Source organism: Phocoena phocoena, chromosome 20 (assembly GCF_963924675.1).
Source record: "Phocoena phocoena chromosome 20, mPhoPho1.1, whole genome shotgun sequence".
NCBI lineage: Eukaryota > Metazoa > Chordata > Mammalia > Artiodactyla > Phocoenidae > Phocoena > Phocoena phocoena.
In genome coordinates this window covers 3355703-4492653 of record NC_089238.1, presented here as the reverse complement: position 1 = coordinate 4492653, position 1136951 = coordinate 3355703, and the positions used below count along the sequence as shown (strand labels likewise).

At 47.6% G+C, this 1136951-nt stretch overlaps 45 protein-coding genes, 3 non-coding genes and 7 pseudogenes across 70 annotated transcripts; 24 read left to right on the top strand and 31 right to left on the bottom strand.

Annotated features, from left to right (window-relative positions):
* The first annotated feature begins 1840 nt into the window (after nucleotides 1-1840).
* Nucleotides 1841-3136, top strand: LOC136140936 (zinc finger protein 677-like). The gene has a single exon (XM_065899077.1). The coding sequence runs from the start codon at nucleotides 1841-1843 to the stop codon at nucleotides 3134-3136; it is 1296 nt and encodes a 431-aa protein (XP_065755149.1).
* A 10475-nt stretch (nucleotides 3137-13611) lies between these two features.
* LOC136140935 (vomeronasal type-1 receptor 4-like) lies at nucleotides 13612-14525 on the top strand. The gene is given in 2 exon segments (XM_065899076.1): nucleotides 13612-13633; nucleotides 13636-14525. Coding segments are annotated over 2 exon segments (912 nt in total).
* A 23898-nt stretch (nucleotides 14526-38423) lies between these two features.
* LOC136140933 (zinc finger protein 677-like) lies at nucleotides 38424-39905 on the top strand. Its single transcript, XM_065899075.1, is given in 4 exon segments — nucleotides 38424-38458; nucleotides 38571-38628; nucleotides 38630-38819; nucleotides 38911-39905. Coding segments are annotated over 4 exon segments (1278 nt in total).
* Nucleotides 39906-70074: 30169 nt separating this feature from the next.
* LOC136141588 (U6 spliceosomal RNA) lies at nucleotides 70075-70180 on the bottom strand. The gene has a single exon (XR_010657761.1). It is a non-coding gene; the product is annotated as a U6 spliceosomal RNA (small nuclear RNA).
* An 85465-nt stretch (nucleotides 70181-155645) lies between these two features.
* LOC136140932 (anaphase-promoting complex subunit 13 pseudogene) lies at nucleotides 155646-156323 on the top strand (annotated as a pseudogene).
* Nucleotides 156324-171864: 15541 nt separating this feature from the next.
* On the top strand, nucleotides 171865-177959 carry ZNF331 (zinc finger protein 331). Its single transcript, XM_065899643.1, has 3 exons — nucleotides 171865-171873; nucleotides 173662-173788; nucleotides 176629-177959. The coding sequence occupies exons 1-3, from the start codon at nucleotides 171865-171867 to the stop codon at nucleotides 177957-177959; spliced, it is 1467 nt and encodes a 488-aa protein (XP_065755715.1).
* A 7869-nt stretch (nucleotides 177960-185828) lies between these two features.
* Nucleotides 185829-191043, bottom strand: LOC136140931 (cationic amino acid transporter 3-like). The gene is made up of 11 exons (XM_065899074.1): nucleotides 190671-191043; nucleotides 189919-190077; nucleotides 188788-188965; nucleotides 188469-188581; nucleotides 187768-187990; nucleotides 187458-187597; nucleotides 187253-187355; nucleotides 186863-187062; nucleotides 186497-186663; nucleotides 186116-186224; nucleotides 185829-185947 (listed from the first exon to the last, which is right to left on the bottom strand). Exons 1-11 carry the CDS (start codon nucleotides 191041-191043, stop codon nucleotides 185829-185831), a joined length of 1884 nt encoding a protein of 627 aa, XP_065755146.1.
* A 31872-nt stretch (nucleotides 191044-222915) lies between these two features.
* LOC136141607 (U6 spliceosomal RNA) lies at nucleotides 222916-223023 on the top strand. Its single transcript, XR_010657777.1, has one exon. It is a non-coding gene; the product is annotated as a U6 spliceosomal RNA (small nuclear RNA).
* A 10548-nt stretch (nucleotides 223024-233571) lies between these two features.
* On the bottom strand, nucleotides 233572-960466 carry NLRP12 (NLR family pyrin domain containing 12). Its single transcript, XM_065899072.1, is given in 13 exon segments — nucleotides 233572-233659; nucleotides 234279-234313; nucleotides 234315-234450; nucleotides 237697-237796; nucleotides 237799-237866; nucleotides 937162-937332; nucleotides 941425-941592; nucleotides 942862-943032; nucleotides 943340-943510; nucleotides 945708-945878; nucleotides 957317-957514; nucleotides 958628-960210; nucleotides 960455-960466. Coding segments are annotated over 13 exon segments (3072 nt in total).
* On the bottom strand, nucleotides 288005-288894 carry LOC136141502 (large ribosomal subunit protein uL18 pseudogene; annotated as a pseudogene).
* MYADM (myeloid associated differentiation marker) lies at nucleotides 321100-322062 on the top strand. The gene has a single exon (XM_065899658.1). It carries the CDS (start codon nucleotides 321100-321102, stop codon nucleotides 322060-322062), a length of 963 nt encoding a protein of 320 aa, XP_065755730.1.
* On the top strand, nucleotides 326335-345163 carry PRKCG (protein kinase C gamma). Its single transcript, XM_065899639.1, has 18 exons — nucleotides 326335-326750; nucleotides 327161-327192; nucleotides 328216-328298; nucleotides 332495-332606; nucleotides 332756-332887; nucleotides 333464-333620; nucleotides 334282-334416; nucleotides 334700-334787; nucleotides 335060-335089; nucleotides 337273-337425; nucleotides 337760-337948; nucleotides 339267-339358; nucleotides 339450-339512; nucleotides 339617-339755; nucleotides 341443-341523; nucleotides 342613-342720; nucleotides 343991-344131; nucleotides 344227-345163. Exons 1-18 carry the CDS (start codon nucleotides 326581-326583, stop codon nucleotides 344413-344415), a joined length of 2094 nt encoding a protein of 697 aa, XP_065755711.1. The 5' UTR covers nucleotides 326335-326580; the 3' UTR covers nucleotides 344416-345163.
* CACNG7 (calcium voltage-gated channel auxiliary subunit gamma 7) lies at nucleotides 349279-365132 on the top strand. The gene is made up of 5 exons (XM_065899661.1): nucleotides 349279-349474; nucleotides 350154-350240; nucleotides 350647-350787; nucleotides 364375-364520; nucleotides 364875-365132. The coding sequence occupies exons 1-5, from the start codon at nucleotides 349279-349281 to the stop codon at nucleotides 365130-365132; spliced, it is 828 nt and encodes a 275-aa protein (XP_065755733.1).
* CACNG8 (calcium voltage-gated channel auxiliary subunit gamma 8) lies at nucleotides 381398-394493 on the top strand. Its single transcript, XM_065899681.1, has 4 exons — nucleotides 381398-381671; nucleotides 390870-390953; nucleotides 392114-392254; nucleotides 393739-394493. The coding sequence occupies exons 1-4, from the start codon at nucleotides 381494-381496 to the stop codon at nucleotides 394491-394493; spliced, it is 1158 nt and encodes a 385-aa protein (XP_065755753.1). The 5' UTR covers nucleotides 381398-381493.
* Nucleotides 401791-416585, top strand: CACNG6 (calcium voltage-gated channel auxiliary subunit gamma 6). 3 transcript variants are annotated; one of them, XM_065899671.1, is made up of 4 exons: nucleotides 401791-402103; nucleotides 407135-407209; nucleotides 408937-409074; nucleotides 416338-416585. In XM_065899671.1, exons 1-4 carry the CDS (start codon nucleotides 401791-401793, stop codon nucleotides 416574-416576), a joined length of 765 nt encoding a protein of 254 aa, XP_065755743.1. In that variant the 3' UTR covers nucleotides 416577-416585. The 3 variants fall into 3 exon arrangements, with proteins under 3 accessions (XP_065755743.1, XP_065755745.1, XP_065755746.1); XM_065899673.1 differs by lacking the exon at nucleotides 408937-409074 and having other exon boundaries at nucleotides 416338-416576; XM_065899674.1 differs by lacking the exons at nucleotides 407135-407209; nucleotides 408937-409074 and having other exon boundaries at nucleotides 416338-416576.
* Nucleotides 456835-473626, bottom strand: VSTM1 (V-set and transmembrane domain containing 1). Its single transcript, XM_065898968.1, has 9 exons — nucleotides 473593-473626; nucleotides 468538-468573; nucleotides 468147-468403; nucleotides 466401-466494; nucleotides 458359-458451; nucleotides 458233-458260; nucleotides 458047-458084; nucleotides 457910-457941; nucleotides 456835-456954 (listed from the first exon to the last, which is right to left on the bottom strand). Exons 1-9 carry the CDS (start codon nucleotides 473624-473626, stop codon nucleotides 456835-456837), a joined length of 732 nt encoding a protein of 243 aa, XP_065755040.1.
* On the top strand, nucleotides 503925-506808 carry NDUFA3 (NADH:ubiquinone oxidoreductase subunit A3). The gene is made up of 4 exons (XM_065898967.1): nucleotides 503925-504042; nucleotides 504262-504336; nucleotides 506113-506190; nucleotides 506717-506808. Exons 1-4 carry the CDS (start codon nucleotides 503925-503927, stop codon nucleotides 506806-506808), a joined length of 363 nt encoding a protein of 120 aa, XP_065755039.1.
* On the bottom strand, nucleotides 506926-513288 carry TFPT (TCF3 fusion partner). 2 transcript variants are annotated; one of them, XM_065899675.1, is made up of 6 exons: nucleotides 513011-513288; nucleotides 512240-512498; nucleotides 509298-509368; nucleotides 507777-507846; nucleotides 507474-507692; nucleotides 506926-507083 (listed from the first exon to the last, which is right to left on the bottom strand). In XM_065899675.1, exons 1-6 carry the CDS (start codon nucleotides 513031-513033, stop codon nucleotides 506964-506966), a joined length of 762 nt encoding a protein of 253 aa, XP_065755747.1. In that variant the 5' UTR covers nucleotides 513034-513288; the 3' UTR covers nucleotides 506926-506963. The 2 variants fall into 2 exon arrangements, with proteins under 2 accessions (XP_065755747.1, XP_065755748.1); XM_065899676.1 differs by having other exon boundaries at nucleotides 507480-507692; nucleotides 513011-513087.
* PRPF31 (pre-mRNA processing factor 31) lies at nucleotides 513048-529905 on the top strand. 2 transcript variants are annotated; one of them, XM_065899641.1, is made up of 14 exons: nucleotides 513048-513588; nucleotides 516518-516702; nucleotides 516791-516851; nucleotides 519675-519758; nucleotides 520340-520437; nucleotides 521032-521138; nucleotides 521853-522022; nucleotides 524218-524375; nucleotides 525440-525529; nucleotides 527131-527258; nucleotides 527347-527419; nucleotides 528021-528149; nucleotides 528248-528346; nucleotides 529497-529905. In XM_065899641.1, the coding sequence occupies exons 2-14, from the start codon at nucleotides 516526-516528 to the stop codon at nucleotides 529620-529622; spliced, it is 1500 nt and encodes a 499-aa protein (XP_065755713.1). In that variant the 5' UTR covers nucleotides 513048-513588; nucleotides 516518-516525; the 3' UTR covers nucleotides 529623-529905. The 2 variants fall into 2 exon arrangements, with proteins under 2 accessions (XP_065755713.1, XP_065755714.1); XM_065899642.1 differs by lacking the exon at nucleotides 513048-513588 and having other exon boundaries at nucleotides 516517-516702.
* On the top strand, nucleotides 538805-550105 carry CNOT3 (CCR4-NOT transcription complex subunit 3). The gene is made up of 17 exons (XM_065899637.1): nucleotides 538805-538829; nucleotides 538946-539013; nucleotides 539278-539352; nucleotides 539467-539556; nucleotides 539781-539909; nucleotides 540006-540101; nucleotides 541292-541511; nucleotides 541603-541736; nucleotides 542211-542267; nucleotides 543635-543965; nucleotides 544043-544166; nucleotides 545053-545251; nucleotides 547105-547204; nucleotides 547295-547493; nucleotides 547694-547826; nucleotides 548504-548629; nucleotides 550007-550105. The coding sequence occupies exons 1-17, from the start codon at nucleotides 538805-538807 to the stop codon at nucleotides 550103-550105; spliced, it is 2205 nt and encodes a 734-aa protein (XP_065755709.1).
* LENG1 (leukocyte receptor cluster member 1) lies at nucleotides 550359-553517 on the bottom strand. The gene is made up of 4 exons (XM_065899670.1): nucleotides 553370-553517; nucleotides 552231-552413; nucleotides 551308-551567; nucleotides 550359-550633 (listed from the first exon to the last, which is right to left on the bottom strand). The coding sequence occupies exons 1-4, from the start codon at nucleotides 553499-553501 to the stop codon at nucleotides 550420-550422; spliced, it is 789 nt and encodes a 262-aa protein (XP_065755742.1). The 5' UTR covers nucleotides 553502-553517; the 3' UTR covers nucleotides 550359-550419.
* TMC4 (transmembrane channel like 4) lies at nucleotides 554099-568570 on the bottom strand. The gene is made up of 15 exons (XM_065898966.1): nucleotides 568270-568570; nucleotides 567287-567497; nucleotides 565185-565330; nucleotides 564405-564637; nucleotides 564145-564266; nucleotides 557690-557837; nucleotides 556993-557160; nucleotides 556604-556767; nucleotides 556215-556341; nucleotides 555840-555937; nucleotides 555354-555537; nucleotides 554850-554980; nucleotides 554591-554746; nucleotides 554274-554352; nucleotides 554099-554167 (listed from the first exon to the last, which is right to left on the bottom strand). Exons 1-15 carry the CDS (start codon nucleotides 568568-568570, stop codon nucleotides 554099-554101), a joined length of 2337 nt encoding a protein of 778 aa, XP_065755038.1.
* MBOAT7 (membrane bound O-acyltransferase domain containing 7) lies at nucleotides 569157-581576 on the bottom strand. Of its 2 annotated transcripts, XM_065899646.1 has the most exons (8): nucleotides 581329-581576; nucleotides 580545-580623; nucleotides 580314-580443; nucleotides 579567-579693; nucleotides 577494-577653; nucleotides 575837-576197; nucleotides 573884-574060; nucleotides 569157-569575 (listed from the first exon to the last, which is right to left on the bottom strand). In XM_065899646.1, exons 2-8 carry the CDS (start codon nucleotides 580618-580620, stop codon nucleotides 569188-569190), a joined length of 1419 nt encoding a protein of 472 aa, XP_065755718.1. In that variant the 5' UTR covers nucleotides 580621-580623; nucleotides 581329-581576; the 3' UTR covers nucleotides 569157-569187. The 2 variants fall into 2 exon arrangements, with proteins under 2 accessions (XP_065755718.1, XP_065755719.1); XM_065899647.1 differs by lacking the exons at nucleotides 579567-579693; nucleotides 580545-580623; nucleotides 581329-581576 and having other exon boundaries at nucleotides 569188-569575; nucleotides 580314-580427.
* Nucleotides 583228-587798, top strand: TSEN34 (tRNA splicing endonuclease subunit 34). 2 transcript variants are annotated; one of them, XM_065899660.1, is made up of 4 exons: nucleotides 583228-583470; nucleotides 583695-583938; nucleotides 584097-584354; nucleotides 587611-587798. In XM_065899660.1, the coding sequence occupies exons 1-4, from the start codon at nucleotides 583228-583230 to the stop codon at nucleotides 587796-587798; spliced, it is 933 nt and encodes a 310-aa protein (XP_065755732.1). The 2 variants fall into 2 exon arrangements, with proteins under 2 accessions (XP_065755732.1, XP_065755731.1); XM_065899659.1 differs by having other exon boundaries at nucleotides 583695-583944.
* On the top strand, nucleotides 595399-602531 carry RPS9 (ribosomal protein S9). Of its 3 annotated transcripts, XM_065899684.1 has the most exons (4): nucleotides 595399-595518; nucleotides 595737-595859; nucleotides 601065-601251; nucleotides 602287-602531. In XM_065899684.1, exons 1-4 carry the CDS (start codon nucleotides 595422-595424, stop codon nucleotides 602462-602464), a joined length of 585 nt encoding a protein of 194 aa, XP_065755756.1. In that variant the 5' UTR covers nucleotides 595399-595421; the 3' UTR covers nucleotides 602465-602531. The 3 variants fall into 3 exon arrangements, with proteins under 3 accessions (XP_065755756.1, XP_065755757.1, XP_065755758.1); XM_065899685.1 differs by lacking the exon at nucleotides 595737-595859 and having other exon boundaries at nucleotides 595422-595518; XM_065899686.1 differs by lacking the exon at nucleotides 601065-601251 and having other exon boundaries at nucleotides 595422-595518; nucleotides 602287-602306.
* LOC136140797 (leukocyte immunoglobulin-like receptor subfamily B member 5) lies at nucleotides 603209-628067 on the bottom strand. The gene is made up of 22 exons (XM_065898965.1): nucleotides 628034-628067; nucleotides 627839-627874; nucleotides 627371-627655; nucleotides 626937-627239; nucleotides 626413-626709; nucleotides 625848-626150; nucleotides 625526-625570; nucleotides 623995-624108; nucleotides 623608-623683; nucleotides 623485-623522; nucleotides 623208-623260; nucleotides 621826-621960; nucleotides 607692-607812; nucleotides 607237-607308; nucleotides 606862-606923; nucleotides 606625-606768; nucleotides 606061-606109; nucleotides 605108-605215; nucleotides 604537-604620; nucleotides 604105-604211; nucleotides 603463-603557; nucleotides 603209-603332 (listed from the first exon to the last, which is right to left on the bottom strand). Exons 1-22 carry the CDS (start codon nucleotides 628065-628067, stop codon nucleotides 603209-603211), a joined length of 2685 nt encoding a protein of 894 aa, XP_065755037.1.
* Nucleotides 641373-643857, bottom strand: LOC136140796 (leukocyte immunoglobulin-like receptor subfamily A member 2; annotated as a pseudogene).
* LOC136141466 (leukocyte immunoglobulin-like receptor subfamily A member 6) lies at nucleotides 656660-659762 on the bottom strand. The gene is made up of 8 exons (XM_065899644.1): nucleotides 659729-659762; nucleotides 659534-659569; nucleotides 659066-659350; nucleotides 658632-658934; nucleotides 658108-658404; nucleotides 657543-657845; nucleotides 656958-656996; nucleotides 656660-656805 (listed from the first exon to the last, which is right to left on the bottom strand). Exons 1-8 carry the CDS (start codon nucleotides 659760-659762, stop codon nucleotides 656660-656662), a joined length of 1443 nt encoding a protein of 480 aa, XP_065755716.1.
* Nucleotides 673064-675545, bottom strand: LOC136140795 (leukocyte immunoglobulin-like receptor subfamily A member 6; annotated as a pseudogene).
* LOC136141473 (leukocyte immunoglobulin-like receptor subfamily A member 6) lies at nucleotides 688125-691227 on the bottom strand (annotated as a pseudogene).
* LOC136140794 (leukocyte immunoglobulin-like receptor subfamily A member 1) lies at nucleotides 704766-707250 on the bottom strand (annotated as a pseudogene).
* On the bottom strand, nucleotides 720051-723156 carry LOC136141472 (leukocyte immunoglobulin-like receptor subfamily A member 6; annotated as a pseudogene).
* LOC136140793 (leukocyte immunoglobulin-like receptor subfamily A member 6) lies at nucleotides 732564-734885 on the bottom strand. The gene is given in 7 exon segments (XM_065898964.1): nucleotides 732564-732880; nucleotides 733143-733439; nucleotides 733667-733717; nucleotides 733720-733968; nucleotides 734116-734400; nucleotides 734584-734619; nucleotides 734779-734885. Coding segments are annotated over 7 exon segments (1269 nt in total). The 5' UTR covers nucleotides 734813-734885.
* Nucleotides 736709-746500, bottom strand: LOC136141469 (leukocyte immunoglobulin-like receptor subfamily A member 6). 5 transcript variants are annotated; one of them, XM_065899651.1, is made up of 8 exons: nucleotides 746394-746500; nucleotides 746199-746234; nucleotides 745731-746015; nucleotides 745297-745599; nucleotides 744773-745069; nucleotides 744190-744510; nucleotides 742218-742246; nucleotides 736709-736852 (listed from the first exon to the last, which is right to left on the bottom strand). In XM_065899651.1, the coding sequence occupies exons 1-8, from the start codon at nucleotides 746425-746427 to the stop codon at nucleotides 736709-736711; spliced, it is 1449 nt and encodes a 482-aa protein (XP_065755723.1). In that variant the 5' UTR covers nucleotides 746428-746500. The 5 variants fall into 5 exon arrangements, with proteins under 5 accessions (XP_065755723.1, XP_065755720.1, XP_065755721.1 ...); XM_065899648.1 differs by lacking the exon at nucleotides 742218-742246 and adding an exon at nucleotides 743603-743604 and having other exon boundaries at nucleotides 744208-744510; nucleotides 746394-746427; XM_065899649.1 differs by lacking the exon at nucleotides 742218-742246 and having other exon boundaries at nucleotides 744215-744510; nucleotides 746394-746427.
* LOC136140791 (leukocyte immunoglobulin-like receptor subfamily B member 4) lies at nucleotides 740725-742152 on the bottom strand. Its single transcript, XM_065898963.1, has 4 exons — nucleotides 742119-742152; nucleotides 741890-741945; nucleotides 740946-741110; nucleotides 740725-740868 (listed from the first exon to the last, which is right to left on the bottom strand). The coding sequence occupies exons 1-4, from the start codon at nucleotides 742150-742152 to the stop codon at nucleotides 740725-740727; spliced, it is 399 nt and encodes a 132-aa protein (XP_065755035.1).
* Nucleotides 776995-782324, top strand: CDC42EP5 (CDC42 effector protein 5). Its single transcript, XM_065899689.1, has 3 exons — nucleotides 776995-777227; nucleotides 777810-777952; nucleotides 781795-782324. Exon 3 carries the CDS (start codon nucleotides 781795-781797, stop codon nucleotides 782254-782256), a length of 462 nt encoding a protein of 153 aa, XP_065755761.1. The 5' UTR covers nucleotides 776995-777227; nucleotides 777810-777952; the 3' UTR covers nucleotides 782257-782324.
* LENG9 (leukocyte receptor cluster member 9) lies at nucleotides 783384-785090 on the top strand. The gene has a single exon (XM_065898962.1). The coding sequence runs from the start codon at nucleotides 783384-783386 to the stop codon at nucleotides 785088-785090; it is 1707 nt and encodes a 568-aa protein (XP_065755034.1).
* Nucleotides 786256-794870, bottom strand: LENG8 (leukocyte receptor cluster member 8). Its single transcript, XM_065899632.1, has 15 exons — nucleotides 794833-794870; nucleotides 794045-794219; nucleotides 793606-793707; nucleotides 792745-792861; nucleotides 791701-791953; nucleotides 791332-791473; nucleotides 790914-791129; nucleotides 790255-790533; nucleotides 790035-790175; nucleotides 789607-789892; nucleotides 788908-789009; nucleotides 788760-788828; nucleotides 788551-788680; nucleotides 788263-788470; nucleotides 786256-786418 (listed from the first exon to the last, which is right to left on the bottom strand). Exons 1-15 carry the CDS (start codon nucleotides 794868-794870, stop codon nucleotides 786256-786258), a joined length of 2421 nt encoding a protein of 806 aa, XP_065755704.1.
* On the bottom strand, nucleotides 800456-814027 carry TTYH1 (tweety family member 1). Of its 2 annotated transcripts, XM_065899654.1 has the most exons (14): nucleotides 813824-814027; nucleotides 811362-811540; nucleotides 809374-809485; nucleotides 808340-808560; nucleotides 805819-805914; nucleotides 804474-804546; nucleotides 804071-804146; nucleotides 803508-803563; nucleotides 803272-803364; nucleotides 802932-803024; nucleotides 801518-801660; nucleotides 801345-801390; nucleotides 800921-801001; nucleotides 800456-800797 (listed from the first exon to the last, which is right to left on the bottom strand). In XM_065899654.1, exons 1-13 carry the CDS (start codon nucleotides 813947-813949, stop codon nucleotides 800963-800965), a joined length of 1353 nt encoding a protein of 450 aa, XP_065755726.1. In that variant the 5' UTR covers nucleotides 813950-814027; the 3' UTR covers nucleotides 800456-800797; nucleotides 800921-800962. The 2 variants fall into 2 exon arrangements, with proteins under 2 accessions (XP_065755726.1, XP_065755725.1); XM_065899653.1 differs by lacking the exon at nucleotides 801345-801390 and having other exon boundaries at nucleotides 800764-800797; nucleotides 813824-813949.
* LAIR1 (leukocyte associated immunoglobulin like receptor 1) lies at nucleotides 855054-861615 on the top strand. Its single transcript, XM_065898960.1, has 10 exons — nucleotides 855054-855087; nucleotides 855525-855560; nucleotides 855728-855874; nucleotides 857484-857807; nucleotides 858283-858393; nucleotides 860300-860410; nucleotides 860506-860548; nucleotides 860632-860669; nucleotides 860873-860925; nucleotides 861469-861615. The coding sequence occupies exons 1-10, from the start codon at nucleotides 855054-855056 to the stop codon at nucleotides 861613-861615; spliced, it is 1044 nt and encodes a 347-aa protein (XP_065755032.1).
* On the top strand, nucleotides 868974-874668 carry LOC136140787 (leukocyte immunoglobulin-like receptor subfamily B member 3). Its single transcript, XM_065898959.1, has 13 exons — nucleotides 868974-869049; nucleotides 869209-869244; nucleotides 869428-869712; nucleotides 869861-870163; nucleotides 870383-870679; nucleotides 870942-871244; nucleotides 871522-871566; nucleotides 872605-872718; nucleotides 873032-873107; nucleotides 873193-873230; nucleotides 873455-873507; nucleotides 874287-874451; nucleotides 874525-874668. Exons 1-13 carry the CDS (start codon nucleotides 869016-869018, stop codon nucleotides 874666-874668), a joined length of 1893 nt encoding a protein of 630 aa, XP_065755031.1. The 5' UTR covers nucleotides 868974-869015.
* LOC136141467 (leukocyte immunoglobulin-like receptor subfamily A member 6) lies at nucleotides 885242-888344 on the top strand. Its single transcript, XM_065899645.1, has 8 exons — nucleotides 885242-885275; nucleotides 885435-885470; nucleotides 885654-885938; nucleotides 886086-886388; nucleotides 886616-886912; nucleotides 887175-887477; nucleotides 888024-888068; nucleotides 888208-888344. Exons 1-8 carry the CDS (start codon nucleotides 885242-885244, stop codon nucleotides 888342-888344), a joined length of 1440 nt encoding a protein of 479 aa, XP_065755717.1.
* NCR1 (natural cytotoxicity triggering receptor 1) lies at nucleotides 902720-924912 on the top strand. Its single transcript, XM_065898958.1, has 13 exons — nucleotides 902720-902753; nucleotides 903353-903388; nucleotides 907476-907760; nucleotides 910041-910328; nucleotides 912616-912838; nucleotides 914093-914232; nucleotides 919360-919395; nucleotides 919478-919513; nucleotides 919690-919974; nucleotides 922328-922606; nucleotides 922872-922919; nucleotides 924526-924573; nucleotides 924701-924912. The coding sequence occupies exons 1-13, from the start codon at nucleotides 902720-902722 to the stop codon at nucleotides 924910-924912; spliced, it is 1950 nt and encodes a 649-aa protein (XP_065755030.1).
* On the top strand, nucleotides 947160-947266 carry LOC136141597 (U6 spliceosomal RNA). The gene has a single exon (XR_010657769.1). It is a non-coding gene; the product is annotated as a U6 spliceosomal RNA (small nuclear RNA).
* A 13134-nt stretch (nucleotides 960467-973600) lies between the features above and the next one.
* Nucleotides 973601-987919, bottom strand: GP6 (glycoprotein VI platelet). The gene is made up of 8 exons (XM_065899069.1): nucleotides 987886-987919; nucleotides 984180-984215; nucleotides 983807-984064; nucleotides 980085-980369; nucleotides 977083-977136; nucleotides 975902-975961; nucleotides 974681-974731; nucleotides 973601-973821 (listed from the first exon to the last, which is right to left on the bottom strand). The coding sequence occupies exons 1-8, from the start codon at nucleotides 987917-987919 to the stop codon at nucleotides 973601-973603; spliced, it is 999 nt and encodes a 332-aa protein (XP_065755141.1).
* Nucleotides 987920-1005688: 17769 nt separating this feature from the next.
* RDH13 (retinol dehydrogenase 13) lies at nucleotides 1005689-1018682 on the bottom strand. The gene is made up of 7 exons (XM_065899657.1): nucleotides 1018618-1018682; nucleotides 1015707-1015825; nucleotides 1012551-1012706; nucleotides 1009631-1009735; nucleotides 1008301-1008513; nucleotides 1007418-1007519; nucleotides 1005689-1006048 (listed from the first exon to the last, which is right to left on the bottom strand). The coding sequence occupies exons 1-7, from the start codon at nucleotides 1018680-1018682 to the stop codon at nucleotides 1005804-1005806; spliced, it is 1005 nt and encodes a 334-aa protein (XP_065755729.1). The 3' UTR covers nucleotides 1005689-1005803.
* Nucleotides 1018683-1030823: 12141 nt separating this feature from the next.
* Nucleotides 1030824-1041540, top strand: EPS8L1 (EPS8 signaling adaptor L1). Its single transcript, XM_065899636.1, has 20 exons — nucleotides 1030824-1030840; nucleotides 1032304-1032344; nucleotides 1032560-1032618; nucleotides 1033162-1033323; nucleotides 1033653-1033802; nucleotides 1034393-1034475; nucleotides 1034848-1035109; nucleotides 1035368-1035494; nucleotides 1035699-1035787; nucleotides 1035883-1035957; nucleotides 1036049-1036197; nucleotides 1037312-1037453; nucleotides 1037560-1037588; nucleotides 1039534-1039663; nucleotides 1039758-1039871; nucleotides 1040078-1040236; nucleotides 1040345-1040414; nucleotides 1040599-1040788; nucleotides 1041227-1041359; nucleotides 1041454-1041540. The coding sequence occupies exons 1-20, from the start codon at nucleotides 1030824-1030826 to the stop codon at nucleotides 1041538-1041540; spliced, it is 2268 nt and encodes a 755-aa protein (XP_065755708.1).
* Nucleotides 1041541-1044817: 3277 nt separating this feature from the next.
* Nucleotides 1044818-1064912, bottom strand: PPP1R12C (protein phosphatase 1 regulatory subunit 12C). 2 transcript variants are annotated; one of them, XM_065899633.1, is made up of 22 exons: nucleotides 1064592-1064912; nucleotides 1060616-1060746; nucleotides 1060421-1060539; nucleotides 1054168-1054327; nucleotides 1050393-1050537; nucleotides 1050222-1050296; nucleotides 1048839-1048912; nucleotides 1048631-1048758; nucleotides 1048459-1048532; nucleotides 1048038-1048196; nucleotides 1047894-1047961; nucleotides 1047140-1047277; nucleotides 1046863-1046953; nucleotides 1046658-1046741; nucleotides 1046519-1046579; nucleotides 1046280-1046365; nucleotides 1046135-1046181; nucleotides 1045960-1046053; nucleotides 1045638-1045742; nucleotides 1045238-1045288; nucleotides 1044997-1045047; nucleotides 1044818-1044904 (listed from the first exon to the last, which is right to left on the bottom strand). In XM_065899633.1, the coding sequence occupies exons 1-22, from the start codon at nucleotides 1064910-1064912 to the stop codon at nucleotides 1044818-1044820; spliced, it is 2349 nt and encodes a 782-aa protein (XP_065755705.1). The 2 variants fall into 2 exon arrangements, with proteins under 2 accessions (XP_065755705.1, XP_065755706.1); XM_065899634.1 differs by having other exon boundaries at nucleotides 1046280-1046362.
* Nucleotides 1064913-1067509: 2597 nt separating this feature from the next.
* Nucleotides 1067510-1079552, bottom strand: TNNT1 (troponin T1, slow skeletal type). Of its 8 annotated transcripts, none has more exons than XM_065899669.1 (13): nucleotides 1079451-1079552; nucleotides 1079004-1079044; nucleotides 1078881-1078894; nucleotides 1078562-1078588; nucleotides 1077466-1077487; nucleotides 1075090-1075153; nucleotides 1074308-1074424; nucleotides 1074017-1074094; nucleotides 1071655-1071768; nucleotides 1070651-1070760; nucleotides 1068684-1068774; nucleotides 1068514-1068554; nucleotides 1067510-1067653 (listed from the first exon to the last, which is right to left on the bottom strand). In XM_065899669.1, exons 2-13 carry the CDS (start codon nucleotides 1079033-1079035, stop codon nucleotides 1067608-1067610), a joined length of 756 nt encoding a protein of 251 aa, XP_065755741.1. In that variant the 5' UTR covers nucleotides 1079036-1079044; nucleotides 1079451-1079552; the 3' UTR covers nucleotides 1067510-1067607. The 8 variants fall into 8 exon arrangements, with proteins under 8 accessions (XP_065755741.1, XP_065755734.1, XP_065755736.1 ...); XM_065899662.1 differs by lacking the exon at nucleotides 1079451-1079552 and adding an exon at nucleotides 1078311-1078343 and having other exon boundaries at nucleotides 1078562-1078591; nucleotides 1079004-1079048; XM_065899664.1 differs by lacking the exon at nucleotides 1079451-1079552 and adding an exon at nucleotides 1078311-1078343 and having other exon boundaries at nucleotides 1077466-1077484; nucleotides 1078562-1078591; nucleotides 1079004-1079035.
* Nucleotides 1079553-1081837: 2285 nt separating this feature from the next.
* On the bottom strand, nucleotides 1081838-1085390 carry TNNI3 (troponin I3, cardiac type). The gene is made up of 8 exons (XM_065899682.1): nucleotides 1085233-1085390; nucleotides 1084914-1084926; nucleotides 1084676-1084762; nucleotides 1084183-1084224; nucleotides 1083794-1083925; nucleotides 1083305-1083394; nucleotides 1082598-1082774; nucleotides 1081838-1081994 (listed from the first exon to the last, which is right to left on the bottom strand). Exons 1-8 carry the CDS (start codon nucleotides 1085241-1085243, stop codon nucleotides 1081911-1081913), a joined length of 636 nt encoding a protein of 211 aa, XP_065755754.1. The 5' UTR covers nucleotides 1085244-1085390; the 3' UTR covers nucleotides 1081838-1081910.
* Nucleotides 1085391-1086352: 962 nt separating this feature from the next.
* Nucleotides 1086353-1091658, bottom strand: DNAAF3 (dynein axonemal assembly factor 3). The gene is made up of 11 exons (XM_065899068.1): nucleotides 1091574-1091658; nucleotides 1090908-1091050; nucleotides 1090459-1090552; nucleotides 1089234-1089391; nucleotides 1088755-1088937; nucleotides 1088418-1088543; nucleotides 1088191-1088313; nucleotides 1087837-1087966; nucleotides 1087090-1087204; nucleotides 1086846-1086920; nucleotides 1086353-1086761 (listed from the first exon to the last, which is right to left on the bottom strand). Exons 1-11 carry the CDS (start codon nucleotides 1091656-1091658, stop codon nucleotides 1086353-1086355), a joined length of 1641 nt encoding a protein of 546 aa, XP_065755140.1.
* Nucleotides 1091659-1095902: 4244 nt separating this feature from the next.
* Nucleotides 1095903-1102556, bottom strand: SYT5 (synaptotagmin 5). Its single transcript, XM_065899655.1, has 9 exons — nucleotides 1102346-1102556; nucleotides 1101129-1101231; nucleotides 1100390-1100562; nucleotides 1098627-1098746; nucleotides 1098344-1098511; nucleotides 1097852-1098019; nucleotides 1097437-1097554; nucleotides 1097025-1097158; nucleotides 1095903-1096485 (listed from the first exon to the last, which is right to left on the bottom strand). The coding sequence occupies exons 2-9, from the start codon at nucleotides 1101205-1101207 to the stop codon at nucleotides 1096285-1096287; spliced, it is 1161 nt and encodes a 386-aa protein (XP_065755727.1). The 5' UTR covers nucleotides 1101208-1101231; nucleotides 1102346-1102556; the 3' UTR covers nucleotides 1095903-1096284.
* A 1074-nt stretch (nucleotides 1102557-1103630) lies between these two features.
* Nucleotides 1103631-1118530, bottom strand: PTPRH (protein tyrosine phosphatase receptor type H). The gene is given in 15 exon segments (XM_065899067.1): nucleotides 1103631-1103756; nucleotides 1103864-1103999; nucleotides 1105047-1105207; nucleotides 1105413-1105523; nucleotides 1105889-1106023; nucleotides 1106121-1106197; nucleotides 1106463-1106553; nucleotides 1107221-1107308; nucleotides 1112786-1112833; nucleotides 1112935-1113013; nucleotides 1114500-1114646; nucleotides 1114649-1114718; nucleotides 1114720-1114772; nucleotides 1117809-1118002; nucleotides 1118466-1118530. Coding segments are annotated over 15 exon segments (1581 nt in total).
* A 1105-nt stretch (nucleotides 1118531-1119635) lies between these two features.
* Nucleotides 1119636-1121311, bottom strand: TMEM86B (transmembrane protein 86B). 2 transcript variants are annotated; one of them, XM_065899678.1, is made up of 3 exons: nucleotides 1121261-1121311; nucleotides 1120691-1120937; nucleotides 1119636-1120018 (listed from the first exon to the last, which is right to left on the bottom strand). In XM_065899678.1, the coding sequence occupies exons 1-3, from the start codon at nucleotides 1121309-1121311 to the stop codon at nucleotides 1119636-1119638; spliced, it is 681 nt and encodes a 226-aa protein (XP_065755750.1). The 2 variants fall into 2 exon arrangements, with proteins under 2 accessions (XP_065755750.1, XP_065755751.1); XM_065899679.1 differs by having other exon boundaries at nucleotides 1120691-1120934.
* Nucleotides 1121312-1123352: 2041 nt separating this feature from the next.
* PPP6R1 (protein phosphatase 6 regulatory subunit 1) lies at nucleotides 1123353-1136387 on the bottom strand. The gene is made up of 22 exons (XM_065899629.1): nucleotides 1136161-1136387; nucleotides 1134191-1134377; nucleotides 1133973-1134110; nucleotides 1133816-1133881; nucleotides 1132357-1132469; nucleotides 1132157-1132270; nucleotides 1131702-1131864; nucleotides 1131455-1131607; nucleotides 1131205-1131339; nucleotides 1130846-1130910; nucleotides 1130639-1130754; nucleotides 1130471-1130556; nucleotides 1130222-1130311; nucleotides 1130047-1130144; nucleotides 1127519-1127576; nucleotides 1127255-1127427; nucleotides 1124774-1124907; nucleotides 1124508-1124688; nucleotides 1124328-1124398; nucleotides 1124089-1124170; nucleotides 1123511-1123621; nucleotides 1123353-1123428 (listed from the first exon to the last, which is right to left on the bottom strand). Exons 1-22 carry the CDS (start codon nucleotides 1136385-1136387, stop codon nucleotides 1123353-1123355), a joined length of 2637 nt encoding a protein of 878 aa, XP_065755701.1.
* Between the last annotated feature and the right edge of the window lie 564 nt (nucleotides 1136388-1136951).

Here is a 1136951-nt window from a genome sequence, read left to right as displayed (position 1 = left end):
GACAGATTTCCTTAAACACCTGGAACCAAAACCAAAACAAAACCACCTTATATTCTTTGTAGATGAGCTCTTTCTGTTGGAGAGTTCCTTAAACACTCAGGCAAGGAGTTTAACTCTGCCTTAGCATTCACTTCTTGCAGAAAATCTGATGTTCAGCTGGACATAAGGGCTTAGGAGCTTCTCAGGTCTTTTCTTATATTGCCAGTCCTAGGCATGCCCAAATCTATCTAGATTCCCTGGAATATGTGGGAGATTTTCAAAGTCCTTAATTCCCAGTACAACTCACTCCCCACTTTTTTCTCAGGGTTTTCGATTTGTCCATTGTTTGCCCAAGTTGTTATCCCTTGCCCTAGGTGGCAGTGGCTAGTATATTTACCTTTAAATGTTTTTGACCAAGCCCTCGGGTTAGCAGTTCCACCTAGGTATAGTTTTGCAAGTACTTTGAGCCAGTCCTTTAGGTATCCATCAGGCAGATCAAAACAAGAAAAACAAAACCAAAAAACCAAAACCCAACCAGTTGAAATTCTTTATAAGGTCTGTTCTGTCACCTCTGGTTCTGGAAACCTGTACCAGCCTGTGGGCTCTCATCTTCAAGGCCACTGTCTAGCTGAGGAACAGGGATGGGTCAAGGTAAATAAAAACAGCTGCCTTTTTCTTGGTTAAGAGTGTTCCTGGTAGCTGGAATCCTTTGATTAATTTCCAGAGTTCTTATAAAGTTGATTCTGACAGTTTTTGTGAGTTCATTTCTTGTTTTGTACAGAGAAGTACATTTGGCGTTCCCTGCTTTGTCAGTTTTGTTGTCACATTTCCCCATTAATTTCTGTAATATTACATATTTACCTGGACCTTTTATTTCAAAATCAGTGATTTTTAACATATTTTCCAGTTCTCATATTGTGTGCTTCTTCTGAAATACGTTCTTTCTTTTAGTCTTATAGGTGAATTCTTTAGAATTCCACATACACTGTGTGTGTGTGTGTGTGTGTGTGTGTGTGTGTGTGTATTTAACAAATGCAAATGCTTATTATTTATGATTTATGGCTGGATTTGTCTCACATTACTAAAATGTTTGTTACTGTTTATTTTGATTAACAGATAATTAATATTTAGCATATGTTATGTAATATAAGCACAGTGAACTAATCGTTACGTTGCAGTATGCCTGTTTTTCATGGGTATAGTTGTATAACAAGTATTCAAAATAATGTTTTGCTGTTCTTACAGTGTTGTTTTAGTGTTGTATACAAGTATTCAGTAGTGTTTTTTCAATATTAATTTTCTTAAGAAACTTTTCCTCCCTCCCTTCCTTCCTCCCTTCCTTCCTCCCTCCCTTCCTTCCTTCCTTCCTTCCTTCCTTCCTCCCTTCCTCCCTCCCTCCCTCCCTTCCTCCCGCCATGCAACATGTGGGATCTTAGTTCCCCTACCAGGGATTGAACCTGTGCCCCCTGCATTGGGAGCGTGGAGTCTTAACCACTGGACCCCAGTGATTATTTTTAATATCTTTTATTTTTCAAATGTTAGACAGTTATATGCCTCCCATGAGTTGGTGTGTGCTTTGGGGTGCCTGTGGGGAAATTCCTTTTCTTTCAAGGTTATTGTAACTTTTGATAACAGAGCATTTGAAAATAGGCTTTCCTGAAAATAATTTGAATTGCGTGTAATCACCCTTTCTTTTTAGAGGAATCTTATTCATTTGTGTTCCTAAACATTTGCAGACCATGGTTGTAAAGCTTGATAAGTCTGTTAATTGTGAGTTTTACCTTTGGTGTAATATTATATTTTTCAGCATAAAATATCTATCTTCCAATCTGGTTAAAAGGAAGCCTTATATCTTACAGATATGTCTACCAGATGTGTGATCAAAGAATTATCACCAAAACAGGACATTAATAATGGAGACTTATTTCAGACATTGGCTTTTGAAAGACTTGTAAGTCATGATTTTGATTTCAGTGAAGTCCAGCAAAATATGCACAAGTTTGCGAATCAGAGGGAATATGAAGAAAAAAGTTACAAAGGAGTGACTACAACCCCTTGCAAAAATCTCACTGGTAGTAGAGATCAACAGCATCATAAATCCTGGAATAATTTTCCTTTAAAGCAGAATGTTTCTGTAAGAAGTATGTCTCAATATTACAAGTATTACAAGTCATATATGAGGAATAAGGAACTAAAAAGTAACGTAGGCTCTTCAGGAAACAAGTTTTTGAAATGTTTGGAAAACAGGCTTGGATTAAGCCTTCATTCACATGTGGCTGAACTGCAGATTTTTCAAGCCGAGGAGAAAATTTACGAATGTAATCACATTGAGAAGTCTATCAAAAACTGTTCCTCAGCTTCACCACTTCAAATAAGTCCTTCTAGTGTCAAAACCAACATCTGTAATAAAAATGGGAAGGTTTTAACACATCCTTCATTGCCTATACAACACCAGAAAACACATATTAGGGAAAAGCCCTACAAATGTAATGACTGTGGGAAGGCTTTTAGCCATTGCTCAGTCCTAGCTAATCATCAAAGAATTCATTCTGAACAGAGACCTTACAAATGTAGTGAGTGTGGCAAAACCTTTAACAGACTCTCAAACCTCACAAGGCATCAGAGAATTCATACTGGGGAGAAACCATATAAATGTAACGTATGTGGTAAGGACTTCATGATACGTTCACACCTTTGGGGTCATGAGCGAATCCATACTGGAGAGAAACCTTACAGATGTAATGAGTGTGGCAAAGCGTTTTCTGAGCATTCAAATCTTGCTCAACATAAGAGAATCCATACTGGAGAGAAACCTTATAAATGTAATGAGTGTGGTAAGGATTTCACCACACGTTCACACCTTTGGGGCCATGAGAGAATCCATACTGGAGAGAAACCTTACAAATGTCATGAGTGTGGCAAAGCCTTCACTGGGAGCTCAAACCTTACTCAACATAAGAAAGTTCATACTGGAGAGAAACCATATAAATGTCATGTATGTGGCAAGGCCTTCAGTCAGAATTCAAGCCTTACAGTTCATCAGAGAATTCATACTGGGGAGAAACCTTACAAGTGTCACGAGTGTGGCAAAGCCTTTAAGCAGTACTCAAGTCTCAACAGACACCAGAATATACATGGAGGGAAGATACAGATGTAAAGTGTGTGGTAAGGCTTTTATTAAATGTTCATATGTTTGGAGTGATGAGAGAATTTATACTGGAAAGAAACCTTACAGGAGAATATATTAAGGCCTTCAAGAAATGACCTGGCCTCAGGACCACCAAAGATTTCATAATGGAGAAAACCCTTACAAATATAATGAGTGAGGTGAATTGTTTAAGCAGGTTTCAGAATGTACCGTGCATCAGGGAATTATTAGTAGGGAGAACTAAGTCTAGTCCTTCTTGAAGATTAGTCAAATCATGTTACACTCTGCAGAGTAATTAAAAGTTAAAATCATTTAAAATTCATGAGATGGTGGCAGGGGGGGTCAAAGGATCAAGGATGTTTGAAAAGGCCCACTTACCAAGTTATGAAATGTTTTTATTCTTAGATTTCTTGATAAGGCTCCCTTTTTAGTGACTTTTAATCTGAGGTTCAGAATCTGTTAATGATGTCATATCTTCATCACAGACCTCTCATGTGCTGCCATGATGAAACACACCTGTAAAGGAACTTTACACCTGTAAAGGAACTTTTTAAAAATTTCGGTCCTAATGTAAAAAGTGATTTGTTTTAAATTTTCTTTCCTTTATTTTTGGTTTTTGTTTTTAATTTTCAATTGCACTTGTTCATTGGTGGTATATATACATTAACCTCGTATCCTGCAGCCCTACTGTAGTGTTTTATTGTACCACACTTTAGGGTATTATTGTATTGTAGGGTATTTATTGTATTGTAGTGTTTTATGTACCACACTTTAGGGTATCATGCAATTGTTCAATTCCAGTGATAGGTGCCACCCAGTTTTGTTCATGGCGTAAAGAGCCTCTCTGTTACCATACTAATGTTGACGCAGTCTTACAGTCATTAAATCCGAATTGGTCATGGGCCAGGTTCCTGTTATTCTGTGTTGCAGTCAGAGCATCTGCATTTTATTAAGATCTCAAAAGCTTGATGCATAATTGGTATTGGCATATAGAAAAATCTTTACTCAAATGGAAACTTGTCACGGCCAAAACTACAAAATAACATACCACTAATCTAAAACATGCTGACAAGTTACGAAAACAACTAAATATAGGTCTAGATTATTGGAAGAACGTAGCTAAACTTCTTCTTCAGTATATCATGATGGTTAAATACTATACTTTGTTACCGTCTCCGCGAAGTTGAAGTCCCCGTACCTGCTGCTCACCAGTGTGTGAATTTATTGAAATCACTGAACTCCCTGTGCTTAAGTTTTCTTCCTCTTTAGAATAAAAATAGTAGTTTCCATCTCCAAGATTTGTGAAGAATGAAGATGTCACTGAGCTTCCTAGCCGTGATTCTTACATGGTAAAGGTTTTTCAGAGTTACATGTTCAACTCTTAGAAGGCTCTTAATGGAAGTAAAACTTAAGTAAATATTTCTCAGTGAGAACTAATGGTAAGTGGAGAATATTGAATTTCAGTTGAAATCATAAATATAACCATTGCTTCAGGTTCTCCTGCAGCATCCCCCAGAAGAAATATGTCAGTCATTGGGAGCTAACAGATCCTCCAGGCTTTCTTGGCAATAGAAATGGTCTTCTTATCACAGACTATGAGTAGAAACCTGGAGAATTTCTCTCTTCTTTACCGTTATATCTTACTTTCCTTCTCTAGGTGAAGGTTAGGGTCCACAGATTTGATGGTCAGGTTGCCTGTAGCCAACTCCCTCGTCATCACCTTTACAGGAATCTCCAGGACAGTGATGGCTTTTGGGCAGAAACATTGTCTCAGCGATTTTGGTTGCAAATTTGTTTACTGTGTCCACAGAGTGATACTGTACTATATTCGTGTAAGATGTAACTATCGGAGGAAACTAGGTGAATGCCTCTACTATCTTTGTACCTTCATGTACATCTGTGATTATTTCAAAATAAAAAGTTAAAGGGAATGTGGTTTGCTGTGGCTTTTACAAGATTCAAATCCAGCTGTTTGTTGATATGAGAATAAAGGATATGATAAATGAGTCTAACAATAATTCTTACAACTGTCTACTCATCACCTCTTCCTGTTTCATGAGTATTGTAAATGTGGATGTGCCTACATCCCACATGATACAGATCTACTCTACTTCCAAGAACTCCTGAATCAGAAGCACAAGGGTAGAACTAGAGAATTCGGTATTTAATGTGTTTGCTGTATTATGGATTGGTGGATACTTCGTTTTGGAACCACCACCAGTCCTGCATGAAGTGAGCAGACCTTCTGAAGAAAGAGGAAGACCAGTCTAGAAGCACCACTGTGATTCTTTTCATTTCTGAATGAACAGAGCTTCAATCTTGTCCTTAAAAACAGGGATCAGAAGCTTGGTTGTTCAAGGCAGGGCTTCTCAAGAGCCTGACTGTGGAGAAAGATGCGCAAGCACAGGTCTTACCTTTTGGATGGAATGTGTCTTCTAATACGGTTCTCTAATGCCGTACGTCTCTGCACAAAAACTCTGAGTGGGGTCCAGACATTCCTAGTGCTTTTAAGAGAATTTTATGGGCATACTGGTGAATGTCATAGTTCCTGAAATAAAACACACACACTTCCAGTAGCGACAGTTGGGGAGATTCTTTTAATTTTAGACAGCATGAGACAAGAATAGGAGTATAAAGATAGTTCCGGTGTAGTATGAGGATTACTAGTTGAGTTTTGTGGCAGAACTTCTGGGTCCTGACAAGTTGTTTAACCTTTGTGAGTCTCAGATGGCTCCTTTGAGGTGGCACCTGCCCTGGTAATCTCAGTTGAGAAGTGTGAGGCTCACGGGGACCTTCCTGTGCAATCATTTGGTAAATAGAAGGCACTATGCTTGTGTGAGCCTTCCCATTATAGGGCACGTAACTGTATTCTAATTCATGGGATTCTCAATTTAAGAGCAATTTATGCTCTTGTAAGAGCATACCGCCTCCAAAGCCATTCTCTCAGCCTTCGTGTGAGTCTCTTTGGGTTCATCTTGCTTGGGACTCTCTGTGGTTCTTGTACCTGGATATCTGTTTCTTTCTTCAGGGTCAGGAATTTTTCAGCCATAATCTCATCAAATATATATTTTTTTAATTATTTTATTTTAGGGCTTCCCTGGTGGCACAGTGGTTGAGAGTCCGCCTGCTGATGCAGGGGACACGGTTTCGTGCCCTGGTCTGGGAAGATCCCACATGCCGCGGAGCGGCTGGGCCCGTGAGCCCTGGCCGCTGAGCCTGCGCATCCAGAGCCTGTGCTCCGCAACGGGAGAGGCCACAACAGTGAGAGGCCCACGTACCGCAAAAATAAATAAAAATTAAAAATTATTTATTTTATTTTATTTTTGGCTGCATTGGGTCTTCGTTGCTGCATGCAGGCTTCCTCTAGTTGTGGCAAGGTGGGAGGCTACTCTTCCTTGTGGTGCACAGGCTTCTTGTTGTGGTGGCTTCTCTTGTGGAAGCACAGGCTGTAGAAGTGCAGGCTTTGGTAGTTGTGGCTCGTGGGCTCTAGAGTGCAGGCTCAGTAGTTGTGGCGCATGGACTTAGTTGCTCCGCAGCACGTGGGATCTTCCTGGATCAGGGCTCGAACCCATGTCCCCTTCATAAGCAGGTGGATTCCCAACCACTGCACCACCAGGGAAGCCCCCATCAAATACATTTTTAACCCTTTTATCACTTCTCCTTCTGGGACCCCTATAGTGGGAATGTTAGTACACTTGATGTTGTCCCAGAGGTCTCTTAAACTGTCCTCATTTTTTTAAAAATTGTTTTTCTTTTTGATGTTATGATTAGATGATTACCATTATTCTGTCTTCCGGATTACTTATACTTCCTTCTGTATCACCTAGTCTGCTGTTAATTCCTTCTAGTGAGGTTTTCATTTCAGTTATTGTATTCTTCAACCCTGACTGATTTTTTATTATGTTTTTTGTTCCTTGTTAAAATTCTCACTGTGTTCATCTATTTTTCCCCTCAAGTTCCATTAGCATTCTTGTTACTAATGCTTTGAACTCTTTATCTGGTAAATTGTGTATCTCTCTTTTATAAGTTGTTTTTTCAGTTATTTTTTTTTCTTTTTCTTTCATTTGAAACAAATTCCTCTGTCTTCTCATTTTGGTTAACTTTCTCTGTCTCAATGAAATTAGGTGAGTCAGTAAGCCTCCCTTATGTGGGAGCATCTCTATGCGGTTGCGTGTGCCCAGTGGCTTTGGTGGGAGAGCTGCATCTGAAGTAAGCACAGGTCACGTCTTCCCCAGGGTTGCTATCAGCTGTCACCTTGGTGGGAGGTGTGGCTGGAGATGGAGGAGATAGAACCAGAGCCAGGTGCCAGCAGGAACTTTCCCTCCCCTCTGCTCAGAGACCATCACCACCCTGTTAGGGGTGGGGTTCGTCCCAAGGTGCTGGAGCAGAAGCCCTGAGGGTAGGGTCCAAGCTGGTTCTGTTTCCTCTGAGTGTGTGCCCTCCATCCTCCTGGCAACAGCACCTTCAACCCAAAAGGAGCGGTGCTGAAGCAAGAGGGGTCAGAGCAGGTGCCCGGTGTGGGCTGGAGTGTGTTGGGATGCTTCTGGCATGTCAGATTTCCAGACAACTCCTCATCTGCCGCTTCCATGAGCACCAGTAATGAGTGCTCTCCCCTCTCCCCCTGTTCAGATGCAGTGCCGGGTCTAGCCTGCTCTTCACCACCCCCCTGCTGCCCCAAGTGCACACTCCCCTGCAGCGGTAGTCTCTTCCCTGGTGGGGAGCTGTGCTGGAGCTAGAGGGGCTGGGGCCGGCACTTGGTGTGGGCCAGGGCACTCACTGGAGCAGTCGGGACACTGGCCAGAGCCCCGGGCAGTTTCAGTCTGCTTCCTTCACCACCTTGTTCCTGGGAGTAAGTGAGCATGCGTGTGGTCTTCACAAGCGGAATCTGTTTCTTACAGCCCTCCTTTAAGTCCCACTGGTTTTCAAACTAACCAAGGGGAATTGTCTTCCCGGGGTTGGATCCCAGGGCTAGGGTGCCCAGTATATGGTTTGAAGCCCTTACTCTCCAGGGAGGATCTCCAAGCTTGTGATATCCCTGTGGATACCACCCTGATTGCTTCACCTCCCTTCCTGCGTGACTCTGTGTATATCTTTCTTTACAGCCTTGGTTGTACAGGAGTCCTTTTACCAGTTTCCACTTAGTTTTGCAAGAGAATTTTTCCCCATGTAGATGTAAAAATATTTTTGGTACGTTCATAGGGGGAGATGAGCTCAGCACCCTCCTCCTCCACCATCCTCATCTCCTTCCTCCAGGTCTAACATGGTTTGACTCCAGTTGGATTTTTTTTTTCAAGAGATCTAGTTAAAACATTTGGATTAAAGTAAAATAAAGAAATATAGGGCTTCCCTGGTGGCGCAGTGGTTGAGAGTCCGCCTGCCGATGCAGGGGACATGGGTTCGTGCCATGGAGCGGCTGGACCCGTGAGCCTTGGCCGCTGACCCTGCGCGTCCGGAGCCTGTGCTCCGCAACGGGAGAGGCCACAACAGTGAGAGGCCCGAGTACAGCAAAAAAAAAAAAAAAAAAGAAAAATGTATGTCATGGCTTTTTAACCTATTAAAAACACAACATGACCATATAATAGACTTTACAGTAGGTCATCGGTATAATTAAATGGTACTATTACAACATTTATTAAGGTACAATTTCCCAGTACTATTACTTGATGAATAACAAACATAATCTAACATTATATGTGTGTGTGTGTGTGTGTGTGTGTGTGTGTGTGTGTATGTTTATGGTCTAATATTTGGTAAATATTTCAAAGTGCCTCTTCTCAGCTAAAAATTTGTATTTCTCTATTTCCAGGCCACAAGGTTCAACATATCAATATCCATTATTTCAAACTCATTCTTTGTTTTTCAATTGATTGTATCTTTAATACTTTACAGAGGTAGCTATATTAAAATATTTCCTATACTTGAGACAACTGTTTTGCTCCTGCAGAAATCCACCTGCCATCAACTCCACAGAAACGAAAAGGAATCGTGACTTTCTTCCCCAAATAACTATTCCTCCACTGTGTGTGTGTTTAGTAAAAACCTCCACTTAATTCCTCATGTAATTGACATGAGAGTACTCCTTCAAATCGCTTTCTTTCCAATACGGTCAGATGGCATCCTCACACTATACAGAAAAATCTATCTTCTACAGATGCCAAAACCCGTGCCATCTTATCCCAAACATCACGTCTTTTTAAATTTTCTCACTCACCTCATGGTTTTTTTTTGCTTTTTTTAAAATTGTCCAAAACATCTTTATACTCTCTTTTCCCCCACTCCATTTAATCTGGCCATTGCTACACGAAAAATAATTAAACATGCTGTCTTCCTATATATCATACTTCACATGAGCACCATCTTTATAACGATGTAACATACAAATTTCATAACTTGGCTTCTAATATACCTACTCTCTGAAACTGACTTCCATTCCATCTGCACCCCATGGTACCTCATTACTCCCTGAGAACATTTTTCTCTTCAGTTTCTTAATGACCATCCTGCATGCTATTCTTTTTTTTCATGGAACTTTTCCAGGAATTCCATGTTTAGTTAATTTCTGGATAAATTCATTATGTGAAATTGAAAGTTCCACACTCAAAGACATCCTCCGGATGTCCAGATTGTGTCAGGCTCTACTGTTTTTTTGTTTCGGTTTTTTAAAAATTTCATTGACTCTGAACTACTCCACTACAAACATTAATACAATTCAATTGTATAAGTAATTACATAATAATTACATAATGTTTCATTTACAGTTGCTACTACTTTTCATCGTTTATTATGGGGCAGAATTTTATGTCTTGTGCACCATTCCCTTGTGATGTGACTTCCATAATTTCACTTACAGCTCCGTGAGGATGAGGGAATACACAAGTGAACATGGTACAGAAACGTAACTTTATCTCTTTCTGATAAGATCAGGAGCTTTTGCATTCCTTACACAGGCAAAGCAGAGCCTGTATTACATTGACGTTATGTCTTGTGAGAAGAAAGGGACTGACAGTTGGGAAACACGCAGCAACGAATGCAGAGATGTTCACTGGTAACCAACTGGGATTATTAAAAAGAGCAACACAGACTTGGAAGATGGAGAAGAGAGTGTAAACCTACTAGTAGGTTACTAGTCAACCTACTAACCTTCCAAGCCTCCATCTCATGCTTATCCCTCTTCTTTTATCAGACCACAACAATCTTAGTCACTCTGATTTTATAGCAATAACAAATGAACGTAAATTCTCTGTGTGTGTGTGTATATAGATGTAGTAGTTACTGGGGAAGTCTAGCTTATTGCTCTTATTTCTGGCTTGGAAATTGGGAGGGTTTGAACAGTAAACCCAGAAAAAAAATGTAGACTTGTATGCAGAAAAAAGGATTAGTTGAACTCACGTTGTATATTTATTTATTTACAAAAGCAATCAATTCTGCTGAAAATGCAGGGAAGAAATGTTGTAGAGGATGGTAGCAACCATTCAACATTCTTGAACTGAGCAAGTAGCAATGACTTATATGACAGTTAAATAGTAGCATCTGTTAAAACTTACTATCGAGGTGCTTTTTGGGGGGAGAGGCTTATAGATTTATATATTTCTATGTGTATTTTTCTCTTTAGACTACTTGAGAATGGGTCCATATGTATTGGCAAAATACATTTTACTAGAAAGCATCTTTATCACCACTTAGACTTCCAAATTCATTAGCATTGAGTTGGACAAATATATGCAATAATTTATAATATAAATTGCTGTCATCATGGCCTTCCTTTTACTTATAGGGCTTGGAAATTCTCAGGCACTTTGGTTCTTTTTCTCTGCTCATACTTAACTCATGCTGGTGCTTGCGGGTCTGAAGATGAGGAAAGAACTCACTGTTGGGTAGAAAAATTTCTCAGGGGAGCAGAGAAGTCAGCAAGATACAAGAGCTTCATTGCCAGACTCTCACCAGTCAACTCAGTATTTCCTGCTCATTCCATATGAGAACCTGTCAGCCTCCCCAGATCATATAAAAGAAAAAGCTTCTCCCCCCCCCCAATAAAAGAAAAAGCTTCTCAAAGCACTACAATGGTCTCCTTGGGAATGACAAATTGATTGTAGTTTTAATGGTAATTAACAGCTTTTTAAAAGTTAATTAAGTTTTTCACACATATCCTCTTGAGCCTGCTTTGCACTGCAGCTAAAAGTGAAAAGATAAATGCGGTTCTGAGGGGAGGGGAGGTCACAGAAACGTAAACCCATATCTAGGGTCTGACTGCCCCCCATGTAACACAGGTGCTGGTTTTCAAACCATCACACTGCATTGCACGGCATCCTGGGAACTGAAAGAAGTCGTGTTACAATTTTCTATTTCAGTCTGAGAGGGAGAGTCTGCCAGTATCAGGAACAGGGGTAAGTGATTATCTCAGAAAGAGGAATTCTTCAGGGTTCAAATCTAGTCCAGCGCCAAAGCCACACAGAAAGATGGAATGATTCTGAGACTTGAGCTGGACTAGTAAAGAGAGATCAGGATTATAGATCCAACATCCATCCATAATGGTTCCTAACTTACGGAGTATGATTTAGTATAATCCACAATGACCTTGATTCCCAGCATTGATTCCAAGTGATAATGCAGCTTGACTTTTAATTTTCTGAAGAACCGTAGTTTTGAACGCAGTCTGAAGTTCAGCCTCGTTTACTGAAACCATATATTAAATTTTCAGGATTACTGAAGATGTGTGTACCCATAACACCTTCTGCTTGTCATAAAGAGTAAGATGAATCTACAAGTCATTTAGGCCTGTGCAGAAGTGGTGAATCGAAATTGCATTTCCTAGTATAAAACTGTTTGCTCTGGGTATACGAAGTACTTAATGGAGACCGTAATTGTTACCTCCTGAAAATGTCTTTGGTCTGTTTAATTTGATGAGTCTGTTTTCCCTATTGAAGAAAAGGAATCAGTACATAAGAAAAATGTAAATTTATGATGAGTCTCAGATAGCCGCAGTCAGACACAAATATATCGTGATACTTTCACTTATTTAAAAATGTTCTACTGTCGGTTAAAAATGTCTAATTCCAACTTAATAAAAAGCACAGTTTTACACATGAGAGGAGATTCCATTTTGCATACTTTCTTAAATGTTAAAATATAAGACAATCCACCTTTCTTGTTAATACTTTTACTCATGAATTAATATATTCGTGAATACATGATCAGAAATGATTAGAAATTGTTCTACACTAGCAATTATATTACACATTAGTGATTCATATCCACTACTTTATGGCACAGTATGATCGATAATTCCTGTGTTTGGTGGTATTACATTTCGTTCAGGCACAAAAGCGAGTGACACTTTCTATTGTGGTCCTGACACTGAGCCGCTCTTGTATTTATTAAATCCAACTTGGCCATGTGGCAGCTTTCTGTAGTATTTAAAAATCCCAGAATTTACATTTGGTTAAGATCTCTAAATCTTTATGAACAATTGTTATTTGTCTATGAAATACATTTTTACACATAATGGAAACTTGTTACAACTAAAATTATAAAATAAATGATGACTGACTTAAAATATTATGACACATTATCAAAGCAGCTAAATATATATTTAAACTATTAGGAGAACACAGCTACCTGGATTTGTCAGTATGTCATAGTGATTAAACGTGCTAGGTTTTTTATCAGACAAGTCAAGTTTAAGTCCTTTCCTGTCTATAACTATGGTATAAATTTAGTCCAACCACTTAATTTCTCTGTATCTAAGTTCTCCTCTTCTTGAGAATAAAAGTAATAGTAGTTCCTTCTCACAGGTTTGGGAAAAATAAAGAAGTTACCAAGTACATATATGACCTTCATAGCAGTGATTCACTCATCAGTAGAGCTTTTTTTTTTTTCAGATTTTCTCCGCTTTTATTTTATTTTATTTTCGTTTTAAATTAATTTTTTTATTTGAGTATAGTTGATTTACAATGTTGTGTTAGTTTATGCTGTACAGCAAAGTGAATCAGTTATACATATACATATATCCACTCTTTTTAAGATTCTTTGCCCATATAGGTCATTACAGAGTATTGAGTATAGTTCCCTGTGCTATACAGTAAGTTTTATTAGTTATCTGTTTTATATACAGTAACATGTATATGTCAATCCCAATCTCCCAATTTATCCTTCCCCCCTTTCCCCCTTGGTAACCATAAGTTTGTTTTCTACACGTGTGACTCAATTTCAGTTTTGTAAATAGGTTCATTTGTACCATTTTTTTTTTAGATTCCACATATAAGTGATATCAAAAGACATATAAAAGCTCTTTAAAATTTATATATTAAAATCTTGGAAACCTCTTATTAAAAGAAAAACATTAAGGTAATCTATCTCAGTGGAAACTAATAATAAGTTGAGAAGATTGGATTTCAGTTGATATGACACATGTAACACATGCCTCATCTTTCTGTTCAGGAAACTCTAGCTCAGAAGGGAAATATCATTCACAGAGAACTGACAGGATGGTTGCCAGAGATTTTGCAATAAAATGATCTTCCTATCCCAGAATATACTTGGAATCCTGGGAAATTTCTCTCTTCTTTACCATTATCTCTTCTGTCACTTCACTGGATACAGCCTAAGATTCACAGATCTGATTGTTGAGCGTCTGCTTATAGCCAACTCCTTGGTCATGCTCTCTGCAGGAATCCCAAGGACAATGGGAGCGTTTGGGTGGAAACATTTTCTCAATGATATTGAACGCAAAGTTGTTTACTGTATTCACAGAGAGTCCAGGTATGTGTCCATTGGCAACATCTGCCTCTTGAGTGTCCGCCAGACCATCAACATCAGTCCCAGGAACTCCAGGTGGGCACAGCTTAAAATGAAAGTTCCCAAATACATTGAATCCTCTATTTTCCTCCACTGGATTCTGCACATGTTGATAAATATTATATTTACTAGGTGTGTGACAGATGATGGGAGTAACAAAAACATCACAAAGCAAAAAGATTTGGGATTCTGTTCTGCTTTAATTCATAACAGAATCACAGTCTTACTGAATGTAGGATTATTGTTATTTCCTGATGTTTCATGTTTGGTGCTCATGATCTGGTCCAGTGGCTCCATGGTTTTCATCTTGCCTAGGCACAAGCAAAGGGTGCTATACATTCATACAACCAATATCTCTCCAAGATCCTCCCCTGAATCTAGAGCCACCCAAAGCATCCTTGTCCTGGTGAACACTTTTGTGTCTTTGTACACTCTCTCTTCACTCTTTCACATGTGTTTGGCTCTTTTTAACAATCCCAGCAGGTGGCTGGAGAACTCTGGTGCACTGATTACTGCATGTTTCCCAACTGTAAGCCCCTATATTCTCACGAGTCATGACCTCAGAGTATCCAGGCTCTTCTTTTCTTGTATAAAGATTAAATAATCACCTAGTCTTATGAGACATATGTAAATTGCTTGTATTTGCACTTTGTTCAGCTGTTTATTCATCCCTCTTTGAGTCCTAAGTACAATTATTAAACAGTCACTTACAAGGGTGGTAAACAAAACAGTTAAGTTTGTGCTCCTAAAGAAGCAATACATTGGGCTTCCCTGGTGGCGCAGTGGTTGAGAGTCCGCCTGCTGATGCAGGGGACGCGGGTTCGTGCCCCGGTCCGGGAAGATCCCACATGCCGCGGGGTGGCTGGGCCCGTGAGCCATGGCCGCTGAGCCTGCGCGTCCGGAGCCTGTGCTCCGCAACGGGAGAGGCCACAACAGTGAGAGGCTCACTTACCGAAAAAAAAAAAAAAAAGCAATACATCATAATACAATTTTAAATACACTATTATGCAATTATCATATAAATACTTATGTAAATGAAATTTTATTAATGCTTGTAAGAGAGCTTCAGAGTCTAGGCAGTATTAAGCAGGAGTTGAGATTTAAGGAGAAGTGTTTGTGTGTGTAACTATCAATCTGGAATAATAATTTTCCTAGAAATAAAGTATGCATGGAACTGTAGGAAAAGCTACATGACATAAACAGCATCCAAGATGGTCATTCAAGAAGAAAAATCCCAGAAAAGAGCGAACAGTGTGGTGTTAAGCTGAAGGGTATTTCAGATTCAGAGAGTAAAGATTTGGGGGGGCCTAAATATGAACTTCTTATATTTCATCTTTGAAGAGATTGCACTCATTTGAAATGTGATGTTATGAATGCACATTTAAACATTTTCATTTGGAAGTGGCCAGTAAGATCTAGAGTGGCTGAAAGAGAGCACAGAACATGCTTTTGCTAATTTTTTAAAGACATCAGGTGAGTGTTGAAAATTTTTAAATACATGATTTCTGGGGTGAAATTGCATGTAATTTGATGGGCTTCCCTGGTGGTGCAGTGGTTGAGAGTCTGCCTGCCGATGCGGTGGACATGGGTTCGTGCCCCGGTCCGGGAGGATCCCACATGCCGCGGAGCAGCTGGGCCCGTGAGCCATGGCTGCTGAGCCTGCGCGTCCGGAGCCTGTGCTCTGCAACAGGAGGAGCCACAGCGGTGAGAGGCCCATGTACGGCAAAGAAAAAAAAAAAAAAGAAGTAGAATTAAAAATTGGGGAAATAGCCAGGAATTTTAAACAACTACAATTGATATGCTAAGAGCTTTAATGGATAAAATAAACAGCATGAATGATTAGATGGCAATATAAGCAGAGAGATTAAAAAATTAATAAAAATCAAAAAGAAATGATATACATTAGGGGAAAAACTAACAGAAATAAAGAATGTGTTTGAGAGGCTTATTAGTAGACTGGACACAACTGAGGAAAAATATCTCTGTGCTTGAAGACATAGTAAAAACCTCCAAAACTGAAGCAAAAGAGAAAATGGGCTGGAAAAGAAAAACAGAACAGAATATGAAAAGATTGTGCAACAATTAAAACAGTGTGTCATATGTACAATGGGTATATGAGAAGGAGAATAAAGAGAGAAAGGAATACAAAGTATTTGAAATGGTAATGACTGAAAATTTCCCCAAATGTCTTACATCAAACCAGAATATCCAAATCCAGACAAAAACATTAATAATATAATAACAGACCAATATGTCTCAGGAACAAAGATGCAAAAATCCTCAATTAAATATTAGCGAGTTGAATCCAACAATGTTTTAAAAGAATTGTGCAATCGACCAAAAGGGATTTATCCCAATCAGGCAAGGCTGCTTCAATACTGCAAAATTAAGTACTTGTATCCATGTCATCAACACACTAATGATGAAAAAATATATGATAATATCAATATGCAGAAGAAAATTTTGACAAACTTCAACACCATTCTTGATAAAAGCTCTGTGTAAACTGGGGATAGAAAGAAGCTTCCTCATGTTAATAAGGAAAATCTACAAAAAACCTTACAGCTTACATCACCCTTGATAAGAAACAAGAAGCTTTCTCACTAAGTTCAGGTACGAAGCAAGGTTGTCTCCTTTCACTATTTCTTTTCAATATTGTATAAGAAGTCCATGTTAATGCAATTAGACAAGAATAGGAAGTAAAATGAATACAGATTGGATACAAGATAGATTGGAAGAAAAAAATAAGAAAACTAGCAACTGGATTAAAAATGGGCCAACAAACTTAACAGATACCTCACCAAAGAAGATAGACACTTGACATATAAGCATATGGAAAGATGAACCACATCACATGTCATCAGTGAAATACAAATTAAAAATTCAATGATATAACACTAAATACCCCTTAGAATGACCAAAATTTGAACAGGGTCAATAACAAAGCTGTGGTGGATGTGGAGCAATAGGAAATCTCATTCATTGTGAGTGGAAATGCAAAATTGTACAGCTACTTTGGAAGACAGATTGCCAGTTTCTACAATAATAAACATCCCCGTACCATGCAGTTCATCAGGCTTGCTCATTGGTATTTACTGAAAGGAATAGAATATTTACTTCCAAAGAAACCTGTACATGGATATTTATAGCACTTTTACTCAAAACTTGAAAGCAACCAAGGTGTCCTTCAGTGAGTGAATTGATAAATATACTTTGGTACATACTGGGAATGGAATGCTATTCAGTGCTAAAATGAGTAAGCATCAAGGCATGAAAATATATGGAAGATCCTTAAGCACATATTACTAAGTGAGAGAAGCCAATCTGAAAAGACTACATAATATATGATTTTAACAATATGATATTTGCTAAAGACACAGGTGTAAGACATTAAAAGTTTCAGTGTTTGTAAACTCAAAATGGATTAAAGACCTGAATGCAAGGCCAGACACTATAAAACTCTTAGAGGAAAACATAGGCAGAACACTCTTTGACATAAATCGCAGCAAGATTTTTTTCGACCCGCCTCCCAGAGTAATGGAAATAAAAACAAAAATAAACAACCGGGACCTAATTAAAAGCTTTTGCACAGCAAAGGAAACCACAAACAAGACGAAAAGACAACCCTCAGAATGGGAGAAAGTGTTTGCAAACAAAGCAACTGACAAAGGATTAATCTCCAAAATATACAAGCAGCTCATGCAGCTCAATATCAAAAAAAACAAACAACCCAATCCAAAAATGGGCAGAAGTCGTAAATAGACGCTTCCCCAAAGAAGACATAGAAGAAGCACATGAAAAGAAGCACATGAAAAGATGCTCAACATCACTAATTATTAGAGAAATGTAAATCAAAACTACAATGAGGTATCACCTCACACCAGTCAGAATGGCCATCATCAAAAAATCTAGAAACAATAAATGCTGGAGAGGGTGTAGAGAAAAGGGAACCCTCTTGCACTGCTGGTGGGAATGTGAATTGGTTCAGCCACTATGGATAACAGTATGGAGGTTCCTTAAAAAACTACAAATAGAACTACCATATGACCCAGCAATCCCACTACTGGGCATATACCCTGAGAAAACCATAATTCAAAAAGAGTCACGTACCAAGATGTTCATTGCAGCTCTATTTACAATAGCCCGGAGATGGAAACAACCTGGGTGTCCATCATCGGATGAATGGATAAAGAAGATGTGGTACATATATACAATGGAATATTACTCAGCCATAAAAAGAAATGAAATTGAGCTATCTGTAATGAGGTGGATAGACCTAGAGTCTGTCATACAGAGTGAAGTAAGTCAGAAAGAGAAAGACAAATACTGTATGCTAACACATATATATGGAATTTAAGGGAAAAAATGTCATGAAGAACCTAGGGATAAGACAGGAATAAAGACACAGACCTACTAGAGAATGGACTTGAGGATATGGGGAGGGGGAAGGGTAAGCTGTGACAAAGCGAGAGAGAGTCATGGACATATATACACTACCAAACGTAAGGTAGATAGCTAGTGGGAAGCAGCCGCATAGCACAGGGAGATCAGCTCTGTGCTTTGTGATTGCCTGGAGGGGTGGGGATAGGGAGGGTGGGAGGGAGGGAGACCCAAGAGGGAAGAGATATGGGAACATATGTATATGTATAACTGATTCACTTTGTTATAAGGCGGAAACTAACACACCATTGTAAAGCAATTATACTCCAATAAAGATGTAAAAAAAAAAAAAGCCCAAGAAATAAAATTACTCTTAAAAAAAACCCAAAACTCTTTAAACTTAAAAAAAAAACTACATTGGTATGGGTGCATACACACTTAATATGATATTTCAAAATATTTAATGCTCTCAAATAATATTTAGAAAATGGACATGTTTTCCTTTTTTTATTTTTATCTCAATTAATGCACTTTATAGATGTGATAAAATATAAGTATTATGTAAGGAGTGGGGAGAGAACAAGCTATAGCCATACAATTCTTAAAACATAGAAACACACATACAATAGGGCAAAAACACCAAAACAAATCATCTGTTAATTCAGTTATAATGTGCATTATTACTTAATATTGATCATTACTTCCTTTGTGTATCATCAAATACACATTTATGACATCATTTCCAAAGGCTTTTGTCCCTTTCCAACATACATTTTAATCTGTCCTCCATTGCTGCCTTTGGTTTATTTTCAAAGAAAGCTGTGATGTAAAAACCTTCATGCACCTCCTCTCTGAAGATGGAGGCTCTCTCGCCTACAGATAGGAGGTCGCTGCAAATCATTTTGTGAATGCATGTGGCCCCAGGGAGAGGAGGGGGTGAAAGGACCTAAGGACTCAGGGTAACTTTTGAGAGAATTCTGAGAGCAAAGTCTCACACAATCCCAATGTCATCATGTGATTCCTGTCAGTCACTCACCTCCCCTTCCCCAAGGGCATATGAACTAGGCTATGACAGGGCCATGCCCATAACAAAAAGAGCCCCGTCCCCAGGATATCAGGCTGACAGAGCCAGTGCTTCTAGAAGTTACAGCCCCAAATTGCTCACCCTACTCAGAGGTCTCAGGTGTGCTGTGTGTGATATCGCTATAGCTCAGTGCTATGGAAAACAGGTCTCGTAGGTAGTAACATCAGCACAACAGAGAACTTGTCAAACATGTCATTTCATGGGTTCACCTCAAACCTGCTGATTCATAACTTCTTAGATTGGGGAGCTGAGCCCCAAAGGATTTGTATTCACTTTAAAGCTTCAGAGAAAACGTTTAGCTAAGTGACTCTCATCTGGTTTCCCAGTGGGATCACATGACCAATATTAATAAATCACATCACCTGTGCCCTCCCCACAGCGTCTGGCTATTGGTGCTGTGGGAGCGTCAGTGTTGTTTGTATTACGTGCTCCAGGTGATTCTAAGGTGAGGCCTGGGTGAAATACGTCAGCTCACCGCTACATTTGTGAGAGTTCAGACAAAGCTTCAGTCCTGGCAGAGGCAGCGGGGTCGCCTGTACGGGGGGTTGGAAAGGGCATGTCAGTGCTGCCCACATATTCTGTGTTAGAAGAATTTTTGGTTGTCTGTATGAGGAGAGAACACGTGTAGACAACAAAGAAAAACCTCAGTTTGTTTTCCTTGTAGTAGCTGTTCCCCAGTCTCTCCTGAGACAAAGGACAGGAGAGGTCGGCTTTTTCAGCATTTCAAGGTCCTTCTGCCTGTGGCTGTGCTGGGAGCAGGTGAAGGAGCTGTGCTGACACCGTTGAAGGCATATTCTCAAGATGCTGGTGTGATTCCTCAACATAATATTGATGAGAAAAGGACCCAGCACAGGAGGAGAAAGAGGAGGAAACGGCAGTTTCTCAGGTAAATATCCAGTCCTGTATCAGAGGCTGTGTCTGCTTTTCCTCCTGAAATATCATGGGCTAAGAACTTACAAACCTTTAATTCTCTACTTCTGATGTTGCCTAGTGTGGTTATTTTCAACTACTTAATTTTTTTTCCTTTTATTATAGTCAAAATCAGTGCTTTAGAATACTTCTCCCTCATATCCCAGAGCGTTTTCTCAGGTGTCTGCATCAAGGCTCCCTGCAGAGCCTGAAGAATTCTCACCAAGAATTAATGACTTTCAGCTACTGAGAGCTCTTTGTGAGAGATCAACACGGGAAGGCATTGATAGCCAAGCTTCCCACTGGGGTGGGGCTGGATCTGGGGATCTTAGTGAAGAAGGGAAGAGTGAAGTGTTTAGTTGATATATGGATGCAACATCAGCTCTTTAAAACAGGATTAAGGAAATGCACGTATAAACAGGTTGACTTTAATGGTCCAGAATTCCTCAGAAAGTTCTGAAGAAAACATTAGACTATTTGTAAGAAAAACTTACTATTTAAATGCACTGTTAGGGATCCGGAACAAGGGAGGTATATATGGATTGGAATTTGCATAAAACTCATATTTTCCCCTGGTAGATTCTGATTTCCTTATTTTTGCCCAAAATACCTAAGCAGTGATAATGTGTCCTGCTGCGTGCTTCAATCACCTGATACCAATTTATCCCATTACACCTGAGGTTCACTGATTCAGGTACTTTCTGCCAATTTCCTGCACTATGAAGTTCAAACTTTTTTTAGCCTTAATAAGTCTTGGAAAGATTTAATGAGGGAAATGTATAACATTCCAGTTAATGTAGAAACTCCATTTCTTTTTAGTTTCTCTTTGTTTGCAGTTGGCTTTGAAATATAAAAATTCAACTTTACTTATTAGAGATACTGGGTTTTGTAAGTGAAGGTTTTTTTTTGTTGTTGTTTTTTTGCGATACACGGACCTCTCACTCTTGTGGCCTCTCCCGTTACGGAGCACAGGCTCCGGACGCGCAGGCTCAGCGGCCATGGCTCCCGGGCCCAGCCGCTCCGCGGCATGTGGGATCTTCCCGGACCGGGGCACAAACCCGTGTCCTCTGCATCGGCAGGCGGACTCAACCACTGTGCCAGCAGGGAAGCCCTTAAGAGAAGGTTTTCGTCAAGCCTTTTCATCAGTCAACGTTTTGACAGTTTCCATTATACTCCACACTCATATCGCCGACATACTCTTTTTTTTTTTTATCACTCCTTTGCATTCTCCAGAAAGTTTCCAAGCATCATATTACATTAATGGTGTCAAATTTCTAATATATAGCTCAGCACAAACTATAAAGATCTTAAAGGAACGAAAAGATTTAAACGAATAGCTCTAATTTATTTTATATCACTATGTATGTTTGCACCCTAGTGTATTTTAAAAATACAAAGATTATCCTCCACAGATTTATAAGATTTATCTAAGTAAAAATTTTGATTTTGTTGACATGTATATTTTCTTCTCTATCACTTTTATGTTTTTAAATTTTATTGAAGTATAGTTGATTTACAATATTGTGTTAATTTCTGCAGTATAGCAAACTGACTCATTTATAGATATATATATTCTTGTTCATATTCTTTTCCATTATGATTTATCACAGGATATTGAATGCAGTTCCCTGTGCTATACAGTAGGACCTTGTTGTTTATCCATCCTATATATACTGGTTTGCATCTGCTAATCCCAAACTCCCTCCCCCAAATCCCCTCCCCATTGGCAACCACAAGTCTGTTCTCTGTGTCTGTGAGTCTGTTTCTGTTGTGTAGACATATTCATTTGTGTTGTAGTTTGGAGTCCACATACTGTATCACTTTAAATATGTACAAAGTTGCTCTTTTTATGTATAACTGTGTGCACGATATGTTAACATTATCTGATCCATTTTTATTGTTTCTGTTGCTCTTCCCAGTTATGGAAACTGCTATAAACTTTGAGTAGGATTGTCTGTGTATTTGTCTGTGTTCTTTTTAGATGAATTCTAGTTCAAGTAAACTGGAGTGAAACCCAAGCTCTACCATTTTATGAATGTTTGACAAAATATTCTCAAAAAAAGGAAGAGTAACATTATGTTTCTTCAATTATTTATGTGGTGCATTCAATAATATGTTAAAAAAAGGTAGAAAGCTATATTATATATCATAAATATTGAAAAAGAATTGTTGCTGGTATGCTTACTATTCTATCAGACCTGCAAAATCCATTAAACACTTTAAGTTCAAAGTTAACCATAGATTGTTACCATGCTGTTCTACTGTTATGGTATCAAAATATGTGGTACATGGACCAGAGACACTGGCATTATTAGTTAAAAGTGAGCTTGTTAAAAATGTGGAACTCAGGCTCCACTCCAGAGCTCTTGAGTCAAAAATCTGCATTTTTACATTATCCCCAGTTTGCTTTCTTACATATTAAAATATGACAGTTTTACTTCTAACTCATTATGACTTTTCCACCTGAGAAATATATACAGTTTATCCTGTGTAATGAAAGTACAACATTCAAAAATGCATATGCCTGTGTTGATGCCATCACTTTACAATTTCTCTTCAAGATAATAATAGTCTCTACAGTGGTATCATGAATCATATGTCATCCTCTTTTCTTGGAGTTAGAAATATGGTACAGAATATTTCTGTGTTAAAAAAATTATTTTATTGCATAATTCAAGACACTGTCCTAAATCAAACCAGTTCTCTTAACTTGCTGTTTTCATCTTGGGTCAAATAATGAACTCTTCCCATTGCCACTTGGCAAATGTACTCTTTAATCTCAGGGGCTGTTGACATTCACAAATGTGGCCATAGAATTTTCTCAGGATGAGTGGGAATCCCTGATCAAGAATCCCATCACAAGAATGTGATGTTAGAGAACTATAGGAACCTGGTCTCCTTGGGTGTGGATAACTTCCTTCCAGAATTCCTTATCCATCCACAGGGTTTTGGTTCCTTCATTTGTAGGAAGTCTCCTGGAATCTTCTGTGTCCTACAATAGAGTTTCAGATCCCTGCTTTCAAGGAGAAAATGGGAGTTTGTGGGTATAGACAGAAAGGCTGCATGATGATTCATCATAATTCCAACCTTCTTCTTTCTTGAGGTAATCTTCATCCTTCACTAGATTAGTGGTAATTCTATAAGTTCAGTGCTATAAGGTAGTGCTGCCCGCATCTTAAAATCAGACTTTTACCCTTTATTCTTTACTTAATAGTTCTTGGTCAGAATCTCAGGATCTGATTTTTTAACTGTTGTTCTACTACAATAAAGGAGCTTTCAAAAGACCGGTAATTGGGGAAGTCAATTTCTAGAATATTTTAACATTCTACAATACCTTCTCTTCTCATCTAAACTCAATACTGGATTGGAAACTGTACGATCTCCAGGAAAACTTATGTTCATTTTTCTAATTAACAGGCCCCCTTTTTGGAGTAAAAGAAGAATCCCTGAGATGTGAAGGGAATGGAGACAGTAGCTGTATAACCAGGTACGTGCGAATGGATGAAGCAGATGACACAGGTGAGAGGTCCAAAGATCACAGAGGAAGTCATATCTTATAATATGGCTTGGGAAGACATGCTTCAATGGAAATGATTTTTGCGAAGCCTAAATTTGTTTCTGTTGCTGTCATAGAGGGACATCTCCTGCCCCCATCTTAGGCTCTTAAATCCTCTGTGTATTCGTCTTCAGCCCCAGTGATTATCCCTCACATTCACAGTGAGAGCCAAAATCCTCCTCTTGGCCTGTGATGACCCTTATGACCTGACTGCTCTTCTGTTGCTTTGGAGGTTCTAGGGAAAACTGTTTACATTTCTGAGTAACTCTATGTTAAGTTCTGTTTCTGTCTCAAGTCAGAAATGTGTGAGGAGAGTCATGGAGATACTGGGATTAGGTGACAAAATTCTTGGAATACCCAATCCAATGGAAACTTCAAACATGACCCTACAAAGTTCAGACTCAGTCATTTCATCATAACATCAAGCATCTCCCCAGAATTATAAAATGTAATCCTCCATTTTACTTCCAATGAACTAACATGAGACATTTTTACTTTCTATGAACTAACGTGAGACATTTTAAGTGTACTTGCCCAATCCATCAATGGTAGAATAACTTAATATGTTTATTTATCTCATAGAAGTCTTGAATATGTTCATTCCATAGCAGCGCTTGGAGCATTGACTACCATATTTTAAAGTCCCAATTGTTGTTTAATTTCCTAATAACTGTAATTTTATAAGTCTGCCTTATTTAATATGGCGTTATGGTTGCTGTGTCCTGTATTTTTTCACTTTCTCATTAGTTCTGTGTCAAAATCATACATGATTTTAGATTCAAAAGATCTAGTATAACATGCTCAGATGAAAACGTCTTTGGTAAGAAGTGCCTTAGATAATTAGAAGGCACCCTGTATTTGTGAAAATGTTTAATTCATTTCTCCAACCAAAAAGTAATCATTTTATTCATTTACTTTCCTCAGTGTGTATCTGAATCATGGCATAATGTAATCACAACTATTATTTTACATATCGATGATTCTCTGCAGATTTTACAACTTTCATGTTCTTTTATTTATAAATAAGGTTTTATTTTTCTTCTAAAATATGGGTTACAGCCTTGATAATTTGTGTATGTATAGCAGTAATATATTAATAACATGACAAATTTCTCTACTGTTACTTAAATAATTCATTCCAATTTTCCATTAGAGATTTTTAAATGATTCATTGTAATGCATTTTCTGGGAAATTCTCCTGCCTTGCAACACATGCCAGTGATTCAAAATGGTTGCTTTATGCGTGCATAAACCATTTCAAACTTATAGTATTTAGAAGGATTATATTTTAATAGTATATACACGATTTTTCAGAAATTGAGAGAATAAAATTTTCTCTTATTCTTGTTTAGCAATTACATAACTATTTGCTTTTCTTCTTTAATGATAGGTTCTCCCAAATTAGTTAATTGTATTTTTGTCTTTACCTATATTTCATGAATGTACATGGCAGTTTTCAACTCAGTACACTTAAGACAGTGTGGTGTTGCATTCAAATTTGAATGTCCCATATGTCTACTGCCAATAAAATTATGCATGTCTTTGCCTTTTAATTATTACCCCTACTGTGTTTGTGGCTTACCTACTTTATTTCTCTTCTTAGTTAATGATCAATGTTTGTTTTATTCTGTCTTGGTGAGTAGTTATAGAAATAGTCTTAATTTCACATCTATTTACTGATGAATCTATATTATTGTTGTGTGAGGGAAATTCTATTTTTAATTTTTTGAGAAACCTCCATATTGTGTTTATAGTGATTGTGACATTTTATATTTCCTTAGTGCATAAGGACACTTTTTTTTTTTTCCTTAGTGCATAAGGATTCCAATTCCTCCACATCCTTGCATATATATATATATATATATATATGCAAGTTGGGTGTAAGGTGACACCTCATTGTCGTTTTCTTTTTTATTTCTCAAATGATTACTGATTTTTAGTATCTTTCACATTTCTGTTGTCCATAAGTGTATCTTATTTGGGTTAATATCTATTTAATCCTTTGCCCATACATTGTGTTATTTGTTTTTTAATGTTGCTAGGAGTTGCAACATAAACATAATGTTTTATGTTGTAGGAGTTTTTTATGTATTCTGGATTGTAACTCCATATGAGTTACATGCTTTGCAAATTTTTTCTCTTATTCCACAGGACGCCTTTTCACCCCATTGCCTGTTTCCTCTAATGTGCATGAGTTTTTACATGTAATGTAATCCCATTGGCTTTTCCTTAAAAATATTTATTTTATTTTTGGCTTTGTTGGGTCTTAGCTGTGGCACATGGGATCTTTGTTGGGGCATGCAGGATCCTCCCCTGCAGCGCATGGACTTCTCTCTAGTTGTGGTACGCAGGCTCCAGAGCACATGGGCTCTGTAGTTGTGACAAATGAGCTCTGTAGTTGCAGCACACATGCCATCTAGTTGTGGCCTACGTGCTCAGTATTTGCAGTGTGCAGGCTTGGTCACCCTGCGGCATGTGGGATCTTAGTTCCCCAACCAGGGATTGAAACCGTGTTCCCTGCATTGGAAGACAGATTTGTAACCACTGGACCACCAGGGAATTCCCTGACTGTATTTGCTTTTGTTGCCTGAGTTTTTGGTTTCATATACAAGAAATCTTTGCCAAAGCAAATGTCTTAGGACATTGCCCCCCTGTTTTCTTCTAAGAGATACATAGATAGAGGTTTATGTTTAAATCTTCAGTCCCTTTTGAGATAGTATTTGTAAGTGATGTTAGGTAAGAGTTCAACTTCATTCTTCTTCATTCAAACATCCAACTTTCCCAGTGCCATTTGTTTAAGAGACTATCCTTTTCCCATTGGGTGGTATAGGCACTCTTGTTGAGGATTATTCGACCATGACCTTGAGACCTTATATTTGTGCTCTCTTTATTGTTCCGTTATTCTTTTTCTGTCTACATGTTTGTACTACCCTTTTTGATAACTATAGCATTGTAAAATGCTATAGTTTTTTATGTTTTAAAAATCAGGAAGTGTCATGCCTCCAACTTCACACTTTCTCTACTAGAATGTTTTGGATGTTTAGTGTTTTGTGATAGTCCACATACATTTTAGAATGAGCTTTTCTATTTGTGTCAAAAATTTGATTGGGATTTTTATAGAGATTGCTTTGCAACTCTAGATCACCTTGGGTACTATTGACAACTTAATGATATTAAGTATTCCAGTTCAGGAACATGGAATGTGTTTTTGTTTGTTTATATATTCTCTATTTGCCTCCAGCAATCTTTTATAATTTTTATCATACAAGTCTTTCACCCATTCATTAAGTTAACTCCTAAGTATTTTATTCTCTTTGATGCTACAGAATATAAATGTACATATATTCTTTTTTTAACATCTTTATTGGAGTATAATTGCATTACAATGGTGTGTTAGTTTCTGCTTTATAACAAAATAAATCAGCTATACATATACATATACATATATCCCCATATCTCCTCCCTCTTGCGTCTCCCTCTCACCCTCCCTATCGCACCCCTCTAGGTGGTCACAAAGCACTGAGCTGATCTCCCTGTGCTATGTGGCTGCTTCCCACTAGCTATCTATTTTACATTTGGTAGTATATATAAGTCCATGTCACTCTCTCACTGTACATATATTCTTAATATCTTTCTTGATTTGTTTCTGTTATAGAAACACAACTAATTTTTATGTTTGATTTTATATTTTGAATTCTGCTAAATTTGTTTATGAGTTCTGTATTTATTTATTCATGAGGATTCTTTAGGGTTTTCTACGTAAGATTTTATGATCTGTGAATAGAGATCGGTTTACTTCCCCCTTTCTGAATTGGATGCCCCCCTTTTTTTATTGGTCTGATAGTTTTATCTAGGCAATACAGTACTATGTTGAATTAAAGTCATGAAAGTGTACATTCTTGACTTTATTGATTGCAAAGGAAAGGCTTTCAGTGTTCCACTGTGGAGTATATTGATAACTCTGGGCGTTTTGATTTTTTTTTTTGTTTTCTTTTGTTTTTTTTTGGACCTGTTGGAAATGTTTGTCATTTCTCCTTGTTTATTAAAGTTTTTACTGAATACACAATCAAAAAAATTTTTCAATTTCCATCTTTGTTTAAATGCCATCTTTATCTAAATTCTTTTGATCTTCTCCAAAACCAACAACTCTTTTTTTTTTTAACATCTTTATTGGAGTATAATTGCTTTACAATGTTGTGTTAGTTTCTGCTTTATAACAAAGTGAATCAGTTATACATATACATATGTTCCCATATCTCTTCCCTCTTGGGTCTCCCTCCCTCCCACCCCCCATATCCCACCCCCTAGGTGGTCACAAAGCACCGAGCTGATCTACCTGTGCTATGCAGCTGCTTCCCACTAGCTATCTACCTTACGTTTGGTAGTGTATGTATCTCCATGCCACTCTCTCACTTTGTCACAGCTTACCCTTCCCCTTCACCATATCCTCAAGTCCATTCTCTAGTAGGTCTGTGTCTTTATTCCCATCTTACCCCTAAGTTCTTCATGACCTTTTTTTTTCTTAGATTCCATATATATATGTTAGCATATGGTATTTGTCTTTCCCTTTCTGACTTAATTCACGCTGTATGACAGACTCTAGGTCCATCCACCTCACTACAAATAACTCAATTTCGTTTCCTTTTACGGCTGAGTAATATTCCATTGTATATATGTGCCACATCTTCTTTATCCATTCATTCAATGATGGACACTTAGGTTGCTTCCACCTATTGGCTATTGTAAATAGAGCTGCAATGAACATTGTGGTACATGACTGTTTTTGAATTATGGTTTTCTCAGGGTATATGCCCAGTAGTGGGATTGCCGGGTCATATGGTAGTTCTATTTGTAGTTTTTTAAGGAACTTCCATACTGTTCTCCATAGTGGCTGTACCAATTCACATTCCCACCAGCAGTGCAAGAGTGTTCTCTTTTCTCCACACCATCTCCAGCATGTATTGTTTCTAGATTTTTTGATGATGGCCATTCTGACTGGTGTGAGAGGATATCTCATGGTAGTTTTGATTTGCATTTCTCTAATGATTAATGATGTTGAGCATCCTTTCATGTGTTTGTTGTCAATCTGTATATCTTCTTTGGAGAAATGTCTATTTAGGTCTTCTACCCAATTTTGGATTGGATTGTTTGTTTTTTTGTTATTGAGCTACATGAGTTGCTTGTAAATTTTGGAGATTAATCCTTTGTTAGTTGCTTCATTGGCAAATATTTTCTCCCATTCTGAGGGTTGTCTTTTGGTCTTGCTTATGGTTTCCTTTGCTGTGCAAAAGCTTTGAAGTTTCATTAGGTCCCATTTGTTTATTTTTGTTTTTATTTCCATTTCTCTAGGAGGTGGGTCAAAAAGGATCTTGCTGTGATTTATGTCATAGAGTGTTCTGCCTATGTTTTCCTCTAAGAGTTTGATAGTTTCTGGCCTTACATTTAGGTCTTTAATCCATTTTGAGCTTATTTTTGTGTATGGTGTCAGGGAGTGTTCTAAACTCATACTTTTTTTTTTTTTTTTTTTTTGCGGTACGCGGACCTCTCACTGTTGTGGCTTCTCCCGTTGCGGAGCACAGGCTCCGGACGCACAGGCCCAGCGGCCATGGCTCACGGGCCCAGCCGCTCCACGGCATATGGGATCTTCCCGGACCGGGGCACGAACCCGTGTCCCCTGCATTGGCAGGCGGACACTCAACCACTGTGCCACCAGGGAAGCCCCTAATCTCATACTTTTGCATGTAGCTGTCCAGTTTTCCCCGCACCACTTATTGAAGAGGCTGTCCTTTCTCCACTGTACATTCCTGCCTCCTTTATCAAAGATAAGGTGACCATATGTGCGTGGGTTTATCTCTGGGCTTTCTATCCTGTTCCATTGATCTATATTTCTGTTTTTGTGCCAGTACCATACTGTCTTGATTACTGTAGCTTTGTAGTATAATCTGAAGTCAGGGAGCTTGATTCCTCCAGCTCCGTTTTTCGTTCTCAAGATTGCTTTGGCTATTCGGGGTCTTTTGTGTTTCCATACAAATTGTGAAATTTTTTGTTCTACTTCTGTGAAAAATGCCAGTGGTAGTCGATAGGGATTGCATTGAATCTGTAGATTGCTTTGGGTAGTAGAGTCATTTTCACAATGTTGATTCTTCCCATCCAAGAACATGGTATATCTCTCCATCTGTTTGTATCATCTTTAATTTCTTTCATCAGTGTCTTATAATTTTCTGTATACAGGTCTTTTGTCTCCTTAGGTAGGTTTATTCCTAGATATTTTATTCTTTTTGTTGCAGTGGTAAATGGGAGTGTTTTCTTTTTTTTTTTTTTAATTTTTTTTTAAACATCTTTATTTGGGTATAATTGCTTTACAATGGTGTATTAGTTTCTGCTTTATAACAAAGTGAATCAGCTATACATATACATATGTTCCCATATATCTTCCCTCTTGCGTCTCCCTCCCTCCCACTCTCCACATCCCACCCCTCCAGGCTGTCACAAAGCACCAAGCTAATATCCCTGTGCCTTGCGGCTGCTTCCCCCTAGCTATCTACCTTACTACGTTTGTTAGTGTGTATATGTGCATGCCTCTCTCTCGCCCTGTCAAAACTCACCCTTCCCCCTCCCCATATCCTCAAGTCCGTTCTCCAGTAGGTCTGCGTCTTTATTCCTGTCTTACCCCTAGGTTCTTCATGACATTTTTTTTCCCTTAAATTCCATATATATGTGTTAGCATACGGTATTTGTCTTTTTCTTTCTGACTTACTTCACTCTGTATGACAGACTCTAGGTCTATCCATCTCATTACAAATAGCTCAATTTCATTTCTTTTTAAGGCTGAGTAATATTCCATTGTGTATATGTGCCACATCTTCTTTATCCATTCATCCGATGATGGGCGCTTAGGTTGTTTCCATCTCCAGGCTATTGTAAATAGAGCTGCAATGAACATTTTGGTACATGACTCTTTTTGAATTTTGGTTTTCTCAGGGTATATGCCCAGTAGTGGGATTGCTGGGTCATATGGTAATTCTATTTGTAGTTTTTTAAGGAACCTCCATACTGTTCTCCATAGTGGCTGAACCAATTCACATTCCCACCAGCAGTGCAAGAGTGTTCCCTTTTCTCCACACCCTCTCCAGCATTTATTGTTTCTAGATTTTTTGATGATGGCCATTCTGACTGGTGTGAGATGATATCTCATTGTAGTTTTGATTTGCATTTCTCTAATGATTAATGATGTTGAGCATTCTTTCATGTGTTTGTTGGCATTCTGTATACCTTCTTTGGAGAAATGTCTATTTAGGTCTTCTGCCCATTTTTGGATTGGGTTGTTTGTTTTTTTGTTATTGAGCTGCATGAGCTGCTTATAAATTTTGGAGATTAATCCTTTGTCAGTTGCTTCATTTGCAAATGTTTTCTCCCATTCTGAGGGTTGTCTTTTGGTCTTGATTGTGGTTTCCTTTGCTGTGCAAAAGCTTTGAAGTTTCATTAGGTCCCATTTGTTTATTTTTGTTTTTATTTCCATTACTCTAGGAGGTGGGTCAGAAAGGATCTTGCTGTGATTTATGTCATAGAGTGTTCTTCCTATGTTTTCCTCTAAGAGTTTGATAGTTTCTGGCTTTACATTTAGGTCTTTAATCCATTTTGAGCTTATTTTTGTGTATGGTGCTAGGGAGTGATCTAATCTCATACTTTTACATGTACCTGTCCAGTTTTCCCAGCACCATTTATTGAAGAGGCTGTCCTTTCTCCACTGTACATTCCTGCCTCCTTTATCAAAGATAAGGTGTCCATATGTGCGTGGGTTTATCTCTGGGCTTTCTATCCTGTTCCACTGATCTATCTTTCTGTTTTTGTGCCAGTACCATACTGTTGCTTTGTAGTATAGTCTGAAGTCAGGGAGCCTGATTCCTCCAGCTCCTTTTTTCGTTCTCATGATTGCTTTGGCTATTTGGGGTCTTTTGTGTTTCCATACAAATTGCGAAAATTTTTGTTCTAGTTCTGTGAAAAATGCCAGTGGTAGTTTGATAGGGATTGCATTGAATCTGTAGATTGCTTTGGGTACTAGAGTCATTTTCACAATGTTGATTCTTCCAATCCAAGAACATGGTATATCTCTCCATCTATTTGTATCATCTTTAATTTCTTTCATCAGTGTCTTATAATTTTCTGCATACAGGTCTTTCGTATCCTTAGGTAGGTTTATTCCTAGATATTTTATTCTTTTTGTTGCAATGGTAAATGGGAGTGTTTTCTTGATTTCACTTTCAGATTTTTCATCATTAGTATATAGGAATGCCAGAGATTTCTGTGCATTAATTTTGTATCCTGCTACTTTACCAAATTCATTGATTAGCTCTAATAGTTTTCTGGTAGCATCTTTAGGATTCTCTACGTATAGTATCATGTCATCTGCAAACAGTGACAGCTTTACTTCTTCTTTTCCGATTTGGATTCCTTTTATTTCCTTTTCTTCTCTGATTGCTGTGGCTAAAACTTCCAAAACTGTGTTGAATAAGAGTGGTGAGAGTGGGCATCCTTGTCTTGTTCCTGATATTAGTGGAAATGGTTTCAGTTTTTCACCATTGAGGATGATGTTGGCTGTGGTTTTGTCATATATGGCCTTTATTATGTTGAGGATAGTTCCCTCTATGCCTACTTTCTGCAGGGTTTTTATCATAAATGGGTGTAGAATTTTGTCGAAAGCTTTTTCTGCATCTTTTGAGATGATCATATGATTTTTCTCCTTCAGTTTGTTAATATGGTATATCAGGTTGATTGATTTGCATATACTGAAGAATCCTTGCATTCCTGGAATAAACCCCACTTGATCATGGTGTATGATCATCTTAATGTGCTGTTGGATTCTGTTTGCTAGTATTTTGGTGAGGATTTTTGCATCTATGTTCATCAGCGATATTGGCCTGTAGTTTTCTTTCTTTGTGACATCTTTGTCTGGTTTTGGTTTCAGGGTGATGGTGGTCTCATAGAATGAGTTTGGGAGTGTTCCTCCCTCTGCTATATTTTGGAAGAGTTTGAGAAGGATAGGTGTTAGCTCTTCCCTAAATGTTTGATAGAATTCACCTGTGAAGCCATCTGGTCCTGGGCTTTTGTTTGTTGGAAGATTTTTAATCACAGATTCTATTTCAGTGCTTGTGATTGGTCTGTTTATATTTTCTATGTCTTCCTGATTCAGTCTTGGCAGGTTGTGCATTTCTAAGAATTTGTCCATTTCTTCCAAGTTGTCCATTTTATTGGCATAGAGTTGCTTGTAGTAATCTCTCATGATTTTTTGTATTTCTGCAGTGTCAGTTGTTACTTCTCCTTTTTCATTTCTAATTCTGTTGATTTGAGTCTTCTCTCTTTTTTCCTTGATGGGTCTGGCTAATTGTTCATCAATTTGGTTTATCTTCTCAAAGAACCACCTTTTAGTTTTATTGATCTTTGCTATCATTTCCTTGATTTCTTTTTCATTTATTTCTGATCTGATCTTTATGATTTCTTTCCTTCTGCTAACTTTGGGGGGTTTTGTTCTTCTTTTTCTAATTGCTTTAGGTGCAAGGTTAGGTTGTTTATTCGAGATGTTTCCTGTTTCTTAAGGTAGGATTATATTGCTATAAAGTTCCCTCTTAGAACTGCTTTTGCTGCATCCCATAGGTTTTGGGTCATCGTGTCTCCATTGTCATTTGTTTCTAGGTATTTTTTGATTTCCTCTTTGATTTCTTCAGTGATCACTTCGTTATTAAGTAGTGTATTGTTTAGCCTCCATGTGTTTGTATTTTTTACAGATCTTTTCCTGTAATCGATATCTAGTCTCATAGCGTTGTGGTCGGAAAAGATACTTGATACAATTTCAATTTTCTTAAATTTACCAAGGCTTGATTTGTGACCCAAGATATGATCTATCCTGGAGAACGTTCCATGAGCACTTGAGAAAAATGTGTATTCTGTTGTTTTTGGATGGAATGTCCTATAAATATCAGTTAAGTCCATCTTGTTTAATGTATCATTTAAAGCTTGTGTTTCCTTATTTATTTTCATTTTGGATGATCTGTCCATTGGTGAAAGTGGGGTGTTAAAGTCTCCTGCTATGAATGTGTTACTGTTGATTTCCCCTTTTATGGCTGTTAGTATTTGCCTTATGTACTGAGGTGCTCCTATGTTGGGTGCATAAATATTTACAATTGTTATATCTTTTTCTTGGATTGATCCCTTGATCATTATGTAGTGTCCTTCTTTGTCTCTAGTAATAGTCTTTATTTTAAAGCCTGTTTTGTCTGATATGAGAATTGCTACTCCAGCTTTCTTTTGATATCCATTTGCATGGAATATCTTTTTCCATCCCCTCACTTTCAGTCTGTATGTGTCTCTAGGTCTGAAGTGGGTCTCTTGTAGACCGCATACATATGGGTCTTGTTTTTGTATCCATTCAGCCAATCTGTGTCTTTTTGTGGGAGCATTTAATCCATTTCCATGTAAGGTAGTTATCAATATGTATGTTCCTATTCCAATATTCTTAATTGTTTTGGGTTTGTTATTCTAGGTCTTTTCCTTCTCTTGTGTTTCTTGCCTAGAGAAGTTCCTTTAGCATTTGTTGTAAAGCTGGTTTGGTGGTGCTGAACTCTCTCAGCTTTTGCTTGTCTGTAAAGGTTTTAATTTTTCCATCAAATCTGAATGAGATCCTTGCTAGGTAGAGTAATCTTGGTTGTAGGTTTTTCTCCTTCATCACCTTAAATATGTCCTGCCACTCCCTTCTGGCCTGCAGAGTTTCTGCTGAAAGATCAGCTGTTAACTTTATGGGGATTCCTTTGTGTGTTATTTTTCCCTTGCTGCTTTTTTTTTTGTGTGTGTGTGTGTGTACACGGGCCTCTCACTGTTGTGGCCTCTCCCGTTGCGGAGCACAGGCTCCGGACGCGCAGGCCCAGCAGCCATGGCTCACGGGCCCAGCTGCTCTGCGGCATGTGGGATCTTCCCAGACTGGGGCACGAACCCACATTCCCTGCATCGGCAGGCGGACTCTCAACAATTGTGCCACCAGGGAAGACCCCTTGCTGCTTTTGATATGTTTTCTTTGTATTTAATTTTTGACCGTTTGATTAATATGTGTCTTGGCGTGTTTCTCCTTGGATTTATCCTGTATGGGACTCTCTGTGCTTCCTGGACTTGATTAACTATTTCCTCTCCCATATTAGGGAAGTTTTCAACTATAATCTCTTCAAATATTTTCTCAGTCCCTTTCTTTTTCTCTTCTTCTTCTGGGACCCCCTATAATTTGAATGTTGTTGCATTTAATGTTATCCCAGAGGTCTCTGAGACTGTCCTCAGCTCTTTTCATTCTTTTTTCTTTATTCTGTTCTGCAGTAGTTATTTCCACTATTTTATCTTCCAGGTCACTTATCCGTTCTTTTGCCTCAGTTATTCTGCTATTGATCCCTTCTAGAGTATTTTAAATTTCATTTATTGTGTTGTTCATCGTTGCTTGTTTCCTCTTTAGTTCTTCTAGGTCCTTGTTAAATGTTTCTTGCATTTTCTCTATTCTATTTCCAAGATTTGGGATCATCTTTACTATCATTATTCTGAATTCTTTTTCAGGTAGACTGCCTATTTCCTCTTCATTTGTTAGGTCTGGTGGGTTTTTTTCTTGCTCCTTCATCTGCTGTGTGTTTTTCTGTCTTCTCATTTTGCTTATTTTACTGTGTTTGGTGTCTCCTTTTTGCAGGCTGTACGTTCGTAGTTCCTATTGTTTTTGGTGTCTGCCCCCAGTGGCTAAAGTTGGTTCAGTGGATTGTGTAGGCTTCCTGGTGGAGGGGACTAGTGCCTGTGTTCTGGTGGATGAGGCTGGATCTTGTCTTTCTGGTGGGCAGGTCCACGTCTGGTGGTGTGTTTTGGGGTGTCTGTGACCTTATTATGATTTTAGGCAGCCTCTCTTCTAATGGGTGGGGTTGTGTTCCTGTCTTGCTAGTTGTTTGGCATAGGGTGTTTAGCACTGTAGCTTGCTGGTCGTTGAGTGAAGCTGGGTGTTGCTGTTGTGATGGAGATCTCTGGGAGATTTTCACCATTTGATATTACATGGAGCTGGGAGGTCTCTTGTGGACCAGTGTCCTGAAGTTGGCTCTCCCACCTCAGCGGCATAGCACTGACTCCTGGCTGCAGCACCAAGAGCCTTTCATCCACACGGCTTAGAATAAAAGGGAGAAAAAGTAGAGAGAGAGAAAGAAAGAGGATAAAATAAAATAAAATAAGGTAAAATAAAATAAAGTTATTGAAATAAAAAATAATTATTAAGAAAAAAAATTTTTTAAGTAAAAAAAAAAACAAAACGGACGGACAGAACCCTAGGACAAATGGTGAAAGCAAAGCTATACAGACAAAATCTCACACAGAAGCATACACATACACACTCACAAAAAGAGGAAAAGGGGAAAAAATAATAAATCTTGCTCTCAAAGTCCACCTCCTCAATTTGGGATGATTCGTTGTCTATTCAGGTATTCCACAGATGCAGGGTACATCAAGTTGATTGTGGAGATTTAATCCGCTGCTTCCAAGGCTGCTGGAAGAGATTTCCCTTTCTCTTCTTTGTTCGCACAGCTCCTGGGGTTCAGCTTTGGATTTGGCCCCGCCTCTGCGTGTAGGTCGCCGGAGGGCGTCTGCGCTCAGACAAGACAGGGTTAAAGGAGCAGCTGATTCGGGGGCTCTGGCTCACTCAGGCCGGGGGTAGGAAGGGGTACGGATGTGGGGCGAGCCTGCAGCGGCAGAGGCCGGCGGGACGTTGCACCAGCCTAAGGCACGCAGTGCATTCTCCCGGGGAAGTTGACCCTGGATCCCGTGACCCTGGCAGTGGCGGGCTGCACAGGCTCCCCAGAAGGGAGATGTGGATAGTGACCTGTGCTTGCACACAGGCTTTTTGGTGGCGGCAGCAGCAGCCTTAGCGTCTCCCGCCCGTCTCTGGGGTCCACGCTGTTAGCCACGGCTCGTGCCCGTCTCTGGAGCTCCTTTAAGCAGCGCTCTGAATTCCCTCTCCTCGCGCACCAGGAAACAAAGAGGGAAGAAAAAGTCTCTTGCCTCTTCGGCAGGTCCAGACATTTCCCCGGACTCCCTCCCGGTAGCCGTGGTGCACTAACCCCCTGCAGGCTGTGTTCACGCCGGCAACCCCAGTCCTTTCCCTGTGCTCCGACCGAAGCCCGAGCCTCAGCTCCCAGCCCCGGCCTGCCCCGGCGGGTGAGCAGACAAGCCTCTCAGGCTGGTGAGTGCCGGCCGGCACCGATGCTCTGTGCGGGAATCTCTCCGCTTTGCCCTCCGCACCCCTGTGGCTGCGCTCTCCTCCATGGCTCCGAAGCTCCCCGCCTCCGCCACCCGCAGTCTCCGCCCGCGAAGGGGCTCCTAGTGTGTGGAAACCTTTCGTCCTTCATGGCTCCCTCCCACTGGTGCAGGTCCCGTCCCTATTCTTTTGTCTCTGTTTATTCTTTTTTCTTCTGCCCTACGCAGGTACGTGGGGAGTTTCCTGCCTTTTGGGAGGTCTGAGGTCTTCTGCCAGCATTCAGTGGGTGTTCTGTAGGAGTTGTTCCATGTGTAGATGTATTTCTGATGTATTTGTGGGGAGGAAGGTGATCTCCGCGTCTTACTCTTCCGCCATCTTCCCCCTCTCTCCAACTCTGGGCTTTTTGTATACGTTTATTACATTTATGTATGTTCCATTGATTACTAGAATGAGTGTTTTCATGATGAAAGGGTACTGAATATTGCCAATTTATTTCTCTGCATCATTTGATAAGATTATATGGTATAAACTTCATTCTGTGTATGTGGTCTTTTTAACGTTTCTATTTGTTGAAACACCCTTGAATTCTACAAATAATTCTGAATTTTTCATGGCACATATATATATATATAGCTGTGCCCAGTCTTAGTTGTGGCACACCAGATCTTCGATCTTCATGGCGGCACGTGGGATCTTTTAGTTGCGGGGTGCGGGATCTTTTAGTTGTGGCATGCTAACTCTTAGTTGTGGCATGTGAGATCTAGTTCCCTGACCTGGGATTGAACCCGTACCCCCTGCACTGGGAGCGCAGAGTCTTAGCCACTGGACCACCAGGGAAGTCCCCATGGCATAGAATTATATTAATGTCCTTTATAATGTAGCTTGATAGTATTTTATTGAAGGCTCTGTAGCTGTATTCATCACAGATATTGGTTTGTAGGGTTTTTTTAAAAAAATAATTTGGACTGTCTTTGTTTGGCTTTGATATGTGGTAACCCTGGACTCACAGAAACTGTTTTGATAATTTCTCTTTAAACTTTGGAAACGTTTGTGGAGAATTGGTGTTACATTTTCTTGAAATGTTGCTGGAATCATCCAGGTAATTTATCTGCTTCACAGATTCTTAAAACTACTTTTTTCTCCTATTTACTAGTTGTACTTTTGTTGTGGGTTTTTAAAATCCCTTCGTGATAAAGTCTGAGTAGGTTGTATCTTTCTAGAAATTCAATCTCTCTTTTTCAAAATGTCCAATTTGTTGGTGTAATATTGTTCATAGCAGTGTCTTGTAATTACTTTTAGTTTTATGGTATTATTTATAATGTCTCTTTCTACTTCTGATTTTACTTACGTCTTCTCTCTTATATTCATCTAGGTAAGGGTTTGTCAAGTTTATTTAAAATTGTAAAGTATATTCACTCAAAGTAGTAAGTGGGATAATTTGCTATTTGATATCTTTCAGCTATACTTCTCATGACACTCAGGGTTTGTTGCCAAAGAAGCCATGCATAGAACATTTATTCCAAAAAAGTGCTGCTGGGAAAGTAAGAAAGCTGTCACCTTGGAAATTTATATTTAATAAAAGACTGGGAATGTAAGGGAGAATGTGAAGTGTTGAAAGGATATTATTATGGACATAAACAAATTTTGACATTTACCCATGTTGAAAATATTACTCTGAAAAGAAATCAAGGATGTAAGTCCAATTGGGGAAAAAGTCTATTTTACAATAATATTTGCAAAAAAATACATTTTTGAAAGCAAAGACCCACATTATTTTTTTTAAAAAAATCCATATTCTCTGAAAGGAAATTTGAAAACTATGGAAAGTCATCTACCCTATGCTGCAAATAATCATTCAGATCATTATGAATATAGGCTTGGACTAAACATTTATTCAAACATGTGTGAAAACCAGAGGTTTAAAAATGAAGAACGAATATCCCAATATGATCAATTTGAGAGGTCCCTTACCAAGGGTTCATTATTCTTTAACCAACAAACATTTTCTCCCTGTTCTGAACTCTGTAATGTTGATAATAATGGGAGAGTCTTTATCCAACCATCATCCTTCAGGAGGTATCATAGTAGAGATAATGTGGAACAACATTACATGTGTAATCAAATGAGTGACACCTTAAGCAAAAGCCCTATGTTCAATAATTATGAGAGTGTTTGTAATAGAACTGGAGGATATCCATGCATTGAAACTGGGAATGCCATTGACCAAGACTCAAATCTTATGAAACATCAGAGAACTCAATTTTCAGAGAACCATTATATAAGGAATGAATGTAGTAATGTCCTTTGTCAAAACTCAGGTCTTATTACCCATGAGACTATCCATATTGGAGAGAAGAATTACACATTTAGTGAATGTGGTAGAGTTCTTAACCAGTCTTCAAAACTTACTCAACATCAGGGTAGTTACACTAGGAAAGAACATTACAAGTGTAATAAATGTGGGAAAGTCTATAATCAATTATTAACTCTAAATAGACATAGGAAACTCCATACTGGAGGGAAGCATTACAAATGTAAAGAATGTGGCAAAGCCTTTACCCAATGCTCAGTTCTTAATCAACATCAGAGAATTCATACTGGGGAGGAACCATACACATGTAAAGTATGTTGTAAAACCTTTACCCATTGCTCAAATCTTACTCAACACCAGATAATTCATAAGCGGAGAAATGTGGCAAAGTTTTTTGCCAAATATGGCAAAACTTTTAACCAGAGCTGTCACCTCCCTCAACATCAGAGAGTGCATGCAGGAGAGAGACCCTACAAGTGTAGTAAGTGATGAAAGACATTAGTCCTAAATATACACATTTGAAAACACCAAAAAGTTCAAACTGGAAAGAAAGTTTAATGACATGAAAGACGTAAGAAAGATTTTAATAAAAAATCAAATGCAAATAAATACCACATAAGTCATAGTAGATAGCATTCAGTCAATAACTGTTTTCTGGTATTAGTCTAAATGAGAACATTATAGAAAATAATCCAAAATTAAAACACTTTGAAAAATTATTTGTTAGTATGGATCATCAAGGGAATGGATGATTGCTCAGGTATAATTATTAACATCGTGTCCTTATTTATAGTGACATTATTTGAGATTACTTGAAAACAAAAATTAACATAACTCAAATTATGACATGCGATGCTTTTATTTCTAGTATGTATGTGAACTCATGGTTTTGACTGTTGCTGCATTAAAAATAGAGAAGCCCTTCTATATTAGGTGTGAATCACTTATATCTACTTTTCCATGGAAGACTAAGAATCCTGAAATGTAAAATGTACAATGAAAATCTAAATGGAGTTACTGCTTGTCATTGATTTAAAACCATCGTAGATGTGACATTAGATAAATATTCAGGGAATCATCTTCATATTAAAGTATATGGAGGATCATTCTAAATTTTAAATAGTTGTGCCACTTGCTTTTTACGGATAAAAAACTGCAGTTTTTTAAAGTCTTAGTGTATTGTCATAATAGTAATAGAAGTCATGAACATTAGTTGACATGGTTGAAATAAAGACATCTTCACAGATATACAAGAAAAGTATAGGTAAGGCTTTAGTAAAAGGTCATAAAATTAATGTCCTTTCATGTTCACTAAATGATTAGTCTCAGTTTTGTAAACCACAGAAATCACAATTCTAAGATCATATCAGAAGAACAAGAATGCTTTTGAATTCTTGTAATCTGTATTTTGTTCCAGGATCATACAGTTGATTTTGAAAGGCTTTATTTAGACTATGTGTGAACTTCATATATGTTAATAAAACTGAATGGTTTTTAATGTGTGAAACTTGTTAATTAATGCAGTGTGACCCCACAACCAACATTAGCCTCTCCCACCTTATTTAAAGTTGTCAGTAAAAGACAGTAACAAACTATCTGGTAACACAGTGGGATGACGTCTCTAGTAATCCCTTTTCCTCTTGGATTTATATCTCATATAATTTGAGATTACGTTTTCCACAATTTGCTTCTTGTATTGCTCCCTCCCTTTTGTAACTGCAGGGACATTTTGATGGCTATAATGAGGATTATACAGAAGTATCATTGGTAGTTTACCAAAATTAAACCATGATATTGCTGCTAAAGGATAAGTTTTTAAAAATATTTTTAACATCTTTATTGGAATATAATTGCGTTACAATTGTGTTAGTTTCTGCTGTATAACAAAGTGAATCAGCTATAGATATACATATATCCCAATATCTCCTCCCTCTTGCATCTCCCTCCCACCCTCCCTATACCATCCCTCTAGGTGGACACAAAGCCCCGAGATGATCTCCCTGTGCTATGCAGCTGCTTCCCACTAGCTATCTATTTTACATTTGGTAGTGTATATAAGTCCATGCCATTCTCTCCCTTCATCCCAGCTTCCCCTTCCCCGTGTCCTCAAGTCCATTCTCTACATCTGCATCTTTATTCCCGTCCTGCCGCTAGGTTCTTCAGAACCATTCTTTTTTTCAGATTCCATATATATGTGTTAACATCCGGTATTTGTTTTTCTTTCTGACTTACTTCACTCTGTATGACAGTCTCTAGGTCCATCCACCTCATTACAAGTAACTCAATTTCGTTTCTTTTAATGGATGAGTAAAATTCCATTGTATATATGTGCCACATCTTTATCCATTCATCTGTCGATGGACACTTAGGTTGCTTCCATGTCCTGGCTATTGTAAATAGACTGCAATAAACATTGTGGTACATGCCTCTTTTTGAATTATGGTTTTCTCAGGGTATATGCCCAGTAGTGGGATTGCTGGGTCATATGGTAGTTCTCTTTTTAGTTTTTTGAGGAACCTCCATACTGTTCTCCATAGTGGCTATGTCAATTTACATTCCCACCAACAGTGCAAGAGGGCTCCCTTTTCTCCACACCCGCTCCAGCATTTGTTGTTTGTAGATTTTTTGATGATGGCCATTCTGACTGGTGTGAGGTGATACCTCATTGTAGTTTTGATTTGCATTTCTCTAATGATTAGTGATGTTGAGCATCCTTTCATGTATTTGTTGGCAATCTGTATATCTTCTTTGGAGAAATGTCTGTTTAGGTCTTCTACCCATTTTTGGATTGTGTTGTTTGTTTTTATGATACTGAGCTGCATGAGCTGCTTGTATATTTTGGAGATTAATCCTTTGTCAGCTGCTTTGTTTACAAATATTTTCTCCCATTCTGAGGGTTGTCTTTTGGTCTTGTTTATGGTTTCCTTTGCTGTGCAAAAGCTTTGAAGTTTCATTAGGTCCCATTTGTTTATTTTTGATTTTATTTCCATTTCTCTAGGAGGTGGGTCAAAAAGGATCTTGCTGTGATTTATGTCATAGAGTGTTCTGCCTATGTTTTTCCTCTAAGAGTTTTATAGTATCTTGCCTTACATTTAGATCTCTAATCTATTTTGAGTTTATTTTTGTGTATGGTGTAAGGGAGTGTTCTAATTTCATTCTTTTACACGTAGCTGTCCAGTTTTCCCAGCACCACTTATTGAAGAGGCTGTCTTTTCTCCATTGTATATTCTTGCCTTCTTTATCATAGATAAGGTGACCATATGTTCGTGGGTTTATCTCTGGGTTTTCTATCCTGTTCCATTGATCTATATTTCTGTTTATGTGCCAGTGCCATACTGGTTTTTTGTTGTTTTTTTCTGTAAAGTTAACTAATCTTGTGGTATTTTTTATATATATCTTTTTAAAAAATATATCTTTATTGGAGTGTAATTACTTTACAATGTTGTGTTAGTTTCTGCTGTATAAATCCTTTTTTTTTTTTTTGGTCTTTCTTTTTTCTGTAACATCTTTATTGAACTATAATTGCTTTACAATGGTATGTTATTTTCTGCTTTATAACACAGTGAATCAGTTATACATAAACATATGTCTCCATATCTCTTCCCTCTTGCAGTTCACCTGTACCATTTTTCTAGATTCCACATATATGCATTAACTTAAAATATTTGTTTTTCTCTTTCTGACTTACTTCACTCTGTATGACAGTTTCTAGATCCATCCACATCTCAACAAATGACTCAACTTCGTTCCTTTTTATGGCTAAGTAATATTCCATTGTATATATGTACCACATCTTCTTTATCCATTCGTCTTTTGATGGACATTTAGGTTGCTTCCATGACCCGGCTATTGTAAATAGTGCTGCAATGAACATTGGGGTGCATGTGTCTTTTGGAATTATGGTTTTCTCTGGGTATATGCCCAGGAGTGTGATTGCTGGATCATATGGTAATTCTATTTTTAGTCTTTTAAGGAACCTCCATACTGTTCTGTATAGTGGCTGTATCAGTTTACATTGCTACCAACAGTGCAAGAGGGTTCCCTTTTTTCCACACCCTCTCCAGCATTTGTTGTTTGTAGATTTTCTGATGATGCCCATTCTAACTGGTGTAAGGTGATACCTCATTGTAATTTTGATTTGCATTTCCCTAATAATCAGTGAAGTTGAGCAGCTTTTCATGTGCTTCTTGGCCATCTGTGTCTTCTTTGGAGAAATGTCTATTTAGGTCTTCTGCCCGTTTTTGGATTGGGTTGTTATTTTTTTAATATTGAGCTGCATGAGCTGTTTATATAATTTGGAGGTTAGTCCTTAGTCTGATGATTCATTTGCAAACATTTTCTCCCATTCTGAGGGTTGTCTTTTCATCTTGTTTATTGTTTCCTTTGCTGTGCAAAAGCTTTTAAGTTTCATTAGGTCCGATTTTTTTGTTTTTATTTCCATTACTCTGGGAGGTGGATCAAAATAGATCTTGCTGTCATTTATGTCAAAGAGTGTTCTTCCTATGCTTTCCTCTAAGAGTTTTATACTGCCCAGTTTTACATTTAGGTCTCTAATCCATTTTGAGTTTATTTTTGTGTATGGTGTTAGGGAGTGTTCTAATTTCATTCTTTTACAAGTAGCTGTCCAGTTTTCCCAGCACAACTTGCTGAAGAGACTGTCTTTTCTGCATTTTATATCCTTGCCTCCTTTGTCATAGATTAGTTGACCATAGGTGCATGGGTTTATCTCTGGGCTTTCTATCTTGTTCCATTGATCTATGTTTCTGTTTTTGTGCCAGTACCACATTGTCTTGATTACTGTAGCTTTGTAGTATAGTCTGACATTAGGGAGTGTGATTCCTCCAGCTCCATTTTTTTCCCCTCAAGACTGCTTTGGCTATTCGGGGTGTTTTGTGTCTCCATACCAATTTTAAGATTTTTTGTTCTAGTTCTGTAAAAAATGCCATTGGTAATTTGATAGGGATTGCATTGAATCTGTAGATTGCTTTGGGTTGTATAGTCATTTTCACAATATTGATTCTTCCAATCCAAGAACATGGTATATCTCGCCATCTGTTGGTATCATCTTTAATTGCTTTCATCAGTGTCATAGATTTCTGCATTCAGGTGTTTTGTCTCCCTAGTTGGGTTTATTCCTAGGTATTTTATTCTTTTTGTTGCAGTGGTAAATGGGAGTGTGTCCTTAATTTCTCTTTCAGATTTTTCATCATTAGTATATAGGAATGCAAGAGATTTCTGTGCATTAATTTTGTATCATGCAACTTTACCAAATTCATTGATTAGCTCTAGAAGTTTTCTGGTGGCATCTTTAGGATTCTCTATGTATAGTATCATGTCATCTGCAAATAGTGACAATTTTACTTCTTTTCCAATTTTTATTCCTTTTATTTCTTTTTCTTCTCTGATTGCCATGGCTAGGGCTTCCAAAACTATGTTGAATAATAGCAGTGAGAGTGGACATCCTTGTCTTGTTCCTGATCTTAGAGGAAATGCTTTCAGTTTTTCACCATTGAGAGTGATGTTTGCTATGGGTTTGTCATATATGGCCTTTACTATGTGGAGGTAGGTTCCCTCTATGCACACTTTCTGGAGAGTTTTTATCATAAGTGGGTGTTGAATTTTGTCAAAAGCTTTTTCTGCATCTACTGAGATGATCATATGGTTTTTCTTATTCAATTTGTTAAGATGGTGTATCACATTGATTGATTTGCTTATATTGAACAACCCTTGCATCTCTGGGGTAAATCCCACTTGATCATGGTGTATGATCCTTTTAATGTGGTGTTGGATTCTGTTTGCTAGTATTTTGTTGAGGATTTTTACATTTGTATTCATGAGTGATACTGGTTTGTAATTTTCTTTTTTTGTAGTATATTTGTCTGGTTTTGGTATCAGGGTGATGGTGGCCTCATAGAATGAGTTTGAGAGTGTTCCTTCCTCTGCAATTTTTTGGAAGATTTTGAGAAGTATCGTTAATTCTTCTCTAAATGTTTGATAGAATTCACCTGTGAAGCCATCTGGTCCTGGATTTTTTTTAATGGAAGATTTTTAATCACAGTTTCAATTTCATTACTTGTGATTGGTCTGTTCATATTTTCTGTTTCTTCCTGGTTCACTCTTGGAAGGTTATACCTTTCTAAGAATTTGTCCATTTCTTCCAGGTTGTCCATTTTATCGGAATAGAGTTGCTTGTAGTAGTCTCAGGATGCTTTGTATTTCTGCAGTGTCTGTTGTAACTTCTCCTTTTCATTTCTAATTTTATTGATTTGAGTCCTCTCCCTCTTTTTCTTGATGAGTCTGGCTAATGGTTTATCAATTTTGTTTATCTTCTCAAAGAACCAGCTTTTCGTTTTATTGATCTTTGCTATTGTTTTCTCTGTTTCTATTTCATTTATTTCTGCTCTGCTCTTTATGAGTTCTTTCCATCTAGTAACTTTGGGTTTTGTTTGTTCTTCTTTCTCTAGTTCCTATAGGTGTAAGGTTACATTGTTTATTTGAGATGTTTCTTGAGGAAGGATTGGATTGCTATAAACTTCCCTCTTAAAATTGCTTTTGCTGCATCCCATAGGTTTTGGATGGTAGTGTTTTCATTGTCATTTGTGTCTAGGTATTTTTTGGTTTCCTCTTTGATTTCTTCAGTGATCTCTTGGTTATTTAGTAACGTATTGTTTAGCCTCCATGTGTTTGTGTTTTTAACGTTTTTTCCCCTGTAATTGATTTCTTATCTCATAGCATTGTGGTCAGAAAAGATGCTTGATATGATTTCAATTTTCTTAAATTTACTGAGGCTTGATTTTTGACCCAAGATGTGATCTATCATGGAGAATGCTCTGTGCTCACTTGAGAAGAAAGTGTTATCTGCTGTTTTGGGATGGAATGTCCTATAAATATCGATTAAATCTATCTAGTCTGTTGTGTCATTTAAAGCTTGTTTGTCCTTATTAATTTTCTGTTTGGATGATCTGTCCATTGGTGTAAGTGAAGTGTTAAAGCCCCCCACTATCACTGTGTTACTGTCGATTTCCTCTTTTATAGCTTTTAGCAGTTGCCTTATGTATTGAGGTGCTCCTATGTTGGGTGCATATATATTTATAATTGTTATATCTTCTTCTTGGATTGATCCCTTGATCATTATGTAGTGTCCTTCCCTGTCTCTTGTAACATTCTTTATTTTAAAGTCTGTTTTATCTGAATATTGCTACACCAGCTTTCTTTTGATTTCCATTTGCATGGAGTATCTTTTTCCATCCCCTTACTTTCAGTCTGTATGTGTCCCTAGGTCTGAAGTGGGTCTCTTGTAGACAGTATATAGATGGGTCTTGTTCTTGTATCCAACAGCAAGCCTGTGTCTTTTGGTTGGAGCATTTAATCCATTCACGTTTAAGGTAATTATTGGTATGTATGTTCCTATGACCATTTTCTTAATTGTTTTGGGTTTGTTTTTGGAGGTCCTTTTCTTTTCTTGTGTTTCCCACTTAGCAAAGTTTCTTTAGCATTTGTTGTAGAGCTGGTTTGGTGGTGCTGAATTCTGTTAGCTTTTTCTTGTCTGTAAAGCTTTTGATTTCTCCATCGAATCTGAATGAGATCCTTGCCAGGTAGAGTAATCTTGGTTGTAGGTTCTTCCCTTTCATCACTTTAAGTACATCATGCCAGTCCCTTCTGGCTTGTAGAGCTTCTGCTGAGAAATCAGCTGTTAACCTTATCAGAGTTCTCTTGTATGTTATTTGTCATTTTTCCCTTGCTGCTTTCAATAATTTTTCTTTGTCTTTAATTTTGCCAATTTGATTACTATGTGTCTTGGCATGTTTCTCCTTGGGTTTATCCGGTATGGGACTCTCTGCACTTCCTGGACTTCGGTGGCTATTTCCTCTCCCATGTTAAGGAAGTTTTCGACTACAATCTTCTCACATGTTTTCTCTGGTCCTTTCTCTCTCTGTTCTCCTTCTGGGACCCCTATAATGCGAATGTTGTTGCGTTTAATGTTGTCCCAGAGGTCTCTTAGGCTGTCTTCAGCTCTTTTCATTCTTTTTTTTTTTATTCTGTTCTGCAGCAGTGAATTCCACCAATGTGTCTTCCAGGTCACTTATCCGTTCTTCTGCCTCAGTTATTCTGCTATTGATTCCTTCTAGTGTATTTTTCATTTCAGCTATTATATTGTTCATCTCTGTTTGTTTGTTTTTTAATTCTTCTAGATCTTTGTTAAATATTTCTTGCATCTTCTCAATCTTTGCCTCCATTCTTTCCCCAAGATCCTGGATCATCTTCACTATCATTATACTGAATTCTTTTTCTGGAAGATTCTCTACCTCCATTTCATTTAGTTGTTTTTCTGGGGTTTTATTTTGTTCCTTCATCTGGTACATAGCCCTCTGCCTTTTCATCTTGTCTGTCTTTTTGTGAATGTGGTTTTTTGTTCCCCAGGCTGCAGGATTGTAGTTCTTCTTCCTTCTGCTGTCTGCCCTCTCGTGGATGAGGCTATCTAAGAGGGTTGTGGAAGTTTCCTAATTGGAGGCACTCTTGGTGGGTAGAGCTGGCTGTTCCTCTGGTGAGCAGAGCTGGGTAAAACTTTAATCTGCTTGTCCGCTGATGGGTGGGGCTGGATTCCCTCCCTGTTGGTTGTTTGGCCTGAGGCGACCCAACACTGGAGCCTACCCGGGCTCTTTGGTGGAGCTAATGGCAGACTCTGGGAGGGCTCACGCCCAAGAAGTACTTCCCAGAACTTCTGTTGCCAGTGTCCTTGTCCTTTGGTGAACCACAGCTGCAGGAGACCCTCCAACACTAGCAGGTAGGTTGGTTCAGTCACCCCTGGGGTCACTGCTCCTTCCCCTGTGTCCCGATGTGCACACTACTTTGTGTGTGCCCTCCAAGTGTGGAGTCTCTGTTTCCCCCAGTGCTGCCAAAGTCCTGTAATCAAATCCTACTAGCCTTCAAAGTCTGATTCCCTAGGAATTCTTCCTCCTGTTGCCAGACCCCCAGGTTGGGAAGCCTGACGTGGGGCTCAGAATCTTCACTCCAGTGGGTGGACTTCTGTAGTATAAGTGTTCTCCAGTTTGTGAGTCACCCACCCAGCAGTTATGGGTTTTGATTTTATTGTGACAGCGCCTCGTGTACCATCTCATTGTGGCTTCTCCTTTGTCTTTGCCTGTGGGGTATCTTTTTTGGTGAGTTCCAGTGTCTTCCTGTCGATGATTGTTCAGCAGTTAGTTGTGATTCTGGTGTTCTTGATAGAGGGAGAGCATGTCCTTCTACTCCACCATTTTGAATCAATCTCCTGTATTTTATTCTTTTTGTTGCAATGGTAAATATGAGCATTTCCTTAATTTCTCTTTCAGATTTTTCATCATTAGTGTATGGGAATGCCAGAGATTTCTGTGCATTAATTTTGTATCCTGCTACTCTACCAAATTCATTGATTAGCTCTAGTAGTTTTCTCGTAGCTTCTTTAGGATTCTCTATATATAGTATAATGTCATCTGCAAACAGTGGCAGTTTTACTTCTTCTTTTCTGATTTGGATTCCTTTTATTTATTTTCTTTCTCTGATTGCTGTGGCTAAAACTTCCAGAACTGTGTTGAATAATAGTGTTGAGAGTGGGCAACCTTGTCTTGTTCCTGATCTTAATGGAAATGGTTTCAGTTTTTCACCATTGAGAACGATGTTGGCTGTGGGTGTGTCATATATGGCCTTTATTGTGTTGAGGTAAGTTCCCTCTCTGCCTACTTTCTGGAGGGTTTTTATCATAAATTGGTGTTGAATTTTGTCAAAAGCATTTTCGGCATCTATTGAGATGATCATATGGTTTTTATCCTTCAGTTTGTTAATATGGTGTATCATATTGATTGATTTGTGTATATTGAAGAATCTTTGCATTCCTGGGATAAATCCCTTTTGATCATGGTGTATGATCCTTTTAATGTGTTGTTGGATTCTGTTTGCTGGTATTTTGTTGAGGATTTCTGCATCTATCTTGATCAGTGATATTGGCCTGTAGTTTTTTTGTGGCATCTTAGTCTGGTTTTGGTATTGGGGTGATGGTGGTCTCATAGAATGAGGTTTGGAGTCTTTATCCCTCTGCTATATTTTGGAAGAGTTTGAGAAGGATAGGTGTTGGCTCTTCTCTAAATGTTTGATAGAATTTGCCTGTGAAGCCATCTCATCCTGGGCTTTTGTTTGTTGGAAGATTTTTAATCACAGTCTCAATTTCAGTGTTTGTGATTGGTCTGTTTATATTTTCTATTTCTTCCTGGTTCAGTCTCGGAAGGTTGTGGTTTCCTAATAATTTGTCCATTTCTTCCAGGTTGTACATTTTATTGACATATAGTTTCTGATAGTAATCTCTTTGTCCATTTCATTGGCATATAGTTGCTTGTAGTAATCTCTCATGATCCTATGTATTTCTGTAGTGTCAGTTGTTATTTCTCCTTTTCCATTTCTCATTCTATTGATTTGAGTCTTTTCCCTTTTTTCTTGATGAGTCTGGCTAATGGTTTATCAATTTTGTTTATCTTCTCAAAGAACCAGCTTTTAGTTTTATTGATCTTTGCTATTGTTTCCTTCATTTCTTTTTCATTTATTCCTGATCTGATCTTTATGATTTCTTCGCTAACTTTGGGGGATTTTTGTTCTTCTTCCTCTAATTGCTTTAGGTGTAAATTTAGGTTGTTTATTTGAGATGTTTCCTGCTTCTTAAGGTGGGCTTGTATTGCTGTAAACTTCCCTCTTAGAACTGCTTTTGCTGCATTCCATAGGTTTTGCATTGTCGGGTTTTCATTGTCATTTGTTTCTAGGTATTGTTTGATTTCTTCAGTGATCTCTTGGTTATTTAGTAGTGTAGTGTTTGGCCTCCATGTGTTTGTATTTTTTTACAGATTTTTTTCCCTGTAATTGATATCTAGTCTCATAGAATTGTGGTTGGAAAAGATACTTGATATGATTTCAATTTTCTTAAGTTTGCAAAGGCTTGATTTGTGACCCAAAATATGATCTATCCTGGAGAATGTTCCATGAGCACTTGAGAAGAAAGTGTAATCTGCTGTTTTGGGATGGAATGTCCTATATATATCAATTAAGTCCATCTTGTTTAATGTGTCATTTAAAGCTTCTGTTTCCTTGCTTATTTTCATTTTGGATGATCTGTCCATTGGTGAAAGTGGGATGTTAAAGTCCCTTACTATGATTGTGTTACCATCAGTTTCCCATTTTATGGCAGTGAGCATTTGCCTTATGTATGGAGATGCTTCTTTATTGAGTGCATAAATATTTACAATTATTCTGTCTTCCTCTTGGATTGATCCCTTGATCATTATGTAGTGTCCTTCTTTGTCTCCTGTAATAGTCTTTGTTTTAAAGTCTATTTTGTCTGATAGAAGAATTGCTACTCCAGCTTTCTTTAGATTTCCCTTTGCATGGAATATCTTTTTCCATCCCCTCACTTTCAGTCTGTATGTGTCCCTAGGTCTGAAATGGGTCTCTTGTAGACAGTACATATATAGCTCTTTTTTCTGTATCCATTCATCCAGTGTGTGTCTTTTGGTTGGAGCATTTAATCCATTTTCATTTAAGGTAGTTATCGATATGTATGTTCCTATTACCATTTTCTTAATTGTTTGGGGTTTATTATTATAAGTATTTTCCTTCTCTTGTGTTTCCTTCCTAGAGAAGTTCTTTTAGCATTTTTTGTAGAGGTGGTTTGAAGGTGCTGGATTCCCTTAGCTTTTGCTTGTCTGTAAAGGTTTTAATTTCTCTGTCCAATCTGAATGAGATCCTTGCTGGGTACAGTAATCTTGGTTGTAGGCTTTTCCCTTTCATCACTTTAAATATGTCCTGCCACTCCCTTCTGGCCTGCAGAGTTTCTGCTGAAAGATCAGCTGTTAACTTTATGGGGATTCCCTTGTATGGTAATTGTTGCTTTTCTCTTGTGATTTTAATATTTTTTCTTTGTATTTAATTTTGACCATTTGATTAATATGTGTTGTGACGTGTTTCTCCTTGGATTTATACTTATGGGACACTCTGGGCTTCCTGGACTTGACAATTTCCTTCCCTATATTAGGAAAGTTTTCAACTATAATCTCTTCAAATATTTTCTCAGTCCCTTTCTTTTTCTCTTCTTCTTCTGGGACCCCTATAATTCAAATATTGGTGTGTTCAGTGTTGTTCCTGAGGTCTCTGAGATTGTATTCAATTCTTTTCATTCTTTATTCTGCTCTGCAATTGTTATTTCCACTATTTTATCCTCCAGGTCACTTATCCATTCTTCTGCCTCAGTTATTCTGCGAGTGATTCTTTCTGGAGAATTTTAAATTTCATTTATTGTGTTGTTCATCATTGTTTGCTTGCTCTTCAGTTCTTCTAGGTCTTTGTTAAACGTTTCTTGTATTTTCTCCATTCTATTTCCAAGATTTTGGATCATCTTTAGTGTCATTACTCTGAATTGTTTTTCAGGTAGACTGCGTATTTCCTCTTCATTTGTTAGGTCTGGTGGGTTTTCACCTTGCTCTTTCATCTGCTGTGTGTTTTTCTGTCTTCTCATTTTGCTTATCTTACTGTGTTTGGGGTCTCCTTTTCTCAGGCTGCAGGTTCGTAGTTCCTTTTGTTTTTGGTGTCTGCCCCCAGTCCGTAAGGTTCATTCAGTGGGTTGTGTAGGCTTCCTGGTGGAGGGGACTGGTGCCTGTGTTCTGGTGGATGAGTCTAAATCTTGTCTTTCTGGTGGGCAGGACCACATCTGGTAGTGTGTTTTGGGGTGTCTGTGAACTTATTCTGATTTTAGGCAGCCTCTCTGCTAATGGGTGAGGTTGTGTTCCTGTCTTGCTAGTTGTTTGGCATAGGGTGTCCAGCACTGTAGCTTGCTGGTCATTGAGTGGAGCTGGGTCTTAGCATTGAGATGGGGATCTCTGGGAGAGCTTTTGCCATTTGATATTATGTGGGGCCGGAAGGTCTCTGGTGGACCAATGTCCTGAACCCAGCTCTCCCACCTCAGAAGCTCAGGCCTGACACCTGGCCAGAGCACCGAGACCCTGTCAGCCACACAGTCAGAAGAAAAGGGAGGGAGCAAGGGAGGGAGAGGAGGGGGGAGAGGGGGAGGGAGACGGAGAGGGAGAGGAAGAGAGAGGAATGAATGAAGGAAGAAAAAAAGAAAGAAACAAAGAAGATATTAAAGTAGAAAGAAATTATTGAAAATAAAAAAGTAATTAAAAAATGAAAGTGAGGGCTTCCCTGGTGGCGCAGTGGTTGAGAGTCCGCCTGCCGATGCAGGGGACACGGGTTCGTGCCCCGGTCTGGGAAGATCCCACGTGCCGCGGAGCGGGTGGGCCCGCGAGCCATGGCCGCTGAGCCTGCGCATCCGGAGCCTGTGCTCCGCAACGGGAGAGGCCACAACAGTGAGAGGCCCGCGTACAGCAAAAAAAAAAAAAAAAAAAAAAAAAAAAAAAAAATGAAAGTGAGAAAGAAGAGAGCAACCAAACCAAAGAAACTAATCCACCAATGATAACAAGCACTAAAATCTATACTTAAAAAGAAAAAAGGACAGTCAGAACCCTAGGACAAATGGCAAAAGCAAAGATATACAGACAAAATCACACAAAGAAGCATACACATATCATCTACCAATGATAATAAGCTCTAAATACTAAACTAAGATCAACATAAAACCAGAAAAAAATTACACACAGAAAGCAAACCCCAAGTCTACATTTGCTCCCAAAGTCCACCGCTTCAATTTTGGGATGATTCTTTGTCTATTCAGGTATTCCAGAGATGCAGGTACATCAAGTTGATGGTGGAGATTTAATCCATTGCTCCTGAGGCTGCTGGGAGAAATTTCCCTTTCTCTTCTTTGTTTGCACGGTTCCTGGGGTTCAGCTTTGTATTTGGCCTCGCCTTTGCATGTAGGTTGCCTGAGGGTGTCTATTCTTCACTCAGACAGGACGGGGTTAAAGGAGCCGCTGATTTGGGGGCTCTGGCTCACTCAGGCCGGGGGGAGGGAGGGGTACAGAATGTGGGGTAAGCCTGGGGCAGCAGAGGCCAGCGTTAAATTGCAGCAGCCTGAGGCACATCGTGTGTTCTCCTGGGGAAGTTGTCCCTAGCTCACGGGACCAGGGACAGTGGCATGCTGCACTGGCTCCCAGGAGGAGAGGTGTGGATAGTGACCTGTGCTCGCACACAGGCTTCTTGGTGGCCACAGCAGCAGCCTTAGCATCTCATGCCCGTCTCTGGGGTCCACATTGATAGCCGCAGCTCGCGCCCATCTCATTTAGGTGGTGCTCTGAATCCCCTCTCCTCATGCACCCCGAAACAATGGTCTCTTGCCTCCCCGGCAGGTCCAGAATTTTTCCCAGACTCCCTCCTGGCTAGCTGTGGCACACTAGCCCCCTTCAGGCTGTGTTCACGCAGCCAACCCCTGTCTGGTCCCTGGGGTCTGACCTCCGATGAAGCCAGAGTCTCAGGTCCCAGCCCCCACCTGTCCTGGCAGGTGAGCAGACAAGCCTCTCAGGCTGGTGGGTGTGGGTCGGCACCGATCCTCTGTGTGGGAATCTCTCTGATTTACCTTCTGCACACCTGTTGCTGTGCTCTCCTCTGTGGCTCCGAAGCTTCCCCCCACCACCTGTCTCCACCAGTGAAGGGGCTTCCTAGTGTGTGGAAACTTTTCCTCCTTCACAGCTCCCTCCCAGAATCACAGATCCCATCCCTATTCTTTTGTCTCTATTTCTTCTTTTTTCTTTTGCCCTATCCAGGTACGTGGGGAGTTTCTTGCCTTTTGGGACGTCTGAGGTCTTCTGCCAGATTTCAGTAGGTGTTCTGTAGGAGTTGTTCCACATGTAGATGTATTTCTGATGTATTTGTGGGGAGGAAGGTGATCTTCACGTCTTACTCCTCTGCCATCTCGAAGGTCTCCTCTAAAGTTCTCTACTATTATTGTGTTACTGTCAAATTCTCTCTTTTTGTCAGTTAATATTTGCTTTATGTATTGAGGTGCTCCTATGTTGGGTGCATATATATTTACAATTGTTATATCTTTTTCTTGCATTGACTTCTTGATCGTTATGTTATGTCCCTCTTTGTCTCTTTTAAGTATCTAAAATTTACTTGATATGAAACCAGTATTCCTACCCTAACTTTCTTCTGTTCCCATTTGTATGGACTACATTTGTCCATCCCCCCATTTTCAGTCAGTGTGTATTTAGGTCTGAAGTGTGTCTCTTGTAGACAGCATATATACAGGTCTTATTTTTGTATCCATTCAGCCACTCTCTCTTTTGACTGGAGCATTTACTCCATTTACATTTAAAGTAATTATTGATATGTATGTTCTTATTGCCATTTTGTTAATTGTTTGGGCGTTGCTTTGTAGGTCTTTTTAGTTCCTTCTTTTTGTTCTCTTGTAATCGATTTGATGACTATCTTTAGTGTTATGCTTGGATTCATTTTACTTTTTTTTTTTTTTTTTTTTTTTGCGGTACGCGGGCCTCTCACTGTTGTGGCCTCTCCCGTTGCGGAGCACAGGCTCCGGACGTGCAGGCTCAGTGGCCATGGCTCACGGGCCCAGCTGCTTCGCGGCATGTGGGGTCTTCCTGGACCGGGGCACGAACCCGTGTCCCCTGCATCGGCAGGCGGACTCTTAACCACTGCACCACCAGGGAAGCCCCTGGATTCATTTTACTTTTTTGTGTATATGTCTACTATAGATTTTTTGTTTATGGTTACCATCAGGTTCATATATAGCAATCTATATACCTACGTGATTATTTTAAGTTGCTATCTCTTAATTTAAAATGCAATGCATATTAACAACACTGCATTTGTACTCTCCTCCCCACATGATTACTGTTTTGATACCATATTTTACATGTAATTCTTTCGTGTATCCCTGAACAGCTTATCGTGGATATAGATGATTTTTACTACATTTGTCTTTTAACCTTCCTACTAAGTTTTATTTTTTAGCTCTTTTTTTAAAAAAAATTATTTAATTAATTTATTTTTGGCTGCATTGGGTCTTTGTTGCTGCACGTGGTCTTTCTCTAGTTGCCGCGAGCAGGGGCTACTCTTCGTTGTGGTGCACAGGTTTCTCATTGTGGTGGCTTCTCTTGTTGCGGAGCATAGGCTCTAGATGTGCGGGCTTCAGTATTTGTGACTTGCGGGCTCTAGAGGGCAGGCTCAGTAGTTGTGGTACACAGGCTTAGCTGTTCCATGGCATGTGAGATCTTCCCAGACCAGGGCTCGATCCCGTGACCCCTACATTGGCAGGCAGATTCTTAACCACTGTATCACTATGGAAGCCCCCTATTACATTTTTATGTGGATGATTTCCTACCCTAACTATATGTTTGCCTTTACCAATAAACAATTTTTTCATTTCATAATTTTCATGTTTCTAGTTGTGGCCTTTTTTGCTTACAGAATTTCATTTAACATTTCTTATAAAGGTGGTTTGGTGGTTCTGAACTCTTTCAGCTTCTGCTTGTCTGTGAAACTTTTGATTTCTCCAACAAATCTGAACAAGAACTTTGCTGGTTAGAGTATTCTTGGTTGTAGGTTTTTTCCCCTTTCATCACTTTGAATATATTGTGACACTCCCTCTGGACTGCAGAATTTATGCTGAAAAGTCAACTGATAGCCTTATGGGAGTTCCCTTGTAAGTAACGTGTTGCTTTCCCCTTGATACTGTGAATGTTCTCTCTTTAATTTTTGCCATTTTGATTACAGTGTGCCTTCAAGAGTTCCTCTGTGGGCAATCCTGTATGAGATGTTCTGCACTTCCTTAATTTGGATGTGTTTCCTACCCCAGGTTAGGGAAGTTTTTAGCTCTTGTGTCTTCAATTATGTTCTCAGCCCTTGGTCTCTCTCTTCTTCTTCTGGGTCCTTTATAATGGAAATATTAGTGTCCTTGATGTTGTTACAGAGAAGAAAGAATTGTCCTCATTTCTTTTCCTTCCTTTCTCTTTTCAGTATCAGTAGTTTCCACTATTCTGTTTTCCCGCTCACTAATCTATTCCTCTGTATCACTTAGTCTACTGTTGATTCCTTCTAGTGTGTTTTTCATTTCCGTTATTTTATTCTTCATTTCTGGTTCTTTATATTTTTAAGATGTTTATTATTTGCAGGTCAGGAATAGAGACGCAGACGTAGAGAATGGACTTGTGGACACAGGGGGGGAAGGGGAGGGTGGGACGAACTGGGAGAGTAGCATTGACCTATATATACTACCATGTGTAAAATATATAGCTAGGGGGAATCTTCTGTATAGCACAGGGAGCTCAGCTCAGTGTTCTGTGATGACCTAGAGGGATGGGATGGGGGAGTGGGAGGGAGGCTCAAGAGGGAGGGGATACATGTATACATAGAGCTGATTCACTCTGTTGTACAGCAAAAACTAACACAACATCATAAAGCAATTTATTCCCATAAAAAAAATGTCTCACTTCTCTGTGCATCCATTCTTCTCACGAGTTCTTTGACCATCCTATGATCACTACTCTGAACTCTTTCTTGGGTAGATTGCCTATCCCACTTCACTTAATTCTTATCTTGTTCCTTGGTTAAGAACATATTCTTCTGTCACCTCGTTTTGCCTAATTTGTTGTTCATATTTTTATGTATCTCATAGGTGGGTTATGTTTGTTTCCCGGTGTTAGAGAAGTGGCCTTTTGCAGGAGATGTCCTATGTGTCTGGCCACTGCACACCCCTCTTGTCACCAGAGCTGTATGCTCTAGAGGTTTCCCCTATAATGGCTGCATGGGTCTTTCTGTTGTGGTGGGCTAACTATGTGGGTGGTCTGGTAGGCTTCGTTGGTCCCTGGTCTGGTTGGTTGCTGGGTACCACCTGTGCAGAGGCTTCTGGCCGGGCACTGGTTGTTAGGACTGTGTCAGGAGGTGGCTCACTGCAGAACCCTGGGTGGGGCTAATGCTGCATTACTCGTGGGTGGAGTGAGGGTCCAGGAAACCCCAGGGCTGTTGCCCACCCACTGTGGGTAAAGTCAGGTCCTGGAGTCTGGTTGCATGGCCCAGAGGTCCAGAACTTGTGCTGGATCACTGGTGGTGGGGCTGCTTTCTGACACAGTTGGCTGCAGGGCCTAGGGTATCTTGAACCTTCTGTTGCACTGCTAGTGTTTGGGGCAAGGGCCTAGCTGATCCTAGGGATGGGTCTGGCCTGCTAGTGTGTAGGCTATGTCTGTAGGCTGTGTGGTTACAAGTTTCTTGCAGCTGGTGTCTGCCTGCCAGTGGGTGAAGCTGGGCATGGTCTGGCCTCCTGATGGGTGGATCAGATCCACAGACTGCAGGGCTGTGGTTTTGTTGTGGTTGGTGTCCATTCCCTAATGGAGAGGCTGGTCCTGAGGCTAGACAGGCTCCCTGCAGGGTGTGTCTCAGTTCCATGGGATTCTGGTGATGGCTCCTGCCTACTGTTGGTTGGAGCTTGGTCCCAGGTTCTCTGGCTGGAGGGCCCTGAGAGTCTTGGGTTTAGTGCCTGTGCACTAGAGAGTGGGGTCGGGTCCTGGGCCCTCTGATGGGCAGGGCCATGTCCAGGGGTGACTGTGGGCTCACAGGGTCTTAAGGCAGTGGGTGGGGCTGTGTCCATGCCACTTTAGTTTCTTGTTCTCAGGTGTCCCAGCACTGGGGCCTCTAAGTTGTTTGGTCAGGGCAGGGCTGGGAACTGAGGCTAGAGGGAGGATTCCAAAACAGCATTTTCCAGCACCAATGTCCACCGGGTAGAATGAGCTCCCCAAAATGGCTGCTGCCAGTATCTACGTCCCCAGGGTTAGATGCAGGGTTAGATGCAGCTGCATCCTGCCACTCCGGGAGACTCTCCAAGATTAGCGAGTAGGTGACCCAGGCTCTATCAAATTACTGCTTCTATCCTGGGTCCCAGAGCATGTCAGAATTTTGTGTGTGCCCATTGAGAGTGAAGTCTCTGTTTCCCCCAACGCTCTGGGACTCCTGAAATTAAGCCCACTGGCCTTCAAAGCCAAATTCTCTGGGGGGTCATCTTCTTGGTGCAGCATCCCCAGGCTGATGAGCCCATTGCGGGGCTTGGACTTTTCTCTCCTTTGAGAGAACCTTTGCAATTTAATTATCCTCCCATTTGTGAGTCGCCCACCCTGGGGCTATGGAAGTTGACTATATCGCAACTCCATCACTACCACACATCTTGTCATTCCTTCTTTATATCTAGTTGTAGAAGGTCTTTTCTGGTAGGTTTCAGTCTTTTCACTGATGTTTGTTCTGCAAGTAATTGTGCCTTTGTTGTGCCTGTGAGAGGAGGTGAGATCAGGGTTTACCTACTCCACCATTTTCTGCCAGATCTCCAGTATCTTGTAGTTTTGATTTTTTTTTTTTTGGCAGAGATTTAATCTTTGAACTTGTAAATTTCTCTGAAATGACCTAACAAATGGGAGTTTATAGTTAATTGTGTGGCATCATTATCTTGGCATGTTATAGAGGGGGTTTTTAATTAAAGTATAATTTATATACAAAATTATATCAATTTCTGGAATACAACACAATAATTCAACATTTGTATACACTGAAAAATGATTACCATAATTAGTCTAGTTACCACCTGTCACTATGTAAATTATGAAATTAATTTTTTTATTGAGAACTTTTAAGATTTACTTCTTAGCATCTTTTAAATTGGCAATAAAATAATTTTGACTACAGTCACCATACTGTACATGTACATCATTTTATAACTGGAAATTTGTAGCTGTTGACCCCATTCACCCAGTTTACCAACCCCCTACCACCCCTCCCATCTGACAGTCATCAGTCTATTCTATGTATCTCTAAATTTTGTTTTTTATTTTGTGTTTTAAGTTCCATATATTAGTGAAATCAGGAAGTACTTGTCTTTCTCTGCCTTACTTCACTTAAACTAATAACCCTAAGAACCATCTGTTGTTACAAATGGCAACATTTTATTCTTTTTTATGGCTGAATAGTATTCCATTGTGTGTATGTATATATGTGTATGTACATATTCACACACACATATAAATCTTATATATATCACATATATATTATATCACATCTATCAATTCATCTATCAGTGGATGCTTAGGTTGTTTCTATATCTCAGCTATTGTAAATAATGCTGTAGTGAAACTAGGGGTACCTATACATTTTCTTTTTTTTTTTTTTTTTAAGGTCTCACATCACACATTTTATTTTAAATCACTTACTATAAGCAATACCCTGGGAATTGAGAATATACTAAGGGAGTATAAAAAGCATGATTAACAGAAAGAGGCAAAGGATATAAAAGAAAAGCATTATCAGGTGGCTGCTAATTTAGTTAGTGGATTTAATTTTTTTCATACTCTATCTTCTCCATTCTTTTTTTTTTAACATCTTTATTGGGGTATAATTGCTTTACAATGGAGTGTTAGTTTCTGCTTTATAACAAAGTGAATCAGTTATACATATACATATGTTCCCACATCTCTTCCCTCTTGCATCTCCCTCCCTCCCACCCTCCCTATCCCACCCCTCCAGGCGGTCACAAAGCACCGAGCTGATCTCCCCGTGCCATGCGGCTGCTTCCCACTAGCTAGCTATCTTACGTTTGTTAGTGTGTATATGTCCATGCCTCTCTCTCGCCCTGTCACAGCTCACCCTTCCCCCTCCCCATATCCTCAAGTCCATTCTCCACTAGGTCTGTGTCTTTATTCTTATCTTACCCCTAGGTTCTTCATGACATTTTTTTTCTTAAATTCCATATATATGTGTTAGCATACGGTATTTGTCTTTTTCTTTCTGACTTACTTCACTCTGTATGACAGACTCTAGGTCTATCCACCTCATTACAAATAGCTCAATTTCGTTTCTTTTTATAGCTGAGTAATATTCCATTGTATATATGTGCCACATCTTCTTTATCCATTCATCTGATGATGGGCACTTAGGTTGTTTCCATCTCTGGGCTATTGTAAATAGGGCTGCAATGAACATTTTGGTACATGACTCTTTTTGAATTTTGGTTTTCTCAGGGTATATGCCCAGTAGTGGGACTGCCGGGTCATATGGTAGTTTTATTTGTAGTTTTCCAAGGAACCTCCATACTGTTCTCCATAGTGGCTGAACCAATTCACATTCCCACCAGTAGTGCAAGAGTGTTCCCTTTTCTCCACACCCTCTCCAGCATTTATGGTTTCTAGACTTTTTGATGATGGCCATTCTGACTGGTGTGAGATGACATCTCATTGTAGTTTTGATTTGCATTTCTCTAATGATTAATGATGTCGAGCATCCTTTCATGTGTTTGTTGGCAGTCAGTATATCTTCTTTGGAGAAATGTCTATTTAGGTCTTCTGCCCATTTTTGGATTGGGTTGTTTGTTTTATTTGTTATTGAGCTGCATGAGCTGCTTGTAAATTTTGGAGATTAATCCTTTGTCAGTTGCTTCATTTGCAAATATTTTCTACCCAAAAGTAGAATTGCAGGATTGTATGGTAATTCTATTTTTAATTTTTCAAGGGATTTCCATACTGTTTTCCATAGTAGCTGCACCAATATACATTCCCACCAGCAATGCACTAGGATTTCCTTTTATCCACATTCTCGTCAAGACTTGTGCTTTTGTTAATAGCCATTCTGACAGATATGAGGTGATATCATATATATATATATATATATATATATATATATATATAGATGTAGTGACATCCTTCCATCCCAGGCATGAATTCCACTTGATCATGGTGTATGATCTTCTTAATTTGCTGTTGGATTTGGTTAGACATTTGCTGAGAATTTTTGTATTTATATTCATTAGCTATATCAGCCTATAGATTTTCATGTAGTTTTCCTCATCTGGCTTTGGTGTCAGAGTAATGCTGTCCTCCTAAAACTTGCTTGGGCATGTTCCCTCATCCTCAGTTTATTTTTGTAAGAGATTCAGAATGATTGGTCTTAGTTATTTTTTTATTATTTTTTTTTTTTTTGCGGCACGTGGACCCCTCACTGCTGTGGCCTCTCCCGTCGTGGAGCACAGGCCCCAGACGTGCAGACCCAGCGGCCATGGCCCACGGGCCCAGCCGCTCCATGGCATGCGGGATTCCCCCCGGACCGGGGCACAAACCCACGTCCCCCGCATCAGCAGGCGGACCCCCAACCACCGTGCCACTAGGGAAGCCCTCTTAGTTATTTTTTTAATATTTGGTAGAATTCACTAGTGAAACCATCTGGTCTTGCGCTTTTCTTTGTTGGGAGGTTTGTGTTTATTATTTTAATGTCCTGATTTATTATTGGTCTGTCAGACTTTCTATTTATGATTCAGTCTTGGTAGGCTTCAAGCTTCTGGGAATTTATTATAATTTATCTAATTTGTTAATAATATACTCTTATGGCCCTTTGTATTTCTTTGATGTCTCATCTTTCATTTATCAGATTTTTTCACTTCTCTTTCTTTTTTCCTTGGTTAATCTAACTAAAGGTTTGTCAATTTGCTTTATTTTTTTAAAAACACCAACTCTTAGCTTGATTTATTTCTCTTTTTTTCTAGTCTCTTTATCCATCATTTATCCTCTCATCTTTGCTGTTTCCTTTCTTCTTCTAATTTTATGCATAATTTTTTCTACTTCCTTGATGTGTAAAGTTTGAAAACTTTGTTTCACTTTTTTTAATGTAAGGATAAGAACTACTTTTGATGTATCCCCTAAATTGTGGTATTCTGTATGGGGTGTTTTTTTCTGTTTTTCTCAAGATACTGTCTAATTTCTTTTAATTTCTACTTTGACCCATTGGTTATTCCAGAGTGTGTGTGTTTTTTTTTTTTTTTTTTTTTTTTTTTTTTTGCGGTACGCGGGCCTCTCACTGCTGTGGCCTCTCCCGCTGCGGAGCACAGGCTCCGGACGCGCAGGCTCAGCGGCCATGGCTCACGGGCCCAGCCGCTCCGCGGCATGTGGGATCCTCCCGGACCGGGACACGAACCCGTGTCCCCTGCATCGGCAGGCGGACTCTCAACCACTGCGCCACCAGGGAAGCCCAGTGTGTGTGTTTTTTGTTTGTTTGTTTTTGAGTGTGTTATTTCCATGTATTTGTAAATTTTTCCTGTTGATTTCTAGTTCCACATCATTGTGGTTGGAAAGTTATATGATTTTAATCTTAAATGCGTTAAGATTAGCTTTGTGGCCCAGGAATGATATACCCTGGAGAATGTTTTATGTGACCTTAAGAAGAATGTGTTTTCTGGTGTTCTTGGATGGAAAGTTCTGTATATATCTCTTAGGTTTACTTTTCTAAAGTGTTACACAGATCATGCTTCTCTCATTAAATTTCTGTCTGGATGATCTATCCATGTTTAAAAGTTGGGTATTGAAGTACCCTACTATTTCTCCCTATGCTTTTGTTAATATTTGCTTTAAATATTTACATGTTCCAGTGTTGGGTGCATATATATTTATACTTGTAATACTCTCTTGATTATTTGACCCCTTTTTCACTGTATAATAACATTCTTTGTCTCTTGTGACAGATTGATTGAAAATATATATTATCTGAAATAAGTATAGTTACTCCTGCTCTCTTTTGATTGCTGTTTGCATGGACTATCTTTTTCCATCCTCTCACTTTAACTTATATATGTCTTTAAAGTTAAAGTGAGTCTCTCTCTTATACAGCATATTTTAGGTTCTTTTTTAAAATTAATTCAACTACTTTGTGTCATTTAATTGGAGAATTTAGTCCATTAATGTTTAATTGTTGATAGGATTTATGATAACCCATTCATTTTTTTCTGTGTTGTTGTAGTTCCATTGTAAATTTATTTTTTGATGTAGCATGAAATCTTTATCTTTTGTGTAACCACAATAGGTTTTTTCCTTTGTAGTTTCCATGAAGCTAACATAAAATATCTTGTATGTAAAATATATTTAATAACTAATCTTTAATTTTACAAAATAACTCATTTTATTTATACTTTACATATATATTTTCTCATTTTATGTGAACAATAAATTACCCCCAGAAACATATTTATGTGTATACACACACACACATATATAGAAATATACACATATTTATATATATACATTTTAGACACATATGTGTATTGGTATATTTTTTCTCTCATGTGAGATTTATTATTCTATTTAAGGAAATAGTTTGATTTTCCTTTTCTTCAAATTTGTATCATCTATCTAAGGAGATCCTGATAATTTTATTCATATAGGATTTTCACATGTATGCTGTTAGATTTATTTTTATTTTATTTTATACTTTAAAATTGCAGCCTCCCTTTTAATATACTTAGTAACTGCTTGGAATGTGTATATATAAACTATGTACTATATGCTTATGTTACAGCCTTTACAATATTTTATTGTCTTATTTTCTGTAACAATTTTCCATTGATTCTTTGCACTTACTAGGTATATATCCATATGATCTGCAAATGCAGATAATTTTAATCCTTCCTTTCCAAGGGTAATCTTTTTACTAATACCTCAAACTGTTAGGTGTTCATGTCTCCTAGTGATCTTTCTGATGGTTAGAGGAAATTAATCTATTACTTCTCTATAGATGAACTAGTGTCAGGAGTATGTGACATTTCTTTGGGTACATATGCATTAATATCTTCTTTATTTTTATAATTATTACCTGTAGCATTCTTCCATGCTACGTTGTTTGCATCTATCAAATCGATCACATGCCTTTCCTAAATTTATAAACTGATTAGTTATATTTCCCAACAACCAAAACATTAGAGTCCTGGTATAGGATTCACTTAATCTTGCTATAAAGTATTTTCCTAAGTGAGTTTGACTAAGGTATTATTTATTTTTTCTTTAAGATTTATTGAGATATAATAGACTTCCAGCACTGTATACGTTTAAGATGTACAGCATGATGATTTGACTACCATACATTATGAAACAATTATCACAATCGGTGTAGTGAACATTCATCTCATAGAGATACAGAATTAAATAGCAAAGAAATTTTGTGATAACTCTTAGGATGTACTCTCTTAACAACTTTCATATGTAACAGAGCAATTTTCACATATAACATAAAGCAGTATTAATTATATTTATCATATTTTATATTAAATCCCTAGTACTTATTTATCCTATAACTGGAAATTTGTAGCTTGTGGCTGCCTTCATCCAATTCCCCCTGCTACCGCACCCCGACTCTGGTAACCACAAATTGGATCTCATTTTCTGTGAGTTTGTTTTTGAAGTATAATTGACCAACAACACTGGTAGTTCCAGTTGCCTGATGTAATGATTTGATATATCTATACATTTCAAAATGATCAGCACAGTAAGTCTATTTATGATATGTCCCATACAAATTCTAGCATAGTAACTGGGGACAATCACCAGTCAATTCTATTATAGTAAGTGACTACATATCCAAAATTGTACACCATCTCATACCGTGACTGGTTTCTTTTGCATCTGGAAGTATGTACCTCTTGATCTCCCTCACCTATTTCTTTCCTCCTCCCACTCTTCTCTGACAACCACCTGTTTTTTCTCTGTATTTACAAATCTGGTTGGTTTTGTTGTTGCCGTTGTTACATGTTCATTTGTTTTCATTTCAGATTACATAAATAATTGAAATGATACAGTACTTTTCTTTCTCAGTCTGACTTATTTCATTTAGCATAATACCCTCTAGGTCTATTCATCTTGTCTCAAATGGCAAGATTTCATTCTTTTCTATGGCTGAGTAATATTCCACTGTGTGTGTATATAGCATGTATGTATTATATATATAGTATATATTGTATATATTATATATATTATGTATATATGGTGTATGTATACGTGTGTGTGTATATATACACACACATATATATATACCACTTCTTCTTTACACATTAATTGATTAATGGACATTTGGGTTGCTTCCATATCTTGACTATTGTAAATAATGCTGCAGTGATTATATATATCTTTCCTAATTATTAATTATTTTTTTTTTCTTCAGATAAAAACCCCAAAGTGAAAGAGCTACTTTTAATTGTTTTGACAAATCCCCATACTTTTTCCATAGTGGCTGAACCAATTTACTTCCCTCCAAAGTGCAGTGGTTACCTTTTTCCCACATCATTGTCAACATATGGATTTCTTTTAGTTTTATTTCTTGTCTAATTTCTATGACTAGGACTTCCAATACTTGTTGATAAAAGTGGCAAGCATAGGTATCCTTCTCTTGTTCCTGATCTGAGAGAAAATGCCTTCAGCTTTTCACTGTTGAGTATAATATTAGTTGTGAATTTATCATATGTGGCCTTTATTAAGTTAATTTATGTTGCCTCTTTACCCATACTGTTGACAATTTTTATCATAAATCAGTGTTGAATTCTTTCAAAAGATTTTTCTGCATTTATTGATTTGATCATATGATTTTTATTTTTCAGTTCATTAATAGGGTAGATCATATAAGTTTGAACATATTTGCATCTATGTTCATCAGCGATATTGGCCTGTAGTTTACTTTTATGTGATATCTTTGTCGTTTTGGTATCAAGGTGATGGTGGCCTTGAATGATTTCAGAAGGATTCCTTCCTCTCCAATATTTTGAAATAGCTTGAGAAGTATAGGTTTAAAATGCTCTGTTTGGTAGAATTTACCTACAAAGTTGTTTGGACCTGGACTTTTGTTTGCTGGGCTTATTTAAATTATTATTACTTATTCAATTACATTACTGGTAATTGGTCTGTTCATATTTTCTACTCTTTCCTGATTCAGTCTTGGGAGATTTTATATTTATAGGAATTTGCCCATTTTTCCTAAGTTGTCCATTTTATTGGAGTATAAAATGTTCATGATAATCTCATAATCCTTCCTATTTCAATGGTATTATTTGAGACTTTTTCTTTTCCAATTTTTTGGAATTGATTCATCTCTTTTTTTCTTGATGAGTCTAGTTAAAGTTTATCAATTTTATCTTTTAAAAGAACCAGGTCTTTGTTCGTTGATCTTTCCTATTGTTCTCTTACTCCTTCCTTCCGACCTGATCTTTATGATTTCTTTTCTTCTACTAACGTTAGGTCTTGTTTGATCTTGTTTTCCTAGTAACTTAAAGTATAAGGTTAGGTTCACACTTCCTGACTTCAGATTATACACAATGCTACAGTAATCAAAAGAGAATTGTATTGCCACAAAAACAGAAACATAGACGAATGGAAGAGAATGGATAGTCCAGAAGGAACCCACACAATTATGGTCAATAAATCTACTACAAATGAGGTACAAATATACAATGGAGAAAAGACATTCTCTTCAATAAGTGGTGCTGGGAAACTGGAGACCTACAGGTAAAATAATGAGATTAGAACATTTCCTCATGCTGTACACAAAGACAAACTCAAAATGGATAAAGGACCTAAATGAAATACCCCAAAATCCAAAACTCATATAATATACTCTAGGTCCATCCATGTTGTTGCACATGGCTGAGTAATTTTTATATTTTATGGCTGAGTAATATCCCATTATATATATATGTGTGTGTGTATGATATATATACATATATATGTGTGTGTGATATATATATGTGTGTGTGATATATCACATCTTTTTTATCCATTCATCTGTTCATGGACATTTAGGTCTCTTCCATATCTTGGCAATTATAAATAATGCTGCTATAAATATTGGGGTGCATGTATCTTTTCAAATTGGTGTTTTCACTTTCTCTGAGTATATACCCAGTGGTGGAATTGTTTAATAGAGTAGTTCTCCTTTTAGTTTTCTGACGACCTCCATAATATTTTCATAGTGGTTGTACCAATTTACAATCCCACTAACAATGTACTAGGGTTCCTAACATTTGCTGTCTGTAGACTTTTTTTAAAATTAATTTTTTGACTGCTTTGGGTCTGCACTGTGTGAAGGCTTTCTCTAGTTGCAGCGAGTGAGGGCTACTCTTCATTGCGGTTCATGGGCTTCTTATTGCAGTGGCTTCTCTTGTTGCAGAGCACGGGCTGTAGGTGCATGGGCTTCAGTAGTTGTGGCATGCAGGCTCAGTAGTTGTGGCTCATGAGCTCTAGAGAGCAGTCTCAGTAGTTTGGCACACGAGCTTTGTTGCTCCATGGCATGTGGGATCTCCCTGGACCAGAGCTTGAATTCATGTCCCCTGCATTAGCAGACACATTCTTAACCACTGCACTATCAGGGAAGCCCTAGACTTTTTGATGAGAGCCATCTTGACAGATATGAGGTGATTTCTCATTCTGGTTTTGATTTGCATTTATCCAATGATTAGTGATGTTTAGCATTTTTTCACGTGCCTGTTGGCTCTCTGTATATCTTCTGTGGAAAAACGTCTATTAAGTGTTTCTCTCCATTTTTCATCCTTTTATGTTTGTTTTTTGATATTGAGTGGATGAGCTGTTTATATAATTTGGATATTAACCCCTTCTCCATCATATCCTTGGCATATATTTTTCTCCCATTCTGTAGGTTACCTTTTCATTGTGTCTAACATTTCCTTTGCAAAAGATTTTAAATTTAATTAGGTCCCATTTGTGTATTTTTGCTTTTATGTCTTTTTCCCTTAGGAGACAGGTCCAAAAAAGAAAGTGTTCCCATTTATGCCAAAGAGTTTTCAGCCTATGTTCTCTCCTAGGAGTTTTAGGGTTTGAAGTATTCCATTTAGGTCCTTAATCCATTTTGAGTTTGTCTTTGTGTACAGTGTGAGGAAATGTTCTATTCTGATTATTTTACTTGTAACTCTCCAGTTTTCCAAACACCACTTATTGAAGAGACTGTCTTTTCTCCATTGTATATTCTTTTGTAGATTTATTGACCATAGGTGTGCAGGTTCCTTTCTGAGCTCTTTATTCTATTCCATTGATTTCTGTGTCTGTTTTTGTGATTATTGTAGCTTTGTATTCAGGGAGTGTGGTATCTCCACCTTTGGTCATTTTTCTCAGGATTGCTTAAGCAATGTGGGTATTTTGTGGTTCTCTATTACTTTTAGGGTTATTTGCTCTGGTTCTGTGAAAAATGTCATGGATATTTTTAAATTTTATTTTATTTTATTTTGGACTGCATTGGGTCTTTGTTGCTGTGTGCGGGCTTTTCTCTAGTTGCAGTGAGTGGGGGCCACTCTTCATTGCGGTGCGTGGGCTTCTCATTTCAGCGGCTTCTTTTGTTGCAGAACACAGGTTCTAGGCACACGGGCTTCAGTAGTTGTGGCTCGCTGGCTTAGTTGCTCCACGGCATGTAGGATCTTCCCGGAACAGGGCTCGAACCCATGTCCCCTGCATTGGCAGGCGGATTCTTAACCACTGTGCCATCAGGGAAGCCCTAATTTTTTTTTTTTTTTGGCATGAATCATCATTCCCTTTACTAGATCTTTTTTCTAACATCTTTATTGGAGTATAATTGCTTTACAATGGTGTGTTAGTTTCTGCTTTATAACAAAGTGAATCAGTTATACATATACATATGTTCCCATATCCCTTCCCTCTTGCACCTCCCTCCCTCCCACCCTCCCTATCCCACCCCTCTAGGTGGTCACAAAGTCCCGAGCTGATCTCCCTGTGCTATGTGGCTGCTTCCCACTAGCTAGCTATTTTACATTTGGTAGTGTATATATGTCACTCTCTCACTTCATCCCCATGTCCTCAAGTCCATTCTCTACCTCTGCATCTTTATTCCTGTCCTGCGGCTAGGTTCTTGAGAACCATTTTTTTTAAAAGATTCCATATATTTGTGTTAGCACATGGTATTTGTTTTTCTCTTTCTGACTTATTCACTCTGTATGACAGACAGACTCTAGGTCCATCCACCTCACCACAAATAACTCAATTTCATTTCTTTTTATGGCTGAGTAATATTCCATTGTATATATGCGCCACATCTTCTTTATCCACTCATCTGTCAGTGGACATTTAGGTTGCTTCCATGTCTTGGCTATTGTAAATAGAGCTGCAATGGACATTGTGATACATGCCTCTTTTTGAATTATGGTTTTCTCAGGGTATATGCGCAGTAGTGGGATTGCTTGGTCGTATGGTAGTTCTATTTTTAGTTTTCTTGAGGAACCTCCATACTATTCTCCATAGTGACTGTATCAATTTACATTCCCACCAACAGTGCAAGAGGGTTCCCTTTTCTCCACACCCTCTCCAGCATTTATTGTTTGTAGACTTTTTGATGATGGCCATTCTGAGCAGTGTGAGGTGATACCTCATGGTAGTTTTGATTTGCATTTCTCTAATGATTAGTGATGTTGAGCATCCTTTCATGTGTTTGTTGGCCTGTATATCTTCTTTGGAGAAATGTCTGTGTAGGTCTTCTTTTCATTTTTGGATTGGGTTGTTTGGTTTTTTGATATTGAGCTGCATGAGCTGCTTGTATATTTTGGAGATTAATCCTTTGTCAGTTGCTTCATTTGCAAATATTTTCTCCCATTCTGAGGGTTGTCTTTTGGTCTTGTTTATGTTTTCCTTTGCTGTGCAAAAGCTTTGAAGTTTCATTAGGTCCCGTTTATTTTTGTTTTTATTTCCATTTCTCTAGGAGGTGGGTCAAAAAGGATCTTGCTGTGATTTATGTCATGGAGTGTTCTGCCTATGTTTTCCTCTAAGAGTTTTATAGTGTCTTGCCTTACATTTAGGTCTTTAATCCATTTTGAGTTTATTTTTGTGTATGGTGTTAGGGAGTGTTCTGATTTCATTCTTTTACATGTAGCTGTCCAAAAACTATGGAAAGCTTCACAAATTTGCATGTCATCCTGTGCAGGGGCCATGCTAATCTTCTCTGTATCTTTCCAATTTTAGTATATGTGCTGCCGAAGCGAGCACTCATGGGTATTTTGATAGGGAATGCTTTATATCTGTAGGTTGCTTGGAGTAGTATGGCTGTTTTAAAAATATTAATTCTTCCAATCCAAGAGCACAAGGTATCTTTTCATTTATTTGTGTCATCTTCCATTTGTTTCATCAGTGTCATAATTTTCAATGCATAAATCTTTCACATCTGTGGATAAATTTATTCTTAGATCTTTTATTATTTTAATACAATCATAATATTTTTTCCTTCATACCTTGGATAGTTTGTTATTGGTGCAGGAAAAAATAACAGATTTCTGTATATTAATTGTGTATACTTCAAATTTACTGAATTTATTCATGGTAATACTTTGTGGGTAAAATCTTTAGGGTTTTCTCTATGTGTCATGTTCAAACAGTGACACTTTTAGTTCCTTTACAAACTAGATCCCCTTTTTTATTTTTGTCTTTTTGCTGTGGCTAGGATTATTAATACTATGTTGAATAAAAGTGGTGAGAACAGTCATCCTTGTCTTGCTCCTGTTCTTAGGGGAAATGTTTTCAACTTTTCATCATTGAGTATGATGTTAGCTGTGGTTTTTGTCATATATGTCCTTTATTATATATAAAGGTATGTTGCCTCTATACCAACTTTGTTGAGAGCTTTATCAGATTTTGAAGTTTGTTGAATTTTTGTCAAATGCTTTTGCTGGAGCTATGAAGATGATCATTCGATTTTATACTTTGTTATACTAATCTGCTGTGTCCCTTAAATTGATTTGCATATATTGCATCATCCCTGCATTACTGAGATAAATCCCACATGATCACGGGGTATGGATTTTTTAATGTATTGTTGAATTCAGTTTGCTAATATTTTGCAGAGGATTTTTGCATATCTGTTCATCAGGAATAAGGCCTGTAACCTACTTTTTTTGGTAGTGTCTTTATCTGGTTTTCATCTATGGCTGATGCTGATCTCAGAAAATTAGTTTGGAAACACTCTTTCTTCAATTATTTGGAATAGTTTGAGAAGGATAGATGTTAACTTTCATTTAAATATTTGGTAGAATTTATCAGTGAAGGTACCTGGTCCTGGGATTTTATTTATTGGGAGTTTTCTGACTACCAAGTTCATTACTAGTATTTGATCTTTTAGGTTTTTTATTTATTCCTGATTCAGTCTTAGAAGATTTATAATTCTAGGAATTTATCCAATTCTTCTAGGTGTCCAACTCTGTAGTGTGTAATTGTTTGTAGAAATGTCTTATGCTACTTTGCGTTTCTATGGTGTCTCTCTTTCATTTCTAATTTGGGCCTTCTCTTTCTTCAAAAAATTACTACTTGTGTCTTTTATTCTTTACAGAAGCTTAATAAGTGTTCAATCTACTCCCCTTACAATATGTATACCTTTTTCCAGCGAGATTTTTACTTTTGTGTGTTTTCTTGTTGCTAATTAGTGATACTTCTTTTAAGCTTAAATAAATTCCTTCAACATTTCTTATAAGGATGCTTTCTTAGCGATGAACTCATTTAGTGTTTGCTAGCCTGGAAATGCTTGATCTCTCCTTTGATTCTGCATTATAATCTTGCTGGTACAGTATTCTTGCTGTGGCCTTTTTCCTTTTAGACCATTGATTATATTTTCATTCCTTTCTGGTATGCGAAGTCTGCTGAAAATTCAGCTGATGGTCTTATGAAAATACCTTGTACATAACCAGTTACTTTTTTTAACATTTTTTCGATGTGGACCATTTTTAAAGTCTTTCTTGAATTTATTAGAATATTGCTTCTATTCTGTGTTTTGGTTTTTCGCCTCAAGGCATGTGGGATCTTAGCTCTCTGACCAGGGATCGAACCCGCACCCTCTGCATTGGAAGGTGAAATCTTAACCACTGGACTGCCAGGGAAGTCCGTACCCAGTTACTTTTATTTCATTGCTTCTATGATCCCTCTTTGTCTTTAATTTTTGACGCTTTAATTATAATGTGTCTTGGTGTGGATCTGTTTGTCTTCATCTTCTTTGGGACTCTGTGTTTCCTGGGACTTGATGTCTGTTTCCTTTCCCAGGTTAGGAAAATTGTCAGTTGTTATATCCTCTCATAATATAAGTTATCTGCCCCCTTAGTCTCCTTCTTCTCTTTCTGGGACCCCTATAATGCTAGGGTTAGTATTCTTGATGTTTTCCAAGAGGTCTCTTTACCTATCATCTTAATTTTTTTTTCTTCTTGCTATTCAAATTTTGGTGATTTTCACTACCCTGTCCTCCAGATGGCTAATCTGTTCTTCTGTATCATATAATCTAATGTTGCTTCCCTGGTGTGTGTGTGTGTGTGTGTGTGTGTTAGTCTCAGTTATTGTATTTTTCAGTTCTTTGGTTCTTTTTTACATTTTTTTGCGCTTTGTTGAAGTTCTGTGTCCTGACGTGGGTGGGCATCTTGATAATCGTTACCTTGAACACATTTTTTCCAGGTAGGATGCTTATCCCTGTTCGGTCTAGTTCTTTTTCTGATACTGTGTCTAGTTACTTCATTTGTAATACATTCCTTATGTTTTCTAATTCTCTGTGCATTTGTATTTATTAGGTTCGCCTTGTGACATTTTCGGTCTTGGAGAAGTGACCTTATATAGGAGATGGCCTATAGGGCCCAGCAGCACATTCTCCTCTGGCCAGCACAGCCAGTTGCTGCAGGGATGTCCCCTATGTGGGCTGCATGCATCTTTCTGTTGTAGAAGGGCCAACTACTGTGGACAAGCCGGTAGGCTGTATTGGACCCTGGTCTAAATGTCTGTGAGGTCCTGCATTATGTGATTGCTGTGGGCATGCTCATAGGCAAGGCAGCCCTCCATTATGGGTCTGCTCCAGGTGCACAGATGGGTAGGGAAGGCCCCCAGTGTGTTTGCTTGTGAGGCCCTTTTGGACAGGAGCGCTGTAGACATGGTGGTAAATGGGGCAGGCCCCTGACACTAATCAGATGGAGGGAAGATTCTAAAATGTTGCCTGTGAGTGTCTCAGTCCCTAGCAAGAGTCCAAGCGGCCTTGTGCCTTCTGAGATTAGCAAATAGGTCTGATCCAGATGTCTTTCAAAATACTGGCTCTGCACTGAGATGAGAAGATGTGAGGTTTGGTATGTGCCCTGTAGGAGCGGAATCTCAGTTTCCTTTAGCCTCCAGCTCTCCTGAAAGTAAGCCCTGCAGGTTTTCAAAGCCAGACCTGCTGTGTTCTTTCCTTCCCAATACAGGAACTCTGGGTTGGGCAGCCTGATGCAGGGCTCAGACCCTTCCCTCCTTGGGGAGGACCTATGCAGTTGTGGTGTCTGTAAATCGTGGGGCACAGTGCTGAAGGTGTGGGTTCTAACTAGACTGTGTTTCTAATCCTCTTACGTGCCTTGTGGTTTCTCCTTCTTTATAGCTTGAGTTGTGGAAAATTTTCTCTGCTAGTCTTCAGAGCATTCTCAGAGATAACTTCTCTGTAAGTAGTTGTAATTTTGGTGTGCCCATGGGAGGAGGTAAGCTCAGGATCTCCCTTACTCCATCGTCTGGCTCCCCTCTCCCCTTTTTTAAAATATATGCAGGGCTTCCCTGGTGGTGCAGTGGTTAAAAATCTGCCTGCCAATGCAGGGGACAGGCAGTCGAGCCCTGGTCCAGGAAGATCCCACGTGCTGCAGAGCAACTAAACCCATGTGCCACAACTCCTGAGCCTGCACTCTAGAGCCCACAAGCCACAACTACTGAAGCCCGTGCACCTAGAGCCCATGCTCCACAACAAGAGAAGCCACTGCAACGAGAAGCCTGTGTATTGCAATGAAGAGTAGCCCCCACTCACCGCAACTAGAGAAAGGCCACGTACAGCAACAACGACCCAACGCAGCCAAAAAATATATATATGTATATATATATATACACACACACACACACACACATATAAATGCATTTCTCACTGTAAACACATCTCTCTGAATTGTATTCCATACGTTTAGGTACTTTGTGTTTCCACATTTGTTTGCTTTAAGATATTGTTTGGGGCTTCCTTGGTGGTGCAGTTGTTAAGAACCCATCTGCCAATTCAGGGGACATGGTTCGAGCCCTGGTCCGGGAAGATCCCACATGCCATGGAGTAACTAAGCCCGTGCACCACAACTACTGAGTCTGTGTGCCACAACTACTGAAGCCCGTGCACCTAGAGCCCATGCTCCGCAGCAGAAGAAGCCACCACAATGAGAAGCCCACACACCTCAACGAAGAGTAGCCCCCGCTCGCTACAACTAGAGAAAGCCCGCACGCAGCAATGAAGACCCAATGCAGCCAAAAATAAATAATTTACTTTAAAAAAAAAAAGATAATGTTTGATTTCCCTTTTGATTTATTCTTGTATGCATTGGTTGTTCAAGAGCTTGTTCAATTTCTAAGTGCTCTTGAATATTCAGTTATTCTTCCTAATGTTGAAATTCAGTTTCATACCATTGTGGTTGGAAAAGATAGTTGATATGAATTTAATCTTCTTGGATTTTTTTTTTCCTTTTTTGCGGTACGCGGGCCTCTCACTGTTGTGGCCTCTCCCGTTGCGGAGCACAGGCTCCGGACGCACAGGCTCAGCGGCCATGGCTCACGGGCCCAGCCGCTCCGCGGCATGTGGGATCTTCCCGGACCGGGGCACAAACCCGTGTCCCCTGCATCAGCAGGCGGACTCTCAACCACTGCGCCACCAGGGAAGCCCCCTCTTCTTGGATTTTTGAGGCCTTGTTTTGTGGCTTAAGATATGATCTATCCTAGGAAACGACCTATGTGCACTTAAGAAGAATGGACATTTTGCTGCTGTTGAATGGAAGGTACTATATATGTCTGTTAAGTTCACTCGATAATGCGTGTAAGGTGAAGTCCAAAGCTTCCTGATTGATATTCTGTCTGGATGATCTATACAGTGTTGAAAGTTGGGTATTGAAGTTTCTTACCCTTATTGTATTTCTGCACATTTCCCCTTCATATCTGTTAATATTTTCTTTCTATGTTTAAAGGCTCCAATGCTGGATACATACTTATTTATAATTGTCAGAATTTCCTGATGCATTCATCCCTTTATCATTATATAACAGCCTATGATTCTTTGAGAGAGGTTTGACTTAAAGTCCATTTTTCCTGATATTACACCAGTCAGGTAAATATCATCTGCATGGAATATCTTTTTTCCAATCTTTCAATGCTGTTCTATCTATGGCCTTAAAGTTAACACAGATCTCTTGCACACAGTATATAATTGATCTTGTTTTAAAAAAATCCATTCAGCCACTGAAGGGATTTTTTAAATTGAAGTATAGTTGATATATAATATTATGGTATAGTTGATATATATTTGTTTCATTGGTACAACGTAGTGGTTTAACATTTTTATTGATTACACTCCATTTGAAATTATTACAAAATAATGACTCTATTTCCCTATGCTGTACAATACATCCATTGTTTGTTTGTTTGTTTTTCATTTTAACATCTTTATTGGAGTATAATTGCTTTACAATGGTGTGTTAGTTTCTGCATTATAACAAAGTGAATCAGTTATACATATACATATGTTCCCATATCTCTTCCCCCTTGCATCTCCCTCCCTCCCACCCTCCCTATCCCACCCCTCCAGGCAGTCACAAAGCACCGAGCTGATCTCCCTGTGCTATGTGGCTGCTTCCCACTAGCTATCTACCTTACGTTTGGTAGTGTATATATGTCCATGCCTCTCTCTCGCTTTGTCACAGTTTACCCTTCCCCCTCCCCATAGCCTCAAGTCCATTCTCTAGTAAGTCTGTGTCTTTATTCCTGTTTCACCCCTAGGTTTTTCATGACATTTTTTTTTCTTAAATTCCATGTATATGTGTTAGCATACGGTATTTGTCTCTCTCTTTCTGACTTACTTCACTCTGTATGACGGACTCTAGGTCTATCCACCTCATTACAAATAGTTCAATTTCGTTTCTTTTTATAGCTGAGTAATATTCCATTGTATATATGTGCCACATCTTCTTTATCCATTCATCTGATGATGGACACTTAGGTTGTTTCCATCTCTGGGCTACTGTAAATAGAGCTGCAATGAACATTTTGGTACATGACTCTTTTTGAATTATGCTTTTCTCAGGGTATATGCCCAGTAGTGGGATTGCTGGGTCGTATGGTAGTTCTATTTTTAGTTTTTTGAGGAACCTCCATACTGTTCTCCACAGTGGCTGTATCAATTTACATTCCCACCAACAGTGTAAGAGGGTTCCCTTTTCTCCACATCCTCTCCAGCATTTATTCTTTCTAGATTTTTTTGATGATGGCCATTCTGACTGGTGTGAGATGATATCTCATTGTAGTTTTGATTTGCATTTCTCTAATGATTAGTGATGTTGAGCATTCTTTCATGTGTTTGTTGGCAGTCTGTGTATCTTCTTTGGAGAAATGTCTATTAGGTCTTCTGCCCATATTTGGATTGGGTTGTTTGGTTTTTTGTTATTAAGCTGCATGAGCTGCTTATAAATTTTGGAGATTAATCCTTTGTCAGTTGCTTCATTTGCAAATATTTTCTCCCATTCTGAGGGTTGTCTTTTCATCTTGTTTATGTTTTCCTTTGCTGTGCAAAAGCGTTTAAGTTTCATTAGGTCCCATTTGTTTATTTTTGTCTTTATTTCCATTTCTCTAGGAGGTGGGTCAAAAAGGATCTTGCTGTGATTTATGTCATAGAGTGTTCTGCCTATGCTTTCCTCTAAGAGTTTGATAGTTTCTGGCCTTACATTTAGGTCTTTAATCCATTTTGAGCTTATTTTTGTGTATGGTGTTAGGGAGTGATCTAATCTCATACTTTTACATGTAGCTGTCCAGTTTTCCCAGCACCACTTATTGAAGAGGCTGTCCTTTCTGCACTGTACATTCCTGCCTCCTTTATCAAAGATAAGGTGACCATATGTGCGTGGGTTTATCTCCGGGCTTTCTATCCTGTTCCATTGATCTATATTTCTGTTTTTGTGCCAGTACCATACTGTCTTTTTTTTTTTTTTTTAAACATCTTTATTGGGGTATAATTGCTTTACAATGGTGTGTTAGTTTCTGCTTTATAACAAAGTGAATCAGCTATACATATACATATGTTCCCATATGTCTTCCCTCTTGCGTCTCCCTCCCTCCCACTCTCCCCATCCCACCCTTCCAGGCTGTCACAAAGCACCGAGCTAATATCCCTGTGCCTTGCGGCTGCTTCCCCCCAGCTATCTACCTTACTACGTTTGTTAGTGTGTATATGTCCATGACTCTCTGTCGCCCTGTCAAAACTCACCCTTCCCCCTCCCCATATCCTCAAGTCCGTTCTCCAGTAGGTCTGCGTCTTTATTCCTGTCTTACCCCTAGGTTCTTCATGACATTTTTCCCCCTTAAATTCCATATATATGTGTTAGCATACGGTATTTGTCTTTTTCTTTCTGACTTACTTCACTCTGTATGACAGACTCTAGGTCTATCCATCTCATTACAAATAGCTCAATTTCATTTCTTTTTAAGGCTGAGTAATATTCCATTGTGTATATGTGCCACATCTTCTTTATCCATTCGTCCGATGATGGGCGCTTAGGTTGTTTCCATCTCCGGGCTATTGTAAATAGAGCTGCAATGAACATTTTGGTACATGACTCTTTTTGAATTTTGGTTTTCTCAGGGTATATGCCCAGTAGTGGGATAGCTGGGTCATATGGTAATTCTATTTGTAGTTTTTTAAGGAACCTCCATACTGTTCTCCATAGTGGCTGAACCATTTCACATTCCCACCAGCAGTGCAAGAGTGTCCCCTTTTCTCCACACCCTCTCCAGCATTTATTGTTTATAGATTTTTTGATGATGGCCATTCTGACTGGTGTGAGATGATATCTCATTGTAGTTTTGATTTGCATTTCTCTAATGATTAATGATGTTGAGCATTCTTTCATGTGTTTGTTGGCATTCTGTATATCTTCTTTGGAGAAATGTCTATTTAGGTCTTCTGCCCATTTTTGGATGGGGTTGTTTGTTTTTTTGTTATTGAGCTGCATGAGCTGCTTGTATATTTTGGAGATTAATCCTTTGTCAGTTGCTTCATTTGCAAATGTTTTCTCCCATTCTGAGGGTTGTCTTTTGGTCTTGGTTATGGTTTCCTTTGCTGTGCAAAAGCTTTGAAGTTTCATTAGGTCCCATTTGTTTATTTTTGTTTTTATTTCCATTACTCTAGGAGGTGGGTCAGAAAGGATCTTGCTGTGATTTATGTCATAGAGTGTTCTTCCTATGTTTTCTTCTAAGAGTTTGATAGTTTCTGGCCTTACATTTAGGTCTTTAATCCATTTTGAGCTTATTTTTGTGTATGGTGTTAGGGAGTGATCTAATCTCATACTTTTACATGTACCTGTCCAGTTTTCCCAGCACCATTTATTGAAGAGGCTGTCCTTTCTCCACTGTACATTCCTGCCTCCTTTATCAAAGATAAGGTGTCCATATGTGCGTGGGTTTATCTCTGGGCTTTCTATCCTGTTCCACTGATCTATCTTTCTGTTTTTGTGCCAGTACCATACTGTCTTGATTACTGTTGCTTTGTAATATAGTCTGAAGTCAGGGAGCCTGATTCCTCCAGCTCCTTTTTTCGTTCTCAAGATTGCTTTGGCTATTCAGGGTCTTTTGTGTTTCCATACAAATTGCGAAATTTTTTGTTCTAGTTCTGTGAAAAATGCCAGTGGTAGTTTGATAGGGATTGCATTGAATCTGTAGATTGCTTTGGGTAGTAGAGTCATTTTCACAATGTTGATTCTTCCCATCCAAGAACATGATATATCTCTCCATCTATTTGTATCATCTTTAATTTCTTTCATCAGTGTCATAATTTTCTGCATAGAGGTCTTTTGTCTCCTTAGGTAGGTTTATTCCTAGATATTTTATTCTTATTGTTGCAGTGGTAAATGGGAGTGTTTTCTTGATTTCACTTTCATATTTTTCAACCTTAGTGTATAGGAATGCCAGAGATTTCTGTGCATTAATTTTGTATCCTGCTACTTTACCAAATTCATTGATTAGCTCTAGTAGTTTTCTGGTAGCATCTTTAGGATTCTCTATGTTTAGTATCATGTCATCTGCAAAGAGTGACAGCTTTACTTCTTCTTTTCCAATTTGGATTCCTTTTATTTCCTTTTTTTCTCTGAGTGCTGTGGCTAAAACTCCCAAAACTATGTTGAATAAGAGTGGTGAGAGTGGGCAACCTTGTCTTGTTCCTGATCTTAGTGGAAATGCTTTCAGTTTTTCACCATTGAGGACGATGTTGGCTGTGGGTTTGTCATATATGGCCTTTATTATGTTGAGGAAAGTTCCCTCTATGCCTACTTTCTGCAGGGTTTTTATCATAAATGGGTGTTGAATTTTGTCAAAAGCTTTCTCTGCTTCTATTGAGATGATCATATGGTTTTTCTCCTTCAATTTGTTAATATGGTGTATTACGTTGATTGATTTGCTTATATTGAAGAATCCTTGCATTCCTGGAATAAACCCCACTTGATCATGGTGTATGATCCGTTTAATGTGCTGTTGGATTCTGTTTGCTAGTATTTTGTTGAGGATTTTTGCATCTATGTTCATCAGTGATATTGGCCTGTAGTTTTCTTTCTTTGTGACATCCTTGTCTGGTTTTGGTATCAGGGTGATGGTGGCCTCGTAGAATGAGTTTGGGAGTGTTCCTCCCTCTGCTATATTTTGGAAGAGTTTGAGAAGGATAGGTGATAGCTCTTCTCTAAATGTTTGATAGAATTCACCTGTGAAGCCATCTGGTCCTGGGCTTTTGCTTGTTGGAAGATTTTTAATCACAGTTTCAATTTCAGTGCTTGTGATTGGTCTGTTTATATTTTCTATTTCTTCCTGATTCAGTCTTGGCAGGTTGTGCCTGTCTAAGAATTTGTCCATTTCTTCCAGGTTGTCCATTTTATTGGCATAGAGTTGCTTGTAGTAATCTCTCATGATCTTTTGTATTTCTGCAGTGTCAGTTGTTACTTCTTTTTCATTTCTAATTCTATTGATTTCAGTCTTCTCCCTTTTTTTCTTGATGAGTCTAACTAATGGTTTATCAATTTTGTTTATCCTTTCAAAGACCCAGCTTTTAGTTTTATTGATCTTTGCTATTTCCTTCATTTCTTTTTCATTTATTTCTGATCTGATTTTTATGATTTCTTTCCTTCTGCTAACTTTGGGGGTTTTTTGTTCTTCTTTCTCTAATTGCTTTAGGTGCAAGGTTAGGTTGTTTATTCGAGATGTTTCCTATTTCTTAAGGTAGGATTGTATTGCTATAAACTTCCCTCTTAGAACTGCTTTTGCTGCATCCCATAGATTTTCAGTCATCGTGTCTCCATTGTCATTTGTTTCTAGGTATTTTTTGATCTCCTCTTTGATTTCTTCAGTGATCACTTCGTCATTAAGTAGTGTATTGTTTAGCCTCCATGTGTTTGTATTTTTTACAGATCTTTTCCTGTAATTGATATCTAGTCTCATAGCGTTGTGGTCAGAAAAGATACCTGATAAAATTTCAATTTTCTTAAATTTACCAAGGTTTGATTTGTGACCCAAGATAGGATCTATCCTGGAGAATGTTCCATGAGCACTTGAGAAAAATGTGTATTCTGTTGTTTTTGGATGGAATGTCCTATAAATATCAATTAAGTCCATTTTGTTTAATGTATCATTTAAAGCTTGTGTTTCCTTATTTATTTTCATTTTGGATGATCTGTCCATTGGTGAAAGTGGGGTGTTAAAGTCCCCTACTATGAATGTGTTAGTGTCAATTTCCCCTTTTATGGATGTTAGTATTTGCCTTATGTATTGAGGTGCTCCTATGTTGGGTGCATAAATATTTGCAATTGTTATATCTTCTTCTTGGATCGATCCCTTGATCATTATGTAGTGTCCTTCTTTGTCTCTTCTAATAGTCTTTATTTTAAAATCTATTTTGTCTGCTATGAGAATTGCTACTCCATCTTTCTGTTTCCATTTGCATGAAATACCTTTTTCCATCCCCTTACTTTCAGTCTGTATGTGTCTCTAGGTCTGAAGTGGGTCTTTTGTAGACAGCAAATACATGCGTCTTGTTTTTGTATCCATTCAGCCAATCTGTGTCTTTTGGTGGGAGCATTTAGTCCATTTACATTTAAGGTAATTATTGATATGTATGTTCCCATTCCCATTTTCTTAATTGTTTTGGGTTCGTTATTGCAGGTCTTTTCCTTCTTTTATGTTTCTTGCCTAGAGAAGTTCCTTTAGCATTTGTTGTAGAGCTGGTTTGGTGGTGCTGAACTCTCTCAGCTTTTGCTTGTCTGTAAAGGTTTTAATTTCTCCATCAAATCTGAATGAGATCCTTGCTGGGTAGAGTAATATTGGTTGCAGGTTTTTCTCCTTCATCACTTTCAATATGTCCTGCCACTCCCTTCTGGCTTGTAGAGTTTCTGCTGAAAGATCAGCTGTTAACCTTATGGAGATTCCCTTGTGTGTTATTTGTTGTTTTTCCCTTGCTGCTTTTAATATGCTTTCTTTGTATTTAATTTTTGACAGTTTGATTAATATGTGTCTTGGCGTATTTCTCCTTGGATTTATCCTGTATGGGACTCTGTGCTTCCTGGACTTGATTAACTATTTCCTTTCCCATATTAAGGAAGTTTTCAACTATAATCTCTTCAAATATTTTCTCAGTCCCTTTCTTTTTCTCTTCTTCTTCTGGAACCCCTATAATTCGAATGTTGGTGTGTTTAATGTTGTCCCAGAGACTGTCCTCAGTTCTTTTCATTCTTTTTTCTTTATTCTGCTCTGCAATAGTTATTTCCACTATTTTATCTTCCAGGTCACTTATCCGTTCTTCTGCCTCAGTTATTCTGCTATTAATCCCATCTAGAGTATTTTTCATTTCATTTATTGTGTTGTTCATCATTGTTTGTTTCATCTTTAGTTCTTCTAGGTCCTTGTTAAATGTTTCTTGCATTTTGTCTATTCGATTTCCAAGATTTTGGATCATCTTTACTATCATTATTCTGAAATCTTTTTCAAGTAGACTGCCTATTTCATCTTCATTTGTTAGGTCTGGTGGGTTTTTATCTTGCTCCTTCATCTGCTGTGTGTTTTTCTGTCTTTTCATTTTGCTTATCTTACTGTGTTTGGGGTCTCCTTTTTGCAGGCTGAAGGTTCGTAGTTCCTGTTGTTTTTAGTGTCTGTCCCCAGTGGCTAAGGTTGGTTTAGTGGGTTGTGTAGGCCTCCTGGTGGAGGGTACTAGTTCCTGTGTTCTGGTGGATGAGGCTGGATCTTGTCTTTCTGACAGGCAGGTCCACGTCTGGTGGTGTGTTTTGGGGTGTCTGTGGACCTATTATGATTTTGGGCAGCCTCTCTGCTAATGGGTGGGGGTGTGTTCCTGTCTTGCTAGTTGTTTGGCATAGGATGTCCGGCACTGTAGCTTGCTGGTCGTTGAGTGAAGCTGGGTGCTGGCGTTGAGATGGAGATCTCTGGGAGATTTTCGCCGTTTGATATTATGTGCAGTTGGGAGGCCTCTTGTGGACCAGTGTCCTGAAGTTGGCTCTCCCACCTCAGAGGCACAGCACTAACTCCTGGCTGCAGCACCAAGAGCCTTTCATCCACACGGCTCCTCAATTAGGGATGATTCGTTGTCTATTCATGTATTCCACAGATGCAGGGTACATCAAGTTGATTGTGGAGCTTTAATCTGCTGCTTCTGAGGCTGCTGGGAGAGATTTCCCTTTCTCTTCTTTGTTCTTACAGCTCCCAGGGGCTCAGCTTTGGATTTGGCCCCGCCTGTGCGTGTAGGTCGCCGGAGGGCGTCTGTTCTTTGCTCAGACAGGATGGGGTTAAAGGAGCCGCTGATTCGGAGGCTCTGGCTCACTCAGGCCGGGGGGTAGGGAGGGTCATGGAGTGCGGGGCGGGCCTGCGGCGGCAGAGGCCAGACGTTGCACCAGCCTGAGGCGCGCCGTGTGTTCTCCCGGGTAAGTTGTCCCTGGTTCACGGGACCCTGGCAGTGGCGGGCTGCACAGGCTCCCCGGAAGGGGGGTGTGGATAGTGACCTGTGTTCGCACACAGGCTTCTTGGTGGCAGCAGCAGTGGCCTTAGCGTCTCATGTCTGTCTCTGGGGTACGCACTTTTAGCCGCGGCTCGCGCCGTCTCTGGAGCTCCTTTAAGCAGCGCTCTTAATCCCCTCTCCTCGCGCACCAGGAAATAAAGAGGGAAGAAAAAGTCTCTTGCCTCTTCGGCAGGTCCAGACTTTTCCCCGGACTCCTTCCCGGCCAGCCGTGGTGCATTAACCCCCCAGTCCTCTCCATGCGCTCCGACCGAAGCCCGAGCCTCAGCTCGCAGCCCCGCCCGCCCCGGCGGGTGAGCAGACAAGCCTCTCGGCTGGTGAGTACCGGTCGGCCCTGATCCTCTGTGCTGGAATCTCTCCGCTTTGCCCTCCGCACCCCTGTTGCTGTGCTCTCCTCCGCGGCTCCGAAGCTCCCCCCTCTGCCTCCCGCAGTCTCCGCTCACGAAGGGGCTTCCTAGTGTGTGGAAACATCTCCTTCACAGCTCCCTCCCGCTGATGCAGGACCCATCCCTATCCTTTTGTCTCTGTTTATTTTTTTCTTTTGCCCTAACCAGGTACGTGGGGGGTTTCTTGCCTTTTGGGAGGTCTGAGGTCTTCTGCCAGCGTTCAGTAGGTGTTCTGTAGGAGTTGTTCCACGTGTAGATGTATTTCTGATGTATTCGTGGGGAGTAAGGTGGTCTCCGCGTCTTACTCTTCTGCCATCTTCCCGGAAGTCCCATGTTTGTTTATATATAGGCGTATTAGATTAAGACAAAGAAGCTACTATCTCTCCCTTCCCCTTTCACTCTCCCCACTAGTAACCACTAATTTGTTCCCTGTCAGTTTCTATTTTGTTATATACATTCCTTTAATTTTTTAGATTCCACATGTAGTCAGAACACAGAGTATTTGTCTTTGTCTGACTATTTCACTAATTTAATACACTCTACATCCATCCATGTTGTTACACGTGGCAGAATTTTTATTTTTTTAAGGCTGAGTAATATGTATATCTGTCTATCTATACACACACAAACCCCCCCATATATATATATATATATATATATATATATATCACAGCTTCTTTATCCATATCCATGTTGATGGACATTTATTTTGCTCCCATATCTAGCCATTGGAAATAATACTGCTATAAATATTAGGGTGCATACATATTTTCAGATTGGTATTTTCACTTTCTTTGCATAAATACCCAGCAGTGGAATGTTTCTTAATACAGTAGTTTTCCTTTTAGTTTTCTGATGACCTCCGTAATATTTTTTTTATTATTATTGATCACAATTTATTTTAAAGTCATGAAAAGTTCCATAATATTTTCATTGTGGTTGTAGCACTTTACAATCCCACCAACAGTGTACTGGGGTTCCCTTTTCTCACAATCCTCATTAACGTTTGTTATCTGTAGACTTTTTGATGAGAGCCATTTTGACAGATGTGAGGTGATGTCTCATTCTGGTTTTGATTTGCATTTATCTAGTGATTACTGATGTTTAGCTTTTTTTTCATGTGCCTGTTGCCTATCTGTATACCTTCTGTGGAAAAATGTCTAGTAGGCGTTTCTCCCCATGTTTTCATCCTTTGTTTTTTGATATTGAGGGGATGAGCTCTTTATGTAATTTGGATATTAACCCCTTCTCCATCATATACTTTGCATATATTTTTCACTCTCTATTTCATTTAGTCTAATGTTTCCTTTGCCCTGCAAAAGATTTTAAATTGATTTAGGTTTACTTTTGTTTTTATATCTTTTTTAAACATCTTTATTGGAGTATAATTGCTTTACAATGGTGTGTTAGTTTCTGCGGTATCACAAAGTGAATCAGCTCTACATATACATATATCCCCATAACCCCTCCCTCTAGGTGGTCATAAAACACTGCACTGATCTCCCTGTGCTATGTAGCTGCTTCCCACTAGCCATCTATTTTACATTTGGTAGTGTATATATGTCCATGCCACTCTCTCACTTCGTCCCAGCTTACCCTCCCCCATCCCCTTGTCCTCAAGTCCATTCTCTACATCTGCGTCTTTATTCCTAACCTGCCCCTAGGTTCTTCAGAACCATTTTTTTTTCTAGATTCCACATATATGTGTTAGCATATGGTATTTGTTTTTCTCTTTCTGACTTACTTCACTCTGTATGACTGACTCTAGGTCTAGGTCCAATATACAATGGAATATTTATGTCTTTTTCCATTAGGAGACAGATCCAAAAAAGAAAGTGTTCCCATTTATTGCAAAAGAGCGTTCTTCTTATGTTCTCTCTTAGGAGATTTGTTTGGGGTAATACAAATGGATTGTATATCTAAATGTGTTTGTTTTTGTGTGCAGTGTGAGAAAATGTTCTAATCTCATTTTTTAGCTATAGCTTTCCAGTTTGATCAGCTCAGTTATTGAAGGGACTGTCTTTTCTCCATTGCATATTCTCTCCTCCTTTGTAGTAGATTTATTGATCATAGGGATGTGGGTTCCTATCTAGGCTCTTTATTATATTTCATTGATCTATGTGTCTGTTTTTGTCACAGTAATCAAAATAATATCGTACTGCCACAAAAACAGACATTGATGAAAGTAATGGAAGATGTCACAAATAAACGATTCCATCCTCTTGGATTGGAATAACTAAGATTTTTCAGAGAACCACATAATATTCCAAGCAACCTATAGATTTAAATTAATTCTCTCAAAATACCCATGACATTTTTCACGGAACTAGAGCAAAAAACCCTAAAATAAATATAAAACCAAAAATGACCCACATTGCTAAAGCAATCCTGAGAAAAAACACCAAAGCTGGAGATATCACACTTCCTGGCTACAAAACTAAAATAATCACAAAAGAGACATCTAGATCAATGAAATAGTATAGTGAGCCCAGAAAGGAACCTGCACACCTATGGTCAACAAATCGACTACAAAGAAGCACAAATATACAGTGGAGAAAAATAGTCTCTTTAATAAGTGGTGCTGGAAATACTGGCCGATGCAGGGGACACAGGTTCGTGCCCCGGTCCGGGAAGATCCCACATGCTGCAGAGCGGCTGGACCCGTGAGCCATGGCCGCTGAGCCTGCGCGTCCAGAGCCTGTGCTCCGCAACGGGAGAGGCCACAACAGTGAGAGGCCCACGTACCGCAAAAAAAAATAAAAATAATGTGATTAGAACATTTCCTCACACCATACACAAAAGCAAACTCAAAATGATTAGGGACCTAAATGGAATACCTCAAACCCTAAAACTCCTAGGAGAGAACATAGGCTGAACGCTCTTTGTCACAAATGGGAACACTTTCTTTGGATTTGTCACCTAAGGGGAAAAGACATAAAAGGAAGAAGAAACAAATGAGACCTAATTAAAATATTTTGCAGAGCAAAGGAAATGTTAGACAAAATGAAAAGATAGCCTACAGAATGGGAGAAAAATATACACAAAGGATATGATGGAGAAGGGGTTAATATCCAAATTATATAAAGTCATCCACTCAGTATCAAAAAACAAAAAAGGATGAAAAATGGAGAGAAACCCATAATAGACTTTTTTCCACAAAAGATATACAGATAGCCAACAGGCAAATGAAAAAAATGCTAAATATCACTAATCACTGGATAAATGCAAATCAAAACCACAATGAGACATGACCTCACATCTATCAAAATGGCTCTCATCAAAAAGTCTAAAGATAACAAATGTTAGTGGGGATTGTGAGGAAAGGGAACCCTAGTACACTGTTGGTGAGATTGTAAATTGGTGCAACCACTATGAAAATATTACTGAGGTTGTCAAAACACTAAAATGAGACCTACTGTATTAAGAAAAAATTCCATATTGCTCAGCCGTAAATAGAAAGGAAATTGAGTTATTTGTAGTGAGGTGGATGGACATAGAGTCTGTCATACGGAGTGAAGTAAAGAGAAAAACAAATACCATATGCTAACACATATACATGGAATCTAAAAAAAAAAAAAAAAAAGGTTCTGATGAACCTAGGGGCAGAACAGGAATAAAGACACAGATGTAGGGAATGGACTTGAGGACACCGGGAGGGTGAAGGGGAAGGGTAAGCTGGGACGAAGTGAGAGTAGCAATGACATATATACACTACCAAATGTAAATTAGGTAGCCAGTGGGAAGCAGCCACATAGCACAGGGAGATCAGCTCAGTGCTTTGTGAACACCTAGAGGGGTGGGACAGGGAGAGTGGGAAGGAGATGCAAGAGGTAGGGGATATGAGGATATATGTATACATATAACTGATTCACTTTGTTATACAGCAGAAACTAACACAACTTTGTAAAGCAATTATACCCCAATAAAGATGTTTTAAAAAAAGAAAGAAACAATTCCACTGGTGGGTATATACCCAAAGAAAGTGAAAACACCAATTTGAAAAGATACATGCACCCCAATATTTATAGCAGCATTATTTCCAATGGCCAAGATATGGCAGCAAACTATCAACAGATGAATGGATAAAATATATTAAATATATATGTATATAATGGGACATTAATCAGCCATTAAATATAAAAATTCTGCCATGTACTACAACATGGATGGACCTAGAGTATATTATTCTTAGTGAAATCACTCAAATACTCTATTCAATTTTTTAGATTCCACATGTAAGTCAGAACAAAGGAACTTATATAACAAAACAGAAATCGGCTCACAGAGAACAAATTAGTGGTAACTAGTTGGGAGAGTGAAGGGGGAGAGAGAGATAGTAGCTTTTATCTCTTGATCCAATACCCCTATGTACAGAATAAACAAGGATGTATTGTACAACATAAGGAAATAGAGTCATTATTTTGTAATAACCTCAAATGGAGTATAATCTATAAAATGTTAAACCACTATGTTGTACCCCTGACACTAATATAATACTATATATCAACTATACTTCAATTTAAAATCTCCCTACTGTGTTTGAATGAATTTTTTTAACAAGATTAATTATATACTGTGTACAAGAAATCTGTGTTAACTTTAGGCCATAGATAGGATAAAATTGAAAAACTGGAAGATACTCCATGCAAATGATAATTACAGAATAATCCAGTATCAGGCAAAATAGACTTTAAGACAAACCTCTCAAAGAATCAAAGGTTATTATATAATGATATAGGGATTTATGCATTAAGAAATAATGAGTTATAAATAAGTATGGATCCAGCACTGGAGCCTCTAAATAGAGAAAGAAAATATTAACAGATATGAAGTGGAAAATGTGCAGAAATATAAGAATGGTAAGAAACTTCACTATCCAACTTTCAACATTAATATTCAGCCTAGATGGTCTATACAATCAGGAAACTTTGGGCTTAACATTACACTCGCTATCAAGTGAACCTAACAGACGTATATAGTACATTCCACTCAACAGCAGTGAAACGTCCATTCTTCTTAAGTGTACATAGAATATTTCCTAGGATAGATAATATGTTAAGCCACAAAACAAGGCTTCAAGAATCCAAGAAGATTAAAATCATATCAAGTATCTTTTCCAGCCACAATGCTATGAAACTGAAATTCAGTATTAGGAAGAATAATTGAATATTCAAGAGCACTTAGATACTGAACAGCAAGCTACTGAACAACCAATACATGCAAGAATAAAAAGGGATATCAAACAATATCTTAAAGCAAACAAATGTGGAAACACAAAGTACCTAAACATATGGAATATAGTAAATACAATTCAGAGAGATGTGTTTACAGTGAGAAATGCATATATTTTACAAAAGGGTAGAGGGGAGCCAGACGATGGAGTAAGGGAGATCCTGAGCTCACCTCCTCCCATGGGCACACCAAAATTACAACTACTTACAGAGAAGTTATCTCTGAGAATGCCCTGAAGACTAGCAGAGAAAATTTTCCACAACTCAAGCTATAAAGGATGAGAAACCACGAGGCACGTAAGTGGATTGGAAACACAGTCTAGTTAGAACCCACACCTTCAGCACTGTGCTCCACGATTTACAGATACCACAACTGGATAGGTCCTCCCCAAGGAGGGAAGGGTCTGAGCCCTGCATCAGGCTGCCCAACCCAGAGTTCCTGCATTGGGAAGGAAAGAACACAGCAGGTCTGGCTTTGAAAACCTGCAGGGCTTCCTTTCAGGAAAGCTGGAAGTTAAAGGAAATTGAGACTCCACTCTTAAAGGGCACACACCAAACCTCACGTGTTCTCAATCTCTGTGCAGAGCCAGTAGTTTGAAAGACATCTGGGTCAGACCCACATGCTAATCCGAGAAAGCAAGAGGCAGCTTGGACTCCTGCTAGGGACTGAGACACTCACAGGCAACATTTTAGAATCTTCCTTCTAACTGATTAGTATCAGGGGCCTGCCCCATCTACCACGGGGTCTACAGCACTCCTGCATCACAAGGCCTCACAAGCAAACACACTGGGGGCCTTCCCTACCCACCTGTGCACCTGGAGCAGACCCATAATGGAGGGCTACCTTGCCTATGAGCACACCCACAGCAACCACATAATGCAGGACCTCACAGATATTTAGACCAGGGTCCAACCCCACCTAACAGCTTGTGCACAACAGTTGACCCTTCTACAACAGAAAGGGACATGCAGGGCACATAGGGGACGTCCCTGCAGCATCTGGCTGTGCTGCCCAGAGGAGAATGTGCTGCTGGGCCCTGTAGGCCATCTCCTATATAAGGCCACTTCTCCAAGACTGAAAAATGTCATGAACTGAACCTAGTGAGTGGAAATGCACAAAGAATTAAGAAACATAAGGGTGATCTGGAAGTCAAAGTAGTGAAACTTACCCGAATTGAATAGCAAGAAGAAAAAAGAATTAAAATGATAGATAAAGGGACTTCTGGCACAATATCAAGAATACTAACTCTAGCATTATAGGGGTCCCAGAAAGAGGAGAAAGAGAGTAAGAGGCAGATAACTTATTAAAGGATATAATAACTGACAATTTTCCTGACCTGGTAAATGTAACAGACATCCAGTTCCAGAAAAACAGAGAGTGCCAAACAAGCTGAAGACAAACAGATCCATACCAAGACATATCATAGATAAAATGTCAAAAATTAAAGACAAAGAGGGATCATAGAAGCAGTGAGATGAAAGTAACTGGTTATGTGCAAGGTATTCTCATAATACTATCAGGTGACTTTTCAGCATATTTGCAGACAAGAAATGAATGACAGGATATATTCAATGGGCTTAAAGGAAAAAGGCTACGACAAGAATACTGTACCAACAAGATTATGATTCAGAATCGAAAGAGAGATCAAGTGTTTCCCAGACAAGCAAAAGCTAAATGAATTCACCACTAATAAAACATCCTTACAAGAAACGTTGAAGAAATGTATTTAAGTTTAAAATTAGTATCACTAATTAGTAACAAGAAAACAAACACACAAAAGTAAAAATCTCACTGGAAAATGTATACATACAGTAAGAGTAGGAGATTAAACACTTATTCTTTTCAAAAGCTTAATAAGACAAATGTATGTTTTTCAAAGAACAAGGCCCAAATACATCAGAAGTGATGAAGCTACCACAGACACCATAGTAAAACAAAGTATCATAAGAGATTACTACAAACAATTACACACTAACAAATTGGACAGCCTATAAGAAATGGGTAAATTCCTAGAATTATAATTCTTCCAAGATTGAATCAGGAATAAAAAAATCTAAACAGATCAATTGCTAGTAATGAAATTGAATCTGTAATCAAAAAATTTCCAATAAACAAAAGTCCAGGGTCAGGTGGCTTCACTGATAAAGCACAACTACCCTCTCAACTATTAAAATAAACAACTACCCTCTCAAACTATTCCAAACAGTTGAAGGAGTGTTTCCATACTAATTTTCTGAGATCAGCATCACCCGTATATGAAAACCAGATAAAGATATTACAAAAAAAAAAAAAAGTAGATTACAGGCCTATATTCCTGATGAACACAAATGCAAAAATCCTCAACAAAACATTAGCAAATTGAATTCAACAATACATTAAAAGAACCATACCCCATGATCATGTGAGATTTATCTCAGTGATGCAGGGATGATACAATATATGCAAATCAGTTAAATGACGCACCAGATTAGGGGCTTCTCTGGTGGTGCAGTGGTTGAGAATCCACCTGCCAATGCAGGGGACACAGGTTCGAGCCCTGGTCCGGGAAGATCCCACATGCCGTGGATCAACTAAACCCATTACCACCACTACTAAGCCTGTGCTCTAGACTCCATGAGCCACAACTACTGAGCCTGTGTGCCGCAACTCCTGAAGCCCGCACACCTAGAGCGCATGCTCCGCAATGAGAAGCCCATGCACTGCAACAAAGAGTGGCCCCCGCTCGCCGCAACTAGAGAAAGCCTGCATGCAGCAGCGAAGACCCAACACAGCCAAAAATAAATAAATAAAATTTATTTTTTAAAAAATGACGCACCAGATTAGCATAACAAATGATAAAATCAAATGATCATAGCTCCAGCAAAAGCAACTGACAAAAATTCAATGAACTTCAAAATCTGATTTATGAGAAAAGCTCTCAACAAAGTTGGTATAGAGGCAACATACCTTTATATAATAAAGGGCATATATGATAAAACCACAGCTAACGTCATACTCAATGATGAAAAGTTGAAAGCATTTCCTCTAAGAACAGGAGCATGACAAGGATAATCGTTCTCACCACTTTTATTCAACATAGTATTAATAATCCTAGCCACAGCAAAAAGACAAAATAAAAATTAAAAAGGGGATCTACTTTGTAAAGGAACTAAAACTGTCACTGTTTGAACATGACACATAGAGAAAACCCTAAAGATTTCACCCACAAAGTATTAGCATGAATAAATTCAGTAAATTTGAAGTATACACAATTAATATACACAATTAATATACAGAAATCTGTTATTTTTTCCTGCACCAATAACAAACTATCCAAGGTATGAAGAAAAAAATATTATGATTGTATTAAAATAATAAAAGATCTAAGAATAAATTTATCCACAGATGTGAAAGATTTATGCACTGAAAATTATGACATTGATGAAACAAATGGAAGATGACACAAATAAATGAAAAGATACCTGTGCTCTTGGATTGGAAGAATTAATATTTTTAAAACAGCCATACTACTCCAAGCAACCTACAGATATAAAGCATTCCCTATCAAAATACTCATGACATTTTTCACAGAACTAGAACAAATAATCCTAAAAAATACAGAACCACAAAATACCCTCATTGCTCTTTTTTCTCAGGATTGCTTTAGCAAAGATGGAGATATCATGCTCCCTAACTACAAAGCTACAATAATCACAAAAACAGACTCAGAGATCAATGGAATAGGATAGAGGCCTGAAAGGATCCCACACACTTACAGTCAATAAATCTACAAAGGAGTCAAGAATGGAGAAAAGACAGTGTCTTCAGTAAGTGGTGCTGGGAAAACTGGAACGCTACAGGTAAAATAATGAGATTAGAACATTTCCTCACACCATACACAAAAATACTCCAAGTGGATTAAGGACCTAAATGTAATACCCCAAACCCTAAAGCTCCTAGGAGAGAACATACACTGAACACTCTTTGGCACAGATTGTAGGAATATTTTTTTTGATTAGTCTTGTAAGGCAAAAGAAATAAAAGCAAAACTAAATGTGATCTAAATAACTTGAGTCTTTGTGCAGCAATGAAAACCATCAAGAAAATAAAAAGTCCAACTACAAAGTGGGAGAAAATATTTGCAAATGATATGACTGACAAAGGATTAATATCCAAAATATATAAATGGCTCATACAACTCAATATCAAAAAAGAACAAACAACACAATCAATAATGGGCAGAAGATATGAATAGGCATCTTTCCAAAGAAGCCATACAGATGGCTAATAGACACATGAAAAAATGCTCAACATCACTAATTATTAGAGCAGTTCCATTCAAAACGATGAGACATCAACTTTGCACCTGTCAAAACAGCTCTCATCAAAATGTCTACAAATAACAAACTTTGGAGATGTGGAGAAAAGTCAACCCTGTACACTGTTGGTAGGATTGTAAACTGTTCCAGCCATGATGGAAAATAGTATGGTGGTTCCTCGAAAGGCTAAAAATAGAACTACAATATGATCATCAGTAACTCTCCTGGGCACACATTCAAAAAAAGATGAAAACACCAATTCAAAAAGATACATAGGGCTTCCCTGGTGGCGCAGTGGTTGAGAGTCCGCCTGCCGATGCAGGGGACACGGGTTCGTGCCCCGGTCTGGGAAGATCCCACATGCCGCGGAGCGGCTGGGCCCGTGAGCCATGGCCGCTGAGCCTGCGCGTCCGGAGCCTGTCCTCCGCAACGGGAGAGGCCACAACAGTGAGAGGCCCACGTAACGCATAATAAAAAAAAAAAAAAAAAAAAAAAAAAAAAAAAAAAAAGATACATAAACCCCAAATGTTCAGAGCAGCACTACTGACAGTGGCCAAGATATGAAAGCAACCCAAATTCCCATGAACAGACAAATGGATAACAAAAATATGGGAGGGATGTATGTATGTGTGTGTGTGTGTATATATATATATATATATGGAATATTACACAGCCATAAACAAATGAAATTCTGCCATTTGCAGCAACATGGATGGACCTAGAGAGCACTGTGCTTAATGAAGTAAATCAGAGAAAGACAAATACTGTGTGATATGTGTAATCTAAAAATAATACAAACAAATGTATATGCAAAACAGAAACAGACTCACAGGTATATAAACAAACTAGTGATTACCAGTGGGGAGGGGTCGGGGGTGGAGCAAATTAGGCATATAGGATTAAGAGGTACAAACTACTATGTACAAAATAGATGAGCAACAAAGATATACTGTATAGGACAGAGAATTACAGCCATTATCTTATAATAACTTTTAATCAAGTATAATCTAAAAAATACTGGATCACTATGCTGTACACCTGAAGCTAATATTATATTGTAAATAAAATATAATTTTAAAAAATAAAATAATTACATAGAGGAGCTGAATATATATTTTGCTAAAAAAAAAAAAAATAGAGATGGCCAAAAGGCACATGGAAACATGGTCAGCATCACTAATCAACAGGGAAATGTAAATCAAAACCACAAAAAGATATAACCTTACAGTTCTCAGGATAGCTATCATGAAAATGACAATTAAGAAGTGTTGTGGAGGGCTTCCCTGGTGGCGCAGTGGTTGAGAATCTGCCTGCCGATGCAGGGGACACGGGTTCATGCCCTGGTCCAGGAAGATCCTACATGCCGCGGAGCGGCTGGCCCGTGAGCCATGGCCGCTGAGCCTGCGCATCCGGAGCCTGTGCTCCGCGACGGGAGAGGCCACAACAGTGAGAGGCCCGCGTACCGTTAAAAAAAAAAAAAAAAAAAAAAAAAAACGTGTTGTGGAGGATGTAGAGAAGAGAGAATTCACCTGCACTGCTCGTGGGAATGTAAATCAGTGCAGCCTCTATTGAAAACAGTGTGGAGGGTACTGAAAACATAAAAAATAAAACTGCTATATGATCTAGCAATTCCACTTTTGGTTATTTATCCAAAGAAAACAAAATGAAACACTAATTTAAAGAGATATATACACCCCTATGTTCACTGCGACATTATTTAAAATAGCCAATATATGGTAGCAACCTAAATGTTCAATATTAGATAAATGGATAAAAAGGTGAGCTACATAGAGACAGGAAAAGATGGTGGAAGAGTAGGATGCAGAGATCACCTTCCTCCCCACAGATACATCAGAAATACATCTACACATGGAACAACTCCTACAGAACACCTACTGAAAGCTGGCAGAAGACCTCAGACCTCCCAATAGGCAAGAAACTCTCCATGTACCTGGGTAAGGAAAAAGGAAAAACAGAGACAAAAGAATAGGGACGGGACCTGCACCAGTGGGAGGGAGCTGTGAAAGTGGAAAGGTTTCCACACACTAGGAAGCCCCTTCACGGGCAGAGACTGCAGGTGGTGGAGGGGGAAAGCTTCAGAGCCGCGGAGGAGAGCACAGCCACAGGGGTGCGGAGAGCAAAGCAGAGAGATTCCCGCACAGAGGATCAGTGCCAACCAGCACTCACCAGCCCGAGAGGCTCGTCTGCTCACCCACTGGGGCGGGCGGGGCTTGGAGCTGAGGTTTGGGCTTCGGTTGGATCCCAGGGAGAGGACTACGGTTGGCTGCGTGCACACAGCCTGAAGGGGTTAGTGCACCACGGCTAGCCGGGAGGGAGTCCGGGAAAAGTCTGGAACTGTGGAGAGACAAGAGACTTTTTCTTGCCTCTTTGTTTCCTGGTGCACGAGGAGAGGGGATTCAGAGCGCTGCTTAAAGGAGCTCCAGAGACGGGCGCGAGCCGCGGCTAAAAGCACGGACCCCAGAGACGGGCATGAGATTCTAAGGCTGCTGCTGCCACCACCAAGAAGCCTGTGTGCGAGCACAGGTCACTATCCACACCTCCCCTCCCGCGAGCCCACCACTGCCAGGGTCCCATGATCCAGGGACAACTTCCCCGGGAGAACGCACGGCACGCCCCAGGCTGGTGCCACATCACGCCGGCCTCTGCCACCACAGGTTCGCCCCGCACTCTGTGCCCGTCCCTCCCCCCCAGCCTGAGGGAGCCAGAACCCCCAAATCAGCTGCTCCTTTAACCCCGTCCTGTCTGAGCAAAGAACAGATGCCCTCAGGCGACCTAAATGCAGAGGCGGGGCCAAATCCAAAGCTGAACCCCGGGAGCTGTGTGAACAAAGAAGAGAAATGGAAATCTCTCCCAGCAGCCTCAGGAGCAGTGGATTAAATCCCCACAATCAACTTGATGTACCCTGTATCTGTGAAATACCTGAATAGACAACAAATCATCCCAAAATTGAGGCAGTGGACTGTGGGAGCAACTGTAGGCTTGGCGTTTTCTGTCTGTGACTGACTTGTTTCTGATTTTATGTTTATATTAGTATAGTTTTTAGCACTTGTTATCATTGGTGGATTTGTTTATTGGTTTGGTTGCTCTCTTCATTTTTTATTATTTTTAATTTTTTTACTTTAATTTTTTTTTAATTTTAATAATTCCTTTAATTTTTAAATTTTAATAATTCCTTTACTTTTTCTTTTATTATTATTTTTCTTTCTTTTTTTCTCCCTTTTCTTCTGAGCCATGTGGCTGACAGGGTCTTGGTGCTCCAGCCTGGTGTCAGCCCTGAGCCTCTGAGGTGGGAGAGCTGAATTCAGGACACTGGACCACCAGAGATCACCTGGCCCCACATAATATTAAATGGTGAAAGCTCTCCCGGAGATCTCTGTCTCAACGCTAAGACCCATCTGCACCCAGCAGCCAGCAAGCTCCAGTGCTGGATACCCCAAGCCAAACAACTAGCAAGACAGGAACACAAACCCACCCATTAGCAGAGAGGCTGCCTAAAATCATAATAAGTTCACAGACACCCCAAAACACACCACCAGACGTGGCCCTGCCCACGAGAACAGAGGCACCAGTCCCCTCCACCAGGAAGCCTACACAAGCCATTGAACCAACCTTACCCATTGGGGGCAGACACCAAAAACAACAGAAACTACAAACCTGCAGCCTGTGAAAAGGAGACCCCAAACACAGTAAGTTAAACAAAATAAGAAGACAGAGAAATACACAGCAGATGAAGGAGCAAGGTAAAAACCCACCAGACCAAACAAATGAAGAGGAAATAGGCAGTCTACCTGAAAAAGAATTCAGAGTAATGATAGTAAAGATGATCCAAAATCTTGGAAATAGAATGGAGAACATAGAAAAAACCTTTCAAAAGGACCTAGAAGAACTAAAGATGATGAACTAAAGAACTAAACAAACAATGATGAACAACACAATAAATGAAATTAAAAATTCTCTAGAAGGAATCAAAAGCAGAATAACTGAGGCAGAAGAATGGATAAGTGACCTGGAAGATAAAATACTGGAAATAACTACCACAGAGCAGAATAAAGAAAAAAGAATGAAAATAATTGAAGACAGTCTCACAGCCCTCTGGGACAACATTAAATGCACCACCATTCAAATTATAGGGGTCCCAGAAGAAGAAGAGAAAAAGAAAGGGTCTGAAAAAATATTTGAAGAGATTATAGTTGAAAACTTCCCTAATATGGGAAAGGAAATAGTCAAGTCCAAGAAGCACAGAGAGTCCCATACAGGATAAATCCAAGGAGAAACATGCCAAGACACATATTAATCAAACTATCAAAAATTAAATACAAAGAAAAATATTAAAAGCAGCAAGGGAAAAGCAACAAATAACATACAAGGGAACTCCCATAAAGTTAACAGCTGAACTTTCAACAGAAACTCTGCAGGCCAGAGGGAGTGGCAGGACATATTTAAAGTGATGAAAGGGAAAAACCTACAACCAAGATTACTCTACCCAGCAAGGATCTCATTCAGATTTGATGGAGAAATTAAAACCTTTACAAACAAGAAAAAGTTAAGAGAATTTAGCCCCACCAAACCAGCTTTACAACAAATGTTAAAGGAACTTCTCTAGACAGGAAACACAAGAGAAGGAAAAGACCTACAAAAACAATTAAGAAAATGGTAATAGTAACATACATATCAAAAATTACCTTAACTGTAAATGGATTAAATGCTCCAACCAAAAGACATAGACTAGCTGAATGGATACAAAAACAAGACCCATATATATGCTGTCTACAAAAACACCATAAGATAATCTCAATAGATGCAGAAAAAGCCTTTGACAAAATTCAACGCCCATTTATGATAAAAACTCTCCAGAGAGTAGGCATAGAGGGAATCTACCTCAACATAATAAAGGCCACATATGACAAACTCACAGCCAACATTGTTCTCAATGGTGAAAAACTGAAACCATTTCCTCTAAGATCAGGAACAAGACAAGGATGCCCACTCTCACTACTACAAAGCTACAGTAATCAGGACAGTATGGTACTGGCACAAAAACAGAAATATAGATCAATGGAACAGGACAGAAAGCCCAGAGATAAACCCACACACATATGGTCACCTTATCGTTCTTAAAGGAGGCAAGAATATACAATGGAGAAAAGACAGCCTCTTCAATAAGTGGTGCTGGAAAAACTGGACAACTACATGTAAAAGAATGAAATTAGAACACTCCCTAACACCATACACAAAAATAAACTCAAAATGGGTTAATGACCTAAATTTAAGACCAGACACTATAAAACTCTTAGAGGAAAACATAGGAAGAACACTCTTTGACATAAATCACAGCAAGATCCTTTTTGACCCACCTCCTAGAGAAATGGAAATGGAAATAAAAACGACCCACCTTCTAGACCTAATGAAACTTAAAAGCTTTTTGCCAGCAAAGGAAACCATAAACAAGATGAAAAGACAACCCTCAGAATGGGAGAAAATATTTGCAAACGAACCAGCTGACAAAGGATTAATCTCCAAAATATACAAGCAGCTCAATATCAAAAAAACAAACAACCTGGGCTTCCCTGGTGGCGTAGCGATTGAGAGTCCACCTGCTGATGCAGGGGACACGGGTTCGTGCCCCAGTCCAGGAAGATCCCACATGCCGTGGAGCGGCTGGGCCCGTGAGCCATGGCCACTGGGCCTGCGTGTCTGGAGCCTGTGCTCCACAACGGGAGAGGCCACAACAGTGAGAGGCCCACGTACTGCAAAAAAAACAATAAACAAAAAACCTAATCCAAAAATAAGCAGAAGACCTAAACAGACATTTCTCCAAAGAAGATATACAGATTGCCAACAAACTCATGAAAGGATGCTCAACATCACTAATCATTAGAGAAATGCAAATCAAAACTGCAGTGAGGGGCTTCCCTGGTGGTGCAGTGGTTGAGAGTCTGCCTGCCGATGCAGGGGACACGGGTTCATGCCCCGGTCCGGGAAGATCCCACATGTCACGGAGTGGTTGGGCCCGTGAGCCATGGCCGCTAAGCCTGTGCGTCCAGAGCCTGTGCTCCGCAACGGGAGAGGCCACGACAGTGAGAGGCCTGCATACCACATAAAAAACAACAACAACAAAAAAAAAACTGCAGTGAGGTATTACCTCACACCAGTCAGAATGGCCATCATCAAAAAATCTACAAACAATAAATAATGCTGGAGAGGGTGTGGAGAAAAGGGAACCCTCCTACACTGTTGGTGGGAATGTAAATTGATAGAGTCACTATGGAGAATAGTATGGAGGTTCCTTAAAAAACTACAGATAGAACTACCATACAACCCAGCAATCCCACTACTGGGCATATACCCTGAGAAAACCATAATTCAAAAAGAGTCATGTACCACAGTGTTCACTGCAACTCTTTACAATAGCCAGGACATGGAAGCAACCTAAGTGTCCACTGACAGATGAATGGATAAAGAAGATGTAGCACACATATACAATGGAATATTACTCAGCCATAAAAAGAAACGAAATTGAGTTATTTGTAGTGAGGTGGATGGACGTAGACAGTGTCATACAGAGTGAAGTCAGAAAGAGAAAAACAAATACCATATGCTAACACATATATATGGAATCTAAAAGAAGAAAAAAATGGTTATGAAGAACCTAGGTGGCAGGACAGGAATAAAGATGCAGACCTACTAGAGAATGGACTTGAGGACATGGGGAGGAGGAAGGGTAAACTGGGACAAAGTGAGAGAGTGGCATGGACATATATACACTACCAAATGTAGAATCAATAGCTAGTGGGAATCAGCTGCATAGCACAGGGAGATCAGCTCAGTGCTTTGTGACCACCTAGAGGGGTGGGGTAGGAAGAGTGGGAGGGAGGAAGACGCAAGAAGGAAGAGATATGGGGATATATGTATAGCTGATTCACTTTGTTATAAAGCAGAAACTAACACACCATTGTAAAGCCATTATACTCCGATAAAGATGTTAAAAAGAAAAAAGACACTGGTGAGCTGAGGGAGAAAGCCTCATCACATGGCTCACATGTGCATGGCAGGATCAAATTAAAAAGAAAGAAAAATAAATACAAAGAGAGGCTCAAATATAACCTTGAACATAATGCTTTGAAGGGTTGTAAGGATTTTCAAAATGCCTTCTATTTTCATCCTCTTAAATTTTTCAAAAGTTACTTAAGGTGTCATAGATAAATAATAATGCTTCCATTAAAAATGGAATTTAAAAAAGGTTCTGATGAACCTAGGGGCAGGACAGGAATAAAGACGCAAACATAGAGAATGGACTTGAGGACACAGGGAGGGGGTAGGGTAAGCTGAGATGAAGTGAGAGAGTAACATTGACATATATACACTACCAAATGTAAAATAGATAGCCAGTGAGAAGCAGCTGCATAGCACAGGGAGATCAGCTCCGTGCTTTGTGACCACCGGAGCGGTGGGATAGGGAGGGTGGCTGGGAGAAGCAAGAGGTAGGGGATATGGATGGATATATATATATCTCTGATTCACTTTGTTATACAGCAGAAACTAACACAACATTGTAAAGTAATTATACTCCAATAAAGATGTTTTTTTAAAAAGCCAATACTTTTCAAATACTTCCAAAAAATTAAAGAAGGAGGAACACTTTCAAACAATCTTATGAGGCATTACCCCAATATCAAAACCAGACAAGGGCACTATGAGAAAAGTACAGGTCAATATCCCTGAAAAACATAGAAGAAATAGACTCAAAATACTGGCAAACTAAATTCAATAGCACATTAAAAGGGTCATTCACCATGATCAAGTGGGATTTTTGCCTGTATGCAAGGATAGCTCAACATATGCAAATCAATAAATGTGATATATCACATTAAGAGAATAAAGAGAATATATGATCATATTAATAGATACAGAAAAGTCATTTGACAAAATCCAACTTCCTTTCATGATAAAGACTGTCAAGAATTAGTTATAGAAGGAGTATACCTCAACACATTAAAAGTCATATGACAAGCCCAAAGCTAAGAACATACTGAATTATGAATCCTGAAAGCTTTTCTTCTAAGATTTGGAGCACGACAAGTTTACCTATTCTTGCCACTTCTATTCAACATAGTACTGGAATTCCTAGCCAGAGCAAACAGGCAAGAGAAATAAAATAAACCCAAATCATAAAAGTAAGCTAAATTTCCTCCATTTGTAGATGACATATTCTTATATCTAGAAAACCCTAAAAATGCCACCCCAAAAAAACTTTTAAACTGGTAAAGTTGCAGGATATAAAATCAACATACAAGTCATTTGTGGGGCTTCCCTGGTGGTGCAGTGGTTGAGAGTCCGCCTGCCGATGCGGGGGACATGGGTTCGTGCCCTGGTCCGGGAGGATCCCACATGCCGCGCACGGGCCGCTGGGCCTGCGCATCCGGAGCCTGTGCTCCGCAGCGGGAGGGGCCACAACAGTGAGAGGTCCGTGTACCGCAAAAAAAAAAAAAAAAAAGTCATTTGTGGTTCTATACACTAACAACAGAAACTATCAGAAAAAGTTAACAAAAAAATTCCATTTACAATAGCATCAAAAAGAAGAAAATACTTAGGAATAGATTAAACCAAGAATGTGAACGATCTGTACACTGAGAACTATAAAATATTAATGAATGAGTTTGAAGAAGACACAAATAGAAAAGTAACCCATGTTAATGCATTGAATAAATTAATACTGTTAAAAATGTCCATATTACCCAAAGCAATCTACAGATTGAGTGCAATCCATGTCAATATTCCAAGGGCATTTTTCACAGAAAACAGAAGAAGAAATCTTAAAATTCATATGAAATCACAAAAGACCCAAAATATCCAAAACAATCTTGAGCACAAAGAGCAAAGCTGAAGGCATCACGCTTCCTAATTTCAAACTATACTACCAAGTATAGTAATCAAAGCAGTATGGTAGTAGCATAAAAATGAACAAATAGAACAACTGAATGAAATACCTCAAACAAATCTACACATTTACAGTCAACTTATCTTCGACAAAAGTGCCAGGAACATACATGAAGAAAGGATACCCTCTTCAATAAATTAGTGGGAAACTGAATATTCACAAGCATAAGGAAGAAATTAGACCTGTATCTCATACTATATACAAAAATTAATTCAATGTGGTTTAGAGAAATATAAGATCTGAAACTGTAAAATTAATGGAAGAACAAAAGAGAGGGGAGGGAAACTTCTTGACAGTGGTATGGGCAATGGATTTTTGGATATGACCCCAAAAGCACAAGCAAGAAAAGCAAAATTTTTCTAAAAAATAACCCCTTTAAACTATAAAGGTTTGAACAGCAAAGGAAACCATTTACAGGGAGAAGAGAGTACCTATAAAATAGGAAGAAATATTTAAAACCATATCTAATATGTATAATACACTCAAACAACTCAATAGAAACAAACACAACAAATAACTTGATCTTTAAAATGGACAAAAAACCTGAATAGACATTTCTCAAAAGAAGACATGGGGGGAAGGGTGGTCAAGATGGAGGAGGAGGAGGAGGACATGGAGTTCATATCTCCCCACAAATGCATCAAGAATACATCTACAGGGCTTCCCTGGTGGCGCAGTGGTTAAGAGTCCGCCTGCCAATGCAGGGGACACGGGTTCGTGCCCCGGTTTGGGAGGATCCCACATGCCGCGGAGCGGCTGGGCCCGTGAGCCATGGCTGCTGAGCCTGCGCGTCCAGAGCCTGTGCTCCGCAACGGGAGAGGCCACAACAGTGAGAGGCCCACATAACAAAAAAAAAAAAAAAAAAGAATACATATACAAATGGAACAATTCTCACAGAGCCCTGGCTGAACACTAGAAGAGGACCTTGGACACCTAAAGGGACAAGAAAGATCCCCATGTAACTGGGTAGGAAGAGAGAAAGAGGGGAAAAAGAGGAGGAGAAGAAGTGGGATGGGAGCGGCACCTCTGGAAAGAGGAGCTGAAGGAGAGGAGAGGTTTCCGCATCTGGGGAAGCCCCCTTACTGGCGAGGAGATCAGTTGAGACAGAAGGGAAGCTTCAGGAGCTCTCAGAGAGAGTGCAGCAACTGGTCTGTGGCAGGCAGGACAGAGTGAGACCTACATAGACAGTCCATGCCACGGCCCTATGCACCCCAACCTGAGACATGTGTCCCCGGTGCAGATGGGGACTGGGGGCTGGAACATGGGGTTTGGGGAGCAAGCCTGGGGAGAGGACTGCTGTTGGCTATAAGGAGACAGCCTGAGGGGATGGGAGTAAGGAAATCCACAACCAGAAATGCTTATGGAGGAAATCTGGACTGCCATGGAAGCAAAGCGCCATTGTTAAGTGACACACAGGGGCAGAGCTACCTTTGCAGCCTCTCTCCCCACGTGCCAGCCCCTCCCTCCCTGGCAACTAGGAAGGGCCCCTAGCAGGGCGGTTCTCTCACATCTGGGACTGGGTACTAGGAAGGACCCCCACCAGGGCCGGCTGTCTCATCCCCATGGCTGCCAGCTCCACCATACAACCGTTACCACCAGGGTTCCTGTGACCCCAGCCACCATGCTGCCTCCACACCCTCTCCTTACTGGGGTGGAATCTTGTGCTCCATGGTAGCTTTGGGAGCAGATGCCTGTGGGTGGCCCCCTTGCAGAGGCGGGGCTGGAACCACAGCTGAGCCCCAGGGGCTATGAAACTAAGGAAGAAAAGCTGAAATCGCTCCTTGCAGCTACACAAATCACGAATTGACACCCGCACAAATGGCCTTGTAAACTCAACACCTACAGAACATCTGAATGGACAAGGAGTGCTCCTGCAGCCAAGATGGGCCTAGCTTTAGCAGCTGTAGACTTTGTGGGCACACACATGGTGGTGGGGGGGGGGGGGGTTGGGCCAGGCTAGAGTCAGAACTGCCCCTATAGCACCCACAGTGGGTCCAGATCAATGATTACTGCAATCCTGGGACCTGAGTTCTGTGGATCTATGCTGGTGGCCTGGTGAAAACATCTGAGAGGCACCAGGGCCAACTACCAGTATACCCACAGTTAACTTGGGGCCAAAAGCAGTGCCAACAACAGTGTAACCTGAGAGCTCACACAATGGGTGAAAGGTGACATAGCAGAGCACACCCACAGGTGAACAGCTCCAGAGGAGGAATACTCAGTGGCTTCTCTCCCAGTGGGAGTGCTCCAATCCCACCTACCTTGCACTGCAGATCAGAAACACAGCTAATAAACAGATCTGGGGGGTTCTACTCCAACAACTAGGGAGAAGACCCCACCTCTGACAGGGCAGTGACAACCACAGAGCAAATGGGAGGCCCTGCTCAAGATCCAGTGCAGGCTCTCATCACCACAACATCAGTCACACCTCCTATAAAGGGGATAATGGTCAGCATACAATGAGGAAAGAGTTGGTAGACATCCATACTAAAAATAACTCTCACATCAAAAACTATTAAACCCACACTGGCTACCCACACAGGGAATTCCCACATAAAATAGTGCTCCAAGACAGTCTGTGTGTCTGGCATTGGGCAGAAGAACCCCCAGAGCATTTAGCCTTGAAGGCCATCAGTATTTAAGTGCAGGAGCTCCACAGGGTTAGGGAAAACAGAGACTCCACTCTTGGAGGGCACACACAAGGTCTCACAGACACTGGGACCCAGCACAAGGCAGTACCACCATAGGAATCTGCGTTACACATGCCTAGGGGTCTTGGTGGGTCTCCTGGGGAGGCTAATGTCAACTATTGCTCACTGTGAGGGCAATGACACTGGTAGTGCAAGTGCCAGGGAATATCGATCAGAGTGAGATCTCCCAAGGATCCACATTTCAGCACCAAGACCCAACACCACCCAACAACCTGCAGGCTCCAGAGCTGGAAATACTCAGGGCAAACAACCACCAAGAAAGAAACATAGCCCCAACCATCAGAAGAAAGGCTGCCCAAAGTCGTACTGAGCTCACAGCCACCTCAAGACACACACCTTGACACAACACTGCCCATCAGAGGGAAAAGACCCAGCTCCACTCACAAGAGGGAAGGCATCAGTCCCTCCCACCAGGAAGTTTGTACAAGCCCCTGGACCAACTTCACCTGCCAGGGGTCAGAGACCAGAAGCAAGAGGAACTATAATCCTGCAGCCTGTGGAAAGGAGACCACAAACACAGAAAGTTAGACAAAATGAGATGACAGAGAAACATGTTGCAAACAAAGGAACAAGACGAAAACCCTAAAGAACAACTAAATGAAGAGGATATAGGCAATCTACCTGAAAAAGTACTCAGAGTAATGAGAGTAAAGATGATCTAAAATCTCAGAAAAAGAGTGGATACACAGATTGAGAAGAAACAAGAAATGTTTTACAAGGAACTAGAAGATTTAAGAACAAACAGAGATGAACAATACAGTAACTGGACTGAAAAACAGACTAGAAGGAATCAATAGCAGAATAATTGAGGCAAAAGAATAAGTTATTTTTTAAAGATTTTTTATGTGGACATTTTTAAAGTCTTTATTGAATTTGTTACAATATTGCTTCTGTTTTATGTTTTGGTTTTTTGGCCCCAAGGCATGTGGGATCTTAGCTCCCCGACCAGGGATTGAACCTGCACCCCCTGCATTGGAAGGCAAAGTCTTAACCACTGGACCACCAGGGAATTCCCTGAAGAATGAGTAAGTTAGATGCAAGACAGATGGTGGAAATCACTGCCACAGAACAGAATAAAGAAAAAAGAATGAAAAGAAATTAGGGCAGTCTCAGAGATGTCTGGGACAACATTAAACACACCAACATTCACATTATAGGGGTACCAGAAGGAGAGGAGAAAGAGAAAAGGCCTGTGAAAATATTTGAAAATATTACAGCTGAAAGCTTCCCCAACATGAGAAAGGAAACACTCAGGTGCAGGAGTGCAGATAATTCCATACAGGATAAACCCAAGGAGGAGCTCACCAAGACACATATTAATCAAACTGACAAAAATTAAACACAAAGAAAAAATATTAAAAGCAAAAAGGGAAAAGCAACAGATAATATACAAATGAATCCCCATAAGGTTATCAGCTGATATTTCAGCAGAAACTCTGCAGGCCAGAAGGGAGTGGCACAATATATTTCAAGTGATAAAAGGGAAAAATGTACAACCAAGAATACGCTACCCAGCAAGGCGCTCATTCAGATTTGAAGGAGAAATCAAAAGGTTTATGGACAAGCAAAACCTAAGAGAATTCAACAGCACCAAATCAGTCTTACAACAAAGGCTAAAGGAACTTCTCTAGTCAGGAAAGAGACCAACAACTTAAAACACACTTGTACATATATGGACTACTCAATCAAAACTTCTCGGGAACAGCAAACCCAAAAAAGAAAAAGGAATTCAAACACAACACTAAAGACTGTCATCAAACCACAAGAGAAGAGAACAAAAGAGGAAGAGAAGAAAAAAGATCTACAAAAACAAACCCAAAACAATTAAGAAAATGGCAGTAGGAACATACATACTGATAATAACCTTAAATGAAAATAGATTAAATGCTCCAACCAAAAGTCATAGACTGGCTGAATGGATACAAAATAAGATCCATACAAATGCTGTCTAAAAGAGACCCACTTCAGACCTAGGGACACATACAGACTGAAAGTGAGGGGACAGAAAAAGACATTCCATGCAAATGGAAATCAAAAGAAAACTGGAATAACAATACTTATATCAGACAAAATAAACTTTAAACTAAAGACCGTTACAAGAAACAGGAAGGACACCACATAATGATCAAGGGATCAATCCAAGAAGAAGATATAACAATTGGAAATATATATGCACCCAACATAGGAGCACCTCAATATATAAGGCAAATACTAACAACCATAAAGGGAGAAACCAACAGTAACACAATAATAGTGGGGGACTTTAACACCCGACTTTCACCAATGGACAGATCACCCAGACAGAAAATCAATAAGAAAACACAGGCCTTAAATGACACATTAGACCAGATGGACTTAACTGATACTGACAGAGCATTCCATCCAAAAGCAACAGAATACACTTTCTTCTCAAGTGCACATGGTACAATTTCCAGGATAGATCACATCTTGGGTCACAAATCAAGCCTCAGTAAATGTAGGAAAAATGAAATCATATCAAGCATCTTTTCCGACCACAACACTATGAGATTAGAAATCAATTACAGGAAAAAAAAACTGTAAAGAAACCCACAAACACATGGAGGCTAAACAATATGTTACAAACAACCAGTGGATCACTGAAGAAATCAAAGAGGAAATCAAAAAATACCTAGAAACAAATAGCAATGAAAACACAACAATCCAAAACCTATGGGATACAGCAAAAGCAGTTCTAAGATGGAAGTTTATAGCAATACAATTTTACCTCAGGAAATAATTAAAATCTCAAGTAAACAACCTAACCTTACACCTGAAGCAACTAGAGAAAGAAGAACAAACAAAACCCAAAGTTAGTAGAAGGAAAGAAATCTTAAAGATCAGAGCAGAAATAAATGCAATAGAGATGTAGAAAACAACAGCAAAGATCAATGAAACCAAAAGCTGGTTCTTTGAGAAGATAAACAAAAATGATAAACCTTTGGCCAGATTCATCAAGAAAGAAAGGTGGGGTGGGGGACTTCCCTGGTGGCGCAGTGGTTAAGAATCTGCCTGTCAATACAGACACAGGTTCAAACTCTGGTCCAGGAAGATCCCACATGCTGCAGAGCAACTAAGCCCATGCACCACAACTACTGAGCCTGCACCCTAGAGCCTGTGAGCCACAACTACTGAGCCCCTGAGCACAACCACTGAAGCCCATGTGCCTAGAGCCCGTGTTCTGCAACAAGAGAAGCCACCACAATGAGAAGCCTGCACAGTGCAATGAAGAGTAGCCCCCACTTTCCGCAACTAGAGAAAACCCGCGCACAGCAACTAAGACCCAACACAGCTAAAAATAAAATTAAATTAAAAAGAAAAAAAGGGAGAGGACTCAAATCAATAAAATTAGAAATGAAAAAGGACAAGTTACAATTGACACCACAGAAACACAAAGGATCATAAGAGACTACTACAAGCAACTATATGCCAATAAAATGGACAACCTAGAAGAAATGGACAAATTATTAGAAAGCTACAACCTTCTAAGACTGAACCAGGAATAAATAGAAAACATGAACAGACCAATCACAACTACTGAAATTGAAAGTGTGATTTAAAAACTTCCAACAAAAGTCCAGGACCAGATGGCTTCACAGGTGAATTCTATCAAACGTTTAGAGACGAGTTAACATCAATCCTTCTAAAACTATTCCAAAAAATTACAGAGGAAAGCACACTCCCAAGCTCATTCTACAAGGACACCATCACCCTGATACCAAAACCAGACAAAAATATCACAAAAAAAGAAAATTACAGTCCAATATCTCAGATGAACATAGATGCAAAAATCCTCAACAAAATACTAGCAAACAGAATCCAACAACACATTAAAAGGATCATACACCATGATGAAGAGGGATTTCTCCCAGGGATGCAAGGATTCTTCAACATATGTAAATCAATCAATGTGATACACCACATTAACAAACTGAAGAATAAAAATCATATGATCATCTCAATAGATGGAGAAAACGCTTTTGACAAAATTCAACAAGTACTTATGATAAAAAAAAAAAACCTATCCAGAAAGTGGGCAACCTTAACAGAATAAAGACCATACACAACAAAGCCACAGCAAACATCATTCTCAACAGTGAAAAACTGAAAGCATTTCCTCTAAGATCAAGAAAAAGACAAGGATGTCCACTCTTGCCACTGTTATTCAACACAGGTTCGGAAGTCTTAGCTACAGCAATCAGAGAATTAAAAGAAATAAATGGAATCCAAATTGGAAAAGAAGAAGTAAAAGTTTCACTGTTTGCAGATGACATGATACTATACATTGAAAATCCTAAAGATGCTACCAGAAGACTAGTAGAGTTCATCAATGAACTTGGTAATGTTACAGGATACAAAATTAATACACAGAAATCTCTTGCATTCCTAAACACTAACAACGAAATATGAGAAAGAAAAATTAAGGAAACAATCCCATTTACCACTGCATCAAAAAGAATAAAATACCTAGGAATAAACCTACCTAAGGAGGCAAAAGACCTGTACTCAGAAAACTATAAGATACTGATGAAAGAAATCAAAGATGATGCAAACAGATTGAGACATTACCATGTTCTTGGATTGGAAGAATCAATATATTCAAAACCACTATACTACTCAAAGTAATCTACATATTCAATGCTATCCCTATCGAATTACCAATAGCATTTTTCACAAAATTAGAACAAAAATTTCTACTATTTGTGTGGAAACATCAAGGATCCTGAATAGCCAAGGCAATCATTAGAAAGAAAAATGGAGCTGGAGGAATCAGGCTCCCTGACCTCAGACTGCACTACAAAGCTACACTAATCAAAATAGTACGGTACTGGCACAAAAACAGAAATATAGATCAATGGAACAGGATAGAAAGCTCAGAGATAAATCTACACACTTATAGTCAAGTAATTTATGACAAAAGAGGCAAGATATACAATGGAGAAAAGACAGTCTCTTCAATGAGTGGTGCAGGGAAAACTGGACAGTTACATGTAAAAGAATGAAATTAGAACACTCCCTAACACCATACACAAAAATAAACTCAAAATTGATTAAAGACCTAATGTAAGGTTGGATACTATAAAACTCTTAAAGGAAAACATAGGCAAAACACTCTGACATAAATCACAGCAATATTTTTTATCACCTCCTAGAGTAATGAAAAGAAAAACAAAAATAAATAGGAGTGAAAAGCTTTTGCACAGCAAAGGAAACCATCAACAAAACAAAAAGACAACACACAGAATGGGAGAAAATATTTGCAATGAAGCAACTGACAAAGGATTAATCCCTAAAATATACGAACAGCTCATACAGCTCAATAAAAAAAATAAAAAACCTAATGAAAAACTGAGCAGAAGATCTAAATAGACATTTCTCCTAAGAAGACATACAGATGGCCAAGAGGCAAGTGAAAATACTCAACATCACTAATTATTAGAGAAATGCAAATCAAGACTACAATGAGGTATCACTTCATACTGGCTAGAATAGCCATCATAAAAAATCTATAAACAATAAATGCTGGAGAGGGTGTGGAGAAAGGGGAACCCTCCTATACTGTTGGTGGGAATGTAAATTGGTACAGCCACTCTGGAGAACAGTATGGAGGTTCCTCAAAAAACTAAAAATATAGTTACCATATGATCCAGCAATCCCACTTCTGGGCATATACCTGGAAAAAACCATAATTCAAAAGGATACGTGCATCCAGTGTTCATTGCAGCACTATTTACAATAACCATGACAGAGAAGCAACCTAAATGTCAATCGACAGATGAACGGATAAAGAAGATGCGGTACATATATACAATGGAATATTATTCAGCCATATAAAAGAATGAAAGAATGCCATTTGCAGTGACATGGAGGGACCTAGAGATTGTCATACTGAGTGAAGTAAGTCAGACAGAGAAAGACAAATATCATATGATATCACTTATATGTGGAATCTAAAAAAAGTGGTACAAGTGAATCTATTTACAAAACAGAAACTGAGTCACAGATGTAGAAAACAAACTTATGGTTACCAAAGGGGAAAGGGAGGGAGAGATAAATTGGGTTATTGGGATTGGCATATACACACTATTATATATAAAATAGATAACTATTAAGAACCTACTGTACAGCATAGGGAACTCTATTCAATACTCTGTAATGACCTACATGGGAATAAAATCTAAAAAAGAGTGGATATACGTATAACTGACTCACTTTGATGTACAGAAGAAACTAACACAACATTGTAGATCAACTTACTCCAATAAAAAAAATAAGACAGGGGCTTCCCTGGTCGTGCGGTGGTTGAGAGCCTGCCTGCCAGTGCAGGGGACACGGGTTCGAGCCCTGGTCCAGGAGGATCCCACATGCCGCGGAGCAACTGGGCCCGTGAGCCACAATTACTGAGCCTGCGCGTCTGGAGCCTGTGCTCCGCAACAGCAGAGGCCGCGATAGTGAGAGGCCCGTGCACTGCGATGAAGAGTGGCCCCCACTTGCCACTAGAGAAAGCCCACGCATAGAAACGAAGACCCAACACAGCCATAAATAAATTAATTAATTTTTTAAAAAGACATACAAATGTCAGACATATGAAAAGGTGCTCAACATCACTGATCAATAAGGAAATGCAAGTTAAAAATCACAATGAGATGTCACCTCACACTGGTTAGAAAGGCTATTATCAAAAACACAAAAGATAACTGTTGTCAGTGATGTGGAGGAAAAAAAGGTGCCCTTGTACACTGTTGGTGAGAATGTAAATTGGCACAGCCATTGTGGAAAACAGTATTTAACATTCTTCAAAATGTTAAAAATAGAATTACCATTTAATTCAGAAATCCCACTTCTGTATATATATGCAAAGAAAATAAAATCAGTATCTTTAAGAAATGTCTGTACTCTTGTGCTTATTGAAGAATTATTCATAATAGCAAAGATATGGAAACAATATGTGTCTGTGAACAGACGAATAGATAGAACTCATACAACTCAATAGAAAAAGAAAAAACAAACATTCCAATTTAAAAATGGGCAGAGGATCTGAATACACATTTTCCCCAAAGAAGACCTACAAATGGCCAACAGATACATGAAAAGGTCCTCTACATCAGTAATCACTAAAGGGAATGCAATTTAAAACCACAATGGGATCACCTCACACCTGTTAGAATGACTGTGATCAAGGAGACAAGAAATAATAAATTTTGGCAAGAATATGGAGAAAGGAAATTCTTGTGCACTGTTGGTGGGAATGTAAGTTGGTGCAGCCACTATGGAGAACAGTATGGAGGTTTCTCAGACATTTAACAATATAATTATCCTATGACCGAGCAATTCCACATCTGGGTGTTTATGCCAAAGTAGTAAAGTCACTATTTCAAAAATATATCTATACTCCTGTGTTTATTGCCGCCTTACTTACAATAGACAAGAACACAACCTAAGTACCCATCAATGGATGAATAATTAAAGAAAATCCTACACACACGCACACAGGAATATCATCTGGCCATAAAAAAAGAAGGAAATCTTGCCATTTGCAACAACATGGATGGAATTTGAGGATATTATGCTAAGTAAAATATGTTAGACAGAAAGACAAATATTATAACATCTCACTTATTATTGGAATCTTTAAAAAAAAAAAAAAGAAACCTGAAATCAGAGAGAGAACAGATTGGTGATTGCCAGAGGCAGGTTGTGAGTGGTGAGCAAAATGGGGAAAAGGGGACAAAATATATAAACGTTGTGGTAATCATTCATTTGAAATATACATATTTCAAACCTTTATATTTTATGCCTAAAACTAATACAACATTATATGTCAATAATCAATTTTTAAAGGTAAATACAGTTTGAAAATACTTCAAATATTTACACATAGAAATAAAAAAATACCTCTCCAGAAAAGACATATGTGGAATTGTTATACTATTATAGTGTAAAATTTATTAATGTAATAGTCATGTATTCATTTGAAGGGGAAAAATATGATTAAATTATTACAGGCAAAATTTAAATATTTGGTAGAGGTAAACACAATTATTGTGAACGGAAAAGAAAACAAACAGCTAGAATACTATGTATTCCCTGTAATCAAACCTTATTGAAGACATGAATCTTCATAGTGAAATTTAGTGCTTCTTAAACACAGATAAACATAAAAAAGAGCCCCAAATCATCATTTCTCATTAATATTGTTCTGGCAGACTCAGTCAGTGTTCTGTGGAATAAAAACAGTACAACATGTAATTTTGGAAGTCATAAGCAAGTGCTTTCATTATTGGCAGATGTGATGGTCTACATGGCAAATCTAAGGAAAAATGATACAAAACCTGTGAGAACAGGATATTTCAACAGAATTGTGGGGTGTAAGATCCATCCATGAAAAGTACATATATTTCCAACTCATTAAAATATTATTTAGCATCATATTTAAATGTTTTAAGAATAAACCTCAGAAGAGCTGTGCCAAGCATTATGAAGAAAATTATATTTCTGGAAGACATAAACATTAAAAAAATAGAGAGTGACCAAAATCCCTATTTAGGAAAAGTGGTAAATAATTCTCTCCAAACCAATGTGTGATTCAATCAGTTCCAATCAAACATACCTATGAACTTTTCTGAAAAATGGCCAGATTTTTTAAAAATTAACAAAAGCAGAGGGTCAAAAATAGGAAAGAAATATTTGAAGAAACAGTATAAAGAACTCACCCTACCATATACTGTGATCTGTTGTAACAAAATAGTAATGAAAAAAAGGTGATGATGGAATAACATTAACCCTAAGATTCATGAAATAGAATACATAGCCCTTAAGCAGGCATTCATATATAATAAATGCTGAAATATATAAAGTGGCTCTAATCAGTAAGAAAATAATAGATAGTAAATAATCATTAATGCAAAAAAACTTTAATATATTCCTACATTAAATTATTTATATAAATGAATGCTAGATGGATCAAATAATAAGAATGAAATTTGAAAAAATAAAACTATTCAATGAAAATTTTTAAATGAACACTATGATTTCAGAACAGGAGAAAATGTATTTAGGAAGATAAAAATACAAACTACATAGGAGTAGACTAATACTCTGACATATTAAAGATAGTAAATTCTCAACTCTATGCGAATAAAATGGACTACCTGGAAGAAATGGACAAATTCTTAGAAATGCACAACCTGCCAAGACTGAATCAGGAAGAAATAGAAAATATGAACAGACCAATCACAAGCACTGAAATTGAAACTGTGATTAAAAAATCTTCCAATAAACAAAATCCCAGGACCAGATGGCTTCACAGGCGAATTCTATCAAACATTTAGAGAAGAGTTAACACCTATCCTTCTCAAACTCTTCCAAAATATAGCAGAGGGAGGAACACTCCCAAACTCATTCTACGAGGCCACCATCACCTTGATACCAAAACGAGACAAGAATGTCACAAAGAAAGAAAACTACAGGCCAATATCACTGATGAACATAGATGCAAAAATCCTCAACAAAATACTAGCACACAGAATCCAACAGCACGTTAAGAGGATCATACACCATGATCAAGTGGGGTTTATTCCAGGAATGCAAGGATTCTTCAATATACGCAAATCAATCAACGTAATACACCATATTAACAAATTGAAGGAGAAAAACCATATGATCATCTCAAAAGATGCAGAGAAAGCTTTTGACAAAATTCTACACCCATTTATGATAAAAACCCTGCAGAAAGTAGGCATAGAGGGAACTTTCCCCAACATAATAAAGGCCATATATGACAAACCCACAGCCAACATCGTCCTCAATGGTGAAAAACTGAAACCATTTCCTCTAAGATCAGGAACAAGACAAGGTTGTCCACTCTCACCACTCTTATTCAATATAGTTTTGGAAGTTTTAGCCACAGCAATCAGAGAAGAAAAGGAATCCAAATTGGAAAAGAAGAAGTAAAGCTGTCACTGGTTGCAGATGACATGATACTATACATAGAGAATCCTAAAGATGCTACCAGAAAACTACTAGAGCTAATCAATGAATTTGGTAAAGTAGCAGGATACAAAATTAATGCACAGAAATCTCTGGCATTCCTATACACTAATGATGAAAAATCTGAAAGTGAAATCAAGAAAACACTTCCATTTACCATTGCAACAAAAAGAATAAAATATCTAGGAATAAACCTACATAAGGAGACAAAAGACCTCTATGCAGAAAATAAGACACTGATGAAAGAAATTAAAGATGATACAAATAGATGGAGAGATATACCATGTTCTTGGATTGGAAGAATCAACATTGTGAAAATGACTCTACTACCCAAAGCAATCTACAGATTCAATGCAATCCCTATCAAACTACCACTGGCATTTTTCACAGAAGTAGAACAAAAAATTTCACAATTTGTATGGAAACACAAAAGACTCCGAATAGCCAAAGCAATCTTGAGAACGAAAAACAGAGCTGGAGGAATCAGGCTCCCTGACTTCAGACTATACTATAAAGCTACAGTAATCAAGACAGTATGGTACTGGCACAAAAACAGAAATATAGCTCAATGGAACAGGATAGAAAGCCCAGAGATAAACCCACGCACATATGGTCACCTTATCTTTGATAAAGGAGGCAGGAATGTACAGTGGAGAAAGGACAGTCTCTTCAATAAGTGGTGCTGGGAAAACTGGACAGGTACATGTAAAAGTATGAGATTAGATCACTCCCTAACACCATACACAAAAATAAGCTCAAAATGGATTAAAGACCTAAATGTAAGGCCAGAAACTATCAAACTCTTAGAGGAAAGCATAGGCAGAACACTCTATGACATAAATCACAGCAAGATCCTTTTTGACCCACCTCCTAGAGAAATGGAAATAAAAACAAAAATAAATAAATGGGACCTAATGAAACTTCAAAGCTTTTGCACAGCAAAGGAAACCATAAACAAGACCAAAAGACAACCCTCAGAATGGGAGAAAATATTTGCAAATGAAGCAACTGACAAAGGATTAATCTCCAAAATTTATAAGCAGCTCATGCAGCTCAATAACAACAACACAATCCAAAAATGGGCAGAAGACCTACATAGGCATTTCTCCAAAGAAAATAAACAGATTGCCAACAAACACATGAAAGAATGCTCAACATCATTAATCATTAGAGAAATGCAAATCAAAACTACAATGAGATATCATCTCACACCAGTCAGAATGGCCATCATCAAAAAAATCTAGAAACAATAAATGCTGGAGAGGGTGTGGAGAAAAGGGAACACTCTTGCACTGCTGGTGGGAATGTGAATTGGTACAGCCACTATGGAGAACAGTATGGAGGTTCCTTAAAAAACTACAAATAGAACTACCATATGACCCAGCAATCCCACTACTGGGCATATACCCTGAGAAAACCATAATTCAAAACGAGTCATGTACCAAAATGTTCATGGCAGCTCTATTTACAATAGCCCAGAGATGGAAACAACCTAAGTGTCCATCATCGGATGAATGGATAAAGAAGATGTGGCACATATATACAATGGAATATTACTCAGCCATAAAAAGAAATGAAATTGAGCTATTTGTAATGAGGTGGATAGACCTAGAGTCTGTCATACAGAGTGAAGTAAGTCAGAAAGAGAAAGACAAATACCATACGCTAACATATATATATGGAATTTAAGGAAAAAATGTCATGAAGAACCTAGGGGTAAGACAGGAATAAAGACACAGACCTACTAGAGAATGGACTTGAGGATTTGGGGAGGGGGAAGGGTAAGCTGTGACAAAGTGCGAGAGAGTCATGGACATATATACACTACCAAACGTAAGGTAGATAACTAGTGGGAAGCAGCCGCATAGCACAGGGAGATCAGCTCAGTGCTTTGTGATCGCCTGGAGGGGTGGGATAGGGAGGGTGGGAGGGAGGGAGACGCAAGAGGGAAGAGATATGGGAACATATGTATATGTATAACTGATTAACTTTGTTATAAAGCAGAAACTAACACACCATTGTAAAGCAATTATACTCCAATAAAAAAAATCTAGAAACAATAAATGCTGGAGAGGACGTGGAGAAAAGGGAACACTCTTGCACTGCTGGCTGGAATGTGAATTGGTATAGCCACTATGGAGAACAGTATGGAGGTGCCTTAAAAAACTACAAATAGAGCTACCATATGACCCAACAACCCACTACTGGGCATATACCCTGAGAAAACCATAATTCAAAAAGAGTCATGTACCAAAATGTTCATTGCAGCTCTATTTACAGTAGCCCGGAGATGGAAACAACCTAAGTGTCCATCATTGGATGAATGGATAAAGAAGATGTGGCACATATATACAATGGAATATTACTCAGCTATAAAAAGAAACGAAATTGAGCTATTTGTAATGAGGTGGATAGACCTAGAGTCTGTCATACAGAGTGAAGTCAGAAAGAGAAAGACAAATACTGTATGCTAACACATATATATGGAACTTAAGGGAAAAAATGTCATGAAGAACCTAGGGGTAAGACAGGAATAAAGACACAGACCTACTAGAGAATGGACTTGAGGATATGGGGAGGGGGAAGGGTAAGCTGTGCCAAAGCGAGAGAGAGGCATGGACATATATACACTACCAAACGTAAGGTAGATAGCTAGTGGGAAGCAGCCACAAAGCACAGGGAGATCAGCTCGATGCTTTGTGACCGCCTGGAGGGGTGGGATAGGGAGGGTGGGAGGGAGGGAGACGCAAGAGGGAAGAGATATGGGAACATATGTATATGTATAACTGATTCACTTTGTTATAAAGCAGAAACTAACACACAATTTTAAAGCAATTATACTCCAATAAAGATGTAAAAAAAAATAGTAAATTCTGTCTCAAAACAGAAGTTTAATCTTTAAAACAGAAGGATATATTGTAAATGCCCATCACACAGAACAAAATAAGGTCCGGAATAAAATTTTTTAACAACATTTTATAAACAATTGAAAATTATTCACAAATAATAGAATTATGACTATGACCAGGCAATTTACAGAGAAGTAACTTCAGGTGGTGGGCAATATATTGCATTATAAACAGCACCATTAGTAATGAAAAATTGCAACTAAAATCAACAATAACATATCACATACATAAAATTCATAAAAATTTGGACATTAATCAGAGGGCTGTTGATGTGGGAAAATGGAGACTCTCCTCCAGGGTTAGTGGTCGTGGGATGGATTTAACCATTTTGGAAGACAGACAAATTGCTAAGATGGAGTAAACTTGAAGATTCACAGAAATGATGCAACAGAAATTCTACTCCTCACATTCTATTTATAATGACAAAGAGATATGCCCAAAATTATTCATAGCAGCATTACAAATGAAAGGGAAATATTCAGCATTGTATCTATGTAAATAAACAACGAGACCCAATGACCTAGAGATACATGTGTCAAGAGGGTAATTTTTCAGAAACAAATATTTGACTGAAAACGAAAAATGCAGAATTAGTGTATTGACATGTACACAAAATGAGCATTAATTGGGGGAAGGGCAGAAGATTGTGGGGTGTTATTTAGTGGTCAAGTAGTATTCTATCTCATCCCCACATGGAGAAATATGTATATGAAGAACTTTTTTCTCTGAGTCTATATGAAATTTTTGCCTTTTTTCTTCTACTTCAGGAAATCAAATGATCAATGCCTGAAGGAGACTGACCAGAGGCTCAAGGACACAGCAGATATCAAGGTCATCACAAAAATATCAGCCCCACGTAACCCCTAAAGCCCAGAACCTGAAGAAGCAACAGGACAATCTACCTTAAAAAGGACATTAGTCATGTACATCCCCTGCAAGAGTATATCAAAGGGCTTCTTCCCACTGATTTTAACAAGAGATACTACAAAGGCACTTTAAGTTTCCAATATAATGGGGGGGGGGGGGAATCTATTATATTGACATTGTAGTGTATTTTCCCCTGACCATCATTGAGGTTGGGTGCCTCTTCATATGTAAAATAAACATTTTTATTTAATTTCATGTGTTTCAAACATTTTTATTTGGTCACATCTATTTTTTTTTCTCTTGATTGAGAGGCAATTCAAATATATTTTTTATATGTGGTGTCTTCTCCCACAGCATTCTTCCAAGCCAATTACTGTCCACACGTTTTATAAAAAAATTTGTCAAGGAACTTGTTTTCACAGATCATCCACCACTCAACACACCTGATATGAGGCTTCCTGGCATAGCCTTACATCAAGAGATCTGTACTGATCTCTTTGCTCTCAACTTGTGGACCAGATAAAGGACAGGAGAAGGATATCATTATTACCTCACAACCTGCACCCAAGCACATTGGCCAATGCTCAAACATTATTGCCATGCTGGCAGACAACAGGCCTAGCATCTATGATGTTCCCCAGCTTCCTACCAAGACATTTGGTTTGGACCATGTCCTCAAGCACAAGGAACAACTCAAGTGTCCTGAAGTAGACTCAATGCCAAGACCAGAGCCTTTCAGACATAAATGTCGCCAGGACTCCAAACTGAGGCATGAGACAAAAGCTCTGCTTGAGTCTCCATCCAGACTTGTTAGAACCTCCCCCAACCCCCCCTCACAAGAAAAACTAAGACTCAGGTCATTTTTATCCTCTGAGGATACTCAGAGACCTGATCTGTGGAGTTGTCCATCATCTCCATTCTCTTCCCTGTACAACTGGACTTGGATACAAACAGACACACCAAATGACTATAAGGACACCTGCCCCAATGCTAAGCATTGACTACCAGCCTCTACTCAACTCACCTCACCTGAGGCCAATCCAGTCCTGCACTGTCCCAGAGCCCACACCATGTATGCATGTTCCAGACAAACCCTTCAAAATTGTCTTCATGAGATGGGACAAGGATGCAGGGAGGTGCTCCAGGATCAGAACAACTCTTTCATTTCATCCTCCTGAGAAGCCTACAAGTCAGATGTTTCACATCTTAGGGGAATCTGATTGACACTGATTCATGCCCCCATCCATGTTCTCCATGAGGACCTCTGGTCTCCTCCTCTGAGGAGGTACCCCCCACCATGGCAGGGAAGGCAGCCTTCAGTCTAACAGGTCAGCTTCCAGTAAGAGAAAGAAGCAAAGAGAAGAATTTGTCTCATGAATCAATAAATCAGCACTCCCATAGCTGTGGTTTATGCAAAAATTTCAGAACACCAAATAATATTGGAGGTTTCAAAGCCCATTTCATGTAATTTTATGAATTATGTACATTTAACTTATGTTTTAAATGGAGGTTACCAAACTGTCATATATACTAATTAGTAAATTAGAAAAATTTTTAATTGTTTGCTAATCCTTTCACAGTATGTCAAGTCATTATGCTGTATACCTCCAACTTCTACAGTACAGTGTCAACTATATCTCAATAAAACTTAAAGCAAATAAAGGAAAATATTATTAAATTAATAAGAAACTGAGTCAACACATTGGAAAATATTAAACTATAATGTCAGTAGGAAGTTATTAATTAAATTTTATTTGTATTCAGTGTGCAAGTGACTGGAATTTGGGAAACTCTGCATAAAATAGACACCTGTATTTTTTAAGCTGAGCCTTTTTTGAAACTAGAACTTTTGTGTCTGAGAGTTCTACTGAAAACCATAATGGAGGATATTGTCTTCATCTTACATATTTTGGTTATTAAAAAATCACTGGAAATGATATTTGGTTAGTTTCTTCATGATAATGAGATAGGCATAGAGGCCTAAATCCCACCTCTGGACCTTGTGGTCATCTGTTAACCAGCTCCATACCCTCTTGGCTACAGCACAGGTACACCTGGAAAATACTGTTTTAGACAACCATTCATGAACAAGAGAGCTTTTGTGTGGATATTCAGGTTTCTAGCAGAGAAGTACTAGCACACTGTTGGAGCAATATAAATATATATGAGTTTGGATGCATTGGACAAAGTAAAAGGAATAGTTTCCCTTTCCAACATCATGCCTCCCCCAAGAATGCACAACTTAAGGCCAAGAGAGACCTTCCTGGCCAATGATTTCTCCTGCAGGGGCAAGTGAGGATATGTGAGTTAGCATGTAGCTTCTCAAACTGTGCAAGATGCTGCCGAAAAGGCCCGTTGTTTTCTTGCCCCATCCAGAGTGCTGAATTATGAGTTTCATGAGTGGGGGGGTGGGAAAAGGTAGCAGATAGGATTCTTGGAAGGCATTAATGTTGTGCAGATTCTATTAGCTGTATCACAGACTCCATCTCCATCAAGAAGACCACCCATGAATCAATAGGAGTGCCTCAACCATGGATCCACCCAACTGACCATTGGGCACCCTCAGTGCTCTGCACACCTTACCAACACAAATCCCCAAGCTGTGGCCAGTTCGCTGTGTGTGCTCCCAACCAAGACAGTGAGCGCAAGCTTTGGCGGACAGCTTGGGAACACACACAGGAGGTTGGCTCACATCTGCAGGCCAGAGACAGACCATACATTTGTGTGTTAATACCACCCTTAGGAGAAGAAAAGGGGGACTGTCAACAACCAGCTTACTGTGTTGCAAGATCAAAAGAGGGCATATCATCTCAAGAATTCTACCAAAAGATGTAATAAGAAGCATGATACAGGTTTATCCATAGAAGGTCTGAGAAAGCCTCAGCATCTCTAATTCTAGAGGAATGAAGAAGGTGTTTCTCTCCTGACGACAATTAGTAAATGCTGGAGCAGGTGGCTGCTACTTCAAAAGTAAAGACAGCAGCACAAAGTTCCAGGAACATTTTTAAAAATCAAAGTAATGTAACACCAGTAAAAGATCACAAAAGTCTTGCAGTTATCAGTCCCAAAGACTTGGAAATCTGCAATCTACCTGATAAATAAAAATGCCATTATAAGAAACCTCAGTGAGAAATGGGATCGAGATGGCAAAAGATAGGAATTGGAGCTCACTTTCTCCCATAAAAACATTAAAAATACATCTACAAGTGGAATGATTCACACAGAACATCCACTGAACACCAGCAGAAGAACTCAGACTTCCAAAAGAGCAAGAAAGGAAAAAGAAAAAGAAAGGAATCAGGATGGGACCTAGCCTCAGGGAGAGAGCTGTAAAGGAGGAAAGTTTCCCACACTCTGGAAAGTCCCCTCACTGGCAGGAGATCAGCCTTGATGGAGGGGGAGCTTCAGAGCCTAGGAGGAGAGTGCAGCAACCAGTTTGAGGAATGCAAAATGAACAGTAGCCCTCACAGAGGGTCAGCACTGCTGCCCTGTACTCCGCAGCCTGAGATGCTCGTCTGTCAGTGTGGGTGGGGAATGGGTACTGAATCTCAGGCTTCAGAGGTCAGACCCAGGGAGAGGACCAGGGTTGGCTGTGTGAAGACAGCCTGAAGAGGCTGGACTGTGGCAACTGTGGGTGTACTTGGAAGAAGCCTGGGCCTGCCAGATAGGCAAGGCACCATTGCTGGGAGGCACATAAGCAGAGCCCTGTGAGTACTCCCAGGAAAAAGGACACAGCCTACAGGAGCTCCAGGGGCAGGCAAAAGTCACTGCCACCATCATGGGCTCCAGAGGCAGGCACAGGCTGCCACTATGAGACTTGAGTGCAGGCGCCAAGCCCTGCCCCCACTGTCCCAGGAGTGCATGGACCACAGCCTTCACTAAGTGACCTGTGAGCAGGGGCCAAGCTCTGCTCCCACTGTCCTGGGAGTGTGCAGACAGCAGCTGCTCCTACGAGATCTGCAAACAGGAAATAAGCACTGCCCCAGCCATCCCGGGAGTGCACAAGGGCCGCTGCACCTGCACACCCCATATCAAAGGGATAAAGGCCAGCACAGGTTGAGGAAAGAGGCAGCCAAACTAAAAGCAGCCCCTTGATTCCAGACAAGATGGTGGAGTAGAAGGACTAGAGCTCACCTCCTCTCATGAAAACACCAAAATCACAACTAACTGCTGAACAACCATCATCAAAAAAAGACTGAAACCTACAAAAAATGATATTTTACATTCAAAGACAAAGAAGAAGCCAAAATGAGATGGCAGGAGGGACGCTTCCACAACATAATCAAATCCCATATCCACCAGGTGGGCGACACACAAACTGGAAAATAATTATATTGCAGAGGTTCTTCCACAAGAGTGAGAGTCCTCAGCCCCACATCAGGCTCTGCAGACTAAGGACCTGGCAATGGGAAGAGGAACCCCCAGAGCATTTGGCTTTGAAGGCCAGTGGGGTGTGAGTGCAGGGGTTCCAGAAGACTGGGGGAAAGAGAGGCTCCATGCTTAGAGGGCGCACACAAGCTTTCACGTACACTGGGACACAGCACAAAGCAGTAACACCATAGGATCCTGGGCTGGACCTACATATGAGTCTTGGAGGGTCTCCTGGGGAGGCGAGGATTGGCTGTGGCTCACTGGGGCGTGGGGAACAAGGACACTGGTGGCAGAGGTCCCAGAGAATATTGATCAGTGTGAGTTCTCCCAGAGCTCACCATTTTGGCATCAAGATCTGGCCCTACCCAACGGCCTACAAGCTCCAGGGATGGAATGCCTCAGGCCAAACAACCAGCAGAATAGAAACACAGACCCACCCATCAGCAGACAGGCTGCCTAAAGCCATACTGAGCTCTCAGCCAGCTATAAACACATCCCTTGAGATGGCCTTACCACCACAGGGACAAGACCCACCACCACCCACCAGTGGGCAGGCAGCAGTCCCTCCCACAAGGAAGCCTGTGCAAGGCCCGCAACCAAAATCACCCACAAGGGGTCAGACACTAGAAACAAGAAGTGCTATGATCCTGCAGCCAGCAGAAAGGAGACCACAAACACAGGTTAGACAAAATGAGATGGCAGATAAATATGTTGCAGATGAAGGAAGAAGACCAAAACCCACAAGAACAACTAAATGAAGTGGGAATAGGCAAACTACCTGAAAAAGAATTTAGAGTAAAGATAGTAAAGATCTCAGAAAAAGAATGGAGGCATAGATCATGAAGATACAAGAGATGTGTAACAAACAGCTACAATATTTAAAGAACAAACAAACACAAATGAGCAATGTAACAACTGGACTGAAAAATACATTAGAAGGAATCAAGAGCAGAATATTTAGGCATAAGAACAAATAAGTGAGGTGGAAGACAGATGGTGGAAATCACTGCCACAAAACAGAATAAAGAAAAAAGAGTGAAAAGAAATGAGGACAGTCTCAAAGACCTCAGGGTCAACATTAAATGAAGCTGCATTCACATTACAGGGGTCCTAGAAGGAGAAGTGAAAAAGAGAAAGGGCCTGAGAAAATTTTTAAAGAGATAATAGCTGAAAATTTCCCTAACATGAGAAAGAAAGCACTCACTCAAGTCCAGGAAATGCAGAGTCCAATACAAGATAAACCCAAGGAAGAACACACCGAGAGACATAGTAATCAAACTGGCAAAAATTAAAGACAAAGAAAAAATATTAAAAGCAACAAGTAACATACAAGAGAATTCCCATGAGGTTATCAGCTAATTTTCAGCAGAAATTCTGCAGGCCAGAAGGGAGTGGCACAATATATTTAAAGGGATGAAAGGGGAAAATGCACAACCAAGAATTCTGTACTCAGCAAGGCTCTCAGTCATATTTGATGGAGAAATCAAAAGATTTACAGACAAGCAAAACTGAGAGAATTCAGCACCACCAAACCAGCATACAGCAAATTCTAAAGGAACTTCTCTAGGCAGAAAAAAATAAGGCCACAACTAGAATCAAAAAAAAAAAAATTACAAATGGGGGGCTTCCCTGGTGGCGCAGTGGTTGAGAGTCCGCCTGCCGATGCAGGGGGCATGGGTTCGTGCCCCAGTCCAGGAAGATCCCACATGCCGCGGAGCATCTGGGCCCGTGAGCCATGGCCGCTGAGCCTGCGCCTCCGGAGCCTGTGCTCCGCAACGGGAGAGGCCCCAACAGTGAGAAGCCCGCATACCGCAAAAAAAAAAAAAAAAAATTACAAATGGGGAAGCTCACAAGTAAAGGTAAATATAAAGTAAAGATAGGAAACTGTCCACATGCAAATATGATATCAAGACAAGCAATCATGAGAAGAGGAGAGTACAAATGCTGGATATTGGAAATGCATTGGAAATTAAGAGACCAGAAACTTAAAACAATCTTGTACATACATAGACTACTATATCAAAACCACATGGGAACAACAAACCAAAAATCTACAATAGATACACACACAAAAAAGAAAAAACAATCCAAACACAACTCGAAAGATGCACATCAAACCACAGAGAACAAGAGAGGAACAGAAGAAAAGAGACCTTTGAAAACAAATCAAAAACATAATGGCAATAAGAACACACATATCAATAATTACCTTAAAGGTAAATGGATTAAATTCTGCATTCAAAAGACATAGACTGGAAAAGTGGATACAAAAGCAAGACCCGTATATATGCTGTCTACAAGAGATCAACTTCAGATCTAGGAACATATACAGACTGAAAGTGAGGGGATGAAAAAGGTACTCCATGCAAATTTAAAACAAAAGAAAGCTGGAATAGCAATACACATACCAGACGAAACAGACTTTAAAATAAAGACTGTTACAAGAGACAAAAAACAACACTACATGATGATCAAGGGATCAATCCAAGAAGAAGATATAACAATTGTAAATATATATGCACCCAATGAAGGAGAACCTCAATACCTAAGGCAAATGATAACAGCCATAAAAGGGGAAATTGCCAGTAACACAATAATAGTGGGGGACTTTAACACCCCAATATCAAAAATGGACACATCATTCAGACAGAAAATCAATAAGGAAACACAGGCCTTAAATGACACATTAGACCAGATACCATTAATTTATATTTATAGGACATTTCATCCAAAAGCAGCAGAATACACATTCTCCTCAAGTGCGCACAGTATATTCTCCAGGATAGATCATATCTTGGGCCACAGATCAAGCTTCGGTAAAGTTAAGAAGACTGAAATCATATCAAATATGTTTTCTGAGCACAAGGCCTTGAGATTAGAAATAAATTATGGGAAAAACACTGTTTAAAAAAAAACCCAAAAAAAAAAAAACCCCACAAACACGTGGAGGCTAAGCATTATGTTATTAACAACCAATGAATCACTGAAGAAATCAAAAAGGAAATCAAAAACCCTAGAGGCAAATGACAATAAAAACACAGTGATCCAAAAGCTATGGGATGCAGCAAAATCAGTTCTAAGAGGGAAGTTTATAGTAATACAATCTTTCCTCAGGAAACAAGAAAAATCTCGAACAACTTAACTTTACACATAAGGCAACTAGAGAAAGAAGAACAAACAAAACCCAAAGTTAGTAGAATTAAAGAAATCATAAGGATTGGAGCAGAAATAAATGAAATAGAGATGAAGAAAACAATAGCAAAGATCAATGAAACTAAAAGCTAGTTCTTTAGGAAGATAAAATTGATACATCTTAGCCAGACTCATCAAGAAAAGAAGGGAGAGGACTCACATCAATAAAATTAGAAATGAAAAAAAGGTTACAAATAATACCACAGAAATACAAAGGACCATAAGAGCCTATTACAAGCAACTATACAGCAATAAAATGGATAACCTAGAAAAAAATGGACAAATTCTTAGAAAGGCACAACCTTCAAACTGAACCAGGAAGAGAGAGAAAATGTAAACAAACCAATGACAAGTACTCAAATTGAAACTGTGATTTAAAAACATCCAACAACAACAACAACTGTCCAACAAGAAACTTCACTGATGGTCCAGTGGTTAAGAATCCCCTATGCCGCAGCTGGGGGCAAAGGTTCAACCCCTGGTTGGGGAACTAGGATTCCGCATGCTGTGCAGTGTGGCAAAAACAAAAAAACTTACAACAAACAAAAGTCCAGGAACAGATGGATTCACTGGTGAAGTCTATCAAACATTCAGAGGAGTTAACACCTATCATTCTGGAATTATTCCAAAAAACTGCAGAAGAAGGAACACTCCCAAGCTCATTCTATGAGGCCACCATCACTGTGATACCAAAAACATAAAAAGATACCACAAAAAAAGAAAATTATAGGCCAATATGACTAATAAACGTAGACTCAAAAATCCTCAACAAAATACTAGCAAACCAAATCAAAAAACAAATTAAAAAGATCATACACCACAATCAAGTGGGATTTATCCCAAGGATGAAAGAATTTTTAACTATCTGCAAATCAATCAAGGTGATACACCACATTCACAACTGAAGAATAAACCCCATATGATCATCACAAAAAATGCAGTAAAAGCATTTGACAAAATTCAAAACAAGTTTATGATTTAAAAAAAAAAACACAACTCTCCAGAAACTGGACAGAGGGAACCTACCTCAACATACTATGGGCTGTATACAACAAAACCACAAAAAACATTATTTTCAACAGTGAAAAACTGAAAGCATTTCCTCTAACATCAGGAATAAGACAAGGATGTCCACTCTCTCAACTTTTATTCAACATAATTTTGGGAGTCATAGTCACGGCAATCAGAGAAGGAAAAGAAGTTAAAGGAATGCAAACTGGAGAAGAAGAGGGAAATCTGTCAATGTTTGCTGATGACATGACACAATACATAGAAAATCCTATACATGCTACCAGAAAACTACTAGAGCACATCACATCAATGAGTTCAGTTAAGTTGCAGGATACAAAATTAATACACAGAAATCACTTGCATTCCTATACATTAACAACAAAAGATCAGAAACACAAATTAAGAAAACAATCCTGTTTACCATCGTATCAAAAAGAATAGAAGAAGAACTACAATCCTGCAGCCTGTGGAACAAAAACCACATTCACAGAAAGACAGACAAGATGAAAAGGCAGAGGGTTATACAGCAGATGAAGGAACAAGATAAAACCCCAGAAAAACAACTAAATGAAGTGGATATAGGCAACCTTCCAGAAAAAGAATTCAGAATAATGATAGTGAAGATGATCCAGGACCTCAGAAAAAGAATGGAGGCAAAGATCGAGAAGATGCGAGAAATGTTTAACAAAGACCTAGAAGAACTAAAGAACAACAAAAAAGAGATGGACAATACGATAACTGAAATGAAAACTACACTAGAAGGAATCAATAGCAGAATAACTGAGGCAGAAGAACGAATACGTGATCTGGAAAACAGAATGGTGGAATTCACTGCTGCAGAACAGAATAAAGAAAAAGGAATGAAAAAAAATGAAGACAGCCTAAGAGACCTCTGGGACAACATTAAATGCAACAATATTCACATTATATGGGTCCCAGAAGGAGAAGACAGAGAGAATGGACCTGAGAAAATATTTGAACAGATTATAGCTGAAAACTTCCCTAACATGGAAAAGGAAATAGCCACCCAAGTCCAGGAAGCACAGCGAGTCCCATACAGGATAAATCCAAGGAGGAACACGCAGAGACAGAGTAATCAAATTGGCAAAAATTAAAGACAAAGAAAAATTATTGAAAGCAGCAAGGGGAAAATGACAAATAACATACAAGGGAACTCCCATAAGGTTAACAGCTAATTTCTCAGCAGAAACTCTACAAGCCAGAAGGGAGTGGCATGATATACTTAAAGTGATGAAAGGGAAGAACCTACAACCAAGATTACTCTACCTGGCAAGGATCTCATTCAGATTCGATGGAGAAATCAAAAGCTTTACAGACAAGCAAAAGCTAAGAGAATTCAGCACCACCAAACCAGCTCTACAACAAATGCTAAAGGAACTTCCCTAAGTGGGAAACATAAGAGAAGAAAAGGATCTACAAAAACAAACCCAAAACAATTAAGAAAATGGTAATAGGAACATACATATCAATAATTACCTTAAACATGAATGGATTAAATGCTCCAACCAAAAGACACAGGCTTGCTGAATGGATACAAAAACAAGACCCATCTATATACTGTCTACAAGAGACTCACTTCAGACCTAGGGACACGTACAGACTGAAAGTGAGGGGATGGAAAAAGATATTCAATCCAAATGGAAATCAAAAGAAAGCTGAAGTAGCTATACTCATATTAGATAAAATAGACATTAAAATAAAGAATGTTACAAGAGACAAGGAAGGACACTACATAATGATCAAGGGATCAAACCAAGAAGAAGATATAACAATTATAAATATATATGCACCCAACATAGGAGCACCTCAATACATAAGGCAACTGCTAACAGCTATAAAATAGGAAACTGACAGTAACACAATAATAGTGGGGGACTTTAACACCTCATTTACACCAATGGACAGATCATCCAAAATGAAAATAAATAAGGAAACAGAAGCTTTAAATGACACAATAGACCAGATAGATTTAATTGATATTTATAGGACATTCCATCCAAAAATAGCAGATTACACTTTCTTCTCAAGTGCACACGGAACACTCTCCAGTAGAGATCAAATCTTGCATCACAAATCAAGCCTCAGTAAAAAGAAAATTGAAATCATATCAAGCATCTTTTCTGACCACAACACTATGAGATTAGAAATGAATTACAGGGGAAAAAATGTAAAAAGCACAAACATATGGAGGCTAAACAGTACGTTACTAAATAATCAAGAGATCACTGAAGAAATCAAAGAGGAAATCAAAAAATACCTAGAGACAAATGACAATGAAAACACGATGATCCAAAACCTATGGGATGCAGCAAAAGCAGTTCTAAGAGGGAAGTTTATAGCTATATAAGCGTACCTCAAGAAACAAGAAAAATCTCAAGTAAACAATCGAAACTTAGACCGAAAAGAACTAGGGAAAGAAGAACAAACAAAACCCATAGTTAGCAGAAGGAAAGAAATCATAAAGATCAGAGAAGAAATAAATGAAATAGAAACAAAGAAAACAATAGCAAACATTGATAAAACTAAAAGCTGGTTCTTTGAGAAGATAAACAAAATTGATAAACCATTAGCCAGACTCATCAAGAAAAAGAGGGAGAGGACTCAAATCAATAAAATTAGAAATGAAAAAGGAGAAGTTACAACAGACACTGCAGAAATACAAAGCATCCTAAGAGACTAAGAGACAAGCAACTCTATGCCAATAAAATGGTCAACTGGAAAAAATGGACAAATTCTTAGAAACGTATAACCTTCCAAGAGTGAACCAGGAAGAAACAGAAAATATGAACAGACCACTCACAAGTAAGGAAATTGAAACTGTGATTAAAACTCTTCCAACAAACAAAAGTCCAGGACCAGATGGCTTCACAGGTGAATTCTATCAAATATTTAGAGAAGAGCTAACACCCATCCTTTTCAAACTCTTCCAAAAAATTTCAGAGGAAGGAACACTCCCAAACTCATTCTATGAGGCCACCATCACCCTGATACCAAAACCAGACAAAGATACTACAAAAAAAGAAAATTACAGTCCAATATCACTCATGAATATAGAATGCAAAAATTATCAACAGAATACTAGCAAACAGAATCCAACAACACATTAAAAGGATCATACACCATGGTCAAGTGGGATTTATTCCAGAGATGCAAGGATTCTTCAATATATGCAAATCAATCAGTGTGATACACCATATTAACAAATTGAAGAATAAAAACCATATGATCATCTCAATAGATGAAGAAAAAGCTTTTGACAAAATTCAACACCCATATATGATAAAAACTCTCCAGAAACTGGGCACAGAGGGAACCTACCTCAACATAATAAAGGCCATATATGACAAACTCACAGCAAACATCATTCTCAATGGTGAAAAACTGAAAGCATTTCCTCTAAGACCAGGAACAAGACAAGGATGTCCACTCTTGCCACTACTATTCAACATAGCTTTGGAATTCCTAGCCACAGCAATCAGAGAAGAAAAAGAAATAAAAGGAATAAAAATTGGAAAAGAAGAAGTAAAACTGTCACTGTTTGCAGATCACATGATACTATACATAGATAATCCTAAAGATGCCACCAGAAAACTACTAAAGTTAATCAATGAATTTGGTAAAGTTGCAGGATACAAATTAATGCACAGAAATCTCTTGCATTCCTATACACTAATGATGAAAAATCTGAAAGAGAAATTAAGGAAACACTCCCATTTACCACTGCAACAAAAAGAATAAAATACCTAGGAAAAAACCTACCTAGGGAGACAAAGACCTGTTTTCAGAAAACTATAACACACTGATGAAAGAAATTAAAGATGATACCAATAGATGGAGAAATATACCATGTTCTTTGATTGGAAGAATCAATATTGTGAAAATGGCTAAACTACCCAAAGCAATCTACAGATACAATGCAATCTCTATCAAATTACCAATGGCAGTTTTTACAGAACTAGAACCAATCATCTTAAAATCTGTATGGAGACAAAAAAGACCCCAAATAGCCAAAGCAGTCTTGAGGGAAAAAAGCGGAGCTGGAGGAATCAGGCTCCCTGACTTCAGAGTATACTACAAAGTTACAGTAATCAAGACAATATGGTACTGGCACAAAAACAAAAACATAGATCAATGGAATAAGATAGAAAGCCCAGAAATAAACCCATGCACCTATGGTCAACTAATCTATGACAAAGGAGGCAAAGATATACAATGGAGAAAAGAAAGTCTCTTCAATAAGTAGTGCTGGGAAAACTGGACAGCTACATGTAAAAGAATGAAATTAGAACACTCCCTAACACCATACACAAAAATAAACTCAAAACGTATTCGAGACTTAAATGTAAGACCAGACACTATAAAACTCTTAGAGGAAAACATAGGAAGAACACCCTTTGACATAAATCACAGCAAGATCTTTTTTGATCCACCTCCTAGAGTAATGGAAATAAAAAACAAAAATTAACAAATGGGACCTAATGAAACTTCAAAGCTTTTGCACAGCAAAGGAAACCATAAACAAGACGAAAAGACAAGCCTCAGAATGGGAGAAAATATTTGCAAACGAATCAATGGACAAAGGATTAATCTCCAAAATAGATAAACAACTCATGCAGCTCAATATTAAAGAAACAAACAACCCAATCCAAAAATGGACAGAAGACCTAAATAGACACTTCTCCAAAGTAGACATACTGATGGCCAAGCAGGACATGAAAAGCTGCTCAACATCACTAATTATTAGAGAAATGCAAATCAAAACTACAATGAGGTATCACCTCACACCAGTTAGAATGGGCATCATCAGAAAATCTATGAGCAACAAATGCTGGAGAGGGTGTGGAGAAAAGGGAACCCTCTTGCACTGTTGGTGGGAATGTAAATTGATACAGCCACTATGGAGAACAGTATGGAGGTTCCTTAAAAAACTAAAAATAGAATTACCATATGATCCAGCAATCCCACTACTGGGCATATACCCAGAGAAAACCATAATTCAAAAAGACACATGCACCCCAATGTTCACTGCAGCATTATTTACAATAGCCAGGTCATGGAAGAAACCTAAATGCCCATCGACAGATGAATGGATAAAGAAGATGTTGTACATATATAATGGAATATTACTCAGCCATAAAAAGGAATGAAATTGAGTCATTTGTTGAGATGTGGATGGATCTAGAGACTGTCATACAGAGCAAAGTAAGTCAGAAAGAGAAAATCAAATATCGTATATTAATGCATGTATGTAGAACCTTAGACAAATGGTATAAATGAACCAGTTTCCAGGGCAGAAGTTGAGACACAGTTGAAGAGAACAAACGTATGGACACCAAGGGGGGAAAACCACGGTGGGGTGGGGATGGTGGTGTGCTGAATTGGGAGATTGGGATTGACATGTATACACTGATGTGTATAAAACTGATGACTAATAAGAACCTGCAGTATAAAAAAAAAAAAAACAACTAATACTAAACTTTCTTTGGGTTATTTGTATGGAAATATGTTAATATAAATGTTTCAGATATTACATGAAATTTCTAAAAATTTTTTATGTTCTGGTATAATGTTATGTCATAATTCTAGTCATTACTTTAAAATGTATCTCAGAAATAACTAAATTTCCTTGTCAATTGCATTATTATGAGCTTTCATCAAATCTTTAACCATGGTCATTTTTAAGTCTTTTGTCATTTACAGACAGTTCTGTGTGTACTCTGAGGCTTTTGCAAAAAATGTTCCTATAAAAGGGTTTCATAGAAGAAAAAAAATACATAGGATGTACAAATAAACCTACCTGAGGAAGCAAAAACCTGTACTCAGAAAACTATAAGATACTGACAAAAGAAATCAGAGACAGCCCAAACAGATGGACAGATATACCATGTTATTAGATTGGAAAAATCAATATTGTAAAAATGACTATTCTACCCAATGTAATCTACAGATACAATGCAATCCCTATCAAATTACCAATAGCATTTTTCACAGAAGAACAAAAAAATGTAAAATTTCTGTGAAAATAAAAAAGATCTTAAATAGCCAAAACGATCCTGAAAAAGAAGAAAAGAGCTGGAGGAATCAGGCTCCCTGACTTCAGACTATATTACAGAGCTACAGTAATGAAAACAGTATGGTACTGGTGCAAAAACAGAAATGTAGATCAATGGCATGGGATAGAAATTCCAGAGATAAATCCACACACCTATGGTCAATTCATCTATGACACAAGTGGCAAGAATGTACAATGGAGAGAAGACAGTCTCTTCAATAAGTGGTGTTGGGAAAACTGGACAGCTACATGTAAAAGAATGAAATTAGAACACTCTCTAACACAATACACAAAAATAAACTCCAAACGGATTAAAGACCTAAATGTAAGGCTGGATACTATAAATCCTTAAAGGAAAACATAGGCAGAACACTCTGTGACATAAACTGCAGCAAAATCTTTTTTGATCCACCTCCTAGAGTAATGAAAATAAAAATAAACCAATGGGAACTAATTAAATTTCAAAGCTTTTGCACAGCAAAGGAAACCATCAACAAAATGAAAAGACAACCCACAAAGTGAGAGAAAATATTTGCAAATGAATCGAATGAGAAGAGATTAATCTCCAAAATATACAAAGAGCTCATGCAGCTCAATAGCAAAAAACAAACAACACAATCCAAAAAAAAATAAGCAGAAGACCTAAACAGCCATTTCTCCAAAGAAGACATACAGATGGCCAAAAAGCACATGAAAAGATGCTCAACATCGCTAGTTATCAGACAAATGCAAATCAAAACTACAATGATATATCACCTCACACTGGTTAGAATGTCCATCATCAAAAAACCTGCAAACAATAAATGCCGGAGCTGGTGTGGAGGAAAGAGAACCTTCCTACGCTGTTGGTGGGAATGTAAATTGTTTTTCACTATGGAGAACACTATGCAGATTCCTTAAAGAACTAAAAATATATCTACCATATAATCCAGCAATCCCACTCCTGGGCATATATCCAGAGAAAACCATAATTAGAAAGCATATATGCACCTCGATGTTCATTGCAGCACTACTTACAATAGTCATGACATGGCAGCAATGTAAATGTCCATCAATGGAGGAATGGATAAAGAAGATGTAGTATATATATATACAGTGGAATATTACTCAGACATAAGGAAGGACAAAAAAATGCCATTTGCAGCAACATGGAGGGACCTAGAGATTGTCATAATGAGTGAAGTAACTCAGAGAAAGGCAAATATATTATATCGCTTATATGTGGAATCTACAAAAATGGTACCAATTAATTGATTTACAAAACAGAAATTGAGTCACAGATGGAGAACACAATCTTATGATTATCAAGGGGCAAAGTGAGGAGAGTGATAAATTGGGAGATTGGGTTTGACATATACACTCTATTATATATGAAATAGATAAATATTAAGAACCTACTGTGTAGCACAGGGAACTCTACTCAATACTCTGTAATGACCTACATGGGAATACAATCTAAAAAATGTGGATATATGTATATGTATAACTGACTCACTTTTCTATACAGCAGAAACTAATACAACATTGTAAATCAAATATACTCCAGTTTTAAAAATTAATTTAAAAAAAAATACAATGAGGTATTACCTCACACCAATCAGAATGACCATCATCAAGCAATAAATGCTAAAGAGGGTGTGGAGAAAAGAGAACCCTTATACAGTGTTGTTCAAAATGTAAATGTAAATGTAAATTATGGAGAACAGTAGGGAGGTTGCTTAAAAAACTAAAAATAGAGCTACAATATGATCCAGCAATCTCACTCCTGGGCATATACCTGGAGAAAACTATAATTCAAAAAGATACATGCATGCCAGTGTTCAATGCAGCACTCTATACAATAGGCAGGACATGGAAGCAACCTAAATGTCCATTGACAGACAAATGTATAAAGATGTTTTACATATATACATTGGAATATTACTCAGCCATAAAAAAGAAAGAAATAATGCTAAGTGAAGCAACATGGATCCACCTAAAGATTCTCAGGCTGAGTGAAGTAAGTCAGACAGAGAATGACAAATACCTTATCATATTGATTATATGTTAAATCTAAAAAATTGCATAAATGAACTTATATAAAAAATAGAAAAAGAGTCACAGATGTAGAAAACAATCGTATGGTTACCAAGGGGTAAAGGAGGGGAGGAATAAATTGAAAGATTGGGATTGACATATACACACTACTATATATAAAGTAGATAGCTAATAAGGACCTACTGTACAGCACAAGGAACTGTATTCAATACTCTGTAATGACCTATATGGGAAAAGAATCTGAAGAGTGGATATCTATATATGTATAACTGATTCACTTTGCTGTATAGCAGAAAGTAACACAACACTGTAAATCAGCTATACTCCAATGAAAATTTTAAAATAAATAAAGGAAATAAAGACTGTTACAAGAGACAAAGAAGGACACTACGTAGTGATCAAGGGATCAATCCCAGAAAAAGACATAACAATTGTAAATATATATGCAACTAACAAAGGAGCACATCAAAATAAAAGGCAAATGTTAACAGTCATAAATGGATAAATCAACATTAACACAATAATAGCAGGGGACTTTAACACCCCACCTTCATCACTGGACAGACTATCCAGATGGAAAATCAAAAACAAACACACAAACAGAAAACCCCACAGTCCTTAAGTTACACATTACACGAATAGAACTTAACTGATATTTACAGAACACTCCATCTGAAAGCAGCAGAATACACTTTCTTCTCACATGCACATGAAACATTCTACAGGATAGATCACATCTTGGGCCACAGATCAACCCTTGGTAAATTTAAGAAAGTTGAAATCATATCAAGCATCTTTTCTCACCACAACACTATGATATTAGAAATCAATTACAGGAAAAAAGTTGTAAAAACCACAAACACATGGAGGCTGAAGAATGTTACTGAACAACCAATGGATCATTGAAGAAATCAAAAAGGAAATAAAAAAATACCTAGAGAAAAATGAAAATGAAAACAACGATCCAAAACCTATGGGATAAAGTAAAAGCAGTTCTAAGAGGGAAGTTTATAGCAACACAATCTTACCTCAAGAAACAAGAAAAAATCTCAAATAAACAACCTAACCTTACACCTAAAGCAACTAGAGAAAGAAGAACAAACAAAACCCAAAGTTAGTAGAAGGAAAGAAATCATAAAGACCAGAGCAGAAAAATGAAGAGAACAATAGAAAAGATCAATAAAACTAAAAGCTGGTTTTGGAGAAGATAAACAAAATTGATAAACCCTTAGCCAAACTCATCAAGAAAAAAAGAGAGAGGACTCAAATCAGTAAAGTTAGAAATGAAAAAGCAGAAGTTACAACTGACACTGCAGAAATACAAAGGATCATAAGAGAGTACTATAAGCAACTATATATCAATAAAATGGACAACCTGGATGAAATGAACAAATTCTTAAAAAGTACAACCTTCCAAGACTAAACCAAGAACAAATAGAAAATATGAACAGACCAACCACAAGTAATGAAATTGCAACTGTGACTAAAAAATCTTCCAACAAACAAAAGTCCAGAACCAGGTGAATTCTATCAAACATTTAGAGAAGAGCTAACGCCTATTCTTCTCAAACTCTTCCAAAAAATTGCAGAGGGTGGAACAGTTCCAAACGCATTCTACAAGGCTCCCATCCCCCTGATACCAAAACCAGACAAAGATATCACAAAAAAAGAAAATTACAGGCCAATATGACTGATGAGCTTAGACACAAAAATCCTCAACAAACTACTAGCAAACAGAATCCAACAACACATTAAAAAGATATGTTGGGACCACCACTCAATGCTTTGTGACCAACTAGAGGGGTAGGATAGGGAGGGTGGGAGGCTAAAGAGGGAGGGGATATGGAAATATATGTCTACATATAGCTGATTCACTCTGTTATACAGTAGAAACCAACAAAACATTGTAAAGCAATTATACTCCAATAAAGATGTAAAAATATAAAATGTTAATTATAAAAAAATAAAAGGGGATTCCTTGGTGGAGCAATGGTTGAGAGTACGCCTGCCGATGCAGGGGACACAGGTTCGTACCCCGGTCCAGGAAGATCCCACATGCCGCGGAGCAGCTAGGCTCGTGAGCTGTGGCCACTGAGATTACGTGTCCAGAGCCTGTGCTCTGCAACAGGAGAGGCCACAACAGTGAAAGGCCCACGTACCCTAAATAAATGAATAAATAAATAAAAAGGATTATACAATGTGATCAAGTGGGATTTATTCCAGTGATGCAACGATTCTTGAATATATGCAAATCAACGTGATACACCATATTAACAATTTGAAGAATAAAAATCAAATGATCATCTCAATAGATGCAGAAGAAGCTTCTGACAAAATTCAAAACACATTCATGATAAAAAAAAAAAAAACTCTCCAGAAAGTGGGCACAGAGGGAACCTACCTCAATATAATAAAGGCCATATATGACAAACACACAGCACACATTATTCTCAATGGTGAAAAGCTGACAACATTTCCGCTAAGATCAGGAACAAGACAAGGTGCCGAGCACTATGATTCAACATAGTTTTGGAAGTCCTAGCCATGGTGATCAGAGATAAAAAAGAAATGAAAAGAATCCAAATTGGAAAAGAACAACTAAAACTGTCACTGTTTGGAGATCACATGATACTATAAATAGAAAATCCTAAAAATGCCTCCAGAAAACTACTAAAGCTAATCAATGAATTTGGTAAAGTAGCAGGATACAAAATTAATGCACAGAAATCTCTGCAATTCCTATACACAAATGACAAAAAATCTGAAAGTGAAATCAAGAAAACACTCCCATTTACCACTGCAACAAAAAGAATAAAATATCTAGGAATAAACCTACATAAGGAGACAAAAGACCTCTATACAGAAAATTATAAGACACTGATGAAAGAAATTAAAGATGGTACAAAGAGATGGAGAGATATATCATGTTCTTGGATTGGAAGAATCAACATTGTGAAAATGACTCTACTACCCAGAGCAATCTACAGATTCAATGCAATCCCTATCAAACTACCACTGGCATTTTTCACAGAACTAGAACAAAAAATATCACAATTTATATGGAAACACAAAAGACCCCGAAGAGCCAAAGCAATCTTGAGAACAAAAAACGGAGCTGGAGGCATCAGGCTCCCTGACTTCAGACTATACTACAAAGCTACAGTAATCAAGACAGTATGGTACTGGCACAAAAACAGAAATATAGATAAATGGAACAGGATAGAAAGCCCAGAGATAAACCCATGCACATATGGTCACCTTATCTTTGATAAAGGAGGCAGGAATGTACAGTGGAGAAAGGACAGCCTCTTCAATAAGTGGTGCTGGGAAAACTGGACAGCTACATGTAAAAGTATGAGATTAGATCACTCCCTAACACCATACACAAAAATAAGCTCAAAATGGATTAAAGACCTAAATGTAAGGCCAGAAACTATCAAACTCTTAGAGGAAAACATAGGCAGAACACTCTATGACATAAATCACAGCAAGATCCTTTTTGACCCACCTCCTAGAGAAATGGAAATAAAAACAAAAATAAACAAATGGGACCTAATGAAACTTCAAAGCTTTTGTACAGCAAAGGAAACCATAAACAAGATGAAAAGACAACCCTCAGAATGGGAGAAAACATTTGCAAATGAAGCAACTGACAAAGGATTAATCTCCAAAATTTACAAGCAGCTCATGCAGCTCAATAACAAAAAACAAACAACCCAATCCAAAAATGGACAGAAGACCTACATAGACATTCCTCCAAAGAAGATATACAGACTGCCAACAAACACAAGAAAGGATGCTCAACATCATTAATCATTAGAGAAATGCAAATCAAAACTACAATGAGATATCATCTCACACCAGTCAGAATGGCCATCATCAAAAAACCTAGAAACAATAAATGCTGGAGAGGGTGTGGAGAAAAGGGAACCCTCTTGCACTGTTGGTGGGAATGTAAATTGATACAGCCACTATGGAGAACAGTATGGAGTTTCCTTAAAAAACTACAAATAGAACTACCATATGACCCAGCAATCCCACTACTGGGCATATACCCTGAGAAAACCATAATTCAAAAACAGTCATGTACCAAAACCTTCACTGCAGCTCTATTTACAATAACACGGAGATGGAAACAACCTAAGTGTCCATCATCAGATGAATGGATAAAGATGTGGCACATATATACAATGGAATATTACTCAGCCATAAAAAGAAACGAAATTGAGCTATTTGTAATGAGGTGGATAGACCTAGAGTCTGTCATACAGAGTGAAGTAAGTCAGAAAGAGAAAGACAAATACCATATGCTAACATATATATATATATATATGGAATTTAAGGAAAAAATGTCATGAAGAACCTAGGGGTAAGACAGGAATAAAGACACAAACCTACTAGAGAATGGACTTGAGGATATGGGGAGGGGGAAGGGTAAGCTGTGACAAAGCGAGAGAGAGGCACAGACATATATACACCACCAAACGTAAGGTAGATAGCTAGTGGGAAGCGGCCGCATAGCACAGGGAGATCAGCTCGATGCTTTGTGACCACCTGGAGGGGTGGGATAGGGAGGGTGGGAGCGAGGGAGACGCAAGAGGGAAGAGATATGGGAACATATACATATGTATAACTGATTCACTTTGTTATAAAGCAGAAACTAACACACCATTGTAAAGCAATTATACTCCAATAAAGATGTAAAAAAAAAATGGTGCTGGGTAAACTGGACAACTACATGTAAAAGAATAAAATTAGACCATTCTCTAACACCATACACAAAAGTATTCAAAATGGATTAAAGACCTAAATGTTAGGCGAGATATTATAAAACTCCTTTTTTTTTTTTAGCAGTACGCGGCCCTCTCACTGTTGTGGCCTCTCCCATTGCAGAGCCCAGGCTCTGGACGCGCAGGCTCAGCAGCCATGGCTCACGGGGCCAGCCACTCCACGGCATGTGGGATCCTCCCAGACCAGGACACGAACCCGTGTCCCCCGCATCGGCAGGTGGACTCTCAACCACTGCGCCACCAGGGAAGCCCACAGCAAGATCTTTTTTGATACACTTCCTAGAGTAAAAAAACAAAAATAAACAAAATGGGACCTAATTAAACTTAAAAGCTTCTGTACAGCAAAGGAAACCATCAAGAAAATGAAAAGACAACCTTCAGAATGGGAGAATATATTTGCAAACGAAGCAACAGACAAAGGATTAATCTCCAAACTATATAAGCAGCTCATACAGCTCAATACCAAAAAAACAAACAACCCAATCCAGAAATGGGCAGAAGACCTAAATAGACATTTCTCCAAAGAAGATATACAGATTGCCAACAAACACATGAAAGGATGCTCAATATCAATAATCATTAGAGAAATGCAAATCAAAACTACAATGAGATATCACCTCACACTGATAGAATGGCCATCAACGAAAAATCTAGAAACAATAAATGCTGGAGAGGGTGTGGAGAAAAAGGAACCCTCTTGCATTGTTGGTGGGAATGTAAATTGATACAGCCACTATGGAGAACATGATGGAGGTTCCTTAAAAAACTAAAAATAGAACTACCATATGACCTATCAATTCCACTACTGGGCGTATACCCTGAGAAAACCATAATTCAAAGAGAGACATGTACCAAAATATTCACTGCAGCACAATTTACAATAGCCAGGACATGGAAACAACCTAAGTGTCCATCAACAGATGAATGGATAAAGAAGATGTGGCATATATATACAATGGAATATTACTCAACCATAAAAAGAAACGAAATTGAGTTATTTTTAGTGAGGTGGATGGACCTAGAGTCTGTCATATAGAGTGAAGTGAGTCAGAAAGAGAAAAACAAATACCATATTTTAACACATATATATGGAATCTAAAAAAAAAAAAAAAGTTCTGATGAACCTAGGGGCAGAACAGGCATAAAGACGCAGATGTAGAGAATGGACTTGAGGACATGGGGAGGGGGAAGGGTAAGCTGGGACAAAGTGAGAGAGTAGCATTGACTTATAAACACTACCAAATGTAAAATAGATAGCTAGTGGGAAGCAGCTGCATAGCACAGGGAGATCAGCTCGTTGCTTTGTGACCACCTAGAGGGGTGGGATAGGGAGGGTGGGAGGGAGATGCAAGAGGGAAGGGATATGTGGATATATGTGTACATATTGCTAGTTCACTTTGCTATACAGCAGAAACTAACACAACACTGTAAAGCAATTATACTCCAATAAAGATGTTAAAATAAATAAATAAATAAAATAAAGCACTTGGGACTCCTAAAGTAAATAAATAAATATATATATATATATATATATATATATATATATATATATATATATATATAAATGCACACTAGAAGAATTATGCACCACAAAAAATTAGGAAGTATTAGTACAGTTAAAACCTGTTAAAAAATGTAAATTAAAAAGGTCACATCCACAGAATGAAATCCATACCACATAATTACATAATGATGCAGATAAACTGATAATATTTAATAATATTTCATGATAAAAAAACCCTCAAAATTGGAATTGATGGAATCTACTGGACTGTAATAAAGATCATAAATGCTAAGCCCAGGATTTCATTACACTCAACAGTGGAAGACTGAAGGCTTTTTTCTATATTCAAGAAAACTTAAGAACTTTGATTCAACATAGTATTGAATTTACTAGTCAAAACAGTCAAGCAAAGAATACAAAAATGCATTCACATCTAAGCCAGAAAGGAGTAAAGATCTCTCTTCACAGATGACAAAATCTTATGTAAAAAACCCTAAAACATCCACATTAAAATACAGATCTCATATATTTAGCAAAATTCAAAATCAAACATAAAAATTAGTTGTGTGTTATATACTAACAGAAAATAATTAAAGAAAGATATTAAGGATAAATTTACATTTATACTAGGATCAAAGACAAAAAAATTCTTAGAAGTTAATTTACAGATGGAGGTAAAAGTGTTTTATGATGGATATTATAAAATATCATTGGTAGAACCTAGAGAAGATATAAATAAATAAACACACATTCCATGTTCCCAGACTCAAATGCTTAATATCATTAATTGTCAATACTACCCAAGGTGATCCATAGATTTGAAGCAATCACTTTCATAATCCTAATGAAAACTTTGGCAAAATAGAAAAGTTGCTCCTAAAATATATGTGAAATATCACAAAACAGTGAATATCCAAAATAATTTGGTAAAGAAAGTGGAAAGTTACAGGCAAGACACTTCTATATTTTAAAACATATTACAAAGCTGTAGTTATCAGAAAAGAATAGTAGAAACATACAGAAAGACAACAGTGGATCAGCATACAGAACACAGACATAAGCTCTCACGTTTATGGTCAAAGAATCTTCACCAACAGTTCTATGCCACACAATGGGACAAGGATAATCTCTAAAACAAACGATGCTGGGAAAGTTGGCTGTTCACATGTGAAAGGATGAAGTTGGATCCTTACTTAACACCACAAACAAATATTAACTTAAAGGGACTGAAGATTTATATATAAACCTATAAATCAAAATCTCCTGGAAGAAAACATAGGGGGAAAGTTTTATGACATTTGATTTGGCAATAATTTCTTGGATATGAAACCAAAAGCTCAGTCAACAAAAGCAAATGGGATTATGTCAAATGTAAAAACTTGTGCACATTACAAGAAACAATCAGCGGGGTAAAAAGTCAACCTTTGGAATAAGAAAAAATTACTGCAAGGCATATATCTGATAAGGAGTTAAGGCCCAGAATATATAAAGAACTTGTACAACACAACAACATCATAAAACAAATAACATAATGTACGGGCAAAGGATTTAATAGACATCAATCCAAGTAAGACATACAAATGGACAACAAAAATGTAAATGATTCTCAAAGTCAGTAATCATTAGAGAAATAAAAAACAAAACCACAATGAGATACTACCTAGCACCCATTACGATAACCACTATCAAATTTTGTATATATAAGAACTTTATATATATAATTACATGAAATTTGGCAAAGATGTGGAGAAATCAGAATTATTACACACTGTTAAAGGAAATATAAAATGGTGTGACCACTATGGAGGTTTCTCAAAAATTAAAAATAGAATGAAATTATGATCCAGTCACCCTGCATCTGGATATATACACAAAAGACTTCAAAGGAGGATCTGCGGGCTTCCCTGGTGGTGCAGTGGTTGAGAGTCCGCCTGCTGATCCAGGGGACACGGGTTCGTGCCCCGGTCTGGGAAGATCCCACATGCCGTGGAGCAGCTGGGCTCGTGAGCCATGGCCGCTGAGCCTGTGCATCTGGAGTCTGTGCTCCACAATGGGAGAAGCCACAACAGTGAGAGGCCTGTGTACCACAAAAAAAAAAAAAGGAGGACCTGCAAGACCTATGTGCACATTCAGGTACATTGCAACATTATTCACAAAACCATTAATAAATGGAAGAACCTAACGTTCATGGATACATGAAGTGATTTTAAAAATGTCATATACATACATATACATACATTTAGCTTTGAAAAAGGCATGGATCTTGTCACATGGTACAACATGAATAGACCTTGAAGATACCATGTTGTGAGATACGAGAGTCACAAAGAAAAAGACACGATATGATTTCATTTATGTGAGTAATATAATGTACTCAACTTCATAGAAAAAAAACTGGAATGGTACTTGACACGGGCTTGTAGTAGAAGGAAATAACGTAGTTGTTTAAGAATTATGGAGTCACGGGACTTCCCTGGTGGCTCAGTGGTTAAGCATCAGCCTGCCAATGCAGAGGACACAGGTTCGAGCCCTGATCTGGGAAGATCCCACATGCCGTGGAGGAACTAAGCCCGTGCACCACAACTACTGAGCCTGTGCTCTAGAGCCCTCGAGCCACAACTCCTGAGCCAACATGCCACAACTACTGAAGCCGCATGCCTAGAGCCCATGCTCTGCAACAAGAGAAGCCACCGCAACGAGAAGCTTCCAGACCACAACGAAGAGTAGCCCCCGCTCACCACAACTAGAGAAGGCCCGCGTGCAGCAACGAAGACCCAACACAGCCAAAAATAAATTTTAAATAAATAAATAAATGAATTATGGAGTCAGTTTTCAAGATGAAAATTTCAGATGTCAATGGCAACAACGTGAATATACTTAAAACACTGGAGTATACAGTTAAACATGTTTAAAATGGTTAACTACCTGTGTTTTTTCTCAGAATTAAAAATGAAAATAATACCTAAAATAGAATTATAAACTTTTTCAAAGATTACTTTCAACTTAAAAATGTCTGTCTCACACAAAAAATTCATTAATAATTAGATATGAAATTAAGACAATTTCTATATCTACTGACCAAGACAGTATAAAACAAACATTGTTTATTAACTAAGAAGAGAAATAAAGTAGGTAAGTCATGAACACAGTAGGGGAAATAATTAAACAGACAAGCACATAATTCTGTTGGCTGTAGACACATTGGAGATTCAAATTTGAATTAAACAACAAACTTTCTTACGTACTGGGTTGCAAATTGTCATTTATATCCATGATATAAATAAAAACAAAAATGCAAACAAGTAATTTTTTGGAACCTATCATAAAAAAGGAAGCAAACTAGTATGCAGCAACAAAGACCCAATGCAGTCAAAAATAAATAAATTTATTTTAAAAATACAATAAATATTTGTGTGTAAATTATTATGATTCAGATAAACGTGAAAACTGGATGAAAAAACCTAATGATTACTTTTGAACTGAAATAATCTTATATTTATAAACCAAACAATTTACAGATATGTGATGCCTACTAATTAATTCAATTCTTACCAAACATCTGTTCATTTGAGCATGTTTTATTAGATTTTGGGGGGTTTTTTTTGTTTTGTTTTGCGGTATGTGGGCCTCTCACTGTTGTGGCCTCTCCCGTTGCGGAGCACAGGCTCCAGACGCGCAGGCTCAGTGGCCATGGCTCACGGGCCCAACATCTCCGTTGCATGTGGGATCTTCCCAGACCAGAGCATGAACCCGTGTCCCCTGCATCAGCAGGTGGACTCTCAACCACTGCGCTACCAGGGAAGCCCCTATTAGATCTTTTGAATCTAAAATCATAGATGATTCTGACATAGAGCTAATCAGAGAGTGAAAACATATAGGAAACAGTCCCTGCAAGCTTCATCTTAAATATGACAAACTTATGAAATGATAGTTATTAAAAAATTAAATTAGATTTGAGACTTTAAAATAAACTGTGCAAGGTTCTAAGCTCCCCTAGGTTATTAATCTTAAAATTCTATGAGTTAACTAAATAAATTATTTTAGCATTGATGAATTGGTGCAAAATACACCTAGAATATCTAATGTTAGTTTGTACAAGGAAAGGGAAATTTTGAAGTTAAATTGAGGATTACATGGTTACATTTTAGGAAGGTGCTTGACAGTCTGAAGGAATTACCAAGAATGAAATGTGTAGGGTGATGAAGTGTCCATAATGTTGGATACTATAAAGCAGAAAACATATAACATCTGTCCCCAGTATTCCTGGAATTTTGGTACCAAACCCCAGTATCTCCAGGACTCCTCTCATACTCTTCTGACTTGAAGTGGAAGTAGAGCTTAAAAAAATAAATGGCTTAGCATAGAGTTACTCAGAAATGTGCACAGTTTTTCATAGGTTCCGTTTAGCGGTGGAAGAACAGGCAGATCATGTAGTACCTCACAGACCAAGAGGAGGATTTTGGCTCTCAGTGAATCAGAGGGATAATCACTGGAGCTGAAAAGAATACATGGAGGATTTAAGACCACAAGATTAAGGTAGGAGGTATGCCTCTAAGACAACAGAAATAAACTAGGTTTATCAAAAATAATTTCTAGTGAAAAAGATCTCCCCAAACTTTATTATAAGATTTGACTTCCTCCATGATCTTTGGAGGTCTCACCTGTGTCATCTGCTTCATCTATTCACAAGAACCTGGGTGTATGGCTGTTGTCTCCTTTCCCTTCACATCCCCGGGATTCTTCTTTTGCTCCAAAAATGTGACTAGGTCCGGTTTAGAGACAATAAGACCTGTTCATTGGAAAAAGCAACATAAGTTTTGCTGGATATTCTACAATTTCCGATACAGTATTGTGCCCTTGTGAGAAGAGAAGACACTGTAGAATGTTAAAATGTTCTAGAAAATAATTTCAAAAAATACTATTTTTGAAAGCACATTTAATATCCCTAGGCAACAGGTAAAAATGAGTTCCTGAGATCCACATCTAATTACTACTGAGTCAAAAATAAGGGGTGGGGGCTTCCCTGGTGGCACAGTGGTTGAGAGTCCGCCTGCGATGCAGGGGACACGGGTTCATGCCCCGGTCTGGGAAGATCCCACATGCCGTGGAGCAGCTGGGCCTGTGAGCCGTGGCCGCTGAGCCTGAGCATCCAGAGCCTGTGCTCCACAATGGGAGAGGCCACAACGGTGAGAGGCCCGCGTACCACAAAAAAAATAATAATAATAAAAAAATAAGGGGTGGAAGTCTGATTTTAAGAGGAGGGAAGCGTGATTTTATATCACTGAACTTATACAATTACCACTAATCTGGAGTGAAGGATGGAGGTTACCTCAAAAAAGAGGAAGGTTAGAATCATGTTGAATCATCATGAAGGCTTTCTGTCTATACCCACAAACTCCCATTTTTCCCTTGAAAGTAGTGATCTGAAACTCTACTGTAGGAAGCAGAAGATTCCAGGAGATATTCTACAAATGAAGGAACCCAAACTCTGCAAGTAAGGAATTCTGGAAGTTATCCTCACCCGAGGAGACCACATTCCTATAGTTCCCTAACATCACATCCCTGTACAATTTCCACTCAGTGACATTCAGAAATTCCCACTCATCCTGAGAAAATTTTATGGCCACATCCTGGAATGTCAACTCTCTCTGAAATAAAAAGTACATTCACAGAGTGGCTAGGGAAGATTGGAACCAAGATGGCAGAGATGGTTCTCTCCCTCTTGCAAGAATACCAGAATCACAACTAGCTGCTAGACAATCATTGACAGGAAGACACTGGAACTCACCAAAAAGGTACCACACATCCAAAGACAAAGGATAAGCCACAATGAGACAGTAAGAGGGGCGCAATCACAGTAAAATCAAATCCCATAACTGCTGGGTGAGTGACTCACAGACTGCAGAACACTTATACCACAGAAGTCCACCCACTGGAGTAAAGGTTCTGAGCCCCACATCAGGCTTCCCAACCTGGGGGTCTGGCAATGGCAAGAGGAATTCCTAGAGAATCAGACTTTGAAGGCTACTGGGATTTGATTGCAGGCCTTCAACAAAACTGGGGGAAGCAGGGCTTCCCTGGTGGCGCAGTGGTTGAGAGTCCACCTGCCGATGCAGGGGACATGGGTTCATGCCCTGGTCCAAGAAGATCCCACATGCAGCGGAGGGGGGTGGGCCTGTGAGCCATGGCCGCTGAGCGTGCGCATCCGGAGCCTGTGCTCCGCAACAGGAGAGGCCACAACAGTGAGAGGCCTGTGTACCGCAAAAATAAATAAATAAATTTTAAAAATAAATTAAATTTAAAAAAAATAAAATAAACAGTGTTACAAGAGAAAAAGAAGTACACTATGTAATGATCAAAGGATCAATCCAAGAAGATATAACAATTGTAAATATGTATGCATCCAACACAACAGCACCTCAATATATAAGGCAAATGTTAACAGATATTAAAGGAGAAATTGAAAGTAACACAATAATAATGGGGGACTTTAACACCCCACTTACATCAATGGACAGATCATCCAGATAGAAAATCAGCAAGGAAACACAGGCCTTAAATGACACATTAGACCAGAAGGATTTAATTGATATTTATAGAACATTCCATTCAAAAGCAGCAGAATACATATTCTTCTCAAGTGCACATGGAACATTCTCTAGGATAGATCACATCTTGGGCCACAGAGCAAACCTCGGTAAATTTAAGAAAATTTAAATCACATCAAGCATCTTTTCTGACCACAGCACTATAAGATTAGAAATCAACTACAAGAAAAGAAACTGCAAAAAAAGAAAACACAAACACGTGGAGGCTAAACAATATGCTACTAAGCAACCAATGGATCACTGAAGAAATCAAAGAGGAATTCTAAAAATACCTAGAGACAAATGACAACAAAAACACGATGATCTAAAACCCATGTGATGCAGCAAAAGCAATTCTAAGAAGGAAGTTTATAGCAATACAATCTTACCTCAGGAAACAAGAAAAATCTCAAATAAACAACCTAACCTTACACATAAAGCAACTAAAGGAAGAACAAACAAAACCCAAATTTAGTAGAAGGAAAGAAATCATAAAGATCAAAGCAGAAATAAATGAAACAGACATGAAGAAAACAATAGAAAAGAACACAATAGAACACAATAGAAAAGATCAATGAAAGATCAATGAAACTAAAAGCTCATTCTTTGAAAAGATAAGCAAAATTGATAAACCTTTAATGAGACTCATTAAGAAAAAAAGGGAGATGCCCAAACAAAATTAGAAATGAAAAAGAAGTTACAATGACACCACAGGAATACAAACGACCATAAGAGACTACTAGAGGCAACTATATGCCACTAAATTGGACAACCTAGAAAAATGGACAAATTCTTAGAAAGGTACAATCTCCCAATACTGAACCAGGAAGAAAAAGAAAATATGAACAGACGAATTACAAGTAGCAAAATTGAAACTCTGATTTAAAAAATCCCAACAAACTACAGTCCAGAACCTGATTTTTCATCATTGGTGTATAGGAATGCCAGAGATTTCTGTGCATTAATTTTGTATCCTGCTACTTTACCAATTCATTGATTAGCTCTAGTAGTTTCTGGCAGCATCTTTAGGATTCTCTATGTATAGTATCAGGTCATCTGCAAACAGTGATAGCTTTACTTCTTTTCTGAGTTGGATTCCTTTTATTTCTTTTTCTTCTCTGACTGCTGTGGCTAAAACTTCCAAAACTATGTTGAATAATAGTGGTGAGAGTGGACATCCTTGTCTTTTTCCTGATCTTAGAGGAAATGGTTTCAGTTTTTCACCATTGAGAATGATGTTGGCTGTGGGTTTGTCATATATGGCCTTTATTATGTTGAGGTAAGTTCCCTCTATGCCTACTTTCTGGAGGGTTTTTATCAAAAATGGGTGTTGAATTTTGCCGAAAGCTTTTTCTGCATCTATTGAGATGATCACATGGTTTTTCTGCTTCAATGTTTTAATAGGGTTTATCACATTGATTGATTTGTGTATATTGAAGAATCCTTACATTCCTGGGATAAACCCCACTTGATCATGGTCATGTACCACAATTTTCATTGCAGCTCTATTTACAATAGCCGGGACATGGAAGCAACCTAAGTGTCCATCGACAGATGAATAGACAAAGAAGATGTGGCACATATATGCAATGGAATATTACTCAGCCATAAAAAGAAACGAAGTTGAGTTATTTGTAGTGAGGTGGATTGACCTAGAGTCTGTCATACAGAGTGAAGTAAGCCAGAAAAAAAAAAAGGTTCTGAAGAACTTAGGGTCAGTACAGGAATAAAGATGCAGATGTAGAGAATGGACCTGAGGACACACAGAGGGGGAAGGGTAAGCTGGGACAAAGTGAGAGAGTGGCATGGACATATATACACTACCAAACATAAAATAGATAGCTAGTGGGAAGCAGCTGCATAGCACAGGGAGATCAGCTTGGTGCTCTGTGACTGCCTAGACAGGTGGGATAGGGAGGGTGGGAGGGAGACACAAGAGGGAGGAGATATGGGGATATATGTATATGTATAGCTGATTCACTTTGTTATAAAGCAGAAACTAACACACCATTGTAAAGCAATTATACTCCAATAAAGATGTTAAATAAATAAATAAAATTTTTAAATAAAAATAAAAACCACATTGATCTCTAAAAAAAAGTCCAGAAAAAAAATAAAATAAAAAAAATAAAAAATAAAAAAAATAAAAAGTCCAGGACCTAATGGCTTCACAGGTGAATTCTACTAAATATTTAGAGAAGAGTTAACACCTATCCTTCTGAAACTATTCCAAAACATTGCAGAGGAAGAAACACTGCCAAACTCATTTTATGAGGCCACCATCACGCTAGTAACAAAACCAGACAAAAATACCACAAAAAAAAAAAAAAGAAAAAATTACAGGCCAATATCACTGATGAAAATAGATGCAAAATCCTCAACAAAATACTAGCAAACTATTCCAACAATACATTAAAAGGATCATACACCATGATCAAGTGAGATTTATCCCAGGGATGCAAGGATTCTTCAATATCTGCAAATCAATCAGCGTGATACACCACATTAACAAATTGAAGAATACAAGCCATACGATCATCTCAGTAGATGCAGAAAAAACTTTTGACAAAAATGCAATACCTATTTATGATTTTTAAAAAAAACTCTCCAGAAAGTGGGCATAGAAGGAACCTACCTCAATATAATAAAGATCATATATGACAAACGCACACCTAACATCATACTCAATGATGAAAAGCTGAAAGCATTACTGCTAAGATAAGGAACAAGACAAGGATGTCCACTCTTGCCACTCTTATTCAACATAGTTTTGGAAGTCCTGGCCACAGCAATCAGAGAAAGAAAAGAAATAAAAAGGATCCAAGTTGGAAAAAAAGAGTAAAACTGTCACTGTTTGTAGATTACATGATATTATACATAGAAAATTCTAAAGAAGCTACCAGAAAACTACTAGAGTTCATCAATGAATATGATGAAGTGGCAGGATACAAAATTAATATGCAGAAATATCTTGCATTCCTATACACTAACAACAAAAGATCAGAAAGAGATAATAAAGAAACAATCCCATTTACCATCACATCGAAAAGAATAAAATACCTAGGAATAAACCTACCTAAGGAGGCAAAAGACCTGTTCTCCAAAACCTATAAGACGCTGATGAAAGAAATCAAAGATGACACAAAGAGATGAAAAGATATACCATGTTCTTGGACTGGAAGAATCGATATTGTCAAAATGACTACACTGCCCAAGGCAATCTACAGATTCAATACAATCCCTATCAAATTGCCAATGGCATTTTTCACAAAACTAGAACCAAAAATTGTAAAATTTGTATGGAAACACAAAAGACCCTGAATAAACAAAGCAATCTTGAGAAAGAAAAACCAAGCTGGAGGAATCAGGCTCCTTGACTTCAGACTATACTACAAAGCTACAGTCATCAAAACAGTATGGTACCAGCCACCCCCTACCCCAAAAAAAGGAACATAGATCAATGGAACAGTACAGATAGAACAAAAATAAACCTACCCACCTATGGCCAATTAATCTACAACACAGGAGGGAAGAATATACAATGGAAAAAAAGACAGTCTTCAAAAAGTGGTGCTGTCATACAGAGTGAAGTAAGCCAGAAAGAGAAAAACAAATACTGTATGCTAACACATATATATGGAATCTAAAAAAAAAAAAAAAAAAAAAGGTCATGAAGAACGTAGGGGCAAGACAGAAATAAAGATGCAGACCTACTAGAGAATGGACTTGAGGATATGGGGAGGGGGAAGGGTAAGCTGTGACAAAGCGAGAGAGAGGCATGGACATATATACACTACCAAATGTAAAATAGATAGCTAGTGGGAAGCAGCCACATAGCACAGGAAGATCAGCTCAGTGCCTTGTGACCACCTAGAGGGGTGGGATAGGGAGGGTGGGAGGGAGGGAGATGCAAGAGGGAAAAGATATGAGGATATATGTATACTGATTCACTTTGTTATAAAGCAGAAACTAACAAACCACTGTAAAGCAATTATACTCCAATAAAAATGTTTCTTAAAAAGTGGTGCTGGGAAAACTGGACAGCTATATGTAAAAAAATGAAATTAGAACATTCTAACACCATACACAAAAATAAACTCAAAATGGATTAAAGAACTAAATGTAAGACCTAATATTATAAAACTCCTAGAGGAAAATATAGGGAGGACACTCTTTGACATAAATTGCAGCAATATCTTTCTGGATCCATCTCCTGGACTAATGAAAATAAAAGCAAAAATAAACAAATGGGACCTAATGAAACTTAAAAGCTTTTGCACAGCAAAGAAAACCATAAACAAAAAGACAACCTGTGGAATGGGAGAAAATATTTGCAAATGAAGCAACTGACAAGAAATTAATCTCTGAAATATACAAATAGTTCATATAACTCACTATCAAAACAAACAATCCAATCAAAAAACGGGCAAAAGATCTAAATAGACATTTCTCCAAAGAAGACATACAGATGGCCAAAAAGCACATGAAAAGATGCTCAACATTGCTAATTATTACAGAAATGCAAATCAAAACTATAATGAGGTATCACCTCACACCAATCAGAATGGTTGGACTTCCCTGGTGGCGCAGTGGTTGAGAGTCCCCCTGCCAATGCAGGGGACGCGGATTCGTGCCCCAGTCCAGGAAGACCCCACATGCCGTGGAGCGGCTGGGCCCGTGAGCCATGGCCGCTGAGCCTGCGCGTCTGGAGCCTGTGCTCCGCAACGAGAGAGGCCACAGCAGTGAGAGGCCCACGTACCAAAAAAAAAAAAAAAAAATCAGAATGGTCATCATCAAAAAGTCTACAAATAATAAACATTGGAGACGATGTGGAAAAAACAGAACCCTCCTACACTGTTTGGTGGGAATGTAAATTGGTGCAGCCACTGTGGAAAATAGTATGGAGACTCCTTGAAAAACCAAATATAGAACTACCATATGATCCAGCAATCCCATTCCTGGGCATATATCCAGAGAAAATCATAATTCGAAAAGATACATGCACCCCAATGCTCATTGCAGCCATTATTTACAATAGCCAAGATATGCAAGCAGCCTAAATGTCTATCAACAGATGAATGGATAAATAAGTGAATATATATATATATATATATATATGTATGTATGTAATGGAATACTACTCAGCCATGAAAGAGAATGAAATAATGCCATTTACAGCAACATTGTTGGACCTAGAAATTAACACACTATGTGAAGTAAGTCAGACAGAGAAAGACAAATATCATATGATATCACTTATCTGTGTAATCTAAAAAAATGATACAAACAGATTTCCCTGGCGGTCCAGTGGTTAAGACTCCTCACTCCCAATGCAGGGGGCACGGGTTCGATCCCTGGTGGGGGAAGATCCTGCATGATGCATGGCGTGGCAAAAAAATGGAATGGAATGAAAAGGAATGAAATCTTATTTACAAAACAGAAACAGACTCACAGACATAGAAAACAAACTTATGGTTACCAAAGGGGAAAGGCAGGGGGAAGGATAAATTAGGAATTTGGGAGTAACAAATACACACTATTATATATAAAATAGATAAACAACAAGGACTTACTGTATAGCACAGGGAACTATACTCAATATTTTATAATTACCTATATGGGAAAATCATCTGAAAAAGAACATACATATCTATCTCTGAATTACTTTGCTGTACACCTGAAACTAACACAACATTGTAAATTAACTATACCTCAATTTAAAAATTAAAATAAAAAATGAGGGCTTCCCTGGTGGCGCAGTGGTTGAGAGTCCGCCTGCCGATGCAGGGGACACGGGTTCGTGCCCCGGTCTGGGAAGATCCCACATGCCGCGGAGCGGCTGGGCCCGTGAGCCATGGCCGCTGAGCCTGGGCGTCCGGAGCCTGTCCTCCGCAAAGGGAGAGGCCACGACAGTGAGAGGCCCGCGTACCGCAAAAAAAATAAATAAATAAAAAAAAAATAATAAAAATAAAAAAAATAAAAAATGATAATATAAATTCAGCAATAAATAGATGTTAAATTAAGACTATTTCTATAACTGCTCACCAAGACAAAATAAAACAAATATTGCTCATTAACCAAGAAGAGAAATAAATTAAGTCATTAATGCAATAGAGGTAATAATTAAAAGACACAGACATAATTTTATTGGCAGGAGACACATGGGAGATTCAAATTTGAATTCAACACCACACTATCTTAAGAATACTGAATTAAAAATTATCATTTACATTCATGAAATATAGGTAAAAACAAAAATGCAATTTAACTTCAGGGAACCTATCATAGAAAAAAAAGAAAATTGTTATGAAATTGCTAAACAAGAATAAGACAAATTTTATCCCCCCAGTTCTGAATATAATATACATGTACTATTAAAAAACAATCCTTCTAAATAAGTATATTTTCAACTGTGACAGGGCACCCATTAAAGCAACCATTTTGAGTCACTGGTATGTGTTGCAAGGCAGGAGAATTTCATGGAAAATGCATTACAATCATTTATTAAAAGTCTTTAATGAAAAATTTGAATGAATTATTATTTAAATGACAGTAGAGAAATTTATATTATTAATATATTGTTGCTATACATACACAATATCAAGTCTGTAAACCATTCTTTAGAAAAAAATAAAACCTTATTTATAAATAAAAGAACATGAAAGTTGTAAAATATGCAAAGAATCACTGATACATAAAATAAACTGTTGTGATTAAATTATACCATGATTCTCACACATTGAGAAAAGCAAATGAAAAACCTGACTACTTTTTGCTTGAAGTGAACCAAACATTTTCATAAATATGGATACCTACTAATTATCTAACTCACTTCTTTCCAAACATGTTTTTATTTGAGCTTGTTATATTAGATCTTTTGAATGTAAAATCATATATGATTTTGACATAGAACTAATCAGAAAGTGAAAAAATAGGATACAGTACCCATAAGCTTCATACTAAATAAGAGAAACTTATTTAATTTCTTAATAACTATGATATTATAACAATTGAGACTTTAAAATATGGTGGGCAATGTTACAAGTGCCCCTATGGCATTAATATATTTAAGAATCCTATAAGTTAATAGGTATACTAAATTAAAGAATTGGGGCAAATACACTTAAAATGTCTAATGTTCGTTCAAAGTAAAAGAAAATTGGGAAGAGCTAGATCACGCAAGTCCTCACAGGCCAGGAGGAAGATTTTGGCTCTCATTGTGAATGTGAGGGAAAAATCACTGGAGCTGAAGAATACATGGAAGATTGTATAACTGATTCACTTTGTTATACAGCAGAAACTAACACACCATTGTAAAGCAATTATACTCCAATAAAGATGTTTAAAAAAAAAAAAAGAATGGGGCAGGACATGTCCCTCTTTTACAGAAACAGAAATAAACCTAGGGGCGGAAAAAGGCGTTCCAGCTTTGCTACTGTAACTACACGTTTATAGAGCTCCAAAACAGAGATGGATAAAACTACCCTGCCCCGGGGAACATACGCACTGCCTGTCTGGGAATACCCTGTGATGGGCAATATCTGGCAAGATCAAAGCTGCAGGAGAACGGACAATCAGGTACAGAGAGATGGAAGGATCTTGGATTTGATTGACGATGCTAGGTGAGAAGACAAGCTGCCTTATGAGGATGTTGCAATACCACTGAATGAGCTTCCTGAACCTGGACAGGACAACGGCGGCACCACAGAATCTGTTAAAGAACAAGAAACGAAGTGGACTGGGACTTCCCTGGTGGCACAGCGGTTAAAAATCTGCCTGCCAATGCAGGGGACACGGGTTCGATCCCTGGTCCAGGAAGATCCCACATGCCACGTAGCAACTAAGCCTGTGTGCCCCAACTACTGAGTCCGCATGCCACAAATACTGAAGCCCGTGTGCCACGAGCCCCAACTACTGAAACCCCCGTGCCACGAGCCCATGCTCCGCAACAAGAGAAGCCACCGCAATGAGAAGCCCGCGCACCACAACGAAGAGTAGCCTCTGCTCGCCGCAACTAGAGAAAGCCTGCGTGCAGCAATGAAGACCCAACGCAGACAAAAATAAATTAAAAAAATTTTTTAAAGAAATGAAGTGGACTGACTTGGCCTTACAGTACTCCATGAGAACGTTCCCCCCATAGGAAACTGACACCTGGTTCATTGTTCATCGACAGACTTTTTTTAAATACACAGATACAAAATGTTTCCTTTCAGTCTCTTAATTTGAATCTTTTAGTGGTAGATCAATGCGCAAAAATGTACAACTAATTTTGTGGCCGCAAAATGCAATGTGAAAATAACCAGAATGAGAAGCTGATTGTGATTTCTTGGGAATGCAGAATATCTGGCCCTTTAAACCTAAAGTTCTTCACTGACTAGCTTGTGTTTGAACATGATTCATTAAACATTTGCCTTTAACTCTGATTTTGCTTTACTGTCAGAGTTTAACACTTCCCAACTACTTATATGTGTCCTGTGACACAGGTGATTGAAGATATGAGAGGGAAAGGCAAAAAACGACGAAGCCAGACATGAGAATTAACTTCTCATATACCAGCATTCTGAGAGTCATCTGAGTGGGTGTGTGTGGAGTCTGTAGATGTAATGGACATACAGATAGCCCATTCACTGACTACTGGGATTCCTAAGATTCTCCGTGGTATTTTCAAACTTTGGATAAATTTACACATTAAAAGCTGTCTTGGGGCTTCCCTGGTGGCGCAGTGGTTGAGAGTCCGCCTGCCGATGTAGGGGACACGGGTTCGTGCCCTGGTCCGGGAAGATCCCACATGCCGCGGAGCGGCTGGGCCCATGGGCCATGGCCGCTGAGACTGCGCGGCCGGAGCCTGCGCATCCGGAGCCTGTGCTCCACAACGGGAGAGGCCACAACAGTGAGAGGCCCGCGTACCACACACACACAAAAAAAAAAGCTGTCTTGGCAGTTAACCTCTGCTCTCCCTACAACTTCCTTTGGTGCCACTGGAAAGGTGAGATGGACCACTAGTTTTACCCAGTAACAGGATTTCTTATTTTCTCAAAGCCCTTTCAGATATAACTGAAGCACCATGGAGTCAGTATTTAGTTACACATTTGTGAAAGAACTTGTATTTTGGAAAATGCATTGATGGACATTTATCTCCTAGAATTATTTGTCTCTTTTATGTGGTATCTCTCTTGTTCTCTCCCCAGATTATAAACTCTGCGGGAAGAGGCCCTGGCTTTTACTCCTGTATCCCTCATTGAAAAACTGGAGGGCTTCCCTGGTGGCGCAGTTGTTGAGAATATGCCTGCCAAGGCAGGGGACACGGGTTCGAGCCCTGGTCTGGGAAGATCCCACATGCCTCGGAGCAACTAGGCCCGTGAGCCACAACTACTGAGCCTGCGCGTCTGGAGCTTGTGCTCCACAACAAGAGAGGCCGCTACAGTGAGAGGCCCGCGCACCGCGATGAAGAGTGGCCCCCGCTCGCCACAACTAGAGAAAGCCCTTGCATGGAAACGAAGTCCCAACACAGCCAAAAATTAAAAAAGAAAAAGAAAAACTGGAAACATTGAATAATTGAAATCTCTAAAAAAAATAAATAAAATAAACAAGAAGAAAAGAAAAATGAAAAAAAAGAAATAAGCCTAGGCTTCTCAAAAATAATTCTAGTGAAGCAGATCTTTCCAAACCATATTTTTAAGTCTGGCTTCCTCTGTGATCTTTGGACCTCTCACCTGCATCATCTACTTCATTCAGTCACACCTAGCCCAGCGATTCTCCTTTTACTCCAAAAGGGGGCCATTAGGGCCATATGTTCATTAGAAAAATAAACATAATTAGGAGTTTGGGCTTAACATATACACACTACTTATATATAAAATAGATAATGGGGCTTCTCCAGTGGTGCAGTGGTTAAGAATCCACCTGCCAATGCAAGGGACTTGGGTTCGAGCCCTGCTCCAGGAAGATCTCACATGCCACGGAGCAACTAAGCCTGTGCACCACAACTACTGAGCCTGCGCTCTGCAGCCTGTAAGCCACAACTACAGAGCCCGCATGCCACAGCTACTGAAGCCCACGTGCCTACAGCCCACGCTCTGCAACAAGAGAAGCCACTGCAAAGAGAAGCCCGTGCACTGCAACGAAGAGTAGCCCTCGCTCGCCGCAGCTAGAGAAAAGCCTGTGTGCGGCAACGAAGACCCAATGCAGCCAATAAAATAAATCAAATAAATTTTTTTTTAAAAAAAGATAAAATAGGGGCTTCCCTGGTGGCGCAGTGGTTGACAGTCCGCCTGCCAATGCAGGGGACAGGGTTCGTGCCCCGGTCTGGGAAGATCCCACATGCCGCGGAGCGGCTGGGCCCGTGAGCCATGGCCGCTGAGCCTGCGCGTCCGGAGCCTGTGCTCCGCAACGGGAGAGGCCACAACAGTGAGAGGCCCGCGTACCGCAAAAAAAAATAAATAAATAAATAAATAAATAAATAAAATAGATAACCAACAAGGACCTACTGCATAGGACTGGAAACTATACTCAATATTTGTAATAACCTATAAGGGAAAACAATCTGAAAAATATATATATGTATGTAAAATTGAATCACTTTGGTGTACACCTGAAACAAACACAACATTGTAAATCAACTGTACCTCAATTAAAAGAAAAAGACATAAGTTTTGCTAGAGATCCTCCATATTCCAATCCAGTATTGTGCCCAGGTGAGAAGAGAAGGCATTGTAAAATGTTAAAATATTCTAGAGATTGATTCCCCAAATACTGTTTTTTGAAAGCACCTTTACTATACCAAGCAACAGTTAAAAATCATATACTGAGATTCTGTCCAAGTACAAATAAATCAAAAATAAGGGATGAAAATCTGTTTTTAAGATGCAGACAGGACTTCCCTGGTGGCGCGGTGGTTAAGAATCCACCTGCCAATGCAGGACACACGGGTTTGAGCCCTGGTCCAGGAAGATCCCGCATGCTGTGAAGCAACTAAGCCCGTGTGCCACAACTACTGAGTATGTTCTCTGGAGCCTGCGAGCCACAACTACTGAGCCTGTACGCCACAACTACTGAAGCCTGCATGCCTAGAGCCTGTGGTCCGCAACAAGAGAAGCCACTGCAATGAGAAGCCCGCACACCACAATGAAGAGTAGCCCCCACTCACCGCAACTAGAGAAAGCCCCTGCGCAGCAACGAAGACCCAACGCAGCCAAAAATCAATATAAAATAATAAATTTTTTTAAAAACGCAGACAGCAATATTTATCCATCTATTTATTTGCTGCACCGTGATGCATGTGGGGTCTTAGTTCCCCGAGCAGGGATTGAACCCGTGCCCCCTGCAGTGGAAGTGTGGCGTCTTAACCACTGGACTGCCAGGGAAGTCCCGGGCAGCACTATTTTATACCACTGAAAATTTATAGAATTACCATTAATCTAGAGCGAAAGATGCTGATTACCTCAAGAAAGAGGAAGGTTAGAATCATGATGAATCATCATGAAGGCTTTCTGTCTATACCCACAAACTCCCATTTTTTCCTTGAAAGCAGGGATCTGAAACTCTACTGTAGGAAGCAGAAGATTCCAGGAGACATTCTACAAATGAAGGAACCAAAACCCTGTGGGTGAATAAAGAATTCTGGAAGGAAGCTATCCTCACCCAAGGAGACCAGGTTCCTACAGTTCTCTAACATCACATCCCTGTACAACTCCGCTGGAGGGAGTACAGGCATTCCCACTCATCCTGAGAAAATTCTATGGTCACATCTCTGAATGTCAACAGGCCCTAAAATAAAAAGTGCATTTGTTGAGTCACAACAGGAAAGAGTTCATAATTTGGCCCAAGAGTATTAAAAGAAGCGGTTTGATTTAGGAGAGTATCTTGAATTATCCAATAAAATAATTTTCACACAGTAATATTCTCTATTGTATTTCTAACTCCAAGAAAAGATGACATATGATCCACAAAACCACTATAGGGACTATAACTATCTGGAAGAGAAATTATAAAATGATGGCATCAACACAGGCATATGCATTTCTGAGTGTTGTACTTTTATTATACAGGATAAATTCTGTATATTTCTCAGTAAATATACATGATGAGTCAGAAGTAAAACTTTCCAATTTTAATGTTTAAACAAGCAAACTGGAGATACTGTTAAAATGCAGAATCTGATCCAGGAATTCTGGGGTGGGGCCTGAGTTCCACATTTTTAACAAGTTCATTTTTCACTAGTGATGCCAGTGTCTCTGGTCCATGTACCACACATTTTGATAACAGAAAGGTAGAACAGCAAGGTAAGAATTTATAGTTAATCTTGAACTGAAAGTGTTTTATGGATTTTACAGGTCTAATAGAATAGTAAGCACACCAGCAACAACCCTTTGTGAATATTTACTATATACTTTCTAGTTTGTTTTTTTACGTAGCATTGAATGCACCACATAACTAGTTTAAGAAACATGCCATTACTGTTCCTCTTTGCTTCAGCAGATTTGTCAACCATTCAGTAAATGTTAGAGCCTGGGTTTTACTCCAGTTTACCTGAACTAGAAGTTATCTACAAAGAACACAAGTACACAGAGACAATCCTAATGAATGTTTATATCAGCGTCTGTAATTAGGAAGAATAATAGAAATAAGAAAAAAATGGATCAGATGTTAACACAATGTACACAGATATACATAAAAATGGCAACTTTGTACATATTAAAAGTTATATAGGAGAAAATATTCATAGCAATGAAATTAGTATTATTTTTTACTGAGTAAATCTTAAATCTATTTGTGGAAGATATCCTTTGTATTTTTAAAATACACTATGATACAAACGTGTACAATGATATAAAATAAATTAGAGCTATTGCCTTTCTTTACAGATCTTTATAATTTGTGCTGAGCTATATTTATGAATATTGACACAGTTGAACATATATTAGTAATACTATCCTCGGAAACTTTTTGGAGAACACAAAGAAATGATAAAGAAGAGTATGTCTGTAACGTGAGCATGGAGTATAATGGAAACTATCTAAACCTAGTCTTGACTGATGAAAACCTCCGCTTACAAAACTCAGTATCTCTACTAAACACAGTGGAGCGCTCACATTTCAAAGCAAACTAGAAGCAAAGAGAAACTAAGAAGAAATGGAGTTGCCACATTAACTGGGACATCCCTCACTAAATCTTTCCAAGACATTTATTAAAGAAAAAAGGGGAAAATAGGAACTTCATAGTGCAGGAGTCTGGCAGAAAACACCTGAATCAGTGATCGGGTATAATTGGGATAAATTGGTTTCAGGTGACGGAAACACTCAGGAGGACACATTGTCACTGCTTGGGTATTTTTGGCAAAAATAAGGAAATCTGAAACTATCTTGAAAAAAATGTCAGTTTTATGCAAGTTCAATCCATAAATACCTCCCTTGTTCTGTATTCATAATAGTGCATTTAAATAGTAAGTCTTTGTTACCAATGTAGAGAACAGTCTATAATTTTTTTCAGAACTTTCTAAGGAATTCTGGACCACTAAGATCATACTGTTTATACGTGCATTTTCTTAATCCTGTTCTAAAGAGATGATGTTGCATCCAGATGTAAGGTAACCACTCCACTTTCCCCAAATTCAGTAAGATACCAACACCCAACCCCATCCCAATGGGAATCTGGGGTACTAATGCTTTCCCATGTTCATCTCTCACAAAGGAAATATTTTCAATACTTGAAATTCATTAAATCATATTGAGACTTCTTCATGCTCTACAGGGAGCTTGGATGCAAACAATAGAGAAAAGGCTCTGGGACATAGGGGAGAAGTAGTCTAAAGACATGATCTTGACTATCATAAGAATAAATGTTTAAAAGTAAGTAGTTGAGGGGCTTCCCTGGTGGCGCAGTGGTTGAGAGTCCGCCTGCCGATGCAGGGGACGCGGGTTCGTGCTCCGCTCCGGGAGGATCCCACATGCCGCCGAGCGGCTGTGCCTGTGAGCCATGGCCGCTGGGCCTGCGCGTCCGGAGCCTGTGCTCCCCAATGGGAGAGGCCACAACAGTGAGAGGCCCGCGTACAGCAAAAAAAAAAAAAAAATCAAGAAAAATAAGTAGTTGAGGGGCTTCCCTGGTGGCGCAGTGGTTGAGAGTCCGCCTGCCGATGCAGTGGACACGGGTTCGTGCCCCGGTCCGGGAAGATCTCACGTGCCGCGGAGAGGCTGGGCCCGTGAGCCATGGCCGCTGAGCCTGCGCGTCCAGAGCCTGTGCTCCGCAACGGGAGAGGCCACAGCAGTGAGAGGCCCGCGTACCGAAAAGAAATAAAAATAAGTAGTTGAAAACAACCTCGCTAGGCAAGAACACCAAAAGTAGATAATTAAAGGTTTGCAGGTTCTCGATCCATGACATTTCAGGAGGAAAAGCAAACCCAGCCTCTGACCCAGGACAGGACACTTACCTGAGAAACTGCCATTTCCTCCTCTTTCTCCTCCTGCGCTGGGTCCTTTTCTCATCAATATTATGTTGAGGAATCACACCAGCATCTTGAGAATATGCCTTCAACGGTGTCAGCACAGCTCCTTCACCTGCTCCCAGCACAGCCACAGGCAGAAGGACCTTGAAATGCTGAAAAAGCCGACCTCTCCTGTCCTTCCTCTCAGGAGAGATTCAGGAACAATCAGCTCCTACATGGAGACCAATCAATGAGTTTTTCTTTGTTGTCTACATTTCTTCTCGCTTCATATAAACGTCCCAAAATTCTGCTAACATGGGGTATGTGGGCTTCACCGACTAGCCCCTTGAAAGCCGACGCAGAGCAAAACCTACTGCCTCTCCTTGGACCAAAGCTTGCTCTGAACTCTCACAAATATACCCAGAAGCCCACGTACTTAACCCTGGCCTCACCTTAGAATCACCTGGAGCACTTAATTAAAATAACACTGATGATCTCACAGGACTAATAGATGGACGCTGTGGGGAGGGCACAGGTGATGTTATTTCTTAATACCAGTCATCTGATCCTAATGGGAAACCAGATGGGAACCACTTAGCTAAACATTTTTTTCTGAACCTTGAAAATGAATACAAATCTCTTTGGGATCAGGACCCCATTCTAAGAAGTTGTGAATCTGCAAGTTTGAGGTGGTGCCCATGAAATGACACCTTTAACAAGTTTCCTGCTGGTAATGATGTCGCTCCCCCAAGACCCATTTTCAGTAGCACTGACCTAGAGATCTCACACAACACACCTGAGACCTCTGAGTAGTGTGAGGACTGGAGGCGGGAACTTCTAGAAGCACAAGGTCTGTCAGCCTGATTCTCTGAGAAGGTTTGAACATTGTAAGTTTGCTTAAATAGTCCCAATAAACCTTGATTGGTAAGCAGGACTCCCAATTTTGTTAAGTTTCATGAGCTACTCTTACTGGCAGACATAACACTTTTTCATAGCCATCTGAATTGCCAACAAACAGATCACGTATATGGTGAAAACTTGGGACGTGAAAGGACGGAGGTACTCAGGCTACATCCTATGCTATCACGCCCACTGCTGGCAGACAGTGAGGGAGTTGGTCTCACTAACACTCCTCTACCTGCACTTCTCCGTAATGAGGATACTCCCTCTAAAACTCATCAATCGGGGAAATACATCATGGTACACATCAATTCCTGCTATAAATTCTGAAGCAGCCAAAAATAACAGGATGTTGAATTCATCTAAAAAGTCTGTCTGCTTTGTTATGGTAGCTTCCTCCCCTGGTGTGAACCCTTTCCGAAAACAATAAGTTGAATATATTTTGGGTTTTTTTTTTTTTCTAAGTGGTCACCAAGGGATTTTAACATCTGAAAATGTCAGATGCTCTAGCAATATTACAATCACCAAGTGTGTAAAAGGATTCAAAGGGCTACTTATGGGAGGCTACCGTGAAGGGCTGCCTAAGGGAACAGGGAGATTTCATTTTCCTTGGGCTCTTCACCCTGAGATCTCTGTTGCCTATTTCTCTTTGTAGCTACCACCATCTAGAGAGTAACCAGGATAAGAGGCTTCACTCTATCTGCCCATGAGTGCAACCATGCTTAACCGCACGGTCCTTGGTGCTTCCAGACTCCCCTGTTCCTAGTATCCCCTCCATTCATGACATAGCATAAAATAGGATGGTGACATGTATAACTGTATAAAACAAGCTAAAGTATTTCAGTTTTCCCCTACCTCATAATTCCAATGAATAGATGTAGCTTTTTGATGAATACATCTGAAGTCGGTATATAAGTATAGTGAGGTATCAGAGTACACCAAGAAGACAGTTACTACACACAAATACCAGCAAGATGCATTTCTGTTTAGTTTCAAGCACTCTATTGGCTAATTGCAGCTCAGCCAATAAACTTGCAATATTTTTGAATCACCCAAAACTCTACATCAATGTTGGTAACTCATTGATCTTTACTCCTTCCACCAGTAAGAAAACAAACAAAAATTAAGGACATTTAGGCTGCTTGTTTCATCCTTACCTTTCATAATCAGCTGTATTAACATATAGAACAATAGAAGGCACATATTCCCGCCTCACACACTATTTGGACTAGAGAATTTGCTACTTTTTACTGGGACTATTCTCCTAGTCCTCAACCAGCTCTATGAAGAGGCCTTATTTACTCTGTTTAAGGAAGTCACGTCTCTAGCTCCCCACCTCCACCATAAACCCCCAGAGGGCAGAATTGTGTCTTCTATCCCCCACAGTCTGTGTGTCCATAAATATTCTTCACGTTGAACTGAACAAGGTGTGAGCAAACAGGAAGTGCCCTGGTGGCTATTGGAAGGGGAGTCTTCCACTGGTTCATTTAAAGGGGAAATATTACCTATTGCTGCAGGTGATAACTAGGGTTTATTAGAGTGAAGAGAAAAAGAGAAGAAACATTATCCCCTCTAATTTGCATTTTTTTTTAATCTTGGAGAAAATGGAAAAAAAGAAAGTCATGTCTCTTTGGGTATCCCATTATCACCAAAGAAAAGAAATTTGGAGAATCTGGAAAGAAATCTGAGGTGTCTTTGATTTTACCGTATTTGCAAAGACATGTTACCCTGATAATTTCATGGGTTTGGGCAAAAATAAATAAAATTTAAATGCCTTAATATGAGACAAAATACTTTATCTTTCATGACATAACAGGCAGCTAGAGTTTCATGATTATCTATGTTCACCTTGTCCACCCTGGTTTCCACAGGGTGATGTAAAGAGATCCAGGTGGATGCTGTGCATGGGAGAGGTTTGGATCACAGCTGAGGATTCCTTAGTTCAAGATACCCCAATCTCTTAAAATGAGTTGCAAGCAATCCTGCCCAATATTTGATCAGAGGGAGTCATTATCTTTATTATATTAGTTAGGTAATCATTCTGCCCTGTGCCCCAATGAGAGACACTACTTACATCTTCCAATTCAGTGTGGTAAAAAATTCTTGAACAGAGAATGTAAGCAGACATTGTTTCTGTCAAGGACCTGAAGCTTACTACAGATGAGGAAAAGTAAAGCCTGGTATTATCCCTCTGGACAGAATGTTTAATCCAAGTAATCTAGTGCCTTTGCTTCTTTTTTAATATGTAGATATAAAATAGTAGACACTTGATTCTGCAAAGATTTACATGCTAGGGAGCCCCTGTTGCTTTGAACCAAGGACATAATGAATGTAACTTTCCTTACCTGTGTATCTAATAACATGAGACCTACCTGTTACAGGTGACCAGTTGGCCATATGTACTAACAGAGGTACATAAAAGAAAGAACAGCAAATTACTAAATGTCCCAGAAGGTGACAAAAACCGTACTTCTTGACAAGTTTATTTAATCCAGTGTGGTAGAAAAGGCACAGCTCAATAAACGTATCATTTAAATTTAGAAAAAAAGAAAAGAAAATCAATAAGGCAACAATGGCCTTAAATGACACAAGATACCAGTTGGACTTAGTAGATACATTACAGGACATTACATCCAAAAACAGCAGAATATACATTATTTTCAAGTATATATGAAACATTCTCCAGAACAGATCACATGCTAAGCCACAGAAAATATAGGTCAATATCTGTGATGAATATAGACGCAAAAATCCTCAAAAAAATATTAGCAAACTGGAATCCAACAATATATTGAAAGGCTCATACACCATAACCCAGTTGAATTTCTTCTAGGGTCACGAGGATGGTTTAACTGTCACTATTTGCAGATGACATGATACTTTATATAGAAAACCCTAAAGTCTCTACCCACAACTATTAGAACTAATAAATAAATTCAGCAAGTTGCAGGATACAAGATTAATATACATAAATCTATTGCTTTTCTATACACTAATAATGAACTATCAGAAAGCTAAAGTAAAAAAAAAAAATCCCACTTAAAATCACAACAAAAAGAATAAAATATCTAGGAATAAACTTAACCAAGGAAGTAAAAGACCTATATTCTAAAAACTATAAAACACTAGTGAAGGAAATTGAAAATGATACAAAGAAATGGAAAGATATCCAGTATTCATGGATTGGAAGAATATTGTTAAAATAGCCATACAACCTAAAGCAATCTACAAATTTAAGGCAATTTCTTTTTTTTAAAATAAACTTATTTACTTATTTTATTTATTTTTGGCTGTGCTGGGTCTTCGTTGCTGCCCGCCAGCTTTCTCTAGTTGCAGAGAGCAGGGGCTACTCTTTGTTGCAGTGGGCATGCTTCTCATTGCGGTGGCTTCTCTTCTTCTGGAGCACAGGCTCTAGGCCTGCAGGCTTCAGGAGTTGTGGCACATGGGCTCAGTAGTTGTGGCTCATGGGCTCTAGAGCGCAGGCTCAGTAGTTGTGGCACACGGGCTTAGTTGCTCTGCGGCATGTGGGATCTTCCCGGACCAGGGCTTGAACCCGTGTCCCCTGCATTGGCAGGCAGATTCTTAACCACTGCGCCACCAGAGAAGTCCTTAAGGCAATTTCTATCAAAATACCCATTACATTTTTCACAGAACTAGAACAACTAATACTAAAATTTATGTGGAACCACAAAAGACCCTGAACAGCCAAAGCAATTCTGAGAAAATCGAACAAAGCTGGAGGTATCACACTACCTGACTTCAGACTATACTACAAAGCTGCAGTAATCAAAACAGTATGGTAGGGACTTCCCTACCATACAAACAAACGAGACCTAATTAAACTTAAAAGCTTTGCATAGCAAAGGAAAACATCAACAGAATGAAAAGACAACCTACTGAATGGGACAAAATATTTGCAAATGATATGTCTGAAAAGGGGTTAATATCCAAAATATATTAACAGCTCATACAACTCAATATCAAAAACAACAAGAACTCAATTAAAAAATGGGCAGAAGACCTGAATAGACATTTTTCCAAAAAAGACCTACAGATGGCCAAAAAGCACATGAAAAGATGTTCAACATTGCCAATCATCAGGGAAATGCAAATCAAAACTACAGTGAGATATCACCTTACACTTGTCAGAATGGTTATGGTCAAAAAGACCACAAATAACAAATGCTGCCAAGGTATGGAGAACAGGGAACTCTAGTACACTGCTGATGTGAATGTAAACTGGTGTATGTTGCCATTATGGAAAACAGTATGGAGGTTCCCCAGAAAACTAAAAATAGAACTACCCTATGATCCAGCAATTCCACTACTGGGTATATATCTAAAGAAAATAAAAACACTAATTCAAAAAGAAATATGCACCCCAATATTCACAGCAGCATGATTTACAACAGCCAAGATATGGAAGCAACTCTATGTGTCTATCCATGGATAAATGGATAAACAAGATGTGGTTTATATATACAGTGGAATATTACTCAGCCATAAAAAAGATGAAATTTTAGCTATTTGCAACAACATGGATAGACCTGGAGGGTATTATGCTTAGTGAAATAAGTCAAACAGAGAAAGACAAACACTGTATGCTATCACTTACATGTGGAATCTAAATAAGAAAACAAATGAATAAATATAACAAAATGGAAACAGACACATATAGAAAGAACTAACTAGCGGTTATCAGTGGGAGGAGTACTGGGGCAGGGGCAAGATAAGGGTTGTGGATTAAGAGGTACACATTACCATGTTTAAAACAAATAAGATACAAAGATATATTGTACAGCACAGGGAATATAGCCAATATTTTAATAAATTTAAATGGCATATAATCTATAAAAATATTATATCACTATGTTGTACATCTGAAATTAATATAATATGTAAATCAACTAGAATAAAAAATAAAGAAAAGATTAGAATAATCTAGGGAAATGCCATCCCTACACAAAAATGCATAAACAACTGAGAGTATTGGTTTATGTTAAATGCCTCTGTGTTTCACTTGGTCCCATTAGAAGATCGATAAAACCTGTTTGAAAAACAACAACAAAAACAACTTATGGGAGGCAGGTAAACCCCCAGTATAGAAACTGAGCTCTTTCATAGTAGAGGTGTTAATAAGATGGGATGAGATCTTAGCACAAAATTCGTAGGCACCTTAGAAAATAAATATGAGTATTACTGACTCACAGCAAATAGACCTAAATTAAACTAATACATAAACAGTATAAAACAACATGATATACAAAAAAAGAACACTTACTGAAAGATTTCTTGGCCTCCCTTATTGCAAGCAATGCCTGTATCATAATTGATGGAAACCAGGTATGTCAGCCTAAAATACGCCTCTTTGACATAAAAATTATTTTGAGCTGAAGGCAATTAAGAAGCGGTAAACATACAGAAAGATTCCCCTTCTCTGTCCAAAGGCAGGAACTAAATTCTTCTTTTAATGGAGATAGACTCTTACCAGTCCACAGATGGCACCAGAGGAATCTGCAAACAAACCTCATTAAATGAAGATAAGGATTACCGGGCCCTAAGTGGACTATCACTAGCCCATTGCACTGTCAGTACTTCACAAATTTATCCTTTCTTTGTCTAAAAGGTATAAAAGCTTCCTGCTCTGGTTACTTCTTCAGGGCTTCATTCTCTTCTGAAAGCTCTCGTGTACATGTAAAAATTTAATAAAATGTGCATGCTTTTCTCCCGTTAAAATAATAATAATAATTTTAAAAAGAAATCTGAACGGCTGGTAGGTCTCCCAGCATTTACAAATTCTGCGACTCTGAAATACGCTCCCTCCCAAGTCACAGCTCCTCTAGAGGCAGGGAGAGAAGTCTTCAGAAGGCCTGTGTATTACCTAAGGTGCGAACTACATTTCCCAGAAGTCTCTGAGGCACAGCTCTATTAGAACCGTTGTGGAGTTGCATGCTGGGAAAGAGAGGCCGTGCGTTTTCAGCCCCGCGGATTCCCGGGTTTAGGGACTACATTTCCCAGAGGGCTCTGGGGCATGGCTCCATTAGCAGCTCGGGGAGTTGCATGCTGGGAGATGCGCTTTCTGCCAGAAGGATTTTTATTCAAGCTTTGGTTTGCCGGTGACCCTGTCCGGAGGTAACCTCAACGCCGGCGCTCCCTCCCGACGCCGTCGGTTGTTGGGCCCCAAGCGGTGAGTAATTAGCATCCCATGAGGAAAACAGAGCGGAATACGGCGAGCGATGGCGATGAGGGAGAAGGAGAAGAGGCCCGAAACGGAGCCTCGGCCTCTGGCTTCGGGAGCGCTGCGGAGGAAGTGCGAGCGTGTGCGTGTGTGTATGTCTGTGTGTGTGATTGTGTGCGATCAGGGGCTCGGCCATGTCTGCAGACTGAGATGTGCGCGTGGGCGTCGGTGAGGGAGACAGGCCCGGTCCCTGTGTTTGTGACGCACTTGCGCGTGAGTGTGTGTAGCGGGGGGACGAGACGCGGCCCCTCCGGGTTTGTGTGCGTCCTGTGCGTGTGAGCATCTGTAGCGGTGACGCGGCCGGGCTGTGACTCCTCCACTGTGCTCTGTGTGAGTTACATGCGTGTGGGCTCTGCGGGGGTGGCGGGGCCCAGATGTGTCCCCGAGGCTATGAGATGTGCCGTTGCATTTCTGTGGGGTTGGCGCAGCCGTGTACCATGTCTCTGGCATGGGCGTCAGCCAGTGTGACAGAGCCTAGGTGTATGCGATTGTTCAGCTGTGACAGGTGCAGGACTGTCCTTGGGTGTGTGGCCCCGGATTGAGTGTGTAGCTCTGATGTCTCTGCTGCTTCCTCTCCCTTCACGTTCCAACCACGCGGGTACTTGTTTGGGCACAGTGGCCCCAAAGGAAAGTCAGAGCCTGAATGCTGTAGTGAAAATGACAAGAATGGCACAGACATGCTTATGAGATGGCAGCTTTGGAGCTAGAGGTGCTCTCCATCTAAAATTCAGGCTACCTGAATGACAGAATGGAAGGGCCTCCGGAATAAGATTCTTTTTTGGAAAGGAGAGGTCCCTGACCTAGGAGGTGGGGGTACCCCAATTACTAGAGTCTAGTTTCCACGAATCTCTGAAATACTCAGATGTGGGTGCCCTCTTATTTCTGATTGGTTTTAGATAAGACATGGGAGCAGGTGTGGCCTCAGAGGGCATTTTCGGATGTAATCTGTGCTCCAGAAAAGTCCTAATGTCTCATTCTGACCTCTCTTTCCTCCAGGCCAGCTGTCCTCCAGAAAAAGCATCCCAAGGAGAAAGAATCATCATCATCAGATCTTGAAATCAAGGTTCAGATGAGTTACCTTCTTGTTCAGTAAATGATTTGTGTTTATAGCACTTAAGAATATTTGCTTTCCTTGCCCCGAAATGTCCTCTTTAATAGTGACTTGACCCAGTAATTTCTTCCCAAAAGGTGTGACAAGAATCGTGAATGTGTATTCCCCATTGACCAACCGTCTCAATGAGTACTCACGTATTCAATAAGCAGACTGTTCACATCCTCCTGTGTGGTCTTCCAAGACTCCGCCAGGATCGAGGAATACTACTGGGAGGTTAACGTTAGCACTTTTAGTGTGTGATTTGGTAAGGAGGATATTAAATTTTTAGGTGGAATCCAAGGCTAGATGTCTTTGCTCTTTTCCACAGGGCTGACTTTCAGAGCACAGTAGGAAAGGAGAAGGTTTGATTGTTTTAGTCAGTTAATGACAAAGTTACCAGCTTTGTCAGGCTTTTTTTTTTTTTTTTTTTTTTTTTTTTTTTTTGCGGTACGCGGGCCTCTCACTGTTGTGGCCTCTCCCGTTGCGGAGCACAGGCTCCGGACGCGCAGGCTCAGCGGCCATGGCTCACGGGCCCAGCCGCTCCGTGGCATGTGGGATCTTCCCGGACCAGGGCACGAACCCACGTCCCCTGCATCAGCAGGCGGACTCTCAACCACTGCGCCACCAGGGAAGCCCCAAGGCCAAATTCTTAATCCATATTCCCCCAACAGGGAGCTGGCCAGGAATCCTCCCACTGAAATTTCTGGATCTGACTTCAAGACAAAAAATAAAAGTTCCTCTGTCCTGTCTGTGCAGCTGGGTTTCCTGGGGTTTCAGGGAAAACTTGTTTTGTTTTTTTCCAGAATCCTTTTAATCTTCAGATGTGCTGTGTTTATGTGGGGGGCCTTGTGGGGGAAGAAGATGAGCGTTCTTTGGAAGAAAAGATGGAGGAGTGAAAAGGTTGTATTAAGTCATTTGGGGACCAAGGTGCACTTATTTTAATGCCTCTTTTTCCTTGTCTAGATCTGGCTTCTCTGGTTGTTGTGTCTGCAGTAAAGGAGACCCCAAGAGGACCGATCAGTTCTTGAATTCTAAAACCATGGCCCACGTAAGTATGTTTTTCTCTTTCCTTCTTGAATTGTGATATTTAGGTCCTGTGGATACTTCTTTGAAATATCATGAAGGCTCCTGCCCAAGTGAGTCCCATCCAAGTACCTACTTCCCAGCTCTTCCTGTTCCAGTGAATAATAACGCCATATAGCCTATTGCCCACCTCTGTGACTAATGTTCACTTAACCCTTGAGCTAGTTACTCAGTATCTCTTATGTACTCACTTTTTTGTCAAGAGTAATTGGAACAATGGAAGCAGAAACTACCTTTGGAGAAATATTTGAGTCCAGTCTACGATTTGATGAGTTGGAGACATTGGTCCCATTTGACCACACGAGAAAACTAGAATTCCTCATTCATCTCCACTGATATTTTTCCCAGGCAGATAAGAGGGAACATTCGTATTCTTTGGTCTCAGTCTTAGTGTGTAGTGAAAGCTCACACTTTACGAAGCTTTCAGAATCGCGTAGAGCTGTGATTAGGGCCTGTGGACTCAGAGATCATGTTCCTGCCAGGGGACCCGGGAGATAAATTTTGTTTTGCACAGACCTGTCGGTCTGCTCCCGAATCATTTGATACCAGTTTCCTCTAAATCAGGAACAAAGAAAAGGCAAGGCTAGCGGATGGTAACAGGTAAGAAGGTCATTTCATACAAGAGTAATAAATGATCATTTACCCCTGGAATTGGGGAAACTTTAGACATTTTGCTCAACCTAAGTGTGTAACTATCATAATTAAATCTAATCCTTCTCTATGATGGAATAAAAAAATGCTTTTGTCATTACAAAGGTGGACTGCTTAAAAGATAACCTGGCAAAATGATGAACCCGAGACTTGAAAACATTCAAACATGCAAAACCGATATTCTAAGATAAAAGATCTTATATTACATTTGGGAAGTAAACCCCAGACATTTTTTTTCTTTCTCCTTAAAGAGAAAAGGATGCTGTAAGAATCCATGCTTGCTGAAAATTCATGAGACAGGCCCGTTAGCAGGCTCTGTGCTTGTGCAAGAGGAGAACTGGGATTGGCTTATCCATTTCCTGACAGGTTGGCATGATTAAGAATTCCCCAGGGGCTTCCCTCGTGGCGCAGTGGTTAAGAATCTGCCTGCCAAGGCAGGGGACACGGGTTCGAGCCCTGGTCCGGGAAGATCCCACATGCTGTGGAGCAACGAAGCCCGTGCGCCACAACTACTGAGCCCGTGCTCTGCAACAAGAGAAGCCACTGCAATGAGAAGCCCGCGCACCGCAACGAAGAGTAGCCCCCGCTCGCCGCAACCAGAGGAAAGCCTGCGCACAGCAACAAAGACCCAACACAGCCAAGAATAAAATAAATAAAGGGCTTCCCTGGTGGCGCAGTGGTTGAGAGTCCGCCTGCCGATGCAGGGGACACAGGTTCGTGCCCCGGTCCAGGAAGATCCCACGTGCTGTGGAGCAGCTGGGCCCGTGAGCCATGGCCGCTGAGCCTGTGCGTCCGGAGCCTGTACTCCGCAATGAGAGAGGCCACAACAGTGAGAGGCCGGTGTACTGCAAAAAATAATAATAATAATATAATAAATAAAAATTTAAAAAAATAAAGAATTCCCCAGGGTGTACGTGGTTTCCCCTGCAGCAGGAGGGGCTTCAGCCACAGTCGTGTCCTCACTGACCCCTCCCCGTATCACAGGCTTTTAATCTACTCGCTGTATCCACCCCTGCACAGAGCGTAGCCCTTCCTCCCCCCTCCTCCATCTGGAAACTCTGTGCTTTCGTTTCATCAGGGACGTGTGGGTTTGCGTTTCCAGGGTTTGGTGACATTCTCCGATGTAGCCATAGACTTCTCTCAGGAGGAGTGGGCATGTCTGGACTCTACGCAGAGAGACCTGTACTGGGATGTGATGTTGGAGAACTACAGTAACTTGGTCTCGCTGGGTAAGTTGCCTGCCTCAGATAATCTGGACTCTGCTCCCTGCACAGTCAGCTCTCTCCTTTCAGGACCACCTTTCAAGATACTAGTTGAATTTCTTTCTTCCTGCTCCCAAGGGATGTTTTGAGCTTTGTCCAGTTGGAAATGGGCGTTACACATGCACCTTCACCTCCTCATCCATCAGTGATCTTCCCATCTCTGTCTGGCCCCTCCTGTAATTACCTCTCTTCCTTACTGGCCAAAGGACTGATTGGAGTTATTTAATTTATTAGAATAAATGTATTTATTTTATTTCATGACCATCTTCAAAGAAACCAAGCTTCATGCTGTGAGCCTATGTTTACACCCAAATTGCTGTCAATGGTACTTTGGGGACCCACCTTTAGGGGAAATGGCTCTACACAGTGACTTGATTTTCTCTAGCAAACCAGACTCTATGTTTGATGTAGAGGTGGGATGAAGGAACAGAATCTGTGTAAAACCACACCGAGCATATTGCATGCCCTACACATTGTACCCGAAGTAAGGTTGAAAGTTATAACCTGTGAATTCTGAGTTAAATATTGGATGATAAATATGTAAGGAAATTTCTTGTTTTTCTATTAGCAAAATAACAGCCATAATATTAATGGCTAATAAATACTGTGCTTGCTCTGCACCAGAAAACATTCTGAGCCTGGTGTGTATGTATATGTACAAATACGTTTCATTCCGTTCTCAGAAGTTTATGAGCTAGGAAATTATTACGTCTAATTCGTAGATGAATGTACCGGGGCACAAAGTGACTTAATCAAGGAAGCAGAAGCAAACCTGGAACCTAAGAATTCTGGCCCCAGAATCCGTACTCTCAACTGCCAGGTTCTGCTTGCCTCCAGAAGTTTAAATAAAGACCTTTTCGGGAATTCCCTGGCGGTCCAGTGGTTAGGACTCGGCACTTTCACTGCTGTGGGCCTGGGTTCAATCCCTGGTCGGGGACCTAAGATCCTGCAAGCCTCGACACAAGACCAAAAAATAAAAATAAAATTTTTTAACTTTTTTAAAAAATGAAGTAAATGTAAAATAGAATAGAATAGAATAAAATAGCCCTTTTCCCTACCCATCTGGTTTCCTGTTTGTCCTTCAGGCCTTTCTCTTTTCCTGAAGTCAGTTTTAGGTTGTTACACAAATTTGACTAAAGCGCAATCAAAAACTCTTGAGCCAACAGTTTTCTCCCAAGTTCTACGTCATGTGGCATTTCTTTTTTTGAAAGCAAGACATCTCATTTCTAAGCCAGACACAATTGTCTTATGGAAGCAAGGGAGAGAGCTTCGACAGTTGAGAAAAGACACGAAAGTAGTGCAGAGGAGAGCGACAGCCAGCCCGGCTCGGGCAAGCCATCATTACCACAAGCGGCCCAGCTGGGCAGGGGGCAGCTGCACCCCTGAGGTGTTTGCAGAGCTCCCTACAAAGGTCTCAGGCCCAAGGCCTCTGAGGAAGAAGTCACCACCTTGAACTTTATCTTCACCCCATTCCCTTCTCAATTTGTCTTCCTTCTCATGTTTCACCCCTACTGAGTAGCAAGGGCATAGAAAACAGGACCCTGTGCCATTCGTAGTTTCTGGAAGTTGGTTGTTATCCTAGCTTCATGTGCTTTTTTCCTTTTTATCTATTTTTTGGTGATACTGCTTCCTGGGTTCTCTGTTCTTCCATCACGAAGCAATATCTGCTTATGTCTCTTTTGATGCTGTGTTAGCAGTCACTGACACTCAGTACCTAGATTCAGTATTTCATTGGGGGTTCAAAATGGTGGTATTCTATCATTGCCTCTTCATTTATTCACTATAAATCATTCTTTGAAGAGAAACTGACCCACCTGCTAATTGGTTGTGTAGTGGAACTGCTCATATTGGATAAGAAAGATGAAAACTTTGTTCTTTAAAGAAAAAAAACTCAGTTTTTAATAACAAAGGGCTGGTTTCCTAGCACGCTCCAAAGTTGGCCATTTAACATTTTTTAGTATCTGAATGAACTCATGAATTTAAACATGTTTTACAGTCCCTTGAGTTAGCATCCTTTTATTTTTTTTTGGCGGTACGCGGGCCTCTCACTGCTGTGGCCTCTCCCGTTGCGGAGCGCAGGCTCCGGACGCGCAGACTCAGCGGCCATGGCTCACGGGCCCAGCCGCTCCGCGGCATGTGGGATCTTCCCGGACCGGGGCACGAACCCGTGTCCCCTGCATCGGCAGGCGGACTCTCAACCACTGCGCCACCAGGGAAGCCCCTAGCATCCTTATTGATGCTCAGATTTTTCTAAACATTTCCTCCTAAGTGTTTCATAATTTTTATTATTAAATTAATTCTACACACATCTTTTGAATGTTGGATCTTTGTATCCAGAATTACTTTTAATGATATTACTTGTGTTTTTGTGTGTATACACAACTATCCAACTGTATCTTTTTATTTTCCTACAGTAGTTCTATATTTGATTTTCTTGGTTTTCCAGGTTTGTCATCACATCTATAAATTGTACTTTTTCATCTTCATTTTTGAGATTTGTCCCTCTAATTTTTTTTTTTTTGCTTAATTGTTTCAGCTGGTAGGAAATAGTAGAGCTAATAGTAAGTGCCTCTTTTGTTTGATTTTAGCAGGGATGTCTCCAGTGTTTCCTCATTAAGTATTGTGATGCTAGACGTGGAATCTAGATTTTAATAAGAGCCCTAGGTAATTCATATTTTTCCCACTGGAGGAGTTTTATTTCTGTTAGAGAAGGTTTTAGTTTATGATTAGGTTTGTTTTTGTTTTCTTAAAAAGAAACAAAATATGTTGGGGTTTTTGGGGTTTTTTGTTCGTTTTGTTTTTTTCAGATTTGGAATCACCATATGAGACCAAGAGTTTACCTACACAGAAGGGCACTTATGAGATAAATTTTTCCAAACAGAACTCAAACAGAAAAAGTAAATCCCTTGGCCTTGACTGGATGTGTGAAGGTGAGTTTGAAGGACCACAGGCCCCACAAGAGGGATATATCAATCAAATCAACTGTGGGAAAACACCCACTTGCAGAGAAAATACCTCTGTCCGACCACATCAGAGACTTCATAACAGGGAAAATTCCTATGAATGTAAGGAATGTGGGAAGGCCTTTAGCCGAGGCTATCAACTTACTCAACATCAGAAAATTCACACTGGTGAGAAACCCTACGAATGTAAAGAATGTAAAAAGGCCTTCCGTTGGGGTAATCAACTTACTCAACATCAAAAAATTCACACTGGTGAGAAACCTTATGAATGTAAGGACTGCGGGAAGGCGTTTCGGTGGGGTTCAAGCCTCGTTATTCATAAGAGAATTCATACGGGTGAGAAGCCCTATGAATGTAAAGACTGTGGGAAGGCCTTCAGACGCGGTGATGAGCTCACTCAGCATCAGAGATTTCACACCGGTGAGAAAGACTATGAATGCAAAGACTGTGGGAAGACCTTTAGCCGAGTGTATAAACTAATTCAGCATAAGAGAATCCACAGTGGTGAAAAACCCTACGAATGTAAAGACTGTGGGAAGGCCTTCATTTGTGGTTCCAGCCTCGTTCAACATAAGAGAATTCACACCGGTGAGAAGCCCTATGAGTGCCAAGAATGTGGGAAGGCCTTTACTCGCGTCAATTATCTCACTCAGCATCAGAAAATTCACACTGGCGAGAAACCTCACGAGTGTAAGGAATGTGGGAAGGCCTTCCGCTGGGGTTCGAGTCTCGTGAAACACGAGAGAATTCATACGGGTGAGAAGCCATATAAATGTACAGAATGTGGGAAGGCCTTTAACTGTGGCTATCACCTTACTCAGCATGAGAGAATCCACACTGGTGAAACGCCTTACAAATGTAAGGAATGTGGAAAGGCCTTTATTTATGGGTCAAGCCTTGTCAAACATGAGCGAATTCATACAGGGGAGAAACCCTACGAGTGTAAAGAATGTGGGAAGGCCTTCAGTCACGGCCATCAACTTACACAGCATCAGAAAATTCATACTGGTGAGAAACCCTCTGAGTGTAAGGAATGTGGAAAGGCATGTAAACGTGTAGACCATCCTCCAGAACATCAGAGAATTCATGCTGTTGAGAAACCTTTCGGGTACAAAGAGCATACAGAGGCCTCTATTCAACATTCATTTCTTCCACGACAAGAGGAAAATCCATGATAAGACTTAACGCAAGAAAGCCTTCACGGTCCCTCTTCTGCTTATAGAATATCAGAAGTCATATGAGAGGTGAATTTGGAGTATTGGAGAAATCACTTTTTCTTATCGATCACAACATACTCAGTTGTAGACTATTTTCTACTGGATAGGTTAGTTTCCTGAATGCATAGAAACCTTCCAATACCATTTCATCTCTGTCGTATTTCAGATGTGTTCTAAGGTAAAACTCTGCTAATGGAGCATATGTGGGAGAGCTTTTCTCGTGGTACATACCGCTGCCTGTTTCCATCACCATCCCACCTCTTTACTCCCTGTGAGGCACTGAGAAAATTAGCTGTTACTCTCTGTGCATTATCTGTGAAATGGCGATAATCACACCTACCTAATGCTGCTGTGGTGGTGATTAAATGAGTTTGGTACATGTAAGCTCCTTGAACGTGTATCTGAAATGTGTAAGCTCAATAAATATTAGCTGTTTTTGTTGTTCTCATCACCATTACCATTGCTATTAGTGAATTTTTACAAGAAGACCCCCTGCGGGTGCAGTGAGCTGAGAAAAGACTATCAAACTTCTAGAAGAAAATATGGGGAATTCCCTGGTGGTCCAGTGGTTAAGGCTCCGTGCTTCCACTGCAGGGGGGCACAGGTTCGATCGCTGGTTGGGGAACTGAGATCCCACAAGCCGTGCGGCGCGGCCAAAAAAAAAAAAAAAATAGAAAATTTAGGAGATTATTGTCACAGCATTGGGGTAGGCAGCATTTCTTAGTGTACAGAAGACATTAAACAAAAAATAAAAAGTTATTAAGTTGGACTTCATCAAAAGTACAAAGTTCTGATCATCAGATGACACCATGAAGGTGGTGAAAAAGCAAGAAGACTGGGAGAAGATATTTACATAAACCTGACAAAGGATTCACAAAGAAAGGATAAAAAGAATCCTTCAAGTCAATAATAAAACATCAATTAAAAGGTGGAGGGAGACTTACATAAGCACTTAAGATCACCAAATGGCAAATAAGTAAGTGCAGATGTGTTAAATGTCATCACTCCTCAAGGATATGCAAAGTAAAATCATCAAGTGATGTCACTAGACACGCACCAGAATGGCTGACGTTAAAATTGCTTATAAGCCAGTGTCTTTGTTGGATGTTCAAACATGGCCTGTTCAAGAAGGAACAGCAGCTTCCCTGGTGGCACAGTGATTAAGAATCCTCCTGCCAATGCAGGGGACATGGGTTCGAGCCCTGGTCCGGGAAGATCCCACATGCCGCGGAGCAACTAAGCCTGTGAGTGACAACTCCTGAAGCCCTCGTGCCACAACTACTGAAGCCCATGTGCCTACAGCCCATGTTCTGCAATAAGAGAAGCCACCGCAATGAGAAGCCCACGCATCACAATGAAGAGTAGCCCCTGCTTGTCACAACTAGAGAAAACCCACGCGCAGCAACGAAGACCCAACGCAGCCAAAAATAAATAAATTTATAAAAAAAAAAAAAAAAAAAAAAAAAAAGGAGGGAGAGAATCAGCACACTGGAACTCTCCAAATCCTGGAGGTCCCGCAACAGGGATGGGAAGGTGATACTCAAGGGAGGCAAGTGGATTTGCCCTGGGGAAGGCGCCAGGGCCCAGGATCAAGTCCTTGAGAGAGCTCAGGGAGCAGTTAGACTCTGGAGGGACCTGAGCTGTCTTAAGAGGGTCAGTCCTAGAGTGAAGAAAGTGGGTTGTCTTGGAGAAAGGACTTGAGCCCATGGTGGGGAATCTAAGAGTATGGGTGGGAGAGGACTAGAGCCCATGGGAGTGAGTTTGAAAAGCTAGGGGCGGGGCTGATGGCCATGGGAGGGCCTGGTGCATTAGGAGGGAGAGGCTTGAGCTCAGACAGGTCTTGGGAGACTGGAGAAAAGGAGAGAGTCCAGGAGGGGAGCCTCTGAGAGCTGGAGAACTTGAGTGCTATCCATGAATGTGGCCTGGGAGATCTAGGGTGGGTGCTACAGCCAGTGGGAGAACTGTGGCACAGGGGATGCCAGTGTGGTTAGAGCCCAGAGGAGTGCCTTATGAAGGCCGACAGAGGGTTCAGAATCAGGTTGACGTAGGCCTTATGTTTGGTTTATCTCAGGGTTGGGGTTACATTTCAATTCAAGTTACTCTGTCCTTGGGTTACGTATACCGTAGTGTTAGGGTTAGGTTAAGGATTTGGATCCTTGGCAGGGAGGGAATGAGGGAACATGGAACATATTTGGGGGGAGGGATGCCAGACATATACAGACCATTCCACCAACAACAGAACACATATAGAACAAACATTCTCCAGGATAGACCCTATGTTAGGCCACAAAATAATCTCAACAAATTGAAAAGATTAAAAGCAGATTGAAACCTGACCACAATGTAATGAAACTAGAAATCAACAGAAGGAAAACAAGAATACTATATGGAAATTAAACCACACACTCTTAAGCAACAGATGGTTGGAAGAAGAAATCATAAGGGGAATTAGAAAATACGTAGGAGTGAAAATCAAAACAAACTACAACTTACAGGATGCAGTGAAAGGCACGCTCAGAAGACAGTTTATGGCAGGAAATGCCTACATTGAAAAAGAAGAAAGACCTCAAATCAATAAACTAACTCTACATGGTAAGAAGCTAAAAAAAAGAACAAACAAAACCAAAAGCAACAGAAGGCAGAAAATAATAGGGATTAAAGTAAAGTGAAATAGAGAATTTTTTTAATGATACAAAGAATCAGCAGAACCAGAAGTTGGTTCTTTGAGAAGATGAACAAAATGAGCAAAGCTTTAGCTAGATTGACCAAGGGGGGGAAAAGCTATGCAAAGAGAAGTCAAAGGTCACTAGAGGTGCTTCCAGTCCCTTCTAGGTATGTGTGGCTAAAGTGAAACATCACAAAAGCAAAGAAACTTGAACGCATTGACATTGCAAATAAATAGAATAAACCTGAGTGCATTCGGTTACACCAGACCAGGCTTCGCCAGAGTTTTTCTGTTGAGGGCCAAATAATAAATATTTTAGGTTTTGCAGGCCACATATGCTCTGGACCACATGTTCCTCTTTATTTTTATTATTATTATTTGTTTACAACCTTTTAAGAATAAAAACCATTCAGCCTCTAAACCAAACAGAATCAGGGCCACAGTCAAGATTTGAGCTATGGACCAGAGTTTACCTGACTGCTGCACTAAACCAATAGGTAAGCTTGGGAAAAGATTCTAGGTCAGCATTATCCAGTTTGGTAACAAACAGCCACATACAACCTTGAGCACTTGAAGTGTGGCCAGGTGGTAAAGTGAGTGTAAAATACACACTGAGATTTGAAGACTGTTCAGAAGTTAAAAAGGTCAAATATCTCATTAGTGAGTTTTACATTATATGTTTAAATGATAACGTTTTGGATATTCTGAACTGAATAAAGTATATTATTAAAATTAACTGTATCTGTTTCTTTTTCCTTTTTTAATGTGATACTAGGAATATTTTAATTATCTGTGTGGATGTCATATTTGTTTCTTCTGAAATTTGGCAACATTTGTCGAAAATTTTAAACGTGCATGTCTTTGACTCAACATTCCCACTTAAAAGAATATACTATTTTATAGCATTAATTAAAATTTTTCAGGGCCTCTCTCGCCTGCTGAGACGGCCCACACTCTGTCTGTGGAGTGTGTTTCTCTCTAAATAAATCCACTTCTTACCTATCACTTTGTCTCTCACTGAATTCTTTCTGTGATGAGACATCAAGAACCTGAACTTCATTAGGTCCTGAGACCAGGTGTGTGATCTCAATTTAAAGACCTTGGGGGCTTCCCCTGGTGGCGCAGCGGTTGAGAGTCCGCCTGCCGATGCAGGGGACACGGGTTCGTGCCCCAGTCCGGGAGGATCCCACATGCCGCGGAGCGGCTGGGCCCGTGAGCCATGGCCGCTGAGCCTGCGCGTCCGGAGCCTGTGCTCCGCAACGGGAGAGGCCACAACAGTGAGAGGCCCGCGTACCCCAAAAAAAATAAATATATAAAGACCTTGGGTTCAAGTCCCAGTCTGGGTTTTGGCTGGGTTCAATTCCCGGTGCATGGGTTCAAGTCCCAAATCTGAGTTCCACGGTGTCAGCTGGCAAGCCACGAAGGGACAGTGATAAGCTAGACCAACTCCCTCTCATAGTCAACACCACTGGGGACACATTCTGTGCCGTTTCTTTGAGACAACTTTTTGGGCACTCTAACACCTGGTTGGGAGACTGCCTGGGAAGGGATAGCGTCTAAAATCTCTCGTCATTTATAGATAGATATTTTTGTACTCTAATGCTGCTAGAAAAAGTGCTTCATCATCAAGGAGATCATAGAAAGGCTATGGAAGCAGTTACAGCAGTTCCACATCAAGATGTATGGCTATGTGAGGATTCCAGCCCATACTGACTTAAAACAAGGAGCTGTCCTGCCCCTGGGCCCCTAGATCAGGCATCCAGAGATTTTTACTCCCTGACAGGAAGGGTCATTGTCCCTACTCAGCCTTGAAGCAGTTACAGATGACCATCACCCCTCTGCTTCCCATAAGAATACGGGAGTAAAATCTGAGAGGGGAATGAAATAGGAGGGGAAGGGGCAGGGCATAACCTTTGAAACAATGACATAGCCCGAGGACATGACATAAACTGACTAGAACCAAGTCGCTCCAAGATAGTAGACAAGTCAACTTCCACTAGACCTTGAGCCTCAGTATACAGTATACCCTCACTGTAACACATCAGCAAGCTAAATGATGTACCCACAGGCACGTGACAGCTCCAACACTGATAAGGATCAAAAAGTGGGCGGTGGCCCAATTCCTGGAAACCCCCACCCCTTCCCCAAAATAGCTGGAATACTCCTCCCACTCAGCCTATGAAATTACCCACCCCTGTAAAAACCGACAACCCCGTACCCCTGACGCCTCTCTCACCTTCCAAGATGACCCATAGTCTGTCTGGGAAGTGTGTTTCTCTCTAAATAAATCCACTTCTTACCTAAAAAAAAAAAAAAAAAAAATTGGAATTCCCTGGCAGTCCAGTGGTTAGGACTCTGCACTTTCACTGCCAAGGGCCCAGGTTCAATCCCTAGTCGGGAAACCATGATCCCACAAACCATGATCCCACAAGCCCCACAGCACGGCCCAAAAAAAAAAAAAATTTTTTTTAATCACTTAAAAGAAAATTTTCCATAGACACATATCACCTTTCCCAAAGAACCTCCTCTTATTCTCAGGAGCTCCTTAGCGAAAATTACATTGTTGACTTGCTGTGGAGTTGTTTTGTTTTTCGTTTTTCTTTTGGCAGGGTGTGGGGATTATTCCAGTATCCGTACGAAGCAAAACTCATGCACAAATCCATTGAAAACTTCCACATCTAGGTTATACGTGGTTATCCTGGAGCAACAGGCCATCTTTTGCTAGACAGAATTCATATTCTTTAAATTATTGTGTAGGGAATTCCCTGGTGGTCCAGTGGTTAAGAATCTACCTTCCAATCAGGGGCCTCGAGGATCAAACCCCTGGTCGGGGAATTAAGATCCCACATGCCACAAGGCGACTTAGCCTGCGTGCTGCAGCTACTGAGCCTGTGCACTCTAGAGCCCTTGCGCCACAACTAGAGAGCCTGCATGCCGCAACTACTGAGCCCGCACACTCTGGACCCCATGCGCCACAACGAGAGAGCCCACGCGCTGCAACAAAGAGCCCACCCACCACAACAAAAGATCCCACATGCCACAACTAAAACCCGATGCAGCCAAATAAATAAATTTTTTTTAAATTTTTTTAATTATTATGTAATGAGTGACCTAGCCAACTGTGAAATTTCAAATAAGGGGAAAAATTAAGAGTATTTAAATACTTTGACAGAAGTCTTAGCTGGAATTAACCAGACTGGCCCACAGGCAGGACCTCTGTGGACCTGGAAGACAAAGAGACTACACTTGTGCTTCAAGCCTGCAGGTAAACGGAAGAGATGAGGCACCGAAGATGGGAAGCGAATGTCTACTGAAGTTGGTGCAGCCGCTATGGAAAACAGTATGGAGGTTTCCCAAAAAAGTAAAAAGAGAACTACCATATGACCCAGCAATTCCACTCCTAGTTATATATCTGAAAAAAGCAAAAAACACTAACTCAAAAAGATATATTCACCCCAATGTTCACAGCATTAATGTTCGCAGCATGTCTATTTACAATAGACAAGATACAGAAGCAACCCAGGTGTCTGTCAACAGATGAATGGATAAAAAAGGTGTGGTATATAAATACAATAGAATACTACTCAGCCATAAAAAAAAGAATGACGTTCTCCATTTGCAACAGGATGGACCTGGCGGTTATTATACTTCGTGAAATAAGTCAGAGAAAAACAAATACTGCGTAGTATCACGTGTGGAATCTAAAAAATAAATGAATGTGTACAAAAGAGAAACAGATTCACAGATAAAGAGAACAAACTAGTGGTTTACCAGTGGGGAGAGAGAAGGGTTAGGGCAAATAGGGGTGAGGGAATAAGAGATACAAACTACTATGTATAAAATAAGCTACAGGATATATTGTACAGCACAGGAAAATAAAGCCATTATATATAATTACTTTAAATGGAATATAATCTATAAAATATTACATCACTGTGTGGTACACCTGAAACTAATATTGTAAATCAACTATAGCTCATTTTTTAAAAAACGAATAATGTGTGAAGACAGCAGATGTGTATTAAAATATCCCAGTGGAAATATGGAGGTATCAAAAATCCAATAAGTTTAAGAATCACTGTAGGATGTTATCTTAAAAATAAATGATGAATGTGATAAAGTCATCCAATTTCCCTATTTGTATTCCAGCTTTACTGAGGTATGACTGTAAATTAAAAATTGTATATATTTAGTTTTTTAAAGAAAATTTTAAATAAACACACAAAATTGTTTTTCATTTCACCAGTAACAAAAAGGAGAGAAAAAATTATAACAGCATTGGGAGTTCCCTGGTGGCCTAATGGTTAGGATTTCGGGAACCTGTGACCCAGGTTCCATCCCTGTTCTGGGAACTGAAATCCCGCAAGCTGTGTGGTGCAACCAAAGAAAGAATAATACAACGGCATCAAAATTTTAAAATATTTAGGAATAATTTCCACTCAGCTCTTTGGAAATAATAACAAAGAGTTATTGGGGCTTCCCTGGTGGCGCAGTGGTTGAGAGTCCGCCTGCCGATGCAGGGAACATGGGTTCGAGCCCCGGTCAGGGAAGATCCCACGTGCCGCGGAGCGGCTGGGCCCGTGAGCCATGGCCGCTGAGCCTGCGCGTCCGGAGCCTGTGCTCCGCAACGGGAGAGGCCACAACAGCGAAAGGCCCACATACCGCAAAAAAAAAAAAAAAAAAAAAAATAAGAGTTATTGAATATCATTAAAGAAGATTAATAAAATGGAGAATCATACCACAAGAAAAGTAAATAAATACAATGCAACTCTCGACACAATATATAGTTACCTATGTTTTCTTCCCATGTGGCAATCTATGTGTTTTTGCTGGAAAAAGGCACAAGAAGGCACTTCTTACATGCAGGTTAATATTTTATTTTTTCTCTGGTTTCTGGTTACCTTGTACTTTCTTTGTGAAAATTCATCTTGCTGCACAGGTATGAAGCATGCACTTTTCTGAGTGTCTGTGTATACATATATAATGCTTTGAAATGGTTACTTAAAAATTATACAACACAGAAGTCGTTTTGTCCACTGGCATTAAATATAGGGCTGTAAATTCATCCCACCTTCACACTCCATAGAGCCTCAAAGTGCCCCTTGAACCAGAAGATACCTCCAGTGCACGGTGGGATTCCACACAGCGTCTACTGCCTGTGGTCAAGGTGATTCAGCACCAGGGATGTTTTTGTCAAAAGTCTGGGAGTTGGAGGCTGGTGGCTGTTGATTCTTCTTCTCCAAGCTGTGTCGGATCCCATATCCAAAGTATATGACAAATCCTAGTAGAGAAATAAGACAATGAGAAGGAAAGGTAGGTGCTCTCCCTGCTTACGAATGCCCAACAGGCTTGCTATTATGGTGTCTGACACAGTCTGCGGGGAGAGGTAGTAGAAAGAGGATTGGGTTCAGTCACTCAAGAGGCCTTTTAATCCCAGAAAGCCACTTACCAATCACCATCCAGACAGCAAATTGGGCCCAAGTCCCAGAGGTCATCTGCGTCATCAAGTAAACATTCACAAAGATGCTCATGAGTGGGAGAACAGGCAAAGCAGGGACCTGCGGGCAAAGTCAGTTATTCCCTGGGCACACCACAGACGTCTGAAGGGCAGGCCTCTACCCCACATGGCCGAGAAGACTTCAGTCCTACTCAGGCTGGGTGTTCAGTGCCTACTGCAGCTGGGCATGGAAAGCACTGAGTGTGCATCAGGGAAGGGTCCGTTAATTTTAATAATTCCCCTTCTTCCCTGGTCCAGCAAAGGATGTTTAGGTCTCAAAGCATGCAGACTTCACTCACTCAGGTGGACAGGTGGGCACGTAAGGTCACCTACCTTGAAGTGAAGGGGCGTGGGGCTCTGGGGCTGCCTCCAAATGATGACAGTGAGCCCAGTGGTGAGTAGTAACAGCAGCACAGCTGCTGTTGTGTACACGGGGTCTCCAGAGAACACGTGGCTGGGCCACTGGGCCAGTATCAGGCTCAGGGTCGTCAGCAGGAGAACTGCAAGGGTCAGGGTGGAGGAGAACAGGTTCAACTCCGGAAGCCAAATAGCTCAAGACCTCGGGTCACGCCCCTCCCCCGAACTGCCCACATCACGAAGGGCCATCCTATCTCCAAGATGCCTCAACTGCCAATATACACACTCCCGTCCTATCCTGTCAATTTCAGAAGCCCACCAAAGAGCAGTCCCCCTGCTCACCAAGGAGTGAGGCACATCCATAGATAATCCGGCCAGATTTCAGGGTGGGGATGGTGTTGAGAGGGTCACACCGACTCTTTAGAATCTTTGAGCTTCCTGCTTCAGGTACAGATTCCAAAGGGCTTTCTTCAACTACAGGCTTCATCTCAGTTTCTTTCTCTGTTTTCTCAATCTCGCTTAAATTCTGGTCTGGTTGGTACCTGAATTAGAGGTATTAAGTCAATATTAACAGCAGCCCCTACTCATCCAACATCAAGCAGTCTCATCCATCTCTCTCCCAACGTAAGCCTAGCGGGACATTTAGAAGGCAGCAGGAAGGCAAACGACGATTATCTCCCCTTCAATCCCCACGAGTCAAAGACCCCCAGCCAAGGTGTAGCGTAGTCTCACCTGAGGACCAGAACAGAAAAAGACACCAGGGAATAAGCAAGTAGGGTTCCGATTGACATGAGGTCCACGAGATCACTGAGCTCGAAAAGTAATGCCATGACCCCTAGAACGAGGGCACAAAGAAGGTGGAGAGGGAGTGAAAATCCAGTAGAAATATCCAAGTTAAGAAAATTGATCAAAGAAGGAATGGGCATTGTTTATTTACCTGCAAGAGTTCCAGAAGCCAAGGTGGCCATGATGGGGGTACGTGTACGGGCATGGATCTGGGCAAGTCCCCGGAAAAGGAGCCCGTCATCTGCCATTGAGTAGATGACACGAGGCATAGGGAACATGGCACCCAGGAGGCTAGAAGAGAAAATGGGAACATGTGTGAGGACGTGGATAAGCAGGACAGACTGGGGTGTCTGCTCCCTAGTCTACGTGGGGTAAGGTGTCTTTCCCTCTTGTTTCTCAATCCCAAGGGCTGGGATACCTGAGCATCTGACAGTAGATGGGGAGAAAGCTTTGACACTGACCTGGATGTAAGAGCACAGAGGGTGCCAACAGCCACGACATATCTGGCAGGGGCCCAGCCGACATGGAGGAAAGCGTGTGGTAAGGGGCTGTCAGGATGAATCTGGTAGTAGGGCACCATGAGGGTGAGGGCTGCCGAGACACCAGAATATGCCAAAAAGCATATACAGAGCGAGATCACAATGCCCAAGGGGATGGATCGCTGAGGATTTCGGGCTTCTTCCCCTGCAGGATGGGAGGAAGTTTTGGGCCAGGAAAACACACTGTGATGAAATACAAAAATCCCCTTTCCGGACTTCCCTGGTGACGCAGTGGTTAAGAATCCGCCTGCCAGTGCAGGGAACACGGGTTCAAGCCCTGGTCCGCGAAGATCCCACATGCCACAGAGCAATTAAGCCCACGAGCCACAACTACTGAGCCCACACGCCTAGAACCTGTACTCCCAATAAGAGAAGCCACCGCAATGAGAAGCCCGCACACCGCAAAGAAGAGTAGCCCCCGCTCGCCACAGCTAGAGAAAGCCTGCGCGCAGCAACGAAGACCCAGGGCAGCCAAAAATACATGAATAATAAATAAATAAGTAAATAAATTTATTTTTTTAAAAAATCCGCTTTCCTGTTGAACCTCCAAAAGAAACCCCTATGCCCAAGGGCAGCCTTATCTGTGCCCCAACCCCTGACGGGACACACAATGACCATGTTACCTGTAGTGGCAATGGCATCAAAACCAACAAATGCGTAGAAACATGTAGCTGCTCCTTGGAAAATCCCATCGAAGCCAAAAGGCACAAACCCTCCAGAACCCAGAGGGCCCAATCTATGGTGAGAGAAGGAGCGAAAAAGAATGTGGGTGAGCTGTGTTCAGCCATCTGTACTGGACTTTTTGGTTAATACCACAAGTTCTGGGCTCCAGGACCCCATCACCTGGATCCATCAGCCCAGATCTCTTTAGCCCCCACCGTATTCCCAGCTCTGCACGCGTGCCCCCACCAGCATTACTATGGTCAAGGACACCCTCCTAACCTAGAGGTGTCATTGGATCCAGATGTGTTCAATTTGTAGTCCTGTTCTGTGAGTTGCCAGTTGTGCAGATCTCCCTTGACGAAGCCAGAGATGACCATGAAGCTGAGAACCAAAAGGTTCAAGCCCGTGAACACTTTGTTAAGCAGGGCCGACTCGCGAGCTCCCAGAACCAGCACTCCTGTGGGAAAGGTGGAATATGAAACGTGCAAAATAACCAAATGCATAGACACAGAGAGCAGACTCGTGGTTGCCAGGGGCTGGGGTATTGAGGAGTTGGGCAGCGAGTGCCCAGCGGGGATGGGATTTCCTTCTGGGGTGATGGAAATGTTTGGAACCAGAGGGAGGTGATGGTGACCACACTGTGAACGTACTAAGTGCCACGTAATCGTACACTTTCAGAGGGTTAATTTCTTATTGTGACAGTCATCGCACAGGTCTATCAAATCATCACACTGTATACCTTAAACTTATACAATGTATACCGATTATATCTCAGTAAAGCTGGGGCAATAACAAAATGGTTAATTTTATGCTATACAAATTTCCTCTCAATTAAAAAAAAATCTTTAATCTCAGTACAAAGGAAGAAACTCACTGGTCTAAGTAAATGATTCTCCCCTGGGGTGATTTTGCCCCCCAGGGGACTTTTAGCAATGTCTGGAGACACTGTGATTGACACAATTTGGAGGGTGGGCGACCCTGGTATTTAGTACATAAAGGCCAGGGATGTTACCCGACATCCGACAATGATTTAAAAAACAAAACAACCACCACCAAAAAAAACCTGGGACTTCCCTGGAGGTCCAGTGGTTAGGACTCTACGCTTCCACTGCAGGGGGCACAAGTCTGACCCCCGGTTGGGGAACTAAGATCCCGCAATGCCACGCAGCGCGGCCAAAAAAAAAAAACTCGACAGGACAGCCCCACACACCAAAGAATGATCCAGCCCAAATTGTCAGTGGTGCCAACCGTGGGAAAACAATGGTCTACGTCTTGCCTTCCTGTCTCTCATACCACAGACCCCTCTTTCCAGTCATAATCCCCCCACCATTCTTCCATCCCAAGCCTTTCCCACCCCAGCTCTCCCCCCACACCCCACTCTTCCCAACCTATCACTGGACCCTGCCTCACCCGTAAGCAGCAGTACCAAGCCCAGCGCAAAAAAGTCTGGGTACTTGGCCAGGAAGTAGGGCACGTGCAGAGAGAAAGTTCCCCGTAACGCCTGAGAGATGTGGTTCCCGGTCAGGCTGTCTAAAGCGGAGCTCCAGGCCCGGGCCACACTGGCAGTGCCTGCAGCAGCAGCAGAAGGAATATTTATTAACAAACATTAATTGAACCCCTACCACGCGTCACGGGATGGATTTGGGAGAGGTGGGGGGACGCACACAAAATACCTAATCTCTAAGAGTTTCTTTTCATGGGCTAGGGACAGGAGACCCAGATGATCCACGAAATAGGTCAACTGTTTAATGTTAGGAGATCAATGTTATGCAAAAAAAAGAAAAAGAAAACAGGTTAAGTGGGAGTGAAAAGTCTGGGAGATGAGGTTTGAAATTTTAAATCAAGTAGCAAAGGAAACTCCCATGAAGGCAACAACTGAGGAGAGACTTCCACACGGTGAGGGGATGAGCCTGTGGGACATGCCTCCCTCTCACCCACTCCCTACACCTTCCTTTCCTTCTTTGTTCTAGGCCCCGTAATTTAAGGAAAATAGGATAGAGCGGAGTAGAATGAAGTTGTGGGGTTTTCCTGCCACTATTACCCACTTCACCCCACAAGGTGGATAACCAATTTCTCACGAATGAGTCAAGACCTAAATCCCACCTCCTAGTTTCTTGATCTTAATTAAGCCCCATACCTTCCTCCCACTCCCATCATCTCACCGATGACATAGGACAGTATGAGGTTCCAGCCGGTAATGAAGGCACACAGTTGTCCCACTGTGACATAGCTGTAGAGATACGCAGAACCAGAGCATGGTACCCGGGCCCCAAACTCTGCATAGCAGAGCCCAGACAACACAGAAGACAGGGCGGCCACCAGGAAGCAGATGACAATCGCTGGCCCAGCTTTGTCCCTGGCCACTTCACCAGCCAGGATGTACACACCAGCTCCCAAGGTGCTGCCCACGCCCAGGGCCACCAGGTCTAAGGTGTTCAGACAAAGAGCCATGCGACTCTCAGACTCTTCCCTGGGCTCCAGAGGTCGCCTGCGGATCAGCTTCTGACCAAACTGGTAAACATCCTGATACAGCATCTTAGACATAGTTGAGGAGGCTACAATCTGCTGAGAAAGCAAGACACAAAGCCATCAAGAATGTCCATCCAGCCCTGGCCCTGGGAGTTCAATTCCACAGAACAATGGAGTTATGGGGAGCAGATGGTAAAGTACACATTGGGCAAGTTCTCTGTCTCTGAGCTTTGGTTTCTTCAAACATAAAGAAGACTTTTTTTTTTTTTTTTTTTTTTTTTTTTTGCGGTATGCGGGCCTCTCACTGTTGTGGTCTCTCCCGCTGCAGAGCGCAGGCTCCGCACGCGCAGGCTCAGCGGCCATGGCTTACGGGCCCAGCCACTCCGCGGCACGTGGGATCCTCCCGGACCGGGCACGAACCCGCGCCCCCTGCATCAGCAGGCGGACTCCCAACCACCGCGCCACCAGGGAAGCCCAAGAAGACTTTTAATGTATTTCAAAGTTACTGGAAGAGCTGCTCGAAGAGAAATGAGGGGGAGCAGATTATGTATCCCCAAAATGTGCCATTTGGGGATGTGGACTGTTTTGAGTTGAAGGCAATTAAGACCCAGCAGACTGGACTTCCCTGGTGGCTCAGTGGTTAAGAATCCACCTGCCAATGCAGGGGACATGGGTTCGGGCCCTGATCCGGGAAGATCCCACGTGCCGCGGAGCAACTAAGCCCATGGGCTACAACTACTGAGCCTGCACTCTAGAGCCGGTGAGCCTCAACTACTGAAGCCCACGCGCCTAGAGCCCGTGCTCGGCACCAAGAGAAGCCACAGCAATGAGAAGCCAGCGTACCACAACGAAGAGCAGCCCCCGCTCGCTGCAACTAGAGAAAGGCTGCACACAGTAACTTAGACCCAACGCAGCCAAAAAATTTTTTTAATAAAGTAATTTTAAAAAAAGAAAAAGAAAGAAAGAAAGAAAAAAAAGAAAAATCAACCAGCTCTGCTGATTCAAATCTAGCACTGTGATGTGTAGCTTGTTTGATTTTGCATGAGCTATATACCACTTTGTCCTCCTTTCTTCTATAAAACAAGGACATTTATTATTAACATCTTTATTCCCTCCCTTCCTTGATGTGAGTGAAGTGACAGTTTAAGGGGCTCGGTTATCAGAGCGATGAAACCAAGTCCCTGTAAAACCGAGTTCCCCTGCCGAGTTTATGATTCACCTCTCCATCCAAAACTTTATTCCCTTTCTTGTCTCAACCCTGTTCCCCTCAGGACTGAGGAGTACCAAAGAAAAGGGGGATTGAACTCAGGCAGGACCCTCCTCATACAAAAGTTTCTCGTGTCCCCTCATTGGTTTGTAAAGAAAGGATTCTCTCTCCCAGGTCTTCCCAAGTTCCAAAGAGCAGACTCAAGCACTCACTAGTAGTCAGGGAAGTGAGGGTATGCAGAAACAAAGGAAAAGCAGTACCAGTGGCCTTAAAGGAAAAAGCAGCAGGGACCAACCTGCTTGAAATTCTTAACTTGTCATGTAGGCTCTAAGTAAATGACAAAATGCCTCAACCATTGTTTTTGCTCTCTTCTAGAAAGAAGTTAAGGGATCACAAGACCTTGACGTACTAGTTTGCTCTGTAGGAACACGTAGATCAATCACAATCACGAATGACCCACTGAGTCACAAAAATGCTGTCAGGAAGTCTGCAACTGAGATCTTATCCAGAAACTAAAATCACAAAGATTGCCTCCCCTTTACTCTTCTTTTCTTTAGAAACCTTGCAACCCGGCCAGCCAGCAAGGTGGATTTGAGATCAACCTATTTCTCCCAACTTCTCAAGAGGGAAGACCCTCTTGAGAAGGACCCTCGCAATTGATAAACCTTTCCCTGCTCCAAACACCAATGTTTCAATTTGTTTGGCCTCACTGTACATCAGGCACATGAACTTGGATTCCACAACGAGCTCACACTCCACACATTTCTACACCAAGGATCCTGAAACCTGAAGCTTTCTCTTTCATTGCTTGCAGAGTGAAATTGAACTGGAATTCTGAGTTGGGGCAGAAAGAGATGGAATTTGCAGGGAGGGACAGACGGTAGCCCAGCCCAGGGAAAACATCAAACCAGAGTGGCTTCCAACTGCCTGAAGGGAGGGAGGGCTAATCTTCATTTTGAATCAGAAATGATGGGACTCTTTCCTGCTCCTTTGGGCCATGAATTGTCTCCTCTCTATAAGGCTATAGGGCTAGGCTGACCCACTGAACAAAAGTTATCATCAGGGCGCTTCCGTACCTGATACTCCAAGTTTTGCATTTTGGTTAAGAGCAAACATTCAAAAAGCCAAGAAACTATGTAGAATCTTGGCTCTGCCAACACCTCTGTGCCTTTGAACAAGTCATTTACTGCTCTGGACCTCTGTTTTCTTCTTTTTCAAATGCTGCTGACGAACCCTTGGGCACTGTTAGTAGGAAAGTAAAATGGAGCAGCTGCTGTAGATAAAGTATGGTGGTTCCTCCAAAAACTAAAAAATGGATTTACCATATGATCCAGCAATTCCCCCTATGGGTATATACCCAAAAGAACTGCAAATAGGGTCTCAGAGAGATATCTGTACACCCATGTTTATAGCAACATAATTCACAGTAGCTGAAAGATGGAAGCAACCCAAATGTCTACCCACAAAGGAAAGGATAAATACAATGTGGTCTATACATACAGTGGAATGTCATTCCGCTTCAAAAAGACAGGAAAGGGAATTCTCTGGTGGTCCAGCTGTTAGGACTCCACGATATCACTGCAGGGAACACATTTCGATCTCCCGTCTGGGAATTAACATCCCGCATGCCGCGTGGCACAGCCAAAAAAAAAAAAACGACAGGAAATTCCGAGGCATGCTACAACAGGATAGAACCTTGAGGACATTATGCTAAGTGACATAGGCCAGTCAGAAAAATACAAAAAATGTATGATTCCACTTCTATGAAGTGCCTAGAGTAGTCAAATTCATTTGATTAGAGACAGAAAGTAGAATTGTGGTTTTCTAGGGTCTGGGGTGAGGGGGAAATGGGGAGTAATTGTGAAATGAGGACACAGTTTCAGTTTTACAAGATGGTAAGAGCTGTGGAGACCGGTCGTGCAACCATGTATATATACTTAACACCACTGAACTGTACACTTAAAAATGGTTCAGGTGGGCTTCCCTGGTGGCGTAGTGGTTGAGAGTCCGCCTGCCGATGCAGGGGACATGGGTTCGTGCCCTAGTCCGGGAAGATCCCACGTGCCACGGAGCCGCTGGGCCCGTGAGCCATGGCCGCTGAGCATGCGCGTCCGGAGCCTGTGCTCTGCAACGGGAGAGGCCACAACGGTGAGAGGCCTACGTACCGCAAAAAAAAAAAAAAAAAAAAAAAAAAAAAAAAAAAATGGTTAAGGTGGCAAATTTTATGTTATGTGTATTTTACCACCATTTTTTTTAAAGTTCAGCCAAGGACTTCCCTGGTGGCGCAGTGGTTAGGAATCCGCCTGCCAATGCATGAGACACGGGTTTGAGCCCTGGTCCAGGAAGATCTCACATGCCACAGAGCAACTAAGCCCCGTGCGCAACAACTACTGAGCCTGTGCTCTGGAGCCCGCGAGCCACAACTGCTGAGCCCGAGTGCCACAACTACTGAAGCCCACGTGCCTAGAGCCCGTGCTCTGCAACAAGACAAGCCACAGCAATAAGAAGCCCGCGCACCACAACAAACAGTAGACCCCTCTCGCCGCAACTACAGAAAGCCCACGCGCAGCAACGAAGGCCCAGTGCAGCCATAAATAAAATTAATTAAAAAAAAAAAAAAGGGCTTCCCTGGTGGCGCAGTGGTTGAGAGTCCGCCTGCCGATGCAGGGGACACGGGTTCGTGCCCCGGTCCGGGAAGATCCCACGTGCCACGGAGCGGCTGGGCCCGTGAGCCATGGCCGCTGAGCCTGCACGTCTGGAGCCTGTGCTCTGCCAACGGGAGAGGCCACAACTGTGAGGAGGCCCGCGTACCGCAAAAAAAAAAAAAAAAAAAATGAGTCTTAGAGCCTCCAGACACTGATTGCAACCTACCCCTACCCCACCTCTTCTTACACAACCACACACACACCTCCCAGCTCCTTCTGCTTTCATCTGGAAAATGGGTCTTGCCACCCTCAGGCTGGAGCCAGGCTGACCCAGCTGCTCACTTGGATTGCAGAGGTCTCTTTAGGAGGATCTGAACTCAGCGCCCAGTCTCCTACAGAAGAGAGGTTGCCCAAGACTTACCAAATTCTTGGAGCAGAAACTGGAGCCCTGGATCAGTCAGCGAGGTTGAGTTTAAGCTGTGTAGGGCTGAAGCTGATACATCTCTAAAAACCAAATCTGGGAACGCTTCCACAATAAAAGACAACCCAATCCCTGGGTGGGGATGGGTGGGGACGCTCGGGATGGGCGGGGCAAGCCTGCAGTGATACAATCAGCCAGTTGAGCGTGAGTGGTTACCCTCAGGGTACGGTTCTGAGATTTGGAGTCTGTGTGTGGTAAAATACACACAACAGAAAATTTCTTTACCATTTTAACCATTTCTAAGCGTGCACTTCAGTAGTGTTAAGTACATTCACATTTTGTGCAACCAAAGTTTTTCATCTTGCAAAACTGAAACTCTGATAATAAAAAAAAAAAAAAAAAAAAACACTGAAACTCCGTACCCATTAAACTACAATTTCCTCTTTCTCCTCCACGGGTTCCCGGCCATCACCATTCTACTTTCTGTCTCTGAATCTGATGACTCTAGGTACTTCATTTAAGTGGAATCAAACAATATTTGTCCTTTCCTGTCACGCTTACTTCACTTAGCAGAATGTCCATAAGGTTCATCCATGTTGTAGCATGTGTTAGAATTCCCTTCATTTTAAAATTGATAGCTAGTGGGAAGCAGCCACATAGCACAAGGAGATCAGCTCGGTGCTTCGTGACCACCTAGAGGGCTGGGATAGGAAGGGTTGGAGGGAGAAGCAAGAGGGAGGGGATATGGGGATATAGGTATACATATAGCTGATTCACTTTGTTGTACAGCAGAAACTAACACAACATTGTAAAGCAATTATACTCCAATAAAGATGTTTAAAAAAACGCATTAAACATAATAACACACATTTTTCTTTATATGTGCGTTTACCTGGAAGTGAAACTGCTGGGTCATCAGGTACCTATAGGTCTGTTTTACTAAATATTGCCACCTTGCTCTCCGACGTTTGTGTGCCAGTTTACGCTCTATTCTGCAGGATATATGAATTCCTATCTTGTCAAATCTGGTCACCATTTAGTATTCTCAGACTTTTACAAATTTTGCCAACCTGACGGGTGAGAAACATTATTAAAATTTTAACTTGCATCTCTGGGCTTCCCTGGTGGCACAGTGGTTAAGAATCCGCCTGCCAATGCAGGGGACACGGGTTTGAGCCCTGGTCCAGGAAGATCTCACATGCCGCGGAGCAACTAAGCCTGTGTGCCACAACTATTGGGCCTGTGCTCTAGAGCCCGCGAGCCACAACTACTCAGCCCGTGTGCCATAAGTACTGAAGCCCGTGTTCCTAGAGCCCGTGCTCCACAACAAGAGAAGCCACTGCAATGAGAAGCCCGCACACCACAACTAGAGAAAGCCCATGTGCAGCAAGGAAGACCCAACTCAGCCATAAATAAATACACAAAGAAATAAACTTATAAGAATAAAATAAATAAACTGCATTTCTCTGATTAATGAAGTTGGGCATATTTTCATCTTTACTAGCAATTCCAGCAACTCTTCTAAGAATAACCTGTTCACATCTTTGTTTGGTGGTCAGCTGAATTATTTTTCTTTTGCGGGGGGAAAGGCACAATTCTACATAGTGGTTAGCAGCAGACACGCTGAACTGCATTAGTTTCGATTCCAAATGTGTCATTAACCGTTGTTTGTACTTGGATGTTACCTCTCTGTGGCTCAGTTTCTTAATCTGTAAGATAAAGATAAAAATAGTATCTCATAGGATTACTCTGATGGTTAAGGGAGTTAATACATACTAACCACTTAGAACAGATCCTGGCATATAGTAACTGCTTAGTAAATGTTAGCTACTCTCATTATCCTACTGGTGGTAAAGTGTTCTCTATATATTTTGGAGAGATTCTTTGTCTGTTATGTATGTTGCAAAAAATCTTTGTCGTTTGGCTTTGTTACCTTTTGTCATGCAGGCATGTTAAATTTTAATGTAAATGAATCAATTTTCTTTACAATTTGTGCTTTTTTCCATGTATCTAAATATATTTTTCTTCACAGGATCATAAAATTGTCCTCTTGTATTTTAAAACTATTTTTAAACAAATTTAAGCCTTTAATCTACCTGGAATTTATTTTTTTTTTATATAGAGGCAATGACCTAATTCTCTTTCTTGCCATACAGATAGCCAATTATTCCAATAAGTTTCCATTTTTGAGGCCACTTTTCTCATAAACCAAATATACATATATAAGCCAGAGTCTATTTCTAAGCTCTCGAGTTTGTCTGATTAAATCTATTTTTAACCCTACAAAATTCCATACTGTTTTAATTACTATAGCTTTAAAATAATTCTTGATATCTAGAAGAGCAAATTCTCTTAGTTCTTCTCATAGCTGCCCTGCCTATTCCTGAACATCTTCTCATACACAGGAATTTTAAAATAAGTTCACCAAATTTCATGATAAAATCTATTGAGATTTTTTCTATTGGAATTATATTAACTTTGTAGGTCAATTTTGGTAATAATTTATAGTACATGTCCCTGATATTGAGCTTGTATATGCATTAACAAAATGTTTTTATCTTGTTTGATTTTATCATTTTCTTCTATAAAAGTATTAAACACTATTTTCTAAATTTTTTTCCTTGGGTACCATGTAAATTTGAATGTAACTGTGAATGGAATTTTTTTAAATAACATTTTCTATTTTCCAATAACTGTTAAATAAAATCTTACATTATAATCAAAAAAACAAAAAAGGAAAAGGAAATGTAGTGTGTATATATAGACAATGGAATATTAGTCAGCCATTAAAAGAAGGAAACCTTGCTGTTTGTGAAAACGTGAATGGACCTGAGGACATTATGCTTATTGAAATACATCCGACAATGAAAAACAATGTGTGATTTCACTTATATGTGGAATCTAAGTAAATCAAACTCATAACATCATAAATTAGAACTGCAGTTGTAAGGAGTAGGTGGTGGAGAAAGTGGGGAGATATCAGTAAAGGGTACAAACTTTCAGTTAAAAGACAAAAAAGTTCTAGGTACCTAATATATGTCATGTTGAACATAGTTAATACTGCTGTATTGTATTTTTGCTGTCTAGTATGAGAGAACTGCTTGTGTTCTCAACACTCAGACACACACAAGTAGAAGCTATGGGAGGTGACAGTTAATTAACTTGATTGTGGTAATCATTCACAGTGTCTATGTGTATTAGATCATCATTTTGGACATCTTAAAGAGATCTTCACTTTGTACAGTCCAAATATATACAGTTTTGTGAATCATACTTCAGTAAACCGGAAAAAAGGAAAACCAATGAAGTGATATTATCAGCCTACTACAGAATAGATTCCAAACAAGAAAGAGTGGCCTCACACATTAGACATTTACTGAGAATGTACTGGGTTGAAACAAATAACCCTCTATTAAAAATATTCGACTGTTTTTTCCAACCCTGCTCTCTCCAGTCTTCTTGCGCTACTCGACTTTGCACAGTCCGCCCATGGCCTGAGACACTCAAATGTGGGGAACCCCCAAGCCCACCTGGGCCCCAACCAGGAGAAGGGGAGCTTAAAATCTCTGATGTTAACTCAAGCAACAAAAACATTTAGTAAGCATGGTGCCTGCATCCAGCGTTGCACAAAGGGATGGAAGAAGATAAAGGGGAGTGCGATTTAGTCCTCTTCTTCAAGGGCCCCTTCTGCTGGGAGAGCTGAGAACCCAGGCAGGGAAGGGAAATAGGATGTAAGAGGTAAGGAAGGAAAAACCTGGGAGTGAGAGGGGAGTGTTGCAGCTGGGTGGCTGCTGGTGGAGGCTTGACAGGATTATGACATGCGTCAAATAACACACATGCTAAAACACTGGGCACCAACCTGGGATTTAACTGTCATGGTTGACTGTTACATTAACTTTTATTTTTTTTAATTTTTGGCTGCGTTGGGTCTTCGCTGCTCCACGCAGGCTTTCTCTAGTTGAGGCGAGTGGGGGCTACTCTTCATTGAAGTGCACGGGCTTCTCATTGCAGCGGCTTCTCTGGTTGCGGAGCATGGGCTGTAGGCACGTGGGCTCAGTAGCTGTGGCTCGCGGGCTCTAGAGCGCAGGCTCAATAGTTGTGGCACACGGACTTCATTGCTTCGTGGCATGTGGGAACTTCCCGGACCAGGGCTCGAACCCGTGTCTCCTGCATTGGCAGGTGGATTCTTAACCACTGTGCCACCAGGGAAGCCCCTACATTAACTTTTGAAGGGCCAACCACACAAGATGGAATGAACTGGCTTAAGCTGTTGTGGAGCGTTTTAGTTGGTTGTGTTGGGGACCCGCTCAAAACCCAAGAGTTGGTAGAAAGATGATTTCAAAGGGAAGACATTGAGATGCAACAGATGCAGAACGACTTCTCAGAGCTTCCCTTGTCTGACTCACAGCAGAAAATTCTGGTAAGTAAGGCTGCCGGAAACTCCCACTTGGGGAGAGGCTACTCCCAAAGAGGCAAAGGTGAGTAAACCTATTACTGTAATTCTCTTGTCCCGCAGTGTTATAACCTGGAGAAGGTGGAAAGACCACTCACATCTGCACAAACATTATTGCAAACTTTCTCATCTCCAGTTTCTTCTCTTAATTTATTTGTCTTTCCCAAAGAAAGCCATTGTTCTTCGCATAGAAGCCTTTTCTCTCTACCCCCTCCCCCTACTAAGTTGAGTATACAAGCCTGTAACTTTAATCATTTAGCAAGTTATACTTTTGTTAGGTCCTGTGTATAATCCTTTCTCCTGGTAATTTGCCTTTGGTCTGTCTTTTTTGTAAGCTCCAGTCAAAGACTCTAAGAGGATAGAGGGGGAAAGTTTTTCTGCTCCAACAGCGGCAAAGTTTAAATGCTTCAACAGTGTGATACTGCTACTGAATAAGATGTGTGGCCAAGGGCTTCCCTGGTGGCGCAGTGGTTAAGAATCCGCCTGCCAATGCAGGGGACATGGGTTCGATCCCTGAACTGGGAAGATCTCACATGCCGCAGAGCAACTAAGCCCATGCACCACAACTACTGAGCCTGCGCTCTAGAGCCTGTGAGCCACAACTACGGAACCCATGTGCCACAACTACTGAAGCCCACGTGCCTAGAGCCTGTGCTCCACAACAAAGAGTAGCCCCCACTCGCCACACCTAGAGAAAGCCCACACGCAGCAGTGAAGACCCAACACAGCTGTAAATAAATAAATAAATAAATTTTATTTAAAAAAAAAATGTGTGGCCAAGTAAAAGAAGTAGAGTATAGAGTTCATTCATCTAACACTGCCAAAGGGCCCACTGTGTGCCAGGCACTAAAATAGACATCAGGGACTTAGAAGTAAAGGGCACTCCCCTCTTTAACAACAGCGGGACATTTGGAGACACTTTATATGGAATCCATTCCACACACCTTATACTGAAATAAACTTCATATACTTAAAGGAGTCTAACTTTTCAAAACAACCATAACATAGTAGGAGAAACCATGCAAAGAGTTTAAAATAATATTAGGACAAAGATTTAATCCTCGAGGATGTTTATCTCCAATATCACATTATATAGAATTTAAAAGACCCCAATTGTCAGGCATTATCTTCCTGCTATGATTCATGAGAATGTAACTCACTTCCACCTCTGCTTCCTTCTCCTCACCCTCTCATATGTCCAATATAATTTACCTTTTTTTTTTTTTTTCCTGCGGTAAGCAGGCCTCTCACTGTTGTGGCCTCTCCCGTTGCGGAGCACAGGCTCCGGACGCACAGGCTCAGCGGCCATGGCTCACGGGCCCAGCTGCTCCGCGGCATGTGGGATCTTCCCGGACCGGGGCATGAACCCGTGTCCCCTGCATCGACAGGCGGACGCTCAACCACTGAGCCACCAGGGAAGCCCCAATTATATTTAGTTCATCTCACAGTGACTTTGGTAAATGTAAGAGATATGCTTACCTTGTTTTTCTTTTTTCCTTTTTCATTCAACCATTACCCTGTGTTTCAAGGTGAGAGTGTCATGACCACCACCTCTCATGACACCCTAATTTCCCAGCCTCTCTCCTTCATATCTGAAGGGTTACATTGCCAGATGGAATATTCTTGGCCAGGAATCTTTTCCTTTCAACACTTTGAATATGTCATTCCAGTCTCCTGGGCTTCTTCTGAGAAATCCACTGATATTCTAATGGGGGTTCCTTTGTAGGTTACAATTTTCCTAGCTGCCTTGAGAATTCTTTCCTTGTCCTTGATTTTTGACAGTTTCATTGTACTGTTTCTCTGAGAAGGTCTTTTGCATTGAGATAATAGGGTGACCTATGAGCTTCATGTATTTGCATATCCAATTCTCTCTTCAGGTTTGAGAAGTTCTCAGCTAATATTTCTTTTTATTTTTTTATACACCAGCTTCTTATTAGTTATCCATTTTATACATATTAGTGTATACATGTCAATCCCAATCTCCCAATTCATCACACCAAGCTAATATTTCTTTAAATAAATATTTGCTTCCTTCTCCCTCCCTTCTCCTTCTGGTTCCCAATTATTCTACTATTAGTACCTTTGATGGAACTCCATAGATCACATAGGCTTTCTTTGCTCTTTTTCATTCTTTCTTCTTAGTTAACCTCTATTCAAAATTCCTATTCTCTAACTCACTTATTCTATTTTCCGCTTTCTCTACTCTCCTACAGATGTTTTCTACTGCATTTTTCATTTCATCCACTGAGTTCTTCACCTCCAGAAATTGTTTGGTTCTTTTTTATGGTTTCTATCTCATTGGTAAAAATCCCACTTTGATAGTGTGTGTTTTGTTTTTTGGGTTTTTTTTAGATTTCATTTAATTTTCTGAGTTTTCTTGTAGCTCCCTGAGTTTCTCCAAAACAGCAGTTTTGAATTCTTTAACTGCTAAATCACAAAATGTCGTGGCTTTGAGCTCAACTGTTGGAAAAGTATTATTTTATTTTTGTAATGACATTTTTATTTTCTACTTTCCTTGGAGTTTTGCATTAGTGCTTTCACAGGTGGCATATTGTGTTCCATGGTGGTGTCCGTTATCTGCGGCTTTCTCAGTACACCTGTTCCATTCTTCTTGCTCCCTCTTGTGGAGAATTCTTAAGCTTCTACGTCTTCTCTGGTCTTACAACTCGGCAGACAGCCTCCTGGAAGCCTCTTTTTGGTTTTCCAGAAGGTGGCGCTATAGCTCAAATTTGTGGGCGCCCTCGCCCATGGCAGGTGGCCAGTTTTCTGAACATGCGCCCTGTCTACCAGAGCTCCCTTGGGTGCTGCAGGTGGAAGCTCAAACAAGGCCCCCGAAGAGTGGCGGGAGGTGTGGGTTTAGCAATCAGGGCTTTTGAGGGTGCTGGTGGACCCAGTAGGGAGATTCCCAGATGTAGTACTCCCAGAGGCTTGTAAGAGGACCCCCTGTTGAAAGCAATTGCTTTAGTACCCTTTGAAATGCTTATCTGCCTCTTTCCCAATAAGTTTCCTCTCCCTTGTCAGGGACGTCCAGCCTCTATACTCTGGGTCTCCAGCGGTGTCCTGCGTAACTAGGGTAGCTGAGCACTCACTCACCACTTTCCTTCTCTGTGGTGGGAGAGGTGGCCTCTGGATAGATCAGCCCCAAGAGATGTTTCTCTGGAGGGGGGAGGGGAAAGTTTATCTTACTGCCGCATTTGCTTTGACCAGACTGGTTTTTTTGGCAGTTGGAATCTCCACTGGAGAAGACTGGACTTTTGCACATTCTCTCTTCCGCTTGGGAATCTGCCCAAGTCAGTACTCTCCAGGTTCCCCCCACCTTCTCATCACCAGAGGAGGGGTCTGCGTAGGTTCCCTGGCTCTGCAGGTTCCGTAGCCCACATAGACAACTTTCTGGCATTTCCCAGATCCACAGATAGACGGGACTTCTCCAGGGTTCTTTGGGCATATGGTGCTAGATCCCACAGCACCCACAAAGGTGCTTTTCTTCCTGAATGGATTTGTTTGTTTATTTATTTATTTATAAATATAGTTGGTTGGTTTACAATATTACATTAGTTTTCAGGTGTACAGCTTAGTGACTCAGGATTTTTACATATACTATGTGATATCACTTATATGTGGAATCTAAAAAAAAATTACAAATGAATGTATATAGCAAAACGGAAATAGACTCACAGATTCAGAAAACAAACAGGTGGTTACCAGTGGAGAGAGGGAAGGGAGAGTGGCAAGTTAAGGGTTTGGGATTAACAGACACTAAGCACTATATATAAACTAGATAAGTAACAAGGAGATCTCTTAGAGCACAAGGAATTATAACCATTATCTTTTTTTTTTTTTTTTTTATAAATTTATTTATTTAGCGGCATTGGGTCTTTGTTGCAGTGCGTGGGCTTCTCATTGCGGTGTCTTCTCTTGTTGCAGAGCACCAGCTCTAGGTGCGTGGGCTTCAGTAACTGTGGCATGTGAGCTTAGTAGTTGTGGCTCATGGACTCTAGAGCGCAGGCTCAGTAGTTGTGGCGCACGGGCTTAGTTGTTCCACAGCATGTGGGATCTTCCCTGACCAGGGCTCGAACCCATGTCCCCTGCATTGGCAGGCGGATTCTTAACCACTGCGCCACCAGGGAAGTCCAAACCATTATCTTGTAATAACTTTTAATCGAATATAATCTGTAAAAATACTGCATCACTAGGCCGTACATCTGAAACTGATGTCATATTGTAAATAAACTATACTTCAAGTTAAAAAATGCTAGCATAACAAAGAGTTCACAATTGCTCATTTCTTAGTTTCTACTAGAAATTAACTTTTCTAAGGGTTAAGGTTCTGGTTAATATATGTAATTAAGAAGGAAAACATCTTTGTGTGCAAGGATGTTTCTAAAAAGTTATAAGGAATGGATATGCATTTTGTTAAAGGAAATTAATTTTGTCCCAAAGCTAGGTTAAAGTGAGGAGGGTGGGAGAAGCACAGGATAAAATCTGAATGTAGAGAAGGAAGTTATAGAAAGTTTCTGAAAAAGGAACTCTGGGAAAAGAGTTCTGTTCATGACCAGGTCTGGCAAAGCTGAGAATGAATTTGAGTGAATACATTTTAATATTAAAAGTAAGTCGCTGCATGGGACTTCCCTGGCGGTCCAGTGGTTAGGATTCCACCCTTCCACTGCAGGGGGCTCGGGCCTGACCTCTGGTGGAGGAACTAAGGTCCTATATCCCACAAGCCGCAGCAAAGAAACCAAAAAAAAACAAAAACAGACAAAATACCTAATCCCAAAGAGTTCCTTTTCATTGAGTGGTGAGAGTAGACCCAGGCGGTCCAAAAAAATGGGTCAGTTTTATTTAATATGTTAGGAGATCAATGTTATTCAAGAAAAGAAAACAGGTTAAGTGGGAGTGGGCAGTCTGGGAGATGAGGGTTGAAATTTTTTTTTTTTTTTTGGCGGTACGCGGGCCTCTCACTGTTGTGGCCTCTCCCACTGAGGAGCACAGGCTCCGGACGCGCAGGCTCAGCGTCCACGGCTCACGGGCCCAGCCGCTCCGCGGCATGTGGGATCTTCCCGGACCGGGGCACAAACCCGTGTCCCCTGCATCTCAACCACTGCGCCACCAGGGAAGCCCGAGTGTTGAAATTTTAAACTGAGGTGTAAGGGAAAAATTCCAAGAAGGCAACAGCTGAGCCAGAACTTCAAAATGGTGAGGGGATGAGCCTGTGGGACATGCCTCCCTCTTACCCCTTCCCTACAGCTCCCTTTCCTTCTAGGTTCTTGGTCCACCATTTAAGGAAAGCAGGATAGAGCTCAGTAGAATGAAGTTGTGTGGTTTTCCTGCCACTGTTACATATTACATCACACAAGGTGGATAAAAAATTCTCAGGAATGACTGAAGACCCCCCTCCTAGTTTCCCATAATAAGTCCTTTGTTGCCCCCACCCCTACCGTCTCACCAATGACATTAGAGAGTATGAGGTTCCAGCCAATGATGAAAGCATACCGTTGTCCCATTGTGACATAGCTGTAGCAATACACAGACCTGGTACCCAGGTCCAAAACTCAGCATAGCAGAGCCCAGACAACACAGAAGACAGGGTGGCCACCAAGAAGCAGATGACCATTGCAGGTCCAGCTACGTACTTGGCCACTTCACCAACCATGATGTGCACACCAGCTCCCACGGTATTGCTCACACCCAAGGCCACCAGGTCGACGGTGTTCAGACAGGGAGCCATGGAACTCTCAGAACACTCCCTGGGCTCCAGCAGTCATCTGCAGACCAGCTTTGGGACAGATTGGCAGACGTTCTGACACAGCATCTTAGACGCAGTTGGGAAGGCTAAAAAGAGCTGCTGAGAGGGACTTGTCTGGTAGTCCAGTGGTTAAGACTCCGTGCTCCCAATGCAGGGGGCCTGCGTTCGATCCCTGGTCAGGGAACTAGATCCCAAATGCTGCAACGAAGATCCCGCGAGCAGCAACGAAGATCCTACATGCCGCAACTAAGACCTGGTACAGCCTAGTTAATTAATCAATTATTTTTTTAAAACATGTCCATCCACCCTTGGCCCTGGGAATCCAATTCCATAGAGCAAAAGAGTTATGGAGAGCAGTCGGTAAAAGGACACATTGGGCAAGTTCTCCATCTCCCAGCTTTGGTTTCTTAAACACAAACAAGACTTCGAATCTGTTTCCAAGTCACTGGAAGGACTGCTTGAAGAGAAGTGAGGGGGAATGGAATCTGTCTCCCCCAAATTTGCCACTCCGTCATGTGGACTGTGTTAGGCTGAAAGCAACCAAGACCCTGCAGACTCAGGGAAAGCTCTTTGCTTCTCCCTTAATTGCTCAAAATAATTTAGATTAGGAGGCCTATGGCAGGAAGAGACCTATTACCAGAGAGAACTTTTTATCTCAGAAAAACCTGTATATTCCAATAAAGATGTTAAAAAAAAGACTCAAAAAAAAAAAAAAAAAAAGACTCACCTGCAAGGAGGGGCAAACATTTGTTTACGAAGCCTTTGCCCTCCCCATCTTCCTGTGGGATGTCTTCCTTCCCTCTGAAGCCCCAGATCCCTACCCAGTTCTCCTTAGGTCAGGGGAGCATTTAAGCCTCAGTTGCCTGAATGTCTTTGAGTTTCAGAGTTTATACGGGGCTCCCATACATACCAAATTAAACTTGTTAATCTGCCTTATGTCAATTTAATTATTAGACCAGCCAAAGAACATGGAAAGCCAAGTTTTCCACCCCTACAGAAGCAAAAGCTTCCAGCAAAGTGCCGGGCACACACTAGCTGCTTAATTGGTATGAGTTGAGTGGATACGAATGCTGATTTTTAAATTGAGATCATCAGCTCAAGAAAGCTATCAGAACACTGGAGTGAAGCAGGCTTGTTTAACTATAAAGCCGTAAATAAAAGCACGAGATATGCCCCAGGTCATTAGGTGGAAGAAAAATGTTACCACCCTTCTACTGATTTGAATAAATGACAGTCCTAGTTAGACCCAGTAGGGTCAGACACTCTCCTGTCCAATACGAAGGAGGAGCTGGTGATGTAAGCCTGGCGATTACTGGAAGAAGGTGGCCTCCTCCCCTCCCCCACCTTCCTTTGATTATAAAATTGTAGCCCACTTAATCATCGGGGCAGAGCCTCCTTGCCTGCCTGCTTGCATCTCTCACAAGCGTCCTATATTAATAAATCTACTTCTTGCCTGTCACTTTGCCTCTTGCGGAATTCCTTCTGCACTGAGACACAAGAATCTGAGCCTCAGTGAGTCCAGAGACCAGCGATTCTAATTAGTGATTCTAATTAAAAGACGGTGGGTTCAAGTCCCAATCTGAGGTGCACAGTTTCACCAGCAATTCCACTTCTGGGTGTACATCCAAAAGAACTGAAAATAAGGTCTCAAGGAGATATTTGTACACCCATGTTCACAGCAGCATTGTTCACGACAGCTGAAAGATGAAAGCAACCCAAACGGTCGTCCACGAAGAAACGGATAAACACAATGTGGTCTATACACACAGCAGAATATTATTCAGCCACGAAAAGACAGGAAATTCTGACGCATGCTACAACACGGACGCAACTTGAGGACGATATGCTAAGTGACATAACCCAGTCACAGAAAGACAAATATCGTTACGATTCCACTTCTAGGAAGTACTGGGAGTAGTCAAATTCATAGCAACGTACAGGAGAATGGTGGCTCGCCAGAGGCTGGGGTGAGGGAGAAATGGGGAGTTCCTGGTAAGTGAGGACATGGTTTCAGTTTTATAAGATGAAAAGAGCCCTGGAGATTGGTTGCACAGTAATGAAGATATACCTAACATTACTGAACTGTACATTTAAAAATGGTTAAAACGGTAAATTTTATGTTATGTGTATTTTACCACCATTTTTAAAATTGCTACCAATGATAAATAATAGAGCCAGCTTCTCAGAGTTGCTGGGTGGGGCAAACCCAAAAGTGTTTTAATATAAATCACTGTACAGTCACCCCTCGTGAATACCAAACTCCACGGATGCTCAAGTCCCTTACAGTCACCCCTGTATCTGCAGATGAGGAATCCACAGGCACAGAGGGCAGACAGAAGACTGAAATCAGTGGTCCACATGTCACATTCACTCTATAAGGGTAATTAGTAATATTGTTGGACGCGAGTCAAAAAAATAGTCTTAGAGCATCAGGACACTGATCCAATCACACACACACGTGCGCGCACACACACACCTCTTTTCACACACACCCACAGCTCCCAGCTCCCGTCTTCATGTAGAAAATGGGTTAGAAGCCAGGCTGACCCAATTGCACACTTGGTCTCTTTAGGAAGATCTGAACTCAGTGCCCAGTTTCCTACAGAAGAGGGGGTTACCCAAGACTTACTGGATCGTTGGAGTAGAGCCTGGAGCCCTGGATCAAAGCCAGTGACGTTGAGTTTAAGCTGTGTAGGGCTGGAGCTGATACATCTCTAAAAACCAGGGCTTCCCTGGTGGCTCAGTGGTTGAGAGCCCGCCTGCCGATGCAGGGGACAGGGGTTCGTGCCCCGGTCTGGGAAGATCCCATATGCCGCGGAGCGGCTGGGCACGTGAGCCATGACCGCTGAGCCTGCGCGTCCGGAGCCTGTGCTCCTCAATGGGAGAGGCCACAACAGTGAGAGGCCCGCGCGTACTGCTAAAAAAAAAAAAAAAAAACAAAGCAGGGAGTCCCTGTGCACAAAAGACAACCCTTAACCCCTGGGTTGCTGGGGGTGAAGATGTGTTGGGAAAACTAGTAAAATAATCTTATCCAGGCTTCAGAGGCAGAAGCAGGCCTCTGACCGACCTGTGACCCTGCCTGGACTGCCAGCTTGCCTGCACACCTAACAACTGTTACAAGTCAAGCAGCAGGGATGATAAGAAAGGGAATGGGTCTTAGAATTTCTTGAGCCCTGGAGACCTGGCCAGTCCCCCGGGGTCTGGAAAATCTTGTGACTTGCATGGTGAAATTAGCAGCATTGTTATAATTGAACCAGAGCTGCATTTTTGCAGGCAAACTGATAGTATCAGTTTGAGGCCTGGAATTATAAACAACAGAAGCCCTGAAAGGCCAATCGGAAATCTAACCAGTAGGATGGAGGCACAAACCTGGGACCCTTCCCAACTGGGGCTCCAGACTGCTGTTACTCAGAAGTTCCCAGCTGCTGTTTGTATCTGGATGTAGGTGTCGGCCCAATTCGGTGATGTGTACCCTGTTACGTTTTTTCTAATATTCTTATTCTTTTCCTTCTAATGATTGTATATTAAAATTAAGTGAAATCACCTTTCATTAAAGAATTGATTAAAGCTGTTTATGTGTGTGAGACGAGTGGTTATTTTGCCAGCAAATCCAACAAACCTTAAAACCAAAAGCAGGCTTTCAGTAAAACAGGACAGGTTTGGGTGGGTGGGGAGTACCTGCAGTGTTGCTATCAGCCCTGGACTCTTCTGTGGTTACCCTCAGGGGATGGTTCTGAGATGCTCTTTACTGTGGTAAAGTACACATATCATAAAATGTACCATTTTAACCATCTTTAAGGGTGGAGTTCAGTCATGTTAAGTACATTCGCATTTTGTGCGATGCAACTCCAGAACTTTTTTCATCTTGCAAAATTGAAACTCTGTACCCATTCAACAGTTCCCCCTTTCTCCCCTCAGTTCCTGGCCATCATCATTCTACTTTCTGTCTCTATGAATCTGATGACTCTAGGTACTTCATTTAAGTGGAATCATATAATATTTGTCCTTTCCTGTCAGGCTTATTTCTGTTGCAACAAAAATAGAAATGAGGTTTTTTTTTCCTCTCCTGATAAACAGGAAAATAAAGGGAGCAGTGAACAGGCTAGAGAAGAAACATAAACTGGCCTGAATTAATCTTTGTTTTGTTTTGTTTTTCCTAGTTTTGTTTTAACTGTTACTAATCTGTAGTTAGATTTCTCCTTCACAAAGCTAACCTGTCCCCCTTAATCCTGTGTAATTTAGGTAATTAACATCCTGCACCTGGTATTTATTCTCTACTAAACTCTTGTAGCAAATCAGCCCTGGTAGCTGTTTGCATTTCAGAAAGGAGGTCTGCAAACTGATAACCCAGAGACTAACGGACCCAATTACCGGGTTGCCTGACTCCAGCGATGACTGTTTTGAAATAATGCAAGAAGAAGAAGAATGCAAGACCTTCACCATTTTGATCCTTATCACTGGCTTCGGACTGCGAACTTCCCTATAAGAATCCCTGCAATTCCCCAGGAAGGGGGGGAGCACAGTTCTTGAGGCACTAGCCTACTGTGTCTTCCCTTTGCCTAGCAAAGAAAGTAAAAAGCCTCTCTATCTCCTATCTTCCAATTCTCTGTCTCCATATTTTTATTTGGCAACGGTGCACAGGGAGCCAGACTTTGGCAACATTTCCCTTAGTAGAATGTCCACAAGGTTCATCCATGCTGTAGCATGTGTTAAAATTCTCTTCCTTTTTTTTTTCATATAAATTTATTTATTTATTTTTGGCTGCGTTGGGTCTTCGTTGCCGCACACAGGCTTTCTCTAGTTGTGGCAAGCGGGGGCTACTCTTCGTTGCAGTGCACAGGCTTCTCACTGCGGTGGCTTCTCTTGTTGCGGAGCATGGGCTCTAGGTGTGAGGGCTTCAGTAGTTGTAGCTTGCAGGCTTAGTTGCTCTGCAGCATGTGGGATATTCCCGGACCAGGGCTTGAACCTGTGTCCTCTGCATTGGCAGGCGGATTCTTAACCACCGTGCCACCAGGGAAGTCTCATCATTCTTTTTTTTTTTTCCGGTACGCGGGCCTCTCACTGTTGTGGCCTCTCCCGTTGCGGAGCACAGGATCCGGACGCGCAGGCTCAGCGGCCATGGCTCACGGGCCTAGTCGCTCCATGGCATGTGGGATCTTCCCAGACTGGAGCACAAACCCATGTCCCCAGCATCGGCAGGCGGACTCTCAACCACTGCGCCACCAGGGAAGCCCCCATCATTCATTTTTTTGGTGAACTAATTGAGAAAAATATTTGGGGGCAGTACTCCATGCCAAACACTGTACTGCTGTTTGGATGGTTGAATTCGAGAATAACTTCTGTCCTCAAGGATCTTACGTTCCCAGTAAGATACAGAAATACATCATTAAATAAAGAGACTGTTGAAACACCATAATAAAGTCACAGAAATAATTTTCCCTTCTCTTCTGATTCTTCCCGATCACTCAGCCCCTTCTCTGGAATATTATATTCCCTTTGTTATAATCTATGTTGTAGAACCTGAGCCATTTGACCTGTAAGGATGTCCCACAGTCTGGATTTTTTCGGTTGCACCTTCCTGGTGCAATGATCCTATGCCTTTATTTCCTGCCAGTTGACAGCAGGATCAGGTACTGGTTCAGACCGGCATACCCAGTATGCTTCTTGTTCATTTTGTAACATTTGATTTCCTATTTTTTTAAATTTCCCCTCTTTAAAAGAAAAAAAAGCATAGCTATAATAGAAGCTTCTGAGTATGACTCCAAAAAATGTGGTCTGTTTTGCAAAAAAAGAGGGAAATTTGGTCTTGTCAGGAACATATTTTCTGAGGAAATGGCATTTACGTTTAAAAGGGATAATCAGGCTGGTGATTAGCTAGCAAAAAGCATTCCAGGCAGAGAGAATCAGGCTGACAGCCCTCGTCAGAAAAGAAATAAGGGATAATCAGCCTGGGTGAAATCTAATGAGGCAGAGAGAGAGTAATTACCATGCAGAACTAAGAGAGACAAGGTTATTTAGGTCCCTGTAAGCGCTGGTAAGAATTTGGCTTTACAAGGACACTGGGGTCCATTAAGTTCTTTTGACCTGGGTTTATGTCAGGATAATTATTTGCGTTTCGAAAGGAACATTCTGGTCTAGCTTCAGAACATATGCCAGAGAGGCCAGAGTGGATGCAGGGCAAGCGCATAGGACGCCGATTCCTCATCCGGGTGAGACGTAACCACCCAGGGGGAGCCAGTGGGGGTAAGGGAAGGGACTTGTTTGCAGGGTGGATGTTTTAGCAGGAATGTGAGTTTAAATAGACTTGGAGTGGTAGGGGAGATGGAGTGGTCTACTAGGAGTGGGAGTGTATACAAAAGATTATGGATGCAGGTCAACAAGCCAAATTTGACCTAAATCCAAATTGACTTTTCTCCGACATTCTGCGTGTACCTCGCAAACACAATATATGGCAGTCATCAGAGACGCGCTTTCCCGCGCCTGCCACCAGGGGGCGCTCCGAGCAAAGCCATTTCCTCCAAAGCTGAGACCCTGTCCCTGCAAACATTTCCTTTTCTGGCCTGGTACGTGGACAAGATAAAGGAAATCAGAATTCTAAAGGCTGTATTACGTGACAGATGGGACCGCTTAAGTTCCAGGGTCCTGGGTTCAAAACCTGGCACCACCACTTGTCCTGCTACAGCATGCCTTTAATGTCAGTCTTCATCTTCTTTTTTTTTTTTTTGCTGTACGCGAACCCTCTCACTGTTGTGGTCTCTTCCGTTGCAGAGCACAGGCTCCGGACGCCATGGCGCAAGGGCCCAGCCGCTCCGCGGCATGTGGGATCTTCCCGGACCGGGGCACGAACCCGTGTTCCCTACACCGGCAGGCGGACTCCCAACCACTGTGCCACCAACGAAGCCCAATAAATAGTCATTTTAAGCACTACTCATAGTGATAATAGTAATACTTATAGTAATATTTATAGTAATACTAATTACTATAATAGCAGTGCTTATTACAGTAATAGCAATATTTATAATAGTGGTAATTCTTATAGGTACTAACAAAAAATAGTGATTATAATGGTAATACATTACTATAAAAACAATAATAAACTTCAATAGTATTACTTATTACTACAATGATATAATGGTAGTTTCCCAATTAATGAGATCTTATCACAAGTAAGACATGTTAATCACTTTACATAGATGATTTCCCCCTATGCCAAACCTCATTTTGCTCATCTCTTAAATGGGGATATTAAAAATCCCAATTTTGGGGTTGGGGGAGGGATAAACGAGAAGGTTGGGATTAACATATACACACTAATATATATAAAATCATCAGCAAGGACCTACTGTACAGCACAGGGAACTAACTGAAGGCGAATCCCCAAGCGACACTCCATGGCCCTTAGCTCTGATCTTGGCGGGAAGGGAGCTTTTCTGGACTTTTTTTGATCACACCGAGATACAAGGCCTGCCCTTGTATCTAAGAATTAGACTAAGAATTACCAGGGGATTTCCCTGGCAGTCCAGTGGTTAGGACTCCACGCTTCCACTGCAGGAGGCACAGGTTCAATTCTTGGTCGGGGGACTAAGATCCCCAAGCCGAGGCCAAAAAGTAAACTAAAATTACCGGAAGCCTCCAGTAGGTGGAGCTAGGAACACGAATAAGATCTCGAGTCTCACTCCGACTGCCTGAGTGTGAATCCTAGCTTGTACCAACCAAGCTCCGTGATTTTGAGCAAGTGACTTTGACATCTCTAGGTTCTCAAGTCACAAGGAGAACCGCGTTAGCCATTGACTTACTTGTGGCCGGGGTAAATAAATGAAAGCATGCTTGTTAAGCACTTGGCATGCTGATTTGCTAAATGGATCCATAATTAATTGAGCTACTCAACAAGCTTTCTGCAGGCCAGCACCCAAGCAGAATGATACGAGAGACGTGTCTGCCTAACGCTTTGCCCTTGAGGTGCTCCTTTTCTGATGCAGAAGGTGGTCACAGCCCAGGTGGCCCAAGCAAGGGACTTCATGTGTGGAGTCACAGATCTCACCCACTAAACAGGAGTCCTCACTCCAAAGAAAGTCCTGGGTAACTGCAGACATTTGTCTTCTTGGGGGTTTACACCACTTCCTCAAAGTTTATTTCTCGTCTACTCAACCCCTCTTCTTTCTCCATGTTCACCCAAAATGTGCTCTCCAGTCCAGTTACCCGAGTTGGTAGCTGGGACCACACTCTGACGGGGTCTTAGTGTGCCCATCTGTGAAATGGGTACAGTGGCAGCCTGTATAGAAGAACATTTTATTGACTTCCAATCGCCCACGTTAAAAAATCAAACTTAAGACACTATAACTGACTCAAATATCGAGCACAGACACAACTGCCCTGGAAAGACACCAGGTGATTCATTCGGACCTGTTCTCTGCTCTCACGAAGCTTCTATTTCAGAGATCAGGTTCCTTACTATTTGTGAAGCTTCAGCTTTACTCATGGGCACCACCATTCCACCCTCCAGCCTCATAAGAGTTCCTCGAAAAGCATTCAGGAGGGAATTCCCTGGTGCTTCAGTGGTTAGGACTCCTGCGCTTTCACTGCCTAGGGCCAAGGAAGCTGCAAGCGTGGCCCAAAAAAAAAAAGCATTCAAAGGGCTTCCCTGGTGGCGCAGTGGCTGGGAGTCCACCTGCCGACGCAGGCGACGCGGGTTCATGCCCTGGTCCGGGAAGATCCCACATGCCGCGGAGCAGCTGAGCCCGCGAGCCATGGCTGCTGAGCCTGCGTGTCCGGAACCTGTGCTCCGCAACGGGACAGGCCACGACAGTGAGAGACCCGCGTACCGCAAAAAAAAAAACACACACACAAAAAAAAACATTCAAGAGGCTTTCAGATTAAACTCTTTATCCTACGAATGCGGGTTCTCACAGCGTCTTCTTACATACCTCCCCACCCTACTATGCTTGCCTGTCTTACCTCCTTTTTAAATGGGGGCCCACATGGACCCTCAGAGTTTGGATGAAACAATCTTTCATGCCCAAATTATCTTTTTTGTGGGGGAGGGGGGCGGTGGGGGCCGCACTGTGGGGCATGCGGGATCTTAGTCCTCTGCAGTGGAAGCGTGGAGTCAACCACTGGACCGCCAGGGAAGTTCCTTTTATCCCCAAGCTATCTTCATCCCAAAGTGAAAACATTTCAGCTGCTGAAGATGCAAAAAGAAATCTTTAGATAAGCTTCCTTCATCTGCCTCCTCAAAAAACAGCTGCCCTTAACCATTCCCTCCAAGGGAAGTTTCCTGCAAATTCTGCTGCCAAGACAGACTGCCCATTCTCTTAGCATCAAAAAGCCCGAAAGAGGGCTTCCCTGGTGACACAGTGGTTGAGAGTCCGCCTGCTGATGCAGGGGACACAGGTTCGTGCCCCGGTCCAGGAAGATCCCACATGCCGCGGAGCGGCTGGGCCTGTGAGCCATGGCCGCTGAGCCTGCGCGTCCAGAGCCTGTGCTCCTCAACGGGAGAGGCCACAACAGTGAGAGGCCCGCGTACCGCAAAAAAAAAAAAAAAAGCCCGAAAGAAATTTCCATACCCTCCCACTGAAATCCTAATGCCCCCTCCTTCAGTTAAATTGATATATAAAATTTTCTCATTACTGGGAGGTCCTTCATGTACTTGTTACTAAACCTCTTTTCTCCTGCTATTAATTTTCAGGACTCCAACTACAAGACCTGATTTGGAAGAGGAAAAGATTTTCCTCCTGATGCTTTCTTTAGAATTTCTTTCCTAGGATCCCAAATCACAGGGAGTTGTCCTTGAACTGAACCCCTCTAGGCAACCACTATAACTCTTGGCCTTCTCAAGTTCTGAGCCCTTGACATGGACTCCAAGTACCAAGGAATTACATCTCCCTTTCTTACCAATGAATTAGGACCTGGAAAATAGATTTCAACTAATACCTAATGAACAAATAAATTGTTCACAAGAATCTTCAGGAAGGGACTTCCCTGGTGAGGCAGTGGTTAAGAATCCGCCTGCCACGGCAGGGGACATGGGTTTGAGCCCTGGTCCGGGAAGATCCCACATGCCACAGAGCAACTAAGCCTGTGCACCAGAACTAATGAGCCTGCGCTCTAGAGCCCACAAGCCACAACTACTGAAGCCTGCGCGACACAACTACTGAACCTGCACGCCTAGAGCTCGTGCTCCCCAACAAGAGAAGCCACCGCAATGAGAAGCCCGCGCACCACAACGAAGAGTAGCCCCCGCTGACCACAACTAGAGAAAGCCCACGCGCAGCAACGAAGGCCCAACGCAGCCAAAAATAAATAAATTTATTTTTAAAAATAATAAAAATCTTCAGGAATATTCAGCGAAACTGGATTTTGGAAACTAAAAGACTGTCCTAACAAATCCTAAACAGATAAAATGAGATTATGCCCCACCCCAATCCTCTTCAGGATTCTACAGTAATCCAAGAGGAATTCCCTAAGTGAGCCATCATTGCTCTATGTGTCAAAAATATCTCTTTGCAGCAAGCTCATGAGAACCCATTCTTTGAAATGACCTGGACACCTGAAATCTCTTTTCCAGAAGCTGCAATGCCTTGGAATCTAATCATATTTTCTAGACCTCTCCCCTAATTTCTAGACCTCTCCTCTGATTTTTTTAACAAAAAATTAATCGGTCGATCTAAGAAAGAAATGGAAATTTCCAACTTAGAGGATCATAACCTGGGAAGAGCATCTCAGAAAGCTCTGAGAACTGTTCCGCCCCTTAGAAGACAAGGCACAGTTAGGAGTTTTTAGATACAGAGGGCTGTACATTATATATTATTGACAGTCTACATAATCCAGATATAAGCAACTTCGTGGTGGGTCATGTGACCCCTTATAAGCTCTAGAAGGAATCCTATCTTTTAAGGAGCTGTCTTTTTGATGCTAGAAGAACGTTGCTCTTTTAGGTTTGGTGATGCATAATGCAGATATACAATGCACAGTGGGGGGAGAGGGAACAAGAGGCAGAGAATAGTTTTTTTTATGTTTAAATTTTTCTTGTCTTGCCATAAAATATTTTATTTCACACCTCTATGCTTGCCCTGACTGCAATTTCCATTCCCTCTGTGATGTCCTTCCCCATCTCCCAGACCTGACTCTTTCCATAAAAGCCATTTTATAGATCATCACTGTCCAGTAAAACTTTCTGTGAGGATGCACATATATAATATCTGTGCTGTCCAACATGGTAGCCATGGGTCCAGCATCTGCTGTGAACACTTGAAATGTGGTTCCTGCAGCTGAGGGAGAGTTGCCAGATTTAGGACAAAAAAAAATACAGGATTCTCTGTTAAATGTGCATTTCAGATAAACACGCACTCTTTGGGACATACTTATACTTGTTACCGAGTCCAAGCTCGCTCTGGTCGGCGCACTACAGGCCAATAAATCGGGAGACGAAGGGTTGAGGCGAGAAGAGCCAGCAGACCGAGAAAACGTCACACTAAAGTCTCCACATAACCATCTTATCTGGGTTTGAATGCCAGTTTTTAAAAATAGAACAGAGAGGGGGAGGAGATGAGGAAGTAAAGAAAAAGGCCATAAAGTTTGCAAATATCTCCTGGAATGGCCAGCCTCGGGGAGGGGATGTGTTAATTTCTTCTTTCTTGCAGCCATCCACAGGTGGACCGGGTCAGGATACTTCCCTGAACAAAGGCACTTCGGTTTAACCTTCAGGCAGATGGGTAGGGTTCCCGGAGGCAGGCCATTATGTATAGATAGTATCCTTTTAGTGAACAAAAGCAACGGGAAGCACAGTTTAAAGTAAAAGATACAGTTTCAATGTGTAGTCAGATTTCGCTCTTCCCTGTTACATACTGAAAAATTATACTCAGAAGTCACTCTTGGGGGCTTCCCTGGTGGCGCAGTGGTTGAGAGTCCGCCTGCCAATGCAGGCGTGCCCCGCTCCGGGAAGATCCCACATGCCGCGCAGCGGCTGGGCGCCTGAGCCATGGCCGCTGAGCCTGCGCGTCCGGAGTCCGTGCTCTGCAACGGGAGAGGCCACAACAGTGAGAGGCCCGTAAAAAAAAAAAAAAAAAAAAAAAAAATGTCACTCATTGTTTATCGGCTCTTCACATCTAACTGGGCATCCTGTAATTTGCCTGGCAACTCTAGACTGAGGAAATGAATTCTTTTTTTTTCTACCTTTTAAAAAAAATATATATATATTTTTATTAAAGTATAGTTGATTTACAATGCTGTGTTAATTGCTGTACAGCAAAGTGACTCAGTTACACATATATATACACATTATTATTATTTTTTGCCACACCGCGAAGCCTGTGGGACCCAGTTCCCTGACCAGGGATGGAGCCTGGGCCCTTGGTGGTGAAAGCATGGAGTCCTAACTACTGCACCACCAGGGAATTCCTTACACATTCCTTTTTTTTTTTTTTTTTTTTTTTTTTTTTGTGGTACGCAGGCCTCCCACTGCTGTGGCCTCTCCCGTTGCGGAGCACAGGCTCTGGACGCGCAGGCCCAGCGGCCATGGCCCACGGGCCCAGCCGCTCTGCAGCATGTGGGATCTTCCCAGACGGGGCACGAACCAGTGTCCCCTGCATTGGCAGGTGGACTCCCAACCACTGTGCCACGAGGGAAGCCCTACATTCCTTTTTATATCCTTTTCCATATGGTTTAAACCATATGTCCATATGGTTTAATCTCAGGATATTGAATATAGTTCCCTGTGTTATACAGTAGGGCCTTGTGAAGAGCTGAATTCTTAATTTAATTTAATTAATTTAATTTTAAAGAGCTACACATGGCTACTGTATTGGACAGCACAGAGTAGCTGGTAAAAATGAGTCCAGAGGGCGAATAACAGGACCCAGTTATTGAGACGTTAGTTTCCCAATGCTGACCAGAGAGGTCCTTCATTGCCCAGCTCTCCCCTCTCCTGTCTCCAACCCTTCATCACTTTGGCATGTACTCTCTTTTTTAAACAAGTACACCATCAGTAAACCCCATCTGAGCATGGAATCCTGGAATAAATGGTATGGCTCTGAGTGTTTGACAGTGAAGTTTCTGGAACAAGTGTTAAAGGAAACAAAATTATCCACTGGACACTTATAAAATTGGTAAAGCCTTGTGAATTCCCTGGCAGTCCAGTGGTTAAGACTGCAGGCTTCCACTGCCGAGGGTCCAGGTTCAATCCCTGGTTAGGGAACTAAGATCCCACAAGTGGCATGGCGTGGGCAACAAAAGAACAAAAAATGGTAAAACAGAAACAGACTCACAGACTTAGAGAATGAACTTATGGCTGGGGAGGGCAGGCGGGCGGGCGGGCAGTGGGGTTGGGGGAAGGGACAGATTGGGAGTTTGGGACTGACATGTTCACACTACTATATCTAAAATAGATGACCAACAAAGACCTACAGTACAGCACAGGGAACTCTGCTCAATATTCTGTAATAACCTAAATGGGAAAAGAATTTGAAAAAGGATACTAGTATATATATAACTGAATCACTTTGCTGTATGCCTGAAACTAACACAACATTGTAGATCAATTATACTCCAATATCAAATAAAATAAATGTTAAGAACTGGTAAAGACTTTATTTCAGACAAATAAATAAGAGTTGTGACCATTGCCATAGGGGATTGAGATTGGGCTAAAATCCAGGGACTCATAGCCAACAGCAGAGTAAAGGTGGGTCAGTGGATGGAAAATTACTAAGAGGAGACATCAAGGTAGGGGGATTCTTACTAACTGGCTTAACAGCATTCTTGCTAAAGGCAGACCAAGGACTTAAACATCAAGGGTGTAGGATGAGGAACTTGATCAGATATCAGGAGTTATGGGATATCAAGGACGGGGGTGGAGGCAGCCAGATTCTTTGCTAAGACTGGACCGGGCAGGCCACAGACAGGTCAAAGGCCAAGGTCAAGGCCTAGTTAAGAGGCTTCAAGGGAGTCTGACTGAAGTTCGGTCAAAGAGAGAGTCTTCACAGACTTCCCTGGTGGCGCAGTGGTTAAGAATTTGCCTCCAAATGAAGGGGACGTCAGTTTGAGCCCTGGTCAGGGGAACTAGATCCCACATGCATGCTGCAATTAAAAGTTTGTGGGCCGCAACTAAGACCCGGCATAACCAGAAATAAATAAATGAATTAATAAGATATTTTTAAAAAGAGAGAGAAAGTCTTGGTCAGTATTGTCCAGGAGGAAAAAATGTGCTTCTACTCTTCTAGGTTCTTCTGGCTGATCTAAGAGTTAAATTGACATGAGACAGATTAACAAGAGAAAATGAAACAAACATTTAATAGCATGGATACATGGGAGAGTCCCAGGAAAACTGAGTAACTTGTCAAAATGGCCAACACTGTCATCTTAAATGCCACCTTCAGCTAAAGGCAAGAGAGGATGCTGGGGCTGGTGGTTTGGGACCTGAAAGGGGAGGAAGACAATTCACATGGAGATGGAAAAGCAAATCCTTGGTAGACAAAGATTTGCTAGGCCGGGCAGGGACAATGCAACAAAGAGGACTCTGATTTCCAGGTCCTGCCGAGTTTCCCCCACTGTTAGCTCATATTCTTTGCAGACATCTCTGGTCGTAGCTCTATTCTGGGAACAGACCCACCATTTTAATTCTTTAAGCAGTTAGGGGGAAGGTCAAATATTCTTCCTGAGTGTTTTGGGCCTTGATTATTTTCAGCTCCAAATAACCCGCGTGCCAAAGAGACGCATATTGGGGTAGCCAGTTGTGTTTCCCTACAGGCCTCAGGGGAGCCTGACTGAAGTTTGGTCAAGGAGAGAGTCTTGGATCAGTATGTATTCTTAAGGGAACTCCCTGGCGGTCCAGTGGTTAGGACTCCAAGCTTTCAATGCCGAGGGCCTAGGTTCAGTCCCTGGTCATAGAACTAAGATCCCACAAGCCTTGTGGCGAGGCCAAAAAAAAAAAAAAAAAAAAAGGATGTACCCTTGAAATGTGATCAGAAGGCACTGAAATGCATGGTCTTCCTCCCCAAAACCCATGATTACAGTCTAGTCATAAGAAAAACAAGAGACCAATCCCAACTGAAGCACACATTCTACAAAATACCTGACCAGAATGCCTCAAAACTGTCCAGGTTGTCAAAAATAAGGAAAGTCTGAGAAAGCCTCACAGCCAAGTGGAGCCCAAGAAAACATGACAACTCTATGTAGTATGATGTCCTCGATGGGATCCTGGAACAAAAAAAAGGACATTAGGTTAAAAAAATAGAAAAAAACTAAGGAAATCTGAATAAACTATAAACTGCAGCTGATAATAATAATATTGGTAACAATTGTAACAAATTTGCCATACTAATGTATTCATAATGTATTTTTAAATTTATTCTTTAAAATATTTTTAATTTTTATTGGAGTATAGTTGATTATGAATGTTGTGTTAGTTTCAGGTATACAGCATTTCCAGCAGTTTCAGGTATTATGCATTTACATGTATCTATTCTTTTTCAAATTCTTTTCCCATTTGGGCTATTACAGAGTACTGAGCAGAGTTCCCTGTGCTATAGAGTAGGTCCTTGTTGGACTAAGAATGTATTAATGTACAGGGGAAACTGGACGCAGGTATGATGGGAACTCTGTACTCTTTCCAGTTTTTCTGTACATCTAAACTTGTTGTAAAATTAAAAGTGTCTTAAAGAAAATAAGTATTTAAAAAAACTACTGCAAACATACGGACATCAAGGGGGGAAAGCGGTGGGGGTTGGGGGGGAGGGGTGGGATGAATTGGGAGATTGGGATTGACATATATACACTAATATGTATAAAATAGATAACGAATAAGAACCTGCTGTATAAAAAATAAATAAAATTAAAAAATAAATAAATAAATAAATAAAATTTAAAAAAAAAAACTACTGTTCTGGATCGGTAATTTCTTAGAAACCCGAAGGATGAGAGTATGTCCCATCCCCCCCCCAAATCCCCACCCCTAGGGCTTTCATAGTAAATAGAATTAAGTTTGTTTACCATTGTTAACAGATGTATGCCTACTCTTTGTGTTCTGTTGATATTCAAAATACTCTCTGAAACAGCTGTCAAATCTCATTCTTTGCACTGAATGAGGGTGTGAATGTCTTTCCTGCTGAGGAGGGAGGAATTCTTGTCTCCAAGTCCCCGTTTCCCTTTCTGATTCCCACCCCCACTCCCGCCTCCATTGCCCTTTACTTTTGCATCAATTTCCCCAGCTCTGGCCCCCTAGTCTTTCCGTTTGCCCCCCAGGTCGCATTTGTAATTGAGGGAATAACGACCTTGACCTAGGTCTTGGGCCTGCTTTCCACATGCCCAAGCCCCTTCTTAGCAAAGAATTCGACTAAATAATTTCCCCCACCCTTGATATCTGATCACCTCTGATATCTGATCAAGTTTCTCATCCCTCCATTTAATGTCTAAGTCCTTGACCTGCCTTAACGAGAATCCTATTAGACTCATTAAGTCAGAATTCCACCTTTGGAACTGTTCTCAGTGATTTTCCATCCACTGATCCCCTCACTCTACACTGTGGCTGCAAATCCCCATTTCTCCTTGTTATAACTGAAGATGCACTCAGTCCGTCTCCCCTACTGAGAAAGTCTTCACCCTGAAGGAGTTTACTACAGGCCACCCCAAACTATGCAGCTCTGGCATACTGACTATTTAGAGTGAAAGGCACCTGAAACCGCAAATACAGGAAAAACACTCTGACCTTCCTTCTTTTTCCTAAAAGTGGAAGGTGAAATTCCCAGGTGACAGATGATTCTTATTCAGAAGGAAGTCACATTCTCGTCCTTAAGGATGAGAAGCTGAGGAAACCATGTAAATTTATTTAATACAAGTTGTAAATGAGAGAGTACTAGACATGTCTCTGATATAACCCAATGTAAAAGCAAGTAGGCTTTATCATATGATATCTCTTATATGTGGAATCAAAAAACAATGACACTAATGAACTTATTTACAAAACAAATAGACTCAGACAGAGAAAACACATTTAGGAGGGAAGGGGGGTAGGGATGGATTGGGAGTTCGGGATTAGCAGATACAAACTACAATATATAAAATAGATGAACAACAAGTTCCTACTGTATAGCACAGGGAACTATATTTGATATTTTGTAATAAACCATAATGAAAAAGAATCTGAAAAAGAATATATAGATATTGGGTTGGCCCAAAAAGTTCATTCGGTTAGTGAATACATTGTTCAATAAAATTCTTGGTGAAAATGAAAAATGTGTCTGTTTCCTTAAAACCAAACGAACTTTTTGGCCAGCCCTATATGTATAATCACTTTGCTGTACACCTGAAAGTAACACAACATTGTAAATCAACTATACTTTCCAATTTTTAAAAAAGTGATTATTGATTTAAAAAAAAAAAAAAAAGCAAGTAAGTTTTGCCATCTCCTTGCGTCTTGAGTCTTCGTGAAGGCTCCCGTGTCATGTAAAACTTGTATTCAATACATTTGCTTGGAGCTTGCTTCCAAAGCATGGGTAATAAAATCGGAACAGAATGATACAGAGTAAATTAGCATAGGCCTTGTGCATGGATGACACGCAACATTATGAAGCATTCTGTATTTTTTTAACGTGTATGTTTTCCTCCTGCTGGTCAAACTTATGTCAATTTAACTCTCAGGAACCGCCAGCAAGAACCTTAAAAGCATAAAAGTTTGCTTCCCTTACAATCCCTATTGCAATTCCTTACTTTTTTTTTTCTTTCTCACATGGAATTTTTTTTTTTTTTTAACCATCCATCAATAAAGTGGTGATTTGTAAGGCTGAATTGCTCTTTTGGATAAAAGGAAATAGAGATGGACAGTCTCTGACATAAAGACAGTGGTACCCAGATATAGAAACAATCCCCTTTCTTCAACCTTCCCAGGGATTTGTTGGATGGGAAAACTGAGGCTGGAGTAGTAAACAGGATGTGAGTGGCATGATAGAAATATATATGTACTGAATGGTTTATATGTGTGTCCTCAGAGCCCAGGCAGACCCTGGAGCTTGTCAGACACTCGGGAAAGTGTATTGAATAATTCAATTAGTTAAGTGGTTCCAAAATTTTACAAGGTGCCTTCAGAAACTCAAAAATTAAAACTCATGACAATGCTCCCCCCTAAAGCTGAGGCACATCCATGTTTTCTCATCCATGTGAATCAACAGCACACATTTGCACACTCCTGACACTTGGAATCTCATCTTTCATACCTTCCTCTCTCTTATCTATCATGTACATTCCATCACCAATATTATTGAGAATGGCCATCCTGGACTTCCCTGGTGGCGCAGTGGTTAAGAATCCGCCTGCCAATGCAGGGGACACGGGTTCGAGCCCTGGTCCCGGAAGATCCCACATGCCACGGAGCAGCTAAGCCCTTGCGCCACAACTACTGAGCCTGCGCTCCAGAGCCAGGGAGCCACAACTGCTGAGCCCAGGAGCCACAACTACTGAAGCCCGCGCACCTATGGCCCATGCTCTGCAACAAGAGAAGCCACTGCAATGAGAAGCCCATGCACCGCAAGGAAGAGTAGCCCCCGCTGGCCACAACTAGAAAAAGCCTGTGCGCAGCAACGAAGACCCAATGCAGCCAAAAATAAATAAATTTATTTTAAAAAAGGAATGGCCATCCTCGAAAAGCTTGAATGTAGATGGTAGGTCAGGCAAAAAAAAACACAAACTCGCACTTTTTTTTTTTTTTTCTTTTGCGGTACGCGGACCTCTCACTGTTGTGGCCTCTCCGGTTCTGGAGCACAGGCTCCGGACGCGCAGGCTCAGCGGCCATGGCTCACGGGCCCAGCCGCTCCGCGGCATGTGGGATCTTCCCAGACCGGGGCACGAACCCGTGTCCCCTGCATCGGCAGGCGGATTCTCAACCACTGCGCCACCAAGGAAGCCCAACTCACACTTTTTAACTGGATTTCTTATCCACACAATGTACCGAACCCTGAAGAAAATACAAGATAATCAAGGAGAAAACCAGGACAGAACTCACAAAGATGCCTGAGAAAATATTCCCAAAGAGGACTGTGTCACTCCAAGCCCACTCTACCCCAATCATTCTGCGACTGTGATTAACCTCTGAAATGCCTCCCAAAGGCTTCTGCTCGGTTCACAATGGGTGTTACTAAAAGTAGAGGTTTGCTCTTGTTTTTCTTTCTTTCCTTTTTTTTTTTAAATTCATCTTTTTAAAAACTACTTTATTTACTGATTTATTTTTGGCTGCGCTGGGTCTTTGTTGCTGAGCGCGGGCTTCCTCTAGTTGTGGCGAGCAGGGGTTACTCTTCGTTGCGGTGCGCGGGGTTCTCGTGACGGTGGCTTCTCTTGTTGCGGAGCACGGGCTCTAGGCGCTTGGACTTGCATAGTTGTGGCCCTGAGCCACCAGGGAAGTCCTGTTTTTGTTTTTCAAATGTAAAATTATCATAACACACATACACATTCACAGGGATTTTCTCTCCGTTTCTTGTGTTCTCCCAGACTTGATCATTTTTTTTTTCACTTGACAGATTCATTTACCGTGTGAACATCTGATTCATTTATTGTGTGCATGTCTGTGATGGACCAGGCAGTGGCACACACATCCCTGAACAAAACAGAAAATGTCGTTCCCTCCCCAAGCTTGCATTCTAGTTGTGGAGACAGATGATAAAGAAATAAGAAAATGAGCTTATAATGTCAGCTCACTGTACCTATTAAGTATAAAGACACAGCTTGGAGGTGAATATTATGAATTGCTAGTTTAGAAAAGCTGGTTGGGGGCTTCCCTGGTGGTGCAGTGGTTGAAAGTCCGCCTGCCGATGCAGGGGACACGGGTTTGTGCCCCGGTCCGGGAGGATCCCACATGCCGCGGAGAGGCTGGGCCCGTGAGCCATGGCCGCTGAGCCTGCGCGTCCTCCGCAATGGGAGAGGCCACAACAGTGAGAGGCCTGTGTACCGCAAAAAAAAAAAAAAAAAAAAGAGAAAAGAAAAGCTGGTTGGAGGAGGTGTCCATGAGGAGGCATGATTTGATCGACAGCCTTGCATGAAATCAGGGAAGTAAGCAATTAAATAGCTAGAAAATTCCGGACAAGTAGACCCACTGCATCATTACAACACCCACAATCTTCCTCTCTGTCTTTTCCGTAGCCTGTGATGTTCTAACATAACCGCTTACTTTGTTGGTTTATTAAATTCATTGTCAACTCTCTTCGCTGTTAGAATGTAAACTCCACTAAGGTCAGGATTTTCTTTCTTTTTTAGATGCCATTTTATGCCCAGCACTTAGGACTGAGGATTTAGGACTAAGGATAGTACATCTTAGGTGCTCAAGGTATATTAAATGATGCCTATTAAGTCTCAGAGGTGTCAGACACACACGTAAGCAAAGTAGGCACCCAAGAGAAGCATTTCATTTAGTCTGGAAACAGTCCTTCTTCCATCCCCCCACTTTTTTTCTTAACCTCATCACAAAGCATTACATGGTAGGAATCCTTTTAATAAATAGGATTATCACCCATTCACCTCCAGGCTGTAGATCAATGTTGAGGAAAGGATGCTGTACGTAAAAGGATTTTAAAAACTCTTGAGGATCTTAAAAACAACAACAACAAAAAAAAAACCCTATTCTGATTGGTATGGAGACCAGACAGATAAAGCTAAGAATTGGGTGGGGAAGGTGGAGAGTCCAGGTGATTGTAATGACAACGAGGTCTAGTGATTTGCAGATGAAGACCTTTCAATTCAGCAGGAAGAATTTCTGATTTAGTCCCAACCTCCATTTAGTCCCGACCTCCCCTGGCCACCTCAGGCTATCAAATCTCAGTTCTTAAGTCTTCGGAATTTCTGAATCCAAAAAAATAAATTTTTTTTTAAAAGCAGCTTATTAAGGAGGAAAGATATTAATTTGAGAATTAATGTTAATTAATAGTTAACAAATTAATCATACATCAATAAAGCTGGGAAAAAAATTGGAAAAAGTAGCTAATAAAGATTAAAACTTGAGGTTTTAATTGGCATATTAAATTACCAAAATTGCAAAGGCTATTGGACCAAGCAAATATGTAATTGTCAACTCAGAGGAATAAAAGTCATCTTACAACTGTCTCACCACAAATGTTAGGGATCACTGGGAAAATATCAAATAGGGTCTAATGTAAAATTTAATTTATATTAAATTTACTTAAAATCAACTTGGAATGTAAGTCTTTGTTTAATGTTCCTTAAATTCAATTGCATTAAAAGAGTTTTTCACCCTTAAAAACAAATGCCCCATGCACCTTTACTAATGGGCCAGTTCCGGGGCTGGTTTGGGGGTGGGGGACCAGGTGAATAAGAAAAACCATTGTCCCCCTGCGCCCCGGGAGCTGAGCTCAAAAGATAAATAACTGCGACAAATAGTTGAACTGATAGGTTAGTTATTAGACTAACAGAAATGCTAAACCCATGAAACGTGAAAGACACGTAGGGGTCAGCGCTGAATGTACTCCATGAGGGTGAAGGGCTGGAAGAGAAAGCTGCCCGTGGCTGACAAAATGGCAAACACACAAAATAAGGTGATGGGTAGGTGTTTGCTGGGGATGTATGAGAGGTCCAGGTGGGATGGGAGAGGAGTGGACAGGTTAGATCTGCCTCTGAATGGGCTCAGCAGATGCCAGGTCAGAAGCAGTGCTCTCCCGCGGCAACCTTGACCAGGACCAAAGCAAGAACTTCTAAACCTGGGTTCAATTCCGTTTACTTCTGACCATGTTTTCTTGGGCAAATCACTTCATTTCAGTACTTCCGAATGCAGAGAATATTTGGAGGGTTAACACGGATTTGTAGAAGACATCAGAAACAAATGCCTCCACTCCTATCAAAGTTGCTCTCAAAAATGCTCATTTTGGGGAATTCCTTGGCGTTCCAGTGGTTAGGACTTGGTGCTTTCACCGCCTTGGGCCCGGGTTTAATCCCTGGTCGGGGAACTAAGATCCTGCAAGCCAAGCTGTGTGGCGAAAAAAAAAAAAAAAAAGCTCATTGCAAAAGAAAATTTAAAAGAGAAAAAAACAAAAAAGGAAATTTAAAAAATGCTCATTCTAACACAGCATTGTAAATCAACTATACTCCAACAAAATTTTTTTTTAAATAGAAAATTAAACCCCCCAAAATTTTAAATAATAAAAAATGCTCATTATAGCGCTATTAATAAATTATCCTAAATTTATAAAAATTGAAAATGTCTAAAATTAGGGGATTAATGAAATTATGGTAAAAGCGTACTCTGTACTGCCATTCAAGCATTAAAGCACATTTATTTATTTTTCTACTATTTCATTTATATATTTTCTGCAGTTCATCCAACCATCCTTAGCAAGTCCCATGGATTTGTTACTCCTTGTCCAAGATGTGTTACAGGGAGAATAATAATAAGACCTCGAAAATATGCATCAGTTTAATAAAATTGTGCACATTTTTAAAAGATACTGAAAACATTTTGAGAAATTTTATTCTAATATTCATGGTTGCAAAAACCTATTTTAAATACTTTTCAATAGGCTATTGGATTTAAAGAGCACAGAAGTGATCCCCACATCAATGTTTATATGAATATGGAGAGATTCAGATGAAATAATATGAACAGCAATTAGATGTGTGCTTGTTTGTTGTTTTTTTTCTGTCCATCACCCTACCTCTACCTAGATCATAGTTTCTCAGCTTCACCGCTATTCACATTTTAGGCAGGGACAATTCTTTATTGTGAGGGGCTGTACACTGTAGGATGTTTGCCAAGATCCCTCGTATTACCCACTATAAGCTGGCTGTACTCCACTCGTCACCCCAGTTGTGACAACCAAAAATGTCTCCAGACTTTGCCAAATGTCCCCAGGGGAGGAAAATAGTCACCCTCAGTTGAAAACCACTGTTCTAGACTATAAAATCCATGGTCTTATTCACCTCAATCACCCCCAAAACTAGCAAAGGGCCTGGTGTATTTTATTTACTCAATAAATACGACAAATCAATATTATATGTAAATAGTTGTTGAATGAATAACTGAGTCCCCAGGAGGTAGACTGACATTCTTCTGGGTACTTCTATCCTTTTTTTTTTTTCCCAGTTTGTTTACAACAATAGTTTGTTCTGGTGCTATAAACAATAAAGGAGTCAACAGTTTAAAAAAAAAAAAAAAAAAGAGGGTGGGTCTGACCCAGAAGGAGGCTGGGTGGGTGTGGGTGGAGACCAGTGGAGGGGAGTGGTCTTCCCCTCAAAGTCTGGGTCGTTGGCTTATATAAGAGCCCAGGAGCGCCCAGCTCTCATCACCTGAAGAGGAAAGCAGCGTGAGTCAGCATCTTGTAAATGTCGCCTGCACTTTATTTCACCTTTACTTTTCCATCCTCTCCTCCCTCCAGGAAACTAGTTTCTTTCATTTCGTATCCTTTCGGGATTTGCCTTGCCTTCTGCACTCTGAAATTCGATTGGGATGCTCGTCCCCTCCTTTCACCCTAAGCTCCCTTTCCTCTCCAGCTTTAATAACCCTATGTGCGCTTCCCTCTTTCGGCCTTTGGGTCCAGAAGCTATATGTGTGGGCGTAGTGTTGTCTATGACTTGGGATATCTACATTGGGAAGCTTCGATCTTCACTCATTGCGGAACAATTTAAGGCAGGTTCTGTAAGTCTCGTCTTTTGTGGTTTGGGGTGTATTGTGTGTTTAGTGACAACAGTTGGTTAACAGGTTCAAAATGGAGCCCATTAAGGTAAGCCCATCTCACCTACCCCCCCCAACTCTCTTGCATGCGCTGAACGCTCATTGAATTTTGACTCGGTAATTGCGTGCGGAGGAGATGCTATGAGCTTGATTTCCATGGTCGGATTTCCTTAACCTTTATCTCTTTTCCATTTTCCAGATTTGGGGAGTAAGGTGGGTTTCATCTTGGTCCTTTGCAGGCGTTCCCTGTCTGGTAAGTCTTTTCAGTTGGTGATCGTGTGTCCCTTATGGAACTTCTCAGCCTGTGGTACTCAAACTGTGGGGGCACTTTCTGTTCTACGAAGGGAAGTGCCGCCATCTTTTGAGTGTTACCGATTGAGAAAGTAGCTTCCGGGACTTCTCCGGGGGCTCCAGTGGTTAAAACTCCGCTTCCACTGCGGGGGGCGTGGCTTCGACCTGTGGTTGGGAAATAGGGTCACGCATGCCACGCGGCGGCACTTAAGGTAGCTTCCATTTCACATAGTGCGGTGGTCCTTGACAAGCTTTGAGCTCCTGGAGTGGGTTTATTGGGCTGACCAGACTTCAGGCTACCTCTAGCCAAAGATTTTTGGGATTGCTCGGCTCAAGACCAGTCCTGTTCTGGTCAGACTGTCTCCTGGTAACTCCTATGAGAAGGGTATTAACTGCTGGGATTCTGGGGTCCATTGGGAAATCAGTGTCTTAGAATACAGTAAATGCCTTATTAATCTTATAGGTGCTCATGTGAATTTGGGGAACAATTCAGGAATGGTCACCCCACCGGTATGTGCTTGCTGAGTGGCGGACGGGGAGTAAAAGTAGCGAAATAGCAATACCGCCGTACAAACATCATTCTCCAAGTAATGGTAATAATTGTACGCTTTTTAACATCTTAAGACCAGTGACCTTTCAGGCATGGGTAAAGTCTAGGCGCTTTCTAGAATCAGGTTCATATGGTCGAGAGTGTCTTCGGTGTTTTCTCCAAGAACAAGTTCCAACAACTCAGACCGTGATACTCAAAATGGGGGTACTTGCCGTTTTTATACGACTGGAAAGTGCTCCCATTTCGAGCGTCCCTGTCTGGGAGATGGCATGTTAGGAACTTGTAGAAATCGGCGATTTTAAGAAGATGGCTGCTCTCAACTGCCGATGCCGGCCGTGAGCTGCAACATTTCCAGCCTCCAGCCAACCCTGCACACCTCAGACTGGCCCCCAATCTGAATTGGCCCTGGCCAGTACATCCTGTTACTGAAGACAGTGGTTTTTGTATACTGACAGACTCCCTCGGTTTGTCTCAAGTCCGAAGTCAAGGGGAGATTCTGTCAGCAACCAAAGATCTCTGTTCATTCCTGAATGGTGAGGCAGGTTTGTCCTCCAGTCCCAGGGCTTGTTGCTATAATTCCGTGCTCCTAAGGGTATAGTTCTAGCCCTTCGATTGTCTAGTTGGTGAATATGTTGTGCAGTGTTCCATACCTGGAGCCCTAAAGCTGTTTGTCTTTAAAGATCTGAAAAAATGGCTAGTGAAATTTAAATGTCAATAAAATTGTATACCCATATTGTGTGTGAATTTGCCTATTTTCACGGGAATTCCAAATACCCAGTTTCTGTAAGTTAGGGGGTCCTTGGGGGGGTGAAGTGGGCGAACCCAGTGGTAGGCCTCCTTAACATTTTGCTTGCCCTTTAAGCAGCAAGAGAGGAAAAGCCTGTTTCTCTTCAGGATTTTAGTGCCCTTTATCAGAATTAGTCAAATGGAGAGGGTTTGGGCTTAGTAAATTAAGGCCTAGAGGGAATTCCTGCTTAGGCCTTCACTGTGGAGGGCATGCTTTCAGTCCATGGGTGGGGAAATATGCAGAAACGTTCAGGTGTGGCAAAAAAATTAAGGCCTAGTGTTCCCTACCTTTATGGGGAAACCTGCCATATTCTCCGTATTAAGTAATTTTCAAGTTTTGGTTAATAGCACTCAGGACATAAAATACCCTTCAGAAGACAAGGAATTTGTAGCTTTCTGATCAGCTCTACACAGGTTGGCAAAAGAAAGCTATGAAAGGTGTAAGTTGTAAAGGACAATTCTAGGAGGGTCTCAAACATCAGGTTGACCAAAAAGTTTGGTGTAACAATAGCCCAAACAAATGGCCAACCCAATATTAATTGTATTAAGTGCAAGTTAAGTTGCTCAGAAGTTCAAATGGCTGAACTAGGGTCTTAGAATCAATGGTCTAGCAGTCGGCCAAAACTCTTAAACTACAGGTAAATATGTAAACTCTTGTGCCAGGAGTACTGTCCTTAGAATTTCGGGATGCAGCTTCATGATTTGCTTGGTAATTGGGGGTAATTCTAAAATTCTTAAAACATAGTTGATGGAATTACAGGTGTACAGAAATAAGTGATTAACAATTTATATAGGATATACTCCATTTATAGTTAAAAATTCCAGCTATTATAATTGGGAAATCCCATCTCGACAGACTCGTTTGCCAGTAGCCCTCCTCAAACCATTCCAGCTACTGGACCCTTGAGTGACCAATAATTAAACTCAAGTCCTGGGAGTTCTGTGTTGCTAGTTGTGTACTATGAACAGAAAACCCATACCTTCACGTCAGGGCATACTCAACGTTCACACCCACAGATTTCATTACCCTTCAGCTTTACAACAGCCTAGGAATTGGGTTAAAGTGGGACAGGTTACCATTAGTTCAGTCAGCCTTAAAAAGTCTGGTCATGATCAAATAGAGCTTGTGAGAACTGTTTCAGAAGCTGCTTGTAAGGGAGATCTGAGGCCAGGCTAAGCCAAAGATTTAGTAATTTAAGGGTTTAATTATAGGGTTCAGCAATTAGTATTTCAAAGGACAGTTTTTTTTTTTTTGTTTTTTGTTTTTTTGCGGTATGCGGGCCTCACTGTTGTGGCGTCTCCCGTTGCGGAGCACAGGCTCCAGACGCGCAGGCTCAGCGGCCATGGCTCACGGGCCCAGCCTCTCCGTGGCATGTGGGATCTTCCCGGACCGGGGCACGAACCCGCGTCCCCTGCATCGGCAGGCGGACTCTCACCCACTGCACCACCAGGGAAGCCCAAGGGACAGTTTTATGTGAGTAGCTGGAACATTTATTGATGGCCACAGGAATGTCATCTTCAGAGTCTGGGGTTTTCAACCTTTCATAGGTTACAAAGTCACTAAGTCTTATGTAAAAATTTCCTCTGCTTCCTAGTAAATTCTGGTCCTTGTAGACATCTTCAGCATGGCGTGCTTATGGCAGCCTAGTGAAGTTTGCCGACGATCATTGGCGTAGTCTGAAGTTTCCTAGCTCAGGTCCCCAGTAATGAAATTGTGGCTGATTTCATGTTTTCATCCAAAGCCTGGTGTAGGTCATTGGCCAGCCTGCAGGTGTCCAACCATAGTCCTGTTAGCTCCAGTCAGGACAGAATCGTGGTGCAAACCAAGATTGCAAGAGATACACCATCCTTCCAGAATGCCTAATATCCTCACTGCACCGATCCTCTCTGAGAATAAGGTTTCTCAACTTTGGTACAGTTGACACTGAAGCTAAGTACTGTTGTTGCAGGAAGGGGGACCCCTTCCACGGCTCGAGAGTGGGCTCTTGTCTAACACTCGTCAATGAGTTGTCCCAGGAGACACGTGCTGACAAAAGACTTGGGAAGGGGCGCCCAAGCAGAGAGCAGCAGGGTGAGGGAACCCGGGAGAACTGCTCTGCCACGTGGCTTGCAGTCTCAGGGTTTATGGTAATGAGATCAGTTTCCGTGTTGTCTCTGGCCAATCATCTTGCTTGGCCCATAGTCTGACTCAGGGTCCTCCCTGGCGGTGCGTGCATCTCTCAGCCAAGATGGATTCAGTGAGAAGGACTCTGGAAAGCTGGTCGTCTCCTCCCTCTTTTGGCCCCTCCCGAATTCTCCTGCTTAGTTTACGATGTTCCTTACCGGGACCTCCCGTTGTGAGAAAACTCAGGTAAGCAGGCCTGGTCCAGGCGCGGGGGTGGGTGGGTTCGGTCAACAGTCCCTAACGCTTTGCTATGGGAGGCTGTCTTGTGTGTTATAGTATTATAGGTCTTTTAGCAGGACCCCTGGCCTCTACCCACAAGATGCCAGTAGCTCCCCAACCCCAGTATCCTCTGACACTGCCAGGTATTCGGCGGCGGCGGGGGGGGGGGGGGGGGGAGGGGGAAGCGGTGGAGGTTGGAGAGGCAACATCACTCTCAGTTGAGAGTTTCTGCTCTAGAATCATTTGGGCCCTGCCCTAAATTCTCTCCAAAGCACCAACTCCCAAAACTAAAATTCCGAGCTCTGTCCCACGGTGATTGCATAGACCCCAAGCAGCAAGGATTATCCTGCCGAGGAATTTGTCTCTTGAGGGAGTAAAGAACAGGCTCATTGTTGATTCTCGGGTTCTGGGGTGACCCTCCTTTGTCCTGACTTCAAGAGAAGAACCAGAAGCTGGAACCATTCAGCAGCCAATGTCCAAGAAGGGTTTCGTTAGGCGAAGAGCTGCCAGACTTCCGTGGGTCGTTTTATTCAGGTCCATTCCAAATAGCCTGAGGACACAGTGGGAAATTGTCCAGGCCAGGATTGTGGCATTCAGATGATATATTAAACCTATCATGCATGCATCCTGCCTTCTTAAAATACATAATTCCATTAACTAGTTCTTCATTTGAAACCAAATCCTATCGGGAAGTAGGCTTACTCTGAGTTGCACACCATTTTAAATCCCAAACCTCTGTGAACTCATTTAATTTGTAATTTATGAAGAAGCAGCTGTTTTCATTTGACAGACAGGGATACTGAAGTGTGCCAAGAGGTTGACTACTTTACAAAAATACATCACAAAACTGGCAAGTGACGGAATTAGAATTTGAGGCCAGGCGGAGTAATTCCAGATTCTCATTAAGTTACAATGGCCTCACTTGTCAGATTAGGTAATTAACCAAGGTTAAATTACCCAAGGTCACACGGCCAGTAAAAGGTATGGGTATCTCCCAAGAGGCAAAGTAAGACCTCTGTATTTTGCACAAATTGCAAGTGGACAAATGAACTATTTGCAAAATTTCTAGATTATTTATTTATCCAAATGGAGGGTTTCAACGATTGACTTTTTCTTCTAACTCCAAGCCCTGTATCCTGTCTCCTCCAGAACCAGGGACCATCTCTTACCAGAGGACTCGAAGTTTGCAGCCAGGATGACTCAAGCCTCTTGCATAGCAGCCTGACACCTGTATTCCCCAGGGCATTGTTGGTCAGATAAAGCTCTGTTAGGGTCTGGTTGACCCCCAGGGTGGAAGAGATATCCTCACAAGCTTTGGCTGTGAGGCCACAGCTGTCCAGCCTGTGGAAGATAGGAAGTGGTTGAAGCCATATCAGCAGTTACGTTGGAAAGTCTCATCTTCATAGGGAATCAGGATGATATTTTTAGGGATCAGTTTAAGAAAAAGGAGAGGGGGCTTCCCCGGTGGCGCAGTGGTTGGGAGTCCGCCTGCTGGTGCAGGGGACATGGGTTCGTGCCCTGGTCCGGGAGGATCCCACATGCCATGGAGTGGCTGGGCCCGTGAGCCATGGCCACTAGGCCTGCGCATCCGGTGCTCCGCAATGGGAGAGGCCACGGCAGTGCGAGGCCCGTGTACCGCAAAAAAAAGAAAAAGGAGAGGGACTTCCCCGGTGGCATAGTGGTTAAGAATCCGCTTGCTAACGCAGGGGACACAGGTTCGAGCCCCAGTCTGGGAAGATCCCACATGCTGCGGAGCAACTAAGCCCGTGCGTTACAACTGCCGAGCCTGTGCTTTAGAGCCCGTGAGCCACAACTACTGAGACCGCGAGCCACAGCTACTGAAGCCTGCGTGCTTAGAGTCCGTGCTCCACAACAAGAGAAGCCACCGTAATGAGAAGCCTGTGCACTGCAAAGAAGAGTAGCCCCTACTCTCTGCAACTAGAGAAAGCCCGTGCACAGCAACGAAGACCCAATGCAGCCAAAAATAAATAAATAAACTTTTAAAAAGAAAAAGTAGAGTAAGGGACTTCCCTGGTGGTCCACTGGTTAAGACTCCATGCTTCCAATGCAGAGGGCTTGGGTTTGATCCCTGGTGGGGGAACTAAGATCCCACGTGACTCGTGCCAAAAAAAAAAAGGTAGAGTAGAACCAAATCAGTCCAGGTTAAGGCCAATGTAGTGATGGAAAACTTTTTTTTTTTTTTTTTTTTTTTGCCATGCTGTATGGCGTATGGGATCATAGTTCCCCAAACAGGGATCGAACCCACGTGCCCCGCGTGGAAGTGCAGAGTCCTAGCCACTGGACTCCCAGGGAATTCCCCGGAAAGCATTTAATAAAGGCATTTAAGGGCACTCCTCAATTCATAGCTCCGTCTATAATGGGTACCTTGATTCTGCAGCCAAGTACCCACTTTCCCTTCTGGCAATTCTATCCCAATTTCTCATTGAAACCCCCATCTCAGTCTATCTAGGGTTAATGTCTGCAAGCTCTAGCAGCGTATATAGAATCCAGGCCTAAGTTGGTTGGTTTCCATGTCCCCAGCCACCACAAATGGGTTACAGTTGGCCACAGGATCCATCCAAAACCCATGACTCAGAATCATACTTTTCCTGGAGATTTTTTGTTCAGAACTTGTACCCGGAAAGAAGTCATCTACAGAGTTGCAGGCATTTTGCCACCATGTATAGGGTTAAGGCTAACCTTAACTGATAATGGAGCCAATACAGCAATAAATATACAAGATAATGGAGATCAAGTAGCCAAATGCCTAGATCAAGCCATACCTGAAACCTACACTTTCAGTTACACGAGTCAGTCAATGCTTTTTTTTTAAGAAGCCAGCATGATTTGGGCTGCCAGCTGCTGCACCCAACACTGTACCATCTGATTTTCTGGTTTCTGTTCTGCCCAATTGTGTTTCTTTAAAAAATATATATATAGGGGGCTTCCCTGGTGGCGCAGGGGGTGAGAATCTGCCTGCCAGTGTAGGGGACACGGGTTCGAGCCTTGGCCTGGGAAGATCCCACATGCCGCGGAGCAGCTAGGCCTGTGAGCCACAACTACTGAGCCTGCATGTCTGGAGCCTGTGCTCCACAAGAAGAGAGGCCGAGATAGTGAGAGGCCCGCGCACCACAATGAAGAGTGGCCCCCGCTTCCCGCAACTAGAGAAAGGCCTCACACAGAAATGAAGACCCAACACAGCCAAATATATATATATATATATATATATATATATATATATATATATATATATTTATCTTTGGCTGCGTCTGGTCTTAGTTGTGGCACTCGGGATCTTTCATTGCAGCTCGTGGGCTCCAGAGCACTTGGGCTCTGTAGTTGCGGCACTCGGGCTCAGTTGCCCTGCAGCATGTGGGATCTTAGTCGTGTCCCCCCACCCCGCCCCCCCAGGGATCGAACCTGCATCCCCTGCGTTGGAAGGTAGATTCTTAACCACTGGACCACCAGGGAAGTCCCCCCAATTGTGTTTCTTTCCTGTATTGCGTGCTGTTACAATAAAAATAGGTAGCATTATTGAAGTACTGCTGTAGCTGGGATGTTAGATGGAAATATTTTCTTTGTTTGTCTGAGACTGTGAGGCAATAGATTCCAGCTTTCAAACAAGGTATAAGACAACAGTGCAGGACTCGCAAAGGAAGAGATAAAACCAGCTTAGTGATGCGCGATCACCCACGTGACAGGTACAGAAGGGTCAGGAGAAGGACATACGGGGAGAGCTGGGGAGGGAATTGTGGAAAGAGTTTGACCCAGATTATTCCATGTCAGGGGAATGGGCGGTGGAGGCACCTCCCACGCGGTCCCCATCAGAACTCACATATGATCCTCGTGAGAGTGGTAGCGTTCAGAGCCCTGCCAGATGGGGGGTTGGGGTGCGTGGTACTGACATCCAGAAGAAACCTAGCAGCACCAATTAAGGCAGAAATGCTGTCCCCAAGCCCTCATCTTAGTTCCCAGTTACCCAATGCCCCAGATAAGCAAGAGATTCACAAATGGAAGAAAAGTAAAACAAAAATAGATATGACTCATCTCATTCTAAGTCTTTGGGAGGAAGGGGCAGGCTGGTATTGGGAGAAAGGGAAGGAAAAAATGGTCATTAACATTTGGCTGGAATTTACCCTGGACCAGACTGAATTTTTATTATATAAACGTTACCAAAAAGCTATAAATCTGCCCAAGTAAATGTCAAGAGAAGAGGGGAGTTTTACAGAAAATGTTTAGAGGCAACGACTGGAAGGAAACATTTAGCATTTTCTGTTTGTATTGCAGGGTATGAATTATTCTATGACTTGTTTGCACAGTTGTATGTTGTCTGTTTGTTTGTTTTGACCACACCCAGCAGCTTGCCGAATCTTATTTCCCGACCAGGGATCAAACAGTGAAAGTATGGAGTCCTAACCACTTTACCACCAGGGAATTCCCTGCACAGCTTTTCTTCCACCTCTGAGCATGTTATATCTTCCACAGAGATGGAAGGATAACAGTTCAACAGAAAAAAACATAAAAACAAGAAAACGCTCCCATCCCACGGACCCCCATCACCACCAGCCCTGACTCCCAGCCACTCACCATAGTTTCTGGAGCCTGCAGGTGGGCTGTCGCAGCCCCTCACACAGCAACGACATGCCGCAGTCTCCCAGGTCATTAAAACTCAAGTCCAGCTCCTGTGATGATGGTTGGCCCCGAGCACAGTAGAGAGACCCTCACAGGCTGCGGAGGTGAGATGGCAAATTCCCAGCCTGGAAAGACATTAAGCACAGGACAGAGCTGACCCATTCCTTCTGCAGACATCTGCAGCTTTTTTTTTTTTTGGAGGGGGGCAGTTGGGGGGCTGGATCTCAGTTTCCCAACCGGGGATTGAACCCGGGTCCTTGGCAGTGAAAACGGAGTCCTAACCACTGGACCACCGCGGAATTCCCAGACATCTGCAGCTTACTGGGGTCAAAAGTGCTACTGTATTAACAAACTAGTGAATATAACCCCAAAGAAGCTGACTCACAGATAAAGAGAACAAACTAGTGGTTACTGTTACACCCAAACGGTATACGAGGGATTCCAACTCGCCCAAGAACCGCCAAGAGTCAAGAGTCGTTGCAACATGCAAGAGGTTTATTAGGAGCCGATGCACCGGGGTTCCCTGAACCTCACGCAGGAGGCCGATGGGGAACCCCTAAAAGCGGAATCACATACTTTTTATAGGTTTATTTACTCATAGGGCGGGTATATTCTCACAATGATTGGGTAAATGTGGTGACTTTAGAATTCATTGGCTTAGGAACTTTTGTCCCACCTTCTGGCCGTTACAGTTGTTCGTTCATTGTGGCGGTTAGGGCGTATACCTGTTACGGGGAACTGGAAAATTACCCGCTGTCTGGAAAGTCCCCATCAACTGAAAAACTCCAAGAACTGGTTTCGATAGGGAGAAGAATTGGTTTCGATAGGGAGAAGGAGTGGCGCAAGAGGTTGGTTTACGGGAACAAGTGAGGGGGTGGAAAGTCCCTAAAGGCCCCACAGTTACCAGTGGGGAGAGGGAAGGGGGGAGGGGAAATATAGGGCTAGGGAATTAAGAGGTACAAACTACTGGGTGTAAGATAGGCTACAAGCGGACTTTCCTGGTGGTCTAGTGGTTAAGACTTCACGCTTCCGCTGCAGGGGGCGCAGGTTTCATCATCCCTGGTCAGGGAACTAAGATCCCACGTGCTGCGCCGTGAAGCCAAGAAAAAAAAAGGTAGGCTACAAGGATGTGTTGTACAACACGGGAAATATAGCCAATATTTAGTAATAACTGTGAATGGAGTGTAACCTTTAAAAATGTGCTACTGTATTGTATAGCATTCTTTTACTAATTTCCAGCGATTCCCCCATGTCCTTAGATAGTGCTACCCGTGCTGTGAAAAACTAAATTCTACTTTCCTTCAAGTGTGTCAGTTTCCTCAGGTGACATGTAGGATCTATGTAAATATGATTATTTACATATGGCTGACCTGCTGCTACTGGACAAGGGGAAAGGGCCTAGGCTTTGAGGAAGCTGGACCAATGCATTCTAAAATTTGCGTGTAAGAATAAATGTCTATGAATAACTATGAGAATTTGAAAAAAAAAAAAAGCAAAATGCAGAATTTTCCTAACAGTAGGGCATATTACAAGCTATAGCAATTACAACAGTGGACAGGACTTCCCTGGCAGTCCAGTGGTTAAGACTCCGTGCTCCACTACAGAGGGTGTGGGTTCGATCCCTGGTCAGGGAACTAAGATCCCATAGGCATGGCCTGGCCAAAAATTTTTTTAAACTGATATAGGAACAGAGACCAATGGAAAGGAAAAAGTCAAATACAATATGGGAAAATGGTTTACAGTAGAGGTGGCATTACAAATCAACCAGGAAAGGATGCTTTCTTTATTAAATGGTGTTGCAAAAATTGGAGAAAAATAAGTTGGAATCCACTGAACTACACATATAAACATAAAAAAGAAATGGAAACATGGATGGGCCTAGAGATTATCATACGAAGTGAAGTAAGTCAGAAAGAAAAAGACAAATAGCATATGATACTGCTTATATGTGGGATCTAAAATATGACACAAATGAACTTATCTATGAAACGGAAACAGACTCATAGACGTAGAGAACAGACTTATGGTTACCAAAAGGGGAAAGGGGGTGGAAGAGGAATAAATTAGGAGTTTGGGATTAGCAAATATAAACAACTATATGTAGAATAGATAAACAACAAGGTCCTACTGTATAGCACAGAGAACTATAGTCAATATCCTGTAATAAACCATAATGGAAAATGGACAAGAATATGTGTGTGTGTGTGTGTGTGTGTGTAACGGAATCACTTTGCTGCCCACCAAAAAATAACACAATGTTGTAAATCAACTATACTTCAATAAAAGAAAAAAGAAGATACTGAGCATATCTTTGACATTGTAAATTCAGTCTGGTCCTGCAGTTCCACCCCAGGTGGAACCTTATAAGGGTTCAGAAAGACACATGTACAAGAATATACATCAGGGACTTCCCTGGTGGCGCAGTGGTTGAGAGTCCGCCTGCCGATGCAGGGGACAGGGGTTCGAGCCCCGGTCCGGGAAGATCCCACATGCCGCGGAACAACTAAGCCCGTGTGCCACAACGTGCTCTAGAGCCCACGAGCCACAACTACTGAGCCTGCACGCCTAGAGCCTGTGCTCCACAACAAACAGAAGCCACCACAATGAGAAGCCCGCACCCTGCAACAAAGCGTAGCTCCCGCTCACCGCAACTAGAGAAAGCCTGCGCACAGCAATGAAGACCCAATGCAGCCAAAAATAAATAAATAAATAAGAATATACATCACAACACTGTACACAATTATAGGGACAGAGTTCCTGGATGAATCAATAACATTTGATACATGCAAATGATGGACTATAGGTCAGTTTCAAGGACTCAGTTAGATATGCTTATACCAACATGAACAAATCTTCAGTGTATGAAGGTAAGTGGGAAAAAGACAAGCTGATGAGATGCATTATTTATATAAAATGAAGACATGAGTGTCTACGGATGAGATCTGGGGAGAGCAAGGAAGGAGACAAAAAAAAAAACAAAGGCACGTGTGGGTCCATAGTGCTATTGTGGTACCAGGTGAGGATTACGAACCTTCTAATTACGTGTATCTGCAGCTCAAAAAGGAAATGTGTAAAGGGTGCCGTAGAGAGAAAGGTGTGAAGATGGGGCACATATGTTGTCCCTTCTATGCTCTAAACACAATAGAAGCATAGTATGACTCAACGTCTCAAAAGAAAAAAAAAAAAAAAAATATATATATATATATTCCAAAGCAAATGACATCAGATAATTGATGATGCTACGATAGGACCAAAAAAAAAAAAAATTTAAAAAGCACTCTCCCTTGGGACTACAAAGAAAAAGAATTTTCTGGGAGTTGACAGCCTTGCTGCATTTTCTTTTCTGTTTTTTTTAAATATAATTTTATTTTATTTATTTGTTTTTGGCTGCGTTGAGTCTTCGCTGCTGCATGCAGGCTTTCTCTAGTTGTAGCGAGCGGGGGCTACTCTTCGTTGAGGTGCGCAGGCTTCTCATTGCAGTGGCTTCTCTTGCAGAGCACAGGCTCTTTGCGGAACACAGGCTCTAGGCGCGCAGGCTTCAGTAGCTGTGGCTTGTGGGCTCTAGAGCGCAGGCTCAGTACTTGTGGCGCACAGGCTTAGTTGCTCCGCAGCATGTGGGATCTTCCCGGGCCAGGGATCCACCCCGTGTCCCCTGCATTGGCAGGCGGATTCTTAACCACTGCACCACCAGGGAAGCCCCTGGGTAAGAGAAATTTTTTAAAACATTGGCGCATCCATGGATGATGTTAATCAAATTGTGAACGATTTTCCTAAGGGAGTATGTAGAACGCTCCTATTTTGACCTTTATCGAGGGACCTCTGACCTCTGTCTCCGGGAGCCAAGCTAGGACTGGCCCGAGACTGCAGATGATCTATATCACCAGCAGAGGGCGCTCCAACACCACAAAAGCAGACTAAGCCAGCTTTGCACCATGAGGAAGAGAAACAAACCAAGTGTTTCCCCATAAACTTTTTTTCTTTTAATTGAAGTATAGCTGGTTTACAACATTGTGTTAGTTTCTGCTGTACGGCTAAGTGATTCAACTATATATTCGTTTTTTTCTATTCTTTTCCATTATAGGTTATTGCAAGATATTAAATACAGTTCCCTGTGCTACACAGTAAATCCTTTTATCTATTTTACATATATATGATAGTATCTTTTAATCCCAAACTTCTGATTCCTCCCTTTCTCCCTTTGGTAACCATATGTTGTTTTCCGTTTTTCTGACTCTGTTCCTGTTTTGTATATAGATTTATTTGCATTATTTTTTAGATCACAAATATAGTTGATACCATATAATATTTGTCTTTGTCTGCCTTACTTCACTTGCTGTGAAAGTCTCTAGGTCCATCTGTGTTGCCGCAAATGGCAATATTTCATTCTTTTTTATGGCTGAGGAATATTCCATGGTACATATATACCACCCCATCTTTATTCATCTGTGATGGACATTTCCGTGGCTCATTCAAACAGCTCATAAAACTCAATAACAAAACCCAAAAAAACCCACTCGAAAAATGGACAGAGGCCCTTAATAGACATTTCTCCAAAAAAGACATACAGATGGCCAGTAGGCACACGAAAAGATCCTCCACATCACTAATATTAGAGAAATGCAAATCAAAGCTACAATGAGGTACCACCTCACACTGGTCAGAATGGCCATCATTAAAAAGTCTACATATAACAAATGCTGGAGAGAGTGTGTAGAAAAGGGGACCCTCCTACACGGTTGGTGGGAATGTAAGTTGGTGCAGCGACTATGGAAAACAGTATGGAAGTTCCTCAGAAAACTATGACCCAGCAATCCCACTCCTGGGCATATACTCGGACAAAATTATAATTCCAAAAGATACATGTACCCCTATATTCACAGCACCACTATTTATATTAGCCAAGACATGGAAACAACTTAAATGTCCATCAACAGATGAATGGATAAGGAAGATGTGGTACAATTACACAACGGAATACTACTCAGCCTCAAAAAAGAAAAAAATAATGCCATTTGCAGCAACATGGATGCAACTAGAGATTATCATACTAAGTGAAGTTAGAAAGAGAAAGACAAATACTATATGATATAACTTACATGTGGAATCTAAAATTTGGCACAAATGAACCTATCTAAGAAACAGAAAAATGCCCATTCATAGAGATCAGACTTGTGGTTGCAGACGGGGGTATGGAGGGAGAGGGATGGACTGGGAATTTGGAGATGGTGGATGTAAACTACTACATTTACAATGAATAAACAACAAACTCCTACTGTATAGAACAGGGAACTATATCCAATATCCTAAAATAAACCAGAATGGAAAAGAATATTGAAAAAAGAATGTATATATGTGTAAAACTGAGTCATGTTACTGTACAGCAGAGATTGTCAGAACATTGTAAATCAACTATACTTCAATTAAAATAAAAAAAAGGATTCTTGGGATCAACGCTAGCTGTCCTGATAACTCTCTTATGTGCCACACATGAATGTACTCAAAAGAGTTGATGAAAACACAAGGGAATCTAGGCGTCGCCTTTTCCATAGCAGCACATGGAGATTTATGTTACATAGTAATAGTACCTGCAAATCAAAAAGAATTTTATCTTAATTGCCCAGCAGTCCATTGGAGCAAGAGAAATTTTTTTAATTTGGAGCCTCCTCGGACGGTGGCAATCAAATGTGAATTACTTTCCAAGGGGACCATGAAGAGTGTCTCTATTTTGAGGTGTATAGGGGAACATCTGACCACTGTCTCAGGGCGCCAAACCAGGGCTGGCCCGAGACTGCAGGGGATTAGTATCGCCACGAGAGGGCGCTCCAAGACAACAGGAGCAGGCACAGCCAGCCTTGCAGCAGGAGGAAGGGAACCTAACCAAGGGTTGCCCCATGTTCTTTCTTTGTTAAATGAAGTGTAGTTGCTATAAAATATGGTGATAGGTCCACGTGTCAGCAGAGTACTTCACTTTTACATGCGTATATATATACCTCCATATTCTTTCATTTTTGATTCCTTTCCATTATAAGGTTATCGCAAGATATTGAATACAGGCCCCTGTGCTCTACAGTAAATCCTTCTTGTTTATTTATTTTATATATGATAATAGCATGTATCTGTGAAACACAAACTCCTAATTTGTCCCTCCCTCCCTTTCCCCTTTGGTAACCATATGTTGTATATGTGTGACTCTGTTTTGGTTTTCTGTATAGGTTTCTTTGCATTAGTTTTAGGCCACACGTTTATGTGATATCATGGAATATTTGACTTTCCCTGTCTGCCTTACTTCACATACTATAAAAATCTCTAGCTCCATCCATGTTGCTGCAAATGGCAATATTTTATGCTCTTTTATGACTGAGGAATATTCCATTGTATATATATATATATATATACGACACCACCTGTGCCTATTCGTCTATGAAGGACATTTTAGTTGCTTCCATACCTTTATTGCCACCCCTTCTTGAACCCCAAGAGTAATATGCCCTCAGTGACAACATGCATCCCAATTTTAGGAATGCAATAGTTGAAAAGAAAAAGGCCATGTACAGGAACTTCCTATGCATTTAGTTTTAGGAGAAATTCTACTCTTTAGAGTGAGGCCTTAGGACTCTTGGGAGCAGTGCTAGCACTTCCGGTAACTCTCTAATTCCCCACACATGAATGTAGTCAAGAGAGCTGATGAAAACGTGAGGGAATCTAGGCCTCAGCTTTTCCATAGCAACAGATGGAGGCTGAAGTTGCCTAGTTAATAGAACCTGCAAACCAGAAAGAATTTTACATAATTGCCCAGCAGTCGATTAGCACAAGAGAAATTTATTTGTTTTAATTTGGAGCTTCCTTGGATGGAGTAGTCCAGTTTTGAATTATTTTCCAAGGGGACCGTGAAAAGTGGCCCTGTTTTGAGTTGTAGAGAGGAACCTCTGACCACGTCTCAGGACGCCAGACCAGGACTGGCCCGAGGCTGCAGGGGATTAGTGTCACCACGAGAGGGCGCTCCAAGACAACAGGAGCAGGCACAGCCAGCCTTGCAGCAGGAGGAAGGGAACCTAACCAAGGGTTGCCCCGTGTTCTTTCTTTGTTAAATGAAGTGTAGTTGCTATAAAATATGGTGATAGGTCCAGGTGTCAGCAGGGTACGTCACTTTTACATGCGTACATATGTACCTCCATATTCTTTCATTTTTATTCCTTTTCATTATAAGGTTATCGCAAGATATTGAATACAGGCCCCTGTGCTCTACAGTAAATCCTTCTTGTTTATCTTTTTTATATATGATAATAGCGTGTATCTGTGAAACCCAAAGTCTTAATTTGTCCCTCCTCCCTTTCCCCTTTGGTGACCATATGTTGTATGTGTGTAACTCTGTTTCGGTTTACTGTGTGGATTCATTTGCATTAGTTTTAGACCACACATTGCTGTGATATCATGGAATATTTGACATTCCCTGTCTGCCTTACTTCACATACTATAAAACTCTCTAGCTCCATCCATGTTGCTGCAAATGGCAATATTTTATTCCTTTTTATGACTGAGGAATATTCCATTGTATATATATATACGACACCACCTGTACCTATTCATCTATGAAGGACATTTTAGTTGCTTCCATAGCTTTATGGCCACTCCTTCTTAAACCCCAATAGTAATATGCTCTCAGTGACAACATGCATCCCAATTTTAGAAATGCAATAGTTGAAAATAAAAAGTGCATGTACAGGAACTTCCCATGCAGTTACTTTTAGGAGAAATTCTACAGTTTAGAGTGAGTACTTAGGACTCTTGGGACCAGTGCCAGCCCTCCTGATAACTCTCTAATTCCCCACATGTGAATGTAGTCAAGAGAGCTGATGAAAACACGAGGGAATCTAGGCTTCAGCTTTTCCATAGTAGCAGATGGAGGTTGAAGTTGCCTAGTTAATAGAACCTGCAAACCAGAAAGAATTTTACATAATTGCCCAGCAATAGATTAGGGCGAGAGAAATTTTTTTTAGTTTGGAGCTTCCTCGGATGGTGGTAATCCAATTTTGAATTATATTCCAAGGGGACTGTGAAAATGGTCCTATTTTGAGCTTTATAGAGGGACCTCTGACCTCTGTCTCAGAGCTCCCGGCCAGGACTCGCCCCAGCATGCAGAGGACTTGTGTCACCACGAGAGTGCGCCCCAACACCACAGGAGAGGGCACAGTCAGCTTTGCACCATGAGGAAGGGAAACTACCCTAGTGTTTCCCATAATATTTGTGTTTTAATCGAAGTGTAGTTGATTTACAACCTTATGTTAGTTTCTGGTATACAGCAAAGTGATTCAACTATCTACATTCTTTTCCATTACAGGATTTTACAAGGTAGTAAACATTTCCCTGGGCTATCCAGTAAATCCTTGCTGTTTATCTATTTTATATATGAGTGGTTATCTACTAATCTCAAATTACTAATTTATCCCTCCCTCCTTCCCCTTTTGTACCATAAATTTATGTTCTATGTCTGGGAGGCTGTTTCTCTTTTGTATATACATTCATTTGTACAGTTTTTGTAGATTCCACAAGTCGGTGATATCATATATAATTTGTCTTTTTCTATCTGTCTTTATGGAGTATGATAATGTGTTGGTCCATCCACGTTGCTGCAAATGGCAATGTTTCATTCCTTTTTATGTCTGAGGAATATTCCATTGTCCATATATACCACACCTCCTTTAACCATTCGTGCATCTATGCAGACATTCCAGTTCCTTCCCTGCCTTTCTGGCCACTCCTTCTTCCATCCCAGTACTAATATACCTTCGGTAACAAGATGCATCCCAATTGTAGAAATGCTGACATGTGAGGAAAATGTGCACGAAGGATAACTCTCCCATCCAGTTAGTTTTAGGAGAAATTCTGCTGGGCCAAGTTCATACTTACTCTTGTGGCCAGGGCTAGCTATCCTGATAACTCTCTAATGACCCACACGTGAATGTACTCGAGAGTGTTGATGAAAACACGATGGAATCTAGGCCTCAGGTTTTCCATATGAGCAGATGGAGATCGAAGTTACCTAGTTAACAGAACCTGCAAATCAGAAAGAATTTTATCTTAATTGCCCAGCAGTCGAGTAGGGCAAGAGAATTTTTTTTTAATTTGGAGCTTTCTGGGATGGTGGTAATGCAGTTTTGAATTATTTTCCAAGGGGACTGTGAAAAGTAGCCCTATTTTGAGTTGTAGAGAGGAACCTCTGACCACGTCTCAGGACGCCAAACCAGGACTGGCCCGAGGCTGCAGGGGATTAGTGTCACCACGAGAGGGCGCTCCAAGACAACAGGAGCAGGCACAGCCAGCCTTGCAGCAGGAGGAAGGGAACCTAACCAAGGGTTGCCCCATGTTCTTTCTTTGTTAAATGAAGTGTAGTTGCTATAAAATATGGTGATAGGTCCAGGTGTCAGCAGGGTACGTCACTTTTACATGCGTACATATGTACCTCCATATTCTTTCACTTTTGATTCCTTTTCATTATAAGGTTATCGCAAGATATTGAATACAGGCCCCTGTGCTCTACAGTAAACCCTTCTTGTTTATCTATTTTATATATGATAATTGCGTGTATGTGTGAAACCCAAACTCCTAATTTGTCCCTCCCTCTCTTTCCCCTTTGGTAACTATATGTTGTATGTTTGTGACTCTCTTTGGGTTTCTGTATAGATTCATTTGCATTAGTTTTAGACCACACATTTCTGTGATATCATGTAATATTTGACTTTCCCTGTCTGCCTTACTTCACATACTATAAAAATCTCCTGTTCCATCTATGTTGGTGCAAATGGCAATATCTTATTCTTTTTTATGTCTGAGGAATATTCCATTGTATATATATATATACGACACCATCTGTATGTATTCATTTGTGAAGGCCATTTTAGTTGCTTCCACGCCTTTATGGCCAGTCCTTCTAGAACCCCAATAATAATATGCCTTCAGTGACAACATGCATTCCATTTTGGAAATGCAACAGTTGAAAACAAATTGTGCACGTAGAATAGTTTTCCATCCAGTTAGTTTTAGGAGAAATTCTGCTGGTCAAAGTGAGTACTTAAGACTGTTTGGACCAGTGGAAAACGTCCTGGCAACTCTCTAATTCCCCACACGTGATTGTAGTCAAGAGAGTTGATGAAAACGTGAGGGAATCTAGCAGTCAGCGTTTCCATAGAAGCAGATGGAGGCTGAAGTTACCTAGTTAATAGAACCTGCAAATCTGAAAGAATTTTACATAATTGCCCAGCAATCCATTAGGGCGAGAGAAATTTTTTTTAGTTTGGAGCTTCCTGGGATGGTGGTAATCCAATTTTGAATTATTTTCCAAGGGGACTGTGAAAAGTGGCCGTATTTTGAGCTTTATAGAGGGACCTCTGATCTCTGTGTCAGAGCTCAAGGCCAGGACTGGCCCCAGCCTGCAGGGGATTCGTGTCACCACGAGTGTGCCCCAACACCACAGGAGAGGACACAGTCAGCTTTGCACCATGAGGAAGGGAAACTAACCAAGTGTTTCCCGTAATATTTGTTTATTAATTGAAGTGTCGTTGACTTACAACCTTATGTTAGTTTCTGGTATACAGCAAAGTGATTCAACTATCTACATTCTTTTCCATTACAGGTTGTTACAAGATAGTAAACATTTCCCTGGGCTATCCAGTAAATCCTTGCTGTTTATTTTATATATGAGTGGTTATCTACTAATCTCAAATTACTAATTTATCCCTCCCTCCTTCCCCTTTTGTACCATAAATTTGTGTTCTATGTCTGGGAGGCTGTTTCCCTTTTGTATACACATTCGTTTGTACAGTTTTTGTAGATTCCACAAGTAGGTGATATCATATATTATTTGTGTTTCTCTTAGTGTCTTTATGGAGTATGATAATGTCTTGGTCCATCCACGTTGCTGCAAATGGCAATGTTTCATTCCTTTTTATGTCTGAGGAATATTCCATTGTACGTATATACCACACCTGCTTTATCCATTCGTGCATATATGCAGACATTCCAGTTGCTTCCCTGTCCATATGGCCACTCCTTCTTCAACCCCAGTACTAATATACGTTCAGTAACACGATGCATTCCATTTTAGAAATGCTGATGTGTGAGGAAAATGTGCACATAGAATACCTCTCCCATCCAGTTAATTTTAGGAGAAATTCTGCTGGGCAAAGTTCCTACTTACTCTTGGGGCAAGTGCTAGCTGTTCTGATTACTGTCTAATGGCCCACACGTGAATGTACTCGAGAGTTGATGAAAACACGAGGGAATCGAGACCTCAGGTTTTCCATATGAGCAGATGGAGATTGAAGTTACCTAGTTATCAGAACCTGCAAATCAGAAAGAATTTTATCTTAATTACCCAGCAGTCGATTAGCGCAAGAGAAAGTCTTTTGTTTTAATTTGGAGCTTCCTCGGATGGTAGTAATCTAGTTTTGAATTATTTTCCAAGGGGACCGTGAAAAGTGGCCCTATTTTGAGATTTAGAGAGGGTCCTCTGACCTCGTCTCAGGACGCCAAACCAGGACTGGCCCGAGACTGCAGGAGTTTAGTGTCACCACGAGAGGGCGCTCCAACACAAGAGGAGCAGGCACAGCCAGCCTTGCAGCAGGAGGAAGGGAACCTAAACAAGGGTTGCCCCATGTTCTTTCTTTGTTAAATGAAGTGTAGTTGCTATAAAATATGGTGATAGGTCCAGGTGTCAGCAGGTTACTTCACTTTTACATGCGTACATATATACCTCCATATTCTTTCACTTTTGATTCCTTTTCATTATAAGGTTATCGCAAGATATTGAATACAGGCCCCTGTGCTCTACGGTAAATCCTTCTTGTTTATCTATTTTATATATGATAATTGCGTGTATGTGTGAAACCCAAACTCCTAATTGGTCCCTCCCTCTCTTTCCCCTTTGGTAACCATATGTTGTATTGTATGTTTGTGACTCTGTTTCGGGTTTCTGTATAGATTCATTTGCATTAGTTTTAGACCACACATGTATGTGATATCATGTAATATTTGACTTTCCCTGTCTGCCTTACTTCTCATACTATAAAATTCTCTAGCTTCAACCATGTTGCTGCAAATGGCAATATTTTATTCTTTTTTATGTCTGAGGAATATTCCATTGTATATATATATGACACCACGTGTATCTATTCATCTGTGAAGGACATTTTAGTTGCTTCCACGCCTTTATGGCCACTCCTTCTAGAACCCCAATAGTAATATGCCTTCAGTGACAACATGCATTCCATTTTGCAAATGCTACAGTTGAAAACAAATTGTGCACGTAGAATAGTTTTCCATCCAGTTAGTTTTAGGAGAAATTCTGCTGGTCAAAGTGAGTACTTAAGACTGTTTGGACCGGTGGAAAATGTCCTGGTAACTCTCTAATTCCCCACACGGGATTGTAGTCAAGAGAGTTGATGGGGGCTTTCCTGGTGGCGCAGTGGTTGAGAATCTGCCTGCCAATGCAGGGGACACGGGTTCGAGCCCTGGTCTGGGAAGATCCTACATGCCACGGAGCAACTAGGCCCGTGAGCCACAACTACTGAGCCTGCGCGTCTGGAGCCTGTGCTCCGCAACAAGAGAGGCCGCGACAGTAAGAGGCCCGCGCACCGCGATGAAGAGTAGCCCTCGCTCACCGCAACTAGAGAAAGCCCCCACACAGAAACGAAGACCCAACACATCCCAAAATAAATAAATAAATAAATTTATTAAAAAAAAAAAAAAAAAAAAGAGAGTTGATGAAAACGTGAGGGAATCTAGCAGTCAGCGTTTCCATAGAAGCAGATGGAGGCTGAAGTTGCCTAGTTAATAGAACCTGCAAATCTGAAAGAATTTTACATAATTGCCCAGCAATCGATTATGGCAAGAGAAATGTTTTTTAGTTTGGAGCTTCCTGGGATGGTGGTAATCCAATTTTGAATTATTTTCCAAGGGGACTGTGAAAAGTGGCCGTATTTTGAGCTTTATAGAGGGACCGCTGATCTCTGTCTCAGAGCTCCAGGCCAGGACTGGCCCCAGCTTGCAGGGGATTCGTGTCACCACGAGAGTTCGCCCCAACACCACAGGAGAGGACACAGTCAGCTTTGCACAGTCCCTTTTAGGAGGGGAAACTAACCAGGTGTTTCCCATAATATCTGTCTTTTAATTGAAGTGTAGTTGATTTACATTATGTTAGTTTCTGGTATACAGCAAAGTGATTCAACTATCTACATGCTTTTCCATTACAGGTTGTTACAAGATAGTAAACATTTCCCTGGGCTATCCAGTAAATCTGTGCTGTTTATCTATTTTATATAGGAGTGGTTATCTACTAATCTCAAATTACTAATTTATCCCTCCTTCCCCTTTTGTACCATAAATTTATGTTCTATGTCTGGGAGGCTGTTTCTCTTTTGTATATACATTCATTTGTACAGTTTTTGTAGATTCCACAAGTCGGTGATATCATATATAATTTGTCTTTTTCTGTCTGTCTTTATGGAGTATGATAATGTGTTGGTCCATCCACGTTGCTGCAAATGGCAATGTTTCATTCCTTTTTATGTCTGAGGAATATTGCATTGTCCATATATACCACATCTCCTTTAACCATTCGTGCATCTATGCAGACATTCCAGTTGCTTCCCTGCCTTTCTGGCCACTCCTTCTTCCATCCCAGTACTAATATACCTTCAGTAACAAGATGCATCCCAATTGTAGAAATGCTGACATGTGAGGAAAATGTGCACGAAGGATAACTCTCCCATCCAGTTAGTTTTAGGAGAAATTCTGCTGGGCCAAGTTCATACTTACTCTTGTGGCCAGGGCTAGCTATCCTGATAACTCTCTAATGACCCACACGTGAATGTACTCGAGAGTGTTGATGAAAACACGATGGAATCTAGGCCTCAGGTTTTCCATATGAGCAGATGGAGATCGAAGTTATCTAGTAAACAGAACCTTCAAATCAGAAAGAATTTTATCTTAATTGCCCAGCAGTCGAGTAGGGCAAGAGAAATTTTTTTGTTTTAATCTGGAGTTTCCTCGGATGGTCGTAATCCAGTTTTGAATTATATACAAGGGGACCGTGAAAAGTCGCCCTATTTTGAGTTTTAGAGGGAGACCTCTGACCTCGTCTCAGGACGCCAAACCAGGACTGGCCCGAGACTGCAGGAGTTTAGTGTCACCACGAGAGGGCGCTCCAAGACCACAGGAGCAGGCACAGCCAGCCTTGCAGCAGGAGGAGGGGAACCTAAATATATACCTCCATATTCTTTCATTTTTGATTCCTTTCTATTATAAGGTTATCGCAAGATATTGAATACGGGCCCCTGTGCTCTACAGTAAACCCTTCTTGTTTATCTATTTTATATATGATAATAGCGTGTGTCTGTGAAACCCAAACTCCTAATTTGTCCCTCCCTCTCTTTCTCCTTTGGTAACCATATGTTGTATTGTGTTTGTGACTCTGTTTCGGGTTTCTGTATAGATTCATTTGCATTAGTTTTAGACCACACATGTATGTGATATCATGTAGTATTTGACTTTCCCTGTCTGCCTTACTTCACATACTATAAAAATCTCCTGTTCCATCTATGTTGGTGCAAATGACAATATTTTATTCTTTTTTTTTGACTGAGGAATGTCCTATTGTACATGTATTCCACACTATCTGTATCTATTCATCTATGAAGGACATTATAGCTGTTTCCATACCTTTATGGCCACCCCTTCTTGAACCCCAATAGTAATATGCCCTCAGTGACAACATGCATCTGAATTTTGGAAATGCAAAAGTTGAAAACAAATTGTGCACGTAGAAAAGTTTTCCATCCAGTTAGTTTTAGGAGAAAATCTGCTGGTCAAAGTGAGTACTTAAGACTCTTCGGACCAGTGCCAGCCCTCCTGGTAACTCTCTAATTCCCCACACGTGAATGTAGTCAAGAGAGTTGATAAAAACGCGAGGGATTCTAGGCCTCAGTTTTTCCATATGAGCAGATGGAGATTGAAGTTACCTAGTTAACAGAACCTGCAAACCAGAATGAATTTTATCTTAATTGCCCAGCAGTCGAGTAGCGCAAGAGAAATTTTTTTGTTTTAATCTGGAGTTTCCTCGGATGGTCTTAATCCAGTTTTGAATTATTTACAAGGGGACCGTGAAAAGTGGCCCTATTTTGAGTCTTAGAGGGAGACCTCTGACCTCGACTCAGGACGCCAAACCAGGACTGGCCCGAGACTGCAGGAGTTTAGTGTCACCACGAGACGGCGCTCCATGACCACAGGAGCAGGCACAGCCAGCCTTGCAGCAGGAGGAAGGGAACCTAACCAAGGGTTGCCCCGTGTTCTTTGTTAAATAAAGTGTAGTTGCTATACAATGTGGTGATAGGTCCAGGTGTCAGCAGGTTACTTCACTTTTACATGCGTACATATATACCTCCATATTCTTTCACTTTTGATTCCTTTTCATTATAAGGTTATCGCAAGATATTGAATACAGGCCCCTGTGCTCTACAGTAAACCCTTCTTGTTTATCTATTTTATATATGATAATTGCGTGTATGTGTGAAACCCAAACTCCTAATTTGTCCCTCCCTCTCTTTCCCCTTTGGTAACTATATGTTTTATTGTATGTTTGTGACTCTGTTTCGGGTTTCTGTATAGATTCATTTGCATTAGTTTTAGACCACAGATTTATGTGATATCATGGAATATTTGACTTTCCCTGTCTGTCTTACCTCACATACTATAAAAATCTCCTGTTCCATCTATGTTGGTGCAAATGGCAATATTTTATTCCTTTTTATGTCTGAGGAATATTCCATTGTATATATATACGACACCATCTCTATCTATTCATCTGTGAAGGACATTTTAGTTGCTTCCACGCCTTTATGACCAGTCCTTCTAAAACCCCAATAGTAATATGCCTTCAGTGACAACATGCATTCCATTTTGCAAATGCTACAGTTGAAAATAAATTGTGCACGTAGAATAGTTTTCCATCCAGTTAGTTTTAGGAGAAATTCTGCTGGTCAAAGTGAGTACTTAAGACTGTTTGGACCAGTGGAAAACGTCCTGGTAACTCTCTAATTCCCCACACGGGATTGTACTCAAGAGAGTTGATGAAAACACAAGGGAATCTAGGCGTCGCCTTTTCCATAGCAGCACATGGAGATTTATGTTACATAGTAATAGTACCTGCAAATCAAAAAGAATTTTATCTTAATTGCCCAGCAGTCCATTGGGGCAAGAGAAATTGTTTTAATTTGGAGCCTCCTCGGACGGTGGCAATCAAATGTGAATTACTTTCCAAGGGGACCATGAAGAGTGTCTCTATTTTGAGGTGTATAGGGGAACATCTGACCACTGTCTCAGGGCGCCAAACCAGGGCTGGCCCGAGGCTGCAGGGGATTAGTATCAACACGAGAGGGCGCTCCAACACCACAGGAGCAGGCACAGCCAGCCTTGCAGCAGGAGGAAGGGAACCTAACCAAGGGTTGCCTCATGTTCTTTCTTTGTTAAATGAAGTGTAGTTGCTATAAAATATGGTGATAGTGTTAGACCCAAACGGTCTGCGAGAGATTCCAACTCGCCCAAGAACCGCCAAGAGTCGAGAGTCGTTGCAACACGCAAGAGGTTTATTAGGAGCCGATGCACCGGGGTTCCCTGAACCTCACGCAGGAGGCCGATGGGGGAACCCCTAAAAGCGGAATCACATACTTTTTATAGGTTTATTTACTCATAGGGCGGGTATATTCTCACAATGATTGGGTAAATGTGGTGACTTTAGAATTCATTGGCTTAGGAACTTTTGTCCCACCTTCTGGCCGTTACAGTTGTTCGTTCATTGTGGCGGTTAGGGCGTATACCTGTTACGGGCAACTGGAAAATTACCCGCTGTCTGGAAAGTCCCCGTCAACTGAAAAACTCCAAGAATTGGTTTCGATAGGGAGAAGAATTGGTTTCGATAGGGAGAAGGAGTGGCGCAAGAGGTTGGTTTACGGGAACAAGTGAGGGGGTGGAAAGTCCCTAAAGGCCCCACAGTTACCAGTGGGGAGAGGGAAGGGGGGAGGGGAAATATAGGGGTAGGGAATTAAGAGGTACAAACTACTGGGTGTAAGATAGGCTACAAGCGGACTTTCCTGGTGGTCTAGTGGTTAAGACTTCACGCTTCCGCTGCAGGGGGCGCAGGTTTCATCATCCCTGGTCAGGGAACTAAGATCCCACGTGCTGCGCCGTGAAGCCAAGCAAAAAAAAGGTAGGCTACAAGGATGTGTTGTACAACACGGGAAATATAGCCAATGTTTAGTAATAACTGTAAATGGAGTGTAACCTTTAAAAATGTGCTACTGTATTGTATAGCATTCTTTTACTAATTTCCAGCGATTCCCCCATGTCCTTAGATAGTGCTACCCGTGCTGTGAAAAACTAAATTCTACTTTCCTTCAAGTGTGTCAGTTTCCTCAGGTGACATGTAGGATCTATGTAAATATGATTATTTACATATGGCTGACCTGCTGCTACTGGACAAGGGGAAAGGGCCTAGGCTTTGAGGAAGCTGGACCAATGCATTCTAAAATTTGCGTGTAAGAATAAATGTCTATGAATAACTATGAGAATTTGAAAAAAAAAAAAAAGCAAAATGCAGAATTTTCCTAACAGTAGGGCATATTACAAGCTATAGCAATTACAACAGTGGACAGGACTTCCCTGGCAGTCCAGTGGTTAAGACTCCGTGCTCCACTACAGAGGGTGTGGGTTCGATCCCTGGTCAGGGAACTAAGATCCCATAGGCATGGCCTGGCCAAAAAATTTTTTTAAACTGATATAGGAACAGAGACCAATGGAAAGGAAAAAGTGAAATACAATATGGGAAAATGGTTTACAGTAGAGGTGGCGTTACAAATCAACCAGGAAAGGATGCTTTCTTTATTAAATGGTGTTGCAAAAATTGGAGAAAAATAAGTTGGAATCCACTGAACTACACATATAAACATAAAAAAGAAATGGAAACATGGATGGGCCTAGAGATTATCATACGAAGTGAAGTAAGTCAGAAAGAAAAAGACAAATAGCATATGATACTGCTTATATGTGGGATCTAAAATATGACACAAATGAACTTATCTATGAAACAGAAACAGACTCATAGACGTAGAGAACAGACTTATGGTTACCAAAAGGGGAAAGGGGGTGGAAGAGGAATAAATTAGGAGTTTGGGATTAGCAAATATAAACAACTATATGTAGAATAGATAAACAACAAGGTCCTACTGTATAGCACAGGGAACTATAGTCAATATCCTGTAATAAACCATAATGGAAAATGGAAAAGAATATGTGTGTGTGTGTGTGTGTGTGTGTGTGTGTGTGTGTGTAACGGAATCACTTTGCTGCCCACCAAAAAATAACACAATGTTGTAAATCAACTATACTTCAATAAAAGAAAAACAAAGAAGATACTGAGCATATCTTTGACATTGTAAATTCAGTCTGGTCCTGCAGTTCCACCCCAGGTGGAACCTTATAAGGGTTCAGAAAGACACATGTACGAGAATATACATCAGGGACTTCCCTGGTGGCGCAGTGGTTGAGAGTCCGCCTGCCGATGCAGGGGACAGGGGTTCGAGCCCCGGTCCGGGAAGATCCCACATGCCGCGGAACAACTAAGCCCGTGTGCCACAACGTGCTCTAGAGCCCACGAGCCACAACTACTGAGCCTGCATGCCTAGAGCCTGTGCTCCACAACAAACAGAAGCCACCACAATGAGAAGCCCGCACCCTGCAACAAAGCGTAGCTCCCGCTCACCGCAACTAGAGAAAGCCTGCGCACAGCAATGAAGACCCAATGCAGCCAAAAATAAATAAATAAATAAGAATATACATCACAACACTGTACACAATTATAGGGACAGAGTTCCTGGATGAATCAATAACATTTGATACATGCAAATGATGGACTATAGGTCAGTTTCAAGGACTCAGTTAGATATGCTTATACCAACATGAACAAATCTTCAGTGTATGAAGGTGAGTGGGAAAAAGACAAGCTGATGAGATGCATTATTTATATAAAATGAAGACATGAGTGTCTACGGATGAGATCTGGGGAGAGCAAGGAAGGAGACAAACAAAAAAACAAAGGCACGTGTGGGTCCATAGTGCTATTGTGGTACCAGGTGAGGATTACGAACCTTCTAATTACGTGTATCTGCAGCTCAAAAAGGAAATGTTTAAAGGGTGCCGTAGAGAGAAAGGTGTGAAGATGGGGCACATATGTTGTCCCTTCTATGCTCTAAACACAATAGAAGCATAGTATGACTCAACGTCTCAAAAGAAAAAAAAAAAAAATATATATATATATATATATATTCCAAAGCAAATGACATCAGATAATTGATGATGCTACGATAGGACCAAAAAAAAAAAAAAAAAAATTTAAAAAGCACTCTCCCTTGGGACTACAAAGAAAAAGAATTTTCTGGGAGTTGACAGCCTTGCTGCATTTTCTTTTCTGTTTTTTTTAAATATAATTTTATTTTATTTATTTGTTTTTGGCTGCGTTGAGTCTTCGCTGCTGCATGCAGGCTTTCTCTAGTTGTAGCGAGCGGGGGCTACTCTTCGTTGAGGTGCGCAGGCTTCTCATTGCAGTGGCTTCTCTTGCAGAGCACAGGCTCTTTGCGGAACACAGGCTCTAGGCGCGCAGGCTTCAGTAGCTGTGGCTTGTGGGCTCTAGAGCGCAGGCTCAGTCGTTGTGGCGCACAGGCTTAGTTGCTCCGCAGCATGTGGGATCTTCCCGGGCCAGGGATCCACCCCGTGTCCCCTGCATTGGCAGGCGGATTCTTAACCACTGCACCACCAGGGAAGCCCCTGGGTAAGAGAAATTTTTTAAAACATTGGAGCATCCATGGATGATGTTAATCAAATTGTGAACGATTTTCCTAAGGGAGTATGCAGAACGCTCCTATTTTGACCTTTATCGAGGGACCTCTGACCTCTGTCTCCGGGAGCCAAGCTAGGACTGGCCCGAGACTGCAGATGATCTATGTCACCAGCAGAGGGCGCTCCAACACCACAAAAGCAGACTAAGCCAGCTTTGCACCATGAGGAAGAGAAACAAACCAAGTGTTTCCCCATAAACTTTTTTTCTTTTAATTGAAGTATAGCTGGTTTACAACATTGTGTTAGTTTCTGCTGTACGGCTAAGTGATTCAACTATATATTCGTTTTCTTCTATTCTTTTCCATTATAGGTTATTGCAAGATATTAAATACAGTTCCCTGTGCTACACAGTAAATCCTTTTATCTATTTTACATATATATGATAGTATCTTTTAATCCCAAACTTCTGATTCCTCCCTTTCTCCCTTTGGTAACCATATGTTGTTTTCCGTTTTTCTGACTCTGTTCCTGTTTTGTATATAGATTTATTTGCATTATTTTTTAGATCACAAATATAGTTGATACCATATAATATTTGTCTTTGTCTGCCTTACTTCACTTGCTGTGAAAGTCTCTGGGTCCATCTGTGTTGCCGCAAATGGCAATATTTCATTCTTTTTTATGGCTGAGGAATATTCCATGGTACATATATACCACCCCATCTTTATTCATCTGTGATGGACATTTCCGTGGCTCATTCAAACAGCTCATAAAACTCAATAACAAAACCCAAAAAAACCCACTCGAAAAATGGACAGAGGCCCTTAATAGACATTTCTCCAAAAAAGACATACAGATGGCCAGTAGGCACACGAAAAGATCCTCCACATCACTAATATTAGAGAAATGCAAATCAAAGCTACAATGAGGTACCACCTCACACTGGTCAGAATGGCCATCATTAAAAAGTCTACATATAACAAATGCTGGAGAGAGTGTGTAGAAAAGGGGACCCTCCTACACGGTTGGTGGGAATGTAAGTTGGTGCAGCGACTATGGAAAACAGTATGGAAGTTCCTCAGAAAACTATGACCCAGCAATCCCACTCCTGGGCATATACTCGGACAAAATTATAATTCCAAAAGATACATGTACCCCTATATTCACAGCACCACTATTTATATTAGCCAAGACATGGAAACCACTTAAATGTCCATCAACAGATGAATGGATAAGGAAGATGTGGTACAATTACACAATGGAATACTACTCAGCCTCAAAAAAGAAAAAAATAATGCCATTTGCAGCAACATGGAGGCAACTAGAGATTATCATACTAAGTGAAGTTAGAAAGAGAAAGACAAATACTATATGATACAACTTACATGTGGAATCTAAAATTTGGCACAAATGAACCTATCTAAGAAACAGAAAAATGCCCATTCATAGAGATCAGACTTGTGGTTGCAGACGGGGGTGTGGAGGGAGAGGGATGGACTGGGAATTTGGAGATGGTGGATGTAAACTACTACTTTACAATGAATAAACAACAAACTCCTACTGTATAGAACAGGGAACTATATCCAATATCCTAAAATAAACCAGAATGGAAAAGAATATTGAAAAAAGAATGTATATATGTGTAAAACTGAGTCATGTTACTGTACAGCAGAGATTGTCAGAACATTGTAAATCAACTATACTTCAATTAAAATAGAAAAAAGGATTCTTGGGATCAACGCTAGCTGTCCTGATAACTCTCTTATGTGCCACACATGAATGTACTCAAGAGAGTTGATGAAAACACAAGGGAATCTAGGCGTCGCCTTTTCCATAGCAGCACATGGAGATTTATGTTACATAGTAATAGTACCTGCAAATCAAAGAGAATTTTATCTTAATTGCCCAGCAGTCCATTGGAGCAAGAGAAATTGTTTTAATTTGGAGCCTCCTCGGACGGTGGCAATCAAATGTGAATTACTTTCCAAGGGGACCATGAAGAGTGTCTCTATTTTGAGGTGTATAGGGGAACATCTGACCACCGTCTCAGGGCGCCAAACCAGGGCTGGCCCGAGACTGCAGGGGATTAGTATCGCCACGAGAGGGCGCTCCAACACCACAGGAGCAGGCACAGCCAGCCTTGCAGCAGGAGGAAGGGAACCTAACCAAGGGTTGCCCCGTGTTCTTTCTTTGTTAAATGAAGTGTAGTTGCTATAAAATATGGTGATAGGTCCAGGTGTCAGCAGGGTACGTCACTTTTACATGCGTACATATGTACCTCCATATTCTTTCATTTTTATTCCTTTTCATTATAAGGTTATCGCAAGATATTGAATACAGGCCCCTGTGCTGTACAGTAAATCCTTCTTGTTTATTTATTTATTTTATATATGATAATAGCGTGTATCTCTGAAACACAAACTCCTAATTTGTCCCTCCCTCCCTTTCCCCTTTGGTAACCATATGTTGTATGTGTGTGACTCTGTTTTGGTTTTCTGTATAGGTTTCTTTGCATTAGTTTTAGGCCACACATTTATGTGATATCATGGAATATTTGACTTTCCCTGTCTGCCTTACTTCACATACTATAAAAATCTCTAGCTCCATCCATGTTGCTGCAAATGGCAATATTTTATGCTCTTTTATGACTGAGGAATATTCCATTGTATATATATATATACGACACCACCTGTGCCTATTCGTCTATGAAGGACATTTTAGTTGCTTCCATACCTTTATTGCCACCCCTTCTTGAACCCCAAGAGTAATATGCCCTCAGTGACAACATGCATCCCAATTTTAGAAATGCAATAGTTGAAAAGAAAAAGGCCATGTACAGGAACTTCCTATGCATTTAGTTTTAGGAGAAACTCTACTCTTTAGAGTGAGTCCTTAGGACTCTTGGGAGCAGTGCTAGCACTTCTGGTAACTCTCTAATTCCCCACACATGAATGTAGTCAAGAGAGCTGATGAAAACGTGAGGGAATCTAGGCCTCAGCTTTTCCATAGCAACAGATGGAGGCTGAAGTTGCCTAGTTGATAGAACCTGCAAACCAGAAAGAATTTTACATAATTGCCCAGCAGTCGATTAGCGCAAGAGAAATTTATTTGTTTTAATTTGGAGCTTCCTTGGATGGAGTAGTCCAGTTTTGAATTATTTTCCAAGGGGACCGTGAAAAGTGGCCCTGTTTTCAGTTTTAGAGAGGGACCTCTGACCTCGTCTCTGGGCGCCAGACCAGGACTGGCCCGAGACTTCAGGGGATTAGTGTCACCACGAGAGGGCGCTCCAACACAAGAGGAGCAGGCACAGCCAGCCTTGCAGCAGGAGGAAGGGAACCTAACCAAGGGTTGCCCCATGTTCTTTCTTTGTTAAATGAAGTGTAGTTGCTATACAATGTGGTGATAGGTCCAGGTGTCAGCAGGGTACGTCACTTTTACATGCGTACATATGTACCTCCATATTCTTTCATTTTTATTCCTTTTCATTATAAGGTTATCGCAAGATATTGAATACAGGCCCCTGTGCTCTACAGTAAATCCTTCTTGTTTATCTTTTTTATATATGATAATAGCATGTATCTGTGAAACCCAAAGTCTTAATTTGTCCCTCCGTCCTTTCCCCTTTGGTGACCATATGTTGTATGTTTGTAACTCTGTTTCGGTTTACTGTGTGGATTCATTTGCATTAGTTTTAGACCACACATTTCTGTGATATCATGGAATATTTGACACTCCCTGTCTGCCTTACTTCACATACTATAAAACTCTCTAGCTCCATCCATGTTGCTGCAAATGGCAATATTTTATTCCTTTTTATGACTGAGGAATATTCCATTGTATATATATATACGACACCACCTGTACCTATTCATCTATGAAGGACATTTTAGTTGCTTCCATAGCTTTATGGCCACTCCTTCTTAAACCCCAATAGTAATATGCTCTCAGTGACAACATGCATCCCAATTTTAGAAATGCAATAGTTGAAAATAAAAAGTGCATGTACAGGAACTTCCCATGCAGTTACTTGTAGGAGAAATTCTACAGTTTAGAGTGAGTACTTAGGACTCTTGGGACCAGTGCCAGCCCTCCTGATAACTCTCTAATTCCCCACATGTGAATGTAGTCAAGAGAGCTGATGAAAACACGAGGGAATCTAGGCTTCAGCTTTTCCATAGTAGCAGATGGAGGTTGAAGTTGCCTAGTTAATAGAACCTGTAAACCAGAAAGAATTTTACATAATTGCCCAGCAATAGATTAGGGCGAGAGAAATTTTTTTTAGTTTGGAGCTTCCTCGGATGGTGGTAATCCAATTTTGAATTATATTCCAAGGGGACTGTGAAAATGGTCCTATTTTGAGCTTTATAGAGGGACCTCTGACCTCTGTCTCAGAGCTCCCGGCCAGGACTCGCCCCAGCATGCAGAGGACTTGTGTCACCACGAGAGTGCGCCCCAACACCACAGGAGAGGGCACAGTCAGCTTTGCACCATGAGGAAGGGAAACTACCCTAGTGTTTCCCATAATATTTGTGTTTTAATCGAAGTGTAGTTGATTTACAACCTTATGTTAGTTTCTGGTATACAGCAAAGTGATTCAACTATCTACATTCTTTTCCATTACAGGATTTTACAAGGTAGTAAACATTTCCCTGGGCTATCCAGTAAATCCTTGCTGTTTATCTATTTTATATATGAGTGGTTATCTACTAATCTCAAATTACTAATTTATCCCTCCTTCCCCTTTTGTACCATAAATTTATGTTCTATGTCTGGGAGGCTGTTTCTCTTTTGTATATACATTCATTTGTACAGTTTTTGTAGATTCCACAAGTCGGTGATATATATAATTTGTCTTTTTCTATCTGTCTTTATGGAGTATGATAATGTGTTGGTCCATCCACGTTGCTGCAAATGGAAATGTTTCATTCCTTTTTATGTCTGAGGAATATTCCATTGTCCATATATACCACACCTCCTTTAACCATTCGTGCATCTATGCAGACATTCCAGTTGCTTCCCTGCCTTTCTGGCCACTCCTTCTTCCATCCCAGTACTAATATACCTTCAGTAACAAGATGCATCCCAATTGTAGAAATGCTGACATGTGAGGAAAATGTGCACGAAGGATAACTCTCCCATCCAGTTAGTTTTAGGAGAAATTCTGCTGGGCCAAGTTCATACTTACTCTTGTGGCCAGGGCTAGCTATCCTGATAACTCTCTAATGACCCACACGTGAATGTACTCGAGAGTGTTGATGAAAACACGATGGAATCTAGGCCTCAGGTTTTCCATATGAGCAGATGGAGATCGAAGTTACCTAGTTAACAGAACCTGCAAATCAGAAAGAATTTTATCTTAATTGCCCAGCAGTCGAGTAGGGCAAGAGAATTTTTTTTTAATTTGGAGCTTTCTGGGATGGTGGTAATGCAGTTTTGAATTATTTTCCAAGGGGACTGTGAAAAGTAACCCTATTTTGAGTTGTAGAGAGGAACCTCTGACCACGTCTCAGGACGCCAAACCAGGACTGGCCCGAGGCTGCAGGGGATTAGTGTCACCACGAGAGGGCGCTCCAAGACAACAGGAGCAGGCACAGCCAGCCTTGCAGCAGGAGGAAGGGAACCTAACCAAGGGTTGCCCCATGTTCTTTCTTTGTTAAATGAAGTGTAGTTGCTATACAATGTGGTGATAGGTCCAGGTGTCAGCAGGGTACGTCACTTTTACATGCGTACATATGTACCTCCATATTCTTTCATTTTTATTCCTTTTCATTATAAGGTTATCGCAAGATATTGAATACAGGCCCCTGTGCTCTACAGTAAATCCTTCTTGTTTATCTTTTTTATATATGATAATAGCATGTATCTGTGAAACCCAAAGTCTTAATTTGTCCCTCCGTCCTTTCCCCTTTGGTGACCATATGTTGTATGTTTGTAACTCTGTTTCGGTTTACTGTGTGGATTCATTTGCATTAGTTTTAGACCACACATTTCTGTGATATCATGGAATATTTGACACTCCCTGTCTGCCTTACTTCACATACTATAAAACTCTCTAGCTCCATCCATGTTGCTGCAAATGGCAATATTTTATTCCTTTTTATGACTGAGGAATATTCCATTGTATATATATATACGACACCACCTGTACCTATTCATCTATGAAGGACATTTTAGTTGCTTCCATAGCTTTATGGCCACTCCTTCTTAAACCCCAATAGTAATATGCTCTCAGTGACAACATGCATCCCAATTTTAGAAATGCAATAGTTGAAAATAAAAAGTGCATGTACAGGAACTTCCCATGCAGTTACTTGTAGGAGAAATTCTACAGTTTAGAGTGAGTACTTAGGACTCTTGGGACCAGTGCCAGCCCTCCTGATAACTCTCTAATTCCCCACATGTGAATGTAGTCAAGAGAGCTGATGAAAACACGAGGGAATCTAGGCTTCAGCTTTTCCATAGTAGCAGATGGAGGTTGAAGTTGCCTAGTTAATAGAACCTGTAAACCAGAAAGAATTTTACATAATTGCCCAGCAATAGATTAGGGCGAGAGAAATTTTTTTTAGTTTGGAGCTTCCTCGGATGGTGGTAATCCAATTTTGAATTATATTCCAAGGGGACTGTGAAAATGGTCCTATTTTGAGCTTTATAGAGGGACCTCTGACCTCTGTCTCAGAGCTCCCGGCCAGGACTCGCCCCAGCATGCAGAGGACTTGTGTCACCACGAGAGTGCGCCCCAACACCACAGGAGAGGGCACAGTCAGCTTTGCACCATGAGGAAGGGAAACTACCCTAGTGTTTCCCATAATATTTGTGTTTTAATCGAAGTGTAGTTGATTTACAACCTTATGTTAGTTTCTGGTATACAGCAAAGTGATTCAACTATCTACATTCTTTTCCATTACAGGATTTTACAAGGTAGTAAACATTTCCCTGGGCTATCCAGTAAATCCTTGCTGTTTATCTATTTTATATATGAGTGGTTATCTACTAATCTCAAATTACTAATTTATCCCTCCTTCCCCTTTTGTACCATAAATTTATGTTCTATGTCTGGGAGGCTGTTTCTCTTTTGTATATACATTCATTTGTACAGTTTTTGTAGATTCCACAAGTCGGTGATATATATAATTTGTCTTTTTCTATCTGTCTTTATGGAGTATGATAATGTGTTGGTCCATCCACGTTGCTGCAAATGGAAATGTTTCATTCCTTTTTATGTCTGAGGAATATTCCATTGTCCATATATACCACACCTCCTTTAACCATTCGTGCATCTATGCAGACATTCCAGTTGCTTCCCTGCCTTTCTGGCCACTCCTTCTTCCATCCCAGTACTAATATACCTTCAGTAACAAGATGCATCCCAATTGTAGAAATGCTGACATGTGAGGAAAATGTGCACGAAGGATAACTCTCCCATCCAGTTAGTTTTAGGAGAAATTCTGCTGGGCCAAGTTCATACTTACTCTTGTGGCCAGGGCTAGCTATCCTGATAACTCTCTAATGACCCACACGTGAATGTACTCGAGAGTGTTGATGAAAACACGATGGAATCTAGGCCTCAGGTTTTCCATATGAGCAGATGGAGATCGAAGTTACCTAGTTAACAGAACCTGCAAATCAGAAAGAATTTTATCTTAATTGCCCAGCAGTCGAGTAGGGCAAGAGAATTTTTTTTTAATTTGGAGCTTTCTGGGATGGTGGTAATGCAGTTTTGAATTATTTTCCAAGGGGACTGTGAAAAGTAACCCTATTTTGAGTTGTAGAGAGGAACCTCTGACCACGTCTCAGGACGCCAAACCAGGACTGGCCCGAGGCTGCAGGGGATTAGTGTCACCACGAGAGGGCGCTCCAAGACAACAGGAGCAGGCACAGCCAGCCTTGCAGCAGGAGGAAGGGAACCTAACCAAGGGTTGCCCCATGTTCTTTCTTTGTTAAATGAAGTGTAGTTGCTATAAAATATGGTGATAGGTCCAGGTGTCAGCAGGGTACGTCACTTTTACATGCGTACATATGTACCTCCATATTCTTTCACTTTTGATTCCTTTTCATTATAAGGTTATCGCAAGATATTGAATACAGGCCCCTGTGCTCTACAGTAAACCCTTCTTGTTTATCTATTTTATATATGATAATTGCGTGTATGTGTGAAACCCAAACTCCTAATTTGTCCCTCCCTCTCTTTCCCCTTTGGTAACTATATGTTGTATGTTTGTGACTCTCTTTGGGTTTCTGTATAGATTCATTTGCATTAGTTTTAGACCACACATTTCTGTGATATCATGTAATATTTGACTTTCCCTGTCTGCCTTACTTCACATACTATAAAAATCTCCTGTTCCATCTATGTTGGTGCAAATGGCAATATCTTATTCTTTTTTATGTCTGAGGAATATTCCATTGTATATATATATATACGACACCATCTGTATGTATTCATTTGTGAAGGCCATTTTAGTTGCTTCCACGCCTTTATGGCCAGTCCTTCTAGAACCCCAATAATAATATGCCTTCAGTGACAACATGCATTCCATTTTGGAAATGCAACAGTTGAAAACAAATTGTGCACGTAGAATAGTTTTCCATCCAGTTAGTTTTAGGAGAAATTCTGCTGGTCAAAGTGAGTACTTAAGACTGTTTGGACCAGTGGAAAACGTCCTGGCAACTCTCTAATTCCCCACACGTGATTGTAGTCAAGAGAGTTGATGAAAACGCGAGGGAATCTAGCACGCAGCCTTTCCATAGAAGCAGATGGAGGCTGAAGTTACCTAGTTAATAGAACCTGCAAATCTGAAAGAATTTTACATAATTGCCCAGCAATCCATTAGGGCGAGAGAAATTTTTTTTAGTTTGGAGCTTCCTGGGATGGTGGTAATCCAATTTTGAATTATTTTCCAAGGGGACTGTGAAAAGTGGCCGTATTTTGAGCTTTATAGAGGGACCTCTGATCTCCGTCTCAGAGCTCAAGGCCAGGACTGGCCCCAGCCTGCAGGGGATTCGTGTCACCACGAGTGTGCCCCAACACCACAGGAGAGGACACAGTCAGCTTTGCACCATGAGGAAGGGAAACTAACCAAGTGTTTCCCGTAATATTTGTTTATTAATTGAAGTGTCGTTGACTTACAACCTTATGTTAGTTTCTGGTATACAGCAAAGTGATTCAACTATCTACATTCTTTTCCATTACAGGTTGTTACAAGATAGTAAACATTTCCCTGGGCTATCCAGTAAATCCTTGCTGTTTATTTTATATATGAGTGGTTATCTACTAATCTCAAATTACTAATTTATCCCTCCCTCCTTCCCCTTTTGTACCATAAATTTATGTTCTATGTCTGGGAGGCTGTTTCCCTTTTGTATACACATTCGTTTGTACAGTTTTTGTAGATTCCACAAGTAGGTGATATCATATATTATTTGTGTTTCTCTGAGTGTCTTTATGGAGTATGATAATGTCTTGGTCCATCCACGTTGCTGCAAATGGCAATGTTTCATTCCTTTTTATGTCTGAGGAATATTCCATTGTACGTATATACCACACCTCCTTTATCCATTCGTGCATATATGCAGACATTCCAGTTGCTTCCCTGTCCATATGGCCACTCCTTCTTCAACCCCAGTACTAATATACGTTCAGTAACACGATGCATTCCATTTTAGAAATGCTGATGTGTGAGGAAAATGTGCACATAGAATACCTCTCCCATCCAGTTAATTTTAGGAGAAATTCTGCTGGGCAAAGTTCCTACTTACTCTTGGGGCAAGTGCTAGCTGTTCTGATTACTGTCTAATGGCCCACACGTGAATGTACTCGAGAGTTGATGAAAACACGAGGGAATCGAGACCTCAGGTTTTCCATATGAGCAGATGGAGATTGAAGTTACCTAGTTATCAGAACCTGCAAATCAGAAAGAATTTTATCTTAATTACCCAGCAGTCGATTAGCGCAAGAGAAAGTCTTTTGTTTTAATTTGGAGCTTCCTCGGATGGTAGTAATCTAGTTTTGAATTATTTTCCAAGGGGACCGTGAAAAGTGGCCCTATTTTGAGATTTAGAGAGGGTCCTCTGACCTCGTCTCAGGACGCCAAACCAGGACTGGCCCGAGACTGCAGGAGTTTAGTGTCACCACGAGAGGGCGCTCCAACACAAGAGGAGCAGGCACAGCCAGCCTTGCAGCAGGAGGAAGAGAACCTAAACAAGGGTTGCCCATGTTCTTTCTTTGTTAAATGAAGTGTAGTTGCTATAAAATATGGTGATAGGTCCAGGTGTCAGCAGGTTACTTCACTTTTACATGCGTACATATACCTCCATATTCTTTCACTTTTGATTCCTTTTCATTATAAGGTTATCGCAAGATATTGAATACAGGCCCCTGTGCTCTACGGTAAATCCTTCTTGTTTATCTATTTTATATATGATAATTGCGTGTATGTGTGAAACCCAAACTCCTAATTTGTCCCTCCCTCTCTTTCCCCGTTGGTAACCGTATGTTGTATTGTATGTTTTTGTGACTCTGTTTCGGGTTTCTGTATAGATTCATTTGCATTAGTTTTAGACCACACATGTATGTGATATCATGTAATATTTGACTTTCCCTGTCTGCCTTACTTCTCATACTATAAAATTCTCTAGCTTCAACCATGTTGCTGCAAATGGCAATATTTTATTCTTTTTTATGTCTGAGGAATATTCCATTGTATATATATATGACACCACGTGTATCTATTCATCTGTGAAGGACATTTTAGTTGCTTCCACGCCTTTATGGCCACTCCTTCTAGAACCCCAATAGTAATATGCCTTCAGTGACAACATGCATTCCATTTTGCAAATGCTACAGTTGAAAACAAATTGTGCACGTAGAATAGTTTTCCATCCAGTTAGTTTTAGGAGAAATTCTGCTGGTCAAAGTGAGTACTTAAGACTGTTTGGACCGGTGGAAAATGTCCTGGTAACTCTCTAATTCCCCACACGGGATTGTAGTCAAGAGAGTTGATGAAAACGTGAGGGAATCTAGCAGTCAGCGTTTCCATAGAAGCAGATGGAGGCTGAAGTTGCCTAGTTAATAGAACCTGCAAATCTGAAAGAATTTTACATAATTGCCCAGCAATCGATTATGGCAAGAGAAATGTTTTTTAGTTTGGAGCTTCCTGGGATGGTGGTAATCCAATTTTGAATTATTTTCCAAGGGGACTGTGAAAAGTGGCCGTATTTTGAGCTTTATAGAGGGACCTCTGATCTCTGTCTCAGAGCTCCAGGCCAGGACTGGCCCCAGCTTGCAGGGGATTCGTGTCACCACGAGAGTTCGCCCCAACACCACAGGAGAGGACACAGTCAACTTTGCACAGTCCCTTTTAGGAGGGGAAACTAACCAGGTGTTTCCCATAATATCTGTCTTTTAATTGAAGTGTAGTTGATTTACATTATGTTAGTTTCTGGTATACAGCAAAGTGATTCAACTATCTACATGCTTTTCCATTACAGGTTGTTACAAGATAGTAAACATTTCCCTGGGCTATCCAGTAAATCTGTGCTGTTTATCTATTTTATATAGGAGTGGTTATCTACTAATCTCAAATTACTAATTTATCCCTCCTTCCCCTTTTGTACCATAAATTTATGTTCTATGTCTGGGAGGCTGTTTCTCTTTTGTATATACATTCATTTGTACAGTTTTTGTAGATTCCACAAGTCGGTGATATCATATATAATTTGTCTTTTTCTGTCTGTCTTTATGGAGTATGATAATGTGTTGGTCCATCCACGTTGCTGCAAATGGCAATGTTTCATTCCTTTTTATGTCTGAGGAATATTGCATTGTCCATATATACCACACCTCCTTTAACCATTCGTGCATCTATGCAGACATTCCAGTTGCTTCCCTGCCTTTCTGGCCACTCCTTCTTCCATCCCAGTACTAATATACCTTCAGTAACAAGATGCTTCCCAATTGTAGAAATGCTGACATGTGAGGAAAATGTGCACGAAGGATAACTCTCCCATCCAGTTAGTTTTAGGAGAAATTCTGCTGGGCCAAGTTCATACTTACTCTTGTGGCCAGGGCTAGCTATCCTGATAACTCTCTAATGACCCACACGTGAATGTACTCGAGAGTGTTGATGAAAACACGATGGAATCTAGGCCTCAGGTTTTCCATATGAGCAGATGGAGATCGAAGTTATCTAGTAAACAGAACCTTCAAATCAGAAAGAATTTTATCTTAATTGCCCAGCAGTCGAGTAGGGCAAGAGAAATTTTTTTGTTTTAATCTGGAGTTTCCTCGGATGGTCGTAATCCAGTTTTGAATTATATACAAGGGGACCGTGAAAAGTCGCCCTATTTTGAGTTTTAGAGGGAGACCTCTGACCTCGTCTCAGGACGCCAAACCAGGACTGGCCCGAGACTGCAGGAGTTTAGTGTCACCACGAGAGGGCGCTCCAAGACCACAGGAGCAGGCACAGCCAGCCTTGCAGCAGGAGGAGGGGAACCTAAATATATACCTCCATATTCTTTCATTTTTGATTCCTTTCTATTATAAGGTTATCGCAAGATATTGAATACGGGCCCCTGTGCTCTACAGTAAACCCTTCTTGTTTATCTATTTTATATATGATAATAGCGTGTGTCTGTGAAACCCAAACTCCTAATTTGTCCCTCCCTCTCTTTCTCCTTTGGTAACCATATGTTGTATTGTGTTTGTGACTCTGTTTTGGGTTTCTGTATAGATTCATTTGCATTAGTTTTAGACCACACATGTATGTGATATCATGTAGTATTTGACTTTCCCTGTCTGCCTTACTTCACATACTATAAAAATCTCCTGTTCCATCTATGTTGGTGCAAATGACAATATTTTATTCTTTTTTTTTGACTGAGGAATGTCCTATTGTACATGTATTCCACCCTATCTGTATCTATTCATCTATGAAGGACATTATAGCTGTTTCCATACCTTTATGGCCACCCCTTCTTGAACCCCAATAGTAATATGCCCTCAGTGACAACATGCATCTGAATTTTGGAAATGCAAAAGTTGAAAACAAATTGTGCACGTAGAAAAGTTTTCCATCCAGTTAGTTTTAGGAGAAAATCTGCTGGTCAAAGTGAGTACTTAAGACTCTTCGGACCAGTGCCAGCCCTCCTGGTAACTCTCTAATTCCCCACACGTGAATGTAGTCAAGAGAGTTGATAAAAACGCGAGGGATTCTAGGCCTCAGTTTTTCCATATGAGCAGATGGAGATTGAAGTTACCTAGTTAACAGAACCTGCAAACCAGAATGAATTTTATCTTAATTGCCCAGCAGTCGAGTAGCGCAAGAGAAATTTTTTTGTTTTAATCTGGAGTTTCCTCGGATGGTCGTAATCCAGTTTTGAATTATTTACAAGGGGACCGTGAAAAGTGGCCCTATTTTGAGTCTTAGAGGGAGACCTCTGACCTCGACTCAGGACGCCAAACCAGGACTGGCCCGAGACTGCAGGAGATTAGTGTCACCACGAGAGGGCGCTCCAAGACCACAGGAGCAGGCACAGCCAGCCTTGCAGCAGGAGGAAGGGAACCTAACCAAGGGTTGCCCCGTGTTCTTTGTTAAATAAAGTGTAGTTGCTATACAATGTGGTGATAGGTCCAGGTGTCAGCAGGTTACTTCACTTTTACATGCGTACATATATACCTCCATATTCTTTCACTTTTGATTCCTTTTCATTATAAGGTTATCGCAAGATATTGAATACAGGCCCCTGTGCTCTACAGTAAACCCTTCTTGTTTATCTATTTTATATATGATAATTGCGTGTATGTGTGAAACCCAAACTCCTAATTTGTCCCTTCCTCTCTTTCCCCTTTGGTAACCATATGTTTTATTGTATGTTTGTGACTCTGTTTCGGGTTTCTGTATAGATTCATTTGCATTAGTTTTAGACCACAGATTTATGTGATATCATGGAATATTTGACTTTCCCTGTCTGTCTTACCTCACATACTATAAAAATCTCCTGTTCCATCTATGTTGGTGCAAATGGCAATATTTTATTCTTTTTTATGTCTGAGGAATATTCCATTGTATATATATACGACACCATCTCTATCTATTCATCTGTGAAGGACATTTTAGTTGCTTCCACGCCTTTATGACCAGTCCTTCTAAAACCCCAATAGTAATATGCCTTCAGTGACAACATGCATTCCATTTTGCAGATGCTACAGTTGAAAACAAATTGTGCACGTAGAATAGTTTTCCATCCAGTTAGTTTTAGGAGAAATTCTGCTGGTCAAAGTGAGTACTTAAGACTGTTTGGACCAGTGGAAAACGTCCTGGTAACTCTCTAATTCCCCACACGGGATTGTACTCAAGAGAGTTGATGAAAACACAAGGGAATCTAGGCGTCGCCTTTTCCATAGCAGCACATGGAGATTTATGTTACATAGTAATAGTACCTGCAAATCAAAAAGAATTTTATCTTAATTGCCCAGCAGTCCATTGGGGCAAGAGAAATTGTTTTAATTTGGAGCCTCCTCGGACGGTGGCAATCAAATGTGAATTACTTTCCAAGGGGACCATGAAGAGTGTCTCTATTTTGAGGTGTATAGGGGAACATCTGACCACTGTCTCAGGGCGCCAAACCAGGGCTGGCCCGAGACTGCAGGGGATTAGTATCGCCACGAGAGGGCGCTCCAACACCACAGGAGCAGGCACAGCCAGCCTTGCAGCAGGAGGAAGGGAAGCTAACCAAGGGTTGCCCCATGTTCTTTCTTTGTTAAATGAAGTGTAGTTGCTATAAAATATGGTGATAGTGTTAGACCCAAACGGTCTGCGAGAGATTCCAACTCGCCCAAGAACCGCCAAGAGTCGAGAGCCGCTGCAACACGCAAGAGGTTTATTAGGAGCCGATGCACCGGGGTTCCCTGAACCTCACGCAGGAGGCCGATGGGGGAACCCCTAAAAGCGGAATCACATACTTTTTATAGGTTTATTTACTCATAGGGCGGGTATATTCTCACAATGATTGGGTAAATGTGGTGACTTTAGAATTCATTGGCTTAGGAACTTTTGTCCCACCTTCTGGCCGTTACAGTTGTTCGTTCATTGTGGCGGTTAGGGCGTATACCTGTTACGGGCAACTGGAAAATTACCCGCTGTCTGGAAAGTCCCCGTCAACTGAAAAACTCCAAGAATTGGTTTCGATAGGGAGAAGAATTGGTTTCGATAGGGAGAAGGAGTGGCGCAAGAGGTTGGTTTACGGGAACAAGTGAGGGGGTGGAAAGTCCCTAAAGGCCCCACAGTTACCAGTGGGGAGAGGGAAGGGGGGAGGGGAAATATAGGGGTAGGGAATTAAGAGGTACAAACTACTGGGTGTAAGATAGGCTACAAGCGGACTTTCCTGGTGGTCTAGTGGTTAAGACTTCACGCTTCCGCTGCAGGGGGCGCAGGTTTCATCATCCCTGGTCAGGGAACTAAGATCCCATAGGCATGGCCTGGCCAAAAAATTTTTTTAAACTGATATAGGAACAGAGACCAATGGAAAGGAAAAAGTCAAATACAATATGGGAAAATGGTTTACAGTAGAGGTGGCATTACAAATCAACCAGGAAAGGATGCTTTCTTTATTAAATGGTGTTGCAAAAATTGGAGAAAAATAAGTTGGAATCCACTGAACTACACATATAAACATAAAAAAGAAATGGAAACATGGATGGGCCTAGAGATTATCATACGAAGTGAAGTAAGTCAGAAAGAAAAAGACAAATAGCATATGATACTGCTTATATGTGGGATCTAAAATATGACACAAATGAACTTATCTATGAAACAGAAACAGACTCATAGACGTAGAGAACAGACTTATGGTTACCAAAAGGGGAAAGGGGGTGGAAGAGGAATAAATTAGGAGTTTGGGATTAGCAAATATAAACAACTATATGTAGAATAGATAAACAACAAGGTCCTACTGTATAGCACAGGGAACTATAGTCAATATCCTGTAATAAACCATAATGGAAAATGGACAAGAATATGTGTGTGTGTGTGTGTGTGTGTGTGTGTGTGTGTGTAACGGAATCACTTTGCTGCCCACCAAAAAATAACACAATGTTGTAAATCAACTATACTTCAATAAAAGAAAAACAAAGAAGATACTGAGCATATCTTTGACATTGTAAATTCAGTCTGGTCCTGCAGTTCCACCCCAGGTGGAACCTTATAAGGGTTCAGAAAGACACATGTACAAGAATATACATCAGGGACTTCCCTGGTGGCGCAGTGGTTGAGAGTCCGCCTGCCGATGCAGGGGACAGGGGTTCGAGCCCCGGTCCGGGAAGATCCCACATGCCGCGGAACAACTAAGCCCGTGTGCCACAACGTGCTCTAGAGCCCACGAGCCACAACTACTGAGCCTGCACGCCTAGAGCCTGTGCTCCACAACAAACAGAAGCCACCACAATGAGAAGCCCGCACCCTGCAACAAAGCGTAGCTCCCGCTCACCGCAACTAGAGAAAGCCTGCGCACAGCAATGAAGACCCAATGCAGCCAAAAATAAATAAATAAATAAGAATATACATCACAACACTGTACACAATTATAGGGACAGAGTTCCTGGATGAATCAATAACATTTGATACATGCAAATGATGGACTATAGGTCAGTTTCAAGGACTCAGTTAGATATGCTTATACCAACATGAACAAATCTTCAGTGTATGAAGGTAAGTGGGAAAAAGACAAGCTGATGAGATGCATTATTTATATAAAATGAAGACATGAGTGTCTACGGATGAGATCTGGGGAGAGCAAGGAAGGAGACAAAAAAAAAAAACAAAGGCACGTGTGGGTCCATAGTGCTATTGTGGTACCAGGTGAGGATTACGAACCTTCTAATTACGTGTATCTGCAGCTCAAAAAGGAAATGTTTAAAGGGTGCTGTAGAGAGAAAGGTGTGAAGATGGGGCACATATGTTGTCCCTTCTATGCTCTAAACACAATAGAAGCATAGTATGACTCAATGTCTCAAAAGAAAAAAAAAAAAATATATATATATATATTCCAAAGCAAATGACATCAGATAATTGATGATGCTACGATAGGACCAAAAAAAAAAAAAATTTAAAAAGCACTCTCCCTTGGGACTACAAAGAAAAAGAATTTTCTGGGAGTTGACAGCCTTGCTGCATTTTCTTTTCTGTTTTTTTTAAATATAATTTTATTTTATTTATTTGTTTTTGGCTGCGTTGAGTCTTCGCTGCTGCATGCAGGCTTTCTCTAGTTGTAGCGAGCGGGGGCTACTCTTCGTTGAGGTGCGCAGGCTTCTCATTGCAGTGGCTTCTCTTGCAGAGCACAGGCTCTTTGCGGAACACAGGCTCTAGGCGCGCAGGCTTCAGTAGCTGTGGCTTGTGGGCTCTAGAGCGCAGGCTCAGTCGTTGTGGCGCACAGGCTTAGTTGCTCCGCAGCATGTGGGATCTTCCCGGGCCAGGGATCAACCCCGTGTCCCCTGCATTGGCAGGCGGATTCTTAACCACTGCACCACCAGGGAAGCCCCTGGGTAAGAGAAATTTTTTAAAACATTGGAGCATCCATGGATGATGTTAATCAAATTGTGAACGATTTTCCTAAGGGAGTATGCAGAATGCTCCTATTTTGACCTTTATCGAGGGACCTCTGACCTCTGTCTCCGGGAGCCAAGCTAGGACTGGCCCGAGACTGCAGATGATCTATATCACCAGCAGAGGGCGCTCCAACACCACAAAAGCAGACTAAGCCAGCTTTGCACCATGAGGAAGAGAAACAAACCAAGTGTTTTCCCATAAACTTTTTTTCTTTTAATTGAAGTATAGCTGGTTTACAACATTGTGTTAGTTTCTGCTGTACGGCTAAGTGATTCAACTATATATTCGTTTTCTTCTATTCTTTTCCATTATAGGTTATTGCAAGATATTAAATACAGTTCCCTGTGCTACACAGTAAATCCTTTTATCTATTTTACATATATATGATAGTATCTTTTAATCCCAAACTTCTGATTCCTCCCTTTCTCCCTTTGGTAACCATATGTTGTTTTCCGTTTTTCTGACTCTGTTCCTGTTTTGTATATAGATTTATTTGCATTATTTTTTAGATCACAAATATAGTTGATACCATATAATATTTGTCTTTGTCTGCCTTACGTCACTTGCTGTGAAAGTCTCTAGGTCCATCTGTGTTGCCGCAAATGGCAATATTTCATTCTTTTTTATGGCTGAGGAATATTCCATGGTACATATATACCACCCCATCTTTATTCATCTGTGATGGACATTTCCGTGGCTCATTCAAACAGCTCATAAAACTCAATAACAAAAACCAAAAAAACCCACTCGAAAAATGGACAGAGGCCCTTAATAGACATTTCTCCAAAAAAGACATACAGATGGCCAGTAGGCACACGAAAAGATCCTCCACATCACTAATATTAGAGAAATGCAAATCAAAGCTACAATGAGGTACCACCTCACACTGGTCAGAATGGCCATCATTAAAAAGTCTACATATAACAAATGCTGGAGAGAGTGTGTAGAAAAGGGGACCCTCCTACACGGTTGGTGGGAATGTAAGTTGGTGCAGCGACTATGGAAAACAGTATGGAAGTTCCTCAGAAAACTATGACCCAGCAATCCCACTCCTGGGCATATACTCGGACAAAATTATAATTCCAAAAGATACATGTACCCCTATATTCACAGCACCACTATTTATATTAGCCAAGACATGGAAACAACTTAAATGTCCATCAACAGATGAATGGATAAGGAAGATGTGGTACAATTACACAACGGAATACTACTCAGCCTCAAAAAAGAAAAAAATAATGCCATTTGCAGCAACATGGATGCAACTAGAGATTATCATACTAAGTGAAGTTAGAAAGAGAAAGACAAATACTATATGATATAACTTACATGTGGAATCTAAAATTTGGCACAAATGAACCTATCTAAGAAACAGAAAAATGCCCATTCATAGAGATCAGACTTGTGGTTGCAGACGGGGGTGTGGAGGGAGAGGGATGGACTGGGAATTTGGAGATGGTGGATGTAAACTACTACATTTACAATGAATAAACAACAAACTCCTACTGTATAGAACAGGGAACTATATCCAATATCCTAAAATAAACCAGAATGGAAAAGAATATTGAAAAAAGAATGTATATATGTGTAAAACTGAGTCATGTTACTGTACAGCAGAGATTGTCAGAACATTGTAAATCAACTATACTTCAATTAAAATAAAAAAAAGGATTCTTGGGATCAACGCTAGCTGTCCTGATAACTCTCTTATGTACCACACATGAATGTACTCAAAAGAGTTGATGAAAACACAAGGGAATCTAGGCGTCGCCTTTTCCATAGCAGCACATGGAGATTTATGTTACATAGTAATAGTACCTGCAAATCAAAAAGAATTTTATCTTAATTGCCCAGCAGTCCATTGGAGCAAGAGAAATTTTTTTAATTTGGAGCCTCCTCGGACGGTGGCAATCAAATGTGAATTACTTTCCAAGGGGACCATGAAGAGTGTCTCTATTTTGAGGTGTATAGGGGAACATCTGACCACTGTCTCAGGGCGCCAAACCAGGGCTGGCCCGAGACTGCAGGGGATTAGTATCGCCACGAGAGGGCGCTCCAAACCACAGGAGCAGGCACAGCCAGCCTTGCAGCAGGAGGAAGGGAACCTAACCAAGGGTTGCCCCATGTTCTTTCTTTGTTAAATGAAGTGTAGTTGCTATAAAATATGGTGATAGGTCCACGTGTCAGCAGAGTACTTCACTTTTACATGCGTATATATATACCTCCATATTCTTTCATTTTTGATTCCTTTCCATTATAAGGTTATCGCAAGATATTGAATACAGGCCCCTGTGCTCTACAGTAAATCCTTCTTGTTTATTTATTTTATATATGATAATAGCGTGTATCTCTGAAACACAAACTCCTAATTTGTCCCTCCCTCCCTTTCCCCTTTGGTAACCATATGTTGTATGTTTGTGACTCTGTTTTGGTTTTCTGTATAGGTTTCTTTGCATTAGTTTTAGGCCACACGTTTATGTGATATCATGGAATATTTGACTTTCCCTGTCTGCCTTACTTCACATACTATAAAAATCTCTAGCTCCATCCATGTTGCTGCAAATGGCAATATTTTATGCTCTTTTATGACTGAGGAATATTCCATTGTATATATATATATATATACGACACCACCTGTGCCTATTCGTCTATGAAGGACATTTTAGTTGCTTCCATACCTTTATTGCCACCCCTTCTTGAACCCCAAGAGTAATATGCCCTCAGTGACAACATGCATCCCAATTTTAGGAATGCAATAGTTGAAAAGAAAAAGGCCATGTACAGGAACTTCCTATGCATTTAGTTTTAGGAGAAATTCTACTCTTTAGAGTGAGGCCTTAGGACTCTTGGGAGCAGTGCTAGCACTTCCGGTAACTCTCTAATTCCCCACACATGAATGTAGTCAAGAGAGCTGATGAAAACGTGAGGGAATCTAGGCCTCAGCTTTTCCATTGCAACAGATGGAGGCTGAAGTTGCCTAGTTGATAGAACCTGCAAACCAGAAAGAATTTTACATAATTGCCCAGCAGTCGATTAGCGCAAGAGAAATTTATTTGTTTTAATTTGGAGCTTCCTTGGATGGAGTAGTCCAGTTTTGAATTATTTTCCAAGGGGACCGTGAAAAGTGGCCCTGTTTTGAGTTTTAGAGAGGGACCTCTGACCTCGTCTCTGGGCGCCAGACCAGGACTGGCCCGAGACTTCAGGGGATTAGTGTCACCACGAGAGGGCGCTCCAACACCACAGGAGCAGGCACAGCCAGCCTTGCAGCAGGAGGAAGGGAACCTAACCAAGGGTTGCCCCGTGTTCTTTCTTTGTTAAATGAAGTGTAGTTGCTATAAAATATGGTGATAGGTCCAGGTGTCAGCAGGGTACGTCACTTTTACATGCGTACATATGTACCTCCGTATTCTTTCATTTTTATTCCTTTTCATTATAAGGTTATCGCAAGATATTGAATACAGGCCCCTGTGCTCTACAGTAAATCCTTCTTGTTTATCTTTTTTATATATGATAATAGCGTGTATCTGTGAAACCCAAAGTCTTAATTTGTCCCTCCTCCCTTTCCCCTTTGGTGACCATATGTTGTATGTTTGTAACTCTGTTTCGGTTTACTGTGTGGATTCATTTGCATTAGTTTTAGACCACACATTTCTGTGATATCATGGAATATTTGACATTCCCTGTCTGCCTTACTTCACATACTATAAAACTCTCTAGCTCCATCCATGTTGCTGCAAATGGCAATATTTTATTCCTTTTTATGACTGAGGAATATTCCATTGTATATATATATACGACACCACCTGTACCTATTCATCTATGAAGGACATTTTAGTTGCTTCCATAGCTTTATGGCCACTCCTTCTTAAACCCCAATAGTAATATGCTCTCAGTGACAACATGCATCCCAATTTTAGAAATGCAATAGTTGAAAATAAAAAGTGCATGTACAGGAACTTCCCATGCAGTTACTTTTAGGAGAAATTCTACAGTTTAGAGTGAGTACTTAGGACTCTTGGGACCAGTGCCAGCCCTCCTGATAACTCTCTAATTCCCCACATGTGAATGTAGTCAAGAGAGCTGATGAAAACACGAGGGAATCTAGGCTTCAGCTTTTCCATAGTAGCAGATGGAGGTTGAAGTTGCCTAGTTAATAGAACCTGCAAACCAGAAAGAATTTTACATAATTGCCCAGCAATAGATTAGGGCGAGAGAAATTTTTTTTAGTTTGGAGCTTCCTCGGATGGTGGTAATCCAATTTTGAATTATATTCCAAGGGGACTGTGAAAATGGTCCTATTTTGAGCTTTATAGAGGGACCTCTGACCTCTGTCTCAGAGCTCCCGGCCAGGACTCGCCCCAGCATGCAGAGGACTCGTGTCACCACGAGAGTGCGCCCCAACACCACAGGAGAGGGCACAGTCAGCTTTGCACCATGAGGAAGGGAAACTACCCTAGTGTTTCCCATAATATTTGTGTTTTAATCGAAGTGTAGTTGATTTACAACCTTATGTTAGTTTCTGGTATACAGCAAAGTGATTCAACTATCTACATTCTTTTCCATTACAGGATTTTACAAGGTAGTAAACATTTCCCTGGGCTATCCAGTAAATCCTTGCTGTTTATCTATTTTATATATGAGTGGTTATCTACTAATCTCAAATTACTAATTTATCCCTCCCTCCTTCCCCTTTTGTACCATAAATTTATGTTCTATGTCTGGGAGGCTGTTTCCCTTTTGTATACACATTCGTTTGTACAGTTTTTGTAGATTCCACAAGTAGGTGATATCATATATAATTTGTCTTTTTCTTTCTGTCTTTATGGAGTATGATAATGTGTTGGTCCATCCACGTTGCTGCAAATGGCAATGTTTCATTCCTTTTTATGTCTGAGGAATATTCCATTGTCCATATATACCACACCTCCTTTAACCATTCGTGCATCTATGCAGACATTCCAGTTGCTTCCCTGCCTTTCTGGCCACTCCTTCTTCCATCCCAGTACTAATATACCTTCAGTAACAAGATGCATCCCAATTGTAGAAATGCTGACATGTGAGGAAAATGTGCACGAAGGATAACTCTCCCATCCAGTTAGTTTTAGGAGAAATTCTGCTGGGCCAAGTTCATACTTACTCTTGTGGCCAGGGCTAGCTATCCTGATAACTCTCTAATGACCCACACGTGAATGTACTCGAGAGTGTTGATGAAAACAGATGGAATCTAGGCCTCAGGTTTTCCATATGAGCAGATGGAGATCGAAGTTACCTAGTTAACAGAACCTGCAAATCAGAAAGAATTTTATATTAATTGCCCAGCAGTCGAGTAGGGCAAGAGAATTTTTTTTTAATTTGGAGCTTTCTGGGATGGTGGTAATGCAGTTTTGAATTATTTTCCAAGGGGACTGTGAAAAGTAGCCCTATTTTGAGTTGTAGAGAGGAACCTCTGACCACGTCTCAGGACGCCAAACCAGGACTGGCCCGAGGCTGCAGGGGATTAGTGTCACCACGAGAGGGCGCTCCAAGACAACAGGAGCAGGCACAGCCAGCCTTGCAGCAGGAGGAAGGGAACCTAACCAAGGGTTGCCCCATGTTCTTTCTTTGTTAAATGAAGTGTAGTTGCTATAAAATATGGTGATAGGTCCAGGTGTCAGCAGGGTACGTCACTTTTACATGCGTACATATGTACCTCCATATTCTTTCACTTTTGATTCCTTTTCATTATAAGGTTATCACAAGATATTGAATACAGGCCTCTGTGCTCTACAGTAAACCCTTCTTGTTTATCTATTTTATATATGATAATTGCGTGTATGTGTGAAACCCAAACTCCTAATTTGTCCCTCCCTCTCTTTCCCCTTTGGTAACTATATGTTGTATGTTTGTGACTCTCTTTGGGTTTCTGTATAGATTCATTTGCATTAGTTTTAGACCACACATGTATGTGATATCATGTAATATTTGACTTTCCCTGTCTGCCTTACTTCACATACTATAAAAATCTCCTGTTCCATCTATGTTGGTGCAAATGGCAATATCTTATTCTTTTTTATGTCTGAGGAATATTCCATTGTATATATATATATACGACACCATCTGTATGTATTCATTTGTGAAGGCCATTTTAGTTGCTTCCACGCCTTTATGGCCAGTCCTTCTAGAGCCCCAATAATAATATGCCTTCAGTGACAACATGCATTCCATTTTGGAAATGCAACAGTTGAAAACAAATTGTGCACGTAGAATAGTTTTCCATCCAGTTAGTTTTAGGAGAAATTCTGCTGGTCAAAGTGAGTACTTAAGACTGTTTGGACCAGTGGAAAACGTCCTGGTAACTCTCTAATTCCCCACACGTGATTGTAGTCAAGAGAGTTGATGAAAACGCGAGGGAATCTAGCACGCAGCCTTTCCATAGAAGCAGATGGAGGCTGAAGTTACCTAGTTAATAGAACCTGCAAATCTGAAAGAATTTTACATAATTGCCCAGCAATCCATTAGGGCGAGAGAAATTTTTTTTAGTTTGGAGCTTCCTGGGATGGTGGTAATCCAATTTTGAATTATTTTCCAAGGGGACTGTGAAAAGTGGCCGTATTTTGAGCTTTATAGAGGGACCTCTGATCTCTGTCTCAGAGCTCCAGGCCAGGACTGGCCCCAGCCTGCAGGGGATTCGTGTCACCACGAGTGTGCCCCAACACCACAGGAGAGGACACAGTCAGCTTTGCACCATGAGGAAGGGAAACTAACCAAGTGTTTCCCGTAATATTTGTTTATTAATTGAAGTGTCGTTGACTTACAACCTTATGTTAGTTTCTGGTATACAGCAAAGTGATTCAACTATCGACATTCTTTTCCATTACAGGTTGTTACAAGATAGTAAACATTTCCCTGGGCTATCCAGTAAATCCTTGCTGTTTATTTTATATATGAGTGGTTATCTACTAATCTCAAATTACTAATTTATCCCTCCCTCCTTCCCCTTTTGTACCATAAATTTATGTTCTATGTCTGGGAGGCTGTTTCCCTTTTGTATACACATTCGTTTGTACAGTTTTTGTAGATTCCACAAGTAGGTGATATCATATATTATTTGTGTTTCTCTGAGTGTCTTTATGGAGTATGATAATGTCTTGGTCCATCCACGTTGCTGCAAATGGCAATGTTTCATTCCTTTTTATGTCTGAGGAATATTCCATTGTACGTATATACCACACCTGCTTTATCCATTCGTGCATATATGCAGACATTCCAGTTGCTTCCCTGTCCATATGGCCACTCCTTCTTCAACCCCAGTACTAATATACGTTCAGTAACACGATGCATTCCATTTTAGAAATGCTGATGTGTGAGGAAAATGTGCACATAGAATACCTCTCCCATCCAGTTAATTTTAGGAGAAATTCTGCTGGGCAAAGTTCCTACTTACTCTTGGGGCAAGTGCTAGCTGTTCTGATTACTGTTTAATGGCCCACACGTGAATGTACTCGAGAGTTGATGAAAACACGAGGGAATCTAGACCTCAGGTTTTCCATATGAGCAGATGGAGATTGAAGTTACCTAGTTATCAGAACCTGCAAATCAGAAAGAATTTTATCTTAATTACCCAGCAGTCGATTAGCGCAAGAGAAATTCTTTTGTTTTAATTTGGAGCTTCCTCGGATGGTAGTAATCTAGTTTTGAATTATTTTCCAAGGGGACCGTGAAAAGTGGCCCTATTTTGAGATTTAGAGAGGGTCCTCTGACCTCGTCTCAGGACGCCAAACCAGGACTGGCCCGAGACTGCAGGAGTTTAGTGTCACCACGAGAGGGCGCTCCAACACAAGAGGAGCAGGCACAGCCAGCCTTGCAGCAGGAGGAAGGGAACCTAAACAAGGGTTGCCCATGTTCTTTCTTTGTTAAATGAAGTGTAGTTGCTATAAAATATGGTGATAGGTCCAGGTGTCAGCAGGTTACTTCACTTTTACATGCGTACATATACCTCCATATTCTTTCACTTTTGATTCCTTTTCATTATAAGGTTATCGCAAGATACTGAATACAGGCCCCTGTGCTCTACGGTAAATCCTTCTTGTTTATCTATTTTATATATGATAATAGCGTGTATGTGTGAAACCCAAACTCCTAATTTGTCCCTCCCTCTCTTTCCCCGTTGGTAACCATATGTTGTATTGTATGTTTGTGACTCTGTTTCGGGTTTCTGTATAGATTCATTTGCATTAGTTTTAGACCACACATGTATGTGATATCATGTAATATTTGACTTTCCCTGTCTGCCTTACTTCTCATACTATAAAAATCTCTAGCTTCAACCATGTTGCTGCAAATGGCAATATTTTATTCTTTTTTATGTCTGAGGAATATTCCATTGTATATATATATATGACACCACGTGTATGTATTCATCTGTGAAGGACATTTTAGTTGCTTCCACGCCTTTATGGCCACTCCTTCTAGAACCCCAATAGTAATATGCCTTCAGTGACAACATGCATTCCAGTTGGCAAATGCTACAGTTGAAAACAAATTGTGCACGTAGAATAGTTTTCCATCCAGTTAGTTTTAGGAGAACTTCTGCTGGTCAAAGTGAGTACTTAAGACTGTTTGGACCAGTGGAAAACGTCCTGGTAACTCTCTAATTCCCCACACAGGATTGTAGTCAAGAGAGCTGATGAAAACGTGAGGGAATCTAGCAGTCAGCGTTTCCATAGAAGCAGATGGAGGCTGAAGTTGCCTAGCTAATAGAACCTGCAAATCTGAAAGAATTTTACATAATTGCCCAGCAATCGATTATGGCAAGAGAAATGTTTTTTAGTTTGGAGCTTCCTGGGATGGTGGTAATCCAATTTTGAATTATTTTCCAAGGGGACTGTGAAAAGTAGCCATATTTTGAGCTTTATAGAGGGACCTCTGATCTCTGTCTCAGAGCTCCAGGCCAGGACTGGCCCCAGCTTGCAGGGGATTTGTGTCACCACGAGAGTTCGTCCCAACACCACAGGAGAGGACACAGTCAGCTTTGCACAGTCCCTTTTAGGAAGGGAAAGTAACCAGGTGTTTCCCGTAATATCTGTCTTTTAATTGAAGTGTAGTTGATTTACATTATGTTAGTTTCTGGTATACAGCAAAGTGATTCAACTATCTACATTCTTTTCCATTACAGGATTTTACAAGGTAGTAAACATTTCCCTGGCCTATCCAGTAAATCCTTGCTGTTTATTTTATATATGAGTGGTTATCTACTAATCTCAAATTACTAATTTATCCCTCCTTCCTTCCTCTTTTGTACCATAAATTTATGTTCTATGTCTGGGAGGCTGTTTCTCTTTTGTATATACATTCATTTGTACAGTTTTTGTAGATTCCACAAGTCGGTGATATCATATATAATTTGTCTTTTTCTATCTGTCTTTATGGAGTATGCTAAGGTGTTGGTCCATCCACATTGCTGCAAATGGCAATGTTTCATTCTTTTCTATGACTGAAGAATATTCCATTGTCCATATATACCACACCTCCTTTATCCATTCGTGCATCTATGCAGAAATTTGAGTTGCTTCCCTGCCTTTCTGGCCACTCCTTCCATCCCAGTACTAATATACCTTCAGTAACAAGATGCATCCCAATTGTAGAAATGCTGACATGTGAGGAAAATGTGCACGAAGAATAACTCTCCCATCCAGTTAGTTTTAGGAGAAATTCTGCTGGGCCAAGTTCATACTTACTCTTGTGGCCAGGGCTAGCTGTCCTGATAACTCTCTAATGACCCACACGTGAATGTACTCGAGAGTGTTGATGAAAACACGATGGAATCTAGGCCTCAGGTTTTCCATATGAGCAGATGGAGATCGAAGTTATCTAGTAAACAGAACCTTCAAATCAGAAAGAATTTTATCTTAATTGCCCAGCAGTCGAGTAGCGCAAGAGAAATTTTTTTGTTTTAATCTGGAGTTTCCTCGGATGGTCGTAATCCAGTTTTGAATTATTTACAAGGGGACCGTGAAAAGTCGCCCTATTTTGAGTTTTAGAGGGAGACCTCTGACCTCGTCTCAGGACGCCAAACCAGGACTGGCCCGAGACTGCAGGAGATTAGTGTCACCACGAGAGGGCGCTCCAAGACCACAGGAGCAGGCACAGCCAGCCTTGTAGCAGGAGGAGGGGAACCTAACCAAGGGTTGCCCTGTTTTCTTTCTTTGTTAAATGAAGTGTAGTTGCTATAAAATATGGTGATAGGTCCAGGTGTCAGCAGGGTACTTCACTTTTACATGCGTATATATACGCCTCTCTATTCTTTCATTTTTTTTTTTTTTTTTTTTTTTTTTTTTTTTTTTGCGGTACACAGGCCTCTCACTGTTGTGGCCTCTCCTGTTGCGGAGCACAGGCTCTGGACACACAGGCTCAGTGGCCATGGCTCACGGGCCCAGCCGCTCCGTGGCATGTGGGATCTTCCCGGATCGGGGCACGAACCCATGTCCCCTGCATAGGCAGGCAGACTCTCAACCACTGCGCCACCAGGGAAGCCCATCTATTCTTTCATTTTTGATTCCTTTTCATTACAAGGTTATCGCAAGATATTGAATACAGGCCCCTGTGCTCTACAGTAAACCCTTCTTGTTTATCTATTTTATATATGATAATAGCGTGTATGTGTGAAACCCAAACTCCTAATTTGTCCCTCCCTCTCTTTCCCCTTTGGTAACCATATGTTGTATTGTGTTTGTGACTCTGTTTCGGGTTTCTGTATAGATTCATTTGCATTAGTTTTAGACCACACATGTATGTGATATCATGTAGTATTTGACTTTCCCTGTCTGCCTTACTTCACATACTATAAAAATCTCCTGTTCCATCTATGTTGGTACAAATGGCAATATTATTTTTTTTGAGTGAGGAATGTCCTATTGTGCATGTATTCCACACTATCTGTATCTATTCGTCTATGGACAGTTTAGTTGTTTCCATACCTTTATGGCCACCCCTTCTTGAACCCCAATCATAATATGCCCTCAGTGACAACCTGCATCTCAATTTTGGAAATGCTCATGTTGAAAACAAATTGTGCACGTCGAAAATTTTTCCATCCACTTAGTTTTAGGAGAAATTCTGCTGGTCAAAGTGAGTACTTAAGACTCTTGGGACCAGTGCCAGCCCTCCTGGTAACTCTCTAATTCCACACACGTGAATGTAGTCAAGAGAGCTGATGAAAACGCGAGGGAATCTAGGCCTGAGCTTTTCCATAGGAGCAGATGGAGGCTGAAGTTGCCTAGTTAATAGAACCTGCAAACCAGAAAGTATTTTACATAATTGCCCAGCAATCGAGTACGGCAAGAGAAATTTTTGTTAGTTTGGAGCTTCCTGGGATGGTGGTAATCCAATTTTGAATTGTTTTCCAAGGGGACTGTAAAATGTAGCTCTATTTCGAGCTTTATAGAGGGACCGCTGACCTCTGTCTCAGAGCTCCAGGCCAGGACTGGCCCCAGCCTGCAGGGGATTCGTGTCACCACGAGAGTGCGCCCCAACACCACAGGAGAGGACACAGTCCGCTTTGCACCATGAGGAAGGGAAACTAATCAGGTGTTTCCTGTAATATTTGTTTTTTAATCGAATTGTAGTTGATTTACATTATGTTAGTTTCTGGTATACATCAAAGTGATTCAACTATCTACATTCTTTTCCATTACAGGTTGTTATAAGATAGTAAACATTTCCCTGGGCTATACAGTAAATCCTTGTAGTTTATTTTATATATGAGTGGTTATCTACTAATCCCAAATTACTAATTTGTCCCTCTCTCCTACCCCTTTTGTACCATAAATTTATGTTCTATGTCTGGGAGGCTGTTTCTCTTTTGTATATACATTCGTTTGTACTGTTTTTGTAGATTCCACAAGTATGTGATGTCATATATTATGTCTTTTTCTGTCTGTCTTTATGGAGTATGATAATGTGTTGGTCCATCCATGTTGTTGCAAATGGCAATGTTTCATTCTTTTTTATGACTGAGGAATATTGCATTGTACATATATATAAACCACACCTCCTTTATCCATTCATTCATCTATGCAGACATTTCAGTTGCTTCCCTGTCCATATGGCCACTCCTTCTTCAACCCCAGCACTAATATACCTTCAGTAACAAGATGCATCCTAATTGTAGAAATGCTGACGTGTGAGGAAAGTATGCACGTAGAATTCCTCTCCCATCCAGTTAGTTTTAGGAGAAATTCTGCTGGGCAAAGTTCTTACTTTGTCTTGGGGCCAGGGCTAGCTGTCCTGATAACTCCCTAATGACCCACAGGTGAATGTAGTCAAGAGAGTTGATGAAAACACGAGGGAATCTAGGCCTCAGCTTTTCCATGGGAGCAGATGGAAACTGAAGTTAGCTAGTTAACAGAACCTGCAAATCAGAAAGAATTTTATCTTAATTGTGCAACAGTCGATTAGCGCAAGAGAATTTTTTTTTTTATGTTGGAGCTTCCTCGGATGGTGGTAATCCAGTTTTGAATTATTTTCCAAGGGGACCGTGAAAATTGGCCCTATTTTGAGTTTTCCAGAGGGACCTCTGTCCTCCTCTCAGGGCGCCAAGGCAGGACTGGCCGGAGACTGCAGGCGATTAGTTTTACCACTAGAGGGCGCTCCAACACCACAGGAGCCGGCACAGCCAGCCCTGCTCCAGGTGGAAGGGAAACTGTTGCCTGTAATGTTTTATTCATTTAGTTTTTCCTACTCGGTCAACAAGTTTATTGTTGTCTTTATCTGAAAAATCTTCACAGAAGTTGTCGTTTTGTTTATTAACTCTCAGCAGGCCTTTGCTGACATCTAAGGAAGCTTGCCTTCTTTTGAGCTACCGTATCTTTCTTCTGGGCAAGTAACATTTTTGGACGCTTCCACCTCCTTTCTTTAACTTCTTTCTCAGGCTTCCTCTCATTCACCGGATTCTCTCGTATTGCAACATGAGCTTTCTTATCCATCTCCTCCATCATGTCTGTAGTCGTGTTGTTCTTTATGTATTAAGAGAATTGTTTTCTGTAAGCGTCTTCGTTTCCTTCAATCAGTTAACACATATAATCTGCAACGTTCTGCCCCACGATGTGCTTTTGGTGTACGTCAGCACTGAATTCTTTGCTTTCTGAATCATAACCAGGGAACTCATTGGTACTGTGAGGGATAGACCAGCCTCCATTTACAGGTCCCCCAAAACTTTATCCCCAGTAGTAGTCCTGGGAAGCCCTGCATCCAAGTAACAAGTGAAGGCACCGGGTTGACCATCAATGCTTTCCACATTGTATTCATCTCCAGCCACCTGGACTTGGCCTTCATAAATTCTGTCCATACCCAACCTATTAAAGAGCCTGCGGGCCAGCAGCAGGCCAGTACAATATGGTGCCGCATAATTTGTCCGGCCAACCTTCGCGCCATACGTTGGGAGCTCGTGAGCATAAGCTGCATAGACTATCATATCTCCTTGTATACGGGCATAAGCCATCTGACAAATGATATCTCTATTGGTCACACGTACTATTGTTCTGTATTTGCGTGTGTTGTACTTATTTTTATCTTGGATTATCAATTGTTTCCAAGCAGAGTAGTCAGTTTTGCCCTCTTGCCGTCTTCTAAATTTCACTTGGTATCTCTTGAAGTGGGCCTTATTCTTGACAACTTTAACAAACTCCATCCTGTGGAACAGAGGCCCTGGCTGCCACGGAGCTGCAGAACCATCACGGCCTGGGTTGGGGTTGGGGGGGAGAGCGCCTATAATCTTGTAAATGACTCACCCCTGAGTAAAGTTGAGTAATTGAGAGCAAGTGGAAATAATCTCAACAAACAATGGCATTCTAGCAGAGTAGAAAAGTGCGGATATCTTAGGAAAGCACTGAGAAATACAAGTTTTAAGGACTGCATTGTTCTCTTAGAGGGCAAAAAAACCCTTCTTAGTTGTTAAAACCCAGTGATTACCAGCAGAGTAAAGCAAGTTCACAAGGTCAGGTGGCGGTTTGGAAATCAAGGTGGTCACATGTTTAAGATCTTCAGCAGGGCTTCAATACCTCTTCAGCCAGCTTTTTGTGTAATTGATTCTGGTAAGTGGTTCAATGCTTTACTAAGGGAACTGATGTTTTCAATGCTACTGGATAGAATGTATATTTAAAGGCAGGGCAAGCAATTAACTTCTTAGTTTGGAAGGAGGAAGGGGGAGAAAGAAAACACCAGCTAAGGAAGTGTCCCTTCTTCCCTCCACTAGTTCATAGCTGTATCAAATAGTGCATTGTGGTACCTTGAGATTAACCCCACAGGTCTGAGTCTGGGGCAGAGAAAGGAATAGGTTTATGCTCCTCGCATGGTTTTCCTCAGAAAATCTCACTGTGTTATCGCTCGTTCCTCAAAGAATGCCTAAAAACTGTAAGTATGCAAAGAATATTTGGCCAATGAATGTGCTGAGTCGTTTAAAACAGAATTCCTTTCACCTGTTGGCTCTGTGATCCCCCCCCCCCCGCCCCCCGCCCCAGAACAATCTCAGGGCAGGTGAGTGAGATCTCATTAGATTTTCACACGGTGGAAAACACGTTCTCTGTGGTAAATAGCAGTGAAAATAGTGGGCATTCTTGTCCCTGATTGAAATTTAGACACTAGTGTTATTTGTATTACAGCCTCTAATATTTGCTCATTGAGATCCTGAATTTGGGGCTATCTGTCCATATTTTAAAGGACTATCACTTCATATTTAGTTGCATGTTGAAGTGAATAGTTATTCAATTTTGTCAAATGTCCTTTTAGCATACTGGGGGTGATCATGTGATTTTTTTTCTTCGCTCTGTTAAGATGATAAATTTGATTAATGATTTCCTAATTTTGGCCATCTTTGCATTGCTAGAATAAACCCCACTTGGTCAAGGTCTTTTTTTTTAATATGCTGCTAACTATCATACAATTGCCAAACCACTCTCCTAGAACATCAGAAAACCTGTTGCGAATCTGCTTTTCTTTCCCTTCGAAGTTAATGTGATCTATTGCTCAGATATGCAAGTAATTATTTTCCTCTTGAAAAAACCCCAATAAACTAGCAGTTCTCCTAGAGTGTGTCTTATGGATGACTCTTTTTGGCCAATTTCCTAGTTATATTCTTGGCCCTTCAATTTCAAATTCTTTCTTTCAGGAAAGTTTATTAGATTATGATTTTTATGACTTTGTGTGTGTGTGGTACACGGTCCTCTCACCGCTGTGGCCTCTCCCGTTGCGGAGCACAGGCTCCGGACGCGCAGGCTCAGCGGCCATGGCTCAGGGGCCCAGCTGCTCCGCGGCATGTGGGATCTTCCCGGACCGGGACACGAACCCGTGTCCCCTGCATCGGCAGGCGGACTCTCAACCACTGCGCCACCAGGGAAGCCCAGGATTTTTTTTTCTTCTTTCTGACATCAGTTTCACTTACTCTATTTTCTGTGCCTCTATTCATTCTCGTACTTCCTATAGTTTACGTGGCATTTTGTAAAATGTCTTTTTTAAAGTTTCTAGTCCTTTTCTGACCCTTGTCATCTCCTGTTTATGTCATTTTCCCCCCACCCATCTCCTTTCTGAGATTTCCTAATTTTACATATTTGTTTGCTCATAACTGCTATTATTTTATTTGTGATTTAGAATAAGAAATATGTATTTGGTTGAGCCCATCTGCTTGTATTCTAGGGTTCACTGGGGTTCACCTAGTTTTACCGAAAATGTTGTCTGTAGGTATTTTTACTTGCTGTGTTTGCTGGTTGTTTTTTTTTTTGGGGGGTGGTGGTGTTTTTTTTAAATTAAAAAAATTTTTTTTTATTATTATTATTATTTTGCGGTACGCGGGCCTCTCACTGTTGTGTGCTCTCCTGTTGCGGAGCACAGGCTCCGGACGCGCAGGCTCAGCGGCCATGGCTCACCGGCCTAGCCGCTCCTCGGCATGTGGGATCTTCCAGGACCGGGGCATGAACCCGCGTACCCTGCATCGGCAGGCGGACTCCCAACCACTGCGCCACCAGGGAAGCCCCCTTTTTTTTTATTTTAATTTTTTAACATCTTTATTGGAGTATAATTGCTTTACAATGGCGTGTTAGTTTCTGCTTTATAACAAAGTGAATCAGTTATACATATACATATGTTCCCATATCTCTTCCCTCTTGCTTCTCCCTCCCTTGGTGTTTGGTTTTTAATGAAGGAATTTAAAATGTATTTTATTGAAGTATAGTTGATTTACAATATTGTATTAGTTTATGCTGTATAGCAAAGTGATTGAGTTATACATTCTTTTTCATATTCTTTTCCATTATGGTTTCTCACAGGATATTGAATATAGTTCCCTGTGCTATCCAGTAGGATCCTGTTGTTTCTCCATCCTATATATGATAATTTGCATCTGCTAATCTCCCAGTCCATCCCTTCCCCACCCCCTCCCCCTTGGCAACCACAAGTCTGTTCTCTATGTCTGTGAGTCTGTTTCGTAGATAAGTTCATTTGTGTCATATTTTAGATTCCACATATACATGATATCATGTGATATTTGTCTTTCTCTGTCTGACTTACTTCACTTAGTACGATCATCTCTAGGTCCATCCATGTTGCTGCAAATGGCATTAAAAAACAAATCATGGGCTTCCCTGATGGCGCAGTGGTTGGGAGTCTGCCTGCCGGTGCAGGAGACACAGGTTCGTGCCCTGGTCCGGGAAGATCCCACATGCCGCGGAGCGGCTGGGCCCGTGAGCCATGGCCGCTGAGCCTGCGCATCCGGAGCCTGGGCTCCGCAGCGGGAGAGGCCACAACAGTGAGAGGCCCGCGTACCGCAAAAAAAAAGAAAAACAAGTCATTCTTACCTCTCTTTAAATGTATTCATAATTCCTCGAAAATATATTCATGATTTCCATTCACTCATTCGTTTATTCATCAAATACTCATGCACCTACCGAATGCACAGTCATTCATACAGGCATATATGATTTGATCGACAAATGTGTACGGAATGCTCACAAGATCTAGGCAGGAGCTTGGAACATATAGCAGATGCCGCCTATGTGTTGCAGAGCAAAACAATTACTCATGTTTTCTCATCAAATCAGAGACCCAGGAAGAGGAATATAAACAGTTGGCATGTGGAACTCTCCCTCCATTCCGCTCTTTCTAGAGCCTTTCTCACAGTGCATTTTGAACATCTGGGTCTTGGGTCAGCCAGTTATATCAGATCATATGGCCCCCCCCCCACGTCCATCCAATTTGCATTTGCCCCCGTGTTCCGTTGCAAGGTCTGGACCAAGAAAAGTCTACTGAATCAGGAAACTATTTAATTAATCAACTGTTAATTGGGGAAATAAGGCTTTGCATTTTGCTCTGAACCAAGATTTCTCAACCTCAGCACAATTTGACGTTCGGGCTGGCTCATCCGCAGGTGGGGGAGGGGGGCTGTCCTGGGCATTGTGGGTTGTTGAGCAACATCCCTGGTTTCCACCCACTAGACACAAATACACCCCTCGCCCGTCCTCTAAATGGTCCCAACCAAAAATGTCTCATGACATTGAACTTGTCTCCTGGTGGGGGGAGGATGTGTATTAATTCTCTCCTTTTTTCCTGTGATGTTGATGCTTTGACATGTTGGGGTCTTGCTGACCCTGGAGGGACTGCCCATGTCAGGACTAGCTAATTCCTAGAGATAGCAAACAACCTGCTTTTGTGCATGCCTTTTGTATGCAAACCATCCAATCCAGAGCCTAACCCCTCAACCGCCTCCTTTATTAGGCTATTATACCCTGGGCCACTATTTCCCTGTCCTAGTCACCCCAGGGCCAGGTACCAGACAGCTAAGGGCTGTCCCTATGCCGTAGAGTCTGCTGCAGTTATTCAAACTAAACAATCCTAAATCTATTTACCCTGACTCACCTGTTTCTTCCCATGGAAACCACAGTAAGGGCACTTGCCCTGTCTTCCCCTTGCTCCCCTCTGCCTCCTGGCGGACCCTGGGGCTGCCCCAGGGCATGGCGGGCCCCCTCCTCTTGGGATCTGTGACTATAACCCTACCTTTTTTTAATATAAATTTATTTATTTATCTTGGTTGCATTGGGTTTTCGTCGCTGTGCACAGGCTTTCTCTAGTTGTGGCAAGATGGGCATACTCTCCCTTGCGGTGAGTGGGCTTCTCATTGTGGTGGCTTCTCTTGTTGCAGAGCATGCGCTCTAGGTGTGCGGGCTTCAGTAGTTGTGGCTCACAGGCTCAGTAGTTGTGGCACGTGGGCTCAGTAGTTGTGGTGCACGGGCTTAGTTGCTCCACGGCATGTGGGAATCTTCCTGGACCAGGGCTCGAACCCTTGTCCCCTGCATTGGTAGGCGGATTCTTAAGCACTGCGCCACCAGGGAAGTCCCCAAAAAGGCATTCTTATGACTCTGAAGAGTCCAGGGTTTTATGAGCTGTCTTGGACGAAGACCAAATATTAAAACAAATGATGCACTTTTCACCACCATCACTCAGGAAATTACAAGGGTTTTAGAAGTTATGTGTCAGGAACTGGGGACAAACATCAAATACATATTTCTTACTGTATCACCATAACAAACTATGTTTTCAATGACAGTGGTACCCTGATCTGTTGGCCTCACCGTACCTGGACAATAACAAAGCCTATATTTTTAAAACAGGGAGCAAAATTACCCCGAGTTGAGAACCATTGTTCTAAGCTTACCTGTCAGTCACTTATTTATTCTATGCACAGAATAACTTTGCAAGGAAGAATGACTTTATATTTGTTCCAAATGCTAAGATAATCTATGCAGTCTTTTATACTGGTTAAGATACTTAAAACTACATCAGCAATGTTCTAGAATGATAGCAGCCAGTGGTGCGTTATCACAAGTTTGTTTAGCAAACTTGCCTTCATTTCCCAAGCATGGTTCACAGCCTTTCATCAGCAGAATATTTCACAACAAACATCTTAACATATTTCATTACTAAAAGTCATAGTTTCAAGGTTTCAAGTTTCTAATCCTTGGGACTGTTAAAAAATCTATGAATGTTGTAAAAGTATTATCTTTTGTGATGGCAGCTATGGAAGAAATGTGTTTTGGACTCTGATTTTAAGACATTGGGTATATAAATATCTGCGAACATTTTTCTTTGCTATCTACATAAAGACGAATGACTAACCCAGTGTTCACTTGGGTCAGTGGTTTCTGTACTTAGAGATTGTCTGCTATATGGGAAAATAATCTGAAAAAGAATGGATATATGTGTATGTATAACTAAATCACTTTTCTGTACACCTGAAACTAACACGACATTGTAAATCAACTATAATCCAATATAAAATAAAAATTAAATTAAAAAAATGTCTGAAGGTTTTCTTACTAACTGCAAGTTGAAACTTTTGGCATCTGGTTTCAATGATTATTTTGATAAATGATAGGTATGATCATCCTTTTTTTTTTTTTTTTAACTTTATTTTTTGCTGCGTTGGGTCTTCGTTGCTGTGCATGGGATTTCTCTAGTTGCAGAGAGCAGGGGCTACTCTTCGTTGCAGTGCACAGGCTTCTCATTGCGGTGGTTTCTCTTGTTGAGGAGCATGGGCTTTAGGTGCGCGGGCTCAGTAGTTGTGGCACATGGACTCAGTAGTTGTGGCACGTGGTCTTCAGTAGTTGTGGCTCGCAGGCTCTAGAACACAGGCTCAGTAGTTGTGGCGCATGGGCTTAGTTGCTCCGTGGCATGTGGGATCTTCCCGGACCAGGGATCGAACCCGTGTCCCCTGCACTTGCAGGCGGATTCTTAACCACTTTGCCACCTGGGAAGCCCCAGACCTCATTTTTTTTTTTTTTTTTTAAAAGAACAGATTTATTTATTTATTTATTTATTTTTGCTGTGTTGGGTCTTCGTTTCTGTGCAAGGGCTTTCTCCAGTTGCGGCGAGCGGGGACCACTCTTCATCGCGGTGTGCGGGCCTCTCACTATCGCGGCCTCTCTTGTTGAGGAGCACAGGCTCCAGATGCACAGGCTCAGTAGTTGTGGCTCACGGGCCTAGTTGCTCCGCGGCATGTGGGATCCTCCCAGACCAGGGTTCGAACCCATGTCCCCTGCATTAGCAGGCAGATTCTCAACCACTGCGCCACCAGGGAAGCCCCAGACCTCATTTTTAAAATTCCTCTTGCCCTTTTTTACTTTCCTCCAACCACACTGTCCATTTCACTCTTTTTAGAACAAGCCAATCCCACTCCCACCTGCACACATCTGAACTTCCTAGTCCGTTTCCCAGGAATTCTCTTCCTCAAGGCATTCAGGGCCCAGGTCAAGCATCATGTCTAAAAAGGCCTTTTCTGATCACCTGGCCTGCAATTGCTGGTGACTTGGAATCCTAAGCCCCTCCTACTCTCCTAGGCTGCTTTATCTTTCTTCATTGCCTGTGTCACTGTCTGATGTCATGGGCTATGCCTACGTGCTTGTGTGGTTAATTATCAGCCTCCCCAGGACTTCCCTGGTGGTCCAGTGGTTAAGACTCTGCGCTCCCAATGCAAGGGGCCCAGGTTCGATCCCTGGTCAGGGAACTAGATCCCACATGCCACAACTAAGTCCCAGCACAGCTAGCTAGCTAGCTAGCTAAATGAATGAATGAATAAAAAAAAATATATATATATATCAGCCTCCCCTTGTAGAAGAGGAACCCCCAGGAGGACAGGGACTTTGTTCCCTTCATGGTTTTATCTGCAGTGCCTGTAACAGGGCACAATGGACTCTATATTGGCCGAGTGAAAGAATCTTCCATTACCTCTCCGTCCCCTGCAATCACCCACTGTAGATCACCGATATCTTTCCCTTAAGACCCCAAAGACATTCCCAAGGTCTGCTCTGGCCTCTTCACCTGGCTTTCTGGCTTCACTGTCACCACTTTGCTGTCTTTTCTCCACCCAGCAAGACTCTCTCAAGCACAGAAATCAGATTATATCATTTCCAGTTTAAAAAGCATCTAATCGCCTCCCCTTCCTCTCTGAACAAAAGCCAGAGTCTTTATCATGTTCTAAAAACTCCTTCTGTAATCTGGCTCCTGCTAACTGGGGCTGCTTCATTTCCTACATCCTGGCCCATTGTCTCTCTCCAGCGGTCCCGCTACAATAGCCTTGGGGCTGGTTTTCATCCACTTAGGTCGAATCCCTTTTATGTTGGGTCTTTATGCTAATTTTTCCCTGTGTCCAGACTCCCTTAGGATCTTTAGGGGACTGGTTCCTTCTTATCTTTCAGTTCTCAGCTCAGATTTACCTTCTCAGATGTGGCCAGTGCCTGCCAGGTCAGTCTAAAGTAGGATCCCCTCCCTCCCAGGACCCCCATACATACTTACGTTTATTGCACTTTTCACATTTGAAAGCATTTTATTCCTGTCTTTGCCTCCGTATTGCCTGTCTCCTTAGAATGTGGCCTTTGATGGACCGTGTCTATCTTTTTTTGTTTCTTGTTTTTTTGGGGATTTTGTTTGTTTGTTGTTTGGGTTTTTTTGGGGGGGTTTGGGGTTTTATTGTTTGTTTGGCCATGCTGCGGGCTTGTGGGACCTTAGTTCCCTGACCAGGGATTGAACCCGTGCCCTCAGCAGTGAAAGTGTGGAATCCTAACCACTGGACCACCTGGGGATTCCCCCGTGTCTGTCTTTTTTTTTTTTTTTTTCGTGTCTGTCTTTTTAAAAAAAATTTTCTTCCAGTTTTATTGAGATATAATTACCACATGGCACAGTATAAGTTTAAGGTGTGCAGCCTCGTGATTTGGTTTACAAACATCATGAAGTGATGATTACAATAAGTTTAGTGAACATCTATCATCTCCTATAGATACAAAATTAAGGAAATAGAAAAAAATTTTTTCTTTGTGATGAAAACTCTTAGGATTTACCCAAAAATTTTCATATATAACGTACAGCAGGGTTAATTCTATTTACCATGTTGTACATGACACCCTAGTACTTATTTATCTTATAAATGGAAGTTTGTACGTTTAGACCCCCTTCATCCGGTTCCCCCCCACTCCCCCCCCAATAACCGCAAACCTGAGCTCTTTTTCTGTGAGTCTGTTTGTTTCTGAAGTATAATTGACCCACAACACAATGTTAGTTCCTGTTACTAAACATAGTGATTCGATATTTCTATACATTTCAAAATGGTCACAAGTCTCGTCACAATATGGCACCATACAAAGATATTATATAGTTACTAACTATATTCCCCACATTTCACATTTCATACCCATGACTCTTTTATTTGCAACTGGAAGGTATTTTGTATCTTTTTTTTTTTTTTTTTTTTTTTACGGTATTTGTCTTTCTCTGACTTATTTCACTTAGGACAGTACCCTCTAGGTCTATCCATGTTGTCACAACTGACAAGATTTCATTCTTTTTTTATGGCTGAGTAATATTCCATTGTATATAGGACTGTGTCTGTCTGATCCCCTGCCATATCCCTGTGCCTATGACCATTATGCACAGTCAACAAATAATTGCTGGAGGAAAGAATTATTACAACTTTATCAATGTCTGGGATACATGCATTTTTCCATCACAGCCCCCTAGAGGGAGATCTCAGCATACAAGAGCCCTCACGGGACGCAGATTTGCATGTAAAGCTTTGCCTTTCGGAATTTCCCTGGTGGCGCAGTGGTTGAGACTCCATGCTCCCAACGCAGGGGGCCCTGGTCAGGGGACTAGATCCCACATGCCGCAACTAAGAGTTTGCATGCCACGACTCAGGAGCCCAACAGCTACAACTAAGGAGCCCGCCTGCAGCAACTAAGACCCAGTGCAACCAAATAAATATTTAACAAACAAACAACAAGAACAAAAAACCTTCCCTTTCCTTCCTGTAAGTTTCTTTCCTGAAACAGCCTGCCCCAGACTCCTGCCCAGGAATATACAGAGAGTGACCACAGAGGTGAGAGACCCCAGGGCCAGCCCTGTCTCTCACTCTCCAGGCCTAAGTTTATCTGGGAAATGACACGTCATTCTGGAAACCTCCTAGGATCGCCATTCCAGGAGAGGAACTGGGTGTGGTGCCAGCCCTGAAGCAGCTCCCGGTCTGCTGCGGTGGACACAGTCTGGCCCGCAGAAACCAGATCCCAGTGATAGGTGCTGGGAGAGAGCCCAGATCTGGAGATGTGGACCCTTGGGTTCAAACTCTGGCCTTCCTTCCAGCTCTTCCTTTGCCACGTCAGCAATCACTTTGCTATCACTATTTCGGTCTTTGCGGTGAAGCTCGTGTTTTCTCCCCAGGGGTAAGCTCGCTAGGTCTCCTTCCAGACTCTGGGTGACAGAGAGGCATCTGCCCTCACTCCCAATCTTAAGGCTCCCTGCTGGCCAGATGAAATTATGTACCCAGCTTCTGACTCGGTAATAATTTACATGGTAAAGGACAAAGGACAAAACGGTGGACAAATAAGAAAAAAGGTTACTAATTGGTACAAACTTCCAGTTATAAAATAAGTAAGTCCTGGGGGTGTAACATACAGCATGGTAACAATAGTTAATGATACTGTAGTGTATATTTGAAAGTTGCTAAGAGAGCAGATCTTAAAAGTTCTCATTACAGGAAAGAAAAAAAATTATAGGGAATTCCCTGGTGGTCCAGTGGTTAGGACTCAGCACTTTCACTGCTGTGGCCCAGGTTCAATCCCTGGTGGGAGAAACTAAGATCCTGCATGCCGCCTGGTGCGGCCAGAAAAAGAAAAAAAAAAATTAAAAAATAATAAATTTAAAAACATTGTAACCATGCAGCGATGGATGTTAACTAGACATTGTAGTGATCATTTTGCTATATATATAGATATCAAATCATTATGTTGGAACCTGAAACTAACATAATGTAATAGGTCAACTATTCCTCAATAAAAGAAAAGAAAAAGAAAAAAGATTGTGACAACAGAGAGGGACCTTGCGGGTATTTTGCTAAGTGAGCTAAATCAGACAGAGAAAGACAAATACTATAGGATATCACTTATATATTGGAATCTAAAAAAGCTGGAAGTGATAAAAACAGAGTAGAATGGTGGTTACCAGGGCAGAGGGGTGGGGGAATTGGAGAGATGATGTTAAGGGTACAAACTCGGTACCAGTAGATAAATAAGCGCTGGAGATCTAATGCACAGCATAGTCAACAATACTGTACTGTAAACTCCAAAGTTGCTAAGAGACTAGATCTTAATTTTTCCCACCACGAAGAAGAAATGGTAATTATGCGACCTGGGAGAGGTGTTTGCTAACACTGCAGCATAATCATTTTGCAATAGATAAATGTATCAAATCGACACATATGCTGGGCTTCCCTGGTGGCGCAGTGGTTGAGAGTCCGCCTGCCGATGCAGGCAACACGGGTTCATGCCCCGGTTTGGGAAGATCCCACATGCTGCGGAGCGGCTGGGCCCGTGAGCCGTGGCCGCTGAGCCTGCGCGTCCGGAGCCTGTGCTCCGCAGCGGGAGAGGCCACAACAGTGAGAGGCCTGCGTACCGCAAAACAAAAATACATATGCTATGGTGGCAATTTTATTGCAATATATCAATGTATCAATCAACACATTGTATACATTCGACTTACACAATGTTATATGCCAATTACATCTGAAAAAAAGTTTTAAGTCAAATAAGTCCACCCCCCACCATCCCAGTTTTCCAGTTTCTCAATCCCCATCCCTTTTTACCACCTTCCTCTATCTTTTTTCCAGAAATTCACTACATATACAAAAAATGGATTTAATAGTTAACAGGTAGAAAGACGTCACAATTTTGAGGCACTGTTCTAAATGCTTTACTTGATCTGAGTCTCCTAATTAATATAGAACTGCTAAATGGGTAACACATCTAGGGGTTTAAGAAATCCCAAGAATATGAAAAGGTATACTTTTTAAAAGATCTCATCCCTGCTGCTACACCTAAATACTTGGTCTCCCTTTCTTCCTCAGATGCCATCATTTGATGGGTTTCTTATGCATTCTTCCAGTGTTTACACAAAACCCAGAAAATATATTCCTATTTTTCAACCCTTCCTCACACAAACGATGGCGCAATCCTAAGCCACTCTGCATCTCATTGATTTTACTGGACAACAGATCCTGGATATTTTCCTACACTCTGGTCACACCTTTGTAAATAAAGTTAAAGTCTCCTCCAGTTACCCATTCAAGTCTGCTCTGTTTCCTGACTCAAAGGGTCATGGGACGTTGAGACATCTGAAAACCACACAACCTGTGTGGGATATACATAACCTGGAAGCCAGACCCATGTAGCCAAAACATATGTTCCCCCGGGAATGATAAGGCCAAGAAAATCTGTGCAGAGGATTTGGACATGAGAGGTCACTTTTTTAAAAAAATTTATTTATTTTTGGTTGCATTGGGTCTTCATTGTGCAGGCTTTCTCTAGTTGTAGTGAGCGGGTTTCTCATTGTGGTGGCTTCTCTTGTTGCGGAGCATGGGCTCTAGGTGCGCGGGCTTCAGTAGTTGTGGTGCGTGGGCTCAGTAGTTGTGGCTCACGGGCTTAGTTGCTCCGGGGCATGTGGGATCTTCGCGGACCAGGGCTGGAATCCAAGTCCCCTGCTTTGGCAGGCGGATTCTTAACGCCTGCATCACCAGGGAAACCCAAGAGGTGATTTTTAACTCACAGTTGCCACTCCCACATTCCTCTCAACAGTACCCTCAATCTCTACATTTCTCTGAAGCCTTCCAGATGCCCAGTGTCACTGTAACAGACTCTCCACATTTTCTCCTATTGGGAGAGACTCAGTTTCCTCACTGTCACAGCACCTGGGGATAAATCCCAATTCATGAGGAGGGTCCAGAGACAAAGTGGCTTCTTCTCTCCTTTTATAGCTTCTCACTTCTTCTTCAGCAGTTCCTTTGTGCCACAGTGATCTCCTGGCTCTCATCAAAAGTGACTTTTGGTGAAGAGATATCTCAGTCCATTCCGGCTGCTATAATAGAATACCACAGACCAGGTAACTTAAGACATTTATTTCTCGCAGTTCTGGAGGCTGGAAGTCCAAGATCAAAGCACCAGCAGATTTGCCGACTGGTGAGGGCCTGCTTCCTGGTTCATAGATGGTTTTTTTCCCCTGTGTCCTCACATAGTATAGGGTCTAGGGGGCGCTCTGAGGGGGGCCTTTTTTTATTTTAAATTTTTATTGGAGTATAGTTGCTTTACAATATTGTGTTAGTTTCTGCTGTACAGCAAAGTGAATCAGTTATACATATACATATATCCACTCTTTTTTAGATTCTTTTCCCTTATAGGCCATTACAGAGTATTAAGTAGAGTTCCCTGGTCCTTATCTATTTTATATATAGTAGTGTGAGGGGGTCTTTTATTTTTATTATTATTATTTTTTAATAGATTTATTTATTTATTTATTTATTTTTGGCTGCCTTGGGTCTTCGTTGCTGCCCCCGGGCTTTCTCCAGTTGCAGCAAGCGGGGGCTGCTCTTCATCTGCGGTGCGCGGGCTTCTCATTGCAGTGGCCTCTCTTGTTGCGGAGCACGGGCTCTAGGCATGTGGGCTTCAGTAGTTGTGGTGCGTGGGCTCAGTAGTTGTGGCTCGTGGGCTTAGTTGCTCCGTGGGATCTTTCCAGACTAGGGCTCGAACCCGTGTCCCCTGCATTACCAGGTGGATTCTTAACTGCGCCACCAGGGAAGCCCAGAGGGGGTCTTTTATAATGGCATCCATTCCATTCATAAGGGCTCCACCTTCATGATCTAATCACCTCCCAAAGCCCCCCACCTCTAAATACCATCACATTGGGGGTTTAGGGTTTCAACATATGAATGGGTTGGGGGGGGACATAAACATTCAATCTATAGCAATAGAAGTTCTAGTTCAATTTACCGCTTTTCATTTCTACATGATGTTTCCATGTCCCGGTTAAGAAATCGTTGCCAATCTCAATATCCCAAAAATGTCTGATTCTTGAATATGTGCTGTTTTATCTTTCTCAGTTAGATCTAAAAACCATCTGGAAATTTATATGGGGATATGGTGTGGGGTAGGCGTCACTGGCTCAGCAGAACCCCCCCACCAAAAAAAAACCAAAAAACAGAAAAAACAAGTTCATCCTTTCTCCACTGAAATGCTGCATGCATTTCTCCATAGATCAGGTGGCTTTCTATGTGCGTATGTGTCTCTGAAATCTGTATTGTTTCATCCGTTGGTGTATCTGTCTTTGTGACAATACCGCCTTATCTGCCTCATTTCCCACCACAGTTCTGCTGTCACTCTGGATCCATCCACATTGGCCTTCCTGCTGTTTCATAAACACACGGGTGGTGGTGGTGGGAGGGGTCCATCTCCCTCAAGGCATCTGCTCTTTCCTTTTGTCTGGAATGTTCAGCCTTCCTTGGACTCTGGTTTCTCCTCATCCTTGAGCTCTCAGCTCAAATGTCACACCCTCCGAAGGCACTTCCACTCAGCCTGAAAGAGACCCCTCCATATCCTTTTATTTCCCTACGCAAAAAAAATCAAACTAGTGTGGGTGTTTGCTTACTCACTGTCTCCTTGAATGTGTGGGCAGAGCAGCGAGCATCTTTTAGGTCTTGTCCACTTGCTCTACCACTGCCTGGAAAGGAAGACAAACGCCCCTTTTCCACTTCCAGGCTGAATGTGCTTAACCCTCACCGTCCGCTAGAGGGCGACCTAACACGGATGCGCTCCGCCCCTCAACCCCGGCAGGGCCCAGCTCTGCAGACCATCTTGAGTTGTTTATGTGTGTTTTTGGCTGGCCAACGCCTTTTAACTACAGATTTAGAAAGAGAGACCGCAAGTGGTGAAAACTTGGGTTCAGCCCTAGATGACCTGAAACGACGTATTTTTACGGAAGCCTCCTGTGTTCTGAGGTCCCACAGGGCCTGCAGAGGTTACCTGGGCCAGGTGGCCGTCCTGGAGGTGACCCCAGCCTCCTAGGGTCACAGAACTCTGTGGTTCACAGAACTCTGACACCCCACGATAGGTATGGGATAAATCCCATGCCTGAGGGTCATGGACACGGGGTTAAATCAATCTTGGCCTTCAAGCCTTCAAACTGTGGATGTCTGATCCCCACTATTTTTATCTGTGAGAGCGAACTGCTACATTTGTGGTGGGCTTCCTCCAGTCTCCTAGAAGCTCAGTAGAAAAAGGCATCTGTATTCATTTGTCATCTTAAGGCTCCTTGCCTGGCAGATTATAAATAGCTCGTTAAAATGCATTCATCGTTATGTGGTTTGACTTGGTAATATACTTACCATGGTAGAGGATTCAGAATATACACCAAAAAGGGTAGACAGTGTTCCAGTTGCCCAGTCCTCCTTTCCCTCTGCCCTGAACCCATTTCTTTTGTATCTTTCCAGAACCTCCCATGGCATGTTTTATATCATATTAATGTGTATTATATATTTATAATAATTACCATGTACTGACATGGAGCCATTGTTCTAAGTATTTTCCATGCCTCATATAATCTATATATAGATATAATTTTAAGTAAGTAATATGTTAATGTGTTTAAAATTTATACACACACAGGAAAAAGTTTCAGTTCCACACCTACACCCTACATCTCGGGTGGTTTTGTTTGTGCAAACACAATAAAATAGGAATACCTATTCTTATTTTTATATTTTCTCACACAGAAGGTTAAATCCTCATACATGGTTCTGTATCTTTGCCTTTTTTACTTAAGACTGTATCCTGGGAAATTCTCCATTTAGGTAAACTAGAGCTTCCTAATTCTTTTTTTTTTTTTTTTTTTTTAGATACGCATATTGTCACATTATCTGGAGGTACCATAGTTTATTTATCCAGTCCTTTATAGATGGAGACTTGATTTATTTCCATCTGATAAGTACATTTAGCAGGGGAGTTTTACAAATCAAATAGATTTCCTTCCTTCCTCATCCCCCCTCCCTCCCACCAAATGCAGCCTACGTCTTCAAAACAGAAGACTTCAGTCTATTTTGCTTAAGATATCACGATGAAAGTCACCATCTGTTAATCCAATCTGCATCAGGAGGAGAAAGAAAAAAATCGTCTCATGGGCGTGAAACCTCCTCTCAGGCCGCAGGGAGGGGAATTCCTGAGGGTCTCCTGCAGTGGTTCTGGTTTGCAAATGACAGGCCTTGCTTCCGGATCTAAGAAGCCAGGGAGGAATTTAACGGAAGGGCACTGAACTAAGAAAATCACAGAGTGCATGGATGGGAAGGCTGGAAATTGTAGGTTGGCAGGAAGCCAAGAATAGACAGCGGAGAGAATGTTCTGAAGTCCCACCCAGCCCACTGGTCACTCCCTCCACTCAACACTACAGCAGTGATTCCTTCGCCCCTTCAGCTGTGTTCTTAATTTCCAACGTCCTTGCCTCTTTCCTCCCAAATTCAAAGCCCCAGGAGGAAGCATTTGGTTGCCTACTCCATACCTTCCAGAGAGTGGGAAGTGCTCCCTTAGTTTTCCTAATAAATCAGACAATAGTGGGACTTCCCTGGAGGTCCAGTGGTTAAGACTCCGCTCTTCTGAGGCAGGGGGTGAGGGTTCGATCCCTGGTCTGGGAACTAAGATCCCACATGCCCCGCAGCCAAAAAAAAAAAAAAAAAATCAGACAACAACCCCCACCAGCGTGCTTACAGTGGGGAATTAGCCCCCTGCAAATAAGCTGAGGGTTTAAATGCTGGAAAGTCCCCAAAACACCAGACCTGGACTATAGTGTTTATATATGCTGTAGTCTGCAGAGGGCACATTCTGACAAGTAGCAGCTATAAAATTTATTCCAAATATATATATATATATATTTTTTTTTTTGCGGTACGCGGGCCTCCCACTGTCGTGGCCTCTCCCGTTGCGGATCACAGGCTCCGGACGCGCAGGCTCAGCGGCCATGGCTCACGGGCCCAGCCGCTCCGCGGCATGTGGGATCTTCCCGGACCGGGGCACAAACCCGTGTCCCCTGCATCGGCAGGCGGGCTCTCAACCACTGCGCCACCAGGGAAGCCCCCCAGTTTTTTTTTTAAATTAAATTTTGTCAAATACTCTTCTGGCACATATGGGATAGTCACATGATTTTTTTTCTACTTGGCTCTGTTCATAGCATAAATCTCATTAAAGATGTCCGAATATTAGCCATCCTCCCATTCCTAAAATAAACCCCACTTAGTCACAAAGTATTATTTTTTAAAATACTGCTGGAATCTGTATGCTAGTACAGGCTGGCACACTCTGAAAAACTGAGGGTTCCATTCTGAGCAAAAGGAATTAACACATTTTAATCCAATATGATGACCTCCTTGAGTGCTTGAAATGTGGCCAGTGGGACTAAGGAACTGAATTTTATTTATTTATTTTTAAAATAAATTTATTTTTATTTTTTTAACAAATTTTTAAATTTTTATTTATTTTTGGCTGCGTTGGGTCTTCGTTGCTGTGCGCAGGCTTTCTCTAGTAGCGGCGAGCGGGGGCTACTGTTTGTTGTGGTGCACGGGCTTCTCAGTGCGGTGGCTTCTCTTGTTGCGAAGCACGGCCTCTAGGTGCACGGGTTTCAGTAGTTGCGGCACGTGGGCTCAATAGTTGTGGCTCGTGGGTACTAGAGCGCAGCCTCAGTAGTTGTGGCGCACGGGCTTGGCTGCTCACGGGATGTGGGATCTTCCCAGACCAGGGCTCGAACCTGTGTCCCCTGCATTGGCAGGTGGATTCTTAACCACTGCGCCACCAGGGACGTCCTGGAACTGAATTTTAAATTTTATTTAAGTTTAACTAATTTGTCTAAAAGTGAATATTCGGTTAATTAGTACCTTTTAAGTATGTTTGGACAACTTGGCCATGTGAATTAACCTTTTCAACTGTACATTTTATGAATTTTACGAACAGATGCCACATTTCCCTTGAAACCTTAGCATCCGAATTGGGATGTACTCTAAGTACAAAATACCAGGACTTCCCTGGTGGTCCAGTGGTTGAGATTCCGAGCTTCCACTGCAGGGGTCACAGGAAACTAAGATCCCACATGCTCGGCGTGGCCAAAAAAAAAAAAAATGCGCAAAATACCCACTGAATTTTAAAGAGAGTACAGGCTACCACCATCATCATGACCAACAAGTAGGTCTCATCGAGAAATTTTTTCCAAAAAAATCATGTAACACATATCAACAATTTGGGTTAAATATAATATGTGATTAAAGTTTACTTCGCCTGTCTCTTTATATTTTTAAATGTGGCTACTAGAAATGTGGACAGCGCTGCCCTAAGGGACACAGAAATCCATTCATCCTTTTGGTGCTTGGTGGTCTAAGAACCAGAGACACCCGATCAGCGGAAGAGGGTTGCTTAGATACGGAAGATTCTAGAGATGTGCTTCTGAGGATGGGTTTTTTGAGGCACAGGGAACATAAGGAACTGAATCACTCTGAGGATTCCTTTTGTTCAGTCCAGCAAGCGTGGACCTGGCAAAAGTCCATCCCAGTGGTATTTGGATAATTCCATTAACCATTCTCAAACATTCTAAAAATAAATTTAAAAAGAGGTTCAGGGTATTAACAATCTCCTGTTTTCCTCTCCCTTTCCATTCTGATCTTTCCAGTCTGTTCCAAGGCTCTATCTGTCTAGCGTTGTGCCAGTACCAAGTCATTCAATTACTTGGCTTCATAAATAAGTCTTTTTTTTTTTTTTTTTTGGCTGCATTGGGTCTTCGTTGCTGCTCGCAGGCTTTCTCTAGGTGCAGCAAGCGGGGCCTACTCTTCCTTGTGGTGCGCGAGCTTATTGCAGTGGCTTCTCTTGCTGCGGAGCATGGGCTCTAGGTACGGGGGCTTCAGTAGTTGTGGCATGGGGGCTCAGTAGTTGTGACTTGCGGGCTCTAGAGCGCGGCTCAGTAGTTGTGGCGCAGGGGTTTAGTTGCTCTGCGGCGTGTGGGATCTTCCCAGACCAGGGCTCGAACCCGTGTCCCCTGCATGGCAGACAAATTCTTAATCACTGCGCCACCAGGGAAGTCCCCATGAGTAAGTCTTGAAACCAAGTAGCATAAGTCTTTCAGCTTCCTTATTCTTCTTCGAGATTGGCCAGGCTCCTCTTTCTTTTAACTTTTGTGTTAAAAAACACATAACATAAAATTCACCATTTTAACCATTTTTGAGCATACACTTCAGTGGCATTAAGTACATTCGCACGGTGGTGCAACCATCCCCACTATACACGTCCAGAACTTTTTCATCATCACAGACTAAAACTCTGGATCTCTTAAATACTAACTCCCATTCCCCCTGCCCCCAGCCCTGTGTAAATACTATTCTACTTTCTGTCTCTATGAATTTGACTACTCTAGGTAGCTCATGTAAGTGGAATCCTACAATATTTATCCTTATGCGTCTGGCTTATTTTACTAAGCATAAGGTTTTCAAGGTTCATCCATGCTGCAGCATGTATCAGAATTTCATCCCTTTGGGGAAATGTATTACCCAGCAACATGTGACTAAAAAGAGATGTATAGAAGTTGATGAATTTGAAAGAAAATATAGGGGACTTCACCGATGGTCCAGTGGTTAAGACTCTGTGCTTGCAATGCAGGGGGCAGGGGTTCGATCCCTGGTTGGGGAACTAAGATCCTGCATGCCACGTAGCATGGCCAAAAAAAAAAAAAAGAGAGAGAGAGAGAATATAGGAGGTGATGGGACTTGGTGATAGACTGGATGTGGGAGGGTATGAGAAATGACAGTATCAATGGCAAGTCTTAGAATTCTGGCTTATGCAACAGGATGGCAGGTAGTGACATTTACTGGTGATACACACAGTGCACTGGAGGAAAGATCCCCTGTTAACTTTGGATGTATGAGTTTGGACCTTTGTGACATCCAAGTGGAGACTCGGTAAGCACCGGGATATGCATGTCTGGAGGTCAGAGGAGTAATCTGAGTTGCTGTATATTCCTGTGAGTCATAGCAGAGGTTTCAGAGGTTACCAGTAGTTTCCCCCAGTTTCTTCCCTCTGTAATAGAAGATTTTTCTGGGCATCTGTTTCCCGAACTGAAGACTGTATTTCCTTTTTTTTTTTTAATTTTTATTTTATATTAGAGTATAGTTGATCAACAATGTTGTGTTAGTTTCAGGTGTACAACAGAGTAATTCAGTTATACATATACACGTATCTATTCTTTTTCAAATCTTTTCCCATTTAGGTTGTTACAGAACATTTACCAAAGTTCCCTGTGCTATACGGTAGGTCCTTGTTGGTTATTCATTTTAAATATAGCAGTGTTTAAAAAAAAAAAAAAAGACCGTATTTCCCAGTCTCCCTTACAGCTCTGTGTGGCCATGCAACTAAGTTCTGAACAGTAAGATACACAAGGAATATGTGTAGCTTCAGGATCACACACTTAAAAGGAAAGAAGCATGCCAGCCCCTTCCCCTGTCCTCTTCCTGTGGCGGCAACGACAACGTAGTGGTTTGATCTGGGTCATATGCTAGAGCCCACATGGAAGCCCTTGTCAAAGGTGACAACACAACAACAGAGAATGACTCCTTGAGACCATGGAGGTATCATATCAACCTTGGATTGCCAACTCTCGGATTGCTACAAGAAAGAAAAATATACCATTACCTTTTCTAGACCTGCATTGTCCAATATGGTAGCCATGAGCCATGTGTGGCCATTGAGCATTTGAAATGCAGCTGGTATCACACACTGAAATGATAATATTTTGATAGATTGGATTAAAATAAGGTACGTTGTTAAAACTAACTCAGTTGTGTTACTTCTTTTTAATGTGGCTACTAGAAAATTTTACATTACTCGTGTGGCTCACATTATTTTTCTATTGGTCAGCGCTGGTTTAGACCATTGATATTTTGCCTTTGTTATAGCAGCTGAATGAGCATCTTCTCTACTACATGGGTCATTTACTCATCAGGGCTCCCTGAAGCCAGGGGTGTATGGAATCCCCTAGCGAGAGTATGTCGTGAGAAGTGTAGAAGTCCGGGAAAGAGTCTTGAGGAGCTCTAGTATTTAAAGGAACATGAGCTTGGGGGCTTCCCTGGTGGTGCAGTGGTTGAGAGTCCGCCTGCCGATGCAGGGGACACGGGTTCGTGCCCACATGCCGCGGAGCGGCTGGGCCCGTGAGCCACGGCCGCTGAGCCTGCGCGTCCGGAGCCTGTGCTCCGCGGCGGGAGAGGCCACAACAGTGAGAGGCCCACGTACCTAGAGAAAAAAAAAAAAAGGAACATGAGCTTGTAAAGGAAGCCCAAAGAAGCAAAAGGAAAGCCAGGAGGCAAGTCAATCCTATTGTCCTCTACAATCCTAGAGGACAGTTTCAAGTTAGAAGGAGGGACTAACAGCATCAGTTACTTGCAAGGTCAAAAGGTTAAGAACTAAAAAAGAGGGACTTCCCTGGTGGTCCAGTGGTTAAGAATCTTCCTTCCAATATATATTATATATATATAAGGTACACACACACACACACACACACACACAATGGAATACTACTCAGCCATAAAAAAGAAGGAAAATTTGCCATTTGCAAAAACGTGGATGGACTTGGAGGGCATTATACTAAGTGAAATAGGTCAGACAGGGAAAGACAAATACTGTATGATATCACTTATATGCGGAATGTAAAAAATACAACAAGCTAGTTAATATAGCAACAACAACAAAAAAGAAACAGACTCAGATATAGAGAACAAACTAGTGGTTACCAGTGGGGAGTGCGGCGGGGGGGGCGGTATAGGGGTAGGAGATTAAGAGGTACAAGCTGTTATGTATAAAATAAGCTACAAGAACATATTGCACAGCACAGGGAATATAGCCAATATTCTATAATAACTATAAACGGAGTATAACCTTTAAAAATTATGAATCACCATATTGTACACCTGTAACTTATAGAATATTGTATATCAACTATACTACAATTTTAAAAAAGGAAAAAAATGCAAAAAAATAAAGACAAGAAGAAGGATTAGCATAAAAACGTCACTATTGTTCAAGAGCAGCCCTGGAAATATAGTCACATTTGGGCTTCAGTATAAGGAAGTTGAGGGGCTTACCAGTCAACGGCTTCTGTTACCTCTCTAAATAAAGAAGTAGGTCATAGGCTGAGAATGGGGGCTGAGGGCAGAGGTCGAAGAACATAAAAATTGTGTGCTTGTCCCTATGGGAATGAGAATGAGTTTACCAGATGATTGCAGTGAGATTGTGGGCAGTACTGAGGACGCATTTGAGTTTGGTCACCCTGTCTCTATGCCTTGTAATATGAGTTTCTCCAGCAATGCTTAATCGCTTAAGGGCAAGCACAGGAGGAAAAACAAAAGAAAACAAAAAACCCCTGATAGATGTGCTTTTTCTTTTTTAAATTTTTTCTTTTTAAATTTATTTATTTATTTATTTATTTTTTGCGGTATGCAGGCCTCTCACTGCCGTGGCCTCTCCCATTGTGGAGCACAGGCTCCGGACGCGCAGGCTCAGCGGCCATGGCTCACGGGTCCAGCCGCTCCGCGGCATGTGGGATCTTCCCGGACCGGGGCACGAACCTGTGTCCCCCGCATCGGCAGGCGGACTCTCAACCACTGCGCCACCAGGGAAGCCCGAATTTTTTCTTTTTTTAAAATTTTTATTTTATATTGGAGTATAGTTGATTTACAATGTTGTGTTAGTTTCAGGTGTACAGCAAAGTGATTTAGTTATACATGTACATATATCTATTCTTTTTTCAGATTCTTTCCCCATATAGGTTACTACAGAATATTGAGTAGAGCTCCCTGTGCTATACAGTAGGTTCTTGTTGATGATCTATTTTATATATAGTAGTGTGTATATGTCAATCCCAAACTCCTAATTTATCCCTACCCCCTTTCCCATATGGTAACCATACGTTTGTTTTTGAAGTCTGTCAGTCTGTTTCTGTTTTGTAAATAAGTTAATTTGTGACCATTTTTAGACTCCACATATAAGTGATATCGTGTGATATTTGTCTTTATCTGTCTGCCTTACTTCGTTAGTACGATCACCTCTAGGTCCGTCCATGTTGCTGTAAATGGCATTATTTCATTCTTTTTCATGGCTAACAGTCCATTGTATATACGTACCACATCTTCTTTACCCATTCATCTGTCGATTGGACATTTAGGTTGTTTCCACTTCTTGGCTACTGTGAATAATGCTGCAATGAACATTCCAATGCATGTATCTTTTCAAATTATGGTTTTCTCCGGATGAATGCCCAGGAGTGGGATTGCTGGATCATGTGGTAGTTTTATTTAGTTTTTTTTTTTTTTTTCTTTTTTTTTCTATTTAGTTTTTTAAGGAACCTCCACACTGTTCTCCATAGTGGGTGTACAAATTTACATTCCAAACAACAGTGTAGGAAGGTTCCCTTCTCTCCACACCCGCTCCAGCATTTACTGTTTGTAGACTTTTTTTTGACGGCCATTCTGACCTGTGTGAGGTGATACCTCATCGTACTTTTGATTTGCATTTCTCTAATAATTAGCGATGTTGAGCAACTTTTCACATGCTTTTTGGCCATCTGTATGTCTTCTTTGGAGAAATGTCTATTTACATCATCTATAGATGGGCTCTTTCTTTTTTTCTTTTCAAAGACTGGGGTGATACAAAGACAGAGGGGCAGAGGAATGTTAGATATCCTAACATGAAAAGAGGGTCATTGAAATGATGGACCGTGGAATCATATCTGAAGAAAGAGGAAAGCAAAGAAAAGAGAGGGCTGATGGACTGGGGGTACCTATCAAGTTAAGAAAAGGTCGTAAGTGGCCATTGCTGAGAAAGTAAGATAGAAGGAGAAATGGTTGATGTCTGAGAGGCGTGGAGAACTGAGTGGATAGGTGACTGCTATGGTGTGGAGGGTAATGTTCACGTGGCAGGCCTTCTAAGTCAGTGCTTCCCAGCATTTTCACATCGTGGGGCAAATAAAAACATGATAATATTTTTTGTAGCTCATGGAGATGAACAGATGAGTCTGGCAACAGCCAGAGGCAACCAGGCCACTCTGAGGGCTGGGGGAAAACAATATGACCTGTTCATGGCATATCTGGTGGGATGCTCTCTATAGAATTTCAGGAAACCATGTGGAAAATGAGGGCAAGTGACCAGGAGGTCCATAGATAACAAAAAGATGTTATGGCCAGAGAACGGATTAGGGGGAGACATCCACTTCAATACAGGCAAGGAAAGAAAGAATACAGACAGTCCCCCGCTTATGATGGTTTGACGTACAATTGTTTGATCTTACAATGGTGCAAAAACGATTTGCGTACAGTAGAAACTGTACTTCAAGTTTTGAATTTTGATCTTTTCCCAGGCTAGAGATATGCTGTATGATATGGTTCCAGAATCACCAAATTCTCCTATAAAAGCAACTTGTGCTTTCAGTACCCCATAGATTCCGTTCTGGTCAATTGCACGGATGACATCATACTGATAAGACCTTGAAAGCAGGAAAGAGCAGATAGATACACTGTATGTATTAATAAAACACACACACAGGGCTTCCCTGGTGGCGCAGTGGTTGAGAGTCCGCCTGCCGATGGAGGCGACCCGGGTTCGTGCCCCGGTCTGGGAAGATCCCACATGCCGCGGAGCGGCTGCGCCCGTGAGCCGTGGCCGCTGGGCCTGCGCGTCCGGAGCCTGTGCTCCGCAACGGGGGAGACCACAACAGTGAGAGGCCCACGTACCGCAAAAAAAAAAAAAAAAAAAAAAAAAAAAATCAGTAAAAAAAAACAAAAACAAAAACACACACACACACATGCCAGAGCATGGGAGATAAACCCCATAAAAATTGGGAAGCCTATCACTCAGGGACATTCCTGAGAATCCAACAGTCTGAGGACAGTGGGAATATCCCCTCCAAATAAAGGAGTTATAACATGTTGAACCCTTTACCACTACCAAATGAGATAAAATCTCCATTACAGCAGATATTCCTTAGCCTGTTTTGTTCTCACATAGGAGACACTCATAAATATATTTGTTGATAAATGCATGAAATTTTCCACTGGACCCAGAGTAAGGAAAGATCTGTGTGTTACAATGACATAAGATCTGTACATTGGGGCTTCCCTGGTGGCGCAGTGGTTAAGAATCTGTCTGCCAATGCAGGGGACACGGGTTCAAGCCCAAGTCTGGGAAGATCCCACATGCTGCGGAGCAGCTAAGCCCCTGTGCCACAACTATTGAGCCTGCGCTCTAGAGCCCGTGAGCCACAACTACTGAGCCCATGTGCCACAGCTACTGAAGCCTGCGCGCCTAGAGCCCGTGCTCCACAAGAGAAGCCACCGCAATGAGAAGCCCACGCACTGCAATGAAGAGTAGCCCCCGCTCGCCGCAACTAGAGAAAGCCCGCATGCAGCAATGAAGACCCAATGCAGCCAAAAATAAATAAATTAAAAAAAAAAAAGATCTGTATATTTGGTTTTTGTCCTCAGTTCCCTGCACCAAGTTCCTAAAATGCTTGTAATTTCCTGAGCGATAGGGGTGGGAGGGTTGTCTTTTGTTATTCATAATAAGTCCCCTTCAACCCTACCTGAGTTTATACTAATGAGATGACTCTTGATAGGCCCCTAGTTAGCTCTGGATGGGGGTTGGTTGCACGAAGAACCAATCATGTGATTAGAGGATTGGAACTTTCAGCCCCACTCCCTGACCTGCAGAGAGGCTAGGGAGATTGAGCTTGTTCACTGATGGCCAGTGATTTAATCAACCATGCTTCCATAATGGAAATTCCATAAACAGCCTGAACAACGGGATTCAGAAGGCTTCCAGCTTGGTAACTGCATCGCGGTGCTGGGAGGCGGTGAGCCCGGAGAGGGCATGGGAGCTTTGCATCCCTCTCCCATACCTTGCTCTGTGTATCTCTTCTGTTTGGCTGTTCCCAAGTTGCATCCTTTATAATAAGTCAGTAGTACTAAGTAAAGGGCCTTCTTGAGTTCTGCGAGCCATTCTAGCAAATTATGGAACCCAAGGAGGGAGTCCTGGGAACCCCAGTTTTCTAGCCAGTTGAAAATGAAAATTTCGTTCATTTATCAACAAATATATTTATGAATGTCTCCTATGTGAGAACAAAACAGGCTAAGGAATATCTGCTGTAATGGAGATTTTATCTCACTTGGTAGTGGCAAAGGGTTCAACATGTAATAACTCCTTTATTTGGAGGGGATATTCCCACTGTCCTCAGAAGTATGGGAGGCCTGGGACTTGTGGCGGGAGTTTGAAGTGGGGGTGGCCTTGTGGGACTGAGCCCTTAACTTGTGGGGTCTGATGATAACTCCAAGTGGTTAGTATACCCAGATTCAGAATTGAACTGAGGACTTCCCTGGTGGCACAGTGGTTAAGAATCCGCCTGCTAATGCAGGGGACACGGGTTCGAGCCCTGGTCTGGGAAGATCCCACATGCTGCGGAGCAACTAAGCCCGTGTGCCACAACTACCCAGCGCACGCGCCTAGAGCCTGTGCTCCGTAATGAGAAGCCACCGCAATGAGTAGCCCCCCGCTCAGCAACGAACACCCAATGCAGCCAAAAATAAATAAATAAATTTATTAAAAAAAAAAAAAAAAAAGAATTGAATCATTGGACACTCATTTCGTGTCCAGAGTTAGAGAACTGGTGGTTGATGTGAAAACAAAAACAAAAACAAAACAAAAAACCCAACACACACACACATTTGGTGTCAGAAATGTTGGGAGCAAAAACCAGTTCATAATCTGTACCCAGGTAAACTCTTCCCTCAAAACCCTCCATTACAGAGAGTGCTATTAAGACTTAAGTAGATCAGATGACTTCTGTGGCTCTCCGTCAGCTTCTTCCCCAAGTCTCCCCAGTACCTGCTTAATGGGCTTTTGAACAAAGCAGCCATGGTGGGCTATGTATGGATTTGCTTCATCAAAGCTATGGAACTTTGTCACTGATGTCGGCCCACCTTGCTGGCAGCTGCAAGCAGCGCTGGGCCCCCAGTGTGGTACGGTTTCCTAGGGAGACCAGCCAAATACCTGGTCACCCGAGGAGCACATTGGACCCTTTCCATCATGGATTGGGCAATGACTTTTTCCTGCCTGGGTTGTAATTAACTCTGGGTTGTATTTGCTTTCCTTGCCTTCCTCACTCCTGCCAACGGCAGCATCTGTGTACACGTTCAATGATCCTATTCACCGTCATGTTAACACACACAATATTGCTTCTGATCAAGGAACCCAGTTTATTAGGAAGTTAGGGGGCGGGGCCGTGTACTTGATCACCCGAAAGCAGCTACTCTCAGAGAACAGAGGCACGTCCTGTTTGAGACTGGGTTTCAGTGCCAGGTTGGAGACAGCATCTTTGGGGTTGAGTTGCTCTCCTGCAGGACGGGTAAGCACTCTGAACCAGTGGCACATACATGATGCCAGATTACACAAGACCTGGGAACCCTACGGGGTCACAACCGATGACTCACTCTTTAAATGTTTGCTTCCTGTTCCTGCTACCCTGAACTCTGCTGGTTTGAAGTTTGAATGCCTTAAAGGGGGAACACTTCCACCGGAGAGCACAACTGCAGCAAACTGTGAGTAGTGATAGCCCCTTGACTATTTGGGGTATCTCAGGAGTGACACTTCAGGGTCAAGCAAAGAGAGTGATTGATTTGGGCAAGAAGGGGGGCCTGACCCCCCGGGGTGGGGGTCAAGGAGGTGTGTGAATAGAACCTGGGGTCGTCCCTGGAGAACCTCCAACGAATACCATGTCCTGACTCCTTCCACATCCTGATGCAGGGCTCATAGAGACCCCCCCTCCCCTAAGCAGGGCACATAATGACAGAGAGGGTCTGTGTCTACCGCCTTTGCAGGGCACGAAAGTGGGCATACAGGCTCCACACCCCTCCCACCCCAACCATACCCCCCCAACTTCTGCAGAGCACACAGCGTCCAGGTGCCCCCCCCCAGCCCCTCCCACCTCCGTAGGGCACGCAGCCGGGTACACAGAGCTCCCGCATCCCTTCGGACCCCTCCCTTCGCGACGCGCGAGTCTTCCACCCTAGGACTCGGCCTCAAAGCCTTCTCAGTAGTCGGCCTGGAAGACACCCAGCAGTAGCAACGCGGGCAGCTGCCGGTCGCCGAGCCTCCGCGGCCGCCACGAGGCCCCGCCCAGCGGCAGCCTAGAGCAAGGCCGCGCCGGGGACGACTGCAGAGCGCGGTGAGTGAGCCCTGCCAGCAGGGAGGGACCCGGGCGTCCCGGTCCCCGCCCCACCCCAGCCCCGGGCAGTGCCTCCCCACCTTCAGCTCCCGCTTGCTTCTTGGCTCGTCAATCCGTCTCAGGGCCCCAGAGCCGCCCCTAAAAAAGGACCCCCGTACTCTGGGGCCCGGGCAGACCAGCCCCTTGGGCCCTCCCCTCTTGCAGGAACCAGGAATCTGGCACCTCCAGCCCCCAGTCTCGTCCTCATTAAGCTTCTGAGCCCCTCCCTCTTTCCAGGAGCCAGGATTGCAAGCCAAAAATATCTCTCCCTTACAGACCCAAGAGGCCTGGCTAGCAAACACATCTGCTCCGAAAACCCAGGAGCCTGAGCCGCAATTGCTCTTTTGAGCCAAGATTCTGGGCCCGCGGCCTCGGAGTCCATGCCCCCAACTCCTATGGCCTCGATCTCAGAAGTCCTGCTACCAACAACCTCCCTCCCCTGCCCCCATCGACAGGGACATACGGGAGCTAGGGGTCTGGCCCATCAGTCCCTTACACCGCGAATCCCAGTGTAAATGAGTATGAGGAGACCCATTTTGCTCTCCCTCAAATTCCTTACTTACGGGAATCCAACCACTGTTCTTTTGGGGACCCAGGAGTCGGGGACCTCAGCCCAGAAACCCCCTAAAGCCTAGGGATCGGCACACCCTCAACTCTTTCCTATTTCAGGGACCCAGGAGACACAGACCCTAGCAAACAGAGCCCATTAAATTGAGAGGCCCAGTCCCCCAACCCACCGCGACCTAGAAGTCCAAAATTTCGTCCATCCTGGAAGAGCAGGGCCAGAGCAGAGGAGGAGGGAGGGGCCAGGAAGGGAGAGGGAGAACGGATTGAGGTGAGACTGGGGTGGGGAACCTGAGCTGGGGGGCTCTGTCCTAAACAAAGTCTAAATAGACGGGTTGCCACGGCAACGGCCTTCCCCGGGCCCGCTCTGGAGACCTCCAGTGCTGTGTCGAGGAGGGCACCCCCAGGAGCATCCACTCCGCCAGCTGTTGTGTCTTCCTGTTTTGTCACCACGGAAACGGTGACCTCAGCCCTCCACCCCTACCGCTGGCGGGGCGGGAGAGCTGCTGTGTATTTATCTCTGGGGATGTGGTCTTATCTTGGCCCCGCCCTCGGGGCGGGACTGGGATAGCCCTGGCAGGGGGTGTCCCTCACTCGGCTCCAGCCCAGAGCTCCGGCCCCGCCCCCAGCCCTGCCCGCGCTCACTCCCCGGCCCTCCAACCGCACCCAGACCGCAGACCCTCCTAGTCTGCAGCTGTCGCTTCTGCACCAGCCGCAGCCGCCACAGCCCCGTAAGGTGAGGCTGAGGGATCCCCCGAGAGTGGGAGCAGCGTCCAGGATTCTTGGGTGCAGAGGGATTCCAAATGTCTTCAGTCCCTAGAAAGATGGGCTGGGTCAGGACTCGGGTTCTGGAGAGGAGAGGGCTGGGGACATGAACTCATACGGGTCATACATCTGAAAAAGGAGGGGGAGTGGGGCCTGGACCCCTGGGTCTGAGGGAGGAGGGGCCGGGGGTCTGGACTCCTTGGTCTGAGTGGGGAGGGGCCGGGGGCCTGGATCCCTGGGTCTGATGGAGGAGGGGGCTGGGGGCCCGGACTCCTGGGTCTGATGGAGGAGGGGCTGGGGGCCTGGAGAAGCTTGGAATTGGGAGTCCTGGGTTTGAGAAAGGGAGTGGCTGGGGTTCAGAATTACTGACCTCCTCCCCATCCAGGGGGTAGAATCCGAACTTTAGACTCAAAAGGCCAGAGATGGAGCTTCAGCACCCGTGGTCCCAAAGTGAAGATGGAGCTGGGCCCCTTGGTGCTGAGAGCACAGGGCGCGCTTCTGAGTTTGCGGAGTGATGGGGTGTGGTGTCTGGCGAGGAGGTGGGGAGAGGACTGGGCGTGGCAGCGAAATCCTCAGCTTCTCCACGAAGCCAAAGGGTGTTTTCCTCTCCCTCCTCGGGTCTCTGGCAGTTCTTTCCTGAGCTCTGACCTCAGGCGACGGCTGGGGGCTCTGAGAGTGGAGACGGACCCCTCCTCTCCGGGTGGTCCGTGCGCTAACTTACCTTCCAGGGGAGACTTAACTGACTGTGGCCCGCCCTCTGCCTCCTGGGCCTGTCCCAACTTCCTCCTAACGGGTCGGGGGAAGCGGCAGGTGGCCCGGGAGGTCGAGCTGTAGCTGGGAGACCAGCCTTACGGGAGGTGCTGGGAGGTGTGGCCACTCTCTCTGGACTGGATTCCAACGCTGTGCACAGTTTCCCGCCGCGGTGCGGGAGGCGTCCGCAAGGCGAACCCAGGGGTCCGGGTACATAGCCACTCCTCTCTTAGAGACGCTCTTGGGGGCGAGGTCCAGGCTCCCGGCCCACCTTATGGGGACCCAGAACTCACATTTTGAAGAACCCAGAAATTCGAACGTGCAGGCTTCTCCTCCTGCGACCCGGCGCCCGGGCTCTGCCCCCCTTCCCCCGCCGGAATCCGCGAGCAGGGCGGGGGTCCCAGCACCGCCTCCCGGCCCCCGCCACATTCCAAATGGCTGGGCTGACTTGAATCCCTTATAAGGACGGAGACGCGGCGCCGCCCGGGCCGCCCGCCCCCTCAGCCACCGCCCAGGGCCCTCCGGCCGCCGGCCCCGCGGCTTTCCTGGCGGGGGCAGGGTTACGATCATACACGCCCACGCCGGCCCGCGGGGCGTGCACTTTGGCTAGGTTCCCTCCACTCCCGTCCTCGCTCTTTGCGGAAAGAGGAGGAAAGAAGGGGCGGGGCTTCCCCGGGGTCACCATCCCCGACCTCTTAGGGGCTCCGGGCCAAATCCCCGCCCTGGCTGGGAGGCGCGCCCAGGGTCTGCGGAGCCTCACCGCGCGTTCTGGGTGAGCCCCGGGCAGTAGGCCGGCTGGTCGCCTGGGTCCCGGGAGGGTGGAGCCGGGTCTGAGCGGACGCTGACGTTGTTTCTCCCTCCTGTCCCCTGACTAGCCTTTTCCAGGTGTCTGACTTAATCCGCCTCCAGAGCCGGATCTTTCTCTGGTGGGATCTTCAGCAAAGACCGCTGGTGAGTGGGCTGGGGGCTCTGACTCTTGGGTCTGAGGAGGGAGAGGTTCTGATGTCTGGACTCCTGGGTCTGAGGGAGACGGACCTGAGTCCGGAGCTGCTCTGTCAGAGGAAGGAGCGGGCTGAGGGCCCTGAACTTGGGTTCTGAGATAAGAGTTGGGGAGTGCAGTGCTCCTGGGTCTTAAGGAGGAGGGGCTGGGGACTTGGACTCCTGGATCCTGAGACCTGGGACCTTGCGTTCCAAAGAGAGGGGCCCAGACACCTGTGTATATGAGGAAGAAGTATGTTCGGCAGCTGTGGCCTCCTGTGTCCCCAGGAAGCTATTGTACAGGGACAGCTGGGCTAAAGGCTGTGACACTGCCCTCCTGACACTGGAAGGAGGATGTCGCATTGTCTCGGGGCTGAGAGAGGCCTTCTGAGATTTTTAGAGGTGGCAACCAAGAGATTAGCTATTTTAGGGCCTGAGGGAGGACCTGGACACCGGGTCAGGAATTGAGGCCAGGCCTTCATTCCCGAGGGTCTTTAGGACAAGGACATCAAAGTCAAAGGTTCTAAAGGGATAGAAGAAAGAAGCTGATTTCCCTGAGTCTGGTGTGCTCATGGCTGAGGGCCCAGAGCCCTGGGGTCTGAAGCTGTATTTCTGAATGAGGGAGAACTAGAGATTTCAGTGGCACTGGGCCAGCTGAGAGAATCTGAGGAGCTGAGTTTCCCAGAAGTTGGGGAACTAGGGGGCTGGACCTCATGTTGGGGAAGGGGGAGAGGCTTTCCTTTGGGTTGGAGTACTCCAGACCGAAATCCATTTGGCCATAGCAGGGGTGCTGCCGAGATTGGTAAGACCCAGTTCTAGAAGGGAGAGAGGGCTCTTGTCTTCCAGGAGCTGGGGCCAGCCTCCTGCTTAGTGAGAGGAGACAGGCTGGAAGGATGGAAGGGAACTGATCAGATGTGGGTCCCTGAGAAGGTTTCCATGTAGAGGCTGGACTCCTGAATGTCTGGAGGCTGGAAATGTTTAGGACCCTTAGGTGAAAGAGAGGCTGGGCTGCAGCGTCCTGGGTACCCAAAGGGAGGAAGTGCAGAGATGGAGTTTCTGAGAGGTCACAGAAGACAGGGCCTCTTCCTGTGCTGCTGCTGCTTTTTTTTTTTTTTTTTAAATATTTATTTACTTATTTGGCTGCGCTATGTTTTAGTTGCGGCACGCGGGATCTTTTAGTTGTGTCACGCGGGCTCTAGTTCCCTGACCAGGGATCAAACCTGGGCCCCCTGCATTGGAAGCTCTGAGTCTTAACCACTGGACTGCCAGGGAAGTCCCTAGAGCAGAATCTTGAGTGGCTGGGTTGCTGAGTCCCTGAGGGACAGAGGGCAGCTTTGTGTGTTTGGAGTGGGAAGAAAGATACGTGGTTTTACAGGAGTTGGCTTTTGGGGAGAGGAAAGGAGGGTCCTGGGAAGGAAAGAGATAGGGGACTACACTCCTGGGCTCTGACATGAGGCTGGAGGGAGGAGGAGGCTAGCACCGGGCGACCACCTCATCCCTGGAGGGCTGGGACTGGCCCAGTATGAAAACTCACATCCTGGGTACGCCTCAGCTAGAGTCGAGATTACGCTGTACACACGCCCCCTCACTCCAGGGAGGCAAGTGCTGGGGGCCTGGATCTTCCAGTTTGGAACCTTCTTAGGACACGTTCTTTCCCCTCCACCCAGCCATGCCGGTGACGGTGACCCGCACCACCATCACGACCACGTCGTCCTCGGGCCTGGGCTTCCCGACCACCGTGGGGTCCCCTCGGGCACTGACCCAGCCCCTGGGCCTCCTCCGCCTGCTGCAGCTGATCTCCACCTGCGTGGCCTTCTCGCTGGTGGCCAGTGTGGGCGCTTGGACGGGCGCCATGGGTAACTGGTCCATGTTTACCTGGTGCTTCTGCTTCGCCGTGACCCTGATCATCCTCATCGTTGAGTTAGGCGGGCTCCAGGCCCGCTTCCCCCTGTCCTGGCGCAACTTTCCCATCACCTACGCCTGCTACGCCGCCCTCTTCTGCCTCTCGGCCTCCATCATCTACCCTACCACGTACGTCCAGTTCATGTCTCACGGCCGCTCCCGGGACCACGCCATTGCCGCCACCACCTTCTCCTGCATCGCTTGCGTGGCTTATGCCACCGAAGTGGCCTGGACCCGGGCACGGCCCGGCGAGATCACTGGCTACATGGCCACCGTGCCAGGCCTGCTCAAGGTGCTGGAGACCTTCGTGGCCTGCGTCATCTTCGCCTTCATCAGTAACCCCTACCTGTACCAGCACCAGCCGGCCCTCGAGTGGTGCGTGGCCGTGTACTCCATCTGCTTCATCCTGGCGGCCGTGGCCATCCTGCTGAACCTGGGCGACTGCACCAACATGCTGCCCGTCCCCTTCCCCAGTTTCCTGTCCGGGCTGGCCCTGCTCTCCGTCCTCTTCTACGCCACGGCTCTGGTCATCTGGCCACTCTACCAGTTCGACGAGAAGTACCACGGCCAGCCCTGGCGGTCCATGGATGTGAGCTGCAGCAGGAGCCACGCCTACTACGTGTGCTCCTGGGACCGCCGACTGGCTGTGGCCATCTTGACAGCCATTAACCTGCTGGCTTATGTGGCCGACCTGGTGTACTCGGCCCACCTGGTTTTTGTCAGGGTCTGAGGCTCTGCCCTGGAGGGGCTACCGATTCCCTCTTCTCAGTGGAGGTTCTTTACCAAGTTCTGAGGCCCTCTGAGGTCTTCTTCCCGGCTCCCCTCTCTCCTGCGTTTCTCATACCCTTCCCAGCTCACCCTCCTCTCTTTTCTGTTTCTTTCACTCCTTCTGCTCTGTCTCCCTTCTGTTCTGTTTGGTTACAACATCCTGTTTGGCTTCCTTCTCTTTCTGCTCTCTTCTTTTCTACACGTTCTGCTTTGGGGCTCTTTTCCGGTCGTCCTGTTTGTTTTCTCAACTGCCTGTTATCTGACCACCTCTTCCCACTTTCCTTCTGATCGATCAGGAGCCCTGAGACTTCGTCCTTCTCTGCCCCACAGCCCACTCCCACCTCCAAAGGTGCTGAGCCCTACATCACACACCCCTTTTGCAGCTGTTCATACCCTGGGCCTCCAGAGGGGCCTCATTGCCAAAGCATGCCTGCCCGCCCTGGCTGTGCCTTAGTTGGTGTGTACGTGTGTGTGTCTGGGGGGTGGGGGTGGGTAGCTAGGGATCGGGCTCCCTTTCTCCCAGTGGAGGCGGGGTGTACAGTCTACCTCCCCTTTAAGTGAAAAGAAAGAAAAAAACTCTGGAGGTCAATAATTTCCAGTGGGCGGGAGGCTTAAAGCATAGACCCTCGGTCCCTATATCCCCCCTGGTGCTCAGCCTCGCCTGAGATCGGCTCCAGAATTTTTGCCAGGCTTACTAAAAACCCACTGCCTAGAGGCCATCTTAAAGGAAGCAAGGGGTGTATGACTTCCATCCCAACTACTCCCTGGAGTATCAAAACACTGGCAAAAAAACTGCATTGTCTTGAAGACAACTGTCTGAAGCCTTTGTAAGGGCCAGTGATGTGGCCCTCCAGCCTCAGTGTCAAAAACTGCATCTCCTGCCTTTGCAGGGAGGAGAAGAAAATGGCCACTGCCAGCCTTAAAGGTGATGTTAGCCTGTTGTTTTTTTTTCTGGTCAGGAGAGCAACAATCACTGGGTGGCCCTTTTCTTAAAAGGGAAGTTTCTTTTGAAAACAATTTTGGGGGTGGGTGGGACTTGGTACTGTGCCATAGTCAAAGGAATTGCATTGCTTGAGTGTGTGGTGTACACACACGTGTGTTTGTGCGTGCTAGTTGCTTTCTGCTGCTGCTTCCTGCTTCTCTGGGACTCACATGCGTACCATGATCTATATAAATGTATAAATATATATTTTATTTTTTTTAAATTCCCTGGAGCTTCTGGTTCCCATCAGCCCCTGCTGTCAGTCATAGAGGGAAGCCTTGTCCCTTCTCCCGCATCCATTATGTTCTTTTTTTTAAAACCCCAATATAAAGATAAAAGAATGACTTGTGCTTGCTTTATTAATGGGGAGGGCTCCAAGAGAGAGGGCAAGGCCGAGGTTGCTGGGTCTGGTAGGAGAACGGGGCTGGGGTCAAGACAGCTTTGGCCCCATCAGAAAAAAACTGAGTCTGGATCTCACACATTACTCTCTCTCAGATGAGGAGGGCTAGTTAGGATAGCAATGAACAAGACTTCTCCCTCCTTGGAGTCCCACGAGCACCTCAGAAATACCGTGCCCCATTCTGAGCGCAGCTAAACCAATGCTTTCAGGTTCCCAGTTCTCACGGCGAGAGCCCAGTCACCACTCCCTACCATCTGCCCTCTCAGTCATCAAACACTGTATACTTCCTCCTAAATCCTATTTATATCTCCCCTCCTCCAGGTTCCTTTCGTTTCACCTGAGCTACTGTCCCAGGCTCCTCCAGGAGCATCCTACCTCCAGCCCACCCTGGCCCCAAAGGGATGCTTTCCTTTTCCGACATTCAGATCTGATCCTGTCCCCCTCTGCTCAGATCCTTCCGTATCCCACTCCACATTGCCTATAGGTAATACCAAAGCCCCTCAGTCAAGGCCTTTGGGATCTGACGCTGCCTATATTCCCACTCTCAGCTCCATTTTACCCTTAGTTCTAAGCTCCCTGACACGTGGTCAATAAAACACTTCGATGAAGATCACATGAATCACTCCTGCCATGAATCTCTGTCCCATAGAAGGTCATCTTATCGGTTTCTCCAAGACAATCACAACTACATAAACACATGACTCGGAAAAATCAAGGATCGTGCAACCCACTTTCTGCGTCTACACCCGCAAAAGCAATTGGCAAGATATATTGCAAGGGAGGTAAGGGTCCCGCTGGAAGAGGGGGAAGGGCTAACTAGAGCAGGCGCACGTCTATTTTAGTGAGGAAAATCCTCCTTTCGATGTCTGCAGTGTCCATCCCAGAATTCTGACCCACACCAATCCCTACCTTGTCGAAGAGCGTCTCGCACCCCCACCCCTCCCCCATCCCACTCTTAAACGCCTTCTAGAAGGCACCAGACAGAACAGCTGTAGAACCTTGGGGTGATATGTTGGTGATGTGGGAAAGAACCCAAGCAGAACGAGAATAGAGCGCCGTGGGATTCCTAGGTCAATTTTCGGGGCCACCCCCGCCCCCTATCCTCTCTCCTGGGGTACGGCGGACGCCTGGAGGTGGCTGGAAAGCCAGTGGACCCCATGTTTTGGGGCTTAGGAGAGTACTCGGATTCTCTTATCTCCCCTTCGGCTTCCAGAAGCTGGACCCCGACCCCCAAAAGTCACAGAGAGGATGTAGCGGCCGGCCCGAGTCCCCAGGCTCCGCCTCAGCGGGCCACCCCGCTTCGCGGGGCATGCCGGGAGAGAAAGTTCTCGGTCGCGCTGCGAGAACAGCTGATCGGTAGGCCCAGACTACAAGTCCCAGAATACATTGCACCCCGCAGCCCCGGGCGGGCCGTGGTTGTCCTTGGCAACAGCGGGGGTCTACCTGTAGAGCCGGGACTAGGAAGCGCTCGGGAGCTGGGGGAGGGACGGAGCGCGACCAGAGAGAGGCAGAGACTCAGGTGGGGCGACGGAGGGGAGAGACAGGAGGAGACCTGACCGGGCCAACGTTTGGAGAGACCCTCCCAATCACCGGACAGAGATGCACAGAGTATTCCAGAGCCAGCGGGGGAAAGAGGGAGAGAGAGAACCCCAGAGACGAGAGCGATTCACAGAGCCAGAGAGATAAATAGAGTGGGTGAGGAAGGGACAAAGATAGAGTTGGGGAGGGGAGAAGGAGAGGGAGAGGGAGAGAGAGCAACTTAAACATTCCGAGAGAGACCCCCAGCGATAGAGAGATTGACAGAGCCAGAGAGTGGGTCGGAGAGAGCGACAGGCACAGAGAGATACAGAAGGAGGAAGAGGCGCGCACGAACGGAGAGCGAGATTCGTAGAGACACAGGAAGGGAGAGAGGCAGAGACAAAAGCATCTACAAAGACACGGACACGGGGAGGAGGGGAGAGAAATCGAGGGAAATAGAAGAGGACATAGAAAATGAGACAGGGAGAGAGACAGAGATTGACTCTCAGAGAGAAAGACACGGAGGGAGGGAGAGACAGAGATCCACAGAGCCAGAGAGACAAAGAGACAGGGAGAGGAAGAGATTCAGGGAGACAGAAATGCAAGAATTTATGAGATGGGGAGAGACAGAGGGAGACTGATTCACAGTGAGACAGACATGGAGTGAGAGAGACGCACACACCAGGACTCAGAGGGGGTCACAGGATGAGTGACAGACATAAATGGAGATACACAGCGAAGAAAACAGGAAAATAAAAACAGAAATTCTCAGAGATAAGGAAGGAACCCAGACAGAGAGAGCGCCAGGACTAGGGAAAGGAACAGGGAAACGGGCACTCCCAGAGGGAGACCTAGAAGTACAAATTCACAGAAGCCTAGAGAGAGAAATCAAGACTCGGGTGGCATCAGAAAAATTGAGACACCAAGCCTCCCTGCTCACCATTGGACCCCAGCGCTAATACAAAGTTTGTGCAATGAAACAGAGTGACACAATCAGACACAGAGATCGGAGAGGAGCTGCAGTGGCCTAACAGGATTCACCGAGGCACCCTAGTCGGGGAGGAAGACGGGGCCGGGCGACAGATTGGGGAGGGGGCAGGGCACGGCTCGGAGGAGGCCCCCTCCCTTCAGCCAGCCCCCGGCGTGGGTGTGCGCACGTGTGTGTGTGTGTGTGTTGGAGGGGAGGGCATTTGTCCCAGGTCTCAAGGAGGGGGACGCCTTTAAGCCGAAACCCCGCCTCTCGGTCGTCATGGCAACGCCTCCCCCCACCCGGGGCTCCCACATTTCAGCAGGTGCCTGAGCTGGAGCTCCCACCACCGACGCCGCCCGTGCCTCCGGCTCCTCCGCGCCCTTGCCCTCGGCTCTCCGCCCCACTCGCCCGCTCCCCCTGGCGGAGCCGGCGCGCCCCGGGGTGCCGCTCCCTGTCCTGCGCGCTCCGCTTCCGGAGGTGCCTCGCCCCTCTCCTTCCCACCTCGGAATCTCCCGCCGGCTCTTTTGCTCTTCCAAGCCTTCGGCTCCTTGCCTTTCCACCTGTTTGCCGAGAAAGGCAGGATCCTGGTCCCTGCTACGTTACTGGGGCCATGGCAGGCCTGGGCCCCGGCGGAGGCGATTCAGAGGGGGGACCCCGGCCCCTGTTTTGCAGAAAGGGGGCTCTGAGGCAGAAGGTGGTCCACGAAGTCAAGAGCCACAAGTTCACCGCTCGCTTCTTCAAGCAGCCAACCTTCTGCAGCCACTGCACTGACTTCATATGGTGAGGGAAGGGGGCTGGGGCCCTGAGGGATAAGGAGACTAGTGCTAAAGACCCCTGACGCACCAGACCCCACAGTGACGAGGAAAGCGGGGGCTGCAGCCCTGGCTCCTGGCCCTAGGGTAGGTGGGGTCTAGGGGCCTGGGCCTGGACTCCTGGGTCAGAGAGTGGAGGGGCTGGGGCCCTGGACTTCTGGGTCTGAAGGAAGGGGCTGGGGGCCTGAGCTCCTGGGTCTGAGAGAAGAGAGACTGGGGGGCCAGAATTTCCGGGTTCTGGAAAGGAGAGGCAGCTGGGGCTCAGACTCCTGGGTCCTGCAGGAGGAGGATGGGAGGACGGAGGCCTCCTATGACTGGCAGAGGTGAGAGGTCCAGGTACCCTTTTCTGCACTGACCTCAGATCCTTGACTCTTACAGGGGGATTGGAAAACAGGGCCTGCAATGTCAAGGTAAGAGCTGGGGACCTGGACTCCCAGGACCCTCAGGAGGGTGGAGGCTGGGGCCCCACAGCCTAGGCTGCTTGATACACGTGTTCTCTGGTCCCCAGAGAGGCGCGGGGGAGCCCGGGGCGGGGGGGGTGTGGCAGAGACACAACCTGCAGTGGGGAGGGTGCTCTGACGGCGGGGCCAACGCGGAGGTGGTGCTGGGGGCCCCTCCCTCGGCCGGCTCCAGGTGGGGACAGATATTTGGAGAATCTGTTGCCATGGGAACAGTGAGATTTGGAAAAGGGGAGCTGAAGGGAGGGGGGGCTGGAGATGCAAAGTCAGAGCCCCCCCTGCCGTTGCCATGACAACACCACCGTCCTAGGCAGGGGCCGGCCGCGTGGGGTCACCGATGGGCGGGTGGGGGCCGGGTGGGGCCGGCAGTTATGGGGGCCGGGAGAGGGGGCCGAGTCCTAAAGCACCAGCTGCTACTTGCTGAGAACTGAGTGAGTCAGGGAGGGGGGCGGGCCGGCAGCGGCGCCCCCAGACTCACTTCTGCCCAAGTTGATGCTCTCTGTTCTGTTGGAGGACCTCTCCCTGTGTTTCCTCTCTTCTAGTTGGCCTGCCTCTCTCCTGGTTTTCTTATGGCTGTCTGTGGGTCTGTGTCAATGGGATCCTGTTCTCTCTCTGTCTCCATCTCTTTCTGTCTTTCTCTGTCTTCCTCTCTCTTTGTCTCTCTCTCTGTCTCTCTATCTCTGTGTCTCTGTCTCCCTTTGGCTGTGGGTATGCATTGGGCTCTCTGTGCTTTCTCTGTTTCTGTGATTCTCTGCATCTCTCTTTCTTTCTTTGGGTCCACGTTTTGAATTTCTGTCTCCCAGTGTCTCTGTCTCTGTCTCTCTGCATGTCAAGGTCTCTTTGATTTTCTCTGTATTGAACTCTATGGGGATCCTCCTCTTCTGGTTTTCTTTCTGTCTGGGTCTCCTCTGTTTCTGATTTTCTGTCCATTGGGGTCTCTCTCTGTCTCTGTGTCTCTATGATTCTCACCTTCAGTCTGCAGCTTTGTGGTTCATCGACGATGCCACGAATTTGTGACCTTCGAGTGTCCAGGCGCTGGGAAGGGCCCCCAGACAGACGTGAGTGCCCAGACACCTGGTTCTTCCTCCTCGGGCTGTGCCCCCGCCCTCACCCCCTCGGCGTCCGTCCCAATTTCTCCTGCTATTTTTAAGGCTGGGAGGGGAGGGGGGCTGGAGAGATAGGGAGAGCTAGTCTGGCCCAGATTCCCTGCCCTTGGCCTGGAAAGGGGGAATGAGAGGGGACCAAGACAGGCTGGGGACCCAGGCGGGGGACAAAGAGGAGGCGGGGTGAGGGGACCTCAGCACGGATGTGGACTGTGATCCAGGAGTCAAGAGATTAAAAAAATAGAGAGCTGAGGGACAGAGAGAGAGACAGAGAGACAGAGAGAGAAATCGATGCAAGCACCGAGATCCTGAGATGAGACAGAGAGAGAACCCAGAGGTGCAGAAAAAAACAGAGACCCAGACAGAGAGATTGGGGCAGAGAGAGTGAGAGCAATGGAACAGAGACAGTGACACAGGAGGAAGGAAAAGGAGATCCAGAAAGACTGGGAGAGACAGAGACACAGAAACTCAGAGAGACGGGGCGGTAGATACCCAGAAAGGGAAACTAGAATAGAAAATGGTAGATGAGGATAACTGCTGAGGAGGTGCCGAGAGAGGGAAGCCCAGAGAGATCCTGTCATACACATGCACATACATGTGCATTTTCAGACACCCTGCCCGTGTGCGCACACACACACACACACACACACACATATGCATATACAGACCCCTGTGTACACACACACACATATATGCATATACAGACCCCTGTGTACACACATACACACACACACACATATGCATATTAGACCCCCATGTATGGACACACACGTGCATGTACAGATCCCCCATGTGCGCTCACACAGATACACACAACTGTTCTCTCCCTCCCCCCGCCCCCGAGCATCAGGGGCTTGCAAGAACTGCCCACCTTGCATGCCTACCCCTGATCCCTCCTTCACTTTCTTTCTGGCTGTGGGGCTCTTCTCTCTGAGCCTCAGTTTCCCCCTCTATATAATGAGGCTCACCGTCCAGTGTTGACCAATGGAACTTTCTGCAATGATGGAAGCGTTCTGTATCTTCGCCATCCAGCTGCCAGCCACCACAGCTAACTGCCGAGGGACAGAAATTTAAATCCCATTTAATTTGAATTGATTTCAATTTATTTATTTTTTTATTGAAGTATAGTCGATTTACAACGTTATGCCAATCTCTTGCTGTACAGCAAAGTAACTCAGTTATACACATATCTACATTCTTTTTTAATATTCTTTTCCATTATGGTTTATCACAGGATATTGAGTATAGTTCCCTTTGGTATACATTAGGAACTTGTTGTTTATCCACTGATTTCCATTTAAATAGCCACCTGTGGTTAGGGCTACCATGTGGGACAGCGTGAGTCTAGATGCCCCCAGTCTTGTTTATTTTTAATTTACTTAATCTATTTATTTTTGGCTGCGTTGGGTCTTCGTTGCTGCGCGCGGACTTTCTCTAGTTGCAGCAAGCGGGGGCTGCTCTTCATTGTGGTGTGTGGGCTTCTCATTGCGGTGGCTTCTCTTGTTGTGGAGCACGGGCTCTAGGCCCGCGGGCTTCAGTAGTTGTGGCATGTGGGCTCAGTAGCTGTGGCTTGTGGGCTCTAGAGTGCAGGCTCAGTAGTCGTGGCACACGGCCTTAGTTGCTCTGCGGCATGTGGGATCTTCCCGGACCAGGGCTCGAACCCGTGTCCCCTGCATTGGCAGGGGGATTCTTAACCACTGCGCCACCAGGGAAGCCCGGGAAGCCCCCCCCCCCCACCCCGCCCAGGCTTGTTTTCAGGGAAGTCAGGCAGGATAAGAGCCTGGGGTCTGACACAGGGCTGGAGATGGTTTTATGATTAGCAGATGGAGAAAGGCAGAATGAGAGAGAGAGGGAGAGCACCACGGAAGTCCATGAGGCATTTTGCCAGCTTGTCAGGTCGAGAAAATTGAAGTTTACATAGAGGATGCGACCTCTGAGAACACACATCGAGCACCACTGTCTACCAGCACCTATATATGTTATGATTTGGCTGCCTCGCCTGCCTCCACCACCAACAAACATCTGAGTCATCCAGGGCTCATTGCGTGCACGCATCAGGTATCTTGTATATAGTATAGGGCTGAATCTGCTTAACAGCTTGTAAGGTTAGGTATTGTTCCTGTCCTCATCTGACCGAGGCTCCTGGGCCAGGACACCTGGGCTTGAATCCCACCTCCACCGCGTATTGGTTCTGTGACCTTCCAAAAGTTTATTTACCTCTCTGCACCTCTGGAGTTCCTTGTCTATAAAATGGGGATGGTAGCCATGCCCTCATCTTGTAGGACCTTTTTAAGGACTAAATGAGTCAAATACTTGGGACAGCACCTGGTACATAGCCAGACACAAAGTATTAATTATTATCGTTGTAAAATTATTACTATTACTGATGAGGAAACAGAGGACAAGGTCTTTCCTCTATATCACTCTGGCTTTCTTTTCCCTTGTGAAGCACTAAGGTTTTAATCTTGTTGTCAGCGACACAGATCAAGGGCTTAAGAAATGCTCAGGGCTCGACAAGCATGATTTCATTCAGTCTTCACAAGAACCCTTTCAGGGAGGGCTCATGGCCCCATTTTATGGGGAGGAAACCTGAGTCTCTAAAAAGGGTGGTGTGTGGGGAGGCCACACAGCTGGGTGGTCGGGAGAGTCAAAAATCTGGACCCTAATCTTTCGAACTGGAGCCACAGTACTGTCTCCTCTTTAATAGCTACTTTCACCTTGAGGATAATCGCAACAGCTTCTGTGTCAGGAACCCTGCTGGGAATTTTCACCCACAGCATCTCATTTCATGTGGCAGGAACACTTTGAGCTAGGGTCAGATGAAGATCCTTAGCGGTCCAGCACATGCACCTGCCAACACCCTCCCTCCGTCCAAGTATAATTCAAAATAGAATCCCCACTAAACTGCAAAACAAGTGAAAGCCCAAGAATGTCCTGAATTTTCACCCTAGGGATAACTCTTGCAATGCATTCGTAGAAAAAGGCAAATATCAGATTATTTAACACTCAGACATTGCTGAGGGCGGAAGGAGGAATGCTTTTATTGGTGTCTTAAATTCATGCTTAATTGTACTCGACATTTAGCATCTCTTCAAGATATACATTGTTTATTTCCACTGTGCAGAGGAGGGCGCTGAGCCTCAAAATTGGGCACTTGTCTGAAATCACGCAGCTGGGAAATGGCCCAGCTCTTTTTTTTTTTTTTTTTTTTTTTTTTTTTGCGGTACGCGGGCCTCTCACTGTTGTGGCCTCTCCCGTTGTGGAGCACAGGCTCTGGACACGCAGGCTCAGTGGCCTTGGTTCACGGGCCTTAACCGCTCCACGGCATGTGGGATCTTCCCGGACCGGGGCATGAACCCGTGTCCCCTGCATCAGCAGACGGACTCTCAACCACTGCGCCACCAGGGAAGCCCAGGCCCAGCTCTTGATTAAACCCAAGGATATGTGGGGACTGCAATAAAATCACTAATAATAATCATGGCAGTAATGACAGCAGAAATACTACTGAGCACATTTAACATGCCAGACACTGCTCTGTTGTTTACACTTAATGTTTCATTGAGGACACCTGGGTCCCTAAAACTGAGAGGTCATATTCTCCATCCCACAGGGGGCTCAGAGTAGGCAGATCATCAGCGGGTAGACATTGACAGAGGCTGACAGTGAGTGATCTGAGGTTCATGGTGGCCCACAAGTCCTCGGGAGAACAGCTTGTGGAAGGTTGGGGATTAGGGACTATGGGACTTTGGAAGCCTACACTTCCTTCAGGTTCTTCCCAAATGCCACCTTCTTAGTGAAACCTTCCCTGATCACTCTATTTCACAATCCCCTTCCTTACTTCATTTTTGTCCAGAGCACCTATTACCATCTGTAATACTATATATTTTACATATCGTGTATATTTTCTCTCTCCCTCCATTAGAAAGTAAAGTCCACATGGACAGGAGTTTTCCTTTGTTTTGCTCGGGGCTGGGTCCCGGCACCAGGAACCGTGCTGGCACACAGGAGGTGCTCAATAAATATTGTAGAGTGAATGAGTGAGGTGGAGCCGCGGGAAGACGGGAGAGCAGGGCGGAAGGGAAAGAGTTCAGGGGGCTGTTCTTTTAGGACGCCCTGCAGACCCCTTCTGACCGGCTCCTCCCTGCCCCCAGGATCCCCGGAACAAGCACAAGTTCCGTCTGCACAGCTACAGCAGCCCCACCTTCTGCGACCACTGTGGCTCCCTCCTTTACGGGCTGGTGCACCAGGGCATGAAGTGCTCCTGTGAGTCTACGCTTGCTGCGCCCGCCAGAACTTGGCGCTTCCGGGGCCCCTGCAAAAGTGCAGTGTCTGGGTTTCCAGTAAATGCTGGGGAATGGAGTCTGGGGTTAAGGGCGGGACCTGAAGTGCTACCCTCAGTTCTGTACCCCCAGGCTGCGAGATGAACGTGCACCGGCGCTGTGTGCGCAGCGTGCCCTCTCTGTGCGGTGTGGACCACACGGAGCGCCGCGGCCGCCTGCAGCTGGAAATCCGAGCTCCCACTTCGGATGAGATCCACGTCACGGGTGAGACCCCGCCCCTCGCCTGGCCCCGCCCCTTTACCGGAGTGTGAGGAACCGATTGAATTCCCCTGAGCTGCCCACCCCGCCCCTCCCCCCGACTCAGAAAGGCCACGCCCCTCGCGAAGGTCGCACCCACACTCCTGACCCCACCTGCAAAAGCTGAACACCACTCGGCCGCGCCCCTTCTAGCTCGAGGCCCCTTCTCCAGCCGTGCCTCTGGCGCCTCTTAATGGCTGTTCTGGGCATCAAGGTCCTGGGGGTGGAGGGGTGGGGGGGTGGGGAATGAGAGAAGAGCTGGTTCCGAAGGAGGTTCGGGTTTACTAGTGGTGATATGGCCAGGGTCCCGACTCCTGGGTCCTAATGGAGCCAGGGTCTTTGGGTTTGATTTCTGGGTCACTGGCTGGGGAAAGGGCTTCATGCCCTGTCTTCTGGGCACTGGAGAAGTAAAAGATCAAAAACACCTGGGTCTTGAGAGCGGATGCTGAGAGATTGGAATGATTGATTGCTGGCTGGGGGAAGGCTCGGGGGCTTCTTCCTGGATCTCTAACCCCATCTACCCTCCTTCCCCTCCCCGCTCAGTTGGCGAGGCCCGTAACCTCATCCCAATGGACCCCAATGGTCTGTCTGATCCCTATGTGAAACTGAAGCTCATCCCAGATCCTCGGAATTTGACAAAACAGAAGACCCGGACGGTGAAAGCCACGCTAAACCCTGTGTGGAACGAGACCTTTGTGTTGTGAGCCTCGGGTGCAGGGGAGGCTGTAATTACTGATAGAGAATGATCTGAGGGTCCTGGTGGCCCAGAACACCCCAGAGAGCAGGTGTTAGCATTGGGGGAATCCCAAAAAGGGCAGAAGAAGGTGGTGGGAGAAGAAAATGAAGTGGTTGAGGGAGAAGGGACAGAGATACAGAAGGCGAGAGACAGACATCTGTGTGTTTAATCTCCATCAAAGCTCACCACTTTAGAATGAGACAGGGATCCGAGAGAGAGGTAGACAGACCCTGCAACTCAGAAAGAGAGACATAAACCCAAAGAGAAACACAGAAGGGATGGCGATGGGTGGGTGGCAGGGAGGGAAAGAGAAGCCAACTGACAGAAAGACAGACGGACAGATCTGGAGGGAGAGAGGGGCCCCGTGAAAAGGAGAGGCCTGGAGAGAAAGGCCAGGAGACAGAGATGGGGAAGAGCCAGGGAGGGAGGGAGACTGAGAGCTGTCTGTGTTTACTTAGGGCCCAGACAGGGAGAGAGACGCTCTTCGGCAGGACCTGGGGTGACAAAACACTTTACAGAGCAGGAAACAGGCCCCCCAGCTCCCCGGGTTTGCCTGCTCTTCCCCAGGGCGGAAAGGTGGGCAGCCAAGAGCCGGGCCCCTCACTGTGCCACTCCCTTCCCGCAGCAACCTGAAGCCGGGGGACGTGGAGCGCCGGCTCAGCGTGGAGGTGTGGGACTGGGACCGGACTTCCCGCAACGACTTCATGGGTGCCATGTCCTTTGGCGTCTCGGAGCTGCTCAAGGTTCCCGTGGACGGCTGGTGAGGGCGGGGGCGGGGCCGGGGCCGGGCGGGGCTGGGGGCGGGGCCCTGCATCTGCATCAACTTCCGTGGGTGGTCCCTCTTCTCTAGGGCACTATCTTTTCTACCTCCCTGTGCTTCTTTCTCTCTTTCCCCCGCCCCTCTCTCCTTATCTCACTCTTTCTCCTTCTCTGTCTCTCTGTCTCTTCCTCCCTTCTGATGTCACTGCCTCTCCCGCGGGTACCCCCCCTCCCCGTCCGTCTCCCCTACTCCTGCCCGCCTCTGGTCTCCGTCTGTATGTCAGGTACAAGTTACTGAACCAGGAGGAGGGCGAATATTACAATGTGCCAGTGGCTGATGCTGACAACTGCAGCCTCCTCCAGAAGTTTGAGGTACCCAGACCCCGGCTTCCCCACAAGGAGCCCAGCCCAGTCACCCACAGTTCAGAGCTGGCCTTTCCCAAACTCCAGCGCTCGTTGCCCACTGGCCCTGGGACTAAAATTCCCAGAAAGCCCTGGAGTTCTTTCTGGTCTTCTAGGGCACTGCTGGGAATTAGAGCTCCTATCCATCCCCCTGGCTTGGGGGTCTGGGGACCCCCATCCCCTGCTTTAGGGCAATCTCCTACCTCTCTGGGGGCTCTGACTCTGGCTTTCTTCTCCGCCAGGCCTGTAACTACCCCCTGGAACTGTACGAGGTGAGCAGAGCTGGAGGCCTGGAATGGAGACAGTTTCCTTTCCTGTGGTCTGTATCTGTCCCCCCACCTCTCTCTCCTCCAACATCTGTCTTCATTTCCACACACATGGGTTGAGCACATACTTGGTGGCAGGTCTTGTGTTTGCTGAGTAATCCTAGCTCTCCAGAGCCGAATCTGACCTGCAGGCAACTCCTCAAGGTAGGGACACAGTCACAAATACTCAGATTCCAGGATGATGTGCTAAATTAGAGGTAGCCCAGGGAACAAAGAAGCATAGAGGAGGCACTAACCCCAGCCTGGGGCCAGGGGGTTGGGGTGGAGGTGGTCAGGGAGGACTTCCCTAAGGAGGTGACACCTGAATTGCTCCTTGAGTTTTTCTGCCTATTTATCACTGCGCCTTTCTCTCCTCCATTGGTTTTTTGACTTACTGAACACCTATTTCCTGAGGTTTTATGTAAACCAAGCCCTATTCTGGGAGTAGAATCAGGCCATTCCCTGGGGAGCTCCTCTTTCAATATAGGAGAAAGTTACAGATAGAGAAGGAGTGTGTTTGATCATGGAGATGGCTCCAGGCACTAGGGAGTCCTAAGCCTCTGGCAGGACCTGGGGGAGTCAGAGAAAAGTTCATAGACAGAGAAAAGTTCGTAGACAGGAAGTGCAGGATTCCCCAGGCAGAGGACAGGGAGACGAGATTTCCAGGTCAAGGAAGGAATAATGCGCTCGTTCTCTCTCTCTCTCCCATTTATTCTTTCAAAAAACATTTTGTTGAGCCCTCTGTGTGCATGGTTCTAATCACTGGGGATAGAGCAGAAAACAAGAGAGAGAGAGAGAGAGAGAGGGAAAGGGAGAGAGAGAGAGAGAGAGAGAGAGAGAGAGACAACCTCCTTCCCTCATGGGGCTTACACTTGGAAGGCATTCAACAAAATAAAGGAGTGAATGATCCTATGTCAGAAGGTGATATGTGATTGTGGAGAAAAATAAATGCTAAAGAGGATAGGGAGTGCTGTTTTTTGAGATTTTTTTTTGCGGTACGTGAGCCTTTCACTGTTGTGGCCTCTCCCGTTGCGGAGCACAGGCTCCGGACGCGCAGGCTCAGTGGCCATGGCTCATGGGCCCAGCTGCTCCGCGGCACGTGGGATCTTCCCGGACCGGGGCACGAACCCGTGTCCCCTGCATCGGCAGGCGGACTCCCAACCACTGCGCCACCAGGGAAGCCCTTTTGAGATTTTAGTAGCAATAAGCAGAGAAGCCTTCACTGAGAAAGTGACCTTTGGGCAAAGACATAAAGGAGATGAAATAGTGAGCTGTGAGGATAGTGGAAAGCCTTCCAGGTGGAGGGAAGATCGCGTGCAAAGGCCCTGAGGTGGGCCCAGACCAGCAGTGAGGCTGGAGCAGAGGGAGGGATGAGGGATGAGGGTGGGAAGAAGTAGGAGATGGAGTCAGAGAGAGAAGGGGTGGGGGTAGCCTCGTCATTTATTGGAAGGATTTTGGCTTTTAAACCAAGTGAGATGGGAGGGCATTGGAGGTGGCCTGAGATGATTTCTATTTGGGCAAGATAACTGCCTCTGTGTCAAGAGCAGATGGTGGAAGGGGGAAGAAGGCTATTGTGAAGGCCCAGAGGGGAGTTGCCAGTGGCTTCGCCCAGGGGACAATGATGGTAAAGGTGTTCAGATTCTGGGTGTGCTCTGAACACAGAACAACAGGAGGTGCATTCAGCACTCATGTCCTGAGACCTTCATCCACTCAACCCGCTCCTGCTGAGACCCAAGTCATGTGCTGGGTGATGGTAGAAAAACAGAAAGGAGGGAGACACAGTCTCTGACTTTAATGGACATTGATTTCTGGCTCTTGTTTTTTACCTGCTGTGTGACTTCAGGCAAGTTACTTAATGTCTCTGTGCCATCGTCTCTAAAATGGGGGGTGGGGTGGGTGACAGGGGTCTCCTGGAGGATCAATGGCATATAGTAAGCTATCTAAGTGCTAGTTGAATAATAAACCCTCCAGGCTACGGGAAATCAGAGAAAGTTCTTAAGCCAGAGAGGGGGGTGGAGACAACTTTTTTTCTCTCTCCATCTTTCCATCTCTCCCCGTCCCTTTTGTTCTTGGGTGCTGTCTCTCTGAGGGGCACCTCCTTATCCCCTTCTGGGGCCTGACTAGCTTTGGATCTCTCCCCTTTCTCACAGAGGGTGCGGATGGGTCCTTCTTCCTCTCCCATCCCCTCCCCATCTCCTAGTCCCACTGACTCCAAGCGCTGTTTCTTCGGGGCAAGCCCTGGACGTCTGCACATCTCTGACTTCAGCTTCCTCATGGTTCTAGGAAAAGGCAGTTTTGGGAAGGTTGGATTCCTGGGGCTCTGGGAGAAGGGGGAAAATGTCTGGGGGTGGGGCTCAGGTTTCTGGTTCTTAGAGATGAAGTGCAGGGGGGAGGGAACTAGGCTACTGAGTCCCCAAAGAGAGTTTGATGGGGCCTCTTGAGTTCTTGGAGAGGAGAGGCATAAAGATGTGGCTACTTTCTCTGAGGGAGTAGTTGGCAAAGTCAGGGCATCTGGTCCCCTGAGAGGGAGAGGGAGGACCTGGGACTCCCATTTGTTTGTGTCTTTGAAAGGGAGGGGTAGGGACCCGCACCTCTGGTTCTCAAGATGGACTGGGCCTTTCCCGCCTCTGCCCCTAGGTGATGCTGGCCGAGCGCAGGGGCTCCGATGAGCTCTATGCCATCAAGATCCTGAAGAAAGACGTGATTGTCCAGGATGACGACGTGGACTGCACCCTGGTGGAGAAACGCGTGTTAGCCCTGGGGGGTCGAGGCCCCGGAGGCCGGCCCCACTTTCTCACCCAGCTTCACTCCACTTTCCAGACCCCGGTAAGAAAGGAGGTGGCAGAGGCCGGCTCAGGAGCCCTGCCTCATCCCCACTGGATGTATCAAGCATTTGCTTTGAGATTCTGAGTTTTTGGCAAGGCGGAAGAACCCTGTGAACTCTGATTGGGTGTGGCGGGCTCCTCAGTGGGCGTGGCCAGAATGCAGGTGCCCTGGAGGGCGTGGCCACGAGGCTAGGATCCTGCGTGGGAGTGGCTAGAACCCCCTAGGTCTTGAGTGGGTGTTTTTTGAGTAAGGGCTTCTGGAGTAAAAGAATTCGTGGAGAATGTCTTCTAAGTGAGCATGCCTGCAAGTGGGCTCTGAGTGATGAGGTGGTCACTCTTGGATTCTGAGTTAAGGACTTGTCAGAAACAGGGTGTTTCCCGAAGGCTGTGGAATGGGACAACTGTCAGGGGTTAGAGAGAACGTGACTCTACTTCCAAGAGCTCTGAGTGGGCGTAGCCAGCTTCCTGGAGGTTTTGTTTTGTTTAAATTTTTATTCATTTATTTATTTTTGGCTGCATTGGGTCTTTGTTGCTGCACACGGGCTTTCTCTAGTTGCCGCGAGCGGGGGCTACTCTTCGTTGCGGTGCGCGGGCTTCTCATCGCGGTGGCTTCTTTTGTTGTGGAGCATGGGCTCTAGGTGCGCGGGCTTCAGCAGTTGTGGCACACAGGTTTAGTTGCTCCATGGCATGTGGGATCTTCCCGGACCAGGGCTCGAACCCGTGTCCCCTGCATTGGCAGGCGGATTCTTAACCACTGCGCCACCAGGGAAGTCCCCTTCCTGGAGTTTTTTAAAAATTAGTACTGTATCGGGAATTCCCTGGTAGTCCAGTGGTTAGGACTCCATGCTTCTACTGCAGGGGGCCCAGGTTCAATCCCCGGTCGGGGAGCCGAGATCCTGCAAGTGGCACGGCATGGCCAAAAAAATAAAAATAAAATAAATTAAAAATTACTATCATTTGCTAGTGAGGCCTGAACAACTTTGGTTCCTAACAGGTGGCCATGATTGCATGTGCATGTGAGTGGGTGTGGAAAGAGGTTTCAGTATCCCAGGGATTTCAAGCAAATGGTGGGCCTCAATCTTAAATTCCGAGAATGGAGGACCGGAACACCCGACAGTTTGGAGTAACAGGGGATGGGGTGGGTGGAGATTCTGCGGTGGCCGGTTGAGAATCTTCGGGGCCTCCCTGTGGGCACAGACAGTTGCTCTGGATTTCTGATTGGGTGGATCCAGAGCCTTTGTCTCAAGTGGGCAGGAATGGACGTTTCCAACCCCTTGTGGGCGTGTCCTTGCCTCTAAGTCCCGTGCACTCCTCCGCAGGATCGCCTGTATTTTGTGATGGAGTACGTCACTGGGGGCGACTTGATGTACCACATTCAGCAGCTGGGCAAGTTTAAGGAGCCCCATGCAGCGTGAGTCTTGGCCAAGAGAGGAGGGTAGAGGGAGGGTGGAAGGGAGTGGGCTCCAGTCTCTGGCCTTCTGACTCCCCACCTCCACCTCCAGGTTCTACGCAGCAGAAATCGCCATCGGCCTCTTCTTCCTTCACAATCAGGGCATCATCTATCGGTGAGCAGTCCCGGGCTTTTCAGGGGAGGGAATCAGACCCCCAGAAGAGAAGGAATTTGAACTTAAGGCTCCAGCCCGTTGAACTGTACCCTTCCCACCCCCAGGGACCTGAAACTGGACAACGTGATGCTGGATGCTGAAGGACACATCAAAATCACCGACTTTGGCATGTGTAAGGAGAACGTCTTCCCCGGGACCACAACTCGCACCTTCTGTGGGACCCCAGACTACATAGCTCCCGAGGTAATCCTGCCTCCACTGCTCTTGGTGCCCTCCCAATTCACTGAGTAGGTGTGGCTGGTCGTCCAGTATTCAGAGTATGGGGACTTGACCCTGGGGTCTTTACCTGAGTCTTGGGGGTTCCGACAGCAAGCAGCAAAGAGAGGCTCTTGCGGAGCGTTGTAAGTGGGCGGAGCTGAGTCTCTAAATAGGCAAAGTGGGGGGACCTGTGGGTGAATGTTCGAAAAGAGAAGGACCAGCTCTAGGGATTCTAGGAGAACAGGGCCTGTTACTGGACTGTTGTAAGAAGGTGGAGATGATTTCCGGTGTACTCTGAGTGGGTGGGCCCCATCCCCCAGAACATTAGGCATGTGGAGGGTGTCCCCTGAATATTTCAAGTGGGCAGAGTATGCTCTGATTTTGTTAGGGGGGGTGGGTGAAGCTAATGATCTGACTGTATATAAGTAGACTGAGAGCACGTCCTGACTTCTCACTTGATGGAGGAGGTGGGGTTGGTGGTGCCCTCCTTAATCTTTCCTGGTGATTCTATGATAGTGCCCAAGTAACCAGTGCCAGTGGTTTCAAAACATAGCTAGTAATCAGAATCACCTGGGGAGATTTTGAAACATACACACATCTTCCTGCCTCTGACTCTGGCCTATTGTGGCTGGGATTCTTCAGGGCTGGGGACATCTCTCTTTAAACAGTCCCCTAGGAATTCCCTGGTGACGCAGTGGTTAAGAATCCGCCTGCCAGGGCTTCCCTGGTGGCGCAGTGGGTAAGAATCGCCTGCCAATGCAGGGGGCACGGGTTCGAGCCCTGGTCTGAGAAGATCCCACATGCCACGGAGGAACTAAGCCCGTGCGCCACAACTACTGAGCCTGCGCTCTAGAGCCCGTGTGCCACAACTACTGAAGCCCACACGCCTTAGAGCCCGTGCTCTGCAACGGGAGAGGCCACCGCAATGAGAAGCCCGCGCACTGAAAGGAAGAGTAGCCTCCACTCGCCGCAACTAGAGAAAGCTCGCGCACAGCAACGAAGACCCAACACAGCCAAAAAAAAAAGAATCCGCCTGCCAATTCAGGGGACACGGGTTCGAGCCCTGGTCCGGGAAGATCCCTTGTGCCGCGGAGCAACTAAGCCCATGCACCACAACTACTGAGCCTGTGCTCTAGAGCCCGCGAGCCACAACTACTGAACCCACGTGCCACAGCTACTGAAGCCCGTGCACGTAGAGCCCGTGCTGCACAACGAGAGAAGCCACCACAATAAGGAGCCCGCGCACCGCAACGAAGACCCAACACAGCCAAAATTAATTAATTAATTAATTTTATTTTTTACAAAAACCAAAAAACAGTCCCCTAGAAGAATCTGATATGTGTCCAGATTTAAGACCCTCTGGTCTCTGAAATTCTGCCCTATGCACCTGATATTGTAAGGAGAGAGTCCAGTTACCTAGATATTCCGGATGCGTGGAACTTGCGACTTGAGTCTTTAGATAGTCTTTATATTTGGGACCAAAGGAATGTTCCAAGTAGGTAGAGTTTGTTTCCCAAATTTTCCAGAGGATGGAGCCAAAGTGTTCTGAATGGGAAAAGTTTGTGCTGAAAACATTTAAAGTGGGTAGGGTTCCCAGGTGGTGAAGCCAGAGGGGCCCTAGGTTTCTTGAATCACAAATCATAATCCCTTGCCTTCCTTCCTCCCCTGCTAGATCATTGCCTACCAGCCCTATGGGAAGTCTGTCGACTGGTGGTCCTTTGGGGTCCTGCTGTATGAGATGCTGGCGGGGCAGGTAAGGGAAGGTGGGGAGAGGCTGGTTTGACTAAAGGCAACACGAATGGGGTGCCACCTGTTATCATCTCAGGAGGAGCCGGTCAGGAAGGGATGTCCGTCTGTAGGCTAATAAGGTGTGCGAAGCTGTGGGGAAGGTCAGCCAGATAGGAGAGCGCTCTCCGTGGTCCTGAAGCATTATCTTCCCACAGGCTGGGGGTTCCTCACTTTTCTTGTGTCACGGACCCCCTTCTCAGAACAATGTTTTTAAATGCATGAAGTAAGATAATAGCATTACAAAAGAAGCCAATCATGTTGAAATATGGTTATCAAAATGTTAAAGGTTTAATTGAGTAATTTAACCAACTAAATAAATTTAAATGTGTACGGTTGTCTAAACATATTAGAATATGGACCTATATGTGATATCCTACTAATGAAGGAAATGGTAATATCTCACAGGAATAGGAAGTAAATAGGAAGGTCTACCAGTAATTTTGAAGTAGAGATGACTGATTTTTTGAGATATTTGCAACTCGTACGTGCTAAGAAAATATCTGTGATTTCCATTGGTGATGAAGTGACAGTTACCACTATTTGGGTTTGTTTCCTATAATTGCCATGAATGCTGAATCTGTTTTAGATTTTAAAGAATAAAGATGCATGTTTTTTCCCATCCAAATTCATGGCCCCCCTCAATGGTGTAAACAGACTCCCTAGACTTCATATTAAAAAGCTTTGCCTGGGTACTGCTTCTGCTAATCCCAGAAGACCGGAGGCCACTCATCCAACCGGGAGAATGCTTTTACAGCTTTTCCTGCAGTTTTTCTCTCTTCTATTTAAATGACACCTTGCCTAATTAATACCCTGCCAATTTACATAGCAGAGAAAGAGAGACAGAACCTCAAAGAGGTGCAGAGAGCTGAAGCATCTGAGATAGAAAACAACAGAGTCTGAAAGTGCGAAAGATACAGCTTTTGCGGTTTGGTCAAATTTTTCCCTAGGAATTTGGGGGCCCAGGGGTGGGCTGTGTTCGTGGTGGGCACTGAGGGTGTGGAAGGTGCGGCCAGGTAGTTTGCCGAGTCTCTGACTATCCTCTCTACTTCCTTAGCCCCCATTTGATGGGGAAGACGAGGAGGAACTGTTCCAGTCCATCATGGAACAAACTGTCACCTACCCCAAGTCGCTTTCCCGGGAAGCTGTGGCCATCTGCAAGGGGGTGAGAGACCTAACTCCTAGATTCTCCAGACCCATAAGCCACACGCCCCACTGCTGCTGTCCAGGGCTGCCCACACATTGTCTACGTGCACCTTAGGAAAAGGCACCCGTTCTTCAAGTTGCTTTACTCCCGTCCGCTGAAAAAATTTATATAATACAGAGATTTTGTTTGAACAATAACATACTGCCCTGCTGCCACCTGCAGTCCAAGGATGGCCTCTATCCTGTCCTCCTGTGCTAGCTCCTCTCCCCAGCTCATGGCAGGAAGTGCTGGAAGGCCAAGGCTTGCCCCTCCTGCACTGGCTGGGTCAGGTGAACCTAACTCCTGCCACTTTTCTTCCTGCGGGATCTCGGTTGGGCAAGTCACCAAAACTCTGGGAGCCTCAGTCTCCTTCTCTGGGGTTGTGGAGTTAAGGCAGGAGGAAGAGACTAGCCTGTAGCAGCTGTTCAACAGATGTTAGGACATTTCTGCTTCTAGCTCCCGTCTCCACGTCTCTCTGACTATCTCTCTCTGGGCTTCTGTCTCATCCCTCTGCCTCCATCTTACATATCATGGGGCTTTCTGTGTTGCTACCTTTTTTTCTGTGTCCTTCGGGAATCTCTGTCCCCCTTTTGCATCTTTGTTCTCCTCTCTCTGGGTCTCTGTCTCCCCTTTCTCTGAGTCTCCGCCCTCATATGGGGTCTTCATCCCTCTCTCTGGGCATTTGTCTCCTGGGTCTCCATCCTCTTCTCCTTCTGGACCTTTGTCTCCCCCACCCCTGCCCCTGCTTGTCTCTTACCTTCTCTGGGTATCTGTCCTCCCTCTGAGTCTCCTCCTCTCTCTGGATCTCTATTCCCCCCTTTCTCTGGGTCTTCAATCTCCTCTCTCTCCCCCCTTCTCCCTCTCTGACACTTTCCCTCTTTCCTTCTCTCCCTCCATCCCCCATCTGGGATTCTTTCCGTTTCCCTTCCTCTCTTTCTGGGTTTCTCCGCCCCTCATACCCTCACACCCTAATTTTGCTTCTTTCTTTGTCTCTCCCTGGGTCTCTGGATCTGGGTTTCATCTACCCCATCTCATTTATTCCCCCTCTTCCTCTTTCTCTCTCCCTTTCTTCTTTCCACTCCCTCCCCCCATCTCCCCCCGCCCCGCCCCCCCCCCCTTCTTCTCTTTCTGGATCTCTATGCTTGTCTCTCTGTTCCTCCTTCCTTGTCTTCCTCTCTCTCTGTCGTTCTCTGGGCCTCCCTGTCCGGGACTCTGTCTGTCTGTCCGTCTCTCTCTGTGTTTCCTACAGTTCCTAACCAAGCACCCAGCAAAGCGCCTGGGCTCGGGGCCAGATGGAGAACCCACCATCCGAGCTCATGGCTTTTTCCGTTGGATCGACTGGGAACGGCTGGAACGATTAGAGATCGCGCCTCCTTTCAGACCCCGCCCGGTCAGTCACCTTCTGGGAACAAAATCTTGGCCCCTAGAGGGTGGAATATCCATGAGCTCCAGTACTTCATGTTTCCCTCCCGGTGTTTCCCACAGTGTGGCCGCAGCGGCGAGAACTTCGACAAGTTCTTCACGCGGGCGGCGCCAGCGTTGACTCCCCCAGACCGCCTAGTTCTGGCCAGCATCGACCAAACCGAATTCCAAGGCTTCACCTATGTCAACCCGGATTTCGTGCACCCGGATGCCCGCAGCCCCATCAGCCCAGCACCTGTGCCAGTCATGTAATCTCACCTGCCGCCACTAGGTGTCCCCATGGCTCCCTCCGCCGCGCCAGCCTTACCCCTACCTCACGCGCCCCCCAGTTCACCACCCCCTCTCCAATTCTAGATCTTGCTCCCCAACGTTCTGGCCTCTGCCCTCCCCCTCCCTGCCCCGGGTTCCAGATGTCCCTCCCAAGCGTTCCTGGCATTCTAAACTGCATACAATCTCTGGAGTCTTACCGTGTTCTAGATTCTGCTGGGCTGAGCCCTAGATTCTGACCTGCCTCAGTGTTCTGGATTCCGCTCCACCAAGTTACAGAGCCACCAACACCATCCCAACTCCAAGGAGTTCTAGACTCCATCTTGGTAGAATCTATGCCTCTTCTTCTTTCTTATTTCTGGGAAATAGCGTCACAGGGCGGGCTGTTTCAGACTGGGATTTCAGGACAACCCCCCCCCCCCCCGAGGCCCCACCTACCTCCACTCCATTCTGGAGTAAGTGGGAAGCTGTGCCTCTGTGCTCCAGTGCCCCTCTTCTACACTCTGGGGATTCCTGGGATGTATGGAGGATTCTCTCCCCAGCTGTTCTCAGTCAGCTTTTGTCCTAGACTCCCTATCCTAAACCCACCACTGCATGGCTTCTCCAGTCCTGCTTGGAACCCAACCCCTACTCCAGTGCCTGCCACTCTCGGGGTCTCTCCCCACCCCCAATCCTCTGCCTCTCCCGCCCTGCCACAGCTGCTGGAGAATAAACTTGGGTTGCTGATGCTGAAGTGTTTGGATGTTTTCTTCTAAGCTTGGAGAATGAAGGGGGTGTGCAGGTGGGACAACGACTATACATAGAAACAAACAGAGACAGAGGCTGAGGAAGGGTCTGCAGAGAGAGAGGGAGAACGCAGAGACCCATAAAGTGAGAGATGATACCCACAGCATGAGAGTAAAGAACAGACACCTGGAGAAAGGAGAGAGAGAGAGAGAGAGAGAGAGAGAGAGAGAGAGAGAGAGAGAGGGAGAGAGAGCGCGAGCGAGCTACACACAGAGTGCCATAGAGAGGACCAAAGCGGACACGTGCAGGAAGAGGCAGCGGTGTACTCATAGACCACTGAGCGTGTCAGGTAGAGATCCCGGGCACAAAGACAAGCACGCACATATTCGCCCAGAGCAATAAAGCTCACGCACTGGCACACCGAGACCCAGCGACTGGGAAGTCCTAAGAGGGAGGATGAAAGGCAAGCCTGCTATTGAGAGACACCCCCCCCCCCCCCAAGACAGAGACACCCGTGAGCTTAAGAATCAGAGACTGAGGCAGAGGGCAGGCAGATGCGCCCTCCGGGCCTCTTTCCCCTGACCCACTTGTGAGTGAGGGGCGTGGAGAGGGCAGTCCAAATAGACTACACTTCCCAGCAGATACTGCGGCGGACCCTTCCCCCAAGTGCGGCTCCCGCCGCCAGGGCTGATGGGAAGTGTAGTCCCTGGACAGGGACAGGCCAATGGAATGGTGTGCCTCCGTCTGTGTATTTGGAGGCGACTGAGCTTCAAAGCTTCGCAGGCTCCCTCGGGGAACCCCGGCGTCTCTTGGTCCCTGCAGGCTCTTGGGTTTCCGGGATTCGGCCCGGTTGGATGCTGGGGCTTCTCCTCTCTTTCCCAGCACCGCCGCGGTACCCCCATCCGGTGCCCGCGGCCCCCAGCCCCTGCTCCGACCCTCGGCGGGCGGCCTGCCCCTTTAAGAGTGGCCCCGCTGACATCACGGCGGGGGGCGGGTGGGTGCTGGCCCGGCTCCCGGCTCCGCGGCGGCTGCAGGACCCGGCTCCGCTCTGCGCCCGCCTGCTGCTCAGGGGACCCCGGCCCGGGACGCCCCCTCCAGCTTCTTCCAGCCGCCCAGACCCCAGGCTCCGCCCCACGCCTGGGCAGAGCCCCAGTCTTCATCAGGGTACCCCAGGATTGCCCCTGCTGTCTCTTCTTCTCAGGGTCTCTTCTCTCTCTCTCTCTCTCTCTCTCGCTCTCTCCCTATCTCAAGGTCTCTGGGTCTCAGCATCTCTCAGCCCAAAGGTCTTTGACGGTCCACCTGTCTCTCTCTGTCTGTGACCTCTCCACTTCCAGGACCCCAGAATCTCTGAGCCTGGAGGAAGAGGAGGGATCCTAGATCAGATCTCTGCCTCTCCATTTCTCTCTCTGTCTCTTTTAGGCCATCTCTGTGTCTTCTCCAGTCTCCAGACCTGCGAGTCTCAGAATTTCACAGCCTCGAGGTCTCGGTGTGACTCTGGATTCTCTGCTCTGTCTCTCTGCCGCTCTGTGTGCCCCTGCCCCTCTCGGGCTCTCTACCTCTGTTTCTATTCTCTCTCGCTCCCTGCCTCCCCCATTCTCGAGGCCCGTCTCCCTCCCTCCCCGCATCCTTTCCCCTCTCCTTCCCTGCCCCTCCCCTCCTCCGCAGCAGCCAATGAGCGGCCGCCGGTCCCAGCTCCCGGCGTCGTCCGCCGAGTGAGGCCGCGGGCGCGGGGGGTGGGGGGTGGGAGGCCGGGAGGGGGCCGGGACGCCGGGCTCCGGGGCGGGGGCGGGGGGCGCGGGCACCGGCGACCCCGGTGGCGGCGGCGGCGGCGGCCGGGGGAAGCCGCGGGGCCGGTCATGCGGCTGCGGGGCCCGCGGCCCGGAGCGTCCGCCCAACCCTGAGCGAGGTGAGCGCGAGGGGAGGGTCCTGGAAGGAGGGGGGCGCGGGGGGTTCCTCTGGAGGTGGCTGGGAGACGGGGCTTGGGGCTAAAAGGGGCCTGAGTGGCTCCGGGGGCTGAGATTCTGGCGGTCGGACGCCCGAGTTCGGGGGCAATGGGGGATGGAGGGACGTTTGGGCCTAAGGAATCTGGGAGGACGGGGTCCGAGGGTCCCAGAGTGGGGCAACTATACTCTTAATGTCCGAGTCTTGGAGACCGTGGGCACCGGGGAGGGTGCAGGCCAGGTCCTTGAGGGAGGCGGTCCTGGCTGAGCGGGGAGGGCCCGGGCCCAGTAAAGGCAGGCTGGAGTCTGAGAAGGGGTCCCCAGAAAGAGGGAGCACGTCTCCCAAGGTATTGAAGGGAGGTGGAGTTTGGACTTGGGGCTTGGAGAATGGGACCCCGGGGATCCAGAAGCCTATATCCAGGAAAGGCTGGGATAAAGAAGGATAAAAAGGAGGTTCCGGGCCTGGGGGGGAGGGGGGGTCCCAAAGGAGGAAGGGCTGGAGGCTGGAGGAGAATGAGGAGATCTGGGCGGGCCATTTCGAGTGAGGAGGAATCAAGGAAGGAGGGGACCTCCAGAGGGGAAGTGAGAAGGGTGACGTTGGCAAGGTCCCAGCTGGGAGTCTGAGAAGCCAATGGGGGGAGCTGAGGTCACCTACCTGGGACTAAGACAGTCAGGGTGACAGGGTTTTTGATGCTGGTTTCCGAGGTGAGTGGACTGGAAGAGGAGCAGACAGCTAGCAGTCAAGCCCTGGAGCCATGGGACGGGGGATGGGAGGAAAAGCTGGTCGGAGCCCTGCCAGCCTCGGATTCCTGAATCCTCCAGGAGGCTGGGGGCGTGGCGGGTGGGCTGGGGGCACTAGATGCTGCACTGTGGGGGGGCAGGCGGGATGAAGATTGTCTCAAACTCCAGGGTTCTTGTTGGGGTGGTGTCAAGTTTCAAGGCTACAAGAATTCTGGTTCAGGAGAGTGGGGTCTCAAGTCTTGGCTGCATTGTTGGGGGGCTGTTGATTAGGGGTCTTAACCTTCATAGTTAAAACGGTGATGGAGATTGTGGTATTCATGTAGGTTGAGGTCTCTGGTTGAGATAGGATGGGGATTGCAATTTGAGCCTCCCAAATCATGAGACTGTGTGGTTTAGGGAAATGTTCTTGATAAAGGGTGAGTGTGGTGGGTAAGGGATTAAGAGCTCCCTAGTTGGAGTCTCCAGATTTCTGACTGGAATTTTGGAGGCCACAGCCTTGAACTGAGGATTTCTTTTTCGAGGGTCCATTGTTAGGGAGATCTGGGTTCCAGGTTGCATGTTGAAGAGGGTCTGTATTTGGAAATCCTAGTATGGGAAGTTGGAGTCCAGAACCTCTGGTAGGGAATCTGGGGATCTTGTAATGGGGATGGGGGAAATGGGGACCCTGGGCTTCCTGATTCGGGTTTTAGAGTTCAGAGCACTGATCCCTAGTTTGAAGGAGGGTCACTTGTTTGACTGGAGTGCTCTAATTAGGGTGCTGAGATGGGGGACTCCCAGATCATGGTTTTGACGTTCTGGAGTCTCTGGCCAAAATCCTGGCTCCACGTCTCTGGGCCCCCATATTCTGGGATCCAGTAGCATGGGGTGGAGTTCTAGCATTCCAGGTTCAGGGGCCTGCGGGGATTTGGGATGGGGGGAGGGGGGAATTAAGGTTCTGGAATCTTGGATCTGGGTCGTGGTCCATGATCTCAGACTGGGATACCAAATTGAGGTCAAGACACTGTGTCAGAGTTAAAAGGTCAAGGTCTTGGTATAAGAATTGGGTGTTAAGGGTTTAAACTTAGATGGGAGGTCTGAGGTCAAGGCCAGGGTATGGGGTTAGGGTCCTTGGCTAGCGACCCACTTGGGGGATTTCTAGTTGCTATTCAGAGACAGAGTCCAAAAGAAAGGGGTCAGGGTGTTAGGTCTGGGCATGGAGTCAGGATTGGTGGCCTAGGTTAGGGTTTCTAGACAAGTTACTGGTTCAAATCCAGGGATGGAGTTGTAGGGCAGGACACAGAGGTCAGATTTGAGAGGGTTCAGTTTGGGGATTGTTGTTTCTGGCCTGGGTCCGATGTCCCACGTGGCTGCATGGGGTTTGGGGACTCTAGTGGTCCCATCAGGGCCCTCCACTGCAGCTTCCTGTCCCTCAGGCCCCGCAGGGCGCCCCCCGCCGCTGAGGATGAGTCACTGCAGTAGCCGCGCCCTGACCCTACTGAGCAGCGTGTTTGGTGCGTGTGGCCTGCTGCTTGTGGGCATTGCGGTCAGCACGGACTACTGGCTGTACATGGAAGAGGGAACGGTGTTGCCACAGAACCAGACCACGGAGGTCAAGATGGCGCTGCATGCCGGCCTATGGCGCGTCTGCTTCTTCGCAGGTACAGACCTCACCTGCCCACCAGTCAACTGTCCCTGCCTTGCTTGGGATCCGAGAGTCTTTATCCATAGTTCCATCCCATGGGTGCCAGAAATCCAGAAATCAGTCCTGTTTCTCTCCTGGAGAGTCAAATTTCTACCTGGAGATTCAATTTCTAGCCCTTTATTCCCTGGATCTAAGAACCTTAATGCTCACACAATCTCCAGGTCCCTAATCCCCATAACCTCCTGGAGCCCCTGGCCCCTTAGAAGCAGCAGTCTAAGTTCAGAACTTGTCTCCTGGACAGTTCCAGAGCTGAATGGGAAGAATAAAAAAAACAAACAAACTGTGCCTCCCAGCTACCCCAGAGACCACTCCTTCCAGGAATCCTGTCCCACCTCACCCCCCAGACCTTACCTCTTTAGGGATCCAGGAGTCCTGGCCCATAGCCCCTCCTCACTTGGGACTCAGTCTTCCAGCCCTGTCCTCCATCCAAGGGACTCTAAGGCAGCTTGCAATAGGAGCTCTCGGACTTCTGCCCACCCCCTTCTGCGACCCCCTAAGAGTAGTACAGACCATGATCCTTGGATTAAACCTCACATTCCCATCCTGGGGTCTCTCTACTGTGCGTCCTGCCCCTGACTGCCTCTCCAAAGCTCAGGAGCCTCTCATCCAGCCCTGCCTTCTTATCTTCCCCTCAGGCCGGGAAAAGGGTCGCTGCGTGGCCTCAGAATATTTCCTTGAACCGGAGATCAACTTGGTGACGGAAAACACGGAGAATATTCTGAGTGAGGGGAAGCAGGGGGTGGGGAGGGTTAGGCAACAAGGGTGCAGGGTGGCAGGGCGGGTCCTGGGAGAAAGGGTAGGACCAGAGAAGGGGTGGGGTGGGAGGGAAGGAGTGGAGGCTTGAAAGCAGGCAGAGTGGTTGGGTAAGGAGGAGGGGCCAGGTTGAAGGGGTGGGGCCTGGGAAGTGGGTGGAGTCAATAGGCAAGGGGTGGGGTCAAACCAAAGGAGGTGTGGCCTGTGTGAAGGGGTGGGGCCAGCAGTGGAAGTTTCAGAAAGGGGAGGAACCACTTAAAAGAGCGGGGTCAGGGCTGGGAGGTGCGGGGTGGAAGTGGAGAGGTAGGAGAATGGGGAGGTGTCCTCCTGGAGAGTCCCCCCTCACCCCTGTCTTTCTTCTTACCCCTCCCCCAGAGACAGTGCGCACAGCCACCCCCTTCCCCATGGTCAGTCTCTTCCTCGTGTTCACCGCCTTCGTCATCAGCAACATCGGCCACATCCGCCCACAGAGGACCATTCTGGCCTTCGTTTCTGGCATCTTCTTCATCCTATCGGGTAAGCCCAAGGAAAAGACTTAAAGGCCGTGGGACTATTTTAGGTTCCAGGAACCTGGGGTTCCTCTTCCAGTAGGAAAGCCACTTCCTTGCTGTGTAATCCTGGAGGAGTTGCAGAACCTCTCTGAGCCCCACTTCCCTCCTCTGTGAAATGGAGCTAGCCGCCAAATCACAGCGAATGCCTGTTGGGTGCTAATTAGGTGCCAGGCTCTGTTCTGATACTCACAACAACCCTGTGAGGTAAATGCTATTAATAGCCCCATTTTACAGATATGGAAACAAACACTCAGAGGAATGAAGTCATTTGCTCAGGGCCATACAACCAGTGAGAGGCAGAGATGGGATTCAAACTCACGCATTTCGCCTCCAGAGGCTGTATTTTTAACCACTCCTGATATTTGAGCAATTAACAGATTACAAGGCTCTTTACGTTCTGTGCATCATTTTACTTGAACATTTTTCAACCAGAAAAGTTGAAAGAACCCTGTGCCCACCACTTACAGTCGACCATTACCACACCACAGATTTGCTCTATCCTGTATCTGTCCATCTGCCTCTCTACCCATCCATCAGTCTATCTTATTATCATTTTAAAATGCATTTCCAAGCGAGTTGCAGGCATCAGTACACTTTGCCCTAAATTCTTCACCACGTGTGTCGTTAGCTAGAGTTCAACGTTTGTTTATAGTTCTTGTTTCTTTTGAGATTCAGGGTTCTTTTGCATGAGTGATCTCATAACCTTCTCATAACATGTCTGCCCGGGAGTTATTATTAGCACTCATTTGATAAAATGGGGATACCGAGGCCTGCAATTGTGCAGGGAGTTGCCTAAGATACCAACCTAATGCTGGCTCCCCAGGGACCCAAGTGTCCTGAGCTCCAGGGTAGAGCTGTTTCTGAAGTGCTGCCCTCCTCCGAATTTCAGCTCAGTCCAGTCCAATTTGGTCCAACTCAGCTCAGGTCAGCCCAGATTGCCTCAGCTCTGACACACTTAACTCCATCAATCTGGCCCAACTAACCCCAATCTATTCTGACTCATTTCTTCAGTTCAATTCGAATTAATTCAACGTGATTTAATTAAACCCCATTCGTGCCCTTTTAATTCAGTTGATACTTTATGAACAAACCCCGCTGTCGGTCTCGTTTCCATTCTGTCCCTTTGGGCCCGCATTCGGCTGCCTCTTTTGAGTTGGCTCTGCAAATAGTTGAAGACAGATCTTCAAATATCCTCTCCCCCAGTCTCCTCCTTTTTCCTCACCCAGCTTTCTCCAGGCTAAACCTCCCCCGTGTTTCCAACCTAACCTGACGAGACCTTTTCCCAGGGAAACCAGGGTGCAACCTCTGTGCAAATTTGAATCACAGCATGTAGAGCCAGACACAGAGCTAAAATAAGACACGTAGAATATCTCCATCCCAGAGTGTCAGATGGAAAAATAGTGGCCTAGAGAGACAGAAAGTGGGGCAAGGGTAAGGAGCATGGGAACATTTATTCAACCCACCTGAAACATTAGAAGAAGGAAAATCCCGTTGTTCGTGTTTCACAGAAGTTGAAACAAAAGAGGTGACGTAGCTGGTAAATGGCAGCGCTGGCATTAGAACCGAGGATATTCTCTTCCCCAAAGCCACGCTCGTGGACCTGATTTGCATCAGGACCTGACTTCCCAAGGTCAAGCTGAGGATCAATGGTGCCATCAGGGCTGGAAGTCAGGCCTCTGATGTAATAATAGAGTAATGGGCGGGAATTGAACCCCACTTCCTGAACTTCATTTCATAGACTATGACCTATGCACCCCACCCAAAGTATCCAGTTGTGTGCCTTACAGGTTGTAGGGGGTAGTGGCTGAAGGCACCTGCTCCTGTAACCTAGAAAGACCTGGGTTAAAATCCTACCACTTACTCGGTGTGTGAGTTACAGCCTTCCTTTCTGGAGCTGTTGAGAGGACCAGTCTTGTTCAGGGGTCAGCAAACTTTTTGCTCAGGGCAAAATGGAGTAAATATTTCAGGCTTTGTGAGCAACCAGAGGGGAAGCAATGGGCCTGGCTGTGTTCCAATCATCCTATTTGTGGACCCTGAAATTTGAATTCAGTGTAATTTTCATGGGTTATGAAATATTCTTCTTCTTTTGTTTTTTTCCCCCCACCATTAAAAAAAATGTAAAAACCACACTTAGCTCGCAAACCATACAAAGACAGGCAGCAGGACAAATAGTAGTTTTCTGACCCCTGCTCTAGATCACGGACGTGAAGGGCCAACCCAGTGCCTGGTCTATAGCAGTAAGTATTCAACACGTGGTAATTTTAAATAAATACATACACATATACATTCATAAATAGCTGTAGTAGCAACAACAACCGTGATAATAAGTACTTTATCGAGTGCCATGGTTTGGGGAAGTTCTAAGTGCTTTGTGCAAATTAAGTTATTTCTTTTTCTTCCCCTCATAAGGCAGATGCTATCATTATTCCCATCTTCCACTTGAGGAAACAGAAACACTCAGAAGTTGCTCCATAGTGGAAGAAGGATTCCAACCCAGACTTTCACCCTGGCACTCTGCTGCCCTACCACAGTTTAAAATCCTAAAGACAAAAAAAAAAAAAAAAAAAAATCCTAAAGACAAAGGAGATTAAAAGAGAGGAAAGGGGGACTTCCCTGGTGGTCAGTGGTTAAGACTCTGCAGTTCCACTGCAGAGGGCACGGGTTCGATCCCTGGTCTGGGAAGCAAGATCCTGCACATGCTCCGTGATGGGGCCCAAAAAAAGGGGAAAGAATGGAAATAGTACCAACAATATCTTAGATCTTGGAATGGAATGATCTAGTCCAACCACCTCGTGCTCCCCATGAGGAAACTGAGACTTAGAAAGAGACGAGAGTTGCCCGAGGTCGGGTAAATGGTGAAGTTGGCATTCAATTTTGGAGAAAGTGGTGAGAGGGCTGGGGCAGGAAAGGGATAGGGTCACACCGGGACGTTAAAGATCCCTCAGGGACTTGTGTTTGGAATGCACTAGAAGGAAAGAGACTGGAATTGGGCAAACAGAGGAGGAGGCTTATGCATTGGTCCGGGCAATAGCAGATAAGGTTTGAGCTGGGAGGGGGTGTGGAAGGATAAAGGTGACTGGATGGCTTTGAGAGAGAGGGATATTGACAGAAGAATCAATAGAACCAGATGACTGACTGGATATGGTTGGTGAGAGAAGGGGAGGAGGCCGGAGTGACATTGATTTTCTTTTTCCAGGTCATAAGAGGCATGCTTCCCATGCATGGCTCGTATTAACCCCTGATCCTCAATCATGCTCTATGCATCTGCTCATTCATTCATTCACTCATCAAACATTTGCAGAGACATCTTACATGCCACGCCCTGTGCTGGGCGCTGGTGACATACTGAATCTTTTTTTTTTAGTGTGGTGAGAGTCACATAGTATGAAACATACTATTTTAACCCTATTTATCTGTGCAGTCCATTGGCGCCAAGTGCATTCACATTGTTGTGTAGCTCTCACCATCATCCATCTCCCCAGATTTTCACCTTCCTAAACCGAAACTCTGTCCCCATCAAACACTAACTCTCCATTCCCCCTCCCCAACCCCTGCCTGGCCCCTGGCATCAACCAATGTACTTTCTGACTCTATGAATTTGACTATCCTGGGTACCTCGTATAAGTGGAATCAAACAGTAGTCGTCTGCACCTACTGTATATTGGAATGCATGGCAGTCTGCAGGCAGTCAGCCACAAAACAGCTCCCAGCTACATGTGCGTCAGTGCTTGTCACACAACACTTAAATCCCTTTAATGGATTTCCATTGCACTCAGAATACAGCCCAACTCCTCGTGCTGGCTTACAAGGTCTTCCATGATTTGGCCACTGTTCAGACCTCTGGCCTCGTTACCTAACTCACTAACACTCTCTCCATTGCTTGTAACTTCAGCTTCACTGGCCTCAGTCTATTCCTCAAAAATGATCATCTCAACCTCACTTCCATGTTCGGAAGTCTCTTCCCCCTAATTCTCAAAGACTCCAACTTTCCCTCTTCAGAGTTTCTTTCTCTGACAGTGGTACCCCATGTTGCTTTGCCCCCGCTATACGATCCATCACATTCCCTATTTTATATTTGTTTCATAGCACTTATTGCTATTGTCATCTTCTTCATTTTCTGTCTCCTTCTACTGGGATGTAAACTCCAAAAGGCAGGGACATGCTCTTGCTTGTATCTTCAGAGCCTAGATGAGTTGCTGGCACAAAGTCCACGATGAAATATTTGTAGAAGGGAGGTATGATAAAGACAGCTCAGGGCATTCTGGGAAAAGCGAAGATGCATTAAGCTGACACAATAAGGTGGTGGGAAGGGTGGGAACGACCACAGCTTCAGGAGCAGGTGACATCTAAGTTGACGATGCAGAAAGGGCGAGGGGAAGTTTTTCACGTGAAGAGAGAAAAGTGCCTTGTACAGGGATGGAATTCACAGCGTGTGTTAAGACCCTAGAAAGCAGCTAAGACAAGCAGCCAGCTGTGTAGCTCTCCGTGGTCCTGAAACTCTTTGTTCTAAAGCAGCTTGTGCCTATTCAGCTTGGAATGTAGGTGATTCTTGCCTACTGTGCTCTAAGTATTCTGAAGCAGATGTAGCGGAGGGGGGAGGGAGAGAGTTGGATTACAGAGCAGGGAAGGGGGAAGGGAGAGAGAAAAAGGGAGAAGGAGAAAAAAGGGAAAAGAACGTTATTTTTTAGAGAACCAGAGCCACTGTAAAATGACCAGGAAGGAGAAAGAATGACAAGAATAACTTACCTTTTGACGTTATTTTTAGATAACTTTCAATTACTAAAAACAACAACGAGGGTGAAAAACAACCACAAAAAGCTCCTTCTCTGTTTCTTTTTTTTTTTTTTTTTTCTTCTCTTTGGAAATATTTGTTTCCTTCTCATCAACCCTGCTCCTGACTCTCTGTATGGAGAATGTTTATTATTTACACCTGAAATGTGAAACATGGGACTTGAGGTGAGGCAGGAGTGGTTAGCAGGTATGGGCTTTAGAAAGAACCAGTATCTAAAACAGGGGGATACAGATTTGTAGGCAGTGGGACAGGCATAGGGAATAAGCCTTAGCTGGGTCAGAGGACTTGGGGATGCAAAAAGGGGTTTAGATTTTGAGAGATTCAGGAAGTAAAACAGACATTACTTGATGATGGACCATCCTTGGATGGGGGACTGGGAATCAAGGTATTGTTTCTTTCTTTCTTTTTTTTTTTTTTAAAGGATCTTTAAGTATTGTTCCTTTCCTTTTTTTTTTTTTTTTTTTTTAAGGATCCCGTTTAGAGTCACGCATTGCCTTTATTTTATTTTATTTTATTTATTTTTGGCCATGCCGCATGGCTTGTGGGCTCTTAATTCTCGGACTAGGGATTGAGCCTGGGTCCCTGGCAGCGAAAGCACCTTCTCCTAACCATTGGACCGCTAGGGAATTCCCTAGGTATTCTTTTCCTATAAACCTGCTCATCTTTCAAGACCTATAGCAGATGCCTTCACCATGTGACACTTCATGGGCCCCCTCTTCTTGAACATCAAAATTATGGAATACCAGAAGTTGAAAGTGCTGTGGAAGTTCAGCAAAGGCTAATTCTTAAAGGGGACAGAGGAATGGGGATTTAGAGTGGATTTAAAAGGGAAAAGCAGCTAACGAGCTAGAAGTTCCAGGTGCATGGCAAGTATATTCATCCATTCAACTAGGATTTATTATCTGCTGGATCTTGCGCCAGATGCTAGGAATGCGGTAGGAAACAAGGTAGACTAGTTTCAAGCATCCTAGAGGAAGTGGAGGAGATTCATGACTGAAAAACTACAAATAGATAGAAAATATAATGTTAGGTCGTGATAAGCGCAACAAAGATAAATAAAACAGTTAAGGGGAAGGAGATTGATGGGAACGTCATTATTTAATCTGACCTCAATCACTCCAAATTCTTAATGAAAACTCTGAAATCTGTAGGCTAGTACAGTGAACACTGGTACTTCTTCCACCTAGATCCACATAGATACTTGCATTTTGCTGAAGTTGTGCTATATTCTGTCTCTCTCTTTACACACAGTTCGGTGTTTGTTTGTTTGTTTGTTTCTGGCTTTACCGTCTGAAAGTAAGTCGCAGGCATCATGGTCGTTCATCTCTAACCATTTTAATCTGCATCTCTTAAGAGTAACGACATTTTCTACATAACTACAACAAATTTTACAATAATTCCATAATATAATTCATTCCGTTTTCAAACTGTCCCAGTTGTTCTAAGAATGCCTTTTATAGCTTTTCCCCCAGAACCAGGATTCAGTCTGTTGATACGTAGCATTTAGTTAATTCTCTTTTGGTCTAGAATAGTTCCCATACTATATTTTTTTACAACACTGACTTTTAAAATATATTTCATTATAAAAATATACAAAGGATAGTATAATTTGCCATGTACCCTTCACTCAGTTTCAACAATTATCAACATATGGTGAATCTTTTTTTAGTCATACTGCCATACCTCCCTTCTGTACTTCACTACATGATTTTAAAGTTGGTCTCAAACATTAAATCGTTTTATCCACAAATATTTCAGTATATCTCTGAGAAATTAGTACTTTGTTATTTAACTAGCCACAGTGCCACTGTCACGCCCAAACAATTAAGAAGAGCTGCTTAGGGCTTCCCTGGTGGCGCAGTGGTTGAGAGTCCGCCTGCCGATGCAGGGGACACGGGTTCGTGCCCCAGTCCGGGAAAATCCCACATGCCGCGGAGCGGCTGGGCCCGTGAGCCATGGCCGCTGAGCCTGCGCGTCCGGAGCCTGGGCTCTGCAACAGGAGAGACCACAACAGTGAGAGGCTCGCGTACCACAAAAAAAAAAAAAAAAAAAAAAAAAAAGAAGAGCTGCTTAATATAAATTAATATCTAGTTAGTGTTCAACTTCCCCACTTGTCTCATAAATGCCTTTTTTTTTTACCATTAGTTTCTTGCAGATCAGGATCCAAATTCCACTTGTGCGTTTAGTTGATAGACCTCTGAAGCCTCTTTTAATCTGTAACAGTCCTTCTCCTTCTGTTTTTTTCCTTGCCATTTTATTTGTTGAAGGAATCTAGTCGTTTGTCTCATAGAATTCACACACTCTAGATCTTTCTAATTGTGTTTTTGTGATTTAACATGCTCATGCGTCCTGTGTTTTCCTGTAAAACTGTAGATCAGATCCAGGTTTGATTTTTTTTGAGGGGGTGGTGGTGATAAAATACTTCATAGATAGGTGGTGCTATTATGTCCTACTGTATTGCATCAGGAGACCTAATACTATCTGGTTGTGTCGCTTTTCGAGATGTTAAGATCAGACACTTGCTTAAGTATTACAACTTGGCTCATACCATTGTCATTTTGAAATCTGCAGGACAGGGTGTCTTGTAGAACACCCCACATCCCACATTTATTTGTTTCCTGTGGCATCCTTTGATTTGTTCCTCTTTCTTTGTATTTTCTGTAGCCTGGAAGTTATGTCCAGGGTAGAGACTTGATTAGATTCTGGTTAAATATGTTTGGCAAGATTTAGAGGTGGTACCATGTTCTTTAGCCCATCATTTCAGGTAGCAAATAATGTCAAGTTGTTCCTACCAGTAGTGGAGCAAAGTTTGAACCCTTGGTAAAGGGGGTGATCATTAGAGCTCTCCATTGAAAAGGTACGTTTTTCTCTTTACAACGAATAAGTCATTTGCAGGGTAACATTTTGGCACCTTGGGGGAAAAATCCTGTTTGGGGATGTCCATTTTATTCAAAATGTGTTGCTTTGGAAAAATTTTAAACATACAGAAAAGTTGCAAGAGTTATATTCTTCACTGGGACCAATTTATAACGTTTTCCACATTTGTATTTCTGTTTCTTTGTATCTTATGTGTATATATCTATATATGTATATATTATGTAATTTATATTATATTATTATATAACCACCTGAACATAAATTGCAAACACTTCCCTCTTAAATACGTCAGCAATTATGTCCTAAGCACAAGTGCGTTTTCTTTCCTAACCACAGTACAATCATCAAATTCAGGAAGTTTAACACTTATACAGTATTACAGCTGATACGCAGTTCATATTCACATCTCACCAGTTGTCTCCACACTGCCTTTTATAGTCAGTTTTTCCCCTGATTCAGGATCCAGTTCTGTTTTTCCTTGCTGTGTCTCTTTCGCCTCCTTTCATCTTTTATATAGTTCCTGTACCTTTAAAAAAAAATCTTTCATGTTGATGTTTTTTTGAAGAATGCAGCCAGTGTTTTGTAGAACACCCCACAGTTTCCACAGGAGTGGATCCATGTTACAAATTACCAGTAGGGACACTACATAAACGAAGTAGTGTCACGATCACATCAGGAGGTCGGGGTGTCCGTTTGCCCCATTATTGGTGATGTTAGCTTTGGTTTCTTGGTTCAGATGGTATCTGTCAGGTTCCTTTATGATAAAGGAAGTTTTCAAAAATCTCTTTGTAATTAATAGATATTCCATGGGGAGATTCTGTCATACAGTGACTTAATGTCCACTGTCGACGATGCTTGCCTAAATCCTAATATTACTACAAGGGTTGCAAAATGGTGTTTTCTTTTTTTTTTTTAAATTAATTCATTTATTTATTTATTTATTTTGGCTGTGTAGGGTCTTCGTTTCTGTGCGAGGGCTTTCTCTAGTTGTGGCGAGCGGGGGCCACTCTTCATCGCCGTGCACGGGCCTCTCACTGTCGTGGCCTCTCTTGTTGCGGAGCACAGGCTCCAGACACACAGGCTCAGTAGTTGTGGCTCACGGGCCCAGTCGCTCCGTGGCATGTGGGATCTTCCCAGACCAGGGCTCGAACCCGTGTCCCCTGCATTGGCAGGCAGATTCTCAACCACTGCGCCACCAGGGAAGCCCAAAATGGTGTTTTCTTAACTCTGTTGTTCTATCTACATGGATGTCACCGAAAAGAAGAATTTGTTTTTTTTTTTTTTTGGCCATGTGGCTTGTGGGATTCTAGCTCCCAGACCAGGGATTGAACCTGGCCCCTCAGCAGTGAAAGTGTGGAGTCTTAACCACTGGACTGCCAAGGAATTCCCCAATTTTCTCTTTTCTTTTATTATTTATTTCCTTAAAGAATATATCAGTATGGATTCACATTTTTTAAAAATTCAGTGTATTGTATGTCATTACTTTTAGTATTCATTTTGATGTTCAGATTGTCCCCAGTTGGGCTATCAGGAACCTCCTTCAAATGAGTTCCTGTGTCCTTTTTTGACGTGTCTCCAACATTTTTTTTTTTGAGTACTTCCTTATTTTGTGGTACCAGTACACCTTTACTGCCCCTGCCTCAGGCTTCAAATGAGCTGTTTCTTCCTAGCTCCTGATGTAGTGGGGGTGATAGTAGAGACCAAAATCTGGGTGCTAGGTGTGCTCATCGCTGCTGGGGTGTCACTGCTCCTAGGATATTTCAGGATACGAGCTGGGAAATTACATATATTTGTAAAACAGGAGTTTATACTGACACCACAAGGGTCTTTCTTGACTTACCCCATTCTGATTTGTATCTTCCTTCTTTCAGAATGAGATCTCCACCTCCCCAAAACATCAGTATACGTGCACATTTGCTCAACCCTACTATTCACACAGAATAACTTAAGTACTGCTACCCCTACACCACTCCCAATAAAAATTTACTAAATACGGTTCAAGATTTCTTCACAGACCTTTTTGTCTTTAAACTGAGATATATATTCAGAGTACTTTGTCCAAAAGTTACTTGGATTACTACTTTCCCCCCTCCTGTGGTTGTATTATTCATCTGATATAAATTAGCTTCATTTATTTTTGTTTGTATTCAATTTGTTGTTTTCCCCATCCTTGTTTTTTTTTTTTTTTTAATAAATTTATTTATTTTTTTCCTGGCTGCGTTGGGTCTTCGTTGCTGCGCGTAGGCTTTCTCTAGTTGCAGCAAGTGGGGGCTACTCTTCGTTGCGATGCACAGGCTTCTCATTGTGGTGGCTTCTCCTGTTGCGGAGCACGGGCTCTAGGCACGCAGGCTCAGTGTTTGTGGCGCACGGGCTTAGTTGCTCTGTGGCATGTGGGATCTTCCCGGACCAGGGCTCGAACCCGTGTCCCCTGCATTGGCAGGCAGATTCTCAACCACTGCACCACCAGGGAAGCCCCAGATCCTTGTTGATTTTATCTTTTGAATATATAAAATATTAGCATAATTCCAAAGGTCAAAATTATGCAAAAATGTATACTCAGAGGAGAGCCACTTCCTTCCCATCTCTTCCTTCCTATTCTCACCTACCTAAAGTAATCAACTTCATGTTTGTTTCCCCTCCTGTCTCTTTTTGTAAAAATAAGCAGATGCATATATGTATTTTATGTACCTTTTTATGTACCTTTTATGTACCTTTTATGTACCTCCTATGTCTCTTTTTGTAAAAATAAGCAGATGCGTATATGTATTTTATGTACCTTTTTTGGGCTTAAAAGCTAGCGTTCTGTTTAGTCTTTTTAAATAATTAGTGATGTGGTCTGGAACTATCACTGAACTGCATATCTGTTCCTAGAGATCTTCCTCATCGTCCTTTCATAGTGGCACAGTACTCTGTTATGTGATGTTTTATAGTTTATTCCATTAATCTTCTATGTAAGGGCATCTAGGTCATTTTTAATATTTTGCAATTATGAATAATGCTGCAGTGAATTAACTTGTACATACGTGCTTTCATATTGTTGGACAGGTATCTTCAGGGTCAATTTCTAGAAGTGGGATTGCTGGGTTAAAGGATAAATATATGTGTGGTATTGTTAGACGTGGCCAAACTCCCCTCCATAGAGGTTGCACCATTCATTTTGCATCCCCACCAGCAATATATAAGAGCTTCCATTTCCCCGCCTCACAAAGAGTATGTTGTGAAGCTTTTTAACTTTTGATGATCTGATGGATGAGAAATGGTATGTCCTCATCGTTTTCACCTGCATTTCTCTAATTCTGAGTGAAGGGGCAATTTTTTAAAACAAGGAGATCACAGAAGTCCTTTCTAAAGAGGTGACAAGGAATAAGAGATCTAAATGAAGTGACAGATACCAGGGGTTAGGATGCCGTGCTTCCACTGCAGGGGGAGCAAGTTCTATCCCTAGTTGCGGAACTAAGATCCCACATGCCATGCGGCCAAAATAATAATAATAATAATAATAATAATAAATGAAGTGACAGAGACATGTGGAAATCTGGGGGAAGAGCATTCCAGTTCGAGGGAACAGGGAGAGCAAAGGCCCTGAGGCAGAAATGAGCTTGTGTTCAAGCAAGAGTGGGACCTAAGTAGCAGGTGCAAGGAGAAATGGCTAGAGATGAGTTTGGCAGGTGACTCTGTAGGCATTGCAGTCCAGGGGTCAGGTACACGTTTCTGTAAAATGCCAGATAACAAATATTTTCAGCTTTACTGGCCATACAGCCTCTGCCACAGCTACTCAGTTTTGTCGGTACAGCCATAGGCTAAGTGTAAACAAATGGGTGTGGCTGTGTCCCAACAAAAGTTTATTTATGGACCCTGAAATTATAAATTCATATGCTTTTTAAATTGAGACATTATAATTCGCATAACATAAAGTTCATATATTCAGCAGTTTTAGTATATTCACACGGTTGTGCAACCATCTCCGTGACCTAATTTTACCACATTTTCATCACCCCAAAGAGAAACCTCACTCCCTTTAATAGCTAATCATAATCCCCCCTCCACCCCACCCCCTGGCAACCACTAACCCACTTTCTATCTCTATGGATTTGCCTGTTTTGGACATTCATATAAATGGAACCATACAATATGTGGTCTTATGCATCTAGCTTCTTTCACTTAGCACGTTTTCTAGGTTCATCCATGTGGTAGTATAAATGCGTACTTCATTCCTTTCTTTGGCTGAATAATATTCCTTTATATGGCTATACCACATTTTGTTTATCCATTCAGTTGATAGACATTTGGGTTGTTTCCACTTTTTGGCTATTATGAATAATGCCGCTGCAAACATTCATGCGCAAGTTTTTGTGTGAGCATATGTTTCCAGTTCTCTTGGGTAAATACCTAGGAGTGGAATCGCTGGGTCATATGGTAATTCTATCTTTAACACTTTGAGGAACTGCCAAATGGAATTCATATACTTTTTACGTGCCACAAAATATTCTTCTTTTGATTTTTTCAACCATTTAATTATATAAAAGCCATTCTTAGCTAGTAGGCCATACAAAAACAGGAGGTGGGCTGGATTTAGCCCTGGGCGGTCATTGTGTTTGCTAACCTCTTTTGTAGGCAGTGGAAGGAATTTAGATTTATTCTGGGTGCGATGGGCACACAGATGTTTATTTGTAGGATTCTAGGGGAAGATGCTGTGAGGATTACTTGGATTAATTTGAGGGGAGGGATTTTATAGCCTCTTTAAGCCACCCTACGTATGGCTATCGCTCTGCATGGCTACTGTTTAAAAGAAAGTTCAGCTTGAAGAAGTGATAGTTGCCTCTTAAAATTTTTCAAATCAGACCTCTCCTCTCCACCTTCTCCATGTGCCTCTATTTCCTCCGCTGTAAGTGGAGATAAAAATGGTACCAGTTTGAAAGTGTTGTGAGCTTTGAATGAGTTAATGCATATATAACACTGAGAATGGTGTGTAGCTTAGAGCAAGACCTGTATAAGCAGTTGCTATTATTATTATTGTTATTGATGTTGTTGTTGTTGCTATTATGATCTATACAGCTTCAGCTCAGCTTCATCCTCCTTCCCTTGGAATATCATAATATCCAGTTTCTCCCTTCCAGTCTCTTCCCAGAACCAATCAGCCCCAAAAGGATCTCCTAACACTTCGATCTGGCCTTGTCCTTCCTCTGCTTCAGACCATCCATGGCTCCCTAGTGCCCTTGGCATTGATGCCAAGCTCCTCAGCCTGGCATTCGAGCCTCATCATGGCAATGCCCCTGCCCCCTTCTCTGGCCTCATTTCTTGTGGCTGTGGTTCATGTTTTAGTTACGTGGAGGGATCAGTTCATTGTTCCCCCTCCAACTCTTTGCCCATGCTTTTCCCTCTGCCCTGCCTGGAGTGGTATAATGGTAAACCCTAATTCTTCCCTGGGCCTCATCCTTTAGGACTTCGACAGTCATGCTTCCAGGAAGCTTTCCTTGGCTCCCCCCACCCTTGCCCCAGGTGGGCTTGGTGCCTCTTCTGGACCCACAGAGCTCTGTGCTACTGTTTTCTTTATGACAGTACATGTCAGTACATGACAGTACATGTCACCATGGATGTGACTGTTGATCAGTGTTCATGTTTGCCTGCCCCAATTGCATTGTGAGCTCCTGGATGGCAGATTAGGGGTGGGGGTGGGAGGGAGGAGGAGGCTGTTGATTTATCTCTGGGCTCCCTGCACCCAGCCGAGGCCCAGCACACAAGGAACTTCAACGGATGGAATTTAGTCCTCCAGGGTAGAGCAGGGAGGAGAGGGGAGAGGATGGCGGTGAGATGCAGGAGGCCTGGGGCTGGGGAAAGGGGTCCACTGCTAATGGGCCAAGGGCACCCCTCTGCTCCCCACAGGCCTCTCCTTGGTGGTGGGCTTGGTTCTTTACATTTCCAGCATCAACGACGAGGTCATGAACAGGCCCAGCAGCTCTGAGCAGTATTTCCACTATCGCTACGGGTGGTCTTTTGCCTTCGCAGCTTCCTCCTTCCTACTCAAAGAGGTGATGTCTGTGGGGCCCAGACTCTAGAGTTTTGAATGGGGGGGGGATTGGGGGGGAGGGCATGATTCCTGGGTTCAGGAGGAAGAGGAGGCTGTGGGTGTAAACTCTGAATTAAAAGGAGGTGGTGGCTGAGGTCCTAACCCCTGGGTCCTGGAGGAGGAGGGTCTGGGAGCTCCAACTCCTGGGATCCTGGGGAGGAGGTGACTGGGGCTCTACTTCCTGGGTTCTGGGAAAGGAGGAAGCTGGAGGCCTGGAATCTTGGGTCCTGGGAGAGGAGGGACTGGGGGTCTTGAGTTTTGGGGTCAGAGGGAGCCCGGGGCCAGCCTCTGCGACTCTGACCCTTTCTTGCCACAGGGAGCTGGCGTGATGTCCGTGTACTTGTTCACCAAGCGCTACGCGGAGGAGGAGATGTACCGTCCGCACCCGGCCTTCTACCGCCCGCGTCTCAGCGACTGCTCCGACTACTCGGGCCAGTTTCTGCAGCCCGAGGCGTGGCGCCGCGGCCGCAGTCCCTCCGACATCTCTAGCGACGTATCCATCCAGATGACGCAGAACTACCCTCCAGCCATCAAGTACCCGGACCACCTGCACATCTCCACCTCGCCCTGCTGAGGCCCCGCCCCCGGAGGGCCCCCCTTCCTCCTCTTCCTCCTACTCCTCATGGGTCTCCCCACAACGCAGCTGCCCCTCAAGTCCTCGGGACTCCTCGTCTCACCCGTAGGACGCTGCGCACGCGTTAGCCCCGCCCTCTTCCCAGTGGCCCCGCCCCGTCACCATAACCCCTCCCTCTTTCCTGACCGCTCCACTTCATTGGTCCCTGACACCTCCTTCTAGATGACCCTTTTCCTTAGGCCACTCCCCTCCCGGCCTAGTACCGCCTCCCAGGTTCCTCTGCTCCTTGGGCAGAGCGGCCGAGCGCGCCCACCTCCGCGAGCCATCCCTCAGCCTTCCGCCTCGCTGCAGGGGCTCTGGGCAGGAGAGTAGGTTCCAGCTGCCGCCAGAAATGCCAAGCATCCTCTTCTGCTCTCTGCCCTGGCTTCTCTCTTTCCCGGCCCAGTCTCACCTCCGGACTTTCGTGGTCCTCGGGTGTAGTGCGGCCGGGGTGGGGCTGGAGGCCGCAGGTATGGTGTCCCCTCCCCCACTTCCCCACCCACGGGAGACCCCATTCTTTCTCACCTGCTGGACGCTTCTCGGCCTTTTGAAGGTTACCTGCCTTTTCGAGGGCTCTCTCTAACGGCTTTTCTTACTCTCTCAGCTGACCTTGGCTTCTTTTCCTTCCTCTGTCTCCCGGCCTCCTCTTCACCCGCTCATCCAAAGCCCGTCGGTGCATCCAGCCCCACATACCACGCGACAAGAATGGAGACCCTAGGGTGGAGGGAATTCCTCCACGCCATTTCCACGCCTGTGCCCGCCTCTTCCCCCTCGAGGCCCCGTCGGGGGAGGGAGAGGCAGTAGCGGGGGTCGACGCCCCCCAAACCTCGAAGTCTTCCATTTTCTGGCCCTCCCCCTCATTGAAGTCCCCCTTCCCATCTCAGACCCCCAACTCTGGCCTCTTTCAAGGGTCCGTCCTCCCCCTTGGACAGATGGGGGGGGTCACCAGAAACTCACCCACCCCCTTATTAGGGGAGGAGGGGCGAGGTAGCACAGTGTTGTACACGGAACTAGAAAGGCCCCCTGGGTGGGGGGAGGGGGGCAGGGGAGGGACGGGGGCTTTTAGTTTGCATCTTAGGTGGGAGGGGGGAGGGGGGACCGCAGCAGTTAACCTGTCTTTACGCAGCGATTTTTAACGAGGCTGGGGGGAGGGGGACTTTGGGGGTGGGGAAGGGATGGGGTGGGGGGCCTGACTCTGTTATTTACCGTGTATCATATGTAAATACCGACAGAAACTTCAATAAACTTTATTTCAAACACGTCTCTGCCTGCCCAGGGGGAGGGCATTGGATACCGAGGGCGGGTCCAGGTCTCCACCCTGGCGGGGTGGGGGAGAGGCTGTGGCTAGAGTGCTACAGAATAAGGTTAGATGGTTGCTTGTTAAATAGCTTAATCATTGTAATTAACAGCCTCACTTTATAATTCAGGCCATGTAAAGCGTGTAAGACAGCAAATGACACAGGTCCGGATCAATAAAAATTAACTCTTGGTATCACTATGACCACTTAGCGAACGGTTACTATTACTCACCTTCCTTGCTTCATTTATTTATTTAAAAAAATTTTTGTTTTTTCTTGGCTACGCTGCGCAGGCATGCAGGATCTTAGTTCCCCAACCAGGGATCGAACCTGTGTCCCCTGAAGTGGAAGGGCGGAGTCCTAACCACCGGGCCGCCAGGGAAGTACCTGCTTCACTTAATTTTCTCCCCCAAGCCTGCATGTTGAGTTTATTGGACTCATTTTGCAGCTAGGTCCATAGAGGTGAAATGACTCACCCAGGGTCACACAGGTGGAACTTGGCAGAGCTGTGAGTTGGGACTAGGTTCAGCTGGTTCCAAACCTTGAGCTTCCTTCCTTTTGTACCGGGGAGCAGCGGCTTCTCCTAATGCCTGGTCACTCTGTGAAGAGATAACTGCTACTATTTATTGCACCTACTATGAGCCACACACTTTCCTCCCATCCATGATCTCAGGAGATGTTCCCAGCAGCCCTGTAGGTAGGAATTATCACGTACATTGAGCGAGCGCGCACACACACGTTTTACGGGTGAGGGATGGAGGCTCAAAGTGGTCTCTAAGATCTGTGATCTCACCTACCACACCGAGGGATTGAAAACGGCCTGAATGTTGGATAAACTTTTTTTTAAATTTATTTTTATTTTATTTTATTGATTTTTTATTGCGTCGGGTCTTAGTTGCGGCAGGCGGGATCTTTCTTGAGGCATGCGGTATACTTCCTTGCGGCGAGAGGGCTTCTCTCTAGTTGTGGTGGTGGGTTTTCTCTCTCTAGTTGCGGGCATGCGGGCTCCAAAGCACATGGGCTCTGTAGTTTGCGGCAGGCGGGCTTTCTAGTTGAGGTGCCCGAGCTCAGTAGTTGTGGTGCGCGCGGGCTTAGTTGCCCGGTGGCATGTGAGATTTTAGTTCCCTGACCAAGGATCGAACCCGCCTCCCCTTCATTGGAAGGCAGATCCTTTACCACTGGACCAGCAGGGAAGTCCCAGATAAGCTTATTCTTGAAATATATTAAAAAGGAAACACAGTGCTAGCTTGGATTCTACACCTCTTCTAGATTTAGTCTCTTGGGGGCAATCAGAACAACGTCTGCAACCACTACCGCATCCTGTAATGGCCACGGACACATTGATCAAGCTGTTGTGAGGTGTCAGAGACTGTGCTGAGCCCTTTTCATTTATCAGCTCATTGGGTTCTCCCAAACATCCTCTGAGCTAGGCATTCCAAAGAGCCCCATTTTGTAGATGAGGAAACTGAGACTGGGAGGTAAGGTCACCCAGCTTGAAAGATGCAAAGAATTCACACCCATTCCTTTCTAATCCCAGAGTCTCCTCTCTCCTGCTGCTATATCTGACTTCGAATTTGATGCAAACTCATTCTGTGACCTTGAGCAAGTCTTTTAATCTCTGGAGCTTCAGTTTCTTTTTCTGTAAAAAAGGAGGGGGATGGGCTAGCAGGACTCCAAATCCCTCTGGAACAGGAAGAGTGGTGGGGATAGGTTAGCAGAAGAGAACTAAGAGTCAGCAGGATCAGATTCCCTGAGGGAAATACTCTGAGTCATTTTCAATGATTTCAGGAGTTTCTGTAGGTCATGCTCAAGAACTGGGATGGCAAACGTGTTTCAGCTTCTTTGTCAAGACTAACTGATTCCTAGTGGCTTCTTGGAGCACAGTGTTAAGAAGGATTTGAACATCTGCTCAGTGGGAAAGGATGTCCCCATCGACTGGTGCTGTCTGCCATTCTGATCATTTGGTGCTGTCTGTCTTCCGTGCAGGATGAGTAGTTGTGGTGCAAGTGCTGAGGTATTTGCTGATTTTGTCTGGAACTTAACAACTTAAAATCCTAAAGTCTGTGTTCTTTAAAAAAGAAATTAAGTTAGTGTCTTTGGTGGTTGTTTTGTTTTTTACATTTTGAAAATACAATGGGATTCCATAGTTAAAGATTTATCTTTTTTTTTTTGAAGGAACGCTGTGAAAAGTCTGTCCTACTTCTGACCTCCTGACATCCAGAAATACCCTTCGCCCTAAGGTATTATCTTTTGATGTATAATTTCAAGAATTCTATATGCATATCTAAGCATATGTGTATGTGTTTAAATCCACACACGAGTCTGTAGCACATACATATTTATTTGACACAGCATTTATCACAGTGTGCACATAGTTCTGTACCCTCCAATTTCACACGTGTTATGGAGATCATTTAGCATCAGTTATATAACTCTACCTTGTGCTTTGTTTTTTTTTAAAATTTATTTATTTATGGTTGCGTTGGGTCTTCATTGCTGCAGGCGGGCTTTCTCTAGTTAGGGCGAGAGGGGGCTACTCTTCATTGCGGTGCATGGACTTCTCATTGCAGTGGCTTCTCATTGAAGTGGCTTCTCTTGTTGCTGAGAACGGGCTCCAGGCGTGGGCTTCAGTAGTTGTGGCACACGGGTTTAGTTGCTCCGCGGCGTGTGGAATCTTCCGGGGCCAGGGCTCGAACCCGTGTCCCCTGCATTGGCAGGCAGATTCTTAACCACTGCGCCACCAGGGAAGTCCCTACCTTACGTTTTTTAAAGCTACTTAATAATAATAGTTTGCATAAACTAATTGCATAGTGTACTGTTTTCTATGTGCCAGACACTTTGCATTCAAGTCTTGAGCACTTTCCATTGACTAACCCAAGGAGGTCAGTGCTTTTATTATATTATCATCCCCATTTTACAAATGAGATCCCGAGGCACAGAGAGGTTAATTAACTTTCTCCTGGTCATACAGCTAGTAAGTGGTCAAGCTAAGATTTGAATCCTGGGGATCTCCTGAGCCTGCTGATACTTAACCCTAAGCGTATATACCTCTGTGTATATTGAAGCCACGCAATCTCATCTTTTTATCTATCATCATGTTTACAAAGTATTTTGTACTCATTTCATTTCCAGAATAGTACTATGCATCAGTGGTTCTCAAAGTGTGGCCACCACAAGGTCAAAACCATTTTTATAATAATACTTAGATATTATTTGCCTTTTTCACTCTTAGTGTCTCATGAGTACATGGAGTCCAGAGGCTTCTGGAGGCTTCACGATGGCTGAGAACACAATAGATTGAATGCAGAAGCAGATATGAGAACCTAACTTTCTTCTATTAGGCCAAACATTGAATAGATTTTCTTCTTTCTCCCCACTCCCCCACCCCGGCGCTGCGAGGCTTGCGGGGTCTTAGTTCCCTAACAGGGATCGCAGCCAGGCCCTCCGCAGTGGAAGCACGGAGTCCTAACCACTGGACTGCCAGGGAATTCCCGGAATAGATTTTCAAAAACATAAAGCATACACCTGAAACTGACACAACAATGTTAGTCAACTATACTCCAATATAACATATTAAAAAGTTAAAAAAATAAACCGATACCACTATATTTTGGGGAGAAATAGTTATTTTTCACTGAAATAAGTCTGTTTATGCAAACATGCAATGAATTTATTATTTTACTTAAGTAATACATATTTTAAAATCTTCTCAGCTTCAATTTTGAATATGTTAAATACTGACAGACACAACACACATAAACAAAAGCTCTTTGGGGTCTGCTACAATTTTTAAGTGTATAGAGGGGTCTTGAGGGCAATAGTTTGAATCATTGCTGCTGCATGCCATGCAGGTAATGTATCAGATGTAGAGATTTGCCTGAGTTTTTCAATGGCTGTATAGTGGTCCCTTGAATGGAGGTAATTTATTTTAACAATAAACTCATTTTTATTATAAATGTAACACAGTCATGATTTTCAAATTTAAGCAGCAGAGAAGTGTAGAAAGAAAAAAATAACTTTTCGTTTTTCTCAATCCCAGGTTTGTTCCTCGAAGGGAAAGATTGTTATCAGTTTCTTCTTCTAGATGAGCGGTTCCCTGCTCAGGGTGATTTTGCCCCAAGGGGACATCGGGCAATGTCTGGGGACATTTTTGGATGTCACAACTGGGGAGGGGATGCTATTGGCATCTAGCGGGACCAGGGATGCTGCTAAACGCCCTACAATGCACAGGGCGGCCCTCCACCACAAAGAATGATCTGGTCCAAGATGTGACTCATGCTGGGGTTGAGAAAAACCGGCTTTAGATATTACCTATGCATTTATATATTCTCCCTTGCTCTTTTTTTCTGTTTTTCTTTTTGGCCTTTATTTTTATTAACACAAATGAGATTTTGCTAAATCCATTTATAAGAAGTAACTCTTAACTTGTAGGGGATTAGGGATCCCTTTGTGAATCAGATAAAAGCTATGAACCCCCAGAAAACAATACTCATATTCACAAAATTTTGTACATAATTTCAGGGGCTTCACAGGCACCAAAAGAGCCCTGCCGGAATTCCCTGGAAGTGTAGTTTCTGAATCACAGTCCTAGAGCATCCCATCCAGAGGGAGATCACTAACTGCACCCCTCCATCCCTTTTTAGACAAGAGGATGAAGGGTCAGAGAGAACAATGCCTTGGTTCTGGGTCCTTTAGGGAGGCAAGGCAAAGCAAAGATTGGAACTCAGGCCACCTGACTCACCAGAGCTGGAATATTTCCACTTCACCCTAAATGAGGACGTTTTAGAAACGCTGATCTTCCCTTCCTGGTACAGCGGGAAAACATGCCACCCGCACTCTGTTCCTCTTGAGAAGACACAAAGGCCCCAGCTGTTGTTGACGAGAAACACTCAAGCACCTGGGAAAAAGCACATTCAGGATGTGAGGCGGGGAGAGTGGTTGGGCAGGGACTGCTAGGGGGTAAGGACCCTGGAATATGTACCCGCTCATTCCCTGAGTCATTCATTCATTCCTTCACCCACCCACCCATCCATCCATTCATTCAGCACCTGTAAACTGAAGCTTCCTGTCTACCAGGGCTGGGCTCTGGGGGACACCAAAGTGAACCAGACACATGCCCATCCTGAACAGCTCCTACTCTCCTGGGGGAGACCGACCGATGTGCTGATTGCAATACAGGGTGACTGTGCTCTAATGGGAGCCCTATAGGGCATGGTGGAAGCACAGCTGTAATCCTTGATGCAGCCTTGGGGGGTCAGGGAAGACTTCCTGGAGGAAGAAGCATGTAAGCTGACTGTTCAAGAGCAGGTAGAGTGTTTGTCATATGGCTGGGAGATGGAAGAGTCCAGAAAGGGGAGCCACACTCAGAAACCTCAAAAGCCTGAAGGAGCTGGGCATAGAAGGGAAAAATAACTCCAGTTTGCTGGAGGCTGCAGTGCAGATGGCATAAGAGGAGACTGATGACCTTGACAGAAGGACACAGGTGAGGAGCTTAGGTTTTTCTCCTGAGAGCAATAGGGAGCCATAGGAGAATCTTGAGCAGAGGAAGGAAAAGGTCAGTTCTGAATGTTACAAAGGAGCCAAGTGAAAATTGGACAGTGGTGTGGGCTGCTGGCACAGTCCAAACAAGAGCAGGACAGAGAGGAGGAAATAGATACGAAAGTGATCCAGGAGGGAGAGGGGTCCACATATGGAGCCTGGCTGGTTGTCAGGAATGGGGGAGAGGAAGGCGTTGAGGAGGCATTAACGCAGTATAGCCTGAGTGGCCCCTGTGTGAACTTCAAGGTGCTGTGTGATTTATAGGGAGTATTAGCTATCTACTGCTGCTTTAAAAATTCCCACAAACACAGGGGCTTAAAACAACACGTATTTACTATCTCACAATTTATCGTGGATCAGGAATCCAGTACAGTGTAAGGGGGTCTTACAAGTCTGAAAGCAAGATATCGGCTGGCTGGGTCCTCACCTGGAGGTTCAGTTACGGAGAGATTCACTTCCATGCTCCCTCAGGTTGAGTAGAATTCATTTCCTGTGGTTGTATGACTGAAGTTCCTGTGGGGATTGTTTGCTTTTTGTATTTTTTGGCTGTGCCATGCGGCATGCAGGATCTTAGTTCCCCAACAGGGATTGAACCCGTGCCCCCTGTAGTGGAAGCACGGAGTCTTAACCACTGGACCGCCAGGGAAGTCCCAGAAGTCCCTGTGTTTTGCTAGCAGTTCCCACCCTTAGGTCTTGACTACGTGGGCCTCTTTACAATGGGGCAATTGGCTCCTTCAGGACAGCGGGAGAATCTCTTGCTTTGAGTCTCTATGACTTCTTGACCCTCTTTTTAAAAATTGAAGTATAGGACTTCCCTGATGGCGCAGTGGTGAAGAATCCGCCTGCCAATGCAGGGGACACAGGTTCAAGCCCCGGTCTGGGAAGATCCCGCATGCTGCGGAGCCACTAAGCCCGTGCGCCACAACCACTGAGCCTGTGTGCCTAGAGCCCGTGCTCCGCAACAAGAGAAGCCACTGCAATGAGAAGCCCGTGCACCGCAACGAAGAGTAGCCCCCACTTGCCACAACTAGAGAAAGCCTGCACGCACAGCAACGAAGACCCAACACAGCCAAAAATAAATTAATTAATTAATTAAAAAAAAATTGAACTATAGTTGATTTACAATGTTGTGTTAGTTTCTGGTGTACAGCAAAGTGATTCAGATATATATATATATACACACACACACATATACACACACATGTATGTATTACATATATATATATAATACATATATTTTTTCTTTTGCAGATTCTTTTCTATTATAGGTTATTACAAGACATTGAATATAGTTCCCTGTGCTACAGTAGGACCTTGTTGTTTATCTATTTCATATATAGTAGTGTGTATCTGTTAATCCCAAACTCCTAATTTATCCCTCCCCCACATCTTTCCCCTTTGTTAACCATAAGTTTGTTTTCTATGTCTGTGAGTCTGTTTCTGTTTTATGAATAAATTCATTTGTATCACTTTTTTAGGTTCCACATATAAGTGATATCATATGATATTTGTCTTTCTCTGTCCAAATTACTTCACTTGGTACGATAATCTCTAGGTCCATCCGTGTTGCTGTAAATGGCGCTATTTTCTTTTTTATGGCTGAGTAATATTCCATTGACTATATATACCACATCTTCTTTATCCATTCATCTGTCAGTGGACACTTAGGTTGCCTTGACTATTGTAAATAGTGCTGCTATGAACATTGGGGTGGATGTATTTTTTGACTTAGCATTTTCTCCAGATATATGCCCAGGAGTGGGATTACTGGATCATACAGTAGCTTTATTTTTAGTTTTTTAAGGAACCTCCATATTGGTCTCCATAATGGTTGTACCAGTTTACATTCCCACCAACAGTGTAGGAGGGTTCCCTTTTCTCCACATCCTCTCCAGCATTTATTATTTGTAGACTTTCCATTCTGACAGGTGTGAGGTGATTCTTGACCCTTTTAAAAGAGATCACCTGGGGTTTCCCTGGTGGCGCAGTGGTTGAGAGTCCGCCTGCCGATGCAGGGGACACGGGTTCGTGCCCCGGTCTGGAAAGATCCCACATGCTGTGGAGCGGCTGGGCCCGTGAGCCATGGCCACTGAGCCTGTGCGTCCGGAGCCTGTGCTCCACAACGGGAGAGGCCACATCAGTGAGAGGCCCACATACCGCAAAAAAAAAAAAAAAACAAAAACCAAAAGAAAACACATCACCTGATTAGGTCAGACCCACCCAGGATAATCTTTCTTTTGACTGACTTCAAGTCAACTTATTAGGGACCTTAATTACACAAGCAAAATTCCTTCACCTTGCATATAATGTAACCTATGGCACCCCATCCTATTCTCAAGTCTTGCCCACATTCAAGGGGAGGGGATTGCACAAGCAGGTGGGAATATCGGGGGTCATTTTGGAGTTCTGCCTACCACATGGGGTCGGGGGAAGTGAGGGTGGAGGACCTTCTCAAGGTTAGGGGCTTAGCAGACTTGTCTCTGAGTCTATAGCCTCTAGGTCTCCAGGTTAACGCCATGGGAGACCTCGGCTAATGTGAGATGAATTCATGAGCAAATTTAGAAATGAGAGCTGAAAGCGTCCATCACCTGCATCTTCTGGGACACCCCTTCTGAAGAGTCCGTCAGTGAGCTGAAGAGTTGCTCAGCGGATCTAATATTTCTGTCTTGCAGAATGAAGTCCAGAGATGCTGCCTCATTTCTCAAAAGGATAAACATGTGATCCAGACATTCCACTCCTAGGTATACATCCGACAGATGTGAAAACATACCTTCCCACAAAAATGTGTACACAAATGTTCACGGCAGCATTACTCATAGTAGCCAAATCTGGAAATAACCCAAATATCCAATAGTTAAATGTGGTATATCCATACAATAGAATATTATCCTGCAATAAGAGGAAATGAAGTACTGATTCATGCTACAACATGAATGACCCTTGAAAACATTATGCTAAGCAAAAGAAGCCCATCACAAATGAACATATATTGTATGATTCCATTTATATGAAATGTCTAGAATTGGCAAATCTATACAGACAGAAAGTAGATTAGTGATTACCTAGCGCTAGGTGGGGAGATTGGGGGTGTGGGGAGATTGGGGGTGACTGGCTGAGGGGTGTGTGATATCTCCTTGGACAAATGAGAATGTTCTATAATGGATCTAAGGTGGATGCTTGTACCATTTTATGATTATAGTTAAAGCCATTGAATTATACACTTTGAGTGAATTGCATGGTATGTGGGTTCTATCTCAATAAAGCTGCTTAAAAAGGGAGAGAAAAGATATGCCCTCTGAAAGAAGAAATCATGATATAAGCCTATTAGTTAATGCCACAAAATTAACCAATAGAAGAATTAAAAATACTTATAGGGAGGAAAAATGAGGTCTCCGTGAGTTAAATCCTTATCTATCAGAGAGAAGAATCTACAATGTATATTGCTGACACATCTAGAAGATAATTATTATTTAGGGATGCAAAGGCAAGTAAGAGAAGAAACAGCTGAAAAGGTTAAAAGACTTCCAGTATGGAGCAGGATTTGAGGTGGAACAGACTGAATTCTTTTGATTATAATCCCTTGCTACTGGCATCTAGTGAGCAGAGTTCCTGGATGCTGCTGGATATCCTACAATGCACAGGACGGCGCCCTCCCCACGCCCCGCCCTGCGAACTATCCAGCCCAAATGTCAATGGTTCCGAGATTTAGAAACCTCAGCTTATTTTATCAGCTTCATGCTGTTTTCGCCCTTTCAAAGTATTTGTTTTTGTGTTTGTTTATTTATAGTTCCCCCATTTAGGATATAAACACCCCCCTCCCCCCACCAAAGGACAGAGAAGCAGTGAAAATAGCACAGGTTCTGGAATCTGAAGACTTGACTCTGATTTCCATTGTTACCGCTTCCTATGTGCAGGATGTGCTTACCTCTCTCAGCCTCGCATCTTTAAAATGGGGGCTAATAAGAGAACCTGGAAGACCTAGTCCGTGCAGGCAAATCACTTAGAGTCTGTAACATTCAGCACTCAGTTTATATCAATTACCACTATTGTCCCCAGCTGTATCCTTCTCCCTGGCCAAAGAACGGGGGGCTGAACAAATGTTTCTCAGACGAATGAATTCCAGGCCCCTTCCCTCGAGGCTGGCATTTCTTTGCTTCTAAACCAAGGGTGTCACAATCTTTCTCTAGACTCCTTTCCCCTGAAGAAATTCCAGTGGAAATCTGAGATGCTCCTTCAGGGGAGGTGATTGAATGTGTGGGGAACTCAGGTTTTTTCTGTCTTCTGTCAGCCCCCAAAAGGGAGGAGCTGACACAGGAATGGTTAAGTGGCTCTGAAGTTCACCTATTGCTGACTGTTCCTGGCAACTCCCCACAAAGAGACTGCTTCATCTCCAGTGCTGACTTTGTATTTCCCGGGTGATTGTGGGCAAATCACTGCACATCTCCAAACCTCAGTTTGTTCACCTGTAATATGGGAATATCAGTGCCCACATTACAAGGATTCTGTCAGAATTCCGTGAGACAGTATGCAGACTCCCTAGCCCAAGTCTGTGGTTATGGCTAGCTTAATTTTTGATCATGTTCCTGTGAAGACACAGTCTTGAAATAACTGCTTGTCTAGAGCAGCATGCAAAGACCTTTTCTCACCAATGTTCCCGTTTAATTGCAGGCAGTTTTTGCACCCATTATAACTGAGTCTAGAAGAGAGGAAACGTTTTGCCCAAGGTCACACAGTGGCTACAGGCATCTCAGATTTGAACCCAAGACCAAACTTTCTGACTCTCATCTGAGATTTTCTCCCTGGAGTTGTCCCACCTTCTACCCACTGGCTAGTTCTAGAACTTGCAAATCCAGTCTTCTCAAAACTGTTGCATAGCCCTCCGACCCAACCCCAGACAGACTTCTTTAAAACTTATTTCCACTCAAGCTTTGCGCATCCTACTTTTCTCCTCACTCCCGTCCCCATCTTGGGGGAATCTGACTCTTTGAGCTAGGGGTGGGTAGCTGGTAAGAAGAAAAAAAAATTCTTGGTGAGACTCAAAAGGCTTTCTATCCTTGTAAGTTTAGTATAATTTTATTTTCAGTGGCTCTTTGCCCTTGCCACTTGGTGGGGGGGAATGGTGGGAAGACTCGGGGAGGTGGAGCTTTCCCTTGGATTTTGGGAAAGGGGAGAGCTCCTGGGGTCCATTTTAAAAGGCCCTCCCCTCATTTCCGGCCGCTGCTGCCAGCCTTGGCTGGGCGCCTGGATCCCGTTGCTATGACGACAGGAAGAGGCGGTGGCGGCGGCAAGCGATGCTGTGGAGAGATGGAGGCTAGTGGGGGTGGGGGGGTGGCTTTGAAATGGGGATGGGGGTAGGGAGCAGGGGCTGGGGATGCGGGTGGGGGAGGAGGCAGGGGTATCCTTTATCTCCGACCTCCTTCATTCATCTGAGACTGGCCCCTCTCCTATTTTTCTCTGGCTTCCTTTTGATACCTCCCCAGTTTCTACCTCTGTCTCGTTCCCTGGGTCTCTCTCTCTCCCAGTCTCAGTCTCTCCCCATCTGTCTCTCTCTTTGGGTCCCTCTCTTTCCTTCTGCATCTGCCTTTCTGTCTCCGGGCACCTTCTGCCACTCAGACCCCTCTCCCCTAAATTTTTAAAATTTTCTCTCTCTTTTCTCTCTCTCTCTCTCTCTCTCGCATTCTTCTTTCTGTTAAGACCTTTGCCCCATCCCCAATTTCTCTCCCCACTTTTTCTTTCTTTCTCTCCCTCTCTCTCTCTCCCATCCTCGCAGTCTCTCTCTGTCTTTCTCTCCCCATCTGTCTCTCCTCCCCCTCTCTGGATGACTCTCTCTCTGTCCCTTCTTTCCTTCTGTTACCCAGATCCTGACCCCCATCCTCTCCCTCGCCCCAATCTTTCCCCATCCCCCATTTCTTCCCCAGTCTCTGCGTTTCTCTGTTTGCATCTCTGCCTCTGTCCCCTTCTCTCTCTGGATATTTCTCTGTGTGTGTGTGTGTGTGTGTGTGTCTCCCTCTCCAACTTCCTTCTGCTACCAGCCGCTGCCTCCCCCAAATTTCTCCCTCCCCCATTTCTGTTTCCCCGACTCTGGGTCTCTCTCTTTCCGCTTCTCCTGGCTCTGTCTCCCTCCCTCTCTGGGTCTCTCTCTTTTTCCCCAGCTTCTTTCTGCCACCCAGACCCTGCCCCCCACCACTTCCCTCCCCCCAATCCATCTCCTCTCCGTGGCTCCCCCATCCTCAGCGGCTCCCCTCCCCCTCCCTCCCTCCTCCTTCCCTCTCTCGTCCTCCAGCTCCGCACTTTACCCAGCGACACGGGAACCAAATTGTCTCCTCACCTTCTTTTCCCCCATCCCGACCCCCTCTCCCTCGGGGCCCGAGCTCAGAGCTGCCCCTCAGCCTCCCCTCCCACCTCAACACCCCCATTCCCCGGACGCCTCTTCATCTCCACCCCCAAACCAGGTCGGACGCCTGGGTCCCTCGCTGCTGGGGGAGGGGGAGCAGTGAGAATTGGGAGCCACAAGGGTTTTCCTGGGGGGGTTGCCGACAGGGGGGCTCAACGTCCCCTCCCCCGTGCATCGGAGAGTTGACCTATCGTTAACAGAGGTGAGAGAGATCTTTTTATTAATCGGAGGTGGGTGGATGTAAAATGAAGGCTCTGTGACCCCCCTAATTCTGGAGGAAGGAGCTGGTCCCCTTCAGAGGGAGAAGGGATGATGACCCCTCTCACATCCCGGAGCTTTCGAATTGGGGGTGTCCCCTGCTCCCTCCTTTGCTGCTGCTGACAGATGGACTAAAGGAAGAACCCCTAAAACCAAGCAGAGTGCCCCCCAAATCGACAAAATGAAAAGATCTTCGAATCTTTATATGATGAAGAATTTCCATCATTCGCCTCCCCTCTCCATCCCCTCCTTATCCCGGGTCCTAGGGGGCCCAGCAGGGGAATGGGTACATCCTGTGGTCACAGGCTCACCCTCCCACCCCCCTTGGAGGCAGAAATCTGCTAGGACAGTGGAGGTGGTGGTGCTGGTGGTGAGGGGGCACAGAAGCGGGGAGAAGAGGCCGAGAGATGGAGAGGAGAGGAAACTCAGCGTCTTTCTGGAGAGGAAAGACAGGAAGCGGCCAGAAGTGAGGCCAGGGAGGCCACAGGGATGTCAGTGTCCAGGGCACTGTTGAATGGGGCCAGGGCAGGGGCCATGCGTGGGCAGGCAGGAGTGGAGGTGAGGAGAGAACACACGTGTGGGGCACTAGGCCCAGTTGCCATGGAGACACCCCCCCCATAGACAACCTTTCCAACACCCCTCCTTGGAGCAGACCCAGTGAGGGCCAGCTGATGGGGGCGGAAGAGGCCAAGGTCACCCTGGTACTGGGACCCAGAATCAGGTTTGTTTGTTTGTTTGTTTCCTCCTCTAAGGCTTCCAGGCTCTTAACTAGAATAGGGGGTTTGGGGGAAGAAGTCTAGGATAGATAGAGTGAGTGGTGGAAGCTGGTAAGGGATGCATGCCTGGAAGGAGGGTTCGGGTAAGGTGGAAAAGGCAGGGCAGGGGGCGTGGTGATGGGGTGCTGTGAGGAAAATGAATGGACCCTTGGTGGCTGCAGAGTGGGAAATTATTCCCAACTGAAAGAGAGTTGTGGTCTTGTGGATCAAATTTTTCTAAGAGGCACTGTCTATGGAGGGGATCTTTTGAAATTTGGAAGAAAACTGAGTGTATGGTGTATGTTCCTGCACAGGTGAAATAGAAGGGGGAGTTCTGGGGGTGTTCCCAAGAAGGGAAGTCTGAGGGAGACATGAAGGGGATTCTCCTGAGCAGAAGCGATGCTGGGAGCTAGAGTAGGTGGAGGAGGGTGGCAAGAGTGAAGGGGATTCTTTGTGATGTAAGAGAAGTCAGGGTGTGTGGGGGGGAGGTTCTTATAAGTTCAAGAGACAGCGGGATGTCGAAGTGAGCTGGGGAGATCTGGAATTGGGGGGTTCATCCCCATAACAAGGGCTACGGAGAGGAGATTTGGAGGTCGTGGGAGATGGTGGAAGGGCAGAGGAAGGGGGTGGGGGATGCTGGGTAGAGTGGGGGGATTTCCTTGCACAACAGTGAATATGCAGGTCAGAGCTTGGGAGATTTCTGAATGGAGAGGAATTTGGGGTCTAGAGAAAGGGATTCCTGTGAGTAGAAAATGCCCTGCAACTCACGGAAGAAATTTTTCTTAATGGAGGAGAAAGTGATGGCTATGATGAGTTTGTCTAAGTTGTAGAGATACTCAGGACCAGATTTGGAAGACTCCTATAAGCAAACGAAAGAGTGGAGTATTTTCCTTGAGTCAAAGACATAGTAGGGGATGGGAGAGTGGTCCAAGGAAGACGAGTGGGGCGGTTAGAGGGAATGTGATGGAGATGGGGGGCATTCTTCTAATCCAGGGGGTCCAGCGGTGTTGGATTCTTTAAAAGAATCCCCCCGGGGAAGTTTTAAAAACCTAGATGCTCAGGGCCACACCCCAGACCAATGAAATCGGAATTTCTCAAGTATCAGTAACCTCTGGTGGTTTCAAGGTACCACCAAGGTTGAGAACCCTGGTCCAGAAACGTAGGGTTCTGAGTGGGGTGGGGGTTCCCATGCAGAGGAGACTGTGGAGGTGGGGTGGTAGTGATGACAGCTGTGTTGTTTTCTGAGTTGTGCAAACTGTGGGGATGAGTTTGGAAGATCTGAGTTTTGTTGTGTTTGTTGTTTTTGTTTTTTTCAGCTGAGGAGAGATTGAGAGATTTATTTTTCCTAAGTAGGGGCCGTAGTCGGTGAAGTGGTGGGCCTTGCAGGGGAAGGTAGGGAGTGGGTAGAGCTTTATGAGAACATTTTATAAGAAATGAGGAACAGGACAGGGGTTCCTGGGGAGGAAGAGGCACTGGGGGCTGGAGTGAGGGACGCTTTCCCTGTGGGGAGGACGGTGAGACCAGGGGGGCGGAGCTGGAGGGGCCTGGAGGCCTGTCCTACGGCACTCAGGGATGCCGAGGGGTATGCCTCAGAGTGGGATTAGTGGGAAGGATTTCTTGGACACAGGGAGATTGTTTTTCAGAGAAGTGGCAGTGGCAAGCAGAGTGGAAGGAGTTTCTTCAACCGAGGAAAGAGTCGGGTTTCTTTGGGGGGCTGGGGTGCAGGTAAAGGGGTGTCCAGGGAGGTGAGCCCTCCTGTCTAATCCTTCATCTCGCTCCCTGCCCTCCACCAGCTGCCGACCATGGCCGCCTTCTGACCCCGTCCCCGGCCTCAGCCTCCTCCTCGCCGCCCCCTCCCCAGCCCCTGGCCCCGGGCCCCCCACTTCTGCCTGCACTGTGACCCCCCCAGCCGCCGGCACGGCCCCGCCCCCGCTGCCCCGGTGGTGGCCCACGGCCCCCCGGCTGCCCGTGGTCAAACTGGAGTCGCTGAAGCGCTGGAACGAAGAGAGGGGCCTCTGGTGCGAGAAGGGGGTGCAGGTGTTGCTCACCACGGTGGGCGCCTTCGCAGCCTTCGGCCTCATGACCATTGCCATCAGCACGGACTACTGGCTCTACACGCGCGCCTTCATCTGCAACACCACCAACCTCACGGCTGGCGACGACGGGCCCCACCACCGCGGGGGCAGTGGCTCCTCGGAGAAGAAGGACCCCGGCGGACTCACCCACTCGGGCCTCTGGAGGATCTGCTGCCTGGAAGGTAGGGTGGAGGGGGCCCCGGCCTTGCGCCCCTCCATTTGCGGCCCGGCCCCTCGTCCCGTCCGCGGCCGGCTGGGCTTCCTCCCTGGGAAATCTCCCAGTTTCCTGTGGTCCCCACTGCGGCCTCCCGTCTCCTCCTGGGGCTCCTTGCCACGCCTGCCCACACACCTTCCCCGTCCTTCTCACTCTTCTCTGCGTTCTGACCCTCTTCTGAATCCCGCCCCCCTCGCCTCGACCCTCCCCACTCACGCCTCTCCGTCACTCGACACGTCCTGCGCCACCTCCGCTCGGGACCCCCCTAATCTTATCTTTCCTTCATTCGTGGGGAAAGCCCCCTCTCCTCCCTCCCTCTCACCCCTGTGGGTGCCTGGCTTCCCTGCGTGAGGGGCTCCCTCTGCCTCAATTCCGGCACTGGCCCGCTCTGCTTTGCGTCCCCGCTTCCCGCTCACCCTTGAGCTGGGCCCCCCTCCTCCTTTTGCCCTTTGCATCTTCTCTCCTCCACGTCCTACCTCTGCCCTCTGAGCGCCCCTACCTCTTATGGACCCAGTCACAGCGTCTTCGCCATCTCCTCCGTCCCTTTGGCCTCACTTTGGCTGTTTCTCTCCTAAAACATCCCGCCCTAACTGCCCGTAACTCACTCACGGCCCTCTCCTCTTTCCTCTCTGTGGCTTGTCCTCCGGCGGATCTTGTCTGCCCGCCTCTCCCCATCAGGCCTCCCAGCCTCCCCTGCGGGTCCTTGTCCTCCTTGGTCTTTAGAAGCTTCTTCCTCATCTTCCCTCCATTCATCCTCCCTTTGACGTCCTCCTTCCAGACCCTGTTTCTTGACGCTGAGGCCACCGCCTCTTCTAATCTCCATCTTTGCTCTTTGCTTGGTCCTACTCTCCTTGCAAGCTCCCTCCCAGCTGGCTCCCTCGGCCTCCCATCTCCCCACGCCAGGCCTCTTCCTCTTAGCAACTCCTCTGTTTGTTTTGCTCTCAGCTTTGCCATTTCTTTCCACATAGCGTGGAAGTGATGGGCTGGGAAGCAGGACACCTGGGTTCCAGTCCGCCTGTGCATCTGTCCCCCTGTGTGCTCACTATCTTGTCACCTCCGCAAGCCTCAGGGCCCAGGTCTGCAACATGAAGGAGTGGGACCAGCCAATCCCCAATTTCCCCCTCCAGGGCCAAAAAGATCAAAATCCCTTCACTTCTCTTTTTATCCCTCTCTTTTCCCCATCTTTTCCTCCTCCGTTTTGCTGGGCACTCTTCTTTTTTTTTTTTAATTTTTGGCTGCGTTGGGTCTTCACTGCTGCGCGCGAGCTTTCTCTAGTTGCGGCGAGCGGGGGCTACTCTTGGTTGCAGTGTGCGGGCTTCTCATTGAGGTGGCTTCTCTTGTTGCGGAGCACTGGCTCTAGGCGCGCGGGCTTCAGTAGTTGTGGCACGAGGGCTCAGTAATTGTGGCTCACGGGCTCTAGAGCGCAGGCTCAGTAGTTGTGGCAAAGGGACTTAGTTGCTCAGCGGCATGTGGGAATCCTCCCGGACCAGGGCTCGAACCCGCATCCCCTGCATTGGCAGGTGGACCCTTAACCGCTACACCACGAGGGAAGTCCCTTGCTGGGTACTCTTGATGAGCAAGGAATGTTATTATCTCATTTAATCCTATGGGGGGGTCGGCAGGGCACCACCCTCCTGTTGAGGATGCGGAAACCGAGGCTCAGAGATGTTAAGCTACTTGCCCAAGGTAACCCAGCTGGGACTGGGGAAAAGCCAAGAGAACTCAGGTCTGATGGATGGGATTTGCAGATATGCTTTGTCTGGTGTGTGGAGTGTTTAAAACTGAAACCAAAATCTGAATCGGTTGCCAACACTTAAAAATAGGGAGATTGCACATTGAAAATCCGATTTCCAGCTTCTTTTGAACTAGTGGAAGATCTGACAACACGGGGCCAGTAGCCTGCAGTGGCCACAGTTCGCTGGATCCAAGTAGCAGCTGCTTCCTCAGATCAGGCGTGAGGGTCTCCCTTTCTCCCGTCACCTCTGCTCCCTATTGCCTCACACCCGTCCAGTTTTCTCATTATGTTATAACCTGACACCCCGTTTCTCATTATACACTGATGGACAGTGTACAGCAAATAGCAGTCATTCCATGCATCCATCCCCTCCTCAACAACCACTATTTATTGAGTTTATACTGTGTGCCAGGCACTGTTCTTGATTCTGGAGCTATAGAAGTGGAAGGCGAAAAAAACCAACAGCAAAGAAACCTGTTTTGTTTTGTTTTTAACCTTTTATTTTATAGTGGAGCGTAGCCAATTAACAATGTTGTGATAGTTTCAGGTGCATAGCAGAGCGGCTCAGCCCTACATATACATGTATCCATTCTCCCCCAGACTCCCCTCCCAGCCAGGCTGCCACAACATTGAGCAGAGTTCTCTGTGCTCTACAGTAGGTCCTTGTTGGTTACCCTTTTTTTTTTTTTTTTTTGCGGTATGCGGGCCTCTCACTGTTGTGGCCTCTCCCGTTGCGGGGCACAGGCTCCAGACGCGCAGGCTCAGCGGCCATGGCTCACGGGCCCAGCCGCTCTGCGGCATGTGGGATCTCCCTGGACTGGGGCACGAAACTGCGTCCCCTGCATCGGCAGGCGGACTCTCAACCACTGCGCCACTAGGGAAGCCCTTGGTTACCCATTTTAAATATAGCAGTGTGTACATGAAAGACTGCTGTTTTTATATGTCTTATATTCTAGAAGGAGAGACAGATAATAAGGGAGATAAGTAAATACAACACCTAGGGTGTTAGAGCTGAGTGCAAAGGAGGAAAAAGAGCAAGGGAGGGGATGGGAAGTGTTAGGGGCAAGGGTGTGAAACTGCAGAAATTGGAGATAAAGGGGACTGAGCAGGTGACATCCGAGGGGTAGGCTAAATGAACCCAGAGACGGAGCCATGTGGCTTCTGGAGGGAAATGCTTCAGGCTGTAGAAACGTTGCTCAGGCTCTGCAGTGGGAATGTGCCTTGCGTCTGACCATCATGGGAGGCCCGCGTGGCCCAGGCAGAGGTGGTGAGGAGGGACGTGGTAGGAGGTACAGTCAAGGCGATAACACGAACTTCCAGGTCCTGGGATGTAATTTGCTTTCCACATCGGAGGGGAGGAGTGACAGGAGCTGGCTTAAAGGTTAAGGGCATCGCTCTTGCTGCTGTGTTGATTTAGGAGGAAAGGAAAAGGGAGAATGGGAGGTGGCTTATCTGGGGTGGGAGCCGTAGAGTTTGGGTCTCAACTGCGAGTACGTTCTGCCACTACAGCGGGCAGGAATTGCTGGTGGGGCAGTTGTAGGATATGAGGGAGAAGTGTCGGGGCGTCTCGAAAGCGGGGTTTCCCAACCTCAGCGCTGTTGACATTTGGGGATGGATAATTCCGTGTTGCGGCTGTGGGCTGGGGTTGGGGGGTGCGTCCTGCGTGTTGTAGGATGTGTAGCAGCATCCCTGGGCTCTACCTTTTAAACACCAGCAGCATCCACCGGTGTGGACACCAAAATTGTCAACTGTCTCCAGACTAGGAATAAAATCGCCCCTAATTGAGAGTCAGTGCTCTAAGGCTGTGGCCTGAGCACCAGAGAATGTGGCGGGGTAGGGGTGGGGGAGATTCATCTGTTGGAACAGCTGGTATTTCATTGTATTTGTTTTATTTACTCTTACCCAACTTATTATAAGGAGGGCTATTGTGAGCTCAGTTTTGGACATGTTAAATTGAGGTGCCTTTACCCCCCAAAATTACAAAAATAAATTGAGGGTGCCTATTTGAGATACTGTGTAGGACAGGAGTCAGTATAGGAAAGGACTCACAAAGTGCCGTACAGTCAGTTTCTTAGGCTTTGTGGGGCGTGTGATCTCTGTTGCTGCTACTCCTTAAAATAGCCAGAGATGATGCGTGAGTGGATGAGTGTGGCTGGGTTCCAATTAAACTTCCTTTACAGGCACTGACATTTGAATTTTATATCATTTTCACGTACCACGAGATAGTCTTCTCTGACAGCTTTTCAATCATTTAAAAAAAAAAAAAAGTAAAACCCATTCTTCGCTGGATTTGGCAGGCTGGGTTCAGCCTGTGGGTCATAGTTTGCTGACCCCCTGATCTAGGATGTTAGCGATATGATATATGAGGTCAGAGTTCAGGGGAGAGTCTGGGCTGGTGGGCGGGTCATGGCGTGTGGATGGATGAGCAGAGACAGAAACAAACCAAAAAATTAGTTGAAGGGCTGAAGCCTGAGCTAGTCCAGTGTTCAAAGACAATCAGAAAGATGAGAAGAGCCAGCAAAGGGAGCTGAGAAAGGAGTGACCACAGAGGTTTGGGGAAAGTGAGTAACTGGGTCCTGGGAGCCAAAGGAATTGTGTTAAGCAGGGGGTAAATGAAGGTAGACTTTATTGTTATTATAGTCATCATTCATGTGTCATTGGATGCTCACAATAATTCTGTGCGCTATGTACTACTATTACCCCCATCTCCTAGAAATGAACGCTTAAGGCTCAGAGAAGGAAAGCACCTTTCCCAAGGTCACACAGCTAATATGCAGTAGAGTCTGGATCTGAATCCAGGTCTCTTTGGTTTCCCAGGAGTCAAAGCAATATAACCACTAGCCTCCATCCTATCGGGGATCCAGGGGTGTAGAAACTGCCCCCCCACCCCGGGCCATTGCCCCCTGAAGACACTCTGTCCCCAGGAATTCTTAGGTCCCATCCTCTTGTCCCTCCGTCTTTCTGAGAAGTGCAGTAGAAAGTCGTGGTTGGGACATAGACTCGAGAACAAGACTTATTGGGTTACTTCCTGTCTGCTGTGCACAGGAAGGTGACATTGAGCCATATATTCTACTTCTCTGTGCTTTGTTTCCGTCATCGGTGAAATGGGGATTATAATGGCCCCTAACCCACAGGGCTGTGGAGCGAATTCAATGAGTTATTACACGTAAAGCATTCAAAAGGCCAGCAGGCACAGGGTAAAGGCTAGACTATGTCGTTTATATTCTGTTCTTCTTCTTCTTAGTATTATGAATTCAGATGACCAACCCCTGAGTTTCCCCTCCTTGATAACCCAGAAGTCCCAGCCTCCCAACCAGCACTGCTCAATAGAAACATCACACAAGCTGTCTACATAACTTAAATGTTTCTAGCAGTGGCATTAAAACAAGTGCAAAGGGGAAGGTTCAATGAATCTAATTTAATAAATACAATTTATACAATATAATACATTAATATAAACATTAGTAATACACTTTATCTAACCAAGCGTAGCCAAACCATTATTTTAACATGTTAGCAATATAACGATTATTAATGGAATAGTATGCATTTTTCTTCATACCAAATCTGAAATCTGGTGCCCATTTTACACTCACACTCCGTCTCTGTTGCCACATTTCAAGTGCCCCAGAACCATCCCCAGGGCTGGGGGATCCGTATGGGTCTAGCTCCCTTCTCAGGAATTTCAGCCTCCAGAATCTAGACCCACAGCCCAATTTATTCGAGCGGACTATATAGAGCCCCTGTTCTCAGCACTTTGCGTGCCTTATTATCTCATTGAATCCTCTCAGTTGCTCCAGGGGGAGGGTATTATTATCACCCGAGTTTATCAGAGCAGGAAGCTGAAGGCCAGAAAGGGGAAGTGAGTCAGCCACATGGCCACCCAGCGTACGAGGGGCAGAGCCGTGGTCCTCGCCGCAGTACACACCCCTATGCACCGCCCCGCATCCCGCTTCCCCACTCCCCCCCACCGCTGCCTGCCCGGCTCTGTGCTACGCGGGCCCTGGGGAGACTCAGAGACGCATCACCACCATGCCTGCACCTAAGGAGCTCCCAGCCCGGCTGGTCGGATAACACGCAGAGGCGTACCGCATAACCCCCGTGCGGTCCGCGCTTGACTCTGTCATTCGTGTGTCACTGAGTGCTCGCAAACCGTATGTGGTCATTATCACCATCCGCATTCTCCAAACGAGGAAGCCGAGGCTCAGGGGTGTCCAAATCCCCAAAGCCACCCAGCTGGGAAGTGGCAGCCCTGGCATGTGAGTCCAGAGAATGTGATTCCAAAGCCCGTGCTCGTGGCCAACATAACCACTACACTCTACTGCCATAAATATGCTCACCTCTGGGACTTCTCCGGCGGTCCAGTGGTTAGAACTTTGCGCTTCCACTGCACAGGGGTTGATCCCTGGTTGGGGAACTAAGACCCCCGCAAGCCGCATAGCTTGGCCAGGAAAAAAAGAAAAAGAAAAGAAAATGCTCACCTTAAAAAAAAAAAAAGCTCACCTTTGAGGCCCAGAGTCTCCTCCCCATGATTTACCATCTATAGAACTGAGCAATTTCTTCAACTCTATGCCTCAGTTTCCTCACCTGTAAAGCAGGGATACTATCACTGCCTGGTATTTCTAAGGGTTGGTCATGCATACTGTGTTAACACCTACCTGTCAAATGCTCGGAGCCGTGCCTAGTGTGTGGTTAGCCCTCAGTACGTACTAGTTATCATTACTGCCAGCATGACTAGTCTGTGGAGAGTCTGCATGCCGTGTACTCTCCATGCTCAACCTCATCGAATTATCATTCGTGTTTTGAGAGAAGTACTATAATCCCACTCAAGAAAGGAGAGAACTTGACCCCCCCCCCCACCACCATACTGGATGTGCTGATGGGTAAACATCTGCACTCAAAAGGTGTATCTTCATTCATTCATTCAATGGCTTTTTTTTTTAAGTAAAATGCACAGAATGTGAAATGTACCATCTTAACCATTTTTAAAAGCACAGTTCAGTAATGTTAAGTAGATTCACATTGGGTCCCCAAGCTCCAAAACTTTTCATCTCTCAAAACTGAAACTCTGTTCCTATTCTTCCCTGCTCCCAGCCCCTGGCAACCATCATTCTACTTTCTGTCTCTGTGAATTTGATGACTCGAGATATCGCACATGAGTGGAATCATACAGTATTTGTATTTTTGTGACTGACTTATTTCACTTGCATAATATCTTCAAGGTTCATCCAGGTTGTAGCATGTGTCAGAATTCCCTTACTTTTAAAGGCTAAACAACAAACATTCCATTCTACGTATATGCCACACTTTATCCGTTCATCCATTGATGGACACTTAGGTTGCTTTTGGCTGTCGTGAATAATGCTGCCACGAAAGTGGATGTACAAATATTTCTTAGAGACCTTGCTTTCAGTTCTTTTGAGTATATACCCAGAAGTGGACTTGCTGGATCATATAGTAATTTTAATTTTTTGAGGAACCTCCATACTGTTCTCCATAGCGACTGCACCATTTTATATTCCCACCAACAGTGCACATGGGTTCCAATTTCCCCACATCCTCACCAACACTTATTTTCTGTTTTGTTTTGTTTGTTTGCTTGTTTATAGTAGCCATCCTAATGGGATGGTATCTCATATCTATGAGAGGGTATTTCACTGTTGTTTTGATTTGCATTTCCCTAATGATTAGTGATATGGAGGATCTTTTCATGTGCTTGTTGCCCATTCAATCATTCATACATAAAAATATTTATTAAGCACTTACTATGTGTTAGGCATTGCTCTAGATGTTGAAGAGTGGTGAACAGCCTATAAGCTTACATTCCAGTGGGGGCAAACTGCTGTGTGTTTGAATTCTGCTTCCACCACCCATCAGCTGTGAATTGATGAACCCTTGTTATGCCTCTGCTTCCTCATCTGGACAATGGGTATACGGCGTGGTATCAGCTGAACACTTAATTGTGTTCCAGGCAAAGTGCTAAATCTCTATACCTGGATTCAACCCTCACAACAACCCAGTGAGGTAGGTCCTAGTAGCCCCTTGTTATAGGAAAAGGGATCGAAGCAAATTGGCCCAAGTAAGGCCAACAAGGTCACAGAATGAGGACATGATGGATTCAGGCTTCATTATCAAGCAGTGCGACTCCAATTCTCAATGTTTGGTCACTGCACGACACCAATAACATTATCTATTTCGTGGATCTCCTGTGAGCTGTGGATGAGTTAATCCACCTAGGAAGCACTTAACAAATGGTAGCTCTTAGTGGAATTATTCACTGCCTTATAGTCCTTCTTTCCAACCTTTTCCTTTACCCCCATTTCTTTCCGTGTCATCTTTTGCCTCGAATCTCCCCTTCTGTCATCCTTATATTCATTCATAAGTTAATTCTTTCAACACTCATTTCTTGAGGCCTCCTTTGGGCCAGGCAATGCTAGGGACACATGGAGGAATCAGACCCCATGCCCTCCCCCTGCAGGAACTCCTAGCGTGCTGAAGAAGATGATAAATCAAACCAATGCATGCTAAAAAGGTGGTAGTACAGGGAGCTGCTATACCCCAGAATGGGTGGGAGGTGTGTGTGTGAGCGAAAGCTTCCTCAAGACGGTGTCCCGTGCACTGCTCGCTTGCGAGGGTAAGTTTTTCACCAATGAAGAATGTAAGCAGGATGTTCTGCAGCATTGGGCAGTGGCCGGGAGGTTGGAAGGAGCCTGGAGAATTGAGGAAACAAAATGTATTTAAATTTATACTTATTTATACATCGGTCTGCAGCTGTGTAAGGAAGTGGGTTCTTGGGGGGAGGAAGGGGCTGAGACTGCAGGACCACTGGAGGCATACTGCACCCCTAGCGTGCCTCTGCTAGCTCCGACTTCTGCATCTCCTCCCAGAGGACCCCACGTGCAGTGCGTAGAGAGCCGGGGAATCCCTCTCCCGTATGGAGGATTGAAGAGACTACCATCCCGGTGATCCACTGGGGCTTCTCTCTCCTCACAATTGGACTCGAAGACTTCATAGGGCCTCATGGGAAGTGTAGTCCTCCTGGCCCTCTGCCGCCTCTTCGTTTTCCCACGCATTTTCAGCCGTTGAAGAGTGAAGACATGGCTGAAAGCAACGCCTTCTTTCTTACAGAGGTGGAAACAGAGGCCAGAGAGACTGTCCCCGTACAGGTTACAGGGCAAAAGTTCTTGTGGGCTTTTAGTGAGTGTTGGATGATTTCCTCCCTCCCTCCCTCCCTTTCTTTACTTGTTTTCTTTTTTTTAACTGGTAGGGAAACCGGGGCCGGGAGGTTGAAAGTTTGTCCCAGGTGCACAGACAGGCTCAGGAGCCATTACTTCCTGTCTCCCAATCAGAAAGGGTTTCAGGAGGGTCTTTTCTTACCCGGGGTTTCCGCACTCTTAAGTGCCCACGACTATCACCTCCATTCCCCTCCAGGGTTGAAAAGAGGCGTCTGCGTGAAGATCAACCATTTCCCGGAGGACACGGACTACGACCATGACAGCGCGGAGTATCTGCTCCGTACGTGGGGGTCGGGGACAGAGTGGGGGGACTGCCGGGCTTGTGCAAGTGCGAGGGGAGAGGGGGCTGTGCTTCGGCACTTAGAACCACACGCAGAGATGAACGTGTCAGCCAATCCAAGCCCAGATACTGAGATCCTCTGGTCACCGATTGGCTCAGTGGTCTCTCCCGCCCCCTCCTCTCACCTTGGGGCGGGCTGAGAAGGGATCCCGGGAGCTGATTGGCCGTCGTGATGGCCTGGATACTCGAGGCAACTCAGTGCAGTGACTCTCTGGGTTGGAATTGGCCGCTGCGCCCTGGGGCCGTGAGGCAACCTGAGGCGCGGACGGCGCGGACGGGCCGTTCTAGGGAGCTGGCTGGGGAAGCCTGTGGTGAGATTGGTTAGCTACCCCAAGAACGCGGCAAATCCAGAGTTATGATTGGCTGCGGCCTCAACCGGGCTCAGAAATCGCAGAATCTGGTTGCCTAGGGTTTGGGAGACGGTGGAAAGGACTGCAGAGCGAGGGGGAGAGAGAGAAGGGAGAAAGTAAGAGAAGAGAAACCCAGAGCTACAGATGAAGCCAGGCAGGAGGGGGTGCGGGGAGGGACAGAGAGGAGGAAGGGAAGAAGAGAGCGGGAGAGGGAGAGAGGGAGGGGGCAGGGGAAGAGAGAAGAGAAACCCAGAGAGATAGGTGAAGCCTGGCAGAAGGGGGGATGGGGTGGGAGGGAGAGAGGTATTTAGAGATTTGATTCAGAAAGATCTGGAGGAAGGAAAAAATGCGCAGGAGAGGAAGGGAAAGAGCATGCGAGAAGGAAAAAGAGAGAGGGAGAGGGTCCACAGAGAAATAGAGAAGTTCCGAGGGGGAAAAAAAGAGAGAGGGAGAGTGATTAGAGAAATAAAAGGGAAGAAAAATATGCCAAGAGAGAGAAAAATAGAGGAAGAAAGAAAAAGACACAGAAAAAGAGAGAGGCAATCAGATCGAGAAAGAGAGAAATTTTAAAGAGGAGAGAAAGTGAGACAATAACAGAAAATAACCAGGCAGAGAAGGAGAATTGGAGAACCAGCGAGAGAGAAGCGGAGACGGAGGCAGCAGGAGGCGCGGGGCGCCAGGGGGCCAGGCGGCCGTGTCTGACGCCCTGGTTCCCACTCCCCATCTCTCCCCATACTCTCCTTTCTCCAGGAGTCGTCCGGGCCTCCAGCATTTTCCCCATCCTCAGCGCCATCCTGCTGCTGCTCGGGGGCGTGTGCGTGGCGGCCTCCCGGGTCTACAAGTCCAAGAGGAACATCATTCTGGGAGCAGGGATCCTGTTCGTGGCAGCAGGTGAGAGGCAGAGGGAGGGGGCGGCCCACCTGCGAGCGCGCACTTGTGTGTGTGCGCGCGCGCTCGCCTGCAAAGCTACCCTGCTCGGGCGCTCCCTGGGGCCCGGAGCCTTCCTAGGCTCTCCCCAAGCTCCATCGCCACCCGCTGGGCGAGGTAGGTGTCGCCTTCCGGTAGTCTTCTGGGCGAGTGAACCCAGCACAGACAGGTGTCTGTCTACCGCGGAATCCGGTATGCCAGGAGTTTAGATTCCAAAGCTTGCGGTCCAGGAGACGGAAGGGGAGGAGCTTGGGAGAGGGGTTGGGCCCTTGAGGCTGAATTCGGTCTTGAAGACGGAGAAGACAGACCTGAGAGGGAGAAAGTGATTTGGATTCAGATGGGGAGGAGCCTGCTCTAGGGGGCGGAGCCTCGTGGGCTCCCGTGTACCCAAAAAGGGTCTGGTCCTGCGAAAGCATCCAGACCAACTCGGTAGTGAGGGAGGGCATTAAGGGGCAAGACGCCCTTTCTACTCGAAGTGAGTAGTATTGGGAAATTCGAGGAGTCAGCCTTTCTGAAGGGATGGAATCCAGAGGAGAAGGGGGAAGATTTAGCATAAACAGCAGGGGATGCTTTGGAGTTGGATCAAGATCTGCAGGGGGTGGGGCTTGGAGGATTTGAAAGACCGGGCTAACTACACCTGGGACGGGGGGGGAGCCTGACCGCGATCCTCAGGGGGCAGGGTTTAGCAAGCTGGAGGCGGGGCTTAGAGTAGACGGGAGACCTGCTTTAGTAAGAGTAGTATGGGGGAGACCTAGAATAGAGGATAATCATGAAAGAGTTCAGATCAGCCAGAGTCAGGGCCTGGAGAGTCAGAGCGGGATTACCTCATTAACTAAACGAGCGGAGGGTGAGGCCTAGGGAACACCAAGATTTATAAAGTTAAGAGTGGAGTTAGACCAGTCAGGGTAAGGCCAGGAAACCCCAGCCAGGGTCATCTTATCAAGGGCAGAGTTTAGGCCAGCGAGGAAAGGGCCTGGGCCATCTGGGGAGGAGTTTAGACCATCTGGGGCAGGGCTTGGGCCATCCCGGAGGGATCTGGACCATTAAGGGTGATCCTAAACCTTCTGGGTGGGCCCTGGACCAACTGGGGCGGAGTTTAGACCGACCAGGGTGGGCTTTCGACCAACAGAGTAGGACCTGAATTAGCTGGGGATGGTGGACCATCCGAAGCAGGATTTGGGGCCCTTCGGGGCGGGGCCTGGGCCACCTGGGAAGAAATTTAGACCATCTGGGAAGGGGCTTGGACCATCTGACGGTGGAGCTTAGGCCAACATGGGGCGGGGCCTGGGCTGGCCAGTGGGCGGGGCGGTCTGGACCATCTGGGGCGGGGCCTAGACCATCAGGGGTGGAGCTCAGAGCGGGGCTGGGCCTGGGCCGGCGGGGACAGGCCGGGGCGGGGGCGGGGCCAGGGGTGGCCTCGAGGCTCCCGTCTGACCGTCCCCGCCCAGGCCTGAGCAACATCATCGGCGTGATCGTGTACATCTCGGCCAACGCGGGCGAGCCGGGCCCGAAGCGGGACGAAGAGAAGAAGAACCATTACTCGTACGGCTGGTCCTTCTACTTCGGCGGGCTGTCGTTCATCCTGGCCGAGGTGATCGGCGTGCTGGCCGTCAACATCTACATCGAGCGCAGCCGCGAGGCGCACTGCCAGTCTCGCTCGGACCTGCTCAAGGCCGGCGGGGGCGCGGGCGGCAGTGGCGGGAGCGGCCCCTCGGCCATCCTCCGTCTGCCCAGTTACCGCTTCCGCTACCGCCGCCGCTCCCGCTCTAGCTCCCGCTCCAGCGAGCCGTCGCCGTCGCGGGACGCGTCTCCCGGCGGCGCCGGGGGCCCGGGCTTCGCCTCCACGGACATCTCCATGTACACGCTCAGCCGCGACCCGTCCAAGGGCAGCGTGGCCGCGGGGCTGGCTAGCGCCGGTGCCGGCGGCGGGGCGTACGGCGGCGCGGCGGGGGGCGCGGGGGGCGGTGGCGGCGGCGGCGGGGCGGGCTCAGAGCGGGACCGCGGGGGGGCGTCCGGCTTCCTCACGCTGCACAACGCCTTCCCCAAGGAGGCGGGCGGCGGCGTCACGGTCACGGTCACCGGGCCGCCCGCCGCGCCTGCGCCCGCCGCGCCCGCGCCCGCCGCGCCAGCCCCCGGGACCCTGGCCAAGGAGGCCGCCGCCTCCAACGGCAACACGCTCAACAGGAAAACCACGCCCGTGTAGGGGCGCGACGGGGGGCGCCGAGGGGGGCGTGTCCGGGGCGCGTGCGCGGGCGCGCGTGCAACGAGGCTGCCGGGGGTCGGGGGTGCCCCCCTCCTTCCCCGTGAGCGCGCTGGAGACTGCTTAGTGCTCCCCCGCGCCCCTCCCCACCTCTCGGGCGTGGGGGAGCGCCCGCCACCCTCCGAATCAGGGACCCTGAGGGAGGGGGAAGGGAAGGGAGGGGGCCGTTGGGAGGGAGCGTCGTGTTTTATTTATTTATTTTTTGTGGGGGGGAGGGGGAGGGCTGTGGTGTTTTCTGCAGTTTTGAGATGTTTTCTTTTTAATGTTTTGCTGTGTGCATGTGGGGGCGGGGCACGGAGGAGGGACTCCCAGCCCAGCCCAACTCCTGGAGAGGGACCCATAACACACGACTATATAGTTATACCTGCAGACTATATATATGCTCTATGTAAAGAGACAGAAAGATAAAAGAGGGATGCAGAAAGGCAAAGTGACAAGGGACAGACGTGGGCATTCGTTCACTTCTTCACTCATCCTTCCACGAGGGCTTGAAAAGCACCTGCTATGTACCAGCATGGCGCTGGGGAGGGAACGTAAACAGTCCCAGAGACAGACTTGATCATTCATTACCAGCAATTTATTTGTGTACTTAAGTGCCAGGCATTGTGCCAAATGCTGAGCCTACAGAAGGAGGGAAGTCAGATAGGGACCCCAACATCCTCACAGAGTTTACATCTTGTGCATGAGACAGACATTAATCCAAGAAATGTATACACCACAGTAAGTTACAGTTAGGGCAAAGGAGAAATCCAAAATGCTCCTTCAGGGAGGCTTAGCCTAGTTTAAAAGGAAGGGATACTTTAGCTAACACAAAAGGATGACAAGAAGCCAGCCAGGTGAAGCTGGAGGGAAGTGTCTTAGCCAGAGAACAGCATATGCAAAGGCCCTGGGGCAGGAAGAGCTTCCAGAGAAGGCTAACATGTACTAGTGAGCCACATGCAGACGGAACAAGATGAGGCTGGAGATGAAGGCAGGGCCAGACTGCCCAGGGACTTGTAGGTCAGATCAAGAGTTTAGATTTAATTTGAGGGCAGTGGGGAGACATGGAATGGCTTTAAACAGGATCATAACATGAATGGTACAGAAAGGGAGGAAGGAACTCAGAGATGAGAGTGAGAGGCAGAGACATGCTGAAATACAGCATCAGACACAGGCACTGGCCCTTCAAACTCTCACTCGTGGGAGGGAGCAGATAATCACACAAATACTGAAGCACAGGCATGGTGTCTGGTGTGCAGGAGAAACGCTAGGACTTAGAGATTCATGTTTCACTCATCCATTAATTCAGCCATTCACTCCTTAACGTTTTTGAGCATCTGCTAATGTACCAGGCAGTGTATTAGTATCAGGATCCCCACTGGTGCTCTCAAGGAGGAGTCAAAAACCGAACTCCAGGCAGGGCGATCGGTGCTGTAACAGGGACTAGGCTGGGCAGCTTGACCAGAGAAGAAGAGACAGAGTGACCAACTGACAAGAGTGGGTAGTACTTGGGGAAACTTCCTGGAGAACATTAGACCCAGGCTGGGTTTCAAAAGGATGAGTGATAAAGGGGGTGAGGAAAGCTTTCACGGGAAAAAAACAACTCGAGTCAGCTTGCGGGGGCGGATATGAGCATGATGTATTGGGGACAGGGCTCATCCTTTGGGGATGCAGAAGGTCAGGGTAGGGGTGGGAGATAAGACCAGAGAAGCAGCTAGAAGCCAGAGTCTAAGGATGCTAGGGTTCCCGGCTGAGGAGTTTGGACTTTATTCTAAGGGTAGCAGGAGACACGGGAGAGCTTGGAGCAGGTGAAGGGCAGGATTAGACATGGGTGTCAGAAGGAGGCACCTGGGACGTGGGAAAGGGCTAGACAGGAGGCCAGTGCTGTGGGATAGATGAGAGAGGGTGGCAGCTGAGCTGGGAAAGGGCTCTGGGGGTAGAGGGATGGGGGGAATGGATTTGAAGGTCACTGAGGACACAGAAGGGACAGTGCTCAGTGGGTTTCCCTTCATTTGCTCAGCAAAGATTTCCCAAGGTCCCCCATCTGCCAGGTCTTGTGATGGACTAGAAGACTGGAGGGCAGGGGACCAGGGAGGGATTCCATAGGGGCAATGTTGGAAAGAGATGCTGGGAAACAGAGGGAAAGGAATACAACTAGCGGGACAGAGGGGAACTTAGTGTAGGGATGATAAATGGAGGGAAGGACAGGGAGAGACAAATTTGGTGGAAGACGGGGGCAGAGCTGGCTAGGGGGTAGTGGATTCTAGAGTCCAAAGGCCAAACAAAGCAAGAAAGGTGGAAGATGGGCAGAAGGGAGAGCGGTGGGAAGGAGGGAAGGTGGGGGAGGAAGGATGAGGGCAACAGAGACCAAAACTAGGTGAGTCACAGGGACAAAGGAAAAGGTCAAAGATACAGAAAGGTGATCCAGAAAGGAAAGGAAAACGGACAGGAGAGAGATTGCCACCAAGATACACAAGTCAAAACAGAGAAGTCGGGCTTCCCTGGTGGCGCAGTGGTTGAGAGTCCGCCTGCCGATGCAGGGGACACGGGTTCGTGCCCCGGTCCGGGAAGATCCCACATGCCGCGGAGCGGCTGGGCCCGTGAGCCATGGCCGCTGAGCCTGCGCGTCCGGAGCCAATGGGAGAGGCCACAACAGTGAGAGGCCCGCGTACTGCAAAAAAACAAAACAAAACAAAACAGAGAAGTCTCAGAGATGCAAATATATATATATATATATATATATATATATATATATACACAGCAATGGAGGGGTAAAGCTGCAGAGAAAAATGCAGAGATGTGCCCAGAAAGAAATGTGGAGACTCAGAAGCACGCACAGGGTATAGGATCCATCTATTTCTTTTGTTTGTTTGTTTTCAGTATTCAAGAAAGTCATTGAGTCCCAACCTGTTCTAGACCAGTCTAGGTGCAAGGAATGTGGTATGGAACAGATAGCCAAGGTTTTGCTCTCCTGGAACTCACAGGAGAGACACAATAAACAATATATATAAGAATTTCAGTTGCAGAGAAGTGTTTTTCAAATGAAGCAGGAAAGAGAGTTCCCTGGTAGCCTGGTGGTTAGGATTCCGGGCTTTCCCTGCCATGGCCAGGTTCAATCCCTGGTGGGGGGAACTGAGATCCTGCAAGCCACACAGCACAGGTGGGGATGGGGTGGGGGGAAAGCAAAGCAGGATGTGGCGACTTTAGGGGAGGAGCCTGAGGAAGAACCCACTGCAGCAGTAACAGCAGTGGGTCGTGAGAAGTAAAGGCACGCGACAAGCATTCTGGCCAAGCAGAGACAGCACAAAAGCCCTGAGGAGTCGCCGATTTTTGAGGAGGCCCCATGGCGAGCAGATGAACAAGGATGAGAAAATTGGGGTGAGGTCAGAAGCGTGCGCCGGGGGCCTGTCATGTGGGGGCTTGTAGCCCTGGGAAGAAATTGGAATTTTATTCTAGACCCCATGGGATGGGCATAGGAATGACACGCTCCTGTTTTCATTTATAAAAACAAAACAAAATAACAGAACCGCGTCGCTGTGCTGAGAATAGATTTAGGAGTGAAGGTGGAAATAAGGAATTAAGAGGCTGTCGTCCTTGGCTAGTTGAGGCTGATGGTGGCCTGGACCAATGTGGAACTGGTGAGGGTGGAGAAAAATGGAAGAACAGGAAATGGGATTTTGGAGGCAAAGCCCATGGTGGTGGCGAACTGGATGTAACAGAGGAGGGAAAGAAAAACCAAAGAGAGGGAAGAGAAAAACTCTTAACTGTGTGAAGTTGGGTGGTGCTGCTATGTGTTGCCTGGAAAGGGGTCACTGGGGGAAGGGATCAGGTGGGAGGGGTCAAGCATCCTTCTCGGGCCATGACAAGTTAAGAGAGGCCTGTGAGAAATCCAAGCTGGGATATCAGGTAGCCAGTTGGATATGTGAGACTGGAGCTTGGGGGAGAGGTCATGCTTGGAAATATAAGTTTTGGAAATGTCCGCATATAGGAGACAGCGTATTTAAAGCCTCAGGACTGGATGAGGTGACCTAGGAGATGAGTGTGGATGACAGAGAAAGAACCTGGCCAGAGACTCGGGGCCATCTGCATGGTGGGGGGCGGGGAGGAAGATGTAGTTAAGGGGGCAAGGAGTGACCATGAAGTAGGCAGACACCAGTGCTGAGAACCAGAAAAGGATCCATGGAGCAAAGATAACATGACCCTGACTCGAGGTCATCGCCGTGCAGCAGTAGGGACTGGAGTTTTGCCTGAGTGAGTGGAAGGAAGAGATTGTGGGAGGGAAGGTGGAGGGAAAGGGAGGCCAAGCCATCCTTTTGGTATGAAAGTGACAAGAACTTTCCCACCAAAGAAAGTTCATACCCTTTCTGTGAAAGGAGAGAAAGGGAGGCTGGCAGACAGGGAGATGGAAGAAAGAAAAATAACTCCCGAAAGGAGAAAGCCATTACAGCAGGCAAGATTGAGAAGGATGGGGAGGCCCAGGGCCGGGAGGGGAAGATGGATTCAGGAGGCAGGGCAGAGGCACCGCAGGAAGGTGTCTGATTTCTCAGAATGGAGACGCTGGTGGATGTCACCGAGCCCGACTCCCATCTCACGTTGCTGCCAGCACCAGGCACTTTCTCCGATTCCCCTCTGAGTCCTGCCAAGGCCTGGGAATACCCGGTGAGGTGAAGGAAAGAACAGGTTTCACTCATTCATTTAAGAAATAGTCCCTGAGGCCTTCCAGGCACCAGGCCTTGCGATCTCAGAGCTGGGAACTCAGACCTGAAGACAGGCAGCGCGGCCAATCGGAATGCAGAGGGAGGTGTGCTCTGAAGGGGGGCCCTTCCCTAGCTTGGGAGGGGATGTCTGTGTGTCACCATCTCCCTTCACCCGTCCATCCATCTGCTCATTCCTGCAGATCACCTGTGCACACTTCCTAAGGCCTCCTGTGTAGCATTTTGGGCTGGGTGGTGCTGAGGCCAATGAGATAGGGTTCTCTTGCACCCGAGCCCTGCCAGAGGCTTATGGGAGAGCCAGACACAGATGTACACAATCGCAATCACATCCCAGGGCCATGCATGCTCCAACGGAAGCAGCACAGGGCGCCCGGCGGACAGAGAAGGTTAGGAGGCACCGGGCCGGCTGGAGCCGTCAACCATGGGCAAAGGAGTTGGTGAAAGGTGGGTCCCCCCTGGGCCATCGCAGAGGGGCTGCGGGAGGGAGTGAAGGGGTAAAGATCAGGCCCTGCTGCCATTCCACACGGCTGTCCCCGTCCCCGTCCCTGGGGGAGCTGAAACTGCATGGAAGGTCCCCCGGGGGTGCCCCGTCTAATAAACTCGATGAAGAGGACTGTGGCTCTGGTTCCCACGCCCCTGACACCAGCTTCTCCCTGAGGCCTGCCCTTTCCACCTCCTGGGGAGCTGAGGACCCCAGCCCAGGACTCTCTCTTACCATCCTTCAAGATGCAAGGGATTTGGGCCCCAGTCTTCTCCTCCTCAGACTAGGGGTCCAGGCCCCCAGCCCCTCCTCCCTCAGACCCAGGGGTCCAGGCCCCCAGCCCCACCCCCCTCAGACCCAGGGGTCCAGGCCTCCAGCCCCCTCCCTCCCGTCTCACGAGTTAAAGTCCCCAGTTTCTTCTCTTTCAGGGACCCAAGACCCCGGCCCCAGCTTTCTCCTCCCTCATACCCAGGAGTCCTGCCTCCCCGCCCCTCTTCCCCTGGACCGAGCAGTTCGGGTTCCCAGGCAGGCCTGCTCCGGACCCAAACTCCTGGTTCCCCGCCCTGCCCCCTCTCCCGCCAGCTGGGAGATGGGACCCTCAGCTCCCGCCCTTGCCCCTTAAGGAAGTAAAAGTCCTTTCGGTCTCCAGCGGGTCAGGACCTGGCCCCCAGCCCCTCCTCCCAGGGCAGACGTCCTTCTCCCTGCCCCTCGTTCCCTTAAAATACCCGGGATCCCTATGGCAACAGGCGGCGGCAACAGGTGCGGGTGTTATTTACGGGTCGAGCCCGAAATAGCCGGCGATGGTGAAGGGGGTGGGCGGATGGGGGCGAGGCTGGGAGTGAGCGGAGCTGCCGGGCCGGCGGGCGGAGCGGGCAGTGGCGTGCAGAACCGACGGCTCGGAGGCATCGCGGAGCTGGGGTCGGCGCCGCGCAGAGGCAGGAGAGCGAGAGGGGTCCCTACCCAGGAGACGGGGGTGGGAGGCCTGAGGGAGGCGCCTGGCCTGGAGCTGAGCCTGGAGCCGTCCCGACCCGGCCGGCCCTGGGAGCCCGGGGGAGGGGAGCCGAGTGATCCCAAAGGGACACCGAGTCCCTTCCGGGTCGCAGTTGTCCTTTGAGCCGCGTGAGGGGACTTGGTCCCCATTTCCTGAGCCGCATTGCGGACCACAGCACCTTCATCTGAGCCCCAGAAGGGACCCCAGGTCCCCCTCCTGAGCCTTGGGGGTGTCCCTTAGCCCCTTTCTCTCAGCCCCTAGGGCAGACCTTCTCTGGTCTTTTCTCTGAATGGCCAGGAAGAACCCCCTCCCCTCTTCCTGAATTCCAGCAGGTCCCCAGCCTCCTGTCTCTGAACCCCAGCCAGGACTCTGCTGGTCCCCCCTGTGAAAGTGGGGGGGAATCCCACTGCCTCTCTGAGACTCCGAAGTAATTCTGACCTCCCCTTCTGAACTCCCTGCACCCCAATTTTTCCTCTTCTGAACCCCAGGGCGGACCCAACTTCTCTTTCACCAGACTCTGAGCCTCAAAGAAGCCAGGAAGCATCTCCTCTCAAACACAGAGAGGACCTCAGCTCCCCTTCCTGTGTATCCCAAACTTTGAGTCCTAGTGGGAAGCTCGGATTCCCTTCCCCCAAGGAAACACAGCTTCCCTTTGGTGATTCCCTCCAGTGGGGACCCCAGAGCAGCCCCTCAGAGCTTCAGGTGACACTCAGTTCTCCTGCTTCTGGAGCTCTCAGGCCCCCCTCCTGGGTACCCAGGTTCTAGCCGTGAGGCTGGGGGAACCTAGCTTTATCTCTAGTCTCATCTTCTTTGCTGAGCTTCTGTGGGTATCCCAGGCTCTTCTCTGAACCTCAGAGGGTTCCCAGCAGAGGATCTAGGTCCCAGAAGTGACCTCGATTTCCTCATTTGAGGTTCCAGGGAGGATTCAGATCTTCCCATTTCACAGACCAGTGGAAACTGAGCCCCTCACCTGCTTCAAGACCCCAGGCGCTTCCCTCCCCACTCCCACCCCTCAGGAGCCCGCCTCAGCTCTGCCTCTTTCGCACCTGGGCCCTATCGCCCGCGACGAGGATGATGATGTGGTCCAACTTCTTCATGCACGAGGAGGACCGCCGGCGGCGAGCTCACGGGGCGCGCAAGGCCAGGATGACCCCTGAGCACGAGGGGAAGATCAAGCTGGCACTGCTGCTGACCTCCGTGGGTGCCACGCTGGCAGTGCTGGCCGTGGGCACCGAGTTCTGGGTGGAACTCAACACCTACAGGGACAACGGCAGTGCCGTCTGTGATGCTGCCCACCTGGGGCTCTGGAAGATGTGCACCAAGCGACTGTGGCAGGCGGACGTGCCCGCCGGCAGAGACACCTGCGGCCCAGCGGAGCTGCCCGGAGGTGAGAGGCCGCCGCCCCCGCGCAGGGCTTGTATCCCGTGTCTGAGAAACCCGTGCCTGAGCCCCGAGAAGAGAGAGCTTGCACCCTCAGAATGCGCCCCTACCCACATCAACCTGTGCTCCGGGGACAGCCTCTGCCCCAGGCACAAACTGTGCAGAGAGGGAGTCTGTACCCCCAAACTAGCCTGCACCCCCAGGCCAGTCTGTAGCTCTAGACCAGCCTCTGCCTCCAGAGCAGCCTGTTCCCCCAAACCCGTCTGTGCTCCTAGACCAGCCTGTACCTCCAGACCAGCCGGTGCCCTCAAACTGTCCTATGACCTCCAGAGCTCCTATGCTCCCAGCACAGCGTGTGAGCCCAGACATTTCTGTGTCCCCAGACCAGCCTGTACCCCCAGCAAGCCCATGTTCCTAGAGAAACCTTGTGCCTCTGCACACAGCCTGTGCCCCCGGACCCAGCCGATGACTCCGGACACAGCTGGTGCCCTCAGACAGCCTTTGTCTCCCAGAAACGCTCGCGCCCCTGAGACAGCCTGCACCCTTAGAGAAAGACTCTGGGTTCCTGGTGCCAGCTTGCTCTCCCCACACTGGAGACAGCCTGCACCCCCATCCTGTGGGTCCTGGGGAGAAAGACCACCTTGATGCCCACCCCAAAGTATGCTGTTCCCTCCTGCCGATTCCACCAAACAGCTCTCACCAAAGACCTCCCAACATCCCAGGGCAGACCTTGTGCTTCCTGGAAAATCTGCTTCATTTCCTACCCATTTCACCTCAAATTCCCCAACTGGACACTCCAGCCCTTCTCATTTTCTCTTCCAGGCACCCCGACACCCCTCACTTCCCTACAGAGTGGCTGTTTCACCCGTACCCATGCCAGAGAGCTATCCCGTACCTCTCACTCTCCCAGACAGGCCACGCCATGCCCTAAACTTATACCAGAGAGACATCCTACACGCCTAGGGGACAGGAATGGGATCTCACTCCACCTCTACTGACCCAAGGAGACTATCTGACACCCCTCAGAGCCCATTTAGGATGTCGCATGCTTGGTCACCCGTATGGCATCTGCAACACTCTTTCCTCTGCAAAGGATGTCCTGTAATCTCAGTACCCCTCAAAGAAGATCTATCCCTCTGGGCTCCAGATGGGATTTCCCTCCTCCTTCACTTCTCCAGATGTGATCTGTTACATCCCTAGGGTCCAAATAAGGATGTTCCAAGCCTTTGATAACAAAGTGGGATGCCAAGCACCCTTGTTGTCTGAGGTACCACCCAGTCAGCATGCAGACTGGCTAATTCTCACCCCTCAGAGCCTCAAGCAGGAAGTTCCCAAATTTTTGACAAGTGGGATACTCTGGCAATAAAAAATATTAGATGCTAATGGAGTGCCCGGCTCTGCTCTAAGTATTTCACTTGCAGGAACTCATCAATCCTCACAGCAACCCTATGAGTAGTTATTATCCTCCCCAAAACGAGGAGCAAGAAATACAAATGTCACAGTCTATGCACCCAGGCTAGTCATGTGGGGTTTGAACCCTGGTCATCTCTGTTCTTTCTTTTTCTTTTAAAAAATGTTAAAAAAATGTATTGGAGTATAGTTGATTTACAATGTTGTGTTAGTTCCTGCTGTACAGCAAAGTGAATCAGTTATACATATACATATATCCACTCTTTTTGTAGATTCTTTTCCCATATAGGCCATTACAGAGTATGGAGTAGAGTTCCCTGTGCTATACAGTAGGTTCTTATTATTTATTTATCTTATATATAGTAGTGTGTATATCCCAGTTTATCCCTACCCCCCTTATCTCCTGGTTACCGTAAGTTTTTTTCCGACATCTGTGACTCTGCTTCTGTTTTGTAAATAAGTTCATTTGTACCCTTTTTTTAGATTCCACATATAAGCTATATCGTATGATATTTGTCTTTCTGTGTTTGACTTATTTCACTCAGTATGGCAGTCTCTAGGTCCATCCATGTTGCTGCAGATGGCATTATTTTGTTCTCTTTTATGGCTGAGTAATATTCCACTGTATATATATGTACCACATCTTCTTTATCCATTCCTCTGTTGACAGACATTTAGGTTGCTTCCATGTCCTGACGATTGTAAACAGCGCTGCAACGAACATTGGGGTGCATGTATCTTTTTGAATTATGGTTTTCTCTGGATATATGCCCAGGAGTGGGATTACTGTGTCATATGGTAGTTCTATTTTTAGTTTTTTAAGGACGCTCCATACTGTTCTTCCTAGTGGCTGTACCAATTTACATTCCCACCAACAGTGTAGGAGGGTTCCTGGTCATCTCTGTTCTTAACAGCGACACTGTATTGCATCTCACTAGTCCATAAATATGTCCCAAAGGTCCTCACTGCACTGGGGGGGCTGTCCCGCCCCACCTGACTGCATAATATGGGGTCCCTCACATCCCTTGATGTCTCCCTAATGGTCAGAAAGAGCTTCAGTCTCCTTAAAGGACCATCACCATCATCCCACAATCCTGACCCTTCAGAGGACATCTCCCAAATTGCAAGATTTCAGAAATATCCCACACATCCCATGGCCCATCAAAGGACATCCCAAAGGGGGGTGACCCATATCCTACTCTTTTCCAAATGGGATATGCCATATCCTCTGGGGTCAGAGACAAGATGCCCTAAATCATTAGTAGCCAAAATGGGATGCCAGACACCCCATTCTCTCTCAGAAAGATGTATCACACCTTCTTATTCTCTAGTTGAGACTTCCCATTTCCCTTGTAGAGGAAGACCGCTTTCCCCCCACCGACTTGTGGCAGATAGCATCCTCGCTTTGTTCTGCAGCACAGAGCATCCTTTACGTTTTGCTGCTGCGGGGTCAGGACTCACATTTCCCACTGCTCCTGCCAGGACATCTCATGCCCTTTCCTTTCCTTGACAGTACCAGGTGGAGTGTCCCACACCACCTCACCTGTCTCTGGAATTTATCTCTTGTCCCTCAGCATCCCCCTTCAATTCGGAAAGTTCCTTTCCACTTCCCCAGACCACCTGACCTGTCTCCTATTTCTTAATACCCGTCTTATTCTCGACCTCTCCCCTCCCTTTCCCTCTGTCCTCTCCTCAGTTTCCCCATCTGTGGAATGAGAAAGTTGGAGTAGGTGAATTCTGTGGAAGTTCTGGTCTTAAAATGCAATTTAGAAAGCACCTTTTTTTTTTTTTTAGTGTGGGCTTTCTTGAACTTCAAGTACACAAATTTGGATGAATCATACTTTTCATTTTCTGCCACAGAATCATTACCAGCCTGTACAAGATCCTTCATGTGCTTTATTTTACATTCTTATTCTTTTTTTCCATTCTTTCCTAACTCATCTCTTTAATGCATTTGATATGCATCCATGGATATGTATTTTAACTTAGAAAAATCGTGTTTTTAATATATGTATGTATTTGAATTTCCATAAATGATATCATGCTATAGATTTTTTCCTATTTTTGATTTTTTTCCTCAACACTGTTTCTCAAATCTTTCCGTGCTGCTCTCTGTTAGTCTAGTTTGTGGCTACTAGGTGCTGCAGAGACTTGCCCATCACATTCACTTGTCTATTCCAGTAGAGATGGGCACCTAGGTTGATTCCAACTCCCTGTTTATTTATTTATTTCTTTTTTGGCTGTGCCGTGTGGCGTTCGGGATCTTAGTTCCCGGACCAGGGATCGAGCCCAAGCCCACTGCAGTGGAAGCGCAGAGTCCTGACCACTGGACCCCCAGGGACGTCCCCCCACCTCCCTATTATTATAAACAGTGTAGCAACGAACATGATGCAACCCATATATGTTCCTGCACGTGGTTTTTTTCTGAATGTATACCCAGAAGTGAAACTGTTGGGTTATAGGGATAAACATACTTCACTTCATAAAGTATGTCAGAGTGCTTTCCAAAAAGGCTAGTACCCATTTACACCCCCAGCTGTTTCCTCTTATCCTTCCAATGCTTGATATTATCCTTTGAATATTTGCCCATCTAACTGATCTAAAGTGCCATGTCCTGCTGATTTAAGTTGCATTTCTGTGATCCCTGCTGAGGTGGAGCATCTCTTCATGTACTTGTGAGTAATCCACGCTTCCTCTTCTATGAATTGACTATTCATATCCTTTGCCCAGTTTTCAGTTGGGTTATCTCTCTTTTCTTGCTGATCTGGAAGAGTTCTTTGTGTAGTCTAGACATGAATCCTTTCTGAGATAAGAATCTCTTTTGAGGGCTTCCCTGGTGGCGCAGTGGTTGAGAGTCTGCCTGGCGAGGCAGGGGATGCGGGTTCGTGCCCCGTTCTGGGAAGATCCCACATGCCGCGGAGCGGCTGGGCCCGTGAGCCATGGCCGCTGAGCCTCCGCGTCCGGAGCCCGTGCTCCGCGACGGGAGAGGCCACAGCAGTGGGAGGCCTGCGAACCAAAAAAAAAAAGAATCTCTTCTGAGTCTTCTGCCTGGATCTTGGGGTGCTTTGTTAAATAAAGTGATTATCCATTTCTTTCTCTTTTTTTAATTTTGCGGTACACGGGCCTCTCACTGCTGTGGCCTCTCCCGTCGCGGAGCACAGGTTCCGGACGCGTAGGCTCAGCGGCCATGGCTCATGGAGCCAGCTGCTCTGCAGCATGTGGGATCCTCCCGGACCAGGGCACGAACCCGTGTCCCCTGCTTCGGCAGACAGACTCTCAACCACTGCGCCACCAGGGAAGCCCATTCATTTCTATTCTCACTGGACCCTACACAAACTCATGTGACAGAGCCAGGAAACAGACTATTAACTCACTTTATACAGGAAGAATTGGAAGCTCAGAGAGGTCAATAGCCCACTCAAGGCCGCAGATCTGGACCTCAAAGCTCTGGATTGGAATCGCAGCTCCTGTGATAGCGGGTGGTTTCACTTCTCTGAGCATGAATTCTATCAGGGATGTTAATTTCTCATTTCTAGGTTATTGTGAGCTATGTTAAATGTCCAGCCCTGAGCTGTGACTAGGGACCTCCATGTCATTATCTCTCTTTTTCTCTCTCCTGCTGCCACAGAAGCAAACTGCACTTATTTTAAATTCTTCACCACGGGAGAGGATGCTCACATCTTCCAGAGAACCACAAAGAAAGGTAAGAACTTTTTGCCCGGTGGAGGGGATATGCTGACCACGCTAAAGGATTCCTTTTCTTTCTTTCTCTTTTTTTGTAAATTGAAGTATAGTTATTTCCAATATTGTGTTAATTTCAGGTGTACAGCAAAGCGATTCAGTTATTTTTTTCAGATTATATTCCCTTATAGTTTATTAAAAGGTATTATAATTCCCTGCGCTATACAGTAAGTCCTTGTTGCTTATCTATTTCATGTACAGTAGTTTGTATCCGTTAATCCCAGGGGGGTTCTTGATAGCATTGTACTCTTCTCTGCTTTGCCGCGGGATGGGCACAAGCTCCTAAATCCTGGCGAGGTCTCATCTTTGGAGAGAGGTGGTTCTCCAGAGCCCTGTGTCCAACATTCCCGCCTCAGCTCTGCTTTTGCCACATGCCGTGTTACTTTGGGCAAGTCCCAGCCCCTCTCTGTGGATAGTACGTTAACATCTCACAAGTGTGCATCTCCCACATGCTAAACACAGCGCTGGGTGTTTCATTTATAAGAGTTCCAGTCCTTGCCATGACCCTGCAGGGCAGGGGCTTTATCTTAATCTTCCAGATGAGAAAACACAAATCCATACATGGTTTAATTTATTTCCCCAGGAAGTGGCAGAGGCAGAGGCAGGATTAGAACCCAAATAATTCCAAATGTAAAGTAGTGCTCTCCAATAAAATATTCCATGAGATTGGGAATGTTCTGTATCTGCACTGACCGATATGGTAGCCACTGGCCACATGTGGCCGGTGCAACTAAGACACTGAGTTTTAAATTTTGTTCAATTTAAATCCATTTAAAATTAAAAGACCCTCCGTGGCTAGTGTCTACCATTCTGGACAATAAAACTTCTAAGGCTTTACCCTTTCTACTCTAAGCACAGTCTCTCCATCACCCCAGTATGTCAGTATCCCCACCAGTAAAGGAATTGCGGTCAGTATGTCAATATCCCCACTAGTAAAAGAACTGTGGTATGTCATGAACCTTATCTGGTCTTTGGAAGGATTTAATGAAATGATGCAGCTAAAATATGCAGTATGGTGCCTCCACATGGTAGGTCCTCCATAAACAGTGGAGGACTCTTTATGGAGGACCTACTTACCCTCTCCACTCCTTTCTGTCTTATCTTGGTGCTAAGCGAGCTTGGGCAAGTCGCTGTGCTCCCCTAGGATAGCCAAATAATCACAGGGCACACATATGGAACAAGTGCTGTGTGCCAGGTGATGCACTGGGTACATTACATATGTGATTTCTAATCCTCACAGCAGTCAAGTAGAGATTTTGATCTTGATTTTCCAGAGGAGGAAACTGAGGTTCAGAGAGGTTCAGTGACTCTACCAGAATCTTCCAGCCAGGAAGTAGCTGGGGAGAGTTCTGACTTGGATCATTCCGCTGTAATGTACCACCTTCTCTGTTGTCTCCCACACACCCCACTGCCACAGTTTCCTCACCGGTAAACAAATGGTGACCAGATCATAAGTAATACTTGGTAGTTCCCATCTCCTTCTAATTCTGGCTCTGTCCTTTCTTTGCTCTGTGACCTTAAGCAATTAACCGACCCTTTCTGAGTCTTAGTTCTTCCTTCAACAGTATGAGTAAAACATTGAACTGGATGATCTTCTACTTGAAAATTCTTCTCTAGTCCTGGATCTTCTGGGAGTTCTCTCTACTCCCTACATCCTGTATTCTCTACTTCCCCTTCCCCTCCTCACAGAGGTAAATATGGCGGCTGCGGTGATAGCAGTGCTAGGCCTGGCAGTCATGGCCCTGGGGTGCCTCTGTATCATCATGGTCCTCAGCAAAGGTGCAGAGTTCCTGCTCCGGGTTGGAGCCATCTGCTTCGGCCTCTCAGGTGAGGGTTGAGAGCCTGCAGACTGAGGACATTGCATGCTGGGAGGTCGGGTCTCCAAACGCCATTGCATGTTGGGAGGTCAGGTCTCCAAGCACTGTTGCATGCTGGGAAGTCGGGTTTCCAAGCACTGTTGCATGCTGGGAGGTCGAGGGAGGTCTCCAAGCCCTGTTGTAGGCTGGGAGGTTGGGTCTCCAAACACTGTTGTGTGCTGGGAATTGGTGGAAGCTCAAAGGCTATAGAAGTCTCAAGGATGGGAGAGTTCTAAGTTCTGTTGTTGACTGGGAATTGGGGAGTCTCCAAAGACTTCTTTAGATTGGAATCTAGGGTCCCCAAGTACTGTTGCAAGCTGGGACGTTGAGGGAGGTCCCCATGCACTGTTGTATGCTGTCAGGTTGAGGAAGGTCTCTAAGTACCATTGCATGCTGGGAAGCACAAGGCCTATAGTAGGCTCAAATATGAGGATGGTCCAAGCACTGTTGTTGGCTGGGAACTGAAGGTTCTCCAAACACTCTTTTAAATTTGGACCTGGAGTCTGCAAGAACTGTTGCATTTTTGGAGTTGGGGGTCCAAAAAAATTCTGCATCTTGTGAAATGTAGCCCTCATTGGATCAAATGTTTTCTAAGGTGGATAGATAAGCCATAAACTATATAAGCTTCATTTGTTTATCTTTCGTGTATCTACTGAGCACCTACTATGTTCCAGGCACTGAGCTAAGGGCTGGAGATATAAGATTAATAAGACAGACACTGTGTCTGCCCTCATAGAGCCTAGATTCTGACAGAGATAGACAGTAACCAACAATTACCCATATAATAATCCAACTATAATTGTGATGAGAGTTACAATAAAGCATATAAGGGGTGCACACTGGGGTTGGGGGGCTTGTCAGAGAAACTTCCTGAGAAAGTGATATTTAGGCTGACAATCGAAGGAGGAACAGAAGTTATCCGGTCAGAATATGGAGTTGACAGTAGTGGTGGCCATGTTGGTGATGTTTGTTGTTGCGGTGGTAATGTTGGCGATGCCCTTGATATGGTAATAGTGGTGACGGAATAGCATAGATGTAGTCTGTAAAAGACTTGGCAAGTTTAAAAGAAGATGAATGAACAGAATGAAGATCAGAGCATAGGGCGGGGCAAAGTTTGCGCAAATGTACATGGTAACCTTAGTTACCAAATGAAGTAGAGGCTTGGTGCAAGATGAGTCAGTGGAGGTCCCTGGTGGTCCAGTGGTTAGGACTCTGCGTTCTCACTGCAGAGGGCGTGGGTTCAGTCCCTGGATGGGGAACTAAGATCCTACAAGCTCCGCGCGGACGAAACGAAAACAAAAATAAAGGAGACAGGGAGATATGAATGTTCAAGAGCACACTCGAATAGAAATTATTAGGAATCACGTTCTTATTATTGTTTTGTGCCTTAGAGAGCTTCCTAAACAAAGGGGGAAATTCAGTCATTCCCTGTCTTTCATTTATTCATTAGAAAGGTGTCTGCCCTTAAGGAGGTTATCGTCTGGTTAAGGACGGAGAAATGATACAAATCATCCCACAATTACAAACTGCGGGAAGTGCTGTGAAGGAAAAGCAGAGTTCTGTGAGGATGCATAACGAGGGCACTTCATTTAAAGCAGAATTAGAGAAAGGCTCTCTGAGGAGATGACACTTAAAACATCAAAGTATGGGTAACCAAGCTAGAAAGAGTTCGGTGGATTTCGAGTCCTTAAAGAACGCCAGTGAGGCTGGAGCATGGAGAGTAAGGAGGATACTGGTTTAAAAGACAAACCAAGAAATCAATAGGGAATCAAAAGATCTGGGTTGGAGTCCCAAATTCCAGCCCAGGGAGGAGATAGAAATTAGGCAGATAAATAATGCTCATATAAATTAATATATGTTAACAATTACCAATTGTGGTAAATGCTATAAATGAAAAGTATAGAGTCTAATGAAAATGTGTAACAGGGAGATCCAGCAGAGACTTGACTGGTGGTGGTCAGGGAAGCCTTCTCAGAAGGAGTATAATTCAAGTAAGGAATTCTGTAGAGAATGAGGATGTGTAAGGTGGGCTCAGGGAGGGGTAAGGAGACAGTTATTCCAAGCAGCACAAAGGTCTCCAGGCTTGAAGGAAATCTGGTGCATTTGAAGTCCCGAATGGGACTTCCCTGGCGCTCCAGTGGTTAGGCCGCCACGCTTCCACTGCAGGAGGCTCGGGTTCAATCCCTGGTCCGGGTGACTAAGATCCCGCATGCCACGCGGTACAGCCAAAAAATAAAACAAAAATAAAGTCCTGAAAGAAGTCCTACTCCATACTGCTGTAGGATGGGAAGGGCAGCTTGAGAGGAGGCTGAAGAAACAGGCAGGGGACCAGGTCACGTGGGCCCTTCTAGGTCATTCGAGGGAGGTCAGGTTCGATCAGGGAGAAGGTAAAGTAATGCGCCTAAGAGAAGAGTCTTGGAGTAGACCTGTCTGGGCTCAAACCCACATGGCTCTTTTCTAGGCTTCAATTTCCCCATCTGTAAAGTGGGGATAATAATAATAATACCCATTCATAAGGTCTAGTGGAAGAGGTGAGATGTGGGAGCATTTGGTTAGATTCTTGTTGCAAAGCTAGTGTGTCAAAGCCAGAGCTCCACAAGCTACAGCCCATGGTCAAATCCTACCTGCCTCTTGTTTTGGAGTTAGTGACATTTTTTTTTTTTTTTTTTTTTTTGCAGTACACGGGCCTCTCACTGTTGTGGCCTCTCCCGTTGCGGAGCACAGACTCCGGACGCGCAGGCTCAGCGGCCATGGCTCACGGGACCAGCCGCTCCGCGGCATGTGGGATCTTCCCGGACCGGGGCACGAACCCGTGTCCCCTGCACCGGCAGGCAGACTCTCATCCGCTGCGCCACCAGGGAAGCCCTGGAGTTAGTGACATTTTAAAACCATAAATCATATTGTGGTTCCTACCTAGATCGAAAGCCACGGATGAATTTCCACCACTAGAATAACGTGGCTCTGAGGTCTTATGTGGTCTGGCTCCTACGTGAGACTTCGCCTCTTACCATTTGTTCTCTCTGTTCTGTCCATATTAACCTCTTTGCTGTTCTCAGACCCTCCAAGTTCATCCCCTCCTCAGAGCATTCTGCACTGCTGTCCCCTCAGCCTGGAGTGCTCTTCCGCCAGCTCTTCCCATGTCTCATTTCTGCAGATCATGTTAGCCGCTGATCATATGTCACCTCCTCAGAAAGACCACTGTTGGCCACCTTGTCTAAAGTAGACCCCTTCCCTGCTGTGTCCCTACCTTGCCTTATTTTTCTTCGTAGAATTGATCACTACCTGAAATTATGCATTTATGTATGCCTTTGTTTGCTAGGGCTGCCGTAACAAAGAACCACAGACTGGGTGCCTTACACACCAGAAATGTATTTTCTCACAGTTCTGGAGGCTGGAAGTCCGAGGTCAACATGTCAGCAGGTTCGGTTCCTTCTGAGGCCAATCTCCTTGGCATGTAGCTGGCTGTCTTCTCCCAGTGTCCTCACATGGTCCTTCCCCATGCTTGTCTGTGTCCTAATCTCCTCTTCTTATAAGGGCACCAGACATACTGGATCAAGGCCCACCCTAGTGACCTCATTTTAAGTGAATTACCTCTTTAAAGACCACAACTCCAAATATAGTCATATTCCAAGGCCCTGGGGATCAGGACCCCAATGTGTGAACTTTTGGGGGGATGCAGTTCAACCCACATCAATACATTTACCTGATTTTTGTCCATCTCCCCTTTTGGGGTGAATTTCCAGGAGGACAGCCCCTTCATTAGGTTTTTTTTTTTTTCTGGGCCGTGCTGTGCGGCATGCAGGATCTTAGTTCCCCGATCAGGGATCGAACCCGTGCCCCCTGCATTGGGAGCACGGAGTCTTAACCACTGGACCGCCAGGGAAGTCCCTAGTTTTGTTCTTGTATTTTATATATATTTTATAATGAGAGTTCAATTAAGATCTATTGACTGAATGAGAGAATGCATGAATTAGCAGTGGAATGAAGGGGACTGGATGGTGTCGCTCCCTCGTACAGATGCTTTTCCACCTCCAGTGCTCTGATGCTGACCTGCATGAGGTCAAGAAAGGATCACAAAGGGACCGCTGAGCCATGTTACGCAGACTCCAGGCTGTATTCTCCAGGCCCCTGACTTAAAACCATGGGGGAGGGCTTCCCCGGTGGCACAGTGGTTAAGAATCCGCCTGCCAATGCAGGGGACACAGGTTCAATCCCTGGTCCGGGAAGATCCTACATGCCTCAGAGCAACTAAGCCTGCAAGCCACAACTACTGAGCCTGCAAGCCACAACTACTGAAGCCCGGGTGCCACAACTACTGAAGCCTGCACGCCTAGAGCCCGTGCCCCGCAACAAGAGAAGCCACCACAACGAGAAGCCCGCGCACTGCAACGAAGATAGCCCCCGCTCACTGCAACTAGAGAAAGCCCGCACGCAACAACGAAGACCCAACACAGCCAAAAATAAAAAATAAATAAAATGAAATAAATTAAGTTTTTTAAAAAAGTTAAAAAACAAAACCATGGGGAAACTGGGAGTGTAGGGAGGAAGGAAGTTCAGAGATCAAGGTTGAAGTCAGACTCTGGGGTCTGAGAGGGGAGGCAGCCAGGATGCATGAGCCATGCCTGACCATTGGACGGTCCTATGTGGTCTTACTCCGCCCACCTCTGTACTTCCGCTGCCCACCACCCCCTCCCCTCCCCCATCCTCTTTGCTCCACTGCACTGACTTTTCTTTTTTTCCCTCTAACACGCTCTACTCCACCCTACCGCAAAGCCTTTGCACCAGCCATTCCTTCTGCCCAGAATAGCCATTGCTGTTTTGTGCATGGCTGGCTTCTTTTCGTCCATTTGGGTCTCAGCTCCAATGGCTTTTCTGATGACACCATGTAAAGCCCCAGCCCCACCCCCTGGATGTCACGGCCCTTCCCACCACTCTGTTTTTATCTCCTTCCTAGCGTGCATCACTGTCTGAAATTATCCCGTCTTCTCACATGTTTACTTTGGCAGTTACAACCTGGTCGCCCGCAGGCCAGCGACGGCCCATAAATGTCCTTTGTTTGGCGGGCAGCGTCTACAGATTTCTCTGAGCCAATATTTAAAGATTGGGTGAATTCCCGTAAAAATCATAATCGTTTAAAAAAATGCTAGCTGTTCTTGAAAACTCAGAAGACCTGGTCTACTAAGCCGCCGTTTCTGACGGGCTGCAGTTGGCTGGAGCCGGGTTTGGGCTATGCTTTGTCACGGTCCCCACCGCGCCTGCCTGCTCACTTGTTTGAAATTTCTCATTGTCTACTGGAGACATTTGAGTTTTGCAAGCCTTGGTTTATTTGTGTACCATTTGTCTCCTCCAAGTAGAACATAGGTTCTGTCAGGTTAGGGTTCTTTGGTCTGTCTTGTTCCTTTCTTTTTCTTTAATCAAATTGCATTACATGACTGATTTTCTTTTCGTTTTGTAATCCACCATCACTCTCTTTTCTTTTCAACTTTATTGGGATATGATTGACAAGTATAAATTGTGTGTGTGTATATATATATATGCACACACATATATGTATATATATATGTATACACAATTGTATGTAAGGTATACAACTTGCAGGATCTCAGTTCCCTGACCAGGGATTGAACCTGGGCCATGGCAGTGAAAGTGCTGAGCCCGAATCACTAGACCGCGAGGGAAGTCCCCTACAGCTTGATGTTTTCATATATTTTGATATACATCGTGAGGTGATCAACACAATCAAACAAGTTAACACATTCATCACCTCACATAGTAACTTGTTTTTTGCAGTGAGAACATTTAAGATCCACTCTCTTAGCAACTTTTATGGACACAGTATTATTAACTATAGTCACCATGCTGTACCTTAGATCTCCAGAATTTATTCCTCTTCAGACTGGAAGTTTGTGCCCTTTGACCAGCATCTCCCCACCTTCCCCCTCCGCTCAGTCCCCGGCAGCCACCATTCTGCTCTCTGCTTCTATGGTTTCAACTTAGATTCCATCATCACTCTTTACTCAAGTCTGAATGGGGTCTTAATTTGACTTTTGTGATTCTTGATTCCTTGGTTTGCTTTGTTCTTTTCTTAAGTGGTGAAAGACACATTAACATAAAACTTACCATTTGAACCATTTTTAAGTGTCCACTTCTGTGGCGTCAAGTCCATTCACGCAGGTGTGCAGCCATCACCACCATCCATCGCCAGAACTTTTGCATCTTCACCAAGTAAAACTCCGCCCCCATGAAACACCAACTCCCCATTCCTCTTCCCCACCCCCGCACCCACCTTCTACTTTCTGTCTCTCTGAATTTGTGTCTCGTTCTTCCTTTCTCTCCAGCGTCTAAAATTGCGCCTGCTATAGAGTAGGTGCTTAATAAGCAGTTGTTGAGGAGGTGCTAGTGAAACTGCAGAAATGCATCTCGGGGGTCTCCGAGGAGCTCCGGTTCTTTATGTCTCGGCACAGAAAGAATTCAGCGAGAGGCCAAGTGATAGATAAGAAGTGATTTATTAGAATAAGATACTTGTGTGCCTTACAAGCGGGTGAGCTAGAGGGTGCCACGCCAAGAACTTAGTGGGCTACAGTTTTATAATCAAAGGAGGGTGGGGAGGGGGAGAAGACCACCTCCTTCCTCATTCTTGAGTAGACGTCAAGCTTCCATCATCAGCTCCGCCTCCAAGTCAGGCGGGAGGGTTTTCTTGTCCCTACGTGGTCAAGCTGGGACTGTCATGGCCCAATGGAAATGAGCAAAAAGGCGGTAGCATATACTAGAATATGATGGATCATCTCAGCTTTCAGCATAATGTCAACTTTTCCTTATATTTTTGTTTTTAATGTGCGCAGAGGAGTGTTACCTTAGGAATCAAGCCTCTCTGGGCAGGATGTGGGTCTTATTTCGCCATTGTTTCATTGTCTGGGGGCATGTCTCAGGCTTCTGTTGCATGGTTGTGTTGCTAAGCGAGCCTGCTTGGTTTTGTGGTTAAGCGAACCTGCTTTCTTGAGAGATCATTAACTTACAGGGGTCTCCCATGCTTTTTTTCCTTTACTTATAGTCCCCTAGTGGGATTAACTATGTAATCACCTACTTTGTCCCTTTACTCTGTTCCTATCACTAGGGGGTCCCCCAGGTTTCTTGTCTGAGTAAGCATGTGATGGGGTATATTGGGGGAGAGGCTCAGACCCCCGTTGGGGACCCCAGGGGCCTGAGGGCCACATCTGTTCTCCTCTCCCCACAGGCCTGCTGCTTCTGGTCAGCCTGGAGGTGTTCCGCCATTCCGTGCAAGCCTTGCTGCAGGGAGTTAGCCCTGAGCCTCCCCCGTCCCCGGCCCTGACCTATGAATACTCCTGGTCTCTGGGCTGTGGCGTGGGGGCCGGCTTGGTCCTGATCCTGGGGAGTGGCTTCTTTTTCCTGCTCACCCTGCCTCCCTGGCCCTGGGGCTCCCTCTGTCCCAAGTGGGGGCACAGGGCCACCTAGGGTCACCGTTGTGCTTTCTCTAAGCAACTCCCAAACCCTTCGCCTTTCTCCATTGTGCCCCTCAGAATCTTTTGCCCCATGTCCTAGAGAAACTGTGTTCTCCCTGCTCTGGGGGCCCATGCTGTTTGCACAGAACTGCCCCTCACGCCCTCATCTTTTTTCTCTGTAAATATGTTTTTCTCGGGGGCTGAATTTGGGTTGCTTAGGAGTGGGACGGGGAGAGGATTTTTGCAAATGAGGATCCCCAGGGAAGGCTGGTGGGGACCTGATGGGGTAACTAGGGAGTGGGAGGGGGGGTGAGGTCAGGGGGTCTTGGGAGGGAGTTGGATCTATTTGTTCCACAGATTTGGATGTATTTGCTTGTGGGAGAGACTTCCTCCAGGGAAACGGGAATGGGGGAGGAGAGAATCTCTGGGTCTGACCTCACTGTGGCCTGATTTGGGATTAAAGGTTTGGAAATTTAACAACTTTGATTTGGAGTCCGTTGTGATGTGATTTGTGCACTCCAGGGTAGAGAAAAGGGGTCACTTGTGCTCTCCAGAAACCCACTACATGCTACTTGTCAGCCCCAAAGTCACATGTCAATGAACCCATAGAGAGTGACAGAAAACTCAACAGTTTGGAACACAAACACTGTTATGGATTGAAGGGGTCCCTCCTGAAAGTATTTGTTGGGGTCCTAACCACCAGGACCTCATAATTGACTTCATTTGCAGATAGGGTCTTTGCAGATGTGACCAAGTGAAAATGAGGTCATTAGGGTGGGCCCTAATCCAATAGGACTTGTGTCCTTACATGGAGAGATTAGGACACTGATACGTGCAGAGGGAAGATGAGGTGAAGAGACACAGGGAGAAGATGACCGTCTACAAGCCAAGGAGAGGTGCCTAGAACAGATTCTCCCTTGCAGCCCCCAGAAGGAACCAGCCCTGCAGACACTGTGATCTTGGACTTCCAGCCTCCAGAACCGTGAGACTGTGCATTTCTGTTGTTTAAGTCCCCCAGTCTGTGGTACTCTGTTAGGGCAGCCCTAGCAAGCTGATACACCTGTTAGTCCCTGGAAGTGGGGTTCTGCTGCAATAAGTACCTAAAAATGTAGAAGTGGCTTTGGAATTAGGGAATGGGTAGAAGCTGGAGGTGTTTTGAGGTGCATGCTAGAAACAGCCATGATCGCCTTGACAAGACTGTTGGTAGGAATATGGAAGTGAAAGGAAATTCCTAGGAGGGCTCAGGACTTGCTGTAGAGGAAGTGTGCATCATCTTAGAGAATATACGTATCATTATGAACAGAGTATTGGTAGAAGCTGTTCAACCACAACTAACAGTGACCAGGCCATGCAGACCTGGTGTCAAGGGTTGAAATCCTACAGCCCAAGGGCCCAGCCTCCTCTCATGAAGACCAGTGTATGTATTTCACCTCAAAAATCACAACTCGAATGAATTCTTCAATTAGATAGGAATTGCTGAAGCTGATCTCAAAGGCCAAAGTCTCTTAAACATTTAAAAGTATTTAAAATATGGAATATGTGCCATTTTATGAATGCAGATATTGTGCGTGTGACTCTCTTAAATGCTTCTATATTTAATTATACATTATATGTGTAATTATATATATTATATATTACATAAAATATATATAATTTTAAATATTTACTATAAATTCAATCAATAAATGTAATATTGTAAAATTAATATATTTAATAAAGTAGAAGATTTATATTATAATATAAAATTCTAACAGAATATACTATATTTTAATATAAAGTTCTATGTAATATTATACCAATATTATATATAATACATGATTACATCATAATAAACAGATCATTATATTGATATTATGGATATTATAATATATTAATATATTCACATAAGTGTTTCTCTATTTAATTATAAATACAACTATATGTTATATAATCATGTATAATTATAACATATATTATAATCTTTATATAAAACATATTAATATTCTGTCATATTGTATAAACAGAGCATTCATAGGATTACACTGATGTAATATAATATTTATACAATATAACATATTATATAAATAATATAATACGTATATATGTAACATGATATTTATACAATATAACCTGTTATGTAAATATAATACTTATATATATATAACGTGATATTTATACAACATATTATACTACATAAGTCTTGTAACATTTATAATGTAATTATGACTTGTCCCAGGGTTGGAAGCACCTTCCTCCACGAGGAGATCATTTGTCATCCAAGAGGTGTTGGGTAACCCTTTCTTGATTAGCTGAGGCTGCACCCCATCTCAGATTCAGTGGGGCACTCTGGCAGGACATTCTCTTTCTTTCTTTTTTTTTTTTCTTGTACTCGGGCCTCTCACTGCTGTGACCTCTTCCGTTGCGGAGCACAGGTTCCAGACGCGCAGGCTCGGCGGCCATGGCTCACGGGCCCAGCCGCTCCGCGGCATGTGGGATCCTCCCGGACCGCGGCACGAACCCGCGTCCCCTGCATCGGCAGGCGGACTCTCAACCACTGCGCCACCAGGGAGGCCCCTCTTTATTTCTTTCTGCACGGAACTCAGCATCGTGCTAAGGATACTGAGCGGAGAGCCGGGGATGTGCATTCGCTTCTGATTCAAGGGGCAGAAGAAGTGTCCGGCTGTGGTTGAGAATGTGGGCTCTGGACCCGGACCGTCTGGTATGAAACCCTGGCCCCCCTTTTCATAGCTTGAACAACTTGCTTACCCTCTCTTGTTTCCTCATGCTCATTGCAGCACTTACCTCCTAGAGTCCCTGTGAGGAGTGAACACTGCAATACTCTCTGCAAAGCCCCTGGAAGACTGTCTGGCACAGGTCATAACTCCACCAGTCTTGCTGTCACTATTATTTATTGAGTGGCACTTTGGGCTGGGCATACAGTAGAGTGTATAGGGACCCCTGCTGGGCTGAAAGTCTGGTGATGGAAACAGATATTAATCACATAATCACACTAATGAATGTGTAGTTATAAAGTGAGATAAGTGCTAGGAAAAGGGATCACAAACAATTTTTCTTTTCTACTCGACTTTGTGCCCAGTGGACTCAGGGAAGCCCCGAGTTGTCTGCCTTGGGGATGGGATCCTCTGGTCTTGGGGGAATGACTCTTGGTCCAGTGGGGTCTTCACTCTGCACCCTCTTTCCCACTTGGGATATTTGTGGATTTTCCAAAAGTGGGAGAAGGAAATAGAGACCCCTCTGAGACAAATAACTGGAATCACATTATACTATGGGATAATTTATCAATTTGCATCTGGTCACCTCATTTTTTTTTTTTTTTTTTTTTGCAGTACGCGGGCCTCTCACTGTTGTGGCCTCTCCCGCTGCGGAGCACAGGCTCCGGACGCGCAGGCTCAGCGGCCATGGCTCACGGGCCCAGCCGCTCCGCGGCATGTGGGATCCTCCCGGACCGGGGCACGAACCCGCGTCCCCTGCATCGGCAGGCGGACTCCCAACCACTGTGCCACCAGGGAAGCCCCCGCCTCATATTTTTTGAAGTGACGGGAAATAGAAGCTTCTTGAAATCTACCACCTTTTCTGTCCTTGTTGTTTACATTTACTTTTTTGAACATAATCTCAGACTTACAGAGAAGTTGCAAGAACCAGAATAGCGTATAGAAGACCCACATACTCTATTCAGATTCACCTATTCCTAACATTTCACCCGACACCCAAATGTGTAGGGTCTTTTATTCCGCAAACATTTATTTTTAAGTGTGAAGTGCACCATGTATGTGCTGACTTATGGATACAACTGTATGAATAGTCCGAGTTTGATTCTCTTAAATGCAGACTCAACATCCCATTGAAAGAATTAAAATTAAAAACACCCACTAATCTCAGAACCCAGGCTAAGGAAAAGAACTAGTATCTTGGAAACTGCTGGCATTTCCTTACTAGTATCCCCACCTTAAGGCACAGCTCTCACAGATAAAACAGCCACACCCTGAATTTTGACTAAATCATTCCTTATCTCTTCTTCATAGTTTTACAAACTAAAATTCTGTCCTTTTTAAAAAAAGCTTGTTTCATTTTGCTTAGGTTTGAACTTCATGTAAATGGAATCCTATTGTATGTACTTTTCTGTGTAATTGTCTTTTTTTGTTTTTTTTTAAAGCCCAAAGAAAAGGATTCAAACTCATGGCCAGAAGGCTGGATAAGACCTACAGGCACATTTTCTTTAGCCTTCAGAATGTTTACTAAGGTATTTATTTACAACCAAGTGGGGATCTAAAATGCTTGGGGAAAAAATTCCAGAGTTCCAAAAAGCAAAACTTGAATTTGCCAAGGCAGGCGACTATTAGGGTAATATAAGTAATCTAGGGATTATTTAAAGTATAGGAGAGGATACGTGTAGGTTATGTGCAAATACTATGCCATTTAAATAAGGGACTTGAGCATCCTTGAATTTTGGTACCGGCAGCAGGTCCTGGAACGAATTTCTCTCAGATATTGAGGGACAACTGTATTTAACTGAGGTAAAATTCACATAACATACAATTAACATCAACCATTTTTTTTTAAGTCATACATTTAAAAAATTTTTTTTTTACTTTATTTTTATTTTTGGCTGTGTCGGGTCTTAGTTGTGGCACGTGGGATCTTTCCTTGTGGCACGTGGGCTTCTCTCTAGTTGTGGCATGCAGGTTTTCTCTCTCTAGTTGTGGCCGGCAGGCTCCAGAGAGCGTGGGCTCTGTAGTTTGTGACAGGCGGGCACTCTAGTTGAGGCATGTGGGCTCGGTAGTTGTGGTATGCAGGCTTAGTTGCCCCGTGGCATGTGGGATCTTAGTTCCCCGCCCAGGGATCAAACCAACATCCCCTGCACTGGAAGGTGGATTCTTTACCACTGGACCACCAGGGAAGTCCCAACCATCAACCATTTTTAAGTGAACAATTCAGTGGCATTCATTACATTCCCAAAGTTGTGCAACCATCGCCTCTACCTAGTTCTAAGTCCCTGTGCCCAGATATTTGGTCAAATGTTATTCTGGGTGTTTCTGTGAGGGTGTTTCTAAAAAAAATTAATGTTTAAATGGATGCACTTTGGGGACTTCCCTGGTGGTCCATTGGTTAAGACTCTGTGCTTCCACTGCAGGGGGTGCGGGTTTGATCCCTATTTGGGAGACTAAGATTCTGCCTGCCGAGCGGTGTGGCAGAAAAAAAAAAAAAAGGATGCACTTTGTGTCAAGCAGATTGCTTTCTTTTTTTTTTTTTTTTTTGCTGTACGCGGGCCTCTCACTGTTGTGGCCTCTCCCGTCGCAGAGCACAGGCTCCGGACGCGCAGGCCCAGCGGCCATGGCTCACGGGCCCAGCCGCTCCGCGGCATGTGGGATCTTCCCCGACCGGGGCACGAACCCGCCTCCTCTGCATCGGCAGGCGGACTCTCAACAACTGCGCCACCAGGGAAGCCCGCAGATTGCTTTCTATATGATGGATGGGCCTCATCTAATCAGTTGAAGGATAAAAAAATAGAAGAAAAAGCCCAGCCTCCCCTGGGCAAGAGATAATTCCCCAGCAGACTGCCTTCACCCTGGAACTGCAACATCAACTCTCCCGGGTCCCTAGGCAGCTGGCACAGCCTCTAGAGATCTTGGACCTGTCAGCCTCCATAATCACGTGAGCCGATTCCTTATAATAAATCTTTTTCTGTGTATGTTACACATCTTATTGTTTCTATTTCCCTGAAGAACCCTGACTAACAGAACACCCTGTGTAGTGCCCTCCTACACTGCACTAGGATTGATCTGTGGGACCCATAGCATATGGCAGAAGTGATGGTATGTCACTTGCAAGATTTGGTTATACAAGACACTGTGGGTCTCATCTTGGTTGTTTTATTCTCTCTCTCTCTCTCTCTCTCTCTCTCTCTCGGACTCTGGGGGAAAACATGTCATGAGCAGCCCCATGGCGAGCCCACGGGGCTGGGGACCAAGGCCTCCTGCTAGCAGCTGTGGGAGTAGCTCCTCTGGCTCGCATCAGACCTTTGGACCCTGCATCCCTGACCAAGAAACAGCCTGTATGAAAACTCACGGGTGTCCCTGCACCAGTACCACTCAGCGAAACCCCATGTAAGCTTGTACAAACCAGTCTTAGCTTGTGGCTGTATGAAAACAACCTGCAGGCTGCATCTGGGTGAGGTTTTTTTTTTTTTTTTTTTTTTTTTTTTTTTTTGCCGTACGCGGGCCTCTCACTGCTGTGGCCTCTCCCATCGCGGAGCACAGGCTCCGGACGCGCAGGCTCAGTGGCCATGGCTCACGGGCCCAGCCGCTCCGTGGCATGTGGGGTCTTCCCGGACCGGGGCACGAACCCGTGTCCCCTGCATCGGCAGGCGGACTCTCAACCACTTCGCCACCAGGGAAGCCCCTGGCTGAGGTTTTGACCTCTCTGGTCTTGTTTAGGGAGATTGGCTCCGGGGACAATGGCTCTGAGGGGCACATTCTAGTCCCAGCCTTTCTTGGGTCATGCCTGGCTCTGGCTCTGTCACCTCTGCAGTTGTCTTGGGGTTGTGCTTTTGTTTCTGTTGTGTGTACATGCTGTTTGTGTGTGCACATGTGCGAGGTGTTGTGTGTGTAAATTTCTCTGTGCACGCACATCTCTGTTTCTGTATTTTTCTGTGTGTGTGTCTGTGTGTGTTTGTGGTGTACTGTCGTGTTGAAGACTCTCATTATGTTTTTGTGTAGCTGTTTCTCTATGGGTTTCTATTTGTGTCTATGCAATTGTGTCCATCTGTGCTTTGGTGTATCTCTGTATTGGTGCCTGTCTACGGGTTTGCATCTAAATGATTTGTGTGATGTCTTTCTGCTTCTTTTTTGCATGTCAATTTATGCATGGCTTTGTGTTTCTTCACAGAGAGGGATTGGGAGAGAGGAGTTACCCTCTCTCTTGCAGAGAGACTTGGTCAGCCTTGTGGTGAGGAAACAAGAGGAACTGGTCCCAGCCTCGTGAAGGAGTCACGCTTCCTGGCTGTATGTTCTTGGGCAAGTTGCTTCACCTCACGGAGCCTCAGTTTTCTCATCTCTTAAGTAGGGATAATAACGTTACCTACTTTATAGGGTTGTTGCGAGGATTCATGAGTTAATCCGTGTAACGTTTTCGGTAGAAGACCTCTAATAGTACGTGTTCTGTAAATGTTAACTGTTGTTGATAATAATCCATAGTGCTGATGTGTTTATATAATAAGTATATAATAAGTGTTTAAGCAGTAGCTATTTTAATGTTATATAATAAGTGCTCAAGCAGTAGCTATTTTAATGTTACGATCTCTCATATAATCTCTCTTTCCTCACCTTGTCCTCCGACGGGCACCAGACTCTGACTTTAGCCACGATTGACAGAGGCCCGATGCTCCATGGAAGTTGAGTGCTGGAGATGTAGTAGAAGGTTGCCTAGCAACAGAGGTGTTAGGGTAGATAGGAGCAAATCCCCCAGTGGTTCCTGAGAGGAGGAATGTAGGCAGGATTGGACCTATTTGAGGCAAAATAGGAGGAGACTGACACGGGCCACCCTGAGAGTCAGACTGAGGAATTTCTCAGTCCTGCTCCCAGAGCTTCTGGACATATTCCATGTCTTTCTTTTCTCTTCTGCTTCTCACCTTCTCTTCCTTCTTCTCCTCTTCCTCCTCCTCCTTCCTCTTCTTTTACTATTACTATTATTACTGATAATAATAACAGCTAACCTTTTTAAGTGCCTCGTCGGTGCCAGGCACTGTTCTAAGTGTTCTGTGTGAACACACGTAAGCCTCACAACCCTCGGAGTTGTTCCTGCTACTATTCCACCTAACAGATGAGGAAATAACAAGAAGCCAGCTGGGATTCTGGGGTGGATATTTCTCCCTGAGAAGAACACAGAAGGCAAGGAGGGATGCTCTTTTATGCTCGAACGTGCTTGTGCCAGGACAAGATGCTTGGAGCTGCCCCAGCTATAATAAGGTCTGGAGGCGACAAGCCAAACATTAAAGATGTCAGAGTGGTAAAATAGAAAGGGCTTGGTCCTTATTGGCATGCCTCGAGTGTTTGTATAAAACCGTCCTGTTGGGCAAGATGATTAATTATCTTTATTGCGTAAGCCAGAGTTAGGTAATTGATTCCTTGCAACTGAGCTCAGCCTAGCTGATAGAATTACCCTGCCAAGGGACAGAACGTGGTAAGGCACCAAAGCCCATGGGTACAGGTAAAGAGGATGCCTCTGAGAATGTTAGACCCAAACGGTCTACGAAGGATTCCAACTCGCCCAAGAACCGCCAAGAGTCGAGAGCCGCTGCAACACGCAAGAGGTTTATTAGGAGCCGATGCACCGGGGTTCCCTGAACCTCACGCAGGAGGCCGATGGGGAACCCCTAAAAGCGGAATCACATACTTTTTATAGGTTTATTTACTCATAGGGCGGGTATATTCTCACAATGATTGGGTAAATGTGGTGACGTTTGAATTCATTGGCTTAGGAACTTTTGCCCCACCTTCTGGCCGTTATAGTTGTCTGTTCATTGTGGCGGTTAGGGCGTATACCTGTTACGGGCAACTGGAAAATTACCCGCTGTCTGGCAAGTCCCCGTCAACTGAAAAACTCCAAGAATTGGTTTCGATAGGGAGAAGGAGTGGCGCACGATAGGGAGAAGAATTGGTTTCGATAGGGAGAAGGAGTGGCGCACGATAGGGAGAAGAATTGGTTTACGGGAACAAGTGAGGGGGTGGAAAGTCCCTAAAGGCCCCACATTCCCCCCTTTTTTTTTTGTAACTAATTTCAATCATGGAATTTCAGTTTCTTTTTGCGAGTTTTGGTATTGTTGCCTTAGCATTAAAACTTGTACCGTACTAATGCGTTCTCTAATAAAGGCTATCAGGCGATTCAGAATGTATGGTCCAAAAGTTAAAAGCAACAATAAAATAATGAGGGGCCCTAACAAGGTGGAAACTAAAGTAGTAAGCCAGGGAGATTTATCAAACCACGATTGAAACCATCCTTTTTGATTTTCCCTTTCCTGTTGTCTTTTGTCCAGGCGCTCCCTAAGTTTGTCCATAGTTTTGGTAATAGCCCCAGAATGATCAATATAAAAACAGCATTCTTCTTTTAGTGCAGCACATAGTCCGCCCTCCTTAAGGAACAGCAGATCTAATCCCCTCCTGTTTTGCATTACTACTTCTGAAAGCGAGGTGAGAGATTCTTTTAACTGAGTTATGGAACTTTATAAATGAGTCTGGGGACCAGCTGAACTAACACACAAAAATCGGTTGAAGCTTTAAGGACCTCTAAAGAAATGCAGGGGGTCAATCCTGTGTTACATGCCCACCATCCATCCGGAGGAGGGAGGAGATACCCTGAGCCCTGTGGGAGGCTTAAATTGGCACAAAGATGTCGGTGGGACGAGGGGGGCGTTCCTACACATGTACCGTTTCCTAATACTGAGGCCAGGGTCAATTTACTATTTCCTTCTTGTTTCCATCGACATTGATCTGGAGTGTTAACATTATTATAATTAGAATTATATCCTATAGCATCATAATAAGGGGGAGGAGCAGCATAGCAAAGCCAACATGATTTGGTAGCCTCCGGGTTTGTGGCATTTAAAACCTCAAAAGCCGCCTGGACCAATGAGAGCATTCGGTCCCGGGGGGTCTTGGGCTTGATTGTCATTCCTTTTGGCTCAAAAGTTTGGTTTCTTATCTCTGGTAACGCTGTGGGAGGGGCCAAAGGTAGCAAAGAGTGCCCTATCTCAGGGTTGGGGCCTATAGGAACTGGAGTAGGGTTTTCAATTTTTAGTTTGATGGTCATTAGTAATCCATCATTATATCTTTTTTTATAAAACCTGATTCCCCATGAATGGCCATTTATCCAGTTTTTTATCTTTTTTTCCTGGTTCACTAAAAGAGATCTTAAGGGGATGGCACCATTTAGTACATTCAGGCCTATAAGTTAAGGGGTTGGTTGGGTGTGTACAATTGGCTGTCACCTTAATAAAGTCCCAACCAGAGGTGGGCTTCCAATAGGTGTCTCCTGTGGTTTCATATCCCCAGCTTTTGCAATAAAAGTTTTCAGTTCCTCCACATTTATAATTAAGGGACCTGTGGCGATGGAACCCGGGGCATATGTAGAAAGCAGGAGCTCTGAGCCCAGTCCTCCGAATCCCGTTTTTGCAACCCTTTCCGGAGGAATCAGCTCTAGTTGATAAAAATTTTGGAACATTATGTTGATCATAATAGTCTTCTAAATCCCAACCGGGAGCCCCTATGGCCAGTTTACAAACATCAGGAAAAAGGTTTGGCCACCAGGTCCATGGGGGAGCGATATTGCTAACAGACCATATTACATCTCCAGTCTGGGAAATTACCTGCCAGGTTAAACGCTGGGGCAGGTGAGGACTAAAATTACTCACAGTCAGTAGGGGTAACAAAGTTAAAGTTGTAAGTCTGATGATCGCAGGAGCTTGAGCTTGAGCGGGTTGCTGGTCTTTTGGGCTCGCCATTCCGATGTTGCAGATGCTGGTGCGGCCTTCACGTGTGAAGCGTGGATCCACGCAGCGATGCCGTCTACCTTTATAGCCGTGGGGGTGGTGAGCAGGACGATGTATGGTCCTTTCCACCGAGGCTCTAGAGTCTGGGTTCGGTGCCGACGGACGTACACGGAATCTCCGACTTGGAAGGGATGAGCCTCTGCTGGTGTTCCTGGTCGGTAAGCCTCTGCCAGCTGGGACCACACCTCCTTTTGGACCAACTGGAGTCCCAACAGCCTAGCATATAAGTCAGTGTTATTCTGGCAGTCAGGACTTAATTTTTCCCTTAGCGTAAAAAGAGGAGGTGGGGCCCCGTATAGTATTTTCAATGGAGTAAGATAATAGCGGGAGGGGGTATTTCTAGCCCGGAACAGGGCTAAGGGAAGGAGCACCGTCCAATCTGTACCGCCAGTCTCTATGGACAATTTAGTTAGGGTCTCTTTTAGAGTTCTATTCATTCTCTCTACCTGTCCTGAACTCTGGGGTCTATAGGCACAATGTAATTTCCAATCAGTCCCCAGGTATTTGGCCACACCCTGACTTACCTGGGCGACGAAGGCGGGACCATTATCTGATCCTATTACCTTTGGTGCCCCGAACCGGGGGAAAATTTCTTTTAAGATCTTTTTGGCCACCACAGTAGCTGTCTCCTTCTTCGTCGGGAAAGCTTCTACCCATCCTGAGAAGGTATCTATAAAAACTAGAAGATACCTGTTACCGTACCTTCCAGGGCGTATTTCAGTGAAGTCGACCTCCCAATAGGCTCCTGGGCGGTCTCCTCTGAGCCTTTCTCCGACCTCAAGTTTTCCTTTATGGGAGTTTACCTGTTGGCATGGAATGCACTCTCGTGCAATCTGCTCAGCTAATTTAGTTAGTCCAGGGGTATCATAACCTGTCTTGTGTAGTAGGGACACCATCTTTTTGGTTCCCAAGTGTGTCCATCTGTGAATCTGTTGTAGCATGGATTTTGCTTGTTGAGGAGATAATGTTCCTTTAGTTATGGCTGGGGTACTTGTTCCCCTATCATTTGGTTTCCCAGGACTCTCATCTGATAGTTCTAGTATGATTTCCCATAGAGCCACTTCTCGTGCCACCCTATCTGCCATGTTGTTGCCTCTTGTCACCGGGGTATTGTCCTTCTGGTGTCCGGGGCAATGAATGATGCTGACTTTAGTGGGGAGCATGAGGGCAGCTAGCAGTGCCACTATTTCTTCTTTGTTTTTAATTTCTTTGCCCGCCGAGGTGAGCAACCCTCTTTGTTGGTAAATGGCCCCATGGACATGGGCGGTAGCAAATGCGTACCTACTGTCCGTATAGATGTTTACCTTTTTGTTTTCTGCTAGTTCCAATGCTCTAGTCATGGCGATTAGTTCAGCCCGTTGGGCCGATGTCCCTTGCGGTAATGCGGCTGCCCAGATGACCTCTTTCCCGTCTACCACGGCAGCTCCCGCCCGACGCTTACCTTCCTCTAGGAAACTGCTTCCGTCAGTAAACCAGGTAACGTCGGCGTTGGGGAGGGGCTGATCCATCAAGTCTGGTCTGCTACCGTGTGCTGCAGCCAGTACTTCCTGACAATCATGGATGACGGTAGTGCTTTCTAGGTCAGGGTCGGGTAGCAAGGTGGCCGGGTTGAGTCCTGTGGCTGAGGTAAACTTAATACGATCTGAGTTTAACAGCAGGGCTTGGTAATGAGTCATCCTGGCATTTGTTAGCCATCTGTCGGGTGGCTGGCGAATTACACTTTCTAATGCATGGGGGGCTGTTATCGTTAGGTTCTGCCCCAAAGTCAGTTTGTCAGCATCTTTGACCAAAGCGGCCACCGCGGCGATTATTTTTAAACAGGCGGGCCATCCTGCTGCCACAGGATCCAATTTCTTTGATAGGTACGCAACCGGGCGATTCCAGGGGCCCAGTTTCTGAGTTAGTACTCCCTTTGCAATACCTTTATTCTCGGCCACGTACAGATGAAAAGGCTTAGTGATCCTTCCCCCGTTCCTTTTTTTAGGGCATTCTCTTGCCCAATGACCTTTTTCTTTACAGTAGGCACATTGGTCCTTGTCTAATGGCCGCCTTCTATCCGTTGTTCGCCCTTCCTGTCTATTTCTGTCTCTACTGTTTCCTCCTCTGACTACAGTGGCCAGTATCTTACTCAAATGTCTTTCTTGCCTCTTATCTCGTCTTACCTCACGAGCCTCTTGTTCCTTCTGCTTTCTTTCTTCCCTTTCTTTCTCTGTCTCCCTCTTATTATATACCTTATCTGCCTCTTTTACTAAGTCCTGAAGGGAGAAACCTTGTAGGCCATCCAGCCTTTGTAACTTCTTTCTAATATCAGGGGCCGCCTGGTCAATAAAGGCCATTGCTATGGTGGCCTTATGTTCCTCAGAGGTTGGATCATAAGGAGTGAATCGTCTAAAAGCCTCCATTAAGCGTTCTAGGAACACGGTTGGCGATTCCTGGGGCCCCTGAGTTACCTCTCTTACCTTAGCCAAATTCGTGGGGCGCCTGGCCGCTCCATGGAGACCCGCCACCAGAGCCTGGCGATACATTTTCAGGTGCTCCTTACCTTCCAGGGTATTAAAGTCCCAATTCGGCCTGACGAGTGGAAAACCGGCATCAATCTCATTAGGCAACTGGGTAGGTTGTCCATTGGCGCCTAACACATTTTTTAGCCTCCAGGAGAACCTGTTGCCTCTCCTCAGTTGTGAGGAGAGTCTGGAGGAGCTGTTGACAATCATCCCAGGTGGGTTGGTGGGAGAAGACAAGAGACTCTATTAGAGCAGTAAGAGCCTGTGGGTTTTCAGAGAAAGTAGGGTTATGCATCTTCCAATTATAAAGATCTGCAGAGGAAAAGGGCCAGTATTGAAGGGGCCTATTCCCGTGGTTATCGGGGGGGCCATATTCTCTAAGGGGTAAAGCAGTAGAATCTGGGGAAACAGCCCTCCGGCTTCTGGTGCCCGCCGAGGGACCCCCCCTTTCCACCATAACAGGTGGCCCTACTGGTGCGGAGGGTTGTGAAGCTGGGGGTCCTAGGGGCGACATGGGATTTAGGGCCGGAGGATAAGGAGGTGGGGAATCTAGAAGAAGCAAATCAGACTGCAGGTCAGGATATATCGCCTTTGGCGGGTCCGGGGCAGCAGATGACTTTTCCGTGTCTGGGGTTTTCTTCAGGGCCAATATCTCCGATTGTGCTGGAGCGCATGCAGACGTGCCTGTTGAGGAAACAAAGGGCCGGACCCACGGAGGCGGGGAGAGAACTAGATCTTCCCAGACCAAGATATATGGTATCTGGTCTGGGTGTCCGTGGGGTCCTGTGTTAAAGACCCCAGACTTGACTAGCCCAACCTTATCTAACAAAAAAGATCCTTCGGGTGGCCACCCTGTCTGAAATGTAGGCCACTCAGAGGTACACAGCGTTTGCCATTTTCCTTTCCTTACTTCTACCGAAAGGTTGTGGGCCCTAGCCCTAACTTCAGTCCAGTGGCTTAGGGTAAGAGAAAGAGGAGTCGTCATAGTTCGTCCCATTGTCGTCCGTCAAAAGAAAGATAATAGTACAGAAAAACAATAAAATTTCAAAAGACACACATTGATATTGCCGCCGCGAACTTAAACCCGAAACCAACTCAAATTCAGATGGCAGCTTATATAACCTGCCAGAACCAGCCGCCGCGAACTTAAACCCGAAACCAACTCAAATTCAGATGGCAGCTTATATAACCTGCCAGAACCAGATGAAGGGGAGACAAAATTTGTTTCTCCTTCCAGATGGACCACCAGGGCGTCCCCCGGGGCCCGTGTACACCAGCTTTCGGCACGTCTGCCTAGCCAGGAGTCCAATACAGATTCCACAGCAAGCCGGTTCGCACGGCTTTTTCCTAATGGCGGCTAGCAACAAACAAACGACAAACAAACAGACAATTGGGCTCGAGCCTACCTGATACCTCCGACTCCCGATGTTCTTGTGATCCGGGGGCGAGTGGGGATCCCGGACGAGCCCCCAAATGTTAGACCCAAACGGTCTACGAAGGATTCCAACTCGCCCAAGAACCGCCAAGAGTCGAGAGCCGCTGCAACACGCAAGAGGTTTATTAGGAGCCGATGCACCGGGGTTCCCTGAACCTCACGCAGGAGGCCGATGGGGAACCCCTAAAAGCGGAATCACATACTTTTTATAGGTTTATTTACTCATAGGGCGGGTATATTCTCACAATGATTGGGTAAATGTGGTGACGTTTGAATTCATTGGCTTAGGAACTTTTGCCCCACCTTCTGGCCGTTATAGTTGTCTGTTCATTGTGGCGGTTAGGGCGTATACCTGTTACGGGCAACTGGAAAATTACCCGCTGTCTGGCAAGTCCCCGTCAACTGAAAAACTCCAAGAATTGGTTTCGATAGGGAGAAGGAGTGGCGCACGATAGGGAGAAGAATTGGTTTCGATAGGGAGAAGGAGTGGCGCACGATAGGGAGAAGAATTGGTTTACGGGAACAAGTGAGGGGGTGGAAAGTCCCTAAAGGCCCCACAAGAATACTCTTTCATTTGCCACACTTACCTTTTGATAGCTTAGAGTCTTATTAGAGGAGAAGAGAGAATCAGGGGAAAGAAAAAAGCACGAGATGTCTCATTTCAGTACAGGGCACGTGAAGGGGCCGAAGTTGACTGGGGGACTATGGTCTTCTCTAGGGCTCTGTAGCTGGAGAGACCATATATCTCATCAATTACCTTGGAAGAAGGTAGACGCTTTGATATCCACTTTATCCCCCCAGGTGCCAATTTCCTTCCAGCATTCCAGCATTCCTCACCAGACTCTCTTTGTCTCCCTGGAGGAGCCCCGAGATGGTGCCATAAGAGCAAGTGAATATCCTTCCTCTTTATTGCCTGATTGACTGTAGTTCCTCGGGGAACATACTCCCTTTCTCAGCACCTAGAGGAAGGATAGTGGTACCAAGGATCCACACCATCATCTTTAGCAGAGCCTGTAGGTTGGTTCAGTCGACCCCAGCCATAACTCTTACCTCCTTTATATTTCTCTATTGTAGAAGCTGGAAAGTGGAAGACTTGAAAGATTAGAAATGCAAGGTAAGAAACGGATCAGAAAAGATGCAAGGAAGGGAGGATCAGAATGGCTGGAGGGTGTTGCGAATTTCAGTAGGATAGTGTATAAGCTTCCGACTGCTGCTGTAACAAAGAGACACAAACTGAGTGACTTAAAGCATTCTTTAAGTCGTTCTGCCTTCTGGAGGGCACAAGTCCCAAGTGGGTCTCACTGGGCTAAACGCACAGTGTGGCAGGGCTGTGTTCCTTGCTGGAGGCTCGAGGGGAGAATTCATTCCTTGCCTTTTTCACTCTGTCTAGAGGCTGCTGCCATTCCTTGGCTCGTGGAAATCCAAAATCTTCTTTTGTTCTCACATCTCCTTCTCTGACTCTGACAGTCCTGCTTCTCTCCTATAAGGACTCTTGTGATTGCTTTGGGCCCTTCTGGATTATCCAGAATAACAGTCTCATCACAGGATTCTTCCCCCAGGACTTCCCTGGTGGCGCAGTGGTTAAGAATCTGCCTGCTAGTGCAGGGCACATGGGTTCGAGCCCCGGTCCGGGAAGATCCCGCATGCCGCGGAGCAACTAATCCCGTGCGCCACAACTACTGAGCCTGCGCTCTAGAGCCCGCGAGCCACAACTGCTGAGCCCACGTGCCACAACTACCGAAGCCCACGCACCTAGAGCCCGTGCTCCGCAACAAGAGAAGCCACCGCAATGAGAAGCCTGCTCACTGCAACGAAGAGTAGCCCCGGCTCGCTGCAACTAGAGAAAGCCCGCGCGCAGCATCAAAGACCCAACGCAGCCAAAAATAATAAATAAATAAAATAAATTTAAAAAAACAAACAACATCTCAGGCAATGTACATCAGATACTGTTATCTCGGTACTTCAGGGAGGAGCTAAAGCAGAGGATATGGGGGAAGCCCTTTCCCGGGAAGGCCCCATAGCGTCCTGCTAGGTTACAATAGCTGAGCAAAAACTTGAAGGAAGTGAGAAAGTTAGTTATACCTTTATCTGGAGGCAGAACATTTTAGAAAGAGAAACAGCCAGCTCAAAGACCAAAGGCAGAGATGCATCTTGTGTGTTTGAGGAGTGACCTAGGAAGTCACTGTGGTTGGAGAAGTAGGAGATGAGGCTGTAAGGAAAGAAAAACAAAAGTGGGGAATGAGGCTTTTAAAGATACTTTTATTCATTCTAAGGACTTCGGGTTGTTCTTTTTCTCTGAGTAAAATAGGGAGCTGTTTCAGAGTTTAGGGCATGATCTGACTTAGGTTTTAAAATAGGGTTGCCCCAGGAAGTCCCTGGCGGTCCAGTGGTTAGGACTCCATGCTTTCACTGCCGAGGGCCCAGGTTCAATCCCTGGTAGGGGAACTAAGACCCTGCAAGCCACTCGGCCTGGCCAAAATAAATAAATAACTTTAAAAAAATAGGGTTGCCTGATTAAATATAGGCTTCCCAGTTAATTTTTAATTAATTAATTAATTAATTATTTTTGGCTGCGTTGGGTCTTTGTTGCTATGCGCGGGCTTTCTTTTTTAGTTGTGGCGAGAGCGGGCTACTCTTCGTTGTGGTGCGCGGGCTCCTCATTGCGGTGGCTTCTCTTGTTGAGGAGCACGGGCTCTAGAGCGCAGGCTCAGTAGTTGTGGCGCACGGGCTTAGTTGCTCCGCGACACGTGGGATCTCCCCGGACCAGGGCTTCAACCCGTGTCCACTGCATTGGCAGGTGGATTCTTAACCACTGCGCCACCAGGGAAGACCCTCCTGGTTAATTTTGAATTTCAGGTAAACAGTGAATATTTTTTTAGTATGAATATCTCCCTAAAACTACAAGGCACGTACTCATACCAAAATTTTGTTGTTGTTGATCTGAAATGTAAGTTTAACTGGGCATTCTGGATTTGAATGTGCTAAATCGGGCAGTTCTATTTTTAAAGGATCCCTCTGTCTGCCGTGTTGAGACCACATGGTTGACGTGGTGCATGAGCCAGAAGCAGGGTCATCATTTAGGGGGTGATTGTGATAAGCTGGGTGAGGAATTTTGGTGGCTCAGGCTGGGGGATACCTGTGGAGGCCGAGGGCCGCCCCCTCCTCAGCCCTGCCCCTCTTCCTTGCTTTAACAGATGTTGCACAATCTTTGTGAAGAGGAGGGGAAACGCTGCAGAATCTGACAACAGCAGCTGTAAAAAATATTCCTTGCCTACTCGTTTTTCACGTGCAAGGAAAAACACTGAAATGCGAGATGTGAAAAGCCACAAGATAAGACGGGCTTAGGAATTTGCGTGGCTCCCTCATCAGTGTTAATGACTGCGTTTTCCACACTGCACTTCTTTTTTCCGCTTAGACAAAACTTCAGATTTCTTATTGTGGCTTGCAAAGTTCTGTGAGGCCTGGCCTCTCTTTTCGTGCTAAGTTATTATCATTATTTTTTTTTAATTTATTTTATTTTTGGCTGCGTTGGGTCTTCATTGCTGCGCGCGGGCTTTTCTCTAGTTGTGGCGAGCGGGGGCTACTCTTTGTTGCGGTGCGCGGGCTTCTCATTGCGGTGGCTTCTCTTGTCGTGGAGCACGGGCTCTAGGCACACAGGCTTCGGTAGTTGTGGCACGTGGGCTCAGTAGTTGTGGCTCGCGGCTCTAGAGCACAGGCTCAGTAGTTGTGGTGCACGGGCTTAGTTGCTCCGTGGCATGTGGGATCTTCCCGGACCAGGGCTGGAACCCGTGTCCCCTGCATTGGCAGGCAGATTCTTAACCACTGCGCCACCAGAGAAGCCCTTGTACTAAGTTCTGACCAGCCTTCTCTGCTCCAGCCACACTGACTGAGTGTCCCTTTTTAGAACTAGAACATGCCAAGCTCACTCCTGCCTCAGGGCCTTTTCACTGCCTGTAATCTTCTGCCTGAAATGTCATCCCCTTTACATTTCTCACGGCTGGATAATTCACAGCCTTTAATTCTCAGCTGAAACACATTTCCTTCAAAGCGCTCCTTGACTGTTTCCTAAAGGTAAGACCTGCCGTCCACAGAATTATGTTATATAGCACCACCCTGTTTCTATGTAGCATACGCTCATCACAATCTCTAAATATTATTTGCTTGTTTGTGCCCATCTTTCCAAGTAGAGTATAAGCTCCACGAAGGTGGGGATTCTGATTACTTCCCCCCAAATGCTCGGCACAGCATACATGCTCAATAAATATTTCTTAAATAACTGGATAAATGAAATAGTTCCAGAAATGAGCAGGACTTGCTTAACAGGATTCTGGTGCACCAGTATTCAGTCTCCTGTTTCCCCAACCAGGGTCTAATCCCTACAGATTCAATTCTCATAAAGTGCAATGAAAGCCCCAAAGCTGGGGTTCATCCCAGGGTAATCACTCAAGGTGCTTTGACCGACCACATCACTTGGTTAGAAGTTTTGCTCTCCTGCAGATTTGCTTTGCAGTTTTTTTGTTTTGTGTTGGTTTGGTTTTGGCCACACCACGTGACTTGTGGGATCTTAGTTCCCTGACCAGAGATTGAACCTGAGCCCCCTGCAGAGTCCCTGCTTTGCAGTTTTCAATATTCATGTCACCAGGGTGCCCATAACTTCTCCATCTTATTCTGTCTGCTGCAGTGCCTAGGAATTTTCTGGTTAATCCATATGCGTTAGAATTTTTTTTACCACGATAATCATTTTAAGGGTACATTTCAGTGGCTTTAAATCCATTCTCGTTGTCATCAGTGTCCAGAACTTTTCTCATCTTCCCAAACTGAAATTCTGTATCTACTAAACAATAACTTCCATTCCCCTCTGCCTCAAGCCCCTGGCAACTATTTTCTGTATAAATTTGACTACTCTGGGTACTTCGCATAAGTGGAATCATTATACAGAACTTGTCTCTCTGTGACTGGCCTCTTTCACTTAGCATAATGCCTTCAAGTTTCATCCATGTTGTAGCATGCATCAGAATTTCTTTCCTCTTTAAGACTGAATAATAGTTCATTGTATGGTGTTATGGACTGAATGGAATCTCCCCAAAATTCATATGTTGAAGCCCTAACCTCCAATGTGACTATATTTGGAGATAGGGCCTTTAAGGAGGTAAATAAGATTTAATGAGGTCCTAAGGATGGACCCTAATCCCATAGGACTGGTGTCCTTATAAGAAGAGAAACCAGAGACTGATCTCTTTCCCTCTCTCTCTCTTTGTCTCTCTCTCTCTCTCTCTCTTTCTCCCTCCACCACCCCCCGACAGAGAAAAGGCCACGTGAGGACACAGTGAGAAAGCACTCATCTGCAAGCCAGAAAGCGAGCTCTCACGAGAAACCAACCTACCAGCACCCTTGATCTTGGATTTCTAGCTTCCAGAATTATGGGGAATACATTTCTGTTGTTTAAGCTACCTTCTGGTTATCGTGAATAACGCTGCTATGAACACAGGTATACAGATATCTGATGCAAATATACATATCCGAGTCCCTGCTTCCAATTCTTCTGGGTATATACCCAAAAGTGGAATTGCTGAATCGTACGGTAATTCTATTTTATGACTTAGAATCTGATAGTGAATTTTTATTGTGTCAGTGGAGGACTCATGCCAAGAGAGGCTCAGTAGGGGATGGCTTTTAAGAGTACGATGTAGAAATAAACCACGTCTCATTTCCTGTAGGGTCAGCAAAAGACAAACCAAACCGTGGGGCAGAAGACAGAAGCTGGGGACAGGGAGTGACCTCCCCAGCTTTGCTCCCTTTCTCAAACCGCCGAACTGAACAAGGGTCTTTGGAACAGGACAAAGGGACCCCATGTGTCCAAACCCTTCTCTGCTTTGGGGCAAGGGGCTTGAGGCTGGAAATGAGAGTACATCACCCCTTGGTATCTGTGGGGGATTGGTTCCAGGATCCCCACAGATACCAAAATCCCACGGATGCTCAAGTCGTCTATATAAAATGGTGTAGTACAGCCGGCCCTTCCCACTGGCGCATTCTGCATTCGCGGTTGGCTGAATCCGCAGACGCAGAACCCATGGATACGGAGGTCCGAGTGTATTTCATGTAGGATGAGGTTGAGTTTCTGTAAGGAGATATTAGTTACAGTTCTAAGTGTTATTGTATTAGACGCTAGGCGTAGGGCAAGAGCAGATGGTGAGTCTTGCTGCCCCGTCTGCATCCCCCTTGGGCTGAAGACAATCACTGGCTTCCTCCTAGTGACAAAAAATGGCAGCAGGGCTTCCCTGGTGGCGCAGTGGTTGAACGTCCGCCTGCCGACGCAGGGGACGCGAGTTCGTGCCCCGGTCCGGGAAGATCCCACATGCCGCGGAGCGACTGGGCCTGTGAGCCATGGCCACTGAGCCTGCGCGTCCGGAGCCTGTGCTCCGCAGCGGGAGAGGCTACAGCAGTGAGGGGCCCACGTACCGCAAAAAAAAAAAAAAAAAAAAAGGCAGCAATGACCTACAGCAGGGGCCACAGGACAAAAGGCTTTCACCACTTCATCCCTTCAAATTGGGATCCTTGACTCTTCCCAATGTTGCTTCTCTGCTCTGGGTATCTATTGATTTATACCAAACCATCCAAAACTTAGTGACATAAAACAACCTTCACTGTATCATGCTCACAGATGCTACGGGTCAGGCGTTTGGACAGAGCGGAGAGATGATGGCTGCACCGTAGCTGCAGCTCCAGCTGGGAAGACTTGACCAGCTGAGGGTGGCATGAGGGGTGGGGTACTGGGATGAACTAGAATCACCTGGAAGCTTCTTTACTTACATATCTGGTGCCAGGCTGGGGTGACTCCGAGGTTGGGCTCGGCTAGGGGACAGGTGACTGGAGTGTGTACACATGGCCTCTCTGTGTGTCTTAGGCTTCCTCATGGCATGGTGACATCAGGGTAGTTGGACTCCTTGCATGGCGGCTCAGTAAACAAGGCAGAAGTTGAATCACGTCTTATGAACTAGATATGGAAGTTGCCTGGGGTCATATCTGCCAAACTGTTGACCAGAGCAATCACAGACCCACTAATATTTGAGGGGACAGGGTCATAGACCCCATCTCTTGAAGGAAGGAGGGTCAAATAACGTACAGCTGTGTCATAAAACTGTTACGTTCTCCCCACGGGTTTGACTATAAAGCTCTGTCCCTAAAGAGTTGATTGGTGGGGTGAAGCCGTGATTATTGGAGGAGGGGTGTTAGGTGGACCAAGAATTTAAATAAGTATAAGAAATATATTACAAACAGGGACTTCCCTGGTGGTCCAGTGGGTAAGACTCCCCACTCCCAGTGCAGGGGGCCCAGGTTCGATCCCTGGTCGGGGAACTAGATGCCGCAACTAAGAGTTTGCATGCTGCAACTAAAAGATCCCACAGGCCGCAACTAAGAGCAGTCGCAGCCTAAATAAATAAATAGTTTTAAAAAATGTTTTTTGAAAAAGAAATATACGGCAAAGAGATAAGGAAACGTTAGCAATGTGAGAAAAAGAACAATAATCCATAAAGCAAGGGTTTTGTGGAAATACTAGGTATGAAAACATATGATGGTAAATAAAGAATTTAATATTAGCCTATAACAGGATAAACAGTAGAGTGGATACAGCTGAAGAACAAATTACTGAGAAGATCTGATTGAGAATTTTTCCAAAAAGCCCGTGTAATGATACTAATAGAAGGGGGGGAAATGATGAAAGCCATTGTAACATATAGGAGACAGCCACTTCTCACAAGCTGCTTTGCTAAGAGAATTCTGATCTTGTTCAGGTATCAAGTAACCATCCTTAAGTCTTGGTGATATTTGGCCTTTTCTGGTCCCAGATGTGAATCTTGATTAGTCTAAGGCTTAGCAAGCCAGTGGTTCTCAAAGTGTGGTCTCCAGGGCAGCAACAACAGCATTGCCTGGGAACTGGTCAGAAATACAAATAATTGGGTCCTAAACGGACCTACTGAATCAGAAACTCCGAGCGTGAGCTTCAACAATCTATGACATAAAAATTGCTCCAGGTGATTCTGTTGCATGTGAAACTGTACACTGCTCTTAGCTCATCATGGTAAACCCATACCCTCTGCTAACGGTTAACTGAGGAACAGGGTGTGATTGTGCTTTATGAGATACGAGCAGAGATCTCGTGAAGACGTCATCACGGTAGAAAGGCTTGCAGTGCACTCCTCATATGCTTCTTTGTCTCATCCTTTAAATTTTAAAAAAACTTTTATTTATTTACTTATTTATGGCCACACCACGCAGCTTGTGGGATCTTAGTTCCCTGACCAGATATGGAACCCGGGCCCCCCGCAGTGGAAGCGCTGAGTCCTAAGCACTGGACTGCCAGGGAATTCCCTAAAATTAAAAAAAAATTTTAGAATAATTTTAGATTGACAGAAAATTGCAAAGATACTGCAGAGATTCCTATTTACTTTATTACCAATTACCAGTTTCCCCTATTCATATCTTACTCTTAGTATGATACATTTGTCACAAATAATGAACCAGTATAGATACATTATTGTTAAGTAATGCCCATAATTTATTCAGATTTCCTTAGTTTTTACTTAATGTCCTTTGTTCCTTTCCAGGATATATTACATTTATACAGTGTGTCTCCTCTCGACTGCAACAATTTCTCAGACCCTCCTTGTTTTGAATGACCTTGACCATGTTGAGGATTACCGGTCAGGTCCCTCGGTTGAGTAGTCGCTTTAGAGTGTGTGGGCTGAAAAAACAACGCACCACAACGTGGGAACAGTGAGTCAAGTTTTATTTGGGGCAAAATGAGGACTGTAGCCCTGGAGATAGCATTTCAGAGAGCTCTGAGAAACTGCTCCAAAGAGGCAGGGGGAAGGTCAGTATATGTGGATTTTGGTGAAGGGTGGGTGGGTACATGCAATCCAGCACACATTTTTGCAGCAGGTTTCTGCTAGTCACAGGGAGCAGACGTCACCATGAAGGATTTTAGTGCTTTTCTAGATACGAGGAGATGCAAGAATTGGGCTCCTAAAATCTTCCCCTGAAAATCTCTAACTCTCTGAAGACCTGTTCTGCCAGTTTTCCCCAGAGCACAGAGCGCCTCATTCCTGATCTCCACGCTGAGCTCCTTTCAGGGCATGTGGGAGGTCAGCAGGGGCAGCAGCTCATGATCGAATCCTTGTAGAGGTAGGTGGCAAGTGCCAATTTGTAGTTGGCAGGTGCATCCTTTAAGAAAAAGTCATCCCTCTTGTTTCAGAGCATGGGTGCCATGGGGGTTCAGCTGAAGCTTTTTGATCATCGTTCTCCGTCGGCAATCTCATTCAACTGGAGGCAAGCCCTCTGGCGTTTCCTCGCGTTACCGCGTCCAAGCTTGTTCTGCTCCACGCACGACAGGCCAATAAATCGGGAGGTGTTGGAACAAGGAATAACAACTTTATTTGGTAAGACAGGAGTTCAAGAAAATGGTGGGCTAGAGTCCCAGAGAACTATCTTACCGGAGCCCGGCTGCTAGCTTTTTACAGAACGGAGAGGGGCAGGTGAGGAGATAAAGTAAAAAGCCCAGAGGGTTTCGCAGATATCTCCTGGTTTGGCCAGACTGAGGAGGGGATGTGTTAATATCTTCTTTCCAGCAGCCATTCACAGGTGGGCTGGGTCAGGATATTTCCCTGGGAGCCGAACAAAGGTATTTGAGTTTAACATTCAGGCAGAGGCGGCAGGGTTCCCTGCAACAGGCCATTATGTATGCTTTTAGCATAGGCAACATCCTCTTAGTGAATAACTTGTAACAAAAGCCACAGAAAGTAAAGGTTAAAGTCAAAGAAACAGATTTAATATGGAGTCAGATTTGTTCTTGCTTATGACACTCGTGGTGCAGAGGAAATGGCTCTGCAGACGCCCACGGCTCTCTCCCAGATTCCACGGTTCTAGCCTCCAACTTTCTGTTCCCTTTCCAAAAGGAATCTTCTTTAACTGTGGTTCAAGCGATGGATACAGAAAAGACTCAGCTGTTTCTGTGCCGTGCCCGGAGGCAATGAACCGACAGCTGCAAAACAACCAAAATAAAGTGACCTTCTGAGGAATGAATGGTATGCATCATTTACATACATCACCCGTCAACACTTACTGCAGTACGTTTTATTATACAGTTACTATTTTCATGTAAGAAATTGCACATCCACGTACTTAAAAGAAGAAATTACTCAAGTTCCCATCCCTTGTTAACGTTTTGGTGAATGTCACCTTTCATTTTTTTTTTTTCCTTTTTTGCGGTACGCGGGCCTCTCGCTGCTGTAGCCTCTCCCGCTGCGGAGCACAGGCTCCGGACGCGCAGGCTCAGCGGCCATGGCTCACGGGCCCAGCCGCTCCGCGGCATGTGGGATCTTCCCGGACCGGGGCACGAACCCGTGTCCCCTGCACCGGCAGGCGGACTCCCAACCACTGCGACACCAGGGAAGCCCTCACCTTTCTTTTCTTTTTCTTTTTCTTTTTGCGGTACGTGGGCCTCTCACTGTTGTGGCCTCTCCCGTTGCGGAGCACAGGCTCTGGACGCTCAGGCTCAGCGGCTCAGCGGCTCCGCGGCATGTGGGATCCTTCCGGACCGGGGCACGAACCCGTGTCCCCTGCATCGGCAGGCGGACTCTCAACCACTGCGCCACCAGGGAAGCCCCACCTTTCATTTTTGTGTGCATCTATTCATGAATTCTTGTGGGGTTTTTTTTGTTTGCTTACTTGTTTGTGTTTGCTTTTTGGTGAAAATGGACTCCTACCATCCATTTGTCTTCAGAAGTTGTCCTTGTGCGACATTTGCAAGGTGTCTGCACACATATATAACAGAACATTAAAGGAGGATCACTGTAAACTCAGTTTCTGCCCAGACCCACAGACTATAGGTGCCAATGAGGCCAGACTCGAAAGTGGGACCATCCACGCGTGACTTAAGCCAGAAACCCAACTTCTCCACCCCGGGTCCGTTTTACACCTGGTGCTGAAGAGCTGTTTTGTTTTGTCTTCATATGTTTGTTTACAAGAGCACTTGGTGCGCTGTGGGTTCCAGTCTCTCTTCAACATAGGAATGTGGTGAGGATGTTTTTGCACTTCAAGCTTCAAGGGGGAAAAGCTTCAACTGAGCCACTCAGAGCACTAGTATGGGGGAAGGGGCACGACCCAGAGAAGAATGGGCTCTCGCTCACGTTTGGAACATCTCAAGGGCTCAGGACTGTGCCGACAGCTCTGAAGATGTTCTGGGACAGCCTGGAGAAGAGGGAGGGGGAGAGGGGAAGAGAGGGAGAGGGAGAGACAGAATACGAATCAGGAGTCTTATATCCTTTCCAGGAGCGCCACCTGGAGGTGGGAGATGAACCCTGCGGGGAGAAGCTGGAAATGTAACCGTGGACTTGAGGGTTTCCTCACAGGACCTGTTGGAGGGGAAGCATCTACGGACAACACGTGAGAAAACTGCAGCCTTGAGAGAGGGAGGAGGAGGAACAGAAGCGCCAGGTAGGAACGTAAATAAAAAACTGACTATGGGCGTCCCTGGCGGCGCAGTGGTTAAGAATCCGTCTGCCAAGACAGGGGACACGGGTTCTAAGCCCTGGTCCGCAACAAGGGAAGCCAGGGCAATGAGAAGCCCGCGCACCGCAACGAAGAGTAGCCCCCTCTCGCCTCAACTAGAGAAAGCGCATGCGCAGCAACGAAGACCCCCCCCAACGCAGCCAAAAATAAATAGAATCAATGTAATTATCACACCTACATCTTTACAATGCGTGTGCTTACAACTAGGGTGACCAGCTCTGATTTGCCTGGGACTTTCTCAGTTTTAGCCCTGAAATTTTCATGTCCTGGGAAACTCCTCATTCCCATATCCTGAGAACCGTCCCACCCCCAACCCCGGTCCCAGGAAAACTAGGATAGTTGGTCGTGCTGCTTGCACCCCTGTTAGATATGTCTCTTTATGATGAGGACACAGAGCCCAGGAGATTTCTTTATTTTAAATTCCGACTCAGCTTTTTAAAAAAATTGAAGTATAGTTGGTTTACAATACTGTGTTAGTTTCAGGTATACAGCAAAGTGATTCAGTTATTTTTTTCAGATTAAATTCCATTATAGTTTATTACAAGTATTGAGTATAATTCCCTGTGCTAAACAGTAATCCTTGTTGCTAATCTATTTTATGTATAGTAGTTTTTATCCATGAATCCCATATTCCTAATTATTCCCTCACTCCCTTGCTCTCCACTTTGGTAACCATAAGTTTGTTTTCTATGTCTGTGATTCTGTTCCTGTTTTTATATATAGATTCATTTGTATTATTTTTAAGATTCTACATATAAGTGATATCATATAGTATATGCCTTTCTCCGTTTGATTTACTTTACTAAGTATAATATTCTCTGCGTCCATCCATGTTGCTACAAATGGCAATATTTCATTCTTTCTTATGACTAATACTCCACTATATAAATATATATATATATATATATCTTCTTAAGCCAGTCATCTGTTGATGGGCAATTGGGTTGTTTCCAAATCTTGGCTATTATAAATAGTGCTGCTATGAGCATTGGGGTACATGTATCTTTTTGAATGAGAGTTTTCCTTTTTTCCAGATATTTACCCAGGTTGGGATTGCTGGATCATATGGTACCTTTATTTTTAGTTTCTTAAGGAACCTCCATATTGTTTTCCATAGTGGCTGAACCAATTTATGCATTTCCACCAAGAGTGTACTAGGGTTCCCTTTTCTCCGCACCCTCTCCATTATTTATTATTTGTAGACTTTTTTTTTTTTTTTTGTGGTACGTGGGCCTTTCACTGTTGTGGCCTTTCCCGTTGCGGAGCACAGACTCCAGACATGCAGGCTCAGCGGCCATGGTTCACGGGCCTAGCCGCTCCGCGGCATATGGGATCTTCCCAGACCAGGGCACGAACCCCTGTCCCCTCCATTGGCAGGCGGACTCTCAACCACTGCGCCACCAGGGAAGCCCCTATTTGTAGACTTTTGGATGATAGCCATTCTGACTGGTGTGAGGTAATATCTTGTTGTGGTTTATATTAGTATTTCTCTAATAATTAGCCACGTTGAGCATCTTTCCACATGCCTGTTGGCCATCTGTATATCTTCTTTGGAAAAATATCTGTATAGGTCTTCTGCCCATTTTTTGATCAGGTTGTTTTTTTGTTTTTTGTTTTTTTGTTTTAATTGAGTTACATGAGCTATTTGTTTATTTTGAATATTAACCCCTTGTTGGTCTCATTGTTTGCAAATATTTTCTCCCAATCTGCAGGTTGTCTTTTTGTTTTGTTGGTGATTTCCTTTGATGTGCAAAAGCTTTTAAGTTTCATTAGGTCCCATTTGTTTAATTTTGCTTTTATTTCTTTTGCCTTGGGAGACTGATCTAAGAAAATATTGCTGTAATTTATGTCAGAAAATGTTTTGCCTATGTTCTCTTCGAAGAGTTTTATGGTATCCTGTCTTATATTTACGTCTTTAAGCCATTTTGAGTTTATTTTTGTGTATGGTACGAGGGAGTGTTCTAACTTCATTGCTTTTCCATGCAGCTGTCCAGGTTTCCCAACACAACTTGTTGAAGAGACTGTCTTTTCCCCATTGTATATTCTTGCCTCCTTGTTAAAGATTAATTGACTGTAGGTATGTGGGTTTCTTTCTGGGCTCTCTATTTTGTTCCATTGATCTATGTGTTTGTTTTTGTGCCAATACCATGCTATTTTGATTACTGTAGCTTTGTAGTATAGTCTGAAGTCTGGAAGGGTTATGCCTCCAGCACTGTTCTTTTTCCTCAGGATTGCTTTGGCAATTCTGGACATTTTGTGGTTCCACATAAATTTTAGGATTATTTGTTCTAGTTCTGTGAAAAATGCCATTAGTATTTTGATAGGGATCACATTAAATCTGTAGATTGCTTTGGGGAGTATGGCCATTTTAGCAATATTAATCCTTCCAATCCAAGAGCATGGACTATCTTTTCATTGCTTTGAATCATCTTCATTTTCCTTTATCAACATTTTATAGTTTTCAGCATTATATGTCTTCCACCTCCTTGGTTAAGTTTATTTTTAGGTATTTTAACTTTTTTGACATGATTTTAAATGGGATTGTTTTTTTATTTTCTCTTTCTGGTATCTCATTATTAGTATAAAGAAATACAACAGATTTCTATAAGTTAATTTTGTATCCTGCTACCTTGCTAAATTCATTTATCAGTTCTAATAGTTTTTGTATGAAGTCTTTAGGGTGTTCTATATAGAGTACCATCTGCATATAATGACAATTTTACCTCTTCCCTTCCAATTTGGATACCTTTTGTTTCTTGATCAGAGCATGTAGTCCATTGACATTTAAAGTAATTATTGATATGTATACAGGTATTTACTTATTGCCATTGTAATCCTTGTTTTCCAGTTGTTCTTGTAGTTCTTTGATCCATTCTTCTTGCTTCTTTTTTTAAAGTGAGTGAGTTTTTGTTTTTTTTTTTTAATTAATTTATTTATTTTTGGCTCTGTTAGGTCTTCGTTTCTGTGCGAGGACTTTCTCTAGTTGTGGCGAGCGGGGGCCACTCTTCATCGCGGTGCGTGGGCCTCTCACTGTCGCAGCCTCTCTTGTTGCGGAGCATAGGCTCCAGACGCGCAGGCTCAGTAGTTGTGGCTCATGGGTCCAGTTGCTCCGCAGCCTGTGGGATCCTCCCAGACCAGGGCTCGAACCCGTGTCCCCTGCATTGGCAGGCAGACTCTCAACCACTGCACCACCAGGGAAGCCCCCCTTTCTTCTTTTTGTTTTTTCTTTCATGGTTTGATGGTTTTCTTTTGTAGTATGCTTGAGTTTCTTTCTTTTTGATTTTTGTAGATCTATTCTATACTTTTAATATTTTTGTTTGGGGGGGCCGTACCATGAAGCTTGTGCGATCTTAGTTCCCCAACCAGGGATTGAACCTGGGCCTCATCAGTAAAAGCCCCGAGTCCTAACCAGTGGGCCACCAGGAAATTCCCAACTATATTTTTCTGATTTGCGGTTCCCATGGAGTTCAAGTATGCTGACCCATAACTATATCTACTGGTTTTAAAGTGATATTCATTCAAGTTCAAACACATTCTAAAAGACCTACATTTTTATACTCCCCTCCCTGACATTGTGTGATTTTTGATGTCCTATTTTCCATCTTCATGTTTATCCTTTTGCTGTTCATTGTAGTTATAATCGCTTTTGCAGAATTTTTGGATTTTTAAAAATATATATACTGGCTTATTTAAGTGATCTTCAGTCTTTTTATATATTTGCCTTTCTTTTTGCGATTTTCCCTTTCCTGTATATTCTTGCTCCTTTTCTATTTAGAGAAGATCCTCCAATATTTCTTTCAGGGTAGGTTTAGTATTGCTGAATCCTTTTAGTTTTTCTTGTCTGAGAAGTTTTTTTTTTTTTTTATCTCTCCATCCATTCTAAATGATAATCTTGCTGGGTAGGGTATTCTAGGTTGCAGGTTTTTCCCTTTCCGGACTTTGAATATCTCATGCCACTCCCTTCTGGCCTGTGAAGTTTCTGCAGAGAATTCAGCTGATAGCCTCCTGGGGGTTCCCTTGTAACTGACTCTTTGTTTTTCTCTTGCTGTCTTTAGAATCCTCTCTTTATCTCTAACTTTTGGCATCTTAACTATGATATGTCTTGGTACGCGTCCATTTGGGTTCATCTTCTTTGGGACCCTCTGTGCTTCCTGAGCCTGAATATCTGTTTCCTTCTTTAGGTTTGGGAACTTTTCAGCCATAATTTCTTCGAATACATTTTCGATCCCTTTCTCTCTCACTACTCCTTCTGAAACCCCTATTATGTGTAGTTTGGCACGTTTTATATTATCCCATAGACCTCATATGTTGCTTTCTTTTTTTTTTTTCATTTGTCTTTCTGTCTGCTTTTCTGATTGGGTGACTTCCATTATTCTATCTTCCATATTACTTATTCATTCTGTGTCATTTAGTCTGCCATTCATTGCTTCTAGATTGGTTTTCGTCTGGGCAATTGAATTGTCTATTTTTAATTGGTTCATCTTTATAGTTTCTATTGGGTTGGCCAAAAAGTTCATTCATTTTGGCCAACCCAATAGTTCCTTGTTACAATGACCTACATTTCTATCCATAATCTTTCTTAATTCAGTTAGCATTTTTATTATCTTTTTTTGAACTCAAGGTCTAGTAGACCGGTATTTCATTATTCTTTCAGATTTCTCTTGTTCTTATAATTGGGAATAGTTCCTATGCCTTTTCATTTTACTTAACTTTCTCTGTCTCTATGAATTTAGGAGAAACAGTTGTCTACTGTGGCTTTGAAGGGATGTTTTTATTGGGAATGTCCCTGTGTAGACCGTGCATCCAATATTTTGCTGTGAGGGCTGGCTTTGGTATGGGCACCAGCCACACCTTTCCTCAGGATGTGCTGGCCATTATCCCCTTGATAGGGGGTGTTGTTGGCGTTATAGTATCTAGAGTTTGTGCTGGATGTGAGGCGGGGCCTCCTCTTTGCTCTGTGGTTGTCACAGCCCTGTCGGGGGGCGGGTCTGCTCCCCAGTTGTTGGAGTAGCAGCTCTGAGGGTCGGTTTCAATCAGGTTCTGTTGCCCTTGAGTGGGTGCCCTGCCCCAGGGGAGGTGATTGGTGAAGCAAATGAGTCATGTGTGGTCACAGAGGACCTATGCACCACCTGTGTAGATGTTCATGTCTCTGCTCAGAGGCAGCCCAAGGTTGCACCCCTTTCTCTCTTGTGTTCATCCCAGATCTAGTGCAAAGCTATGGTGTAGGGACTTCCCTGACGGTCCAGTGGTTAAGACTCTGCGCTTCCACTGCAGGGGCTGTGGGTTTGATCCCTGGTCGGGGAACTAAGATCGTGCATGCCTCATGGTGAGGTCAAATAAATGAATACGTAAATAAGGCTATGATGTAGAGTAGGCTGGGGCTGCTCGTCAGGGCACTGTGGCTGCAGGAATGGAAGTGGCTGCACTGCTGCCTGGGATCTGGGCTGCCTCTGGGGCAGACTTCTCCCAGGACCTGCCCACCCCTGGGAGACAGACGGCTGTGTACCGCTGACCACACCCGACAGACCATGGCTATCCCACCTGGCTCACGCCCCAGGGCCTCTGGGCTGTCTCTGCGCAGCTATGTGAATCCTCTCCCAGGGCCTTTGTGCCTGAGATTCAGTGCTTGGCTGCTGCGTACTCCTGTGGCGATAACATGCACACACTGAGAACGTCTGCTCAGCTACACCTGCCACCCTGTGTGCACGCCGACAGTGGCCTTTGCAGCTCTGTCTGGCTCACATCCCAGGTGCCCTTGTCTGTCTCTGCAGAGTTAGACCAAGTCTCTGCCCAGATCTCATGCGTGGCTGTGGCGTGGAGTGAGCAGGGCCAGAGTGTTGGCCCCTTTGGATCGGGAAGTGCAGGTAGGCAACAGCTACCAGAGCAGGGCTCTCTCTGCCCTGGCTGTCAGCGAGCCAGCGCACATGCACTCCTCGCGAGTAGAGGCCAGGCTTCTCCAGCCCTTCTGTCTGTTTCTGGAGATTTCCTGGCAGGCCAGGGGGCTTGTCTCCTCCCTGCAGGACCCCAGGACTGGTGTGCCCAGGTTGTGGCTCAACCTCTCACTTCCCAGGGTGAGGGTCCTCCTGTGGTGGACCTTCTCCTCCTTATAGATCCCTCCCAGGGGCACAGATGCTAACCGAAGGCCTTTTTTTCCATCCTACCTGGTTACCTGGAGATCTTTCTGGCAGCTTTGGTTGTACAGGAGATCTTCTGCCAGCTTCCAGTTAGTTTTCCGTGAGAATTGTTCCACATGTAGATGTTTTTTTTTTTTTTTTGGCCGCACCCCGCATGGCTTGCAGGATCTTAGTTCCCTGACCAGGGACAGAACCTGAGCCCCCTACAGTAGAAGCACAGAGTCCTAACCACTGGACCGCCAGGAGCCCCCTACAGTAGAAGCGCAGAGTCCTAACCACTGGACCGCCAGGAGCCCCCTACAGTAGAAGCGCAGAGTCCTAACCACTGGACCGCCAGGAAAGTCCCTTTAAATGTATATTTGATGTGTTTGTGGCAGGGAGGTGAGCTTCACGTCCTCCTACTCTGCCATCTTCAACCACCTCCCGAGCCCTGGAGATTTTAAAGAAATCTTCCCAAGTTCACATAACTCCAAGCTTGTATCCAGCCCTGTCTGAAAACGAAGGACTGTCCTGTTTCCACAGTTCTTAGCTTCTTCTCCGGCACGTCCCACGTGGAAGACATAAGTTAAGAAAACAAAACTAGACTACACTTGCTACCGCATTTTTGATTTTAGAAAATAAAAGGTCAGGAATCACTCCATTAAAATTAAAGACTTACTATAGTAATTTAAGGAGGATAAATACCAGAGCGGGTGTCCATAAAAGATAGCTCTTAAGGTCATTGATTTTAATAATATTCGTCAAGATGCTTTGATCAGAACAAAATCCCTTCTCAGACTAGCTTAGACGCAAAGGAATTTCTGGGTCGTTTGGGGGTTTTTTGTTTTGGCTTTGGCTCAGAAGGTTCCCAGAATGATTGAACAAGAAAGCTGTAAGAAGGGAAGAAATGCTGAGTTTTGGAAGCAATCAGAAACCAAAAATCAGAGCTGAAGACACGATCTCTCCGTCTCCTTTTTCCGATGCTCTGAGTCATCTTCGTGTTTCTCAGTAAAGACGAGTTTCCTCCACATGGTGAGACAGATGGTCCCCGAGAGCTCCCAAGTTTTAAAGAGAATGACTTCTAGGGCAAGAGGAACACAGAGACACTCCCCCGCCTCCCCATCCTGACAAGATGCTGTGACTTAAGCACCTTGTCAACCAGGCTGGGTGGCTCGGTGGGGAGGGGAGCAAAGTGAATTCTCCTTCAGATGCACCATCCCTAGAGAATATGATCTCGGATGGCCTTGGCCTGCAGAGCCTTGAAGCAGGATTTCAGTTCCCGGCCAGAGGTTGAGGTCAGACCGCAGCCGTGAGGGCGCTGAATCCTAGTCACTAGACCAGCGGCCGGTGACAAGGCCCCTGGCCCTTTGGCTTTGTAGAAATGAATTCCCACAAAGACGGAAAGTAGTGAAGCAAGTAAAGTGTTTATTGGGAGGAAAAAGAGTATGTGTGGATAGGCACACACAGGTGGGCTCAGAGAGAGAGTCGCGCCCTTGTGGTAGTTTGAATCACTTACATGGGGAATTTCTTCCAGGTTTCCTCTGGCCAATCATCTTGCTTTGCCTGGTTCTGAGTCCAGTACTTGGTTTATCTCAGGGTCCTCCCCTGCATGCGCGTGCATCTCTCAGCCAAGGTGGATTCTTGCGAAGAGGCCTATGGGTAGGCTGACATCACTCCCTTTTTGACCTCGAAGGAGCCTTTCTGAGCCTGTGTATTCGGGAAGGTCTCCTCGACCTCGAGAATGAGAAATATGTGTTGTCTTACCTGGGCAGAGCTCAGCTTCTCCTCCCTCCTGTTACAGTCTTTATCTTGGAGTATCTGTCCACAGGGGACAAACTCCAGCTGTTCCTCCTGGGGCCCATCTATCTCCTGCCTCAGCTTCTGGTTGAAGCTGGGATGAAGACAGGGCCAGCTTCAAGGGCAGGCAACCAGGGCAAAGGGGACCTCACACTCAGAAGGAGACCCACGCTTGGGTTCTAACGCTCTGCCGTCTGCGGTCACCGTCGTGAAGTTCTTTTTTTGTGTGTGTGTGTGGTACGCGGGCCTCTCGGTGCTGTGGCCTCTCCCGTTGCGGAGCACAGGCTCCGGACGCACAGGCCCAGCGGCCATGGCTCACTGGCCCAGCCGCTCCACGGCATGTGGGATCTTCCCGGACCAGGGCACGAACCCGTGTCCCCTGCATCGGCAGGCGGACTCTCAACCACTGCGCCACCAGGGAAGCCCCATCGTAAAGTTCTTAATCGTGCATCTTTGTGTTTTGCTGGTGAATTCCGATGGGACAATGGAGCATATGCTGAGAGCTTGGAGGCGAGGTTCCTGCTTCTCCTGGCATTCCTGCTGCCTCCCTACTTTCCTGTATTAATCTGTTCAGGCTGCTTTAACAAACTACCACAGACTGGGTGGCTGAAACAACCAAAATCTGTTCTCTCACAGCTCTGGAGGACAGAAGTCCAAAGTCAAGCTGTGCTCGGGGTTGGTTCCTTGTGTTCCACACCGCTCTCCTGGTGTCTGGTGGGTCTCTGGGGAAACTTTGGTGTTTCTTGGCTTGTACACATATCATCCCGACCCCTGCTTTCATCTTCACGTGGTGCTCTCCCTGGGTCCAAATTTCCCCTTTTTACAAGGATACAATCATATTGGTTGAGGGCTCACCCTATTCCAGTATGACCTCATCCTTTTAATTAATCTGCAATGACCCCTCTGCAAATAAGGCAACATTCTGAGGTACTGGGGGTTTAGGACTTAAAGATGTGGATTTCGGGGGTAGACAAAATTCAGCCCATAAGAGTGTGTGCTGGTGTGTGACTGTGTATGTGTAGAGGCTCTGTGTAGCTCGCTCTGTGGATGTCTGTATAGAACTGTGTGTGTGTGTGTGTGTGTGTGTGTGTGTGTGTGTGTCTTATGGACCAAATGTTGGTGCCCCCCGCCTCCCCCGTGAAATTCATTGTGTTGAATCTCTAAACTCCAGTCTGGTTGTATTTGGAAATGGGGCCTCTAAGGAAGTAATTAAAGGTTGAATGAGGTCATAAGGGTGGGGCCTTCATCAATAGGATTAGTATCAAGGGGAGGAAAGGTCACATGAGGACACAGTGAGAAGGTGTCCATCTGCGAGCCAGGAAGAGGGCTCTTAACAGAAACTGAATTGACCGACACCTTGATCTTGGTCTTCCAGCCTCCAGAACTGAGAAAACAAATGTCTGTTGTTTAAATCATCCAATCTATGGTACTTTATTGTGGCAGCTGGAGGAGACTAGTATAGTCTGTGTGTGCGTGTGTGTGTGTGTGTGTGTGTGTGTGTGTGAGAGAGAGAGAGAGAGAGAGAGAGACAGAGACAGAGAGAGAGAGTCTGTATAGCAGAGCCCCCCACCCCTATGTATTGTTTGCCTTCCAGGTAAATCCAGAGTGTGTCTTCTCTTTTCTTGCCTCCAAGCATCCTGACCCCTCACTCTCCTCCACCTTCTGTCTTCTCCTTGAGCCTCCCACAACACATACACACATACACGTGTGCATGCACACATAAACATACATACATATATGGACACATAAACCCCCACACGGCATGAGAGCAAAGAGACAGACACACCCTAGGGAGAAACAAAGGAGGTGGGGGAATCAGGGACCTGAGAGTCAGGAGACCTCTCTACTCTTGGCCCCCTTTCCCCCATGCTACACCCACTTTTCTTCACTGTATTTTACAGTCAGCAATGGCAAAGGTGCAAACAACAAAGCTTCCTAGGAAACCGGCCCCATCCAAGTTGCAGAACAGCTGGGACTCTTTTCCAAAGAGATGCTGGCTGGACCCCCTCCCTCGGACAAACCCACGGCCACTGTAGGATATATGGCCCCAGAGACTTAGCACATCAAAGATGGAAAGGAGTGCAGAAACCATCCTATCCTGCTTGTCTCTCACTTTTAAAGATCTGAAAACTGAGAAAGGGGTTTAAAAAATGTCTTTCCTTGCACGTTAGAACATGCCTTTCCTGGCTTAATTCAGTTCTTCTTCTGGTGATTCATTCAGATTTCAGAAAGCATGGGTCTAGGACAGGGGTTGGCAAACTATGGCCCACAACTTGTGTTTATAAATAAAGGTTTATTAGAACACAGCTGCCCCTGTTTGTGTATCATCTATGGCTGCCTTCATGCTGCAACAGCAGAGAAGCATAGTCTCAACAGAGGTCCTGTGGCCCACAGATGCTGAAAATATTGCCCTCTGGTCCTTTTCAGAAAGTTTGCCGACCTCTGGCCTGGATTTTAGATGAGATCTGCCACTTCTTTCGGTACTTCTTTGAAAAAAATAAATCCCTTTGATTCTGACCATCTGAGGTCCCTTCTGCTTTGTCTCTGGATGTTCTATCATGTACATACAGTTTCTGGAGGAAAAGACACTAACCAGACCCTCTGTTATTATTCCCGATAACATGGGCATGCATTAACCAAAGATAAGACTCGGAGGTTTTCTTCTTTGCCTATTCGTTGTAGCACTTGTATGAGTAGAAACTTGGCTTATTCATTTATTTGGTTGTCCTGAGGTACAGGTTATAAATGAAAGGCAGGAGAAACACTTAATTTCTTTCCTCTGCGTTTTAAAATTTTGTGAGTTGTGTTTCTAGCATCTTCCAAAGGTAGCCAATAATATCTTTTTCTAAATTGATCCAGTAAGTAGGAGGCCCCCCACCCCTTACCTCTTTGGGTGAAAGTCTGTGAGGCTGTGAGCCTAGACTCTTCACTATCAGTTCCAGACTCATAGGGACAGCTGGTCTGAATAATAATGGTGACACAGAAATAGAAATAGGCGAGAGACATAAAGAAAAAAAGGCATTTGAGTATGTGGATGTATTGACTGTTGTCTGAGGCTATCTCTAGCTGTCTTTTTCCTTTGTCTGGTTACATGATTGAGTTTCTTCCTCCCTCCCTCCCTCCCTCCCTCCCTCCCTCCCTCCCTTCCTTCCTTCCTTCCTTCCTTATTGTTTTTTTGTTTTGTTTTCTCTGGCTGCGTTGGTCTTCCTTGCTGTGCGCGGGCTTTCTGTAGTTGCGGCAAGTGGGGGGGCTACTCTTTGTTGCGGTGCGTGGGCTTCTCATTGCAGTGGCTTCTCTTGCTGTGGAGCACGGGCTCTAGGTGCGCGGGCTTCAGTAGCCGTGACACGCGGGCTCAGTAGTTGTGGTACACGGGCTAAGTGGTTCTGCGGCATGTGGGATCTTCCCGGACCAGGGATCGAACCCGTGACCCCTGCGTTGGCAGGCGGATTCTGAACCACTGTGCCACCAGGGAAGTCCCTCTTCATTCTTTTAAAGTCTTTTCAAGTTAGGTTTTTCCTTTTGTCATTTCCATCCAAGTGTCTGAACTATGCTGGCAATGGAAGGTGGTGCAGATGAAAATAGAAATGATCATATTTCATCAAATTGAAGGCATTTCATCAAATGAAAAACAACAAGCTTTTCAATAACGGGTACTGGGACAATTGATTATCCAAATGGGAAAATTAGATCTTTACCTCACTCCTTGACAAAAATTAATTTCAGATGGATTAAATATGAAAACCAAATTAAAACTTTTTTTTTAAAAACAAAATTTTTAAGATTTTAAGTTTCAGAGAACATAGAGGAGAGTCTGTTTCTCATGTTAAGTTTCCAGACACGAAGAAATCTCTCAAAATCGAAATAAAAAGATGAATTACTTAGAGTAGCCAATATTGAAAGATACAAAGAAGAATGAAAATACAAATCATAGATTTACTGGAGGTATTTGCAGCATATAGCTTACAAAGGAAAGGTGTGCCTACTATATAATTATGCCCTTTAAATCAGTACAGAAAATACCAACGATTCAACAGAAAAGAAACCCCGAATGGTCAATATTCCTCATTCATAACCAGGAAAATGCAAATTAAAGCAGCAATGAGGTATCTTTATATAAGCAGCTTAAAACAGGTTATGGGTTCACATATTTCGTCAGCAAAAATTCCAAAGTTTAATACACTTATGAATTGGTAAGGATGCAGGGAATCGGAAACATACATCCTTGGTGGAAGAATAAATAGGGGAAACTAGCTTCGTTATCAGTTTGCCTCTTCTAGTGGGTTAAAAGGTGTGGACATCATAGAAGACAGATTTTACTTCTAAATGTAAACCCTCAAGCGATCACACATGTGAGCGAGAAGGTAGCTCCAAGGATGTTTATTGCAGCATTTTGCTGACAGCATAGCATTGGAAACAACCCAAACATCTAGCAGTCTGGGAAAGAAAGAGAAACCATGGTTTGTGCATACAACCAAGTCCTTTTAAAAATTTTCTTTTATTGAGATATAATTCACATACCATAGAATCTATGCTTCTGAAGCGTACGATGCAATGGTCTTTAGTTTATTCACGAGGTTGTGCGACCATCACCACTGTCTAATTCTACATCATTGTCATCACCCCAAAAAGATACCCCATGCCTGTTTGCACTCACTCCAAATTCCTCCCCTCCCCTAGCCCCTGGCAACCAGTAATCTGCTTTCCATCTCTAAGGATTTGTCCTCTCTGGATATTTCATATACATGGAATCCTACAATCTGAAGTGTTTTGTGCCAGGCTCCTTTCACCTAGCATAATGTTCCCAGGGTTCATCCAGGTTGTGGCATGTAAAAGTGCTTCATTCTTTTTTGTGGCTGAATAATATTCCATGGTATGGTTAACAACTGAATTCTGTACGGCAGGCAATAAGATAGAGACACAAAAGTCACCTAGATGAATTTCAAAAGCATAATGTCGAAGGCAATAAAAAAGGTGACAAAACTGTAATAATGATTCCATATATACGTACAATGTTGTAATAACACACAAAATATTACCATATATTGACTATTGATAGATGCTTGAGGAGTAAAAGTATGAAAAAAATGCATCGGTATAATATATACCCCTTTGGGTAATGTCGACCTCTTATGAAGAGAGGAAGGAAAATGGATTGGGAGTGCTAGAATGAAAACACAGCAAAGTGTTAATGTTTTAAAAATAAGGTCAGTGTGCATATTTCCACTTATATTATTGGGTGTTTTTCTTTATGATAGAATTGCTTCATAATTAAAAACTTCAATAAGGTTATCCAGGGAATTCCCTGGTGGTCCAGTGATTAGGACTCCCTGCTCTCACTGCCGAGGGTCTGGGTTCAATCCCAGGTCGGGGAACTGAGATCCTACAAGCTGCACGGCACGGCCAAAAAAAAAAAATAAAAGTTATCCAGCATACGCTACTGAGTTAAGAATATTTATATGTACGTTCCAAATATTTACACTTTATTCATATATTTTTAAATGGCTTTGAAACCTGATTGAGTGACATAACTTTGGAAGCAAAGCTCATATATTTGTACTTGTATCCATATATAAGTGGTCAGTACCACTGTCACATACACAAAAAAGTCCACACTCAGAAAAATCCTTACAATGCTGTATTAACGTGAGTTAAGTTATGGGCACCAAGTGACAAAATCCACATGGATTCTGTAAGTCTAACTTTATTGCAGCCTTTGATTTTAATAATAAGAAAGAAAGAATATAAACAGGAATACGATGGCAGTAAGAAAACCCTTTCATTCATGTCAAAGAGGAAACTGGTCTTGACTTGAGGGCTGCCCAGCACGGCCTGAAAGAATCATGTCCCAAATACTTTTAGCCTTTTAGCTACTTACCTGGGTGCGTGCTACTTAGGGATTTGTTAATTCACAGCTGAGTGTCTCCCTTCATGGCTTGTAGTTTTGTGCTCCTTTTTGAAATCTCTGTGTCTGTGGGATGACTCACCAGAGAGCAATCACGTAGTCTTCTCCGAGGAACCATTTTCTCTTTACATGGTACCGCCCTGAACTCCCTAAGTGAGTATTATGAGTACCACCAGTCCATAGATACGATACGTATTCTTAGCCCATGTTTTAAGTCGAACCATACAAAGGTTACGCTCCAGTTTTGTGAAAATCCACCCAGTAATTGTTGAGAGGAGGGGAAGTGAGAAGGGAAAATATTTTATTATTATGGATAATGAACCAAAGACACAGAGCCACCTGGGCTTTCATAAATTCCGTCATCTTAATCCATACTCTCCTTCCCAGGGAAGAAGCTCTTCCTTCAGTTCTATACCTTCAGTGTTGCGTAGTCACACGACCCTGCGGGCTCCTTGGTGGGGACAGAAGCTGCCTCAGACAGTGCGTTGGTGTTTAGCTTTACATAGGTCACTCCCTGGGATTCTTCAGGCTTTGAGGAAAAGAGACGTGCATGTAGAGCTGAGATGCCAAATACAGTAGCCACGAGCCACGCACGGTGACTTAAATTCAAACGAATTTAAATTAAATTAAAAATTGAGGTCCTCGGTCTCACCAGATGCATTTCAGATGTGTAACTGCTCTTAGGTGTTATAATGCTCATTAATGTTAAATCACAAATAAGCAGTATTTTAAGTAGAAAAAATGGATGGATGTAAATTGGTTAATATTTGTTAAATGATGCTTTCCTGCCATCCATCTGACCCTTAAAATTTGCCAGAAACTCCAATAAACCCTTTATGTTATGGCATCACTAGACTCTCACAAGCCTTTGAGATGGGGATTTTGATTCCCCTTAGATATGGAAGGAAAGGAAGGGTCCAAATCATGGGGGTTTTGTGATTTGTCTCAGACCACACTGGTGATAAATAGTAGACATTGGGAGCTGGAATCCAGCTACTCTGGAATTCAAAGCATGTGGGGTCTTTTGTTCGTTTGAGATATAATTGACATAACATTGTGCAAGTCTAAGGTGTACACATGTCGATGTGATACATTGATATATTGCAGTATGGCTATCACGTTGCTAACACCTCCATCCTGTCACATAATTATCATTTCTTTCTGTGGTGAGAACAATTATGATTTAGCCTCCTAGCAACTCTGAAGTGTATGATACAGTGTTGTTGACTATAATCCCCGTGCTGTGCGTTAGATTCCCACGACTTATTCCTGAACAAGTTGCAAGTTCGTTCCCTTAAATGTCATATCCCCCGCCCCCAGTCCCTCATAACCACCGTTCTAATCTCTTTTTACGAGTTCCATTAAAGTACATGTTTTTAAACTCAATATTAATTGGCCTTATCTATATAACCAGCGTATGAGCTAGACAGACCCCCCCTGTGGTGGAAGTGAGCTCTTGGGTTATTCCAAAGGGGAGAACTCACCGATTCAGATATTCTTTCCAGTTTGGATACACCTGCATGTGAGTAAAAGAAAAAAAAAATCAGTTCTCAGATTGCAAGAGTCAGATCTTCGTCTTTCTAACCCAAGATTCCTTATGGTTTCTTCCCTGATCACTTACCTTCAGCTCCCTGCTTGGGAAATTTGGAATGGCTGGTTCTGAGAGACAGAAACATATTAAAGTATGGGATCTGAAGATTTGGGGGAGAAGGTAGGGCTGCAAGTAGCGGGGCTGGGCATACGAGTCAGTGGGGTCTCTGAAGAATGGAGTGGGAGTTAGGGCATGAGATCTGTCAAGTATATCTACCTCTTGGTGGATTCTTCATGTGATGAATCTATTAAAAAAAAATACAGGGAGGAATTTATCTCCTGAGAGAATTCTTCACTTTACTCCCTTCCTCAGAGTTTTAAACGTGTGCTTCTCTGCACTTACCGTGCCGAGTGCATCTGTAGATGAGGAAGACGATGATGAAGAGGAGAAAGACAGAGAGGCAGCAGAAGGTGACGACAAAGATGACTTTGGTGTCTGGTGGGAGAAGGGTGGGTTAGAGAGTAAGACTGGCTCCTGAAGCACACTGATCAGCTTTAGCTGAACGGCTTCAAGGAGCCAGACAGCCTGGCTTCAAAACTTGGAGCGGCCACTTCAGAGCTGGAATGTCCAATTATGCTTTAGGGAAATTCTTCGTCTCCCTGAGCTTTTGTTTTCCCATTCAAAGTGAGGAGAGCGGGACTTCCCTGGTGGTGCAGTGGTTAGGAATCCGCCTGCCAATGCAGGGGACACAGGTTCGAGCCCTGGTCTGGGAAGATCCCACATGCTGCGGAGCAACTAAGCCTGTGCGCCACAACTACTGAGCCTGCGCTCTAGAGCCCGCGAGCCACAACTACTGAGCCCGCACGCCTAGACCTGGTGCTCCACAACCAGAGATGCCACCGCAATGAGAAGCCCGCGCACCGCAACAAAGAGTAGCCCCTTGTGGGGGCAGCCAAAAATAAATAAATAAATAAATTTATACAAAGTGAGGATAGAAATTTAGCTACTTTACTGGGTGGTAGGGAGATTGAGTGGTCAGTACATACAGAGAGGGCTAGCCCAGTGCCTTGCAGATGGGAAATACCCAGTAAATGTTTCATCCCCAGGAATAATATTTATTTACTGTGAGCCACTTAGCATTCATGTGCATTCTTTCTCAGCTTTTTTTTTTTTTTTTTTTTTTTTTTGCCACTCGGCTTGCAGGATCTTGGTTCCCCAACCAGCGTTTGAACCCGGGCCCTCGGCAGTGAAAGGCCCAGGGTCCTAACCACTGGACCGCCAGGGGATTCCCTGTTTTTTATCAGCTTGACAATAAGCACGCAAGATAGGTTTACAGTCCCCATTTCGTTCATACGTAAATCAAGTACCAGAAAGTAAATCGAGTTCCCCAAAGTCACACGGACAGGATGGGCTTTGGACTCTGGTACGTCTAACCCTTTTAGGCCAGTCTGCCACAAGGTCAGGGTTGTTCTGTGCTGACCACTGGGTGTGGACATTCAAGACAAGCGATATTCCGAACCTGTTCCAGAGAATTCAAAATCTGGTGAGAAACACATCTTCCCAAACTAACTGTGTTGCTATAGAAGTGATGACAAGTCTAACAGCAGACGAATCAAAGTCCAAGAATCATTTTCTAAAGATATTGAAGCAACCTGTGTCCATCGATAGATGAATAGATAAAGAAGGGAATACTACTCACCGTAAAAAAGGATGAAAAATTGCCATTTGCAACAATGTGGATGGACCTAGAGGGTATTATGCTTAGTGAAATAAGTCAGACAGAGAAAAACAAATACCATATGATTTTACTTATATGTGGAATCTGAAAAACAAGACAAATGAACAAACAAACCGAAAACAGACTCATAGATACAGAGAGCAAACTGGTGGTTGCCAGAGGAGAGGGGTTGGGGGGAAGGATGAAATAGGTGAAGGGGATTAAGAGGTACAAACTCCCAGTCGCAAAATAAATACGTCATGGGGAATGTGATATACACAGGGAATATAATCAACAGTATTCTAGACACTTTGTACGGTGACAGGTGGTTACGAGACTTATTGTGGTGACCATTTTGTAATGTATAAAAAATATCGAGTCACTGTGTTGTACACCTGAAATTCATATTGTATGTCAACTCTATTTCAATTAAAAAATACCCCCCCCAAAAAGGATGGCGAATAAATCTTAGGGCATTCTAAACAAAAAAGAAAGAGAAGAAGAATTTTCCGTGTGGTGTATATATACAACGGAATGTTATTCAGCCACGAGAAAGAAGGACATCCTGCCGTGTGCAATAATATGGATGAACCTTGAGGGTATTATGCAAGTGAGATAAGCCAAAGACAGATACTGCATGGTATCACTTATATGTGGCATCTCAAAAATAAGCTCATAGAAACAGAGAGTAGAATGGTGGTTGCTAGGGGCTTGGGGGCGGGGGGAATGGGGAGAGGTTGGTCAAAGTGTACAAACTGTCAGTTTCAGATGAATAAGGTCTGAGGATCTAATGGACCGCATGAACCCTAGTTGATGGCACTGTATCACATAATGGAAATTTACTAAGAGAGTAGATCTTAAGCATTCTCAACCAAAAAAAAAAAAAAAAAAAAAGTAAATCTATGAGATGAGTTGAGGGACGTGTGAATTAACTCTATGGGGAGAATCTTTCTACAATGTACACATGTATCAAATCATCAGCGTGTTGTACACTTTCAATATCTTACCGCTTTATTGGTCAATTATACCTCCAGGAAACGGTGGGAAAGGAGGTGGGGGAAAAGGAGGTAAGAATACCTCACTTGGGACTTCCCTGGAGGTCCAGTGGTTAAAGCTCTGCGCTCCCACTGCAGGGGGCTCGGGTTTGACCCCTGGTTGGGGAAGATCCCACATGCCTTCCGGCATGCCCCCACCCTCCAAAAAAAAAACGAATACCTCACTTGAAGAGAGAGGTGATGATGAAAAATACTGGCTCTAAAGCACTCAGTCTAGAGTCTGACTCAATGTGTAAGATAAGAAATTGCAGTGATCATGATTATTTTCTCACCCAATATTCTACCCACACCCATCTCCGTCTGTAACAGATGCTGTCAACGTTCCTCCACCCGTGTTCCCCCAGATTCCTTTGCCATTTTGATGCGTGCTAGATCATGGCTCTTTCCCCTTTCCAGCGTGAACACTTTGATGTCTTCGTTGGGGGGTTGCCTGGAAGGATGCCTTGGGATTTATGTGGCCCAGAGCAGCCCTTTACCAACGGCTGCCATTTGTGGGAGCAGTGCATCCCCATGGACATGTAAAAATGGGACAGGAACAGCTGTTCCTGGATAGAGGCATAGAAACATCTGCCTTGCCTTATGCTTTCAATCCTCCCCTTGACTACCCTACAGTTTCTCTCACGTAGCAGTTCCCTAGAAATGAGAAGTAAATTATTGCAAAACTGTCCACCGCCCACTAAACTGGGTTTACCCTGAGATGTCCACATATCCTGGTTAGACTTTGCATCACTATTTACAAATTACAAAAATAAATTTGCAGAAGGTCTATGCTATTGATCTAAGGCATCTGACAGAGCAAAGGGATACAGCTTGACACAGGGCATAAATGAAGTCACAGGCACCAGAAAGAAAGCCTGGATTTGTGGCAAAGTTAGGTGATGACATTGATCATTGGTCTCTGCACAGAACTGGAGTAGAGGGTCCCTTTGGAGGCATGTGTATACAGGCTAGAATTGTGGTGGTGTAAATGTGAACTCTGGGAATTCCCTTGTGGCATAGTGGTTAAGAATCCACCTGCTAATTCAGGGGACATGGGTTCGAGCCCTGCTCCGGGAAGATCCCCCATGTCGTGGAGCAACTAAGCCCGTGCGCCACAACTACTGAGCCCCCACGCCTAGAGCCTGTGCTCCACAACAAGAGAAGCCCGCGCACCACAGTGAAGAGTAGCCCCTGCTTGCCTCAACTAGAGAAAGCCTGCATGCAGCAGCAAAGACCCAATGCAGCCAAAAAAAAAAAAAAAGTGAACTCTGAAAGTACTTTTTTTTTTTTTGCGGTACGTGGGCCTCTCACTCTTGCGGCCTCTCCCGTTGCGGAGCACAGGCTCCGGACACGCAGGCTCAGCGGCCATGGCTCACGGGCCCAGCCGCTCCACGGCATGTGGGATCTTCCTGGACTGGGACACGAACCTGTGTCCCTGCATCGGCAGGCGGACTCTCAACCACTGCGCCACCAGGGAAGCCCTGAAAGTACATTTTAAGAAATGATATACATACCCACTAGGTTGGCTATAATAAAATTAAAAGAAAAAAAAAAACAAGTGTTGGAAAGGATGTGGAGATATTGAAACCCACATAAATTACTAGTGGGCAGGTAAAATGGTACAGTCCATTGGAAAACAATTTGACTGTTGCTCAAAAAGTTAAACATAGTGTTACCACGTGTCCCAGCAGTTCTATTCCTAGGTAGATACATAATTGAAAGCAGGGACTCAGGTACACCTAAATTCACAACAGCATTACTTGCAATAGCCAAAAGGTACAAACAACTCAAATGTCCATCCACTGATGAGTGGATAAACAAAATGTGGTCTATCCATATGATGGAATATTATTCAGCCATGAAAAGGAATGAAGTACTGATACATGCTACAACATAGATGAACCTTGAAGACGTTATGCTAAGTGAAAGAAGCCAGTCTCAAAAGACCACATATTTTGTGAATGCATTTACATGAAATGTCCAGAAAAGGCAAAACCATAGAGTCAGAAAGCAGATTAATGGTTGGCAGGGCCTGTCAGGAGAGGGGGGATGAAGAGTGACTGCTTAATGGGACTTCGTTTGGTGAATTATAGTGGTGATGACCACACAACCTTGTGAATATACCAAATGCCACTGCCTTGTCCACTTTAAAAGGGTGAATTTATGGAATGGGAGTGATATATCAATGAAAATAAATTATAGAAGAGCTAAAAATATGAAAGCTTTGACTTTCCCTTTCACTTCTGATGCTTCCAAGTTCTTTGACTCTACCGGATAGAGTAGCAGTCATTTTGGATGGTGTAGCAGTCATTTCCCCAAGCCTGCTGATACTGAATAAAAACATTTTCAAAGAGGAAATACAGTGGAGGATATCTTTTTTTTTTTTTTTCTTTTTTCTTGGCCACGCCGGGGATGTGTGGGGTGGGGTGGCATGTGGGATCTTAGTTTCCCCTACCAGGGATCCAACCCATGCTCCCTGCAGTAGAAGCACAGAATCCTAGCCACTGGACCACGAGGGAAGTCCCGAGGATATCTTTAAAAAAAAAATTCTATTATACTAATGACAACCTTGAACAATTTTGGCTCATTGGAGTAGATTACAGGAAGGTTATGAGTTGCTGAAAGAAAAAACCATTAAGCATCTATGTAAATTCCCCTGTGGTCCCCATGGTTAGGACTCCTTGCTCCCACTGCCAGGGGCCCAGGTTTGATCCCTGGTCAGGGAACTAAGATCCCACAAGCCGCAGGGCATGGCAAAAAGAAATCCTTTTATGGATAAGCCCATTTCAGTCTAAGCCTGAAGAAAGCCCTAGTTCTTACGAATCTCTGAGGGTAGAATCCTAGTCAATTCTTCACGGAAAAGCAATATCAGAAAAAGAATCTAATATTCACCATTTTTGGAGAACTTTAAAGTTTTAACAAGTCTTTGATCATACATATGCCCAAAGTACCTGGACTCCACAGGTTCCAGTCCCATTCCCCAAACCAGTCACACAAAGTCACCCTCATTCTTCACGAAGCTCCACTGTAGTTTTTCATTATGTAAAATGGCAGATGATATACCTTGTGCTGTCCTTTTCACCAGTGTTTTCAGAACCTGGGAGTGCCTTAGAGAGCATCTTCCCAGCATGGAGAGAGGGGGCATTAAGATTCTCCTTGTGCCTTTTAATCAGAAGGGGATCCCCTGCCTCATGAGGTGGACACAACTGGGAAAAACAGGTCCTCTCTAATTATAGTACCTGTTTTTGCAGGGTCACGTCCACTTTCATCATCTTCATCTAGAAAACAGGATGCAAGAAAAGGAATCACGATGTTTATATGGGAACCTTGGGGACATAAATCCTCAAGTTCTGTCTATGGACTCCATGCCCTCTTTGGGGAGCAGGGAAGAGAATGTCTTTTCCATTCTCCAGGTGCTCACTAGCTTCCCAAACCAGGGCCAGAGCACTAGACTACTCTTCTTAATACTGCTGAAGTTTGCTATTACTTTAAGAACAAAAATATTTATGAATGACACTACTTCCTATCCTACCCCCACCTTCCAATCCTATCCCGGGAAAGAGCACCAACAGTTTTCAAGTATTTTCTCCCATTTGGTAGGTTGCCTTTCCATTTCATTGATTGTTTCTTTTGCTGTGCAGAAGCTTTTTTAGTTTGATGTAGTCCCACTTATTTATTTTTGCTTTTGTTTCTTGTACGTTTGGTGTCATATCCAAAAAAATTGTTGCCAAGAACAGTGTCAAGGATCTTCTTCCCTTTGTGTTCTTCTAGGAGTTTTATTGTTTGTAGTCTTATGTTTAAGTCTTTTATCCATTTCAAGTTAAATTTTTGTAAGTGGTTGAAGGTAGAGGTCCCATTTCATTCTTGTGCAAATGGTTGTCTAGTTTTTCCAACACAATTTATTGAAGAGACTATCTTTTCCCCATTGAGCATTCTTGGCTTCCCTGTCAAATTTAGTTGATTGTATATACAAGGGTTTATTTCTGGGTTCCCAGTTCTGTTCCGTTGATCTGTGCGTCTATTTTTATTCCAGTATCATACTGTTTTGATTACTGTAGCTTTGCAGTATAGTTTGAAATCAAGAAGTGTGATGCCTATGGCTTTGTTCTTCTTTCTCGGGATTGTTTTGGCTATTTGGAGTCTTTTGTGGTTCCCTACAAATTTTAGGATCGTTTGTTCTATTTCTGTGAAAAATGCCATTGGAATTTTGATAGAGATTTCCATCAAATCTATGTAAGGTTTTGGGTGATATGGACATTTTAACAATATTAATTCTTCTGATATGTGAACATGGGACAGCTTTCCATTTCCATTGTCTTCTTCAATTTCTTTCATCAGAGTCCTGTAGTTTTCAGTGTACAGATCTTTCACCTTCTTGGTTATATTTATTCCTAAGTATTGATATTTTATTGGTTTTGATGCTATCATGAATAAGATTTTTCCTTTATTCTTTTCAAGATATTGTGTTGTTAGTATATAGAAACAGAATTTATTTTTGTGTGTTGATTTTATATCCTGCAACTTTACTGAATTTGTTGATTAGTTTAATAGTTTTGGGGTTGAGTCTTTAGGGTTTTCTATATATAAGATCATATCATCTGCAGATGAAGACAATTTTTCTTCTTCTGTTCCAATTTGGGTGTTGTTTTTTTTTTTTTTTTTTTGTCTTGTCTGATTGCTCTAGCTAGGACTTCCAGTATTATGTTGAATTGAAGTGGTGAGAGTGGGTATCCTTGTTCCTGATATTAGAGGAAAAGCTTTCAACCTTTCATCATTGAGTATGACCTTGGTTGTGGGCCTGTTGTATTGGCCTTTATTGTGTTGAAGTTTGTTCCTTCTACACCCAGTTTATTAAGAGTTTTTATCTTGATGTTGTACTTTGTCAAAGGTTTTTCCTGCATCTATTGAGATAATCGTATGATTTTTTCCTTCTTTCTATTAATGTATATATCACATTTATTGATTTGTCTATGTTAAACCATCCTTGCATTCAAGGGATAAATCTTGCTTAATCATGGTGTATGAGGTTTTAATGCACTTTTTTAAAAAATTTATTTATTTTTTGCTGTGTTGGGTCTTCGTTTCTCTAGTTGTGACAAGCCGGGGCCACTCTTCATCGCGGTGCGCGGGCCTCTCACTATCGCGGCCTCTCTTGTTGCGGAGCACAGGCTCCAGATGCGCAGGCTCAGTACTTGTGGCTCACGGGCCTAGTTGCTCCGCGGCATGTGGGATCCTCCCAGACCAGGGCTCGAACCCGAGTCCCCTGCATTAGCAGGCAGATTCTCAACCACTGCGCCACCAGGGAAGCCCTTAATGCACTTTTAAAATTGGTTTGCTAACATTTTTGCATCTATATTCATCAGGGATATTGGTCTGTAGTTTTCTCTTCTTTTAGTGTCCTTATCTGGTTTCGATATCAAGGTAATGCAGGCCTTGTAAAATGAGCTTGGGAGTGTTCCTTCCTCTGCAATTCTTTGGAAGAGTTTGGGAATGATTGGTGTTATTTCCTCTTTAAATGTTTGGTAGAATTCACCAGTGAAACTATCTGGTCCTGGGCTTTTCTTCATTGGGAGGTTTTTGATTACTGATTCAATCTGTTTATCCATTATTGGTCTCTTCCAGTTTTCTATTTCTTCATTATTCAGTCTTGGTTTGTAAACTTCACAAAGGTTCTGTCGTCCATAGGTAACTACCCATGTCCATGTTCTCCCAGACCATGATCAAGAGGGGCTGGAACCAGGTCACATTCTCCTGCAGGTTCCGCAGCTGGTACTGAGGTGTGTCTGCCTATTACCCAATGCATACGTGGGTGAGATTCCTCCTGGTATATGGTGCTGGATCCCACAACTCCCATAAGAGGCACTTTTGTTCATGGATGGATGCTAAATTTTAGTTGTTGAAGTGGAGATACAAAAACAAGGGATGCCTTATGCTGCCATGATGCTCAGTTTGGTCTTTTCCTACTTTCTCAACTTGTAATCATTCTGAGATCCCCAGTTTCAGCAGAGTAAAGAATACTACATTCCATTCTGTTGTGAGGAATCAGACATAAGAGTGTCATACTGTGACCTGGAGTCATCTCAGGGCCTATGTTGACTGAGAGGGAAGGTTTTAGGACTAATCCTGAAGAAGACAAGGCAATGGGGGTGAAGGGAAGGACCAGGGTTTCCCATTTTCCACTGCACCTGGGGGCATTCTCACCCATCTCTCTGTATTAACCATGTCTTTTATTTTCTACATTTGATGCTTTGACATCTTGGGACCTTGATGACCCTAGAGGGATTCTCCTCCCATGGTTATCCAATTTCTAGGGATAGGAAAAAACTTGCCCTCAAGCACACCTCTCAAATGCAAACCAATCTATCCAGAGCCCACACTTTCAGCCACCTCCCTTATTGTTCTCCTATACTCAGGGACACTTTCTCTGCCCTAATCACCCCAGGCCCAGGTCCCAGACAACCAGGGACAGCCTCTATACCCCAGATCCAATCCTCAGACTGTTATTTCCCACAGAAACTACAGTAAAGGCTCTTGCCAACACTCCTCCCCTTGTCTCTATGTCCTGACTGGGTGCTTCCCCATGTGGTCCTGCACGGCGTGGCATGACATGTCCCCTTTTCTTAGGAACTGTTAACAAACTATCTTTTCAATGACCATCGTATCCTTATCTTTGGCCTTACTGTACCTCAAATTTTCTATTACTACCTTGTTAAAAGCAAACCACAGGGCTTCCCTGGTGGCGCAGTGGTTGAGAGTCCGCCTGCCAATGCAGGGGACGCGGGTTCGTGCCCCAGTCCGGGAAGATCCTACATGCCGCGGAGCGGCTGGGCCCGTGAGCCATGGCCGCTGAGCCTGTGCGTCTGGAGCCTGTGCTCCACAACAGGAGAGGCCACAACAGTGAGAGGCCCGCGTACTGCAAAAAAAAAAAAAAAAAAAAAAGCAAACCACAGGCCCAAAATGGAATCATTTATGTAGACCATGATGGGGCTTACTACCTAACCTAACTGAAGCTTCAAACCCGCGTTCCCCCCACCCCGCCCCCCAAAATGTTGTCTTAGGTGGTCAGTCGGGAATTTTCTGGTCACACCAATGAGGTCATCACAGGGGCCTCCTCCATCCCCCAGAGGACCATGAGGTAATCTGCCACATTGATCCCTTCTGTACTCCATAGGTAGGTTAACCTAAAAATGAAATGATCTTTTTTATTTATGACTTGTCTGGTTTTAAAAAACCTCTCCTTTTCTGTAGCCCTGTGGAACTCCTCTCTACTTGCTAGAAGGGATGCTTCCTCCTTCATGAATTATTTGAGAAAGCCAATTAGATCTTTAAAATGTACTCAGTTGAATTTTGTTTTTTTAACAAACTCTATTCTAAAACACTCACCCACGTTCACATCCTTGAGACCCACTCAGAATCCCTGATAAGAGCCTTATTCTCACACTGAGTTCCCATTTCTCGACAGCCACTGTCTTGTAGGTACAAAAGTACTGTCCAGCATCTTTAGGCTTCAGGTCAGTGAGGAGGAATTTAGTATCCTGTCCTGTTGAGTTGCATTCTTGCTTGTACCCAGAGTCCTGCAACTTCCCCAGCACGAATGTCACATTCTGGACGTCAGACTGGCACTTGAGGGTCACATTGCTGCTGTGTTCAACCTCTGAGCTGGGCAAGGCATGGAGGAGGGATTTGAAAAATTTCTCTGGAAAGGATTTGGAGTCAGTTTGACTCTTCATCTTGGTGACCACCAAAACCCTCCTAGAATTCAGAGGATGAAAGGGAAAAGGTCATGAAACTTGGGGCACAGGAACAGAGTCTAAGTGGAAGACAACTTACCATAATTTTTCTCATCTTCATTGCCCAGACAAAGCCCTGGAAGAGAAACTCTCATGAGAGATGAATTATATGTTTGTCTTTTTTTTTTTAATTGAAGTAGAGTTTTGATCTACAATGTTGTGTTAGCTTCAGGTGTACAGCAAAGTGATTCAGTTATATAATATTCTTTTTCAGATCCTTTTCCCTTGTAGGTCATTACAAAATATTGAGTATAGTTCTCTGTGCTATATAATAGGTCCTTGTTGGTTATCTATTTTATATGCAGTAGTGTGTATATGTTAATCCCAAACTCCTAATTTATCCCTCCCCGCCCTTTCCCCTTTGGTAACCATAAGTTTTTTTTTTTTCTATGTTTGTGATTCTATTTATGTTTTGTAAGTAATTTCTTCCATATCTTTTTTTAGATTCCACATATAAGTAATATCATATGATATTTGTCTTTCTCTGACTTACTTCACTGAGTATGATAATCTCTCTATGCTTGTCTTTGAGTAAAAATCAGGCAGAGACTGTGTGACTCATCTGTTAAAGATCTGCCTTATTCCTTGCAGGTACTTCCCTGGGTTTATTTTTTCACCTTTTACTTTTGTCCCGTTGTTTGTCATTCGGAAGTTATGTTTACAGCGGTGATCATTGTGCAACGTATAAAAATACCGAGTCACTATGTTGTACACCTGAAACTAATACAACATTTGTTAAGTCAATTATACTTCAATTAAAAATAAATAAGTACATAAAAGTTATCTCCCAGGCACCATCTCAAAAAATAAAATAATGTTACGTTTATGTACAAAATGCCAGGAACTTTTTCTGATATATTGCATTCCTTTCGTAATTAGTCCTTCTTCTTCCATCCGGAAATCACTGAACATTTACCTGCATTTTCTGTGACTGCAATTTTTATGCTTTCCATTGAAAGAATGCAACAGTTGTTTACTGTGGAGTGTCCATGTGGGTTTCCACCCACATTCAAATGGGGAGGATTTGCTTTCCATGACGGGGTCATTCTTTTCACCAAGAATTGAAGATGTTTTCTGGTCCCAAATGCTCCCCTCACTTGCAGCTTTGATCTTTACGTCCTTTAGCCCCTACCTCTTCTGTGCTCTGTTCTTTATATTTCATTCTGGGTTGGGGACGTCAACCCACGGATGGAATTAAGGGACCCCAGTCCCATATTGTGGGGGAAATGGATGCCAGTCTTGGGCCTCTGTTAATGGGTGAAGCTAGAATTTCTGTAGACATGAGAGTGACTCAGGACATCTGGCCCTTGTTTCCACTCAGGGATGGACTCAAAACACAAGCCCCCAAGCTTCCAGGAAGCAGGGAGGCGGGGGAGTGACAGTGGACCGAGGCTGCATTAGCAGTGAGACTGGTTACATTGAAAGGTAGGAAATCAGCTTCTGGGTGGTCAAGGGGGTCCCAGGTCTCATGGTCTCTTTTTAGGCTCTCCGCGTATTCTGCTTTTAGTCTCACGTCACCTCAGCTGTGTTATCAGCCAGTCTTCTGCTCAAATGGTGATTCCCATTCTACCTTTTTTTTTTTTTTTAATAAGCACACAATTGCCTTAGGTTCACTTTACATCAAGAAACCCTACTAAGGAGTAGGTAAACTTTGGGAGAGCGGTTCTCTGTTTTTGACAAATAAAACTGTAATGTATTCAAAGTGTACAACGTGATGATTTGATGTATGTATACGTTGTAAAATGATCACCACATTCAAGCTAGTTAACATATCTCTCACCTCAGAAAGTTACCTTTTCTGTGTGTGTGAGAATGTTTATGATCCATTCTCTTAGCCAATTTCGATATTATTAACTACAGTCACTCTGCTGTTCATTAGATCCTCAGAACCTATTTTTTTCTTTATTTTTTGTCTGTGTTGGGTCTTTGTGGCTGGCTTTCTCTAGTTGCGGCAAGCGGGGGCTACTCTCTGTTGTGGTGCATGGGCTTCTCATTGCGGTGGCTTCTCTTACTGTGGAGCACAGGCTCTAGGTGCATGGGCTCAGTAGTTGTGGCCCGTGAGCTCTAGAGTGCGCGGGCTTCAGTAGTTGTGGCGCGTGGGCTTAGTTGCTCCATGGCATGTGGGATATTCCTGGACCAGGGAGCAAACCCGTGTCCCCTGCATTGGCAGGCGGATTCTTAACCACTGTGCCCCCAGGGAAGTCCTTATTTCTTTCTTAATAAAGGACCACAGTTGACTTAGGCAGAGAACTGGCTGCAACGAAGACACTTGTTACTAAGGGGAAGAGACCCACTGGCATGTAGGGTAGCTTGAAAAAGCAAAGAATAAAGGGATAGCTCCTTGGAGTTTAGTAGAATTCTGAGGTCAGGAGCAGTGGGCAACATAAGTAAGCATATTTCACTGGAAATAATTACAATAAATAACTACCAATCGGCGAGTATTTATCATTTGGTAGACTCTTTACATACATCAGCCATTTACATACTTACATTATTTAGCAGGTCCTTTAAACTGTCTTCTACCTTACAGCCACCCTCTCTGCCTGACTCAGCCACGCATCACACATTTAACATTTAGTATGGTCTTTACATACACCGCATGGAGAGCTGTACAATTTCCATGCTAGAAAGGGAGGAGTGGGTGACACTAGAAACCATAGCTCTCTAGAGAAGGGGAGAATTACTATGATGTTGTGACTTATAACAAGAAACATAGGGACTTCCCTGGTGGTCCAGTGATAAAGAATCTGCCTTCCAATGCAGGGGACGCGGGTTCGATCCCTGGTCGGGGAACTAAGATCCCGCGTGGTGCGGGCAACATTCCGGCAACCTGGAGCCTGCGCGCCACAACGAGAGAGAGAAAACCCGCATGCCACAACTAGAGAGAAGCCCGCGCGCCTCAACGAATGATCCCACATGCCTCAACGAATATCCCGCCTGCCGCAACTAAGACCCGACACAGCCAAAAACAGAAACAAAACCAAAAAAAAATGGAAGAAAAAGAAACATGTATTGGGTCTTTGTCCCTGGTCCTGGCACAGAGCTCCTAAAACCCTTGGAATTCCCTAAGTGTTGAGAGATGTAAAGGTGTCTTTTCCTATGTTAATGTAACTTTTGGAAAGTCTCTCTGTAACCTAAGGATGGGGGCGCTGGTTACCACAGAAACAACCACGTGATTGAAGGGTTGGAACTGTCAGTCTCACCCTCCCCCACCCCCTGACCTCTGGGGAGGTCACCAATTGCCAAGGATTTAATCAATCATGCCTATGTAGTGAAGCCGTCATAAACCCCCAAAAGGATAGGGTTCAGAGAGCTTCTTTGTTGGACATGTGGAGATTTTTTGAGTGTGGCACGCTCAGAAGGTCTTTCCTCATACCTTGCCCTGTGCATCTCTTCCATCTGGCCATTCCTGAGTTCAATTCTTCTACAGTAAATCAGTAATCTAGTGAGTCAGATGTTTCTCTGAGTTCTGTGTTCTAGCAAATTTGAGTTCTAGCAAATTAATGGAACCCAAGGAGGGGGTTTTTGGAACCTTCAATCTATAGCCAGTTGGACAGAAACACAGGTGGCCACCAGGGCTTCTGACTAGCATCTGAAGTGGGAGGGAGGCCGTCTTTTAGGACAAGCCCTTAATCTGTGGGATCGGACAGTATCTCCAGGTAGATAGTGTCACAATGGAGTCGAATTGTGGGACACCCAGCTGGTGTCAGAGAGTTGCTCCGTGCTGGGGGAGACAAAGCCCACAACACCCACACACTGGAATTGGATGCAGAATCCTAACTGAAGTCTGAGAAATAAAATATTGCCTGCCATATCAGTAAACAAAGGATGTCACAGTCATCAGCGATTAGAGCCACCAGTGAGCTGGTGAGCCCTGAGGGAACTCAGGAAGGAAACAAAGGATACCCGCCATCTAGCAGCCATCAGACTGCAGCCACTCCCCACGGTGAGCCCTGAGGGAACTCAGGAAGGAAACAAAGGATACCCGCGGGGCTTCCCTGGTGGCGCAGTGGTTGAGAGTCCACCTGCCGATGCAGGGAACACGGGTTCGTGCCTCGGTCCCGGAAGATCACACATGCCGCGGAGCGGCTGGGCCCGTGAGCCGTGGCCGCTGAGCCTGCGCGTCCGGAGCCTGTGCTCCGCAACGGGAGAGGCCACAACAGTGAGAGGCCCGCGTACCGCAAAAAAAAAAAAAAAAATACCCGCCATCTAGCAGCCATCAGACTGCAGCCAGTCCCCACGGTGAGCCCTGAGGGAACTCAGGATGAGAAAACGCAGGATACCGACCCCAGATAGCCGAGGTGTCTGTCAAAGGAATGGTTTCAGTAAGCCTAGTCTCTTGCATCTTCCCATATACAGAAAAGCGCTAATGCCTTAACCTGAGATATCTGGTTTTCTTTCATTAACAATAATCTTTTGATATTCAAAGTACCTGCCCTTTGTTGCAAAACTCCTATATGTCCTGCAGGGTTACTTGAGATGCTGCCTCCTGGGCTTGAAGTCCTAAGAATATCCACCGAATAAAACATAGCTCTCAACTTCTAAGTTGTGCCATTCATTTTTCAGTCGCCAGTTCGCATGAGGTCATGCTGGAGTAGGCGGGGAGCCTAACCCAACAGGAGACAGAACACAGGGAGGGAAGATGGCCATGTGACCGTGTGAGGCTTTGCAGTAATGCGTCTACACACCAAGGGATGCCAAGGGTTGCCAGCCAATCTCGGTAACAGTAGGTCTTTTCTGTATTCCTCGTTCATAACCAAACTCACAGCTTTTCACACCCTGTAGACCCTGCCCTCCTATATGCCAATGGCGAGACGGTGGTATGTAGATGATACACACGTGGAGGTCGCATCGGAGCTGTGCATATCTCAGCCAATTAAACCAAGGGTATTACCACACGTCTCGGCACCTCTGCTCCCTCATCCCTTTTGTGTGAGCACCAAAACGAGAGCATGTGGGTACCACAGCCGGTACATTGTACCCAACACACAGAAGCCATAATTTCTGTACTTGTCACATCCCCCGTGTTAACCCCCACCCCACCGTGAATGTTCTCACCCATCCAAACCCATCTGTCCCCGTCCTGGAGACTCACCAAGGTGAAGCAGGGACAGGAATTCTGTGATCATAGCGTCCCTTCTGCCCGGACCAAGATGCCGTGTTCAGTCTTACAGTTCAAAGGAAGAAACTGCACTGGGCAATTGCAACTCCCTCCTGCTCTCTCGGTCCAGAGGAGGTGGGGCGAGAGGTTTTGCTCTGACACTTGGCTTCTCCACTACTTGCTGTGCAGCTTCCTTCTCACAACTGACTCAGGAAACCAGAAGCCACCGATGACAACATCTTCCTCCACCCACCCTGAGATCTCTCCTGTCTCATCCGAAGTCCTGCCCTGCGTTCGGTCTTCGTTGCTGCATGTGGGTTTCCTCTAGTTGCGATGAGCAGGGGCTACTCTTCATTGTGGTGCGTGGGCTTCTTATTGTGGTGGCTTCTCTTGTTGCGGAGCATGGGCTCTAGGCATGCAGGCTTCAGGAGTTGTGGCACGCTGGCTCAGTAGTTGTGGCCCAAGGGCTCTAGAGAGCAGGCTCGGTAGTTGTTTAAAATGTGTTAATTTCTGCTGTACAACAAATAGAATCAGCTGTACGTATACATATATCCCCATATCCTCTCCCTCTTGCGCCTCCTTCCCACCCTCCATATCCCATCCCTCTATGTCATCACAACGCACCGAGCTGATCTCCCTGTGCTATGTGGTGGCTTCCCACTAGCCATCCATTTTACATTGGTAGTGTATATATGTCAGTGCTACTCTCTCACTTCATCCCAGCTTCCCCTTCCCCCCTGTGTCCTCAAGTCCGTTCTCTACGTCTGCATCTTTATTCCTGCCCTGCCACTAGGTTCATCAGTACCGCTTTTTAAGATTCCATATATATGCGTTAGCATATGGTATTTACTTTTCTCTTTCTGACTTACCTCACTCTGTATGACATACTCTAAGTCCATCCACATCACTACAAATAACTCAATTTCATTCCTCTTTATGGCTGAGTAATATTCCATTGTATAAATGTGCCACATCTTCTTTATCCATTCATCTGTTGATGGACATTTAGATTGCTTCCATGTCCTGGCTATTATGGTACATGTATCTTTTTGAATTATGGTTTTCTCAGGGTATGTGCCCAGTAGTGGGATTGCTGGGTCATATGCTAGTTCTATAAATAGTTTTTTAAGGAACCTCCATACTGTTCTCCATAGTGGCTGTATCAATTTACATTCCCACCAACAGTGCAGGAGGGTTCCCTTTTCTCCACACCCTCTCCAGGATTTATTGTTTCTAGATTTTTTGATGATGGCCATTCTGACCAGTGTGAGGTGATACCTCATTGTGGTTTTGATTTGCATGTCTCTGATAATTAGTGATGGTGAGCATCTTCATGTTTTTGTTGGCAATCTGAATGTCTTCTTTGGAGAAATGTCTATTTAGGTCTTCTGCCCATTTTTGGATTGGGTTGTTTGGGGTTTTTTTTATATTGAGCTGCATGAACTGCTTGTACATTTTGGAGGTTAATCCTTTGTCAGTTTCTTCGTTTGCAAATATTTTCTCCCATTCTGAGTGTTGTCTTTTTGTCTCAATTTTGGTTTCCTTTGCTGTGCAAAAGCTTTTAAGTTTCATTAGGTCCCATTAGTTTATTTTTTAAATTTCCGTTTCTCTAGGAGGTGGGTCAAAAAGGATCTTGCTGTGATTCATGTCATAGAGTGTTCTGCCTATGTTTTCCTCTAAGAGTTTTATAGTATCTGGCCTTACATTTAGGTCTTTAATCCATTTTGAGTTTATTTTTGTGTGTGGTGTTAGGGAGTGTTCTAATTTCATTCTTTTACATGCAGTTGTCCAGTTTTCCCAGCACCACTTATTGAAGAGGTTGTCTTTGCTCCATTGTATATTCTTGCCTCGTTTGTCAAAGATAAGGTGACCATATGTGTGTGGGTTTATCTCTGGGCTTTCTATCCTGTTTCATTGATCTATATTTCTGTTTTTGTGCCAATACCATACTGCCTTGATTACTGTAGCTTTGTAATATAGTCTGAAGCCAGGGAGCCTGATTCCTCCAGCTCCGTTTTTCTTTCTCAAGATTGCTTTGGCTATTTGGGGTCTTTTGTGTTTCCCTACAGATTGCAAAATTTCTTGTTCTAGTTCTGTGGAAAATGCCATTGGTAATTTGATAGCGATTGCATTGAACCTGTAGATTGCTTTGGGTAGAATAGTCATTTTCACAATATTGATTCTTCCAATCCAGGAGCATGGTGTATCTATTGATCTGTTTATGTCATCTTTGATTTCTTTCACTGGTGTTTTATAGTTTTCTGAGTACAGGTCTTTTACTTCCTTAGGTAGGTTTATTCCTAGGTATTTTATTCTTTTTGTTGTGATGGTAAATCGGATTGTTTCCTTAATTTCTCTTTCTGATCTTTTGTTGTTAGTGTACAGGAATGCAAGAGATTTCTATGCATTAATTTTGTATCCTGCTAACTTAAAAAATTCATTAATTAGTTCTAGTAGTTTTCTGGTGGCATCTCTAGGATTTTCTATGTATAGTATCATGTCATCAGCAAACAGTGACAGTTTTACTTCTTCTTTTCCAATTTGTATTCCTTTTATTTCTTTTTCTTCTCTGATTGCCGTGGCTAGGACTTCCAATACTACATTGAATAATAGTGGTGAGAGTGGACATCCTTGTCTTGTTCCTGATCTTAGAAGAAATGCTTTCAGTTTTTCACCATTGAGAATGATGTTTTCTGTGGGTTTGTCATATATGGCTTTTATTATGTTGAGGTAGGTTCCCTCTATGCCCACTTTCTGTAGAGTTTTTTTTATCATAAATGGGTGTTAAATTTTGTCAAAAGCTTTTTCTGCATCTATTGAGATGATCATATGGTTTTTATTCTTCAATTTGTTAATATGGTGTATCACATTGATTGTTTTTTTGTGTATTGAAGAATCCTTGCATCCCTGGGATGAATCCCACTTGATCATGGTGTATGATCTTTTTAATGTGTTGTTGGATTGTGTTTGCTAGTATTTTGTTGACGATTTTTATGTCTATGTTCATCAGTGATATTGGTCTGTAATTTTCTTTTCGTGTGATATCTTTGTCTGGTTTTGGTATCAGGATGATGGTGGCTTCATAGAACGGGTTTGGGAGTGTTCCTCCCTCTGCAATGTTTTGGAAGAGTTTGAGAAGGATAGGTGTTAACTCTTCTCTAAATATCTGATAGAATTCACCTGTGAAGCCATCTCGTCCTGGACTTTTGTTTGTTGGAAGATTTTTTTTAACATCTTTATTGGAGTATAATTGCTTTACAATGGTGTGTTAGTTTCTGCTTTATAACAAAGTGAATCAGCTGTACATATATATATATCCCCATATCTCTTCCCTCTTGCACCTCCCTCCCTCCCACCCTCCCTATCCCACCCTTCTAGGTGGTCACAAAGCACCGAGCTGATCTCCCTGTGCTATGCAACTGCTTCCTACTAGCTATCGATTTTACAGTTGGTAGTGTATATATGTCCATGCCAGTTTCTCACTTTGTCCCAGCTTACCCTTCCCGCTTCCGTTAGAAGGTTTTGTGTGTGTGTGTGGTACGCGGGCCTCTCACTGTTGTGGCCTCTCCCGTTGCCGAGTACAGGCTCCGGACGCGCAGGCTCAGCGGCCATGGCTCACAGGCCTAGCCGCTCCGTGGCATGTGGGATCTTCCCGGACTGGGGCACAAACCCGTGTCCCCTGCATCGGCAGGCGGACTCTCAACCACTGCGCCACCAGGGAAGCCCCTGGCAGGTAGATTCTTAACCACTGGGCCACCAGAGAAGTCCTGCTTATCTTTTTAAAAATAATAAATGTATTTATTTATTTATTTTTGGCTGAGTTGGGTCTTTGTTGCTGCACGTAGGCTTTCTCTGGTTGTGGCGAGCAGGGGCTACTACTCGTTGCGGTGCCTGGGCTTCTCACTGCAGTGGCTTCTCTTGTTGCAGAGCACGGGCTCTAGGCATGCGGGCTTCAGTAGTTGTGGCACGTGGGCTCAGTAGTTGTGGCTTACGGGCTCTAGAGCACAGACTCAGTAGTTGTGGCGCACGGGCTTAGTTGCTCCGCAGCATGTGTGATCTTCCTGGACCAGGGCTTGAACCTGTGTCCCCTGCATTGGCAGGCGGATTCTTAACCACTGCGCCACCAGGGAAGCCCTATCTATTTTATACACAGTAGTTTGTATCTGTTAATTCCCCACCCCGATGTTGCTCCTCCCACCTTCCCTCTCCCCACTGGTAACCACTACTTTGTTTTCTCTATCGGTGAGTCTGTTTCTGTTTTGCTATACACATTCGTTTGTATTATTTTTCGGATTCCACATATAAGTGATATCATACAGTATTAGTCTTTCTCTGTCTTAAATATTGATAGCTTTAGAGTCACAAAAAACTAGTACAGAGTTCTCAGTACCGCATCAGTCAGCTTCTCTGATGGTGATATAACTACAGTACATTATCAAAACCAGGAAATCGGCATTAACACAATACACTGGCTGGGCAAGCACATACTAACACCTAAAATGTAGTGATCTCTGATAAGAGCTGGACACTCACTGGCCCTGAGAGCAGGTAGGTCAACAAGAGAACAGAAATGGATGTTTCTGCCTTTGAGACAGAGTAAACTTGTTCCCTAGTAAACCTTGACAACTGGGTCATGCAACAGTCAGGTTTTTAGTTTATTATTTTTATTGAAGTATAGTTGATTTTCAGTGTCGTATTAGTTTCAGGTGTACAGCAAAATGATTCAGATATATATGTATATTATATATATATAATTTTTCGTGTTGCTTTATTACAAGATACTGAATACAGTTCTCTGTGCTGTACAGTAGGACCTTATTGTTAATCTATTTTATATAGTCTGTATCTGCTAATCCCAAACTACTAATTTATCCCTCCCCCCTCCCCCCTTTGGTAACTATAAGTTTGTTTTCTATGTCTGTGAGTCTGTTCTGTTTGGTAAATAAGTTGATTTGTATTTTTTTTTAGATTCCACATATAAGTGATATCATAATATTTGTCTTTGTCTAGGTCCATCCATGTTGCTGCAAATGGCATTATTTCCTTCTTTTTTATGGCTGAGTAGTATTCCATTGTGTATGTACATACCACACATATATGTATACCACATCTTCTTTATCCATTCATCTGTCGATGGACATTTAGATTGCTTCCATGTCTTGGTTATTGTAAATAGGGCTGCTATGAACATTGGGGTGCATGTATCTTTTTGACTTAGAGTTTTTTTCTAGATATATGCCAACGAGTGGGATTGCTGGAAACAGTTAGGTTTTTTTGTTTGTTTGTTTTGTTTTTTTGCGGTACGTGGGTCTCTCACTGTTGCGGCCTCTCCTGTTGCAGAGCACAGGCTCCGGACGCACAGGCTCAGCGGCCATGGCTCACGGGCCCAGCTGCTCCGCGGCATGTGGGATCTTCCCAGACCGGGGCATGAACCCGTGTCCCCTGCATCGGCAGGTGGACTCTCAACCACTGCACCACCAGGGAAGCCCAACAGTTAGGTTTTTAATGTGCTTTCTTTTACAGAAGGGAAAGTAATCAAGGGAAATTGGAAAGTGTCCATTCAATTATTTTCCCAAATGGGAAGAGCATAATCCCATTTCCTAGGAGCTAAGGAGGAAACATTAATGAATTAAAGGAGTTGATTCCTCTGTAAAACTATATCCATTTATCTTTCCTCCCAGCTATTCACTGCTTCCACAAAAGTCATGAGTGGTCAATGTAGATTTTTGACCGCTATGTGACAGAGGAGATAGAGGAGTTTCATATCACACACCCACTGCTGATTTCCCTTCTCTTTTTCCCAGTGCAGTGCACATGTTTCTGGTTTCCTTGATGTCATTCATCTAGATTCTTTTTTTTAAATCCCCACCCTAAATTTCTTAACTCATTTTTATGCAAAACAATTCAGATTATCTAGCAATTGACTCCTTAACGTTTACACCCAAGCCCACCACTGTGCTCAGGAAAACAAAGGGTCTTCATTTTGAAAGACTCACCGTTGGACTTCCCTAGTGGCGCAGTGGTTAAGAATCCGCCTGCCAATGCAGGAGACATGGGTTTGAGACCTGGTCTGGGAAGATCCCACATGCCGCGGAGTAACTAAGCCCGTGCGCCACAACTACTGAGCCTGCACTCTAGAGCCCACGGGCCACAACTACTGAGCCCGTGGGCCACAATTACTGAAGCCCACATGCCTAAAAGCCCATGCCCTGCAACAAGAGAAGCCACCTCAGTGAGAAGCCCGTGAAGAATAGCCCCTGCTCGCCATAACTAGAGAAAGCCCGCACGCAGCAACGAAGACCCAACACAGCCAAAAAAAAAAAAAAAAAAGCTCACCTGTTTTAGAAATACTTGAGAGTGATAAGAAAAAATTCCCAAGAAATATCTATATCTATATCTCCTAAACTGTTATCTTATTTTGTCATAAACCTATAAAACTTAAAGTGTTTCACGCCAATGAATGCTTCTCCACACACGGTTATAAGTTGCTGCTACAACATGATTTAATTTTTTATTTTGGTTCTTTTATTAGTTTATACATTATCATATCTTCTTGGAACATTGAAATTTTATTTTTATGTTCCATAACATGATTTAAATTGCCGAATCGTTCTCCACTCTATAAAAGTAAAAACTTGTAACTAACCAACCTCCTACTCCTGTACATTTATATTACTTCCAACTCATTTGCTACTATAATCATAATAAAAATTAACAACTTGTAATTCTTTTGGACAGCCTTAATTATTCCTTAGGGTAAACTACTGGGATTTAAATTCTCAAGTGGAAGGCTATAAATGTTGGGGGGCAGGGATGAGCTTCATAACCCAGTTGCCCTTAGTAACTAGTATTGTCATTCTAAAAACTGATGATGTAGCATTTTTCCAAATTCTATTTAACATTAGATTTTAGCATTAAAAACTGTCAAATTAATAATGCAAAATGACATTTTATTTACTTTTCCGGGTTTGATTTCTTGGAATGGCAGATGTCTGCAAATGTCTTTCTTTTCTTTTTCTTTTTTTTTTTGGACTTTTTCATGTGCAGTGCAGTTAATGAGAGAGGCATGTCAAAATACAAAATATGATTATAGGCTTAGCTTCTTTAATACTGTCAACAATTCTTTTATAGATTTTGTATCTATATTATTGGATTTTGTATCTATGAGGTGCCTACAGAGTTGGGGTTATTACATATTTTTCTTGACCTATTTTATCATTAGGAAACGTTCCCCTTCATATCTGAATACTATTTCTTGCCTTAAAATCCACTTTATGTGATGTTAATATAGCCATACCACCTTTGTTTTGATGGTGTTTGCATAGTATATCTTTTTGTATCTTTTTGCTTTCAAGGCACCTCTGTATATACCAATACTTAAAGTGTTTCTCTTGAGAAAAAAAAAAAAACGGCATTTATTTAGGTCTTTTTTTAAACATCCATTAGATCTTTTCATTGAATTTCAGGGCCAATTGATGTTCTATGTAATTACTTATTTATAGGATGAAAGTTTATAATCTTCTAATCTTTCTATTTGCCCATCTGTTTTATGTTTCCTCATTTCCAATTTCTTTGTTTTAAAAATTATTTTTTACTGTGCTATTTTAATTTTTTTTAGCTTCACCAATAATATGCCATTTTAAATCTTCAACTTTCTTTACCTCTACATTACTTTTTTTTTTTTTCAGGGGGTTGCATGTCTCTTTATTTTATTTTATTTTTAACGTTTCTATCTACATTACTTTTTGGGCAATTCTTTTCGAGATTACCCTATTGATCACAACAACATACGCTTGACTTACTAATGGCTGTCACATTTTCCCACTTAAAACTTGACACGAGTGTAACTTCAGACTAAACTTTTTAAAATTAATTAATTAATTATTGGCTGCATTGGGTCTTCGTTGCTGCGCGCAGGCTTTCTCTAGTTGTGGCAAGCAGGGGGTACTCTTCGTTGCAGTGAGCGGGCTTCTTATTGCAGTGGCTTCTCTTGTTGCGGGGCATGGGCTCTAGGCGCATGGGCTTCAGTAGTTGTGGCAGGGGGCTCAGTAGTTGAGGCCCGTGGGCTCTAGAGCACAGGCTCAGTCGTTGTGGCGCACAGGCTCAGTTGCTCCACGGCATGTGGGATCTTCCCAGACCAGGGCTCGAACACGTGTCCCTGCCTTGGCAGGCGGATTCCTAACCGCTGCGCCACCAGGGAAGCCCTGGATTTGTTTTTAAATGCATGAACCATGGTCTTGCTCCTTCTCTGCACATGGACCTCAAATCACAGTCATTCAATGTTCACTAACATTGACCCCTTCACTCTGTTCTAAGGTCCAGCATCTTTCCTATTGGCCAGGAAATTCTCTACTTCTCTGTATCAACTTTTTCCATCTCCCCAACAGCATCCCGGCTTTCAGCCTTCCTGGCTTATCTAGGTGCGTTAGAATTTGAGGTCTGAATTTGACTGTGTTCAGACATAGATTTTGCACCAAGAGTGGTTTAGGTAGAAAGAGAAAATAAGAGGATTGGTGGAATTTTTGTGGAAACAAGAAAGGCCCCGGAGCCTTGGGAGGTGACCGCAGCACAGGGGAACCTTCATGGGACATGGTGGAGGAGCTGAGAGCAGAGCAGGATCCAGAGTCCAGTGTGGGGAAGTGAGAGCTCCCACACGTATGAGCCCTGAGACGGCCCCTCAGGGACCAAGAGGTGAGGACGCAGGTGCCTGTGTCTCAGGGACGATTCTTTGCAGGGCTGTGTGTTGGCCAAGGAGACATAAGAAGAGATGGTGAGTGTTTCTTCATAAACCCTCCTTGACCCTTCACCCCGCCAAAGGTCCCACTTTCCCCTCTCCCTTCTTTAAATGGGCTTCCTGAGAGCAGGTGAGTGGATCACATCCAGTCCTGAGATCTGCTTCCTTCCAGGCACTTCTGAAGCCCTCCCTCAGTGCCTGGCCCAGCTCGGTGGTACCTGCCCAGAGGAACGTGACCCTGCGATGCTGGACTCCCACCAAGGATATAAACTTTGCTCTCAGAAAGGGAGGAGATATCTTGTAGTTCTTGCAATCACCTGACTCTACAGAGGGCCTGGCTGAACTTCAGCTGACTCATCTAAAATCCAGTCATGCTGGAGAGTACATCGTGAATGCTACAGAAAAGGCCACCCCCCACATAGGTTCATAGCTCAGTGATGTCCTGCTTCTACTGGTGACAGGTGAGGAGGGGGTGCCTCAGAATGACAAACGGTCTCCCTAGGGACAGGGAATGAGGGAGGAACCAGAGGAAGGAGGGGAGGGGAGTTCCTCTCCAGTGGTTGGGGAGGGGGAGATAGAGAAAGACAGGGACAGAATTGATACCTTGGTTTTATCCAGGGCCTGTAGGAGGCAAAATCTCCTTCCTGGAATCAGAGAAGAAAGCGGGTGAGATCAGGTATCTGTCATTCCCACACCCCATGAGAACCCCCTGCCAGGAGAACAGGGGGAGTGGGGGACCCAAGGCTTCTCCCTGTGACCTCAAGGCCCTCCCTTCTCTTACAGGAGATTTACCTAAACAGGAGCCGTGAAGTCCGGAAACACACAAGTAAATCCTGTGATGGTGTTTTTATTTAAGCCTATAAGTGCCTGTAGTTATAAGTCTCCACTGCAGAGGAACTCAAAATGGAGGCCCTTTCTGAAAGCGTCCACTTGCCCAACTGAGCCCTGCTCACCACTCTCCCCTTTAAGCCTTCCAGATAACCAGATCAAACTCTCCTTTATACTCCCTGCCACCTCCATCCTCTGGTTTTTGCAATTTCTGCCTAACCTAGATCGGTACAGGTTTCAAAGGCTGATTGAAACCCCGCATCTTCCAGGAAGTTCTTTCTGACTCTGGTCCTTCCGTGACCTCCAACAGCACTATAATTCGTAATTTTTCTTCATTACATTGTACTTCGCGAATTCACCTTTCTGCTTAACCTAATGTGAGGACGAGAGCTGGGGCATGAGCTCATCAGCTTCCCACCAATCCTAGCAAGGTGTTCAGTACACAGTAGGCCCTCGTTAAATCCTATGGACCCGGATTTGATGCATATCAAGCGAGGCTAATTCCCAAAGGAGTTGCACAGTGGGTGGGCCAGGCCCTGAGGACTACAAGTCCCAGTGACCCGTGCGGGTCTGGCCCTGGTTACCGGGAGCTGGGGGGGGGGGGTGGGGGAGGGACACGGAGCTGGGTTTTTCCATTGAGCAGAGCTCCCACCAGACAAATACTGGAGGATTTAATAGGGATGGTCGGCGGAAGGGTGGGGGTGGCTCTAACGGGCAGTATGACATTCATCTGGATGGACAGGGCACTTTTGCTCTCTGGGCAGCGAATGCAGGACGCACCATCTACCGCGGTCTAGGAGAGGTCACCAACCCACCCTCACCGCTCCCTACGCGCCCACCCAACACGCGCAGCCTCACACCCTCAGCTTCGCGCTTGCTCTCGAGGGCGCGCCAGGCAAGGCGGCCTTGGAGCATGCGCTGTGCGCCCCTCCGCCGCCTGGTCCGAGCGCGCGCAACGCGTGCGCCTTCGGTAACCTGTGAGCACCGTCCGCTCACCAGCCTCCCGCGTGTGCACGCCCGCGGCCGCAGCTGATCCGCTGTATGTTCTAGAAGAAGCCTAAGAGTGGGATTCCTGGGGAGTAGGAGCGTCACGCCTCTCGCATCATGGTGAGGAAGAACAGTATCCCCAACGGGTGAGTATCCGCCGCGAGCTCCCTGGTGACAACCGGAGTCGCTAGTTGAGCGGCCGTTCCCAGGGAGGCGGGGAGATGCTCTCGAGCCCCGCCGTCGGAAGCGGCCGCGCGCGCCCTCGAGGTGCACCCCGTCGCCTCTGTCGGGCCTGGGCGCGGAGGGGCGAGCAGGTGGCATTGTGGGGGCGGCGGGGGGCCCAGCAGGTGGGGCTGGCGGCGCCCCTCACGGCGCTGGGGGTGGGGGAGGGCCAGGAGACCTGCCTTCCCTCTCCCGCTGCCTCAGGCTTGCCCGGAGGAGAGGGGGTTCTTTGATTTCAGGTGCTTTGGGTGTGGCATCCCAAAGAGCTCCCTAAATATGCAAGGGATTCTTTTTCTCTCGAGAGTTCATTGTTACTGTAGACAATTTGATACTTTTAAAAGTCTTAAAATAGGACATGCTAGGCGTGCTCACTCTGTCATGTCAATTTTTTTAATTGAATAAATTTCGCATGTAATATTGTGTAAATTTAAGGTGTACAGCTGTTACTTTGATACATTATATATGTTGTAACAATATTTATCACATTCCATAATTATACGATAGTGTTACTGTTTATGTTCGTTTTACTGTGCATTAGATCTCTATGGCTTATTTACTACTCCTTACAAATATGTACCCTTAAACACCATCAATCTTAGCCCCCAGCCCCTGGTAACACAGTTTTACTCTCTCTTTTCTACAGGTTTGACTTTTTTAGATTCCACTTATAAGTGAGTGATTTCATAGAGTACTTACTTTCTCTGTCTGACTTATCTCACTTAGCTTAATGAGTTCATGGTCCACCCATGTCGTCGCAAATGGCAGTATGTCCTCCTTTCTCATGGCTGCATAATATTCCATTGTGTATATATACCACATCTTTTTACCCATTCATCTGTTGTTGATCAAGTTGGGTTGTTTCCATTATGTTGGCTATTGTGAATAGTGCTGTGATAAACATGGGAGTGCAGATACCTCCTCAAAATCCTGTTTTTGTTTCCTTTGGGTATATACCCAGGAGTGGAATTGCTGGATCATATGGTAGGTCTATTTTTAATTTGGGAGGAAACCTCCATATTGTTTTCCATAGTGGTTGGACCAATTTAGATCCCCTCCAACCCTGTATAGGGTTCCCGTTTCACCACATCCTCACCAGCACCTGTTGTCTCCTGTCTTCTTGATGATAGCACTTGTAACAGGTGTGAGGTGATAGTTCATTGTGGTTTGAATTTGCATTTCCCTAATAGTGATGTTGAGCATCTTTTCATGTGCCCGTTGGCCATTTGGATGTCCTCTTTGGAAAAATGTATTTCTGTGGTATCCATTGTAATTTCTCTTCTTTCGTTTCTGATTTTATTTACGAACCCTCTCTCTTTTTTTTCTTAGTGAGTCTGGCTAAAGGTTTGTCAGTTTTGTGTATCTTTTTAAAGAACCAGCTTTGGGCTTCCCTAGTAGCGCAGTGGTTGAGAGTCTGCCTGCCGATGCAGGGGACACGGGTTCATACCCCGGTCTGGGAAGATCCCACATGCCGCGGAGCGGCTGGGCCCGTGAGCCATGGCTGCTGAGCGTGCGCGTCCGGAGCCTGTGCTCCGCAACGGGAGAGGCCACAACAGTGAGAGGCCCGCGTACCGCAAAAAAAAAAAAAAAGGAACCAACTCTTAGTTTCATTGATCTTTTCTATTGTCTTTTTAGTTTCTATTTAATTTCTTTCTGTTCTTATCTTTATTATTTCCTTCCTTCTACTGACTTTGGGCTTTGTTCGTTCTTTTTTTAAATTACTTTAAGAGTAAAGTTAGATTGTTTTTTGAGATTTTTCTTGTTTCTTGAGGTAATCCTGTATTGCTATAAATTTCACTTTTAGAAGTTTAGCTTTTGCTGCATCTCATAGATTTTTGTATCTTATATTTTCATTTATCTCCTTTGGTTTCTTTACTGACCCAATAGTTGTTCAGTAGCATGTTGTTCAGTCTCCATATGTTTGTGATTTTTCCAGCTTTCTTCTTTAGTTGATTCCTAGCTGCATACCACTGTGGTCGGAAAAGATGCTTGAAATGATTTCAGTCTTCTTAAATTTATTGAGACTTGTTTTGTGTCCCAACCTATGGTCTATGCTTGAGAATGTTCCATGTTCACTTGAGAAGAATGTGTATTCTGCTGCATTTGAATGGAATGTTCTGTACAGATCTGTCAAATTCATTTGTTCTAATATTTTGTTTAAGGCTATAGTTTCCTTGTTGACTTTCTGTCTGGATGGTCTGTCCATTGATGGAAGTGGGGTGTTAACGTCCCCTACTATTAATGTGTTGCTGTCATTTACTCCCTTTAGGTCTGTTAATAATTGCTTTATTAAAAAAAATAATCGGGACTTCCTTGGTGGCACAGCAGTTAAGCATCCGCCTACCAATGCAGGGGACGTGGGTTTGAGCTCTGGTCCGGGAAGATCCCACATGCCGCGGAGCAACTAAGCCCCGTGCGCCACAACTACCAAGCTTGCACTCTAGAGTCCGCAAGCCACAACTATTGAGCTCACGTGCCACAACTACTGAGCCCGTGCACCTAGAGCCCGTGCTCCGCAACAAGAGAAGCCACCGCAATGAGAAGCCCATGCACCGCAACGAAGAGTAGCCCCTGATCGCCGCAACTAGAGGAAGCCCACGTGCAGCAACAAAGACCCAACACAGCCAAAAATAAATAAAAGTAAATAAATAAATTTATTTTAAAAAAATAATTGCTTTATATATTTTGGTCCTCCTATGTTAGGTGCATTTGTATTGGTAACTGTTATGTTTTCTTGACGAATTGTTCCCTTTGTGATTATATAATGTCCATTATTGTCTCTTGTTACCTTTTTTGGCTTGAAGTCTATTTTGTCTGATATGAGTATGGCTACACCCACTTTCTTCTGGCTGACATTTGCTTGGAGTATCATCTTTCATCCCTTACTTTGAGCCAGCATTTGTTTTTAGAAACCCAGAGATGAGTCTCTTGGAGAAAGCACATAGTTGGGCCTTGGGTTTTTGTTTAATACATCCAGCCACTCTGTGTCTTTTGATTGGTGAATTCAATTCATTTACATTTAGGGTAATTATTGATAGAGGAGGACTTAGATAAAAGATAAAAGACTCTGTAAAGAAAAAAGAAAAAAGACTTTATCTTTTGTTTCCTGGTTGCTCTGTATCTCTGTTGTTTATTTTTGTGTAGGTTTCTATCTGCCATTTTAGTTTAGTGCTTTTCTATGATATTTTTCTTAGTTTCCTCTTTTTTTATATTTCATGTCTCTGCTCTAGATTTATGTGCTGTGGTTCCCATGAGGTCTGTATAAAACATCCCATAGATGAAATAGTCCTTTTCCTGCTGATACCATCTTATCTTCAGTTGCCTGTGTGGGTTCTATCCTTTTCCTCTTTCCTTTTCTGTTTTTGTTGTCTCAAATTATCCCTTTTTATGTTATGAGCTTGTTGCCAAATTGAAGTGGCTATAGTTATTTGTACTACTTTTTCCTTTTTAACCTTTATGCTGTAATTAAGTGTTTAAAAACCTATTGTGATATAGAGTTGATATATCCATCTGTTTATCACCTTCCTCAACATTTTGTGTACTTTTGCCTTTTTGTTTCAGGTAGAAGAGCTCCTTTCAACATTTTTTGTAAGGAATGTCTGGTGTTGAACTCTGTCAGCTTTTTTCTGTCTGGGAAAGGCTTATTTCTTTTCTCTTTTTTTTTGACAGGAAGAATAGCTTTACTGCTTTGCCGAGCAAAGAGGGCCACAGTGGGCTAATGCCCTCAAAACTCTGTGTCCCCCTTTATTTCTAATTCATATTGGAAAGATAACTCTGCTGGATAGAGTATCCTTGGGCACATTTTTAATTTATTTTTTAATTTAATTTAATTTTTTTTTGCGGCACGCGGGCCTCTCACTGCTGTGGCCTCTCCCGTTGTGGAGCACAGGCTCCGGACGCGCAGGCTCAGCGGCCATGGCTCACGGGCCCAGCGGCTCCGCGGCATGTGGGATCTTCCCAGACCGGGGCATGAACCCGTGTCCCCTGCCTTGGCAGGAGGACTCTCAACCACTGCGCCACCAGGGAAGCCCTTGACGCATTTTTTAATCTTTCAGTATTTTGAGACTGTCATTCCACTGTCTCCTGGCCTGTAGCTTCTGCTACAGATAGCCTAGTTCCTTTGTAGATTACCATCCTTATTCCCTGACTGCCTTTAAAATTCTTTGTCATTGACTTTTGACAGTTTTAATATAATGGGGAAGGTCTTTTTTTTTTTAATTTTTGGCTGCATTGGGTCTTCATTGCTGCATGCAGGCTTTTCTCTAGTTGCGGCGAGCCAGGGCTACTCTTCGTTGAAGTGCTTGGGCTGCTCGTTGTGGTGGCTTCTCTTGTTGTGGAGCACAGGCTCTAGGTGCACGGGCTTCAGCAGTTGTGGCACGTGGGCTCAGTAGTTGTGGCTCTTGGGCTCTAGAGCACAGGCTCAGTATTTGTGGTGCACGGCCTTAGTTGCTCCGTGGCATGTGGGATCTTCCCAGACCAGGGCTCGAACCCCTGTCCCCTGCATTGGCAGGCAGATTCTTAACCACTGCGCCACCAGGGAAGCCCCCTTGGAGAAGGTCTTTTTGCGTTGAGTTAATAAGGTGTTCTCTTAGCTTCAAGGACATACATTTCCTTCCCCAAATCTGGGAAGTTCTTGGCTATTATTTCTTTAAATAAACTCTCTGCTCCCTTCTCCCTCTCTTCTTCTGGGATACCCATTATCCTAGAGTTGCCCTTCATAATGAAGTCAGATAGCTCTTGTAGAATTTCCTCATTTTTAAAGATCTTAGTTCTTTCTCCTCTTCTACCTGTATCATTTCTAGATTTTTTTTTTTTTTTTTTTTGCGGTACACGGGCCTCTCAGTGTTGTGGCCTCTCCTGCCACGGAGCACAGGCTCCGGACGCGCAGGCTCAGCGGCCATGGCTCACGGGCCCAGCCGCTCCGTGGCATGTGGGATCTTCCCAGACCGGGGCACGAACCCGTGTCCCCTGCATTGGCAGGCGAATTCTTATCCACTGTGTCACTGGGGAAGTCCCTATTGAAGTCTAGTTGGTTTACAATGTTATGCCAATCTCTGCTGTGCAGGAAAGTGACTCAGTTATATACCTATATACATTTTTTTAATATTCTTTTCCATTATGGTTTATCACAGGATGTGGAATATAGTTCCCTAGAAATGTTCTAATCTCATTATTTTACATGTAGCTGTCCAGTTTTCCCAGCACCACTTATTGAAGAAACTGTCTTTTCTCCATTGTATATGGCCTTCTTTGTCATAAATTAATTGACCATAAATGTGCAGGTTTATTTTTGGGCTCTCTATTCTGTTACATTAATCTATGTGGCTGTTTTTCTGCTGGTACCATGCTCTCTTGATTACTGTAGCTTTGTCATATAGTCTGAAGTCTGCAAGGGTTTGTTCTTTTTTCTCCAGCTTTGTTCTTTTATCCTCCAGCTTAGTTCTTTCTTCTCAAGCTTGCTTTACAAATTTGGGGTCTTTTGTGGTTCCATATGAATTTTAGGAGTGTTTGTTCTAGATCCTGAGAAATGTCATGGGTATTTTGATAGGGATTGCATTAAATCTGTAGATTGCTTTGGGTAGTATGGCCATTTTGACTATTAATACTTCTAATCCAAGAGCATGTGATATCTTTCCATCCTTTCGAAGCATCTTCAGTTTCCTTCATCAGCGTTTTGTAGTTTTCAGAGTATAGGTCTTTCACCTCTTTGGCTAATTCATTGATTCTTTCACCTCTTTGGTGAATTCATTTATTAGTTCTAATAGTTTTTGTGTGGAGTCTTTAGGGTTTTCTATATAGAGTATCACGTCATCTGCCTAACGTCAACTTCTTGGATTTTTTATTGTTACGGATGAATAATGGATCATTAAGTATCTGAACTATTTTTTCCAGCTTCCTGTGAATCTATAATGATTTCTAATACATGTTAAAAGGGGGATATAATTGAAGAGAAAAAATGCAATCTAAAATAGACATGGGGGGACTTCCCTGGTGGCTCAGTGGTTAAGAATCCACCTGCCAATGCAGGGGACATGGGTTCGAGCCCTGCTCCAGGAAGATCCCACATGCCATGGAGTAACTAAGCCCGTGCGCCACAACTACTGAGCCTGCGCTCTAGAGCCCGCGAGCCACAACTACTGAGCCCGTGTGCCTACAGCCTGTGCTCCACAACAAGAGAAGCCACCGCAGTGAGAAGCCTGTGCACGGCAACGAAGAGAAAGCCCGTGCACAGCAACAAAGACCCAATGCAGCCAAAAATAAATTAAATAAATAAATTTATATCAAAAAAAGCAAAAGAGTAAAAAGTTAAGAAAGCAAAGATGTTAAAAAGAGGAGATAGTGCAAGTGATGTAGAAATGAGAGTCAGGGGATGACTAGTCAATCTCATAAATTAAAAAAAAAAAGTCCTCAAATCATGCAAAACTTTACCTGCCACCCAAATCTCAAGGTGATCACTGGGTTGTGAGGCCAAGAAGGGGGCTCTTGTCTGGTAGTACACACAGTACAATGCCCCTGGGTGTTGAATGGTCCTGCCATTTTGCCCCAGAACCCACCCATTTCTCTCCACCACCCATCTTTATCCATCTTATTCTTCTATACTATCCTGTGATGTCATCTCTAGATTTCATGGTCGGGGAGAGGACAAGAGACACTAGACTTCACTCCTGATCTTCTTTGTCACCCAAGTGTGTCACCCATGGTGTGTCCTGAGTGTGTCAACACTGTAGAAAGTATAGTACCCCTCCCCTCCCCTGGTGCCATGGCTTCTAGAGACATCAGTGATGACAAAAACCACTTGGTTGGGGAAGAAGCACTTAGGGTTTGATGACACCTATTATTCCTGATGCTCTTGAAATCATAAGATATCTGGAGCCACTCCTGGGCACACACCCAGAGAAAACCAGAATTCCAAAAGACGCATCACCCCAGTGTTCACTGCAGCACTATTTACAATAGCCAGGACATGGAAGCAACCTAAGTGTCCATCAACAGATGAATGGATAAAGAAGATGTGGTACATATATGCAATGGAATATTACTCAGCCATAAGAAGGAATGAAATCATGCCATTTGCAGAGACATGGATGGACCTAGAGACTGTCATACAGAGTGAAGTAAGTCAGAAAGAGAAAAACAAATATATTAACACATATAGGTGGAATCTAGAAAAATGGTACAGATGAACCTATTTGCAAAGTAAAAATAGAGACACAGACATGGAGAACAAACGTATGGTCACCAAGGGGAGAAGGGGGTGATGGGATGAACTGGGAGATTGGGATTCACAAGTATACACTACTATGTATAAAATAGATAACTAATGAGAACCTACTGTATAGCACAGGGAACTCTACTCAATACTCTGTGGTGACCTAAATGGGAAGGAAATCCAAAAAGGAGGGGAAATACATACACGTATAGCTGATTCACTTTGCTGTACAGCAGAAACTAACAACATCATAAAGCAACTCTTCTCCAATTAAAAAAAAAAAAGGATATCTGGAGTCTAGAAATTAAGCCCCTTGAGGGCAGGGACTACATCCTCAGTGTTTAGAAAGTGCCTAGATTTTGGCAAATGTTCAGTAAATACGTGTTGACTGACTGAGTTGAAGCCGTATGTGAAGAGAGTCGTTTGCAAAGATTATTGAAGCTCCAGGAATCACAGTGATTCCCCCAATTCCTTGCCATGTGTTGCAGTCTCCTTCCAAGACCATAACTACCCACATCAACTGAAGAGTGGGGAAAAGAGGTGGGGAGACCCTCACCCTGTGAAAGGACATCTAGCTGCTGTAAACGTAGTCTTCTGCCCTGAGATATTTCTTTCTGCTCTCATAGAATGGTCTAAATGTATCTCTGACATTACAACTGGCCAGGAGTAATCTCCTTGGTGCCCCACAGTAAATCTCAAAAATCTAAAATTGAAATTACTGTTTACAATAGCCAGGACATGGAAGCAACCTAAACTTCCATCAGCAGAGGAATGGATAGAGAAGGTGTGGTACATACATACAATGGAATATTACTCAGCCATAAAAGGAACAAAACTGGGTTATTTGTAGAGACGTGGATGGACCTAGAGAGTGTCATACAGAGAAAGAGAAAAACAAATATCATATATTAACACATGTATATGGAATCTAGAAAAATGGTATAGATGACTTTATTTGCAAAGCAGAAATAGAGACACAGACATAGAGAACAAATGTATAGATACTAAGGGGGAAGGTGTGGGGTGGGAGGAATTGGGAGACTGGGATTGACACATATACACTATTGAAGCCAGAAGTAGGGTTGACACAGACAAGCCCAGAAGTAGGGTTGCTGGATCCTATGGTGGTTCTAGTTTTAATTTTTTGAGGAACCTCCATACTGTTTCTGATAACAGTTGCCCCAGTTTACATGCCCACCAGCGGTGCATGAGGGTTCCCTTTTCTGCACCTCCACCAACACTATATCTCTTATCTTTGTTTTACTTTTTTTTTTTTTTTTTGCCACACTGCTTGGCTTGAGGGATCTTAGTTCCCCAACCAGGGATGGAACCCATGACCCATGCCCCCTGCAGTGGAAGCTCGGAGCCCTAACCACTGGACCACCAGGGAATTCCCCTCTCTTGTCTTTTTGATGCCCCCCCCACCTCACCCCCCCCTCCCAATTCTAACAGGCGTTGAGAAGTTGCAACAGAGACCCTGTGGCTCACTGAGCCTCTCTGACTTTCTGGCCCTTTACATAAAAGATGGCCAACACCTACGAAGATCACTGGATTCACTGTTCACTTATCTTCTTGAGCTTTTCCCAACCCCTACACCTTTCATTCACACTCCACACTTTTCTACCCCAAACTAAGACCTTTTAAATTTCCTAGTATGGCTCAGTGGAAAATCCGGGTCTTGGGAACTGCACAGACAAGAATTTGAATTCCGCTTCTCCACTGAGTAGCTGAGTGGGCTTGGCACGTCACATCGGCTGTCCATCTCAGGCTCCTCAAATGCAGAACAAGGACAAGTACTACTTCTGCAGGATTTTTCTAAGAGATGGAAAATGACTAGGTTCGTACAATGACATGAGATTAAAAACCTTGAATCTGTGTGAGAAAGTCATTCTCTTCTCAGTTCTCGGTCTTGATCACATAGAAGAAGAGCACAGCTGGGTGCTAGTGTCCAATCCATACCTTTTTTAAAACATTTTTTTAAATTGAAGTATAGGGCTTCCCTTGTGGCGCAGTGGTTGAGAGTCCGCCTGCCGATGCAGGGGACGCGGGTTCGTGCCCCGGTGCGGGAAGATCCCACATGCCGCCGAGCGGCTGGGCCCGTGAGCCATGGCCGCTGAGCCTGCGCGTCCGGAGCCTGTGTTCCGCAACGGGAGAGGCCACAACAGTGAGAGGCCCGTGTACAGCAAAAAAAAAAAAAAAAAAAAAAAAAAAAAAAATTGAAGTATAGTTGATTTACAATGTTGTGTTACTTTCAGGTGTACAGCAAAGTGAATCAGTTATACATATACATGTATCCACTCTTTTTTTAGATTCTTTTCCCATATAGGGCATTACAGAGTATTGAGTAGAGTTCCCTGTGTTATACAACAGGTTCTTATTAGTTATCTATTCTTTTCCATTATAGGTTATTACAAGATACTGAATATAGTTCCCTGTGCTATACAGTATGACCTTGTTGTTTATTTTATATATAATAGTGTTATGTTGGGACTTCCCTGGCAGTCCAGTGGATAAGGCTCCATGCTCCCAATGCTGAGGGCCCAGGTTGGATCCCTGGCCAGGGAATTAGATCCCACATGCATGCCGCAACTAAGAGTTCACATGCCACAACTAAGGAGCCCAAGTGCCTCAACTAAGGAGCCAGCAAGCCATGTTAAGGAGCCCTGGAGCTGCAACTAAGAAGCCCGCCTGTGGGACTTCTCTGGTGGCACAGTGGTTAAGAGTCTGTGCTCCCAATGCAGGGGACACAGGTTCGATCCCTGGTCTGGGAATATTCCACATGCCGCGGAACAGATAAGCCTGTGCACCACAACTACTGAGCCTATGTGCCACAACTGCTGAAGCCCATGTGCCTAGAGCCCGTGCTCCGCAACAAGAGAAGGCACTGCCGTGAGAAGCCCACGCACTGCAACAAAGAGTAGCCCCCGCGTTGCAGTGCGTGGGCTTTTCATTGTGTTGGCTTCTTTTGTTGTGGAGCATGGGCTCTAGGGCACACAGGCTTCAGTAGTTGTGGTGCATAGGCTTAGTTGCTCTGTGGCATGTGGGATCTTCCTAGACCAGGGCTCAAACCCGTGTCCCCTGCGTTGGCAGACGGATTCTCAACCACTGCACCACCAGGGAAGACCCTGAGCAGTGTTTTATTGCTTCCTTCTTTACCATAAATTGACAACCATACATCTCCTGATACTGGAGAAAAGACAGGGGTGTAGACTTTGAGTGATTTGGGGACCTCAAACTAAAACCCTAAAAGTGTCTGAGAAAACGATCCCAGATCCAGTTTTGCACCTTTATGTTCAGAAATGGACCAAGCTGTTGTTGCCTTCGAGGATGGAGGGATGTGGACCAGAATTGTGCTTATGCCTGATCTGCTATAATTATAATAGTAGTAATTAAAGTAATAGGTAAATTTTATTGAGTGATTTTTCTTGTGAACTCATCCTTTTTTCTTTTTCCTCCAGTAGAAGAGCTTTTTTTTTTTAAACTCATCTTTTTAATCCCAAAATATTTTTGTACACAGATGTCTTTATTAGATGAGAATCTTTTAAAAAAATATATAACCACCACAGCAGTATTGCACTAGGAAAACCAACAGTACTTCCTTGATACTATCTGATACTCAGATAGTATTCAAATTTCCCCAGTGATCTCAGAAATCTCCAGTTTTTTTAAAAAAAAAAATCAGGATCCAAATCTTTAAACTACAAGTCTACAAACTGCATTTGATAGATATGCTAATTTAAATAAAAAGAAATTCTCAATCTTTCGTTAAAATGAGAAACCAAGCAAATCACAGGTTTTTATTGTTTTTTCCATCCTTCTTTTGGAAGAAGAGCAAAAATAGTCCTGCGGCTCTGTTGTCTTGATAGGTCTTACTTGTCTTACCATTTAGGAACATAGAAAAAGCAACAAGGCAACAAATTATCAAGGAGGAAAACCAATTATAATTACAGGTGTTTCTTGGAAAGTTATTTTCAAAAGATGTGGCAGTGATTTTTTTAAATCTTGAGATTCTTATGAGACCTTTTTGTTCAAATACCACTTCTGTGTGTGAACTTATTTCAACAGAGAAGAGAACAATTTTGGTAAGAGTTATGAATACTCATGTAATTCTCCACATTCCACCAGAAAACAAGATTGATGTTCTTGGGAATGCTTTCAACTCGGCACTTTATCTAACCAGATTCCTTAAATCAGTTTTATGACTCAGAAAGATCTTCATCCTTTGTTTGGGGGTTTTTATGAAGGTTCCATTACATAGACATGATTGATTAAACTATTGGCCATTGGTGATTAACTCAATCTCCAGCCCCTCTCCCCTCTCTGGAAGTTGGGGGTGGTGATGAAAGTTCCACGCTTCTAATCAAGACTTGGTCCTTCTGATGACCAGCCCCTAGAGACCCGCCGAGAGTGGCCTTATTTAGAACACAAGGCACTCCCACCACCCTCACTCAGGAAATTATGAGGGTTGTAGGAGCTCTGTGCCAGCAGCCAGGAGCAAAGGCCAAATACCTTTTTAGTCTAGTGTAAGAGTCAAATCTAGACCACAGCTAAGCATTTTTATATGCTGCAGCTCCAATCTGAGGGGCACTGGGCAGAAAGACATCTCATCAGAACCCAGGAAGCAATGAGAAACTGTCTCATGAAAGCCTCCAGGGAAGATAAAAAGGTGAGTAGGAGGGAGTTCCCTGGTGGCCTAGTGATTAGGATTCTGGGCTTTCACTGCTGTGGCCTGTGTTCAATCCCTGGTTGGGGAGCTGAGCCACGTGGTGCAGCCAAAAAAAAAAAAAAAAAAAGTGAGTGGGAGATGGGAGATAGCAGCTGCTCACAAGCCTCTCATTTTCTCATGTTCCAGGAGGATCATAAGATTTTTTTTTAAGCTTTCTGCCAAGACTCAGATTGGCTACAGTTCAAGCCTCTGACTAAATGAATATGTGAAAAGTTTCCAGGATGCCATAGAAGAACCACCCCCTTACCATGGCATGAACTTTCCATACTTCTTTAGATATAAGCAATGGATACAAGATCTCCAGACGCAAGCTGTTATGAGGCTGTCTGTATCTCCCCCGAATTCTTATGTTGAAGCCCTAACTCTAGATGTGCTGGTATTATGGGGCCTTTAGGAGGTAATTAGGATGAGGTCATGAGGGTGGAGCCCCCATGATGGGATTAGTGCCCTTGTAATGAGAGAGGTGAGATATCTCTCTCTCTCTCTCTCTCTTTCTCTCTCTCTCTCTTTCTCTCTTCCTCTCCCCCTCTCTGCAGCTCTCTGCAAGCCGGGGGAGGCTGTCACCAAAACCATTCTTTGCACTCTGGTCTCAGACTTCACAGCCTCCAGACTGTGAGTAATAAGTTTCTGTGGTTCAAGCCACCCAGTCTAGGGTATTTTGTTATAAAAGTCCTAATTGACTGAAACAGGTGCACAAAAAGACGGTAACATTGGGAATTCCCTAGCGGTCCAGTGCTTAGGACTCGGGGATTTCACTGCCATGGTCCGGGTTCAATCCCTAGCCACTGCAGCAAGGCAAAAAAAAAAAAAAAAAAAAAAAAAGACGGTAACGTTGATTGGCTCTTAGAGGTGCCTGGAGCCAGGCGGGGCAGGTAGCCAATAGTGGGGACAGCCGGCAGGGGGCGCTGTTCCTTCTCTCGCTCGGGTACCCAGACTGATGGAGAGGCCAGAATCTCTTCTCAAGCATTGCTGGTCACTGTGTCGGGTGGAGCAGAGAGCTGGGAACAGAGTGACACTCGCCACTGCCATCCACGACTCATCGTCCAGGACAGACAACAAAGCCTGCGAATGCCGTCGTATTGGCCCCCTAATGAGGTCAGGGATTTTGGCGCTGAGCAAGGAAAAAGATATGACCACAAGGTGGCAGTAGCACACAAGGAATTTTCTTTGGAGGCTGTTTGGACAGGTTTGCATGTGAGAAGGGTCCTCGCTGCTTGAAACCTGCCAAAGGCAAAGGGCTGGGGGCTGGTACCCAGAAGGGGAGGTGGGCTAGGGAACAAGAGGGCTATTGAAGAGGAGGCTTCTGGGTCTAGGCGCTGTTGTTCCCCTGCACAGGCAGGGAGCCTCGGGTCAGAGAGCTCCAGCCCACAGCAGCAGTTTGGGGTCTCGTGGTGGTACAGGGTTTACCTATGGCTAGCAGATGCTGGCTGCAATTTCTTGGGGTATGCAAAGCAGGCAGGCTCTAACTAGTTAAAAATCTGCTTATTGGGTCTATATTTTAAACAACTGCATGTGTAAAACTTTGAGTTTGGCGCCAATGGGCTTTTGAGCTAACGGATCTCAGCCTGCTGTGAAGAGGTACACGCATATACAGAGGCCTTCTTTGGCTCATTTATATACTAGTGCCCCAAATGGGGGTCATTTGGAGATCCTTGGTGTTGGGTCAAAAGGCAGGCCACCCCAAAATGTGCTTCAATGGCATATTGATTGTTTTGAATTAAAGTTACTACCCAAGCCCAAACTTTGCATTAAATTCCATACTAATTAAGCATCCACATCTAAGTTTTTTATCCTGTCAAACCCTCACAAATTTATTGCGTAAAAATATATAAAAGCTGCCTGCTTTTGTTCACTCTCTGAGCATCATTTTATTTTAATTGTTTAAATTTATTTATTTGTCTACACCGGGTCTTAGTCGCGGCATGCATATGGGATCTAGTTCCCTGACCAGGGATCGAACCCGGGCTCCCTGCATTGGGATCGAGGGGTCTTAACCACCGGACCACCAGGGAAGTCCTTGGGTTCTTTTGTTTTTGTTTTTAAGTATAGTTGATTTACAATGTTGTGTTAGTTTCAGGTATACAGCAAAGTGATTCAGTTATACATATACATATATCCATTCTTTTTCCGATTCTTTTCCCATATATGTTATTACAGAATATTGAGTAGAGTTCCCTGTGCTATACAGTAGGTCCTGGTTGGTTACCTGTCTTACTGTTAGTCTGTCTTGTGTCAATGTTATTATTAGTCCAGCCACAAGAACTCAAGGGGTAGAGGGGGAAATTTCCCCCTCCCCAACACTGGCAAACAACAGAAGTGACTACCATATTGTCTTTCTAAGAAAGGGGCATGCTGATTTTTTTTTTTTATTGAAGTAGAGTTGATTTATCATGTCGTGTTAATTTCCGCCGTACAGCAGAGTGACTCAGTTATACATATAGATACATTCTTTGTCATATTCTTTTCCATTATGCTTTATCATAGGGTATTGAATATAGTTCCCTGTGCTACACAGTAGAACCCTGTTGTTTATCTATCCTATATATAATAGTTTGCATCTGCTAATCCCAAACTCCCAGTCCATCCCTCCCCCACCCGCTTCCCCTTGGCAACCACAAGTCTGTTTTCTGTGTCTTAATCTGTTTCTGTTTTGTAAATAAGTTCATTTGTGTCATATTTTAGATTCCATATAAGTGATATCATAAGGTATTTGTCTTTCTCTTTCTGACTTACTTCACTTAGTATGATCATCTCTAGGTCCATCCATGTTGCTGCAAATGGCATCATTTCATCCTTTTTTATGGCTGAGTAATATTCCATTGTATATATACACCACATCTTCTTTACCCATTCATCTGTTGATGGACATTTAGGTTGCTTCCATGTCTTGGCTACTGTAAATAGTGCTGCTGTGAACATAAGGGAGGGGCATGCTGATTTTAATGGGACTTAATTGGGAAGTGTTCACAATGTTTTATTCCCGTATTTCCCTTGGAGAGAAGGGAAATAAATAAACATTTAATGCATGATAAGGAAGATGCAGGCTTAGAAAGAGAAGTTCATCTAAGATCTTTTCTAGAAAATCCTTCCTAGATTCTAATCTCCATGACAGCCAGGGCCATGTTTGTCAGATCTCCCTTTGAATAACAAACTTATTATTATAACTTACAAAGTTGAGTATAGGTCAGCTTGACACTCCAGCTTTACCTCTACTGCATTTTCTCTCACCTTATGCTATCTGTTTCAGCCACATTGACCATCTTTCAGGTGCAGCCCTATTATGTGCCTGTAGTGAGTTCAGGGATTTCAGTGCTGATCAAGGAAAAAGATGCGACCATAAGGTGGCAGTAGGACAGGACTTTCAGTCCCTCACCACACCTTGCTTCCTCCACAGGACCTTTGCACATGCTGTTCCCTCTGCTTAGAACACCCTTCCAGACCCCTAGTTGACATCCGCTCATCTTTCAGATCTCACATCACTTCTTCAGAGATCTCAATGATGAGATCAAATCTTCCTCGCGAAACTCCCTCTTCTTTTTGCTATAGTTGTAATGGTGGAGATGGCTAACGGTTTCCCAGCAGCCAAATTTCCCTTCTTCCTTTAAGTAACAGAAACCCCCTCCCATTTTTAGAAGGGCACTCTCTAGAGCCTGTATGCCCCCACCTCCCCAGACACTTTTGCAGCTAGACCTGGCCTGTAAGTCCTGGTCAGAGACATGTTTAAAATCTGGTTGCTGTTCTTAATAATAATTGTATGAGCCCTCTCTCTCTCTCTCTTTCTCTGTCTCTCTCTCTCCTTCCCTCCCTCCCTTTTCCTTTCTTGCTGGCTCTGAACTACGTATGAAAGCTACATGTTGATAAAAGCAAAAATGTTGATAAACAGCTCTAGACTGTTCGATTATGTACTGTTAAGTGAGAAATAAAATTATAGATAGCATTTTCTTGGGGGTTTGTCACAGCAGCTTCAAGTGCCCCCTAATCAAGACGGTGAGTATAAATTTCTCTGTGAGCTTCAAGAGAGCAGAGTTCATGTCTGCTGTTACTCCCCATGTAATTCCAGCACCTAGCACAGTACCTTGCCCGTGGTGGCCATTAGATAAATGTGCAGTAAGCAGATGAATGAGACCTTGGGGGAAGCCAGCGCGGGGACAAAAGTAGACAGAAGTATCTAATTGCGTTCATTTTTCTATTGCTGTGGTAACAAACTGTCACAGACTGAGTGGCGTAAGGCAACATGAATGTTTTATTTTTCCGTTCAGGAGGTCAGAAGTCCAAAACAGGTCAGCAGGCTGTGTTGCTTCTGGAGTGTCTAGCAGAGAATCCAATTCCCTGTCTTTTCCAGCTTCTAGAGGGGCCTGCATCCCTTGGCTTGTGGTCCTGCATCACGCTGACCTCTGCTTCCATCTTCACATTGCCTTCTCAAACTCTGACCCCCTTGCCTCCCTCTTAAAATTACTATGTTGCATCCACCCAGATTATCCAGGATAATCTCCCCGTATCATGATTCCTAATTAAATCACACCTGTTAAGTCCCTTTTGCCATGTATACCATAGTCACAGGTTCCGGGAACTGGGATACCAGATGTTTGAGGGACCATTATTCTGCCCACCATAAAAGGGTACACATATGGAGCCTGCTTATGTAGCCCTCAGCATGGAGAGTCATCCAGTCAGAATGTGCGTGTTTCCTGAGCCCGCCTACGTGCCAGGCCCTGGAGATGTGGAGATAAATGACCTGGTCCCTCTTGGCAGGAGCGTGTGGTCTAGTCTGGGAGAGAGAGTTAATACATAGCCTGATAAATCATCACGGTATGACAAGGCACTGTGGGAGCACAGATGGGTCAGGCAAGAGTCTGCAGAGGAAACAGCATCTAATCTGAGACCTGAAGGCTGAGTAGAGTGAAGCAGACAAGAGAAAACAGAAAAGAGAGGCTGTACCAGATGCATCACATCTCCATACAGACATCTTGGAAACTGAGAATTTATGGGTGATGAACAAAGGAAACGCTGTGTCAAAAACCGTAAATCACTTTGCAAGTGCTCGAGGTGGTAACATTCCCCTTTCTCTTCCTCATTTAAAAGTGATTGTGAGGGGAAGAGTTGGAAACAACCTAAATATGCATCAAGAGGACCAAGTAAACTAGAATCCAGCCGTACGATGGCAAATGCTAGACAGCAGCTTTAAAAAAGAGAGAAAAAGGTGGAGCTAGCTCTGATGACATGGAAATGTCTCCAAGAGAGATTGCAAAGTGAAAAATGTAAGATGCAGAACCATGTGAGTCACGAAATATCAGTTTTGCTTTGGGAGAAAAAGAAGTACAAAAATACGTGTGTTTGAAAGCATGGAAATTTTTTATAAGGATTCAGAGATTATTGAAGGAAGATGAGGAAGGGGAAGAAGGAGGTTGTTATATGTCCCTTGATGATAATTTTTAAAACCATGAATATATGTGAGCTTTAACATTTAAAAAATAATTAAAATAAATTGATAGCTAAGGTATTATTGGTTCTCCAGGTGATTCTTATTTGAAGTTGGAGTGCAATGGAGGGAAATTGAGAGGAAGAAGACGTCTCACCCATCAGAAACCCTGGAAAGAAACCCAGTGCTGTCTCAGGGTGGAGGACCCTACTTTTCAAAGGGGAATAATAGGCATGGCCAGAGATCCTATTTCTTGAGCCCTGCACTTTGCCAAGCTCTGAGCCAAGGGTTTTATGCATGTGATTTTATTAAATCCTCACAACAGCCCATTTTACAGAGAAATAACCTGAGTCTCAGCATTCAGTGGTTTGTTCAAGGTCATAAATGAATACGATGGTGAAACTGGGGTTCCAGATTAGGTCTCTTTAACTCCAAAGTTCATGATCTTCACTACTTACCTATACTGGTCACTAAAATGAATGAGGAAGGAAGGAGGGAAAGAAATAAAGGAAGGGGGAGGGAAGTAAGGAAATCTGGGGGGAGGGGAGGCACCAAAATAAAATCCGAGTAGTTGGAAATGAGGTGTCAGCAACACACAGGAGAATGGGTGCGGAGTGTTACTCACCAGTTGGAGTGATGTCTGCGTGACACACCAGCCCTATAGAAGGTCGAAGGGGTTTGGTCTTGTCAAAGCCTTCGGTTGCTCCCGGCCCCACCTCACTGGGCACCCAGGAATCTAAGTCCCCAGGCCCTCTATCCTCTGGGAAACAGAAATCTTGCCCATACTTTCTCCTCAGTAGCCATAAATTCAGACTTCCAGTCCCCACTTATTTAAGAGCCCAAAAGTCTGGACCCAAGCCCATCTTGCCTCTACACCCAAGAATTCAGGCCCTTGGATTCCACCGTTTCCAGGAGATAATAATCTGAGCCCACAGTTTCTCCTCTCTGGGCTGCAGGAGTCTGGGCCCCCAGTTTCCTTCTTTCCCAGGTGTCTTGGCTTCTCCATCTCCCTCCCACATCAAGATCTAGGACCATAGGTTCTCTGTCTCCAGGAATTCAGATCCCTAGCCCTCTCCTGCTTCAAGATCTAGAGAATCCTGCCCCCAACTTCCTCCTCTTCCAGGAACCCAGGAATTCAGGACCCCTGGGTCCTCTTGCCTTAGGACCCAGGGGTCTGAACCCCAGTCCTGTTATTCTGGCCTAGAATTCCAAACCCTCAGCTCGTGCCTCCTGATCACCCTGCACCTGCCCTCAGGGAGACCCCAGCCCAGCCAGGGGCCCAGGGAGAAGGGGGTGGGGTGTCTCACAGAGAGTCAGCAGCTGCAGATTCATCACCAGGGCCATGGTGGGCAGTTCTCGGCTGGAGCAGGAACAGGAGCCAGGGCTTGGCTGTGCCCTCCCCCCTACGAGGAAATGAGGCAACATCAGGAAGCCAGAGCCCTATTGAAGGAAGGAAGGAGCGAGGTGGGGGCCCCTGGGTGACTGTGTCACAGCCCCATGGTGCTGTGGAAAAAGTTGGGAGAGGGCGCAGTCATAACTGTTGTGTTCATTAAACTTCGAAAAACAAAAAAATTAGCACCTATTATGCGCCAGACCCTGTGCTACACGGTTGGGGGAAAGGGTCACAGAAGGGAGTCAGACCCCATTACTGTGCTCAAGTAGCTCCCAGCCTGATGGAAAGGCAGATTCCGACCAGGTTAGTTAAAACAAAACAGAACAAAATGATGTACGCTATAATGGAGGTCACATAGGGCACTGTGAGAGTATACAGAAGGTCCCTAACCCTTCTGGGATGAGACTTAGGGCTTGCAGGACGAACTGATTTTAAGCTGATACCTCAAATTGGTGATTCGTCCTCTCCCAGCCTCCGTTTCTCCATCTGTAAAATGGGCTCTCATAAGTAAACTATAAAATGAGGACTGATGCATTCCGCCTTAGCTGGGCCGCAGTAGGAGGACTGAAAGTTACTCCTCTGGAACGACTTTCTAGGCGGAGAGAAAAAAAGAGCGGCGGCAAGTGCGCCAAGACAGGTTTGCGCTTAAATCTGCAGCATCACCTCTTTTCCCCGCAGCCATCGTCTAGGACCGCTGTTCTGCGCCAGTGCGCACGCGCGGATTTAGCCCGTGGAGGCTAGCGGGCCAGGACCACAACTCCCAGAGTGCTCCGCACCCCCGCCGCCGCCTGGGATTGCTGTTCTGCGCCAATGAGCACGCGCGGACTCCGACTGCGGAGGCCGTGCCCAGGGACCACAACTCCCAGAGTGCTTCGCGCCCTCGCCGCCGCAGCCGCCGCCGCCGTTGCCGAGACCAAGATGGCCGGGAGTAAGTGCGGGTTCCGTCAGCGCGCGGGGATGGTACCGGGAACCCCGGGTGGTGCCAGGGGTAGGGCAAGATGGAGCCCCCGTGGAGGCGGTGGGGTCCGGGCCGGAGGGGGGCGCAGAGGTCACGAGGGAGCTCCTTCAGGGCGGGGGTGGCGCGAGAGGGGTAGAGGTCACCGGGGGCATCACTTGCAGAGGTGACCCTCGTCGCCCACCCTTCCAGGAATCGCCGCCTTTCTCAGGAATGTCTGGGCCAAGGAGCCGGTGATAGTGGCATCCCTCACCATCGGGGGTCTCGGTGCGTGAGTGCCCCAGGCGCGAAAGTGCATCACCCCCAATCGGCGTCCCGGCTTTATCTCCTCCACCCCCTGGAGGTCCCACTGCCCCTCACCAGTGCTCCATCGACCCCCCCACCATCGTTCCATCCTGTATCCCCGAGGCCCGACCGCCGCCCTCAACGTTCCGTGTCCCCACTTGTATGCCAACACCCCACACCCCTAGTATTATGACTCCTCCACCACCCCATCGCTCCCCACCCCGTACACACCCACCCAAGAGGTCCAGAATTCCTTCAAAGAAGAGGTTGTCAACCCTAGCTGTGCATTATAATAGCTAAAAAAATAATAATAAATGAAAAGTAATGTCCTTATCCTCCCCTTTCACCCTCATCACCCCCCCCCCCAGATTCTGAATTGAATTGGGTGGGGTGGAGGTGGGGCTAGGGAATCTTGTGTCTTGTGAAAATCCCCCAGTGATTCTAACGTGCTTCTGCGATTGAGAACCTCAGCTGTAGAACTGGGCTACTCAGATTTCGAGGTAATGCTGTGGGTCTTGGTGAAATACAGGTTCTGTTTCCGTAGGTCTGGGGTGGGTCTGGGGATGCTGCATTTCTAACACGTTCTCAGGTCTTGTCAATACTGCTGGTTGGCAGGCCACACACTGAGTGAGGTTCTAGAACACAGTTGTCCCACACGGCAGCCACGGGTCGCATGGGCCACTGAGCACTTGACATGGGGCCAGTATGAATTGAGATGGTACATGTTACCCTGATGTAAAGCATACACCGGATTTCAAAGACTTTGTATAACAAAGAGTATATAAAATATCAATGTCTTTTATGCCGAGGATATGTTGAAATGCCTTGGGTATCCCAGGTTAAATTTATCTTTTAATTTGTATGTTTTAACTTTTTTTTTATAAATTTATTTATTTACTTTTGGCTGCCTTGGGTCTTTGTTGCTGCACGCAGCTCTTCTCTAGTTGCGGCGAGCGGGGTCTACTCTTCATTGTGGTGCGCAGGCTTCTCACTGCGGTGGCTTCTCTTGTTGCAGAGCACGGGCTCTAGGCGCGCGGGCTTCAGTAGTTACGGCACGAGGGCTCAGTAGTTGTGGCTCGCAGGCTCAGTAGTTGTGGCGCACGGACTTAGTTGCTCCGCAGCATGTAGGGTCTTCCCAGACCAGGGCTCGAACCCATGTCCCCTGCTTTGGCAGGCGGATTCTTAACCACTGCGCCACCAGGGAATCCCTGTATGTTTTAACTTTTATGTGGCTATTAGAAAATGAAAAATTACATACATGTCTCTCATATTTATGTCGGACAGCACTGACCCAGAATATTCCTTTACATGCCCTGCCCCACCCACCATGACACCCTGCTCCTACCCCAGGTGGACTGTAATTTCACAATGACTGTTTTTTGTACAAAACCTTCTCAGTTTGTAACAGTTCATGATTTCTCTGGAACGTTCCCAGGACACCCCAGACCCACACCCCTTAATATGCTCCATGACTCAAATGCGCTCATTCTGTGACCAACCCTTTCTTCCTTCCTGTGTCTTCTAGATCCCACAAGTCTGTGGATGCTTGGCTTCCACCCTCACTTCCAAAAAAAAAAAAAGTCTTATAAACTCTTCTGCTGACGTATGGGGCTCCCAGGGTGCCAAGGGGCCTCCTGGAGGTGCTGGACCCCCCTCTTCCCCTCCCCGCATGCACTTGACCCCCATCTTGAAAAGGCTCAGCTACGGTCCCCGCCGCCACCTCCTTCCCCTGGGCCTCACCCCTGTGTCTCTCCGCAGCTATAATTCTGCCTGCCCTCAGCCCCTACATCAAGTACTCCATCATGATCAATGAGGCCACACCCTACAACTACCCAGGTGAGTGGGAGCCAGGGCAGCAGCCTTGGACCTTGCTGAGCTGGGAGTGGAATGATGATGGGCAGGTCTTTCCTCTGCAGGGATCCAAGATTCTGCAGTGCAGTCTGGACTCTCTTTTTTTCCTTCAACAGATACAATCCACATACCGTAAATTTCGCTTTGTCTGTTTTTGCACTTTGAGTTTCTGTCACGGTTCCAGATTTCTGTCCTTGTCCGGGTTCGCAATCTCTGTTGCTTTCTGGAGTTTTGTCTTCCTGGGTCTTCACCTCTCCAGGTCTCTGTTCTGCTTCCTTGTGTCTGCTGGGTCTTTCTCTGGGTCTCCTTTCTGTATCCATCGTTCTGGTTTCCCATGTCTCTAGGTCTCTATTTCCCCACTTCCCTGCATCTCTGATTTTCTGATCCTTACTCTCTCTTCTCTCTCCCCGGGGTCCCGTTTCCCTCTTTGAAAGTAAGCTGACAGGCAAGCCCTTCTCTGTGGGCCCCCAGCGATCTGCTCGTCTCAGTGGCCCACCCTCCTGTCCCACAGTGCCCCTCCGAGACGATGGGAACATGCCTGATGTGCCCAGCCACCCGCAGGACCCCCAGGGCCCAAGCCTGGAGTGGCTGAAGAAACTGTGAGCTCCTCCATTGACAGGGAGAGGCCCCCTCCCTGACGGCCCCCAATAAAGATGTGAAAACCACACCCAGCGTCTGAGTGTGTGCGGCTGCAGGTGGAAGCAGTGGACGGTGGCCGAGGCGAGTGTAGGGGTTGGTTTACTGGGGTGGGGGTGGGGTCAGTCAAAGGCGGGGCTGGCCAGGGTGGGGTAGGGCAGCAGCTTGTCCGGCCCCCGAGAAACCCAGCTGGAGTCTAGGGCCTCGTCCGCTTCAAAGCCGAAGTCTTCCTCGACCTTAATCTGGGGGAGATGAGAACAGGTGTGAGAAGGGCCCCGGCCTCGCTGTTCCTTCCCAGGCCATACGGTGTCCTCTGTGCACCTCACCAGAAGTCCCGGCATCCCCTGCAGTGTCACCGCCCTCCCCTGCCTTCTCTCCCTCCTCTGCTGCCGACCCTCCCTGGTTATCTTTTCTTCTCCCCAGAGCTGCCTCCACATCTTCCTTGCCTCCACGCAAGCCCCTTGCCTGGCGTCTTACAATGCTTTCTCCTTCCCCGGCCAACACCAGCCCTGTCCAAGCCTTCCAGCTCTCCCAGCCTTGCAGGGCCCGGCCCCGCCCCCCCGCAGCGCAGCAGGGAAGCCCAGGAGCCCCAGTCCCGCCCTGCGGACCCCTGGACTCCAGGCTGCCCCCACCTGCACCGGGGCCAGTTCTGGAGTCAGCGCAGCTCCCACTCGGCGGCCGTCCCGGGGTGCTCGCCGCCTCTTCCGCCCGCTGGGCCCCTCACCAGGGGCCGGGCTGCCAGGTTCTGGGGGTGCAGGCGTCCTTCTAGGCGGGGACAGCCCCTCTTTCTCTGGAGGCTCGTTCTCGGCGTTGCCTGGGGTGGGGGCGTCTGTGCCCTGGCTGCCCTCGTCCTGGCGGACAGGGAGGGGGGCACGTGAAGGCTGCGTCCTGGGCTCCTGCTTCGCCCAGCCCACCCGTGACCGCATCGCACTCACCTCCAGCACGATGGTGAACTGACTGGCGCGGTAGTCATCACCGTAGGAGTCCAGCACTCGCATGAGGAACCTGCGGCCGGAGAGAAGCCGCCGGGGGGGCAGCTTTATCTTCTGGCGGTTGGGAAGGGGGCCCACGACAGCCCAGCTCTGACTGAAGCCAAGGCTGTCCTGGACCCAGAAGGTCTGAGACACCCGAGTGGCAAGCACTTGAGACAGCCAGTGGGGCTCTGGGCAGGACCAGGTGACCTGCACCTCCGCTCCTGCTCTGTAATCTGGAGGTGACAACCCCATTGGGCGGCCCGCTGACCACGACACTGCAGCTTGATGACAGCTCTGCAGTACTCGGCTTGTAAACGGTCAAACGTAAGTTATTATTTTCATTACTCCCTGGGAGGCGGGCCCGGAGCACTCTCACTGGTGATGCTGCCTTCTCTTCCCCACGCCTGCTTCTAAAAGCTTTTTGGTTGTTTGTTTGTTTTAAGCTCTGAATTAAATGGTCCCCATAAGCCAGCGCCTGGGTGGAGCGTTTCACGCACACAGTCTCTTATTCTACAAGTAGGTATCAGTTGTCCTCTCTGTGCTATCCACCACGGAAGCCACTGATCATCTGTCACCATCCTTGAGCGCCTGCCACGTGGTGAGAGTGACTGAGGAATGGAAATTTTAAATTTCGCTTGATTTTAGTTAATTCAGATGAAAGTTGAACCACGTGGCCACCAGGCACATGAAATGAGGCAGCTGAGGGAGTGAATTTCCAATTATTTCATTTGAATGAATTGACATTTATTTTAATGAATGTTAAAATTCCGCTTCAATGTAAAGTAAAGTCACCACCTACAGCTAGCATCCTGGACAGCACAGGTGTGGACAAGAGGAGGACCCAGGAGCTGAGCCCTGGCTACTGCAGGTTCAGGGTTTGGGGAAGTGAGAATGAACCAGCAAAGAGACAGGAATCAGTGGCCGGGAGGAGGGGAAACTGAGGCAGATGAGTGACCTGGCCAAGAAAGTGCTTCAAAGAAGAGGGTGTATCCACTGGGTCAGGTAAGTGGAGGGCTGAGGACTGACCGGGGGTCTCGGCATCATGGAGACTCTGTCATAAGGCCTGTTCTCCACGTTTCACAGAGGTGGGGACCCAGTGGAGTGGCGGGCCGGCCCCAGAGCTCACTTCCCATCCGGGTCGCGGTGATCCGAGGCGGGGGGCTCAGCTGAGCTCGTCCCCCGTGGGCTCCCATTTAACCCTCAGCAGCCTTGTGATCTCAGTGTTAAGCCTGAGTTGATGGGGAACTGGGGCTCAGAGAGGGGATGTGGCTTGCCCTGAGTCACACAGCAGAACGGCGCTCGAAGCTGAGTCTGTGACCCTAAGTCTGGTCTCCTGCCTTCTGCTACACTCCCTACAAAGGGAGCACACCTCTCCCCCAAGGCCCAGGGCTCAGCTTTCTTCCAAGGCCCAAGGTGGTGGTGACAGGGGTTGGGGAGCAGAGGCAAGCGATGCAGGCCCGGAGCAGGTGTGCAAGGGGTTACCTCCGCTCCTGCTGGAGTCTCCGAGTTATCCTCTGTACCTGATGGAGCCTGTTCAGGACCCGCTCGTTCACCTGCGGGGAGGTGGGAGCAAACACAGGTCAGCCGGACTCTGCATGCTCAACACGCGGGGCCCCGCTGGAGGGCGACTGGCCCGGGGCCCCCAGGGCCCGCTGTGTCCGCTCCTTCCCCCTCCTCATTGCCTCTCTTGCTTCTCTCCCTCGTCCACGCTGCTCACGCTGGCCTCCAGGCTCACGCTTGAGTCCCCTGACACCGTCCTGTCCTGGGGGCTTTCCACGTGCTCTTCCCCAGGTGCCTGCCTAGCTCTCTCAAAGGCTGCACTCAAAGGCTACCTGCTCAGGCCTCTCGTTAATTGCAGCAGCCCCTCCCCCACTTCCCACGCCAGAGCGTCCCCCCCCCCCCGCCCCGCCCTCTCAGCTCCACTTTTCCATCGCCTATAGCCTCTCTCTCTATGCAGTGTTCTCACTCTCCGTCTCCCCCAACAGAACAGAAGCCCCAAAGGACCAGGATTTGTGCCTCTGTCCCCGGTGCCTTGAGCAGACCCTGGCAGAGGGGGTGCTCCCTAAATACTGTTAAACAAATGACTTCACCTAGTGATAAAGTGCTTGAAGGACACCAAACTGGTAGATATGCTGGAGATAAGGGCAGGAGGTGGCCGCTTTAGTTAAGGTCATCAGAGGAGATGTGTGCCCAAGCGTGAAGGAGTAGGTTCTGCTCCTGCGTCAGAAAGACCTGGGTTTGAATCCCAGCCTGCCACTTCTCAGCTCTGTGACCTTGGGCAAGTTACTTAACTTCTCTGAGCCTCAGGTTTCTGCACTGGTAAAAGGAGAATAATAACAACGTATTCCTGGCGGGGGACGGGGGAGCTAAGAGCAGGGGCTCAAATGCAACTCCATTTGAGCAAATGGTTGAGTCTCTTTGGACCCCAGCATCCATCTGTTAAAGAGGGCTCAGGGTACCTGCTGCTTGGGGGGCGCTGAAAGAGTTCCCAGATGTCCCTGCGTAAAGCCCCCAGAGCAGGCCTGGCACGCAGTGGGTGCTCACAGGTGAGAGTGCCCGCTCTGACAGCACCACCCTTGCTGTCAGACCCTGTGAACACACAGTGACGTGAGGAGTCGTGAAATCACGGGGTGGTGGGGGGAGAAGAGAGAGGAGTGGTCATGGAGAGAAGAGAGGTTGGGGTGAGCTGAAGGATGAAGCGGAGGCAAAAGCTACCCAGTAAAAGATACATAGTATCTGGTTTATGTATATTATGTAAGTTTATATTAACACGTACATAAAACCATATTACAGAGTGCTGCAGGGACTTCCCTGGTGGTCCAGCGGTTAAGACTCCACGCTCCCACTGCAGGGGACGCAAGTTTGATCCCTGGTTGGGGAACTCAGATCCCACAGGCCACACAAACAAACAAACCAAAACAAAAAACACCAAACAGTACTGCTAGGGACGTCATCAGGTTAACTGTCATCAGGTGTGTGTTTGTATGTCTGTCTGCTGGGTCCGTAGGGAGGACTGGGACAGCTGGCCACAGGGTATGCATAGGTTCAGGGTATGTGCAGCTTCAGGGGAATATAATGCCTGGAGCTGACCCTGCTCCAAGCCCACTGCCCCCAGCCTGGCATTCAAGTCCCCTCCCCAGCGTCCCCATCAGACCAGACACCTCTCCAATCCTGAGTAAGCCCTACGCCACACAGAGTCCTAAATGTACATTTCCCTCCAGCTTGACGTGTTCCTACTTAATCTAAGACTTGATTCAAACCTCACCTCCTTATTAGTTCTCTAAGTCGTCTCTCTCTCTCCCTCTCCTTAACTTCTACCCTAGCTCAAGCCTTCTCCTCTCCTGCCTGGGCCACTACACCAGCCCCCTTCCAGAACTCCCCCAACACCGTTGTTACAGGTTGGATGGTGTCCCCCCAAAAAAGGTGTGTTGGAGTCCTAACTCCCAGTGCCTCAGAATGTGACCGTATTTGGACACAGGGTCTTCACAAAGGTAATCAAGTTAAATGAGGTGATTGGCCTTAACCCAATATGACTGGTGGCATCCTTATTAAAAGAAATTGGGATATACACACACACACAAGCACGGGAAGATGAAAGCAGAGATCTACAAGCAAGGAACACAAAAGATCTCCAGCAAACCACCAGAAGCTAGGGAGGATGCCTAGAACAGATAACAGATTCTCCCTCACAGCCCTCAGGATGAACCAACCCCGCTGACACCTTGATCCCAGACTTCTAGTCTCCAGAACCGTGAGGCAGTATATTTCTATTACTTAGCCATCCGTTTGTGGTTCTTGATACAGCGGCCCTAGCAAAAGAGTCCAACCAAATTCAGAGAGTCTTTCAAGCACTGACCCTGTCCCTCCCCTGTTTGAAACCTTTTGATAGCTCTCCATCACTCTCAAAAAAAAAAAAAAAAAAAATCCAAACCTCTTGCTCTGGTGTTTGTGGCCTTTCAAGATCTGGGCCCTGCTTACTGCTCCATCCTCATTCTCACCAAGGAGGCTAATGCAGTGATTCAGCAGAAAGAACCTGAGGCTGGGCAGAGGCGTGGGGATGGAGGGGAGGAGAAGGACCCCAGAGACACCTGAGAGGCAGGACACACAGGACAGGAGCGAATGATGTCAAGGGTATGGGAGATTTGAAAAGTTTGATCGGTGGGCAGCAAGAGAGGCACCTGTGAAACATCAGTGAGCTGATCTGGGTTGTCAGATGGTGCTCCTAGAGAAGACATCTCTCCAAGGTGCCTGGCACAGTGCCTGACATATAATAGGTGCTAAATAAATTAATAATGAATGGATAAGTGAATGGAAAATTCATTCAGCCGGGCAAGGAAGGCTGGGCATCTAGACAGGCAGAGACTGGGAAGGATTGGCAATAGAGGCCAGGGGACCCCAAAACAGGGGAATCCACACTCACCAACCTGCTCGATCTCCCGGCAGCGTCGACCTAGCGCCTGGTACTTCCTGCGATTTAGTTCCCGCTGGCGCCGCCGCCGGCCCCGGGCTGCCTCTTCCTCTTCATCTCGCTCCCGGAGCCCGGAGCCACCCAGACCCCCAGACACAAACTCCACTTCTGTCTCAAGCTCGCTCTCCAGGATGTGGCCACCGAACAAAGGAGGCAGCGCCAACTCTGAGCCTGGCGGCGCTGAGAACTCTTCAAAGCCCACAGCTGCCATGGTCCTGTAGAGTCAGTGGGTTCAGGGACCCTGAGTACCTACCTAGCCCTTAGTTCCTCCTCCCACAGACCAGAAGCCCAACTCCCAGACCCCTCCTCTCTCTGATGCAGGAGTCCGAGGCCCCCAGCCCACCATTCCCAGGATCCAGAAGAGTTCGAGCCCCGACCCCTTCCTCCCAGGATCCAGGAGTCCAGGGCCCCAGCAACCGCTTCCCAGTATCAAGGAGTCCAGACTTCCAGACCCTTCTTCCCCGAGTTCCACGGGGAGTTCAAGCCCCCCAAGCCCTCACTCAGGCCCAGGAGTCCTGACCTCCAACCGCCTCGCCTGTCAGATCCAGGAGTCTAGACCCGTAGCCTTTTCCCCCAGTATGCTCGAGTACGGACCCCAGTCCCTACAAGAGTTATGAGCCAAAGGAGTTGCAGGAACTGCAATCCCCGTCAGTCCTCAGCGCAGAAGACCGCGCTTATGCAGCCGCAATGTCTTTTGGGATTCGTAGTTTTCCCCAAATCCACTCACCCTTCTCTCTGCTCCAGTTCCATCTCTCTCCGACTCCGGGCGCCCCGGGCCTCAGAACTTCCAACCTCGCTAACCTCTAGGTTAAGTCGCTCGCAAAACTACCTTTCCCATCAGGCTTCACGACCCCAGCATCCGGGACCTTTGCCGCTACGCCTTCTGGGAGCTGTAGTTTCCTATTTCCGGCTCCGCTCCCCAACCCCTCCACCTCCACCTCGACTCCTGGCTGAAAGCCTTGCTTTCTCGTCGAACTCCTCCACCAGTGGTCTGAGTTGCCCTCGACTTTATTCTTGTCTTGACACCCTGTCGTCAGACTATGGCGATTCTCCGCTTATCAGGCTCAGTCCACAGCGGGCGTGAGCCGGATAAAGCCCCTCTTCTCTCCGGATCATTCCTTCTCCGCCTAGCGGCAGGTGCTAATAAAGTTGTTGTTCCAAACGCAGCCAGGAAAGACGCGGTGCAGGGGCCAATCAGAGCGCAGCTTTGCTTCGACGACGGCGCATGGTTGAAACATCATCAGTGAGCGTCGACCGCTGCTGGGAAGCTAATTTCTTAGAAACCGTCGTGCGAGAAGAGAAGAGGTGAGTGTGATGGAGACGAGGGAAGGGCGGGAGGTTGGCTTCCTGGGTCTGGAGGAGGAAGTGTGTAAGGAGAAAGGCGGGCCTTCGTAGACCGACTACCCAAAGGTCTCAAATGCTCCTACATTGTTAAGGCTCTGGGGATATAGCGGCAGCAAAAAATCGTTCCCGGCCCTATTAGCGCTTTGCATGGTGCCTGGGGAGACAGGCTTAATCAAGTAGTTACTTAAATAACCACAAATGTGTGAAGTGCTTTAGGGTACACACAGGGCGTGCGGGGTGTATATCACCAAGCAACTTATCTACTCTAGAGTGGGGTGCGTGGGTCAGGGAGCTGGAATATGAGAACTGAAGGATGAAGAGGTGTTGAGCTGGTAAAAAGGGAGGAAATGAAGACCTAAAGTGAGGGGAAGAAGTTGGTAAGCGAAAAAAGTGTGAGAAGGATTCAGGGGCATGGGGAATAGTGGCGGGGGCTGAGGCTGGAGAGGTTGGCTGGCATCAAGCGAAGTCGTGGTACCTAATCCGTGCCACGTGCTGCGCTGGGCGATGGAAATAGTGTGCAATGAACAAAATGGACACGGTCCCTCTTTCCTTACAAATTTAAGCTTAATGGGGAAGATGGACATTAAACAAAATGTTAGAAATTTAGAGAATCTCAAGTGTTGAAGTGAACTGAAGGGTTCATAGGATGTATAACAGCAAGATAGCGTCTAGTCTCAGGGTCAGAGATAACCCAGGCTGCAAGAAATAATGTTTGTGCCCTTACCTTTGGGATGAAAAAATAATATATCTAGAGAGCCGGAGAAAGGAAACCGTAATGTGGTTGGTATAAGGATTAAATAAAGTTCATTCATTCATTTGCCCAATATTTCTTGTATACCTACAACGTGCTAGAGATTCTGCTAGATGGTGGAGATATAACGGTGAACAGACAGACAGTTTAGTGGGGAAACGGAGAAGAGAGGATAAGAAGAGATACTTGAGTCTAATGTATGGAGAGCAGATCATGTCCAATAAAGGACGAGTTCCTCTTGTTCAGAGAAAGCAAGAGTCACGAGAGTTTTAGAGAAAGGTGTGTGTGAGATAACACGGGTGCGTTTACAAGGAAAAGCTGTGTCTTATAAAGAGAAGTGAGTATAAAGGGGACATTGCATCTTAGGGAGAAAGGAGGGTATGAGGGGAGACTGAGCTCAGAGACAACCGAACATCCAGGGGTCCTAAACCGGCAGCTCAAGGGCCAAATCTTTCCTGTAGTCGTTTAGTTTGGCCTTTGCCATGGTGGTCTGTTTAAATTAGCCACTTAAAAAGAAACTTTTCAAACTGGGAGGTTACACATAAAAATTCGGACTCTCTTACTTTTCTTGAAAAAAATTAGAAAACCTGGCAACATGGAGCCCGTGTTCCCACTGGCAGGGCGTGTCTGAAGCGTCGCGTCAGCTGAGCTCTCACATCGGGCATGATTCCCTAGCTCTCCAGGCTCCACTTCCCCAGTTGCCCAACCCCCAGCCTGCTTCTCACTTATGTCACCCCCTTAGCCTCTGGGGACGTGGAGGTTTGCAGCCTCCGTTTGTCTTTCTGTGAATTTTATTTTATTTCTTTATTCTTTTGGCTGCACCACGCAGCTTGCAGGATCTTAATTCCCCAACCAGGGATTGAACCCGGGGCCACAGTAGCGAAAGCACCAAGTCCTAACCACTGGACCGTCAGGGAATTCCCCTGTTTTTTAAGTTCTTTTTTAATTTCACTTTTTTATTGAAGTCTAGTTGGTTTACAATGTTGTGTTAGCTTCAGGTGCACAGCAAAGTGATTCAGTTATACATATACATGTACCTATCTGTTCTTTTTCAGACTCTTTTCCCTTATAGGTTATTACAAAACACCGAGTATAGTTCCCTGTGCTGTACAGTAGGTACTTACTGGTTATCTGTTTTTTATATAGTAATGTGTACATGTTGCATTTGTCTTTTTTTAAAAAAAATTTTTATTGGAGTATAGCTGGTCTTCAATGCTGTGTTACTCTCTGCTGTATGGCAAAGTGAATCAGTTATACACATACATATATTCGCTCTTTTTTAGATTGTTTTTCCATATAGGTCCTTACAGAGTATTGGGTAGAGGTCCCTGTGCTCTACAGCATGTTCTCATTAGTTCTCTATTTTATACCTATTAGTGTGTATATGTCCGTCCCAGTCTCACATTTATTTCTCCCCCGCTTCCCCCTACATTTGTCTTATTGAAAGAGGAGAACAGGAAGAGGGAGCGTTTCTTATTTTAATAATAAAAAAAAAGCACTGGGGAGGACAGAGCGGTGGGGATTGCACCTTGTAGAGTAGTGTATCGCAGCCTTTGCAGCCTTTTCCACTGTGTGGGATTCACCGAAAATACTAATATTTGTACAGCACCTGGGGGGGCGGGTAGGAGCTGCTCATAGCCCGAGGTGATTGGCCTGGAGGCTCTAGACATTTTAGGCCCTGCCCGGTTGTCCCGATGGCTGAGGAGATCAGGACGTCTGTCACCCATTTGGGGCCCAACAGTTGGTGGGGAGGGGCCTCTGCTGGTGAGGGGGAAGGAAAGGATGTGAGGAGAGGTCTTATCAAGGGAGGGGATGTATCTTTTACGTCTTAGTGAAGTGGTGGTGTGAGGGGTGTGCAGTGTCCTGTCCAGTGAAGTGAAGGTGAGAAGGGTGGGTAGTGTGGGTTATGACTGGAGACCATCTGGTTCTGGGAAGTGGGTCCATGGATTCATTCAGCAGGCGTTTCCTGAGCATCTGTTATGTGTCAGGCACAGTTAGGAGCTAGAGAAAAAAGCAGAAGAGTGTACCTGTCCTTGTGGAGCCTGCATGCTGGTGAGGTTGATCAAGAAGGACCAGGGCCACCTGGCAGGGGAGGCCTGTCCCAGGAATGAGTGGGAATCCCGCTCGCCCTGCCCGCAGGCCTCGGGATGTCTCTGGCCGACGAGCTGCTAGCTGACCTCGAGGAGGCGGCAGAAGAGGAGGAAGGAGGAAGCTACGGGGAGGAAGAGGAGGAGCCGGCGATCGAGGATGTGCAGGAGGAGACCCAGCTGGATCTTTCCGGAGATTCGGTCAAGAGCATCGCCAAGCTGTGGGACAGCAAGATGGTGAGAGGAGCTCCTGGGGGGTGACACGGGCAGCAGCTCCTTTGCCTGGAGAGTCCCGGCTTCTGACTCTCCGCTCCTCCCCGGACAGTTCGCTGAGATCATGCTGAAGATTGAGGAGTATATCAGCAAGCAGGCCAAAGCTTCGGAAGGTACTTCTCCCTCCCCGTCGCCCTCGCCCTCGCCCTCGCCCGCCCCGGCTCTGCTCCGGCCAGGCCCCTTGGCTCCTTTGCTGCTGGTGACTTTGGAAGTTGGCCCTTCCCGTCACCCTTTGCCAGAGCCCTCTTCTTCTCTTCCATCCCAGCCCAGTCCCCTTCTCTCCTAAGAGTGTACTGCATTCCAAAGCTGACAACTTCTTTCTAAGTTTTCTTTTTTGCCCGCACTGCACAGCATACGGGATCTTAATTCCCTGGCCAGGCATCAGACCCAGGCCCCCTGCAGTGGAAGCGCAGAGTCCTAACCACTGGACCACCAGGGAAGTCCCTGTAGCTGACACTTTTTAAGTCCTTGCTCTGTGCTGAGTGCTGGCTAATTGTGATAGGATTTATCTCAAGGCTTCCCAAACTTTATTGATAACCTGATCAGTTATAGAGTTTTGCCACACCTGTAAAACACTTATTATTTCACTTTTTTTTTTTTTTTTTTTTTTGCGGTACGCGGGCCTCTCACTGCTGTGGCCTCTTCCGCTGTGGAGCACAGACTCCGGACGCGCAGGCTCAGCGGCCATGGCTCACGGGCCCAGCCGCTCCGCGGCATGTGGGATCTTCCCGGACCGGGGCACGAACCCGTGTCCCCTGCATCGGCAGGCGGACTCTCAACCACTGCGCCACGAGGGAAGCCCTATTTCACATTTTTAAATCCACATACTTTTTCCTTCAGTTTACCCAAGAAGGAAAGATATTGCTACTGTGGGTGGAAAACTGCTATCATTTGTTAAATAGAAAGTAACCGTGAAAATATAAAACAGTATCCGTGAAAGTTATTCAAATCTCTCCTCACTTCTAACTCTGGGCAAAGCTGGGCTGTCTCTTGAGTGTTCAGCCCAGCGCTAGGAGGGCAGTGCTGTCATCACCCCTGTTTTTCTTGGAAAGCTGTAGCTCTTGATTTGAATTCCTAGGCAGCGGGAAGCCAAGGGAAGCTTTTTGGCACAGGAATGGTATAGTCAGAGCAGAGTTTCAGGGAGACTCACTTGTTCCATCGTTTCTTTCTTAAAAAATTAATTAACTTGTCGGCTGCGTTCGGTCTTTGTTGCTGCGCGCGGGCTTTCTCTCTAGTTGCGGTGCGCGGGCTTCTCATTGCAGTGGCTTCTCTTGTTGTGGAGCACAGGCTCTAGGCGCGCGGGCTTCAGTAGTTGTGGCTTCCGGGCTCCGTAGCTGTAGCTCGCGGGCTCTAGAGCGCGGGCTCAGTAGTTGTGGCGCACGGGCTTTGTTGCTCCACGGCATGAGGGATCTTCCTGGACCAGGGCTGGAACCCGTGTCCCCTGCATTGGCAGGTGGATTCTTAACCACTGCACCACCAGGGTTAAACTTTAAACCTTTAAAACTTTCTTTAAAGTTTTCGTGAGGCGCCCTGCGGGCCAGGCCTGTGTGGGCCTCTGCTCTCAGAACGCTCAGGGGCTGGCGGAGCAGTTACTGGTGGGCGGCGCCTACTGGGATGGAGGGAGCCCAGGACACTCGGGAGCCACAGGAGGAGCTGGCTGACCCTGCCACGGTCAGGGAAGAACTGATGTCTCAGCTGGACTTTGAAGCATGAATACACATGACAGGCCAAGAATGGGGTGGCGGGGGGTGCGCCCAGGGAAAGAGAGCTGCACCTGCAAAACCTTGGACATCCATAGTGGTGGGGAGGCTGGCAGGGCACCAGACCCTGCAGGGTTTCAAATGCCAGGCCAGGGAGTCACGGGGAATCATAAAAGTGACATTTCCTGGTGTGGGCCAGGCTCGGGGATTTTAAGTCAGACCCAGTCACACCCCGTGTCTGGTGGGGAAGGTGGACATGAAACGCCTCAAACTGGGTGGTGATGGTGTCTACTGGATGTGGCAGAGTGTGGCAGGAGCACAGAGAGACAGCTGACCCCTCCTGAAAGGTGCGGGAGGGGTTCTTCGGCGCCTCGTGAGCCTTAAGGACATGGAGGCATTCGAGCAACGGGATTCGGAGCGCAGACTCGGAGTCAGATCTCAGCTCTGCCGTCTGCTGGCTCTGTGCCATCAGGCCGTGTCCCTCCGTTTCTTTCTCTGCAACGTTGGCCTGATTTAACACCAACCTCCCTGGCTGGTTGTGGATAAAATAAGTTAATGCCCGTAAGGCACTTACAACAGTGTCGTATGCCCAGTAAGTCCTGTGTGTGTCAGTTGCCCGTGATAATACTGTCATCATTGCCATCATCGTTGTTATTATTAGCGCTTGAAGGGTTTTCCAGAAACAGACACGAGGAAGGGATGTACCAGGGAGAGGGAACAGCGTATTCAGAGGCCAAGAGAAGAGTGAAGCAGGCCAAGGGTTCAGGGCACTGTAATCAGTCCTTTAATGGCTGGAATGACATGAAGCGGGGGTGCGATGAGAGGATGCGGCCAGGAAGGTGCAGAGGCCAGACTGCAGTCGCTGAGTCAGCAAGTGTCCACGGCGTGGCTGCAACAGGAGCTGCGCAGCTACAGGAAACAGACCCAGTACTTGTCCTCGCAGAGCTTCCAGCCTTTTGGGAGGCCTCAAACATCACTCTAGGTAGCTGGGCTGTTCGTCTAAGGGTGTGGTGAGCCCCAGGAGGGTTTAGGTCCAGAGCGAGATGGGGTCAAGTCTAGAATGGCCTGGAGGGAGAGATGGGAGGTTTGCAGATATGCAAACCTGCCCCCCAGTTTCCTCTTCAGCCCCTCCCTGCTCCCCTCCAGCTGCATCCCCAGTCTCCCTGAGCTGTGGGATCTGGAACGGGGTGGGTGCATGGACACACACCCACACCAGGCTCTCTCTCATCCTCACAGTGATGGGACCGGTGGAGGCGGCCCCCGAGTACCGGGTCATCGTGGACGCCAACAACCTGACGGTGGAGATCGAGAACGAGCTGAGTGAGTGCCGGGAAGGGCAAGCAGAGACAGCCCTGCCCCGTGTCCCCCACAGCCTCCTCCCATCCCCAAGGGAGGGGCAGGCAGGATCACAGGCCGTCTTCCCTGCTGGCCTTTCCCGGGGTCCTGCCCCCAAGCCCCTGTATCAGCTAGAATCCAGGTTCAGCTGTTGTAACAAGTGGTTACGTGAGAAGGAAGCATAGTTTCCTCTCATATGAAAGTCTGGATGAGGAGTCCAGGCTCTTTCTGTCTCATTGATCTGCTATCTGTTTCATGGTACAAGGTGACTGCCCACCTCCAGCCATCACCTCCACATCCTCATCAGCAAAAAGATGGGAGAGAAGAGGGAGTGGCCTGGAAGTTGCACATGTGACTTCAGCTCACATCTTGTAGATCAGAACTAACTCCCATGGCTGCCTCCAGCCATAAGGGCAGCCGGGAAATGTAGCTTTGTGCTGTGTGTCCGTGAGCCCAGCTATAATTAGGGGTTTTGCTACTGAAGGAAGAAGGGGAAATGGGTACTGGGAGAGCCAGCAGAGTCTGCCTGCCCCTCACTGGGCTCCTCTCCGCCCTGTCACCCTTAGACATCATCCATAAGTTCATCCGGGATAAGTACTCGAAGCGATTCCCCGAACTGGAGTCTCTGGTCCCCAATGCACTTGATTACATCCGCACCGTCAAGGTAAATGGGAAGAAGTGGGCTCCCCGACTGCCACTAATGTGAAGGGGCGGCAGGGCCCTGCTCTCGGACCCCCCAGGTTTAAGGGGAAGGTTCCCCTTGCTCAGCCTTTGGCTGGAGACGGGATGAGACTCGGGGAAGCAGTCCTAAGTGCCAAGACCCCGAGATGACAACAGGCCCTGGAGCATTCAGGGAACGAGAGGGGGCGAGGAGGCGAGTTGCAGAGGCTCTGGGTCTTAAGGGAAAGTGAAGGCGGGCTCACCAGTGTGCAGGGCCCCCCATGAGTCCAGGGGCGGATGGGGGCGGTGGCAGGGGATGCCCACCCAGGGAAGTGATGCGGTCAGACCCGCACTCTGAGTGGCCATGGGCTGCAGGCCTGTGGTGGCAGCGGGTCTTCCCTGGGTGGCCCGTCTGTTCAGCTCTGCTTCCGGGTCAGCCCGCACGGGGCAGACGGTGCGGATCCTTTGAGCAGCGGAGTTGCCAGGAGTGGGGGGAGGCAGGGGAGTGCCCCGGGTACAGATCGGGTGGGTGCAGGAGCGCGAGAGGTTCTAGAGCTTCCTGAGTCCCAGGCCCCCGTCCTGCCCTCTCGCCCCCCAGGAGCTGGGCAACAGCCTGGACAAGTGCAAGAACAACGAGAACCTGCAGCAGATCTTGACCAACGCCACCATCATGGTCGTCAGCGTCACTGCCTCCACCACCCAGGGGTGCGCACGGGCCCCGCTGGCGCACGGCGGTCTGGGCCAGCGGCATGGCTGTCAGTCTCAGGGGGATAGGGCACTTCAGCTCGCAAGCCAGGCACCGTGCTGGGCTCGGGGCTCCCCGGGCATGAGAAGCCAGCCTCGGCCCAGGGTTTCGAGGGTGAGGCAAGGGGCAGGCCCGTAATTAGAAGTGTCCGTCTCTGGCGTGTCATCCCCTTGCTAGGGTGAATGCCGGCTCTCCACCTGCCCCTCTGGCGTCCGTGCTGTGCCTAGGAGAAGGGGACATCCGTCACCGCAGAGCAGAGCTCTGGAATGGTTGATCGCAGCGGTGACCGTGCTCTGAGGGAAGCGGCAGGGTGGTGGGCCGGGGTGGCCAGCAGGGCTGCGGCCTGCAGGGTGTGGGGGGCCTCGGCGGGAGAGCGTTTCAGGAAGAGGGAGCGCCTGCAGAGGCCCGGCTCTGGCATGGCCTGGGCAGGGGCGCCTCCCCCAGACGGAGACAGGACTGGGCAGTGCGGTGCCACCGAGGACTGGTTCCCAGCAGCCCTGGCTTCCAGGCCTCAGGGCCGGCAGGAGCGGTACCTGTGGTGAAGCCGCACACACGTGTGTGCACACACACGCAGCTGGGAGGACGCGGGCTCCCGGGCCACTCAGACGGGACACGCTGAAGCTCGAAGGTCGGGTCCGTCCCAGCCTCACCCCCACCCCGCCCCCACCCTGCAGGCAGCAGCTATCGGAGGAGGAGCTGGAACGGCTGGAGGAGGCCTGTGACATGGCGCTGGAACTCAACGCCTCCAAGCACCGAATCTATGAGTACGTGGAGTCGCGCATGTCCTTCATCGCGCCCAACCTCTCCATCATCATCGGGGCGTCCACCGCCGCCAAGATCATGGGTGAGGCCCGTCCCCACGCAGTGACGGCCCCGCGGGCCATGTGACCTCGGGCAAGTCTGTTCCTCTTCTGTAAAATGGGGATTTGGCCCTGGGGCCCCAGGACCGTGTCCCCTCGCCCCCACCCTCTCATCTCTCCTGGAGACCACAGAGGTCGGCCAGCTTGCTCTTCACACAGACATGGAGAAAGGATGGGGGCCCTGAGCCTGGTCAGCGCCCACATCCCCAGCAGAGCTGGGGCCAGACAAGCCGCAAAGGGGAGAGGCGGCGTGGCTGGTGGAAGTGCTGGCATCCCAGCAGCTCCCAGCACTGCCATGGGCCCACGGGGCCACCTGGCAGTAGTAAAGTCAGCTCTCTGAGCCTCAGTATCTCCACAAGACGGGGGCACTGGTCCTGGCAGTGGGTGCCTTCCTCCTCGGGGGCTCTCTGTGGCCTCAGGGTGCCCCCTCAGGCTCCTGGCCCCTTCAACCAAGAAACACTTCCCCGGGGAGTTTGATAAAGCAGCCGTATTAGTCAGTTCAGGCTGCTGTAACAAAGTACCATAGACTGGGGGGGCTTCAACAACTGAGGTTTATCCTCTCACAGTCTGGAGGCTGGGAGACTGAGATCAGGTGTCAGCAGGGCTGGTTCCTTCTGAGAGCCTCTCTCCTTGGTGTGTAGACGGCCACCTTTTCACTACGTCCTCATGTGGTCTTCTCTCCATGTGGGACTGTGTCCTAGTCTCCTCTCGTAAGGGCACCAGTCCTATTGGATTAGGGCCCATCCTGTGACCTCATTTCACCTTGATCACCTGTTTTGTTTTGTTTTTTTAATTTGGTCGCGCTGGGTCTTAGTTGTGGCAGGCGGGCTCCTTAGTTGTGGCAGGCGGGCTCCTTAGTTGCGGCTCGCCAGCTCCTTAGTTGCAGCTTGCATGTGGGATCTAGTTCCCTGATCAGGGATCGAACCTGGGCCCCCTGCATTGGGAGTGCTGAGTCTTAACCACTGCGCCACCAGGGAAGTCCCTGATCACCTCTTTAAAGACCCTGTCTCCAAATACAGTCACATTCTGAGGTGTGGGGAGGGGAGGGCTAGAACTTCAATGTGTGAATTCGGGGGGGGGGGGACACAGTTCAGCGCATAACACAGTCTTGGGGGCAGGTGTGTGCGGAGTTGCAGGTAGAAGCAGTGGTGTCGGGGAAGGACAAGCTCGGGTGTGGATCCAGCTTCCCCCCTCGCTGACCTCACGTCTTTGGGCAAACGGTGTCACGTGCCTCAGTTTCCCTAGTGGCGGTTGGGGGTTGTGCTAGTTTCCTGTGACTGCTGTAACAAATGACCACGAACCAAGAGGCTTGAACGACGCAGTTTATCATCTGACAGCTGTGGAGGTCAGAAGTCCACCGTGGGCCTCATGGGGCTAGAATGAAAGTGTCGGCAGGGCTGTGGTCCTCTATGGTGGGTCAGGGGAGGAAGCCGTTCCCTGCCTTTTCCAGCTTCCAGGGGCACCTGCATCCCTTGGCTTGTGGCCCCTTCCTCTGTCTTGAAAGTCTCCTCTCGTGCCACTCTGACTTTGCTTTTCTCTCCTACTTTTAAGGACCCTCGTGATTACATTGAGCCCACCAGGATCCTCCAGGATAATCTCCCCTTCTCGGGGTCCTTAACTTGCCCGTATCTGCAGAGTCCCTTTGGCTGCATGTGGCACTGTAGTCGCAGGTTCTGGGGATGGTGATGTCAGTGACCATGGGGGCTGTTCTGCTCCCGCACGGGTGTTGGAGGCTAGTTTCAAGGACTCGTGTGTGTGATGAGACCATTTACCTAATCCTCGAAAGCGCCCAGCACAGGGCCCTGCACACAGCAATCCCACCTCAGAGGTAGAACTACTTACAATATGTACCTGCAGCTCCTCTTCCCCTCCCCCATGCCCGCAGACACGCTCAAGGGAACCCAGAGGTGATTCACACCCAGGCCCTGGTGTTGCGAGCCCACCGCGCGGTGAGAACCACTCTGAGGCCGAGCAGGGCCCGTGTGGCTTCGCAGACTTGGGTCAGGTGTTCCTGTTGGGCCAGTCTGCTCACTGCACCTCTAGCAAGTTGCTTCACCTCTCTGAGCCTCCTCCAAACCCCTCTCGGAGGCGGGACACGTCGGGGCTCTCCTGTGGAGGTGCGGCTCGGACGCATGCCCCTGGTCCTTCTGAGCCCCTCCCGCCCTCTGCCCCACCGCAGGGGTGGCCGGCGGCCTGACCAACCTCTCCAAGATGCCCGCCTGCAATATCATGCTGCTCGGGGCCCAGCGCAAGACGCTGTCGGGCTTCTCGTCCACCTCGGTGCTGCCCCACACCGGCTACATCTACCACAGCGACATCGTGCAGTCCCTGCCCCCGGTGAGTCCCACCCCCTCGGAACCTTACGCTGTGCCCCAGAGGGCACCCCCCCCGCTGCTCCTCGGGTCCCCGGGGTCAGGACCCTGGAGGGCGGGCCGCACGGGGTGTACGAACAAGGACGCTGGAGCTCACAGGCCAGGCTGGAGTTCTGATCCCCCTCAGGCTCCCTGTGTGTAAGTGGGGTCGAGACGAGGACTCACTCGTACGAAACGCCTTGACGTCAGGCCTCGCACGTACAAGGCAACGGAAGCGTTAAGCTTGTGATTTCGGGGTTCCCAAGACCACGGTCAGGTTCAGTGGCCACTAGAAGGACTCGGAGAGCTCACCTTGAGCCGATCCACCCAGGGCTACGGTTTATCACAGTGAGCGCACCCCGAGTAACGCTGGCCGAGGGGAGGCACGAGGGCAGGGTCCTCGGGGCGCAGTCTCTGCCGAGGCTCGGGGGCACAGACATGGCTGGGACCCCGTGACTCAGAGACCCCACCCTAAGTCACAGCGCTGTTCCCTGGCTTACCCAGGCCCCTGCCAGCACAGATCACCACCCAGGAGCCAGGGCCAAGGCCAGACTTCTTAGGACAGGGTTAAATGCCCCGCTACGCCTAGCTGCTGCTGGCTTACTACATTATTACCATTACTGTTATTCTTCTCTTTGTTATTATCGCTACCATCACCATTACTACTGGCCACCAAGACCTGGGGCTGTGGGTGTTACAGGCACCATCGTGGTGTTTCTCAGAACCCGGCCACTACCTTTTGTGGCACATGAAACCATTTTTGGCGATGCACAGATGGATGTTTTAAATTTTAATGGAGGTATCTTCTCCGTATTTGATAATCTTCCACCTGTAGTAATGCAATTCAGCCTTCTGTGCAAAAACGGGGAAGTAGGTTATCATTATCACCGACGATGATGATTTGTTACCGTAACACGTTATTACAGTAAGGTGATAGCGGTAAAGGTGAAATGCTGACAGGCAGAAATGGAGACGGGGGCTAGAGTTGTGGAAATGCTGCCGTCTGATTGCATCCTCACACTGACTCTGCCTTCCTGTCCATGACTCCAGGATCTCCGGCGGAAGGCGGCCCGGCTGGTGGCTGCCAAGTGCACGCTGGCGGCCCGAGTGGACAGTTTCCATGAGAGCACGGAGGGGAAGGTGAGGGGCGGGCGGCGTCTGTCCGGGTGGTATGTGGTCTGTCTCAGGGAGAGCTGTCAATAGAGGACCCAGCACGGCGAGCGCTGTCCTAACAGGGCAGAGGCGGGGGTGTTGGTCGTGGCCCCTACCGAGGTCAGCGTCCCCTCCCCCTTCTGTACGAGTTTCCCGTTGCTGCTTGCTGTGACAGATGAACCAAAAGTTTAGTGGCCTAAAGCGGCACAGGGTTACTGTCTTCGGGTTCCGTAGGTCAGAAGGCCACGGCGGGTTCCCTGGCCTGAAATCAAGGGGTTGGCAGGGTTCATTCCTTCCGGAGGCTCAAGGGGAGGATGGCTCCACTGCCTCTTGCAGCTTCCACAGGCTGCCCGCGTCCCTTGGCTTGTGGCCCCTTCCTCCATCTTCAAAGCCAGCGTAGCATCTTCCCAGCTCTCTCTGACTCTGCTTCCGTCTCCACATCTCCTTTGACTCTTTAAGGACCCAGTGATTACACTGGGTCCACACTGATCATCTAAGGCACCCTCTCCCCGTTTCCAGATCCTTAACCCAGTCACATCTGCAAAGTCCCTTTTGTCAGGTAAAGTGACACATTCGCAGGGACCAGAGAGTTGGTTGTGGACACCTTTGGGGGAGGGGGAGGTATTTATTTGCCTACTACACCAGGATCTGTCCCCTCTACCAGAACTGTCATTGTTCACGTAATTATTCCATCAACCTGTGTGCCTTGGCGGACTTGTTCTGGGAGAGTAGATGTTTTCTGTCTTGTGCATTATTGTTTTCCAAGCACCCACCCTGGCACCGTGGGTTCAGGGGTTCAGTCTCTCTCTGACCACTGGCTTGGATGCTGGGGGTACAGCAGTGAACCACACAGACAAAAGCCCGGCCTCCGTGCCATCTCCATTTTGGCTGGGGGCAGGCCGAGAAGACACAAGCGATAGGTCTGCGGTGTGTCCAGTGGTGCTGAGTAAAGCCTGGGAAGACAGATGTGGGGCATTGGGGGTGGCGAGGGAGGTGAGACTGATTAACCTGGAACTCAGGGAGGGCTTCTCCGAGGAGGTGAGGGTTTAACATAGACCTGAGTGCAGTTAGCATGCGAGTCCCGTGGATGCTGGGGGGAAGGGTGTCTCAAGCAGAGGGAACAGTCGGTGCACAGGCCCTGAGGCTGGAGCACAGCGAGCTCCAGGGAGAGGAGGCTGGCGGGATGGGGGCAGATCACGTGCAGCCTCTCGCACCCTGGGGAGAGCTTGGCCTCAGTGGGGGTGCTGAAAGGGGGCCGATTTGGGGTCCTTCCTTAAGGAAGAGTCTGGCGGGACTCTCGGGGTATGGCCGACTCCAGGGCATCGCCACTTACTGACCTGAGGAGAGCTGGGGCAGAGGCAGGGGAGCGGGCGCGGGAGCTCTGTCTGCTCCGTTGCCTGTGGGGCGCAGCGTTGAGAGGAGAGGGCTGAGCCTGCGATACGGTGTGGGAGCATCGCGTGGTAGGTGCGACTTAAACCCGCGGAGCCCAGAGGGTCAAGGTCCTCCAGGGCCACGTGGGAACGAGGGGGACGGGCGGACAGGCCAGGCCCGAGCGAGCAGCTGCAGGACCCCCACCCCGTCCTCCCCAGGTGGGCTACGAGCTGAAGGATGAGATCGAGCGCAAGTTCGACAAGTGGCAGGAGCCGCCGCCCGTGAAGCAGGTGAAACCGCTGCCTGCACCCCTCGACGGGCAGCGTAAGAAGAGAGGCGGCCGCAGGTGGCCCCCCGGGGACCAGTCGGGCCGGGACGGAATGGGAAGGGAAGAGGCTTGCACCCTCCCAGCTGACCCCCTGCCCTGTCCCCAGGTACCGCAAAATGAAGGAGCGGCTGGGGCTGACTGAGATCCGGAAGCAGGCCAACCGCATGAGCTTCGGGGAGGTCAGACCCCACCCTGCTCTGCCCCCGCCCCCTGCTGCATTCCTTCCTCTCCACCTGTGGCCATGCCCCCCACCCCCAGATCTGGGACAACACCTTAGGCTCCTCCCCGGTCTCCCCCACCCCGGCCTCCAGTCTCTCCCCTCCCCATCTACCCGGCACCGGCTCCCCTCGCCCCGAGGCTTCCCATCCACCCAGGCACTGGAGGCTGTTCAGGATCAGACCCCTGCAGGCCTCCCAGTCTCGCGGTCCCCCCCCCCCCCCCGCCCGCCGCCCCGCACATGCCCTTCCCCAGGCTCCACCCCTGCCAGGCTCTTGTCACCCGAGCATCACCCTACTGATGCTGCAGGAACTAGCTCAGATGCCCTTTCATCAGGGAAACCCAGTTCAGTTCTCACACCACACACGCGCACGCGCACGGCCCCTCTCAGCTGTGAGCTCAGGGAGCAGTAACGGGACCTGACTTCCTTGCTGGGGCCCCAGCAAGGCTCACTGCACTCGGGACCCAGTAGGCGCCTGAATAGGGCCGGCCGATGGGGTGGGTGCCTGGGCCTCTAGCTGACTGAGGAGGCAGCTGGCACCCGACGCCTTCCCCTCCCACCAGATCGAGGAGGACGCCTACCAGGAGGACCTGGGCTTCAGCCTGGGCCACCTGGGCAAGTCGGGCAGCGGGCGGGTGCGGCAGACACAGGTGAACGAGGCCACCAAAGCCCGGATCTCCAAGACGCTGCAGGTACGGCCGCGGGCTGGGGCGGGGGCTGAGGGTGAGGGGCTGCGGGCTTGGGCGCTGGGCCCCAGCCACAGTCTGCACCTCCCCGGCCCTCCCCACAGCGGACCCTGCAGAAGCAGAGCGTGGTGTACGGCGGCAAGTCCACCATCCGCGACCGCTCCTCGGGGACTGCTTCCAGCGTGGCCTTCACCCCGCTCCAGGTACCGGCCCCCCGGGGTCAGGAGGCCCAGGGAAAACCCCTTCCCCTCCTGGGCTCCAGCTGCCTCGCCTGCGCGATGAGCACGCGACAGGGCCCCTCTTGGGGCCGCCATGGGGGGAGTAGGCACCGATGAAGCCCTTGAAGGGCGCATCTGGGTTCCCTGCACTCGGTGAAGTTGCCAGGGACCAGTTGGTCTCTATGACCTCGAGCAGGCTCAGTCCCTCCCTGAGGCTCTGGGTCCCCACCTTCCAAGAGCCGGGTGGCTGGGGCCACCTCAGGGCCCCGCACAGGAAAGGTCCTAGGTACGTGGGCTGGGCAGTCAGGACCCCAGCCAACCACCAGAGCACAGGATGGAGCCAGGGCAGGTCACTCACCTGTCGGGTCCGTGCCTCGGTTCATTCACCCACCAAATAGCGCTGGTGTGGCCCTTGGGATCTGAGGAGTACCAGCTCATTCCCTCCATCAGCAGGTGTCTGCTGAATGCCTGCTAAATTCCGAGCGCTGTTGCACGTGCCGGGACAAAGCCACAAAACAGAGACAGGAAGTTTTGCCCTCCCAGAGCTTAGGGGGTGGCAGGGGGACAGATAACTAAGATACATAGTGTATTGGAAGGTGGAAAGTGCTGGAGACTGAAAGGACTAAGGGAGATGGGGAGCCTCCAGGGGAGGCCTCAGCGAGAAGATGAGAGTCACCGTGTGTAAAACATTCACAACGATGCCTGCCACGCGTCGGGTCCCCGGAGCTGGTCGTTAAATCCTCGGTGGGGCTGGTGCAATTTGTGCTGGGACTGCAGGCAAGCCACTTACTTCTGGCACTCAGTTTCCTTATTCAGGAACCGAATAGGACCAGCTGTTCTCCGATGGTGGTGTTTTTAAAGTCTCCTGGGGAACCTGCTAAAAATTCAGATGCCCAGATCCTCCCCTCTTCCCCCACCCCCCGGCCCACAGAGTCAGAATCTCCCAAGGTGGGGGAGATTTGGGGGCTGGCAAACTGTCCACATGTTTGCCCAGAGCCCAAGGACCACTGGGAAGGGCCTGTGGGCCCCTGACATTTCATGATTCCTTCACTGGGAGCTGGGGGAGCTGGGTGGGGGGCATTGTTAGGGCCCAGGCCCGTCTCCCCACCCCATCCCATCTCCCTCACCTGCCCAGGGCCTGGAGATTGTGAACCCACAAGCAGCGGAGAAGAAGGTGGCTGAGGCCAACCAGAAGTATTTCTCCAGCATGGCCGAGTTCCTCAAGGTCAAGGGTGAGAAGAGCGGCATCGTGTCCACCTGAGGGGCGGTGCCCTGGGCCTTCTCCCGCGGAAGGGACACAGAGGCCCCACCTCTCCGAAGGGAGCGGGGTCAGGATGGGGCTGGGAGGTTCCGGCGAGGAGAGCCGCCCCGTGCCGGCCGGTGCTGGGACTGTCCGGCGAGGCACGGGAGGAGGCCCGGCCCCGGAGCACAGAGATCGCCGCCCCGCTCACACACACAGCCAGCCTTCATCACGCGTCTTTTTTATTTTAACCGGGAAGGGAAATACCTTTGGAATAAGTGCAATTAAAAGCACGTTATCAGGATCTGTCCTTGGCGAGTGATCGTTTGTCGAACACACGGGTGATTTGAGGAGCTACGGGGTTTGGGGGGACAGAGCTTGGGCTCCCTGGAATCTGGATCCAACCCCGGGTCTGTCACTTCCTCATCGTGCAGTCCCGGGAAGAGAAGAGCCCTCTCCATCTCCAGGCCCCTTAGAGAACCCCGGTCATTCTGACGCCCCAGCTTTCAATGCAGGCCGCCCTGGGTGGTCGTGGCATCTCATGCAGTTGGCCTCTGCCGCCTTCCAGGCCTCCACACTTCAACCACCAGGCGCACCTGTGAGGACGTAAAAGATGCCCAGGAAGCACTTAGCACTGGGCTCACCGTCAGGGCCCCACAACCGGGCACTTTTGTTATTCTGTCCAGTGTTTGCTGACGACTCCCCCTCGCACCCTGGTGTGCCAAGCCCCGGCAGGGTGGAGCAGACAGGTGCCCAGCCCTGGCAGGGACTCAGTGCTATGAAAGTTCCTGCCTGGTAAAGAGAGCGCCGTGCCGCCAGCTCCCACGCTGGGAGATGGGCTTCACAGCTGCTCACTTACCTGAACGGTCAGCACTTCTCTTAATTACCCAGGAGGACCAGCCTCGGGGGAGTGATGCTACGGGGTCTCTTTCTGGCTCACTGGGTCCTATCTGAGATCTCTCTCTTTCTGTTCCTCTCTCTGGGACTCCCCCATCACCACTAGGGGCTCTGTGTGTGTCTCCGGTCCCCAGTCCCTCCCTCAGCCCAGGGCTCTGTCTCTGGACCTCAGAGGCCCTCTCTGAATCTCTCCCCTCCCTCACATGAAAGAGTCTGCACACCGGGGAGGTTCTTTCCAAAGGCCAGATTACTCCAGGTCACATAACTGTTTCCCCAGATTTATCCCTGAACTTTAGATCAGCCTTGCTTAAAAGTGATGACCTTTGCTGATCTCTGTCTCTGGGCGTGCCAGGGAAGGGCCATCTGTCCAAAACTCTTCAGAGTCCCCATCTCCCCTGGCCAGACTGAATCGAACGGTGGAGGGGGCAAGGAGGTGTGAAGAATCTCAAGAAGGAATCTGAGTCACCTGGCCCTGCAGTCCCGAATACTCTTAGAGTTTCTCCAAGTTTCATATGCCTCAGAATTGCCTGGAAGGACTGTTAAAACGGGTTACAGGGCCCAGGTTTCCGATTCAGTTGGTCTACGGTGGGGCTCAAAAATGTGACTTTCTAACAGCTTCGCAGGTGGTGTTTATGCTGCTGATGCAGGGACCACACTTTGACAACCACTGCTCTAGAAAATCCTCTTATCAGATTAATGGCATGTTGGAATCATCTCAGGAATTTGCATTACTAATGTCTGGTTCCCATCCTGAGAAACCCTGATTTAATCAGTCTAGGGCAAGGCCTGGGTATCTGGATTTTTTTTAAGCCCCCATGTGATTCTTACATGCAGTCAAATTTGAGAACCACTGCTCTGGACCCTTGCTACTCAAAGTGTGGACTGGCAGCACTGCCTGGTAATCTATTAGAAAAGCAGGATCTGGGACCTCCTGAGTCAGAATCTGCATTTGACAAATCCCCAGGTGATTCCTGAGAAACCTCAAAGGCCCTGCTCCATCCAGGGACCACACTTTGTTGTTTTTGTTTGTTTGTTTGTTTTAGGTGAAGTATAGTTGATTTACAACAGGGACCATACTTTAAATAACAAGGGTTTTCTGGATCAATATTTCTTAAACTCTAACGAGGGACTTCCCTGGTGGTGCAGTGGTTAAGACTCCACACTCCCAATGCAGGGGGCCTGAGTTCGATCCCTTGTCAGGGAACTAGATCCCACGTGCATGCCACAACTAAGAGTTCACATGCCACAACTCAGCAGCTGGCGAGCCGCAACTAAGGAGACCGCCTGCCGCAACTAAGACCTGGCGCAACCAAATAAATAAATAAATATTTTAAAAAAACAAAAGACCTCTAATGATCACCCAGGAAGTTTGTAAAAATACAGATCCCTAGGCTTCACTTCCCAGATATGTGTGGGCCTAAGAGCACTGCGTTTTTACAAGCATTGCCTGCCTTGCCACAGGCGATTCTGATGCAGTTCTCACTTGCATTTCCCTTGGATTTATCTTACTTTCCTCCACCTAGAGGAGATGGGCAGAAATGACTTCATCTTGACTGTGTGACCCAGGGCAAATGCCTCCTGGTTTGCCAGAGCACCAGTGCCTAGCAAGTTTTAACCACAAGTCATTACCCGTGTTCTTCCAGGTACTCATTCAGCAAAACGGTTACTGAGTGCTTCTTGCTGCTAAGCGCTGGGGATGCAAAAATCCGGAGGGGGAGATTCAAATAATTAAGAAAATGACAGTATACGTGCAAAAGTAAATCCGAATGAACAGGGCTCACGTGAGCACTCAGCACGGGAGGTCAGGGAAGTTTTCCCGCTAGAAAAGACCACTGAGCTGAGATCTGAAGGACCAGTAGGTGTTAGGAGGCAGCCGTGGGAGGGGAACAGGGACTCTCATCTGTACCTTCTGCGGCGTCCTCACAACACCAGGGAAATGGAGGTGCAGAGGAGAATTACTGTCCCACGGTCATGCAACCGCACAGAAGCAGGACAAATACTCCATGCCTCCATGGCGCTTCCCAACCAATTCAGCTATGCGTGATGCCAGTGACTTGGGGCATCGTCTCCCGCTTCCTTCCTTTTCTCCCTTCCTCTGTGTCTCAAAGATATGCCAAATACAGGCACTTGAAGACCGTGCAGCTCACAGACAGGGACCGGCCTGCCCGGCCAGGACCCAAGGGAGGTGGAAGGATGCTCCCAGGTTCCAAGCCTGCCTGCTACGCCCCGTTTCACACGCCTTAGGAGCGGTTACCGCCCACTCGCCAAACTATTGGACACTCTGGGAGGAACGATAACACGGCCAACGAAGAAGAGGGGTGGACCCTCTTTCCCGGCTCCTCCCTACCAGCCCAGGGGCTGTCTTCATTGGCAGATGACTTCAGCCCGGCCCCCGCTTTGAAGGCACCTGTCTTTCTCCCATTAGGTACGCGGCCTCTATCGCCCACTCTCCATGCCTTCCTCCGCTTTCCCCACCCACTTCCTGGACCAGCCAATGACTTCAGGGCAGAATGTCCCCCCACGGCCAATTGAAAACGGCTCCAAACTTGACGGACGACTTCCCGCCCCTGATCAGCCTAGCTCCTCCCTCCGACCAATTGGCTTAAGAGAAGGGGGCGGGTGTATCCAATCAGCACGACACAGGTCTCTGGATTGACGCACGAGTCCTCGCGCTGGCGTGTTGTGCCCCGAGGCGGGAGGAGGTGGAGGAGCGGGGAAGAAAACCTGAGCCAATCCTAGCAGCCCGCGCAGGAGGCCAATCGAACGCCGCGCCTTGGAGAGATTGCCCAATCGGAGAGAGGGGGCCGGCCGCATCCCCGCCAAGAACCAATAGAGCGCGTCCGAGGGGCAAGAGCGACGTGCGCCCGGAGCAATGACGGGCCTATATTCGGGGCTCGGGGGCGGGTCGGCGCCAGAGACGAGAAGAGAGGAGGGGAGGCCTCCTCCGCCGCCGCCATCTTGGACCGGGCCCGGTCAGCTTCCGCGGAGCCATCGGCAGACGCCGCGGCCTCCCTTGAGCCCCGACCCCCGTCGTCAGAACAACCCCGGGCCCACTTCCCCCCACCCCACTTCCGCTTCGCGCCGCTATCGCGATAGCGCCTGGGCCCGGGGCGCGAGAAAAAGGCGGCGGGCGCTCGCCTCCCCCGCCTGTCGCGATACGCTCCTCAGCGGCGGCGCCAGCTCCTGTGGTGAGAGCGTCAGGCTCGACTGGGCCGGACCCCTTCCCCTCCTCCCCTGGCGCCGTCGGCCGCCTTCCCTGCCGCCTTCCGCCCCTGCGACCCCGCCGCCTGTCGCGATATGGCCGCCCCCGGCGCGGCGCCCCCGCCACCGCGCGGCCCCGGCGCTCGCCGTCGGCCCGGCGGTGCGCGGCTCCCCCGCCCCCGCTCCCTCCTGCACGCCCCTCGGCGGCGCCCGGGGGTCCTCCCGCGACCCCGGCCCCGCGCGGCGTCCGCGTCGAGCCCCCGTGGGGTGTGAGGGTGCGAGGTGCCCGCCCCTCTCCGCGTCGGGAGGAGCTGGAAGGATGGAGGCGCCTTGGCCGCAGGTGCCCGCCCTCTCGGGGCTCAGGTGCCTGCCCCCCTCGGCAGCAGCCCCTGTGCTGGGGAGCGGTCTCCGGGCGAGGCTGCCCCCTCCGCGTGGGTGTGGGGCTGCGAGTCCCCTGGTTGAGGACCCCCGTGGCGAGAGGGGGTCAGCCTTCCCGGGGCCGTGGCTCCTCTCTCCGCTCCCCTCCCACCGTGGGCGCCACTCTCCTCTTTGGGGATGGGGTGGGGGATGAACTCCCCTGGAGTGAAGATGCCACCTCCAGGAGTTGGAGCCTCAGTCCAAGTTTACGCCTCTGTAGTGAAAAGTTCCCCAGGTTTAAGGCTCCCACATCCCACAGCCCAGGCCTTACCCCTTGGAGAGCCAGGATTGTCCTCGGCGTTACCCGCTCAGGCCTCCGCTCTTACTTCTTGGGTCTGGGTATTGGTCTCTGGCTTGTTGGTTGTGAGCTCTGCCTGGATCCAGACTCTGCCCACCTCCCTCCCGGTGTGGGCTTCCTCTCGATGTCACTCCCGCCTCGGGGTCCTTTTGGTGGGGCTCTTGAGCTCCCCTGGGTCTCAGGTACCTGGTTCTCTCTTGGTGGCACCTCCCAGGTTCCTGCTTTCTCCACGTTGTTAATGATCTCCTGTTGTGGGCAGCGCCAGCACCCCTGTGTCTAAGCAGGACCTGCCTGTTAGCTCAGGGGCTGTCACCTCCCCCGAGGTTGATGCTCCTGTCCTTTCGGTACTATTTTTTTTTGACACCTTCCGCCACTGCCCTCAGCGTGTAGGCTGTTGCTTCCCTTAGTCTGAGGCTTCTATCTGCATTCACATCAGTTCCTCCACTGGGGTATCATCTTTCCAGGGGTCAAGGATCCCACCCCCTCGGTGCTCCTCTAGGGCTCCTCATTGTGGGTGTGTGAGCTTCCCGGCACTAAAGAACCCTCTTGGTGTAACAGTCGTAGAACCAGGGCTCATCCCGACCCATGCCCACCCTGCTAGAACCCCCTAGGAGTGTAAGACTTCTTAGATCTGAGGTTCTTGTACTGTGAGGTGTGGGGTTTGGGGGCTGGAGTGGTGCCTTTTTCCAGGACAAGGAGCCTCTCAGTGTTGCCTCCTCCAGGGGTAAGGTTCCTGCCTGTATTGGCCACTCTTGAATTTGAGGTGTCTCTGCCTTTCTGCGTGTCCCCTCCTGTGGGACTAAGGACCCTCTCAGGTGTTGGTGCCCAGGGCTAATGCTTCAGCCCCTGCTTGTGATGTCCCACTGGGTGGGACTAGGCTTCTGCCCTCTCCTGAGGCACAGGTTCCTTGACGTGGGGGTGTGAGATCCCCGAGACTTGAGGGGGCGACCCCACTGTTGTCACCTTCCCCAGGACTAAAGATTCCTCTGGTGTAACCTCTCCAAGGTGGGATTTCCAGTCCCCCACCCTTGGTACTGGGCCTCGCAGTGGGGAGATAACTTCCTCCGCCCCAGGACCTAATACATCCACCTTCCGGCCTCTCAGATCTCTGTGTGACAGTGTCAGCAGCCTCCCAAGTTCAGGATGGCCTTCCAGCATCACTTCCCAGCAGGCCCGATCTCCTCTCCCCACAGTACACGGCTGCTGTGTATCGGCACGTGACAGCCCCAGGATCGGGGACCGCTTGGCTTGGTTCCCCAGGACTAAGCTTTCTGCTCCTCCTGCCCCACTCCTCACCAGGCCGCTCCGTGGGGCAGTGTCATCTCCCCTGAGGTGCTGTTGGGGGCTCTTTGTTACTTTCAGCCCCTCACTTTATGGTGTTGGCTCTTGTGGGTCTGGCACACGGCTCACCCTATCCACCCGCTCAGTGTAGGCTCCTTACTCGTGGGGATGTGCCTTCTTGGACAGAGTCTTTTGGTTAAGTCTCCGGGGCCAAGGTTCCCAGATTCCTCGGTGCCGTTTGAGACTCCACGCGGTGAGGACACCAGGTCCTCTCCCTGAGATGCCTGCCTGTCTCAGAGTGGGCCTGTCATGGTTACCTTCCCTGGAGCATCTTGGTGGACCCTCCCAGAGCGCTGGGGCTCCCAGCCCTCTAAGCATGGGACTCTTCTGTCGGGGCATGTCTACTTCAGGACTCAGGCCCCAGCTTCGTTTCTGGTCCTTTGCTGGGGATCTAAGGTACAGGCACCCTCTTGCTGTGGGGTTTTTCTGTGGAGAGCCTGGCGTACTTGCCCTTCTCTGGAGGAGCTGCCTTCCTCTGGGCAGGTCTCCCGGTCTCAGCTGTTGCCCACTTTGAGGTTCTGTCTGAAACCCCACTCCCCCGGCTGGGGCTCTTGTTCCCTTGGCACCTTGCTTCCGACTCCTTCAGGACTTCCTGCTGCCACCGTCTGTTGCCCCCTCTGGAGGGTATCAACTCCTCAGCTGGGCTGGGTGTCCCAGCCCACTCAGTGTGGGGACCTGGAGAAAGCCTCCCCTCCCTAAAGCGTGCAGTGCCTTGTTTAGGGGTGTAAACTGGGCGTCCTGTCCCTTTGGGCTGGACCACCCGGCCGTGCCCCAGCATTGGGCTCCTGGGACAGAGGCCGGGAGTATAAGTGCCTGTCTAAGCTTCCTGTACCCACCCCACGACCCTGGGCGGTAAGAGGCTTTTCAGCGTTGGGGTGTTGGAGCGAAAACTCTCCCCTGCACACCTCAGTGTTGGGGTCCAGGCCCTTGTGTGAGCTCCCAGGTCAAAGGCGCTTGCCCTACCTCAGTTTGAGTCCCTTCTGTGCAACTCTTTCCTGAATCCTTTTTCTGGCGGCTTCGCCTTCCTGGAACTGGAATTTCCCGTGTTGAGATTGGGCCTCACCTTGGCATGTCAGCCAGCCCTGGGCCAAGGGTGCTGCCATTCCTCTTGCTTGCTCCTTTACGGGGGAGATCCACGCTCCCCCAAGTCAAAGGTCTGCCGTCATGCAAGTGGGTCCCTGTGGAGGACGCTGCTCTGAGGTTGAGGGCCAGCCCCGTCACGTGGGCTTCTGGTTCTAAGGCGTGCTCTCTGATACCCTGTGCCACCGGTAGTTGCTAGCCACGTGTGATTTAAATTTTAACTAGTTAGCAGAAAAATTTTTCATTCCATTCTGTGTTGCACTAGCCACGTTTGGAGCTGTCGAGCGTTCAGTGGCACAGATACGGAACGTTTCTGTCACTGTGGAAGGTTCTGTTGGGCCGGACTCTTCTTTGCGTTCCCTTCCCAGTGGGTGGGGGCCCTCTTGCTGTGACTTCCATCTGGGTTAAGGCTCTGAGTCCTCCGTGTAGGGCTCTTTCTGCCTGGGCAGTTGGGGCTGCTCTGGGGGACCCTGCCTTAGGCCTGTAGAGTGGGGACTCCCCAGGTCTCAGGAAGCCATGCTTTTCAGTAGAGGCCCCCTCACTGGGAGCGGGGACCTCCTGCAGCACAGGCATAGCTCTTCCTCCCCAAGGCTCCCCATCTCTCCTGGTCTTGGTGTCGGGCCCTGGCGAAAGCTTCTGGTGACTCCCCTTTGACCTCAGTCCCCTCTGGGTTGCATGTAACTTCCTTTAGGATGGAGGTGCCAGTGTCTCTAAGTATTGGGTGCTTGTCTGAGGGTTTATGTTTCCCTGAGTCTACATTACCAGTAGTGCACTTGACATGTAATTCCTTCATGTGTGCCGATAGCTCCCTCCCAGTTCAGGTTCCCTTTCATCCTCTCATCTTCGTAAGAGTTCTCTCTTCTCCTGCTCTTCTCTCGAGTGATGCTTTCTGCCCCCAAACCTGTAACCCTTTTTGGTATTACCCTCTTTGGGTTAGGAGTATTATCTCCTTTGGTTTAAGGATCCTTCTCTGGAATAAACTTGTCAGAGGTCTAAAGCCCTCTTCTACTTGGGATCCAGCCATGTCTGTGTGGGTGGGTTTAGCTTTCACAGTTGTAGGCATCTTCCCCTTTGTTCCTTACAACTGATACACATGTAAATGGTATCGTGCCCTTCTCCATGGGATGCAAAATTCTTTGTCTCCTGACTTGTCTGAGGAGAAACCTCTCCCTGTGTTAGGATTCTGGTCACCTGTGTGCTTGACTTCTCTATGGGAATTGTGGTCTCCAGGTCTAAGGCCTTTGTCCCTAGCAGGCAGCTGTGTACTGCATGACATTTTCCTGCTCTGAAAAATCCTTTTGAGTATCATCTGGGGAGAAAGTGCTCCATGCTCTAGGAGTTTTCCACTTCCTGGGTCAGAGGCACACAAAAAGTATATCTTATTTGTTTATTTATGTATTTATTTATTTTTGGCCGTGTGGGGTCTTCCTTGCTGCGCGCGGGCTTTTTCTCTAGTTGTGGCGAGCAGGGGTTACTTTTCAGTGCGCGGGCTTCTCACTGCGGTGGCTTCTCTTGTTGCGGAGCACGGGCTCTAGGCACGTGGGCTCTAGAGTGCAGGCTCAGTAGTTGTGGCGCACGGGCTTAGTTGCTCCGCGGCATGTGGGATCTTCCCGGACCAGGACTCGAACCCGTGTCCCCTGCATTGGCAGGCGGGTTCTCAACCACTGCGCCACCAGGGGAGTCCCCAAAAGTATATCTATTTCCTTCTTTCAGCAAACTTCCAGAGTCCTTTTCTGGACCAGACCCTGTGCTGGGCAGTCAAGGCAGCAAAAGGAGAACTGGGCCCAGTCTCTGTCATCAGATAGTAAATGCATCTTCCCCTTTGCATCCCACGCACCCTGTTCCCAGCCTCGTTCGCGTCTCTGGGTCTGGACCAGCCGGGCAGTAAACGTGTGCCCCTCCCCAATCTCTCGCAGCAGCGTCCTTCTCCAGGAGAGTATGAAGAGCGTGCGTCTGTAGGGCAGGGAAGATGGCGGACAAGCGCAAACTCCAAGGTACTAGGTCCACTGCCTGCTGCCTGCGTGGTCACGTGCTCGCTCTCCTCGGAGCTCCTCTTTGGATCCCTGCTGCCTTGGCAGGATGCTAACAGCCTGCCTTCCTCCCTGGCCAGGTGAGATTGATCGCTGCCTCAAGAAGGTGTCCGAGGGCGTGGAGCAGTTTGAAGATATTTGGCAGAAGGTACAGGGGCTGGCCCCTAAAAATCTGGGTGGGTCTCTAGGGAGGAGAGAACAGGACAAAGTTGAGTTCCTGAGTGTCAACCAGGGAGAGGACCTGCATGTCCAGGTGCCAAGGACCTCAGAGAAGCAGCTCTGAGATGGATTGGTCCTGGGGGGGTTGTCCCCAGAGTCCCCAGCCCGCAGAGAGAGACTGGAGTTTTACCACTGGAGTGGGCAGTAGGGCAGCCAGCACCACACAAACTCCTGGATTCTCTCCATCCCTCAGCTCCACAATGCAGCCAACGCGAACCAGAAAGAAAAGTATGAGGCTGATCTAAAGAAGGAGATTAAGAAGCTTCAAGTGAGGGGGCTGGGGGCCCGGACTCCTGTGTCCTGAGGGCGGGGGGAACAGGGAGAGGAGGGGGCGGGGGCCTTGGCGCCCGGGTCCTGAGTGTCCTGCTGTTCCCACCTCCAGCGGCTGAGGGACCAGATCAAGACTTGGGTAGCATCCAATGAGATCAAGGACAAGAGGCAGCTTATAGACAACCGCAAGCTCATTGAGACGGTAGGAGCCCAGAGTCTGCTACCTGAGAGGTGGGGGGGGGGGGGGGGGGGGTCGGATTCCTGGGTCCCCAGAGGTCCTGAGAAGAGTGAGGTCTCTGTACCTGGGGAAGGTGGGAGGCAAAGGGCTGGGAACCTGAGAGTGGGGCTCCGGTTTGAGTGTCCACTGGCCCTGAGTCAGCTGCTCTCCCACCTTCGGGATCCCCCTTCCAACTGTGCTCTCCACAGCAAATGGAACGGTTCAAAGTTGTGGAGCGAGAGACCAAGACAAAAGCCTATAGCAAGGAGGGCCTGGGCCTGGCACAGAAGGTGGACCCTGCCCAGAAGGAAAAGGAGGAGGTCGGCCAGTGGCTCACGGTGAGTCAGGGTGGAGGAGGAGGTGACCTGGGGCCCGGACCCTGGCTGTATGAGAGGACTCTGGCTGACCACTTGCCTTTCCCCTCCCACCCCCAGAATACCATCGACACCCTAAACATGCAGGTGGACCAGTTTGAGAGTGAAGTGGAGTCACTGTCGGTGCAAACACGCAAGAAGAAGGGCGACAAGGATGTGAGTGGGGGGCCCCTGTGCCCAGAGGACAGAGATGGGCTGGCGATCAGGAGAGGCCGGCTCTCCGGGCTGCGGGAGTCGGGGCCTGGGCTCCTGAGGCAGACAGGGCTGGCAGCTGGGATTAGGGGGTCAAGGGGTGGGATGGGGAGGGCTTAGCAGCTGACTGGAGGGTGGGGCATGCAGGGAACAGATGAGGCAGACTCCAGGGTCCCACCTGGGTGTCTGGGTAAACATTGGAGCCGACAAGAAGAGGAGCCCTTTGGGGGAAGATGCTGAGCTCTGCTTGGGTCGCAGAGTAAGTGTGAGGCCCGAGGGCCGCCCAGGGCGGGGAGGTTGAGGAACTGCGGCTGCGGCCTCACAGCACCTAGAGGGCCCGGGTCCTAAGGAGAGGACAGCAGGTGTGGACAAGGCGGGGCATGGAGGAGCGGCTCATTGAGCCTGAGGAGAAGAGTGGTCTGAGACAAAGCCAGGGCTCAGGACCCAGATTCCAGAAAGCCAGGGTTGTAGGGTCCGAGTTCCTAGGGCTGCAGACTCTCTCTGCGTATTGACCCAGGAAGTACGGGGGACAGAGAACCGGCTCCTCGGGAAGCTGGGTGCGGCGGTGTGCCAGAGTTGGGTGTCTGAGACTGAGGGGTCTGGAACCGTGGGCTTGGCGGGAGGTCCTTGCAGGCAGGAGGGATTTGGAACTGGGGCTAGGATGTCAAATCCTAAAGGGAGTGGGGCCTTGGGAGGGAGCCTAGGAGACAGGCCTCTGAATCTGGGCTTCCTCTTAGGGACACGTGGTTGGGGGTGGGGGTCATGGTGGTGACAGATGCTCAGAGTTGTAAACATCAAGCTTCCCCCAAATGGGGATTGCCATTATTACCGTTAGCAAGACAGGGGCGGCTGTGCTCCTGTATTCCAGAAGGTGGTCGGAGCTTGTGGGTGGGCTGGACGGTCAGGTGGGGTGCAGATCGAGCCAGGTTGTAGGGGAGACGCCGGGATCCCTGGCTCCTTCAGCAGTTTCCAGGGATGTCGGGGTGGGAGGAGCTGCGGGATCCCTGAGGGGTCAAGGCGGGCAGACCCCGGAGGGGCTGGAGTGGGGCCTCTGGGTCTCCACCAGGGTCAGGGACTGAGGACGGGTTCTGTGGGGGCAGGAGGGGCAGGGCAGGCCCTGCAGCCCCTGAGCCTGGCCCTGGGCTCGCCAGCAGAAGCAGGACCGGATCGAGGGCCTGAAGCGGCATATCGAGAAGCACCGCTACCACGTGCGCATGCTGGAGACCATCCTGCGCATGCTGGACAACGACTCCATCCTCGTGGACGCCATCCGCAAGATCAAGGACGATGTCGAGTACTACGTGGACTCGTCCCAGGACCCCGACTTCGAGGAGAATGAGTTCCTCTACGACGACCTGGACCTCGAGGACATTCGTGAGGCCCAGGCTTGGCCTGCGGGTGAAGGGCGGTGGAGGCCTGGGGGAAGGCGTCCCCACCAGCTCACACAGCCTCCACGCCCCCACAGCACAGGCGCTGGTCGCCACCTCCCCGCCCAGCCACAGTCACATGGAGGATGAGATCTTCAACCAGTCAAGCAGCACGCCCACTTCGACCACCTCCAGCTCGCCCATCCCGCCCAGCCCGGCCAACTGCACCACGGTGAGGCCTGTGGGTCTGAGTCTCCACGGAGGGCACAGGGGCCGGGGGCTGAGGAAATGTCCTGCAGGAGGGGAACCTCGGTATCCAGGGTCTGGGCCCCAAGGGCTGTAGATTGCCAGTAGGGCGGTTAGGGCCACACGTGGGTCCTGGGTGTGGAGGAGGGAGGCTGGTGCCTGGGGTGCCGAGGAGCCTGGGCACTGGACACCTGGGAAGGGATGAAGGGTTGGATACTCGAAGGAGAGCAGGTTCCTGGACCCTTAAGAGCCTGGCACGTGGTGCTGGCCCCCAGAAGACAAGCACCCTAAGGGGCAGGGTTTAGGTAGGTTCCCCAGTGAGATGAAGGTCATAGGGGCTTGAACAGCTCTGGGGCTGGAAGGTAGGTCAGCTGGGTTCAGATCCGGGGGTTCGGAGATTGGTGTCTCTGTCGGGTCCCTAGAGACACACAGGTTTCTGACTGCACCTCTCAAACCTCAGGAAAACTCTGAAGATGACAAGAAGAGGGGACGCTCGACGGATAGTGAAATCAGCCAGGTGGGTCCGATGGGCGTCGGACGTTGATGGGCCCAGCACTCGCTCATTCACTGGTTTCCAGAGGCTTACTGAGGCCTGAGTATGGCCCCCATGCTGGGCTTTGGGGACGCGGTGGGTCAGGCTGCCCTGAGGAAGGCCTGCAGTACTGATGGGCAGGCAGACAGGTGCGTGGCTGGTGCTGTGATTGGGAGATGCTTCTTGGGAAGGGCGTCTGCCCTGGGCATTAGAGGAAGATACATTCCCGTGTGGGGCAGCGGCAGGAGACATAGGCCAGTCGTGGTGGACGTGGAAGTGTGGAGAGGTGAGCCCAGCCAGGTCCGCTGAGCTGACCGCGAGCGCAGGACCTTAGATTGTCGGGCTGGGGGGCCCACACCGGGTGGACCAGCTCTGAAAGGGCCCGGCAAGCCCCAGAAATGATAGGTCAAAAACCACATAGGTTTCTTTTCTTGGGCGCGCTCTGGGCCTTGGCTGCGCAGATGGTGAACATCACAAGTTTCCAAGAGGGGAAGTGCCTCTGAGAGTTCCTTCTCCTTAGTGCACCCTGTGGATTCTGCTCACGTGTCCCAGGGCAGCAGCACGCTTTAGGAAATGCTGCTGCACCGGAGTGCTATCTTTAGGCAGGAGGAAAGTGAGCCTGAAACCCCTCTGTGGGCTCATCGGAGGGCTGGTCCTGAGGGAGACCCTGAGGGCAGAGTTGGTGAGGCTGGTGTGGGGCCCGGGTGACCACGCGTGGTGTTGGGAAGGAGTTGATCGCAAGTCCTGCTTGGTGCGGAGTGAGCGTGAGGTGCCCGTGGGGCCTCAGGGTGGGTCCAGGAAGCGGTGAGGACAGCTGCCGGTAGGCTTGAGAGGGACGGTCAGCAGCTGAGCCACGGGCTGTCAGGCGCACGCTACCCCACGTGCTTTGTGGGGCATTGGTCACTGACGGCCCCTTGAGTTGCTTTTGGGACCCTTTAAGTAACATTCAGAATTACTATCCCATTTTCAGCCCTTCTCTCTTCTCCCCTTGGACTTCTGGCTGGGTCCAGCTAACCTCATACTGAGGACATTGATGTGTTTCCCACTACTGCCCTGTCATCAGGTGGACGGGTTTCTCTTACACCCAAGTGGTGTCTCAGATCCCTGTGGGACATCGTGGGGATGTCCAGGCAGGACATGGCAAGCTGGATGCAGGCTAGAAATGCACGAGTGTTGTGCGCCTGAAGGTGGAGGTTGAAGCCATGAGGGCGAATGGGGGTCATCTGGGTCCCCAGGGAGGGGCAGCAAGGCCAGCACCGAGGATGGAGCCTTGTTCCAGGGAGGGGTGTGCGGGAGGCTGGTGAGACCTGCGGCCCACTGTGTCCTGACCCTCTCCTCCCTCCCACCTGCAGTCTCCAGCCAAAAACGGCTCCAAGCCTGTCCACAGCAGCCAGCACCCTCAGTCCCCAGCTGTGCCGCCAAGCTACCCCTCCGGCCCCCCGCCCGCCGCCTCTGCCCTGAGCACCGCCCCTGGCAACAACGGGGCCCCTGCCCCGGCAGCACCCCCAAGCGCCCTGGGCGCCAAGGCCAGCCCAGCTCCCAGCCACAGCTCGGGCACGCCCGCCCCCTACGCCCAGGCTGTGGCCCCGCCAGCTCCCAGTGGGCCCAGCCCCGCGCAGCCCCGGCCCCCCAGCGTGCAGCCCGGCGGAGGCGGAGGCGGAGGCAAGCAGAACGGCGCCACCAGTAAGTGGGAGGCGGCCGGGCGGGGGGTCCTGGGGTGGCTGCCGCAGGCCCCTTTCAGCCCCTCTTCCTTCCCCCAGGTTACAGCTCAGTAGTGGCAGACAGCCCGGCAGAGGTGGCTCTCAGCAGCGGCGGGGGCAGCAGTGCCAACAGCCAGGCCCTGGGCCCCCAGTCTGGCCCCCACAACCCACCTCCCAGCACCTCGTGAGTGTCCGGCCTCGGGCAGGGCTGGGGACAGGCAGCCTTTGGCACGAGGAGGCACGGGGCCGCCCACACGGTTGCCACACGGTGCAGATACGGGCCCTGCCCTTGCCGGTGGGGACTTCCCCCAGAGCTCTCTCCCACCCGCTTAGGTGCTGAGTCCCGACTTCTTCCCAGCTGGGGTATCATACACGTGTGTCCCCCAGCTCTGCCCTAGAACATTCCTCGCCTAAGTGGGATTGTTCTCAGAGCCCCCCGGGGACCCGTTGGAACGCTCTGGCTCTCCCTTTCCTGCAGGAGTCTCGTGCCCTGCCGCCTCCTCCCTTTTCTGTGTCCTGCCCCAGGGCCTTCCTCACTCCATCAGGGGCTCAGGGTCCACTTCTTACAGTGAAGGGTCCCAGTCCGTCCTCTCCCCAGCCACCCCTCCAGATCGTAGGTCAGACCATTTCCCAGAAGAGTGGCCCAGGAGAGAGCGCAGTGTCCTCTGTGGGAATGGGGAAGACCCCCCGGATCCCTCCCCCCCTCCTCCCCGGGTGCCTCACCCCTGGGCTCTAGGTGGGCTGCTCTGTTGTGTGGCTCTTTCCCACCCCTTCCTCCATGGGCCACTCCGTGTAAGAAGCGGTCCCAACCTGCTTCCTAGAGAACGTTTAGCCGTGTGGTCTCTGGGAGCGTTCCCACCTCCGCAGCCCTTCTTTACTGGGAAGTGATGGCAAGGGGTGGGGTTCTACCTTCGCCCAGAGAGCTTCTCTCCTGTCTGCGTCCCTCAGCTGGCCCCATGTTCTGTGCATTCTCCCTTTTTGACTCCTTTCCCCGATCACCCAAGTCTTCTTGTCCGTCCCGCCTTTGGGGACCCTCCTCTGAGCCTCCAACCCTTTGTACCCCTCCCCAGGAAGGAACCCAATGCGACAGCCCCAACGGGGGCTGGGGGCGTGGCCCCAGGCTCAGGGAACAACTCGGGGGGACCCAGTCTCCTGGTGCCACTACCTGTGAACCCTCCCAGCTCCCCGACACCCAGCTTCAGCGAGGCCAAGGCGGCCGGCGCCCTGCTCAATGGACCTCCACAGTTCAGCGCTGCCCCGGAGATCAAGGTGGGCCCCGCACATCCCCGGCGGGCCCTGAGCCTCTCTGTCCTGGCCCCGTGTCTCCACTGCAGATGGTCGCTGTCCCCTGGCTGCAGGTCTCTGCCTGCCATCTCCACCTCCAGCCCTCGCTGTGTCGCTCTGGCTTCTCTGGCCTGGCACACCTGCGTGCTCACACCACCTCCGGGCTTCTCTGCCACCCCCACCTGGGTCTCGTCCCTCTGGGCACTTTCCTCGCTCCCGATCGTACTTGCTTGCTCGCTCCCCGGGTGTCCACCGTCAGCGCCCTCCTTCCAGCCCTCGGTCATTTCTCCCCATAAGACGTATTACTTCACATGACCCATCATCCAGAGCTCACCACCCTCCTGCCTTCTACAAAAACATTTTAAGTCCAGAAAACACTTGACGTCTGCTCTGAGCCACTTCGTGCTGGCTAAATGTAGCCACTTCCCACCTTCCGTACAGGGAGCAGAGTGGGACTGTATGGCGCGCATGTCTGGGTGGGGTGGGGGCCGGGGTGCTGTGGACCCACGTGCGTGCATCTGACTTAACCTGGGGAGGCAGCCCAGCAAGGTTTCTGAGGTGGAACCGGGGCCAGGTCGTGTGGGGTCACAGTGGCAGGCGGGGCTGACAGGGAGAAGCGCCCCCCCTCCCCGGGCTGGAGTTCTACGGGGGGCTGATGCCAGAGCTGTAGTTAGAAGGCTGGGAAGCAGGGTTCAGCGGAGGCGAGAGGAACGGGGTGCAGGCTGGCTGCAGGGCCAGAGTCTGAAAGGGCAGCAGCAGGATGTGGGGTGACCATCTGGGGCAGTGTGTTTCGGGGTTTATTTTGGGTTTTTTTTTTTTTTGGCCGCGCCACACTTCTTGCAGGGTCTTAGTTCCCTGACCAGGGATTGAACCCAGGCCCTCCGCAGTGAAAGTGTGGAGTCCTAACCACTGGACCGCCAGGGAAGTCCCTGGGCCAGTGTGTCTTAACTTCACTTCCGCAGGAGGCAGGGCGAGGAGGGCCCCACTGTCGGGGTCCAAGCCCTGCATTGCCTCCTGTACCTGCCTTCATCTGGAAAATGAAAGTAATTGCAGTCACTCCTCAAATATGATAGGATGCTTGGGAATAGTCCTCATAAAGCTCTCAGGAGAGTTTCTGGCTCCCAGTGAGCACCCAAAGTTTAGAAATACAACGGACAGGAAATTCAGTGTATGCATTTTTCTGGGGGAAAAAGTGAGCCTTGAGATTTCTCAAAACAGGTGCACAACTTTTTTTTTTTTTAATTACCGGGTGAGTGGTGGAAAGGTTTTGAGTAGAAAAATGACAGAGAAAGACATGGCTGGAAAGGTCCCTCGGGGGCCTGTGAGACCAGGACTGTGTGGGGCGGCAGTGCAGGTGCCTCCGGGGGAAGAGAGACCTCGGTGACTGAAGGGCGTGGGGAGTGGGGTGGCGAGAGGAGGGGAAGGCGACTGCCGGTGGCCAGCGGTGGCCGGTGGCCGCGGAGGGGGACAGGGGGTCTCAGTGATGCACGTGGGGCAGCCGGCAGTGGGCGGGCTCCTCCCAGCGTGTAGGCATGCAGACAAGTGGGAGGTGCTGCCGGTTCTGTGACGGCGGTGGCGCTCCGGCTCTCCGCTGGCGTGTTACTGTCACAGGGTTGCACAGCAGGGTCCACACGTGCTAGGTGCCCCTCTGTCGGTGGACACTTGGTCGTGTCCAGGTTTTCTCCCCGCTGTTAGGTGCTGCAGTGGACGTGCTCTTACACTAACGGTCTTGGCTTAGCTGAAGCCCCACCAGAGCAGGCGAGGGTCCCGGGGCCCACGAGGACCCAGTGCCAGCCCTCGGCCCTGGACCTCAGGCCAGGCACGTCTTCCCTCCCCAGGCCCCTGAGCCTCTGAGCTCTTTGAAGTCCATGGCGGAGCGGGCAGCCATCAGCTCCGGCATCGAGGACCCCGTCCCCACGCTGCACCTGACTGAGCGAGGTGAGCTTCCGGGGGTGGGGCGGGCCGTCCAGGAGGGGCCGGATGCACCAGCCTCACCGCTCGCCGGCCCCACCTCTGCCCTCCCCGCAGACATCATCCTGAGCAGCACGTCGGCTCCCCCGGCCTCGGCCCAGCCGGCCCTGCAGCTGTCGGAGGTGAACATACCGCTGTCGCTGGGTGTGTGTCCCCTGGGGCCTGTGCCCCTCACCAAGGAGCAGCTCTACCAGCAGGCCATGGAAGAGGCCGCCTGGCACCACATGCCCCACCCCTCAGACTCTGAGCGTATCCGGTGAGGGGCCATGTGGGGTGGGTACGGGGGCCCTGAGTCCGAGGGAGCCTTGACCTGGGCTCCCCACAGGACGCAGGGACTGAGGTGGTAATGCTGGGTGATGTGGTGCCTGAGACGCTCCCTTTGATCCACAAGAGGAGAGAAGGCAGGGAGGCCGGGGGCTGCCGCGCCCCGGCACTGACCGTCCTGTCCCCCCACAGGCAGTACCTCCCCCGGAACCCCTGCCCGACGCCCCCCTACCACCACCAGATGCCGCCCCCGCACTCGGACACTGTGGAGTTCTACCAGCGGCTGTCGACCGAGACGCTCTTCTTCATCTTCTACTATCTGGAGGTACAGCAGGGCCCCCGGGGCAGCCTCGGGCCCCCCGGCTTCGCCGCCACCGCCGCCGTCCCCCCTCGGGCTGGAGGGGTGAGGTGGGTGCCCCACTGCGGCCACCGGGACCGCACCCCTCCCCCTCCCCCAGTCCTGCCCCCCCCCCCCAGACCCCTCCCTGTCCCCACTCCAGTGCTGAGGTGTCAGGTCAGTTGAGGCTGAAGGCTGGGTTGGTCTAGCGCAGCACCCAGGGAGCCCAGCCCCACGGTCGTCCCGATGCCCGTCCCGATGACTCTCACTGTGCCAGCACGCTGCTCGCTGGCACGTACTCGGGCCTCCCTGGGGACCCGCTAGGGAACTGTCCAACCTCTGCGTGACCCAGTGAGTCACCAGTGACCCCCTCCCTCATCCAGCCTTGAGAAAGTTTCTAAACTGCCTCCTCTCAGCTCTCATCACGATTAGTTTCTCTCCCTTCTCAAAGCTTCTCTGAAAGCAATTTCCATCTCCCGTCTCATTTTCCTTCTCCTGACCAGCATTGGTACGTCTTGTGCCCCAGCCCATCCGTACTTGGATTGTCCGGCCCAACCTCGGTCTGTGGCGGGGCCTGGGGTCAGCCCTGTAGCCCTGCCCCGTCCACCTGACCCCCACCCAGGTGCAAGGCCCCCTGATCCCCCGTTCCATGCTTGCTTCCTCAGGGCACTAAGGCACAGTACTTGGCAGCCAAGGCCCTAAAGAAGCAGTCGTGGCGATTCCACACCAAGTACATGATGTGGTTCCAGAGGCACGAGGAGCCCAAGACCATCACTGACGAGTTCGAGCAGGTGAGGGCCCCTCCCTGTGCCCCGTCCACTCTGGTCCCGCTGGCTGAGTCCGGGTAGAGTCCCCACTCCACACGTAGACTGGCAGCCCTGCTGCCCGCTCCCTTTGCCACCACCTTCAGCCAGCTCGGTCCCTCAGGCCATCTGCCTTGCCTGGGACACCGTCCTCTTCCTCACTGGCCAGCTCGCGGTCACCCCAGAGGTCCCAGCCTCCATGTCCTTCCTCAGAGGAGCCTTCCCCAGGCACACACACAGCCTGTGCCCCCGCCCCTCCTCTGGCACGGTGGGGTGATGTGGTGTCTCCCACCCAAGACCATGGGCTGCACTGCACGGGGACCTTGACAGTCCCCAGCACCCAGCAGAGAGGGGCTCAGCAAACACGGATGGGCAAGCTCTTTTGTTGTTCTCGTAATTGATTGATTGGGACCTCCCACTTGCAAAACACTCTGGAGCCAGACTACCTGGTTTGGAACCCAGCTCTAGCTGGTGACCGTGGACAATTCACTTGAACATCTGTCTCTATTTCCTTATCTGTAAAAATGGGGTAACAACACCTACCTTTATGCAGTTGTTATGAGGATTAAATGAGTTAATAACGTGTAAGTACTAAACGGTGCCTGCTATGTAGTGTCATGGGCGTACTGTACTTTATTTCAACTTTCAGTTGCTATGTTCCACAGTGGTTTTTTTCCACCAAATCTTTACCTGATGCCAAGCACTGAACAAGGGCCTTGTCCTCAGGGAACTCAGTCTCCTCCCCTCCATTCCTTCAGGTTCTTTGAAGCATTTCCACCATTCATTCAGAACCCGGCCCCCGGCCCCCTTCCCACTGTGTCTTCTTGGACACTAACTACAGACATCCTGTCCCCTCCCGGTTTGGTCCAAAGTAATCCTCTAAGTTAGTGTATTTCCAGGCATCAATCCTTCAGAAGTTCCCACACCACTGCTGTTGCCAGTAAAACGTCTGTCCTGGCAGCCTGCCTGGATGTATGTATGTAGACTCCAAGCCTGTTGCATGGCCTCAGGGGTTTTGTGAAGACTAAACCCTAGGACATACATCACGTACGCAGCACGCCATCAGTGCTTGGAAAGCCAAAGCCATCGAGAGAAGCAATAGGATGTCTGGCACACGTGCCCGGGCTCGAGGCCCGGCTCTGGCATGTGACCTCCCTGCACCTCCCTCTGCTTCCTCTGAAGCAGGAGTGATAACGTTTCCCACCTGAGAAGAGCCTCGTGAGGGTGGAGTGAGATGGCGTGTGCATGCAGGGCAGTTGGCCTGGTGCCTGGCTCCTCCATGGCCCTAAGACCTGTCCCTCTGTCGGTCTGACCCAGATCCCCGACCACCTCGTCCACTCACTGACCGCCTTCTCCCCCGGCCAGGGCACCTACATCTACTTTGACTACGAGAAGTGGGGCCAGCGGAAGAAGGAAGGCTTCACCTTTGAGTACCGCTACCTGGAGGACCGGGACCTCCAGTGACACCGGCCCCTCCCTCCACCCTTCCCTCCCCCAGCATGCTGATCCCCCTGCCCAGGTGAGGGCCCTGCCCTGGAAGACTGGGGGGAGGCCCCAGGCCATAGGGCAGCCCCCTCCCCCAGGAAGCAGGGAGGGGGCTGGGAGGCTTTCTCTTTCTCTCAGCCCCACCCTGGGGGCCCGGGGGCGAGGGCTGCCCCCTCCTCCCCTCCCCAGTGAGGGACATTTTTTGGTAAACCTATTTTCATTTTGGAAAATATTTATGAATAAATAGTTTTATATGACGGCTGGCAGCAGCGGCCTCTCCTGTACCCCCTGAGTCAGTGAGCCAGGGGGCGTTCCTGCTGGCGGGGGCGCCGGGCCAGCTGGGGGTTGAACTGGGAGTTGTACCGCCTCCGCCGATCGTCCACCTCTTCTGGCTGATCCTCCTGGGCTGCCGTGCCTCCAATCCGGGCCAGCAGGGCCTGTGCACGAGCCCTCTCGGCCGCTTCCCGCTGGAGACGTTCAGCTCGAAGCTGGTCCAGGGACGGGGGTCTGGGAGGAGATGAGAGTCAGTTCAGGAAGCTGGTAGTCCCAGGAGGCCCCGCCCTCCCCCACTGTCCTCTGGGAGGGAGCTGCCACCTGGGAGGGAAGCAGACTGGTGCTGGGACCCTGAAGCTGGCCTCCCCACCTCTACAGGTGGGTGCCCCTCCACCACTAAGCGGCTGTATGGCACTGAGCACAACCTGGCCCTCGCCATTCCCTCATCTGTGGGAGAAAGGAGACGCGTCGGTATACCCGATCTACACTCGGGTCTGCATCCTAGGGACACAAACCTGCTTTTAACCCTAGCCCCGTGGTTCTCACACTCTGGTCTCAAAAACTGAACCTCAGAGAGCTTTGTTTCAGTGGATTTTATCTGTCAATATCTTGCATATACAAAATGAGAAATCTTAACACAAGCGAATGTTCCACCCGCCACATCAGTGGTGTCGTCTCATATCATGTAGCCTCTGGGGACCCCGAGAACCAGAGTTAAAAAGTTAAATGATGTTATGAAAATAGGCTTGACTTCGCAGACCCCATGAAGGGGTGTCAGGACCCCCGGGGTCCCTGGACCACGTGTTGAGAACACGTATCTAGACCCCAGAGCCCTCCCATCCCAACCAGAGAGAGCTTCCATGGTGCCTGCATGGCCATGGCCAACCCCCAAGGCCCAGGCTCCTTACTCTTTGGGTCGTTTCTCAGGTCCCTCCTTTTCCTTTCTGCTGTGACTGCCATTGTCACCACTGTGCTTTCTCTTCTTCCCCAAATGTTTCTGCATCTCCCCCAGAGGGTCCAGGCGGTTCTTGATCTTCTCATCTGGTCCTGGACCAGACGGGGGGCCGCCCCGACTTGGGGGGAGCTGGTACCAAGGGAGCTGAGTCTGGGCTTCCGCTGCACTCTGGCCCAGGTACGTCAGGATGCCCAGAGCCTTCTCTTGCCTCTCCTGAGGAAGACAAAATGTGGAAGTGAGAATGTCGAGTGTGTCTCCCCTTGGGGAACCCAGGGACACCCAAGGTTCCCGAGGCAGAACCAGACATTGAGCCAACAGGCCTGTCATGAGCCAACTCTGCCAGGTGCTGGGGACACACAGACCAGCACGTGTGGGGCTCCTGCTCCGGGGGCACAATGGCAGCTTCAGAAACAAAAAGCACAGGAAGGAGGGGACAGGGTGGAGCTGCTTTAGGTTAGGGTTCAAAGGCAGGCATCTTTGGGGAGACAACTGAAGAAAAACCTGAGAGAAGCAAGCAAGGAAGAGGAGTGACTGAGGCGGGGGTGGGGGGGAGGAGGCAAATTCAGAGTTTGATGGGAAGTCCCCGAGAGCAGGTGACTGACAGGATCGGATTTACATTTAAAAGCCCCTTAACACTTCCCAAATATCTATAGGCTCTGGACAGCAGGTTAGAGACCTGAGAGGTCTGTACCTAGCTGCCGGCAATAACCAACACCTCTTAAGTGCTATGTTTTGGTACGGTTCTGAGTTCCCTAGATTAGCTTGTTTAATCCCCACCATATCCCTAAACACTCCTTAGTCACACCTGACGGGCAAGGTGCTCCCCTTCCCCCGGCTCCATCCATGACTCTGACGAAGAGGGCAAGACCGACTTACTTTCTCTCGTCGCTTCTCTTCCTCGTACTCTTTATTGCCTCTGCTCACCCCCTTCCCTTCTTCCAGCAGCTCTCGAAACAGATCCACAGGGCCAGAACTGCTTGGGGCTCCTGCTGCTGCTGCTTCAGCCGCAGGTAGTGAGTTCTGATGCCTGGCTTTCTTCCGTAGGAATTCTGTGCGGGCCTGGGGGAAAAGAAAGGTATAGGCAGAACATTCAGAACCTAGATGTGACTCAAGGAACTGTGAGCCTGGTGCCGACCACAGAAAACCGCAGGCCGTGGTGCCGGGGGCTGTAAAGGAAGGGAGCAGGGGCACTGGGAGCCCAGAAGAGGCACCTATCCCAGCCTGCGGAGAGGGTGGGGGAATGAGGCAACGCCTGGGTTTGTAAGCTACCTTTCAAACAGTAAACCAGGGGGGTTCCCAATCTCGAGTGACACAGTAAAAACAGCTACGAAGGCAGCCAATTCGTGTATTAGGACAGGTGATCTGAATTCCAGGCAGGGCTCCAGGTCACTATCCCCAGCTGATTTGCAATTTCTACTGGTAAATGTGAATTTTAAAAACCCTGACTACCTCCCAGCCAGTGCTGACAATCAGATTAGCCAAAGGACAGGAAGCTAGGTGTAAACCAAACAGGTTAGGAGTTATAAAGAGAGCCTCCAGTGTTTGTGTGTGGGCAGCGGTGCAGGCAAAAGGCTCGCCCGACAGAGCGGAACTGGCTTGTTCCACTGTCATTTCGCTGTGTCTTCCTCTCTGAAGCCATCTCACTTCTCTGCACAATGGAAATGACAGCCTCTCTAAGAACGAACAGTGCTTGAGAGATTTGGCAAGTCAAGCGCTCTGCACGGGGCGAGCATAGAGTAGGCGCTTACTAAACAAGGAGTTTGTGCAGGTAAACTAAAAAGTGGTCCGAGTTTCCTTGAATTGTCCAGGGCTTCGTTTATTCATGAGCTCCTACTCTAGGCGTGGGGAGAACCAAGACCAGGGAGAGCTCGAGGTGCGATACGCAAGAGACCGCACACGCTTCCAGGGAGCCCGGCCCCTCATTCCGCACGGTGTGCATTGCGCCTGCGCGCCGCCCCATTTCCGGTCCCTCCCGAGGCGCCTGGGTGCTCCGCCCGGCCGGACTGGGAGCTTACCTCTTGCTGAGCGAGCAGCACCCTCCGCTCACGCTCTTTCTCCTCCTCCCGGGCTTGGGCCTCGTCACGCCGCACGCGGGCGACATTGTCCTTGTTCCGGACGTGCCAGCTCTTCTTCGGTAAGATATTCATGGCGCCGTAGCTGTCCACGGACTGGCAGGCCCGCCCTCTAGCACTTCAGATTGGCGAGAGGATGGCCCCTCCCTATCTCGGCCATGGATTGGTCCTGGACTATTTGGCACGCCCCTCTGGGTCTGTAGCGAAAGTTGATTGGCTGAGACGCCCACCTCCCGTTGCCCGGAATTGCGCGTGGTGTCACCCAGCGACCGCCTCTTATCAAGATTCTGAGTCAATCACAAGTGTCCCCGCCCGGACGCTACTGAACGCGGCCTCTGATTGGCTGGCACTCCCGCCAGGTCCTCTCGCGGAAGAGCCCGCCGCGCCGACCCACAGGTAAACACATTTGATTGGCTTATGTCCCGCTGATGCCTTGCCCCGCCTTCTGGACGCGAGTTTCAAAAAGCACTCAGCAGCCTCAGCTGTGTTTATTGGTACTAGAAAGAGGTTCACTGGAGAGTCAGGGACTTAGCAGTGAATCCCAGGGCTGGAAAAGCATGGAGTCTTCTCCAGTTCGCTTATTTTCCAAATGATGTGGCCGAGGCTTACAAAGGATCTGAGGGCAGGTCTGGGTCTGAAAGTGGGAGGTCACCCTGAGCCAGGCTGGAGAGGTCAAAGAGCTCTGTTGGCCGAGCTCAGCGCCACAGCGCGCTGTGCCAGGAAGACTTTATTCTGCGCTTCCTGAGGTAAAGGGTAAAGAGAGGTGGAGATAAGACAGATCTTCTCTCCACCCGTGTCCCTTTCCATATTCCCCAGGACCCCTTCCCAGGGACCGGGCCTGGCTCACCGTCTCTATCTGGCGTTTGAGTTCAGAGATGAGGCGTCCATATGAGTTAGCCAGGGCCACGGTATACGCCATCAGGATGCTAGAAGAGACGGAATGGAAGCTACTCCCCAAACGCCCTTAGAATATCTTCAACGTAGGGCTCTTTAGTAATCAGGAGTCTGGACCTCCTCCTTCAGACTCAAGAAGTCTAGTATCCCAGCCCCCTCCTTTCCTCAGACCCAAGAGTCTGGGCCCCCAGCCCCCTTCTCTCTTGGAAGCAGGCAGCGAGACCCCAGGTCAGACATGCAAACTCAGACCCAGGAGTCTAGGCCTCTCACCTGGAGATCAGCAGAAGGGGCACAGCAAAAGCCTGGGTCCCCAGGAAGAAGAGAAATTTCTGGGCAGTCTGAGGGAGCTTGCAAATAGACTCGGGGATCTCGGCCCAGATGGACGACTGCCCCCGGAATGGACCACACAGCTTAGAAGGTGGGATCCTGAAGTCAAAGACAGGCAGAGCTCAAGGATGGCCAAAAGTCAGAACCCTGGAGGAAGGAGGAAGGAGGGAGGGAGAGACAGGCAGGTGCCTCTCACACTTACAGGAAGATGCTATAAAGCACAGGAACGCTGGAGATGGCCAGACCCAGGAGAAGGACCAGGGGGAAGAAGAAGTTCACAGTGGAGGCCCGAAAGGTGCGGGAGGCCGGGGAGCAGGTGGAGAAGAGGGTGATCTGGTGGGGGGGGATGAGGGAATCTGAGCCCCAGACTCTCCTTCTCCACCATCCAGGAGCCCTGGTCCCTGGCCTCTTCTCCTCAGTCAGGATCCAGGAGCCCCAGTTCTTTTCCACTATCAGACACAGGAGTCCGGGTCCCCCCTTCCCTCAGACCTAAAAGTTGGGATGCCCTGGACCCCTCCTTCTCCCACATCCAGGAATCTGTCCTCCAGACCCATCCTCCGTCAGGATCTAGTAGTCCACGACCCTGGCATCCTCCCCCGCCAGGACCCAGTAGTCACATCCCTCAGTCCCCTCCTCCCCCCAGGACCCAGAAGCCCAAGCCCCCATACCTCCCGCTTCAGACCCAAGGGTGCCCCCCACCCCTCACCTTCTTCAAATAGAAAAGCAGCAGGAACTTGGCCGTGTTGAGCAAAGGCAGTAAAGGGCAGAAAAAACTCCCCACCCAGACCACTGTCTGTGCGTAGATGAGCCCCAGCACTTCGTCAGGCACCTGGAACTCCAGGGTCCCCGCAAAACGACCCAGCGCCCCGGGACAGAGGCCACACAGCAGCCTGAGGGGCGGGGTGAAGCCGGGCCGAATCAGAGGCAGGCCGGCCACGGGTTTCCCCGCCTTCACCGTCCCGCCCACCAATCGGAAGTGAGCATATCTGGGGGTGGGGGTGTGTCTATAGGGCGGGGCTTGAGGCGTAGAGGCAATCGTGGCAGTAGGGACAGGGCTGCAGGGAAGTGACTACCAAACTCGTGGAGGGGCGGGGTCTGCGGGCAGGGCAGTCAGAGGCAGGGCTAGAAAGGGACGGGGCGAAAGAGAAAACTGGGTGCTGGGCGGGGCCACAGCAAGGGGCGGGACTCTCACTTCCGAGGAAACTGGATGAGCAGCGTGACTGCCAGGCCGGTCAGGAGATCAAACAGCAGGAGTTTGTACATCTCCTGTCCCAGGCGAGTCTCCCAGCACTGAGGAAGGAAGAACGGGTCATAAAGACCTCAGGACCCAGACACCTGTAGACCCGAACGTCTGAGTCTCCAAACTGCAAGCGTATGAGATTCTATCAATACTTTCTCTGGGGGTCTTTAGTTTTTTTTTTAAATCCATACCCCTGTCCTCAAGGGGAAGGTATTCTAGCACCCCAAGCTCCCCTTTCCTCCCAAGCCAGGGGGTCCGGACCCACCGGGCTCCTCCTTTCCTTCAAGGACCCAGGAGTCCGTCCCCTCCCCCACCCCTCATCCTCACCGGAAGTTCTTTGTAATTGTAGCCACAGGTTTTGCACTCCTCAGCGTCCGCATCTCCCCCGCAAGTGATCTGATTCCAGAGAGAGAAGAGCAGGACCAGCAGGGAGGCCAGGCGGAGAAACACTGTCCTGGCAAGGGGAAGAGAGAGAAAGGGAATCAGCACTGACCGAGTGCCCACCACGTGCCTGGACCCTCCTGTGTGGAGCGTGCTCACAATTCTCCCCATTTCCCAGATGAAGAAAACTGAGGCTCAGTGACAGGAAGAGTCGGGATTTGAATCCAGATCCCACTGGATCCCATATCCTGACGATTTCAGTCTCTTATTTGCTACAACCAATGTCCCCCGACCAGCCCCACCATCATCCCCAGCCCACCCCAGGAGTCCAGAACCTGAGCAGGATAAAAACGATCTGGCGGCTCCTGGTGTAGCCCTCCAGTGGGGCAATGAGCTTGAACACCGGTGGCAGCACGAAGTTGACCCCGGAGATGAAGATGGACGGAAGGTAATTCACCACGAGCTTCAGCAGCGGCATTCCCTGGATACGAGGCTCCTCCTAGGAGGGAGGGTGGACCAAGAGAACAGGCTCTGGGGTCCTGCAGGAGCCATGCTTAACGTCCTCCGCCAGCCTCTTCCTCCTTCATCACCCTGAAGTCCAAACATAATCCCCACACGCACACCAATCCCTCCTCTCTGAGATTCCAGGAATCATAGGCCTCAATCTCCTCCACCCCTGGAAATGTAGGTTCCAGGCCCTTTCCTCCCCCGGGGCCCTCCACACCTGCAGCTCCACAGTGGCCCCTGTGGCCCAGTAGATGCCGTAGAAGGCTGCCGCAAGGAGTGCCACCACCGCCGTGTTGAGCAGCAACCGCACCGACCACACCCTGGCTTGTTGGCCCAGCGTCCGCACCGCAGCCTGGCGCCGCACCGCTGCTTCCTCCAGCTCCACCTAAGGAAGAAAGAGACGTCCACTTGGGTTCCATTACCCTAGGTGCAGCCTGTGGTCCAGAGCCCAGGCTCAACGGGAACCGATGCAGCACCGCCCCTCCAAGAACATCTATAATCCTTAGCTCAGCCCATCCAGGGCCCTCCAGGTGACAATTGAGATCTGGCTCCGCCCCCAAGGCCCCACCCAACACGTCCAGCTCCTCCCAGGACCCGCCCAGCACTCATGCCTGGTGCTTTGGAGTTACAGTTCTACTTTATCAAGCCCTTTCTGGCCACACCCTTCTCTTAACTTTGAACCGAGGAGCTTTAGGTACCGCCCCTTTCCTGCTGCTAGCTTTTTCCTGTACCCTCTGACTTCAGGCATCCTTGTAGTGGCCTTGGCCCCTTTCCCCCAAGGCCCGCCTCCTTAGAAGAAAGCTCCGCCCAGCATCTCTCTGGAGGCCCGGTCCCTGGCCTAGGCCCCGCCCATTCTCTCAACCCCGCCCCCTCGGGTGACATCTGGTTGTAGGCTCCCCCACCCCTAAGCGCACCTGCAACTCAAATAGGATGTTGCGCTGGCGCAGCCGCACGTGGACCTCCCCGCTGAGGCCAAAGTCCCAGGCGGAGAACACCCGGTGGCTGTAGCTGGTCACGGCCCCTGACTCAGCCAACAGCGTCTGCTTCAGCCCAGACACCGAGCTAAGAGAGGGGAGATCCGAGAGACAGGGTGTAGCAGGACAACCACAAGCAGGGGGGTACGCTTCTCCCCTTCTGGGGCAAACAGGGAAAATGAACTCTAAGACCTTGGGCATTTGGAGGCTGCTACCTGGTGGAGACACATACAGTCATTGTCGCCAAAGACCAAGAAAGAGATTGAGAGAGGCCCAGAGGAGTCCAGACACCCAAAAAGGCAAGACAGAAACCTAAGAGATAAGGACAGCTCTCCAGAGAGAAGAGAACAGAGACTCTGGGGAGACAGAGATTTAGAGGGAAGACTGAGACCCCCAAAGGGGGGCAGAGATTTCAAGAAAAGGGGACAGAGACTCAGAGAAAAAGAGATGGAAAAAGGCGGCGGGGGGGGGGGTGCCGGGGAGTCCAGAGACTCAGAAAAGGAGAGGGCAGGTAAAGGGACTGGAGAGAGGGGGACAAAGACCCAGGGAGGGGGTAGAAAACCAGAGAAAAGGAGAGAAACAGAAAACTGAGCAGGAAGGCTCCACACCCCCCTTCGCCGCCCCGGCTCTGGCCCCCATCGCCTCTCAAGTGGGCCCAGAGGCCTCCCACCTGCTCTCCCTGCTAACACGTGTGCCCAGTCTCCGCTCCCGAGCTAGTAGAGCCTTCCTTTTATGCGGATCCGATGGCATTCCCACTTAAAACCTATTCCGCAGCTTCTCTGTTTTTTGGCATGTGGGATCTTAGTTCCCTGACCAGGGATGGAACCCGCGCCCCCTGCAGTGGAAGGAAGGGCAGAGTCTTAACCACTGGACCACCAGGGAAGTCACAGCTTCTCTTTGTTCTTGAGTCCTAAGCTCCTTCATAGCATAGCCCCCCCCCCCCCCGCCGATCTGGCCCCCACCTACTTCTCCAAGCTCAAATCCTGTCCACCCTCCCAACCTCCTCCTCGCCTTTCCTTTCCCAACCTCTTTCCACCACAGGGCCTTTGCACTCACAGTCCCCTCTGTCTGCAATGCTGGTGTCTTGGCTTGTTCACCTGGCTGGCTCCCTCCCACCATTCCTGTCTTCCTCTACAGGTCACTTCCTCAGAGAGTTCTTTACTGGCCACTCCATCTAATGAGGGTCCCCACCCATTATTCTCTATCACACGGGGGGCAGCAAACTACGGCCCTGGGACCAAATCCTGTTTTTGTAAATAAAGTTTGATTGGCACACAGCCACAACCATTTTCCTACTGTCCACAGCTGCTTTGGCCCAGCAGACTCTAGTTGAGACAGAGACCACATGGCCTGCAAAGATGAAAATATTTCGTACCTTCATTTTTTTTTTCATTTTTTTATCAGAAAAGAAAATTGTGCTGACCCCTGCTCTATCGTATCCTCCATTTGTTTTCTATATAGTACAGCTCCCAAACTCAAATTGCTGACTTGCTTGTTTATTTAACAGTCTTATCTCGAAATTTCTCTCCCCTACTCGACTGTAAGCTGTATAAAGGTAGGGGGACCCCCATCTGGTGTTCCTGGGCCCTGTCACGGTGCCTGGCATTTAGGAAACACTCCTTTTTTTTTTTTTTTGCGGTTCACGGGCCTCTCACTGTTGTGGCCTCTCCCGTTGCGGAGCACAGGCTCCGGACGTGCAGGCTCAGCGGCCATGGCTCACGGGCCCAGTCCAAAAGGCATCCCAGAATCAAGTGGTCGAAAGCTGCACCCCGGATATTCCCCAACAAAACCTGTTCTTTCTAGAGCCCTCCCCATCTCAACTGACAGCAAACACCTGGAGTCATTCTTAACTTCCATCATTCACCACACCCCACATGCAATTATTAGAGAATCCTGTGGGCTTTCCTCTTAACATATATACAGTCTCCCTTTATATAAAGAACAAACGGGCCAAAGGCAAGCTATAGTGTCAATAGAAACAATGGTGGTTGGGCACGGGGGTGGGGGATGTAGTAAGCTGAAGAGACATGGAGGAGCTTCTGGAAGCTAGTCATGTTCTAGATGTGGATGGGAAATGTACCAAGATCTATACTTTGGTTTGTCCATTTTTCTGGATGTGTGTGTGTGTGTGTGTGTGTGTGTGTGTGTTGTCATGCCACGCAGCTTTCAGGATCTTAGTTCCCCGACCAGGGATTGAACCCAGGCCCCAGCAGTGAAAGCACAGCATCCTAACCACTGGACCACCAGGGAATTCCCTGTGATTTTTTATTTTTAATGAGAAATATATATGGTCAACTAATATTTGACAAGGAAGCCCACATACTCAGTGAGGAAAGGATAGTCTCTTCCATAAATGGTGTTGGGAAACCTGGATATCCACATGCAGAAGACTGACGTTAGACCCCAACCTTAAACCATTCACAAAAATTAACTCTAAACAGATTTAATACTTAAGCATAAGACCTGAAACTGAAAAACTCCTAGAAGAAAACAGAAGAAAATCTCCTTGACGTTGGTCTGAGCAACGTTCTTTTGGACGTGACACCAAAAGCACAAGTAACCAAAGGAAAAATTAATAAATGGGGCTACTAAAAAGCTTATACACAGCAAAAGAAACAATCCAAAAAAGGAAGAGGCAACCTACAGAATGAGAGAAAATACTTGCATATCATCCATCTGATAAAGGGTTAATATCTAAAATATAGAAAGAATTCATAGAACTCAATAGCAAAAAAACAAAACAAAACACCAACCAACCAACCAGCCCAAACAACCCCATTAAAAAATGGGCAGAGCAATAGAATAGACATTTTTTCAAAGAAGACAAGCAGATGGCCGACAGGTATATAAAAAGGTGCTCAATGTCACTAATCATCCGGGAAATGCAAATCAAAATCATGAGCTATCACCTCACACCTGTCAGAAAGACTGTCACCGGACTTCCCTGGTGGCGCAGTGGTTAAGAATCCGCCTACCAATTCAGGGGACACGGGTTCGAGCCCTGGTCCAGGAAGATCCCATGGAGCAACTAAGCCTGCGTGCCACAACTGCTGAGCCCATGCGCCACAACTACTGAAGCTTGCATGCCTAGAGCCCGTGCTCCGCAACAAGAGAAGCCACCGCAATGAGAAGCCTGCGCACTGCGATGAAGAGTAGCGCCCGCTCACCGCAACTAGAGAAAGCCCGCATGCAGCAACGAAGACCCAAAGCAGCCAAAAATAAAATATTAATTAATTAATTAATTAAAAAAAAAGAAAGGCTGTCACCAAGAAGGTAAGAGATACAGATGTTGGAGAGGATGTGGAAAAACAGGAACCCTTGTGCCTTGTGCACTGATAACGGGAATGTAAACTGATTCAGACACTAAGGAAAAAACAGCATGGAATTTCCTCAAAAAAATTAAAAGCAGAACTACCATATGATCCAGCAATCCCACTTCTGGGTATTTATCCAAAGAGAATGAAAACAAGATCTCAAAGTGATATCTGCCCCTGCACGTTCACTGCAGCATCATTCACAGTAGTCAAGATATGGAAACAACCTAAGTGTCTGTCAACAGATGATATATTTTTTATATACACACAATGGAATATTATTCAGCCATGAAAAAGAAGGAAATCTTGCCATTTGAGACAACAGGGATGGACCTTGAGGGCATTATGCTAAGTGAGATAAGTCAGACGGAGAAAGACAAATACTGTATGAGATATCACTTATATGTGGAACCTAAAAAAGCCAAACACATAGAAACAGATTAGAACAGTAGTTACCAGGGCTGGGGCGGGGGGTGCAGGAACTGGAGAGATGTGCGTCAAAGGGTACCAACATCCAGTTATAAAATGAGTAAGTTCTGGGGATCTAATGTACAATATTCTGCCCGTCGTTAACAGTGCTGCATTATATACTTGAAAGTTGCTAAGAAAGTACATCTTAAGTGTTCTCACCAAAAAAAGAAATGGTAACTGACTTGATGGAGGTGTTAGCTAACTTATGGTGGTAATCATATTGCAATATATAAAGGCATCGAATCAACACAGTGTACGCCATCAACCTACACAATGTTATGTGTCAATTATATCCAATAAAGCTGGGGGAAAAAAGAAATTCAATGAAAAAAAAAACTAAACTCAAAACTGACCACTTGTCACCACCCTGGTCCAAGCCACCTCTCTTGGTGATTTTTGCAATTGACTGCAATAATCTCATAACTATGCTACTTGCTGCCGCCTTGCCCTTAAGCTCTCTCCTTCCCTTTTCCTCTCCCCAGCTCCCCTCTCTTCCATAGAGCCACAGATTCTTTTCTTTTAAAACCTAAATCAGATCAGGATGATCTGCTCAGGCACCTGCAATGAGTCCCATCTCAGAAACAATCCCAATTCTTTACGGAATGTGGGCCCATCCCCTACTGCTCCCCGCTCTCTACTCGCCCCCCGCCTCTCTCTGATCCAGCCCCACAGGCCTCCTTGTGCACCCTGAAACACGCCAGCCCTGCTCCTCCCTTGCTCCAGCTGCACCCTCTGCCTGGAATTCCTTTCCCCAGGTATCTGAGTGACCAAATCCCTCACTTTCTCAATGTCTTTGCTTAAACACCATGTCCTCAATGAAGCTTCCCAGACGCCCTATTAAAACAGCAGCCTAGGGGCTTCCCTAGTGGTGCAGTGGTTAAGAATCCGCCTGCCAATGCAGGGGACGCGGGTTCGAGCCCTGGTCCGGGAAGATCCCACATGCTGCGTAGCAACTAAGCCCGTGCGCCACAACTACTGAGCCCACAAGCCGCAACTACTGAAGCCCGCGCGCCTAGAGCCCGTGCTCTGCAACAAGAGAAGCACCGCAATGAGAAGCCTGCGCACAACAGCAAAGAGTAGCCCCCGCTCGCCGCAGCTAGAGGGAGCCGGCGCGCAGCAACGAAGACCCAACACAGCCAAAAAAAAATAAATTAAAAACAACAACAAAACACACACACAAAAACAACGGCCTGGCCTTTTTCCGGTAAGTGGCCTGAGGTGACCTCTAAAAATGGTTCGCTATTCACTTGACCCAGAAAACCCCACAAAATCATGCAAGTCAAGAGGTTCAAATCTTTGTGTTCACTTCAAGAACACGCGTGAAACTGCCCAGGCCATTAAGGGTATGCATATCCGAAAAGCCGCCAAGTATCTGAAGGACGTCACTTTAAAGAAGCAGTGTGGATTTTTGGATGATGTTGATTCACTTTGTTATACAGCAGAGACGAACACAACATTGTAAAGCAATTATACTCCAATAAAGGTGTTTAAAGAAAAAAACAGAAAAAGCAATGTGTGCCATTCCGTCGTTACAGTGGTGGAGTTGGTAGGTGTCCCCAGGCCAAACAGTGGGGCTGGACGCAGGGTCGGTGGCCCAAAAAGAGTGCTGAATTTTTACTGCACCTGCTCAAAAATGCAGAGAGTAATGCTGAACTTAAGGGCTTAGATGTAGATTCTCTGGTCACTGAGCACATCCAGGTGAACAAAGCCCCCAAGATGCAGCGCAGAACTTACGGAGCTCATGGTCGGCTCAACCCATACATGAGCTCTCCCTGCCACACTGAGATGAACCTTACTGAAAAAGAACAGATTGTTCCTAAACCAGAAGAGGAGGTTGCCCAGAAGAAAAACCTGTCCCAGAAGAAACTGACGAAACAAAAACTTATGGCCGGGGAATAAATGCTGCAAAAAATAAACACACAAAAAAGTAAAAACAAAAAGCCCGCAACAGCCTGGGGAGTTCCCTGGCGGTCTAGTGGTTAGGACTCAATACTTTCACCGCTGGGGCCCGGGTTCAATCCCTGGTCAGGGAACTAAGATTCCCACAAGCTGTGTGGTGCGGGGAAAACAAAACAAAACAAAACGGCAACCTGGCCCAGTATCACTGTCAATCCCCCTCACCTGCTCTGCCTGTAACCGATCACCTTCTAACAAGCCATGCAATCCACTTATTAGGGCTTATTGCTATCACTGGTCTCTCCTGTTAAAATGTCAGCTCCCCCAGGACCAGACTCTGTTGGGTTTTTGTTTGTTCGTTCTTTTTTGCCAGCTGCCTAGAACAATGCCCGGCCCATAGTATCTGCTCAATAAATATCTGTTGCATGAGTGAATGAATGACCTCTATTGGTTTAGCATTCTCCCCTCCAGAAAAGATGTAATTAACTTGCTTGCTTAATATCTTACCTCCCCCACTAGACTGTAAGTCACAGGAGGGAGAAACTTCTCATCTTTATCCCTGGCCTGCAGCAATCATGAAGCATTTTAAAATTCGATTGCAACTCAAACGGAGAGAAAGGGGCCACAGAGCAAGCCTCGGGATTCTGGAGGAGGGCATCTATCACTGCTACTCCCTTATGGTCTGGGGGGCCTGGGTGTAGGGGTGTCACTGACCGGTGCAGGATGAGCAGCAGGTAGAGGAGGCAAATGGCAAAGGTGGAGCACAGGTAGGTGATGGCCAGGTGTGGGCGGCGCGGGTAGAACCCATAGAAGAGAGGAGACCATTCTAGAAAACCCTGGGGGAGGAAAGGCAGGGCAGGGGTCACCACGGGGCTAGGTAGAGGCAGGGTTCAGGGAGCCGGGCCATCAGGGTCGGGGGTCACTGAGGGCACCAAGGCTCAGAGCGGGGGCTTCCCAGGGACCCAGGCACGTACCTCTCCGGAGAGGAAATTGAAGAGATGGGTGGAGAAGGTGACCAGGCCCTGAGAGCCGGGCATGTAGGAGCCGCAGGGTGAGGAGGCGTTAGGGGCAGGGGGACCAGGGGGAGCCCCTTCCAACCAGGTGGGCAGCAGAATCATGCAGGCTGTAAACACGGAGGCCAGCACGCTGAGAAGCAGCAGGAAGCGCAGCAGCGAGAAGTAGGACTCGGTGCCGGCGCCAAACTGGCCTGCAGGGGGCAGCAGACAGGCCGCGGGCTCCTCTCTGGTCCCAGACCCCTCCTCCCTCAGACCCGGGAGTCCAGCCCCCAGCCCCTCCCCCCTCAGGCCCAGGGGTCCAGCCCCCAGACCCTCCTCCCTGAGGCCCAGGGGTCCAGCCCCCAGACCCCTCCTCCCTCAGACCCAGGGGTCCAGCCCCCAGCCCCTCCCCCCTCAGGCCCAGGGGTCCAGCCCCCAGCCCCTCCCCCCTCAGGCCCAGGGGTCCAGCCCCCAGCCCCTCCTTCCTCAGAGCCGGGAGTTCAGCCCCCAGCCCCTCCCCGCTCAGGCCCAGGGGTCCAGGCCCCCAGCCCCTCAGCCCTCAGACCCAGGGGTCCAGCCCCCAGACTCCTCCTCCCTCAGACCCAGGGGTCCAGCCCCCAGCCCCTCCTTCCTCAGACCCGGGAGTTCAGCCCCCAGCCCCTCCCCGCTCAGGCCCAGGGGTCCAGGCCCCCAGCCCCTCAGCCCTCAGACCCAGGAGTCCAGTCCCGTCCCAAGATGCCAGACCAAAGCCCACCGTACCTCCAATCCTCTTCAGCGTCCAATCCCAGGGCTGCACGGAGCGCAGGCCTTCCCGCACCTTCTCCTTGGACCTCCGAAGCAGAAGAGTCCAGTGGGTGGCCCTGGACCCCGAGCCCTGAGCCACTTGGTTCCTGGCAAGGCCCTGTCTGGGAGCGAAACAGAGTCAGACACAGAAAAGGAGGGGCCTAGTGACCCCAAATGGAAACCACCCACATGTAGAAACAACCCAATCCTTGAACCAGGAAGTTAGTTGAAATATATTCCTAACACGGGATACTCCATAGCAATGAAAAGAAACACACCTAATGCTTGGCATAGGAAGACAGACAGAAAATAGACTGCAGAGTTCGATTTACACAAAGGCACAGAGCAAACACAGTTAAACTCTTCTCTTTAGGGCTGCACACAGGTGGCAACACTACGAAGAAAAGCAAGGAATGATCCTCAGTGAAAGTCTGGGAAGAAGAAAGCGGGGGTGCCCTAGGTGGCGTTTACCTGGACCCTCACTTTGGGAAAACTCTTTAAGTTTCTACATGATGTCTCATGCACTTTTTTGTCAGCAAATACCATCATAAAGTAAAAAATGAAAAAAAAAAAGAAAAAAGAAAGGTAGGTGTGATATTGTGATTTATAATAAGAAATATATATTTGGTAGTGTATGACGATCTTACATGTGGAATCTAAAAAAACCGAACTCAAAAACATAAATAAATAAAAATTAAAACAAATAAACAAACCAAACTCAAAAGAGCGTAGGATGGTGTTTACCAGGGGCTGTGGGGGTAGGGTAGGGAAATGGAGACGTTGGTCAAAGAGAACAAACTTCCAGTTATAAGATGAATAAATTCTGGGGATTTAAGGTACAGCATGGTGATTGTAGCTCATAATACTGTGTTGTACACTTGAAGCTTGCTAGGAGAGTAGATAGTCAATGTTCTGACCACTGAAAAGAAATAGTAATTATTTGACATGATGGAGATGTTGGCTAGAACTACTGGGGTAATCATTTTGCAATATATCAATATAAGTACAGGGCTTCCCTGGTGGCACAGTGGTTGAGAGTCCGCCTACCGATACAGGGGACACGGGTTCGTGCCCCGGTCCGGCAAGATCCCACGTGCCACAGAGCGGCTAGGCCCGTGAGCCATGGCCGCTGAGCCTGCGCGTCCGGAGCCTGTGCTCCGCAACGGGAGAGGCCACAACGGCGAGAGGCCCGCGTACCGCAAAAAAAAAAAAAAAATCAGATCAACACATTGTACACCTTAAACTTGCACGATGCTGTATGTCAACTGTATCTAAATAAAACTGGAAAAAACTTTTTAAAAAAGAAGTATATATTCGGTCTTTGTCCTGTTTCTGGCACACAGTTCCTAAATCCTTGAATTTCCTAAGTGGCGACAGTGATAAAGGTGCGTTTTTTTATGTTAATGAGGTTATATCTCCAGGTAGATAGCGTCAGAATTGAGTTGAACTGTTGGACATCAAGCTAGTGTCAGAGCGTCGCTTGGTGTGGGGAAAATTCTCCACATATCGGAATCGGTGTCAGGATTATGTAAGGAAAAGGGTCAGTTTTCAAGGGCTCCCTGAAGAGTCACACAGGACCCCGTTCTCGGAAGGGCGTCCCACTTGCTGTGCTGTTTGAACGCTGTGCTGTTGCCATCTTAAAATGAGTACTAATTGTGGAACAGGAGACCCAGCATTTTCAGCTTTCACTGGGTACTGTAAATTATGTAGCGGGAGAGAGGCAAGAAAGAAATCAAAGAGTGATAGGCTTTGGAGAGGGGGAGGCAGAGACAGACATAAAGCAGAGAGGAAAAAAACCTGACAGTTTCAGACACCCAGAGAGAAATAGAGGCAGACAGCCTTGGAGGGACAGAAGACACAAGAGACGAGAACTTGGGAGAGAGAGAGAGGAGAAAGAATCCCGGAGGCAGGACTCCTTGGAATCAGAGAAGCACAAACACAGACTGGAGAAAAAGGAACCCAGAGGCAGCTCTGAGAGAGGCAAGGACCGACAGAAGGACAGAGTGAGATGGAGACAGAGGCTCCAACAAGTGGGAGGATGGTCCACACCTGGCTGGGAAGTGGGAGGTGGGCCTCACCTGTGTGCCCGTCTGGCCTGCATGGGCCACGGCAGTTCCCGGGAAGGGCCAGGCTCCTGCAGCTCCTTTTGTGTGGCTTCTGCAACGGACTGGATGCTCCTCTGTCCGTCCTCCTCCTCCTCCTGGGCCCCCCAGGGCAGCACCCCAGGGCCTCGGTACCGAAGGGTAGCAGCACTGGGGAGCTCATTAAGCACAGAGGACAGCGATGGACCTGGGGCAGGAGGACAGGTGGCTGGGAGAGTCCAGGCGTCCAGGCCCCCGGCCCCTCCTCCCTCAGACCCAGTATCCAGACCCCCGGCCCCTCCTCCCTCAGACCCAGGATCCAGGCCCCCAGCTCCTCTCCCCTCAGACCCAGGATCCAGGCCCCCGGCCCCTCCCCCCTCAGACCCAGGATCCAGGCCCCCAGCCCCTCCCCCCTCAGACCCAGGATCCGGGCCCCCAGCCCCTCCCCCCTCAGACCCAGGATCCGGGCCCCCAGCCCTCCCCCCTCAGACCCAGGGGTCCGGGCCCCCAGCCCTCCCCCCTCAGACCCAGGATCCGGGCCCCCAGCCCTCCCCCCTCAGACCCAGGGGTCCAGGCCCCCAGCCCCTCCCCCGTCAGATCCGGGAGTTTGGAATCCCCGGTCCCAGACACCAGCCCCATAACCCTGCCCAGCATCCAAGTGTGGCCCCTCCAGGCCCCTCCTACCCCAGGGCGGAGGAGTCCGCTCCTCAACTTCCTTTTCCGTCTAATTCCCAATCCTCAGATATCCTCAGATATTCCAGCCCCTAAGCCCTCTCCTCCTCCAAGACTCCGGGTCTCCAGAATCCTCCCCAGGACCCAGAAGTCCCAGCCTCTGGGTCCCCTCTCCCCCAGAGACCCGGGAGCCGAAGCCCCTCCCGCTTCGGCCCTGGGGTCCCAGGAGGCGGACCTCCCTTCTCCGCCTCCCTCAGGACTTCTGCCAACCAGGGGAGTGGGACCTGACCTTTCTCGGGCTCCCCTACCTGTTCTGGTCTCCCGGGGTGCCGGCCATCCCCCAGAGGAGGCCCAGGCCTCCGGTTCCCACATCGGGCTCTCTTCAATGGCCCCAGCCGCGGATCTGTTCCCGTCTCTAGGGCCAGCAGAGCAGGGACTGCCCCAGGTGAGGGAGGAGCCTGAGACAGGGAAATACCTGGCCGCCAGGTGGCCCGGAGGAAATACCCGGCACTTCCCATAAACTATCAGGGCCTCTGCTCCGAAAGGTCTCCTGGGAGCTGAAGTCCACAGATGCCTGCGTGGCTCCCGGGGGGATGGGTGGTAGCACATCACAGAGGGATGCGGGTAGTACAAGTCCCCCCACACTGATCATCCACAGACATTCCCACGTAGAGTCTTTGTGTGACACTTTATTAGGAGAGATTTACACATTCTGAGCCTCTTAGGTCAAAGGATGACAAGAGGGTGACAGGAGCGCTGGGACCCTTAGGTGGCTCAGATGGAACCTATGAGAACCATAGTCCAAAGGCCTGCACATATGCGCCTCAGCTTCTCCGTTCCAAGAGGGTTATACTCCGTACTGGTCTACTGAGACAAGAATGGAAGCGACCAGAAAGAGGTCCCCCAATCCCAGAGCCTGCCCTGAAGCTCCTAACCCCACACTGTGGAGCCAAGGAAGGGAAATTTGCCCAAGAAACCATGTCGCCCATCGGCCCCTGCTGTTGGGGGGAAAACGCAGCTCTCTCTGAATACCTGGCGCTGGGCAGGGACAAAGGGAGATTCTTGTCTGGACCGTATCTTGATTTTTACAGGAGGGGGGGCCTCAGGGCGGAGGCTTTTCCAGGCACGGCGCTGAGCTGGGGAAGCGGGAATCCTCTCCAGGCCCCCTGCCATATTCAGGACTCTTTCCGGGAAAGGACCGACGGCAGAGGAAGCGTCGTGACAGCTTACTCCTCCCGAAGCTTTCCTGAGGCAAGGCTGGTGGCGGGGGGCGTGGTCTTCCGCCGGCTGGGGCTGCCCCCACCTAGAGCCAGCCCCAGCCCGAGGGCCACCAGGGCCAGGACGTGGATGCAGAAGTAGATGGAGGCCCAGTACCGCAGGGTTTCGCCCAGCGAGAGCAGCACAAAGCCCATGCACATGTAGTCATAGGCCCGCATCTTCAGGAACCAGTGCACCCAGTCCCAGGCTTTCTGGCCCCTGGGGCTGAGCCGCCCCCGAAAGGCCGACTCCAGCTGGCCCTCAGCTGCCAGGCATAGCGGGATGGTCAGGAAGCTCAGGTAGTAGCCAGGGTGCAGGCCGTGCCAGTAGGCGCTCAGTAACATGGTCCAGGCGCTCCTGGGGGAGGGGCTAGGAATCAGGACCCGGAGTGCAGGCCCCCTGCCCCCTTCCCTGAGACCCGGGGACCCAGGCCCCCAGCCCCTCCTCCCTCAGGCCCGGGACTCTCTACTCGCTTCTCAGAAACCCCCTCCCAACACTATCTTCCCTCAGGACCCAGGAGTCAGGTCCCCAGCCACTTCCTCTTTGAGGATCCAGGAATATAAATCATGACCCGTGAAGACTCAGAAATCTCCAGCCATGGTCCCTTCTCCTTAAGGACTCCAAATGCTATCCCCTGAAGACCCACAAATTTAGGCTCTGATCCCCACTTCCACAGAGAACCCATAAACCAGAGCAGGCTTTGCCAAGGACTGTGGCCTGAGTTCCTGCCCATGGGCATCAAGTTTTCCCTCTGGCACATCAGGGTGTTAAAACTGCAAAAATAACCTAATGACAGAATGACACTGACCACCCTTTCCTGGGGGGGTGGGGGGGGAGGGCAGAGGGTGTAAGGGTCCATAAAAAGGTTGAATTTTCCCTGTTGCCAACAGGGAAGATCTTTTCCTCCTTCTCTTTTCTTAGGCCATTTCCTCGAAAAACCTGTTTGAGCATCTTTCCGTTATCCTTTGGATACAGATGGAAATCTCTGAAATGGTAAAGTAGGCCTCTAGAAAGTGTTACAGTCAGGAATGTTCTTCTCGAGGGCCTGGGAGCCATCTCTTTGAAGCCTAGGTGTGGAGGGAGATAGAGCCTGTCTCCCTGCAGCTCTGAGGGTTTATCCTAGGTGCCAGCTCCGAGCTGTAAACACCTGCTGGTCATAGAGATAGGAGTTTCATTCTTCCTTCAGATAAAGACACTTAACTGGCACAGGTGGCTACCCCAATCACCAGGTGAACTTGGGATGAACATGAGAGCACGCAAAGTGCTTGTGGAGTCCTCCGACATGAGGACCAGTTATGGTGTCTCTTGAGAACACGCTACGTAAAGGGCTCTAAGTGGCGACAGAGAAGACAAAAAGGGTGAGATTTCCAGACAACTAATAAGGACCTACTGTATAGCATAGGGGATTCTACTCAGTACTCTGTAATGGCCTATTTGGGAAAAGAAGCTAAAAAAAGAGTGGATATATGTATATGTATAACAGATTCACTTTGCGGTACACCCGAAACTAACACAACACTGTAAATCAACTATACCCCAATTAAAAAAAATAAAAATAAAATGGATGGATGGATGAACTGTTAAAAAAAAAAAAAGGCTGAGCTTTTTTGGTAATCTTGGTAATCTCAGCAGTGGGTTACTTGAGCCATGCCTCGAAATCTGGTTTAATGCTTATTCAATAACTGTTGTGGGTTTTTTTTTCTATTTTTTGGCCACGCCGCGAGACATGCAGGATAATAGTTCCCAGAGCAGGGATCGAACCCACGCCCCCGGCAGTGGGAACACGGAGTCTTAACCACTGGAGCGCTGGGGAAGTCCACAAAACTGTTTTCTTTCTTTTCTACCTCTGGTGGAGAGAGAATGCTCTGTGTCGGCAGAACTGAAAGCGGTTGACGGTAGGACACACATCAGCGCAAGCCTGGCATCTGTAACCTCCACGTGTGCACACCTGAGCTCTTGGCCGTTCCGCCACCTACTCTTCTCTCCCTGCTTCGCTGCCCCCCTGCCCCCCACAGTGAACACTCTCCAAAGAATCGTCTAGGCTCCCCCTTCCGTCCTCTCTTGAACCCTCTCCAATCCAGCTTTCACTTCAGCCCTCCACTCTCCTCCGGTCAAGGTTGCCGGGGGCTTCCTCCCATCACGTCCCACCCAGTGGTCACACTCGCCTTCAGCGTACTGGAGCTCCCGGCACCTGCAGACACACAATCCCCTCCTCGTTCCTTCTCTCGGCTTCCTTCTGGGAACGAATACTTTGCCGATTGTCCCCCCGTGTCACTGGCTGCATCTGTGCTGGCTCTTCCTCCTGGTCCCTAGTCTACACCAGGGTTTCTCAATCTTGGCACTACAGACACCTGGGGCAGGATCATTTCTCGGCGCGGGGTGGGGGGGGAGTGGGGGGAGGTGGAGTGCTGTCCTGTGCAGTGCGGATTGTGTAAGAGCATCTCTGGCCTCCACCCACCAGATGCCAGTAGTACATCCCCATTATGACAAAAGCGTCTCCGGACATTGCCAATGCCCCCTGGGGGTGAAGCACAATCGCCCCCCCCCCCCCATTGAGAATCCCTGGTCTAAACGATGGCACGCTCTGTGCTTCGACCTGAGGCTCAGCCCCAGAGCTTTAAGTATCATCCACACCTGCTGACGCTCACCTGTCCACTTCTTACACCAACCCTTACATTCATTACACACCAGAATCACAACTAACTGCCTAGCCAACAACCCCGGCTGGAAATCTAACAGTCACCCCAAAGTCGGGGAGACTAGACCCAAGGCTAGCTTCCTCATCCTACCCACTCCTGAAACTTCCTCCTGCCCAGTTTCCCCTCCTCAGGAAACAGCCCTTCTGTGCTCTACCATCACGCACAACCCATCACCTGGGCATCGAGCTGTTTCCCACCTCCACCTCTCAAATGCATCCACTTTTAGGCCACTGGTCCCTACTCTAGGATACCATCAATGCCCACCGGGCCAGTCCCTGCTTTATTGCTTGATCCCCTCCCCCACCTTAGCCCATTCCCACACAAGGTCGGAGCAGATCTTTAAATCATAAATCAGATCACACACCCAGGGAAGTCTAGCTCCAGAGGCACCATGACTGACTTCTTCATTATAAGAACGTGTCATGATGTATCCTGACCTCATCTGGTGACACTCGGCAGGTTGCCTAAGATCAGACCTCTGATCCTGGGTCTCTTCATCTTTAAAATGGGGATGATGAGAGCTCCTACTTCCTAAGGTTGTAAAGATAAGTTTATCTTATCTTTACAGAAAGTCTCCACTCAAGAAATATCAGCTGAGCGAAGGATAATACAAGCTAATCATCAGGCCTCACATTAAGTGCATTTCACACTTTATCTCACTTATTTCTCACATCAACCTATGAAACAGGTAACAGCATTACCCCCATTTAAGAGTTGAGGAAACTGGGTTCGGGGGGGATAAATTAGGAGTTTGGGATTAACATATATACACTACTATATTAAAAATAGATAACCAACCAGGACCTACTGTATAGCACAGGGAACTATACTAAATATTCTGTAGTACCCTATAAGGGAAAAGAATCTGAAAAAGAATAGATAGGCAACCACTGGTGGTCCAGTGATTAGGACTCCGCGCTTTCACTGCCAGGGCAGGGTTCAAATCCTGGTGGGGGAACTAAGATCCCACAAGCTGCTCAGTGAGACCAAAAAAAAAAATAAAAGAATTAATGTGTGTGTGTGTGTGTGTGTGTGTGTGTATACATATATATATATATATAACTGAATCACTTTGCTGTACACCTGAAACTAATACATCATTGTAAATCAACTATACTTCAATTTTAAAAAACTGGGGAAAAATGCATATATGGGGAGGGTGGGAGGGAGACACAAGAGGGAAGAGATATGGGGATATATGTATATGTATAGCTGATTCACTTTGTTATACAGCAGAAACTAACACACCATTGTAAAGCAATTATACTTCAATAAGGATGTTAAGAAAAAAAAGAAGAGGTAACTTTAAGAGCTAGGGGATTGTTAATTGTGTTTGATTTTGCTTTTGGGAAAGAGATTGCCTTTTCCTCTTTTATTTCTACAGTCCATGTTTGGGTGGGGCCCCTGCTCCCACAGTTTGTTTAAATTTTTATGTTTACTAGCCAGAAGTTACATAAAGGTTTACAAAGCAGAGTGATTATTTCAATGGCTTCCTCTTGCAGTATGCTGGAGCAATTAATCTTGCTGGGCTCCAAGTAAATGGCTGTCTCTCTTGAGGTTTAGTCAAGGGTAATTAAAGTAAGCATTTGGAATTTAAAAAAAAAAAAAAAAGCATGTACGGGAATTTTTGAAATTAAAAAAGTTGAGGAAACAGGGGTCAACGAACTCCTTAAGGTTTCTTAGTAACTGGCAGGGTTAAGATTCCGGAAAGTCTAGCTACTCAGTCCACAGGACTCAGTACACTGCGTTTGTGGAGCGGGGCTGACTTTAAGGAGGTAGAAACGGAAGCCCAGAGAGGAGGAAGAATTGACCCCGGAATAACGCAAATCAGAGCCAAAGCAAGGCTCAAGAAACTACAACTCCCATGAGCCTCAGGGGTGGAGGCCCAGCGGGGGAAGACGCAGGCGACCCCACGGGCAGCTGGGAGATGTACTTCTGTGCCGTCCTCCGAGACAGTTGGGCTCACCTGAAGACGTAGGAGCGCGCGGGCGCGCTCTTGTAGATGTACTGCGCCAGCCACCACTGCACCGTCATGTTCCAGTACCTCATGCCATCCCGCACGCGCACGCAGAAGTCTGTGCCATAGCAATCGATGTTGCGGATGGTCTCATAGTCGTACTCCGTGGAAGCCGCTTTCTCCGGACTGGGGGGGTGGGGGGGGGAGGATGAGGGTGGGGGACAGACATGCAGCTCAGCCAGGCCCCCTCCTGACTCTGGCTACTGTCCCAGCCCCGGATGCTAAGGAGGGGATCCTGGCCAGGCAACAGTTCTCTGGCTATCACGTTTGCTAGGGCAACAGGGGAGGGGTAGCCCAGACTGAGCGTTTTTGGGAAGTGCACAGTTCATCAGCAATAGGGTTCTCCTCTTTGGTAAGGGGGCCTGCAACAGCCAGGAAAAGTCTGGAAGGGCCACGGTTGCTAAGCTATGAGTCCTTAGCAACCTGACCTGCCAATGGTCTCAGATGCTAGGGAAAGGCCGTTCCTTAGCAACCAAGCTCAGCATATTCAGAGAAGCCTCCAAGTAGTCCATCCTAAATTGTTGGACACTTCGGTTGTTAGGGAAGCAGCATCCCTAACAATGAGGTGGTCCGTGGTTGCTGGGGAGATGTTTTAGGCCCGCCTGACACCTTGATGGTCTCTGTTGCTAGGGGAAGGGCATTCCTTAGCAACAAGGCCTAGGATGTTTAGAAAAGCTTCCTGAAGGGGCCTTCTCTGGCTATTGGTCCCCAGGATTGTTCTATAAGGGTCATCTCCAGTAATACTGTGGTTCCTGGGTCACTGGTGCCAACCCCCCCCCCAGAAGTGGGGGATATCCTCGGCCCACCTGAACCGTTGGCAGCTTCCGATCATGGAAGGGGGGCATCCATTAGGGGCGGGGCCCAGAAGGTTTAGAAAAGCCTTCAGTTCCTGCTTGGCATCTTCTGGGGGATACCTTCTACTATGGCAGTGGCAGGAAATCTGCAGGGGGGGCCACCTCCCCTGCAATGGATGGCACTTTGTGACTACTAGGGGATTGCCCAACCCTTGTAAGAACGAGTAGCTCAGAATTTACACCAAAGGGCTGCTTTCCCAGCCCCAGCCTGAAAGCTGACCATGACCGCTAGGGACAGAGGGACAGGCCATTCCTGGTTGCTAGGAGTGCCATTTCCCTAGTAACAAAGGAGCAACATATCCTTAGCAACAAGAGTCTGTAGTTACTAGCTGTGTGACTTATCTAGTGATGAAGGAGCTAGGCGGCTAGTTTTGCCAGCAACAAGGCTAATTGATAGTTACCAGGGGATTTCCTGGGCAACAGTAGGAAGGCGACTTGCAGTTGCTAGGAATGGTGTCCCCTCTGCTAGAGGACAGCACGGTCAAGGATGCCATTTCCATAGAAAAAGAGGGCAACAGCAGGCTGTTACGTGACGACATCCCATGGGGAGGGGTGTGCTCACTCCCAGCAACAAAGGGGCAGTTCAGGGGATGCCGTTTCCGTAGCAACAAAGAGCAGCTTTCTGGCAGGAAGGGGCAGTGCTGTTGCTAGGGAATGTTCTCCCTAGCAACAAAGGGCTACTCCTCACTGCCCAACGATGGCACCCTGAGCAACCAGGAACAACTGGGTTACTGGGGTGTCGCTTCCACGGCAACAGAGGGACAGCGTGTGATTGCTGTAACACCTTCCTTTTCCTAGCAACAGAGAGCAATTCACCATCCCAAGGGGGGACAAGCGCTAGCAACAGGGGGCAATCCGTACGTATCAGGACTACTGTTTCCTTAGGACAGGGGAAGGCGGGCTGTGGTGGCTGAGGGTGACACTCTGCTGACAACAGGTGGGAGACCTGCCCCCCCCTGCTCCCCGCTATCCTCCCTGCTAGGGGCAGGGCCAGCCCGCGGTGATTGGGCCTGCCGGGTCTTGGGACACCTCCCTCCCGCCGCCTGACCTGCTGGGGGGTGGGCATTGGAGGGTGGGGCCGCCCCCGGCCCGGGCTTTGGCGGCCACGGGGTAGGCCCCGAAGCCGGCGGCAATGCAGCCGCACTCGGCGGCAATCCAGGCCACGTAGAAGCGCATGCGGAAGGCGAAGAAGACGGGGATCATGTAGAAGAGGCGGGCGGGCAGCGGGCGGGCGTAGAAGGCGTCCTCACGCACGGCCTCCAGCGGGAACAGGTGGGAGGAGAGCAGGAAGAGCAGGCCGAAGAGCGGGGCCGGCCAGGCGCGCCGCAGCAGGGGCCGCAGGCTGGGCACGGCCCCGGGGAAGGGCTGCTCCAGCCAGTCCAGGTACGTGCGGTAGCGGAAGAACGGGCCTGCGGCGGGAGGCAGGGCATCTGGTCAGACACCGTACACATGGGGGGCGGGGAGAGCTCCAGTCTCGGGGCGGGGTTGGGGGACGGGGAAGATGGACCAGAGATTCGGGAGCTGAGGTGGACCAGGGAGAGAGGAAGGAGAGAGAGAAGCAGAGAGGGGAGTGGGGGTATGAAACCCAGAGAGAAAGGGACAAGGAAGCGGAGAAAGGGGAGGACAAGGGACTCGGCAGGAAATAAAGAGGGACACACACTTATGGAAAGGGACACAGAGCCTGAGAATGAGGGGTATGGAGACACGGAGACAGATGGAGACAGACAGACCGGACCTGGAGGGATGGGGCTGGGGGTGAGCTGGGTATGAAGGAGTGACAGGAAGTGCAGCAGTGCATGTACAGAGGAAGAGTGGTGTGAGAAGAAATGAGAGGGTGGTAGGGGCGGGACCCTTGGGGGATCTGATGAGGACTTTGAGTTTTGTTCTAAGCGCTAGGAAACCAGTATTGGCTCTCCCACCAGGGAAGTGCTGGATTATCATTATGCCTTTTCATGAGACCCCTCTGGCCACTGAGCAGGGAGGGGCTGCAGAGGGGCAGTGTCGGAAAAGAGGAGACTGTTCTTGGCCTAGGGAGGGAGCAGAGTGGGGTTAACAGAAGTGTTAAACGTCTTACACGTCACAGAAGACCACACACTGTATGATCCCACTCATAAATGTTCAGGATAGGCAAATATATAGAGGTAGAAAGTCAGTTAGTGGTTTCCGGGGAATGGGGGCAGACGGAGGCTTGAGAGACGACGGCTCTTTGTACAGGGTTTTGACGAAATTACATGGCAGTGATGGTTGCACAGCTCTGTGAACAGACTAAAAGCCAGCAAGCTGGTTGTGGTTACAAGCAGGTGAGCGTGGTGATCACAGCTCAATACAGTTGCTAGGAACACCTTCTAAGAGGTCAACATTAGTGAAAAATATTTTCTGAAACTAAAAATGGGATCATAACCTGTGAATGCTCGTTGCCCGGGCAGCAGAAATGTTAGGGTGATGTAGATCTTTCTCCTTTTTATCTCCTGTTTGCTCCCCAAAAGTTATAAGGAATCACTGAGGCTGAGAACAGTCTCTACTCTGGAGGGGCCCTGGGACCAGGCGGGAGAGTCAGACACGGACTCGGGCATAGATGCTTACCCTCAGAGCAGCAGATGCTGGAATGGAACGTGGGAACATGAACAGGCACCAAACTCCAGGCAGAGGATGGAGACAGAGGGTGAGGCGCTGCGGAGGCAGGCCTGCGGGGCGGGCACGCTCACCTGTCATGATTCCCACGTAGCAGTAGCTGTAGCTGAGCGTCTCCATCAGAGAGGGTACGTCAGGCAGCAGCCCCAGGCTGGGCCCCTTGCTGAAGCCTGAGGCCATTTCCTTCCTCTGGGCCACGTGCAGGTCCTGTACTTCACTGGCCAGACTCACCAGCTGGGAGGAAGGGGTGTAGGGAAGGACAGGTCAGACCCGGGCTTCCTCTCACCCACCTCCCTTTCACTACCTCTCTGGGCAGCCAACAGCTGCTGCAGCCCCGCGCAGATGGGCGCTGAGGCTCTGCTCTACACGGGCAGCTCTGGGCACCTAGTCGTGAGTAAGGGCTTCTTGGTGACTCTCGCAGGGCTCACTCCTGGACCCCTCTGTCTTTTTTCTCTGAGTTCCATCTTTCTGGGTTCTCCTGCAGTTTGTGACTTTAGATACCACCCACAGTGTAACCCGGTGGGACTTCTCCTCCAAGCCCCAAGCCTTTTCATCAGCTGCCTCTAGGGAATTCCCTGGCGGTCCAGTGGTTAGGACTCACGCTTTCACTGCTGGGGCCCAGGTTTGGTGATCCCCGGTCGGGGAACTAAGATCCCACAAGCCATGTGGCGAGATCAAAAAACAAAAGAGAAGAAGAAAAAAAAAGCTACCTCTCGTCATTAATACTTGATATCTTCCAGGCACCTCGAATTGAACACATCCAAGGTACAACACGGTATTAGCCTCTCCCCAAAGTGGGTCTTCTTCTAGTTTCTGCCATCAGCAAATACCACCACCATCCAGTTAATTGCTTAGGTTGGAAACCTTCCTCACTCCCCGAATCGAATCCCTTAAGTCTCTGGAGTCTGTCCCTCTCGCTTTGCCTCCACCACTGGGCTGAATATGTTCGGGCTCCTTCTTCAGATCTGCTCTCTACCCTTCTCCGCACAGACCCCAGGCCGGCTCAACATCCACGGGCCTGTGTCTCCCAGCTTCCCCCTGGGTTTAGTTGGCACAGAGCCCCAGGCAGAGATGGAGGAAGGCAGGAGTGAGGCTTGGGTTTTTATTCCCTTGTATTGATAAGATCACCTTGGGCTGGCCGTGACCCTCGATAACCTTCTTGAACTGGGGGGCTCTACCCAAGTCTTCTTCCTTCCCAGCTCCACTACCTGCCCCTCCTCTCGTGCCCTGGGGCCCAGGACCTCTCCCCATCCCGCCCTCAATCTCTCCTAAATGCCGGGCTTCCTGGTGGGGCCCTGACTGACCTCCCCACAGGCCTGCATCAAGCCACCACTGTTCGCCAGCTGGACTTTGATAAAAGAGTCCCACATCACCCCATCTTGCCCTTTCTGCTTCAACTCGCGCAGCATCGGGAGGAAGGATGTTTAAACCTGTGAATCTGGTCACACTACCTCTTCTGGCAACAAATCAAAAAACCTCTTGCAGTGGATCTTGGGCCCTCACAGGAAGAAGTTGGGACCCCTCACCTTAGCCAACGGGGCCCTGCATGGTTTGGCCTGGGCTGCCTGTGCTCTTTCCCGCTCCTGATGGATGGTCCATGTGGCTTGTCCACTGCCGATGGGACTCAGCCTGCCCCCTTCCACACACGCTGGTCCCTATGTCCCGAAAGGCTCTTTCTCCAGCTCCCGATGGGAACACAGGATGCTGAGGAAACCTCATTCACCACCTCACATGACCGTTCTGTTCACTGATACGTAGCACATAGCAGGAACGCACGACTTTACGTTCCCGCCGGGGGTGGGGCCTGGGAATCTGTTTTCACCCATCTTCCCAGGTCATGGAGAGCCGGACGTGGTGTCCTGGTTTTGTGTCCTTAACTAAGTGCTACCTCCCCAGAGCTGGTTGTCCTTTGCAAAATGGCTTGCTACAAAGATGCACTTTAGCTCAGACACCACATGGCACCCACAGTTATGTAACTTTGGATACTTCTTTACCTCGGGGAAGAGCTGAGAGGTGAAGCCCCGCCCCCGGCAGGGTGTGTGGGAGAGACCATCCCCCTTCCTCTGCCTCCCACGGAGTGGCTGGGAGGAGAAGGTAAAGTTGGGGTGGTTAACTGGCACACCGCGAGGGCTGGAGGGGAGTCTGACCTTCAGTGTCAGCAGCAGCTGGACGGCATTGGTGAAGGGTGTGGGAGTGGGCAGGCCCAGCAGGCTGAGCGCTCGGAAGAAGAGCAGATATGAGAAGGTCCAGGCTAGGGCCAGGGCGTGGCAGGAGCTGGGCAAAGGCAAGAGGCGTGCTGTGCTGGGTGCAGGGGTGCAGGACATCTTGCCTCAGCCGCCCCTAGATTCCAGCTACAAATCCTTCCCCACCTCCCCACGTTCAGAGACAGAAGATGAGGGGCGGCGGGTATGGAATGAGCACGACTGAAACAGCCACACAGAAATGCGCAGCAACAGAGAAGAAAATGAGAAGGGGGTTAAGAGAGGCTTCAGGGTGAAGACCCTTCAATCCTCCATTTTTTCTGGGAGGGAGGGAGGGAGGGAGGGAGGGAGGGAGAGGGAGAGAGGGGAGGTGGAGAGAGAAAGAGGGAGGGAGAAACAGAGAGAGAGAGAGAGAGAGAGAATACCAATACCAACGGTGGCAGGGCCAGCAGACTAGTAACGTCCTCCTCTCTCCTGAATCCACGACATGCATGTAAAGGACCAGGACAAACACACAGGGACAAAGACCCAGAAAAAGGCAGGAGAGGAAGAAACAGACCAGACAAATGACACAGAGAATCTAGAGATAAACAAGAGACATCCGGAGATGGAGACAGAGAAAGACCCCAAGGGGAAACAGGTCGCTTCCTCCACCCCCTCCATCTCCCCCTCCTCCCCCCACCAAATCCTCACCAGGGCTGGGCCTGAATGAGCGCCCACGTCCCAAGGATGGTGACCAGAGAATGCAAAGTGTGGGGACCACAGGTGAACAAGGTGAGCCCTAGGCCCACAGCTGCTGCCCCCCATCTCTTCAGCCCAGGTCCTGCAGGGAGAAGGCACAGCATAAGCATGGAACCTTCCAGGGGTCCCCAGCCCGGGCCCCCCCCCCCGTTTATTTTCCACTGGGGAGGGAACCTGACTCACCAGCCTTCTTAAAGAGGAAGCCGATGGGGATAGAGATAAGAAGAACCACTAGATATGTCCATTCTTCAGGCGACATGTTCTGGGGGAGGGGCAGAGGTTCCCAGTGAGAACCCAGGAGTCCGGGCCCCCAGCCCCTCCCCCTTAGAGGATCCAAGGATCCACAGCCTCCCCACCCAGTCCCCAGTTGTCGAGGATCAAGGAGTCCTACCCTCAGCTCCTCTCCTGGGACAACACAGGAATCCCGACCTCCAGGCCCTTCCTCCTTCGAGGATAGAGGAAGCCACCCACAGAACCCCTCTTTTGAGAACGCAGGCCCCCAGCTCTCTTCTCCTTTGAGAACCCAGGAATCCAAACCTCCCGGCCCCCTCCTCCTTCGAGTATCCAGCAATCCAGCTCCTCTCTTCTTATCCCCCAGCCTCGCCCTCTTTGAGAATCTTTCTCTCCAGACACCCTGCCCCTCTCCGAGAGGGCCTCAGAGGAGCCCAGGCCTCCAGCCTCCACCTCTTTCGGAGCTCCGGTTCCTTCTCCCGTCTGAAACCCAGAGAGCGGGCCCGCTCCCGAGCCCCACTCCCGTTGCGCGCACCAAGCGCGGGTCAGATCCGCTCCGAGCAAAGCCACAGGCGGTTACGCCACCCGGGACCTCGGCCGCGCTCCCGGCACCGCCCCCGCGCCTCATCAGCCCGCCGATCCGCAGCGACCCCACACTGTCCAGACCCCTCCCGGTCTCCGGGGCGCCTCCGCACTCCGCGCCCACCGCACCCCGGCCCAGGCGTGGCGGACCCACCTGGGCCCGCGGCTCCGCGCCGCCCGCAGGGCAGGAAGCAGGCGAGCAGTCCTGGCCCGCGGGCCACCGCGGGTCCGCCACGCCTACCCCGCCCAGCACGCCCCCGCGTCTCCAGCCTCTTTCGGGGCGCCGGCTGGGCTGCGCGGCCCGGGGCCGGTTGTGCAGCGCCTGGCAGTCTCCGGGCTAAGCAGGGAAGGAGCCCGGACTGGGCGCAGGGAGCACCAGTCGGCAGCTGGACCCGGACTCGGTTCTACCGAGCTGCGAGCACGCAAAGGGGAGGGGCTTCGGGCTCGGAAAGGGGTGGGGCCAGAAGCTTCGGGCACGGAGGGAAGCGACCGAACCTGGGAAAGAGGCGGGGCCTGGAGCTCAGCGTTCGGAATGAGGTGGAGCCTCCGCTTCTGGTTCCTTGGGACAGAGTGTGGAGGCGGGGCCACAAGCTTCGGTTTTCTTCGGAGGTAGTCGATTCCTGAAGGTCTCTGTTCGGATGTAGGCGGAGCCAAGAGCTTCGGCCGGATGTGGAGGGGCCACAAAGTCTGTTCCCTTCGGAGGTAGTCGGGTACAAGTGACCCTGGGTGGCTGAAAGGCGTAGTCTCATGTTTAGGAGGGAGGCGGAGCCACGGGTTTAGGCAACACGAAAGAGGCGGGGCTCAGGAGTATTCCAAGGGGGCGTGGCAAACAGCGTCCCGGCCTGAAGGGGGCGGGGCCCCGGGCCGTGGTGCCAAGGGGTCGGGTCCAGCGTAAGGAGCCTCCCATTTCCAAGTCCCGGAACCGAGGAGGGAGGTGCGGTTCGAGGGGCGGGCTCAAGGGGGTTTCACTTTAGGGAGAAGGCAGGGATACGGCCCTGCGGGGCGGGTCCCAGACTTCCCGCTCCGCTGAGGTGGCGGCATGACGAAATCGACGCAGGGGGTAGGCATGGGGGGGTGGAGGAAGCAGCGCGTGGCGAGCTACGTAAGGGGGTGGCTCCGCCGGGACTGCGAGCTGGTGTTTACGAGGTGACTAGCTGGTTCTATCAGAGGACTGTGCCACATTCTGAAGGGAGCGCTCACGAGTGGGGTGAGCCCGCCCGAACGGAGAACAGACGGCGGGTGTTCAGGGGACCGGGCTTCCGGCTGTGGGGTTCTAACGTGGGGCACGAGCTCCAACTGGGGGAGCTCAGGCGGCCGGAGGGGGCGGGGCCTCAGGCTATGTGATTGACTGGAGCCGAGGACGCCCGAACGCTGAACCCCTTATGTTCGGGACGGGGCGGTGCTGCGGTTCGGCTGAGCCGAGGACTCCCGAACTTACGGACCGGTCACGCTCGGGCGGGGGCGGGGCTTCGTATTCTAGGAGCCCGACTCAGAGCAAGGGGACCTGAGGCCGAACCCCGGGGGTGCGGAAAGGGGGGAGCCAAGTGCCGAGCAACCCGAAGAGGGCGTGGCCTCAGCGGGGCTTTGGCCTCTGGAGGTCCCGACACCTGACGGGGACACCCGAAGGGCGACGCCGAAATGGATCTTTCGAAGGGGGCGTGGCCCGTGCTGGGGCAGGCTTTGCTCCGAGGCGGGTGGGCCGGCATGGCAGTGTTGGCCCAGACCAGAATGTTGACCGCGGGGTCCGAGACGCCCCAGCGGGGCCCCGCGGCTCGGTTCGGGGCGGGGCCTCGTCTCTGTCAGCCCCGGGGCCTGGCGGGATCGCCCGAGGGCGGAGTCCCGCGCCCAGGCGGCGGAGCCTGGCCCTCCCGCTCAGCAGGTGGCGAACGCGGCACTGAGCGAGGCTCCTACCCCCGAGACTCAGGGGCGGGGCTTCGCCGAGACCGCCCTCCCCCCCGCCAGGCGGTGGGAGGCCTCCCCGCGGCGCGAATCGGGCGGCGAGAGACGTGCAGCTCTGTGGGTGACTGCTGTGCCCCTGGCCTCCCGCAGGAGGATGCTGGTGGTGGAGGTGGCGAACGGCCGCTCCCTGGTGTGGGGGGCCGAGGCGGTGCAGGCGCTGCGGGAGCGCCTGGGAGTAGGGGGCCGCACGGTCGGCGCCCTGCCCCGCGGACCCCGCCAGAACTCGCGCTTGGGCCTCCCGCTGCTGCTGATGCCCGAAGAGGCGCGGCTGCTGGCAGAGATCGGCGCGGTGACCCTAGTCAGCGCCCCGCGCCCGGATCCCCGCCAGCACAGCCTGGTAAGGGGGCAGGTTGGGGGCGCCTGCGGGAGAAGAGGCTGGGGACAACAGGTCCCTGAAGTGGGAGGGGTCTAGCAGTCCTGGATTCTGAAATACTCTGAGTAGGATACTGGGATCCCCGGGTTGGCGCCCCGAGGTTGGGAGGCGCCAGGGACTCAGGATTCCTAGCTTCCTAAGGCAGGGCATTCCTGAATCCTGAGATTACAGCTAAGTTTACTTCTCAGGCATTGGCATCCTTCAAGCGCCAGCAAGAACAGGGCTTCCAGGAGCAAAGTGCTCTGGCAGCTGAGGCCCGTGAGACCCGTCGTCAGGAGCTCCTAGAGAAGATTGCAGAGGGCCAGGCTGCGAAGAAGCAGAAGCTGGAACAGAAATCAGGGACCAGCGGGAGCCAGGAGGCCGGTGGGAACCAAGCTGCAGAAGAGAATGAGGCCAGTGCTGGCCAGGCTGCTGGAGAGCATGAGGAAGCAGGTGAAGGTGGGAGTTGGAGTCCAGGGACCAGGGGAAGGAGGGAAGAGATCTTTGGGAATTTTGGCAGGGAATCTAGGGCTGGTTCTCCCTGGGGCTGGGAAAACCTTGCCCCTTGGATTCACCAAACTCTCTTGGATTCCCCCCCCCACCACCACCAGGCTCCTCCTCTCCCCAGCCAGGGCCTTCAAATGGGGTGGCTCCTTTGCCCAGGTCGGCTCTGCTCATCCAGCTGGCCACTGCTAGGCCTCGGCCCATCAAGGCTAGGCCCCTGGACTGGCGTGTCCAGTCCAAAGACTGGCCCCACGCTGGCCGTCCTGCCCACGAGCTTCGCTACAGCATCTACAGAGACCTGTGGGAGCGAGGCTTCTTCCTCAGTGCGGCTGGCAAGTTCGGGGGCGACTTCCTGGTCTATCCCGGTGAGTTTGTGTTGGGACCTCTGATTGCCACTCATTTCTTCACAATCCCACTACATTCTGCATTTTTCTTTTCTTTTTTTGGTTTCATTTTCTCAGCCTCTGAAACCATGGAAGGACAGGAAACATTTGGGAACCCGTGCTCATTTGAAGGGCAGTTTAGTAAATGAAAAAAGGGGGCAAAAAAAAAGAACAGCTCATAAAAAACATGTATAGTAAAAAGTAAATCATATTTTATACTGTTATGCAGTTATAGACAAATTATTTAAGTAGTCTTAAAAATTGTGGCTCTAGTGAAAGAATATGAAAAGAACTTAAAGTGGAGTACGAAGTAGCCAGAGAATCCTATCAAGCAAGTGGGAAAAAAGCTTGAAAGGATTTGCTCCAGCCCAAAGACAAATAGTTAATAGTTCTGGGAGGGAATCTGCATCAGGAATAGGTAAGGGGGACTTTTGATGAATCAGTTAATTTTTGAATTTATTGTGTAACTTAAAGGTTAAAAAAAAAGTGCAGAAAATCACTCTGTTTGTTCTCCTTAAGAACATAGATAGAACTGCCTGATAAGCAGTCAGATCTTAGCCATTCATTGGAGACTGTCCGCTAAGTTCCCTGCAGATGAGTTGACAGGCTTATTCTCTTCTCAGACTAAAATTTAACTGACTGATTTAGGAGCTGAGAACAGTTTCCCTGCCCCATTCTCTATAAGTAACCATGGTTTAATTACTTTGATACTGTTTTTTTGGGGTGATTTTTGTATGCTAAAAAAAAAAAAAAAAAGATTATTTTGGTTTTGCAAATGAATATTCAACTGACTAAACATACAAATGCTAATTTCTAGGTTTTTTCTAAGCTTTCAGTTCACTTTATAAAACTTAATTTTTTCAATCTACCAGATTTTAAGGGGACCATTAATTCATGTTTGATCCCATTTACAAAAGGAATTAAGTAGTTTCAAACATTATAAACTGCATTTTAAAATTTAATATATATATATTTTAAGTTCTGCAGCTTTCTGATTATGAATCTTGCCAATAACTTAACTCTAATAAGTTATAACTGGGGTGATTTTTAAGTTTATATTCTTACACTGTTAATAGACTTACTAAAACTTCAGATTAAAATAAGTCTAAATCAATCACTCAATCACACATTTGAAACTAAACCACAAGGCTGACCTGTTACTTGTAATAGGTCAATATTTCTAAAACAATAAATACTCAATGTATCAAATATACATAAAATCTTTGTCTCCTGAAGATTAGTATTCAAGGTCTGAATCTCTTAAATACATATTTCTAAGTCTAACTCTAAATCTTCCTGAGGTTAAAAGATGCTAAGTTTCTTGGAAAACAATTTTGGGGTAACTTCTCAAGCATTTTGATGCTTCTTTCTCAGTTGACTGAGGTATCATAAGAACCAGAGAGGTGCCTGGCTCCTGGAGAGGTTCTTGCTGGAAACCCAGCTGCCAGGGAGGGCCTTGATTTATAGCTGCTATGACATCCCCTCAGATGGAAGGTCTTATAGCCTTGCTCTTTTATTTATTTATTTTTTCCCTCCGTTTTATTGAGACATAATTGACATACAGCACTCTATAAGTTTAAGGGGTACAGCATAATGATTTGACTTATACACATCATGAAATGTTGACTACAGTAAATTTAGTGAACATCCATCATTTCATACAGACACAAAATTAAAGAAATAGAAAAAAAAAGTTTTTCCTCCTGATGAGAAGCCTTAGGATTTATTTGCTCTCTTAACACTGTTTATATATAATGAACAGCAGTGTTAATTATATTTATCCTGTTGTACATTACGTCCCTAGTACTTATTTATCTTATAACTGCAAGTTTGTACCTTTTGACTACCTTCATCCAATTCCCCCTCCCTCCATCCTCTGCTGCTGGTAACCACAAATCTGATCTCTTTTTCTATGTCTTTGTTTATTTTTGAAGTATAATTGACCTATAGTACTGTGTAAGTTCCTGGTATGCAATATAGTGATTTTATATTTCTATACATTTCAAAACGAGCACCATAAGTCTAGTTACCATTTGTCACCATACAAAGACATTACATAATTATTAACTATATTTCCCACACTGTACATTTCTTACCTGTGAGTCATTTATTCTGTAACTGAAAGTTTGAACTCCTCAATCTTCCTAGTTCCTCCCCCAGCCCTCCTCCCCCTGACAGCCACCTGTTTCTTCTCTGTATCTATGACTCTGTTTTTGTTTAGTTATGTTTGTTCATTAGATTCCACATATAAATAAAATCATACAGTATTTGTCTTTTTCTAGTTTATTTCACTTAGCATAATACCCTCTATTATGCTGATAGAGGTCCATCCATGTTGTCAAAAATCCCAAGATTTCATTCTTTTTTATGGCTGAGTAGTATTGTGTTGTATGTGTGTGTGTGTGTGTGTGTGTGTGTGTGTGTGTGTGTGTATAAATACCGCATCTTCTTTATTCTTTCATCTATTGATGGGCATTTAGGTTGCTTTCATATCTTGGCTATTGTAAATAATGCTGCAGTAAACATAGAGGTGTGTGTATCTTTTCAAATTAGTGTTTTCATTTTTTTTCAGATAAATACCCAGGAGTAGAATTGCTGGAAGCTTTGCTCTTTTAGATTTATGTTACCTGTTAGTTTTCTGGAAAGTGCCCTACTCAGGGTCCTACTTTACTTGAAAGCATTCATCTAATCCGGGGGCAAACTATAGCCCAGGTCAAATCCGGCCCACTGACTGGTTTTTTTTACACAGTTTTATTGGAACACAGCCTTGTCCATTTGCTTACATACGCTCTGTAGCTACTATTGTGCTAGAGTGGCAGATTTGAATGTTGGCAGCATGGCCCACAGAAACTGAAAATATTTACTCTCTGGCCCTTTTCAGAAAAATTTTTTTGACTCCTTTCTTCTATTTTATTACGCCATCCTATTGTAAATTGTTTTCTTATTTCTTTTAGTCTGTTAGAGTCACTTCTCATTGGATATTTACATGATACCCTTTTGAGTTCCTCATGGCTTTGACTGACAACGATGTATTCAATTATTTGTTTTCATTTTTGTTTTTTAAATAAGCTTGTGCTATACATGTGTGTCAACTTGCCCCGCCTCCAAGGTCCAGGGGTGTCTTTTAAAATACTGGTAGTGATAGCTGGAACCATCCCCATGTCCTCTGTGTGGACGTCCCAGTGTCTTCCAGCTCCCTGCCGCTGGAAAGTGCTACCTGCCTCTCTCCTTCACCCAGGCGACCCGCTCCGTTTCCATGCTCACTACATCGCTCAGTGCTGGGCTCCCGGGGACCCCATCCCACTCCAGGACCTGGTTTCTGCTGGCCGCCTCGGCACCAGTGTCAGAAAGACACTGCTGCTTTGCTCTCCGCAGCCTGATGGTAAGGTGGTCTACACATCCCTGCAGTGGGCCAGCCTGCAGTGAACTCCAGAGACCTGTGGGCACGTGCCTGTGTCCTTGGCAAGAGCCTTTCTAGATGGTCCCAAGCTCATCTCCGAGTGGGAGGCTCGACCACCCTCCTGCCTCTCTCGGCAGTTAGTTTTTGATTCCAGATTTATAAACACTACATCCTTCTCATGTCCCTCCCTGATTCAAAGCACTTAGTGGCTGTGTTGTTTTTATAGTTACCTATTTCCAACTGTGAGTTTCTTGAGTGTGAAAGCTGATTCATCTCTGTTTCCTACAGGGCTTAGGTCCCAAAAGGTCTCAATAAACTTGTTGAATAAATGTGGAGTTTGTGATTTGAATCCTTATGACAGTCCTGGGAAATGTGGCCATTTGTGTCTGCTTGTACAGATGAGGAAAAGGCCTGGAGGAGGGGAAATGACTTGTCTGAGGTCACACATCTAGTAGGGAGCAGGGCTGGGATTTAAAACCTGGTCTTTCTTTTTTCTTTTTTAATTGATTGATTAATTTATTTATTTGGCTGCACTGTGCGTCTTGTGGGATCCTAGTTCCCCGACCAGGGATTGAACCCTGGGCCCTCAGCAGTGAAAGCGCGGAGTCCTAACTACTGGACCGCCAGGTGATTCCCAAACTTGGCCTTTCTGACACCGAATTTTTGAGCTCTTCCACTGCACTAAACTTCCTTTTGAAAACATTTTTACCAGACATTTCAGATGCATGCAAAGGCATAAATAAAAATAACACATGAAGAAAAGAAGGAAGCGAGTGTTGCAGTTTTAGGATAGCCATTTGGAGTAGGGAGGGGAATGTCAGGGGTGGTCTTTTTCTTGCCTCGGGTGGTGTTTATTCAGGTGTTTGGAGAATTACTTTTTTTTTTTTTTTTTTTTTTTTTTTTGCGGTACGTGGGCCTCTCTCTGTTGTGGCCTCTCCCGTTGCAGAGCACAGGCTCCGGGCGTGTAGGCTCAGTGGCCATGGCTCACGGGCCCAGCCGCTCCGCGGCATGTGGGATCTTCCCGGACCGGGGCACGAACCCGCGTCCCCTGCATCGGCAGGCAGACTCTCAACCACTGCGCCACCAGGGAAGCCCTTAGAATTACTTTTTATACCATACATTTGTATTTTAGATCCTCCTTTAAGTGTATGTTCTATTCCGCAATTTTTTACAAAAGCTAAAACACATACGTATGAAATATGCATTTGTAAAACAATCTATATAGCGCCTTTCTGCTTAAGAAATCACTAGAACGTTACCAGTACCAGCTTCCAATATTTATACATTGATTTTTTTTTTAGACTTTCTAGACGTGGACCATTTTTATTTATTTAAAACAGTTTTTTAAACATTATTATTATCTTTTTTTTTTTTTTTTTTTTTTTTTTTATGCGTTACGCGGGCCTCTCACTGTCGTGGCCTCTCCCGTTGCGGAGGACAGGCTCCGGACGCGCAGGCTCAGCGGCCATGGCTCACGGGCCCAGCCGCTCCGCGGCATGTGGGATCCTCCCAGACCGGGGCACGAACCCGTGTCCCCTGCATCGGCAGGCGGACTCCCAACCACTGCGCCACCAGGGAAGCCCCATTATTATTATCTTTAATATTTATTTATTTTTCGTTGTGTTGGGTCTTAGTTGCGGCATGCAGGATCCTTTTGTTGTGGCATGTGGGCTCCAGAGCGCAGGGGCTCTGTAGTTGCGGCGCTCTGGCCCTCTAGTGGTGGCCCATGGACTCAGTAGTTGCGGCACGCGGGTTTAGTTAGCCCCACAGCATGTGGGATCTTAGTTCCTGGACCAGGGGAGCCATTTTTAAAGTCTTTATTAAATTTGCTATAATACTGCTTCTGTTTTATGTGTTGGTTTTTTGGCCGTGAGTCATGTGGGATCTTAGCTTCCCAACCAGGGATCAAACCCGTACCCCTGCATTAGAAGGCAAAGTCTTTTTTTTTTTTTTTTTAATAAATTTATTTATTTTTGGCTGCATTGGGTCTTTGTTGCTGTGCGTGGGCTTTCTCTAGTTGCGGCGAGCGGGGACTACTCTTCGTTGCGGTGCGCGGGCTTCTCATTGGGGTGACTTCTCGTTGTGGAGCATGGGCTCTAGGAGCGCGGGCTTCAGTAGTTGTGGCGCACAAGTTTAGTTGCTCCGCATCACGTGGGATCTTCCCGGCCCAGGGCCCAAACCCATGTCCCCTGCATTGGCAGGCAGATTCTTAACCACTGCGCCACCAGGGAAGTTCCTATATTTTGATTTTTTAAATGTGTAGCTTTGTTTGGTCACATAGATTTCGTTACTGTAATACAGTCACATGGTGAAAATTCTGGGGCTGAAAGTCTCCACCTCTGGTTCTCAATTTCTACCCCTCCCCCAATTTCTTCTTTCTTTCTTGCCCTATTTGGTGAATAAACTTGATAGACTCTTGATGTCCTGCAAGCTTAGATTATTTATTTATTTATTTTTGGCCACACCGCGTGGCATGTGGGATCCTAGTTCCCCAAACAGGGATAGAACCCGCACCCCCTGCAGTGGAAGCACGGAGTCTTAACCACTGGGCCTCCAGGGAATTCCCTAAGCTTAGATTTTAATTTAAACTAGGATACTAACTCCTGCCTGGCTAACACTCTATACTTTTGCCTGTTTTGTAATTTCTCCAATACCTCTCTTCTCTCTACAACAAAGTACTTTGATGACTCAGTACCTGCGTCCTGAGTCTTTCCTCTCAAAAGTTCCTCATTAAAAACCATTCTGGGCTCCCCGGGTGGCGCAGTGGTTGAGAGTCCGCCTGCCGATGCAGGGGACACGGGTCCGTGCCCCGGTCCGGGAAGATCCCACATGCCGTGGAGCAGCTGGGCCTGTGAGCCATGGCCGCTGAGCCTGTGCATCTGGAGCCTGTGCTCCGCAACGGGAGAGGCCACAACAGTGAGAGGCCCGCGTACCGAAAAAAAAAAAAAAAAAAAACTATTCTGAGGGCCTCCACATGCAAAAAAGAAAAAACCCAGGTACAGACTTTACACCCTTTACAAAAATTAACTCAAAGTGGATCATCGACCTAAATGTAAAAATGCAAAACTATAGAACTCCAGGTAGATAACATAGGAGAAAACCTAGATGACCTTGGGTATGGCGATGACATTTTACTTTATTTATTACTTTTTAAATACATTTATTTTTATTTATGGTTGCGTTGGGTCTTCGTTGCTGCGTGTGGGCTTTCTCTAGTTGCGACGAGTGGGCTTCTCATTGCAGTGGCTTCTCGTTGCAGAGCATGGGCTCTAGGCGGGGAGGGGGCTTCAGTAGTTGTGGCACGCAGGCTCAGTAGTTGTGGCACAAGGGCTTAGTTGCTCCTCAGCATGTGGGATCTTCCCAGACCAGGGCTGGAACCGGTGTCCCCTGCATTGGCAGGCAGATTCTTTACCACTGTGCCACCAGGGAAGTACCATCAATGACATTTTAGATATGGCACTAAAAGGCATGATCTGTGAAAGAAAAAGTAGATACGCTGGACTTCGTTAAAATTAAAAAACTTCTGTGAGAAAATATTGCAAAAGACACATCTGATACAGGATTGTTATCCAAAATATACTAAGAACTCTTCAAAGTCAACAATAAGAAAACAACCTGATTTAAAAAATGGACCAGAGACCTTAACAGATACCTCACCAAAGAATATAAAAAGATGCCAATACGCACGTGAAAAGATGTTCCACATCATCTGTCATCAAGGAATGCAAATTAAAGCAATGATGAGCGGGGAAGGTCATCACCCTTTCCCTATACATTGCCCTGTGCATCTCTTCCATCTGGATGTTCCTGGGTTATATCCTTTTATAATAAACCTCTAATTTTAGTAAGTAAGGTGTTTCTCAGTTCTGTAAGCTGCTCTAGCAAATGAATCGAACCTGAGGAGGGGGTTGTTGGAAACTCTGAAACACCAATGATGCATGTATAGTTAAGTTATTCATACATTTAACAATGTTTTGACTGTCAGCTTATATGTTAAGCCTGTGCTAAGACACTGATAAACAGGAAAGATGAGGTCTCTGCCCTCCTATAGACTTTTAAAAAAATTTATTTTTAAAAATTTTAAAAAATATTTATTTGGTTGCGTTGGGCGGGCTCCTTAGTTGCAGCTTGCTGGCTCCTTAGTTGTGGCATGCGAACTCTTAGTTGCGTCATGCACGTGGGACCTAGTTCCCTGACCAGGGATCGAACCCAGGCCCCCTGAATTGGAAGCGTGGAGTCTTAACCACTGCACCACCAGGGAAGTCCCTGCCCTCCTATAACTTTTTTGTCTGGGAGCTAACCTGTAAACAAGAAAACAAAAAAGAGCGAGGTAGTTTGACAGATACAGAAATACAATGAGAGAATAATAACGGTAGCTAACGCTGAGTGCTTTCTTGGCACCAAGCACCATCCTAAGCAATTTGCATAGATCGCATCATTTCACCCTTATGATAACCCTATGAGGTGGGTGCGGTCGTCACCCCCATTTTATAGATGGGGAAGCTGAGGCACAGAATGATTGAGAAACTTGTCTGAGGTATTAGAGCTAGTAATTGAGGATTGCTGAATTTGAACCGAAGCATCTGGATCCCGCAGGATGATGTCATGAAGGAAAGGATTGAGTGGGACTGTTGCTCTGAGGAGGGAATACTGACTGCTGAGTCTGCTGGACAGCAGCTGCATAAAACAGCGGTGAAGAGCATGGGCTATGGAGCCAGACCGTCCCAGCTGCAATGCTGGCCTGACTTCTAGTTGCTGAGAGACTGAATATACAAATAGACAACGGCCAGATCATATATGAAAACAGAACTCTGATCCACAGCCTGCCCAGAAAACCAGACCCCTTGTCTATAATAAACAGCTCAGCACTGGTCAGAATGGCCATCATCAAAAAGTCTACAAATAATACAGGCTGGAGAGGGTGTGAAGAAAAGGGAACCCTCCTACACTCTTGGTGGGAATGTAAATTGGTGCAGCCACTATGGAGAACAGTATGGAGGTTCCTTCAAAAACTAAAAATAGAATTATCATATGATCCAGCAATCCCACTCCTGGGCATATATCCAGGGAAAACCATACTTCGAAAAGATACACGCACCCAATGTCCATTGCAGCACTATTTACAATAGCCAGGACATGGAAGCAACCTAAATGTCCATCAACAGATGAATGGATAAAGAAGATGTGGTGTATATATACAATGGAATGTTACTCAGCCATAAAAAGAATGAAATATTGCCATTTGCAGCAACATAGACATAGAGATTTTCATACTAAGTGAAGTAAGTCAGACAGAGAAAGACAAGTATTCTATGATATCACTTATATGTGGAATCTAAAAAAATGATACAAATGAACTTATTTGCAAAACAGAAACAGATTCACAGACATAGAAAACAAACTTATGGTCACCAAGGGGGACAATGTGGGGGAGGAATGATAAATTAGGAGTTTGGGGTTAACATACACACTACTATATGTGAAATAGATAAAAAACAAGGATTTACTGTATAGCACAGGGAAATATATTCAATATCTTGTAATAACCTATAATGGAAAAGAATCTGAAAAATATATATATTTATAACTCAATCACTTTGCTGTACAAGTGAAACTAACACAATATTGTAAATCAACTATACTTCAATAAACAAAAACAACTCAGGAAGCCAGCCTGCTATAAGGCAGGCTTGTAGGAAGTAACAATCCAAGGGGCCAAATAATAACCCCTACAACAATAGGTCCAAAAGGGCCAGGACTTGATTAGTAATTCACAACTGTACTAATTTTTGTCCCCACCTCCAATTTAGGACCAAGAAAAGAAAGCCAAATATGTACCCCAACCAATCGCATAGGGTACCTAACTTCTAGTCTGCCCATGTCTAGCTTCTCCATGACGACAGCCTCCAATCTGGGACACCTGAAGCCTTTCCTTTTTTTCTGCTATATAGCTTTCCCACACCTCTGCCTGCCTTTGAGTCTCTGCCAAAACATGAGTGATGGTGACTGACTCCCTTACGCTGAATAGATAGCCTTTGCTTGTTCTCATCCGGTCAGTCTTAATTTATTTCCACTTTGTGCAGTCTTGGGCAAGTTCTGTAACCACTTTTTGGTGCCTCAGTATCTGCCTCTATAAAATAGGATAATAGTATTAGTGCTCCTTAAGCAAGCATCTATAAAAGTATTACTATCAGGGAGGGCAACTTCTCTGAGAGTCCTCCTTAAATATGTATTAAGTAAGTTAACATATGTAAAGTTCTGAGAACAGGGCCTGATACATAGTAAATATTCCAGAATGTTACCTGTTACTATTTTTAGTAATGGAAATCATGGGTCACACGAATTAAAAACAAAACAAACAAAACCAAAAAACCAAAAAACCCATAAGGTGTTTAGCCCAAAGCCTAGCGCATTTAGAGTGCTCATTAAATATTATCTAACAGCGATAAAGAAAGTCATTGGTGTGAATGGGATTATCCCAGAGAGGAAAGGACTAGAGGAAATAATCCTGTCTGAGAGGAAGAAGTTGGCTGAGGAGATCAAAAAACAATGTATAAATTGCTCCAGGTTTATAACAAGAGGTGTCAGAACATTTTCCCTGTTCTGGAAACCCAAAGGAAACCTCAGGATGTAAACTGCTGTCTTTGATAAAGAGGCACAAAGCCTTTTAATCATTGGGTCTTAAGTTAAAAAAAAGTCAGTCACCTTCTTAAAGAGGCTTCCCTGACCATCCTATCTGGAGTACCATTTTCCCTCAGTCATTATCAGTAATTTACTTTCTTCAGAGCACCACTCTGAAATGATCTACTTTATTATTATTTTTTCCCTGTTCCCCTAAGGCTCAAAGCTTCACGAGTAGAGGATTTGTTTTAGGGTTCAAAAGGGCAGACTGGCTTCTGGCTGTGCTTCGGGTTGACATTCTGATATGAAAAATGATTTTTTTCATTATTCATGGATATAACATTATCTTCTGGAAGGAGCTTTGATTTCGCACAGCTCCAACCGTCTGGGGATCTTTTCAGAGACGGAGCCGGCTGAAGTCTAGTGGCGGTGGCGGTGAATACTCCAACTTTATACCGCGACTCAGAGGCTAGCTGACGGCACTTAAGTAACCACCCGAGGGCAGAGAGGAGTCCTCACTTCTCACCGGACGATGCTCCGACACCTTGTCAGGTAGAGACGGGGTCCTCCCAACTTAGCACGCCGCTCTGGCCCAACCTCTCGTCTCTATTGCTTTTTCCGCCCGCCAACGTCTTTTCTGATTGGTACAGGCGGGCGCTGCGCGTGCTGACGTCACAGGACGGCGGCGCTGCTATAAGAGCGCGACCGGGGGACGCGTGCGTCTCTTTCTCGGTTACCGAAGCGGGCGCGAAGGTGAGGTGTAGTGCTGTGTTCTTTATTCCGGGTGTGGGTTGTAGGGTCTTGCGGACCATCCGAGCTTTAATGAGTTCGCTAGAGAAGATGCAAGTGAGATGAAGGTGGTTGTAGAGTAGTGGGAATGGTATCGGTTATAAAAGGTTGAGGGACGGTTCTCGCGATATTTTGCTGGGCGCCGCGAGGTTCTAGCTGAGTTGTGGGACTGCGCAGGCGCTGCTCCGAGTCCTCACTGTCCCCTCTCCTTTCCGCACAGACGGGCAAGTAGAGCCAGCATGCCGGTGGCCCGGAGCTGGGTTTGTCGCAAAACCTATGTAACCCCGCGGAGACCCTTCGAGAAATCCCGCCTCGACCAAGAGCTGAAGCTGATCGGTGAGTGACTAATGCAGGGTTTCTGCTTCCCGGGCCGGGGAAGCTAACACGTGGGTGAGGCTGCCCACGTGCTCATTCTACTGGAATCCCTTCGGTGTGTCCCCCCCCCCCCCTTCCCCAAATTCGGGATCGTTCGTTGTTTAGATTTTCTGTACGACGAAACCACCAATCCTTTTCATTAGTCCGTGGGACTGAACTTGTTTGCCCATTCTTTGCAGGCGAGTATGGGCTCCGGAACAAACGTGAGGTCTGGAGGGTCAAATTTACCCTGGCCAAGATCCGCAAGGCTGCCCGGGAGCTGCTGACGCTGGATGAGAAAGACCCGCGGCGTCTGTTTGAAGGTGTGTATGGGAAACGTTGGGCTTCAGTTTCCTCTTGATTAGAACTAACAGTGCTCAGCAAGCTTGGCCACCTGGCTCTAGCTGTACACAGTGTAGCAAAACAGTACTGATGCTTATGTGTCTTGTTCACCGGGGGTGGGAGTAGACTGAAATTTCTGAAATGCTGGATGGTTCTAGTAGGGAGCGAGCTTTACTGTGTACACTTGCCTGCTTTAACGTGGGGGTCAAGGACATTTACTCAAGGTCTGAACAGGAGAGGACCTGTGGATTTCACAGGGAAGAACATTCCAGGTGATTTTGGAGAGGGTACAGATCGTATAGTAATTACAGTGACTAAAAAAATTGTGGTAAGGTACACGTGACAGAATTTATCATCTTTTAGACTCTTAAAGTTCTGAATTTCTACTTTGAGATGGGGAGTTAATGGAGGGCTTTTGGAAGGAATGATTGACATGATCAAATTTTAGTAGGACCTCTTAGATTGTCAAGTGGCAAAAACATTAAGATAGCTGGTATTATATAAAGCTCACTGAATGCCTTTTTCTAAGCTCTTGGTGTACATTATTTAATCTGCACAAGCAACCTCATAGCAGGTACTGATAATACTTCAAATGAGCAAATGGCCAGAGGCCTCCCACCATAGGTGGGACTGGAGGGCAGGCTCCAGAGTTAAGGTGAGTTCAGCTATGGGGATGGAATGAGGATTCCAGGGAAAGCTTGGAGAACATCACCAAAAGTTGAAACAGTGTCTAAGTGTAATAAGGTGTAATCAGTAGACTTGGTTAGTGTGTTCTACATTGTATCCTGGTGTGGAAGATACATATGTACACACATACATACATACAGTTTGTGATTCTAACAGATGTGAGTTTGGCTGTAGGTGGTTCTGTATCTTTTTTGTTTCTTGTTTATTTTTTTTGTAACAGTTTTTATTGGGATAAAACTTACACAACATGAAGTTTACTCAGAGTGTCTACAGCTTGTTTTTAGTTGCCTCTAAAATTGGCCACCGCCTAGGTGTCATCTTGATAACTTGCTTTTGGCCTGTCCCTGGGAAATCTTGATTTCTGGTGAAAAGCAGGAGGGGCTGGGAAACCCACCAGGCTTCCTTGGGCACCTCACTTTTTATTGTCAATCAGGGTTGCTAGTCTGATTTTTCTCCCAAACTGTGGCTAAGGAAGTGCTGTTACACTCCTCGCTGTTAAGCATGAGTGGTCATCCATACTAGAGGTTGAGAAAGGCTTGGAGCGTGTTTAACTACCTACCACACATTTATCACTTTTATCTGTCCTAGACCCATAAACTGCTTTGACAGTCTCATGATAATTGAGGAATCTCCCCCATGGACACTGGTGTTGGGTGGGACTTTATCCCTGAGTCTGGGGGACAGACCGAAGCTGGTTCTGGTCTCGGGGAGCTTGCTGAAGATAGAGATAATCACAGAGAAACTTAGGTGATAAGCAGTCATGTGACCAAGAGATGGCATAGGGCAGCGTGAGAGGCCAGTGTCCAGGGATTATTTGGTTTTCCGGGTGGAAGTTGCGAGAGGGAAGCATCAGGTAGCACACTTTCTAGTGAAGGAAGCTCTTTAGATTCCTGGGGTGGGGAGGAGGAGCCTGCGAGCTCTCAGGCTTTTGCTCTGCTCTGCAGCCTTTCCCACTAAGGTGTGAGAGTCTCATCTGATAAAAAGACTTACTGGTTCATTCAGTCCCTTACAGGTGTGAACTCCTTCCTTACACCAGCTTAAGGAGGACAGGTGTTACATCCATTTTTCACATTAGAAACTAAGGCACTTACAGGCTTGCCGCATGCCATAGTGACAAGGGCCCCTTTGCCACTGAGGTGCCCACTGGCTTACATTTTTAAAAAATTTATTGGTTTGGATTTTACATTTAAAAAACTGATTCTGGGGGGCTTCCAGTGGTTAAGACTCCACGCTCCCAATGCAGGGCCCTGGGTTCGATCCCTGGTCAGGGAACTAGATCCCACATGCATGCCACGACTAAGGAGCCCTCGAGCTGCAGCTAAGGAGCCAGCCTGCCTCAACTAAGACCTGGCACAACCAAATAAAAGTAAATAGATGGATAGATAGATAAACAGATAGATAAAATTAGTGTAAAAAAAAGGAAAACTGATTGATTGTTAATGCTTTGGCCACATGGAGCCCATGTAACAATTTTTAGTAGTTGGACATGATCCTGTTGAAGATGCAGTTTATGGGTGTTATTTTTGTCTTCATACCACATAAGGTTTTTCCTGTATTGATGACCCTCCCCATTGTTTAAGGATGTAGGTGTTTTAATAGTAAATATGAAATATACTTTTGAAGTAATACAGGTTGAATTATTGTCAGGTTTCTATTTTCTAATGTAAGGACAAAAAGGCATGAAGTGTCCAAACTGGTAGATAATCCCAAACTCACTTTTGTTTACCTTTGAGTATGTTTTTATATTACTATTTGAATATCACGTCTGTGTTTTAAATTGAGGTATAATTTATAATTCGTTATTATATTAGTTTCAGGTACACTTAGTTTTATAGTTATAAAACATTTTCTTGTGATGAGAAGTTTTACGGTCTCATTGTGTTTTTGAGTTGCATCCTCCTGATGATTCATGATGTTGAGCACCTTGTGCTTTTTGGCCACCTGTATGTCTTTGGGAAAATGTCTATTCAGATCATCTTCCCATTTTTAATTGAGGTGTTTGTTTTTTTGGGCTTTTAAAATAATTTTTTATAGATTTATTTAGTTTTGGCTGTGTTGGGTCTTCATTGCTGCTCGTGGGCTTTCTCTAGTTGCAGGGAGCGGAGGCTGCTCTTCATTGCGGGGCGCAAACTTCTCATCGCGGTGCCCTCTCGTTGCGGAGCATGGGCTCTAGACACTTGGGCTTCAGTAGTTGTGGCTTGCGGGCTCTAGAGTGCAGGCTCAGTAGTTGTGGCACACAGGCTTAGTTGCTCAGATTAGTTGCGGCGTGTGGGATCTTCCTGGACCAGGGCTCGAACTTGTGTCCCCTGCATTGGCAGGCGGATCCTTAACCACTGTGCCACCAGGGAAGTCCATTTCTGCTCTTAAGTTGTATGAGTTCATTACATATTTTGGGTATTAACCCCTTATTAGATACATGATTTGCAAATATTTTCTCCCATTCTGTATGTTGCCTTTTCATTTCGTTAATTTCTTTTGCTGTGCAGAAGCTTTTTTGGTGTGGTCCTACTTGTTGATTTTTGTTTTTGTTTTTGTTTTGTTTTTGGTACGCGGGCCTCCCACTGCTGTGGTCTCTCCTGTTGCGGAGCACAGGCTCCGGACTCGCAGGCCCAGCGGCCATGGCTCACGGGCCCAGCTGCTCCGTGGCATGTGGGATCCTCGCGGACCGGGGCACGAACCCGCGCCCCCTGCATTGGCAGGCAGACTCTCAACCACTGCGCCACCAGGGAAGCCCTGATTTTTGCTTTTGTAGCCTTTGCTTTAGGGTCAAATCCAAAAAAATCATCTCCAAGATATGTCAAGGACCTTACTACCTACGTTTTCTTCTAGGAGTTTCATGGTTTCAGGTCTTATATTCAAGTCTTTAATCCATTTTGAGTTTCTTCCCCCACCCCACCCCCCACTCCCCGCACCACCACCACACAGCTTGTGGGATCTTAGTTCCCCGACCAGGGATTGAGGAACCTGGGCCACGCCAGTGAAAGCACCCAGTCCTAACCACTGGACTGCCTGGGAATTCCCGATTTTGAGTTAATTTTTGTGTACAGGATAAGGTAGGGGTCCAGTTTCATTCTTGCATGTGACTGTCCAGTTTTCCCGACAACCATTTATTGCCGAGACTTTTCTTTCCCCGTTATATATTCCTGGCTCCTTTGTTGTAAATTGACCATTAATTTGTGTGGGTTTATTTCTGGGATCTTTATTCTGTTCCTTTGATGTGTTTTTTATGCCAATATCATAGTGTTTTGATTACTCTAGCTTTGTAATGTATATAGCTTTGTTCTTAAGATTGGCTTTAGCTATTCAGGGTCTTGTGGTACCATAAAAATTTAGTATTCTTTGTTCTTTTTCTGTGAAAAATGGCATTGGAATTTTGATAGGGATTGCATTGAATCTGTATATTGCTTTTAGGTAGTATGGACATTTTAACTATATCTTTCCATTTATTTGTGTCTTAAATATTTTTCATCAGTGCCTTATATTTTTCATTGTGTAGGCTTTTCATCTTTTATGCGGTTGTAAATGGGAGAATATCCTTGTTTTGTGTTCAGCATTTATTCAGTGCATATTATGACCTGGGGTGTTGGGAAAGGTATATAGTACATATAGTATGTTTCTCCATTTAGATTCTGGTCTGCTAGGTTCCTGGTCTGCTAGGAAGACTTTTGTCATCACAGTGAGCCATCTTTCCTTCAAGCTTTGCCTGGGGGCAAGGGAGGGGATGGGTGGTAATGGTGCTTACCCCCAGTGTCAGTGTGTTAGTGATAATGCTGTGTGGTGATAAGGAGCTCAGTGAGTGTGAGCCTGGGGGAAGGGGTTTGCCCGCAGCATCCCAAGAGCTGTCCTGAGTGGAGCTTTGGATGCCCATGGACAAGAAGTAGCGAAGCCTCCTGAAAGTAGAGTTGTGTAAAAGGTAGAAGCTGACCTCTGCTGGATTACTTTATGCCAGGCATTGTTAGGTCCACACCATCTTTTTAGTAGAAAATCTCAGAATGATAAAATGGACGACATGTACTCAGCTTAAATGTATGCCCAGTCTTTTTCAGGCCTGTAAGATTGGTTCTGATACTGTTCCAATATTATAGATACGGAAGGTGGTTTAACCTCATTTGATTAGTAGGGCTTTCTTGACTCTAGAATATTAGCTCTCAGCCATCCTGCTGTGTTATGGGAGAAATAGTTTAGGAACAGCAGCACTTAGACTTTTGCAGATGAATGCTAAGCCTTTCAAGGGGGTTGTCTCGTTTACTCTTCCCAACAACTCTGGAAGGTTCTTCCTTTTTCAGGTGAGCAGAGTTGTATGTAGCCACCTGCCTTAGGGTAGTGTGAGGGTTCCGTTAGTCACAGTGGCTCATGTAATAGCATGTTGAATTCTGTATCAGAATTATTTCTTACTTCCTACTTTGTCCCACCCCCATGATTTGGAGGTGGAGGATTTGAACCCAGGAGTCTGAGGTCGGCCAGAATGCTGAGGCAGGCCTTCTTTCCCCTCTTACCAGGCAACGCCCTGCTGCGGCGACTCGTCCGTATCGGGGTGCTGGACGAGGGCAAGATGAAGCTGGATTACATCTTGGGCCTGAAGATTGAGGATTTCTTGGAGAGACGCCTGCAGACCCAGGTCTTCAAGCTGGGCCTGGCCAAGTCCATCCACCACGCCCGTGTGCTGATCCGCCAGCGCCATATCAGGTACCACCTCTGGGCTCCCTGAGCCTTCCCCACCCCATCCCCTCTGATGGTTGCCCTCACTAAGCCGCTGTCCCTATCTCCTGTGCAGCCCTTGGAGGTGATGAAGGTGTGAGCTCCCCTTGAGGGTGCAGATTGACCCCCTACAAACAGCTCACGGGGGAGCTGGGGGCAGCCTCATCCCCCCCGTAGCCCAGCGCAAGGGTCACTGCGGCCAGAGCCGTACACCTTGCGAAGGCTTCTACGAGGCGTGCAGGTAGCTGGACAGGTAACAGCCCTTGGTGTCCAGTTGAGAGGAGTCATTGGGGATAACTGACTTATGTGGGTTCGGCTGTGTAGTGGACCCTTGTGGAGCCACTCCAGGCCCTGATCACCACAGTGCACTCTCCTGTCGGCCTTAATTTGGTGAGTTCACCACAGGCCAAGGTCTGCCACAGTGAAGACCAGAGGCCAGATGGGTCTTTATCTGAGTACTCAGTTTACCCTTTGTAAATTGGGCCCTGTTCATGAGGCCCAGTTGAGCTGTGTAGTAAATGGGTGGGATGCATGCATACTGAATTTCTGCCGCAGCCTTGCGTTAGCCGTGTGACCCATGGGCAGGAGCCTCTCAACGTTGCTTGTCTGAAATTGGGGTTGCTGCTTCGAAGACAATGAAACTGCACCTGCTAATAGAGCTCAGTGTGTGACACACACAGCTGAGAATATTTGAAGTGTCTGGCACAGTTGTGAATTTGAAAAGCAGGTCTTGGGTTTATATGCTGCCGCCTCACCTCATTCGCTCTGGTCTCGTGGGTTACTTCTGAATTGCTCCCCGCCTTCTGTGAGGTGTGAATGTAAAGGTGGATGCATTTGTGTGAATTAGGTGATGCCTGAAAGCTCTCCGGAACACACAGCAGTTCTTTAGGGTCAGGAGCCCTTCCTGTTCATTGCTTCAGAGTCAGTGCAGCTCTGTAGCACCAGCCCTGTCAGCTGCAAAGCACACGCAGAGGAGGGCAGCGTCCTGCTTCCCTGTCCTGCTCACCTGCCGTCCCCCTCCAGGGTCCGCAAGCAGGTGGTGAACATCCCGTCCTTCATTGTCCGCCTGGACTCCCAGAAGCACATCGACTTCTCCCTCCGTTCTCCGTACGGGGGCGGCCGCCCAGGCCGCGTGAAGAGGAAGAACGCCAAGAAGGGCCAGGGCGGGGCTGGAGCTGGCGATGACGAGGAGGAGGATTGAGCCCACCCAGGCCCGCCAGGGCTGATGGAGTCTAGTTTTCCAGTCAGATAATAAAACGACATCCACACTTCAGAACTGGTGTTCATTGGTGTGCCTCTTTTCCTCCGTGCTCTGAACACAAGCCTTCTGTGGTGGGAAGTGCAGGCTGCGTCCTTCAACGGGTTTCCACACGTGCACAGAGGGGCCCGGTCGGCTTTGTTCAGGTGCTTGAGACCACCTGCAAGATGGTGGTCCTTTTCCTCTTAGGGCTGGGCTACGGTGTCCTAACAAACATCTCTACACATAACTTATCACAGCAGGGAAACCAGTAGTAGTATGAGGAAGGTTCTTTGAGGCAAAATCAGAAGGAAATTCTCAGCCACCCATTTGCATGTGCGATGAGGAGTCATTTCCAGGCAGAGGATGCAGGGGAACCCTGCCCCTCGCCCTGCATTTGGAGTTTCTGATGATATTCTTGGTCCCAAGGGAGGTGGGCTTCCCTTTTCTCTGTTTGAGAAGCTGCCTCAGGCAGGGAAGGAAGGGGCTTGGTCTCAGGAAATGAGGAACACTTGGAATTGAGCAGCCTCTGAGCAGCTGCAGCCACGGGGCACACTAGTCCCGGTCTGGGGGGTTTGTGGGTGTGATACAAGTGTGATGTAAGTGGCCAGCTTCACAGTGAGGGCTCAGGGTTCTTTGCGAAGTCTGTGAAGCCTGCAGAAGAATCCAACTCCTTGCAGCCTACTTGGGCTGGGTGGTAGGCCTCCCTCACCCCAAGGTGTTGATGGCAGTAGGGTCCTTGAGGTCAGGACCCTTGGTAGGGACCATAAAATCAGCTGTGATGTCCATGGAGTTCTGGAAGCAGTTGGCTTCCAGGAGGTCTCGGAAGCTCCTGGCGGTTCATGTCAGGACTCCAGGCTGGCTGGAGTTCGGTATAAGCATTTATGGGGGCAGCTCCTGGGGGTCCCTGGAGCATGGGGTCTGGGTCCTTCCTGGGCTAGCGGACGGCGAGAGCAGCATACATGCTGGGCTCTGCTGGGGGCTCCCCTGATTGGGGGGCAGGGGGTGCAGTCTCCCGTCTGAGGGTCGAGTGGTTCAGCTGGGCATAGGTCACATCCTGGGGAGCTTCAGATGCAGCAGCGTGGTGTGGGGGAGAGGGAGGGAGGGTGGTTGGGTGGGGGAAGCCTCGGGGCCCAGGAGGAAAGGAGGCACTCCTTGGTGGTCTTAGTCATCAGGGCTCTGCTGGAGACGGTGAGCACTGGTCTCCAAATCTTTCCTTCCTTCAGTCCCTGTAGCTTTGAGCCTCAGGGAGGAGGGAAGTGAAGGAAGTTGAAATTCCTGTGACTGGTGGCTGGTTGTGTAAGTTTGGTGCAGGGGAGAGGGCAGGACTGGAGATAGGAATTGGGTGTGGTGCCATCAACATGGAGGGACAGTGGGACCCCGCTGCAGCCTGGGAGCGAGCTAGGGTTCTCCATTGTGAACAGGAGCTGATCCTCACCCGTTAACCAACGCACGAGGTACGTTGCTGGATCACCCAACCCGGAGCAGCCAAGGGATGAGCAAGTATTTTAGAATCCTCTGGAGTTTAGAAGGCATCCCCTCTGGGCCTCTCTGCAGCCCCAGGATTGGATTTAGCCCCTTTGTGGGGGGCACAAAGCCCTAACCTTCAGCCCTGCCAGCTCGACCTGAGCATTCAACACCTTGAAGGTCAGGGGAGACCAGGTGTGGGGTTGCAGCAGCCCACAGGGCAGGTGCTTCCAGAAGGGAGAGGCTGCCGGCAGTTGAGAGGTGTCAGGGTTCAGTGTCTGCTGGATTTAACGTCTGAACAAGGAGGTGTGGGTGCCCTGGTCAGGATTGGGGGAACTGACCTGACCAGCTGCCTGCTGTCCTCCAGCTGTGTGTCTTCCACGACAGCATCCGGTGGGGACAGAACAAGGAGGTCCCATCTCTTGCCGAGATTCCCTGACATCTCACACAGCAGATGTCCAGAGAGGGTCAGTGATGTGGCCAAGGCCACACAGTATCAGATTCAAGCTCCCACATCCCCAAGCCCAGAACCCTTTCCAGCCACTCCCTGGTGTCCACAGCCCACCCACATTGTCTGGCCCTGCCCCCAGGATGGCCCCTCTTCCCTTTACACAAGCTCTCCTTCTGGACTGGGCTGGGCAGCTGGGCTGGAGCTAGGCGGGGAGAGAGGAGTGTGAGGGGCAGTGCGGGAGCTGCGTGCAGGCTGGCCGGGGTGGGAGTCTTTTGGGAGAGGTCTTGCCTCTTCTGCCGGCCTCTGTCCTTGAGCACTGATGCTGCAGCCGCTGCAGGAAGTTGGGAATCGGCCTCCAGCCCACCCCAGAACCCTTCTCTAGGGTTACAGTAAGATCTGTGAGGGCCTACAAACTGATAAGATTATAATCCCCTCCCACCTCCATAAAGAAGTCAAGAGAGAAACCTAAGCCATAAAATACAAAACTTGCATGTGTTTTCAAACATTTCATAAGTTTAAAAAAATCAAAAGAAAATACGTGTACACTCATATTTAATCTCTAGATTTTCTCATTTGGAGATGCTGGAGGGGTTTTCTAACCTGACTTCACCCGTCTCTTAGGTTTCCCTTTGGCTGGTGCCCTAAGCCCACCACCTCCAGGGGCCTGGGTCACCCCGTTCCCTACTCACCCAACTTCCTGCGTCTGCTCTGACCCCGGTGTCGGACGAGGAGGACGAGGGGCAGCAGGACGAAGGCCACCGAGACCCCGATCAGGACGTTCAGGTACCATTTGAGACCTGGGGCACCAGTGACGTCATGAGTGAGCCCAAGATGCCATTTAATTGAGCGCCTACTGTGTGCAGGCTCGTGCTGGGGTCTGTGCATTCATCTCTTCTTTCACAACAATCGTGCAACAGTGACTGTCACTCCCACCCACTTTACAGATGAGGAGACTGAGGCACAGAGGAAATGCACATGCCTCAGGCCACCCAGCCTGGATGTGGCAGAGCTGGGGTTGGAACCCAGGACTGTGGGCTCCCTTGTATTTTTTTTTAATTATTTTTTTTTAATGCTGTCACCTCCGGGCAGAACACCAGTACAGAGACGTGTCCCTCAAACCCAATCCCTACTCCTCTGCCAGCCCAGCCCAGATCTGTCCCCACTCTGCAGAGGCCTGGCATCCCCCGGTGGGGCCCGTGTGGACAAGGGTGTGTGTGTCTGGGAGGGGCAGGTGGGAGGCTCTGGCCTTCCTGAGCTCTAAACAGGGCCTGTGCTGAGGGCTCCCCATTGAGGGAGGAAGCAGGAGGGCTCCTCCACGCAGGTGAGCCTCGGACTCTGCGAGGAACATGACTCAGCCAAGATCGCAAGCCTGGGAAGTAGCAGAGCAGTGACTTCCAAGCCCTGTCCTTCCCTGACCCCAAGGCCGCTCCTTGGAGGGCTGAAGCCCCTGACTTCAAGCAGGAGGGCACAGACACCATCCCCACGCACAGTGTGGGAGCAGACTTCTTGCCCTTTGCAGTCGGGGAAGTGGGTCCCAGTGAGAAGAAGGAACTTTCCTCAGGCCATTAACTCAGGAAGTGGCTGAGCCAAGACCAGACTGAGCTCCTCCCACCACCACCTCCCCACAGAGACCCTCACTCACCTGTCTGCACGCCTGACTCTGTGGGGGAGAAGCTGATCCTCAGAGCCTCCTGGGGGTCAGGACAGGAGGGGAGGGCCGGGGGCTGCTTCTCCCCACACAGCCCACTGCTCCTGCCCGAGGATGGGCCCCGACATCTCCCTCTCCATGAGCCCCCACCCTTCAGCCACCAGCCGCAGAGCCCCGGGAGCCCTTTGGTCTCCCCGCATCTGTGCCCGACTCCCACCCCGCTGGGACACAAGCTGTGCCAGGGCCTGTGATCTTGGTCCCTTGGGGACTGAGACCTCTGCTATCCACCCGCTCTTGTGTGGAGGAGGATGGAGATGGCGGGGTGTGTCTGGTCTTTTTCCCTTCTGGTCAGCCCCAAGTCTTTCCTACCACCTGGAACATGTCTGGACTCCAGGGATGAGGATGGTGCAGGGAAGGGAATTGCTCTGGCCTTGTCCATCCCTTTACTGTTGATTCCCCTCCTTCTGTGACCCCCTCACTCCCAGCCCAGCCCAGAGCTGGGGACAGGACCCTGAACTGACCAGGAAGGCACAGAGGGCCAGGGCTGGGGTCCCTTACCTGAGAGCAGGAGCTCCAGGGGTCGCTGGGCTGTGACCTCAGGGAGGGGGAGGTGCTGAGTGAGCTGTAGCACGTGTAGGTCCCACTGTGGGCTGAGGTCACAGGACTCAAGGTGAAGTTGTTCTGAAAGGGTGGAGCCGTGTCCTGCAGACGAAGGTGCTGGAGAGGAGTGAGTGACCCCTCCTTGGACAGATGGAGGGGATCGGACCAGACCTCAGAGCCACACTACAGGGTCACATTGTCTCTGCAGGGTTCTGAGGCCCACAGCTGGGCTGAGAGGGAGGGTTTCCTGTACATTCCTGGGGGCGAGGAAGGTCGTGATGTGTACAGAGCCACCCCCAACACACCCTTGACCCTGAGCTGAGGGACCACCATCCTGTCTCCAGGGACCCTGTCTGTGACCCCCTCTCAGCTGCTCTCAGCCCCTCTGTGTGGGTCTCTCTTATCTCCCGGCACCCGCTCCATTTTTCTCACTCACTCTCCCTGGACCACTGCCCTATCTCAATGTCTGCTCTAGGACCCCTCCCAGGACCCCATCAGCACCAGGGGTGGCTCTGGGCCCAGCACCCTGAGAACACAGTCAAGACATGGGGCAGGACAGGGGCTGCTCACCGGCGATCAGGCTGTCTCCACGGAGCACGAGTGAGCCCGGCTGGGCTGAGAGGGAGGGCTCCTTGTACACGCCTGCAGAGAAGGGACAGTGGCACCGAGGGGGACGCACACCCCACACTGCTCACTGGGGCTGCAGTGCGAGCTCTCCCTGGTCCCTCCCAGGCCTCCCGCCAGTGGTTCTGCCCCGGGAGGCCACTGCCCCTGATCCCCCATCACCCCAGGGCTCACTGGGCACAAGGCTGAGGTCAGGGGTCCAGGAAACGATGGGCTTGGGGGCCCTCACCTGTGACCTGGCGATGCAGAGGGTGACTGGGGTGTGACCACACGTGTGCAGGGAGCTGGGAGAATCATAGCATCCGCGGGTTCCCCCACGGGAGGAGTTTAGGGGGCCCACAGGGCACACGGCCTGTCCCCTCCCATGGGTCCTCGATGTCCGGTGTCGGGCGGTTCAGCACCTTCCTCCTTCAGCAGGTGCAAAGTGCCGCTGCAAACTGTGAGCTGCATGCCAGGGACACGCTCTCTCCTGAGGCCACCACAGGGCGTGGCTGGGCTGAGAGGGAGGGGCTCTGTGCACCGCTGAGGGAGGGGAAGGGGCTGGGTTAAAGGGGGACCTTCACCCCGCTCACTGCAGGTGTGGGCTGTGAGGGGAGACGTCCGTCCCCCTGAGCCCACACTCTGCTCCCTCTGCCTGTAAGGACGCCGCCGCAGTGGGAGGAGACCCGGGTCCTCCCTCCTACCTGTCCCCACCAGGGGCAGGGGGTCACTCCACTCTGACCTGTCTTTCCTGCTGTGATAGACACACTGATACTGCCCTGCAGTGCTTGAGCTTGAGGATTCAAAGGGGAAACTGGCCTTGTTACTGGAGTCCTGTGGGGCCTTAGCCTCCCAGAGTCCAGAGGGCCTCTCTATATATAGACGGTAGACATCAGCCCTCAGAGATCCCGGACACCAGATGGTCACAGGGCTTCCCTTGGTGACCATGACACCCGGGTCAGCCCCGATGGAGGGTTTGGGGAGGACCCCTGGAAAGGGATCAGACCTGAAGAGTTAGGGGTGCCCTTCTCCCCTCAGTTTCCCCAGCTGTCATTCCCCAGGCTCCTCCCAGACAGGTCACCATCATTTCAGACCTGCTGTGTTCCCCCCAGATGACCAGGGGGTTGTTGGGTTGAAGCAGGAGGTCTGGGGGGCCTCACTTGCCTTGACCTGGTTCCACGGGCCCTGACTCAGCCCTGGGAGAGAGTTCCCTGTGAGCACCCTTCCCCCAGCACACATCATAGATGCTCCAGGCCTGGTCTGGGCCCTGAGTTCTGGGGTCAGATCTGGGGCTGAGCACATCCTTCCTCCCTGACAATTTCTGCCTCCACTCATCTCCTGAGACCTGGGGTCTCTCAGCTTCAGACCTGGGAGGAGAGGGGCCCCCTGCCCTCTCCCTTCCCCAAAGCTCACCGAGGCAGAGAAGGGCAGTGAGGGTCGGGGTCGTGGCTGTGCCTCCCATGGTCCCCAGCCATGCTGGTGTCTCACAAAGTCCACAGAGCCAGCAGGACAGACAGACATGCGGTGGGTGACAAGGTGCAGGCTCTGTGTTACATGTCCTGCGTTCCTCATCAGCGCCCCTCTGCTCTCCCTGAAGCATGGGGCCCAGGAGACAGCAGGCTCTGGGGATGTTTCAGGCCAGATCTGAGACTCACCAGATCCCCCTCCCCCACTCTGCCTTCCTGTCCTCCCTCCTCATTGCCAAATCCAAATCCAGAGAGTGACATAACATCCCAGAACGTGAGGCTAGAAGAAGCAGGCCCAGGAGCTACCCCAACACCTGTTCCCGTTCTTATTCTGCCTCTTACGTAGGCTGTGTGATCTGGGGCAAGTAAATTCCCTTTCCTGAGCTTCTGTAAATGCAAATTTTGTCCCTTTCTTTCATCAGCTAGTCCAGTAAGGCAGTATTTGTTGAGCAATGACCATGTTCAGTCATGGTGCCAGACACTGGAGATTCACTGGTGAAGCCGACAGATTCCTTTCCTGGACTCATGGGGCCCAGAGTACTGAAAACAGACATTGCAAATATTTACATGGCAAAAAATTCAGTTATAGTCTTGTGAGACTGTTACAAGTTGGAAGAAAAAAAACGGGGAACAATGAGTTTCATTAACAGGTAGACGCCATGAAGCCTGGGTCCTGGTTGTGAGGTGTCCTTCTGGTGGATTGATGAGCAGTAGTTAGCTCGGGTGGTGGTGGTGGTGGTGGAGGCATCCTTGACCAGAAGGATCTTGAGCTGTTCTCAGAACTGAGAGCAATTAGGCGAGGGCTGGGGCCTTGCCACACAGGATCTTGAGTGCCAGGTAAGTATTCTGGATTTATCTTTAAAGCAATTGGAAGATTTTAAGCAGCAGAGAGTATGAATAGATTTCTATTATCAAAAGATTACCACCATATAGAAAATGTAACGCAGGAGGGCTGTATTGATAATTAACTCTATTAATAGTAAAATTCCAACATTAATCTCTCTCCTGGATGATGTGTTGATCAGTATTTTAAGTCATTTATGTGGTTTTCTCCTATAAACCTTACACGAACTTATAACAACATATATTTATAGTTGAGTGGAATGAAAAAGGAAGGCGTCTTGGTCTGGCAGGTTGGAAAGGACATGGCTCCGTTCACGCAGTCTGAGGAGGTGCAGAATTGTTCAGTAGCTCTGAGGAGGTGCAGAATTGTTCAGTAGCTCTGTGTATGTGTGTGTTTGGGGGAGACATGTTTATGTGTGATGAGTTTGGCTCGGGAGGGAGAGCGGCGTTTGCTGGGGCTGATCATTCACAGCCTGGAATATCAGATGATGCACCTTGACTTTGTTTCGAAGGTGGAAACTGTTGGAAGGGTTTTGAGCAGGGCAGGTTCAGATCCGATGCGGTTATAGGAACCGCATCCAGGCCTGGTCTGGATATAGTTCCTCTCACTATAGGTGGTGAGAGGAATGAGCTGGAGTAAGGAGTGGAGCCTGGATTGGAGGACCAGGAAGGAGGCTGATGTGATGAAACAGACAAGATGTCCTGAGCCTTGCGATGGATCAGGGACATTGTTAAGAAGGGCTCAAGGAGCACAGTGTGTGGATTTGGTGGTTGGATGTGAAGTGCCGGAGACTGGGGAACTGAAAGCGCTCCCACTCTCTGCCTTGGTTGCCTGGAGGAGCAAATGGGGTGGTCATAAATGGGGTGACCCCAGGAGAGAGGGAGACATGGGGAGATGCTTGGAAGACAGATCACGTTCTTTAGAGTGAAGCACAGCCCTGCCTCCTGACCTGGGACTGGATTTTCTTTTCCCCAAACACTTCCCTTCACTGACCTCCTTGTGCCTATAATTCAGCACCATCTTTTTTCATCTCCCTTCTTCAAAACCTCTGAGTCAGTTCTGCCTCCTCAGTGCCCCTTCCTCCCCTGGGCAGAACTCTTCATCTCATTCTGTGAATTCTTTCTCCAGGCGTGGGGTAAGAGCATAGGTTGGAAGCAAAGATTTTTTAAAACGAACAACACCCAGGATCTGTGAGGCCATTTATATCATTGCTCTGCCAGCAAAAGGAGAATGATATCAATGAACGAAAAAAATTTTTTGATGAGCTAAATACGATTTTACAGATTTTTTTTTGATGTGGACCACTTTTTAAAAGTCTTTATTGAATTTGTTACAATGTTGCTTCTGCTTTATTTATTTATTTACTTATTTATTTTTTGGCACTGAGCCATGCGGAATCTTAGCTCCCTGACCAGGTATTGAACCTGCACCCCCTGGTGAAGGCGAAGTCTTAACCACTGGACCACCAGGGAGGTCCCCAGGTTTGTTGAAAGTCATCCATTTACATGTCCAAGATGCTCCACAAATGAAAAATTGGATAAGGTTTTAAAACGATGCCCATGAGGGCACACAGCAGAAGCAAGAACTACAGTCCTGCAGGCTGCAGAACAAAGACAATAGTCACAGAAAGACAGAAAAAATGAAAAGGCAGAGGATTATGTCCCAGATGAAGGAACAAGGTAAAACCCCAGGAAACCAGCTAAGTGAATTGGAGATAGGCAACCTTCCAGAAAAAGAATTCAGAATAATGATAGTGAAGATATCCAGGATCTCGGAAAAGGAATGACGAAAATGCAAGAAATGTGGAATGCGGAATCTTAAAAAAATGATACAAACGAGCTTATTTACAAAATAGAAACAGACTCAGAGAATAAACTTATGGTTACCAGGGGTAAGGGTGGTGGGGAAGGATAGTCAGGGAGTTTGGGATTGACAAAAAAAGAAATTGTATATCACTATATTGTATACTTGTAACATATAATATTGTATATCAACTGTACATCAATAAAAAAGTAAAATAAAATAAAAACGATGCCTACACATCACAACCATAATCAAACCAGTGGGAAAAAATTTGAAAGCAGCCAGAGAAAAGTGCCAGGTTCCATACAGAGCATTTGAACGATTACAGATTTCACATCAGAAACCACTATGGTCAGATTTATAGTTCTGAAAATCAAGAAGAGCTAACCTGGACTTCTTCTGGATATATTCTTCAGGAATGAAAGGAAAATAGTCATTCTTAGAGGAAGGAACACTGAGAGAATGTGTTGCCTGCAGAACTGCTCTAAAAAAAGGGATAAGGTAAGATCTTCAGGCAGAAAGGAAATAGTTCTAGAGGGAAACTTGGAAATTCAACAATAAAGGAAGAGCAGAAGGTGGTAAATATCTAAGTAAATGTAACAGCATATTTTTCTCGTTTCCTCTTAAGCTCTTTAAAATATGTATGGCTGTTGAAAGCAAAAATAGCAATGTCTGGTTGAGCTTTTAATATATATAGATGAATACATATAACAGCTACAACATGATGGGGAATGAGGGTGAAAGGACCTGTATGGTGATAAGGTTTCTGTGTTTCTCTTTTAAAAAAAAAAAAAAATTATTTATTTATTTGGGTGCTCCGGGTCTTAGTTGCGGCACACGGGATCTTCACTGAGGCATGCGGGATCTTTAGTTGTGGCATGCAAACTCTTAGTGGCATGCGAACTCTTAATTGCAGCATATGGGATCTAGTTCCCTGACCAGGGATCGAATCTGGGCCCCCTGCATTGGGAGCGTGGAGTCTTAGCCACTGGACCACCAGGGAAGGCCCGTATGTTTCTGCTGAAGAGTTAAAATAGTAACTCTGTGGAATTAGGTGTGTGTATTATAATGCCTGCAATGGCCACTAAAAAAACAACATGTGAAGATTTTCAGTTGGAATATCAATAGATATAATGGAATACTAAAAATATACTCCAAAAAGCAAACAGAAGGAAGGGAAGGGAAACTTGAAGAGCAAACAATAGAGGGGATAAAGAGAAGACAAACAATAAAAGGGAAAATGTAAATATAACCTTGTCAGTAATTACATTAAATATAAATGGTGAAAGCACAATTAAATGGCAGAGATTGTAAGACTGGATTAACAGCAAGTAAGACCCAAGTATATGCAGTCCTCAAGAGGTTCACTTAATACAGTGGTATGAATAGGTTAAAAGTGTTATAAATAGGTTAATAGGATGAAAGAAGGTATTATGCAAACATCAAAAGAAAGCTTACGTGGCTGCATTAGTCTCCTATTGATGTTGTAACAAATTACCAAAAACTTAGTGGCTTTAAGCAACACAAATGTGTTGTCTTACTGTTCTGGAGGTCACAGATACAAAATCAGTCTCAGTGGGCTAAAGTCGAGGTGTCAGCAGGGCTGCTTGCTCTTAGTGGCTTTGTGGTGAGAATCTGTTTCCTTGCCTTTTTCAGCTACAAGGGGCTGCCTGCATGCAGCACCTGGCTTGTGGCCCCTTCCTTCCATCACTCCAACCCCTGTTATCACATGTCCTACCCCTGATTCTGATCCTTTTGCCTCCCTCTTACAAGAAGCCTTGGGAATACACTGGGATCACCCAGATTACCTAGGATAATGTCCCATCTCAAAATTCTTAATTTAGTCACATCTGCAAAGCCCCTTTTTGCTATGTAAGGTAACATATTCACAGGTTGCAGGGATCAGGGCTTGGATATCTTTGGGACAGCAAGGAAGTGACATTACCTTCCTTGGTGGCTGTGCTGTACAAGACAGTACAATAAAATGTATCAGAGGCCTTAGAGCAAGAAAATTATCAGGGGTAAGGATAAAAAGGTCAATTCATCAAGAAGACATAGCAATCCCAAATGCGTGCACACAAAACCACAGAGCTCCAAGGTATATAAAGCAAAAACTGACAGAAATGAAAGGACAAGTAGATAAATCAACAGTTATAGTCGGGGACTTTGAGACTCCTCTCTTGGTAAGTGATAGAGCAAATAGGTGGCCAATCAGCAAGGATATAGAAAACCTTGACTATACTATCAACCAACTTGACCTAACTGGCACACAGAGCACACTCAACCAATAGCAAAATACACCTTTTTCAAGTGTGCATGGGATACTGGCCAAGATAGTCTTCATCCTTGGCTATTGAAGAAAGCTTAACAGATTTAAAAGAATTACTATCATACATCACTTCTTTTCTGACCCTAATGAAATTTAAGTTAAAATCTATTATTAGAAAGCTATCTGGAAAATCTTCAGCTATTTGGAAATTAAACAACACACTTCTAAATCATCCATGGTGAGGAACTCAAGGAAAATTGGAAAATATTTTGAACTGGATGAAAATGAAAATACACTAACCTTGTGAGATGCAGCTAAAGCAGTGTTTAGAAAGAAAGTAAGACCAGCAAGTGCTCATATTTAAAAAAAGAATGGTTTTTGGGACTTCCCTGGTGGTCCAGTGGTTGAGACTCTGCGCTTCCAGTGCAGGGGGCATGGGTTCTATCCCTGGTTGGGGAACGAAGATCCCACATGCCTTGTGGCGAGGCCAAAAAAAAGAGAGAGAAAGAAAGAAAGAATGGTTTCTAATCGCTAAGCTAAGTTTTCATTTTAAGACACAAGAAAAAGAAGAGCAAGCTCACCTCAAAGTAAACGTAATAAATATTAAAGGGCAGAACTACATGAAACTGAAAACAGAAAAACAATAACAGAAGTAAATGAAAGCCAAAGCCGATTCTTTAAAAAGGCCAATAAAATTGACAAACCACTAGTCAGAGAAATCACGGAAGAAAGAGGGAAGACACAACTTGCCAATATTTGGAATGAATGACAGGGTATCACTACAAACCCCACTGCTATTAGTAGGGTAATAAGAAAATATTACAATTCTGTGCCCATAATTTTGACAACTCGTGAGAGACATAGACTACCAAAACTCACTTAAGGAGAAATAATCTGAATATTCTTTAAAAATATTAAAGAAATTGAATTTATAGTTAAAACAACTCTCCAACAAAGAAGACTCCTGGCCAGAGTGGCCTCACTGGCATGTACTACTAAACATTTAGGGAAGAAATAATGCAGTTTTACACAATCTCTTCCAGGAAACAGAAGGTAAAGAAACACTTTGCAGCAATTTTATGAGGTAAGCATTACTCCAAACTCAAATTAGGCAAAGACAGTACAAGGAGAGAGAGCTGCAGACCAATATCCCTCAAGAACATAGAAAATTTCTCACCAACATATTGGTATATGAAAGCCAACCATATCGGAAAAGGATAACATATCATAACCAAGTGTGATTTATCATCAGATGCCAGGCTGGTTCAATATTTGAAAACCAGTAAGGTTAATCCATCATGTTAATAGACTAACAAAGAAAACCCACATCATTATATAAGTATATGCACAGAATGATTTGATAAAATTAATTAAATGCCCAGCTATATAGGAATAGAAGGGAACCTCCTTAATCGGATGAAGAGCGTCTGGGATCTACATTTACCTGATGTCATACCAAATGCTTTCCCTCTGTGGTTGGGAAGCACACAGTGACGCTCTCATGACTTCTCTTCAGAATTGGCCAGTGCAGTAAGACAAGTGAGAAGGAAAAGAAGCTTACAGATTGAAATGGAAGGAATAAAACTGTCTTTATTCCCAATCTACATGATCCTGTATGGAGGAGTTCCTAAGGAATCGACAAAAGAGCTTCTACAACTAGTAGGTGAAGGAGCAAGGTCTCAAGATAAAAGATCAATATTCAAAAACCAATTGATTTCATTCTACAAATTAACAAAGGACAACTGGAAAGCACAATTAAAACACAATACTTTTTACTATAGCACCGAAAACCATGAACATGTAGGAATAAACATAAGTATTTATGTGTAAGATCTGAAGACGAAGAACTGTAATACGTCGGTAAGAGAAATTAAAGAACAGCAACAAAAGATATACCGCATTTCTTGATTGAAAGACTCAATATTTTAAGATATCAGCTCTCTCTAAATTGATGTGTACTCAAAGAAACACCAATCAAAATCTGAACTAGCTTTTGTAGCAATTGACAAGCTGATACTAAAATGGAGGTAGAAATATGTAAGAGCAATAATAGCTCAAGAATTTAGAAAAGGAGTAAAATTGGACGTCTTATTCCAAGACTTTATATGGAAGGAACAAATGTAGTGGACAGTGTGGAATTTGCATAAGGATGGGGGGAAAAATAAACAACAGAGATCCCAGGAGTAAACACACATATATGATCAATTGATTTGTAACGAAGGAACAGAGTACTTCCTTGAGGAAAAGATAATCTTCTTAACAAATGTTTCTGGAAGAACTGGATATTTATTTGGAAAAAATGAAGCTTCACCTTTACCTCACACCATACACAATAATTCACATGAAATGGATCGTAGATCTAATTGCAATAGCAAAACCATAAAGTGTCTAAAAGGAGACATTAAAGAAAATCTCCACAACCTTGGATTAGACAAAGATTTCTTTTAAAGGCTTTATTGAATTTGTTACAATATTGCTTCTGTTTTATGTTTTGGTTTTTTGGCCGCGAGGCATGTGAGATCATAGCTCCCAAACAGGGATTGAACCCGCACCCCCTGCATTGGAAGGCTAAGTCTTAACCACTGGACCAGCAGGGAAGTCCCAAACAAAGATTTCTTAAGAAAGGTACAAAAAGCACAGAAAACAACAAAAACAAAAGATTTATTGGACTTCATAAAATTAAAAACTTTTGTTCTTCAGAAGACTGTGTATATATATATATATATATATATATAGTGTGTGTGTGTGCGCGAGATAAAGGATTTGTATGTAGAATAAATAAGGACTTTTACAAATAAATAATAATAAAACCTTCCCACTTGAGTAAAACAGTTTAAACAGACATTTCTCAAAAGAAGAAATGGTGGCGCAGTGGTTGAGAGTCCGCCTGCCGATGCAGGGGACACGGGTTCGTGCCCCGGTCCAGGAAGATCCCACATGCCGCGGAGCGGCTGGGCCCGTGAGCCATGGCCGCTGAGCCTGCGCGTCCGGAGCCTGTGCTCCGCAGCGGGAGAGGCCACAACAGTGAGAGGCCTGCGTATTGCAAAAAAAAAAAAAAAAAAAAAAGATATATAAATGACCAATTAGCACATGAAAAACTGCTTAACATCTATAATGATTAGAGAAATGAAAACTCAAATGAGATACCAATAAAGTTGATGAATCAAAACATTATACTGAACAAAAGAGGGCAGATACAGAAGAGTACAGACTTTATAGTTCCATTTTTATGAAATTCTAGACCTTGTAAAACTAATTCCTACTGAGGAGCACTGGTTGCTGTTTGGTTCAGTGTGGGTTTGGAGGGTGTAGGTTGACTAAAGAGGTCACCATGGAATTTCAGGAGTGATGGCAATGTTTTATATGTTGATTGTGGTGACAGTTGCTACGTGAATTTCTACATTTGCCAAAGCTGATCAAACAGCACAAAGGGGGTACATTTCATGTCTCAGTATATATACACATGCATACTAGTCATACCAGGCTCAACCAGTGTCCATTCCACCAGGATGAAGTCAACCTGCAACCACATGTCTGATTTGCTTCCATAAGAAATGATACAATGTTAAGGACTTAAGTGTTCCTTTCCTCTGCTGACACAATGGACATTCAGCAGTATCTGTAGTTAAATCACTCTCGGTGAATGGCAATCAGTCCCTGATTCCAGGCTGATGACTAGCCTCCATCTCTGTCTCCACGGCCATCCTTCAAAGGCCCAGTGTGTAAGCAAGGAGGCAGAGGCTGGCAAACATCCACTGAACCAGGCGTCCTGTCCCCTTGGCTGTTAAGGACCCTGTCTGCAGTGAGGCTCTGGGGGGGACATTAATACCTCATTGAAAGACCACGTGCCTCATGCCCACTCCTGTACCCATTCCTCCTTCCTGGCTATCCTTGTCCCCTCCCGCTCAGTTCCCCTGACTGTCTAGGCAGGGCGGTTGCTCCCATCCCTGGGTCTGTGTACATCTTTCCCTCTACCCTGTTCTTTCCACACACACAAAAGGTATCCTGTTCATCACCCAGATGTCTGCTCCGTGAAAGCATTTTCCCTCAGTATCTTTCAGGTACAGGGCTGTAGAGCAACACCACCCCCAAACCTGACGCTGCCCAGACGTGACCCAGGCCGTAAAGCTGCAGAGGACAGCTGAGGGAGGGGTGTCACCGTGTCAGGTAGCCGTGGAGGTATCCTGTGCCTCTAACCCCTGCCTTTGTGGGACTTACCTTGTTCTGCGGACCTATTCCTGGCCCCAGGTTTACCACTCATGCAACAGTGGGTTGCAACCCAACGACTTGGTGGGCATGACGACACCTGGCTCATCATGGGAAGTTCCAGCTGCACAGACGCTTGATGTCTCTTTGTCAATCAGTCAGTGTCTGTTGGGAACCAGGAGCCTGCCAGGAGCAGTTTTTGTTTTAATTAATTAATTTTATTTTTGGCTGCATTGGGTCTTTGTTGCTGCTTGTGATAAATCCTCTCAGTTTTCCTTCACCTGAGATTGTCTTTTTTTTTTTTTTTTTTTTTTTTTTTTACCTGAGATTGTCTTTATGTCCCCTTCATTCCTGAAGGATAGTTTCACAATGCGTAGCATTGGGGATGGACAGTTCTTTTCTTTCAGCACTTGAAACTGTTGTGCCACTACCTTCTGATAAGTCCAAGGTCACGTGAGTGGTGGGTTCCCTCCACAGTGAGGAGGCATTTCTGTCTCACTGCATGCAAGGAACTTCTTCCTCTTTTTCTGGATTGTGATGCATCTTGCATTAGATTTCTTGGGGCTCATCCTGTTTGGGGTTCACTGAGTTTCATATATGCAGAGACTCATGGCTTCTGCAAAGTTTGGGGAAATTTCAGCCATTATTTCTTGAATAGTTTTCCAGTCTTATTCTCTTTCTCCTCTGGTTTTAGGATTCAGATCCCAGGGATGTGAAGTCATTGAGAGTCCGTTCTCATGCTTTTCCAGAATATGTTCTCACTGGTGTCCAGACTGAGTAGTTTTTATCCTTGTGTTTTACATCATTTCCTCTGTTGCCTCCATTCTTTTGTTGTGTCCGTCCATCCATGGAGCCTTTTATTTTAATTATTGTATCTTTCAGATCTGAAATATCCATTGCGTTCTTTTTTTAAAATTTGTTTTATTTTTGGCTGCGTTGGGTCTTCATTGCTGCCCGCGGGCTTTCTCTGGTTGCGGCGAGCGGGGGCTACTCTTCGTTGCGGTGCGCGGGCTTCTCATTGCAGTGGCTTCTCTTGTTGCGGAGCACGGGCTCTAGGCACGCGGGCTTCAGTAGTTGTGGCTTGCGGGCTCTAGAGTGCAGGGTCAGTAGTTGTGGCTCAGGGGCTTAGTTGCTCTAAGGCATGTGGGATCTTCCCGGACCAGGGCTCAAACCCGTGTCCCCTGCCTTGGCAGGCGGATTTTTAACCACTGCACCACTAGGGAAGTCCTCCGTTGCGTTCTTTATGTCTTCTCTTTTTTCGCTGAGCCTTTCTAGTTTTTTAGATTTACTTTAAGCATGTGTGTAATTGCTCCTCAAAGCATTTTTATTATGGCTGTTTTAAAATCCTTGTCAGAAAATTCCAAAATCTGTGTCATCTCAGTGTTAGCAGCTGTTAAGGATGGTTTTTTCTCACTCAAGACGAGATTTTCCTGGTTCCTGTTGTGACGAATGGTTTTTCAAATTAGACCTGGTCATTTTGGATATTATGTTTTGAGAGTCTGGGTCTTATGTAAATCTTTGTTATAGAAGGACTTTTCTTACACATGGCTGGGGCACTGACTCATTACTGCCAGGTGGATGGGGCAGTCCAGGTACCCTACTCGGTCTCCTTTGACACCCACTGTGTCATTACTGGGGTCTTAGCAGTCTTAGTGTGTCTGCTGCCTTCTCTCTACCCTTCAGAGTACAGGCAGACCTTGGAGATATTGCAGGTTCAGTTGCAGACCACAGCAATAAAGCAAATATCACATTAAAGCGAGTCCCACAGTTTTTTGTTTTCCTAGTGCATATGAAAGTTATGTTTACACTATATTGTAGTCTGTTAAGTGTACAATAGCATTGGTCTAAAAACACAATGTACATACATTAAAAAATAATGCTGTTGGGGACTTCCCTGGTGGCACAGTGGTTAAGAATCCACCTGCCAATGCAGGGGACATGGGTTGATTCCTGGTCTGGGAAGATCCCACATGCCGCGGAGTAGCTAAGCCCGTGCGCCACAACTACTGAGCCTGCGCTCTGGAGCCCACGCACCGCAACTACTGAGCCCATGTGCTGCAACTACTGAAGCCCGTGCACCTAAAGCTAATGTTCCCTAACAAGAGAAGCCACTGCAATGAGAAGCCAGTGCACGGCAACAAAGAGTAGCCCCGCTCGCCACAACTAGAGAAAGCCCCACGCGCAGCAAGGAAGACCCACCACAGCCAAAAATCAATAAAATAATAATAACGCTGTTGGGAAAAGGGCACTGATGGGCTTGCTTGATGTGAGGTGCCACAAACCTTCAATCTGTAGAAACAAAAACAAAAACATCCCTGCAATATCTGGGGAGTACAATAAATGGAGGTATGCCTGTATTCTTACGTTTGTTGTGCATGTAAAGTCCAGGAGTCTTACTGTGCTTTGTGGGGGGTTAGGGATTCATACTTCTGTTTTCTCCTGCTCCAAAACTGGAAGTCTGAAATGCAACTGACTTTTATATGTTGTGATGATGTACCCAGTGACGTTAGATAAATTCTTTTCAAATTCGAATAATAGGTCCTTATTCTATTTTGGATTTTCTACTCACACAGTTTTGTAATCTTGAGCAATACAGTTTTATTCCATCCCTCAGTGCCTATCACTTTTTTTTTCTTTATTTAATTGGTTGGTTCTTCCAGGCCTGCCGAATAGAAGGGTAATAGTGAACGTTCCTGGCTCACTCGCAATTGCAGGCAGAAGGATTACACGTTTTTACCTTTAAAAATGATTTCTATTGTAGATTTTAAAAGATGCTTTTACAAATAATAGGAAATTCCCTTTTATTCCTGAGTTTTTTTCATTATAAATTGGTGATGTATTTTATCAAAAGCTTTGCATCTGTTGATATGATGATTTTTCAGATTTCTTCTTTTAATGTTTGAATTGTATTGATTGATTTCTGAGGATGAAACCACCCATGCATTCCTTAAAAAAAAAATACCTGCAAGTTCATGATATATTACTCATTTTATATAGCAATGAATCTCGTTTGTGAATATTTTGTTTAGGAAAATAAAAGACAGAATTCTTTATAAATTCTAATAAAAGACAGCTTCCTGTGATTTTCCCATTTTGTAGTTTCTTTGTCAGGTTTTGGTCTCAATTTTTTTCTGGCCCGACAAAAGGTGTTGCGGGGAGTATTCCTTTCCTTCCCTATTCTCTGCAGAAGCTTGTGTAAGTTTGGTGTGTGTGTGTGTGTGTGTGTGTGTGTGTGTGTGTGTGTGTATTTCATAAGTGCATACGTGTTCAGAAGCATTCACCAGTGAAGCTTTCCGGACTAAGAGTTCACTTTTTGGGAAAATTTTAAATCACAGACTCCACATATTTAATATATACAACAATCCAGATTTCCTATTTATCCTAATGTTCATCATTTTGGTAAATTATATTTTAGAGAATTTTTGTCCATTTCATCTACATTTTCTAATATAATGGCATAAATTGTTCATAAAAATTCTTTATTTATGTAAAGTCTGTAGGATCTGCCGTAGTGTCATGATAATGGTAAAGCATGCCTTCTCTCTTTTTCCCTTGGTCGTTGAGCCTAGGGTTTATACGTGTGATTAATGTTTTCAGGATTGAAGTTTTTGGGTTTATTGATTTTTCTCTACTTTTTCTTTGTCCTCATTAGTAGCTACTCTTGTCATTGTTATTTCCCTGCTTCTACCTTCATTTGGAATCATTTGCTATTCTTTTTCAAAATCATTGGTAATTGAGAAGTCTGTTGCTTTTTTTCTAAAACGTAAGGATATTTGTTATCTTTGAGGGTAGAATCAGGTGACTGCCAAAGGGTCCCAGGGGCTCCTGGTGGTCTGTGTTGGGAGTCCAGGCTGTCTGTTGGTCGTTAGGTGGTGTCCACTGCGGGCAGGCAGCTCCTGTGCCTTCCGGGGTCCGTGCAGTCTTCCTCCCTGGAGCGTGGGGTCTGGGTCCTTCCTGGGCTAGCGGACGGCGAGAGCAGCATACACGCTGGGCTCTTCTGGGGGCTCCCCTGACTGGGGGGCAGGGGGTGCAGTCTCCCGTCTGACGGTCGAGTGGTTCAGCTGGGCATAGGTCACATCCTGGGGGGCTTCAGATGCAGCGGCCTGCGGTGGGGGAGAGGGAGGGAGGGTGTGTGGTTGGGGTGGAGGAAGCCTGGGGGCCCAGACAGGATGGGGCCCACCTGACCGTCCCTCTGCCCGTCCTCTTCCGCTTGTCTGTCCTTCGTGTCCAGCAATCTCCCCGACAGGGAGGAAGGAGAGGTGGCCACCCCCCGCCTTAGTCTTGATCTTGAGTGGTTCACCTGGGCGTACGTCCCCTCCTGCCTGTACGTCCTGCATCCTGCCTGTTCTGCTGGAGGGAGAGAGTAGGACAGAAAGGGGACTTCCTGGATCCACTGTGATCTCCTTCCGTCAGCTTTCCACTGTGTTGGCAGAGTGATGCTTTAAAACCTTAGGTCAGGGGCTTCCCTGGTGGCGCAGTGGTTGAGAGTCCACCTGCCGATGCAGGGGACACGGGTTCGTGCCCCGGTCCGGGAAGATCCCACATGCCGCGGAGCGGCTGGGCCCGTGAGCCATGGCCGCTGAGCCTGCGCGTCCGGAGCCTGTGCTCCGCAACGGGAGAGGCCACAACAGGGAGAGGCCCGCGTACCGCAAAAAAAAAAAAAAAACCTTAGGTCAGGTCACTTTCCTGATGGAAACTCCGGGGACCTCCTAACACCTTGGAGCCTCTGGATTCTTTCTACGGTTCTGATTTCTGTATTAACATGTTATCTCCCTTGCACATTTGGCTCCAGCCGCACGGCCATCTTCCTGCAAAAGCACGTCCCTGCCTCAGGACCTTTGCACTTGCTGCCCCCCCACCATGCACTCTGTAACCTTCTCTTGCTTTACTTTCCTTATCGGGACCTTGCATTCTAGGACGCTACCTGCTTCTTTACATATAGTCTTCTCACCCACCAGGTGAGCTCCCTGTTGCACCTGCAGCACCTACAGGGAGCCGGGGGGATGCGCTCTCCTTGTGCACCGCTTTTGGGTGAATGAAGGAAGGGGCGCCTGGGGACTTTCAGGTGATTCACTTATTCACAAATCCTCTTGAGACGTGGGGCTTCTCTGCAACGCCAGAGGGTCAGACAGAGGACGGGGAGCCAGGAAAGGGGACCCCGAAGGAGGGGCCATGAGGTCACAAGGAAGCAGGAGGGGTGGAGTCAGAGCAGGACGACCCAGGAAGGCTGGAAGGAGAGGTCAGTGTGAGACGCTGCTGGAGCTGGGATGTGAGGACAGAGACGTGTCCATTGGACTGAGTTTGGCAACAAGAAGGTCTCTGGTGGCCTGGACAGGAGCAGGGGTCTCACCGGATGGTCCAGCTGCACCCCGTCCTCAGGCTGTGTGTCCTTCACGGCAGCATCTGCTGGGGCGGAACAGGGTGTGTATCGCTTGGCGGGATCCCCTGAGATCCCTCAGGGCTGGAGCCCCCGCAGTGCATCCAGAAGGGGCCACTGAGACCCAGGGGTGAGGGGAAGTGTGGGGTTTCAGTCCGCACCCCCTGAGCCCACCCCTTCCCAGCCTTCCCCTCCCCCACACAGGTGCCTCCAGAACCCTGTGTCCCCCACCCCGTCCTCTTCTGCTCACAGAGGGCCTGGTCCTGGGTGGCGGCGGCTGGGCAGGAGCTGGGGAGGAGGCGGGCGTGTTAGGGGGAGAATGAGGGGGAGCTGCTGGCGGGGCGGGCCTGGGGGTCTTCGGGGCGGGAGTTACCTGCTCTGCAGGCCTGTGTCCTTGGGCTCTGGGTCTGCAGCCCCTGCGGGAGGGTGGAAATCAGCCTCGCCCTGGGCTGGGGCAGATGACAGAGGCTCGGCCCTGGGACTCTTACGACCCCCGCCCCTCACTCGGGATTCAGGAGGAAAGAAGGAGACCTGAACTCATACTTGTGTACATGTTTCAACACTTCATGAGATTGAAAAGGGGGAAAATACCTTAAATTATACATGTCAGCTGACAGTACGTGTTTTCTTTCTAGATTTTTGACTTTCAGACTCTGGACAGTTTTTCTAAGCTGACCTTGCCCATCTCTTAGGTTTCCCTTTGGCTGGTGCCCTGAGCCCACCACCTCCAGGGGCCTGGGTCACCCCGTTCCCTACTCACCCGACTTCCTGCGTCTGCTCTGACCCCAGTGTCGGACGAGGAGGATGAGGGGCAGCAAGACGAAGGCCACCAAGACCCCGATCAGGACGTTCAGGTACCATTTGAGACCTGGGGCACCAGTGACGTCATGAGTGAGCCCAAGATGCCATTTAATTGAGCGCCTACTGTGTGCAGGCTCGTGCTGGGGTCTGTGCATTCATCTCCTCTAACCCACCCCACCCATTTTACAGATGAGGAAACTGAGGCACAGAGAGGGAATTCACCAACCCCAGGTGACCCAGTCTGGAGGTGGCAGAGCTGGGATTGGAACCCAGGGCTGTGGGCTCCCTGAGCTCTCCTGAGCTGCCCCCCAGCAGACACCAGCTTTGTGCTCTGAGGGCTGCTCATCTGTGGGGGGTCTGCAGGGCTACATGGGGTGGACTCTGTCTCTCTCCCCAGGACCCCTCCCCACCCTGCAGGGCCCTGATGCCCCTGGGAAGGCCTGGGCTGGGCTGGGGGCTCTGCCCTCCTGAGCTCTGCTCATCTGTAGGGGGTCTGCAGGGCTACATGGGGTGGACTCTGTCTCTCTCCCAGGACCCCCACCCCACCCTGCAGGGCCCTGATGCCCCTGGGAAGGCCTGGGCTGGGCTGGGGGCTCTGCCCTCCTGAGCTCTGTGAAGACCACCCGTCATTTCATCTCACCTCACAGCAGGCCTGTGAGCATGGTGGGACCAGGGAGCTTACAGACCACCAACCTGAGACTCAGAGGAAAGAAAGCACCTGCCCAGGGCCCACCGCAGGAGCTCAGAGCTGGGTCTGAACCTGGAGTCTGACTGCAGCCCTTGCTCTTTCCACTCAAGCTGGGCTCCCTGAGCTGAAGCGGGAGGGCCTGGGCGCCCTGGGCCATTGTCCTGCCTCCCCTCCCCCTCCCCGTACAATGCCACCAGCACTGCGGCACTGGGGACAGGCCCCCATGCAGTCACATCCTCAGGGGCCTCCCTGTGAGGCCTCCTCTCCTGGGGGGTCACAGCCAGAAGTCAGAACTGAAGGAAATCTAAGCTCCGGGCCATGATTCTCTGCTTTTACACTTGGAGAAACTGAGGCCCAGGCAGGGGAAGGGGGTCCAAGTCAGCGTCTCCAGAGGTGCCTGAACCAAGGCCAAAACTGAGCCCTGCCCCCCTGGACCCAACACCATGTCCCACAGACCCTCACTCACCCGTCTGCGGGCCTGGCTCCGTGGGGGGAAGGGCCCCAACTTCAGAGCCTCCTGGGGGTCAGGACAGAAGGTGAGGGTCGGGGGCTGCTTCTCCCCACATAAGCCCACTGCTCCTCCCCCAAGATGGGCCCCGAGGGGTCATTCCCTCTCCATGACCCCCACCCTTCATCCACCAGCCTCCGAGTCCCTGGAGCCCTGGGGTCCTCCTGGCATCTCTCCTTGACCCCCAGCCTGTCCTTGAGGATCTGAGGGCATTAGATCCTCCCAGAGACTCTGAAACTGCCTTGGGGTGGCCTGTGCTCCCTCTGCAGAGAGGCCTCAGTGACTCCCCAGTTGTTGAACTGGGGCCTGTAGGTGGGGGGCTGGGGCCCCCGGAATGTCCTGCGAATGAGGACGGGAAGGGGGTGTAGCTGATCCTGGAGTCCCCACCTTATGAAACCTTTCCCTTACACCTGCCCTGTGGTCTCCTCTACAGTCGTGAGGTTCCGGATTCCAGGTGAGGTGAGAAGGTGTGGGAGGGTATGGGAGGGCCTCTGAGGGGCAGATCCCCCTCTGGGTGACCCTCCGTCACAGTCCCCTCACTCAACCCTAGCCCAGAGTGCTCGGGACAGAGCCCTGAGCTGACTGAGTCAGAGAGGACAGGGTCAGGGTCCCTCACCTGAGACCGCGAGCTCCAGGGGGGCACTGGCGTGTGACAGCAGGTAGGGGTGACTGCTGAGTGAGCCGTAGCACCTGTAGGTCCCATTGTGGGCTGAGGTCACGGGACTCATGGAGAATTCGGCCTGGAAATGCCCATCTCGGTACCTTGATCTAAGACGCAGTGGGGGCCGGGCTGCCCCCTCCTTGGACAGAAGGAAAGTTTCCCTTGTGTTCCGTGACTGACACAGCAGGGTCACGTTCTCTCCTGAGGCCACCACGGGGCCCGGCTGCACCGAGAGGGAGGGCGTGTCAGGGAACCACCCTAGAGAGAGGAAGGGGGGTGAGGGGCTGCCCGCCCCCTGGTTCCTAACTGCGACTCAGCAGGGCCTCCCTGAGGCCCCTCATCTCTGTCTGTCTCTGTTTTCTCCGAGTCTCTCCCTCTCCCTGCCCACCCCCGTCTCTCTCTGTCTCTCTCCCTCCCTCCCTGGGGACCCCTCACGCCTGGTCCCAGCATCACCAGCTGGGGCTCCCCCAGCAGGGCCTGTGCAGAGTCTGGGTCCCTGACTGACCCGCTGGCTCCTCACCTGCCACCAGGATGTCCAGGGGGTCACTGGGGGCCGACCACTCGGAGGAGAGGTTGTGTCCACCGTAGCATCTGTACCGGCCCGCGAGGGTGTTGGTCACCGGGCCCAGGGGGAAGTCGGCCTGAGAGAGCCCAGCCTGGGGCAGCCGGCCAGGGCGCTGGGGGAGGGCCTGTCTCCCCTCCTGGGACAGAGCGAATCTGTCATAGCCGACGTCAGAGCGACACTGGAGGGTCAGGCTCTGTCCAGAGGCCACGACAGGGCCCTGCGGGGTCAGGAGGGAGGGCTTCCCAGACACACCTGGGGGAAGACCAGCCCTGGGCTGTAGGGGCTGGTTCCTTCCATGAAGCCCCTTCTCCCATCCTGGTCCGCAGGCCTCACTGTCGCTCACACTCTGTGTCTCTGTCCTGTGCGCCCTGCTCCCCCCTCACCCCACCCTCTCATCTGGGACAATCCTGGGAGAAAAGCATCTAATAATCTGTCTCGTGCCTCAAAAAGTGCGTGAGGCCAGGGTGGGACCTCCTCACCTGGGACCAGGAGCTCCAGGAGGTCACTGGGGGCCGACCACACCTGGGGGGTGTCCCTGTAAAAGCCGTGGCATCTGAACATCCACCTGTGGCTGGGGGTCACGTGACCCACGGGGAGCAGGGCCTGGGTCCTCCCATGGGGGTCTCGCTGTGCATCCAGGGTCCAGGAGGACTTGGGTTCTCCTTCCTTAGTCAGAATGAACCTGTCCAGTCCCTTCCATGAGCCACACTGGAGGGTCACGTTCCCTCCCGAGGTGACCACAGGGCTCGGCAGGGCTGAGAGGGTGGGTTTGCTGTGGGCCTCTAGGAGAGAAGGAGGGAGCTTCTGAAATGGGAGCTCAAACGGGCTGGGCTGTGAGAGGGACACACCCCTGAGAGCAGACCCCCTTCCTGAGGGCAGAGCCTGAGGCTGGGACCCCCGAGTGTCCTCTCACCTGTCACCACCAGCTCCAGGGGGTCACTGCGCTCTGACCAGCCAGTGGGGCTGTGATAGTAACAGTAATATCTCCCTGCGTAGGAGTTTCTCATATATGAGATGGAGAACTTGCCCTTGTCCCCAGGCTCCAGTGAGGGCTGTCTGTACCAGGGAGCTGAGCTTCCCTCTTTATTCAGATAGAAATCCCAGATCTCCAGGGTCCCCTGACACCAGATGGTCACGGGGCTCCCCCAGGGGATCACAGAGCCTGGCTCAGCCCAGATGGTGGGTTTGGGGAGGGTGCCTGGAAGGACATCAGAGGTTGCGTCACAAGACATCTTCACCCCCAGGTCCCCAGCTCTCAGCCCCCAACCTCCCAGACTCCCCTTCCTTCAGCTCAAAACTGCTGTTCCCCACCCCACTGCCTGGGGGTAGCCCCTTGTCCCCATGATCAGGAGGGAGGTGGGACACCTGGGGACAGACTCACCTGCCTGCTCCTGGGTCCTCAGGCCCACACTCAGCCCTGGAAGAGAGACCCCTGTGAGAGGCTCGCCCTGAATCCTGAGCAGCGCCTCTCCTACCCGTGAGCCTCCTGAGTCCTGGGGTGTCCTGACAGAGCAGCCTGGCTGTGGGGAGGGGTCCCTCCCTGGCTGGGGCTTCCCCTCCCCCTCCTCCATCTCACCGAGGCAGAGCAGGGCCGTGAGTCTGGGGGTCATGGCGTCTCGTCCCTGTGGTCCAGGCGGTGCAGATGGAGGAGACCACGGTGCCCTCAGGACGGAGACCCGAGGGTGTGTCCACTGGGAGGCTGGTCCTCCCCGTTACGGGACTGTCACGTCAGCAGCCCCACAGGAAGGGGAAGTGCCCCTCCCCAGGAGCCTGGCTGTCATTCCCATGACAGACCCGGTGTCTTCCTGAGACGCCCCTTCCAGGTGAGGGTGACCCGAGCACGTCTTTCCCTCTCAGAGCCTCCCCGTTGGGTCTCCTTCGTCCTCAGCCGGTCCATCGGCAGGTCCCTGTGGGGTCCTCACCATGGACAGGGGTCACCCTGGCCCTGGCGATGCTTCAGGGAGGTTGCAGGTTCCTGCTGCACCGCAGAGCTCAGGTCAGCAGAGACACACGTTTAACATCTGCCTACAGCTCCGTGGAGGTCAGTGTGGCAATGAGCACAGAGGAGAAGTTCGGGGAAATAAGGAAGGAAACATGCTCCCCTGGCCCCAGAGTGCGGCTTTGCTTTCTATCTCAGCTCCCTTCAGGGACTTCTCCCTTTTTCTTGAAACAGTGTCCACCCCACCTTCCTGGGAACAAACCCCTGAGTCATTCCTGCCTGCTTGGTGGCCCTTAATCCTTGGACAGGGCTCTCCTCCCCGTCTTGTCATCCTGCCTGAAAGCTTAGGGGACCTTGATTTGAGTTAGAGGTCTCAGTTTGAAGGAAAACATCTCTATTGAAATCTGTCCCCACTGCTCTTGTGACCGTGAGGGCAATGCCCTTTCTGAGCCTGAGTTTCCTCCTGGGCATGTTGTCGCGAGCCGCACTCCTCAGAGTGGCTGTGAGCTCAATGGTGTCAGGTTCATTGCAGGATCACCATTGTTAATTTCCAGAGCAGGTGACAACAGCAGTGGGTGGGACATGAAAGGATCCTGGGCTCAGACTCCACGGCAAAGTGGGTGATTGTGGTGCCCACCTAAGAGCCCTCCTCTGCTCCTAACACTGAGAAGTGCTATTTTGAATATTTCTGAAACACGTACCCACAGACCCATGCAGAAAAAGAGAAAGAAAGTTCCTCAAATGGAGAGGGAACCAGACCAAAGAAGAGGCAACCAAAGAAGAGGCAACTAGGCTGAGTGGCGCCCACTGACCGGGATCATCAAGGGGGTCATAGGGAGGAGGTTCCCACCTGTGTGGACAGAGAGAGGGACCCAGGTCCTCACAGGCAGGGAGGGGTCAGGGCTCCAGGTGAAGGTTGAAGCTGCGGCCGCACTTCCCCGCGTTTCTGGACGGGCACTGGGATAGCTCTGCTCACTGCCCCAAGCCCGTGGTCAGCATTGAGCCACCTCCCCTGTGTGGCATGAAACAGACTCAGTCCACGATTGTCAGCCATCGGCGTCCACCCTCGTGAGAGTGTGAGGGTCCCATTGGACCATCCCTGAGGCCACAGCTGTGAGCAGATGCTAAGTCTGAGACGGTGGGCAGCACGGGGCAGAGCAGCTGCAGCAGTCTCCCCTGGTCAGCCTGACTCCCAGGACAGCCCCGGGAGAAGCCTTCTAGGAGAGACCGGGGGTGTGAGGGCAGAGCCTTGAACAGGAATGGACATCACAGTGCCCCTAGTAGTGATGACAGTGCTACGGACAGCCGTCTGCGGACGAGTGCGGGTGTCCTCGGCAAGGGAACAGAATCAGTAGGAAACCAATAAAGAGCTGAAAAAAAGTGTAGGACATACTTGATGTGAATATCTTGATTGTATCACAACACAATTAGTGGCTTTGTTGAAATAAAAATATGAAAAAAAAGAATCAGTAGGAAAATATGACAGTCGATCTAATTTAAGCGTGTTTAAGTATCTGAAAAATAAAGGGAGGCAGCCATATGGATTATTTTATAGAAGAAAGGGCAGTTATTAAGAGTTAGAAAAGGTAGAGGTGACAAATCCAGTAGAATGAACACATTAAAAAACGTCATCCCATCAAGGACAAGACAGCTGAGGGACCAATTATGGAATTGAAAACAATATCGAGGAAATGTTCCACAATGAAGGTTAGAGAGACCAGAAATGGAAATTCAAGATACTTGGGGAATAGAATGAGGAGGGCCCACGTCGTATCTATTGTAAGTGTCAGAAGGAAAGGTCGTGACGTATAACAACGGCCAAAGAAATGAAGAATTGAACATTTTTCAGAGATGAGGACAGGCCAACTAAGTGCTAGGACGCCTGTATTTAAAAGTGACATCTGTATCTTGACCCTTCATGGTAAATTAAGAAAATGAAGGTTAAATTAAAAAAAAAAGTATCTCAGACTGAATTGTATGCTTCGAAATGGTTAATTCTATTTTGTGAAAATTTCAACTGAAAAAAATCAAGGACGACTGTCCTGAGGCCCTACAAATGTCCTGAAACGACTTCCTGTAGAAAATGCAAATTACCATTGAGAGAATGACAAGCTCATTGGGACCAGACCACCCCGTACCAAAAGGCGATGCCAGAAGATATTGGAGAAATACCTTCAGGGAATTTATTGGGAAGAGTTTTACACTGAGCCAAATTATTTTTAAGGGACAAAAGTGAAAGGCTCATCAGAGGCTAAATCCCTAAATATGAGGGGATTCCAGCCACCACATCTGACCGGTGGGAGCTGTGTCCATTCCGCTAAGCCCACCACATCAGGCTGCGTCTTCCTGAGAGATAAGGAGGGTTCTGGTGGGGATGGATCCCTCACCCATCACATGTATGTTCCTCTCCCAGTAGTTGAGTCACACACTTAGTTTGAAATAAGAAATGTTTTCCAGTAACTTGATAAAGAGAGAATGAGAGTGAAAGAAGGCATTTCCAGAGACCCAGGTTCTTAGATATTTTACTATTTTCACACTCAGTGAAAGGAATGCTAAGAGATGTAATGGAGAAAGTGAGATGTAGCATGAGAAAAAAATGGTATGAAAAGCACTGAAAAATTAACTAACACAACTTGTACACACACCCACAGATGCACCCACACGTGTGCACACACACAGATGTGCACACGCACATACACGTATACAGAGTACCCATATTTCAGGTAAAGTATAATGAGAGCATTGTCTTCTCTAATGGAGGAGGAGAATGCATAGTTGTTTAGAAATAAAAATGTAAATACATGTATTAACATGGGAGTAACAGCCTAAAATTAGAAATGGAATAACTACCAATGTGCTTGGTGTAATTAAATGAAAGAAAAAATTTTCAGCTTTATTGAGATATAAGTAACAAAAATTGTGTATATTTAAGGTGTACAACTTTTATTTTTTAAAAGAACATTTATTTATTTATTTATTTATTTGGCTGTGTTGGGTCTTAGTTGTGGCACGCAAGATCTTCGCTGTGGCAGGCGGGATCTTTCGTTGCGTGCGCAGGCTCGAGAGTGCGTGGGCTTAGTACTTGCAGCTTGTGGGCTTAGTTGCCCCGTGGCATGTGGGATCTTAGTTCCCTGACCAGGGATCCAACCTGCGTCCCAAGCACTGGAAGGGGGATTCTTAACCACCGGACCGCCAGGGAAGTCCCACTTGATGTTTTTATATACACTTACCTTGTGAAATAATCACCACAATTAAGCTAGTTAACATATCCATGACCTCACACACTGAACATTTGTGTGTGAGTGTGTGTGTGGTGAGAACACTTAAGGTCTATCCTGTGAGCAAATTTCAAGTCTACGATGGAATATTGTGAACTGTAGTCACATCACTGTACATCACATCTCCAGAAGTTACTCGACTGCGTAACTGAACTTTGTTCCCCGTGACCAGCATCTCCCCACTGACCCCTTTCCCAGCCTCTGGCAACTACCATTCTCCTGTGTTTCTATGAGTCTGATTATTTTAGATCCCCGAGGGAAGTGAGCTCGGGCTGTATTTGTCTGTCTGTGTCTGGCTTCTTTTACTTCACATAATGTCCTCCAGTTTCATCCACGTTTCCCAAACGGAAGGATTCCCTTCTTTTTAAAGGCTGAATAATATTCCTGTGTGTGTGTGTGTGTGTATCTCACATTTTATCTCTTCATCTTTCGACAGGCATTGAGGTTGTATCCACATCTTGGCTAACGTGAATAATGCTGCAGTGAACATAGGAGCGCAGATATCTCTCCGAGATCGTGGTTTCATCTGCTTTGGATATATACCCAGAAGTGGAATTGCTGGATCATATGGTAGGTAGTTCTATTTTTAATTTTTTGAGGAAACTCCATACTGTTTTCCACGGTGGCTGCACCGATTTGCCTTCCCACCAACAATGCATAGGGTTCTCTTTTCTCCACAGCTTTGCCAACACTTGTTATCCTTTTTTTTAAGTTAACTTATTTATTTATTTTTGGCTGCGCTGGGTCTTCGTTGCTGTGCATGGGCTTTCTCTAGTTGTGGTGAGCGGGGGCTACTCTTCCTTGCGGTGCGCGGGCTTCTCATTGCGGTTGCTTCTCTTGTTGTGGAGCAAAGGCTCTAGGCCCGTGGGCTTCAGTAGCTGTGGCTTGTGGGCTCTAGAGTTCAGGCTCAGTAGTTGTGGCACACAGGCTTACTTGCTCCGTGGCACGTGGGATCTTCCCCGACCAGGGCTCGAACCCATGTCCCCTGCGTTGGCAGGTGGATTCTTAACCACTGTGCCACCAGGGAAGCCCAACACTTGTTATCTTTTGTCTGTTTCATAACAGCCATTCTAACAGGTGTGAGGTGATATCTCATTGTGGTTTCGATTTGTATTTCCCTGCGGGTTAGTGATGTTGAACACCTTTTCATGTACTGTTTGGCCATTGGGATGTCTTCTTTTGAGAAATGCCTATTCAGGTCCTTTACCTATTTTTTAAATTGGGTTGTTACTACTTTGCATTGAGTTGTGTGAGCTCCTTGTATATTTTGACAAGTAGCTCCTTATCAGATACATCGTTTGCAGATATCTTCTCCCATTCTATATGTTGCCGTTTCACTCTGTTTCCTTTGCTGTGTAGAAGCTTTTAATATGATGCAATCCCCTTGTCTATTTTTATCTTTGTTGCCTGTGCTCTTGGTGTCATATCCAAAAAACCATTGCCCAAACTCACGTCAAGAAACCTTTCCCCTATGCTTTCTTCTTGTAGTTTTATGGTTTCAGTCCTTATGGTTAAGTCTCTGATCCATTTTGACTTGATTTTATATATGGTGTGAGCTGAGGGTCCAGTTTCATTCTTCTGCACGTGGGTGTCTAGTTTTCCCAGCATCATTTATTGAAAGCACTATCCTTTCCCAATTGTGTGTTCTTGGCACCCTTGTGGAAGATAGTTCACGGAGCTTCTTTAAGACAGTTATTTTGAACAGTTAGGCAACTGATAGACCTTCATCTTTTACGGTTTATGTTTTGCCTTCGGCAGCGTCACATTCCCTGATTCTTCATGTGTCTTATAGCTTTGCTTTGGTGTCTGTGTGTTGGAAGAAACAGCCACCTGTTCCAGTCCTTATGGTCGGATTTTGCAGATCAGCCGAGTTAGAGATTCCGGAGCCTCTCAAACGTGTTCTGTGGACGTGCAAGCTCCACATCCCTCCCTCCTGGGGCAAGGATTCCTAGTTGTGTGCCTTCACCGTGTCCCCCCTTCCCCTGGAGGAGTGCAGGGGACGGCGGGGGCTGGGGGCGGGCTCCATTTTCCTCCTCCTGAGGGAGAAGTCTCAGGATCGGTCTTCCTCTCCGTCCTGCCAGGCTCTGCCGGCTACTACAGCGCCTGTCCCTCTCTTCCTTTTTTGCTGCCCCCACGTGGGCCTGTGGCCTCGGGCTCTGAGTGAGGTGAGAGGCCAGGAGGTCTCTGAGGCAGTGCCCGGAGCCTGGGGATGTGGGTGCAGCTTGACTCCCTCTGGCCTGGGCCAAACGGAGGAGCCTCTCAGCGCTGAGGGTGCCAGCTTGGGGGAGGGGGGACAGGGGGAGGGAACTGCTCCTTTTATCCTTTCAAAGAGGTTTTTCTTGGTTCTATGCTCATTCGAGGTGTTGCACCTTGCTAACTGGATCCTGCAGTTCGCATAAAATTTATTTTCCCCAAATACCGTACTTTTGTCACTGTTTATGTGCGGGGATGAGAGCTGGGACTTCCTGTCCTGCCGTCTTGCCTAAAACGTTGATTAATTTTTCTAGAATGCATCCTAGTGAGACCAGAAATGGAAAAATAGAAACAATAGCTAATCTACACAGGAAATAAAATGAGAAGACTAAACAGATATCTGTCACGGTTTCTAATGAGAGAAATGAGAATGCCATTAGGCCGCACTTGAAGAGACCACAGACCTAGACCACAGGGCATCCTCCACTTAAGGGGACTAGGGTTCCCCCTCACCCTCAGTGGGGGCAAAATTACTTCTTCTTTTTTTTTTAAAAATAGAAGTATAGTTAATTTACAATGTTGCATTAGTTCCAAGAGTATAGCAAAGTCATTCACTTATATATACATATTCTTTTTCAGATTCTTTCCGTTATAGATTTTTATGAGATATTGAGCATGGTTCCCTGTGCTATACAGTAGGTCCTTGTTGTTTATCTATTTTATGTAAAGTAGTGTGTATCTGCAAATCCCAAATTCCTAATTGATCCCTTCCCGCTTTATCCCCTTTGGTAACCATAAGGTTGTTTTGTCTGTCTGTGAGTGTATTCCTGTTTTATAAATAAGTTTATTTGTACCATGTTTTAAGATTCCACATATAAGTGAAATCACATGATATGTGTCTTTCTCTTTCTGACATACTTCACTTAATATGATAATCTCTAAGTCCATTCATGGTGCTTCAAATGGCATTATTTCATTCTTTTTTATGGCCGAGTAATATTCTATTATACATATATCACATCTTCTTTATCCATCTGTCAATGGACATTAAGGTTGCTTCCACGTCTTGCCTATTGTAAATAGTGCTGCTAGGTACATTGGGGTGCATGCATGTTTTTGAATTAGAATTTTTTCCGGATATATGCCCAAGAGTGAGGTTGCAGGATCATTAGGTAACTGTTTTTAGATTTTAAGTGACCTTCACACTGTTCTCCATAGTGGCTGCAACAATTTCCATTCCCAGCAACAGTGTAGTAAGGTTGCTTTTTCTCCACACCCTCTCCAGCATTTATTATTTGTAGATTTTTGATGATGGCCATTCTGACCAGTGTGAGGTGATAGCTCACTGTGGTTTTGATTTGTATTTCTCTAATAATTGGTGATGTTGAACATCTTTTCACATGCCTCTTGGCTATGTGTATGTCTTCTTTGGAGAAATGTCTATTTAGGTCTTCTGTCCAGTTTTTGTTTTGTTTTGTTTGTTTTTTTGTGGTATGGGGGCCTCTCACTGTTGTGGCCTCTCCCGTTGCGGAGCACAGGCTCCGGACACGCAGGCTCAGCGGCCGTGGCTCATGGGCCTAGCCGCTCCGTGGCATGTGGGATCTTCCCAGACCCGGGCACAAACCCGTGTCCCCTGCATCGGTAGGCGGACTCTCAACCACTGCGCCACCAGGGAAGCCCCTGTCCAGTTTGTAATTGAGTTTTTTTTTAATATATTAAGCTGTATGAGCTGTTTGTGTATTTTTGAAATTAATCCCTTGTCCTTAGCATTGTTTGCATATATTTTCTCCCAGTCCTAGGTTGTTTTTTCATTTTGTTTATGGTTTCCTTTGCTGTTTAAAAGTTTTAAGTTTAATTTGTTCCCATTTGTTTATTTTTTAAACTTGTATTACTTTAGGAGATGGATCCCCCAAAATATTGCTGCAATTTATGTCAAAGCATGTTCTGCTTATACTTTCCTCTAGGAGTTTTATAGTATCCAGTCTTACACTTAGGTCTTTAATCCATTTGGGTTTATTTTTGTATATGGTGTTAGAGAATCTTAAGTTTCATTCTTTTGCATGGAGCTGTCCAGTTTTCCCAGCACCACTTATTGAAGAGACTATCTTTTCTCCACTGTATATTCTTGCTTCCTTTGTCATAAGTTTATTGACCATAAGTGTGTGGTTTTTTTTCTGGGCTCTCTATTCTGTTCCATTGATCTATGAGTCTGTTTTTGTGCCAGTACCATAGTGTTTTGATGACTGTAGCTTCATAGTATAGTCTGAAATCAGGGCGTGTGATTCCTCCAGCTCTGTTCTTCTTTCTCACGATTGTTTTGGCTATTCGGGGTGTTTTGTGTTTCCATACAAATGAAGATATTTTTTGTTCTTTCTCCGTGAAAAATGCCCTTGGTAATTTGATAGGGACTGCACTGAATCTGTAGATTGCCTTGGGTAGTGTGGTCACTTTTACAATATTGAGTCTTCCAATCCAAGAACACAGTATATCTTTCCCTGGGGTACATTTATTTCTAATTGACCTTCCAGGGAATCTGTAGCCCTTTGAGTATCCATATTTAGGGATAGAAATGCATCGAAGCTCTTGGCTCTTAGTGAGATTTGGTGGACTACTGTCTCAAGAGAGGCAACTACTTAATAATAGTAATTATATTTTGTATTTTATAGCCCATGTGTCATCTATTGTAAGCCTCCCAGCTACTTTGTGGAAGAATATTTACTTTTTTTGCTTTATTTATTTATTTATTTTTAATTTACTTGGAAAAAAAAAACCAAAAACAAGGATGAAACCCCCTGAAAGAGCACATGTGATTTATTCACATTCAGCATGTCAACAGATGATTATCTTACAAGAGCCAGGTGGTTCAAACTCCCAGTCCAGTGCTTTTAACTGAGATTTATCTCCTTGAAGTCTCTTGTGCTATGACGTGCAGAGCTGTGGGAGCTACTGGTTTATGTGGGAAGTTCATATAACCAGCAAAGAGGCTCAGGGGAACACAGGTGTGAGGACTGTAACTGAAGGGTCTTTAAGATGCTCTGCTGGACCAGCTGGGTGCATAGTCTCTCCTGGACTCACCTGGCTTTTCCTGAGGGCAGATACTCATTTAGGGGAAATAATGCCCCTGTTCAACAAGAAGTTCTAGGGTGTGTCTCATTCTGAACAGGGTCTTAGTCCAAGGACAGACTCTGCCGTGTCTCTTTTTTTTTTTTTGTGGTACGCGGGCCTCTCACTGTTGTGGCCTCTCCCGTTGCGGAGCACAGGCTCCGGACGTGCAGGCTCAGCGGCCATGGCTCACGGGCCCAGCCGCTCCGCGGCATGTGGGATCTTCCCGGACCGGGACATGAACCCGTGTCCCCTGCATCGGCAGGCGGACTCTCAACCACTGCGCCACCAGGGAAGCCCTGGTTGCTTGATTTTTGAATATCAAGCCAATGTTGCATTCCTGGGATAAGCCCCACTTGGATGTGGTGTAGTATTTTAAAAGTATGTTGTTAGATTTGCTAATATTTTGTTGAAGACGTTTGTGTTTATGCTCATGAGGGAGATTGGCCTGCAAAGTTTTGTTTTATTTTGTTTTCGTTTTCTTTACTTTTACTACGAGAGTTGGTCTGGCCTCATAAATTAATACAACATTTCCTCCTCATCTAGTTTCTAGAAGAGATTGAGTAGAATTAATATTATTGTTTTTACATGTTTTGTAGAATTTGCAGGTAAAACCATTTAGGCCTGGAGTTTTCTTTGGGGAAATTTTAATCTAAGAATTCAGTATCTTGAATGTGAGACTAGCAAATTGTTTTTAAAGTCTGACAATAACACGTGTTAGTGAAGGTCTGGGACAAAAGGAATTACTCCACATTGTTTCTGGTTATACAAAATAAGACAGTCAATTAAATAAGAAATGCATCGTTATCCCTTAGATTTTCAAATATGTTTATGCTACCCAGGAGATTTTTGCCATGTAAAACCTAGAAAAACTTGCACATATAGACAATAAAATACTACAAGGGTGTTTCCAGTATATAATACAGCAGGCAAAATTAACAAACCACAGTTCTTCTAGCTTCTAGGTGGAGGATGAGTAAGTTCTGGGGGTCTAATGCACAGCATTGTGATTATAATTAACAATAATGTCGTATATACTTGAAAGTTGTTAAGAGGGTAAATCGTAAATGTTCTAATCCAAAAAAGTAGAGGTAAGATAAGGAAAGGTCTAATGACGTGCTTTGCACGTCAATATACCGTTTTTCCAACACCATTTATTTATTTTTAACATCTTTATTGGAGTATAATTGCTTTACAGTGGTGTGTTAGTTTCTGCTGTATAACAAAGTGAATGAGCTATACGTATACATATGTCCACATATCTCCTCCCTCTTGCGTCTCCCTCCCACCCTCTCTATCCCACCACTCTAGGTGGACACAAAGCCCCGAGATGATCTCCCTGTGCTATGCGGCTGCTTCCCACTAGCTATGTATTTTACATTTAGTAGTGTATATATGTCCATGCCACTCTCTCACTTCGTCCCAACTTACCCTTCCCCCTCTGCATGTGCTCAAGTCCATTCTCTACGTCTGCGACCTTAGGTTCTTCAGAACGATTTTATTTTTTTAGATTCCATATATATGTGTTAGCATACGGTATTTGTTTTTCTCTTTCTGACTTACTTCACTTTGTATGACAGACTCTAGGTCCATCCACCTCACTTCAAATAACTCAATTTCGTTTCTTTTTATGGCTGAGTAATATTCCATTGTATATATGACCAACACCATTTATTGAAGAGACTGTCCTTTACCCATTGTGTACTCTTGACTCTCTTGTCAAATATTAGTTGACTATACACGGGTCGGTTTATTTCTAGGATTTTGATTCTGTTCCGTTGGTCTATATATCTGTTTGTTGTTTTCTATTAACATACTGTTGGGTTTTTTTTTTTGTGGTACGCGGGCCTCTCACTGTTGTGGCCTCTCCCGTTGCAGAGCACAGGCTCCGGACGCGCAGGCTCAGTGGCCATGGCTCACGGGCCCAGCCACTCCACGGCACGTGGGATCTTCCCGGACCGGGGAATGAACCCGTGTCCCCTGCATCGGCAGGCGGACTCCCAACCACTGCGCCACCAGGGAAGCCCAGCATACTGTTTTAATACTATATCTTTGTAGTATATTTTGAAATCTGGCAGTGATGCCTTGTTCTTTTTCAAGATTCTTTGACTATTTGTGGTGCCTGTAGTTCTTTTTTTTTCATTTTCTGTCATCTCTTGTCATATCAATTATACTTCTTTTTAAAACTGAAGTATAGTTGATTTACAATATTGTTAGTTTCAGGAGTACAGCATAGTGATTCTTTTGTGTGTGTGTGTATGTGTGTGTGTGATTTGCAGATTATATTCCTTTATAGGTTATTACAAGATATTGGGTATAATTTTCTGTGCTATACAGTAAATCCTTGTTGCTTATCTATTATACATATAGTAGTTTGCATCTGTTAATCCCATACTTTTAATTTCTATCCTGTCCCCATCTCTTCCCTTTGGTAACCATAATTTTGTTTGCTATGTCTGTGAGTCTGTTTCTATTTTGTGTACAGATTTCTTTGTATTATTTTTCACATATTAGTGATATCATATGGTATGTGTCTTTCTCTGACTTGTTTAACTACACATACTATTGTCTAGTTCCATCCATGCTGCTGCAAATGGCAACTTTCATATTTTATGGCTGAATAATATTCCATTATATATATATATGTATGTGTATATATATACCATATCTTCTTAATCCATCATCTGTTGATGGGCACTTTGGCTGTTTCCATGTCTTGGCTATGTGGCTTGTCTTGTAAATAGTGCTGCTATGAACACTGAGGTACGTGTATCTTTTCAAATTACGGTTTTCTCCAGACATATGCCCAGGGGGCTGGATCATATGGTAGCTCTACTTTGCGGTTTTTGAGCATCCTCCTTACTGTTTTTCACAGTGGCTGCACCAATGTGCATTCCCATCAAGTGTGTAGGAGGGTTCCCTTTTCTCCGTACCCTCTCCAGCATTTATTATTTGCAGTTTTTGATGTTAGCCCTGGTGACTGTACCGTGGTGATACCTCATTGTAGTTTTGCTTTACATTTCTCTAGTAATTAACATTGTTGAGCATCTTTTCATGTGCCTCTTGGCTGTCTGTATGTCTTTGGGAAAATGTCTATTTAGTTCTTCTGCCCATTTTTTGACTGGGTTGTCTACTTCTTTGAGTTTGAGTCATATGAGCAGTTTGTATATTTTGGTCGTATTGTTTACAAATATTTTCTCCCATTGCGTACGTTGTGTCTTCATTTTGTTGATGGTTTCCTTTGCTGGGCAAAAGGTTTTAAGTTTGATTATGCCCCATTTGTTTATTTTTGCTGTTATTTCTTTTGCCTTGGGAGACTGATTTAAGAAAATATTAGTACAATTGGGAGTTCCCTAGTGGTCCAGTGGTTAGGACTCAGCACTTTCACTGCTGTGGCCCAGGTTCAAGCCCTGGTCGGGGAAGTAATATCCTGCAAGAGGCGCGGGACGGCCAAAAAAATAAATAAGGCTATGAAAATATTGGTACAATTTATATCAAAGAGTGTTTTGCCTATGTTCTCTTCTAGGAGTTTTATAGTGTCATGTCTTTTTTAAAAAATTTATTTATTTTATTTATTTATTTTTGGCTGTGTTGAGTCTTCGTTGCTGTGCAAGGACTTTCTCTAGTTGCAGCGAGCGGGGTCTGCTCTTCACTGTGGTGTGTGGGCTTCTCATTGCAGTGGCTTCTCTTGTTGCAGAGCACGGGCTTTAGGCACGTGGGCTTCAGTAGTTGTGGCACGCGGGCTCAGTAGTTGTGGCTCGCGGGCTCTAGAGCACGGGCTCAGTAGTTGTGGTGCACGGGCTTAGTTGCTCCGCGGCATGTGGGATCTTCCCAGACCAGGGCTCGAACCCGTGTCTCCTGCATTGGCAGGCGGGTTCTTAACCACTGTACCACCAGGGAAGTCCTATAGTGTCATGTCTTATATTGGGGTCTTTAAACCATTTTGAGTTTATTTTTGTATATGGTGTGAGGGAGTGTTCTAATTTGATGACTTACATGTAGCTCTCCAGTGAATCCCACCACCTCCTTGACCTGAAAATGAGAGGCCACCTTCACTCTGCCCTTCATATTGTGGGGCTGATTCCATAGGTGCCGTGATGACTCTAAGTGCTCCTAGGAATCAGCACCCAGACAGAGGCGAGGAGGGCACCTGCTCTTCTCTCCCTCTCTCAGCTGGGCATCTTCCCCTTCATGCATTTCTTCTCACTGTGACCACCCAGTAGGCACCAGTGACCTCAGTTATACTTGAGACATGAAGCCCCCTCCTTCCTTCATCTCCACTCCCGCCCCCAGGTCCAGTGGGAAGCGACCCTTCTGTAAAGGTTTAGTGGGGAAGGGTTAACGGAAGTTCAGCCCAGGACTGGGGAGACTGTGTCTCTTCTAGGCTAAGAGGACTCTGTTACTCAGCAGACATGGCGTTCGTGCATGTGGGTGAGAGTCTGCAGGCCCCCGGTGCTGCCTGGAACAGGGACAGAAGGAGGATGTGGCACGTGTCTGGATCTTCATGCTGTTCTTAGCTCCACGTCTTCCCTCAAAGTTCAGAGCTTCCGCTCTTCTGCCTCCCTTCTGCACACACCTAGCACTGCCTGGACCCTGGGGTGGGGTGAGTGGAGTAGAGGGAGAGGGACTCCCTCTGTATTGTCCCTCCCTCCGTGGGGTGGGGCCACCTGTGGCCGACGTCTCTGTGTCCCCCTTCTTCTCCTCCAGCTCAGAGCTCCCCTGGGACAGGGCTGTGAGCCGAGGGTCTGGCTCCTCGATGGATATGGGGAGGGGGCTCCTCGCCTGAGAGCAGGAGCTCCAGGGGTCGCTGGGCTGTGACCTCAGGGAGGGGGAGGTGCTGAGTGAGCTGTAGCACGTGTAGGTCCCACTGTGGGCTGAGGTCACAGGACTCAAGGTGAAGTTGTTCTGAAAGGGTGGAGCCGTGTCCTGCAGACGAAGGTGCTGGAGAGGAGTGAGTGACCCCTCCTTGGACAGATGGAGGGGATCGGACCAGACCTCAGAGCCACACTACAGGGTCACATTGTCTCTGCAGGGTTCTGAGGCCCACAGCTGGGCTGAGAGGGAGGGTTTCCTGTACATTCCTGGGGGCGAGGAAGGTCGTGATGTGTACAGAGCCACCCCCAACACACCCTTGACCCTGAGCTGAGGGACCACCATCCTGTCTCCAGGGACCCTGTCTGTGACCCCCTCTCAGCTGCTCTCAGCCCCTCTGTGTGGGTCTCTCTTATCTCCCGGCACCTGCTCCATTTTTCTCACTCACTCTCCCTGGACCACTGCCTTATCTCAATGTCTGCTCTAGGACCCCTCCCAGGACCCCATCAGCACCAGGGGTGGCTCTGGGCCCAGCACCCTGAGAACACAGTCAGTACATGGGGCAGGACAGGGGCTGCTCACCGGCGATCAGGCTGTCTCCTCGGAGCACGAGTGAGCCCGGCTGGGCTGAGAGGGAGGGCTCCTTGTACACGCCTGCAGAGAAGGGACAGTGGCACCGAGGGGGACGCACACCCCACACTGCTCACTGGGGCTGCAGTGCGAGCTCTCCCTGGTCCCTCCCAGGCCTCCCACCAGTGGTTCTGCCCCGGGAGGCCACTGCCCCTGATCCCCCATCACCCCAGGGCTCACTGGGCACAAGGCTGAGGTCAGGGGTCCAGGAAACGATGGGGCTGGGAGCCCTCACCTGTGACCTGGCGATTCAGAGGGTGACTGGGGTGTGACCACACGTGTGCAGGGAGCTGGGAGAATCATAGCATCCGCGGGTTCCCCCACGGGAGGAGTTTAGGGGGCCCACAGGGCACACGGCCTGTCCCCTCCCATGGGTCCTCGATGTCCGGTGTCGGGTGGGTCAGCACCTCCCTCCTTCAGCAGGTGCAAAGTGCCCGCTGCAGACTGTGAGCTGCATGCCAGGGACACGCTCTCTCCTGAGGCCACCACAGGGCGTGGCTGGGCTGAGAGGGAGGGGCTCTGTGCACCCCTGAGGGAGGGGAAGGGGCTGGGTTAAAGGGGGACCTTCACCCCGCTCACCGCAGGTGTGGGCTGTGAGGGGAGACTCCGTCCCCCTGAGCCCACACTCTGCTCCCTCTGCCTGTGAGGACGCCACCGCAGTGGGAGGGGACCCGGGCCCTCCCTCCTACCTGTCCCCACCAGGGGCAGGGGGTCACTCTACTCTGACCTGTCTTTCCTGCTGTGATAGACACACTGATACTGCCCTGCAGTGCTTGAGCTCGAGGATTCAAAGGGGAAACTGGCCTTGTTCCTGGAGTCCTGTGGGGCCTTAGCCTCCCAGAGTCCAGAGGGCCTCTCTCTATACAGACGGTAGACATCAGCCCTCAGAGATCCCGGAGACAAGATGGTCACAGGGCTTCCCTTGGTGACCATGACACCCGGGTCAGCCCAGATGGAGGGTTTGGGGAGGACCCCTGGAAAGGGATCAGACCTGAAGTTAGGGGTGCCCTTCTCCCCTCAGTTTCCCCAGCTGTCATTCCCCAGGCCCCTCCCAGACAGGTCACCATCATTTCAGACCTGCTGTGTTCCCCCCAGATGACCAGGGGGTTGTTGGGTTGAAGCAGGAGGTCTGGGGGGCCTCACTTGCCTGGACCTGGTTCCACGGGCCTTGACTCAGCCCTGGGAGAGAGTTCCCTGTGAGCGCCCATCCCCCAGCACACAACATAGATGCTCCAGGCCTGGTCTGGGCCCTGAGTTCTGGGGTCAGATCTGGGGCTGAGCACATCCTTCCTCCCCCACAATTTCTGCCCCCAGTCATCTCCTGAGACCTGCGGGTCTCTCAGCTTCAGACCTGGGAGGAGAGGGGCCCCCTGCCCTCTCCCTTCCCCAAAGCTCACCGAGGCAGAGAAGGGCAGTGAGGGTCAGGGTCGTGGCTGTGCCTCCCATGGTCCCCAGCCGTGCTGGTGTCTCACAAAGTCCACAGAGCCAGCAGGACAGACAGATGCACGGGGGGTGACAAGGTGCAGGCTCTGTGTTCCACGTCGGGTTCCTTCATAGTAGCCTCTCAGAAAGAGGAATAGCCCCCCAGGGCCTCACGCTGCTCTACCTGCAGGATGGGGCCCAGGAGACAGCAGGCTCTGGGACCTTCCAGAGCACATCTGGGTCTCACCAGACCCCACGCACTCTGCCTCTCCTCGGGCCAAACCCAAAGCCAGAGAGTGACACTCATCCCAGGACAGGAAGTTGAGGATGCAGGGCAGGGCCTAGGAGCAGCCCAGTTTTGGCTCCGCCCAGGGCGCGGAGAGGGCTCCAGGGCGGTTAACAAGCTGCCCAGTGGCTGCAGGGACAGGCTGCAGGCAGAAGCCCTGACCCCAGAGGGGCTCCTCACAGGCCGCTGGGCTCCAGGGGCTCCTAGTGGTGCCTGAGGCTGAGCCTTTGGAAGAGACACTCGCCCAGCCCAGCCTGGGGGCCGAGCAGCCTGTGGAGGTTGGTCAGGTGGTCGCCCATCTTCTTGATGAGTTTCACCTGCTCATCCAGGAAGTGGCTCCAGGAAGTCCAGAGGTGGAGTCTGCGCGGGCAGAGCCCAGGGCCTGCGGACCCACAGGGCCTGGCGCAGGTTCTTCTCCGTCAGCCGGGCGGCTTCCACGGCGTCCTGGGCTTTCCCCACGGCTCCTGGGACGGCTTCGGCACGTCCTGGAAGAGGGCGCGGCCACGGCGCTGCTTTTGCCTTTTCCAGTGAGCTCGGGCCGTCCGGCTTCTCCTCGGCCAGTTCGCGAAACGATGTCTCTGGCCCTCGCGAGCTGCTGCGTCGGGTCGGAAGAGAAGCGCAGAGACAGGTAGGTGTGGGAGAGCGGCAGATGCACGTTACCAGGTGGGTGACTGCGGCCTCCACCTGGCGGAGTAATCGTGACGAATCTGGGAGCTCATGCTTGGTCGGCAGTAAGGAGCTAAGCTCAGAAAATGGTGTTGGCTGGTCCCGGAGGGCGAGGAGAGCTGAGTGGGTGATTCCAAGGCTGTGACTGGAAAAAAGCTTGGAGGGTGGTCAGAGTCTGGAGGAAGGGGCGCCCTTGGGTCTGTTCAGTCCAAACACTGTGGAAGCAAGAGACACATGCGTGGCACCGCCCAGCGCACTGCTTGGTTCCAGTTCTGATTTTGCTTTTCCTAGAACCTGTGTGACCTTGGAGAAGTCCCTTCCCTTTCCTGAGATGCTGGAAATGCAAAATTTGTTCCTTCCTTCCAACGTTTATTGAGCGGTTACTATATCCAGACATGAGATTCATCGGTGACGGTGACCGATTCTTTCCCTGGACTCATGGAGCTCTGATGATGACACCAGACAATACATATTTAGACAATAAATAATTTGGGTCTAGTTTTGTTCAGTTGTACAGAAGGAGGAAAACAGTGAGGCCCAGTGACAGGTGGAAGCCCAGCAACCTTGTGATGGGAGTGCGGGGACTTTCTGGAGAAGGAGAGACCCAAGCTGATGGAGGTTAGCACAGGAGTGGTGAGGGGCCGGCACCCTGGGCCGGGAAGAGGGGGAGCTGTTCTGAGCACTGGAGTTCAGGGGATGCTGGGCCCTGGTCCTACAGGGTCTAGTGCACCCTGCAAGTGTGCCTGGATTTTATCCTTAAGACAAGAGGGTAGTTTTCCGGAAAGGAAGGTATGAACACACAGCTGTGCTGAGATGGTCGCCGCTCCGCAGGGATTGGACTGTGGGAGGACTGTGATGGCAATAAACAGTGATAGAGCTCCAGCACCATTTGACCACTAGGTGATTAGTGGGTCAGTTTCTAAGTGGTTTATGAGGTTTTCTTATGTAACCCTTCCACAAATCCTACAACAAAATACATCCGCAGTTGAGTGGGATGAATCAGGAAGACTTCTAGGTGGTTTGGAAAGGGGTTTGTGGTTTTCATAATCGGCTCAAAGATGACCCCTTGAGAAGACACAAGTGTGGTGAGAACTCAGGTGTGCCTCTGGGGAGGGGAGGTGCTTAACTGGGATGAGCTTGCTTTGAGGTAGGAGTTAGCTTCGCTGGTCCTGAGAGGTCAGCCCCTTCTGATCGTCAGCCTCGGGGAATGTCATCTGGAGATACTTGGAATTTACTTGAAGGCAGGTGGAGACCCCGGGAGAATTATTTTTAGGGGAGGGTCCTGCAGTAGATCAGGTTGGGGCCGTGAGAATCAAATTCCTCAGCTGAGAGTGAGGCCCTGGGGTGGAAGAGCCAGGAAGGAGGTGCTGGGTTGCACCAACCAGTCCTCCTGAGTCTGCCGCCGAGCTTGACTGTGGTGCTGGACCAGGGTCATGGATTCGCGGGGCTTCGGGCCAGGGCTGTTGGATGGGTTCATTGTATGTGAGGTGGAAGCGGGTGAAGCACTGAGGGCTCCTCCACTGTCTGCCTTGCTTGTCTAGCGGAGCCGGTGGGGCTGTCACAGAACGGATGACCCCAGGGGAGAAGGAGGCTCGGGGAGATATTTCTAATCCTGTCAACTGACACACAGAGGAACCACCACCTGCCTCCTGCACCGGGAACGCGGTTTTGTTTCTCGCAAACCCTTCCTCTCTCTGACTTCCTTGTTTCTATCCACAGCAGCACCTTCTGGTCATTCCTCTCCATCCAGACCTCTGAGTCGTTTCTGCTCCTCCCCACCTCTTGTCCCCCAGACAGTAACTCTTTTTTTTTTTTTTTTTTAAATAAATTTATTTATTTATTTATGGCTACGTTGGGTCTTCGTCGCTCCCTGCGGACTTTCTCTAGCTGCGGCGAGCGGGGCTACTCTTCGTTGCGGTGCGCGGGCTTCTCATTGCGGTGGCTTCTCTTGTGGCGCAGCTCGGGCTCTAGGCGCGCGGGCTTCAGTAGTTGTGGCTCATGGGCTTAGTTGCTTCGCGGCCTGTGGGATCTTCCCGGACCCGTGCTCAGTCCCGTGTCCCCTGCATTGGCAGGCAGATTCTTAACCACTGCACCACCAGGGAAGCCCTATTTTTAGTTTTTTAAAAGACCTCCATACTGTTCTCCATAGTGGCTGCACCAATTTATATTCCCACCAACAGTGTAGGAGGGTTCCCTTTTCGCCACACATTCTCCAGCATTTATTATTGGTAGACTTTTTGATGATGGCCATTCTGACCGGTAGAGGTGATAACCTCACTGTGGTTTTGGTTTGCATCTCTCTAATAATTAGTGATGTAGACCGTCTTTTCATGTACCTGTTGGCCACCTGTATGTCTTCTTGGAGAAATGTCTGTTTAGGTCTTCTGTCCATTTTTAACTTGGTAGTTTGTTTTTTTGATATTCAGCTCCATGAGCTGTTTGTATATTTTGGAAATTAATCCCTTGTTGGTCCCATCGTTTGCAGATACTTCTCTCAGTGAGTAGGCCGTCTTTTCATTTCGTTTACAGTCTCCTTTGCTGGGCAAAAGCTTTTAAGTTTAATTAGACCCCATTTGTTTATATATATTTTTTATTTCCATTACTCTAAAGAGACAGATCCAAAAAAATATTGCTGTGATTTATGTCAAAGAGTATTGTGCCTATGTTTTTCCCTAGGAGTTTTATAGTATCTGGTCTTACATTTAGGTCTTTAATTGATTTTGAATTTTTTTGTGTGTATGGTGTTAGAGAATGTTCTAATTTCATCCTTTTACACGCAGCTGTCCGGTTTGCCTAGCACCACTTGTTGAAGAGACTGTCTTTTCTCCATTGTATATTCTTGCCTCCTTTGTCGAATACTAAAATTGACCATAGGTGTATGGGTTTATTTCTGGGCTCTCACATCTGTTCCATTGATCCTTGGGTCTGTTTTTGTGCCAATATCATTCTCTTTTGATTACTGTAGCTTTGTGGTATTGTCTGAAGTCTGGGAGGGTTATGCCCCCAGGTTTGTTCTTTTTCCTCAGGATTGTTTTTGCAATTCTGGGTCTTTTGTGGTTCCATATAAATTTTAGGATTATTTGTTCTAGTTCTGTGAAAAATGTCATGGGTAATTTGATAGGTATTGTGTTAAATCTGTAGATTGCTTTGGGTAGTATGACCATTTTACCTGTATCAATTATTCCAATCTGAGAGCATGGGATAGCTTTCCATTTCTTTGAATTATCTTCAGTTTCCTTTATCAATGTTTTACAGTTCTCAAAGTATATGTCTTTCATCTCCTTCATCAGGTTTACTCCTAGGTATTTTATTTTTGATGCAATTTTAAGAGACTGATTTTTTACATTTTTTTCTGATATTTCACTGTTAGTGTAATGAAAAGCAACAGATGTCTCTGTGTCAATCTTGCATCCTGCTACCTTGCTGAATTAACTTATCAGTTCTAATAGTTGTTGTGTGGAGTCTTTAGGGTTTTCTGTATGGAGTATCATGCCGTCTGCATGCAATGACAGTTTTACCTCTTTGCTTCCAATTTGAATACCTTTTTCTTTTTCCTTGTCTGATTGCTGTGGCTAGGACTTGCCATACTATGTTGGACAGAAGTGGTGAGAGTGGGCATCCTTGTCTTGTTCCACAATTTAGCTGGAAGGCTTTCAGCTTTTCACCATTGAGTATTATGTTGGCTGTGGGTTTATCATACATAGCTTTTATTATGTTGAGATATGTCCCCTTTGTACTCACTTTGGTGAGTGTTTATCATGAATGGGTGTTGAATTTTATGAAATGCTTTTTCCGCATCTGTTGAGATGATCATGTGGTTTTGTGTGTGTTTTTTTTAAACATCTTTACTGGAGTATAATTGCTTTACATTGTTGTGTTAGTTGCTGCTGTATAACAAAGTGAATCAGCTATGTGTATACGTATATCCCCATATCCCCTCCCTCTTGCGTCTCCCTCCCACCCTCCCTATCTCGGCCCTCTGTGTGGTCACAAAGCACTGAGCTGATCTCCCTGTGCTATGAGGCTGCTTCCCACTAGCTATCTATTTTACATTTGGTAGTGTATATATGTCAATGCCACCCTCTCGCTTAGTCTCAGCTTACCCTACCCCCTCCCTGTGTCCTCAAGTCCATTCTCTATGTCTGCGTCTTTATTCCTGTCCTGCCCCTAGGTTCTTCAGAACCTTTTTTGTTTTTAGATTCCATATATATGTGTTAGCATATGGTATTTGTTTTTCTCTTTCTGACTTACTTCACTCTGTACTTCACTCTAGGTCCATCTACGTCACTACAAATAACTCAATTTCGTTTCTTTTTATAGCTGAGTAATATTCCATTGTATATATGTGCCACATCTTCTTTATCCACTCATTTGTCGATGGACACTTAGGTTGCTTCCATGTCCTGGCTATTGTAAGTAGTGCTGCAGTGAACATTGTGGTACATGACTCTTTTTTTTTTTTTTTTTTTTTTTTTTTGCCGTACGTGGGCCTCTCCCGTTGCGGAGCACAGGCTCCGGACGCGTAGGCTCAGCGGCCATGACTCACGGGCCCAGCCGCTCCGCGGCATGTGGGATCCTCCCAGACCGGGGTACGAACCCGCGTCCCCTGCATCGGCAGGCGGACTCTCAACCACTGCGCCACCAGGGAAGCCCCATGACTCTTTTTGAATTACGGTTTTCTCAGGGTATATGCCCAGTAGTGGGATTGCTGGGTCATATGGTAGTTCTACTTTTAGTTTTTTAAGGAACTTCCATACTGTTCTCCATAGTGGCTGTATCAATTTACATTCCCACCAACAGTGCGAGAGGGTTCCCTTTTCCCCACACCCTCTCCAGCATTTATTGTTTGTAGATTTTTTGATGATGGCCATTGTGACTGGTGTGAGGTGATACGTCATTGTAGTTTTCATTTACATTCCTCTAATGATTAGTGATGTTGAGCATCCTTTCCTGTGTTTGTTGGCAACCTGTATATCTTCTTTGGAGAAATGTCTATTTAGGTCTTCTGCCCTTTTTTGGATTGGATTGTTTGTTTTTTTGATATTGAGCTGCATGAGCTGCTTATATATTTTGGAGATTAATCCTTTGTCAGTTGCTTCATTTGCAAATATTTTCTCCCATTCTGAGGGTTGTCTTTTGGTCTTGTTTATGGTTTCCTTTGCTGTGCAAAAGCTTTTAAGTTTCACTAGGTTCCATTTGTTAATTTTTGTTTTTATTTCCATTTCTCTAGGAGGTGGGTCAAAAAGGATCTTGCTGTGATTTATGTCATAGAGTGTTCTGCCTGTGTTTTCCTCTAAGAGTTTTATAGTGTCTGGCCTTACATTTAGGACTTTAATCCATTCTGAGTTTATTTTTGTGTATGGTGTTAGGAAGTGTTCTAATTTCATTCTTTTATATGTAGCTGTCCAGTTTTCCCAGCACCGCTTATTGAAGAGGCTGTCTTTTCTCCATTGTATATTCTTGCCTCCTTTATCAAAGATAAGGTGACCATATGTGTGTGGGTTTATCTCTGGGCTTTCTATCCTGTTCCATTGATCTCTATTTCTGTTTTTGTGCCAGTACCATCCTGTCTTGATTACTGTAGCTTTGTAGTATAGTCTGAAGTCAAGGAGTCTGATTCCTCCAGCTCTGTTTTTCTTTCTCAAGACTGCTTTGGATATTCCGTGTCTTTTGTTTTTCATGCAAATTGTGAAATTTTTTGTTCTAGTTCTGTGGAAAATGCCATTGGTAGTTTGATAGGGATTGCATTGAACCTGTCGATTGCTTTGGGTAGTATAGTCATTACCAATGTTGATTCTTCCAATCCAAGAATATGGTATATCTGTCCATCTGTTTGTATCATCTTTAATCTATTTCATCAGTGTCTTATAGTTGTCTGCATACAGGTCTTTTGTCTCCTTAGGTAGGTTCCCTCTCAGGTATTTTATTCTTTTTGTTGTAATGGTAAATGGGAATGTTTCCTTAATTTCTCTTTCAGATGTTTCATCATTAGTATATAGGAATGCAAGAGATTTCTGTGCATTAATTTTGTATCCTGCTACTTTACCAAATTCATTGATTAGCTCTAGTAGTTTTCTGGTAGCATCTGTAGGATTCTGTATGTGTATTATCATGTCATCTGCAAACAGTGACAGATTTACTTCTTTTCCGATTTGGATTTGTTTTATTTCTTTTTCTTCTCTGATTGCTGTGGCTAAAACTTCCAAAACTATGTTGAATAATAGTGGTGAGAGCGGGCAGCCTTGTCTCGTTCCTGATTTTAGTGGAAATGATTTCAGGTTTTCATCATTGAGAATGATGTTGGCTGTGGGTTTGTCATATATGGCCTTTCTTATGTTGAGGTAAGTTCCCTCTATGGCTACTTTCTGGAGAGTTTTTATCATAAATGGGTGCTGAATTTTGTCAGAAGCTTTTTCTGTATTTATTGAGTTTATCATATGGTGTTTATCCTTCAATTTGTTAATATCGTATATCATATTGATTGATTTGCGTATATTGAAGAATCCTTGCATTCCTGGGATAAACCCCACTTGATCGTGGTGAATGATCCTTTAAATGTGCTGTTGGATTCTGTTTACTAGTATTTTGTTGAGGATTTTTGCATCTATGTTCATCAATGATATTGGTCTGTAGTTTTCTTTTTTTGTAACATCAGGGTTATGGTGGCCTCATAGAATGAGTTTGGGATTGTTCCTCCCTCTGCTATATTTTGGAAGAGTTTGAGAAGGATAGGTGTTGGGTCTTCTCTAAATGCTTGATAGAATTTGCCTTTGAATCCATCTGGTCCTGGGCTTTTGTTTATTGGAAGATTTTAAATCACAGTTTCAATTTCAATGCCTGTGATTGATCTGTTTATATTTTCTGTCTCTTCCTGGTTCAGTCTCGGAAGGTTGTGCTTTTATAAGAAATTGTCCATTTCTTCCAGGTTGTCCATTTTATTGGCATGGAGTTGCTTGTAGTAATCTCTCATGATCCTTTGTATTTCTGTGGTGTCAGTTGTTACTTCTCCTTTTCATTTCTAATTCTAGTCTCATAGCGTTGTGGTCGGAAAAGATACTTGATACAATTTCAGTTTTCTTAAATTTACCAAGGCTTGATTTGTGACCCAAGATATGATCTATCCTGGAGAATGTTCCATGAGCACTTGAGAAGAAAGTGTATTCTGTTGTTTTTGGATGGAATGTCCTATAAATATCAATTAAGTCCATCTTGTTTAATGTATCATTTAAAGCTTGTGTTTCCTTATTTATTTTCATTTTGGTTGATCTGTCCGTTGGCAACAGTGGGGTGTTAAAGTCCCCTGCTATTATTGTGTTATTGTCGCTTTCCCCTTTTATGGCTGTTAATATTTGCCTTATGTATTGAGGTGCTCCTGTGTTGGGTGCATAAGTATTTATAATTGTTATATCTTCTTCTTGGATTGATCCGTTGATCATTATGTAGTGTCCTTCTTTGTCTCTTGTAATAGTCTTTGTTTTAGAGTCTGTTTTGTCTGATATGAGAATTGCTACTCCAGCTTTCTTTTGATTTCCATTTTCATGGAATATCTTTTTCCATCCCCTCACTTTCATCTGTATGTGTCCCTAGGTCTGAAGTGGGTCTCTTGTAGACAGCATATATGGGTCTTGTTTTTGTATCCATTCAGCCAGTCTGTGTCTTTTGGTTGGAGCATTTAATCCATTTACATTTAAGGTAATTTTCAATATGTATGTTCCTATTACCATTTTCTAAATTGTTTTGGGTTTGTTATTATAGGTCTTTTCCTTCTCTTGTGTTTCCTGCCTATAAAAGTTCCTTTAGCATTTGTTGTGAAGCTGGTTTGGTGGTGCTGAATTCTCTTAGCTTTTGCTTGTCTGTAAAGGTTTTAATTTCTCTGTTGAATCTGAATGAGATCCTTGCTGGGTAGAGTAATCTTGGTTGTAAGTTTTTCCCTTTCATCACTTTAAATATGTCCTGCCACTCCCTTCTGGCCTGCAGAGTTTCTGCTGAAAGATCAGCTGTTCACCTTATGGGGATTCCCTTGTATGTTATTTGTTGCTTTTCCATTGCTGCTTTTAGTATTTTTCCTTGTATTTAATTTTTGATAGTTTGAAAAATACGTGTCTTGGCATGATTCTCCTTGGATTTATCCTGTATGGGACTCTCTGTGCTTCCTGGACTTGATTGACTATTTCCTTTCCCATATTAGGGAAGTTTTCAACTATAATCTCTTCACATATTTTCTCAGTCCCTTTCTTTTTCGCTTCTTCTACTGGGATTCCTATAATTTGAATGTTGGTACATTTAATGTTGTCCCAGAGGTCTCTGAGACTGTCCTCAATTCTTTTCATTCTTTTTTCTTTATTCTGCTCTGCAGTAGTTATTTCCACTATTTTATTTTCCAGGTCAGTTATCCATTCTTCTGCCTCAGTTATTCTGCTATTGATTCCTTCTAGAGAATTTTAAATTTCATTTATTGTGTTGTTTATCATTGTTTGTTTGCTTTTTAGTTCTTCTAGATCCTTGTTAAACGTTTCTTGTATTTTCTCCATTCTATTTCCAAGATTTGGATCATCTTGACTATCATTACTCTGAATTCTTTTTCAGGTAGACTGCCTATTTCCTCTTCATTTGTTTGGTCTGGTGGGTTTTTACCTTGCTCTTTCATCTGCTGTGTATTTCTCTGTGTTCTCATTTTGCTTAACTTACTGTGTTTGGGGTCTCCTTTTTGCAGGCTGAAGGTTCATAGTTCCCATTGGTTTTGGTGTCTGCCCCCAGTGGGTAAGGTTGGTAAGTGGGTTGTGTAGGCTTCCTGGTAGAGGGGACTGGTGCCTGTGTTCTGGTGGATGAGGCTGGATCTTGTCTTCCTGGTGGGCAGGACCATGTCTGGTGGTGTGTTCTGGGGCGTCTGTGAGCTTAGTATGATGTTAGGCAGCCTCTCTGCTAATGGGTGAGGTTGTGTTCCTGTCTTGCTAGTTGTTTGGCATGGGGTGTCCAGCACTGTAGCTTGCTGGTCGTTGAGTGGAGCTGTGTCTTAGCGTGGAGACGGAGATCTCTTGGAGAGCTCTCACCGATTGATATTTCATGGGGCCAGGAGGTCTCTGGTGGTCTCTGAACTCAGCTCTCCCACCTCAGAGGCTCAGGCCTGACACCCGGCTGGAGCACCAAGACCCTGTCAGCCACACGGCTGGAGTGCCGTCAGAGTTGGGGAGGCTGGCCTGCAGTGGCTCTCCTGTGCTGCATGTGAGAATCACCAGCTTCTTCCTTGTTTTGCCCCAAAGGCAGTGTGTTTCACAGAGAAAAACAGTAGCCTTGAAAACAGTCACGGCTCTGCGATGGCTTTTTCTTTTTCCTTTGTGTTTAGTCTGGTTTCACTTGCTCACAGGGGGCCACGTGCAGAGGCCTCGCACCTGGCTCTTCCAGCTGGAGTTCCTAGTGCGGAATGGGTTTTGTCTTTTCTTTTGTTGATACGTTGTATCACACTGATTGATCTGTGTATGTTGAACCATCCTTGTGACCCTGCCATGAATCCAACTTGATCATGGTGTATGATTCTTTTTATGTGTTGTTGGATTTGGTTTGCTAATATTTTGTTAAGCGTTTTTGCATCTATATTCATCAGAAATATTGGTCTGTAATTTTCTTTTTTGCCAGTGTCTTTGTCTGGTTTTGGGTATCAGGGTGATTGTGGCTTCAGACAATGCCTTTGGGACTGTTTCCTCCTCTTCAGTATTTTGGAAGTGTTTGAGAAGGCTCAGTGTAAGATCTTCTTTTTACGTTTGGCGGAATTCTCTCATGAGGTCTTCCAGTCCTGGATGTTTGTTTGCAGGGAGGTTTTTCTTTTTGTTGTTTTAACATCTTTATTGGAGTATAATTGCTTTATAATGGTGTGTTAGTTTCTGCTTTATAACAAAGTGAATCAGCTATGCATATACATATATCCCCATATCTCCTCCCTCTTGCGTCTCCCTCCCACCCTCCCTATCCCACCCCTCCAGGCGGTCACAGAGCACCGAGCTGATCTCCCTGTGCTATGCGGCTGCTTCCCACTAGCTCTCTGTGTTACATTTGGTAGTGTAGATATGTCCATGCCAGATTCTATTTCAGTCGTAGTGATCAGTCTATTCAAAGTTAACTATTTCTTCTCGATTCAGTTTTGGTGGGCTGTATGTTCCTAAAACGTGTCCATTTCTTCTAGGTTGTCCAGTTTGTTAGCAAAGCATTGTTTATAGTATTCTCATGATTTTTTGTATTTCTCTGGTATCAATTGTTATTTTTCCTCTTTAGATTCTTATTTTGTTTAGTTGGGTCCCACATTGTCCGCTTTTGAATTTGATGTAATGAAGTACACTCTTATAGTTTTCCTTTACTTACTGACCATCAGGCTTGAAAATTGATCTGTATTATTGTAGCCGTTTAACTTTGTGTATTTTTCTGTCTCATAAAATTCGGTTGCATATGTATAAGAATCCATTCATTTTCGGTGAGATTTGTTTCTATGATTTTGTCTAATATGAACGAGCCCTCTGTCACAGTTCTCCTGAATGTATACCCATGGTTATGTACACCTTTTCCCTAAGTTATGTAACTGTGGGTCAGAGCTGTGTGTCTCCTTTTAACCGATAATTCTTATTTACTCCCCAGATTGACTGAGGCAGTTAGTACACCTGCCAGTAATGTATTGGGACTTAAAGTGCTCAGTGTTTTCTCCCACAGCTGGTATTTCCATTGTTTTCTCTTTTGCCTCTCATGGGGACGGACTAGGATGCAAAGGCCTAGGACTAGGATAATTTCATGGAGACCAGGGCATAAAGCTGAAGTTGAAATGATCTACTCGTGATGCTTTATGTAAAGGACACATCTTTGTGTATCGGGGTCATCACCGAGCTGTGCTCCAGCTGGATCAGGCTCAGTTCTTTGGGAAGGACAATTCTACGCATTACTTCCCCACTCTGCTTTAGCGCATTCATACGCGTACCATGAGGTTGGCCACGAAGAGAGTATTTTTTTTTTTTTTTGCGGTATACAGGCCTCACTGTTGCGGCCTCTCCCATTGTGGAGCACAGGCTCCGGACGCGCAGGCTCAGCGGCCATGGCTCACGGGCCCAGCCGCTGTGCGGCATGTGGGATCTTCCCGGACCGGGGCACGAACCCGTGTCCCCTGCATCAGCAGGCGGACTCTCAGCCACTGAGCCACCAGGGAAGCCCGAAGAGAGGATTTACACTGAAGAAAGAGACAAATGCCATACATCTGGGCTTTTTACAAAATGATAAATTCCTAAGCCCGTTTACCAGCACAGCAGCTGACTGTCACTTCAAACGCCACGGTGTTCCTTCACACTAATGGTGTTTCTGGAGAAACTATACCAGGTGTCATCTGACGAGGAGAGAAGGGCTTGAGGGGTCCAGAGAGACTTTTAGGGAAGAGTTTTGGATTTATCTGTTCGAAACAGGACCCCAAGTTGACCCATTTATTCAGTTACTTAAACGACATTCTGTTTCTGACTGAAGGGATGGAGGTCAATAGCACACAGCAGCCAATGTGGAAATTAAAAAAAAACAAATATATTACATGAAAGTGGGCCAGAGCATGAAGGTGTGTAACGTGTGGACACAGACCTGCCGTGTGGGATGTGCCTCAGGTCACAGGGGTGAGAGGGGACGGGGCAGTCAGGGAGAGTCATCACTGGTGGGGTGGGAAGGCACCATGGTTATCCGAGGCCCAGTCCTCCACAGGGACTCCCAGGCTTTCTCCTGCACCCACACCATGTCTCTCCCTCCCTGGTCAGACAGTTCACACAACACGTGCTGCAGATTCTCTTCCAGAACCTCCTGGGCACATAAGGTCATGACAGGGCTCCACCACTCGGGACGGTGCACGGTCCCCTCTTGTGTTCAGCTCCTGGCTGCATCTTGGGCTCCTCCGTGGCCGTGTTGAGCCTGAAAGAGCAGAATCCCGAGGCCCAGCAGGACTGAGCCGGCCATGCCCATCCGGATGAGGTTCTCCACTGTGTAGTCTTGCGGGTGTGAGGGTAGGAATTCTGGACAAGAGATCACAAGGTCAGAGCAGATCCCAGTCACTCCTGAATCCTGGATGTCCACCCAGGGTACTGGTTCCTTTTGTTCTGTCCTCGACAGGACAGAAACTCGGAGCCCAGCCCCATAACTGAGGATTTCTTTTACTAATCATTGCTGGTGTCTGACTTGATTTGTGGCGGGTGGATGGTGTCACCTGCTCATGAGAATCGTAAAGTGAGGGTGTGAGTGAGGAGTTGGGGAGACACGAGCCCTTCTCCTGGGTTCTGTGTCCTCAAAGCCTCCCATTCTCATAGTACAGCTTCTACACGGTTCCTTAATGAACCCTGCCTCTAATATGCCAGGTTCCCTCTGCTCTCCTCATTGGATTCTCTCAGCCTCCATGTGTTCTTTGAATTCAGAACCTGCTTTTGAATCGCTTTGGAACAGAGTTGGCTGTGCCCCCGGTGCTCAGGATTAGTGAGACAAGTGGTCTCTTAAGACAGAAATAATTGAGTGCTGTGTGTTCTGTGTTCAGTCTGAGATTGAACCCTATAATCTTATTCTCCTACTTCTGGGAGTTCCCACTGATTCAACAGCTGAGGACCCAGGATCCAGTGATGAGACTTTGGAGTCAGGAGCCATTGAATGTTCTCCTCTCTGGAGGCCCACTGTGTCCCCTCATTCATTACTACCTCAGACATTTCTGGGGACAGAGCCCTGAGCTGACTGAGTCAGAAAGGACAGGGTCAGGGTCCCTCACCTGAGACCGCGAGCTCCAGGGGGGCACTGGCGTGTGACAGCAGGTAGGGGTGACTGCTGAGTGAGCCGTAGCACCTGTAGGTCCCATTGTGGGCTGAGGTCACGGGACTCATGGAGAATTCGGCCTGGAAATGCCCACCTTGGTACCTTGATCTAAGACGCAGTGGGGGCCGGGCTGCCCCCTCCTTGGACAGAAGGAAAGTTTCCTTTGTGCTCCCTGACTGACACAGCAGGGTCACGTTCTCTCCTGAGGCCACCACGGGGCCCGGCTGCACCGAGAGGGAGGGCGTGTCAGGGAACCACCCTAGAGAGAGGAAGGGGGGTGAGGGGCTGCCCGCCCCCTGGTTCCTAACTGCGACTCAGCAGGGCCTCCCTGAGGCCCCTCATCTCTGTCTGTCTCTGTTTTCTCCGAGTCTCTCCCTCTCCCTGCCCACCCCCGTCTCTCTCTGTCTCTCTCCCTCCCTCCCTGGGGACCCCTCACGCCTGGTCCCAGCATCACCAGCTGGGGCTCCCCCAGCAGGGCCTGTGCAGAGTCTGGGTCCCTGACTGACCCGCTGGCTCCTCACCTGCCACCAGGATGTCCAGGGGGTCACTGGGGGCCGACCACTCGGAGGAGAGGTTGTGTCCACCGTAGCATCTGTACCGGCCCGCGAGGGTGTTGGTCACCGGGCCCAGGGGGAAGTCGGCCTGAGAGAGCCCAGCCTGGGGCAGCCGGCCAGGGCGCTGGGGGAGGGCCTGTCTCCCCTCCTGGGACAGAGCGAATCTGTCATAGCCGACGTCAGAGCGACACTGGAGGGTCAGGCTCTGTCCAGAGGCCACGACAGGGCCCTGCGGGGTCAGGAGGGAGGGCTTCCCAGACACACCTGGGGGAAGACCAGCCCTGGGCTGTAGGGGCTGGTTCCTTCCATGAAGCCCCTTCTCCCATCCTGGTCCGCAGGCCTCACTGTCGCTCACACTCTGTGTCTCTGTCCTGTGCGCCCTGCTCCCCCCTCACCCCACCCTCTCATCTGGGACAATCCTGGGAGAAAAGCATCTAATAATCTGTCTCGTGCCTCAAAAAGTGCATGAGGCCAGGGTGGGACCTCCTCACCTGGGACCAGGAGCTCCAGGAGGTCACTGGGGGCCGACCACACCTGGGGGGTGTCCCTGTAAAAGCCGTGGCATCTGAACATCCACCTGTGGCTGGGGGTCACGTGACCCACGGGGAGCAGGGCCTGGGTCCTCCCATGGGGGTCTCGCTGTGCATCCAGGGTCCAGGAGGACTTGGGTTCTCCTTCCTTAGTCAGAATGAACCTGTCCAGTCCCTTCCATGAGCCACACTGGAGGGTCACGTTCCCTCCCGAGGTGACCACAGGGCTCGGCAGGGCTGAGAGGGTGGGTTTGCTGTGGGCCTCTAGGAGAGAAGGAGGGAGCTTCTGAAATGGGAGCTCAAACGGGCTGGGCTGTGAGAGGGACACACCCCTGAGAGCAGACCCCCTTCCTGAGGGCAGAGCCTGAGGCTGGGACCCCCGAGTGTCCTCTCACCTGTCACCACCAGCTCCAGGGGGTCACTGCGCTCTGACCAGCCAGTGGGGCTGTGATAGTAACAGTAATATCTCCCTGCGTAGGAGTTTCTCATATATGAGATGGAGAACTTGCCCTTGTCCCCAGGCTCCAGTGAGGGCTGTCTGTACCAGGGAGCTGAGCTTCCCTCTTTATTCAGATAGAAATCCCAGATCTCCAGGGTCCCCTGACACCAGATGGTCACGGGGCTCCCCCAGGGGATCACAGAGCCTGGCTCAGCCCAGATGGTGGGTTTGGGGAGGGTGCCTGGAAGGACATCAGAGGTTGCGTCACAAGACATCTTCACCCCCAGGTCCCCAGCTCTCAGCCCCCAACCTCCCAGACTCCCCTTCCTTCAGCTCAAAACTGCTGTTCCCCACCCCACTGCCTGGGGGTAGCCCCTTGTCCCCATGATCAGGAGGGAGGTGGGACACCTGGGGACAGACTCACCTGCCTGCTCCTGGGTCCTCAGGCCCACACTCAGCCCTGGAAGAGAGACCCCTGTGAGAGGCTCGCCCTGAATCCTGAGCAGCGCCTCTCCTACCCGTGAGCCTCCTGAGTCCTGGGGTGTCCTGACAGAGCAGCCTGGCTGTGGGGAGGGGTCCCTCCCTGGCTGGGGCTTCCCCTCCCCCTCCTCCATCTCACCGAGGCAGAGCAGGGCCGTGAGTCTGGGGGTCATGGCGTCTCGTCCCTGTGGTCCAGGCGGTGCAGATGGAGGAGACCACGGTGCCCTCAGGACGGAGACCCGAGGGTGTGTCCACTGGGAGGCTGGTCCTCCCCGTTACGGGACTGTCACGTCAGCAGCCCCACAGGAAGGGGAAGTGCCCCTCCCCAGGAGCCTGGCTGTCATTCCCATGACAGACCCGGTGTCTTCCTGAGACGCCCCTTCCAGGTGAGGGTGACCCGAGCACGTCTTTCCCTCTCAGAGCCTCCCCGTTGGGTCTCCTTCGTCCTCAGCCGGTCCATCGGCAGGTCCCTGTGGGGTCCTCACCATGGACAGGGGTCACCCTGGCCCTGGCGATGCTTCAGGGAGGTTGCAGGTTCCTGCTGCACCGCAGAGCTCAGGTCAGCAGAGACACACGTTTAACATCTGCCTACAGCTCCGTGGAGGTCAGTGTGGCAATGAGCACAGAGGAGAAGTTCGGGGAAATAAGGAAGGAAACATGCTCCCCTGGCCCCAGAGTGCGGCTTTGCTTTCTATCTCAGCTCCCTTCAGGGACTTCTCCCTTTTTCTTGAAACAGTGTCCACCCCACCTTCCTGGGAACAAACCCCTGAGTCATTCCTGCCTGCTTGGTGGCCCTTAATCCTTGGACAGGGCTCTCCTCCCCGTCTTGTCATCCTGCCTGAAAGCTTAGGGGACCTTGATTTGAGTTAGAGGTCTCAGTTTGAAGGAAAACATCTCTATTGAAATCTGTCCCCACTGCTCTTGTGACCGTGAGGGCAATGCCCTTTCTGAGCCTGAGTTTCCTCCTGGGCATGTTGTCGCGAGCCGCACTCCTCAGAGTGGCTGTGAGCTCAATGGTGTCAGGTTCATTGCAGGATCACCATTGTTAATTTCCAGAGCAGGTGACAACAGCAGTGGGTGGGACATGAAAGGATCCTGGGCTCAGACTCCACGGCAAAGTGGGTGATTGTGGTGCCCACCTAAGAGCCCTCCTCTGCTCCTAACACTGAGAAGTGCTATTTTGAATATTTCTGAAACACGTACCCACAGACCCATGCAGAAAAAGAGAAAGAAAGTTCCTCAAATGGAGAGGGAACCAGACCAAAGAAGAGGCAACCAAAGAAGAGGCAACTAGGCTGAGTGGCGCCCACTGACCGGGATCATCAAGGGGGTCATAGGGAGGAGGTTCCCACCTGTGTGGACAGAGAGAGGGACCCAGGTCCTCACAGGCAGGGAGGGGTCAGGGCTCCAGGTGAAGGTTGAAGCTGCGGCCGCACTTCCCCGCGTTTCTGGACGGGCACTGGGATAGCTTTGCTCACTGCCCCAAGCCCGTGGTCAGCATTGAGCCACCTCCCCTGTGTGGCATGAAACAGACTCAGTCCACGATTGTCAGCCATCGGCGTCCACCCTCGTGAGAGTGTGAGGGTCCCATTGGACCATCCCTGAGGCCACAGCTGTGAGCAGATGCTAAGTCTGAGACGGTGGGCAGCACGGGGCAGAGCAGCTGCAGCAGTCTCCCCTGGTCAGCCTGACTCCCAGGACAGCCCCGGGAGAAGCCTTCTAGGAGAGACCGGGGGTGTGAGGGCAGAGCCTTGAACAGGAATGGACATCACAGTGCCCCTAGTAGTGATGACAGTGCTACGGACAGCCGTCTGCGGACGAGTGCGGGTGTCCTCGGCAAGGGAACAGAATCAGTAGGAAACCAATAAAGAGCTGAAAAAAAGTGTAGGACATACTTGATGTGAATATCTTGATTGTATCACAACACAATTAGTGGCTTTGTTGAAATAAAAATATGAAAAAAAAGAATCAGTAGGAAAATATGACAGTCGATCTAATTTAAGCGTGTTTAAGTATCTGAAAAATAAAGGGAGGCAGCCATATGGATTATTTTATAGAAGAAAGGGCAGTTATTAAGAGTTAGAAAAGGTAGAGGTGACAAATCCAGTAGAATGAACACATTAAAAAACGTCATCCCATCAAGGACAAGACAGCTGAGGGACCAATTATGGAATTGAAAACAATATCGAGGAAATGTTCCACAATGAAGGTTAGAGAGACCAGAAATGGAAATTCAAGATACTTGGGGAATAGAATGAGGAGGGCCCACGTCGTATCTATTGTAAGTGTCAGAAGGAAAGGTCGTGACGTATAACAACGGCCAAAGAAATGAAGAATTGAACATTTTTCAGAGATGAGGACAGGCCAACTAAGTGCTAGGACGCCTGTATTTAAAAGTGACATCTGTATCTTGACCCTTCATGGTAAATTAAGAAAATGAAGGTTAAATTAAAAAAAAAAGTATCTCAGACTGAATTGTATGCTTCGAAATGGTTAATTCTATTTTGTGAAAATTTCAACTGAAAAAAATCAAGGACGACTGTCCTGAGGCCCTACAAATGTCCTGAAACGACTTCCTGTAGAAAATGCAAATTACCATTGAGAGAATGACAAGCTCATTGGGACCAGACCACCCCGTACCAAAAGGCGATGCCAGAAGATATTGGAGAAATACCTTCAGGGAATTTATTGGGAAGAGTTTTACACTGAGCCAAATTATTTTTAAGGGACAAAAGTGAAAGGCTCATCAGAGGCTAAATCCCTAAATATGAGGGGATTCCAGCCACCACATCTGACCGGTGGGAGCTGTGTCCATTCCGCTAAGCCCACCACATCAGGCTGCGTCTTCCTGAGAGATAAGGAGGGTTCTGGTGGGGATGGATCCCTCACCCATCACATGTATGTTCCTCTCCCAGTAGTTGAGTCACACACTTAGTTTGAAATAAGAAATGTTTTCCAGTAACTTGATAAAGAGAGAATGAGAGTGAAAGAAGGCATTTCCAGAGACCCAGGTTCTTAGATATTTTACTATTTTCACACTCAGTGAAAGGAATGCTAAGAGATGTAATGGAGAAAGTGAGATGTAGCATGAGAAAAAAATGGTATGAAAAGCACTGAAAAATTAACTAACACAACTTGTACACACACCCACAGATGCACCCACACGTGTGCACACACACAGATGTGCACACGCACATACACGTATACAGAGTACCCATATTTCAGGTAAAGTATAATGAGAGCATTGTCTTCTCTAATGGAGGAGGAGAATGCATAGTTGTTTAGAAATAAAAATGTAAATACATGTATTAACATGGGAGTAACAGCCTAAAATTAGAAATGGAATAACTACCAATGTGCTTGGTGTAATTAAATGAAAGAAAAAATTTTCAGCTTTATTGAGATATAAGTAACAAAAATTGTGTATATTTAAGGTGTACAACTTTTATTTTTTAAAAGAACATTTATTTATTTATTTATTTATTTGGCTGTGTTGGGTCTTAGTTGTGGCACGCAAGATCTTCGCTGTGGCAGGCGGGATCTTTCGTTGCGTGCGCAGGCTCGAGAGTGCGTGGGCTTAGTACTTGCAGCTTGTGGGCTTAGTTGCCCCGTGGCATGTGGGATCTTAGTTCCCTGACCAGGGATCCAACCTGCGTCCCAAGCACTGGAAGGGGGATTCTTAACCACCGGACCGCCAGGGAAGTCCCACTTGATGTTTTTATATACACTTACCTTGTGAAATAATCACCACAATTAAGCTAGTTAACATATCCATGACCTCACACACTGAACATTTGTGTGTGAGTGTGTGTGTGGTGAGAACACTTAAGGTCTATCCTGTGAGCAAATTTCAAGTCTACGATGGAATATTGTGAACTGTAGTCACATCACTGTACATCACATCTCCAGAAGTTACTCGACTGCGTAACTGAACTTTGTTCCCCGTGACCAGCATCTCCCCACTGACCCCTTTCCCAGCCTCTGGCAACTACCATTCTCCTGTGTTTCTATGAGTCTGATTATTTTAGATCCCCGAGGGAAGTGAGCTCGGGCTGTATTTGTCTGTCTGTGTCTGGCTTCTTTTACTTCACATAATGTCCTCCAGTTTCATCCACGTTTCCCAAACGGAAGGATTCCCTTCTTTTTAAAGGCTGAATAATATTCCTGTGTGTGTGTGTGTGTGTATCTCACATTTTATCTCTTCATCTTTCGACAGGCATTGAGGTTGTATCCACATCTTGGCTAACGTGAATAATGCTGCAGTGAACATAGGAGCGCAGATATCTCTCCGAGATCGTGGTTTCATCTGCTTTGGATATATACCCAGAAGTGGAATTGCTGGATCATATGGTAGGTAGTTCTATTTTTAATTTTTTGAGGAAACTCCATACTGTTTTCCACGGTGGCTGCACCGATTTGCCTTCCCACCAACAATGCATAGGGTTCTCTTTTCTCCACAGCTTTGCCAACACTTGTTATCCTTTTTTTTAAGTTAACTTATTTATTTATTTTTGGCTGCGCTGGGTCTTCGTTGCTGTGCATGGGCTTTCTCTAGTTGTGGTGAGCGGGGGCTACTCTTCCTTGCGGTGCGCGGGCTTCTCATTGCGGTTGCTTCTCTTGTTGTGGAGCAAAGGCTCTAGGCCCGTGGGCTTCAGTAGCTGTGGCTTGTGGGCTCTAGAGTTCAGGCTCAGTAGTTGTGGCACACAGGCTTACTTGCTCCGTGGCACGTGGGATCTTCCCCGACCAGGGCTCGAACCCATGTCCCCTGCGTTGGCAGGTGGATTCTTAACCACTGTGCCACCAGGGAAGCCCAACACTTGTTATCTTTTGTCTGTTTCATAACAGCCATTCTAACAGGTGTGAGGTGATATCTCATTGTGGTTTCGATTTGTATTTCCCTGCGGGTTAGTGATGTTGAACACCTTTTCATGTACTGTTTGGCCATTGGGATGTCTTCTTTTGAGAAATGCCTATTCAGGTCCTTTACCTATTTTTTAAATTGGGTTGTTACTACTTTGCATTGAGTTGTGTGAGCTCCTTGTATATTTTGACAAGTAGCTCCTTATCAGATACATCGTTTGCAGATATCTTCTCCCATTCTATATGTTGCCGTTTCACTCTGTTTCCTTTGCTGTGTAGAAGCTTTTAATATGATGCAATCCCCTTGTCTATTTTTATCTTTGTTGCCTGTGCTCTTGGTGTCATATCCAAAAAACCATTGCCCAAACTCACGTCAAGAAACCTTTCCCCTATGCTTTCTTCTTGTAGTTTTATGGTTTCAGTCCTTATGGTTAAGTCTCTGATCCATTTTGACTTGATTTTATATATGGTGTGAGCTGAGGGTCCAGTTTCATTCTTCTGCACGTGGGTGTCTAGTTTTCCCAGCATCATTTATTGAAAGCACTATCCTTTCCCAATTGTGTGTTCTTGGCACCCTTGTGGAAGATAGTTCACGGAGCTTCTTTAAGACAGTTATTTTGAACAGTTAGGCAACTGATAGACCTTCATCTTTTACGGTTTATGTTTTGCCTTCGGCAGCGTCACATTCCCTGATTCTTCATGTGTCTTATAGCTTTGCTTTGGTGTCTGTGTGTTGGAAGAAACAGCCACCTGTTCCAGTCCTTATGGTCGGATTTTGCAGATCAGCCGAGTTAGAGATTCCGGAGCCTCTCAAACGTGTTCTGTGGACGTGCAAGCTCCACATCCCTCCCTCCTGGGGCAAGGATTCCTAGTTGTGTGCCTTCACCGTGTCCCCCCTTCCCCTGGAGGAGTGCAGGGGACGGCGGGGGCTGGGGGCGGGCTCCATTTTCCTCCTCCTGAGGGAGAAGTCTCAGGATCGGTCTTCCTCTCCGTCCTGCCAGGCTCTGCCGGCTACTACAGCGCCTGTCCCTCTCTTCCTTTTTTGCTGCCCCCACGTGGGCCTGTGGCCTCGGGCTCTGAGTGAGGTGAGAGGCCAGGAGGTCTCTGAGGCAGTGCCCGGAGCCTGGGGATGTGGGTGCAGCTTGACTCCCTCTGGCCTGGGCCAAACGGAGGAGCCTCTCAGCGCTGAGGGTGCCAGCTTGGGGGAGGGGGGACAGGGGGAGGGAACTGCTCCTTTTATCCTTTCAAAGAGGTTTTTCTTGGTTCTATGCTCATTCGAGGTGTTGCACCTTGCTAACTGGATCCTGCAGTTCGCATAAAATTTATTTTCCCCAAATACCGTACTTTTGTCACTGTTTATGTGCGGGGATGAGAGCTGGGACTTCCTGTCCTGCCGTCTTGCCTAAAACGTTGATTAATTTTTCTAGAATGCATCCTAGTGAGACCAGAAATGGAAAAATAGAAACAATAGCTAATCTACACAGGAAATAAAATGAGAAGACTAAACAGATATCTGTCACGGTTTCTAATGAGAGAAATGAGAATGCCATTAGGCCGCACTTGAAGAGACCACAGACCTAGACCACAGGGCATCCTCCACTTAAGGGGACTAGGGTTCTCCCTCACCCTCAGTGGGGGCAAAATTACTTCTTCTTTTTTTTTTTAAAATAGAAGTATAGTTAATTTACAATGTTGCATTAGTTCCAAGAGTATAGCAAAGTCATTCACTTATATATACATATTCTTTTTCAGATTCTTTCCGTTATAGATTTTTATGAGATATTGAGCATGGTTCCCTGTGCTATACAGTAGGTCCTTGTTGTTTATCTATTTTATGTAAAGTAGTGTGTATCTGCAAATCCCAAATTCCTAATTGATCCCTTCCCGCTTTATCCCCTTTGGTAACCATAAGGTTGTTTTGTCTGTCTGTGAGTGTATTCCTGTTTTATAAATAAGTTTATTTGTACCATGTTTTAAGATTCCACATATAAGTGAAATCACATGATATGTGTCTTTCTCTTTCTGACATACTTCACTTAATATGATAATCTCTAAGTCCATTCATGGTGCTTCAAATGGCATTATTTCATTCTTTTTTATGGCCGAGTAATATTCTATTATACATATATCACATCTTCTTTATCCATCTGTCAATGGACATTAAGGTTGCTTCCACGTCTTGCCTATTGTAAATAGTGCTGCTAGGTACATTGGGGTGCATGCATGTTTTTGAATTAGAATTTTTTCCGGATATATGCCCAAGAGTGAGGTTGCAGGATCATTAGGTAACTGTTTTTAGATTTTAAGTGACCTTCACACTGTTCTCCATAGTGGCTGCAACAATTTCCATTTCCAGCAACAGTGTAGTAAGGTTGCTTTTTCTTCACACCCTCTCCAGCATTTATTATTTGTAGATTTTTGATGATGGCCATTCTGACCAGTGTGAGGTGATAGCTCACTGTGGTTTTGATTTGTATTTCTCTAATAATTGGTGATGTTGAACATCTTTTCACATGCCTCTTGGCTATGTGTATGTCTTCTTTGGAGAAATGTCTATTTAGGTCTTCTGTCCAGTTTTTGTTTTGTTTTGTTTGTTTTTTTGTGGTATGGGGGCCTCTCACTGTTGTGGCCTCTCCCGTTGCGGAGCACAGGCTCCGGACACGCAGGCTCAGCGGCCGTGGCTCATGGGCCTAGCCGCTCCGTGGCATGTGGGATCTTCCCAGACCCGGGCACGAACCCGTGTCCCCTGCATCGGTAGGCGGACTCTCAACCACTGCGCCACCAGGGAAGCCCCTGTCCAGTTTGTAATTGAGTTTTTTTTTAATATATTAAGCTGTATGAGCTGTTTGTGTATTTTTGAAATTAATCCCTTGTCCTTAGCATTGTTTGCATATATTTTCTCCCAGTCCTAGGTTGTTTTTTCATTTTGTTTATGGTTTCCTTTGCTGTTTAAAAGTTTTAAGTTTAATTTGTTCCCATTTGTTTATTTTTTAAACTTGTATTACTTTAGGAGATGGATCCCCCAAAATATTGCTGCAATTTATGTCAAAGCATGTTCTGCTTATACTTTCCTCTAGGAGTTTTATAGTATCCAGTCTTACACTTAGGTCTTTAATCCATTTGGGTTTATTTTTGTATATGGTGTTAGAGAATCTTAAGTTTCATTCTTTTGCATGGAGCTGTCCAGTTTTCCCAGCACCACTTATTGAAGAGACTATCTTTTCTCCACTGTATATTCTTGCTTCCTTTGTCATAAGTTTATTGACCATAAGTGTGTGGTTTTTTTTCTGGGCTCTCTATTCTGTTCCATTGATCTATGAGTCTGTTTTTGTGCCAGTACCATAGTGTTTTGATGACTGTAGCTTCATAGTATAGTCTGAAATCAGGGCGTGTGATTCCTCCAGCTCTGTTCTTCTTTCTCACGATTGTTTTGGCTATTCGGGGTGTTATGTGTTTCCATACAAATGAAGATATTTTTTGTTCTTTCTCCGTGAAAAATGCCCTTGGTAATTTGATAGGGACTGCACTGAATCTGTAGATTGCCTTGGGTAGTGTGGTCACTTTTACAATATTGAGTCTTCCAATCCAAGAACACAGTATATCTTTCCCTGGGGTACATTTATTTCTAATTGACCTTCCAGGGAATCTGTAGCCCTTTGAGTATCCATATTTAGGGATAGAAATGCATCGAAGCTCTTGGCTCTTAGTGAGATTTGGTGGACTACTGTCTCAAGAGAGGCAACTACTTAATAATAGTAATTATATTTTGTATTTTATAGCCCATGTGTCATCTATTGTAAGCCTCCCAGCTACTTTGTGGAAGAATATTTACTTTTTTTGCTTTATTTATTTATTTATTTTTAATTTACTTGGAAAAAAAAAACCAAAAACAAGGATGAAACCCCCTGAAAGAGCACATGTGATTTATTCACATTCAGCATGTCAACAGATGATTATCTTACAAGAGCCAGGTGGTTCAAACTCCCAGTCCAGTGCTTTTAACTGAGATTTATCTCCTTGAAGTCTCTTGTGCTATGACGTGCAGAGCTGTGGGAGCTACTGGTTTATGTGGGAAGTTCATATAACCAGCAAAGAGGCTCAGGGGAACACAGGTGTGAGGACTGTAACTGAAGGGTCTTTAAGATGCTCTGCTGGACCAGCTGGGTGCATAGTCTCTCCTGGACTCACCTGGCTTTTCCTGAGGGCAGATACTCATTTAGGGGAAATAATGCCCCTGTTCAACAAGAAGTTCTAGGGTGTGTCTCATTCTGAACAGGGTCTTAGTCCAAGGACAGACTCTGCCGTGTCTCTTTTTTTTTTTTTTGTGGTACGCGGGCCTCTCACTGTTGTGGCCTCTCCCGTTGCGGAGCACAGGCTCCGGACGTGCAGGCTCAGCGGCCATGGCTCACGGGCCCAGCCGCTCCGCGGCATGTGGGATCTTCCCGGACCGGGACATGAACCCGTGTCCCCTGCATCGGCAGGCGGACTCTCAACCACTGCGCCACCAGGGAAGCCCTGGTTGCTTGATTTTTGAATATCAAGCCAATGTTGCATTCCTGGGATAAGCCCCACTTGGATGTGGTGTAGTATTTTAAAAGTATGTTGTTAGATTTGCTAATATTTTGTTGAAGACGTTTGTGTTTATGCTCATGAGGGAGATTGGCCTGCAAAGTTTTGTTTTATTTTGTTTTCGTTTTCTTTACTTTTACTACGAGAGTTGGTCTGGCCTCATAAATTAATACAACATTTCCTCCTCATCTAGTTTCTAGAAGAGATTGAGTAGAATTAATATTATTGTTTTTACATGTTTTGTAGAATTTGCAGGTAAAACCATTTAGGCCTGGAGTTTTCTTTGGGGAAATTTTAATCTAAGAATTCAGTATCTTGAATGTGAGACTAGCAAATTGTTTTTAAAGTCTGACAATAACACGTGTTAGTGAAGGTCTGGGACAAAAGGAATTACTCCACATTGTTTCTGGTTATACAAAATAAGACAGTCAATTAAATAAGAAATGCATCGTTATCCCTTAGATTTTCAAATATGTTTATGCTACCCAGGAGATTTTTGCCATGTAAAACCTAGAAAAACTTGCACATATAGACAATAAAATACTACAAGGGTGTTTCCAGTATATAATACAGCAGGCAAAATTAACAAACCACAGTTCTTCTAGCTTCTAGGTGGAGGATGAGTAAGTTCTGGGGGTCTAATGCACAGCATTGTGATTATAATTAACAATAATGTCGTATATACTTGAAAGTTGTTAAGAGGGTAAATCGTAAATGTTCTAATCCAAAAAAGTAGAGGTAAGATAAGGAAAGGTCTAATGACGTGCTTTGCACGTCAATATACCGTTTTTCCAACACCATTTATTTATTTTTAACATCTTTATTGGAGTATAATTGCTTTACAGTGGTGTGTTAGTTTCTGCTGTATAACAAAGTGAATGAGCTATACGTATACATATGTCCACATATCTCCTCCCTCTTGCGTCTCCCTCCCACCCTCTCTATCCCACCACTCTAGGTGGACACAAAGCCCCGAGATGATCTCCCTGTGCTATGCGGCTGCTTCCCACTAGCTATGTATTTTACATTTAGTAGTGTATATATGTCCATGCCACTCTCTCACTTCGTCCCAACTTACCCTTCCCCCTCCGCATGTGCTCAAGTCCATTCTCTACGTCTGCGACCTTAGGTTCTTCAGAACGATTTTATTTTTTTAGATTCCATATATATGTGTTAGCATACGGTATTTGTTTTTCTCTTTCTGACTTACTTCACTTTGTATGACAGACTCTAGGTCCATCCACCTCACTTCAAATAACTCAATTTCGTTTCTTTTTATGGCTGAGTAATATTCCATTGTATATATGACCAACACCATTTATTGAAGAGACTGTCCTTTACCCATTGTGTACTCTTGACTCTCTTGTCAAATATTAGTTGACTATACACGGGTCGGTTTATTTCTAGGATTTTGATTCTGTTCCGTTGGTCTATATATCTGTTTGTTGTTTTCTATTAACATACTGTTGGGTTTTTTTTTTTGTGGTACGCGGGCCTCTCACTGTTGTGGCCTCTCCCGTTGCAGAGCACAGGCTCCGGACGCGCAGGCTCAGTGGCCATGGCTCACGGGCCCAGCCACTCCACGGCACGTGGGATCTTCCCGGACCGGGGAATGAACCCGTGTCCCCTGCATCGGCAGGCGGACTCCCAACCACTGCGCCACCAGGGAAGCCCAGCATACTGTTTTAATACTATATCTTTGTAGTATATTTTGAAATCTGGCAGTGATGCCTTGTTCTTTTTCAAGATTCTTTGACTATTTGTGGTGCCTGTAGTTCTTTTTTTTTCATTTTCTGTCATCTCTTGTCATATCAATTATACTTCTTTTTAAAACTGAAGTATAGTTGATTTACAATATTGTTAGTTTCAGGAGTACAGCATAGTGATTCTTTTGTGTGTGTGTGTATGTGTGTGTGTGATTTGCAGATTATATTCCTTTATAGGTTATTACAAGATATTGGGTATAATTTTCTGTGCTATACAGTAAATCCTTGTTGCTTATCTATTATACATATAGTAGTTTGCATCTGTTAATCCCATACTTTTAATTTCTATCCTGTCCCCATCTCTTCCCTTTGGTAACCATAATTTTGTTTGCTATGTCTGTGAGTCTGTTTCTATTTTGTGTACAGATTTCTTTGTATTATTTTTCACATATTAGTGATATCATATGGTATGTGTCTTTCTCTGACTTGTTTAACTACACATACTATTGTCTAGTTCCATCCATGCTGCTGCAAATGGCAACTTTCATATTTTATGGCTGAATAATATTCCATTATGTATATATATGTATGTGTATATATATACCATATCTTCTTAATCCATCATCTGTTGATGGGCACTTTGGCTGTTTCCATGTCTTGGCTATGTGGCTTGTCTTGTAAATAGTGCTGCTATGAACACTGAGGTACGTGTATCTTTTCAAATTACGGTTTTCTCCAGACATATGCCCAGGGGGCTGGATCATATGGTAGCTCTACTTTGCGGTTTTTGAGCATCCTCCTTACTGTTTTTCACAGTGGCTGCACCAATGTGCATTCCCATCAAGTGTGTAGGAGGGTTCCCTTTTCTCCGTACCCTCTCCAGCATTTATTATTTGCAGTTTTTGATGTTAGCCCTGGTGACTGTACCGTGGTGATACCTCATTGTAGTTTTGCTTTACATTTCTCTAGTAATTAACATTGTTGAGCATCTTTTCATGTGCCTCTTGGCTGTCTGTATGTCTTTGGGAAAATGTCTATTTAGTTCTTCTGCCCATTTTTTGACTGGGTTGTCTACTTCTTTGAGTTTGAGTCATATGAGCAGTTTGTATATTTTGGTCGTATTGTTTACAAATATTTTCTCCCATTGCGTACGTTGTGTCTTCATTTTGTTGATGGTTTCCTTTGCTGGGCAAAAGGTTTTAAGTTTGATTATGCCCCATTTGTTTATTTTTGCTGTTATTTCTTTTGCCTTGGGAGACTGATTTAAGAAAATATTAGTACAATTGGGAGTTCCCTAGTGGTCCAGTGGTTAGGACTCAGCACTTTCACTGCTGTGGCCCAGGTTCAAGCCCTGGTCGGGGAAGTAATATCCTGCAAGAGGCGCGGGACGGCCAAAAAAATAAATAAGGCTATGAAAATATTGGTACAATTTATATCAAAGAGTGTTTTGCCTATGTTCTCTTCTAGGAGTTTTATAGTGTCATGTCTTTTTTAAAAATTTTATTTATTTATTTATTTTTGGCTGTGTTGAGTCTTCGTTGCTGTGCAAGGACTTTCTCTAGTTGCAGCGAGCGGGGTCTGCTCTTCACTGTGGTGTGTGGGCTTCTCATTGCAGTGGCTTCTCTTGTTGCAGAGCACGGGCTTTAGGCACGTGGGCTTCAGTAGTTGTGGCACGCGGGCTCAGTAGTTGTGGCTCGCGGGCTCTAGAGCACGGGCTCAGTAGTTGTGGTGCACGGGCTTAGTTGCTCCGCAGCATGTGGGATCTTCCCAGACCAGGGCTCGAACCCGTGTCTCCTGCATTGGCAGGCGGGTTCTTAACCACTGTACCACCAGGGAAGTCCTATAGTGTCATGTCTTATATTGGGGTCTTTAAACCATTTTGAGTTTATTTTTGTATATGGTGTGAGGGAGTGTTCTAATTTGATGACTTACATGTAGCTCTCCAGTGAATCCCACCACCTCCTTGACCTGAAAATGAGAGGCCACCTTCACTCTGCCCTTCATATTGTGGGGCTGATTCCATAGGTGCCGTGATGACTCTAAGTGCTCCTAGGAATCAGCACCCAGACAGAGGCGAGGAGGGCACCTGCTCTTCTCTCCCTCTCTCAGCTGGGCATCTTCCCCTTCATGCATTTCTTCTCACTGTGACCACCCAGTAGGCACCAGTGACCTCAGTTATACTTGAGACATGAAGCCCCCTCCTTCCTTCATCTCCACTCCCGCCCCCAGGTCCAGTGGGAAGCGACCCTTCTGTAAAGGTTTAGTGGGGAAGGGTTAACGGAAGTTCAGCCCAGGACTGGGGAGACTGTGTCTCTTCTAGGCTAAGAGGACTCTGTTACTCAGCAGACATGGCGTTCGTGCATGTGGGTGAGAGTCTGCAGGCCCCCGGTGCTGCCTGGAACAGGGACAGAAGGAGGATGTGGCACGTGTCTGGATCTTCATGCTGTTCTTAGCTCCACGTCTTCCCTCAAAGTTCAGAGCTTCCGCTCTTCTGCCTCCCTTCTGCACACACCTAGCACTGCCTGGACCCTGGGGTGGGGTGAGTGGAGTAGAGGGAGAGGGACTCCCTCTGTATTGTCCCTCCCTCCGTGGGGTGGGGCCACCTGTGGCCGACGTCTCTGTGTCCCCCTTCTTCTCCTCCAGCTCAGAGCTCCCCTGGGACAGGGCTGTGAGCCGAGGGTCTGGCTCCTCGATGGATATGGGGAGGGGGCTCCTCGCCTGAGAGCAGGAGCTCCAGGGGTCGCTGGGCTGTGACCTCAGGGAGGGGGAGGTGCTGAGTGAGCTGTAGCACGTGTAGGTCCCACTGTGGGCTGAGGTCACAGGACTCAAGGTGAAGTTGTTCTGAAAGGGTGGAGCCGTGTCCTGCAGACGAAGGTGCTGGAGAGGAGTGAGTGACCCCTCCTTGGACAGATGGAGGGGATCGGACCAGACCTCAGAGCCACACTACAGGGTCACATTGTCTCTGCAGGGTTCTGAGGCCCACAGCTGGGCTGAGAGGGAGGGTTTCCTGTACATTCCTGGGGGCGAGGAAGGTCGTGATGTGTACAGAGCCACCCCCAACACACCCTTGACCCTGAGCTGAGGGACCACCATCCTGTCTCCAGGGACCCTGTCTGTGACCCCCTCTCAGCTGCTCTCAGCCCCTCTGTGTGGGTCTCTCTTATCTCCCGGCACCCGCTCCATTTTTCTCACTCACTCTCCCTGGACCACTGCCCTATCTCAATGTCTGCTCTAGGACCCCTCCCAGGACCCCATCAGCACCAGAGGTGGCTCTGGGCCCAGCACCCTGAGAACACAGTCAGGACATGGGGCAGGACAGGGGTTGCTCACCGGCGATCAGGCTGTCTCCACGGAGCACGAGTGAGCCCGGCTGGGCTGAGAGGGAGGGCTCCTTTACACACCTGCAGAGAAGGGACAGTGGCACCGAGGGGGACGCACACCCCACACTGCTCACTGGGGCTGCAGTGCGAGCTCTCCCTGGTCTCCCAGGCCTCCCGCCAGTGGTTCTTCCCCGGGAGTCCACTGCCCCTGACCCCCCATCACCCCAGGGCTCACTGGGCACAAGGCTGAGGTCAGGGGTCCAGGAAACGATGGGGCTGGGGGCCCTCACCTGTGACCTGGCGATTCAGAGGGTGACTGGGGTGTGACCACACGTGTGCAGGGAGCTGGGAGAATCATAGCATCCGCGGGTTCCCCCACGGGAGGAGTTTAGGGCGCCCACAGGGCACACGGCCTGTCCCCTCCCATGGGTCCTCGATGTCCGGTGTCGGGTGGGTCAGCACCTCCCTCCTTCAGCAGGTGCAAAGTGCCCGCTGCAGACTGTGAGCTGCATGCCAGGGACACGCTCTCTCCTGAGGCCACCACAGGGCGTGGCTGGGCTGAGAGGGAGGGGCTCTGTGCACCCCTGAGGGAGGGGAAGGGGCTGGGTTAAAGGGGGACCTTCACCCCGCTCACCGCAGGTGTGGGCTGTGAGGGGAGACTCCGTCCCCCTGAGCCCACACTCTGCTCCCTCTGCCTGTGAGGACGCCACCGCAGTGGGAGGGGACCCGGGCCCTCCCTCCTACCTGTCCCCACCAGGGGCAGGGGGTCACTCTACTCTGACCTGTCTTTCCTGCTGTGATAGACACACTGATACTGCCCTGCAGTGCTTGAGCTCGAGGATTCAAAGGGGAAACTGGCCTTGTTCCTGGAGTCCTGTGGGGCCTTAGCCTCCCAGAGTCCAGAGGGCCTCTCTCTATACAGACGGTAGACATCAGCCCTCAGAGATCCCGGACACCAGATGGTCACAGGGCTTCCCTTGGTGACCATGACACCCGGGTCAGCCCAGATGGAGGGTTTGGGGAGGACCCCTGGAAAGGGATCAGACCTGAAGTTAGGGGTGCCCTTCTCCCCTCAGTTTCCCCAGCTGTCATTCCCCAGGCCCCTCCCAGACAGGTCACCATCATTTCAGACCTGCTGTGTTCCCCACAGATGACCAGGGGGTTGTTGGGTTGAAGCAGGAGGTCTGGGGGGCCTCACTTGCCTGGACCTGGTTCCACGGGCCTTGACTCAGCCCTGGGAGAGAGTTCCCTGTGAGCGCCCATCCCCCAGCACACAACATAGATGCTCCAGGCCTGGTCTGGGCCCTGAGTTCTGGGGTCAGATCTGGGGCTGAGCACATCCTTCCTCCCCCACAATTTCTGCCCCGACTCATCTCCTGAGACCTGCGGGTCTCTCAGCTTCAGACCTGGGAGGAGAGGGGCCCCCTGCCCTCTCCCTTCCCCAAAGCTCACCGAGGCAGAGAAGGGCAGTGAGGGTCAGGGTCGTGGCTGTGCCTCCCATGGTCCCCAGCCGTGCTGGTGTCTCACAAAGTCCACAGAGCCAGCAGGACAGACAGATGCACGGGGGGTGACAAGGTGCAGGCTCTGTGTTCCACGTCGGGTTCCTTCATAGTAGCCTCTCAGAAAGAGGAATAGCCCCCCAGGGCCTCACGCTGCTCTACCTGCAGGATGGGGCCCAGGAGACAGCAGGCTCTGGGACCTTCCAGAGCACATCTGGGTCTCACCAGACCCCACGCACTCTGCCTCTCCTCGGGCCAAACCCAAAGCCAGAGAGTGACACTCATCCCAGGACAGGAAGTTGAGGATGCAGGGCAGGGCCTAGGAGCAGCCCAGTTTTGGCTCCGCCCAGGGCACGGAGAGGGCTCCAGGGCGGTTAACAAGCTGCCCAGTGGCTGCAGGGACAGGCTGCAGGCAGAAGCCCTGACCCCAGAGGGGCTCCTCACAGGCCGCTGGGCTCCAGGGGCTCCTAGTGGTGCCTGAGGCTGAGCCTTTGGAAGAGACACTCGCCCAGCCCAGCCTGGGGGCCGAGCAGCCTGCGGAGGTTGGTCAGGTGGTCGCCCATCTTCTTGATGAGTTTCACCTGCTCATCCAGGAAGTGGCTCCAGGAAGTCCAGAGGTGGAGTCTGCGCGGGCAGAGCCCAGGGCCTGCGGACCCACAGGGCCTGGCGCAGGTTCTTCTCCGTCAGCCGGGCGGCTTCCACGGCGTCCTGGGCTTTCCCCACGGCTCCTGGGACGGCTTCGGCACGTCCTGGAAGAGGGCGCGGCCACGGCGCTGCTTTTGCCTTTTCCAGTGAGCTCGGGCCGTCCGGCTTCTCCTCGGCCAGTTCGCGAAACGATGTCTCTGGCCCTCGCGAGCTGCTGCGTCGGGTCGGAAGAGAAGCGCAGAGACAGGTAGGTGTGGGAGAGCGGCAGATGCACGTTACCAGGTGGGTGACTGCGGCCTCCACCTGGCGGAGTAATCGTGACGAATCTGGGAGCTCATGCTTGGTCGGCAGTAAGGAGCTAAGCTCAGAAAATGGTGTTGGCTGGTCCCGGAGGGCGAGGAGAGCTGAGTGGGTGATTCCAAGGCTGTGACTGGAAAAAAGCTTGGAGGGTGGTCAGAGTCTGGAGGAAGGGGCGCCCTTGGGTCTGTTCAGTCCAAACACTGTGGAAGCAAGAGACACACGCGTGGCACCGCCCAGCGCACTGCTTGGTTCCAGTTCTGATTTTGCTTTTCCTAGAACCTGTGTGACCTTGGAGAAGTCCCTTCCCTTTCCTGAGATGCTGAAAATGCAAAATTTGTTCCTTCCTTCCAACATTTATTGAGCAGTTACTATATCCAGACATGAGATTCATTGGTGACGGTGACCGATTCTTTCCCTGGACTCATGGAGCTCTGATGATGACACCAGACAATACATATTTAGACAATAAATAATTTGGGTCTAGTTTTGTTCAGTTGTACAGAAGGAGAAAAACAGTGAGTTCCAGTGACAGGTGGAAGCCCAGCAACCTTGTGATGGGAGTGCGGGGACTTTCTGGAGAAGGAGAGACCCAAGCTGATGGAGGTTAGCACAGGAGTGGTGAGGGGCCGGCACCCTGGGCCGGGAAGAGGGGGAGCTGTTCTGAGCACTGGAGTTCAGGGGATGCTGGGCCCTGGTCCTACAGGGTCTAGTGCACCCTGCAAGTGTGCCTGGATTTTATCCTTAAGACAAGAGGGTAGTTTTCCGGAAAGGAAGGTATGAACACACAGCTGTGCTGAGATGGTCGCCGCTCCGCAGGGATTGGACTGTGGGAGGACTGTGATGGCAATAAACAGTGATAGAGCTCCAGCACCATTTGACCACTAGGTGATTAGTGGGTCAGTTTCTAAGTGGTTTATGAGGTTTTCTTATGTAACCCTTCCACAAATCCTACAACAAAATACATCCGCAGTTGAGTGGGATGAATCAGGAAGACTTCTAGGTGGTTTGGAAAGGGGTTTGTGGTTTTCATAATCGGCTCAAAGATGACCCCTTGAGAAGACACAAGTGTGGTGAGAACTCAGGTGTGCGTCTGGGGAGGGGAGGTGCTTAACTGGGATGAGCTTGCTTTGAGGTAGGAGTTAGCTTCGCTGGTCCTGAGAGGTCAGCCCCTTCTGATCGTCAGCCTCGGGGAATGTCATCTGGAGATACTTGGAATTTACTTGAAGGCAGGTGGAGACCCCGGGAGAATTATTTTTAGGGGAGGGTCCTGCAGTAAGTAGATCAGGTTGGGGCCGTGAGAATCAAATTCCTCAGCTGGGAGTGAGGCCCTGGGGTGGAAGAGCCAGGAAGGAGGTGCTGGGTTGCACCAACCAGTCCTCCTGAGTCTGCCGCCGAGCTGGACCAGGGTCATGGATTCGCGGGGCTTCGGGCCAGGGCTGTTGGATGGGTTCATTGTATGTGAGGTGGAAGCGGGTGAAGCACTGAGGGCTCCTCCACTGTCTGCCTTGCTTGTCTTGCGGAGCCGGTGGGGCTGTCACAGAACGGATGACCCCAGGGGAGAAGGAGGCTCGGGGAGATATTTCTAATCCTGTCAACTGACACACAGAGGAACCACCACCTGCCTCCTGCACCGGGAACGCGGTTTTGTTTCTCGCAAACCCTTCCTCTCTCTGACTTCCTTGTTTCTATCCACAGCAGCACCTTCTGGTCATTCCTCTCCATCCAGACCTCTGAGTCGTTTCTGCTCCTCCCCACCTCTTGTCCCCCAGACAGTAACTCTTTTTTTTTTTTTTTTTTAAATAAATTTATTTATTTATTTATGGCTACGTTGGGTCTTCGTCGCTCCCTGCGGACTTTCTCTAGCTGCGGCGAGCGGGGCTACTCTTCGTTGCGGTGCGCGGGCTTCTCATTGCGGTGGCTTCTCTTGTGGCGCAGCTCGGGCTCTAGGCGCGCGGGCTTCAGTAGTTGTGGCTCATGGGCTTAGTTGCTTCGCGGCCTGTGGGATCTTCCCGGACCCGTGCTCAGTCCCGTGTCCCCTGCATTGGCAGGCAGATTCTTAACCACTGCACCACCAGGGAAGCCCTATTTTTAGTTTTTTAAAAGACCTCCATACTGTTCTCCATAGTGGCTGCACCAATTTATATTCCCACCAACAGTGTAGGAGGGTTCCCTTTTCGCCACACATTCTCCAGCATTTATTATTGGTAGACTTTTTGATGATGGCCATTCTGACCGGTAGAGGTGATAACCTCACTGTGGTTTTGGTTTGCATCTCTCTAATAATTAGTGATGTAGACCGTCTTTTCATGTACCTGTTGGCCACCTGTATGTCTTCTTGGAGAAATGTCTGTTTAGGTCTTCTGTCCATTTTTAACTTGGTAGTTTGTTTTTTTGATATTCAGCTCCATGAGCTGTTTGTATATTTTGGAAATTAATCCCTTGTTGGTCCCATCGTTTGCAGATACTTCTCTCAGTGAGTAGGCCGTCTTTTCATTTCGTTTACAGTCTCCTTTGCTGGGCAAAAGCTTTTAAGTTTAATTAGACCCCATTTGTTTATATATATTTTTTATTTCCATTACTCTAAAGAGACAGATCCAAAAAAATATTGCTGTGATTTATGTCAAAGAGTATTGTGCCTATGTTTTTCCCTAGGAGTTTTATAGTATCTGGTCTTACATTTAGGTCTTTAATTGATTTTGAATTTTTTTGTGTGTATGGTGTTAGAGAATGTTCTAATTTCATCCTTTTACACGCAGCTGTCCGGTTTGCCTAGCACCACTTGTTGAAGAGACTGTCTTTTCTCCATTGTATATTCTTGCCTCCTTTGTCGAATACTAAAATTGACCATAGGTGTATGGGTTTATTTCTGGGCTCTCACATCTGTTCCATTGATCCTTGGGTCTGTTTTTGTGCCAATATCATTCTCTTTTGATTACTGTAGCTTTGTGGTATTGTCTGAAGTCTGGGAGGGTTATGCCCCCAGGTTTGTTCTTTTTCCTCAGGATTGTTTTTGCAATTCTGGGTCTTTTGTGGTTCCATATAAATTTTAGGATTATTTGTTCTAGTTCTGTGAAAAATGTCATGGGTAATTTGATAGGTATTGTGTTAAATCTGTAGATTGCTTTGGGTAGTATGACCATTTTACCTGTATCAATTATTCCAATCTGAGAGCATGGGATAGCTTTCCATTTCTTTGAATTATCTTCAGTTTCCTTTATCAATGTTTTACAGTTCTCAAAGTATATGTCTTTCATCTCCTTCATCAGGTTTACTCCTAGGTATTTTATTTTTGATGCAATTTTAAGAGATTGATTTTTTACATTTTTTTCTGATATTTCACTGTTAGTGTAATGAAAAGCAACAGATGTCTCTGTGTCAATCTTGCATCCTGCTACCTTGCTGAATTAACTTATCAGTTCTAATAGTTGTTGTGTGGAGTCTTTAGGGTTTTCTGTATGGAGTATCATGCCATCTGCATGCAATGACAGTTTTACCTCTTTGCTTCCAATTTGAATACCTTTTTCTTTTTCCTTGTCTGATTGCTGTGGCTAGGACTTGCAATACTATGTTGGACAGAAGTGGTGAGAGTGGGCATCCTTGTCTTGTTCCACAATTTAGCTGGAAGGCTTTCAGCTTTTCACCATTGAGTATTATGTTGGCTGTGGGTTTATCATACATAGCTTTTATTATGTTGAGATATGTCCCCTTTGTACTCACTTTGGTGAGTGTTTATCATGAATGGGTGTTGAATTTTATGAAATGCTTTTTCCGCATCTGTTGAGATGATCATGTGGTTTTCTGTGTGTTTTTTTTAAACATCTTTACTGGAGTATAATTGCTTTACATTGTTGTGTTAGTTGCTGCTGTATAACAAAGTGAATCAGCTATGTGTATACGTATATCCCCATATCCCCTCCCTCTTGTGTCTCCCTCCCACCCTCCCTATCTCGGCCCTCTGTGTGGTCACAAAGCATGAACTGATCTCCCTGTGCTATGAGGCTGCTTCCCGCTAGCCATCTATTTTACATTTGGTAGTGTATATATGTCAATGCCACCCTCTCGCTTAGTCTCAGCTTACCCTACCCCCTCCCTGTGTCCTCAAGTCCATTCTCTATGTCTGCGTCTTTATTCCTGTCCTGCCCCTAGGTTCTTAAGAACCTTTTTTGTTTTTAGATTCCATATATATGTGTTAGCATATGGTATTTGTTTTTCTCTTTCTGACTTACTTCACTCTGTACTTCACTCTAGGTCCATCTACGTCACTACAAATAACTCAATTTCGTTTCTTTTTATAGCTGAGTAATATTCCATTGTATATATGTGCCACATCTTCTTTATCCACTCATTTGTCGATGGACACTTAGGTTGCTTCCATGTCCTGGCTATTGTAAGTAGTGCTGCAGTGAACATTGTGGTACATGACTCTTTTTGAATTACGGTTTTCTCAGGGTATATGCCCAGTAGTGGGATTGCTGGGTCATATGGTAGTTCTACTTTTAGTTTTTTAAGGAACTTCCATACTGTTCTCCATAGTGGCTGTATCAATTTACATTCCCACCAACAGTGCGAGAGGGTTCCCTTTTCCCCACACCCTCTCCAGCATTTATTGTTTGTAGATTTTTTGATGATGGCCATTGTGACTGGTGTGAGGTGATACGTCATTGTAGTTTTCATTTACATTCCTCTAATGATTAGTGATGTTGAGCATCCTTTCCTGTGTTTGTTGGCAACCTGTATATCTTCTTTGGAGAAATGTCTATTTAGGTCTTCTGCCCTTTTTTGGATTGGATTGTTTGTTTTTTTGATATTGAGCTGCATGAGCTGCTTATATATTTTGGAGATTAATCCTTTGTCAGTTGCTTCATTTGCAAATATTTTCTCCCATTCTGAGGGTTGTCTTTTGGTCTTGTTTATGGTTTCCTTTGCTGTGCAAAAGCTTTTAAGTTTCACTAGGTTCCATTTGTTAATTTTTGTTTTTATTTCCATTTCTCTAGGAGGTGGGTCAAAAAGGATCTTGCTGTGATTTATGTCATAGAGTGTTCTGCCTGTGTTTTCCTCTAAGAGTTTTATAGTGTCTGGCCTTACATTTAGGACTTTAATCCATTCTGAGTTTATTTTTGTGTATGGTGTTAGGAAGTGTTCTAATTTCATTCTTTTATATGTAGCTGTCCAGTTTTCCCAGCACCGCTTATTGAAGAGGCTGTCTTTTCTCCATTGTATATTCTTGCCTCCTTTATCAAAGATAAGGTGACCATATGTGTGTGGGTTTATCTCTGGGCTTTCTATCCTGTTCCATTGATCTCTATTTCTGTTTTTGTGCCAGTACCATCCTGTCTTGATTACTGTAGCTTTGTAGTATAGTCTGAAGTCAAGGAGTCTGATTCCTCCAGCTCCGTTTTTCTTTCTCAAGACTGCTTTGGATATTCCGTGTCTTTTGTTTTTCATGCAAATTGTGAAATTTTTTGTTCTAGTTCTGTGGAAAATGCCATTGGTAGTTTGATAGGGATTGCATTGAACCTGTCGATTGCTTTGGGTAGTATAGTCATTACCAATGTTGATTCTTCCAATCCAAGAATATGGTATATCTGTCCATCTGTTTGTATCATCTTTAATCTATTTCATCAGTGTCTTATAGTTGTCTGCATACAGGTCTTTTGTCTCCTTAGGTAGGTTCCCTCTCAGGTATTTTATTCTTTTTGTTGTAATGGTAAATGGGAATGTTTCCTTAATTTCTCTTTCAGATGTTTCATCATTAGTATATAGGAATGCAAGAGATTTCTGTGCATTAATTTTGTATCCTGCTACTTTACCAAATTCATTGATTAGCTCTAGTAGTTTTCTGGTAGCATCTGTAGGATTCTGTATGTGTATTATCATGTCATCTGCAAACAGTGACAGATTTACTTCTTTTCCGATTTGGATTTGTTTTATTTCTTTTTCTTCTCTGATTGCTGTGGCTAAAACTTCCAAAACTATGTTGAATAATGGTGGTGAGAGCGGGCAGCCTTGTCTCGTTCCTGATTTTAGTGGAAATGATTTCAGGTTTTCATCATTGAGAATGATGTTGGCTGTGGGTTTGTCATATATGGCCTTTCTTATGTTGAGGTAAGTTCCCTCTATGGCTACTTTCTGGAGAGTTTTTATCATAAATGGGTGCTGAATTTTGTCAGAAGCTTTTTCTGTATTTATTGAGTTTATCATATGGTGTTTATCCTTCAATTTGTTAATATCGTATATCATATTGATTGATTTGCGTATATTGAAGAATCCTTGCATTCCTGGGATAAACCCCACTTGATCGTGGTGAATGATCCTTTAAATGTGCTGTTGGATTCTGTTTGCTAGTATTTTGTTGAGGATTTTTGCATCTATGTTCATCAATGATATTGGTCTGTAGTTTTCTTTTTTTGTAACATCAGGGTTATGGTGGCCTCATAGAATGAGTTTGGGATTGTTCCTCCCTCTGCTATATTTTGGAAGAGTTTGAGAAGGATAGGTGTTGGGTCTTCTCTAAATGCTTGATAGAATTTGCCTTTGAATCCATCTGGTCCTGGGCTTTTGTTTATTGGAAGATTTTAAATCACAGTTTCAATTTCAATGCCTGTGATTGATCTGTTTATATTTTCTGTCTCTTCCTGGTTCAGTCTCGGAAGGTTGTGCTTTTATAAGAAATTGTCCATTTCTTCCAGGTTGTCCATTTTATTGGCATGGAGTTGCTTGTAGTAATCTCTCATGATCCTTTGTATTTCTGTGGTGTCAGTTGTTACTTCTCCTTTTCATTTCTAATTCTAGTCTCATAGCGTTGTGGTCGGAAAAGATACTTGATACAATTTCAGTTTTCTTAAATTTACCAAGGCTTGATTTGTGACCCAAGATATGATCTATCCTGGAGAATGTTCCATGAGCACTTGAGAAGAAAGTGTATTCTGTTGTTTTTGGATGGAATGTCCTATAAATATCAATTAAGTCCATCTTGTTTAATGTATCATTTAAAGCTTGTGTTTCCTTATTTATTTTCATTTTGGTTGATCTGTCCGTTGGCAACAGTGGGGTGTTAAAGTCCCCTGCTATTATTGTGTTATTGTCGCTTTCCCCTTTTATGGCTGTTAATATTTGCCTTATGTATTGAGGTGCTCCTGTGTTGGGTGCATAAGTATTTATAATTGTTATATCTTCTTCTTGGATTGATCCGTTGATCATTATGTAGTGTCCTTCTTTGTCTCTTGTAATAGTCTTTGTTTTAGAGTCTGTTTTGTCTGATATGAGAATTGCTACTCCAGCTTTCTTTTGATTTCCATTTTCATGGAATATCTTTTTCCATCCCCTCACTTTCATCTGTATGTGTCCCTAGGTCTGAAGTGGGTCTCTTGTAGACAGCATATATGGGTCTTGTTTTTGTATCCATCCAGCCAGTCTGTGTCTTTTGGTTGGAGCATTTAATCCATTTACATTTAAGGTAATTTTCGATATGTATGTTCCTATTACCATTTTCTAAATTGTTTTGGGTTTGTTATTATAGGTCTTTTCCTTCTCTTGTGTTTCCTGCCTATAAAAGTTCCTTTAGCATTTGTTGTGAAGCTGGTTTGGTGGTGCTGAATTCTCTTAGCTTTTGCTTGTCTGTAAAGGTTTTAATTTCTCTGTTGAATCTGAATGAGATCCTTGCTGGGTAGAGTAATCTTGGTTGTAAGTTTTTCCCTTTCATCACTTTAAATATGTCCTGCCACTCCCTTCTGGCCTGCAGAGTTTCTGCTGAAAGATCAGCTGTTCACCTTATGGGGATTCCCTTGTATGTTATTTGTTGCTTTTCCATTGCTGCTTTTAGTATTTTTCCTTGTATTTAATTTTTGATAGTTTGAAAAATACGTGTCTTGGCATGATTCTCCTTGGATTTATCCTGTATGGGACTCTCTGTGCTTCCTGGACTTGATTGACTATTTCCTTTCCCATATTAGGGAAGTTTTCAACTATAATCTCTTCACATATTTTCTCAGTCCCTTTCTTTTTCGCTTCTTCTACTGGGATTCCTATAATTTGAATGTTGGTACATTTAATGTTGTCCCAGAGGTCTCTGAGACTGTCCTCAATTCTTTTCATTCTTTTTTCTTTATTCTGCTCTGCAGTAGTTATTTCCACTATTTTATTTTCCAGGTCAGTTATCCATTCTTCTGCCTCAGTTATTCTGCTATTGATTCCTTCTAGAGAATTTTAAATTTCATTTATTGTGTTGTTTATCATTGTTTGTTTGCTTTTTAGTTCTTCTAGATCCTTGTTAAACGTTTCTTGTATTTTCTCCATTCTATTTCCAAGATTTGGATCATCTTGACTATCAGTACTCTGAATTCTTTTTCAGGTAGACTGCCTATTTCCTCTTCATTTGTTTGGTCTGGTGGGTTTTTACCTTGCTCTTTCATCTGCTGTGTATTTCTCTGTGTTCTCATTTTGCTTAACTTACTGTGTTTGGGGTCTCCTTTTTGCAGGCTGAAGGTTCATAGTTCCCATTGTTTTTGGTGTCTGCCCCCAGTGGGTAAGGTTGGTAAGTGGGTTGTGTAGGCTTCCTGGTAGAGGGGACTGGTGCCTGTGTTCTGGTGGATGAGGCTGGATCTTGTCTTCCTGGTGGGCAGGACCATGTCTGGTGGTGTGTTCTGGGGCGTCTGTGAGCTTAGTATGATGTTAGGCAGCCTCTCTGCTAATGGGTGAGGTTGTGTTCCTGTCTTGCTAGTTGTTTGGCATGGGGTGTCCAGCACTGTAGCTTGCTGGTCGTTGAGTGGAGCTGTGTCTTAGCGTGGAGACGGAGATCTCTTGGAGAGCTCTCACCGATTGATATTTCATGGGGCCAGGAGGTCTCTGGTGGTCTCTGAACTCAGCTCTCCCACCTCAGAGGCTCAGGCCTGACACCCGGCTGGAGCACCAAGACCCTGTCAGCCACACGGCTGGAGTGCCGTCAGAGTTGGGGAGGCTGGCCTGCAGTGGCTCTCCTGTGCTGCATGTGAGAATCACCAGCTTCTTCCTTGTTTTGCCCCAAAGGCAGTGTGTTTCACAGAGAAAAACAGTAGCCTTGAAAACAGTCACGGCTCTGCGATGGCTTTTTCTTTTTCCTTTGTGTTTAGTCTGGTTTCACTTGCTCACAGGGGGCCACGTGCAGAGGCCTCGCACCTGGCTCTTCCAGCTGGAGTTCCTAGTGCGGAATGGGTTTTGTCTTTTCTTTTGTTGATACGTTGTATCACACTGATTGATCTGTGTATGTTGAACCATCCTTGTGACCCTGCCATGAATCCAACTTGATCATGGTGTATGATTCTTTTTATGTGTTGTTGGATTTGGTTTGCTAATATTTTGTTAAGTGTTTTTGCATCTATATTCATCAGAAATATTGGTCTGTAATTTTCTTTTTTGCCAGTGTCTTTGTCTGGTTTTGGGTATCAGGGTGATTGTGGCTTCAGACAATGCCTTTGGGACTGTTTCCTCCTCTTCAGTATTTTGGAAGTGTTTGAGAAGGCTCAGTGTAAGATCTTCTTTTTACGTTTGGCAGAATTCTCTCATGAGGTCTTCCAGTCCTGGATGTTTGTTTGCAGGGAGGTTTTTCTTTTTGTTGTTTTAACATCTTTATTGGAGTATAATTGCTTTATAATGGTGTGTTAGTTTCTGCTTTATAACAAAGTGAATCAGCTATGCATATACATATATCCCCATATCTCCTCCCTCTTGCGTCTCCCTCCCACCCTCCCTATCCCACCCCTCCAGGCGGTCACAGAGCACCGAGCTGATCTCCCTGTGCTATGCGGCTGCTTCCCACTAGCTCTCTGTGTTACATTTGGTAGTGTAGATATGTCCATGCCAGATTCTATTTCAGTCGTAGTGATCAGTCTATTCAAAGTTAACTATTTCTTCTCGATTCAGTTTTGGTGGGCTGTATGTTCCTAAAACGTGTCCATTTCTTCTAGGTTGTCCAGTTTGTTAGCAAAGCATTGTTTATAGTATTCTCATGATTTTTTGTATTTCTCTGGTATCAATTGTTATTTTTCCTCTTTAGATTCTTATTTTGTTTAGTTGGGTCCCACATTGTCCGCTTTTGAATTTGATGTAATGAAGTACACTCTTATAGTTTTCCTTTACTTACTGACCATCAGGCTTGAAAATTGATCTGTATTATTGTAGCCGTTTAACTTTGTGTATTTTTCTGTCTCATAAAATTCGGTTGCATATGTATAAGAATCCATTCATTTTCGGTGAGATTTGTTTCTATGATTTTGTCTAATATGAACGAGCCCTCTGTCACAGTTCTCCTGAATGTATACCCATGGTTATGTACACCTTTTCCCTAAGTTATGTAACTGTGGGTCAGAGCTGTGTGTCTCCTTTTAACCGATAATTCTTATTTACTCCCCAGATTGACTGAGGCGGTTAGTACACCTGCCAGTAATGTATTGGGACTTAAAGTGCTCAGTGTTTTCTCCCACAGCTGGTATTTCCATTGTTTTCTCTTTTGCCTCTCATGGGGACGGACTAGGATGCAAAGGCCTAGGACTAGGATAATTTCATGGAGACCAGGGCATAAAGCTGAAGTGGAAATGATCTACTCGTGATGCTTTATGTAAAGGACACATCTTTGTGTATCGGGGTCATCACCGAGCTGTGCTCCAGCTGGATCAGGCTCAGTTCTTTGGGAAGGACAATTCTACGCGTTACTTCCCCACTCTGCTTTAGCGCATTCATACGCGTACCATGAGGTTGGCCACGAAGAGAGTATTTTTTTTTTTTTGCGGTATACAGGCCTCACTGTTGCGGCCTCTCCCATTGTGGAGCACAGGCTCCGGACGCGCAGGCTCAGCGGCCATGGCTCACGGGCCCAGCCGCTGTGCGGCATGTGGGATCTTCCCGGACCGGGGCACGAACCCGTGTCCCCTGCATCAGCAGGCGGACTCTCAGCCACTGAGCCACCAGGGAAGCCCGAAGAGAGGATTTACACTGAAGAAAGAGACAAATGCCATACATCTGGGCTTTTTACAAAATGATAAATTCCTAAGCCCGTTTACCAGCACAGCAGCTGACTGTCACTTCAAACGCCACGGTGTTCCTTCACACTAATGGTGTTTCTGGAGAAACTATACCAGGTGTCATCTGACGAGGAGAGAAGGGCTTGAGGGGTCCAGAGAGACTTTTAGGGAAGAGTTTTGGATTTATCTGTTCGAAACAGGACCCCAAGTTGACCCATTTATTCAGTTACTTAAACGACATTCTGTTTCTGACTGAAGGGATGGAGGTCAATAGCACACAGCAGCCAATGTGGAAATTTAAAAAAAACAAATATATTACATGAAAGTGGGCCAGAGCATGAAGGTGTGTAACGTGTGGACACAGACCTGCCGTGTGGGATGTGCCTCAGGTCACAGGGGTGAGAGGGGACGGGGCAGTCAGGGAGAGTCATCACTGGTGGGGGGGGAAGGCAACATGGTTATCCGAGGCCCAGTCCTCCACAGGGACTCCCAGGCCTTCTCCTGCACCCACACCATGTCTCTCCCTCCCTGGTCAGACAGTTCACACAACACGTGCTGCAGATTCTCTTCCAGAACCTCCTGGGCACATAAGGTCATGACAGGGCTCCACCACTCGGGACGGTGCACGGTCCCCTCTTGTGTTCAGCTCCTGGCTGCATCTTGGGCTCCTCCGTGGCCGTGTTGAGCCTGAAAGAGCAGAATCCCGAGGCCCAGCAGGACTGAGCCGGCCATGCCCATCCGGATGAGGTTCTCCACTGTGTAGTCTTGCGGGTGTGAGGGTAGGAATTCTGGACAAGAGATCACAAGGTCAGAGCAGATCCCAGTCACTCCTGAATCCTGGATGTCCACCCAGGGTACTGGTTCCTTTTGTTCTGTCCTCGACAGGACAGAAACTCGGAGCCCAGCCCCATAACTGAGGATTTCTTTTACTAATCATTGCTGGTGTCTGACTTGATTTGTGGCGGGTGGATGGTGTCACCTGCTCATGAGAATCGTAAAGTGAGGGTGTGAGTGAGGAGTTGGGGAGACACGAGCCCTTCTCCTGGGTTCTGTGTCCTCAAAGCCTCCCATTCTCATAGTACAGCTTCTACACGGTTCCTTAATGAACCCTGCCTCTAATATGCCAGGTTCCCTCTGCTCTCCTCATTGGATTCTCTCAGCCTCCATGTGTTCTTTGAATTCAGAACCTGCTTTTGAATCGCTTTGGAACAGAGTTGGCTGTGCCCCCGGTGCTCAGGATTAGTGAGAAAAGTGGTCTCTTAAGACAGAAATAATTGAGTGCTGTGTGTTCTGTGTTCAGTCTGAGATTGAACCCTATAATCTTATTCTCCTACTTCTGGGAGTTCCCACTGATTCAACAGCTGAGGACCCAGGATCCAGTGATGAGACTTTGGAGTCAGGGGCCATTGAATGTTCTCCTCTCTGGAGGCCCACTGTGTCCCCTCATTCATTACTACCTCAGACATTTCTGGGGACAGAGCCCTGAGCTGACTGAGTCAGGACAGGGTCAGGGTCCCTCACCTGAGACCGCGAGCTCCAGGGGGGCACTGGCGTGTGACAGCAGGTAGGGGTGACTGCTGAGTGAGCCGTAGCACCTGTAGGTCCCATTGTGGGCTGAGGTCACGGGACTCATGGAGAATTCGGCCTGGAAATGCCCACCTCGGTACTTTGATCTAAGACGCAGTGGGGGCCGGGCTGCCCCCTCCTTGGACAGAAGGAAAGTTTCCTTTGTGCTCCGTGACTGACACAGCAGGGTCACGTTCTCTCCTGAGGCCACCACGGGGCCCGGCTGCACCAAGAGGGAGGGCGTGTCAGGGAACCACCCTAGAGAGAGGAAGCGGGGTGAGGGGCTGCCCGCCCCCTGGTTCCTAACTGCGACTCAGCAGGGCCTCCCTGAGGCCCCTCATCTCTGTCTGTCTCTGTTTTCTCCGAGTCCATCCCTCTCCCTGCCCACCCCCGTCTCTCTCTGTCTCTCTCCCTCCCTCCCTGGGGACCCCTCACGCCTGGTCCCAGCATCACCAGCTGGGGCTCCCCCGGCAGGGCCTGTGCAGAGTCTGGGTCCCTGACTGACCCGCTGGCTCCTCACCTGCCACCAGGATGTCCAGGGGGTCACTGGGGGCCGACCACTCGGAGGAGAGGTTGTGTCCACCGTAGCATCTGTACCGGCCCGCGAGGGTGTTGGTCACCGGGCCCAGGGGGAAGTCGGCCTGAGAGAGCCCAGCCTGGGGCTGCCGGCCAGGGCGCTGGGGGAGGGCCTGTCTCCCTTCCTGGGACAGAGCGAATCTGTCATAGCCGACGTCAGAGCGACACTGGAGGGTCAGGCTCTGTCCAGAGGCCACGACAGGGGCCTGCGGGGTCAGGAGGGAGGGCTTCCCAGACACACCTGAGGGAAGACCAGCCCTGGGCTGTAGGGGCTGGTTCCTCCCATGAAGCCCCTTCTCCCATCCTGGTCCCCAGGCCTCACTGTTGCTCACAGTGTGTCCTGTGTGCCCCGCTTCCCCCTCACCCCACCCACTCATCTGGGACAATCCTGGGAGAAAAGCATCTAATAATCTGTCTCGTGCCTCATGAAGTACGTGAGGCCAGGGTGGGACCTCCTCACCTGAGACCAGGAGCTCCAGGGGGTCACTGGGGGCCGACCACACCTGGGGGGTGTTCCTGTAAAAGCCGTGGCATCTGAACATCCACCTGTGGCTGGGGGTCACGCGACCCACGGGGAGCAGGGCCTGGGTCCGCCCATGGGGGTCTCGCTGTGTATCCAGGGTCCAGGAGGACTTGGGTTCTCCTTCCTTAGTCAGAATGAACGCGTCCAGTCGCTGCCATGAGCCACACTGGAGGGTCACGTTCCCTCCCGAGGTGACCACAGGGCTCGGCAGGGCTGAGAGGGTGGGTTTGCTGTGGACCTCTAGGAGAGAAGGAAGGAGCTTGTGAAATGGGGGCTCACACGCCCCTCTCCTCCCCCAGGGCTGGGCTGTGAGAGGGACACACCCCTGAGGGCAGACCCCCTTCCTGAGGGCAGAGCCCGATGCTGGGACCCCCGAGTGTCCTCTCACCTGTCACCACCAGCTCCAGGGGGTCACTGCGCTCTGACAAGCCAGTGGAGCTGCGATAGTAACAGTGATAAGTCCCTGCGTAGGAGTTTCTCATGTATGAGATGGAGAACTTGCCCTTGTCCCCAGGCTCCAGTGAGGGCTTTCTGAACCAGGGAGCTGAGCTTTCCTCTTTATTCAGATAGAACTCCCAGACCCCCAGGGTCCCCTGACACCAGATGGTCACGGGGCTCCCCCAGGGGATCACAGAGCTCAGCCCAGATGGTGGGTTTGGGGAGGGTGCCTAGAAGGACATCAGAGGTTGTGTCACAAGACATCCTCACCCCCAGGTCCCCAGCTCTCAGCCCCCAATCTCCCAGATTCCCCCTCCTTCAGCTCAGAACTGCTGTTCCCCATCCCATTGCCTGAGGGTGGCCCCTTGTCCCCATGAGCAGGAGGGAGCTGGGACACCTGGGGACAGACTCACCTGCCTGCTCCTGGGTCCTCAGGCCTACACTCAGCCCTGGAGGAGAGACCCCTGTGAGAGGCTTGCCCTGAATCCTGAGCAGCGCCTCTCCTACCCGTGAGCCTCCTGAGTCCTGGGGTGTCCTGACAGAGCAGCCTGGCTGTGGGGAGGGGTCCCTCCCTGGCTGGGGCTTCCCCTCCCCCTCCTCCATCTCACCGAGGCAGAGCAGGGCTGTGAGGCTGGGGGTCATGGCGTCTCGTCCCTGTGGTCCAGGCGGTGCAGATGGAGGAGACCACGGTGCCCTCAGGACGGAGACCCGAGGGTGTGTCCACTGGGAGGCTGGTCCTCCCCGTTACGGGACTGTCACGTCAGCAGCCCCACAGGAAGGGGAAGTGCCCCTCCCCAGGAGCCTGGCTGTCATTCCCATGACAGACCCGGTGTCTTCCTGAGACGCCCCTTCCAGGTGAGGGTGACCCGAGCACGTCTTTCCCTCTCAGAGCCTCCCCGTTGGGTCTCCTTCGTCCTCAGCCGGTCCATCGGCAGGTCCCTGTGGGGTCCTCACCATGGACAGGGGTCACCCAGGCCCTGGCGATGCTTCAGGGAGGTTGCAGGTTCCTGCTGCACCGCAGAGCTCAGGTCAGCAGAGACACACGTTTAACATCTGCCTACAGCTCCGTGGAGGTCAGTGTGGCAATGAGCACAGAGGAGAAGTTCGGGGAAATAAGGAAGGAAACATGCTCCCCTGGCCCCAGAGTGTGGCTTTGCTTTCTATCTCAGCTCCCTTCAGGGACTTCTCCCTTTTTCTTGAAACAGTGTCCACCCCACCTTCCTGGGAACAAACCCCTGAGTCATTCCTGCCTGTTTGGTGGCCCTTAATCCTTGGACAGGGCTCTCCTCCCCGTCTTGTCATCCTGCCTGAAAGCTTAGGGGACCTTGATTTGAGTTAGAGGTCTCAGTTTGAAGGAAAACATCTCTATTGAAATCTGTCCCCACTGCTCTTGTGACCGTGAGGGCAATGCCCTTTCTGAGCCTGAGTTTCCTCCTGGGCATGTTGTCGCGAGCCGCACTCCTCAGAGTGGCTGTGAGCTCAATGGTGTCAGGTTCATTGCAGGATCACCATTGTTAATTTCCAGAGCAGGTGACAACAGCAGTGGGTGGGACATGAAAGGATCCTGGGCTCAGACTCCACGGCAAAGTGGGTGATTGTGGTGCCCACCTAAGAGCCCTCCTCTGCTCCTAACACTGAGAAGTGCTATTTTGAATATTTCTGAAACACGTACCCACTGACACATGCAGAAAAAGAGAAAGTTCCCCAAATGGAGAGGGAACCAGACCAAAGAAGAGGCAACTAGGCTGAGTGGCGCCCACTGACTGGGATCATCAAGGGGGTCATAGGGAGGAGGTTCCCACCTGTGTGGACAGAGAGAGGGACCCAGGTCCTCACAGGCAGGGAGGGGTCAGGGCTCCAGGTGAAGGTTGAAGCTGCGGCCCCACTTCCCCGCGTTTCTGGACGGGCACTGGGATAGCTCTGCTCACTGCCCCAAGCCCGTGGTCAGCATTGAGCCACCTCCCCTGTGTGGCATGAAACAGACTCAGTCCACGATTGTCAGCCACGGGTGTCCACCCTCGTGAGAGTGTGAGGGTCCCATTGGACCATCCCTGAGGCCACAGCTGTGAGCAGATGCTAAGTCTGAGACGGTGGGCAGCACGGGGCAGAGCAGCTGCAGCAGTCTCCCCTGGTCAGCCTGACTCCCAGGACAGCCCCGGGAGAAGCCTTCTAGGAGAGACCGGGGGTGTGAGGGCAGAGCCTTGAACAGGAATGGACATCACAGTGCCCCTAGTAGTGATGACAGTGCTACGGACAGCCGTCTGCGGACGAGTGCGGGTGTCCTCGGCAAGGGAACAGAATCAGTAGGAAACCAATAAAGAGCTGAAAAAAAGTGTAGGACATACTTGATGTGAATATCTTGATTGTATCACAACACAATTAGTGGCTTTGCTGAAATAAAAATATGAAAAAAAAGAATCAGTAGGAAAATATGACAGTCGATCTAATTTAAGCGTGTTTAAGTATCTGAAAAATAAAGGGAGGCAACCATATGGATTATTTTATAGAAGAAAGGGCAGTTATTAAGAGTTAGAAAAGGTAGAGGTGACAAATCCAGTAGAATGAACACATTAAAAAACGTCATCCCATCAAGGACAAGACAGCTGAGGGACCAATTATGGAATTGAAAACAATATCGAGGAAATGTTCCACAATGAAGGTTAGAGAGACCAGAAATAGAAATTCAAGATACTTGGGGAATAGAATGAGGAGGGCCCACGTCGTATCTATTGTAAGTGTCAGAAGGAAAGGTCGTGACGTAAAACAACGGCCAAAGAAATGAAGAATTGAACATTTTTCAGAGATGAGGACAGGCCAACTAAGTGCTAGGACGCCTGTATTTAAAAGTGACATCTGTATCTTGACCCTTCATGGTAAATTAAGAAAATGAAGGTTAAATTAAAAAAAAAGTATCTCAGACTGAATTGTATGCTTCGAAATGGTTAATTCTATTTTGTGAAAATTTCAACTGAAAAAAATCAAGGACGACTGTCCTGAGGCCCTACAAATGTCCTGAAACGACTTCCTGTAGAAAATGCAAATTACCATTAAGAGAATGACAAGCTCATTGGGACCAGACCACCCCGTACCAAAAGGCGATGCCAGAAGATATTGGAGAAATAACTTCAGGGAATTTATTGGGAAGAGTTTTACACTGAGCCAAATTATTTTTAAGGGACAAAAGTGAAAGGCTCATCAGAGGCTAAATCCCTAAATATGAGGGGATTCCAGCCACCACATCTGACCGGTGGGAGCTGTGTCCATTCCGCTAAGCCCACCACGTCAGGCTGCGTCTTCCTGAGAAATAAGGAGGGTTCTGGTGGGGATGGATCCCTCACCCATCACATGTATGTTCCTCTCCCAGTAGTTGAGTCACACACTTAGTTTGAAATAAGAAATGTTTTCCAGTAACTTGATAAAGAGAGAATGAGAGTGAAAGAAGGCATTTCCAGAGACCCAAGTTCTTAGATATGTTACTATTTTCACACTCAGTGAAAGGAATGCTAAGAGATGTAATGGAGAAAGTGAGATGTAACATGAGAAAAAAATGGTATGAAAAGCACTGAAAAATTAACTAACACAACTTGTACACACACCCACAGATGCACCCACACGTGCGCACACACACAGATGTGCACACGCACATACACGTATACAGAGTACCCATATTTCAGGTAAAGTATAATGAGAGCATTGTCTTCTCTAATGGAGGAGGAGAATGCATAGTTGTTTAGAAATAAAAATGTAAATACATGTATTAACATGGGAGTAACAGCCTAAAATTAGAAATGGAATAACTACCAATGTGCTTGGTGTAATTAAATGAAAGAAAAAATTTTCAGCTTTATTGAGATATAAGTAACAAAAATTGTGTATATTTAAGGTGTACAACTTTTATTTTTTAAAAGAACATTTATTTATTTATTTATTTATTTGGCTGTGTTGGGTCTTAGTTGTGGCACGCAAGATCTTCGCTGTGGCAGGCGGGATCTTTCGTTGCGTGCGCAGGCTCGAGAGTGCATGGGCTTAGTACTTGCAGCTTGTGGGCTTAGTTGCCCCGTGGCATGTGGGATCTTAGTTCCCTGACCAGGGATCCAACCTGCGTCCCAAGCACTGGAAGGGGGATTCTTAACCACCGGACCGCCAGGGAAGTCCCACTTGATGTTTTTATATACACTTACCTTGTGAAATAATCACCACAATTAAGCTAGTTAACATATCCATGACCTCACACACTGAACATTTGTGTGTGAGTGTGTGTGTGGTGAGAACACTTAAGGTCTATCCTGTGAGCAAATTTCAAGTCTACGATGGAATATTGTGAACTGTAGTCACATCACTGTACATCACATCTCCAGAAGTTACTCGACTGCGTAACTGAACTTTGTTCCCCGTGACCAGCATCTCCCCACTGACCCCTTTCCCAGCCTCTGGCAACTACCATTCTCCTGTGTTTCTATGAGTCTGATTATTTTAGATCCCCCAGGGAAGTGAGCTCGGGCTGTATTTGTCTGTCTGTGTCTGGCTTCTTCTACTTCACATAATGTCCTCCAGTTTCATCCACATTTCCCAAACGGAAGGATTCCCTTCTTTTTAAAGGCTGAATAATATTCCTGTGTGTGTGTGTGTGTGTGTGTGTGTGTGTGTGTGTGTGTGTATCTCACATTTTATCTCTTCATCTTTCGACAGGCATTGAGGTTGTATCCATATCCTGGCTAATGTGAATAATGCTGCAGTGAACATAGGAGTGCAGATATCTCTCCGAGATTGTGGTTTCATCTGCTTTGGATATATACCCGGAAGTGGAATTGCTGGATCATATGGTAGGTAGTTCTATTTTTAATTTTTTGAGGAAACTCCATACTGTTTTCCACGGTGGCTGCACCGATTTGCCTTCCCACCAACAATGCATAGGGTTCTTTTTTCCACAACTTTGCCAACACTTGTTATCTTTTTTTTTAAGTTAACTTATTTATTTATTTTTGGCTGCGCTGGGTCTTCGTTGCTGTGCATGGGCTTTCTCTAGTTGTGGTGAGCGGGGGCTACTCTTCCTTGCGGTGCGCGGGCTTCTCATTGCGGTGGCTTCTCTTGTTGTGGAGCAAAGGCTCTAGGCCCGTGGGCTTCAGTAGTTGTGGCTTGTGGGCTCTAGAGTTCAGGCTCAGTAGTTGTGGCACACAGGCTTACTTGCTCCGTGGCACGTGGGATCTTCCCCGACCAGGGCTCGAACCCATGTCCCCTGCGTTGGCAGGTGGATTCTTAACCACTGTGCCACCAGGGAAGCCCAACACTTGTTATCTTTTGTCTGTTTCATAACAGCCATTCTAACAGGTGTGAGGTGATATCTCATTGTGGTTTCGATTTGTATTTCCCTGCGGGTTAGTGATGTTGAACACCTTTTCATGTACTGTTTGGCCATTGGGATGTCTTCTTTTGAGAAATGCCTATTCAGGTCCTTTACCTATTTTTTAAATTGGGTTGTTACTACTTTGCATTGAGTTGTGTGAGCTCCTTGTATATTTTGACAAGTAGCTCCTTATCAGATACATCGTTTGCAAATATCTTCTCCCATTCTATATGTTGCCGTTTCACTCTGTTTCCTTTGCTGTGTAGAAGCTTTTAATATGATGCAATCCCCTTGTCTATTTTTATCTTTGTTGCCTGTGCTCTTGGTGTCATATCCAAAAAACCATTGCCCAAACTCACGTCAAGAAGCCTTTCCCCTATGCTTTCTTCTTGTAGTTTTATGGTTTCAGTCCTTATGGTTAAGTCTCTGATCCATTTTGACTTGATTTTATATATGGTGTGAGCTGAGGGTCCAGTTTCATTCTTCTGCATGTGGGTGTCTAGTTTTCCCAGCATCATTTATTGAAAGCACTATCCTATCCCAATTGTGTGTTCTTGGCACCCTTGTGGAAGATAGTTCACGGAGCTTCTTTAAGACAGTTATTTTGAACAGTTAGGCAACTGATAGACCTTCATCTTTTACGGTTTATGTTTTGCCTTCGGCAGCGTCACATTCCCTGATTCTTCGTGTGTCTTATAGCTTTGCTTTGGTGTCTGTGTGTTGGAAGAAACAGCCACCTGTTCCAGTCTTTATGGTCGGATTTTGCAGATCAGTCCAGTTAGAGATTCTGGAGCCTCTCAAACGTGTTCTGTGGACGTGCAAGCTCCACATCCCTCCCTCCTGGGGCAAGGATTCCTAGTTGTGTGCCTTCACCGTGTCCCCCCTTCCCCTGGAGGAGTGCAGGGGACGGCGGGGGCTGGGGGCGGGCTCCATTTTCCTCCTCCTGAGGGAGAAGTCTCAGGATCGGTCCTCCTCTCCGTCCTGCCAGGCTCTGCCGGCTACTACAGCGCCTGTCCCTCTCTTCCTTTTTTGCTGCCCCCACGTGGGCCTGTGGCCTCGGGCTCTGAGTGAGGTGAGAGGCCAGGAGGTCTCTGAGGCAGTGCCCGGAGCCTGGGGATGTGGGTGCAGCTTGACTCCCTCTGGCCTGGGCCAAACGGAGGAGCCTCTCAGCGCTGAGGGTGCCAGCTTGGGGGAGGGGGGACAGGGGGAGGGAACTGCTCCTTTTATCCTTTCAAAGAGGTTTTTCTTGGTTCTATGCTCATTCGAGGTGTTGCACCTTGCTAACTGGATCCTGCAGTTCGCATAAAATTTATTTTCCCCAAATACCGTACTTTTGTCACTGTTTATGTGCGGGGATGAGAGCTGGGACTTCCTGTCCTGCCGTCTTGCCTAAAACGTTGATTAATTTTTCTAGAATGCATCCTAGTGAGACCAGAAATGGAAAAATAGAAACAATAGCTAATCTACACAGGAAATAAAATGAGAAGACTAAACAGATATCTGTCACAGTTTCTAATGAGAGAAATGAGAATGCCATTAGGCAGCACTTGAAGAGACCACAGACCTAGACCACAGGGCATCCTCCACTTAAGGGGACTAGGGTTCTCCCTCACCCTCAGTGGGGGCAAAATTACTTCTTTTTTTTTTTTAAAATAGAAGTATAGTTAATTTACAATGTTGCATTAGTTCCAAGTGTATAGCAAAGTCATTCACTTATATATACATATTCTTTTTCAGATTCTTTCCGTTATAGATTTTTATGAGATATTGAGCATGGTTCCCTGTGCTATACAGTAGGTCCTTGTTGTTTATCTATTTTATGTAAAGTAGTGTGTATCTGCAAATCCCAAATTCCTAATTGATCCCTTCCCGCTTTATCCCCTTTGGTAACCACAAGGTTGTTTTGTCTGTCTGTGAGTGTATTTCTGTTTTATAAATAAGTTTATTTGTACCATGTTTTAAGATTCCACATATAAGTGAAATCACATGATATGTGTCTTTCTCTTTCTGACATACTTCACTTAATATGATAATCTCTAAGTCCATTCATGGTGCTTCAAATGGCATTATTTCATTCTTTTTTATGGCCGAGTAATATTCTATTATACATATATCACATCTTCTTTATCCATCTGTCAATGGACATTAAGGTTGCTTCCACGTCTTGCCTATTGTAAATAGTGCTGCTAGGTACATTGGGGTGCATGCATGTTTTTGAATTAGAATTTTTTCCGGATATATGCCCAAGAGTGAGGTTGCAGGATCATTAGGTAACTGTTTTTAGATTTTAAGTGACCTTCACACTGTTCTCCATAGTGGCTGCAACAATTTCCATTCCCAGCAACAGTGTAGTAAGGTTGCTTTTTCTCCACACCCTCTCCAGCATTTATTATTTGTAGATTTTTGATGATGGCCATTCTGACCAGTGTGAGGTGATAGCTCACTGTGGTTTTGATTTGTATTTCTCTAATAATTGGTGATGTTGAACATCTTTTCACATGCCTCTTGGCTATGTGTATGTCTTCTTTGGAGAAATGTCTATTTAGGTCTTCTGTCCAGTTTTTGTTTTGTTTTGTTTTGTTTTGTTTTTTTGTGGTATGCGGGCCTCTCACTGTTGTGGCCTCTCCCGTTGCGGAGCACAGGCTTTGGACACGCAGGCTCAGCGGCCATGGCTCATGGGCCTAGGCGCTCCGCGGCACGTGGGATCTTCCCGAACCGGGGCACGAACCCATGTCGTCTGCATCGGTAGGCGGACTCTCAACCACTGCGCCACCAGGGAAGCCCCTGTCCAGTTTGTAATTGAGTTTTTTTTTAATATATTAAGCTGTATGAGCTGTTTGTGTATTTTTGAAATTAATCCCTTGTCCTTAGCATTGTTTGCATATATTTTCTCCCAGTCCTAGGTTGTTTTTTCATTTTGTTTATGGTTTCCTTTGCTGTTTAAAAGTTTTAAGTTTAATTTGTTCCCATTTGTTTATTTTTTAAACTTGTATTACTTTAGGAGATGGATCCCCCAAAATATTGCTGCAATTTATGTCAAAGCATGTTCTGCTTATACTTTCCTCTAGGAGTTTTATAGTATCCAGTCTTACACTTAGGTCTTTAATCCATTTGGGTTTATTTTTGTATATGGTGTTAGAGAATCTTAAGTTTCATTCTTTTGCATGGAGCTGTCCAGTTTTCCCAGCACCACTTATTGAAGAGACTATCTTTTCTCCACTGTATATTCTTGCTTCCTTTGTCATAAGTTTATTGACCATAAGTGTGTGGTTTTTTTTCTGGGCTCTCTATTCTGTTCCATTGATCTATGAGTCTGTTTTTGTGCCAGTACCATAGTGTTTTGATGACTGTAGCTTCATAGTATAGTCTGAAATCAGGGCGTGTGATTCCTCCAGCTCTGTTCTTCTTTCTCACGATTGTTTTGGCTATTCGGGGTGTTTTGTGTTTCCATACAAATGAAGATATTTTTTGTTCTTTCTCCGTGAAAAATGCCCTTGGTAATTTGATAGGGACTGCACTGAATCTGTAGATTGCCTTGGGTAGTGTGGTCACTTTTACAATATTGAGTCTTCCAATCCAAGAACACAGTATATCTTTCCCTGGGGTACATTTATTTCTAATTGACCTTCCAGGGAATCTGTAGCCCTTTGAGTATCCATATTTAGGGATAGAAATGCATCGAAGCTCTTGGCTCTTAGTGAGATTTGGTGGACTACTGTCTCAAGAGAGGCAACTACTTAATAATAGTAATTATATTTTGTATTTTATAGCCCATGTGTCATCTATTGTAAGCCTCCCAGCTACTTTGTGGAAGAATATTTACTTTTTTTTGCTTTATTTATTTTTAATTTACTTGGAAAAAAAAAACCAAAAACAAGGATGAAACCCCCTGAAAGAGCACATGTGATTTATTCACATTCAGCATGTCAACAGATGATTATGTTACAAGAGCCAGGTGGTTCAAACTCCCAGTCCAGTGCTTTTAACTGAGATTTATCTCCTTGAAGTCTCTTGTGCTATGACGTGCAGAGCTGTGGGAGCTACTGGTTTATGTGGGAAGTTCATATAACCAGCAAAGAGGCTCAGGGGAACACAGGTGTGAGGACTGTAACTGAAGGGTCTTTAAGATGCTCTGCTGGACCAGCTGGGTGCATAGTCTCTCCTGGACTCACCTGGCTTTTCCTGAGGGCAGATACTCATTTAGGGGAAATAATGCCCCTGTTCAACAAGAAGTTCTAGGGTGTGTCTCATTCTGAACAGGGTCTTAGTCCAAGGACAGACTCTGCCGTGTCTCTTTTTTTTTTTTTTGTGGTACGCGGGCCTCTCACTGTTGTGGCCTCTCCCGTTGCGGAGCACAGGCTCCGGACGTGCAGGCTCAGCGGCCACGGCTCACGGGCCCAGCCGCTCCGCGGCATGTGGGATCTTCCCGGACCGGGACATGAACCCGTGTCCCCTGCATCGGCAGGCAGACTCTCAACCACTGCGCCACCAGGGAAGCCCTGGTTGCTTGATTTTTGAATATCAAGCCAATGTTGCATTCCTGGGATAAGCCCCACTTGGATGTGGTGTAGTATTTTAAAAGTATGTTGTTAGATTTGCTAATATTTTGTTGAAGACGTTTGTGTTTATGCTCATGAGGGAGATTGGCCTGCAAAGTTTTGTTTTATTTTGTTTTCGTTTTCTTTACTTTTACTACGAGAGTTGGTCTGGCCTCATAAATTAATACAACATTTCCTCCTCATCTAGTTTCTAGAAGAGATTGAGTAGAATTAATATTATTGTTTTTACATGTTTTGTAGAATTTGCAGGTAAAACCAGTTAGGCCTGGAGATTTCTTTGGGGAAATTTTAATCTAAGAATTCAATATCTTGAATGTGAGACTAGCAAACTGTTTTTAAAGTCTGACAATAACACGTGTTAGTGAAGGTCTGGGACAAAAGGAATTACTCCACATTGTTGCTGGTTATACAAAATAAGACAGTCAATTAAATAAGAAAGCATCGTTATCCCTTAGATTTTCAAATATGTTTATGCTACCCAGGAGATTTTTGCCATGTAAAACCTAGAAAAACTTGCACATATAGACAATAAAATACTACAAGGGTGTTTCCAGTATATAATACAGCAGGCAAAATTAACAAACCACAGTTCTTCTAGCTTCTAGGTGGAGGATGAGTAAGTTCTGGGGGTCTAATGCACAGCATTGTGATTATAATTAACAATAATGTCGTATATACTTGAAAGTTGTTAAGAGGGTAAATCGTAAATGTTCTAATCCAAAAAAGTAGAGGTAAGATAAGGAAAGGTCTAATGACGTGCTTTGCACGTCAGGTAGTTTTTCCAACACCATTTATTTATTTTTAACATCTTTATTGGAGTATAATTGCTTTACAGTGGTGTGTTAGTTTCTGCTTTATAACAAAGTGAATGAGCTATACGTATACATATGTCCACATATCTCTTTCCTCTTGCGTCTCCCTCCCACCCTCCCTATCCCACCCCTCTAGGTGGTCACAAAGTAGTGAGCTGACCTCCCTGTGCTATGCAGCTGCTTCCCACTAGCTATGTATTTTACATTTAGTAGTGTATATATGTCCATGCCACTCTCTCACTTCGTCCCAACTTACCCTTCCCCCTCCGCATGTGCTCAAGTCCATTCTCTACGTCTGCGACCTTAGGTTCTTCAGAACGATTTTATTTTTTTAGATTCCATATATATGTGTTAGCATACGGTATTTGTTTTTCTCTTTCTGACTTACTTCACTTTGTATGACAGACTCTAGGTCCATCCACCTCACTTCAAATAACTCAATTTCGTTTCTTTTTATGGCTGAGTAATATTCCATTGTATATATGACCAACACCATTTATTGAAGAGACTATCCTTTACCCATTGTCTACTCTTGACTCTCTTGTCAAATATTAGTTGACTATACACGGGTCGGTTTATTTCTAGGATTTTGATTCTGTTCCGTTGGTCTATATATCTGTTTGTTGTTTTCTATTAACATACTGTTGGGTTTTTTTTTTTTGTGGTACGCGGGCCTCTCACTGTTGTGGCCTCTCCCGTTGCAGAGCACAGGCTCCGGACGCGCAGGCTCAGCGGCCATGGCTCACGGGCCCAGCCGCTCCACGGCATGTGGGATCTTCCCGGACCGGGGAATGAACCCGTGTCCCCTGCATCGGCAGGCGGACTCCCAACCACTGCGCCACCAGGGAAGCCCAGCATACTGTTTTAATACTATATCTTTGTAGTATATTTTGAAATCTGGCAGTGATGCCTTGTTCTTTTTCAAGATTCTTTGACTATTTGTGGTGCCTGTAGTTCTTTTTTTTTCATTTTCTGTCATCTCTTGTCATATCAATTATACTTCTTTTTAAAACTGAAGTATATGGGGCTTCCCTGGTGGCACAGTGGTTGAGAGTCCGCCTGCCGATGCAGGGAACACAGGTTCGTGCCCCGGTCCAGGAAGATCCCACATGCCGCGGAGCGGCTGGGCCCTGAGCCATGGCCGCTAAGCCTGCGCTTCCGGAGCCTGTGCTCCGCAACGGGAGAGGCCACAACAGTGAGAGGCCCGCGTACCGCCAAAAACAAAAACAAAAACAAAAAAAAACTGAAGTATAGTTGATTTACAATATTGTTAGTTTCAGGAGTACAGCATAGTGATTCTTTTGTGTGTGTGTGTATGTGTGTGTGTGATTTGCAGATTATATTCCTTTATAGGTTATTACAAGATATTGGGTATAATTTTCTGTGCTATACAGTAAATCCTTGTTGCTTATCTATTATACATATAGTAGTTTGCATCTGTTAATCCCATACTTTTAATTTCTATCCTGTCCCCACCTCTTCTCTTTGGTAACCATAATTTTGTTTGCTATGTCTGTGGGTCTATTTTGTGTACAGATTTCTTTGTATTATTTTTCACATATAAGTGATATCATATGGTATGTGTCTTTCTCTGACTTGTTTAACTACACATACTATTGTCTACTTCCATCCATGCTGCTGCAAATGGCAACTTTCATATTTTATGGCTGAATAATATTCCATTATGTATATATATGTATGTGTATATATATACCATACATATACCATATCTTCTTAATCCATCATCTGTTGATGGGCACTTTGGCTGTTTCCATGTCTTGGCTATGTGGCTTGTCTTGTAAATAGTGCTGCTATGAACACTGAGGTACATGTATCTTTTCAAATTACGGTTTTCTCCAGACATATGCCCAGGGGGCTGGATCATATGGTAGCTCTACTTTGCGGTTTTTGAGCATCCTCCTTACTGTTTTTCACAGTGGCTGCACCAATGTACATTCCCATCAAGTGTGTAGGAGGGTTCCCTTTTCTCCGTACCCTCTCCAGCATTTATTATTTGCAGTTTTTGATGTTAGCCCTGGTGACTGTACCGTGGTGATACCTCATTGTAGTTTTGCTTTACATTTCTCTAGTAATTAACATTGTTGAGCATCTTTTCATGTGCCTGTTGGCTGTCTGTATGTCTTTGGGAAAATGTCTATTTAGTTCTTCTGCCCATTTTTTGACTGGGTTGTCTACTTCTTTGAGTTTGAGTCATATGAGCAGTTTGTATATTTTGGTCGTATTGTTTACAAATATTTTCTCCCATTGCGTACGTTGTGTCTTCATTTTGTTGATGGTTTCCTTTGCTGGGCAAAAGGTTTTAAGTTTGATTATGCCCCATTTGTTTATTTTTGCTGTTATTTCTTTTGCCTTGGGAGACTGATTTAAGAAAATATTAGTACAATTGGGAGTTCCCTAGTGGTCCAGTGGTTAGGACTCAGCACTTTCACTGCTGTGGCCCAGGTTCAAGCCCTGGTCGGGGAAGTAATATCCTGCAAGAGGCGCGGGACGGCCAAAAAAATAAATAAGGCTATGAAAATATTGGTACAATTTATATCAAAGAGTGTTTTGCCTATGTTCTCTTCTAGGAGTTTTATAGTGTCATGTCTTTTTTAAAAATTTTATTTATTTTATTTATTTATTTTTGGCTGTGTTGAGTCTTCGTTGCTGTGCAAGGACTTTCTCTAGTTGCAGCGAGCGGGGTCTGCTCTTCACTGTGGTGTGTGGGCTTCTCATTGCAGTGGCTTCTCTTGTTGCAGAGCACGGGCTTTAGGCACGTGGGCTTCAGTGGTTGTGGCACGCGGGCTCAGTAGTTGTGGCTCGCGGGCTCTAGAGCACGGGCTCAGTAGTTGTGGTGCACGGGCTTAGTTGCTCCGCGGCATGTGGGATCTTCCCAGACCAGGGCTCGAACCCGTGTCTCCTGCATTGGCAGGCGGGTTCTTAACCACTGTACCACCAGGGAAGTCCTATAGTGTCATGTCTTATATTGGGGTCTTTAAACCATTTTGAGTTTATTTTTGTATATGGTGTGAGGGAGTGTTCTAATTTGATGACTTACATGTAGCTCTCCAGTGAATCCCACCACCTCCTTGACCTGAAAATGAGAGGCCACCTTCACTCTGCCCTTCATATTGTGGGGCTGATTCCATAGGTGCCGTGATGACTCTAAGTGCTCCTAGGAATCAGCACCCAGACAGAGGCGAGGAGGGCACCTGCTCTTCTCTCCCTCTCTCAGCTGGGCATCTTCCCCTTCATGCATTTCTTCTCACTGTGACCACCCAGTAGGCACCAGTGACCTCAGTTATACTTGAGACATGAAGCCCCCTCCTTCCTTCATCTCCACTCCCGCCCCCAGGTCCAGTGGGAAGCGACCCTTCTGTAAAGGTTTAGTGGGGAAGGGTTAACGGAAGTTCAGCCCAGGACTGGGGAGACTGTGTCTCTTCTAGGCTAAGAGGACTCTGTTACTCAGCAGACATGGCGTTCGTGCATGTGGGTGAGAGTCTGCAGGCCCCCGGTGCTGCCTGGAACAGGGACAGAAGGAGGATGTGGCACGTGTCTGGATCTTCATGCTGTTCTTAGCTCCACGTCTTCCCTCAAAGTTCAGAGCTTCCGCTCTTCTGCCTCCCTTCTGCACACACCTAGCACTGCCTGGACCCTGGGGTGGGGTGAGTGGAGTAGAGGGAGAGGGACTCCCTCTGTATTGTCCCTCCCTCCGTGGGGTGGGGCCACCTGTGGCCGACGTCTCTGTGTCCCCCTTCTTCTCCTCCAGCTCAGAGCTCCCCTGGGACAGGGCTGTGAGCCGAGGGTCTGGCTCCTCGATGGATATGGGGAGGGGGCTCCTCGCCTGAGAGCAGGAGCTCCAGGGGTCGCTGGGCTGTGACCTCAGGGAGGGGGAGGTGCTGAGTGAGCTGTAGCACGTGTAGGTCCCACTGTGGGCTGAGGTCACAGGACTCAAGGTGAAGTTGTTCTGAAAGGGTGGAGCCGTGTCCTGCAGACGAAGGTGCTGGAGAGGAGTGAGTGACCCCTCCTTGGACAGATGGAGGGGATCGGACCAGACCTCAGAGCCACACTACAGGGTCACATTGTCTCTGCAGGGTTCTGAGGCCCACAGCTGGGCTGAGAGGGAGGGTTTCCTGTACATTCCTGGGGGCGAGGAAGGTCGTGATGTGTACAGAGCCACCCCCAACACACCCTTGACCCTGAGCTGAGGGACCACCATCCTGTCTCCAGGGACCCTGTCTGTGACCCCCTCTCAGCTGCTCTCAGCCCCTCTGTGTGGGTCTCTCTTATCTCCCGGCACCTGCTCCATTTTTCTCACTCACTCTCCCTGGACCACTGCCTTATCTCAATGTCTGCTCTAGGACCCCTCCCAGGACCCCATCAGCACCAGGGGTGGCTCTGGGCCCAGCACCCTGAGAACACAGTCAGTACATGGGGCAGGACAGGGGCTGCTCACCAGCGATCAGGCTGTCTCCTCGGAGCACGAGTGAGCCCGGCTGGGCTGAGAGGGAGGGCTCCTTGTACACGCCTGCAGAGAAGGGACAGTGGCACCGAGGGGGACGCACACCCCACACTGCTCACTGGGGCTGCAGTGCGAGCTCTCCCTGGTCCCTCCCAGGCCTCCCACCAGTGGTTCTGCCCCGGGAGGCCACTGCCCCTGATCCCCCATCACCCCAGGGCTCACTGGGCACAAGGCTGAGGTCAGGGGTCCAGGAAACGATGGGGCTGGGAGCCCTCACCTGTGACCTGGCGATTCAGAGGGTGACTGGGGTGTGACCACACGTGTGCAGGGAGCTGGGAGAATCATAGCATCCGCGGGTTCCCCCACGGGAGGAGTTTAGGGGGCCCACAGGGCACACGGCCTGTCCCCTCCCATGGGTCCTCGATGTCCGGTGTCGGGTGGGTCAGCACCTCCCTCCTTCAGCAGGTGCAAAGTGCCCGCTGCAGACTGTGAGCTGCATGCCAGGGACACGCTCTCTCCTGAGGCCACCACAGGGCGTGGCTGGGCTGAGAGGGAGGGGCTCTGTGCACCCCTGAGGGAGGGGAAGGGGCTGGGTTAAAGGGGGACCTTCACCCCGCTCACCGCAGGTGTGGGCTGTGAGGGGAGACTCCGTCCCCCTGAGCCCACACTCTGCTCCCTCTGCCTGTGAGGACGCCACCGCAGTGGGAGGGGACCCGGGCCCTCCCTCCTACCTGTCCCCACCAGGGGCAGGGGGTCACTCTACTCTGACCTGTCTTTCCTGCTGTGATAGACACACTGATACTGCCCTGCAGTGCTTGAGCTCGAGGATTCAAAGGGGAAACTGGCCTTGTTCCTGGAGTCCTGTGGGGCCTTAGCCTCCCAGAGTCCAGAGGGCCTCTCTCTATACAGACGGTAGACATCAGCCCTCAGAGATCCCGGAGACCAGATGGTCACAGGGCTTCCCTTGGTGACCATGACACCCGGGTCAGCCCAGATGGAGGGTTTGGGGAGGACCCCTGGAAAGGGATCAGACCTGAAGTTAGGGGTGCCCTTCTCCCCTCAGTTTCCCCAGCTGTCATTCCCCAGGCCCCTCCCAGACAGGTCACCATCATTTCAGACCTGCTGTGTTCCCCACAGATGACCAGGGGGTTGTTGGGTTGAAGCAGGAGGTCTGGGGGGCCTCACTTGCCTGGACCTGGTTCCACGGGCCTTGACTCAGCCCTGGGAGAGAGTTCCCTGTGAGCGCCCATCCCCCAGCACACAACATAGATGCTCCAGGCCTGGTCTGGGCCCTGAGTTCTGGGGTCAGATCTGGGGCTGAGCACATCCTTCCTCCCCCACAATTTCTGCCCCGACTCATCTCCTGAGACCTGCGGGTCTCTCAGCTTCAGACCTGGGAGGAGAGGGGCCCCCTGCCCTCTCCCTTCCCCAAAGCTCACCGAGGCAGAGAAGGGCAGTGAGGGTCAGGGTCGTGGCTGTGCCTCCCATGGTCCCCAGCCGTGCTGGTGTCTCACAAAGTCCACAGAGCCAGCAGGACAGACAGATGCACGGGGGGTGACAAGGTGCAGGCTCTGTGTTCCACGTCGGGTTCCTTCATAGTAGCCTCTCAGAAAGAGGAATAGCCCCCCAGGGCCTCACGCTGCTCTACCTGCAGGATGGGGCCCAGGAGACAGCAGGCTCTGGGACCTTCCAGAGCACATCTGGGTCTCACCAGACCCCACGCACTCTGCCTCTCCTCGGGCCAAACCCAAAGCCAGAGAGTGACACTCATCCCAGGACAGGAAGTTGAGGATGCAGGGCAGGGCCTAGGAGCAGCCCAGTTTTGGCTCCGCCCAGGGCGCGGAGAGGGCTCCAGGGCGGTTAACAAGCTGCCCAGTGGCTGCAGGGACAGGCTGCAGGCAGAAGCCCTGACCCCAGAGGGGCTCCTCACAGGCCGCTGGGCTCCAGGGGCTCCTAGTGGTGCCTGAGGCTGAGCCTTTGGAAGAGACACTCGCCCAGCCCAGCCTGGGGGCCGAGCAGCCTGTGGAGGTTGGTCAGGTGGTCGCCCATCTTCTTGATGAGTTTCACCTGCTCATCCAGGAAGTGGCTCCAGGAAGTCCAGAGGTGGAGTCTGCGCGGGCAGAGCCCAGGGCCTGCGGATCCACAGGGCCTGGCGCAGGTTCTTCTCCGTCAGCCGGGCGGCTTCCACGGCGTCCTGGGCTTTCCCCACGGCTCCTGGGACGGCTTCGGCACGTCCTGGAAGAGGGCGCGGCCACGGCGCTGCTTTTGCCTTTTCCAGTGAGCTCGGGCCGTCCGGCTTCTCCTCGGCCAGTTCGCGAAACGATGTCTCTGGCCCTCGCGAGCTGCTGCGTCGGGTCGGAAGAGAAGCGCAGAGACAGGTAGGTGTGGGAGAGCGGCAGATGCACGTTACCAGGTGGGTGACTGCGGCCTCCACCTGGCGGAGTAATCGTGACGAATCTGGGAGCTCATGCTTGGTCGGCAGTAAGGAGCTAAGCTCAGAAAATGGTGTTGGCTGGTCCCGGAGGGCGAGGAGAGCTGAGTGGGTGATTCCAAGGCTGTGACTGGAAAAAAGCTTGGAGGGTGGTCAGAGTCTGGAGGAAGGGGCGCCCTTGGGTCTGTTCAGTCCAAACACTGTGGAAGCAAGAGACACATGCGTGGCACCGCCCAGCGCACTGCTTGGTTCCAGTTCTGATTTTGCTTTTCCTAGAACCTGTGTGACCTTGGAGAAGTCCCTTCCCTTTCCTGAGATGCTGGAAATGCAAAATTTGTTCCTTCCTTCCAACGTTTATTGAGCGGTTACTATATCCAGACATGAGATTCATCGGTGACGGTGACCGATTCTTTCCCTGGACTCATGGAGCTCTGATGATGACACCAGACAATACATATTTAGACAATAAATAATTTGGGTCTAGTTTTGTTCAGTTGTACAGAAGGAGGAAAACAGTGAGGCCCAGTGACAGGTGGAAGCCCAGCAACCTTGTGATGGGAGTGCAGGGACTTTCTGGAGAAGGAGAGACCCAAGCTGATGGAGGTTAGCACAGGAGTGGTGAGGGGCCGGCACCCTGGGCCGGGAAGAGGGGGAGCTGTTCTGAGCACTGGAGTTCAGGGGATGCTGGGCCCTGGTCCTACAGGGTCTAGTGCACCCTGCAAGTGTGCCTGGATTTTATCCTTAAGACAAGAGGGTAGTTTTCCGGAAAGGAAGGTATGAACACACAGCTGTGCTGAGATGGTCGCCGCTCCGCAGGGATTGGACTGTGGGAGGACTGTGATGGCAATAAACAGTGATAGAGCTCCAGCACCATTTGACCACTAGGTGATTAGTGGGTCAGTTTCTAAGTGGTTTATGAGGTTTTCTTATGTAACCCTTCCACAAATCCTACAACAAAATACATCCGCAGTTGAGTGGGATGAATCAGGAAGACTTCTAGGTGGTTTGGAAAGGGGTTTGTGGTTTTCATAATCGGCTCAAAGATGACCCCTTGAGAAGACACAAGTGTGGTGAGAACTCAGGTGTGCCTCTGGGGAGGGGAGGTGCTTAACTGGGATGAGCTTGCTTTGAGGTAGGAGTTAGCTTCGCTGGTCCTGAGAGGTCAGCCCCTTCTGATCGTCAGCCTCGGGGAATGTCATCTGGAGATACTTGGAATTTACTTGAAGGCAGGTGGAGACCCCGGGAGAATTATTTTTAGGGGAGGGTCCTGCAGTAGATCAGGTTGGGGCCGTGAGAATCAAATTCCTCAGCTGAGAGTGAGGCCCTGGGGTGGAAGAGCCAGGAAGGAGGTGCTGGGTTGCACCAACCAGTCCTCCTGAGTCTGCCGCCGAGCTTGACTGTGGTGCTGGACCAGGGTCATGGATTCGCGGGGCTTCGGGCCAGGGCTGTTGGATGGGTTCATTGTATGTGAGGTGGAAGCGGGTGAAGCACTGAGGGCTCCTCCACTGTCTGCCTTGCTTGTCTAGCGGAGCCGGTGGGGCTGTCACAGAACGGATGACCCCAGGGGAGAAGGAGGCTCGGGGAGATATTTCTAATCCTGTCAACTGACACACAGAGGAACCACCACCTGCCTCCTGCACCGGGAACGCGGTTTTGTTTCTCGCAAACCCTTCCTCTCTCTGACTTCCTTGTTTCTATCCACAGCAGCACCTTCTGGTCATTCCTCTCCATCCAGACCTCTGAGTCGTTTCTGCTCCTCCCCACCTCTTGTCCCCCAGACAGTAACTCTTTTTTTTTTTTTTTTTTAAATAAATTTATTTATTTATTTATGGCTACGTTGGGTCTTCGTCGCTCCCTGCGGACTTTCTCTAGCTGCGGCGAGCGGGGCTACTCTTCGTTGCGGTGCGCGGGCTTCTCATTGCGGTGGCTTCTCTTGTGGCGCAGCTCGGGCTCTAGGCGCGCGGGCTTCAGTAGTTGTGGCTCATGGGCTTAGTTGCTTCGCGGCCTGTGGGATCTTCCCGGACCCGTGCTCAGTCCCGTGTCCCCTGCATTGGCAGGCAGATTCTTAACCACTGCACCACCAGGGAAGCCCTATTTTTAGTTTTTTAAAAGACCTCCATACTGTTCTCCATAGTGGCTGCACCAATTTATATTCCCACCAACAGTGTAGGAGGGTTCCCTTTTCGCCACACATTCTCCAGCATTTATTATTGGTAGACTTTTTGATGATGGCCATTCTGACCGGTAGAGGTGATAACCTCACTGTGGTTTTGGTTTGCATCTCTCTAATAATTAGTGATGTAGACCGTCTTTTCATGTACCTGTTGGCCACCTGTATGTCTTCTTGGAGAAATGTCTGTTTAGGTCTTCTGTCCATTTTTAACTTGGTAGTTTGTTTTTTTGATATTCAGCTCCATGAGCTGTTTGTATATTTTGGAAATTAATCCCTTGTTGGTCCCATCGTTTGCAGATACTTCTCTCAGTGAGTAGGCCGTCTTTTCATTTCGTTTACAGTCTCCTTTGCTGGGCAAAAGCTTTTAAGTTTAATTAGACCCCATTTGTTTATATATATTTTTTATTTCCATTACTCTAAAGAGACAGATCCAAAAAAATATTGCTGTGATTTATGTCAAAGAGTATTGTGCCTATGTTTTTCCCTAGGAGTTTTATAGTATCTGGTCTTACATTTAGGTCTTTAATTGATTTTGAATTTTTTTGTGTGTATGGTGTTAGAGAATGTTCTAATTTCATCCTTTTACACGCAGCTGTCCGGTTTGCCTAGCACCACTTGTTGAAGAGACTGTCTTTTCTCCATTGTATATTCTTGCCTCCTTTGTCGAATACTAAAATTGACCATAGGTGTATGGGTTTATTTCTGGGCTCTCACATCTGTTCCATTGATCCTTGGGTCTGTTTTTGTGCCAATATCATTCTCTTTTGATTACTGTAGCTTTGTGGTATTGTCTGAAGTCTGGGAGGGTTATGCCCCCAGGTTTGTTCTTTTTCCTCAGGATTGTTTTTGCAATTCTGGGTCTTTTGTGGTTCCATATAAATTTTAGGATTATTTGTTCTAGTTCTGTGAAAAATGTCATGGGTAATTTGATAGGTATTGTGTTAAATCTGTAGATTGCTTTGGGTAGTATGACCATTTTACCTGTATCAATTATTCCAATCTGAGAGCATGGGATAGCTTTCCATTTCTTTGAATTATCTTCAGTTTCCTTTATCAATGTTTTACAGTTCTCAAAGTATATGTCTTTCATCTCCTTCATCAGGTTTACTCCTAGGTATTTTATTTTTGATGCAATTTTAAGAGACTGATTTTTTACATTTTTTTCTGATATTTCACTGTTAGTGTAATGAAAAGCAACAGATGTCTCTGTGTCAATCTTGCATCCTGCTACCTTGCTGAATTAACTTATCAGTTCTAATAGTTGTTGTGTGGAGTCTTTAGGGTTTTCTGTATGGAGTATCATGCCGTCTGCATGCAATGACAGTTTTACCTCTTTGCTTCCAATTTGAATACCTTTTTCTTTTTCCTTGTCTGATTGCTGTGGCTAGGACTTGCCATACTATGTTGGACAGAAGTGGTGAGAGTGGGCATCCTTGTCTTGTTCCACAATTTAGCTGGAAGGCTTTCAGCTTTTCACCATTGAGTATTATGTTGGCTGTGGGTTTATCATACATAGCTTTTATTATGTTGAGATATGTCCCCTTTGTACTCACTTTGGTGAGTGTTTATCATGAATGGGTGTTGAATTTTATGAAATGCTTTTTCCGCATCTGTTGAGATGATCATGTGGTTTTGTGTGTGTTTTTTTTAAACATCTTTACTGGAGTATAATTGCTTTACATTGTTGTGTTAGTTGCTGCTGTATAACAAAGTGAATCAGCTATGTGTATACGTATATCCCCATATCCCCTCCCTCTTGCGTCTCCCTCCCACCCTCCCTATCTCGGCCCTCTGTGTGGTCACAAAGCACTGAGCTGATCTCCCTGTGCTATGAGGCTGCTTCCCACTAGCTATCTATTTTACATTTGGTAGTGTATATATGTCAATGCCACCCTCTCGCTTAGTCTCAGCTTACCCTACCCCCTCCCTGTGTCCTCAAGTCCATTCTCTATGTCTGCGTCTTTATTCCTGTCCTGCCCCTAGGTTCTTCAGAACCTTTTTTGTTTTTAGATTCCATATATATGTGTTAGCATATGGTATTTGTTTTTCTCTTTCTGACTTACTTCACTCTGTACTTCACTCTAGGTCCATCTACGTCACTACAAATAACTCAATTTCGTTTCTTTTTATAGCTGAGTAATATTCCATTGTATATATGTGCCACATCTTCTTTATCCACTCATTTGTCGATGGACACTTAGGTTGCTTCCATGTCCTGGCTATTGTAAGTAGTGCTGCAGTGAACATTGTGGTACATGACTCTTTTTTTTTTTTTTTTTTTTTTTTTTTGCCGTACGTGGGCCTCTCCCGTTGCGGAGCACAGGCTCCGGACGCGTAGGCTCAGCGGCCATGACTCACGGGCCCAGCCGCTCCGCGGCATGTGGGATCCTCCCAGACCGGGGTACGAACCCGCGTCCCCTGCATCGGCAGGCGGACTCTCAACCACTGCGCCACCAGGGAAGCCCCATGACTCTTTTTGAATTACGGTTTTCTCAGGGTATATGCCCAGTAGTGGGATTGCTGGGTCATATGGTAGTTCTACTTTTAGTTTTTTAAGGAACTTCCATACTGTTCTCCATAGTGGCTGTATCAATTTACATTCCCACCAACAGTGCGAGAGGGTTCCCTTTTCCCCACACCCTCTCCAGCATTTATTGTTTGTAGATTTTTTGATGATGGCCATTGTGACTGGTGTGAGGTGATACGTCATTGTAGTTTTCATTTACATTCCTCTAATGATTAGTGATGTTGAGCATCCTTTCCTGTGTTTGTTGGCAACCTGTATATCTTCTTTGGAGAAATGTCTATTTAGGTCTTCTGCCCTTTTTTGGATTGGATTGTTTGTTTTTTTGATATTGAGCTGCATGAGCTGCTTATATATTTTGGAGATTAATCCTTTGTCAGTTGCTTCATTTGCAAATATTTTCTCCCATTCTGAGGGTTGTCTTTTGGTCTTGTTTATGGTTTCCTTTGCTGTGCAAAAGCTTTTAAGTTTCACTAGGTTCCATTTGTTAATTTTTGTTTTTATTTCCATTTCTCTAGGAGGTGGGTCAAAAAGGATCTTGCTGTGATTTATGTCATAGAGTGTTCTGCCTGTGTTTTCCTCTAAGAGTTTTATAGTGTCTGGCCTTACATTTAGGACTTTAATCCATTCTGAGTTTATTTTTGTGTATGGTGTTAGGAAGTGTTCTAATTTCATTCTTTTATATGTAGCTGTCCAGTTTTCCCAGCACCGCTTATTGAAGAGGCTGTCTTTTCTCCATTGTATATTCTTGCCTCCTTTATCAAAGATAAGGTGACCATATGTGTGTGGGTTTATCTCTGGGCTTTCTATCCTGTTCCATTGATCTCTATTTCTGTTTTTGTGCCAGTACCATCCTGTCTTGATTACTGTAGCTTTGTAGTATAGTCTGAAGTCAAGGAGTCTGATTCCTCCAGCTCTGTTTTTCTTTCTCAAGACTGCTTTGGATATTCCGTGTCTTTTGTTTTTCATGCAAATTGTGAAATTTTTTGTTCTAGTTCTGTGGAAAATGCCATTGGTAGTTTGATAGGGATTGCATTGAACCTGTCGATTGCTTTGGGTAGTATAGTCATTACCAATGTTGATTCTTCCAATCCAAGAATATGGTATATCTGTCCATCTGTTTGTATCATCTTTAATCTATTTCATCAGTGTCTTATAGTTGTCTGCATACAGGTCTTTTGTCTCCTTAGGTAGGTTCCCTCTCAGGTATTTTATTCTTTTTGTTGTAATGGTAAATGGGAATGTTTCCTTAATTTCTCTTTCAGATGTTTCATCATTAGTATATAGGAATGCAAGAGATTTCTGTGCATTAATTTTGTATCCTGCTACTTTACCAAATTCATTGATTAGCTCTAGTAGTTTTCTGGTAGCATCTGTAGGATTCTGTATGTGTATTATCATGTCATCTGCAAACAGTGACAGATTTACTTCTTTTCCGATTTGGATTTGTTTTATTTCTTTTTCTTCTCTGATTGCTGTGGCTAAAACTTCCAAAACTATGTTGAATAATAGTGGTGAGAGCGGGCAGCCTTGTCTCGTTCCTGATTTTAGTGGAAATGATTTCAGGTTTTCATCATTGAGAATGATGTTGGCTGTGGGTTTGTCATATATGGCCTTTCTTATGTTGAGGTAAGTTCCCTCTATGGCTACTTTCTGGAGAGTTTTTATCATAAATGGGTGCTGAATTTTGTCAGAAGCTTTTTCTGTATTTATTGAGTTTATCATATGGTGTTTATCCTTCAATTTGTTAATATCATATATCATATTGATTGATTTGCGTATATTGAAGAATCCTTGCATTCCTGGGATAAACCCCACTTGATCGTGGTGAATGATCCTTTAAATGTGCTGTTGGATTCTGTTTACTAGTATTTTGTTGAGGATTTTTGCATCTATGTTCATCAATGATATTGGTCTGTAGTTTTCTTTTTTTGTAACATCAGGGTTATGGTGGCCTCATAGAATGAGTTTGGGATTGTTCCTCCCTCTGCTATATTTTGGAAGAGTTTGAGAAGGATAGGTGTTGGGTCTTCTCTAAATGCTTGATAGAATTTGCCTTTGAATCCATCTGGTCCTGGGCTTTTGTTTATTGGAAGATTTTAAATCACAGTTTCAATTTCAATGCCTGTGATTGATCTGTTTATATTTTCTGTCTCTTCCTGGTTCAGTCTCGGAAGGTTGTGCTTTTATAAGAAATTGTCCATTTCTTCCAGGTTGTCCATTTTATTGGCATGGAGTTGCTTGTAGTAATCTCTCATGATCCTTTGTATTTCTGTGGTGTCAGTTGTTACTTCTCCTTTTCATTTCTAATTCTAGTCTCATAGCGTTGTGGTCGGAAAAGATACTTGATACAATTTCAGTTTTCTTAAATTTACCAAGGCTTGATTTGTGACCCAAGATATGATCTATCCTGGAGAATGTTCCATGAGCACTTGAGAAGAAAGTGTATTCTGTTGTTTTTGGATGGAATGTCCTATAAATATCAATTAAGTCCATCTTGTTTAATGTATCATTTAAAGCTTGTGTTTCCTTATTTATTTTCATTTTGGTTGATCTGTCCGTTGGCAACAGTGGGGTGTTAAAGTCCCCTGCTATTATTGTGTTATTGTCGCTTTCCCCTTTTATGGCTGTTAATATTTGCCTTATGTATTGAGGTGCTCCTGTGTTGGGTGCATAAGTATTTATAATTGTTATATCTTCTTCTTGGATTGATCCGTTGATCATTATGTAGTGTCCTTCTTTGTCTCTTGTAATAGTCTTTGTTTTAGAGTCTGTTTTGTCTGATATGAGAATTGCTACTCCAGCTTTCTTTTGATTTCCATTTTCATGGAATATCTTTTTCCATCCCCTCACTTTCATCTGTATGTGTCCCTAGGTCTGAAGTGGGTCTCTTGTAGACAGCATATATGGGTCTTGTTTTTGTATCCATTCAGCCAGTCTGTGTCTTTTGGTTGGAGCATTTAATCCATTTACATTTAAGGTAATTTTCAATATGTATGTTCCTATTACCATTTTCTAAATTGTTTTGGGTTTGTTATTATAGGTCTTTTCCTTCTCTTGTGTTTCCTGCCTATAAAAGTTCCTTTAGCATTTGTTGTGAAGCTGGTTTGGTGGTGCTGAATTCTCTTAGCTTTTGCTTGTCTGTAAAGGTTTTAATTTCTCTGTTGAATCTGAATGAGATCCTTGCTGGGTAGAGTAATCTTGGTTGTAAGTTTTTCCCTTTCATCACTTTAAATATGTCCTGCCACTCCCTTCTGGCCTGCAGAGTTTCTGCTGAAAGATCAGCTGTTCACCTTATGGGGATTCCCTTGTATGTTATTTGTTGCTTTTCCATTGCTGCTTTTAGTATTTTTCCTTGTATTTAATTTTTGATAGTTTGAAAAATACGTGTCTTGGCATGATTCTCCTTGGATTTATCCTGTATGGGACTCTCTGTGCTTCCTGGACTTGATTGACTATTTCCTTTCCCATATTAGGGAAGTTTTCAACTATAATCTCTTCACATATTTTCTCAGTCCCTTTCTTTTTCGCTTCTTCTACTGGGATTCCTATAATTTGAATGTTGGTACATTTAATGTTGTCCCAGAGGTCTCTGAGACTGTCCTCAATTCTTTTCATTCTTTTTTCTTTATTCTGCTCTGCAGTAGTTATTTCCACTATTTTATTTTCCAGGTCAGTTATCCATTCTTCTGCCTCAGTTATTCTGCTATTGATTCCTTCTAGAGAATTTTAAATTTCATTTATTGTGTTGTTTATCATTGTTTGTTTGCTTTTTAGTTCTTCTAGATCCTTGTTAAACGTTTCTTGTATTTTCTCCATTCTATTTCCAAGATTTGGATCATCTTGACTATCATTACTCTGAATTCTTTTTCAGGTAGACTGCCTATTTCCTCTTCATTTGTTTGGTCTGGTGGGTTTTTACCTTGCTCTTTCATCTGCTGTGTATTTCTCTGTGTTCTCATTTTGCTTAACTTACTGTGTTTGGGGTCTCCTTTTTGCAGGCTGAAGGTTCATAGTTCCCATTGTTTTTGGTGTCTGCCCCCAGTGGGTAAGGTTGGTAAGTGGGTTGTGTAGGCTTCCTGGTAGAGGGGACTGGTGCCTGTGTTCTGGTGGATGAGGCTGGATCTTGTCTTCCTGGTGGGCAGGACCATGTCTGGTGGTGTGTTCTGGGGCGTCTGTGAGCTTAGTATGATGTTAGGCAGCCTCTCTGCTAATGGGTGAGGTTGTGTTCCTGTCTTGCTAGTTGTTTGGCATGGGGTGTCCAGCACTGTAGCTTGCTGGTCGTTGAGTGGAGCTGTGTCTTAGCGTGGAGACGGAGATCTCTTGGAGAGCTCTCACCGATTGATATTTCATGGGGCCAGGAGGTCTCTGGTGGTCTCTGAACTCAGCTCTCCCACCTCAGAGGCTCAGGCCTGACACCCGGCTGGAGCACCAAGACCCTGTCAGCCACACGGCTGGAGTGCCGTCAGAGTTGGGGAGGCTGGCCTGCAGTGGCTCTCCTGTGCTGCATGTGAGAATCACCAGCTTCTTCCTTGTTTTGCCCCAAAGGCAGTGTGTTTCACAGAGAAAAACAGTAGCCTTGAAAACAGTCACGGCTCTGCGATGGCTTTTTCTTTTTCCTTTGTGTTTAGTCTGGTTTCACTTGCTCACAGGGGGCCACGTGCAGAGGCCTCGCACCTGGCTCTTCCAGCTGGAGTTCCTAGTGCGGAATGGGTTTTGTCTTTTCTTTTGTTGATACGTTGTATCACACTGATTGATCTGTGTATGTTGAACCATCCTTGTGACCCTGCCATGAATCCAACTTGATCATGGTGTATGATTCTTTTTATGTGTTGTTGGATTTGGTTTGCTAATATTTTGTTAAGCGTTTTTGCATCTATATTCATCAGAAATATTGGTCTGTAATTTTCTTTTTTGCCAGTGTCTTTGTCTGGTTTTGGGTATCAGGGTGATTGTGGCTTCAGACAATGCCTTTGGGACTGTTTCCTCCTCTTCAGTATTTTGGAAGTGTTTGAGAAGGCTCAGTGTAAGATCTTCTTTTTACGTTTGGCAGAATTCTCTCATGAGGTCTTCCAGTCCTGGATGTTTGTTTGCAGGGAGGTTTTTCTTTTTGTTGTTTTAACATCTTTATTGGAGTATAATTGCTTTATAATGGTGTGTTAGTTTCTGCTTTATAACAAAGTGAATCAGCTATGCATATACATATATCCCCATATCTCCTCCCTCTTGCGTCTCCCTCCCACCCTCCCTATCCCACCCCTCCAGGCGGTCACAGAGCACCGAGCTGATCTCCCTGTGCTATGCGGCTGCTTCCCACTAGCTCTCTGTGTTACATTTGGTAGTGTAGATATGTCCATGCCAGATTCTATTTCAGTCGTAGTGATCAGTCTATTCAAAGTTAACTATTTCTTCTCGATTCAGTTTTGGTGGGCTGTATGTTCCTAAAACGTGTCCATTTCTTCTAGGTTGTCCAGTTTGTTAGCAAAGCATTGTTTATAGTATTCTCATGATTTTTTGTATTTCTCTGGTATCAATTGTTATTTTTCCTCTTTAGATTCTTATTTTGTTTAGTTGGGTCCCACATTGTCCGCTTTTGAATTTGATGTAATGAAGTACACTCTTATAGTTTTCCTTTACTTACTGACCATCAGGCTTGAAAATTGATCTGTATTATTGTAGCCGTTTAACTTTGTGTATTTTTCTGTCTCATAAAATTCGGTTGCATATGTATAAGAATCCATTCATTTTCGGTGAGATTTGTTTCTATGATTTTGTCTAATATGAACGAGCCCTCTGTCACAGTTCTCCTGAATGTATACCCATGGTTATGTACACCTTTTCCCTAAGTTATGTAACTGTGGGTCAGAGCTGTGTGTCTCCTTTTAACCGATAATTCTTATTTACTCCCCAGATTGACTGAGGCGGTTAGTACACCTGCCAGTAATGTATTGGGACTTAAAGTGCTCAGTGTTTTCTCCCACAGCTGGTATTTCCATTGTTTTCTCTTTTGCCTCTCATGGGGACGGACTAGGATGCAAAGGCCTAGGACTAGGATAATTTCATGGAGACCAGGGCATAAAGCTGAAGTGGAAATGATCTACTCGTGATGCTTTATGTAAAGGACACATCTTTGTGTATCGGGGTCATCACCGAGCTGTGCTCCAGCTGGATCAGGCTCAGTTCTTTGGGAAGGACAATTCTACGCGTTACTTCCCCACTCTGCTTTAGCGCATTCATACGCGTACCATGAGGTTGGCCACGAAGAGAGTATTTTTTTTTTTTTGCGGTATACAGGCCTCACTGTTGCGGCCTCTCCCATTGTGGAGCACAGGCTCCGGACGCGCAGGCTCAGCGGCCATGGCTCACGGGCCCAGCCGCTGTGCGGCATGTGGGATCTTCCCGGACCGGGGCACGAACCCGTGTCCCCTGCATCAGCAGGCGGACTCTCAGCCACTGAGCCACCAGGGAAGCCCGAAGAGAGGATTTACACTGAAGAAAGAGACAAATGCCATACATCTGGGCTTTTTACAAAATGATAAATTCCTAAGCCCGTTTACCAGCACAGCAGCTGACTGTCACTTCAAACGCCACGGTGTTCCTTCACACTAATGGTGTTTCTGGAGAAACTATACCAGGTGTCATCTGACGAGGAGAGAAGGGCTTGAGGGGTCCAGAGAGACTTTTAGGGAAGAGTTTTGGATTTATCTGTTCGAAACAGGACCCCAAGTTGACCCATTTATTCAGTTACTTAAACGACATTCTGTTTCTGACTGAAGGGATGGAGGTCAATAGCACACAGCAGCCAATGTGGAAATTAAAAAAAAACAAATATATTACATGAAAGTGGGCCAGAGCATGAAGGTGTGTAACGTGTGGACACAGACCTGCCGTGTGGGATGTGCCTCAGGTCACAGGGGTGAGAGGGGACGGGGCAGTCAGGGAGAGTCATCACTGGTGGGGGGGGAAGGCAACATGGTTATCCGAGGCCCAGTCCTCCACAGGGACTCCCAGGCCTTCTCCTGCACCCACACCATGTCTCTCCCTCCCTGGTCAGACAGTTCACACAACACGTGCTGCAGATTCTCTTCCAGAACCTCCTGGGCACATAAGGTCATGACAGGGCTCCACCACTCGGGACGGTGCACGGTCCCCTCTTGTGTTCAGCTCCTGGCTGCATCTTGGGCTCCTCCGTGGCCGTGTTGAGCCTGAAAGAGCAGAATCCCGAGGCCCAGCAGGACTGAGCCGGCCATGCCCATCCGGATGAGGTTCTCCACTGTGTAGTCTTGCGGGTGTGAGGGTAGGAATTCTGGACAAGAGATCACAAGGTCAGAGCAGATCCCAGTCACTCCTGAATCCTGGATGTCCACCCAGGGTACTGGTTCCTTTTGTTCTGTCCTCGACAGGACAGAAACTCGGAGCCCAGCCCCATAACTGAGGATTTCTTTTACTAATCATTGCTGGTGTCTGACTTGATTTGTGGCGGGTGGATGGTGTCACCTGCTCATGAGAATCGTAAAGTGAGGGTGTGAGTGAGGAGTTGGGGAGACATGAGCCCTTCTCCTGGGTTCTGTGTCCTCAAAGCCTCCCATTCTCATAGTACAGCTTCTACACGGTTCCTTAATGAACCCTGCCTCTAATATGCCAGGTTCCCTCTGCTCTCCTCATTGGATTCTCTCAGCCTCCATGTGTTCTTTGAATTCAGAACCTGCTTTTGAATCGCTTTGGAACAGAGTTGGCTGTGCCCCCGGTGCTCAGGATTAGTGAGACAAGTGGTCTCTTAAGACAGAAATAATTGAGTGCTGTGTGTTCTGTGTTCAGTCTGAGATTGAACCCTATAATCTTATTCTCCTACTTCTGGGAGTTCCCACTGATTCAACAGCTGAGGACCCAGGATCCAGTGATGAGACTTTGGAGTCAGGGGCCATTGAATGTTCTCCTCTCTGGAGGCCCACTGTGTCCCCTCATTCATTACTACCTCAGACATTTCTGGGGACAGAGCCCTGAGCTGACTGAGTCAGAGAGGACAGGGTCAGGGCCCCTCACCTGAGACCGCGAGCTCCAGGGGGGCACTGGCGTGTGACAGCAGGTAGGGTGACTGCTGAGTGAGCTGTAGCACCTGTAGGTCCCATTGTGGGCTGAGGTCACGGGACTCATGGAGAATTCGGCCTGGAAATGCCCACCTCGGTACTTTGATCTAAGACGCAGTGGGGGCCGGGCTGCCCCCTCCTTGGACAGAAGGAAAGTTTCCTTTGTGCTCCGTGACTGACACAGCAGGGTCACGTTCTCTCCTGAGGCCACCACGGGGCCCGGCTGCACCGAGAGGGAGGGCGTGTCAGGGAACCACCCTAGAGAGAGGAAGGGGGGTGAGGGGCTGCCCGCCCCCTGGTTCCTAACTGCGACTCAGCAGGGCCTCCCTGAGGCCCCTCATCTCTGTCTGTCTCTGTTTTCTCCGAGTCTCTCCCTCTCCCTGCCCACCCCCGTCTCTCTCTGTCTCTCTCCCTCCCTCCCTGGGGACCCCTCACGCCTGGTCCCAGCATCACCAGCTGGGGCTCCCCCGGCAGGGCCTGTGCAGAGTCTGGGTCCCTGACTGACCCGCTGGCTCCTCACCTGCCACCAGGATGTCCAGGGGGTCACTGGGGGCCGACCACTCGGAGGAGAGGTTGTGTCCACCGTAGCATCTGTACCGGCCCGCGAGGGTGTTGGTCACCGGGCCCAGGGGGAAGTCGGCCTGAGAGAGCCCAGCCTGGGGCTGCCGGCCAGGGCGCTGGGGGAGGGCCTGTCTCCCTTCCTGGGACAGAGCGAATCTGTCATAGCCGACGTCAGAGCGACACTGGAGGGTCAGGCTCTGTCCAGAGGCCACGACAGGGGCCTGCGGGGTCAGGAGGGAGGGCTTCCCAGACACACCTGAGGGAAGACCAGCCCTGGGCTGTAGGGGCTGGTTCCTCCCATGAAGCCCCTTCTCCCATCCTGGTCCCCAGGCCTCACTGTTGCTCACAGTGTGTCCTGTGCGCCCCGCTTCCCCCTCACCCCACCCTCTCATCTGGGACAATCCTGGGAGAAAAGCATCTAATAATCTGTCTCGTGCCTCAAGAAGTACGTGAGGCCAGGGTGGGACCTCCTCACCTGAGACCAGGAGCTCCAGGGGGTCACTGGGGGCCGACCACACCTGGGGGGTGTTCCTGTAAAAGCCGTGGCATCTGAACATCCACCTGTGGCTGGGGGTCACGCGACCCACGGGGAGCAGGGCCTGGGTCCGCCCATGGGGGTCTCGCTGTGTATCCAGGGTCTAGGAGGACTTGGGTTCTCCTTCCTTAGTCAGAATGAACGCGTCCAGTCGCTGCCATGAGCCACACTGGAGGGTCACGTTCCCTCCCGAGGTGACCACAGGGCTCGGCAGGGCTGAGAGGGTGGGTTTGCTGTGGACCTCTAGGAGAGAAGGAAGGAGCTTGTGAAATGGGGGCTCACACGCCCCTCTCCTCCCCCAGGGCTGGGCTGTGAGAGGGACACACCCCTGAGGGCAGACCCCCTTCCTGAGGGCAGAGCCCGATGCTGGGACCCCCGAGTGTCCTCTCACCTGTCACCACCAGCTCCAGGGGGTCACTGCGCTCTGACAAGCCAGTGGAGCTGCGATAGTAACAGTGATAAGTCCCTGCGTAGGAGTTTCTCATGTATGAGATGGAGAACTTGCCCTTGTCCCCAGGCTCCAGTGAGGGCTTTCTGAACCAGGGAGCTGAGCTTTCCTCTTTATTCAGATAGAACTCCCAGACCCCCAGGGTCCCCTGACACCAGATGGTCACGGGGCTCCCCCAGGGGATCACAGAGCTCAGCCCAGATGGTGGGTTTGGGGAGGGTGCCTAGAAGGACATCAGAGGTTGTGTCACAAGACATCCTCACCCCCAGGTCCCCAGCTCTCAGCCCCCAATCTCCCAGATTCCCCCTCCTTCAGCTCAGAACTGCTGTTCCCCATCCCATTGCCTGAGGGTGGCCCCTTGTCCCCATGAGCAGGAGGGAGCTGGGACACCTGGGGACAGACTCACCTGCCTGCTCCTGGGTCCTCAGGCCTACACTCAGCCCTGGAGGAGAGACCCCTGTGAGAGGCTTGCCCTGAATCCTGAGCAGCGCCTCTCCTACCCGTGAGCCTCCTGAGTCCTGGGGTGTCCTGACAGAGCAGCCTGGCTGTGGGGAGGGGTCCCTCCCTGGCTGGGGCTTCCCCTCCCCCTCCTCCATCTCACCGAGGCAGAGCAGGGCCGTGAGGCTGGGGGTCATGGCGTCTCGTCCCTGTGGTCCAGGCGGTGCAGATGGAGGAGACCACGGTGCCCTCAGGACGGAGACCCGAGGGTGTGTCCACTGGGAGGCTGGTCCTCCCCGTTACGGGACTGTCACGTCAGCAGCCCCACAGGAAGGGGAAGTGCCCCTCCCCAGGAGCCTGGCTGTCATTCCCATGACAGACCCGGTGTCTTCCTGAGACGCCCCTTCCAGGTGAGGGTGACCCGAGCACGTCTTTCCCTCTCAGAGCCTCCCCGTTGGGTCTCCTTCGTCCTCAGCCGGTCCATCGGCAGGTCCCTGTGGGGTCCTCACCATGGACAGGGGTCACCCAGGCCCTGGCGATGCTTCAGGGAGGTTGCAGGTTCCTGCTGCACCGCAGAGCTCAGGTCAGCAGAGACACACGTTTAACATCTGCCTACAGCTCCCTGGAGGTCAGTGTGGCAATGAGCACAGAGGAGAAGTTCGGGGAAATAAGGAAGGAAACATGCTCCCCTGGCCCCAGAGTGCGGCTTTGCTTTCTATCTCAGCCCCCTTCAGGGACTTCTCCCTTTTTCTTGAAACAGTGTCCACCCCACCTTCCTGGGAACAAACCCCTGAGTCATTCCTGCCTGTTTGGTGGCCCTTAATCCTTGGACAGGGCTCTCCTCCCCGTCTTGTCATCCTGCCTGAAAGCTTAGGGGACCTTGATTTGAGTTAGAGGTCTCAGTTTGAAGGAAAACATCTCTATTGAAATCTGTCCCCACTGCTCTTGTGACCGTGAGGGCAATGCCCTTTCTGAGCCTGAGTTTCCTCCTGGGCATGTTGTCGCGAGCCGCACTCCTCAGAGTGGCTGTGAGCTCAATGGTGTCAGGTTCATTGCAGGATCACCATTGTTAATTTCCAGAGCAGGTGACAACAGCAGTGGGTGGGACATGAAAGGATCCTGGGCTCAGACTCCACGGCAAAGTGGGTGATTGTGGTGCCCACCTAAGAGCCCTCCTCTGCTCCTAACACTGAGAAGTGCTATTTTGAATATTTCTGAAACACGTACCCACAGACACATGCAGAAAAAGAGAAAGTTCCCCAAATGGAGAGGGAACCAGACCAAAGAAGAGGCAACTAGGCTGAGTGGCGCCCACTGACTGGGATCATCAAGGGGGTCATAGGGAGGAGGTTCCCACCTGTGTGGACAGAGAGAGGGACCCAGGTCCTCACAGGCAGGGAGGGGTCAGGGCTCCAGGTGAAGGTTGAAGCTGCGGCCGCACTTCCCCGCGTTTCTGGACGGGCACTGGGATAGCTCTGCTCACTGCCCCAAGCCCATGGTCAGCATTGAGCCACCTCCCCTGTGTGGCATGAAACAGACTCAGTCCACGATTGTCAGCCACGGGTGTCCACCCTCGTGAGAGTGTGAGGGTCCCATTGGACCATCCCTGAGGCCACAGCTGTGAGCAGATGCTAAGTCTGAGACGGTGGGCAGCACGGGGCAGAGCAGCTGCAGCAGTCTCCCCTGGTCAGCCTGACTCCCAGGACAGCCCCGGGAGAAGCCTTCTAGGAGAGACCGGGGGTGTGAGGGCAGAGCCTTGAACAGGAATGGACATCACAGTGCCCCTAGTAGTGATGACAGTGCTACGGACAGCCGTCTGCGGACGAGTGCGGGTGTCCTCGGCAAGGGAACAGAATCAGTAGGAAACCAATAAAGAGCTGAAAAAAAGTGTAGGACATACTTGATGTGAATATCTTGATTGTATCACAACACAATTAGTGGCTTTGCTGAAATAAAAATATGAAAAAAAAGAATCAGTAGGAAAATATGACAGTCGATCTAATTTAAGCGTGTTTAAGTATCTGAAAAATAAAGGGAGGCAACCATATGGATTATTTTATAGAAGAAAGGGCAGTTATTAAGAGTTAGAAAAGGTAGAGGTGACAAATCCAGTAGAATGAACACATTAAAAAATGTCATCCCATCAAGGACAAGACAGCTGAGGGACCAATTATGGAATTGAAAACAATATCGAGGAAATGTTCCACAATGAAGGTTAGAGAGACCAGAAATGGAAATTCAAGATACTTGGGGAATAGAATGAGGAGGGCCCACGTCGTATCTATTGTAAGTGTCAGAAGGAAAGGTCGTGACGTATAACAACGGCCAAAGAAATGAAGAATTGAACATTTTTCAGAGATGAGGACAGGCCAACTAAGTGCTAGGACGCCTGTATTTAAAAGTGACATCTGTATCTTGACCCTTCATGGTAAATTAAGAAAATGAAGGTTAAATTAAAAAAAAAAGTATCTCAGACTGAACTGTATGCTTCGAAATGGTTAATTCTATTTTGTGAAAATTTCAACTGAAAAAAATCAAGGACGACTGTCCTGAGGCCCTACAAATGTCCTGAAACGACTTCCTGTAGAAAATGCAAATTACCATTGAGAGAATGACAAGCTCATTGGGACCAGACCACCCCGTACCAAAAGGCGATGCCAGAAGATATTGGAGAAATACCTTCAGGGAATTTATTGGGAAGAGTTTTACACTGAGCCAAATTATTTTTAAGGGACAAAAGTGAAAGGCTCATCAGAGGCTAAATCCCTAAATATGAGGGGATTCCAGCCACCACATCTGACCGGTGGGAGCTGTGTCCATTCCGCTAAGCCCACCACGTCAGGCTGCGTCTTCCTGAGAGATAAGGAGGGTTCTGGTGGGGATGGATCCCTCACCCATCACATGTATGTTCCTCTCCCAGTAGTTGAGTCACACACTTAGTTTGAAATAAGAAATGTTTTCCAGTAACTTGATAAAGAGAGAATGAGAGTGAAAGAAGGCATTTCCAGAGACCCAAGTTCTTAGATATGTTACTATTTTCACACTCAGTGAAAGGAATGCTAAGAGATGTAATGGAGAAAGTGAGATGTAACATGAGAAAAAAATGGTATGAAAAGCACTGAAAAATTAACTAACACAACTTGTACACACACCCACAGATGCACCCACACGTGCGCACACACACAGATGTGCACACGCACATACACGTATACAGAGTACCCATATTTCAGGTAAAGTATAATGAGAGCATTGTCTTCTCTAATGGAGGAGGAGAATGCATAGTTGTTTAGAAATAAAAATGTAAATACATGTATTAACATGGGAGTAACAGCCTAAAATTAGAAATGGAATAACTACCAATGTGCTTGGTGTAATTAAATGAAAGAAAAAATTTTCAGCTTTATTGAGATATAAGTAACAAAAATTGTGTATATTTAAGGTGTACAACTTTTATTTTTTAAAAGAACATTTATTTATTTATTTATTTATTTGGCTGTGTTGGGTCTTAGTTGTGGCACGCAAGATCTTCGCTGTGGCAGGCGGGATCTTTCGTTGCGTGCGCAGGCTCGAGAGTGCATGGGCTTAGTACTTGCAGCTTGTGGGCTTAGTTGCCCCGTGGCATGTGGGATCTTAGTTCCCTGACCAGGGATCCAACCTGCGTCCCAAGCACTGGAAGGGGGATTCTTAACCACCGGACCGCCAGGGAAGTCCCACTTGATGTTTTTATATACACTTACCTTGTGAAATAATCACCACAATTAAGCTAGTTAACATATCCATGACCTCACACACTGAACATTTGTGTGTGAGTGTGTGTGTGGTGAGAACACTTAAGGTCTATCCTGTGAGCAAATTTCAAGTCTACGATGGAATATTGTGAACTGTAGTCACATCACTGTACATCACATCTCCAGAAGTTACTCGACTGCGTAACTGAACTTTGTTCCCCGTGACCAGCATCTCCCCACTGACCCCTTTCCCAGCCTCTGGCAACTACCATTCTCCTGTGTTTCTATGAGTCTGATTATTTTAGATCCCCGAGGGAAGTGAGCTCGGGCTGTATTTGTCTGTCTGTGTCTGGCTTCTTTTACTTCACATAATGTCCTCCAGTTTCATCCACGTTTCCCAAACGGAAGGATTCCCTTCTTTTTAAAGGCTGAATAATATTCCTGTGTGTGTGTGTGTGTGTGTGTGTGTGTGTGTGTGTGTATCTCACATTTTATCTCTTCATCTTTCGACAGGCATTGAGGTTGTATCCACATCTTGGCTAATGTGAATAATGCTGCAGTGAACATAGGAGTGCAGGTATCTCTCCGAGATCGTGGTTTCATCTGCTTTGGATATATACCCAGAAGTGGAATTGCTGGATCATATGGTAGGTAGTTCTATTTTTAATTTTTTGAGGAAACTCCATACTGTTTTCCACGGTGGCTGCACCGATTTGCCTTCCCACCAACAATGCATAGGGTTCTCTTTTCTCCACAGCTTTGCCAACACTTGTTATCCTTTTTTTTAAGTTAACTTATTTATTTATTTTTGGCTGCGCTGGGTCTTCGTTGCTGTGCATGGGCTTTCTCTAGTTGAGGTGAGTGGGGGCTACTCTTCCTTGCGGTGCACAGGCTTCTCATTGCGGTGGCTTCTCTTGTTGTGGAGCAAAGGCTCTAGGCCCGTGGGCTTCAGTAGCTGTGGCTTGTGGGCTCTAGAGTTCAGGCTCAGTAGTTGTGGCACACAGGCTTACTTGCTCCGTGGCACGTGGGATCTTCCCCGACCAGGGCTCGAACCCATGTCCCCTGCGTTGGCAGGTGGATTCTTAACCACTGTGCCACCAGGGAAGCCCAACACTTGTTATCTTTTGTCTGTTTCATAACAGCCATTCTAACAGGTGTGAGGTGATATCTCATTGTGGTTTCGATTTGTATTTCCCTGCGGGTTAGTGATGTTGAACACCTTTTCATGTACTGTTTGGCCATTGGGATGTCTTCTTTTGAGAAATGCCTATTCAGGTCCTTTACCTATTTTTTAAATTGTGTTGTTACTACTTTGCATTGAGTTGTGTGAGCTCCTTGTATATTTTGACAAGTAGCTCCTTATCAGATACATCGTTTGCAGATATCTTCTCCCATTCTATATGTTGCCGTTTCACTCTGTTTCCTTTGCTGTGTAGAAGCTTTTAATATGATGCAATCCCCTTGTCTATTTTTATCTTTGTTGCCTGTGCTCTTGGTGTCATTTCCAAAAAACCATTGCCCAAACTCACGTCAAGAAACCTTTCCCCTATGCTTTCTTCTTGTAGTTTTATGGTTTCAGTCCTTATGGTTAAGTCTCTGATCCATTTTGACTTGATTTTATATATGGTGTGAGCTGAGGGTCCAGTTTCATTCTTCTGCACGTGGGTGTCTAGTTTTCCCAGCATCATTTATTGAAAGCACTATCCTTTCCCAATTGTGTGTTCTTGGCACCCTTGTGGAAGATAGTTCACGGAGCTTCTTTAAGACAGTTATTTTGAACAGTTAGGCAACTGATAGACCTTCATCTTTTACGGTTTATGTTTTGCCTTCGGCAGCGTCACATTCCCTGATTCTTCATGTGTCTTATAGCTTTGCTTTGGTGTCTGTGTGTTGGAAGAAACAGCCACCTGTTCCAGTCCTTATGGTCGGATTTTGCAGATCAGCCGAGTTAGAGATTCCGGAGCCTCTCAAACGTGTTCTGTGGACGTGCAAGCTCCACAGCCCTCCCTCCTGGGGCAAGGATTCCTAGTTGTGTGCCTTCACCGTGTCCCCCCTTCCCCTGGAGGAGTGCAGGGGACGGCGGGGGCTGGGGGCGGGCTCCATTTTCCTCCTCCTGAGGGAGAAGTCTCAGGATCGGTCTTCCTCTCCGTCCTGCCAGGCTCTGCCGGCTACTACAGCGCCTGTCCCTCTCTTCCTTTTTTGCTGCCCCCACGTGGGCCTGTGGCCTCGGGCTCTGAGTGAGGTGAGAGGCCAGGAGGTCTCTGAGGCAGTGCCCAGAGCCTGGGGATGTGGGTGCAGCTTGACTCCCTCTGGCCTGGGCCAAACGGAGGAGCCTCTCAGCGCTGAGGGTGCCAGCTTGGGGGAGGGGGGACAGGGGGAGGGAACTGCTCCTTTTATCCTTTCAAAGAGGTTTTTCTTGGTTCTATGCTCATTCGAGGTGTTGCACCTTGCTAACTGGATCCTGCAGTTCGCATAAAATTTATTTTCCCCAAATACCGTACTTTTGTCACTGTTTATGTGCGGGGATGAGAGCTGGGACTTCCTGTCCTGCCGTCTTGCCTAAAACGTTGATTAATTTTTCTAGAATGCATCCTAGTGAGACCAGAAATGGAAAAATAGAAACAATAGCTAATCTACACAGGAAATAAAATGAGAAGACTAAACAGATATCTGTCACAGTTTCTAATGAGAGAAATGAGAATGCCATTAGGCAGCACTTGAAGAGACCACAGACCTAGACCACAGGGCATCCTCCACTTAAGGGGACTAGGGTTCTCCCTCACCCTCAGTGGGGGCAAAATTACTTCTTTTTTTTTTTTTTTAAATAGAAGTATAGTTAATTTACAATGTTGCGTTAGTTCCAAGTGTATAGCAAAGTCATTCACTTATATATACATATTCTTTTTCAGATTCTTTCCGTTATAGATTTTTATGAGATATTGAGCATGGTTCCCTGTGCTATACAGTAGGTCCTTGTTGTTTATGTATTTTATGTAAAGTAGTGTGTATCTGCAAATCCCAAATTCCTAATTGATCCCTTCCCGCTTTATCCCCTTTGGTAACCATAAGGTTGTTTTGTCTGTCTGTGAGTGTATTCCTGTTTTATAAATAAGTTTATTTGTACCATGTTTTAAGATTCCACATATAAGTGAAATCACATGATATGTGTCTTTCTCTTTCTGACATACTTCACTTAATATGATAATCTCTAAGTCCATTCATGGTGCTTCAAATGGCATTATTTCATTCTTTTTTATGGCCGAGTAATATTCTATTATACATATATCACATCTTCTTTATCCATCTGTCAATGGACATTAAGGTTGCTTCCACGTCTTGCCTATTGTAAATAGTGCTGCTAGGTACATTGGGGTGCATGCATGTTTTTGAATTAGAATTTTTTCCGGATATATGCCCAAGAGTGAGGTTGCAGGATCATTAGGTAACTGTTTTTAGATTTTAAATGACCTTCACACTGTTCTCCATAGTGGCTGCAACAATTTCCATTCCCAGCAACAGTGTAGTAAGGTTGCTTTTTCTCCACACCCTCTCCAGCATTTATTATTTGTAGATTTTTGATGATGGCCATTCTGACCAGTGTGAGGTGATAGCTCACTGTGGTTTTGATTTGTATTTCTCTAATAATTGGTGATGTTGAACATCTTTTCACATGCCTCTTGGCTATGTGTATGTCTTCTTTGGAGAAATGTCTATTTAGGTCTTCTGTCCAGTTTTTGTTTTGTTTTGTTTTGTTTTGTTTTTTTGTGGTATGGGGGCCTCTCACTGTTGTGGCCTCTCCCGTTGCGGAGCACAGGCTTTGGACACGCAGGCTCAGCGGCCATGGCTCATGGGCCTAGGCGCTCCGCGGCACGTGGGATCTTCCCGAACCGGGGCACGAACCCATGTCGCCTGCATCGGTAGGCGGACTCTCAACCACTGCACCACCAGGGAGGCCCCTGTCCAGTTTTTAATTGAGTTTTTTTTTTAATATATTAAGCTGTATGAGCTGTTTGTGTATTTTTGAAATTAATCCCTTGTCCTTAGCATTGTTTGCATATATTTTCTCCCAGTCCTAGGTTGTTTTTTCATTTTGTTTATGGTTTCCTTTGCTGTTTAAAAGTTTTAAGTTTAATTTGTTCCCATTTGTTTATTTTTTAAACTTGTATTACTTTAGGAGATGGATCCCCCAAAATATTGCTGCAATTTATGTCAAAGCATGTTCTGCTTATACTTTCCTCTAGGAGTTTTATAGTATCCAGTCTTACACTTAGGTCTTTAATCCATTTGGGTTTATTTTTGTATATGGTGTTAGAGAATCTTAAGTTTCATTCTTTTGCATGGAGCTGTCCAGTTTTCCCAGCACCACTTATTGAAGAGACTATCTTTTCTCCACTGTATATTCTTGCTTCCTTTGTCATAAGTTTATTGACCATAAGTGTGTGGTTTTTTTTCTGGGCTCTCTATTCTGTTCCATTGATCTATGAGTCTGTTTTTGTGCCAGTACCATAGTGTTTTGATGACTGTAGCTTCATAGTATAGTCTGAAATCAGGGCGTGTGATTCCTCCAGCTCTGTTCTTCTTTCTCACGATTGTTTTGGCTATTCGGGGTGTTTTGTGTTTCCATACAAATGAAGATATTTTTTGTTCTTTCTCCGTGAAAAATGCCCTTGGTAATTTGATAGGGACTGCACTGAATCTGTAGATTGCCTTGGGTAGTGTGGTCACTTTTACAATATTGAGTCTTCCAATCCAAGAACACAGTATATCTTTCCCTGGGGTACATTTATTTCTAATTGACCTTCCAGGGAATCTGTAGCCCTTTGAGTATCCATATTTAGGGATAGAAATGCATCGAAGCTCTTGGCTCTTAGTGAGATTTGGTGGACTACTGTCTCAAGAGAGGCAACTACTTAATAATAGTAATTATATTTTGTATTTTATAGCCCATGTGTCATCTATTGTAAGCCTCCCAGCTACTTTGTGGAAGAATATTTACTTTTTTTTGCTTTATTTATTTTTAATTTACTTGGAAAAAAAAACCCAAAAACAAGGATGAAACCCCCTGAAAGAGCACATGTGATTTATTCACATTCAGCATGTCAACAGATGATTATCTTACAAGAGCCAGGTGGTTCAAACTCCCAGTCCAGTGCTTTTAACTGAGATTTATCTCCTTGAAGTCTCTTGTGCTACGACGTGCAGAGCTGTGGGAGCTACTGGTTTATGTGGGAAGTTCATATAACCAGCAAAGAGGCTCAGGGGAACACAGGTGTGAGGACTGTAACTGAAGGGTCTTTAAGATGCTCTGCTGGACCAGCTGGGTGCATAGTCTCTCCTGGACTCACCTGGCTTTTCCTGAGGGCAGATACTCATTTAGGGGAAATAATGCCCCTGTTCAACAAGAAGTTCTAGGGTGTGTCTCATTCTGAACAGGGTCTTAGTCCAAGGACAGACTCTGCCGTGTCTCTTTTTTTTTTTTTTGTGGTACGCGGGCCTCTCACTGTTGTGGCCTCTCCCGTTGCGGAGCACAGGCTCCGGACGTGCAGGCTCAGCGGCCACGGCTCACGGGCCCAGCTGCTCCGCGGCATGTGGGATCTTCCCGGACCGGGGCACGAACCCGCGTCCCCCGCATTGGCAGGTGGACTCTCAACCACTGCGCCAGCAGGGAAGCCCTGAACCCTATAATCTTATTCTCCTACTTCTGGGAGTTCCCACTGATTCAACAGCTGAGGACCCAGGATCCAGTGATGAGACTTTGGAGTCAGGGGCCATTGAATGTCCTCCTCTCTGGAGGCCCACTGTGTCCCCTCATTCATTACTACCTCAGACATTTCTGGGGACAGAGCCCTGAGCTGACTGAGTCAGAGAGGACAGGGTCAGGGTCCCTCACCTGAGACCGCGAGCTCCAGGGGGGCACTGGCGTGTGACAGCAGGTAGGGGTGACTGCTGAGTGAACTGTAGCACCTGTAGGTCCCATTGTGGGCTGAGGTCACGGGACTCATGGAGAATTCGGCCTGGAAATGCCCACCTCGGTACTTTGATCTAAGACGCAGTGGGGGCCGGGCTGCCCCCTCCTTGGACAGAAGGAAAGTTTCCTTTGTGCTCCCTGACTGACACAGCAGGGTCACGTTCTCTCCTGAGGCCACCACGGGGCCCGGCTGCATCGAGAGGGAGGGCGTGTCAGGTAACCACCCTAGAGAGAGGAAGGGGGGTGAGGGGCTGCCCGCCCCCTGGTTCCCAACTGAGACTCAGCAGGGCCTCCCTGAGGCCCCTCATCTCTGTCTGTCTCTGTTTTCTCCGAGTCCATCCCTCTCCCTGCCCACCCCCGTCTCTCTCTGTCTCTCTCCCTCCCTCCCTGGGGACCCCTCACGCCTGGTCCCAGCATCACCAGCTGGGGCTCCCCCGGCAGGGCCTGTGCAGAGTCTGGGTCCCTGACTGACCCGCTGGCTCCCCACCTGCCACCAGGATGTCCAGGGGGTCACTGGGGGCCGACCACTCGGAGGAGAGGTTGTGTCCACCGTAGCATCTGTACCGGCCCGCGTGGGTGTTGTTCACCGGGCCCAGGGGGAAGTCGGCCTGAGAGAGCCCAGCCTGGGGCTGCCGGCCAGGGCGCTGGGGGAGGGCCTGTCTCCCTTCCTGGGACAGAGCGAATCTGTCATAGCCGACGTCAGGGCGACACTGGAGGGTCAGGCTCTGTCCAGAGGCCACGACAGGGCCCTGCGGGGTCAGGAGGGAGGGCTTCGCAGACACACCTGAGGGAAGACCAGCCCTGGGCTGTAGGGGCTGGTTCCTCCCATGAAGCCCCTTCTCCCATCCTGGTCCCCAGGCCTCATTGTCGCTCACACTCTGTGTCTCTGTCCTGTGCGACCCGCTCCCCCCTCACCCCACCCTCTTATCTGGGACAATCCTGGGAGAAAAGCATCTAATAATCTGTCTCGTGCCTCAAGAAGTACGTGAGGCCAGGGTGGGACCTCCTCACCTGAGACCAGGAGCTCCAGGGGGTCACTGGGGGCCGACCACACCTGGGGGTGTCCCTGTAAAAGCCGTGGCATCTGAACATCCACCTGTGGCTGGGGGTCACGCGACCCACGGGGAGCAGGCCCTGGGTCCGCCCATGAGGGTCTTGCTGTGCATCCAGGGTCCAGGAGGACTTGGGTTCTCCTTCCTTAGTCAGAATGAACGCGTCCAGTCGCTGCCATGAGCCACACTGGAGGGTCACGTTCCCTCCCGAGGTGACCACAGGGCTCGGCAGGGCTGAGAGGGTGGGTTTCCTGTGGACCCCTAGGAGAGAAGGAGGGAGCTTCTGAAATGGGGCTCACACCCCCCTTTCCTCCTCCAGGGCTGGGCTGTGAGAGGGACACACCCCTGAGAGCAGACCCCCTTCCTGAGGGCAGAGACTGAGGCTGGGACCCCTGAGTGTCCTCTCACCTGTCACCACCAGCTCCAGGGGGCCACTGCTCTGTAACCGGCCAGTGGGGCTGTGATAGTAACAGTGATATCTCCCTGCATAGTCTTGTGTCATGTATGAGATGGAGAACTTGCCCTTGTCCCCGGGCTCCGGTGAGGGCTGTCTGTACCAGGGAGGTGAGCTTCCCTCTTTATTCAGATAGAACTCCCGGACCCCCAGGGTCCCCTGACACCAGATGGTCACGGGGCTCCCCCAGGGGATCACAGAGCCTGGCTCAGCCCAGATGGTGGGTTTGGGGAGGGTGCCTGGAAGGACATCAGAGGCTGGGTCACAAGACATCCTCACCCCCAGGTCCCCAGCTCTCTGCCCCCAACCTCCCGGACTCCCCTTCCTTCAGCTCAGAACTGCTGTTCCCCACCCCACTGCCTGGGGGTAGCCCCTTGTCCCCATGATCAGGAGGGAGCTGGGACACCTGGGGACAGACTCACCTGCCTGCACCTGAGGTCTCAGGCCCACACTCAGCCCTGGAAGAGAGACCCCTGTGAGAGGCTCGCCCTGAATCCTGAGCAGCGCCTCTCCTACCCGTGAGCCTCCTGAGTCCTGGGGTGTCCTGACAGAGCAGCCTGGCTGTGGGGAGGGGTCCCTCCCTGGCTGGGGCTTCCCCTCCCCCTCCTCCATCTCACCGAGGCAGAGCAGGGCCGTGAGTCTGGGGGTCATGGCGTCTCGTCCCTGTGGTCCAGGCGGTGCAGATGGAGGAGACCACGGTGCCCTCAGGACGGAGACCCGAGGGTGTGTCCACTGGGAGGCTGGTCCTCCCCGTTACGGGACTGTCACGTCAGCGGCCCCACAGGAAGGGGAACTGCCCCTCCCCAGGAGCCTGGCTGTCATTCCCATGAGAGACCCGTTGTCTTCCTGAGACGCCCCTTCCAGGTGAGGGTGACCCGAGCACGTCTTTCCCTCTCAGAGCCTCCCCGTTGGGTCTCCTTCGTCCTCAGCCGGTCCAGCGGCAGGTCCCTGTGGGGTCCTCACCATGGACAGGGGTCACCCTGGCCCTGGCGATGCTTCAGGGAGGTTGCAGGTTCCTGCTGCACCGCCGAGCTCAGGTCAGCAGAGACACACGTTTAACATCTGCCTACAGCTCCGTGGAGGTCAGTGTGGCAATGAGCACAGAGGAGAAGTTCGGGGAAATAAGGAAGGAAACATGCCTGCTCCCCTGGCTCCAGAGTGTGGCTTTGCTTTCTATCTCAGCCCCCTTCAGGGACTTCTCCCTTTTTCTTGAAACAGTGTCCACCCCACCTTCCTGGGAACAAACCCCTGAGTCGTTCCTGCCTGCTCGGTGGCCGTTGATCCTTGGGCATTGTCTCCTTATTATATGCTCCTGTCTTCACTTTTATGGCACATAGTGTGGGTCAGTGCTCTGACTTGGGGGACGAAGCTGATTTAATTTAAGTATTCCTCGTCATCCTCCCCCGTGTGCCTTGAGCCCTGAAGTTATGTCTCTGAACCTCAGTTTCCTCGCCTGCTGCATGTTGTTTGAACCCCACTCTTCAGACAGGTTGTGGGCTCAATGGTGCCAGGACATGGATGGGACCCAATGTTGGTTAATTTCTAACCAGTATGAGAGGGTGAAGGTGTCAGACCCCACAGTCAGGATGGGTGACTGATGTGCCCACTCACGACCCCCGTCTGCTCTGACACTGAGAAATGCTACTTATCGGGGGGTTTTGTTGTTTATTTATTTTTGGCTGCATTGGGTCTTCGTTGCTGCGTGCGGGCTTTCTCTGGTTGCTGCAAGTGGGGGCTACTCTTTGTTGCACTGCGTGGGCTTCTCATTGTGGTGGTTTCTGTTGTAGGTGCGTGGGCTTAAGTGGCTGTGGCACACAGGCTCAGTAGTTGTGGCTCACAGGCTCTAGAGCACAGGCTCAGTAGTTGTGGCACACTGGCTTAGTTGCTCCATGGCATGTGGGATCTTCCTGGACCAGGGCTTGAACCCCTGTCCCCTGCATTGGCAGGTGGATTCTTAACCACTGCGCCACCAGGGAAGTCCACCTTGTGCTCATTCAAACTGATGGTATTTTGGCAGAAACTCTTCTGTGTATCATTTTGGAGGGGAATAAGACTTGAGGAGGTCCAAAGAGGGTTTTCGGAAATGGTTTTGGATTTATGTGTTTTAAACTAGGCCTGAATTTCACCCATTTACTCAGCTGCTTAAAACATTCTGGTTCTAGGCTGAAGGGATCGAGGTCAATAGCACACACCAGTGAGTGTGGAAATTAGAAATAAAGCAAAATGTATTACAAGAAAGTGGCAGAGCATGAAGGTGACTTTAGGTGTGAACCCAAACCTGCGATGTGGATGTAGCCTCAAATCACAGGAGTAAAAAAAGAAGGGGAGTAGTCAAGAATAATCAGTAATGGTAAGGAGGGAAATTACCACACTTTAATTACAGAAGAGTCTCTACAGGCAACAACCCAGGCATTTCCTGCATGCCAGCGTTTGTACCCCTTGAAATTCTCAGCGGACACTTCCCTCAATTCATACTGCAGATTTGCCTCCCAAACCTAGTCATACAAGTATCGAACTCACCGAATGGTGGGTTTGTTCCCTCTGTGTTCAGCTCCTGGCTGCATCTTGGGCTCCTCCGTGGCCGTGTTGAGCCTGAAAGAGCAGAATCCCGGGGCCCAGCAGGACTGAGCCGGCCATGCCCATCCGGATGAGGTTCTCCACTGTGTAGTCTTGCGGGTGTGAGGCCAGGAACTGTGGAAAAAGAGGTCACAGAGGTCAGAGCAGACCCCAGTCACCCCAGAATCCCTACATGTCCACTCAGGTCACCTGCATTCCATTAACAGGTTGTGACCCTCGGAGCCCAGCCCAAAATTGAGAATTTCTGCTACTCATCACTGTTGGCGTCTGACATATTTTGTGATGTACTGAGAATGTCAGTTACCCCTGAGAACAAAAAAGACAGGGTATGGGTGAGGAGGTGCAAAAATGCTTAAGTAATCTCTTTGATCTTGAATGAGTCTCTGGAACTAAACATGCCAGCCCCAGTACCTGGAGGTGAGCATCTCCAGTGTCTCATTTGCATCTAATTAGGAGGCAAAGATGAACACGTGGGGTTTCAATTTGTCCTGAAAGGATGCAGACCTGAAGTGTCAGGGTTGCCCTTATGGCCTCAGTTTCCCAAGATGTCACTCCATAGCCATCCTCAGACTGGTCGCCATCAGCCCAGACCTCCTCTTCTCCCCTCAGGTGACGGGGGTGGTCGTTGTGGAGCTGCAGCAGGAGGTCTGGGGAGAGCTCACTCACCTTGACCTGGCCCCATAGGCCCCGACACAGCCCTGGGCTTCTATGTAGCAATAACACATACAACAACTACAACATAAAGGGGTAAGAATAAAGAGACCTATAGATTTGTAAGGGTTCTACATTTCCCTTGAAGAGGTAAAAGACTAGCTCTGTCTTTACTGTGTAAAGTTAGGTATGTACCTGATAATCTCTAGAACAGCCACTTCAGCAGCAGTCACAGACTTACAGTTACAGCACCAATAGAGAAATTAAAGTGGTATGCTAAAAATGTTTTTAAATCCTAGGAAAGGGTAAATAGAAGAACAAGAAAGAGAGGGGACAAAACTTGAAGAAAATAAGATGACAAACCTAAATAACAGTGTTATCAGTAATAATATTATATGTAAACGGGCGAAACACAGCAATTAAAAGAGCTTGTAAGATTGGTTTAAGAAAAAAACCACCACCTACACTATGAAGTCCATAAGAAACTCACTTCTTTTCTTAAAAAATAAATTTATTTATTTTATTTCTGGCTGTGTTGGGTCTTCATCGCTGTGCACGGGCTTTCTCTAGTTGCGGTGAGCGGGGGCTACTCTCTGTTGCGGTGCGCCGGCCTCTTATTGCAGTGGCTTCTCTTGTTGTGGAGCATGGGCTGTAGGTGCGCTGGCTTTAGTAGTTGTGGCGTGAGGGCTCAATAGTTGTGGCACACGGGCTTAGTTGCACGTGGGATCCTCCCAGACCAGGGATCGAACCCGTGTTCCCTCCATTGGCAGGAGGATTCCCAGCCACTGCACCACCAGGGAAGTCCCAGAAACTCACTTCTAATATAACATGTAAACAGGTTAAAAGTAAAAGAGTGAACAATATGAATGAACCTTGGAAACATTATTCAAAGTGAAATAAGGCTGACACAGAATGTCGCATTTTGTATGATTTCACCTACACGAACAGCCTAGCGTAGCCAGACTCCCTAAGGCAGGAATTTGAATGGAGATGACCAGTGCCTGGTTCTCAGGGGGCATGGGGAGTTCTTGCTTAATGGGTACAGAGCTTCTGTTTGGGATTATGAAAATGTTCTGGAAGACGGACAGTGGTCACGATTGCCGAACATGGTAAATGTACTTAAGGCCACCAACTTCGCACTTTAATAATGTTTAAATGGTGGTGAGTATCTTGGTGTGTATATTCTACCACATGAAAAAAGTGGAAGGATGAAAAATTACTATGCAAACACTAATCAAAAGAGAGTTCAAGTGGTTGTATTGTTTCCCTGTCCCACAAATTACCACAAACTTGGTGGATTAAAACAGCCCAAATATATTATCTTACGGCTCTTGGAAGTCAGGAGTATACAATCAGGTCACTGGTATAAAGTCAGGGAACAGGGAGACGTTCATTTACTTCATCTCAATCCAGAACCGGAAGTCTCAAAGGCAGTTGAATTCTATATATTGACCATGTATGCAGCGATGCAGGAAAACTTTTTAATTAGAGTAGATCTTTACATTATTTGGGATTTTCTACGAACACAGCTGTGCAGTCTCTTAGTAATACAATATTATTCTTATCCACTTCAGAGCTTCTCGCCTTCTTTTGTTTCACTTACTTGGTTGGTGCCTCGAGGGCCCTGGTGAATACAAGTGGTCATACGGAACATACTTGGATCATTGCCAGTCGTAGACGAAAGGACCTCAGGTGCTCACCTGTACAAATGACGTCTGGTGTTAAACATGCCCTCATCAATGAAAGGGAATTCCCTTCTATTTCTGATGCGATTTTATTTTCACCAGGAATTGTTGGTATATTTTATTGAAGGCTTTGTCTGCATCTATTGAGATGATTATTTTTTACTTGTTCTGTTAGTGTATTGCATTATGTAATAGATCTTTTAAATTTTAAGTTGCTCTGTCCTTCGAAAAAAAAAACCCACAGTACGGTCATGAAGTAATGTCCTTTTACTATATCACTACATCTCATTTGTGTACACTTTGTTTAGGGATTTCCATCTAAGCTCATGTGAGAGATCTTCCTGTGACTTCCCCATGTATAATTCCCTTGTCAGGTTTTGGTGTAAATATTTTCCTGAGCTGATGTGTTGAGGTGTGTTTCTTCTTTTTCTGTTCTCGGGAAGTGTTTGTGCACTTTTGGGGTGTGTGTGCATGTGCGTGTGTCTCTCACGAGTACATAAGTGCTCGGAAGAAATCACCAGTGAAGCCGCCTGAATCGCACACTTACACGTCGGACAGTGATGACCGTCCGAGCATTTGTCCGCATCCCATCACACAGTCGCCATTTCTTTTTTTGGTGAGAACATTTGAGATCCGCTCTCTTCAAAACACTCAAGAATGGGATACAGTGTGATTAGCTGTAACCACCATGCTGTATATTAGATCCCCAGGACTTATTCATCTTATAACTGGAAGCTTGTGCCCTTTGACCAATATCTTCCCATTTCCCCCTCGCTCCAACCCCGGGAACCAGCGTTCTGCTATTCCTTTCATTTTGACTTTTCTAGATTCTATATAGTTCAGTCGTGGGTAAGTTTTGATTAGAGTCAATGTATAAGGGGATAGATTTTCCACTTATTCTTATATCCATTTAGTAAATTGTACACGTGAAGATTTCCATTCCATCTACGTTTTCTGTATGTTGGCATCAAATTTTTCATAACGTTCTGTTACTATTTTTATAAAGTTTGTAGGATTTGTAGTGCTGTGTGCAATTCCTTTCATGATATTAGAAGTGTGTGCCTTCTCTCTTTTTCCCTCGGCTGTGGTGGCTAGGATTCATGAATGTTTTCAGGAATGAGTTTATTTTTAGCCTTAATTGATTTTCTCTACTTTTTGGTTGTCTTCATTATTAGCTACCCTTGTCATTATTATTCCCACCTTCTACCTTCATTTGAAATAATTTGCTATTTTTTCCTGAAGTCTTGGTATGATATGTTAGGTCATCGATTTTTTTAAAGCCTTTTCTAATATATTCATTCATGATTCTTAATTTTCTCATTTCATATGTTTGATGTGTATTATTTACATTATCATTCATTGAAAACATTTTCCCACTTCTGTTTTTTTTTTTTTTTTCGTTTTGATTTTGGTTTTCAACTCACACATTGATTTTTGAGAAGTCTGTTGCAAATGTAAGGCTATTAGTTATCTTTGAGGGTAGAGTCAGGTGACTGCCAAAGGGTCCCAGGGGCTCCTGGTGGTCTGTGTTGGGGGTCCAGGCTGTCTGTTGGTCGTTAGGTGGTGTCCACTGCGGGCAGGCAGCTCCTGTGCCTTCCGGGGTCCGTGCAGTCTTCCTCCCTGGAGCGTGGGGTCTGGGTCCTTCCTGGGCTAGCGGACGGCGAGAGCAGCATACACGCTGGGTTCTTCTGGGGGCTCCCCTGACTGGGGGGCAGGGGGTGCAGTCTCCCGTCTGAAGGTCGAGTGGTTCAGCTGGGCATAGGTCACATCCTGGGGGGCTTCAGATGCGGCGGCCTGCGGTGGGGGAGAGGGAGGGAGGGTGTGTGGTTGGGGTGGAGGAAGCCTGGGGGCCCGGACAGGATGGGACCCACCTGGCCGTCCCTCTGCCCGTCCTCTTCCGCTTGTCTGTCCTTCGTGTCCAGCAATCTCCCCGACAGGGAGGAAGGAGAGGTGGCCACCCCCCGCCTTAGTCTTGATCTTGAGTGGTTCACCTGGGCGTACGTCCCCTCCTGGGGGTCTGCATCCTGCCTGTTCTGCTGGAGGGAGAGAGTAGGACAGAAAGGGGACTTCCTGGATCCACTGTGATCTCCTTCCGTCAGCTTTCCACTGTGTTGGCAGAGTGATGCTTTAAAACCTTAGGTCAGGTCACTTTCCTGATGGAAACTCCGGGGACCTCCTAACACCTTGGAGCCTCTGGATTCTTTCTACGGTTCTGATTTCTGTATTAACATGTTATCTCCCTTGCACATTTGGATCCAGCCGCACGGCCATCTTCCTGCAAAAGCGTCCCTGCCTCAGGACCTTTGCACTTGCTGCCCCCCCACCATGCACTCTGTAACCTTCTCTTGCTTTACTTTCCTTATCGGGACCTTGCATTCTAGGACGCTACCTGCTTCTTTACATATAGTCTTCTCACCCACCAGGTGAGCTCCCTGTTGCACCTGCAGCACCTACAGGGAGCCGGGGGGATGCGCTCTCCTTGTGCACCGCTTTTAGGTGAATGAAGGAAGGGGCGCCTGGGGACTTTCAGGTGATTCACTTATTCACAAATCCTCTTGAGACGTGGGGCTTCTCTGCAACGCCAGAGGGTCAGACAGAGGACGGGGAGCCAGGAAAGGGGACCCCGAAGGAGGGGCCATGAGGTCACAAGGAAGCAGGAGGGGTGGAGTCACAGCAGGACGACCCAGGAAGGCCGGAAGGAGAGGTCAGTGTGGGACGCTGCTGGAGCTGGGATGTGAGGACAGAGACGTGTCCATTGGACTGAGTTTGGCAACAAGAAGGTCTCTGGTGGCCTGGACAGGAGCAGGGGTCTCACCGGATGGTCCAGCTGCACCTCGTCCTCAGGCTGTGTGTCCTTCACGGCAGCATCTGCTGGGGCGGAACAGGGTGTGTATCGCTTGGCGGGATCCCCTGAGATCCCTCAGGGCTGGAGCCCCCGCAGTGCATCCAGAAGGGGCCACTGAGACCCAGGGGTGAGGGGAAGTGTGGGGTTTCAGTCCGCACCCCCTGAGCCCACCCCTTCCCAGCCTTCCCCTCCCCCACACAGGTGCCTCCAGAACCCTGTGTCCACCACCCCATCCTCTTCTGCTCACAGAGGGCCTGGTCCTGGGTGGCGGCGGCTGGGCAGGAGCTGGGGAGGAGGCGGGCGTGTTAGGGGGAGAATGAGGGGGAGCTGCGGGCGGGGCGGGCCTGGGGGTCTTCGGGGCGGGAGTTACCTGCTCTGCAGGCCTGTGTCCTTGGGCTCTGGGTCTGCAGCCCCTGCGGGAGGGTGGAAATCAGCCTTGCCCTGGGCTGGGGCAGATGACAGAGGCTCGGCCCTGGGACTCTTACGACCCCCGCCCCTCACTCGGGATTCAGGAGGAAAGAAGGAGACCTGAACTCATACTTGCGTACATGTTTCAACCCTTCATGAGATTGAAAAGGGGGAGAACACCTTAAATTATACATGTCAGCTGACAGTACGTGTTTTCTTTCTAGATTTTTGACTTTCAGACTCTGGACAATCTTTTTCTAAGCTGACCTTGCCCATCTCTTAGGTTTCCCTTTGGCTGGTGCCCTAAGCCCACCACCTCCAGGGGTCTGGGTCACCCTGTTCCCTACTCACCCGACTTCCTGCGTCTGCTCTGACCCCGGTGTCGGACGAGGAGGACGAGGGGCAGCAGGACGAAGGCCACCGAGACCCCAATCAGGACGTTCAGGTACCATTTGAGACCTGGGGCACCAGTGACGTCATGAGTGAGCCCAAGATGCCATTTAATTGAGCGTCTACTGTGTGCAGGCTCGTGCTGGGGTCTGTGCATTCATCTCCTCTAACCCACCCCACCCATTTTACAGATGAGGAAACTGAGGCACAGAGAGGGAATTCACCAACCCCAGGTGACCCAGTCTGGAGGTGGCAGAGCTGGGATTGGAACCCAGGGCCGTGGGCTCCCTGAGCTGTCCTCCTGCCACGCCCCATCCAAGGTGGACACCAGCTTTGTGCTCTGGGGGCTTCTCATCTGCAGGGGGGCCTGTCCGAGGGTCTCATCTGGAGCCGAGGGTCCTTCCTTGTTACCCTCCCCTCCCCCACCACAGCAGGGACTGGGGGAGGGGCCGGCTGTGTGCGGTGGACTCTTCATCTTTCCCTCCCCCTCCCCGTACAATGCCACCATCACTGCGGCACTGGGGACAGGCCCCCATACAGTCACATCCTCAGGGGCCTCCCTGTGAGGCCTCCTCTCCTGGGGGGTCACAGCCAGAAGTCAGAACTGAAGGAAATCTAAGCTTCGGGCCACGATTCTCTGCCTTTACACTTGGAGAAACTGAGGCCCAGGCAGGGGAAGGGGGTCCAAGTCAGCGTCTCCAGAGGTGCCTGAACCAAGGCCAAAACTGAGCCCTGCCCCCCTGGACCCAACACCATGTCCCACCGACCCTCACTTACCCGTCTGCGGGCCTGGCTCCGTGGGGGGAAGGGCCCCAACTTCAGAGCCTCCTGGGGGTTAGGACAGGAGGTTAGGGTTGGGGGCTGCTTCTCCCCACATCAGCCCACTGCTCCTCCCCCAGGATGGGCCCCGAGGGGTCATTCCCTCTCCATGACCCCCACACTTCATCCACCAGCTTCAGAGCTCCTGGTGCCTATGGTCACTCCAGCATCTCTACCTGACTCCCAGCCCCCCTGGGACACAAGCTGTGCTGAGATTGAGTCAGGATTTAGAGCAGCTGAGGACCTCAAGGGACAGGCCTGGGGCCAGGTGTCCCCATATTGGGCAGAGGCCCCAGTGGCTCACCAGCTCTTGAATTGGGCCTTGTGTGTGGGTGGTGGTATCCCCAGAGGATCCTGGAAAATGCCTGTAGTTGGGTGAGGGGCTGCGGCTTCCCTGGGATCCCCCCTCTGCACACACTCTGGTGCTGTCTCTGCTCTGGGGCTGCCCTTGGCTTTCCCCTTCCTCCTATCTGAGAAGTCTGGTGACCGGACTTGAGAGGCAGCAGGGACGGGAGGGCCTGGTTTCCCGCCGTCCCTCTGCAGGCTGGACTCCCTCCAGATCACCCTCCCTTGACTCTCCTTTGGAGCCCCCCTCACTCCTATCCTAGAAAGGGGGTCACCTTCAGAGCTGACAACAGGGACACAGAGGAGACAGGGCTGGGGCCCCTCACCTGAGACCGCGAGCTCCAGGGGGGCACTGGCGTGTGACAGCAGGTAGGGGTTACTGCTGAGTGAGCTGTAGCACCTGTAGGTCCCATTGTGGGCTGAGGTCACGGGACTCATGGAGAATTCGGCCTGGAAATGCCCACCTTGGTACTTTGATCTAAGACGCAGTGGGGGCCGGGCTGCCCCCTCCTTGGACAGAAGGAAAGTTTCCCTTGTGCTCCGTGACTGACACAGCAGGGTCACGTTCTCTCCTGAGGCCACCACGGGGCCCGGCTGCACCGAGAGGGAGGGCGTGTCAGGGAACCACCCTAGAGAGAGGAAGGGGGGTGAGGGGCTGCCCGCCCCCTGGTTCCTAACTGCGACTCAGCAGGGCCTCCCTGAGGCCCCTCATCTCTGTCTGTCTCTGTTTTCTCCGAGTCCATCCCTCTCCCTGCCCACCCCCGTCTCTCTCTGTCTCTCTCCCTCCCTCCCTGGGGACCCCTCACGCCTGGTCCCAGCATCACCAGCTGGGGCTCCCCCGGCAGGGCCTGTGCAGAGTCTGGGTCCCTGACTGACCCGCTGGCTCCTCACCTGCCACCAGGATGTCCAGGGGGTCACTGGGGGCCGACCACTCGGAGGAGAGGTTGTGTCCACCGTAGCATCTGTACCGGCCCGCGAGGGTGTTGGTCACCGGGCCCAGGGGGAAGTCGGCCTGAGAGAGCCCAGCCTGGGGCAGCCGGCCAGGGCGCTGGGGGAGGGCCTGTCTCCCCTCCTGGGACAGAGCGAATCTGTCATAGCCGACGTCAGAGCGACACTGGAGGGTCAGGCTCTGTCCAGAGGCCACGACAGGGCCCTGCGGGGTCAGGAGGGAGGGCTTCCCAGACACACCTGGGGGAAGACCAGCCCTGGGCTGTAGGGGCTGGTTCCTCCCATGAAGCCCCTTCTCCCATCCTGGTCCCCAGGCCTCATTGTCGCTCACACTCTGTGTCTCTGTCCTGTGCGACCCGCTCCCCCCTCACCCCACCCTCTCATCTGGGACAATCCTGGGAGAAAAGCATCTAATAATCTGTCTCGTGCCTCAAGAAGTACGTGAGGCCAGGGTGGGACCTCCTCACCTGAGACCAGGAGCTCCAGGGGGTCACTGGGGGCCGACCACACCTGGGGGGTGTCCCTGTAAAAGCCGTGGCATCTGAACATCCACCTGTGGCTGGGGGTCACGTGACCCACGGGGAGCAGGGCCTGGGTCCGCCCATGGGGGTCTCGCTGTGCATCCAGGGTCCAGGAGGACTTGGGTTCTCCTTCCTTAGTCAGAATGAACCTGTCCAGTCGCTGCCATGAGCCACACTGGAGGGTCACGTTCCCTCCCGAGGTGACCACAGGGCTCGGCAGGGCTGAGAGGGTGGGTTTGCTGTGGGCCTCTAGGAGAGAAGGAGGGAGCTTGTGAAATGGGAGCTCAAACGGGCTGGGCTGTGAGAGGGACACACCCCTGACTGCAGACCCTCTTCCTGAGGGCAGAGCCCGATGCTGGGACCCCCGAGTGTCCTCTCACCTGTCACCACCAGCTCCAGGGGGCCACTGCTCTGTAACCGGCCAGTGGGGCTGTGATAGTAACAGTGATATCTCCCTGCATAGTCTTGTGTCATGTATGAGATGGAGAACTTGCCCTTGTCCCCGGGCTCCGGTGAGGGCTGTCTGTACCAGGGAGGTGAGCTTCCCTCTTTATTCAGATAGAACTCCCGGACCCCCAGGGTCCCCTGACACCAGATGGTCACGGGGCTCCCCCAGGGGATCACAGAGCCTGGCTCAGCCCAGATGGTGGGTTTGGGGAGGGTGCCTGGAAGGACATCAGAGGCTGGGTCACAAGACATCCTCACCCCCAGGTCCCCAGCTCTCTGCCCCCAACCTCCTGGACTCCCCTTCCTTCAGCTCAGAACTGCTGTTCCCCACCCCACTGCCTGGGGGTAGCCCCTTGTCCCCATGATCAGGAGGGAGCTGGGACACCTGGGGACAGACTCACCTGCCTGCACCTGAGGTCTCAGGCCCACACTCAGCCCTGGAAGAGAGACCCCTGTGAGAGGCTCGCCCTGAATCCTGAGCAGCGCCTCTCCTACCCGTGAGCCTCCTGAGTCCTGGGGTGTCCTGACAGAGCAGCCTGGCTGTGGGGAGGGGTCCCTCCCTGGCTGGGGCTTCCCCTCCCCCTCCTCCATCTCACCGAGGCAGAGCAGGGCCGTGAGGCTGGGGGTCATGGCGTCTCCTTCCTGTGGTCCAGGCGGTGCAGATAGAGGAGACCACGGTGCCCTCAGGACGGAGACCCGAGGGTGTGTCCACTGGGAGGCTGGTCCTCCCCGTCACGGGGCTGTCACGTCAGCGGCCCTACAGGAAGGGGAACTGCCCCTCCCCAGGAGCCTTGCCCTCGTTTCCACAGGGCTCAGGCTGGAGTGGGCAGCGGGCCTCTGCAGGCTCCCGTGTCCCTGGACTCAGCCCCTCCCATCTTCCAAGCCAGCAGGCGCGTCTCTCCTCCTTCTGCTTCCGAGTCCCATCGACCTTGGCTCTGACCCCTCTACCTCGCTCCTTCACTCATCAGGACCTCGGTGGTAACGTGGGCCCCCCCCCCAGGGTAATCCAGGACTGTCTCCCCATCTCCAGCACTTATGGGGGGATCTTCAAGGGAAATTCAGGGCTCGTCCTAAGAGTACAAAATGATAATAATACAAATAGAATTCAGTATCCTTCTGCACGGAGTAATGTAGAGCAGGTAGTGAGTTTCGAAATCACGGTGACTTTCCTGCCCACCCCGGCTGAGCAGAGGGACAAGAGGACAGAGCCTGGGAGGCGCCGCCGACTAAGAGGATACCTCGGGCAGGTGCCCGTCACCCCCAGCGAGGGTTTCTACACTAACGGTTTCACAGGAAGCAGAGCAGCTATTTCCCTACACGTCAGTCTCTGTTACCATCCCAAGTAAGATGCATGACGTCTCCTTTTTCAGAAAACAATTTCTGCGCGTCATAAACCCCAAATGTGAGCTCCAGACACGGTCCAAATACGCCATCAAGTGCCGAGAGCCCGATGCTGGCTTTCGAGCTGGGCGGTCAGAAGATCAACGGTTCCTGCCCAAGGTATTTCCTCTCCCCACACTTCAGTGGTTTGTGTTCGTCTCCAAACGCTCCTAGATCACGGAATCCTGTTTGGATTAATGAGATTTAAAACAAGCTCACGAATGGAGATGTTGGGGGTTCTTTCCTTCACAGCCTCGGTCATACTGAGGTTGATGAGAGACGTGACTGAGGGCTCCTGAGGAAGGGGAGACGCTGCAGAGAAAGGAAGCGTGATGCACACAGAACAGGAGCTCTGCCCGAAGCACCTCCTGGTTAGGTGCAAGTTGTGCCTTTTGGGGTGGAATGCCACTCAAGCCATGGCCTTGTTTCTCCTTTTTGGTGATTTGGTCTTTCCTAACTTGGTTAATTCGGCATGCCCCAGGTTTCTCCAGAGTAAAGCTGTTATTTCCCCTTTGTAATTAATCACTGGTCTGTGGGGAGGTGCTTTGAGAGTTTGTACGTATCATGCTCCTTATTAAATTTTCACTTTATAAGTTTAGCAGCTACTGACCCTATGCCATAGCAAAAGCTTCTCTTCTCCCAAATGCACCCATTCACATGGAAATCACGTTGTTTATAATATCCCAGTACTTTTAAATGCCTGTAAGATACGGCCAGTCCTTCTTGTGTTTCTTCTGTCATAATAAGCAGACGCATCTAGGCTTTCTTATTTCCTCACGACTCAGAGGCTGTATGGTGTGTTTTAATTTCCGGTTGATCTCGTCCCCACTACCCGCATAGCTCTTCTCTTTGTGTGTTTTCTTAAGTATTCTTACGTTTTTATTTTTGCATATGGAGCTTAGTATCAACTTGTCTAGTTCAAGAAGTAAAGCTTGTTAAACTCAAAAGCTTTTGCACAGCAAAGGAAACCATAAACAAAACAAAGACAACCCACAGATAGGGAGAAAATATTTGCAGATGATGTGACTGACAAGGGATTAGTCCCCAAAATTTACAAACAGCTCATGAGGCTTAATATCATCAAAACAAACAACCCAATCAAAAAATGGGCAGAAGACCTAAATAGACATTTCTCCAAAGAAGATATACAGATGGCCAAGAGGCACATGAAAGGATGTTCAACATCGCTAATTATTAGCGAAATGCAAGTCAAAACTACAATGAGGTATCACCTCACACCAGTCAAAATGGCCATCATCAAAAAATCCACAAACAATAAATGCTGGAGAGGGTGTGGAGAGAAGGGAACCCTCCTGCGCTGTTGGTGGGAATGTAAGTTGGTGCAGCCACTGTGGAGAACAGTATAGAGGTTCCTTAAAAAGCTAAAAATAGAGCTACCATCTGATCCAGCACTCCCACTCCTGAACATATACCCTGAGAAAAACATGGTCCAAAAGGATACTTGCACCCCAGTGTTCATTGCAGCACTGTTTACAATAGCAAAGACCTGGAAGTAACCTAAATGTCCATCGACAGGAATGGATAAAGAAGATGTAGTACATATATACAGTGGAATATTGCTCAGCCATTAAAAAGAATGAAATAATGCCATTTGCAGCAACATGGATGGACCTACAGATTGGCATACAGAGTGAAGTAAGTCAGACAGAGAAAGTGAAATGTCGTATGATATCCCTTATATGCGGAATCTAAAAAGAAATGATACAAATGAACTTATTAACAAAAGAGAAACAGACTCACAGACTTGCAGAATGAACTTAGGGTTACCTGGGGGGAAGGATGGAGGGAAGGGATGGTCAGGGAGTTTGGGACTGACATGTACACACTGCTGTATTTAAAACGGATAACCAACAAGAACCGACTGTATGGCACAGCGAACTCTGCTCAATGTTGTACGGCAGCCTGGATGGGAGGGGAGTTTGGGGGAGAATGGATCCATGTATATGTATGGCTGAGTCCCTTTGCCTTGCACCTGAAACTATCACAATGTTGTTAGTCGATTATATTCCAATATAAAACAAAAAGTTTAAAAAAGAAGAAGAAGAAAAGCTTGTTGGTGTATTTGGAGGACTGAGGTACATTTATAAATTAGCCTACAAAGAACTGACATGTTCGTGATGCTGAGTCAGTCCCTCTGTCTAAGGATAAGGTGATTTTCTTAATTTGCTCACATCTAATTTTTCCGCCATTCAGAAATGTTTGAAAGATATACGTTTGCATGGGTTAAGTTTTGCACATTTCTTATTACATTTATTCCATAGAATTTTCCTTTGTTGTTGTTGACATTCAGGGTGAAGTTGGGATTTATTTGTGTATATGAAAATGGTTAATTCATAGAAATTAAGTTTATAAGGACTACTAATTTGATTTTTTTTAATGGTTGAGTGACTTTTGTCATTGAGTCTCTAGGGCTTTCCAGTCTGCTTCCTTTCTACACGCTCCACTCTCACTGCATGTTACAGCCCTCCCACCACATCCTCTTTTGCCCAATTCCCCAAGTTCTACACATGCATATTCTCCCTGGTGTTCATAGTCCTCCAAGAACTGGCTCATCCTGCCTTTCCAACTCTGTTTTCCAATCAATATCCTTATCAGAGCAGAACAGCTACAGTCCATGTGAGGGCAGGGTCTTGCATTGCCAGAAATTCAGTGAAAAAAAAAAAAAGTTGGCAATGGTGCATTCTGAGTCCTCTAATATTCCACCCTCTTTTGGGGGACCAACTGGCCTAGTTTCCTAGCACCTAGAGAGCAATGAAAAATTTGTGTAGATGCAAGAATTATAAAGATATGTCTGATTTGGAAAGCCTATAATACCACAAAATAAGAATCTAAAAGTGTAAAACCCTCATAAAAACAATAGGAATAGGACGTCCCTGGTGGCGCAGTGGTTAAGAATCCGTCTGCCAATGCAGGGGACATGGGTTCGAGCCCTGGTCTGGGAAGATCCCACATGCCGCGGAGCAACTAAGCCCGTGCACCACAACTACTGAGCCCACACGCCACAACTACTGAGCCGTGTGCCACAACTACTGAGCCCACATGCCACAACTACTGAGCCACATGCCACAACTACTGAAGCCTGCATGCCTGGAGCCCGCGCACCACAGCCAAGAGCAGCCCCCGCTCACGCAACTAGAGAAAGCCTGCACACAGCAATGAAAACCCAACGCAGCCAAAAATAAATACATAAATAAGATTTTTAAAAAATAGGAATAAATTCTTTCTCCCAGGCCAGGATTTCCAGAAGTTTCCTTAAGAGCTGATGGAACCAGATGACAACTAGGACAGGACGCCCTTTGGTTGTTGCCTTTCTTTCCGTTGGCCTTCCAGAACATTCTTGCATGTTTCTCCCTTTATCCTAGTTAGCCGTCTCCACTCCAGGCCACTCTCATCTGGCCTCTGCTACCCCTGAGTCAGTGTAGAAAGGTGCAGGCTTGTAACCAGCGCCCATTTCTTTCTCTCCCTCCCTCGGGCAGCAACCTTCGGTGGCCAGGCTGTGGTTTTCTTTGTTAGAGAGCTGCCGTGTTAGGTACTGCTGGGGTCCAAGGCTAGATGTGCAGCAGTTCCAACGGGTGTGGCCTGAAATGATCTAGAATTGTGGTCTGATCTAGGAGGTGACTAACCATTGTTCAGCTCTGTTCTCCTTAAAAGGGTGAGAGGACCTTCTAACTTCAGAACTGACACATTGGGTGGGAGGGAAAAGAGGAAGCAGGGATTGAATGAAAGATTGTCATATGATCCAGAAGGCAAAGACGCAGAGACTTTCAGCAGGGCTGGAGTCAAGTGAACAGACACTGCATTAAATCCATTGACTTTAGGTTGTCAAGCACACGTTTTTAGCCTCTGTTTCATATCCCTCTGGGTGACCTGCTGATTTCATGTTCGATCTGGTTGACAGCTCTGTAGGTCTCAGCATCCCATAGACAGCATCCCTTCTCAAGAATGCCTACATGGCTCTCCACATTTGGGGGAAGGACCTTATCTGAAACAATTTCAGCCCCAAACCATGAAGAATGAAACCATCCCTGGGGAAAATTCCAAGCAATGGGGAATAGGAATACATTCCTTTGAATGAATACATTCCCAAGTGTCCATGCATACATTCCCAAGTGTCTCTTCCTTTGGAAGGAAAATTCTGCAGGGTATTCTGTACACTCTCAGAGATCCTGGTGGAGTCTTGTTCACATCACCTCATGCAGGGACCTCAGTAATGCATCCCTATTTCAGGAATTCCTTTCCTTCAAGCTTTCCCTATCCCACTCCCTCTTTCTTGCTTCTCAAATAAACTACCCACACTTACATCCCTGTCTTAGGTCCTGCTTTCAGAGTAACTCACAGTAATTCAAGGATGGGAAAATGCCATGAGGTGTTTTGTTTTTGTTTTTTCCAATGACATGATCTTTTGTCTAACCGCTCGAGATCACTTCCCTTAACCACGCCAGGACTTCTTGGAATTACCCATTTATTCATCCATTCACCTTTCACAAATCTTATCCCTGTTCACTAAAAAAATATTAAAGCATGTCATCCCATGGCCATCCCAGGAAATGAGGAAATAAAGTTGAGCAAAGCAGATGTATTCTCTGCCCTCATGGAAGGTCTGGTGTCGTACGAAAAACTAAACAAAACAATTACGCAAATCTAAAATGGGAAGAAGGATTAGTCCTCTGGGAGAACAGTTTAAAGCAATAAGAAAAATAAAGAAATAACCAATTTTATTAATTTGGATTTGAAGGTGGTAAGGGAAAGAAAGCTAAATTATTTAAATTATAGCTAAATGCCCAGAATCAATCAGCATTTTCTAAATTAAGTGAATTATAAGGAAAGAGAAGGAAACATTACAAACTATCATGGGCAAGCCTTCAAATGGGTGAATCTTCATACATTAGAAGAAATAAAAATATCACAGGCATGTTCAACCCTAATTGATTCCTGAATGTGTTTCACTCTACAATCAAGCCTTTACGAGATACACAAAACACTATCTAACTGGGATGCGTGGTTAACCTCCAATTTACTTTGGGAGCATGGGTGTTCTGGGATCCATAGGAACCCATGTTTTATTGTCAATTGCATGTCCTGTGACATTGGGAAGGATGGTCCCAACTCTAACACCAAGTTGCCTCTCCAGGGTGATGTTCACGTCCTGATTTAGTTAAGGGTGATCAGTTGCAGAGTTTATTGGTACGTGAGGGGAACCCCAAAATTCCAACATGTGGATTCTTCTCTATGGTAGGTCAACTCTCCCATCAGTTGGGTCATTCTGAGCATGTTCCAGACTCTGGCTTTCTCCACTCTGTACATAACATCCTCATTTCCTTTCTTCAGTCTATCAACTGAGCGCAGTTGAGAAGAGATTTGTCTCAGAATAGAGTAAATCCTGTGCCTGACCCCCACTGTTTAACTGGACCCAGTGGACAGTGGGACCCTAAAGTCTAGATTATCTTACTCCCATTTTGAAAGCATAAGAGTACCTTTAGTCTTGGATTTGCTGTTATACAGACTATTTTATTTGTTTTTATTGAAGTGTAGTTGATTTACAATGTTGTGTTAGTTTCAGGTGTACAGCAAAGTGATTCAGTTATATATATATATATACATATATACTCTTTCAGATTCTTTTCCCTTACAGGTTACTACAAGATATTGAGTAATAGTCCTCTGTGCTATACAGTAGATCCTTGTTTATGTATATATATATTTTGTATATATATATTACTGTGTATCTGTTAATCCCAAACTCCTGATTTACCCTTCCCCACTTTCCCCTGTGGTAACCAGAAGTTGGTTTTCTGTGTCTGTGAGTCTATTTCTGTTTCGTAAATAAGTTCATTTGTATCATTTTTTTTAGATTCCACATATAAGTGATAGCATATGATATTTGTCTTTCTCTGACTTACTTCACTTCATATGATAATCTTTAGGTCCATCCATGTTGCTGCAAATGGCATTATTTCATTCTTTTTTATGGCTAAATAATATTCCATTGTATATATGTGCCACATCTTCTTTATCCATTCCTCTGTCGATGGACATTTAAGTGGCTTCCGTGTCTTGGATATTGTAAATCGTGCTGCAGTGAAAATTGGGATGCATGTATCTTTTCAAATTAGAGTTTTCTCTGGATATATGCCCAGGAGTAGGATTGCTGGGTCATATGGTAGCTCTATTTTTAGTTTTTTGAGAAGCCTCCATACTGTTTTCCATTCCCACCAACAGTGTAGGAGGGTTCCCTTTTCTCCACACCCTCTCCAGCATTTATTGTTTGTAGACTTTTTAATAATGGAGCACAGAGTACTTAAAATTCCTTCAGTTGAAAGCTCTTGGCACTTGGACAGGGCAATTCTGTGACTTAAACCTATTTTTCTTCATTTGCAAGGTGCTAGTTGCATGCCCAGAGACAGGTTAGGTTGACCAGATGTTCAAGCAGATGTTACAGTAGGATTGCCTAAAAGATAATATGAGGACGGATTTGCTCTAGAACTTTCTCATGTTTTCAAAAAAAAAGATACTCCAAGTTTTTAGACTATCTCTTGAGTGTAGGAGAGCAGTGGGATTCAGTTTTCCATAAAAACAGCGTCCGTCTTCCTCACCCTGTGTCACTTCCACACCACACACACCATGTTTCCAGAGCACTCAGTATCTCCAAGTTTTTAGAGGATGGATTGGCTCCCTTGATTTCCATTTTCTTCTGTGCATATCTCATTCGATTTATTACCACCATACCCTGTCAGTCACTCTGTTGTCGGTCACCCAGACAATATAGAGGTCAAACCACCAGATGTCTGGAGTAGTATTTGACCAGCCAGATATTAGAGGCATGTATCCAAAGAGTAAAAATCCCTCTGCACCTAAACAGGGGCTTGAAAACAGGTGACAGGGAAAGCATACTCTGCAGAGTAGGATCCAGGACTCCTCAAGACATGGCTCCTATAGAGAAGAGGAGAGAGAGGACCAGGGAGGGGGGAGGGAAGGGGGAGGAGAGGAGGGAGCTGGAAAGACTTTGGGGTTTTTGGTGACAATGCCTTCCACCTGTTGGAACAGGAGCCCAGTGGGAGGTGGCGGTACCTGGACTCCAAGGAGGGCAGAGGTGGGGAAAGACATGGTGCATCCAGAGAGGTAGGCCTGCAGGATCCTCCAGACACCGTGATAGATTGGAATAGGTGGAGAGGGAAGAAGGCCCCATGGACAGCTCAGTCAAGGTGGACCTTTATTAATAGAGGCAGCGAAAATGCTGGGCATGTCTCTACTCACTACAGTGATGGGCAACCTGGCCTCTGTCTCATGTGGATCAAACTGGGATGTGAAAGGATTTCTATCCTGTTCCATGTCCAGGTGGAACACCTTAACCCCAGCAGGGCCTCTGCACACATTGGTCACAGGCCACCCCCAGGGGATCACAGAATCTGGCTTGGCCCAGATGGAGGGTCTGGGCAGGGACCCTAGGAGAGAAGCACAACAGGGTCTCAGGGTCCACTGTGACAACATAGACTTTCCTTCCCTTCGAGGGACAGGAGGGACATAATGCAGAGATTGACCCTCCCAACTTAGGTCAGCCCAGGTGACACAGAGCTAAGCAGGGACTGCAGGGGTGACTGTCCCCGCACCCCCAGGAGCCTAGGAGGTCCTGGAGTAGAGGCTGGATGGAGGCAGGGCCTAGACCCCACCCAGTATCTCCTGCCCCCTCTGTCCCTGGAGGCCTGAGCCCAGGAAGGGGGCGGGATCAGGGGATATGGCCGGCCTCTCATTTTCTCCGTACTTGTCCCGGGGTGGGAACAGTGCCCGGCAGGTCCGGAAGAGAGCAGGACAGGCTCCCAGGGGCCACAGTGGGGCCTACATCACTGGTCTAACGGGAGAGAAGTGGGTGCTCACAGGCCCAACTCTAGATTTCTCTATTTGGGTCACAAAGATCTTGGGTTTTAGAAGGTGTTTCTAGCTAGATGTGTCATAACCAGACTCAACCCAAGTCCAAATGAAACAAGCATGGTATTAACTCATAGATAAAAAACATGATAGGTAGATAAACAGGTAGATTGATTGATAAATAGCTAGATGATACATAGATAGATACTTAGATACATAGATAGTTACATAGACACTAGATAGATAGCTACACAGATACATACACAGCTACATAGATAAATACATGGATACATGGTTACATAGACACACAGACACTTACATAGATAAACAGATCACAGTGTAGAATATCGGTGGGGAAACTTGCTCACCTTCTGGCCCCTACAGGCTGACTGTTCCCAAAGCACACGTTTCCTCACCCACACACCGAGGTTTCCCACATGCAAAAGGAGAAACAAAATTCTCCCGACAACTTCGTGTTATTACGTCGGGAAGTGCACAGAGACGTACGTGGCTCATTGGGAGAAACTCAGTCCAGGCCTCCCTCATGTTCTCCAGGGCAGGTTTCACCCTGTCAGGTACAATGCTTTGTCTCTGTGCCCCTCTGTATCCTGTGACCCTAGGCTGTGCTCTCCACTCTCACCCCTGCCTCCAAGCTGGCTCAGGTCATTTCTAAACTGAAAGTTTCTTAGTCTACGGGTGTGAATGCACTAAAGAAAAAATCGTGTTTGTCCAACATGGGTGGGCGGGGCTTCTTGGACTGTTACGTGTACAGAGAACCAGGTGGGTCTGGGATGGTGGCTGGATTCTCGTCTGGACTCCGCTGAGGTTCACAGGACACGGGCATTGTGACTGGGCATGGGCTGTCTTGCGGCTCCCACCCCTGAGTACTTTGAGTCCTACCATCATGTCACACAGGGGAGGGGCCGGCCCTGTGAGGATGAGGCTTATCGGGGGGTCGGGACACGGAGGGAGGGAAAGACCTGGGGTTTCTCAGGGTCACAGCCCAAGGGAGGGGCTGGCTGAGCCCACGGTACCAGGTGGGTTCACGGGCAGAGCTGGATTGTTCAGGGAGGGACTTCGTCAGTGTCCTGGGGTTAGCAAGGTGAGGTCTAAGAAGAGACGGAGAAGGGTCTGCAGCGCCGTCTGTGATGTCCTCCTAGGACTTGGTGAGGATCAACCCGTCCAAGGGCTCAGACCTGAGGCTGATCCCAGGCTTTACATTCAACCCCGGGGGACACCCAGTCCCAGTGGTCGCTTTCATTCAAGGAGAAGAGAACCAGGTTCTTGGTGTCTGAAATCCTTCCGGGCATCGAGGTCCATGTGCTTTATGATTCTTGGCCCAAACCCCCATATCTGCCCAGACCCCCAGTTCCCCCAGCCCAGCCGACCAGCGCCTCTAAGAAACAGAAAGGTCCAGAGCCCTGGGCTCTGCCCTGAGACAGAACCCAGGAAGGCGTCCTGCAGATTCGGGGGTGGTGTGGCTGCAGCAGGAGGGCCTGCTGCTGGGAATGTGGGCTCTGCGGTCAGAGTCACTCTCCTTTGAAAAGCACTTCTCTTTCTTTGTGAAAGCAACAACCTCATTTCCCAAAAAACAGGATGAGAAGGATGGCGACACTCTCTGTTGAAACTCGTGCCTGTACAGACACTCAGACACAGCAGCTCTGCAGCACTGTTTACTGCCAACCAGACCCGTCACTCATTTTTATATGATGTCACCCCAGATAGGAAAGCTGGTGGGAGAGGGGCAGGGGGACGTTACTGACAGAGGGCAGTGCTCCATGGAACCTGCTACAAACCTACGAGTGCAGTCATGGAAGCAGCACACAGGCAAGGGCGCCGTGGAAGGATTTTTAAGTGAAAAAGCAGTAAAAGTGGCCTCTCAGTTATTTTTCTTGGTGGGAAAGAAAATGATATATACACTCAAAAAAAAAAACCTGGGAGAAATAATAAGAATGTGCATTTGTCTAGCTCTTTTTTTTTTCTTTTTTGTCTGAATATAGTTTTCTTTACTCACTCTGTTGTCCAGTTCGGTTTCAGATTCAGAGAGCGACCCAACCTCACTCTCACTCACATTCTGCCCCTGTACCTTCAGCATTGGTTCTCTTCTCCAGGACCTCAGAGAGTTCAGACAACATGGTCTCTTATTCAACAAGCCCTGTTAGAACAATGGCATCAAATTTATTATTCAAACTGGGCACCTTTTATTTGAGTTATTCAGATTCTAAATAATTTGATTTAAATGAACCATTAATCACTAACTCTTTAAAAAAATTTTTTAATTGAAGTATAGTTGATTTACAATGTTGTGTTAGTTTTAGGTGTACAGCAAAGTGATTCAGATGTGTGTGTTATATATATATATATGTGTGTTTTTTTCTTTTTCAGATTTTCTCCATTATAGGTTATTATAAGATATTGAATATAGTTCCCTGTGCTATACAGTGGGTCCTTATTTATCTGTTTTTTATATGGTAATGTGTATCTGTTAACCCCAAGCTCCTAGTTTATCCCTCCTTCCCCTAATCACTAACTCTTTATCAAGAAGCTCCAGGTTTGGGGAAGAGGTTCTGGTACTCAGTGCTGACGGTACTTGATGCCATCAGAACAAAATGCACGGTCATCTGAAATAGGGATTTTATACTATTTTATATTGTTGTTGAATCTTTTCTATAATTCAGAAAAATCATTTGTTTTGATCATTTAATCTTTTTTTTATTATATTATGAAACAATATACCACCTTCTTGGAATCAATGATTTCTCATTGACAGGACCCTATTTTGTGTTATCAAAGCACCATTAAAAGCCCTACATGGTGTATGTCATTCCTTAGGAAATTAAAATGTGGAGAAGTTAGATGGTACTGCATATAAATGAACATACTGTCATTGGTATGAATTAGATTTGTGTGTATGTGTGCAAGCACATGTGCATGTATTTGTGTGCGTGGGTGTGTACGTGTGTGTACGTGTGTGTGTGTGTGTGTGTGTGTGTGTGTGTAAGATGATGCACGGCAGTTCAGAAGAAGAAATGAAAAGTCTATCAGTGATCTGGTCTCGGGAGCTGCCCCCACTTAATGGCAAGACACACCCATACACACACACACACACACACACCCACACACACACCCCACACCCACACACACACCCCACACCCACACCCACACACCCACCCGCACACACCCACACCCACCCCCCACACATATACACACACACATACACAAACACACATACATACACACACCGACACATACCCACACATACACCGACACATACCCACACATACACACACACCTACCACACACACACACACACACCCGCACACACACACACACCCCACACCCCCACCCCCCCCACACACACACATACATACACCAACACACACACATCCACCACACACACATACACCCACACCCACACACACACCCCACACCCACACCCACACACCCACCCGCACACACCCACACCCACCCCCCACACATATACACACACACATACACAAACACACATACACACACCGACACATACCCACACATACACACACATCTACCACACACACACACCCGCACACACACACCCCACACCCCCACCCCCCACACATACACACACACACACACATACATACACCGACACACACACACACCCACACACACACCCCACACCCCCACCCACCCACCCGCACACACCCACACCCACCCCCCACACATATACACACACACATACACAAACACACATACATACACACACCGACACATACCCACACATACACACACATCTACCACACACACACACACCCGCACACACACACACACCCCACACATACACACACACATACACACACCGACACACACACATCCACCACACACACATCCACCCACACCCACACACACACCCCACACCCACCCACCCACCCGCACACACCCACACCCACCCCCCACACATATACACACACACATACACAAACACACATACACACACCGACACATACCCACACATACACACACATCTACCACACACACACATACACACACCCCACACACCCACACATACCCCCACACATACATACCCACACCCACACACATACACCCCACACACACACACCCATACACACATACACCCACACACATACACCCACACACATACCCACACCCACAACCACACACATACACACACCCACACACATACACCCACACACATACCCACACCCACAACCACACACATACACACCCCCACACATACACACCCCCACACATACACCCACACACACATACACCCCCCCCACACACACACACATACACACACCCACACACACATACAGAGTACTGGAGTTTGATACTTAGCCCCTCCCAATCATTATCAACAGCCTCTATGGCATTTATTCCATCTCAGCGTCCCTCTCCACACTCCTCCCAGGATGGTGTCCAGGGTAGAGGTAGCAATTGTCTGATGTCACTGTTGAGATGACTCTGGGTACCTGCTGGCCCCAGGTCGGAGCTGACTGGGTCTGTGGGATTTGCTCCCTGGGTGGCTGGAGGTCCTGCTGATGTCGGGCCCAGTGGGCAGGGGGTCCATCCTCGCTCTGCTCCCTGAAGGCTTGGGGACCCTTCAGGTCATCCCAATGTCCACTTTGTCCAGGGGTTGTGTCTGAGCATCTGCTTCTGCCCCATCTGGTCCGGGTGGGATCTCTCCTCCCACCACGACAGGACCCACTGTGACCCCCTGGTGGTCGCCCCCCTGGACACACCTGGGGTGGGAGGTGTCCAAGTGCAAGGTAGACCCTCCCTCCCTGGCCACGCAGCACCGCCACGTGGCTCATCCTCCAGGTGGCACTTGGGGACCTCAGAGCAGGAGACGATGTCCTTCCATGCAGGAAAGTCCCTATGGCCCAGGGCCCTGAGTTTGTGCTCTGTGTCCGGTAGGTCAGAGGGTCAGGAAGAAGAAACTAGTCCTGACGTCCTGTTTCCTGTCCTCTCCCTCGGTTCTCCTCCTCTCCCCACCAATACCCCGAGATGGGAGAGGCTTTTCTTTTTGTTTTAATTGCCCCCAAATCCTGTCTGCTCCCTACTGTGGCCTGGACTCACAGGGATCCTTTTCAGTGGAGCAGACGTTGGATCTGGTCAGCCATCCATGCTCTAGGGGGTAGAATAACGAGGAATCCTCTGCAGGAGTGCCAGCTCTCCACACTTCGTTTTGCTACGTGCCCACCTGTCCACCTGTCTACCTGGGGTTAGAGTCAGGCCAGATTTTAGGGGAAATGCACCATTCTAACTGTGATGGTGAAATTATGTGTCAACCTGCCTGGGCTAAGGAACCCCCAAGAGCTGGTAAAACACTATTTCTGGGCGTGTCCGTGAAGGAGATTCTAGAAGAGATTAGCTTCGGTTTAGTGGCCAAGTGAAGAAGAGATCCACACTCACAATGTGGGCAGCTCCATCCCATTTCCTGGGGGCCCCAATAGAACAAGAAGGGGAAGGGTAGTGAATCCCCTTTCTCTTCTTGAGCTGGGCCATCCAGCATCTGCCCTCAGACTTGAGAGCCCCTACTTCTCGGACCTCCGGATGCTGGGATTTACACCAGCCACCCTCCAGGTCTCAGCCTTCACACCCACACCGAATCCTATCACCGGCTGTCCTGGGTCTGCAGCTCCAGATGGCAGGTCATGGGACTTCTCCACCTCCGTAACCCCGTGAACTTGTTCACATGATAAATGTCCTCTTACAGATACCCATATAGCCTATGTAACAGAACCTATCAGTTCCATGTATCTGGAGAAGGCTGAATAATACAGTAATAGTGGGGAAATGAGGGAGAGAGAGAGAATGACATAGAGAAATTCAGCCCAGAATGGAACCAAGGAAACAATGATGAAGACTTGAGTTAGGAAGCAGATCTCTGGAGGAGACTAACCTTGAGTACAAATAGGAAATTAAAGATCAGTACTAATTAAAACTGAGTTGCAAGGCTGGGCCCCCTCTGAGCCAGGACAGAAACCTCCCCAGCTGGTGAGATGCAGCTGGTCCTGAGGTCAGAGCTGTGAGTCAGGTGCCCACATGGGCCTGCAGCCCCCGTCACTCAGAGCTGGCCGACTTTGGGCAGGTTAACTAATGTTTTAGTCCCAGTTTCTTAAAAAAAAAAAGAAAAGAAAAGAAAAGAAAAGAATAGGGCATAGGGCATTCTGTGGAGGGTTTGTACAATGTTTAAGTATGCTAATGTTTCCATAGAACTAAAATAGCCATTGCACCATTGTAAGAGCTGGCTGAAGTTTTAAAATATTCTTAAGATATATAAGAACATTTCAAATGCCAGGCCTGTAACAGGCATGCCGGTTTCTTCTGTTTCTATCAAAAAAATATACAAGACGCAAAAATTGAAAACTGGATGCTGGCGGCCCCTAGCGGGTCTTCAGGGTAACGTTTCGTTTTAATCTGAGTGGGAACCGCCGGTCTGACCCCGTAAGTAGGGCGGTGACCACCTACACGTCCCACTCACAGCGGGATCGGGGCTCTCCGGGCGAGGGGCTCCCGGGGACCCCACGTCCTTGGCGGCGCAGCTGGTCCCGCTCCGGAGACGGGGTCGTGCAGATCCCAAGTGTTTCCATGTTGAGACAGCACGGAGTGGCCTTGTTTAGAAGCCCTGTAGCTTCAGCAACAAGGCTAAGTAATCAAGTGGGCTATTGTGGACGGACCTAAATCTGTGTGAACTGACGTGAGGAAAGAGGGAGAGGCACGAGGTCTCCCAGGTGTGGAATTCAGAGGGCGCTGGGCGGACTGACATGGTGCACGTGGAACAGAAGATGAAGAGCAGACTTAGGCAGATATGGGGACCTGCTTTCTGCGCAGCCAAGGCAGGGTAAGCCCGTACCCGGGCGGAGGCCGTCTCACTGTGCGTTTCAGCTGTGTAACTATTGCAGCCAGTAGACCCAAAAGTGTAACGACTCATGTGGTAGGAATTAGTTCATCTTCCATGAAACAGGTGAAGCTGATTCCAGCTCAGCAGGGAGGTGCTTTAAAATACTGTGTATTAATTCTAAAATGTGAGGGAGCAGATCAGGAGACGCCTTCCATTGAAAAGATATTTCATCACAGTTCCCAGGAGGAGGGGGCATGCATGCCACCCACCAGGGCCACGTAGGGAAGCACCAGAGACAGAAAGAAGGAGATGGAGTGAGGGGAAAATGGGAGCCTTTACTGTGGTTTCCACAAGAAGGAATGGGCAGGAAAGGGTAAGCAGGCATGGGATTGCCTGGGTTAATGATTTCAGCGGGTTCTGGGGTGGAGGGGGCGCCCCTAGTTGTCATGTGCTTGGCCCTAGCGTGACAAGGGCAGGTGGATCGTGGCCCAGACTGTGGACCCCCATAAAGGAGGGGGTGCGGTGTGGACTCTGGGTTGACTGGTTTGTGTTTTATAAGTGCACCCCAGGAAGAGGATTCTTGGTCAGGAGCTGGGGCGGGGGGGGGGGGCAGTGAGGGAGGAGGCGGGAGGACAATGCAAGTGACTCAGGCATATTATCGGGTCATCTAGGAAAAGGTGTGTCCAGTGTCGACCTTAAAATTAAATGTCGTTATTTTACTGGCAAAATGAGTTTATTTAGGAATGGCAGAGGAATTGCGATTCAGGACATCAAACTATGGCAAACCACAGTCAAGTCCAGAGAACAATGAAGAGGAATGTTACTTTACAGAGAAAAAGGAGGAAGCTGGAAGGGGCTGCTTTGACTGAAAGGCCCTTGGAGAAAACCAAGAGGTCAGGGTGGTTGTTGGTTTCTCATTGGCTGGGCTTTGCTGTTTCTCCTTGGCTAGGTTGTGACTGTTTCTCATTGGCTGGGCTGAGGCTGTTTTCTCATTGGCTGAGTTGCTGATTCTCATTAGCTGAGCTTGTGCTGTTTCTCATTGGCTAGGTTGTGACTGATTTTCATTGGCTGGGCTGAGGCTGTTTTCTCATTGGCTGAGTTGTTGCTGTTTCTCATTAGCTGAGCTGGTGCTGTTTCTCATTGGCTAGGTTGTGACTGTTTCTCATTGGCTAGCCTGTTGCTCTTTTCATTGGCTGGGCTATTGCTGGGTGAGGAGAAAATCATCTTTCTGAAAATCAAGCTTCTTCCTGCCTAGGAATGTAAAGTAAGCTGCAGCAGAGGGTAGGGGTGAGAGAGCTCCCCTTTAGGGCTTCCCAACTCCGTCTTAAATTAGGTTTCCCTTTATTAATTTTCACACTAGCATATGCACGTATGACACATATTAAAGCATCAACTTTATAGAAACCTGAACTATGACTAATACAAGGGGTACAGCAGGCTCTATTCTATGGGGTCATCTGGGAACCAGGTGCCACACTCAGCCTGTGGGTCCACGGTCACCCAGGGCATCCACATCCATCAGCAGAAGGGAAGAGCCGTGAGGATCTTGTGTGGCAGGTTCACGGGCCAGGCCTGGAAGAAGCTCCGTCCATCCAGCTCACATGCCACTGTGAACTTCATCCCAGCACACACATAACTGCAGGGAGGCTGGGGAGATCATCTCGCTGGGAGCCCAGGAAGGGAGGACACGGTGCTGGTGAGCAGCCAAAGTCCTGTCACACAGGGACCACCTGTCTGTCACTTTGAGCACCGGGTGGGGGGGTTAACGGGTTGTGGGGTGCGTTTCCAGCCTCCACTGCTTCCTCCCCGACCTCCTCTTACGTAGAGGTTCTAGGGACACAAGAAATAGACTCTCAAACATTGATCATTTCACAAGCTAGTGGAAGAAGGAAACATTCCTGCAAGGAGGTACTTAGAATTCAGAGTGAGGCATTCAAGCCCAGAGGAGCCCACAAGCGGAGGTGGTGCTGAGGCCCGACACCCGCTCAGGTAGACAGAATAACAGCCCCAAAGATGTCCGCATCCGACGCCCTGGAGCCAACTGCTGTGTTACCTTAGGTGCAAAAAGGGTCTTTGCAGGTGTGATTGAGTTAAGGATCTCGAGGGAGGGGGGGGGGAATGAGCTTGTATGTTCCAGGTGGACCCAATGTAATCACCAGGGTCTTTGTAAGAGGGAGGAGGCAGGTGAGAGAGAGGGAAGGAGGTGCGACCACAGAAGCAGGGGTCCTAGTCAGAGGGAGGATTTGAAGAGGCTACAGTTCTCCTTGAAGGCGGAGGAAGGGGCCCCGAGCCAAGGAATGCAGATGGCCCCCAGACGCTGCTAAAGGTAAAGGAATAGGTTCTGCCCTGGAGGCTTCAGAAGGAGCGCAGCCCTGCTGACCCCTGATTTTAGCCCAGTTTAACATGTTAGCCTCTGAGCTCCTGAACTGTAGGATAATAAGTTGTGTTGTTTGGTGCCCCTATGTGAGGGGTTCGTTACAGCAGCAACTGCAAGCTTGTTGGGATGAACAGCCTCCAATCCCAAACCTGAAGGGCATGAGCCAGGTGACGGGGTGAAGGTCAGATCAAGGACAGTGTCCTACAGCTGATGGGTCCTCTTGTGTTCGGAGAATGCATGGCGTCCAGTGGGGATGAACTGAAGTAGGGGTGGGAAATGGGGACCTGCACGTTCCTCTGGGTGGACCTAAAGCCCGAGGGACCCTCCGTGTGCAGTCGTGGTCTCATCAACTCCCTCGCCCACTCCACACGTGTCCGTGCGCGTGGGTGTGTGCATGTGTGTGTGTGTGTGTATGCGAGCATTCATGGGTTGTGCATGCCTGTATACGTTTTACAGTGTGTGCAGGTGTGTGTGTACATATGTGTGCGTTTGTGCATTCATGGCCATGTGCATTTGGGGGGATTGGTGCTGTGTACAGGCGGGGCAGCTCTGCGCCTTCACCCAGACACAAGTCCCCTCAGACGTCTCCCTCACTCACCCCTGACCCTGAGACGCACACTTGGATCAGAGAACACTGATACCCTTTCATCTTGTCTTGTTCTCTCACTAAGTCTTGAGTGACTGTGGAGACAGAGACTGGGACCTAGAACCTGTGTACCCCAGCGCCACACGCAGGGCTGACGCAGTTGGGCCTCTGAGGACGTTTATTGATGAACAAGGCGAAGCACGATCCAGAAAACATGGTCTTAGCTATCAGCTGCGTAAGTGTAGCCCAGGTTCAAGGTCAGAAAGGGAAGGTTTGTACCGTCAGCTGAGAAGACAATTAAAACGGATCTCTGGGGGCAGGGGAGGATTCACAGGACGTGTCTGGACTCAGCTGGGCGACTGTAGGACCAAAGCTGGGTCCTTGGAAACAGCCAAGGGACCACAGCTGGGTCTCTGAAACAAGTGCTACACGTCCTCTCCAAGGAGCTAGTTGATTGTGGGAGGGGCCACATGGTGAATGAATCTCCTAGAAGTTGATTGGGGGTCTCAGGACTCCAGCTCTTGCCAGCAAGAGAATTGACCGGATGACCTCAGGAAGGGCCGATTCCACAGGGAAACCCTCCAAATGTCCACTGCAGGCTTTTGCAAGAGTGCCCTCCCTTCTAGGCTGTTCAGACTTAACCATCAGAGGTCCCCTGTTTCTCCTAGTGTCCAAGTGTGGAGGATGAGCTGCCGGTCCCTCTGTTCTTCTCTCAGTGCTGAGCGGGGCCAGCAGTGGACTCTGCCCACAAGGCGGCGCTGCGGCCAAACCCCGAGGTCTGGGGTCTGGCTGACCTGGGCTGGTTCCTCCCCTTCAGAGCCCTGTGCCTTTGGATGAGAAACTTTAACTGCGTTTCTGCATATTATTAATAAAAGGGGTGGTGGCTCTCAGAAGGTCTGGGAAGTGCCTCCCACGTTGGCCTGTCCTGGCATTACTGGTGCCTGGGGTAGGGTTATCTCAGTCCCGTGGGTGGTGTTATCAGGGACCTTATGAATATCAGAGACACCCCAGTGCCCTGCGCGAGCCAGCCCCTTCCTGTGGTCTCACCACTCCCTGATCCAAACCCAGGAGAGGGCCAGGCCCTGATTCCCCAGCACAGACCCCCCCAGAAACCCCTCCAGGCTGAGGTCTGCTACTCACCAGCTGAGTAGTAGGGCTGAGTGTGGGCGGAGCTGAAGTCTCCACGGGTCCTGTGATCAGGGCAGGAGGGGGGCTGATGCTGTGTGGGGGCTGCCGAGGGTCTGTCCCCGGCCCCTCTCCACCCTGAGCATCCGACAGCAGGCCACATCTGGCCATCACTCAATCCCAGACAACACCCTGAGATTCCTGAGAAAATGGGGCCGGGACCAGGAGACCAGGGAGAGTGTCCCTGCTCCATTCTGCTGGAGCGTCACGGCCTCTGCACCTCCTACAGCTGTGCCCTGCTTTACTGCCCAGAATCCAAGTGGAATGTCTGCTCTGAGGCCCCAGGAGGGTGTGCAGGGGGTCAGAGTGTCCTGGATGGACCCTGACTCCAGGACAGCTCGGGGCTGACCACCCACAGGGACAGGGATGGCCTCATCCCAAAGGTGCCCCAAAGCACCATCCAGCCCTGGTCAGGGGCCCCCGTGGACCATGTGACTTGCCCAGTGAGGAGTGGATCACAGCACAGGGGACACATGACCTGAGGCCCCACAGATTCTCACCCAGTGGAAAGGACAGTCAACACCATCTGAGGGAAAAGACGCAGGTTCCCTTGAAGGGGTCTGTCCTCACCCCATCTCTGGAAGCGCACCCCCCGCCAGCCCAGCAGGGACAGCTCTGTGCCCACCCTGATGCTGGGGCTGAGTGCCCAGGTCACCGTGGTGTCCAGGTGAGATCAGGCTCCAGGGACCTGAGTCAGGTGTGAAGGCAGAGAGATGTGTGTGCAGACGGAAGAGGGAGCCAGAGGGCTTGGGGGTCAGGAGGGGGCAGGGGAGCCTGTGGACGGAGGACACAGCTGGGGACAGGGTCCAGGGACCTGGGGCAAACCTGAGGGCAGAGCAGAGACCTCCTCACCTGTCACCACCAGCTCCAGGGGCTCACTGGGCTCAGACCAACAGACTCTTTTTTATAGCGGCAGCAACAGTGCCAGACAGTGTCTTTGCTCATTATGGTAATGCCAAATCTGGCCTCTGTCTGGTGTGGACCATGTTGAGACATGTTATCCTCATTCTTTTCTTTCTTTCTTTTTTTTTTTTTTTTTGCGATACGCAGGCCTCTCACCACTGTGGTCCCTCCCGTTGCGGAGCACAGGCTCCGGACACGCAGGCTTAGCGGCCACGGCTCATGGCCCAGCCGCTCCGCGGCACATGGGATCTTCCCGAACCGGGGCACAAACCCATGTCGCCTACATCGGCAGGCGGACTCTCAAGCACTGCGCCACCAGGGAAGCCCTATCCTCATTCTTGAAGTCATTTCTATTGTCCTTGTTCTCCAAGTGGAATCTCTTAACCCTATCAGGGCCCCGGCACACGAAGGTCAGCTGCCGTCGGGAGATCACAGAACCCTGCCCCCAGATAGAGGGTCTGGGCAGGGTCCCTAGGAGGGATGAGAGCGGGATCTCAGGGTCTATTATGAGGAAACCACCACACAATGCAATTCACTCCTTTTAGTGGCTCAGTTCAATTTTTCTTTTTCTTTTTTTTTACAAACTTAGTTGTGCAAATCACCACAATCAAATTTTAGACCATTTTCATCATCCTCTCCAAAAGACCTCCCCACGTCCATTCTATGAGCCTCTAAATTCCCATCACTGCGGAGTGATTTTCCCCACTTGACTTAAGGACCCTGAGACTTGGTCACGTCTTGCTCAGGGTGACACGGGAGGTGTCAGAGCAGGCTGGGCCCCCGGGCATGTCTGCTGCAGGGGGCGGCTCCCTCCCTGCCCACGGCCACTCTAGGGGGACAGATAGCTGGGAGGGTGGCACAGGATGGGAATGACCGGGTCATTCCTGGGACAAGGAAAGCAGGGGTCTCAGTCGGTAGGAATGATCTGGGCTGGTCTGAAGGACAGCTGCCAGTCCCAGGTGGGATTGTGTGGGGTGAGGGACGCAGTCTGCAGAGCGGCAGTGGAGGGGTGTGTGTGTGTGTGTGTGTGTGTGTGTGTGTAGGAGCTGGAGCACAGCTCTGGTCCCACATTCCCCAGCAGATGAGGATCCCTGTGTCCAGTGTAAGTTCCCTGTGCAGAAATCATCCCTGGGTTTTCTCTGTATTTTCTATCTTCATCTCAGTGTATTCCCATTTCCTTGTTACTGAGGCTCTGGAAACTCCAAATGTCTCAACTGGGCTGGGGGCAGGCGGAAGAGCGGGTTTGTAGCCCTGAAACAGGAAGCTGGCCTCACATTCAGCAAAATCCCCCATAGAGGCAGGGGGCTGGCAGAGGTCATTCACTCATTCATTGTTGTTATTGTCTTTATCTGGAGGTCAAGTGTGGTTTAAGGAGATGCAAGTTGACAAGGGGAGGATTTGTGATGTTTAATTTTGTGTGTCACCTCGGCCGGGCCATGATCAGTTATGTGGTCAGACATTCTGGATGTTTCTGCAAGGGTGTTTTTGGATGACATTAACATTTAAATCACTGGATTTAAAATAATTATTTTTAATTAATTTATTTTACTTATTTATTTTTGACTGCACTGGGTCTTCGTTGCTTCGTGCCGGCTTTCTCTAGTTGCTGCGAGCGGGGGCTACTCTTCATTGCAGTGTGAGGGCTTCTCATTGCGGTGGCTTCTCTTGTTGCGGAGCACGGCCTCTAGGCCTGCGGGCTTCAGTAGGTGTGGCTCACAGGCGCTAGAGCGCAGGCTCAGTAGTTGTGGCGCACGGGCTTCGTGGCTCCGCGGCATGTGGGATCTTCCTGGACCAGGACTTGAACCCGTGTCCCTTGCATGGGCAGGCAGATTCTTAACCACTGCGCTACCAACGAAGCCCCTAAATCATTGGATTTTGAGTAAAGCAAATTGTCTTCCATAATGTGGATGGGCCTCATGCAATCAGCTGATGGCCTGAATTGAACAGAAGAATGACCTCTCCTGAGCGAGAAGGGATTCTGCCAGCAGACTGCCTTTGGACTTGACCCTCAGCAACAGTTCTCCTAGGTCTCCAGCCTGCAGCCCACCCTTCAGATTTTGGACTTGCCAGCCTCCATAATCATGTGAGGATATTCCATAAAATCTGGTGTGTGTGTGTGTGTGTGTGTGTGTGTGTGTGTGGAGTATGATATATATATATTCACATGCATCCTATTGGTTTTGTTTCTACGACAAACCCTGGCTAATGGGTACAGGGTTTCCTTCTGGGGTGATGAAAATGTCTTGGAGCCAGTTAACAGTGATGGTCACACAAGATTGTGAAGGAACCAAATGCCACTGAATTGTACACTTTCAGATGGTTAACGGTCACTTTTATGTTATGTGAACCTTACTGCAGTAGGAAAAAAAGTAATGATGTTTGTAAAGCAGGCAGCACAGCCCTGACATTTCAGGAGTGCATTCTTACTGCACTCATACTATACACCCATAGCATACCCGTAAAAGACAACCTTATGACCAGGCCAAGTCTAGGGTGCGTCCATTTTGCTGTCTGGCTACTTCCGCCAGTGTAGTGTAGAAAAGAAGTTGTCTTCTCCTGAGGACAGCATTCTGTGGCCAGTCTGGTCCTCATCTGCATACTGAGCTTCCCTGCCTCCTGAACAATTCTGGCTCCTTCTCTGCGTGGCCCCAACACCCCCGGACCTGTATCTAGACACCCTCCTTATTTTACCATCAGGACCCAACCCCAGGAAGGTAGGTTCTGTGGCCGCTGTCCACGGTGCTGATGGGGATTTGACTGTTGAGTCTAGTTTCAGCACCATGGTCAGAGTCTATGAAGGCAACACAGCCTCCCCCATTTTCTGATATCTCAGTGATCAAGTAGGCATCAGCTGAGCCCCATCTTTGGTCCTCTTGTGTAGACTCCATGCAGGATTCAGATAAGACATAGTCAGAGCATGAGGGTAAATTGGAAAAATACGGGGGATGGCTGTAGTTGGCATTGATTCAAACTCCCTTCACAATCCATGCATCCTGAATAGGGATAAAGCTGCTCAGAGGCCCAGGATGTTGGTCCCACACTCAGCATCACAGCCACTGGAGCAGACCAGCGTGTCGTATAATGTTCGTTTTCCCCTATCCACCTCAGAACTATCCTTTACCAGACCAGGTTCAGGGTACCAGATACTGGGTATGACCAAAAGATAATGGACTGGGCTCACCCCAAACCGGTTTCAAAACCTAGATCTGCCTCTTGCCAGCTCTGTGTCCCTGGGAATGTCATTCTGCCTCTCTGAGGCTCACTTTGCTTTTCTGGAAAATGGCAATGATAATGGTGTCTACTTCAAAGGAAGCAGGTGATCAGAGATTATTCTATTCCGTCTCTCATAGGAAGCAAGCAGTTTGGCTAAGAGGGCAAGATCTTAAGCCAGGCATCCTGAGATTTGATCGTAGCTCTGCCTTTTATTAACTTTGTGACTTAGGGAAAGTCACCCGATTGCTTCTACTTTGTCATCGATCAAATGAGGATAATGCCAGGACCTGCTTTTTGGGGTTTTGGTGAGAAACGAAATAGTTCGTACACGAGATGTGTGGAGTAGAGTGCCTGGCATTTACTTAGCACTCATTCAAGGATGTGAACTGTTATGACTATTACCGTCATCATCACGCACCTAGACACAGCCTGGCAAACCGCTTCGATCTGGTAATGATAGCTGCTTTTATGAATTATCGTTAGGATTTCTGTGAGGGTCCTTGGACCTCTGACACGGATGAAGAAACTAAAGCTACAAGTTGAAAAGTGGCTTGCCGGGGTCACACAGGCAAGAGCTCCAAGCCAAGGCTGGCTGATACCAGTGCACAGGCTTTGGTCACATTCCCGCCTGCCCACATTTAGCAGAAGGGCAGGAAGGACCTTAGGAATCCCTGACCCACCCTCAGGTGGAAGACCGAGGCTCGTGGTACTTTGGCCAGGAGTTTGCAGCAATTATCTCCTGGCCCTTCCCTATTTCCTCAACTTTGCCAGTTGTGCCAGGATACTCATTTCCTTCACAGAACCTGCAAAGGATCCCAGGAACTATTCCTGCTGGGGTTGTAACCAGAGGGGGAGGGAACTGCAGATGGTCCTTTGGAAACATTGTTGGTTGTCCAGACCATGGGGAGGGGGGAGCTACTGGCATCTAGCTGGTGGGGCCTTGGGAACACCCCACAGTGCACAGGATGGCTCCCAACCCTCCCACCACAAAGAATGATCCAGCCCCTAACGCCAATAGCTCCGAGGTGCAGAAACGCTGGTCTATGTGTTTGTAAGATCCCAGCCCAGTTGGAAGGTGGATACTGCAAACTAATTTTATGGGGCTTGGATGGGATGAGGTCATTAAAACCTTATTAGTTAGGGTTATTTTCCTTTCTCTCTTTACAAGGTGGGGGGCGGAATTCCCTGGAGGTCCAGTGGTTAGGACTCCGTGCTCTCACTGCCGAGTGCCCAGATTCAATCCCTGGTTGGAGACGAAGATCCCATAAGCCGTGAGGTATGGCCAAAAAAAAGAAAAAATCTTTCCTTTCTCTCTTTACAAGGAGGATGTATTCAGGTATCATTTATGTAACTAAAAATTACTTTACAGAAGAAGAAGCAAAAATAGCAGCGAATGTATCCAAACCAAGGAAAGAAAGAAAACTCCTTCCAAGCTGTGTGTGTTGGGGGGTGGGGGTGGGGGTGGGGATGCATTGGGAGCCAGCTCTGCTGGAAGGAGGAGGGAGCTCCAGAGACAGAGCTTACACCAGACTGGCTGCACTCCCAGGGCTCCCTCTGTTGGCACAGATCCTGTCTCCAGCTCTTCTTCTTCTTCTTTTTGGCCGCACTGCACGACTTGCAGGATCTCAGTTCCCTGACCAAGGATCGAACCCTCGCCCCCCGGAGCGGAAGTGTGGAGTCTTAACCACTGAACCGCCAGGGAAGTCATCTTTCTCTCTCTCTGTCTCCCTCCCTCCCTCGCTCTCTCTCTCACCCCATCTGTCCCTACCCTCTCTGGCTTCCTCCTCTCTCCCGCTGCATCTAGATGAGGCTCTTTCAAAGTCCTTTGGGTTGTTGGAAATACTTCCTGATGGGAAAACCCGAACCCTGGGTCACTCCCCACTCAGCATCCTCTGCCCACTCCTGAGAAGCTGGGGAAATTCCCAAACTCCACGCATAGGTCACCTTGCTTATGGTCTCTGCTCTCCGTGGCCTTTGGTAGAGACCCTGCCATGCTGACTCAGTTTCCTCATCTGCTCAATGGACATAATAACAGCACCTGCCTCATAGGTTGATATGAGGACTAAATGAGATAATAAGATGGAGTGCTTCGAACAGAGCCCGCACACAGCAAGTGTTCAGTAGACTTGTCCTGCAGTTCGTCTGGGGCTCAGATCTGAACCAGCTACCCCTCCCTTCCCAGCACAGCTGAACCCCTCACCTCCTCCACCCCTGCCTCTGCCTCACCCAGATCCAGGCCAGTGGAGCAGAGCCCCCGAAGCACCGCCCCACACTGACCCAGGCTGCAGTCACCCCTCTATCCTTCCACCTGCTCCTTCAAGAGGCAGCCCCCGCTGCCCTGGGCTAAACCCTCCTCAAGTGCTCTAGACGTGGGCTACTCAATACCTGGACCACTGGCCCCCAGTGGCTATTTCCATGTAGAATCAATGAAAATTAAATACAGTTAAAATTTCACTTTCTCAGCCCCACTAGCTACATCTCAAGTGCCCAACAGCCACATGTGGCTACTGTACTGGACAGTCCCATCATTCCAGAAAGTTCTGTTGGACAGACCCTTTTCTTCCCTGCTCCTGGGGGTCCTGTCCTTTATAGAACCTACCTCTCCTATATCTTCCATCTCTCCTTCTGAGTCAGGGTCAGCCTGCCTGAGTTCAAATCCTGCCTGCGCAACTTTAGGGCTGCATTAGCTAAGTTACCTAAAAGTTAAGAGACAAACCAAAAAACCCTCTCTGTGCCTCAGTTTCTTCATCTGTAAAGTGGGAATAATAATACCAACCTCCTCCCGCCCATAGAGTTATTGCAAAGATTAAGGTTACATGTGGAAAGAGCTTAGAACAGCTCCTAAAAAATTCTAAGCCCTCGATAAATGTTAGCTGCTATTATTGTTGTTATATACTTTCTTCAAAATGCTGAAGTAAGCTCAAGCCCCCTCTTTAAGTCTGTATGTAGTAGCCATGAATGAGTCCCAAAAGAAACTGCTAAGTGGGAAAAAAGTGGTAGCCCAAAACCATCCAGTAAAAGTTCCTTTGTGTGTTTAAAATGTGTGTTTAATATGTGTTTTCTTAGAGCACCATGTTGACCAGCTGTTCTCAACCAGGGGCAATATCCCCCCTCCAGGGGCCATTTGGAAGCAATGCTGGTCGTCTAAATCCTGGGGGGGGGGAAGCTACTGGCATCTAGTGGGTGGAGCCTTGGGACGCTGCCGAACATCCCACAGTGCACAGGATACTCCCACCACAAAGAACGATCCAGTCCCAAATGCCAATAGCTCCGAGGTGCAGAAACGCTGCTCTGTGTGTTTGTAAGAGCCCAGCCCAGTTGGAAAGTGGATACTGCAAACTAATTTCATGGGGCTTGGATTGGACAAGGTCATCAAAAGTCAGAAAGAGAAAAACAAATACCGTATGCTAAAACATATTTATATGGAATCTAAAAAAAAAATGGTCATGAAGCACCTAGGGGCAGGACGGGAATAAAGACACAGACCTACTAGAGAATGGACTTGAGGACACGGGGAAGGGGAAGGGGAAGCTGGGACAAAGTGAGGGAGCGGCACGGACACATATACACTACCAATCGTAAAACAGATCGCTAGTGGGAAGCAGCCGCATAGCACAGGGAGATCAGCTCAGTGCTTTGTGACCACCTAGAGGGGTGGGATAGGAAGGGTGGGAGATACAAGAGGGAGGAGATATGGGGATATATGTATATGTATAGCTGATTCACTTTGTTATAAAGCAGAAACTAACACACCATTGTAAAGCAATTATACTCCAATAAAGATGTTTAAAAAAATGTCTGTGTAAAAAAAAAAAAACCTTATTAGTTAGGGTTATTTTCCTCTCTCTCTTTACAAGGAGGATATCCTTTATGTAACTAAAAATTACTTTTTCAAAAAAGAAACAAAATAGCAGGCAATGTATCCAAACCGAGCAAAGAAACCAAACTCCTTCTCTGACCCCTCCCTCTCCCCCCGGATATCCGTCCTGTCTTGCTCTCCTTTCTTTCACAGCAGACTCCCAAGTCCTCTGCACTTTTTCATCTCCTCACTCTCTCCCTCGCCTCCCCAGCCACAATCTGGCTTACGCCTGCCCAGCCCCCATGGGCAGTTCTCACTCTGGCCACCGGTCACCTCTGGCTTGCTATTAAATCCAGTGGATCTTTTTTTTTTTTTTTTTTAAATCAGACTGAGACTGCAGAGAGGGGACCTGTGCGTCCTTCCAGGGCTTCTGCAGCCCATCTCTCTCCTCCTCCTTCACTTTCTCCGGCTGCTGCCCGGCCCTGGTCCAAGTTTCTTCCCCTTTTCTTATCTCTCAATGTCACCCTTCTCAGCTGCTTCATCCCAGAACGCTGCTCTTCCCGCACTTCAGCCCAGAACCAGCTACCTCATTTGCGGGGTGCATTGCAAATGAAAATGTGGGGTCCCTTGTTCAAAATGATTAATAATGTGAAGATAGAGCAAACCGTGAAACCAAGTGCAGAGGGCCCTTCTAGGCATGGCGACCCCCAAGACTGCACAGGTCGCTTGCCCGTGCATCCGATCCTGCTTTCCTCTCTTCAGGGCATGGCCTCTAGCATCTCTTGTATACCTGTTCCTCCTCCCAGGCTCTCCAGCTTGGTGGCCACGCCACCATCCCCCGGGATCTGCCCTCTGAGGGTCCTTGGGGTAGACAGAATGCACCTCTAAAGATATCCAGGCATGAATCCCTGAAACCGATGAATATGTCGTATCATGTAGCAAAGGGACTTTGCACACAAGATTAAAGTTAGAAACCTTAAGACGGGGAGATTATCCTGGCGTGATGGTTCATTTTACTTGTCCGCTTGGCCAGGCTGTAGTACCTGTTGTTCAACCAAACACTAACCCAGGTATGGCCGGGGAGGCGTTATGTAGGTGTGACTAACATCTGTACCCAGCTGACTCTAGGTAAAGGAGACGGCCCTCGAGAATATGGGTGGGCCTCACCCAATCAGTTGAAAGGCCTTCACTGCAAAATGGGGAAGAAATTCTGCCTTAAAGACCACAGCATCAGGGACTTCCCTGGCGGTCCAGGGGTTAAGACTCTGACTTTCCAATGCAGGGGACGTGGGTTTGATCCCTGGTTGGGGAGCTAAGATCCTGCATGCTACGCGGCGGGGCTCAGAACAGCCAAACCAGAAACAAAGACCGAGGCGTCAGCTCCTAGCCTGACTGAGAGTTTCCAGTCTGCCTTATGGAATTCAGGCTTGCCAGTCCTTAGCATTGCAAACTCCCAATTCCTTGACATAAATTATGTATACTTCTGTATTAACTTGTGCTGATTACCAGGTAATATATTAATACATATCCATTACCGATGGTGATATATGTATAACGCCTGTATTTTCCAGGTGGGCCGAGCCAAATCACATGAGCCCTAAAAGCAGAGGACCTTTTCTGGCTGGAGGGAGGAGGGAGATGGGGCAGGCCTGCAAATCAGGGACACCTGAAGCATAAGAGGGGCTCAACTTACCGTTGCCAGAGGACAGACACAGGGAAAACACCAGAAGGATGCAGGCAGCCTCTTGGAGCAGACCAGCCCCCAGCTGACAGCTTAACAGGTACAAGAGTTTTTTGTTTTGTTTTTGTTTGTTTTTGTTTTTGACGAGATGAAAGCGTTTTGGGACTAGATAGAGGTGATGGTTGCACAACACTGTGAATGTACTAAATGCCGCTTTATTTTTTATTAATTAATTTATTTTTTATTTAATTAATTTATTTTTGGCTGCGTTGGGTCTTTGTTGCTGCATACGGGCTTTCTCTAGTTGCCAACTCTAGGGGCCACTCTTCGTTGAGGTGTGAGGGCTTCTCGTTGCCGTGGCTTCTCTTGTTGCGGAGCACGGGCTCTAGGCACGTGGGCTCAGTAGTTGTGGCTCGCGGACTCTAGAGCGCAGGCTCCGTATTGTGGCACACGGGCTTAGATGCTCCGCGGCATGTGGGAATCTTCCCGGACCAGGGCTCGAACCCATGGCAGGCGGAATCTTAACCACTGTGCCACCAGGGAAGTCCCCTAAATACCACTTTAAAATGAGTCATTTTATGTTATGTGAAGCTAACGTCAATAGAAAATAATTAAAACTTTTATTTTGTGGCCACGCCACGTGGCATGCAGGATCTTAGTTCCTAGACCAGGGATCGAACCTGTGCCCCCTGCAGTGGAAGCACGGAGTCTTAGCCACTGGACCGCCAGGGAAGTCCCTGGATTGTTGTCACTTTTTGTCTCTGTCCCACTCCTTTAAGATTCAGGTCAAGCCACACCTCCTTGTTATCTATGAAACTAACTCTCTCCCTCTCCGGCCCCAGCATCCCAGGCCCAGCACGCAGCGGAGCCAGCCTCGTCCCCGGGGCCTCTACCTCCCCCAGGTCAGGCCCTCTGGCACACTGGCCGCCGAGGGATCTTCCTCACACCCACATCTGACTCTTGTCGCCGCTAGGCACTGGCACTCGGTGATGTAATGACCTTTCTGTGGACGAGTAGCTCCAGGCAGGGATATTCATCCAGGGAACTCTCCAAAGCAGGGTGAGAGCCGCCCCTCCGAGGTCACATCCATCCTTTTGCGTCCATCCTTTTGCTGGTCTTGCTGCCTGACCTTGTCTGTTTTTCTCTCTCTCTTTCAAGCCCACACATACTCCCTCAACAGCTGCAATCTGGAAGAAATTATTCTTCTACACAGCCAGACTTCCCCAGTTTCAGGAAATTCCAGGCTGGCAGGGGGAGGGGCCGAGCTGGGGGCCGCCCTGTCCATCCATCCATCCCCCGCCCCGTCTGCCGTGTTCTCTGGGCGGGCGCACACCCAGTGCCAGCCTCCTCCCCTGGCCCACACTCAGCCCGGAGGGGCCTCAGCTTTTCCACCGCTACTTCCTAGTCCTTTAAATCCTAGAGGCAAACTTTTGGGGGATAAGGAAGGCTGGGAGGGGCCTACGCCTTAACCCTCTCTGCCCCAGACAGACTGAGCCGCACTGCGCGTGACTCCGCGCCCCTGTGGGCTCCTACCATGGCGCCCGAGAGCGGCTGACACTTCAGACCCCGGTGCAGGTAAAGAAGGGACTCCATGCCAGGGTCTGCCCGGGTTGGGGCTCAGACTCCTGGGTCTGAGGGGGGAGGGCTGGGGGCCTGGATCCTGGATCTGAGGGGGGAGAGGCTGGGGGCCTGGACCCCTGGGTCTGAGGGAGGAGGGGCTGGGGGCCTGGACCCCTGGGTCTGAGGGGGGAGGGGCCGGGGGCCTGGACTCCTGGGTCTGAGCGGGGAGGGCTGGGGGCCTGGATCCTGGGTCTGAGGGGGGAGGGGCCGGGGACCTGGGCTCCTGGGTCTGAGGGGGGAGGGGCCGGGGGCCTGGGCTCCTGGGTCTGAGGGGGGAGGGCTGGGGGCCTGGACTCCTGGGTCTGAGTGGGGAGGGGCCGGGGGCCTGGATCCTGGATCTGAGGGGGGAGAGGCTGGGGGCCTGGGCTCCTGGGTCTGAGGGAGGAGGGGCCGGGGGCCTGGACTCCTGAGGCTAAGGATCAAGAGAGCTAGGAGCCAGGACTCCTGGAACCTAAGAGAGAAGGAGGTGGCACTCTGGGCCCGGCCGCCTGGGTCCTGCATGCCCCTCCAGGTTCCGTATGACACTTCCTTTGCCAGGTGAGATCCCGCCCGGAGGAAGAAGGAAGAAGGCGCGGGCCTGGGACTGGGAGGCGGAGGCGGGCTCCGAACCAAGAAGACGGGGTTCCCAGCTTGAGCCGGAGCCTGAGAGTTTGCCTGCCTGGTTCAGCGGGGACCACGAGGTACGGGGCAGTGGTGGCCCAGGGTCCCCGGTCAGGTCTGGAGGGGAGCCGGACAGCCGGCCAAAGGGACGGCGGCCGCGGCTGCTGAAATCCTGGGCCGCAGCCACGTGGCCTCAGGAAGCGCGCACTGGAGCCCCGAGGGGGTCGGGGGCTCCCAATCGCGGGTCCCCCTGCGCCGTCTGGGTCCCACCCTCCTTGTTGCCTCTCCCAAAGGGCTGAGGACCAGTCGGGCTGGATCTGCAGTGGGTTGTTATTTCCTCTTGCCGGGGCTGGGGCCCGGAGAGGACAGAGGTGAGCCAGCTGTGCCCCCCACCCCTGCAGAAAGAGAGGGGGCGGGTGGAGGCGGGAGGAAGGCGGCTTAGCGAGTGCGTGCAATCACCGTGTCCCAGGGTCCCATCCTGCTCCCGCTCTCTGCCTGCTTTCAGATTGTCACAACAGCAGCCCCTCTGTACAGAGCTTGGGCCTGTGACGGCCTTTTTCCGAGTGTGACCTCATTGCATCAAGCACACAGCAAGGGAGATAGAGCCTTCTGTTCAAGGGGACACGGAGGCTCGGAGAAGTGGAGTGACTGACCCCCGAGGTCTCAGAGCTAGCGAGGAGAAGTGGTAGCTTTCAAAAACAATTTTGAACTCGTTGTTATCTAGATTGGGAAAAAGCAAAGCAAACAGACAAACACAGGCAAAGGTGTAGGAAATCCCTGGCCTTGATGTCAAAACATCATTTTCTCCGTGGGTCTGCACACCCTATCCTTTGGGGGCTGTGAGCAGTTATCACATCATCCTTTGACTCCGGAGTTCGTCTGCCTGGGTTCCAGATTCAGCCCCCAACATTTGCTACTGTGTGATCCAGGGCAAGTTAACTTCACCTCTCTGTGCCTCAGGTGCCACCCACATCTGTAAAAGGGACAAAATAACAACGGTCTCCCCTCACTGGGTTGTTCCAAGGATTAAATGAGTTCATTCATTTGTGTGAAGCACTTAGACCCCTGCCTGGCCCAGAATAAGTTCTCGGGAAATAAAATGTCAGCATCGTGCATGTAACTCTACGACAACCCCTTGCAAACAGGCATTCTGATTTCCCATTTCTCAGGAGTAAACTGAGGCTTAAGGCTGAGGAAGTTAGTTCCGGGTCCCACAGAAAGGCAATGGCAAACCTGTTGTGTCTGGTGTCAGAAACCAAGATCTTAATATGCTGCTAAGCGCTGGAAAATGTCAGTGATGTCACCTTGTAGGGTGATAGGAGGATGGGATGAGGGGCAAGGTAGGGGGTGGGCAGGGAGAAGAGGCAATAGCTGAGAGCCGTCCAGGGAGGAGCCAGTTCAAGGGACAGCAGGCAGTGGAAGCAGTAACCCTGGGCTCTGGAGTCCCACAGAGCTGGCTTTGTGACCTTGGGCAAGTCATGTACCATCTCTGAGCATCTATTTCCTTCTCTGGGACAGGGGAGAATGATCCAAAGGAGGACTCCACTGAGCATTTACTGAGCATTTGCTGTGCGCTGGCTACTGTGCTAAGACTTTCCATGGGCAACATCCCCCCAGTTCTTGCAAAGAGACTGAATTATTATATGAGCGTCATTCCGTTTTTGAGATGAGGAAGTGAGGTCAGAAAGGTTAAGTAATTTGCCCAAAGTTACACAGCAGTGGGCACAGTCAGATCCAAGTCTGGGCAGTTGGCTTTCTGAGTTCTGCTCTTTTGAACTATGAATCACTGCCCAGGGATAAGGGGTGCTGCTAGCTCTGAGACAGGATTTTTTTTTTTTTTTTAAACTGTGGATTGAGATTCATTAATGAGCAGAGGTCAGCATTAAAAAAGAAACATAGGGAGTTCTCTGGTAGTCCAGTGGTTAAGACTCCGTGCTTCCACTGCTGGGGCGGGGGGGGGGGGGGGGGGCGGTGTGGGAGTGTGGGTTCGATCCCTGGCCAGGGAACTAAGATCCTGCATAAATGCATCATGCAGGCATTTAGTTAGTTAGTTAGTTATTAAATAAATAATAAAATAGAATTGAAACTGAGTGCCTAGCATGAGATAAGAGTAGGTCTCAATTCACAAAATGTTTGTTTCCCTTATGTAGGGGGTGTGTGTGGTTGTGGGTGGGGAAGGAATGGTGACTGTGTGCCAGATTGCAATAAAATACATTTATTCATCTAGGTTGAGGTCAGGGAAGTTTGAGAAACATGACAGAGGTGGTAAATCAAGACTGGTTTTTCCAGAAGTAACTGTAAAGTGTGTGCGTGTGTGTGTGTGTATGTGTGTTTGGGTAGGGGAGAAGGCAGCTCTCAGAACATACCCATCTACAATTATTTCAAATCCTTTTGGCTTTAATTTTTCTCCACGTTATCACTGATCTTTCCCATGGTGCTGGTCCCTGAAAGGACAAGGCTGACTGCTTTGCCTGCTTCGTAGGATTTGATCTAAATTTTGTTCCACAGTTTTGTTTGGATACACATGCCCCTCCCCAACACTATCACTATCAGTTGGCTGGCACTGTTAAAAATACAGTTTTCTTTGACTGAGTATTTCCGTGTGTCCTGCAAGGAAGGTAGTGTCATTTTATCCATTTTCCAGATAGAAAACAGACAGAGAGCAATCACATAATTTATCCCAATTCATCCAGTTGGCAAAGGGTGGGGCTTCAATTCAAATGGAAAGGTTTTTTTTTTAATTGTTATTAATAACAGTGACTGTTAAAACAAAAGTACAAGGTCATCAAAGTCCCTCCCAGAAGTTCCATAGAAACAGCCAAGTTCCAGGATATGGGCAAAGGTTGGCAGGCATATCTACTTACCATCGAGTCTGATGCAGTCATGTAGCTATAGGGTACCTAGTTAACGGTTCATGAGCTGCCGGTTTGGAGTTTATGCCATTCTCGCCATGATTTAACATAGGAAAATTGGCATGATTATTATTGTCACTCTTGTTTTCCAAGAAGTAAGACTTATATGTTTTTTTCAAAACCAGATCATTCAAATTATAAAATGCTGTGCAAATATATAGATTTCCCAGGCCCACCCTAAATCTCCCAAATTACAATCCTCAGGCCAGCCCACATGATGACTTTTGTGTGTTCTAGGCAAAGCTTTCATGGAGATAATTTATATATATATATATATATATATATATATAATAATTATATTTTACGACTGCGTTGGTATAAAGGCAAACATAATCCAGACGTTTTAAAATAAAACACGGCAGCCCCGTCTGGGAAGGGGCTTCTGTACACCATGTGTTGAGGGGGAGGGTCTCATCTGTGCTCCCCGGGGTTTTGTGGGCTCTGCAGGCCCCAAAGGTGGCGGGGCTGGAGAGGAAAACCTGGGCCTGTGTCCCTGCCCTGCGGGAGCTGGGGACCAGTGGCCTCAATAAAGGACGAGAGGTTCAAAAAAATAATAATAAAACGTTTAAACATGTGTGCGGGCCTCTAGAAATGTGGCGGGCCCTGGGCACTGTGTCTGTTCCACCTAAAGGACAGAGTCCGCCCTGTCTTCATGGTGGATGGCCCTGTGTTTAAGCTGGAGTTTCTGTCAAGTTTGGGAAGCAGTCCAAAAGGCTTGGTGAAGCATGTTGCTTGTTCTCTGACCTGTAAAAGCTCAAACGTTAGTTCTTAGTGGAATTAACATATGGGCAGACCTAAGTTTGAGTCTGAGATTTGAATCAAGCAGCTGTAACCTCGGACCTCTGGGAACCTGTTTCCCCACTTGTAAAATGGGAGTGATCCCACCACCATCATCCTGTACTTATGGCGAGCATCCTCTGAACGGCGTGCTACGCCCAGGGCTGGAAACACGGAAGGCCTCGGTAGCGTCCTACCGGGGGAGGCCGTGCTAACCCGTCCCTATCCCGCAGATGCCGGTCCTGAAGCAGCTGGGCCCCGCGCAGCCCAAGAAGCGGCCGGAGCGCGGCGCTCTGTCCATCTCCGCGCCGCTCGGCGACTTCCGGCACACTCTGCACGTGGGGCGCGGCGGCGACGCCTTCGGAGACACTTCGTTCCTGAGTCGCCACGGCGGCGGGCCGCCCCCTGAGCCCCGGCCGCCGCCCGCGGGGGCCCCGCGCTCCGCGCCGCCGCCCGCTGTGCCGCAGCCCCCGCCGCCCACCCTCCGCGCGCCAGCACCCGCCGACCCGCTGCTGTCCTTCCACCTGGATTTGGGCCCCTCCATGCTGGACGCAGTGCTGGGCGTCATGGACGCGGAACGCCCGGGCGCCGCCGCCGCCAAGCCCGACGTGGACCCCGGCCCCGGGGCGCAGCACCCTAGGGCCCGTTGCCTCCCCAATGCGGACCTCGAGCTGGACGACGTCATCGGCCTGTAGGCACCCCCATTCCCTGCGCCCTTACCGTCCAGCTCCCCACTTTATACATAAACCGACAAGGTCTGTGCCCCGGGTTTTGTCTGTTTACTTTGCATGTGGGAAGGGGGGACGGGGAGGGGTGATGGGGTCCTGGCGCCTTTAAGAGCTAGGTGTGTCACGTGGGGTTCCGGTCCCAGCCAGGTGGGTGGAGGTCTCAGGATTAACCCGGTGTAATGGGATGCGGCCCCTTTAAGAGAGCCAGGGGCGTGGCTGGGCGGTGCCCCTCCCAGGGGCGGGGTTCCGAAGTGGCCGCTCCCACAGCCTGGTTTTTTCAGCAGTGTTGGCTGCGCGGCGCCGCCGCCGCCGCCGCCAGCCGGACGCGGTCCCGGGCCCGGCCTGCCTCGCTGCCTCGGGCCGGCCGACGGCTGTGACCCCGTGAGCTCCGCGTCTCAGGTGGACCCAGCCCAGGCGAGCTGTCCTTTACCCCGGGAGCGGCCGCACAGGAAAAGTGGCCGGGAAGAGGCGTGGTCCCCGTAGAAAAGGGACGCCCCAAAGTTGTGTCATCCTGAGGGCGACAGTTGCGTCCCAAATCCGGGCTACGAAGTTCGTTCTGAGCCTACAGGCGTCCGGTTGTCCCGCGGAGGGCGCGGCCCAACAAGTGCCCGGAGGGGCGTGACAGCACATGCAAATCATTAGGCGTGCGGGGTGTACGAGCCCAGCTCGTCGGGGGCCAAGAGAGCGCGGGGCCGCATCGTTAAAGCACTGGACTAGGGACGGGGCCAGCTTCTCTAAGGAGCAAGAGTGGCGGGGCCGCACTTGTAAATCATTAGGTAGCGGAGCCAAGCTCGCTAAGGGGCCAGAAGAGGCGGGGCCGCACCTGTAAGGTATTTGGATTGTGGGGGCGGGGCCGCATATGTAAATTATTGGGTTGGGGCCGGAGCCACAGATAAAAACCGCTTGGCTGCGAGGGTCAGGCGCCCCCAGGGCACCGCGGAGGGTCGTCCCACGCGCGAGGTGCTTTCCAGGTCGGGGCGGGGCCTGAGCCTCGCCCGTGACGTCACAGCGGTGCCTGGCGCCCGTGCCGGCAGGACTGACCCAGGTGCGGAACGGCCTGAGCGGGGCGAGCGCGCCAGCCGCACCCCACTCCCATGGCGGCGGCCGGAGGGACGGAGCCGCCCGTGGGGGCCCCCAGCGCGGAACCCGCGCCGCCGCCGGCCTGCCGCTTCTTCTTGGAGGGCCGCTGCCGCTTCGGTGCCCGCTGCCGCCAGCCCCACCCCGGGGCGCCGGCGCCGCCGCAGCCTAGAGGCGAGCCCGAAGCAGAGGCCAAAGCCAAGAAGCCGCCGCTGCGCACGGCTGCGGCTGTCATCCAGCGCATCCGCTGGGACCCGCGCCTCGACCCGGCCGACTTCTCCGTGGGCTACGTCGACCGCTTCCTGGGCGCGCGCGAGAAGCCCTTCCTTTCCTTCTGCTGGGACGAGCCTCTGGCGGCGCTCGGGCCGGGCGTTCTGGCCGTGCCGCAGCACCGGGTGCGCTACTTCCGCTTCCGCGGCCGTCTGGTGTGGGACCGCGCCTCGCGTACGGACCTCGTCTTCGGCTCGGGCTTGGCTGCGGGCCGCGGGTCCACCATCCTGGACGCGCTCGACGGCGGGGACGCGCACGGTGTCGGAGAGGAGGGCGACGGCGAGGACGCGCACCAGACCGGGCATGCGAGCGACGGCGAGCACGTGCACGGAGCCGGAGGTGAGAGCGACGGCGTGGACGCGCACGGGACCGGGGGCGCGCACGACGGCGGAGACAGGGGCGGGGACGTGCATGGGACCGGGACCGGGGACGAGTGTGACGGCGAGGACGCGTACGGGGCCGGAGGTGCGCTCAGCGGTGGGGACACGGCCGGGGCCGGAGGCGCACAGGACGGTGTAGCTGCGACCCGTCTTGGCACCGGTGCGGGAGGGAGCGTACAGCCAGCTTGGACGGGACTCCGAGCCACCTTGGCCCCGGATGGCGGAGGCCCCGAAGCTGGGCGCCTGGCGTTGGCAGGGACGTTATCGAGGACCCAGGAGCGGGAGTTGGGCGGCCCTGGAGGCCAAGGTTCCCCGTGGATGCAGCCAAGAAGGGCGCTGAAGCTAGCTGCCGCCAGGGACCTGGAGCCCCTGGGTGGGAAGCTGCCGGCTGTGGTAGCCCCGGGAAGGCCCTCGGAAGGCCTCTCTGAGACGGAAGTGGAGTGGGGTCCCGGGGTCTGGCCCGTGGACGGTGGAGCAGCCGGGGCCGTGGGCCCTCGCCGGCCCCGCCCCACGCACTTCGTGGCCCTCATGGTGACAGAGGCTGAGCTGCAGGCCGGGGTGGCTAAGGTCCAAGAAGAACTGGTACGAAATGCACCAGCTTGCGCGGCGTTCACAGTGCCTGCTCAGGCCCTGCACCTGACAGTGGCCCTGCTGAGGCTGGCGGGCCCCGGGGAGATGGCAGCTGCGGTCGAGGCACTCAGAGGCGTGCTCTCGGACCCCGGGCTTCAGGTTCCTCAGAGGCTGAGGTTTAGGCGCCTGGTGTCCCTGGGCTCTCGTGTGCTCTGTGCTCCCCCCGACCCCCCTTTGGAGGACATGGCTCAAGTGCTCAGCCAGAGGCTGGAGGCCGAGGGGCTGAGAGTGCTGCAGCCCTGCAGGGGGCTACACCCCCACCTCACCCTGGCCAAGGTGCCCCAGGGTTCCCAAGTCGGCCTCCCCAAGCCTGGGTTCAGCCCAAGGCAGGAGCTGGGGAGCCAGCCTCTGGGGAAACTCTGGCTGTGCCGCGTGGGGAGGTCAGGGGGCACCTACCAGGCCGTGGCAGAGATCCCCCTGGTATCTCAACGCCAAAAGAAATAAAGGCCAGGACCCAGACACCCAGAGGCAATCCAGCCCGGGGCAGAAGGACAAAGCGTGCACGCGTGTTCTCTCTCTCTCTTTAATTTTGGTTTCTCTCAAGCTTCCAAATGGTGCTCAGTGCTCCAAGGAAAGAATGAAGGAAGGAAAGGGGAGGGGGAGAGGAGGGGGAGGGGAGGCAAAGGAGGAACATCTGGAAAAAAAAGCAGCCTGACAGTCCAGCTGTTTGCAAACTCATTGCACATCCTCCAGTTACATGGCAGAAGAGGGAGGGAGGACGGAAAAGAAAAGGGGAGGAAGAAAAAATAACTTAAATAAACACACACAAAAAGAAAAGAGAAGGAAACATGACGTGAGCTGGTGATCCATGAGGCGGGGAGGGAGGGTAACCGTTTTACCTGTGCTGAACCAAGGGAGAGCGGGAGCAGGAGGCGGCGGGAGGGAAAAGGGGGAAAAACCAGAAGAAACATTGGGGTGGAGAGGGGAAGGGACACGGAGACAACTTAATACAACTGCAGACGAGGCAGCCCGGCCGGCGAGGTCCCGCGATGGCCTCCGGAGTCCTCAGTGCAGGCTGGCAGTGTGGATCTGGCGGTGGCGAGGCGTTGGCGTTTCTGGGGTCGGGGGCCACGGGCAGGGCACAGTCTACGCGGCTCCCCTCGCCCCAAACACTGAGGCCCCGGAGGGCTGGGCAACAAGAGTCTGTGGTGAGGCAGATGAGGCGGCGGGCAGCGGGCTGGTGTGCTGGTGCCCCTGCCGCAGGCGGGCACGGGCGGAGCGGCCTGTCTTCTTCCACTGGCCCCCCTGGCATGGGATGGGCCAGGGTGCCGGGTCGCTACCGGAGTACAAGCTCGAGAGAGAGAGAGAAAAAACACTGAGACAGCATTAGTGGAGGTGCAAGGTGGACACAGACGACCCTACAGACTATGCCCCCAACCCTCCGCTGTCCCCCCTCCCCCAATCCCATCCCTCAGAGGCAAAAATAAAAATGTAGAAAAATCTCTGTACAGACTCCCCGGTGGGAAATGGGGGCCGGGCTGGTGGCTCTTCCTGGAGCCCACTCCCCGCAAATTAATTTACAACCCAAGTCCACGGCTCAAAAACAAAACCCGCCGAGGCGGCGCTGGGGGGCTGCAGCCCTGCCCCCCACCCCCGGCGGTGCTGGTGCTCAGAAGGCCGGCAGCTGCGCCAGGCTGAGGCGGCAGTCGACGCTGGAGTTGTCCGGGCCCGTGTAGGCCAGGCCCAGGGGCTCCAGGAAGGCCCGGCAGGCGGCCTCACCCTCGAAGGCCAGCTCGGCCTGCAGGTAGGAGACTGGCAGCGCAGGGCGGAAGCTACGGAGACAAGAGGAGAACGCGATGAGGCGGGCGGCGGGCACGGGGGGGCCCCACGAGCAAGAAGTGGGCGCCCCCTTTGGGGCACCCAAAGGTTTCCTCAGCATGTCACCTGCTGGCCCCTCCCCAGCCCCGGCCTCCCCCCTCAGGGGCTCGGGGGGGCCCGGGGTGGGGGGGGCCCCAACCCCTCGCTGTGCCCCCCCCTCCCCCTCACTTACCTGTGTGGGGACGGGAGGAGAGGGGACAGGAGGGAAGGGCCCAGCTGGCTCCTCTGCTGGCCGGGGCCTGAGCAGCCCCTCAGGAGAGGGCCCACGTGGCCCGGGGCAGGGGCCAGGCGCAGGGAGCCCCGCCCCTCCCGCTTGCCCTGAGCTGGGTCCGAGTGCTAAGAGAGGAGGCTTGGCCTGTGCTCTTCTAAGTACCGCCCCGTGAGCTCGCTGAGCTCCCTCCCAGCAGCTGTCACCCCTACCCTTTACAGACACACACCGAGGACAGCGCAGCGGCAGAGCCACTTGGCCACTGTCACCTAGGACGTAAGTAAGTGGCAGAAAACGCTCAAACCAGTCCTGCCTGAAGCCCCCACTTCCTCACAGCCCTGGAAGTCCATGGGGGGTGGGGCACAGGACAGCCTGCTGCCCCCCAACACGGGGCTCGCCCCGGCCCAGCGAGCCAGAGAGAAGCCGCGCCACCCTCCGGAGCAGGGGGACACAAGACCGTGAGGCCAACGACAGGCCAGAGCCCTCCCACTGGCCAAGCACACACAGGCTGAGGCAGAAACAGGAAGTGCTGAGGAGGAGACAGTAGCCTGCCCGGCTACAGCCCGGGGGCGGCGCAGAAGCCCGAAAACTGCAGGAGGAAGAGCCTGTGCGGCCGCGGAGAACACACCCGGGAGCCCAGGGTCCTTCAGGTACACGGCCTCCTCATGACCTCCTGGCTTTGAGAGCGGGTCCCGCGGCCCCGCCTCCTCTCTCTTCCCACGGCCCCTGCCCCGGCCCGCACCTTGCCCTCATGTCGGCTTGACCCAAACTGGATCCTAGGAGTCTCCTAACCTGCAGGGTAAGTATCCCTCCCCAGCTGCAAACCACCCCCACGGCTCCCAACAAACTGACGTGGCACCCAAGGCCCCACGTCCTCTGACCAGGGCTTCCCAGCCTCAGCAAGACTGACACTGCGGCCAGGCGACCCAGCTGGGGGTGCCCTGTGCACTGCAGGGCACTGAGCAGCACCCCTGGCCTCCACCAGCGGAGGCCAGGAGGACCCCGGTTGTGACAACCAAGAGGTGTCCTGCCGTCGCCGCGGGGTGTCTCCCGCCTGACTGAGCACGTGAGCACAGGCCACGCTCTTTGGGTCCCGTCCTAGCTTGCCCTGCCTCACACCTGGTCCCTGAGCACGCCTGGGCTCTCAAAACAGCGCGAGTGGGAGCGGGGCCTTGTCCCTGAGACCGCGGCTACCAAGGGCAGGGCTGCCTTCGCTGGGCGTCCCCACAGAGCGGGAGCTCAGCCACAGGAGCGCTGAAGAAGGTGGGCAGAGGCCTTGGAGGAAGGGGAGCCCGGAGCAAGGAGAAGACCAAGTGGGGTCCAGAGTGATGCGAACAGAAGGCAAAGAGAGGCAAAGGGGCAGGGGAGCCCGGAGCCGTGAGAGACAGGACCACGGAGGAGGGCCCGCCGTGCGTGTGTTGGAAGGTGGAGGGACCAGCGGGGAGGGCCGAGTGTGGAGAGGAGAGAAGGGGAGAGACGACCAGGAACCGAGGGAGGGAGACCAGGGGAGTCAGAGGTGCGGACGGGGGGATGAGGGCGGCGGTGAGGCCGCAGAGCAGAGGGCCAGGGGGAGAGCTCAGCTTCACATACGTTTTGATCATTGCCTTGAGGGCGGCCTTGCGCTCCCGGTCTGCAAACTTGTCCACGAGGTAGCCAGACATACAGGGCGCGTGCGAGTAGAGCCGAAAGAAGCGGTGGTAGTTGCCCAGGGCCCAGGCTGCCCTGAGCGCCAAGGCGTGGGCCACACAGGGGTCCGCCTTCAGCTCCCGCGTCAGGTACGCCAGCTCCGTGGTGATGTCTGCGGCCGGAGACGAGGAGGTGAGCAGGGCCGGGACCTGGGGGCCCGCGGCCGCCCCGCTCTGCGGGGCTGCGCCTCACCTCCTGAGTTCTTGGTGAAGATGTAGTAGAGGATCCGGTAGGCAGTGAACTCGCCCACGTTGCCTGGCAGGTTCTCAGCATACAGTGACTTGAGCTGCGTCTGGCACTGGTTGAACTCTTCGTGGTCACCCTGGAGGGCATGGAGGGAGGAGCAGAGTGAGGCCAGGACGGGGGTGGGGGGAGCCGAGGGAGTCCTGTCAGCCCCTCACCTTCTCCAAGGCGATGCGGGCGTGGGTCTCGTACACCTCCACCGTGAACTCGGTGCGCACACCTTGCACCTGGGCAGCGGGAGAGCAGATGTCACACCGGAGCAGGGCGGGGCCAGCAGTGTGGCCCCCTCCCCGGCCCCCGCCTCACCGTCAGGTCCTGCCGGATGGACTTCATCTGCTCGCAGGCGAAGGCGTAGTCCTGCTTCTCCTTCCAGTGGGACTTGACCATGCACAGCGACTTCTTCAAAACCTGGGAAGGAGGTGAATTGTGGCTCAGCGTGACCTGAGCAGGGAGAGCAAGGATGTGCTAAAACCTGCCACAGTTCCACAAACTCGGGGTCCTAAAGCAGAGGCTGCAACATTAAACCCACCCAGTGGCTTGATCCCGACATCCCGCCATTAAAGGGGGTAGAACCTAAAAGAGTAGAAGCGTGCACACGGGCCGCGCATGCGCCCCGGGAGGACAGTCAGCCCCGCTCTCAGCTCGGGCCTCGGGACGTTGGGACACGGATGGCCCAGTGTCTCACAGGCACTGGCCGGGGACATCGGCTTCCTTCTCCTGGTCTCCTAAGCAGGAGGCGGAGGCTCAGAGGCCGGCCCAGCCTTCCGACGAGGCCACAGGCTCTGGACTCGGCTCCGAAAGCACAAGCTCTGGGTCCAGTTCACCTCTCGGTGCCTCAGGCCTCCAGGGCCCGGTCAGCCACAGGCCCCCTGTGCACAGGCAGGTCCGGGTCTTCCCCGAGCCAGACCCCTGCCCACCCCACCACCTCCTCCCATGTTGCCTGTGCCATCCTCGCAGCGCTGGCCTCACAGGGAGGACCCGCCCTCGCTGCCAGGGGGCACTTACCGCCACGGGGCGCACAGTGGACGGGTCGGGGGCGCAGGTGAGACGCAAGTAGTGCTTGGTGATGTCAGGGCAGGTGCCCACGATCTGCAGCTCGTGCCAGTCGGGGTCGGCCCCGCCGCTCTCCAGGCTGCTCACCTGCAGCACCAGGGGCTCCAGGCGCAGGCGACGGGAATGTCCGTGCTGGAAGCGCGCCGCCCGCTTCTGCTTCTTCAGCTCGCGCTCGGGATCCTCACACTCCAGGGCCGCCATCTTCTTGCGGCTGCGCTTGGTGGGGGCTAGGTCGTGCCTGGGGAGGGAGAGAGGGAGGAGGGGGCCCTGAAGGGGCGGGCGTGGCACCACCCCCTGCCTCTCCACCACTGCCCAGACACAGCCCTCCCCCTCCCAGGAGCCCCCAACCAGCCCCTCCTCCCCGGCCCCCAAAGCCTCACCTCTTCCCACGCTGCGCCCTGCCTCGGCCCCGGTCCATGTGGGCCCCCCGGCCTCCCCGGCCCTTGGGGGGTGGGTTCCTGCGACCCACAGGGTGACACTCGTTCCCTGAGTAGGAGCTGTCGGAATCCGAGTGCGAGTCACTGCGCAGAGGAGCACAAAGGTGAGGCCTGAAACGTCTCCTCCCCCCGCCCCCGGCCCCGCCACCCAGCAGCCTCGCACCTGCGGCGGAAATGGCGGGTCGGGGAGCGGGAGGAGGAGCGGGAGCGCGAGTCGGTGCTGGAGGAGGAGCTGTGGTCCTTCATGAAGACATTGCGGTTGCCGAACTTGGCGAAGCTGCTGCCCCGGGCTCGGCCAGCACCCCCAGCCCCGGGCGTCCCTCGCTGGGACTGGGCACCCCCGCCCCTGGTCGCTGAGCCTGCCCCCCGGGGAGGGTGGAGGCTGCTAGGGGCCTCCCACCGCTTCTTCTTGGGGCTCTCAGCCACAGGCTCCCGAGTCAGCCTGGGGATATAGCAGGGGAGGGCATCACCACCCAGCGCCCCGACATCCCCGACGCCTGCCACCCGCCCCTAGACACACGAGCTCAGAAGGGCACTTACCCAGGCAACGCGACTAACACGACGCTCAGGTGGGAGACAATCCCAAGGTTTTGTTTGTCTAGAGGCTGCTGGCAGCCGCTGAGTAGCACACCTCCCGCCTCCACGCTCTCACCCCCGGGACTCCAACCCCGGCAGCTCCTGGGCCTCGGCCCTACCCTGGCAGCCTCCCGCCCCCAGGACCCCATTCTCTTGCTCCTTCTCTTCAGGGCCCCGGGCACCTAGGATAGCAGGTCTCCAACTGCAGCACCAGGCACCTCCCGAGCGCCCCCCGGCCCCACGCACCCCGGCAGGGGCTCCCGGCTCCAGTCGATGGTGTAGGCCGAGCCGTCCTGGAGCCTCGCCTGCAGCACCTCCTTGAGCAGCTTCTCCGTCCGGTCCTTGTCCTCCTCCGACTCGCAGGCGGTGAAGCAGCGCTCCACGTACTCCTTCATGTCCTGTGGCCAGTCGTCGGGCTTACCGGACAGGTTCCCCCTGGCGGAGGGAGGACAGGTGCAGACACTCGGTTGGGGAGTGGTACCCCACGACCCAGGTGGGACCGTCATCACCGCCCCTCCCGGGCGGGCGCTCAGGGCGAGCCCGTGGGGCAGGGGGGCTCTGCTTTCTAAGGAGCAGGCCGTGCCAGTGGGCCGCACGCAGATGCTGAGCACTGTGCCCAGGGGCTGGGGCTGGGGCTGCGGCCGGGCGAGGGGGCGGCCGTCACCTGTGGTTCTGGGCCTTCTCGGGGTTGGGCTGGGGACCGAAGCTGCCGTGCTGGCCCTCCGTGGTGGAGCCAAAGCTCTGGCTTGTGACAGCGAAAGGCCGTTTCTGAATGTTGAACTTGAGCCCACCAGTCCCAGGGGCCGCTGTGAGGGCAGCAAAAGCTGGGGTGAGGCCTCCCCCGCCTACGTGGGCGGCCCCGCCCCCACCCCCGGGGCAGGAGCCCTGAGCTCCAGAGAAGGGCGCCCATTCCGAGCGGCCCCACGCACCGCCCCGGGAGGTCCCAAGAGCGAAGCACGGTCCAAGCACCCCACGTGCCTCGCGCCAGGAGTCCTGTAACGCCCCCTCCCCTCCACGGCCCAAGGCCACTCACGCTTCATGCGGTTCCACAGCTGCTGGCCCTTCTTGGGCTTGGCGGGCTCGCTGTAGCCATGCTGCCCGTAGGCCTGGCCCGAGGCAGATCCGGCCTGGCTGTGCTGCGTGGCAGGCGCTGTTCCAGGCTGTGGACCGCTGCTCAAAGGGTGAGCCCCACGCGGGGGGTTGGAGGGCTGAGGGGGCTGGGCTGCTGGCAGCTGCTGAGGGGGCGCCTGGTAGGACAGGCCTTCATCCATACCCGGGACCGGGGGCTGTGGGCGGAGCGGCCGCTGAGGCAGGAGTGGGTACCCCGGGCTGGCCCTCGCACGGGGTCCTCGGCCACCTCAGCTCTCAACTCCGTGGCCGGACACTCCCCCGCCTCGCCACCCGCACCCGCAGAGCGCCTCTCGAGGCGGGGGCTTCGGCGACTCCCACGGCCCAGCAGCCCAGGCACCGCGCTGCTCTCGCACGCTCCCACTGCTGAGCAGCGGCGGCTGGCATTTAAAACACCGGCGTCCGCCCCCGACGGCACCCCCGCCCCGGCGGTCACTGTCTGAGCACATGTCACGTGCCCGTCAAGACACACGTGTGGCACACGCTTGCGGGAGCCCGGTGATAAAGCCGGGATCCTTCCCCCCCCACACCACCGCCGGACGGCACCGCCTGAGGCGCAGAGAGAGCGCGACTTGTAGTTTGGCCACCCAGGTCTGCCCACCTCCCCGGCACGAGCTCCACCGCACCTCCCAGCTGCACGTGAAGTGCAAGGCTAGAGCGCGTGTGCGTGCGTGAGAGAGAGACACTGTATGCACGTGGGCGTGTGCTGAGGGGAAAGCACAGGAGAAGGCTGCCACGCCACAAAGTGCTCCCACTGTCACCCCAACACCTCAGCCCCCTGGCCGTGCTCAAGCCCTACACCCACCCTGGTTTCAGAAACTACGCTTTGCCTTCCTCGTTCTCAGATCAGGAACTGCTGGGCAGGAGCAGCTTAAAGAACGCAGGCGTCCCCGCTGCCGGCCCGCCACACCCCGTGCGTGGACGTGCGCCGGGGCGGGTAGGGCGTTACCTGGGTCAGAGTCCCTTGGTGCTGCGCTGCGGACGGCTGCTGCGGTGCAGGTGCAGCGGGGGCGTAGGAGCTGGCCATCCCGTACTGGGAGGGGGAGCCATAGCTCTGGTACATGCTCTGGCGAGGGCACAAGAGGGAAGGATTGGCAGCGGCCGATTCCTTCCCTGGAGGCCTGGAGGCCTGGAGCCGGCCCTCTCTCCCAGCTGCGCAGTCTGCGATCCTTCACTGATCTCTCACCCTCCCTCTCTCCACCGCACAGAAGCGCCCAAGTCCCTCACGCTGAAAAATTACCAAATAGAATGACCACCTCCACGTGCCCCACATTCCACTCTCTTCAACAACTATTTACTGAGTACCAACCCGTCTAAACACTATAGTACAATAAAAGTAAAGACAAAATGAACTTTGCACTCAAAATACATGCCACAGTAGACACCCGACACAGCCAGCAGTAAACAAAAAAAAAAAGCCAAGCAGAGAAGCCGAGCGGCAGAGTGAGCAGTGGGAATGCCTCTCCAAGTAAAGCCTGTCCCAGGAAGCGCACTCTGAAGGCGCTCTCGGGCAGCCCTCTGCTAGGCGAGGGCACGGCGAGTGTCAGCACGCAAGGGAAGGGCTGAGGCGGGAGTGGACTCAGTGTGCGCTGAGGGGGAGGAGTCTCTGCGGCAACGTGGGCACAGGGAGGGCAGCGTGGGTGGCCACCGAAGGACCTGGGCGTTTACCTTGTGGACCATGAGCTCAGGGAGGGTTCTCCAGCAGCTGTCACTGCTGTGGTCAATCCACCCACCGCCCCCGGACCCTGCCCGACTGATCCCACCTCCGCCCCTCCACCGCCTGCCCCTGCCGGGCCGGGTGGGCACTCACCACAGGGTAGTAGTAGCTGTACGGATAGGCATAGTTGTACTGCTGGTACCACTGGTAGTACTGCTGCTGCTGCAGAGCCGAGGCTTCTGCCTGTGACACGTACTGTGAGGGGAGAGAACCACATGCCGTCAGTGCCGGAAGCAGGAGCCCAGGGCCCCACCAGGGCGGGTCTGTTTACTGGTGGTTGACTGCCAAGGGACAGAACTGGGAGCACATCTCTCCACAGAAAGCCCCCACCTCTACCACCGGACACGAGCACCCCTCCCTCCTCAGGCTAGATTCCCAGGGACGACGACCACATGGTGCCCCAGACTCACTACTCAAGGGCTCCCGGGATGTCCTCAGAGCACCCTGCCCTGGTGATACGAGAAGACACCAAGCGTGTGCGTGTGCCCCACGCCCGCGCAGGGGACGCAGGTCCCCCAGGGACGCTGCTCACCTGTGCACTGGCCACGGGCCCGCTGCTGCTGGCCTTGGCAGAGCTGCCGGCAGCTCCCGCTTTGCTGATGCTGGCCAGGGCCTGGCGGGCCTTCTCCCACTCGGGGTTCTCGTGCATGGGGGTCTCCATGCCACTCTCTCTGCCTGCCCCGGCCACCATGCTGTACTGAGAGGACCTGCAGAAAGGGGACATCGAGTCAGCCCATTCTCCCACTGCAGACGGTGGGCAGGACGGAAGCAGGCAAACCCCAGGGCTTGAATCCCAGAGCCTCAATTTCCTAGTCTGTGACACACTGACAGCCAGTTTCTGCGTCACAGTCTTCAGTGAGCGACAGATGCGATCACCTACCTAAGGTACTTTTGCAGATGCCTGCTACATACGGACGTTAAAACTCAAGCCAAAGGATTACCAGTAGTCACGAGACTTAAAACAAGACCTGGTGCCTAACAGATCTAAATGCTTTATGAAACCACAAATTCTGTCTGATACCACCTCGGTCAGAAAGTCATCACACTGTTTTGGAAAAAACGAGGAATTAAAAAAATAAGTGAGTATTAAGCGTTGGAGGCTGCCTCTTAATCACAGCCCACGGACTGAATGATCACACTTCCGTGAAACAAGCACTGCACTGTGAAAGGTGAACGCTCAAAGGAGTGCCTCGGCCCCACCCCCACCCCAGGGGCTGTGCTACCATGTCCCCCATGCTGTGTGAGGGCCCATCCGGAAGACAACACTGCGTCGTGCTTCCTCTTGCCCTCCCCTCCAACCCGTCCCTCTGCCTCACTGACCAATCCGTGCTACGCTGATCCCCCACGTTGGCCGCCATCTGGACCCTGGGGTGTACGGGGTGGGCCTCGGGAGCCAGACTGCTTTTTCACTGTCTGCAAGAAAAAGAATGAATTAGGGAGACTCCAGGAGGAGCAAGAGACAGGTCAACACATAGGGAAGAGAAGCAAATGGGCTCACGAGAAGCCGACAGAAAAGGGATTCTGAGAAAGGAGGAGACAAGGGGTAAACAATCTGAAGAGAATTCTGGGTGTGGAATTAAAGGGCTACAGCCTGAGGGAAAGACCCTGGCCCCTCTGCAGTGCTCTAGGTGGAAAACAAAGGACTGGAAAACAGGGAAGTCCAAATGAGTTTCCCAAAGAGAAAGAGAAGGATCAGAAACCCATATGAAGAAAGGGAAGGGTTCGAGGGAAACCCCGAAACAGGGACAGCGTCAGAGGGCAGGGAGGGGGACCTCAGGCAAGGAGCAAGGAGGAAGATGGCTTCTGAGAAGAAGCTCTAATAAACAGGGGCTAAGTGAACCTCCAGGCTGGAAGACCTGGAAAGACCCCTGAGAGAAAGTCTGTAAAGAGGGAAGCGTTTGAGGAAGCCTTGAGAAAAGAGAACACTGGAGAATGCAGAAGTCTGGGAGAAAAAGCCGATTTCTAGAAGTTACTCCTGGAGCAGGAAGAAGTTGAGGGTGCCAGAGAGGAACCCTGGGAGTGAAGAAATGAGTTCTTAAAAAGCTCTTAAAAGACTAATTTCAGGAAGGCCCCCTAAGGATAGAGAAAAACGTACATGGGAGGTTCCTAGAAGCAGGAATAGACCTGGGAAAAGAGAAGAGACGAGCCCCTTGGTTGGGGGTCTGGTGAGAAAGCTTTGGGGACGCCCAAAGAGGTCCAAAACATCTTTAGGGACTTGGAGTGGGGTGGAGAGGACAGGACAGCAAGAACATGAAGGAATGTCCTGGGGGCAAGAATCGGGGGGCCTAGACTTGAGGGAGGAACTGAGAAGTATGGGGGTGCTCAAAGGCGAGTCCCGCTGGAGAACCCGAAAATCCTACAAGAAGTGGAGATGTAAGGAGTCTGGAACTGGAAAAAAGCCTAGAGAAAACAAGCCATAAAGAAGAGACCGAACGGAACTGGGCGGAAAGATTGGGGGCAGGGAGGTGGGGGGATCACGAGTGGGGATAGTGGGTGGAGCCCCGGGACAGGAAGAAAAGTGGGGGTAAGGTCTAGGGGGAGCCTGGAGGGAGGAGGTTTCTGGGCTGGGGCGAGAACCGGAGGCAAGGGGGCACCTGGCCGTCCCGCAGGCCCAGGGAAGGCACAAGAGAGCTAGGGTGGAGGAAGAGCTCGCCTGGATCCTCGCCACTGGCCCCGGAGCCACCGCCCCGGCCAAGCCGCGCGTGCGCACCACGTCCCCGGGTGGGGGGAAGAAGACAGCGCAAGGGCCGCCCGTCGCCAGGGTCAACGTGGTCCTCCCGAAGGAACTGCCGGGCCAACTGGGGTTGAAGAAAAGGGGTGCTCTGGGCCCAAGAATTCCGAGCGCGGGTGCAGAGGCCGACGGCGCAGGCGCCAGGGTGCGCAGCCGCACTCCCCACCACTCGTGCGCAGGCCCAGTGGCCCGGGCTCCTCCACACCCTGTCGTCGCTCGCGCGCGGCGTCTGTTGGTCCAACCGCCGCCGAGGCCTCGGGGCCCGCGGGGCGTAAGGCCAAAAGGAAACGCCGCCTCCGCCCGCCCGCCCGCCGCCGCTCGGTACACCCACCTCGTCCGTATGCCCCTGGGACCTGTCAGCGGCGCCACCGAATGATAGCAACACGGCCGCAGGACTGCTCCCCACCCGGCTGGCTCTTGTCTTCCTTGGGCTTCGACGCTCGGATCGTGGCGTCTTGACGTCACGCGAAGGCCTCGCCCCGCCTCCCTCGTCCCCAGGCAGCCAATAGACGCCCCCTTCCGCCTACGCAACCACGCGGTGGGCGTTCTTAATGCAAGCCGGAAGCCGGGATGGGGACGGTGGCCCCGAGGGGACACGCGCGGCATAGTTCGCAGGTTCCGCGCCCTACCACGCCTCCTTGTTTTGGTTTAGTTGGTGGTAGCCATTACTATTCCTAGACACAAATTGGTGTGATGAGAGTTCTAAGACTACCCATCGTGTAGTGATGTGGAAGACGAGGGAAGAGAATGATGGACCCAAAGAAGGCAAGAGAACATGAGAACAGCCTCCAGCCGGAAAGGGGAGCTTCCCTAGTAACTAAAACTGGAATGGCGTACCTGGCAGAGGGAATGGCGTGTGCTAACACACAGAGGCGGGAAACGAGCGTACCGTGGGAGACGGCGGGGGTCAGGTGGCTGTGGCAGAACAGAAGTGTGCGGGGTCCTGGCGTCAAGAGATAGATCTGTGGAGGTGGGCAGGTAGCAGATCCTGAAAGGCCATCGATGTCCGGCTGAGGAATTGGGACCATCCCAAGTTAAAAAGGCCCTTCTTTGAACTCCTTGCAACTAATCTTTTGAGTATGCCAGCTGTTTCCACCCAGGGCTCTGATATTGAGAAAATTATCCAGTCCGGTTCACGCGCCGGTCACTGTAGTTATAGCAGGGGGTATTTAAGATGCAGCGATTTCCTTCCCATTTTCTGTTATTAAAAACTTTTCTGTTGATAACTGCGTGTCATTTTGTTACTGTTAGCACAGTTGATCTTTTTTTCCATCCTTTTACTTGTTTTTTAATTAAACTTTTTGTTTTAATTTTAGGCTTACAAAAATGTTGCAAAGATAATTCAAAGTCCTTCCTACCTTACACCCAGTTTCCCCCAATGCTGTAGTATGTTTGTTAAAACTAAGACACCAACACCGGCACAGTACTGTTAACTGCAGACCGTATTTGAATTTCACCACTTTCCCCTTTATATGCCTTTCTCCTTCATGTGCCAGAGCCCAATCCAGGGTACCCCATCGCGTTTAGCATCCCTTTACTTTTAGCTTTTATATTTAAGGTGTGTTTATTTTACATAACGTATAGTTTGATCTTTGTTTTTTACCCAAGCATACAATCTCTGCCTTTTAAAAGAGGTGTTTATAACTATTGTAATGTGATCGCTGGTAAGGTTACATTTAAATCTATCGTCTTGCTATTTGGTTTCCGTTTGTCCCCTATTTCTTTGTTCCCCTTTCCCTCTTTTTCTGCCTTCTTTTGGCTTGAGCATTTTTTAAAAAGTAGACTTCATTTTTTAGAGCACTTTTAGGTGGGGCCTTAGGGAGGTACCCTGCCCTGTGGTCAGAAACTCATAGGCTGTGGCAATTTCAGAGGTCACCTAGGTGTTTTCCAATTCTCAGGGATCACTCTCCCTCCTCCCTCTTTGCCGGATGTCAAGTCTTGAGCACCATCGTTTCACACATTCTGTCTGGCATTTTGGTCGTTTCAGGAAGGACAGCAAATCCAGTTCCTGGTTACTCCATCTTGTTCAGAAGTGGAAGTCCTCATATGTGTCATTTAAAAATGAAAATCGATTTCCCTTTTGTAAAGGTTAGGCCAAAATGGTTTTTTATTTCTTGGTTAGGGCTTCCTGATTAAAGATCACTCCCAGGCGCCTTGGCAGGAAATCAGGCAGCCTGAATCTCAGGGTACTTTTGAGCATCCTACACCAGCCTCCAGACACAGACTCAGAGTCACTAGAGGGCAGTATTTGAGAGCAAAGCGGCTTAAAAGTGCAGATGGGCCAACCCCAGGGCCAGACAGCTCACCCAGTCATGAGAATTAGTGAGTCCATGAGGGTGGCCCCCCCGTGTCCCTCTCTGGAAACTGTGATCCATTTCTCTCTCCCAGCTTCAGGCCCACACATCGAAGGCTTCCTTGAACATTCCTTTCGGTGTACAAGATGGAAATGATTAGCAAGCGTGGAGCTATCCCCTACGGCAGGCCCCCGCTGGACACCTGACATCCGGCACTCCGGGCCAACAAGCCCTGACCTGAAACCCTTGGGGCTGTTTACGTGTTTGGGGATTCAGGGTTTTTCAGACTTTCAAGAGAGAACATGGTGCATATTCCACAGAGGACACGGTACCCTCAGTACCCCGCCCAGCACTTGGAAGTAACCCCGTCGGTGTTTCTGTAGAGAAATAGATGGACATTCACACCAGGCAGGGAAATGGTCTGTAAGTAACCTCGTGCCAGGCTGAGCTTTGCTGCCCAGTGAGTTCAGGGAAGACTTTTGGTCTAACAGAGCCCTTTGGATTTTGGAATTGCTGAGGAGGGACTGGGGAGCTGTCTTTGACACCCTTCTGATGGATGACACAGCTGAGGCCCAGCTAGTCGAGTGACGACCCACATCCACCTGGTGGTCGAGAGCAGGCCTGGGCTCTTAACCACAGGGATCCTGCTCTGCGTTTGCCCGCTCTGCAGCCATTGTCTGTCACTCCCACCTCAAATCTCTCCTCTCTCAGGCTTTCTCCCAAGATTCCAAACCCAGCCGAGAGCTGTCACGTTCCGAGACCCCTGATGTACAGCGGTTTACCGCGCTCGTCCTCTTTCCACGGACTTTAGTTTCCAGAGTTTAGCTGATCGAAGTATCGTTGCAGCAAATGGCGCCTAAAATACATTCTTACGTGTCTCTACTTTATTTCCATAAATTGATTCCCAAAAGTAGGACTGTCGGGTCAAAGGGTCTATCACATGTGAGCAGACTATGTTTTCCATTGGACTGCAGCTCATAGCCTCAGGAGTGGTGCATGAGCCGTTCTGACACATCCTTGCCAGCATGGGACGTGAGCCCTCCTTTCCTTTTATGATAATCTTATCATTTTAATTTCATAATAATTCTTTTTCACTGGCTGGTGAAAACAAAGTTTCTGCTTGTTTCACGGTGCACTTCCTAATTATTAGAGTTTGAATGCCCTTTAGTCTGTTCACTGGCATTGGGATTTTCACTTCACTGAATGTTCATCTTAGTTGCTTATTTTCAAGTTAAGTCATCTTTTTCATGGTTTGTGGAAGCTTTGCAGATTATACGTATGTGTTAAGAATTACCTATTTCTTTGCCATGTGTGTTGTTAGAAAAACAAACTGTTTTCCCCAGACTGTCAATTTGCCTCTTGACTTTACGGTATTTTTTTCACTCCACAAGTTGTCAAATAAGTTATCTCTTCCTTTCCGTCTTTAGGATACCTTGCTGAAAATCCTCCCCCTCCAACCGAGATATACAATATACAAAAGTCTCCTCTTTTCCCTTGAAATACTTCTGTCCCTTGTCTACATTTAGGCTTTCCACCCATATTGTATGTAGACTGTTTTCTCCCAGCTGGAGAGCTAATCATGTCAGCATTCCTTCGAAACCAGTCCTTTTCACCCTGACTTGAAATCTGTCTTCTGTCATATGTACACACACACGGAGATCTATTTCTAGGCTGTGTCTTCTGTTCCAGGGATATGCGTCTCCTCCTGTGTCAGGACATGTGTGCTGCTTTTAGATCAGGGGTGGGGGGGATTTTTTTTTTTTTTTTAAAGAACAATCCCTTTGGAACTGCTGCAGAGCCTAGACAGGAGAGAAACACCTGACGGCCAGGAGGCAGGGTGAGAGCAGAGGTGAAGAGAATCTCCACCCCCCAACCACAAGGCCAGATTGGCGGAGGGGAGAAAAAAGGACCCAGCTGCTTGTAAAATAAAGTCGTCCCTTTTATTTCAAATCAACCCTTTCCCAAGTTGGTGCCGCAAGTGGAGATCAGGGGCCCTAAGCCCACTGGGGTGTGGTAGGGTGGGGGCACTCACATCCCTTCAGGGCTGAGAGGCTGTGGGTCTGGCTGTCTGCCCGCTCCCCGGCCAGCTCAGGGCCCTGGCCTACCCCCTCGGCTTACTTCCAGGGCTAAGGACACATAGAGGGGGCAGGGCAGGCGGGAAGGCAGTCCTGTTTAAGGTGTCCGTAGCCAGGGAATTGTTAGTGGTAGGAGCCCAGTGAGGCTGGGTTAGTGGGGTCTTCTCCGGCAGCTGGGGAAGGAACTGCAGAGAGAGACAAAGATCGGACCAGATGCAGGCAGAAGGGCCACCCCGGAGCCCACAGGGAGGCAAGGAGGGAGGGCAGAGGCTGGCTTTGGGAGCTGGGGTGTCACTCTAGATGCTCACCGGAGATGGGGAACAGGCTCCAGTCTGGCATGGAGGAAGGGCTCAGATAGATGACTGCCACTGCACGAAGCGCTTGGATTCCTGCCAGGGAGATGTGGGGCGAGAGAGGGCATGACTAGGGAATCTGGCTTTGTAGTGTGGGCCCTCAGACCCAGGGGTCCAGGACCCAGCCCCTCCCCCCTCAGACCCAGGAGTCCAGGCCCCCAGCCCCATCTCCCTCAGACCCAGGAGTCCAGGCCCCCAGCCCCTCCTCCCTCAGACCCAGGGGTCCAGGCCCCCAGCCCCTCTCCCCTCAGACCTAGGGGTCCAGGCCCCCAGCCCCTCCTCCCTCAGACCCAGGGGTCCAGGACCCCGGCCCCTCCCCCCTCAGACCCAGGTGTCCAGGCCCCCAGCCCCTCCCCCCTCAGACCCAGGGGTCCAATACCTGAGGGTTGAAAGGGTCGTCATCATCTGTGTCATCATAGTCGTCACTGGGGTGCAAGGGGAGAAGTGGCAGAGAAACAGGATGGGGGTCCATCAGGAGGCTGCCCCCTAACAGTGGCTCAATGGTTCTCCCCCATCCCCTCCGCCAAGACCCTGCCCCCCTCCCCTCCTGACCTGGGTGGGAAGAGGGCCCAGGCGCGGGGCAGGCTGCAGAGGGCGGTGGCCAGGGCCCCCGCAGACAGGAGGGAGAAGAGCAGCAGGTAGAGCAGGCCTTCCAGGGCGTCCTCACACAGGCCCCGCAGGGCTGCGCCATAATCCTGGGGCGGGGGGCGGGGGAGAGGGCGTCAGCGGGCAATGCACACGGCTCAGACCGTGCACCTGGCTGTGCAACGTTGAGTAAGTCCCTCAGTTTCCTCCCCGGTCGCCCGTGCTCAGCACAAGGCCTGGCACGCAGAAAGCGCTCCGCACACGGTAGGCGCTGTGGTCATTGTCATTATCACACCTGCGAGCAGGAACCCAAGCTGCGGCTTCCCCTCCATCACCGAGAACCCTCCCTCCACACCCCCCACGCCCAGACGCCACAGCAGCTCAGCCTCGGTTGAGTGCCGGGCGTCTCAACCTGGACACGTCTGACATTGGGGCAGATCACTGTGCGTGTGCTGAACGGGGTGGCAGCGGGGGGTGGTGCCTCTGCACTGCAGGTCCCTGAGCAGCAGCCCTGGCCTCCAGCCACGAGATGCCAGTAGCACCCCTCCCACCCAGCCGTGACACCCGAACATGTCTCCACACATTGCCACCATCCCCTGGGGCAAAATCGCTGGCTTAGAACAACACTGAGAATAAGGCTTAGAAGAACAACTGGTATAGAAATGCCCCCTACACATAACGCACACTCAGTAAACACTGGCTGACATTACTGTCATCCCCGGAAATCGGCAGAAGCACCATTTCCTGAATGGCCAGCCATAAGTCATTCAGCAGGGGCTGGCCGAGGGCCTGCTCTGTGCCAGGCATTGCTCCAAGTACCGGGGAAACTTCAGCAACCAGGCCCCAGAAGGTCGCTTCAGACCACAATGAGCTAATGAGAGAGGGGGTTTGGAAAGCAGTACTGGGGTCCCGACAGCAAGATGGCACCAGCAGGAAGGAACCCGGCCGATGGGAGGTGGGGGACTGCTGTCTGGGAGACCCGCAAGGCTGCTGGGGGAAGGGGTGCGGGCTAGGGGGAAGCAAAGGGCTGAGGCCGAAACCGCCCCCGAGGTCAGGCGAGAAGCCAGGACCTTAATCCGCCTGCAGGGGTAACTGCGGGTTTTAAGCGCAGGAAGATCAGATTGTGCTTAAAAGGCTCACTGGGCTGTTGGCTGCTGTGCGGAGGACAGATGGAGGCAGGCAAGCAGGGAACAGGGAAGAGGCCCTGGGGCCGGGAGCAGCGGTGACAGTGTGAGCTGTGCTCAGAGCCCAGACGGGCTTCAGAAGGGCCAGCAGAACTTGCTGGAGGAATGAACAGGAAGCAGAAAGGATATTCCTAGGTTTCTGGGTCTAGGCAGAGGCTCCCCTGCGAGAAGAATTCGGGGAGGGCGACAGGGGTCACCTTGTGCAGGCCACGACAGTGCAGCAGTGCCACCAACTGGTGGAAGTTTCCTTCTGTCACATTCAGCGTCTCCTCCAAGGACAGCAGAGGCTTCTGCGGTGGCAGGGGGTTGTTATCTCAGGAACTCTTCAGGCTCCGCCCATCTCTTCAGGCCCCGCCCCTTTCGGCGGGCTCACAAAGCCAGGGCCCCACCCACAGCTGCCGCCCCGCCCCTTTCTGCGGACCCCCGGCCCACAGCCACCGCCCCGCCCCTTTTCTAAGGCTCTGCCCACACACCCAGGTTCCCTCCCCTCCTTCCCCTGGGAGTCGGGGTGCAGAAGGAGCACCCGGCCCCGCCGACCTGAGCAGAAGGGAACTGGGGGACAGCTTCTCGCTCCAGCCCCTGCAGCTGGGAGTGGATGTTGGCCAGAGCTCGCTGGGACAGAGTCAGCCTCTGCGGGAAGCCAGAAGGAGGGAGGAGGACCCAGCGGTTGACACCCCCCGCCCACTTGGCGCCTTCATCCTCCCCCAGCATCCCTAAGTCTAGGCCCCAGCCGCGCGCCTCCTCCACCCGGTTCCCTTGCCCGCAGCCCTAACCTGTTGAAAGGGGTTGGAGACGGCCTGGTTGCAGAGGAAATAATAGTTCAGGATGTCTGAAGCGGCAAGGGAAGAGGGGAAGAGGGGGGAGGCTGTGAGCCTGAGCCCCGGGGCCTCCCTGGGGAAAGGCGGGAGGGGGCAAGGCCACACTTTCCACCCCTCCCAGCTCAGGACCCTCCTGTGGTCCCAATGACCTCGCATTCTGAGACTGGCAGCCCTCCCGGCCCCTAATCCCTTCTGCTCCAGCCACAGCCAGAAACACGCTGATCTACACACTCCCGGGGAGCCCCTGCTTCTGCCACCCTCCCCTTGACTCAACTGTGCTCCCCCCATTTTCTCCAAGTGGCCAAATCCTCCCACACCTCAGCTCCAGCCTGAGGACCCCTTTCTCCTGACTCCATCATCTTTATCCCTCCCTCTGTTCCAGCGCACCAGGGGAGGTGCCGAGAGCTTCTGCAGAATGGGGCAGGGCCTGGCAGCTGGCTGCTCACCCTCACCCCATCCCAGGAGGACCGCGCAGAGAGGCCCGAGGACCCAGGGCGTGCGCCTGGAGATGCGATCACCTGAGCCAAGGCCAGTCTCCTCCCGGGTCAGGTTCAGGATGTAGGTGTCCGGACTGGAGCAGAAGTCGCTGAGGCCCTGAGAGGGGCAGCAGGAAAGGGGGCTCAGAACAGAAACTGCCCCCATTCCACACTCCCACAGAACTGAGTGCCCTCTAGCCCCCCCTCCCTCAGACCCAGGAGTCCAGACCCCCAGTCCCTCCTCCCTCAGACCCAAGTGTCCAGAAGTCCAGGCCCTCGGGACCTAGGAAACTGGCTGGAAACTTCAGAACCTGTGTTCCTGGCCCCCAAGTCTTTCCTCTCAGGACCTAAGGCATTTATTCCCATCCTGCCCCAGGATCCAGGAGTTAGGGGCCTTTGGCACCCTTAAGTCTTGGAGCCCAAGGGCCTGTCCCACACCACTCACCACGGCCGTAGCTGCCTCCAGGCCCATGGAGCCCCAGCTCAGGACAAGAACCAGGAGACTCATCACCGTCATCCTACGGTGGGCAGGAGGGATTGGACTTGGGGGTTCTGGGGTTCTTAATCTCCCACCTCACCTCTTCCCTTCCCCCACCCCTAATCCCATCACAGCCCCAGCCCTACCCTCCACCCACCTCTGGAGCCAAGAGGATAACAACTAGGGGCAGAGGAGCTGTTGGGGGAGAGGTGTGGACCCGTGGCTGCTGACGTCAAACTGAACACCTGGCCCTGCTGGGGGAGGATACGGGGTGAGGGGCTGGCCGGATCCAGCCCACGTCTGTTCCCGCCTTGCTCCGGACCGCCCACCCCTGGGCCCCATCTCCCTGCTCTGAATTCCGCAGGACCTTGCTCCCAGGTTCACCCATTGCTTGGTCAGCCTCCCTCTCAGCCCAGACTCCTCCTCCCAGGAGTGGAGACAGCTCCAGGGCTGAAACTGCCTTCCAGGTTTTCTCTGGGGATGGGGTTCGGGTGGGGGGGGTGGGGAATCAGCCTTTGAGGGTGGTCAGCAAGAAAGAAGGGCACCTGGAGGGAGCCAAACTGAAGGTCTGGCCCCAAGCCCCAGACCTGCCCTGCCCACTGTGCTTTACCATCTTCAAGCTTCAGGGCGGCCTGGATGGGATGGCAGGACCTCTCACCCCGGGGGGAGTGTGGGAATGGTGGCGGGCACAAGCGTGGCCCCCCTCAGGGCCAGGGAGGATACAAAGGCTCCTCCAAGTGGAATAGGTTGGCCTAGGTGGAATCCCAGCTCCAGCACTTTCTGGCTGTGCAGCCTTGGGCAAGTGGCCTAACCTCTCTGAGCACCAGTCTCCCTTTCTGTTACATGGGGAGAAGGAAAGGGCCTCCTCATAGGGTTAGTGCGAGGGTTCCAGAAGAGCATCGGGCATACAGAATGAACCTTTAAGAGGGTGGTCCTCAATTCCGCCAGGCCACGTGACAGCTTTCTGCCTCAGGGCCCTCATCTTCCAGTAGGCATCTGCCAGGCACCTCCTTCACAGGGTTGCCGTAGCAACCGAGAGGGTCAGTGATCACCCCAATCCTCAGCACAAGCATCACCATCATTGCTTTTCTAGGATTCGGGGGCACTTCTTGCTGTGAGGACAGCCTGTTTCCTGCCCGCCACCTTCCTGGGCAGCTCTGAGCCTGATCTCTATGTGCCACCCCAGCCCAGGAACTCCATGGAGGTTCGTGGGACAAAGGAATGAAACCTGGGAAGGACCGTGGCCCCTCTCGGAAGAGCGCTGTGGGATCTCAGTGACACGTGCCACCGCCAGGAAGCCACCCAGACTTACACAATCACAAGCCACCTGCTCTGCTTCGCCAGGCCCAGGAGGGTGAAGAGGCAGACCAGCAGCTCCAGGAGCAGCAGGAGGACGTAGGCCAGCCACCTGGGGAGGGGGTGACGGGGCTGAGGCTGAAGCAGCAAATCCAGCCTTTCACGGGCCCAGGCTCCCAGACCGGGACTCGGCAGAGGGTGCCAGCACCTGCCCGTTCTCCCGGCTCTGCCTGCACACGTGGTCTCCCTGATGCCCAGTCTCCAGGCCACAGCCAGGCCCATCTGTGAAGTGGGTGCACTGGGAGGCCGGCCACTAGAGCCATTTAGAACACAGGTCCCAGGACTGTACCCTGACCGAACCCCGCATGAACCCTGTGAGTGGCACGCTCTCAGGGCCCCAGCCCCTCCACCCCAGCCTGGAGGGCAGAGGGACTCATTCCCAGGCATGTACTCAGCGACACAGGGCACGACCCGAGGGCTCAGTGTCTGCAGGCAGACGGCCTGGGTCGCAGTGCCAGCCCCTCCGCTTCCTGCCTGCCTGCAACTTGGGTCTCAGTAACCTTGCCTCCTGTGTCTCGGCTTCCCCGCCAGTAACTCGGGGAGAACAGCAGCACCTACTTGCGAGGGTCGTCGTGAGGCTAGAGTAGAGACACACAGAGCACCGAGAAGAGCGCCAATATGGACGCACTTAAATATCAGCTTGAAGACGAATCAGGAAACTTTTAATGTCATTTAAGAATTCAGTATTAGCTAATGGTCAGTTCATGCAGAGTGAATCTGGACATGAGGCCGCATCTGTACATCTGTACATGGGGCCGCAGCACAGCGCCTGGCACTTAGGAGATGCTCAATAAATAGCATCGCTCTCAGCGATCCCCACGTCGCCAGAGCGGCAAGGGAACGGCCACCCCCCTCCGTGGCAGCCTCTGCTCAGACCCCTGTGGGGACTCACTGTGCCCTTCTTTCCTGGACTGCTGGCTGGTCAGGCTGTCCCCGGAAAGGAGAAGCTGGACCCAGCGGCTCCAGCTGACCTCCAGGCCGTTGCTCCCCATGTCCCCACCGCCAGCTCGTGTGTCCCAGCTTCACTTCACTTCCCTCAGGGGCAGGTAGCACTTCTGCCCTAAGCCACCAAGAACTCCCCCAGCAAAGCTCTCCCGCTGGGGGCCCCGATTTCCTTCCAGGAAGCCGGCCATGTTCCTTGAAGGACTCCCAAGTGTCAGGCACTCTTGTATTGGTGAACCCAGAGGCTATTTCCCGTTAATGATGGGTCTGCCTCACCCAGGTGTAGTCCACACAGCTACCCTCAGCCCCTGCTGAAACAGGGCTGAGGCCCAGGGCCTGCACCCCTGAGCTTGGCCAGAACCCAGAACTTGAACTCACTGGGACCCAGGCCTGTCTGATGCCCTGCAGGGGGGTTCCTCATTGCGGACTCCTTCAGCCCAGGTCTGCCTGCCCTCCTGGAGCACAGAATCCAGGACCAAGTCTTCCCTGTCTCTGCTCCCATGTCTGGTTGGGACCCTCAGTTGTCGGATGAACAAAAGAAATAATTCCTTGCGGACGAAGCAATGAGGACACTCCGTCATGCTGGCTGCTGGGAAAGATGGCCGTCCCAGATGTCCTTCAAATGTCACCTTCTCAGTGTGGCCTTCCCGGATGACCCCCCCCCAACTCCCAAAACTGCCATCCTCTGTCTCCAGACCATCCCGTTCCCGTCTCCCACCTACTCTTCTCCAGAGCTCTTAACACTCACCACCTTACAGACAATATCTCATTCATGCATTTCTTATTGGTCCGCCCACCATGAGACAGGCAGGATTCATTGTTCATCGTTCTATCTTAAAAAAAACCATATTTTACAGACACCTATATGATGTGTGCTGGTCGCCCCTGTAAGCACTTGACAGATAGTGACTCGACAGACCCTCCACAATCCAATGAGGGTATTGCTACCCATTATTCCCACGGGTACCAGGTGGGAACACTGAGGCACAGAGCTGGTATGTACCTTATTTAAGATCACGTGGTTAGGGAGGGCCGTCTGGCTTTAGAGCTCATGGTCCTGACCATTGGGGTACACCTCTCTCACCAGAAGGTGTAAATAAACATCTGTTGGATGGATACACGCGTCAGCTGGACAACCGAGGGAGTGACCTGGTTAGTCTGAGATTCCATGAGTGAAGTGCAAGAGTGACTTGAGGAATGGCTGAGTCAAGGACGAGTGAACGAAGGAGTGAATACATTGAGGGAGGGAGTAAACGGATGGACACGTGAGCGGGCACGCCATCACTCGGTCCGCCTCTCTACGCCAGGGTTGCTGTCACTTACTGACACTTAGCACAGATAACCCTTTGCCGTTGGGGGCTGTCCTGTGCACTGTAGGATATTCAGTAGCATCTCTGGTCTCTGCCCACCTGGTGCCAGTAGCATCCCCTCCCCCAGTTGTGACCCCCCCAGATATGTCCCCCAATGTCCCCTGGGGGCACAATCACCCAGGCAGGGGTTCCCTGCCACACGGAGCAGATAGAGCGGTCACCTACCTGTACTCCTCCACAAAGGACACATCTTCAGCTACTTGCACGGGGCTCAGGGGCACTCCCTGCCAGAAGGCCAGCCCCTGGAGCTGCTGGGCCACGGCTTCCGCCTGCCGCCGAGCCCCCCGGGTGGCCGCCACCAGCTCCGTGCGCTGCGTCAGCACCTCCTCCAGAGTGGTCAGCTCTGTCCTCACGGCCTCATCCAACCTCTCCACCATCTCCAACACCTGCGCACAGGGGTGGGCCTGGAGTCGGGGGAGGGCGTTCTCTGGGGCGGCCAGGGGTTGGGCGACAGGGCTGGGGGGGGGCGAAGTAGGAGTGAGCAGGGGTGGGTATCTGAGATCTGGGCGCTAGGGCATCTGAGGATTGAGGAAGGGAAGGAAGGGGCTCTGCGGTCCAGCTCATGCAGTTCTGTGGCTTCTGTCAGGAGCTCGGAGAGGTCAGTGGCTTGAGCTCCAGAACTGAGGTTAAGTCTGGGATCCTAGGTCTGACCCTGGCATCTGCCTTCCTGAGTCTGGGGTCTCACGTCTGGGTTCCAGGGTTGCAACCGGACATGAAATCTAAGGCCTGAGGTCGGGCTGGGGCTCAGCGCCGGGTCTGGCGTCCTGGGGCTGGGGATGAGAGTGAGGCTTCTCGTCTGAGTCCTGGGTCTGAGCGCTGAGGTCTTTAACCTTGCACCTGGGCCAAGGATCCGGTCTCTGTCCTGGGTCTGACCTGAGGGCACGGGCTGGGTTTTGGTGTTTGGTCTCTGAATGGTTTGGGCTGTGAGCTGAAGTCCAAGGCTGGGGCTGCGTGTGACTGAGTCTGGAAGCCCAGATCTGGGCTAAGGTTCTGATGGCGCCATGTGTGAGGCCCTAATCTGTAGTCAGGGTTGGGGGCTGGGCATACAGTCTGAGATCTGCAGGTTGGAACCTGACATTCTGAGTCTGAGGTCTTGGCTCTGAGTTTAGATCCTGTTTTCCTGGGAGGGGCCCTTTGCCCGGGTGTGGGGAACCAGTCTGGGTGTGGGTCTGGGGTCTGGCCAGTGCCTGGCCCCTCACCAGGTGGTCAATGGCAGTGAGTGTGTGGTTGGCATGCCGCAGTGCAGAGCTGAGCTGGGACACCCCATCACTGGTCTCGCTGTTGCCATAGAAACCGATGCCAATGCCAGTGCTAAGAGGAGGAGGGAAGGGAAATCACAACCGGTCCTGGGACCCTGGGGGCCGCCACGCCCCCCCCCACCTCCTCACACACCCAATCCCATCTCCCACCCCATCCCATTGGTCCGGCCCATCGTGGGAAAGGAACGTCTCCAGCCTGGCCCCCACCAGTTGCCAAGGTAACGGGAAGGTCTCACTCCCCCGGCCCAGGGACGTCATTGTGATGCTAATGGTGGGTGGAGAGGTGGAGGGGAGCAGGCCCCCAGATTTAACTCGCACCTCCCCGGAGTGAAACCCTGCCATGCCCAGCCCCAGGACGGGAGGTCCTCCCCTCTAGTGACTGCCAGCCCGCACCCAGGCCCTCCACCCTTTCCCCAAGTATCCGGGGTCCTCAGCACCTGTCCCTTCAGGATGCAGCCGTCCCCTCCCCCGCCTCCTGGGGGACCCCAGGCCTGGAGCTCCCAGTCTCCCCCCACCCCCAGGAGCCAAGCTTCTGGACGGCTGGGAGGGAAGCGAGGGAATGTGGGCCCAACGGGCCAGAAGCCGGGCGCCCCCGCCCCTCGGTTGCAGGCACACAGAGCTCCATTGTGGAGCCTGAATACGGGCCCCCTCCCTCACCCCCCGCAACACACTGAGTCCCTCCGCGGAGGGGGCCGGGCCTGGAGCGTGGCGGCGGACGCCCCGACGCCCTCACAGCTCCCAGCCCCGCGCTGCGCAGGCCCCCGCCCCCTGCCCCGGGATGTGACGGCGCTGGCTCCAGCGCCCGCACCCATTGTTCACAGTGCTACAAAGCTGCTCTTGTTTCCCGGCCACGGGGGCTGGCCGTGCCTCTCCCGCACAGGGCCTCTGTCCTCCTCCCCGCCCCCCTCCACGCGGGAGAGCGCGAAGAGGAAGCACCTTGGGACTCCCAGCCCCCTCCCCCACCTCCACCTCCACACGCCCACGCTCCCCGCGGCGGCGCGGCCCATGCTGGCGGGGGTGGGGTGGGACTAGCCGCTTTCCGGCCGCTGCCGCCCTCCCCGCCCCCAAGCCCCAGGTCGGGGGCAAGTCCTGAGCGCCCAGATCTGCCCTGAGGGGTGGGTGCTGCCCTGAGGGGAGGGGCTGCGCCCAGAGCTAGCTCCTGGTAAATGGCGCGTCCCCACGTGCCCTGTTTCTCCCACCCCTGAGGGTGTCCCAGAAGGTGGCCCCCGGGCTCCTAGGGGCTTTGGGGTCTGAATCTCCACTTGGCCCACCTGGCCTCGAAAGGTTGCCTCTCCCTGAGCCTCCCTCTTCAAAACTGGTTGTGACAACTCTGAACCCGGCAGGGTTACCGTGGGAAGGAGTTAGACCAGCTCAGGGCTGCTCCTGGATTGTAGATATGCCTTTACTGTCCCTGACCGGGATACATCAGCTTCACGAGGGCGGGGACCATGTCTGGCTTAGTCAGTATTTCCTGGCACATAGTAGGTACTCAGGAAATAGTTGCTGAATGAATGAATGGATGAGTTAATGAATGACATCCCTAGTTCACATTTATGGCGTCCAGCTGTGAACCAGGCACTGTACATTTCATTTAATCGCACCACAAGCAGGAGGTGGGTGTGACTACAGTGCCCATTTTAGAGATGTGGAAACCGAGGCCTGGAGAAACTACACCACTCGCCTAGGTCACACAGCTGTTCCACGGCAGAGCCACCAAACCCAGGCAGTCTGACTGCCCAGCCTTTAGCCCCTAGACCATCCTGCCAGGCTGGCTGCCCTTGGGAAGTCACTTTTCCTCTTGGACCTTGGTCTCTCCATCCGTCAAATGGGAGCAATTCTCCCCTGCTGGGACACCACCAGGAAGACTGACTGATAGAGAGCTTGGGGAGCCCCATCCCCAGTGTCCACCCACCCTGGGGCCCCATTACCAGCCGACGAGAAGGGCAGCAATGCAGCTCCAAGTGACACAGCCTCCCCCAGGCGGAGGGCTCTTGGCCCCGGGCGGCTCTGGGGGCCGGCAGCAGCAGAAACGTATGAGGTAGACAGCAATGAAAATGAGGCTCAGGCCCAAGCCCAGGCCTGCCAAGGCCACCACCAGCAACAGGGCCTGGGGAAGGGGGTGACATCAGGCATCAGAGGGGTCCCGGGCTCCCTCCCTGTGTGTCTGAAGGTTCTGGCTTTGGGATCTCAGTGCAGGTGGAAGGCACCCCTGGCTAGCTGGGGGGCCAAGCCCAAGCCGTGGTTTTCAGGTTTGTGAGGAAAGATGTCATTCCCAGCCCCTCCCAGGCTGGCAGCCAGGGCTCTGGGACTTGGGGCTGAAGGGAGCTTCCAACTGGGAGGCCCAAGTCTTGGGTTCAACTTCTGCTCTGCCCTCCAAAGGCCGTGTGACCTTTGGCAGGGGCCCTCCCCTCTCTGAGCCTCGGTTTCCTCCACACCAAAACCAGGTAGTTGGAATGAAGTACCATCCAAGGACATGCCAAGACCCGGACCCCAGACTCTTGTGGGATCGGGGGTCTGGGGGGGGCACCTGTTCCTGGCGATGCGTGCCAGGTTGGGGGTGGTAGGCTTCCTACTCCCTCCCCTCTCCCCCACACTGGTCCTCCCCACTCGCTGTTTGCTTCCTCTCTCCCCTGATGCTGAGCTCTGCCCACCCACCGCAGTGTGAGTCTGTCACCCAGGGACTCAGGGGGAGGGGGCGTGACAGCCTCCGTGACACTGTGTGCGTGCGTGTGTGCACGCGTGCGCACGCTCGTGCAACTCAGAGCTGGGCACTGGGAGGCTGGGAGAGTGAAGACAGAGCAGGGGCGAGAGGGGTATGGGGGGGGAGGAGAGAGAGAGGGAACGAGGTAGTGTGTGAATGTATGTGTGAGTGTGTATATGTGAACATATGAGTGTGTGAATGTGTGTATACTTGACGCATGCGTGTGACCATCTGTACGAGTGCAGGAATATGTGTGTAAATGTGAAGGTGTGGGTGTGTGTATACATGTGTGAGTGTATGGGTGTGTATACATGTATCTGTATGTGGGTGTATATGTGTGTATATGTGCGTGAGTGTGAATGCATGTGTGAGAGAGTGTGTGTGTGTGTCCCCACAGCACGGTGGCACCCAGTCCCTGATTATTTTCCCAGCTGTCCCCTCCTGGGGTGTGTGTCCCGGCACTGTCACCCTGACTGTTGTTGACGGGAGGGGGGGGGCAGAGTGAGCCTCCCTGAGTGCCTCTGGCGGTGGCTGGGGTGGGGACCCCGCGTGTGGCATCCGTGTGGGGAGGTCTCCTTGGCCGTGAGCAGGTGACCGTGGACTGGCCCTGGAGGCTGGGATTGTGTAACCAGCAGGCTGTGGTAGAGGGGCTGGCAGTCCCCGTTTGGTGGGGACAGAGCGGCGTGGAGTCGGCGGGAGGAGCTGCTTACGGCCGGCTCAGCGCAGCCATGACCCAAATAGCTCAGAACACAGCACACGTCCCCCTCTCTGCTTTCCTGGGACCCCCCTCCTTCTAAGCTTGCCAATCCCCAGCCCCCTATCCCGGGAGCCCCCCAGGACAGATCTGAGGGGCTCAGACCTTACAGGCAGGGCCCAGGACCCATCCCAGGGCTCCACCATCCTGCCCACCCCCTACCCCATCCCCAGCTCCGCCAAGCCTTGCTCATTAATCTCAAAGTCAAGGACTTGAATTAAACTGGGTCAGGGGACAGTTCTTTCGCCCCTATTGGAGCTGACCCAGGCTGGGCCCCCTTCCCCAGGGACCCCGGTTTCCTTAAGGTTCCCACCCAGCCCCACCCTCTGGCCCCGTTTCTGTCATCCTCCAGTCCCCAAACCGAACCTCATCCTCACCCCCCCTCCAGCGACCTGACTGACTGCCCCTTCCGTCCTGGGACAGGCTGGAAGTCTCTCCCAGCGCCTCCACCTGTTTTTCCCAGCTCCAGCCCTAAAACCCCTCACCCGCTTCCCCATTTCAGGTCTCAATCCCGTCCCAGAATCAGGGCACCTCCAGCTTTCTTCCTCTCCACCATGTCAGCTCCTCTATATCTCCTGGGTCCCACCTGAACTGGGACGCATTTAACTGCATTGCCCTGATCCCGTGAGGGAAGGGGTCGTCTTTTAGGACATGATGGACCTACCCCCCCCGATGACCCTAGCTTCCCGCGCAGCTCTCAGAGACCCGGGAATCCAAGGGCCCCCAGTCCCCTCCCTCCTCTGAGATCCAGGGGTCCAGGCCCCAGCCCTCCCGCATTTAAGGAGGTTCCCAGGGGAACCTCCAGGTACGGGAACGCCAGGCTCTCGCTGCCTCAGGTACCCCAAAGTCCCGGCCCGGCTCCCACCCCCAGAGAACACAGGAATCCGTCACCCAGCTCCCAACCCCCGCCCCCAGGACCCCGTGCCCGCGCCCACCTGCTGGTATTCTTGTTCTTGGGGCGCGAAACCGCTGGGCACCGGGCGGAGCTGGAAGTCGGCGCGGGGCAGCTGGTGGAGCAGATGCACCCAAGCCGAAGGTCGGTAGCCCGGGGGCGTCCCCATGGCCCCCGGGGGAGGGCTCAGCGGGGCGGACGCCGGGGCTGCGGGAGCCTCGGCAGCGGAGCGGGGCGCGGGCTGAGCGGGGTCTGGCGGGGCTCAGGGGAGCGAGCGGGGGGGAGGGAGGGGGTGGGGGGCGGAGATTGGGGGAGGAGGGGGGAGGCGCGGGCAGGGCAGGGATGGTGCTGCCCCTGGCGGCTGAGGGGGGGACTGCGGTACCGCGAGTCGGGCTCCCCGCGCCCCCTCGGTGGCGGCGGCTCCCACCTGCGGCCCCCCGCGCAGGTACCGCGCTGCTCGCATAGGCGGCCCAACGGAGCTCGGCTGAACAGCGACATGCAGTAGAAAGCTGCTCATACTGTTATATCACCCTACAGCGTAACGAGCCCTTTATCTTTAGGAAGAACCTTCGTGTCTGTGCAGAGGTCGCTCGTGTTTGCGCAGCATTTTACAAATAATGATCAGTTACAAATCATGGTCAGTTGCATCAATAAAAACCCCCTCACTTATGTAAGCGTACTCTCACCTGTAAAGGACGCCTCCATGTGGGTTAAAAGGCTTCTCCCACTTAAAAAAAAAAAATCTGTATAAGGACACAGCTTCTAGACCCAAACGTCCCTTTGTGTATAGAGCACTCCAGAAAGTACACCCGCATGTCTGCAGTAAGGACCCCTGGCACGTGCAGAAGGGTTCTTCCCACTCCAAGAACTTGCTCATCTATTTGGGGGACCCCCTCCCATCTTTATAAGGATGCCTCCCATGTGTTAAAGAACCTCTCTAAACTGATTAAGAAAGACTTCAATGTATACAAGGATCCACCTGCCCTTGTCATTGACTTTACAGTTTACAAAGTGTTTTTCCAGCCGCTACCTCTGCTGGAACCCACTGCAAACGCACTGGTAGGGGAGGAAGTAGAGGGGACCTGGCTGCTTCAACGTTACCACCCAGCCAGTCACTGCTGAAGTCAAAACTAAGGTCCCCAGGGGTTCCCCCACCCCTGTGAAGCTGGGCTAGACTTCGCCACCTGGCGTCCCCACACACATGGCCTCCCTCGTGGGGGGATGTGATGGGCAGGGGGGAGAAAGGGGAGATAGCGCTCCACCCATCTCATCCCAATATTTTGCTCCCGATTGGTGAGAAAGGGCTGGGGGGTAGTTGCCCATCTCATTACTAGGGAGAAAAATACCGGTGGTAGTGATGGTCCTAGGGATAATGATGGTAACGACGATGATGAAGATTATGGTGCTGTGGATGGTGACAATGATATGATGAAGGTGATGATGAGGATGGTGATGAATGGGAGACTGAGATGCTGTCCGATAGAGATTTGTTCTCCTTGATCTCCTGCTATTGTTTCCTGGGTCTGCTTCTCCTGGGGAAGATGAATGGTTATTCCAGGGTGGTCCCTGAGCATTTGCAGGGTTCTTGGCTGAATACCGTTCCAATACCATCCCAAACTCTATAGGTGTGAACTCAGGGCTTGGGTGCGTTAGGACCCCCACCCCCAGCGTGGGGGAGGGCTCAGAGCACAGGTTGTTGCTATTGATATTTTGTTTCAGCCAATTCTTGCCATGTGGGGAGAGGGACACAGCATCGCCAGATGTTTCAAATTTCCAAGAGACGACAGAAATATGGATATTTTTAAAAGCAAAATCCCTCAGCTTTTAAATGTTAAAGCTAATTCAAATACAAAAAAAATACCGTGTGGGCTGATGCTGGCTGTTTTGTAAGCTCTGGTCTAGCCAGACGCCGAGCAGCACTGCCGAGGAAGGGGCAAGCGGAGGGAAATGGGCCCACAAAGAGGCTGAGAAGGAGCAGCCCAGAGAGGCAGGAAGGAAGCCAGAGAGAGGCAGCAATGCTGCCTCTTCCAGGAAGGCCTCCTGACCAGCCCCTCTTGCCAAAAGACAGGGGCAGGTCCCGGCTAAAGAACTCATACGTGCTCCCCATGACGTAAATTCTGGGAGACGCATCAGTTTCACGAGGTGATGGTGAGTATATATGGTATGAGTCCATTTAGGTGACGTTCAGGAACAGACAAAACTAATCAATGGTGGCAACAGTAATCAAAACAGTGGCTGCCTCCGGAAGGGTTGGGGACAGGGCTGACTGGGAAGGGGGCCGAGGGGACTTTCAGGAGTGATGGCATTGTTCTGTATCTTGATAAGGTTTTGGGCGGCACTTGTGGTACAAGAGGTCTGCATTTGTGGTACACTTAAGATTTGTGCAGATTTTGCCTCGGGGAAAAGAGAACTCTATTTAATGAGATGCATGCTTAAGTATGGGGGGGAATTTAGTGTTGTCTGCAGTTTCCTTTGAAACGGATCAAAAAAGAAATAAGGTGGATTGACAGGGGTAGAGATATGTAATAAAGCCACATATTAACGGCAGCATCTAGGTGGTGGGTGTCTAGGTATTCACTGTAAGTCTTTATTTTTTCCACCTTTATTGAGATATAATTGATATATAACACTGTGTAGGCTTAAGGTGTACACCAATGATTATATATGCATATGTGTGTGTGTATATAGCTGTATCTATACATCTATATCTGTACACACACAACATACATATATACCTTTTCATGTACCTGTTTGCCATCTGAATATCTTCTTTGGAAACTTGTCTATTCAGGTCCTTTGACCATTTTATAATCAGATTATTTGTTTTTTTCACTGTAACATTCTTTCAACTTTTTTGTCTGTTTGAAATTTTTCATACTAAAATGTTGAGGAAAAAAAAGCGGGTGGGAATGTAAATTGATACAGCCACTATGGAGAACAGTACGGAAGTTCCTTAAAAAACCAAAAATAGAACTACCATGTGACCCAGCAATTCCACTTCTGGGCCTATACCCTGAGAAAACCATCATTCAAAAAGAGTCATGGGGGGCTTCCCTGGTGGCGCAGTGGTTGAGAGTCCGCCTGCCGATGCAGGGGACACGGGTTTGTGCCCCGGTCCGGGAAGATCCCACATGCCACGGAGCAGCTGGGCCCGTGAGGCATGGCCGCTGAGCCTGCGCATCCGGAGCCTGTGCTCCGCAACAGGAGAGGCCACGACAGTGAGAGGCCCGCGTACCGCAAAAAAAAAAAAAAAAACAAAAACAAAAACAAAAAAAAAAAAAAAAAAAAAAAAAAAAAAGAGTCATGGGGGCTTCCCTGGTGGCGCAGTGATTGGGAGTCCGCCTGCCGTGCAGGGGACGCGGGTTCGTGCCCCGGTCTGGGAGGATCCCACATGCCGCGGAGCGGCTGGGCCCGTGGGCCCGTGGGCCATGGCCGCTGGGCCTGCTCGTCCGGAGCCTGTCCTCCGCAACGCGAGAGGCCACAATAGCGGGAGGCCACAACAGTGAGAGGCCCGCGTACCGCAAAAAAAAAAAAAAAAAAAGAGTCATGTACCACGATGTTCACTGCAGCTCTATTTACAATAGCCAGGACATGGAAGCAACCTAAGTGTCCATCGACAGATGAATGGATAAAGAAGATGTGGCGCGTATATACAATGGAATATTACTCAGCCATAAAAAGGAATGAAATTGAGTTATTTGTAATGAGGTGGATGGACCTAGAGTCTGTCATACAGAGTGAAGTAAGTCAGAAAGAGAAACACAAATACCGTATGCTAACACATACATATGGAATCTAAAAAGCAAAATGGTTCTGATGAACCTAGGGGCAGGACAGGAATAGAGACGCAGATGTAGAGAATGGACTTGAGGACATGGGGAGGGGGAAGGGTAAGCTGGGACAAAGTGAGAGAGTGGCACGGACATATCTACACTACCAAATGTAAAATCGATAGCTAGTGGGAAGCAGCTGCATAGCACAGGGAGATCAGCTTGGTGCTTTGTGACCACCTAGAGGGGTGGGATAGGGAGGGTGGGAGGGAGACGCAGGAGGGAGGGGATATGGGGATATATGTATATGTAGAGCTGATTCACTTTGTTATACAGCAGAAACTAACACACCATTGTAAAGCAATTATACTCCAATAAAGATGTTAAAAAAAGAGAAATGACCATGAGTCCAGAATGATGTGAATAATGTAAGAGATGGGAGAGAAGAGACAAATTTCCCATGCAGAATTCCAGATAATTTATGTAGCTACTCTACCCTCAAGCGTGGCGCATAACTCCCTACCCCTTAAGTGTGGGCTGAGCACGATGACATCCTTCTCATGGGAACAGCACAAAAACGAGAGAAAAAGTAACTTTGTAGTCAAGAAACCCGACAAGCCCTGCCTCAGCCAGGAGTCCAAGGTCAGCATCAGAGTCCTGTTGCTAGTCTGTATCCTTGATGTGACGTGAGGAAAATGGAAATTTACTTCTTTGGTTTTCTTCCCCTAAACCCAGGACCTCAGTCTAATCATGAGAAAAATATCCATTGAACCCCAAGGTAGCACATCCTACAAAATACCTGAGCCGTCCTCTCGAACACGGTCAGGTTCAACCAAAACAAGGAAAGGCTGAGAGACCGTCGGAGCCAAGGCGAGCCTCAGGAGCTCACATGTCATGTGGCCTCCTGGATGGGGTCCTGGAACAGAAGAAGGACACAGGTAAAAACCAAGGAGCTCTGAATAAAATATGGGCTGTAGGGTGGTGGCGCAGTGGTTGAGAGTCCGCCTGCCGATGCAGGGGACGCGGGTTCGTGCCCCGGTCCGGGAGGATCCCACATGCCGTGGAGCGGCTGCGCCCGTGAGCCATGGCCGCTGAGCCTGCGCGTCCAGAGCCTGTGCTCCGCAACGGGAGAGGCCACAGCAGTGAGAGGCCCGCGTACCGCAAAGAAACAACCAAACAAAAGAGACAAAACAAAAAAATATATATGGGCTGTAGTTAACTACAGGGCATCAATCTAGGTTCATTAGCTGTGAGGAAGGCACCAGAGCAATCTAAGTTGTTAGCGGCAGGGGAAATGGGGCCAAGGGTGTAGAGGAACTCTCTGTATCATCCTTGCAACTCTTCTGTAAATGTGAAACTATTCTAAAATAAAAATTTTATTTAAAAAGCAATCCATTTTTTAAAAATGATAAAGAGTAAAAAAAAAAAAAAAAAAAAACAAGTCTAGGCTCACGGGTACGAACAGGAGACAGCTTCATTCGTTCTCACCCTGCCTGCACACTCCATCTGTCTGAGCCCCCTTTCCCTCCTCCGTGGCTATATCAGGAGCAGATCTTCTCGATTTTCTTGCCATCTGGGGGTTTTCCAACTGTCCCAATTTCAGGGGGTCAACAGTCCAGCCTAACTTAATATCAAAACATCCATCTGGCATCCAGCTCAGTCACTCCCTGTTTCCAGGCAGAGGCTTGACCTAAGACCCCACAGACCAAGGGAGGGGGTGACCCATGGTTGGTTTGCCCGCTCACCTTGCTCTCTTTTCCTGCCTCTGAGATACACACGCCTTTCTTTCTTCTCCTTCCCAAGCTGTGCCCGTCTGATAGCTCTTTGTCTCATGGGAATCCTTGGGAAGCCCCCCACCCCGCCCCGCTTCCTCCTTCCCTCAAGTCCACCCAGAATTCCTGCTTCCCTTCTTCAGCAGCAAATTACTGCTTAGCCCAAGACCACCAGGAACATACCTGCAGTTGAACAAGCTGGGTTTAGTACTCATCACAGTGAGAGAGAACACACATCCTGGGATGAGAGGTAACACAGACCAAGCAACAGGGTGCTATGGGCTGCGCTGGGTCCCCCTAAATTCATATGCTGAAATTCCCACCCCCAGTGTCTCAGATGTGACTATGTTTGGAGATGGGGCCTTTGACAAGGTTATTAAGTTAACATGAGGTTATTAGGGGGAGTCCCGATCAAATATGACTGCTGCCCTCATAAGAAGAGGAGATCAGACATGACAGACATGACAGAAGGACAACCCCATGAGGACACAGCAAGAAAGCAACCGTCTACAGGCCAAGGAGAGAAGTTTCAGAAGAAACCAAACCTGCCGACACCTTGATCTCGGACTTCCAGCCTCCAGGACTGCAAGAAAATAAATTTCTGTTGTTGACACCCCCCGGTCTGTGGCGCTTTGTCATGGCAGCATGAGAGAGCGATACAGAGGGTGTTAGAAAGAGGCTATAATTGGCTTTAGATTCATTGGGTCATTTTGAGCAGGGTCAAAGGAAGAGAGCTTGCCCTGGATTTGGGCGTTGTCAGGGAGCAGAGGCAACTCTGTGGTTGGGTGTCTCAAATCTTATCTACAAACAGCTCATACAACTCAATATAAAAAAAAACCAATCCAAAAATGGGCGAAACAACTAAACAGACATTCCTCCAAAGAAGACATATGGATGGTCAACAGGTGCATGAAAAGATGCTAAACATCGCTAATTAGTAAAGAAATGCAAATAAAAACTACAATGAGGTACCACCTCTCACCGGTCAGAATGGCCAACATCAAAAAGTCTACAAATAACAAATGCTGGAGAGGGTGTGGAGAAAAGGGAACCCTCCTACACTGTTGGTGGGAATGCAAATTGGTGCAGCCACTATGGAGAACAGTATGGAGGTTCCTCAAAAAACTAAAAACAGAGTTGCCGTACGAGCCGGCAATCCCATTCCTGGGCATAGGTCCAGAAAAGATGAAAACTCTAAGTTGAAAAGATACCTGCACCTCAGTGTTCATAGCAGCACTATTTACAAGAGCCAGGACATGGAAACAACCCAAGTGCCCATCAACAGAGGATTGGTTTAAGAAGATGTGGTACATACATACAACAGAATATTACTCAGCCATAAAAAATAATGAAATAATGCCATTTGCAGCAACGTGGATGGACCAAGAGATTATCATACTAAGTGAAGTAAGTCAGAGGAAGATTACATGATTTCACTTATATGTGGAATCTAAAAAATAATACAAATGAATCTATATACAAAACAGAGACAGACTCACAGACATAGAAAACAAATTTATGGTGACCAAAGTAGAAAGAGAGGGGCAGGGAGGGATAAGTTAGGACTATGGGATTAACAGATAAAAACTACTGTACATAAAACAGAGACGCAACAAGGATTTACTCTATAGCGCAGGGAACTATAGTCATTATCTTATAATAACCTATAATGGAATATAATCTCAATAAATATATATAACTGAATCACTTTGCTGTACACCTGAAAGTAACACAACATTGTAAATCAACTATACTTCAATTTTTAAAAATTGACGTTAAGAAAAAAAAATCTTTTCTACAGGAGGGCGCATGAAAGCGAAGATAAAGGGGTACCAGACAAAGAAACAAGTCATCATCTATGGAGAGAGTGGGTGTTTTGCGGTCGCCCAGTGATACTGACTGAAGCGGATGTTACGTAAGATTGTTTGCATCCTGCGGCGGACCGTCCTGACGTGGTGGTGAGCGTCACATCCATTCCGTGTATCCTTTCCCACCAGGTACTGGCATTTATCTCCCTGGTGGGCACGACTGCTTCTGGCCGTTGCAGTATCCACAGAGATGATGGGCATCACTTATTTCCAGGTGTGGCCTGCCTCTCCCGCCGCCCCCCTCCCCCCGCAGCAGGGTCCTGCGTGGGATGCAGGGTCCGCCCGTCCAGGAACGCCTGCAGCAGATCTTGACATGAGGGGAAAGTAACTTGGATCACGCCAGACTCTGCAGTGGGCGTTTACCTATCACGGTACCACCTGAAGTCACCCCCCGTCTGTGCTGTACTCGCTCAGCCCTTGTGCTACCGTGACCCTCCTGGCCCCTTCTCTTCTTCAGGATACACGCGCCCCATCCCCCGGGGCCTTCTCCCCCTCCAGCAGTCCTCTGGGGTGTTCTCAGTGGCCAGGCAAACCTGCTTCTGCTGTGCGTGCTGGGTGCGCCAGCAGGGGAGGTTCCCGCCAGCTGCCCAGCTTCACCTCCCCACACCCCAGCACCGTAGCCCCAAATTCAGGGGGTCCTGTCCTGTTCCACCATGCTCCAGCTCTGTCCCATGGAGGTTCTGAGATGTCTTAGAATAATAGACTTCATTATCATTCAGGCATGGTGAGGCCAAAGGATTGGAAGGCGACTATCTCAACAAGATGGTCTGCCACACTCACAGGTTCCAAGGGCAGGGGGCACTGTCTCCTCCTGGCTTGCAGTTGACTGCCCTTCTAGATGTGTCCTCATGAGGGAGACAGAGTCAGAGACAGAGACACAGGGTGGGGGGCACTCTGGCGTGCTTTCCTCTTCCTACCAGGTCACTAATCCCCACGTGAGGGCTCCACCCTCATGACTTAATCACCTCCCAAAGGCCCTACCTCCTACTACAATGGTACATTGGGAGTTAGGGCTTCAACGTGTGATTTGGGGGTTGAGGGGTGGGAGCACATTCAGTCCACAGCACCCTACAAGAAAGGAACGCCCGCTCTCTTCTGCAAAGTACGTTTGCAAGAACCCCACCCTCTTACGAGTCCCTTACCTCAAGACGGGTGGTGGGGTAATTGTGCCACTCTGGACCTCTGCATGTCTGAAGCTTCTCTTTAGAACAGGCAGACATTTATCACCTATGCACTTTCCCACTGGGACCTCAATCAAAGGGCAGAGATGGGGGAAATTCCCTTTAAAAAGAAACAACCAAGCTTTATTGAGGTATAAGTATTGATATACACAGAACTGCATGTATTTAATGTATACTATTTGATGACTTTGGACAAATGCAAACACTGTGATACCATCACCACAATCAAGGTAACGGATGTTTTCAACACCTCCCAGGCTTTTCTTATTCCCGCTTTTAACATCCTTTTATGCTCTCCTTTGAGAAGGTTTTTTAAAATTTATTTTAAAAATTATTTATTTATTTTTGGCCAAACCGCGAGGCATGCGGGATCTTAGTTCCCCGACCAGGGATCGAACCCGGGTCCCCTGCAGTGGAAGCGCAGAGTCTTAACCACTGGACAGCCAGGGAAGTCCCAAGGTTTGTGCACCTTCACAAAAAATGACTCTCCATAACTTTACAGATACGTTGGGTTTTTGCTTGTTGCTTTTTTTTTTTCTTTTTTTGCGGTACGTGGGCCTCTCACTGTTGTGGCCTCTCCCGTTGCGGAGCACAGGCTCCGGACGCGCAGGCTCAGCGGCCACGGCTCACGGGCCCAGCCGCTCCGCGGCATGTGGGATCCTCCCGGACCGGGGCACGCACCCGTGTCCCCTGCATCGGCAGGTGGACTCTCAACCACTGCACCACCAGGGAAGCCCATTAGCTGTTATTTTTTTATTGAGAGGAAATTCACATCAACTTAACCATTTAAAAATGCTGGAGAGGGTGTGGAGAAAAGGGAACCCTCCTACACTGTTGGTGGGAATGTAAGTTGGTGCAGCCACTATGGAGAACAGTATGGAGATTCCTTAAAAAGCTAAAAATAGAATTACCATATGATCCAGCAATCCCACTCTTGGGCATAGATCCAGAAAAGATGAAAACTCTAATTTGAAAAGATACATGCACCCAATGTTCATAGCAGCACTATTTATAATAGCCAAGACATGGAAGCAACCTAGGCATCCTTCGACAGATGAATGGATAAAGAAGATGTGGTACGTACATACACACACACGTACACACACACACACACACACACACACACGTGCCATGGAATACTCCTCGGCCACAGAAAAGAACGAAATAATGCCACTGGCAGCAACATGGATGGACCTACAGATTATCATATTAAGTGAAGTCAGACAAAGACAAATATTTTATCACTTATATGTGGAATCTAAGAAACAGTACAAATGAACATATTTACAAAACAGAAACAGACTCACAGACATAGAAAACAAACTTCTGGGAAAGGAGAGGGAGAGGGATAAATTAGGAGTCTGAGATGGACAGAAATACACTACTATATATAAAATAGATCAACAAGGACCTACTGTATAGCACAGGAAACTATCTTTTATATCCCGTAATAAACCATAATGGAAAAGAATCTGAAAAAGTATATATATGGATATATATATATATATGTCACTTTGCTGTACACCTGAAACTAAGAAAACATTGTAAGTCAACTATACTTCAATAAAAAGTTTTGAAAAAAATAAATTAAAAAGTAATTTAATGATTTTAAAGCATGCAATTCAACGGCATTTAGCACATTCCCCAAGCAGCGCAACCATCACTCTATGTAGTTCCGGAACAAATTCATCACCCCGAAGGAAGCCCCGCACCTGTTAGCAGACACTCCCCGTTCCCCTCCCCACAGCCCCAGGCAAGCACTCATCTGCTTTCTGTCGCTCTGGATTTGCCTGTTCTGGACACTTCCTAGAAATGGAATCCTCTACAGTGGGTGACCTTCTATGTGTGGCTCTTTCACTCAGAGTCACATTTCGAGGTTCATCCACAGGGTGGAATGTATCGGCTCTTCTTTGCTTTACGGCTGAGTAAGAATCTGGTGAGTGGATGGAACTCATTTTGGTTATCATTTTTCCTTTTACTATTACAACTGCCACTACGTCTGCTATTATTATTACAACTGCTGGGAATGTTTGCACAGGAGGATGGAAAACTGGCTGGAGAAGGAAAACGGATGAACTCAGAGGGACACACATGTGGGTTCAAATCCCAAATCCCTCACTGTATAGGCCTGCAGTCCCATGGCACTCACACCCCTGATCTGGCCTCAGTTTTCTTAGCTGCAAAATGAAGTTAATGATCCCCACTTAAGTTTGTTTTTATTCATTTTTCATTTTTAAAATGTGGTAAAAATGTACATTAAATTTCCATTTTAGCCATTTTTAAGTGAGTTCAGTGGCACCAAATACATTCACAGTGTTGTACAACCATCGCCACCTTCCACAGAACGTTTTCAACTTGTAAAACTGAGACTCTTCCTACTAAACACCAATTCCCCACCCCCCCCAGCCCCCAGCCCCTGCACCCACCATTTTTCAGGGACAGTGACTGTATTTTATATCTTGATAGTGGTTTGGGCATCTAACTGTCAAAACACAGCTCCTAGTACATTTAAATGTGTCCATTTCATTTCACTGAACGCACATTTTAACACACGACAAAAAAGAAGGAACATGAAGTTTGAACTCTAGGTAATGATGCACTTGCCGAAGTATTCAGGGGGAAGCATACTGAAGTCTGCAACTGACTTTACTTATTTTATTTATTTTTTGGCTGTGTTGGGTCTTTGTTGCTGTGCGTGGGCTATCTGTAGTTGCCGCGAGAGGGGGCTACTCTTCGTTGTGGTGCGCGGGCTTCTCATTACGGTGGCTTCTCTTGTTGCAGAGCACGGGCTCCAGAGCGCAGGCTCAGTAGTGGTGGTGCACGGGCTTAGCTGCTCCGTGGCATGGGGGATCCTCCTAGGCCGGGGATCGAACCCACGTCCCCTGCATTGGCAGACAGATTCTTAACCACTACGCCACCAGGGAAGTCCCTGCAACTGACTTTTAAAGGCACCTCAGGGACTTCCCTGGTGGCGCAGTGGTTGAGAATCCGCCTGCCAATGCAGGGGACACGGGTTCGATCCCTGGTACGGGAGGGTCCCACATGCCACGGAGCAGCTAAGCTCGTGCGCCACAACTACTGAGCCCGTGTGCCACAACTACTGAAGCCCGCCTAGAGCCCGTGCTCGGCAACAAAAGAAGCCACCGCAATGAGAACCCCGCACCCGGCAACAAAGAGTAGCCCCTGCTCACCGCAACTAGAGAAACTCCGTGCACAGCAATGAAGACCCAATGCAGCCGAAAATTTTAAAAAATAATAAAGACACCCCAAACACCCCAAGTGGGTTGATGGATAGCTACGTGATAAAACAGAGTAGAATGTCAATGGTTGAACCCAGGTAGTGTGTATGTGGGCAGTCACTGTGACATTCTGTCAACTTCTCCGTGCGTTTGAAACATTTTCATAATAATATGTTGGAGGAAAAACTCAGCCTGTAACAGTCATCTCACCCTCAGTCTTGTTAGTCTCTTCAGTTATTAAAAAAAACCCTCCAGGCACCTGGCAAAACGTGTGTGGGAAGAGAGGTTTTATTTAAGGAGTCACCGGGATCGGTAGTCACAGTGCTGCAGAGCGCGTGTGTCACTGTCGGATCTCTGAGTTGGGACCCTTCTCTTCTTCGGAAAGAAGCTGCCAGCAGTCCCAGCCTTAGTGGGAAGTCTATTCTGCCTTCCTCTGTGGCAGCTGTCTCCGCCGTTTGAGGTAGTATGTTTCTGACACCCACTCCCACATGGGTTTTTCCCCATACCACCAAGCAATTCTCCGGACCCCAGCTGGGTGCCTCCATCTTTTCACTCAATGGAAAAGATGCCAAGTATTTACACGGGAAGGGGCTCAGAGTTTTCATACTCTCTTCTTTGAGTGGCACCACCCTCCCCGAATCTCCATGTGTTCACCAGCCCGGAAGCTCTCCGTTTAAACCCCTTCCATTTGGGATTTTATGGAGGCTTCAATACATAGGCAAGATTGATTAAATCACGGCCCTTGGTGATTGATTCAACCTCCAGCCCCTCTCCCCTCCCTGGTGGTTGGGGTTGGGGGGAGGGTGGTGAGATTGAAAGCTCCAACCCTCTAATCACATGGTTGGTTCTCCTGGCAACCAGCCCCACCCTCAGGTGCTTCCAAAAGTCACCTCATTAACGAATTCAGGGGCGATTGAAAGGGGTTTGTTAGGAATATCAAGACACCTTTATCACTCCTATCACTTAAGAAATTCCAAGGGTTTTAGGAGCTCTGTGACAGAAACAGGGAAAAAGACCAAATTATATTTCTTCCTATAAACCACAGTGAGCAGGGGTCCTGGACTCAACCTATCATATAGTCCCACGTGTGGGACTTTTCCTCTTGAGTTAAGGCAAAGATGCTTTGCCTCCTTTGTTTCCGCCCATTCTCACAGCTTGATTTCTCTAGTCTTCCCTTCCATTCCAAAAGCTACCCAGTATCTCGGTAATAAATTCCTTCTTGGCCAAAACTAACCAGTTGTTTTCTGTTGCTTGCAGACTGAGACTCTGAATTGATACACTACGAATCAGAGTGCAATCACTGCTACTTTTACTAACTAACCTTACTTAAGGGTTCAGTATACATAAAATGTTTTCAGGCATTGATCAACATCTCACTCTGCTCCGGCTGCTATAACAAAGAAGAGGCCAGGTGGCTTACGGGCAACATTTATTTCTCACAGTTCTGGAGGCTGTCCAAGACCAAGGTGCTGCTAGATTCCATGTCTGGTGAAGGACCATTTTCTCTCTCCACCATGTGAGGAAACCAGGACCCTCATCAGAATCCAACCATGCTGTCACCCAGATCTCAGACTTCCCAGCCTCCAAAACTGTGGGCAATAAATGTTTGTTATTGCACTCTACATAGCATTCTGTTAGAGCCGCCTGAACAGACTGAAACAGGACAGATGGCTCTTTGCTGTGGGGCTGTCGTGCACTGCCCTGCACATTGCAGGATGCCTGGAAGCAACCCTGGCCTCCATTCACTAGATGCCATGACATCACTCTCCAGTTGTGACAATCAAAAACATCTCCAGCATTTCCTGATGTCTGTACTTGGGACCCTTCTCTTATTACTGTTGATTCCATGAGCCTGTGGTAATTATCCAGAAGATTCCAGGGACTCTAATTACCCAGCTGGTTCTAGGAGCTCCTGGTGCAATTACCCAGCTGGTGGATCCTAAGACTATACCATGATCCCCTAGTTGCTTCTAGCTACTCTACATACTTCAGTGACTGTACATAATTATGGGCCAATTCCTAGAACCCTGCCATAATTAGCTGGCCTTTTATAGAAATCCAATCATAATTACACAATTTATTTACTAAGTAGAGTGCCATTGAAGCTTCTAGTATTTAAGCCCCTCTTCTGGGTACCAGGGACATAGACAATACACAATATAGATTCAGAGTTCCATCTGTCTCCCTCTGCAAGAATAGAATATCCTCAAGGGCAGGGATTTTTGTTTTGTTTACTGATGGACCTCAAGAACCTCAAACAGTGTCTGGCACACAGTAGAGGATCAGCAAATGCTTATTGAATGAAGACATGAATTTGTAGGATAAAAAAACATTTTTCCGGGACTTTCCTGGTGGCACAGTGGTTAAGAATCCGCCTGCCAATTCAGGGGACAGGGGTTTGATCCCTGGTCCGGGAAGATCCCACATGTTGTGGAGCAACTAAGCCCGAGCGCCACAACTACCGAGCCTGCGCTTTAGAGCCCGTGAGCCACAACTACTGAAGCCCGCACGCCTAGAGCCCGTGCTCCGCAACGAGAAGCCACCGCAGTGAGGCGCCCGCGCACCGCAACGAAGAGTAGCCCCTGCTCACCGCAACTAGAGAAAGCCTGCACGCAGCAGCGAAGACCCAACGCAGCCTAAACATTTTTCCTTCAACCTGGAAGGGAATTTCTCCACTGCGGCCACAAGAGGGAGCCCAAGATACAAGTTAATTCTTTGCAGCTCCAGGTGGGCGGTCTCTGCCCCTCAGCCTCCAGGACCAGGGCCAGGTGACTGCCCTCCCAGCCCCCCAACTCTCTCCAACGCCTCAACACATCCTTTCTCCTTGGGGAGGCTCCCCCTCCCCTTCTGTACTGGGAGATGCAAATGCCTGGAATGAGCTGCTCTGAAGAGCAGAATGGACAGGAAATGCATGAACTTGAAGGAGCTTTAAAAACTGCTGCCTGGGTCGAAACTCATCAAATGATATACATTAAACATGCGCAAGTTTTAAAAAAATATCAGTTACACCTCAATAAGTCTGTAAATAAAGAAATAAAATTTAAAATTACACCGAACTATGTCGGAGAACGGGTAATTTCCCCTGTACCCCTGTTGACTAATCGTGTCCGGACTAATAATAAAGTAGACACAAGGCAGATTAACAGGAGGGAAACAAATTTTAATTAGTTCGCACAGAGGACTCTTAGAAACAGGACCTCAGGGCTTCCCTGGTGGCGCAGTGGTTGGGAGTCCGCCTGCCGATGCAGGGAACACGGGGTCGTGCCCCGGTCCGGGAAGATCCCACATGCCGCGGAGCGGCTAGGCCCGTGAGCCATGGCCGCTGAGCCTGCGCGTCCGGAGCCTGTGCTCCGCAACGGGAGAGACCACAGCAGTGGGAGGCCCGCGTACCACAAAGAAGAAAAAAAAAAAGGACCTAAGAAGCGGCTAAAGCCGGCAGCTTTTATACTTTTTAGACAAAGAATAAATTGGTGAGGAATTGACAGTACAAAGAAACTTCGGCTTTGGATGTTTAGTTGAAGAATCTAAAGAGTTTGGGCTTGGCTAGTAAGTTAGTAAAGCAACAAGGTTTGTTTCTACAGGCTTTTTGGCTCCAAATTCCCTGTCTCTGAGGATAAGGGTGTCCTTCTACCTCCGGATGCAGGAAGGTACCTCTCGTATAAGAGACACTTTCAGGGAGACACAGGTCAGAGTGTCCTTCTCACATCAGCTGCTCCTCCAGCAACTTCAACGCAAAATAAACAACATGTCTATGGTGGCATATTTTGGGGTGGCCCGCCCTAGCCTCAACAACAGCAGTGCAAATCCATGAGGCTAGCACAAGAAACTTGAACATCCCAATACAATCAACAAAATAAGAACAATCAAAGGAACCGACAATAATGCCATCTCCCAAGGCAGTAACGTGCTTTAGAAAAAACTTACCGGGCTCCGTGGTGGCGCAGGGGTTAAGAATCCACCCGCCAATGCAGGGGACACGGGTTCGGGTCCTGGTCCGGGAAGATCCCACATGCCGCGGAGCAACTCAGCCCGTGCGCCACAACTACTGAGCCTGCGCTCTAGAGCCCTTGAGCCACAGCTACTGAGCCCGCGTGCTGCAACTATCGAAGCCCAAGCACCTAGAGCCCGTGCTCTGCAACGAGAAGCCAGCGCAATGAGAAGCCCGTGCACCGCAAGGAAGAGTAGCCCCCGCTCGCCGCAACCAGAGAAAGCCCGCGTGCAACAACAAAGACCCAACGCAGCCAAAAATAAAAATAAATAAATTATTTTAAAAAACCCCACAACTTACCAACCATATACGTCCTTGTTCCCAGAGAAGAAAACATGCTCATAGAGGTTACCATGCAGCAGCGTCATTGAGTCCGAATACCAGTGAATATGAAAGCAGGATGAGTTCCACTAAAAATCAAAGCAGAAATAGGAGATGACTACAGTTAACCAAGGTCAGGAGGATGGGGTCCTGACCCAACAGGACTTGTATCCTTACAAGAGGAGGAAGAGACACCAGGTACCTATCTTTCTCCGTGTGTGGGCACAGAGGGTAGACCACACGAAGACACAGGTAGAAGACAGCTGGCTGTCTGCAAGCCAAGGAGAGAAGCCTCAGGAGAAAGCCATCTTGCCGACACCTTGATTTCAGGCTCCAGGACTAAAGACAATAGATTTATTTTGTTTAAGCCACCCAATGTGCAGCGGTCCTAGCAGAGGATGTAAATATCAAAGATCAGTGCAAATACCAGCTCTGCTTTCAGCTCTCAGGGCTGTAGTCATTTCCTGCGGTTGTTTTAACAAATGACCAGAGCCTTTGTGGCTCAGAAAAACAGCAATGTATTGACTTACAGCTCTTGAGGCAAGAAGTGTAACATGGGTCTCACTGGGCAGGGCTTCATTCCTTCTGGAGGCTCCTGGGGAGAATCTGTTCCCGTGCCTTATTCCAGCCTCTAGAGACGCCTGTATTCCTTGACTCGTGGCCCCGTCCTTCACCTTCACGTCTCTCCCTGACTCTCCTGCCTCCTTCTAAGTATCCTCGTGATTACATGGAACCCACCTGGTTAATCTAGGCTCATCTCCCCACCTCAGGATCAGCTGAGTAGCAACCGTGATTCTACCTGCAACTTTAATAGCCTCTTGCACGTAATGGAACATATTTACAAGCTCTGGGACTTTGGAAGTGGACATCTTTGTGGGGGGAGCAATTTTCTGTGTACCACAATCTGCAAGAGGTCCCGTCACCCGCACAGCTGCTGTGTGACCTTGTGAAGGGGATATTTCCCCTCTGGCCTCTCATTTCTTCCTCCGACCTGACAATGACCCTTTCAGTTGTATCAGGCAATTTTGAACAAATGATGGAATAAAAAGTGTCACGGACCTAGTGCAGACCTGGAAATTGCTTAACTAATGCTAACTATCCTTGTTCTCGTTAATGTTAAATATATAAATCGGACACTCGATTACATTTCCATCACCCTACTTGCAAACACCCCCACCCCTGCCCAGCATCCACCAACCCAAAGCCTCGAGGCCCAGCTTCCTTCACTCCTCAACCATTTGAGCCGTGAAAGACCCAGCTGGCCTGAGTCTGCATGGAATTCCACTCCCCCTTTCCCACTTGAACCGAACTGAAATGGGATCTCGGAAGAGGGTCTGAGCGGAATGAGACGACGATGTTCACGAAAGGAACCTGGTCCGTCTCCTGGATTCTAGCAGCTCTCTGAAACACGGGAGACACAAACTCTTAACGTGCCCATCTCCCTGTGCTGGGTGGGGATCCAGCTACAGGAGAAACCTGGAGGAGAAGCAGAAACCAACCCCTAACCCAGCCCCAAAGCGTCCCACCACGTGGAGCCCATCAAAAGGCTGCAGGATGAGTTCAGGAGAGGAGGACACTTACCCAGGATTTTGATATCTTAAAACAGCCTTTAATCCTGGATAAAACCCACCCCACACTCGTTAGGATGGCTACTATAAAATATACCCAGAAAATAACAAGTGTTGGATGATTCCACTTATATGAGGTTCCTAGAACAGTCAAATTCATAGAAATAGAAGGTAGAATAGCGATTGACAGGGGATGGAGGAAGCGGGGTGGGGCTCGGTTGTTTAATGTACAGAGTTTCAGTTTTGCAGGATGAAAATAGTCCTAGAGATGGATGGTGGTGATGGTTGTACAACAATGTAAATGTCCTTAATTCTACTGAACTGGACACTTATAAACGGTTATGATGGTACCTTTTATGTTATGTGTATTTTACCACAATAAAAAAACGGGGAAAAAGTGGATAAAAGGAGGCAAAGTACAGTGGTTCTCTCTGGAGTATAACTGATGGGTAATGCTTGTTCTGTGCGCTGTTCTGTATTTTTTGAATATTCCACAACAGTCGTGAGTTTATCTGGAAATTTTTTTTTTTTTGCCAAAGAGAAAACCACAAATGCTGGCTGATTTATTCACTTAGACTCTTAGCAGTTACTGTCCTGGGCCTATGTTGCGTTCTGGGGACAGAGAAGAAGCAGCGCTGGAGCTGCTTGTGAATTAGGGTAGGGGACAGAGGTGGGAAATGTCCATATTATCTAGGCATTCTGTGATGCGGGATCTGACAGGAGGCAGCAGAGGGCGCTGCGGAGGAACGAAAAGGAAACTCCTACTTGAGTGAAAGGTTTGGGGTTGTGTTTGGGAAGGTGATGGGAATGGACACCAGTCTTAGAAGGGATCTTGGTACCTTATCTGTTCTCATTAAGCCTGTGCCTTGAGCGCCCTACAGGTAGCAATTACTTAGTATTTATTTTTGATTATCAGAGCATCACATACCAGTGGAGAAAAGAAACACTTTCGTGAATGAAATTAAGACCATTAACTGTCCCAATATCCTGGGATAAACCACAATGGAAAAGAATATGAAAAAGAATGTATATACGTGTATAACTGAATCACTTTGTTGTACAGCAGAAATTAACACAACACTGTAAGTCAACTCTACTTCAATAAGATAAATTTAAAAATAATAAAAGTACCTGATTGTACAATTTTCAAAATAAATCACAAGGAGAAACCTAGCTATTCCTTCAACAAATGTCTGACATAGAGCAGGTACCCAGGAAAGATCTATTCATTGGATGCAAAAAAAAAAAGGAGTATTAATTGTCCATTTGGAAAAATAAAACAATTAGATTCCTAATTTACACCATATGCAAAAATTAACTCCAGTTGGATTGAGAAACTAAATGTGGAAAAGAATGTAGGAAACTCCTCCTCGGTCCTGGATGTTATAAAGTTATTCTTTGGATGCTATAAAGTTATTCTTCTATAGCATGTTCTACTTATTTAAACAACACAGAACACTTTTTAAAAATACATTTTAAAAAAATGTATTTATTCATTTTTGGATGCGTTGGGTCTTCGTTGCACACAGACACTTTCTCTAGTCGCAGCGGTGCATGGGCTTCTCACTGCGGTGGCTTCTCTTGTTGAGGAGCCTGGGCCCTAGGCACACGGGCCTCAGTAGTTGCAGCGCGTGGGCTCAGCAGTTGTGGCTCGAGGGCTCTAGAGCGCAGGCTCAGTAGCTGTGGCGCACGGGCTTAGTTGCTCCGCGGCATGTGGGATCTTCCTGGACCAGGACTCAAACCCGTGTCCCTTGCACTGGCAGGCAGATTCTTAACCACTGCGGCACCAGGGAATTCCCATAAATATTGTATTGACCTTGATTTGATACCTAACAATACACTCTGGGATCTTTCCTTACTGGTACGTAGGTTATTTTCAAATACATTTCTCCATCATCTTCTAATTTCCACAGTGGTCGATGAGAAGTCTGATGTGATTCTGAGCTAGGAACACGAAGAGATTGATTACCTTGCTCAAAGTACAGAACATATAACTAGCAGAGCCCAGAGTCATACATAGAAATCTAGTCTCTGGAATTGTATTCGACGATAATGCACTATATGCTTCCCTATGCTTCCCCTATTCTGTATGTATCTATTCATCTATCAGCATTCAAAAATATTTACTGAGGGCTTCCCTGGTGGCTCAGTGGTTGAGAGGCCGCCTGCCGATGCAGGGGACACGGGTTCGTGCCCCGGTCCGGGAAGATCCCATATGCCACGGAGCGGCTGGGCCCGTGAGCCATGGCCGCTGAGCCTGTGCGTCCGGAGCCTGTGCTCCGCAACGGGAGAGGCCACAACAGTGAGAGGCCCGCGTACCGCAAAAAAAAAAGAAAAAAATATATATATTTACTGGATATCTACTATGTGCCGGTTACTGTTCTAGATACAAGGATACAATGGGAAACGCTACCAAAAAAAAAAAAAACCTCTAGAGATTAGAATAGCAATACATTTTAGAGGGAGACAGACAGTAAAAAATATTAGTAAGAAAATACATAACAAGGCTAGTGATACATGCTGAAGGAAAATAAAAAAACAGCAAAAGATAAATATACAATCTGGAGGCGGTGTAGCAGTTTTAGAAAGGATGGTGGTCTGGGAAGGTCTAAGTGAGAAGGAAACATCGGAGCAGGACTAGAGGACAGGATGTGGTGAGGAGCCACGTGCGTCTCTGGTGGAAGAACATTCCAGGCAGAGAAAACGGCATGTGCAAAGGTCCTGAGGCAGAAGCATGCTTGGTGTGTTCTAGGCACAGCAAAGATACCCATGTGGCTGAAGCAGAGCCAGTGAGGAGATACAATGACAGAAGATGCAGAGCCCTGTAAATCTGACTGAGATGGCAAGCCCTGGAACGATTCTGAGCAGAGTGATACAAAGTGGCTAGTTTGGGTTGCATTTTATTGCCAACTTGTATTTTATTATCCGCGTGCTTTATTCCATGGAATCCGGCTTGTATTTTGGAGAAAGACCCCATTGGTTCTTTTAAATTTTTATTATTTATTTATTTATTTTCTTTTTGGCCGCGCCATGCAGCATGTGGGATCCTAGCTCCCCCACCAGGGATCAAACCCGTGCCCCTGCGGTGGAAGCACAGAGTCTTAACCACTGGACTGCCAGGGAAGTCCCCCCCACCCCGTTTTCTTTAAATTGAGATACAGCTGCCATATAATATTGTGTAAGTATTGTGTAAGGTGAACCACATACGGATTTGATACGTTTATACTGAGGTATGATTGCCATTGTAGCGTTGGCTAACACCTCTGTCGTGTCACATAATTATAATTTCTTCTTGCGGTGGGAACATTCAAGATCTAGTGTCTTAGCAGGTTTAATGTTTAGAATACAGTTTTATCGTCCATGATCACTATACTATGCGTTAGATCTCCAGGACTTATCTACTAGTTGCAAGTTTGTATCCTTAAACAACATCTCCCTATTTCCTCCACCCCCTTGCCCCGGGTCACCACCATTCCACTCTCTGTTACTATTTCGCTTTTTTTAGATTCCACATATAAGTGATGTCACACAGTATTTGTCTTTCTCGGTCTTACTCATCTCACCTAATATAATGCCCTCAAGATCCAACCATCGTGTTATGGCAAATGGTAGGACTTCATTTTTTCTGGTAGCTGAGTAGTATTCATATATACACCACATCTTTTTTTTTAAATAAGTGATTTTATTTAATTTTGGTCGAACCACATGGCTTGCGGGATCTTAGTTCCCCGACTAGGGATTGAACCCGGGCCCTCAGCAGTGAAAGCGCAGAGTCCTAACCGCTGGACCGCCAGGGAAGTCCCACACCACATCTTTATCCATTCATCCACTGATGGACACTTAGGTTGTTTCCATATATTGTGAATAATGCTGCAATGAACACAGGAGTGCAGATAACTCTTCGAGATCGGGTTTTTGTCTCCTTTGGATAAATACCCGGAGGTGGGATTGCTGGATCACATGGTAGTTCTATTTTTAGTTTTTTGAGGAACAAGAGATTTGGTTTTCATGAATGGACTGGTGTATTATATATATGGAAACAGTGCCAACCATTTCAGGAGAGCTGCCTTCAGTCCGCTTGTGGACATCCCGGTGTGGACACCCAGACATCATTCTTGCACCTCCATTCCGAGGGCTGGTAATTGGGAACTGGTGACGTACCCCTCAGACCTTCCCTCTCAAAGGAGACAGAACAGGGTCTTTCTTGGCAGCCTCGTCCCGGCTCTGGGGACTGGAGGTCGGCAGTGAACGTCTCTCCCTGTGAAGACCTCTACTACTTCTCTGCTCAGCGAGGCCTCCGCCCAAAGCCAAAGTCCCGTTTTATCCACAGTTTCCCAGGAATAATAAAACGTTCCATAGGAATCAGCTTTTGGCTAGCTTTTCTCGGTTGCCTCGTCATCATTTCTGTAAGATCCACCTTTTTCCTTCAACAGATTTTTACTCTCAAGGAAATGACTTCCGAGAATGACAGCCATAATGCTGGCTAGTCGTTTTTTCTCATCTAGATCTGCCCAAACTCCAGAACCGAGCTTGGCCGGCATCCCTAGTGCTTTGGCAGCCATGGCTGTGTCCGCCCTCCCCTATCTGCCGGGCTTGGCCCCAATTCTGGGAGGAACTGTTAAGTTTAACGGGGTGACACTGCTGCTTGGTTGAGATTAGACCAAATGGGGGAGGTTAAAAATGAGTAGGGGAAGAAAGACAAATACCATATGATATTACTTACATGTGGAATCTAAAATATGCCACAAATGCACCTAAGAAACAGAAACAGACTCACAGACATTAGAGGACAGACTTGCGGTTGCCAAGCGGGAGGGGGTTTGGGGGAGGGATGGATTGAGAGTTTGGGATTAGCAGATGCAAACTATTGCATATAGAATGGATAAACAAGGTCCTACTGTATAGCCCAGGGAACTATATTCAGTATCTTGGGATAAACCATAATGGAAAAGAATTAAAAGAATGTTAGAAACCCAAACCAAACAAAACAATAACGAGTCGGCAGGGGAGGTTAGGGGGCTCTTGCAACAATCCAGGTGACAGCTGACGTGGTTCAGACCAGGGTTGTGTTAGCAGAAATGGTGAGATAAGATTGCAATTCTGCAATTCTCTCTCTCTCTCTTCCTTCTCTCCATCCCTCCCTCTGCTCTCTCTTCCCCTTAATGGGACTCCAGTTACACATATGTTGGACCTTTTTAGCATGCCCCATACTTGTCTCATGCCCTTTATTTTATTAATTGAGGTAAGTCATGCCCTCTTCTGAACATTTATTCTTCAGTCTCTCTGTACCTCTGTCTGGGTAGGTCTCTGAGACCTATGTCTCAGGTCATTCTTTCTCTCTTCAGCTGAGTCCAATTTGCTGTTAACCCCATAGTTGAGTTCCCAGTTTCAGTAACTACATTTTTCAATTCTAGAATTTGTATTTATCTGTTTTCATATTTTCTAGTTCTTTGTTGAAATTTCCCATCTTGCCATTTATTTGTACATAGTGGCTATAGTTATTTGAAGCCCAATGTGGTCTATTTCTATTACATACTTTTCTCCCCCTCTGGGTTCTTTGGGCTAATCTTAACCACACGATGCCTTATTGCTTTTGGTTATGTGCCAAAAATTGCGTGTGATGTTTTTGGGGATACTTTGCCACTCTGTATGGTTGTTCTCCTCCAGAGAGGATATATTTTTGCTTGGACTAAAGACCAGTCCTTTTCACTTTTTAAAACTGGGTTTCTCCCCTTCTGAGGTCTTGCTAATGCCCAGATCACCTTCATCCCAGGATGTGACCCTTCAGGGATGTTTATGGGGTACTTCCTCCTGATGGACCCTTCTGCCTGATGCCCTCAATTTGAAAATATTGTTTAATGCGACGGCCAAAAGTTCCATCAGCTTTTCAGTCTCTTCTCTGCTGCTTTTACTTTTAGTATCAGCAAACTGTCAGTGTAAAACTATCCCCAAGTGATAAATCCCCCTCTCTTGGTTTCCTTCCCCTTTTGTAACTTGGAACCATAAATTCTGTCTGCTTTGGAAGCTCTCCAAGGCTGACAAACAGATGTTCTCTATGCTTTTTCTCTGTTTTTGTTTGTTTTGTTTTATTTTTTTGCAGTGGGAAGTTTAATCTAAAACAACGTAGTCAGACATTTCTGGGAACCAAACTTCCATCAGCATTTCTTTTCAGCCTAGTTTCCATTCTTGAAACCGTGCATTTTTAAAAAACCTTTACAGCTATCACCCTACCCCAAGCAACTCAACTCTTTCCTGGAGGGCAAGAGCTCCTTAACTGGTCTATACACACGTTTTTTGTTTCTTTAATAACTATAAAATGTCCATTTATATTATATATTATTGCTAAATATAGTATAACAATAATAGGTGAGAACATAGGGTCCTCCCAGGTTGAAATCCAGCTCCAACACTTACCTGACGCACAGCACCTAATCACATCAGTTGCCCCTCTGAGCCTCCCTGTCCTCACCTATAAAACAGATCTACTCCTCTACTGAATCTTGTGAGAATTAAGAAAACTATCCATATGGAGGACTCAGAACGGTGACTGGCACATAATAGGTGCTCAGAAAATGTGAGCTCTTGTTTTTATTGCCTCCTCCGATTCTGTCTCCGTGAAGTAGCCATACAGATATATCTTAGACAAAAACCTGATTATGCCAGGCTTACGTTGAAAACCTTTCCCGTTGGGCCTCCCTGGTGGCGCAGTGGTTGAGAGTCCACCTGCCGATGCAGGGGACGCGGGTTCGTGCCCCGGTCCGGGAAGATCCCACATGCCGCGGAGCGGCTGGGCCCGTGAGCCATGGCCGCTGAGCCTGCGCGTCCGGAGCCTGTGCTCCGCAACGGGAGAGGCCACAGCAGTGAGAGGCCCGCGTACCGCAAAAAAAACAAAAAAAACAACAAACCTTTCCTTCCCATTATCCTAAAGATCAAATCCCAAATCTTTACATCGCCTTTTACAAAGCCCTGCACATTCAATCCCTATTGAAGCATCTCCCCAATGTCTTCCAATTTCCAGTGCTTTGGGAATTGTGTCAACCACTTAGAACTTGCAAAATTATTTCCTGACTCAGGGCTAGAGTCAGGATTCTGCCTAGATTCTCCTCAACTCTCAGCTCGGCTGACAGTTCATCCATCCTCACACTCCTACTTAAGCTCAGCGTCATGGGGGGGCCTTCCCCGAGGTCTGCACTCAAGGTCAAGTCCCCTTTTCACAGAGAGTCATAGCCACTTTTTCCCTTGGAGCGCCTACGACGTGAGCAGCTATGGCTTACCATGCACCACACTTTCATGGCTTCTCATACATTGTGTTATCACTGCCCCACAGCTGCCCCACAAGACACTGTATTACCAGACTTTCTTACACCCAGCTGTGGACTCGTGATGAATTCTCATCAATGGAATGAGAGCAGAGGTGATACCTGCCACTTCAGGATTTTTTAAAAAAAGAAATGGATGTGGGACTTCCCTGGTGGCGCAGTGGTTAAGAATCTGCCTGCCAATGCAGGGGACACGGATTCGAGCCCTGGTCCGGGAAGATCCCACATGCCACAGAGCAACTAAGCCGGCGCGCCACAACTACTGAGTGCATGCCACAACTACTGAAGCCCACGTGCCTAGAGCCCGTGCTCCGCAACAAGAGAAGCCACCGCAATGAGAAACCCGCGCACCGCAACGAAGAGTAGCCCCCGCTCGCCGCAACTAGAGAAAGCCCGCGCGCAGCAACGAAGACCCAACGCGGCCAAAAATAAATAATTAAAAAAGAAGAGGAAGAAAGAAATGGATGCACCACTTTCACTCTCTCATTCTCCTTCCCCTCTCTGGTAGCAGAGTACTCCAAGATCCTAGTGGGTGCTGGGGCCAAAAGTTGGAAGAATCCTGGGAGCATGGGTCACCCCATGGAGGAACTCCAACTGCCGAGCTGGGGGCACCCGTACTGAAGGGTTACATGAGCGAGAAATAAGACATTCCACTGAGACAAACTACTGAGCTTTTGAGGTTGATGTGTGCGGGAAAGAAAATCTAGTGTTACTAGAGGTTAGATATCACCGCTGCAATCACGTGATTTTCGGAGAACTTTGGCGTGTGTCTTCCTCATTAGACCGGAAGCTCCATTAATTTGCCTATTTCAAATGTTTGGCACAGATTCAGGTCCTTAAGAGACACCCGATAAACATGTATTTGTTGAAACAACAAAAAAGGAAAGCCGCCGGATCACACCTCCCTAGGAAGGTGACTCGCTTCAGGCCCCATGTTCTACATGAGACAGAGCCGGCGTTACAGTATCATTTGTGCCTAACTCCTGTCGGTGCTCAGAATCCCCCTCACACCCTAGGGCCAGCCTTGCCAATCTGGATGCGGTGTTTGGATGGGAGATTCAAGTAGGGCGTGAGTGTGGTTGGAACAGTCCTCCTCTCCCAAACCCCCAGTCAAGGGAAGGAGGAACTAGATCATGTGGATGGACTTTCTGTTAAACCACTTAGTAAGAAAACCACAAGATGGTTCGGATTGAGTCTCTGACCACCACAGCCCGTACATCTGTCCACTGGCAAGGCTGAGTCTCGGGCAGGCAGCATCGTGCCTGCCATGTTTACTTTTTGGTTTTCCATTGGTGAGTTCTGACATGGCAGGAGGGGATCTCTGGGCTGGGGGACCAGGATGCTGAAAATCCAGGTCCTTCCCTAGACCACAGTCCTGGTTGGATCGATGCTATGGGACCTTAGTGATTCAAGGGGGAGCAGAGACTATGAAAAGAAGGTATTGTCTACCCAAGCATCAGGCTTCCCTGCCCCGGGCCTTGAACCAGGAGCTTAGGGGCTTAATCAAATATGGATTCTGAGTGAAGAATGGAGCCCTTTAAACCTGGATTTCTCTACTAGGCCTGAGTCTGGGCCACGAGATTTGGATACGAGAGAGTAAGTCTGTGTCCTAAAGTGCTAAGGGCTATCCTGGGTCAATGCAGTCGACTCTCACCAGCAGAGCCGGAACTGGATAAGAAAAGGCTGGGATGGTGAGCGCATTTGGGGAGTGCTTTTGGAGTCTAAACTCTGAAGTGCTCGGACTCCGTGAGACTCTAGGTTTTTTCTTTTTTTGGCTGTACCACACGGCATGTGGGATCATAGTTCCCTGACCAGGGCTCGAACTCGCGCCCCCTGCATTGGAAGCATGCAGTCTTAACCACTGGGCCACCAGGGGAGTCCCGTGAGGCTCTAGATTTGATCCCCTTCTAGAAAGCTACTCTAGAGTCATTTTCCTGGGTGATCCAGACTCGGTGTCGGACCAGAAGAATTTCAGGACCCTCTGGGGCCGGGAGCTGTCCAGGTCTGATGAATTCTGTCTGGATAGAGATGGAAATCCTGAGCTCTGGGATAAAGATGTCACCAGAGTTCGGGAACGTGTCCAAATCACCCAACTACCCATAGTACACGGTAGCAGACAATTCAGGCCTTCGCCACAGTCACTACGGCAGCCGAAGCCGCGGCTGGTGGTTTCAGGTTGGACGCCTATCCAGAGGTTGCCCAGGCTCAGGTCCCGCCCGCCGTGTTCGGATCAAGGGGGAAATGAATAGGCCACGTGGAGCCCTTCGCAGAGACAAGAACAGAGGGCGAGGGCGGTGAGGAACCAACCCCCCTTCACACGGCCACCCCCCGGTCCTCTGGTTGCTCGTGACATCTACCTTCAGCTTAGCCAGCACTGGGTGGGTTTCTGGAGAGAACGTGGAAATGCATGCCTTTAATGTTCCTCAGAACTCCAGTGTAGCTGGTTCCTTCCAGTATTGAGGCATCCATCAGCTCAGATGGTGCGTCAGCTGGAGGGGTCATAATGACATGCTCCTTTGCTATCCATGCTCCTGGGAGGTGGCCACCCACAGGCAGCTTTATTGTCTGGTCTCCCTTGCATCTGCTTGTGACTGTAGTAAGTCAATATAGCCAAGAAAGTTGGGCAGAAATAATGTGTATCACTTCCAGGCCAGCGACTTACAGGTGGACATACCCTTTCTGCTTTCTCTTTCTCTTTCCTTTGGTTGGAAGCAGAGGACACTGTGGCCCACGAGGATGGTGGGGCCACAGATGGATGAGGCTGATGTTCCTGAGACCTCCTAAGACAGGAACTTCAGATTCTTCCCAGGGAGACCCACATTGGTCATGAGTAAGAAGCAAACTCCCTTTGTGTTAAGACACTGGCATTTCAGGGTTGACCTGTTACAGTGGTGAGTGCTACCCCTCTTTCATATCACAATGGTCGTTAAATAATTGATGAGTAGCTAACTAATTGGTTGATTCTAACCCCTCACTGGATGGAAGCTCTGCTGAGTACAGGGACCGTATCTGTTTTGTTCACTTCTGTATCCCAAACACCAAGCGCATGACAGGCAATGGCTAAATATTGGTCAACTGGCTCCTGAAGAAAGGGAGCTCACAAAACTCACATTTATGAAAGTTTATGGGGAAAGGGACTTGTCCAAGGTTGCCGTAGGAGACAGAGGAAGATCTCATTCCATCTGACTTCTCTGACGGAATATCTTAACAACCAAGTTTCCACTACACACCTACTCAGAGTGGCCGAGATCCAAAACACTGACACCAAAGGCCGTCGAGGATGCGGGGCAACAGAAACTCGCATTCATTGCTGGTGGGAAACGCAAAAGGGTACATTTTGACCATTTCGCAGTTTCTTACCAAACTCAACCGGCTTACCACCATACGACCCACATTGGTCATGAGTAAGAAACAAACTCCCTTTGTGTTAAGACACTGGCATTTCAGGGTTGACCTGTTAACCCTGGTTGTTGTGCTCCTTGGTATTTACTTAAATGAACTGAAAAGTTGTGTGACCACCTAGAGGGGTGGGATAGGGAGGGTGGGAGAGAGGGAGATGCAAGAGGGAAGAGATATGGGAACATACGTATATGTATAACTGATTCACTTGGTTATAAAGCAGAAACTAACACACCATTGTAAAGCAATTATACTCCAATAAAGATGTTAAAAAAAAAACCCAGAAAAGTTATGTCCACACAAAAACCTGCACACAGATGTTTAAAGCAGCTGCTTTTTCATAACTGCCAAAACTTGGAAGCAACCGAGATGCTGTTTAGCAGGTGAATAGATAAATAAACCGTGGTCCATCCACAATGGAATATTATTCAGTGCGGAAAAGATACGAGCTATCAAGCCATGAAAAAAACCATGGAGGAACTTTAAATGCTTATTACCAAGTGGAAGGAGTCAATCTGAAAAGGCTACATGCCCCATGATTCCAACTCTATGAGTCTGGAAAAGGAAAAACGATGGATACAGTAAAAAGATCAGTTGTTGCCAGGGGTTAGGAAGGAGGGAAGCATGAACAGGTGGAACAGAGAGGAATCTGAGGGCAGTGAAACTACTCTGTGTGATACTGCAGTGGTGGATGCATGGCATTATACGTTTGTCCGAACACATAAAATGTACAACACCAAGAGTGAGCCCTCTTACACGAATACGTATAAAATAGATAACTAATAGGAACCTGCTGTATTAAAAAGAACAATTCAGAAAAAAAAGAAAAAGAGTGAGCCCCCATGCAGACTACGGGCTTTGGGTGGTTATGATGTGTCAATGTGAGTTCATCAGTTGTAACACGTGTACCACTCTGGTGCCAGGGTGTTGACAATGCGGGAGGCTGCGCATGTCTGGGGGCAGGGGGTGTACGGGAAACCTTGGTATCTTCTGCTTCAGTAGTTGTGGCTCACAGGCTCAGTAGTTGTGGCACACGGGCTTAGCTGCTCCGCGGCATGTGGGATCTTCCCAGACCGGGGCTCGAACTCTTGTCCCCTGCATTGACAGGCGGATTCTTAACCACTGTGCCACCAGGGAAGGCCCCTCTTCTGCCCAATTGTGCTGTGAACCTAAAACTAGTCTAAGAAATAAAATTCATTCGCGAAAAGAACCAAATTACCCATCTGAACTTGATGGTGGGTCGCGGATGGTGTTTCAGATAAGTGAGCAGCGGTTTGCTTGCAAAGCTGCTGAAACATCCGTTATGCTAAGAAGCAGCCCTCACTGCTGATGGGGGTGGCGGTGAGAAGGACAAAGTGCAAGGAAAGGAGTTACTTCCCTTTTTGTGAGAAAATCAACAGGAAAACCGAGACATACTTGGGGTTAAGCTTCTGTACATCATACCCTGCACGTCTGTCTGTCGAGTTGGGCTCCACTGCCTACCTGTCTGTCGAGTTGGGTTGTTTCGGTCCCTCTGTTTGCACGTGCTGGCCACGGACAGGACAGCACCTGCCTGCCTCGCTCTGTCCCCTGATCCTCCTTGGAGAGCTTCCCTTGGTGATGAGCATCCCTGGGCTGCTTTCTCCCCAGGCTCTGTGATTCTGCCCTTGCAAGGACTTTCAGATGCTAATGATGGATGGTGAACATCAATCCTCCTAGGAACAATGGGCTCCCACTGATACCCCAGGCTTGTGATCACCTGTGAGCATGCCCAGCTAGCCCCAGTCCTCTGTGGGGCTCAGACGGGCTGTTTTAAGCTTTTTACCCAGGTAGTGACATGTATGGGAGGTCCACCTTAGGTTCTTGGGGACACAGAGAGGCCCTCCAGACTCAGCGGGAGAGAAGGACACTGACAGAGACAGAGACAGAGAAAAAAAAAGGAGAGACAGAGAATTTGCATAAAGTCAGACTAAGCGAGACAGAAGAGAGGAAGAGCCAGAGACAGATGTACTGACTGAAGGAGACCTCTACTTACTTCAGGCACCAAGGGTGTGTTTAGAGATGCTCCATCAAGCGTGGTGGCCGCTACCCACAGGTGTCTGTTGATCAATCTACACAAAGCCAGTCTCAGCCGCGATGTGCTTCAATTATAAAACACACCCAGGACCTGGAAGACATAGTAAAAACAAAGAGTGTGAGCTATGTCGTTGGTCATTTTTTACACTGAAAAGATAACGTTTTAAAACAGATTGGGTTAAATGAAACATAGGTATAATTACTTTCCATCAGTTTCATTTTGCTTTTTAGCGTGGACATTTAAAAACGCACATGTGGCTAGTACTTGCGGTTGATATTGTATTTTAATTGGACAGTGCTGGTTTAGGGAGCTGGCTGGCCACCTTAACACCCCACACTCTTCGCAAAGGAGACTCAAAGGAAAATGGGCATCTTCCCTGAAGCAGATGCTCAGACGGTCTCCGGAGTGCATATGACCAAGAGGCATCACTCAGAGACCTGGTGTGACTTATCCTTTCTGTCCTAAGAGAGATGAGCTAACGTTCCAGGTCTTGCTTAGCAGACCGTGGCTTTTCTGGCTTCCCTCGAACTTGGTGACTTCAGTCACTGAAGACATCTCCAGTCACAATGGCTTTTCTGACAACGACCTCTCGTGTCATTGGATCCTAATGAGTTTTGGACCCTGACTTCATGGTCATGGGGGGCCGGAACAGTGCAGAACACAGAAACGATAAACTGGACATAAGATAAATCTATCCAGATTGAAGTACTCAGAAAAGAAAATGGAAACCCAAAGGAAAATTCTAAGAGACTTGTGGCGCACAGGAAAAAGTTTCTACGTTTGATTAACTGGAGCCCTAGGAGCAAAGATGAGAGAGAGTGAAGGAAAAGCAATATTTGAGGAGATCGTGACCTAGAAATTATCCAGTTTTATCTAATTTTAATTTTATCCAACTTTTAATTATCCAAAGTGATCCATTTGGGGAACTTTCCTGCTGGTCCAGTGGTTAAGACTCAGTGCTCCCAACGCAGGGGGCACGGGTTCAATCCCTGGTCAGGGAACCCAATCCTGCATGCTGCATGGCACGGCCAGAAAACAAACAAACGAAAACCAAACCAAACCAAACCAGAACAAGAAACCAAAGTGATCCATTTTGCTTCCCAAATTGGATCAGCCATCAAGCCACTGCTTCCAGAAGCTCAGAGAAACCCAAGATAAGTACATATAAAACAGTGTTTAGTACTTCAAAGTGGATTCATCCGAACTTTAAAGGAAAAATAACACCAATCTTATAAAAAACATTTCAGTGAGAAAAAAGAGAGAATATACCTTATATCCCATGAATTTGTCTATTTATTTATATTGAGACATAATGACATATAACATTGTTTACGTGTAAGGTGTACAGTATATTGATTTGATACATTTAAATATTGCACCTTGATTACCACTGTGGCATTAGCTGACACATCCATCCCATCACACAGTTGCCATTTCTCTTTTTCTTTGTGCCGAGAACAAGATCTAGTCTCTTAGCAACTTTGAAGTCTACAGGACGGTATTGTTGTCTCTAACTCCCATGCTATATATTAGATCCCCAGAACTTCTTCATCTTACAACTGCAAGCTGGTACCCTTTGGCCAGCGTATCCCCATTTTCCCCACCCCAGCCCTTAAAAAACAATCATTCTACCCTCTATTTCTACGAGTCGGCTTTTTTTAGATGTCCTATAGAAGTGAGATCGTACAGCATTTGTCTTTCCTTTTTTCTCACGGCTGAATAATATTCCACTTATAAATATACCACATCTTCTTTAACCATTCATCTGTTGAGTGACACTTAGGTTGCTTCCATATCTTGGCTATTATGAATAACGCTGCAGTGAACATGGGAATTCAGAAATCTCTTAGAGATTCTGTTTTCATTTCCTTTAGATATATACTCAAAAGTGGGATTGCTGGGTCATATGGTAGTTCTATTTTTAATGTTTTGAGGAAAAAAAATTTTTCTTCTGTTTTCTATATCCCATTTTGGAATTCGAGCAAAGTCTTGATTTCAAAGCCCAACTAAGGATATTACGTGATAAAATATTACAAACTAGTCTTGTCAAGAATCCTTAATAAAAATGAGTAAATAATATAGTTATACAATAACAATACTATTTTATAACCAAGTGGGATTTACACCTTGTATGCAGAATGACTTAACATTTAAAAACACATCAGGGGGGGCTTCCCTGGTGGCGCAGTGGTTGAGAGTCCGCCTGCCGATGCAGGGGACGCGGGTTCGTGCCCCGGTCTGGGAAGATCCCACATGCCGCGGAGCGGCTGAGCCCGTGAGCCGTGGCCGCTGAGCCTGCGCGTCCGGAGCCTGTGCTCCGCAACGGGAGAGGCCACAACGGTGAGAGGCCCGCGTACCGCCAAAACAACCCCAAAACATCAATAGGGACTTCCCTGGTGGCACACAGTGATTAAGAATCCTCCTGCCAATTCAGGGGACAAGGGTTCGAGCTCTGGTCCGGGAAGATCCCACGTGCCGCAGAGCAACTAAGCCCGTGCGTCACAACTACTGAGACCGCATGCTACAACTACTGAAGCCCACGTGCCTAGAGCCCATGCTCCACAACAAGAGAAGCCACCACAATGAGAAGCCTGTGCACTGCAACGAAGAGTAGCCCCCGCTCGCCACAACTAGAGAAAGCCCAGGCGCAGCAATGAAGACCCAACACAGCCAAAAAAAACCCATAAAATAAAAAAACCACATCACTATAACTTTCCTCATTGACAGAGGTAAATTATATGCAGAACATATGACAGATGCAGAACACATTTAAGAAAATTAAATGGCCATTCACGGTAAAGGAAACAAAACAGAACAAAAAAATACAAACTACCGTAAAATAGGAAATTTCTTAATCTGGTAAAGAAGATGTAAGTAGCCCTACAAAAAGCATCATATTAAACGGTGAAATCTTGATGTCATCATTTATATTCATTGGCGATTCTAGCCAGTACAAAAAAGCAAGAAAAAGGGATGAAAGCCATAAGTATTGGAAACAAAGTAATACAAACTGTCACTGAAAAGAGAATATACTGTTGTATATATAAAAAATCCAAGAGACTATACAAACTATCAAAATTAATAAATGAATTTTGCAAGGCTGTTATATAGAAGGTCCACAAAAACCCAACCATGTTTCTTCATAACAGCAAAAAGAAAAAACAAAGGGGGGTTAGAAATAAAATTTTAAAAAACCGATGACATACACAATAATCTAAAAACATGTAATTAAAGCAATAAATCTAAGAAAGGATGTGTAAGACCACCACACTGAACTACAAAACATATTGAGAGAAACCCTGAAGTCCTAAATTTTAAATAGAGCATAGAAAGACTCAATATTGTAAAGATGTGGATAGTCCCAAAAGGAGTCTGTGGATTTGATGAAATTTCAATCAAAACCCAGGGGAAAACTAAAACAGAGTTACCGTATGATCCAGCAATCCCACTCCTGGGCATGTATCTGGAAAAGATGAAAACTCTAATTCAAAAAGATGCATGCACCCCTGTGTTCATAGCAGCGCTATTCACAATAGCCAAGATATGGAAGCAACCTAAATGTCCATTGACAGAGGAATGGATAAAGAAGATGTGGTACATATATACAATGGAATACTACTCAGCCATAAAACAGCATGAAATAATGCCATTTGCAGCAACATGGATGGACCTAGAGATCGTCATACTAAATGAAATAAGTCAGACATAGAAAGACAAATAGCATATGATACCACCTACATGTAGAATCTAAAAAATGATACAAATGAACTTATTTACAAAACAGAAACAGACTCACAGACAAAAACAAACTTCTGGTTACCAAAGGGGAACGGGTGGGGAGAGGGACAAATTAGGAGTTTGAGATTAGCAGATACGAACTGCTAGGTATGTATAAAACCCAGGGAGTTTTTTTTTCTTAGACATACCGAGGGCCAAAATTATTCAATGATATCTTGAAAAAGAAAAACAAAGCTGGAAGACGCACACTCCTAGGTGTCATGAAGCTAGAGTGTCTGGATCCGTGTGATATGGCTGCACAGATACACGAACTAAACGTTGGAACAGAACAGAAAGGCTGGTAGCAGATGCGTTCAGTCTCCTGCTATATGACACAGGATATCCAGGAGCTCCATGAGAATAAATTGTGCTTGTATCAATCGGATTTCCACATGAAAAATGTTTGTGGACTCTTAGCACACAACATACACACACACCATTATTTCCCAAGGACTGAAGATCTAAATCTAGAAAGTACATATAGGGCTTCCCTGGTGGCGCAGAGGTTGAGAGTCCGCCTGCCGATGCAGAGGACACGGGCTCGTGCCCCGGTCTGGGAGGATCCCGCATGCCGCGGAGCGGCTGAGCCCGTGAGCCGTGGCCGCTGAGCCTGCGCGTCCGGAGCCTGTGCTCCGCAACGGGAGAGGCCACGACAGTGAGAGGCCCGCGTACCGCAAAAAAAAAAACCACCACAAAACAGAAAGTACATATATAGTTCTGAGAGGAATACACAGGAAGCTTCTTCGCATTTTGCAGCGGCACTAAATATAAAATAAAAATTAGATAAACTGGACTACAATAAGACTCAGAAATTCTATTCTTCAAAATGCCCCAATAAGAAAGTGAACTCCAGCTAGACCAGGAATAATCACAATGAACATATCTGATAAAGGACTCACATGCATAATAAAAAAAAAGAGAAAGCTTCCTATGGTTTAGTAAAAAAGTCAACCCAATTTTCTGAAATGAGAAAATGACTCAAATAGACATTTCACAAAAATAAAACGAATATTCAAATGACCAAAAACCATAGTCATCAGAGAAACGCAAAGTAAAACCACAAAGGTACCACCACCCATCACAGCGTGGCTAAAATAAAAAGATGCAAAACTGGAGGGGTTGGTGAGGATGTGGAATGACGAGACACTCAGATTAATTAATTAATCCGTATTGGTTAAGTTAATACAATCACTTTGAAAAACGTTCAGCAGTACCTACTAAAGTTGAATAAACGCATAGCACAACACACAGCAGTTACACTTGTAGGTTTATTCCAACGAAAAATGCACATATATGTTCATCACTTCACATGTATTAAGAAATTCAAAGCAGCACTCTCCATCATAACCTAAACTAGAAGCTAAGCAAATGCCTGTTTACACTAGGACGGATATACTCGTTGTGGTGATTCACGCAGTAGAATTCTCCAGAGCAACCACAGCTGAAGGTCTACAGCTCCCTGCATTATTATGGACAAATCTTACAAACATCTGGTTGAACAGAAGAAGCCACACACACACACACACACAGAGCGCAGAGAAGTTTCATGTTGACGTAAAGAACCAGAACAAGCAAATTTAACCCATGCTGTTAGAAGTTAGCGTAGGCATTACCTTTGGAGAGAAGTTACCGGAAAACATGAGAGTGCTCAATTTTTTTGGGGGGGGGCCGCGCCGCACGGCATGTGGGATCTTCCCGGACCGGGGCACGAGCCCACGTCCCCTGCATCGGCAGGCGGGACTCTCAACCGCTGCGCCACCAGGGAAGCCCGCATGTGGGATCTTGATTCCCCTTCCATCGTTAATGAATTAATAGAACATTAGCACACATTTACTCTGTATTTGATTTCAAAAATCATTTTGACCTGTATTGAGCCTTGGGCATGAATGTTCTCCAGTTGGAGATTCATGTGTCAGAAGGATGCAAAGGTTGGGGGCCTTACTGTGAATAGTGAGGGATGACAGCTCCACATCAACTTCCGGAAAGAAAAAACCAGAGTAACTGCCCTGATGGACCTGCTGGCCTAGGAGGAAGCTGTAGATACTAATTCTTGAGCATATATATATATATATATATATATATATTTATTTATTTTTGGCTGCGTTGGGTCTTTGTTGCTACACGCGGGCTTTCTCTAGTTGCGGTGAGCGGGGGCTACTCTTTGTTGCGGTGCACAGGCGTCTCATTGCGGTGGCTTCTCCTGTTGTGAAGCACGGGTTCTAGGTACACAGGCTTCAGTAGTTGTGGTTCGCTAGCTCTAGAACGCAGGCTCAGAAGTTGTGGCGCACAGACTTAGTTGCTCCATGGCATGTGAGATCTTCCCGGACCAGGGCTTGAACCCCCGTCCCCTGAATTGGCAGGCGGATTCTTAACCACTGCGCCACCAGGAAAGTCCCTGTAGATGTTAATTCTTTTAGCCATTCTTTTCCTAAGTAGTCAGCCTGTCCCCATATCCTCCTTGCATACGCCCTTCAGGTACGATGGGAATAGTAATTAGGATCCAACGAGGAAAACAGAAACTCTTCTCTGTATTTAAAACAGCGAGAACTAAATCCAAATGTTACTCTGAATTGGATCCTTGCACAGGAAAAGAACATTAGTGAAAAAACGGATTAATTCCAAATAAAGTCTGTACTAGTTAATGATTGAATCAATGTTAATTGCTTGTTTTTGACAGATGTACTATGGTTATGCGAAACATTAACATTAGGGGAAACTGGGTGAAGGGCATATGGGATTTTTCTGTGTCTTTGCAACTTTTCTGCAAATCTAAAATTATGACAAGGTAGGTTTGTTTAAAAAATAAGTTAGCAAAGATCTAAACAAACATTTCTCCAAAGAAGACATAAAGATGGCCAACAGGCACATGAAAAGATATTGAACATCGCTAATTATTAGAGAAATGTAACTCAAAACTACAATGAGGTATCACCTGTCAGAATGGCTGTCATCACACATATATATGGAATCTAAAAATAAAAATGGTTCTGAAGAACCTAGGGATAGGACAGGAATAAAGATGCAGACGTAGAGAATGGACTTGAGGATACGGGGAGGGGGAAGGGTAAGCTGGGATGAAGGGAGAGAGTAGCACGGACATATATACACTACCAAATGTAAAACAGATAGCTAGTGGGAAGCAGCCACATAGCACAGGGAGATCAGCTCGGTGCTTTGTGACCACCTAGAGGGGTGGGATAGGGAGGGTGGCAGGGAGACGCAAGAGGGAGGAGATACGGGGATATATGTATATGTATAGCTGATTCACTTTGTTATACAGCAGAAACTAACACAATATTGTAAAGTAATTATACTCCAATAAAGATGTTAAAAAAGAAAGAAAGAAAGAAAGAAAGAAAGAAAGAAAGAAAGAAAGAAAAGAATGGCTATCATCAAAAAATCTATGAATAATAAATGCTGGAGAGGGTGTGAAGAAAAGGGAACCCTCCTACACTGTTGGTGGGAATGTAAATTGGTGCAGTCACTATGGAGAACAGTATGGAGGTTCCTTAAAAAACTAAAAATAGAACTACCGTATGACCCAGCAATCCCACTACTGGGCATATATCTGGAAAAGATGAAAACTCTAATTTGAAAAGATACATGCACCCCAATGTTCACTGAAGCACTATTCCCAATAGCCAAGATAGGGAAGTAACCTAAGAGTCCATGACAGATGAATAGTAAAGAAGATGTGGTACATATATGCAATGGAATATTACCCAGTCATAAAAAAGCATGAAATAATGCCATTTGCAGCAACTTAGATGGATCTAGAGATTATCATACTAAGTGAAGTCAGACAGAAAAAGACAAATATTATATCACTTACATGTGGAATCTAAAATACAGTACAAATGAACTTATTTACAAAACAGAAACAGATTCACAGACATAGAAAACAAACTTATGGTTACCAAAGGCAAAGGGAGGGGAGGGATAAATTAGAAGTATGGGATTAACAGATACACACTACCATACATTAAATAGATAAACAAGGATTTGCTGTATGGCACAGGGAAGTCTAATAATAACCTATAGTGGAAGAGAATTGAAAAAAAAGAAGACGTGAGTAACACCCACGTATTCTTTTTCCATATATATATATATATATATATATATATATATATAAAACCAAATCACTTTGCTGTATGCCTGAAACTAACACAATATTGTAAATCAACTAGACTTCAATAAAAAAATGTTAGCAGATACATATTTTCCAAAAAGAAAAGAAGGATCAATGGTGTTGACTGCAATCAAAATGCACAAAATGCACAGTGAGAGCTGTGGGGTTCTGTTTTATCTGGGGACATACTGAGGACTGTGGCCCACCAGACAGCCTCTCAGAGAGCTCTGAGGAACTGCTCCGACATCAGCATCTATGTGATTTTGGAGAAGGCGTCCATGCCATCAAGCACACATCTACGTAGAAAGTTGCTGCTACTCACGAGGAACAGATACCTTAGTTAATGACTTTAGTGCTTTTCTAAGTACGAGAAGATGCAAGAAATTGGGTTCATAAAATCTTCTCCTGAAAACATCTAACTCCCTGAAGGCCTGTTCTGCCAGCTTTCCCAGAGCACAGAGTGCCTCATTCCAGATCCCTGCCTTGAACACCCTTCAGGGTGTGTCGAAAGTGAGTAACTCCAGTGACGAATGACTCAATCCTTGTAGGGCCAGATAGAAAGTGACATTCTTTGGTTGGCAGTGATCACCTGGGACCAAAGAGTATCGACCATAAAAATAAAATAGCCAGTTTCCTTAGCAGCAAAATGGTTTATTCGGGAATCGCAGAAAATTGCTATTTGGGACAGGCCAGCTATGGTGGATCACAGGCAAGTCTAAAGAGATAAAAGGGAGGTCACCTCTTATCGGGTTTTAGGAGGAAACGGGGAAGGATGGTTTTGAACAGAAATTCACTGAAGAACAAGAGTTAGACGTTTGACATTTTCTCATTGGCTGGAAGCAGTGGTTAGAGCACTGTTGCTGGGGCACGGAAGGATCTTCCTTCTTTTTCTTAAAGCAGGGGATGAAATTCCCATGTAATTAATGTCCTCCCTTGTCTAAAGAATTCTCGTCTTCCTTCTCCCTACTGGGAGTGCAGGCTGCACCAAGTGCTACATGCCTGCGAGTTCCCCTTTCAGGGCTTCCCGGCTCCATTTTAAATGAGGTTACTTTGCTTATTTTCACAAAGGGAACAAGGAATCTTGGTGGTGATGGAAATCTTGACTATGATGGTGGTTTCACAACTACCAGAGCTCGTTGAATTGCACGTATTTAATGGATGCAGTTGGTTGTCTGCAAATTATCCTTCAATAAACCTGATAAAAGCCACTAATGAAGATGAGAGAGAGAGAGAGAGAGAGAGACCAGAAAAACACGGATACATAGGGCTGGCTGGTGTTAATCAACGAGGGTGACCCCTGGACTTTATCCTTTAGTCTCTACCATCTGCAAGGCCATGAAAATAAAACTTAATGCATCACTGTCAAGGTGAGAGCCATGTTCAGCCTTCAACTTGACTCTGGGGAATCTTGTCTTCCTTTAATTTTTGACTACATAGCCTTCACTTAGTGTTCATTTCTTTGAGGCATTTAAGAAGACCTTTAAAATAGTCTATTAAGCAATTTTAGTTTTTAAAATAATTATTATTTTAAAATGGAGCATGGTCCACAGATTTAGTCTGAAATTTTGACAGAAAATCTAGTATATTTATTGTTTACTTGTTAAGAATTCCAGGGATAGGCAGTCCCAGGGCTGGTTCAGCATTTGGGGACCTTCTATGAACCCTGGATCTTGTATTCTTTCCCCTCAGTTTGTTCAGTATTTCTGCTATTGTAGTCAAGCTTGTTGCCTCATGGTTGCAAGATGGCTGCTGCAGCTCCAGATATCACATCATCATGATATAGCTGCCCATGGACAGGAGAAAAGGAGGCAAAAGTCTTATGAGACTCTCTGTTATTAAGAGACAAATATGATTCCCAGAAACCCTGATATATCCTGCTTTAAGTATCATTGGCCATACATGCTCATGTGCCCCCTCTGGACCAATCACTGCAAATGGGATTGCTGGATTGCCTTAATCCAAATTTTATCCTCTGCACTCCCCCCATCCCTCAGCTCCAGGGTTGGAACATAGCCACTCAAACAGAACTAGGTTTCTGTTAATAAGGAAAAAGTGAGCATCGGCTGCTGTGTAGACATCAATGTCTGGCACAGCTACCCCCTGGGAGAAGCAGCTCTTGCCTGGCCTCAGGGGCAGTGGACGTGAGATTCCATGATGGGGCTCCTGTCCTACTGGGCTCCGTGTGCACAAACGCCCTCCCCATCCCTGGTCCTACTCTTTATTTCAGCACCCAGCTGGGTGCCCCACCTGATCCCAAGCCCAGGGCCAGCTCCCAAGGTCTGTCTCCTGATCATCCAATCCCTTTAGGATTTTGCATGTGCTGATGGCCCAGCCTCCCTTTCCCTGGTTCCCATGCCACTTTGGGAAGATAGGCAGAGAACCCATGTTAGTGAGATATTTTTAATGAGCTCAATACCTTGCTGGGAATGTAACATATATTGTAATATTAAATACCTGGAGGGGGACTTGGGGCTTCCCATTTTAAACACAAGGAAATGGTGGCGTAAAGTGGTGTAACTCTCTGCCCAAGAACAGATGGCTATCGTGTGGAGCTGGGACCAACAGTCCAGTCAGTTTGCCGCACAAATCCGTGTTCTGCTCGCCCCACAGATCGAGAAGGAGGCTCCCACCTCAAGGGGTGCGTCCAGAGATGAGTTCAGGGCACAGGGGGAACAAACAACTTTTGGAAGCCAGGCCCCACCTCTGTCTCGTCAGTGGGAAGCGTGGATGGGAGGGGAGAGAGAGCTCTTCCCCTTTGTGTGCGGCCGTTGATGTAGAAACCCCAGAAAGGGGCCCTGGCCACCACATCCTCTCCTCTCGTGTCGCCTACAGGCTCTCTCCTTCATTCACAAACTCCAGGACGGTGCCGGGGGCAGGGTCTGGGCCATGTCTCCCCATCCCACCAACCTCCTGGGCCTGGGTGAGTCCTGGAATGGAGGGGTAGGAATCCAGGGGCAGAGGGGCTCTGCTTCCCAGCTCCGTCCCGACTCCAGCCCAGAAGACGCTGGGGCCCTAGCGGGGCAAAGTGGTCCCCCTCAGCTCTGGCCAAGACCTAAGTCTTAACCATGGAAGGTTCAGGGCTGGAAATGGTGCCTGGGTACGGGGTTGAGTTCAGACTGAGAAGGGCTGGGGGGCAGGGAGGAACACCTGCTCGGAAGAGGGGTTGGGGGTTTGTCTTGAGACTATTTCAGAGCAAGGAGGGGGCTCGTACTCAGATGCAATGTTGACCGGGGTGTCGGGAAAGTATGGGACGATGACCACCCCCTACCCCGCTGGCTCCTCAAGGCCCCCGCTTGACTGCAGCCCCATGAGGAAACCGTACAGTGGGCGTCTTTCTCACTAGAACTTCTCTTCCAGTGCTCTGTCTGGGTCACACGATGCACACACAGGCGGGTGAGTCTTCTCCCCAATCCCCTCTGCACCCCGCAGGCAGATGTAGGTGAGAGTGGAACCGATCCTGGGGGCCCTGACATACACCTCGAATTGCAAACAACCCCCAATGTAAAACCCTCGCCCAGGTCTCTCCCGCGTTCTCCCCCTCTGCTCTTGATGGCCCCCAGGGACGATTCAGATCATACAGACCAGGCTGAACCCACGAGCTCTCCCCGCACAAGCCCAGATCTCCCTCGGCAGCCCCTGGGCAGAGAACATGACCTCGCCAAGGGCAGACTCAGAATCGTCCTCAATCCCACCGTCTCCATCCTCCCGTACGGACTGTATCACACAGTGATGTGGTTTTAAATGATCATTTAAAAGTTTTACTTAAAAACTTTAAATATCTATATGGTATATAATTTATCTTCAGGAAAACCGTAATCTTCCTTCGAGTCCTCTCACAGTTTACCTTCAGACAGACTGAGACCCACGCATCTCTCTTTGGTCTGGATCTGTCTGTCCCAATGCTGTCTGGCCCACTTATCTCAGTTACCTTGGTTTTCTTTCCCTTTCTAAATGCCATCTTCCCACTCAGCTCCAGACCTCCGCACCACCCTGAATGCCCGGTGTCCCCTGTCCCTCGGCCTGGGGAATTCATCTCTGACCTCAGATCTTAGCTCAGATATCTCTTCCCTCGGACCTCCCAGAGGACAGCAGCTCTGCCTCCTGTCTGCCCCTGAGACTCCCACACTCACCCCGAGGGCAGGTATCACCGTTTGTACCCGTGGATTTGCACAATTATTTGTCAATGGCTATCCTCTCTCTAGACTTTCAGCCCCAAGAGGGCAGGCATCCTGGGTGTTTCTCATATTTGTGGAACCAGTGGTACATGGAGGCATCAGTAAACAGATAGATGAGAGCTAAGGTGTGGTCAAAAGAAAGAAAGAGCGAACGAGTGACCTCTGCCAGCCCCCTGCCTCTGTGGGATTTTGCTGAATGTGAGGCCAGCTTCCTGTTTCAGGGCTACAAACCCGCTCTTCCGCCTGCCCCCAGCCTAGTTTAGACATTTGGAGTTTCCAGAGCCTCAGTAACAAGGAAATGGAAATGAGCTGAGACGAAGGTAAAAATACAGAGAAAACCCAGGGATGATTTCTGCACAGGGAACTTACACTGGACACAGGGATCCTCATCTGCTGGGGAATGTGGGACCAGAGCTGTGCTCCAGCTCCTACACACACACACACACACACACACACACACACACACACACACACACACACACACCTCCACTGCCGCTCTGCAGACTGCGTCCCTCACCCCACACAATCCCACCTGGGACTGGCAGCTGTCCTTCAGACCAGCCCAGATCATTCCTACCGACCGAGACCCCTGCTTTCCTTGTCCCAGGAATGACCCGGTCATTCCCATCCTGTGCCACCCTCCCAGCTATCTGTCCCCCTAGAGTGGCCGTGGGCAGGGAGGGAGCCGCCCCCTGCAGCAGACATTCCCGGGGGCCCAGCCTGCTCTGACACCTCCCGTGTCACCCTGAGCAAGACGTGACCAAGTCTCAGGGTCCTTAAGTCAAGTGGGGAAAATCACTCCGCAGTGATGGGAATTTATATGCTCATAGAATGGACGTGGGGGTGTCTTTTGGGGGAGGATGATGGAAATGGTCTAAAATTGGATTGTGGGACTTCCCTGGTGGTCCAGTGGTCAAGACTGAATGCTTCCAATGCAGGGGGTGTGGGTTTGATCCCTGGTTGGGGAACGAAGATCCCACATGCAGTACAGCCAAAAAAAAATTGTATTGTGGTGATGGTTGCACAACTTTGCAAGTTTAAAAGAAAAAAAGTACTGAATTGAGCAACAAAAATGAGTGAATTATCTGATGTGACGATTCTCACGTAATGGATGCTGAGACTGTGCTCTTACCCATCCCAGGGACCCTGCCCAGTCGCTCCACCAGGGCTGAGCCCGACTCTGTAAGCCCCCAGGGGTGGCCTGTGACCATTGTGTGCAGGGGCCCTGCTGGGGCTGAGGAATTCCGTCTGGAGAGGAAGGAAGATAGGAGTGACTTCAAGGATGAGAAAACTGTGTCTCAAATTGGTCCACACGAGACAGAGGCCAGATTCGGCATCACCGCTGTGAGTGGAGACACTGCCCAGCATTATCAGTGCCTCTATCGAAAAGGTGGTCACTGGTCTGAGCCCAGTGAGCCCCTGGAGCTGGTGGTGACAGGTGAGGAGGTCTCTGCTCTGCCCTCAGGTTTGCCCCAGGTCCCTGGACCCTGTCCCCAGCTGTGTCCTCCGTCCACAGGCTCCCCTGCCCCCTCCTGACCCCCAAGCCCTCTGGTTCCCTCTTCCCTCTGCACATACATCTCTCTGCCTTCACACCTGGCTCAGGTCCCTGGAGCCTGGTCTCACCTGGACACCACGGTGACCTGGGCACTCAGCCCCAGCATCAGGGTGGGCACAGAGCTGTCCCTGCTGGGCTGGCGGGGGGTGCGCTTCCAGAGATGGGGTGAGGACAGACCCCTTCAAGGGAACCTGTGTCTTTTCCCTCAGATGGTGTTGACTGTCCTTTCCACTGGGTAAGAATCTGTGGGCCCCCTAGGCCATGTGTCCCCTGTGGTGTGGCCCACCCTCCATCGGGCACATCACATGGTCCTAGACCCCTGACCAGGGCTGGATGGTGCTTTGGGGGACCTCTGGGATGAGGCCGTCCCTGTCCCTGTGTGCAGTCAGCCCCCAGGATGTCCTGGAGTCAGCGCCCATTGGGGACACTTTGACCCCCTCCACACCCTCCTGGGGCACCGACCCCACCGTGCTGCTTTCTGGACACAGGAGTTCACGTACACAGGACACCCGCTTAAATATGCTGCCAAATGGGACAAGCTGGAGAAGTGCTAATCTTATTAATACCGAGGAAATATTTTCTTCTCACCTCGTGTGCACCAGACACCCTCCTGCCGTGGGACTGACGCACATGGTGAATGAGGAGAAAGGGTCCCTGGCTTCCCAAACTTTAGCGGGAGAATTCATTAGCATGAATAATAGGGATGTATATAAGTATATATGGGCATATAAAAATATAAACATATAACTTACAATGTAAAATTTCAGATCTATAATTTAAGTAAATTAGAATACAGTTACGCTATTAAATATATAATACAATATAATATACATTACTATATTGTTACATGAGTAATGTGTGTTACATATTATGTTATCAAGTATTATGTATTACTATAATCTGTATATGTAAATATTAAAATGTGTACCATAATATATATTAAATATGTATAATCGATATAATTTTTATGTATAGAATAATTATGTATAATTTAAATTATTCATATAAATTAAATTATACATATGTAAGTTAAAAACACATACTTTAAAACATATTTATATTTACTATTTAAGCATTAAGCATATTTATATAATATGTAATATACATTATAGATGTAAACATATTGCTATATATTATTTGTACGTGTATAACATATATGCTATTCTAAATCGTAGTAAATGTCATCAGGGGAAGCTCAAGCAGCAATGGCGTTAAAACGCAGGATGGGGTCGTGGATCCTGGACCAAGGACACAGTGTTGAGGAAGGGATGCTCCAAGAAATGAAATTTTCTGTTTTAAAGGATGTTGAGGACTCAACCTCTGGAGCAGTGGGAGGGAGGGGGCGCTGACCAGAAGAGGGCATGAAGCGCTCCGACCTTGTGGGTGTACCAGCCCCCAAGATCTCAGTTGGACCACCTGTAAAATGAGCCACGCTGAGCACCGCACTTAGGAGATGTAAAGGAGGTGATGGACAAAAGGCGCATGCGTGGAGTGCAGCTCGTGGCGGGCGCTGCAACCTCTCACCTGCTAAAGGCTGGGCTTCAGGCAGCTCGAGGACATCGGGTCTTGGCTTCTTCACTCACAGAAGAGCATTTCCGCCCCATCAGGGATTGCTGCGAAAAACAGAAGAGATCAGAGATGGGGATTCTTGTGTTTGGGGTGGGAACCCAGAAGGAGGTGAGCAGGCAGAGGTTCCCGCTCTCGATTCCTACTGGGTTATCGTCTCTGTAAAGGTGCACAAAGCACAGAGAGCAGCGCTGTCCCACGCAACCTCCTGCAGGAAGGAGATGCTGTATATCTGCGTCATCCCGGGAGGGTGTCATTAGCCAGGGGTAGCGCAGTGGCTAGTGCAAATGGCGATCTGACTTTTAAGTTTCGTTAACCTAAATTTCAGTGAAAATTGTCCCGGCGTGACTACCGTGGTGGTTACCATCCTCACAGAAAGGTCCATGGGGCTGTTCTAGAGGGAGCAGGTCGGGGTCCGGGGAGGAGACCCCTTGGAGGTGGGGATGGGGGACTCAGAAGCTTCTCTGTCCAGATCAGGCCTCTGACCAAGACCCTCCTCACTCCTCGGAGACACAGACGCATCCGCAGGACAATGACCGTCCTGATGGGCGAGGGGGACGCAGAAGCACGAGCCCGGTGGTGCTCTTTGGGGAAAGGGGGAAAGAAGGGGCTTTGGTGCCAGTCATATCCCAGCTTGACCAGTGCCCTATGGACAGAGGACTCCAGCGCTCAGACCCGGTTTTGTAAAGTGGAGATCATGTCACAGGACTATTGGGCATGAGAGATTCACGTGTAAGTGGGGACACGACAAGCGCCCAGCGCGCGATGGGCACGCTGCCGGTGCTCGATAAACGCATGCTGCTGGTAATCGGATTCCACCCTCCCACCTCCCGCAGGCCTGCCGACAGAGCATCTTTATATTCTCATTGGGGTCCCTGTGGCCTTTCTCCTTTGTCTCCTTCTCCTGGGCCTTTTCCTCCTCCATCGTCGGCACGAGAGAAAACGGGGTAGGTCTCAGGGACAGGGTGGGGTGACCCGGGCGGGCTGTTTGGGGTGCTGGGAAGAAGGCTTCTCTTCTGAATTCACACCCGACTGTCCCCAGGGCCCCCAAGAAGCAAAGGTGAGGAGCAGAGGCCCCAGGAGAGGTGAGGCTCCTGGGAGTGACCCCCGGGCCCCCAACCCCCTGCCCCCAGGCAGCCCCGAGGGCTCACGTGTTCTTTCCCCTCAGGCTCAGCCTAGCTGATGACGTCGCAGATGGGACACCAGGTAAAGACAAGGATGGGGGACAGGTCTGGGAGCGGGGAAGTGGGGATTCAGTGCCATCAGGAAGCAATGTGGTAGGGGGCGTTCGGGAGCATTCTAGAATGTTCCAGATGGGGTGGGAGGCCAAATATGAAGCTGTGAGGTCAGACGTATTTGCCTCCTAAGGTCCACCCCAGAGAACTGACCCCTTGTCCTCTCCCTGCCAGATCTGGCCACTGTCGACAGACTTCCTGAGAAGAGTGGGGAAGTGGACACCTCAGTAAGTGCTTGCATTGGTCACCTCCTGCTGGGTACCAAAGCCGCTGAAATTAGCAGCTTAACAAAATCATCTCAGTTTCCTGGGCCAGGAATTAGGAATCGGACCAGCTGGGCGGTGGTGGCTCATGGTCTGTCCCGATGTCGCTGTCAAGATGCCAACCAGGGCTGCATTCATCGGAGGCTCAACTGAGGCTGGAAGATCCACTTCCACGATGGCTCAGTCCCCTGGCTGTGGGGAGGAGCCCCATTTCCCCACCACACGGGCTTCTCCATGGCGGCCGGCCTCCTCCGGCGGGAGGGACCCCAAAGAGGGAGGAACAGAAGGCACACTGTCCTCTGTGGCCTCCCCTGCAGGTGGCCCTCACTCTGCCATATTCTGTTGGCCACACAGACCAACCCTGCTTCTCTGCGGGAGGGGACTACACAACGGCGACTCAGGAGGTGGGATGTGCGGGGGCACCTGGCGTCTGGCGACCAGTCTTCCCCTCCCACAGCCCCTCCCTCACCTCAGCCACCCATACTCACCCTGAGTCTCTCTCTTCAGGCCGCTGCTGCACGAGGTCCCCAGGAGGTGATATATGCCCAGCTGGACCACCCGGCCCTCACACAGAGGGTGGGCAGAGCTGTGTCCCCACTGTCCACAGAGCCCACAGCCAAGTCCAGCATGTATGCAGCCCTTGCCAGAAACTGACCCCAGGCCCACCTGGCCTCTGCACTAAAGACACAGGAGGGCACTCTTGCAAAAGCCTGCAGTGGACATTTGGAGGGTTTCCCTGTGGAACCGGCCCTTCCTGAAGTCATCCGGTCAATTCTCCTGCTGCCAAGATCTGGAGTCCTGAGACCCCCAATCAACTTCTAGGAGATTCATTCACCATGTGGCCCCGCCCACAATCAACTAGCTCCTTGGAGAGGACGTGTAGCACTTGTTTCAGAGACCCAGCTGTGGTCCCTTGGCTGTTTCCAGAGACCCAACTATAGTGCTTGGCTGTTTCCAGAGACCCAGCTGCAGTCTCTTGGCTGTTTCTAGAGACCCAGCTATGGTCCTACAGTCACCCAGCTGATTCCAGATATGTTCTGTGAATCCTCCCCTGCCCCCAAAGATCTGTTTTGTTTTCTCAGCTGACTGTACAAACCTTCCTAGAGTTCAGGTGTTGATCCTGACTCTGGGCTATACTTATGCAGCTCATTGCTGATACCCTGTTTTCTGGATCATGCTCTGCCTTGTTCATCAATAAATGTCCTCACAGGCCCAACTGCATCAGCCCTGCGTGTGGTGCTGGGGTACACAGGTTCTAGGTCTCAGTCTCTGCCTCCACAGTCACTCAAAACTTAGTGAGGGAAACGACAAAAAGGGCATCCGTGTTTTCTGATTCAAGTGTGTCTCAGGGATGAGAGAGGGAGATGTCTGAGGGGACTTCTGTCTGGGTGAAGGCGCAGGTCTGCCCCACCTGATACAGTTCCCATCCCCCCTGCCATGTGCACGCCCACGAATGCACGCATGCACACACACACACATGCACACACCCACACGCATGGACACGTGTGGAGTGGGCGAGGGAGCTGATGAGACCACGACTGCACACGGAGGGTCCCTCGGGCTTTAGGTCCACCCAGAGGAACGTGCAGGTCCCCATTTCCCACCCCTACTTCAGTTCATCCCCACTGGACGCCATGCATTCTCCAAACACAAGAGGACCCATCAGCTGTAGGACACTGTCCTTGATCTGACCTTCACCCGTCACCTGGCTAATGCCCTTCAGGTTTGGGATTGGAGGCTGTTCATCCCAACAAGCTTGCAGTTGCTGCTGTAACGAACCCCTCACATGGGGCACCAAACAACACAGTTCAGGAGCTCAGAGGCTAACATGTTAAACTGGGCTAAAATCAGGGGTCAGCAGGGCTGCGCTCCTTCTGAAGCCTCCAGGGCAGAGCCCATTCCTTTACCTTTAGCAGCGTCTGGGGGCCGTCTGCATTCTTTGGCTCGGGGCCCCTTCCTCTGCCTTCAAGGAGAACTGTAGCCTCTGCAAATCCTCCCTCTGACTAGGACCCCTGCTTCTGTGGTCGCACCTCCTTCCCTCTCTCACCTGCCTCCTCCCTCTTACAAAGACCCTGGTGATTACATTGGGTCCACCTGGAACATACAAGCTCATCCCCCCCCCTCGAGATCCTTAACTCAATCACACCTGCAAAGACCCTTTTTGCACCTAAGGTAACACAGCAGTTGGCTCCAGGGCGTCGGATGCGGACATCTTTGGGGCTGTTATTCTGTCTACCTGAGCGGGTGTCGGGCCTCAGCACCACCTCCGCTTGTGGGCTCCTCTGGGCTTGAATGCCTCACTCTGAATTCTAAGTACCTCCTTGCAGGAATGTTTCCTTCTTCCACTAGCTTGTGAAATGATCAATGTTTGAGAGTCTATTTCTTGTGTCCCTAGAACCTCTACGTAAGAGGAGGTCGGGGAGGAAGCAGTGGAGGCTGGAAACGCACCCCACAACCCGTTAACCCCCCCACCCGGTGCTCAAAGTGACAGACAGGTGGTCCCTGTGTGACAGGACTTTGGCTGCTCACCAGCACCGTGTCCTCCCTTCCTGGGCTCCCAGCGAGATGATCTCCCCAGCCTCCCTGCAGTTATGTGTGTCCTGGGATGAAGTTCACAGTGGCATGTGAGCTGGATGGACGGAGCTTCTTCCAGGCCTGGCCCGTGAACCTGCCACACAAGATCCTCACGGCTCTTCCCTTCTGCTGATGGATGTGGATGCCCTGGGTGACCGTGGACCCACAGGCCGAGTGTGGCACCTGGTTCCCAGATGACCCCATAGAATAGAGCCTGCTGTACCCCTTGTATTAGTCATAGTTCAGGTTTCTATAAAGTTGATGCTTTAATATGTGTCATACGTGCATATGCTAGTGTGAAAATTAATAAAGGGAAACCTAATTTAAGACGGAGTTGGGAAGCCCTAAAGGGGAGCTCTCTCACCCCTACCCTCTGCTGCAGCTTACTTTACATTCCTAGGCAGGAAGAAGCTTGATTTTCAGAAAGATGATTTTCTCCTCGCCCAGCAATAGCCCAGCCAATGAAAAGAGCAACAGGCTAGCCAATGAGAAACAGTCACAACCTAGCCAATGAGAAACAGCACCAGCTCAGCTAATGAGAAACAGCAACAACTCAGCCAATGAGAAAACAGCCTCAGCCCAGCCAATGAAAATCAGTCACAACCTAGCCAATGAGAAACAGCACAAGCTCAGCTAATGAGAATCAGCAACTCAGCCAATGAGAAAACAGCCTCAGCCCAGCCAATGAGAAACAGTCACAACCTAGCCAAGGAGAAACAGCAAAGCCCAGCCAATGAGAAACCAACAACCACCCTGACCTCTTGGTTTTCTCCAAGGGCCTTTCAGTCAAAGCAGCCCCTTCCAGCTTCCTCCTTTTTCTCTGTAAAGTAACATTCCTCTTCATTGTTCTCTGGACTTGACTGTGGTTTGCCATAGTTTGATGTCCTGAATCGCAATTCCTCTGCCATTCCTAAATAAACTCATTTTGCCAGTAAAATAACGACATTTAATTTTAAGGTCGACACTGGACACACCTTTTCCTAGATGACCCGATAATATGCCTGAGTCACTTGCATTGTCCTCCCGCCTCCTCCCTCACTGCCCCCCCCCCCCGCCCCAGCTCCTGACCAAGAATCCTCTTCCTGGGGTGCACTTATAAAATACAAACCAGTCAACCCAGAGTCCACACCGCACCCCCTCCTTTATGGGGGTCCACAGTCTGGGCCACGATCCACCTGCCCTTGTCACGCTAGGGCCAAGCACATGACAACTAGGGGCGCCCCCTCCACCCCAGAACCCGCTGAAATCATTAACCCAGGCAATCCCATGCCTGCTTACCCTTTCCTGCCCATTCCTTCTTGTGGAAACCACAGTAAAGGCTCCCATTTTCCCCTCACTCCATCTCCTTCTTTCTGTCTCTGGTGCTTCCCTACGTGGCCCTGGTGGGTGGCATGCATGCCCCCTCCTCCTGGGAACTGTGATGAAATATCTTTTCAATGGGAGGCGTCTCCTGATCTGCTCCCTCACATTTTAGAATTAATACACAGTATTTTAAAGCACCTCCCTGCTGAGCTGGAATCAGCTTCACCTGTTTCATGGAAGATGAACTAATTCCTACCACATGAGTCGTTACACTTTTGGGTCTACTGGCTGCAATAGTTACACAGCTGAAACGCACAGTGAGACGGCCTCCGCCCGGGTACGGGCTTACCCTGCCTTGGCTGCGCAGAAAGCAGGTCCCCATATCTGCCTAAGTCTGCTCTTCATCTTCTGTTCCACGTGCACCATGTCAGTCCGCCCAGCGCCCTCTGAATTCCACACCTGGGAGACCTCGTGCCTCTCCCCCTGACCCCGCCCCCGCTCCATCACTGACACGTGGGCGGGCCTCATGGACGTGTTATATGAACAGATATAACCAAATCTATTCTTTCCTCACGTCAGTTCACACAGATTTAGGTCCGTCCACAATAGCCCACTTGATTACTTAGCCTTGTTGCTGAAGCTACAGGGCTTCTAAACAAGGCCACTCCGTGCTGTCTCAACATGGAAACACTTGGGATCTGCACGACCCCGTCTCCGGAGCGGGACCAGCTGCGCCGCCAAGGACGTGGGGTCCCCGGGAGCCCCTCGCCCGGAGAGCCCCGATCCCGCTGTGAGTGGGACGTGTAGGTGGTCACCGCCCTACTTACGGGTCAGACCTGCCGTTCCCACTCAGATTAAAAGGAAACGTTATGGCTTCCCTGGTGGCACAGTGGTTGAGCGTCCGCCTGCCGATGCAGGGGACGCGGGTTCGTGTCCCGTTCCGGGAGGATCCCACATGCCGCGGAGCGGCTGGGCCCGTGAGCCATGGCCGCTGAGCCTGCGCGTCCGGAGCCTGTGCTCCGCAATGGGAGAGGCCACAACAGTGAGAGGTCCGCATACCGCAAAAAACAACAAAAAAACGAAACGTTAGCCTGAAGACCCGCGAGGGGGCGCCCGCACTGAGTTCTCAATTTTTTCGTCTTGTGTATCTTTTTGATAGAAACATAAGAAACCTGCATGCCTGTTACAGGCCTGGTATTTAAAATGTTCTTATATATCTTAAGAATATTTTAAAAATTCAACGTAGATTCAGCCAGCTCTTAAAATGGTGCAATGGCTCTTTTAGTTCTATGCAAACATTAGCATATTTAAACTTTGTACAAACCCTCCAGAGAATGCCCTATTCTTTTCACTTTTTTAAAAACAACTTTATTGGAGTATAACTGCTTTATAATGGTGTGTTAGTTTCTGCTTTATAACAAAGTGAACCAGCTATACATATACATATATCCCCGTATCTAGTCCCTCTTGCGTCTCCCTCCCACACTCCCTATCCCACCCCTCTAGGTGGTCACAAAGCACCGAGCTGATCTCCCTGTGCTATGTGGCTGCTTCCCACTAGCTATTTTACATTTGGTAGTATATATAAGTACATGCTACTCTCTCACATCGTCCCAGCTTACCCTACCCCCTCCCTGTGAACTCAAGTCCATTCTCTATGTCTGCGTCTTTATTCCTGTCCTGCCACTATGGTCTTCAAAACCTTTTTTTTTTTTTAGTTTCCATATATATGTGTTAGCATATGGTATTTGTTTTTCTCTTTCTGACTGACTTGACTCTGTATGACAGTCTCTAGGTCCATCCACCTCACTACAAATAACTCAATTTCGTTTCTTTTTACGGCTGAGTAATATTCCATTGTACATATATGCCACATCTTCTTTATCCATTCGTCTGTCGATGGACACTTAGGTTGCTTCCAGGTCTTGGCTATTGTAAACAGTGCTGCAATGAATATTGGAGTGCTAGTATCCTTTTGGACCATGTTTTTCTCCAGATATATGCCCAGGAGTGGGTCTGCAGGATCATATGGTAGCTCTATTTTTAGTTCTTTAAGGAACCTCCATACTGTTCTCCATAGTGGCTGCACCAACTTACATTCCCACCAACAGTGCAGGAGGGTTCCCTTCTCTCCACACCCTCTCCAGCATTTATTGTTTGTGGATTTTTTGATGATGGCCATTTTGACTGGTGTGAGATGATACCTCATTGTAGTTTTGACTTGCATTTCGCTAATAATTAGCGATGTTGAACATCCTTTCATGTGCCTCTTGGCCATCTGTATATCTTCTTTGGAGAAATGTCTATTTAGGTCTTCTGCCCATTTTTTGATTGGGTTGTTTGTTTTGATGATATTAAGCCTCATGAGCTGTTTGTAAATTTTGGGGACTAATCCCTTGTCAGTCACATCATCTGCAAATATTTTCTCCCTATCTGTGGGTTGTCTTTGTTTTGTTTATGGTTTCCTTTGCTGTGCAAAAGCTTTTGAGTTTAACAAGCTTTTCTTCTTGAACTAGACAAGTTGATACTAAGCTCCATATGCAAAAATAAAAACGTAAGAATACTTAAGAAAACACACAAAGAGAAGAGCTATGCGGGTAGTGGGGACGAGATCAACCGGAAATTAAAACACACCATACAGCCTCTGAGTCGTGAGGAAATAAGAAAGCCTAGATGCGTCTGCTTATTATGACAGAAGAAACACAAGAAGGATTGGCCGTATCTTACAGGCATTTAAAAGTACTGGGATATTATAAACAACGTGATTTCCATGTGAATGGGTGCATTTGGGAGAAGAGAAGCTTTTGCTATGGCATAGGGTCAGTAGCTGCTAAACTTATAAAGTGAAAATTTAATAAGGAGCATGACACGTACAAACTCTCAAAGCACCTCCCCACAGACCAGTGATTAATTACAAAGGGGAAATAACAGCTTTACTCTGGAGAAACCTGGGGCATGCCGAATTAACCAAGTTAGGAAAGACCAAATCACCAAAAAGGAGAAACAAGGCCATGGCTTGAGTGGCATTCCACCCCAAAAGGCACAACTTGCACCTAACCAGGAGGTGCTTCGGGCAGAGCTCCTGTTCTGTGTGCATCACGCTTCCTTTCTCTGCAGCGTCTCCCCTTCCTCAGGAGCCCTCAGTCACGTCTCTCATCAACCTCAGTATGACCGAGGCTGTGAAGGAAAGAACCCCCAACATCTCCATTCGTGAGCTTGTTTTAAATCTCATTAATCCAAACAGGATTCCGTGATCTAGGAGCGTTTGGAGACGAACACAAACCACTGAAGTGTGGGGAGAGGAAATACCTTGGGCAGGAACCACTGATCTTCTGACCGCCCAGCTCGAAAGCCAGCATCGGGCTCTCGGCACTTGATGGCGTATTTGGACCGTGTCTGGAGCTCACATTTGGGGTTTATGACGCGCAGAAATTGTTTTCTGAAAAAGGAGACGTCATGCATCTTACTTGGGATGGTAACAGAGACTGACGTGTAGGGAAATAGCTGCTCTGCTTCCTGTGAAACCGTTAGTGCTGAAACCCTCGCTGGGGGTGACGGGCACCTGCCCGAGGTATCCTCTTAGTCGGCGGCGCCTCCCAGGCTCTGTCCTCTTGTCCCTCTGCTCAGCCGGGGTGGGCAGGAAAGTCACCGTGATTTCGAAACTCACTACCTGCTCTACATTACTCCGTGCAGAAGGATACTGAATTCTATTTGTATTATTATCATTTTGTACTCTTAGGACGAGCCCTGAATTTCCCTTGAAGATCCCCCCATAAGTGCTGGAGATGGGGAGACAGTCCTGGATTACCCTGGGGGGGGGCCCACGTTACCACCGAGGTCCTGATGAGTGAAGGAGCGAGGTAGAGGGATCAGAGCCAAGGTCGATGGGACTCAGAAGCAGAAGGAGGAGAGACGCGCCTGCTGGCTTGGAAGATGGGAGGGGCTGAGTACAGGGACACGGGAGCCTGCAGAGGCCCGCTGCCCACTCCAGCCTGAGCCCTGTGGAAACGAGGGCAAGGCTCCTGGGGAGGGGCAGTTCCCCTTCCTGTGGGGCTGCTGACGTGACAGCCCCGTGACGGGGAGGACCAGCCTCCCAGTGGACACACCCTCGGGTCTCTGTCTTAAGGGCACCGAGGTCTCCTCCATCTGCACCGCCTGGACCACAGGGACGAGACGCCATGACCCCCAGACTCACGGCCCTGCTCTGCCTCGGTGAGATGGAGGAGGGGGAGGGGAAGCCCCAGCCAGGGAGGGACCCCTCCCCACAGCCAGGCTGCTCTGTCAGGACACCCCAGGACTCAGGAGGCTCACGGGTAGGAGAGGCGCTGCTCAGGATTCAGGGCGAGCCTCTCACAGGGGTCTCTCTTCCAGGGCTGAGTGTGGGCCTGAGACCTCAGGTGCAGGCAGGTGAGTCTGTCCCCAGGTGTCCCAGCTCCCTCCTGATCATGGGGACAAGGGGCCACCCCCAGGCAGTGGGGTGGGGAACAGCAGTTCTGGGCTGAAGGAGGGGGAGTCTGGGAGGTTGGGGGCTGAGAGCTAGGGACCTGGGGGTGAGGATGTCTTGTGACCCAGCCTCTGATGTCCTTCCAGGCACCCTCCCCAAACCCACCATCTGGGCTGAGCCAGGCTCTGTGATCCCCTGGGGGAGCCCCGTGACCATCTGGTGTCAGGGGACCCTGGGGGTCCGGGAGTTCTATCTGAATAAAGAGGGAAGCTCACCTCCCTGGTACAGACAGCCCTCACTGGAGCCCGGGGACAAGGGCAAGCTCTCCATCTCATACATGACACAGCCCTATGCAGGGAGATATCACTGTTACTACCTCAGCCCCACTGGCTGGTCAGAGAGCAGTGACCCGCTGGAGCTGGTGGTGACAGGTGAGAGGACACTCGGGGGTCCCAGCCTCAGTCTCTGCCCTCAGGAAGGGGGTCTGCCCTCAGGGTTGTGTCCCTCTCACAGCCCAGCCCTGGGGGAGGAGAGCGGCATGTGAGCCCCCATTTCACAAGCTCCTTCCTTCTCTCCTAGAGGTCCACAGCAAACCCACCCTCTCAGCCCTGCCGAGCCCTGTGGTGACCTCGGGAGGGAACGTGACCCTCCAGTGTGATTCATGGGAGGGACTGGACAGGTTCATTCTGACTAAGGAAGGAGAACCCAAGTCCTCCTGGACCCTGGATGCACAGCAATACCCCCATGGGCAGACCCAGGCCCTGCTCCCCGTGGGTCACGTGACCCCCAGCCACAGGTGGATGTTCAGATGCCACGGCTTTTACAGGGACACCCCCCAGGTGTGGTCGGCCCCCAGTGACCCCCTGGAGCTCCTGTTCCCAGGTGAGGAGGTCCCACCCTGGCCTCACGCACTTTTTGAGGCACGAGACAGATTATTAGATGCTTTTCTCCCAGGATTGTCCCAGATGAGAGGGTGGGGTGAGAGGGAAGCGGGGCACACAGGACACACTGTGAGCAACAGTGAGGCCTGCGGACCAGGATGGGAGAAGGGGCTTCATGGGAGGAACCAGCCCCTACAGCCCACGGCTGGTCTCCCCCCAGGTGTGTCTGGGAAGCCCTCCCTCCTGACCCCGCAGGGCCCTGTCGTGGCCTCTGGACAGAGCCTGACCCTCCAGTGTCGCTCTGACGTCGGCTATGACAGATTCGCTCTGTCCCAGGAGGGGAGACAGGCCCTCCCCCAGCGCCCTGGCCGGCAGCCCCAGGCTGGGCTCTCTCAGGCCGACTTCCCCCTGGGCCCGGTGACCAACACCCTCGCGGGCCGGTACAGATGCTACGGTGGACACAACCTCTCCTCCGAGTGGTCGGCCCCCAGTGACCCCCTGGACATCCTGGTGGCAGGTGAGGAGCCAGCGGGTCAGTCAGGGACCCAGACTCTGCACAGGCCCTGCCGGGGGAGCCCCAGCTGGTGATGCTGGGACCAGGCGTGAGGGGTCCCCAGGGAGGGAGGGAGAGAGACAGAGAGAGACGGGGGTGGGCAGGGAGAGGGATGGACTCGGAGAAAACAGAGACAGACAGAGATGAGGGGCCTCAGGGAGGCCCTGCTGAGTCGCAGTTAGGAACCAGGGGGCGGGCAGCCCCTCACCCCCCTTCCTCTCTCTAGGGTGGTTCCCTGACACGCCCTCCCTCTCGGTGCAGCCGGGCCCCGTGGTGGCCTCAGGAGAGAACGTGACCCTGCTGTGTCAGTCACGGAGCACAAAGGAAACTTTCCTTCTGTCCAAGGAGGGGGCAGCCCGGCCCCCACTGCGTCTTAGATCAAAGTACCAAGGTGGGCATTTCCAGGCCGAATTCTCCATGAGTCCCGTGACCTCAGCCCACAATGGGACCTACAGGTGCTACAGCTCACTCAGCAGTCACCCCTACCTGCTGTCACACGCCAGTGCCCCCCTGGAGCTCGCGGTCTCAGGTGAGGGGCCCTGACCCTGTCCTCTCTGACTCAGTCAGCTCAGGGCTCTGTCCCGAGCACTCTGGGCTGGGGTTGAGTGAGGGGACTGTGACGGAGGGTCACCCAGAGGGGGATCTGCCCCTCAGAGGCCCTCCCATACCCTCCCACACCTTCTCACCTCACCTGGAATCCGGAACCTGACGACTGTAGAGGAGACCACAGGGCAGGTGTAAGGGAAAGGTTTCATGAGGTGGGGACTCCAGGGTCAGCCCCACCCCCTTCCCGTCCTCATTCGCAGGACATACTGGGGGCCCCAGCCCCCCACCGACAGGCCCCAGTTCAACAAGTGGGGAGTCACTGAGGCCTCTCTGCAGAGGGAGCACAGGCCACCCCAAGGCAGTTTCAGAGTCTCTGGGAGGATCTAATGCCCTCAGATCCTCAAGGACAGGCTCGGGGTCAAGGAGAGATGCCAGGAGGACCCCAGGGCTCCAGGGACTCGGAGGCTGGTGGATGAAGGGTGGGGGTCATGGAGAGGGAATGACCCCTCGGGGCCCATCTTGGGGGAGGAGCAGTGGGCTTATGTGGGGAGAAGCAGCCCCCGACCCTCACCTTCTGTCCTGACCCCCAGGAGGCTCTGAAGTTGGGGCCCTTCCCCCCACGGAGCCAGGCCCGCAGACGGGTAAGTGAGGGTCGGTGGGACATGGTGTTGGGTCCAGGGGGGCAGGGCTCAGTTTTGGCCTTGGTTCAGGCACCTCTGGAGACGCTGACTTGGACCCCCTTCCCCTGCCTGGGCCTCAGTTTCTCCAAGTGTAAAGGCAGAGAATCGTGGCCCGAAGCTTAGATTTCCTTCAGTTCTGACTTCTGGCTGTGACCCCCCAGGAGAGGAGGCCTCACAGGGAGGCCCCTGAGGATGTGACTGTATGGGGGCCTGTCCCCAGTGCCGCAGTGATGGTGGCATTGTACGGGGAGGGGGAGGGAAAGATGAAGAGTCCACCGCACACAGCTGGCCCCTCCCCCAGTCCCTGCTGTGGTGGGGGAGGGGAGGGTAACAAGGAAGGACCCTCGGCTCCAGATGAGACCCTCGGACAGGCCCCCCTGCAGATGAGAAGCCCCCAGAGCACAAAGCTGGTGTCCACCTTGGATGGGGCGTGGCAGGAGGACAGCTCAGGGAGCCCACGGCCCTGGGTTCCAATCCCAGCTCTGCCACCTCCAGACTGGGTCACCTGGGGTTGGTGAATTCCCTCTCTGTGCCTCAGTTTCCTCATCTGTAAAATGGGTGGGGTGGGTTAGAGGAGATGAATGCACAGACCCCAGCATGAGCCTGCACACAGTAGGCGCTCAATTAAATGGCATCTTGGGCTCACTCATGACGTCACTGGTGCCCCAGGTCTCAAATGGTACCTGAACGTCCTGATTGGGGTCTCGGTGGCCTTCGTCCTGCTGCCCCTCGTCCTCCTCGTCCGACACCGGGGTCAGAGCAGACGCAGGAAGTCGGGTGAGTAGGGAACAGGGTGACCCAGACCCCTGGAGGTGGTGGGCTCAGGGCACCAGCCAAAGGGAAACCTAAGAGATGGGCAAGGTCAGCTTAGAAAAAGATTGTCCAGAGTCTGAAAGTCAAAAATCTAGAAAGAAAACACGTACTGTCAGCTGACATGTATAATTTAAGGTGTTCTCCCCCTTTTCAATCTCATGAAGGGTTGAAACATGTACGCAAGTATGAGTTCAGGTCTCCTTCTTTCCTCCTGAATCCCGAGTGAGGGGCGGGGGTCGTAAGACTCCCAGGGCCGAGCCTCTGTCATCTGCCCCAGCCCAGGGCGAGGCTGATTTCCACCCTCCCGCAGGGGCTGCAGACCCAGAGCCCAAGGACACAGGCCTGCAGAGCAGGTAACTCCCGCCCCGAAGACCCCCAGGCCCGCCCCGCCCGCAGCTCCCCCTCATTCTCCCCCTAACACACCCGCCTCCTCCCCAGCTCCTGCCCAGCCGCCGCCACCCAGGACCAGGCCCTCTGTGAGCAAAAGAGGATGGGGTGGTGGACACAGGGTTCTGGAGGCACCTGTGTGGGGGAGGGGAAGGCTGGGAAGGGGTGGGCTCAGGGGGTGCGGACTGAAACCCCACACTTCCCCTCACCCCTGGGTCTCAGTGGCCCCTTCTGGATGCACTGCGGGGGCTCCAGCCCTGAGGGATCTCAGGGGATCCCGCCAAGCGATACACACCCTGTTCCGCCCCAGCAGATGCTGCCGTGAAGGACACACAGCCTGAGGACGGGGTGCAGCTGGACCATCCGGTGAGACCCCTGCTCCTGTCCAGGCCACCAGAGACCTTCTTGTTGCCAAACTCAGTCCAATGGACACGTCTCTGTCCTCACATCTCAGCTCCGGCAGCGTCCCACACTGACCTCTCCTTCCAGGCTTCCTGGGTCTTCCTGCTCTGACTCCACCCCTCCTGCTTCCTTGTGACCTCATGGCCCCTCCTTCGGGGTCCCCTTTCCTGGCTCCCCGTCCTCTGTCTGACCCTCTGGCGTTGCAGAGAAGCCCCACGTCTCAAGAGGATTTGTGAATAAGTGAATCACCTGAAAGTCCCCAGGCCCCCCTTCCTTCATTCACCCAAAAGCGGTGCACAAGGAGAGCGCATCACCCCGGCTCCCTGTAGGTGCTGCAGGTGCAACAGGGAGCTCACCTGGTGGGTGAGAAGACTATATGTAAAGAAGCAGGTAGCGTCCTAGAATGCAAGGTCCCGATAAGGAAAGTAAAGCAAGAGAAGGTTACAGAGTGCATGGTGGGGGGGCAGCAAGTGCAAAGGTCCTGAGGCAGGGACGCTTTTGCAGGAAGATGGCCGTGCGGCTGGATCCAAATGTGCAAGGGAGATAACATGTTAATACAGAAATCAGAACCGTAGAAAGAATCCAGAGGCTCCAAGGTGTTAGGAGGTCCCCGGAGTTTCCATCAGGAAAGTGACCTGACCTAAGGTTTTAAAGCATCACTCTGCCAACACAGTGGAAAGCTGACGGAAGGAGATCACAGTGGATCCAGGAAGTCCCCTTTCTGTCCTACTCTCTCCCTCCAGCAGAACAGGCAGGATGCAGACCCCCAGGAGGGGACGTACGCCCAGGTGAACCACTCAAGATCAAGACTAAGGCGGGGGGTGGCCACCTCTCCTTCCTCCCTGTCGGGGAGATTGCTGGACATGAAGGACAGACAAGTGGAAGAGGACGGGCAGAGGGACGGTCAGGTGGGTCCCATCCTGTCCGGGCCCCCAGGCTTCCCCCACCCCAACCACACACCTTCCCTCTCCCCCACCGCAGGCCGCCGCATCTGAAGCCCCCCAGGATGTGACCTATGCCCAGCTGAACCACTCGACCTTCAGACGGGAGACTGCACCCCCTGCCCCCCAGTCAGGGGAGCCCCCAGAAGAGCCCAGCGTGTATGCTGCTCTCGCCGTCCGCTAGCCCAGGAAGGACCCAGACTCCACGCTCCAGGGAGGAAGACTGCACGGACCCCGGAAGGCACAGGAGCTGCCTGCCCGCAGTGGACACCACCTAACGACCAACAGACAGCCTGGACCCCCAACATAGACCACCAGGAGCCCCTGGGACCCTTTGGCAGTCACCTGACTCTACCCTCAAAGATAACTAATAGCCTTACATTTGGGAAATAATGCAACAGACTTCTCAAAAATCAATGTGTGAGTTGAAAACCAAAATCAAAACGAAAAAAAAAAAAAAACAAAACAGAAGTGGGAAAATGTTTTCAATGAATGATAATGTAAATAATACACATCAAACATATGAAATGAGAAAATTAAGAATCATGAATGAATATATTAGAAAAGGCTTTAAAAAAATCGATGACCTAACATATCATACCAAGACTTCAGGAAAAAATAGCAAATTATTTCAAATGAAGGTAGAAGGTGGGAATAATAATGACAAGGGTAGCTAATAATGAAGACAACCAAAAAGTAGAGAAAATCAATTAAGGCTAAAAATAAACTCATTCTTGAAAACATTCATGAATCCTAGCCACCACGGCCGAGGGAAAAAGAGAGAAGGCACACACTTCTAATATCATGAAAGGAATTGCACACAGCACTACAAATCCTACAAACTTTATAAAAATAGTAACAGAACGTTATGAGAAATTTGATGCCAACATACAGAAAATGTAGATGGAATGGAAATCTTCACGTGTACAATTTACTAAATGGATATAAGAATAAGTGGAAAATCTATCCCCTTGTACATTGACTCTAATCAAAACTTACCCACGACTGAACTATATAGAATCTAGAAAAGTCAAAAGGAAAGGAATAGCAGAACGCTGGTTCCCGGGGTTGGAGCGAGGGGGAAATGGGAAGATATTGGTCAAAGGGCACAAGCTTCCAGTTATAAGATGAATAAGTCTTGGGGATCTAATATACAGCATGGTGGTTACAGCTAATCGCACTGTATCCCATTCTTGAGTGTTTTTTTTTTTCCTTCGGTACGCGGGCCTCTCACTCTTGTGGCCTCTCCCATTGCAGAGCACAGGCTCCGGACGCGCAGGCTCAGCGGCCATGGCTCACGGGCCCAGCCGCTCCGCGGCATGTGGGATCTTCCCGGAGCGGGGCACGAACCCGTGTCCCCTGCATCGGCAGGCAGACTCTCAACTACTGCGCCACCAGGGAAGCCCCTCTTGAGTGTTTTGAAGAGAGCAGATCTCAAATGTTCTCACCAAAAAAAGAAATGGCGACTGTGTGATGGGATGCGGACAAATGCTCGGACGGTCATCACTGTCCGACGTGTAAGTGTGCGATTCAGGCGGCTTCACTGGTGATTTCTTCCGAGCACTTATGTACTCGTGAGAGACACACGCACATGCACACACACCCCAAAAGTGCACAAACACTTCCCGAGAACAGAAAAAGAAGAAACACACCTCAACACATCAGCTCAGGAAAATATTTACACCAAAACCTGACAAGGGAATTATACATGGGGAAGTCACAGGAAGATCTCTCACATGAGCTTAGATGGAAATCCCTAAACAAAGTGTACACAAATGAGATGTAGTGATATAGTAAAAGGACATTACTTCATGACCGTACTGTGGGTTTTTTTTTTCGAAGGACAGAGCAACTTAAAATTTAAAAGATCTATTACATAATGCAATACACTAACAGAACAAGTAAAAAATAATCATCTTAATAGATGCAGACAAAGCCTTCAATAAAATATACCAACAATTCCTGGTGAAAATAAAATCGCATCAGAAATAGAAGGGAATTCCCTTTCATTGATGAGGGCATGTTTAACAACACCAGACGTCATTTGTACAGGTGAGAACCTGAGGTCCTTTCGTCTACGACTGGCAATGATCCAAGTATGTTCCGTATGACCACTTGTATTCACCAGGGCCCTCGAGGCACCAACCAAGTAAGTGAAACAAAACAAGGCGAGAAGCTCTGAAGTGGGTAAGAATAATATTGTATTACTAAGAGACTGCACAGCTGTGTTCGTAGAAAATCCCAAATAATGTAAAGATCTACTCTAATTAAAAAGTTTTCCTGCATCGCTGCATACGTGGTCAATATATAGAATTCAACTGCCTTCGAGACTTCCGGTTCTGGATTGAGATGAAGTAAATGAACGTCTCCCTGTTCCCTGACTTTATACCAGTGACGTGATTGTATACTCCTGACTTCCAAGAGCCGTAAGATAATATATTTGGGCTGTTTTTCTTTTTTTGAATTTTATTTTATTTTTTTATACAGCAGGTTCTTATTAGTTATCCATTTAATACATATTAGTGTATATATGTCAATCCCAATCTCCCAATTCATCACACCACCACCTCCACCCCCCCGCCACTTTCCCCCCTTGGTGTCCATAGGTTTGTTCTCTACATCTGTGTCTTAATTTCTGCCCTGCAAACCGGTTCATCTGTACCATTTTTCTAAGTTCCACATAGATGTGTTAATATACGATATTTGTTTTTCTCTTTCTGACTTACTTCACTCTGTATGACAGTCTCTGGATCCATCCACATCTCTACAAATGACCCAATTTCATTTCTTTTTATGCCTGAGTAATATTCCATTGTATATATGTACCACATCTTCTTTATCCATTCGTCTGTTGATGGACATTTAGGTTGCTTCCATGACCTGGCTATTGTAAATAGTGCTGCAATGAACATTAGGGTGCATGTGTCTTTTTGAATTATGGTTTTCTCTGGGTATATGCCCAGTAGTGGGATTGCTGGGTCATGTGGTAATTCTATTTTTAGTTTTTTTTTTTTTTTTTTTTTTTGCGGTACATGGGCCTCTCACTGTCGTGGCCTCTCCCGTTGCGGAGCACAGGCTCCGGACGTACAGGCTCAGCGGCCATGGCTCACGGGCCCAGCCGCTCCGCGGCATGTGGGATCTTCCCGGGCCGGGGCACAAACCTGTGTCCCCTGCATCGGCAGGCAGACTCTCAACCACTGCGCCACCAGGGAAGCCCCCTATTTTTAGTTTTTTAAGGAACCTCCATACTGTTCTCCATAGTGGCTGTATCAATTTACATTCCCACCAGCAGTGCAAGAACGTTCCCTTTTCTCCACACCCTCTCCAGCATTTGTTGTTTGTAGATTTTCTGATGATGCCCATTCTAACTGGTGTGAGGTGATGCAACTCACTTTGGTTTTGATTTGCATTTCTCTAATAATTAGTGATGTTGAGCAGCTTTTCATGTGCTTCTTGGCCATCTGTATGTCTTCTTTGGAGAAATGTCTATTTAGGTCTTCTGCCTATTTTTGGATTGGGTTGTTTTTTTCATATTGAGCTGCATCAGCTGTTTATATATTTTGGAGATAATCCTTTGTTGATTCGTTTGCAAATATTTTCTCCCATTCTGAGGGTTGTCTTTTCATCATTTTTGTAGTTTCCTTTGCTGTGCAAAAGCTTTGAAGTTTCATTAGGTCCCATTTGTTTATTTTTGTTTTTATTTCCATTACTCTAGGAGGTGGATCAAAAAAGATCTTGCTGTGGTTTATGTCAAAGAGTATTCTTCCTATGTTTTCCTCTGAGAGTTTTATAGTGTCCAGTCTTACATTTAGGTCTCTAATACATTTTGAGTTTATTTTTGTGTATGGTGTTAGGGAGTGTTCTAATTTCATTCTTTTACATGTAGCTGTCCAATTTTCCCAGCACCACTTATTGAAGAGACTGCCTTTTCTCCATTGTATATCCCGGCCTCCTTTGTCATAGATTAGTTGACCATAGGTGTGTGGGTTTATCTCTGGGCTTTCTATCCTGTTCCATTGACCTATATTTCTGTTATTCTGCCAGTGCCATACTGTCTTCATTACTGTAGCTTTGTAGTATAGTCTGAAGTTAGGGAGTCTGATTCCTCCAGCTCCATTTTTTTACCCTCAAGACTGCTTTGGCTATCTGGGGTCCTTTGTGGTTCCATAAAAATTTTAAGTTTTGTTCCAGTTCTGTAAAAATAGCCATTGGTAATTTGATAGAGATTGCACTGAATCTGTAGATTGCTTTGGGTAGTATAGTCATTTTCACAATATTGATTCTTCCAATCCAAGAACATGGCATATCTCTCCATCTGTTGGTATCATCTTTAATTTCTTTCATCAGTGTCTTATAGTTTTCTGCATACAGGTCTTTTGTCTCCCTAGGTAGGTTTATTCCTAGGTATTTTATTCTTTTTGTTGCAATGGTAAACAGGAGTGTTTCCTTAATTTCTCTTTCAGCTTTTTCATCATTAGTTCATAGGAATGCAAGAGATTTCTGTGCATTAATTTTGTATCCTGCAACTTTACCAAATTCATTGATTAGCTCTAAGTGGTTTTCTGGTGGCATCTTTAGGATTCTCTATGTATGTATTCTCTCATGTCATCTGCAAACAGTGACAGTTTTACTTCTTCTTTTCCAATTTGTATTTCTTTTTCTTCTCTGATTGCCGTGGCTAGGTCTTCCAAAACTATGTTGAATAAAAGCGGCAAGAGTGGACAACCTTGTCTCGTTCCTGATCTTAGAGGAAATACTTCGTTTTTCACCATTGAGAATGATGTTTGCTATGGGTTTGTCATATATGGCCTATATTATGTTGAGGTAGGTTCCCTCTATGCCCACTTTCTGGAGAGTTTTTATCATAAATGGGTGATGAATTTTGTCAAAAGCTTTTTCTGAATTTATTGAGATGATCATATGGTTTTTATTCTTCAATTTGTTAATATGGTGTATCACATTGATTTGCATATATTGAAGAATCCTTGCATCCCCGGGATAAACCCCACTTGATCATGGTGTATGATCCTTTTAATGTGTTGTTGGATTCTGTTTGCTAGTATTTTGTTGAGGATTTTTGCATCTATATTCATCAGTGAAATTGGTCTGTAATTTTCTTTTTTTGTAATATCTTTGTCTGGTTTTTGTATCAGTGTGATGATGGCCTCATACAATGAGTTTGGGGGTGTTCCTTCCTCTGCAATTTTTTGGAAGAGTTTGAGAAGCATGGGTGTTAGCTCTTCTGTAAATGTTTGATAGAATTCACCTGTGAAGCCATCTGGTCCTGGACTTTTGTTTGTTGGAAAATTTTCATCAGAGTTTCAATTTCATTACTTGTCATAGGTCTGTTCATATTTTCTATTTCTTCCTGGTTCACTCTTGGAAGGTTATACCTTTCTAAGAATTTGTCCATTTCTTCCAGGTTGTTCATTTTATTCACATAGAGTTGCTTGTAGTAGTCTCTTAGGATGCTTTGTATTTCTGCAGTGTCTGTTGTAACTTCTCCTTTTTCATTTCTAATTTTATTGATCTGAGTCCTCTCCCTCTTTTTCTTGATGAGTCTGGCTACTGGTGCATCAATTTTGTTTATCTTCTCAACGAACCAGCTTTTAGTTTTATTGATCTTTGCTATTATTTTCTTTGTTTCTATTTCCTTTATTTCTGCTCTGATCATTATGATTTCTTTCCTTCTGCTAACTTTGGGCTTTGTTTGTTCTTCTTTCTCTAGTTCCTTTAGGTGTAAGGTTAGATTGTTTATTTGAGATGTTTCCTGTTTCTTGAGGTAGGCTTGTATTGCTATAAACTTCCTTCTTAGAACTGCTTTTGCTGCATCCCATAGGTTTTGGGTCGTCGTGTTTTCGTTGTCATTTGTCTCTAGGTATTTTTTTTTTTGATTTCCTCTTTTATTTATTCCGTGATCTCTTGGTTATTTAGTAACATACTGTTTAGCCTCCATGTGTTCGTGGTTTTTACATTTTTTCCCCCTGTAATTGATTTCTAATCTCATAGCGTTGTGGTCAGAAAACATGCTTCATATGATTTCAATTTTTAAAAATTTACTGAGGCTTGATTTGTGACCTAAGATATGATCTATCCTGGATAGTGTTCCGTGCACACTTGAAAAGAAAGTGTAATCTGCTGTTTTTGGGTGGAATGTCCTATAAATATCAATTAAATCTCTCTGGTCTATTGTGTCATCTAAAGCTTGTGTTTCCTTATTAATTTTCTGTTTGGATGATCTGTCCATTGGTGTAAGTGAGGTGTTAAAAGTCCCCCACTATTATTGTGTTACTGTCAATTTCCTCTTTTATAGCTGATAGTTGCCTTATGTATTGAGGTGCTCCTATGTTGGGTGCATATATATTTATAATTGTTATATCTTCTTCTTGGATTGATCCCTTGATCATTATGTCCTTCCTTTTCTCTTGTAACATACTTTATTTTAAACTCTATTTTATCTGAGTATTGCTACTCCAGCTTTCTTTTGATTTCTAATTTTCATGGAATATCTTTTTCCGTCCCCTCACTTTCAGTCTGTATGTGTCCCTAGGTCTGAATTGGGTCTCTTGTAGACAGCCTATATATGGGTCTTGTTTTTGTATCCATTCAGCAAGCCTGTGTCTTTTGGTTGGAGCATTTAATCCATTCATGTTTAAGGTAATTATCGATACGTATGTTCCTATTCCCATTTTCTTAATTGTTTGGGGTTTGTTTTTGTAGGTCCTGTTCTTCTGTAGTGTTTCTCACTTAGAGAAGTTCCTGTAGCATTTGTTGTAGAGCTGGTTTTGTGGTGCTGAATTCTCTTAGCGTTTGCTTGTCTGTAAAGGTTTTGATTTCTCCGTCGAATCTGAATGAGATCCTTGCTGGGTAGAGTAATCTCGGTTGTAGATTCTTCCTTTTCATCATTTTAAATATGTCATGCCACTCCCTTCTGGCTTGTAGAGTTTCTGCTGAAAAATCAGCTGTTAACCTTTTGGGAATTCCCTCGTATGTTGTTTTTCCCTTGTTGCTTTCAATATTTTTTCTTCGTCTTTTTGTCAATTTGATTACTACGTGTCTTGGCGTTTTTCTCCTTGGGTTTATCCTACCTGGGACTCTCTGTGCTTCCTGGACGTGGGTGGCTGTTTCCTTTCCTATGTTAGGGAAGTTTTCAACTACAATCTCTTCAAATATTTTCTCAGATCCTCTCTCTCTCTCTTCTTCTTTTGGGACCCTTATAATGCAAATGTTATTGCGTTTAATGCTGTCCCAGAGGTCTCTTAGGCTGTCTTCATTTCTTTTCATTCTTTTTTCTTTACTCTCTTCCACAGCAGTGAATTCCACCATTCTGTCTTCCAGGTCACTTATCTGTTCTTCTGCCTCAGTTATTCTGCTATCGATTCCTTCTAGTGTAATTTTCATTTCAGTTATTGTATTGTTCACCTCTGTTTGTTTGTTCTTTAATTCTTCTAGGTCTTAAACCTTTCTTGCATCTTCTCGATCTTTGCCTCCACTCTTTTTCTGAGGTCCTGGATCATCTTCACTATCATTATTCTGAATTCTTTTTCTGGAAGGTTGCCTATCTACACATCATTTAGTTATTTTTCTGGGGTTTTATCTTGCTCCTTCACCTGCTACGTAGCCCTCTGCCTTTTCATCTTGTCTGTCTTTCTGTGAATGTGGTTTTTGTTCCACAGGCTGCAGGACTGTAGTTCTTCTTGCTTCTGCTGTCTGCCCTCTGGTGGTGGATGAGGCTATCTAAGAGGCTTGTGCAAGTTTCCTAATGGGAGGGACTGGTGGTGGGTAGAGCTGGGTGTTGCTCTGGTGGGCAGAACTCAGTAAAACTTTCATCTGCTTGTCTGCTGATGGATGGGGCTGAGTTCCCTCCCTGTTGGTTGTTTGGCCTGAGGCGACCCAACACTGGAGCCTTCCCTGGGCTCTTTGGTGGGGCTAATGGCAGACTCTGGGAGGGCTCTCGCCAAGGAGTACTTCCCAGAACTTCTGCTGCCAGTATCCTTGTCCCCATGGTGAGCCACAGCCACCCCCTTCCTCTGCAGGAGACCCTCCAACACTAGCAGGTAGGTCTGGTTCAGTCTCCTATGCAGTCACTGCTCCTTCCCCTGGGTCCTGACGTGCACACTACTTTGTGTGTGCCCTCCAAGAGTGGAGTCTCTTTCCCCCAGTCCTGTTGAAGTCCTGCAATCAAATCCCACTAGCCTTCAAAGTCTGATTCTCTAGGAACTCCTCCTCCCGTTGCTGGACTCCGAGGTCGGAAAACCTGACGTGGGGCTCAGAGCCTTCACTCCGGTGGGTGGACGTCTGTGGTGTAAGTGTCCTCCAGTTTGTGAGTCACCCACCCAGCAGTTTCGGGATTTGATTTTATTGTGATAGCGCCCCTCCTACCGTCTCATTGCGGCTTCTCCTTTGTCTTTGGACGTGGGGCGTCTTTTTTGGTGAGTTCCAGTGTCTTCCTGTCGATGACTGTTCAGCAGTTAGTTGTGATTCCGGTTCTCTCAAGAGGGAGTGAGAGCACGTCCTTCTACTCCGCCATCTTGAACCACAGATGTCACTTTTAAATACAGGCGTCCTAGCACTTAGTTGGCCTGTCCTCATCTCTGAAAAATGTTCAATTCTTCATTTCTTTGGCCGTTGTTATACGTCACGACCTTTCCTTCTGACACTTACAATAGATACGACGTGGGCCCTCCTCATTCTATTCCCCAAGTATCTTGAATTTCCATTTCTGGTCTCTCTAACCTTCATTGTGGAACATTTCCTCGATATTGTTTTCAATTCCATAATTGGTCCCTCAGCTGTCTTGTCCTTGATGGGATGACGTTTTTTAATGTGTTCATTCTACTGGATTTGTCACCTCTACCTTTTCTAACTCTTAATAACTGCCCTTTCTTCTATAAAATAATCCATATGGTTGCCTCCCTTTATTTTTCAGATACATAAACACGCTTAATTTAAATCGACTGTCATATTTTCCTACTGATTCTTTTTTTTCATATTTTTATTTCAGCAAAGCCACTAATTGTGTTGTGATATAATCAAGATATTCACATCAAGTATGTCCTAGACTTTTTTTCAGCTCTTTATTGGTTTCCTACTGATTCTGTTCCCTTGCCTAGGACACCCGCACTCGTCCGCAGACGGCTGTCCGTAGCACTGTCATCACTACTAGGGGCACTGTGATGTCCATTCCTGTTCAAGGCTCTGCCCTCACACCCCCGGTCTCTCCTAGAAGGCTTCTCCCGGGGCTGTCCTGGGAGTCAGGCTGACCAGGGGAGACTGCTGCAGCTGCTCTGCCCCGTGCTGCCCACCGTCTCAGACTTAGCATCTGCTCACAGCTGTGGCCTCAGGGATGGTCCAATGGGACCCTCACACTCTCACGAGGGTGGACACCCGTGGCTGACAATCGTGGACTGAGTCTGTTTCATGCCACACAGGGGAGGTGGCTCAATGCTGACCACGGGCTTGGGGCAGTGAGCAGAGCTATCCCAGTGCCCGTCCAGAAACGCGGGGAAGTGCGGCCGCAGCTTCAACCTTCACCTGGAGCCCTGACCCCTCCCTGCCTGTGAGGACCTGGGTCCCTCTCTCTGTCCACACAGGTGGGAACCTCCTCCCTATGACCCCCTTGATGATCCCGGTCAGTGGGCGCCACTCAGCCTAGTTGCCTCTTCTTTGGTCTGGTTCCCTCTCCATTTGAGGAACTTTCTTTCTCTTTTTCTGCATGTGTCTGTGGGTACGTGTTTCAGAAATATTCAAAATAGCACTTCTCAGTGTTAGGAGCAGAGGAGGGCTCTTAGGTGGGCACCACAATCACCCACTTTGCCGTGGAGTCTGAGCCCAGGATCCTTTCATGTCCCACCCACTGCTGTTGTCACCTGCTCTGGAAATTAACAATGGTGATCCTGCAATGAACCTGACACCATTGAGCTCACAGCCACTCTGAGGAGTGCGGCTTGCGACAACATGCAGAGGAGGAAACTCAGGCTCAGAAAGGGCATTGCCCTCACGGTCACAAGAGCAGTGGGGACAGATTTCAATAGAGATGTTTTCCTTCAAACTGAGACCTCTAACTCAAATCAAGGTCCCCTAAGCTTTCAGGCAGGATGACAAGACGGGGAGGAGAGCCCTGTCCAAGGGTTAAGGGCCACCAAGCAGGCAGGAATGACTCAGGGGTTTGTTCCCAGGAAGGTGGAGTGGACGCTGTTTCAAGAAAAAGGGAGAAGTCCCTGAAGGGAGCTGAGATAGAAAGCAAAGCCACACTCTGGGGCCAGGGGAGCATGTTTCCTTCCTTATTTCCCCGAACTTCTCCTCTGTGCTCATTGCCACACTGACCTCCAGGGAGCTGTAGGCAGATGTTAAACGTGTGTCTCTGCTGACCTGAGCTCTGCGGTGCAGCAGGAACCTGCAACCTCCCTGAAGCATCGCCAGGGCCTGGGTGACCCCTGTCCATGGTGAGGACCCCACAGGGACCTGCCGATGGACCGGCTGAGGACGAAGGAGACCCAACGGGGAGGCTCTGAGAGGGAAAGACGTGCTCGGGTCACCCCCACCTGGAAGGGGCGTCTCAGGAAGACACCGGGTCTCTCATGGGAATGACAGCCAGGCTCCTGGGGAGGGGCAGTTCCCCTTCCTGTGGGGCTGCTGATGTGACAGCCCTGTGACCGGGAGGACCAGCCTCCCAGTGGACACACCCTCGGGTCACCGGCCTGAGGGCACCGTGGTCTCCTCCATCTGCACCGCCTGGACCACAGGGATGAGACGCCATGACCCCCAGGCTCACGGCCCTGCTCTGCCTCGGTGAGATGGAGGAGGGGGAGGGGAAGCCCCAGCCAGGGAGGGACCCCTCCCCACAGCCAGGCTGCTCTGTCAGGACACCCCAGGACTCAGGAGGCTCACGGGTAGGAGAGGCGCTGCTCAGGATTCAGGGCGAGCCTCTCACAGGGGTCTCTCTTCCAGGGCTGAGTGTGGGCCTGAGGACCCAGGAGCAGGCAGGTGAGTCTGTCCCCAGGTGTCCCAGCTCCCTCCTGATCATGGGGACAAGGGGCCACCCCCAGGCAGTGGGGTGGGGAACAGCAGTTCTGGGCTGAAGGAAGGGGAGTCTGGGAGGTTGGGGGCTGAGAGCTGGGGACCTGGGGGTGAGAATGTCTTGTGACCCAACCTCTGATGTCCTTCCAGGCACCCTCCCCAAACCCACCATCTGGGCTGAGCCAGGCTCTGTGATCCCCTGGGGGAGCCCCGTGACCATCTGGTGTCAGGGGACCCTGGAGATCTGGGATTTCTATCTGAATAAAGAGGGAAGCTCACCTCCCTGGTACAGACAGCCCTCACTGGAGCCCGGGGACAAGGGCAAGTTCTCCATCTCACACATGACACAAGACTATGCAGGGAGATATCACTGTTACTACCTCAGCCCCACTGGCTTGTCAGAGCGCAGTGACTCCCTGGAGCTGGTGGTGACAGGTGAGAGGACACTCGGGGGTCCCAGCCTCAGGCTCTGCCCTCTGGAAGGGGGTCTGCTCTCAGGGGTGTGTCCCTCTCACAGCCCAGCCCTGGAGGAGGAAAGGGGGGTGTGAGTCCCATTTCACAAGCTCCCTCCTTCTCTCCTAGAGGTCCACAGCAAACCCACCCTCTCAGCCCTGATGAGCCCTGTGGTCACCTCGGGAGGGAACGTGACCCTCCAGTGTGGCTCATGGGAGGGACTGGACGGGTTCATTCTGACTAAGGAAGGAGAACCCAAGTCCTCCTGGACCCTGGATGCACAGCGATACCCCCATGGGCAGACCCAGGCCCTGATCCCCGTGGGTCACGTGACCCCCAGCCACAGGTGGATGTTCAGATGCCACGGCTTTTACAGGGACACCCCCCAGGTGTGGTCGGCCCCCAGTGACCCCCTGGAGCTCCTTTTCCCAGGTGAGGAGGTCCCACCCTGGCCTCACGCACTTTTTGAGGCACGAGACAGATTATTAGATGCTTTTCTCCCAGGATTGTCCCAGATGAGAGGGTGGGGTGAGGGGGGAGCGGGGCGCACAGGACAGAGACACAGAGTGTGAGCGACAATGAGGCCTGGGGACCAGGATGGGAGAAGGGGCTTCATGGGAGGAACCAGCCCCTACAGCCCAGGGCTGGTCTTCCCCCAGGTGTGTCTGCGAAGCCCTCCCTCCTGACCCCGCAGGGCCCTGTCGTGGCCTCTGGACAGAGCCTGACCCTCCAGTGTCGCTCTGACGTCGGCTATGACAGATTCGCTCTGTCCCAGGAGGGGAGACAGGCCCTCCCCCAGTGCCCTGGCCGGCAGCCCCAGGCTGGGCTCTCTCAGGCCGACTTCCCCCTGGGCCCGGTGACCAACACCCTCGCGGGCCGGTACAGATGCTACGGTGGACACAACCTCTCCTCCGAGTGGTCGGCCCCCAGTGACCCCCTGGACATCCTGGTGGCAGGTGAGGAGCCAGCGGGTCAGTCAGGGACCCAGACTCTGCACAGGCCCTGCCGGGGGAGCCCCAGCTGGTGATGCTGGGACCAGGCGTGAGGGGTCCCCAGGGAGGGAGGGAGAGAGACAGAGAGAGACGGGGGTGGGCAGGGAGAGGGATGGACTCGGAGAAAACAGAGACAGACAGAGATGAGGGGCCTCAGGGAGGCCCTGCTGAGTCGCAGTTAGGAACCAGGGGGCGGGCAGCCCCTCACCCCCCTTCCTCTCTCTAGGGTGGTTCCCTGACACGCCCTCCCTCTCGGTGCAGCCGGGGCCCGTGGTGGCCTCAGGAGAGAACGTGACCCTGCTGTGTCAGTCACGGAGCACAAAGGAAACTTTCCTTCTGTCCAAGGAGGGGGCAGCCCGGCCCCCACTGCGTCTTAGATCAAGGTACCGAGATGGGCATTTCCGGGCCGAATTCTCCATGAGTCCCGTGACCTCAGCCCACAATGGGACCTACAGGTGCTACGGCTCACTCAGCAGTCACCCCTACCTGCTGTCACACGCCAGTGCCCCCCTGGAGCTCGCGGTCTCAGGTGAGGGACCCTGACCCTGTCCTCTCTGACTCAGTCAGCTCAGGGCTCTGTCCCCAGAAATGTCTGAGGTAGTAATGAATGAGGGGACACAGTGGGCCTCCAGAGAGGAGAACATTCAATGGCCCCTGACTCCAAAGTCTCATCACTGGATCCTGGGTCCTCAGCTGTTGAATCAGTGGGAACTCCCAGAAGTAGGAGAATAAGATTATAGGGTTCAATCTCAGACTGAACACAGAACACACAGCACTCAATTATTTCTGTCTTAAGAGACCACTTGTCTCACTAATCCTGAGCACCGGGGGCACAGCCAACTCTGTTCCAAAGCGATTCAAAAGCAGGTTCTGAATTCAAAGAACACATGGAGGCTGAGAGAATCCAATGAGGAGAGCAGAGGGAACCTGGCATATTAGAGGAAGGGTTCATTAAGGAACCGTGTAGAAGCTGTACTATGAGAATGGGAGGCTTTGAGGACACAGAACCCAGGAGAAGGGCTCGTGTCTCCCCAACTCCTCACTCACACCCTCACTTTACGATTCTCATGAGCAGGTGACACCATCCACCCGCCACAAAACAAGTCAGATCCCACGAGTGATGAAATCAGGCAGATATGGGGCTGGGCTCCGAGGGTCATGTCCTGTCAAGGAGAGGCAGGTTCCCTGGGTGGACATCCTGGAGTCTAGGGTGACTCGGATCTGCTCTGACCTTGTGATCTCTTGTCCAGAATTCCTACCCTCACACCCGCAAGACTACACAGTGGAGAACCTCATCCGGATGGGCATGGCCGGCTCAGTCCTGCTGGGCCTCGGGATTCTGCTCTTTCAGGCTCAACACGGCCACGGAGGAGCCCAAGATGCAGCCAGGAGCTGAACACAAGAGGGGACCGTGCACCGTCCCGAGTGGTGGAGCCCTGTCATGACCTTATGTGCCCAGGAGGTTCTGGAAGAGAATCTGCAGCACGCGTTGTGTGAACTGTCTGACCAGGGAGGGAGAGACATGGTGTGGGTGCAGAAGAAGGCCTGGGAGTCCCTGTGGAGGACTGGGCCTCGGTTAACCATGGTGCCTTCCCACCCCACCAGTGATGACTCTCCCTGACTGCCCCGTCCCCTCTCACCCCTGTGACCTGAGGCACATCCCACACGGCAGGTTTGGGTCCTTACCTTTATACATATTCATGTTCTGTTTCACTTATCATGAAACACATGTTTCTTTATTTTTAATTTCCACGTTCGCTAATGTGTGTCATTGACCCTTATTCGTTCATCCCATAACACAGACTCTGTTTTAATAACTGAATAAGCGGGTGAAAACAGTCTCCAGTTTGGAACAGGTAAATCTAAAACTATTCCCTAAAACTTTTCCTGGACCCATCGATCTATTCTCTCCTCATGAGACAACACCTAGTACAGTTTCTCCAGAAACACGAGGTGTTTGAATGAGCACAACGGTGTCTGAAGTGACAGCCAGTGGGTGTACTGCTAAAATGGCTCTAAAAATGTATCACTTTTTCAAAAGCCCTAACTGTGGCAATCGTCTGTTTCTTTGGTGTGAATACTCTCTTTTGGCCAACTTCACGGTGCCAGTGGGAATGCACTGTTTGCAGAGCTGGAATGTGCACGTGAGTATAAAGCAGCTGCAGCACACTCACTGAGGATCTCAGTGCACACACAGGTCGTCTTCTATTTTAAAACTTAGGGTTTCCCCGGTGGCGCAGCGGTTAAGAATCCGCCTGCCGATGCAGGGGACGCGGGTTTGAGCCCTGATCCGGGAAGATCCCACGTGCCGCAGAGCAACTATACCCGTGCGCCACAACTACTGAGCCTGCACTCTAGAGCCCGCGAGCCACAACCACTGAGCCCACGTGCCACAACTCCTGAAGCCCGCGCGCCTAGAGCCCGTGCTCCACGACAAGAGAAGCCACCGCAAACAAAGAGTAGCCCCCGCTCGCTGCAACTAGAGAAAGCCCGGGCGCAGCAACAAAGACCCAACACAGCCAAAAACAAATAATTAATTAACTGATTAACTTAAAAAAGAAAGTTTAAAATTTATGGTGATTTCCACCTCAATGTCATGCCACAGTGATAGTGAAAGCATGATGCCAAAATTGTATTACATCCACATTAAAGGTAAATAGAAAACAACGGCAATGTTAATTGTGGGAAAAAATATTGAGTGCCTAGAATCCCAATATGTAACTGGTGGGAGTTCAAATTGTTAACAGTCAATGAGGAAAGTAGATAACAATTATCCATTAAAGGGAAGAGACACACGTCTCTAGCCCATAACTGTGTACCCTAGAGGAAATTGTGTGCATATGCATATGACATGTTTGTAACAGAGAAGAACAAACCTGACTCCATACTGGACCTATTCCTTTAGCTCCAACCCTTGTGCTCTGTCGCCTGTGCCCAGTCATGCACCTTTGCAAAAGAACGTTGCCTATAGCTTGAAATATACAGAATAGCCCATTCTCAAGACTCTGACCTTTAAAGGTATAACACTTCATACATACAGAGATAAAAAGTTGCAGAACAGAGAGTAACCTTTTCTTGTCGGAGGTTTAAAGGAACATTATGACCAGAGCTACATGGACAGCTGCAAGAACAAAGGATTCCAGCATCAAAAAGTGTGCAACAACCGCCACACGTCCTCTGCTTTGTGTGTGTGTGTGTGTGTGTGTGTGTGTGTGTAAGTGTGAATGCACAGGTGGGTGTTTAATCTGTATTATTCTCTGTTCTCCCTGGAATTTTCTTCTCCATGGGGCAAGGGCTACTTTACATTTAATAAATACTGTTTGACACCCCCCCCCCCCACAAAAAACCCCATCTAACTCGGGTAAGAAGGTTCTTTGGGGCATTAGTCCACCACCTTCTAGGTCTGCTGGCTTTCTGAATAAAGTCACTATTCATTGCCCTGACATCTCATCTCTCTGTCCCATGGCAAGCAATATGAACTTGGACTCAGAGCACATTCATGAGAATTTTGGCAGAGGTGTCACTCATTTTAGACAAAAACCATAGACATCAATGGCACAATTAATATTTGTGGTTTAAAAGAAGACATGCAGATGGCACATGAAAAGATAATCAACACCGCTAACTAGTAGAGAAATATAAATCAAAACTACAACGAGGTACCACCTCACACCGGTCGGAATGGCCACCATTAAAGTCTACAAACAATAGATGCTGAAGAGGGTGTGGAGAAAAGGGAACCCTCCTGCACTGTTGGTGGGAATGCAAATTGGTGCAGCCACTATGGAGAACAGTATGGAGGTTCCTCAAAAAACTAAAAATAGAGTTGCCATATAATCCAGCAATGCCACTCCTGGGCATATATCCAGACAAGCTGTAATTCGAAAAGATACATGTACACCTATATTCATAGCATCACTATTTACAATAGTCAAGACATGGAAACAACCCAAATGTCCACTGACAGATGAACGGATAAAGAAGATGTCATATGTGTGTGTATACGTATATACACACGCACGCACGCACGCACGCACACACACACACACACAGTGGAATACTACTCAGACATAAAAAAAATGGAAAAGGGTGGGAAAGGGAGGATGGGAGGGAGGGGATATGGGGACGTGTGTGTGCATATGGCAGACTCGTTTTGTTGTGCAACAGAAACTAACACAATAATTAGTGAAGCAATTATATCCCCATAAAGATCTATTTAAAAAATTGAGGGCTTCCCTGGTGGCGCAGTGGTTGAGAATCTGCCTGCTAATGCAGGGGACACGGGTTCGAGCCCTGGTCTGGGAAGATCCCACGTGCCGCGGAGCGACTAGGCCCGTGAGCCACAACTACTGAGCCTGCGCGTCTGGAGCCTGTGCTCCGCAACGAGAGAGGCCACGACAGTGAGAGGCCTGCGCACCGCGATGAAGAGTGGCCCCCGCTCGCCACAACTAGAGAAAGCCCTCGCACAGAAATGAAGACCCAACACAGCAAAAATAAATTAATTAATTAATAAACTCCTACCCCCAACATCTTCTTTAAAAAAAAAAAATTGAAAGAAAAAAAAATGAAATAATGCCTCTTGCAGCAACGTGGATGGACCTAGAGATGATCATACTAAGTGAAGTAAGACAGGAAGAGAAAGACAATCTAAAAAATGACACAAGGGACTTTCCTAGTGGTCCAGTGGCTAAGACTCCATGCACCCAACGCAGGGGCCCCAGGTCTGAACCCTGATCAGGGAACTAGATCCCACATGCTGCAACTAAGAGTTCGCATGCCACAACTAAAGATCCTGCAGGCCTCAAAGAGGATCCCGCACGCGGCAGTGAAGATCCCATGTGCCACAACTAAGGCCAGGTGCAGCCAAATAAATAAATAAATACAACACAAATGAACATATCTATGAAACAGTAACAGACTCACAGACACAGAGAACAGACTTGCGGTTGCCAATGGGGAGGGAGGTATTGGGAGTTTGGGATTAGCGGATACAAACTATTTATATATAAGATGGATAAATGACAAGGTCCTACTGTATAGCACAGGGAACTATATTCAATATCCTGTGATAAACCATCATGGAAAAGAATATATACAGGTATAACTGAATCACTTTGCTGTACAGCAGAAATTGACATACTGTAAATCAACTATACTTCAATAAATTTTTTTGTTCATTTTCAAAAATCTGTGGTTTATCTATATATGCAATGGAATATTATATGGCAGTAAAAATTCACAAACTGAAACTACAGACAGAATAAAGATCCATTTTGAAACATGGAATTAAATAAATAAAAGAAAATTTTAAGAAGCACGACTGTAGTATTACTCCATTACATACATAATGTTCAAGAGGAGACAAGATTTACGACTTAGGGAGGCATAACTAATCTTGACCCTACAGTAAAAGAAGGAAACGATTTCCATGTCAATTCATTAGGGTGGTAACCTGTATGGTGATGCTGGAAGCTTTCGTTCAAGATGGAAGCCACAGGGTCTTCTGGAAAACTGGTAATTTCTCACTGAATTTCTTTCTTATTGCTTTATAATTAACATACAATATTATACTAGTCTCAGGTGTACAACATAGTGATTTGATATTTTTAAACATTATGAAATGATCACCACAATAAAACCAGTTACAGTCTGTCACCACACAAAGTTGTTACAGTATTACTGACTATATTCCTTACGTGTACATTACATCCCCATGACTTATTTCTTCTACAGCTGGAAGTTTGTACCTCTTAATCCCCTCTACGTATTTCATCCTTCCCCCCTCCCACACTCCCCTATGGCAACCACCAGTTTGTTCTCTGTACCTATGAGTCTGTTTCTGTTTTGTTTTGTTTGTTCTTTCGTGTTGTTTATTTTTGCTTTTGTTGCCCTTGCCTAAGGAGACATATCCAAAAACATACTGCTTTCTTAACGCCTTATAGATTTAAGAACACAGCTTTTTCACCTCCTCGGTTAAGTTTATTCCCAGGTATTTGATTCTTTTTGAAGTAATTCTAAACAGGATTGCTTTCTTGATATTCTTTCTGATAGTTCATTTTTAAGGTATAGAAAAGCGGAAGATTTCTGTATATTAATTTGGTATACTTTACTACAACTTTACTGAATTCATTTATTAGCTTTAATAGGTTTTGGTGGAGTAATTAGAGCTTTCTATGTATAGTATCATGCCATCTGCAAATAGTTACTTCTTCATGTTCGGTTTGGATGTGTTTTATTTCTTTTCCTTGACTAATTGCTGTGGCTAGGACTTCTACTACTATGTTGAATAAAAATGGGGAAAGGGAGCATCTTCTCTTGTTCCAGATCTTAGAGGAGATGAATTCAGCTCTTCACCATTCAGTATAATGTTACACTAAAGGACTTTACATCATGATCCAGTGAGATTCATTCCAAGGATGCAAGGATGGTTTAACATCCATAATCCAACCAATGTGATACACCACATTCACAAAATGAAGGACAAAAACTATATGATCATCTCAATAGATGTAGAAAAAAACATTTGACAAAATTCAACACCCATTTATGACAGAAACTCTCACTCAAGTGGGTATAGAAGGAACCTACCGCAACACAATATAGGCCATAATGACAAGCCCACAGGTAACATCACACTCAATGGTGAAAAACTGAAAGCGAACCCTGTAAAATCAGGAATAAGACAAGGGTGCCCACTCTCACCACTCTTCTTCAACACAGTATTGGAAGTCCTAGACAAAACAATTAGGCAAGACAATGAAATAAAAGCCATCCAAATTTGACAGAAAGAAGCGAAACTGTCACTATTTCTGGTTGACTTGATTTATATATAGAAAACCCTGAAAACTCCAACAAATAGTAAAGTTGCAGGATACAAAATCAGTATACAAAAACCTGTTGCATTTTTACTCACTAAAAATGAGCTAGCAGAAAGAGAAATTAAGAAAACAATCTCATTTACCATTGCAATAAAAATAATAAAATACCTAGGAGTAAATTTAACTAAAGAGGTGAGAGACCTGTACATTGAAAATTATGAGACATTGTTGAAAGAAATTGAAGACACAAATAAATGGCAAGCTATTCTGTGCTTAGGTGCTGAAGAATATAACATTGTTAAAATGTTCATATTACCTAAAGCAATCTACAGATTCAGTGTAACCCCTATCAAAATCCGAAGCACATTTTCCATAGAAATAGGACAAAAAAAAATTCTAAAATTCCCATGGAACCAGAAAAGACCACAAAGAGCTAAAGCAAGCTTAAGAAAAAAGAACAAAGCTGGAGGTATCACACTTCCTGATTTCAAACTATTATCACAAACCATAGAAATCTAAACTGTATCACAGTGGCAGAAAATCAGATACATAGATCAAAGAACAGAATTGAGAGCCCAGAAATAAACTCACACATATATAAGCAATTAATTTACAACAAAGGAGCAAAGAACATACAATAGAGAAGGAATAGTTTCTTCAGTAGATGGTGTTGGGGACTTCCCTGGCGGTCCGGTGGTTAGGACCCCGTGCTTCCAATGCAGGAGGCGCGGGTTCAATCCCTGGTCAGGGAACTAAGATCACACATGCCGCGTGGTGCGGCCAAAAAATAATAAACAAACAAACAAATAAATAAATGGTGTTGGGAAAACTGGACAGCCACACCAAAAATAAAAATAAAAGTAGACCACTGTCTCATACCACACACAAAAGTCAACTCAAAATCCATTAAAGACTTGAATGTAAGGCTAGAAACTTTAAACTCTTAGAAGAAAACAGAGTACGCTCTTTGACACTGATGTTAATACCTTTCTAGATCTGTCTCCTCAGGCAAGGAAATAAAGGCAAAAATAAACAAATGGGATTACATCGATCTAAAATCTTTTGCACGGTGAGGGAAACAATCGACAAAGTGAAAAGACAACCTATGGAATGGGAAGAGAGAGTTTCCAATCATGTATCTGACAAGGGGTTAATAACAAAAATATATTTAAAAAACTCATACAACTCAACAACAAAAATACAACCAACCTGATTTTAAAATGAGCAGAGGAAGGGAAGAGACAGTGTTTCAAAGAAGACATACAGAAGGCCAACGGGCATGTTGAAAACATGTTCAACATCACTAATTATTAGGGAAATGCAAGTCCAAACCACTATGAGACCTCGGCCCTGGTGGAATGGCTATTATCAAAAAGGCAAGAAATAAAAAGTGTTGGTGAGGACGTGGGGAAAAGCTATTCTTCATATACTGTTGGTGGGAATGTAAACCGGTGCTGCCACTGTGGAAACCAGTATGGAGGCTCCTTGTAAAATTAAAAATAGAACTACCATATGCTCTAGGTATTCCACTTCTGGGCATTTATCGATGGAATAGAAAAACACTAATTTGAAAAGATATATGCACCCCCGTGTTCATCGCAGCATTATTTATGATAAACAAGACATGGAAACAACCTAAGTGCCCATCAACAGATGAATGGATAAAGAAGATATGATACATCGGGACTCCCCTGATGGCGCAGTGGTTAAGAATCCGCCTGCCAATGTAGGAGACATCGGTCTGAGCCCTGGTGCAGGAAGGTCCCACATGCCGTGGAGCAACTAAGCCCGTGCGCCACAACTACTGAGCCTGCGCTCTAGAGCCCACAAGCCACAACTGCTGAAGCCCGTGTGCCACAACTACTGAGCCTGTGCTCTAGAGCCCGGGAGCCACAACTACTGAGCTCGCACGCCCAGAGCCTGTGCTCCGCAACAAAAGAAGCCACTGCGATGAGAAGCCAGCGCACCACAACAAAGTGTAGCCCCCGCTCGCCGCAACTAGAGAAAGCCCGCGCGTGGCAACGAAGCCAAAAATAAATAAATAATAAATAAATAAATTTATTATTGCATTTTCATTTCCTGTAGGTTAAACTGTGATTTTTGTGGTTGAGATCCTTGACGGAACATCTTCCAGAGACCCATGGATCCCCTCCTTTCCTTCAACCTACAACCATCCCTCCTTCTCCCCTGTACACTCCTCGGCGCTGGGGAATCTGCTAACTTGCAGAAGAGGATGGTCTATAACAGAAGATGTAGGATGGGATCCATGGGTTTGTACAGGATCCAGAGAGTCAGTGTACGCCTGGGGTTGTATATGGGATGTTTTTTTGACTTATTGGGGTAGACGGGCTGAGCAACCTCGGGTACACCACTACCTTTTTCTGGCTTTGGTGTCCCTGTCAAAGATGTGGGGATCTGGAAGAATCCCCCCAAAAGCCTTGACTCTCTTCCATTTGCAGATGCTGCCATTGTGGACCCAGAGCCCATGGAAGACCGAATGATGAATGGCGAGGTGAATCCTCCCAGCCCAAACCCTCACCATAACTTGAGCCCTTCCACATATCCAGTGCTCCTGCCTTCAGATATCATGTCTCAGTACATCATTCTTACCCTTCTCCTCTCAGGACCCTACAGCAGAAGACACACAGGATGTGATACATGCCCACATGAACCGCTGCACCCTCTCAGAGACAATATTCACTCCCATTCCCCTGAGCCCTACGTCCTCCTCCTCTGAGTCCAGTATCTACATGGGACTCAATGTAAACCAAGACCATGCTGAGACCTGACCTGGCCCCAGGCTCTGAGCACACAGAGTGTTACAAAGCAAGGACCTGTACCTCTTTTTAAAGGGGCTCCTCCATGGACACTCTTCCTTCTCCTCAAACCCAGCCCCCCAGCTCTGAGGCTAACAGTGGAGTCTCAAGACTTGTAGGATGGTCTTCAAAATCCCACAACCCCTTAGTAATCTCCCAGCTATCCTAGGACTCTATTATAACTATCCAGCCATTTCCAGAGATTTTATTGCATTCACCCGCACATACTGGATAGCAAATCATTATCACCCTTTTTCTGAAATTCCACTGAAGCAAATCTAGAAAATCTACCAGTTGATACTTCAAACTATTCAGTTAAAACGACGACAGCAACAACAACTATTCTGTAAAATTTTACAAAGATGAAGTATAAAATGAACTTATTTACAAAACAGAAACAGACTCACAGAATTAGAGAACAAACTTATGGTTACCAGGGGGGCAGCGTGGGGGGAGGGATAGATTGGGAGTTTGGGATTGACACGTACACACTGCTATATTTAAAATAAAATGGCTCCGAACCTTTTTTTTTTTTTTAAGATTCCATACATATGTGTTAGCATACAGGGGCAGGACAGGAATAAAGATGCAGACCTAGAGAATGGACTTGACACGGGGAAGGGGAAGGGTAAGCTGGGACGAAGTGAGAGAGTGGCACGGACATATATACGCTACCAAATGTAATACAGATAGCTAGTGGGAAGCAGCCACATAGCACAGGGAGATCAGCTCGGTGCTTTGTGACCACCTAGAGGGGTGGGATAGGGAGGGTGGGAGGGAGACGCAAGAGGGAGGGGATATGGGGATATATGTATATGTATAGCTGATTCACTTTGTTATACAGCAGAAACTAACACACCATTGTAAAGCAATTATACTCCGATAAAGATGTTTAAATAAATAAATAAATAAATAAAATGCCTTTGCATGAAAAAATAAAAGCAATGCAAGTAGGTTAAAAAAAAAAAAAGATGAAGTATTTCCTGTTTGAGGTATCCAGTATGGTGGCCACTAGCCATACAAGGGTACTTAAATGAAAATTAGATTAAATTAAATAAATTTTAAAATTCAGTTCCTCGGCTACACTAGCCAAAATTCAAGTGCTCAGAACCCGCACATGTCTGCTCACTGCCACATGGAACACGGCAAATACATGACACTTTCATCGTTGTAGAACACAATAGCCGTTCTAGATTGATGACGCCAGTTTGAAGACAGAATCCATATTCTCACAGAGCTCAGTCTGATGGAAGAGACCTACAGGTAGTGATGATACTTAACATAATATTACGAGATGACCATACCTAGTGGAATGTAAGTAACAAGGAGAATCTCTTCCTGGAAGGACTTATCACCTCTTAACTCCGTGAAAATTTCTGCCGGATATATTTTCACCCAGACTCCAAGAATATCACCTCGTGCTTACACGTTTTCTTAGCACCCATCGTTTTCTGGAGAGAAACCACACATCTATTCTTAGTACACAATACACTCAGGAAGGTGGCTTTTGCGGAACTCTCCAATCTTACCCTTAATTTTTCATTTTCTAATTTAATCAGTGTCTTCACAGACAGCCCACAAACTACTACATAGAATAAACTAAATGGAGTTCATCTTTAAAAAATTGTGGGTCACTATGTTGTACACCTGAAATTTATATAATATTGTCAATCAACTATACCTCAATTTTTAAAAGAGAACAAAATCCTGCCATTAGAGAACATGGATGGACCTGCAGGGTATAATGTTTAGTGAAGAAAGTCAGACAGAGAAAGAGAAATACTATATGTTTTCACTTATGTGTGGAATCTAAAAATCAAAACAAATGAACAAATATAACAAAACAGAATCAGACTCACAGATACAGAGAACAAACTAGTGGTTACCTGAGGGAAGAAGAGGGGTGGCGGGGAGCAAAATAGGTGAAAGGGATTAAGAGATACCAATGACCAGTTATAAAATAAGTAAGTCACAGGGATATAATGTACAGCACAGGGAATACAGTCAATATTTAATAATACTTTGTTATGGTGTGTAATCTATAAAAATATTGAATCACTGTGTAATACACCTGCAACGAATATAATATTGTAAGTCAACTATACGTCAATTTTTAAAAATTGTTAGGTGTTCGAGGAACTTGGAAATACATACATACAGGGAAAAGATGATACGGTATAAGGAAATCCATAAATTTTTAAAAATCATAAAATTAGCATTTTCAATAAAGAAATTTTACTATCATAAAGATGGCTGAGCATTCAAGATAAAATATAACGTTTGGGAATTTTTTTAAACGTAGGAAAGAAGGAAATAAGAAATTCTATGAAAATCATATCCAATGTGAAAAAAGAAAATAATTCAATGTATCAAGGTAATAGCAGATTAGATACTGAAGAATAAATTTCTGGTAAACTTAACAATGTAGTCATAGGTGGGCTGAGTCAGAGATTACGTTTCAAGCCTGGCCATTGTTAAATGATCTGAAGAGACAGCTCTGGTCCGAAAATCTTCCAGGAAGCCCAATTCCTCCCTCAGCTGGGCCCCCCACACTGACTTTTTTAAGGTAGGAAGAGCCTGTGTGAGTCACCAGGTGCCCGTCCCGTGGTCAACTTGTACACGACATTAGTTGGGCCGCCATCATAACATCCTGTGTGCTTTTCAGGTTTGCTGGGTCACCGCCTTCTGTTCAGCAGAAGCAGTTCTGTGCTGCCCACCATCACCAGCCTGGCGTGTCTTGGTGGGTCCTGGAAGGGAAGGAAGGCAGGGAACTCTCTGGTGGACACACTGGGCTGGAACGCTGAGTCCTCCACAGCAGAGAGCCCTGCTTCCATGGGGGCAAGGGGGGCCTTGATGGCTGAGTTCATCTTCAGCCGAGCACAGACCTAGCCAACGAGGCTCCCAGGCCAGCTGGAAGCAGGAGTGGGGGGCCAGGTCTTACATGAGATGGATTGTCCATCATAAGCCTTTCTTTCCAGGGTTCTTCTTGATCCAGAGGATCTGGGCACAAGGGGGTGAGTCTTTTCCCCAAACCTTGGGTTGCCATCCACCTCAAATAAGACCTTCCTGTAACAGGAGGGGATATAGCACAGAAGGTAGGGTGGTGGGTTGACGGTGGGACGTCATAACACTATGAGGGTGAGTCTCTTGGGAAGTAGAAAGTGGGGGCCCAGGAAAGTCTAGCCCCCGATTCTGGTCCAGAAACCCTTCCTAGACACTCTTCTTCCCTCCGCTGAGCCAGGCTCTAGGGCACCAACAGAAGACTGTGACACTCAGACCTGGCGTGTCTGGGAGGAATCGGTGTTATCTCTAGAGTGAGGGAAGGAAGCAGTGCCAGAAACAACAGCCCCTCAGAGGACAAGGCAATAACTCAAGTCCTCCCAGCAGTTCCATGAGAGCAGGCACTGCAGGTACTACTGCGGCTGTCCTGCTTTCGGAAGAGGGGGAGAACCGTATACCACGCCCCTGAGACTCCAGGAGGTTGTGTTGTAGGCTCCACCGTGTCACGTGTTTCTCGCGTGAGCTGACATCATTTCACTCAATGTAGGTTATTCTTCTACTCATTGTCTACTCTGTCTTGTCTTATGCAACTAATTTTACATTATCAACATCTAGTGCGAGTCCGCCAGTCAGCACCTGCTCAAAGTTCTTAGCAGCTGTTTTTCTTGTAGGAGAAGCCATGTCTCTGTGGTGTAGGAATCTCCATGGGGCATGGGTTCCCCTGGGTTGGAAAGGAGCCTTAGAGACGTGGGAAGGAGGAGGAACCTCTGAGCACAGGGAGGGGAAGGGGCTCCCCATTTTCCTCTCTAAGCTGTGCCTCCTTCTCCCCCAGGTGGTCAGGACAAGCCCTCCCTGTCAGCCCGGCCAAACCCTATGGTTCCTCAAGGACAGCAAGTGGCAAGGGTCCATATAAGAGAAAGAAGGAGGCAGGAGCGTGAGCATCAGAGTAACAGCGCATAAGAAAGACGCCACCCACCAGCGCTGGCTTCGAAGATAGAGGACAGGGTCATGAAACCAGGAATTCGAGCTGCCTCTCCAAGCTGGAAAAAGCACAGGAACTGATTCTCCCCTAGAGCTCCAGAAGGAAACACAGCCCTGCTGACACCTCGATTTTAACCCAGTGAAACCTGTGTCAGACTTCTGACTCCAAAACTACAAAATCATAGATTTGTGTTCTTTTCAGCCACCATGTTTGTGGCAATTTCTTACGGCAGCAATAGGTAACCAATACAGGTATCCAGGTGACGGATAAGTTAGGAAACCAAACAGGGGAAGCGAGGCTACCCAGCAATAGGTAAGGGCAGGACACCGGTGCTGCCACTAGGCTGGAGTGACATAAGGAGGGGGCAGTGTTCATAGTGCCAGTCTCAGGGGTGCCCCCACGGAAGCAGGGACCATGGAGAAGGCACGGGCATGGCAGGAGATGAGCCCCTGCCCTGCCCCCCATCCACAGGCACAGGCTGGAGGGACACTGAGAGGTGCTGTAGTCCCTGCCTTACTGCTTAATTTTTACCTCCTACCAGGGGTTCTGATGTGTCAAAAAGAACACGAAACTGGGGGCTTCCCTGGTGGCGCAGTGGTTAGAAATCCGCCTGCCAATGCAGGGGACGCGGGTTCGAGCTCTAGTCCAGGAAGATCCCACATGCTGCGGAGCGACTATGCCCGTGAGCCACAACTACGGAAGCCGTGCACCTAGAGCCCGTGCTCGGCAACAAGAGAAGCCACTGCAGTAAGAAGCCCGCGCACCGCAACGAAGAGTAGCCCCCGCTCGCCGCTACTAGAGAAAGCCCATGTATAGCAACGAAGACCCAACGCAGCCAAAAATCAATAAATAAAATAAATAAATTTATTTTTAAAAAGATAAATAGGGCTTCCCTGGTGGTGCAGTGGTTGAGAGTCCACCTGCCGATGCAGGGGACACGGGTTCATGCCCCCGTCCGGGAAGATCCCACATGCTGCGGAGCGGCTGGGCCCGTGAGCCATGGCCGCTGAGCCTGCGCGTCCGGAGCCTGTGCTCCGCAACGGGAGAGGCCGCAACAGTGAGAGGCCCGCGTATTGCAAAAAAAAAAAAAAAAAAAAAAAAAAAAGATAAATAATTTCTAAGGCTCCAATGTATAGCATGGTGAGTATAATTAACGATACTGTATTCTATACTTTAAAGTTGCTGAGACAGTAGATCTAACCACACACACAAAAAGAAATGGCAATTATGTGAGGTGGTAGAGGCATTAGCTAATGCCACAATGGACCTCCTTCTGCAGCACCGAAGTGTAACAAATCAACATACTGTGCACTTAAACTTACACAATGCTTCGTCAGTTATATCTCCATAAAGCTGAGAAGAAGAGTGATGCCTTGCAATGAAAATGAGACAGCCAGTAGAAAGTCTGATGTGAAATATCTGACTTCTCATACTTGAAGAACTAGTAACAGCCAGGTATCTGTAACCAAATTTATCTGTCTGTCCATCTGTCTATCTACCTACTTACCTACTTATCTACCTATCTATCTAATCTATATTCTCTATCAATCCATCACCTATCTATAGATTACAGGTTTAAATATAGATACAGATATAGATATAGGAAGTTCTTTCTTTAGAGATGGTGAATACCTCCTGAAAAAAAACTCCTCTTCATGCTGGCATTGAGATAATCCAAAGCATAAGAGTACACTGCCTGCCTGATTGAGCCCAAACTTGGTCCATGAATTCCGGGGAGGACATGTGGATCCGTAACAGCCAAGGCCACTTGGCTTTTGACTGACGGGTCAATGAAGAAATACCTCTGTCTGTATGGCACCCATCTAATATTCTGTCCCAAGCTCTTCCATTTAGATGTGGGATGTTGTCCAAAGAAGGATTTGAGCCCCATTAGACACTGGTTAAGGAAAACACTCACTTCTCACCTGAAACATAAACAGGGAGATTGATCTCCTCTTAGACTCCACCCAAGAGCTCCCCAGAATGAAGTTCTTTGGAAAGGAACCATTCCTGTGGAGCAATAGATGTAGAAATTCTCTGATGAGCAACTCTGCTGTCATATTTCCTGTGGATCTTACTGTCTCACGAGAATCTGTCGTCTGCTGACGTGCACCAACAAGTGGCTAACGGGGCTGAGGCTGGCTGTGTCGGAACCATGACCCCCAGAGACACCACCCTCTTCTGCCTCGGTGAGTCCTCAAATGCAAGTGGGTTAGAGGGAAAGATGGGGGGATCCCCAAATAGTCAAGGTCTCTCTCAACATGAGAACTCAGTGATTTTAGGAGCTGCAGAGAAGATTCTTATCTCCTTAGTGGAGAGAGACGGTCTTTGCCCAGGTATCTGTAACTACATCTGCCCAAGTCTCAACTCCACGCTAGCCTGTAAGGCTCCATGATCAAGTGGTCAAGTTGACCTTGTGGGGTGCATTCAACCCATGCCATGCTGTCTGGAGACCCATGATGGTTCCAGAGTTCCTACAGATGAGAGCCTCAGGGCTGGAATCTGGAAGATAAAACTAAAAGATGTCTTGTTTACTATGTTTGCTGTAGAAGAAAGAAAGGTCAACTGTGGGACTTCCCTGGCAGTCCAGTGGTTAAGAATCCACGCTTCCACTGCAGGGGGTGTGGGTTCGATCCCTGGTCAGGGAAATGAGATCCCACAGGCCCTGCGGTGTGGCCAAAATATAAAATCATTTTTTAAAATGCCACCTGCGTGTCATTATGTTGGGTGATCCGTAATAAAGACTGGAGATGTGCGGGTTGAGTTTTCATGGCTGCCTCTCTTCCAGTGCTCTGTCTTGGCCAGAAGATTGAGGCACAGGAGGGTAAGTGTTCCCCTAAGTCTCCCCCAGTCGCCCTATATCCTCATGGCAGCTCCAGGATAGAAGAGCAGGAGAAACAGTCTAAAGCCCAGACGAATTCCAATTTTATTCTTTGTTCTAGCTGTCTCTGCTGTGCTCCCCTTGCATAACTTCCACCTCACTTTGGTATCTTGGGATCCCTCAAACGCATCGTGCTCAGACCTGGATTTAGCCTTTGCCTCTGTTAGGCTGACTGTCCATCAGAGGTGTGCATCTTACTGAATGTTCACGACTGCAGGGATGAGAAAGTCGGGAACCATCTTCCATTGTCCAGCAGCCTCCCTATATCAAATGTACCTGCTTTCACAACCTAACTCTCCCCACTTCTATCCACTTTGCTTCATTTAAAGGGACACTGCCTTAGAGAAGTTTACGCAAGTAGCTTCAACTCTCAGAACCAATTTATCTATAAAAGAGAAATAAAGGGCTTCCCTGGTGGCGCAGTGGTTGAGAGTCCGCCTGACGATGCAGGGGACGCGGGCTTGTGCCCCGGTCCGGGAAGATCCCACATGCCGCGGAGTGACTGGGCCCGTGAGCCATGGCCACTGAGCCTGCGCGTCCGGAGCCTGCGCTCCGCAACGGGAGAGGCCGCAGCGGTGAGAGGCCCGCGTACCGCAAAAAAAAAAAAAAAAAAGAGAAATAATAATGGAATCTATTTCATTGGATCACTGTGAGGCTTAATCGAGATAAACCATGTAAATAAAGTAAGTTATGTATTTGGTAAGTGTGTTACCTGTGATGATGAGGATGAAGGTGATCATGGGGGATAAAAAAGGTATTTGGATTCTATATGAAGGCCCAAGTCTCCACTTTCCTTGATTCATTACTTTTTTTTTTTTTTTTTTTTGGCTGAGGTGGGTCTTCGTTGCTGTGCGCGGGCTTTCTCTAGTTGTGGTGAGCGGGGGCTACTCTTCATCGCGGTGCGCGGGCCTCTCATTGCAGTGGCCTCTCCCGCTGCGGAGCAGAGGCTCCAGACGCGCAGGCTCAGCGGCCACGGCCCACGGGCGCAGCCGCTCCGCGGCATGTGGGATCTTCCCGGACCAGGGCACGAACCCGTGTCCCCTGCATTGGCAGGCGGACCCCCAACCACTGCGCCACCAGGGAAGCCCCTGATTCATTACTTTTTAATGCTAATTAATGATACAACGTAAGGTTTTCTGAGAAGACGTACTTACTTTATTTACTCTCCTATCTTCCCCAGTGAGTAAGCCAAGTTCTATCTAAAATGGATGCTTAAATTATAAATAAAAATGTGACTTTGGGCTAAAAAATAAAATAAAAAATAAAGGGACACTGCCTTAGTCGCACCCTCCCGTAGAACCTGCGTATTCTTCTGTAGCCTGGATTATTTGTGTCTTTAAAATACGAATATATTTACCTCCCTCTTAAAGGTCCTCAGTAGTCAATCTTCAGATAAACCTACCCGCTTCCCCAGGTCTCTCAAGCTCTGCCCACCTGGCTTGTGACTACCCGTCCAGCTCACCTTCCACTCTCCCTCTGACTCTCTCTGCTTTTCACCCGTGCTGACCTTAATTTAGCTTCTCCTTCACTCCTTGCACCTTATTAACTCGGGGATGTCCTCCATTGTCCTTCTATCTAACTGCAAGGCTCCAAACGCTCCTATCCACGTTGCCTAGGCAATTTTTTTTTTTTTAAGGCTGCACTGGGTCTTAGTTGCAGCATTCTGACTTCTTAGTTGTGGCATGTGGGCTTTTAGTTGCAGCGTGCATACAGGATCTAGTTCCCCGACCAGGGATCGAACCTGGGCCCCCTGCATTGGGAGCGCGGAGTCTTACCTACTGCGCCACCAGGGAAGTCCCTGCCTAGGCAATTCTTACTCATCCTCACATAGCAGCTGAACGCTCATGTCTGCTATCAGATCTCCGAGTTCTACACCTTCAGAACTGCAGACCATACATCACGACCTACAGTTGCATCCTTGTGTATTTTTTAAATTAATATCTGACTTTTTTCTACATCATCATTCTTAAAGGTAGGGTCTGTTTAGGTCAGCGTTTCTCAACCTCAGTACTATTGACATTTGAGACTGGATAATCCTTTGTTTTAGGGGCAGTCCTGTGAAGTATAGGATATCAAGCAGCATCTCGTCCTCTCCCCGCTACATGCCAATAGTATCTTCCGCCACAACTGTGACCGCCAAAGATGTCTCCAGATATTGACAGACTGTCCCCTGGCAGGGAGAATTGTCTGTCTCCTGGTTTAAGCCATGATAGTAGATAAACAATGTGCTGAGATAACGGAGGCATCTCTCTGTGTATCTCGGAATAACAAATACGTGGGAGGTGTCGGTGAGTGAGCGCTACTGAACATAAGGAAGTCCTGCAGGGTTCGTTCGTCTTGCTTCACGACAGTCCTGCTGAGGACGGCAAACTCCCTTGTTTCCCCCTTCACAGAGCTGCAGCTGAGCACATCACTATCAGGTCTAAAACAGATGATACACCTTGACAAAGGGAACCAGCAGATCTGAGTATCCCTCCCCGTTTGCTAGTTTCTGTATAGGGGTTAAAGCCAAGGACAGAAGCCTTCAACACGCAAAATCACTCGCTTAACGCCACTCCGTGTGAATGCACTGGTGCCAAGAAGCTAACCCGCACCTTCGGGTACCCCCAAACATTTCCAAATCCCGTTCCATCCTAAATCGCACTCTCAGAGCGGGAGTTTCCAAGCCCCAGCCTTTCCGCCCTCTCTCACAGAACTAATCATCATATCCGTCAGACACTTGTTGGCTGTCCCCCACATTGCATTCTCTAACTGCTGCAGGAGAGGACAGCTCTCCCCCATCTGCAGAGGAGCTGGAGTGAGACAGTCCTAGTTTGCAGACCAGGCTGCACCACTCTTCAGTTTGTGGTCTTGAGCAACGGGCACGGTTTCCCCAAGCTTCAGCACCCTTACGTTAGAGTGAAGAGCAGAACTGCATTCTCATAAGGATTACCATGGCAACAAAACACCAAACAAACTGCCGGGCAGACCAGCGGTTGCCAGGGGCTGCAGAGAGGGTAGGATTAACGTGGATGGGGTCTCCTCTGCGGGGCGATGAAAATGGAAGTAGACGGAGGTGATGACTGCACGACACTGTGAATGTACTAAATGCCACCGAATTGCATACGTTAAAAATGGTTAACTTTACGTTACGTAAATTTCACCTGAATAAAAAATATATATAACGAGGAAGGAATTCAGTTCCTCAAAAAATCCTTCAGTTCTTAAAAGCTCAATGTCCAATCCAGCAATTCCACTTGCATATATATAACAGAAGAAATTGAAAGCAGGGATTCTAACAAGATATTTATACACCCATGTTCATAGCAACATTATTCACAACAGCCAGAAGGTGGAAACAACCCAAAGAGCCATTGACGTGAATGTATAAGTAAAACGTGGTCTATACAAACAGCGGAATATTATTCAGCCGTAAAAAGGAAAGATGTTCTGACATGGGCTACAACATGGATGGATCCTGATGACATTACACGAAGTCAAATATGCCAGACACAGAAAGACAAATATTGTGTTATTCCACTGACACAAGGTACGCAGGATAGGGAAATTCATAGAGACAGAAAGTCAATTAGAAGTGACCAGGGCCTAAGGAAAGAGAGAGTGGAGAGTTGCTGCTTAATGGTTACAGGGTTTTTGTTTGAAATCATGAAAAAGTCCTGAAAGTAGTTGGTCGCGATGGTTGCACAACAGGGTGAGTGTAACTGATGCCACTGAGCTGTACACTTAAAATTGGTTTACTGCTGCTCCCCACTAGCTATCTATTTTACATTTGGTAGCGTGTACGTGTTGATGTTACTCTCACTTCGCCCCAGCTTCCCCCTCCCTCGCCAAAAAAATGGTTTAAATAGTAAATTTTGTGTTTAATAACACATTTTATTTCACCACAATTAGAAAATACTAAAAACAAATATTTTAAAGGCAGGAAATATAAGTCCATCACCCCTTAATTTATTTGTTCCCCGCTAGTGAAAGAAAGAAGTATGGTTTCTCCATGGCAGGGCACCTGAGTCTGGGCTCTGTTTTCTTCTAGGGAATCTTTCCACTCCTACCATATCTGCCACGCCCGGTTCTGTGATTCCCTGGAATGAGTCTGTGAAGATCCTGTGTGGGGGAGCTCCTGAGTCTTACCTGTACCAACTGGAGATCCTGGGAAACTCCACATACACAGTGGTGGAGAAGAAATGGGGATTTCAGAAGACAGCTGAGTTTGTCATTAAACACATGGATACAAATACTGCAGGACGTTATCAGTGCCGATACAGAAAACAGTACAGCTGGTCAGTGCATAGTGACGCCCTGGAGCTGGTAGTGACAGGTGAGGCCTGCCTCTGACCCTCAGCTCTTCCTCCTTGCTTATCTTTTCAGAGATGCTATTTTTAGAACAGTTTCAGATTTCCAGGGAAACGGAGGAGATACAACAGAGTTCCCACATACCCAGCACCCAGGTGCGAACATTTTCCTTTAGTACGATACACCCCTTACCGTTAATGAACCAATATTGATACATTATAATGAGCCAACGTTCGTTGAGATTTCCTTCGTGGTTACCCAACCTCCTTCATCTATTCTGGGATCCCATCCCACACTGCATTTAGTCGTCGTGTCTCTTTAGTTCCCTCTTGGCTGTGGAAGTTGCTCAGACTTTCCTTGTCTTTGATGACCTCTACAGTTTTGAGGGGTGCCGCTCTGGTGTTTTTCAGGATGCCCCACTATTGGACGTCGTCTAATGTTTTACTCATGGTAAGACAGGGGCTATGGATCACGGTGAAGACGACCACCAAGGCCCAGTGCCATTTTTTTTTTTGCGCTACGCGGGCCTCTCACTGTTGTGGCCTCTCCCGTTGCGGAGCACAGGCTCCGGACGCGCAGGCTCAGCGGCCATGGCTCACGGGCCCAGCCGCTCCGCGGCACGTGGGATCCTCCTGGACTGGGGCACGAACCCGCGTCCCCTGCATCGGCAGGCGGACTCTCAACCACTGCGCCACCAGGGAAGGCCCAGCGCCATTTTTAATCATATCATAGCAAAGGTACGTACTATACCAGTGAATACGGCTGTTGACGCTGAGCTCGCATACCCGGCTGAGATGGTGTTTGCCAGGCTTCTCCACTGTAACACGTCTCTTCCTCCCACCCTCCCTTTCCATGTGGAAGGAAATCACTATATGCATACCTAAGGAGTTACGCTCCTGCGGTATGCGTCCAGCCCTCAGTTTGAAGCTCTGTCCTCAGGGTGGCCTAACCCCGTGTTTCTAGAAGGTTGCACCCTGAGTTTCCAGGTTCTTCTACCTTTTCTTCTTATACAAAGAATAAAAAGAATATCCTTCAGCCCCTGCCATAACTCCGCAGACTCTCCGGATACCATTCCCTCTCTTCCCCAACATACGGCCTGTGATACTGTGACTTATACTAAGAAACATATATTTGGTCTTCATCCTCGTCCCTGGCACAGAGCTCCCCAAACCTTTGGGATTCCCTGAGCGATGTGTCTTCACATCACATAAAGGTGTCTTCATTTTCATAAGAAATCCCTTTCAACCACACCTGACTTTATGTTAATGAGGTGACTTTTGGAAAGCACCTAAGGACGGGGGCTGGTTGCCAGGGGTCATGGGACAGTTGGAACTTTCAGCGCCACCTCATCTGACCTCCAGAGAGGGCAGAGAGGCTGGAGGTTGAATCAATCACCAATGGCCAAAGACTTAAAGAGTCTTGCCTACGTAACGAAGCCCTATGCATCTCTTCCATCTGGCTGTCCCTGATACATGCTTTCATAATGAACCAAAAATCTAGTAAGTAAACTGGTTTCCTGAGTTCTGTAAGCCACCCTAGCAAATAAATTGAACCCAAGAACTGGGTCCTGGGAACTTCTGATTTATAGCCATTGTGTCAGAAGCACAGGTGACAACCTAGACTTTTGATTGGCGTCTGAAGTGGGGGCGGTCTTGTAGGACTGAGCTCTTAACCTGGAGCCCTAAACCTGGGGGATCTGACGTTATTGCCAGGGAGAGAGTGTCAGAATTGAGTTGACTTGGGCTTCCCTGGTGGCGCAGTGGTTGAGAGTCCGCCTGCCGATGCAGGGGACGCGGGTTCGTGCCCCGGTCCGGGAGGGTCCCACATGCCGCGGAGCGGCCGGGCCCGTGAGCCGTGGCCGCTGAGCCTGCGCGTCCGGAGCCTGTGCTCCGCAACGGGAGAGGCCACGACAGTGAGAGGCCCGCGTACTGCAAAAAATAAATAAATAAATAATTGAGTTGACTTGTGAGATGCCCAGCTGGGGTCTCATAATTGCTCGGCGGTGTGGGGAGAAACCCACACACTGCAATTGGGAACAGAACCGTGTGGCACTTCTGGCTTTAGAGACTAGATCGCTATCTCTCGAAGATGGCATCTCATCTGCTTGCTTGATCAGCTCTATCTACAGTAACTGGGGACAGGGTACAGATCCTGTAGTAGTGAAACGTGATGTTACCACCTCCCATTCCATTGCAGCAGGAAATGTCAGCTTCTCCGCTTCTCTTAGCGTGGATCCAACATGAGTGGCAGGGATCCAGGGGGATGACACAAAGTCTTGCTAACAGCTCACTCTCTGCTCTTTTAGGCTTGTATGACAAACCCTCCCTCTCCACTAATGGGAACCTCGTGGTGATGCCAGGGGAGAATGTTTCCCTCCAGTGTAGTTCAGCACACATCTCATTCGATAGATTTTCACTGAGCAAGGAGAGAAGGGCCGTTCTGTCACAGCACCAAAACGGGGGACGCTGGGGTGACTTCATCCTGGGTCCTGTGAACCTCAGCTTCTCAGGGATCTACACATGCTACAGTTGGTACAGCAGCAGCCCTTATGTATGGTCAGCCCCCAGTGATGCCCTGCAGCTTGTGGTCACAGGTAAGTGCACCCCCGCCCACACGTATGTCCTCTTCCTCAGGGCTCTGGCTGACTGTTCAGGGCCTTGGCAGCAGGCAGGCAGGAATACAAAGAGATGCACTAAGAAAGAACAGTGGGGCAGGAGAGAGTCATTACTCAGAGGACCACAAAGAGAGAAGAAGCACTTCTCTATCCATTCTTCTGTTGATGGACATTTAGGCCGCTTCTGTGTCTTGGCTATTGTAAAAGCACTGCAATGAACACTGGGGTGCATGTGTCCTTTCGGACCATGTCTTTCTCCAGATATATGTCCAGGAGTGGGATTGAAGGATCATACGGTAGCTGTATTTTTAGTTTTTTAAGGAACCTCCATACTGTTCTCCACAGTGGCTGTACCAATTTACATTCCCACCAACAGTGTAGGAGGGTTCCCTTCTCTCCACACCCTCTCCGGCAGAAGATGTGGCACACATATACAATGCAATATTACGCAGCCATAAAAAGGAATGAAATAATGCTATCTGCAGCAACATGGATGGACCTAGAGATTGTCATACTGAGGGAAGTAAGTCAGACAGAGAAAGATAAATATCGTGTGATATCGCTTATATGCGGAATCTTTTCTTTAAAAAAATGACACGACTGAACTTATTTACGAAACAGAAACAGACTCACAGGCTTAGAGAATGAACTTATGGTTACCAGTGGGGAAGGGGGGGATGGTTAGGGAGTTTGGGACTGACAGGTACACACTGCTATATTTAAAAATGAATAACCAACAAGGCCCTACTGTACAGCACAGAGAACTCTGCTCAATACTATATAACAACCTAAATGGGAAAAGAATTTGAAAAAGAATAGATACATGTATAACTGAATCACTCTGCTGTACACCTGAAACTGTCACAACATTATTAATCGACTGTACTCCAATATAAAATAAATATTTTAAAAAATGAGAGAGAGAGAAGAAGCACTTCTCACCCGCATCACATCTGACTTTCACATCCTCTCCTTGAGTTCTCCAGTTTCCTTTGAAAACACGTGGCCTGTTGAGAAAGGAGAGGCCAACGTTTGGAGTCACATTAAGGGGTGTTGTTGAGACAGGAGATGCCAGACACAAGTTTGGACGAATCCACTTCCTTTTTCACACGCTTAGTTGCAGCTGCGAATCCTGAAACTAACCTATAATACTAGAATCCACTCGGAGTGGGTGACTGAGGAAGACTCTAAAACACTCTATCGAGGGACTTCCCTGGTGGTCCAGTGGTTAAGACTCGGGGCTTTCACTGCCATGGGCCCCCTGGCTGGGTAACTAAGATCCGGCAAGCCACGCGGTGTGGTCAAAAAAAAAAAAAAAGTTTCATTTCTTTATTGTTTGCACGCATCACTGCCCAGAGGGAGAAAACAAAGAGTTACAGCAGAGGAAAGCAGCTGCTGACTGCTGAGTGGGAATGACCACACCCGTCTCTCTTACGTACCTTGTCCAGTCATTCTACAAGCTAAGCAAATATGATAGTCATGGCACTGTGAGATCATACAGACAGAACGGTCTTTTCAATGAATGTTGCAGGGACAACTGGGAAACAGTGGAGGAGGGGTGAATTTATTAGCCTTTTCCTTTAGAGTAGATAATCAATGAATCTTGTTTTAGAAATCACCCCCTATCCAACATCAAGGTGGTATTACCTTCTCAAACTTGAGACATTTTGCACTTTGCAATTAGGAACTCCAAATCCACTTGGAACTGATTTCTGTATTTTAACAGGAGAGAGTTACTAGGATTTCTCAGCATTGTAATTTCACACTATTTTATTACATCTTGAGAGGAACAGAGGCCCATGAAGTCCATAAAACAAATGGAGAAATCTTTTTAAAGGTTCAGTGAACAGAAATGTCTGGTGAAAGGTCACACAATAGCGGAGATACATTTTCCCTAAGTTTTTGCGTTCTGTTTTGTTTTTGTTTCTCGTGTTCTGTTTCTTCGGCGGCATGGCATGCGGGATCCTGGTTCCCTGAGCAGGGATTGAACCCGTGTCCCCTACAGTGGAAGCACAGAGTCTTACCTCCTGGATGGCCAGGGAAGTCCCAAATTTTTCTCTAAGCTTATCTGAAATGTTTCTCCTACTTGCTTCCCAGATACCAGCCATCCTGTACCCTTTGTCATGTCATGAATGCATGCACGTGTGGAGGAGGGGGTCCCAGTGAAACCACAAATAGGGAAATGAGCTCCCCTTCCAGGGCTCTTGGGATGGGATGGAATGAAACATGACCAGTGATCATTCATCTCTTCTAATTACGTCTCTAGACACCACGAACCAAGATTACACGACGGAGAACTTGATTCGAATGGGCATGGCAGGGCTGCCCCTGGTGGTTCTCTTGGTCATTCTGGCTGAAAATTGGCTTGGCCGTCAGGTTCTACCCAAGGAAGACCAGCAAGAGCTGCCTGAACTGAGCTGCAGTAGACAGAAAACTCAGACAGAATGGACCTTTGGACTAACTCCAAAGGGTCACCAGGTAGACACCAGGCACTGAATACAACAGCCAGCACTTGTGGAGTCCTGGAAAGCTCCATGGAGAACACAAGGGAGAACGAGGTGCTAACCAGCTTGGATCCCTTTGCAAACCAATCAAATGGTATTTTCTTATATGAATCTGATATATTTGCAGCCCACCCTGCTAGACTTTGGTGATAAAATTCTCAGTACAGGGCCTTCCCTGGTGGTGTAGTGGATAAGACTCCACACTCCCAATGCAGGGGGCCCGGGTTCAATCCCTGGTCAGGGAACTAGATATACCACATGCATCCCGCAACTAAGAGTTTGCATGCCACAACTAAGGAGCCCGCCTGCCGCAACTAAGGACCCCACGTGGTGCAACTAAGGAGCCAGCAAGCTGCAAATAAGGAGCACATTTGCCGCAACTAAGACCCAGTGCAACCAAATAAATAAATATTTTTTAAAAATATCAATATAATCTTTGCTTAACTCTTCCTGTGATAAAAAAAAATAACGCAAAGCATTCTCAATTCTCCTTGCTGACTGTTTTTCACCGCTCCTCCACACAAGTTCTGGCTCATACATTCATTTTGTCTTGAACTTATCAGCAAAACCAAATACCATTACATCCTCCTGATAGAAGACCTTAACGCCTAGAATTCCATTAATTACAAAGGCTAATAATTAATTATGAATACTGTCCACTCAACGTACCATATATTCCACGCCATAACTGTGCTTCTAGCTTTCCCTACAGTAACATTTGTGTGTTAACATATGCTTTTCCGACTCTTAAGAAGACTCTTCTGTTCTTATGAAACTAACCCACTTCAAAATGTCTCATGCCTCCAACGCAAAGTAAACAGACTTGTGAAAGCAGCCGAACAAGCATCTCCTTTGGATCATCTCAGTACTTCAAGCTACTCAGTCTATCGATTCATCTTTCTGTAGTATGCATCATGACGTCTAGAAAACATGAAGTACTGGATCTATTTATTGAGATCATGAATAAATAAGTTAGTGACTGAGCCAGATAAACAAGGAAATGTTAGTGGCTGAGCCGAATAAACAACAGGGAAGTGCCACAGTTGCAGAGGAGGACTAATGAGAGTCTTTATATCACATCCAAACCGACCAGAGAAACGCAAGGCAGTTTGTTTCCAAGAGAGGGAAAAGATTAGCTTCACCTACGTGGTTTCGTCTATGGTAGGGTCTCGTTTGGAAAAGGGGTTCTGAGAATAAAAGGGTCCCGCACTCCTAGGAAAATGATTGATCTTTCTCTAGCCACGATGACAAGTGGCCAACAGAATGGGTTTATAACCCATCGTCAATGACCACTCACGTTGGCCATTCAACCAATCAGACAGCTCCCTGCTTCTCACTGTCAGCCAATCAGAAACAGGTTCACTCCAGTAAGCACACCGGTGAGAGACAGCCAATCCAAATAGACTCTGTCGAACAAACATGCTTTTACGGATAATGTTCAAACCAGAAGAGCCCCTGAAAATCCACATTTCCCAAAAACCCTGTATAGCATCAGCAGTATAGGTCTCTGCTGCTCAGAGACACCATGTCTGGCCAGCATAACTCTCCCTTACTACAGTAATAATAAATTCGGCTTTGCCTTCTTATTTCAGACACTGAGTAGCGAGCGCATTAGCCTTTGGCAGTTTATGTATTAGACTGATTTAAGTTAAGTGTAAGGTCTTTGCTTAAGGGCAAGGTGTATGGCGGCTTATGATCCATGACTTTAAGGGTTTTTTTTAATTTTTATTGGAGTAGAGTTGCTTTACAATGTTGTGCTAGTTTCTGCTGTACAGCAAAGGGAATCAGTTATACATATACACATATCCACTCTTTTTTAGATTATTTTCCCATATACATGACTTTCAGTTCTATGTTAGGCATTATGCTGGTCGTTTCATTTATATGAGCATACCGTAACGCCGTGAATTTTAATTTAATCAATTTTAATTCAATCAATCGTGACAGTCATGTCACACGAGCAAACAGACGCTCAGGAATGGTATGATTTGGATAATGATATGAAGATGTGGACACAGAGTTTCAGTCTGGGAAGATGAAAAATTCTAGAGATGGATGGTGGTGATGATTGCATGACGATGTACATGTCCTAGTTGCCACTCAACTGTACACTTAAAAATGGTAAAGGCGGGCTTCCCTGGTGGCGCAGTGGTTGAGAGTCCGCCTGCCAATGCAGGGGACACAGGTTCGTGCCCCAGTCCGCGAAGATCCCACATGCCGCGGAGCGGCATGTGAGCCATGGCCAGGCTTCAGTAGAGCTCAGTAGAGCCTGAGCATCCAGAGCCTGTGCTCCGCAACGGGAGAGGCCACAATGGTGAGAGGCCCGCGTACCCCAAAAAAAAAAAAAATGGTAAAGGTGATAAGTTTCATGTATGTGGAGCTTCTTACCATAATTTTAAAAAACTTTTTAAAATGGTTAAAATGGTAAATTTTGTGTTATGTATGTGTTGCCACAATTTTTAAAAAGTTCTTTGTGGTCTATAGAAACTGAAAGTAGATTAGTGGTTGCCCAAAGCTGGGAGAGTGAGGGGGTATTGGACAGTGAGTGCTAGTGGGTATTGGAGGGGTTTTTTTGGGGGGGTAATTAAAAAGTTCTGAAATTAGATTATGGTGATGGTTGGGAAACTCTCAATATAATAAAGACCACTGAATTCTACACTTTAAATGGTAAATTGTATAGTATGTAAATTATATCTCAATTAAGTTGAGTTTCTTCGACTATCAAAAATGATTAAATTATTAGTAACACCCTCAGTGGCTGAGTCATGACTTGAAATCCATCATCTCCAACAGGGCTTACAGTATGCATACGGGGATAGTCCTAGGAGCACAGGTGTGAGCTTAAGATGAAAACTGGGGCTGGACTAAATAGATACAGAGAAGTACCTGAGAAACCAGAGGCAAGCTTAGGGAGAATGGATGGGACGATTGCCCGTAGTACGTGGTGTCCAGGGAAGACACTCCAGGTTCAGAGCATATTCCCCTAAGATGATCACCCAAGCCCTCTAATGAGCTGGATAAAACATGGCATTTATTGAACTTATTTGTGCTTCGGTTCCTTATCTGGAAATGGTGGAGTAGATGCTATCAACTTCATCGGGTTACCATGAGAATTCAATGAATGAATGATGCCAGCCACTCAGAACAGTGCCTACACATAGGAAATGTTTTTCAAGTCTGGTTACCAGAAACCTTGCCTCTCAAGATGATTTTATCTTCAGATCTTTGCACACTGCTGGAAGAAACTGTTCCACTCTGAGTTGGTGAGCTCCACAGCAGAAAATAGAGGAGGAAAGTATCATTACTATTACGTGATGTGGGGGTAGCACTCGCCCCCATTTCCATATCAACTTCAAGAATTACTATAAGTAACCAAGAGAGTGTGTTATTGACCAAAAAATAGACAAATAGATCGAGAGAATGGAAGAGATAGCTCAGAAATAGACACATATAAATATAGTCAACTGATTTTTCACAAAGGAACAGGAGCAATACAGTGGAGCAAGGAGGCTGTCTTCAACAAACGGGGCTGGAACACCCGGACATCCACATGCAACAACATGAATCTAGACAGACCTTACACCCTTCACAAAAGTGAACTCAAAATGGATCACAGACCTAAATGTAAAGCGAAATCTACAAAACTCTTAGAAAAAAACACAGACGATCTTGGGTTTTGTGATGCCTTTTTAGATACAACACCAAAGACATGATCCATGAGAGGAAAACTCGATAAGCTGGGATTGATTAAAATTTAGAAACGCTACTCTGTGATAGACGGTATCAAGAGAAATGAAAAGCCACGGACTGGAAGAAAACATCTGTGTTTTCTTTTTTCGACCTTTTTTTACACCACATTCGACCCTTTTTTACACCACACATAGAAGTTAACTTAAAATGGATTAAAGACTTAAACACAGGGACTTCCCTGGTGGCGCAGTGGTTAAGAATCCGCCTGCCAATGCAGGGGACACAGCTCCAAGCCCTGGTCGGGGAAGATCCCACATGCCGCGGAGCAACTAAGCCCGTGGGCCACAACTACTGAGCCTGCATGCCACAACTACTGAAGCCCGTGTGCCTAGAGCCCGTGCTCCTCAACAAGAGAAGCCACTGCAATGAGAAGCCTGCGCACCACAATGAAGAGCAGCCCCTGCTCGCCACAACTAGAGAAAGCCCGCACGCAGTAACGAAGACCCAACGCAGCCAAAATATATATATATAAATAAATTTATTTTTTTTGAAAAAGACTTAAACATAAAACCCCAAACACTAACACTCCCAGTAGAAAACATAAGAAAAAATGTACCTCAACATTGATCTTGTCAATAATTTTTTTGGATATGACACCAAAAGCACAGGCAACAAAAGCAAAAATACACAAGTGGCACTACAGAAAACTAAAAAGATTCTGCACAGCAAAGGAAACCATCCACAGTGGGACACCACAAGAAGCCACCCTGGGACCTGGGCCTGCCCACCAGTGGGTAAGCAGCCACCACACGAGGCAGGGCCTGACAGTCAAACAGGCAAGGGTCCACACAACCTACCAGTGCACCACAGATACAGGGAAGATGACACACAGATGGCCAACAGGCACATGAAAAGATGCTCAACATCTCTAATTATCAGAGAGGTGCAAATCAAAACAACACTGAGATATCCCCTCACACCTGTCAGAACAGCCACCATCAAAAAGTCTACAAATAATAAATGCTGGAGAGGGTGGGGAGAAAAGGTAATAACCCTCCTACACTGTTGGTGGGAATGTAAATTGGTATAGCCACTATGGAGAACAGTATGGAGGATCCTCAAAAAATTAACAATAAAACTACCATATGATCCAGCAATTCCACACCTGGGTATACATCTGGAACAAATGAAAGCACTAATTCAAAAACATACATGCATCCTAACGTCCATAGCAACACTATTTACAATAGTCAGGACACAGAAGCAACCCCAGTGTCCATCAACAGACGACTGGATTAAGAAGATGTGATATATGTGATACACACGCACACACGCACGCACACACACACACACACACACACACACAGTGGAATATTACTCAGCCATAAAATAGAATGAAATTCTACCATTGGCAGCAACACAGATGAACCTAGAGAATATCATGCTTAGTGAAATAAGTCAGACAGAGAAAGACAAATACTATATGCTATCACTTACATGTAGACTCTAAAAAATAATACAAATGAATGTATATGCAAAACAGAAACAGACTCACAGACGTAGAAAACAAACCAGTGGTTACCAAACGGGAGAGGGAAGGGGGTCCGGACAAATATAGGGTATGGGATTAAGAGATACAAACTAATATGTATAAAATAGATAAGCAACAAGAATACACTATATAGCACAGGGAATTATAGCCATTATCTTGTAATAATTTATAATGGAGGATAATCTGCAAAAATAGTGAATCACTGTGCTGTCCACCTGGAACAAATCCAATACTGTTGATCAACTATACTTCAATTAAGTAATTAATTAATTTAAAATTATTTAGACCCTTAAAAAAAGAATGGACACATTTTGCATTTAAAATATATTAAGTACTTAATATATTATTATACTACTTAATATTTTAATACTTCATATTTTAATATTTAAGTACTTAATATTTTAAAGTACTAATATTTTAATATTTAATTTCTGCTTTATAACAGACAATATTTTAATATTAAGTACTTAATATTTTAATATTTAATTTCTGCTTTATAAAAGACTAAAGGAATGTCATTATGTAACAAATAAAATATATTTTTGCTTAAAAATATTATTTATTGAAACATTATAACAAATCTTTGAAGAAGGCAGTATTATCATTCCATTCTGATGAAACCAGTTAACATCCAAGCATATGAATGTACACAAGGGAGCCAAAGTTAAACACCTATTTTATTTTTTTTTATTTATTTTTTTTGCGGTGCGTAGGCCTCTCACTGCTGTGGCCTCTCCCGTTGCGGAGCACAGGCTCCGGACGCGCAGGCTCAGCGGCCATGGCTCACGGGCCCAGCCGCTCCACGGCATGTGGGATCTTCCCGGACCGGGGCACGAACCCGTGTCCCCTGCATCGGCAGGCGGACTCTCAACCACTGCGCCACCAGGGAAGCCCAAACACCTATTTTTTTTAATCATTCTAAGGCTTTTGCTCTGCACACTACCCTATGCTTTCCCTGGGCATAATGTCCGTATTTCAAAATTTAGAAGTTGACCCCGAAATGAGTTTCAGTTCAGACAGACAGCTATCAGAGGTTCTGGTTAGAAACCACATATATGATCAGATGTGTCATGGGGACCACTTCCTCTCCTTATACCCGATGGCCAGAGGTGGGGGGAGATCTTTGAATCTTCTCATAAAAAAGTCAGTGTCAAAGTCCCGTGGTGATTGGCGCTGGGCTTCACTCACCACATCCGGTACCTCTCCCTGGCCTGCTGGACTCAGTCTCCCCCCAGCTCTCCATATTAGCGAGGCACAATCTGAGCTATGCCTTCTACACTTGCTGCCCTTCTCTTTCTTGGTGAGTTCTTGCACGGAAGAGAGATGGAATTCGGGGGTCTCGTGTGGATGGGGCGATATATCTCATGATTCCTGTTTTCCAGGGCTGTCTCTGAGCCAGGGGACCAGCACCCAGAAGCGTGAGTCCTTCCTTCAAAGCCCCAGCGTCTGGGTTGAGACTAAGTATCCACGTGAGAACAACTGGAAGAGAGGGCAGGGGCTCTGGCTTGCTAGGAGGGCTTGAGACCAGCAGCTGGGTGGAAAGTAGGGTGAGCAGGGCCTTTATCTGGAACTCCAGCCTCCGATTCCTTTCCAGAGAGTCTCTCGAAACCTGTCATCTGGGCCAAACCCAGTTTCATGATTCCAGAAGGAAAACTGGCCATCATCTGGTGTCAAGGAACTCACGGGGCCGCTGAGTACCAACTGCACTTTGAGGGAGGCCTTTCTGCCTTCAAGAGACCAAAGTCACCTGGAATGTCGAACCGAGTAAAGTTCCCCATCCCGTCCATGACCTCACAGACTGCAGGGCAGTACAGGTGCTTCTATCGAAGTGGGGAGCTCTGGTCAGAGCCCAGTGACCCTCTGGATCTGGTGGTAACAGGTAAGTGTCCCACTGGACAGCTGTAGCGTCAACTCCTCAGCCTGACTCCTGGGCAGGGTCATCACTTATTCATCTCCTTTGCTCTCTTCCAAGCCTCACTCGGATACTAGTATTTGTCTTGAGGGTAATGTAGAGGGTTGATTATTTCCTACAGGGGTTATCTTTAGAGAATTGTCTCTATGTCCCAGAAGCAGATTTGTCTTAGGTTCTTCAGAAAAGAGGCTCTGAGATGGATATTCGTGCACAGAGGGTATTACTGTGGAGTGTCCTCAAACATCACACCTGTGATGAGTGAGGGGGACAGGCTGGGCAGAAGGGGAAGTTGGACTGCAATGCAGCTTCACCCGAGACCTCGGCCGAGCAAATGTGGGACTCTGGACCTGGGTGGCCTTTCAGAATAGTATTGAAATGAGGCTGGAAGCTCTGTACCCCCCACTGTATCAAACAGTGATTGGCTGGGAACCACTCTCAGGGAGATTGCAGACAAATACCCTTGCTTTTGTGGTTCTTGTATTCTAGCAGAAGACAGACCATGAGTCAAAGTCAGGAAATTCAAATCAATTATGTAGCATGTGAGGGCGAAACGGTGGTATGGAAAAAAGACAAAGTAAATGGGGTTAAGGTGACTGGCTGGCCGGGTAAGCTTGGGTCAGATAGTTCCCTTCAGTTGAGGGATATGGCTCTCAAACTTTAGTAGATATCAGAATCACCTGTAGGGCTTGTAGAAGCACAGATGACTTCAGTAAGCCCATGTTCATGGAAGCATTATTCATAATAGCCAAAAGGTGGAAACATCCTTTGCCTATCAGTGAATGAATGGATGGAGAAAATGTGGTCCATCCATACAACTGAATATCATTCAGCCTTAAAAAGGAAGGAAATTCTAACACACGATACAACATGGATGAACTTGAGGGCGTTATATTGAGTGAAATAAGCCAGTCCTCAAAGGATCAATAAGTGTACATTTCCATTTACATGGGGTACTTAAAATACTCAAATTCAGAGGCAGAAAGGAGAATGGTGGTTACCAGGGGCTGGGGGAAGGGGGAGTGAAGAGTTAGTGTTTAATGTGTACAGACTTTCAGTTATGCAAGACGAAAAGCGTTCCGGAGACTAATGGTGATAATGGTTGTACAACGATGTGGATGTACTTAATACCACAGAACTGTACAATTAAAAATACTTAAGATGGGGCTTCCCTGGTGGCGCAGTGGTTGAGAGTCCGCCTGCCGATGCAGGGGACGCGGGTTCGTGCCCCGGTCCGGGAAGATCCCACATGCCGCGGAGCGGCTGGGCCCGTGAGCCATGGCCGCTGAGCCTGCGCGTCCGGAGCCTGTGCTCCACCGCGGGAGAGGCCACAGCAGTGAGAGGCCCACATACCACACACACAAAAAAAATACTTAAGAGGGTAGATTTATGTATATTTTACTATAACTAAAAGTGGTCATAATGTTTTAAAACACAGATGGCTGCTCTCCTAAGTTTCTGAAGCAGCAGGTCTGGGGTAGAGCCCGGCAATTTGCATTTCTAACAAGGTTCCCAACGACGCTGAGGTTGCTGGTCCCAAGGACCAAACGCTGAGGACCAATGATGTAGGGCAATTCCCAGAGATTCATCTTTTTTTAAATTAATTTTTATTGGAGTATAGTTTACAATGTTGTGTTAGTTTACAATGTTGTGTTAGTTTCTGCTTTACAGAAACTTTACAGTGTTGTGTTAGTTTCTGCTGTACAGCAAAGTGAATCAGCTATACGTATACATATATCCCCTCTTTTTTGGATTTCCTCCCCATTTAGGTCACCGCAGAGCATCGAGTAAAGTCCCCTGTGCTCTACAGTGTAGGTTCTCATTAGTTATCTATTTTATACATAGTATCCATAGTGTATATATGTCAATCCCAATCTCCCAATTCATCCCAGCCAGGCTTGGTATCCATACATTTGTTCTCTACAGCTGTGCCTCTATTTCTGTTTTGCAAATAAGTTCATCTGTATCATTAGAAAGAGATTCATCTTAACACTCCTGGAAGCTAGGGGAGCAACTGTCTCAGTCATGAAGGGAGAGATCAGGGAGGGTATGCCCATGACCGAGACAAACCTAGGAAACAGAAGAAGAGACCAAGTTTCTGGGGAGCGATATCCCGGTCCTAAGGAGAAGAGGGATGCGGGATATAGGAAGCAGGATAAAGATACTCTTTACCGGGACTTCCCTGGTGGTCCAGTGGTTAAGACTCCACACTTCCAATGCAGGGGGCATGGGTTCAATCCCTGGTTGGGGAACTAAGATCCCACATGCCGCCTGGCCAAAAAAAAAGTTATGTTCTTTACCTACCAGCCACCTTCTCTCGCAGGACTGTATGACACACCCACCCTCTCAGTTCAACCCAGACCTGAGGTGATCTCAGGAGAGAAAGTGACCTTCCGTTGCCGCCTAGAAACAGCAACAAGCACCTTCTTTCTGCTCAAGGAGGGAAGATCCAGCCGCCCACAGCGCAGATATGGGAATATCCAGGCGGAGTTCCCCATGGGCCCTGTGAGCACAGCTCACAGAGGCACGTACAGATGTTTTGGCTCCTATAACACACATGCATGGTCTTTCCCCAGTGAGCCCGTGAAGCTCCTGGTCAAAGGTGAGGACACCCCCCAGTTTTACCCCATGTCCTTTCTGGATCCCTAACTGACCCCCAAATAATGACGAGAGAGGCAGCAAAGAGGCAGGTGGGAAGACGCACAGGGGGTACTTTTCACCAATGCCCTCATCCACGTTGATCTCCCAGAGGCCCAGTTGATAGCTCATGAGGAATATCACCAGAGAGATGGCGGGTGGGGGGCGGAGTGTAGAGAATAAGTGGTAAGACCAGATCCCTTGATTTTTCTCCTTGTCTCCATTGCCAGGAGATGCCGGGGACACCACCTTTGCGCCCACAGAGCACACCTCTTCTGGTGAGTAACACGGACTTCTAAACTTGGGGAAGGACTCAAAGCCTCCCAGTGACACTAAAACCCTGGCATTCGTTCACAATATCCCTTGAGTGTATAGCATATGCCATGAACTACAGTTCTATCGGTCAACCAGAGATCCTTGCCTGTGTGGCACTCGTACTCTAGCGGGAGAAGGCAGACCATGAATCTAAGTCAGGATACATCAATCGATGACACAGCACACAAGGAGGAAATGACGGTGTGGAAAAGGACAATGTAGAACAAATGGCATTACGGCGATGGGGAGGAGGGCAGGTGGCAGCATTGAACAGAGTTGTCCACACTGGCCTCACAGAGAAGGAGGCTTCAAGCAAAGAGCTGAGGGACTTCCCTGGCGGTCCAGTGGTTAAGACTTCGCCTTCCAATGCAGGGATGTGGGTTCGATCCCTGGCCAGGGAGCTAAGATCCCACCTGCCTCGAGGCCAAAAAACCAAAACATAAAACAGAAGCAATACTATAACAAATTCAATAATGACAAAGAAAGAAAGAAAGAAAGAAAGGGAGGGAGGGAGGGAGGGAGGGAGGGAGGGAGGGAGGGAGGGAGGAAGGGAGGAAGGGAGGGAGGGAGGAAGGGAGGGAGGGAGGGAGGAAGGGAGGGAGGGAGGGAGGAAGGGAGGGAGGGAGGGAGGGAGGAAGGGAGGGAGGGAGGGAGGGAGGGAGGGAGGGAGGGAGGAAGGCTGAAAGAGTTGAGGGCATGAGTCCTTAGGCCTACGCCCTAAGGCAGAAAGATGGGCAGGGTGATAAAAGAACAGCCAGGAGCCCAGTGGACTGGGAATGATGTCAGAGGGGGGATGGCAGGGGTGTGGTGGGCTGGGGCAGCTCATTGAGGACCTTGAAGAAGTTTGGTTAAGACTGAATGACGTACAGTGGAGAATTCCTGGGCTGAATGTCAACATTATGACATAGTGTGAGCGTGTTTCGCGTCTGGTAACTGCAATCATTGTTGCTTCTGTGGTGGTCATCCATTTCCCATGCCTGGTGTCAGTTTATTTATCTCTTGTAAAAATAAAATACAGTGTGTGTGTGTGAAAAAAAAAAAGAATGCCGTATATATAGAATCATAAAAAAAAAACCAAAAGACGACTGAATGACGTGACCAGTGGGACAAAGAAGAAAGGATGGCGATTGACTTAATGAGGAAACGGAGGCTCACACAGAAGATATGCCTGGAGACACACGCTTATGAGTCCTAGAGCTGAATTCTTCCTCTGGTCTGTCTTTTGCTTTCTTTTGTTTTGTTTTTAATTAACTTTTATCGGACCACAGTTGCCTTACAATGCTGCGTTAGCTTCTACTGCACGGCAAAATGAATCAGCCGTACATATACACAGATCCCCTCCACTGAGGACACCACAGTGCATTAAGTAGAGCTCCCTGTGCTATACAGTATGTCTTTGCCCTCTTCCACTCCACCTGCCAGATGAAGCCACTGGGACCTGGAGTGCGAGGGGTGGACCTAGAGAAGCTATAGAACGTCACGGAGTATAACCAAGGGTAGGAGAGCCTGGGATGGAAGAGGCCACATCATCTCTTTTCCTCACGTCTCCTCTTTCCTTATCCTCTGCAGACTACTGGGACTCCTACATGTTAACCACAGAGACCCGATTCCAGGAAGGTAAGCCAGCAGCAGGGGCTGTAGGCGCTAAAGGACATAAGATCGGGAAAGGAAAGAGGAAGACAGATGGGGTGAAGTGGTCTTGGTAGGTTCCTGTGAGCAATCACTCTTGTTCTTCTGACCCCAGATCCTGTCCTCTGGGATCACAATGTCCAGAATCTCCTTCGGATTGGCCTAGTTTTCCTGGTCCTGGTGGCCCTCGTGTGGCTCCCGGTTGAAGACTGGCTTCACAGGAAGAAGTCTCAAGAGAGAGCCAGCAGGGCTTCAAGTCAGGAATGCAGAAGGTTCAGAGCACAAAGCCCTGGAGAAATGACCGAGAGATGCAGTGGCCACAGGTAAAGCTGCAAGCTGACCCTGACCTTGGGCTGTGGGAGCTCCGAGTTGAGCCCGTGGAGGAGAGAGTCATCGCAGAAAACTAAGGGAGAACTGCACGGAGTTTGGCAGCGGGTTGGGGATGAAAGCGCTACATTTCTTCTGTAGGCAAAACCCATTGTCTCTTTGAGGTTCTAAGTACTGTTGCACTTGCTTCCTGCGAAGCAAACTTTTCACCACTCTGGTCTTTCCTGAAAACATCTTTAACGGCATGGCCGTGGGAACATCTCTTCCCTACTTTTGTCTTTATTTCTATTTCTTCTTTGCTGTCTCTTGCACATGTCATTCAAAATATTTAACCGCCAGTACAGAATAGGTGCACTTATCAAACAGAACCAGAGCCGGAGAGGCAACAACCAGTCAATGGAGATGCAGGCTTATAAACAAACAGCACATCTATACCAATGTGTCCCGGCTGGATGGCAGCCATGCCCCAGTTCCCTCTATCCTATGCCCTTGCGGGATTTCTTCTTCTCCACTTCTTTATCCACACCTTGCCTTGTTCTTTGGGTCTCCTAGTAAATATCATCTCCTCCAAGATGATTTCCCAAAACCTCCAGCTTGACCTAAGATACTACTTCCATAGTCCCAAAGCACCTGTAATTCTCTACAACAGCATTTGAACCCTAATACTGCCTACGTATCCATTTTCCTGTATCAACTGCGAACTCATGTGAATTAAATTTATGTCAGGTGTAATGGCCGTGTTCATAGTTCCCACTACTCAGAGAGTTCTCAGGAAATATATGTTGGACAAATGGATATATAAATGGGGTCAGAGTGCCACTTGGAACTTGAGACTCCCATGCATGGTCCTTGAAATGTTGTCTGGGCATCACAAACGCTCTCCTTTTTGAGAGTTTCCACTTGGTCAACCCACTAATATACCCATTATGTGGGTCCCCGCCTCCTCTCAATATTGTGACACCTTACACAGGTCAAATTCGTTCTTAAATCTGCATTTTCTGTTAAATATCAGCGAATATTAATTCCAACCTCAAAGGGATAACATGAACATCTGGAGATCAAGAATATCCAGAAACCAGCATAAGCTCTGACATGTGTACGTTACTCAATGCATGGTAACCATTATTATTCCTGAGACTAAGGGCAATTAAAACTCATACCAAGTTATTACCTCATTACTAGTGGCCCCAATACTGAATTTTCTCCTTTCTGCTCTTCACCTACCAGGTGTTCTAAGGTCCAAGACTTTCTAGCTAATACCCATTTATAGTCTTCATCTCAAGATGAGATGGACTTGTTTGGGGTGGGTTCAGGACATTCCAACCTTTCCATATTCTAGTTTATGGCAAGAAACCTAGAGTCTCAAGGAAAAAATGGGTCAGGTAGAAATATTTTAGGGGTCAAGATATAAAGGCAGGGCTTGACCTGGGCAAAGGAGGTTCCTAAAGGGGATGGAGGGGTCTTTACCACCATGGCCCTATGTTGTCCTTGGCAGTCCAAGTTAAAATCTTCCAAAACTGGTCAATGCGTCAATGCCAGATGGTCAAGTATTGCAATGCTCTTTCTGAAATATTGAACATGGCTTGTATTTCAGACCGTAAAATGAAGCATGGGGAGAAAGAAAGGAAGGAGAGAGGAAGGGAGGGGAGGAGGGTGGGGGTAAAGTACTGGCCAATTGTTTGTGATGATGATTTACTGGAAACACTCCAAAAACACTTTCAATTTCCCCATGGTCAGAACTTAACAGCTTTCCACACCTAGATGCAAGGGAGGTTGACGATGTAGCCTTTTTTCCAAATAGCTCTGTGGCAAGCTGAATATTGGTACTTCCACTACCAATGAAGTGAAAGGTAATAGAGTTGTAATAAGTTATTCCAGTCCTTGTCGTAAGAGCCTACTATGTGTCAGGCACTGGTGAGAGTACAACACACCAAGGCAAACATTATGCCCACCACAACAGGACTTATCGTCCAGGAGTAGAGGTCTTCAAGAAGTGAGAAAATAAATGTCTCGTGAGAGAGGAACTAGAGGATGCCCTTGGAGCCCCTTCCTGTGAAAGATTCCATTATACAGAGGCATTGAGGGAGACACAGGGGTGAAGAAAGGGGAAGACGGCAGCTGTCTGTACCAATGCATCCGAAGGCTCGGATGTAAGACAGAGGGTGAAAACGTTCAGTATAACTAGAGCTCTGATTGTGACAGAAAAGGGTAGCTGTGGATGATGCCGGGCATGGCCACGGAAGCCACATAAATAAACGCACATTTTATCCTTAAGGCAAAGGGAGCTCACCAAGCATTTTGATCATGGATGTAATATGATGATTTCTACACTGTGTGAAGACCCTTCTGGTTGCAGTGAGAGGAAGGACATATGCAAAGAAAACAAAAGCATGGTAGGTGGGGGGAGACAGAAGAGTTGAGAATGGCTCACCTATTTCTAGTGCTGACAACCAGAACGATATAGGTTCCATAACTAATACTGGTAACCCAGATGGAGGTCCAGCTGTGAGTGACAGGTACACGTAGGTCTTGAGACTTGGTAACATATTCTCTAGCTCTGACCTTATTTTTCAAGATTGCCTTGATTATTCTGCGTGTTTTGGATTTCAATACTAACTTTAGGGTATCAGTGTTCACAAAACACCCACCTGGATTTCGCGTGAGATTGTATCCAAGCTACGGATCAACTTACAGAGAATCATCACCTCTTCAATCTTTCCATCCTTGGAAGTTTCAAACCTTAAATGTGGTATATTTCACCATTTAACTTCATGTTCAGTAACTTCTCTAAATAATATCTTGTGGTATTCCACGTAGAGAATGTGCGTATCTTTTGTTAGATACCCACCAGAAATATCCACTAGTTACATCTCCTCCAGAGAGATCCCTACTTACATGACTTTTATTTTGTAAGTGATATCATTCTTTAAATAACTTTATTGCTTCTGTTGGTTGCTGGTAGTATAAGAATAAAATTGATTTTTTATATGGAATGTGTCTTGCAAAGCTCACTTCTTAATCTTAACCGTTTTAGACTATTTAAGATTATTTTTAGGTTCAAACATTTTTAGGATTTTTTTCCAAAATTAATTTTTTTTTTTTTACTGTCTTATTACCTGGCTAGAACCTCCAGTACATTAATCAATAGGAGTGGTGATAGCAGGTGCCCTTTTCTTAGTACCAATATTATGGGGAATATTTTTAATATCTTACCATTGAGTAAGCTAATTGCTATAATTTTTTGTAGATACTCACTGTCCCAGTTAGAAAATTCCTTTGTATTCTTGTTTTGCTAAGTTTGTTTCCATTCAAAAATAAGAAGGAACATATCCAGTGAGACCAGTTAGGAGGCTGCTACATTATTCCAGGTGAAAGTCGATAACCACTCTGAGAAGGTAGACACCTTTGACATATTTCAGGCACAGAAGCCGTACTTCATTTTATTGTTTAGAAATGATGGGTGGGCAGGTGGCAGGGTCAACAAGAAGTCTGAGTTTGTTATGGTTACCAGAAGGTAAGGGGGAGAGGGATGAACTGGGAGACTGGGATTGACACATACACACTACTATATATAAAATAGATAACTAATAAGGACCTGCTGTAGAGCACAGGGACCTCTACTCAATACTCTGTAATGACCTGTACGGGACAAGAATCTAAAGAGAGTGGATAAATGTATAACAGATTCACTTTGCTGTACACCCGAAACTAACACAACATTGTAAATCAACTCTACTCCAATTAAGAAAAAAACTCTGAAGTTTGTAAATTGGGCACCTGGGTGGACAAAGGGGACCTTTTTTGCCCTCATGCCCACCCACTGGCGTTGATATTGTAGATGAACCATGATAGGTGTGATAAGAAAAGGATACATTTGGGGCAACATCAAGAGAAATCAGAGAGCCTCTGTTGTCCCAAACTGAAAAGTGTTTTCCTTTTCATTGAAATATAATTGACATAGAACACTGTGTAGGTTTAAGGTATACGATGTGTTGCTTTGATACACTTACCTATTGTAAAAGGATTGCCATGGTAGCATTAGCCAACACCTCTATCGCATCACATAATTGCCACTTCCTTTTTGTGGTTGGAATAATTAAGACCTGCTCTCTTACCAAGTTTGATGATGACCATACGATACCGTTGTCTGTAATCACTATACCGTGCACTAGGTCTCCAGGACTTATTTGTCTACTAGTTGCAAGTTTGTACCCTTAAACATCAGCTCCCCATTTCCTCCACCCCCCAGCCTTTACGCACCACCATTCTGCTGTTTCTACGAGTATGGATTTTTAGGTTCCACATTTAAGTGATATCATACAGTATTTTCTTTCTCTGACTCATTTCACTTAGCATAATGCCCTCAAGGTCCATCCTTTTTGTCATAAATGGCAAAATTTCCTTCCTCCTTTCTCATGGCTGAATTATGTATGTATATATAATTTTTTTTTAAGCAGGCTCACTCATCACTCCATCACAGCACTGGTCTAACCTATCTCTCCTTCTCAAGGTGCCCTCACATATGGTGATCTGTTTCTGCAGGCTGATGTTACAGTTGCCTGGACTCATGGGTATTAGGAAAGGTGAGGTTTGAAGGCTGAGATGGCATCTCCTTTCCCTACCCCAGCCCTGCCTCTCTTCCTTCTGTGTTTACCCCCAAGTTCTTTCATCTTCCCCATTACAATACTAAGACTGGATCTCCAGCCTGCCTTCCCTACCTGCTTCCATCATCCCGTCTCATACAACAGGTGCACGGAAGAATCAGGAGGTGGGGGAAAGGACCAAATTCGACCTCCATTAACACCTGTGTTCCTGAGGCAAGATATGTCCTTTCTATCTTCACCTTACATTTGCCGAAAGGAGGGAACAATCTCTCCTTCTTAGTAATATATGAGTTCATGACGTCATGCTACAGGTTTATTTTTTTAAGATTTTTTTTTTGATTTGGACCATTTTTAAAGTCTTTATTGAATTTGTTACACTATTGCTTCTGTTTTATGGTTTGGTTTTTCGGTTACGAGGCATGTGGGATCTTAGCTCCCAGACCAGGGATCGAACCCGCACCCCCTGCATTGGAAGGCGAAGTCTTAACCACTGGACCGTCAGGGAAGTCCCCCATCCTAGGGATTTCTCAGTGCTCCACAGTTGTTACACCATCACCACTGGCACCAAAGTTTCCTAACTCTGAGTTAGGAAAAGGAACTAAAACTTCAGAACGTGGATACGATTACTCGGAGAATGTCCATCCCCTTCTACTATTCCTGGTCCACGGACAGGGCGACCAGTTGCCCTGAGATATTCCCCACATGGGCGGTCTTTGCTTTGCCTCTTCACACTTGTTCCTCAACCACTAGAAACTGGTTTCTCACCCCACACTTCCTCAGAAGCTGCTTTCCTCAGAAGCTGCTTTTGTCACAAACACTAATGTGTTTCCTGGAACTCTCAGCGGACGCTCCTCAACCCTTATTTTGTTCTTCTGGTACTTGTATACGACCACTTCCTCCTTGAAATAGTCACTTCGATGGCTTTTTCTGACACCTGTCCCTACTCACTTCTGACAGTCCCTCCACCACCGAGTTTTCGGGCTCTCCAACACCAGAGCTTTAAGGTTCTATGGTGGACCCACGTTTCTCTGAACGCAAGCCTGGTTGACTTCATTTAATGCCATGGTTTCAATTTCTCTATGATAGATGCCCAAATCTGTTTCTCTTTTTTTAATATTTTAGAAAATTTTATTTATTTGTCTTTGGCTGCGTTGGGTCTTCGTTGCTCCGCGTGGGCTTTCTCTAGTTGCGGTGAGCGGGGGCTACTCATCGTGGTGGTTTCCCTTATTGCGGAGCACGGGCTCTAGGCGCCCAGGCTTCAAGAGCTGTGGCTCGTGGGCTCTAGAGTGCAGGCTTAGTAGTTGTGGCGCACAGGCTTAGTTGCTCCGCGGCATGTGGGATCTTCCCAGACCAGGGCTTGAACCCGTGTCCCCTGCATTGGCAGGCGGGATCTTAACCACTGCGCCACCAAGGGAAGCCCTGTTTCTCTTCTAAATAGAGTCACATTGGTGGATTAGGGCTTCAACATGTGCATTTGGACACAATCCAGTGCATAGCAGGGACTGTCCTAAGCATTGCTTGGGGTCAGCAGCATTCCTGGCCTCTGCCCCCTAGACGCCAGGACCACCCACCCACCCAACGTGTGACAACCAAGTCTCTCTGGACAGTGCCAAATGTCTCCTTGAGGACAAAATTAAGAGTCACCCAGATAAGAACCCCTGGCTTGTAAGGACATAAATAGGGTGATGGAAAAAGGTGGGTGTGATGGGGGACGGACATCCATGAGATCTGGTGGTCAGCTGGGTGAGGACGTGTTGACTGTGCTGAGAAGGGCGGTCACATCAAATACTGAAATGCGTCAAAAACGCTCACCCAGCAGACAGAAAGAACAGCAGGTGGAGAGCCCAAGGCAGGGAAGTAGCAAGACACCCAGCACGACTGCAACAGAGCGAGCAAGGGGAAACCCGGCTGAAAGGGGAGCAAAGAGGTCAGCAGGGCCCAATAAAGGACTTTTTGGTTCATCTTTTTCTTTGTAAACTATCTCGGTCTATTTATCCTCTCCAGCTTTGCTTCCTCTCTTCTCATTGACGTGGACCCTATTGCCAGTCCTCTAAAAAGAGGGGTGTCTTACCCTAAGCGGAGTTTGCAGAATTGCCCCAGACTTGGAACCCTGCCTTTTGCCCCAGATTGAGTGGTCAAAGATGGTGGTTACTTTGGGGGCAAGAACCTTGCAAACCAGGGTTTCTCAACCTTGGCACTGTTGACTTTCGGGGCTAGATAATTCTTTGCTGTACGGAGTGGGGGAGGGTGCCGTAGTGCACATTGCTCAACATTTAGCAGCATCTCTGGACTCTGCCCACCAGTAGCACCACCTCCCCGAGTTGTAACAGCCCCAAATGTCTCTTGACATGCGGGCAAGGAGAGAGAAGAATCACCCCCATTTCAGAACTACTGGGCTGGAGAGAGATCTCGGAATCTAGCCTGGGTCCCGGAACAGGAGCTGGGCATGCTCTGACTGAAGAGTCAATGCGACCCAAATGGATTGAGATTTAGGATGGGATGTCAGGCAGTGGATCTGCTGGAGACAACAGATCCCAGCCCAGCCCTGACCTAAATGTCCGTGTGAGTTTCGCTCACCCGTCATCGACTGTTCCACTGGGTCACTGAGCTCTGATCAGGGTCCTCTGCCTCCATAGGAAGAATGGTATCACCCCGCTCTATCTGGATCCATCTCTCAGATGTGCGTTGGGTCTGTGCTCTGGACACTGGAGGTTTCTCTCTACCTTAAGTGTGAAGGTTTCCCCACCCCTCGCCCCCGGACCATGATGGAATGTTCCACTTCTGGAGGACCCAGACACTTGGTGATCACAGACCTCTTGTTCGGAATCCAGGAATCCGAACTGCTGAAAGAGAAGGTCTGGCAAGTAATCCTGGAAAGAAGTATCAAGCCCCGAGTCTCCCTGGATCCAGCTCTCCGTGCCATCCTTCTTACTGAGCCTTTTATAGAAGTGTCTTTATAACCCCAACTCTGTCTTTCACAAGCGCCTTGTGCAAAACAAGAGTGTTACTTGTTTAGTGTTTAGCATTACCTAAACTCCAGAAGAAGGTGAGGTTCCCATCAGCCACTCATCAGGCAGCTGTGACTGCCTCTGGTTTACTGGTTTCTGACTTAACCTTGGTTGCCTCTCCCTTAACACTGATGCTGCACCAAGGGCAAAAAAGCCAAGGGAACCCCAGCCCCTGGAAAGCTAGTCAACTCTTTCCCAGTGAGGTGTAACGTGGCAGTTCTGACCTCTGCTTTAGCAGCTAATCCCGAGTGGACCTTGCATACCGCCGAGGTGCCTCAGAACACAGTTCTAAATCAACAGGTAATAGAAATGGCCCGAAGTCCGTCAGCAGGAGAATGAGTTTTGCTTGTCTCTACAGCATAATGTGAAAGAATAAACAGACAGAGTGTGGGACGTCTCTGGCGGTCCAGTGGTTCAGACTTCGCCTTCCATTGCGGGGGGTGTGGGTTCGATCCCTGGTAGGGGAGCTAAGATCCCACATGCCTCGCAGCCAAAAAACCAAAACAAAAGCAATATTATACCAAATTCAATAAAGACTTCAGAAATGGCCCACACCAAAAAAAAAAAATCTTTAAAACAACGAAGAGTCAACAGACCGAACTCAGCAATAAAAAAGAATGAACTACTGAAGTACAGGCATACCTTGTTTGATTATGCTTTGCAGGTTTTCTTTTTTTCTACAAATTAAAGGTTTGTGGCAACTCTGTCGAGCAGGTCTACCAGTGCCATTCTTACAACAGTGTTTGCTCACTTTCTGTGTCACATTTTGGTCATATTTGCCTTATTTCAAACTTTTTTAATATTATTATGCTTTATTCTTATTATTATCCGTGATCAGTGATCCTTGATGTTACTATTGTAATGATTTTGGGGTACCAAAAACTACACCTATGTAAGAGAGAAAACGATAAATGTTGTGTGTGTTCTGACTGCTAAAAAAAACCCACGAGAGGTTAGATAAGTATCCCCTTGGGGGAAGGACTCGCCTTCCCATGCCTTGGTCTCCTGGTTCATACGCATGGCCTGGAAGAGAGCCCTGGTGAGACCAACCCCAAAGCCAAGAGTTCGCCTCCACTTCTAGTAATAGGTGTCCCCCACCTTCTCTCTGGGACTCACCAAGGCTAAGCAGAATGGTGAGAGGATGAGCCATGATTCTGCAACCATTCAAGCCCTCTGGCCCCAGCAGAGCTGAGCCACGAAGGGACTGAGGCTGGGATGCTGAGGGAGGCCCTCCTGACACCACAAGGCTGAGGTTTTTAACACCTGCTCTCTCGAAGGAAGAGACACTACCCCTCCTAGGTCTTTACTTTACCCAGCTGGGGAGCCGTGGGAGGGTGCAGTATCCTGAAGACATCGCACGCTGTCCAGCTGCAGTGGGGTTTTCAGCCTCAGGGCGATGAGTGTCGTGTGTGCATCGTTGGACGTTTAGCAGCACCCTTGGCCTCTGCCCACTAGAAGCCAGGAGCACAGGCGGCTGTGACCCAGAAAACGCCAGAGGAGTCAAATCCGTAGAGACAAAGTAGATTAATAGGTACAGGGGTTCCTTCTGGGGTGATGAAAAGGTCCTGGAACGTGATGGTGGCACAAGGTTCTGAACATACTGAATACTACTTGAAGACGATGAAAATGCTACCGTTGATGGGACGTGTATCACGCCTTGATTTTTTAAAAGTCTCCAGATATTGCCAGACTGGGGGCAAAGTCCTGCTCAGTGGCAGGGAGTCCTCTCCCTGTTTCCTTCTTTATAAATAGATCAAATAACATGGTCTTTGGAGGGCAGGGGGGAATGAACTGCTGTAGCGTGTCAATCAGAATGTGTTTAACATTCTGGGAGGGTCTGGCCCAGACGCTGTCAACCACAACCTCTCTCGACTATATTTGTATCTTTTTAAAAATATTTATTTTGGTTGTGCTGGCTCTTTGTTGCAGCAGGCAGGCTCCTTAGTTGCGGCTCGCCCGTTCCTTAGTTGCGGCATGCGGACTTCTTAGTTGCAGGACCTAGTTCCCTGACCAGGGATCGAACCCAGACCCCCTGCATTGGGAGCGCAGAGTCTTAACCACTGCGCCACCAGGGAAGTCCCTGTATCTTTTTTAAAACACAGAAATCCTACCCAAGAGCTTTGTACTCAAGGAGAACGCTGAATTTTGACTCCGTCAGCCTCGCCTCTGATACCGTGATCACTCCTTCTAGTCCATACTCATCTATTCCTTTGAAATCCTTGCCTAACCATGTCCCACTAAACACCGGTATCCAAAAGCCTGATTTAAGTTAGTATCGGCTGAGTGTCACCCCAAATACCACAGCAGCCTTGAGTGTTTGAGCAGATTTCTCTTAATCGGGGCCTGCTAAGGATGGCAATGCAACACAGAGAAAGAAACTGGGTCCTTCCTGGGATCAACGAGCAACTAAGGTAAGCCATACTACCTCCGTACTTGAGTTCATAGATCTATGTTAACTTGGGGTCTTTATCTTCTAGTTGATGGGTTGAAAGAACTAATGTGATGTTTAACCCACAAAAAATATGGCACAGAAGGAATAATGTGAAAGGGATATGAAAGGTAAAATGAGACACAGAAAATGGAAGACAATATATAGAGATAAAAGCCAAATTTTCTCCCAGAGTTCTGAATCCCTAGCATAAAATAAAAAATAGGAAATAAAAGGAATATCCATACTTAAACATGTCAGTACTCAAAAGACAAATCGAAGAGAACATCTCAACAGCCAGAATAAAGCGGTGACTGACTACAGAGAAATGCTACAAAGAAATGCCAATTTGACCCAGAGCAGATATTCCAACAGCAACAACGAAAGCTAAAACCTATGCAATAAATGTTGAGGGATAACACCTGTTAGCTTTCAAGTGTATACAAGCTAAATTATTCAAGGTTTCCGGCCCCCCCACCCCCCCACCCCCCCGCTGCGTTTGGTCTTCGTTGCTGCACACGGGCTTTCTCTAGTTGCAGCGAGCAGGGGTTACTCTTTGTTGCAGTGTGTGGGCTTCTCATTGCGGTGGCTTCTCTTATTGCAGAGCACGGGCTCTAGGTGCATGGGCTTCAGTAGTTGTGGCATGCCGGCTCCATAGTTGTGGCACGCCGGCTCCACAGTTGTGGCTCACCAGCTGTAGAGCAAAGGCTCAGTAGTTGTGGCACACAGCTTAGCTGCTCAGTGGCATCAGGACTCGAACCTGTGTCCCCTGCATTGGCAGGCGGTCTTAACCACTGCACCACCAGGGAAGTGCCAAGAATAAAGTTTTAAAAATACATTTCATCTCACCTAAAAATGTGAAATTTGGGGGTTTTACAGTTATCAGGTGAAAACTGTCAGGGAGAAAAGTTCACTGAAAACGTTATCCTAAATCCAAAACAAATTGTGTCGTTTAAGCTTTCAACCTGAATCACTAACTATAGGCCACTGTTTCTGTAACTGGGACTTTATGATAATGTTCCCTATCGATAAAGACTCCTGTATCAGTATAAGACTACTTAAGGTAGTCTTATCACCTACCTCTTAAGTTTGGTGGACATATTAAGGAAGGAGCGATTACTCACTTTTGTCAGTGCCTAGAAATTAGCACCAAATGGTGACTTTATTTTTTAAAGCTCTGAACTGGCTTTCCAGCCTTTTCTACGAGTTACCAGCAACAGGTATGGATTACATACACACAGAATCACTGCACATTTAAAGAGAAGAGTGACGTGGTCAGATGTATGCTTCTCAGTAACAGCACAGTTCAGAACAGGAACTGGCAAACCATAACACATGGGCCAAATCTGGCCTGTTGCCTGTTTTTGTAAAGTTTCATTGGAATGCAGCCCCGTCCAGTCACTTATGTGTTGTCTTTGGCTGTTTCACACTATAATGGCAGAGATGCATAGTTATGACAGACCATAGAGCCTGCAAAACCCAAAATATTGGGTTAGCCCAAAAACTTTGTTTGGGTTTTTCCATAACATCTTATGGAAAGACCCACATGAACTTTTTGACTAACCCAGTATTAGCTAGCTGGCCCTTTACAGAGAAAGCTTACCAACTCCTGGATTAGAATATAAAACTGATAAGATAAGAAAACCACAAGCCACACTGATCATGTAGGCTCATTGGGCAACTATTATATTAGGCCAAGAAATACCTGCACGAGGGCAGAAAAGTAGAAGAAACCCACGTAATCATCTATGAACGTTGTAACATTTGTTCCTAGACTAAGTAAGCCAAGTTTACCCTAAGTTAGCTGCTGGGCATATTAATAAGTACAGCATCAAACAAAGTGCTTTGCTTTTTATTATCCTTGTGAGAGAAAACATTTTAACATCAAGTGGGTACGTGACTTGTGCGGAATTTACCAGAAACCAGAGGGTGAAAAACCAGTGCCCAATTCTACGTTTTGATCTACATTTTGATTTGAACGTCAAACGTAATTAACATTTGACGTCCTTCATTAATGAGATGTCTTAGAGATATCAGACGGCCCCCTCTGGGGACACGCGAGAGAGTTATCTTCCTTCAGGAGAGGAAGTGACAACATAAGGACCTGGCTGTTCTGGCATTATTGCATTCAATCGTCAACTGTGGATTGCTTTCTTTCACATCCTTCAACAGCTTCTGGATTTCCACGGTAGGTTTGTCTATCTTCAACCTGAGTGTCCTTAGGGGGCCATTCTTCTGTTTTAAAGCCTCCAGGAGCACCATTACGCCACTCTGCCCCAAGATGTTCTGGCCCAGGTCCAGAGTTTCTAGGCTCTGGTTGCTAATAAGAGCAGAGGCGAGATCCTGGCAACTGAAAGGGGTGATGGAACAGCCCCAGAGCCTGTTGAGAAAGTACAGAAACCCACTCATTTAAGCGAGCTCTTATGGAGAATCTACCGTGTTGCCAGGCGTACTCTTACTTGCTGAGGACCTAGCAGCAAAGAAATGAAAATTATTTTCTTCATGGAGCTTATTTTAGTGACATCAGGACACGCTGTATTGAAGACGGGGATATAACAGTGTCAGAACAAAATAAACAGGATTAGGATTAATAGGACAGAGGAGGATTAAGTAGATTTGTGATGGTCAGTGAATTCCACATTGCAAAGATGATAGGAGGGGGAAAAGTAAAATACATTATGATATTTGGGGGAAGGAAGCCAGTGTAGCTGAAATGCCAAGCTAGCAGGAAAGTAGAAAGAGTGGCTCATAACTATTTATAGGATCCCAGAGAATCTTGTAGGCTATTAGTGATACGAGGAGCTTTTGAGTCTTTTGAAAGACAAGTGCTATGGCCTGGCTTGCAAGTTGAAAGACACCTCGGGGGTGATGGGTTGAGAACCAACGCTGGGAAATCAAGAACTGAAACGTGCAGACTACATTCAGAGATAATGCAATAAATCCAGATGACATACTGAGTGAAGTCAGTCGGACAGACAGAGACAAATATCTTTATATGATATCGCTTACATGTGGACTCTAAAGAAACGGTACAAATGAACCTATTTACAAAACAGAAATTAAGTCACAGATGTAGAAAATAAACTTGTGGTTACCAGAGGGGAAAGGTGTCGGGGAGGGATAAATTGGGAGATTGGGATTGACGCATACACCCCACTATATATAAAACAGGTAACTAATAAGAAACTAATGAATAGCACAGGGAACTCTATTCAATACTCTGTAATGGGGGCTTCCCTAGTGGCGCAGTGGTTGAGAATCTGCCTGCTAATGCAGGGGACACGGGTTCGAGCCCTGGTCTGGGAAGATCCCACATGCCACGGAGCAACTAGGCCCGTGAGCCACAACTACTGAGCCTGCGCGTCTGGAGCCTGTGCTCCGCGACAAGAGGGGCCGCAATAGTGAGAGGCCCGCGCACCGCGATGAAGAGTGGCCCCCGCTTGCCACGACTAGAGAAAGCCCTCGCACAGAAATGAAGACCCGACACAGCAAAAATAAATTAATTAATTAATAAACTCCTACCCCCAACATCTTCTTTAAAAAAAAACAAAACTCTGTAATGACCTATATGGGAAGAGAATATAAAAACGAGTGGGTATATGTATGTGTCTAACTGACTCACTTTGCTGTACACCTGAAACTAACACAACATTGTAAATCAACTCTAGTCCAAAAAAAAATTTAAAAATCCCTACGACAGCTGGTAACCCAGATGAAGCATTAGTGGTATATAGGTGGTGGGGTGGCAGACGGTCATCTCGTAGGTATCTGGAAAGAGGTGCCTCAAGAGAGTTTGAATGTGAGCTGTGAAATGATGAAAGGAACAAAAGAGCAGAAGCCTGAGAGTCAGTGAACAGAAGAGGACTGTGTTCTCTTAGACGTTACAGCTAGTTGTTATTTAAGCTAGTGATGTATTATGTTACCATGGCCTCCATTCCTCATCTCCTGTTCCCAGAGCTCCTTCTAGACCAAAAGATGTCTTTGCCGGTGGAGGACAGAGGGAGACACTCTTTGGGGTAGATACAGCTCGTGCCAGATTATACATACCCTAGTTAGCCAACTCAAGCCAGAATGACCCCTCCCACATGCCCTTGACCGTTGCACCACCTGCACCTCTACCTATATGTGGAGCCTCTAACCATCCTTGTGCTGCCCCAGGCACTACAGTAGCCACTGGAGATACAGAAAATAGCTTCGATTTCCCTCTGAATAAAATTAACAAGTAAACGGATGAACAAAACATGGTATATCCATACAATGGGATATTACGTAGCCATATAAGGAATGACATGGTTACACCTGCTACGATGCGGATAAAACCTTGAAAATATTATGCTAGCTGAAAGAAGCCCGACACAAAAAGCCACATATGAAATATACAGAATAAGTTCATCTTTAGAACAGAAAACACATTTGCAGTTGCCAGGAGTGCAAGGGAGTGGAGAGTGACTGCTTCGTGGGAATCGTTCTCCACTGGGGATGACGAGAAAGTTCTAGAACTGGGCAGTGGCAGTGGTTACACAAGTACAGTCGGTGCCACTGAGTTGTTTACTGGGCGTACAATGGAGCATTTACGTCGTGTGAATTTCCCCCTCCATAAAAATAAGTGTTTAAAAAATGTACAGTGCTGGTGATTGGGCAGGACAATACTAGAGTCAATTTATTATTTGTTATAGAGGACAGATCATGCTGCAATAGGATAGTCAGAAGACCTCTGAACTATCAAAACTAGTTTGTTCTCCCCCAAAATAACTAAGGAGTATTGGCAGACAGCCCTGCAAACTCCAGGGTCTGTATGCTCTAGTCAAAAAAAAAAAAAAAGAAAAACCCACGAAATACAAATGAACTTATTTACAAAACAGAAATAGACTCAGACATAGAAAACAAATGTATGGTTACCAAAGGGGAAAGGTGGGGGGAGGGATAAATGACGAGTTGGGGATTAAAATATACATGGTACTATATATAATATAGATAACACACAAGGATCTACTGTATAGCACAGGGAAGTATACTGAGCATCTTATAAAAACCTACAATGGAAAAGAATCCAAAAAAGAATATATATATAAAACTGAATCACTTTGCTGTACACCTGAAACACAAGATTGTAAATCAACTATATTCAATAAAAATTTTTTAAAAACACTAAGGACAAAGACCTTGCAGTGAGAGAAAGAATTGGGTGGGTTCTGGGAACTGAGGGGCTAGTTGAGTGATGTACACACCAAGGTGGGGAGAAAAGCATGAGATGAAGTTCGACAGACAGGAAGGGGGTCCCTCGTAGACAATGGTCTGAGACTTGGTAGCAAATATGGATTCACACGCTTGTTATATAAAAATGTGTACAATGAGGGCTTCCCTGGTGGCGCAGTGGTTGAGAGTCCGCAGGGGACGCGGGTTCGTGTCCCGGTCCGGGAAGATCCCACATGCTGCGGAGCGGCTGGGCCCGTGAGCCATGGCCGCTGAGCCTGCGCGTCCGGAGCCTGTGCTCCGCAACGGGCGAGGCCACAACCGTGAGAGGCCCACCTACCACCAAAAAAAAAAAAAAACGTGTACAATAAGGCTGTTGAGTTTACAAAGTAATTCTCCCAATGCATTAATTGTGCTGTTATCAGGATAGGTCACAGAGAAGACTTGTCCATTCTGTAAGGGAAGAGTTAAATGTCCTAAGTCACAGCTAATTAATATCAGATGGGATCTGAACCAACTTCTGATGTCAAAGCCCCTGTTCAATGCCTTCGCTATGGTGCTGGGCTCGTGTTCACTGATCCAGAGAGATGAATTCCCATCTGTGGATACCATGGATTTTCCTCTCCAACTTCTACTTCAGAGGAGCTCAGACTTGACAGTATTAGAACCAACCAGAATATCCTTAAAAATTCTGCTACCTGGGCTCCACTTCCTCCAAGATTGAGTTCATCTGGGGGAAGCACGACCATCAAGAATTTTAAGTTCCCCAGGTACAGCCAAGATGCCAGGATAGTAAACGAAACCACCGTATATCCTAGTGTGCTCTCTGCTCAAGGCTCAGGAAGTCTTTACATTTATATAACCCAGATTCTCTTTCCAGTAGGCTTCTGGCTGCAAAGCAGGTTGCGTCAATTAGATACCTTTGACAGACTTGGAAGAGAGAAGTGATTCAAAGCTCGCCACCCTGTTGGGGCCGTTGCCTATCCTGAGGGTAGTATCCATCTACGGTTCCCTGGGTATTGAACTGGGGTAGGCCCACTGTGTCCTGATCACTGGACCCCACCAGAAGCAGTGTGATCTGAAGTCTACTTCACTGGAGGCTCTTCCCACTTAAAACCACTCCCTCTGGCCCTCTGATCAACTCTGTAAACACCCAGTTACCTGTATTCAGTTTCTGCTCCTAAAACTGGACAAAGCGATACTACCGCGGTTTGTATTCCAAAATCTCCGAAAGATTAAATATTTCCAAAACATCTTTAAAATGAAGAAAGCAACTTACCCTAGACATTTCAGGTTACAGTTTGGTTTCTTCAAAGCTTCAGAGAGAAAGCACAATCCAGTGGCTATGGGGTTGAAACTCAGGTCCAAGTCTGTTAGGCTGGAGTCTCCTTGGAGAAGCTTTGAGATGTATTTGCAGCCATGTCTGTTTATGTTGCAATGACACAACCTACAATTATAGTCATACGAAGAGAAGTCTATTATCCCTCTGTGACACACATCCTGTGAAATGGCTGTTACTTCCAGCATCACTTATATGCTGCCTTGAGCCATATGCTTTCAGGTAGGCTACACAGAAACATAAAACACATGGAATGATGATTACATTAGGTCGACCCTGCCTAGATGGTAGAGTGTTAAACTGGCCTCTGTCTGCCACCTGTTATTATGGAGAAACAGACACGCATCTCCTAAGATACAGGTTTTCCTAGCATTATAGCATATCACATAGGTGAAGGGCTCTGGATTCAGACAGACCTGAGACTGGATCTGAGGCCTCACTTATTTTCTGCGCGGTTAGGTCATTGGGATTCCATTCTCCCTGTCTTATGTTTTATTTCAAGTCCTGTATTTAATTGTCCCAGCATAACCGTGGTACATCAAATGCACAACATTCACGATGCGAGTGGCTGTGTCTCTAATTTAAACACTGCAGACTCCTCCAAGCTTAGACTCCTACAACTCCTCCTGACCATAGAGAAGGATGTTCCCATGGTACAGTTAGGCAGGTGGACCGCAATCACCCCTAAAAGGCCTCGTGCCCCACGTACGGCGTAACAGCGACAGAGGCTGTAGAGCCTGAAGTGACATGACAAACAGCAGGTGGATGATAACTGGACCAAAAGATGCCATGCTTTGTATGATGTGACACCTGAAACCATACTTGAATCTAGGGCGCGTGGGGAGAGAAGTTAAAACAAAATCTAAAATTAAGTTTTGACAGCCTACAAACTGGAGGTTTGGCCAAACACTGCCTTTATGTATTTAAGGTAGTGATCACTGATACCTTTATAGAGGGGGCATCATACCCACTACACAGATGTGACCATAGGCAAACTAAGTGGCTAAACTTTGGTCTTCTAATTAGCTAATTGGCAAAATTGAAACAAAGGTAACTACCGCTTGGGGCTGTAAGGACTAAAAAGTCTCAACATTTAGTAGAGCACCTGATACACAATAAGCGCTTACAAGCATCAGATGTTTGCTGTTGTAAAACAGAGCAGTCTATGTAGTGACATCATATGGAAATTTTTATATTCTTCTAATGAATACCGTTGAAGCAGAAATATGACCTTCTCCTTTTCCCTCTCTGCCACTATAAATTGAATACCTGGCTTCCCCTCCGGTCTTGAACCCTACTATATAACTCAATCCACTCCCATCTGCTGGAAGATGTCATGTGAATTTTCAGAATATACACAAGCCAGCAGGGACTTACACCAAGGTCTGCAGTTGACATTCGGGGTAACTCAAGCCCTCACACAGAATTTTCACCCCGCCAACGCCAAGGTTGTTTTTGGCCAAGCACAGGTGGGTCAGCCTCTGGTTGACAATCAAAGCAGAAGACAGCTCCGCGCAACAGGCTTCTGTAAGGTGACAGTTTTCCAACCTGCAAAAGCACCACGTAAGTGGTAAGACATTTGCAAAGTCCAAACTTCCCAGCTGACAGTCCTTAATGCAAGTCTCCACCCTCTCTATCCTGTGCTAGTGATCAAAAACCTGAAGGACCAGAAATGAGACAAGGGCAAGCAAAAATGCACGCATCATCTACCTGGGACCAAAATGGGCACCAGGGGTCTCCATCTGTAAGAGGTCCCACAGGGTTTGCCCTGTAAGTCTGGTCTTCCCATTGCTCTTCTCTGTGTGGCCCCAGTCCTAAAATGAAGATGTTTCATGGGAAGAGAGGAGAGACTTACGACAATTTCTGCAGGAAACACGTTGGGTGTCTCAGAGTCGAACACAGCAACTTGACACCCTCATCCAGAAACTCACTGGCTGTGAGATCCAGGCATTTCAGGGACTGGTTGATTTTGAGGGCTGAGGAGAAATCAGCCCACCGCTGAGGGGTGTCAGAACAAGAACCCAACCTGCGGGATACATGGGGGAAAGTCATTCTTCTGGGAGGACAAAGAGACCCTGTCAGCTAATTATGCTTGGAGACTGTATCCTTGATTCTCACGTCATTCTACTCCAACATGCATCAAACCCTGGCCTGAACTATTAGAGAACTGATCTCCTTTGCTTCTTCAAGTATCTCTGTGGCCATTTGATCATCATCCAGCCTCATCTCTAAGAGGAAAATAACAATCAGTAATACAATTAATTCTGTGTGAAGTTTCACCAACATGGCCTATTTCTCAAACCCCACTTTTTATATCACTTTCCCTGACCTGAGTCTATCCCAATCCCACTTAAATTTAAACGTGATTCTATTGAAAAAAAAAAAATTTGATGCCTGGGGACTTCCCTGGTGGTCCACTGGTTAAGACTTTGCCTTCCAATGCAGGGGGTGCGGGTTCGATCCCTGGTCGGAGAGCTAAGATCCCACATGCCTCGGGGCCAAAAAACCAAGACATAAAACAGAAGCAATATTGTAACAAATTCAATAAAGACTTTTAAAATGGTCCACATCAAAAAAAAACTTTTTTAAAAAAATTGATGCCTGAAACTCAAAAAGTTCAATTTCGTAAGTTTTTAGGGAATATGTTAATTAAAACAAGGAGATACAATTTGACACTTAGGCAGCCATGTCCCAAGTTTGAGTTTGTGTTGCAAGAACAAGAATAACTGCAAACTCCTTCTGTCGATGGAAAATACGAATGTGGTACAGCTATTTTAGAGAACGTTGAGGCAATCCATTATACTGGGTTGGAAACTCAGCTGCTCTTGTAGACACAAATAGAGTACAGGACTCCAGGACAAGCTTGTTTGAATAATGGCTCTGCCCCTAACGTTCAAAATATTCACGTTAGTTAAACTTTTTAATATTCTTTTTTCCCTTCATCTGTTCTTTGGGGAGAGATGATACTTTGCCACGCAAAGAAAGGATATAATCAATCCATATACTCTACCTATTAGAATGTACGTCATAAGCAAAACTGGAGTTCTTAAGATCAGTACCTTTCTTCCCTCAAAGCTTAACCTATAACAAGGACATTATAAGTTTATGTAATTTCAATACAAGGTAGAATGTAAAGTGTCTCAAATCAATGAGCAAAAAAACAGACGATTCTGCACCAGTCATTTGTCATTCTGGAGCTTCGGTATATCCACTTAGAAATGTCATTTATCACAACTTCAGAGTAAACATTTACTTTTACACTATGTCAACTAGTAAACATCTTTGCCACAAACTATGAAGTATAATTTCCTCAAGAATTTCAAAACGCATGTTTTCTATAAATTTGAGATTTTATAAAACACACAAACACTAAATCTAAGTCTGTAATCTGATTTTTTTAATATCATGCTTAAAACGTGTACTTTCAATTGTTATTTCACTACCCACATTTCTCAAAACTCTTTTGCATCAACTCTACTTGTTTGAATAAAAATCTAAAGAAACAAAAACACACTTCAGAGTAAGAGATGCTTTTTCTAATTTAATGAAAGACAGCACCATCAGGAATCATCCATAATGGTAAGAGCTGACATTTGTGCCTGGTGCCTATGCAAAGCAGTTCACATCCCATGTTTCATTCACTCCTCAAAACCCCACATCATGGATGAGGGAACAGCTCAACATCATACAGGTCATAAAGGTCAAAGCAAGGCTCCCAAATCCAAAAACCTGTGTCACTAGCCAGTACCTCATGTTGCTACTCAACTAAGTAGGGGGGGATGGAATGGTACCCTAACGATGGGTGATGATAATCAGAGCACTCATGACAAGATCTCATTGAGGATCAGGGAATCTGTCAAACCAGTGAGCTACCAGGAACCAGAACACTCGATGTTTCTACAGCATCACTAAGTGACCAATTAAGGCTGATGGCTACTCTGAACCACAACAGGCAGGTGACATGCAACCTGAGATGCCATGTCCCTAAGCTAGAAGATGACACAGAATTCTGAGTGCTTCCTTGCATTCAGGACTCATTACTCAATGCAGAAGGCTAGCTGGCTGGGGAAAGACTACAGGCTGACATGCCATCCACATTCTATGTGAGAATATGTTCCCCTGTTTAACGTGGTACCCAATCAGAGTGCCCACCCTCTTCTTTCTTGTTTATAGAGCTCACAGCATCCTTTCCATGCTGAGAACAGCAACGACAGGAGACCTACTTCAGATGCTGCAGATCACATCTTGGATGTTTCAGGATCTCACACAACAGCAGCAACAGCATCTCATCACCGTGGACACTGCCTTCCAGAACCAGGTGTGTCAGAGGCTTCTTACCAATGAAAGCCAGACAGAAGTCCCGATAAGCATCGGCAGGGGAGACGTTCTTAATCCTAGGGAAAATAAAAAGAAGGGATTCATTCCATCTTGGGTGCTGTAGATGGTTGGTGCTGAGAACACACAGTGGGATGAGAAGTCACAAGTCAAGACAGGGATGGCGACCTGGTCCGGTAAGCTGAACTGAAGGACGAGTCAACCGAGCGATAGCTGGATAGAGGAGGACAGACTACCAGCAGATGTAGTATATGGTGATGGGAAGGAAGGTGGAATTGGATGGCAAAGGGCTTGATACGCCCTTGTCTTTGCTCACGCCAATCTTCAGAGAAAATATCCCCATCCTTATTTTTTGTATTGGGGTGACACATTTTGCTCCCCTACAAAATGTCTCTTTGACGTGAATATTATCTCACGCTGAAAACAACCAAGGCTGAAAATGCTCAGGAAGAGACTTTGACCTTTCCCCTAACTTCCTGAATAATTTAGATAGAGGGACTGTTACAGGAATAGAGCTATCACCAGAGATCTCTGCAAAGAATATGGGCTAGGTGTGGTAGGGTCAACTCTTAGAGATCAGAGCGCACCCTGTGTCCCATTGTCTCTGCAAGTCCCAGCAAACATCTGTTTAGCAAACATTTGCTTTTCCATCCCCATGTGAATTGCCTTCCTCTCCTCTGAAGTCTCAAACAACTACCCCAACATCCTCTATCATCTTTAGCTGAAGGTGGTATTTAACGCGAAGATTTCAGCCATTGGGGTAGTTACTCAATTTTTCTGGGTCTCTCCCATGTACACACGCTATTAAATGTTTGATTTTCTCCTGTTAATCTGTCCCATGTCAAATTCACTTTTACACCAGGCAGAACCTAGAAGTACAGAGAAAATTTTCTTCCTCTCAGACAACATTTTATCCTTTATTTCTTTCAACATTCAGTTCACATACAACTTTCCCTCCTCCTCGATGCCTGACTTTTTCCAGTAAGAATAAATCACTTCCTACTTTATCCCCATGTAGTCATTTGCATTTCCACAAAGCAGTTTTCATTTAGGCTACAGTAAGTTGTGGTTTATAAGTTAGCAAATAAATTACAGACTCCTTAAAGGTAAGCACCATTAAGAGTTGTTGGGCTTCCCTGGTAGTGCAGTGGTTGAGAGTCCGCCTGCCAATGCAGGGGACACGGGTTCGTGCCCCGGTCCGGGAAGATCCCACATGCCGTGGAGCCGCTGGGCCCATGAGCCATGGCCGCTGAGCCTGCGCGTCTGGAGTCTGTGCTCCGCAACGGGAGAGGCCGCAACAGTGAGAGGCCCGCATACCGCAAAAAAAAAAGAGTTGTTTGGTGTTCACTTCAGTAGTACCTATACTAAAATTGGAATGATACAGAGAAGATTAGCATAACCCCGGTGCAAGGATGACAAGCAAATTTGTGAAGCATTCCATATTTTTCATAAAAACCAAACAGAGGGCTTTCCTGGTGGCGCAGTGGTTGAGAGTCTGCCTGCCGATGCAGGGGACACGGGTTTGTGCCCCGGTCTGGGAGGATCCCACATGCCGCGGAGCAGCTGGGCCCGTGAGCCGTGGCCGCTGAGCCTGCGCGTCCGGAGCCTGTGCTCCGCAACGGGAGAGGCCACAGCGGTGAGAGGCCCGCGTACCACAATAAATAAATAAATAAATAAATAAATAAATAAATAAAACCCAAACAGAGAACACAAGTATAATACAAAAGAAAATCAAACCACAAAAGGAAAGACAAAAAGAAAAAGGAAGGGACAAAGAAGAAATACAAAATCAATGGGAAAACAAGGTTTCAAATGGCAATAAATACAAATCTATTAATAATTACCTTAAGTGTCAAGGGACTAAATGTTCCAATCAAAAACACAGAGTGGGGGCTTCCCTGATGGCTCAGTGGTTAAGAATTCACCTGCCAATACAGGGGACACGGGTTCAAGCCCTGGTCTGGGAGCATCCCACATGCCGTGGAGCAACTAAGCCCATGCGCCACAACTACTAAGCCTGTGCTCTAGAGCCCGTGAGCCACAACTACTGAGCCCACGTGCCACAATTACTGAAGCCCACACGCCTAGAGCCCACACTCTGCAACAAGAGAAACCACCGCAATGAGAAGCCCGCACGCAGCAACAAAGACCCAACGCAGCCAAAAATAAATTAATTTTTTTGAAAAAGATAACTATCCTTTTAAAAAAAAACACAGAGTGGCAGATTGGATAAAAAACAAGAGCCTATACAATATACTGCCTATAAGAGACCCACTTAAGGGCAAAGGACATACACAGATTCAAAGTGAGGGGATGGAAAAAGATATTTCATGCAAACAGAAATGACAAGAAAGCAAGGGTAGCAGTACTCAGACAAAACAGACTTTAAAACAAAGGCTATAAAGAAAGATAAAGGACACTATATAATGATAAAAGGATCATTACAAGAAAAAGCTATTATACTCATCAACATATATGTACCCAATATAGGAGTGCCCAAATACATACAACAAATAGTAACAGACATAAAGGGAGAAATTGACAGGAATACAATAACAGTAGGAGACTTTAACACCACAGTGACATCAATGGACAGATTTTCTAGACAGAGAGTCAATAAAGCAACAGAGATCCTAAATGATACAATAGAAGAGTTAGACTTAATTGATATTTTCAGGACATTACATCCCCCTCCCCCAAAAAACAGAATACACATTCTTTTCAAGTACACATGGAACACTCTCTAGGATTGACCACATACTAGGGCACAAAAAAAGCCAACACATTTAAGAGTATAGAAATTATTTCAAGCATCTTTTCTGACCACAAAGGCACGAAAGTAGAAATCAACAACAGAAAAAGAAACAAGAAAAAACAATTACATGAAGAACAAACAAGTTGCTACTAAAAAAACCAATTGGTCAATGATGAAATAAAAGAAGAAATTTTAAAATACCTGAGACAAATGACAATGAAAACAACCCTGCAAGGGCTTCCCTGGTGGCGCAGTGGTTGAGAGTCCACCTGCTGGTGCAGGGGACACGGGTTCATGCCCTGGTCCGGGAAGATCCCACATGCCGTGGAGCGGCTGGGCCCGTGAGCCATGGCTGCTGAGCCTGTGCGTCCGGAGCCTGTGCTCCGCAACGGGAGAGGCCACAACAGTGAGAGGCCCGCGTACTGCAAAAAAAAAAAAAAAAACCTGCAAAATCTATGGCACGCAGCAAAAGCAGTTCTTAGAGGAAAGTTCATAGTGATACAGGCCTTCAAGAAACAAGCTAAATCTAAAATAAACAACCTAACCCACCACCTAAAAGAATTAGAAAAAAAGAACAAAACCTAACCTAAAATCAGCAGAAGTTAGGAAATAAAGATCAGAGAGGAAATAAATAAAATAGAGATTAAAAAATACAAAAAAAAAATCAATAAAACCAAGAGCTGGTTCTCTGAAGGAGTAAACAACATTGACAAACCTCTGGCCAGGCTTACCAAGAAGAAAAGAGAAGACCCAAATAAACAAAAGAAATGAAAGATGAGAAATCACAACTGATACTGCAGAAATACTAAAAAACATAAGAGAATGCTATGAACAATTATATGCCAACAAATTTGATAACCTAGAAGAAACAGACAAGTTTCTGGAAACATACAGCCAACCAAAACTGAATCAAAAAGAAATAGATAATTTGAACAAACTTATCACTAGAAGTGAAATAGAATCCGTAATTTTTAAAACTCCCTACAAACACAAGTCCATGACCAGATGGCTCCACAGGTGAATTCTACTAAACTAATGAAGAAGAACTTACACTGATCCTTCTCAAACTCTTCCAAAAGAATGAAGAGGAAGGAACACTCCCAAAGACATTCCATGAAGCCACAATCACCCTGATACCGAAACCAGACAAAGACACCACCAAAAATAAGAAAATTACAGGCCAATATCTTTGATGAATATGGATGCAAACATTCTCAAAATATTAGCAAACCAAATCCAACAACACATAAAAAAGGTCATACACCACAACCAAGTTAAATTCAACCCAGGGTCACAAGGATCATTCAACATACGCAAAATCAATGTGATACACCACATCAACAAAAGAAAAGACAAAAAACCCATAATCATCTCAATAGATGCAGAAAAAGCGTTTGATAAATGCAACACCCATTCATGATAAAAACTTACAAAAGTGGGTATAGAGGGAACATCTCAACATAATAAAAGCTATTTATAACAAACCCACAGTCAATATAATACTCAATGGTGAAAAGCTGAAACCCTTTCCACTAAAATCTGAAACAAGAATAGGATGCCCACTCTCACTTCTATTCAACATCGTATTGGGAGTCCTAGCCACAGAAATCAGACAAGAAAAAGAAATAAAAGTAATCCAAATTGGAAAGGAAGAGGTAAAATTGTCACTACATGAGGATGACATACTATATCTAAAAAAAACCGTAAAGACTCCACACAAAAACTACTAGAACTGATCAACAAATTCAGCAAGGTAGCATGATACAAGATTAACATACAGAAATCGGTTGCATTTTTTTACACTAACAATGAAATGTAAACAAATATAAACAACCAATCCCTTTTTAAATCACATTTAAAAAGTAAAATACTTAGAAATAAACCTCACCAAGGAGGTGAAAGACATATATGTTGAGATCTACAAAACATTAATAAAGGAAACTGAAGATGATTCAGAGAAATGGAAAGATACCCCATGCTCTTGGATTTGAAGAATTAATATAGCTAAATTGGCCATACTACCCAAAGCAATCTACAGATTCAGTGTGATCACTATCAAATTATCCATGACATTTTTCACAGAATTAGAACAAATAATCCTAAAATTTATGCAGAACCACAAAAGACCCAGAATTTCCAGAGCAATACTGAGGAAAAAGAAAAATCAGGAGGCATAACCGTCCCAGACTTCAGACAATACTACAAAGCTACAGTAATCAAAATAGCATGGTACGGGCACAAAAAAACAGACATATACACAAAGAAAGAAAACTACAGGCCAATATCACTGATGAACATAGATGCAAAAATCCTCAACAAAATACTAGCAAACAGAATCCAACAGCACATGAAAAGGATCATACACCATGATCATATGGGGTTTATTCCAGGAATGCAAGGATTCTTCAATATACGCAAATCAATCAACGTGATACACCACATTAACAAATTGAAGGAGAAAAACCATATGATCATCTCAATAGATGCAGAGAAAGCTTTCAACAAAATTCAACACCCATTTATGATAAAAACCCCACAAAAAGTAGGCATAGAGGGAACTTTCCTCAATATAATAAAGTCCACGTATGACAAACCCACAGCCAACATCGTCCTCAATGGTGAAAAACTGAAACCATTTCCACTAAGATCAGGAATGACACAAGGTGGCCCACTCTCACCACTCTTATTCAACATAGTTTTGGAAGTTCTAGCCACAGCAATCAGAGAAGAAAAAGAAATAAAAGGAATCCAAATCGGAAAAGAAGAAGTAAAGCTGTCACTGTTTGCAGATGACATGATACTATACATAGAGAATCCTAAAGATGCTACCAGAAAACTACTAGAGTTAATCAATGAATTTGGTAAAGTAGCAGGATACAAAATTAATGCACAGAAATCTCTGGCATTCTTATACACTAATGATGAAAAATCTGAAAGTGAAATAAAGGAAACACTCCCATTTACCACTGCAACAAAAAGAATAAAATATCTAGGAGTAAACCTACCTAAGGAGACAAAAGACCTGTATGCAGAAAATTATAAGACACTGATGAAAGAAATTAAAAATGATACAAATAGATGGAGAGATATACCATGTTCTTGGATTGGAAGAATCAACATTGTGAAAATGGCTCTACTACCCAAAGCAATCTACAGATTCAATACAATCCCTATCAAACTGCCACTGGCATTTTTTACAGAACTAGAACAAAAAATTTCACAATTTGTATGGAAACGCAAAAGACCCCGAATAGCCAAAGCAATCTTGAGAACGAAAAATGGAGCTGGAGGAATCAGGCTCCCTGACTTCAGACTACGCTACAAAGCTACAGTAATCAAGACAGTATGGTACTGGCACAAAAACAGAAATATAAATCAACTGAACAGGACAGAAAGCCCAGAGATAAACCCATGCACATATGGTCACCTTATCTTTGATAAAGGAGGCAATATACAGTGGAGAAAAGACATCCTCTTCAATAAGTTGTGCTGGGAAAACTGGACAGGTACATGTAAAAGTATGAAATTAGAACACTCCTTAACACCATACACAAAAATAAAATCAAAATGGATTTTTAAAAAAATGGATTAAAGACCTAAATGTAAGGCCAGACACTATAAAACTCTTAGAGGAAAACATAGGCGGAACACTCTATGACATAAATCACAGCAAGATCCTTTTTGACCCACCTCCTAGAGAAATGGAAATAAAAGCAAAAATAAACAAATGGGACCTAATGAAACTTAAAAGCTTTTGCACAGCAAAGGAAACCATAAACAAGACCAAGACAACCCTCAGAATGGGAGAAAATATTTGCAAATGAAGCAACCGACAAAGGATTAATCTCAAAAATTTACAAGCAGCTCATGCAGCTCAATAACAAAAGAACAAACAACCCAATCCAAAAACGGGCAGAAGACCTAAATAGATAGGAACAAACAGACATAAAGGATAGATAAGGAGGGAGGGAGATGCAAGAGGGAAGAGATATGGGAACATATGTATATGTATAACTGATTCATTTTGTTGTAAAGCAAAAACTAACACACCATTGTAAAGCAATTATACTCCAATAAAGATGTTAAAAAAAAACCCAGACATATAGATCATTGGAACAGAATAGACAGCCCAGAAATAAACCCATATACCTACAGTCAATCTTCAACAAAGGAGGCAAGAATATACAATGGGAAAAAGTCTCTTCAGCAAATGGTGTTGGAAAAATTCGACAGCTGCATGCAAACCAATGAAGTTAGAACACACCCACACACCATACACAAAAAAACTCAAAATGGTTTAAAGACATGAACATAAGACATGACACCATAAAACTCCTAGAAGAGAACATAGGCAAAACATACTGACATAAATCATACCAACATTTTCTTTGGTCGGTCTCCCAAGGCAATAAAAATAAAAGCAAAAATAAGCAAATGAGACCTAATCAAACTTACAAGCTTTTGCCCAGCAAAGGAAACCGTAAACAAAATGAAAAGACAACCTACAGAATGAGAGAAAATACTTGCAAACAATGCAACCAACAAGGACTTAATTTCCAAAGTACACAACTCATACAAATCAATAAACAACAACAACAAAAACAACCCAATTGAAAAATGGACAGAAAACCTAAATAGACATTTGTGCAAAGACGACATACAAGGCTTCCCTGGTGGCACAGTGGTTGAGAGTCCGCCTGCCGATGCAGGGGACACGGGTTCGTGCCCCAGCCCGGGAAGATCTCACATGCCGCGGAGCGGGTGGGCCCGTGAGCCATGGCCGCTGAGCCTGCGCGTCTGGAGCCTGTGCTCCACAACGGGAGAGGCCACAACAATGAGAGGCCCGCGTACCGCAAAAAAAAAAAAAAAAAAAAAGACATACAGATGGCCAATACGCACATGAAAAGATGCTCATTATCGCTAATTATTAGAGAAATGCAAATCAAAGCTATAATGAGGTACCACTTCACACCGGTGAGAATGGCCTTCATTAAAAAGTCTACAAATAACAAATGCTGGAGGAGGTGTGGAGAAAAGGGAACCCTCCTACACTGTTGGTGGGAATGTAAATTGGTGCAGTCACTATGGAAAACAGTATGGAAGGTCCTTAAAAAACTGAAAATAGAGTTACCACGTGATGCAGCAATCCCATTCCGGGGCATATATCCAGACAAAACTATAGTTCAAAAAGATACATGCACCCCTATGTTCACAGCAGCACTACTTACAATAGCCAAGACGTGGAAACAATCTAAATGTCCATCGACAGATGAGTGGATAAAGATGATGTAGTACTTATATACAATGGAATACTACTCAGCCATAAAAAAGAATGAAATAATGCCATTTGCAGCCACATAGATGGACCTAGAGATTATTACGCTAAGTGAAGTAAGCCAAGAGAAAGACAAATACCGTATGATACCACTTATATGTGCAATCTAAAATATGACACAAACGAACATATCTACGAAACAGAAACAGACTTAGAGACATAGAGAACAGACTGGTGGTTGCCAAGGAGGAGGGGCAGTGGGAGAGGGAAGAATTGGGAGTTTGGGATCAGCAGATGCAAACTATTTATATATAGGATAAACAACAAGGTCCTACTGTACAGCAGAGGAAACCATATTCAATATCCTGTAATAAACCATAATGGAAAAGAATATGAAAAAGAATATATATGTATAACTGAATCACTTTGTTGTACACAAGAAATTAACACAATGTTGTAAATCAACTATACAATAATTTTTTTTTAATGCATTGTTTGTTTTTTATTTTCTTGTCATCTAGCATGACTGTAGGATTTGAACTGGGATTTGAATAAATCTTAAGTGGAATATAATTTTCTCTAATCAAACTCTGGGCTTCAAGAAATATTTCAGTGTTTAAAAAAGATTTTCCCAGCACCTAACTGTGCCACCTTCTTGAGAATAAGACTCTGTCAACCTCATGTTATACAATAATGAAGCTAGCTCATAAGTTTTCCTGCGTAGATAGTAGGAAATAACTGGGAAAAGGACTTTTGTCAGGGCCTCTTTTTAAAGCATGCTTAATCCACCCGAATTTGAGGGGAAAAATTAAAAAATCAACACCTGGATTACTGCCTCTTCCTCTACAATCTTACTTCAGATCTTCATTTTCATTTTTGTTTTTAGAGCTTCATAAGCTGTTTTCTAAATATAAATTTACTTATTTATTATTTATTTTTTATTATTTATTTATTTATGGCTGTGTTGGGTCTTCGTTGCTGCGCACGGGCTTTCTCTAGTTGCGGCGAGCAGGGCTACTCTTCATTGAGGTGCGCGGGCTTCTCACTGCGGTAGCTTCTCTTGCTGCGGAGCATGGGCTCTAGGCCCGCGGGCTTAGTAGTTGTGGCGCACGGGCTTAGTTGCTCTGTGGCATGTGGGATCTTCCTGGACCAGGGATCGAACCCATGTCGCCTGCGTTGGCAGGAAGATTCTTAACCACTACGGCATCAGGAAAGTCCTCTTAATCTGTTTTTATCTAGTACCTCCAAACCTGGCAATTCACCCCCCACACACACACACTATGAAATACTTTTCTCCATAAACAAGCATTTGGTCTTATAACCCTCAACGCTTCACTTTTAGGTAATGAACATTCCCTGTGGCTCATTCAGAAGAAGTTCAAAATTAAATTTCAGCACACACAGAGAGAGCCAGAATAAGGGAGACGCTACTGTTCAAAGCTCCTGCCTGAAGGGTCCTAAACTCTTAGTGGAAAAAATTAAATGTACCTCCTAGTTTTCATTCTCTCATGCACACCTTATAAAACCAGAACAATGTAAACTTTTCAAAGTCATACAGAAGACCTGCCACCTTTGCTAGCACCAGCCTGTGTTAGATTTTTGTGGCCTTGTACACACAAGTCCTATGGCATTCTGTGATGAACCAGATACATGTCACCTGACATCAGCAGGTACAGTCAGCTGACGTTCGGCATAGCAATTTGTCCAAGGAAATAACACAACGTTTTCAGTGACTTAATTAAGCCTTCTAAGGTATGTTGGTTTGGGGGAAGTTTCAATGTATCTGTGTAATTTTAAACATAACTTATAAAGTTTATCCCCTGAATATGTGCGGTGTTTTCCTTTTTTTTTTTTTTCCCTTTGGGGACTGGGGGACTGGACAGCTACATGTAAAAGAATGACACCAGACCGTTTCCTTACACCATATACAAAAATAAACTCAAAATGGATTAAAGATTTAAACTTAAGATCTGAAACCATAAAACTCCAAGAAGAAAACACGCAGTACTCTTTGACGCTGCTCTTAGAAATATTTTTTTGCATCTGTATATTCAGACAAGGAAACCAAAACGGAAAACAAATGGGACTACAAACTGAAAAGCTTTTGCAAAGTGAAGGAAACCAACAAAACAAAAAGGCAATCTACTGAATAGGAGAAGATAGTTGCAAAACAATATATCCAGTAAGGGGTTAATATCCCAAATAGAGAACTCATACAGATTAATATCAAAAAATAAACAATCCAATTTAAAGTGGGTGGAGGGGGCTTCCCTGGTGACACAGTGGTCGAGAGTCCGCCTGCCGATGCAGGGGACACGGGTTCGTGCCCCGGTCTGGGAAGATTCCACATGCCGCGGAGCGGCTGGGCCCGTGAGCCATGGCCGCTGAGCCTGCGCGTCCGGAGCCTGTGCTCCGCAACGGGAGAGGCCACAACAGTGAGAGGCCCGCGTACCGCAAAAAAAAATAAAGATAAATTAAAAATAAAAATGGGTGGAGGATCTAAATAGGCATTGTTCGGAAGGAAACATACAGATAGCCAGCGGATAATCACATAAAAATTATGTTCAGTATCACTAATTGGGGAAATGCCCATCAAAACCACAATGAGGGGGCTTCCCTGGTGGTGCAGTGGTTGAGAATCTGCCTGCTAATGCAGGGGACACAGGTTCGAGCCCTGGTCTGGGAAGATCCCACATGCCGCGGAGCAACTAGGCCCGTGAGCCACAACTACTGAGCCTGCGCGTCTGGAGCCTGTGCTCCACAACAAGAGAGGCTGCGATAGTGAGAGGCCTGCGCGCCGCGATGAAGAGTGGCCCCCGCTTGCCACAACTAGAGAAAGCCCTCCCACAGAAACGAAGACCCAACACAGCAAAAATAAATAAATTAATTAATAAACTCCTACCCCCATCAAAAAAAAAAAAAAAAAACCACAATGAGATATCACTTCACCTGACAGAATGGCTGTCATCAAAAAGAACATGTGTTTGTTTAAAAGGATGTGCTAATAATCACCTGCCCACGTGACCCACGTCTTAAGTTGCTTCTGCCACAACCTACTCTACTCAGACTAATTTCTCGATCCCATCCCACACATTAGTCATAAGTGCACCATTGCTTCATCAACACATTCTTACTCACATATTCGAAACTTTCCTCTCTGGAGTATTTCCCCAATTCCCACCCAGTTCTCCTAACCTGCATGTGGCTATATTTTCTATAGGCTGAGTTTTGAATACGCCCTACAGCAGATGTATGATAAAGGGTTAGTATCCAAATTCCCGGCCAAATTTCATAAAAATGACTCAACAGGATATGATTCTCCAACTAGACACATTTACGGATAGCAACCATTTTCATTTCTTTGCACTCTGAGCACCTGGCTGGTCAGAGCCTGCTTGGGCATTCCAATACTGCTCCCACATTTAAAACACCTGGGGATCACCATTGCAAGATCAGCTGCTACTTACACGACTTTCTGGAGATGACAGGTGACATGGGTTATCTGCTCACAAAGAATCCTCACTGAGGACTGACTCAGAAAGCTTTCCCTCACATCCAGAAAGTTCAGGTGCTCGTTTGAACTGAACACAGAGCAGAGATCTGCCCAGAGGAGAAGAGAATGATGGTCGTGCTGTGACCTAGGAGAAAGGCATCGACAAGACCACCTATGAAAAGCACGTACAGGAAAAGCAACAGGAACGGGTAGGCTGCTCAGCCAAGAAAAGTATCAGCAAAATAAACGTGAACCTACTAAATGGGAGAAAATGTCTGCATACTGTATGTCGGATAGGGGTTAGTATCTCAAATCTATAAAGAACTCATACAACTCAACTCAACAGAAAAGAAAAACGATTGTAACACGTGGGCCGAGGACCTGAATAGACATTTTTCCAAAGATGACATACGAATGGACAACAGGGACATGAAAAATATTCAACATCACTAATCACCACGGAAACAAATCAAAACCACAGTGAGATACCACCTCACACCTGTAAGAATGACCATCATCGGAAAGACAAGTAACGGACTTCCCTGGTGGCGCAGTGGTTAAGAATCCGCCTGCCAATGCAAGGGACATGGGTTCAAGCCCTGGTCTGGGAAGATCCCACGTGCCAGGGAGAAACTAAGCCCGTGCGCCACAACAAGAGAAGCCACCGCAATGAGAAGCCCGCGCACTGCAACGGAGAGTAGCCCCCACTCGCCACAACTAGAGAAAGCCCGTGTGCGGCGACAAAGACCCAACGCGGCCAAAAATAAATAAATTTATTTTATTTTTTAATAAAGTGGTGAGCTGATCAAAAGGTACCAACACCCAGTTATAAGATAACTAAATCCTGGGATGTAATGTACAGCATGGTGGCTATGTATTAAAACAAATTTTTTGAAAGAATTGGCAGGGAGGGAAGTTATATGAAATGTCTAGAGTGTCCTGAGCCCATTTGCCACACGGAAACTATAATACTACAGTATTGTACTCCAGTCTTACAGTATACTATGCTATAGTATTATAGTACATATAACATATAGTAGTATACTATAATACTAAAACAAAATAAGGTTCCAAAGCTCCCATTCCTAATCTGAACATCGTGTTTCCCAACTTTAATGGTGAGTTGGCAGAAAGAAATTTCAGCCAGGCATCCCAGAGAATTCTGACCCTAAGCCATAGGGAGCAGTAGGGACTCTGTCCTCTTCCTAAAAGAGTGTGGGCTGAGGCTGAAGGTGGGAGAACTAGTAACATTAAAAAATATATATATTTTTAAATGGGTTCTTACCTCTCAACCTGAGCATCTGATTTCAACGTGGTATCATTCTCCAGGAATATCCTCTTTCCTACCTGCAGTGAAAGTTTCTGCAAGTTTTGACAATGTTTAAGGCAGAAAGAAGACTGCATCATTTCCAATGTACTTGTTAAGTGGATAGAGATCTCCGTGACGGGGGCCATTGCATCCTCCACAAGCTCCTCCTCCTGAGATTCATAAAGACAATACAAAACCTCCTTCACGTCCGTGGTTGAGAAGGGCTTCTTCCCATGGGGCACTGCTCTGCATTTCAGTAACTGCTGCTTGACCTCCGTGGATACCAGACAGCCAAAAGTTGTCTCCAGCTCCATGGCCCTTTCTTTGTTGGAGAGGCCAAATACGAAGTAGCCCACCTGGGTCAGGTTGGGGTTCTTCAGTCTTCCTTCCTTGGACAGCAGCTTCTGCACATCCCCGATGTGGCACCTGTGGCCACCCACGTCCTCCTTCTCCGTCTCCAAGACATAGAACATGGCGGCAAGGAACTGCTGGACGCTGAGGTGGATGAAAGAGTAGCAGCCCTCACAGTCTTTGCTCTTCCGGAGAATATTCTTGTCCAGGAAAGGACAGAGGGCAGACTCCTTTACCCCAAGTCTCCTGAGGTCTTCTCCATCAAACACAGATGTCTGTGTCCATATGCCCTCCGCAGCCAAGAGGCACACAGACCTCAACGGAGCTTGGAGACAGTCACTGGGGCAGCTGCTGCGAGCTGCTGTGAACTGGCTGCAGAGAAAACGCAGGAACAGGGACGTGGTGGTCCGGCAGGTCGAGGCAGGGTCTTCCCCCCTCTCCATCTGCCGTTTCAGACACGTGCAGACAATCCAGCACACAGCAGGCGCTGAGCCCATGTGGAACAGAGCTGCGTTCTCCTTCATCAACTCGAAAGCTCGCAGGGCTTGCGTCTCCTCTTCAAAGTGTTTCAGGAAATACGCCTTCCTGTCCAGCTCCAAGAACCCCTCGATTTCTATGAAGAGTGGCCGTTCAACCAAGAGCCGGAGCCCCCTCAGGGCCCCCGGTCGAGTGGTGATCACTAAAGTGGACCTGGGTAACATTTTTCTCTTCAGCAAACTCCCCAGGAGGACGGGCACTGGCTTCTGCTTCTTCCAGTCGCCGCATATGTCATGGATGAGCGCCCCCGAGGGGACTCTCAGCTCATCAAAGCCATCAATGACGAACAGGATTTTCCGTGCTTGGGTGAGGATCCCTGGAATGGCACCCTGCAAATCCGGCCCGTCGGCAGATATCAGCTCTGCAAAAGTGCACGTCCCCTTGTGGTTGAGGTCCTTGCAGCTGAGATAGAAGGCGGAATTGGATGTCTCTGCCTGGTCGCCCTGTGTCCAGTCCAGCATCAGCTGTTTGGCCACTGTGGTTTTCCCGACACCGGCAGGACCATGCAGCACCACCGTAAGTGGCATCGACTGTATGGACGTTTGGGGCTTCAAGTATGATATCAACTTTGGGCTTCTCTGGGTAATGTGGAAACCACCATCATCTCCTGGCCAAAGTGTATTCTTCCAGATAGAAAATTTCTCCATCGTGTTTCTCTCTCTTCTCTTCACCTATATTGATCTGTAACGGGAGAGAATTGAGGTCCCAGTGATTACACTTAGCTGGAAAATTCATACTGTAAAGGACGAGCGACAGGGAGGAAGTAATGTTCCTCTACCCTTCTGGGTTCTTCTGGCTGGTCTAAGAATTAAATTGACATGAGATGGATTAACAAGAGAAAAAAACAAAATTTTAATAATATATACATGACCCAGGAACACTGAATTTACTCACCAAAATGGCTGAAACCCTCACCTTAAATACCATCTCAGCTAAACAAAAGAAGGAAGATGTTGAAGGTAATGGTTTGGGATTTCAAAGGGGAGGAAGGAAATACACTTGGAAATGGAAAAGCAAATATTCGGTAGACAAAGGTTTGCTGGGCCAGCAGGAACTATGGGACCCAGAGTGCACTCTGGTCTCCAGATCCCGCTGAGTTTCCCCACCACCCTTAGCCCACGTTCTTCGCAGACATCTCTGGTGACAGCTGTTCTGGGAACAGGGTCTCTATTTAAAGTCTTAAGGTGGTTAAGAGGAAGTCAAAGTTTCTTCCTGAGTAGTCTGGGCCTCGATCATTTCAGCTTGAAATAATCTGCAGGCCAAAGAGACATTTTGGGGTGGTAAGTTTTGCTCCCCTACACCAGAAATGAGGAAGCAAGAAGAGGAAAATTACCACGCACACGACCGAACACCAAAGCTATGACTATAAGTTCCCTGGCGGTCCAGTGGCTAAGACTCCAATGCAGGGGTTGTGGGTTCGATCCCTGATAGGGGAACTCAGATCCTGCATGCTACATGGCCAAAGAAAAAAAAGGGGGGGGGCAGTTCTCCACCTGCGTTTTCTAACCCCCAAGTCTCCTTTTGCCTCTTCCAATGATACGTAGCAGGGCCCTGTGGGACTCCTGGGCACCAAGCCTTTCTGTGTCCCCCCATTTCTTGATTACAGGAAATAGCCTTCATTCAGCCTCCATGACCTTCCCTGGGTTCCAAGAAGCAGATTCAAGCAGTTGTTAATTAGGGGGAAGGAGGGGATGTGAGACCACGGAGAAACAGTCAAGAGAAACATTTGTGCAGCCTCGGGGCAAGGTCCCGGTTCCCCATCAAGGAATAGATACAACTATCTGTGAGCTGTTTCGCAGATACTGAAACCCCTCCAGGTGGGAGAAGTTAACAGTTAACGATGATATGCTGCCCAAAAGCAGGTACACCCCAGGCCAGTTGTAACTTGAAGGTTGATGACGCTGACTTCCACTTACCTCACTACCAACCAGTCAGAAGAAATGTCCATGAGCTGATCACAGCCTCTTTGAACCATTACTATAAAACTTCTCACTACCCTCTCCAAGGGGGCGGGGCGGGGCGGGGCGGGGGGGGGGGGCACAGTTTTGAGGGCATGAGCCCGCTGTGGCCCCCTTGGCCTGGCAAAGCAATAAAGCTATTCTTTTCTACTTCACTCAAAACTCTGTCTCCAGGACTTCCCTGGTGGCGCAGTGGTTGAGAGTCCGTCTGCCGATGCAGGGGACACGGGATCGTGCCCCGGTCCGGGAAGATCCCACGTGCCGCGGAGCGGCTGGGCCCGTGAGCCATGGCCGCTGAGCCTGCGCGTCCGGAGTCTGTGCTCCGCAGCGGGAGAGGCCACACCAGTGAGAGGCCCGCGTACCGCAAAAAAAAAAAAAAAAAACCTCTGTCTCCAAGATTTAATTCGGTACCGGGGTAGAGGCCAGATTCGGTTGCACTAGCTTTGAGTTATCTATTCTTTGTACTGTGAACGCTTCGTTAAACCCACATGGGTGAAAGCTCGACCCACAGGGCTATCTGTGCTTCCTAGATTAGACATTATTGTAGATAAAGAGAACTTTAAGTATTGAGTCTACTTTATTTTTATTATGGTAAAATACGCAACATTTTTAACCACTTTAACGTGTACGATTCAGTGGCATTGAAAACATGTTCAGAGCTACGCAACCCCATCACCACTATTTAGTTCGAAGACTTTCATCGCCCCAAACAAGATACCCCATATGCATCAAGCATTCATTCCCCATTTCCCCCTTCCCCAGTCCCTGGCCATCAATCACCTGCATTCTGTCTTGGTGGATTTATCTATTGGGCACATTTCACATATGTGGAATTATAAAACGAGGCCTTCTGTGTCTGGCTTCCTTCACTTAGCACAATATGTGAGTTTCATAGAGACTCTACTATTAAGTCTGTTCCATCTTAAACTGTGATGTCAAAAGTAAACCCCAGGCTTCCCTGGTGGCGCAGTGGTTGAGAGTCCGCCTGCCGATGCAGGGAACACGGGTTCGCGCCCCGGTCCGGGAAGATCCCACATGCCACGGAGCGGCTGGGCCCGGGAGCCATGGCCGCTGAGCCTGCGCGTCCGGAGCCTGTGCTCCGCAAAGGGAGAGGCCACGACAGTGAGAGGCCCGCGAACCGCAAAAAAAAAAAAAAAAGTGAACCCGAAGAATACACACGCTATGAGAAGTGACTGAATTGCTCAGGTCTATATGCTGGGGGGAAGAATTACATACGTATACACCAAATACCTAAGAATAAGTCGAGGATCATGCATCCCATCTCGCCCTTGAGAGCCACAAGTTTGTCCAAGAAGTGTTGGGGTTAGGACTCCACGTTTTCACTGCCAAGGGCGTGTGTTCAATCCCTGGTCAGGGAACTAAGATCCCACAAGCTGCGCCGTGTGGCGCACCCAAAAAAAAAAAAAGAAAGAAAAGAAAAGAAATCATCAGTAAATGGAGAAATAACATTCATGAGTTGGAAGGCTCTGTATTACAGTATCCGTTCTTTCCAAACTGTTCTACAGCTTCCACTGTAGGAGAGCAAAACCTGGTGCCCCAAAACGTCTCTGGAGCATGTGCATTACCTCGAGCTGAAAACAATGGAGACTCAGGAAGAAACTATGACTTTCCCCCTAACTTCCTAAAAAATTTTAGACAGAGGGTCTCTTCTTGGAATAGAGCTGCCACCAGAGGTATATGCAAAGAACACGAGCTAAGTGTGGCAGGGGAAACTCAGCAGGGCCTGGAGATCAGAGGCCACTCTACGTTCCTGCCTGGCCCAGCAAACACTTGTTTACCAAACATTTGCTTTTCCGTTTTCAGGTGAATTGCCTTTCTCCCCTTTGAGGTCCCAAACCGCTACCCACAACATCTCCTTTTGTCTTGAGAAATGGAATATTTCCTGCCATATCGGTAAACAAAGGATGTCACAGTCATCAGCGATTACAGCCACCAGCCACCAGTGAGCTGGTGAGCCCTGAGGGAACTCAGGAAGGAAACAAAGGATACCCGCCATCTAGCAGCCATCAGACTGCAGCCAGTCCCCACGGTGAGCCCTGAGGGAACTCAGGATGAGAAAACGCGGGATACTGACCTCAGCCGAGGTGCCTGTCAAAGGAATGGTTTCAGTGAGCCCAGACTCTTGCATCTTCCCATACATAGAAAAGTGCTAAGTGCCTTAACTCGAGATATCTGGTTGTCTTTTATTAACGGTAACCTTTTGTTCCTACCACCTGCCCTTTATTGCAAAACTCCTGTATATCCTAGCTCCCCCCTCGCCTCCTCAGAGCGGTTCTCTCAGGGTTACTTGAGACCCTGACTCCCAGGCTTGAAGTCCTCAGCAAATCCCCCAAATATAACATAACTCTCAACTTTTAGGTGGTGAAAATATTTTTTTAGTCGACAGTCTTTAGCTGAAGATGGTACTTAAGGTAAGGGTTTGGGCCATTATGGCCAGTTATGCAGTCTCCCTGACTCTCTCCCATTTATACATATGGTGTTAAACAACTGTCAGATTTTTTTCTTGTTTATCAGTCCCAGGTCAATTCTTAGGCCAGCCAGAAGAACCTAGAAGGGTGGAGGAACATTTCTTCCTCCCTGACATATTAAAACAAGATAAAACTCAATGGAAAGAAATCAAAAGATGTGGAAAAGGCACTTCAAAAAAGGAACAGCCAAATAGCCAATAAGCATATTGAAAGACCTTCAACCTCGTTAGACTTCAGAGAAATGCAAATTAAGAACCTGATGAACAGAAAAAACGACACCCCCATCAGAATGGTTAAAATTAAAGACGGCACAAGCACTTCACACAATGAAGGACAACCCCTCTTACATGCTGGCACGAGTTCAACGGAGAAAACAGGGACTTCCCTGGTGGCCCAGTGGTTGAGAATCCGCCTGCCAATGCAGGGGGCACGGGTTCGAGCCCTGGTCCGGGAAGACCCCACGTGCCACGGAGCAACTAAGCCCGCGCGCCACAACTACTGACCCTGCACTCTAGAGCCCAAGCTCTGCAACAAGAGAGAGAAGCCTGGGCACCACAACGAAGAGTGGACCCCGCTCGCCGCAACTAGAGAAAGCCCACGCGCAGCAACGAAGACCCAACGCAGCCAAAAATAAATAAGTAGGCAAATTTAAATTGAGAAAACACCACTGCCAAACTTGCGGGTGGTTTTCGCTACAGCTAACTAAGCACATGTGCTCTATGACACAGCAATTTTACCTCCAATTAGAAACCCCACAATAATCAGTGCTTAGGTCTGCAAAAGATACACGCACATCTGTTCACAGAACCTTTATTCTTCATGTCCCCAAACTGTACTTGTAAAAGAAACCATACAACGAGAACTCTGGGTTGATTCAATGTATATGAAGTTTACAACAAGCAAAACTAATGTGTGGTGGTAGTAGTCAGAAAAGAGGTTGCCTTTCCCAAACAGCTCAGAGAGAAGAGTAAACCTCCGCTGGAAAAGTTGTCTATTGACCTGGTAAGTGATTACACAGGAGTGTGACTATATACATGAACATACACTGATGTAATCTCTCATCAAGTATGATTAGCTAATTCAGTATGATAGTAAATATGTACAACCAGAGATTATATTTATACATATACAAATGCACACAAGAAAACATGTTTCAAAAGCTCAAGAGGAAGTTAGCATAGCTTTTTAACTGAGAAGTGACAGGATAAAAGACAAAATATGCCTACATAAGATGTTCACTTTATAAACATACCCCCTTTATCTGGATAATCTCCTCTACATTTTCTGTAATCCCTGTCTTTCTAAGGAGCCACTATGATAGTCAACATCTGAGTATTTACCATGTACAGGAACTATTATAAGCTCTTCTACAGATCGTATTCTTTTCTTCCAACCATCTTACTGGGTAAATTCTATTATCTATGCTTCATATGAGGAATCCAAGGCTTAGGGAAGTGGCTCTCAAAGTATGGCCCGCAGCATCATCTGGGAACTCATGAAAATGCTGATTCTTCAGCCCTATCCCCAGCCCTACAAAATCAAAAACTCTGGAGGTGGGCCCAGAAAACCGTGTTTTAACAAAGCTTCCAGGTGATTATGATAAATGCTAGTTTTAGAATCACGGGCATAGGGAAACAAAGGCCCAAGAACTCACATTTGCTCAAGCTGAAGCCAAGATTATATCCAGGAGTTTAACTCAAGAACCTGTGCTCTCAACCACTGACACTTCCTCAATGGAACAAAAAGCTAATAAATAAAAAATCCTTACATCCTCGGGCATTAAATGGGCAACACTGGGGAAGATTCACAAAAAGAAAAACACTGTTAAGTAAGTACGTGGGGGGAATTACACCCAATTAGAAGATTTATTGTGAAAAATGTTTCAAATCACAACATATGATAAGAGCTCACAATTGTTATATTTAATATAAAAATGCTCATGCTAAAATGCCAAGTCATGGGCTTCCCTGGTGGCGCAGTGGTTGAGAGTCCGCCTGCCGATGCAGGGGACACGGGTTTGTGCCCCGGTCCGGGAAGATCCCACATGCCGCGGAGCGGCTGGGCCCGTGAGCCATGGCCGCTGAGCCTGCGCGTCCGGAGCCTGTGCTCCGCAACGGGAGAGGCCACAACAGTGAGAGGCCCGTGTACCGCAAAAAAATAATAATAATAAAATAAAATAAAATGCTAAGTCAGAAGAGCGCAATAACTAAAAAGCGTCATCACACCTGTAACGTGCCAACTGAAGCAAGACAGACAATCACCTCAGCCAGAAAAGTGCTGGAAGCATATACACCCCCAAAACCCAACGACTGTGTTTGAGTTTCCACGCCATGGATGATTTTATCCAGATATTGTCCCTTTATTTCAATGCTGCCTCTGGTGAACATGCATTTGGTTTGGGGAAGAAAAAATGTGAAAGGGAAGTGAGTCACCCAGATGATAGAAAGTCAAAGGGTAAACACGCCGCCTGTCATGTTTTCCAGTTGAGAGGAGGAGGAAGAAATTCCAGGAAGGTGGCGGGTGATGAGGTTAGAAGCCAGACTGAGTAGACTGTGACACACAGGAGTGACAGCGACTTGGAGCCATATAGAGCTCTTCTTAGAAACCTGACAGGGAGAGTGAAAACCTACATTTCGGGTTTAAGAGCCCACAGGTGAAGGGAGGGGTGAAGGTCCTCGACAAGCACAGGGAGGGGGGCACGAAAGCTGCTGGAATTTTGGATCAGACGGTGACGAGGAAGAAGGCTTTTGCATACGAAGACGGAGCCCACAGCAGCTCAGCGTGAATGAAGCGGACCATTGAAACAGGCAGAAAGTCACCATCTCGTTCCAGCCTGGGCGCTGCTTACACATCAATAATGTGGTTCTCACGTAACTGAAGGATGACCAGTTAAGATCGCAGGTAACACCACGAACCGCTCGTTGACTGAACGAGGTAGCCCAGTACAGCAAAACCGCATTAGAGCCACGTGGGAAAACAAGGAAGGTAAATGCCCAAGACTAAAGGGTGCACAGAGGTAGTTAGCTCTCTGGACCCCCCAGGAGAGGGAGCATAATTCCTTGAAGGAGATACTGGGGGGAAACCCGAATGAAGTCAGAGAAGGAAACAAAAGAGGAATTTCTGGTTCCGTACGAATGGGTAAGGATGAACACGTACATGTGAGAACCCCCACATGTGAGAACCCCCGGAGTGGAGAGTGACATAAACCTCTGGCTTCCTACCCTAACCCTGCTCAAGTAACTGGATAAGTCATTTAATTTCCAGTTCCCACTGCTAAGCCTGTTTGGCCAAGAGCCACACCTGAAACCATGCGATGCCAGGAATATAGTGGCTCCTTCCCTGAGTGAAGATGCCTTGTGACTACAGCGGCAGAGACACTCCCGCTTAGGCCATTCTCTCTGCTCTTACCATCGTGAAAGCGGATTGTTCCCACCCAGACTGAATGGGTGACGGGAAAAGGGGGTAGTCCGTGACTCGGGTATATTCATAGGCAGATAAAAGCAGGACCTGAGAGGTAGCCTTGAAAAATGAATAACAAAATGAGTTGATGGAGTCAAACAGACTACAGGTGAATAGCTTTACCCTTAGCGGAAAGCAGTTCTTGGTTTTGGTGGGTTGTTTTTTTTTTTTTGGCCGTGCCACGGGGCACGTGGGATCTTAGCTCGCAAACCAGGGATGGAAGCCGTGCCCCCTGCAGTGGAAGCTTAGAACCCTAACCACTGGACGCCAGGCAAGTCCCAAGCAGTTCTTTATTTGAAATAGGTATGAGCAACGTAAGGGTGAAGACCAGTGCTGAGAAACTTAGGACCTGAGCTGGAACAAGCCTGAAAGGCTCCGCTGTGACAGCAAGATAAAAGCAAAGGCACTTGCTGAAAAGGAAGCGATATGCTGCCGCCTGGAACTATAGAAATGCTCAGGACTCCACATCTAATTAGCAGCAGTAGTTCCCCTTGATGCTCTGTCGCCACAAGCATGTGGGGGGAAAAAAATACAAATTTATAAATTCATGACCACGTTGCTGTCCCCTACCCTTCATGACAGTGACACTTGCATCCGTCTTTTGAGATCAAGGAGTGATACCATCCCAAATTATAGATGCAAGACTGAGGCTCTGACACTGTAGTCCTCTGCTCGAAATTACAGTGGGAATGCAAAGGTACCGCAGGTGGGCCTGAGGGATCCCTTTGGGGTGATGGAAACGTCCTGAAATTGGGTTATACTTATGGTTGCACAACTCTGTTGTAAGTCTGCTAAAAGTCGCTGTACACTTAAAATGGGTGGGTTTTGCAAGATGGAAATCATACCCTAAAGAAACACTTAAAAATAGCATTGGGGGCTTCCCTGGTGGCGCAGTGGTTGGGAGTCCGCCTGCCGATGCAGGGAACACGGGGTCGTGCCCCGGTCCGGGAAGATCCCACATGCCGCGGAGCGGCTGGACCCATGGGCCGTGGCCGCTGAGCCTGCGCGTCCGGAGCCTGTGCTCCGCAACGGGAGAGGCCCGCGTGCCGCAAAAAAAAAAAAAGAAAAAAGTTACACATGAAATCATTGGCAGCTGTCCCCCCTCCAAATCTCGTCTCCTCCTTATAAAGAGAGAGCTCAATTTGAGGCCTGCAAAAACCTTCTCAAAGTCTCACGCCGCCATTCAAGCTCGCAACATTCTGTGCTAGAGACTCCACCAATAATTGCCAGAGTTAAGAGATCACACAGAGAAACAGGTACAAGAATAGGTACTCACCTCCCTTCGGCTACGACTCAGTTGCAACCTGTGGGTTATCTCACGCAAAGTAAAACCTCCACCAAGACAAATTCTTCTACCAGCCCGCACTCTGCGATTGGCCCATGGGACCTGGCGGGAGGGCAGGACTTCCTGCCCAGGGTGAAGTGGCTCTCCTTATAATGGTCAACCGGTGGTTCTCAATCTTTAAAGTGAGACTCACATTGAAATTACCCAGGTCCAATCGTTGGTCATCCTACTTGAATTGGTCTGGGGTGGGCTTTAAGAAGCCAGAAGCCTTCAAAAGCCCCCCAGGTGATTCTGCTACTGACCAGGGTTCTTGACCTTCCCCAAGCAATAGAAATTGATCAGAGGCCAGACAAGAAATTCGTGCAAGGTTTTATTGGTGCACTTGCTGCAGCTGGGGGGAGAGAGAACAAACTTCACGTTCCCTTGCTGGCTCGCTCCCCAAGGCAGGGGGAGGGGGGGTGAGCGCTCTCCTTATATGGGGAGAGGGTAGGGGTGTGTCCAGGGGGTCGGGCTGGAGGGGGTGCTTAGGTGGTTTGCCCACCCATGAGGTGGTGTTTTGTGCAGGGGGCATGCTCAGTACCCTGCTTTTGCTCCCAACCCCCCGCCCCCCCCCCCCCGGCTTTTGCTCCCAACCCCCCGCCCCCCCCGCCCCCCTCCCCCCGCTTTTGCTCCGGGCTCTTCAAAATTGTCAGTTGCGTTTTCTGGTCTCTTTGTATCTTTTGTCCAGAATTTGCCCCACCTGTAGGTAGGCACGCAGTTATTTTTAGTCCTACGTAGTTTCTTTGTATTTTGTTGCTCGAGGAGTCCAGGTGCAAGCATTGCAGCAAAGGGTCCCAGGTCCCAGCCCATCTCAATTCTTGTAATTTTTTTAATTTTTAAAAATTGCTGTTTACTATCTTTTATTTATTTTTAATTTTTGGCCTTACCACGCAGCATGTGGGATCTTAGTTCCCCGACCAGGGATCGAATCCACGCCCCCTGCATTGGAAGGCAGATTCTTACCCACTGTACCACCAGGGGATTCCCCAGCCTGTCTCCATTCTAATGTGCAATCTCTCTCCCAGACCAACTAGGTCAGGTTTTTCAACCGTGGCACCTAGCAATATTTTGAGATGGATGATTCTTTGTTATGGGGAGCTGTCCTGTGCACGATAGGATGTTTAGCAACATCCCTGGTCTCCACCCACTAGATGCCAGTAGCACCATCCAGTTCTGACAACAAAAAATGTCTCCGAACTTTGTCAGATGTCCGCTGGGGAACAAAAATCACCCCTGGTTGAGAACCACTGACACAGGTGCAATTAGCTGACTCCATAACACCAAGGATATTGAAATGCATCCATATTCCATGTTAACTAAAATGTATCTATCACAATGGTCAAGTTCATTTGTTCTACAGTTGATGGTATTAGTTACTGTTGACATTTAAGTGTGCATCCATGTCACTTATTTTGTATCAATTCTTATAGGTATTAATTTTAACTCATTTTGCCTCCTTGAGAGCCAATGTTTTTCAAGGAAAAAAATTTGAAAACCTGAGGACTCTCCAGGCTCTATGACTGGAAAATAGCCTGTGGCTTGTAATATCTTGTAAGAACCTATAATGGAATATAATCAGAAAAAAATAACTAAATCACTATGCTGTACACCGGAAACTAACAATATTTTAAATCAACTCTACTTCAATTTTTTTTTTTTTTTTTTTTTTTTTTGCGGTACCTGGGCCTCTCACTGTTGTGGCCTCTCCCGTTGCGGAGCACAGGCTCCGGACGCGCAGGCTCAGCGGCCATGGCTCACGGGACCAGCCGCTCCGCGGCATGTGGGATCTTCCCGGACCGGGGCACGAACCCGTGTCCCCTGCAACGGCAGGCAGACTCTCAACCACTGCGCCACCAGGGAAGCCCCTACTTCAATTTTTTTAAACCATAAAATTTAGTGATGATAACATGTCACGTACATTCTAAGCCCATTGCATATATTATCTCATTCAATTCTCAAACAATAATGAGGCAGGTATTACTATTATCATAACTGTTTTGTACACCTGAAACAGAGAGTGTGAAAGGCAGTCAAAATCTAGAGCACATACTCTTTTTTTTTTCTTTTAATAAATTTATTTTTGGCTGCGTTGGGTCTTTAATGCGGCACACGGACTTTCTCTACTTGCCGCGAGTGGAGGCTACTCTTTGTTGAGGTGCGCGGGCTTCTTACTGCGGTGGCTTCTCTTGTTGCAGAGCACGGGCTCTAGGCACGTGGGCTTCGGTAGTTGCAGCACGTGGGCTCAGTAGTTGTGGCTCACGGGCTCTAGAGCACAGGTTCAGTAGTTGTAGAGCACGGGGCTTAGCTGCTCTGCAGCAAATGGGATCCTCCCGGACCAGGGATCCAATCTGTGTCCCCTGTATTGGCAGGCAGATTCTCAACCACTGCGCCACCAGGGAAGCCCTAGAGCACATACTCTTAACCAGGGGTCAGCAAACGTTTTCTGCAGAGCCAGATAGTAAATACTTTCAATTTTGCAGGAAATATATTATCCGTAGCAACTACTCAATTCTGCCATTGCAGAAAGAAAGCAGCCACAGACAATATATAGTGAATGGGCTGTGTTCCAATAAAACTTTATTGACAAAAACGAGTGGTGGGCCAGATTCAGCCACTGGCCACAGGTTGCTGGTCCTTGCTGTTGTCTGTTATTCTCAACTTTCTATTTTAAATTGGAGAAATAGAGGGAAAGGGTGAGGGACAGAGATGGGGAGAGGAAAGGAGTTAAAGGAATAAAGAAGACAGAAACGAGAATTAACTAATGTCAAGGACATTCTCCAGGTCACAGTAGGTTCTCTACATAATTAAACATGTGAAATCTCCACCACACATCTGTGAAAAGGACAATATTTCAACTATACTATTGAGAATTGAAGTCCAAAGACATTGCAGAGCTTGACAAAAGTCTCCGAACTATCAGGGCAGATAAACCCAGAACAGAAAGATATTAAAACCTCTCTCCAATAAAATTCTTCTCTAACAGTAGAAGGAGGTCATATCCTCCCAATGCTGCACACCAGGATTCATCAGACATTAGGGGGATCTTGTAGCCTTGGCTGATATATAAGTGACAGATACAGCTGTGTGATTTTAATCCAATGTTTATTATAGTTATTCTCAGTGAGACATTTGGTCGGATACACCTGGGATAGCTAGAAGTGGGAGTTACCGAGGGAGATTTTAAATTTCTGATTTTATTTCTTTGGTTTCCCTAGAAATATTTACATTTTGCTTTATTACATGAGTCTGCTTTTTTTCCGGCTTTATTGTGATATAATTGACAAAGAGAAATTTTATATATTTAAGGTGTACAGTGTGATATTTTGTTATACATTTACATTGTGAAATGACCACCACCATCAAGCTAACACATCCATCACCTCACACAGTGTGTGTGTGTGTGTGTGTGTGTGTGTGTGTGTGTGTGTGTAAGAAGTGTTTTCTATTTTGCCCTGATTTGCTGAAACTGAAAGGTCTTTGGCCAGAGACGTTCTGGATATTTTTACTCAAAACATAGGAGAAAAACCTTGATAACTGTTGTCAACTTTTCTTTCTGTCTCCCTTGAAAATAAATTAAACTGTGTAATATTATGTTTGCCCTTATCAATCAGCCTAAGCCAATGGGAAGTGAAATCACATCTTGCTATGTGTCAACTTACTATTTATAAAAAGTACCTGGCACTTTGATGCTTCTATACACACACATACAACACAAACCCTGAAAATATACTTCTCCTTCACGGTGTAAAAAGTCACATCTCATCCTCTTTTCAAAACTCACACTTAGGGCTTCCCTGGTGGCGCAGTGGTTGAGAGTCCGCCTGCCGATGCAGGGGACGCGGGTTCGTGCCCCGGTCCGGAAAGATCCCACCTGCCGCGGAGGGGCTGGGCCCGTGAGCCATGGCCACTGAGCCTACGCGTCCGGAGCCTGTGCTCCGCAACGGGAGAGGCCACAGCAGTGAGAGGCCCGCGTACCACAAAAAAAAAAAATTACTGATTATGTAATTACTCCCATTCCTTTCTCCCCTCAACCCCTGTCAACCAACCACTCTGTTTTCTATCTCTATGGATTTACATATTCTAGCCTTTAGCACAAACTTAGTTAGGACTTTGGACTTTTTTTCTAATATAAAGGCGAGCCACTGGCATGTTGGTTATAATTATTATTATATTCTAAGGGGAAAGAACAGAATGCCCCAAAGCCTGAAAGAACCAGGCATATCTCGAGAAACAAAAGGAGATTTTTCAGACTACAGCTTAAGATAGGGCTAGAGCAAGGGTTAGGTTTGGGGATAATCAAGAAAAAAAGCACAGAACTGATTCACTTTGCTGTACACCAGAAACTAACACAACATTGTACATCAACTATACGCCAGTTAAAAAAAAAAGAAAAGAAAAAAAAGCACGGGGTGTGCACGGGGGAAACGTGGGAGAGTTTTGTGCAAAGGATAGAAGAGGTCAGCTGTGAGAGGTGGGAATATTAGAAGTCGATCTGAAACTCGTATTAGGGAAGGTTGAAGAAAGAGATAAGTGTGATGGCCCAGGTGAGGTGCCACAAGGTCCACAATGAGCAAGATATCAGTGAGGAGACTATGGCATCCACTAGATTCCTTCCATCCCAAACAAAGAGAGTCCTAGGACATCCAGCCAAATAGACACTGACTCAACTCCTTGATGGGGCACCAAGAAGAACATCCCCCGCCGCCGCCCTCCTTTTCCACAGCTGTAGGCTCTATCCTTTTACTCTCACACTCCACACCAAGTCCCCTCCCCACTCCCATGACCTATCTCTTAGATACAACCAAGCCTTGGGATTCTAATGATGGGATCCTCAGTTACGATCATCTGGTCGACCCCCATCCTGACAACTGTGTGACTTCTGGGTCTGAGGGAGGGGTGGGAGCGGCCTGTGGACAGCTCTGACCCGGTGCATCAGGGGTTTCTTTCGGCTGTGCCAATCTTCTGCCAGAAGCCCCACCAGGAGTATTAGAATCACGGCCCCAAGGCATATCCGGACCAGATTGCTCTTAGTGTAATACTGGAAGGCAAGACCTGGAGGAACAAGAGAGACAGGAGCAGATGATAAAAGCCCATCTCCACAGGGGGCCCAAGTTCGATCTCCAGTCAGGGAACTAAGATCCCACATGCCGTGGGGCAACTAAGCCCACGTGTCACGACTACAGAGCCCACGCGCCCTGGAGCCCGAGTGACACAACTAGAGAGAGAAACCCTGCACGCCACAACTAGAGAGAAGCCCTTGCACCACAATGAAAGAACCCGCATGCCTCAACAAAGACCCCGCGTGCCGCAGCTAAGACCTGACGCAACCAAAAAAAAAAGAAAGAAAGAAAATAAATAAGTAAATAATCAGTTTTTTAAAAAAGATCTCACATGCAGCAAAACAAAAAAGCCCTTCTCCAAGACCCACATGCATACTGGGTTTCTCATAGCCGTATCCCTCATCTGAGACTCTGTTACTCCCGGCTAGCTAGGATGCCAGTCTCCTTTCTGGAAGGTTCCTCTCCTCTTCACCAAGGGTTAGGATTAGATAAGCCCAATTGTCTAAGTAGCACCTCTTCCATACACCCCCTCGCAGGCCTCTGATACAGCCTCACCCCACACACAGACACTACCTGGTTATTTGGCTAACTGTGGATCAGGAGATGGTTTAACCGGTGGGGAGAGAGATGAAATTTATCTTTCTTTCTCTGACCTTTGAGAAGGTCACCTTCACACCTGATCCCTGCCCAGTTCGGAGCTCCACACGCTAACAGTCCCCCTCCACTTCATACTTTACACACCAGAACCCAAGATCACAGAGCTGCAGCTTCTGTGTAGGGAAAGCAGCCAGCTTTGGGTAAAGACATGGGACGGGGAAAGGAAGTTGGTCCAGAGAAGGACACTTGCTCACCAGTTGGAGGGTCTGACTCCTTTGGAAGGATGGTGATATTCCTAGAAGTTTCTGGGAAACAAAAAGGATAAGTGTAAAGGGGTGGAACCATCTCTTCTCCTACCCCTGCTTCTACCGCTATCCTGAACACATGCACTTGGGAGCTGGAATTCCAGGGTTATAAGAAGAGCATGAACTGTAGAGTCAGGGTGTTCCAATTTGAACCCCAGACCCATCACTTATTAGATGCAGGGGCTCGGGCAAACGACTTCACATGTATGAGTCAGTTTTCCTATCTGTCCTGAGAGTGACTGGGAACCCAGAAAGGTTTTGAACAGAGGGTGAAGGGGAATCTCATCAGGGTCTTAGAAAGACCCTGCTGGCATCAGGAACCTAAAAAAAGCTAGAGCTGTGTGGACGCAGTGGAGATATCTAACCTGTCCTCTGGGGATCTGTCAAAGGTTTTCCATCTTGGGGGAAATGGAGACTTTTTTCTGGGGAAGCCAAGGGCAAAGAGAATGGCAACATAAAGGAAGTATATTTGCATTGGACTGGAGGAATAAGAAAAATGTACTGTGTCCAGGTAACTATGATCTATTTGGAGCTGAAGCATGGGCTCTGCCTGGAAGCAATGGGAACGAGATTACACACATGGATCAGAGCCAAGTCAGAAGAGCAATGTGTAGGGACGAGCAATGGCCTTCCCATGATAGCCTTGGTGCCGCCATCTTGGAAAGAGCCACATTACCCAGAACACTCTTCTGCCCCCAAGCTCAGAGCCCATCTCCATCCCATCCTCATCTTCAAACCCAGGACTTTCCTGGGAAGAATCAGGTGGTTTTGAGAAGCAGATTAAAAGCCTACAGCCTGACACAGACGTAGAGAACAAATGTATGGACGCCAAGGTGGGAAGCGGGGGTGGGGTGGGATGAATTGGGAGAGGGGGATTGACATATATACACTACTGATACTGTGTATAAAATATATAACTAATGAGAACCTACTGTAGAGCACAGGGAACTCTACTCAGGGCTCTGTGGTGACCTAAATGGGAAGGAAATCCAAAAAAAGAGGGGATTATATGTATATGTACAGCTGATTCACTTTTCTGTACAGTAGAAACACAACATGGTAAAATTTTAAAAAATTAAAAGGAAAAAAAAAGCCTACAGCCTGAGATGATGGAAGAGAGCCCAATCCTCCAACTCCTTTCTGCTGGGCAGTGGGCGCCTGGCTACTCACCAGTGGTGGCAACTTCGTTCACGAGTGAGTGGTTCAGTTTCTTGGAGGCTTCTGAGAATTCTAAGCAAGAAGATTATAAGGAACCGGGTAATGCCAGGTTTGCCCAGTAAGTCCCTACTCTCCATACCCCTTCTCAGATATCCAGTCTCCCTGGAACCCATTTCTCTAACACACACTGCCCAGACACAGAGGAAAGACAAACTCAAAAAGCCCAAAATATACTGCCTTCTACTTCTGAGTGGCTTAATAAGAAATGAGGTGTCAGGTGTCATTTCGAGATGTCACAGCCTAGCGTACTATTTCTTTCTTTCTTTTTTTTAGATTTATTTTATTTATTTTTGGCTGCACTGGGTCTTTGTTGCTATGTGTGGGCTCTCTCTAGCTGCGGCGAGCGGGGACTACCCTTCGTTGCTGTGCGCGGGCTTCTCATTGCGGTGGCTTCTCTTGCTGTGGAGCACGAGCTCTAGAGCGCAGGCTCAGTAGTTGTGGCGCACGGGCTTAGTTGCTCCGCGGCACGTGAGATCTTCCCGGACCAGGGCTCGAACCCATGTTCCCTGCATTGGCAGGTGGATTCTTAACCACTGCGCCACCAGGGAAGACCTAGCGTACTATTTCTTAAGACACAGGCTGACATCCGATACCGCCGGAAGCAGCTGAGATGCCACGAAAATTGGGAAGACCATGGCTCACACAAAAGATAGTGCAGTGGTTCTCAAAGTAGCATCCCCAGACCAGCAGCATCAGCAACCCCTGGGAACTTGAAAAGTATTGGACCCCACCCCAGACCCTCTGAATCAGAAACTCTACGGGTCTAGGAATCTGTCCTGTATAAGCTCTCTAGGTGATTCTCAAGCCCACTACAGTTTGAAAACCACTGATCAATGGAATCAGAGACTCAGAACTGGAGCCCAGGAATCTACAATTTTACAAGCCACCCTGCTTATTCTTCTACAGGTTAGACATCATAAACCATCCCCGAAAGGCTGGAGAGAGGAGGGGATAGTCACATCTATACATTTATTATACCTTCTTTACAAGCAGAAATAAGGAATTTTTAAAATAAAGCGAATCTGTGAAAGAGGCAAATGAAATGAACTGAGAAATCTAGACAAAGAGGAGAAAGAAAAGGGGGTCCATGTGCCTTATACCACGGAAACCAGGGTGAATCCTCCAGAACTTACCTGTCACAGAGGAAGGTGGTTCTGTAGGCAACCAGCTGGGGGTAAAAGAGGTCCCTGAGAAATCAGAAAAAGAAAAGAGAGAGAATTCTGTGCTCTGTTAGGTATGGATCCGGAGCAAACCCAGTTTCCTCACCTGGAAAATAAAAATAAAGATGCTTCCATCATTGGACTGTCGTGGGTGTTAAATCGCATTTGAAAGGCACACCTAGCACATTCTGGGGCTGATTAATGACACTCCCTGCAGCTGCCTTCCCTGCTTCTCGAACCTCAGTGCTTTCCTTTCTTCTGGATCTCTGTGACCTGCCGTCTTACTTACCTGCCTTCCCTGGGAACAAACCGGGCTCTTGCCTCCTGGGTAGCAGGTGAGGAGACAGAAACTATGGGATACATCTGGGGAAGACAGGCATCCCATGTGGGGAGAAAAGGGAACTGCGTAAGGAATAAAACACAGCCCCGCTTTCCCCTCGCACCACCCTTGCTGCTTGCTTGTGGATTTTTTTTTTTTTACCTCGACAAGTCACAAGGCATTATTCATAGTGTTAAAATTTCTTTTTTTTACATCTTTATTGGAGTATAATTGCTTTACAATGGTGTGTTAGTTTCTGCTTTATAACAAAGTGAATCAGCTATACATATACATATGTTCCCATATCTCTTCCCTCTAGCGTCTCCCTCCCTCCCACCCTCCTTATCCCCTCTAGGTGGTCACAAAGCACCGAGCTGATCTCCCTGCGCTATGCGGCTGCTTCCCACTAGCTATCTATTTCACGTTTGATAGTGTATATATGTCCATACCACTCTTTCACTTTGTCCCAGCTTACCCTTCCCCCTCCCATATCCTCAAGTCCATTCTCTAGTAGGTCTGTGTCTTTATTCCTGTCTTACCCCTAGGTTCTTCATGACATTTTTTTCCCCTTAAATTCCATATATATGTGTTAGCATACGGTATTTGTCTTTCTCTTTCTGACTTACTTCACTCTGTATGACAGACTCTAGGTCCATCCACCTCATTACAAATAGCTCAATTTCGTTTCTTTTTATAGCTGAGTAATATTCCATTGTATATATGTGCCACATCTTCTTTATCCATTCATCCGATGATGGACACTAAAGTTGTTTCCATCTCCTGGCTATTGTAAACATAGCTGCAATGAACATTTTTTTCTTGGGAATTCCCTGGCAGTCCAGAGGTTAGGACTCTGTGCTTTCACTGCTGAGGGCATGGGTTCAATCCCTGGTTGGGGAACTAAGATCCCACAAGCTGCACAGCATGACCAAAAATTTTTTTTAAATAAAATTTAGGGCTTCCCTGGTGGCGCAGTGGTTAGGAGTCCGCCTGCCGATGCAGGGGACGCGGGTTCGTGTGCCGGTCCGGGAAGATCCCACATGCCGCGGAGCGGCTGGGCCCGTGAGCCATGGCCGCTGAGCCTGCGCGTCCGGAGCCTGTGCTCCGCAACGGGAGAGGCCACAACAGTGAGAGGCCCAGGTACCGCAAAAATAAATAAATAGATAAATAAATAAAATTTATTTTTCTTAGTGTGTATACCCAGAATAATGGCCTCCCAAATATGACAGTATCCTAATCCCCAGAACCAGTGACTGTGGCACCTCCCATGGCAAAAGGGACTTTGCAGATATGATTCAGAATCTTGGGCTGATTCGCAGCAACATGGATGGATCTAGAGATTGTCACACTGAGCGAAGTAAGCAGGACAGAGAAAGACAAACATCACAAGGTATCGCTCATATGTGGAATCTTAAAAAAAGGGTACAAATGAACTTATTTACAAAACAGAAATAGAGTCACAGACATAGAACACAAACTTATGGTTACCGGGGGAAAAGCGGGGGAGGGACAAATTGGGAGATTGGGATCGATGCCTACACCCTACTATGTACAAAACAGACAACAAATAAGGACCTACTGTATAGCACAGGGAGCTCTGCTCAGTACTCTGTAATGTGTGGGAAAAGAATCTTAAAAAGAGTGGATATACGTATATGTATACCTGAATCTCTTTGTCATACACCTGAAACTAACACAACATTGTTAATCAACTATACTCCAATATAAAATATAAAAAAAAATTTTTAAATAAAAATAAGGGACCTCCCTGGTGGTCCAGTGGTTAAGACTCCACACTCCCAATGCAGGGGGCACAGATTCGATCCCTGCTCGGAGAACTAAGATCCCACACGCTGCATGGCCCGGCCTAAAAATAAATTAATTAATTAATAAAATAAAGTAGGGAATTCCCTGGTGGTCCAGGGGTCCATGCATCCACTGCAGGGGGGCACAGGTTTGATCCCTGGTCGGGGAACTAAAGCTCCCGCATGCCACGCAATGCGGCCCAAAAAAAAAAGGAAAAAGGAAGAAACAAAATTTTAAAGAATAAAAATAAAATAAAAGACTGCATATATGTATATGTATAACTGATTCACTTTGCCGTACACCTGAAACTAACACAACATTGTAACTCAACTATACTTCAATAAAAAATTTTTTGAAAAGAATCTTGGGCTGGGGAGATTACCCTGGACTACCTGGGTGGGGCCAATCACAAGGGTCCTTAAAAGCATAAGAGAGAGGCAGGAAGGAGGAAGAGTCAGAGACAGATTAGAAGATGCTATGTTGCTGACTTTGATGATGGAGCAATGGACCATGGAAGCCAAGAGACGTAGGCACCTCTAGAAGCTGGAAGAGGCACCAGAAACCTCCCCTTGAGCCTCCAGAAAGAAGGCTGGCTGACACCTTTGTTTTATCCCCGCAGGACCGCTTTTTGACTTCTGACCTCCAGAACTGTAAGGTAATAGATCTGTGATATTTTAAACCAGTGAATTCATGGTGATTTGTTACAGCAGCACTCAGACACTCATACACCCTCCAAAGCCTCTGTCTTCTCCTGCCCTCCCACTTTCTTCATGCCTATTGCTCCCTCCCCTTGGAGCTTCCACCAGGGCCTGTGAAGGCTGGGGGGAAAGGTTTGGTCTGCACCCCTAACCTGTGACCACGAGCTCCAGGGGGTCGCTGGGGGCTGACCACAGGTACGGAGATCTGCTGGAAAAGCTGTAGCATCGGTAGGTCCCACTGTGGGCAGCAGTCACCGTGGTGATGGGAAAATCAGCCTGGTACCACCTTTCAGGTGTCTTGTAGGGCCCAGTGTCCCCCTCCTTGTACAGAGCAAATTGGTCAAAACTATACTGGCTGTGACACCGTAGAGTTACGTCCACTCCTGGGGCCACTGCCGTGCTGGGCTGGGCTGAGAGCGAGGGCTTGGTGAAAACTCCTGGGAGAGAAGAAAACTCTGGTATTAAAGATGGTGGCCCCTGTGGAAAACAGTATGGAGGTTCCTTAGAAAACTAAAAATAGAATTACTATATGATCCATCAATCCCACGCCTGGGCATATAGCCGGACAAAACTCTAATTCAAAAAGATACATGCACCCCTATGTTCATAGCAGCATTACTCACAAAAGCCAAAGCATGGAAACAACCTAAATGTCCATCAGCAGATGAATGGATAAAGAAGATGTGGTACATATATACAATGGAGTGCTACTCAGCCATAAAAAGGGATGAAATAATGCCATTTGCAGCAACCTGGATGTAACTAGAGATTATCATACTAAGTGAAGTAAGTCAGAAAGAGAAAGACAAATACCACATGGTATCACTTATATGTGGAATCTAAAATATGACACAAATGAACATATCTATGAAACAAAAACAGACTCACAGACATAGAGAACAGACTGGTGGTTGCCAAGGGGGAAGGGGCTAGGGGAGGGATGGAGTAGGAGGTTGGGTTAGCAGATGTAAGCTTTTATATACAGAATGGATAAACAACAAGGTCCTACTGTATAGCACAGGGAAGTATATTCAATATCCTATGATAAACCATAATGGAAAAGAATATTTTAATAAATAGTATATATATAACCAAATCACTTTGCTGTACAGCAGAAATTAACACACCATTGTAAACCATTAAAAAAATATTAAAACTGAAAATAAATAAATAAATAAAGATGGTGGCCAGTGTCTCAGCTGTGGGGATGGGAAGGTTCCCCCACCTCTTCACAGGCTAGGGAACTTTCCAGCTGTATCCAGCCTAGAGAAGCTACTCTTCCCACCACCAGCTCACAAAGTGGTTAAGGGAGCATGACAGGAGTGACATGACGGTACCCAGGCTCAAATCCTGGTTTTGCAGCTTAGGGGCTGGACGAATCTCCCCCTATACCTGTGCCTCCGTGTTCTCTACTATAAAACGGGAATGATTGGATGAAACAATATGTATTAAGCATTTAACAGAATACGGAGTGCATAGCAAGCACCCAAAATATAATGGTAGTAACAAACTAGCTTAACCTGATATTATACCGTAAGCTTGTATTACAGTATACAATAGTTATATTGTAAACGTATTAGAGTGCCAGATTCCAGGTGCTGTTCCGAGACCATGCCATTTATCAATTCACTGAACCCTCACAAAGACCTATGCATTCATTCCTATAAATATCCCCACTTTATACATGAAACGAAAGTCCACAATGCTGAATCACTTGTCCGAGGTCACAAGATAGTATAAGTGGGGGAGCTGAAATTTGCAATCACGGAGGTTGGCTCCAGGCTGTCTGCTCCTAAAGGTGAACCTATCCTACTATGTAATTTGATATTATTATTATCATCATGGAGCGTCACAAGCCACGCCTGGAAAGCCATACTCACAACAGCCAAAGTTGCCTGATAATTATGGCTCATTCATTCATTCAACAATTTTTTCCTCTGAGCAACTATTATGTATTAGTCTCTAGAAATAAAAATCCCGTCAGAAAAAAAAAAAAAATCCCATCAGGAAGAAAGAATAGCCAACAGCTAATAGATAAGTAGGGCTTCCCCGGTGGCGCAGTGGTTAAGAATCTGCCTGCCAATGCAGGAGACACGGGTTCCAGCCCTGGTCCGGGAAGATCCCACATGCCACAGAGCAACTAAGCCTGTGCACCACAACTACCGAGCCTGTGCTCTAGAGCCCACGAGCCACAGCTACTGAGCCCATGTGCCACAACTACTGAAGCCCGCACGCCTAGAGCCCGGGCTCCGCAACAAGAGAACCCAGCGCACTGAGAAGCCCAGGCACCACAATGAAGAGTAGCCCCTGCTCGCGGCAACTCGAGAGCCCGTGAGCAGCAACGATAGACCCGACACCGCCAAAAATAAATAAATAAACATAAGTTAAGAAAAAAAAAGATAAGTAAATGCGTGGCATACCAGATAATGATGAGTGCCATTTTAAATAGAGATGGAATTTTAAGTAGGGTGGTGAGGAAAATAATGAGAAGATAGTATTTGATGGGGGACTTCCCTAGCGGTGCAGTGGTTAAGACTCTGCACTTCCAGTGCAAGGGCGCACGTTTGATCCCTGGTGGGGGAGCTAAGGTCCCCCATGCTGCGTGGTGAGGCCAATAAATAAATAAATAAGCTACCTTCTTTTAAAAATAAAAAATAAAATTAAAAAAAGATAGTATTTGAGTCAGCCCCCAAGGCACACTGGTGGACCACTGTACCTCAAGTAGTCAGGAGTTAGGGTGAGGCAAGCCAGGCACTCTCTTCGGATGAAATAAAAAAAAAAAACCTTCAGTAATCAAGATAAATATTATTTTTATGCAAATTTTAAAATAAAAATGAATGCAAACACATGTACAGGAAACAAAATATCAAGATTTTAAACAAAGACAGAATCCACCTGTGCCCAGGTGAGCCACGCTGAAGTCTGAAACATGGACCTACTCTGCTATATAACTTGCTATTATTACCATCACAGAGCATCCCAATCCACGCCTGGCACACGGTACTCACAACAGTGAAAGGTGCCCGATAATTGGAGGCAAAAGGCTCAAAACGTTTTTACGGCTTTTTACGGTTCATTTTTTTCCACGTTATGAACATAGCTGAAAAAAGACTGAAAAGTTTAAAAGTAGATTACTAAAACTCGCAACATTATTTTAAGTTTAAATATTTTATTTATACAAAAAATAAACAGAATTCATTTTCATTTTACTCTCCTGGCTTTGATGGAAGCAAACTCAATATTTTTTGAAGCCACTTCAGAAAATAATCATTTAAAAATGCATTAACTAGAAAAGGATATGCTGAGAAGATTTTATTCCATCAAAAAATAAAAATAAAAAGGCATACACGTGGGACTTCCCTGGCGGTCCGGTGGTTAGGACTCCGTGCTTCCACTGCAGGCGGCATGGGCTGGCTCCCTAGTCAGGAAACTAAGCTCCCGCATGCCGCACAGTGCAGCCAATAAAGAAATAAATTTATTTTTTCAATGCATAAATGTGGCTAGAGGGGCACGCATTTTTCCTCTTGTGTCAGGTTTGGATGTGGCTTGGAACGGCATTCTTGGGATCTGTCTTTACTTAAAATTGCGGTATTGTGTACACCGTGGATGTTTTTGCATTGATTTGGGTTTGGGGTTGTTTTTTTTTTAAGATATTGCATTAACGTATTACTTATGTTGATTACTGAGTTTTTTGGCACCTAAATTTAGCACTTAAAGCCAATGCCTCGCTTGCCCCACCCTAAGCCCAACCCCTCTGGGACTCTGGATTGGGATTTTGGATTTACGGTCACCATAACCCCCACTGTCTGAGCCCAGAACTGAGGACCACGCAGCCCTGCGGCTACAAATCCAGCCGCACCCCACGCCCAGTTACCAGTAGCAACCAGTTCCAGCTGGTTGCTGGGGGGAGACCAGCTGGTCCCGCTCTGATAGGAGCAGCGGTAGCGTCCGACGAAGCGTTGTTCCATGGCCGAGATGGAGAGCTCCGCCTGGTCCAAATACTTCCGGGATATCAGTTCCTCCAGGCGGTACAAGTCCGCGCCTGGAGGGCCCTGGCAGCTGATGGTCACCGGCTTCCCCAGGGGCACAAGGGAGCTGGGCCGGGCCTGGAGGGAAGGCTTGGGCAGCAGGCCTGGAAGGGAAGCAGAGTCTAGCAGAGGTCAGCTTCCGACAGAGCCTCCTCCTGGGCTCTCCCACCCGCTTCTGCCCTCTCGCTGGCTGAACCCAGAAGAGGGATCTGGACTCACCTTTCTGAGCCTGTATCACCTGCCCCAGACACAGCCCTGAGGAAAGAAGCAAAGGGTCAGTCACCAGGACCTCAGCATGAATCCACACTTCCTGTGTGCTGGGCACTGGATGAGAAACTTGCACGCATTGGCTTTCTTTTTTTTTTAATTTTTATTTTATGTTGGGGGTATAGTTGATTAACAACGTGTTAGTTTCAGGTGTTCGCTTTCTTTTGTCATAATTTTTTTTCAAAGACACACATGCATGTAATTGAAGTGAAAGAAGCCAGCCAGAAAAGGCCATGATTGTATGATTCCATTTATATGAAACATCCAGGATGGATCAATCCGTCCAGAGACAGTAGATGGGGGAGGGGGGTGGCGGGTACCGGGAGGAGCGGGGATTGGGGAGTGATTGTAACGGGTATGAGGTTTCCTTTTGGAGTGGTGGGAGCTGTGTGCTAGAAGGGGGCTCTCGCTTTTTTCCAGTTTCATAGAGATGTAATTGACATGTAACACGGTGTACGTGTAACTGTTGATTTGAGACATTTTTCTGTTGCAGGATGGTTACCACCATAGTACTAGCTGACACCTCTAGCCGGACACATAGTTGCTATTTCTTTTTAGTGGTGAGAACACTGAAGATCTAGTCTCTTAGCAACTTTCAAGTATATATTACAGTATTATTAGCTATAATCACCATGCCATATATTAGATCCCGATGTGGTGTCTTGCATTAAATCGTAAGTCAAGAGCTCTCAGGGTGCATTAATACTGGATTCCTCCCTATTTTATGCTTTTGGGTTAAATCAATATTCTCCCTATTTTGTGCTTTTGGGTTAAGTCATTATTATGACTGTGCAAATATTATTCACACCTGAGCATTATAATGTACCTACATACGATTTTTCTATTTATTTTCCCTAGGATCAATAATTGTATGTTTGGGAACATATGTATATGTATAGCTGATTCACTTTGTTGTAAAGCAGAAACTAACACACCATTGTAAAGCAATTATACCCCAATAAAGATGTTTATAAAAAAAAATAATAAAAAAATAAAAAATAAAAAACTTGAGATATAATTGAAAAAAAAAATAATTGTATGTTTTATTTCCATCCACATAGTGTTCCTTGAACCTGTATCTAATTCTTTTCACAATTTTCAATAGCCTTTCCATGTAACTTTACACATCTATCAAACTGCACCATCTATAAATTCCACTTTTATCCTTGGAGGTGCCTTCCCCCCATTTTCTCTTCTAACTGAACTAATTCTTCTCTAGGTTGAAAAACTGCCTTTTTCTCTCAAGCTAAGACTTTTTTTTTTAACCGTTTTGCTGAGTTAGTAGCATTAACAATTTAAGTCTCCCTAGGGTTGCCAGATTTAGCAAATAAAAACATGGGACTCCCAGTGAAATCTGAATTTCAGGTAAACAACAAATAATATACAGCATGTATTGCATAGTAGGTCCCATGAGGCCCACGACCAGGTAGATTCAAACACTAGCAGCATATTTTCGTGGTAAAGAATGTGGATTTGGTGCAAACATTCCTTAGTTTGTATTCGAGCCATAGCTGTGTGACCTTAAACAAGTTACTTCATCCTTCCGGACCTCTGTTTTCTCACCTGTAAAATGGGAATAATCGTAGGCCCTACTTCATCAGGCTGTTATGGGGATTAAATGAGTAAGTGTCCGTTTAAAAACACAGAATAATGTATCTGTAAGTGCTACATGAGTGTCTTTAAAGAATGAATAAGTGAATGAGAGGCAGTTTGTGTTCATAGTATACACTCTTATCCCCAGTAACACCAACTGTTTCCTTCCTTCTTAGCCGCTTGGAGCCTTTGGTCCTTTTAGCGATAAAGTTCTTTTGAAGAAATAAGGAAATAATGCACACACGTGCCCAGAATAAAGCTTGATACGGAGAAGGCAGTAAAAACGCATCTGCGCCCACCCCCAGTCCTGTTAAGGGGGACTCTTACTAGAGCCTTAGTGAGGTTAATTGACAAACAGAAATCTTATATATCTAAGGTTTACAGCATGATGACTTGTGAAATAATTACCACAATCAAGCTAATTAACACATCCATCACCTCACGTAATTATCTTTTTTTTTTTTGGTGAGAAATTTAAATGTACTCTCAGCAAATTTCAAGTATATGCTACAGTATTATTAGCTATGATTATCATTCTATAATTTGGATCTCCAGAAGTTCTTCATCTTATAGCTGGAAGTTTGTACCCTTTGACCAACATCTACCTCCCCATTTCCCCCACCCCCCTGCCCCAGCCCCTGGCATCTACCAACCTACTCTCCGCTTTTGTGGGTTTTTGAGATTCCATGTATAAGTAAGATCCTGCAGTATCTGTTTTTCTCTATCTGGATTATATCACTCAGCATAGTACCCTCAAGGTCCGTCCACATTGTCACAAATAGCAGAATTGTTTGCACCAGTACCATGAGGGATACTGACAAGCTAAATCTGTAATCTAGCCCTGATACCAAATCCACATTAAACAAAATTAAAAATTAAAACATAACAAGGACCAATTGTATAGCACAGGGGACTCTCCTCAATACTCCATAATGGCCTGTATGTGGAAAGAATCTTTAAAAAGGTGGATATATTTATATGTATAGCTGATTCACTTTGCTGTACGCCTGAAACTAACACAACATTGTAAATCAACTATACTCCAATAAAAATTAACAACAGGGCTTCCCTGGTGGCGCAGTGGTTGAGAGTCCGCCTGCCGATGCAGGGGACGCGGGTTCGTGCCCCGGTCCGGGAAGATCCTACATGCCGCGGAGCGGCTGGGCCCGTGAGCCATGGCCGCCGAGCCTGTGCGTCCGGAGCCTGTGCTCCGCAACAGGAGAGGCCGCGACGGTGAGAGGCTCGCGTACCGCAAAAAATAAATAAATAAATTTAAAAAATAAACAACAAAAAAAAGCGAAGAGCCAAGGAAATGTTTAAATACTGTGGAATAATATTCAGCTATTTAAAAGAATAAATTAAAAATTATACATGTCTACTGCTATGTGTCCAAAAGTAAGCTGCAGAATGTGTACCATATGTTCTTATTTTTATAAGAAAAAACTCTATATACGTATGTGTACACATTTGTACTAAAAAATTAAGATAAATGTAGAAGGATAAACAAGTATTGGCTACTGTTGGTGAGTTAAGGGGGGCTTAGAACAGAATTTATTGTTTTCTTATATGTTCTCTTACAACTTGTAAAAAGAAGCATAAACTTTTATAAAGAATCTAATAACAGTTTAATTAAAAAAAACACACACAAGGACCTACTCTATAGCACAGGGAATTATACTCAATATTTTGTAATAACCTATAAGAATCTGAATAAGAACATATATATGTATATATCTGAGTCACTGTGCTGTACACCTGAAACTAACACATTGTGAATCAACTATATTTTAATTAATTAATTAAAATTAAAACAGCATGGAGTAGTGGGAACGTTGCAGTCAACACTGGGAAACCTGTATTTATTTTTTAACTCAGCCATGAATAAACTAGAGTAATTCAGACAAACACCATCTCCCAGTTTTCCCACCCAACAAATAAATGCGGTGACCCTTGGTCACCTCCTGCCCTGAAAGTTTCCTCTTGCCTCTTGTACTGATATAATTTTTAAAAATTCTTTGTCTCATAGCCCACTGCCTATCCCTCAGCATTTTGCAGCTTGACTCACCAAGACAGAAGGCGGCAGCCATGGTTGGGGACATGGTTCCTCGGCCTGCCCTGAGCTGTATAGCCCAGGAGGGAAGCCCTGGGTGCAGGCTGGAGCAGAGATACAGGATGTGATGGGAATGAAGAATGCTCTCCTCCCTTCCCCCATCGGCCTGGCTTTTCCTAATTGAGACTCATCAAGCTGGAGGCGTCCCCTCAGTAGAATGACTTGCACACAAGATCCAAGGAGCCTGGCTTATCTCCCGTCACCAGCCCAGTGTCCCAGCAGGTCTGCCTAGCGAGGCATCGTCTGCGTTCTGATACTCCCAGAAGCTCCCTGGCATTCGTTAGGGACATGCAAGTCAAAACCACAATGAGATATCACTTCACACCCGCGAGGATGGCTCTTATCAAAAAGACAGATATTAACAAATGTTGGTGAGGAAATGGAGAAGTTGGAGTCCTCGTGCTTTGTTGGTAGGTGTATAAAATGGTGCCTCCGCTGTGGAAAACATCTCCTCCAAACGTCAAGCAGTGAATGGTTCAGCAACTCCACTTCTGGGTATACACCCAAAAGAACTGACAGCAGGAACTTGAACAGGTATTTGTATACCTGTGTTCACAGCAGCATTATTCCCAATCGCCAAAACATGGATACAACTCAAATGTCCATTGATGGGAGGACCAATAAACTGTGGTGTATACATACCACAGTGGAATATCGTTCAGCCTTTAAAAGGAATGAAATTCTGACACAGGCTACGACCTGGATGAACCTTTATTAGGCTAAGTGAAGTAATCCAGACCCAAAAGACCACACATTATATGATCCCATTTATATGAAATATCCGGAATAGGCAAATTCACAGACAGAAAGGGCTCTGGACGTTATCAGGGGCTGCGGGAAGGGAGAATGGGAAGTTAAGGCACCATTTTAGACCTCTACCGGCGTAAAATGCATGGAAACTTTGAGAAGTGTTTTGAGCAAGGTGCTGACCCGGGATAGTATCTGACGGATCTCGGTGATAGCATCGTTTCAGGGAACTTCTCTTTGGAGCGGTGATGTTTGAGGGCACGCCTGATGGTAAGAAATATTCATAGAGGAGAGGCAGCACGTTCAGCCTGCCCTGAAGTCTTGATGAAATAAAGAGCTTGGCATTTTCATGTAACCAGAAGATGACGGGTGTAGCTGGACTTAAGTGAGCAGAAAACGAAGACTGAAGCGATTATAAGGGTCAGATCAGGATGGCCCAACTTTCGCAGGTGATTCTTTTCCTTTTAATTATCTTTTACTTCTCTTAGTTGAAGGATAGTTAATTTACAATGTTGTATTAGTTTCACTTGTACACACAGCAATTGTTATACATACATACATATACATGTGTATTCTTACATGTATAAATACATGTATGTATGTATATATATGTAGGTATGTATGTTCCTTTTCATATTCTTTTTTCCCTTATAGGTTATTACAAGATATTGAGTATGGTTCCCTGTGCTCTACAGTAGCTCCTTGTTGTTTACCTATTTTAGATATAAGTAGTGTGTATCTATTAATCCCAAACTCTTATCTCCCCACCACCACCCGCTACCCCCTTTGGTAACCATGAGTTTGTTTTCTCTGTGAGTCTATTTCTGTTTTGTAAATGAGTTCATTTGGACCCCGTGACTCTGCTGGAGTAGGCGAGGTCTGTCCTGTGTATTAATAGGACTAGCAGCATCCCTGGTCTCCATCCACTAGATGGCACTAGCGCTACGCCCCCTCCAGTTGTGACAACCAAAAACGTCTCCAGACCTTGTCGGATGTCCCCTGGGGGGGTGCAGAATCACCCCCAGTTGAGAACCGTTGGGTTACATCATTCAGGGACTTAGAGGGCAAGATAAATTTGGATGCACAAATATCCCTTTATAATACTCCTCACTTCTCAAGTATTCCCTCATTTGATCCTCACGCAAGGCTGAGAAACAGGTTCCGCTTTAGTCCCATTCTGGTGAGAAAACTTGAGCTTAGAAGAAAATGTGCTTTTCTAGGTGAAGCTTGGGTGCTGGGAGCCAAATAAACCATTTTCCTTTGGTTTAGCACATGTTCACATGGATCTAGGCAGAGTCTCTCCCTTGTTTACTTTACGTCTGCCCTTTAGTTCTCATTTCTTTTCTCCATCTCCAAGGAACAACTCTACAATATCTCATGTGAATTAGTTCATTTCTGCAAAACATGATTTCGTACCGTGCAAAATGTATACTGTAAATTGTGCAATGCCGTGGAAGTCATTCGTCTTTCCATTGCCCACAGAGATTTCACAGATCTGTAGAATATTGATTTGCTTCCAACACATTTATCCCTCCACTGTCCCAGTAACAGACAGCCACATCATATCCAAATATCTCCAAGATAAACAATTCTGAGCGAAATATCATTCTACATGTGCCTCTGTGGACATATGTGAAATGTCCTTGAAACATGCACCCAACGGCAAACCAGCTCTTAAGTGTATCTTTCATTTACTTACTGCCAAACTGAACTCTGCATTCGCCGCACCAGGTTCTTCCCCCGCAACAGTGCAAGAGGATCCCCATACCTCCCCAATACCCCCAACATGTGGGGCTACCCAGTTTGGGACTGACAGGTACACACTGCTACATTTAAAATGGATAACCGACAAGGACCTGTGTACCGCACAGGGAACTCTGCTCCGTACTCTGTAACAACCTAAATAGGAAAAGAATTTGAAAAAGAGTAGATGCGTGTCTATGGATAACCGAATCACTTTGCTGTACGCCTGAAACTAACACAACGTTGTTAATCAACTGTATTCCAATATAAGATAAAAAGTTTTTAAAAGTGTGGGATTACCCAGCCTTCTAATCTTTGCCAGTCCGATGGTATATTAGCCTCCTAGGGCTGCCATAACGAAGTATCACAAACTGAGTTGCTTAAACAATAGAAATTTATTGTGCCATGGTTCTGGAATGCAGAAGTCTGATATCAAGACACTGGCAGATTTCCTTCTGAGAACTGCGGGGTAGAGGTCGGGGCAGAGTGGGGGGGACTTGGTGCATGCCTCTCTCCTAGCTTCCAGCGACTTGCTGGCAATCTTTGGTGTCCCTTGTCTTATATTTGTTATCTTTTTATTAATTTTTAATGGAAGTATAGTTGATTGAAGATGTGTTAGTTTCTGGTGTACAGCAAAATGACTCAGTTATACATATATACATTCTTTTTTTTATATATTAATTTATTTTATTTATTTATTTTTGGCTGTGTTGGGTCTTCGTTGCTGCGCGCGGGCTTTCTCTAGTTGTGGCGCGTGTGTTTCTCACTACGGTGGTTTTTGTTGCAGAGCACAGGCTCTAGGCGCACGGGCTTCAGTAGTTGTGGCTCTCAGGCTCTGGAGCGCAGGCTCGGTAGTTGTGGCGCACAGGCTTAGTTGCTCTGCGGCATGTGGGACCTTCCTGGACCAGGGATCGAACCTATGTCCCCTGCCCTGGCAGGTGGATTCTAAACCACTGTGGCACCAGGGAAGTGCCTCGTATATATATTCTTTTTCATGTTCTTTTCCGTTATGGACTATTACAGGATATTGAAGAGAATAATTTTTAAATGTGTACACGATCATTCAGCTAGTGGGTGCAGAAGAGAATGTGAATCCTAATTAACCCATCTCTTCTAGACTCTGAGCTCTTACTACTATGCTCTCCCACCAAATGTCACTCCCCAACATCGTCCACATTATTTTTCTCCCTGGGTCTATTTCCATCAATCAACACACATTCTCAATTCCCCTCTATTTCTTCTACTCTCCACTCCAAACCACGTGGCTGTATTTCACTGACCCTACCATTAACTTTCTTCTCTACTTCCTCTCATCAAAACTTATTGAATTATTATTATTACTATTATTATTTTTATTTTTATTTTTTTTGCGGTACGCGGGCCTCTCACCGCTGTGGACTCTCCCGTCGCGGAGCACAGGCTCCGGATGCGCAGGCCCAGCGGCCATGGCTCACGGGCCCAGCCGCCCCGCGGCATGTGGGATCCTCCCGGACCGGGGCACGAACCCGTGTCCCCTGCATCGGCAGGCGGACTCCCAAGCACTGCGCCACCAGGGAAGCCCTGTTTGTAGATTTTTTGATGATGGCCATTCTGACCAGTGTGAGATGATATCTCATTGTAGTTTTGATTTGCATTTCTATAATGATTAATGATGTTGAGCATTCTTTCATGTGTTTGTTGGCAGTCTGTATATCTTCTTTGGAGAAATGTCTATTTAGGTCTTCTGCCCATTTTTGGATTGGGTTGTTTGTTTTTTTGTTATTGAGCTGTATGGGCTGCTTATAAATTTTGGAGATTAATCCTTTGTCAGTTGCTTCATTTTCAAATATTTTCTCCCATTCTGAGGGTTGTCTTTTGGTCTTGATTATGGTTTCCTTTGCTGTGCAAAAGTTTTTAAGTTTGTGTTCTATTTATTTTAATTGCATAACTAAAGGGGGAAGTTCACCAAAACTAGGGAAAAACCATAAATCCCCGGCCTAAACACCCTCTACATCATTCCCTTCCCCAAGTCTGTAGTTGAATTATTGCAATTTGGTTCCTTTACAAAGAACATTTCCTTGTTCATTTTTTGCTGCTCTGAAGGCTTCAGCTCTCAGAAACTCCTAGAACGTTAGACTGAAACGCCATTAGGAACTGCCTCCTCGCCCAATTTTTTTGTCATGTGGCACGCAGGATCTTAGTTCCCCGACAAGGATCCAACCCGTGCCCCCTGCAGTGGAAGTGCCAAATCTTAACCACTGGACCGCCAGAAAAGGCCCTCCTCCTTGCCCAATTTGACTCTTACTTCGTTATAAATTTATTTATTTATTTATTTTTGGCTGCGTTGGGTCTTTGTTTCTGCACACAAGCTTTCTCTAGTTGTGGCGAGTAGGGGGGCTACCCTTCCTTGCAGTGCGTGGACTTCTCATTGCATTGGCTTCTCTTGTTGCGGAGCACAGGCTCTAGGCACGTGGGCTTCAGCAGTTATGGCACGTGGGCTCAGTAGCTGCGGCTCACAGGCTCTAGAGCGCAGGCTCAGTAGTTGTAGTGCACGGGTTTAGATGCTCTGTGGTATGTGGGCTCTTCCCTGACCAGGGCTCGAACCCAAGTCCCCTGCATTGGCAGGCGGATTCTTAACCACTGCGCCACCAGGGAAGCCCGACTCTTACTTCTTGGCTTCTCCTTGTATTTTGGTACCAGTGAGTTCTCCTTAAACATGCTTGGACAATTGTTCCTGCTCAGTGACCCAACTCATCCTTAATGCCTGCTCCCTCTTTGCTTTCTAAGGGCCAGATCATGTGATTTGCCTCTCTCAGTAGACCATGAGTTCCTTAAGACCAGAAGCTATGCCAAGTGAAGGGTAAACTGGAGTTTTTGTCCTATTTTTGCAATTGTTCTCTTTGACATTGATTTGAAATAAAAACCAATATGCAAAATAGAAGGAAAAAAAAAAAGACCAGAAGCTGTATCTTACTAATATGTATATCGTCAGCTTCTGTGAACATTTGTTAAATAAGCAAATGAGCGGGTAAATACACAAGGAACCAGGAATCCGTTGAGAGATATGTGATGCGTCCCAGAATTTCTTTATGGTTGACAAGGCTTCTCTATTCTTGAGCCTTTGCGGGGGCTCCAGGATGATGAGTGGCGTGGGTACATGAGTACGACAACTCACGAAGCCCCATTTTCCTTAAGGGGCACTTGAACCCTGGAGTCCACACAGCCAGCTCTGGCTCTGCTCTCTGGACAAGGTGAAGGTGGCATACACACAGGGCTATTTTATGGAATCCTCAGTGGTACAGGACGGGAGTGAATCCCCGCTCCCTGTAAGGGGGTCCTGGTGTAGCTGAGCAGAAGACTCCGGTGGGTCTTCCTCTGTGTGGACCTGCCCGCGTGAAGATACAAAGTGAGGGGAGAACACCTGGGGGAGGGGGCAGGGGAAGGAGGAAAGACTCACATGCATGTCCATTTGTCTGTCCTCCTCAGGCGGGATATCCACTGAGACATCATCTGCAAGAAAAGAGGAGAGGAGAGGCTTCCAGGAAGAGCCTTCAGATTATCCAGTCTTGCCATCTATATTTCAGAGATGGATGACTGAAATCGGGGAAGGGCAGTGACATCACACCCAGTGAGGTTTGCCCCCAACCTTCTCGGCTTCTTCTAGGATGCCTTCTATCTTCCCCACCCTGGCTACCCCTACTTCTCACTCCTCTTACATTGATTTTCTTCCTGGAAGTCCATGTCTGGGCTGGAGCTAAGGGAAAGGAAATAGACGCATTCAGGTAGGTCTGAGAAATGAGACAGACACAGCATTATCTACTGAGAGAGTCCAAATGTTCCTACCTGTTATCATTCACTTGGCCCTTGGTGTCATCCTCAGTGGCTCCTACAGAGAGTCAGTGATCAGAGTCCTGGTAGGGGACCCACAAAGCCCCTCCCCACACTCCTCCCAGGTTAACCCTTCCCCCTCCAGGACGTACTGTTTTTGGCTCGACACCAGCACCGGCAGAGGAGAAAGATAAGGAGGAAGAGGAAAGGTAGAATGCTGATGACTGAGGTCACAGTCACAGTGGGAAGGTATTCATCTCCAGGAGGATTTAGGTAGACTTCAGGTAGATCTAGGAATTAGTAAACAGTGAAGATCTGTTATTGATCTCCTCTTGGATTAATTCATCCATTCAATAAATATTTATTGTGTGTCTTCCATATATGAGGCAAGTTATTGGATGTTTTGGAAACTGTAGTGAACCTACCCAATAACAGAGTCTAGACATGTGAACCAATACACAGAAGTTGTTACTCTTATTATATGATAAAACTATCTACCCTGCATTATAAGAGAGATTTCTTTGGGAGATGATCCCCGAAGGATAAGAAACACATAGATCTCCGAAGTGCAAGAAGAACTGCCTTCCAGGAAGAGGGAACAACATATGCAAACTCAGAGGTGAGAAGGAGTTTTGCATGACCCACACACAGAAAGGACAAATGGTACATAATGTGAAAAATGGCTCTTGGTAAAGATAGAAAGGTCAGGAGATATCAGCAAAGGTCCAAAACATTGGAAGCTGAGGAGAAGAGTCTGGATTTAAGTCTAAATGTAATAATGACCCACAAAGGGATTAACAAGCAGTGAGCTTGTAATTTTTTAAATTACTACATTTCTGGTGTGATAAATGGATTTAAGGGGCCAGGTGGAAAGTGGAGGGACAATTAGGGAACATGCTACAGGCAGCTACATGACAAATGATCATGTAATGACAATGTGGTGGTGATGAAAGAAAAAAGGGAATGGATTTGAGGAGTTTTTGAGGATAGAAATGATGAGCTTTGAGATTTAGAGATGGAGCAGATGGGTACTGAGAGCAAAAGAGGGGCATCATATATCATTCTCAATGAATTGATCATTGGAGAGGATGGATGGCATCTATTGAGATGGGAAGACCAATACAAGGAGGAGGTTCTGAGATGTGTTGGGAGTTCTGCCGAGATTCTCATTAGGTGTCTGAGCAGATGTCAAAGATTCCATTGGATAAGAAATTCACGGGAGCATTTTTGACTGGAGTGAGTGATAAGTTTGATAGCCATCAGCAGATACTGGACAGCTGAAGCAGATCATCTTTAATCTACCCATTTTAATCCAATGTTAGTCTTCCCTGTCAACTTAAGAACAAATATCATTGCTTGGCATGATAAAAACTCTCAGCAAAGTGGGCATAGAGGGAACATATATACTTCAACATAAAGACCATATAAGACAAACTTACAGCCAACATCATACTCAACAGTGAAAAGCCAAAAGCATTTCCTCTGAAATCAGAAATAAAGACCCGGATGTCCATTCTCACCACTTTTATTCACATAGTATTGGAAGTCCTAGACACAGCAATCAGACAAGAAAAATAAGCAAAAGTCATTTGAATTGTAAAGGAGAAGTGAAGCTCCCTGTTTGCGGTTGACATGACACTATATATAAAAGAATATCCTAGACACCACCAAACTAATACTAGAGCTCATCAATGAATTCGGTAAAGTTGTAGGATATAAAATTAATATACAGAAATCTGCTGCATTTCTATACACTAACAACAAAACATCAGAAAGAGAAATTAAGTAAACAATCCCATTTACCATTACATCAAGAAGAATAAAACACCTAGGAATAAACCTACCTGAGGAGATAAAAGACCTGTACTCAGAAAACTATAAAACATTGATGAAAGAAACTGAAGATGACACAGAGAGAAAGATACATCATGTCTATGGATTGGAAAAATTAACACTGTTAAAATAGCCATACTACCTGAGGCAATCCACAGATTCAATGCAATCCCTATTAAAATGCCAATGGCATTATTCACAGAACTAGAACAAATAATTTTAAAATTCTTATGAAAACACAAAAGACCTCAAATAGTCAAAACAATCTTGAGAAAGAAGAATAGAGCTGGATTTATCACACTCCCCACTTCAGTCTATACTACAAAGCTACAATAATCAAAACAGTATGGTATTGGCATAAAAACAGACATATAGATCAATGGAACAGGACAGAAAGCCCAGAAATAAACCCACTTAATCTGCAACAAAGAAGGCAAGAATATACAATGAAGAAAAGACAGTCTTTTCAATAAGTGATGCTGGGAAAACCAGGCAGCTATATGTAAAAGAAGGAAGTTACAACATTCTCTAACACCATATACAAAAATAAACTCAAAATGGATTAAAGACCTACATGTAAGCTTGGAAACCATAAAATTCCTAGAATAAAATATAGGCAGAACACTCTTTGACATAAATTGTAGCAATATTTTTTTAATCTGTCTCCCTAAAGCAAAGGGAAAAAAAGCAAAAATAAACAAATGGGACTTAATTAAACATAAAAGCTTTCACACCGCAAAAGAAAACAATGACAAAATGAAAAGACAGGGATTTCCCTGGTGGTCCAGTGGTTAAGAATCTGCCTTCCAGTGCAGGGGACTTGGGTTCGATCCCTGGTCGGGGAATTAAGATCCCGCATGCCGCGGGGCAACTAAGCCCTCATACCGCAACTACCGAGTCCGTGCACCACAACTAGAGAGCCCGCATGCCACAACTACGGAGCCCATGCGCTCTGGAGCCCGTGCACCACAACTACACGGTCCACGTGTTCTGAAGCCTACGCATCACAACTAGAGAGAAGCCTGCATGCCACATCAAAGAGCCTGTGGGCCACAACAAGAGATCCCACGTGCCGCAACTAAGACCCGATGCAGCCAAAAATAAATAAATAAAGATTTTTAAAAAATGAAAACACAACCTACTGAATAGGAGAAAATATATGCAAACGATACGACCAACAAGGAGTTAGTACCCAAAATATGTAAACAGCTTATACAAAGCACCAGCAAAAAACCCCAAACAACCTGATTTAAAATGAGCAGAAGAACTGAATAGACATTTTTCCAAAGAAGACACACAGATGGCCAACAGGCACATGAAAAGATGCTCAATATCATTAATCATCAGAGAAATGTAAATTAAAACCACAACGAGGGACTTCCCTGGTGGCGCAGTGGTTAAGAATCCGCCTGCTAATGCAGGGGACACTGGTTCGAGCCCTGGTCCGGGAAGATCCTACATGCCACGGAGCAACTAAGCCCGTGCGCCACAACTACTGAGCCTGCACTCTAGAGCCCGTGAGCCACAGCTACTGAAGCCCACGTGCCTAGAGCCTGTGCTCCGCAACAAGAGAAGCCACTGCAATGAGAAGCCCGCGCACAGCAACAAAGAGAAGCCCTTGCTTGCCGCAAGTAGAGAAAGCCCACACACAGCAATGAAGACCCAATGCAGCCAAAAATAAATTAATTAATTAAAAAATAAAACACACACAACGAGACATTCTCTCACACCAGTCGGTATGGCTATCATCAAGAAGACCACAAATAACAAGTGTTGGCAAGAATGTGGAGAAAAGGGAACCCTCATACACTGTTGGTGGGAACGTAAACTGGAGCAGCCACTATGGAAAACAGTATGGAGACTTCTCAGAAAACTAAAAATAGAACTACCACTACTGGGTATACATTCGAAAAAAAATGAAAACACAAATTCTAAAAGATACATGCACCCCGATGTTCATAGCAGTACTATTTACAATAGCCAAGACATAGAATCAATCCTAATTGTCCATCAGTAAATGAATAGATAAAGAAGATGTGATATATAGGTATATACAATGGCATATTAGTCATTAAAAAAAATCTTGCTGGGCTTCCCTGGTGGCGCAGTGGTTGAGAGTCCGCCTGCCGATGCAGGGGACATGGGTTCGTGCCCCGGTCTGGGAGGATCCCACGTGCCGCAGAGCGGCCGGGCCCGTGAGCCATGGCCGCTGAGCCTGCGCGTCCAGAGCCTGTGCTCCGCAACAGGAGAGAGGCCACAACAGAGAGAGGCCCGCATACCGAAAAAAAAAAAAAAAATCTTGCCATTTGTGACAACATGGGTGGATCTAGAGGGTATTCTGCTAAGTGAAATAAGTCAGAGAAAAGACAAATACTATACGCTCTCACTTATATGTGGAATCTAAAGAACAAAACAAACAAAATGAAAACAGAGTCACAGAACCAGAGAGAAATAAACGGGTAGCTTCCAAAATAAGTGAAGGGGTTTAAGAAGTACAAACCTTAAGTTATCTAATAAATAAATGACAAGGGTGAAATATACAGCACAGGGGATGTGGTCAATAATAATGTGCCAATAACCTTATTTGGGAACAGACGGTTACTAGACTTATTGTGGTGATCACTTCATAATGTATATAACTGTCAAATCATTAATACAATATGGTACTTCAATTATACTTGAATTAATTTATTAGAAACCTATGCCAAACACATAGTACAATGTCAAGGTCACATCCAGGGCTCAATATATCTGGAACGTGAAAAAATCAACTTACCTCTTGGTGGAGTTAATAAGATTAAAATGAGATCATATATACAAAAGCTAAGACTAGCCCTTGGCAATGGGAAAACCTCAATAAATGTTATCTAGCAATTGTTAACATTACGCAATGACCCCTAATCTGAGCAAAATGTTGTTGTCTGAGCTTGAGGTGCATTGTATCTTAACTGATGCAACGCCTTTTTTTTTTTTTTTTTTTGGCCACGCCCCGTGGCTTGTGGGATCTTAGTTCCCCAACCAGGGATTGAACCTGGGCCATGGCAGTGAAATCGCCAAGTCCTAACCACTGGACCCCCAGGGAACTCCCGTTATTTCATTTTAGAAAGAAGGAACTTGGGACCCAAATGCAGGAAACTGCTTGCAAAATGTCCCAGAACCAGTAAATGTTGAGGTCTTCATTTTAAATAACTTTTTTTTTTAGTGGTACGCGGGCCTCTCACTGTTGTGGCCCGTCCTGTTGCGGAGCGCAGGCTCAGCGGCCATGGCTCACAGGCCCAGCCGCTCCGCGGCACGTGGAATCTTCCCGGACCGGGGCATGAACCCGTGTCCCCTGCATCGGCAGGCGGACTCTCAACCACTGCGCCACCAGGGAAGCCCGAGGTCTTCATTTTGCTGCAAGTCTGCCTCCCAAGCAAGAGTACCTTCCTGTAAACAAACCTTCCATAGATGAGGGCGATGGAAGCAGTTGAGGTGATAGCAAATAGAAAGGACACACAACACACCCAATGGGTGATGGTCCCATACCCACAGGGGGGTCTGGTGCCCGTACAAATGTCCCCAGTTCTCTGTGTCTGCGTTGTGAATGTCGACCTCAACTGTGTTCCCTTTCTGCATTATTTGAAAACCTGGGCATTCCCTTCTTGACTCATCTGGGCTGATGGGGAAGAGCAGGGGATCAGGAAGCTTTCCAGAGAAGGGGAGAGGTTTTCCACCAAAGATTGGCATAATGGTGAAGAATTAAAACATTAAAAATAAATAACACGACGAGTGGATGAAGAGATGGTGCAGGTTAAAGGCTGGGATTCTTTCAAGGCTACTCAAGCTCATCCCTCAGTCCACTCGGCCCAATTCAGAGTTCTCTAGGCAGAAAAGGGAGAAAACACTCACCCGTTTGTGCCCGAATCCTTTGATCCCAGCAAGACACTAAAACACAGAAAGACTTGGTAAGAGATGTCTCCTGATAATACATGATTCCCACCTGAGCTCAGGGCATCACATCTAGACCAAACTGAAGAAAAGTGGCCCTATGGGTGATCTCTCTATAAGTCACTGACCCCAGGACCTCATAAAGGAAGAGTCCCACAAGAGGAACCCAGGTTATAAACCTCTTATCTACATCCTCTTCCCTCACCAGCCTCCCACACAACTTCCCTGGCCCCACTCACCAAGTCCAAGAAGAAAAATGACCCCCGGGGACATGGCAGTGCCTAAGTCCACAGCTCCACACCATGCAGCACGGCCAACTGGGCAGCAAATCTTCGCAGCAGGACACGCCCGTGGATGCAACAGCCTGGGGCTTTAAACCCCTTGCCGAGGAGTGACAACATCCCCTGCTAAACATAAAGGGGAACCGCTCCTTGTGCAAGACTAAGGCTTTGCCTCTCAACCCTCCACCATATCACCCCGCTGGGCGTGAGTTACTCTGTGTGTTTCCTGCTGTGATCTTACAGCCACAAAGACGTGGGAGATTTGTGCCCTGCTCTCCACAATGATTTGTTTATCTACCATAGAAGAACTGAAGGCAGCTTTACCCAGCCCCCCAAAAATGAGGTGAAATGTAGTTCGAAAAGACTGAATCTAATATATGAAACGATTAGGGATGGTGTTGCAGACCTAAATCAAACTAGAGAGTTTGGTGGAGAGCAATGTGGGTCCAGGGAAGATGCCTGGAAGACCAGTTCTTTTGTAGGATATGGATTCTCTGTAGTAATAGTGGGTATGAAAAGGTTCAGCTAAGAGTAAATTTTTCCTGAATGGCTGCATTCCAAGGTTTATGTCCTGACCAAAAATCTCTGAGGGGGGCATTAATATCAACTCACTAGAAATGAGTGTTTTAGTTTGCTTGGGATGATCAATGACCTTCCTTTAATCTGAGAAACATGTAAATTCCTGAGTATTTGATGTCTCATATAGGCTTCTTTTTTTTTTTTTTTTTTTTTTTTTTTTGCGGTACGCGGGCCTCTCACTGTCGTGGCCTCTCCCGTTGCGGAGCACAGGCTCCGGACGCGCAGGCTCAATGGCCATGGCTCAGGGGGCCAGCCACTCCACGGCATGTGGGATCTTCCCGGACCGGGGCACGAACCCGTGTCCCCTGCATAGGCTTCTTTTTTTTAAATTAATTTCTTTCTTTCTTTATTTCTGGCTCTGTTGGGTCTCCGTTGCTGCGCGCAGGCTTTCTCTAGTTGCGGTGAGTGGGGGCTACTCTTCATTGCGGTGCGCGGGCTTCTCTTGTTGCGGAGCATGGATTCTAGGTACACGGGCTTCAGTAGTTGTGGCATGCAGACTCAGCAGTTGTGGTGCACGGGCTTAGTTGCTCCACGGCATGTGGGATCCTGCCGGACCAGGGCTCAAACCCACGTCCCCTGCCTTGGCAGGCGGATTCTTAATCACTGCGCCACCAGGGAAGTCCGGAACATCTTTTCTTACCCCTCACATAGCAAGTAGAGGTTATGTGGGAGACACGTTCTCATGCAGTTGCCACAGTCTCCAGCTACCCAGAAAGCCCAAAACATTAAATAAAACCTTCATTATAGATGAGTGACCCTCTGCCCATGGATTCTCCACAGCTGGTCTCATATTTCAGCCCCAGTCTAACTCCCCCGAAATCCACTCCCAGGTATGGTCCCCAGGTTCACCTCAGCCAGACCCTGCAATGCACCCAGCGTGTGAGCCGGGATTCGCCGCAGCTGATGGGGCGGACCTCGAGATGAGGAACGTCATCTCGTGAGGCACCTGCCTGAGGAAGGACCACGACCTTCCCTCAAGGGGTGCTGGTCTCCAGCAACGGGGGTGTTCTCAGGGAAACTGAGCAGCTCAAGATCTTCAGGTTCGTCCACACCAATGACCCAATCCCAGGTCTCAGGTGGGTTCCAAGAACGCTTACTGCACTTCCTTGGAAGCTCTGCCACTGTGATAACAAGACCCCTCGCCGGATTTTCAGCAGCACCTGCCCTGCAGCTTCAGGAGGACCTCTGGATTTCGTGGCGTGTCTTCCATAGGAGATAGGCTGCCCTGAGTCAGTCACCTGTACTGTTTCCATTACGACCTGTTTCCCAGCACCTTGCCTGTCAGCTGCACTCCACCCCAATGAAGCCCAGGTGAGCACAAGCGAGGCCCCCGTGTGCTGGTGACTAGCTCCACCTGACCCCACCCTCGGCTCGCTCACAGACCCGCAAACATATCCAGATCCGCCTCCATCCGTGGTTCTCGACCGAAGGCCAGTTTCCCTCCTCGGGGACGTGTGGCAATGTCTGCAGACAGTTCTGGGGGTCTCACCCGGCTGGTGGGGGCTACTGGCATCTGGTGGGTAGAGACCAGGGCTGCTGCTCGACATCCTACAGCGCACAGGACAGACCCCTGCCCCACAGCAAAGAATTATCCGGCCCCAAGTGTTAGCAGCGCTGGTGTTGGGAAACCCTGCTTGAAGTCCGTTACCTTCTGCCTTTCCCTTGGGGGGCTTTTGTGGGTTCTAAGATGAGCACATGACCTGAGCCCAATTTGACAAATAAAAGAGAAATGCTTCTCTCCCCGTCACTGGGCAAAAAACAAGGAAACAAGTGGCCCAGATTGGCTCTGAGAGTCATCTCGTGACCCACCCCCCAAAGAGACTGCACTAGTTTCTTCCTCTGGCTGCTGTAACAAATACCATCACCTTGGTGACTTAGAACACATAAATGTATTCTCTCACACTTCCCAGAGACCGGAAGTCCAAATTCAAGGTGGCGGGGCGGGGAACTCACCCTCCAGAAGCTCTGGGGGAGACTCTGTTCCTTGCCCTTTGCAGCTTCTGGGGGCTCCAGCCATTCCTCGATTTGAGGCTCCATCATCCCTGTCTCTGCCCTCAATCCCCTCATTGCTTCTTCCTCTGCTCTCTCTGTCTTCTAAGGACACTTGTTGGATTTAGGGTCCACCCAGATAATCTAGGGCAATCTCACCTCGAGATCCCTAATCACATCGGCAAAGAAACTTTTTCCAAATTGGCTCCCGTTCACAGGTATTGGGAGTTAGGACTTGGACATATCTTTTAGGGGGAGGCACCCCACCATTCAACCTGTTACAAACACCCAGCCTTAGAATGACATTGCACTGGTAACTGTCAGACCGTCATCTTGCAGTAGGAATCTTGATGATGTCCCTGAACTCAAAGCCTGCCACACCCCTGGGCTTCTACTTCTGTGAAATACCGTTCCTTCTCGCTTTTGCCTGGGATGAAAGTCAGCTCAGCTTATATCCTTTGAGTATGTCCTGTCTTCAGCAGCCCAAGGCATCCTGACAGAATTCCCAAGCCCCAGAGTGAGGTTTGAGGATTTGACCCTGACTTGCTTTCCCTTTGTGAAGAACCCACCCCCTGAAGCATTGTCCTTTCACGTGGCATTCCTGGGTCTGTTTATTACTTTGCACCATCTCCTCTCTGGGCTTCTGTGGCTTTGGGTTTTGTTTTGCATTGTTTTGTTTGAGATTGGTTTCTATCATCTTTCATCAGTCTGAAGGTCGTAGCTAGGTTTGTGAATCACCTCAAAGCCTTCAGAGAAGTAGACGGGGATTAGGTTGATGTGTGAGTCAACATTTGTGATCCTTGGGGCTTCTGTTTCAGAAAGGAAGCAGATATTGGTTGTGAAGGTTTGTGGTTAGAATTAGCCCTGAGGTGTGTTGCTCACATCTACATAATAGACAAATCTCCCTGTGATTATCTGTTCTCCTGGGCACTTAGACCTCTAACTCTCCCCCCAAAAAGAAAGTGGGTTCTAGAATCAGACTTTGAATTCCAGCTCCTCTTCTTGCTAACACACCCCCAAGTTTTTTTCTTCTTTTTTAGCGGGTAGGGAGTTTGTGATTTTAAAAATCTGTTCTTCTCAGTTGATTTGCTTGCAAGCCACACTAGTGAAGCTGACTCCTTTTTTTTTTTTTTTTAATTAAAAAAATTTTTTTTTTGGCCTCGCCATGTGGCATGTGGGATCTTAGTTCCCTGACCAGGGATCGAACCCATGCCCCCTGCAGTGGAAGCGCAGAGTCCTAACCCCTGGACTGCCAGGGAAGTCCCTGAAGCTTATTCCTCTTTATTTGAGCAGAAGGGAACGCATGGGAAGTACACTGGGGGTGCTAAGGAAGCAGATTTTGAAAAGGACAGAGTGGTAGGCAGAAAAGTGGGTCCTCCCAAATGTGTCCACATCCTATTCCCCAGAACCCTGCTACTTTACAAGGCAAAGGGGGGATTAAGGTGGACGATGGGATTAAAGTTTCTAATCAGCTGACTTTAAAGGAGGAAGATGATCCTGGATTATCTGGATGGGCCAAGTGATATCACAAGAGTCCTTAAAAACAGGAGATGGAGGCAGAAGCGGGAGAAACAGAGAGATGGCAGCGTGAGAAGGACCTGGCCTGCCATTGTCTGCTCTGCAGATGAAGGGGCCACAGGCCAAGAAGTGCAGGCGCCTCTAGAAGCTGGAAAAACGTAAGGAAACAGGTTCTCCCTGGGAGCCTCCAGAAGGAACCATACCTGTTCACTCTTTTTTTTTTTTTTACTTTTATTTGAGTACAGTTGATTTACAATGTTGTGTTGGTTTCAGGTGTAGAGCAAAGTGATTCAGTTATACATACACACGTATTCATTCTTTTTCAGCTTTTCTCACCTAGGTTATCACAGAATACTGAGTAGAGTCCCCTGTGCCATACAGCAGGGCCTGGTTGGTTAGCTATCTTATATAGTAGTGTGTGTATGTCAATCCCAACCTCCTGATTTATCCCTTCCCATCACACACACGTTTCCCCTTTGGTAACCGTAAGTCTGTTTTCTGATATCTGTAAGTCTGTTTCCGTTCTGTAAATAAGTGCGTTTGTATCATTTTTTAATTAGATTCCACATATGATGATATCATATGGTATCTGTCTTTCTCTCAGAACTGTTCACTCCTTGCTTTCAGCCCAGAGAGGCCCACTTCCGGTCCCTCCAAGGGCCGCCCACAGCACGGCAGTTGGCGAGTAGGGATGGGAGGGAAGGTCGTGATCCCAGGCATCCTGTTTCCTCAGTGGTTCCTCCCCACCGTGCTGTCCCCAGCGTGACGCGGAGATAACAAGGCCAGATCTGAGTCGGTCTGTTCCTGGAGGGCATCCCCAGCACCTTGCCAGGGTCTGGCACACAGAAGGTCCTCAGTAAACACCAACGGCAAGGAATATGCAGCTGCCATTCTCCAAGCCACGCGATAACTCACGGCCATCCAGTGAGGTAGTCAGATCATTCTGCACAGTTTACAGCTGGAGACACCAAGGCTCAGACAGGAGACTGGAGGTGTGCAGGGTCCAACGGGGGACCATGAACTCAAGCATCAGCCGGACAACTTGCCCATGGCCATCCAGCCCCCGACATGGCCCACACCAGAGGGAGCTGATGCCGCACCCCAAAATTCCTGGTTTGGATTCCCAAGGGAGGCATCTGATGGCCCAGCTCACCTGTTGGCAGCAGGGCACACTGTACCAGCCAGCCCCGGGTCAAGTGCTCACCTGCTGTCCAATCCACTGTGGCCAGAAAAGGGGCAATACTGCCACCTAGAGGACGCTGCAGGCATGGCAGCCAGCATTCTTTGGCCAAGACTGCTACCTAGAGGGTGCAGTGGCCATGGCAGCCAGCATTCCTTGGCCAATACTGCCACCTAGAGGGTGCTTCGGGCATGGCAGCCAGCTTTGGTTGGTTGCTGTTCCATCTTGGTGACTGCCTCCCTGGTGGCTTTCACACCTGCTCCAAGAAGTCATTTGGGGAGGCGCTGTCCCCTCTCAGAGGATCCATAGGACATCTCCAAGCCCACAAGGCGGGCACTTTCAGCCCAAAGCCTCTGGGCTACCTCCTCATCCTTGGCTTCCGGGGCCGGAGCCTTCTCTTTGAGTCCCTCAAAGTACTTTCCAGAAACGCCCTCCAACTCCTCCGCCACAGCGAGGTAGGTGCTGGGCTGGGCCGCCAGCTGGGGGCTCTTGACCAGCAGCCAGAAGATGGGCCCTGCATCGGCCCACAGAGAGTTCAGTCCACACATTCAGAGAGGAAGATACAGAAAGCCCAGTACCACCCCAGGTGGCTCAGGGCCCACGAAGGCCAGAAGTTTCCCTGGAGTCCCACAGAGCTCTCCTCCAGGCCTTTACCCCTCTGTTTCCCAACACCAGGAGCTCCCTTCCCTGGCACTGCCCAGACAAATAATTCCAGATGCAGGGACCAGCTTGAAAGCTGCCTCCTCCAGGAAGCCCCCCTGGCTTTTCCCAGGCAAACAGAAGGTCCCCCTCCTCTATGTCAGCCCCAAGCCCTCATCCCACCCGATCTTTCTTTAAAGTAGCTTCTGTGTATTGAGTGTCTCCAGTGCCAGCTTCAGCTTAAGGTCTCTGATACCTAGCCCCCACCAACTAAATGTTTTTCAGGATTATAAACACTAGTTATAAAGCTCTAATTATTTATTCGGCCAGGAATTGTGCTGGCTCTTTTAGGGAGGTCTCATCTAATCCTCCCCACTGAGGCAGGTACTATTATGACCCTCACTTTGCAGATAAGGAAAGGGAGGTTCGGAGAGAAGTCACTTTGCTGGGTGGCCCAGCTAGTTTGGGATGAAACTGGAGTTAGCCCAAGCATGGCCGGACTCCAGGAAGTCAGCTCCATGACCTCCACCTCTGAAACAGTCTCATCAAACAGGCTCTGGCCTGTTTCCCGGGGCTATTCTCAGGCTGGCAGGCTGGGTAGACATACGAAAGTGACTCAGTACCAGGGAAGATACAGGGCAGGGGGCAGAGCAAAGCCCCTGAGATAGTCTCTGAGTGTGATGTTAATTTTATGTGTGAACTTGACAGGGCTAAGGGATGTCCAGAAAGCAGGTAACACATTATTTCTGGGGTATCTGTGAGGGTGTGAAGAGATTAGCATTTGAATCAACAGACTATGTAAAATCCACCCTCACCAATGTGGGTGGGCACCACGCAATTAGTTGGGGGTGAAAACAGAACAAAAAGGTGGAGAAAGGACGCATTCTCTCTCTCTCCTTGAGCAGGGACATCCATTTCCTCCTGGCCTCAGACACTGGCGCTCCTGGCCTTCGACTTGGACTGGGACTTACACCGTTGGTTCCCCTGGTCCTCAGGCCTTTGGGTTTGGACTGCAACTACACCGTCAGCCTTCCTGGGCCTCTGGCATACAGATCAGATCCTGGGACTTCTCAGGCCCCACAGATGCATGAGCCAATCCCCCCAATAAATCTCTCTAAATATCTATGTACATCCTATTGGTTCTGTTTCTCAGGAAGACCCCAATACACTGAGGGAGGGTCCTGAGCCCCAAGCTAGGAGGACAGGGGTTCAGTTAAGGGACCCCAAACTGGGACGGGACTTACCGAGCGTGAAGCTGGAGAAGGTGGAGCTGTGCATGCCCGTGTGTCTGCCCAGCTCTGTCCTGGCCACGCCGGGGTGCAAGGCATTGACAGTCACACCCGTGCCTGGCGAGAGAAGGAAAAAGTGAGGCAGGCAGACGTCAGGTTCACCCCTCACCAGGAAGGCTGATACCAACCATCCTAGGGGGCTCCCCCTGAATCCATGTCGCCCTCTTGCTCTGAAACCTCCACATCCCCAGTTTCACTTGCAAGGCAGCTCTGTCTCGTGGCTGCCCAGGGCAGAGCCTCTGAACCTGAGTGTGTAAAAATCACTTGGAGGGCTTGAGAAGCCCAGACCGCCGGGCTCCACCCCACAGAGTCCGAAGCAGTGGGTCAGGGTGGGGTCTGAGATGCTGCAATTACGACAGACACCCAGGTGAGCTGACACTGCTGGTCTACTGACTCTTTGAGAAGCAAAGGCAAAGGGCAGACTTTTCAACTGCAGCACTATGGACACTGAGGTCAGATGATTCTTTATTCTGTGCCTTGTAGGAAGCTGAGCAGCATCCCTGGCCTCTGCTGACTAGATGCCAGGAACATCACCCAACCTGCCCCTGCTCCGCAAACTGACAGCTAAAAATGTCTCCAGATATTGCCAAAGCTTCACTGGTCTAGAGCACCAAAGGCTCAGGTGCCTGTCCGGGATGAGCAGAGAAGAATGCTGTGATTGATTAGTGATGTCTGCTTCAGGCACCAGCAGGGAGCGTGGTGGTGAGTGCGTCATATGTTTGCCTACTCGGTCCTGGAGCCAATGCTTGACCTCCCGTCCACCCAGAGTCACAGCAGGACTGTTTCAGGCTCGGAGCTAAAGGAAAGGGGAGACCAGCGAGGCTCACCACACACACACCTTGCAGCCGCCGGCTCAGCTCCTTGGTGAAAAGGACAACGGCCAGCTTGCTCTGGCAGTAGGCTGCCTTAGTGTCATACTTCCTCTTCTCCCAGTTCAAGTCCTCGAAGTCTATGTGCCCAGCAACGTGGGCCAAGGACGAGAGGTTGATGATGCGCGAAGGAGCAGAGGCTTTCAGCTTGTCCAGCAGCAAGTTCGTCAAAAGGAAGTGACCTGGATGATGGAAAACGAAAAGATAACTTTCACTGAGTTCTTGTCCCGTGCACAGGACCGTACTGAGAACATCACCTTATTTCATCCTCCCATAACCCATTTTTCTCAACAGGGTCCAACTTTGCGCCCCCCACCAGCAGGCATTTGGCACCACCTAGAGACAATTTTGATCATCACAATTGTGGACAGTAGAGGGAGTGCTACTGCCACCTAGTGGGTGGAGGCCAGGGATGCTGCTAAAAATCCTACCATGTGGGAGTTCCCTGGTGGCCTGATGGTTAGGATTCTGGGTTTTCACTGCTGCAGCCAGGGTTCAGTCTCTGGTCAGTGAACTGAGATCCCACAAGCCGTGTGGCATGTCAAAAAAAAAAAAAAAACCTACAATGTACAAGACATTCCCGATAACAAATTGTCACAAAGCCCTGTGATAACCCTCTATGAGGTCAGCTAGAGAAGAGGTGCCTTCTGTCTCCCAAAATCCTTTCTCCATTTCTTCTTCCGTGATAGAATTTTGGGTTATGCATGAGACTACCCAGTGAAAGACTACATTTCCCAGACTCCCTTGTAGCTCCATCAGGTCACATGACTGAGTTCCAGCCCAAAGGGGGTGAAGGGTAGTCACATGTGTTATGGGTGAATTGTGTCACCCTCCCCAACCCCCCTAAAAAAATATGCCCTACCCTCCAGTACCTCAGCATGTGACCTTATTTGGAGAGAGGGTCTTTAGAGAGGTGATCCAGGTAAAATGAGGTCATTAGGGTGAGGTCATTAGGGTGGGCCTTAATCCTATATGATTGGTGTCCACCCAACGTCCATCACCCTTACTAACGGACTGCAGATGCATTCAGGGTGACAAAAGATAAACTGACACAGTGAGAGAAGGACAGACAGAGACTGGGGGACAGACAGACAAAGGGACGAATGGCCAAGAGGCTGATGGAAGGTCCGAAGGACTGAGGGTCCAGCGACGAACAGGCGATTCCCTGAGCTGCCAGGTGACCCTGCTCATGGCCGCCTGGCCACATGGAGAGAGGAAGACCCCTCCCGGAGCCTGTGTCTGGCCCACGGGGGCTCCTGCTCACGTCCCAGGCTGATGCCACACAGCCTGCAGCCTCACCCAGGTAGTTAACGCCAAGCTGCATCTCAAAGCCGTCCTCAGTGGTCCAGTGGGGGCACCGCATCACGGCTGCATTATTGATCAGGATGTGCACTCGCTCCTCCTCTAGAAGACAGGGGTGAGGACAAATGTGTGACTCAGTTTCCCCTTCTGTAATAGGGGTGATAATACAACCTGCTGGGTAGAACAGCTTCGTTATTATCTATTCGACAAGTATTTTCTGCAACCTAAGTGTCCATCGACAGAGGAATGGATACAGAAGATGTGGTACCTGTATACAATGGAATATTACTCAGCCATGAAAAAGAATGAAATAATGCCATCTGCAGCTACGTGGATGGACCTAGAGGATTATCATACAAAGTGAAGTCAGTCAGAAAGAAAAAGACAAATACCATATGATATCACATGTGGAATCTAAAAAAATGATACAAATGACCTTATTTACAAAGCAGAAATAGACCCACAGGCATAGAAGACAAACTTACGGTTACCAAAGGGGAAGCGGGGGAGGGATAAATTAGGAGCTGGGGATTAAAATATACACATCACTATATATAAAATAGATAACCAACAAGGACCTACCTATTGTATAGCACAGGAAACTATATTCAATATCTTGTACTAACCTATAATGGAGAAGAATCTAAAAAAGAATTTGTGTGTGTGTGTGAGTGTGTGTGTGTATATAACTGAATCACTTTGCTGTACATCTGAAACTATAAAAACACTGTAAATCAACTATATTTCAATAAAAATTTTAAAAATACACACACAGGAATACCCTGGCAGTCCAGGGGTTAGGACTCCATGCTTCTACTGCAGGGGGCACAGGTTCCATCCCTGGTCAGGGAACTAAGATCCCACATGCCACGCAGTGGCCAAGAAAAAGACCAAAAAACACAAGCTAGCCACAAGAAAAGAAGGGAAAAGTTCTGCCTGTAATGATCTCCAAGATAGAACTGGGGAGAAAAAGCAAGGGGCAGCACCAGGTATGTAACAGGCTCCGCTTTGTACAAAAAAGCCAAGGGGAAGTGTATCCCCGTTTGCTTTATAAATGCATAAATGGTCCCCAGGAGGACACACAAGAGGTAGAGCACTGAACACATCTGAGGCCGGCATGCTGGGAGCTAATGGCAGGCGTGGCGGGAAGATGTTTTGCTGTATCCCCATTTGCACTTTCTGAACGTTTAACCCTCCAAATGTTATTCCTGTTTGAAAAAAAAATAAATTCTTAAGTGGTTCTGAGACCATGTGGTGGGGAGCAAAAAGAGTGAGTCAGGCATCAACGTGACGGAAGTGCAGAGAAATGCCAGCCTGATCCCTGGATTTGCAAAAAGAAACACCCAGGAAAGAATGCGGGAGCTCCAGACTCTCTGCACTAACCCTTAGTTACCTACTGTCACAGCCATGTCCCCCAGCAGCCCGGGCGCTCCTCGGAAGCAGAGCCTGAATCTGACTCACGTCTGTGTCACCTGCGTCACCCAAGAGTCAGAGAGCCTCCGGAAATGTTGGCTGAACCAGTGTTTGTGCCCTTCTCCACCTAACTCTTCCTCCCTCCTTGGCCTCTGCTTCTTGTAGGATCCAAGCACACAGAGGACTCAGTTTTCCTAGACAGCAGTCAGTTAACTTCTTCTGTAAAGGACCAGGTAGTAAATATTTCTGGCTTTGCAGGCAATATGGTCTGTCTCTACTAAACTCTGCCCTCCCAGGACTAAAGCAGCCATAGATAATACATAAATCAATGGGCATGGCTGCATGCTAATAAAACTTTATGGAAACTAAAATCTGAATTCTGGGAACTCCCTGGCGGTCCAGTGGTTAGGGCTCTGCGCTTTCACTGCCAAGGGCACCGGTTCCATCCCTGGTCCAGGAACTAAGATCCCACAAGCCAGGGATTCCCTGGTGGCGCAGTGGTTAAGAATCCGCCTACTAATGCAGGGGATGCAGGTTCGAGCCCTCGTCCGGGAAGATCCCACATGCTGCAGAGCAACTAAGCCTGTGCGCTACAGCTACTGAGCCTGTGCTCTAGAGCCTACGCTCTAAAGCCCACGAGCCACAACTACTGAGCCCACACGCCACAACTACTGAAGCCCGTGTGCCTAGAGCCCGTGCTCCACAACAAGAGAAGCCACCGCAATGAGAAGCCTGCACACCGCAACAAAGAGTAGCCCCCGCTCGCCACAACTAGAGAAAGCCTGCGCGCAGCAACGAAGACCCAACACAGCCAAAAGAAATAATAATAATAAATAAATAAATTTATTTAAAAAAAAGAAATCCCAGGACTTCCCTGGTGGTGCAGTGGTTGGGAATCCACCTGCCAATGCAGGGGACACAAGTTCAATCCCTGGTCCGGGAAGATTCCACATACCGCGGAGCAACTAAGCCCATGTGCCACAACTACTGAGCCTGCACTCTAGAGCCCGCGAGCCACAACTACTGAGCCCGCGTGCCACAACTACTGAGCCCGCGCGCCTAGAGCCCGTGTTCCACAACAAGAGAAGCCACCACGATGAGAAGCCAGCGCACTGCAACGAAGAGTAGCCCCCGATTGCCACACTAGAGAAAGCCTACGTGCAGCAATGAAAACCCAATGCAGCAAAAAATAAATAAATAAATTCATTAAAAAAAATCCCACAAGCCATGTGGCACAGCCAAAATAAAATAAAATCTGAATTCCATACAATGGTCACATGTCATGAAATGTTATTCTTTTAATTTTCTTTCCCCCATGTAAAAATGAAAAATACGTAAATGTGAAAATGTCAGAAGAGGAAAAAAATGTAAAATCTTTACCCAAAGGCTGAACGAAAACAGGCGGCGACCAATAGCTGGCTCTAGGACCTGACTGGTATAACTCCCTCCTCACAGCCTGGCCGCCCAAGTCCTCACCCCACAAGGCCAGCGTCATTCCTCTTACCTTCAATGATCTTTGCTGCAAACTCTCGGATGGACTTAAGAGAGGCCAAGTCCAGGTGCCGGGCGTTGACGTGGTGATTAAGGGTCTCCCCTCGAATCTCCCTGGCTGCTGCCTCACATTTCTCCAAGTCTCGACAGGCCAGAATGATGGCGCCTCCTGGAAGAGCCAGACCAAAAAAAAACCTTTTAATGGAATTAAAAAAAAATGTCCACTCCTGAAGCAACCTAAATGTCCGTCAGCAGAGGAATGGATAGAGAAGATGTGGTACGTATATACAATGGAATACTACTCGGCCATAAAAAGGAACGAAATAATGCCACCTGCAGCAACATGGATGGACCTAGAGATTGTCATACTGAGGGAAGTAAGTCAGATGGAGAAAGACAAGTATCAGATGATATCACTTATATGTGGAATCTAAAAAAAAAGGGTACAAATGAAGTAATGTACAAAACAGAAGTAGAGTCACGTATGTAGAAAACAAACTTATGGTTACCAGGGGATGGGGGGGATAAATTGGGAGACTGGGATTGATATATACACACTATTATGCATAAAATACGTAACTAATAAGAACCTGCTGTATAGCACAGGGCGCTCTACTCCATACTCTGTAATGACCTATATGGGAAAAGAATCTAAAAAAAAAAAAAAAAAAGAGTGGATATATGTATATGTATAACTGATTCACTTTGCTGTACACCTGAAACAACATTGTAAATCAACTATACTCCAATAAAAATTTTTTAAAAATTAAAAAAAAAAGATCCACTCCTAAGTATAGATACCCAAGATAAATGGAAACATCAGTCCACACAAAAATGTGTACTCACATGTGCATAGCAGCACCGTGCAGAACAGCCAGAGGTGGAAACAACCCAAATGTCCATCAAGGGGTAAATGAATATTGGTGGGAGGGATAAACTGGGAGCTTGGGACTGACCTGTACACACTACTATACATAAAATAAATACCCAACAAGGACCTACTGTACCGCGCAGGGAGCTCCGCTCAATATTCTGTAACAACCTAAATGAGAACAGAACTTGAAAAAGAACAGATACATGTGTATGTATAACTGAATTACTTTGCTGTACACCTGAAGCTAACACAACGTTGTAAATCAACTATAGTCCAATATAAAATTTAAAAAAAATTTTTTTAAGGGATGAATGAATAAGTGACATGTGGTTTGTCCATCAGTGGAATATTAGCCATGAAAAGGAAGGACATTCCAACCTATCTACACCAAGGATGAATCTCACAAACGTGATGCTCAGTGAAAGCCAGACACAAAAGGACACAGAGTGCATGATTCACTTATCTGAAACGTCCAGAAGAGGCAAATCCACAGAAGGAAGATTAGTGGGTTCCTAGCTCTGGTGGGGAAGGGAAATTAGGGGATGATGGCTTAGAGGAGCCACGTTTCGTTTTGGGGTGATGAAAAATGTTCTAAAATGGAGACCAGTGACGGTTGTACAATTCTGTGAATATACTAAAAATCATGGACGTGTACACTTTAAATGTGTGAATTAAATCTTAATACAGCCTTTAAAAAGAAAACTTTTGGAAAAAGAAAACTTTTGGGGGACTTCCCTGGCAGTCCAGCGGGTTAAGCCTCCGTGCTTCCACTGTAGGGGGCGCAGGTTCCATCCCTGGTCGGGGAACTAAGTTCCCGCATGCCGGGGCAGCACAGCCAAAATTTTAAAAAAAAGGAAAAAATTTAATTTTTTTAAACTTTTATTTTCAAATTAGAAAAGTGAGAAGAAACAGGGATGGAGAGGAGGATGGGCAGCAAGGATGCCAAATCGCGTGGGTCTACAGGGCTCATCCTCCACAGCTGGGCCAGCTGCCTCCTACACATCTGGCCCCCCCATCACACAGTCCAGAATGGACTCCAGTCCTGGATCTGTCTGTCCTCCCAGTGGCAGCCTGGCTCTCAAGGGACCACAGTGGGTATGTTGGTCCAATTTCCCTTCTCACTTTTCTTTTTCTTTAAATAAATTAGCTGTCTTATTTTTTGTTTTCATTTTCTTAATTTCCTTTTTTTTAATTTGTCTATTTATTTATGTTTGGCTGCGTTGGGTCTTTGTTGCTGCGTGCGGGCTTTCTCTAGTTGTGGTGAGTGGGGGCTACTCTTCGTTGCGGTGCGCGGGCTTCCCATTGCGGTGGCCTCTCTTGTTGCGGAGCATGGGCACTAGGCGCGTGGGCTTCACCAGTTGTGGTACGCAGGCTCAGTAGTTGTGGCACATGGGCTTAGTGGCTCCGCGGCACATGGGATCTTCCCGGACCAGGACTCGAACCCACGTCCCCTGCGTTGGCAGGCGAATTCTTAACCACTGCGTCACCAGGGAAGTCCCTCCCTTCTCGCTTTTTCCTGAAAGGAGCGCCTGTCCCTCCCTTGGGGAAACCCCATGTGGTGTGGGGGGCAGGGGGGCTGCCCTCATGGCCCCCCACCACCACTCTCACCTCAGGGGTGAACAGGCAGCTCAGGCCTGGTCAGTCTATCAGGGACCCATTCACTGGTCACCTCGACTCGACCAGCCCAAGGAGAGTTTCCAGTCTCCCCAGCCCTCACGCGTGCCCTGCCCTGGCCTCCCCGTCCCAGCCAAGGCAGCTTTGGTCTTCCAGCTGTTCAAACAAAACCTTAACTCCTCCCTTTCTCGTACCTGAACCCACAGGAAACCCCACTGATTCCAAGTTCAAAAGACATCTGCGTGTGCTGAGGAGGGCACTTCTCCATAAGCCCAGTCTGACCATGAGAAAAACGTCAAACAGACCCAAATCGAAGGGTGTTCTTTCTACAAAACGCCTGACCAGTAAGCTTGGGAGAGCCTGACCCCCAACCTCTGACCTAGGCCCCGACCCAGCCATTAGGACTGAGTCCAACTACAGTAGGAAAGAGCACAGCCGATGCAAAGAGAAAAACCCAAACCAATAACTGCTGAGCGCCCACGGCCTCCTCTGAGACCCTGAACCTGCCCTTCCCTCTTCCAGAGACACAAGGCTTTCGGGCTTAAGCCGGCCTGAGTTTGTTTCTGCCACTTGCAACCAAAAGAATCAGATGCCTAACATTCCCCGGGAAATCAAACCATCCACCGCCAGATCTCGCGCCTGAGCCCCAGGCAGAGAAGCAGGTGCCCACTGGGACTTCACCTCTTCTGGCCAGCTCCAAGGCCGTCTGTTTCCCAATGCCCGTGTTGGCGCCGGTCACAATGACGGTCTTCCCGGGAATGGTGGTCTTGCTGGGACAAGCCCCGCCGGCGACAAAGTCCCTGGAGATAAAAAACGGCAGGTCAGTTCGGTCTGTCCTCTCTCACCACAGGTGTCCCTGACTGTTGTGATCTCAGGGAAATGACCTCTCTGAGCTTGTGTTCCCCCAACGGAAAAGATGGAAGCGACATCGCATAACTCCATGGGACCGGTGTGGTGGTACAGGTAAAGGACTCAGCGTGGTCTGGTGCGGGGAGCGTGCACAGCGAGACAATCGTCATTTTAGAAAGACCCCCTGTATTCACTTCCTGTGGCTGCTCTAACAGATCACCACAAGCTCAGTGGGTTAAAACCATGCAACGGGGCTTCCCTGGTGGCGCAGTGGTTGAGAGTCCGCCTGCCGATGCAGGGGACACGGGTTCGTGCCCCGGTCCGGGAAGATCCCACATGCCGCGGAGCGGCTGGGCCTGTGAGCCATGGCCGCTGAGCCTGCGCATCCGGGAGCCTGTGCTCCGCAACGGGAGAGGCCACAGCAGTGAGAGGCTCGCGTACCGCAAAAAAAAAAAACAAAAAAAACATGCAACGGTATTTCCTACAGTCTGCAGGTCAGAGTCCGAAATGGGTCTCACTGGGCTAAAATCGAGGTGTCGGCAGAGCTGTGTGCCTTCTGGAGGCTCCAGGGAGAACTGAGAATCGTCCCCATACCTTTTCCAGTTTCTAGGGGCCGCCTGCATCCCTTGGCTCGTGGCCCCTTCCTTCACCTTCAACGTCAGCGGCACAGCATCTTCAATCCCCTGACTCTGATGCTTCTGCCTCCCTCTTATAAGGACCGTTGTGATGATGCTGGGCCACCTGGATAACCCAGATCATCTCCCATCTCAAGGCCCTTAACACAGTGACATCTGAAAAGTCCCTTTTGACAAGTTCTGGGAATTAGGACATGCACATCGTTGGGGGCCCTTATTCTGCTACTATGCCCACATTCCAGAGGCTAAATACTGGAAACAACCAAATGTCACCAACAGGGAACTGGCCAAATAAACAATATTATCGCCACACAAAAGAAGGGCAACGTACAACACGGTAGCCACCAGCCACCAGAGGCTATTATTTTTCTTTTTTTTTAATTAATTAATTTATTTTTTATATTTATTTTTGGCTGCATTGGGTCTTCGTTGCTGCGCAAGGGCTTTCTCTAGTTGCGGTGAGCCGGGGCTACTCTTTGCTGCGGTGCGCGGGCTTCTCATTGCAGTGGCTTCTTTTGTTGCAGAGCATAGGCTCTAGGCACCCAGGCTTCAGTAGTTGTGGCACACAGGCTCAGTAGTTGTGGCTTGTGGGCTCTGGAGCACAGGCTCAGTAGTTGTGGCACACGGGCTTAGTGGCTCCACGGCATGTGGGATCTTCCCGGACCAGGGCTCAAACCCGTGTCTCCTGCATTGGCAGGCGGATTCTTAACCACTGCACCACCAGGAAAGTCCCCTGAGGCTAATTTTTTAATTTAATTAAAAATAAAGAGTCTAAACTAACACAACATAGTAAAGCAACCATACTCCAATAAAATTGTTTTTAAAAATAAAAAGTAAAAAAAACAAAACAAAACAATAGTCATACTTTCCCCCCTAGGGCATTCAGTTTTCTTTTATTCTTCCCATGCTGGCCCTTTTTTATTTTTAAGCTTTTTCAGAACTGAAAGGCATCAGCATGAATAAAAAATAACAGCAGCCGACGGACTTCTCCAGTGGCGCAGTGGTTAAGAATCTGCCTGCCAATGCAGGGGACGTGGGTTCAAGCCCTGGTCGGGGAAGATCCCACATGCCGCGGAGCAACTATGACCGTGCGCCACAGCTACTGAGCCTGTGTTCTAGAGCCCGCGTGCCACAACTACTGAAGCCTGCACGCCTAGAGCCCGTGCTCTAAAACAAGAGAAACCACCGCAATGAGAAGCCCGCGCACCGCAACGAAGAGTAGCCCCCTCTCGCCGCAACTAGAGAAAGCGCACGCGCAGCAACGAAGACCCAAGCAGCCAAAAATAAATAAATAAAAAGTAGTCGCACGGTATGGCTCATAATGGACAGGGCAAATGTAAAACATTTCGATGATCACAGGAAGTTCTACTGACCGATGCTCCTACAGAATCTTTGGTAGCTGTTTTTTGGTTTGGGGGGGATTTTTATATTGAAGTACAGTTGATATACAATATTATATAAGGTACAGATGTACAATATAGTGATTTACAATTTTTAAAGGTTATATTCCATTTATAACCTATTCCATTTATAACATAAAATATTTGCTATATTCCACGGGTTGTGCAATATATCCTTGTAGCTTATTTTATACCTAATAGTTTTTACTTCTTAGTCCCGTTTTGTCTTGTTTTTATTAAACGAATTAGCCTAGGAAAGAGAAGAAAGAACTACAGTATGTCTATATACCACGCAATACGGCCTTTTCACTTACTGACTTGGACAATTCTAATTTGTTTCTCTAATCTCGGACAACGGGAGCTTAGGTGGTACACACTTTCCTTGCATCTGGGCCACGACCTGACATATGGGAAGTGCTCAATAAGTGTCCGCTGAATTAAAGAATTAATCCATTAAAAGTCCAGAAGCAACTAGACCAAAATGTTTACCAGGGCCCGGATCCGCTCCTTTCTCTGGGTGACCTTGGGCCGTGACCTGCCCTCTCGGGGACCAGGCTTGCCCCCGCATTCTCTGGGAGCACTGCTGGACGGGTGAGCTGGAGGACTCCTGGGTGGGCCAAGGGTTGGCAATCTCCACTCGGGTTTCCCTCCCTCGTCCTTGCCCACCGGCCAGCCTTTACCGCGCCTGCGGGACCCGCACGTACTTACTTGAGCAGCACGGCGCCACCCACCGCTGTGCCCAGCACGGACAGCGGCAGAATGTAGCGATTCATTACGGGCCGGAGCTGGGGGGGGGGGGGGGTGTCCCGGGGGTCCCACTGCAGCCGCCCGCAAACGCGCGCCCGGGGTCTGCCCTAGGAACGCGCTGCCTGGGATTCACGTGGGGAAGTGCAGGCCGCGCTGGAACCCTCGGCTCCCGGAAACGGGCGGGGCGGAACTTCCGGGGGAGGGACCTATAGGGAGGGGCCGTGAGCGCAGCTGCAGCTGGGCATGGTAGTTTCCGGAGCCGGGGGCGAGGCCGTGGTCTCGGGGGCGGGGCCGAGACTCAATAGTTATTGGAACTATTGAGTTCCAATAACCTCACACTCGCACAGCTGCTGAAGGGACCCCACGATCCTAATCCAGCAGCTGCTGCTTCCGGACTTCGGTCCTCTGTGTCTTTCAAATGTACCAGCATGTTTCCTCTTCTAAAAATATGTTCCTTACAAAGTACTATGTATAAAATAAGCTACAAGGATATACTGTACAGCACAGGGACTATAGCCAATATTTTATAAAAACTGTAAACGGAATATAATCTATAAAAATTTTTGAATCACTATGTTGTACACGTGAAACTAATATAATATTGTAAATCAACTATACTGCAATAAAAATAAATAAGGAACATAAATATATGTGTTCCTCGTAGACTTTCTGGGACAATTTGATAATTTCAATGCTCAGAATCCAAGACCTACTAGCCTGGGAGGTTCCCAAACTCCTGGGTCCTGAGGCAGGAGGACACGGGGGCATACACTCTGGGTCTGAAGGAGGAGGGGCTGGGGGCCTGGACCCCTGGGTCTGAGGGAGGAGAGGCTGGGGGTCTGGACCTCTGGGTCTGAGGGGAGAAGGGCTAGGGACCGGGACTCCTGGGCCTGAGGAGAGGCTCACCCTAATTCAAAACGACATCATCTTAATTAATTACATCTGCAAATACCCTATTTCCGAATAATGTCACATTCTGTGGTCTACTGCAGGTTAGGATTTCAACATATGAATTTGTGGGGGGAGAGGGGCAAGGCAATTCAACCCATCCCACTTATAATACCCAAAAGTCGGAAGCAACCCAATTTTGTAATTGATATGTCCATCGACAGCTAAAGGAATAAGTTATTTATAATAACTTCATAAAATGTACTCAATAAAAAGGAATGAGGACTTCCCTGATGGTCTAGTGGTTAAGACTCCAAGCTCCCAATGCAGGGAGCATGGGTTCAAACCCTGGTCGGCAAAGATCCCACATGCCCTGTGGTGTGGGCCCCTTCCCCCCCACACAAAGAAGGAATGAACTACTGGTATTTACACAATATGTATGATTCCAGTTACATGACAATCTAGGAAAAACAAAACTATAGTGAGAGAATGAAGATCAGTGGTTACCAAGGACAGAGGGTTGGGGGAAGTGATTACTGCAAAGGGAACTTTCGGGGGGTTTGGAAAGAATCTCTAAACCGCACTGGTGTTTATATACATGATGACATATTTGTCAAATCTCATCAGCGTGTTCACTTAAAAATAGTGAACTTTAGGGCTTCCCTGGTGGCGCAGTGGTTGAGAGTCTGCCTGCCGATACAGGGGACACGGGTTCGTGCCCCGGTCCGGGAGGATCCCGCGTGCGGCGGAGCGGCTGGGCCTGTGAGCCATGGCCACTGAGCCTGCGCGTCCGGATCCTGTGCTCTGCAATGGGAGAGGCCACAACAGTGGGAGGCCCGCGTATAGCAAAAAAAAAAAAAAATAGTGTATTTTATTGCATGTAAATTATAGTGCAATAAAGCTGAAAAAAAACACTGAAAAGATTTGCATAATTTTGTTTTGGAAATTATTTGACTCCAAGTAACTCATTTGATTTATGATTGGATCAGGTTTGACAACAATCCACAGGCATCCTTCAGAATACTTATGAAATGACAAATATCTGAGCGATAAATTGTTTCCACATGTCCCAAGAGGTTTTTTTGGTTTTTGGTTTTTGGTTTTTTAGCAAGACAAAACATGCTTATTTAGTTAAAACTGGTGAGTGGGGGCAGGACACGGCAGAAGTGTACAGAGCTGGAGATGAGAGGGTCAGGGGTCAGCACAGCACTACAGCACTCAGGATGGAGGATCCAGAAGTCTTGGAGGTGGGCAGTTCTTTGGAAACTTATCACCCACTTTCCTTGGAGCTACATGAGGCTCAAGAGCCCCAGGGGGCTCCAGAGTCCTGACCAGGAAGGGAAGGCTTGTCCCAACAAGTCTAGGGAGGCCCTGCCCTCAGCAACAGCAGGAACTCTTGGGGACAGGTTGAAAGCACCTGGACAGCAAGCTCCAGGTTTGTCTCTAAGATGGGGATGTCCAGGGTAGAGAAAATCTAGAAACTCTGAAGCATCACCTCTTGGCTCCATCATCCACAGATGAGGAACACCAGTAGCTGAGCCCAAGTGGGTTATCAAATGGATTAACCACACATACACAGACTTTGCAAACTCAAAAGCAAAAACAAGAGATAAAAACAACCCCAAAGCTGTCATGAATCACCATCTCATAGAGAACAAACAAGTGGCTACCAGCGGGGGGACGGGAGCAATATAGGGGTGGGCGAGTGGGAGGTACAAACTGCTGGGTGTTAGATGGCTACAGGGATGTATTTATTGTACAACACGGGGAATATAGCCAATATTTTGTAATAACTGTAAATGCAGTGGAGCCTTTAAAAATTGTATTTAAAAAATTGTATAAGGGGCTTCCCTGGTGGCGCAGTGGTTGAGAGTGCGCCTGCCGATGCAGGGGACACAGGTTCGTGCCCCGGTCCGGGAAGATCCCACATGCCGCGGAGCGGCTGGGCCCGTGAGCCATGGCCGCTGAGCCTGCGCGTCCGGAGCCTGTGCTCCACAACGGGAGAGGCCACAACAGTGAGAGGCCCGCGTACTGCAAAAAAAATAAAATAAAAATAAATAAAATAAATAAAAAGTACGGACGCTGACTCTCTCAACCTCGAATAAAGCATCCCCCTCTGAGCCTTTTTCTTCTCTTTTATAAACTGGTCTCCTAATACCTACCTCTAGGCCAGGAGTTAACAAATATTTTCTGCAAAGGACCAGATAGCAAATAATTTCAGCTTTTGGGGTCATCTGGTCCCTGTTGCAACTACTCTGCCATTACAGCAGGAAAGCAGCCGCAGACAGTATACAAACACAGCACAGCTGTGTTCCAATAAAACTTTATTTACAAAAACAAGTGGAGGGACACAGTTTGCTGGCCCCTGTCACAAAGTTTGGAAGGATGACAGAAAGTAATTCATGACAAAGATCTAACCCACAGTAAATGCCAGAGCATTGATGGCTGTAATGTTGTTACTATAAACAGAACAATGCATCCAAATTCCTTCCTCTGAGGACCTCCTACGTGATTCCCATATGCACCCAAGGTGTTTAGAATATCTCTTCTTTCGGCTACCAGGTAAGCTATGCATCCCTTTATCATTGTTGAAGTTGTTAATAAATTCCTGATAAATGTTGGGTGCTGTTCCAGGTACTGAGAGGACTCTTCCCCCATCAGAGGGCTTATCATACCCAAGTCATTCTCTCTCTCCTCCCTCTCTCTCTCTCCCTCTCTCTCTCTCTCTCTCTGTCTCTCTCCATGCATTTTCAGAAACCTTAACTGACATGTAAGAAACACGTTTCTCTACCTTGAAGCTACCATGCTGGACAGACCACATAGAGAAAAGGTCAGATGGTGGAGGAGCCCTAATTGGTCCATGTTCCAGCTGTTTGAGCCTTTCCATCCAAGACACTGCCCCAGCTTCCAATCCACCCCCGTTGTCACCATGTAGAGCAGAGATGTGTCACCTCCACCAAGCCCTGTGCAGATGGCAGGTTCGTGAGCAAACTAAATGTGGCCGTTGTCCGAAGCCACTAGGTCTTGGAATGATTTGTCACATGACCTTAGTAACCAGAAAAATTGATTCTTTGTTTAGTACACGTGCTGAGTGCAGCGCTTTTATGCTCCATAACTGGGAGGAAGGGAAGGCAAAAGGGAGGAGGGGCAGAGTGTGGACAGGAGGGAAGGGTGGTGAGAAGGTAGGAAGACAGGAAAGGAAAGACTTAGTGAGTTTGCCTGGAGTAAAGCAGGCACCATACAAATAGCTGACCTCTCCACTAGGATGGGGTGATGGGGACTCTGAGAGTTTGTGAGAGGCAGAGGGCCCCACTGTAAGGAGGCTGGGCAAGTTTCCTGCAGGATGTGGTGTTGATCACAGTGATACAAACAGAAAGGATTTCCTCAGGCCATAAAGGATGCTCCAGACTGTGGGATCAGCTTAAGGAAAAGGTAGCACATAGGTATGTGTGGATATTGTGGGAGTGTAAGGTGTGGATGGGGTGGAGGGAATGAGGCTGGAGTGGTTGGAAGGTGGAGCCAGATTATGGCTCAAATGCCAGGCTGAGAAACTTGGCTTTAATTCAGAGGATACTGGAGACCCATGAAAGAGTAATGAGCCATGGAAGGTCATGAGCAGATCTATGTTCTAGGAATTTTGTTTCCAGGTGAGATGTAGAATACAGACTGGAGCGGGACATAAGGGATGTAGGAAGAGCAGCATTCAGGACCCATTAGGGAAAGTTGACTAGTTGTTCCCCAAATATACATTCTTCCTTTCTTGCTCATAATACTAGAGCCACTGGTTTATAGCTGGGCACATGAGCACATAGAACAAAGAATCATTTCCCAGCCTCCTCTGCACCTAGCTGTGGCCATGTGTCCAAGTTCTGACTTAGACGAGATGTGAGCAAAAAGGACATGTGTACTCAAAATGAAAAGACACTTGCCCCCTTTCTTCCTTTCTTCTGGCTGCAAGGCAGATCTGATGGCAGGACCTGAGGCAGCCATTTTGGACCACGAGGTGGAAACCTTATTTTGCCAGAGTAATGAGATGGAAAGAGCCTGAGTCCCTGATGATTATGGAGCTGCCAAATGGGCCCTGGATCAACTGCAATAAATAAACTTCAACCCGATTTAAGCCACTAATAGCCCAGGTCTTTCTGTTAGAGCAGCGATCCCATCTCAGAAAATAGCAACTCCAGTCTTCCCATTGCCTAGAGCAAAACATGGAGTCATGTTTATCTCCTCTTTTTCTCTCAATGCCTGCCAGCTCTTCCTTGAAAATATATCCAAAAATCTGACCATGTCTCAGCATGTCCATTGCTACCATCTCTCACCGGATTAATATGAAAGCCTCCTAGCTGGTCTCCCTGCTTCCCCCTGTTCTCCACACAGAAATTAGGGAATCCTTTTGAAACTTAACTCAATTGCCATTGGGGAACCATCTTGGTCATACTTGACTCAGGCAGGAAGCATCCGTAGATGCCAAAACTAATGAGTTAAAGTTTCATGACACACAGGATATTTACATAGTCTCAAAGCAGCTCTCCACAAGATACTTATTAATTACAAAGGAAAAAATGTACAGAAACTCGGCAGAGGTTTTCTCTGTATGCTTTTGCAACTTTTCCACAAGTCTGAAATTATTTCAACACTGGACCAATACAACAGACATGTGGCTGATTCACTTTGTTATAAAGCAGAAACTAACACACCATTGTAGAGCAATTATACTCCAATAAAGATGTTAAAAAAAAATAGATGAACCTCAAAAACACTATGAGGTCACATATTGTATGATTCCGTTTATAGGCAATGTGCAGAACAGGCAAATCCACAGAGACAGAAAGCAAATGGTGGTTTTCAGGGGCTGTGGGGAGGAAGGAATAGGGAGTGACTTCTAATGGGTATGGACTTTATTTGGGGAGGGTGAAGATGTTTGGGAATTAGATGGATATGACGGTTGCATAACATTGTCAGTGTACTAAATGCTATTCAGTTCAATTTAAGATAGTTAATTTCAGGGACTTCCCTGGCAGTCCAGTGGTTAAGACTTCGCCTTCCAATGCAGTGGGTGCGGGTTCGATCCCTGATCGCGGAGCTAGGATCCCACGTGCCTTGCAGCCAAAAAAGCAAAACATAAAACAGAAGGAATATTGTAACAAATTCAATAAAGACTTTAAAAATGGTCCACATCAAAAATTAAAAAAAAAAAAAAGATGGTTAATTTCAGGTCAATTTTTTTAAAAAATTTGATCAAAACACTTCTATAGTACCGTCAATTTCTGATCCTTACAGTGACCCTGGGAACCCACAATCCACCCTCATCACCTTTCTGACTTCATGTCCTACCCCTCTGCCCTCAACACTCTGCTCCATAAACACTAGCCTTGCTGTGTGAGCATTCACCTCAGGACCTTTGCACTGGCCCTTGCCCCTGCGTGAAAACCTTTCCCCAGATATGCTCACACCTCACTCCCTCCAGGGCTTCACTCAAATATCATAGTCTCCAGGAGGACCTTCCCAACCAATAAACCCCCCCCAAATACGTGCTGGACCTCCCTGGCTCTCTTCCCTGCTTTATGACCACCATGTGACATTCTACACATTTATTTTTTTTTTTTTTTTTTTTTTTTTTTTTTTTTTTTTATGCGTTACGCGGGCCTCTCACTGTTGTGGCCTCTCCCGTTGCGGAGGACAGGCTCCGGACGCGCAGGCTCAGCGGCCATGGCCCACGGGCCCAGCCGCTCCGCGGCATGCGGGATCCTCCCAGACCGGGGCACGAACCCGCGTCCCCCGCATCGGCAGGCGGACTCTCAACCACTGCGCCACCAGGGAAGCCCTACACATTTATTTTTTTATTTTGTTTTCTACAGGAATGTAAACTCCGTAAGGACAGGTCTGGGGCCATTGAGTTCCCTGGCACCTAGAACAGTGCCTGGTGTAGAGTAGATGGTTAATAAACATTTGTTGAATGAATGGATAAATGTCCTGGATAAATGAACGGTCACTGGAAGCTTAGGACGGAGGCTGTCCATTGCTTGAGGTGTCAGAGCAGGCACTGGAATGCAGAGCTGCGTGTCTGCAGAACCAGCCCTTGTCACCACATGTGGATCTGGTCATTTAGTTATTGATTTATTCCTTTGTCTATTCTTCATCCATTGGCTGAGCACTGAGCTGTTCTAAGCACTTTACACGTCTTTTCACACCTCATCTTCCCACCAGCCTTTACAGCAGGTACCAGGGCTTATGCTCCTTTTAGGGAGGAAGAAATGAGAATAATCGAAGAGCCACTTACTTGCTCAGAGAGCAAAGTCACTTGCTCCAACCCGGGATCCAGACTCAAGTCTGTCTGGAGCCCTTTCCCCATCACTGCCTCCTGGATGCAGTCCCCCAACACGGAAGCCAAATGCCTTCAGCTTCAGGAGACACATCTGCCCTAGATCCCGCCCAGAGAATAAACAGCTCACCACCAGCCTCCCTCCTCTGGCCAGGCCAGTTTTTAGACTCACCCTCCTGGTGCTACTCCCCGCCCCCTCTCCAGGGCCAGCCGGTCTCAGAGGAATTGCAAGGAACAATCTTTCCTAATCCCTCAGGTCCCAGGAAGAACTCCTCCGAGCTTCTACACTGCCGGAGCGACCTCCGTTTATGGCACGTATCAGGCAACCCATGTTTAAGTCACCTCCCCACCCAGACAGGGAGCTTCTTGAGACTCAGGCTTGGGGCAAGTGCATTTGAGTTGAAGTTTGGCTACCCTATCCTTTGCAATTGTCATGGTCAACACCAATATCATGACCATCCTCATAGCTGTCTCCAGTCTCATCTCCTCTGGCCAGCCACACCCCCACCTGCCCAGCCTCCCCAAGGTGTTCCCTCAGCCTAAAACCCTCTCTGCATTCCTGGCTCCATCTTGAAATTCATGTCAAGGCTCCCATGACACCTCGTCAGAGAGGTCATCCCTGACTACCTCACCAGAAGTGGCCACACCTGCCTGTCCCTCAGTGACTCCATTTCTTCACATTTATTTCCTCCACAGAGATTACCACAATCTGAAACTCTTATTCATGTGTGTGTCCCTACCTGTTTATCTTCTGTCTTCCCACCACACCCGCTAGAATGACAACAACACAAGGGCAGGGGTTTGTCTGCCTAGCACTTAGAACGTGCTTGGTACACAGTAGGTGCTTGAATATTTGCTACTACATGACTTTGGGACTTTGCATACGCCACTCCCCAAGCTTAGAATATCATTCCTTGCCACATCGTCCTTGGTGAACTCCTATTCACCCTTCAGAACCGCATCCAGTTATCACTTAACCTGGGTGGTCTTTTTTGCCTCACATACCCACCACAAAGTTGGAATAAGTGTCTCCTCTGGGGACACTCAATGCCCTGTTGCCACCTCCAGCAGTGCACATGTCACTGTGAATTGCTACTGTGGGTGCCAGCAGGGTCTATTTCCCCAACCGACCTGACCTCTTGAGGGCAATGGATGAGGCACAATTAGGTCTCAGGGACCATTTATTGAATGAATGAATGAATGGACAAATATATAAGTAACTATATCTCCCTGAGACCCAGCTCCCATCTTATTTATATGTCCTGCCAGACCTGTGAATTCGACCTCCCTCCTTGTCCTAGGAATTCATCAGCAAATCCTACAGTTGGGGGACAGATGTGGGGGGCATGCCTTGGGCGAGGAGGATGAGGGAAGAGATGGGGTGGTTTCAGATATGACATACAGAGGATCTTGGCTTAACAAGCAGCAGTGAGAATTCTGTTTGGTTCCTGGGATCTCCCAACAGAGAGAATAAACAATCCAGTTCCCCAATAACAAAGCTATCCCAGTTCAGGGACAGAGGCAAATTCAGACCCACAGAGTCCTAAAGTTCACTCAGTAAAAGGCGCTCTACTGTCGGTGTTTTGGTGCCGGGTTCCCCGCGGTGAGCGCCTCCACGCAGGGCTTACTGAGGCGGACTGTGCAGGGGTGTGAGCCTCCACTGGTATTTGGGCACCACGTGCTACGGTTTGGAGAGAGGGAGGCGCCTCCTTTGTGGCAGGGAAGAAGGAAGGAGGCCCTGGGCTCTGAACGAGGGCGGAGGCTGGTCTCACCTGCTGCTCCGGAGCGCAAAGAAGCTGTTGTGGGTGGGGCCTGGGGGCGCCTGCGCTCCACCGCCCTCCTCCCTCAGACCCAGGGGTCCAGGCCCCCAGCCCCTCCCCCTCAGACGCAGGGTTCCGGGCCCCCAACCCCGCCCCCCTCAGACCCAGGAGTCCAGGCCCCCAGCCCCTCCCCCCTCAGACCCAGGGGTCCAGGCCCCCGACTCCCACTGCGTGCCTTTACAAGGACCCTTCTCTCCACCTGCACACGAAGAAAGGGCCTGGTTTCAGCCGGATCTGCATTTGTCATGGCCCGGAGCCACTGAGACTTGGCTAGATGGCCCTCCCCTCCGTGGCTCAGGCAGTTCCTGGCCTGGAACACTCCTCCCTCATCCTCCAGGCCACCTGGGGCTGCCAAACTTGCCCTTCAGGTTTAGTTCTGGCCACCCCACCCCTCCTCCTTCAGGAAGCCTGCCCTGACCCTCTGAGGAGCCGCTTCCAGGCTTCCGAGGCACCCTTAGCATCTGCCATTATAGGACCTGTGGAGAGAAAGACATCATTGGTGTGGTTGCTAACACTTCTTCCCTAGGATTTTCTCTTCGTCGAGTACTGTACTAAGACCTCTCCGTAACCTCCTTTAACCTTCCCAGTGCTCTTATCCCCATTTTACAGAGGGGGGACTGGGGCACAGAGAGGTTAAGTAATTTGCCCAGGGTCACACAGCTAGGTAGGGGCCTGGACCATGAGGTGGTAGCAGAGTAACAACCAAGATGCAGTGCCTAAACTGTATGGCCTGGGTTCAACCATCTCTACCACTTATTAGCTGTGTGATTATAGACACGTTACTTAACTTTAATATGTCTTGGTTTCTTCATGTATAAAATGGGGATAACTGAACCCATTTCCTAGGACATTGTGAGGTTTATACAAACACACACACACACACACACACACACATAAGGTACTCAGAAGAGGATATAAGCACACAATAAGTATTACCAAAATTATTAAGTGGCAAAGCAGGACTCGAACCCACACCCACCTGGGCTCTTTCTGTCTGTTCTTTCTTCCCCATCAATCCAGGACAAGGATGTGCCTTCTCTGGTTTCCAGCCTCTCTTAGTATAGACTGTGGGGTCAACATGTGTTCAGTGAAGCACATGAGTGCACCAAATACAAAAACTCAGTAATTCAACAAATGTCACTCTAGCACTTACTACGTGCAAGACCCTAGTCTATATGCTGCAGATACACTGGGGGACGGAGCATACAATAGTCTTTGTTGTCATGAAGCCTTACATTCTAATGGGGAGGACATAAAACAGACAAAATAAACAGGTAATATAGTGTGTTACAGGGTGATAAATGATCTGGAGATAAACTAAATGTTGGGGGAGGGGGAAGAGACTCTGAAGGAGGGAAGGGTCAGAGGTGCTGCCATGTTAGACAAGGTTGCCAGCCAGGCCTCCCGAGGTGGTGCCATTCAAGCAAAGACCTGAAGAAGATGAGGGAGCAAGCCTCTGCTCATCTGAGGATATGAGAAGAGCTTTCCAGGCAAAGGGTACAGCAAGTGCAAAGGCCCTGAGGCAGAATGGCATCTGGGTACTCAAGGAGCAAAGGAAGAGATGAGGTAGGGTACCATCACTTAAGGCCTTGTAGAAGGTCTTCTCTTTTATCCAGAGAAATGGGGAGCCACCGAAGCCTTTTGAGAGTGGAGTGACGTAAGCTGATTTAGGTTTCTATGGGGTCCATGCATTGAGACCGGACTGGGGAGGAAGACAGCAGGGAGACCACTCGCTGCACGTGTAACTCTGAGCAAGCCTCTGAGCCCTTGTGAGCCTCAGTTTCCTCATCTGCCAAATGGAGACATCCCAACACTCACTTCACTGGGTTCGGGGAAGAAGCGGTGTGTATAACTCAGTTAGCGAGGACCATGGCACAGGGGAAGTTCTCGAAAGGAGATTTTTATGCCTGGGGAGCCTGTTCATTCTTGTGATGCCCTTGGAGCAGTGTTGGGCATTGAGTCTTAGCTGTCATCGTTATCAGGAATTACTGAGGGACATTTCCAAAGGAGGAGGGAAGGGGAGGGTTGGGGGCCGAGGGCACCGGTGGAGATAGGAACGCCAGACAGGAGGTGTGCACAGAGCAGGGATGGACACCAGCCCTGGAGATGGAAAGGTGGCTCCTTCCACATTGACCATGAACAAGCGGCAATCAACTTCGCAGAGATACCAGGAGAATCGCAGAGATACCAGGAGAATTCGAAGGGGGTATTTCTGACGCGTGAAGGACTTTGACATCGAATTACTGTAGTTTCTCCTGTTGTGATGGAGACAATAAGCGTTCTGGCTCCCCTGAGGACATCCCAGCCGGCGCCCTGGGTCTGTCAGCCAGCCCCGCCCAGGGGCCACGCCAGCAGGCTGTACCAGGTGAGTGCTCAGGTATGCGGAGGAGGGAGGGCCCTGGGAGTGAGCAGGAAGGAGAGGCCCCTGTAGGGAAGGGAGAGAAGAGCTCAGAGCCTCCTGTCTGACACAGCTTGAGCAGCAGGTGAGGAGGGGGCCCAGGGAAGAGAGCTGGGTCCTAGCGAGGAGGGATGGGAGGTGGGGACTCCTGGGTCTGGGAGAGGGGAGCAGGGGGCCCAGACTCCTGGGTCCAGACACAGGAAAGGCTGGGGGAACTAAAGTCTAGTTCTGAAGAGCTGGGGGCTGGAGATCGGACCCGAACACCTAAGGGAAGACTATGGGCCATAGGGGCTGAGGAATTGGATGAATGGTTCTCTGAGGAGACTTGGTGTCCAAACCCTTTAGTTCCAAGGGACAAGGAGCTCTGAGTTCTGGACTCCTGGGCCCCTGAGAAGGTAAAAGGCTAGAAGACAGGGAGACAGGATCCCTGGGTAGAGGAAGGAAAATGGGGTACACACAGGTTAGGGAGCTGAATGCATGGAGCCCTGAGGAACTGGGGGTGCGGCAGTGTACTAGGTGTGAGCGGGGAGGGCCTGCAGGTCTAGATTCCTGGTCTAAGGAACAAGGGCCTGAGGGCCTGGACATCTGGGTCTGAGGGAGGAGGGGCTGGGGGCCCGGATTCCTGGTCTGAGCGGGGAGGTGCTGGGGCAGAAATCATAGGTCCTGCGATCAGGTCCGGCCTCACCTCTTTGCTGGCTCCCAGGGCTCCAGGTGGCAGGAGCTCCCCATTCTCGGCACCATGAGCTCCACCACTGGGTAAGTACCCCCGCCCACCAGGTCCCCCGGCCGCCCCGCCCTTCCCCCCCGACCCTTTCATCCACACCCGCAGCCCAGGACTGGACACTCCGAGGACCACCTGAGCTGCCTGCTGCCAAGCAGACAGACCTGGGTCCAAATCCGGGCGCTGACTTTCAGCAGTGGTGTGGCCCTGGCCACAGGACATCACCTCTTCAAGCCTCAGTCCCTCCTCCGTGAAACAGGGACAATTCTGAGAGCTCGATAGGCTAATGCACATACAGCACCTAGCAGAGCATCTGACCAACAGCAGGTGTTCAACTCATGAGAGCTGCTAGGCCATCGTTGTTACCTTTTTCCTTTTTCTTTTTTTGGCTGCGCTGCGTGGCATCTGGGATCTTAGTTCCCCAACCAGGGATGGAACCCGGGCCCACGGCACTGAAAGCACTGAGTCCTAACCACTGGACCTCCAGGGAATTCCCAGTTGTTATATCTTATTATTAAATATTGACCCTTTGCTAAAAGCTCAGGGCTGTTTATAATGAAGGGTCAAGTCTCCTGGAGTGAGCAGGGAGAAGGGTAAAGAGAGAAGCGTGGGAATAGCTGCATGGAAGATGGAAGGGAGTGAGTTCTCCAGCCCAGAGGTAAACAAATTGTGGGGAGATTTGACTGACAAGGGCAGGAAGAGGAGCAGAGGTTTGACTAAAAGAGTTTCTCATCCTTCCTCTCTCATCTCCGACCCCAACCAAGCTCTGAGATGTTATTTCTGTGGAAATGGGGACTCGAGAATTCTCAGAGAAAGATCTGGCTGAAAAGAACCTGGCCCGTGGGGGTAGGAGGGGAAGAAGATAACTTTCCATCTACTCCCAATACTAATGCTATTGTAAAAAATCCCATTTATTGGGAGTTCCCTGGTGGTCTAGTGGTTAGGATTTGGCGCTTTCAGTGCCGTGGCCCTGGTTCAATCCCTGGTCAGGGAACCGAGATCCTGCAAGCCACGCAGCACAGCGCAGCCACAAAAAAAAAAAAAAAAAAAAAAATCCCATTTATTGAGCAACTACTGTGTGTTAAGCGCTTTGCATCATCTTAATGATGATAATAACAGTTACTAAGGCTGCACAACATTCCAACTGCATCATCTCATTGAATTCGCCCAACAGACACTATAGGGTAACCAACCCCTGTCTTATGGAAAGGCAAACTGAAGCAGGAGAGATCGTCTCCCACCCGGGGTCTCATGACAAAGCAGTAGCTGACAGGGGATTCGAACCCAGGTCTGTGTGACAGTAGAGACCACACTCGCCACCACGAGCCAGCACCACTGCCATACTTGTCTCGTTAAAGTCCAGCTCTGGCCCTGCCCTCCCCTGCTCAAAACCCTCCATGGCTCCCCACCGCCCTCACAAGCTCTGCTGGGCACTCAAAACTCCCATGATCTGCCCCCAATTCCCATGGCCCCTCTCACCCCTCTTTTCCTTCACTAGTCCAGAAGCTTCTCCCAAACGGAGTGCCAAGTCTATCTATGGTGAGTTGAGGGGCAAGGAAGCCCCGGGCCAAGAGAAACTAGGTCTGAGGGAGGAGGTAACTGAGGACCCGAACTCCTGGATCTGATGGGGGAGGGTTTGGGGGTCTGGACTCCTTTTCTGAGGGAGGAGGGGCTGGGGGTCTGGACTCCTGAGTCTGAGGGGGAAGGGGCTGGGAGCTGGGTCTCCTGCAGCCATTCTCCTTCTTCCCCCACAGAACAGAGGAAGCGTTACTCCACCGAGGTTATGGCCGATGTTTCCCAATATCCAGTCAATGTGAGTCTGGGGTCTGTGTTGCCACGGGGAGTCTTGCAGGAGGCAAGGCAGGCCTGAGGAGATGGGGGAGTTGAAAGCAGTTGGACCTCCAAGCAGCAAGAACTTGGGAAACTCAGTTTGCTCTTCTGCCTTGCCTCAGATGTGGGTATTCAGTGGAGGAACTCAATTCCACTTGAATCTGCCAACTTTTCCTCTGGACCAGCTCCTGTGCTGGATAGTTGGACCACAGGGACAAATCAGATGCAATCCTGGATGAGTAGGGGTCAGACAAGGTCCAGAGGTACCAGCAAAATTGCCAGGTGCTCTAACGGAGGTAGAGCTGCTTAGAAGGAACTAGATATAATCCAGACCATTCTCTGCCTTCAAGGGGTCTAGCTGGAGAGCTAGACCCAGGGAAGACACACAAAGGGCACTGGGAGGAGGTGGCGCAGGTGATCAGAGAAGGCTTCCCAGAGGAGGTGTGCGTAGTCGCCGGCTATAAGGCTGATTCCAGGGGCTTCTCAGCCCACCTGGCTTCATCCTGGGACTCACTGCTTTCTCCAGCACCTGGTGACCTTCTGCCTGGGTGAGGAGGATGGCGTGCACACGGTGGAGGACGCCTCGCGGAAGCTGGCCCTCATGGACAGCCAAGGCCGCGTCTGGGCCCAGGACATGCTGCTGCGCGTGTCTCCCAAACACGTTGCGCTGCTGGACCCAGTCTCCAAGGTGCCACGGGGCACACGGGTGGAAGGAGCAGCTTGGACTGAGCCCACCAAGGCATGGAGAGCCCTAGGGACCTCAGGGATCTGAGTGTGAATCTTGATTCCTGCACGTCCTTCCTCTAGGAACTTTGGCAAGGGACCCCCGCCCCCTTTTTGAACCTCATTAGCCTCATCTATTAAACAGGGGTGTTATCCCTGGCCCCTCAACTTGGGGTGGAGGTTGCCCTGCGCAGTGCCTGTACGTGCTGGCACTGCTGGCACTGCTGTCACCACTTAGGAGTATCCTTGGCTCCGGGTCTCAGTTTACCCGCTGTCCCACCCTCCACCCCACAGGAGGAGCTGGAGTCTTACCCGCTGAGCGCCATCGTGCGTTGCGACACGGTGATACCGCCGGGCCAGAGCTGCTCACTGCTGCTGCTCGTGTGCCAGGAGCCCGAGCGCACGCAGCCCGACGTGCACTTCTTCCAGGGCCTGCGTCTGGGGGTGAGCGAGCGGGGGTCGGGGCCACAGACTGAGACCCTGCGGATTCCGGACCCGGAGCTGAAACTGGGCGGAGTCCGGAGCCGGACCTCCAACGGGGCGGGGCCTCTAAGACGGGGGGCACGGTGTACGGCAAAGGCGGGGTCAGGGCCAGCGGAGGGGGCGTGACCTGTAAAGGAATTCTGGGAGGGAGGGGGATTTGAGAACAGATTGAACGTAGGGTCGAGAAGGATCGAGAGGGCCGAATGGAGACGGAGGCTAAGAGCTAAGAGCTCGGACAGAACGTGGACAGAACATGGAAGTGAGGGTCTGGGGGAGCAGCCAGAACTAGGATGGGAGTGAGTGTGGTCAGGGGCGAAGCGCCATCTGGAGGGGGCTTCCGTGGGTGGGGGAGGCTCCCGTGGGTGGGGGAGGGGCCTAAGGCAGGGACCGTTTAAGAGCCGGGGTGTGAGTTCAGGGCGTGGACGTGCGTGGGCGCAGTGCGTGAGCTACGACTGGACGTGGTCTGGGGCCGAGCTGAGGAATCGATCCGGAGAGCCGCCTGGGCGGGCAGTGGGTGGGTTGCGGTCGTGGCCTGACGGCGTGATTGACAGGCGGAGCTGATCCGAGAGGACATCCAGGGGGCTCTGCACAGCTATCGCTCGGGCCGCGGGGAGCGCAGGGCGGCGGCGCTCAGGTAAGGGGGCCGGGCTGGAAGCTGGGGAGAAGAGACGACGGGGAGGTCTCTGGGGAGCCGGCTCCCCTCTTTGGGCCTTAGTTTCCCCAACCGAGAAATCGGTGGATACCACTAGCCTATAGCAGAACGAGTTTTAAATGGAGTCAAACAAACCCTGTACCAAGTGTACTCCCCTCCCCTCGGTTTCTCCTCCCTCTGCCTCAGTTTCCCTCCGGAGAGGTGCTCTCCCATCCCCCATATATCGGATTTCTCCCTACCACTGAGAGCCTAGCTTTGACCCCCTTGGGCCACAGTGTTTCAGATTGAAGCCCCGAATTTCTCCCCTCCCGGACCCCTCGGTGTGCCCAGCTTCAGTTTCCCCTTCCCCCGCAGGGCTACGCGAAAGGAGCTGCAGTGCCACCCCTCGCCCGCCGCCGAGACACCGCCCCTGCAGCACCGCCCGACGGTCCGCGCCGCGATCAACACGGTGGAGCCGGCCGCGGGCCGCGGGCGACCCCAGGCGGACCCCATCCCAGAGACTGCAGAGATGCGGAGGCCGGGCCGGGCGGAGGTCTGCAGCAGCACTGACCCGACCTCTCGGGACCTGGGCCCCTGCGGCCCAGACCTGGCCAGTCTGCAGGCGGAGCGGGAAGTGGTGAGTGAGGCGGGGCTCGGGCCGGGGCGGGACTGGCTGCAGGTGTGAATCTTCGGTCAGGGGGTGGGGCTTGGTTCTGGGGACTTGGTCTGACTTCTGGGGGGGTGGCCGGAGGGGACAGAATGGGGGCAGAGTCAAGCATCAGAGGGCGTGGCCTGGCCTAAATGCCTAAGCGCTCTTGGTTTGAGAGGGCTTGAACGGGGGTGATGAGGGTCCAAGATTCAGGGGTGCCACGTATCCCCCTGCTCTGCCCCCCAGGACATCCTGAACCACGTGTTCGACGACGTGGAGACCTTCGTATCAAGGCTGCAGAAGTCTGCCGAGGCGACCCGAGTGCTGGAGCACCGAGAGCGCAGCCGCAGGACCCGGCACCGGGAGGCCGGGGGTGAGGAGGCGCCACCGAGTGGCAATCCTGAACACCCGCTTCCTGTTCACTCCCAAATATCCACCCTCTCCCTTGGGTCTCCCCTTGCACCCCCTGCCAGTCTGACTCCCTATCGCGATCTCACTGGGTCTCTGCCTCTCTCTTCCACCCTGCCGGACGCTGTCTGCATGTGCCCCATCACCGCGCCTGCCTCTGTACCCACAGAGGGCCTCCTGACGCTGCGGGCCAAGCCGCCCTCAGAGGCCGAGTTCATTGATGTGCTTCAGAAAATCAAGTACGCCTTCAGCTTGCTGGTGAGGACGCGTTCATCCCGGGGCGTCAGGGGGCGAGGGGAATAACAAACCTGACCTGTCCGCGCACTAATACCAGCACCTCCCCGGCTCCACAGGCCCGGCTGCGCAGCAACATCGCCAACCCCTCCTCCCCAGAACTGCTGCACTTCCTGTTCGGACCTCTGCAAATGGTGAGACACCCCCGGCCTGAGGGCTTCCTGCAGCAGGAGGGTTCCACTTCAAGAAGGTCTGATAGCTTGCCCACTCTTGCGCCGCTGCCAGATTGTGGACACCTCGGGCGGCCCCCAGTTCGCGAGCTGCGTGCGGCGGCCGCATCTGACTTCCGAGGCTGTGGCGCTGCTGTGGGACAACGTCACCCAACTTGAAAACACGCTCTGGACCTCGTTGGGGGACTCTTGGACCCGCCCGGGGTAAGGGGCGGGGCTGGGAGGCTGGAGGAGCGGCAATTTAGGGGCGGGGCTGGGAGGCTGGGGTCGTGGTGATTGGAGAGACAGGCCTGGAAGGCAGGAGGCGTGGTGATCCAGGGGCGGGGCGGGGGGGCGGGGTCGTGGTGATTGGAGAGACAGGCCTGGAAGGCAGGAGGCGTGGTGATCCAGGGGCGGAGCTGGTTGGGAGCGTGGTGATTGGAGGGACAGGGCTGGGAAGCAGGAGGCGTGGTAATTTAGGGGTGGGGTTGGGAGGAAGTGGCGGGGCTGTTGGAAAGATGGGGTAGGAGGGTAGGTTAGTTGTGGGGCTTAGCTAGAGGGTGTCGCCAAAGAAATTGAAGTTCACGTGGGACTAGGTCAAATGCCACGATCCGATGAGGGAAGGCGAGCAGCTTTGCGTGGCGTATGAAACTGTCTGCTGAGCCTCAGACAGCAGCTACCCCCTTTGGTGGTGTGGCAGTGCCGGTGGTTCTCTCCTAGGCAGGCCTGTCAACTCCAGGCTCTGTGGTAGTAATTTGTACCCAGGACCTGTCCTCTTAGTCACTCACCTTTCCCCAAGGAGTGTGTTGTTTTCTCTGTTGAAAAAAGTTGCAAAAATAAATCTTAAAGTTAGGTAGTTAGGTTTTTCGTAGCATGATTTAAAAAAAAAAAAACACCTCAAACCGGAATAAAAGACAGGACTTACAGGAATGGAGTGAGGCTATGCCGAAGAGGCGGGCTTAGGAAACGTTTGGTCTGTGGTTTTGGAAAGGGGGAGCAGTCTTTGCGCTTGGAGGCTGAGAGCTTCAAGGGAGTAGGTGCAGAGCTAGCTGCTGGGCTTAGGGGAAAGGGACGGGATGTGTGTAGCTAGAAACACGGTTTGGAATCAGAGGTGAGATTCAGAGGCCAGGGCGGAGCATGAATGGAATCAGGGTATTTACAAATATAGTTGGTGTCGTGGATGCAGCTTAGAGGCAAGGGCAGGGCTTGGCAAAAGGGGGCAGGATTAGAATTGTTGGAATAGAACGAGGCTTAAGGGGAGGGGGTAAACTTCATGAGGTTACTGACAGGGAGGTCATACCAGGATCCCTGAGGATCCCTTGCCCCTCCTTGGCTGCAGGATGGAGCTACCCTCAGAGGAGGGACCCCCATACAGACCTGAGTTCTACAGCGGCTGGGAGCCCACAGCCACGGACCCACAGGGCCGCGCCTGGGAGGACCCAGTAGAGAAACAGCTACAGCACGAGCGGCGCCGCCAGCAGGTGAGGCTAAGGCTTAAGCTCCCTCAGGTGACACAGGGGGGCCGTGACTGGGAATTCTGGGGCGCAGGCCGGGCCCCACCTGATCTACTGCTCTCATCTCCTGCAGCAAAGCACTCCTCAGGTCGCTGTCAATGGGTGAGTGTCAATGGGTGAGTCGGGTCAGGTGGGGTCCAGGAGGGGTGCGTCCTGGGGGGTCCCAGCGCTGACTCCACTTCCCCTTTTTTCTTTTTCCTTTTGTCTTCCCGGCTCTTCGAAGGTGGGTGAGGTGGCGATGAGGCAGGGGCCCGGGCTGGGACAGGGGGGAGGATCAACGAGGGAGGGAGTGGGGCCCAGACTTCTGGGTTCTAGGGAGGAGGGAACTGGAGGCCCAGATTCCAGGGTCTAAGGGAGGAGGGTGCTGGGAGTGGGTAAAGTCTGAGAGGGACCCCTAGATCCCCAAAGGTCTGGAAGAAGGCAGTTTGGTTTCCCAGGGCCTGGGAAGCTCCCTGCCTGGGTCCCTATATGGACAGAGTCCTGGGTGTTGGAGAGAAGAGGCTGGGGAATTAGATATTGGGTTTTGAAGAAGAGCCCAAGTCTGATGCCTGGGACCTTGGAGACCCAGGGAAGTAGGCTTGGGACTTAAAGGGCCAAGGGGCAAGTTTCTGGGAAAGTTAGGAAGTGGTAGTATCTCTGGGCTCCTGAGAGAGGTAAAGGCTGGGAGGCTGGACCCTTGCTTTCCCAAGGCTCTAGAGCAGTTGTCTCAGTCCCTGCTGGGTGTCACACTGGGACCTTTTAAGCATTAAAAGGTCGAGGAAATTAAAGCTTGAGATCTGGACTCCTAGGTCTCTGGAGGAGGAAAGAACTGGGGGTGCAAATTCATAGTTCCAACAAGCAATGGTGGTGCAGACTCTTGGGTCCCGGGGGAAGAAGGGCCTAGAGGAGCTAGGATTCCTTGGGCAAGTCGGGGGGCAGATGGGAGGGAAGCTGCGTGGGATGAGAAGACAACAAAGCCACAGGTCTGGAGGGGCAGAAGGGGGTCTGGGTGAGGGCTCGGGCAGAGTCTCAGCAGAGACGGCGGCGTGCTGGGAGCTGCCGCCGGCCCCACACAGGGGGTGCCTCGGCCCTGAAGACTCCCCTCTCCCTTGCACAGGTAGGCCTGATCCGGGCTGAGGTGCCTTTTACTGGGTTGTCAGAGCTAAAAGTCTGCTCCCCTCCCCCCAGCTGCCTGGTCTAGCGGACCCCCCTCTCGGTGTGCTTCTGAACCTTGAGCTTTTAACTCACCTTTTTTTTTGCGCTTCAAGTTCTTTGCGGAGGGCAGGAGGGGAATGGAAATAATAATCCCTCCCTGAAAGAGGGAGAAGTCTGTGAGTTTGTACAGGCTAGCAGTTAGGAGCTCAGGGTCATGGGAGCACGCAGGTTCACATCCAGCTGTGTGCAAGTAGAATGGAATTACTCAGGACATGAGCTCTGGGGCCAGCCTGCCCGGGTCCCAGCCTGACTACACCTCTTCCTTGCTCTGTGACCTTTACATCACCGTGTCACTTGATATCACTGTTCCTTTCCTGTAAAATGGAGATAATAATTGGGTCTCTGGAGGGAGGAAGGAACTAGGGGGTCCAAACTCATAGTTCTACCAAGTGTTGTCTCTAGCATCAAATCAGCTAATACATGTAGCAGACTTTGAACAGTGTTTGGCATGTAATAAGTGCTATATAAGTGCTAACTATTGTTTTTATTATGTTTATGAGTTTTCATTATGCACGAGTCAAGTACACAGTAGTTGCTCAATAAATAGCAGCTGTCTCTAGCTGTGTAATCTGGGGAGAGTCATTCTATTTCTCTGAGCCTGAATGTTCTCATCTGTAAAATGGAGCTGATGCTAGTACTCATACCATGTGCCTACTGCATGGTGCCAGGCACATAAGGAGCACAATATATTCAAACCGGTATTACAATTTCAAACCTCTGTTAACAGTATTAACCGGCCTCCCCTGCCTCGACCCCTGCTTGGCTTTAACCCCAGCTCACACCAACACCCTACAGTCCAGAGCAGTGGAGCTGGCTACCTCCTTACCCTGCAACCCTTTCCCCTTCTCCTCAGTCACCAAGACCAGGAACCAGAAGCTGAGCCCCAGGGGCTGGAGCCGGCGGGAAAGTGGGTCCTATGTAATTATGACTTCCAGGCGCGCAATAGCAGCGAGCTGTCCGTCAAGCAGTGGGACATATTGGAGGTCAGAGGAGTGGGGGACGGGGTGTGGGGCTGGGGGGTTGGAGTCCACCCAGCCCTAGCTACAGACACAGCCTCTGAACCCTTCCCTCTTCCAGGTCCTGGATGACCAGCGCAAGTGGTGGAAGGTTCGGGACCAGAGGGGGCAGGAGGGATATGTACCCTATAATATCCTGACACCCCACCCGGGGCCGCGGGGGGGCCGCAGCCTGGTGAGCCAGGGCAGACTCCTGGGTCTTGAGGGAAGAGGGGCTGGGCTCAGATCCTGGGTCCTGGGAACAAGAGGCGTGAGGGATAAGGGGTCAAAGTCACTGGCAGAGGAAGTGGCTGAGGATTCGGAAATTCACCTCCAGGCGAAGGGGACTGGGACCCAGTCCTCTTTCCGATCCAGGTGCTCTCCTCTTTTTCCCCTCTCCAGGAGAACAGCACTCCCTCTCCCCCTCCACCACCAGTGTCGGCCCCGGCTCTGGCTCCCACTCCACTACCAGCGCCGGCCGTGGCTCCGGCTCCCCCTCCTCCACCAGCGCCGGCCGTGGCTCCGGCTCCCCACCCCCTACCAGCGTCCGCCCTGGCTCCGGCTCTCCCTCCCCCGTCAGCCTCGGCCCCGGCTCCTCGCCCCCCGCCCCCTCCCGCACCAGTGCCGACCCTGGCTCCAGCTCCCGGTGCCCGACCAGCGCGGACCCAGGCTCCGGCTCCGTCTCGGTCTCCCAGGGACAGCTGCGAGAGCCTCAACAACTTGGACTCCGGCAAGAAGGGTGAGTGGTGGGGGCACCCCTTCGAAGGAGCGGTCCTTGTCCTCGCTTTCCAGGCAGAGAAACCGAGGCTCAGAAAGAGTAAACGGAGTCCCGACCCATCACGAGGACGCTGGAGGTCCCCGACCCTCTGAGCCCAGGGCCCTTCGCCCTGAGTCCCCCCTCCCTCCCGGTTTCCCGCCTGCAGAGAAATTCTCCCAGATGCTCAGCATCAACGAGGAGCTGCAGGCACGCCTGGCCCAGGGCCTCACGGGCCCCAGCCGCGCAGCCCCGGGGTCCCGCACCCCGGAGCCCCGCGCCCCGGAGCCGCAGCTCAGCCCGCGCTCCAACGCTTCGGAGGTCCGCGCCTGGCTGCAGGGCAAGGGCTTTAGTTCAGGGTGAGTGTGGCAGGTGCCGGCTAGGGGACCCTGAGATACCGGCGCTAGGAGCGGAACGCTCCGATTGGCCCAGAGGGGGCATGGCAGACCACGGGAGACCGGGATTGGTCCAAAACGGGGGTCTGTCTGATAGCAACTGTGACTGTCGGGCTGTGATTGGCATGATTTTCCAGGCTCCGATTGGAGTCTCTAGGGAAGCTCCGCCTCCCTTGGAAGGCAGGCCCCCCACCCCCACGGCGCGCTATGATTGGTGGACGGGGATTCAGGAGCCATCAGCAGCGGCCGCCCCCCCCCCCCCCCCCCCCCCCGGCTTGAGAGCTAGAATGCTGCTCAGATTGGACAAAGGGCTAAGCGGGCGTAAAGTGGTTGGTGGGGCTGAGGAGGCTTGAGCCGTGATTGGCCAACAGGCCTGACTGTGCCCTGGATGCCCCTGCTCAGGACCGTGGCCGCGCTAGGCGCACTGAGCGGCGCGCAGCTATTCTCGCTGCAGAAAGATAAGTTTCGGGCGCTGAGCCCCGAGGAGGGGGCGCGCGTGTACAGCCAGATCACAGTGCAGCGCTCGCTGCTGGAGGTGAGGCGGGCGCTCGTCCCCGAGCCCGGACTGGGGAGGGCGCTGAGGTCTCTGCCTCCAAGGTCCTGATTTTCCACCACCACCCCCACTCCAGGACAAAGAGAAAGTGTCAGAGCTGGAGGCGGTAATGAAGAAGCAAAAGAAGAGGATGGAAGACGAGGTGGAAACGGAAGTCATTTGATCCTTCCCCGCCCCTCCGCTAAGTTTCCAGGAAGCAGCCCCGCGGGAGAACGGACTCTGCAGACTGCCCCCACCAACGGAAGTAGATCCCTCCAGGGATCGCCGACCTGTTCCAGCCCGTCCGGTTAGATAAATCGGCCCGTCCTTAATGGAGTCTCCTGAGAAGTGCTCTCGTATTGGCCGAGAACGGGCACTGAGACAATTTAGGGCAAGTGCTTGCGCTCGGGAGCCCTGTGTATTGTGATAATGCTACCCAGTCTATAAACAGCCTCCTCTTAGCAGGCGATGTCAACTGCTGTCCCTTTTCTACCCGGGTACCAGGGGCCAGGAACCTGCCCCTCACCCCGGCAACAGCCTCACAGGAAAGGAATCTAGCAGATGTCCCCACTCTCTTTAGTTTCTTTCTCTGAATCCTCCCAACTCAGACTTCCTCCTGACCTCCCAGCCTCCAGTCTGTCCTCTAGTTCACTCCAGAGGGATCTTCTGAACACCCGAGGCCCCAGTCCACCCCTTGCTCAAAATCCTTTTCTGGCTCCCCGTCGCCGTCTTAGCCCCATAGCCTGGCATTCGAGGCCCTGAGTGGTTTGGTCCCTACATCTCCAACCTCGTTCTCACCTCCTCATCCCCAGTGCATTCTGGTCCTGCCCTTCTCCACACACTCCCCAAACCCCTTCAACCACTGGAGTTTTAACAATGGCTGGTTTCTGCTGGCTGGAACGATTCTCTGCCTGTTGAAATCCTATTCAGCTGTCCTGACCCAGCTCAAATACCCTCTTTGGAAAAGCCTGCCCTCATCCCCTAGGTTAGTCTCCCAGCATCCACTTTTACACCTTGTTCTCCACCTCCAGCCAGGGGTCCAGCTACGGAGAAGTGGCTGCCTCCTGAATGTGTCACAGGCTTCCTGGCCACTCTTCATCCTGTGAGACGACGGCCTAACAGGAAGCTTCCTACCTCCTCGGCAACAGCTCCTTTTCCCTCTGGCCAGCCAGCAACTTTTTCCCGTCATCTGGGTGGCTGGCGAGGCTGGTTTGGGACTGGTTTTCTCTGGATCCCAACCTGGTTCAGCTTGGACGCTTCTGCTTCCCCAGAATGTCCCCTGACAAGCTCCCCTCCCCACCCCAACCAATTCCCGCTGGCCTCTCCCCTGGAGATCAGTCAGCTTCTAGCCGAGCCACCAGATGGCGCCCTCCAAAACCAGATCGGAAGGAACCAGAGGCACAGCCCCAGGCAGGCAGGCGCTGATCCTCAGCCCCTATTTGCCGCCCTCACGCCTCTGCTTCCTTCGGGAACCAGACACATCATCTCTCCAAGATCCCTTCCCTTCTCAACCCCACCCTCTCCCCTGCTCACACATCTCCCCAGGCTCCCCATGTCCCACCAGATTAAATCCAAGATGCGGCTGGGCAGCTGAGGGCCTGTAGCCTGCCAAGCGTACAGGCTTCTCGAGCACAGTGCTCTGCTTCCCTCTTCCTGTCTCCACGCCTCAGTTCATGCTGTTCGTTTCACCCGGAATACTCTCAGCCCTAGCAGGTGTCTAATCGTCTTTCAGCCTCTTGCCTGGTGCCCCAGCCCCTGTTTCTAGCCAAAGAACCACAGAAGCAAGCAGTTCCCCAAAACAAAAGTTTTCCCCTGGGACTTCCCTGGAGGTCCAGTGGTCAGGACTCTGCGCTTCCACTGCAGGGGACACAGATTCAATCCCTGGTCGGGGAGCTTGGATCCCGCAAGCCACGCAGCACAGCCAAAAAAAAAAAAGTCCTTACCAGGGCCACACTCGTACGAGGCCAGCCCTTCCTTCTCCAACCTCATCCCCTGCTACTTTCCTACATTTCAGGCACATTTTTATCCCCTTGCCCACGCTGTTCTCATCCGGAAGACTCCTCAAATACCCACATGGCTCGTTCCCAGACGCCTTCAAGTACCTGCCAGTGCCAGCTTTCCAGTAAGCTCTATTCTGACCCCCCTGTACAAAATGTCACAGCCTGACATTCGGGGTTGCCATCAGACGGGCCCCAGTTTTGGACCAATCCCGGACCCCCGTGGTCTGCCACGCCCCCTCTGGGCCAATCAGTGTTCCGCCAGGCACGCACTCCTGCACACGCGCACACCAGCCTCCCTAACCGCTGCCGCCCCCTCTGCTTTCTCTCCGCGGCACTACCACTGGCGACGCCTTTATTTTGTCACTGGGTGCCTCACGCCTCTCCTCCTGAAGTGTCTGGGATCTTTCCCTGTCTCATGCAGTACTGTGCCACCAACACGCAGGACAGGGCCAGGCAAGGAGAACGGGACCATGAGTGGGCGAGAGAATGAATGAATGCCCCAGCTTGGAGGATAGCTCCTACTTGGCTCCAGCCAACTGTGGCCGTGCAGGACCGAACAGCTCGCACTGTCGGAGTCCTGTTTATTCAGGAAAGTCAAAACCCCGGACTTTTACATGTGAACGACCCCAAGTTTTAAATGTTGGCAACTGACTCAAATTTGTTTCAAAAGCAGTGATGGCCAAGACCCAAGCTCCCCAACCCCAATATTCACAGCCCCTACCCCTCGCCCGGCTGACCCTTCCTGCTCTGTACCAAGCCGACTTGTGACCACGTGGGCCCTGGATTGGGACCTCTGTTCCAACTGGCCGCTCTTCCTGAAGCCCTGTCCCACCCCGTGACGGGCAGGCACAGCCCCAGCACGGGAATGGGAAGCAGCGCCCCACCTCCAGCCAAGGACGCAGCCACTGAGTGGCAACTTCACGACTTTTATTTGTGGTGCCTGTGCTTTATCTCGAAAATACCTTCTCCCCCTGCCCCAGACAGTGGGCCGCGAGGGGGCAGCAAAAAATAGAAGACATCCCTCCCTATTGCACACGGCCCCTATATACAGGCCCACCTGGCCGAGGCCGGAGGGACTATTGGTACATTCTCGGATCCCTGTTCACGGGTGGGAGGGCTGATGAGGGTGGCATCACACGTGAGGGGGGACCTCTGGGCGGCCACTCTGGTCCTGGCGCTTCTTGGTCCTCGGCTCCTTCCTGGTCCCGCCTCCAGCCCCAGTCCCCCCTCAGCGACGTCCCCCTACCTGGCTCGGCCTCCGCCTCCATCCTGGCCTCGGATGGCCCCCCTTGGCTCCTGGGGACTCTGTACTCCCCTCCCAGTCTGGAGGTCCCGAGGGGAGGTTATGGCTTCTCAGAGACTCCCCGGGAGCCCTGTCACTCGTGTTCACGCAAAGGAAGGGGTGCGTGTGGCAGAAGCAGCTGTATAAATATGGGTGCGGGGGAAGGGCCTCCTCCAGAGTCACTTGGAGAGTTTGCTGATGACGCGAATCAGGGCTGCGTTCTCATCCTTGAGTCGCTGGTTGTCAGCCCGGAGGTCGGACAGGGCCTGCGAGGTGGGACGGGTCAGCCAGGTGGCCCTGGGCAGGCTGCACCCACTGCCCACCCTCGCTCTGCCCTCAGCTTCCCATTAGCAATCACCTTCAGCTCCTCCTCCAGCTCCGCTGCCTTCCGCTCCAGGGCCCTGCGCTCCTGGAATAAACGGGAAGGTGAGGACGAGGGACCGGGGGTCGGGGAGGGCCAGAGGTCAAGTATGGCTGAGAGAGGCGGGGAACGGGCAGAGGGGCACGTTAGAAGGTCAGTGTGGCCCTCTTCATCCAGACCCGCCTGAGCTTGTAAGGCTGGGGACACAGCTGGCCCCGCTCCAGCCACCCTTACTCACGAATCTCTCCAGCTCCAGAAGGGCGGGCCTCTCTGCAAATCGCTCCTGCCTCTGGTGAGGACACAAAAAGGGCAGGGCTCAGAGAAGCGTCCAAACCGCAATGGCCAGAAGGGGGAAACCAGCAGTGAGAGGGGGAAAGGCAGACTCCCGGCTGGCCCAGACCTCCCCGCCCACGGCTCAGGACCACAAGCCCAGCCCCTCCTGGGCCAGGCTCCGCCTCCGAGATCTTAGCTCTGCCCCTCATTCGCCCCTCATTGCCACGCTCCTCCTCCCAAGGGTCCTAGTACCCCCACCACTCAGGCCCCTCCCCTCGACGCTCTGGCCCTACCTCCCAGGAATCCGGAGCCAGCACTGGCACGCCGGCCAATTCCCACCACCTCCAGGGCCGCGGCGTCCTCACCTGCGTGGCACGCTCCAGCTCCACCTTGAGCTGCGCCAGCTGCAGTGTGGTCTCGGTCAGGGCCTCGCGAAGTCGTTCGTTCTCACTGCGCAGCTCTGCATACAGCTGGGGACCCCGGGAGGAGGGACACGGGGGTCAGGCTTGCCGGCTGAGATGCCGCATGTTTGCGGGGAAGGGGGGTGACTGTGGCTCAGGTGGGGCCGGAAAAGAGCAGGATGCCCGGATCGGTCAGGCAGAGCCACTAAGTAGGGGGCAGGAGGGCAGGTATATAAAAACCAGCAAGTGGGGGTTAATGGCACAATCGTGGGGTGGGATCGCGAACCTTCCTGAAGCCTCCATCAGGCTCTTCTGATTCTGGCTCTGGTTCTGGGTTGAGGTCCCGCTGCCTGCGAGAAGAGGGGCCGCCCTCGGGAGTGCTGGGGTGAGGGCAAGGAGGGCGTCATGGGGCGCGCCCACGACCCCACAGACAGCCCAAACCCTTCCTGCCCACCCTGTACCTGGATCCTGGGCTGCGGTCTGCAGGCGCCGGCTCCGCCTCCTCCCCCTGTGGGCGGAGGTGGGGTTCAGCTTGGCTCCACCCCCAGCCCACCTCCAAGGCCGGCCCACAGCCCCAGCTCGGCCCGCCTGGGCCCCGCCCCGCACCTCGGCAGGTCCCCGCCACTCCTTGCTGACTCTGCGGTGCTCCTCGGCGGCCTGTGGTCCTTGCCCTTGGCCTTCGGGCGCCTCTGCTGGGGGAGGGGCAGGAGTCAGCACAGTGATCTGTGGAGGGGTCCCCTCTGCAGGGTCAGGGTCTCTGGGCCCAACCCCCAGGAAAACAGTTAAGACTGTAGCAGGAGGCTCGGTGGGCCCAGGTTGACCACCTCCCAGAGACCAGACCTCACCTCTCTGGGCAGGGCCATCAGAGTTCTCGACCCCGGGGACTCGGGGTCGCCGGGAAGGGTCCTGTGGGAGAGGGGCACGGGGGTCAGAGGACGAGGGCATCTTGTACCATCCCCTGCCCGGGCACCTGAACCCTCTCACCAGGCTTTGCAGGCACGACTTCTCTGGCTCTGGGGCCTTTCCTGCAGCCTTCTCTGCTTCTTTAAGGTCTGTCAGAGTCACACCCTGGCACGGAGAAGGGGGCAGTCAGGGGGTCCAGGACTCAGGGCCCAGCCCCTTCAGGACAGAGTCTAGGCCCCCAGGCCCTCCTCCCGCAGACCCAGGGGTCCAGGCCCCCATCCCACACCTGTGTGGACCTCCGAGACTGGCGCATGAGGCGAGAGCGAGCTTTCCGCTGAGATTCAGACTCCTCATCCCGCACAGGCATCTGGTAGGACCTGAGCGAAGGGCCCCGACCTCAGAGAGGGTTCCTTTGGACCCTGTCCCATCCCATGGTTGACACTCTCAGGGGAAGTCAAGTTCGGCCAGAGGACCTCAGCGCCAACCTTGGGACTCCTGGGTAAGGCAGCTGTCTCCCAGCTGGGGAGACAGCTGCTTCCTGCCCCCAGGCCTCTTCACCTCACCTCCGGCGGTCGCGGGAGTCCGCTGGGGGCGCTGCAGAGGCTACGGGGACATTTGGCTTCACTGGGGATTCAGGCTCCGGAATCCTGGAGGCAAGAGTGGAGTTATCCAAGGGAGGAGGAGGCCTGGAGATCTCAGACCTGTGTGAATGCATTCAATCAGCAAATATTACTCAAGCTTGCGTTACGTGGCAGGCACCACACATACAGCAAGAAGCACAAGAAAAAGAAACAAATTATCTCTGCCCCGTTGAGTCAGATCTGAGCAGAAAAGATGCGCGCAAAAGAGAGGATAACCACAGAAAGATCAGGACACCACATGATACGTCAGAAGGATGAAGCACCCTGGAGAAGAAAAGACAGAGCAAGGACAGGAGACCGGAGGTGTGCGTGTCCGGAGGCTGGGGCATGAGTGCAGCGGGGCTGGTGGGCCTCCCTGAGAAGCTGACACTCAAACAAACCTGAGAGAGGGAGGAAGGAAGCCCTGTGGGGGTGAGTGGGGAGCCACAGTGAAGGGCCCGGGCAGGAGCGAGCCCGCGTCAGAAAGGAGGGCGGAGGGCTGGAGAGGGGGGTGGGGGCCGCCGGAGGCCGCATCACGGTGGCCTTGGAGTTTTACTGTGAGCTTTTACTTGATGCACCAAAAGGGAAACTGAGGCCAAGAGTGGAAGGCAGGGACCAGACCCCAGAGAGCAAAGGCTGACAAGACAGGGGCCCAGACCTGCCCCACTCCCGGCGGGACCCGGGCCGTCAGACTCACGGGGCAGAGGACTCCGGCACCTTCCGGGAGGGGGTGGGGGTAATTCTGGCAAGACGGGGCTCCCTGGCCTGCGGGGAGAGGAGAGGAGGGGGCTATTCTCCTTGACTAGGCAGGGTCTGGTCCCCTGCCCCTCACCCTGCTCACCTGAGTGGAGGTCCCTTCCAGCCGCGAGGAGGAAGCGGAGCGCTGCAGCCCAGCCCCCGAGGCACCCTCGGCGCCCCGCCTCTCCGCAGGACCTAGGGCCCCAGAGCTCCCCGTCTTCTGGAGGCCAAAGCGCGTGGAGAAGGGGGCCTCGTCGGGGGTCTGGAGAAGGGAAGGGTATCAGTTACAGGGAGCGGGTCCTACTTCTCAAGAACTTCAAGTGTTACCCCCAAAAGGACCATCACAAACTACAACTGGGGGGTGGGGAGGACAGGCACAGCCAGGAAAAGGCAGTCAGTTGTCCCAGAGGATTCTGGGAACTGTAGTCTTCACCCCACCTGCCCTGACAAGAGGTTCACAGGCTTTATGGCTACGCCCCCCACAACCTCCCAGGCCAGCACGGCCTCCGGGAACCCAGACTCACCATGGGGCTCCTAGGGCTAGAGGGTGGTGGGGAGGAGACCCCGTTGAGCGTTCTGGATTCTGCAGGAGGTGGCTCTACAGTGTAGGAAGCAGGAGAGGTCTCTGAGCACCAGCCCTTCCTCCCGCAGCCCCCTCCTCTCCAGATTCAGGACCCCAGACCCCCAGCCCCTCACCTGAGGGGCCTTCTTCTCCCTCATCCTCGTCCCGGATTGGGGGCCCCCCTGCCCCACCAGGCCGGCGCTCCTTGGACAAGTCCTGGAGGGAGATCTTCTCACGGCTGCTCAGACGACATACAGAGCTCCTGGTGGGAAGGGGAGGGCGTTGGGGTCCAAGCCCTAGGGAACCTCCAGCCCACCTACCCTCCAGGCGCCTCTCCCCTACCTTCGGTGTTTGCTGCTGGAGGGCCCCTGGGGCTCCTGGCCCCTGCTCTGGGAGGCTTCCTTTTGGTTCCGAAGCTGAAAGGGGGGAAGGGGGCCACTGGGGAGGGGCAGAACACGCAGACCCTCCTGGGTCCCACATACAACTGTGCCGGGGTGGAGGTGGTACAGGGGGGGATGAGATGACTTGTGCACTCGCTGAGTTTTCCTAGACATGGTGCCCTGGGTCTCAAATGAGTCGTCCAGTACTCGGGCCCCCAGGCTTCCTGGCCTCTACGTCCCAGGGGCGAGCTACCCAAACTTCTCCCCAATCCCTCAGCGCACCGGACACGGGCTGCCAGGCCCGGCCTCCTCCCTTAAGGCTCGCTGTCAGGCCCAGCCCCCAAATGGCATCTCAGGGCGCAGTTCCCCGACTGCTGTGTCTTCACACCTCGGAGCCTGCACAGCAGTTCCCCCGCCCCTCCTAGCAAACCCCTTCCCAGACACCCCCAGGCCTCATCTGTGCCCCCACCTCTCAGAGACCCTGCTTCACCCACTAAACGCCCTCCCAGAGCCCCCAGCCTCCTCACCATCACACTGCTCCTCCCTGGCATTCAAGGCCCTTCAGGGTCTGCCCCTCTCCAAATTCCGGGTGCCATACGACTCCCCACCCCTGAGCCTTTGCACGTACTGCTCCCTCAACAGTGTGCGAGCCCTGGTCCCCAGGAAGCTGCCCAAGTCCGCCAAGCCGGAAACAGGACCGTCTCCCTCAATGTTGCCACAGCCAAGCTGTAAACACGGGGGTCTGGTCCTGTCTACCTGCCACTCACCAGAAGCTCCAGGCAGAGGGCCTGGCCCCCAGAAGGCCTCAGGAGATGTTTCCTGCCACCTAAGAGGGCTTACTGTGTGCCAGGCAGGGTTCTGAATGCTTTTGTTTAGTTACATACGTACCACTCATAGCATAATACGTACTCCACGTAACAGAACATGTAACTCATCAAGTGCGCCGTACTATCCCCATTTTACAGATGAGGTAACTGAGGCCCAAAGAGGTTAAGTGACTGGCCTGAGCTCACACAGCAAATCCATGGCAGAGCTGGGATTCAGACCCCGAGTCCGCACCGTTCACCCCTTCATTCTGCGTTTTTCCAGCAACAAGGCCTGGCCCAGTGCTGGCGGGGGGGGGGGGCGGGGGGGGCGTCCCAGGGGTGACAAGGCCCAGCCCAAGCCTGGATAGATGACTCCCATCTGCGTCCCAAGGTCCCCCGGGGCCCAAGGCCCCGCCTCCCCCTAGTACCCAGCTGTGCCCCTCCTCCTGGATCCCCACTGGGCCCAGGTCACCGTCCAGGGAAGAGCAGGTCCCCAGGGACGTGGAGGCCCTCCCTCCTGGCTGCAGACAGACACTCACGTCCTCCTGCTTCCGGGCCAGCTCCTCCAGCAGGCTCAGCACCTCCTCATCCGCTAGATCACAGGGACGCTGCCCCTGGGTGGGGAGGGGAAACGGCAGGTGAGGAGTTGGTGGAGGGGCCCTCCCACCCCCCACCGGTCCCCGGGCCCCGGGCCCCGGACGGGCCCTCACCGCGTGCGTCAGCGAGTCCATGCCCCCGCCGTGCTCCGCCAGCAGGCGGCAGGCGTCCTCCACGCCCCAGTGGGCTGCGGCGTGCAGGGGCGTCCAGCCGTCCCCATCCCGCAGCTCCGGGTCATAGCCGGCCTGAAGCAGCAGCCTGGGGGCCAGGGAGGCTCAGGTCAAGGACCAGGACAGGGGCTCGGGGCCAAGAGCTCAGGTCGGCCAGCTGTGCTGTGGGGGCAGTACCAGCTGTGACAGTACTGAAAACGGTCCTGGGCCAGGGGGTGAAGCGCCATGGCCCCAAGGCGCCCCCTCCCGGAAGTGACCCTCTCTGCCACCGCTTTGACTCCTCCCCTGGCCTAGCAGGTGGCCTCTGGAACCCTGCTTCTTGTACCTGCAGTGCTCAACTCTTTTGAGCGTCACCCCTGGTTGTGAGACAGCTCCAGGGGAGGTGAGGGCAGGGGTTCCCCAGCACCCAAGCCTAGAGAAAGGATGAGACCCCAGAAGGGGCGGCCTGGGGGCAGCACTGTTCCAGGACCCCTCTGGCTCAGAGCAGCAGTTCTCAACCAGGACCACATAGCCGCCTGGGGACGTCTGGCCGTGTCTGGAGATGTTTCTGGACGTCACAACGTAGGGGTGGGAGCCAGGAGCATCAGTGGGTCGGCGCCAGGGATGCTGCTAAACATCCCGCAGCACAGAGGATGGGCCCACAGCCAGGAACGATCTGGTCCAAATGCCACCAGGGCCGAGACAGAACCCCTGGCTTAGACGGTTCTTTCCCGTGAGATAATCACCACCTTAGACCACACGATCTGGTCCAGGGCAATTCTGCAAACTCAGCGTAGGGTAGACAGGCCTGCTTTTAGAGAACTGCATTTAAGTTCCGTGTCAGTGAGAAAGAGCTGAAGCAAGGTGGGAAAGGCGGAGAGACGAGGTACCTTGTAAAGAGCCATTTTAAACAAAAGCGCCTCTGTGGGGCCCCCCAGCTCACTCTGCTCCAGCCGTGCGGGCGTCCGCTCCTCCCCCAAGCACGCGCCACAACCTCCTCCCCGGTAGTCACAACCTCCTCCCCGAATCTCGAAGGGGACCTCCCCACCACACTCGCTCTCCCCCACTGCCCTGTTTATATCTATCCCTCTGGACCAGTGGTTCTCAACTGGGGACGACGCTGACCCCCAAGGGACGTTGGGCAACGCCCAGAGATGTGCCTGGTTGTCGAGACTGCGGTGGGGCGTGGCTCCTGGCACCTAGTGGGTGGAGGTCAGTGTCCCACCCCCATGAACAGGACAGGCCCCCAGGGTTATCCAGCCCCACGTCACCAGGGTGGAGGCTGAGGACCCCTCTCTGAGCACTCAGGGCCATGTGATGTGACCGGCTTCCTCAGTCACTTGTCTGCCTGTCTCCTCGACAAGGCTGCGAACTGCATACGGGCCCAGATCTGTCTCGTTTGCTGCTATATCCCCAGTACCTAAAAGATGGCCTGGCATACAGCAGGTGCTCAGTAAGTGTTGAGTGAATACCATCAAAGAAATACCCTGCCACTCATCTTTAACGAGGAGAATGTCAGCTACATTCTTCCAAAAATGCAGTCCATAGATCCGGTTATAAACCCATACTAAGGGGCGGAAATGAAATTACAGTCAGTGAGTATCTCTAAGGCCAAAGCGTTTCAGTTCTGTGGCAGAGAATGAGGCTGTCCGTGAATATCTACTCTCCTTCCACCTTTAATAATGGCACCCAGGGACTTCCCCGGTGGTCCAGTGGTTAAGACACTGTGCTCCCAATGCAGGGGGCCCGGTCAGGGCACTAGATCCTGTGTGCTGCATCTAAGACCTGGTACAGCCAAATAGATAAATAGATAAATAGGTGGGGAGCCACTGCAGAGCCCTGAATGAAGATGAGGCCCCCTGCCCTGGGAAGACACTTCTGGAAAAAAAAAAAAAAAGGCACCCAGCTTTCAGTGGGTTGCCTGCTGAAGTAGAATCTCCCAGTCTCCTTCACAGCTAGGAGTGGCCAGCTGAGAAGGGTCTGGCAAATGGGATGTCAGTATTCAGTACGTACGCCGCTTCTGGACTGTTCTTTTAAAAGAAATGGACATTTGCTCCTTTTTCCCCCTGCTTTTTCCTGCTGGCTGGGACACAGATTCAATGGCAGGAGCTGAAGCAGCCACCAGAGACTCAGGGGTGGAAGCCACGGGTAGAAGAGGGCACAGCTTCCAGGGCTGGGCACATCACCGGGCCTGACCATTCACAGTGTCCCACCCTCCTTGCCACAGGGATCAGCCCTGGGATGAGCAGGTGTGCAAGGTAGCCCAGTGAGTATCGGACCCAGGACTTTCGCTGGAACTACGGAGGACAAAGGCACGCTACCTCTGAATTAGGGGAAGCAGCCAGGACATGAGGCTGGAGCTGTTAGGTGTCATCTTAAGTTCCTCATTGAAAAGCTTCCTTTTTTTTTTTCTTCCCCAGCCGCACCGTGCAGCTTTCGGAATCTCAGTTTCCCGACCAGGTACTGAACCTGGGCCACGGCAATGAAAGCCCAGCATCCTAACCACTAGGCCACCAGGGAATTCCCCTGGAAGACCTTTCTAAAAGTTCATTAACACAGAGGTGAGCAGAGATGGAGAGATTCATCTGGACTCCATTTATATACTAAATATAAAGTATAACATCACATGAGAGAAAGGGAAAAAATAAAGAGAGAACAGGGGAGTCTGATGATAAGAAGTAGAACCAACTACTGACAGGAAGGGCTGAGGCACTCAGAAATGGACAAGACCAAGGTGAGGATGAGGAGCAGAGAGTACACGCGGCAACAACTTAAAATATAGATGCACCAAATAACCTGGCCTCGAAATATGCAGCACAAAAACTGACACAACTACAAGGAGAAACAGCAAAAATCCAATCATCGTGAGACATTCTATTGCACTTCTCACAGCAACTGAGAGAATAAGCAGATGGGGAAAACTCACTACGGATACAGAAGATTTAAACAGCATGAGTACAAAGTGGACCTAATAACCTATATAGGACGCTGTACTTAACAACACAATTCTTTTCCAGCTTACGGACTGGGTTATGAAGCATTCCAGCTTACAGAGACTGGGGTATGAAGCAAAGCTCAATGAATTCCAGAAATCTGGAATCATAGAGAACCTGTTCTCTGACCACAGTGCAAGTAAGCCAGGAAGTGAGTACAGGCAGATCTCGGAGATATGGAGGATTCGGTTCCAGACCACCGAAATAAAGCAAATATTGAAATAAAGCGAGTCACATTAATTTTTTGGTTTGCCAGTGCATATAAAAGTTAAGTCCGTTATGTGTACAACAGCATTATGTCTTTAAAAAAATGTACATACATTAAAAAACACTTTATTGCTAAAAAACATTCACCTTCATCTGACAACGTAGGGTTGCCACAAATCTTCAAAAAAACACTATTGGCGAAGCACAATGAAATGAGGCATGCATGTAATTCAACTAGGACTAGAAAGTCCCGTGTATTTGGAAATTAACGACGTACTTCTAAGTGATCCCTGGGTCAAGGAAGACTACAAGTTGGAAAACGTTTTAAACTGAAGGACAGCGAGAAGCCTGCACATCAAGACTTATGGATGCAGCTAAGGCTGTATTTAGAGGGAAATGCATGGCCTTAGGTACAGAAACTAGAAAAGGGAGGGAATGGACAAAATCCACAAGAAGGTGTAAGACAGTGAGAAGCAGCAACAGGCTGGCCCGGCGCAAGGGGCAGGGGAAGACGGAGGGTCTACACCGGCCCAGCTCACCTCATCACTTCGATGTAGCCCTTGGCGGCGGCCACGTGCAGGGCAGAGGCCCCCGTGCGGGGGTGCCGGGCCTCTGGCATGGCGCCCCCGTTCAGCCAGCACCTTGTGTCGTGAAGCAGCAACTCCTCCTCGGCCCGTTTGGCTGCTTCCACATCCACACCTGGGAGGACAAGAAGCGGGGATAGGTGGGACTCCCATCCTGAGACCCAGGAAGCACCGAGTGGCACCCGGCCTGGTCCCTCTGCTCTGAGCCTCCTCCGGGAGGACTAGCTCTGAACTAGCTCTGTTACTTCCCAACCATGCTCCGTGAAGCCCTGGGGTCCACTAAGGGTCTCTGAGTCACTGCTGGGGGCTGGGAGGATGGAGGGCGCAGGAACCTTACATCTTACACTTCCTATCACTACAGATACAGTCCCTAGCCCCGCATCTTTGTGTGTTTTGTCACCGTTATCACTCATGAGTAGGATAAACCAGGCAAAAAGCCACTAAACGGTGCCCGTACCTTGGGGCAGCGGCACCTTCCCACCCGCTGCTGTTCCCTGCTGTCACCTGCGCCATCTGTGCGAGGCAAGCATGCTTCCTCACTCGCCAATTTCACTGTAGTCAACTGGTCTCATGGAAAACTGTACTGCATTTATGGATGCGAAAGGCAAGTTATGACTTTAAACGTAAGTTGACTGTGGATCAAAACGGGCAGCCTTGTGAGGCTGGAATATTACCTTTAGACTGTCACTGAGAATCTGTACTTTGCACGTTATGACCTATTGAGACGGGAGTCAAAAACAGTCCCTTCTAGGGAATGTGTACTCTCTCTCCTGGGAAGTGTATTACTGGCTGTTAGTTTTTCGATTGTGAAATTTCTCACTCGCCCAAGCGCTGCACAGGGTTGGGCCGCCCTGCTCAACAGCCGTCAGCAACGTGTAGCTGCGGAGCCCCTGAACTGTGGCTACTTCCCACTGAGACGCCTCGTAAATGTAAAATACACTGGATTTCGAAGCACAGAAAAAAAGAGTGTACGGCAGCTCACGCGTAGTTTTCCATATGGATTACGTATTGAAATGATAATGTCTCGGACGTGCTGGATTAAATAACTATATTACTATAATTAACTTCAACTGTTTTTGTTTTTCCACGCACCTACTTGGAAATTCTGTTACGCTTGTGGCTGACTCTGGCTTTCCACTGGACAGCACTGGCGAAGATGCGGTGTACGGCCGCTTGGCTTACAGCAGTACAAGGCGACAGAGGCAATGACAGGGTGCCCCTCCCCGCGGCCCCGCAGGTTGGAAATGCTGCCCCGGGGCTACCCGGAGGATCCCAGAAACGCAATCCCCGCCCGGACCAAATCTGTCCGCGTCCAGCTGCGCACTGGCGCCACCCGGTGGCACCTGGGCACTCGGACTAAACTCCAATGGATTACCTTAGGGTCCCCTGGCTGGCGGGGACTCCCAGGGGCAGCTATTCCAGGAATGTCTGGCTGGCTAGGGCCCATCCCGCAGGCCCAGGCTGGGGTGGAGGCCAGGAGAGTGCCAGGGACTCAGGGACCCCCCCTCCCTCTCTCCTCCCCGACCTCCTTAAAGGGAATCACCTACGTTCAGTCCTATTATAGATGCAGGCGCCTTGCTGCGGGCAGGGAAGGGCAGAGTTTGCCAATCTTTTATTCAGCAACCACAGTTAGTATCCTGCGTGTTCAAACGCATCCTTCTGCAACTTTGCTCTTTGCCGAGATTTGCCCATGTTTATTAACAGAGCTCTTCATGGGGGTTGGCAAACTACAGCCTGCACGTGCGGGCCACCAGTTTGGTTAACATAAAATTTACCAATTTCACTATTTTATTTATTTATTTTATTTAATTTTGCTGTGTTGGGTCTTCGTTTCTGTGCGAGGGCTTTCTCTAGCTGCGGCAAGTGGGGGCCACTCTTTTTTTTTAATTTTTTATTTTGTTTTGTTTTTTGGGGGGGGGCCACTCTTCATCGTGGTATGCGGGCCTCTCACTATCGCGGCCTCTCTTGTTGCGGAGCACAGGCTCCAGACGTGCAGGCTCAGTAGTTGTGGCTCACGGGCCTAGCTGCTCCGCGGCATGTGGGATCCTCCCAGACCAGGGCTCGAATCCGTGTCCCCTGCATCGGCAGGCAGATTCTCAACCACTGCACCACCAGGGAAGCGCAATTTCACTATTTTAAAGCGTACCAGTCAGTGGCTTTTAGGACTTTCACAACGTGCAACCACTGACCCTACCTGTACCTCAACTTTCTCATCACCCCAAATGGAAACCTCGTACCCCATTAAGCAGTCCCTCCCCAGCCCCTGGCAACCACCAGTCCACTTCCTGTCACTGCGGACTCACCTCTTCTGGACAGCCACCTGCGTTTGTAAGTAAAGTTTTATTGGAACACAGCCACACCCACTCATTTACATATCCTCCCTGGCTGTTTTCCCCACCACAGCAGCAGGGTAGAGTGGTCGCGACCTGACAGCATGTCCCGCAAAGCCTAAAATATTTACTACCTACGGACTTCCCCAGTGGGCCAGTGGTTAAGACTCTGAGCTTCCATGGCAGGGGGCCTGGGTTCGATCCCTGGTCGGGGAAGTTCCACATGCCATGTAGTGTGGCTAAAAAAAAAAAAAAAATGTACTGCCTAAAACGTTTGCCGACCACTGCTTGGATCACTCATTTATAGATTACTGACTGATCCCTTCGCCCTTGGGTGTTGGCCACATCCTCTCAACACTGAAGCCTCCATCGGGTGGCCTAGGAGTGCTGGAACACTGGGAACGTGAATCTCCAGCTGTAATCCATGCTGTCCAGCTGGTTCCCACGGTGGCTGGAATCACCCGCACTCCTGCCAGCCAGAGGTAAGAGTGCTCTGCCTTGCCATCACCGGAACTGACTGTCAGAGCTGCCCGTCTCTGAGAGTAACTGCCCCACGGCCACTGTCCTGACGTTAGGATTCCAAGTGATTGCTTCAAATGCTTCAGAAACACTTTACGTGTCCTCCCTGCCCAGTTCCAAGTCCCTGTGGGTCCGACCATGGCCCTTCTGAGCAAGCAGCCAGAGAGCCCTGTGCTTGGACTGTGTCCCCGCGGCCCGGGCTGTGGGAACAGCATCTGCCGTGGAGCCGCTGCTTGGACCTGCAGGCGTCCAGTCCCCCGCCTCCGTGAAGACTTCTGCCTTTTCCTGACCTCTGCTTTCAGCCGACGTGGCTGAGCCCACAGCCCGGCTCCACGGGTGGCCACTTCGCCAGGCCTGGCCATCCTCCTTGCCACCGTGACTGGCTCAGGGGCAAGCTTGTGGCCAAGGCGGCCCTAAGAGCGCCAGTCAGAGGACTGTGGATGGGGCTACGGAGGAGTCGAGCTCTAGCTCCGCTGGGGCACCAGCCCGCACTGCTAGCAGCCATGCTAAGAATCAGTGCCTCACGGAGAGAAGCTGTCTAAGAATGAAGTCGATACAGAGTTCAGCAGTGATGGAGGGGTTCTTTTGACTGTGCACCTCGATCAAACCACGCCTCAAGTCCATGTAACTCCTAGACCGCAGTTACCTAAGCCCATAAATTGTCTTCTTTTTTATTTTATTTTATTTATTTATTTATTTTTTTTTTTTTTGCGGTACGCGGGCCTCTCACCGTTGTGGCCTCTCCCGTTGCGGAGCACAGGCTCCGGACGCGCAGGCTCAGCGGCCATGGCTCACGGGCCCAGCCGCTCCGCGGCATGTGGGGGCATGTGGGATCTTCCCGGACCGGGGCACGACCCCGCGTCCCCTGCATCGGCAGGCGGCCTCTCAACCACTGCGCTACCAGGGAAGCCCTTCTTTTTTAAACTGTGGTAAAATGCAGAGACTCTGCCGAGCACGCTCCACTGAGGCTTCCGTGTGAAGGCAAGCATCGCGGAGCCGTGGGGCAGGAGCCACCCGACTCCGGAGGCGGTGGCTGCAGTGCTGTTGGCAGGTGCCTCCCACCCCCAGCAGTGCAACAGAGGGGCCTCCCAGTAGGACCACAGGCCTTTGTGCCTGGTCGGCCCTACAAGCCAACATCCCCCAACCTTCGCCCTGCAAAAGGGGAACATGGGCTGCTGTGAGAAGGTGATGTGAGCTCTGGGCACTTCCTGCAGAAACACACAGGATGTCCGAGAGATCACCCACCCCCTGGTGGCCCCCAAGCATTGCCCTGCAGACTACTTTTGTTTTTTAATTTTATTTAATTTATTTTTTATACAGCAGGTTCTTATTAGTTATCTATTTTATACACATTAGTGTATTATGTGTCCATCCCCATCTCAGACTACTTTTTAACTACAAAGGGAGGAAGATGCCTCCACGGTAGAGTCACCTGGGCAACCCCCCGAACGAGGTTCAAGGTTAACATCACCAGTAACGGGGCAGAGAGACAGAGCCTGTCTCCCGGAGGGACTCGCTGAGAAGTTCCAAAACTGCAGAACTGAAGAAACAGCCAGGTCCAAGCTGAGGGAGCCGTGTGTGAAACAACGGGGAGGGGGGGGGGTGAGGAGGGCGAAGGCTGATCCAGGTGGAGGGAGCTGGATGTGGCATGAGAACCAGGTGCAGGGAGAGACCCAGGGAGGTCCACCCCCAGAGGAGAGGGAGGGAGCACGGGTAATCATGCCAAAAAGTGAAAAACCCCTGAGTCCATACTTTACGATTCCACTTATACAAAACGTCCAGGATAGACAAATCTAGAGACACAAAGCCAATGAGAGGGATGCAGGGCTGGGGATGACAGCTCAGGGGTGTGGGATTTCTCTGGGGGTGATCAAAATCATCTAAAATCGATGTGGGGACTCCCCTGGTGGCGCAGTGGTTGAGAATCCGCCTGCCAATGCAGGGGACATGGGTTTGGGCCCTGGTCCGGGAAGATCCCACATGCCGCGGAACAACTAAGCCCGAGCGCCACAACTGCTGAGCCTGCGCTCTAGAGCCCGCGTGCCACAACTACCGAGCCCGCATGCTACGACTGCTGAAGCCCGCGCAGCCAAAAGTAAATAAATAAAATAAAATGTTAAAAAATAATAAAAATTTAAAAAATAAAATAAAATCGATGTGGTGATGGATGCGCAACATTTAGCGTGAACACACTAAAAACTAACAAACACCAGATCGCACACTTGCGAAGGGTGAGCTGCATACACTGTGAATTGCATCTCCATGAGGCTGCTGAGAAGCCCCGGTAAACCTCAGTGAAGGGCGTGTGGGCACTCATCGGACTGCTACCGAAACCTGCCTCTGAGTGTGAAGTTTTTTGAGATAAAAAGGTGGAGAAGGGGAGGGAGAAAACCCCGGTTCTGTCTTTCCTTTGCTTCCCACTCCCCTCCACCTGAACCAAAGCTCCTGGACCTCAGCTGCCCACCTCGGCTCGCCCACCAGCACCAACCACGCAGGGGCGTGGCTCTCACGACCACCGACACACAGCTGCCCAAGGGCGGGCCCTTGTCCCTCCCACCCAGAGCCAAGCCAGCAGTCTGGGCGTCACCTCGGACGCCCCGGCATCTACTTTTCACCAGCCTGCCCGCACCTCCCGTGCAGCCCTCCAGACCTGCCAGGCCCACTGGCCCTGCGCTCACACCTTCCCACCCACTGAGCCCTGACCACCTGCGAGGCACTGCTGCCACCACCCTCGCTCTGCGGATGAGACAGTCACCTCCCCAGCTGGGCTGTGACCCAGGGCTCCGGCGGGAGACTGGGTGAAGCGGTGAAGCTGCTGGCCATCCCCCACCTGACCTGCCCCGTGTCCTCCGCCCCCAGCTCAGCCACGCACACTGCACACCAACTGGCCCCAGACAGCTATTTGTAGCGGGGCAGGGGGAAAGTGAGAACCTGCTAGAAGTAATACACACTCCCCCTAGAAAAATGAGCATGGCCAGACAGAGTTTTGAGGGGTCCTGGGCCCCATATTAAGGACACTGGGGCTCAGTGATCCTGAGCACGGGACAGACCAGTTCCCCAGAAGCCTGTGCATTCCCCTACCCACACCCCAGTAAAATTCCTGAGATCACCTGCAATCACGTAACGAACCCCTGGACAAGCCTCTACCTCAACTTCCTCAGTGACTCGAGGATAAAGTGACACCACTGCAGGCCAACAGTGGTTTGCGCTCTTATTCTGTGCCAAGCACTTCCTCCAATTACTCTGGATAACCCTGGGGGTAGGTACTCACACCCCACTTCCCATGTAGGGACTGAGGCCCAGAGAGTCAGGGTCCTCGGGAACGGAGGGCCCGCCCCGCAGCAGCCCCCGAGGCCCACCTCGGCGGGCAATCTCCGCCTTCAGCAGCCCCTCCATGGCGTCAGACTCGGCCAGGTCCAGGGGCAGGTCCCCATCACTGTTCACCGCGGCGATGTTGGCCCCGTGGCTCAGTAGGTACCTGGGGGCAGGGCGAGGTCAGAGTGGAGGGGTCCGGGCCCGTTCTCATCAGGCCCCGCCCACCCTCCCCGCCTCACCTGGCAATGTCCAGGTAACCACAGGAGGCGGCCACATGCAGGGGTGTCCAGCCCTCGTTATCTGCCTGGTTCACTGTGGCACCCTGCTCCACCAGGAAGCGCACCACCTCCAGGTTCTCGTCGATGCAGGCCTGGGGGGCGGGACAGGCTGTCACCTTCACCTGGTCCAGACCCTGCATGTCCTGCCAGCAGGACCCCCGGCAGGGACCGCTAGGCAGATGCAGGGCCAAGCGGCCCTGACAATCAAGGAGAAGACCCAGATGGCTCTGGAAAGCACCAACCCTGTCCCCGGAGGCCCCTCCAGCCACCCAGCTGTTTAAAACCCCCCGGCTTCCCAGTGCTTAGGTCAGCCAGGCATCTGGGGCTTACTGGAGACCACGAGAGGAGGAACTGGACAGAAAAGAGAGGGGGGCTTCACACCCAGGTATAGGAATCCTGAACGGTGCTTGTTAGATGAGACGCACCCACAGTCACCACCGAAGGACGGGGCTTCCAGTGATGAACCGAAGGGAGGAGGCCCAGCCCCTCCTCCCTCAGACCCAGGGGTCCAGGGCCCCAGCCCCTCCCTCAGATCCAACAGATACTCTACAAGAACTGACCATGGCCCTGCCTTGTACCTGGAGGGGAGACTGCTGGACCCCTGGGGCCCAAGGCTGTGCAGGGCTGGTAAAGTCACCAGGTCCCTGGAAACCTGGGACAGAGTGAGGGTCCCGGGCAGGCCTCCTCCACTGGGAGACATGACTGAGTTAGTGTGTGCCCGGGACCTGGGGCCCGAGGAGAGGCAGCTCCCCTGCACCGAGGGTCTCCTAGGCACAGGGCGCTGCACCAAGGGGCTTGCACGGGCATCTACCCCAATCCTACGGCTGTCAGGGTCCTGTTTGATGGAGGAAGAATCAAAGCTCCAGGAGACAAGCACTCACACCAAGTGGGAGCCAGAGAAGGGATTCAGCCCCGGGCGCGTGTGGACACTGGGTGGGCGCTGGGACCTGAGCAAGGGCTGAGGGACAGGAGTGGACCTGGACTCCCAGGTCCTCAGGGTAGGTTAACCTCCAGCTCCCTCACCTCTCCAAAACCATCCATCTGGAGAAGGGGGAGGGAGCTACAAGGGCCAAGAGCATGAAGTCATGGAAACTCAGGCTGTGAAAGGGGGGCCACACGTGCCCTGGGAACGGGATGAACTCTGGGCTCCGTTTATTTCCATTTGGTTGTCATGGTGATGGGGGAGGGGGGCAAGGAGAGAGATGGGCCTTTCCCTTTCAAGGACCTGGCCGGGCACAGGCATCCATGTGAAAGATGCCTGAGGCCTGGGCACCAGGGATCCAAGAATCTAGGCCCCCAGCCCCCCCTCCCTCAGACTCAGGGGTCCAGACTCCCCCACCCCTCCCTGTTGAGAACTAAGAATCCTGGCTCACAGTCTTTCCTATTCCAGACCCCAGACCCCTGGCCACTAATTACAAGGTAATTTTAGGGAGGGGGTAGAATATACCAGCCTCGTCTAGCAGTTGACAAACCAGCCTGAGGTTGGGGCTGAGGCTCGAGAACTCCTAGGGACCCGACCAGAGCAGGGAGCTGACGCCTGGGGACCTGCTCCGTGCAGAACAGAAACCACAGCCGCAGGACTCACCCAGATAATGTGGGCAACTGCTCTGGTTTGCCTGTCTGGGGGTTTCCTGGGACCTGGGACTTTCAGTGCTAAAACCAGGCCAGTCTTGGGCAAACCAACACGAGTTGGTCACCAGACACCCAGACCTGACCCAAACCCCAGCACCCCTGCTTGCTGGCTGTGTGTGACCCTAGGCGGGGACTTGCCCTCTCTGAACCTCAGATGCCCTAATCCTTCGTGCCTCCTTCAAAGTCCTGGCAAGGGCGTTTACCGAGTGCTCGCCTGTAGCGGGAGTGGGAGAAGGATCCCACCTAACAGGCCAGGCCAGGGTGGTCTTCTGCAGGGTCTGGGCCAAGGGAGAGGGCGGGGAATGGGGCTTGGCCTGCAACGCAGGGCCAACAACCCCTTCGGGAAGGTCGAGGGGAGCCAGGGGCAGGGACGATGGCGGAGGAAGGGGGACAATGAAACCTGAGGCCCCTTTCCTGGGTGTGCCAAGCTCTGAGACCCTCCTCTAGATGGAGGAAAATGTCCCAGAGAGCACTAGGGCCTCTGCAGGGCACAGGCCTGGAGGTAGGGAAAGGGAAAGGGGGGAGGGGTAGTACTTGGACCAGGGGCTGCAACTCCCCAGCTGGATGCCCACAGCCGCTTCCTGAAGGGTGTTTTTCCTCCTTTGCCAGAGCCCTGCCAGGGAGGGGCTGACTACTGGCCCCATTAACAGATGAGAAACCTGAGGCACAGAGAAAAGACACTAACTCGAGATCACAAAGTCGAGCAACCGAGATCAGAGCTCAGGACCACTCTGCTTTGCTGAGCCTCTCCTCTTCCTGGGAACCTAAGAAGTGGGCCTCTTCCTGCCTCCACCCCACTCCTCTGCCCCCTTCCAAGGTTTCCTTCCCAGGGTCCTCTCTGGGCCCCAAAGTAACCAAACCCTAGCGGTTCCGGCACGGAAGAGGGCTGGGGACTGGACCAATTCGAGGAGACTAGGAGGCAGACAGCCTCAGGGACAGATGGAGGGGACAGAGCTCTTCTGTGGCTTGTGCCTGGTGGTCCCACTGGAGGGGGGTGAGGAGTGATAAAAGCACGCAGAAATAGAGAGAACTCTAGTTGTGGGACATTTGGGGGGCCCCAGTTCAGAGCAACCCTGGAGACAGCAATCAGAGCGTTTTGGAACGGCATGGGGGCCCCAGGGTGGACAGAGAGGAGAAACAGGGTGCTAGACCCCTTGGGAAGGTGATATGATGGGGGGCTGGGAGAAATGGCACATGCTGCGGGAGAAAGAATCTGCCCAAATCCACAGGAGGGGATCCAGGCAGCGAAAGCAAGGTGACCAAAGGACAGAGAGGTGTCCCGAAGCCAGATAGAGGTGGGTGCTTTGAGTGTTCCCAGAAAAAAAGGGTGATGATGCAGGTCTGGCCAAGGCAAGAGGAGAGGCAGAGAGGAGGTGCCTGGAGAAGGAGAAACATCCCTGAGAGAAGGCCTACAGTGAGAGACAAGAGGTGGCACAGCCCGCAGAAGGAGAATGAAGAGGCCATGAGGGTGAAGGGGGGGCGGGGAGACAGCACGAGGTGACCCAGACCCGGGGAGCATCCCCTTCAAGAATACAGAGCTGGAATTCCCTGGGGGTCCAGTGGTTAGGACTCCGCGCTTCCACTGCAGGGGGCATGGGTTCGATTCCTGGTCAGGGAACTGAGATCCCACGTGCTGCGAGCCACGGCCAAAAAACGAATACAGAGCCTTGAAGGCAGGGGCTCAGGAAAAAGCATCCTTAGACAGCAACAGATGGCACAGACCAAGGATGAAAGAAGTGGCATGGAAGGCCCTGGGCCGAGCCAAAGAGGTGGCCCAGCCCAGAGACCAAGGGGGGAAGCAGCACAGGCCCGAGAAAGACGAGGATGCTGCTCCAGGAAAGTGATACCTGCCTGGAAGGGGGAAACTGTGGGCACCGGTAGAGCTGTAAGTGTCACCGACTCAGGAAAGAGGTCCAGCATTAGATGACAAAGTAGAGGTGGAACCGGTGGAGGTGGCACAGGCGAGACTAGTAAAGAGAGCTCAAGGTCGGGAAAGAGCAGCGCGAAGTGACGAGACTAGGAGGGACTGGACTGAGGCCGTCAACAATGGCTCGGGTGCAGGGAGAGGGCGGCGCAGGGTGGCAAAGACCAGGATCAGTTCAAGTGTCTCAGGATCGGAAGAAGGGAGCTCGAGGTGGGTGGGCGGAAAAGAGGGCCAGCACGGGATGGCAGGGACCGGAGCAGCAGCAACGGCGCAGACCAGGACTAGCAACGGTGACTTCGGACAGGGGAGGGAGGGTGCTCGAGGTGGCGCAGACCCAGGGCGATTCAGGTCCCCGGGACGGGCCCGTGCGGGGGCGCTGACCTGGTGCAGGGCGCTGATGCCGTCGGCGTTGGTGGAGTCCAGCACTGCGCGGGCGGGCGGCGGGGCAGCAGGGTCGAGCTCGGCGCCCGGGCCGGGGTCGGCCGCGCGCAGCATCAGGCGCGCCTCGTCCAGATCGCCGCCCGCGCAGGCCGCCAGGAACTCGGCGGCGCGCTCGAAGCGCACGGTGCGGGCGCGCCGCTCCCCGGGGCCCGGCTCGGCGCCCGCCCGCGCCCCCCACTGCCGCAACTGCTCCCGCCGCCGCTCGCGGGCCGCTGCCGCCGCCGCCCCGGGGCCCGCCCCCGGGCCATCCTCGCCCGACATCGCACCGCCAGCCCGTGAGCGAACGAGCGAGCGAGCGAGCGCCGAGCTCCGAGCCCTGAGCTGCCGCCGCCCGCCCACGGGCCGCCGGGATCTACAGCCCGCCCAGCACCGTCCCGCGCCGCCCCGCGCCGCCCAAGGATCCACTGGCCCCCGCCCGGCGCGTGACGTCACCCCGCCGTCCCGGGGCGCGCTGGGAAATGGAGTCCTCAGCCTGGAGAGGCGAACGGCAACCGCCTCACAGAAGGCCGCAGGGAGTGCTGGGAAATGGAGTCCATAAGCGGAAATTGCTCTTGGCAACACTCGGCCTCGATCGGCCCCGAGGCACACTGGGAAGTTCGCAGCTCCGAGGTGTCGAAAGGAAACATGATTGAGAGGATTCTCCTGCGAGTGCTGGGAAATGGAGTCTAAAGGCTACAGGTGTGCCCCACAGGGCATGCTGCGAAATGTAGTTCACAGCATCAAAAGGACGAAGAACTGTCCGCTGGGGACCTAGTAGGAAATGGACTTGACAGCCCGGGAGTCCTAAAAGGACTAGAAGTCCTAAAAGTCTGCTCGCTTCATCTAGAAATAAGCCCCAGGAGGACAGGAATTTTTGTCTTCCGTGTGCACTACTTGCTCCCAGTGCCAAGAACTGAGCCTAATAAAACGCGATCGGAAATAGTATTTTGGATGAATGAATGAATGGATTCCCTAGGTCGTGGGAAACGTCAGGACGCTACGGGAAATTTAGTCCGCAACCCTTAGAGCAAGACAATCCCTGGGTGACCTCCCGGGGCATGCCGGGAAGTAAAGATTGCGGTACAAAGGTCACGGCGATCGGCCGCTGGGCACGCTGGGAAACGTAGTCCTCGGGGCCACGCCCCTAAAGGCACAGTTGGTCCTAGGCAGAGTCCCAAAGCACCCCAAGTCCCTGGTAGAACCCCTGGGTCACATCGGGAAAGGAACCGAAGAGACGGGGTCCACAATGACAGCTCCCCCAGAGCCTTCACTGGCCCTCCCTGCTACTGTCTCCTTGGGACGTGGAGCACGCTGGGAAATGTAGTCCGGGCTCTACATCCTCGCAAGCCAGGCTGGGATTTGTAGTCCAGGGCGAGGAGATCGAACAGATGTGGAGGGTGAATTGCCTCATACATAGCACCATAAAGCATGAAATAATCCTTATGTTAAGCACTCTGCACTTAAATCCTCATTGGGAAAGAGGCAGGCACTTTTAGACCGGAACAAAGACCCATAAAAAGCGCAAACGTTTCAGCATAACGGCGCTGAAATCCAAACAGAAGCAAGATTCTTTTTTCCCAAGGGATGTCAGAGCAGCCCTGCCCACTCTGAAGTCCCTGGGCTTGTGCAAAAAAAAAATAATAATAATAAACTACAAATCCCGTGAGGCCTGGAGACCGTCGGGATGGACACAAAGGGGATAGCAGTCCCGGAGCCAGAAATCATATTGTGACCCATCTGTGACCTCACAGACGACGCAGAACAGAAAGGCGGGTGGCGTCTCGGTTCCCGATGGCAGGTTTTGTTTGTTTGTTTGTTTTTGTTGTTTTTTCCGATGGCAGTTTTTCTTTTTTTTCTTTTTTTTTTTAGGTTTATCCACTTTTGGCTTTCTGTTTTTGTTTTGTTTTGTTTTCAAGAGCCACAGTGCCTTTATTTAAGCATTTTTAAAAATTGAAGTACAGTTAATTTACAATGTTGTGTTAGTTTCAGGTGTACAGCAAAGTGACTCAGTTATTTTATATATATATATATATATTTATTATTATTAAGATTCTTTTCTCCTATAGGTTATTACAATTTTTTTTTAGTCTACGCCCTGCAGCTTGTGGGATCTTAGTTCCCCAACCAGGGATCGAACCCAGGCCCTCGGCAGTGAAATCCTAACCACTGAACCACCCTATTACAAAATATTGAGTATAGTTCTCTGTGCTCTACAGTACGTCCTTGTTGGTTGTCTATCTTATATATAGCAGTGTGATCAGTGGGTTTGTTTGTTTTTTTAGTCTATTCACAAGGTTGTGTAACCATCACTACTGTCTAATTCCAGAACACTCCCATCACCCCCAAAAAGAAACACCATTCCTTTTAGCCATAACCCCTCATTCCTTCCTTCCCCTGAGGCCCTGGAGACCACGACTCTACTCCCTGCCTCTATGGATTTGCCTTCTAGAAATTTCCTATCAGTGGCATCACACAATGCGTGGCCTTTTGTGTCTGGCTTCTTTCGTTATGATTTGGAGACTCATCTACATTGTAGCCTGTGTCAGAGCCTCATTCGTTTTTATGGCTGAAGGATATTCCCTTGTATCCATTCACCAGTGGACGGACGTTTGGGTTGTTTCCACCTCTTGGCTATCGTGAGTAATGCTGCCAGGATTCCTGTACAAGTTTTTGTGAGGACAGAGATTTTCAGTTCTATTGGGGCAGAATTGCTGGGTCCTATGGTAACTCTACGTTTAACTTTTTGAGGGACCGCTGGAATGTTTTCCAAAGCGGCAGCCCCGTTTTACATTCCTGCCGGCTGTGTGTGAGGGTTCAACCTTACACATCACCGTCATGATTGTTGAAGATTCTAATAATAATAATCAAAGAACAGCAGGTGCTGCAGGGGGAGCATTTATTTCAAGCCACAGATGGGACACACACTCCAAGGGCTCCCGGGTGCCTGGAGGGGGGTGGGGGGGCAGTGCCCAGATCCTCACTTCCAGCGGCCTCCGACGCGGCCCTTCCCGGCCCCCTTCCGGCTGTAGGAGAAGGAGGGGTGTCAGAAAGGAAGGCCTCCCTGACCCACCTCTGAGATGGGTCCCTGTCCTCAATTCAGAGAGTCCATCCCCCCAAATCCCTGCCCTCCCCGCCAGAGGAAGAGGCCGGCAAGTGCCTTCTCATTGGGTTCACTGCCTGGAGTGGCGTGATTAGTGGTCACAGGCCCACAGGCGGGCAGGAGTTGATGTCAGTGGGTGAGCTCAGCAGGTTCATATGGGCACTGATAAATATTTATGGGCACAGGGATGGGGGAAGGAAAGGGTGAGTGACTGAGAGTGGGTCGGGGAGGCTGGGGTGAAAGAGACAGAAAGATGGAAAATGAGATGGAGAGAGAAGATGAACAGAAGGCAGAGGGGAGGGAGGGAGGGAAGGAGACACAGGGGAGACAGAACAAGAAACAGAGGAAAAGCCGGGCTTCTCAACCTCAGCACCAGCAACATTCGGGGGCTGGATCATTCTGTGGTGAGGGCTGTCCTGTGCGTTGTAGGACGTGGAACAGCAGCCCTGGGCTCCACCCACCAGGTGCCAGTAGCATCCTCCTCCCCAGACAGGTTCGAAACATCCCCCGATATCCCCGGGGTCGGGGGCAAGGTCACCCCCGCCCTGAGAAACAGTGATTTAGAGGGACCTAGAAACAGGGATTGAGACCCCAGAAGAGAGCTGGAGGGTGGAGAGGAAAGGACACATTATGAGACCGTCCCAGAGAAAGAGGGATAAAGACAGAGCCCCCAAGAAGGGGTGGAGAACTGAAACTCAGAGTAAGGGACAGCCAGAGGAAAGGAAAGAGAGGTCCCAAGAGTCAGATGGAGGGTGTGGGGCTCAGGGCCGGGTTCACACTTACAACTTCTGGGCGTGGCTGATGCGATTGTACAGAACATTGATCTGCAGAGACAGGGGGGAGATTCTGGCACAGCCGGAGGGACAGGCCGCTTACCCCCTACCCAGCCCCAGCCCAGCCCCGCACCCGGCCAGCCCCAGCCCAGCCTGGCCTCCAGCAGAGATGGGTCTCACCTCATACTTCTGCTGCTTCATCTTCTCCATCAGGTCAAACTTCTCGGACTCCAACTGGTGGATCCAGTCCGACAGTTCCTGGGCCTTCTCCCTGGCAGGGCAGAAGGGCTGTCATGGAAGGGAGCCAGCCCAGGCCATGAGCCCAAAGAGGTTGAGGGAACTGTTCAAAGCCACACAGCGAGTCTCTGAGTTCGACATTATTGGTGCCATTTTGTTAATATTTGAGGCCACGATATTCAAAGTGAATTGCAGCAAGGGGGTTTTAAAATCTCTGCCCACTTCTCCATATCCAAAACAGAGAGCTCACGTTTCTCTAAGGGAGGACGAGCATGGTTAAGGGCCTAGGCCCTGGAGTCAGAAAGCCTTGGTTCAAATACCAGCTATGGACTACCGATTTCTTCTATGTGAGAAAACAAACCTCTATATTTTAGGCTGCTATAGTCAGATCTCAGTTATTAGAGGCCAGACTTATTCCGAACTGTTAAAAATCTACTGCCTTGAACTGTTATAGAATGAGAGAATAGGTATAAAGTACCTGGCACGTGCTAAACACTCGACAAAGCTAGTTGTTACCATTCTTTTTATTCTTACTAGCAGTCTTTGTTGTCTTTTGCCAGCTAGTGGTCTTCAAAGGCTGTCTCTTCCATGGTGTGTTTTACTTTAAAATTTTAGAGACCATCATATGACGTCTATCTAATAAATAAAACTGAGATAACTTGAGATCCTCAAAAAATATTAGTAGATCCACATTATGAGTGGATGTGTGGTGAGGGAAGGAAAGAGGAGGAAGAAAGAACTTTCACGACATGTTATTTAGTGCTAGGCCCTGTGATAATGTGACTGGGGAAGGACGGCACATCGCCAGTGCTGGGCTGGAGCCAAATCCGCGCATCCTCTCCCGACTCCGACTCCGAGTGCACAGTTCTCACGCTGGTAGTTTGACATCAGCATGGTGGGAGTATTTACACCGTGGAAATGAGCAAATGCTAAGATGTGGACTTTTAGGCCCTGGAGATCCACTTGTTAAACATTTACCATCACACCACTTTGTAAAAGAGTGATGAAGAGCACAGACTACCGCACCAGACTGCCTGGGTTCAAATCCCCACTCTCCCACTTGCAAGGTGTGCAACCCTGGAAAGTTAACTTAACCTCTCTGTGCCTAGGGTTGCTCTTTCTTTTTTTGTTTTTTAATGCTCCAGTTGCTTGAGGGTGTCTACCTCATAGGGTTGTAAGCCCTCCACAGGGGGCTGCTGCTGCCATACTGACCTTTCACTGCTCTGTGAGGTAGATTTTGTCATCATCGCCTCATTTTACCAGTGAGGTAAGCAAGGCTCACAGAAGGTAAACCACGTGCCTCAGATCACCCAGCTGTAAGTGGTGAAGCCGGCACTGAGCCCCTGGCAAGTGGTTTCAGATGTTGAGCTCCAGACCCCATCACTGTGCTGCCTATGAGGTGGTGGATGTTTCTGACTTTAAACTCTGTGCCTGGGCCAGATAATGTCAAGACGCAGGCGAGGGCCCTGAAGGGGAGACCCTCCCCGGCCTCCCCTCAGGTGGCTTTACCACGGGATGCAGGCTGTGCAGACAGTGAGCTGTGAAGGGCAAGATAGAGCCCCACCCAGAAGAGATGTGGCTGGAAAACTGTTGCCGGTGCATCTGGCTTTAATTCACGTAAAAGATGGGGCCCATTCGGAGTTCCCAGGGGCCATCAAAACACCATCATCTCCTAAATTTTGGTCAGATCTGTTGTCTGGCTTCCGTATTATCACCCAGACTCTACAGGTCTCGGCACGCACAAAACGTGGGGCCTATATCAGTGAAACATTCCACAGGGGAGTCTACAGGGGCGCAGAGAGGGAGAGACACTTGCCCAAAGGCACACAGCACCAGGGCTTCTGCCCACTCGGATCTGGGTCAGGCGTCCCCTTATCTGCCTGTCTCATACCCAGGCCCCTCCCACCTACCGGAGCTGTTCTTCTCCCATGTGGTCGATGTTCAGAGGCTTTTTACGCTCCGACAAGATGCGCAGTTTCATCTCACGCCCTGTCTGGCGCTTACCCCGCTTCTGTTCTGCCTGACGGTTGAAAAGGACATCGTGAACTAGGGGATGGGTCCACCGGATGGCTCCGCACATCAGGACCCAGGGATCCAGGCCCCGAGCCCTCCTCGCTCAGACCCAGGGGTCCGGGCCCCCAGCCCCTCCTCCCTCAGACCCAGGGGTCCAGGCCCCTCCTCCCTCAGACCCAGGGGTCCGGGCCCCCAATGCCTCCCCGCTCAGACCCAGGGGTCCGGGCCACCAGCCCCTCTTCCCTCAGATCCAGGGGTCCGGGTTCCCAGCCCATCCTCCCTCAGCCCAGACCCCCCAGACCCACCTCCCTCAGAACCAGGGGTCCGGGCCCCCAACCCCTCCCCATCACACTCAGGGGTCGGGGCCCACATCCCCACCTCCCTTAGCCCACACTCCCAGCCCCTCCCCCCTCACACCCAGGGGTCCCGGCCCCAGCCCCACCCCCACCCCCCTCAGAGCCAAGGATCCAGGCCCCCAGCACCTCAGCCCAGACAGCCCAGACCATCCCCCCTCAGACCCACGGGTCCGGGCCCCCAACCCCCTCCTCCCTCAGCCCAGACACCCAGCCCCTCCCCACTCAGACCCGGGGAACGGGCCCCCAACGCCTCGCCCCATTCAGACCCAGGGGTCCGGGCCCCCAGCCCCTTCCCCCGCAGACCCAGGAGTCCTGCCCCTATTTCCTCCCACTTCAGACTCAGGGGTCCGGGCCCCTGCCCCCTCCTCCCTCAGCCCAGAACCCCAGCCCCTCTCTCCAGAGACCCAGGGGTCCAGGCCTCAGTGCATCCCCCGTCCGACCCAGGGGTCCGGGCCCCCAGCCCCTCCTCCCACATCTTTGGGAGACCAGTCCTTTGTGTACCACACTACCCGTTTCCTGTTCAGGCCCTAGCAGGCTGAACTCACCTTGACCAGGTAACCCCCAAAATGGGCCCCCATGTTGGACAGAACCTTCTTCTTTTTGGCGTCATCCTCAGCTCGCTTCTTGGCCTCTTCCTCTTCCTTCCGCATCTTCTCCTCCTGTGGGAAGAAAGGGGTTAATTCCTGGGCCTCCCTCCAGCACCCTGGACTGAGAGGGGAGGGGGTCTGAGATGGGCACGTGGGAGGGGGCCCTCTTCTGCACTGAGTGAAGCAGGGATCAATCAGACCCAAGCATAAAACAAGGTCAATATCAGAACAGGCAAGGATGCTGACGGTCCCCTCCTCACCTTTCCAGGCCCGGCTGTGTGACCACCTGCAAGTCCTTCCTCCTCTTTGAGACTTTATATACCACCCCCAAGGAAAATATTAAACTAGTGGAGGGACGTGCTTGCTTTTTTCTGCATGCTCCAGCCTGAAATGGCCAATGGTGATCTTTGCTGTGTGACCTCAGTGCAGGCACGTACCCTCTCTGGGACTTACTCTTCCTTAGTCTCATGAGAGGAGAATGACTGTCCTCAGAGGGTCATGGAAGGTAACTTGTGATGGGAGTCGGGGGGCTTGGGGCAGTAAAGAGGCTCTTGGCCTTGAGCCTGAGGAAGAGGTTCTAGAATGCCTTCACTAAAGCATTACCACATCCAGAAAGTCTGCACTGCATGTTCCAGAATTAGTGGCTTGTCCAGACTAAAGCCCCATCCCCAATGGAGAGGCAGGTGAGATGGGCATGATGGTATTTCACTTGCCCAGGATTCCCCACCTGAATTAATTTCCTCTCGCTGCTGTAATTTGCAAACAGAGTGGCTTAAAACAATGAAAGTTTATCAGCTTGTAGTTCTGCAGGTCAAAAGTCTGAAATGGGTCTCATGAGCTAAGTCAAGGTATGGACAGGGTTGGGTCCTTCTGGAGGCATTAGGGGAGATTCACTCCCTTTGCTCTTCCGGCTTCTAGGGGCCGCCTGCATCCCTTGGCTCAGGGCCACTTCCCCCACCTTCCAAGGTCCTCCCTTGTTTACGGACCCTTGTGATAACACTGGGCTCACCCAGGAAATCCAGGAGAATCTCCTGATCTCAAGATCTTTAACTTAATCATACCTACAAAGTCCCTTTTGCCAGGCAGGTTCCCATATTCATAGTCTCTGGGAACTAGGATGTGGACATCTTTGGGAGACCAGTCCTTTGCGTACCACACCACCCATTTCCTGTTCTTTAAAAGTGGTTTCAGGGGGCTTCCCTGGTGGCACAGTGGTTAAGAATCCACCTGCCAATGCAGGGGACACGGGTTCGAGCCCTGGTCCGGGAAGATCCCACATGTCATGAAGCAACTAAGCCCGTGCGCCACAACTACTGAGCCTGTGCTCTGGAGCCCGCGAGCCACACTTACTGAGCCTGCATGCCACAACTAGTGAAGCCCACATGTCTAGAGCCCATGCTCTGAAACAAGAGAAGCCACCGCAATGAGAAGCCCGCGCACCGCAACGAAGAGTAGCCCCCCCTCGCCGCAACTAGAGAAAACCGGCGCCAGCAGCAACGAAGACCCAACACGGCCAAAAATAAATAAATAAATAAATAGATAGATAAATAAATAGATAAATAAATAAAGTGGTTTGAGGGACTTTGCTGTTGGTCCAGTGGTTAAGACTCTGTGAGGGGGCATGGGTTCGATCCCTGGTAGGGGAACTAAGATCCCACGTGTCGCGCAGCGTGGCAAAACAAAAACAAAAACAAGTGGTTTGCGTGAGCCACTCCTGATGCCAAATCAGGTCATGTTTTCAAGGGTTAAACCAATGGGAGCATTCTAGCCACTCTCTCCCAACTAGCCAGTGATTCACTCCACAGTGGACGGGTGAACAATTTGAAAACATCCCAGGATTTGTGCAGGAGACAGAGAAAAGAGGAGTTTAAGCCAGAGCTGCTGGTGGCCGTTTGCCACCCCTGCCTGGGAACCATCTGGTTTACCTGGGACTGATGGGATGCAGGATTTCCAGGGCTCAGACCAGGAAAGTACCAGGCAAACCAGGATGAGTTGCTCACCCTCCTGGACACACTGTCCACAGAAATATTGGCCAAGATGGGAAGATAAAAGCTGGGTCTTTGTGATATTATTTGAGTCCCTTGATCCAGCCATGCCTGAAGCAAGCCATGCCCTAGACCTTTTAGTTATATGAGCCAATAAAGTTCTCTTTCTGCTAAGTTCAGTTTGGGTTGGAGTTTCTGTCCCTTCCAACAGAAAGACCCTTGAATAATACAGCATGAGGACTTTTATGGGATCACAGAGAATGTCATGAGTGGAAAATTGCAGTGTCCAGCTGAGAAAGTAACATTTGGGCTCTGGGAGGAGGGGAAACACCCACCACCAGCTTAGCTTGACGCTCACGCTCCTTCTCGGTTCTGAAGCGCTGTTGCTCAGCTCTCTCCGCCCGGCGCCGCTCCTGGGGGAGACAGAAGAATGAGGGGGTGCAGGGACCACCACGCACCCCCTTTATCACTTCCCAGGGTAGGTCAAGAGTGGTGATGGGCACCAACTTGGGTACTTTCCCAAAAGTTTCAGCCTTGGGTCTGTAGTGGACGGGAACGTATCTCCCAAGGCCCAAAGGATGGAAGGAGGGAGAAGAATTTGGGGAACCCCACCTCCCTTGACTCACAATACGCTCTTTTAGTGCCACGAGCTCCTCTTCCTCTTTCTTCCGCTGTTCAAAATGCACGTCAATGAGCGTCTGCAGCTCCAGCAGATCTTTTTCCATGCGCTTCCGGTGGATGTCCTAGGGGACAGAGGGTGGGAGCACGGTCATTCCCCAGGTGGTGCCCCAAGAGGGTGCCAACCTCTCAGCACTTCTGAGAAGCATCAGGAGGGGGAGCCCTTTGCAGCAAGAATTGGTGCGGTTGGGCTTCCCTGGTGGCGCAATGGTTAAGAATCCGTCTGCCAATGCAGGGCACACATGTTTGAGCCCTAGTCTGGGAAGATACCACATGCCACAGAGCAACTAAGCCCATGCGCCACAACTACTGAGCCTGCACTCTGGAGCCCGTGAGCCACAACTACTGAAGCCTGTGCGCCGCAACAAGAGAAGCCACCGCAATGAGAAGCCTGCGCACCGCAACGAAGAGTAGCCCCCGCTCGCTCTGCAACGAGAGAAAGCCCGCGCGGAGCAACGGAGACCCAACGCAGGCAAAAATAAATTAAAAAAAAAAAAAAAAAGAATTGGTGGGGTTGACAGCTGGGACAGACGTCTGCCATGCACTGTGTTTCCAGCAGATGGCAGCAAAGCATCGTATTCTGACACTAAACTAAGGGGCTGCCAAGACACAATTCCAAAAGAAGCGGGTAGGAAACAAACAAAAAACAGTGGCTAGGGAGGGGCACCTCTTCCTAATTTGCACCCTATAGGCTAGCAGCCCCTCCTGGGATGAGACGTCTGTTACTTACATCGAAGTCCACACGTTCCCCCTCTGGGATCTTTGGGGGGATCAGCGGAGGTACCATGGGCCGGCTGAGTGGACAGAAAAGAAACACTGAGTAGTCTGACCTCCCTGCTGAATGTAAAATATTTTACTAATAACGTTTTATATGGATTCATGTTGAAATTCTGAGATTTTGGCTATAACAGGTTGAGTAAAATACGCTATTGGGATTGATTTGACCTGTTTGGGTTTACTTCTTAAAAGGCTGCTAGTAAAAAAAAAATTGTTTCTTAAGTTATTACATATGTGGCTTGCATTGTATTTGTATTGGGTAGTGCTGCTTTGGGGGACTGCCCTGGGCACTCCCACTTCTTGGAATTTTCTCTTCCTTTGGTTTCTTTCTTTCTTTTTTAAGCTGGAGAATTTATTTTTATTCTTGCAGTTTTATACTAGGAAGTCAACATTTTTTAATAATTCATTGTTCACAATTGATTTATAAGAAACTTTAATCCTTAAATTGTACATCAGTATCCTATGACTCCAAATCTTATTTATCACTCTCCTTCCAGTCTGAAGAAAATGATCATGTAATTTATTAACTTCCACAGACAGCACAGTCCCACTGACATAACATTTGGTTTGAAGTCCTACACTCATATGAAAATTAAGAAGAGCCAGTATCAAACTGGCCTGAAACCCGATTGTGTTCCTGGCTCAAGATAACTGTAGTAAATTTATAAGTCCACACTAAGACACAAAGATAAACTAGGGTGTGTATATCGTATAAAAAACTTTTCACAGTAGAGTAAAAATAACATTAAAATGTTACAGAATTTCAATCATATTACAGTGTTTTAATCAATTAGCTTTCAAATTGCCTGATTAATTGAATTAAATGCAAATAACTTTGTATGGGATTTTTTTTTTTATGTTTGCCCAGCATTTCAAAATGGTTATGGAATATAACTTTTAAAATGTCAAAATACGCTCTACAAATTGCACTTTTCTGCTAGGCTGGGCTAGCATCCTCCATGGCAAGATACCAGAACTATTGAATAAAATACACTTTAAAATCAATAGCTATTTTATTAATTTCCTTGAAATTATCATCATCATTACCAAAACCTTCCAGGATTTTGTAAGATTTGATTTCTTAAATACAGCTTTAAAGTTTAACTTAAGAAATGAAAAAATCCCTCATATATTTGACTCTTTATTTCCTTTTTTGGTCATTCAATGATCAAAGAGAATTTTAAACAAATTATGCTTCATCTTTCCTGGCTTAATAAAAAGCAACAATTTCTATTAACCAAATTAAGAGAGCTTTGCCCTTTGATTCATGCATGCGTGGGACACTCTTGTGATTAATGTCATTCACTCCTGTGACTTCGATTATCATCAATTACCGAGGATTCACCAACTCTGTCTCCAGCCCAGACTCTCCCAAACCCCAGACTCCAGTAAACAGATGCTTCCTCAACATTTCCTGCCTTTGCACACACCCGGCCCCAACTGAGCTCATCAACCTGTGGGTCTCTCAGTCTGTGGCCCCTTTCTACCCTATGCCCTCTGCTCCAGCTTAGGCCTTTTCCCCTTGAAAACTCACCACATCCTACAGTTCCCTGGCCATGTCATGTGCCTTTGTGCCCCCTTGCCTCTGTTTGCTCTGCCCTACAATGCCCTTCCCCTGATACACTCCACCCCTGAGACCTTCCCTCCTCCAACAAGCTTTCCCTGACACTGAAGCACACCTGTGCTTTCATGTACCCCTGTGCTCTCAGCCAGATCGGATCCTCGGCCCCCTCTGGTCAGAACGCTTCCATGGCTCCCGGGTGTCCCAGAGAATTTCTGCATCTCATGCTCGATTGCTGCCTCCTTGCATCTCCAAGCTTTGTCCCCAGTGTCACACCCTCCAGGGTGAGCTCTCACAGTCTTCCCTGGTCTGCCTAGTTTGGTCTTTCTCATCAGAATGACCTGTGTCTGCATCTGTTCCCTGAAACGCTGGCCAAGATCCAGCTACTGGACCTTGTACACACCACTCCGCTTCGTCATCTACAATCTCCCTTCTACTTCCTTCAGCTAGCAAACTCTTCCGCCCTCAGGGCTCAGCATCACCTCCCCTGGGAAGCCTTCCTTGATATTCTAGGGCACAGATAGGGCCCTCTTCTGCACTACCATTGCTGTATCTGGGTCTGTTACACCAACAGGACAGCAAGAGTCTGACTCTTGCCAAACACAGTGGGAAGTTCACCAGAAATGTTTGTGGAAAGGAGGAGTCACTGTCCTCTTCTATGTTTCCATTTCCCCACTCTCCTTCTCTGCCTTTCTTGCAGCCTATCTCTGGAGGTGGGTGATATATTTAAGAGGACAGGATTGGGAGCCCCACCCCCCAGGATCTCACCTTGGTTTGGGGCGCTCCTCTTCTGGTGGAGGGATACAAAAAGATAATTAGCAAGAGTTCGTGGGGTGGGCATGACACATCCAAAGGAGGGACCTGCCTCCAAGCCTTGGTCCCCACAAGCCCAGTTCCCTTCTCCTGCAGCTCTGGGGGAAGGGTATGGGGGGGGAAGAGGATAAGGGAAATCGGGGTGGCCATAAAGGAGGGAGAGGGTCACATGCATCAGATATACATTCAGAACTGGTGTGGGGGTCCCCCTCCCATTTCCCTGGGAACCCAGGTGTCCAAACCGCCAGACCACAAGGAGAAAAAACAAACAAACCCTCAGACCCTCGTTCTACATACCCAGAGCTCCTGCCCTCCATCAAGATCTAGCAGTGCAGGGAGGCCCCAAGCCCCCTCTTCACTCGGTGACCCACCCGGGAGTTGTGTCCCCAGCCCCCTCCCCCTTGGGGACAGAGGAATACAGACTCCCACTGCTAGTCCCTTCTACAACCCACGCCCCAACCTTTGAATGTATATGAAGGAGACAAGTAACGGACAGGCGAAGATGAGGGAGGAGGGGTGCCTCTCCGCAAACATCCAACCCTTCTATAAGTATTCCTCCAGACTGGGGAAGAAGGCTTGGGTGTTGGTCCCTTTAAGAAGGAAGGGAACGGGTTAAAGCCATTGCGAGGCTGTTTCCCTTCTTGGCCACTGGAGAGCGCGAGAGCTCTCCGGGGCTTAAAGGACCGGGCCTGGGACGGGTTACGGGGACGGGTTACGGGAGCGGGGAGGGAGTCATCTTGGAGGTCAGGGCCCTGAGGACCCCCGAAATCGGCCTCAGGAAGCGAAGCAGCCGCGGTTACCTCGCTCAGCCAACGTCTCCGGCTCCTCGGGGGCTGGGGAGGGGGCGGGAGGAGAAGCTAGGATTTGGGGAGCCGGGGGAGGGGAGCAGCCATGCCCGGATGCGGGAAGGGGAGAGAGGGGAGAGAGGGGAGAGGCTGTTAAAGGAGCTGAGGCCGAGACCATCGAGATCCCCGCCCCCGCCCAGCGTCCCCACCGCACCAGCCCCCCGGTGCCGCGTCCAGCTCCAGACCTGCGGAGTCCAGGGCCTCACCTTCCTCCTCCTCCTCAGCAGCCTCCTCTTCTGGAAGGGGTGGGGGAGACAAGAGGAGGCGTGAGGAGCCCGGGGTGGGGGGGGGACGGCAGAGGCTTCAGATGGGGGGAAGAGTGCGTGAGTGCGCAGAGACCCGCGTTCAGGTTCGAGTCTCATCTAGACGGGGGGACCCCTCTGGGCCTCAGCTGCAAGTGGGCCCACTGAGCTTTTCCCACGGGCTGTGCGGACCAGGAGGGTGGGCGTAGGGCAGGGTGGGCTAAGATGCGCCAAGGTGTCCCCATCTCCCCTCCCCCCCAAGGCCATCCCACTCTCCACTCACCTTCAGGCTGCTCCCTGAGGACCCGGGAGGGAAGGAGAGAGGGAGGGGGAGAGTTAGGCGCCTTGGAGGTGGGAGGTGTCCCCACCGCTCCAGGGCCCCAGCCCGCCTGCCAGCATCACTCACTCCTCATATTCCTGCTCTTCGGCGTCCGACATCCTGGTGTCCTGCTGCGACCTATGAAAAGCAGAGAACGGGCGGAGTGGGGTGGGGTCCAGAGGAGGAGGGGCCGGGGGCCGGGACCCCTGGGTCTGAGGGAGGAGGGGCGGGGCGTCTGGACCCCTGGGTCTGAGGGAGGAGGGGCCGGGGGCCTGGAGTCCTGGGTCTGAGGGGGGAGGGGCCGGGGGCCTGGACCCCTGGGTCTGAAGGAGGAGGGGCCGGGGGCCTGGAGTCCTGGGTCTGAGGGAGGAGGGGCTGGGGGCCTGGATCCTGGGTCTGAGGGAGGAGGGGCTAGGGGCCTGGACCCCTGGGTCTGAGGGGGGAGGGGCCGGGGGCCTGGACCCCTGGGTCTGAGGCGGGAGGGGCTGGGGACCTCCAACTCCTAAAGACTCCTAAACCGAGGGTGAAGACAGCGCATTGGGAGATACGGTCCGGGCAGAGCCCCAAGGCTGCAGCCCCCGCCCCCTGACCACAGCTGTCCCCTTTTGTCTTATGACAAGTCCGTAGGAACCTGATCTGAGTAGGCATTAGGAGGAGGTATTTGGGAAGGGACAGTGGTCCGAAGACAATAGCTGCCCCACCCCCAGGGTCTATTTTGGGGGGATGTCGTAGAGGGTGACACCGAGGACATCTCTTGAGAAGTATTCGTGGAGGGGGGGTTCTAGGAGAATTAATCATACCCGCTGCCCTCTCCCACCCCAGGTCCCCTCCCCTTTGGCTGGTTATCTGCCCACCTGTCGCCTCCTTTCACCTTCACCCACTGCCGTGGAGGGGACAGGACACAGAAGAACAGCTTCTGTCCCCAGACCTCATCCTGACCCCTAAATACTAAGAGTCCCCAATCTCTGAGATCCCCAAGGCACCCAGGTTGAGAGGCCCCACAAAATCCCCATACCCACAGACCCCAATTTATGAATTCTGAAAAACAGTAACTCCTCATATCTCCAGATTCTGAGACTCCAACTGTCGAGACTCCCGATTATGCGTGCCCTAAAATCTTGACCCCCTAGGTCTTGACATCCCCTAAATTCTGAAACCTCAGGACTGTGAGACCCCAAAATCTGGATGCATAAACTCAGGGGACTGATTCATGAAACCCCCAAATATGACATTACAAATTCTAATACCTCCCATCATGAGACATGAGATTCTGCGACCTCAATTCCTAAATCGTCAGATTCTGAGACACTGCCCCCCAGTTCTGACACCCAGACTGTCTGTCATCCAAGCCCAGGGACTCCCAGTTTCTGAGATTCCCTCAGACTCAGACCTCCGAGGTCCTAAGGTGTTGTATTCTGGGACCCCCAAACCCTGCACTCCCAGCTTCTGTAACCCCCAAGTCCTAATACGTTCCCTTCCATCCCCAGTTCCTCTGGGACCCTTACCTGAGGCTGCGTCCGCAGAGGTGTGAGCGGTGGGGCAGTCTTGCTGGGCAGGCTGAAGCACCCCCAGTTTATAGTGGGAGGCTCAGCCCCGCCCCAGGGGGAGAGGGAGGGGTAGAGAATTCCTTTCCTCACACTCAGAGGCTGCCCTGCCCCCACTCTGGCTCCACTTTCGGGATAGAGGCACCTCCTGGCTGTTCCAAGGCGTCTCCTCCATCCCAAAAGCATTGTCCAGGAGCCCCGGGCTGGGTCAGGCCACCCTCGGGCTCCACACCTCCCAGATCACACAGCACACTGTGCTCCGAAGCCCCTTGGAGGATGCTTATGGATGAAAAGGGTACAAGGGACCCCTTCTCGCTCCATGAAGGGGTCCCTTTCTCTGTGTCTCTCTGGGCCTCCACTTCCCATACCCCGTTTCCCTGTCTCTATCTCTCCTTTGTCTCTGTGACTCTTCGTCTGTGTTTCTCTGTGTGTGTCTGTCTCAGCTTCTCCGTCTCACCACCTCTGTCTCTGTCCATCTCTCTGTCCCCCCCTCCCCACCCCCATCCCTTTGTCTGCCACCAGGATTCCACCCTGGTGACAACAGGCGCTAAAGCGGGGAAACAGGTGTGTGAGGGGGAGGAGGAGGGGAGGGGGAGGGGGTGTGTCAGGCCCACAGGACCTCACACTCCCCACCTCCATCGGACACTGATCTTTTTTGGTAGCCCCTCCCCCTTCCCAGCCAATCCACCACCTTGAACTCTAGGGGCTTCCTCACCCCTCCGTGCCAGTGTCTGTCTCTCTCCGCATTTCTCATTCTATGCATTTCTCAGGGGTTGGCTTTGGGGCTCTCTCTGCATCTCTGTCTCTGAGTTCTTCACTCTGCCTGTCTCTGTGCCGCCAGTTTTTCACCCATTTCCACGGGTGTCTCTGCATATCTGCCTCTCTTGATGTCTGGCTATTGGTCTGTGTCTCCAGGTGTCCCTGTGCTTCTCTGTGACTCGGTTTCTGTGTCTTTAGCTCTGTGTCTGTTTTTATCTTTCTAGTTCTTGTGTGTGTGTGTGGTGTGTGGGGGGGTGTCTCTTTGTATCTGCAGTTCTCCCTCTGTGGGTCCTTATTTCTGTCTCTTCCAGGGCGAGGTCATCTCTGTCTCTCTGTGTGTATCTGTCTGTTTCCCCTTTCTGTGCACTTCTTCCCATGAATCTCCACCTGTTTTCCTCTGCCTTTGGGTCTCTGCCTGGCTGTCTCTCCTGGGGTCGCTGACAGCCTGTCCGTGTCTCTGTGTGTCTGCCTTTGGGCCCTGGTCTCGGCACCTCTGTGCAGCTCCACGTGGAGACCCAGCTCTGCTCCTGATGTGCGCTGTGGCTTTGGGGGAGCCTGGCCCTCAGTTCTCCCGCCTCTCTCACACCTAAGCGCCCCTGGTAATAGACACACAGCCACTCCCAGCTCAGAGAGAAGCTTTATTCCTCGCGGCCATCCTCAGGGCCAGGGCCAGGGCTGTGCACAGGCCGGCTCAGCCCTCAAACTTTTTCTTGCGGCCTTCCATTCCACTGAGCGCATCGATGTTCTTGCGCCAGTCTCCCACCTCCCGGTTTTCCTGGAGGAATGGGTCAGAGGTTAGGGTGTCTTCCTGGTCTACAGGCTCTCAGATATCCTCCACTTGCCCTCCCGCCTGCTGGGCCGCTCTATTCTGGATGCCCATCACACAGTCTGGTTCTGGAACACTTCTTGTCCCCTCAGAAGATCCCTTCCAATTTGCCCCACTTCCTGTCTCCCTGCTGCACTTCTTGTCTCCCTCTTGGACTTCCTGTGTCCTTCCTGCACTTCCTGTCTCCCCTCTGCATTTCCTGTGTCCCTCCTGCACTTCCTGTCTTCCTCCTGCACTTCCCGTTTCCCTCTTGGACTTCCTGTCTCCCTCCTGCACTCCTTTTCTCTCACAAACATCCTGCAGACATCATGCACTTCCTGACTCCTTGCCATTTCCATTCTCCCTAATGCACTTCCTGTCTTCCGCTTCTACATTCTGTCTTCCTCTTGCGTTTCCTGTGCCCCTCCTGTACTTCCTGTGGAAGACCCTTACCAGATACTTCTCCCCACAACTCCAACTGCCACCTGCCCTCAGGCTAGTCCCTAGAATTGCTCACACACACACACCTTCTCCCCTAAGCACCCCCTTTCCTGGACCTGTAACCACACTCACCTTCTCCGTGTCCTCCTTCTTCACCTGCTTGAGGTGGGCCCGCAGGTCTAAGGACTCCTTAGCCCTGGTGCCCAGCAGTGCCTGCATCATGGCATCCGCAGAGATCCGCACTCTACGCAGAGTGGGCCGCTTAAACTTGCCCCGAAGGTCAAAGATCTTCTGGGTCAGATCTGCGATCTGGTAGCAGCCATAAACAGAGGTGGAGACCCCTCCTTCCACTTCCTCCTTGCCTCACTCTTGCACCCTGCACTTCCCTCCTATCCCGATCCAGGTTCTACCTAGCTTAGGCTCCTACCACCTTCGAGACAAAATCCAAGCTCCCCATCCTGAAATTGGAACCTGATCTGCCCCAGCCTCATCTCTGAAAACTACTGACACATCCCAGTCCAGCTACATGCATCTCACAGTTCCCTGGCCCACACCTGAACTCACTTACCAACACTTGAGGCTCCAGCCACACATTTTCACAAACATATTTTCCGCTTTCCCACCTCTTGGGTTTTGCATGTGCTGTTCCCTCTGCCTAGAACAGCATTCCCTGACCGTATTGTACACATCCTTCTGCCCCCTCCCTGCCAGGCTCACAAAGTTGTCCTGGGTCTCCTGGCTTCTGCAACCATAAGCAGCTGCAAGGGTCCAGGCTGAGACCAGAGCCCCAGGCATCACCTCCTATCCTGAAGCGACCCAGACGGCCCAGTGTCTCCCACCTCTGTGATGTTCTTAGTGACTTTCACCTCCACGTCGTATCTCTCCTCATCCACCTTGTCCACGCGGGCGTGGAGCTGTCGGCACAAGTCCTGGTGGAGGAATGCAGTGTGCGTGGTGGGGGGAAGGCTGGGGTTCTGGACTCCCGGGGTCTGAGGGAGGAGGAGCTGGGGACCTGGACAGCTGGTCCTGGAGGATTAGATTGAAGCCAGACCCTGGGGGACTGCGAACAAAGCAGAACTCCAGAGCCAGGTGTTCTGAGAATCTGGACTGGAGTGGGTTGGAGGAACCGACCTCTGGGTTTTGAGATTGTAGGCAGCTGCAGGCCACATTTCTGAACTCCTGAGGGTAAGAATTGGGAGATTGGACCCGAAGGTCCTGAGCAGAAAGGGGGCATAGTAACTGTACCCCTGAGTCCTAAGGGATGCAAGACCGAACAGTAGGAACCTCGGATGCCGGGCTAGGCAGGAGTCCCTGATTGGAGCCGGTACCTGCAGATCCGCGAAGCCCAGCCCGGCCAGCTCCAGAGGCTGGCACCGCGTGCTCAGAACACGCCCCTTCTCTCCTCGCCGCTCCTCTGCTTCCCGCTCCAGCTCCTGTTTCGCAATCTGCAGCATCAGGGTCTGGGGAGGGCACGACGGGTATGGCAGCACAGGTATGGGGATGAGGACAGAGCGGGATAGCCACCCCCGCCGGGCCCCACCCTCTAATCCCAGGCCTGCTTCCAGAGACCTGAACCCCCCAAGGTTGATGTCCATCATTCCAAGGCCCCGCCCCTCCCTTTCAGGGCCTCCCGCCCACCTGCTCTTCCGAAGCCCCACCCAACTTCCAAGCCCCGCCCCCTGAAGACACCTAGGCGCTCTCCCCAGGCGCATCGCACCTTCAGCTGCAGTTTTCTCGAGGCGGAGATCTTAGACTTTTTCTGCCGGGGTGAGACAGAGCAAGGAAGGATGAGCGAGGAGGATCCGAAGGAGGACGCCGGGAGGAGCTTCAGAACCCGCCCCCTCAAGCCAGGTCCAGATTTAGTCCCGCCTCCAACTCCAGCCTTCAGTCTACGGGAAGCCACGCCCCTCATTCCCATCCACCAATGTGCTGTCTCTGGCTACGCACCTCCCCCCACCATCTCTAAGCAATCTCAGTTCCCACGGGCAGCGGGACTCCGCCCATAGGCAAGCTCTCACCAAACAGAGCCCAGCCCTATGATAAACTCCGCCCCTGAAGCGCCGCATCCGCTTGGGCTCCGCCCACGACCAAAGTCCGGTAAAGGCCCTGGCTCCGCCTCTCCTCCCCCAGCCGCGGGTAACCTAAGAATCCGAATCCAGATCCTGCGAAGTCCCGCCCAGCTCCGCCCACCGCGCTGGCCCCGCCCTCACCTTGGCGTGCGGCTCCGTGGCGTAGGCGCGGTAGTTGGCTGAGGAGCGGCGTCGTACAGGGGGTGGCGCGGGAGGCGGGTTCTCCGCCTGGGATTTGGGGAACGGAGCTGAGTCATCACAGGGACCCCCCTCCCCAGCCCCTCTCCATGCAGTCTTCCAGGGCTGCAGCCTCTTGCCCCAGAGCCCTCCCGGCAGCGCCCTCCCCGGCCAGGCGGGTCCAGCCCACGCCGACTCTCACCGCATCGCCGCTCCTGGAGGGAGAGAAACCAGGAAAAGGGGATTAATGGTAGGCCTGGGTCCTGTCCACGCCGTGTCCTAAGGGACCCCAGAGGCCCCTCTGACCGACAGGTCCGGCCCGCCAGCTGCCGCTTCTCGGCTCCTATGGGTCGGATTCCCAGACTCTTACCTCATTCCGATGCCCAGGAGTCCTGTCCCTACCTCCCTTCTCAGGCCTGGAGTCCAACCTCGCAGCTCTCACCCCTCACAGGAACCCGAGGGATCACCCCCCTATCCGCCACTGCCTCGGTTCTCAGGAGTCCCGGTTACCAATTACTCACCGGTCCGCCATGCTGAGTCTCAAGCCAGGGGTTGTGGAAGGCAGAGCAGGGGACAAGGGGCTCTTGGAGGGTCAGTGAGGGGGCGTCCGGAGTGACCTTGAAGGCCCCTGGGGCTTCTGTCTCGTCCGGTCTGCACAAGCCTCACTGAGGACACTGAGATAAAGGGCGAGGACAGAGACTAAATATATTGCTGCCCCCTCCCCTCCCTGCCCAGGATTCGAGATAACGGGGCGCGTGAGGGCTGGGGCGGGCCATGCTCCAGCTGGATCACCCCTCCATCTTGGCGGCCTGGGAATCCAGCCCCTCCCTCCTCCCACCTAGGAGTCCAGACCCCCAACCTCTCCATCCTCAGACCCCGATGGGTGTCCAGGCCCCCAAAACCCTCCTCCTTCTGACACAGGAGTCCAGGCCCCCAGCCCCTCTTCCCTCTGACACAAGAGTTCGGACCCCAACGTCCTCCTTCCTCAGACCCAGGAGTCTAGGCCCCGCCCCCTCACTAAATTGTAATTCTCCTTGAGGGCTAGAACTTTTTTTTACCATGTTATTTTTTTATACCATGTTATGGGCAGTTTCAGTGCCCCAAACCTGTTAGCCAATCCATAAGTTTTGCTGATTTATTTGAGAATCCAGGTGTGGGGTGCCCAGGCTCTCAGCAGGCAGCACGGAGAAATTCACCCCTAGCCCTCTTGGGAACCCAGAAATCTGGTCTCGAGTCTCTTCTCTTGAACACTCCTGCCCCTCCCCTCTCCCAGCCCTTGGAGACAGACTGAGGGCAGGAAAGACACACGACACACGGAGAAGAGGATCTGGCTCTCTTTACTTGGACCACCCTAGTGTTGACCAGCCTGTGAGAGGAGACACCCCCAGCCCCTAGTTAGGAATGGGATGCCTGGGGATGAGGGGACCACGCAGAGGGCCTGAGCCCCAGGGCCGGATCTCCAGGCTGGTTTTAGAGTCTTGGGAGTGGAATGTAGAACTCAAGAGAACAATCTAGAATTCTAGGAATAAAATATAAAATCCCAGGAATGGAATCTGAAATTCTAGCGACACCTCTGGCGCTGAGAATGCTGGGAGTATAATTGAGTATTCTAGAGGCGCATTCTGATTCTAGGACCCGACTTTAGAAGTTAGGGATTGGGGAGTTGGTCTCCGGAGATACAGTCAGACTCTCTGGTTTGGGGGTCTGACTCCCTGTGGGTGGAACCAAAGCCTCCAACAGTGAAGCCTGAGACTCTGAGGGCCGTTTGAGGGGTTCAGAGGGTGGGATCCCGCCTTCAAGGGGCTGGGTCAGGTCCTCGGGGGGAGGGTTGGTTGCCTCAAGGGGCGGGGCCAGGACTTCAGGGGGCGGAGTCCCAGATCCCACAGCTGGGTCCTTGTGGCTGGGAGCAGAGTCTCCGGCCTTGTAGAAGCGCGCGAAGGTCTGCGAGCGCCTGGCCCCCGGCTGTGGGGCGAATCCAGCCGCCTGTGCTAGCTCCCCGACCCGGGTGGAGAAGCCCTGCAGCTGCTCCTGCCGCAGGTCCACTAGGAACCTGCAACCAGGGAGCAGCGTGTTAGGGGACCTGGCTTTCCGCCCCCAGCCTGGAAGTTCCCCGCCCTGCTCTCCGCTGGCTCACTGGGCTAATTCTACAATGAGGCGTCCTCCGGGGGCCACGCAGGCACCGAGCTCAGGGCTGAGAAGATGGACCATCCTGCAGAGAGAAAAAGGGGAGGGCTGAGGCTCAGACTTTTAGGTCCTGAGGGAAGAGGCGGGCTGGGGACCTAGACACTGATTAAGGAGGGTCTGGAGACTCGGATTCCTGGGTCTGAGGGAGGAGGGGTTGGGGGAGGAAAATCTGGGAACCTCCCAGGCCCTCTTACCCACAAGCCACGTAGAGAAGCTGGAACCGTCCCTTGTAGCAGCTCTTGTGGTGGAGGGTCTGGGCAGAACCGAGGGACAGGAAGTGGACAGTGAAGGATTCCGGGACAGGGGCTGCTGGGGAAGGGAAGACTGGCAGGGTTAGGCAAACAGACAAAACTTGGAGATGACTCGCCTTGTCCGTCTTCAAGCCCTTTCTCATCCTTCCTCTTAGGCAGATTCCTGGAAAATTCTGGGAGGATTGGCCTGGCACACAGAGACCCATTTTACAGACCAGGCAACTGAGATTCAAGAGAAGAAAAGAGAGTGGTTGGCCCATGGCCACACAAGACATCCATTCACCCGGGAGGGCCAAGTTAGGGGATGGGTGGAAGGAGGCGCGACCAGATTTGGGGGGGAGGGCTCTCCAGCGTTAAGCTGGGACCCAGCTTAACCTTGTTAAAATGTTCTCAGCCTCTTGGACTTCTGCAGGTAGGATGAGAATTCTACTGCTGGAATTCAGAATGCTAAGGATGGTGTCAGGATTTAGCAAAGGGAGAGAAGCTCAAAGAGAAGAGAGAAAAATAGACCGGATGTCGGGAAGGGGAGGTCACTTGTCCAGGCATTAGATACCATACCAGTCCATGCTTGGACTTGAAACACCAGGAGCCTGAAGCCCGGGACGGGGGTCCGGGTCCCATTCTCTCCCAGACATGATCACCCGAGCCCCAATTCCCATCTCAAGGAAGAAGGCTGGGTCCGTCGCTTACCAGGCTCCGGGCTTCCATCCGCGTCGCCTTGCACCTGCGCGGGGTCTCCCTGGGTGGCTCTTGGGCGCCCCCAGGCGGCCATCTCTCGGAACAGCTCCGTCACGTTGTGCTGCGTGATCTCGCCCGCGGTCTTTGGGGGACAAAGGGCGTGGCCGGATGCGGGGCTAGGACCGCGGGGCCGGAATGGCAGGGGAGAGGCTTAGAGTACGCCATCCCCACACTCCCCCACACCCAGAGCTAGCATCTGGCGGGCAAGCTTACACTTCCATACTGGCCCTAGGAAGTAGAGAGGGGGCACATAGGGGGCGGGGCCTCGCGAACTCGCCTCCAGCCCCAGCACCTCCAGCCTCAAACCTTGATAGGCTGACCGTTGCTGGTCTTCAGGAGGGTCTCGTCGTCCGCTTCGATGCCGAAGGCCACGAAGGGCCCCGTGACGATGTCCCCCCAGTACCCGCGCGCTGCTACACGCTCCCCGCGCTGGGAAATCAGGGAGAGAGGAGACGGGTGAGGTCGATGTTGGGGACTCCGACTCCTGGGCCCCCGAAAAGAAGAAGCAGCCAGGGCAGGGAGTGGACTCGCACGTGGCTCAGGAGGCGACCGGACGCCAGGGTCCGGTTGGGCACGTGATAAGCGCTGGAGTCTCTGAGTTCAAAGGCGACCCCTGTGTCCCTCCAGCGCCGGAACTCACTGGTGTGGATGACTCGGGCCTGGAGTGGGGGGATGCAAGAAAAGAGGCCTCAGTGAATCTGGTATATGGATCCCAGGATCTCCTCCCAAAGACCCAGCACTGAGGGCCTCTGGCACCCTTTTCCTTCAGACCCAGGATTTGGGGCCCCCAACCGCTGCTTCCTCAAGCCCCAGCCCCTCCTCCTACACACCCAGGACTGGAGACCCCAGGCCCCTCCTCCCAGCCCTCACCCCGCGATCGTGCAGCTTCATGTGCAGGTCCCAGTCGCTGACACCGCGCCGGGCGTCGTACCGGGAGCCCAGGTAGTGGCGCAGCCTCGAGTCCCACAGGCGGCTCATGGGGAAAGCCTCGGGCCCCTTCTCCCCTCCGGCCCAGAAACGAAACACGGCCTCCAGGGCGTCGCGCTCGCGGAACTGCACGACCAGGCCCGCGTGGAGAGAGAACGAGGGAGAGGCGGCTGCAGGGACCGCAGCTTCTCTTACCTGATCCTCCCTTTCCTCCCAGGGCGTGGGAACGATTCTCTTTTTTCTCAGATGAAGAAACTGAGGCTCCGCGAGTAGAAGCCACCCCCAGGGCCATATCCCACTGTGGGAGCCGGGGAGCCCTCAGCTCTATCCATCAACGCAAACCCTTTTGGACTGCTTATCCCCATTCTTCCCACCGCCACCCGGATCCACGCCGGCGACGGCCGCAGGCCGGGCGGCGGCACCTTGAGGGCGCCCAGGCTGAGCCAGGGCAGCTGCTCCGCCAGGCGATCGGGCTCCGGGACGAGGCGAGCCAGGCGGCCGGCCTGGGTGCGCACGAAGGCGGCCACAGAGGGGCGCAGCAGTGCGTTCCCCCACACCTCCAGGAAGGTCTCGCTCCTCTCTGCGGGGAGCGGGGAGAAAATTAGAGGAGGGGGCAGAGGAGTGAGCCCAGAAACGAGACCCGTGCGGATGACGCATACCCACTTTATAGTGATCTTCTTATTCCATAGTCGTGTTATCAGCACAACGGACCCAGGCAAACTCCCTACCCACCCGAATAGCTAGAACACGAAGAATAACTTACACCCCACCTAGGTCTCCTCGCCTATTCCTTCCCACCCCCTGCAGGTAACCCCAATCCTGAATTTCATGTTTGTTTCCCTTGCCTTAAAAATGGAAAAGTTTTATATAGATATAGATGGAGATGAAGATTTATGTGTGTTAAAGTGTTGAATATTTTCATTTTAGTTAAGAATCTTATAAAAGGGACTTCCCTGGTGGCGCAGTGGATAAGACTCCGGCGCTCCCAATGCAGGCGGCCCGGGTTCGATCCCTGGTCAGAGAACTAGATCCTACATGCATGCTGCAACTAAGAGTTCGCCTGCCGCAACTAAGGTCACACAGCAAACAGAGTCAGAATTTGAATACAGCCTGCCTGAGTCTACACTCTGCTCTAGGCACTAAACTGAAGTTTTTGTTACTGGGAAATAATCATTTCCCACCCAAATCCTCCTTCTCCCCCTCCTCCTTATAATCTCACTTCCAAGGCCGCTTCCTCCACGCAGATTCCCTGGGGTGCACACCTCTAACTAAGGGAGACTCAGGACTCAGGCTCAGCTCAGCCAAACCCTCCCACATCTGGGGGACTCACTACCTCTCAGGAAGCCCTTTGATCTCTTTTGGGCTTCTCCCTCGCTAAGAGGTTTTGAATACTTACACTGTGTCATGCACAGTTCTGAGAGTTTTATGTGGTTTTTCTCCTGGAATTCCCTAAATGATTCTAGGAAGTATTATCTTTTATCCCCATTTCAAAGGTGGGAAAAACTGAGGGTCTAAGGCTACCAAACAAGTGAGCAAGTGATGAAATAGGGAACAATGTCCAAAATGTTTAACTGCACCCTTGAAATGCCAGAATTCCTGCAGGGAGGGGGAAGGAGCTGGGGGCCAGATTGCCGGGTATTTGCTGACCTTGCAACCCCATCTTCTCAGGATCCTCCAGGGCTAGGCTGAAAATCAGCATGTGTCGGGCTACAGCTTCCATATTATTCTCCAGCACATAAAACTGGAAGGATGGACAGGGAAAAATGATTGTGAGACCTGTGTTCCTGGCCCCTAGGAGACCCTGGAGTGGGAAACCTCAGCCCCCTTCTTCCACAGGACCCAGGAGACCTGTACACCAGCCCCACTCCTTTAAACACAGGAGTGTGGGCACTCAGAACCCTCCTCCCCATCACTACTCAGGAGACTTGATCCTTAGGCTCTTCCTCTCACTTCAACCAAGGAGTCCCCAACATCAGCCCCTTCCCTCCTCAGGACCTAGGAGTCTGGGTCCCCAGCTCCCTCCTCCCTCAAGGACTCAGGAATCTGCGCTCTTATCTTCATCCTCCTCCTTCCAGGACCCCATAATCCCAGCTTACACGGAACCTCCTTCGAGGCCAGAGAGCCGCCCGGGTCAGGGTCCGTAGCAGGTGTCGCCCATCCACGGAGCCCAACAGCAGCACATTTAGCTCGGGGGTCCCGTGCTCTGTATCGGCCTGTGAGTCTGGGTCCACAGGAGGACCTGACAAGACGACAGCAGGCTGGGGTTTGTGGCCTGGAGAACGCCCCCTGCAGCCACCCCCAGCACGATGAACTACAACTCCCAGCAGGACTTGCACCCCGGGCCTTGTTTTTTTGTTTTTTTGGGTTTTTTTGCGGTACGCGGGCCTCTCACTGTTGTGGCCTCTCCCGTTGCGGAGCACAGGCTCCGGACGCGCAGGCTCAGCGGCCATGGCTCACGGGACCAGCCGCTCCGCGGCATGTGGTATCCTCCCGGACCGGGGCACGAACCCGTGTGCCCTGAATCGGCAGGCGGACTCTCAACCACTGCGCCACGAGGAAAGCCCAGGCCTTGGTTTTAAAAGGAGCTGTGCCTCTAAGCATTCTGGGACTCGTAGTTCGCAGAGGTATCTAGGCTGTCCACTGGAGGGCGCCCCCCCGCCCTTGGAGCCTCAGAGAACGTTAGCGCCAGAACGTTAGTGTCTGCCAGGCTGTGAAAGCAGCCGCTGTGTCGGATGATTTGTGGTCCTGTGTGGGCGACTCACTCTCAGCCTGCAGGTCAACCGCCGGGGACAGGCCCCACCAGGACACAGAGCCGAAGCCAGTGCCCGAGCCCGCTGGTGTGGTCATCTCCCTGCGGGACAAACAACCCGGGAATCCCCAAATATCGTGTCTGCATTGCCCACCCATTCCCTTCTCACCTCCGCTGACTTCTCGCCCCTTTCACACCCCCCTCACCTTTATCCTTCTAAATAACCCGAGACGTCCCCTCCCTCCCCTCTCGGTGCGGCGCTGGGATCCGAAGGTCCCTACACAACTGCTGCCCATAGTCCCCGCCCTTTTCAATCAGTCGGCCAATAGGAGTGTGCGGGCTGGCACCACCGCCATCAACTGACCAATGAGAGCGAGGGAGACCTGCCTGTTGCAAACTTTTAGCCAATGGGAGCGCTAAGGGTTTGTGGGAGCGGTGGGCGAGAGGACGCGGTTGTCATGACGACGGCGCTGAAGGGGAAGGGGCGGGGCCGGAAGAGGCTGGGGCGGGGCTGGGGGCGATCCAAATTTCTGGAAGCTGGAGGCCTGGGCCGATTCAGATTTAGACAGAACGGAACAGAATCTTGATCAACCCAAATTAAACTGAGGTGGCTTAGACCATAAACTATAGACCTCTGTGGCCCCATTTCCCCTCACACCCTGGCTCTATCACACAGGGCTTCTCTCCAGGTGAGAAAAACACAGCGAAGTACTGAGGCCAGCTAGCACTGGCTTCGGTTGCTACATTTTCAGGAATTTTGTGACCTGGTTTTACACACAATCATTATTAAAAATTAAACTTTTTACTAAAAATTAAATTCCAATAAAATACATTAAAATAAAAGTAATCATACTCAAAACTCATCACTTCCTACTTTATTTTACAATTATTGATGGTCTTAAGGTTATTTACAGCTGTTGTACCTGTAAGAAGGAAATGCTATTTTCATGCAATAGTTTAAAAAATGAAGTTGGCAAACTAGGACCATGGGCTGTCTATTTTTGTAAATAAAGTTTTATTAGAACAAGGGCCAGGATTAGGATAAGGCAGGGTGGTCCAAGGGAAGGGCCAGATCCTGTCTTTAAATTAAAAAAAATATATTGCATTAAAATACTTTCTATCTTGATTACTGGGTGTGTTGGTTTTGGTGACTTTGTTTTTGTTTTGGCTTTGCCTTAAATTTTGGGACCCTTGTTCTACTCTGGGAAATACTATAGGATGGTGTGGTAGTAGGCATCTCTTCTCAACTCTATATTCAGACTTCACATTGGTGGCTTGAAATCAGCCACAGTGACAGTATTTACACCCCCTACGGAAGGGGGCAAGCTACACAACAGGGCTTCAGGAACCACACCAAGTCCTCTGTTGTCTCCAGGTCTATATGGCTTGTGTTTTTGTTTATTTATTTTTGTTTATTTATTATTTATTTATTTACTTGGCTGAGCCAGGTCTTAGTTGTGGCACGCAGGATCGTTTGTTTTTTTTTTTTTTTAGTTGCAGCACATGGTATCTTTTAGTTGTGGCATGTGAGATCTAGTTCCCTGACCAGGGATTGAACCTGGGCACCCTGCATTGGGAGCATTGGGAGTGCGGAGTCTTAGCTACTGAACCACCAGGGAAGTCCCTTTATGGTTTGTGTTGCTCCTTCTAACATCCTCCCCTTCTCCCCCTGGAAAACTCCAAATCCTTCCAACCTTAGCCAGGGATCTTCCTGAGTTCTGCTCCTGCTTTTTCAGCAGCTGGCCACTGTAGTCTGCCCTGTGGCTCCCAGTACTTTATATCCGGGGTTGAGGACGCTTGAGAATGTGGCTTTTGGTGCCGGACATGGCTGGGTTTTACACCTTGTCCTGTCACTTGCTGGCTGAGAGAACCTGTCTGTGAGTTCCACAAGGGCAGGGACTCCAGTGAGACACATCTCCAGATCATCCCCAGCACCCAGCCCAGGGCACAGCACCCAAGGAGCCTCGGTTCTCTGTCCCCTCTCCTCACCCTGCTACATGAACTTAGCCAAGTCAGTCACCCTCTCTGCCTCAGTTTCATGTTCTGTAAAATGGGAAAGGTAACATGCAACTAGCAGGAGTGTGGTGGGTTGAAAGAAGGTCCACCTGCCTGCTGAGGACAGTTCTGGTTAGTGGGAAGGAAATGAAGGCTGAGTTTTCAGCAACCCTCCAGGAGTGGGCCAGCCAACCTGGGCCCCTCCTGAGTCAGCCTTCAGCCCACTAGAGCCCCAGATCCTGACTTTCTCCAGTGAGGCTTAACGTCTTTTATCTTCATCACCGCCACTCTCCACAACGTTTCCTCCACGGAGGAGCCAGAGTAATCTGAAATGTGAACCAAGCCATGCCACTTCCCTCTAAAACCCTACTGAGGTTTCTCACTGCAGGTAGATACAATCCCAGCTCCTTAGCTTCACCTCCTAGTTCCTGTGTGATCTGGCTCTTGGCTGTGTCTCTTACGTCATGTCCCCACCTCCAGCCCCATACATCCACCCTGATGCTCCTCTCCAGCCACACTGGCCTCCTGGCTCTTTGCAGAATACATCAAGCCTGTTCTTGCCCCCAGGGCCTTTGCAAGGAACTTGGGGTTCCTTCTGTATGGAATTCTCTTCCCCCCATCTTTGTGTGTGTGTGTTAAAATACACACCATACGAAGCTTACAATTAATGATGTTTAGTACATTCACAGTATTGTGCAACCATCACCACTATCTAGTTCCAGAAATTGCTCATCATGCCGTAAGGAGACCCCATACTCAATATCAGTCACTCCTCATTTATCCCTCTCCCTAGTCCCTGAAAACCACTAGTCTGCTTTTTTTTTTCTCTGTGGATTTGCCTATTCTAGATACTTCATATAGTTGGAATCATACAATATGTGGCCTTTTATGTCTGGTCAAAATCGTGTTTTCAAGGTTCATCTATGCTATAGCATGAATCAGTTACTTCATTCCTTTTTGTGACTGGATCATATTCCATTCTATTTCCCCTTCATCTTTGGAAGCCTCATGCCTTCTTGTCATTCATATCACAGCCTTCTTCAGAGAAGCTGTCCCTGACAACCCTTTTTAAATGATCTGAGCCCTTACTGGTTTCCTTCCCAGTTTGGTCGCCACTTGTAATGGTTTTATACTTCTCATTTGTCTGCTTACTTGTGGAGACATAGACCCAGGGATCCCAATGTCATCATCTAACTCAGAACAGATTCAACCCCAGGATTTAGAGAAGGACTTCCTGGATGTATGATCCCGAGGAGGTCATGTTAATTCCCTGAAGCACAGTTTCCTCATTTGTCAACTGGGAATAATAATCGTGTCTATTTAATGAGGTTGCTGTGAGGATTATTATCAAAAGTAGTAGCAGTAATAGTAATAATATATACATAGTATTGTCTTTATAAAGATGCCCCCCACTCACTCACACATGAGAAATTATTGCATTCCTTTGGAGGAACTTTTTAAATTTCATGACCTCACAACCTAGGTAACTGATCAGATTTCCCTTTTCCCATTGGCTACCAGGAAGCTCAGGGGTAAGTTCTGCCCCTTTCCTTAGCACATGGCAGTACTTGTTGGCTCATTTTCTACTTTACCTGATGCTCAGAGAGCTCTCTTGCCAAATGTCATGGACCTTTGTCCGTCACCTGAAATCCTGTCTGGGATGAGATGGGGGAGAAGACAATAAAATGATCCACTTTCCTAGACACAGACTGAGAGAAAGAATTTGTTGCAAAAAGAATGAGGTGTAGCTGGAACTACTGTGTCTCCCTGAGGAAATCTTGCCCTTTCTCTCATTCTCTGGGGATTTTATTCCTAGACGCTGCATATCTACTTTGTTTCCTTGATGACAATAAGTTGCTTGGAAGTAAAGTCTGGATTTGCATCTATTTGGGGGTCCCCAGCATCCAACAGAAGCTGGCACACAGAGGGCCTCAGGGAATATAGAAAGGATGGATGATGCAAGGAAGAAAGAAAGGGAGGGAGGGAAATATGGGTATGAAAATCTATGTAAATCATGGGTGAGGGAGCAGATAAATTCATGAATAACTAAGTGAATTCTCAGTGACTCCTCACAGCAAATGTACAGTAGGTGTTAGTATTATCATGATTTTTTTCAGATGAGGAAGCTGAAGCTTGGAGGGGTGAGTGAATGAATAAGTGATGGAGTGAATGGGAGAGTGAGTGGGTGAAAGGATGGATGGATGAGTGGGTGGGTGAGTTTCCGTGTGTGTTTCCAGGATAGGCAGCCCTATCCCTGCCCTTGTGTGGTCCCACCCCTGGAGGGTCCTCCTGGGTTCCCAGTCTTCACCCCTACCCACCTCCATCAAGGAGCACCGGTCCAGGCCAGCAAAGTTGCTGAGTATTTATTTGGTCCCAGGAGCGGTGCAGGAATCAGACCGGGGACAGGAGTGGGTGATACTGTGCAGGAAAAGGGATACTGGGAGCCAAGGGGATAGTAGGCTGGGATCACTGATTGTCAAAGCAGAGGGCGAGACGCTGGGATGGCGGGAGACCAGACTGCTCCCCTCCTCCCCCAGGGGTCCCTGGGGCTTTTGGGCATGTGCCATATTGGGGGAGTTGGCAGGTTATCATGATTGGCATAATGGGGATGGGGAGAAGGCAGGAATGGGTAGAGTGGGGGGGGGGTGTTAGCGTTCAGAGAAGGCTTAAAGGTGGGCATGGACGTGGCTTTGGACAGGAGTCTGGGGTCAGGGTCTTGAGGGTGGGGATCAGGGTGCTGGCGGTGGCCTCACTCGGTCAGGGGGCCGCAGCGAGTGCCACTGGGCGATGGGCCGCCGGGGGTTGGCCAGCATGTCTGCCCAGTGCCGCAGCCCAGCGCCCCCGGCCGCTGCCCCTACGGCCACCCTCCCGATGGCCTCGTTCTTGCCCAGCTTGTCATAGTCCAGCACAGTCAGCTCCACCTGAACCTTCTGAGGTGGGCAGGGGAGGAAGAAGAGACAGAGAGTGGGGTAAGGAGGTAATGTGAGGGACTCAGATTTCATTGCTAAGGAGACCCTCTCCCTCACAATCCTCATTCTGAGGGGTCTTCCTAGGCCCCTGGGCTAAGGCTTCATCTGGAGCTTGGACCGGGGGAGGGGGCGGAGATAAACTCTCAGGACCCCGTTGCTCAGGAGTTGTTAGGAGGCCCCTTCGGGTCAGCCTCCTAAGGGGGGCAAATCTTCAAGACTTTGAAATGGGTGGAGGGGCTGGGCCTTAGGGCTGTGGGGAAGTCTCTTTTTCTCAGTAACCAGAGCTCCTGAGGGCAACGGGCACCCTGGTCTTGCTTGGGGGTGGGGCTTCCTGGTCCTCATGGGAGAAACTGAGATTGAGAACACAATCAGACCCCCAAGACCTGGCTTCTCAGGGTTGAAAAGGAGTCTCCCTTCCCTTAGCAACGGGGGTTTCTCAGGGCCTGGGACTCCGGGGTAAGGGCTGCTCTGGCAGGGGCTATGGGCAGGTCTGAGCTCACCTGGACCTGGTCACAGGGCACCTCGAAGCTGAAGGCCTCGTTGTAATAGGGGTTCAGAGTATTCTTCTTGATGGTCGTTTTCTTCTTCCGCACCTTTTTGCCACCCTGCAGCAGGTGGACCTTGACATACGGATCTGGGGAGAGGGAGGAGGAATCTTATAACCCCACCACTCTGGTGAGTCCAAAGGGATCAGATTGAGGGGAACGCATGAGACTCTTCTTTGGAACAACACAGAGACAGCCCATGGACCCCTCAGGTCTCCCTTTCTCCGTGCCCAAATAGAATCTAAATCCTCCATGACAGCCGGGATCCCCCTCTCCCCTATGAGACCCTCGGGGCCCAGACACTGCCAGAACCTTAGCCAGAGAACCTCCCCCGCCCATCACCACCATTTGCTTGCTTCCCACACACCTGACAGCCCTGCTACATCCATCTTCTTCAGGTTTTTAGCCTCCAGGACGATGACGGTGAGCTTCCCGGCCGTGGGGACATAGCGGAGGGAGAAGCAGATGTCACCTAGTTTCTCCTGCTAAAAGATGGAGAGGGACTCATCACCGGAACCGGGGCTCCGCATCCAACCCCTCTGCGATTTTTCTTCCTTCCCCCTCGTGTTGAAATGGTATGGTCCAGTGTTAAGACCCGGGTGGTACAATCCGAGGGGGGACTGCCGAGGGGAGGCGTTAATCCACCAGGATAGACCTGGGAGCTACTCTTCTGCAGCAGGTGGAAGTGCCGGAGCCCAGAGGATCGCGGAGGCCTGTGATCTGATTGGCCCGGGGTTGAGGTGGGCGGGCCCAGATGTGGGGGCGTGGCCACGCGTGCTCACCTCCTCCCGAGGAGCCGCCTGCAGCTCCCGCCAGGCCAGCACTGGCCGCCCCAAGTCCACGGAGCTCATGGGGACCCGCACCTCCCCAATGGAGTCGTTGCGGGAGAAGCGGTCGAAGTCGTATACTGCCATGACCAGTACCCTGCCCCCCAGCTCCACGTAGGGGATCTGGGGGAAGGGGGACGCAAAGAAAGCACACGGTGAGAGTAGGAAGTGGGACACAGCACATCCAGGTGGAAGGCGATGAGTGGGGGCAGCGAGGGTCCCAAGGAACAGTTAGGGGGGTGCCTATGGACCCCAAATGGGACAGCCCAAGGACCAACGAAGCAGTCCAGGGGCCAGTAGTGCCCCCCAAAGGGACAACGCAGGGTCCAGTGGAATAGTCCCCAGAGCTGGTAGCTGCCACCAGTAAAAGCTGAAGATATCGGTCCCAAGTGTTTCAGAGACTGGGGACAGGCTGCCGGGCATAAAGCACTGAGGCCACGAGCTCACCTTGAAGGCAAAGTTCTCCCCAAAGTGTGGGTTCAGCGTCTGCCGATGCACCCTGGTCTCGTGCCGCCTCCGTTTGTCTGGTAGCAGGTAAACCCGCACGTAGGGGTCAGAGGAGCCACCTAGGTCCAAGGCTGCCAATCCCTCAGCTTGCACGATGCCCACCAGCAGCTGTACAGTGATAAGGGGACCCTAGTCTTAGCTTCCCTTCCAGAGCTTCCTCCAAGAAGGGGCTAGAACCCCTGGGACCCTCCCCTCCAAAGCATCTCCCCTCCTCCACACCCACCTGGCCACTCTGGAAATCATAATCCAGTGAGTACTGTAGTCGTCCTAGTTCATGCTTCTCTGCCACCTGCTGCCCTGGCCCAGATGGTGTCGGCTCCAGCTCCTCCACTTCTGGCTGCACCTTAGAGAGCCAGGGGCAAGGGCAGGTGAACTCTTCCCCTGATAGTGATATCCACCCAGGCACAGAAGCCAAAGGAGACTCACAGATCCCTCCAGCTATACCCGAACACTTGCAAGCTAAGCAGAGTCGGTGTTTGATTAGTGATGTCTGCCACAGGTGGGATTAGCCATGGCAACACAGTGTGATACGTTCGTCAGTGTTTTATTAGTGATGCCTGCTACCGGTGGGGCATAGACATGATGACACACATGCAGTGTGCTTGTCATGACTAGACTAGAAAAACAAGCACTGACAGTGTCTCATTGCCTACAGGATGGATGCAGATTTTAGTTCACACATGAATGGATGTATTGGGATGACTGTCCAAATTGCCACATTGATCAGTGATCTTGGACAGAAAATATGGAGGAAAAATGGCATATTTAGTGTGTATTTGCCATTGTAAACTAGAACAACGAAGTCAGAAAACTTCTTAACCTAAGCCACCGATTTTCAAAATGCAATGTGAATCAGAATTCCCCTGAGTAGTGTGGCAAAATGCCTTCACTTCAGAGACTCTGATTCAGTAGGTCTGGCACGAGATCCAGAATTTGCATGTCAACAAGTACCTGAACTGATTCTGATGCTGATGGTCTTTGGAGTCACTGGCTTAGGGGAGAGGGATGAAGACTGGATACCAGGGCCCTAAAGGACACCCCTTAAGGGTAATAATTTTAACAGCTGTTTGTTGAAAAGGGAGGTAAGGAAATACTAGTTATGGTCCACAAACTTGAGGCTCAGAGACAAACAGTGAATTTCCCAAGGTCACAGAGCCGGTTGCTCTGGGTTGGAAACCTAGGACTCTGGCTCCCAGGAGAGCCTCATTGCACTCTGCATTCAGAGGCCCAGTGCTCAGATACTTGCACCTGTAGCTTTCCACGCCAACGACGTCTTCCAACTCGCGTTTGCTTCAACCTCTCAAGGCTGCCATACAGCCTCCTCCCTTGTCTCCTTGCCCCAGACCTGTCCTCCACAAGGGTTCCAGGGGATTCATCCTAAAGCCCATGTGACCTTGTGCCTCTCCCACTCAAAACTTCTGTGGCTCCCAATCACCTTCATTACATGGGTACTGCTGAGCTCTCCAGAAACCTCACCCTAGAGCACAGGATATCTGTATGCTATACCCCAGCTATTGTGAAGAATGAGTCTTTGTTCTCCAAATATCCCTTAGAATCAGGATTCCAGGCCTCAACACATGCTCCTCCTTTGAGGTAGAACGTCCTTCTCTCTGCTCTCAGTTAATTCTGAGTTCCTCTGGGTCTCAACACAGAAGTCACCTCCTCCAGGAAGCCTTCTCAGACTGCCTAGGCTGTCAGGTGGTTTCTCTGTGCTCCCATGTGCCCTGTACTGCCTCTAATGTGGCACATACCACCCTGTATTTTGAATGTCTATATGAGCATCTGACTTCCCCATCAGGCTGGAGGTTCTTGTGAATGTCTGGTCTATCTCCAGGTCCCCAGGTCCAGGTTAGGGCTAGACACACAAGGGAGACGAGCAAATACAGCGGGTGTAAGAGGGATGGAGCAGGGACTGAGGCTGCTGGGCCATTGAGAGGAGTAAGGGTGAAGGAAGGAGCAGGGCTGAGGGGCTGGGCCAGGCCACACCTTGTCTATGTAACTCCGGCCCAGCTCCTTCACTTCCTGAAGGTGGACCTGGGCTTGAGCCTGGCTCTTCTTGCCCATCCGCCTCTGACAACGCTTCCGGTAGAGACAGAAACAGCAGCTGAAGACGAGGAGGCCTGAGACCAGCACGATGGTGGCCAGAGCCCAGGGGGGCACTGCAGAGGACATGGAAACAGCAAACATTGAGGCCCTGAGAGACAAGAAGGCTGATTCATTCTGTATGACACGTGTCAGCTGAAATCCTGGCCTTGTTTTCCCTCCAGCCATTTCCATTCCATTTTATTCCCATGTTTTCCTTCCAACTGGTCTCACATATAAAACTATTTGAAGACTTAAGGCAGGCTGACACCATCTAGATTTTCTTGCCTATTAGGATTAGTTCCACCTCCTCTTCTACTCCCATTCTAATCTTTTTGCTCGACCGCTGTGTTTTAGAAGGCTTAACCCTTCTCTGGGCCTCAGTCTCCCTCTTTAAAAGAAGGGAGAGGTGGATCTTTCAATTCACCAATCCACAGTTCCATTCCATTCCACACCCCTTGATTTGGTTCCTGATTTTCTCACAAACCTGTTCCTTTTTCATTTCATTTAGATTCCAATCCAGGATGCCGACTATAATCTCACCCGTATTTTCCAGCCCGCCAGCCTGAATACACCCGTTCGAACCCCGCCCCTGGGAATCCTAGCATGGCTTTCCCTCCGCTCCACCCCGGGTTTCGCTCACCAGGGTCGTGGCTGATGCGACTCGAGTCAGGAGGCGTGTCGGTCGCTGGAGGCCCCGGTGTTGGGGGCTCCGGGAACATGGCGGCGGGGTCTTACTGTTCTTTCTGCGGAGGCACCCAAATGCTCTAGTCCCCCCACACCCACCCCGTGCATCCGTCGAGCCATCCGAACAACAAAGAACTCCAACTCCCATCGGCACCCTGGGCCGTATGGTCCCGTATGGGAACCTGCCAACCGCCGCGAGGCATGCTGGGGGTTGTTGTTTCAGCCTTCCTGCGACGGAGGGCGAGGGCTGGGGGTGGATTCCAGGACCAAGTCTCATCCCAAGGGACGCCCCCTCCCTCCAAGGCCTCCAGGAATCCAATCCCGCTGACTTCTGTCCCTTCCTTGCCCTTCCCCGGGGCCTGAACCGGAAGTGGGCGAGGGCGGGCGTGGGAACCGGCGCACCGGGTTGCCCAGAGCAACGGCTGGCTCCACGAGGGCGGGGTGAAGGTAGCGCTGGTTGCCCCGGCAACGGCCTGTTGCCAGGACAACGGGCGGGGCTGACGCACAGAAGCCGAGTCCCAGAGGCGCAAGCCTGTTCGGTTCCCCGTCCCACCTGGGACCTCAGACCCGGATACCCCTGACAAGCGAAGATGGGGAGGACGCGGCCTTGCCCGTGCGTCTGTCCACGCGCCCAAGGCTGGCTCCTCCTTCCACATCTGGCCCTGGGAGTGAAGACTCAGGCTGCCCTCCCTCTCCCACTCTTGCGGGGAATGTGAGGGGCGGGCGGCTGCCCTGCTGCCTTGGCTGGGCCCCCACATCCTTTTCAGCCTGTTTCTCTCTTCCGCGCACCCTGAGCTCTGTCTTCACACCTGTCCTCGTGACCGCCTCGGCCTCCATTCCTCTCTCGACCCCACATCGAGGTCCGTCTCCCCGTCGGCTTCTCGCCGCTCCTCCGTCTGGGTTGTCTGGCCTCTGCCTGTTGTCCGATCTCAGTCTACCGGGGTCTCGCACCCTCTTCCACTGCCTGCTCCTCCCTTCCCTCTGGCTCTTTGTCTCCACACCTGTCTCTAAATCCCATTCTCCCCATTTCAGGCTCCAGCCCTCCCACTCCATCTGCTGGTCTCTCCCAGTGTCCCCGCCACCACACACACGCGCGCGCGCACATACACACACCATCTCTCTAGGGATGGAAATGAGGATGGGGCTTAGGGAGGGGGTTCCAGTGGCTCCTACCTGCTCGGTGGCTAGACAGGACCCTCCCGAGAGATACCGAGGCGCCGGCCCCGCCCGGACCCCGCCCCCGCACGCGTGTGGCTGGCGCTGTCCTGGGTGCTGATCGCGGAGCGCTGTGGGGCGGGGGCTCAGCCGAACGGAGCCGGCCCGGGGTGTGTATGTGCCCGTGTGCGTGTGTGTGAGCGTGTATATGTGTGTGAGAGAAAGACTGAGAGTGTGTATGTGTGTGCGCGCGTGCGTGTTTGGAAGGTGGAGAACCCCGCCCCGGCCCTCGTCCCGCCCCAGCCTGGAACCACCAGGGCGCCCACGGATATTTATCCTGGTCCCAAGGATTCTCTGCCTTCTAGTCCAGCCACCGGGCATACAGACCCCTTCTCCCCACCCCAGACCCCGGGGCTGTCCATAGAACCAGGCTCCAGGATATCGGGTTCTAGGACCCAGAAGACCCTCTCCGGAGACCCAGCTATTCAGATATCCAGACAGGAGACTGACTAAGCGTGAAATTCTCCAGCAAATCCGATACAGACTTCACTCCACCCTCTAAGTTCCCCTAAGGCCGTGCCCAGAAGGCAAGCCCCCATGCTCCCAGCTCCAGGGAAGCGAGTCCACACTGCCCAGACCCTAGACCTACAGTCTTCTCGGAGAGACTCAACTGTCCAAACCTACATTTTTCAGGTGCAAATTGTGAGTCCCTCTAGTTTCCTCCCTAGGACATTGGCCTCAGTACTTAAACGTCAGGAACCCACCCCAATATTATTTCCAGACCCAGAAATCCAATGGGGCAAGTGTCTCTGGGGAGCATAGTGATTTAATAAATTATGGGATAAAAGAAAAAATATGTACAGGCAGTGGGGTGCAGGGAAACCTCAGATCCTCGAAGGTTGATGATTCAGTTTCTGGAGTAAAATACGGGCAGGATCCTGCCTGGCCTGTCCTCGCACCTTGGGTGGCCACAATTCTGGACCCTCGTTACTTCCTTTCTTCCTCAGAAATCAGCTTGTTTCCTTGAGACCCTGCAGCCTCTTCCTCCCTCAAAAAGCAACAAGGAAATCCTAGATCCCATCCCTCTCCTTCTTCAAGGAACTGGAAATCCAGGATCTGGGCTCCCACCTGACCTCTCTCCCCCTCTGGAAAGCAGGAATTTAGGCTGCCAGCCCCCTCTTCCTGCAGGGCCCAGGAGTGTGGGACCCCAGCCCTCTGCTGTCCCAGGGGTCCAGGTATCTGGGGTGAAGTAGGGATGCAGAATTTGAGTCTAGATGGGCTGGGGTCTCAGCCCTCCCGCAGCTTAGGCCTCTGTAGGAGCTACATTCTCGAAAAGCAGGTTCTCATAGGTGGGCCCCTTCTCAGCGGGCACTGGGGATGACTGTTGCAGAAACCTAAGGATGCACTGGTACAGGAACACATACTGGGCCTGGGGACAGAGCATGGGCAGGTAAGGGTGCGCTACTGAGCCTCGGCCTGCTTTCCTCTGGGGCCCCACCCCACCACACCCACCCTGTGCCCGAGGATCCCCATCACCTCAGTCTGCACCATATGTGGCCGGCTTTCTCACATCTCCATCATGTAGCTGAAGGGTCCCATGAGACCCTCACTCTCCAGCTGCCGCAGCAGGACATCCGGGGCAATGAGGGTGCCCGAGCGGCCCACGCCAGTGCTAGGCGGGGACAAGAAGGGTCAGACCACGGGAGGGGGAGTCTCAGCTGACTGGAGGGATCTGTGTTCGGAGCACCCAGGGGTCAGGGTATTCAGTGAGACTATTCTGGAGGCTACAGTGTTAAGTGGGGGTTACTTCATTAAGTAGGAAGTAATAACAAATGACTATGCTCTGTGTTCTATCTACCTGCTAGGCCCTGTTCCAGGTGCCTTACGTGCTTTTTTCACTCCTCCCACTCCTAAGAGGTAGGAACCATTAGTTGAGCGTGCCCATTTTACAGACGGGGCAATGGAGGCTGCGTGAGGTGAAGTCGATTGTCCCAGGCCACTCAGCTAGTAAGTGACAGAGCTAGGGTTCATACACGGGAAGATGAGCTCCCAAGCTTGTCATTTAAAAAAAAATTTTAGGGCTTCCCTGGTGACGCAGTGGTTGAGAGTCCGCCTACCAATGCAGGGGACACGGGTTCGTGCCCCGGTCCAGGAAGATGCCACATGCCGTGGAGCAGCTGGGCCCGTGAGCCACGGCCGCTGAGCCTGCGCGGCCGAAGCCTGTGCTCTGCAGTGGAAAAGGCCACGGCAGTGAGAGGCCTGCATATCGCAAAAAAAAAAAAAAAATTTTTTTTAAACATGAAAATGACCGTTTTATTTTATTTTTCATTAAAAAAAAATTTTTTTTGGCCGCGCTGTGAAGCTTGTGGGATCTGGGCCCTTGACAGTGAAAGTGCTGTGTCCTAGCCACTGGACCACCAGGGAAGCCCCCAAGGAGCTGTTTTAAATGTTTCTTAAAACCTTTGGCTGCCTCTCCCTCCTGCTCTTCACCCCTCTTCCCTCCTTCTCCCCATGCATGCCTCCTCCTTTACCTCTTTTTCTTTCTTTCCCACCTCTTCACCTTTATCATCATTCTTGACCTGCATCACTGCCCCTTCACCTTCTGCCCTCCCCATCTCCTCCACCTCCTCTAGAAGTTCCTAAGGACCCAGAGAACCCTGGTTTCTGAGCCCCAAGGGGGCGGTTTCCTCACAGACAGAGGGCTCTGGCTGGTCCTCACTGGCAGTGTACAATGGGGGGGCCTCCCCCCACGGTCTGGTCCAGCCACTGCCGGAGCATCTTCCAGAAGGCCAGCAAGGGGTCTGGGGAGTGGGGGAGGCCATGGTCTGGCCAGGTCACATAGTGGAACTGACACACAGATAAAGTCTTCTGCTCTTGCATCTAGACGGAGGGGAGTTGGGGGGCGCTCAGGACCCGGGGGCTGGTTTCTGACCGGTGGGGACATCCCTGGGGCACATTGTGGTCTCTTGCGGGAGTGGTGGAAGCTTAGACTTCATGGGGAGCTCTGGGGAGGGGACTGCCTGGAATATCACGGGGGATGAACTGAGGGTCAAGGTGGGGCTGAAGGAGTGGGATGGGGGCTTACATGCCAGAGCTTCAGGTTTCGTACTGTCCAGTTCTCCATCACCTCCTCACCCACCAGGGTCACATGGGTGCAGGGCTGGGCGTCTAGAGGCCAGTAATGCTCACACTTCACCTGGGGGAAGACTGGGGCGGGTCAGAGTACAGGAGGCCCCAGAGCACCTTCCCTGGTGCCCCTCCGCAGGGTGCTCTTGTATTCAGTGCCAGGGAATCCCCCCTGCTCTGGTGACAAGGCAGGACCCACAGGCAGCCAGGTGTAGATTCATCCCAGCCGGGAGGACTCCTCTTTCACAAGGTCCTTGAGATCAGCTTCACCCTGTAAGTGGACAAATGGGTGGACTGGGGGAGACAGGAAAGTTGGGGCTGTGATGGAGGGAATCAGTGAGGTCTAAGTCAAGGTCTACCCTGGGATCAGTGTCTGGGGCAGGGTCACGGGCTGGAGCTTAGGGGTCAGCACCCAGGACCCAGGTGTCCTCTCACCTGGGCAGACTCCACGCAGTTGGTCAGTATGAGCAGTGTGGGGCTCCACTGCCCCTACACCAGGCGCCAGAAGTCGCCCACAGTGTGGGGAAGGGGGCCCTGGACTGCAATGAACTCCCGGAGGCTCCAGAGACCCTGGTTGAGGAAAACAGGTAGGTCACATCCCGCCTCATCTGGCCCTCGTCTTCCGAGGCTCATTCAGCATCCTCCTGGCTCCCAACCGCAGCCTTACAGGGATGCAACTGGCGTTGATGTACTCAGAGCCCGGCTCCCCAGGGAGGGGCGTCAGGGGCACATGGGACCAGTCATCTAGGGGAAGAGACCGGCATTAGCGATGCAGGGGGCAGGGTGGGAGACCCGGGGACAGAGGTCACGCCGACACGTCACACTGCACACAGACAAGGGGAGCTGGGAGAGGGTCTGAGGGACCTCGGGCGGGAGGAGCCGGGCTGGGGTTTCTCAGCTCACGGGGGCAAGAGCTTTGTCCCTCACGGGTAATAATGGGCAAGGGTCAGGCCTGGGGTGTTGACAAAGTCACGGCTGAGAACAAAGTCAGCAGAGGCTCGTGACTCACAGGGCAGCACATTTCTGTAACGGTTCTTGGCGCTGTTCTCCGGAGCTGAGGCCACCGTCTGGGACTGGCTGTGGTCCTCCAGGGCCGGCTGCTCGGGCCGAAGTGAGGGGAGGGTGCACAGATGCTAGATTTTCTCTGACCTCCCCCAGGGATACCCGCGTTGCTCCCTCCGCCTTCCTAAGTGCCACCCCACTCACCCCTTACACCCTGGAATTCTGTAGCACCTACAGAAATAGGACAAGTAGGACTTCCCTGGTGGCGCAGTGGTTAAGAATCTGCCTGCCAATGCAGCGGACACAGATTCGAGCCCTGGTTTGGGAAGATCCCATGTGCCGTGGAGCAACTAAGCCCATGAGGCATAACTAGAAAAAGCCTGCGCACAGCAACGAAGACCGAACGCAGCCAAAAATAAATAAATAAATAAATTTATTTTTAAAAAAAGAAAGAAAGAAATAGGACGAGTGTGTGCACCATCCCCGGGGGGGGGCGCATTTTGGAGGAAGGGCAGGAGGATGGGGACTGGAGAGGTAGGTGAGAGAGGAGGGGTCAGGGGAAAACCAAGGTGTTGCTTTAGGATTAACCCATCCAACCAACACTACAGTAAGAGTTCAGTGAGTCAAGAAGGTGGATAATCATGGCTGAGAATTTCTGTATGAGCCAACCAAGTATGTATCCCTGCTTCTGTTCAATCCCAAAGGGGTGGAAAGGTCTCCGTGGGCACGTGGGGCTCAGCTCGGCTCCCTCTGTTCTCACCCGACCTGATACTCCTCAGCAAAGCCACAGCCGCTGTCCTCATGTTTCCTGACGTGGTTAGCCAAGTCTTCAGCCAGGACATCCCCTGGGAAGCTGTGGGGGAAGAGGAGCACACAACCTCCTTTAACCTTGTGTGCTTGGGATAAAAGAAAAGGATTTTGTGTTTTGTTTTCTTTTTTTTACTTCCCCAGGACTTATTTATCTTATAACTGGAAGTTTGTACCTTTGATCACCTTCACCCATTTCACCCTCTGCCTCTGGTAACCACCAGCCTGTTCTGTGTATCTACGAGTTCGAGGTTTTTTTAATTTTTAAATTTTGGCCACATCGCACCATTTGTGGGATCTTAGTTCCCCGACCAGGGATCGAAACCGGGACCCTGGAAGTGAAAGCACTGAATCCTAACCACTGGACCCCCAGGGAATTCTCTCGAGTTTTTTTTTTTTTTTAGAGTCCACACACAGGAAGTCCCCTGCATACGAAACTTCAAGTTGTGAACTTTCAAAGACGCGAATGTGCGTCCGCATGTCCAATCACATCAGGCGTGACATTGCAGCTTGCCCTCCGTCTCCTATGGCTGAGGATCCTTCAGCTCTGCCATCTCCCACCTCCTCTCCCTCCTCCAGTCAGTAACCCTTCTTTCCTGTTCACTCAGTGCCAGCCCCTGTATGCCAGCTATTATACTGTACTACTGTACTTTTCAAGGTACTGTTCTGTAAAATTAAAAATGTTTTATTTTTTGTGTTTGCTTGTTTTCATGTATTATTTGTGTGAAAAGTATCATAAACCTATTACAGTACAGTACTATATAGCCAATGGTGTTAGTTGGGTACCTAGGCTAACTTTGATTGACTTATGAACACAGTCTTGGAACGGAACTCATTTGTGTGTAAGGGGCTTACTGTATAAGTGTTATCTCATACAGTATTTGTCTTTCTCTGTCTGACTTATCTCACTTAGCATAATGCCCTCAAGGTCCAGCCATGTTGCCACAAATGGCATTACTTCATTCTTTTTTTACGGCTGAATAATATTCCATTCTATATGTATATTACACCTTTAAAATTTTATTTATTTATTTCGGCTGCATTGGGTCTTTTGTCGCTGTGAATGGGCTTTCTCTAGCTGCAGTGAGCGGAGGCTACTCTTCGTTGCGGTGCGAGGGCTCCTCATTGCAATGGCTTCTCTTGTGGCGGAGCACAGGCTCTAGGCACACGGGCTTCAGTAGTTGTGGCACACGGGCTTAGTTGCTCCATGGTATGTGGGATCTTCCTGGACCAGGGCTTGAACCCGTCTCCCCTGCATTGGCAGGTGGATTCTTAACCACTGCGCCACCAGGGAAGCCCTATATTACACCTTCTTTATTCAGTCATCCGTTGATAGACACTTAGGTTGTTTCCATATCTTGGCTATTGTGGGTAATGCTACTATGAACATGGGAGTGCAGATATCTTTTCAAGTTAGTGATGCTGTTTCTGATTCATCAATTCCATTTGTAGGTACATATCCAAAAGAATTGAAAGCAAGGTCTCAGATATTTGTACACCCATGTTCATAGCAGCATTATTCACAGTAGCTAAAAAGAGGAAGCAAACCAAGTGCCCATTGATAGATGAATGGATAAAGAAGATGTGGTCTAACCATACAATGGAATATTATTCTTCCTAAGGAAGGAAGGAAATTCTGACACATACAACAACATGGATGAACCTGGAGGGCATTATGCTGAGTGAAATGAGCCAGTCACAAGAGGACACATAAAAGGACAAATACGGGCTTCCCGGGTGGCGCAGTGGTTGAGAGCCCGCCTGCCGATGCAGGGGACACGGGTTCGTGCCCCGGTCCGGGAAGATCCCACATGCCGCGGAGCGGCTGGGCCCGTGAGCCATGGCCGCTGAGCCTGCGCGTCCGGAGCCTGTGCTCCGCAACGGGAGAGGCCACAAGAGTAAGAGGCCCGCGTACCGCAAAAACAAACAGACAAAAAAACAAACAAACAAAAAGGACAAATACGATTCCACCTATATGAGGCAGTCATCAAATTCAGACAACCAGAAAGTAGAAGGGTGGTTTCCAGGGGCTGGGAGATGGGGGAAATGGGGAGTTAGTGTTTGATGTGTACAGAGTTTCAGTTTTGCAGGATGAAAAGAGTTCTACGGGGAATCCCCTGGCGGTCCAGTGGTTAGGACTCCGCGATTTCACTGCTGAGGGTGTGGGTTCAATCTCTGGTCGGGGAACTAAGATCCCACAAGCCATGTGGCGTGACCAAAATAAATAAATAACTAAATAAGTTTTTTAAAAAAAGAGTTCTATGGATGGACGTGGTGATGGTTGCACAACAACGTGAATGGACTTAATGCCACTGAAATGCACACGTAAAAATGGCTGAGGTGGTAAATTTGTTATCTGGAGGTTGTTTTTTTTTTTTAACCACAATCAAAATTTGTTTTGACTCAAAAAAAAGGAAAGGGTATTTCTTCTCCCACTTAGGACCACTGCCCTTCTCTGGGCCCCAATTCCCTGTGGCCCTCTCTAGCCATGGTTCTTCCCTCTCTGCTGTATCTCTCCCCTCTCCTCTTTCCCTTTTGTGTGTAAACATGCTAATCTTACTTCTGTATTAAAGAATCCTTTGACCTCCTGTGGCTCCAGCTCCAGCTCTTTGTCTCTCTTCCCCTTGTAGTATAGTGTTATATATACGATGTGATATATACAGTCTTGACTCAGTTTTGATACCCTGGTTGGAGGTTCGTCAATTTACCTTCTTTTTTGCGTGACTGGTATTTTTTTTTTTTTTTTTTTTTACAGTTTTATTTATTTATTTGGCCACGCTGCGTGGCTTGTGGGAGATACCCGACCAGCGATTGAACCCGGGCCTAGCAGTGAAAGCCTGGAATCTTGACCACTGGACCGCCAGGCATTTCCCCAGTTCTCCTTCTTGAGAAGCTGATTAAATCCACACCCTCACCACCTCCCCTTTGGGGATTCATCTGCTGGAATCCCCGCCAGGAACAGGGGACAGAGTCCACTGAAATGATTCAAACTAAACCCGTTTGCCTTGGATTGCCCACTTCTTGCTGCAGAAACCACAGTAAAGCCTCTTCCTCAGGTGTTCCCCGACCTCCCAGCTGACCCTGGTGCTTCTCTGCATGGCCTTGCTTGGTGTAACGTGTAATCCCTCTCCTGGGATCTGTGATTGGAATGAACTATCTTTCAGTGGTGTCTGTCTCTGGATCCACTGGCCTTATCACACCTAAACAATAAGACGACCTATGAAAACACACCTTCACATTCAAACTTCTCACACCGACCAGTTTTTTCTGCTTCCTTCCCACCCTTCACCATGGCCTGGTGTCTCCACCAGACTACAGGGGAAGAAGGACTTTTTTCAAAGTCCCCTATCTTATTTGCCTCCCTATCACCAATTCCAAAGGCCACCTCTCGGTACTCAGCAGCATTTCGCACCTTTGACCGCCCTTCCCTTCTTCCCGATCCACCCTCTTCCTGAACACCCTCTCCTGGTTGGCACCATCACCGTCCCTCTGACTGCTGCTCCTCCATCTCCTTGGTGGGCCCCTGTCCTCTGCCCATCCTAAAAGGTGGGCATCCCCAGAAGCCCATCCTCAATCCCCCCTTTCTCACTGGACACACACTTCTTATGGGGTTTGTCCATTTCCTTAGCTTCGCTTTCCATCCATTCATCTGTGATTTTTGAATCTCCATTGCCAGTCCCTACTTCTCCCCTTCCCGAGCTTCAGAACTGTTTTCCCACCTGCCTCCTGGAATCTCCACCTGTGTGCCCTCGAGGGTCATCGCTGGGACATCCAAACACGCACATTGAGGTTGAGGAGGGCAAGATGCTCAGCATACAGGTGGGGCCAGACTTGGAATCCAATGGGTGCAGTCATTTGTTGCAGATGCCATATAATGGACACAGGGTAAGGAGGGGAGAGGTCGCAGGGTGAGTGGGGTGGGACGCTGGCCAGGACAGATTCTATGGCGAAGGAGAAACTGGACACCATCGTATTTACTCTCCCTCAAGCCCCTGCCTCTGATGGCCACGCCCTCAGTTTATGCCTCTTTCTTTTACACCCAGGCCGTCTCACCTGGTTTCGCAACATCCCTTAACTCCCTGGTCTATCTCTCCTCTATTGATCCCTGGGGATCATTCTGACATAGAGATTTGATGATTGACCCAACCTAAAGGGGACTCAGAGTGATGAAGACATCTGCACAAACGTTTTTCTGAACCACGGAGCTCTGTATCCAACAGCCCATTCAGCGCTTTCACTCACATGTCTGACAAGCATCCCCGAATCAGTGTGTCCACCACTGAGCTCCTGATACTTTCCCCCACACCTGCACCCCGCATAGTCATTCTGTCTCAAGTAATGGCCATTCCAGCCTCCCTGGGGCTCAGGCTGAATTCCTTGGGTTCACTCTTGAGCCCTCTCTGAATCCCACACCATACATCCATTCTTTAACCAGGTCTGCTCTTCAAACACTCAAACGGCATCTTGAATCTGATTCCCTCTAACTGTTTCCTGCTCCAAGACATAACAGACATCTGGATTATATACAGACGTCTTCCTTTGCTTCCCTAATTTTGCCTTTGCTTCATAAAAATGTGAGACTGTGTCACAGGTCTATTGAAAACCTCCCAAAACTCCCATCTCAGGATAAAACCAAAGTCCCCACTATCATCTACAAGGCCCAACCTGATCTGATCCCACCTGGTAGCTCTCCGACCTCCTTTCCTACCCCACCCCCACCCCCACCCCGCCTCATCCACTCTGCTCAGTCTCAGAGACACACCACGTTCTCCAAACACGCCAAGCCTGTGCCTGCCTCGGGGCCATCGCACTTGCTGATCTCCCCGCCTGGAATGCCTTTTCCCCAGATGGGCACAGGACTCTTGCCCTCACTTGCTTCAGGTCTGTCCTCAAATGACTTCGTCTCAGTCATCTTCTTAGTAAGGCCTCTCCTGGACACTCTATTTAAAATATTCCTCCACCCTTCCTGCCTCCACCTCTTGCTTTATTTGTCTCCAAGTAAGCATCACGTTCTTTATCATCTTGGTTTTGTTTTTTGTGTGTTTGTTTGTTTTGGCCGCGCTGCCCGGCTTGCAGGATCTTAGTTTCCCCGACCAGGGATTGAACCCATGCCCCCTGCAGTGGAAGCGTGGAGTCATAACAAGTGGACCGCCAGGGAATTCCTAATCATCTTGTTTATTAATGGCTGCTTGTGCTAGAATGTAAGCTCCACAAGGGCAGGAATCTTTGTTTCAGCCAGTTTCCTCGGCACCTAGAACAGTGCCTGACACTTAACAGGGGTTCAGTGAATGTCTTTTTGGATAAATGAATGGAAGTCCCAGGACTGAGACTGAAAGAGATTCCACAGCCACCGGCCCAGGCTGCTTAGGGAGCGGGCAGCGGTGAAGGCATTGCGATCCCTGCCGCAGTGGGGACCTGAGGCTGGTGTGGGTGGGTTCCTTGGCCCTGCCCTCTGACCTATACAGTGACCAGCTGGATTTGACCTGACAGTGAGTCTTTTGAATGCTCCCCAAACCCACTCACCTGAACACCAGATCCCTGGGTGCTGGTTTCTTCTCACTCTTCTCATGCCTGGGAAAAGGACATGCGGAGTGAGGCCAGAACCACGGATCCCCATCTTTCCCCAGGCCCCCTCCCTCCTGGCGCCCGATGAGCCCTGCGCCAAGTCTCACCTCCTCTTTGGGAAGAAAACCAGCAGGCCCACCAGGATGAGAAACAGAAGGGGACTGACTATGGCTCCCACGATGGCCCCTGGGAGAAGGAGGCGTGGTGGGCTGTGAGAGCCTAGGTCTGCTCTCCTGCTGTCTCATCTCCCCTACCTCTGTCAGAGGGTCTAGAGGGTAGCTTCGAGGGCAGAGAAGGGAAAGGAGAAAGCTTCTGGATGGAGCCCTACCTCCCGCCCAACCTCTTCCCCTTTAGGTCCGCACTTCCCGAGGAGCCTGATCCAAAGGCATCACTTTCTCGAGTGACCTGGTTGTTAGAGAGTGACTCTTCCCCAATTCGGCCTAGACTAGTCGTTCTCAGAGAGGGCGATTTTGCCCTCCAGCTGACATCCGGCAATGTCTGGAGACGCTTCTGGTTGTTACAGCTGCGATGGTGGTGCCACTGGCATCTAGTGGCTGGAGGCCGGGGATGCTGCTTACAGCATCTTACAATGCCCAGGGCAGCCTCCCCTCCCCATCAGAAAGAGTGATCCAGTCCAGGATCCAAGAGGAACCTGTCTTCTCAGAGACCCTTCTTGCTAAACCAGAGAATCCTGGACAGTGGGACCCACTGAGCCCAGTTTGGAACAGCATCCATTTATCAGTACACCAAACTCCAGTGTCTCCAGATCAGAGACCCCATCTCATAAGAGGCTTTCATTCCTAGGAAATGGTTGACAGGGCCCAGGGAGGCCCATGACCATGGTCAATGGTACATGATCAAAGATTTCCTGAGTGTGAGGTTCAAACTTCTTCAAATACCCCACTGGTGGGTGAAAAATGGTGCAGCAGTGTTGGAAAAAAATTTGGCAGTTCTTCAAAAGATTAAACACGGACTTACCATGTGATCTAACAATTCCACTCCTGGGTATACACCCAAGAAAAATGAAGACATACGTCCACATGGAAACCTGCACACGAATGTTCAAGAGCATTACTCATAATAGCCAAAAAGTAGAAATGGCCCAACAGATCCATCAAACAGATGGATACACAAAATGTGGTCTATCCACACAATGAAATCTTATTTTGGCAATAAAAAGTAATGAAGTACTGATACACACTAGAACAGTGGATGAACCTTAAAAACATTATACTAAGTGAGAGAAGCCAGTCAAAGAGGACCACATATTGTGTGATTGTATTTTTAGGAAAGCTCTAAAAGAGGCACATCTATGGAGACAGAAGCAGATTAGAGATTGCCAATGGCTGGTTGGTGGGGGATTGGGGAAATTAGGGGGTGATGGCTTAAGGAGATGACTTTTCTTTATGGGTTAATGAAAATATTCTAAAATTGCTGGTAATAATGGTTGCAAATATACTAGAAGTCAGTGAGCTGTACACTTTCAGTGGGTGAACTGTTGTATGTTATAGGAATTACAACTCAATAGAGCTGTTTAAAAGAAAGCAGGAAATAAAACACAAACAAAAAGGACTCCATGGGTTGGTGAGACTGTCTCATAACAGGGTGTGAAGGGGTCTGGAGAGAATGTCATTGTATCAATAGCTCTCTGTCCCCGTGGGGCTCTGCTCACCTGCGCTCTCGGTGTGGCAGGTCACGGAGGCAGACTGGGCCCTCATTCCTTCCCAGACGGTCGTGATGGTGGCTGAGTAAGACTGAGCCGGCCTAAGTCCCGACACCCACACGTCTCTCCCACAAGAGGAGCTGTCCTGGAGTCCCGCTGCCCGCCCACCTCCAACTCAAAGGCCTCATAGCCTCCCAGGGGGCAGGACTAGGTGAGGGTGACTCTGTGCCCCCCCACCCCCTGAGGTGCTGATACAGGAGGTGATGGTGACGGGGTCCAGGGCTGGGTGGAGGGGACAAGAGAAATCAGTAGGCTCCATCCAGGGGGGCTTTCCAACTCCCCACTCCTCACCAGTCAGGCCAGTTCTCTGAGAAATAGCTTATCCCTTCCTTCCCCTAAATCAAAATACCTCTTCGTCCCTCATTATCTGTTGTCCCCAAATAGACATGCCCCCTTAAACTACAACTCCCATGAGCACTTGGACTCTCTGTGTCACTGCAGCTCATGAAGTCATGACCCCATGGCCTGATGGGATTTGGAGTCCACTCACCTTCAGTGCTCCCAGGTCTAAGTTACTACCTGGACCTTTACAGGAAACGTTTGCTGGCCCATGACATAGTTATTTTCACCACAACTTTTAGGTTCACAGCAAAACCGAGTAGAAGGTACAGGGATTTCCCATACACCCTCTGCCCCCATCATGCATAACCTCCCCCACTGTCAACATCCCCAAAATGTACAGGTTACCATTGATGAACACAATGATAATCATCCAAAGTCCATATTCCATTCCTTTTCGTCGCTGAATAATATTCCATTCTGTGGATAGATGACAATTTGTTTCTCCATTCACCAGCTGATGGACATTTGGGTTTCCACCTTTTTGGCTGTTAAAAATAATGTTGCTTGAATTGTATGTTTTCAGTTGTATGTTGTATGTATGAAAACATTGTATGTTTTCAGTTCTGTGGGGCCTGCCCCCAGGAGGGGCAAAACTCTCTTTTTACAGACTCCGTGGCTATCCTCTTTCTAGCCCGCTCCAGCTGCCAACCCTGTCCACCCCTCCACCACCCAGCTCACAATCCCCTTCAATCTTCCCAGGAGTTTCTCACTGTTTTTGCTGCTCAGTGGACATCAGTCTCTCTGCTCCACGCTTTCCTCTCCTTGTGTGGTTCAAAAACTGAAGCCGTGTTCATTCACCATCTTGAAGCAATTCCCTGCCTGCCTGCAGGTGTTTTCCCAACACCTATGGCTTCCTACAGGCAGGACCACAGGCTCAACCAACACCAGGGACTCCAAGGGCAAACAGCCTCTTCCAGCCCTGGCCAAGCTTACACTGTGGTGAGGAGGCAGACCGGGATGGTAACCGCAGAGTGACATGAAGTGGGCTACAATGGTGAGAGCACCGAGGAAGCATCTGTCCCTTAGTGGGAGGTGACACTGGGGCTGAGTCTTCGTACAAGAGCAGGGTTTGGTCAAGTGAAGAACTGCATTGGGAAGTCATCACAGGCAGAGGGGAGAGCCCATGTCAGGGCTAAGAGGGAGGAGGGGCTGGGGGTAATCTGGGGGGATTTCTGTGTGGCCAGAGCGCCAGGTGGAAATGGGACTGGAGGGAGTGACCTTGAAGTAGGGGTTAGGCCACCCGGTCCCAGCCTAGTCTCAATCTATAGTTAGCCTGCGGGGTTGGTGAACACGTGGAGATTGGGGAGAGGAACATTTTCTGGATAGGGCATGGAAGCTCCGTGCCCTCTCCCCACACCTTGCCCTGTGCCTGTGCTTCCATCTGGCTGTTCCTGAGTTACATTCTGTAATAAACCAGTGTTCTAGTAAGCAAAACGTTTTTCTGAGTTCTGTGAGCCGCTCTAGCAAATTAATCCAACCCGAGGAGGGGGGTCTTGGGAACCTCTGATTTATAGCCAGTTGGTCAGAAGCACAGGTTAACAACCTGGGCTTGTGACCGGAATCTGAAGTGGGGGTGGGGGGTAAAAGGTGGCAGTCTTGTAGGACTGAGTCCTTAACCTGTGGGATAGTGTCAGAACTGAGTTGACTTGTAGGACGCCCAGCTGGTGTTGGAGATTGGCTTATTGGTGAGGGGAGCAAGCCCCACACTGGAATTGAGTGCAGAGTAGTAATTGTTTATCATCATGAAACACAGAAGGCAAAACAACAAGGTCCTATTGTACAGCACAGAGAACTATATTTGATGGGTTTTTTTGTTTGTTTGTTTTTGTTATTTGGCCACATCACAGGGCATGGGGGATCTTGGTTCCCCAACCAGGGATGGAACTCACGCCCCCTGCATTGTAAGTGAGGAGTCTTAACCACTGGACCACCAGGGAAGTCCCTGGAGAACTATATTCAGTATCCTAGGATAAACCATAATGAAAAAGAATATTTAAAAAATAATGTTTGTATATGTATAACTGAATCACTTTGCTGTACAGCAGAAATTAACACATTGTAAATCAACTATACTTCAATTTTAAAAAAATTAAAAGAAAAACAACACTGAAAACAACCCAAATGATTGGAAACACCAACATTTAGAGATGAATTATGGGGAATTGTCTTGCAGTCCAGTGGTTAGGACCCTGCACTTTCACTGCCGAGGGCACGGCTTCAATCCCTGGTCGGGGATCCTGCAAGCCACGCGGCACAGCAAAAAAAAAAAAAAAAAAGTGAATTATGCTAGTGGTTTCCTTGGGCTGGAGGGGATGGGTGATTTGTAAAAGGCACGGGGTCTCTTCTGGGGGTGATGAAAATGCTCTAAGACTGATTGTGGTGATAGCTGCCAAACTGTGAAAATACTAAAAACCCCACGCACACTTTGAGTGGGCAGTTGGTGGTACATATATGAAGAGTATCTCAATAAAGCTGCGATAACATCGTTTTCAGGAATTGGATATAAAGGCCTTCAAACAGAACATGGTCACAATATAGTGATTACAGACAACAATGCTGTATCATAAATTTCAAAGTTGCTGAAAGACTAGATCTTAATTGGTCCCACCACAAAAAAAAAAATAGGTGTTATGTGATGCCATAGAGATGTCAGCTAACATTACCAGGGTAATAATCATACTGCGATGTGTCAATGCATCAAATCAACACCAGTACACCTTAAAGGTACACAATGTTTTATATCAACTATATCTCAATTTAAAAAAACAGAATATGGGCTTTAGACAGATGGAGGCTGGAAATATTGCTCCTTTAGCACGTTTCCCTGGGATGGAAGGTTGTTCTGGGGGGCCCTTTAGGAGGGGAGAGGGTGCTCACTTCATTTACCCACCAGTTAGTCTGTCATGAGTCTCCCACCCTTAACGGCTGACAGAGTGATGAGGACCTTGGCAGTGTAAGACGTGGTCATGACCACCAAGTGAGTGTGGGGCTGAAGGAAGGCATCCCAGGCCAACGTGGCATCTGAGATTGTGAAGAGCAGGGCACCCCCACCCAGAACACCTGCCTCCTCTGGCCTGAGGCCTTCCTCTATGGTGAGTGGGGATCCTGGCCTGAAGGTGAGGCAGGGACTAGAAACCAAGGGTGGGCTCTGGAGGTCCCTAAAAACACATCATGGATAAGTCTCCTTTCTGATATGAGTCCCTAAAAAACCACATCATGGGTGTATAAGTTCCCTCTCTGCTATAAGAGTCCCTAAAAGCATACCATGTTTGTAGAAGTCCTGTCTCTGCTGTAAGAGCCCCTAAAAATCACATCATGAATGTAGATGTTTCCTCTCTGCTATAAGAGTCCCCAAAAGTACATCATGGATGCAGAAGTCTCCTCTCTGCTCTAAGAATCCCTAAAAATCACATCATGGATGTAGAAGTCTCCTCTCTGCTATGAGAGTCCCTAAAAAAATCACATCATGAATGTAGAAGTCTCCTCTCTGCTGTAAGAGTCCCTAAAAGCACATCATGTCTGTAGAAATTGAGCAGGGTTTGGAGAGCAGCTCTGACTGCTTTCTGTCCTCACATGTAGAACCTGAGGCCCAGAGAGGAGCAGTGGGCTATCAAGGTCACAGCCAGGACGAGGGCCATACCCAGGTTCTTTCTTATTTAGTACTCTATTCCCACCGTGTTGCTACCTACCCCTTCCTCCAAGTCTCTTCTTGAGTTTCCTCACCTCCTCAACCCTCTCCTCTCCTGGTACTGTATGTGACTGTCGTCAGTTGAACTGTGGCCCCCAAAGAGATATGCCCAAGTCCTAAGCGCCAGCACCTATGGATGTGATGTTAGTTAGGAATAGCGTCTTCGGAAATGTAATTAGGGATCTTGAGATGAGATCATCCTGGATTTAGGGTGGGCCCTAAATCCAACAACTGGTGTCCTCAGGAGAGGACAGACTCACAGAGGGAGAACACCATGTGAATGTGGCCGGGGCCACCAGGAGCTGGAAGAGGCAGGAAGGACCCTCCCCTAGAGCTTTGGAGGGAGGGCACCCCTACCAACACCATGATTTTGGACTTTTGGCCTCCAGAACTGTGAGAGATTAAATCTGTTAAGTCACCCAGTTTATGGTAATTTGTGACAGCAGCCACAGGAAACTAATACATTGACCAAGCTGTCTCCTCCTGGCCTCAAATCTGTAAAATCCTCATCTGTACAATGAGCATAATGAATCCCCACCACCATCAAAGGGCCTGGGGTGGGGGGCGATTGGTTATTCCATATCCCCTAAGTCCTGGGCACCAAGACTGGTCCACAGGGAATCTGCTGTGGGTATAGTTAACAACATTGCGTTGTACATGTGAAAACGTGTTCCAAGGGTAGATCTCACAGCAAGTGTTCAAGGCACAACACTGTGAATGTACTTAACGTCACTAAGTCATACACTTAGAAGTGGTTAAAATGGTAAATTTTGTGGGAGGAAAAAAAAAAGGAAAACGAACCACTTGCCGTTATTGTGATCACCCCTCCCCAAATAATGGAGATGTCACCATTTCAACACCCACTTTACTTAGGCAACAGAAAAACAGATCAGGGCCAGAAACAGTTCTGTGCCTCCAGATAGACTGGCACCGGCAGATGGGAGTCTGGGGGACTGGCTCTCACCCCCAAGGGTGTTTCTCTGGCCTCACTGATCTTGGGGGCCCAGGTCCTTGAGGGAGGAGGGGGGTGGACATCTGCCTGCCTCAGCCCCTGGTCAGTTGGACTTGAGCCTGGGGCTCTGGAAGGCCGACAGGGCGATGAGGATCTGGGCAGCATAATAGGTGGCCATGACCACCAGGTGGGCATGGGGCAGGGGATGGACGAAGAGGTTCCAGGCCAGCACGGCATCTGAAAGCGTGAAGAGCAGGGCGCCCCAGCAGGCACTCCCGCCCCTGGCCAAGCCACGCCACAGCATAACGGCCAGGACCAGGGAGTAAGCCGTCAGGGGCAGGACCATGTCAGGCGGGAGGTGCCAAAGCAGGAGGCCATAATATGGGATGGAAGCCAGGAGAATAGGCAGCAGGAGGCCAGGCTTCAGGGGAGTGAGGCCGAAGGCCCAGAGGTAGAGCAGGTGCGCCACGGCGAAGGCAGCCATGCCTGGAGGAGACAGGGGTGGGTGCGCCTGCTGAGACCCCTGCTTCCTGGCATCACCTCGTTGCCCTCAGAGCCTGAGAAAAAGGGCCTTCCCCAAACACCAGCTCCCACCCTGGCCACACCACCCCATCTGCCAGGATTACAACGCTGGCCTCCTTGGTGGTCCTCTTTCCTCCTGCTCTTGGCGCCAGAATGACCTAAAAACGCGCACTGCATTCCATCCTCACTCTGCTCAGAACTGTCCACTGACTGACACCCCATCTTGCTCAGCCCCTAGTCGGCTTCACCCAACAGGCACACCCACCCCAGGGCTTCTGCACTTGCTGCCCCTCTGCCTGGAAGGGCCTTCCCTGGAAGGGCACCGGGCTGGTACCCTGCACCCGCTTCAAGACTTTACCTTCTCGGGAAGGCTGTCCTCGACCAGCGTACTCAGGACTGTGACCTCTGGACACTCACACAGCCTCAGGTAATGCTGCCCACGCCCTCATGGAAGGAGAGCTCCTCGGGGGCCAAGGTTTGGGTATGTCTCCCTCACTGCCGTCCATTTCCCAGTGCCTTTACACGCCAACTGGCTCAAGCACTTGGCAGGGGCTCTGTTGGGGAGTCGCCCCCTGCACCCCGGACACCCCCCCCCGCCGGGGTCCAGAAGGGACAACACAACACAGCCCCTCTCACCATGGAGGAAGGCCTCAGGCCAGACGAGGCAGGAGTCCCCCACAGCTGAGCACAGAAGGGCCCCCTGCAGGAGCAAGCTATAGCTCCCGCCGGGGTACACGGTCCACAGGAACACCACCAGGTAGAGAATGGGCAGGCACTTGATCAGGGCACCGACCCAGGACGGCTGGTTCTCAGGGCTCCAGAGGAGAAAGTAGACAGCACAGGTGAGGAAGAACGGGCTCAGCCACCTGCCCACATGCGGCTGCTTCGGGGGACAAAGGAGCCGCTGAGCCACTGGAACTCAGCCCAGCCCCCAGGCCCTGGGACCAGGCTCCAGAACCCTCCTGGCCTTGGTCTCAGCCAGTTCCCAGCCTTTGGGGGTCAGGCCCCACATGGCCAGGAGCTGGGAGTCAGGGCTTCCATCCCACCCCCACCCAGGGACGCCAGCCATGCTGTCCAGGGTAGGGGGGCAGCTGCACAGGGACCAGGACATCCAACCCCACAGAACCCAGCCCCCCAATTCTTCCAGGTCATGTGGGTTCCCAGGAGCCCAGGCCCAGCTCCCACCCCACACTCCGTGGCTCTCACTTGAGCTGAAAAGCGAGGTTTTCCAGGCAGCCCCTCTTCCCGGGTGTCCATGTCAACGTGTGACCCACCCAAAGTGGCCTGCACGTGGGCACCGGTGGCTTTGGGGGTGGAGGGGATGGCGTGTGGTTACACGTTAACCCGAGGAGCGTCCTGTGGACTCTGGGACTGATAACAGGGCCCAGGGAGGGGCTGCCCCCACCCTGGGGATGGCCCTGCCTGGCACCCGCTGATAAAGTGCCCACTGGGACCCAGGGGTCTCTCCTTCTCCACAGCCCCCTGCCCCTGGCTTCGTCTCTTGCCTAGGGAGCCATGGCTGCCAACGCCCCTCCCCCTGTGCTGTGCCTGGCAGGTCAGAAGGGAATGGGGTGCGGAATTTCAACGCCCTCCCCTCCATGAGCTGGGGGGAAGGGCAGGGGACCAGAGCCCAGGGACAGGTCGGGAGACTCCCTCCTCCCCTCACCGTCCTCGGCCTTGGCCTTCCCTCAGGAGTGCCCACCACAAACGCCTGCTGAACCAACGGGAAGGAGCTGAACCAGGAGGCCGTGCCAGCCCTCAGCTCCAGGGAAGGCTTCCCGCACATGTCCGCCAGCGCACCTGGTATGTTCTTTACCTTTCCGTTGGAAGACATGGACCCGCTGGGCGCCCACCTGTCTGGCTTGGTTGGCTGCCCCCAACTACCACTGCTCCACCAAGGGGAAAGGGTTCAGGGGACATGGCTTCTGCAACACGCTGGGCAGGTGAGGGGGTGCTGGGAAGGGGGCTGGTTAGAAGCCCACTCACCACACCTCCCAGAGCCTGCGCGTGTGGACAGGGGACGGCTCGCTGGGACCAAGACCCACGTGAGGCTGGGTAGTGCTCAGCTCCTCCAGGAAACGCTTAGCAGTCTGAGCAGAAGTTACCCCACAGCAGAGCCTGGAGGTTGAGGACCCTAATTCCATGCTCCAAGGGTCCCACCCCAGAGGCCACGATGCGGGAACAGCTCAGGCTCCCCGACCCCATGTCCCAGAACTCAAGGTCTGAGCAGCAAGAGTCTTAAACTGTCTTCCTTTATTTGTTTATATTTGCAATATGAAACAGAAGCTCGGCACAAACACACGCACACTCACACCAGCCTGGGGAGAGGGAGCTGGGACAAGGTCACTTGGCAGCTGGGCTGGACCCCAGACCCTTGGGAGTAGGACGGGGACCCCAGCCAGACCCCCACCCCAGAGTCCATGGGAGATGGGGGGGGTCTCAGTGAGTGCGTGAGGGCCCCAAGGGAATGTCACTGGGGAGGCCCCCTGGGACCAGGACCCCCAGCTCCCTCCCACAGAGCTGGCTGGGCCAGGTGGAGGGTCTTTTAGCTCCCAGCCTGGGTCAAAGTGCAGGGTCCGAGGCAAGGGTATTTGGGCAAAGGCACGACCCCCACTCGGGCCCTCCCCCAAGGTGGACCTGAGCTGAAAGGCCAAGTGTGGGTGTGGGCCTCTGCACCGGAGGGTGGGTGGGCATGGTGGGAGGGGAGGGTGGGTGGCAGCCTCAGGACGCTCACCACAGCAGCCCCAGTGGGACAGGGTGAAGGTCCAAGCCACTGTCGCCCAGTCATGCTTCCTTCTGGCTCCCCGCCTACCCACTCTCTCCCCCCTCGAAATATATATATATATATATATATATATATATACACACACACACATATATATATATATATATATATACACATAATATATAATATAGGTCTCTCTCTCTCTCTCTCTCTTTCTCTCTATTTGACTCTATTCTAGGAGACAAAACTCCATAATTTCTTCTCTCAGTGCAAATGGGGGTGGGGTGAGGGGCCTGTCTCCCTGGCACCAGCCTCCTGGGAGTCCAGAGAGGACCTGGGGTGGGTAGGGTAAGGATGGGGTGATGGGGCAACAGGGCCACTGCGAAACCTGCCCTGCCCCCACCCGGACAGGGTCCACGTGGAGTACGGAGGATTTGGCTGCCACCACTGGGACCAGGCAGTTACCTGGGAACCGAGAGGAAGACCCACGTGAGGAGCCTGCCACCCTGTGGCCACCCCGTGAAGTTCCTGCCTGCCCTGCCCCAGCCCACCCTCTGCCCCCAGCCCTACCACTCACTGGGAGCCCGGGGACGCCGGCCCTCCTGGGGCAGAGCCATTGGGCATCGGAAGTGGCTCGAGGGCCAGGGCACTGTTGGGGGAGAGGGACAACGTGGGGAGGTCAGTGCCCCCTATGTAACACCAGCTGCCCTGTGAGGCTGCACCATGCTTACCTCTGGCTTCGGGGGAGCCCCAAGGACTCTGGGCTCTTCACCCCCTCTGTGGTCTGGGGGTGCTGGTGGGCCCTGGGGGCCGGGACAGAGGTAGCAGGGTCTCTGGTTGCACTGTGGGGGGACCCGTGGGGTTACTGTCACTGACACCCTCCTGGGCACTCTCATCCCTCAGCCCCCTGCTTGTGTAAGCAGGGAAGGAGTGCACGGCTCAGGGGCATCCCTCACATCCGAAGACCCCTGGGAGCCGCCCACCGGCAGCAGCAGCTCAAGGTTAGCGGGACACGAGCTCTGCACACTCCAGCCCCCTTCTGATCCTACTGGGCCTTCCCACCCCAGGGCTGAGTGCGGGACCCTGGGATCCAGAATCCTCTCTTGTGGCCATGTGTGGGCACAGGCACAGCCCTAGACCTTCAGCTTCCTGAAGCTCTGAGGCAGTGGCCCACACCTGCGGGGAGGAGGGTCCTGAAAGGGCCACGTGGTTCAGCTCCAGGGCAGGGACAGCCCAGGGACCAGGCTCTACCCGCCTCCCCAGATTCTCCCCTTTTTGGCCCCCTAGTGGCTGCTCCCTAGCCAGTTACCTGTCCAAGGAGCTGGGGGCAGAGTGCGTCCCTCTGAGGGTGGCCTGGAGGTCCCCAACACTGACCAAGGCCTGGCAGGGGGCTGTGCGGAGTAGAGTGGCCCAGAGATGTGAGACTCGGCGAACTTAACACCAGCCTCGCTCCTCAGGACCAGGTGTGGACAAGGCCAGGGGACAGCTGTGTATGGGAGGGCTGAGGGTGAGGTGGGCAGGATGGGGAGTGGGTAGAGAGCAGCTCACCCGAGGGCTCCGCTACTTTGCTGCCATCTGTGGCTTCCTGAGGTGCTGAGGAAGGGATGGGATCCTGAGACCTAGGAGGCAAGAGAAGGAGCCTAAGGTGCAGCCCCCGCCTCCCTGCAGCTGGGGTCGGCGCTGGAGCTTAAGGCAACCGGGCCCTGGGCACCCACCACTAGGCCTCACCTGAGCTGCAGGGTGCTGGGGGCTGCAGGGCCAGCTGGGCTCGGGGTAGGGAGGTCCAGGGGCCCGCTGCGGGGCTCCTGTGGGGCAGGGGGCCCAGAGTGCGGTTCCTTCTCCCTGCAGGCTTGGGGGCCAGTAGGAGCATCCACAGGCACTGGGTCAAAGGTAGCTGTCCAGCTGGGGCCTGGAGAGGGAGAGCAGAGCAGGGGTGAGCACAGAGGCAGACAGCCGGATGCACCTGACCACGGCAGCCCCGCGCATGCACCCACCCGGAGGCTGGGGGCCGGGGCTGGGATGACAGGTGGGCCCAGCCCTGCCACGGGCCACCCGCCGGTCACCATCCTCGTCGTCCTCATCGTCCTCGTCGTCCTCGTCGTCCTCACTGTCTGTGCTGCCTCCGCTCCTGCCCCAGGGACACCTGTCAGTCAGCCACTGTGCTGGGCACCCTTCTGACCCCACCAAGGCCAGCCCCAGGCAAACGATGGGAAGGAATCAAAGGGATGGAGAGGAGGGGGCAGCGGGGAAGAGGCCCAGAGAAAGAGCCCATGTCCCATGGTGGTGGGAAGGCAGGTGGGAACTTGAGTGCCCTCTGGAAAGAGCGTGGCCAGCAGCACAGGGGCGGAAAAGCCCCGCCCAGCCCTCAGCAGGAACGGGGACACCTCCCACCCCCTGCACAGCCCTGGCAGGGAAGGCTGACTCCGCACTCTTCCTCCATCCATTATAGCCTCGGAGGAGGGCAAAGTCCAGCAGCGCAGCTGCTCCAAACGTAACGGCTGAGTGTTGACTAACACGCAGACACCTTGTCCAATGGGGAACCGCTAAGCAAACGTGGATGCTGCTCCACGGTCACTGACTGCCGTGACCAGAAGGGGCTTGTCCGCACAGTGAAAACAAGCCAGACGCTTGGGTAGACAGACAGGGTAGAGGGAGCTTCCTGAACCTGGAAACCTCGGAGGGCATCTCCAGAACCCACAACCCATGTCACACTGAACAGGGAGACCCGATGTCCCCCCAGATCAGGGAAGTGATGTGGGGGCCTGCTCTTCCCACTTGGTAAAGGAAGGAGCAAAACTATCTTTAACTGCAGAAAGGGTGATTTTGCATCCAGAAACCTAAGGAGTCCTCTACAACTGCTAGAACAAGCAAGTTCTGCAAGAATGCAGGGTACAAGATCAATGTGCGAGAGACTTTTATTTTTACACACTTGTGACAACTTCAAAATGACTTTGAGAAAACAATCCCACTCAGGATTGTATCAAAAAGAATAAAACGCTTAGAAATAAATTTAACAAAAGCAGCATAAAACTTATACTCTGAAAACTACAAAACACTGTGAAAAGTAATGAACACCTAAATAAATGTAAAGACATCCCATGTTCATGGACTGGGAGACAAAATATTGTTAAAACAGCAACACTCCCTGAACTGCCCTATAGATTCAGGCAATCCCTCTCAGAGTCCCAGCTGGCTTCTTTGTTGAAACTGACAAACTGATCCTAAAATTCACCTGGAATCTCAAGGAACCTGGAATGATCAACACAACTTAAAACAGAAGAACAAACTGGATGCTCACATTTCCAATTTCAGAACTCACTACGATGAAACAGTAATGAACCAGAAGACAGAGGCCAGAAATAAACCCTTGCACGTACAGTAGAAAGATTTTTGACAAAGGTGTCAAGACCATCCAGTGAGAGGGGAGTCTCTTCAACACGTGATGCTGCGACACTGGCATTCCCACACACAGAAGAATGAGGCTGGACCCTCCCAGTTCACACCACATCTAAAAAACTAGCTCAAGCTGGATCAAAAACCTAAACGTTAAAAGCTGACATTGAAAACACAGGGATGCATCACAACCTTGGATTTGGCAATGACACCCGTAAGTGCAAATCAACTTGGCAGTCACACAATGACACACCAGCGGATGGCAAGTGACACACAACCACACCCACCCGAGGGATAGGCCTCACATGTAGGAAGAGGCAAAATCTATAGGGCAAGAAGTCAGGAGAGCATCACCCTCGGAAGGCGGCCAGCAGAAGGCACGGGGGTACAAGGATGGTTCTGCCCCCTCCTCTGGGTGCTGGCAAAGGGATGTCCACGTGTCCGGACACTTAAGATTCGTCTACTTGTCTGTATGCTAGTCACCCGTCAATTTAAAAAGTTAAAACACTCTAACCCTCAAATCAGAAGCCACAGGGGTCAAGGTGCAGGCCCTGAGTTGGTATTCGCATTGGCAAGTCTATGCCACCCAAATGCATTTAGTCAGTGATTCTGGGGCCAGCCAGTAAGAGAAAAAATAATGTACTTCTTGTACAAACAGCAGGTCACAGCTTACTGACCCGCATGCTGGGACTGTGAGGGACAATCATCGTGTCTCCTTTCACTGGAATTTGGGAAAGGAGCTGACAGTACACTTACTGCCCTTTTGGGAAGAATACCTGCCCGACAGCTACCGCAGGGGAGAGGAGAGTGGGGGTGGGGGCAGATAATGATTCCATTCGCACCTGGACCAAGCTGTACCTGAAGGACCCACCTACCGTTCCAGCCTTGCACAAGCGGTTATCCTACTCCTTTTGTAACTGAACTTATCTGAATTGGGTTTTTATCACTCACAATTGAAAGCGCCCCAAATAATAGACACACTACCTTCTCCTTATTTTTCTCACTCACTCCAGCTGATGAAAACCATTTTACATGGGCCCTGTGGCCCTGCTGTGTTGGGGAGCCTGCAGGAGGGTACTCACCGCACACCCGGGGGCTGGCCCAGGCGGGCCCCCCTGGCCAGCTGGCCGCCCTGCCAGGCACCATCCTCTCCATCAGACCCCCCCGAACCCTGGCCCTCTTCCTCGTCCTCCTCCTCATCATCGAACTGCTGGATCCGGTCCTTGTAGCATATCTCAAGCAGGTTGGCGTTGGGCTGTGGGGGCGGTGGAGGGGGGGCGGTGGTGGTGAGGTGAGCTGACTGTCTGCAGCCCGCCCCCACCAGCAGGGGTCAGGGCAGCACTCACGTTGTCGTCGTCGGCATTGAGGGAGAAGGTGATGTTGGCCGTCTTGTCGAAAGGCGCACTGCGGGAGAAGCACAGGGGCACTGAGGGGAGGCTCAGGCCACTTCCCCCTCTCATCCCCTTGCTGGACGACCCTCGCTCTCCTCGGGCCCTGTACCAGCGAACACACCTCCTCGCTAAAGCTGATCTGTAACCCCATATCAACTCTGGCAGCACCCTCCATCAGCGCACATGTCTGCAGAGCAGAGTTAAGTGAGTCGCCCAAGCTGCACACCCCCAGCCGAGTGAGGTCCCACAAGGAGACGGGGGCAGGCCCCACCTAAGACTCCTGAACCTTGTTTCCTCTACCGTAAAATAAAGGACACAGAACCTAGCTGGAGAGGTTGTTTTTAGGGTTTGAGTTCATATGCTGGGTGAGATTATTCATTTTCTATGTACACACTTCCCACAGGAGACAGCTCACTGTTCACAGTGACTTTACTGGATGCAGCCTCACACGGGCCGCCCCACACAAAGCATCGCCCCAGCCCAAAGAGGGTCAGTCTGGGCCAAAAGAATCAGCCTTGGAGCTGAAACAAAAACGCTTCTGTGTGGGCCCCACTGCCAGCCCGAGGCAGGACCCAGATGGGGGCGAGTGATCCTAGGGATCACGGAGAGTGCGGTGCTCATCATCTCCAACTTCCAGCCTTTCAGTGTCCACATCCACCCACATCCATGTCTGCTCAATTCTTTCTCTTTCAGAAGGCCTCACAGAAGTGCAATTCCTGGGTTAAGGAATTAAATCCATGCATTTTAAATACTGACACAAACTGTGGAAAGAGATCTGTCAGTTTATACCCCTACCCGCAGACTGCAATTTTTCAGCAGCCTCCTACTGGTTTTGTTTGCATCCTGCACCCCCTTTTTTTCCTGGGGCACCAATCCATCCTTCTCCTGTTCTGTGGAAAGAGCACTTAGCATCTATGCCAAGGTCAGGGCTCCACGCCATGTGGTAGGGATCCTCCCCAGGTTGTTATCTGTCTCTCTGATTCAGGAAGTACATTAACAACAATCTCTGAGTGCTGACTTGGCACCAGCCATGGTCCAAGCACGTGACAGATGGACTCACAACCACCACCAGGGCAGGTATTCTCATCTCCTTCACAGAGAGGGAGCAGCCCGCACGCACAGCTGGCAGGCCCAGCAACCAGAGCCCTGCGAACAGCTCATTCAGCCCTGAGATGAAAGATACTCATCCATTTTCTGTTCCAGAATGCTTCACGGCTTTACTTTTCTCTTACGTTTAAAGCTTTTAACCTCACTGGGATTTATCTTGACGGAAGAAGCAACACAATTTCATCCCAAAAGGGCAGCCGGCTAAGCTGAGGCCATTCACCGAGTGTCACCACCCCCGCCAGGAGGGGTGGTGTCTTCCTTGGCCAGTGTTCTTCCTCTCCAGGGGGCCTCCCAGCACTGGGCGCTGTGCGGGACAGAGCAGCAGCAGACACGAACCTCACTTCTGAGTCCTACAGGGTCTCTGTCTCGCTGTGGGCCCGAGAGACCAGAGCTGACCCTCCCACAGTAACTGGTGAGTGCCCTGGGGTGAGTGACAGCACTGCGTCTCCCAGCTGCAGATGGGCTCCTGAGCCCTGGGCAGAGGGTCGTCATGGCACATAACTAGGCAACACCTGAGAGGGCCCGGCATGCTGCCTGTAATGAAACAGACCAGGCCAGGGCCCCGGCCCCCACATGCAGCCCCTAAGGGGCCAGCCGGGCCTTTCTGTCACTACCCAACTCAGGAACACCCCCACGGCATGCCCTTCGGTGACTGTTCCACTTTTTCTTGGGTGTCATGGCCTCATCTTCTACTCTGACAGCACTGGCTGCGCCGGTCACGGAGCACGTCCCCCAGGAGCCTGCATGGCCCCCAGGGTCCAGTGTGAGTCCACAGGCGGTGGCTCCGCTCCCACCCTGACACAGTCTCCCCTTCAGACTCTCGCTGCCTGACCTTCCCTTCACTATCTACCCATTGCTGTCGTAAGGCTGCTCGTGAAATTGACAAAACACTAAAACTTTTAATTTTTTCTCTGTCAGCAAGAAACTTGGACAATAAAGAACGTAGTTCACGAGCGCAAGGCCAGAAGCGACTGCTGTCAGTGTTACAGGACAAACACAAATAATCAGACCTGGTCATTGAAAACCATCTCTCACGAGGCTCTGAGGCCTCCACGTAGGGAGGTAGGCCAGCTCTGAGTCTGCGAGTGTCTGTCCCACAAGCTCCGCGGCCCAGCTCTGCACAGCCAGCCCCCGTGTCCCAGGACGCCCACGCCTCCTGCCTGGTCCTCAAGAGGCGGGGAGAGGGCCCGAGGCCGGCTGCGCTCCAGGCTGAGCCCCACGTGTGGGTAGGCGGGCAGTGGGGACACGAGGAGGACGCAGGGAGGACGGCAGAAGGAGCACGCTGCGGCAGCGCGTGCAGACTCGCCACCTCACGTCCCTCGTGTCACGCGGCCGGCGGGCCCCGCCTGCCCCAGCCTTGCATGGGCCACACTCACTTTACGCTCTCCTCCTGCTCCCCGAACTCCTCGTCATTGAAGCCAAAGTGGTCGATGAAGGCTGAGGTCATGCGCTGCATCTGGAAGTCCATGAAGGCCTGCCAGGGTGCAGGGGGCAGTCAGGGCCGGGCGTCCAGAACAGCCTCCCCGCCCCGCCCCCCCCCACCGCCCCCACCTGCTGCAGCACTGCCTCCTCTGGGAAGTTGAACTCCTTGAGCCTGTCGTCCTCGTCGTCGCTGGAGGAGTGCAGGTGGTGGGTGTTCACCTGGGCAGCGGGGGTGGGGCGGGGCAGGGGTCAGGGCCTGCGGAGCCCCCAGAGAGGACGCGCGCGAGCTGGGACTGTGGGGAGGGGCGTCCGGGCTGGACCAGAAGGAGGAGCACCGGCGAGGGCTGACGTGGGCGCGCCTGGGTGCAGGGGCCTCACCAGGTCCACGGTGTTCTTCTTGTTGGTCTCCGCCAGGGGTCCCGACACGAACACCTCCCACCGCTCCCGCTGGTCCTCTGGCAGCTCTGCTGGGGGAAGCAGGGTGTGAGGACACAAGGCCCCAGGCGCCCAGCCTCCTCCCGCCCCCGGGCCAGCCCCAGCCCTCACCCTTCAGCAGCTGCCCCAGCTGCTCGGCGTTGGGCCCCTTCTCCGAGTTCTGCGCCAGGGCGTTGGCCACCCTTGTCAAGTGGCCCATGTAGCCTTTCCGAGGGCCCCCTGCGGACCTGGGCGAGAGGGGCCGCGGCTGGACACAGACCCGCCCCTCCCGCCCAGCCCTGCCCTCCCCAGGGAAGGCCCCGACGCTCGCTCGCTCACTGCACACGGTCGTTCTCCTCCCAGGAGGTCAGGATGCGCTCCACCAGGCGGCACTGCTGCAGCAGCTGGGGGGAGCAGCGAGGGGCTGGCGTGGGGCGGGACCACGGCTGGGCCCTGCCACCCCAGCCCACTTCCAAGCCCCTGGTCTGCCTACGAGGAGCGTGTGAGCGTGCACACGCACGCTCCTCCTCTGCTCACCCAGAAACGCCCCCTGCCTGTGTGACGCCCGCTCAGCCCACCCAGCAAACCCCAGAGCCACTCCACCTGCCTCCAACTCCTGCTTGTCCACACCCCCAGCGCCCCACTGGTCAGCTCCTCCCTAGGCCCCGGGCTAGGGGGAACCTGGGAGCCCCACTCACGTGTTTCACGACAGGGTTCTGGGCTGGTGTGTCAGAGCTGCTGTTGGAAGGAGGCCCAGAGCTCAGCATCGTGCTCACACACACCTCCACTTGGGCGTGCAAGAAATTGTTGAACACATAGTGGAAGAAGAGGTCCTGGGGGTGAGGGGCACAGGCTGGCTCGAGCGGCCCCCACCCAGTCCCCGTCCTCCCCACCCAACCATCCCTCTGCACAGTGCCCCCTCTGCCTCCTGCCCTTTGTCCCCTGTACCAGAAGGGTGTTGGGCACGTCCAGCGCCAGGAGCTCCTGGGTCAGGGCCGCATCGCTGGCGCTCAGGGCGCTGGCCAGCAGCTTGACCACGTGCAACCGTGTGTTGCCCAGCGGTGGGGCCAGGCTGCCCCATGTCGTGCGCAGCGGCTCCAGCTGCAGGCACAGGAGAAGCTCAATTCCTGCCCCAGCACCGCCCTGACGGCGGGGCGCCCTTGTTGCCACCGCCTCCCCCACACACCCTACCTACCTCAGGCGGCTCTAGCAGGAGTTGGTGGAAGCGGCTGAGCCGTGGGCGCAGGGCATGCAGGGTCCCCACGCTGGACACGGCGTTGTCCAGGGTTGCCTGGGCCAGAAGCTCCAGCTGCCCATCCACGCTGCTGAAGAAGTTGTTCACAGTCACAGACTCAGACCTGCAGAGGGACAGCAGAGTGAACCGCCCAGACAGCCTGTGCACATGCATGTGTGTGCACACGTCTGCACGTGTGGGCCACACCTGGGAGGGAGTGAGAAGCTGCTGCCCTTGGGAGCCCGGGATCCTGGGGGCAGTGACCAGCTCGAAGCTACAGGTGGTCTACTCACCCTGTTTCCTCGTCTGCTAGAAGGGAACAAGAGGACTCCCCTCCGGAACCCTAGTGACCCCCACCCTGGAACTGGAGGGTGGGGCTCTGAGGGGTCACCTGGGGAGGGAGGCCAGCCTCTCACCTGGGCCTCCTGGGCTCCAGCAGCGTCAGGAGCACCTGGATTCCACTCACGATGACGGACTGGCTCTGCTCCCCCTCCAACATGTTGCTCAGAAGCTGCTCGATCGTCTCCTGCCTGGGGCGGGGGTGGCAAGCGTCAGGGAGGAGGGCCCCCAGACGGCTCCCCCTTCCCTCTGGACTGGGCACCACCTGCAAACCCACTTCTCCAGGGTGGCCAACAGCTGGTCGGGCTCCGGGCTGTCCTGCACTTGGATCATCTGCTCCCGGCTCAGGCGGATGATGTCGCACAGGGACTGGGATGCGTTGGAATGTTGCTGGGGGAGGGGCAGACAGAGCTGACAGCCCGGCCCCGCCCTGGTGTCAGGAAGCCCCACAAGCTGAAGACTGGGCACCCGCCCCTGAGGACAGAGGGTCACACAGACCCCGGGACACAAGTGCCGAGGGAGAGAACAAAAGCACCAAACACTGGGAAGGCAGAGACGACACAGAGAAAGGGAAACCAAAGACGACTTCCTGGAAAAGGAGACACCCCACACAGACACCACACTATGCACAGCAGCTACAGAGGAGAACAACTCGGGCGTCCACTACCTGGTGAACAGATAAGCAACTGTGGTCTATCCACAAACTGAAACGTTCTTTGGCCTTAGAAAAGGATGAAGCGCTGACACACACTACAACATGGATGAACACAGACAACTTGGCACTAAGGCAAAGAGGCCAGTCACAGAAGACCCTGCATCATGCAATCCACTTATACGAAACATCCAGAACAGGCAAACCCAGAGACAGAAAGCAAACTGGTGGTTGGTGGGGGCCAAGCAACCATGAGGGAAATGGGGAGCGGCAGCTAATGGGTACAGGATTTCCTTTGTGGAGTGATGAAAAATACTCTAAGGTCAACATGGCAAGGGCTGCACAACCCAGTGAATATACTAAAAGCCACTGAATCCTATATTTTAAATGGGTGAGTTATGTGGTATGTAATAAAGTTGTTGCAAGATAAACAAAGAAAACCATAAGTAGAGCTCTGAGCCTAACCCAACAGGTGCTTCCAGGGCCCACCCACACAGACCCCCAGCCCATGCAGACCAACCAGGCCAGGGCCGCACTTCAGAGCCCCTCACAGATGCCCTGCCACCTGGTTCATGGCAGATACCCCTAGTCCCTCTGCCACAAAGGCCTGGACAGTCATCACTCTCCCAGGCCAGGCACTGGCTGAGTGCCTGGTGCTGACTACCTGCGCCTGTGGACCTCTGCCTACAAGCCAGTGGGCCGGGTGGACAGACTCAGGGCTCCTGGGTGGCTTCTTTGAAGGACAGGCAGAGCTGATCCAGGCATAAGAGACAGGAAAAGCCACCAGGCCACAGAGCCAGCAACAGAGGGGAGGAGGAGAGGGGCCCCTGAGAAGGGCAGCAGCGAGGGGCCAGGGCCAAAGGACCCCCTTCAGAGCCCTGACCCCTCAAGGGATGATGGGCCAAGTTCCTGAGAAACGTTCCATGTGTGTACACCCCTTTTCTGTTCTCAGCAGGAGCCCCCCGCTCAAATACACACAGTTCCAAATGCTTCCTTTTCTCATCAACTCGTTTAAGAAGGGAGTGGAGGGACAAGTTGGTGTGGGGCGGAGGCTGGAAACATCAGGTGGGTGGGCTGCACTCACATTGTCGTCCTTCGATGGGTGGATCTGCTCAATGAGCCGCTGGACAATCTTCTCCTCATTGAGCCACTGGGGGCAAGAAGGTAGCGCTCCGCTCACTGACCCCGCTCCTGCCGCCCGCCCCTGCCCAGCTGCCCTGCTGCGGCCCCTCAGCACTCACGTTGACCACGTCCTGCCTCAGCTGCGGCCGCTCCACGCAGGTGAGGAGGCGCAGCAGGAGGTCCATGATGGCCGAGGTGCCGATGTGCTGCAGCAGCAGGTCCACAAAATCGTCCTTCTTCCGCAGGAAGGACACGAGCTGGGGACACAGGGACTGGCACGTCAGCGCAGGACCCAGCCCCACGCCCACCCGCCCACCCTCCTTGGGGCCCCAGGCACCTGGTCGGTCTTGCGGTTGATGAGGACGCCCATGACCTTGCTGAAGAAGCTGGCCAGCAGCGGGTTGAGTCTGCCACTGCTCTGCAGGAAGCCGTAAAGCCGGTGCAGGAGGGACTCGTCCGCACCCAGTGCGTCGTTGATCTGGGGCACGTCCGACGTCAGGATCTCACAGGCCACGCTGGGGTACCTGACACACCCAGAAAGGGCCGGGGAGGGCACGGTGGGGGCGGAGGCCAAACCACCCCGCCTCCCAGTCACGGCCCATTCATGCTCCCCACCCCTCAAGGTAGCATCCAGCCTCCTGAGCCTGGACCTGACCCCCTATCAACACCTGTCCCTCTAGTCCCTCTACCCCCAACCCTCCAGTCTGACCCAGGCCCAGCCCCGATGACCCTTCTAAAATCCAACCTTATCCCCTCACCTCCTTGTACAGACAGGGAGAGGATTGCCCCACCCAGTGTGCCACCCAGGGCCCTGGGGGACCACAACCTTCTCCAGCTCTGCCCCATAAACTATAAGACCTCTGGGAAGCGGGTTCCTTGAGGCACGTCAGGGACCCCAGGGGCAGCTCGGCACAGGTGTCAGAATGAAGGCTCCCTGCTACTATGAGCAAAAGCCCAGTCCACGGGGCCACTGGACATACTCAAGGGGGTACAGAGGCCGGGCGAACAAAGCAAAGAAGGGAGAAGACACACGTGGGGGCAAGGTAAGTGACAGATGAACACTGGGGGACACAGGGGACACTCTGCTGGCCCCCCAGAGGTCCCCACTGTGCACCAGACCCCACACTAAGCAGCTGGCAGCACCTTACAGACCCCCACTTCACAAAGGGCAAAGTGAGGAGAAGCAGTCACCCACTCCCCATGTGGCTCAAGACCTCCGGGGACAGAAGATGCAGAGCTCGTAAGGACCACCTGCGTGTCTATAGTGTGAGGGGCCAGGGAGAGGGCGACACCAGGGAACCAAGAGGATTGTCCAGGACAGACTGAGCAGGGCTCAAGAAGGGCAGCAAAGGGACTTCTCTGGTGGTGCAGTGGTTAAGAATCCACCTGCCAATGCAGGGGACACGGGTTCGAGCCCTGGTCTGGGAAGATCCCACATGCCGCGGAGTAACGAAGCCCATGCTTAGTTACAGTGGCGACAAGAGAAGCCACTGCAATGAAAAGCCCGCACTTCGCAACGAAGAGTAGCATCTGCACCCGCTTGCCGCAACTAGAGAAAGCCCGCGCACAGCAACGAAGACCCAACACAGCCAAAAATAAATAAATAAATAAAAAAGAAGGGCAGGGCTTCCCTGGTGGCGCAGTGGTTGGGAGTCCGCCTGCCGATGCAGGGAACACGGGTTCGTGCCCCGGTCCGGGAGGATCCCACATGCCGCGGAGCGGCTGGGCCTGTGAGCCATGGCTGCTGAGACTGCACGTCCGGAGCCTGCGCTCCGCAACGGGAGAGGCCACAACAGTGAGAGGCCCGCGTACCACAAAAAAAAAAAAAAAAAAAAAAAAGGCAGCAGAGACTAGGGCAGACAGAAGCCTCCCGTCATGGAGACGATTCCTACTGACCCTCAACAGGGTCCTGTCCTCTTCGCCCACCCTCTCTGGCACACCCGAGGGCCCTATGGTGGGAGGAAAGGGCAGAAGAGCATGTGGGAGGGGGCACAGGCACACCCTTAGCACCTGGCGTCACGCTGGGCACTGGGGACGTGGGGGGTGAGGGGGCAGGCCTCACGCTGCCCATACTCCAAAAAGGGAACAAAAATCCAACTGAATAAACCATGGAAATAAAGTGGGGGTGGGGTGTGGGCCAATGAAACACACTGCCCAAACACAGCACCCCTAACAGCTGGGGAAGGGTCCTCGGGTTCATTCTGCCCATCCCTCCGTCTGGGAAGTCCCGTAACAAAAACGGGAGTCAACGATGTCCACAGCAAGTCGGGGTGTCCCACCGTGGGGGACCGACAGGGCGGGGCTCACTTGTAGCGCAGCCGCTCCTCGCCGCTGGCCGGCGGCTCCTGGGTGACCCAGGCCACCATGGCCTGCAGGTGTGGCGGCTGCAGCAGAAAGTCCAGCAGCTTTCGGTTGATGACCTTGCACTCCTGCAGCACGTCCTCCTCGTCCAGCAGCTCGGGCAGGCTCAGGTCCTCCCGCTCCAGCAGCGTGTCGAGGTGCGAGCTCGTGTGCAGGTCAAACTTCCAAAACATGGCGCCCTGCGGGCAGGGGCTGTCACACGTGGGGTCCGACCCCGCCTGCTTCCCTCCACCTCCCAGCCTACGAGGACCACCCTATGGGCGACTGTCCTGTGTACTGCCGAGCCCCCAGGCCTGGGGAAGACCCCCGGGTGCGACCACACACAGGCCCTGTGGAAAACAGCCCCGATGCTGTGCACGGAGCCGCCGTGATCCTGTCCCCCACAGGGCCTGTGTCCACTGTCCGCACATCTAGGCTGGAACTGTGCTCATCCTGGAACCTCTGGCATCAGACTTGCTTCAATCTGCATTGCCGAACAAATTAAAATGCCCCATGACAGCCAGCACGGTTGCCATCCAGCCCAGCAAGCTCTGTGCTGTGTGCAGGGTGTGGGGTAGGGGCAGAGGGAGGAAGGTCTGCGACGTCTCCAGGCTGTGGCCGCTGCCTGGACACTACACACACACACCCCCCCAAGCCCCCGTACCCAGTGCCATGACAGGAAGAGGAAAAGTTTGAGGGGAGGGGGTGGCAGCTCCCAGAACAGCGGCTGCCCAGGGCCAAAAGGAACCAGGACAGGG

What these genes read in the sequence shown, in the direction of transcription:
- LOC136140936 (XM_065899077.1), top strand. Translation starts at nt 1,841, where the DNA reads ATGTCTACCAGATGTGTGATCAAAGAATTATCACCAAAACAGGACATT.
- ZNF331 (XM_065899643.1), top strand. An exon ending in CAGTAACTTGGTCTCGCTGG is followed by an intron (nt 173,789 to 176,628) that starts GTAAGTTGCCTG and finishes TGTTTTTTTCAG; the next exon opens with ATTTGGAATCACCATATGAG.
- LOC136140931 (XM_065899074.1), bottom strand. Translation starts at nt 191,043, where the DNA reads ATGCTGTATCAGGATGTTTACCAGTTTGGTCAGAAGCTGATCCGCAGG. An exon ending in CATACTGTCCTATGTCATCG is followed by an intron (nt 190,078 to 190,670) that starts GTGAGATGATGG and finishes CTGCTGCTGCAG; the next exon opens with GCACTGCCAGTGTGGCCCGG. An exon ending in CTCTGTGCTCTTACATCCAG is followed by an intron (nt 187,598 to 187,767) that starts GTCAGTGTCAAA and finishes TTTCTCTTCTAG; the next exon opens with CCTCCTGGGTGCCATGTTCC.
- MYADM (XM_065899658.1), top strand. Translation starts at nt 321,100, where the DNA reads ATGCCGGTGACGGTGACCCGCACCACCATCACGACCACGTCGTCCTCG.
- PRKCG (XM_065899639.1), top strand. Translation starts at nt 326,581, where the DNA reads ATGGCAGGCCTGGGCCCCGGCGGAGGCGATTCAGAGGGGGGACCCCGG. An exon ending in ATGAGATGCTGGCGGGGCAG is followed by an intron (nt 341,524 to 342,612) that starts GTAAGGGAAGGT and finishes CTACTTCCTTAG; the next exon opens with CCCCCATTTGATGGGGAAGA. An exon ending in CTCCTTTCAGACCCCGCCCG is followed by an intron (nt 344,132 to 344,226) that starts GTCAGTCACCTT and finishes TGTTTCCCACAG; the next exon opens with TGTGGCCGCAGCGGCGAGAA.
- CACNG7 (XM_065899661.1), top strand. Translation starts at nt 349,279, where the DNA reads ATGAGTCACTGCAGTAGCCGCGCCCTGACCCTACTGAGCAGCGTGTTT. An exon ending in GCGCGTCTGCTTCTTCGCAG is followed by an intron (nt 349,475 to 350,153) that starts GTACAGACCTCA and finishes TCTTCCCCTCAG; the next exon opens with GCCGGGAAAAGGGTCGCTGC. An exon ending in CATCTTCTTCATCCTATCGG is followed by an intron (nt 350,788 to 364,374) that starts GTAAGCCCAAGG and finishes TGCTCCCCACAG; the next exon opens with GCCTCTCCTTGGTGGTGGGC.
- CACNG8 (XM_065899681.1), top strand. Translation starts at nt 381,494, where the DNA reads ATGACCATTGCCATCAGCACGGACTACTGGCTCTACACGCGCGCCTTC. An exon ending in GAGGATCTGCTGCCTGGAAG is followed by an intron (nt 381,672 to 390,869) that starts GTAGGGTGGAGG and finishes ATTCCCCTCCAG; the next exon opens with GGTTGAAAAGAGGCGTCTGC. An exon ending in GATCCTGTTCGTGGCAGCAG is followed by an intron (nt 392,255 to 393,738) that starts GTGAGAGGCAGA and finishes GTCCCCGCCCAG; the next exon opens with GCCTGAGCAACATCATCGGC.
- CACNG6 (XM_065899671.1), top strand. Translation starts at nt 401,791, where the DNA reads ATGATGTGGTCCAACTTCTTCATGCACGAGGAGGACCGCCGGCGGCGA. An exon ending in CCCAGCGGAGCTGCCCGGAG is followed by an intron (nt 402,104 to 407,134) that starts GTGAGAGGCCGC and finishes CTGCTGCCACAG; the next exon opens with AAGCAAACTGCACTTATTTT. An exon ending in CCAGAGAACCACAAAGAAAG is followed by an intron (nt 407,210 to 408,936) that starts GTAAGAACTTTT and finishes CCCTCCTCACAG; the next exon opens with AGGTAAATATGGCGGCTGCG.
- VSTM1 (XM_065898968.1), bottom strand. Translation starts at nt 473,626, where the DNA reads ATGATCACAGAATTCCTGTCCCTGCTTCACCTTG. An exon ending in TGAAGATGAGAAAAATTATG is followed by an intron (nt 468,404 to 468,537) that starts GTAAGTTGTCTT and finishes AATCCTTTCCAG; the next exon opens with AGAAATTTTTCAAATCCCTC. An exon ending in TCCCAAGCAGGGAGCTGAAG is followed by an intron (nt 457,942 to 458,046) that starts GTAAGTGATCAG and finishes ACTCACATGCAG; the next exon opens with GTGTATCCAAACTGGAAAGA.
- NDUFA3 (XM_065898967.1), top strand. Translation starts at nt 503,925, where the DNA reads ATGAGCACGCGCGGACTCCGACTGCGGAGGCCGTGCCCAGGGACCACA. An exon ending in CGAGACCAAGATGGCCGGGA is followed by an intron (nt 504,043 to 504,261) that starts GTAAGTGCGGGT and finishes CCACCCTTCCAG; the next exon opens with GAATCGCCGCCTTTCTCAGG. An exon ending in CACACCCTACAACTACCCAG is followed by an intron (nt 506,191 to 506,716) that starts GTGAGTGGGAGC and finishes CCTGTCCCACAG; the next exon opens with TGCCCCTCCGAGACGATGGG.
- TFPT (XM_065899675.1), bottom strand. Translation starts at nt 513,033, where the DNA reads ATGGAACTGGAGCAGAGAGAAGG. An exon ending in GAACTGGAGCAGAGAGAAGG is followed by an intron (nt 512,499 to 513,010) that starts GTGAGTGGATTT and finishes CTGACTCTACAG; the next exon opens with GACCATGGCAGCTGTGGGCT. An exon ending in AGACTCCAGCAGGAGCGGAG is followed by an intron (nt 507,847 to 509,297) that starts GTAACCCCTTGC and finishes CTCCGGCCGCAG; the next exon opens with GTTCCTCATGCGAGTGCTGG.
- PRPF31 (XM_065899641.1), top strand. Translation starts at nt 516,526, where the DNA reads ATGTCTCTGGCCGACGAGCTGCTAGCTGACCTCGAGGAGGCGGCAGAA. An exon ending in GCAGGCCAAAGCTTCGGAAG is followed by an intron (nt 516,852 to 519,674) that starts GTACTTCTCCCT and finishes TCATCCTCACAG; the next exon opens with TGATGGGACCGGTGGAGGCG. An exon ending in ATTACATCCGCACCGTCAAG is followed by an intron (nt 520,438 to 521,031) that starts GTAAATGGGAAG and finishes CTCGCCCCCCAG; the next exon opens with GAGCTGGGCAACAGCCTGGA.
- CNOT3 (XM_065899637.1), top strand. Translation starts at nt 538,805, where the DNA reads ATGGCGGACAAGCGCAAACTCCAAG. An exon ending in CCTGGACCTCGAGGACATTC is followed by an intron (nt 541,512 to 541,602) that starts GTGAGGCCCAGG and finishes ACGCCCCCACAG; the next exon opens with CACAGGCGCTGGTCGCCACC. An exon ending in CGGATAGTGAAATCAGCCAG is followed by an intron (nt 542,268 to 543,634) that starts GTGGGTCCGATG and finishes TCCCACCTGCAG; the next exon opens with TCTCCAGCCAAAAACGGCTC.
- LENG1 (XM_065899670.1), bottom strand. Translation starts at nt 553,501, where the DNA reads ATGAATATCTTACCGAAGAAGAGCTGGCACGTCCGGAACAAGGACAAT. An exon ending in AAGAGAAGCGACGAGAGAAA is followed by an intron (nt 551,568 to 552,230) that starts GTAAGTCGGTCT and finishes TGTCTTCCTCAG; the next exon opens with GAGAGGCAAGAGAAGGCTCT. An exon ending in CCTGAGAAACGACCCAAAGA is followed by an intron (nt 550,634 to 551,307) that starts GTAAGGAGCCTG and finishes ATCTCCTCCCAG; the next exon opens with ACCCCCGTCCCTGGACCAGC.
- TMC4 (XM_065898966.1), bottom strand. Translation starts at nt 568,570, where the DNA reads ATGTGCTACCACCCATCCCCCCGGGAGCCACGCAGGCATCTGTGGACT. An exon ending in CTGCTGCTCATCCTGCACCG is followed by an intron (nt 557,838 to 564,144) that starts GTCAGTGACACC and finishes CCCCTCTCTTAG; the next exon opens with CTCGGTGTCTGGGCTGAAGC. An exon ending in TGCTTTTCTATTTGAAGAAG is followed by an intron (nt 554,981 to 555,353) that starts GTGAGGGGTGGG and finishes CCCCCCCACCAG; the next exon opens with ATCACCCTCTTCTCCACCTG.
- MBOAT7 (XM_065899646.1), bottom strand. Translation starts at nt 580,620, where the DNA reads ATGTCGCCTGAAGAATGGACATATCTAGTGGTTCTTCTTATCTCTATC. An exon ending in CTTCCTCTTTAAGAAGGCTG is followed by an intron (nt 580,444 to 580,544) that starts GTGAGTCAGGTT and finishes TTCTCCCTGCAG; the next exon opens with GACCTGGGCTGAAGAGATGG. An exon ending in CTCATTCAGGCCCAGCCCTG is followed by an intron (nt 579,694 to 580,313) that starts GTGAGGATTTGG and finishes GCCTTTGCCCAG; the next exon opens with CTCCTGCCACGCCCTGGCCC.
- TSEN34 (XM_065899659.1), top strand. Translation starts at nt 583,228, where the DNA reads ATGCTGGTGGTGGAGGTGGCGAACGGCCGCTCCCTGGTGTGGGGGGCC. An exon ending in ATCCCCGCCAGCACAGCCTG is followed by an intron (nt 583,471 to 583,694) that starts GTAAGGGGGCAG and finishes TTTACTTCTCAG; the next exon opens with GCATTGGCATCCTTCAAGCG. An exon ending in GCATGAGGAAGCAGGTGAAG is followed by an intron (nt 583,945 to 584,096) that starts GTGGGAGTTGGA and finishes CACCACCACCAG; the next exon opens with GCTCCTCCTCTCCCCAGCCA.
- RPS9 (XM_065899684.1), top strand. Translation starts at nt 595,422, where the DNA reads ATGCCGGTGGCCCGGAGCTGGGTTTGTCGCAAAACCTATGTAACCCCG. An exon ending in CCAAGAGCTGAAGCTGATCG is followed by an intron (nt 595,519 to 595,736) that starts GTGAGTGACTAA and finishes CATTCTTTGCAG; the next exon opens with GCGAGTATGGGCTCCGGAAC. An exon ending in CCCGCGGCGTCTGTTTGAAG is followed by an intron (nt 595,860 to 601,064) that starts GTGTGTATGGGA and finishes CCCTCTTACCAG; the next exon opens with GCAACGCCCTGCTGCGGCGA.
- LOC136140797 (XM_065898965.1), bottom strand. Translation starts at nt 628,067, where the DNA reads ATGACCCCCAGACTCACGGCCCTGCTCTGCCTCG. An exon ending in GAGCAGACGCAGGAAGTTGG is followed by an intron (nt 604,621 to 605,107) that starts GTGAGTAGGGAA and finishes CTCCCCGCCTAG; the next exon opens with CTCCAGCCCAGCTGCCCAGC. An exon ending in TGGGGGCAGGGCCAGACAAT is followed by an intron (nt 604,212 to 604,536) that starts GTGGGTGGGCTG and finishes AACTGCCGGCAG; the next exon opens with CCTCTCCCTTCTGGAAGCAC.
- LOC136141466 (XM_065899644.1), bottom strand. Translation starts at nt 659,762, where the DNA reads ATGACCCCCAGACTCACGGCCCTGCTCTGCCTCG. An exon ending in CCTGGAGCTCCTGGTCCCAG is followed by an intron (nt 658,405 to 658,631) that starts GTGAGGAGGTCC and finishes GTCTTCCCCCAG; the next exon opens with GTGTGTCTGGGAAGCCCTCC. An exon ending in CCTGGAGCTCGCGGTCTCAG is followed by an intron (nt 656,997 to 657,542) that starts GTGAGGGACCCT and finishes TCTCATGAGCAG; the next exon opens with GTGACACCATCCACCCGCCA.
- LOC136140791 (XM_065898963.1), bottom strand. Translation starts at nt 742,152, where the DNA reads ATGGGGTGGTGGACACAGGGTTCTGGAGGCACCT. An exon ending in AGGTGCAGCTGGACCATCCG is followed by an intron (nt 741,111 to 741,889) that starts GTGAGACCCCTG and finishes CTCTCCCTCCAG; the next exon opens with CAGAACAGGCAGGATGCAGA. An exon ending in ACGGGCAGAGGGACGGCCAG is followed by an intron (nt 740,869 to 740,945) that starts GTGGGTCCCATC and finishes CCCCCACCGCAG; the next exon opens with GCCGCCGCATCTGAAGCCCC.
- LOC136141469 (XM_065899651.1), bottom strand. Translation starts at nt 746,427, where the DNA reads ATGACCCCCAGCCTCACGGCCCTGCTCTGCCTCG. An exon ending in GAGACCTCAGGTGCAGGCAG is followed by an intron (nt 746,016 to 746,198) that starts GTGAGTCTGTCC and finishes ATGTCCTTCCAG; the next exon opens with GCACCCTCCCCAAACCCACC. An exon ending in CCTGGACATCCTGGTGGCAG is followed by an intron (nt 744,511 to 744,772) that starts GTGAGGAGCCAG and finishes TCCTCTCTCTAG; the next exon opens with GGTGGTTCCCTGACACGCCC.
- CDC42EP5 (XM_065899689.1), top strand. Translation starts at nt 781,795, where the DNA reads ATGCCGGTCCTGAAGCAGCTGGGCCCCGCGCAGCCCAAGAAGCGGCCG.
- LENG9 (XM_065898962.1), top strand. Translation starts at nt 783,384, where the DNA reads ATGGCGGCGGCCGGAGGGACGGAGCCGCCCGTGGGGGCCCCCAGCGCG.
- LENG8 (XM_065899632.1), bottom strand. Translation starts at nt 794,870, where the DNA reads ATGGCGGCCAACGTGGGGGATCAGCGTAGCACGGATTG. An exon ending in AGCCGGGAGCCCCTGCCGGG is followed by an intron (nt 790,534 to 790,913) that starts GTGCGTGGGGCC and finishes CTATATCCCCAG; the next exon opens with GCTGACTCGGGAGCCTGTGG. An exon ending in ACCCGCCATTTCCGCCGCAG is followed by an intron (nt 790,176 to 790,254) that starts GTGCGAGGCTGC and finishes TCCTCTGCGCAG; the next exon opens with TGACTCGCACTCGGATTCCG.
- TTYH1 (XM_065899653.1), bottom strand. Translation starts at nt 813,949, where the DNA reads ATGGGGACGCCCCCGGGCTACCGACCTTCGGCTTGGGTGCATCTGCTC. An exon ending in GGAGACTGGCCTTGGCTCAG is followed by an intron (nt 803,564 to 804,070) that starts GTGATCGCATCT and finishes TTGCCGCTTCAG; the next exon opens with ACATCCTGAACTATTATTTC. An exon ending in CCCAGTTCCCTTCTGCTCAG is followed by an intron (nt 803,025 to 803,271) that starts GTCGGCGGGGCC and finishes CTGCCACCGCAG; the next exon opens with AAGCCTCTGCTGTCCTTGGA.
- LAIR1 (XM_065898960.1), top strand. Translation starts at nt 855,054, where the DNA reads ATGTCTCCCCATCCCACCAACCTCCTGGGCCTGG. An exon ending in GAGCAGAGGCCCCAGGAGAG is followed by an intron (nt 860,549 to 860,631) that starts GTGAGGCTCCTG and finishes CTTTCCCCTCAG; the next exon opens with GCTCAGCCTAGCTGATGACG. An exon ending in CGTCGCAGATGGGACACCAG is followed by an intron (nt 860,670 to 860,872) that starts GTAAAGACAAGG and finishes TCTCCCTGCCAG; the next exon opens with ATCTGGCCACTGTCGACAGA.
- LOC136140787 (XM_065898959.1), top strand. Translation starts at nt 869,016, where the DNA reads ATGACCCCCAGACTCACGGCCCTGCTCTGCCTCG. An exon ending in ACCGACAGGCCCCAGTTCAA is followed by an intron (nt 871,567 to 872,604) that starts CAAGTGGGGAGT and finishes ACGTCACTGGTG; the next exon opens with CCCCAGGTCTCAAATGGTAC. An exon ending in ACGGGCAGAGGGACGGTCAG is followed by an intron (nt 874,452 to 874,524) that starts GTGGGTCCCATC and finishes CCCCCACCGCAG; the next exon opens with GCCGCCGCATCTGAAGCCCC.
- LOC136141467 (XM_065899645.1), top strand. Translation starts at nt 885,242, where the DNA reads ATGACCCCCAGGCTCACGGCCCTGCTCTGCCTCG. An exon ending in CACGGCCCTGCTCTGCCTCG is followed by an intron (nt 885,276 to 885,434) that starts GTGAGATGGAGG and finishes TCTCTCTTCCAG; the next exon opens with GGCTGAGTGTGGGCCTGAGG. An exon ending in CCTGGAGCTCCTTTTCCCAG is followed by an intron (nt 886,389 to 886,615) that starts GTGAGGAGGTCC and finishes GTCTTCCCCCAG; the next exon opens with GTGTGTCTGCGAAGCCCTCC.
- NCR1 (XM_065898958.1), top strand. Translation starts at nt 902,720, where the DNA reads ATGACCCCCAGAGACACCACCCTCTTCTGCCTCG. An exon ending in TGCTGCCCTTCTCTTTCTTG is followed by an intron (nt 919,396 to 919,477) that starts GTGAGTTCTTGC and finishes CCTGTTTTCCAG; the next exon opens with GGCTGTCTCTGAGCCAGGGG. An exon ending in CGTGAAGCTCCTGGTCAAAG is followed by an intron (nt 922,607 to 922,871) that starts GTGAGGACACCC and finishes CTCCATTGCCAG; the next exon opens with GAGATGCCGGGGACACCACC.
- GP6 (XM_065899069.1), bottom strand. Translation starts at nt 987,919, where the DNA reads ATGTCCCCAACCATGGCTGCCGCCTTCTGTCTTG. An exon ending in ACCACCTTCCTCTGTGACAG is followed by an intron (nt 975,962 to 977,082) that starts GTAAGTTCTGGA and finishes CTTCTTGCTTAG; the next exon opens with AATTCTCAGAAGCCTCCAAG. An exon ending in GGAGTCAGACCCTCCAACTG is followed by an intron (nt 973,822 to 974,680) that starts GTGAGCAAGTGT and finishes TTGTTCCTCCAG; the next exon opens with GTCTTGCCTTCCAGTATTAC.
- RDH13 (XM_065899657.1), bottom strand. Translation starts at nt 1,018,682, where the DNA reads ATGAATCGCTACATTCTGCCGCTGTCCGTGCTGGGCACAGCGGTGGGT. An exon ending in TGCAGCAAAGATCATTGAAG is followed by an intron (nt 1,009,736 to 1,012,550) that starts GTAAGAGGAATG and finishes CCTGTCTTCTAG; the next exon opens with AGGAGGAGCGAGTGCACATC. An exon ending in GCTTGGCGTTAACTACCTGG is followed by an intron (nt 1,008,514 to 1,009,630) that starts GTGAGGCTGCAG and finishes TCCATCATCCAG; the next exon opens with GTCACTTCCTTTTGACGAAC.
- EPS8L1 (XM_065899636.1), top strand. An exon ending in TCCAGGGCCTGCGTCTGGGG is followed by an intron (nt 1,033,803 to 1,034,392) that starts GTGAGCGAGCGG and finishes CGTGATTGACAG; the next exon opens with GCGGAGCTGATCCGAGAGGA. An exon ending in GGCAAGGGCTTTAGTTCAGG is followed by an intron (nt 1,040,789 to 1,041,226) that starts GTGAGTGTGGCA and finishes GCCCCTGCTCAG; the next exon opens with GACCGTGGCCGCGCTAGGCG.
- PPP1R12C (XM_065899633.1), bottom strand. Translation starts at nt 1,064,912, where the DNA reads ATGTCGGGCGAGGATGGCCCGGGGGCGGGCCCCGGGGCGGCGGCGGCA. An exon ending in GCATCAGCGCCCTGCACCAG is followed by an intron (nt 1,060,747 to 1,064,591) that starts GTCAGCGCCCCC and finishes CCCGCCCCCCAG; the next exon opens with GCCTGCATCGACGAGAACCT. An exon ending in GGGAGAAGAAGGCCCCTCAG is followed by an intron (nt 1,048,533 to 1,048,630) that starts GTGAGGGGCTGG and finishes CCTACACTGTAG; the next exon opens with AGCCACCTCCTGCAGAATCC.
- TNNT1 (XM_065899662.1), bottom strand. Translation starts at nt 1,079,035, where the DNA reads ATGTCGGACGCCGAAGAGCAGGAATATGAGGA. An exon ending in GGAGACGTTGGCTGAGCGAG is followed by an intron (nt 1,077,488 to 1,078,310) that starts GTAACCGCGGCT and finishes TCCCTCCACCAG; the next exon opens with AAGAGGAGCGCCCCAAACCA. An exon ending in TGGCACTAAAAGAGCGTATT is followed by an intron (nt 1,074,095 to 1,074,307) that starts GTGAGTCAAGGG and finishes TGTCTCCCCCAG; the next exon opens with GAGCGGCGCCGGGCGGAGAG.
- TNNI3 (XM_065899682.1), bottom strand. An exon ending in TGGGCTTCGCGGATCTGCAG is followed by an intron (nt 1,083,395 to 1,083,793) that starts GTACCGGCTCCA and finishes TTCCTCCACCAG; the next exon opens with GACTTGTGCCGACAGCTCCA. An exon ending in AGAAGGAGGACACGGAGAAG is followed by an intron (nt 1,081,995 to 1,082,597) that starts GTGAGTGTGGTT and finishes CCATTCCTCCAG; the next exon opens with GAAAACCGGGAGGTGGGAGA.
- DNAAF3 (XM_065899068.1), bottom strand. Translation starts at nt 1,091,658, where the DNA reads ATGACCACACCAGCGGGCTCGGGCACTGGCTTCGGCTCTGTGTCCTGG. An exon ending in TGAGAAGATGGGGTTGCAAG is followed by an intron (nt 1,089,392 to 1,090,458) that starts GTCAGCAAATAC and finishes CGCTCCCCGCAG; the next exon opens with AGAGGAGCGAGACCTTCCTG. An exon ending in TCAGCCTGGGCGCCCTCAAG is followed by an intron (nt 1,088,938 to 1,089,233) that starts GTGCCGCCGCCC and finishes CTGGTCGTGCAG; the next exon opens with TTCCGCGAGCGCGACGCCCT.
- SYT5 (XM_065899655.1), bottom strand. Translation starts at nt 1,101,207, where the DNA reads ATGTTCCCGGAGCCCCCAACACCGGGGCCTCCAGCGACCGACACGCCT. An exon ending in GGGAGAACTTTGCCTTCAAG is followed by an intron (nt 1,098,020 to 1,098,343) that starts GTGAGCTCGTGG and finishes CCCTTCCCCCAG; the next exon opens with ATCCCCTACGTGGAGCTGGG. An exon ending in AGGCGGCTCCTCGGGAGGAG is followed by an intron (nt 1,097,555 to 1,097,851) that starts GTGAGCACGCGT and finishes TCCATCTTTTAG; the next exon opens with CAGGAGAAACTAGGTGACAT.
- TMEM86B (XM_065899678.1), bottom strand. Translation starts at nt 1,121,311, where the DNA reads ATGGACACCCGGGAAGAGGGGCTGCCTGGAAAACCTCGCTTTTCAGCT. An exon ending in AACCTCGCTTTTCAGCTCAA is followed by an intron (nt 1,120,938 to 1,121,260) that starts GTGAGAGCCACG and finishes TGTCCCCCGAAG; the next exon opens with CAGCCGCATGTGGGCAGGTG. An exon ending in GCCTGAGGCCTTCCTCCATG is followed by an intron (nt 1,120,019 to 1,120,690) that starts GTGAGAGGGGCT and finishes TGTCTCCTCCAG; the next exon opens with GCATGGCTGCCTTCGCCGTG.
- PPP6R1 (XM_065899629.1), bottom strand. Translation starts at nt 1,136,387, where the DNA reads ATGTTTTGGAAGTTTGACCTGCACACGAGCTCGCACCTCGACACGCTG. An exon ending in GAGGAGCGGCTGCGCTACAA is followed by an intron (nt 1,134,378 to 1,136,160) that starts GTGAGCCCCGCC and finishes TGGGTGTGTCAG; the next exon opens with GTACCCCAGCGTGGCCTGTG. An exon ending in GAGCAGGAGGAGAGCGTAAA is followed by an intron (nt 1,127,577 to 1,130,046) that starts GTGAGTGTGGCC and finishes CTTCTCCCGCAG; the next exon opens with TGCGCCTTTCGACAAGACGG.